At 48.2% G+C, this 1,153,433-nt stretch overlaps 1 protein-coding gene across 14 annotated transcripts; it reads right to left on the bottom strand.

The window, feature by feature from the left end:
* Positions 1–183,542: 183,542 nt before the first annotated feature.
* Positions 183,543–1,119,193, bottom strand: SRRM1 (serine and arginine repetitive matrix 1). 14 transcript variants are annotated; one of them, XR_011279577.1, is made up of 19 exons: positions 1,119,006–1,119,129; positions 1,033,623–1,033,712; positions 933,052–933,174; positions 929,588–929,758; positions 891,273–891,385; positions 817,376–817,576; positions 746,511–746,705; positions 731,634–731,750; positions 682,648–682,922; positions 552,575–552,661; positions 497,238–497,373; positions 405,902–405,946; positions 316,885–317,001; positions 316,314–316,790; positions 297,657–297,852; positions 226,080–226,268; positions 225,147–225,225; positions 184,771–184,832; positions 183,543–184,480 (listed from the first exon to the last, which is right to left on the bottom strand). XR_011279577.1 is itself a non-coding variant. In XM_069622715.1 (19 exons), the coding sequence occupies exons 1-18, from the start codon at positions 1,119,024–1,119,026 to the stop codon at positions 225,187–225,189; spliced, it is 2,673 nt and encodes an 890-aa protein (XP_069478816.1). In that variant the 5' UTR covers positions 1,119,027–1,119,129; the 3' UTR covers positions 183,543–184,480; positions 225,147–225,186. The 14 variants fall into 14 exon arrangements, 13 of the variants coding, with proteins under 13 accessions (XP_069478816.1, XP_069478814.1, XP_069478823.1 ...); XM_069622715.1 differs by lacking the exon at positions 184,771–184,832 and adding an exon at positions 600,438–600,518; XM_069622713.1 differs by lacking the exon at positions 225,147–225,225 and adding an exon at positions 600,438–600,518 and having other exon boundaries at positions 184,775–184,832.
* Positions 1,119,194–1,153,433: the final 34,240 nt, after the last annotated feature.

The following is a 1,153,433-nucleotide window of genomic DNA, read 5'->3' as shown; positions in this document are numbered from 1 at the left end:
CACTAGAGGCCTCTGGGTGTGGGTTCCAGGAGCTGCGGGTTTAAGCAGAGACACATAGAATACTGGGTCTATCTTGAAATTGACAGGTAGACGTAATTTAACAGCAACTGAAGAAACACACGGTACAATTTCATAAGGGTCAATGAAGCATGGCACAAATTTACGTGGTCCTACCAGCGGTAAATTGTGTGTGGATAACCATACCCAGTCCCCCACCTTATATCTGGGAGCTTCCTGACGTTTGTCTGCTTGCTTCTTGTAGGCCGCTCTGTCCTTCTCTAAATTGAATCGTGCCTTCTGCCTAATGTCTAGAAGCAACTGCTTCCTTTCCTGTAATACAGGAATCTGTTCTACTTCTGGCAACATATTTTGTTCATGTCCATACAAACATTAATTTGGAGCCATACCAAGGGAAGCATGTTTGGTATTGTTGTACGTAAATTCTGTTAGCCACAATGCTCGTACCCATGACTCTATGCCATCCCCCAAATAACAGCGTAAATACTGTTCCAAGGTCTGATTGACTCTCCATGTCTGCCCATCTGTCTGTGGGTGATAGCTTGTGGACAGGGCACAGTAAATTCTCAACATTCGACAGAAGGCACACCAAAATCTGGAAGTAAATTGAGGCCCTCGCTCTGAAACAATACTTTGAGGAAGACCATGCAATCTTACGATGTGTTGCAGAAATAACTCCGCAAGTTGCCCTGCACTAGGTATAACAACACATGGCACAAAATGAGCCTGCTTAGATAGATAATCTACTACTACCCAGATGGTGTCATATTTATCATCAGGAGGAAGGTCAGTTATAAAGTCCATGGAAATATGCGTCTAAGCTTTCTTTGGTGTGGGTAATGGCTGGAGTAACCCCATCTTTCTAGCATGATCCGCTTTGTTGGAAACACATGTTTCACATCTTTGAACGTACTCAATAGCATCTTTTTTCAGATTTGGCCACCAAAAATACTTTCCCAACATGTCTTGTGTTTTCTTACTTCGTGAATGTCCTGCGAGTGGAAAATTGTGACACCAGTACAATGCTTTCTCTTGCAATTTCTGTTCTGAGTGGGCAAAAACAATTTTCCTGCATAGTAAGGAAGTCCCTTTCTGATGGTTTGTAACGGATCCTCCATGCCCCATCTCACCCCTTTCTGCTTCATGCTTTTCTTGACCTGCTCCGACAGTTTTTCTGTAATAGCCCCCACCACCTTCTCAGAGGGAATGATTGCCTTAACCTCTGTTACCACATTCTCTAGATTTTGTTGTCTTGTTAAAGCATCAGCTTTCCCATTCTTCTTTCCTGGTCTAAACGTCACCACAAAATCAAACTCATTGAATTATTGGGATGACCGCAATAAGGGTTTGGGCTGTCTTAAAGTACTGCAAGTTCTTATGATCTGTAACTACCACCACCCGATGTCTGGCTCATGTCCCCATTCTATAAAGGCAGCTTGAATTGCCAACAATTCTTTGTCCGTAATTGAATAATTATGTTTGCAACTAGTACGTTTGCGAGAACAGAAGGCCGCCGATGCCAAACCCCCTCCTCATCCTTCTGGGACAACAATGCTCCTACTGCCACATTTGAAGCATCTGTTTCTACCTGAAATGGCTTTCCCAGATCAGGATGCCTCAACACCACAGCTGAAGTAAATGCTTCTTTCAATTCCTGAAACGCTCCTTCCGCTTCCTTATTCCAACTGAAACTTGTGGCCTGTCTCAATGATCTAGTTATAGGAGTTACAATGTGTAAGAAACTGGAAATTAATCTGTGGTAAAAGTTGGCAAACCCCAGGAAAGATTGGATATCCTGAATACATTGAGGACTTGTCCACTCCGTGACTGTCTGGGCCTTTATTTTGTCCATAACAATGCCTGTGGGAGTGAAAATGAACCCCAAAAACTCACCCTGCTTTGTATTAAAGGCACATTTCTCAAGTTTTACATACAATTGATATTCCTGCAGTCTTTTTAATACTGCCCTCACATGTTCTACATGCTGTTCCTTGGACGATTAATACATCAAGATATCATCAATATACACATTAGCAAATATATCAACGAATTCACTCAAAACCTCCTGCATGAAATATTGGAACGCAGCTGGAGCATTACACAATCCGAAAGGCATTACCAAATATTCAAACAATCCAAATTTAGTTCTGAAAGCCGTTTTCCAATCATACCCCTCCTTCACTCGTATCAAATGATAGGCACCTTTCAAATCCAGCTTAGTACAGACTACTGCTGACTTTACTTGATCCAATAACACAGAAATTAATGGCAACGGATACCTATTCCTCACTGTCACTTTATTCAATGCCGGGTATTCTATGCAAGTCCTGAGCGTTCCTTCCTTCTTGGGCACGAAAAATAAAGGCGAGGATACCGGGGAAGTGGAATGCCTAATTAAACCCTTTCCCAACATCTCGTCCAAATACTCCTTCAAGTGCTGATTCTTAGCCTCAGTCAAAGCGTATATCCTGTTACATGGCAATTTTGCTGCATGTTCTAAATCAATTACACAATCATAGGGCCGGCGAGGGGGGCAACCTCTCAGCACCCCCTTTATTAAAACCCCCGGTAAACTCTGCATATTGAGGCGGAAACTCCTTTACTTCCATTCATGCGGTGGTCGAATCTTAAAGCTAAAATCAATCATAGCCGTACAACTACTAGACCGAGGGGCTCCACTTGAAATCTTTCAACTCCTCCCGTAAGCCCTGATAAAACAACACTGTTTATTCTCTGGCCAATCTATCTCAATTACCAGACAGTTGAACTGCGTCACATAAGACACCAAATCACGTGTCCCTTGTCTTAATGCTAGCAATTCCTTGTCCTGTGCCAAAAATACCTCCTACCGGTCAAATAATCTTCCAAACTCCACCAAAAATCCATTCCAGTTGTACTATAAAGGGTTGTCCTTTTCAACGAAAGGCATAGCACAGGCTGCCGCATCTCCCGTTAGATAAGAAATCACAAACGCCTTCCTGGCCTGGATAGTCTCAAAAGCAGCAGGTTTGCATAAGATATGTAATCTACATTGGGTCAAAAACATCATGAATTTTCGAGGATCTCCTGCAAACCTCTCTAGTGCCACCAAAGGCACACTACTGGGAGGTTGTACAATCACAGTGGAAGACCTGCCTGACGTTACTACACCGGGAGAACAGGCACTGGCTGTCTCCAATGGGGTCCCTTGTACCACCAACCCCTGCACCTGGGCCTTCAACATGTTAGATTCCTGTCTTGCATGCGCTATTTCGACCTGGATGTCCTGCACAGCCTTTAGCACTTCTGCTAAAGGGGGAGGATTCAAATACTTTCGGACTGGGTGGTTCAACTACCCCGAAATCGGAGGTGGCTTATTCTGTCAAGGATCACAAAAAGGGGGAAGGATCGACCACCTTCCCCCAAACCACAGAAGCCGAATAGATTGACCCCTCCCACCGTGGTTGGCACGGGCTCCTGATGTTAGAACAGGTGACCACGTGACAGCCAATGGGGGGGAACAGGGATTAGGAAGAGGTTGTGGATAGGTAAGTGGTAGTAGGAACACGAAAAAAGGGGTAAGGGATTCATAGTTTGGTTAGGTAAGGGGATTTTCAGGGAAAAGAACATACACATAGATATACCACCCTAACACTATCCTGCCTGACAACCTGTGTGCTATAATGCTTGTCGTGACTAGTAACCTTCTATTAGAATCTTCCTGCTGCCTACCACTGTATATTAGTACCACTATATACTTTTTGATACACCATAATGCATTAAATGGACACAGCACATGAAGCAAACATAACATGAAGCATGCCACCAGTACGTAGTTTCACAGAGCAGCACTTAATACCTTGCCACTCTGGTGAGAAGCACATCGAACAGTTAATCACAAGAGCAAGCGGTATGTAACAAACAGGGGGATTATCCCCTTCATGAGATGGACGAAACACATGGCCCTGTGGGCACACAAAAGCAAACATGAGTAGCAAAACATTGAAAGGTCGATCCCTAGAAGCATGTAATGCTTCTTAGCCAAACTTGAAGTTGAACGTAAGCGTGGGCATTGTTGTTCGTAATTCTTCATTCAAAACAACTATGCATGTAATGTCCTTTTAAGCCACAAAACACATTATGAAATCCAGTTTCTACTACTGTAACTTTTTGCCTTTTCAAGCACAGCAATACGTAAGCACATGCAGAACAAACATGCCCTCATTAATTTCCTCAAGCACTTAATTGAAGGTCTGGGCCTCCCGAGGGATGACCCGGACCAGAAGCAGCAGAGCGTAGAAACACCGGACCGGCTTCTGCTCACAGCGGCAGCCCGGGATGCAGGTGATTAATCATTCTTTCGGCGTCCCATAGAGGTCCAGAACTCCTAGCCCCTGCCGCCGTGGCCGCCCGTGTTGCATACCGTTAATAAGCCACACCTAAGCACCGGCGGCCGGCTGTTGAAGTAGGCGTTGCAATCAGCCTGAAGCTGTCCTTACGTGCGCAGTGCAAATTACTAGTTTCCCCCGAAGGCTGCTGGGAACTGTAGTCTCTTTAATACACCATGCGTTTCCTTTCCCCCCAGCCCCAATTCCTGACACACCACCCGACACCCTTCCAGAGCAATTCCGGGGCTGGTTCTTGATAGCCCTCCTGAAGTATTGCACAGGGGACCCCACCTGGCCTACTGGTGTGAGATATAGCCATGGCAAACGTCCTCCCTTGACAATTCCCCACAGTGCATCCTTATCTATCCGATTGCGATGGTAGGGATTCCACACAACCACTCAGAGTGTTATTTCCCTGTTTTCCCGTACATGCAGCCGGTGCCGCCTGGTACTGAGTATATCCAAGTTAGGATAGGAAATTGGATGTTTTTTAGGGAGGGATTTCAGGATAACGCATCAAATAGCTAGGTTTTTAGGACTTTTTTTGAAGAACTGTCATTTTCGGTGTGGCTGATGTGAAGAGGAAGAGTGCTCTAGATGGTGGGAGCTAGGATAGAGTAAACTGAGCTGCCAACTCTGGTGGAGAAGTAATGGGGAATAGCGAGGAGGAGAGCCGAGGCCCATCACAGGTTTCTTGGGGGTTGTTAGAGTAAGGTTTTGTTCTGAAGGAACTCGGGTCCTTTGTTATGGAGGGCTCAGTGTGTGATGCACATGGCTTTGAAGGTTGTTCTTAGGTTTACAGGGAGCCAGTACACCATGAGTGCAGGGATGATATGTTCCCTGGGCGAGAGGGCATAGGGGAGTCTGGCTGAGGTGTTTTGGATTTGTTGCAGTTTCCTCAGCTGGCATGCCAAGATAGAGTTGGCACAGTCTAGGTGGAAGATGATGATGGCCAGTATTGCAGAGACACTTTGGGCATAGGGAGAGATTTGTTTTAGGATGGGGAAGTGGCAGGTTCTGGATAGGATACAGAGTTGTGTTTGGAGAGAGATAGGCCTGCGTCCATGGTCCATTCAAGATTTTTAACAGAGGTGAAAGGCGGCTGGTGGGGCTTCCAAGGCAATTGGCCATGGTAAAGGTTTGGAGATAAGAGCAGTTTTGCTGCATATTAGGATTTCTGATTTGCCCAGATTGAGGATTAGGTGGTTGGTCATCATCCATTGGTCGATATCCAAAAGGCAAGAGGCGAGGTTGGCAAGTGGGAAGGCTGGAGTCTTGGGGATTTTGAAAGTGATCTGGGTGTCGTTTGCATAGTTGTAGCAGGTATGGTTGTGTGAGCGGATGCGAACAGGCAGTGGGCTTAGGTAAAGGTTGAAGAGGAGGCTCCTTGAAGCACTCCTCTTCTGATATGACAAGGGGCAAAGGAGAAAGGGGGAGGAGAATGATTTGCTCTGCCCCGACCTTTACCTCTCCTTAACAATCTTTGTTGCTTTCTTTGAAAAGAGCAGGATTGGTTTTGTGGATTGTACCAAGATTACAAGGAGGCTCCAAAGCTAGGCTGTGTGGGCCTTGAGAAACCCTGGCTCCGAAATTAACACAGAGTATTGAAGGTGCCTTGACGGATAAAGGGTTTATTAGAAATTTGCCCTAGTGTTTTTATGGTTTCATGCTCCTTCTTGGTGGCCTCTAACTGACCGTCTACTGATTTGCAAAAGAGAACAGAATCATCAATAGGCATGTTTATTAAAGTTGTGTGAGTTTCAGGTTTGAACCCTGAGCCATGAATGCCGTTTGAGCAAGGTGTCCTCAGCTATCACTGTACTAGAAGTATCTGCTGAATCTAGAGTGTTTTTTCAAATATTCAGGGCGACTTGTTTCCCTTCAGTGGAGATTTTGAGTAGGTGGGACCCAACTGTTTTGGGGACGGAATCCAGTTGTGTGTTTCATCCCATTGAGTATTATTATAGCTCAAAAGTAAAGCGGTATTGTTTGCTATGCAAGTTAAATGTGTTACTGATGCGATCACTCTCTTTCCCATAGTATATTATCTTTTGCACTCTTTATTGGGTGGTGATTCAGCACTAGACAGTGGCACACCCACCTTCTTCCTAATGGTGGCGACAACTAGTAAATCAGGCTTTACACAACCTTTAATGTGGAAAGGGTCTGAGGGTGATGGCTTAAAAAAGTCTATCCTGGGTTTGACGGCACAAGTGAAGGTGTACTTTGAGATGCAAGAGAGGAGTAGCCTGACTGCTGGCTTTTCTCTAATTTAAAATATCTACGAAATCAGTTTCTTTTACGGTTTCCCAGAGTTTCAATAATAAAATGATTAGCAGCCATTTTTAACAATTCATTGAATAAAAGCTGATCATCAATGGGGGAAACCTGATAACCCTCTGGTTTAACATCAGGAGGGTCTATAATGGTGACATCAGGATCATCCTGCTCAGAGTGGTCTGGATCATACCACCACACGTCTTGATCTTCCTCCCCCTGATGTTGATGGTCATGAGAGGCTCGAGTGTCAAGATAAGGCTTCTCAGTAATGTCCACAAAGTTATATGTGTCTTTCCAGAGGTACTTTCTGTTGCAAGATGGATAGATTTAAAATTAGTTTTCTCCATTGTTACATTGGGTAAAAAGGCAGCTAGACGAGTGCAGTATAGTGGAAGTGGCAGTATGCATTCTATAAAAAAGATAATCCGCCACCTACCCCCCACTCACCCTACTGCAAGGCTGAAGCATGGCCTAGGCCGAAGCCAGTCACTGAATCAGAGGACTCGTCAAATTCGGGAGTCGGAAGGTCTTCAGAAAGTTCAACAAAATGGGAGTCAAACTGCGATCATCGAAAGAGATTAAAGTTATAACTAATAAATCAGAAAAGACGCAGCGTTACAGACTCAGTGCAAGACATCCGACCATGATGGCGGAAAAAAACAATCTGAGGGACCATGGGCACAATATATTTCACACTCAGGGTAATAATACAAACACGCCAACTCGACATCCCTCTTGGAACCTCTTAAACATATGCAATACACTGCACCTACCACTAGATAACGAGGGGCGCAAAGTTTGACTAACCCAATGGCGGAATAAAATCAATCAGAGGAACTCGATGCGCAAGGGATCATGGGTACAGTACACATCCCAGTAGGGATAGTATTCCAGTAGTGCCAAGTCAACGTCCCTTTTCAAAATTGAAATTATGTAATACTCTGCACCAACCACTAGATGTCGGCCTATACAAACCATGTGATTCTAAGCAGATCCACAAGCCTCAGAAATACATATGCGCACACATTCTTGTAGCAACCATGATAAATGAGAAAGCATTAAAAAAAATTGAGGTTGTTACCATACCAGGAACAGCCTCAGATGAGAACAGTGATGCAGACCCACTGGCTGAACATTGCAGTTTTGAAGTTCAGATGTATTGGAACCTCACAGAAATACAGCTTCAAGGTTGACACCTGTTTATATATATATATTTTCTTACTTATTCTCCGTTTTCTCCTCTTCTCTCTCTCTCTCTCTTCCCACCCTCCTTTACTTTTTTCTATGCACTTGCCCATTAGTGTGTTACATGATTCGTGCACCCTGCCCAATACTACAATTACTGTGAACATTGCATCTTACCCATTGGTGTGTAATATGATTTGTGCGCCCTGCCCACTACTGTGAACATTACATCTTGCCCATTGGTGTGTAACATGATTCGTGCACCCTGCCCATTACTGTGATTACTCACCATCAACCCTAATTTCAAGGTAACTCCACTCTACAACTATGTATGCTATGACTTACACCTTACCAGGAGGCTCCTGCTAGCCTTCTTGGACCTCAGCACTCTTGATTTAGGTGCATTTACCCCGCTCCCAGAGAACCAGCCTGTTCTCTGCAAGCTTTGAGCCCCTATCAATCACCCCCAGCCAAAAATGGCTCCAACTACCATGGGCCCCCTTTGGGTCAAACCTAGAAATTTCCTGCTGCCCCTTAGACTAATGACTCAGGCCTATACCATTGATCCTATCAAATTCCTGCCCCAACTAAATTTGGAAACTAACTTCTGCACTATAGGTGCAACACCTTCTATTGGAGCCCACTGTACCCTATCTCCCAAATAATGGATTCAGCGCTTTGTCATTCATCCTGTACAGAGCCTACCTTGCTCTACTCTAGCAAAAAAATGTCAGCCTAGTTTCGAGACTCAATCTATTCTCCCTCTACTAGCAACCGCCACTTATCCAACCACAAAAAAAACACTCCCAGTAAGGGCCTAAACCAAAGATTAACAAACTAAAGAAAAATTGCCCTGCCCAAAGTGATATTACTCCTGATTCTAACCCTAGCAGTAACAAACCCCCGCTGATCAAAGTTGCCTTGATCAATGCAAGATCTATGGTAGCCCATGCTGTTGACATTGCCGACCTGATCACTTCTAAACAACTTGACTTCCTAGCTATAACAGAGATGTGGCTCCATGCGGCTACTGGTCCCTCTCTAGCTTTAGTTGTCCCTGATGAATACACTATCTTGAGGCTTGATAGAGAATCCTCCAAAGGAGGCGACATCGCCTTCCTTGCCAGATCAAGCTTAGGACTCAGTCTCCTCATCACCTTATTACGTCGTGCAAAGTGCTATCTGTGACAATTGCACCAACTTTCGCACCCTAACTACCCACCTACTTTATAGACCTCCTGGCCCTATCGGGTCTTTCAAGGAAGACATCATAAATCTACTATCAGAAAACACCAAGCCCACATCTCAACTACTAGTGTTAGGAGATTTCAATCTCGGTCTCTACGACCCCAAAGATCAGCACGCTCTGACATTGATGAACTCCCTCACTGAACTTGCCTTCACGCATAGGGTCAACCTACCCACCCATGTCAAAGGCAGAACCCTTGACTGGGTAGCTGATCTTAATAGCGAGACAGTAATAACTTCTATTGAACCCTACTCATGGACAGACCATTACTTACTGACCTTCCACATCCAAGATAGTCCACCTCGATGCAGGTCAAACCTGATAGCCCCGCCTATCCTCACTAGGAATACGCGTGACATCACAGCAGACAAACTAAGACCTCACCTCCTCCCTATTTTAAATTCATTGCCTGCCACCTCTGACCCAGCACCACCGGCTGCAGCAAAGCAAGAAAACATCTGCATCAGAGAGTGAGTCACTGGCAAAATTCCCAAGCCTGGACGGCAGACAGAGGAGCTTCTTGGTGCCGCCAGAGAGCACTCGCATACAGCCCCATGGGAGGACTCATCTCACACTACCAGGGAATGGAGAGGAGTACCAATGGACTCCCTTCCCAAGGACCTTACCGGTCTATCCCACAGACAAAATACAAACTGGAACATTGGCCGTCCTCGGCTGCCATTGACTTTGCTCCACAGGTCTTAGCCCCCTCTCGGGTGGAGAAGACAGGCATAGATTGGATAGGGAAAATGCACCAATCAAAGTTGGGTGGGATATAAAAATGGGCAACAGGAAGTGCAGGTTATTTGGGTGAGGTCAGAGGAGGTCGAGTGACCAACAGAAGGTAGAAAAGAGCAGTGAATTGTGGAGAAGACTTGTGGTAAAAAGTGAGATAGGTTTATTAGTGGAAGTTGTAATGCTGTTTGAATGTGCATGAATGTGTGGCAATTGTTTATAGAATATATAGGATAAGGAGTGATTGTGAAGTGAATGGTAGAGAGTAAGGAGGACGTTTGAAGGGGTTTGGGTGGGGGGGAGAAGTGGGTCAGGAGGGAAAAGTGGGTGGTAGGGAGGGAGGCTAAATGGGTTGGGAGGGGGGCAAAGTGGGTTGGGAGGGAGGCAAAGTGGGTTGGGGGGAGGCGAGGTGGGTTGGGAGGAGCAGTGCTAGTGGTTTGTAAGGAGTGGTGCTAGTGGTTTGGAGGTAGTAGTAAGGATTTTTGTAAGGGAAGAAAGGGATTAGAGAGGAAGAAGAATACCATTCATGGGCAGAGAAAGGTCTACAGAATGTGAAACATCATTTGGACAAAGGAGTGGTGAGAGGATTAAAAAAGGAGGGGAAAGTAGTGAGTAAAGAAATGTGTGTGGGCATGTTAGTAGCTTGAACCCAATTGTGTACTTGAAAGGCACTATCCAAAATATGCTTAGCGCACAAACAACTGGTTAGTGTAGAGTGTGAGAAACCAGAGGGTATCCTCACTACTTGTCCCCCTGAACTCTCTTCTCAGGTGGCCACGGAAAGGCCATTGCTTTTAGATCCTGACCCTGGGGGTGGAGAGGCAAAGGAGTATCACCTCGGTCGAGAGTGTAAGGGGATTTGGTATGCGGTGCCCACAGGTGAAACATAGTATCGCCCTTTTCTTGAAGACCAATCAAACCCTGCCCCGGCCTTTATAGGCGATTGTAAAACCTCTCCCCTCATTTCCCTTGACAGTACTGGGACGAGGAAGAGGCGACAGAGTAATGAACACTAAAACCTTATTTCACCACTAGTACTGGGACGAGGAAGATGCCTGCAGAGTGCTCTAAAGGTCAGGCATGTCCCTTAAACTATAGTCAGGCAAACCCAATTGAGAGTCCACACCTGCAACCTATCAAGTGTTTGCAGGTGTATAAAGGGAGACCAAAGGAACAGCAGAGGTTTATGTGTGAGAGACCAGCCCGGGACCCTTTTTGTGAGAAGGCAGCAATGGTAGGGCCTGAGGAGAAGCCAGGACGCCAGCAGATGTCCCAGAGATTCTGTGGAGTCCAGAGAAAGTTGGGCCGTTAGCATGCCGCAGGTGTGGGAGCCTACCTGGTTAAGGGAAAACAGCTGGCGCTGCGAGCAAGTGAGGAGAGGATTGAGTCGGCGTCCGTGGAGCAGGAGCGGAGCCGCCTGCGTGTGCCAGAAAGTGCCGAGAGAGCGAGCTGGGCTCACAGAGAACGGCCCACCAGCCTATGAAGCCAACTGGAAGCAGAAGAAGTAAGAGAAAGGACGCTGTCCGCATCTGTGGAGCAGAACCAGAACCACAATCGTGTGTCAGGAAGCACCCAGAGAGCAAGCGGGCTCGCAGAGACCAGGCCGCCTGCCTGTGAGGCAGACTGAAAGGAGAGTAGCCAAACGACGAGTAATGGTGAGTGCAAGGGAAGGGCAGTCAGAGCTGGGGCACTCCTAAGGAGCTACGCATAAGCACTGAAGTGCTGTATGAATTCTATTGAATCATGAACTGAATGAAAACCTAAAACAAAGGTAAACACATGCATATTGAGTCCCGAACTGAATGAAAACTTGAAGCAAAGCTAAATCATGCACATTGAATGCCGAACTGAATGAAAACTTGAAACGAAGATAAATTAAGCATATCGAACTGGGTGAAACTTTATGGGCAAAAGCCAATAGCTGGTGAAAGCCAAAATGGAAAGATTTCATTTGCAAGCAGCCTATGGAAAAGAGCGCAATTGTGAAAGAGTACGACAGAAAAGTGTGGAATAAATAAAACCACCTTAAAGTGAACTTTATGAATGGATACAGTGTGGAAAGATGTGTGACATATAATGGAGAAGCCAGGAGTGTGTGAACCTGCACATGAAGCCAAAAGGCCAACAAAGAGAAGCTAAGTGAATGTGAATCTGTACACAGGGGCAAATACAGAAGAACCTGTGTGGGCTGAAGAGCTTAGTGTAGCTGGTTTGCGTGACCTGGGATGGGTGGACCGTGTGGTCTGACAACTGCGCCCAGACCAGGGAGCCTTGAATTGTGAAAGCCAAAGACATTGTAAAATAAGACAAGAAGAAGCACTGAGTGAACTGGTAATGGAAGCCAGAAGGAGGATCAAGTTGACCTAGATTTGTGTTGAACTTGGGAACTTGGGGAAGGGAACCCTGAGACTTGATGAATTGCAGATGCTGTCTTGAGGACGAAGCATCAAGACCCTTTCCTTTTGAACTGTGTTGTCTTGAACTTGGGAAGTTAACACCAAGGATTGTGTGGAACTGTATTGTTTTGAACTTGAGAAATGTAATCTTGAGACTTTTGTGGAACTTGGGTAAGAGGTGTGTTGTAATGTGCACGGGCACATTTAACGTGCACGGGCACCTGTGGAATGTTGAGGTGGTTCAGAGTCTAGATTCCACAAGTGGCAGTTGAGAGAGACAACTGAGGAAGATTGGCTGCGCTGTGGGGTTCAGACAATAAAGTATATATCGACTCCTTATCTGTGTTTCGGTGAGATCTTGACAAGGTGCTAAAAAGGAAGCGGAAAGTTGGAAGAAGCTCAGAACTTTGTTTTGATCACCATTTCTTTTATTATTGACATCCCTACACATTGTTTAGTTTTAGTTGTGAGTACAAGGATAGGTTCTGGACACAGACAGACTTGAGTTGAACTCTCTACTCAGACTTTCCTTAGTTTCGTTCAGGTAGAGAAATCGGACCATAGCATAGGGCAAGTTAGGCCTTAAAACATCTTGACATTTGATTTAATAAACCATTTGATTTTGAACTTTGAATCTGTTATCTGTGTCTTGCTTCATGATGTCTTCACCAAATGGTGTCAGTAGCGAGATGTGGCGCAGCTGATAAAACCCTTGAAAGTGACAAAGTTACTCAAGCCTCTGGTCCATCACTCATTAAAATGAGCCCAAATAACAACTGGGAAGAATTGACAACACCAGGAGAGTTAGCCAATGGGGTCTATAAACTTGAGAATAGCTTTGAGAGAGTTGAGACGGCCAATCTTAAGTTATTTCCCAGCCAGTCTTTTTTTCCCCAAAGATCAGAGATCGAGCGGTCCACTTTTGAGACCACCAGACTCAGGAAGTTCAGGAAAATGTGGGACCCAAGCCCTTCTCAGTTCAAGGATGGGAATAACCTTTTATCTTTTAGTAGCCCAGGCTATTCTTCCTATATGGAAGACAGTGGAATTGAACAGCTACTGTCTGTTTTGTCCCCCAGGAAGGGATGATCCCTGCTTAATTGCTATGCCGAAAGAAGGGCCTCGACCCCAGTTCAAGCAAAGAGTTACTGGGTGATTTGGTTCATGTACAGCCTAACACAAATTGTATAAATTGTGTACTAATCTTGTTACATCTTCAAAATAGCTGCAACAACATTGCACCTCTAAAAACGGAAAAAATCCCTGAGGAAAAATAATCAATGGTACAGTGACAATCGAAGAAATCTTAAGAAAAAGTATCAGAAAAAAAGAGAAAAAATGGCTTCAGACCAGAGAGATAGCAGATCGCTATGAAGCCAAATTGGCCTTAAAGGAATATAAGAAAAATTATAATTGAAAAATCCTCTTTGTAAAAACAATCAATCTTGCTGACAATAGACCAAAAGCCCTTTTTCGGCTATCGGGAACTTCATTAATCTGACTTGCACCAATGTCAGTCTGCCAGCATCATATCAAATGGCTAATGAGTTTAATAATTCTGTTCTGGGCAAAATTAAAACCATCAGAGAATATTGATACTCAATTTACTCTCTCAGAGTTTGGTTCAGTCAATGAAGAAACACATTCTGGAATGGAAACTATCACCCCCAAATTTACATTTTCATTGGTAAACACAGAGGATGTTGCCAATTTGTTGGTCAAACTTCGGCCTACTAATTTCGGCTATGATCCTATTTCAGCCTATCTGGTGCAGTGAGTGAGGCTGTTCAATCTATAGTTAACGCCTCAGTTATCCCGGGCTGTGCCCCACCAGACTTAAAGAAATCCTATCTTACACCTTTGCTAAAAAAAAGTACACTTTGGACAATAAGATTCTGCCTAATTAACGCCCAATTGCTGGACTTACATGGCCTGCAAAAATCAGGGGAAAAACCAACTATTCAATTACAGAGTTTCTTGGAGCAACATAATCTCTTGGATTCACATCAGTCGGGATTTAGGCCAGGCCATGGCACAGAGACAGACCTTAACTCATCAGTGGCACAGGTCTCAGGCTAAAGCCCTTAGATAGTATATGTCTTTTTTAACCGATCGTAACCAGCAGTTTAAGGTTGGCCCATATTTCTCAGACTATTTCTGTTGACTGTAGGGTGCCCTAGGGATGATCTTTGTCCCCATTGCTGTTCAATGTTTATATCCGCTCACTGTTGAACATATTTTCTGAGTTTGATTTGTGTCATCATTCATATGCTGATGACACTGAAATCTATGTCCGGCTTAAATAACCATTAGAGGCAATGGATAGAGTTTTATCCTGTGTGATGAAAATCAAAACTTGGTTTCTGGAAAATAAGCTCCAACTAAACCCACAAAAGACAGAGGTCATTGTGCTTGGCTCCAAAAAAGAAAAAAAGGAAGCAAACGTTTTAGAACCCATCCCACGCCCGACCCTATTTGTCACTCCTACAAAATTCACAGATGCAGTAAAGAACTTGGGCTGTAGTTCACAGTCCACTATAGACTGCAACTTACATGTTAATCAAATAGCTCCATCTGTATATGATCAATTAAAATTACTCAAGCCCCTTCTGCCTCTCATTGCAGAGAGAGATCGCCCAAAAGTGGTCGGCACACTTACAAATTCCAAATTGGATTATTGCAACGCCCTTCTAATGGGTCGTCCACAAATTTCAAATACAGAGATTACAGGTTGCATAAAACTCTGCAGTTAAGCTGATTTTTGCTCTGCCAAGGAAGTCCACTGTTTCACAGTTTTGGAAAAGTCTTCTGTGGTTGCCAGTGTAGCAGAGAATCCTGTTTACGGTTCTCTGCTTTGTCTTTAAATGTGTTCATGGCCTTGCCCCGGCATAATTAACCTCAGAAATTCAAATCCACTTCCCAAATCAATCACTTCGATCTACAGGACAGGATCTTTTGGTGGTGCCCTTCTCAAAAACTGCAACATGGGGTGACAGATGTCTCTCCTCCTTTGGCCCTCTCCCAATCAACCTCCAACAAATAAAATCAGTTTCTATATTCAGGAAACAAAAACGTACGCTTTTCTGTAATATGTCCTGAAACAAATAAAATCAGCATCAAGCTATAGTCTTTTAGTGAAGTGTGCGAATAGTTATTAACTATCATACGTGCCCAGATGCAGTCTCTGCCAGTACTGATAATGTATGTGCATTAGAAATGTAAAAGATCATCATTTCCCTAGACCTCTGAAGACCTCCCTTATAACATGTTTACGTATATTATGCCTGACAGAAGGGAAAATGTGAAGATATTGCCTCTCCTCATGTGAAAATAAGCTAGACTTTATACTATTGTATTTTTCCTCCAACTCAATTAAAATCCAAAGGGGAGACTTGATGGAATGCTTGGTCTATGAAGCTATATGAGAAAACCTTTACGAGGCAAACCCAGAAAAAGTGGGTAAAATCCCAAAAGTAGAGAGGAAGGATCCAGCTAAGGAATACATCAGCGACTTCCCCGCAGACCTTACATTGGGTGAGTCAAAAGGGGAAGTTCAACCCACTTATCTGGCTGTTAAACCTATGAGCAAGGAACTTCCAATCTTAAAACCACCCCGAGACTTAGACATCCCCAATGAAGAAATCACAGAAAATCCAGATGCAGGTAAGCCCAGTAGGAGAGAAGGAAATAAAGGGATGTTCTCCTTTGAATCCTCCTCTGCATTGGAAATCAGAGAAGATTGGGTGCTTAACTACTCAGATCAAAACCCATGTAAGGAAATTGGTGCTTTAATAAGACAGTGTCCTTATTTAGAATGGATCCCCTATCTTTACCATCTAGGAAGAAACAAATTATGGAAGAGAGAACCAAACCTTTTGTTGCCAATGTCCTCTAGGTCAAATCTAGAGAAGACATGGGAGGGGTCCCTTTTGACAAAGAGGAACAAATACCATACACCCAAAGAATACCCTTCAATAACTGGTTAGAACTAGAGTCCTTCGGTAGAGGTCTCTACCCTCCCACCCCTCTTATGGTAGACAAATATGGTAATTAGGGCCAATATTTTGCTCTCATGTCCAACATAGTAGAACACAGGATTCTTGTCTGTTTCGGTAAATTAGGTTTCTCTTATTTAAGGTAAAAGTACATTGGAAATAGGAAACCCAGCGCAAATTTATTTAGGATGGCATAAGATATATCAAGTATGTTTACATTTTATACAAACAAACTTAACGTAAGACATTATGTCACACTGTGTTTAAATATGAAGGTTATTCACAATCAGTAGAGATTCATCATTTTAAAATGGACTCCACAGTTGCCTGGCAATATTTAATCAATATACAATTTAATCAAAACAATTCTCTAGGTGTCCAGTATATACAGCTGACGCATTTCGAGGTTGCTCCCTCTTTTCTTGAGCCTAATTGGACTCTGAAAACAATATCACATAAAAGGATGCTATACGTTTTTTTGTCAATGTTTACCAATGTTCAATATAGACATGTAGAGATGCCAGACAATCATGTATAACATAGGTCCAATCAACAAAATGTACAACAAAAGTACGCTCCCCAAAGTTATGTAGTTAATGACCATTAGGGTGTGGATCAACTTCCCATGAGGACTTGTTTAGCTAGTGTCATCTGTAAGTATACAGCTCACTATGGTCAGACCTCGAGTATTCTCTTGGATCTAATGGTTCTATTGACCCCAAGGGTCTAACCATTATCTTCATCATATTTAAGTGTCACATTATATATACGGATGTCGCTCTTCTATTAATCATCTTTGGCTGTCCAAAAGTGTATAGAAAGTGTACCTCTCCTGCAGATCTGGGTGATCCTCTTTTCGGGAATAGTTGTTAAGATATTATAAATTTAATCAGCGGTGTGCCTCGCCACCTACAAGGGAAAGCACAAGAAGCCAGCCTGTCATCTACCACCTCTCAGTTGAAAATAAAGATCAGAGTGTTTAAGAAAGAATTTGAAACTCAATGCTCGATGACGATACTCACCGCAAACGCAGTTCTCTAGTTAAACTTGTAGGGCTTGCAGAAACGTCTTCAAATGTCCAGCCAGGAGTCCTGGGCTAAATGTTGTCACAGTGTACGTTCTTGAACGTTGATATAATTACACAACGGCTACCGGCCACTTTAAAGTAACAATGTTCTATCAGGACTAGATTCCAACATCTCAAGATATTCCAATTACTACAACATAATTAGTCACCAGACAAATGTGGCACTTACCCCTATGGGTAGTGGAATCTCCCGTCGCTTGACTCCTCCTTTCGAAAACAAACTGAAGTCTGTGGAAATTCAGCGTGTTTGTAGCTTTGTGTAAATGCGCGGTAAAGCGCGCGTTCGAACTGCAAAAAATGTCAAAGAAAACTGCGCTTACAAACTCATCCATGCGACATGTCTATCAGTCATCCATCTCATCTTCCATTGAAGAAATCCTACCTGTGGACAGGTGGGCTCCAGTATCCCCTCAGTTGCGCTCCGATGCAGGTGTTGGTTGCCACAGATGGCTGCCGACGCTGAAACGGAGTATGCGCCCTCCTGTGTACGTATATAGATTTGCTAGTGATGACTTTCAATACTGACAAACTGTATTGTGCATTGTGTTATACAGCATCCATCTTGGAATGGACCCCGTCTACAAAAAGACAATGGATGAGTTTTGTTTAATACTCACACATGTGTGCTATAAATAAGCCATAAAGCGAAGAACCCCATTTATTCAAGTTCTAACATTCACAAGTGAATTTTGAGTGCTGTCGACCCACCTGCCCCTATTGGTCCATCCTATTTACAGTGAATTCGATTGGTACAGTGCATACATACATTCATTACATATAACTGCATGTAGATAACATGATGATTGTTACCAAATACGTAAACAAAATCAAATACAGACAATAACAGCAGCAGCAAAATGTGGCTACTCCACTCAAAACCAATGTACAATTGCATATGTTAAATCGCCAGATGGCACTGTATGTTAGGTAAGAATCCCATGATATATGTCACATGAAAGGATCAATCAAATAAGAAATAGTAGTCTTTAATCTTGTAATGGAGATCCACATCAGTTAGATGTAATGATGATTTGCTGGTAACATAGATCGGTGTCTGTGGGGCTATGGGGCTATGTTTATTCACACTAATGAATATCACTCTTTTCAGTAGGGTCCAGCTGTAGACTCACCCTTAACTATTGATACAGGTTTCCAGTAACAGTTACTGTTATGTCTATGCAGTACCATAAACCATTTCAGCGTAAGATACAGTATTGTTTATATAAGTATCTGATGAGGACCTGTAAAAACGTCCTTCACAGTTGTCACAGGCATCTTAAAGGCACAGATAATGTGTCCATTATGGGGATCCTCTATGAGATATCCCTTCTGGCAAAGCCTTCCTGTTTACAAACAACATGTTTGTTGTTCACATCACATAAATGCAAAACAAATAACTTCATCTCATCACTTAATTCATTCACCTACAAATAAAGCAGATACCTCACATAACAATCATCAGATGAAACAGTTGAGTGAGAACTCTTTATTAAGACCCCTAAGGTGTAGTGTATCGAGTTGGTGAATCCAATACTTTTCTCTTCGTGATAAGAGGGACTGATAGTCTCCTCCTCTCTGAGGACATTTCACCACCTCTGTTACTTGAAATTTAAGTTGGCTATCGTGTGGTGATTCTCCACAAAGTGTCTTGCTAGCGGTGATCTCATACTCTTGCATCTGATATTTGATTTGTGCTCCGTCCATCTGTCTTTTACGGGTCTTGTAGTCTGTCCTACATACATTTTCACATGGGGGGGATTTAATAGAGTAAATGCCCCATGGGGTGAGGCAGGTTGCAAAATCTCTCAATTTTATTTTTAGGCCAGTGTGGGGGTGAGAGATCATATCTCCTTAAACCACATTATTACAATGTGTGCAGCTTAAGCACAGGAGAGTCCCCTTCTTTCTAGTTTTCAAAAGCAATTGTTTCTCTTTGGGTGGTCTCTCAGCCCTAACCAGTGTGTCTCTCCGTTTATGCCCTCTTTTAAAAGCCATCATTGGCAGCTTTGGGAACAGCTTATGCAGTGTGGGATCATTTTGAAGTATATGAAGGGGTAACTAATCACTCAGTGCGCAAGAACAATCATGAACATTGTACTTATTACAGCTATTTGTGTCTTGACATTTTTAATCTTTTATGATTTCCAATGGTTCTAGCTGCAGTTACATGTGAAAAAGAAAGATTACCCCTATCTTCCTTATCTAAGAGATAAGTTCAACAAACTTTTTCCTTTGTGCCGCGCTGAACCTCGCTGATCAACTTATAATGTCACTCATGTTGGTTTGCCTTATGACCAGTGGATATTTTATTTTTATTTTACAGCTTTACTGGACAGAGTAATTACCTCCTTTCCCAATAATCATACATTGATTTCTTATTTACAATTGTATGCCAATAATCATTTGTCTGATTCCCCAAATACTGTTGTACCACAATCACTAATTCAATGCCACAACAACTTATGATGCCTTATTTTTGGTCCCAATCATTTGTCCGATTCTCCAAATACTAATTCAATGCCTTGTTCCTCGCTCTATTCCGCGCAAACTATTTCATTCAGTTCTCAGCTCAAATGCGTGTACCTCTGAGCAGTCCCTTGCAAAAAGCCTGTTTCTACAGTCGGTTGCACTTTTATATGTGCTTGCACACGTTATCCGATCAGGTGATTAAATCTCAGTTTTTCTGCGGTCAATTTCCCGCCGCCCTGAAAAAGACCCATATGGGTCGAAACTTGTGTTGGGATCAAAAATAAGGCATCATAAGTTGTTGTGGCATTGAATTAGTGATTGTGGTACAACAGTATTAGGGGAATCATACAAATGATTATTGGCATATAATTGTAATGAAGAAATCAATGTATGATTATTGGGAAAGGAGGTAATTACTCTGTCCAGTGAAGCTGTAAAATAAAAATAAAATATCCACTGATCATAAGGCAAACCAACGTGAGTGACATTGTTATAAATTTATCACCGAGGTTCAGCGCAGCACAAAGGAAAATGTTTTTTTAACTCATTTTGAAGTATTCCCCAGTGTTTTCTGATAGTCTTACTTATTTGGCAGCATTGGCGGGAACATTTTTATACATAAAGAAGGAGAGTTTCTTTTTATTTTGTTGTCAGCAGGTGGTCCTTTCTGATAAGGCTGGATCTTTGTTTGGCCTCACTAAGTACTTCTTCTGGATATCCTCTTGATACAAATTTTTTCACAATTTTGGAACATTCCATATCAAGCCCGGCTGGGTCTTTGATGATTCTCTTCAGTCTCAAGATCTCTGACCATACGGTAAGCTTCTGAGCTTAGCCTTAGTGTGAAAACTTGTGAAGTGAAGGAGATTGTTGGCATTGGTCGGCTTGTAAAAAATAGTGGTTGCAATGTTGCCCTCTTTTATTTCTAGATTTACATCCAGAAAATGTTGTGTTGTTGTTCCAGTTTCCATAGTGAACTTGATAATGTGATGTACTGAATTCGGATAGTTTAGAAATGATGTTAATTCTTCAGCAGAACTGCACCAGATACCGGAAATATCATCTATGAAACGTTTCCAGATTAAAATTTAGATGACCATACAGGGTGGTCCAGTGCATATTGTTGTTCGAATCTGTACATGAACGTGTTGGCATACACTGGGGCCCTCACTGACCCCATAGACGTGCCAGTTGCTTGCAGATAATATTTACTCTGGAATCTGAAATAGTTATTATACAATATCAGGTTTAGTAGTTCTAAGATGAATTGTGGATGGCCCTTTGGTTCTGGTGAGTTAGGCAAAAGCCATTCCCACCGCCAGTGTATTTGAACAGAAGCCAGTATGAGGTGGTTTAGCATAAATGAGAGAATATACAGTATTTTTCACAGTGCTGTGTTGCAAAGTTAACCTGCCACAAAAGGCTGGAAAATTAGCTACTAGGAACCACACAGTTTAATCTATGTCCTGAACATTGTGTGCTAATCAGGAACAAAATGCGTCATTCTCAGAATTGCAACATATTGCATGGTCAAAGTGAAAGTTGGAAAACAAGATTTGCTAATTTGCAAAAGGAGTCATGTGTTACAGAGCAGCCATTTTCTAGTTTTTAAAATAGCAAATCATCCTAAACAGGAAGTGTATTTTGTACAATGAGGAGTCCATGTTAGTTTGACCCCTTAGTAGAAGGAGCAATGAAAAATGTATTAAAAGTAAGGTCCCGATTTGGATATAAATATTGTGCAATTCAGTATTTGCTATAAAAAGTGTGTTTAAAATGAACAGGCTTTAGTTCCATCATTTTTCACTGACCAACTGTGACTGCTGTATGGCTTCCAGCTGACTGAAAATAAACCTTGCTGTGTGTACAGATCCTTTGTCTGATGAGGCGGTTTTTGAAGTATGAATGATTTAGGGAACTCGGACACATGTTGGCCACCGAGAAGAGACCTGAGCCCAAAAGTCTTTGCTGATGATATACAATGGTGCCAAAGGCTGCAGAGGCGGACAGAGAAGTAAGCAGACCTCATTCAAAACAGAAGCAGCCTTCTTTCTCTGCAACTTTACAGTATGAGCGCAGAAGTCAGATTCTTAGGTAATGTATGAGATGGTGCAGAAATGACAGTTTGCGTTTCCAATAGCTTTGTTAGGGGGGAAGACATACAGATTCTGTTTCTGTTATGCTTGTCTTGTGCATGGTAGAGACAGAAACTTGTATTATGGGCTGCCTTTGAAGAAGATAACAGAGCCACATTATGTTTGATTAAAGCAAAGGCAGGCTCATAGGAAAACCAGCCCAGATAAAAAGCAGGGCAACATTCCCTGGCCTCATTCTAAGACTTTAGATAGGAAGCGCCACGCCGCAGACAGTTCCAATTTTCCGTATTTAGCTTATGAAACAAATGGCAAACTTAGAAATATTAGTGGAGTGCCATATGGGGATGTAATCGCAAGATTGATAGCAGCCTGCTACAATAACAGACAGACAAATAACTTTTTATTTTTGCCGCGCAGACTTCAAACAAATGGTCTCACAGATAAACGCAAAGTCGTCTTTGGCAGAAATAAGCATTTAGAATGAAAAAAGGTTTGCCTGGCAAAGGTTGGGTTAGAAATATTAGTAAGGAAGACATAATTAATACGATTGAATATTTATGAAGAAAACCTGGAGAAATCAGATATTTGGAGTTTTAGAAAAACGGATTGAGTTGTCTTGAAAGTATTGATAGTTTATGTGTATAGCGCCTATACAAAGATGTGTTTCAAAGCGCTTCAAGGCAAGGGAAGGAGCAAGGTAAAATACAATGAAATTCTTACAAGGCCTTGAGACATTAAGAATGTGAAATTAACTATCGCACTAGACCTGACAACATTTCAGATAGTGCAAGAGCTTTGACAATGATAAGGAGGGGAGGGAGAGGGAGGTAGGAGATGAGACAGACAGCAACTATCATACTAGGTCTGACTACATTTCTGGTAGTGCTGGTATAGAGGGTGATATTGGCTTGGCAAAGGACAGAAATATGAAGGTAAAGCGTTTTGAATTAAGGAGCCATGTGATGCTGAAAAACAATGCGCAGAAAAATGCAGTTTGTTATATAGTAGCAGTTATGGGTCGATCATATGGACAGAACTTTGGAGTGATGGTTTGAGGAGAAAAAACTACTGAGGAGGGGAATGACACGGGGCAACTATAAACAGTTATAGGTGTATTTAGGTAGAGGATGTTTTGTTTGAAGGTATGAGTAAAAAAAAAGAGGCTGAAGAAATGAACTAATTTGAAGAAAAATAAGCAAATGAATCAATTTTTTTTAGATGTGTGTTTCCAAGACTGAAAAATTAAAAAATGTATGAATATGATTAAAGTGAATAGGAAAGAGTAGGGCTAGAGAGGATATATATGTAGGCATGCACAGAATTAGTGTCGATTGAGAATAAAGGCAGATTTCTAGTTTTTTTTAGAATAAAATAATATGCTTTATATAGCTGTAGAGTGATATTGGATTAATATTAAAAGAGAGATTAGAATTATGTTCATCGTAGGTTTTGAAAATGTTGCATTTTCATACGGAGCTTTAAGTGAGGTAGGGCAGAGTCACACTTTTATAGAAAAAGTAGTCTAGAACCAAAACTCATTGGACTGACTCATTTTTAAGTTTATTTTAGCCATTTTAGTAATAATGGTGTTTCTTGAGTAGAGGAGCTCAGTTTTAGGTAGATCCAACAAACATCAGTTGAAGAAAAACAAAATAGAGCAGATTTTGAGGAGAGCATATGTTTTCAGATTTGTTCCAGGTTTTGTTGAAGTGATTTGTTGAGGGAGAACTTCATTGGAATATATGGGATTGTGGGGTGGGTAAACCCTTGGTTTTGATTTGGTGGGGATCTATATATTTTTGGGGAATACTACTTTTTGTTTTGGCAACAAAACAAAGACTCATGCATGACTAACCATATTTTGAGCTTGCCGTTTTACACCAGAATGTGATCCCAGTCATTACCCATATATGGATTAGTTTGGTCCCATTAGATCAGTTTTTTAAATTATACAAGCCACTTAAAGGTTTTATTAGTTATTTGGATGTATGCCAGATATATTCTTTTAAGGACATGATCATAAGACATATCAGCACACACCAGAGCACCCCATAATTTCTAAATACTTCAAGCAGTATCTGCATCTTTATTAATAATAGATGGGGCCTCTTTAAAAGGCATATACTATAAGCACGCATAGGGCACTTATATAGCTGAGAGAGAGGCAACGGAAAGAAAACATTTTTAAAGTTTAGGCAGATTATTGAAAAGTAATTTGGAAAAAGAAAAGGTGCCTTGCTCAATGGTTTTCCAAAACATAGTGGATGAGCACAGGGAGGTGCTGCGTCCCCTTGTGTTATGTAGCTTGGGAATTATTGCAACAGCTGGAAGGGCTCTAAGAAGTTTTGGTGCACTACCAAAAGGAAGAGCATATGCACATAGTCTATTTTCATAGAATTTATAACAAGAAGGCAAGGAAGTATGTCATCAGAAGGAAATGAGAAAGTGATTGAAGGAGAGAAGGAGAAAAAATGAGGAGAAAGGGCACACGCGTGGGAGAGCAGAAGACAGTTTGAAATGAAAACACAGGCGAGTGCTATAAGTAACCAGAACAATGAGAATATTAGTAACTAAGGACAGAAAGAGGAGACATGGAATATGAATCACAATACAGTGTAAGCTTTAAGTTACTTATCTGTAACTATTGTTCTCTAGCATGGGTCTGGCATGAATTCACATGCTCATGACCATTCCCTGTCAGGCTGGGAATCCTCAGTAAAAGAAATAAGTTTCACTTTCACTTTAAAACTGTATTTCTCCTCTAAACCAATCACTGTTCTCTGGGCCATACTGCCCCATCCAATGACAGTCTTCTCCCTAAGCCCCGCCTCTGGCAGCCGTCTTCAGATTTGGTAAGCAAGTAAAGTGGCAGTATGACCAAGCAGAGGGGCCGGAGGGAGTGTTCGCATGTCAATCCATGCCAGACCCATGCTGGAGAACAATAGTTACAGGTAAGTAACTTAAACCTTCTCCAGCATGGGGTCTGGCATGGATTCACATGCTCATGAAGAACGAATACACAGCAGTACAACATTACACAACCACAGGAGGTGGCAAGGCTCAACAGAAGCAATGAACACACCCCTGGAACAGACTCGCCTCAAACAAACTGGTTGCCTAGCACTGCTTGGCCGACGCTGGACTCCTCCCGGGAATCCCTGTCGGCACAGTAGAACTTCATGAAGGTGTGCATGGACCTCCACATAGCAGCCCTGCAGATATCTAGCAGTGGAACACCAGACAGGAATGCCATCTTTGCAGGGATCACTCTGGTGGAGTGGGCTCTTGGAGGGCCTGGCAACGGTCGGTTCGCCAACCGATGGCAGTGCATGATGCAGCCGGAGAGCCACCTTGAAATGGAAGCCTTGGATAAGGCCTTCCCATGGTTCACAGAACAAAAATTTACAAACAATTGAGAAGTCTTCTGAAAACTCTTTGTGCGCGCCACGACGAACTTCAAGGCATGAGCAATGTCCAGCGAATGCAAGGCCCTTGCCGTTGGAGACGAAGGTTTCAGAAGAAAACAAGCAACACCAAAGACTTGTTGGGATGGAATTCTGACAGAACTTTCAGCATGAAAGAAGGGTGTGTGCGGAGTACCAACATTGATTCATGGCAAGTCAGGTGCGGGTGCTTGCAGGATATGGCCTGGATCTCACCTACATGTCTGGCAGAGGTGATGGCTACGAGGAAAGCCGTCTTCCATGAGAGAAACTTTAGTGAGGCACAATGCAGAGGCTCGAAGGGAGCCCCCATTAGCCTTGCAGAGAAGGAATCACCACTCTTATATATATCCAAATTCTCCCGTCAGAGCTTCCAAATTAGCAAGACAATTAGGAAACACTGGGGAATGCTCCAAATTGACCAAACTCTCCACAAACTCTCCTAAAGCGCCGATGATGGCATTTAAGAGAGGCCGTAACTTACGCGATAAACTGGTAAAGGCGGAGAGACCGCCCAAAGAAAAACAACAATTTCTAACAACAAAAAGAAAAGGCACCTTCCCGTGTCTGTCTTGTTCGCATTGCAACAACGTGATCAAAGGTGACTCCATCAACCATCCCCAGACCGGGAAGAAAATTAAATTGAAAGATTACGCAACATCCCTCACACCAGGAGTAATCTACTCCATTAAATGCCCGTGTGTACTTCTGTACATCGGCCAGACAACAAGACCCGCCAAGGAGAGGTGGACCGAGCACAAATCAACAATCCGATGCAAAAATACCACGTCACCACTGGTAAGACATTTCTTAGGAAACAGTCACTCTATAGCTCAACTAAAATTCCAGATTTTGGAAGTGGTGAAGCGTCCCCATAGAGGAGGTGATTATCAATCAATCTTATCAAGACGTGAGAAGTATTGTATCCACTACTTGGATACATTAGATCCTAAAGGTCTAAATGAAGAATTCTCACTAAGATGCTTCATCTGAACCAGATGACTACTTGACTTTATTCCACTTGGAGGTCACATGTTGATCTCAGAGATTGTAACTCTTATGAACATGTTTGCTCTTTACCCATTTCGAATTACTTACATACTGTTCTTCTGTTTTACATTATGAACCCTGGTTCTCAACATTAGAGTACTTCCCAGCAAATTAGACGATGACTCAGCGGTGTAACTCTAGTAACAACATCACATATTGTCGCCATGACGACACGGTACAAGTATTGTATATCACTACATTAACCTTACTGTATAAGCATTTAGGATGTTTTTATCATCTTTAGATCTTCATATTTGATGTATCTTCAACATAAAGTATAAACTTCAATACGGTGATTGTTTACCAGCTCGAATGTATTTTGTCATTCTACGGCATTAATAAGCATTGCAACGATGATTCCATTGTCATGTGACACTATCAGTAACATAACTTTAAGATACGTAATTATTGTTCATTGTGAAAGAGCACCCGCTTCACACCAATCAAGAGCATTAGTTTGCTGTTTAGAATTCGTATGGTTATTTGCATAGAGTGCCCCTTTCAACATGTAACCCACTCTAGTCACTTACTGCATTCAGTCCGCCTCTAGTTTCTATTACTCTTTCAGCCTTTGACCTTTTTAGCCCTACATGATAGCTAACACCACGTGATACACTGATCTTGATCACTGTGGCAACCGCCATGCTCTCCAGAGTGCAACCTGTACCAGACACAGTGTACGCTACTTGGCAACAGGTATTCATTCCATTTTTACATACCATTTAGAGGCGCTTACTTTGCGATCCCGCCAGCATCTAAATTCGTTAGTTTCCTTACAGATATCGTTCAAGGGCCACTGCATGGGAACAACTTCTTTCCGTAGGACAGCGAACCTTAATACATCCATTAAGTAACGGCTTCTACGACCGCTCATGAAGCAACCAGCACGTCCTGTGCCATTTCCGCTGCTGAGTTTCCATCAGACCGCATCAAAGTATATTTAGATGTACCTTTTTCCTGACCAGTTTTGTCTTCAATACATAGCTCATACCTGCACTCCCCTCTTTTTAGAGCACGCAGAATACTACGGACTCAAAAGAAAATACAAAAGCTGCATATCACGTTGCTCATGAAATTCTCAGCTACGCTTCCTCTGGATTCAAGTGCCCTTGGGGACTGTTGCATGAGTGAGTTTCATTTTACCCTTGATTTCCATAACCCCAGTCGTGGCAGTATTATGTATTAGTATACACCGATCAGTCACTTAATAGCCGTCAGTTGAAATGGATTCTTTTCTTTATTTTTTCACCTTTACAGAAGTAGTTAGGTTTACCTAACACAGTTGAATACATTGGTATTTTATTTGCTTCGATGCAAGGATTGTTCTGCCTCACGACAAGAGATAGACACTACTATCCATCTCTTGAGACATGCGAGTTATTAAACCTATTTTTTTTACCATACAACTATCGGCCTGATGAGTTACTGCCTCCCTTGAACTAATTTAAACATATATAAATACATATTTCACTTCCTCACACTTCTAATCCTGGTTGTTTCCTGTCAAGTGATCATTCCTATAGATACCGCACTAATTTAATGCCACTATTACCACCCAGCTAACTAATGTTCTCTCTAATTGGTGCTCACCGCGTCTGCTTATATTGAAAGAGTGTCTTGTAATCACATGATGCTTGTCCTTACCATGAACGTCTTATTGAATGAACAGCATGCCATATGATAACATCTCAATACTTTGTATTGTTGCTAGACAATCACTACTGCTGGTCAATGTCTCTTAACATGTGTTTCGTAATGTTAGCTATACACAATTATGGAAAATATACCCACAATAGTTACTTTTTCTCTCCCCCCCCCTTTTTTTTCTGCTAACTACCTCAACTGTGTCACAGTGCTACTAGGCTCAAGAAGAAGAGGGAATTACCTCGAAACGCGTCAGCCAAGCACAGTTTAATTTGTGGATATCTTTCCTTGTTTTCCTTTGCATTTTATGCCAATTGACCTACAGTCAACTGCAATCATGGAATTATATTTATTTCTGTTCTTTTGAATTCAATGTTTCTACCTTTTCATATTTGAGAGTATCATTTACCAGAATTGAACATTCCGTATCTGTGAAATTGAACGCAATTCACTGAATGTCTTTATTAACAACATTATATAGTGTGCAGGGGACGGGAGGGCTCCAAATTTGGATCATCTCATTCTTTCTACTTTCAGCAACATTGGTCTTGTGCCAAGACCATCTTTTCTCCCCCGCACCTTAAGATTCTAAAACCTCTAATAATTAACAATTGATTAAGGACCTTGATCTAGTAGTGTGCACCGACAACCACAAACATTGTTAGCCCCCATTAGCCTTGTCAGAACTACGTTGAGTCGCCACGCCCAGGGCGGGAGCTTTCACCGGCGGGAAGCATTGGCAAAGGCCTTTAAGAAGCTCCTTGACGAGTCTGTGTGACCACGCAGGGGATCTGGTGTTGGGGAGATAGTTGCCGGATGTACCTTGATGGATGCATGAGCCAGCCCAGCTTTTGCCAAGGACAGCAAGTACGTCAAGTAAGGAGGAGCTATGGTGCCCTTGCCTTTGCGAGGACCATCCTGCAGTCCGCTGGCAACTCATAACCTCCAAACTCTAAGGCTGCAGGAGCCAAGACTTCAGGTGCTGCGATCCTGGGTCGTGATGAGGGATTGCACCTCCCTCTCTGGTGAGAAGATCAGGAACCACCCGCAAACTCACTGGAGGCACTGCTGATAGGCCGAGAAGGTCAGATACCAAATCTGACTCGGCCACGCTGGGGCGATGAGTAACATCTTGCATTGGCCCTGTCCGAGTGTGTTGATGACACGTAGCAGGAGAGGGAAAGGAGGGAACGCATATAGAAACAGTCTTCCCCACAGGGAGAACGCATCCCCCAAGCTCCTCGGCTGGTGGAACCTGCTGGCAAACTTCTGGCATTTGGAGTTCACTGCTGTCGCAAACAGTTCGATTTGGGGACTGCCCCATTTGGCAAACAGGTAGTCCACCTGATTCTGATGAAGCGCCCACTTGTATCAGGAGGCAGTTCCCTGCTGAGGGAGTCTGCAATTATGTTCTTGACTCCCGCCAGGTGAAGAGGGACGAGGGACATCTCCTGACCAACTGCCCAGTGCCACAAGTCCTGGGCCTTCTTGGAGAGCACCAGGCATAGAGTGCCCTACTGCTTCCAGATGTAGAACATGGTGGTGGTGTTGGCTGTGAAGATCCTCACCACCTTGCCTTTCAGTAGGAACAACTTGAGGGCCCCGAAAAACGCCCTCATCTCCAGGATGTTGATATGCATATCCTTCTCCTGCGGTAGCCATAGGCCTCTGGCATGTAGACGTCCGGTGTGTGCTCCCCAAGGTTCCAGGGAGGTATCCGTGGTGATCGCCTCCTGGTATGAGGGTTTTGGAAACCCATGCCTTGGGCGATGTGGGAGCGGTCCCCCCCACCATTATTGCCGGTCAGAACTCCTTGTTGAGAGGGATCTTGTAGGAGTCGCATCTGCAACCTGCAGAGACGGACGGGGTATACGAGGTAGATGCAGGCTGACATCATGCCCAGTAACGACTTGATGGCCCGCACTGTGGAAGTCTTCGCAGATGATAGTTACTAAACCTTTCCTTGAATGGCTGATAGCCTCTCCTCCGAGTGCAATGCCCCACAAGACACTGTTGAGTCTGGCGCTGAGGAACAGCGCATTCTGCGATGGCGTTAAGCAGGACTTTGGATAGTTGACAGAGAATCCCAGATACATCAAAAGTCAGACGGTTGCCTTTGTGTGTTCGTCAGCACGCTCCTGTGAGCGGGCACGCACCAGCCTGTCGTCCATGTACTGGTATACGTGCATGCCCTGTAGACAGATGGGCCACCACCGGTGCCAGGCATTTTGTGAACTCTCTTGGGGCCAACTTCAAGCCGAATGGTAGGGCCATGAACCGGTAGTGCTGTCCCTGCACCACGAAGTGTAGAAATGTATGATGCTTCATGTGAATGGGGAAATAGGTGTCCTCCAGGTGCAAATACGTCAAGAAATCCCCTTTCTCCAGTTGGCCGAGGACATGCTGCAACGTGACCATCCTGAATTTTTGGGACATTATTTGTTCAGGTGTCATAAGTCCAGAATGGGTATCCAGCCCCCAGTCTTCTTTCTGCCTAGAAAGTATCTGGAATATACTCCAGAGCCCTGGAGCCGTTGGGGAACTAGCTCTGTCGTCCCTTTTCATAGTATGGCTCGTACCTCTTCCAAAAGTTGAGGGATGTGCTGCTCCTAGCAGGGCACTGGTGGAATACAAGGACACCTGTGTTGGCATCCAACTACGAGTGGGGGCCCGACGTCTTGGCCGGTTCAGACTTGCTTGGGTGCCGTCACATGCCCTGTGGGCAACGGCAGCGCTGTCCTCCACTACCGTAGGCCTGGGAGCTGCCTATGCAGGCTTCTTGCGTTGAGAACCAGGAAGCATGACAGACGTTGAGAAACCTTTTGAGGACCTGCTCTATTTTTCCCTGGAGGAGCGAAAAGACAAGCAGTGCTGCTGCAGAGTGGGAATGGGCAGTCTCTGTATCAGACTTGACGGCCTTCCCAAACAGATTCTCCCCATTGAAGGGCATGTCCAGTACCTTTGCCTGGACATCCTGATGGAAGTTAGTGGCCTTCATCCATCCCTGTCCGGTCGGACTGACGAAGAAGACGGGTTAGCCAACCGTTTTCTCAGAGCAGCCGACACCACCGAGTCCGTTGATGGCTGGGACCTCAGGCACTTGGGTGTGGAGTCCGGCACCCTATACTTCTTCTCCAGCCTGTCCCTCTTGGCTCTAGCCGTGCAAGGATTCTTCATGAGGGCCAGGCCCTCTCCCAAATATCATCCAGAAAGGCACCACCACGATAGCCTTCCTTTTGGCCCCTCGCCTTTGATATAAGAAACTCTCCCTTCTTGGTTTCATCAGGTACCAGCTGGAAGAGCTTGGATGCCCTGGCGATCATGGAGTGGAACAATCCCACCTCGTTCGATGGGGAAACCCTATGAGGAGCATCCAAATGTGGCGATTCATTGTCTCCCGGGATGAAGCTTCGTCCTCATTCGTAGTCGTATCCATCCCCGTATCAGGGTCCGCTGGGCAGTTGGGGCCTGACGTGAGGGGGGAGGTTGACATTGGGGCATCAAGTGATGCTTACTTTTTCATCAGCGGTTGGTCAGGGACCTGGGGCACTGCAGGTACCGGTGCTGGGGGCATCCGCATCTGGATCTCCGACACCAAGGTGCGGAGAGTCGATAGAATGTCCAAGAAAATGTCCCTCATCTTAGATGGTAGAGAAGGAAAACTAGGCCCGGTGCCATTGTTGCTGTCGTCCTCGTGGACCGTATGCATGGACTCTTGATCCTTGTGGCCCATGGGCGAAACCTCCATAGTTTGAGCGGCGTCCTGGAGGACTGTTTCGGGGCCTCCTTGCCCCTTCCCCCTATTTTCCTGCCTGAGGAGCCTGGACAGGGACCTGGGTCAGTGTCTTAACCCCTTCTGGGGTGCCTGTAGCCTTTGCCAAGACTTCTGCAGTGGTGTCGCTTTGTGGGGGCTGGGACACTTTCTGAGCCGCAGGAGCTACCCTCAAAGGATCAGCGCACGCAGCTGTCGTGGTAGTGGTAGTCGTCAACGGAGTAGTGGATGACTTTGACTGAGCCGGTTGAGCCTTCTTGGGCTGTGGGGCCTTCTCCTCCACCCTTGGCTAATCTCTCCCGTAGCTTTGCCGTGGTGGAGGGCTTCCTCTTTGAAGAAGAGCTTGATGGTAGGCTGGCAATGGAGGCAGAGGGTGAAGTTGATTGCGCCCTATTCACTTTGGGACCCGTATCAGTGGCGAACCCGGTGGACTCAGACTTTCGGATGTTGACCGTATCTTGGACCCCCATGGATGGGGCGCCCTCAAAGGACTTAGAAGACCCCTCCTCGGACCGGCCGGTCCTTGACAAGGCATGAGCCTGCTCAGAGCACTTGTCAGATGCCTTGTTCGAGTTGAGCCATGCCGCCAGCCTACTGTGCCTGTCTTTAGTCATCGTCTTAGAAAAACCTTGGCATGTCTCGCCCTCTTCCTCCTTATGGTGTGGTGTAGGCAGTAGAGGTATTGCAGGTGCATGTCTTCTACAAACACATTCTGTAGACCGCATTTGGTGCAGGGCCTAAAGAGGGACCTTCCCTCTTCCTACGACATGGTAGGAGGGTGCGATGTAGGCCCAAGATGGCCTTCTAGAATCTTTGACCTTGAGGGGTGCGGAACATCACAGACAATGGATCCCTGTTGTCGGCAGATGAGTAAAAGAGTACACAGGCTCTTTGGAACAAAAGCCTAACTTTTCTCGTCAAAAAACGTGAAAAATCGTACAAATAGCTCTCGAGGACTCCCAACACTGAAACGTGTAGTAAAAATCTGAAGATGGCTGCCAGAGGCGGGGCTTGGGGAGAGGACCGTCATTGGATCGGGGTAGTATGACCCAGAGGACAGTGATTGGTTTATTATAAGTTACTCACCGTAGTGACTAGCATACTCCTAGTCCATAGTCACCTTTCCTCCACACTGTATGGCATCCCTTACTAGGGATGGGACATGGAACCTTTTTCACCAGAAAAGAAATGTTCACCTTTAAATGCGCTCCCCTGACTCTGCCCCCAGTGCCACTCCTCAGTCCCCTTTGACGCGTCGACAATATTATACATGCCTAATGACACTTATGGGGGAGGATGGTGCGACGTATCAGAAAAGGGGACTATGGACTAGGAGTCACTACGGTGAGTAAGTTATAATTATTCCAATGTCACTTCCCCTTTCCTCCATACTGTATGGGCGATTATAACTGAATGCAGCCCTGGGGAAGAGAGTTGACCCTATAAGAAAACAAGTTCTTCAGAACTACCTGGCCAAATGCTGCATCCAGTCTGGCGCTGGCATTCAAGCAGTAGTGTTTGCAAAAAGGCTGATGGGGAGGCCCAAGTAGCAGCCTTGCTGATTGCCTGCTATGGGACGCGTCTATGGAAAGCCACAGCCGTGGCCTGGGCTCCGATGGCGTGGGCATGCATGTTTGCTGGCAAGGGTCTGTGCTGCCCCTCCTATGCCTCCTTGATAGCCAGGACCATCCACAAGCTTGCTATGAAGGCCTGACAGCCCGGTTTTGATCCGCCAAAAGTAATAAACAAGGCATCCGAATTTCTGAAGCTCTTTGTCCTAGCCAGATAAAATTTTAGAGCATGCCCAACATCCAGACAGTGAAACACTTTCTGATCCTCGCCCTTTGGATTGGCAAAGAACTTTGGGAGTACTATTTCCTCATTAATGTGAAAGGAAGCAAAAACCTTAGGGAGAAAGGCAGGATGCGTTGGGGCACCACCTTGTCCCAGTGAAAAAGTGGTATAAGGCTCTGAAGCCACCAGAGCCTGAACTTTGCTGATTCGGCATGCTGAAGTAAGGCCAACCAGCAGAGCCATCGTAATAGTCACCAGCCTGATGTCTGATGATGCCATGGGTTCGAAAAGTCACCCAACACCACGTTAAGGTCCCAGACCGGATGTGGACGCTTGACCAAAGGATATAATCTTGTCAGCCCTCTGGATTGGAAGAGAAGATGTGTCCGGAATTCTTGTAGGCCCCTACGGGCTAGATACATACGGCAGGTGTCTACTTGCACACCTGAGTGAGCCAGATGTGCTGCGAAGGCTAAAACATCATCCAGTGAGCATGTAAGTGGATCCACCTTGTTCGTCTTGACCCAGTGGCAAAACCTGGTCCACTTGCTCCTGTACTGGCTCCTGTATGATAGCCAGTTTGTCCTGTGATAAGTGTAGATGCTTCAGGGTGACCTGTCCAGGAACCACGCTGCCAAGGCTAACTTTGGCGGAGCTGTGTGAACTAATGTGCCCCCCCACCAGCTGGGAAAGGAAGTGGGCTTGACCCATCGGGAGGTGCACTGGAGGTTGGTCCAACAGTCGGAGGAGCTCTGAGAATCAAGGTCTTGCCAGTCACTATGGCACTATCAAGATGAGTCGAAGGCTCCACGACTCCCTGACCTTGCAGATGACTGAATCAGCGGGGTGGGCGGCAACATGTATGCATTCATGCCGTTTCACGTGATCTGCAACGCATCTCCAGCCACAATGCAAACCTCCTGTTCATGGTGGCGAATGGGTCTACCGGAGGGTGGCCCCACCTGTTGAAAATCTTCCTTAAGACCACTTTGTTTAACTGCCATGCATAGTTGTTGACCCCCAGCCTGCTGAGCCTGTCCGCCTCCAAGCTGGATTACCCCGGCAGGTGGACTGCTGATAAGTAAATGCTGTTGGACAGTGCCCACTCCCAAATGTCGATGGACAGCTGGCAGAGCGGAGGGGACTTGGTACCTCTCTGCTTGTTGATGTAATACATTCAAGTGGAGCTGTCTGTCTAGATGCAGACCCCCCCTGCTGCCGACTATGGGGAGGAACGCCTTGAGGGCAAGCCAGATGGCCATCATCTTGCACCAGTTGATGTGTTCCAGCTGATCCTGTCGTGACCATACTCCAGGGACACTGGTTGTCCAGTGTAGCCCCGCCCATCCCTCTAGGGACGAGTCCGTGGTAATGGTGATCTCCAGAGAGGGCTGCCAAAAAGGTCTGCCCACTAACAAGTTGGTCTCTGCACTCCACCACTCCAGGTCCGGGTGCAGGTGCTGTGGTATTCTTACTAGAGCTTCCTTGGAGCTTGTCTCCTGATTCTAAGAGGCTGAAAAATGCAGCAGCAGCCTACTCATTTTGAATTGTGTGCGGCACAGCCAGGAGGAAAGCCACCATTATGCCACGCAAGTGCTGGTACCACCATGCTGAGGTCACTTGTCTGCTGCGAAAATGCCTGGCGGTTTTCCTGATTGCCGTGACCTTGTCTGCCGAGGGGAAGATCCTCTCCATCCTCGTATCCCAAATTAGCCCCACGAATATATAGAGGACCGAGTGGGGAGTAACTGTGACTTCTTGAGGTTCATAGAGAACCCCAGATCATATAGCATGTGCATCAGTGCTGACGCTGTGCGCTGTACAGCCCCGGGTGACTCCGCTCTGACTAGCCAGTAGTCGAGGTATGGATGTAGGTGGCAGCCCTTCGCCGGGCCGCTACCATGTTCAAAAACCTTGTAAAAAACCCTTGGGGCCGAGGTGAGGGCAAACGGGAGGACCTTGTCCTGAAAATGAAAGCCCATGATCCTGAACCGCAGGAAGGAATGATAGGGCTCCCAAATTGGGACGGGCAGGTAAGCATCCTTCAGATCCAGGGAGCACATCCGGTCTCCCCCACACAGTGTCTCCGCAATAAGAACCAGAGTAACCATCTTGAACTTTTGAATGGGTAGGTACCTCCTCCGCTGCCTGACTCGTGATGAACAAGCGGATTTCCGCTAAAAGAGTTGCTGTCCCAATCTGCGGGAGTGGAGGTGAGGCAAGAGGAAGTGGAGGAATTGACATGCGGAAGCCCGTGTAAACTTCATAGGATATCCATGGGACCGTGATGAGCGAGCGGATTTCCGCCAAAAGAGTTGCCGTCCCAATCTGCAGGAGTGGAGGGGAGGAAGGATGAAGTGGAGGAATTGGCAGGCGGAAGCCAGTGGAAACTACAGAGGATATCCATGGGACCACGAACCTGGCCCACCAGGAATGGAATTGAAGGGCAAGCCTGCCCCCCACTGGAGACTTGTGGATCTGTACGACATTGTCACAACTTCTTACCCTCTGAGGATGGTGCCTGGGAGGGGGACTGAAAAAAAACTTGGAGGATTTGCGCTGCTTGCACCTGTGCTAGCTAGGAGGCCGGGCGGGCAGTCTAGCATGCCACTCCTGAAAACCCATGAAGCCACCGAAGGCATTAGCTCTGTCAGAGTGTTGGTTACTCTGGCTATAGGCCTTGGGCGCCGACATTGTCAGGATTGACAAGGACTTACCTGTTTGAGAGCTATTTTTCTTTTTGTCAAGTTCCTTGTCCGTGGTGGAGTGGAACAAGTCCGCCCTCCTAATCCCCTCAAATGGCAGGTCTAGAATGCGCTCTTGCACATCAGGGTTAAACTTGGTCACCTTGAGCCAAGCTGTCCACATATCTGTGGCGATACAAATTGCTCTACTTATGGTGTCAATGTGAGCGACTGTGGATTCCATATCATCTTGGGCCACGATTTTGGCCTCTGCCAATCCGGCCCTGAAGCGCGCCAGACTATGCGCAGAGAGTTCTGGGAGGAAATCTAAAATCTCCTGACACAGCTTTTGATTCACTGCAGCCAGTATAGCGAGAGTGGCATTAGAGGAAATTTTTTTGCTGTAGGATTCCAACAGCTTTTCCTCCTTCCCTAGGAGTGCTGAGGTGGGTGCAAATGATGAAAACTGTGGCTTTAAGTAAAGCAAGGTCGTAGCCATAACTGATGACTGCGTTTGAGGATGCACCGCCAGAATGAGGGAGCCTCCCTCTGCCTGCCTATACTTGGCATTGAGGAGTTTATTGGTAGGATACGTTGAGTGCGGCTTCACCCATCCCTCCTTGGCCTGGGCCTCTACATCCTTTTGCAGAGGGATGCCAGTTCTTGTGGCAGGGCGAATAGTCAGCACCTCAGTCAGAACCCCTGCTTCAGGTTGCTCCACCTGTGGCTGTAGAATACCAAGGTATTCTGCTACACCCGCCAACCTCGCATGGAAGGCCTTCGCTGACGAGGGAGCATCCTGGTCCTCGTCCGCGTCACCCGCTGCGTCATGCAGGTCGGGAGCTGCCGGAGGCGTGCTGGGTGCGGGCAGCTGTGGCGTGCTGACTGGCAGTGCTTGGGCTGTAGCAGAGGCTGCGTCGGCGGTGGAGCCACCGTGACTAGTGTGAGTGTGGGGACCAAGGGCTGAACTGGGGCTGGGGTCTGGACCACGTTGGAGCCTGTGGTGGTGCCGGAGGGATCATGTCTTTGATGACTCCCCCTTGAGGATGTTGCTCATCTGCTGTGATTTCAGGAGGGTAAGGAACTTTTTGAAGAACCCATCCTCGTATGCAGGAAAAGGTCCTGGGGGTGTAGGAGCCGGGCCCTGTGGTTGCTGAGATCTTAGCGGTCCTTGCCGCACTGTGCTGGGAGCTGTGTACCGCCCCTGTGAAGGTGTGGTCGGGTATGACGTTGACCAGGTCACTGGCGTGCTCCAGTCACACCTTGACGTGCATTCCCATGCCTGCTCTCCAGAAGGAGGCGGCTCTGGGTGAGCCACCATCTTGTCTGGCCTGGTGGCCATTTTGTCATGCCCCGTACAATGTGCCTGCAGCGTGGTGCCTGAAGAGCCGGGCCCAGTTGCCACCTGCACGCTTAAAAGCAAAGGCTCAGCCCTTCCCTGCACCTCAGGTAGCGTGCTGGGAGGCGGAGTGCCCTCGGCCATGATGCCAGTAGTGCTGCGTATAGGCGCCTCTCCCCCCCCCCCCCCGGGCACGAGCCCAGTCACAGAGCAAAGCGCCTCTGGTATGTCCCCAGTAACAGAGCCTTGCGACCCCTCAGCTTGTTGGCCGGTAGCTCTGAGAGCCTCAGTCTCTATACTGGTCTTAGGACCTGGAAGGCCACTCCCACTGGGCGCAGCTTCCTCCACCTGCCCAAACGCTTCTTGCGAGCTTGCGGGGTCAACACATTGCATGCAGAACAGCCGTCCCAGCCGTGGTGGGGCCAAGGCACCGGAGACAGAGTGTGTGGGAATCAGACATCGGGAAGGAACCCTTGCAGGCGGACACCTGCTGAAAACCGCCGTCGTCGACATGCGCCGGGAAGGAGCATGGCACCAGAGGACAGAGTCTTCTCTGATAATTGCAAGGAGAGAAAACAAATAGGGAACAAACAAAAGCTTTTTCGGGAAAGAGCGCGTCGAATTACAAAGCCGGAGGCCTAACCCAGGAGCACTGGTGAAGCGGTCCGTTCCCGTTGATGCTAAAAAGAGGACTGAGGAGTGACGCCAGTGAGCGGGCTCAGGGGAGCGCATGCCCCCAGGGCCGCACGCATCTAAATTTAAAGGGAAAGACATTTTATTTTGGTGAAAAGGGTTCAGTTTCCCATCCCTATCAAGGGACGCCCATACAGTATGGATGAAAGGGGCTAGGAGTAACAGAAATACCATTTTAAAGTAAAAGTTAAAGAGTTTTTTCTTTTACTGAGGATCCCCAGCCTGACTACATGGAATATTCAGGAGCATGTGAATCCATGCCAGATTCCATGCTGGAGAATAAGGATATTATGCCCAAGATCACACAAACTGAACCATATGCACCAGAGTCACAGCAAATTGGCAGTCTCCAAGAGGGGGGACAGCATGGTACAAAAAAAAGGAACAAGTGTCCAAGATCACACAATGTGTTAGTCATACGCCGAGAATAAAGATTATAGCAATGAATGCAAATTACATAACAAAGAAGGGTAATGCAATAGCAAGTGACACTAGATTAAGAACAGCAAAAATCTATGGGGGAACAGCAGGAATTAGTAAGATTATAATCACTTTTTTCAGTAGCGCTATTAATTACACATGTATTGATGCAAATATGGGAAGTAACAGTAATGAGAGGAAGCATTCTCAATAGCACCAAGACTGAAGTTACACACACTATACACAGGAGAGCATGATCTTTTTAAATCATTATTACATTTTTTTTAAATATAACAAATCAACAGACATATTGGGAAGAGATTTGAGTAAGTAACTAGGGGATAACATGCACTATTTTTAGGGATTAATTATGCAAATACACAAGAAATCACACTCGTATTTTAAGGCCTGGAAATATAAAGGAGTGTGCCTGTGCACCCAAAAAGTATTTTTATGGAGCACACACCCTGATTAGTATGACTTTCAAGAATAAAGAGTAGATTATTAAGATCACTTATAGGGTTTATTTAGATCAAACCTAAGTATGGATGAGAAAAAAAAGAATTGCACGAATGAGAGAATACAACTGAAGAACAGTAATGATTTGATTTTGATTGTTTATAACGTGGTCGTGACGAAGTAAACCGTATACTGGTGCAGCTGGTCTTTCAATCGTAAATGCCTTGGTGGCTGGTAGCGGCTGATCGTAACCCTCAGCTAGACTAGTGCCAGTCCATTTAAGCATTTAAAGATGAGACAGGCCAGACCACTTTGAACTTGATACGGTCTTCCACTGCTAGCCAATGAAGTGCTTGGTGAGATGGATACATGGGCTGATTTACTCGGCATGCAAATCAGTCTGAAAGCCGCATTTTGGGCCTTCTGAAGTCTATAGGGTTGTTTGGCTGGGATGCCCATCAACAGGTTATTGCAATAGCCCAGATGATCATTCGTTAAGGCCCCTACCACTGTTGCATGATCTTCATCTGGAATGTATGACAAAACTTACCGTAGTAGCTTCAGTGAGTAGAACATTGCTTGTACCTTCGCTTCTACCTGGCCTTCGCAGCCAAGCTTGTCTTGCCAAATGCATCCCAGATTCTTTACCTTAGAGGCAAAATCTGCCATTAACCCCAGAAGATCGGGAACAAGCAGTTTTTTAAAATCTGCAAGTAGAAGTCTAGGTTCAAACGGGACAAACTCAGTTTTGGACGCATTCAGTTGAAGCTGGTTGGTAGACATCCACTCACTAACCCCTTCCAAACACAGTTTAACCCTGAGAAAGGGTTCCTCAAAGTCACCAAATGTAATGAAGATCGGGGTATTGTCGGCATAGGAATAACTCATCCCATGGCACCTCAAGATCGCCATTAGCAGTTGAAGTTATAAACTAAAGAGTAGAGAGGCAATAGTGAGGACCCCTGCGGTACACCACATCCTATAGTAGTAGGCTCTGTGATGAAACCGCCAAGTTTAACCTGATGTTGATGATTCGACAAGAATGATTTGAACCATTTGATGGCATGCTCTGAGACTCTGCCAACTGTCCTGAGCCGATCAAGCAAGATGGTGTGATTGACCGTATCAAAAGGCAGCGGACAGGTCTAGCATTACTAGCAATGAGAGTTGGCACCGGTCAGCAACTTCTAGAAGTTCATCCTGTACCGCTAGCAGGGCCGTCTCTGTGCCAAACTTGGGTCGAAAACCCGATTAAAAGGAGTCGAGAAGTGACTCCTTTTCTACAAAATCCTGCAGTTGGCGGGTGACGACTTTCTCCAGGATTTTCACCGGCCAAGGAAGTCCTGCAATAAGCCGATAAGTCTGGAGAACCATGGGGTCCAGATTGTTGTTTTTTAGTAGGGGGTGTCTAGATGGAATTTTGTTTTTATGTCTCTGAGGCATTACGCCCTGAGTCAACGATTTATTAATGAACTCAGTCAGAAATGGTGTAATTTCCTGAGCCATACGCTTTGCTATATAAGCAGGCAGGAGAAATAAGGAATCGTTTGTGGGTTTCAGAGCTTTAACTAGGGAGCATATATTGTTCTCCAATACAGGGTTAAAATCAAAGCAGGTCGATGGATCTAAAACCAATGGCTGCACAATTTCTGATGGGGACTGGCTAATCATCTGTACTAGTCATTTTTTAACTGAGGTCTGGTCTTTGATTGAAAAATCTTTCTTGATGTGTTCAATTTTCTCATTTTCTCCTCAAACAATTTGCTAAAAGAATTGGCTTGTGCCAGTGATAGAGCTATGGTAGAGATCTTATAGATGGGTTGGCAGAACTTGGATACAATGGAAAACATTTCTCTTGATTGGTTGCTAGCATCCACTATTTTGTTGTGCATAAAAACTCTTTGCCTCAAAGATGGCGTTTTTATAACTGGTTGTTGCCTCTCTTGCTCTGACAGTCCTCTCCGGGGTTTGTTTCTCCCACCATTTCCGCCCTGTTCAACTAGTCTGCACAGTGGTATTACATTTTGCGTAAACCAGGGTTGTGAAACCCTGCTCCTCTTGGGTTTCCTAGGCTCCAGGTCAGAACACAGTATGTCCATAAATTCAGTTTCAGCAGTAAGGAATTCCTCACTTAATAAATTAGTATCTACAGAGGCTAGACTATCCCTGATTTCTCGTCTGGAAATGTTGTCCAAGCCTTTAGAATGGGAGAATTGTCTTTAGTCCCTTGATTATTTATTCCCTGTGGAGAAGGCCAGGGTAAACAATTAGACAAAGTGGTCTGACCAGTAAATTGGTAGGCTCTCTGTTAGGGCGGTATGGTTGCCTCTCGCCAAAAGTACATCCAAACAGTGGCCTTTGATATGAGTAGGTGAGATACTTAGTGGCCGTAGCCCATGATTTTCTAAAATTTCCCAGATTTCTTTTGAGTCTGGACAAGTAATGGTTCTTGGTGAAGAACACAGATTAATTTAATAAACAAAGGTGTGTTTAATGGAAGTTTATTTAGAAGTTATGAATTTCAAATGGAAACAATGAGGATTTGGCACAAGTATTGAGCATGTTATGGATCATTATATATTCATGATGGTTGGATTATTAGATAAAGTGAAGAGAAGGGGAATTGGAGATATGGAAAGAGAAGGCATTATGCACAAACGGTTCCCAGTCAATTGGTCGAAAACATTTGGTCGACAGGACAATTGGTCGACACCATTTGGTCGAATGCCAAATGGTCGAATTTTTTTTTTACCCCTTTTTTTTTTTTTTTGGGGGGGGGGTCACCCCCCCAACCCCCTTTTTTTTCTTTTTTTTTTTTTCCCCACACGAAAACCCACAAAACACATATATATTAAAAAAAAAAAAATTTCGACCATTTGGCATTCGACCAAATGGTGTCGACCAAATGTCCTGTCGACCAGTTTGCTGTCGACCAATTGACTGGACACCTGCACAAACATGTACTCAATATACTAATCATTCACTCAAGCCCCTCGAATACACCAACAGACAATCAACTGATGACACAATAAATATCACACACTGAAACGCACGGAAAATATCTTTCAAATCACACACCCAAGCAAAAAACATGCACTCATCCTAGGGCAGATATGCATGCAAAATCAACAGATCATAACCTTAGCTCAAATACACATGCATGAAAACACACACGCACAGTCCTCTCTTTTCCATTAGGTACACTAGTCGGAAACATTATGTCCTACTAAAAAGCAATATAAGAGAACAAAGTGCATATCATTGTTGTAATATATATTTGGAATATCTTTTTAAAAAGCAGAGATTGTGTATATATATATTTTTTGGGGATTATATAAAGAAGAAATAAGGATACCTCGAATTCACAAAAGGTTACGCACCATAAACTCCATATAGGAGGTAGAAGAGTGCATATCAAATTCCCAGAGGGGGCAATACAAAATATAAGTTACTCACAGTAGTGACTAACGTACTCTTAGTCCCCTTTCCTCCATACTGCATGGGTGTCCCTTCCAAGGGACAGGATACAGAACCTTTTTCACCAGAAAAACATTCTTCCCCTTGAAATTTAGAGACGCGCGCGGGGGTGCGGCCCTGGGAGCATGCGCTGCCCTTAATCTGCCCTCTGCCACCACACCTCAGTCCCCTTAGACGCGTTGACAATAGATTAACATTGCCGAATGACACCAGTGTTATTAGGGGGGAGGATGATGGGACGTATGGAGGAAAGGGGACTAAGGACTAAGAGTACTCTAGTGACTACGGTGAGTGACTTATAATTACTCTTGCATCCCGTCCCCTTTCCTCCATACTTCATGAGTGATTACAACTGAATGTAGCCCCAGGGTGGAGAGGAAAACCTCCCTAAGCGAATAGGGTCCTGAGAACCGCCTGTCCGAATGCTGCATAAGATCTGGAGCCGGCATCCAAACAGTAATGCTTGCAGAAAGCAGAGGGAGTGGCCCATGTGGCCGCCCTGCTTATGACTTGCCAAGGGACATGGCGCTAGAAAGCGATGGCTGTTGTCTTGGCCCTAACTGCGTGGGCATGCATGTTTGCCGGAAGAGGCTTGTGCTGCCCTTCGTACGCTTCCGTGATGGCAGAGACCATCCAGCGGGATATGACGGCCTTGAAGGCCCGATAGCCTGGTCTTGCACCTCCAAAAGTGACAAATATAGCGTCTGACTTGCAGAAGCCCCTGGTCCTGTCAAGGTAGAATTTCAGGGCATGCCTGACATCCAGGCAGTGCAGAATTCTCTGTGCCTCATCTTAGGATCGGCAAAAAACGTAGGAAGCACCGTTTCCTCCTTTAAATGGAAAGCAGACGGCACCTTAGGCAGAAATGCTGAGTGTGTTTGCAGGACTACTTTGTCCCTGTCAAAGGTAGTATATGGTTCGGAGGCGACCAGCGCCTGGATTTTGCACTCCGTGGTGAGGCCGACTAGTAAGGCCGTCTTAATGGTGACCAGCCTAATGTCCACGGACGCCATTGGTTCAAATGGTTTGTGCGCCAAAGACTATGTTCAAGTCCCACACGGGTGTGGCCTCTTGATGGGCAGGTAAAGCTGTGCAAGTCCCGTCTAATGTTTCTTGACAATCAGATTGGAGGAGGAGAAGACCACCCCTCCTCGATGGCTGCGAGGTAAGTGCGGCAGGTGTCCACCTACACACCTGAGTGGGCTAGGTGCGCTCAGAAAGAGCACGTCGTCCAAAGTACATGCCAGGGTGTCGATGTCCTTGGAGTCTGCCCAGTGGCAGAACCTGGTCCATTTACTTTTATACTGGGCCCTGGTAGCCTTGCTCCTTGCGCCCTGTATGATCTCCAGATTAGCCTGGGAGAGGCTGAGGTGCCTTAGCGTTATCTGCTTAGGAACCACGATGCGAGGGCAAGCTTCTGTGGAGCCGGGTGGATGACCCTGTCCCCCTGCTGCACCAGAAGATGTGCTGGGCCTGTCGGGAGGTGAATCGGAGGCATCTCCGAGAGGCTGAGCAGCTCCGAGAACCATGGCCTTGCTGGCCACCATGAAGCTATTAGAATGATGTTGAGCTGGTGAGACTCCTTGATCTTGCAAATCACTCTGTGAATCAGCGGAGTAGGCGGGAAGGCATAAGTTGTCATACTGTTCCACTGAATCCAGAATGCTTCACCCAGGGAGCCGGGGCCCTGTCCCAGCCAGGATGCGAACTGAGGGCACATCCTGTTGTGCCAGGTGGCAAAGAGATCCACCTGGGGGAACCCCATCTGCTGAAGATCTCCTGAGTAACGAGGTTGTTTAGCTACCACTCGTAGATGTCCGCTCCCAACCTGCTGAGCCTCTTCGCCTCCAGGTTGGATTCCCCCAGAAGGTGGACTTCCGTGAGGTAGATGTCATTTTTCAGGGCCCACTCCCACATGATGATAGCAAGTCTGCACAGTTGAGGGGATCTGGTGCCTCCCTGCTTGTTGACATAGTACATGCTGGTCGAGTTGTCTGTCTGGATGAGATCAACCTTGCCCCTGATAAGCGGGAGGAATGCCAGATGGCGTTCAGCTCCAACCAATTGATGCAGTGTGGTATTCCTGCTCGTGTCGGGTCCAGGTGCCGTGGACCGAGAGATCGTCCAGGATGGCTTCTAGAGAGGAGTCTGTGGTGATGTGACCTGCGGGGCGGGATGCTGGAAGCGCTTGCCGTCTGTAGGTTGCAGTCCCTCGACCACCATGTGAGGTCCGGGTGTAGAGACGGAGGAACGATCAACATCTCGGATTGGGAGACCCGCTCCTGGTTCCATGATGCCGCAAAGTGCAGCTGTATCCTCCTCATCCCGAGTCTCGTGTGGGGGGCGGCTAATAGAACCGCTGCCAGGAGACCCAGGAGGTGCTGGTACAACCAGGCCGAGGTCACCTCTCTGCTCAGAAAGTGAGTGGTGGCCCTTTTGATGGCTGTGATGTTGTCCTCCGAAGGAAACACCCTCTCAGAGCATGTTTCCCAGATGAGTTCCAAGAATGTCAGAGTCTGCGTGGGTTACAGCTGTGACTTCTTGAGATTGAGCGAAAAGCCCAGATCGAGCGATGTAGCCCTGACGAACCAGTCGTCGAGGTATGGGTAGATGTGGAGGCCCTGCACCCTGAGGAGGGCAGCCACAGTGTTCATGAGTCTGGTAAAGACCCCGGGGCCGAGTTGAGGCCAAAAGGAAGGACCTTGTATTGGAAATGGTCGCCCGCGATCCTGATCCGTAGGAAAGAATGATGGGGCTGCCATATCGGGATGTGTAGGTACGCATCCTTCATATCCAGGGAGCACATCTAGTCTCCCCCTGCACAATGTCTCCGCTATAAAAGCTGGCGTGACCATCTTGAATTCTTTTAGAGGTTGAGGGTGGAAAGGTCCAGCACAACTCTCAGGCCCGCCTGGTTCTTTTTCTGAATGGCGAAAATCCTGGAGTAAAAGCCCAAGCCTCGCTGGGAGGCTGGGACTTCCTCCATGGCCTGGCTCTCTATGAGCGATCAGATCTCCGCCACAAGAGTTGCTGTCCCAACTTGAGGGAGTGGAGGGGAGGAGGGAGGAGAGGCTGGGATAGGTAAGCAATATCCCGTGGATACTACGGAGAGGATCCAGGGGTCCACGCCATTCTGGCACCAGAAATGTGCATGGAGAGCAAGCCTGCCCCCCACTGGAGACACGTGGACATGGAGGGCCATGTCATGCCTTCTTTCCATCAGAGGCTGTTGCGGAGGAGGGGGACTGGAAAAAGCCCTTACTCCCACCCCCCCACTTTTTGTTGCTTGCGCCGATGTGGAGTCGGCGAGCGATCCGGTTGCCTGGACCTCCGCTCTTGGAAGCCGCGGAACCCTCCATATGTACGTCCCTTTTCTGATTTGGGTGTGGTCTTTGTCAGGATGGATAAAGACTTGGCCTTTTGTGAGCTGTTTTTCTTTTAGTCCAGCTCCTCATCCGTGGTGGAGTGGAAAAGCCCCCCCCCCCCTCCTCGTATGGCAGATCTAATATGCATTCCTGGACGTCGGGTTGAATGTAGTCGCACAGAGCCAAGCTGTTCTTCTCATGTCTGTGGCGATGCAGATGGCCCGGCCAGAGGTGTCAATGTGGGCCACAGTGGACTCCATGATGTCCTGTGCCACAAACGTGGCCTCAGCCAGACCCACCTTGAAACGTAATTGGCTCTATGTAGGAAGCTCTTGGAGGAAATCAGAAATTTCCCACCACAACCTCTGGTTAGCGGCCGCCAGCATGGCATCAGTGTTGGCCTGACGAAGATGCAAGGACGCGTTGGAGTACAGCTTCTTCCCTTATGCCTCCAAGCTCTTCTCCTCCTTGCCTAGCAGCGCCGCAGAGGAGGCGGCTGAGGATGACTGAGGCTTGAAGTATAGTGATGCTACAGCAATCACCTAGGAGTGCAGCTGAGGGTGGGCCGATGGCAAGAGTGTATTCCCCCCCTCCATCTGCCTATACTTGGCGTCCAGGCATCGATTGACCGGCTGGACAGAGTGGGGCTTTAGCCAACCCTTCTTGGCCAGGGCGACTACATCAGTCTGCAGTGGAATACCCGTTTTAGCAGAGGGGTGTCGCGTGAGGACCTCTGCGAGGACCCACTCCGTTGGTTGCTTGACCTCGGGTTGAGGAAGGCCCAGGTACTCCACCAGCCCTGCAAGACGTTCATGGAAGGCCTTGGCTGACGATGGCGTGTTGGGGTCCTCCTCCTCATCCATCTCCACCTGGGGGTCCGTAGGATCCTGCACCGGTGGAGGAGTAGCGGGAGCCGGAGGCTGGGGTACTGGGATTGGAGCCGCAGGCTGTGGCGGTGGCTGGTATGGGACCACCTGAGGAATTGGTTGGGAGGCCGGGGCAGGTGGCAATGGCTGCGTCAGGGCCAGGTGCGCCGGTAGAGGAGCCTGAGGTGCTGGAAGCATTGGCAGGAGCACCTTCCTGATGGCATCCCTGAGGATCACACCCATCCGGGGGGACTTCATGAGTCCCAGGAACCTCTCAAATAACCTGGCCTCACAGAGTGGAGGGGTGATAGGGGATATAGACGGAGTAGCGGACGACTACTGGAGCCGCTGCATACCCTGCCTATATGGACGTAGTGGGAACCTGCCCTGCGCAAATGAAGGATAGGCTGTATGCCACGTACCTGGTTGACACCAGTTCCACCTTGACACTCGTTCTTCTCCGAATTCCCGATCCTGGTGCGGCATCGGACGGGTGATGGCTGGCTTGGCGGCCATCTTCTCGAGCTGCCCTCCACATGCCTGTGTCGTGTTGCTTGGCTTGGTGGGCCCAGCCTCCTCCAGGACTCCAGTGTGGATTGTGAGGCCTGCCCCGCTCCTCAGGACCAGGCCTGGTAGGCGGAACGCCTTCAGCCCGGAGGCCAGAAGATCCACGTTTAGGTGCCCCCTTGGACGTATTGCCGGTATTAGGGCATGGACCCTCTGACATATTGCTGCTACAAGGGCTTGGGTGAAGACCCGGTACAAGAACCTTCCGGTCCCTCAACACTGTCACCGGGAGGATCTGAGGATCCCTCGACCAGTAGGCCGGTAGCCGGGGAGGCCTCGGTGCATGTGCTGGTAATAGAACCTGGGTGGTACCTCCCACGCATGTGATTCCTTGGGAAGGGGTCTCCCTTGCGGGTTGGGATGGAGAATAAAGGCCATACTTTGGGCCTGGATCAATGTTTGACGAAGTCCTTCAGGTCCTCTGGAGGCGATCTCTAGAAAAGCTCCCTCCACCTGGCTAGCTTGTTCTTCAGAGACCTAGATGACAGGGCGTTGCATGCACTACAAGCTTGCCAACCGTGATCTGGGCCAAGGCAACGAAGGCAGAGGGCGTGGGGGTCTGAAGTTGGGAAGAGCCCATCGCAGGATGGACACCTGCTGAACCCTGTGGAAGTCGACATGCGCCGGGGAGGAGCGCAACGCCTGAGGACTGAGTACCTTAATGATAAAAAGACAAAGAAAATAAGTATCCGCGCATGGAATTACATAGTTGAAGCCAAACCCAGGAGCGCTGGTGAATTCGGCCCGTTCCCGTCAACGCGGCAAAGGGGACTGAGGTGTGGCGCCGGAGGGCGGAGTCAGGGCAGCGCATGCTCCCAGGGCCGCTCCCAGGGCCGCACCGCCTCTAAATTTAATGGGTAGAAGGTTTTTCTGGTGAAAAAGGTTCTGTCTCCCGTCCCTGGGACATAAGAGTAAGAGGAAAATACATCCGCTAAGGCAGTGGTGGAAGGGGACACATTGAAAGTGCACATATATATGGGTTTATAGTATGTTAGTATAAAAGTTTGTGTTGTGTCCAGACTAAAATATAAAATGGTAGTAAATGATTTAAATTAAAGTGCTTATTAGAAGTCCCTAACCCAAAGATTGACGTCAATCAGGGGGGCAAAAAAAAACAAAAAAAAAAAAAATAAATAAAAACTTTAAAATATAAATACTAAAGCAACGATATGGTAAGAATTGATAGAAAATGTAAATGAAGGAACTAAAATAACAGCTTTGCATAAGATTTATGAAAAAGGTGTGGTTAAAATATTCACATTTTTGGATAAATAAGCAGCAAATTGACCAGTGTGGTATATTTGATAAAAAGATAAGACTAAAAGGCCAGACAAGTATTGACAGTCAAGATAGAATCATGAGAGAACTTCCATCAGTGCACAAAAGAACAAATGACATTAAGTAAGGAGTGCAGTCGAGTGTTACCGTGGATTGCGGAGAGGCCAGCCTATCCACAGTCTCTATTGCTGCTGCTTCTGATAAACATCCAACTAGCCTTGCGGTGCGAGACGCAGAGTGCAGCGAGTGTTGCTGTGGATTGTGGGGAGGCCAGTCTGTCTACAGTCTCTATTGCTGCTGCTGCTTCTGATAAACATCCAACTAGCCTTGCGGTGCGAGACACAGAGTGCAGCGAGTGTTGCTGTGGATTGTGGGGAGGCCACTCTGTCTACAGTCTCTATTGCTGCTGCAGCTTCTGACTAATATCCTACTAGCCTCGCGGAGCGAGATGCGAAGTGCAGCCGAGTGTTGCTGTGTTCCTGGTTTTTCCGGTGTGGAGGGGGAAACCCAGGTGCCTGGAGCCCACTGACGGGATGCCAGCGGCAGGCAGAAGGACCCACCAGCAGGTGAGATTCCATGGGATCCCTAATAATGTTTAAAATAAGATCACTGATAACAATGAGCACGCCTGAACATTGGAAGGCAAATACCGTCACTGAGTCGTTAATGCAGTGATCTTCTCAAGAGGTGGAAAATTATGAAAGACGTAGCAGGGGTGAAGGCCGCGGTGAAGGTCCCAGGGAAGTGGATTTGAACTGCCAGCCAGGAACCCTAAAACCAATATTACCCTCTACAAACTATGCTAAAGAAGAGGGTCCAAAAAACAAAGGTGGTGGCCAGTCTGAGAAATTAGGAGAGGTATGGACACCTGCTTCCCTTGTGGAAGTGCTGAGTAAAGAGCCTGCCATGCAGGCTGCAGGGAGTCTACTTCTGCCAGCAGTGGCCCCCTGTGAATCCAGCAGGAATTAATGATTTGCAGGCATTGGAAAATCTCCCCTTCAGGGAAACAGCAAGTTTTTGTCCTGAAGCAAGGAAGCAAGCTAAAAAACTCCAAGCTCGCAGCTCGCCTGTCAAAGGATATTTTGGATATTACAGCTAAAATTGCAGCACAGAAGTGGCTAAGTTTAACATTCTTGAATGAGAACATGGGGAAGAGGATTGGTAAGAGCTTGTCCTGTGACAACGGTGCCCGGGAAAAGGATTTACCTCCATCATGAGCAATAGCTGACATGGGTAATAAACTTCCCAATGTGGCCACAGCTGATGCGCCCGATGTGGAATGCCTGAAAATTTGCTCAAGACACCCGAAAAAAGGAGAGAATCGTATGACAGCAGTATGACCTCGAGCACAAGCTCAGCAGATTCCGTAAGAGGTGACTTGGTGTCTCAAATGGATGAGCCGATCCGAGTAGGGGACTTGTCAACAGAGGCGATGATCCATATTCAACACACTGATGTCTGCTGTCACAATTTCACTGGCCCAGTTCTCTAAGCTATATGAAACCCTGAACGACTCAGTGAAAGATCAGGCAACATTAATTGCAATGGTGCACACAAAAATAACTTGTCCCGAAGGATTTGTGAGCAGAGTCCGAGACTGACTAGACAGGGAAGAACTGTCTCTTAACTGGCAAAATAGACTGTGAGACCTAGTCAGAAGAGATGCAACAAATACATCCCAGCTGAAGGAAGCAGTTTTGGAGGATTGTAAGTGGATGAGAAGCCAGTATAAAAAAGATTACGATAAGGTCTTGGAACAAAAGGAGGGGAAATGTAGAAATGAGGGCGAGAGGCAAGCAGGCCTTTAAGGAACTGCACCCACTGGATCCCAACAATGGGGCTGCTCTTGGAACCCTGATGCAGAGTGAGCAGTCACTGGAGATGGGAAATTCCTCAAGCTCATTTTCCCCAGAAACAGGAACTCAACGGCAAGCTGAACCAACGTGCCATTAATGAAGGCGGTCAGATAGCAGTCTGAGAGGCAAATATGTTCTCAATCTTTCAATCCAACGTCACAAAAGATTACTGTGGCAGAGAATAAGAGTCAAAAGAGTCAAACCAAATGTGGCCAACCGGTCAGAGGTATTAAAAAGATATGAAGCAGGGCCTGAAACGCAAGTCAAATGTGTCTTTTGGAGAAACTTGTGGACCCCTCCAGCCCCAGATTCTTCCCAGATACCTAAACGAGCGAGGAAAGAAACTGTAGAAAATGTTGAAGCACCGAAATAGATTGCCAAGTATCCAACTCAACACTGGGTATTTTATTCCAAAGCAAAAGGAATGCGACCTCAAGGTAAAATGAACAGACAGTGACAAAGATTGCCCCATTCAAAACATTGGAAGAAAAAAGGAAAATCTATGATGCGGCTTGGCTGGCGGATCAGAGGCCCAAAGTAGCTGCCGTGGCAATCGCTCCTAAAAATAAAGGTTCATCGTAACACTAGTGAGCTGGTCCCTGCATTTGTAAAAATCAATCCCATGCAATTTAAGGAATGAAAACAGAGTCTGTCTAGAAAGACTACTGCCAGTAAGTGACAACCAGATTCTGAATCGGCGTAATGTTCAGGAACTGTTCCAGCACATCCCTAAGATGATAAATAGAACATCTGAAGATATCTAGGTAGTCCAATTTGTCCCAATGAACGCATGGACTGGGTAATCCTCCATTTCGCCTCAGAGCTGATAGAACCTACCTTCCTGGAACCGAGTGACCAACGTCTCGGCTACGAACGAAGTGATTACTCTGAGACCACTGACAAAACAGTGAGAGAAATTGTGAGAAGAGAGTAAACAGTCAACTCTGTAGATACTGGACACCAAGCAAAAAAGACAAATATGGAGAAAAACAGGAACTTGGCGTCAATCTGTGAAAATGCCCCTGTGCAGAAGCGGATGTCGATGGAGGGGAGTAACTATAAATGACTAGCAATCCCAATTAACCACTCGATATCAAACAAACTGAGTATAACAAGTGTCCACGAGTCCCAGTTGATGGCAAGAAAGCCTGAGTGCTAGACTTGGCTGGCAGATGCACTGGCGGAACCAAGCCAGCCTTCGAGCCAAAACATGACTCTAATGGAGGCTCTTCACATACCTTCTTGAAACACAAGAGGGTTTGTGGAACTTTTTTTCGAATAGAAATTTGGGACTGGAGCAATTTGATATGATTTGTCTACGAGAAACCTGGCTCCGCGTGAAACCAATATGCGAGGGATATTAGGTGCAGCTCAACCCAGCACTTCAAGGCCTGCATGGGAGGCCTTATTTGGGGCTCATCATGCTATTAAATTAGCAAGAGGTTTTGATGTCAAAAGGGTTTTTCAGCCAAATCCTTTTGTGCAGATGGTGAGGTTGGGACGAAAGAGTGTCTGGTAGGGAGAAGACGACAATTCTCCTGATGAATTTGTATTGGGGTGTGAATATGTGTACGCAATGCAATTTCATTGATTCATTGAAGAGTTGTTGGATGAAGCCCTCATTGCAGTGGAAAAAAACCCACATTGTGCTATGTGGAGATCTCAATATGCATCTATTGAATAGTGAAGGAATTGTGTTCATGGATTTGTTGATGGATAAAAAGGCTCTGGCTTGGATAAATGAAATAAGAGCGCGAGATCTGGAAATGTTAAATGGTCAGACAAGGGACAACATCATTGCTGCCTGTACTTGGCAGAGAGGGGTGCAGCTGGCTTGGCTGGATTACTGTTTCGTGACATCAAATGTCTCAGCTGCAGTTGAAAGATTTGAAATAAGACATATGCCTATGAGTGATCATAATCTGCTAGCAATAAAATGGATAGTAAGACAGCAGATGTTGAATACAATTGCATCGTCCCCGGTAGAATTAACATGGGGGAATAATAGGATCAGAATTAAACTAACCGAAATTCCACAGGTTTCTGTTCAAGTTCAGCAATTTATAGCAGACAACCCAGGCAATTCTGAGTACGCCTGGATTTTCAAAGCATTTAGGGAAGTGGGGGAGCAGAAGGGTAAAGTTAACTTTAAATCTGTACACTCATATGATCATATTGTGCAAGCTAGAAAACTGCTGCGATTGGAGATAAAGAAACTTAAAAGATGTCGAGATGATTTAACTAACACAAAAATAAGAAAAAGGAAGCAGACATACCGCAAATGGCTCTGAGCATCTAAAGCAAAAAGGCTGCAGCAAGATGCGGAGGCTTATGTTGAGGGTGGTCTGCAAAAATAACACTAGCATCCTTTGGGAACTTATCAATAATGGGGGCTCTTTCCAATTTGCATTGATAATCAGTCAAGTATCTGAGGAAAACTGGGTGAGACACTATACTGAACTATTTGCACAAGCTAGAGAAGAAGTGATCAATGGGACTAGACCGAATCAGGGGAATAGATAGTTATTCACTTTTGATAAATAGGATATTGTGGGGATGATTACAAGGCTAAGCTCGTCCAGGGCAGCAGGCCCAATCCGGATGCCTGGGCGGATTTTGTGGCCAAGCTTTTTGACCAGATTATGAAGACAAAACAAATGCCATCAACATGGAGGGAGGCGGTTGTAGTGCCGATTTTCAAGAAGGGTGACCGAGGGGACCCCAAGAACTATCGCTCAATTGCCCTTCTTGACACTTTGGGCAAGCTCTTCGCTTCAATCTTATTGAGAGACCTAAATGCATGGGCAGTGGGTTTGGGCCAGCTCGAAACCCCGCCATACGGGTTTTGTTAAGGGAGTAGGTACTGCACTTAACCTCTTCCTGTTGAACCACTTGAAGTTGAGGTCTTTGGAATCCAGAGAAAACACCTTTCTGGTTTTTATTGACCTGGAGCAGGCCTTTGACTGAGTCAGCAGGGAAAGGTTGTGGACAAAATTAGAGGCCTGGCATTGTCCTCTTGCCTTGATGGAGGCAATACAAGTATTGTATACGGACACAGCTATCTAGGTGCGACTATGGAGCATTCTCCAGAAAAATATTTACCTATCGGGGACTGAAACAGGATTGCTCCCTGGCTCCAATATAATTAAATCTGTATATTTCTGATTTAAGGGACTCTAATAAATACTCGGGCCTTCCCACCCAAAATAGATGCCCGACATACCTTGGGTCCTGTATGGTGATGACTTGGTCTTTATTGACCAAACCCGATAGGACTCCAGTGCAGGCTAAATGCCTTTATGTTATACTTAAGGGAGAATGGCCTGAGGGTAAATGGGAATAAATCTAAAGTCCTGGTCATGTTATCAGCTCGCAGGAAGCATAAAGGATTATACTCATGGACGGTGAATGGGGAAAGATTGGAGATGGTGGAAATCCATGACCTACTTGGGGTGACAGTTAATAGAAATCTGCATGAAAGCGCACATTGTACCTAGTTAAGAGTGAAAGTGAGAAGGCTAGCAACCCAGGCAAAACATTGCATAGGAGGTATGGGGTGTACTCCGCAATTCCCCTTCTCACCGTCTATAAACAGAAGGTGGTGCACATTCTAACATATGGAGCTGAAGCCACGCTGAATCTATCATGGAAAGTATAGGGAAGACTAGATAGAGGGTATCCTTTGGAGGAAGACCCTTAGACTTCCTTATTCATTAACGATAAGTGGCATCCAATTTGCGGTCGGGCTACAACTCTTGGAATCAATAGCTGTGTGGAAAACGATATCCTTATTTAGGAAATGTATTGCCCTGGATGCTCCACCTCCTTTTAATATCCTTAGTCAACATTATGAATCAAAGTTCCCAGAGAAGGGAATGATGACATCGAAGAACAATTGCAAAAAAAACATTAAGGATTATGTGTCATTCCAATTGACCTCCTCATTACTAACCCAACTAAGGTCAAAAAGAAATTGCAGTACCTAGACTGGATCTCTACAGTGGAGGCCAGAAAGAGAAATTGACTGACGCTAACTTAGCTTTGGGAATTTAGAGGTTTAAATCAAATCCCCACATATCTATAACAATTCCTTTCTGCCCATTGTAGAGATCTGTTTATGCGCTGCCATCTAAACATTCTTCCTACATGAGATGTGCAACTAATGAGGAAACCAATCTAGGATAGCGAGTCACACTGTAGATACTGTGAGGATGTTACGTCTACCGAGACCGCGTTTCATTTAGTGACCAGTTGTAAAACACTGACTAAAATTAGAACATGTTATTTTGAGGGGCAGATGTATATACCCTCAACACTAGGGTAAACGCTCCATCCCAGCTGCTATTATTGCTAATGAATCGAAGACTCAACTCAATAACGGTGACAGTCACCCCTACACACCTCCGTGTGCTAACAGAGAAAAGAAATGAACACCTGGGTGAACACACCCATACAAGCTCTACCAATGTTACAGTCACTCCTCAACACCTTAAGGTCCGCACTATCACCCGAAGAGCCTAGCTAAAACCAAGCAGCATCCCCTCCCTACCACCATAAACCTCAACCTTCACTCTTTCAATGGAGACACACACACTGGTCAATGGTAGCCCTTCCAGCCTTGAACCTGACCAACAGCACGTACACAACAACCTATCCAAACCTAACCATGTGATACATGCAGCCCTCATGAACGCTAGGTCTCTACCAGCACACACTACTGACATCAACGATCTAATATCCAACCTCAAGCTACACCTCCTAGCCATTAAAGAAACCTGGCTCCATGACGCCTCAGGACCAGCATTAACCCTTGCATTACCAGAAGGCTACGCTATCCTTAGATGCATCTGAACAAATGCACGAGAGGGTGAAGTTGCTCTCAAACACAGAGAAAGCCTCCTTATCAGTCCTTCCAATAGGGCTTCTAAAGGTAACAAGGAATGCCTCTCTGCCAAATCGGTCACAGCAACCTCAGATACCATTACCTTACATATCATCTATCGCCAACCCTCCACTATGCCCAACTTTGAAGACGACCTTTGTCATCTTCTAGGTGAGAATGTCAAACCCATATCTAGAGTCATCCTCCTAAGTGACTTAAATCTAGGCCTCCACGACGGCTCCGACAACACCTCTTCAAGCATCGCCAATGCACTTATCGATCTAGGATTTCAACACTGGGTTTCTGCACCCACCCACGCCAAAGGTAGAACCCTGGTCTGGGTAGCCGACCTCAACAACCAGATAAGCATCACCTCCAACCAACTTGTTCCCTGGTTGGATCACCATCTCATCACGTTCAGTATCCCCGCGACTAAACCACATCCGCCCCTGCCTTCACCCTACCACCCACCCGGGCCTGCAGCACAAAGAAGATCACTAGAGACACTATCCCCTTTCCTAATTCCACTGCATAGGGAAAATATCTAAACAGCCAACCCTAATAGACTAGCAGATCTATACTCTAGTACCCTCACTAAAGCTATAGACACCATAGCACCTCTCATACTTATAAAGCCTAAAGACCTCTGCAACTCTTGGTTCACAGAGACACTTATTGCGCTGCGATCCAAGAAGAGGAAGCAGAAGCTCTATGGAGGTAAAACCCCTCAGCTGACGCAAAACTTATTTCTAATCTTGGCAAAGAACAAGCAGGCAATCATCAAAGCTAAAGCAGAAATATACAATGATGGGCTCTCTAGAGCAAACTAACTCTCAGGAGTTATTCAAAATTCAAAGAGAGCTCAAAATCCCCACATCACCGCTCTCCACTATCCTCCAAGACAAATCTTGGTGCACCATCATCCAAGACGCCATGAGAAATAAAATTAGCCTCCTACAGAAGAGAATTGCCCTAAAACTTAGTCAAACCAACCAGAGCCCCCCACCAAAAACATTCAGCTCCAAGCCCTTCCACTTAAGAACAATCTCAGAAGCGGAAACCTCCAACATCATTAAAAATCTCAAACCATCAAGATGCCTTGGGGACATCTGCCCAGCCACCATTATCAAAGACTGTACCCCGGACCTGGTGCCTTTCATCACGAAATTCATTAATGCCTCGTTCATCACCGACAATACCCACCAACCTCAAGGAAGCTTGGTCCCCCCCCCTACTAAAAAAGCCATCACTAGACCCTGTTTTACCCAACAACTACCGCCAAATCACCACCGTACCCTTCCTTCTCAAAATCCTCGATAGAGCTGCTTACAATCAGATACAAGACTTCCTAGAAACAAATCTCATCCGGGGCATGCGACAATCCGGATTCAGATCAGATCATGGTACGGAATCAGTTCTTCTAGACCTCAAAATACAAATGGACTTATTTAAAGACAATGGCAAACCAGCCCTTCTACTCCTACTAGAGCTCTCTGCAGCCTTTGACTTAGTCAACCATAAAACTCTCTGCCACCACCTCACGTCTTCCGCAAATTGCTTAACAGAAGCTACTAATTGGATCGCCTCATTTCGTAAAAAGGAGAACAATGAGAATGTTCTCGGAAACCGCAAATGCTGTACCCATCCCTATCCCATGTGGGGTACCACAGGTATCCTGCGTGTCACCATCACTATACAACATTTTCCCCAAAACCATTATTTGACCTACATGATGATCTAGGCATTTCACATACCAACTACGCAGACAATACGCAAGTCCTACTCCCACTATCAGGATCTTATGATAATGACTCCAAGCCACACAAAGTATACACAACCATCCAGGCATGGATGGCAGCTAAACAGTTATGTCTTAATGATGACAAGACTGAGTTACTGATAGTAGGCTCACCATCAGTGCTAAAGAACCTCAGCCCACACTTCTCAACCTTCAATATAGACGGATCCGATATCCCAGTCTCCAAATCCATCAAAACCCTGGGCATACACCTGGAAGCCGCCATCTCTAAACAGACAAGTAAGCACCATTGCAACATACTCGGCCTATACTGCTAAGCTGATCAATGCGGCAAAGCAATTTTTAACCACAGAGCGCTGCCTAACCATCGCCAGAGCAATGACGGGGCGCTAGACTACACCATTGCAACACCCTTTTTGCAGGAACCTCTACACAGAATCTGAATAAGCTGAAGATAATACAGAACAATGCCTGGAGAGCCGGAGAGCAGCTCTCAACGTCCCAAAAAGGGAACACATCACTGCTGCTAGAAAACAAGCCCACTGGCTGCCTATCAAACAAATGATCATATTCAAAACCCTTTCAATTGCTCATGAATGCCTGTGCAAAACAGCACCACAGTCTCTGGCATACAAAATAAAGAAAGTTCAATCATACAGGCCAACAAGATCATTGCACGCTGGCAAATAAATCCCCCCAAGAGTGAAAAGAGCAAAAGTCGGAATAGCGAGCTTACCCTCAGTTGCTGCTCACCAATGGAATGCCATGCCAACCTACCTCAGAACATAGGAATCTTACTGGGTTTTCCGCAAAGACCTGAAAACTTGGCTCTTTGCCTAACTACTGCATTTTGTCATCATCGCCCTGATGATCACTGACATCTATGTGTAACTTGTGATTGTGTAGAAGCTTTATACAATGTAACTGGTATGCAACATCGCCCTGATGGACTTAGGCGCTTTACAAATGAAATAAATATATATCAGCAACTGACTCGTGGGAAAGATGTTTAAATGGTGAGAAAATAAGTCTGATTTTATCAGTAATGAAATGTGTGGAACGTATTTTAAAAGGAGAGTGAATAATCTGTGTATAAATTATATGAAAATTGATATGCTGAATATAGGTTTTTTTTTTATATTATGGGGTTGAGAATTTAGATGTATCATGAAATATGTAAAAGGTTTTAATCTGTTAACCATAAACATGATTTTTTTTTAAAGTAACAAGACCATTATTTTATGCATCTATGTGTTTATAAAAAGAAAATGTGTTGATTAAATGTTATAGGTGAAAAAGATGTCATTTATGGAAACAGGAGGAACGTCTATAAGGCCTTAGTGGAGTATAGTTGTACAATTGGAAGAAATATTATGAAAAAAGGTAAGTACTAGTGAATGAATAAAAGAGAAAAAGTGGACACAAAAAGTGTGTGAATCTCCTCATTGATCATTATTAGGAGGACTCGGGTGAGTACAAGTAAAAGGCACTGAGGGATACAGTAGTTTTAAATTGATAGAATTTTTCAAATCAAAGTGTAGCAGGTGTAGGCAAAGAAAAGTATAGATATGCAAGTATGGCCATATCTAAGTGACGAAAGTCAAGACGACACATGAACATAAGAAGGTGGAGTAACCCTTTTATGATTATGCTGATAAAAAGTATTGAATATGTATGTATGGGTAATGCATAAAAATGTAGAGATAGGCAAACAATGTATGCATATATGCCACACCTGCATGGACTTAATAGGACAAGCGCTTATGCACAGCGTCATGGGCACGTAGATCAGCGTAGTAAAGGCGACAAAAGTGTTCATTGTGTCTCAACAGAATAAACACAGCAAAGAAAGAAGAGACTACAGTCCCACGCTGATGGAAGGAGGACTACAGAAGTACAGAGAAAATGTTCAATATAGCGGAGAAAATTAAAAGCAGGCCAGCCACGTATCATTTTCATAATAATAAATTAAAATGCACAATCGTTTTTACTTACAAGAAAAAACATTTGTATTTTACCTGGCCAGGGATATAAAGAAATGACCCCAGCATCATCATGTTAAGGAAAAAGATGAGCAACAAGGCCAAGGCAGAGAAGAAAGAAAGGCCTGTTTTAGGGAAATACAGTTTTTGTGAGTTTATCATGACTTTGCCTCTATTTGGTTTCTGCAGGAAGCAAAGGACAATGTTATCCATGGATGCACCAAGAAGAAAGAAGATTGGCTAAAGAAGACAACGCCTTTTTTGTAAATATGTTTTTGGGGTTTATGTTGTCTGTTTTGTCTTTTATTATTTTTATTATATAGAAGGGGACAATTTACCCCCATTGATATGAAAAATAAGAGGCCACATGTAAAAAGCTCTATCAAGAATAGAGGAGAAATGTTTCCTTTTTTGCTTAAGAGTTTGAGTTTTAGCATGGCACTAAGGAGGACATAATTGGGTGTGAGCCTATGCAAAAGGTGGGGCAAATGAGGGTAAACAAACGTGTGTGCTTTTTGGTCCCACGTCACAGGCACACCCAGATATAGGCATAGATGAACGTAGGTGACACTAAGGTATGCATGAAAGGAAGACAAAGCAGCCATTCAATTATATTAAGGGTGAGGAGCTGTATTAGCAAGTGTTAGGAAGTAGGAGTGCTTTATAGAGAAATAGGAGCATTGAAGTAGCAATGTTTAGATTGTAGGAGGAAGTACTGATGATAAAAAGCACTTTATTTTCAAGAAACTCACCCAGTTTTTTATATTGCAGATGGACAGAGAGCACCTGCACGGCAAGTGATACAATGCAACAGAGCCTACGAGCAGGGCGAAAAGCCCTCATTGTTACAAACAGGGATATTCATTCTGAGTGTGTTCCGCGAACGAAAAGGAAAGCCAACAATAATAAGAAAAATATCCAAAAGAGGACAACAATGGATGGATTTTATGAGCTCATGGGATTTGAAAATGCTAAATGAAAGCTCAGGGGACGACAATTGCCCTAGTATGACATGGCAACGAGGCAACTCGACATCTATTTTAGATAATATTTTTGTCAGTCCGGGCCTCTTCTCTCGGGCATCCATATTGGAGGTGAAACATGACAGAGGTATCGATCACTCTAGACTAGAGCTGCCCTTCGCAGACCTATCTGCAGCATCTCAGGTGATACACAAGCAGAAGTTGACTGGAGGCAAGGGAAGACTCAGATTAGTAAAATATGGGCACGAAGGGACCGAGCTAAATAGAGAATTGAAAAAAGTCCCATGCTTCATACTGCAAGAACACTGCCAGCGAGACAAATTCATCAACTTCATTTCGTCTACGGTCTCCCCTAAAATGCCAACTATGGGAACCAGGCAAAAACACAAATGAATTTGACGAAGAAACGTGGATAAAAAAAACAGGTAGTAAGGTGAAACATACGTAGGTTAAAATCACTAGACCTAAGCCAAGAGGCGTATAAAAAAGAAATTAGGGTAATAAGGTGCAAATTTAAACACTGGTCAAGAAATTAAAGGATGTTTCGATTACAAAAAAGACAGCGAGTTAATGCTAAAGCTCCTATCTGAGACTAACTCGAAAAGCTTTTGGTCGGTGATGGGCCAACTTGACTTGCAGTCAAACAGTTCCTTGTGTAATCTAGTCCCTGAAGAAAAATGGGTAGAACACCTTTCCAGTATTTTCAAGAAGGAATGAGGCGAGAAAAGAAACAGACCCCCAAACAGTGTATGGAAATTGACTTTCAAGGAGGAAGAGATCGCAGAAATAATCACCAAGTCCTCATCATCTAAAGCTGCAGGGCGTAATGGCCTTACATATCAAGTATTGCAAAAGGACCCAGAGCTCTGGTCGAACTATTGAACCAGCTACATGATGTGATTTTAAGGGCTAAACAATTCCCTCCCTTATGGAAAACAGCTCTGGTTATTCAATTTTTCAAGGGCGGGGGGGGGGGGGCGATAGGACAAATCCAGCAAATTATCATCCCATCGGCCCTCCTTGATATTGCGAGTAAGGTCTTTATGAAGCTGTTATTAAAAGATCTTCTAAGCTGGGTGGATCAGGTAGAGGCCATGTCTCGCTTTCAAACAGGCTTCAGGCGAGGACTTTCTACCTTGTTAAACGGCTTGACCCTGAACCTAGTAAGTGAATTTGCTGCGGGAAAGGGGGGCACGCCACTATATGGCGCCTGGATAGACTTATCCAAGGCATTTGATCAGATTGATAGATCCAAGCTGTGGGCTAAGCTTAGGACCAAGGGCATAACAGACACACTACTCTCAATGCTGATGTAGCTGCATAGAGGTACCTCGGAGAGGGTCCGCCTAGATCAAGGTCATCTCTCCGAATCAGTGGAAGTAGAGAGAGGAGTAAGGCAGGGGTGCCTTGGGGCACCTCTGTTCTTCAATCTATTCCTAGCAGATCTGGGGGACCATCTTGAATCGTCCGCATTGGCCAGTCCGGAACTAAATGGGAAAAAAAAGTTCTGGCTGGCCTGTGCGGATGATATTGTACTATTAGACAGGACGGCCATAGGTATTCCACGATTGTTGACCAAACTGGGAGAATATGCCACCTTAAATGGGTTGGTAATAAAACCCACAAAATCAAAGATCCTGGTTTTCAAGCATCCGAGGAAAAAAATCAGATTCCATAACTGGTCTCTGAATGCCAAGGTCATTTCTCAGTGGAGGATCCAATATACCTAGGCTATAAGATCTATGCAAACCCGGAAGTATTCAAATCGGAGCTTGACATTTTTAGCAAAGTGCAAACATTGGTACCTCACATGAAAAAAATCAATATCAAGTATTGCAAATTTTCCATCCTGCCAATGATAAAATACTACACAGCTAAAATAGTTCCAGTGCTACTGTACGGCCTAGAGGCTAAAACCCAACTTTGGAGCACAAACTGGTCTAAAATAGAGCACAGATTATGGAAGGAGGCACTAACTTTACCATTGAGTACCCCTGGCTGGAACCTGCGATTCAAACTAGTTTCGCTAGGCTGCTTAGCTGAGTGGAAACTAATCTCACTCTATAGAGAGATTATAATTCCTCGGGCAGGCTCGTATGAGGACATCAAAATACATCTTACTCATTCAAAATCCACAACCCTGGGGGGCTGGAAGAGAAAGGGAACACTATTCTAGCCAAAACTGTATCAGATGTAGAGACCCTAATCAACAATCCCTTAAAGCTAAAGTGAGAACTAGAACTGTTGGACTGGAGGGAAACAATAGCAAAAGGACGGAACCCAATCCCATGCAACACATTCTTGGCAGCAGAAAGAAAGTTGGCCCACCTTCCTCATTATCTGGAAAAATATCATAGGATCAGGAACAATTTCCTAAGGACAAGATTGAACTTATTGCCCACTGGAGAGATCCTCGAATTACGTTACCAAGGTGAAAAAGCATTCAAGCTCTACAAAATCTGTGTTATCCAGTCAAATCAGTCACTTCGTCATTTACTAATGGAGTATGAAGGGACTTGGAGTCTGAGACTCGATAAACTAAGAAGATTAGTCTCAGAGGAGGAAAGAATCACATCGGATCATCTCTGGGATAGAATGATATCAGGGCATGAAATGCTCCTCACATCAGAGGTGGTAGAAATACTGAGGACCCTGAACTTCGTAAATTAGAACTGCTGAGAAAGGGGCTGCAGTATGGCTGAGCACAGGACGAAAAAGTAAGCAACACGTAATAATCAACTGGACTCCGGTACTTGGTTCTAGAGGAAAGATCGCTGATTGTAAATGGCGGGAAAGGGACAATAAAGAAATAGATATGAATGAACTAGAATTGAACTAGATACCTTCCTGCGAAACTGTTTTATTGTACAACTGAAAGTCTTTTTTAGTGCTCTTTTAATGTTCTGAGTTTCTGAAATTTAAAATATTTTGTAAAGGTTTGAATTAATCTTTTAATAAACAAAATACAAATTTAAAAAAATTGAAAAAGGTATATTAAGGGGACCTAGCCAGATGCCCATTTGTTATATAAAAGAAAAAAGAAGAATCAATTCTCTGTATGAAATCCCCTATCCTTGTGTCCCCCAGAACATCTAAATGTCCCCTCAACTATTTTATTTGAATTAGAAGATTGAGGGTTTGACTCCTGCGTGGTCGCAAAACAATGCATCCTAAAGCATGGCCTATGAACTAAGGGCAAAGCAGCTAAAAAACAGGAAAAAAGATAAATTAATAATAAATGGACCACTGAAAGGTCCATGGACTAATAAAAGAAGAGCACAACAATCAAGTGGAAGATGCGCAGTTGACAAACAAGATGACGGCCAAAGAATAAACTTTGAGAAGCTGGCGAATGGGGAATAAGGCAGGCACAAAGGAAGCATTGTGGGGTAGGAGTAAAGAGAAAATAAAACACATGAAAATGTATATACATGACAATATGAAAAAAGAGCTGGCGGGTCCCCCTCAAGGAATACAAATGTCGTTTAATGATATCTCCTGATTCTCCCAGTGGCCGAAATCAATTGTTCATGTAAAATAACATTTAAATTGGGTATCAATGGTTGCAACAAGATGGGAACAAACAAAGTTACTGTTTGGGGATGCATACATACAAGGAATACAAGAGGGCAATAAAAGGGTACATATGCATTTGATTAGGAGAATACACTATGATTAGAGACACTATTGGTTCTTTAGAAGCGTCTTTCACGACACCTCTCATGTTGAGATGGAGCATGTCCAACATTGTCGAAATCAGGATCCTTGTCTGTTTAGTTAAGTTAGGTTGCCCTTATTTAAGGTAAAAGTGCATTGGAAATAGGAAACACTGCACACATTTATTTAGGATGGCATAGGCTATAAAAAGTAGGTTTACATTTTGGACAAATATAACAAGACATTAGGTCACACTGTGTTTAAATATGAAGAAGGTTATTCACAATCAGTAGACATCATTTATCATTTTAAAATGGACTCCACAGTTGCTTTGCAATTAAATAAAGAATTTAAAGTCTGATAGTTTAAACATATTTGGCAAACCACAGAAATGGCAGTGTATTTGAACAGAAGCCAGTATCATTTAGCATGAATTGGAGAATAGACAGTAATTTTCATAGTGCTGTGTTGCAAAGTTAACCTGGCACAAAAGGCTGGAAAATTAGCTACTAGGAACCAGACAGTCTAATCTATGTCCTGAACAGCGTGAGCTAATCTGGAACAAAATGCGTCATTCTCGGAATTGCAACACATTGCATGGTCAAAGTGAAACTTGGGAAAATATCTAGATGTGCTAATTTGCATAAGCAGTCATATGTTACAGAGCTTCCATTTTCTAGTTTTTAAAATAGCAAGTCATCCTAAACAGGAAGTGTTTTTTGTCCAATGAGTCCATGATAGTTTGATCCTGTAGTAGAAGGACCAATGAAATGTATTAAAAGTAAGATCCAGATTCAGATTTGCATATGGATTTTGTTCAATCCTGTATTTGCTATAAAAAGTGTGTTTAATATAAATGAACAGGCTGTAGTTCCAACATTTCTGACTGACCAACTATGGCTGCTGTATGGCTTGGAGCTGACTGAAAATAAGCCTTGTTGAGTGTACAGATCCCTTGTCTGAGGCTTTATTTGAAGTATGATTGTGCTAGGGCCTCAGACACACGTCAATGGTTCTGAGGCTAGTGAGCCTGAGGTAAACATTATGAGGAGAGGGAGTGAGCACATTAGATGTTAAGAGCTCTTGTTATTCATGTTGAGAAGTTAACCACCTAAATGAACCATGTCCTTTAAACCTCCAAAGCCCTTCTAGTTATCAAGAGTTGGAGACATTAGAAAGATCAGGTCCAGACACTCTCATGATTGGAGCTGTTAATGTAAACATTCCATCCTCTCTACCTCCATCTCCCGCCCAAGACCAAAGATGTTTCTCTTGTAAAGAGTCTGGGCACCTCACAAGATATTGTCACTTAAATATAATTGATCTCCCCACCATACCATCATTAGGAGAACCCGGCCAGAAGAAGCAAAGTAAGGGAGTGAGGGTTAAAACATCTAACATATGACTCCTTTACGCCCAAAATGGTAAAATACTAGCAGAAGGGGAAGCAAACACAAAATAATCCTTTATTAAAGGAGAAGAAAAATGAGACCAGAGAAAACCCCACATCTTTCTATGTGCTAGAGATACAATCATGTATAAAATCCCTGCAAGCTTAGAGAGAAAAATACTGGCTGGGCGCAATTGGATACAGGAAGTATGGAAAGCGGCATAAGAACAGCGTTACTTCCCGAGGGATGGAAAGAAGTTGGAGAAAAGAGAGGGTGACCTGTGTACATGGCTACACGGAAAACACTTGTTGACCCAGATCCCCATTACCACCTTGGGAAGAAAAATAAATGTAACTTTGGCAGCGATTCCCGACTTACTGACCCAGTTAGTTCTGGGAAGTGATTTACCCCATTTCGATCAATGGATTTCACCGGTGGCCCTAATGAAATTAAAGACACTTAGGACCAGACTACCAAGCCCAAAGAAACCACAACCTCCCAATTCTGAAAGGAAGACCAATGGGGAAGAAAGTACCACTTTCTTAGGGGTTATGCAGGGTTCATTGGACCCTCAATCCTTTTGTTTCACAGTGGAACACCGGAAAGGCCAAGAGCAAGGTAACGTGGACTTTCTCTCCTGGTTTCCACATGAAGCACCCCGGTCCAACCCACATTGGGGAAGGGTATGTGAGAAACCTGAGGGTATCCTCACTCTTACTCCCCCCTGGATCCTCCTCTCAGGTGGCCAGGGAAAGGCCATTGCTTTGGGATCCAGACCCTGGGGGTGAGAAGGGAGGGAGGATCACATGGGTGGAGGATCCTTGGGTATTGAGGTGCCCACAGGCGAGACATGGTATCCCCCCTTTTGCCATTGAAGACCAACCTAATCCTTCCCCCAGCCTTCATAGGCTATTTTAAAACCTCTCACCTCATTTTACCTCTGACAGTACTGGGAGGAGGAAGAAGCGACTAAGAATAATGAACACTAAAACCTAATTTCAACACTAGTACTGGAACGAGGAAGATGCCTGCAGAATGCTTTAAAGGTCAGGCATGTCCCTTTAACTATAGTCAGGCAAACCCAATTGAGATTCCACACGAGCAACCTTTCAAGTGGTTACAGGTGTATAAAGGGTGACCAAAGGAACAACAAAGAATACCAGGGATGCCTGTGTGGGCGAGACCAGCAGGGGACCCTTCTCATGAGGAGGCAGCCATGGTGGGTCCTGAGCAGAGCAGACATCCCAGAGATCCTGTGGAATCCTGAGCGAGTCAGGCAGTTAGGCTGCCACAAGTGTGTGAGCCTTTGTGGTTGAGGGAAAGCAGCTGGAGCTTCGAGCAAGTGAGAAGGAGAGGAGGCTATCCTAGAGCCGCTGGCGTGTGCCATAAAGCGAGCAGGGCTTGCAGAGATCAGCCCGCCAGCTTGTGAAGCAAACTGGAAGCAGGAAAAGGAAGAGAAGATGCTGTCTGCGTCAGTAGCGCAGAAGCAGAACTGCCGGTGTGTATCAGGAAGCACCCGGAGAGCGAGCAGGCTCACAGTGAGCGGCCGGCCAGCATGTCAGGCTGACTGTAAGTAGAGTACCGGTGAGTGCAAGGGAAGGGCACTCGGAGCTGGGGCACTCCTAAGGGGCGACGCATAAGCACTGAAGTGCTGTATGAATTATGTTGAATACCGAACTGAATGAAAACTTGAACCAAAGCTAAATTAAGCATATTGAGTATCGAACTAAATGAAACTTTATGGGCAAAAGCTAGTAGCTGGTGAAAGCCAAAAGGGAAAGTGCTCATTGGCAAGCAGCCTACGGAAAAGAGCGTAAGTGTGAAAGAGTGTGACAGAAAGGTGGGGAATACATAAAGCTACGTAAACTTCATGAATAGATACACTATGGCAAGGCCAAAGACTGCCATAGGACGTGCAACACATAATGGCAAAGCCAAGAGGCTAACCCGGAGAAGCCAGAAGAGTGTGAAACTGCAAATAAAGACAAGAGGCCGACAAAGAGAAGTTAAGTGGATGTGAATCTGTACACACGGGCAAATACAGAACAACATGTTAAATGTTAAAGGTATTTGTACAGCGCACCGTCACCAACGGCGTTGGTCCCCAGGCGCTCTGGCGGATCTGCAGACGAGAAGGTGGGATGGGTTAGTAGGTGAAGTGGGAGTAGGATAGTGAGAGGAGTGGTGTTCTGTTGGCAGCTTCAACTCGGTGTACGCAAGTATCGGATCAATGTCAGTCCTCATGTGCTGTTGGTGTGGCTTATGTGTTGTTGCAGTGTTGTGAAGTGCGTGCGGGTTGTTGTGCGAGAGATGGTTGTGTGAGATTTTTGAGTGAAATAAGTCTGCAGAAATGCTGAGTTTTTTGTTAGTGGGTTATATGAAGTTTAACACGCTAACATTCAGAACTCTGTCCGAGTGTGGCGCTCGCCAATCCTCTCAATCTCATCAGGATGGGCGAGGGGGTTACGCCTGGCAGGGTTTTAGGTTTGCGTGAGGCGCTCCCTGTGCTGTTCTAACACGCTCTGTAAGTGTTCTAATTCTGATGAACTGATTAATGGGGGTTGGGTGTCTATTCTCCTCCTTGGGTGTTGGAGCAGGTGTTGTGGTCTCCTCTTACAAACTTTCTATCTAAATGTGTCTGCTGGGGGTTTGGATACAGTACGGCCGGATGGCAGTGGATGAGGCATTTAGGGGCTTTCGCCTCGGTCTGAGTATGTGATTAGTCTATGGTGACCTCCTTTGTGGCTACTTCCCATAATATTGTCAGGCTGGTAATATCCACATCCAACGCAGGAGCTGCTGAGTCCCACGATCCCACTAAGATGTCTAGCTCACAACTAAACTGAACAGCTGAGTACTAGACACCCCTGGGGGGAAGGGGGAAAAGTGGATAAAATAACAAATCAGACACTGGATCTTCTATCTTCATCCGGTCTCTGCATGAAGGAAAATTGTTAAGCATTAAATAATATTACAAAACTAAACAACTATTATTTTATGAATATCAACAATCCTACCTGAATACCCTCTGCAAAAAGCCCAGAGGATGATAATTATTTCTATATATTTTTTTAGTTTTGAAATAACTCCAACTCTTTTACCCTAAAAGCAAACTTTGGTGGTCATGTTTCATAACTGTGCTGTGCTACTGAAAACCAATGAACTGAATGTCATTACAAGTGACTAAACTGATGGAGGTTCCTTGTGGAAATAAATGAACTTGAAGAAAAGAAAATGTGTTTCCAAACAATGTCAATAAAACTGTGAACACAAACTCCAGAATGTCTCAAGAAGATGACTCTTTTGAATGAAGCACACTTGAAAAAATAGTTGAAAACACAGAAATAATCTTTTGTTTTCCTTAAAATGATACTATTTCCTTAATCAGTTCATTCCATTTCATTTACCTCTCTTTATGGAAATAGTTCAACAACCAAAGGAAATACCATTTAATGTTGAGTGCAGTTTTAAAGTAAAGTTATTCCTCAAAAACGTCTTTGCATGTAATGAGATGCATTTGGAAGATTCCTCATATAATATGGTAAACAAGTCTTATATATTTTCCTCTTTGTTAAAAATACCTTGGCTCAAAAATAAATATCCTTCTTTGTGCTGCTTTTAAAAAACAAGGTTGCCTGTGCAGTCATTAACTTTAATAGCCTTTAAATATCATGTTTTCATGACTTAATCTCTGATGAATGAGTTTGCCATGTAAAAACACTGGCTTCACAACACAACGTCTTTTAATCCTTGCACTTCAGAGGAGAAAATAACAGAAGATAAGGCTAACTTTGGCAGTTCATTTAGATTAATTACATAAAAAGTACTTAGCTTATTTTTTGCTTTAGAAGACCTCTCCGCGTTTCTTCCACAGGGAAAATTTATTTCTTTAGAGTAGATGTAACTTGAATGAGTTGTTTCTTTTTCTTTTAGTGTTGAAGATATTTTCTTAAGAGTTTTCCAAGGCCCAAAACATAGGAGATAAACAGAAACATGACCAGCTCAGGAAACTAAACTAATGAAAGGCAGTTTAGAATGTTGGGAGTCACACCATTGTCAACTTGCCACCCAATCAGAACTCCTGCCTATGCCCTCCATCTTGGCTTGGGGTATCTGCAGTACTCTGAATATGGAAGTTAAGGCCCAACCATTTTAACAGTGAAAGGACTATATTTAGTTTTTAAACCTAACAATGAAATAAACAAAGAACATAAGGATAATAATTCTATAATTACCACCTATTTACTATGGAACCTGACAGTACCCCCTCTCCAAGCCCTCCCTCCCGGACCAGGCTTGAAATGATACTTCCTATGAAATTTGGAGACAGAAATTGGAGCATGGACATCACTAGCAAATTCCCAAGAGCGTTCCTCAGGCCCAAAACCTTTCCAGTCTATTAAATACTGAAGTTTTACACGACTTCTTCTAGAGTCCAAAATTGCTCTGACCTCAAATTCTTCAGATTGATTCTCCACTAAAACTGGACTAGGAGGAACTCCTAATCTAGTTCCATCAACAAATGGTTTTAACTGACTAATGTGAAAGGTTGGATGTACTTTTACATTTCGGGAAGTTTCAATCTAACTGCAACTGGATTTATCACAGTCTCAATCTCAAAAGGACCTATAAATCTTGGACTAAATTTAGTTCGACCCTTGATTTTCAAATTCTTGGTAGACAACCAGACTTTATTCCCAACACAAAATTCTGGCCCAGGCTTGCGTTTAACATCAGCAAATCTCTTATAACTAGCCTTACTCAATTGAAGTGCCTTGACTGCTCGTACCAAATTTTCCTTCATAGTCTGTAATCTAATCTCAACTGCTGGACTACCAATGTCTTTCTCTATCTGTTCTCTAAGGAAACGAGGATGGAAACCACGACTACAGAAAAAAGGTGACATAGAAGTAGAATCCTTCATAGAATTATTATATGCAAATTCTGCTATCCAAATTAGATCTACCCAACTGTCTCCTGCTTGCAAGTAACATCTTAAGTACTTTTCCAACTCTTGATTAACACGTTCCACTTGACCATTAGTCTCGGGATGGTATCCAGATGTTAATTTAACTTCCACACCAAGACTTCTACAAAAGGCCCTCCAAAATTTTGAAATAAACTGAGAACCTCTATCGGAAATCACCTGACTAGGTAAACCATGCAGCCGAACAATGCCTTGAGAAAAATGCTGTGCCAAACTTTCTGCAGTAACTTCCCCTTTAATTGGAATAAAATGACTTTCTTTAGTAAGTAAATCAACAACAACCAAAATTGTAGAACAACCCTGATCCTTAGGGAGATCAACTATAAAATCCATAGAAATAGTATGCCACGGATGCGGCGGAATTGGAAGAGGTTCTAATAAACCCATTGGTTTACCCACATGTGACTTGGCTCTAATACAAGTCTCACAAGTCTTAACAAAGTTTAAAATGTCACTTCTCATTGTATCCCACCAAAATTCCCTCCTGACCAACTCTAAAGTTTTTCTAAACCCTGGATGACCTGAGAGTTTTGATTCATGACAATCAATCAAAAAATTTTCACGGAGCTTCTCTGAAGGAAGATATAATCTAGTGTCGAAATATGGTAAACCATTTTAAATTTTTCTCACTGGGTCCTGTCTCACCCATTCATCCATTTGTTCAGAAGTCATACAGTCTTGAATTTCTTTAGAAAAACTTCCTTCATCAAAAACTCCCGCCACAATAAAATGTTCAGAGGAAATCACAGGTTGTTGATCAATCTCCTTCAATTGTTCACTACCAGGAAACTGACGAGACAAAGCATCTGCCTTTCCATTTTGACTTCCAGGTTTAAAAGTAATTACAAAATCATAATCTGAAAAGAATAATGACCACCTTAATTGTCTGGGTGTTAAAGTTTTAGCTGATTTTAAAAATAAAAGATTTCGGTGATCAGTCAAAACTGTCACAGTGTGTCTAGCTCCATTTAAATAATGGCGCCATTCCTCAAAGGCTGCCTTGATCGCTAAAAGCTCACGATCCATGATGGTATAATTGATTTCAGCTGAAGAAAATGTTTTGGAAAAATAAGCAACTGGATGCAATTGTCCAGTGTTTTCATGCCTTTGAGATAAAACCGCTCCCATAGCCACATTGGAGGCGTCTGCCTCAACAAAAAAAGGCTTAGAAGGATCAGGATGTAAAAGCACAGGTCCTGTAAAGAAACGATCTTTCAAAACCTGAAAAGCCTCTTCAGCTTCTTCACTCCAAATGAATTTTACTCCTTTCTTAAGAAGTTTAGAATGTTGGGAGTCACACCATTGTCACCCTGCCACCCAATCAGAACTCCTGCCTATGCCCTCCATCTTGGCTTGGGGTATCTGCAGTACTCTGAATATGGAAGTTAAGGCCCAACCATTTTAACAGTGAAAGGACTATATTTAGTTTTTAAACCTAACAATGAAATAAACAAAGAACATAAGGATAATAATTCTTTAATTACCACCTATTTACTATGGAACCTGACAAATATCTAATGGCCTGTCAGGGGGTCCGTTCCTTGGGTTCTGTGTATGTTCATTTGGGAGTGACAGAGGTTGGTGTTATTTTCATTGTTGTTTAACGGGCTGGGAATTCTAGTGCGTCCCTGTTGTAGTTACGCTGTGAAGAGCCATGATTTGAGGAGTTTCCTGAATGCTAGGTGGTTTGTTGTATTTCGTATATTCTTAGGTAGGTCATTCCAGGTTTTCGGTGCCTGGTGAGAGAAAGAGGATCCTCCGAGTTTTCTTCTGTTATAGGGTTTTGGTTCCGGTGCTTGATCTCAGTGTTCTTGTCGGTTGATGTAGGTGTACTTTATCGCTTAGGAATTCTGAGCCTTGTTTGTGTATTGCTCTGTGCGTAATGCACATGGACTTGAACTTTATTAGTTGTTTTAATGGTAGCCAGTGTAGTATTTTTAACGCGGGTGTAGCTTGAGGAGGAGTCTGGCTGCCTCAGTTTGTATGCGTTGTAGTTTTTTTAGAAGTCGTTCGGGCATGCCCAGGTATAGGCTATTGGCGTAATATACTCTGGACATGATCAGAGCGATGATGGTAAGTGTTTTGTTGGCAAACGACAGGAACGGTAGGATCCTTTTTGCTGCTCGCAGGAGGAAGAAACATTTCTTGAGTAGAGCGTTTACTTGTGGCTCTAAAGTGAGGTTGTTATCCATCAGGACACCTAGGTTTTTTACTGTTGATGATGGTGCTGGTGTGGTGCCGTGCCAAGCTCTCTTGTCCAGGGGATGTAGCTGATGTCTCCTCCCTTTTTTGAAACAATCATTATCTGTTTTGCCTCGGTTGATTTTGAGGTGGTTGAGGTTCATCCAGTTGAATATACCACGAAGGCAATTCTCTAGTGTAGTGTTTTCTTCTCGGGTGTCTTGTTTGTTGAAGATTATTTGAGTATCGTTGGCGTAGTTGTAGCATGTGAGGCCGTGTTGTTTGATGATTTTGATTGATAGGTACATGTAGATGTTGAATAGGAGCGGGGAGAAAGATGATCCTTGTGGTACTACGCACGCAGAGTCTCTAGGTTTGGACTTAAAAGGTTTCATCTATACAGTTTTGGTAATGTTTGTTAGGAAGGATTTGATCCATAGTAGTGCAGTGTCTGGTATTTCTAGTCCTTCTTATCTCTTTATGAGGATGTCGTGGTTGATAGTGTCAAAAGCTGCGGATAGATCAAGGAGAATCAGGGGCAGTACTGCTGTCCGAGTCTGCGTGCGTTTTTAGGTCGTCCCATATTGAGAAGAGAGCTGATTCTGTTCCTCTCATTGGTCTGAAACCAACTTGTGCCTGGTCTAGTAGGCAGTGCTCTTCTATGAATTCTTGGGTTATTTTGTAGACGTACGTTTCTAGCAGTTTGGCTATGTAGGGTATGTTGGAAATGGATCTATTGTTGGATAAGTCCTCTACGTTTCCTGTTGTCAGGAACTGGAGATTGTGGAAGCGCTGGAGGCTATGATCAGCGCGCGCTCCAGTCCTCACCCAAGATGGCCGCCGTACCTTTAAGAGGCTGGCTCCTCCCACAAGTCGGTGCGTTGTATCTGTTTGTCAACGCTCGGTTCGTGTGTTGGAGTTTCTTCTGTGGTTCCTTCCATGCCTACAGCGAACTTACTGACCGCCTTGAATCATCCCCTAGTCTCCCTCCTCCTTCCTGCAGTTCCTCTTTTGTCTGTTTGTTCTGTTTTGCTCTCCGCCGTATCTTCTTTTTTCCTTCTACTCACGGTGTCTCGGCGCCGCCTGGTTCTGTGCCTTTGCCCTTAGTCTGTCTTTCTTAGCTCCCGTTCCATTCGCTACTCTGCCTTTCCTTTAATATTTCATTTTGTATTGTAGGCGCCGGTATTTCATACTTCTATCGGCGCTGCCTTTGCCTTTCACTTATTGGGTCCCTGTTTCTCAGACTACACCCTGAGAACCTTTAGCTCTTGCTTTATTGAACTATATCCGTATACATTACTTTCTGTTAGCCTTTCCCAACCTGCTCAAGATATTCTTTTTGTCCTAATCCTATTTATATCCATCTTCTGTCACTTATCACGTGGTGTTGCCTTTTCTCCTTATATCCTTTACTCATCTCAGCATTCATTTGGAGAACTTCAGGTGTTCTCTTCCATTTATACTCCCTACAGTCTGGACAATTGTGGAATCAGACATCTATTCAACCAGCATTCCTTTTTGGTGTGGAGCAAACAACGCCTTCCTTGTCGATTGAGAGGAACCGACTGTGCCCCATCTGAGCCCATTCGGAAACAGGGTTTTTTCTGCATTTGTGCTTTTTCCCTGGAAATTAGGACTGGCCCTCTGGGGATCCCCGAGGTCAGAGTTACATCTCTGCCAAGGTGGCCTCCGGAGGGGCCAGACCCTACCTACACGATAAGAAGGTCGGAACTCCAAAGAACAAGACTCCCTCAAGGAGAAGGGATCAGAAGAAGCCAGAGGCCAACCCTAAAGAATCCCTCCCAGAAGAATCAGGTGAGGAGTTGGGGGAGGAAGCCTCAGTTCTTGACAGCATACAACGCCCAATAACCATCATGGCCTCACTAGAGCAGTATCAGGAGTTGGTAGCTGCTTTACAGAACCTTACTTTAGAGGTGCAGGCTTTACGGACAGAGAACGTAGCCCTCCGGCAGCAGGTAGTGTTACATCGGGATGATCATGGAGACCTGCCTACTATGCCCCTTACCTTTGGCAAATATTATGGTCACCCGGGAGGTCTGAAGGAATTTCTGGATGCCTGCAGGGTGTATTTCGCCTTCCGACCTCACGCCTATGAGACTGCCAGATCTAAGGTGGGGTTCATCATAGCCAATCTGATCGGAAACGCCCTCGCATGGGCCACACCCTTGGTTACCAGAGATGATCCCGTTTTGAGCGACTATGATCGTTTTATAGAAGTTTTTGGTGAAAGATTTGATAGACCAGAAGTATTCTATTCTTCTCTGGAAGCAATACTTGATGTCCAACAGGGAAACACGGATATACAGACCTATCTCTCCCATTTCCAGAGGCTGGCAGCCAAGGCAGATTGGCCTGATTCCGCTCAGCAAACAATCTACAGATGGGGTCTTCGTGAAGAAATCAAGGACGAGCTAGCCAGAGTGGCTCGTCCGGCACACTTTCAGGAATTGGTGACTTTATCACTTCAGATCAAGTTCCGTCTCCAAGAAAGAAGATCCGAAAGAAGAAGAACCAGAGGCTTCCCACAACAGTCCAGTCAACCATCCCCTGCTCCTCCAACTCGAGCTAACCCTGGTACGGATGAACCTATGCAGAATGGGGCGGCTTGCGGTCCCTTGACGCAAGAAGAAAGAAGAAGAAGGACAGAGGCAGGATTATGTATGTACTGCGGCTCCTCGAAGCATTTATTGAGAGACTGTCCTGAAGTCCCACCTCGACGACAGGGAAACTTCCACCCCCGATCCACAGCAAGGGAGGTTTCGGGGGAAGTAACAAGCACCCTTGCTACTACACAAGAGCAGTGAGCACCCCGGAAGATAATAGCCTTATGGTGTTTCGGGAGGAATCCCCCACAGAGGTGTTCGCAATGCTAGATTGCGGGGCTGCTGGAAATTTCATTGACTCTAAGTGGGCGGCAGAGCATCTAATCTCCACTATACCCAAGGCCACCCCGATTCCAGTAGAAGGGGTCGATAGTAGGCCCCTGTCATCCGGACCCATAACACTGGAGACCATTCCATTAAGGATGAGGCTAGGCCAACACGAAGAGTTTTTGGTGTTTGACCAGATCCGTGCTGCTCATTTTCCATTGGTTATAGGGATTCCTTGGTTAAGGAGACACAACCCTCATATTGATTGGACTGCCAACAGGTTATCTTTCAATTCGACCTTCTGTGAGTCCCACTGTATGAACCTGTCTGCTTCTCCTAACACCGTAGAACACAGCCGGCGTGGGGTTCAGGAACCTGTCACTGTGGCCTCAGTTCCCGTACATTATCAAGACTTCTCAGAGGTGTTTATGGACACCATACCCAGACAACTACCACCCCATAGACCTGAGGATTGCTGTATTGACTTAATCCCGGAGGCGGTAGTACCCTTTGGAAGAATGTACCCCTTGTCGCTACCAGAGAGGAAGGCTTTAAGAGAGTACCTCAACGCTAATTTACAGAACGGCTTAATCCAAGAGTCCAAGTCTGCCTGTGGGGCTTCCTTATTCTTCATTCCCAAGGACTCGACAGAGCTCTGTCCTTGTATAGACTACAGGGGTCTAAACAAGATTACCATCCGGGATAGATATCCCATGCCCCTTATCCGGGATATCTTGGAGGCAGTACAGGGGGCGGTGTACTTTACTAAGCTTGACCTAAGAGGCGCCTATCACCTCTTGAGAATCAGGCAAGGTGACGAGTGGAAGACGGCGTGCCGCACCCCCTTGGACTCTTTGAATACTGTGTGATGACAGCCATCTTCCAGAGGTACATGGACAAGGTATTCGCCGACATGTTGTTTTTGTCGGTAGTAGTGTACCTGGACGACATCCTAATCTTTTCCAAGTCTTTATCTGAGCACCGATCATTGGTCAGACTAGTTCTACAGCGTCTGCAGTCCCATCATTTACTGGTAAAGCCAGAGAAGTGTTCATTTTAATCCACAACTGTGTCCTACTTGGGTTTCATACTGTCCAAGGATGGTATTGAGATGGATGCTAATAAAGTAAAGGCCATTAGGGATTGGAAGGAACCTACCAATGTCAAGGAACTGCAAGGGTTTCTAGGACTGGCTAACTTTTACAGGAGTTTTATTCCCAACTTTTCCAAGAAGGTACTCCCTCTGACCTCCTTATTGAAGAAGGGCATGAGGTTCTTATTCAGAGATGAACCCCAAAGAGCTTTCAGTTTCCTAAAGGAATGTTTTTCTACAGCACCCATCCTGGTCCAACCGGATCAGGCCAAGCCTTTCATTCTGGAAACGGATGCTTCTGCAGGGGCGGTAGGGGCAGTCTTACTCCAAAGGACTGAAGACGGCTATCCGGTTGCTTACTACTCCAAGACACTGACTAGTAGTGAGTGCAACTACTCTGTAATCGAAAAGGAGCTGTTGGCCATAAAATTGTCCTGCCAAGAATGGAGACATCTCCTACAGGGAGCCACACATCAATTCACCATTAGAACAGACCACCGTAACCTTCGGGTTTTGCAACAGTTGGAATGTTCTAACGCCAGACACGCCAGATGGGCGTATTTTTTCTTACAATACGACTTTATGATTACTTACATACCTGGCACAGAAAACAGGAAGGCGGACGCCTTGTCCAGAAGCCTAGGAGAGTCATCTAGTTCCTATAAGGATCACGAACTGGTTTTTCCACGTCTCACAGTCCTAGCTTCTACAGTTCCGTTCCTTCAAGACCTAATCCCACAGTATCAGAGGTGTTCCGAACTTCCGTTATCTGTTAACCAGGATAAGGATGGATTGTTCCATCATGAAGGAGCTCTCTACATTCCTACTATGGAGTTGCAAAGGCTGATACTTTCTTGGTGTCATGACACCCCCCCCTATCCGGTCATTCCGGTATTAGGAAGACCTTTGATCTTATCCAGAGAGGATTCTGGTGGCCTACCTTAAGAAGAGATGTAGACCAGTATGTATCTGCTTGTTCGGTATGCGCTTCCAACAGGAACCGAACAGGAAGGCCGCTGGGGTTGTTGCAACAACACTCCCTATCAGACCGTCCTTGGGAACATATATCCACAGATTTTATCGTGGATCTCCCTCCGTCATATGGTATGACCACAATCATGGTGACCATCGACTCCTTTAGCAAGCTAGCGCATTTCTCTGCCTTCAAGCAAATCCCTTCAGCCTCTGAGATGGCCGCAACTTTTCTCCAGGACATTGTTCGTCTTCATGGTTTACCTAAGACCATTGTTTCTGACAGGGGACCCCAATTCACCTCGAAGTTTTGGTCCTCCCTTTGCCAAGCTCTCGGGATTCACAAGGCTCTTTCCTCAGGATATCATCCACAGAGCAACGGCCAAACGGAAAGACTTAATGCCAATTTAGAACAATATCTTAGGTGTTTTTGCAGTCCACAACAGGAAGAGTGGTATCGCTTCCTCCCACAAGCGGAATTCGCTTATAACAATTCCCTTCATACCTCGATTCAGATGAGCCCTTTCTATTGTACATACGGATACCATCCTCAACACCTACCCTGGCTCAGTCCTCCTTCTACCAAGATCCCGGCTCTAGATTCGATTCTACAAGACCTACAGAAGGTGCACAAGCTCGCTAAGGAAGCACACCAAGCGAGTCAACTAGCGCAGAAGAGGTGGGCTGACAAGGGTCGTCGCTCCCATCCCAGCTGGAAGGTCGGACAATTGGTCTGGTTATCCACCAGGTATCTACCTAGATGGGTTCATAGGGGGAAGTTCTCCTCTCGTTTTCTTGGACCTTTTTCCATTTTGCAACAAATCAATCCGGTTGCATATAAGCTCCAGCTACCAGACTATCTTAGGAAGGTGCATCCAGTCTTTCACGTATCCCTTCTCAAAGAATAGAAGGAGGACCCCTTCAAGAGACCGGTGAACCGCTCACGTGCCCGAGTGACCCCGACACCCGAAGAATATGAAGTGCCTCATTTGGTGGATTCCCGTTACCGCAAAGGGCGGCTATACTACTTGGTTCATTGGAAGAACTATCCAGTAGAAGAGAGGACATGGGAACCTGTGAGCCATATACATGCCCCACGTCTGGTGCAGATGTTCCATCGACTTCATCCGGGCAAACCTGGAGATGCCCCGAGAAAGAAGGGGTATACTGTCAGGAACTGGAGATTGTGGAAGCGCTGGAGGCTATGATCAGCACGCGCTCCAGTCCTCACCCAAGATGGCCGCCGTACCTTTAAGAGGCTGGCTCCTCCCACAAGCCGGTGCGTTGTATCTGTTTGTCAACGCTCGGTTCGTGTGTTGGAGTTTCTTCTGTGGTTCCTTCCATGCCTACAGCGAACTTACTGACCGCCTTGAATCATCCCCTAGTCTCCCTCCTCCTTCCTGCCCGTTCCTCTTTTGTCTCTTTGTTCTGTTTTGCTCTCCGCCTTATCTTCTTTTTTCCTTCTACTCACGGTGTCTCGGCGCCGCCTGGTTCTGTGCCTTTGCCCTTAGACTGTCTTTCTTAGCTCCCGTTCCATTCACTACTCTGCCTTTCCTTTAATATTTTATTTTGTATTGTAGGCGCCGGTATTTCATACTTCTATCGGCGCTGCCTTTGCCTTTCACTTGTTGGGTCCCTGTTTCTCAGACTACACCCTGGGAACCTTTAGCTCTTGCTTTATTGAACTATATCCGTATACATTACTTTCTGTTAGCCTTTCACAACCTGCTCAAGATATTCTTTTCGTCCTAATCCTATTTATATCCATCTTCTGTCACTTATCACGTGGTGTTGCCTTTTCTCCTTATATCCTTTACTCATCTCAGTATTCATTTGGAGAACTTCAGGTGATCTCTTCCATTTATACTCCCTACAGTCTGGACAATTGTGGAATCAGACATCTATTCAACCAGCATTCCTTTTTGGTGTGGAGCAAACAACGCCTTCCTTGTCGATTGAGAGGAACCGACTGTGCCCCATCTGAGCCCATTCGGAAACAGGGTTTTTTCTGCATTCGTGCTTTTTCCCTGGAAATTAGGACTGGCCCTCTGGGGACCCCCGAGGTCAGAGTTACATCTCTGCCAAGGTGGCCTCCGGAGGGGCCAGACCCTACCTACACGATAAGAAGGTCCGAACTCCAAAGGACAAGACTCCCTCAAGGAGAAAGGATCAGAAGAAGCCAGAGGCCAACCCTAAAGAATCCTTCCCAGAAGAATCAGGTGCGGAGTTGGGGGAGGAAGCCTCGGTTCTTGACACCTGTTGTGTCCGAGTAGCGGCTTGATGTAAGCCGATTTGAAGGCCTGTGGTACTTTACCTGTTGAGATTGAGAGGAGATTCCTGTGGTATTCCATGGGGGTTCCTTGTTTGAGAGTGGTTTTGTATATGTCCGAGGGGCAGGGGTCTTCTGGAGAGCCTGATTTGTTGCTTTGGTTTACCAGTTTGACGAATGTCTCCACTGATATTTCTGGGAAGCTTTGTAGCTTGTTTGGATGTTCCTCGTCGGTGTCGATGGGGTTTGAGGTGTGATCGCTTGGTCTGTTTTGTATGGTGTGTTGGATGAAAGTTATTTTGTTTTTGAAGCGGTCTCCTAGGTCATCGCATAGTTTCATCGATGGAATTGGCGTGTTGTTGCAGCCCGGTGGATTTTTTATTTCGTTTATGATTTTGAAGAGTTCTTTTTCGGCGTTTGGTGCTCTGAAGATTCGGTTGTCGTAGTGTTTCCTCTTTGCTTTTTGTATTTCCTTTTTATATGAGCGGATCTGTTTCAGGAATTTCAATTTGTTCGCAGTGGTGTTGTTGGTCCTCAGATTCTAGTTTTCCTTTTTTTTCTTTTTATGGCGTTGAGTAGTGGGGTGAACCATTTTGCTGTTGTTTTCTTACGTGATGGGGTGAAGGGCTTTTCTTTGGCGATGTCATCTAGAGTTGTTGTGATCCAGGTATGAAGCAGGGCAACTTTTTTGTCTAGGTCAGCTTCTTCCATGGTTGGTGCTTGTGGTTTGCCGAGTTCCAGGAGCTCGGTTAGGTTGGAGATTTTATGGTTCTCCAATTTCTTTTCATCATGATCGGACGTTTTTCTTGTTGCTTCTTTGTTGGAGCGGCTGTTGTGATTATGAATGGAATTATGAGGTGGTCGCTCCAGAGTATTTGAATTGGGGGCGCCGTGGTGATGAGATCCTTGTTGGTCTAGCCATGTTTTTATGATAGGAGGTTGTATATTTTGGTTCAATGTTTGGACTTTGCACGTCTCGCGGTTTCCGAGTTGAGGTGTCTGTGTTCCGTGGTTGTCGCAAGGTAAGGTGTGAGGTACAAGGATTTTTCTCTTACATAATTTGTTCCGGTTATGACTGTGTTAGGCGTGTTTCCTCCCAATGAGGCTGCTTCTTCTGGGTTCTATTGGTGTTGTGTGTTTGCGTCCCTTGTTGCACAATCTTGCTCTCTTTCTCTGCATCCTTTTCTGGGTCGGGCCATTTTTCAGTTCACGGTGCAGGCGTAGTAGGGTAGTTGGTTCTCTATGCTGTGTTGTGCAGGCACAGTGATCTTGGTTTTTCCTTCTCTGGACACGCTAGGGTGCTCTCTGGCTCAGTCTGTCATTCCTGTTGCAGGTAGGGTGTGTTTCCCAAGGGTGCACTGTCGGTGAGGGTTATGGGCGTTAAATGGTCTGGTGGTATAGGACTCAATTAAGTTAGGTAGTGATGGGTTTCTGGGATTAATAGAGTACCGAACTAAACACAGTTAGATTAGGGCCCTGTATATTGGGAGAAGGCCTACGCCTAAGAAGGCGACAAAGTACTGGGCCAAACACAGCTCGATTTGCGGGTCAGTTGAAACAGTACTGTCCGATACCAAACACAGCTAGGTTTGAGGGTCAGCCGAAACTGTGGAGCATGATACCAAGCACAGATAGACTCGAGAGTCCTGCACCGTGGGAGCGACGCCCACGCCCCGGAGAGCAACAGGGTATCAGACTAAACACAGCTAGATCTGAAGGTCAGTTGAAGCAGTGGATTACAATACCAAACACAGCTGGATCTGGGAGTCTTGCACAGTGGACGTCTCCCTGCATGCGGTTCACCTCTGTGAGCTAGCCATGTAGGTTCTGGCAGGACATGTACTAGTTGAGGAGTGAGTTTGAGGGCACAGCTAAGACTTACTCCCTTAATGCAATCCGGCCACAGAAGTTCTGCTAGATTTGAGAGACGGGCCTCTCAATGCAATCTGAGTATCACACAATGTGATCTGGACACAAAACCCAACTAGATTTGAGAGACCTGTATAGTGGAAGAGAGGCCTATCAATGCAATCTAAATATCATACAGTGCAATTTGGACAGAACCCCTGCAAAACCAGAGGGACCTGTATAGTGGGGGAGAGGCCTATCAATGTAATCTAAATATCATACAATGTAATTTGGACAGAAAAAACCACAAAAAATTCCAGGACTCAGCGCCAATAGTAAGGGTTGTTTATTAGCATGAGCCCTCTACTTGATAACGCGTTTCGGCTCCCACGAGCCTTTGTCAAATCAGGGCCAACGTACTTCTGAAAAAATCCATAGGACTGTTGTCCGATATACAGTAATAAGGACAAATCCCAAGGACAGAAAATTCTATTCCTCCAGGTTTCAGTCGCGTCGGCTGCTCACATTGCGGATTTTTTCAGAAGTACGTTGGCCCTGATTTGACAAAGGCTCGTGGGAGCCGAAACGCGTTATCAAGTAGAGGGCTCATGCTAATAAACAACCCTTACTATTGGCACTGAGTCCTGGAATTTTTTGTGGTTTTTCCCGATGTGTTTGGACGGTATGGGCTTAATACCAGTCTGAATCCGGTGACCAGCGACAAGTAAATAGGAATCGGTGAACCTGCTATATCAACACATGGTGAACAACAGGGATTGTAAGGAGTCGCCTGTGTGAGCAACTTTGCAAATAAGCCCCACAACTTTCTTTAATTTGGACAGAACCCCTGCTAAACTGGAGAGACCTGTGTAGTGGGAGAGGGGCCTATCAGTGCAATCTAAATATCATATGTCATGAGCACTGCTCCCGAGGAGCCAGGACTGGCCCAGCATCCTCGGAAGCAGGCCCGCCTTTCATTCTTCCGGACCCAGCAGGTCCCTACAGGGGCCCTTTGGACCGTGTCCTGGCACCTTTGGCGCCAGGCTCATAAAGGGTTTAAGTCCCGGCGCCGGGCTCATATGGGTAAACCATGTCATCATGCTTGGGTGGACTTACCTGGGGCAGACCATGCTGCATACTCACCCAGAGCAACCCAGTCAGGCTGAAGTTCCCAGCCAGCAGCGCTGGGAGGAACTACTTCCTCAAATCAGGAACTCTTTTCTTACCTGGGTGGGGCTGGAGGAAGAACATGCACCAAAGCTCTGCTACACTATTTAAACCACGCCCGATGGATTTCACGTGCTTCACGTTATTCTGCAGCAGCAGGACGCTCACCGTGTCGGCTCCTGCATTCCTGGTCCAGATACATCCTCAGCTTCCCGAGCAGCAACCTGGGGTTAAGAAAACATGCCGGAATTCATACGTACCTGAATTCAGCCTCCAGAATCCAGTCTCCGAGACCTGCAAAGAAAAGTTCAAGGTTAGAAAACGTGCAAAACGCCCGCAGCCGCGCTTGCTTACCTTATCCATCCTTGATCACTCCAAGGCTCACCGCGGCCTTCACTCCGGCAGCCTCCCCGCATCTAAAAGGGAAAAAGACATTGTTAAAGGCGCCCATTTGGATAAGATTACAGATTATTACTTACCAGCCTCCGCACGTGCAGCAACAGCGGCATCCTCCACAGCATCCCAGCACCTGAAAGGGAAAAAGACATTGTTTAAGGCGCCCATTAGGATAAGGCCACGTTTCAGTTATACTTACCGGACTCCGCACGTGCAGGGACGGCGGCATCGTCCACAGTATCCCAGCACCTGAAAGGGAAAAAGACATTGTTTAAGGCGTCCATTAGGATAAGGCCACGTTTCAGTTATACTTACCGGCCTCTGCACGTGCAGCAACGGCGACATCGCCCACCGCATTCCAGCACCTGAAAGGGAAAAAGACACTGTTAAAGGCGCCCATTTGGAAAAGACCACAGTTCAATTACATTTACGTGCCTCCGCACGTGCAGCAACGGCGGCATCGCCCACAGCAACCCAGCACCTTCAAGGAATGGAAAGACATTGTTACAGGTGACATTTTGGAAAAGACCATAGTTGAATTATACTCACGTGTCTCTGCACGTGCAACAGCATCGCCCAACGGAGTCTCTGCATCTAAAGACTATTACAAAGGAACTCTAACCTGCACATTGAATTCATCCAGTGACGTAACTGGACTCCATGCGCCCCTGCACCAGAAGCAGGATGGAGAGCTCACCTTCACCAAGCCAAAGGTAAGAGCTCGCTGAGACTTGTTGAAAGCCTAGAAGTGGGAGAAGCAAAGACTGGGGGGGGGGAACCTCATCCTATCACTTGGGTATTTACCCCTTTTTCCCCATCTACAGAAAAATACCTCACAAACCAGGCAGTTCGTATTCGGAGGTCCCATCCTGAGCGCATCCCGAACCCAGGGTCGCAGTCCAGCCTGAGTCAGCGCCTCCGTAGGAACCAGGTGAGCGTTACATCATACAATCCAATTTGGAGACAGAACCCCTGCTAAATTTGAAAGACCTGCATATTGGGAGAGAGGCCTATCAATGCTATCTGAATATCATAAAATGCAATTTGGAGACAGAACCCCTGCTAAACTGGATAGGCCTGTATAGTGGGAAAGAGGCCTATCAATGCAATCTGATTATCATAAAATGCAATTTGGAGACAGAACCCCTGCTAGATTTGAGAGACCTGTACAGTGGGAGAGAGGCCTATCAATGCAATCTAAATATCAAACAATTCAATTTGGAGAGGACCCCTGGTAAACTGGAGAGACCTGTGTAGTGGGAGAGAGGCCTTTTGATGCATACTAGATATCAAACAATGCAATTTGGACACAACCCCTGCTAACTGGTGAGTCCTGTATGGTGGGAGAGAGGCCTATCAATACAGTCTAAATATCATATAATTTAATTTGGACATAACCCCTGCAAACTGGAGACACCTGTATAGTAGGAGAGAGGCCCATCAATGCAATCTAATATCATGCAATGCAGTTTGGAGACAGAACCCCTGCTAAATTTGAGAGACCTGTGTAGTGGGAGAGAGGCCCACCAATGCAATCTGAATATCAAAAAATACAATTTAGAGACCTAACCTCTGCTAAATTTGAGAGACCTGTATAGTGGGAGACAGGCCTATTAATGCAATCTAAATATCATACAATGCAGTTTGGAGACAGAACCTCTGCTAAATTTGAGAGACCTGTGTAGTGGGAGAGAGGCCTATTGATGCATACTAGATATCACTTAATACAATGAGGCCTTAGAAGCCCTGCTAGATTTGAGAGACAGGTCTATCAATGCAATCTAAATATCATATAATGCAGTTTGGAGACAGAACCCCTGCTAAATTTGAGCGACCTGTATAGGTCTATACAGAGGAAGGGGGTCTGTGCCTAGCCAGATTGGTACAGTGTTAAGTAATGAATACATTTGAGGGTGAGGGAAAGAGATGCAGTGAGGAGTAATCACCTTGTTTACTATGGTTTTGGTAAGTGGCTCGGACTCTAGGGTAGAGTAGTTGCTCTACTCCTGCCCCAGGCCACTCCTACCTTACTGGTCCTTGAAGATGATGGTTGACGGCTGGCCACTGCTTCCCCGCAGACACCTGCTGACACTTCCTGGAGCCGCCTCGGCTGGAGCCACCCTTGGCCTTAGGGCCCTTAGCCGCAGGGCTGCACGGGCAGACGGGCTGACCTGGGAAGACCAGCAATGAAGGCTGGAAGGACCAATGAGAGTGGTGCTGGGAGGGTCAGGAGGAAAGGGAAACCAGGAAGAGGGTGTTGGGTGTGGGAGCGGGCTGCTGGGCGGTTGCAAAAGGCCTCAGGGCCTACAGATATTTGGAAATTAGGGCGCTCCTAGGAGGGCCTTGACACTCACCGTGTTCGCACAAGGGGAAGCTGTAGAGGATGCGGCCTGCGCTGGGGAGCAACCGGGGACTGGGGCACTAAAGGGGTACGAGGTCAAGGCCTAAAGAGGCCCAGGGGCTCACCCACTAACCTGCATGGCCCGGATGGAAGTGGCGTGCAGGTCGAGGTGGGTGCAACATACAGGGATCGGTGCAGCCTATCAGGGCCAGTGGGAGGGAGCGGAGGTGGGAAGCTGGGGGGGACGTGGCCTGTGCTGGGGTGCAAGCGGGGGCTTGGGCACTAAAGGGGTACAAGGTCAAGGCCTAAAGAGGCTCAGGGGCTCACCCACTCGCCTGCACAGCCCGGATGCAACATGTGTGGGCGGAAGAGCCAAGGGCTCCTGGTTGAGTGACCTGTGATGGGTTGACTTTGTGGTCTGATAACTGCGCCTAGACCAGGGAGCCCTGAATTGTGAAAGCCAAAGACATTGTGAAATAAACCAAGGAGCAGCACCGTGAGTGAACTGGTAATGGAAGCCAGAAGGAGGGTCAAGTTGACCTAGATTTGTTTTTAACTTTGAAAGATTGAAACCAGTACAATTTGCTACATTTAAGTCTTGTGGAAGGGATCCCTGTAAATTGATGAATTGCACAAGCTGTCTTGAGGACGTAGCCTCAAGCCCCTTTTCTTTTGAACTGTGTTGTCTTGAACTTGGTGAGGGAACACTGAGGTCTGTGTGGAGCTGTATTGTTTTGAACTTGAGAAAGATAATCTTGAGACTTTTGTGGAACATGGGGAAGAGGAAGCGAAGAGCTGGAAGAAGCTCCGAACTTTGTTTGGATCACCATGTCTTTTATTATTGACATCCCTACACATTGTTTAGCTTTAGTTGTGAGGGCAAGGATAGGTTTTGAACACTGACAGACTTAAGTTGAACTCGCTGACTCAGGCTTTCCTTAGTTTTGTTCAGTTCAGGAAATCCCACCTTAGCATAAAGCAAGTTAGGCCTTCAATTATCCTGACATTTGATTTAATAAAACATTTGATTTTGAACTTTGAATCTGTAGCCTGTATCTTACTTCATGATGCCTTCACAAGAGTTACAAAGTGCCAGAAAAGGTTGTGATATCCGGCAATTCGAATACCATCACTTGCACAACTATTCACTGTGAACATCCCTCAGCCGGGTTCACACTTATCGCCACAATGTTCACGAGTATATAACTGTGTACCCACAATTTACAGGCATCCCTCAGTCGGGTTCACATTTGCCAATTTCAAAGTTCAGTTTTCCTCAATGTGTCAAAGATTTTTGAGTGTACAAGGGGTTTTGCTTGACCGGTGTAGGACCATTTCGACACTTCATTCCAGCCTCTTGGCTCTCGTGCTTTCAACAAAACAGCAACAAAAACCTCTAGTCCGAGTCCTTCGAATGACCACTCCGGGGGTGCCAGACCACTGTTTCGGGATGTTTACTCTGGTTTCTTTAAAGTTCAGCAGTTTTGCCACCTGTAACCTTGGGCCCAGCACAGTTCGGTTAACTATTAGTCCTCTCCGACTCACCGGCTGTGCTGAACTGTTGGAGCTTCTTGTTTCCGGAGTCAAGGACAGCACCACAGCGGCAACTTTCATTCTTCATCTTTGACAAATTTGCAACTGCATGTTGGCTTTGCCAACAATTGTTCAGACACCTTTCAGAGACTCCAAGCCGTCTGAAATAACTGACTTAGGACCAGTAAACCAAGGACACTAGGCGCCTTCTTTTCTAGCCGAGCTACCTCATAGTAATTTTGGTCTACCTTATGGTTGGAGCACTAAGTTCCCAAATCCCTCACCAGCAGGCTTCGGGAAAATCTTCCCACCACAAGGCCTTGGTTACTTACTATAATATTACATATAGAATAGTGCCAGGCCAAAACATTTTGTACAATTAGTTTGTAAGTCTACGACTGGCCACAGAGAGATAGACACCAGCACCCTCCATCTATGTTTCTTATTTGTCGGGATGGTCAAGGAGGGTCCCGTTTATTAAAATAGATTCATTTTGCGCACACCATATTGATGACGGGGGATGGAAGCAAACTGAGGTAGTGTTGCAAATCCATATGAATAGAGTTAATTATGTTACCTTTAGGGTTACAATCATTTAGAATTCATACATATCAGATCCTCACTGACCTAGAAAGATACAATATTAAAACTGTAAAGGCAACACAAACAAATCCACACAATGGGGTACTTTTCTCCATGGCTAGCTGTTAAACATGCATTCTAAGTAGCAGGGACATGCTTGACGGAAAAGAGAATTAGTTACCTAGTAAGAAGGTCGTACGAACAGGGCAAGCTTTACAGTCCTCCCAAGGGAACAGATTTTATCTTGCCCTTTGTATTAAAATCTTTAGAAGGGGTTAGTCATTTGTTTGGTAGTAATAAACATGAGGCCCGAGGCCATGGTCCGATGGTTAAGTGTTTTTCCAGGTCATCACAGGCTGTATGTGGCCACATAAATCAGAAGCTCTTTTTTAGGTGCCAGGAGTCTGTGGAATGGAGATCGCAATCTGTATTTCAAAGAAAATCATGTTTATGCAGACCTTCCTCCATTTACTCAAATGTGTTAGCAGGACCATGTGCAATCATACTTAAAGTTAAGGCCAGTTATTAATAGCAAGTTTATGTTTTCAATACCAATGTTTAACCATGTACAGACATCATGACCTACTACAACAAATCCTAAGTAGAGGTGTGTTTTGAATATGATCTGAAGATAAGCCCGGCCAATGAAAATGGAAGAATTGGAATTTCTTTGAACAGGTTTTATCCAATCATATTTGGATGCTGGATTGTAATTAAGTGTCTGGGAGCATTTTAAATTGTTGCAAAAGGTATATAAGCTGCCAACTGATGCTATATTGTTCAGACCTGGGTTAGTTTGGTCCTGCAACACCATCTAACCACTCCCCAGATCGTTTGTACAATAAACTTGCTTTATGTACAACCGTGTACTTGCTTCTTAAGTGGTGGGCCTGTTTAGGGTTAAGTTGATTAAAGGCCCATCCCACATTTGGTGAGCCGGGTTAGGAGCCCAGGCGTTGAAAGACGTTGGGGGACTTCTGTCCACATCTTTCAGCTATGGCACCTCACGAATGTGACCAGTCTTCCGTGCACAGTGAAAAAGAGGTCTGTGGATGCCATAATATTGCTAGAAGGTCCGTCTGCTCCCCAGAGACACGGTGTCGCGGCTTAGCTATGCAGAAAGAGTTGACGAAGCACCACATAGGAGCAGCTCCGGTTCACGTGAGTACACATTTGGGGGTGTAAAGTAATTGCGGAAATAGGGGTAAAAAGTGGTTGCTTCTTTGAAGGGTTTGTTTTTGTGGGGGTAAGGGTAGACTTGTGAGTATGGGTGTGAAGTTAGTTGATGTTGCAGGGTTTGAAAAGTGGATGTTTTTGATAGAGTGTTTAAACTGTGTTGTATGTCCTTTGTATATATTTTTACCTGGTTTATTTTAGGTGTGAGTGGGTACCCTACCCCCCCACACGCCCAGTGTGAAGCTAGTCATGATGCCCTTTAGTCTGCTTGTGGTATCTTAGGGTAAATCCAAGTGCAGATACCTTTCTTTCAAGGTCGCTGCCACAAGGACTCATAGTAAGAAATTAACTCAGGTTATTCCTAGACGACAAAGAGTTTGTACTTCAGTGGAGCTATATCGCAAATAAATGCATGCGTGATTGGGTTATTCTTATAATTGACACTGCGCGTAATATGTCAGTCAAGATCAATAACAAATTGTATAAAATGAATGAAGACATCAAGAAACTAGTCCCTTTAGAGACATATAAAAAACGATTAGACGAAATTACCCTGGAAATAACAGATTTTAAAACTTTTTGCAGGAAAGATCGCATTACTCGAATGAAAAAAGACTTGGTTCTATTTTCACACGAAAGGGTGTTTCAGTACACAAAGGATGGTTATGATCCATTTGCGCAGGTGTCTACATCGAATCAACAACGGCAAGTAAGATTCAGCAATACATCATTTAGCTCTGGAAGTTCCAGTAGTGGGAGTTTTAACATTACCAGAGGTCAGAAACCCTACAGGAGTCGAGGTGGATTCAACAGAGGAAATAGGAATAGACAGCAAAGAAGAAATGGAGGCAATCGGAGCCAATTTTATAATGGCCCACCCCAACAACAGCAACAACAACAGCAAGCACAGTCGGCCTCCACCTCCCTGGTTCCCTCTTCAGCATCGGCAGCTTTTTTAGACCAGCGACTAACTATGAACGATTGGGAATACGACCAACGGAGGACAAGGAGCAATCATCCCTACTAGTGAATCTCTCTGATTATGCCCCCAACGAACAAGAAGTGAGTGTGATCAACAAAGGATTGGGATTTGTTCCTACCACCAAATATGACAAATTCCAAACTCGGATCGAAATAAACCAACTCCCAAGGAAGATTCATTTACGTCAATACTTTCAAGACAAAACTTTTGATGAACAGATTAACGAAAGTGGTCTTAAGGCAAAATCCACATTCGTTCCCCCATCAAATAGCCACACTCCAGAGGCCACGGTTTTCGCAAGATGCGTATGGGAAGACCAGCAAGAAAGAGACGGGGGTTTCTCAGAATTTTAGCAATCTAGAAAGGAAGGCAGTAGAAAGCCTCACCCAGAACTCGGACATTGTCATAAGAAAAGCAGACAAGGGTGGAGCCGTGGTAATCCAAAACAGAACAATTTATGTTGATGAATGCACCAGGCAGCTTGGAGACAAAAACTTTTACCAGTTGATCACAGTTGACCCGACCAATCAGTTGCAGAGTCTTATCAATGATAAATTGAGTAAAGCATTAGAAAGAGAATGGATTTGTCAAAAAGAATATGAATTTTTGAGAGTTGAAAAACCAGTTATATCGAAATTCTACACACTTCCCAAAATACATAAATCTTTAAGTAAGCCTCCAGGTCGCCCGATAGTTTCAGGGAGTGGTTCCTTATTAGAACCCTTGTCAAAATATGCAGACAAATTCTTGAAACCCTTTGTGACAACAATGTTTTCTTACATTCAAGATACAACAGAAATGATTAACCTGATAGAAGGGTTAACATTTGACAAAGACAAACAGCTATTGATTAGTTTAGATATTGTCTCCTTGTATACGTGTATTCCTCAAAAAGACACCTTATCTGTTCTTGAAGAGACATTACTAAGAGGACCACAGGCACCACCCCTAACAGCTTTATCTTGTGGTGTGCAGAGATGGCGCTGACCGAGAATTATTTTATGTTTAATCAAGATCTGTATCATCAAATCCATGGAACAGCAATGGGTTCACCGGTGGCTAACCTGTATGTAGAGTACTTTGAAACCCAGATTATTTACCAGGAAACCAATCCTTTTTTTGATCAGATCTCCTTATGGCGAAGGTTTATAGATGATATCCTAATGACTTGTGATGAACAAAATCTTCATTCTTACTGTTTATGGAATGGATTAATACACAGAACCCTTTTCTGAAATTTACTTCCACTTGTGACAATATGGCAGTTAACTATTTAGACATCACTATCAGTGTTAATATCCAAAAGAATGTACTTCAAGTTCAGCCCTTCCACAAACCAAAAGACAGAAATGCATTGTTGTGTTATGATAGTTTTCACCCTCGTCACACGAGGGACAACTTGCCATTTGGGGAATTTTTACGCCTAAAACGTAATAGTACAGAGACTAGTACCTTTCTGTCTGAAGCTGAAATACTGCGCACAAAATTGCTTGCCCGAAAATATCCTAAAAAAATTGTGAAGAGAGCACTGAAAAGATCCAAACACAATAATCGTGAAGGACTTCTGGAATATAAGAACAAAGAATTGAGTAATTCTAAGTTGATGTTTGGGAGTACTTTTTCTCCAAAATCCAACAAAATAACAGGAATCATTAAAAGAAATTGGCACATTTTACAAAGAGGAGAATGTCCCCTGGAAAGACCACTTTGTGCCTTCAAACGTACCTCTAATTTGAGAGAATTATTGACAAAAAATGATATTTCTAGATGACCACCTAGACAACAAAAGATTACGGAGAGTTGGGGTCTTCCGGCGACTAAAGGACATTCACCTTGTGGAGGTTGTGTGAACTACAGATTCACAACTAGGACAAAGGAAGTGGATATTGGTTTGGCTAAACCATGGTCACAAAAACGTTTTACCAACTGTAATTCATCACATGTAGTATATGCAATTTGGTGTCCCTGTCCTAAAATTTACATAGGAATGACAGAGCGCAAAGTGAAGATTAGGATTAGTGAACACCGTAGCAATATTAAAAATAAGGTGATCACAGCATCAATGGTTGGACATTTCCTCTCAATGGACCATGGACATGACTCATTGCATTGGACAGTTTTGATCCAAGTGGAAAATACCACTTTAGCTCATTTTGTTAATAAGAAACTTTTCAGCAGGGAACAATGGTTGATTTTTTTTTAACTAATTCATCAGAGGTAGGCATCAATGAACAGTTTGATTGGTCTAAGTGTGGCTAATATAATCATTGTCAATATACTTAGTGTTCAATTGCATCAGACTGAATTGAGCCTGTACTTCTAGAAAATTGCCAAAGTGGACATTTTGTCGTACATTGCTTAGTATCACTTGTCACTGTGACAAACATACCAAAGATGGATGAACGTTCTGCAATACGTGATGGTTGTATGGAGGTTGAAGGCACAATTAAGCTAAATATATTCGAGTCAACTTTAAGAGGTCCTCACGAGGTACAGTGAATAGGATTCAAAATGTGTCCCTGTTAACAGTAGGCTGAATAGGCTGGATCACGAAAAAATAAATATGTTTTGTTGTTAATGTCCCATGTTGAAACTGAACTAAAAAACATATCCACGTCAAACATGGTGTTGTTTATTAGTACTTTGAGTGCTACGGACTCACGGAATGGAGGATGGTGGTGCCGGAGGCGTTCGGTTTTGTACGTGACTTGTCCCGTTCGGTTTTTCGGGGAGATGTTGTGGAGCGCGGAAGCTTGGCGCGGGCACGGTGTGACGCGGACCACTGTTGATTGGATGCGTGTGCGGTACCAGGAGCCGCTGAGCACGATCGCGCAACTTCATACGTCCGATCACGTGTTACAGACGAACACCATTTAGCCGTCAATCTGTGCACAGGAGAAACCAGTTCCGGGACCCGAAGCAGAGAGGCAGGCAATTGACGACTGCAGTGACTAGGATTAACGAAGGTGAGTACAAACAGAGCTTTTTAGATGAACCGCTCTTTAGAATTAGATACTTGTATTGAGATGACTCACGGCAACATTCAATTATAACTAAGTCTTGGTTTATTACAGCGACGTTGTACGCTTGAACCAAAACACAGTTATTTATCGGGGCTGAGTTGTTGCCCGAATGAGATCAGCATCCTTACTTTCACAAATGAATAGATGACAGGATTAGATCTCTACTACCTTGGATGTGCACATTTGGAGGACACAAGGTAATTTCATAATCCTTTTACACAGAATTAAATTCATAACTAATGGTTAGCTATATTTTGAGTAGTTACAAAGACAAATATATGCTTCCCTTACTACTACCTAGTACACGCCTTTATGTTAAGAAAGCCATTGCTTTTACCCCCACGAAAACGTGAGGAAGTGGATGATTAGCAGAGAGCTGACACACGTGGTGTATTTCTAATAAGGTCTTTGTGGTATTGTTCACAGGGCATAGTCCAAAGTTTGGACACCTGAATATTCCCAAGCACAGAATTAATAAATTAACCTACGCTTGGTAAGTGTGTAGAAAGCATAATAACATGCTTTTGAAACTTTTTTCAGTAGCTAGAAGTTGTAACATAAAGTGTTAATTGCTACTTGTTTTCTCTCCTTTTTTCTCTTTTTTTTTCTTGTTTCCTCTCCCCCCTTTCTCCTTCTCAGCATGATGGGTGCTACACACTTCCTCTCAAGAATCTAATACGAATTGATTCAAGAAACTCACTTGTAAACAGGATCGAAGGAGTCACAATTTTTTGCTACAGTCCTGGTTTATAGATTACTAATATTTATTAGGATTGAATTCGTAAAATACCATTATTTTAAAATTTGTAGTGGGATCACGTTGGTTCCCCTGATGAAGTAATTATAGTTAGCATAAAAAACTGCTCCCAGAGGACGAAACATGTTGGGTACAAAGCACTGTGATTTAATAACAGTGACATAACAATAGAGCTATTGAGTACAAGATACCTTTCGGAAGAAAGGAGTTTGTGAATATATCCTAATATAAGGGTTCAATAGGTCCCTTGCTTTAGGTTACGGTTCCTTTATACATTAGAACAAAATTTGTATAAAAAAAGCCAACGCAGTGTTTACACTACAATTTAATTTGTTGTTGTTTAAATTGTTTTTGAGATATTAATGTGGTAATTTTGCACTTTTTGCACTGCAAGGTCGTTCTTCCATAAGTGGACAATTGACCACTGAGGTTGCATCAACCACCTTAAAATATTGACCTGGAGTACAATTATAAATATGAATTTTTTGTATGTTTGTCAATGATTGTTCTTAACAACACCAGGTTGTAAAAAATTGTGTTTTAGCATTTTATATGTGAATTGAAGCGATTGAGATATATATACATAAAATAATAAAAAATATGTTTTAAGATTCCATCTGTGTGCTACCCAGTACCTATTTGGTTCATGGTCTGGGTGTTTCCGTGTTGAAGATTAAAAGAGGGCAGACAGAGGAGATAAGGTTTTAAGGATGAGTGACACATTGGTTCTTTTGTTTCTGATTTCTTAGGTTGCAAAAAGGGGTGAATCTCTGTGTCTTGAAATTAGCCCATAGTGTCTTTTTTCGTTGTGGTTGACCTTTCTAAAGTAGGCCTTGACATTCTTTTGTATATGACGTGCGGCGGCAGGCCCTCGCCTGGATTTTCTTGGTTAGTCAAAGTAGTGAAGATAAACTTCCTGTAGTCAGGAAGAGACTGTTTTGTAGTAGAGAAGGCAGTAGTAGTGAAAAAGAGAGCGAGAGAAGTGGTGCTGTAGTGGAAAGCATTGCACGCCTTCCATGCTCGAGTGGTCGGGATATTTCGGAAATATTAACTGGCCAGTGTTTTCATAAGATGCTGTTAGAAACTTGAAGGTGTCTCACCCGCTAGTCCCCAGGGATCTGTCATCCAGGTGGCCAGGACACAGCCATCGCTTTGGGTTCCAGCTCCTGGGGGTGTACCAGTATGGGAGGATCACCTGGAGGAGGGTCCCCTGGGAGTGGAAGTGGGATACCGGAGGGTGAGACAGTATCCCCTTCCCCGTAACACCTTTTCCCCCATCCTACTAGGAAGAATACTTAGGAATTCAAACCCCCCACTTTTCCAACACAAACTCTTGCTCACAGACAGTTCACCAACAGACTGTGAGACAACTAAAGGTGTCTCACCCTCTAGTTTTGGGGATCTGTCATCCAGGTGGCCAGGACACGGCCATCGCTATTGGATCCAGTTCCTGGGGGTGAACAAGTGCAGGAGCATCACCTGGATGGGGGTCCTCGGGGAGTGGAAGTGGGACACTGACTGGTGAGACACAGTATCCCCTTCCTTATGACACCTTTTCCCCATCCTACCCCGTAGGATATCTCGAAACTGTATCCCCCTTTTCCAACATGAACACTTTCCTACACCGTGACAAACAGACTAACACCAGAGTCATTTACCCGATATGTCCCAACACAAGGGTCAGGCATTTGCCGATACTTACACACACCTGACTGCCCTTTCCCTTCTCCACAGGGATGAAAGGCAGAGCACGAGAGCACACTTGGAGCAAGCCTGAATGCACGAGGATGCAGCTGTTCCAGACCAGAAGTTCAAGCGGAGGAGAAAGGCAGCGAGACCTGGAGGGACGACGAGGAGGGAAAGGCCCTAACCCTTTTCAACTCAGACCCACGAAGCCCCCGAAAGGTAAATCATAAGACTGGGAAGTCCAGCTGGAGTGTGGTGTGTCAGTTGTCAGCGGCACACAGAGCCCTACCGCGCTGATAGCCAAAGCAGGAAGAAACGCTTGCCGCCGTGGTGCCGCCTGAAAGGTAGGCCATACTTGTACCCCTTAAATACATTGGTTTACCGCCTGATGATGCTCAAACCAGAGTAAATGCACCCCTTTAGGGAATTAAGGCCATGAGTCTATCTTGCAAGAGATAACACACTTTAATCTTTACAAAGATGAGGATTTCGGGAATAGCAGAGGACACTGCCATTCTGAGCATTCTGTCTTCCTTGGCTGGCTCCCAGGTCCTGAAGATTGGTGCTGGGCCTGGGGCTTAAATACTCTTACTTGGTTACTGGATACTGGCAGAGCTCATCCAAAATTGTCCTTCCTTAAAAGGGATGCTGCAGTTCTTCTTTCTGGCATTGCTGGGTTCCGTTTGGGACAAGCTACATAACATTATGCTGCCTTTGCAGGAATACATTGTCACACTTGTTTAGCATAATTTGCTATGTTATAAACATTCATACATAAACACATCTTCCCGCCATTCTCTCAACACTTAACTCAATATAATTATATTTTATCTGGTCCAGTAATTTCTACAAAAAACCTGTTTTCCTATAGTACTATGTATGTCTTGCTGAATATTTTTTAGTCTCCATTGGCTTGTGATGGACAGGGAACAGCTGCTGAGTTACCTCATGCTCTCTGCTAGAGCTAGCCGGGCCCCACACAATGCATGTAGTCTATTTTTAGCACAAGCTGCATTCCTTCTGCCAGAGAGCCTGCTTTGAGATTTGATTTTAAAACTACACAGATTAACATTTACATGTGTTTTCAATGAATGGTTATTTGCACCTTATATTTTAAAAATTCTACCTATTTTTATTTAGTGACTGGCCACGCCTCTGTGTGATTATTTTTGCATGAAAAAATCTTTCTCAGTGCTATAGTGCTTAGAGAAGTCTTGCCTCATTGTAAATCGCTTGAGGGGTGCAGGAAGGCGCTAGCCAAAGCGCTAAATCCACCCCAACATTCCTGCCTTTCGTTACTTCTGCAGTAACAAACTCATCCCCACCCGACATATCTACAACCCCAGAAATTGAGTTTTGCTGTTTATTGTATGTTAAGGTTTTTAGATCCCCCAATTGATACCATCATCTTTGCACTATTAGGGACCATAGAAACACATCATCGGAGACACCATTGGCATGTGCAGAAGAGAACCAATAAGAACACAATCACAGGGACCAGTATCTTTACTGCTACCTCCAGCCATGACGAGACGCAATCAAAGGCAAGTGATAGCCAATCTGTGTTCTGAACTCCACCTTCTTTATTTATTTGAACACTTAGATTGTGCACCGCCTCAATGACGTGGGATAGTGACCCATTCCCAGCATCCTCCGGGGGTAGCAAAGTGCAGCAGCTGCTTGTATCCTAGGAGCCAAAAAAGATGAAAAAGAACGTCTCTGCAGAGCCAAAAAGCCGATACTAGTCAGGTATTCCTCTGAGCAGTGAAGAACAGTCTGTTACGCTAACCTTAGCTCTGCAGGAGCACCTGGAACCTCTTCCCTCAAGGATCTGGACAGGGACCTCCTGGGACTGTGGTTTGTGCACTGGAACTGCCTCTGTTAAGAACACTAGAATTAGGGAACAATGCAACAGATTGCCCCCACATCCTCTCTGGGACCCAAGACCCTAGGGACTGCACTCACCTTCATTATATGATAAGGGAGCTCTCCATCCTGCCTCTTCTCCAAGCAGGGGTGGGTGTAGAAAACCAGTTATGTGTCAATGATACACAATACAAGGGGAGAGAATTTGACACTCTCTCCCGAACCCCAGAAGCCGAATGAAGTCGACCCTCCTCCCGTGGTGGGCACAGGTACCTGATAGCATAAAACAGGACACCACGTGGCAGCCAATGGGGGGGGAAGAGGAGTTAGGGAGAGGTTGTGGATAGGGTAGGGGATAATAGGAACACCGGAAAGAGGGTTAGGAACAACCTATTGTGGATTAGGACGAGGGGAAGCAACAGGGGAAAAAAACCCTACCTATTTTCTCTTGCAACACTTTATACTTGTACCATGCATACCACACCCAGCATAACATAGACCTGTGCTTGAAACACCTTAATACGTGTACTGAGAACACAGAGTTTGCCCGAAACTCCTTTCCTGATATCCTTACACCATAAGACAACATGCACTTATGACTTCATGAACACAGAACATAGATGGTACGCAGCATGTAGCTACACACTTGGGAGAAATCCCACAATGATCAACAAACACATGGCCCGTGGGGCATATAGAAGCAATGAGTATGAAACAGAACATGAAACGTCAGACATTTTGCCAAAACATGAATAACAACATATGCCCCTTTTTGAGCGTGTGGTTTTCAAAACGCTAGTGCTGTCATGAATGAATGCATTGGCCCTCCCACACCGAGGGCTGCCATTGCGAGTGAATCAATATCTGGCATCTGAGTCCAAAAGCAACAGGGTAATTAATAAGCTGTAGCCCTTAACTTATGTCCGGGCGGCTCGCACGCCGTCCCGGTGTCAGGTACTGTCAGGTTGGAGTGACATATTCTTTACATACAGTATCATATACTCACTTGAAAAAACACCATCAAAAGGAATAAGTCAAATTTGGTCGGAAGAAAAACTACAAGGCTTTTTCAAGTGTGGTCAATGCAATTACTGCAAGTTTGCGGAAAAGTGTAAAAAAACAATCACCCTGCCCAACGGCAAAATACATATGATAAACCACTTTATGAATTGCAACACGAACTACATAGTTTATGCTGTTACCTGCATATGTACCAAGACCTATATAGGAAGCACTGTGAGACCTCTGAAAATCCGGATTTCAGAACACTTGAGATCAATCAAAAATAGAGATATCAGATACCCTTTGGGAAAACATTACCTAATGGAACATCCAACACAAGACACAGATGGCATAAGATTTTTTGGAATTGAACAAGTTAAAATAGGCCAAAGAGGAGGCAACAGAGAGCAAAAACTTTGTCAATGTGAAGCAAAATGGATCTGCATATTTGACTGTTGTAATACTGGTTTGAATTCAGACACAGAAATGGGTCACTTTTTGTAGACTGTATATACATCATTTTCAAAAATTTGTGTTAATGCAAATAACAAAGTGTGACATATTGACATATGAAATGCCACAAATTTTTGACACCTACGTAAAATCAACAAACAAGACAAAAGACTAGGTCTCCAATCTGACAAACAGCGTGAGGTCTAACTAAGTCAGTCACAACAAATGCAATTATCCTGTTGTTTACTCATCGTGAACACTATTTGTTATAGAAAGGGCACTCCCGATCCAAAATGGCGATCGGCTCGCTTCCGGAGCGTCATGACGTCATTACGTAGCGTCGTGACGCAACGGACACGATATAAATGGCGGCCACTCTGGGAGATGCATCGAACACTCGGAATCGGTGCATCTCTGCAGAATGGAGCCATGAAAATATACTCTAAAGAACCAAAGATCTCAGGTAAGCCCCGAACCATTTAGAAACTTTATATCACCTAGAATATGAATACATCCTTGTATTCTGAACTTAAAATGGCCTTGTCTCCCTTTAGAGATCACACATCAGACCACTTAGCTGCCAAACGTGGCGGATTCACACTCAATGAGGACAAAGGATAAAGTACCAATGTGTAAGTAACTTTGATATTTGTATATATTAACAAAGAAAAAAAAGGGCATATTTGGGGCAACATACTAAGCATAATATTGGTCTTGTTCCCTTTTCTTATAGTGAAAAAGTGTACATAATTACATATCCCTCCTGATGAACCATGTGGAATTAAACATGGGGAAACACGTGTAGAGGGTGTACTAATTCTGTAAATAAAGTATCAAGAGGATGTGAGGGTATACTATTTCTGAAAATAAAGAAATAAGAGGATATACCATTTCTGCAAGCAAAAAATATGACATGTTAAATTGATGTGAAAGAAAACGGACTATTGGGTTCTCAATGGATGATGAATAATAAAATTAAATACCCACTAAGAATTAGACCATTTTGAAAAAGTCTCATTTTCTGAAAAACTACAATTTGGAGCGCATAGTGGAACTTGTGGAGAATTTTTGTCATATCATATACTCACTTACATTGGGTCAGGGGAGACACATATTTAGTATAGAAAGGTTTTAGGAAGTTATTATGGGTTATATTTTTATACAGCCAATTTTGCCCTTAACCTTCATTGCAGTCTATGGAGAATGCCCCAAGCCAAGATGGAGGTTCTCAGTCAAAATTCTGATTGGCTGGAGATTGTTTATAGGGAGGACAATGAACATTCTAAACTGCCTTTCATCGTCCTAGCCCAGCTGAGAGGTTGTGTGCCTAGTTGCTCCTGCTTAACTTTGTCAAGGGTGACAAGTTTCTAGCGGTTGAGCGGAAGATCTGAAAGTATAACAGGAGTCATGTTTGGAGTTTGGTGGAGACACAGGACAGGAGTCAGAAACTTCTGAGGAAAGAAGTTTTCCAGTCTTATTCAAGATAAGTGACTTTCCAGATTTGTTGAACTTGTAAAAAGGTTATATTTATCTATGAGACTGAAATCAAATCTGTATTAAAAAAGATTGAAGCGCATACGTTTGTTTTTATCGCTACAAGTTAAATCAAACTAGCGCGGGAGTTTTTTGTCCGTTACTTTTCACCCGCGCATGTGTCTCTGCGCGTGAGAGTGAAGCGCGAGCGTGTACTTTGGACTCCCGTTACTGTTCGTTTACGCAAGGGTTTTTTCCGCGAGATAATATAAGCGCGTGTGAATGTTGCGCGTGTACGTATCAATTCGTAAGCTGGACATTAGCGCGAGAGCGTTTTACCCGCGAATTGAGTTGTCAGCGCGTGTACGTGTTTCCCGCGACTTGGAGGAAAGCGCGTGTAATTTTTATCGCGTCTTGGACATTAGCGCGAGTGCGTTTTACCCGCGAATTGAGGCGTCAGCGCGTGTGCGAGTTTCTCGCGACTTGGAGGAAAGCGCGTGTAATTTTTATGCGTCTTGGACTGTAGCGCGAGTGCGTTTTTTACGCGTGTGCGTGTTTCCTGCGATTTGGAGAAAAAGCGCGTGATTGTTTTTCCTTCCCGCGGTTTCTGGCTTTCCACGTGAAGATTTCAGCGCAAGTTTAATTCGTCTTGAGAAAAAGACTTTCTACAAAGAAAATATTAAAAGCAAATACCAGAACTAAAAAGAACTTCATAAATCTTACTTGAAGACCTTGTTCAAGAATCTTGATTTGAGCAGACTAACTACAAAGTTAATTTACACTCATGGACCTACGGAGAAGGCTGAGTTTTCTATAAGAATCTGGTCCCCAAGTAAGGAAGTCTTGTCTGCTTTTCACTTCTCTGGGCATTCTGTAGAGAAGAACCAGGTATGGTTTTTAAACTATTTTGATTAAGGATTTAGAGTTTAAGGTTAGTATAGTAACCAATGAGTAATGAGGAATATTGCATGTTTGTGTTTTAACTACAGGTGAAGAACCAGCGAGTTGATAGCTTCCAGCCTGGTGTTTGTTTCTTTGTCCCTTCCCCCTTTCCCCTGAGAGTGAGGTAAACTGAGCAGTTATATTTATGTCAGCTCAGAGTGCCACATTTTGGGTGGATTGTCGGGGGTTCAGCAGCTTCTGCAGACACCAGGTTCTCAGCATGACAGTATGAAAGGCCAATAATAAAAAAAGTGTCTGCCCGAGCTGTTATGAACCCCGACGAGACAACCATGGAGGCATTGGGAGTAATGGTTAGGGAAATGAGAGAAGAGTTACGGGTGGCTCATCAAGAGTATTCAAGTCTTTGTCAAAGAATGGATGAGTTAAATTTAAAGGTAACACAAATACAAGAAAGAGAAGGTGAAGTTTCGGAAGGTGCAGGAAACCCACCTGAGTTGGTAAGAGTAGGAGAAGAACAAGAACTTAGGCTTCCCAGGGGGGCAGAGAGAGGTTTAGGAACTTTAGTTATGCCTGTTCCTTTGGCAGCCCCAGAACGTTTCTTAGGAGATTCTAGAAAGTTTCAAATCTTTCAGACTCAGTGTGAATTACATTTTCTAAGTCGTCCAGAGTTGTTTTCCACAGATGCTTCAAAGGTAACTTTCATCTTATCATATTTATCTGGAGAAGCTTCTGCGTGGGAAGTCTTTTGGTTAGTCAAAAGAATTTGGCTTTGAATAATTATTCACTTTTCCAGACAGAATTTAAGAAAATGTTTGATAAGAGACAGTTATCTTTAGAGGTTGATGGAGAATTACTGGAACTGCGCCAGGGAGGAAAGGAGTTGATTTCTTATATCACTCAATTTAGAACTTTAATTTTAGAAAGTAAATGGCCAGAGGAGAAGAGGGCTTCCTTATTTTATAGAGGCTTAAAGGATGAGTTAAAAGATGCTCTGGCTGGAGTTTTGGAGCGACCAAATACTTTAGATGCCTTAATTGATTTGGTGGTACAGTTGGATTTTCGTTTAACAGAAAGACGTTCTGAGCGTAGACGTACTCAGGGAGAGGTTAGGTTTCTGGGAAGAATGGAGAGGCCTAAAGTTGAGGTGGTGAACAGAGAAGTGAAGTCAAAGATAATAGACCAGCAGAGCCGGGTGAGAGGTCCTTTGTCTAAGGGAGAATAATTTGTGCTTATACTGTGGTAGGAGTGGTCATTTTCTTGAAACCTGTCCTTTCACTCCCAAGAAGATCTCCAAATCTTCAGGCAGAGTACAACAAGTGGCAAACACAATACAGACAGCGGTTCCTCACATAACGGTGAACGTATCCTTGATGTTTGAAAAGGTATTTTTAGGTTCGGGGCCAATTATTATTGACTCAGGAGCTACGGGTAATTTTATGGATAGAGGATTGGCTAAAACTCTAGGTATTCCTATTGTTGCTAAGAAAGAAATGGAGCAGGTCAGAGCAGTTGATGGGACATCTCTTTCTTCAGGACCAATCACTCATAATACAGGGTTACTTGAGATGGAGATGACTGGAGGTCATAAAGAAAATATCTCTTGAGTTAATTGACGCTCCAATCTTGAAAATTATTTTGGGTATGCCCTGGCTTACACTTCATAATCCCAGAATAGATTGGAGTGCAAGAATTGTATCCTTAGAATCAACCTTTTGTCAGGAACATTGTCTTTCAGGAAAATCTTTTGAAGAGAAAGAAAAAGTTGTGAATTCCGTTTCATTCTCGCTTGCAGAAAGAGGGGCAATAGGTTTTGACATTGGAGCAGTTGTGGGAGAACTTCCAACTTGTTATCAGGATTTTTGGGATTTGCCAATTTTTATCGAAGATTCATTGAAGGCTTTTCCAGTTTAGTAGCTCCAATTACTCGACTTTTAAGAAAAGGAGTTCCATTTGTTTGGGAAGCTAAGGCTGATGTGGCTTTTCATATTTTGAAGGAAGGAGAAATTCATTACCTCTCCTATTTTGATTCATCCTGATACTTCCAAACCATTTTTTGTAGAGGCTGATGCTTCCAATGTGGCAATGGGAGCGGTGTTGTCTCAGAGGCATAATGTTACAGGACAATTGCATCCAGTGGCTTACTTTTCTAAGAGATTTTCACCTGCAGAGGAAAATTACACCATTTCAGACCGAGAGCTTCTTGCTATCAAAGCAGCATTTGAGGAATGGCGACATTTTTTAAAAGGAGCACGTCACACTGTGACAGTATTAACTGACCACCAAAATTTACTTTTTTTGAAGACAGCAAAATCTCTGACACCTCGACAACTTAGGTGGTCATTATTTTTTGCGGATTATGACTTTATAGTTACTTTTAAGCCAGGTAATCAAAATAAAAAGGCAGATGCTCTGTCACGGCAGTTTCCAGAAAGTGAGGTTAAGTCGGTTTGTGAGCCTCTTCCATTGATCGCTCCAGAACGTTTTGTTCTTGCTGGGGTTGAAAAGGAGAATGAAATCTTCAAGAAGTAAGGGAATCCATTTCGGAGACACAACTTGAAGATTGGGTTCGTTTGGATCCAGCTCGCAAAATTAAAGATGGTTTACCTTATTTAGATGACAGACTCTACTTACCATCAATTGAACTTCGAGAAAAAATATTGAAGGAGTGTCACGAATCAGTCTTGGCAGGACATCCAGGGTATCGGAAGACTCTCGAGTTGATCAGAAGACATTTTTGGTGGGAACAAATTCGACAAGATACCCTCAATTTTGTTAAGACCTGTGAAGTTTGTGCTAGATCTAAGAATCTCATCGGAAAGCCTTCTGGGTTATTGGAGCCGTTACCAGTTCCACCGCGGCCTTGGTACTCAGTGTCTTTAGATTTCATCACGGATCTTCCACAAGATAAAGGTTGTACTTCGGTATTGGTTGTAGTTGATTTACTCACCAAAGAAGCACATTTCATTCCAATGAAGGGAGAGGTTACCGCTGATGGTTTAGCTCATAGTTTCTTGCAAGAAGTGGTAAGATTACATGGAATTCCCAGTCAGGTCATCTCAGATAGAGGTTCTCAATTTATTTCTAAGTTTTGGAGAGCTTTTTGTAAGAAATTGGGAGTGGAAGTATGCTTATCATCAGGTTACCATCCAGAAACCAATGGGCAGGTAGAAAGGATAAATCAGGAGTTGAAAAAATATTTGAGGTGTTATCTGCAGACAGGTGAGGAGTGGGTAGATGTGTTGTGGGTTGCAGAATTCGCATATAACAACTGTAGTAAGGATGCCACCTCTATGTCTCCGTTTTATTTGGGACGAGGTTTTCATCCTCGTTTTCTTAGTATTGAGATTAATGATTCTAGAAACCCAGAAGTCGAAAGAAGACTAGAAGTTATGAAAAGAAATTTGGAAAAGGCAAAAGGAGTGTTGGTGGAGAGTAAACAAAAATACAAAGAGTTTGCTGACCGTAAAAGGAAGATTAGTCCTCAATATAGTGAGGGAGATTTGGTGTGGTTATCAACCAAGTTTTTGAGAATTAAAGGAAGAAATAAGTTTTGTCCTCGTTTCGTAGGACCGTTTGTTGTAGAAAAGGTGATTAATCCAGTGGCTGTTCGTCTTAAATTACCCAGTCATATGAAAACTCATCCAACTTTCCATGTTAGTTTGTTAAAACCTGTGGTTAAAGGAACTAGATTAACACCTACTCCTTTGGCAGTTGTGATTGAGGAAGATGCTTCCGAAGAATTTCTGGTTAAAAGAATTCTGGACTCTAGAAGAGTAAGAGGAAGGCTACAGTATCTCGTTGATTGGGAGGGCTTTGGTCCAGAAGAGCGCACTTGGGAAAAAGCTAGTGATGTACATGCTCCTCGTTTGGTAGAAAGATTTCATAAAAAATTTCCATTGAAGAGTGGCCCAGGGACTGGGCGTTAGGAGGGGGGATACTGTCAGGTTGGAGTGACATATTCTTTACATACAGTATCATATACTCACTTACATTGGGTCAGGGGAGACACATATTTAGTATAGAAAGGTTTTAGGAAGTTATTATGGGTTATATTTTATACAGCCAATTTTGCCCTTAACCTCCATTGCAGTCTATGGAGAATGCCCCAAGCCAAGATGGAGGTTCTCAGTCAAAATTCTGATTGGCTGGAGATTGTTTATAGGGAGGACAATGAACATTCTAAACTGCCTTTCATCGTCCTAGCCCAGCTGAGAGGTTGTGTGCCTAGTTGCTCCTGCTTAACTTTGTCAAGGGTGACAAGTTTCTAGCGGTTGAGCGGAAGATCTGAAAGTATAACAGGAGTCATGTTTGGAGTTTGGTGGAGACACAGGACAGGAGTCAGAAACTTCTGAGGAAAGAAGTTTTCCAGTCTTATTCAAGATAAGTGACTTTCCAGATTTGTTGAACTTGTAAAAAGGTTATATTTATCTATGAGACTGAAATCAAATCTGTATTAAAAAAGATTGAAGCGCATACGTTTGTTTTTATCGCTACAAGTTAAATCAAACTAGCGCGAGAGTTTTTTGTCCGTTACTTTTCACCCGCGTGTGTGTCTCTGCGCGTGAGAGTGAAGCGCGAGCGCGTACTTTGGACTTGCGTTACTGCTCGTTTACGCTAGGGTTTTTTCCGCGAGATAATATAAGCGCATGTGAATGTTGCGCGTGTACGTATCAATTCGTAAGTTGGACATTAGCGCGAGAGCGTTTTACCCGCGAATTGAGTTATCACCGCGTGTACGTGTTTCCCGCGACTTGGAGGAAAGCGCGTGTAATTTTTATCGCGTCTTGGACATTAGCGCGAGTGCGTTTTACCCGCGAATTGAGGCGTCAGCGCGTGTGCGAGTTTCTCGCGACTTGGAGGAAAGCGCATGTAATTTTTATCGCGTCTTGGACATTAGCGTGAGTGCGTTTTACCCGCGAATTGAGTTGTCAGCGCGTGTGCGTGTTTCCCGCGACTTGGAGGAAAGCACGTGTAATTTTTATGCGTCTTGGACTGTAGCGCGAGTGCGTTTTTTACGCGTGTGCGTGTTTCCCGCGATTTGGAGAAAAAGCGCGTGATTGTTTTTCCTTCCCGCGGTTTCTGGCTTTCCACGTGAAGATTTCAGCGCAAGTTTAATTCGTCTTGAGAAAAAGACTTTCTACAAAGAAAATATTAAAAGCAAATACCAGAACTAAAAAGAACTTCATAAATCTTACTTGAAGACCTTGTTCAAGAATCTTGATTTGAGCAGACTAACTACAAAGTTAATTTACACTCATCGACCTACGGAGAAGGCTGAGTTTTCTATAAGAATCTGGTGCCCAAGTAAGGAAGTCTTGTCTGCTTTTCACTTCTCTGGGCATTCTGTAGAGAAGAACCAGGTATGGTTTTTAAACTATTTTGATTAAGGATTTAGAGTTTAAGGTTAGTATAGTAACCAATGAGTAATGAGGAATATTGCATGTTTGTGTTTTAACTACAGGTGAAGAACCAGCGAGTTGATAGCTTCCAGCCTGGTGTTTGTTTCTTTGTCCCTTCCCCCTTTCCCCTGAGAGTGAGGTAAACTGAGCAGTTATATTTATGTCAGCTCAGAGTGCCACATTTTGGGTGGATTGTCGGGGGTTCAGCAGCTTCTGCAGACACCAGGTTCTCAGCATGACACCCAGACACAACAGTGAAACGCCTCTTGTTGGAGCCCCTTTTTAATTCCGCCCGCTGCCGCTCCAACCTTCCTTGGCCCGTACTTAACTCAAGTCCGAGAGGCCCGCGAGCCGTCCCGGACGTAGCAGTTCCAGCCTATACATTCTGCCTGCAGTCGCCGTTAATCAGTGTCCCCGCATGGAGTCCTCATAAGCAGCTGCATACCCCGTAGTACTTCTCCGCCCGCTCCTGCCTGCTACACAAAATAAACCACACCTGTCGTAGCGCTGTTGCCCATTATAAGCTGTTGTTAATCCTTCCCAGCTGGGCTAACAGCCGCACGGCATGCAACTACAACTTCCCAAAGGAATGCTGGGAATTGTAGTTGAATATCCACATTACCTGTTTTACAGTCTTTTGCACACTCCTTTCTTGCACCAGCCCTTTTTCCTGACATTACCTCCTCTCTAACGGCCCTTCCTCAGGCCAGCCTTGGACATATGTTGCAAATAAAATTGTTTCACCAACCTAGGAGCATGCACTGCACTCCCGTTGGCTCCCAGGAACAATCCTCCGGTCCATACCCTTTCCATTGGATCAACTACCAAACCTTCCGGCCCCGTTTGACATCAGTGTTAGGATGTCTTAGCAATGGGGCAGTGGTAAAGGCTACCTTCAATTCTTGAAACGCTTTCTCTGCTTCAGCACTCCAAGTAAACCTCACTGCTTTGAGTAATTGCGTAATAGGGGTAACGATGTTTGAACAATTACTAATAAACATATAAAAATGAGCAAAACCCAAAAAAGACTGGATATCTTTTATGCATTGTGGAGAGGGCCAATTCCTGACTGCCCGCACTTTCTTTGGATCCATCACAATTCCTGTTGCAGTCAGGATAAAGCCCAAAAACTCCACTTGAGTCACATGAAAGGCACATTTCTCCAACTTAACACACAGTTGATACTCTTGCAACCTTTTCAACACAGCTTTCACATGCTGCACATGCTGCTCTAAAGACTCTGAATAAATCAAAATGTCGTCAATGTACACAATAACAAAAACATCAAGGAATTCATGCAATACCTCTTGCATAAAAAACTGAAAAGCCGCTGGGGTATTAAATAAACCAAAAAGTATAACCAAGTACTCAAATAACCCAAACTTTGTCCGAAACGTGGTTTTCACTCATCACCCTCTTTCACACGTATCAGATGATATGCTCCTCTCAAGTCCAACTTAGTATAAATCTTAGCTGTCCTCACTTGGTCTAATAGGACTGCAATCAGAGGCAATGGGAACCTGTTCTTAATTGTCACCTTATTTAATGCGCGGTAATCTATGCAAGTTCGTAAAGTTCCTTCCTTTTTAGGAACAAAAAACAGAGGTGAGGAGACCGGGGACGTAGAGTGTTGTATAAACCCCTTAGTCAACATCTCATCCAAATAGTCACGTAAATACTTATTTTCTTCTTCAGTAAGAGCATAAATCCTGCTGCAAGGCAACTTTGCTCCTTCCTCTAGATCAGGGGTGCACAACTGATTTTGACAGAGGGCCGAAAGTACCTTACATGAGGGCTATAGTGGGCCGAAAAGTAAAAGTGGGCGGGGCGGTAGGCGGGACATGTAAGGAGGCTTTTTCAACCCCCAATTTGTATTAAACACATGGAAAAAGAATATGTTTTTGAGGGGTAACGATTTTTATTGCATTTCAAACTTACATTTTGTACTACACATTTTCCATTGTTATAATTTATTTCGATTTAGTTATTGTATATCGTCTGTTTAATTAAATTATATATATTTTATTGACCATTGATTGGCCATTCCGTTATTTTGGACTGCTATAGTTTGCTGTTAGGGTTGCCCAAGAGGAGTATGGTCTTCGTTGAGTCAGGTTTCCTCAAAAAATCAAAGGATGTACATCTCCTACCTGTGCCTGTTTTAGCTTTATTATTGAGTTCACTCATGGAGTGCAACACTATGCCCCATGGCGCCCACCCCCAACCAAACACTATGCCCCCTGTCCCTCACCCCCCAACCAAACACTATGCCCCCTGTCCCTCACCCCCAACCAAACACTATGCCCCATGGCTCCCACCCCCAACCAAACACTATGCCCCCTGTCCCTCACCCCCAACCAAACACTATGCCCCATGGCTCCCACCCCCAACTTAACACTATGCCCCCTGTCCCTCACCCCCAACCAAACACTATGCCCCCTGTCCCTCACCCCCCAAGGAAACACTATGCCCCCTGTCCCTCACCCCCAACCAAACACTATGCCCCCTGTCCCTCACCCCCAACCAAACACTATGCCCCCTGTCCCTCACCCCCAACCAAACACTATGCCCCATGGCCCCCTCACCCCCAACCAAACACTATGCCCCATGGCTCCCACCCCCAACTTAACACTATGCCCCCTGTCCCTCACCCCCAACCAAACACTATGCCCCCTGTCCCTCACCCCCCAAGCAAACACTATGCCCCCTGTCCCTCACCCCCAACCAAACACTATGCCCCCTGTCCCTCACCCCCAACCAAACACTATGCCCCCTGTCCCTCACCCCCCAAGCAAACACTATGCCCCCTGTCCCTCACCCCCAACCAAACACTATGCCCCCTGTCCCTCACCCCCAACCAAACACTATGCCCCATGGCCCCCTCACCCCCAACCAAACACTATGCCCCATGGCTCCCACCCCCAACTTAACACTATGCCCCCTGTCCCTCACCCCCAACCAAACACTATGCCCCCTGTCCCTCACCCCCCAAGTAAACACTATGCCCCCTGTCCCTCACCCCCAACCAAACACTATGCCCCCTGTCCCTCACCCCCAACCAAACACTATGCCCCATGGCCCCCTCACCCCCAACCAAACACTATGCCCCATGGCTCCCACCCCCAACTTAACACTATGCCCCCTGTCCCTCACCCCTAACCAAACACTATGCCCCCTGTCCCTCACCCCCCACGCAAACACTATGCCCCCTGTCCCTCACCCACCAACCAAACACTATGCCCCCTGTCCCTCACCCCCCAACTTAACACTATGCCCCCTGTCCCTCACCCACCAAGCAAACACTATGCCCCCTGTCCCTCACCCCCAACCAAACACTATGCCCCCTGTCCCTCACCCCCAACCAAACACTATGCCCCCTGTCCCTCACCCCCACACAAACACTATGCCCCCTGTCCCGCACCCACCAAGCAAACACTATGCCCCCTGTCCCGCACCCACCAACCAAACACTATGCCCCCTGTCCCTCACCCCCAACCAAACACTATGCCCCCTGTCCCTCACCCACCAAGCAAACACTATGCTCCCTGTCCCGCACCCACCAAGCTAACACTATGCCCCCTGTCCCTCACCCCCAACCAAACACTATGCCCCCTGTCCCTCACCCCCAACCAAACACTATGCCCCCTGTCCCTCACCCCCAACCAAACACTATGCCCCCTGTCCCTCACCCCCCAACTTAACACTATGCCCCCTGTCCCTCACCCACCAAGCAAACACTATGCCCCCTGTCCCTCACCCCCAACCAAACACTATGCCCCATGGCCCCCTCACCCCCAACCCAACACTATACCCCAAACACACTCTCAAGCATGCACCCATACAGACCCGAACCCCCGCCCCCAACGCAGCACACACATTCTCACGCATGCACCCATGCAGACCCGAACCCCCCGCCCCCCAACGCAGCACACACATTCTCAAGCATGCACCCATACAGACCCGAACCCCCCACCCCCCAACTCAGCACACACACATGCACCCTTACAGACCCGAACCCCCCACCCCCCAAATCAGCACACACCAGCCCCCATACAGACCCGAACCCCCCACCCCCCAAATCAGCACACACCAGCACCCATACAGACCCGAACCCCCACCCCCCAAATCAGCACACACACATGCACCCATACAGACCCGAACCCCCACCCTCCAAATCAGCAAACACACATGCACCCATACAGTCCCAAACCCCCACCCCCCAAATCAGCACACACACATGCACCCATACAGACCCAAACCCCCCACCCCCCAAATCAGCACACACACATGCACCCATACAGACCCAAACCCCCGCCAACCCCAACTCAGCACACAAAAACATTCAAATTCCAACATTCATACACATCCGACATTCCCCCCCACCCCCGCATCTCAACATACACACAAAATACATTCAAACACAAACATTCACACACATCCGACACACACCCCACCCCCGCATCTCAACATACACTCAAAATATATTAAAACACAAACATTCAAACACATCCGACACACACCCCCACCCCCGCATCTCAACATACACTCAAAATATATTAAAACACAAACATTCAAACACATCCGACACCCCCTCCACCCCCGCATCTCAACATACACTCAATACATTCAAAAACAAACATTCACACACATCCGACACACCCCCCACCCCCGCATCTCAACATACACTCAAAATACATTCAAAAACAAACATTCACACACATCCGACACACCCCCCACCCCCGCATCTCAACATACACTCAAAATATATTAAAACACAAACATTCAAACACATCCGACACACACCCCCACCCCCGCATCTCAACATACACTCAAAATACATTAAAACACAAACATTCAAACACATCCGACCCACCCCCCCACACCCGCATCTCAACATACACTCAAAATATATTAAAACACAAACATTCAAACACATCCGACACACACCCCCACCCCCGCATCTCAACATACACTCAAAATACATTAAAACACAAACATTCAAACACATCCGACACACCCCCCCACCCCCGCATCTCAACATACACTCAAAATATATTAAAACACAAACATTCAAACACATCCGACACACACCCCCACCCCCGCATCTCAACATACACTCAAAATACATTCAAACACAAACATTCACACACACCCGACACACCCCCCCACCCCCGCATCTCAACATACTCAAAATACATTAAAACACAAACATTCAAACACATCCGACACACCCCCCACCCCCGCATCTCAACATACACTCAAAATATATTAAAACACAAACATTCAAACACATCCGACACACACCCCCACCCCCGCATCTCAACATACACTCAAAATACATTAAAACACAAACATTCACACACACCCGACACACCCCCCCACCCCCGCATCTCAACATACTCAAAATACATTAAAACACAAACATTCAAACACATCCGACACACCCCCCACCCCCGCATCTCAACATACACTCAAAATATATTAAAACACAAACATTCACACACATCCGACACACACCCCCACCCCCGCATCTCAACATACACTCAAAATACATTCAAACACAAACATTCACACACATCCGACACACCCCCCCACCCCCGCATCTCAACATACACTCAAAATACATTAAAACACAAACATTCAAACACATCCGACACACCCCCCCACCCCCGCATCTCAACATACACTCAAAATATATTAAAACACAAACATTCAAACACATCCGACACACACCCCCACCCCCGCATCTCAACATACATACACACACAAACATAAAGTAAAACAGACCCGACACACAAACACAAACAGACCACTTACCGGAGACGTGCTGGAACTGGAAGGCAGGTAAGCGCAGGTAAGCAGGAATGCTGGAAGCGTACTACGGCTGGCGTGGTCCAAGGCTGAAATGCCTTCCGGCATCAAGCCTTATGGACCTCGCCAGCCGTAGTGCTGGCCCTCCATTGGGACAGCACACACACACTACGTGGCTCGTAAGAGCAACGTGGTGCATGTGTGCTGAGCCAATGACGGCCAGCGTTTTGTCCGGCCCGCCAGCAACAAAGACTTTCCTAATGGAGGGCGGCTGCGGGCCGCCCTCCATTAGGAAAGTCTTTGTTGCTGGCGGGCCGGACAAAAGAGCATGGCGGGCCGCAACTGGCCCGCGGGCCGTATGTTGTGCACCCATGCAGAGCAATAACGCAATCATAGGGTCTATGAGGTGGTAATTGCCCTGCTACCCTTTTGTCAAATACCTGGACAAACTCTTGATACTGTGACGGGATCTCTCCATCCATAGCCCCCACCACTTAATGGTCCAATCCTTTCTCTACCAACAATTGGACGGGTCCTACCTCTGGTACCATATGTTCCTGATCCTCCAACCACAATACTTGTCTACCCCAATCAATTCTAGGGTTATGTAGCACCAACCATGGCATACCCAAATTCAATCAGAAACTGCGGGGCTGCAATCAAGTCAAACGTGATTTCCTCCTTATAACCTGATGCATAAATCATCTCCAGACCTTGTGTCCGTTTCCGGATGGGCCCTGATATTAATGGTGAACCATCCACAGATTGCACTCCTTCCATCTTCCTTCTGTTTATCCACCAGGGGCAACCCCAACTGTTCAGCAAAAGAAATATCCACAAAGTTGCCTGAAGCCCCAGAATCTACCATGGCCACAACTTCTTGTTTAGTACACGCAAAACATAATGTTACCAAAATGTATAAATGAGAAGTTTTACTCCCCACTGTATTTGCCACCCATCTGGGGAACCCGAGTTCTTTCGGGCCTGACACCTGTGTTCCCCCTAAGGTCGGCCCAACTCTTTTCCCGTCTCCTTAGTACTCTTTTCTCCTCCCACCTTCTTTTGCAGGGTGTTGGGATGGATCCGTATGAAGTGTCCAGCCTGCCCACAATAAAGACACAATTTGTTCATTTTACGTTGTTCCTTTTCTAAGGCTGATAATGGTCCTCTAATACTGCCAATCTGCATAGGTTCTGCTTCACTCAGCCTTCCTCCCCTACCTCTATCCAGTCTTGCAAATGGTACTACTTCCGGTCTTTTCTTATCCCCTTTCCACTCATTCATTCTATGATCCAATAATAATCCCAAGTCAATCATTGCCGTACAAGTACTTGGTTGCGGCTCCACTTGAGCAATGGCATCCTTGAGCTCTTCGCGTAATCCCTGGTAGAATAACACTGTTTGGCCACTGGCCACTCTGTTCCAATTACCAGCCTGTAAAACTGTTACATAGGTGACCAAATCCCTTGTTCCTTGTTTTAATCCCAACAACTCATTGTCCTGTGCTAGGGACACCTCTCTTCTATCAAATAGTCTGCCAAATTATGCTATAAAACCATCCCAATTATATAACAACGGATCATCCTTTTGTACCAAGGGCATGGCCCAAGCCGCTGCATCCCCGGTTAAATAGGAAATTACAAAAGCTGTTTTCGCATGCATACTCTCAAAAGCTGTGAGTTTACACAAAGAATGTAATCTACATTGGGTGAGAAACATCATATATTTGCGAGGATCTCCCGCAAAACGCTCCGGCCCTGCTAGAGGAACGCTGCTAGGAGGTTGAACAATGACTGTTGGGTTTTGGCTTGTGGATGCTCCCTGGCACCCTCCAAAGGGGTTCTCTGAGCACCAAACTCTGGACTTGTGTCTTTAAATTACCCGACTCTTGTCGGGCATGTGCCAACTCCACCTGAATATCCTGAAGAGCCTTTAGCACATCGGCTAAAGGCAGAGGTGTCGCTTCCATTTGGCTTGGGTGGTTGTAAGTATCCCAATATGGGGGTGGCTTATTATGTCAATGATACACAATGCAAGGGGATAGAATTTGACACTCTCTCCCGAACCACAGAAGCCGAATGAAGTCGACCCTCCACCCGTGGTTGGCATATGTACCTGATAGCATAAAACAGGACACCACTTGGCAGCCAATGGGGAGAAGAGGAGTTAGGGAGAGGTTGTGGATAGGGTAGGGGATAATAGGAACACCAGAAAGAGGGTTAGGAACAACCTATTGTGGATAGGACGAGGGGAAGCAACAGGGGAGAAAACCCTACCTATTTTCTCTTGCAACACTCTATACTTGTAGCATGCATACCACACCCAGCATGACAGACCTGTGCTTGAAACACCTTAATACGTGTACTGAGAACACAGAGTCTGCCCCAAACACCTTTTCTGATATCCTTACACCATAATACAACATGCACTTATGACTTCATGAACACAGAACATAGATGGTACGCAGCATGTACCTACCCGCTCGGGAGAAATCCCACAATGATCAACAAACACATGGCCCGTGGGGCATATAGAAGCAATGAGTATGAAACATAAAATGAAACGTCAGCCATTTTGCCAACACATGAATAACAACATATGCCCCTTTTTGAGTGCGTGGTTTTAAAAACGCTAGTGCTGTCTTGAATGCATGCATTGGCCCTCCCGCACGGAGGGCTACCATTGCGAGTGAATCAATATCTGGCATCTGAGTCCAAAAGCAACAGGGTAATTAATAAGCTGTAGCACTTAACTTATGTCTGGGCGGCTCGCACGCCGTCCCGGACACAACAGTGAAACGCCTCTTGTTGGAGCCCCTTTTTAATTCCACCTGCCGCTGCTCCAACCTTCCTTGACCCGTACCTAACTCAAGTCCGGGAGGCCCGCGAGCCATCCCGGACGTAGCAGTTCCAGCCTATACGTTCGCCTGCAGTCGCCGATAGTCAGTGTCCCCGCATGGAGTCCTCATAAGCCGCTGCATACGCCTTAGTACTTCTCCGCCCGCTCCTGCCTGCTACACAAAATAAGCCACACCTGCCGTAGCGCCGTTGCCCATTATAAGCTGTTGTTAATCCTTCCCAGCTGGGCAAACGGCTGCACGGCATGCAACTACAACTTCCCAAAGGAATGCTGGGAATTGTAGTTGAATATCCACATTACCTTTTTTTACAGTCTTTTGCACACTCCTTTCTTGCACCAGCCCTTTTTCCTGACATTACATCACTGGTTGAAGACTTGACTCCAGCCCAGACATGCTGCGGCATGGATTGCTGTTTCTGGCAAAGTGGTCGTAGTTCCACATGGTCCTTGCCAATGTCTTAATGCGTGCTTCTGCACTGTGCACACTGCTCCCTTTAATGCCCAGTTGTTGTTAATGCTGATTGATGGGCCAATGTCATAATGAGTGCTTATGCACTGAGCATGCTGCTTCCTTGACTGTCTTTTCCCTTTCTGTGTCTTTCTTCTCCTTTGCGTGTGACTTTTCTCTTTGTATCGTTCGCGCGTGCCTACTGTGCTTTTCTCCTTCCTACGCGTGGGTTTAGAATGCTTTTCTTTCCTTGTGCATGGCTTCTGTGCCTTTTCTGCTGTGTTCCTGTTGTTCTTGGCTTCCGTGCCTTTTCAGGTGCAGTATTGTATGCATGCGATGTTTTAGGCTTCATATGCGCTGCTTTTCGTGTGCGCGGCACTTACTGTTCATTCTTTCTCGTTTCTTTGCAGGTTCAGACGATCACGATGGGTTTTCCTAGACCAGAGCTGCTTCGGAAGAATTGCAGTATTTGGAGCATCCAGTACCGTTAGCAGTACTGATTCACAGGTAAGTATGCAGAAACTATGATCGGGTCCTTTGAATAACGCTTCTTCTCCTTTCTTGCAGGAGCTGGTGCCAGTGAGCATCAAGCTGCCAAGCAGAGTAACGCGAAGCAAGGATAGCTGGTCTGGGTGTGGCTTATATAGTTAGCCACACCAAACCACGCCAAAGCCTCACAGACACACCGAAAAGTTGGTCTGCAGCACCCCAGTGCTGCTCAGTTTAGTCCTCCTCCATGTTGGGGGAAAACAGGAAGTGGTTAGCTTCTTAACCCTCACCTATTGGACAATGGATATGGTGCCAGGCGTGCCAAGCCTGTACCCAACTGTGCTTCTCAGTGACTCCACATGAATTGGCACAAACCCCCAAATAACACCTATGAGGTCCATGTGGCCCAATGGGGGTTTCAGATATGTGCGCATTTATGCAGGGGTTAGAGTAGGGGTCTACCATAGAGCTGGTGGTCATGACAGCACTCGCCCCCCTGCCCCCCAAAGGCCCCTCTCAAGGATGGAATCCCTGGTCCTGGTTTGGCTGGGTGGTTACGGTGACATTTCCTGACTAATTAGGGAGCATGCACATGTGTACAGGGTTCTCATGACCTGTCTTGTGGCCCATACCCCTTCCAGTCAATAAGGTAATACAGTTGGGACATAACTATCTTAGAGTCTAATATCTCTCTGACCTCGTATTCTGGCTCCCCGTCTATACTTGTGGAACCCAGGGGTGTTTTTAGTCGGGTGCCAGGTTGGGCTGGTTTTAGGAGCAACACGTGAAATACCGGGCGGATGCGCATGTTTGGGGATAAGGTTAGCTTCATCGCAACAGGGTTAATTATGGCTTCAATGGTATATGGCACTAGGTATCTCGTACAAAATGTTTTGGATCCTTTTGTGGGCATGTGTTTTGATGCTAACCACACAGCAAGGCCAACCTTGTATGCAGGGGCCTCTTTTCGGTGTTGATCTGCGAACCTTTTGTGTTTTTCCTTGGCTTGCGTCAATTGGGCAGTAGCCTCTTTGAGGACCGGATTGATTCTTGTGTAAAGTCTTCACTGCAGACATCTCCAGTTGCAGGGGATCAAAGACGGATGTTCGTGGGTGTCTTCCATACATAATGTAGAACAGAGTTTGTCCTGTCGTGGAATGATATGAGTTGTTGTATGCATATTCAGCAATCCATAACATGTCCTTCCATGTACCTTCTGATTGGTGAAGCAGACACCTTAAGTATTGCTCGAGTGTCTGATTAGTCCGTTCAGTCGGGGCATCAGTTTGAGGATGATGGCTAGTGGATCAACGTATGTCAATTTACATCAGGGCACAACTCTTCCTCCAGAATTTAGAGACAAACTGGCTACCGCGATCTGATACCAAAACTGACGGGAAACCATGTAATCGGACGATCTGCTCTAGGATGACCTTTGCCAGAGTGGATGCGGTGGGTAAACCTTTTAGGGGGATAAAGTGAGCCATTTTTGAAAACATATCTACTACGACCAGAATCGTATTGTGTCCATTGCAGGGAGGTAGGTCGGTGATGAAGTCTAACGACAACGTGTGCCAGAGCATGGGGGGAATTTCCAGGGGACGCAAGAGTCCCGTCTGTTTTTGTTTTTTGGCCTTTTTCTGCACGCAGATACCACATGCCAGCACGAACTAGATGACATCCTTCCACCAAGTCGGCCACCAGTAGGTCCGTTTGATTTTGGTCAAGGTTTTAGTTATACAGGGTGTCCTTCCAATAACGTATCGTGATAGCTGGCCATGATCCATTCCTGTTGGGTTGCCGTTGGTAAGTAAAGACAACCCTTGTAATATGGTAAACCCTTATCGTATGCTGGACATCTTTAGTGGTCCAGACCTGTAGTTCTTTCGGGCTCATGTGATGTCGTATGTGGGCTTCTAAATCTTCCAGAGGGGAGATGGCGGTAACGCTGAGGAGTTTGTCTTCTGGTATGATAGCGACTGGTTCAGGTGTAACATGCGCATCTTCGCCCTTACACACGCAGGATAAAGCGTTGCGCACACCCGGGCGGTAGGTGATAACAATCGTATTCAGTGAAGAATAGAGCCCACCTCAGCTGGCACGATGACTGTGCTCTAGCAGACTTTAAGTACTGCAGATAACGGTAGTCGGTAATAACTGTGACAGTGTGCCTGGCCCCTAAGAGGTAATGCCTCCATTCCTTGAAGGCCGCACTTATAACGAGGAGCTCTTTATCAGTGATGGCATAATTTACTTCGGCTGGGGAACATTTCTTCGACCAGAAGGCTACCGGGTGTAATTGGTTAGTTTCAGGATTCCTTTGCGATAGAACGGCTCCCATGGCGATGTTGGAGGCGTCTGTCTCTACCACATACGGGAGATCAGGTTTCGGGTGTTGTAGTATCAGTGCCGATGTAAACCTCTGTTTCAGTACTTAAAAAGCTTTCTCTGCTTCCATGGTCCAACTGAAGCATTTGTTTTTTCATAACAGGGATGTAATTGGATGTACGATTTGAGAAAAGCCAGGGATAAAACAGTGATAAAAATGTGCGAACCCTAAGAAGCTCTGCACTCCCTTAACTGATGTCGGTGAGGGTCAGCTGAGAATAGCGTCCATTTTACGATTGTCCATTCGAATGCCCTGAGGGGTGAGTATGAACCCTAAAAACTCAACCTCCATCACGTAAAAAAAACACTTCTCCAGCGTTGCGTATAATTGGTGTTGCCTTAACCTTTCCAAGACAGCTCATACATGTCCAATGTGTTCTTGCTCTGTAGTGTAATATATCAAGATGTTGTCGATATATACCATAGCACAGACATCCAGTAAGCCCCGTAACATGTCATTCATGAAGTATTGAAACACAGCTGGAGTGTTGCAAAGTCCAAAGGGCATCACCTGGTACTCGTAGAGGCCATATTTTGTCCTGACTGCCGTTTTCCATTAATCGCCTTGTTTTACTCGTACTAGGTGATTGGCCCCTCTGAGGTCCAACTTGGTATATATCTGTGCATCTTTCATTTGGTCTAGGAGCTCTGGGATAAGCGGTAACAGGTATCTGTTCTTCACCATAATCTGGTTCAGTGACCGATAATTGATGCAGGCCCCAAGGTCTCCCCTCCTTCTTTGGGACGAAGAAGAGGGGTGAGGCTGCTGGAGATCTGGATGGTTAGCCAAGCGGTTAGCCAAGTATTGGTCAAGGTCGGTCTTCAAATGACAGTTCTCCTGTTCTGTGAGGGCATTAATGCTCCTGCAAGGGACCTGGGCACCAGGAACGAGGTCAATTTGACAGTCATATGCCCAGTGTGGTGGCAGCGTATTCGACTATCTTCTGAAACACATCTAGGAAATCATGAGACTGGGGGTAAGGCTCCCATTAGGCCCAACATTGGGCCACTCTTTTGAATGGCTTGCACACGTTCTGCAGGGGAGTGTTCGTCCGTATAGCAGGACCGGGCGCATTCTTTGGAGAAGGTCACTACCTTGGTTCGCCAATCGATGCGGATTGTGAGTCTCGAGCCATGGAATTCCCAGGATCATTTGGAATTGTGGAGCTTGTGTCAGATTGAAGGCGAGGTCTTCTCTATGGCCATCTTGACAGAGGAGTGTCACATTTTTGGTGCTATGGGTCACAGGTCCGGAAGACAACTGAGTACCATCAACGGTTGTGACATTTTCCATAACTGCTTTCGGGGGCGTTGGAAGACCAATCCGAGTTGCCAGGTCCCTATCGATATAATTGCCCACTGCACCGCTATCTATGTACGCTTCCAAAGCAAGCATCCGCGATGGCTGTTGGTGGCAAATCAGGATCACTGGCACAACTAGGTGTGGGGCCTGTGGTTGCTTCTCCTGGCTGGACAAACGGACCCTTACGCTTGCCGGGCGTTGAAGTTTTCCCGAGTCTGTATCCATCTGCGCATTTTCTTTCTCAAGGGCCCACATGGTTCTCAGTGGTGGTTTCACCGGGCACTCACGTGGGAGTGGGAAATGCCCTGCTTTGCTGCAATATAAACAGCTGTTGCGGTCTTCTTTTCTTGTTCTCGGCTCTGGTAAGAGGGATCCGTACCCCTGCGATTTGCATGGGTTCTGGTTGGTTATGCTCTGTTTGACGGGATGGAGTCTCCCGGGGCCGTACATACAGTGTTCTCCCTTCTGCCCGTGCCTGGTCAGTTTTTCGTTCCTGGATTCTGTTATCCAACTGCACGGTGAGGTCAATATATTCAGCACAGCCACCGGGCGGATTTACCACCTAAGCTAAAACGTCTTAACTCACCCCACAGCCCCGGTAGAAGAGGGTAGTTCTTTTCTCATCTGGCCAATTAGTTTCAGCGATCAGTCTATTGAAAGTGGCGATGTACGTTAACAAGTCCTGACTGCCTTGTCGGAGTGACAATAGTTTGTTGTCCAAAGCCTGTCCCTTGGTATGACGGGCGAATAGCTTCTCAAGTTCACGTTGGAATCCTCCAAAGTCTCACAATAGGGGGTTGTCTCAGTTTACTAAGGGTATTGACCAGTCGGCAGCATTCCTCCACCCCCACCCAGGTACTATAACACAAAAGCGACCCTGGACTGGTCATTGGGGAACATTCGGGTCTACAAAGAAAGTGCAGGCGACATTGGTTCATAAATATAGCACATTTCTTGGCATCCCCCAAAAACCACTCAGGTGGGGCCAAGGGAACTGTGCCAGGCAAGACGACCTGTACGGGGGGCCCAGGAGGGGCCTGAGGTTGGTTCCCTGGTAATGGGGCTTGACTCTGAAGCACCTGCCGGGCCAATTCATCGGTTCGATCTCCATTTACTGCAAATACTCTCCGTAGGGCATTTGTCTCCTGCCGGGCGGCATGCACCTCGACTCTGAGTTCTCCTAATAATTGGGTCAACTGCTCTGTGTCTGAGGTGTCCAATGAGCTCGGGCTAAGGTTTCAAATAATGGCTTTGTGTTCTGTTACGCTCACCTTAGCTCTGCAGGAGCAGCTGGAACCTCTTCCCTCAAGATCTGGACAGGGACCTCCTGGGACTGTGGTTGGTGCACTGGAACTGCCTCTGTTAAGAACACTAGAATTAGGGAATAGTGTAACGGATTGCCCCCACACCCTCCCTGACACCCAAGACCCTAGGGACTGCGCTCAGCTTCTTTATATAAGGGAGCTCTCCATCCTGCCTCTTCTCCAAGCAGGGGCGCGTGTAGAAAACAGTTACGTCACTGGTTGAAGACTTGACTCCAGCCCATACCTGCTGCAGCGTGGATTGCTGTTTCTGGCAACATGGTCGTAGTTCCACCTGATCCTTGCCAATGTCTTAATGCGTGCTCCTGCGCTGTGCACGCTGCTCCCTTTAATGTCCAGTTGTTAATGCTGATTGATGTGCCAATGTCATAATGAGTGCTTATGCACTGAGCACGCTGTTTCCTTGACTGTCTTTTCCCTTGGTGTCTTTCTGCTACTTTGCGTGTGACTTTCTCTTTGTAGCATTTGAGAGTGGCTACTGCTCGGGAGGATAGCTCAGCGGCAACATACTCACCTTGGAAGCAAGACGACACAGAGCATGCAGGTTCGATCCCCGAAACCTCTGGGTATTAAGCACGTTATAAATAACCTATCATATCATACTGTGCTGTTCTCCTTCTTGTGCGTGGGTTTCTAATGGTTTTGTTTCCTTGCGCGCGGCTTCTGTGCCTTTTCTGCTGTGTTTCTGTTCGTGGCTTCCGTGCCTTTTCAGGTGCAGTCTTGTATGCGCGTGATGTTTTAGGCTTAATATGCGCTGCTTTTCATGTGCGCGGCACTTAAAGTTCTTCCTTTGTTTCTTTGCAGGTTCAGACGATCGCGATGGGTTTTCCTAGACCGGAGCTGATTCTGAAGAATTGCAGTATTTGGAGCATCCAGTATCGTTTGCAGAATTGATTCACAGCTAAGTATGCAGAAACTATGATCGGGTCCTATGAATAACGCTTCTCCGTTCTTGCAGGAGCTGGTGCCGGTGAGCGTTGTTAGGCAGAATTATATGCAGTACCCTTTGGGAACACCACACACAATTAGGACTACAAGTGACAGTACAAATTCACCTTTGGTACACGCCTGTACTACACAGTAAAGTGGTAGCGATGGCTGAGCAGCCAGACTTCTCAAGAGTAAAGTGAACAGTATCAATAGTTGCACATAGAACAGCAATTACTACGATTCAACCAAACACTGACTCAAAGTTTCTGAGTAAAAGAATATACATTTATTTACACATCCGTTACAAAACATTTCACTATTATCAAGCAGTTAAAAAATCACAATCTTAATACACTACACCACACCCAATAGATTCTGGACAAGTTAGGCTCAAAATGAAGTGTGAGCAAAATAGCACTCCAGTAATTTAAAAGGGAGGGAAAGACAAAGTTAGACAGAGATTGAGCAGCACTAACAAGTAAGCAAGCAGGGCAATCTAGAAAAAGGAACTACAGTGGAGGAAATCAAATCAAGGGGCCTGGCCCAAAGTCAATGGACCAAAGTCTTTGCAGAGGATCACACAGTTCAGGGTAGTTCGCGGTTAAGTCTTTGCCAAGAGTTCAGAACGAAGTTGGTCGGACGAAAAGTTACTTTAAAGAATAAAGAAGGACAAGCCCTCGGATTGGCGAAAGATTTCACACACTTTCACCGTGGCTGGACGAAACAAACAACCTGGTTAGCACAGTAACTTTAGAGCAGAAGAATGCTGTAGCTGAGGCAGACGTTCCTGGCAGGTCCTGCAGGCTCATAGAATACATAGTTCCTAGAACAAATTACTTTTGTCTTAATCTAATCCCTACATAACAGAGGGGTCAGTCAGCCATCTTTTCTTATTCCTGGAAAGGAGAAAAAAGGTTATCAAGAAAACGAGAAAAAGAGAAATAAAGAACAAAGAAAGAGCGAGCAAGAGGGAAAGAGAGGGAGAGAGATCCTTTTTCCACCAGGGCCGACCGGATCCTAGACCTTCCAAAAAAACAAAAAACACAAAAAAAATGAAAAAAAAATCAAATAAAAATGGACAAAAGAAAGAACAAGGGAAAAAGAAAAAGCAGGCGTGTGCCACTGCACACCACCCTGGCATGGATCCTCAAAAATGTCTCTTCTTTGGCTATGCCCTTACTAAACTTTACCTTGTCTGAGGTGCTCTAAGGATATCCGAGAGATGCACCCAATATCTAACTCCTTCATACGGATGGTGAGGGGAGTACAGAACACCACCTCATATGGACCTTTAAACCTGTGGCTGATCAGTTTCCCCCAGATAATAATGGTCCAGTTGTAATATGGGCAATGCAGTGTAGGGAACTATGGTCTTGCTTTCTACAGGGGTGGTCACCATTTCTCCACCCCCTTTACCGTGTCCCACTACCACCCCTGTGTGCTTCAGTCCCCAGGTCAATTATTTATGACCCATCAACATATAATATGTCTCCTTCCGTGAATGTATGAGCTGTTCTACAGAGTGGGCATATAAATAAAACTCCTGTAAATAATCCGGGGGTTGCTAAAACAGGGGCCGTGCAAATAGTTCAAGTCCTCAAATTGTCTAGTCATTTTGTCAGTCCATTAAAATGCACTTATAAGTCCTCAGTCGTTCCCTGATGCTTTGTAACAGTGGCCTTGTGTAGACTGCGTAGTCTAGGATCCATGCCCTACAATAATTACATATGCCCAAAACAACGTACTGCTGCCACCCTATCTGATCATTTTTTCCCCATTACAAAAATTAGTTGTCCCGAGTATAGTCCCTCCTGTTGGCAGTATTGTAGCTTCTTTTTATCTGCCTTGTACCCTTTGTGAGCCAGCAATTGCAATAATGCAACAGAATCCCTCCTGCACTGATGTTTATTTTCACTACATCCCAAACGATCATCCACATACTGGATGATTTGTGCTGAGCACCTTACTTCAATGTAATCTTGTACTGGGGTCACATCTCTCCGTAACCCAACATCAAATGGATTAACAGTCCATAATTGTGCTGGCACAAATAACACAGACTATTGTGCACCACTCGCCCCCGTCCTGGTCTGTTCCAATTAGGAATGCTCTTTTGTCCGATACTACTTGTACTTATAAACCTAATGACAATATTATCCCTGCCATCATCTCGGGTGGCACCATGGGTCGGAAAATAAAATCTATAGGTACTTGCCAACAGTTCAAGCCCTGCATCCCCGAAAGCAGACATCCAGTCCCCAAGGAAGGACCCAGCAACCCCATATAGGGGCTCTTTGGACAGTGTCCTGGCGCCTATGGCGCCAGGCTCATAAAAGACATCAGTCCTGGCGCCATAGGCGCCAGGCTCATTATGGGAGTGCTTGGGTGCACTTACCTGATGCAGACCATGCTGCAGGATCCCGGCCTCTTTGAGGCCTGAAAGGAACTACTTTACCTGTGGGACTAATTTACCATCCGGGCGTGGTCAGGGAAGGATACATACCTGATTGGAGGAAGGATACATACCTGGAACTTCTTCCAAGGTTATTTAAACCCCACCCAAACAGACACACGTCCTTTGCGTTGTTCTGCATCTAGCAGCTGGACGCTCACCGTGTCTGCTCCTGCATCCTGACTTCTGCCATGCCTGCCAGCATCCTGGATCACCTGCAAAGGAAGAGAAGAAGAGAACAGAAGAAGGAAAAGTCCTTACCTGCTAAATCCGCATCCCGGAGACATCTCGCCGACAATCCTGAAAAGGAAGACTTTAATTTAAAAGCTCATCGCATCGATCGCTGCAGCGCCGCATTCCACTCACCTTTACAGGGCACCTCCATGTTCAGCAGCGATCATCCGGATTCGCAGTCACACCCCAGCGCCTAGGGAGAAAAAGACCAGAACAAAAAGGTGAGAGAGAGAAGGGAATAAGGAAAGCTAAATCTCCATGTTAAGACTTACCTGTTGATTCATTCCCTCTTCATTTCGGGTCCGCGCCGCATCCTGGCATTGGCATTTCCAGACCCCGGCCCCTAAGGGGAAAAAGAGACATCAGCGTTAATGAGCGAATGAAAATACATTCCCAAAAAACGCTCATTAAAGACTTACCTGATTTCTACAAGGATTTCACCTCTCATCTCGGGTCGGTGCCTGTTCCCCGGCATTCCGTACCCCGGCCCGTATGGGGAAAAAGACACTAGCATTAGTACATTAATGCATGGACACAAGGCGAACCTCTTATCAAAAAACTTACCTGGAAGCCAAGCAAGTTTGGTTCTCACCAATCCGAAAATCCAGTGAAGTAACTGGATACCAACGCGCCTCTGCATCAGAAGCAGGATGGAGAGCTCGTCCTTCCAGACCCTAAGGTGAGACGCTACGAGAAATCACAGAAGGGTTTCGAGGAGGGTGAGAGGGGAAGTGGGAGGCCGATTGCATTACCCCGCAGACAGTTAATCCCCTATTTTCGCCTACAGAAGGATACTTCTGCGAGCCGGACAAGCCAGATTTGGGGGCTTGGTCCAGTCCTTCTTCCGAACCCTGCGCATCACCTTAGAAGAGGTCACAGCAGCGCGAACCAGGCCAGCGCCTCCGTGGGAGTCAGGTGAGCATAACAGAACGCGAAGCCTTCCTACAAATTCCCACCCAGGCGCTATGGAAACTTCTGAGACTGATCAGTTGGCCCAATTACTGGGGGAATTACGGGCCGAAGTACATGCCGCTCGTCCAGAGACTAATGCCCTCAGGAGGGAATTAATAATATCAAAGGAAAGAACTGATGACCTGGCCAGACAGCTTTTGCAAGGTCAAGCTGGGCAAACTCCTCTACCCGGTTCCGGAGGGAACCCCGCTCCTGTGGTTTCCAGTAACCCTGTGGAGATTAATCTACCTGGAAACATGCCGCTGACCCCACCCGAACGCTTTGCTGGGGACCCCAAACGATTCACCGTATTCATGAATCAGTGTCGTTTGCACTTCCTATGCAGACCTGGGACCTTCCCTAATGATCAGACCAAGGTAGCCTTTGTATTGTCATATCTCAGCAGCTGCGCTGCCGATTGGTCAGTTCCACTGGTTACTCAAGATGATCCGATTCTCCGGGATTTCCAAAGGTTTCAAGCAAGCATGGAAAGGTTATTTGCTCGACACTCTCTGGGGCAGGATCTGGATGACGAACTTCTATCCCTGCGGCAGGGCAATCAGGACCTCCTATCCTATATTGCAACCTTTAATAGACTAATTGTGGAAACGGGATGGCCAGAGGATAAAAGAGTCACGTTGTTTTATCGAGGCCTTCGCGGAGAACTTAAAGATGTCTTGGCCCAAGTTGTAAATCCGCCCCAAGAATGCACAGAGTATATAGACTTAGTGGTCCAATTGGATCACAGACTTCAAAACAGAAAAGCAGATCGGTCCCGGTTTGAGACCCGGGTGTTGGTCAAGACCCATGCTAATCCCAAGGGAGTTGATGTCTCTGAGTCTATGCAAATTGGAGGGGTTAAAGGACCCTTAACTCAAAAGGAACGTGAAAGGAGGCGGCAGTTAAAATTATGTCTTTATTGTGGGAATTCTGGACACTTTCTACAAGATTACCCGGCAAAACCGCCCCGAAAGGCGGTAGGAGCCGCTGATAAAAACCATGAAGAGACTGTTTCGGGAAACAACTCCGCCCGACAAGTGTAGGGGTCCGCTTGCCGAGCTTGAAAACTAACTCTCAGACCTCACATTTCATTGTGCCAATGGTTCTCGTAGATCCAGAACAGCCTAAGCGGTTGCATGCAATAAAGGCATACATCGATAGTGGGGCTATTGGAAACTATGTAGATCGTGAATTGGTCTCTAGGATTAACTTCCCTCTCCGTCCTAAAACCAGCAAAGATGTCATCACCACAGTCGATGGAACTGAAATTGCCTCTGGACCGGTAACACATTCCACTACTGAGGTGACTCTTATTGGTCCCGACGGCCATCGGGAGGGTGTTGGGTTTGATGTAATCAAGGCTTCACAGTTTCAGGTTATTCTTGGAATCCCTTGGTTAGAGACACATAATCCTCGAATTGATTGGCGAGCTAAGAGAATAACCTTTCCGGATTGTACACAAACCTGCTACCCAGAAAACCTGAAGATTAGTCTAGCGTCTAACCTCTGCCTCCATGCAACTACCTCCGGAATACCAAGACTTTCAGGACGTCTTCCAAAAGGAACAGGCCAACACGTTACCTCCTCACAGATCGTACGATTGCCAAATCGATCTGGTGCCCGGTGCACAACCCCCTTGTAGCAGGATTTATGCCCTTACCGAACCTGAGAATCTGCATTTGAGACAATATTTGGATCAATACCTAGCTAATGGTTTTATTCGCCCATCAAAGTCCCCGGCATCCTCGGCTTTGTTCTTCGTGCCCAAAAAAGAAGGCGACCTTAGAACTTGTATCGATTACCGCGCATTGAACCAGATAACGGTTAAAAACCGTTAACCTCTGCCTCTGATCCCTGAACTCCTTGACCAGGTGAAGGACGCTTGCATATACACCAAGTTAGATCTCCGGGGGGCTTATCATCTGGTACGAGTTAAAGAAGGCGACGAATGGAAAACTGCCTTCCGTACTAAATACGGATTATTCTAGTACCAGGTGATGCCTTTCAGATTGTGTAACGCGCCAGCTGCCTTCCAATACTTCATGAATGATGTCCTTCGGGAACTCATCGATGTTTGTGTTGTCTTATATATCGATGACATTCTGGTGTACTCCTCTTCGGAATAGGATCACAGAAAACACATCAGGGCAGTACTTGAAAAACTGCGCCAACACAAACTATTTGCTAAATTGGAGAAATGTGTTTTCCATACCACAGAAGACGAGTTTCTAGGTTTCATCCTGACACCCAAAGGAGTCCGAATGGACTCAAGAAAAGTGGATGCCATCCTCAAATGGCCATCACCTAGCTCTGTAAAAGGGGTTCAAAGCATGCTCGGCTTTGCCAATTTCTACCGCAGGTTTATGCCGGAATTTTCACGCGTGGTACAACCCATTACTGCACTCTTGAGGAAAAATAAACGTTTTGAATGGTCTGAAGAAGCCGAGCAGGCCTTTCAGGATTTAAAAGCTAAGTTTACCTCCGCACCTATATTGAAACACCCGCGTCCAGATCTCCCTTATGTCGTCGAGACTGACGCATCCAGCCTAGCCATGGGAGCTGTCCTGTCCCAATGAGATCCCGAAACCAACCAACTGCATCCCGTAGCATTTTGGTCCAGAAAATTCTCGGCACCCGAGGTTAATTATGCAATCACGGACAAAGAACTGTTAGCCATTAAGTCCGCTTTTAAAGCCTGGTGGCATTATCTGCTTGGCGCTCGACATACCATCACAGTGATCACTGATCACCGGAATTTACAGTATTTGAAAACCGCCAAGGCTCAGTCATCACGGCAGCTCCGATGGGCTTCATTTTTCGCTGAATTTGATTTCGTGATTACCTATCGACCTGGCTGCAAGAATGGCAAAGCAGACGCCTTATCCCGAATTGAAATGGGAGAATCTGATACAAACTCAGAACCAGTACCAATAATTCCCGAACAGAGGATTCTAGGCATGACTTAGTTACAGACGCTTGAAGACATTCAAGCCAGAGTGAAACAACTCCTGGACCCTACAACCTTACAGGAATGGATACAAAAGGGATCAGACTTTACCATAGATAATGGTTTACCTTTTTTCCAAGGACGCTTATTCCAGCCACATAAGGAATTACACGAACTAGTTATTTCCGGTTATCATGATACATTAATAGAGGGACACCCCGGAATTGCCAAGACAGAGGAAAAGGTGAAACGACAATTTTGGTGGCCCTCTTGGCGAAAAGATGTTAAATCTTTTGTGATGTCCTGTGGTGTTTGCGCCCAAAATAAAAGTCAAAAGAAAAGACCAGCCGGTCTCCTTCAACCTCTAGACATACCACCAGCACCCTGGCACACCCTATCAATGGATTTTATTATGGATCTGCCTCCTTGTTCGGGGTACAATACTATTCTGGTAATTGCGGATTTGTTTTCCAAAATGGCCCACTTTATTCCTTTGAAAGGTTTACCTTCAGCTTCTGTCCTAGCCAAAGAATTCCTCGAAAATATTGTTCGGCTACATTGATTCCCATCTATACTAATCTCTGACCGGGGAAGCCAATTCATTTCCCACTTCTGGCGCAAAAGTTGTCAAATGGCGCAGATCGACCTAAGATTATCGACCAGTCACCACACTCAGACCGATGGTCAGACCGAGAGGACAAATCAGACCCTTCAACAGTACTTACGGTGTATGTTACAGCAATCTGAAAGCAACTGGAAAGACATTCTTTGGATAGCCGAATACGCATATAATAATTCAGTACACTCTGGAACTGGCCACAGTCCTTTTTATACTTTGTTTGGGCATCACCCTCGAACCTCAAACCTTGACTCACCTCGGAATGCCTGCAGTAGAACATCTGCATTCTACAATTACCCAAGCCTTCAAAGAGGCAACTACGCATTTACAACAAGCCAAGAGAAAATACAAGGAGAATGCTGCTCTACATCGGAGTGAAGCACCTCCGTATCAGATTGGGGATCAAGTGTGGCTAGCTACCAGACATTTACCACTCAAAGGGCCTCGAACTTTTAACCCAAAATATGTGGGACCTTATTCTATTACGGCAATAATTAACCCAGTGGCTGTTAAACTTGATTTACCAGCTAGTATGCGAATTCACCCTGTTTTTCATGTGTCACTTCTGAAACCAGTGGTACCCGGAACCCGACTACTGAAACCTCCAGAACCTATTCTAATAGATGGGGAGCCCGAATTCGAAGTGAAGAACATTTTAGACTCAAATGTTTAGGTCAAAACTGTTCTACCTAATTGATTGCAAGGGGTACGGACCTCAGGAGAGGTCGTGGGAACCCAGCGACCATGTGCATGCACCTCGATTAGTCAGGAAATTCCACCGACTCTTCCCAGACAAACCAAAAACCCCCTGAGGGAACAACCTTGGGAGGGGCCTTTTGGAGAGGGGGAGAGGAGGATAAGAGTGCTGTCATGATGCCTGCCCCCGGGGAGCCGGTTCAAGCCCTGCGTCCCCGAAAGCAGACATCCAGTCCCCAAGGAAGGACCCAGCAACCCCATATAGGGGCCCTTTGGACAGTGTCCTGGCGCTTAGGGCGCCAGGCTCATAAAAGACATCAGTCCTGGAGCCAGGCTCATTATGGGAGTGCTTGGATGCACTTACCTGATGCAGACCATGCTGCAGGATCCCGGCCTCCTTGAGGCCTGAAAGGAACTACTTTACCTGTGGGACTAATTTACCATCCGGGCATGGTCGGGGAAGGATACATACCTGATTGGAGGAAGGATACATACCTGGAACTTCTTCCAACGCTATTTAAACCCCACCGAACAGCCACACGTGCTTCGCGTTGTTCTGCATCTAGCAGTTGGACACTCACCATGTCTGCTCCTGCATCCTGACTTCTGCCACGCCTGCCAGCATCCTGGATCACCTGCAAAGGAAGAGAAGAAGAGAACAGAAGAAGGAAAAGTCCTTACCTGCTAAATCCGCATCCCGGAGACATCTCGCCGACAATCCTGAAAAGGAAGACTTTAATTTAAAAGCTCATCGCGTCGATCGCTGCAGCGCCGCATTCCACTCACCTTTACAGGGCGCCTCCATGTTCAGCAGCGATCATCCGGATTCGCAGTCACACCCCAGCGCCTAGGGAGAAAAAGACCAGAACAAAAGGTGAGAGAGAGAAGAGAATAAGGAAAGCTAAATCTCCATGTTAAGACTTACCTGTTGATTCATTCCCTCTTCATTTCGGATCCGCGCCGCATCCTGGCATTTCCGGACCCCGGCCCCTAAGGGGAAAAAGAGACATCAGCATTAATGAGCGAATGAAAAGACATTACCAAAAAACGCTCATTAAAGACTTACCTGATTTCTACAAGGATTTCACCTCTCATCTCGGGTCGGTGCCTGTTCCCCGGCATTCCGTACCCCGGCCCCTATGGGGAAAAAGACACTAGCATTAGTACATTAATGCATGAACACAAGGGGAACCTCTTATCAAAAAACTTACCTGGAAGCCAAGCAAGTTTGGTTCTCACCAATCCGAAAATCCAGTGAAGTAACTGGATACCAAAGCGCCCCTGCATCAGAAGCAGGATGGAGAGCTCGTCCTTCCAGATCCTAAGGTGAGACGCTACGAGAAATCACAGAAGGGTTTCGAGGAGGGTGAGGGGGGGAAGTGGGAGGCCGATTGCATTACCCCGCAGACAGTTAATCCCCTATTTTCGCCTACAGAAGGATACTTCTGCGAGCCGGACAAGCCAGATTTGGGGGCCCGGTCCAGTCCGTCTTCCGAACCCTGCGCATCACCTTAGAAGAGGTCACAGCAGTGCGAACCAGGCCAGCGCCTCCGTGGGAGTCAGGTGAGCGTAACAAACACTTTGTCGCAATTTGAGGCACTGCTTTTACTAATACCTTAATACCATTACAATAAATATATCTAGGACCACAGGGACCACATGGACTACTGACTCCCTTGCTATTGATTAGTACCATTGCTTGAGTTACACACATCCCTGGAGTGGAACACACTACCCCTTGATCTGTGAATAATACAATTATATTTAATATACTGAGCAGATCCCAACCCAACAAGGTCACAGGGGAACTCTCTGAATATAACAAGGGGGCTCGTACTGCATCACCTCCCACTTTTATATCCAGCTCCTCAGTGTATGGAACTGTAGAAATAGCCCCAGAAAATCCCTGGATGTAAAGTGTTTTACCCGATAATGGAAAGTTCCTGTCTATGATGCATGATTTGGTTGCACCTGAATCTACCATAAGTATAAATTGCCTGTTTCCTATTCCCACCTCCACCAAGGGCTCCTCTTCAGGGTGTGCAGGTATCAATAGGATTGGACATACAAGTGCTTTCTGTGGGCTGTCTTTATCAGAATATGTAGTCGTCCTGGGGAATGAAAGATGAAAAAGGGCTGCCCCGTCATTGTAACTCCTTGGAATGGGGCGCCTGTTCCCCCTGCCATTCTGTTAAACTGTGTTCCCTCACCCTGGTGTAGTTACCTATGTTACCCTTGCCTGTCAGCCGCATAAGGGAACTGATTTTGACCCCCCTCACCCAAATTGCTGTTGTTCCATTACTTGAGGCACTTGGAATCCCTGCCCTGGAGGTGATGGCCCAAAAGTGAATCTCATCCCAGGTCTGTTGCTGCACTACTTTGCGAAATGCCCACATTTCCCGCAAAACCAGCACTGTGGTGTTCCCAATCCTCCTCCCCAAGGCCCTATCCACCCAAAGCCTCTTGCTCCTCGAAATCCTCCTTTTCCCCTTGGTGCTCCTTCATACTGCCACTGTAGGTTGGGGTACTGTCCCATCTGACCCCATTGTCCCGGTCCTCCTTCACCCCATAGTGCCATAATTGTGGCATTCCTAATTTGTTGAGTGCCTCCTGTCCTTTCCCCCTGAGCCGGTGCCTTCACTGGTGCTTGAACGACAACCTTATTTAGTTTCTTTTCCACTAGTTTTGCCTCGTCAATTTTCCACTTTTGGGCTGATTCCCTGTCCCACTCCTTGATTCTCTTACAATTGTGGACAATTATACTTTGCATCTCTGCCCACCCTTTGGCTTCAATGGCCACAATTTTATCTAGTGCCTTCTGGACCGCTTTTGGTAGTCCCCTCTTTACAATAAAATTGAAAAATGGTACTGTCTGAACTCTCCAAATTTCCTGTAATTTAAGAATAAAGCTAACTGGGTCTTCATCATCACCCATTGTGCACTGCATTAAACAATGTAAGCCAGGGGTATCTGGGTACATCCTTAGTAGGTCATCCCATACCCTTGCCCTTACCTCGTCAAAGGCTGCTTCATCATGTTCTTTAGCTGCAAGACTTACCCCAGCCCTTGCACATATGTGCTCAGCCTGGTCTCCAACTATGGTGACCAGTAGACTGTTAAAATCTCCTAGTCCTAAGGCTACCCTGCTGTTTATTTTTCAATTTTATAGATCCATGTACTTGCTCCGGCTATAAACTGGGGGAGAGCTTTAAAACAAATAATTTTTGTCCATTTGAGGCCATGGCACATACTGCATTATCCCTACTCCTTTATGTATTAGAGGCATCTGCATATCTATTTTGTTTTCTACCCCTTTAGTATTCTTCTGATCTTGAACTACCATGATTAAATCCAGTCTATTTCTTGGTCTGTCCCTCTCCACTGCCTTGTGTGGCAGGGACTGGTTTCTCACTGCCTCGTCTCCTTGATCTCCTTCTTGCCCTGCCTCTTCATTATTTCTACCAACTTGATCTTCCCTCCATTTTCCCTTGCTTGTTTTTCTTCTTGTCCCAGGACCGTCTATACCCTCTGTGCCTCATCTTTTTCAACACAAACATTTCATATTGCCCCAGGGTTAAAACTAAACAATAAATCTCCTGATTTCCAATCCCCTATTTTCTGCACCGGCACCCTTATTTCTGGTGATACTTCATCAGGTTCTTGTAACCTGACCAACCTTTCCTGCAATGCTCTTAACTCGCTGTCTATGTCTACTTGTGGACCCCTCTGGGTACACCAATGCTACAGGCATATTAGAGCTTGTGGATGGGTTATATGGAGGTGCAAAAGCTTGAGTCCCCGCCCCCCTAGTTGCTAATCCTGATAATCCTGTTGACACTCTTTCTACCTCTGTAGGCTTATAGACTGGGTTTGTATACCCTACTGCAGGTTTAGGCGTTACAGGGTATATCCCCTTACTATGGATATCTTTTTCACCTTCCTGATCTTCTAGATCCTCAACTAATTGACAGAGATCTGGAATCTCTTCTTTTTTTTGGACTTGTTCCTTTCATATTTTGTTGCTACAAAGATGGACTTTTTTAGCATGTTTCTGTTTGGGAGCCCTGCTCTGGCCAGGAGCAGGACGTTACCCCTTCCTTTGTTTCTACTATCAATTGTTTATTTATTCTGGCACAACACAGTGGCAGAACCCTATGCATGTATTTTATTGGCGATTCTTCCTCCATAATGTTGCGTGCGTCCCTAATGCTTCACTTAAACCCTACTGCTATGTTGCATGTGCTTCAAAAATACAGATCAACCCACTTTTTCCCCACCACCTTTTAGACTTTCTTCACTTTGATTTCACACTCACACACACACACACTACTCATCCACCTTCCTTCCTTTTGTACCACAAAAGACAGCAAGAGAAAATATACAAAAAATAATTGACTAACCTCCATGCCCATTCTTTGTACCGAGTCACTACTTTTGCAATACCACTTCTTGCTTTAATCGTCATAAGAAGACTGTGTGGCACTACCTTCTCAACCTGTTATGGCTGAGGATCCCTTACCTCCCAGTCCTTATAAACTGGTGATCCCTTTCATCTCAGTCTTTATGCTAAGGCTCCCATTCCATTATAAAAAGTAGAAAAACAGAAATACGTGACAATTTCAATACATTACCCACTTTTTATCCAATCTACTCCTTTACATCACCTGAAATCCAATCTATACTACCCAATATTATTCCATATCACCAAAAGTCCTATTTTATACTGCATTACCAATACTACATCACCAAAACTCCTATGCCATAATACATCAAGTCTTATTCCATCTATTCATTGGCCTCATACAACATCCACATCACCAGAATACCATACATGCATGTTCCCATTTTGTTATCACTTGCAAGAGTATACTCACGTGGGGGGTGTTCACTCGAGTTTCCTCCGTTCCGAAGTCCCATGCTGGCCTGTCTTTCTGGAGCCACGCCCTGCTTCAGTGATTGGAGAGGATTCTTTTAAAATGGCTTCTACTTAAACCACTCAGGCAACACATGTTTTTTTGATTTAGAGGACCGGTCACTATAGTTGGCCGTGGCTGACTTGGCCTTGGGCTTTGCAAAGTACTGGGGAAGACTGAGGTCACATCAAGGGGTCACCACTGAAAGCTAGGCCATACTTGCACCCCTTAAATACATTGGGGTACCCCCTGATGACGCTCAAACCAGAGTAAATGAACCCTCTAGGGAATTAAGGCCATGAGTCTATCTTGCAAGAGATAACAAACTTTAATCTTTACAAAGAAGAGGATTTGGCGAGTAGCAGAGGACACTGCCATTCTGGCCAGCATTCTGTCTTCCATGGCTGGCTCCCAGGTCCTGAAGATTGGTGTCGGGCCTGGGGCTTAAATATTCTTGACTTGGTTACTGGATACCGGCAGAGCTCATCCAAAATTGTCCTTCCTTAAAAGGGATGCTGCAGTTCTTTCTGGCATGGCTGGGTTCCGTTTGGAAAAAGCTACATAACATTACGCTGCCTATGCAGGAATACATTGTCGTTCTTGTTTAGCATAATTTGCTATGTTATAAATATTCATACTTAAACACATCTTCCCGCCATTCTCTCAACACTTATATTTCATCTGGTCCAGTAATTTCAACAAAACACCTTTTTTCCCATAGTACTATGTATGTCGTGCTGAATCTTTTTTGTCTCCATTGGCTTGTGATGGACAGGGAACAGATGTTGAGTTATCTCATGCTCTTTGCTAGAGCAGCCCGGGCCCCAGGCAATGCATGTAGTCTATTTTTAGCACAAGCTGCATTCCTTCTGCCAGAGAGCCTGCTTTGAGATTTGATTTTAAAACTACCCAGAATAACATTTACATGGGTTTTCAACAAATGGTTATTTGCAATTTATATCTTAAATACTACCTATCTTGATTTAGTGACTGGCCTCGCCCAAGTGTGATTATTTTTGCATGAAAAAAGCTTTCTCAGTGTTATAGTGCTTAGAGAAGTCTTGCCTCATTGTAAAGCACTTGAGGGGTGTAGGAAGGCGCTAGCCAAAGCGCTAGCTCCTCCCCAACACGTCCTTGACTCCCGTGGCAAGAAGCTTCAACAGTTCAGCATAGCCGGAGAGGACTGATGGTGAACCAAACTGCGCTGGGCCCAAGGTCACAGTCGGCAACACTGTTGAACAAAGAACTTGTGTAATTGAACTTTAAAGAAACCTGAGTAAAGGACCAGAAACAGTGTGGTCCGGTGTTGCGGGGGCGCTCAATCGAAGGACTCTGCCACACCTCCCTCCCGACACCTGTCGTCCAAGCAGCTGCAAATGCCAAATGGCTCCAGGTGACCACGTATGAACTCTTGCTCTTTGTGAACACTTCTGAGTCCGTGTTTTGGAGCCATTAAGGAAGAATTACTGGCATTGAGGCTCATAACTTTGCAAAACCGGTACATACTTGACCAATTGAAGGCAATGAAGGGAGGAGTAGGCCAGAAAATCGGGAGTGTCTGCTGTACATTTGTGCCTCCCCATGACACCAAAAATGGCATGCTCATCAGTACTGCTGTTGCTCTGCATAAACGGAAAGTGGTCATAGGAACTGAGGCTGGGATCACCAACGACTCATGGATTGATTTTATTTTCATGGGTCCCTACCTGGGTGAGCCTTGGTGTTAAGATTCTGAAGCCTATTTTTGTCCTTTTACTTAATAATTTGTGTTCCTGACAATCAATTCTATGTTGTTCCTCTGCCTAGGTACCAGTAGGTGAAGCCATGATGATCGTAACCCTGTCCAAGGCGAGGGCCCCCACTACTTCATCCCATATGGGCAATCAAACTGAAGCTGTTTTTTTTCCTCCACTAAATTGGCATGCTTGTGTGGACCAGCAGCTAGATTGCAGAAATGGTGGGCAGATGAGTGGGGTTGATTCAGCGGAGGAGTATGCCCATATTGACACCAGGGTGAGAGATGGTTGGAGACCCGTTTCCCCAAGAGGATGATTAGTTAATACTTTAACTAACCAATCATAAATGGGGGAATGTTGTAGTGGTCAAGGAGGATCGCCTTTATTACAAGGGAATCAAGTTGCGCAACCATATTGATGACAGGGGATGGCAGCAAACTGGGGTAGTCTTACAAATCCATATGAATTGAATGGAGTTAATGATACGTTCCTTTTAGTGTTACAATAATTTAGAATGTATACATATTAGATCTTCACACACCTACAAAGATATGCATTTTCGAAAGTGCTGGTTAGAAAGGGCGGTTTGCTGCCTCTGCACTCTTTGCCACCCATGCTGCCTGGAGGAAAAGCACATGAAGAGCCAATTTAGCATGGACCACCATATGGACTTACGTGGACTATCATATAGCTAGGAGTATACTTGTACATTCTCTTTAATATCCCGTTGATAGTTCTTCATTTATTTGCTTTTAGCAGAGAAAACTTGCCTGGCTCCACCCCCTTTCCCAGAAGCACCTATATTAGCCTTAAGGCGCACTCACTTCAATAAGTGTTTAGAAAGTGCTGTTTGCGGTCCGCTGGCTCACGCCAGCACCACCACTCTTTGAATCTCTGGCACTCCCCTGCTGTTTGCTGTCCGCAGAGTTACTCTGTGGGTTTCGATTCAGCAAGTGAAAGCAGGTGTAAGCAGCCACTGCTAATACTGACAAGTAGGTGTTGAAAATCTCTGGTATGTTTAGTATCTTTGATTATTTTTTTCCTCCCTTGGGGAAAACAAGTGTAGGTGAAAGTAAAAGCATCCGTTTACTCAATTAATTCATTAATAGTTACTCACCGTAGTGACCAACGTACTCCGTCCATAGTCTCCTTTCCTCCATACTGTATGGGCGTTCCTTGCGAGGGACGGGAGACGGAACCTTTTTCACTAGAAAAATCGACTTCCCCTATAAATTTAGAGGCGCTTGGGGGTTGCGGCCCTGGGAACATGCGCTCACCTGACTCCGCCCACTAGCGCCACTCCTCAGTCCCCATTGACACTCCGACAATATTCAGAATTGCCAAATGACACCAGTATAATTAGGGGGGAGGATGGTGGGACATATGGAGGAAAGGGGACTATGGACTAAGAGTACGTTAGTCACTACGGTGAGTAACTATTAATTACTCTTACGTCCTGTCCCCTTTCCTCCATATTGTATGGGCAATTACAACTGAAAGTAGCCCCAGGGTCAAGAGGAGACCCTCCTTAAGAAAACAGGTTTCTTACCTAGAGGCAGCATCCAAACAGTAGTGCTTACAGAAAGCCAAAGGGGTGGCCCAGGTAGCCCTTCTGACTGCCCACGGCAAAAATGCCGTTGGAATGCGATGGCCGTGGCCTTGGCTCTGACCGCATGGGCATGCAAGTTAGCTGGCACCGGCTTGTGCTGCCCCTCATAAGCCTCCTTCATGGCCGCGACCATTCGCCTTGCTATGGAGGCCTTATAAGCCTGATAACCGGGCCTTGACCCACCGAAAGTGACGAACAGGGCGTCCGACTTGCGGAAGTCCTTGGTCCTGTCCAGGTAGTATTTCAGAGCGCGTCCGACGTCCAGATCTTGCAAGACCCTCTGAGGCTCATCCTTGGGGTCGGTGAAGAACGTGGGTAAGACTATCTCCTCGTTGAGATGGAAGGAGGTCACCTTGAGTAGGACTGCAGGGTGCGTTCACAGGACCACCCTGTCCTTGTGAAAAGTGATGTAGGGCTCTGATGCCACCAGAGCCTGAATCTCGCTGACTCTGCAAGCGAAGGTGATGCCCACGAGTAGAGCGGTCTTTATGGTGACCAGCATGATGTCCGCAGACACCATTGGCTAGAAAGGTTTGTGCGCCAAGGCGCCCAAAACAGCATTGAGGTCCCACGCAGGGTGTGTCTTTTTTATAGGCGGGTAGAGTCTGTGTAGGCTCGCCAGATGTCGCTTGACCACCAGGTTGGAAGAGAAGAAGCCCTCCTTTGAATTCCTGTAGGCCCCTATGGCTGCCAGATAGGTGTGGCATGTGTTCAGCTGTACGCTGGAGTGGGCGAGCTGTGCTGAGAAGGAAAGTAAGTCGTCCAAGGTGCACCTAAGAGGGTCGATACCCTTGGAGTCGGCCCAATGACAGAATCTAGACCATTTACTCCTATATTGGCTCCTAGTAGCCTTGCTCCTAGCGCCCTGGATGATCTCTAGGTTAGCTTGAGAGAAGTTAAAGTGCTTCAACGTGACCTACTCAGGTACCAGGCTGTGAGGGCTAGTTTGTCAGGAGCAGGGTGTAGTACCCTGCCCCCCTGCTTGCCCACGAGAGGAGCCAGGCCCAGCAGGAGGTGAATGGGTGGTCTGTCTGATAGGCTGAGTAGTTCGGAGAACCACGGTCTCGCCAGTCACCAAGGAGCTATCAAAATGATGCTGAGGTGACTAGACTCCTTGATCTTGTAGATCACCCTGTGGACCAGGGGCATGGGCGTGAAGGCGTATGCCATCATGTCGTTCCACCGTATCTGGAATGCTTCGCCCAGGGAGCCAGAGCCCTGCCCCTGCCAGGAGGCAAACTGCTGGCATTTCCAGTTGTCCCAGGAGGCAAACAGATCCACTTGGGGTGCCCCCATCTGAAGATCTCCTTCAGTACCAGGTCGTTCAATTGCCACTCGTAATTGTCTGCCCCAGTCTGCTGAGCCTGTCTGCCTCCAGGTTGGACAGTGAGGTAGATGTTGTTCTCCAGTGCCCACTCCCACATGCTGACGGCTAGACTGCATAGTGGAGGGGATCTGGTACCCACCTGCTTGTTGACATAGTACATGCTGGTGGAGTTGTCCGTCTGGATAAGAACTGCCCTGCCCTCGATGAGCGAGAGAAAGGCCTTGAGAGCCATCCATATGACCTTCAATTCTAGCCAATTGATCGGCTGAGTCCAGACACCATGATTGCTGTGGCTGTCCAGAGTGGCTCCCCAGCCCTCTAGGGAGGAGTCCGTGGTAACGGTGACCTGAGGGACCGGATGTCGGAAGGGCTTCCCCTGCCGCAGGTTGAAGTCCGCAGACCACCACATGAGTTCTGGGTGGAGAAGGTGAGGAATGTCGACTGGCTACGCTTGGGAGCCCTTCTCCCGATTCCATGAGGCTGCAAAGTGCAGCTGTAACCTCATCTTGAGCCTTGTGTGGGGTAGGGCCAACAGGATGCCTGCCATTATACCCAACAGATGTTGGTACCCAGGCTGCGATCACTGCCCTGGAGAGAAGTGAGAGTTGGCTCTCTTGATGGCCGCTATCTTGTCCTCCGGGGGAAAGACTCTCAGATCTCGTGTCCCAGGTGAGGCCCAGGAAGGTCAGGGTCGGCGTGGGCTGCTGCTGAGACGTCTTTGATAGTGAACCCCAGGTCGTGGAGTGTATTCATCAGTGCAGAGGAGGTATGGTGAACCGCTTCCGAAGCTGTAGCCCGGACGAGCCAGTCGTCCAGGTATGGGTAGACATGGTGGACATGGGTCCTGAGGAGGGCTGCCACTGCATTCATCAACCTGTTAAACACCCTGGGGGCTGAGGTGAGGCCAAAGGGTAGTATCTTGTATTGAAAATGGCAACCCACGATCCTGAACCGCAGGAAGGAACGATGCGGCTGCCAAGTCGGCACATGTAGGTACGTGTCCTTCAGATCCAGGGAGCACATTAAGTCTCCCCTGTCCAGAGTTCCCGCAATAAGTGCTGGCGTTAATTTTGCAGCGGAAGGGAGAGGTTGAGGGTGGAAAGGTCCAACACAACTAAGACCTGCCTGGTGGTTCTTCTGTATGGCAAAAATCCTGGAATAAAAGCCCAAGCCTCACTGGGAGGTTGGGACTTTTTCCACAGCCTGGCTCTCGACAAGCGACCAGAACTCTGCCAACAGAGTTGCTTTCCCAATCTGTGGGGGAGGAGGGAGGAGAGGAAGGTACTGGTAGGCAGTACCCAGTGGAGACTACAAAGAGGATCCAGGGGTCCGAAAAATTCTGGTGCCCCAATTGCACATATATATAACCAAAGGAAGGAGACACAACTCTCTTTAGGTGTGATATTCAGGATATGTCCTCTAGATAAGGTGTCAAAACAACCTCATTTAAAACCAATGTAGGTTACATCTAATGCACATACATTTCAAACAACGTAGCATAAAAATCAATTTTTAATTAATTCATTATTCAAAAACACCACATCACGTAAACATGTTAAAAAACATTATACAAAATACAGGAATATTCTTTATCGTAAAATGATTCCACCTCACAACAGTAAAAGTCATCAATCACTTATTTCCCCAAACAATGGTGGCAATTTAATTAATCTCATTCCCCACCATGTTCAGTAGCCCGACTTATATAAGTTTCTGTCCTATATGTTACAAATCACTGGACATTCTTCAGGGGCCGAACAGTAGTCTTGAGCTTCAAGTGGATCTTTTTCCCATTCCTTTCACACCAGATTATAATATCTAAGGACACATGAATAAACACATTACCACATGGGCATCTTTGGCCAACAAGTAGACATAGCCAAACCCTAATCACCCATAGGGTATAAAGATATACAATTTATTAATATACCTGTCATCCGTCCAAAGAATTAAATGTCTTCTGACTCAAATAGCAAAACCAAATCTTGCTCTTCACCTCTCTAATAGACAAGGCATTCGAAGTGTAAGGTACCTACAACAAGTACATATAACATCTTAGTAATGGGTCATCTAGAACAGTAGGTCACACACAACCCTCTCAGATCTCACAAATATAAATAGGGCTTACCCTGCGGTCAAGGACTTTCGAATCTCTATCTTTCAACAAATCTTCACATAAATCTAAACAGGAAGATGAACACCAATGTCAAAGCGGAGCCCATATCTGATCAAAATTGTACACCATCGGCACAATCCCTTACCTTTAACTAGAGTAACTCTGTTCTTTCACCACAATTTGCACATGAAAGGCAAGCCTGCCTCCCACAGGAGACACATGGACCCGAAGGGGCGTGGCATGTCTTCTATCACTGAGGCGGAGGAGGGGGATTGGAAAATGCCCTCGCCCCCCACCCCCCTCTGATTTCTCCGGTGCTGACTCGACTCAGAGAACAGTCAGGTTGCCTGGATCTTCGTTCTTGAAAACACCGGAAACCGCCAAAGGCCCGCCCCTTGTTGGAGCGCTGCTGCGTCTCAGTGGGAGTGGCCTTCGTAAAACTAGATAAAGACTTCGCCGTTTGCAAGCTGTTCTTTTTTTTAAATCTAATTCTTCATCCGTGGTGGAGTGAAAGAGGTCACTACCCTCGAAGGGAAGGTCCAATATGTGTTCCTGAACGTCGGTCTTAAACTTAGTAGCCCAGAGCTAAGCAGTCTTTCTCATGTCCCTGGCGATGCAGATGGCCTGGCCAGAGGCATCGATGTGGGCCACGGTGGAGTCCATGATATCCTGCGCTACCAGCCTGGCTTCTCCTAGGCCCGCCTTGAAGCACGCTTGGATCTGCAGCAGATGTTCTGGGAGGAAGTTTGCAATTTCCCGCCAGAGCCTTTGGTTAACGGCTGCCAGTATGGCATCCGTGTTGGCTTGACGCAGGTGCAAGGAGGAGTTGAGTACAGCTTTTTCCCGTACGGCTCCAAGCTCTTCTCCTTGCCTAGCAGCGTCGAGGATGAGGTGGCCGAGGACGACTGAGGCTTAGAGTAGAGTGACGCCGCTACGATCATGGAAGAGTGCAGCTGAGGATGCGCCGAAAGCAAAAGTGTATCCCTTCCATCTGCCTATACTTGGCGTCGATTGACACGTTGGGCCGAGTGCGACTTCAGCCACCCCTTCTTGGCCAGGGCAACTACATCTTTCTGCATCGGGATCCCTGTTCTGATAGGGGGTCTTAGGGTGAGGACTTGTGCCAAGATCCCCTCCTCTGGCTGCTCTACCTCGGGCTGAGGATTGCCCAAATATTCTACCAAACCTGCAAGGCGTTCGTGGAAGGCCCTGGCTGAAGATGGCGTGTCGTGGTCGTCCCCTCGTCAGTGTCCACCAGAGAGCTTTGAGGCTCCGGAACTGGTGGAGGTGTGCTGGGCGCCGTGGGATGCGATGTGGATACCGGAACCGGTGGCTGCAGAGGAGGTTGCTGTGGAGCCTCCTGTAATGTGGGAGGCAGGGAAGCCGTAATCTGAGGAGCTGGCTGGGGCAGCAGTGGCTGCACTAGTGCCTGTGGCACCAGAGCCATAGGAGGAATGACTATAGGTGCCGGTGGGGTGATCTAGGGTAGCATGTCCTTGATGGCATCCCGGAGGATGGCCCCCATCAGAGGAGCCCTAGGAACCTTTCGAAGAACTGGTCTTCGGAGGCTGTAGAGGTGGCAGGTGATATTGATTGAGTGGCTAAGGGCAGCTGGGGCCAGGGCATACTCTGCCTGGGGTGCAGGGGAAACCTGCCCTGCGCTGCTGATGGATAAGCTGTATGCCACACACCTGGTTGACACCAGTCCCACCTTCTAACTCTTTCCTCCACCTGCTCTGCAAGAGGGGGTATCGGACGAGCTGCCATCTTGTCTGGCTCAGCTGCCATTTTGTCGAGCTGCGTGCCAAAGTCGTGGTGCCTGGCTCGCTGAAACCAGCCCCGTCCAAGACGCTTGGTGTTGGAACGAAAGGCCTATCCTGCACCTCCGGCTGTGCCCTGGAAGGCGTATTGCCCTCGGCAGAGCTGCCGGTAGTGCTGTGTGAATGGGCCCTCGGAAATGAGGCCAGGAACTAGGACGTTGCACCTCGGGAGTAACCCCAGTAAAAAAACCTTAGGATCCTTCAGCACTGACACTGGAAGGATACAAAAACCCCTCGGCCGTTAGCTGGACTAGCTTCAGTATGTATGCTGGTGCTAGAATCCCGGTCGTGCGCTTCTTTTGGGAAGGAGTCACCTTTACGGGGTGCGATGGTAAATAGAGGCCTTTCCTTCGGCCTTGTGCAATGTTTGACAAAGTCCTTTAGGTCCTCTGGAGGTGACTTCTGGAAGAGCTCCCTCCACCTAGCTAGTCTGTTCTTCAGTGCACGTGGAGTCAGTGCGTCACACACTAAACAACCTCACCAGCCATGGTCGGGGCCAAGGCAATGGAGGCAAAAGGCAGGGGGGTCAGATGTATGGAAGAGCCCCTCGCAGGCTGGACACCTGCTGAAGTCGACATGCGCTGGGGAGGAGCGTGGCGTCGGAGGACCAAGTACCTATTGAAAAGAAAAAGACAAAGAAGAATATCCGGGAAGGAGCGAGTGGTATTACATGGCCGAAGCCAAACCCAGGAGCGCTGGTGAATTCAGCCCGTTCCTGTCGACGGAGAAAAGGGGACTGAGGAGTGGCACCAGTGGGTGGAGTCAGGCGAGCACATGCTCCGAGGGCTGCGCCCCCACACACCTCTGAATTTAAAGGGGAAGAATATTATGCTGGTGAAAAAGGCAAGGTCTCCCTTCCCTTGCTAGGGACGCCCATAATGTATGGAGTAAAGGGGACGGGACACAAGAGTAAGCCTAGTTTCTAACTTTTAATCGGGCTGTTGTCTGACAAGTGGCAGTTCTCTAATTTTTAGGACTTCACGTCAGCCCCAGCATTGCAATTTGTGGGAGTCTGCCGGTTTCTAGGCTGAGCGTGTAACTGATGCGTGTACCTATTCCTTTTCCCTACTCTGAATTGCTTTTGGCTCATTTTTACCCATGGCCAACACTAAAGCTCTTGATACATTGAAATTGTAAATGTCCAAGGAGAAAAAAAAACGCTACGACGTTGCCGCAGGGTATGTCTGTCCAAAATCATAACCCACCCTGTTCCATTGACGAAAAATTTGAAACTGACAACCTACTTTGCTAAAATTCCTCCCCTTTGCCATTTAGATGAAGCAAACGCTGGTAACATCCCAACGGCCGATTTAAATGCCACTCTCGGCTGCCTAGGCGCTTGTTGAAAACCTAATCAGATTCCCCAACAAGGTTGTAGCTTCAAACCTGATTAGGTGTTCTGGTGTACCAGATCCCGAGTGTTTACTACCTTCCCCCATCTGGTGTTACCAGCCTAACGAAACAGCCCCCCCCCCCCCCCTGTTCGTTCCTGTCCATCTGTCCTTATAGACTTGTCTAATCCCTTATCCAACAACAATATCCTTAGTTAGAACTTCCCTGATCCATCAACCGGGGACTGTCAGTTCCATTCCCCCCGCAAATCCCCCACCCCCTTGATACACAGAACCGCCTAGACATAACTGGTGAAACCATTGAGATTGAATACTTGGGTTTGATATGAATTCTTCCCAATCATCTCGTCCCCCCCTGATTCTCCATCCTGACGTCAGATGTGATATCCAGCAGAGTCCTTAACTCAAATCAGAGGCTTGTCCTGTTAACCGAGATACAGATGTAGTAATAGACACCAGCACTTCAGCACTACATTATGGTGTAGTCCCCCCCTCCCCTGGTGATCTTACCTTCCCTAATGGAGGCACTAATCTTATAGGTGTGTCCCCGATTCATGCCACTGTGTCCCTTTGTGCAGCTGCTGTGGAACTGAAAAATCTGAATCCCCCTCCCGACATTCAAGAAATAGCCACTATTGATTTGTGAGACACAAGCAACTCTAGTATGTCATCCAACTAGACGAACTCTAGTATGTCATCCAACTAGACGTTCATGGCCTTTGAATGTCTCTTGACCTCATTGGTTGAGAAATGCGAGAGGTTGGAGAATAAGTTACATATACAGTCTCTCCTCTTGCATAAGAGTATCAATCGCGGCAGGAAATCAGTGAAGGACCAGGATTTGGATACGATTAAACACGTACCATGCAATGTGGCATTGTTTACTCTGCTCTGTCTACAACTGTTCCTCTTGATCGAGTACAGCGCTGTCTCACTGCAAAAAATGTGACTATGAAACCAAAAAAAGCCTTTATGTATGCTAACATGCAAGAATGCTTGCGTTATTCCTGAGCATAGCGTGAATGATAAGAACATGGTTTCTGAGATTACTGAGTCTCCAATTCCTACTATACCGATGCAACTTGGTACAACTAATTCCACTGCTCCAATGTTGAACCATGGTGCCGCTCTCTGTGGCGATATGGTGGTAGCTGCCCCATTGCCTACTCCCTGCCCAACCCTCTCTGGAACAGCTGGTGTGTCACTACCTTGCGACCCCCCATTATCCCTTAGATCTGTAGGTGAGCCAGCGGGTGGCCAAGTTAAACTCACTGACATGTGGGCCTTACACTACCCCACCCTCCCCGAAACACCACTATGGTGACTCCAGTAAGCCTACAGCATACAAAAGACAATACTGTAGGTATACAATACAAAGCCCTCAACTACAATCTGTACCAACGGCGCTCCATCTTCCACTCAAGTGTGAGGATGTATTAGGCATATTCCCCTCCATAGCCCCTCTTAAGAGTTATTAAATCACTTTCGCGATGGTCTCCCAGGGGACATACTTTTGAAAGGCAACAGCAGCTGCCTTGCCCCGAACCAGGTGTGCGTGAATCCCTTTAGGAGGTTGGAGGACCTGAACAGTGTAAGACTCCATAATACAGGCAACAACCCAGCTGGAGATAGCTGCTTTGGAGGCCCGTTTACCCTGCGGATTAATAAAGGTCACCAATAGTTGAGAAGAACTCCCAAATTCAGATGTTCTGTCCAGATAGAACTTAAGAGCTCTTCTAACATCCAGGCAATGCAAAACCCTTTCGGGTTTCGAAGCTGGGTTTGGGAAGTAGACGGGCAAGGAGATTGACTGATTTGGATGAAAATCAGAGACCACTTTTGGCAGGAAAGAAGGATTCGTCCTCAGGACAACCTTATCCTTGTGGAAGACCAAGAAGGGATGCTCCCCCGACAAAGCCTGGAGCACACTCACACGTCTTACCGAAGTCATGGCGACCAAGAAGGACACTTTCCACAAAAGGTGCTTAAGATCTACCATAGCCATTGTTTCGAAGGGCTTATGGCACAATGCCGTAAGGACCTCATTCAGATTCCATGTCGGATGCGGTTTGCGAATAGGAGGGTAAAGACGCATTAGACCCGCAAAATGCCTTTTAACCACTGGATTTGATAGTGAAAAAGAGCATTGGTTCGTGGATAAGTAGGCAGCAACAGCCGAAAGAGAAGTCCTGCATGAGAGGACATGAATGCCCGACTCTGCTAGGTGGGAGACTAAGGACAGCACTGTGTCGATCGTAGCCACCCTGGGGTCCAATTGTTTGGCTAAGCACCAGTGGCAGAAACGAAGCCATTTGCTCCTGTATTGAGATCTCGTCGAGGGCTTCCTGAATAATGCGCGTGTTATCAGCAGACAGGTTGAGATGTCCTAAAGATCTGAACTCAGGCACCATGCCGCCAAGCTGAACGATTGTGGGGAGGGGTGCCACAGCTGCCGATCTCTCTGTTAAAGCAGGTTGGGAATCAACGGAAGCCTGATCGGTGCACACACCAACAGATGTTGAAGCTCTGAAACCAGAACCTGGCCGGCCACCACAGAGCTATGAGCAGATGAGAACAGTTCACCGTGTTCCTCAGTTTGCAAAATGTCCGATGAATCAGAGGCGGAAAAGCAAAGGCCCTCAAATTGTGCCTGGGAATCTCAAGAGCATCCCCCAGAGAGGAGGCTCCCAGTCCGTTTCTGGATGCATTTTGAGGAAGTTTCCTGTTGCCCGACGTTGCAAAGAGGTCCACTTCTGGAGTGCTCCAACACTGGAAGATTTGTAAGAGGACCTCCACTATCAACTCCCACTCGTAGCTGACCATTCGTCGGCTGAGGGCATCCGCAGTAACATTCAGCTGGCCCGGGATGTGTACAGCCACCAGTCGGTTGCTATGCTGCACCCATTCCCAAATCTGAATGGCAGGACCCACAAGAGGAGGGGACTTGGTACCCCCCCCGCTTATTGATTTAAAACATGGACACCACATTGTCTGTGTGGACATGGACCACTTGGTTGACAATGACCGGCTTGAACGCCAGGAAGATCTCCAGAAGCTCCAGGTGATTTATATGAAGGAGCTTGTCTTGGGGCGACCAGAGATCGGAAACTTGAGGAAGGTCCAAAGTCCCACCCCACCCCAGAAGGGAAGAGTCTGTCGTGACTGTCACCAGCGGAGCGGGGTCCTGAAAAGCCGCGCCCACCGATAGGTTGCGGAGAGATGACCACCACAAAAGTTCCCCTCTCATGAAAGCTGGAATCGATATCATTTTGGAGTCCGGATCCACAGCTTGACGCCAAGAACTCCGAAGAGCCATCTGCGTCCGCCTCATCTTGAGCCGAGCAAGAGGAAGAGCCAATACACACGAGGTCATGAGGCCCGAAGCCTCTGGAACTACCAGGCCGACATGCTCCCCGAATGCGCAAAGACCAGAAACGTGGCTACCAGATACGCCATTCTGTCACTGGTCAGGTATACTCTGCAGTCGATCGTGTTCCAACAAAAACCCAGAAAAATCAGGTCTTGAGAGACCATCATTGAGGATTTCCACCAGTTCACCGACAGCCCAAGGAGGAACAGGAGCTGGAGGAGAGACTGAAGGTCAATCGAGGCTTTCAAAGGACAAGGACTGCGCAGCAGCCAATCGTCCAAATACGGATACACGTGGATACCATGAAGCCGAAGATAAGAGCTGCGATAACCGACATCTTCATAAAGACACAGTGCCGAGGGTTTATAGTGAAAAGAACAAAAAAAAAAAAAAAAATACATTTTTTTTAAAAAAAATGTCTAAAAAAAATAAAAAAATAATCGCTTTTTTTTTCAATACTTTTTTTTCCCCCCTGAAATGGGGGGTTCCCCCAACCCTCTTTTTAATTTTACCCCTTTTTTTTACTTACCTGACCCCAAAAATACATATAAATAAATCAATAAAAAAATGCGTATTTTTTTCCCCCCGAGATTTTTTTTTCGATATTTTTGTCATTCGCCCTTTTGACTGACCACCAGTGCAGAGCTGAGGCCAAAAGGGAGCACTCGGATCTGGAAGTGCTCCTCTCCCACAGAAAAACGTAGGTATCTCCGATGTGGATTCCAGATCAGGATATGCATATAAGCATCCTGGAGGTCCAGCATGCTGAGCCAATCGCCCTTCTGCAAAGAGGACTGTATCTGACAGGGCGTGATCATCTTGACTTTCTCTTGGGGTAGAGAGAGATTGAACTGGGAAAGGTCTAGGATGGTGCGCAAGACAGCCTGGTTGGGTTTGTGCACCGTAAACAGTCGGGAATAGAAGCCCTCTCCTCGCTCCCCTAGGGGAACGGGTTCCACCGCCCTGAGATCCAGCAACTTCTGAATCTCGGCTCTGAGGGAGGGCGACCCCGACTGCTGGAAGGGAGGATTGATGGGTTGGTTAGGCGTAAGCGGAAGCCCGCCCGAGCGACTAACAAGACCCACCAGTCCTCGGTGATGGTCTGCCATGTCTCCCAATGAGATGCAATGCGTCCTCCCACCGGGGTTTCGTGCGAGCGCAGAGAAACTTCATTTAGCTGGTTTTTCGGTGGCAGCGCCACCTGAAGAGGAGGCTGAGGAACGGGAGAAAAACCAGCTCTGTTGCTGCCTTTGGCGGGAATTTCCCGATGGGGTTATCAACCCTGCAGGACTTTTGGTCCAGAAAACCCCTGAAACCCGAGTAAGGCCGGGGCTGCGAGGACGTTCTCTGTGCCCTGAAAGGCGGTTTCACCAGGACTGAAAGACTTGGCGGTCTGAGTGCTATCCTTAGTTTTGGTCAGTTCAACGTCCGTTGTGGAATGAAAAAGCTCCTTGCCATCAAACGGCAGGTCCAAAACTTTATCCTGCACCTCCTTAGAGAACTTGGTGGTGTGCTGCCAAGCCGGACGAGGTGTCCATGCCAAGCATGAGGCCCCGGGCCGAGGTGTCAACATGATGCGCCGCGGCCTCCAGCATGTCCTGCGCCAGGACCCTAGTATCTGACAAACCCACTCTGAAATCCTCTAGCTTTTCGGTAGCTTTTCGGTGGGAATACATTCCTCAAATTCCGACAGACCTTTCCACATTTTCATATTCGCCCCGCTAACACCAGTTCTGCGTTTGCTTGATGTAACTGCAGAGCTGAATTAGCGAAATTCCTCCTTCCCAAAGAGTCAAGAAGCTTGTCCTCTTTAGGCAGAACCTTTGTAGCCGTTGCAAAAGACGACGCAGCAAAAGTGGCAGCCGCCACTACCGTGGAGGAGGGGGGTGGACATGATGCTAAAGCCACCTCGTCCGAAGAATGGAGCCTATAACACGTGTCAATCTTGTTGACAAACAGTCCTGAGTGTGGTTTTACCCAAACTTTACGGACCTCTGCCAAAACACCCTTCTGCAAGAACAAGCCGGTACACTCCGAAGGAGACCAGGTGAACGCCCCCGAAAGCACGCCCTCCAGCGGAGCTGGTGCATCAGGGACTGGAGCATCCAACAGGCACATCATGTCCAGCACCCGGTCATGAAAGGCTCTGACAGAGCAGGACTGTCATCGCTGTCCTGATCCTCTTGTGCATCGTCCAACAGATCCGGCTCAGGCTGAGTTGCATCAGGCACCACTATAGACTTGTCCATTGGGGACAACAAAGGCAAGGAAGGAAGAGTCGGGGGAGGTCCAGCCGGTAAAGGCAGTGCCGGTGAAACCACAGGTGCTGCAGCTGGGATCTTGGGCGTAGGCGGGCATATCTCCCTAAACAAGCCTCGAAAATACTCCTTCATGGGGTTTGAATGCATAAGTCTTTGAAACTTGCCAAAAAAGACGTCCTCTGCCGATGATTTAGGCATGACTGGCGGAGGCCGCTCATGAGCAGAGTAATTCCAGGGACGCAAGGGAGAGGGTTGCCAAGAGGGCCCTTCTCCACTGGAGTCCACATAAATCAAGGGCGCCGATGCCGCAGGAAGCAAGATATTGTGCGGTAGGGGCATCCGAGTGTTCCAGTCATAAACTAGACGAAAAGGATGTGCACAAGGAAATCTATATTCACCTGAAAACCCACACCCCACCCCTAGGGTCGATGGCGTAGTTGTAAGGGAGGTATCCAAAATGGCCACCGTTTTGTCAGCACCTGAGAACTGCAACACGTGTTGAAGTGAGACAGGGGTCTCCACAGGTGGGTCAGGGGTCTTCATCTTAGCCTTGATACAAGGAACCTCGGCTGAACCGGTACTGCAAGGCCTAGAATGTTTGAGACATGCTATCAGCCAGAGAAGCCGGTAACGGAGGAATTACGGTCCAAGACCTCACTCCGTGCCCCCTCAACAGGTCTGGTGTCACCGCTTCAACGGGAGCGATGAGGAACACACCTCACCAACAAGACCTTAACCCTTTAAATGCCAAGGGCGAGGTATCTCGTCCTTGACAGTGCACACGCAGTGCCAAGGACGAGATAGCTCCTCCTTTTTGGCATCTTGTTTTGAGCGATCCCTGCAAAGCAGGGATCGCTCAAAACTGTAATCCAACCCCCGGGCTATGTGAGGGGGAGGTCCCCCCTCACTGCCCGGGGGTTGGATTTCCTTCAGTTTCACGCCGACGTGCGTTACGCACGTCGGCGTGAAACTGAAAGTATTTCCAACGCAGCAGCCATTTTCGGCTGCTGCGTTGGAGAGAGAAGGTGAGTCCCCTTCTTCTTCCGCCTCGATCTCCGGCTGTATTTCTCCCCTTTCCAACGGTACCCATTGTGTGGCTTTGCTGCCCGCGGATCGGGCGCAGGGCGCCTCGATCCGCGGGCAGCAACGTCACGGATCAAAGCAGATCCTTTTGTGACGCGTGGGGGAGGGGGGGCTGCTTACTAGGTAAGCGGCCCCCTTCCCCCGTGGCCCCAAAGCATGGGGCCACAGCGCCAGGGACCCCTGGGGGCAGATGATCACTGCCCCCAGGGGTGGGGAGGGGAAAAAAAAAAAAAAAAATTCGAGGGAAGGAGGGAGGTGGGAGGGGGTTTTGGGCCCTGGGGCCCACTGGCCCACCAGGGATTGAGCTAAAAGTGGTGTCCCTGGAAAGGGGACTTTCTCCCCTTTCCAGGGACACCACTCATATGCCGCATTGCTGCACCAAGCCAAGTTGGGTAAACAAAAAAAAATATACAAAATCACAGGCTGCTTTTTAGGGGGGGCTGAGGGCCACCCTAAATTGGCAGCGCCTGATGTACCGCAACGGGGGGTGACCCTCAACCCCCCCCCCACCCCAAATGGAGGGCCCCACCTCATGCAACCCTCCCTGGGGGCAGATAGGGGGGGCACCACCTCATGCATCCCTCCCTGGGGTCAGATGCCCCTTCCTAGGAGCAGATATCTGCCCCCAGGGAGGGTTGCATGAGGTGGGGCCCTCCATTTGGGGTGGGGGGGGGGTTGAGGGCCACTCCCCGTTGCGGTACATCAGGCGCTGCCAATTTAGGGTGGCCCCCAGCCCCCCCTAAAAAGCAGCCTGTGAATTTGCATTTTGTTTTTTGTTTACCCAACTTTGCTTGCTGCAGATGGGCCCATTAGTGTGGCTATCTGCCCCCAGGGTGCCCAAACCCTACTGGCCCATCTATTGGGGGTCCTGCCCCACCTTTTGGGGTGGCCCTCTCCCCCCTCACCCCAAATGGAGGTGGGGTGTACCTCACGCAGCCGTTTGGAGGAGGCCCAGGGAGGCCTGCATGAGGTGTGTCCCCCAGCCATTGGGGGTGGGGCGGGGGGGGCACCCCAAAAGGTGGGGCAGGACCCCCAATAGATGGGGCAGTAAGGTTTGGGCACCCTGGGGGCAGATAGCCACACTAATGGGCCCATCTGCACCAAGCCAAGTTGGGTAAACAAAAAACAAAATGCAAATTCACAGGCTGCTTTTTAGGGGGGGCTGGGGGCCACCCTAAATTGGCAGCGCCTGATGTACCGCAACGGGGGGTGGCCCTCAACCCCCCCCCCACCCCAAATGGAGGTGGGGTGTACCTCACGCAGCCTTTTGGAGGAGGCCCAGGGAGGCCTGCATGAGGTGTGTCCCCCAGCCATTGGGGGTGGGGTGGGAGAGGGCCCCCAAAAATGGTGGGACAGGCCCCCCCAGTGGGTGGGCCAGTAAGGTTTGGGCACCCCGGCGCCAGATTGGCACACCAATGTGACCCTCTGCACCAAGGGGAGTTGGGTTACCAAAGGAAAAAAATGAAAATAGTGGAACGGTTTTTAGGGGGGGGCGGTGGGGCACCCCAAAGGGTCAGGGAATTTTCTAATGGGATGGGGGGTTGACCCCCTCCCCCCCGCCCGCAATGGAGTGGGTGCCAAGTCATGCAGCCCTTCCTGGGACCAGATATCTGCTCCTAGGAACGGACGCCTGAGCCCAGGGAGGGGTGCAGGACAGCCCCCCCCCTTATCTGCCCCGGGGAGGGCTACATTTTGCTGGTGTGACCGTAGGTAACACATGTTCTTTGTTTTGTTTACAGCTTTTTCTACCCGAGCAGCTGCAACGTTATGTGAGTACTGTTTTTTATTATTCTATGGTTAGGGCCCACTGTCAGTGGGGTGGGTGAGACTGGGGCTGGATTGTTGGTGGTGTGGGTGGGAATGGCCCGTCTGGGCAAATCACCTCCAACTGTCCTGGAGTTGCGGCTGGGCTGCATTACAGCTTTTCCCTTCGGGGAGGTATTGGCACACTGACGAGACTCCTTGGTGGGGAGAAGCTGTAACGCAGGGCAGCCAGGGCTCCAGCAAAGTCGGCGGTAATATCCCTGGCCTTGGGCACCCTTCTCCCATGTGGGTCTTTGCTGGTGGTTCTGGGTATTACATTCTGGGCCGATTTGCGTAAGTCAGACCTCTGTGGATTCCCACGGGTGTCCTCTTTTGGGAAATGCATGGGGTTCCCCGTTTCCCTTGCTGGCTGCGACACCCTAGGCCCAAATCTGTAGGTTGCCCACATGAACAACATGGGCAGTGGCGAATGGCTTGGGGTTCCCAGTCGGTTACCCTTTTCCTTTTGCGCCCCCGGTAGGTGCACCCACACATGTGAGGTACCGTTTTCATCGGGACACGTGTGGGGACACGGGAAGGTAGGCCACGTGTTGTTGGCGGTGTGTTTCGGTGGGTGGCCAGAACAAAATGTCTCAGAATTGTCTTCATTTCCGGCCAATTTCAGAGACAATTCCCTGTGTCCACTCACCGAAACACGTCGCCAACAGCAGGTGTCATACCTTCTCATGTTCCCACAGGTGTCCCGACGAAAACGGTACCTCACATGTGATGGGTGCACCTACCTGGCCGCCAAGGGGAAAGCCTAAAACACAAGTAACCCCAAGTCTGTTGTCAGAGGGAAATCTCAGACATTCTGCCGACCGGCGCAACTTACAGATATGGGCCTCGGGTGTCCAAGCCACCGAGGAAAACAGGGAACCCCATGCATTTTCGAAAAGAGGACACCCGTGGGAATCTGCAGAGGTGTGATTTGCGCACATCGCCCCAGATTTTTTTACCCAGACAGCCCTGCAAAGTCGGAAATGTGGGGAAAAAAACGCTTTTTCCGCACATTTTGCTCGCCGCACCCATCGAAACACGCCCCCACAACACATGGCCTACCGTCCCGCGTTCCCACAGGTGTCCCGATGAAAACGGTACCTCACATGTGTGGGTGCACCTACCTGGCCGCCAAGGGGAAAGCCTAAAACACAAGTAACCCCAAGTCTGTTGGCAGAGGGAAATCTCAGACCTTCTGCCGGGCGGTGCAACTTACAGATATGGGCCTCGGGTGTCCAAGCCACCGAGGAAAACAGGGAACCCCAGGCATTTTCGAAAAGAGGACACCCGTGGGAATCCGCAGAGGTGTGATTTGCGCCCATCGCCCCAGAATTTATTACCCAGACACCCCCGCAAAGTCCGAAATGTGCCCCGGACTTTGCAGGGGTGTCTGGGTAATAAATTCTGGGGCGATGGGCGCAAATCACACCTCTGCGGATTCCCACGGGTGTCCTCTTTTCGAAAATGCCTGGGGTTCCCTGTTTTCCTCGGTGGCTTGGACACCCGAGGCCCATATCTGTAAGGTGCGCCGCTCGGCAGAATGTCTGAGATTTCCCTCTGCCAACAGACTTGGGGTTACTTGTGTTTTAGGCTTTCCCCTTGGCGGCCAGGTAGGTGCACCCACACATGTGAGGTACCGTTTTCATCGGGACACCTGTGGGAACGCGGGACGGTAGGCCATGTGTTGTGGGGGGCGTGTTTCGAAGGGTGCGGAGAGCGAAATGTGCGGAAAAAGCGTTTTTTTCGCCACATTTCCGACTTTGCAGGGCTGTCTGGGTAAAAAAATCTGGGGCGATGGGCGCAAATCCCACCTCTGCGGATTCCCACGGGTGTCCTCTTTTCGAAAATGCCTGGGGTTCCCTGTTTTCCTCGGTGGCTTGGACACCCGAGGCCCATATCTGTAAGGTGCGCCGCTCGGCAGAATGTCTGAGATTTCCCTCTGCCAACAGACTTGGGGTTACTTGTGTTTTAGGCTTTCCCCTTGGCGGCCAGGTAGGTGCACCCACACATGTGAGGTACCGTTTTCATCGGGACACCTGTGGGAACGCGGGACGGTAGGCCATGTGTTGTGGGGGGCGTGTTTCGATGGGTGCGGCGAGCGAAATGTGCGGAAAAAGCGTTTTTTTCGCCACATTTCCGACTTTGCAGGGCTGTCTGGGTAAAAAAATCTGGGGCGATGGGCGCAAATCACACCTCTGCGGATTCCCACGGGTGTCCTCTTTTCGAAAATGCCTGGGGTTCCCTGTTTTCCTCGGTGGCTTGGACACCCGAGGCCCATATCTGTAAGGTGCGCCGCTCGGCAGAATGTCTGAGATTTCCCTCTGCCAACAGACTTGGGGTTACTTGTGTTTTAGGCTTTCCCCTTGGCGGCCAGGTAGGTGCACCCACACATGTGAGGTACCGTTTTCATCGGGACACCTGTGGGAACGCGGGACGGTAGGCCATGTGTTGTGGGGGGCGTGTTTCGATGGGTGCAGCGAGCGAAATGTGCGGAAAAAGCGTTTTTTTCGCCACATTTCCGACTTTGCAGGGCTGTCTGGGTAAAAAAATCTGGGGCGATGGGCGCAAATCACACCTCTGCGGATTCCCACGGGTGTCCTCTTTTCGAAAATGCCTGGGGTTCCCTGTTTTCCTCGGTGGCTTGAACACCCGAGGCCCATATCTGTAAGGTGCGCCGCTCGGCAGAATGTCTGAGATTTCCCTCTGCCAACAGACTTGGGGTTACTTGTGTTTTAGGCTTTCCCCTTGGCGGCCAGGTAGGTGCACCCACACATGTGAGGTACCGTTTTCATCGGGACACCTGTGGGAACGCGGGACGGTAGGCCATGTGTTGTGGGGGGCGTGTTTCGATGGGTGCGGCGAGCGAAATGTGCGGAAAAAGCGTTTTTTTCGCCACATTTCCGACTTTGCAGGGCTGTCTGGGTAAAAAAATCTGGGGCGATGGGCGCAAATCACACCTCTGCGGATTCCCACGGGTGTCCTCTTTTCGAAAATGCCTGGGGTTCCCTGTTTTCCTCGGTGGCTTGGACACCCGAGGCCCATATCTGTAAGGTGCGCCGCTCGGCAGAATGTCTGAGATTTCCCTCTGCCAATAGACTTGGGGTTACTTGTGTTTTAGGCTTTCCCCTTGGCGGCCAGGTAGGTGCACCCACACATGTGAGGTACCGTTTTCATCGGGACACCTGTGGGAACGCGGGACGGTAGGCCATGTGTTGTGGGGGGCGTGTTTCGATGGGTGCGGCGAGCGAAATGTGCGGAAAAAGCGTTTTTTTCGCCACATTTCCGACTTTGCAGGGCTGTCTGGGTAAAAAAATCTGGGGCGATGGGCGCAAATCCCACCTCTGCGGATTCCCACGGGTGTCCTCTTTTCGAAAATGCCTGGGGTTCCCTGTTTTCCTCGGTGGCTTGGACACCCGAGGCCCATATCTGTAAGGTGCGCCGCTCGGCAGAATGTCTGAGATTTCCCTCTGCCAACAGACTTGGGGTTACTTGTGTTTTAGGCTTTCCCCTTGGTGGCCAGGTAGGTGCACCCACACATGTGAGGTACCGTTTTCATCGGGACACCTGTGGGAACGCGGGACGGTAGGCCATGTGTTGTGGGGGGCGTGTTTCGATGGGTGCGGCGAGCGAAATGTGCGGAAAAAGCGTTTTTTTCGCCACATTTCCGACTTTGCAGGGCTGTCTGGGTAAAAAAATCTGGGGCGATGGGCGCAAATCACACCTCTGCGGATTCCCACGGGTGTCCTCTTTTCGAAAATGCCTGGGGTTCCCTGTTTTCCTCGGTGGCTTGGACACCCGAGGCCCATATCTGTAAGGTGCGCCGCTCGGCAGAATGTCTGAGATTTCCCTCTGCCAACAGACTTGGGGTTACTTGTGTTTTAGGCTTTCCCCTTGGCGGCCAGGTAGGTGCACCCACACATGTGAGGTACCGTTTTCATCGGGACACCTGTGGGAACGCGGGACGGTAGGCCATGTGTTGTGGGGGGCGTGTTTCGATGGGTGCAGCGAGCGAAATGTGCGGAAAAAGCGTTTTTTTCGCCACATTTCCGACTTTGCAGGGCTGTCTGGGTAAAAAAATCTGGGGCGATGGGCGCAAATCACACCTCTGCGGATTCCCACGGGTGTCCTCTTTTCGAAAATGCCTGGGGTTCCCTGTTTTCCTCGGTGGCTTGAACACCCGAGGCCCATATCTGTAAGGTGCGCCGCTCGGCAGAATGTCTGAGATTTCCCTCTGCCAACAGACTTGGGGTTACTTGTGTTTTAGGCTTTCCCCTTGGCGGCCAGGTAGGTGCACCCACACATGTGAGGTACCGTTTTCATCGGGACACCTGTGGGAACGCGGGACGGTAGGCCATGTGTTGTGGGGGGCGTGTTTCGATGGGTGCGGCGAGCGAAATGTGCGGAAAAAGCGTTTTTTTCGCCACATTTCCGACTTTGCAGGGCTGTCTGGGTAAAAAAATCTGGGGCGATGGGCGCAAATCACACCTCTGCGGATTCCCACGGGTGTCCTCTTTTCGAAAATGCCTGGGGTTCCCTGTTTTCCTCGGTGGCTTGGACACCCGAGGCCCATATCTGTAAGGTGCGCCGCTCGGCAGAATGTCTGAGATTTCCCTCTGCCAACAGACTTGGGGTTACTTGTGTTTTAGGCTTTCCCCTTGGCGGCCAGGTAGGTGCACCCACACATGTGAGGTACCGTTTTCATCGGGACACCTGTGGGAACGCGGGACGGTAGGCCATGTGTTGTGGGGGGCGTGTTTCGATGGGTGCGGTGAGCGAAATGTGCGGAAAAAGCGTTTTTTTTGCCACATTTCCGACTTTGCAGGGCTGTCTGGGTAAAAAAATCTGGGGCGATGGGCGCAAATCACACCTCTGCGGATTCCCACGGGTGTCCTCTTTTCGAAAATGCCTGGGGTTCCCTGTTTTCCTCGGTGGCTTGGACACCCGAGGCCCATATCTGTAAGGTGCGCCGCTCGGCAGAATGTCTGAGATTTCCCTCTGCCAACAGACTTGGGGTTACTTGTGTTTTAGGCTTTCCCCTTGGCGGCCAGGTAGGTGCACCCACACATGTGAGGTACCGTTTTCATCGGGACACCTGTGGGAACGCGGGACGGTAGGCCATGTGTTGTGGGGGGCGTGTTTCGATGGGTGCGGCGAGCGAAATGTGCGGAAAAAGCGTTTTTTTCGCCACATTTCCGACTTTGCAGGGCTGTCTGGGTAAAAAAATCTGGGGCGATGGGCGCAAATCACACCTCTGCGGATTCCCACGGGTGTCCTCTTTTCGAAAATGCCTGGGGTTCCCTGTTTTCCTCGGTGGCTTGGACACCCGAGGCCCATATCTGTAAGGTGCGCCGCTCGGCAGAATGTCTGAGATTTCCCTCTGCCAACAGACTTGGGGTTACTTGTGTTTTAGGCTTTCCCCTTGGCGGCCAGGTAGGTGCACCCACACATGTGAGGTACCGTTTTCATCGGGACACCTGTGGGAACGCGGGACGGTAGGCCATGTGTTGTGGGGGGCGTGTTTCGATGGGTGCGGCGAGCGAAATGTGCGGAAAAAGCGTTTTTTTCGCCACATTTCCGACTTTGCAGGGCTGTCTGGGTAAAAAAATCTGGGGCGATGGGCGCAAATCCCACCTCTGCGGATTCCCACGGGTGTCCTCTTTTCGAAAATGCCTGGGGTTCCCTGTTTTCCTCGGTGGCTTGGACACCCGAGGCCCATATCTGTAAGGTGCGCCGCTCGGCAGAATGTCTGAGATTTCCCTCTGCCAACAGACTTGGGGTTACTTGTGTTTTAGGCTTTCCCCTTGGCGGCCAGGTAGGTGCACCCACACATGTGAGGTACCGTTTTCATCGGGACACCTGTGGGAACGCGGGACGGTAGGCCATGTGTTGTGGGGGGCGTGTTTCGATGGGTGCGGCGAGCGAAATGTGCGGAAAAAGCGTTTTTTTCGCCACATTTCCGACTTTGCAGGGCTGTCTGGGTAAAAAAATCTGGGGCGATGGGCGCAAATCACACCTCTGCGGATTCCCACGGGTGTCCTCTTTTCGAAAATGCCTGGGGTTCCCTGTTTTCCTCGGTGGCTTGGACACCCGAGGCCCATATCTGTAAGGTGCGCCGCTCGGCAGAATGTCTGAGATTTCCCTCTGCCAACAGACTTGGGGTTACTTGTGTTTTAGGCTTTCCCCTTGGCGGCCAGGTAGGTGCACCCACACATGTGAGGTACCGTTTTCATCGGGACACCTGTGGGAACGCGGGACGGTAGGCCATGTGTTGTGGGGGGCGTGTTTCGATGGGTGCAGCGAGCGAAATGTGCGGAAAAAGCGTTTTTTTCGCCACATTTCCGACTTTGCAGGGCTGTCTGGGTAAAAAAATCTGGGGCGATGGGCGCAAATCACACCTCTGCGGATTCCCACGGGTGTCCTCTTTTCGAAAATGCCTGGGGTTCCCTGTTTTCCTCGGTGGCTTGAACACCCGAGGCCCATATCTGTAAGGTGCGCCGCTCGGCAGAATGTCTGAGATTTCCCTCTGCCAACAGACTTGGGGTTACTTGTGTTTTAGGCTTTCCCCTTGGCGGCCAGGTAGGTGCACCCACACATGTGAGGTACCGTTTTCATCGGGACACCTGTGGGAACGCGGGACGGTAGGCCATGTGTTGTGGGGGGCGTGTTTCGATGGGTGCGGCGAGCGAAATGTGCGGAAAAAGCGTTTTTTTCGCCACATTTCCGACTTTGCAGGGCTGTCTGGGTAAAAAAATCTGGGGCGATGGGCGCAAATCACACCTCTGCGGATTCCCACGGGTGTCCTCTTTTCGAAAATGCCTAGGGTTCCCTGTTTTCCTCGGTGGCTTGGACACCCGAGGCCCATATCTGTAAGGTGCGCCGCTCGGCAGAATGTCTGAGATTTCCCTCTGCCAACAGACTTGGGGTTACTTGTGTTTTAGGCTTTCCCCTTGGCGGCCAGGTAGGTGCACCCACACATGTGAGGTACCGTTTTCATCGGGACACCTGTGGGAACGCGGGACGGTAGGCCATGTGTTGTGGGGGGCGTGTTTCGATGGGTGCGGCGAGCGAAATGTGCGGAAAAAGCGTTTTTTTCGCCACATTTCCGACTTTGCAGGGCTGTCTGGGTAAAAAAATCTGGGGCGATGGGCGCAAATCACACCTCTGCGGATTCCCACGGGTGTCCTCTTTTCGAAAATGCCTGGGGTTCCCTGTTTTCCTCGGTGGCTTGGACACCCGAGGCCCATATCTGTAAGGTGCGCCGCTCGGCAGAATGTCTGAGATTTCCCTCTGCCAACAGACTTGGGGTTACTTGTGTTTTAGGCTTTCCCCTTGGCGGCCAGGTAGGTGCACCCACACATGTGAGGTACCGTTTTCATCGGGACACCTGTGGGAACGCGGGACGGTAGGCCATGTGTTGTGGGGGGCGTGTTTCGATGGGTGCGGCGAGCGAAATGTGCGGAAAAAGCGTTTTTTTCGCCACATTTCCGACTTTGCAGGGCTGTCTGGGTAAAAAAATCTGGGGCGATGGGCGCAAATCCCACCTCTGCGGATTCCCACGGGTGTCCTCTTTTCGAAAATGCCTGGGGTTCCCTGTTTTCCTCGGTGGCTTGGACACCCGAGGCCCATATCTGTAAGGTGCGCCGCTCGGCAGAATGTCTGAGATTTCCCTCTGCCAACAGACTTGGGGTTACTTGTGTTTTAGGCTTTCCCCTTGGCGGCCAGGTAGGTGCACCCACACATGTGAGGTACCGTTTTCATCGGGACACCTGTGGGAACGCGGGACGGTAGGCCATGTGTTGTGGGGGGCGTGTTTCGATGGGTGCGGCGAGCGAAATGTGCGGAAAAAGCGTTTTTTCGCCACATTTCCGACTTTGCAGGGCTGTCTGGGTAAAAAAATCTGGGGCGATGGGCGCAAATCACACCTCTGCGGATTCCCACGGGTGTCCTCTTTTCGAAAATGCCAGGGGTTCCCTGTTTTCCTCGGTGGCTTGGACACCCGAGGCCCATATCTGTAAGGTGCGCCGCTCGGCAGAATGTCTGAGATTTCCCTCTGCCAACAGACTTGGGGTTACTTGTGTTTTAGGCTTTCCCCTTGGCGGCCAGGTAGGTGCACCCACACATGTGAGGTACCGTTTTCATCGGGACACCTGTGGGAACGCGGGACGGTAGGCCATGTGTTGTGGGGGGCGTGTTTCGATGGGTGCGGCGAGCGAAATGTGCGGAAAAAGCGTTTTTTTCGCCACATTTCCGACTTTGCAGGGCTGTCTGGGTAAAAAAATCTGGGGCGATGGGCGCAAATCACACCTCTGCGGATTCCCACGGGTGTCCTCTTTTCGAAAATGCCTGGGGTTCCCTGTTTTCCTCGGTGGCTTGGACACCCGAGGCCCATATCTGTATGATGTGATTGAGTGACATTTCCGGTGTGAAAACAGACTTGGGGTTACTTGTGTTTTAGGCTTTCCCCTTGGCGGCCAGGTAGGTGCACCCACACATGTGGGGTACCGTTTTCATCGGGACACCTGTGGGAACGCGGGACGGTAGGCCATGTGTTGTGGGGGGCGTGTTTCGATGGGTGCGGCGAGCGAAATGTGCGGAAAAAGCGTTTTTTTCCCCACATTTCCGACTTTGCAGGGCTGTCTGGGTAAAAAAATCTGGGGCAATGGGCGCAAATCACAACTCTGCGGATTCCCACGGGTGTCCTCTTTTCGAAAATGCATGGGGTTCCCTGTTTTCCTCGGTGGCTTGGACACCCGAGGCCCATATCTGTATGATGTGAGAGTGTGACATTTCCGGTGTGAAAACAGACTTGGGGTTACTTGTGTTTTAGGCTTTCCCCTTGCCGGCCAGGTAGGTGCACCCACACATGTGGGGTACCGTTTTCATCGGGACACCTGTGGGAACGCGGGACGGTAGGCCATGTGTTGTGTTTATGTGGTTTTCATAACGTTTTGACCCATTTGCTGGAGCCCTTTGTCTCACAACCCTTTCTTTTCCCAAATGTGACCTACATTTAGTCGCTGCTTTAGCCACCATACACTTTTGTAACCTGCACAAGTCACCTACCCTTGAAAAGGTCTGCCTGTGCTCTTTCAAAAAATGTATGGCTGCCGTTCCTCACCACATTGGTTTTCCCAATTTACACATGCTAAGTGCGTCTGGTCAGGCCGTGAGCGTAAAACTCCTGTGTACCATGGCTCAGTGTTTGGCTTGTGGTATTGCTTGTTTTGTACAAACACTACAAAAATGGTATGCTCTCCTAACTGCAAGAGTCGGGGGAATGTAGCGGAGCATTGCTTTTCTCAGAATTCATAGAAGCCATTGCCGTACCAAGCCAACCATGTCCAACACATACCTTTTTTTTTCAGTCATTTTCCCGCTTTTCCCCCATTCGATGGCAGTTTCCCCTACCTAGTTGTTGCCTGACCTATACAAATCACCCCTTCCTAAACTTGGAATTTTGTCTACTTTTCAGAAATATATGCCTTTCTGTCCTCCAATTTGGCTTTCCTGCCCTTTTCTTCCATTCCGTCCATGCATGTCCAATTGGCAAAAATGGCAAAAATCGCCTACCTCTCACAAAACGGTTGATAACCCCATCAAAATAATTTTTTTCCATTTCCACTCAACCTGTTCCTGAAAGCCAACACATTGGGGAACTCAGCACAGCAAACCATTTGTTTCTAGCTCTTACAAGGAAAAAACCACAGGCTTCTTTGTACATCATTTTATTGGCATTTTTTGAAAAAACCCAACATTTTCGCACTTTTTCCTTATTATCTCTCCCCCCCCTACAGCAACCTGGGATTCCTGGGTGGCGTTACGACCGCCTACATGTGGGAAAAAAAGGAGCCAAATTTGGCCGAGATATCTCATGTAACAAAAAAGTTACAAGCCATTGAATGGCCACATACCAAAATCACCAAAAAAGGCTCTGGCACTGGGGAGAAATACCCATGGCACTTAAAGGGTTAACAGGCCTCTCAGAACTGTTGGTCAACCTAGCCACCAAACGTGTGGCCTCGAACCCGAGCCCTGCATCTAAAGTCCCCCGCCCCCCACAGGCCTCAAACTTTTGTTCAGTATTAACAGCCTCAACTGAAGCCTCAGGGCGTACCCCAGTGTTTTTATGGGAAGCTCCAGCCAAGGAGACCTAAAAGCAAGCGCCGGTACCCGCCACCACAGTAGAGCTGGGCTCACAAATAGCCCCCACAGTAGGGGCCTCGGATAGTAATCCGGTGTCAATAGGCCCCTTACGGAGGCCCTCAGAGAAAACTCTGATACACTTTTTAGGCCTAGAAGGCACCTCAGGGCAAGCCCCGGTAATAGAGCTTTTGATGCTCCTCCCGGACCGGGAAGACCCCGGGAAGGAGTCCCCGGACAGGGTGCTCTAAAAAGTAAAGAACTCATTGGGCGTTTCTTCTTTTCTTCGATGAAAGTAAGAAAATGGAATGGGGAGCACGCTGGAACACCACCTCCCACCGCTCCAAACGACATTGAAGCGCCCAGACCGAAAGCGAGTCGCAGTAAAAGCACGAGTCCCACCGGTGGTCCGGACCCAAGCACTCTAAACAAAGGATGGGGATCCGCCCTAGTGAAGCGTCGCGGACATGAAGAACAAGTAGGAAAATCTAACTGAAACGGCACAGACGGACTCGCGAGCGCTAAACCGGAGCAGCAGAGGACACTGGAAGGAAAACATCTTCCGAAGATGCAAGTGCATCCAGTCCCGATCGAGCGGAGAAAAGGACTGATGGGCGATGCGCTGGGCAGAGCTAAGGAGGGCAGGGTTACGGAAGCGTGCGGTACCCCGCGTAACAAGAGAGGAAGGACACATTTTTGAAAAGTTTGATGCTTTTTATAAAGTGCTCCAGTCCCGTCCCACAGGACGGAGGAAAGGGGACGGGACATAGGAGTATATCAAATCACTGATGCTAGTGCATCTACTTGCTCCCGTCAATTGATAAAACCATGTTGTGCATCCCAAGCTCAACTGTCCTCTAGTGCAGTCACCGGCTCCAACAATAGTTACTGGCAGTGTCTTCCGTCTATTTTTAAAACCCAGTTTTCTATGATGTCACGATGACACAAATGTACAATGTTCATGGAATATGCGTGGCTCGTCCCAAGATGGTCTTCTGCCCAATATATATCTGTTCTCTATCATCGCCATACAGGAGACCTGGCTCACTGAGTTATTGGAACTTGTTGGACGCTCCACCCTCCGGAGGCTGGCCTCAAAAGGCCCTATTGGTCGACCAAAAGGTGGGTTACTGATTTCAGTGAGACAGTCCTGGTCTATTAATGAGATTGAATGCTCGCCCTGCCCTCTATGGTGCAGGTAGTTAAACACCAGCATTATCCGAAGAGTATTATCCTTATTAACGTTTAAGACCCGCCCAATCAAGTAACTACACTCAATGTGTCAACAGTGAAACATCTTAAATGTCTATCATGAGCTACCGATATGGATAGTAGGTGACTAACGCGTGTATTCAATTATCTCCACATGACCATCTTGAGACCCACATATCTATGCCTACTAGCTTGGCAGCCACCGTCAAGCACTTGGGTAGTGCTCCTCGAGTACTATGGTTTTATACATCTTGATGGTTTATGTCCAGGTGACGCACAGATGGCATATACACGCGTATGTGGAAAGAGCGCCACTACTATGGACTATATATTTGTGAACCAGCAGGGTATGTACCTAGTTGAGGATATGGCTATTGTACCTCACAACGAAAGTGACCATCTGCCTTTATGTGTAAATCTTACGCACTTAGGCGCTACTCCAGTAACTAGATCATACGATTTAAATGGTGATTACATTTGTGAAACCAACATGTAACTGCATTCAGTGGAATGCGCTGAGCTCAACTAATGCAAACGTTGTCTCAGAGAGCTTGCTATCAATCTTTATAGCTCAATTTGATGCGTTTAGTCCTTCTGCCTCTTCACCCATTGTCACAGCCTTTTCTACCTTGATTGTTCAGATTAAGGAATTTACCAACAAACGTAGGCATTATACCAGTGTCTGAGCGCTCGAATAAGGTTTTTACAAAGCGCATGAATTTTGACGTCAAGATTGCAGCAGCTAAAAAGCATTTGCGTGCCGAAATCTCAGCCATCATATCTTATATACGTATTTATACCTCGAATGAGACAAAATTGCATGTTAAACTGGCCAAATTAAATTATCAGAAATGGGTAAAGGAGCACAAATTAAGATGTAAAGTGGACAAATTGAAAGAAATTGCCCACTTAACAACCCAAATAAATATTACAGCTATATGGAATGTAATTGGAGGCAATGAAAAACGGGTGCTACCCATAAACTGTGTGCCTGAACCAGCATGGGTTTTCCATATCGCCTCTACTCTTGGCACCATTCTTCCAAATGATTTCAATATTCCTCCCTGTTACAACATGGGTCTGTAAGGTAAGGACTAAATCCGTGATATTACCATAATTGAGCATCTAAATAACTCTCGTGCCGCTTGCCCTGATGGGATTTGTCTCCTTAAACTATCTCCGGGTATGTGGGCTCACACGCTGCACCCATTTATACAAACTGTCACTTTTGGTATTCTTCCCGACAAGTGGCGTGAAAGTCATATATTACCAGTTTATAAAAGGAATCCATGGAATGTGCCGGCCAACTACAGAATGTTAGCCATGTTGAACATACCGGCTAAGATCTTTGCCAAAGTGTTACTCTTTGAGATGAATCAATGGATTGGCAAAAATAATATTCTTCCCCCGCATCATATGTGTTTTATTAAAAAAGCTTCCACCTCCCATAATTTGCTAATCCTTGTGTCCACTGTGGAATATGCTTGGTTACGAAGAGAGTGCAGTTTACTGTGCGTTCATCGATTTCACCGCAGCCTTTGACTGTTATGCGGAATAGACTGGGCAAAAGATGGCTTTATGGAAATTCCTTTATGGCCTCTTAAAAATGCTAATGTTGTTACATACTAACACGTGTCGGGATACGACTTGATAAAGAGGGAACATTATCAGCTTCTATGCCGATGTGTCGAGGTGTGAAACAAGGGTGCACTGTCGCAGCAACATTCTTTAATTTAAATCTTACTGATCTGCAAGATGCCTTCAGTAACCTACATACCTGCCCTGTGAAAGTTGTTTCCCATCAGACCAGCTAGCTCGCTTGTGCCGATATTCTTTTAATGAATCATACCCCAAAAGGGCTTCAATGTTTGATTACTGCCCTGGGGGAGTACGTGGATTTAAATGGCCTTTCTGTTAATATCAAAAAAATTATAAGTTATTCACCGTAGTGGCTTCTCTGTCGATGCGAACTTGGCAAGTAGTCACTGCAGCAGGGCTTCACCGGGCAAACCAATGGTCCAGGAGTTGCAGCAGGCTTCCTCTTCAAGCTCTTCTTCGGTTCCTTCATCCAGTGGTCAACTCTGCCTTTCAAGCCAAAAGACTCCTTTTATTCAGTTCTCTCCCATTCATTCCAGCCTAGCTGTCTCACACCCAGCAGGGAGGCTTGTCCTTGCCAGACAGTCAGCCAGCCAAACACCACAGAGTGCATGTGGGTCTCCTATGAGACTAAGCACAGGGAGTTTTGGGCACCTTCCTCACTTCCTGCCTACCCCAGACACTCGGGCGTCAGAGGCGGGTTTCTCTCAGAAACCCTGCCAAAGGCGAAATGAACAAAGGGACCAAACCTGGTTTGGCACGCAGAGAAACTCTCTAGAAGGACCTTTCCACAAAGACCGGGCACTATTTTAGCAAAGACTGGACACTATTTTGAAAAGGATGGCTTCCGGGGTAACTTCACCAGGTCCGCGAACGGTTGCGGTAAATGCAAACCTAGGTAGTTCAAAACGAAACCACTGCCACCAGCAAGTCAATTGAGGAAAGGGTAATATAAAAAATGTTACATGAGCCTTTAGACGCAGGGGATACTAAGTAACCCCTCCAGCACTATTATAAGATAGGGTGTGCCGGGTCTAGCAAGTACAATGCTAAGTAAAGTCAATTTCACTTTACTGCTCTGGGAAACAGTAGTTGATCCCAGAGAAGGTATTTAAACCTTGGGAAATATGGAAGACTTCCCCATGGCACTGCACTGAAGGTGCTTTGTTACACAATTGTAAAAGATGATGCCTATGGAGTTGGTTAGACTCCATAACCAAAAGAAACAAACACAGAAAACACAGTGAATTGAAAAGTCCCAAAGTTTAGCAAACGAGCTGGAGGGCTCTAAGGTGGGAGGAATTGGCACATTTTTGAGAATTCGCCCTAACCAGCCCAAAGAAGGTCAGTATCTGCGTAGGCTGCAGCTGCGACTTCTTGAGGTGGAGTGAAAAACCCAGCTCGTGCAGTGTGTTCACAAGAGCGTGGGAAGTGTGTTGCACCGCTTTCGGAGAGGTCGCCCTGACAAGCCAGTCATCGAGGGACGGGTAGATGTGGTGGCCCAGAGGAGGGCTGCCACTGTATTAATCAGCCTGGTAAAGACCCTGGGGGCTGAGTTGAGGCTGAAAGGATGCACCTTGTATTGGAAAAGGTAGCCCATGATCCTGAATCGTAGAAAACGATGAGGCTGCCATATCGGGACGTGCAAGTACGCGTCCTTCAGATCCAGGGAGCACATCCAATCTCCCTTGCACAATGTCTCCGCTATCAAAGCTGGCATAACCATCTTGAATTTTTGTAGAGGTAGGGAGAGGTTGAGGGTGGAAAGGTCCAGCACAACTCTGTTCTGCCTGATGAAAATCCAGGAGTAAAAGCCCAAGCCTCGCTGGGAGACTAGGACTTTCTCCACTGCCTGGCTCTCGATGAGCGACCGGATCTCTGCCAAAAGAGTTGCTGTCCCAACCTGTGGGAGTGGAGGGGCAGAGGGAGGAGAGGCTGGGATAGGGAGGCGGTCCCCCGTGGATACTACCGAGAGGATCCAGGGGTCAGCGAAATTCGGGCACCAGAAATGTGCATGGAGAACAAGCCTGCCCCCCACTGGAGACACGTGGACCCGGAGGGGCGTGTCATGCCTTCTTTCTCTCTGAGGCTGTTGCGGAGGAAGGGACTTGAAAAGCCCCTACCCCCTTTTTGTTGCTTGCCCCGATGCTGGGTCAGAGAACAGTCAGGCTGCCTGGACCTCTGCTCTTGTAAGCCGCGGAACCCTCCGTACGTATGCCCCTTATCAGAGCGCTGCTGTGACTGGGTGTAGGTTTTGGGCGTGGTCTTTGTAAGGATGGATAAAGACTTAGCCGTATGTGAGCCGTTTTTCTTTTTGTCCAGCTACTCATCAGTTGTGGAGTGGAAGAGGTCACCCCCTTCAAACTAAAGGTTTAAGATGCGTTCCTGGACATCCGGGTTGAATTTCGTAGCCCAGAGCCAGGCCGTTCTTCTCATGTCCGTGGCAATGCAGAGGGCACGGCCAGAGGCGTCAATGTGGGCCACGGCGGACTCCATGATGTCCTGTGCCACCATCTTGGCCTCTGCCAATCCCGCCTTGAATCGTGATTGGCTCTGTGCCAGAAACTTTGGGAAGAAATCCACAATTTCCCAACCGGAGCCTCTGGTTAATGGCTGCCAGCATTGCATCCACGTTTGGCTTGACGAAGAGGCAAGGACGCGTTGGAATACAGATTCTTCCCGTACGCCTCCAAGATCTCCTCCTTGCCTATCAGCGCCGCAGAGGAGGCTGACTGTGGCTTTGAGTATAGTGATGCCGTAGCGATCACCGAGGAATGTGGCTGAGTGTGGGCCAATGGCAAGAGTGACGGGACGCAGTGTGAGGACTTCTGCAAGGACCGCCTCTGCTGATTGCTCAACCTTGGGTTGTGGAAGGGCCAAGTACTCTGCCAGCCCTGCAAGACGTTTGTGGAAGGTCTTGGCTGAAGATGGTGTGTCGGGGTCCTCCTCCTCATCTGTGTCCACCTGAGGGTCCGCTTGGTCCGGCACCGGAGGAGGAGTGCTGGGAGCCGAGGGCTGAGGTGTGGAGACGGGAGCCGAAGGCTAAAGCGGAGGGGGGTCTGGAACCGCCTGCACAATTGGTTGGGTGGCCGAAGCGGGCTGCTGTGGCTGAACAGGGGCGTCGGTACCGGGGCCTGCAGCGCCAAAGCCATTGGCAGGAGCGTGTCCCCGAGGATGACCCCCATCCAAGGAGATTTCATGAGTCTGAGAAACGTTTCAAATAACCTGTCCTCGCAGGCCAGAGTGGTGGTAGGCGATATCAACGTGGTAGCGAGCGGCTGCTGAAGCCGGTGTGGGCCCTGTCCGTACGGACGCAGCGGAAACCTGCCTTGCAAAATAAAAGGTATGCTATAGGCCTCATACTGGTTGACACCAGTCCCACCTTGACACACCTTCATCCACCTGTTGACTACCTTGGAGTGGCATCAGCTGGATGTCTGGAATGTCTGGCACGGTGGCCATTTTGTCAACCTACCCTTCACGTGCCTGCGTCATGTTGCTCGGTTCACTGTGCCCCGCCCTGTCCAGGACTCGAGTGTGCATCATGGGGCCTCCCCTGTTCCTCAGGTCGAGGCCTGGTAGGCGTTTCGCCCTCTGCGTATCTGCCGGTAGAACTGCATATAAGCGCCCCCTCGGACAAGTTGCCGGTAGTAGGGCATTGCACCTCGGATGACCCAGTAAAAGAACCTTCTGGTCCCTCAGCACTGTCACCGGTAGGATCAACTGATCCCTCGGCCTGCCGGCCAGTAGCTGATTCAACCTCGTTACTTGTGCTGGTACCAGGACCTGAGCGGTCCGTCCCTTGCGGAGTGCGCTGGAAAAGAGCGGCCCTACCTTGGGCTTGGATCGATGATAGACGAAGTCCTTTAGGTCCTTTGGAGGAGATCTGTGGAAGAGCTCCCGCCACCTGGTTAGTCTGTGCTTCAGAGACCTCAAGGAAAGCGTGTTGCACGCAGTGCGAGCTTGCCAGCAATGGTCTGGGCCAAGGCACCTAGGCATAGGGCGTTGGGGGTCTTTAGTCGGAAAGATCCCGTCGCAGGATGGACACCTGCTGAAGCCTGTAGAAGTCGACATGCCCCAGAGTGTGACGCCAGAGTACATGTATGATAATAATACAAAAAAGACAGAAGAGAAGAATCGGTGTGTGGAATTACATGGCCAAAGACAAATCCAGGAGCGCTGGTGAATTCGGCCCGTTCCCGTCAACGGGGAATAGGGGAGTGTTGTGGCGGCGGAGTCAGGGCAGCACATGCTCCCAGGGCCAATCCCCCACGCGCTTCTAAATTTAAAGGAGATGGTTTTTTTCTGGTGAAAAAGGTTCCGTCTCCCGTCCCTTGGAAGGGACGCCCATGCAGTATGGAGGGATGGGACGTAAGAGTAAGATAGATTATGGTATTTTCTCATATACACTCACAGCGCAAAAGTATTATATGTAAGCTAAACAGCTCTCTTCTAGAGTGTGCAAACCTCATACAAATATTTAGGGATACATGTTGAAAATACCATCAATGGTCTATGCATTGGTTGGAAACCAAAGCTAAATGCAAGAAGACTGTAAGCGCCATTAGCTCTGTTATAGGGCGACAACGAGGATTTTCTAGCTCGACAATCTTGCTATTAAATACTGCAAAAGTTTCCGAGTACTTTATTACGGTATTGAGGTATGGGGCCATCACTATTTAGCTGATCTAAAATGTTTTGAATGCCTCACGCCTTGTCTATTGAGTATTTTTATCTAGACTTTGAATTCAATGGAATATACCACGATTTTATATCGAGAATTGTGTTATGAACACCTGCGAGTACTACACAATGGTACAGCTGTAGTCAATTCTTTGCATGCATTTTTGGGGCGGTACAGTTGCACTTCTATAGGGACTATGGGTGCTATCTTATTATATTCTAAGTGGCATGTTGGCTGTCTAAATCACTCAATGATGGGAGAGGTACACCTGGTAGAAAATCGTTTGAAATAGGTATCGACTATGCCCAGTTATGAACAAAATGTAATGAAGGCTATACTAAAAGTAACAGTGGTCTCTATTGCCAGTACAGAACAGCTAGCCTGTCATAGCCAATTTACAACGCTGCATATCCCAACAGTGCAATAATGAGACGGTATTTGCTACTCAAGTTCAATATTAGCAATGCGCTAGCTACTAAAGGTGCACTCCATGGCATTCGATTTTCTGAAGGACTATGTCGCTTATGTGGTACACCAGTGATTGAAACCCTGGTTCACCTTATAACTGAATGTCGGAGCCTACATCGAAATATATTAAGTTGATTGAGAAGCCTAACTCGTGGAGGAGGTTGATAGTCCTTTGAATGTTTGTCCTGCAAATTCCTGGGGTTTCCCCCGTTATGAGCCAGTCGTCCAGATAAGGGTACACCGGGATTGCCTCCCTGCGTAGGTGTGCAGCCGCCACCACCAGTACCTTGGTGAATACCCTTGGTGCTGAAGCTATCCCGAAGGGCAGTACCTTGAATTGGTAGTGTCAACTGTCCACCTTGAAGCGCAAGTACTTTCTGTGCGCTGGGAACATGGAAATATGAAAATAAGCATCTTTCATATCCAAGGTTGCCATGTAATCCCCCTTTTTTAGGAGGGGGATTACCTCTTGTAGCGTGGTCATATGAAATTTTTGGGGCTTGACATACTTGTTGGCAGGCCGTCAGTCCAATACTGGGCGCATTGTCAAGTCTTTCTTTGGCACAAGGAAGTAAGCTGAATAAATACCCTTGTTTACCTGGTGTCCCGGGACGAGTTCTATCGCGTCCTTTTGTAGCAGAATGGCGATCTCCTCGAGGAGAATCTTCTGATGTTCTAAGGAGTGTACTCTTTGTCGTGGAGGATGGTTCCGGGGACGCTGCAGTAGCTCTATACAATATCCTGTGGATACTGTTGACAGCACCCACCTGTCTGATGTGATCCCTTCCCAAGCCGAGGTGAAGTTGGAAATGCGTCCCCCTACTGGGGTTGCGTGAGAAGGGACCCTGAACTGAGCGTCACTGCTTTGGTGGAGGCGTGCCGCCTCCCTTGCTGGGGCTGCCTCTGCCTTTACCACAACCTCTCCTATTACCCCTGCCGTAACCCTGGGTAGACTGTTGGTTGTTCCACTGTGTACCCTGCCCCTGGGAATAGTTAGATCCTCTCTGGGAATTTTGGCCGCGTGGGCGACGAAAATTACTATTCCCTCTCTGGTTAGGGGGTTTATTGGTTAACTGGCCAAGGGACTTGAGTGTCTCGTATTCGTCCTTGGCATTTTTCAGTGCGTCTTCGACCGCCTTACCAAACCGATCGGTTTCCACCGGTTTGTCCAACAATGATGCCTGGGTTTCTGCCTTAAAACCAGACTGCCGTAACCACGCATGTCTTTTGATAACAGTGCCCTCCGCTATCAATCTGCCTGCGTTGTCCGCGGCGTCGAAGGTTATTTCAAAATGCAACCAGACACGGCTCTACCCTCTGCGGAAATCCGAGCTAACTGGCCCTTTAAAGGTTCAGGAGCAGAGGCTACGAGTGCCGCGACTTCTTCCCACTGATGGCAGTTGTAGCTGGCCAACAGGGTGGTGGAGTTAGCAATCCTTGTTCGATAGGCGGACGTTGAGGCTACTTTCCTGCCAAAACCGTATAGTTTTTTGCTCTCCTTGTCGGGAGGAGCTTCTGATGATGACAAGGGTGTTCCAGCCCTCTTACGAGTGTTGGTGACAACTAGGGAGTCTGGCTTCAGATGTCCTCTTATATAGAGAGGGTCAGACTGGGCCGCCCTGAAAAGTTTTTCAACCCTGGGATTGACTGCTCTGGTGAGGTTCGGGTTCACCAGGGACGGATCTATTCTCCGCTGAATGGACTTAAGGATAGGGATGGTCTGAGCAACAGGCCTCCTTTCTCCCACTAACTCTTCTGCAAAGTCCCTTTCCTCCTGGACACCGTGGGTGTCAATGTGGAAATGTTCTGCTGCGCGAGCGAGAACCTCATTTAGGAGGGGTTGGTTATCGACCGGGGAAGTCGGTAACCGGGGCTTCGTTCTCTACCGGGGAATCTACTCTGCATGTTTCCGGGTCATCCTCTTCTTCTTCCTGGTCCTCATCATCCCCATAGTAGCCTGTCCCGGTTTGCTCTTCTATCATACCAAATTCTTGGTCCTCACCAAAGGAAGCCTCTCCTTGATACCGTGAGTATGGTCTTGCGTAAGGTTGTACCTCGAAGGGCTCTGACCTCATCGGAGTTTCAAACCGGGGCTTTTTACTCGGGGGGGGTGGGGGGGATAGGATCAGTAGAGCCTGAGGGTGTGGCCCCTTGCAGATCATACGAGAGGAAATGTTCTGGATTTTTATCATAAAAATCAGCCAAAGAAGACATTCTTGACATGACCCTATCTATGTCTTCACTGGACCATTTTTTGGAACTGGGAATGACTCTCTCAGCAAGTCTATGGGATTTATCTTGAGTAGCTTTGCTGGTTGTAGACCTATCAACAGACCTGGTTTTGTCTGTCTGTTTAGGGGGAGTAGAGGGTTTCACAGGTGTGGAAGAATGCACAGGTAGTTTCTTCTGCTGTTTTCCCCCCTCCCCGTGTTTTCCCTGTCCTTTAGTGGCTCCGGAGTTTTTCGACACCTGGCATCGAGGATCGGGAGTGGTGTCCCTGTCCTTCGAGCGTGGGGCCTCGCTGGCTTTAACTGCGGGCTCTGACTCCTGGAGCGCGGCCTGGGGGTGGAAGTCGTCTTCCGACGATCAAACTTCTGTTAGCCTATGGAGCGAGGCACTCTTGGCAAGAGTGGATGATTGCCTGGAGTCATGCGGCGATCTTGATCGAGAGCGCCCAGAGGACACCGAATCGGACCGTTCTGTTTGTGCCTCTTTCCGAGAACTCGACGTCGTCGAGTCTCGGTTGGACTTCGTGTGTTTAGTGTGTGTAGTATGTGAAGCGCTTGTGTCGCCGGGGGTCTTCCCCATAGCCGCCCTGCCGGACGACCTTCCGAGGTCGGGGACCTGCGCTCGGCTGTCTTTCGACGCCGTAATGCTCTCGCCGTCCGAAAGTACGGCGTTGCTGCCATCGCTGAAGGCGCTCTCCGCTGCCATGGCCGCCTGCCTGGCGTGGTGGGCCCAACGCGTCGAACGGTCCTTAAGTGTCTTAGGTTTAAACCTACTACACGCTCTTCAGTTCGCTTCGGGGTGGTCCTCGGCAAGCAGAGATTGCACGTGGCGTGCCTGTCGACCCAAGGGTATTTGCGATTGCACTTGGGGCAGAATTGAAAAGGGGTACCCTCCATACGCACCTTGAGGCAGTGGGCAGTTAAGTGTAGGAAATGTATAAGGTGTACCTATATACCAAGAGTGTAGAGTATGTACCACCCCCCACTCTCCCTACTTGCAGGGCCGAGGCCAGAGGCCTTTCAAGGCCCGGGCCGAGGCCAGCGGCCTTCCAAGGCCCAAATCCGTCGTGCAGCAGCCGACGGTCGATTTCTTCTCCAGCCGGCGTCGAGTGTCGAAGTTCGACGTTGGGGTGGGGAAGGGTGTGAATAGATTCATCTTTTACATTTTTTGCAAAAGTATGGCTAAGGTCAGGGGACTCCGCAAAATGCTTCCGACCAGTATGGAGGAAAAAAACAATCTGAGGATCCTAGACGCGTGAGGGATCTTGGGTACAGTGGACGTCACACTAGGGATAGTAGTATTACTGGCACGCCCTGTGTCGACGCCCATTTTCGAGTTTCGAAAAACAAACTAACACTCCACAGCTTCCACTAGATGTCGGCCTATGCACAGCATGTGATCTAAGCAGATTCCACAAGCCTCAGAAATTAAGTTATATTAAAACCTATGACAATACTTATGAATGTTCAGATATGTCCCTACTTTGGTCTACATTCTTACAGGGAAACAACCAATGTTATTGGAAAATGGTTGAAATCCTGTACCTACTTGAAATCCTGTAACTACTTAGTAATTGACTAAGTCTAACATTATTAGTGCTTTTTTTAACTAGGTTTGATATGTCTTAATTGGTCTTATGCTGCTTACGGTTTATCAGTTTTTATGCTATGTCTTGCTTGAAGAAACCTTTATTTTTTTGTGTTTACTATGCATTGTATATACAAAGCCACTCGGCTGTGAGTATATAAATAAATATTAAAGCTGAAAATGCAACACTAACACAAATCCACACAAAGGGGGACTTTTCTCCATGGTTAGCGGTTACATATGCATTGTAAGTAGCAGCAACATTATTGATGGAAAAGAGAATTAGTTACCTAGTAAGAAGGTTGTACGAACAAGGCAAGGTTTACAGTCCTCGCAAAGGAACAGATTTTCTCTTGCCCTTTGTATTAAAATCTTTAGAGGGGGGTTAAGTCATGTGTTTAGTGGTAATAAACGAAGCCTAAAACCAGGGTTCAACGGTTATGTGTTTTTCCAGGTCATCAGAGGCTGCATGTGGCCACATATATTAGACTGTCTTTTTTAGGTGCCAGGAGTCTGTGGAATGGAGAACGCAATCTGTAGTTCAAAGAAAATAATGTTTATGCAGACCTTCCTCTACGTGCTAAAATACGTCAGCAACACCATGTGCAATCATACTTAAAGTTACAGCCCTTAGGCCAGTTATTACTACCAATTATGTTTTCAATACCAATGTTTAAGCATGTACTCACGCCATGACATACAACGAATCCCAAGAAGAGGTGTGTTTTGAATATGATCTGAAGATAATGAAGATAAGCCTGGCCAATGAAAACAGAAGAATTGGGAAAAGATGGGATTTCTTTGAAGAGGTTTTGTCCAATCATATTTGGGGGATGGATGGTAAGTATCTGGGAGTGTTTTAAATTGTTGCAAAAAGGTATATAACTGCCAACTGATGTCATATTGTTGAGACATGGGTTAGTTTGGTCCCGCAACACCATTTATCAACTCCCCAGAGCTTTTGTACAATAAACTAACTTTATATACAACCTTTTACTCACTTAAGTGGTGTGCCTGTTTTAGGTTAAGGTGATTAAAGGCCCATCCCCACATTTACCCATCAGTCAGTCTATTCTTGATTTGGCCACTGTTGGTCTTTGGGTTTGGCAGACACTGTATTGCTATTCTGGGTTTTATTTGGTCAAGCCATTAAATGCATTTCCTGAGAACAAAAAGCCTTCTTGCTTCAAGGGGTTCAATTGAGCACATTGAGTCCACAACACCAGCTGGACACATACCGAGTCCCTTGCACTCCCACACTCACCTGACTACCCCAGCACTCATCCACATGCCTGACCTTGATGGGTAGCATACTGGAGATTGGCCAGCCCACCTAACACACTACCATGGTCAAATGCATACACACGTTCTAATCCAGTGACAACTTTACCATAGCTTGGACTTTGGTCCCCCGAGGGCGTTCCACCCACCAGCTCGTTGAGGCCATATTAACGGGATAAAGGCGCTATGAAAATGACAAACTACTACAGTAACACCCTAGTTATTAAAAAGGATTTTTTTTATACTGCCTTAAAGTAAAAATAATAAGTTACTCACATACTCAGTCCTTAGTCCCCTTTCCTCCATACTGCATGGGCGTCCCTTCCAAGGGACGGACGATGGAACCTTTTTCACCAGAAAAACCTTCTCCTTTAATTTTGAGCCGTGCAAGGGTGCAGCCCTGGGAGCATGCGTTGCCCTGACTCCGCCCTCTGGCACCACACCTCAGTCCCCATAGACGCATCGACAGTAGATAAACATTGCCTAATGACACCAGCTTTATTAGAGTCGAGGATGGTGGGACGTATGAAGTGAGGGGACTAAGTACGTTAGTCACTAAGGTGAGTAACAAAATTACTCTTATGTCCCGTCCCCTTTCCTCCATACTGCATGGGCGATTACAACTGAGTATAGCCCCAGGGTGGAGAGGTGACCCTCCTTAAGCAAGCAGGTTTCTAAGAACTGCGTGTCCGAAAGCCGCGTCTGATCTAGAGCCGGCATCCAAACAGTGCTTGCATGTGGTATGCCCTGCTTATGACATCCCAGGGGACATGCCGCTGGAATGCGATGGCCGTTGCCTTGGCTCTGACCGCGTGGGCATGCATGTTGGCTGGCAGTGGCTTATGCTGTCCCTCGTAAGCTTCTTTGAAGGCTGAGACTATCCAGCGGGCTATGGCGGTCTTGGAGGCCCGATATACCGGTTTTGAGCCATCAAAGGTGACGGGAAGGTGACAAAGTGCGGCCGACTTGCGGAAGCCCTTGGTTCTGTCTGAGTAGAATTTCAGGGCACACCTGACATCCAGGCAGTTCAGAACTCTCTGTGCCTCTTCCTTGGGCACAGCAAAAAACGTAGGTAGCACCATTTCCTCGTTCAGATGGAATGCGGAAGGCACCATTAGTAGGAATGCTGGGTGTGTCCACAGGACTACTTTATCCCTGTGAAACTTTGCATAGGGCTGAGGCGACCAGCGCCTGAATTTTGCTTATCCTGCGAGCTGAGGCCGACTAGCAAGGCCGTCTTAATGGTGACCAGCCTGATGTCCGCGGACGCCACTGGGTCAAATGGATTGTGTGCCTGGGCACCCAACACTATATTGAGGTCCCACACAGGGTGTGGCCTCTTGATGGGCGAGTAGAGTCTAGCGAGACCCGTTAGATGCTCCTTGACCAACGGGGTGGAAGAGGAGAAGACCGAGTTTCTGTACCCCGCAATGGCTACCAAGTAAGTGCAGCAAGTGTCTATCTGCACGCCAGAATGGGCGAGGTGCGCCGAGAAGGAGAGTGCGTTGTCCAATGTATATGCAAGTGGGTTCATGTCCTTAGAGTCTGCCCAGTGGCAGAACCTGGTCCGCTTGCTCTTATACTGGGCCCTGGTAACTTTGCTCCTAGCTTGATCCCTGTATGATCTAGATTAGCCTGGGAATGTAACCTGCTCAGGAACCACGCTGTGAGGGCTAGTTTCAGTGGTGCTGGGTGAATGACCCAGCCCCCCTAATGCACCAGAAATGTGCTAGGCCCGTCAGAAGGCGAATGGGAGGTCTCTTCGAGAGGCTGAGCAGCTCCGAGAACAATGGCCTGTCTGACCACCATGGAGCTATTAGAATGAAGCTGAGTTGGCAAGACTCCTTGATCTTGCAGATCACCCTGTGTATCAGCGGGGTGGGCGCTAAGGCGTATGCTGTCATGCCATTCCTCTGAATCTGAAATGCGTCGCGCAGGGAGCCGGGGCCCTGCCAGGAGGTGAAATGGTGGCACTTCCTGTTGTCCCAGGAGGCAAAGAGGTCCACCTAGGGGTGTCCCCATCTGCTGAAGATCTCCTGCAGTACGAGGGCGTTTAGCTGCCACTCGTAATTGTCTGCTCCCAGTCTGCTGAGCCTGTTCGCCTCCAGGATGGATTCCCTTGGAAGGTGGATGGCCCTGAGGTAGATGTTTTTCTCCAGGGGCAACTCCCACATGCTGAATGCCAGTCTGCACAGTGGAGGGGACCTGGTACCTGACATAGAACATGCTGGTCGAGTTGTCTTTCTGAATGAGGACGACCTTGATAACCGGAAGGAAGGCTCGGAGCGCTAGCCAGAAGGTCTTGCCTGTCCGCAGACTGCAGTCCCCGGACCACCATGCGAGGTCCGGGTGAAGAGAAGGAGGAACGCTGATCATCTCAGCCTGAGAGCCCTGCTCCTGGTTCCATGATGCCGCAAAGTGCAGCTGTATCTTGCTCATCCTGAGTCTCGTGTGAGGGACGGCCAATAGGACCGCTGCCATGAGCCACAGTAGGTGTTGGCACCACCAGGCTGATGTCACTTCTCTGCTGAGAAAGTGCGCAGTGCCCCTCTTGATGGCTGTGATCGTGTCCTCTGAAGGAAATACTCTCTTGAAGCCTGTGTCCCAGATGAGGCCCAAGGAGGACAGAGTCTGCGTAGGCTGCCGCTGTGACTTCTTGAGATTGAGCGAGAAGCCCAGGTTGTGAAGTGTTTTCATTAGGGCGTGAGAGGTGCGGTGCACCGCTTCCGGAGATGAAGTCCTGACGAGCCAGTCGTTGAAGTACGGATAGATGTTGTGGCCCTGAGCCCAGAGGAGGGCCGCCACTGTATTCATCAGCCTAGCAAAGATCCTGGGGGCCGAGTTGAGGTCAAAGGGAAGCACCTTGTATTGGAAATGGTAGCCCATGATCCTGAATCGTAGAAAACAACGATGAGGCTGCCAAATCGGGACGTGCAAGTACGCGTCCTTCAGATCCAGGGAGCACATCCAGTCTCCCTTGCACAATGTCTCCACCATTAAAGCTGGCGTAACCATGTTGAATTTTTGTAGAGGTTGGGAGAGGTTGCGGGTGGAGAGGTCCAGCACAACTCTCAGGCCCGCCTGGTTGTTCTGAATGGCGAAAATCCTGGAGCAGAAGCACAAGCCTCGCTGGGACTTCCTCCACTGCCTGGCTCTCGACGAGCGACCGGATTTCCGCCAAAAGAGTTGCTGTCCCAACCTGTGGGAGTGGAGGGGAAGAAGGAGGAGAGGCTGGCATGGGTAGGCGGTGTCCCGTAAATATTACAGAGAGGATGCAGGGGTCCGCCAAATTCTTGCACCAGAACTGTGCATGGAGAGCAAGCCTGCCCCCCACTGGAGACATGTGGACCCGGAGGGGTGGGTCTTGCCTTCTTTCCCTCTGAGGTTGTTGTGGAGGAGGGGGACTGGAAAAAGCCCTTAGCCCCCAAACCCCATTTTGTTTCTTGCCCCGATGTTGGGTCGGCGAACAGTCTGGCTGCCTGGACCTCTGTTCTTGGAAGCCGTGGAACCCCCCGTATGTACGCACCTTGTCAAAGCGCTGCTGTGACTGGGTGTACGTTTTGGGCGTGGTCTTTGTAAGGCTGGAAAAAGATTTGGCCGTTTGTGAGCGGTTTTTCTTTTTGTCCAGCTCCTCGTCTGTGGTGGAGTGGAAGAAGTCACCCCCTTCGAACGGAAGGTTTAAGATGTGTTCCTGGACATCCAGGTTGAATTTCGTAGCAGAGCCAGGCTGTTCTTATGTCCGTGGCAATGCAGATGGCCCGGCCAGAGGTGTCAATGTGGGCCACAGTGGACTCCATGATGTCCTGCTCCACCATCTTCGCCTCTGGCAATCCCGCCTTGAATCGTGATTGGCTCTGTGCCAGAAACCCTGGGAGGAAATCAGCAATTTCCCGCATCTCATTAATGGCTGCCAGCATGGCATCCGCGTTGGCTTGACGAAGATGCAGGGAAGCGTTGGAATACAGCTTCTTCCTTGCCTAGGAAGGAGCGCCACAGAGGAAGAGGCAGAGGATGACTGAGGCTTGCAGCATAGTTATGGCGCAGCAATCACCGAAGAGTGCGGCTGAGGGTGGGCCGATAGCAAAAGTGTACCCCCTCCCCCCGCCGCCCAACTGCCTGTACTTGGCGTCCAGGCGTCGATTAACCAGCTGGAACAAGTGGGGCTTGAGCCAGCTCTTTTTGGCCAAGTTGACTACGTCCTTCTGCATCGGGATCCCATTCTCGCTGCAGGACGTAGCATGAGGACTTCGGCGAGGAACCCCTCTGATGGTTGCTGGACCTCGGGTTGAGGAAGGCCCAAGTACTCTGCCAGCCGAGCAAGACGTTCATGGAAGGCCTTGGCTGATGACGGTGTCCTCCTCATCTGTGTCCACCTGAGGGTCCTGTTAGTCCGGTACCGGTGGAGGGTTGCTGGGCGCCGATGGCTGGGGTGTGGAGACCAGACCCAAAGGCTGCAACAGAACCACTGCACTATCGGTTGAGGCCCCGGAGCGGGCAGCGGAGCCTGTACTGGGACCAGGGGAGCCTATACTGGGGCCTGTGGCGACGGAGCATGTCCGTGATGGCGTCCCTGAGGATAACCCCCATCCGAGGAGATTTCATGAGCCCGAGGAACCTTTAAACAAATCTATCCTCACAGGCCAGAGGGGTGGTAGGCAATATTGACGGGGTAGCGGGCAGCTGTTGGAGCCGCAGCATGCCCTGCCCATACAGACGGATCGGGAACCTACCCTGCGCAAATGTAGTGTAGGCTGTATGCCACATACCTGGTTGACACCAGTCTCACCTTGACACACATTCCTCTACCTGCTACCTGCCTTGGTGCGGTATCGGGCGGATGTTAGCAATGTCTGGCATGGTGGCCATTTTGTTGAGCTGCCTTTCACGTGCCTGCGTCGTGTTGGTCGGCTCACTGGGCCCCGCCCCGTCCAGGACTCGAGTGTTTATCATGGGGCCTACCCTGATCCTCAGGACGAACCTGGTAGGCGTTTCGCCCTCGGCGGATCTGCCGATAGAACTGCGTATAGGCGCCCCCTCGGACAGGTTGCCGGTACTAGGGCATGACCCCTTGGGTGAAGACCTGGTCAAAGAACCTTCCGGTCCCTCAGCGCTGTCCCCGGGAGAATCCACAGACCCCTCGGCGTGTTGGCCGGAAGCAGATTTTGCCTCGTACTCGTGCTGGTAGGAACACCTGGGCGGACCCTGCCGCACGGGCGAGTCCTTGGGAAGGAGTCTCCCTTGCAGGGTGCACAGGAAAAGAGCGGCCCTACCTCGGGCTTGGATCGATGATTGTCGAAGTCCTTTAGGTCCTCTGGAGGCGATTTCTGGAAGAGCTCCCTCCACCTGGCTAGTCTGTTCTTCCGAGACCTCGCGGTACAAGCTTGCCAGCCGTGGTCTGGGCCAAGGCAACGTAGGTTGAGGGCGTGGGGGTCTTTAGTTGGGAAGAGCCCGTAGCAGGATGGACACCTGCTGAACCCTGTAGAAGTCGACATGCACCAGGGAGGAGCGTGACGCCTGAGGACCGAGTACCTGAATGATGAAAAGACAAAAAGACAGAAGAAGAAGTATTCGGACGCGGAATTACATGGCCAAAGCCAAAGCCAAACCCAGGGGCGCTGGTTAATTCGGACCATTCCGTCGATGCGGAAAAGGGGACTGGGGTGTGGCGCCGGAGGGCGGAGTTAGGGCATCGCATGCTCCCATGGCGGCGCACCTCTAAATGTAAAGGGGAAGAAGGTTTTTCTGGTGAAAAAGCTTCCGTCTCCCGTTCCTTGGAAGTGACACCCATGCAGTATGGAGGAAAGACAACGGGACTTGAGAGTATGCCCCTGCTTCAAGAGACACATTTGAATGTACCCACTATGTTTTACTGCACTACAGATAGTTGATCCATTTTGGCAGAATTAACATTGACCCAAACTATCACAACCCTTATCTATCCCCCTTTCACCTGCCTCACCCAAGTATAAATCCAAGTTCATTTTATCTTCACATCTTTCCCCAGCCCCTACACCACTTTCACTTATCCTACCAAGGCTATTATCTGGGTATCCATTGCTGCGGCACAACATACCAACTTCCACACAAGACTTAGCGCTCCAACAACACTATTTGGTAATTTGGAATAATACAAAAGTTTCATCAAAAAAGGCGAAGTGGCTGGTTAAATGACCCTTTAACTGACACGCTCATGTCTACAAGCCAGTGAACAGAATCCAAAAGTAAAAAACTATTGTTTTTTCTAAGGGAGTCCTATTCGATGGGCTCAGCATCACTGTCACGGAGCCAGGTTCTGTTCCCACTCAGGCCCACTAAAACAACAAATGACTAGCTGTAGGTTGGGTGGAGACTTCGTAAGCAAATGGCCTATTGCCAAATCTGGTGAGGGGAATGGACAGCTGTCGTGACCAATAAATAAACCATTGAGTGAAAACATGTGACTTGGAAGAGAGATTGCCACTGAATTGATGAATGGTTGCAGATCTGAATATGGCAAGATGAGGGACAGTGTGACATAGTGGTACAAGTAGCAGTGCTGGGATTGCAGGGCAACCAAGACAGAGTGGTGTGAGCAGGTTCCTGTATGGGTTTAGTGAAATCTTTCCATTTCCAGAATCAAACCCTCCAAGACAATATCCAGAAGTTGAGCTTCTGCTATGGGATGCAGATGCTGAAAGGGGCAGGAGAGGGGGTTGTTAATGTGTGCCTCAGAGAATGGTGATCCGATCAGACTGGTTGTGCCAGGACCCAAGTGGGCATACATGATACCAAAGGTAATACTGGACTAAAACCCCACATACTGTAGGTTTGGTACCAGATCATTTAACTGCTGAAAATAAGTAACAATTCCCAGAGATAGGTTCTTGTTCTTAGAACAGAAAGTAAATTGACAATGGCCCTCTCACATTGTCATGTTGTTCTGTCGCTCATGTTCACCTCAAACTGGACCGCTCAAACTGAAAAGGAAAAGGGCAAAATGCAACAGTACAGTATTCATTTAAAACCTAAAAATCTAAAGAAAAGAGATGTTTCACGATGATCACAATAGTAAACGTCCAGTTTTGCTAGGAAGACCTTTTTACAAAGCCTTAAAAAATATATCACCACAGATTTTTGAAGGTTTCATTTTTTAACTGAGCAATAGGGCGGTAGATTGTGGCAAGCAGTATTGGAAAATAAGTGAAATACTAACAAAATATGATTTCGTTACAATGTTTTGACAACAATCTGCTCACAGAACATAGTAAAGTAAATGGGTAAAGGATAAAAAGTCAATAAAAATCAGACGTTTTCAGGAGTTCTTAAATTATGAAATTTACTTTGTTTAATTCACAAGCTTTGTAAAGCTTTTGTTAAAAAAAAACACTTTTCACTTTCCAGGTCCTTCTATCCATCAAAGTCTATCCCTGATACACGTAGATCTGTCTGGAAGAACCGTAATGAGACAAAAATAGGAAAAGGGCAACAATGTAGTTTTACAGATTCATGTAACTGGGGGTACTGCTCTGGGAGCGAGACACTCCTTTAAAAGAACTAATAAAATACAAATTAAACTCCAGTGTTCCAAATCAAGATGTTGCATCAATACAAACCCTGAGTGTCCCGTCAAACCCACTGACTTCATTTTATGAAATATACCAAAAGTACAAGCCTGATTAACTTTTACACAGGCTATATTTAATAGATCTCGATTTGTTCAAATATGTAGTTTACCTAGTAATTGAACCAGTGGTTTCACTTTCAAACAAGTGTACGAACCACAAACGTCAGAAACATTTTTCCAAACATAAAAGGTACTGAAGCATCCCGGTTCTTGCATCAGCCTTGGCAGATGGTGGTTCTTGCAGGATTCCTTGGCATGTTTAGGTCCCATGTGCATCCTTTGTTTTTAAGATACCCTAGCATTATGGAGGCTAGATCTACAGTGAATGAAAAGGTGTCACAAGTGCATTGGGGCCACTGTTGGAAATCAATGCCCGTCTTATTTTATATCGTAAACCTCAACCTAGCAATTACAACAAATGTTATAACCTAAAGCTCAAACACATTTTAGCAATTGAATTTTGAGGAGTAGAAACCAAACAGAATTTACAATTCAGGAAATATTTCAGTTTGTGGCAGTTAAGACTGTGGAGACACTTGAGCCTTCCTCATAGACCTCAGGGCCTTTTCTCGCAGGTGCTTTTCCAAGTCGTCAAGGTCCTCCTCCCCATCACTTTCAGATTCCTGGAATAAAGCAATCACAAAGCAACTTTTAGAGCAGCAATGTATAAAGTCAGGTGAACTTTGCACTTAGCATAGGTGATTCAACCCCCTTTCTAAATCACTACAAAAACTATATGTAATTCATGCTATGTTTAACTCAAAGAAGTTGTGATATTAAAAATAGACATCTAGTAAATAAAGTGTACGTATTACCCTTCCACACATACATTGTAAAATAACATTGAAGCCACATCTATCCTATAAGCACAGAACATTCAACCTGCAGATGCATGTTAAAATAATGTATGTACCTACATAAGCTTTAAGGGGAAGGGGAGGACATCATATGGCCAATTGGTGTGTCAGCAGATGTCTGGAAATAGTAATGAAAAAAAATAAAGCCCAGACAAAAAGCACGAACTGTTTCAAACATTTGATCATGTTCAAGAGTCCAAAAATGGGACTGAAAAGGTTTACTTGTGAAGTGAGAAATAGGGCATAAAAAAGAAAGTAATGATGCATGGGCTGTTTGTTTTTCAAACAAGGCATGTCCAGGAACATTATATTGCATGCTTAACGTGGGTTTAAAAATGAAAAACAATTGAATACAAGGAACTATTATTCACCATTGTAAATTCTAAGCTATTAGTTCATAGGATCTTACAAATTACATAAGACAGGGTGGTGGTTAAGTGCAAGCTTCTGGAGATGTGTGCATCCTTTCAATCAGGACTTTGCCAGCATAGTTCTACACAATCTGGGAAAGTTGACAAGAGTACCATTAAATGTGGTATTAACTTCCATTATTGCAGCTTTTCGAAGGAAGGATTCGACAAGAAACACTTAAAAAGCATTGACAAAGCCAACAATGTTGGCTTTTGTGCTGGCATAGCATAGCCATTTTCCAGGCTTTGCCATAATGGTACTACCTGGCCATAAGATGATCACACCGACAAACAGTGTTAGTACCATAGCATATAATGACAGCGATTGGAAAATTACTTTCCAACGTCTATACAAGCACCAATACGGTTGGATTTGCCAGTGCAGATTTTAACAGTATTTCAGTACAAAGAACAGATGCAACGACATACACTGTTTATAAATCCAGTGGCTGGAGACACTTCAAGTTTTATTGTACTAGGAGCCGGATTACAGCTGAAATTAAGCCATCACCTTTCACAAGGCTGCTTAGAAAGAACATTGGCATCCCTGTAAAATGACAGATCACTCACAGAAATCGCAGAGATGGATAGTGCTTTATGAGGAGCATGTAATGTGTGTATAACGGCTAAAGGAACCAACGAGCATTGCAATGAACGGTCAATGGGTAGGTAAAAAGCTGAACATACACTTGCTGTGTGTCCCTCCTCAGATCCCATCTCTCTCCTGTCTTCCCTTCTATTGCCAATACGAATGTATGTGATATATATAGCAGAAACGAAGCTGTAAAGCCATGGAGCGCTGTACTATAAAGGGAGTGGAACATGGGCGCATCAGGGGGGGTCGCTTTGTCAGTCTATGGTCTCATTTGTCGGTGTAGTGTTCCTTAAAGAGCAGGTTCCACAGATCTTTCCTGAATTGCAGAAGGGAGGGGGTCAGTCTGATGGTAGAAGAAAGGTGGTTCCAGAGCATGCAAGCATAGTGTGAGAATGCTTGTTTTCTGGTGGTATTCTTGTACCTTTGATTACAGGTCTCTAGATATTTTGGCTACTGGTATTGTGTTAACCTCCTGAAATGGTGATCTTTTCAGCCAAGTATGATGGTGTCTTGTACGTTTTAGATTTTTGTAGGGGACGTAGGTGGTCTTGAAGGTGATGCGATGTAACAAGTGTACTTTCTTGAGAGTAGTGGGGATGTGGTTGAATGTCTTCAGTCCTGCAAAGACGCATGGTGAAGCGTGGTGGATGACGGCATTCTAAGGTGTTAGAGTAGTGCCCCATTCCCCCATCCAGCTGAGAGAGAATCGGGCCTTGACGATTGATCTGAAGTCTGAGGCGTGGGAAGCAGTGGTCAAAGTGCACAAAAAGTAGACAAGTTTCGACCTCCTTCCGACACTTATTTTAAAATGAAACTATTCCGGAATGTTATTTTAAAAAAAATAAAAAGTATAGGAATAGATTTTTTTTTTTTTTAAGTAGCGGAGCTCCCGACAACTGGTGGGAAGTAGGATTTGATTAGGTCCAGAGAGCTGGGTAGGATGTTATTTGTGTCTCCTTGCTGATGTGTGATTTAAAGCAGGGGTTGCAATCGATGGTGAATCTGGAGGACTTTATACTAGGAGGACTTTTGGGAGGAGCAGCTGTCAAGATCCATCTGTTTTGAACTCGGGTGAGTTTGGTAGCGTCCGTGAGATAAACAAACTCAGTTTTGGTAGGGTTGAGTTTCAGGTAGGACCCCAACATCGAAGTTTGAATAGTGGACAGGCAGTGTTTCAATTGATGAGCGTTGGATTTTGATGTTGAATTTGTCCAAGAATTTCCTCAGTGGCTCCATGTAGATGTTGAAGGGGACAGGGAGAAAATGAAGCCTTGAGGGACTCTACTTGTTACTGGTAGTTATTGGGATCTACAGGTGGAGATACCACCTGGCAAGATGGTATTCATTAGAGAGGTAGGAGTCAAAAGTGCACTACAGTGGGGGTGGGCGGGTACAACCTGTCACTTCATATAATAGTCCACATCATAACTACACTGATATTTGGACGAAGTGGCATCGCAATTGGGTGGCCTCAAATGAACCAGACCAAAGACTAGGGGATCACAAACCTTGTTGCCACTTCATCTCTTGCAGCAAAAGCTGAATATGTTATTTGAACGTTCTTCAACTTAACCAAAACTATTAAAGAAGTTATTTGTAAAAACAAGTATAGATAAAAGAGGCGAAGAACAAATGTTCAACAATTCCGTGTCCAATGCATTTTGGACATGTGCCCTTCATCAGGGAGCAAATTAACAAGGGGGTCCTGGGAGTCCCTCTGCCAGACATTAGTCCTGGTTACGAGAGACTTACCCAGAGTCTTTAGAGCTCACTATCTTTCACAGAGAAGAAATATCCCAAACATATCAGTCTTTGTCCTGCCCTGGGGCAGTCCAGCACCGAAATGCTAGGCAATTCTCCTCTGAACAAGAGTACCAACAGAAACCCCAGACACGTGTTTCGGTCTGGTTGGACCTCATCAGTAGGGTGGATCTGTGCCTCTCTAAGAATAGTGAAGCAAGGGGTCCACGTCTGGATTCCCCTAGTAACTTCGGGTGAGACCCAAAGTTACTTAAATATGCAAATTAACAAGGGGGTCCTGGGAGTCTAAGTCTCTCATAACCAGGACTAGTGTCTGGCAGAGAGACTCCCAGGACCCCCCCTTATCACCACGTGTCTGGGGATGCTGGACAAAGACTGATATGTTTGGGATATTTCTTCTCTGTGAAAGATAGTAAGCTAAAGACTCTGGGTAAGTCTCTCGTAACCAGGACTAATGTCTGGCAGAGAGACTCCCAGGACCCCCCTTGTCAATTTGCATATTTAAGTAACTTTGGGTCTCACCCTAAGTTACTAGGGGAATCCAGACGTGGACCCCTTGCTCACTATTCTTAGAGAGGCACAGCTCCTCCCTACTGATGAGGTCCAACCAGACCGAAACATGTGTCTGGGGATGCTGTTGGTACTCTTGTTCAGAGGAGAATTGCCTAGCATTTTGGAGCTGGACTGCCCCAGGGCAGGACAAAGACTGATATGTTTGGGATATTTCTTCTCTGTGAAAGATAGTGAGCTAAAGACTCTGAGTAAGTCTCTCGTAACCAGGACTAATGTCTGGCAGAGAGACTCCCAGGAACCCCCCCTTGTCAATCTTCATCAGGGAGCTCAACAGAATATTTGTTCTGATAAAAAGATATATGTTGTACTATATACAATGGTTCATCAAAATGATCAAATTATACACATGAAATACATCAATCCCACCATAAACGACAAAACGTGAGCCACCAAATGTGTACAATGTTCTGTAAAATGAAAGAGAAAAACAGTTGTTTGAAAAAATGATAAATATCCTCATATCTCAGCTCATGTGAGGAACTGAACCATATCTACCTTATTAAAAAAGTGACTCATTCTCATAGGTAAAATTGATGATTCAGACCTCAATCTTCAAAAAGAACACACATGGCAGGTGAGAGGTAGCTAAGAGAAATGTTATCAATGTAAACAATCAAAAAAGTAGACCATGATAAAGACAACAAAAAGCAAAGAAAACAAAATACAATGAAATGGGGCAGAAATGGTTGCCGAATGGCAGTTGGGGACGTGTAGCAGAATGTTTTTCAAACTGTCAATTTGGATTTCTGACATACAACCCCTCCCAAATGTTGTTGGGGGCCTAGGGAAGCAAGTGGAAGCGCTTTGCCACCTGTATTTTCTTAGGTATGGCTTTAATATACCCAGACTCACCATGCAGTGAGCAAATTCCAGACTTACCCCCTGGTGCAGCGAACACCTCTTCTCCAGCTAGCTCTCCTCTTGGCGCTGCACCCCACAGAATACAGTTGAAGCCTATTATAAATTCTGTCCAATTGTACACAACTCCTCCACCTTTTCCGTCTCAGGCCTTCCCGAGTATTTTATCTATGACTCGCCCTCAATTCCAACCATTTTCTCGACTGGGCTCCTCCCTTCTATCATACTCCTCCTTTGCCTCTCGGAAATTTCAGTAGGAATATAGCGCTGCATTTCTGTTACACCAGATCTGCATGCAGTGAGTAGTTACTGTAGTTTTTTTTTAATTTCCAGACACCCCTGCATTTGCCTAGGCTAGGGTTAGTCTTTGTACTGTGTTATGACAGTTCAGAGTCAGCTGAAGGTTGTTGCACACATAGCAAGTTTCACCTCTGCCCCTTTAAAAGCCACTATGTATAAACGCCTGCAGTATCTCTTTGAGGGACCCCCATTCACCCACATGTGCCAGTCCCTGCAGAATATGCATGCACACAGGCAAATGTGCTGCAATTACAGAGGCATGCCTGCTGCAGAGTTAAGTTAGTGAGTTCCTTCAGACTTCTCAAGACTATGTCCTTAAAGTGACATTGTAGCCACATGACAGCACACAACCAGCCCCGATTTAGAAGCAAACACCAATTTGCATGCTGGGACTTATAGGCACAGTTTCCCATTATGACTGCCCCGGAAGCCCTGCACCCACTCCGGCCCCACATGCAGCACAGGTACTGTAAGCTTTATTATGTATAATGGTCCGGGGCTGCGAATATAGTACCTACCCATTCTTCAAATGTGTGCTGGGCACTGCAGGTCTGCAGGCAGAGTACTGCAAGTAAGGATGCAGCACTAGAATGGCAATGCAGAAGCCCTCCTTAAGTGGAATAACAGAGTTCAATGTTTGTAATCAGGTGGCAATGTTTGCCAAGGCACTAACCACACCAATTTTAAGCTTAGTTCTAGGTTCTGAAGGAGATGAATATCTGAGACATCTGGATTTTTTTTGCAGGAATAATGAAGGTCATGAAACGACCACAAACAGCACAACACATCCTACTGAGGGGTAACTCAGAAGGTAACTTGTCAAATCAGAAGAAAAGCCTAAAATCCAAAATTAATGACGCATGTGGATGCCATGGACCATAAGAACACATGTTCTGTGGTCAAATATTCTCGCTTTCCCCTATGCCTATACCCGCCCCTGTCCCCCGAGAATGTGATTTTGCTCTGTAGTCATGTTGAAATACCAGGGCGGATCCACATAAAGAGGGGATTTGGGTCCATACACTTCCTGGTAACATGGGCCTCGACACACTGATAACGGTGCACATGAGGATTCATTCTTGTAAGAAATGTATGTCACATTACAGTGATATCGTAACCATATTTTTCTTCGTGTACTGAGGGATGATGCTATGTGATGCCCCTTCCGGTGATGTCAAGTGGTGAACGGTCATTGTTGGGTAACATTTTCATAGCAATGAAATCTTCCTGACTTGTGTCAACACCAGAACTTTTTGCTTTACTGGTGGATTATTTTTCGCTATACTTCCGATTGTGGGAACCTTTTTCCACACACAATCATTTACTCTTTTTATGGGTGTCATTTTTAAGACTCCATAGTGTCTTTAATTTGATCCTCTAACAACTTTTGGTGTATACCTTTTTATAGTTGTAGGGTTGCCCTTAGGGCTCCCCTTTAACTTTCTCTGGCTAACCTTGGGTGAACTACAGTTCCCAAGGGTAGAAAGGATCTTTGGATCCCTTTTACATTTTGTTAGGTGAAACCAGCATACACCACCTTATGTGGAGTGCTGGAGAGATACAATGTTTCCCCTTTCTTCTTTGAACTAACATTTCTGTTACAGAGACAAGCTTACCTTTAATGGCTGGTGGCAGTGAATCTTTTTATTAATTCGTTGCACCTTTACTGCAGGCTGTTTCCACAGCCCCGGTGGTAAAGGTACCGATGGGTGCTTATTTTACTAAAATGTCCCCAGTCTTCCCTATTCACCATTTCAGTGTTCCTTGTCCTTTCGTGTTCTTTTCCCTGACCTCCAGGGCGGGAAAACCCTTTGGGTCCATTTTGTCTTCGGCAGGAATCCTGTGGATTCCCCGCCCAGGCTCGAGTGTCTGCGAAGGCAGGAAGTGAGGGAGGAGTCCCAAACTCTACAGCCCTTTGTCTTCTAGCCCGATTGCGAGAATCCACTTCAAACTGGGAAGCTGGCTTACCTGAAGCTGTAGCCAAACCAGTTCCGGTAGCAGTGACAGGCGGTCTAGGCTAAGTTCTTTAGGAGGTGGTGAGCTTGCAAAGGGTCCACAACGAATTGAATTTTGAGACATTTATAAAACACGCACACAACAAACTGAATCGAATCCTGGCGCAGGTGGATCAAGAGACTAGTTGAAAATGTAGTCATGTAAACATTTGTGCCATTGGATTTTACGCGACAGAGAACAAAAGCTCATTATTTGAAAAGATAGGTCTATAGGCCTGCACGAAAGGTCAGGAGGGAGTTAGCCCTCCCTAGATTCAGTGGAAAACTGTTCCACAGTCTAGGCCCGGCAACAGAAAAACTACAGTCGCCTCTTGAGACAAATTTAGAGCTTGGAATAGCAGTACCTATTGGTATTCCGATTTTAGGGCCCAAGCCGGATGGTACAATTTCAGTTTATTCATTAGGTAACTTGGTGCCAGGCCTTTGATGCATTTGTACACCAACCAATCTTACATTTTATGCGTTCCTCTACTGATAGCCAGTGGAGGGAGCCGCGGAGGCGCCGAGATTGAAGTGTTTTTAGATACACCAACTTTTCCCCTCCAATAGATGATTCGGTCCAAACAAAATAAGTTCTGGTGTTTTGGGGTCATGTTGTAGCCAATTTTGTGCCATCCAAACCCCCATTTCCTCCAGACATCTGCACAATTAGGTCGCACAGTGGAAATAACAGATTACACTTAGACAGGATGTATAAAAATAGTTTTGGTCAAAACACACTATAGAAAAATGACTATCAACTACACAACCCTGATAAAAATAGATACACATATACATTCACTTATTAAAGGGCATAAGACATCACAAACTCCTGCAAAGGGAAGATTAGTATTATGGACTCAAGGTCCACAGACTGATCCCCAACTAAAATTGTCCAGCCTAAGTTGTCTGGGCCTTTTGCCCAATAGTTCAGGTTAAAGTTCCACAAAATCTTTGAAGCAGGAAAGAATGCAGGTAGGGTCTCTGGGGTCCAGTGAAGGGTTCTTATGGTTAGAGTACCAATTAAACTAACAGTAGTAGCCCTAACTTTCAGAAGTCTTGCGCAAGCAAGCATTGGCAAAGCCAAAAGTTTTAGAATAAAGGTTTATTATAAGCCCATTGACTTATAATAGGAGTATAGAGACAGGTAAGAAGCTCTGTAACTTAACCCCCTCCCCCCCCCGTACTCCGATTCTTCCCCAGACTTGGCAGGACAGCTGATCCCCCGGTTGGTGTGTCACTGTTGCAAGGACTCTCGATTGAAGAGTGTAGCAAAACTCAATGCAGGACCCCTCAGGACCGGACTCGGTTCAGGTAAGCAATTTCGGACGGTAGTCACAGCAGAACGGCGACACAAAGGGACTCAACTGACGCAGTCTGACTTTACCTCCTATCTTGGGTCCCCTTGTTGCTAGGACGCCGACATTTCATAGAGGCGAGTCTCGTAGGGCCAGCTGAAGATCCCCAAAATTCCAAGTCGAAACTCAGAACGTGACGCCGGCAGCCCCAAATTAAGAGCTGGTCAGCCACAGAACAATCACACGACACTTCCGAAGGCTCTTTGTTGCAGGGTAATAGACGTCAGGAATGGATGGTCCCTCCACTCCAAGGGTTGCAGCTCCTTCCCAGGACTGATAAGGATCACGAGCAAGACGGGGCTCCTTCAAGACAGCAGCAGAAGTTGGCAGCCAAGCCTTCTTCCGACAGGTCTCCAGTTTCTTTGCAGGTCTCACAGATGGATAGGATTCTTGGCTCCTTCTGGTTTCCCTCCCCCCCAATGATTACAAGGGTCCTTTTACCCTTAAAAAACAGGTACGAGCTGCTTCCCTCACTAGCCAATGACAAGACTAGCCCCCCCACACAACCCAGCAGTGGTCCAATCAGGACCACCAGCAGGAACATTCATGCATACCTCTCAGACACTGAAACCAGTTTGTGAATTGGGGACAGACAGTCCCAGGGCACATCCTGCCAGCAAAAAACACAGCCCTCCAGTAGCCCGCCAAAAGCTTCTGCTTTCCAGGGCACTGGAAGTCCTTATAAGGATTTTCCTGACCTCTCAGGCCAGGAAGAAGGCTACAGAGCAATTTGGCAAAAGGACAAGCAAACAATCTCGTGGCACGGCCATGTTTGACTAGTAGCAACAGTTGGTAGCCAAAAACGGTAAACGCGCCAAGGCTAAAACGAAAAGTCTCCAAAAGTGCGGAAAAAGTCAATGTTGCCACCAGCTTATCCTTCTAACACACCTAGAGTAACCAAAAATCCTCTGAGTGTTAGTCTAGGGCAAAACAAAAATGTACCCCATTGTACTGCAGTGTAAGCTGCATTGTACAATGATAAAAGGTTACCACAAGTGATACAAAAGTAACCAAAAGTAGTAAAACAGTAACACGACTAAGGAAAACAAGTTTTCCCAGTGCTGACAGCCTGATGTACATGCCAGTTTCCCCATGACATGAGCAAAAGCCAGTGCAATGAAGCTCAAGTCTTCACTGTACTGGAAAAAGTACAGGTCATATTAAAAAATAAAACCAAACGTTAAGGGGTTCCATAAAGATGGAAGGAAAGGTGCAGTAAAGAGAAATCTTTCAGAACACTGGGTTCCTACATAAAAGTACGATCCTGGAAGCTGTAGAGCTAGTCGACCACTGGAGCTGAAATAGAAGATGAAGCAACTAAGGCCGTAGTGATTTCCAGCGACCAGGGAGCCTGCTGTGTAACCGGTGCTTGCTGTAACCCTTCCTTCCAATCGACCTGGGGATCCTGGAACAGATAACTGTGACCCAGAGCATGACAAGACCCACTAGACTCAAGAAGACCTGCATTTTGAGCTATCCCACGTAGTGCTTCGACGACCTTGCAGGCTGCAATACGCCCATACCCTGGGACCTCAAGCCATCCTGCAGTGCAGTCTCTCCCGAATTCTGAATCTTGCAGACACTGTGTGCATCCTGCTGGTCCTCCAGAGACGTGAATCGGGTCCTAAAAGTCCCCTCATCAGAGTGCTGGACCATGCAAATGGTGAGAATCTAACCAGCGATATGGAGTCTTCTTCTGACTCCTGAAAAGGGTGCCAAATCCACAGAGCCGCATCCAGCCGTGAGGAAACTCTTGCCTGGAGCCGTCTCCCATGATCCCTGCCGCAAAAGTCCTTCCAAAGTCCTGTCTTTCGTCATCTTGACAAAGGAATACATCGACTGGGTTTTTGGCTGTAGATCCTGAAGTCCTCTTGCTGCAACTCTCCTGTGCTGAAGTATTGTGTTGGCTGGGGGATTTACTCACCTAAACCTGTGTGATTTCTGTAAAGCTTTTGGGGTGTTATCTGGAATTGGGAGGCTACTCACCCAGTTCAACCAGGCCCACTGCTGGAATCCTCCTGGGGTGTCATCTCTGAAGTCCCTGGAGATAACTAACTTTAAAGTGAAATACTTACTTGTTGAACAGTCTTCCACAGGAACTCTGATTTTTGCCTGCAACAGAACCCTATCGCACCCTGCCTACGGCTGGCACCTAGACCACCAGGTTCCCTCTACTGCCTCCGAGTGAACTCATGCAATAGAGTAGGGAAGGACTAGATAAGTAAAAGATTCTGTCTTGAAAAGTAGAATGAGTGTTAAAAAGTAGTTACTTGTGAAAGCATTACTTGATAACTAACTCGGAGAGTGAACAGTTACACAAGTTCTTACCTTGAATGTGTGTTGTGCCATTCTGAAAAGTATATGTAAGGTTATTTTACTCACCTGCCAATTGGTAATGCTTCTTTCCCAAAAGTAATCTTGTTGGCTTCACTATTTCTTTCAGAGGTGGCTGTACCACCCGAGTATTGATTGATTGATACTTTACTTCTATCGCGCTCGTACACCAGTGTTTCAGTGCGTGACAAGGCATGGGAGGGGAACAGGGGAGAACAAAATAGCGATCTTACTAGGCCCAGTGACATTGAGAACGTGCAAGTGCATGGGAGAGGGGGAGGGGAAAAGTGCATGGAAGGGGGGAGGAAAGTGCGAAGCAGAGGAGAAACAGATAAATAATAAATAAATAATAAAGGCAACAAACAGTGGTAATGCAGCCAGCAATTTGCAAGCGCTAGGTTTAAGGCAGCAGGCAGGGTAGGTCTGATAAGTGAAGGAAGAAAAAGGGGGGGGGGGGGCTGTATGGGTACAGATACAGACCCCAGTGCAAGGGGTGGCCCGGAGGCAGTGCGGGAGGGTGGCAGGATGAGCAGGTACCTGGGCCCAAAAGACAGAGGGTGGCCAGGTGCACAGTGCCAAGAGAGAACAGATCAGCAGGGGACTGGGGGAGCGAAGGCAGAAGAAAAGAGGAAGGTCTTGAGGTGCTTCCGGAACCGGAGATGGTTCTCCTCAAGTTTTAGAGTGCCAGGGAGGCAGTTCCAGAGGGAGGACCCAGCCGAAGACAGATCTACCCCCAGCATGTTTCTTAGAAAAACGACTGACCCTGAGTGAGTTGGAGGTAGAGGAGCGAAGAGCTCGAGAGGGGAGGCATTTGCAGAGGGATAGCTGAAGGTATTTTGGACCCAGGCCCCAGAAAGCCTTGTGGACAATGCAGAGGGTTTTGAATTTAATCCTTGCATCCACTGGGAGCCAGTGGAGAGATGTCAGAGCTGGAGAGATACGATCCCAAGGCTTGAGGCCAAGGACAAGTCTCGCAGTCCTGTTCTGCATTAGTTGCACAGGGCGGAGAGTAGAGGCAGGTAGATTTAGAAAGAAGCTGTTACAATGGTCCAAGCTAGAGAGAACCACAGCTTGAGATACCATGAGCTTCTGGGGGAAGGAGAGGAAAGGCAGAGTACCTCTGAGGAGGTGCAGTTGGAAATTTGACTTTTTAGAGACCTCAGAGGTGTGGGCGGAGAAGGAAAGGGTGGAGTCAAAGATGACCCCGAGGTTCTTAGCCTCGCATGTGGGGGTAGGAGGAGGGCCAAGGGAGGCCGGCCAGAGTGTGAGGGGAAAGGATGGTGAAGGTGTGCCGATGAGGAGGATCTCCGTCTTGCTGGCATTAAGACAAAGATCATTGGTGGCACACCAATCTTGAATGGCAGTTAGGCAATCAGAGAGGGAGAGGAGGTGGCAAAGGGTAGCTTGAAAATGAGTTGAGTGTCGTCAGCGTAGCACTGGAAATTTGAGCAGAAAATGGCAATGCAGTGGGCGAGAGTTGCCAGGTATTGGTTGAAAAGCCAGGGCGAGAGGTTAGACCCCTGGGGAACACCACAGGTAGAGAGGAAGACCGATGAAAGGAAGGACCCAAGTTGGACCTTGGAGGGTCGATCTGAGAGGAAAGAAATCAGCCAGGCCAGAGCCTGATCAGTGATACCCAGGTTTTCCCGGAGACGGTTGAGCAGGATGGTATGGTTGACCGTTTCGAAGGCAGAAGAGAGATCAAGGAGGATGAGTACAGATGGAATGTTAGAGTCAAGGTGGTGAGCAGATCTTCACGGATGTTTAGGAGAGCAGTTTCCGTGCTTCTGGCAGCTCTGAAGCCAGACTGGTGGTCATGGAGACAGCCAACAGAATTGGAATGAAGGTTAAGGTGAGAGATGGCCAACTTTTCCAGGAGTTTGCCAAGAAAGGGAGTAATGGAAATTGGGCGATAGTTAGCTGGACAAGAAGGATCAGCTGTGGTTTTCTTGAGAAGAGGATGCACAAAGGAGTGGTTCAGAGGGGAGGGGGAAGGATCCAGAGTATATGTTATGTTAAAGTATTTATATAGCGCACTGTCACCAACAGAATTGGTCTCCAGGCGCTCTGGCAGATTTGTAAACAGGAAGGAGAGCGGGTAAGGTTAGTCGGGAGGAGGGCAGTAGGAGAGTGGGAGAAGTGGTGCGCTGTTGGCAGCTTCAGCTCGGTATACACCAAGTGCTGGGCTTTGGTGCAAGTATCGGATCGGGCGAGATCTTGTGTACTGTGGGTGCGGTTTGTGTGTTTTTGCGGTGGTGTGGTAAAGTGCATGCAGATTGCTGGGAGAGAAATGGTTGTGCGACTTTTGTGTGGGTTATGCAGAAAGTCGAGGGTTGGGTTAGTGGGGTCTGTATCCCGATGCCAGGTTTGTTGTCAGGTACTTCGGGTTCCGTTCAGGCTGTATCCCTGTGGGTGGGGTTGTTGCTGGTTCCTTATGGGCCGTCTCGCTGTGGTGGTGCTGCGCTGATCCAGCTTTATCGTAGTGAGCATTGTATGGAGTGCCTACCATGAAGCGATGGGTGTCTCTGAACCTTTTCTTTGGGTGTGGAACTGGGTTAGTAGTATCTATTCTCTTGTTGTCTAATGTGACCCTGGTCGGTAGAGGCTTTGAATGGTTCTGGGTCGGAGTGCTGTTGACGGGGCGTCCTAGTGTATCTGTCTAGGTCAGCCTGTGTATTCAGTCGTTCCACCTGTTCTTTGTTTCTTTGGTTTCCGTGGGGTTACTTCCTTGGGCTATTGTTTAGTTGTAGTTACTGTATGATAGCGCATGGTGCTTCCCGCTGTATCCTGGTGGACATTGTGTGGTGTGGGTGCTTATTCTGTTTCTCACCCTCTGGGTTGGTGCTAATGGTACAGGGTTTCCTGTCCTTGCTATCTGCCATGAGTAGGTCTGTTGTGGGTGGTTATAGTTTAGGGTCATGGTCCTATTGATGAGTCATCCGGGTGTTTCGGTCCTTTGTCTTGCTATGTCGTTGGTTTTTGGTCCTATTACGGCTGTCTCCCGGTAAGTCGTTTGGTAGGTCATGGGATATTTTCCTTAAGGATTTTCCATTGGTTGTTTGGTGTGGATCAGGGCCCGTCTCTTCGTTCATTGATTTTTTAGTTGTGTGTGTGCCCCTGTGGCCGGGCTTTCTAGTTATTACGTGAAGAACCAAGTTTTGCGTAGTTTTTGAATAGTAGGTGGTTTCTTGTGTTACGGATGTACTTTGGGTCATCCAGGTCGTTCCAGGTTTTCGGCGCTTGGTGAGAAAAGGAGGATCCTCCAAGTTTTCTTTTGTTGTAGAGTTTCGGTTCCAGGCGGATGTCAATGCTTGATTTGAGCGTTCTTGTTGGTTGATGTAGACGCAGTTTGTCCGTCAGGAACTCAGCACCTTGGTTGGGTATATATGGTAGCATAGACAGAGCAGCCAGGCTTGTTTTAGGAGGGAGAGAGGACTACAGAAAAGTATACTGAACCTGTAGAACCCCCTTTGTGCATTTTGCCTTTGGCAGGCTCCAGCCCTGAAGCCCACCCAGGTTCCACTGTGTCTGGAAAGGCAGGAAGCGAGGGAGGGTCCTGAAACTTCCCTGTCCTTTGTCTCTCAGTGTGCCCGAGTGAAACCAGTTCTGATTGGCCGGCTGACTGTCCGGGAGGACAGCCACCATGCTGGGTGATTGACAGCCTAAGGCTGTGAATGAATGGGAACTTGCTTAAGAGACAAGGTTTTTGGGACTAGAGGCAGAGTCGACCACTGGAGGACAACATCCGACGAAGAAGCTGTGAAGAGACGCCAGCAGCAACTTCCTGGACCGCAAAGTGCCTGCTGAAACCCTTCAGCTGTGCGGACCCCGTTTTCGTTTTGACTGGGAAGACCCGCAAATGACTTCCTCTATTGGGCTGGTGGGACTAACTAGCCTTGTGACTAGCTTCATGTTGCCGCAAACCCTGACTTGCTGAGACTTTCCAAGACTGCAGAATCCCAATGCCCGGAGACCCCTGACCATCAGAGTGCATTGTCTTCGGAAGTGTGAATTCAGGCAAAATTCCGGGGGCATCCAGAGGACCCTACAGAAGCAGGAAATCTTCATCCAGCGGACCCTAAACCAGAGTCCAGGATCGATGGATCAAGTAACTTCTGAAAGGTAGCCCCACTTCCAGGAGCACCCCTTTAATTATACAGGTACCCCTAATCACGCTTGCATCAGATTAAAGTTCACCCCTCTAGAGAATGAAGGCCAAGAGTCTATCTTGCAAGCATACCAAATTTAATCTGTACAGAAATGAGGATGGAGAAAAGGACTCTGACCCTGAACGGCATTCTGTCCCTCTTCGTTCCTGCTCCTCCAGACTGGTGCCAGGCAGGCATGCAGCTTAAATACTCTTGGTCACTGGATACTGGCATCACTCATTCAAAACTGTCCTCCTTCCCTTTCAAGGGGTGCTGCAGTCTACCTTCCTGCAGGGGAGTATTTTTGACTCATACCGTGCCAAGAGCTGCTTAAGTTTTACCATTTACAAATTCATTCAGCAAATGGTTATTTACACCTTCTATTTAACTACTAACTACCTTCATTTAGTGCCCACCCAGTGTGCGATTATATTTGAATGAAAAAGACTCTCTCAGTGCTATAGTATTTAGAGAAACCTTGCCTAATTGTAAAGTGCTTGGGTGGGAGGGTGGGGCTGCAGAAAGTAGCTAGCTCTTTACTAACACTTCCAACCAGAGCTGTTTGTTCTTCTCTGGCGCTGAGAAAAAGGCACTAAAACCACAAAAGGCTGCTGATTCAAGGAGAATCCAGTGCTGCAGAGTCCTTCTCTCTCGAGTGCTGCTGAAGCCTGCCAGACGCCGTCCCTTTCGATACCACGATCAAGGACAAGGACCAGGAGAAAGAGTTTGCTACACTGCAATAGGAAGGCATGCAGCTGGAACCAATTCTTCAGTTCTCAGGTACTGTGGGGTTTGGGATACATCCATCTTTTGCCAATCGGGTTGCTTCCTAGCTTGGGGAGTACCATTTTAAACCCTTTTGAGTTGACCTCAACTCGCCAGCACTGGCATGCCAGCTTGTGCTTCTTCAAGGTGGCTCCTCTTGAGCTTCTGTGGTTTTCTACTGAACAACTGACTAATTTAAAAACATTTTCGAAGAAGAGAGCATCAGAACTTTGAACTGGCCCATTGACTTTGGCTGTCCTGGCTCCCCAAATGCCCCCTTACGTACCCGTTGGCTTTGGCAGTGCATGTTCCCCAACAAGCTTTAATTGCTGAATACTATTATTGCTAGGATAAAAGAGCGTCTACATGCCTCTGGGAGAATCTGTTTTACTACTTAAAAAGTATGTTCTGACTAACTTTCCCCTCTCTACAGCTCACATCACCCCTCTTAAGATAAGCCTGCCTGCTCAGTCACTACCAACTTGTGTAGTACAAGCCTATATTAAAAGATGGGTTACCCCAAACCAAAAGATAAGAGTTGTAAAGTACCACACCAGATGGACAAATGCTTACCCAACACGCAACACAGCATGGGATGATATGGCATTTACAACGCGCCTGTACACAATTGTTTCAAGGACGGCTCAAAATGCAGGTCTTCTCGTATCTAGTGGACACAAGGCTCACCAGTCTCTGGGTCAGTTCCGTCCATTTCAGGATCATCAGGTTGATTGGAAGTTAGGGTTACAACAGGCTCCTGTTACACAGCAGGCTGTCCAGTCACTGGAAATCGCTATGGTCTTTGTTTCTCCATCTTCCTCTTCGGTTTCAGCTCCAGTGGTCGACTTGTCAGCAGCTTCCTAGTTCAGAGATTTTATCAGGAACTACCGCACAAACTCTGCATTCTCTCCCTGCATTTTACAAGGGGCAGGCACCCTAGGAGTTGTTCCCTTTCAGGCAAGGTGGAAGACAAAGGGCTGCAGAGTTTTGGGCTCCTGCATCGATTCCTGCCTGTCCAGACATTCTGGAGCCTGGGCGGGGAATCTAAAGGATTCCCGCCGTAGAACAAACTTCCACTGAGGTCGTTCCTACCTAGAATGGCAGGGGAAGACACCAGAAACAGCAAGCACACAGTAAATGGCAAAAGAAGGTGCCCACCATTTTAGAAAAACTGCCCCTCTGTGCATTGTATTGTAACCAAAGATCACAAGGTAAGTAAGAAAGGGGATACATTGTATCCCCCAGCACTCCACATAAGGTGGGGTGTGCTGGCTCACTTTAAAAAATGTAAAGGGGGATGAAAAATCATCCAAGTAGATGAACGAGAAATTAACAGGGGAGCCCATAGGGGTACCCCAACCTAAGCCCAAACGTTGTAGGAAACTAAATTCAACCATACACTATGGAGAGATATAAAAAGGTAACCCATGAAACGGGAAAGGGCATCATCACAAGATGGGCGGTATCGGGGCACAATTACTGTTGAGCGGTATTTGCGGGAACTCCAGAAGTTGTGGCTCAAATAACCCCCCCCATCACCATTCGGCGGGCATGCGCACACGGACCGGGTTTTAACGCCAATACAGTTTGGCGGTAATAGAGGCTGGAAATCCGAAAACCCAGCCAACATTACATTAGTGCCACCCCATAGCACACGTGCGGAAATAACGCTGCAGGAAATACATCACTGCTGTAACAAGAAACAAAGCAGTGGCCATTTTGGAAATCATAATCCACTGAAAATCAGAGCCCCCGGAAGCCATCAACTCCAAAAAGTTTCTAAAATGTACCAGGAGCGTGTGATGGGCAAGTCTGGCCTGGATAGGCTGCGCAATCCCAAGTTCTGTGACGGTGAACTGGCAATACTTGTGGAGGAGGGTATTTCGCACCAGGATGAACTATATGGGACCCAACAAAAGAAGACCAGGTCACAGCAGCGTAACATCGTAACAGGATCTGGGCAGGGATAAGGGAGGAGCCATCGAGGGAGTGGGAGGAGCGGAGGCAGGTACCGGCACCCAGGAGAGTCACACCTGCCCCCCCTTCCCGCAATGGCAAATTGCATTGTAAATAGGCCACCACTCCCAGTGTGAATAACCGACAGCCGGGCATTGTGCATGGGCTAAGTGCGTGGCAGTGACCACAGGCACCCATAATAGCACCTATGTGCCAGTGCACCTAGGCCACACCTGTGAGCCAACGTCGTAGGTAGGGCAGCCATTGACCACATGCAAGCTCTATGCTACACACAGCCATGGTGGGGGCACAGCATCGCCCCAATTGCCAGGTGGGTGTGTGTAGTACCACCCTCCCCCACCACTGAGTGCAGCATGACAGCTGTGCATGTGCATCTTACGCATGAAATGGCTAGGCCAACGATTCCAAACTGTGTTCCCCCTCAGGTAGCAGGCCCCAGTAATACAGACCCATTGCAAAATTCAAATAGGGCAGGCCCAAGCATGAGTGAAACTGCCCTGTGCAACCTTCCCCCCCACTGTAAGTACTAAAATGCATGCAGAAATGTGAGGTACTGCGTCCTCATGCCATACCCTATGGACCAGACTGGCACGCAGGCATCATCCGAGGCCAACCTTGATGACAAGGAGGCAGGCCCATCCCAACGTGTGCCCAGCTGTGCCTCCACCAGCACCAGCACCAGCACCAACACCCCGCGAAGGGCCGGCAGGGCACATCAAGGTGGAGGACCCACACCACCTCGCCGCTCACAAGCTACCAGGGACACACCACCTCGGCGCTCCCAAGCCACCAGAGACCCGCCACCTCAGCGCCCTGAGGTCCAGATCAACAAGCCTGTCACAAGCCACCAGGTCCACATCACCAAGCCAGTCACAAGCCACTGGGGCTTACCAGGATGACGTGGAAGTTGACACAAGTGCAGCCACTTCGGAGGAAGGAGCGTCAACCGGCAATGAGCAGCAGGCTTGATCTGCACTGACACCGGTCCACAGTCCGGTGCACCAAATGGTCAGTCCAGATGGGACCACTGACCATGGGGAGATGCAGCCACAGGTCTGTGCACACCACTGCCACACACGCATGAAGACAATGTCATATAGCTCATCTCCTGGCAACCCCTTCATCCATGGCGGCCCCACCAGGCAGAACAGCCCCTCCGACAGCAGCCCCACAGCACAGCCCTGCCCGGGACATCAACCCTGCTACACAGTGCAGCCCCGCCCGGAACACAGCAACAGGTCCTGCAGGCGCCGTCATGGCATGCCTGTATGTTATAGGAGGCACGTCAGGAGGAGGATCGAGGGCATGGCCAGTGCACACAACCCCCACATCAAGGCCATCAGCCGTGCTATTAGGGGGGCAGCCAAGTCCATGGTGCGTGACAATGCACGCACATGTAAGGCTGTGGAGCCATGCACTGCAGCCCTCACAGGGTTTGACCAGCAAGTCCGCGAATTGTGCGAGGGGCAATCTGCACATGCAAAACAGATGCAGGAGTCGAACAATCTGATCCGCCAGCAGCTGAAGTTTGCTGCCATCTACCTCCACCACCCCACAGAGGGTCCCTACAGGGGTCACCCAAGCGGAGGTCACTGTCATTTGCAATGCCACTCAACCGATGCCGGTGCATGTGGTAAGCGTCCATGTACCCGTTAGATGGACACTGCACTGTTGGCCTGAGGGCCAGACACATGGACCCATTGGCACTGTGTGGGGCGAGGGGGTCTGTGTGCTGGGGAGTTGGTGCGGGAAGGGTGTGTGTGTGTACTGGGGAGTTGGTTTGGGGGGGGGTGGGGTCTGTGTGCTGGGGAGGGCGGTATGTGTGCTGGGGAGTTGGTGGGGGGAGGCAGGCATGTGTGCTTGGTGAAGGGGGTTAGTTCAACATTAAAGCCCGTTCAAGCCTAAGATAATGCAAGGACAATAATGATTGTGTACAAGTGCTCTTTATTTTACATGTGCTGGTCGTGGTACGCGCGTATCACTATATTAAAAATAATAGTCTATCGGAGCCTTTTTGGATAACCTCCCGTCCATCTCACCATCCCTGTGAGCAAGAGCCCCGGCCACATGCTCCTCATCACTCTCATCCCCTGGGGGTTGCCCAACTGCGTCGGGGGGTAGTGGCACATTCCTTCGGCAGCAGATGTTGTGCAGCATGGCACAAGTGAGGACTATCATCCCGACTTTTTCCAGTGCATACATTTGTGCCCCTCCAGTACGGTCCAGGCACCTTCCATAGTTCAAATGTCTGTTCTATACAGATGTGTGCCCTACTGTGGGCATGGTTGTATGCTTGCTCTGCCTGCAGGTGTTTAGGGATTCTGCACAGGGGTCATCAGCCACGTGAGCTGTGGGTATCCTGAGTCACCTCCATGGGATGAAATGAGTACATGAGGCCTACGTCCCTTCAATGGGTATGAAATGACAAAGCATCAATACACTATGCACTGTGGTACTCCTTGTGTGCAACAGGGACATGCAATATGATTGACTGATTGGTGTACATCCATCATGTTTCATGCCATGCACCATATGTGTTTGAGTGGGCCGTCTTGTGGCGGCTGACAGTTGGATGCACATGGGGTGACTGAAGTGGCGCTGGTGGATGCTGCACTATGTGAATGGGGTAGTGTGTGCCACTCCTACTCATCAAGTACTGTCATGTAACTGCTTCTACTTTTGTTAGACAAGATTGTATGCAGTACCCTTTGGGTGCACTACAACAACCCTGACCTCCTGGCAATAGGAACCCAACCTTTGGTATAAGTCTTTACTACACAGGTTGGTAGCGTGTTGAGCAGTAAGGCTTATCTCAAGAGGTGTGAATGTGAGCTGTAGGGGAGTTACATAGAGATTCACAGTGACAAGTATTCAAATAAACTCTTACACAAAAGGTTTCTTGATTAAACAATTATTTAACAGTCAATTTGAGTAAGCCTTCTTCAGAAGGTGGCAATTTAACAGTAACACACAAATACACTCCATAATACACACTCTAAATCAGTAAGTGCCCTTTTGGGATGGCACACAGACACTTCCTAGACCCTCAGGTGACTTTAGTAACCAGGACACTGGACATTAATATACCACTGTTTGCATTTAGAATCAGACTTAAGAGTTTGTCAAAGAATAAGGTTATTAGAACAGAACAAGAGATCACACAAATATTCTGGCGCAGGTAAGTACTTTTAGTAACCCCCAAGGCAAAGTTAGTTAACCCCTTCCTGGAAGGAAGACAAAAAACAATATCCGAGGGAAGAAAAGTAATTCAGGGAGCCAGGCTAGGCCAAAATCAATTGGGAAAAAGTCCTAAAGCACTTCTTGCAGGCGAGTAAAAGTCTTGCACAATGTTTTAGAAGTCTTTGTAGAAAAGAAGAACTCAAAGCAGGGCTACAAGCTGTTTAGGCTTGTGAAGTAAAGGAGCTGTCAGCAACTCTACAGAGCAACCACAACAAGTCTCACCAACAGAGAACAAGTGAAGTTATACAACAAGAGGTAAGTTCTCTTACACTGTACAGTACCTTTACGTTGAAGAAAAGTGTAGCAGATGGCTTCTGTTCCTGAGCAGCTCTGCAGATCCTGGTGTTCCTTGGCCTCAGTCGTGGGGACAAGATGGAGGACGTCTGGGGACTCCCGCACTGCAATGAGACGGTCACCGACCACAACCGGCAATCTTCAAACAAGTGGCACTTCGGTGTTTCAGCTCCTCGAGTCTATCGCAAATAGCAACACTGCGGTTCCTGGCTGTCCAGATGGGCTTTCCTTCCATCTGGGGTCTAGCACTCTAGTGAGGTGGCTCAGGCTCGGTCAGTCCTGCTTCCTGGGAGTCCGGAGGATCTTCCTGAAGCTCTTGGCTAAGCTTAAAAGCAACACACACGATCTGGTGTTCCTCGCTCTGGCTATTCGGTTCCAGCAGCACCCGCAGTGGAATTTCAACCAGCTCCGAGAGGATGTCCTGGTGGCAAACTTTGGAGTTGATTGGTCCCACCAACTCAAGGGGAGACGTCGTCCTTGCAGGGCTTCTCTTGCTGAAACGAACATTTTGAGTTTCAGCACAGCAGCAGGGCTTCACCAGGCAAACCAACGGTCCAGGAGTAACAGCAGGCGTCCTCTTCAAGTTTTTCTTCGGATTCCTTCATCCAGTTGTCGACTCTGCCTTCCAAGCCAAAAAGCCTCGCCTTTTATGCAGGTTTCTCCCATTCATTCCAGCCCAGCTGTCCGTCACCGAGCAGAATGGCTGTTCTTGCTGGACAGCCAGCCAGCCAATCACCTAACAGTGCATTCCTGTCTCCTAGAAGACCAAGCACTGGGAGTTTCTGGAAACTACCTCGCTTCCTGCCCGTGCCAGACACCCTGGAGCCAGAGGTGGGCTGCACTTGGGAATCCCGCCAAAGGTAATACTAACAAAGGGACCAAACCAGGTATCGCGTGCAGAGTAAATCAAGGATATTTCCACAAAGAAATGGCGAAAAAAGAAGACCAGGGCCATTTTGAGAAAAATGGCACCCTTGGGTGCTTTACTGCAGCTGTGAACGCAACCCGCGGTAAATGCATACCACGATAGTTAAAGGAATAGTGCGCTCAAAAATATTATTGCCCCAAAAAGATGGGCAATAATCAAAAACATGCATTAAACATAATTTTAATGGAAGTCCCCATGTACACTTTTGAGCAAACGAGACTAAGTGTTTACATGGGAGCATCCATTTTGCCATTTTCAGGCAGCCTCCATGTTAAGCTCTGCCCTGGCAGCACTAAACAAGCAGCAAAAGCCCCCTACTGGGATCTTTTGCTTACTGCAGCCAGAGCAGAGCTGCATGAGCTGAGGAGGCTGCTTTCACTTTCATTTTACGTTTTCGGTGCTCCCCAAGCAAAGGGAAGCACAGAAAATGTAAAATGAAAGGCAAAAAGGTTGGAGTCTCCTGGGCTCCCCCGACTCGGGTCGGGGGAGCCCAGGAGACTCAAAGCTGAAGCCACAGCAAACAAACACAAGTTATAAATGCTGCGGTTTTCTTTCTAACTTAGAAAGAAAACTGCAGCATTTATTTTGCAGTGCTTTTAAAAAATAAATGTAAAGCACTTACCAGCAGCAGGATGTTTTAATCTCTGCTCTCCAGCAATAATGAAGCACAAGCCACCTGCTGGTAGCTTTTGTGTATTACAGCTGGCTGGCTTTTGCTTCATTAGTGCTGCAAGGGCAGAATTTTTTTTTGTTTATTAAAAGTTGTTTTTTAAGTTTGATTAACAAACATTTACAACATCATCAAATTCAGTTATTAAAATCAGTTCATAGTAAAATAATTTGAAGTAATCGTTACACATCATATTACATGTTCTGGTATATATCCAAGAAAGTAGGGCAAATTCATACTTTTCTCATACGTTTGAATTACTAAAAAGATTGACTTTAAGAGTTATTTCCATTTTTCTTTCTCATCTAGTTCTAATTCCAATTTTTCAAGAAATGCACATAGTAGAACAATTACTTTCATTGAATATCCCCACATGAATTTTTTCCAACACCAATCCCTCGCTTCCTGTATCATACCCAGCACCTGTGGACCAATTAACGTATATCGCAAGGGTTCAAAATGTTCACAATATAAGGTAAGGTGTTTTAGATTTTCTATCCAGATTTTGCCCTCACAAAATCTACACCATGGTTTCTGTCCGACATTAATGTATTTTTCCCATTTGATGGTTTTCTCGAAAGTGTGGAACAGATTAAGTTTAAATCTCAGGTAGGAGTGTCTGTCTGTTCGCTGGGAGTTTAATCAAATAAGATTTGCGAGGCAGTCTCGCTGTTGCAAATGTTGCAGCTTCAGAGTATAGTTTTTTTGCTTGCATATCTTCTAGTGTTACTAACCAATCCTGCTCGTATAAGCGTTTCTTTACATGTCCCATACGAAATTCAAGATCTATTGGTTTCAAACCACATTCAGCCAGTTTTTCTATCATACGTTCTGAAAACTTCAACGATATAGGAACACGTTTCCCAATCATAATTAGAAATTCCACATAAAATGACTGTTGCTGTGGAAACAACATCTTTCCATAATTTGTTAACTGTCGCCAATGGAACCTGGTTGATAGAGCAGAGATTCCCAACTCCTGTCGTAAAATACAATTTGGGAGTGATTTTGGTAATCTCAAAGTCGCTTTCCACAATTGCCCTTGGATTTGGTCTAATATTGAGTCTATGTTACATAGACATAAATCAAGTCCATAAAGTAGAATTGCTTCCACTTTCAGCATGTAGAATTGCAAGAGTGGTTCCATTGAAAATTTACAATGTTTCATAAATACCATCCGCATTTGTGTCGTTAAAACATTTTTTTTTTACATTTAAATTTACAAACCACGTTTTTCTTGAGGGTGAGCCAATGACATCATACCCCAAATATCTCATATTTGAGGCAATGGGCATATGGATAGCATTTATCTACCATTGCTTTTTGGGAAGTTTCTTTTTCATGTTTTTTAGTATGAAGATACTTGACTTCTCGACGTTACATGTTAGGTTGTTTTTAAAACGATATGCTGCAAATATTTCCAATTTTCTTTGTAGGCCATAAGGGGTTCGATCAAAAATCAGGACATCATCTGCAAATGCAATCCATTGGATACGCAAACGTGCCAGTCTTGCTGGAAAGCTTAATTCCGTGTTCCATATTGTCTCAATGTCATAGATGTATAGGTTAAACAGGGTAGCTGCCAGATTGCAGCCCTGCTTAACCCCCACCTCGGTTGTAATCGGGACTGTTGTCGAACCAAAACTGTTGATGCGGACCAAATATGAAGTGTTATGATGTAATTTGGCCAGCATTGCAATTAAATGAGGCGGGAACCCCATTTCATCCATCTTTTCCCAGAGAAGAGTCCTGATTACGCAGTCAAAAGCTGCTGTTAAATCCACGGATGCCATATACAGTGGACCCGTATTCGGAATATTCGTTTGTGCAATTAAATGCGCCAGAACAGTCGCATTTAAAGCAGTTCCCATTCCGGCGCGAAAGCCAATCTGAAATATCGAAAGAATAGCCCGTTGTTTAATAATCGCCTTCAGCTGTTGTAACAACAAGATAGCCAAGGTCTTGGCACTTGCATCCATCAAGGCAATTGGGTGAAAATTGCTTGGATTTGTTTTGTCACCTTTCTTATGAATTGGAACTATAACCGATTGGAGCCAAGATGGAGGAATAGTAGATGAGCGAATAATCTCGTCAAATTGGGTTTTTAGTATCGGAGCCCATAATTGGATATTTTCTTTCAAAACACATGGTGGAATGCAATCCGGACCAGGAGCTCTTGATTTATTCAACTTTCCAAGTGCCCAAGTGATATCCTCTAGTGACCAACCCTCAAATTCTTTCAACAATTTGTTAGTAAAGTTGTCAGCAAGTGCTTTAAATCTTTCCGGTAAAGCACATTTTTTTTTATAATATTGTATCCATGATTCGGCACTTATACTGGAGCTTTGATTCACCGTTTGTTGGAAGTCATTACCCCTTAGGAGTGACCAGATAGAGCGCCTGTCATTTTTGCACAATGAGGCTATCATTGTTTGGTTCGTTGAGTTATGAAGGTAGATTCTATATTTATTAAGTACTTTTCGTTTGTTTATAATATTCACAGTTAGATAGACTCATTCCATTTAATTGCAAAATTTCATTTTTCTTTCGTTTCTTTAAGATTGCAACTCTAGTAGCCAATAAGGCGACTACCGGCGGTTTTGTTATTTCTTTAGTTTTTTGAAATACCAAATATGTGAGCGCTATTGTAATGATTATTGAGATTTGTCTAATAGATAAGACTGTTGTTTTTGAATCATAATCATTCCTGCAGTTATATACAAGCATCTTGATGATAACATTTAAGTTTTTGCAAGTTTTGGTATTCCATCGTAAGTAAGCACCTGGTCGATCTTCCAGAATAAATATACTAAATGGATCTAGTGGCAAAATTGGGATCATTAGTTGGAAAGCTGCATATAGTATACAATGATCACTCAATTCAATCGTCGCAATCTCTACCCCCTTGCAACCAGATGATAGTTCCCCGGATACCGCAATGTAGTCGATACATGAGGATCTGTTATTTCAGGACCATGTGGTCGCCTTTCCTATTATAAGAAAGGGTAATAGGTCTATATTCCAGCGTTTAAAGAATTGGTGAAAGCGTATTCCCCGTCTCCTTGAGGACAAGGGTTGACTTTGTGCGTAAATTTGAGTTTCGTTTAGGGGAGTTGCAAGACAATTTGAATTAAAATCGCCTCCTATAATTATTTTTACATTAGACCATTTGCAAAAAGCTTCATCAAGCAAGGAATCCAAATCATTCAGTAAGGAGTCCATTGCGGTACCCAATGGGTTAAAGTATACTGATACTATTAAAACATAGTCCATTGATGATAATCCTGTGTTAATTACAATTGCAATGTAGGATGTTGTCATAGAGGTTAATAACAGGGAGTAAACAAGAGCAGTGTTTACCAAAATGGAGATCCCCCTGATGGTCTACCTTTGGGTACTCGTGTTGCAGGTTTTGAGTATGCCATAAAGCCTCTAATTTCAAGTGGTTTAAGAGCCATGGTTTCCTGGCATAACACAATGTCAGCAAATTCATGAGGGCATATCTAGTTGCCCACATTTTCAAATTATTTAGCCCACATGAATTCCATGATATTACTCGAAGGAGCTTTTTGCTACTACGAGTGATCTACGGTTGTTCCCTCCTTTCGATTCCCCAGTATTGCCGGTAACCAGGACCAATCTTTAGATACAGCAGAGATAGCAACCAACTGTGCCAAGACTGCCGTATCCGTTAAATTATTTACCTTGGCCGTAGGTGCTTGGTTATTTTTACTTATAGTGATTGAAGGAATTGTCTCATTAAAGATTTTAGCTTCATCAATTGTCTGAATTTGGAAAACAGCCAATCCCAACATTTTTAGCTCTCGTCTGTGATTCCAAATCAATTCAGCAATTATTGGGGATTGAAGTTCTAAGACCATCCTGTGATTTTTTATGGATGGGAGAGTTATCCATATGATGTCATTTGAAATCAGCGTTCTTAGTGCCGGAATTTTTTTAAAGGAGTGCAATATAAAAGATCTATTCAGATCTTGATCACCATTAATTTCCGGAGTACTGATCCAGCCCAAAATAGTTGATATTGGCTTTACAGATGTAACTTGAACGACAGATTCCTCTGTAATCAAAGATTTTTTCCGCACCACCTCTTCCTCAGCATGATTAGACAGTGGATAGCTTTGGGTTATGTTTTTTTTTCCAGGACCAGGCAATGTCCAGTGTCTCCCACTGCTTTGTTGTTCCGTCTTCCTCCAACTGCACTGGGGATACATTTTTTATTGTATTGGATGTCTGCCCCTCCAAGTGCGGGGCATTTGGTTTACAGTTTTGATCAACTTGCAGTTCTGGAGGCGTGATTTTGTCGTTATGCTTCCCCAATGATAGCCTATTGTCTTCTGAGGAATCTACTTCCGTGGCAGTCCGTTCAGTAGTTTTCTTGTTGGGAATGGGTTTGTAAAACGCTGATAACGACTGTTGGGAGGAGGACAGTGAAGCCGCAAATTCTTTCTGTTTGGCCGAAATAAATTTATCAGTCACAGACACTTGGGTTAATTCATTATTAGGAACAGTGTTCAATTGAAGTTGCAAAGCAAGACGACTTGCAATAGTAAGTTCATCCACATCAATCGTTGCGTCTAGGTCTATATTGCCAGCAGAGGCATCAATATTCGCCTCAGTTAGCTTCACCTTAGCATTCAATTTTGGATCAAGGTTAGCATTTTGATTGTGATTTATTTTTTTTTGTTTTTGATTAAGGTTTTGCTTACCTTGTATTTTCTCATTTCGTAAGTTTAATCTATTTATTGCACGGGTATGCAGTCTTTTTTGTTTACGTGATGGAAATTGTTTTTGCCCTTGCGGCTCAATATGTACTTCTTGTGGGGGGGGGGGGTTCCAAATTCACGCCCTCCTTCTCCTTTTCCTCTTTTATTAGTTCTATCAAGTCGGATGGACTATCAGGTGATTGCTCAGAGACCTTATTCCGTTAAATCAACTGATTAGATCCATTCGATTCTGTTAGCATATCATTAGGTTGAATGAAAAAAGTTAGTTGATCCATTTTCTCTGCATGAAGCGTTACCATTTGGCAAAGCTGTGCATGTGAATAAATTTGTATCGTATCCACATTTTTTGGTGCATTCACTATCTGGGCAAATGTCGAGGGAAAGCTGTAAACTGGACCCCCCCCATTCTCTTTAGAAAGATCCTGTGGCTCGCTACTATAATTCTCTGTTTGAGATGCCGTTGTGACAGTGCATTTGCACGGGATACTAGGTGAATAACAGCCTTTCTCCTTTTTATAATTCTCAGCAAAAATATAACCCTCCAATTGGTTAAGTTTAGAGGATATGCCGAGCAACGCTGTTTTTATGTCACAGAGTTCATAATGCGTGTACTCGTGACCCTTGTCAAGTAAGTTAAGAATCCTTGACATTACGGGGTAGGAAGCTTCAAAGCTCAGGAGATCCTCCACATCATAAGATTTAGGTTGAAAATTCTCATGCGTTTCAATCTTAGGTAATTTATTGTGAGTGGAATCTCGCGTATCCGGCGAAGAACATACCACTCCCCTTTTTAATTGGGGAGGGCCATCATTACACAAATCTATGGGGACCTGGTCGGAGGCGGAATTTTCAAGGTCGTTATAAGAGTTGGCAGTTTCTGATACTAAATTACATGGGATATCACAATGGAGATGTACTTGGTGCTTGCCAATTGGCCGTGCTGTCACTGGTGTTGACGGGCCATCAGACATTATGATCCGCTTCTCTAATTCCATTAGTACTGCAGGAGCCAAGATCGAAATGTCAGATGGTGGCCCCATATTAGTGTCTTCCATACTACCCAAGGCGTTAATATTCACTGTTTCTGGCTCTGGAACACTTAAGAAACTTCTCCTTGTTTTAATTGGATTGGCGAGATTCTCATACTTATTAGTAGTACTGATTTCATGAATTAAATTGTCATTCGTAATATCATTAATAAGTGCGGTAGCCTTTTTATTTCCATACATCATATCCAATTTTTTCATTGTGGCATCAATGGTGCCTTTTTTTTCGGAATGATTATCGTTTCCTTTAGACCGCTCCGTAATCGAGAAGACAGTTTTGCATGCAGCAAGAATCGTAAACCTTTTTCGAAGCAGTGATAGATCACGAGCCGGGCTTTTAGCCTTACTCTAGTTTTTAACAAGTCAGGGGTACTAGCCTCTAAGTGATTGGGTTAACCCCCCAAATTATGGAAGAATAGTGCCACGTGCAGTAATAGATGATTAACACAATTTTCTTGTTTTCATAAGACCCTCACTCCTACAAGTACAATTCATTTAAAGAGAGTTATCCAACCCACAAACTCTAAAACGTACCTTCCAAGCCTCCCAGTTCACCGCTTCCAGCGCACCGCGAACAGCAAACAGCACTTGAGTCGTACTTGGCGGTGCGCGCGCGGTGCGCTGGGAGCAGTACACTTAAGGAGGCAGAAAGAGGCGTTCCCCTGCAAGAGGCGGAGCCTCCGCTCCGGAAGGAACCTAAGCAGAAAACAAATAACTTTGTATCATAATTGTGCGAGCAACACACTCCAAGTCTGTGCAAGTCCACAGTCTGCAACAACAACACAACTCCACAGATAATTAAGCAGTGTGCCCACTGTGCACACTGTGTGCACCCACACCCTATGCCGCCCTCTTACTAAGCCAGGGTGGTAGGTACCGTATTCCTAGAGTAGGATTTTATTCAAAAAGTCACCTAGTTCCTAGGAAGTCAGGCAAAAGCTGGTGTAGCAGCCTGAGACGTCCTCCAGTCGGCAGGATCCTTCCACAAATTCGAACATTCAATGAACTCCCTCGAAGTCCGCGCAAAACGGCCCACGGCACACCCAAGAAAGCAGGCAGCAAACCCAGCAAACAGTACTTGAGTCGTACTTGGCGGTGCAAGGGCAGAAATTAACAAGCACAGGAGGCTCATCCATTTCACAAAATGGATGCCTCTTAGTGCTTCAAATCTGACTTTGAGCCTCGTTTGCTCAAAGGTTTACATAGCAACTTGCTTAATGAATATTTGTTATATAGATTTTTGATGATGGCCCATCTTTTGAGCCAATAACATTTTTGATGGCACTACCCCTTTAAAAGTAAACCACTGCCACCAGCCATTCATCGAGGAAAGGGTAACATAAAAATGTTACATGCGAAGCTAGACAAAGGATACCAAGTAAACCCTCCAGCACCCTATTGTAATATAGTGTGTGCTGGGTCTAGAAAGTTACAATGTAAGTGAAGTCCATTTCACTTTAATGCTCTTGGAAACAGTAGTTTATCTAAGAGAAGAACAAGTTACTTCCCAACAGGTAACGTTCTTTCGTCTGGATGTTCCTCCAACGTATTTCTCATCTTAGATATTCACATCCAGCTTCAGCGGCTTGGGAAAAATGTTCTCAGCAGAGGGCGCTGTGCGTCGATGGCGTCGAATTGAGGTCCCTCGAAGGCCTCCGCCGAGGGTAACATCAACGGGTATACAAGTAGCTTAAGTGGCACCCATTGACCTCTGTTACGTTTTTCCCCTCTTGCTTGTGATGATAGTCAGTGTAGGTCGACATTGTTCGGCCTTGCGCGAGTTGAAGTAGTGATAACCTTGGAAATTATACATAGGGTTAAGCTGGGAGGGCGATGAATACGTTGGAGGAACATCCAGTTGAAAGAACGTTACCAGTTGGTAAGTAACTTGTTCTTCAAATGGATTGTGTCCTCCAACAAGATCCTTATGGGCCAGTGATGAGAGGAAAGGTAACACCTCTGGGATTGAACATAGAAAAGGATCAACATTCTTTTCCCTGCACCAGTTGCAAAACTTTTTCAACGGCAACGGTACAGAGACTTTGTTGCTGGCCTTCTTGCCGAAAGCAACACCTCCATGACGTCATCCGGGAGGTCCCAATCCTTGTATCTCAGCCTTTCAGATACCAAGCATGAAGGTTGAGAGTGTTGACCTCTGGATGAAGGACCTGACCCTCCCTTTGTGAGAAGATTCTCTGAGGAAGACGAATTGGAGGACAGATGGACATATCTAAAAGGTCCGGGTACCACGTTCTGCTGGCCCAATCCGGGGCAATTAGGATCATGCGGCTTCCGAACAGTCTCAACCTCCTGATTACTTGAGGAATGACTGGGATCAGTAGAAAGGCGTTCCCAGTCCACCACAAACGCGTCGCCTAGAGCTCCTCTGAGGAAATTCCCTTGAGCAATACCTTTCGCACTTGCGGTTGACTCCGGGCGCAAACAGGTCTACTTGCGGGGTTCCCCAAAGGGCGAAGATCTCTTGAAGGACTTCCTGAGCTAGCTCCCACATGTTGGAGACTGCCCTGCCTGCTCAGAGCATCCGCCATCAAGTTTTTCTATCCGGCTAGGTGAACTGCCGTTAAGGAGATTCCTTCTTTAATTGCACAGTACCAGAGCCGCACTGTCTCTCTGCACAGAGGTAGTGACCCTACAACCCCCTCTTTTGTTGAGGTAATGCATGGCCACAGTGTTGTCCGTCATTATCAGGACATTTTTCCTTCTGACCGAGGGCAGAAAAGCCTTCAGCGCTAGTCTGATTGGTATAGGCCAAAATTACTGCACCGAAGGTTCCGAGCTATACAAAAAGGTAATAAATGCATGCCACAAAAGGTTTGAAACACCAAAAGTTTGAACGTTTGGTGGCATGCATTTTAGGCTGGTAATTTTTTGTAATACTATACAGTAAAGTGAGGGGGGGGTTGCCGGGGACAGCCCCGCAGCACATCTGAGAAAATGAAAAGAAAAAAAAGGAAAAAAAAAAACCTAGGTCTGCGGCTTTATCCCCCGAAACACCCCGCTCACTACACTGTACAGTATAGTATAGTGAGCAAGGCTTGCGGGGTGGATACCCCTGCAGCTGCATGAAAAAACAAAACAAAAAAGACTCTGCAGCACCGGTTCCCGATCATGGAAGTGAAAGGGAACCAGTGCCGCAGGGACACAGCACATCTTGAAAGCTAAGTAGGGTGTGCGTGGGTGTATGTTGGGGGTTTGTAGGGGTTTTAAATGTATGTTTGAATGGGAAATATACAAACCTTTAGTGGTGCGTACATTTCTCATGCAAACTTCTCTGTCGCTGACTTTTCTGCGACGGGAAAAAATAATAAAATAAAATTTTCAAAAATAAAAACACCCAGTCCCGCCTGATTGCCCTCAGCTCTAAATGGTTGATGTGCAGTTTGGACTCCGATGGAGACCAACGACCGCTGACTGTCAGATTGTTGGCATGGGCTCCCCACACCATGAGTGAGGCACCAGTCACTACTGTAATCTCCGGCAAGGGTTGCCAAAAATGTTCTCCATTCAGAATATTGTTCTCGCAGGCCCACCATAGAAGATCTTGTTGAACCCTGCTCGGAACCTGAAGCAGATCCGTCATCTTTCCTGAGAATTGGGACCATTGAGTCTTTAGAGCCCACTGAAGGGATGTCATTCTGAGGCGAGTGTCTGGCACTAGGAAGATGCAGGAGGCCAAGCAACCTCGAAGTCGTAGGTCGGCAGCTTTTGGGACATCTGAAGAAGGTCTTGAGCCTTCCTCTTGGGAGGCAAGCTCTTTCCCAAGAATGTATCCAATAACGCTCCGATGTACTGGAGTTGTTCAGAAGGTGTCATCTTCGACTTCTTTAAATTGAGGGAGAAGCCCAGTCTGTGAAGGGAGTGGCAGGTGACTTCCAGAGGATCCAGGGCTTGTTCGGGAGAACGCGCCCTGATCAACCAATCGTCCAGGTTGGGGTAGACTTGGATCCTCCTCTCAAGAGATACGCTGCCACTACCACCCTCAGTTTAGTGAAAACCCTCGGGCGAGGTCAACCCTAATGGTAGGAATCGAAACTGATAGTGCGAGCCGCCAACGGCGAACCTCAGGTATTTTCTGTGCTTGGGATGTAATGACACATGAAAATAAGCGCCCTGAAGGTCCAATGACACCAACCAATCCTGAAGTTGAAAGGCCTGTAGGATCTGAGAAAGAGTGACCATCTTGAACTTGTGCTTCCTGAGGAACTTGTTCAAGTATCTCAAGTCCAAGATGGGTCTCATTCCTTGGTCCTTTTTTGGAAATCAAACAATATTGGGAGTACCAACCCTTGTTCCTCTCCGCTACAGGCACTGGTTCTATAGCGCCTTTCTCTAGCAGGGTTCAAATCTCCTGCTGTAGGAGCGGATCTGGAAACTTCAAAGAGTGTCTCCCTGGTGGATTGTTTTGAGGCTTCATTAAGAATGGAAGGCAGTAACCTTGGGCTATTGTTTCCAGAGCCCAAGCATCTGAAGCAATGACTCGCCATTCTTGCAGATGCTGAGTCAGTCTCTCCCCCCCCGCCCCCCCAATGGTGTTACATGATGCAAGCCCTCAAAGCGGTTTTGGGCCGGATTCTGCGGCTGCTGATGGCAAGGAAGCTGGAGCTGGTTTAGCACTTTCCATATGAGGAGGAGTAACGATAGGATTGTCCCCGCCAAGAATTTCCAGATGAACCAAAAGGCTGAGGTTGCCCGATAGCGGCTCCAAAAGACTTGGCAGCCGCTTTTGAGGTCTGCAATCTCTCAAGGCCCTCGTCAGCCTTGCTGCCAAAAAGGTGAGACCAGTCAACAGGCATGTTCAGGAAACGGAACTGCATGTCTGGTGCGAAACCAGACTTCTGCAAACATGCGCATAACTGCGATAGTAGCCATGGACCTGCTGACACTGTCTGCAGTGTCCAAACCAGATTGAAGGGATTCCTGCATGGCTTCCTTTCCATCTCCGATAGCCAGGATTCTTTCCCTTTCCTCCCCTTCTGGTATATGCTCCGCTGCCATGGAGATGCACTCCCAGAGAGTGTACAAGAATTTTGCATGGGCACATGTGGAGTTGGCTGATTTTAAGGCCATACTCCCTGCTGAAAATACCTTGCGTGCCCATCCATCCACACGCTTGTCGTCCCTATCTGGAGGGATAGAAGTGTACGCTGCTTTATTGGATGTAGCAGTGGCTGCCTGGACCACCAGACTCTCCGGAGTGGGTTGTTTGGACAGATAGTCGGGGTCGCTACTGGAAGGGCGGTATTTTGATGTAAGGGACTTATTCACAGCAGGAATAGGGTCTGTGTTCTCCCAATTCTAGGCCACCCTATTTTGCAAGGCCACGTGGAAAGGTAAAACTGGATCAGTGGGCGGGCCTTGATCTAGAATGTCCGTCAGATCATCCTGGACAAATTGGGTCTCTGGTCTAGTCCAACCTAAATAATCAACCACCTTTGTCATTAGTTGACGGAATGAGGAATTGGCATGGTATCCTGGTTATGGCTTTCCATATTCTGTCTCAGGTGATGTATCCACACCACTAGTCTTGTGTAATGTCTCCATTAGATCCCTAATTCTACTCTCTTCAGAGATGAGACATTCTGAACATTGGGGGTGCCATATTCGAAGCCAAAAATGGGACCTCCTCACCCTCAGACCTTTCCTGCTCTTCAAAAATGGAGGAGAGGGACTTAAAGAATTCTTTCCTGGGAAGAGGAGTGAAAGCCTTCTCTGTAGGAAATATTTTTGAAGAGGGTGTAGGCTTTGCAGCCTTTTCTTTTGCTGCAACCTGTTCAGATGACTGAACTTGAGCCTTAGGAATTTTCAGCGCCGACGGCTTCGGAGTTGACAAAGGCGTCGATGAAATAGGAGGCGTCGAGGTGCTCTTCGAGGCTTTGTCGTTTGAGCTATGCTGGTCCTTGAGGGTTCCCCGATGAGCTCTCCTTCGACCACTCGGGCTCGAGAGCGCGAGTGTCGGTACGGGAATGCTCCCGGCCAGCTTCTGAGGAAGGCGCGGTCCGAGGCTTTGCCCTCTCAAATACCACTCTTCGGAAGAAGTGTTTTGTGGGGCATTTCATAATTTTGGGAGAGTTGTCTGATGACGAAGTGGATGGGGACCTGTGGTGCCGCTTGACCTTTTCGTCGAAGACGAGGAGTGGTGGGAGCCACTTCGGGATCTCGACCGATTTGTCCTATCGCGTGAGGAGATTCTTTATGGGTTCTCGACTCGACGTTCGAGGATTTTCAGTTGGATTTTGTCCGTCGACCCACCTGCAGTTTTCCCTCCCTCTCTCGCAAGGCCTTACCGGTCATCGCATGACGCTTCGTGCAGGCCTCCGTGTCATGATCTTCACTGAGGCACCACAAACATGATCAGTGTGGGTCAGTTATCAAAATGTTTGAACTTCTTGAACTCTGAACGCGGATTCGTCGGGGTTGATGAAGAGGACATTTTCGATTCGATTTTCTCGAAAATGATAGCTGCGTCACAGAAATTACCGAGGCGCGCCGAGTCACCGATAGCAACATGTACTTTGGAAAAACGGAACTGAGGCCAACGGGCGCAGCGCGAGCTACTTGTATACCCGATGACGTCACCAACAGAGGCCTTCGAGGGACCTTGACTCGACACACGGCACCCTCTGCCGAGAGATGTTCCGAAGCAGCTGAAGCTGGATGTGAATATCTAAGATGAGGAATACGCGGAGGACACAATCCATTCGAAGGTATTTAAACCTTAGGAAATTTAACAGACTTCCCTGTGCCACTGCACTGAAGGTACTGTGTGACACAATGTAAAAAGATGATGCCTATGGAGTTTTTCAGACTCCATCACCAAAAGAAACACAGAATTCAAAATCACATTAAGAGAGAGTGGGGGGGGGGGGAAGGGTCTCACTCTATCCAGGCAAAGAATTCAGTCCTAGAGTCCAGCAAAAGAGCTGTGGGTCTCTAAGGTATAGAGAAATTAGCAAATTTCTGAGAATTCTCCCTAACAACTTGGAATAGGGTGTAGTCATGTTCCATGAGTTTGCTCTGCAATGGCGCCATGACCCTTGTAGCCGACTTTCCACCTGCCCTGCTCCCTGTGTATGATTGGCACAGTGGTGCCATCAGGATGGATCTATCGTCATGACTGGCTGTTCAGGGCGAGTGGTCATTTGTATTTGGATGTGTCGGTCAGTGGCTGGTGCAAATTTTGCAACATGGCCCCAGTTTTCATTTTGGTGTTCATGCATGTTAATGTGCACTCATGGGTCACTCTCAGGGATGTTCATGTCTCCGTTTGCTACTGATCATCTACAGTGGTTTAGGGGATGGGGAGTGGATTCCTCTCACTTTGCATTCCTGTGTGGTGCCCTGGGTGGAGTTGCTCTGAGTCCGGCTCTAAAGCTCCAATGCAGCACAGCCAAGGTGCATTTTCGTTGTCTTAGTCCCATGTGCTATGGTGTTTGGAGCAGTGTGTGGCCATCGCCTTGTGTGGGTTCAGGTGTGGTGGCTGTGTGCAGGTGTCCTTGTGTGCCGCCCGTACATTGGTGCAGTGATGGTGCTGGCTCTGGCTCATGGTGGAATGCAAGGCTTCCTGTGGCTACCCTCCTGCCCCCATCATTTCTTGTGCTTTGGCATGCATTTCTGGCAAGGTTTGTACTCACCCACAATCCATGTGCGTGGTCCTCTGTGCCTCTCCATGTAGGCCGGCAGTGTGCTGTTGCGCAGCACCATGGAGTCATGGGTGGATCCAGGGTAGCGAGCGCAGCAGTGGCAGATGGTGAGGTCAGGGCCACAGGTCATCTCGACATTCAATGAATGGAAAGGTTTCCCATTACGGTACGCTGTCTCATGGTCCCAGGATGCAACCAGTGCAACATGTGTGCAGTCCAGGGCTGCAATTACGTTGGGCAGTTGTGCAATCCCATTGAATTGTGCCTTCAGTTCATTCAGCTGTACCTGGGTGGTGGGCAATGCCATATGCTGGTTTACGTGGCGCAGCAGTGTATCCAGCACCTGGCGCAGGACTGCACTAAATGTGGACTGGACCATGCCATGCATCATTGCTGAGTGCTGCCCGTCCGAAGGTATTGCAGTACTGAAACCAGCTTGATGAGTGGGGGCACAGCGGTACTGATGGCAATCTTGCTCCCAATGTCCCCATGAATTGTGGCCAGCAACTGTGTGATGGTAGCCCTGTACGGCCTGTACTCTGCTACCAACTGGCCATCAAGTCAGGGCCCAGGGTGATGGCATGACACTGGCACCACTCCTTCTCGCAGCACCACTCCTCCTTGCAGCACCACTCCTCCTCCTCGCAGCACCACGCCACCTCCTCCTCCTCCTCGCAGCACCACGCCACCTCCTCCTCCTCCTCCTCCTAGCACGCGCCCTCCTTGCACGCCTCCTCCTCCTCCTAGCACGCCGCCTCCTCCTCCTAGCACGCCGCCTCCTCGCACCACTCCTCCTCCTCGCACCACTCCTCCTCGCACCACTCCTCCTCGCACCACTCCTCCTCCTACCACACCACTCCACTCCTCCTACCACTCCTCCTCCTCCTCGCACCACTCCTCCTCCTCCTCCTCCTCCTCGTTAGGGAGAATTCTCAAAAATGTGCTAATTCCCTTCAACTTCGAGACCCCCAGCAACTTTGCTGGATTTTGAGGACTTAATTTTTTTACCTGGAGAGAGGGGACCCTTTTCCCCCCACTCTCTCATGCGTTTTACCTCGGTTTTCTTTGGCTATGGAGTCTAAACAACTCTTTTCATTTGTGTCACACAGCACCCTCAGTTCAGTGGCACAGGGAAGCCTTTCAGGTTTTTCCCAAGGTTTAATTACCTTCTCTGGGATAAATTACTGTTTCCCAGAGTAAGTAAAGTGAAATTGACTTTACTAGTCTTAAATTCCTAGACCCAGCAAACCCTATTTTACAATAGAGTGCTGGAGGGGTTACTTAGTATCCCATGTGTCTAGATATTCATGTAGCAGTCAAATGCTACCCTTTCCTCTCAGAATGGCTGGTGGCAGTGGTTTTACAACGAACAATCATTTTTCCCGACCGCGTACTATTCGTAGCTCCAGTAACGTTAAATCGATGGAGCCATGTTATTCAAGATGGCGTGAGCCCCCTCTGCAAAAACAGGTCCTGGTCTTCTTTTTACGCCATTTCTTTGTGGAAAGGTCCTTTTAGAGTTTGTCTCTGCGTGCCAAACCAGGTTGGGTCTCTTTGTTCATTCGCCTTTGGTGGGCTTCAGAAGTGAAGACTGCCTCTGGTGCCCGAGTGTCTGGGGTGGGCAGGAAGTAAGGGAGGTACCCAAAACTCCCTGTGCTTAGTCTCCTAGGAGACCCAAATGCACTCTGTGGTGATTGGCTGGCTGTCTGGCAATGACAGCCACCCTGCTGGGTGAGCGACAGCTAGGCTGGAATTAAAGGGAGAGAACTGAATAAAAGGTGAGTCTCTTGGCTTGGAAGGCAGAGTCGACCACTGGAATGAAAACCGAAGAAGAGCTTGAAGAGAACGGCTGCTGCAACTCCTGGACCGTTGGTTTGCCCGGTAAAGCCCTGCTGCAGCTCTGAATCACCAAGTTCACCTCGACCGAGAAGCCCTGCAAGGACGACTTCTCCCTTTGAGTTGGTGGGACCAATCAACTCAACAGTAAGCCCCGGAATTGAAGTTGCAAGCTTTTTGACCAGTCCCAGTGCAGTAGTCCCCCCAGCGTCCTCCCTCTTGTCCCCAGGAACTGCCAGCAACAGAAGTTAACAGCTGCATCTTTTTCTTCTTTGCAACTTGCAGGCCTAATCAGCTTGTGACCCAACATATTAGGATTCATTTTACAAACTACTTCTGAGAACTTGTGCAGAGGCTTTACCGTTTACTTACCAGAACCGCTTCATCCTATCCAAGACTTTAACCCATTGACTTTGGCCTAGCCTATTGAATTGAATCTTCTGGTGAACTCCAGTATTAGCACGGTCTAAGAATAATTGTAACCTTTCATGTTCTAATAATCTTTGCCTTTTACTCCTCTTGAAAAGTATTCTGAAATAGTATTGAAGTATATTTGTGTGTTAAATAATTGCCTCCTTCTTATGAATGTTTTATAACTGATAGATAAAATAATTAGCATTTATCAAAGAAACCTTCAGTGTAAGAGTTTATTTGAACACCTGTGATTGTAGACCTCTGTGTAAGATCATTACTACTCGCATTCCCCTCTTGAGATAAGCCTGGCTGCTCAGCTCCGCTACCAAAACTGTAGTACAGACTTATACCAAAGGTTGGTTTGCTTACACCTGTAGTCCTAGTAGTGTGTAGTGGTCCCAGAGGGTCCTGCATACAAACTCTGCCTAACAGCACCAATCCTCCTCCACGCACCACTCCTCGCCTCCCTGCTCCCTCCCTCCCTGTGCCCTGGCCTGGTTGTCAAGCCTCTGTAGCTCCAGGCGCAGCATGTGGAAATCCATGTCAAAGCTCCCTGCTACAAATGGCATCATGGTGTTGGGAAGTGTGTTTTGGGCCTAGGTGGGACTTTTCTAGCCCCATAGTGTGCATTATTTGCACCTGTGGCTTTATTGCCGTCACATTGGTTCATTTACCTCCAGCAGGCGGTTGGGGGTATTTCCAGTGGTAATCGCGCCGGTTTCCATGATGAGGCCCATAGTCTAGGTGAGAGGGGAAAAAGGTTACCTAGTCGAAGAACACTGTTCTGGGGTTGACACAGGTCAGGAAGATTTATCATTGATATGAAAATCTCACCCAACAGTTGGAAACTTGCATTGCGTCAAATCTAGGGAACGTTCCATATAGTGGATTACTGCAACTAGCTTAGTGTTAGGCAAGATTATAAGCATTACCCTTTGGGTGCACTACAATAACTGACCTCCTGACCATAGGGACCCAACATTTGGTATAAGTCTGAACTACACAGGATGGTAGTGTGGCTGAGCAGCAAGGCTGATCTCAAGAGGGGTCAATGCGAGCAGTAATGTTGTGACACAGTTTCACAATACAGTTACTCAAATAAACACTTACACTAAATGATTCTTCATAAAACAATTATTTCAAACAAGAAATTGTGAAAAGAGAAGACCGGGGCCATTTTGAAGAAATGGGCACCCATGGGTGCCTTAATGTGACTGCAAATGCAGCCTGTGGTAAAAACACACAATGGTAGTTAAAAGTAAATCACTGCCACCAGCCATTAATTGTAGAGAGCGTTACATAATGATGTTACATGAAAAACTAGACAAAGGGGATACTAAGTAACCCCTCCAGCACCCTATGGTAAGGTAGTGTGTGCTGGGTCTAGAAAGTTACAAAATTTAAGTAAAGTCAATTTCACTTCACTGCTCTTGGAAACAGTAGTTTCACCAAGAGATGGTATTTAAACCTTTGGGAAATCTAAGAGACTTCCCTGTGCCACTGCACTGAAGATGTTTTGTGTCACAAAGTAAAGCGGATGCCTATGGAGTTTGGCAGACTCCAAAGTCAAAAAGAAAGGTAGTCCAAATCACATTAAAAATACATGAGTGAGTGAGAAAAAGGGCTAACTCTCACCAGGTCAGAAATTAAAAGTCCTGAAGGCCAGCAAAAAGAGCTGCGGGTTTCCAAGGTAGAAGGGAATTGGCACATTTCTGAGAATTCGCCCTAACACTAAGGTTACACCAACAGGCAAAGGACTTACAAAAAAAAAAAAAAAAAAAAGCTTTTGCTGAGATAAGGCTGATATTTAGGTACTGGAAAGGAAGTTTATTTATGGTGTGCCAAATGATCTCCTATTTATCTAAACAGAAGGATTAGACATGCCAGTGCAGCCATTACCCATATATTATAAACATTTCTGAGATTGTCTTGCCGTTCTTCAAAACCTTGATTTGACAGGCGTTGCATGTAATAAAGTTGTATACAAGGTAGGACACAGCCAAAAACCTTTTAATCGGAGGCCAAATACTGTGTTCGACAGTGGCCAGACCATTTAAAAAAACAAATGCCTGCAGGAAAGAACCAGATCAATTGCTTGCACTGGTTTGGATCCAAACACCTTTGTAACTTTACACAATTCGATGCAGCTGCTTTTTAATGCAAAACTAGGATTTTGGTAACCTCACATGTCCTAGTGCGGGCGAAGGGGTCTGCAACCTGCGGCACTACAGATATTGACCATACTGACAAAGGCTGACGAGTTGTAATCCAAAACATCCGCAGAGCCAAAGTTTACAGACCCCTGTTCTAGTCAAACCATTCGATGGCATAGCAGAACACGCAGTTCCAGAGCTATTGAGATAATGCACCAACAAACACGATCACAATTTAAATGCCCATGAATAACAGGAGATCAAGACAGGTTCTTCCAAAAGCAGATGTCACAGATTAACCCAGAACAAGCACTTTTTTTGCAGTCTCTCGTGTGCGAGAAAAGATTTAAATTAACTTCAAGGATGAATTACCATATGCAGAGTGTGATCTCCCACATCCGGCCCTCTTACTTCATATTGTTTGGTATGCCTCCACCATTGGCGCCAGGCCCTAAGTGCCAGCAACAAAAGTACAGATATCCTATTCAGTATAGACACAGTGAAAACGAGACCGGAGACTAAGTGAACAGTCACTACTGTGCGTAACCAATCTCTCGCGCATATCTTGTGTTTATTTCACTTGTTAAAGGTGATGTCACTAAGGGGAGTACCTTTAAGTCCCCCCTCCGCCAGCAAGCCATTAAGAGGGCAGGGCATTTTTCACTTTCAAAATTAACCAAATATTTTTAGTCAGGTGAAAAAAGTATTATGGCAAAGCACACAATACATTTATCAACCCTATTTGGGCCATTCATCCCTAAATACAAATAGTTTAGTAATATGTTTGGTGCAGGATGCCGAGTTGGTAGCACTTAAGCAAACTGTAGCAGGTTTGCACTAGTGGCTAGTTTGAGAATGCAGTAATTTTGAGAAATTACTGTAGTCAAAAAGTAGATTATCCTTCCAATACAGGTTTTAATAATCCCTCATTCATGGAACTGCTTCTGAAATTTTAAATTGATTTAATTTAAAAGTCTAAATTAGAAGACAAATATCCCATAAGAACATTTACAGTTATGTATATTCTACTGATTTGTAATACCAAAGTGCAGCAGTGAATAGGTGTTACTCAATGGTACTCAAATAAGATGAAAAAATTAAGGGCAGTGTCGGGCATGCCAAGATTTGAACCGATGATTGCAGATTGTACACAGATCTCTTATGTGAGCACTCAACTTGTTGAGCTAATACATCTTATTTAATATGCTATATGACCCACATCTCAATTAATATACTATATGACCCAGATCTTTATTTAAATATGGTAAATGGTGTTGGATAAAATGGGTTCAGGCCAAAGGTTACCTTTTTATGTACTATATCTTCTTCTAGGTCTTCTCTACCCACCATAGGCACAGAAGGGCTTGGTGCATCTTCTGCATTAGAAGACCTTTCTTTCTTATGCTTCTTGTGTTTCTTGTGCTTCTTCTCCTTTTTGTGTTTTTTATCCTTCTTTTTCTTTTTTTTCTTCCCGCCACCTTCCTGGTCAGAAGTCTGCAGAATAGGAAAATATTTTAAATGGAAATATTTCTTTTGCAGCAGCATTCAATTTAAAACAGTTCTTCCAATATTATTAATCACCACTTAAAGATGCTCATGAAAGGTAAAACAACCAGATTGTGGATCAAATTAGTGGACTATACATGTTTTTTCTCCAATGCATGGAAGTTAATACAAATGTTAAAAAAAAGGGAATTTCAAAACATTTCCGAGAGTTGACTATTGTAAAATGAGATGAAAACCATTTGTAGGGCAAGAGAAAGCAAAGCAGAATAAGTTGAAGAAAATGCAAAGGCAGGTGGAGGGAGAAACATAGGAATACGTAAAGAAATTAAACAATACACAAAGGATACATACCAAAGACAATAAAGTGAGTTTGCAAGCCCTAGACAGTTTATCTGGCATCAGGTCCTGTTTTTCTGCTTTTTCCTGACTGGTTTACTAACCCTTCGCCCCAGAGTCGTCATAGATGCAAATCCCAAATGCGCCCCCGAGAGACTAGTTCAGAGAGCCCATGTTGGCCAACCGGACTAGTCTGAGTTAGGACAGTTTTTCTAAAGTCCCACTAAGTGTTAGGAAAGATTTCTCTTTACAGCACCTTTCCCTCCATTTTCATGGACCTCCAAACGTTTTGCTTTTATTTTTGAATCATAGTTTGGGCTACCGTGCTGCAGACGTCGCTGTTCCACGTTGAGGCCTGGAACTTGGGAGATCGCCAGCTTGGTCTACAAGACTCCCCTCTGCCAGGTGGTTCCAGCACCAAGGGGACCAAATATGGGAGGCAAAGGTGATTGCGGCAAGTGTCCCCCTGTGTCGCTGTGCACCGGTGGCCGTAGTCCGAAACAGCTTTCCTGCATCCGGTACTGTGCTGCGAGGGGTCCAGTATAGAGTTCTTCTTCATTCTCCAACCTGAAGACCTTGCACCAGTATTTGTCGCTGTTAGGCAAGATTGTGTCCAGTATCCTTTGGAAGGCTACAGCAACCTTGAACTCCTGGCAATAGGGAACCCAACCTTTGGTATAAGTCTACTACACAGGTTGGTAGTATGGCTGAGCAGCCAGGCTGATCTCAAGAGGGGTCAATGTGAGCATTAGGGTTGTAACCGTTTCACAGTGACAGTTATTCAAATAAACACTTACTCTCAAGGTTTCTTGATTAAATAATTATTAATTTAAGTCAGTTCTATAAGCCTTCTTCAGAAGGGACCAATATATGTAACAATTACAATACACTTCAAAACACACTCTGTTTCTCTAAATCAGATGATAGCCATTGGGAATGGCATACACACTTCCTACACCCTCCCCCAGGTGACTTAAATAGCTAGGGCACTGTGGACATTGATTTATCACTGGTACATTTAGAGCATTTAGTTAAATAGAGTTTGGGTGCAAAGGGATCGATAGTAGAATAAAACAAAGGTTAATGCATCATTCATAAACTGGCAAGTACTTTTAAAACCCTCCAATGCAGAGTAAATGAACCCTTTCCTGTGGGAAAGGCAAAAGCACAAAGACCGAGGTAGAAGAGTCTCTCAGGAAGCCAGGACAGTGAATGTTATTTGAGTAAAGTCTATGGGAGCTGGAGATGATCTTTGCAGGTAAGTAAAAGTCTTGCAATGTTTTTAGAAAAGTTTGTAGAAATAAGATTCTCTAGAAGGGCCACAAGCTGGGAGGCTTGTGAGGGGCAAAGCTGTAAGCAACTCTGCAAGGGCAACCAAGACAAGTCTCAATTCAGAACAAGTAAGGCTACACAACAAGAAGCAAGTCCTCTTACGGTTACAGTACCTTTGGTTAGAAGAAATGTTTCCAGCTGGCTTCTGTTCATGTGGCTCTGCAGATCCGGTTGTTCTTGTGCCTCAGTCGTGGGGACAAGAGGGAAGACTTCTGGGGACTCCTGCAACACAATGGGAAGGTCGGCAGCAGCAATGGGCAAACTTCAATTCAGCGGCACTTCGCGGTTTGGGTGCATTCCTATAAGCAAGGGGATTAAGCACAGGGACTTTCGGGCACCTCCTCACTTCCTGCCCCAGCCAGACATACTGGAGGTAGAGGCGGGCTTCACTTGTGAATGCCGCCAAAGACAAAACCAACAAAGGGACCAAACCTGGTTGAGTAAATCTCAAGAAGGACCTTTCCAAAACGAAATGGCAAAAAAACAAGACCAGGGCCATTTGACAAAATAGGCACCCTTGGGTGCCTTGCTGCAGCTGCGAACGCAGCCCGCAGTAATGACACACAATGATAGTAAAAAGTAAACCACTGCCACCAGCCATTAATTGTAGAAAGGGGAACATAAAAATGCTATATGAGAAACTAGACAAAGGGGATACTAAGTAACCCCTCCAGCACCCTATTGTAAGCTAGTGTGTGATGGGTCTAGAAAGTTACAAAATGGAAGTAAAGTCAATTTCACTTCACTGCTCTTGGAAACAATTTCACCAAGAGAAGGTATTTAAACCTTTGGGAAACCTGGAAGACTTCCCTGTGCCACTGCCCTGAAGGTGCAGTGCGTCACAATGAAAAGCTGATGCCTATGGAGTTTGTCAGACTCCAAAGTCAAAATAAACACAGAATAAATCACATAAATCACATTATAAATCACAGTGGTTCACTTTTTACTACCATTGTGTGTTTTTACCGCGGGTTGCGTTCGCAGTCACGGTAAGGCACCCATGGGTGCCCATATTGTCAAAATGGCCCGGTCATCTTTTTTCGACATTTCTTGTCAGGAAGGTCCTTCTTGAGATTTACTCTGCACGCCAAACCAGGTTCGGCCCCTTTGTTAGTTTTGTCTTTGCCGGGATTCACGAGTGAAGCCTGCCTCTGGCTCCAGTATGTCTGGCAGGGGCAGGAAGTGAGGGAGGTGCCTGAAACTCCGTGTGCTTAATCGCCTTGGTTACAGGAATGCACCCAAAGGTGATTGGCCGCCTGGCTGTCCGGCAAGGACAGCCACCCTGCTAGGTGATAGGCAGCTAGGCTGGAAAACCTACATAAAAAGGCGAGGCTTTATGGCTTGGAAGGCAGAGTCGACCACTTAACGAAGGAATCCGAAGAACAACTTGGAAGAGACGCCAGCTGCAACTCCTGGACCGTTGGTTTGCCCGGTGAAGCCCTGCTGCTGTGCTGAAGCTCCGAATTCGCCTCGACTAGAGAAGCCCTGCAAGGACGACTCCTCCCTTTGAGTTGGTGGGACCAATCAACTTCAAAGTAAGCCCGTCTGGACATCCTCTCGAAGCTGGTTGCATTTCTACTGCTGCTGCTGGATCCGAAGAGCCAGGGAGAGGAACACAGATTGAGTGCGTTGCTTTTAAGTCAGACCCGAGCCTTAGGAAGATCCTCCGGACTTCAATTTTGCAGGAATGACCAAGCCTGAGCTACCTCAACAGAGTGCTGGACCCCAGAAGCAAGGAAAGTCTGAAGTGGTAACCGAGAACCGCAGTGCTGCTATTTGCTGTCCGACGCGAGGAGCTGAAACACAAAAATACTGCTGAATTGAAGTTTGCCCTTTGCTGCCGCTGACCTTCCCATTGCAGAGCAGGAGTCCCCTGATGTCCCTCCTCTTGTCCCCACGACAGGCTAAGGAACAACAGGATCTGCAGAGCTGCCCAGGAACAGAAGCCAGCTGGAACCATTTCTTCTAACCAGAGGTACTGTAAAGTCTAAGAGAAATTACCTCTTGTTGTGTAGCCTTACTTGCTCTCAGCTGAGACCTGTCTTCGTTACCTTGCAGAGTTGCTAAAGCTTTGCCCCTCACAAGCCTTGCAGCGTGTGGCATTTCAAGTGTTCTATTTTCTATGAACATTTCTACAAACATTGTGCAAGACTTTTTACCTATGTGCAAAAGATCTTCAGCTCCCCTTGACATTGTGCAATTAACATGGTCTGTCCTGGCTCCCCGAGGGACTCCTCTTTACCTCTGACTTTGTGCTTTGGCCTTTCCCCCAGGAAAGGATTAATTTACTCTGCTTTGGAAGGTGTTTAAAAGTTCTTGCCCGTTTATGAATTGTTAACCTTTGTTTTATTCCTCTATTCAATCTTTTTCACCAAACTTAGTATTGCTCTAAACGTACCAGTGAAAAATCAATGTCCACAGTGTCCTTGCTATTTAAGTCACCTGAGGGTGTAGGAAGTGCGTGCGCCATCCCCAATGTTTATCATCTGATTTAGAGACACTAAGTGTATTTTTGAAGTATATGTAAGTGTTACATGTGTTGCTCCCTTTCTGAAGAATGCTTATATAACTGATCGTGAAATAAATTAATTGTTTTATCAAGAAACCTCGAGTATAAGTGTTTATGTGGATAACTATTGTGAAACTGTCACAACATTACTGCTCACATTGACCCCTCTTGAGATAAGCCTGGCTGCTCAGCCACACTACCAACCTGTGTAGTTCAGACTTAAACCAAAGGTTGGGTCCCTATTGCACCCTATTCCCAGGGGTCAGGGTTATTGTAGTTCATCCAAAGGGTACTGTATACAATCTTGCCCAACTAGGGTTTTGGGAATAGAGGCAGAGTCGACCACTGGGTGAAACACCAGAAGAAACCGTGAACGAAGCTTGCTGCAACCTCCTGGACCTCTGAATTGCCCATTGAAGCCCTGCTGCTGTGCTGAAACTCCTTTTTCACCTCGACATAGAAGCTCCGGACGGAACGACTAGTGGGAGCAATTAACCCTGAGACAAACTCCACGGGACCACCATTCCAGACTGGCTATGCTTTTTTGTTGCTGTGAGAGCCCAATGCCAGGGGTCGAGTGTCCGTAGTCGATTGCAATGTCTGCCGTGGAACAAATCCGGCCTGAAGCTCCAGGAGACTCCCAAAGACCATCGCGAAACAGGACCTCCAGATCCAGAGTCCCCTCAACAGAGTGCCAGACTGAGGGAGCGAAGAGAGGCCAACCGGTGTCCGAGATCCACACTAGTGCTGTTTGCTAAGTGCTGAAACGGCGAAATGCTGCTGAACCGAAAAGAGACCGTAACTGCAGACAACCTCCCAAATGCCGCCGCAGTAACCCTCCAGACGTCCTCCCTCTTTTCCCCAGGACTGAGGCTCAGGACAAGGTCTGCACTGCTGTAGCAAGACAGAATCCAGCTGGACCACTCTTCTTCAAACCAGAGGTACTGTTTAGGCGCACTCTTCAGTTGGGAATTGCATTGGCTTACCTGTTAAAGTTGATTCCAACTCTCTTGTCCCAGGCATAACGGCCTGTGACCCTACAAGTGATTTGTCTTACAAACTCTTTAACTTTGTAAAAAACTTTCATTTAAGAAGTGCCTCAGAAACATAGACTGTGTCCCAAATGACTTTGGCTGTCCTGGTTCTCTGAAGACTCCTTCAGTCCACTGACTGATACTGTGTCCCCCTCATAGGTGGCAGCTTGTTGTATACTGTTACTTGTGGGAAAGGCTTATCTAGATTTCATTGGAAGATTTAGTTGTCCTCACAGGTAATGAGAAACAAACATTTTTCCTTCCCTAACCTTTCCACAACCTCAGTATCTGCTAAGTATACTAGTGAAATAGTGAAATATATGAATGCAATTAATGTCCTTGAAGTCACCTCAGGGTGTAGGAATTGTGCAAGAAGCATATCCAAAGATCATCCACTAACTTGTTTTGATTCCGGAAAGTACTTTTAAGGTATATTTACACTGTTACAGCAAATTGCCTTTTTAATGAACGCTTATTTGAAAGTTGATGTTAAATATTTATAACTGAAACCTTGAGTGTAAGTGTTACTTGGCTACTTGTATTTACAGATTTCATTTGTACAGCTCTACAGCTCACATTTACCCCTCTTGAGATGGGCCTGGCTGCTCAGTCACACTATCAGCTTGTGTACTTTATTTGTTTATTATGCACCATAACCAGCAGGCATCAGGGCTCAGAACACAAAAACACAGACAGCTTTGTGGTGAGGGGCAAGGCACTCGTTAAACAACATTTTTTGAACGTCTTTCTGAATTGGACGAAAATGTCTTCCTTGTGAAGGGGCCCGGGGATGGCATTCCACGCCATGGATGCTTTAGCCACAAAGGAGATACCTTTGCCTCTTGCTCTTTTTACCTGCGGAACTACAAGCAGGTTTGCTGAACTACAGCGCAATGCTCTAGTTGCACATGTTTGGTTAGCATTTCTGTGAGGTATGAGGCGCCCCGCCAAACAGGCATTCATGAGCTAGAGCGAGGATCTTAAACCGGATCCTCTCCGCAACTGTCAGCCAGTGGAGATCTTTCCTATAGCCAGAGATATGCTCCCATGTAGGAATGTTGCAGATTTGGTCTCACCGCATTATTCTGGACGATCTGGAGTCTGACTACACTCTCTGCTTGCGCCCCCAAGGAGTGCACTGCAGCAGTCCAGCCATGGCATGATAATTGCGCAGACAAGGGAGTCACTTTTTTTTTCAGGATAGAAGGGGGGGGGGGGGGGGGTTTACCTAGCGCAACATTTTTAGATGGTACTGGCCATTTTCTACGATATTGTTTACGTGTGCATCAGCATTCATTGAAGCTTCTACCACAGTGCAGTGCCCAGAGTTTTCACTTTTTTTTTACAACTGGAATTTTAGATCTATCAATTAAAAACTCCTCATTTGCCATATCCAGCTGGTTTCTTGCTAGGTTTGTACCAAAAATCATAAATTCTGTTTTAGACCCATTTTGGCACATCCAATTTTTTACCATCCACTCTTGGATCGATGCATAGATGGCAGCAAGATTCGCCGAGTCAGCCTCATGGACCCCACGGAGGTTAACGAGAAGCTGGAAATCAGCATCATTCGTGAATTGCAGGCCCCAAGAGTGAAGCTGGTCACAGAAGGGCTTAATGTAGAGGTTGAAAAGAGCTGGGAAGATGCAGGTGCCCTGAGGAACCCCATATTTGATTGGGACCGCCTTGGAGCAAGCAGTACCCCAACAGATTTTACATTGCCTCCCGCCAAGGAAGGAACAAGTTACTTACCTGTAACTGTTGTTCTCCAGCATGGGTCTGGCATGGATTCACATGCTCATGAATATTCCCCGTCAGGCTGGGAATCCTCGGTAAAGAAAAAACCAGTATCAGTTTCGTTTCTGATCTGTCTTTCGTAGTAGTAACCAATCACTGGTCTCTGGGTCATACTGCCCCCAGCCAATGACTGCCCTCTCCTTACGCCCCGCCTCTGGCCGCCATCCTCAGATTTTTACCACACGCTCAAGTGTTAGGAGTCCTCGTGTTTAACTCTCGAGTTTTTTGCTGCGTTTTCATGCTTTTTCAGGAGATTCTCATTTTTCCGGTTTATTCGAGCCTCAAGCTCCACCGTTTCTACTTCCGACAACGGGTATCCGTTTCGGAATTCTTCTACGCCCCTCAAGGGTGAAGTTTTTCGCCGAGTTTACACTTCTTGGAGGATTCCGGAAGATCTGCGGCCTATCTCAACAGACATGGCCCAGGATAAGGGAAGCTCGACGCCCGGATCCAAGCGGTTCAGGTGCTGCCCTGGATGCCGATTGCAGAACGTTTTCAAGGACGACGAGCACTCGCGTTGTCTCTACTGTCTTCATGAGGACAAGACGCACATGGAGAAGGACTGTGCGTTCTGCAAGAACCTTTCGGAACGGACCAAACAAGATGGTCGTTCCCGCCTCGCTGGAGCAGGGCACGGAAGGTGAGAAGGCGAATAAAAAGTCTGAGCGGGCTTCTAAATCCTGTGAGGGCGCCCCGGCGACGGGGGCCCAACAGAAGGCAGAGCACCGCGAGTCCGCGGGCACCGGGAGCGCCGAAAGGTCTGGCTCTTCGGCTGCCAGGCAGGGCGCTACTTTCCCGGCACGTTCGACCACGATCCAGCGCTCTGGTTCGGGGAAGAGGAAGTCCGAGAACCCGGGTAAGCCGCTGGAGCGGACCCGGTAGATCTCGAAGGGGGAGCGAGGTGCTGACCCTCCCCCCAAGGCGAAGGCCCAGGACGCACCCAAGGTGGTGAGGGCTTTGATCCATCCGGCAAAGGCCTCTGTCGAAGTGGTCGCTGCGACCCTGGCGAAGCCGGCTGAGACTACGCCAGTGGAAACGGCCTCTGGGCCCATAGTATCTCTGCCGCCGCGGAGGGAGTCCTCTGTCCAGCCCATCGTTAAGACCCCCGTGAAGACCCCGGCGGAAAAAGAGGGGGTGAGGGGCAGTGGCCATTACAGACTCGGAATCAGCTTCTGAGGAGGAGCTGGTGGAAACCGAGAAGGGCCTCAACAAGAGGTCCATAGGCCTCAACGAGAGATCCGAGAAGGTTCGATCCCAGGGGACGGTCTCCGCTGACGTGATCGAAGATGGCGACGTAGAGGGCCCAGTGGAACGGCCATCCCGTCCGTCGCAGCCATTACCCGAGCCCCAAGATAGCTCGGCGGCCATTTTGTTGGCGATCCAATCCTTATGTACTGAGATAAGGACGAGATTACCACGGACCCCGACGGAGGATCCAGAACCGGGCCCGTCGGGAAGCCCTCCGAACAAGCGGAGGAGAGTCCACCCCGCTACGCCCTTCGTGCCTGCGAGACCTGTGGACCCCTCGTCCTCGCCGGACCCTATAGAGGATACGGCGACAGACACAGCGGCGGGGACGGACGATAACGGCGGCGATGACACAGCGGACATCCCGTCATCAACCCCCCCCCCCGCGGGCTTCCCCAGCCAACGAAATTGGCTCCTTCCACGCCATAACCAGGGCATCCGAGCTCTTGCAACTCTGCCCTGAAGAACAAAAAAAGGAAGGTTTTCTGTACCAATGACGAGAGGCCAAGAGGACGACGGCCCTGGCGGTGCCTTTGCTTGACGACATCTGGAACGAGGGGATTGCTGTCCTCAAGAACCCTTCCACAGCACTCACCAAGAGGGACAGGTACGAGAAGAAGTACTGAGTCCCCGATGCCGCCCCCTTGTGCCTCAGGGCCCAGCCCACGCCGGACTCTGTTGTCTCGGCAGCGGCTAAGAAGGTGGCAGCGGGTATGGCGGCTTCAAATTCCACTTCCCCGCCAGACAGCGAGGGCAAGAAGTTGGACTCCATGGGACGACGAGTCATCTCGTCGGTGACGACGATTAAGGTGGCCAATGCCTTAGCGATCGTGGCCCGCTATGTCAGGGAGCTCTGGTTCAAGATAGCTCCCCTGCTAGACTTCCTACTTGGCGACAAGAGGGCGGAGGCCCTAGAAATTCTGCAGGAAGGCGAGGTGGCGTCGGATCACGCCATAACAGTGGCAACGGACATTGCCGATACCGGATTTCGCCAACTGCGCAACAGAGTTTGCCTCCGACGATGAGGATGGCTCAAGGCGACAAACTTTTGCCAGGATGTCCAGACCAGAGTGTTGGACATGCCGTTCGACGGCAACAACCTCTTTGGTAAGGCGGTGGACGAGTCTCTACAGGCCATCAAGATCGACTCGGAGACGGCCCGGGCCTTAGGGGTGCTTCAACAGCGACGGCCCTTTCGGAGCTCCGGAGGCAGACAGGGTGCCTCCAAAGGTTCCAGCGGTGCTCCTCCAATTACCGCCAGGCGGCCCGCTCCTCTTCCCAGGAGGCCTACAGAGGTTGCGGCAAGCAAGGGGGATCCGCCGTCGTCGCCAAGGAGGCCAAGGCCGCCTCCAAGCAAGACTGATCCGGCCGTGTTGTCGGGCCCCCACCGAAGCACCCCGGTGGGAGGCCGGCTGACGAAATTTGTCAGCATGTTGGAGTCCTTCTCCACCGACCGTTGGGTGTTGGACACCCTGGCCAACGGGCACTCGCTGGAATTCCAAAAGAAGTGCCCTTGCATTCCTCCCGTGGCCAGGAAGGAAAATCATGTCCCTCAACTGCTGTTGGAGGTAAGGGCGATGCTCAAGAAAGGTGCCATCGAGCTCGTCCCCAGAAGGCTCTGGGGCTCCGGAGTGTACTCAAGGTACTTCCTCGTCAGGAAGAAGACAGGCGGTTGGTGCCCCATCCTGGACCTGCGTCGGTTAAACAAGTACATCAAGGCGCAGAAATTCAGGATGGTCACCCTCCAGCACGTGCTCCGACAGCTGGAGGAAGGCGACTTCCTGTCGTCTCTGGACTTGGAGGATGCTTACTTCCACATCCCTATTCTAAAAAGGCACAGGAAGTTCCTCAGGTTCGTGGTTCAGGGACGCCACTACCAATTCAGAGTCCTTCCGTTCGGATTAAAGTCGGCACCCAGGGTTTTCACCAAGTGCCTGGCACCAGTGGCGGTGCGCCTGCGCCTGCAGGGGATCTAGGTTTACCCCTACCTGAACGACTGTCTAATCCGGGCAAGGACAAGGGAACTCGCCGTCGAACACACAGCGAGGACCGTCCGGTTGCTCACGGAGCTGGGGTCCGCCATCAACTACCCCAAATCCCACCTAGTTCCATCCCAGATAGCACTGTTTCTGGGAGCGAAGCTCGATACAGTGGGGCAATTGGCCTCCCCTTCAGAGGAGAGGACCAAGACCATCCTGGGCAAGGTGCGGCACCTGCTAGCCACGGACGTGGCCAGGGTGAGGTCCATCAAGTCCCTCCTCGGGATGATGTCCTCATGCATCTATCTTGTACCCATTTGCAGATTTCGCATGCATCCACTACAGGAGTTCCTCGACGCCCGCTGGCTTCAGGCGAGGGGCTGTTTCGAGGACAGGATCCCTCGCGACGAGGAGTTCCGTTGGGTGATTTTATGGTGGGGCATCCGTGCTCCCCTCACGACAGGCACGGAACTTCAAATCCCGGCGTTTCAGGAGACTGACGACGGACACCTCTCTGGAGGGTTGGGGGGCCCACACCGGAGACGTCCACGCAAGAGGCCTTTGGCTCCCGGAGGAGAGGTCTCTCCACATCAACATTCTGGAGCTCCGAGCAGTGTTCTGGGCTCTCAAGTCGTTCCTTCCGTCCCTCAAGGGCAAAGTGGTGAGGATCTTCACAGACAACACCACCACAATGTTCTATATACGGAAGCAAGGAGGCACCAGATCCCCAGCCCTATCCAAGGAGGCCCAGGATCTGTGGCACTGGGCCGTCGCCCAGGGGAGGTTTCTGGTTCCCTTCCATCTGGCAGGAATAAAAACACCATTGCCGACTCACTCAGCAGGGAGCTGCACTCGTGCCATGAGTGGGAACTGCGCCAGGATCAAGTGGATCGACTCTTCCAACGATGGGGCAAACCCCAGATCGACCTGTTCGCGACGGCGACGAACTCCCAGTGCCAGAGGTTTGCCAGCAGGTTCCCAGAGCCAAGGAGCATGGGCGATGCTTTCTCTTTCCCTTGGGACGGTCTGTTTCTATACGCGTTCCCTCTATTGCAGTTGCTGCTCCGCCTCATCAACCAGCTCAAGAAGTCCAGGTGCAGGATGATCCTCGTCGCACCGGTGTGGCCGAGGCAGATCTGGTTCCCGGACCTGCTGGACTTGTCAACGTCCCCGCCAGTCAGGCTGCCGGCGGACGCGGATCTTCTCTCCAGAGTAGGAGGTGCCATTCTCCATCACGACCCACAGTCGCTGAACTTGCAGGCCTGGCTCCTGCAGCACTAGAGTTTGGAGGGTACGATATCCCGGCTGATTGCAGAGAGGTTCTTGCAAAGGCCAGGGCGTCCTCAACTCTCAAATGTTACGGTCATAAATGGAAGAGGTTCTCTGTCTGGTGCCGTGCACAGAAGATTAACCCTCTGCGGATTACGGCCCCTCAAGTGCTGCCGTACCTACTGTCGCTGGCCAAAGCTGGACTGGCTCATGCCTCCATAAAAATACATCTGGCTGCCATCTCCCGATATACCAGGACTACGGGACGGGCGTCCTTGTGGTCTCATCGCCTGGTGAAGGAATTTATGAAGGGACTATTCCGATCATTCCCGCTGGTGAAGGCTCCTGCCCCGGCGTGGGAACTTAATGTGGTGCTGACCAGGTTCACGGGAGCCCCATTCGAGCCTATGCATTCGGCGCCTTTGAAGTTCCTGTCATGGAAGACAGCGTTCCTCGTGGACATCACCTCTGCAGGACGAGTGGGAGAGATTCAGGCCCCATCTTGCAAGCCTCCATACTTGACTTTTCATGACACGAGGGTGGTGCTGAGGACGCACCCCTCCTTCATGCCCAAGGTGCCGTCGGACTTCCACCTCAACGAGCCCTTGGTGTTACCAGTTTTCTTCCCGTCGCCTTCGATGCCGGCCGAGAGGACTTTGCACTCGTTGGATGTAGCTAGATCACTGAAGTTCTATGTGGACCGCACGAAGAGTTTTCGGAAGACCTCACAACTGTTTGTGAACTTTGGGTCTGTGAATCAAGGGAAGGCTCTTGCAAAGACTTCCATTTCCAGATGGCTCTCCGGCTGCATCATGCATTGCACCGGTTGGCAAACCGACCGCTGCCCGGCCGTCCGAGAGCCCATTCGACCAGAGCGATCGCTGCTACCACGGCGTTCCTGTCTGGTGTGCCCCTGCTGGACATCTGCAGGGCTGCTACGTGGAGTTTGACGCACACCTTCACAAGATTCTACTGCGTCGATCGGGACTCCAGGGAGGAGTCCAGGGTCGGCCAAGCAGTGCTGCGCAACCTGTTCGCTTAAGGTGAGCCTGGTGAGGAGGTAAGAGATGCTTAATGTTGAGTTGTTGTATTGTTTAATGTTGAGCTTGTTGCCACCTCCCGTGGTTGTGCATGTATATACTGATATGTATTCTTTTATTCATGAGCATGTGAATCCATGCCAGACCCCATGCCGGAGAAGGAACAAGTTACTTACCTGTAACTGTTGTTCTCCAGCATGGGTATGGCATGGATTCACATGCAAACCCTCCCACCTACCCCTCTGCGGCTCTTCACTTGGTCATACTGCCACTTGGCGTGCTACCAAATCGGAGGGTGGCTGCCAGAGGCGGGGTTTAGGGAGAGGGCAGTCATTGGCTGGGGGCAGTATAACCCAGAGATCAGTGATTGGTTACTACTAAGAAAGACAGATCAAACGAAACTGATACTGATTTTTTCTTTACCGAGGATTCCCAGCCTGATGACGGGGAATATTCATGAGCATGTGAATCCATGCCAGACCCATGCTGGAGAACAACAGTTACAGGTAAGTAACTTGTTCCTTCCTTGGCGGGAGGCAATGTAAAATCTGTTGGGGTACTGCTTGCTCCAAGGCGGTCCCAATGAAATATGGGGTTCCTCAGGGCACCTGCATCTTCCCAGCTCTTTTCAACCTCTACATTAAACCCTTCTGTGACCAGCTTCACTCTTGGGGCCTGCAATTCACGAATTATGCTGATTTCCAGCTTCTCGTGGACCTCCGTGGGGTCCATGAGGCTGATCGGCAAATCTTGCTGCCATCTACGCATCGATCCAAGAGTGGATGGTAAAAAATGGGTCTACAACAGAATTTATGATTTTTGGTACAAACCTAGCAAGAAACCAGCTGGATATGGCAAATGAGGAGTTTTTAATTGATAGATCTAAAATTCCAGTTGTAAAAAAAAGTGAAAACTCTGGGCACTGCACTGTGGTAGAAGCTTCAATGAATGCTGATGCACACGTAAACAATATCGTAGAAAATGGCCAGTACCATCTAAAAATGTTGCGCTAGGTAAACCCCACCGCCCCCTTCTAACCTGAAAAAAAAAAGTGACACCCTTGTCCGCGCAATTATCATGCCATGGCTGGACTGCTGCAGTGCACTCCTTGGGGGCGCTTGCAGAGTGTGTAGTCAGACTCCAGATCGTCCAGAATAATGCGGTGAGACAAAATCTGCAAAATTCCTACATGGGAGCATATCTCTGGCTATAGGAGAGATCTCCACTGGCTGACAGTTGCGGAGAGGATCCGGTTTAAGATCCTCGCTCTAGCTCATAAATGCCTGTTTGGCGGGGCGCCTCATACCTCACAGAAATGCTAACCAAACATGTGCAACTAGAGCATTGCGCTGTAGTTCAGCAAACCTGCTTGTAGTTCCGCAGGTAAAAAGAGCAAGAGGCAAAGGTATCTCCTTTGTGGTTAAAGCATCCATGGCGTGGAATGCCCTCCCTGGGCTCCTTCACAAGGAAGACATTTTCGTCCAATTCAGAAGGACGTTAAAAAAATGTTGTTTAACGAGTGCCTTGCCCCTCACCACAAAGCTGTCTGTGTTTTTGTGTTCTGCGCCCTGATGCCTGCGGGCTATGGCGCATAATAAACAAAGTACACAAGCTGATAGTGTGACTGAGCAGCCAGGCCCATCTCAAGAAGGGTAAATGTGAGCTGTAGAGCTGTACAAATGAAATCTCTAAATACAAGTAGCCAAGTAACACTTACACTCAAGGTTTCAGTTATAAATATTTATTTAACATCAACTTTTAAATAAGCGTTCATTAAAAAGGCAATTTGCTGTAACAGTGTAAATATACCTTAAAAGTACTTTTCAGAATCAAAACAAGTTAGTGGATGATCTTTGGCTATGCTTCTTGCACAATTCCTACACCCTGAGGTGACTTCAAGGACAGTAATGGCATTCATATATCTCACCAGTATACTTAGCAGATTCTGAAGTTGTGGAAAGGTTAGGGAAGGAAAAAGGTTCGTTTCTCATTACCCGTGAGGATAACTAAATCTTCCAATGAAATCTAGATAAGCCTTTCCCACAAGTAACAGTATACAACAAGCTGCCACCTATGAGGGGGACACAGTATCAAAGTCAGTGGACTGAAGGAGTCTTCAGAGAACCAGGACAGCCAAAGTCATTTGGGACACAGTCTATGGTTCAGAGGCACTTCTTAAATGAAAGTCTTTTACAAAGTTAAATAGTTTGTAAGACAAATCACTTGTAGGGTCACAGGCTGTTATGCCTGGGACAAGAGAATCCATGCCAGACCCCATGCTGGAGAACAAACGTATCCACGTCACTGGAGCAGTTGCCCACGGTAGCCAGCGTTTTAAGTAGAGAGGAGTGATCCAACAGATCAAACGCGGCTGATAAGTTCAACATAATTAGTAAGCCCGTTTTACTCCCCTCTAGTCTTTCCAACATTTGTGCACTTTGCGTCCCATGACTGCTCCTAAAGCCCGATTGACTCGGATGTAGGATGACAGAGGTTTCCAAATTAATCTGGAACTGATTGGAGGCAACCTTATGCACATTTATTTTACATGGAATAGTGCATTAGTAATAGATACTAAAATCCGTGGGTTTCCTTAGGATCGAAGCCCGGTTTCTTAATCAACGGAGTGACGACCTTCTTGATGGCGTTTGGTACATGCTTATGTTCAATAGAGGCAATGAAAAACCTAGTAAGAAAGGGGCAAACAGTTTGCTAATATTTTTTATGGTAATAATTCTCCTGGAGATGACGTGGGTCTCATCTTGTTAGGGGCGTTTTCCATTTCCATTATGGATATATTTTTAAAGGAAAGCCTGGATCTGAGCTTCCATTCTGGGGCTCTACTTCGAAGGCCTGGTTTACTGATCTGTTAAGCAGGTTGCGGCCAGCTTAGATTTTATTTTGTGCCAATATCACCATTTTCCAATGGCGTCTGTACCGTTTTAATATCAACATCAGGTCATAAGGATAAGGACAGAGCTGCTGATTTTTCCCAGTTCCTATAGATTTCAAACAGCTTGCGAGTGCGGTTTCCTGCATTTTCCACTTGCTCGTCACAGAAAAGTCTTTTTGTCTCCACAATTTTGGTTTTATAACCTTTTTCTTGCCGTTTCCATTTCTCTCTATTTTCCAATGAACTGTCTTTGGCTCATATTCATTCCGTCTGCCTTTTTTCCTTCCTTAGAAGATAAGGTTCCGGCCGAGAACCAACTTTGCTTATTAGGGCAGTCGTGTACTGTCAAAAATCTAAGTGGGCTTTATTTTCTAATAGAGTGGACAAATGTTTCTACACTTCCACTAGATACGCTGGCGGGTCCAAGTGTGAGATGTCGTCATAATTGCTCACATGCAGGTGCTTAAGTAAATGGCCGTCAGTTTGTTGAAGTTCCTATTAAGGTTTTTGTTAGGGGGAGCTCTACATGGCCTTATCTTGTTTGGGAGATTAATCACGTAGTTTATAATCCCACAGTCAGACAAAATACACGGTGCAATGTTCACCTTGCTGGTGCTGAGGTTACGTGTAGCGACCCAATCCAAGATAACCCTATAACATGTGTTGGTTCATGATTAATAACAAGGAATTGTACTATTATTCAAAATGAGCTCCCATCCAGTAGCTTCCTTGTCTTGCGGGTCTCCATTCCAGCGGTTGAGGTCTCCAAGTAAAATGTTTGAGGTTTTAGGTCTGTCCAATGGGTTTAGGAGGTTTAGTAGCTTCTCAGTAAAAGATGGCAGGTCTACTTGAGGACGGTAAATGAGGACAAAATGTATGCATGTGTTGTTGGTTGGGGATAGTTTGGCATGGAGTAATTCACAGTTCATACAGTTCATGTTGGCTTCAAAAAGTGCCAGCTCTTTCTTACTTACAATAGCCACCCCTCCTCCTATACCCTGTAGGTGATTTTTCCCTGAAAACCTAAAAACCTATATCCTTCCGGTGTCACACTAACAACAGCCGGCCCATTTTCTATTTGTAGCCATGTTTCTGTAAGGAACATGATCTCAATCTGGTTTTTGAGGATAAAGTCATGAATTACCAGTGCGTGTTTTGGCACTGATCATGTATTCAGGAGATCCATTTTTAGTTCTTTAGCTCCTTCCTAGGATCTGGCAATGATTGTATACACCTATTCCTGGCAATTTTTAGGGCTGATAGTTAATGTGATCAACTGTTCTGGTTTCTACACGAGACGTCGGGCATTAAAGGTGTAACCGGGTTATTTAAACCCGGAAAGTACAAAAACGCCAAAGAGCATGGCACTGGTTCCTTTACCGTTGGTAGTTGGCCCTGATGGCAGTACTCCACGTTCAAAGGGGAATGCACAATGTCTTGCAGTAAGAACCAGAGTACTCCGCAAGAGGACCTGGAATCCACACGTACCCGACGCGGACCAGCCCAAAGGCGACAGCGCTAGCGCGCCGCCAACAGACTAAACTAAGCCTTGCGCTTGCTGGGAAATGTAGTTTATTCAACTACAGAAAGCCAGTAGCGAGAGGTGCCGTTTGATAACAAAACTATGCAGAGTCTAGGGAAACAGTCTGACAACTCCAAATCTAGAGGCAGTTCTATTTGTTCCATTTCATCAGCGCTATGATTTCTTGGTAGGCAATTTAACACAATTAGGCTCAAGGTCGTTTTCTAAAAAAGACGGGCAGTTACAAATTAAATGACGAAACATGCAAGCATGCAGTCCACCCACACACTCGTACCACACAATCTATACCAAAAGGCGGGTTACCTAATACCAAGCAGCTAAGTGTTGTGTAGTCTCACACAGTGCGACTGCACCAATTCGTACCCAACACTGGTGTCAGGTGGTGGGATTGGCGTAGAGGGGTTACATTGACTATTTGTTGTACTTGTGCCCAACTAAACCAGCTACAAGGCTAAGCTCCACCAAAAAGATAAAGCAACGGTAATATGCCAAATATGGATAACTAATGAGGTACCCTGACTTGCCGGACAGTAGAACAACTGAAAAATATATAAAAGTAGGGGTCGGCTTCAGAAAGGAAAACAATGTGAATTGATTGTAAGTTTGTTAAATCACCAAAGCTTGCCTAGAAGGCGTGCAACACCTACTAACAAAAATAATGTGGAAGAGAACGATGAGTATGCGAGTTTAGAGTAAAACTCCAATCAGCAAGAATAGTCAGAGGAGGGAGAGGAGTCTCAAGAAGGGATATTCCCTCTTCCACAGCCTGCCCCTGTACCTCATCACTTCCCATTGTGACCCCACAAGGTCCAAAACTAAGCCCAGAATATATTTCCCTTGAGAGTAATATTAGAGTTGGAGTTCAAGAAACTTGATGTGCAATCTGAATACAATCATCAAGAGGTGAAACTAAGAGAAAAAGAAATGCAGCATGAAATGGAAATGAGAAAAAGGTCCCTTGATTCTGCTTCACTTTCAGGGTCTTCTAGGTCTATTAGTCACAAGAGGCCTCGCCTGCCAAAAGAAGCAGTGAGTAGGTACGAAACTAAACTTGATGTGTTGGATTGGCAGAGTACGTTTGAATACAACTCTAGTCTGCAAGGAATACGTGGACATGATTTGATTCCATGGCTCATGTCTAGGCCCCCCTGAATGGTTATGATGCTGTTAATGGAGTTGGGTGCCATTGACAGAAAGGATTATGAGGCAGTTAAGCTGGCATTATACCTTAAGATGGTTAGGACCCACAAGAAGATAGATGTTACCCCTTGGGCTACCTGGGTATGTTAATGTTAAAGGACATTTGTATCGCGCACTATCACCACTGGAGTGGTCCCCTGGCGGCTCTGAAAGAGGGGAGGTTGAGTTAGTGGGGGGAAGCAGGAAAAGTGCAAGGGAGCAGTGATGTGCTGTTGGTGTGCTCAGCCCGGTGGGTCTGTTGGCTGGGCCTGGGGTGTTTGCGGCCGGTAGTCGTCGTGTACTGTAGAGCAATACTATGAGTTTTTGTTTTGTTGTTGCGATGTAGTGAAGTTTGTGCGGTTTGTTGTGCTGTAGGTTTTGGTTGTGTTTGGTTTGGAGTTTGAGAGGTGTATGCAGAAAAGGGAAATTGTTAGTAGGGTTGGTTAGTTTGCGTCTCTATCCTGAATTGAGGCGCTCGGCTTGTGTAGTCTCCCCTGACTCTGTCCTGATCTGGGTCCGACTGGCATATAAGGTTCCTTACTCCTCTGGCCCCCACCTCTAACATTCTCTCTCATAGCTCCACTTATCCTCCCTTCATACTTCTGTGGTCAGTGCACCTGCCAATGTCAACCTCTCAGGTCATGTGGTGATTGCCAATATCTCGACAGTTCCACATCACTGTGGTGCCTGGCGGTAGCTAAGGGGTGGGCGAAGTGATGGTGGGATTGTCTGGGGTAGTTGACTCAGTTTCCGTGCGTGCCGCCTGTGTTCCAGTCTATCCGGTGTCACCCGTCCAGGTGCCGTGGGAGTTACCCTCTCGGGTCGGGGATGTCCGTGTCCTTTTCGGTTTAGTCATTCTTTTTCCAGTTTTGGTTTCCAGATTTAGTCTGTGGTGTTGAAGAGCCAGGTTTTTAGTGATTTCCTGAATTTTAGGTGATCTTCAGTGTTTCTTATTTCTTTAGGGAAGTCGTTCCAGGTTTTTGCGGCTAAGTGGTAGAAGGAGGTGCCTCCAAGTTTTTTCTTAAGGTATCGTTTGAGTTCCAGGCAGATTTCGTTGCTTGATCGGAGGGGTCTCGTTGGTTTGTAGACTTATTTTCTTTTGTAGGAATTCTGCTCCTTGTCCGCTGATTGCTCTGTGTGTTATGCACATTGTTTTGAAGGTGATGCGTTGTTTTACTGGGAGCCAGTGTAGTGTTTTTAGGGCTGGAGTGATATGATCTCTTCTGGATAGTTTGAGGAGTAGTCTTGCTGCTGCATTTTGGATCCGTTGCAGTTTCTTCAGGAGATATTCTGGTATTCCGAGGTAGAGGCTGTTTGCATAGTCGATTTTTGACATGATTAGGGCGCCGATATTGAGTGTTTTTTGCGAGAAGGAGAGGAAAGGTAGAATTCCTCTTGCTGTGTGGAGAAGGAAAAAGCATTTCTTCACTGTTGCATGTATTTGTGGTTCCAGTGTTAGGGTGTTGTCCATTAGGACACCCAGATTTTTTACTACCTTCGATGGTGTTGGTGCGTTTCCCATTTCCGTAGGCCATGGGATGGTGGTTTCGTTCTCCTGGTCTTTGGATATGATCATGATTTCGGTCTTTCCTGGGTTGATTTTCAGGTTGTTGGCATCCATCCAGTTGAAGACATCTTTTAGGCAGTCGGTTAGGGCTGAGTGGTCGGCATCAGTTTCTTTGATTTTGTAGATGATCTGAGTGTCATCTGCGTAGTTGTAACATGTAATGTTGTATGTAATGTTGTATTTTTTGAAGATTCTGATGACCGGAGTCTGATAGATGTTGTGAATTGTTTAAAAAGCTAGATGGTTGTGTTAAGGGGTACAGAGTACACACCTTTGAAGGAATGAGAACTCTTTTTCTTGACTATTTTTGATGCCTGCTCTCCTGAGCTGAGACAGCACTTGGCGCAGTAAGGAAATGTATCCTAAAAGGCTAGCATAAGCTGCTGACCTAAGGGTAGCCAACAGGGCCACTCAGACTCTGGGGCTACTCACAAGAAGGAAGAGAGAAAGGAGCACAAGAAAGAGGGTAAAGAGAATTCCAATTCCAACCATTCAAAAGAGGGCCACAAACGTAACAAGGGTAAATTCCATTAGAAACCTGGTAGGTCTAGCGAACCCTCTGGTGCCACACCAGTGGGAGGTCAACAAACTTCCATTACAGAGAACATTTGGAAAGTGTGTTGTATGTGGGTCTGTAGATCATGTGAAAGGGGATCCCAGATGTAAGGGTAAACCTTCAGGGGTCCACACTGCCGCCTTAGTCTTCATCCGTGAGGGAGAAACACAAATGGCAAGTGCACACTTTCAACTACTGGCTGAAGACCCCACTGGAGTTCAAGCCAGTGTATCTTTAGTGTCCCTAGGTATGTGGGAACAAGCGGAAGTGGATGTTTATAACGCCATTCCAGATAACACCACAGATTATTATAAGGGCAGTGTTCTTGTAAATAGTCAGGAAACTCCTGCCTTAAGAGACACTGGGCAAGCATTACAGTGGCTGATGGACGTTTTTTCAAACCCGAGTATGTAGCGAAGGCACCCAAAGGTTGCACTAAATTCGCATGAAGCCCTATCCAAATAGTTCCTTTTCTGGCAGCTCTCATCCAGTGCATTAACATGGCTGTTAGGATACCTGTTAGTGTACTGTATGACGTGCCAGGGAAAGTCCGGTTGGGGAATGACGAATGCTCTTGGAATACTGTCAAGTACTCCCATGCATCCCAGCAAAAAGAAGCAGGAGAAAACAAGATTGGCTAGAGAGGTAACCTTGAGAGACTCAGTTTGAGGTTAAGGAGATTTCCAATACCTTCACTCCACAGGAAGGCCACCCTTCAACTTCCAAGAAAAGAAAGACTAAGGCGAAATGCAAGATCTCTGGAAACAAGAAAGGCCTGAAACCTAAACCTGTTAATTGGACAAAGACATCCCAAAGAGGACTGCCCATGTCACCACAGTGACCCCTTCCCATGCTGAGTGGGCGGACCAATCACTTTCTGTGTAATCAGCTACTGGTGACAGAGCTGGAAGAAAACCTTCCCTGCATTGGCGATCTGGATCCTAGAGACCATCCGGAGCTGCAGACTACTTGCAGAAGCTGACAACTTCCCAGCTGCAAGGGCAAGAGACAGGGAAGCATAGGCTTTACTGGGAGGATGGCCTCCTCTACTGAATATATCCCAGGGAACTACAGGAGACTGGTAGTACCCCAATAAGTGAGACAAAAGTTCCTACAGTTAGCACATGGGATCCCTTTGGCTGGTCACTTGCGTTTCAAGAGGCCCAAAGAAAGGCTATAGCTGTATTTCTACTGGTCCAAAATGGGGGCTGTTAGGCAGAATTGCATGCAGTACCCTCTCGAACCACCACATACAATTAGGACTACAGGTGTAAGCAAATCCAACCTTTTGTATAAGTCTGTACTACACAGTTTGTGATAGCGAGCTGAGCAGCCAGGCTTATCTCAAGAGGGAATGTGAGCAGTACAAGGATGTTAAAAAGAGGTCTTACAATCACAGTGGTTCAAGTAGACACACTCAAGGTTTCTTGGTAAAACACTTATTAATTTATTAAACAATCATTTAGAAAACATTCACTAGAAGGAAGCAAATTATACACAAATATACTGCAATACCAAAACAATACATTTGAGTAAATTAGGCTCCCCTGAAATAGGAGCAAAATGGCATTTCAGTTACTTTGAATGGGAGTAAAAAGGCACACGTTAATAGAATAGATCACAAATACCTTCAGTTCACTAGAGGATTCTATTCAATTCAATAGGCCTAGGCCAAAGTCAATGGCTTAGTGTCTTGGATAGGAAAGAGCAGTTCTTGTAGTAAACAGTAAAGTCTTTGCACAGTACCTTAGTATGAAGAAATAGATGAAGCTGAAGACGTTGGTTCCTGGCAGTTCCTGCAGATCTCAATATTCCTGAGCCTCAGTCGTGGGGACAAGAGTGAGGACGTCAGGGATCTCCTGCACTGCATAGGGACGGGTCAAACAAGCTGGCAAAATGGAAGATCTTCGATTTGAATAGCTGTCGTCAAGCACACAAGCTGGAGTCCTTCCCCCCCTGGTTAATCCTAATCCGCTCTGAGAATGGTATCCAGGTGGGTTACGAGTGGATCAGTCCCACCAACTCCAAGGAAGAAATCGTCCTTGAAGGGGCTTCTCTGTCGAGATGAACATGGCGATTTCTGACCTGCAGCAGGGCTTCACCGGGCAAACCAACAGTCCCGGAGTTGCAGCAGCCGTTCTCTTCCAGCTCGTCTTCGATTCCTTCGTTCCAGTGGTCGATACTGCTTTCCAGTCCAAGAGACTTGCCTTTTAAACAGTTCTCTCCCTTTCATTCCAGCCTAGCAGCCACTCAACCAGCAGGGTGGCTGTCCTTGCCGGACAGTCAGCCAGCCAATCACGCCAGAGTGCATTTGGGTCTCCTAGGAGACTAAGCACAGGGAGTTTCGGGCACCTCCCTCACTTCCTGCCCACCCCAGACACTCAAGCGCCAGAGGCAGTCTTCAGTCCTGAAGCCCGCCAAAGGTGTACGAACAAAGGGACCAAACTGGTTTGGCGTGCAGAGACAAACTCTAGAAGGACCTTTCCAAAAAGAAACGGCGAAAAAAGAAGACCGGGACCTGTTTAAACAAAGGGGCTTAAGGCGCCATCTCGAAAAACATGGCTCCTGTGATTTTTAGCTACCGGTGTTCGTGGTCGGGAAAAATGTCACTGTAAAACCACTGCCACCAGCCATTTCGATAGGAAAGGGTAGCATTTGACTGCTACATGAGTTTCTAGACACAGGGGATGGGAGTAGTTTCTTACCTGTAACTCAATTTCTCCAGCATTGGTATCTTTCATGGATTCACATGCTTAGAATATTCCCCGTCGCCAGACTGGGAACCCTCGGTATACATATATAGTCATTTCCCATAGGAAAAACTTCTGACACTTGTGTGTCCTATCCCCGTCCACGTCCTCTACGGGGCCGCCCCACGCACGCCCCGTGGGACGCAATGGTACATAAGCCCCGCCCCCGCGGGACCCTTCAGATTTCGGCCCCTCCAAAGAGAACGGGGGGAAAACCCTGCTTACATACATAATTTCACATTGCAGTCCGGGGAGGCCGGTGGGCGCATGTGAATCCATGAAAGATACCAATGCTGGAGAAATGGAGTTACAGGTAAGAAACTACTCCCTTCTCCAGCATTGGATCTTTCATGGATTCACATGCTTAGAATAGATTGTAAAGCAGTAACATCAAGAAGGAGGTGAGAGTGCAATGTAACTTACATTCGTAGAGACACCCCCAAACACTACCCTTTACACCATGTATGTAAGCGACAACTTATTATACTGATACGAAACGGATTTCCACAGTACAATGCTATGCCATATGACTCAAGTATGCACCCTCTGCGCATATATATAAGTTAAATAAACCTATATCTAGACAGATATAAATATGTATGTTCATGTATACGATCTGAAACAGCTTAGGCCAAGTAAGCGACAGCATTTTCATCGTAATTTTGGCTTACCTCATTGAAAAAGGTGGCGCAGCACTGCCCGCCCCATCTGCACCTCGTCCGCATGCTGCTTTTCCAGGCAGTAATGGCGCGTAAACGTGTGTGGAACAGACCATGCCGCCGCCTGGCAGATGTCTGTCAGAGGAATTCCTGCCCATAGAGCCGCGGAGGAAGCCGTCGATCTCGTGGAATGGGCTCTAGGGCGATCTTGTAGGGGTCTCCCGGCCTTGGAGTGACACAGGGTAATTGCCGAAGAGACCCAGCGAGCCAGACCTTGTTTGGAGATAGCCTTTCCCCTAGCCGAGGGACCGTAGGCGATGAACAACTGTCTGGTGGTTCTGATATCTTGCGTTCTTTGCAGGTAAAATTTTAGCGCCCTTTTGACGTCTAGAGTGTGAAGGGCCTTCTCCGCCGTCGACGACGGGGATGCAAAGAAAGTAGGAAGCACCAGGGTCGAGTGCTTATGATAGACCGATGGTACTTTTGGGATGAAAGTAGGGTTAGTTGATAAAATTACTTTGTCCTTAAAGAACCTCAAATATGGAGGATCTATGACCAGTGCCTGCAATTCCGACATTCTTCTAGCCGATGTGATGGCGACTAGGAACGCAAGTATCCAGGATAGGAATTGTAGGGATGAAGAGGACATTGGCTCAAAGGGAGGCTTCATTAAGGCAGCCAGAACCGTGTTCAGACTCCACGACGGTGGGAAACGTTTTGCAGGAGGGAAGGTTCTAAAAAGACCCCTCATGAAATGCTTCACTAGTCTGTCACTGAATAGTGGTGAGGACTGTCTCCTTCTTGTAAACCTTGAAACAGCCGCCAAGTGTACTTTGATGGACGATGATGACGGTCCGCTCTCCGCAAGGTGAAGAAGATACGGGAGGATTTGCTCCGGGGTTACTTCCAAAGGGTGAATATTGTGTTGTGTTTGACACCACGTACAGAATCTTTTCCATTTGCTTATATATGATTTGTTAGTAGAAGGGGCCCTAGCCGCCTGCAGAATCTTTCGGCAATCCGTCGAAACTTTCAGGTTCCCGAACTCTGAGAAGTCAGGAGCCATGCAGTTAAGTTCAGGCTGTCCGGATTGTGGTGCCATACAGTCCCCTTGTCCCTGGACAGGAGGTTCGGCACTTTCCTGAGTGGTATCGGTTGATCCAGCGACAGATGAAGGAGGTCGGAAAACCATGGTTGTCTCGGCCAGTGCGGAGCCACTAGGATGACCCGGCATTTGTACCTGCGGATCCCCTGGATCGTCCTCCGTATGAGGGGGAACGGAGGGAAGGCGTAGAGGAATTTGCCTGTCCACGGAAACGAGAACGCTTCCCCCAGGGAGCCTGTTTGGGGCCATCTGCTCGCGAACTGGACACATTTTCGGTTTCCTTCCGTTGCGAAGAGATCGATCGATGGGGTCCCCCACCTTTCGAAGATTTCTTGTAGCTGACTGGAGTCCAGCTCCCACTCGTGTATTTGCGACATTGTCCTGCTCAGGGAATCCGCCTGCACATTCTTCACTCCCGGTAGGTGGTACGCCACTAAGGATATGTGGTTTTTCAAAGCCCAATGCCAGATCTTTTGAGCTTCCTTCGAGAGGGTCCTGGATCTGGTGCCACCCTGCTTTATCAGGTAGAACATGGCTGTCGTATTGTCTGTGAGCACTCTTACTTTTGATCCCTTGATATGTGGGAGGAAAGATTTCAGGGCCCATCTCACCGCCCTTAGCTCCAGCACGTTGATATGTAGGCGCGATTCGGTCGACGACCACCTGCCTTGGGTTTGATGATTGTTCATGTGTGCTCCCCAGCCCGACAGAGAGGTGTCCGTAATGATGGTGTTCTGAAATTCCGGCTCTTGCAGGGGAACCCCTCTGTCCAGGTTGTGAACGACTTTCCACCATTGGAGGGCTTCGATAACTCCTTCGTCGTCGACGGTTATCTTGTCTGACCAGCGGCCTGTGGCCTGCTTCCATTTGTCCGACAGGAACTCCTGTAGAGGCCTCATGAATAACCGGCAGTTTGCTACTAGGTGGATGCACGATGCCATGGAGCCTAGGAGCGCCGCATATTTTCTCACTGACATCCTGCTCTGCAGACGAAGTTGGCTTGTCAGTCGTTTGATCTTCGACATCCTTTCCAGGGATGGCTTCACTATCCCCGCATGGGTGTCGAATTGAGCACCCAAGAACTTCAAGCTCTTTGAGGGCTTTAGAGAAGACTTTTCGTAGTTCACTGCAAATCCCAGACGCTGCAGCAGTCGTAAGGTGGTCAATAGGCTGTCGTTGGTCGACGCTGGGGAGGATCCCCTCACGAGCCAGTCGTCGAGGTACGGGTATACATGATGCCCTTCCTTTCGCAGCCAGGCTGCCACGGGTGCCAGACATTTCGTAAAGGTTCTTGGGGAGGACTTCAGGCCAAATGGGAGCACTGTAAATTGGTAGTGTGTTTGCCCAACTAGGAACCTCAGAAACCTCCTGTGTTTTGTGCGCACCGGAATGTGAAAGTACGCGTCTTGCAGATCTAGTGACGCCAAGAAATCGTCCTTTTGGACGGATCTGATCACCTCCTGTAGTGTAAGCATTTTGAACTTTTGACTCAGCAGGGTTTTGTTGAGGTCCCGCAGGTCGAGGATGGGGCGCCACTTTCCGTTCGGCTTCTTTACTACGAAACAGCGTGAGTAAACCCCTAGGCCTTTCTGCGATGCAGGGACTAATTCGATGGCGCCTTTTTTCAGCATGAGCGCAACTTCCTGACGCAAGATGCCTAGATGTGGTTGGGACAGGTGTATCGGTGGACGTCTTGGAGGTTTGCATTTGAACCGTAGGGAATGCCCCCGTCTCACCGTGTCCAGAACCCACTGATCTGTCGTGATTGACTCCCATTCCTCGACGCAGCTTGACACTCTTCCTCCTAGAACGTCATTGTTGGTCTTTCTGTTTTCCCGTCGACGACGAGTAAGTGGGACGTCTCTTGGAGGCCTGGAAATTTCTGCGCCGGGTTGAGGACTGCGAGGCGCGCCTATATCCTTGGGACGGATACGACGACCTACCAAACGCTCTATCCCTGGTTGCTGAGAATCTTGAGTTTCCCGTAGCTCCTCTAAAGGGGCGAAAAGAACGAAAGGGCTTACCACTTTGGAGAGAGCCCAGCGAGCGTGCCGTCTCAGAGTCCTCCTTCATGCCTTTCAAGGCCTCATCCACCTTTTCGCCGAACAGAAGGTCACCTTCGAAGGGCATGTCCACGACTTTATATTGCACCTCGGGTCTGAAGTTGGTGCACTTGAGCAAAGCCTGGCGTCTTAGAACAACTCCGTTGTTAATTTGTTTAAACCCCGAATCTGCCAGGTCCACTGCTATATTAATAGCATGGTTCGATGCTTCTTCGCCTTCTCGAACCAGGGACATAGCCGTTTTCCTGTGCTCTTCTGGGAGGTGGTCCATAATAGGTGCCAGTCTGTGCCACATCTCCCTGTCGTACCTGGCCATAATTGCCAGGGAGTTAGCTGCTTTTACTGTTGAAGCCCCCACTGACAGGACCTTCTTACCGAACGCGTCTTGGCGCCTAGCCTCGGAATCCGGGGGGGGGGGTAGAGCATTTATGTTGAGCCTTTGCTTTTCTCGTCGCCGCCGCCGATACCACCGAGTCAGGCGTGGGTTGCGCCGAGAGGCATTTTGTCGTCGAGTCTGGGACTTTCAATTTTTTCTCTATGCAGCCCTTGACAGCAGGTTCAGAAAATGGGTGCCGCATGGTTTGGACGCCCTCTTTCCACACGTGGTCCAGGATCGGTATTGAAAAAATTGAACGCCTACTCTTGCCCATGTGGTCAAAGAGAAAACAGTCCTTCTTTTCTTCCTGTTGGGCCAGGCCGAACTCCTTGCAGGCCTTTTCCATCATGGAATGGAAGGCGCCTATATCATCCGGTGGTGATGGGTGAATGGGACTTTTTGGAGGTTCCACTTCCACATCCGAAACCCAGGATGGGTCCCTCGACGGTGAGAGGGAGATATCTGATGCTGACCCCCGGTCAGAGAGGGAGTCCGAGAGCTCACCCTCCTCCTGGACTGCTGGAGTAGTTGGAACTACGACCGATCTAGTCGGGCGGTGTGAAGGTCCGGGCTCGTCGACGAGGGGAGTCGTCGGTACGGGTGGAAGCCTTTCGTCCAGCGATTTCAAAAGCGAGTGTAAGGAGGAAAGTACCTCCATGGAGAGGGTAGCCTGGGCGCTTGGAGGCTGGGTAAAAACTTGAGAGCAGGTTGCACCAGAAGGAAATCTGGCTCGTAGGCCAAGGTCTTCCGGGCTCACAATTCTGAAGCCATCGTCTTCTTTCGAGGCGATTGACACTGCCTGTTCTTGTAGCAGTGTGTCAGGCAACCCCATATCGAATACTTCTGGCCTCCAGGCCAGAACTTCCGTCGACGAGGGTATCGTCGTCGACCCCGTGTTTATGACAGGAGACTGCGTCAGAGAGGGTACCGACTGGATCGTCGTCGACGGAGGGCCTGCAGGTGGCTTCGGCGGTCCCGCCTTCGCGGCGCTCTCCCTGCGTTTATCCGCATCTCTACTCGTGGCTGATCTGTGTTGATCGCCCGAGGAGGATTTAGGCCTGTCTTTTTCTTTCTTCGACGAAGTAGATGAGGATTTTTTCGCCGAGTCTTTCGATGAGCCCTTAGAGGAGTGACTTCGAGGCACGTCCTTCTCCGTAGGTCGTGTTTTCTTGGCCGGAGGTTCCGACGAATGCGAGCGTCGGGGGGCCTCTGATGTTTTTGCCGAGGCGACACTGCGCACCGAGCCTACCTCTGACTGAGGGTACGCCCCCGCGCCGCGTTCAGCCACGAAACCAGTCGCCGATTCCGGTCCTTCAGGGTTTTCTGGGAAAAACCCTTACATATATCGCATTGGTCCGCCGAGTGGTGAGGATGAAGGCAGTAGATACAGTCTAGATGGCCGTCCCCCTCATAAACCTTCAGTCCACACGTGGCACACGGGCGGAAAAGAGGCTTACCCGACATTATGACAGGACCAGACAAACAAACTCGCAGGAGTTCGAACAATTCGATAAGTATCCGTAGAACTACACGAGGAGATCCCACTATCTTTGGAGACGGTTGAAATCTGAAGGGTCCCGCGGGGGCGGGGCTTATGTACCATTGCGTCCCACGGGGCGTGCGTGGGGCGGCCCCGTAGAGGACGTGGACGGGGATAGGACACACAAGTGTCGGAAGTTTTTCCTATGGGAAATGACTATATATGTATACCGAGGGTTCCCAGTCTGGCGACGGGGAATATTCTAAGCATGTGAATCCATGAAAGATCCAATGCTGGAGAAACTAGGTAACCCCTCCAGCACTCCATAGGAAGATTATGTGGGCTGGGTCTAGGAATTTAAAAAAAGACTAGTAAAGTCAATTTAACCTTACATTCTTTGGGAAACAGTAGTTTATCCCAGAGAAGATATTTAAACCTTTTGGAAGTCTAAAAGACATCCTTGTGTCACTGCACAAAGGGTGCTGTGTAACACACAAAAAAAGATGACGCCTATGGAGTTGTCTAAAACTCCATAACCAAAAGAAATACACAGAGAAAACAAACAGAATTAAAAAAGTTCAAAGCCCCAAAGTTCAGCAAAAGAGCTAGAGGGCTCCAAGGTAGAGGGAATTAGCACATTTATGAGAATTCTACCAAACAAGAAACACGAGATCGAGTGCATCGTTTTTAAGTCCGACCCGAGCTCCAGGAAGATCCTCTGGACTCCCATGAATCAAGACTGACAAAGCCTGAGCCACCTCAACAGAATGCTGTACCACAGATGCAAAGAAAGTCCATAGTGGTATCCGAGAACCAGGCTTTTGCTCAACTAACATTGGCTGTCCAGGCTCCCTGAAAGACTCTTCTTACCTCTGACTTTGTGCTTTGCCTTTCCCCCAGAAAAGGGTTAATTTACTTTGCATTGGAGGGTTCAAAAAGTACTTACCTGCTTAAGAATATTTGTTAACCATTGATTTATTCCTTCAACTTCATCTTTTGACACTAATCTCAGTATTGCTTTAAATATACCAGTGATATATGAATGTCCAGAGTCCTAGTTATTTAAGTCACCTCAGGGTGTAGGAAGAATCTGTGTGCCATCCCAAATGGGTATTTGCTGATTTAAAGAAACTGAGTCTGATTTAGAAATCTTAAGAGTGTGTATTATGGAGTGTATTTGTGTGTTAATATTATATTGCTCCCTTCTGAAGAAGGCTTACTCAAACTGACTTAAATTAATAATTGTTTAATCAAGAAACCTTGAGTGTAAGAGTATTTGACTACGTGACACTGCGAATCTCCGTGTGATAACCCTAAAGCTCACATTGACCTCTCATGAGATAAGCCTGGCTGCTCAGTCACTCTACCAAATTGTGTAGTACATGCTTATACCAAAGGTTGGGTTAACTATGCCAAGAGGTCAAGGCTGGTGCAGTCTCCCACAGGGTACTGCATACAATCTTGCATAACACAAGACTTCTGCGAAGCTCTAGTCTTAAGAGCTCCTGATTACAACAAGGGGTGTACCGAAATTCAGCTTAGAGTAAGTATTTAGCCAAATTCCATCTGAAAATTTGGTATCCGGCTTCAGCAGATTAACTAATGGGACGCTTACTCAAAGACGAAGTTAAACCCCTATCAGAAACACAGCCAATAGGCTTTCTCTCATACACACAATCAGTTTTAAGTTACCAAATCGGGATTCGATGTTCATCCTGCCAAGGGTGCGCCACCGTGGTGTGGACTCACATCTCCACCTAAACATAGGCTTCGGAAGGCAAGGTTGGTGGGGAATGGGGACAGAGTCCAGCTGGTCGGGCCTTTGAGCAAGTTACCTCTTACCTTGTAACATTCTTTCGATGGGATGTTCCTCCGACGTATTCCTCATCTTTGATAGATCATCTCCCAGCTTGCTGACCTCGGAAAAAAAAATTCAGTAGAGGGCGCTGCGCGTCGACGTCCCTCGACGGCCTCTGTATCGGCACCGACGGCATCACACGTATAAATAGACTCGCGCAGCGTCCGTTGCTCAGTTCAATTTTGACGTTAACAGTTGTTTTACATGAATTGGTTATTGACCTTGAAGGAGCGTAAGCTGCAACCACAAGGGAAGTATTACTGCAGGGATGGATGGGAGGGGCGATAAGGAATACGTCAGAGGAACATCCCATCGAAAGAACGTTACAAGGTAAGAAGTAACTTGTTCTTCGAAGGGATTGTGTCCTCTGACGTATTCCTTATCTTTGATAGACTCCCATAGCAGTGGTGTGTAATTGGAGGTGGGAGTAAAACGCCATGTTTCCTTTTAGGAATGATCCGAATGTAATACGGCTTTGCCAAACCTAGTCTCTTGACTAGGAGGAATCCAGGTTGTAAAATCTTGTGAAAGTATGTGCGGATGACCATGTGGCAGCCGCACATATGTCTCGAACCGGAACCCCTCTTTGGAGGGCCGAGGAGGCTGCAATACCCCTGGTTGAATGAGCCCTAAGATTTTGAGGAGGCTCTTTCCCTGCTAGTTTGTAACATTCCTGGATGGCCAAAATAATCCATCTGGAAATGGTTTGTTTTGTTATCGGTAGTCCTAATTTGTGCCCTGAGTAACCTACGAACAGTTGGTCTGCTTGCCTAATCCTAACAAGTCTGCTGATGTAACAGCTTAAAGCCCGCTTTGGGTCCAGCCTATGTAGCCTTTCTTCCTCTTTCTCCGGATGGGGAGGCGGATAGAATGAAGGTAAGGTAATTTTCTGAGTGATGTGGAATTCAGAAACCATCTTTGGGAGGAAATTAGGCTTCACCTGTAGGACAACCTTGTCTTTATGAAAAATTGTATGAGGGGGGTTTACAAGATAGAGCTTGTAATTTGCTCACCCTTCTAGCAGATGTTAAAGCCACTAATAAGACAGTTTTGAGGGTGAGAAATCTTAGCGAACAAGAGTGGAGTGGTTCGAAAGGAGTACCCATCAGGAAATTCAAGACTAAATTTAAGTCCCATAAAGGAAACTGGAAAAAGCTTGGAGGGTAGACATTAGTTAATCGTTTTAGAAATTGTCTTACTAAGGGTAATTAGAAATACGAATGCTCCTATGCAGTGCGCTTGAAGATTGATAGCGCTGCGAGATAGCCCTCAATAGTGCCAACTTGAAGGCCTGAATTTGCCAAGTAGAGTAGAAAGGATAACCCCGTTTGTGTACCACATGAAAAGGGGTCGATATTCTCTTCTCTACACCAGCTGGAAAAAAAATTCCAACGGCAGCGGTATAAAGACTTTGTTGCTGGCCTTCTGGCCGAAAGCAACACTTCCATGACGTCATCAGGGAGGTTCCAATCCTTGTATCTCAACCTTTCAGAAGCCAGGCGTGAAGGTTGAGGGTTCTGATGTCTGGATAGAGAACCTGACCTCCCTTCTGTGAGAGAAGATTCTCCTTGAGTGGAAGACGAATTGGAGGGCAGATGGACATGTCCAGAAGGTCCGGGTACCACGTTCTCCTGGCCCAGTCTGGGGCAATTAGGATCATGGTTCTCTGGAATCTTCTCAACCTCCTGATCATTTGAGGAATCACAAGGACTGGTGGAAACGCGTACAGGAGTGGAAACTCCCAGTCCACTGCGAACACGTCCCCTAGAGATCCTCTCGGGGGAAATTCCCTTGAACAAAACAGATCGCACTTTGTTAGTACTGGTGGCAAACAGATCCACTTGAGGGGTTCCCCAAAGGGCGAAGATCTCCTGAAGGACTTCCTGAGCTAGTTCCCACTCGTGGGAGACTGTGCTCTGCCTGCTCAGAGCGTCAGCCGTCAAGTTCTTCTCTCCGGCTAGGTGAACTGCTGATAGAGAGATTCCTTCTTGAATTGCCCAAAACTAGAGCTGCATTGCCCCTCTGCACAGTGGCAGTGATCCTACGTCTCCTCTTTTGTTGAGGTAGTGCATGGCCACTGTGTTGTCCGTCATTATCAGGACATTTTTCCCCTGTACAGATGGCAGAAAAGCTTTCAGCGCTAGTCTGATTGCTCTCAGCTCTAACAGGTTGATATGTAGTCTGGACTCCGATGGAGACCAACGACCGCTGATGGTCAAGTCGTTGGTATGGGCTCCCCACCCCGTGAGTGAGGCATCTGTGACTTATCTCCGGCCATGGTTACCAAAACAGTTCCCCCTTCAAGATGTTTTTCTGGCAGGCCCACCACTGAAGGTCTCAAGCCACCTTGTCCGGAAACTGAAGGAGGTCTGTCATTCTCCCTGAGAATTGCGACCACCGAGTCCTCAGTGCCCACTGAAGAGATCTCATTCTCTGGCACAAGGAAGATGCAGGATGCCATGAGGCCTAGCAACCTAAAAAAGTCGAAGGCTGGCAGATGTCGGGCATTTTGAAACTTGGTGACCCATCTGCAGATTATCTTGAGCCCTCACCTCTGGTGGCGAGGCTTTTCCCAGGGAAGTGTCTAGGACCGCTCCAATGAACTGGAGTCTCTGTGATGGCATCATCTGTGACTTCTTTAAATTGAGGGAGAAGCCCAGTTTGTGAAGGAAGTGGCAGACAATCTATCTGGATCTGAGCTTGTTCCGAAGATACAGCTCTGATCAGCCAATCGTCCAGGTAGGGGTAGACGTGGATCCCTTCCCTCCTTAGACTTGCAGCCACTAACGACATTAGCTTAGTGAAGACCCTCGGGCGGAGGTCAGCCCAAATGGCAGAACTCGAAACTGATAATGAGAGCCGCCAATTGCGAACCTCAGGTATTTCCTGTGTTTGAGATGGATTGGCACATGGAAATAAGCATCCTGGAGGTCCAGAGATACCAGCCAGTCCTGGAGCTGGAGGGCTTGAAGGATCTGAGAGAGAGTAACCATCTTGAATTTGTCCTTCCTGAGGAACTTGTTTCATTCTCGTAAGTCCAAGATAGGTCTCAGTCCTCCGTCTTTCTTCGGTATGAGAAAGTAGGGGGAGTACCAGCCCTTGTTCCTCTCCGCTACAGGTACCGGTTCTATGGCACCTTTCTCTAGCAGGTCTACAATTTCCTGCAAGAGGAGCGGATCTGGAACTTTCAGAGAGCTGTTCCCCGGTGGACGACTGAGGGATGCGTAGAAAAGGCAGGCAGTAACCTTGGGCAACTGTCTCCAATGCCCAAGCATCTGACGTAATAGCCTGCCATTCCGTCAGATGTTGAGTTAACCTGCCCCCTACTGGTGTTTTGTGAAGAGAGTCCTCAGAGCGGTTTGGAGGCGGCTGATGCAGATGCCGAGGGTAAAGAGGCACCTGCTGCTGCGGCTTTTGTATTTTTACCCCGTCCACCTTGGGTGACTTTCTTTCTGACCCTTTGAACCGGCTGTCCTCTGCCTTTTCTGAATACGGAATAGAAGCAAAAGGACTTACCTCTCCAAGAGGTTCCTGAGGGGCAATATGGTGTCTGACGGATTGCAGCTCCTAGGGATTTTGCTGCTGCCTTTGATGTTTGCAGTTTTTCTAAACTGTCATCCGCCTTCTTACCAAACAAAGAAGAGCCGTCAAAGGGCATATTCAAGAGTCTGCTTTGCACATCTGGAGCAAAACCAGCCTTTCGCAACCAAGCAAATCTCTGGGTTGTTGTACTTGCCGCCATGGCCCTACTGATGCTGTCAGCAAAATCGATGCCAGTTTGAAGGGATTCGCACATAGCGTCTTTACAATCCTTGATGTTTAGGAACGCTTGCCTTTCTTCTCCCTCCGGGAGGCAGTCAGCCACTGATGAAGCACACTCCCAAAGTGTGTGGCGGAACCTTGCGAGCGTACAAGTAGCATTGATGGATTTCAACACCATGCTACATGCGGAAAATAATTTTTTTGGCCATAGAGTCATATCTCTTATCCCTATCCTGTGGAACAGTAGGGTAAGCCAATTTACTACCTGCTGAAGTAGCTGCCTGAACAACCAGACTCTCTGGAGTTGGGTGTTTGGATAAATAATCAGGGTCAGCAGAAGACACCCTATAGTTAGCTGATAATTTTTTGTTAACCGCCGGGATTACCTCAGGTTTTTCCCAGTTTGCCAATATTCTCCTTTGTAATGCCACATGCAATGGCACCACAGGATCCTCCTGTGGACCTTTGACCAAGATGTCTGTGAGGTCGTCTTGCTGAAAAGCAGGTGAGGTTGTGGACCACCCCATAAACTCTATTATCCTTGCCATCATGGTTCTATAAGGGGTTTCAGCATGTTCCCCTGGGTCTGGTGTGGCAAATTCCACTTCTGGGGAAGTGTCCAACCCACTTGCTTCCTGTAGGGATTCATGGAGGTCTTTCAACCTACCTTCCCTCAGAGGTAAATTCATCTGGTGCAGGAGTTGCAGATCCCTGCAACTCAAAAGGTCTTTCCTGATCCGAATCCTCCCCTTCTTCATAAATAGAAGATAAGACTCTGGAGTGATCAGGTCTTGAAAATGGTATAAATCCCATTTCCAGAGCAGAAGGAGCCAAATTCGTCATGATTGGCTGAGAAAACGTTGACGTCGTCTACACGGACGTTAAAGGCTTCGAAGCCATCAAAGCCATCGAAAAAGGCGTCGAGAAAGGTGGTAGAGGCCTCGAACTCGTGAGTATCGGGATTATACTCAAGGCGTCGACGACATTCTCGTGCTCGAGGCTCTGGGTATGGCCACTGGCTGTGAGGTGGGCGTGGGTTTATCCTTTCTCGGCGTCGAAGACGGTGTCGACTCGACTGAACGGTGCGTCGAAGAACCCTTAGATCGTCGGTGACGCCGTTATCAATGTGTCGAAGGGATCTTCGACGACGGCGTAGACGCAACTTTGCCTTTAATCGAGGGTTTGTGACGCTCTCGAGTTGCTTCTTTCGCCGGGTGATGCGACTCGCAGCATTTTGATTTTTCGGGTCTTTCACCCAGGGTATCACCCTCAGCAGCCTTCGAGGGGGTCGAGGCCGCTTTCTCGAAGACGCTTAGCATCTTTTTCCTGAATTCTCCCACTCAGCCTGAGAGCTATGTTTTGAGACCCTTTTTGGGGAAACGGAAGAAGATGAAGACGAGGAAGGGGATCTTAAACGTCTCTTTTTTAATGCTTAGATCTCGAAGAGTGATGGGAACTGCTTCGAGACCTAGAACGAGAATGTCTTTTGTGAAGGCGAGGATGTCTCGACTCCGCCAAGGAAACTTTTGAAGAGGTTTTAACTGCCTTACCCCTCTCGAGCTTCACCTTACGCTCCTTCATTGCCTTCGCCGTCATGAACATGCAGTCCTCGCACTCTGAACAATGGTGCTCGATTCCCAGGCACCACAAACAGATCCTGTGAGGATCCGTCAACGACATTTTCTTTCCACAGTCTCAAATTTTATTTTAAGCCGGACCGTGTAGTCGTCGGTTCGGGTGAGGAAGCCATCGAGTACGAGTCGGTATTCACAAGGAATAATTATATATTTGACTGAAAAACTGAGCAATGATATTCCTAGGCCACACGAAGCGTGGAAAAACGGAACTGAGCAACGGACGTTGCGTGAGTCTATTTATACGCGTGATGACGTCACGCCGATACAGAGGCTGTCGAGGGATATCAGCTCGAGAGACAAAAAATTTCCGAGGCCAGCAAGCTGGGAAATTATCTATCAAAAATAAGGAATACGTTGGAGGACACAATCCCTTCGAAGCAGGACGTCAACATTCACAGCGCACAGCTCCAAAGGCCTTGCCAGGCGAGGTTGCCTATTAGCACGGTGGGTTGATGCACCAGTCAAAGCGAGCCGTGCGCAGTCTTCAAGTTCCATTCCCGGTATGAGTGCCTCACCAGCACTATAGATGCTACCCGTAAGTCTCAAATGCCAACCCAAGTAACATAGCTCATTGAGGCCCCAGGTGTATACCATGTGTGTAACTTGAATGTCACAAGGACGAATCCCATCAGGGAACGCTCAACCTTTATACATTCTGAGGTGACTAAGATCAGTGAATCTTATTTGCGTAATGAACATCTATATTTAATGCACTGAAAGAATATGCACTTTATAAACCATTAACAATATCATGCTATCTTGGGAGGGTCGGAAGGGAGCTTGTTTCGGTGCTCATGTCCAGCCCCTTAGAAAGCCTGTTAAACAAGATTGTGTGCAGTACCCTTTGGGAGACTACAGCAACCTTGACGTCCTGGCAATAGGGAACCCAACCTTTGGTCTAAGTCTGTACTACACAGGTTGGTAGTGTGGCTGAGCAGCCAGGATTATATCAAGAGTGGTCAATGTGAGCAGTAGGGTTGTAACACAGTTTCACAGTGACAGCTATTGAAATAAACACTTACACTCAAGGTTTCTTGATTAAACAATTATTAATCCATTTAACAGTCAGTTATATAAGCCTTCTTCAGAAGGGAGCAAAACATGTAACCATTATAATACACTTCAAAACACACTCTTTCTCTAAATCAGATGATACCCATTGGGGATAGCAGGCAGACACTTCCTACACCCTTGGGTGACTTAAATAGCTAGGACAGTGCCGAGATTGATTTACCACTGGTACATTAAGAGCAATACTGAGTTTGGGTGCAAAGGGTTAGAAAGGGGAATAAAACAAATGTTAACAAATAATTCACATACTGGTTAGTACTTCTAAAACCCTCCAATGCAAAGTAAATTAACCCTTTCCTGGAGGAAAGGGAAAAGCACAAAGTGTGAGGTAGAAGAGTCTCTCAGGGAGCCAGGACAGTCAATGTTAGTTGAGCAAAGTCTAGGTGAGATGGAGATCTTCTTTGCAGGTAAGTAAAAGTCTTGCTCAATATTTTTAGAAAAGTTTGTAGAAATAAGATTCACTTAAAGGGCCACAAGCTGCAAGCAAATCTGCCAGGGAAACCAAGACAAGTCTCAACTGAGAACAAGTATGGCTACACAACAAGAGGTAAGTCCTCTTAGGTTTACAGTACCTTAAGTTAGAAGGAATGGGTCCATCTGGATTCTGTTCCTGTGTGGCTCTGCAGATCCTGTTGTTCATGTGCCTCAGTTGTGGGGACAGGAGGGAGGACTTCTACGGACCACTGCAACACAATGGGAAGGTCGGCAGCAGCAAAGAACAAACTTCAATTCATAGGCACTTTGTGGTTTCAGCTCCTTGCGTCTCAGCAAATAGCAACACCGCGGACTCTCGAATTCTACTCTAGACTTTCCTCACATCTGGGGTCCAGCACTGGGTGCTCAGGCTTGGTCAGTCCTGCTTCAAGGGAGTCCAGAGGATCTTCCTGAGGCCCGGGTCCGAACTTAAACGCGATGCACTTGATCTGGTGTTCCCCTCCCTGGCACTTCAGTTACAGCAGAAGCAGTGGCAGTACAGCCAGCTCCGAGAGGATGTGCAGACGACTTCACTTTGGGGTTGATTGGTCTCACTAACCGAAGACTCCAAAGTCAAATGAAACGGAGAATAAATCACTTTAAAATTACATGAGGGATAAAAAGTCCTTAAGTCCAGCAAAAAGAGCTGGGGGTCTCTAAGGTAGAGGAATTCGCACATTTCTGAGAATTCTCCCCAACACTCGCCCCCCTCCGCCAGACTAAGCGACAGGATAATGTAATCCACTCCTGGCTGAATCTCCTTACTCCAGTCAGTCATACATTCTGGAGAGACCATCAGCATTTTGGTGATTACATCCTGACCTATGTTCTATAGTAAAATCAAACCCCTGAAGTCTGATTGACCATCTTAACAATTTAGGATTTTCCCCATTCATCTGCATTAACCATCTCAAGGGTTGGTGGTCTGTTTGAATTATAAAAGTAGATCCATACATACTTCAAAGACCATACAATGGCAAAACATTCACGTTCTATGGTTGCCCACCTTGTTTCTCGGTCCTTCAGTTTCCTACTGATGAAGCCGATGGGGTGTCCCCTGCCTTTCTCATCCAGCTGACTCAGAACTTCACATATACATGTATTGGCAGCATCAGTTTGTACAATAAAGGATGGGTTGTAGTCGGGCGCTCTCAAGACTGGAGCTTGACAAAGGGCTTTCTTAAGTCCTTCAAATGCCTTAGTGCACTCCTCATTTCACCTGTCTTTTTTGGGTAGTTTGGATGAGGAGATCACATTCAAGGGAGAATCTAAGGTCCCATAGTTCTTTATGAAGTACCTATAGTAACCAGTGAAACCTATAAAGGCTCTCACCTGGGTTTGAGTCGTAGGGGTGGCCCAGTCTTGTATAACTTGTACTTTGCTAGGCAGTGGCCTTATTTCACCACCTCCTACTTCATGTCCAAGGTAGACCACTTTACTCTGACCAATTTGACACTTGCTTGCCTTTATGGTCAGTTGGGCCTGCTCATGAGCCTGCAATACATATCCTAGGTGGTCAATATGTGCTTTCCAAGTAGGGCTGAACACTGCAATGTCATCCAGTTATGCCATGCAGAAGTCTTCCATCCCATTCAGAACATGATTTACCATTCTTTGGAATGTAGCAGGTGCATTATTTAGTCCAAAAGGCATTACCTTAAACTGGTAGAGGCCTCCAGGGGTTGAAAATACAGTTTTCTCCTTGGCATGGTCTTTCAGGGCTACTTGCTAATAGCCTGAGGTACTTGGCTGAACCAAGTTTATCAACCAGATCATCTGTCCTAGGTAAAGGATGGGCATCAGTTGTGGTGACTACATTAAGAGCTCTATAGTCCACACAGAATCTCAACTCCTTGGATCCTGCCTTTGGCACTAGTACAACAGGACTAGTCCATGGACTTGCAGATGGCTCTATTACCCTGAGATCAAGCATCTTCCTGACCCTTTTTTATGTGGGTTCTTACATGGTCTGACATTCTGTACCCCTTGCCTTTGACAGGCAGACAGCTACCAGTGAGAATATCACGCTGGCCCCAAGGGGTCAAGCCTGGTGTCAGTGAAAACAGGGAGGCAAACTAGAACCTTGCACTCCTCCTGTTGGTCCAAAGTCAGATCAGCAGAGAGATTAACTTCTATCTTCCCATCTAAAGGCTGTTCCCTGAGCAGGTCAAGCAGAGGTTCACTCTCCTCCTCCTCCTGTTCTGATCCCAAGAGCAAAGCTCCTCTTTCTGGTCTGGTTACATATGCCTTTAGACCCTGGGAGCCTCCTTGGGTTGCCCAAGTCCACTAAATAATTGACCTCTCCAAGTTTGCACACAACCCTGAAGAGTCCAATCCATTTGTCCTGTAAGGCCCTCTGCCTTGTAGGTACCAAAACTAGAACTAGCTGGTCTTTAGTAAACTCAACCATGTTGGCCTTCTGGTCATGCCAATGGGTAACCAGAGCTTCACCTGCTTTCAAGTTTTCTGAAGCTTCTGTCATGTGGGTCATTCTCTTTCGGAGATATAACACAGTCAGTGACTCTCGCTGGCTTGTGGGAAGGAGCCCTCTCCAACCCCTACTTGATTTGGGCCAATGGACCTCTAACCGGATGACCATAGAGAAGCTCAAAGGGGCTGAAGCCAACCCCCTTTTGAGGGACTTCTCTATAAGCAAAGAGAAGGCATGGCAGTAGAAGGTTCCACTTTCTTCTAAGGGGTTCTTCTAAAGCACCTATCATGCTCTTCATATGTCTATTAATCCTCTCCACCAACCCACTGGTCTGGGCATGGTAGGCTGTTGAGAACTTGTAGGTCACTCCACAGTTTTTCCACATGGCCTGCATGTAGTGGAACATAAAATTGGTCCCACTGTCTGAGATAACCTCCTTAGGAAAACCTACACTGGTAAAAAATAAATACCAAGGAGGGCCTCAGCCACTGCCTGAGCAGTAACGGTTCTCATAGGTATTGCTTCAGGATACCTGGTGGCATGGTCTACCACAACCAATATAAATCAGTTGCCTGAAGATGTGGGAGGGTCAAAAGGAACTCCCACCACTGGGAGAGGCACCAAGGGTGCCACGTTCTTGGCTCCACTCTTGCCAGAGGTCTGACAAGTGTGACAGCTTCTACAGAATGCATCTACATCAGACCCCATCTTGGGCCAGTAGAAATAAAGAGAAATCCTTTGCTTGGTCTTCTTAAAGCTTAAGTGACCAGCTAAAGGAATCTCATGGGCTAACTGTAGAAACTGGGGTCTCATCTCCTGAGGCACTACAAGTCTTCTGTAGTTCCCTGGGGTAGATTATATAGGCTCACTGTAAAGGAGGACATCATCCCAGTACAGCCTGTGCTTCCCTGGCTCTTGTCTTTCCACATGGGAAGTTGCCTATTTGAAAAGTCTGTCAGGAGTAAGACACTCTCTTTGACCTCTACTGAAGTCTGCCCTACAAGGTACACCTTCTGCAAGCAAAGTCTGCAGCTCAGGATGGTCTTTAGGATCCAGATCTCCAACAGGTGGAATGTCTTCTTCCAGTTCTGTTTCACCAGTAACTGTTTCGCCATACTCTGGTTGGCCCTCCCACTCGGCCACACCTGGTTGAGGTGTCACAGGTGCAACCTTGGACTGTTCTCTCGGGGACTTCCTGGTTTTGTGCACAGGGGTGATACTTTTCTTTCTTCCTGAGACCTTGGGTTTCCCCCTTTGACTCCTTCTTGGAATTAGAAGTTTGTTCTTCCTGTGGACTGGGTGTTATAAGTACCTCTGTAACAACCCATTGAGAGTCATCAAAAGTGAGCTCTCTGGCCTTCCTAGTCTGGTCCTGCCTCCTTTTACTGGGAGGCTTGGGGGGTGCTTGCTACAACTTCAAGAGCTTTTAAGTCATTCCCCAACAGGACTCTCCCAGGCACCTCATTCTGAACACTGACAGGTATTCTTACAGTCATATTTTTGCAATGGATGAGAGCTGGTAGTATTGGAACCATCTGGATAGGACCTACAGCAAGATTAGTGGGACCTTTGGGTGCCTTAGCAATTTACTCAGGTTTGAAAATGGTTTCATCCAATACAGTAATGCTGGCCCCAGTGTCTAACGGCAGGGGTCTCCTGTCCATTAACAAGTACACTGTCCTTGTAATATTCTTTAGTGTTGTATGGAATAGAGCTATACACATCTACATTCTGCTGTTCCCACAGACCCAGGGACACCAAAGAAACACTGGCTGAGACTCCAATGGGATCCTCAGCCAATAGATTAATGTTTCCACTTGCCATATGTACTTCTCCCTCAGGGATTAAGGCTAAGGAGGCAGTGTGGACCCCTGAAGGTTTACCCTTGCACCTGGGATCCCCTTTCACATGGTCGGCAGACCCACCAGCATAACATTTAAAAAATGTTTTCTGCTGACCTCCCTCTGGTTTGGCACCAGAGGTTTCACTAGACTGACCTGGTTTCCCATATGGTTTACCCGTCTTATGTTTGTGGTCCTCTTTTAGGTGGGAAGTTTTAGAATTCTCTCATCTTTCTTGTGCCGCTTCCCCTCAGCCGTCTTGTGAGTGGCACCAAAATCCTTGCGAGACGCCCTTTTGGCAACCCACAAGTCAGCAGCTTTTGCTAGCTTCTTGGGTTCAATCTCTTTGCTGGACAGCTTACCTGTTTATGAATTATTTGTTAACCTTTTTCATTCCTCTATTCTATCTTTTTCACCAAACTCAGTATTGCTCTAAATGTGCCAGTGATAAATCAATGTCCACAGTGTCCTAGCTATTTCAGTCACCTGAGGGTGTATGAAGTGTCTGTGTGCCATCCCAATGGGTAACATCTGATTTAGAGAAACTAAGAGTGCGTTTTGAAGTATATTTAAGTGTTGCATGTTTTGCTTCCTTTCTGAAGAAGGCTTATATAACGGACTGTGAAATAAATTAATAATTGTTTTTATCAAGAAACCTCGAGTATAGGTGTTTATTTGGATAACTATTGTGTAACACTCACAATCTTACTGCTCACACTGACCCCTCTTGAGATAAGCCTGGCTGCTCAGCCACACTACCAACCTGTGTAGTTCAGACTTATACCAAAGGTTGGGTCGCTATTCCCAGGGGGTCAGGGTTATTGAAGTGAACCCAAAGGGTACTGCATACAATCTTGCCTAACAGTCCTTCACTGAAGTCCTGTTAAAACAAGCTTAGATAGAACCACGTTAAGGTCCCATCCTGGTGGTGGGTTTGAAATAGGAGGGTGAAGTCTCTTTACTCCTTCCATGAAGGTTTTAACTACTGGTACTTTCCACCACGACACCCTGTTATGGGAAGTGGTGTATGCTGACAAGGCTGCCAGGTGTACCTTCAGTGAGTTAAAAACCAGTGCTGCGTCCAGCAGGTGGAGCATGTACGTAACGATAGTCGAAGGAGTGCAATCAACTGGGTTGATTTGTTTATTCTGGCACCAGATAACGAATCTCTTCCATTTTTCAAAGTAGCATTGCCTTGTGTTAGGTTTTCTAGATTCCTTTAGGATGTCCATACACCTCTGTGGTAAATTGAGACGTCCGAACTCTATGACCTCAGGAGCCATGCTGCCAGGTTCATTGAGTTGGGTTGAGGATGCACTATTTGACCTTGGTGCTGGGACAGTAGGTTGCACCAGCCCAGAGGTTTGATGGGTTCGCACACTGCCAATCTGCGTAAGTGTGGGAACCACGGTTGTCTTGCCCACATGGGAGCAACTAGGACAAGCATCATCGATTCTCTGTTCATCTTGTTGACCACCTTCCTGATTAGAGGAGTTGGTGGAAAAGCGTACGCAATTATCACTGACCAGTTCCATCCCCTGGGAGTCTGGTTGGGGGAACCTGGATGCAAATCCAGGGCATTGTCTGTTTTCGCTTGTGGCAAATAGGTCTATAGTGGGGAAACCCCACTGAGAGAAGATATCTTCTACGACTTCTCTGTGCAGACACCATTCGTGTCCCTCTGGGAGGGGGTCTCAGCTCAGAGCATCCGCTAGGGAATTGAGATCCCCTGGCACATGTAGCGATGACAGGAAGATGTTCCGTCTGAGTGCCCATATCCAGATTTTCTGGGCAAGCTTGGACAGATTTGGCGACCAAGTCCCTCCTTGCTTGTTCAGGTAGAACATGGCTGTAGTGCTGTCCGTCCGGATTTGCACTGACAGATTTAACAGGTAGGGCTCGAATGCTTGAAGTGCTCCGAATACTGCCAGAAGCTCTAACAGGTTGATGTGATTCTTGGCCATTGAGTGCGACCAGAGACCCTGAGCTGTGTGGTGGGGATGGGGAGATCCCCACCCCGTCAGGCATGCATCGGTTGTGACTACCGCCTGTATCTCCGGATCGTAAAAGGGTTTCCCCTTGGACAGATTCTCTCTTGTCCACCAGTGAAGGCTTTGTACAAGTGTTGGCGTAACGACCACTAGATCGTCCCACTGACAACTTGCCTGAGACCACTGTTTCGCCAACCATTCTTGCATGGTACGCAGGTGCGCGTGGGGGACCAGGTAATTACATGACGCCATCATGCCCAGCAAACGCATTGCTTTGCGTACCGTTAACTGGCGACCGGACTGATATTGCAGAATTTGCAGCAGTATATTCCGAATTCTTTCCTCGGAAGGAAAGGTCAACCCCTCTTGAGTGTCTAGGATAGCTCCTAGGAACTGTTTGGATGTGCTTGGCACGAGACTTGACTTTCTCGTTTATTGAGAAACCCAATTCGAAAAGGAGGTCGATTGTCCTTTGAATGTTTGCTTGCAAATTACTGGGGTCTCCCCAATGATGAGCCAGTCGTCCAGGTAAGGGTACACCGGGATTGCCTCCCTGCGTAGGTGTGCTGCCGCCACCGCCAGTACCTTGGTGAATACCCTTGGAGCCGAAGCTATACCTAAGGGCAGTACATTGAACTGGTAGTGCCGACTGTCCACCTTGAAGCGCAAGTACTTTCTGTGCGCTGGGAACATGGAAATATGATAATAGGCATCTTTCATGTCCAATGTTGCCATGTAATCCCCCTTTTTTTAGGAGGGGGATTACCTCCTGGAGAGTAGTCATGCGAAACTTTTGGGGCTTGACATACTTGTTTGCAGGCCGTAAGTCCAATACTGGGCGCATTGTCAAATCTTTTTTTGGCACAAGGAAGTAAGTTGAATAAATACCCTTGTTTACCTGGTGTACCGGGACGAGCTCTATCACTTCGTCAATCTGCTAGCAAAGGATGTCCTCAAGGAGGATCTTCTGGTGGTCCAAAGAATGTATTCTTTGTCGTGGAGGATGGTTTCGGGGACGCTCTAACAGTTCTATGCAGTACCCTGCGGATACTGTGGACAGCACCCATCTGTCTGATGTGATCCCTTCCCAAGCTTGGGTGAAGTTGGAAATGCGTCCCCCCTACTGGGGTTGCGTGAGAAGGGACCCTGAACTGAGCGTCACTGTTTTGGTGGAGGCGTGCCACCTCCTCTACTGGGGCTGCCTCTACCTTTCCCATGTCCTCTCTTATTACCCCTGCCGTAACCCTGGGTAGACTGTTGGTTATTGCTCCACGGTGTACCCTGCCCCTGGGAATAGTTAGATCCTCTCTGGGAATTTTGGCCACGTGGGTGACGAAAATTGCCATTCCCTCTGCGATTAGGGGGTTTATTGGTTAGTTGGCCTAGGGATTTGAGCGTTTCATACTCGTCCTTGGCATTTTTTAGCGGTCCTCGACCGCCTTACCAAACAGATCCGGCTCCACCGGTTTATCTAACAATAATGCTTGGGTTTCAGCCTTGAATCCAGACTGCCTTAACCAAGCATGTCTCTTGATAAAAGTTCCTTCTGCTATCAATCTGCCAGCGTTATCCGCGGCATCAAAGGTTGCCTTTAAAATGCAACCGGACACGGCTCTTCCTTCCGCCGAAACTCGTGCCAACTGGCTCTTTAAGGGTTCTGGGGCGGAGTCTATGAGTGCCGCAACTTCTTCCCATTGATGGCAGTTGTAGCTGGCCAACAGGGTGGTGGAGTTGGCAATCCTTGCCTGGTATGCGGAAGTGGAGGCAACTTTCCTGGCCAACCCATACAGTTTCTTGCTCTCCTTGTCGGGAGGAGCTTCGGACGATGACAAGGGTGTTCCAGCCCTCTTACGGGTGTAACAACTAGGGAGTCCGGCTTCAGATGCCCCCTTATATACAGTGAGTTTGATTGGGCTGCCCTGAAAAGTTTCTCAATCCTGGGGTTCACTGCTCTGGTGAGGATAAGATTTATGAATGAAGGGTCTATTCTCCTTTGAATAGACTTCAGGATAGGGATGGCGTGAGCAACAAGCCTCCTTTCTCCCACTAACTCTTCGGCGAAGTCCCTCTCCTCTTGAGCACCCTGGGTGTCAATGTGGAAATGTTCAGCTGCTCGAGACAGCACTTCATTCAGGAGAGGTTGGTTGTCAACAGGGGAGTCGGTAACCGGGGGTTCAATCTCTACTAGGGAATCTACTCTGTAGGTTTCCGGGTCGTCGTCATCCTCTTCTTGGTTCTCATCATCCCCATTGTAGCCCGTACCAGTTTGTTCTTCCAACATGCCCAAATCTGGATCCTCACAAAAGGAGGTCTCTCCTTGATACTGAGATTAGGGCTGTACATAGAAGGGGTCCGAAGACCGTGTTGGTGTTTCAAACCGGGACTTTTTACTTGGAGGTATTGGATCCTTAGAGCCTGAGGGTGCTGACCCGTCGGGAGTATATGAGAGAAAGTGTTCAGGGTTTTTTGCGTAAAAATCTGCCAATGATGACATCCTTGACATGACCCCGTCTATGTCATCACTAGACCATTCTCTAGAACTGGGGATGACCCTTTCGGAAAGTTTCTCTGACTTATCCTGACTAGACTTGGTGTCTGAGTAGGGGTTTTTGTGATAGCCGAAGACTTGGACTTGTCTGTCTGTTTCTGAGGAGTGGAGTGTCTTAAAGATGTGGAAGTAGGCAGAGACTGCTTCCTTTGTTATTTTTCCCCCTCCCCGTGAGTGGAAGAGTGTTTTCCCTGTTTTTTCGCCCCCACGGAGCCTTTCGACGCCTGGCGTCGAGGTTCGGGGTAGTGTCCTTATCCTTCGAATGTGGAGGTAGGGGTTTGGGAGCCGCCGTAATGCGGTCTGCGGGCGCCGACTCCTGGAGTGCGGTCTGGGGATGGAAGTCGGCTTCGTCCTACGACGATCGAACTTCCGTTACCTTGGGGAGCGAGGCACTCTTGGCAACAGTGGATGATTGCCTGGAGTCATGCGGCGATCGTGATCGAGAACGCCCAGAGGACGCCGATTCGGACCGTTCTCTATGTGCCTCTTTCCGAGAACTCGATGTGCGCGTCGAGTCCCGGTTGGACTTCATGTGTTTTGTGGAAGTGCTGTGGGAAGCGCTTGTGTCACCGGGGGTCTTCCCCATAGCCGCCCTGCCGGACGACCTTCCGAGGTCAGGGACATGCGCTCGGCTGTCTTTCGACGCCATAATGCCCTCGCCGTCCGAAAGCACGGCGTCGCTGCCATCGCTGAAGGCGCCCTCCGCTGCCATGGCCTCTTGACGCCTGGCGTGGTGGGCCCAACGCTTGATCGAACGGTCCTTAAGTGTTTTGGGTTTAAACCTACTACACGCTCTGCAGTTCGCCTTGGGGTGGTCCCTCGGCAAGCAGAGATTGCACGTGGCGTGCCTGTCGACCCAAGGGTATTTGCAGTTGCACTTGGGGCAGAATTGGAAAGGGGTACCCCTCCATACGCACCTTATGGCAGCGGGCTGGTAAGTGTAGGAATAAATAAGAAAGTACCTATATACCAAAAGAGTGTAGAGTATGTCCACCCCCCACTCTCCCTACTTGCAGGGCCGAGGCCAGCGGCCTTCCAAAGCCCGGGCCGAGGCCAGAGGCCTTCCTAGGCCCAAATCCGTCGTGCAGCTGTCGACGGTCGAATTCTTCTCCAGGCCGGCGTCGTGTGGAAGTTCGGCGACTCGACGTTGGGGTGGAGAAATGGGTAAATTTAACAATATTTAGCAAAAGTATGGCTAAGGCCAGGAAACCCTGCGAAATGCTTCCAAACAGAATGGCGGAAAAAAACAATCTGAGGGTCCTAGACGCGTGAGGGATCATGGGTACAGTGGACGTCACACTAGGGATAGTATTACTGGCACGCCCTGGGTCGACGCACCTTTTTGAGTTTCGGAAAACAAACTAATACTCCACAGCTTCCACTAGATGTCGGCCTATGCACAGCATGTGATCCAAGCAGATTCCACAAGCCTCAGAAAAATTAATAAGTATTTATCAAAGAAAAGTGTAAAGAGTTTATTTGAACACCTGTGATTGTAGACCTCTGTGTAACATTACTACTCAAATTCCCCTCTTGAGATAAGCCTGGCTGCTCAGCTCCGCTACTAAAACTGTGTAGTACAGACTTATACCAAAGGTTGGTTTGCTTACACCTGTAGTCCTAGTTGTGTGTAGTGGTCCCAGAGGGTACTTCATACAAACTCTGCCTAACCGACACTACCTACACCCTCAGGTGACTTCAATTGTTAGGGTGCTGGGGACATTAAATATATCACTGTTGCATTTAGAATCATAGTGATAAGTCAAAGGAAAAGATTATCTAGAACATACAAGAGACAACGAATATTCTTAAGCAGGCACATCCTTTTGGATCCCTCCAGAAAGAGTCATTCAGTACAATAGGCTACGCCAAAGTCAATGGGAAAAAGTCTTGTATAGGATGAAGCACTTCTGGTAGGTAAATGGAAGTCCTTGGAAAAAAGAAGAATCAAATGTAGGGTCACAAGCCAATTAGACTTGAGTAGTAGAAGATGCAAGCAACTCTACAGCAAGAGGTAAGTTCTCTCAGACTTTGTACAGTACCTTTAAAGATGAGGAAAAGATGCAGCAGATGACTCCTGTTCCTGTGCAGCTCTGCAGGTCTCACTGTTCCTGGGCCTCAGTCGTGGGGACAAGAGGAAGGACGTCGGGGGACTCCTGCAATGCACTCAGACGGTCAAAACTCGCAAAGTTCACTTTCAGTGGCTGTTCAGTGTTTCAGCTCCTCGCGTCTACCGCTAATAGCAACACTGCGGTCCCTGGCTGTTGAGATGGGTTTTCCTTGCATCTGGGGTCCAGCACTCTGTTGAGGTGGCTCAAGCTAGGTCAGGCCTGTTTCCTGGGCGTCCGGAGGAACTTCTTGGAGCTCTTGGCCAGCTTAAAAGCAACACACACAAACTGGTGTTCCTCTCGCTGGCTATTCGGTTCCAGCAGCAACTGCAGTGGAATTTCAACCAGCTCCGAAAGGATGTTGGGGTAGCTTACTTTGGAGTTGATTGGTCCCACCAACTCAAGGGGAGAAGTCGTCCTTGCAGGGCTTCTCTAGTCAAAACGAAATTGGAGTTTCAGCTCAGCAGCAGGGCTTCACCGGGCAAACCAACAGTCCAGGAGTTGCAGCAAGCATCCTCTAAGTTCTTCTTCAGTTCCTTCGTCCAGTGGTCGAGTGCCTTCCAAGCCAAGAAGCCTCGCCTTTTATACAGGTTTCTCACATTCATTTTAGCCTAGCTGTCAGTCACCCATCAGGGTGGTTGTCCTTGCCGAGCCACCAGCCGGCCAATCACCTAAGAGTGCATTCCTGTCTCCGAGGAGATTAAGCGCAGGGAGGTTGGGAACCTCCCACACTTCCTGCCCCCACCAGACACCCTGGAGTCAAAGGCGGATTTCACTCGTGAATCCCGCCAAAGACAAAAGAACAAAGGGACCAAACCGGGTTTGGCGCGCAGAGCAAATCTCAAGAAGAACCTTTCCACAAAGAAATGGCGAAAAAATAGACCAGTGCCATTTTGACAAAAATGGCACCCTTAGGTGCTTTACTGCCGCTGCGAACGCAGCCCGCAGTAAAAGCACACCACTGTAGTTAAAAGTAAACCACTGCAACCAGCCATTCATCGAGGAAAGGGTAACAAAATGTTACATGAGAAGCTAGACAAAGGCGATACTAAGTAACCTATTGTAAGATAGTGTGTGCTGGGTCTAGAAAGTTACAATGTAAGTGAAGTCCATTTTACTTCACTGCTCTTGGGAACAATAGTTTATTCAAGAGAAGGTATTTAAACCTTGGGAAATCCAAAAGACTTCCCCGTGCCACTGCACTGAAGGTGCTGTGTGACAATGTAAAAAGATGATGCAAATGGAGTTTGTCAGACTCCAGAACCATAACAACAACAAGTTACTTTCTTACCTGATAACGTTATTTCGATGGGATGTTCCTCCGACGTATTCCACATCTATGACAGTAAGGACCACAGCTGTGCTGCCTCAAAATATTTTGGCGTAAGTGTCCTGCGTCAATGACGTTGACACGCTGTCCTCGAGGGTCGACGTCACCGGATGTTATATATAGGACGCACAGCGCATGTAGCCTCAGTTGTAGTTTTTTCCCCAGAACGTGTGGCACCAATCTCCTGCCAGTATGACTGCAGAAAGCCTTGCGGAAACATAAGCTGCAATCGCATAAGAAATTCTGTAGAGGGGCAGGCTGGGAGGGTTCGATGTGGAATACGTCGGAGCAACATCCCATCGAAAGAACGTTACCAGGTAAGAAAGGACCTTGTTCTTCAAGGGGATTGTGTCCTCCGACCTATTCCACATCTATGACAGACTCCCAAAGCAGTACCAACGTCTGGAGGTGGGAAAAAGAATTTAGAATTTTAGAATGCCCAATCAAATTGCTGAATAGAGGACTGCCTTACCAAAGGCCAAATACTGCCCATGGATGGAGTCCAGGGAATAGTGTCTCACAAAAGTATGGACAGAGGACCATGTGGCTGCTTCACAAATATTATGAATGGAAACGCCCCTCTGCAGAGCAGTGGAGGCAGCCACACCCCTAGTACAATGGGCCTGTAAGCCAACTGGAGGGTCCTTGCCTGCCAAACGGTAACATTCAGAGATCGCCAAAATGATCCATCTGGACAAGGTCTGCTTGGAAACAGCTTGACCTAAACGCCTTCGAGCGTATCCAACAAAGAGCTGATCGCCCACTCTGACCTAGGATCCAATATATGGAGCCTCTCCTCTTCCTTACCAGGATGCGGAGGAAGATAAAACGCCGGAAGAATTACCTTCTGGCTCAAATGAAATTCTGACACAACCTTTGGAAGAAACGAAGGACAAACCCTAAGGACAACCCTGTCCTTTGGAACACTGTGAAAGGTGGCTTGGCGGAAAGTGCCTGCAACTCACTCACTACTCTGGGTGCGCAAGTAAACGCAACTATAAAAACAATCTTAAAAGCTAACAGTCTCAGCGGGCTAGAAAGCAAGGGCTCATATGGAGCTCCCATTAAGAACTTTAGAACCAAATTCAAATCCCATCCCAGCACAGCACCTGGAAAGGCGACGGTGGAAACATTAGTTAGCCCTTTAAGAAGCTGAGAAATTAAAGGAATCTTAAAATAAGAACACTCCTCAGACGAGCGCTTAAATATTGACAGCGCAGCCAGGTAACCCTTCGTGGTACCCACTTGCAGGCCCTTGTGGGCTAACAAAAGCAAAAAAGACGGAACCAAAGGAATGGAACATTGGAAAGGATCCACATTCTGTACTCTACACCAGTCGCAGAACTTTCTCCAACGGCACAGGGATTTTGTTGCAGGCCTTCTGGCCGAAAGCAACACCTCCATCACGTCCTCGGGGAGGTCCCAATCCTTATACCTCAGCCTTTCAGATACCAAGCATGAAGGCTGAGAGACTTGACCTCTGGATGGAGAACTCGACCCCCCCTCCCATGAGAGCAGATCGTCTCGGTAGGGAAGACGGCGTGGAGGGCAGATGGACATGTCTAGTGTGTCCGGGTACCACGCTCTCCTGGCCCATGCCGGAGCAATGAGGATCATCCGGGAACCGATCCTCTGTAACCTCCCCAACACCTGCGGAATGACGGGGACTGGAGGGAACGCGTACAGCAGTGGGAAGGACCACTCCACCACAAAGCGTCCCATAAGGCTCCTCTTGGAGGAAATTCCCACAAGCAGAATCTTTCGCACTTCCGGTTGACACTGGTGGCGAAGAGATCCACTTGTGGTGTTCCCCAAAGGGCAACAATCTCCAACAGAACTTCCTGAGCCAGCTCCCACCCGTGAGAGACCATGCTCTGCCTGCTCAGAACGTCCGCCGTCGCGTTTGTCTCCAGCCAGATGAACTGCCGACATCGAAATTTCCTGCTGGATGGCCCAGAACCAGAGCTGCATCGCCTCCCTGCACAGTGGGAGTGACCCTCCCCTCCACCCCCTTTTTGTTGAGGTAGTGCATGGCCACTGTATTGTCGTTCATAATCAGGACATTCTTCCCCCGCACAGGCGGCAGAAAAGCCTTCAGGGCTAGCCTGACAGCCCGCAGCTCTAACAGATTGCTATGGAGTCTGGACTACGACGGAGACCAACGGCCGCTGGCCGTCTACTCGTTGGCATGAGCCCCTTTTTTAATATGTTCACTCCACTGTAACAACAGCGGACCTTACGGCACACGGAGGACTGTTCCTAATGAGGTAGGACCCTCTTGTCTTTGTATCATATCCCTCACAGGGGGTCTCTACTTTGCACATGCCCTCCTTGGGGATCACACGTGCTGGCAAAGGCGGTGCAAATGATTATTTGCTATCGACCACCTTTCTTAACATTACAAAATCGTGTCATTCTATTTGTGAATGGCTCTGACTGTTTAATTAAATTTCTTGCTATAACCTTAATTAACCTTTCGTAATTTGACTGACACCTCATGGGGACTTGTGTGCGTTTTATGTGTCATCTGCACACTTCCTGGCACTAAGTAGCTAATTTGCGCTCTATAAATTACATCTACCAGACTAATATGGTGGCATTTCCATAACGTTACGTTTTAAACCACCCAAGCTTAGGAACCAAGAATACTAATATCCGTTTATTATTATTATTTTTTGACCTTACAAGGCACAAGCCATTGATCATCTCTATAATGTACGGGTTGGTCATGTTTACACTTAGATATTTATTCTCTTAACTGTTTTAAAGCAAACGCCGGTGTTAACTTTAAACCAATTTATACATACATTTCCCTTTTTCTATCGACTCTAAACAGGCGGGATTGATCCCATGACCTACCGCATACCACTGCATTATGCCGACATCATTTTGAAACAGAATTGGGCTAAGGAAATAAACCCTTTCTATTTTCAAGAAAATGATTGACAGTGTGGGATCGATCAGTCCTTGTTGGCGCGCTAGTGACCACTCTCGATTGGTTCCAGAACCTGCCTTTACAATTAGTTCTAATTAACCTGGCAGCAAAACAAGAAACTACCCCCTCAAACTTCCCACAGAGTTTGTAAATAATATTGAAGATTGAGAATTAAGCTTCAGGGGAGTGTCTTGCACTCGAGGTCAGTCCTTTCAAAGTAAAAATTGTTTCAAACAAACGTAGTACATGTCCAAATCATGTGAGATGTTTATTTTCCAAAAGAAGCAACAGCCGACACGTGTTTTGACCCCTTGTCGTTGTCAAGGCTGTATATATCATGACATAGCAACATTAATGACAATATACATAACAGTGAAATTATCATTAGTTCATAGAATTAAACATGAAACCATGAATCCATAAAAAAGGGGGAAATAAATCGTACCATATTGTATCATGTACCAGGTCAGGATTTGATGGTGGGAGTCAGAACAGGATAGGATTTCAATTCCAAATGCAAATGCTATTTGTAAGGTCACTCAAAACAGAATAATTTTATTACAAATGAAGTAGAGGGGCTCAAAGTCTCTGTGGCAGTTTACTCCATGCGACCCAGTACTTAACTATTCATGCAAACCTACAATCATAAATTCTAAGAACTCTCTCCATTCGCTCAACATTTTATTTGCGAGGTACCCTTTGGAAGGTGCCTCTTCAAAAAGTCCCTGCTATTATTACGCATCTGGAATAAATCAAGCCGGGGGGGGGGAATGACCAGAGAAGGGCTCAAAAACAGGCCTCACTGACTTACTGAGGGCCTTGCGCAGGAGTTTCCACAGCCCTCCGGGGCAGCTCTTGTAAATCCTCCTCAAAAGGCATCTAAGGCACCAATGGAATTGGCATCGACCGAGGTACTGACGACTGACAACGGCTTTGAGGCCGGAGCCCCGAGCGTGTCCTTCGACGGCCTCGGCGCCGACTACTTCCTCGGTCACGGAGCCTCAAGAGAGTCCCTCGACGTACATGGCGGCGGCGGTGCCTTCTTAGAAGGCCTTACAGGCTCTGGCGGTCTCAACGGCATTGAGGACCGGGACCTAGCACGGCTATGGCGATCAACCTTGTCCGATCGGGACCTCGACGGCACCGACCGCCCGAGCCCGAAGGTGTGTGAGCAGTGGCTCTAGCTCGTTCCTTGCAGGCTTCTCTCGAAGGCACGGACGGAACTGTGCCCTGCGATTTGAAAATCGGCATCATCCTCTGGCGGAATGCATCCCATTCCGCCGGCGAGGAATGCTTGGTGGGACAAGCTACCCGCTGTCTGGCGGAGTCCTCTGATGAGGACGGGGAAGGCGACCGGTGACAGCGATTCCGAGAATGCCTAGAAGAGGCAGAGGAATGGCAGGAACCACTCCGAGATAGAGATCCCCTGGATTTATGCCGACGCGGCGAGTCGCCCCTCGAGTCGTCGGTCGAAAGCCCAGCAGATCGACTTACGGGGATAAGAAACCCCATCTACCGAAAATTTCTTGTACTGCTCCTGCAAGGCCTTCAACGTCAGGGACTGGCAGTCATCGCAATCGTCAGTGGCGTAGCTTTCGCCCAGGCACCAGAGACAGACGTCATGCAGTTCCGTAATGGACATTTTGGAACTGCAGTCCTGACACTTTTTGAAGCCCGACTTTGGGGTAGAAGAGGAAGACATTTTCACAAATCGAAGTTGAAGAACCGAGCGCGCCGAGATTCCAAAGCGAACATGTTCGCGGAAAAAACAGAACTGAGGCTACGGGCGCCGTGCGTCCTATATACAACATCCGGTGATGTCGACCCTCGACGAAGGCCCTCAAGGACAGCGTGTCGGCGTCATCGACGCAGGACACCTACGCCGAAAAAAAAATCTGACGCAGCACAGCTGTGGTCATTACTGTCATAGATGTACGTCGGAGGACACAATCCCCTCGAAACAGAGTTCACAACCACATTAAAATACATGAGAGGGTGGGGGGGGGGAGGAAAGGGTCTCTTTCCAGGCAAAAAATTAAAGTCCTAGAGTCCAATAAAAGAGCTAGGGGTCTCTAAGGTAAAGAGGAATTAGCACATTTCTGAGAATTCTCCCCAAGAGGGACCGATCAAAACACAAAGTCAGAGGTTAGAAGAGTCTTCAGGCAGTCAGGACAGCCAATGTCAATTGAGCAAAGTCTAGGGGAGCTGAGGCACTTCTTGCAGGCAAGTAAAAAGTCTTGCACAATGTTAGAGTTTCATAGAAAAAGAAATCACTGTTGGGCCACAAGCTGGGAGACTTGTGATGGGCAAAGCTGCAAGCAACTCTGCCAAACGAGGAAAATGCAAGACAACTGAGAGGAAGCAAGCTACACAAGAGGTAAGTACCCCTTAGCCCCTTAGTTCACAGAACCTTGCGTCTGAAGAAATTGGCTCCAGATGGCTTCTGTTCCTCTTGTAGTATGGCAGATCCTGATCCTGGGCCTCAGTCGTGGGGACAAGTGGGAGGACGTCTGGGGACTTCTGCACTACGATTCGAAAGTCGGCGGCAGCAATGGGCAAAGTTCAGATCAGTGGTACTTTGCGGTTTCAGCTTCTCGCAAATGGCACCACTGCAGTTCCTGGATAGCTTGTGGCCTTTCCTGGCTTTTTGGGTCCAGCACTCTGTTGAGGTAGCACAGGCTTGGTCAGCCCTGCTTCGAGGGAGTCTGGAGGATCTTTCTGGAGCATGGGTCTGGCTGCTTAAAAATGATGCACTGGATTCTGATGTTCCTGTCCCCTGGCACTCGGTTCCTGCAGCAGCAATAGAAGTAAAGCCTGTTGCGAGAAAGTTTCCAGTAGAGTTAGTCTTGCGTTTATTGGTCTCACCAACCAAAGGGGAGAAGTCGTCCTTTGCAGGGCTTCTCTAGTCAAGGCGAATTTGGTTCTTTGGCACTGCAGCAGGGCTTCACCAGGCAAACCAACGGTCCAGGAGTTGTAGCAAACTTCTCTTCCAAGTTCGTCTTCCAATTCCTTCGTGCAGTGGTCGACTCTGCTTTCCTTGCACAAGACTGCATTTTATGCAAGTCTCTCCCATTCATTCGCAGCCTAGCTGTCTCACACAGCAAGGTGTGGCTGCCCTCCAAGGACAGCCAGCTGGGCAATCGCCTTTGGGTGCATTATTGTAACCAAGCAGACTAAGCACAGGGATTTTTGGGCACTTCACTCGCTTCCTGCCCTGCCAGACATGCTGGAGCCAGGAGGCGGGCCTCACCAGTGAACCCCGCCAAAGACAAAACGAACAAAGGGACCAAACATGGTTTGGCACGCAGAGTAAATCTCATGCACCCATGGGTGCTATACTGCAGCTGCGAACGCAGCCCATGGTAAAAACACAATGGTAGGAAAGGAACAAGTTACTTACCTGTAGCTGTTGTTCTCCAGCATGGGTCTGGCATGGATTCACATGCTCATGAATATTCCCCGTCGTCAGGCTGGGAATCCTCGGTAAAGAAAAAACCAGTATCAGTTTCGTTTCTGATCTGTCTTTCGTAGTAATAACCAATCACTGGTCTCTGCGTCATACTGACCACAGCCAATGACTGCCCTCTACCTAAGCCCCGCCTCTGCCAGCCATCTTCAGATTTGGAAGCACGTGAAGTGGCAGTATGACCAAGTGAAGAGCCGCAGAGGGGTAGGCGGGAGGGTTCGCATGTGAATCCATGCCAGACCCATGCTGGAGAACAACAGTTACAGGTAAGTAACTTGTTCCTTCTCCAGCATGGGGTCTGGCATGGATTCACATGCTCATGAATAAAGAATACATAGCAGTACACACATGCACAACCACGGGAGGTGGCAAAGGCTCAACATTAAGCATTACATCAGGCTCAACATTAAGCACCTTACCTCCTCACCAGGCTCACCTCAGGCGAACAGGTTGCGCAGCACTGCTTGGCCGACCCTGGACTCCTCCCTGGAATCCCGATCGACCCAGTAGAATTTCGTGAAGGTGTGCGTCGACCTCCACGTAGCAGCCCTGCATATGTTCAGCAGGGGCACACCAGAAAGGAACGCCGTGGTAGCTGCGATCGCTCTGGTGGAATGGGCTCTCGGACGGCCAGGCAGCGGTCGGTTTGCCAACCGATGACAGTACATGATACAGCCGGAGAGCCATCTGGAAATGGAAGCCTTCGAGAGAGCCTTCCCCTGATTGACAGGTCCAAAATTCACAAAGAGTTGTGACGTCTTCCGAAAACACTTCGTGCGGTCCACGTAGAACTTCAGCGCTCTAGCCATATCCAGCGAGTGCAAAGTCCTCTCAGCCGGCGACGAAGGCGACGGGAAGAACACAGGCAACACCAAGGGTTCGTTGAGGTGGAAGTCCGACGGCACCTTGGGCATGAAGGAGGGGTGCGTCCTGAGCACTACCCTCGTGTCGTGAAAAGTCAAGTACGGGGCCTTGCAGGAAAGGGCCTGGATCTCTCCCACTCGTCGTGCGGAGGTGATGGCCACAAGAAACGCTGTTTTCCACGACAGAAACTTCAACGGGGCCGAGTGCAGAGGCTCGAACGGAGGTCCCATGAGCTTGGTCAGCACCACGTTGAGCTCCCACGCCGGGGCCGGAGCCTTCACCGGCGGGAACGATCTGAACAGTCCCTTCATAAACTCTTTCACCAGACGATGAGACCACAAGGACGTCCGCCCCGTGGTTCTGGTGTATCGGGAGATCGCAGCAAGATGAATCATGATGGACCCGTGTGCCAGTCCAGCTTTGGCCAGCGTCAGCAGGTACGGCAGTACTTGGGGAGCCGTAATCCGTAGAGGGTTAATCTTCTGTGCGTGCCACCAGACAGAGAACCTCTTCCATTTGTGTCCGTGGCATTTACGAGTCGAGGACGCCCTGGCCTTTGCAAGAACCTCTCTGCAGTTGGCCGGTATGTCGTATCCTCCAAACTCTAGCGCTCCAGGAGCCAGGCCTGCAAGTTCAGCGACTTCGGGTCGTGGTGGAGGATGGCGCCTCCTTCCCTGGAGAGTAGATCCGCGTCCACCGGCAGCTTGATTGACGGGGACGCTGACAAGTCCAGAAGGTCCGGGAACCATATCTGCCTCGGCATCGCAGGTGCGACGAGAATCATCCTGCACCGTGACCTCTTGAGCTGGTTGATGAGCCGGATTAGCAGTGGCAATGGAGGGAACGCGTAGAGGAACAGGCCCTCCCAGGGGAACGAGAAAGCATCGCCCATGCTCCTCACCTGGGGAAACCTGCTGGCGAACCTCCGGCACTTGGAGTTCGTCGCCATCGCGAACAGGTCGATCCGGGGTGTGCCCCACCGTCGGAAGAGGCGATCCACTAGATCCTGCCGTAGTTCCCACTCGTGGCACGAGCGCAGCTCCCTGCTGAGTGAGTCGGCGATGGTGTTTTTTATCCCTGCCAGATGAAACGGCACCAGAAATATCCTTTGGGCGACGGCCCAATGCCACAGGTCCTGCGCCTCCTTGGACAGTGCTGGGGACCTGGTTCCGCCCTGTTTCCTGATGTAAAACATGGTGGTGGTGTTGTCGGTGAAGATCCTCACCACCTTGCCCTTGAGGGACGGAAGGAAGGACCTGAGGGCCCAAAACACTGCACGGAGCTCCAGGACGTTGATATGTAGGGATTTCTCCGTCGGGAGCCAAAGGCCTCTTGCGTGCAGATTTTCGGTGTGCGCTCCCCACCCTTCCAGAGAGGCATCCGTGGTCACGGTCTCCTGGTGGGCTGTGGTCTGGAAATCCATGCCCGCCGTCAGATGCGCGCGGGTGCCCCACCACCGGATCGCTCGTCGGAAACTCTCGTCGAGTGTGATCCTTTCCTCGAAGCTGCCCGTCGTTTGGATCCAGCGCGCGTCCAGTAACTCCTGCAACGGGCGCCTCCGGAGCCTGCACATGGGAATGAGGTAGATGCAGGAGACATCATTCCGAGGAGGGACTTGATGGACCTCACCTTGGCCGCGTCGGCCACCAACATCCGCTGTACCTTGCCCAGGATGGTCCTGGTCCTCTCCTCCGACGGGGAGGCCAGAAGGGACACTGTCGAGCCTCGCTCCCAGAAACAGTGCGTCTTGCGCGGGTACCAGGTGGGATTTGGCGTAGTTCACGGAGAATCCCAGGTCCGTGAGAAGTTGGACGGTCCTTGCCGTGTGCTCCACGGCGAGCTCCCTCGTCTTGGCTCGGATGAGCCAGTCGTCCAGGTAGGGGTAGACGTGGATCCCCTCGCCGCGCAGCTGCGCCGCCACCGGTGCAAGGCACTTGGTGAATACCCTGGGTGCCGACCGTAGTCCGAAGGGGAGGGCTTTGAACTGGTAGTGACGCCCTTGGACCACAAACCTGAGGAATTTTCGGTGCCCCTTTAGGATGGGAACAAGGAAGTAGGCATCCTCCAAATCCAACGACGACAGGAAGTCTCCTTCCTCCAGCTGACCCAGGACGTGCTGGAGGGTGACCATCCGGAACTTCTGCGCCTTGATGAACTTGTTCAGACGTCGCAGGTCTAGGATGGGGCGCCATCCTCCCGTCTTCTTCTTCACGAGGAAGTATCTCGAGTAAACTCCGGAGTCCCGAAGCCTCTTTGGGACGAGTTCGATGGCGCCCTTCCTGAGCATCGCCTTTACCTCCAGGAGAAGCTGAGGGACGTGAAGCTCTTTCCTGGCCACAGGGGGGGACGCGCGGGCACCTTCTTTGAAACTCGAGCGCGTGGCCCCGGGCCAAGGCGTCCAGCACCCAAAGGTCGGTGGAGATGGACTCCCACACGCCGACGAAGCTCGCCAGCCGGCCTCCCACCGGGGTGGTTCGGTTGGGGCCCGACCCCACGGCCGGTTCAATCCTGTTTCGACGAGGCTTTGCCGCCTTGGCGACGACGGCGGGGTCCGCCAGACTTGCCTCGTCCCCTGTAGGCCTCCTGAGACGACGAGCGGGCCACTTGACGGTAGGTGGAGAAACCGCCGCCGGAACCTTTGGAGGCGCCCTTGCCTCCGCTGCTCCGAAAGGGCGGCCGTCGTCGTTGCAGAACCCCAAGGGCCCGGGCCGTCTCCGTGTCCGCTTTAATGGCCTGAAGGGAATCGTCCACTGTTTTCCCAAACAGGTTGTTCCCATCGGACGGCATGTCCAGGACTCTGGTCTGTACGTCTTGACGGAAGTCCGTAGCCTTGAGCCATCCACGCCGCCTAAGGCACACGCCGTTGCCCAATTGGCGAAATCCCGTGTCGGCGATGTCCGTCGCAATAGTGATGGCGTGGTCCGACGCCACCTCACCTTCCTGTAGGATCTCCAGGGCCTCAGCCCTCTTGTCGTCTGGTAGGAAGTCCAGCAGGGGAGCCAGTTTGTACCATAGCTCCCTGTCATAGCGGGCCACGATAGCCAAGGCGTTGGCCGCCTTAATCGTTCAGGGCAGAGTTGGAAAAGCTTGGACGCCCTGGCGATCATGGAGTGGAACGATCCAATCTCGTCGGGCGGAGAAGCCCTGGTGGGAGGTGACGACGGCAGATCCTCGTCGTAGACCTCGTCGTCCCTACCCGTCGCCGCCGTGTTAGTCCCCGTATCATCCCCTCGGGTGGACGGGGAGGAGGGCTGGACGGGGCGCGACGGCTGAAAAGGAGGTGGAGGATGAATCCTCCTTTTCTTGGGAGGAGGAACGCCAGAAGGTCCCGGTTCTGGGTCCCCCGGCGGGAGAGGCTCCTCCGCCGGCAACGGTAGTCTCGTCCTTATCTCCGAGCATAAGGACTGTATAGCCAACAAAATGGCCGCCGAGTTGTCTTGCGGCGCTGGTAGAGGGGAATACGACGGGCGATCAGGGGCCCCATCGGCACCCTCGACGATGTCGTCGTCACCTGCGTCGGGATCCATCCCGACGGGCCGGTCTTCTTCCACGCCGAGGCCGTGGCTTAAGACCTCGATCAGCTCCTCCTCCGAGGTTGAAGCCGAATCTACGACGACACCCTGCCCCCCCTTTTTCTTCTCCGCCGAAGATTTCACGGGAGTCCTATCGATGGGCATAAAAGAGGACTCCCTCCGAGGTGGCAGGGAGACTCTGAGCCCCGAGGTCGCCACCACTGGTGTAGCCTCCACAGGCTGAGCCAGGGCTGCCGCAACAGTCTCGATAGAGGCCTTGGCCGGGTGGATTAAGGCCTTCACCACCTTAGGTGCGTTCACCGCCTTATCCTTGAGGGGGGGGGGCACTGCCTCGCTCCCCCTCCGATGGGGCCTTCAAGCTCGACCGGGGCCTCTCCAGGAGCTCCGCCGGGTGGTCGGCCTTCCTCTTACCCGACCCAGAGCGTTGGCTCGTGGTTGATGGTGCCGGGGAGGGTGCGCCCTGCCTGGTGCCCGTAGAGCCCGACCGTTCGGCGCTCCCAGTGCCAGCGGACTCGCGGTGCTTGGCCTTGTGTTGGACCCCCGTCGCCGGGGCGTCCTCAAAGGTCTTAGAAGACCGCTCGGATTTCTTCCTCTTCTTCTCGCCGGACGGGCTCTTCCCTTCCAGCCAGTTGGCGAGACGTTGATGGCGGTCCTTCATGGTCCGCTCCGACATGTTGCCGCAAAACACACAGTCCTTCTCCACGTGCGTCTTGTCCTCATGTAAGCAGTAGAGACAAAATGAGTGTTCGTCCTCCTTAAAGACGTTCTGCAGCTGGCATCCAGGGCAGACCCTGAACAGCTTTCCGGGCGTCGAGCTTCCCTTCTCCTGGGCCATGTCCGGGCCTGAGAAACTTCTGGAGTCCTCCAAAAGCGTAGCTCGACGAAATCTTCACCCTTGAGGGGCGCAGACGAATCCGACACGGGTCCCCGTTGATCGGATGGAGAGTCGGTGGAGCTTGAGGCTCTTTTGACCGAAAAAAACGACGTTTTTGAGAAAAAACGTGAAAAAATAGCACTAACGCTCGAGAGCAATAGCACGAGGATCCCAACACATGAACGTGCGGTAAAAATCTGAAGATGGCTGCCAGAGGCGGGGCTTAGGTAGAGGGCAGTCATTGGCTGTGGTCAGTATGACGCAGAGACCAGTGATTGGTTATTACTACGAAAGACAGATCAGAAACGAAACTGATACTGGTTTTTTCTTTACCGAGGATTCCCAGCCTGACGACGGGGAATATTCATGAGCATGTGAATCCATGCCAGACCCCATGCTGGAGAAAAGTAAACCACTGCCACCAGCCATTAATTGTAGAAAGGTTAACATAAAATGTTACATGAGAAAGTAGACAAAGGGGACACTAAGTAACCCCTTCAGCACTACATGTAGGATAGTGTGTGCTGGGGTCTACAAAGTTACAGAAGGCAAGTAAAGTCAATTTCCCTTTACTGCTCTTGGAAACCGTAGTTTATCCAAGAGAAGGTATTTAAACCTTAAGAGAAATCCAAAGGACTTATCTGTGACACTGCACTGAAGGTGCTGTGTGTCAATGTAAAAAGATGATACCTATGGAGTTTGTCAGACTCCAAAATCAAAAGAAACAGTGTTTAAATCAAAGAAAAATACATGAGTGGGAAAAAGGTCTCACTCTCTTTAGGATAAAAATGTAAAGTCCTGAAGTGAACATTTCTGCGAATTCTCCCTAACACTAGCTGTCACTCACACAGCAGACTGGGCCATCCATTCAAATTTGGGTGCATTCCTGTGACCAAGGATACTAAAAACAGGAAGTTTCAGGAACCTCCCTTGCTTCCTGCCCTGCCAGTCACGCTGGAGCCAGAGGCAGGCATCACAAGTGAATCCAGCCAAAGACAAAAAGAGAAAAGGGACCAAACCTGGTTTGGAGCGCAGAGTAAATCTCAAGAAGGACCTTACAAGCATGAAATGGTGAAAAAAGAAGAACGGGGCAATTTTGACAAAATGGGCACCCATGGGTGCAATACTGCAGATGAGGATTCAGCCTGCGGTAAAAACGCACAATGGTAGGAAAATTAAACCACTGCCCCGAGCCATTAATAGTAGTAAGGGTAATAAAAATGTTACATGAGAAGGTAGACAAAGGGGATACTAAGCAACCCCCCAGCACTCCACATAAATGGTGTGTGCTTGGTCTACAAATAGAAAAAGGTAAGTAAAGTCAATTTCACTTTACTACTCTTGGAAACAATAGTTTATCCAAGAGAAGGTATTTAAACCTCAAGAGAAATCCAAAGGACTTATCTGTGACACTGCACTGAAGGTGCTGTGTGTCACAATGTAAAAAGAGGATGCCTATGGAGTTTGTCAGACTCCAAAACACAGAGTCCAAATCAGATAAAAATACTTAAGTGAGAAAAAGGTCTTACTCACTACAGGATAAAAAAAAAAAATCAAATCCCTAAAGTCCAGCTAAAGAGCTGGGGGTCTCTAAGGTAGAAAGGAATGAGCACAGGAACGTGAATTCTCCCTAACAGGAACAAGCACTGTCAAAGCCAATATGTTCAGGAGGAGGCCTTTGGGGAGCGAGTACAGGCAAGGTCAAAGTTCTGATGCTCTTCTTCTTAGAAAAATGTACTTAAATAGTCAGTGTTCAAAAAGAAATCACAGCAACTCAAGGAGTCACCTTCAAGAAGCACAAGCTGAAAGGCCAGTGTAAGTGAGTGGAGGTCAACTCAGTAGGGTAAAATAGCACTCCCAAAAGGTAGGAAGCACCCCCTATGGAAAAAAGGCAATGTTTTTCAAGCCCCACACAGTACATTTGAATTGGAGAAATTGTTTTGGCCCGATTCGTTCTTCGGAACATCATGTACTCACAGATGGTCGAGGTACCCTAGGTATTGGGATTCTGCAGCCTTGGAAAGTTGCATAAAGTCAGGGGTTGAGCCAAAACAGTTTGTCTTGAGGCTAGTTGGTCCCACCAGTCTAAGGGAGGAAGTCGCCCCATATGAGTCTTTCCTGTCGATTCAAAAACGGGGTCAGCACCGCTGCAGGGCTTTACCGGGCACTTTGCAGTCTAGGAGGTTGCTGCTGGCGTCTTCTCTCTTCTGCTTCGGTTATTGTCCGCCAGTGGTGGACTCCGCTTCTAGTCTCAAAAACTTCACTTTTTATTCAAGTTCCCAATCATTCACAGCCCCAGGCTGTCAATCACACAGTAGGGTGGCTGTCCTCGAGGCCCGAGGCAGCCGGCCAATTTTAACTGGTTTCACTAAGGCACACCTAGAGACAAAGGACGGAAGTTTTGGGACCCTCTCTCACTTCCTGCCTTTCCAGACACACTGGAGTCTGGGCGGGTTCAGGGCCGAAGCCTGCCAAACACGAAACACACAAAGGACTCAAACCCGATTCAAGCAGAGTAAAAGCCCAGAAGAAACAGACAAGACATGGCGAAAAAAGAAGACTGGGGCGATGTTATGAAAATTATCACCCTTGGGTGCTGTACTGCAGCTGAGTTATCAGCCTGCAGATACAAGTCACCAGGTAGTAAAAAAGAAACCACTGCCACCACCCATTCAATTGAGTTAGTTTAACACAATCTTACATCTTACTATTACGGTGAGTAATGCATGTCTTCTGATGCTTGTTAATTTTTTTTTTATTTTATTTTATTGGTTTTTACAAACCTTTAAAAATCTGACGCAAAACATTCACACATCTTCACCAAATTTCCCTTGCCCCATTCAAGTTCCTTCCCTCATTACAGCTTTCTCCTCTCTTTTCATGTTTGGACCTTCAACCACGGGCTCCATTCCCCGAAATGCTTTCCCCTAATGACAATAAACGTGCTTCTATGGTTTCCAGCAGTCTTATTAGAGGCAGAATTAATTTTAGGTCGGTTCCTTGATACATTGAACTCCACCACTCATCCGCACACAATGATGGGTGGGCTAAGCTCCATGGTCCCAAGTGTATGGTCCTCTCAGATCTCAATTTGGTGCAAAATAAAACTAAGTGTTTTAGTGATTCAGGACCTTTTGCACATAACCTACATTCCGGGCTTAGATGGGCAAAGCCCCTCCATGATCGGAGGCGATCCTTCGTTTTAAACATGTTTAGCCTAAACAGCATAAACAGTCTGCGTGCCTGAGAGTTGGGAAATAAAGACACATACTTCTGCAGGCTGTTAAAGGCACGTGCTTCCAATGGAGCATGACTCGAACTTCCAGCAGCAGCTCTTTCCGCACAGGTCTCGTCCCAGTCTGTCCGCCAGATCTTTAGTTTAGCTGCATCCGGGTTCTCATGAAGCAAATCGACCGTTATGTCGTATTTTTTCAGAATTGTCTCACATCTTTTCAACCACATCTGGATAATTTTAGAGTTTCCAGGTTGGATATTATGAAGAATCTCAAACTGTGGGATCTGCGCTCGACTGCAGGTTTTTCGATACAAGCTCAACAAACTCCAAACAGATTCTTGCGTGCAGGGATATTAGCGCCAGTTCATATCTTATGCAAGATGTTTTCACCCCCCTAGGGATGCTTGTTAATCTGCTTGGATCACATGCTGTGCATAGACTAGCGCGCAGTACCCGGAGTTGGAGGTGGGTTATGCAAAGGAACCCTAGTGAAAAGATGTCTGAATACTGCTTGTCCCACCTGAGAATCAGATCTAGAACGAGTGTCTAGGCAATAGTGTTTTGTAAAGTTGTGTACAGAACTCCAGGTTGCCGCTTTGCAAATGGACTCAAGGGGAACATTTGCAATGAATGCTATGGAAGCCCCACAGCCCCGGGTAGAGTGTGTTCTAGGCTTGAAGGGCAGCTCTCTCTTAGCAAGAGTATAACTGTGTGATGCATTTGTTTGTTTATTCATTTAAAATGCGCACCAGACCCAGGGCTATTCCCTGACCATGTTATCCAGAGTCTGTTCCCCTTGGAGCGGTTTCTGGGGGTACCTGGAGGTGTGGTTTTGGCATTGGGCGTTCTCCTGAGTTGCGAACAGGTCGATCTCTGGGAAGCACCATTCTGCAAAGACCTTGGAGTCAAGGTCTTCGCGCAGATGCCAATTCGTATAATACGGGCAGTGGGAAATCTCTGCTGAGCACGTCCGCTAGAAGATTGAGTTCTCCTGGAACGTGTTGGGACAGTAGTGTTTGAGAACCCACATCCAAATGTTCTGGGACAGCTTGGATAGCCCTGGAGAGTGTGTGCCCCCCTGTTTGTTTAGGTAATACAGGACTGTCTTCCCCTGTAGCTGTGTCTGGAAGGCCTTCAGTGCTTTGAATACCGCTAGCAGTTCAAACAGATTTATATGGCTGGAGGCTACTTGTGGGGACCATACTCCATGCGCTGTCTGCTGAAGCAGGTGAGCCCACCCCCCAAACCGCCCACCCCGTGAGAGATGCATCTGTTGCGAGAGTGGCTTCTACTGCAGGAGTGGTGAAGGTCTCCCCCCCCCCCCTTCAAGAGGTTTTCCCTCGACCACCACTGCAGAGAGAGAACGAGGGCTGGCAAGATAACTACCAGATCTTCCCATTGTCCGCTGGCCTGCCACCACTGGCTGTTGAGCCACTCATGCATGGGACGCATGCGCAGCCACGCGTGGGGAAGTATAATGCATGATGCCATCATACCTAGCAAGCGCATGGCCTTGGCTACCGTCACTTCCCGACTGGCTACATATTGAGGGATCTGAGAAAGCATGTTCTGAACCCTCTCATTGGAGGGGAAGACGAGGCCGCCCTTTTTCCGAATTAGAGCCCCTAGAAATTGCTTGACTTGACTGGGGTCTAAGCTGGATTTCTTCTGGTTGATGGAGAATTCCAGACTGAACAGGAGGTCTATTGTCTTCCAAGTATTCAATAGGCATGTTTCGTAGGAGTCATGAGCCAGTCGTCGAGGTAAGGGTACACCGGGACGCATAGTCTGCGCAGGTGTGCTGCCCCTACTGCCAAAACCTTTGTAAACACACTTGGCACCGAATTGATAGTGCATGTCCTCTATTACGAAGCTTAGATATTTTCAGTGCGCTGGCAACATTGAAATATGAAAGTATGCATCTTTCATGTCCAGTGTTGCCATGTAACCCCCTGTTTCAACAGTGGGATTACTTCCTGCAGGTTTACCATACGAAACATTTGAGGTTTGACAAATTTGTTCGCTGGGCGCAAGTCTAACAAAGGGCGCATGGTGAGGTCCTTTTTGGGTACAAGGAAGTACACTGAATAAATACCCTTGTTTACCTGAAGAATAGGGACGGCTTCTATGGCGTCCCTTCCCAGAAGTGCCTCTACTTCTTGTATTAGGATTCACAGATGGTCTGGCGTCAGGCGGCGTGCTCTGGGCAGTGTGAATTGTGGGGGTCGGGCGAATTCCACACAGTACCCCTTGGTGACCGTTTTGAGAACCCACTGGTCTGATGTAATCTCCTCCCATGCCAAAAGTAAAGATGTTAAGCACCCCCCAACTGGGATGGAATGGGAGGGGACTGTATCCGTAGGTCATTTCTGAATGGAGGCTTTGGTTCCCCGGGAGTTGGGGCCTCTACCATTCCCGCACCGCTGACCCCTTGGTGGGTAGTTGGTGGGGGTGCTGGACGCTTGTCCTGAGTTCCAGGTGTTTCCCGTATTGTACATGTTTTGTGCGGAACGGGATTGGCCTCGAAAGGACCGGCGGAAACCGCTTCTCCTCTGGGGGGAGGGTTTTTGGGTGATTTGCTGAAGGAACTTAAGAGTCTTGTGATCTTTTTTGGCAGTCTCGAGAGCATCGTCGACTGCTTTACCAAAGGGATTCGACTCAGATAGGTTTAATAATAAGAGCTGCTTGGGTCTCCGGCTTGAAGCCCGAGTTTCGGAGCCAAGAGTACCATTTGAGCAGGGTGCCCCGAGCTAGGGATCTTCCTGCCGTCTCTACAGTATCCAAAGTGTTTTTAGTACATTTTGGCTGACCTGCCTGCCCTCGGCCACAATGGTGAGTAATTTGGTTCTTGCGGGTTCAGGCACCTCCTGGAGACCACCTTGTATAAGGTTCCACTGTGCATCGGCATAACTGGCAAGCAACGTATTGTTTGCTATGTGCGTGGTACAAGCAGCTGCCGTGGTAATTCGCTTACCCAAGGCATACAATATTTTTGACTCCTTATCGGGAGGTGCCTCTCCCGTAGCAAGGGGTACTCCAGCCTGTTTCCGGGTGGTGGTAACCACTAGGGAGTCAGGGGTGGCGTGGCCTTTAATATATGTAGGGTCAGTAGGCGATGGCCAAAATAATTTCTCCACCCTTGGATTTACTGCCCTGGTCTGGGCTGGTGTGACCAGGGAAGGAGCCAATCTCCTTTTAATGGAATTCAGGAGAGGTACTGCTTGGCTGGAGGGTTTTCTTTCTTTAAGAATATCCTCCACAAAATCTTGTTCTGGTGGGGCCTGCTGGGTGGCGATTTTAAAATAATCTGCTGCCTTTCGTAAAATGGCATTGAAAGCCATCTGATCATCCCCTGGGAAGCCTGGCAGGCCGGAGTGGAAGGAGGGAGGGGAATCCAAACATAGGGCATCCATGTCCTGGTCATGAGTAGGGAGCGCCCATGGTTCCGTCTCAACCTGGTGAATGTCTTCCCAGCCTTCCGTGGGATCTGCCTGGTCATCCACAGTGTAGTCTTGTTGGAAGGTAGTAACCTCTTCCTCATCATAAATGTCCTGATAAGTGCCCATCTGGATCTCATCTTCTGGGTGGATAGAAGTGAAATGTTCTTTAGAGGTTCCAACATTTCTAGGAAATTTAGGAGCAGGCTCAAAAGGGAGGGTCCTCCGAGGTCTCTGGGGTAGGTTGCTCTGAAAGTGAGACACTTTTCCAAACGGGCCATGCACCCGTCGAATTTTTCTTTGGTCCATTTAGATGAACCAGAAGGGTTCAAGGGTGGAAAATCTTCATTTTCCTCCCGAAGGCGCAGACATTTGTTTCCAATAGCACTAGCCAAAGGCTCCTGACTATCCTCGTAGTCCTCTTGAGCATCGGGGTGTTGCAGCGCGTCTTTCGACGTGTCCGAAGCCTGCTCTTTGCGCTTCGTTTTGACGTTAGACTTCTCCTTCAGCCCCACTGCCGAAGCAATCCTAGCGATGCTTTCGGCGATGTTCGGCGAAGTGGGGGAGTGCCGTATGACTAGGAAGCCTAGCGGTTGATTTTTTCCCCTAACGGGGGCTTAGAGGGCGTTGGAGCGTAATTTTTTGAAGGCCCAGTCGCAAGACACTGTAGTGGATGCGGGGAAGGCTGTTGATCTTGAAGATCAGAGGATTCAGTCTACATTTTTGGCGGTCCCGTTGGTGCTTTCGCCCGTTTCGGCAGTACCGTCGAAACCGGGATCGGGGTTGTGTGTTTAGTGTGGCGATCTTGTACGCCCTTGTCGCTGGGTGTTTTCCCCATAGCGTGACTCGAGTCAGGCCTAGCGGGGTCTGGGACGGGCGTGGCGAACCTAGAGGTGTCCGTCGTGTGGTCTATGGCATCCGACACGGATGCCTGGTCATCACTAGTACCCCCATCACTTTCGGCAGGTGCGGCGCTGGGGGAAGAAGTTCCAGCCCGCGACATGCCGTAGGCGGCACACCTCTTAACGTGGCGCTCCTTAAGCGTTTTAGGTTGAAGGAGTCTACAGGCCGCGCACTGCGCTTCAACGTGGTCAAGGGGTAGACAATTATTGCACTTATCGTGCTCCTCCTTCCAAGGGTATCTGGCCCTGCAAGAGGGGCAAAACTTAAATGGTGTCCTTTCCATAGCGAAAGGTAATAAAGGCAATGACCAGACCTAGAGGGCAAAGAGGGGGAAAGAGGAGAGACATAGCTGAAAGGATATGACCACCCCCGACTGCACTTTCCCTACTGTGTAGGCTGGCCAGAGTGCCCGGCCACGTGGACGGCTCCACTGCCGGTGTTTAGGCGTCGAAGTCCACCGCAGTTTTAGGCGTTGAAAGTCCCCCCGTTGTCTTCGACGTAGCACAGGAAAGACCGTCAAAGTTACTATCAGGGGATAATTGACAAAGTTGACCAACAAGGTATAACAATGTCTCTTATTAAAGAGCTCTGCAATAAGGCGACTAGTTATATGGGCGGAACAGAACAATCTGAAGGACCTCGGCATGTGAGGGATTTTGGGTACACTACACGTCACGATAGGGATAGTGTTACAGACACCTATGCCGATATCCCTTTCGGTCCCCGAAAGACAAGATGCAATACTCTGCGGTTACCACTGGATGTCGGACCATATGCACAGCATGTGATTCTAAACAGATTAACAAGCATCATAAACTTCGTTTTATGTCCCACAGCCTCAAAGACTAGTCAATTTCCCCATAACATGTGAGCAAAAGCCCAGTGGAGTGTTCACTTCACTGTAAAAAGTCAGGACATGGTGAAAAACAAAAGCAAAATGTTTGGGGGTCAATTGAATATGGAGGGAAAGTTGTCAAAAAGAGAACACTTTCTAAACACTCACCTGAATTTAGGATAAGAGGAGTCCTGCAGCCATTCCAGTATATCAGTATTGGAGCCAAGTATCCTGTGAAGTTGTGCAGCTAACTGAAAACCTGTGGACTACTCCTGAAGAGGCCTGGTGACCTTTCCTGCAACTGTCCTGGTGAAACCCTGCTGGCCTACTCGATATGAGAAGACCCTGGTCGTCGTGGGATCAACCAGTCTCAGCGTCTTCTCACGTTCCTGCAGCTTTGAGCCTTCGGAAGTGCCACTGGACCACCCGGTAGACCGACCAGCTCTAATTGGGCTATTGCATTAGAAGCATCACTGCTTTCAGTTTTCCACAGGAACTTCAATGGTCACCACCTCGTTCTACAAGTTGCCTTCCTGCCAAGTTTCAGCTTCCCAGCATAAAGGGATCCTGTCCTGGCAGGTATTCTTCAATCGCGACTGAAGAGACGCCTGCTGTCGTCCGTGTGCAGGGACTGGTGCTGGAACCAGCTCCCCCTCTGTCTGGTAAAGTGTTCTGAAGAGACCGGCATCAGTGCCTGCTGCATTTTGTCATCTGAATGTTTTGCACTCCGCTCCTCGACCCTACCAGGAACTTCATTGCACCAACACAGGTGATGGACATCTTCTACTGGATCCAGGTAGATCCAGCAGACCTCTAGCGACTCCCAGTCGACATGCAAAGTCATTTGGGAAAATAGGAGTAAGGGTCGGGTGTAATAATAGTTACATCCACCTCTCTCTCTCCTATCATACATTTTCGAATAAACATTTGCTTATTGCATTCTTTCAGTTTTGAAACGTTTTAAAAGCTGTTCTAAGTGATAGAAAAAGTATCTTACTTACCTGTAAAATCCTTGAGAAGTCTTCTGGAACATCTTTCACCACCCCAAGAACTTTATCCAACTTTATCCCTTGTCCTAAAGGAATTTTGTGACTTTTGGGCACAATGCCCCATTCAACTAAAGTATTGGACTCAAAGTTAGGCTATAACACTTGTGAACTGGTTTTCCTAATTGTATAATTACTTACCTTGCTTTCAGGTGTTTAGGTGAATTGTATGCATTTCTACAAAACTAAGATTCTAAATATGTTTTATAACCGAGTGTTGTGTGATATTTGCTTGTTTTTTTTCTAGTGTGTTTTGGGCCTATAATATAGTATTTGTGAACTTCGCAGTCTAAGCAGAATAATTGTGTGCTTCACTGTGTGGACTCGTTGTGGACTCAATTGACGATTCCATGCTCTAGAATTGAAATCAATGCTCGTATGATGTACAACTTGTTTTACACTTTCAAAAACAGATGAACTTGATCAAAATACAGTACATGAAAAATACAGTGCATGAAAAAAAAAAATACATGATCACCTACCCTTACAGGAGATGGGCTTGGTGAAACACTTTTAGCCATTTTTGCTGGTGGTGCGGGTGACCAGTTTGCAGAGGGAGACCGTGACCTAGAAGGTGGTGATGGAGGTTGTAGAATCTTTTTCGGTGGTGGCTCTGGTGATCCAGATGCAGATCTGGATGAAGACATCCTCCTGACAGGTATTGGACTTGGAGAAGCCCTTGAAAAGAAAATGTGAATCAGTACTAAAGACAAATGCATTACTCTTTTCTCAAAATAAAGAGCTTTTATAAAAGTGGACACATTCACACAAAGCAACTCTCTCAATAGTGGGTCTGCCCACCAGCTGTCAAATGCAGACACAAAAGTACTGACAGAACAGGGCACACAAATCACAGCATTCTCAAACATCAGGGGTCTGCTTCAACTCACAGTGAAGTATTGTGGGAGAGCTCTGGGGCTGGGGTGAAGGGAGGCAGCACCAGAGGCTAAGGACTTTTTTGTACAAACCTCTGTTGAGGGAGCTACAACCACTGACCTTAATAGAGGGGGGCTGACACACTCAACAAGAAAGGGAACCCAACTCACCTACAGTTATGTAACGTGGACAGAGCGACAAGGCTCAACTCTGAGGTAGGGGTAAGCAGGACCAAACAGGCACCCAAGGAATTTATAGAGGTTGGGGAGAGGGGTGGGCAAGAGAACCGCACAAGTTAGCAAAGCAGATAAACTCCATGGAACCAACATATTTAAGCACAGTATCCTAAAGACACAACACACCCCTGTTTTATATGGGTCAGGACCCAACACATTTAGGCAAGGAGTAGGCAGAAAAAGGAAACCGACATTTAAACCTACCAGTAAAATACAGTAAAAGTCCCTTAGGCCCACATCAACACTCCACATCAATTCCAACCCTATACATAGTACTAAAAATAAGAATGCACACAAGTTAAACATTGAGAGTATGAAACATTTCAGACCGATATCCTCCAAGGAGGATACATTTTAACAGTTTCCTTTGCAATACACTGACCTGAAAAATGTTCATATAGACGGCAAAATCAGCTACAGTAATAATGCATTCACAATAAAAGAGGTGCAGAAAAGGCCTTTAAAAATGCATTAAAGTTTAGAGGTAAGTGCTAGAATTCCAGTTCTCGTTCTAGAGCTTGTTAGGTAAGATTTTGTCCAACTGGTGTGGGACTTTACAAGACTTCTCTGCCTGCTATTAGTGACCCAACCTTTAACATAGGCCTGTACTACACAAGTCCATAGAGTCGCTGAGCAGCCAAGCTTATCTTAGAAGGGGTACTGTGAGCTGTAGAGCAGTACAATGAAATCAGTACATTCAAGTACTCATGAAAAAACCTACACTCTACAATTATTAATATATACACAAAGCAAAAGAATCACTAGATATGCAGCAACTAATAGTAACATCAAGTAGACTTTTCAGAATCAAGTTATTGAAGCAATAATAATGCAGGTGAGTACATTATTTTTGTACTAACACATTTCCAGCGCAGAGTGTGACATAAAGGTCAGTAGCAGCACTTATGGTTCACCATATGTTAGGCAAGAATTGATGTGGTAACCCTGGGGGAGACGCCAGCATTGTCCTCTTGGTATTAGGTAAACCACCTATTGGTATAGGTCTGTACTACACAAGTTGGTAGCGTGACTGAGCAGCCAGACTTATCTCAAGAGGGGTAAATGTGAGCTGTACAGCTGTAGCATTGAAATCAATACATCAATACATATTGTATTCTCCAATACAAGTATCCATATAACACTTATACGCAAGGTTTTCCAGTAAAATAATTATGTAATGGTCAGTTTTAAATAAGCATTCTTTAGAAAGGGCAATGTGTAACAAAAATACACTTCTAATGACGTTCACAGAATCAAGGCAAAGAAAGTAGATACTCCATTTAGAGAGTTTTCCTACATATACCCTGAGGTGACTTCACTAACTAGGACAGTAATGGCATTTATAGATCACTTTTGTACTTTGTAAATTCTGAGGTTGGTAGAACGAAAAGGTTAAAGGAAGGAAAAAGGTTAAACAGGTTCTCAGAGCATGTGAGCACTTTTAAATCTCCCAACAAAGTCTAGATTAAAACCTTTCCCAAAATATTAGTTAAAAATGAATGCATCTCCTACGAGGAAAAGTAAGAATCAAAGTCAATGGACTAGAAGAGTCGGCAGGGAGCCAAGACAGCCAAAGTCAATTGGAGCAAAGTCTATAAGCCGAGGCCCTTCTTAGATAGCAAAAATGTCTTGCACAAAGTTGGAGAGTTTGTTGTAGAAAATCACTGTTGGGTTACAAGTTGTAACACTTGTGAAAGTTAGAGCTCAAATCAACTTTAGAAAAGCAGCTACTGCAAGTCTCAACTGAGAAGAGCAGAACTACGGAGAAAGAGAAGTACCCCAAAGTCAGAATAGTACCTTTGGTTAGAAGACAACGATCCAGCTGGCTTCTGCCTGGTTGCAGTGATGCAGATCCTGTGCTCCTGGGCCTCAGTCGTGGGAACAAGAGGGAGGATGTCTGGAAGACTCCTGCACAGCAATTCAAAGGTCTGCGGCAGCTACAGGCTCTTTTCGGATCAGCAGCACTTCTCGATTTCAGCACTCAGTAAACAGCACCACTGCGGATTTTGGACACCGGTTGGGTTTCCTTCACAACTTGAGTCCAGCACTCTGGTGAGGTGACTTGAGCCGTCCTTGTTAAGGAGAATTCTCAGAAATGTGCCAAATCCTCCCTACCTTAGAGACCCCCAGCACCTTTGCTGGACTTTGAGGACTTTAATGTTTTACCTGGAGAGAGTGACCCTTTTTCCACACTCCCTCATGTATTTTTGCTATGACTTGAGCACTGTGTTTCTTTTGGTTGTGGAGTCTGACAAACTCCATATGCATCCTGTTTTACATTGTACCACACAGCACCACACAGTCTGGTGTTCCTCTCCCTGGCTCTTCGGTTCCAGCAGCAAATGCAGTGGAAATGCAACCAGCTTAGAGAGGATGTCCAGACGGGCTTACTTTGGAGTGGATTGGTCGCACCAACTCAAAAGGGAGAAGTAGTCCTTGCAGGGCTTCTCTAGTCGAGGCAAATTCAGAGCTTCAGCACAGCTGCAGGGCTTCACCGGGCAAACCAATGGTCCAAGAGTTGCAGCAGGCGTCTCTTCCAAGTTCTTCGGATTCCTTCGTCCAGTGGTCGACTCTGCCTTCCAAGCCAAAAAGCCTTGCCTTTCATGCAGAGTTCTCCCATTCATGCCAGCCTAGCTGTCAATCACACAGCAGGGTGGCTGTCTTTACCGGACAGTCAGCCAGCCAATCACCACAGAGTGCATTTGGGTCTCATAGGAGACTAAGCACAGGGAGTTTCGGGCACCTCCCTCACTTCCTGCCCCCACCAGACACCCAGGAGTCAGAGGCGGGCTTCACTCGTGCATCCCGCCAAAGGCAAAGCAGACAAAGGAACCGAACCTGGCTTGGCGCGAAGAGTAAATCTCAAGGACCTTTCCACAAAGAAATGGCATAAAAAGAAGACCGGGGCGATGTTTACAAAATGGCACCATTGGGTGCTTTACTGCAGCTGCGAACGCAGCCCGTGGTAAATGCACACTACGGTAGTTAAAAGTAAACCATTGCCACCAGCCATTCAGTTGGGAAAGGGTAGCATAAAATTGTTACATGAGAAGCTACACAAAGGGTATACTAAGTAATCCCTCCAGCACCCAATTGTAAGATAGTGTGTGCTGGGTCTAGAAAGTTACAATTCTAAGTAAAATCAATTTCACTTTACTGCTCTTGGAAACAGTTTATCGAAGAGAAGGTATTTAAACTTTGGGGAAGTCTGAAAGACTTCCCTGTGCTACTGCAGTGAAGGTGCTGTGAGACACAATGTAAACGATTATGCCTATGGAGTTTGTCAGACTCCACAACCAAATGAAACAGAGTTCAAAATCACATTAAAATACATGAGAGTGGAAAAAAAGCATCTCGCTCTCTCCAGGCAAGAAATTAAAGTCCGAGCAAAAAAAGAGCTGGGGAGGGTCTCTAAGGTAGAGAGGTATTACCATATTTCTGAGAATTCTCCCTAACACTTTCAACTGGAGATATTCGGTCGCCATTGATGCAGAGGAAAAGGCGCCAAAACACAGAAGTTCTGCTGAAACAAAGGAGATCCGTAGCTGAGGAGTCCCTCTCCAGAGTACTGCTACAGGAGCCCGCCAGACGTCCTTCCCTTTGTCACAAAGACCAAGATCCAGAAACAAGGGTCTGCCAAGCTGTAGCAAGGAGGAATCCAGCAGGAACATTTTTCTTTGAATCACAGGTACTGTGGGGATTGGGGTGTTAACCTTTTAGCCTTAAGTTGTGCTTCCTATCCTGCTAAGTGCTTGTGTTCCCCCTTAGAGTTGAGACCCACTTTCCTGCAATTGGCTGACCAGCTTGTGCTCTCTACAAAGTAGCTCACTTGGGTTACTGTGATTTCTGATGAATTTACCAACTTTGTAAAGACTGTACCTAAGAAGAAGTGCATCAGAACTTTAGACTTTGTTCATTAACTTTGGCTGTCCTGGCTCCCTAAAGGCACCCTTCTAACCCTAATGAATTTGGCAGTACTTGTTCCCTCATAGGTTATAATAGTGGACATTATTATTGCTGGGATAAATGTTCACCTGCCTCCCTTTGGGAGCTTGTAATTGTTTTACACTCTGGAAAGTATGTTCTAAATCGGATTCTAACCTTTTCCTTCCTTTACAACTCAATAACTGAACTAATAACTGAAAATAAGTGCAATATTGACCTTAACTGAAGTCACACCCGTGAGCTGGAAAATGTGTTGGCATAAAGTATTTACCAACTTTTATAGTCCTTTACAAAGTGAACCCACACTTTGAATGTTACTAGTAGATAAAACCTTTTAAAGAATGCTCATTTAATCCTTCTGTATATTATAAATAAATATTTATATATAGCTTTAAGTGTGTGTTACTTGGCTACTTGTACTTAATGATAACTTAATGGGAGCAAGATAGTCTGGTTTTCGCCCATTACATGGGACGGAAAGACATGCATTACTTACCGTAAAAGCATTTCTGATGATTGTATCTGCTTAGATTCACATGCTGTGCATATGGTCCGAAATCCAGTGGTAACCGCGGAGTATTGCAGCTCGTCTTTCGGGGGACCGAAAGGGGACGTCGGCATAGGCATGTCTGAAACACTATCCCTATCGTGACGTGTGTAGTACCCAAAATCCCTCACGCGCCGAGGTCCCTCCGATTGTATTTTTTCTGCCATGAGGGAGCCCAAGGCTATAGTGAGTGAGTACATGAAGAGAGAAAGTAGTAAAAAGTCTATGTTCCTTCCACCCCGAGCAGGGAGGGCACAGGTGAATCTAAGCAGATACAATCATCAGAAATGCTTTTACGGTAAGTAATGCATGTCTTCTGATGCTTGTTAATCTGCTTAGAATCACATGCTGTGCATAGACTAGCGAGCAGTACCTGGATTTAGAGGTGGGTTGTGAGAAGGAACAGTAGAAAAAAGATGTCTGCGTACTGCTTGTCCCACCTGAGAATCAGACCTAGAATGAGTGTCCAGGCAATAGTGTTTTGTAAAGGTGTGTGCAGAACTCCAGGTTGCCGCTTTGCAAACGGACTCTAGTGTAACATTTGCAATGAATGCTATGGATGCCCCAGTGCCTCGAGTAGAATGTGCTCTAGGCTTGAAGGGCAGTTCTCTCTTTTCAAGAGTGTAACATAGTGTGATGCATTTGACAATCCACCTTGATATTGCTGAATTAGAGACAGGGTCCCCTTCTCTACCAGCTGCCACTGAAACAAAGAATTGTTTAGTTTTCCTCAGTGGTTTAGTTCTATCCATGTAGAACATGACTGCCCGGCGCACATCTAGTGTGTGAAGGCTTCTTTCGACCATGTTAGTAGGTCTCTGGAGGTACGTGGGTAGTTCAATTGACTGGTTCACATGGAACTTCGAAATAAATTTCGGCGCAAATCTGGGATGTGTGTGCAGAACTACCTTATCTTTGTGGACTGTAACAAAGGGGTCCAAAACCGAGAGGGCCTGTAGTTTGCCAACTCTTCTGATAGAAGTGATAGCTACTAGAAAGGCTGTCTTGTAAGTCAGGTCTTTCAGACTAGCTTTATGCATAGGCTCAAAAGGGGGTCCCATGAGCCTAGTTAAAACAACATTTAGATCGCACCCAGGGGCTGGGTGAGTGATGGGGGATACATTCTTTTAACCCCTTCCATAGAGGCTTTAATCACAGGTATTTTCCACCATGACACCTTCTGCTGTGATGTGGTGTAGGCTGACAACGCCACTAGGTGAACCTTTAAGGAATTGAAGACTAACCCAGAGTCCAACAGATGTGTTAGATATAACACAATGTGTGAAGGCGAGCAATCGGTGGGATTGACGCCTTTGGAACTGCACCAGATGACATAACGTTTCCATTTGCTGGCATAGCAATAACGTGTGTTAGGCTTTCTTGCCTCCCTCAGTATGTCCATGCATCTTTGAGGGAGTTGCAGATGTCCAAACTATGACCTCAGGAGCCAGGCTGCTAAGTTCAGAGTTTGTGGGCATGGGTGCAGAGTCTCCCCCCTGTCCTGAGACATGATGTACGGGCAGGAAAGCTTGACTGGTGGGGAGAGGGACATTTCCATCAGGTGCGCAAACCAAGGTTGGCGGGCCCACATGGGAGCCACCAGAATCATGGTGACTGGTTCCTGGCGCATCTTGTGTACTATCTTTGTTCAGAAGGGGAGTTGTGGGGGGTGTGTGGGGGGGTGGGGGGGGAGCATAGACAAGTTTCCCCGACAAAGTTATCCAGAGATCGTTTCCTTTGGATCGGTTCTGGGGGTACCTGGAGGCGTAATCTTGGCATTGGGCGTTCTCCTGTGTAGCGAACAGGTCGATCTCTGAAAACCCCATTCTGCGAAGACGTTGGATACAATGTCTTCGTGCAGTCGCCATTCGTACTCTTCTGGCAGAGGAAAATCTCTGCTGAGTACGTCTGCCAGAATGCCAGAAGATTGAGTTCCCCTGGAACATGTTGGGATGTCAGGAACATCTTGTGTTTGAGAGCCCATATCCAGATGTTTTGGGACAGCTTGGATAGCCCTGGAGAGTGAGTGCCCCCCTGTTTGTTCAGGTAATACTGTGCTGTCGGTTAGGACCAGCACAGTCTTCCCTTGCAGTTGCTCCTGAAAGGCTTTCAATGCTTTGAACACATCTAGTATCTCCAGTAGGTTTATATGGTTGGACGCTACCTGAGGGGACCACACTCCGTGAGCCGTCTGTTGAAGCAGGTGAGCCCTCCACCCCGTGAGAGATGCGTCTGTCGTGAGTGGCTTCCACTGCAGGGGTGGTGAAGGTTTTCCCCTTCAAGAGGTTCTCCCTCGACCACCACTGCAGAGAAAGAACGAGGGCTGGCGAGACAAATTAACAGATGTTCCCAATGTCCGCTGGCCTGACACCACTGGCTGTTGAGCCACTCTTGCATGGGACGCATGCACAGCCGCGCGTGGGGAACCAAGTATATGCATGACGCCATCATCCCTAGCAAACGCATAGCTTTGCGTACCGTCACCTCTCGACTGGCTACATACTGAGGACCTTGAGAGAGCATGTTCTGAACCCTCTCGCTGGAAGGGAAGACTAGATAGTCTTCCGTACGAATTAGATCCCCCAGGAACTGTTTTACTTGGCTGGGGACTAAGCTGGATTTCTTTTTGTTGATAGAAAATCCCAGGTTGAACAGTAGGTCTACTGTTTTTTGGGTGTTCGAAAAACAAACAAACGAGTCTCCCGTGATGAGTCAATCGTCGAGGTAAGGGTAAACTGGAACTGAAAGTCTGCACAGGTGTGCCACTGCCAGGACCTTGGGTAACACCCTTGGCGCCGAGGCAATGCCGAAGGGGAGCACCTTGAACTGGTAGTGTTTGTCCTGAATCACGAACCTTAGGAATTTTTTGTGCGCTGGCAGCATTGAAATATGAAAGTATGCATCTTTCATATCCAATGTTGTCATGAAGTCCCCCTGTTTTAGCAATGGGATCACCTCTTGCAGTGTTACCATGCAAAACTTCTGGGGCTTTATGAACTTGCTAGCTGGGCGCAGGTCTAGAACAGGACGTATGGTGAGATCCTTTTTGGGTACAAGGAAGTACACTGAAAAGATACCCTTGTTTCCCTGAAGAATCGGGACAGCTTCTATGGCGTCCTTTCCCAGCAGCGCTTCCACCTCTTGGATCAGGATCTGCAGATGTTCCGTTGAAAGGAGTCAATGTTTCCGCGGTCTGAACTGTGGAGATCGGGCGAATTCCACGCAGTAACCGTGGGCGACCGTCTTGAAGACCCACTGGTCTTAAGTTATCCCCTCCCATGCCTTGAGGAAAGATGTTAATCGCCCCCCCGACCGGGGAGACATGGGAGGGGACCTGGACTTGGTGGTCATTTCTGACCCGAAGTTGACGCTCCTCTGGAATTGGAGCCTCTGCCTCTATTCTTACTACCCCCAGAGGGGTCAGAAGCGCGGTAAGTGGGGCTTGCAGCAGGTTGACTTGAGTTGAAGTTGCCCGTGCCGAAATTGTTTTGAGCGGCGCGGGCTTGTCCTCGAAAGGACCACCGAGAATTACTGCCCCTCTGTGAAGAGGGTTTCTGGGAAATTTGGTGCAGCGACTTAATAGTCTTGTGCTCCTTCTTGGCTGTCTCCAACGCATCGTCCACCGCCTTCCCGAAAAGGTTGGCCTCCGAGATGGGTTTGTTGATAATGGATGCCTGGGTCTCAGGCCTGAAGCCCGACGTGCGCAGCCACGCGTGCCTCCTTAGGGGAGCACCCTTTGCGAGAGACCTGCCTGCTGTCTCTGCGGTGTCCAGGGTATTTTTTACATTCTGATTGGCAAGTTTGCCCTCCGACACAATGGCGAGAAGCTTGGCTTTGGTGGTTTCCGGAAGCTCCGGAAGGCCTTCCTGGAGTAGGTTCCATCGGGCGTCGACGTAGCTTGCCAGTAACGTTGTGTTATTGGCAATCTGGACGGTATAGGCCGCTGCCGACGTAACCCGTTTGCCTAAGGCATACAACCTTTTGGACTCCTTGTCCGGGGGTGACTCTCCCGTGGCAAGGGGAACCCCTGCTCTCTTGCGAGTGTTGGTCATCACCAGCGAGTCTGGCATTGCGTGTCCTTTGATATAAAGCGGGTCGGTGGGGGAGGGTCGGAAAAGTTTTTCGACCCTTGGGTTCACAGCCCTACTCTGAGCGGATGCGAGTAAGGAAGGGGCCAGCCGTCTCTTTACAGTGCTCAAGAGAGGGATAGACTGGCTTGCCGGAGGCTTTTCATTAATAATGTCCTCCGCGAAATCTTGTTCGGGCAAGGCTTCCAGTGTGGCAATTTTAAAGAATTCCGCCGCTTTTTTCAACATGTTGTTGAAAGCCATTTGATCATCCAGCGGGGAAGCTTGTCGAATCAGGGTGGATGGGGGAGAGTCGAGGCAAACTATATCAGAGTTGTGATCGTTCTGCTGGGAGTCCTCCCAGTTGTCCGTTGCCCCTTGATCTTCCCCATAGTTGTCCAGAAAAGACTACTCTTCTTCTGTATAGATGTCTCTATACGTGTCCATCTGGACATCTTCTTGATAGTCAACTTGGTGTTGGACATCTTGTGTGCGAGGGTTAGGGTCTACCCAAGCTTTTTTCGGCAGAGGTTGATCAGAAGCCCTGAAAAACTGCTCCAACCGATCCATACACCCCTCGAATTGCTCCGTGGTCCACTTGGATGACCCAAATGGACCTAGCTGAGTAGATACTGTGTTCTCCGTCCCAAGGCGTTGAGAGGATCTCCTCAGGGTGCTTGAGAGGGGTACCTGGCTTTCTTCGTAAGAGTCTTCGGGATCGTCTTCCCAATCAGTGGAAAACTTTTCGGCGGATTGGCCCATAACTGTGGGCGGAACAGGTACTAGGCCCACCGCCGTAGCAATCCTATTGATGCTCTTACGGATAGTCACTGAATCTTCGGGAGACAACGCCTCCGATGATGTGCCGGCAGTGAAAATGTCTTCCAGGGCCAGCGGATGGCTTCTCGGGTAGAGGCCTACTCGTAGTTTTCGGGCCTGTACGGGCCTTGTAAACCTTGGAATCCGTTGAATTTTTTTGTTCAGAAACTTCGGCGCATGTAGTTTGGGGAGTAGCGCCCTTGTTATGTTTCTTAGGCCCAGTCGTCATGCGCTGCTGCGGATGTGGGGAAGGCTTCGGATCAGACCGATCCGTGGGCGCCACCGAAGTTTTCGGCAGACCCGTTGGCGCTTTCGCCTTCTTCGACAAAGTCGTCGAGGAGGGCGCTTGGGTTGTGTGCTTTGTGCGGTGAGATTGTACACCCCTGTCACCGGGTGTGGTCCCTGCAGCAAGACCGGAGTCGAGCCTGGAAAGGTCTATAACGTCCGTGTTGGACGTTTGGTCATCCGATGTACCCCCGTCACTTTCGGCTGGTGTCGCGGCAGGGGAGGTCTCCACGCGTGACATTCCGTACGCGCCCCACCGCTTCACCCGGCGCTCCTTAAGGGGTTTAGGTTTAAGGAGTTTACATGCCGAACACCGCTTCTCGCCGTGCTCTAGGGGGAAGACAAGCGTTACACGACGTGTGCTCATCTTTCCACAGATTTCTGACCCTACACACAGGGCAGAATCTAAATGGAGTCCTTTCCATAGCAGAAGGGAAGGGTGGCCAGACCAAAAAGTAAAGCAGTGGAAAAGAGGAAAGACATAACAGTATGGCAAACCCTGAGCCCACTCTCCCTACTGAGTAGGCCGGCCAGAAGGCCCGACCACGTGGAAGTCCGAACGCCGGATCTTAGGCGCCGGAACCCACAACTGTAGACGATTCCCCCGTAGTCTTCGTCAAAGATGTTCTTGATAGGCGAAGTGACTTAACGGGGAATAACCGACAATTCGGTAAGATAAACAATGTCTCATGAAGAGCTCTGCTATAGGGCGACCAGTTATCTGGGCGGAAAAAAACAATCTGAGGGACCTAGGCACATGAGGGATTTTGGGTACTACACACGTCACGATAGGGATAGTGTTTCAGAAACGCCAATGCCGACGTCCCCTTTCAGTCCCCCGAAAGACAAGATGCAATACTCTGCGGTTACCACTGGATGTCGGACCATATGCACAGCATGTTATTCTTAGCAGATTAACAAGCATCAGAACTGCCCTCATCGAATGAAAAACACAGGTTGATGAGTTGCGAGATAATGGCAAAACAGCCCTCCTCCTACTGCTAGATCGCTCAGCTGGGTTGACCTTGTGGATCATAAGGTCCTCTGTAGTCACATGGATTCAGCAGCTCACTTTTCATCAGAGGCCATCAGATGGATAGAATCATTTGTGAGTGATACAACTATGAGGGTCTTCTGCCCATCGGCAGCGCGGACCCGGTCCCTATCACGTGTGGTGTACCCCAGGGCTCTTGTGTCTCCCCTACATTTTACAATATAGTCACCAAGCCTTTGTTCGATTATCTGGACCTTCTGGGCATCACCTACACTAACTATGCAGACGATACTCGGATTCTCCTCCCACTTTCTGGGGATTATGACAAGGACTCAGCGTTGTTGAATAGAGTGCATCTCATCATCCAGGCATGGATGGCTACACACGGTTTATGCCTGAATGATAAGACAGTTGATTAAATGGGTACCCACCTTAACCTGAAGAAACTAGGCCATGAATAGTCTTCATTCACTATCGATGAAAATATCATTAGGGTAGCCAAGGAGGTAAAAACCCTTGGCTTTTACCTTGACTCAACCATGTCCTTCCACAAAAAAGTGAACTCTCCGGCCTCCACCACTGCCTACACCTGTAAGCTTATCAGGGCATGCAAACCATTCCTCTCTAATGACAGTTGTATGATCCTGGCTAGAGCACTAATATTTTCTAGGCTAGATTACTGTAATGCTCTATATAGTGGCGCTAAGAGAGCTATTATCCAAAGGCTCCAAACTCTCCAAAATAACGCCTTAAGAGCTGCACTAGGCATAAAGAAAAGAGAACACATCTCTGCAATTAGACGCCAATACAAGTGGCCATCTACCCATAATAAAATTCAGCTAAAAAAGGCCTCCCTCGCCCACAAAGCACTAAACAATGCTGCCCCTAGCTACCTTGTAGACAGACTACACAGAAGAACGTCTATCAGACCCATGAGAGCCAGTAACGCAAATTGCCTTATGGTACCGAGATTCAGACTTCCTAAAATCGGCGGTAATCGCTTTCCCGTGAAGGCATCCAAACTTTGGAACTCCCTGCCTCACTGGCTCAGAGCAGATCCACCATACTTACACTTCAGAAGTAATTATATCAACCTGCTCAATTCTATTGACCACTAGATTGTGCCACTGCATTACCTTCACCGAGGCTTCCTCAACCCCAGCCCTATTACACTGTAAAATTTGCTTTGGTGTCCTACCTGTACATAACCTGCTTAACTTGTACACTTGTATATATGTCTTATGTCTTATTATGACCATACTTGTAACTTATGTAAGCCTTGCATATTCTTACTGCTGCGCCCTGTTACCCTTGGGTCTGGTACGCATTAGAAATAAATAAACAATTGTACAGTTCTACAGCTCACATAACCCCTTTTAAGATCAGCCTGGCTGCTCAGTCACAGTACAAACTTGTGTAGTACAGACCTATATTAAAAAGGTGGGTTCCCTAATACCAAGCAGATAAGACTTGTGTAGTCCTCACCGGTTGGACTGCACTAATTCTTACCCAACAATAACAAGTAGAATGTTTCATAGGAATCAATGGCAAAAAAGTATACAGGCCATCTGCTTGTATGAAGAGAAGTCTATTTTTTACCGCACTGGTACATATTCTGCAGCAATGAATGCCAGAGAAGACCAGAGAACCCAATCAAAAGATCCAGGCCAGCAGACAAACCAGCAGCCCCAGAGGAAAATGCAGCAGAGCAGGACCACCCTCAACGCAAGTCAATGGGAAAGGCGGTTGAGACTCGCTTCTAGAGAATCATGGTTCAAAACTCTCCTCCAGAATATCCTGACCCTGAGATCAGAGAGACGCCACAGGGGGAGCATCTTCAATAATTGGCCACCCATGAAAGAGGAAAATGCTTATGTCGGCAGTTTCAAAGAGAATTGCTCTGGCATAACGCAGGTAAGTGAAGGCTTACTTTCTAGGTGTAGTTTACTTTTTTTTTTTATGGTGTTCTTGCCGAATTACAGCTTTTCACATACAAAAAATATAAAATAGATTTAAATAAGTAAGAAGTCTCAAAATCCATCAGAACACGAAAATTAGGCACACTTCTGTACAAAAATAAAAAGGAATACAAATGTACATAGACATTCATTTGATTAAGACTCCTTCATTTCAAACATTTAAGTCACTGGTCAAACTTAGGTCTTTCAAAATGTTCAGCACTAACATTGTTTTGTGTGCGGCTACCATTCTTCCCAAAACGATGTTTTTAGCCACCAGTCATCTACAACCTAGACAATCTCTTAGCTCTAAGCTACCAGGACCCATCACACAAACAATATTGTTTCAGAGATTGTTCTTCACCACCTCCACACAGTGGACAGAGGATGTCGGTGTACAATTCCCTAGACCTTATATTTAAGACGACACTTGTAGGAAGTAAATTAAGGCAAAATCTTAGAAAATCAATTCTCCCACGAGGATCTGGGAAACACCTAAAGTACATTGATCACCAACCTCTGGGTTTATCAGACATACATTTTCAATGCACGTATCACTGAAATCGTATTTATCCAATCTACCCTCTACAGGGCTTCTTTTACATTCATTGGATTTTGAATCAAATCCCCTTGATCACAGTCACACACCAGAAGTGTTTCCAAGACACTTGGTCTTAACCCCTTCAAAAAACAGATGAGTATTCTTTCTCAGCATTCCCTCCATTTCTTCAGAGGGAGTTCTTCGGTGGAACCAATATTAATGTGTACAGTGATAATACTCTCCAATGTATCAGTGATCACAGGGACAGATGACCCAATTCTTATCTCAGGGCTAAGGGCACCGATTGTGATGGATCAAACATTTTCACAATTTGGCTTAAAGCTTTTCCCAGTTAATTTTTCTCACTATTGGATTTACATTGGACTGCACCAATTCTTACCTAACACTTGGATCCTCCCGATCTCCAATCTTGAAAATTGGGATTATCGTAGAGCCTCTCCATGAAGCAGGGAGATGTCCAGTCCTCACCACCCCCCCTGTAGAGGACCACAGGTATTCTCGACCACATGAGGATATTTGATTTGTTAGGCCACTGAAGCCCCTGAGGACGATGATTTCTTTATTAAATCTTCTTCTACGGTATTGTGATGAACCAAACCCACGGAATTCCTTCAAAAGTAACCCTTTCAAAGTTGTCCGTCAAGTGTTTGTTCCAGCCCTCTTCTATAACATTGCTCTGCTGTTAGGGAGAATTCTCAGAAATGTTCTAATTCCCTTCTACCTTAGAGAACCCTAGCTCTTTTTGCTGGACTTTTGATTTCTAACCTGTAGAGAGCGAGACATTTTTCCCACTCATGTATTTTTCTGTGATTTGGACTTTTTTTTTTTTACTTTGGAGTCTGACAAACTCCATAGGCAACATCTTTACATTGTGACACACATCACCTTCAATGCAGTGGCACAGAAAGTCTCTTGGAGGTGCCAAAGGTTTAAATACCTTCTCTTGGTGAAACTACGATTTCCAAGAGCTGTGAAGTGCAATTGACTACTTTAACTTTCTAGACCAAGCACACACTAACTTTTAATAGGGTGCTGGACGGGTTACTTAGTATCCCCTTTGTCTAGTTTATCATGTAACAATTGTATGTTACCCTTTCTACAATTAATGGCTGGTGGCAATGGTTTACTATTTCCTACCATTATGTGTTTCTACCACGTGCTGCAATTGTAGCTGCAGTAAAGCATCCATGGGTGCCCAATTATATCAAAATGGCCCCGGCCGTCTTTTTTCGCCATTTCTTGTTGTAAAGGTCCTTCTTGAGAGTTACGCTGCGTGCCACACCAGGTTTGGTCCCTTTGTTCATTTTGTCTTTGGCGGGATTCACCAGTGGAGCCCGCCTCTAGCTCCAGCATGTTTAGCAGGGAAGGAAGCAAGGGAGGTGCCCGAAACTCCCTGTGCTTCGTCTCCTTGGTTACAGGAATGCACCCAAGGGTGATTGGCTGGAGGGCTGTCCTCAGAGGACAGCCACCCTGCTGTGTGATTGACAGCTAGGCTGCAAATGAATGGGAGAAACCTGCATAACAAGGCAAGGCTTTTTGCTTCGAAGGCAGTCTCGACCACTGGACGAAGGAATGTAAAGGATATTTGTACCGCGCATTATCACCACCGGAGTGGTCCCCTGGTGCTCTGGCAGCACTGAAAGAGGGTGAGTTAGTGGGAGGAAGGTGGAAAAGTGCAAGAGAGCAGTGATGCGCTGTTGGCAGTCTCAGCCCGGTGGGTCAGTTTGCTGGGCCTAGGATGTTTGCGGCCGGTAGTCGCTGTTTACTGTTGTGAGTGTGTGTGTTTTTGTTTTGTTGTTGCAATCTAGTGAAGTTTGTGCGGTTTGTTGTGCTGTAGGTTTGTGGTTGTGTTTGGTTGGGAGTTTGAGAGGTGTATGCAGAGGGGGAAAATGTTAGTGGATAGGTTAGTTAGCATTTCTGTCTCTTAATGTGGCGCTGGGTTTCAGTAATCTCGCTCGATGGAGAGTGGGGCATTTCTGCACCTCTGTCCTGATCTGGGCTTGTCCGGTATTCCCACTGTCCCGTTCATATCTGGCCACCCATTCCATCAACTTCCTTCATAAACCTTACCTGCCTTCCTTTTCCACTCATATCGCCAGTGTACCTGCTAAAGTCCACAACTCAGTTCAAGTGTGGTGATTGCTAACATATAGAAAACTCTATAACAGTGTGGTACTTGGTAGCAATTAAGGGGCGAGTGAGGAAGTTGGCAGAATTGGCTGGGGTTGTTGATTCTGTCTTAATGGGTGTCGCTTGTGTTTTTTTTTTGACTTGACGTTACCGGTCTAGTTGTGGTGGGAGTTTCTTAGTCGGTTCTGGGTGTTGTCAGCGCCCTCCTAAGTTTAGTAGTTGTTTTTCTTTCCGTTGTTTCGGTTTTCAGTTTGTGTCTGGTGTTGAGACAGGTTTTTAGTAATTTCCTGAACTTAAGGTGATCTTTGGTGTTTCTTATTTCTTTTGGGATGTTGTTCCAGGTTTTTGCAGCTAAGTGGTAGAAGGAGGTGCCTCCAAGTTTTTTCTTAAGGTATGGTTTTAGTTCCAGGCGGATTTCGTTGTTTGACCTGAGGAGTCTCGTTCACTTGTAGATTGTTATTTTATTTTTGTAGGATGTCTGCTCCATGTCCACCGATTGCCCTGTGTGTTATGCACATTGTTTTGAAGGTGATGCGATGTTTGACTGGGAGCCAGTGTAGTGTTTTTAGGGCAGGAGATGTGGTCTCTTCTGGATAATTTGAGGAGTATTCTGGTTGCTGTATTTTGGATCCGTTGTAGTTTCTTCAGGAGGTATTCTGGTATTCCGAGGTAGAGGCTGTTTGCATAGTCGATTCTTGACACGATGAGGGCCAGGATTGAGAGTGTTTTGTGCGTGAAGGAGAGGAAAGGTAGTATTCTTCTTGCCGCGTGGAGGAGGAGGAGGAGGAGGAAAAAGCATTTCTTGACTGTTGCATTTGTTTGTGGTTCTAAGGTTAGGGTGAAGTCCAATAAGCCCCCACGATTTTTTAATACCTTACATGGTGATGTACGATATATGAATATCATACAATCCGAAGGAGGACTTGGAAGAGACACCTGCTGCAACTCCTGGACCGTTGGTTTGCCCGGTGAAGCCCTGCTGCAGTGCTGAAGCTCCAAATTCGCCTCAACTAGAGAAGACCTGCAAAGGACGACTTCTCCCCTTGGTTGGTGGGACCAATCGACTACAAGATGAGCTCATCTGGAAAACCTCTCAAAGCTTGATGTACTTCCATTGCTGCTGCAGAACCGAAGTGCCAGGAAAAGAAAATCAGAATCGAGTGAGTGTCTAAGTCAGACCTGAGCTCCAGGAAGATCCTCTGGACTCCCAGGAAGCAGGACTGACCAAGCCTGAGCCACCTCAACAGAGTGCTGGACCCCAGATGCGAGGAAAGTCCATAGTGGTATTAGAGAACCGCAGTGGTATTTACGAGAGCCGCGAGGAGCTGAAACCACAAAGTGCTGCTGATCTGAAGTTTTCCCATTGCTACCGCCGACCTTCAATTTGTAGTGCAGGAGTCCCCAGATGTCCTCCCTCTTGTCCCCACGACGGAGGCCTGGAACAACAGGATCTGCGGACCTACACAGAAACAGAAGTCAGCTGGAACCAATTTCTTCTAACCAAAGGTACTTTAAAACTAAGGGTACTTAACTCTTCTCGTGTAGCCTTGCTAGTTCTCAGTTGAGACTGGTCTTGGTTGCTTTTGCAGAGTTGCTTGCAGCTTTGCCCCTCACAAGCCTTCCAGCGTGTGGCTCTACAGTGATCCTATTTTTCTTCTCTACAAAGACTTCTAAAACATTGTGCAAGACTTTTACTTACCTGCAAGAAGTACTTAAACTCACCTAGACTTTTGCTCAATTAACACTGGCTGGCTTGGCTCCCTGAAAGACTCTTACCTCGGACTGTGCTTTACCTTTCCACCAGGAAAGGGTTAACTTACTTTGCATTGGGGGGTTCAAAAGTACTTATCTGCTTCAGAATATTTGTTAACCTTTGTTTTATTCCCAAACCCTTTTCTTTGACACCAAGCTCAGTATTGATCTAAATGTACCAGTGATATATTAATGTCAACAGTGTCCTAGTTATTCAAGTAACCTCAGGGTGTGGGACGAATCTGTGTGCCATCCCAAATAGGTACTTGCTGATTTAGAGAAACTAAGTGTGTATTTTGAAGTGTATTTTTGTGTTACATATATATTGCTCCCTTCTGAAGAAGGCTTATTCAACTGACTTAAATTAATAATTGTTTAATCAAGAAACCTTGAGTGTAAGAGTCTATTTGAATACTTGTGATTGTAGACCTCTTTGTAACATCCTTACAGCTCACATTCCCTCTTGAGATAAGCCTGGCTGCTCAGCTCCACTACCCAAAACTGTAGTACAGACTTATACTAAAGGTTGGTTTTGCTTACACATGTAGTCATAGTTGTGTGTAGTCGTCCCAAAGGGTACTGCATACAAACTCTGCCTAACAGTGTACTGTCTCAGTTGTATGGATTTGATAAGCCCTTCAGAAAAACTGCCCTAACATGCGGCACCGCAGCAGCATTGACTGGCTATTTCCATAGGGTGCATTCCAAATCTATATTTCTAGACTAGCAGAATTTTTTTTCCCTTTTATACAAATCTTGTATTTAGCAGGACAAATAAGAAATGTTGCTACAATAATGCATTTAATAGCTGCCACTCCACTTATCAAATAAATGCCTCAAATTAAAAATTATATAACTTTGAAATAGGAATGCCCATCATGTGACATGGTGTAATAAGAATGTGTCCTGGAAACAAAAGTTCACAGACTAAATTAAATCGCTCTCAGTTTAACAACAAAGGAATTCACCTTGCAATCTGCTTTGGTTCAGGAGTACGTGAAACTCTTCGTATAGGCCTGGTGATTGGAGATGGCGATAGCTGCCTTCTTGGAGGGGAGGGAGAAGGACCCCTGCGAAGGAGTGGAGGAGGAGTAGGAGAGATGCGCGGCGGTCTTGGACGAGGGGAAGGCGAATGCCTTTTATTCTGTTGCGGAGATCGCGCCTCCCGATGTGACCTGCTTGGTGGAGAGCCTTTTCGCTGCTTTGATGTCAAGGAAGGAGAGCGTCTCTTTGTCACTGGAGAATTTCTTTGTTTAGGTGGTGAAGAATGTATCATTCTATGTTTAGGTGGTGGGGATGGAGACAGTCTTCGTTTAAGAAGGGGTGGGGGTGGAGGTGTAACAGTTCTTCTTTTGGGAGGTGGTGAAGGCGTGTACCTCCTCTGTATTGGTGGAGAGTACCTTCTTGGAGAAGGGGATCTTCTGCGTGGAGGAGGAGTTGGAGTCCTAGAAAAAATGGAAATTAAAGTTTGGTACACTTATAAAAGAATATACTTGGCAAAAATCTAATTTCAGTGTTTACTTTGAGCTGTTAAGTTACCGCCGCCTTAGAGGTGAAGGAGATCTACGTCGCCGCGGCGGTGGCGGAGGAGGAGGAGGAGGAGGAGTAGGAGTGCGCCGCCGTCTGGCTGGAGGTGGCGTGGGGCTTCTTCGCCGCCTGTTTAAAATGATAAATTAAAGATGCACATTTAAACCCTTCAGTAAAAGTTTAAATTTTACAACATCCTCATACTGAAACATTTACAACTTGGTTCCTGTTTGAACGTACTTCTTGCCACTTTGCTAAATACAAGGATCTGGCAGTACAAATTTATGTTGTAAGTATTGAATGTAGCAAGAGGTCAACTAATGGTTGGGCCGTCAGTTTATTTATTTCAAATATTTGGAATGGCAGATGCTCAAACGAATTTCTTGGTAATACCAGTTAGCAATGAAGATCACTGCAGTGCCCTTAAACTGGGTCTACAGGAAAACAAAAAAAATAGGCGATAGGGAGAATTCTCAGAATTGTGCCAATTCCCCTCTATCTTCAAGATCCACAGCATGTTTGATGGACTCTAGGACTTTATTTATAACTTGGAGAAGCAACAAGTTACTTACCTGTAACTGTTGTTCTCCAGCATGGGTCTGGCATGGATTCACATGCTCATATCAGGCTGGGAATCCTCGGTAAAGAAAATAATCAGTATCGGTTTTGTTTCTGATCTGTCTTTCTTAGTAGTAACCAATCACTGGTCTCTGGGTCATACTGCCCCCCAGCCAATGACTGCCCTCTCCCTAAGCCCAGCCCCTGGCAGCCATCCTCAGAAGTGGCAGTATGACCAAGTGAAGATTATTATAAACAAAAGGGATGCCTGATTAAGGTCCCTGGTCCTTCAGGCGTTATACAGTAATCAAAATAAATTGGACCAACGGAACTGGGAATAGCCACTCAACACATTTATCTGTTTATAAATACCAATAAATGCTCAATTATCAGTTGTAAAAACTTATTTTCATATCAAAATTCATATAAAATACTCATAAAACGTACAAAATATCTACAAATTCCACTCATACTGATTCACTCCTACCATTCATTCAACTTTTTGCTTCTTTATCAACCAAATCAATGGGATATATGGGATATAGGTCTTCATGGCCTCATATTAATCAGCCTCCAATTCTAACACAATGAAAAGAGTCCTCTCTCAAATTGTCTGATGATTCCGTCCATGTGCTCCTACTCACATAGACCTACGTCTACATGTGTTTCAGTTGTCTCTGCGGGACGTCGACATTCATCGCCCCTTGGTTTATGCAACCTTCAGGACAAAATGTAGGGAGTTTCTTATTCAAATAAGCACCAAGTAGGGTGAGTGACACCACTCAAATTTAAATAAATACATTTTTGCAGGACGCTCAATCTATTTCTGGGGAATATTCATGCGCATGTGAATCCATGCCAGACCCCATGCTGGAGAAAGAGACCTTTTTTGCACACTCTCGTGTATTTTACTGTGATTTAACTTTTTGGTTTTGAAGTCTGACAAACTCCATAGGCATCATCTTTTTACATTGTGACACACAGCACCTTCAGTGCAGTGGCACAGGGAAGTCTTATCAGATTTCCCAAAATTTTAGATACCTTCTCTGGGATAAACTACTGCTTCCCAGAGCAGTAAATTGATATTGACTTTACTTACTTTTGTAACTTTCGAGACCCAGCACACACTATCTTACAATAGGGTGCTGGAGGGGTTACTTGGTATCTCCTTTTGTCTAACTTCTCAGGTAACAACCTTGTCCTTTAACCAATTTCTAAGAGTATTCTAAATGCAACAGTAAGATATTAATGGGTGTTACTGTTATATTGCTCCCTTCTGAAGAAGGCTTATTCTAACTGACTGATAAATCAATAATTGTTTATTCAAGCAACCTTGTGTGTAAGAGTTTATTTGAATACTTTACCCTGTGAATCTCTAACTCCCCTACAGCTCACATTGACCGTCTTGAGATAAGCCTGGCTGCTCAACACGCTACCAACCTGTGTAGTAAAGACTTATACCAAAGTTAGGGTTCCTATTGCCAGGAAGTCAGGGTTGCTGTAGAGCACCCAAAGGGTACTGCATACAATCTTTGCCTAACACAGAGGATTTCTCGTCGAACAAGTACTGACTTTAGAGTTAGTAGAAAGTGTTCAGGGACTTCGTAGAAGGAACCTGTGCTCTAGCACCTTGAAGCATCTCTGGTGTTCGGTACGTATTTGTAGAGTCCAACTGGTGTGGGACTTTACTAGAATCATCTCTTGGTATTAGGTAACCCAACTTTAATATAGGCCTGTACTACACATGTTGGTAGAGTGACTGAGCAGCCAGGCCCACTTTGATAGGGGTAACGTGAGCAGTAGAGCTGTACAATGAAATTAGTAAATACAGGTATCCAAGTAAACACTTACAAAGTTATAGTATAAATATTTATTTACACACACACACACACACACACACACACACACACACACACACACACACACACACACACACACACACACACACACACACACTTTAGACTTCTTTAAAAAGCAGCAACTAATAGTAACAATCCCAAAGTTAGGATTCTATTCAACCATTGCAATAAACTAGGTGAGTCAACTTTTCTTATGCTAAACATATTCCACCACACTGAGGGACCTCATTTGAGTTAAGCATTCACACTTATTTGTGATTGCCATTACAATATTGAGTTTCAAGGAGGGAAAAGTTAAAGTCAGAACAGAACATACTTTTTAAGTAGAAAACCAGTTAGATTCCCCGAGAGGGATGTAGGCAGTCTTGTATCCCATCAATAATAGTGTTCAACAATTGAATAAGGGAACAAGCACTGCCGAAGCCAATAGGTTCAGAAGAGGAGCCTTTACAGAGTTAGGGCAGCTAATGTCAATGGGATAGTTCAAAGTTAGGATGCACTCTTCTTAGAACTAAGATTTAAAATGATCAGTAGTTCAGTAGAAAATCACAGAAGCTCAAGAGGAGCCACCCTGAAGTAGTACAAGCTGGGAGGCCAGTGCAGGTGAGATTAGGTAAATTCAAAAGGGTTTAAAATAGTATTCCCCAAGCTAGGAAGCGCCACAATGGCAAAAGGTAGATGTACATCAAGCCCCACAGTACCTAAGAATTGTAGAATTCGGTCCAGCTGGATGCCTTCCTGTTGCAGTGTAGCAGACCACTGTTCCTGGTCCTTGGTTGTGGTGACTAAAGAGGACGTCTGGTGTACTTCTGTGGCAGTACTAGGGAGAGGGACTCTGCAGCAAAGGGTTCTGCTAGCTTCAGTTGCCTTTTGTGGTTCTGGCGCCTTTTTCTCAGTGCCAAAGAAGAATAGCCAGATCTGGTTGAAAGTTACTTGATCCCTCAGTCCTGGATTCTGGTGAGGGGAATCTGGATGAAGATTTCCTACTTCTGTATGGTTGTTAGGGAGAATTCTCAGAATCGTGCCAATTCCCTCTACCGTAGAGACCCCAAGCAACTTTGCTGGATTTTGAGGACTTGATTTTTTTTTTACCTGGAGAGAGCAAGACCCTTTTTCCCACGCTCTCATGTATTTAAGGAACAAGTTACTTACCTGTAACTGTTGTTCTCCAGCATGGGTCTGGCATGGATTCACATGCTCATGAATATTCCCCGTCGTCAGGCTGGGAATCCTCGGTAAAGAAAAAAACCAGTATCAGTTTCGTTTCTGATCTGTCTTTCGTAGTAGTAACCAATCACTGGTCTCTGCGTCATACTGACCACAGCCAATGACTGCCCTCCACCTAAGCCCCGCCTCTGGCAGCCATCTTCAGATTTGGAAGCACGTGAAGTGGCAGTATGACCAAGTGAAGAGCCGCAGAGGGGTAGGCGGGAGGGTTCGCATGTGAATCCATGCCAGACCCATGCTGGAGAACAACAGTTACAGGTAAGTAACTTGTTCCTTCTCCAGCATGGGGTCTGGCATGGATTCACATGCTCATGAATAAAGAATACATAGCAGTACACACATGCACAACCACGGGAGGTGGCGAAGGCTCAACATTAAGCATTACATCAAACTCAACATTAAGCATCTTACCTCCTCACCAGGCTCACCTCAGGCGAACAGGTTGCGCAGCACTGCTTGGCCGACCCTGGACTCCTCCCTGGAATCCCGATCGACGCAGTAGAATTTCGTGAAGGTGTGCGTCGACCTCCACGTAGCAGCCCTGCATATGTCCAGCAGGGGCACACCAGATAGGAACGCCGTGGTAGCTGCGATCGCTCTGGTAGAATGGGCTCTCGGACGGCCAGGCAGCGGTCGGTTTGCCAACCGGTGACAGTACATGATACAGCCGGAGAGCCATCTGGAAATGGAGGCCTTCGAGAGAGCCTTCCCCTGATTAACAGGTCCAAAGTTTACAAAACGTTGTGACGTCTTCCGAAAGCACTTCGTGCGGTCCACGTAGAACTTCAGCGCTCTAGCCACATCCAGCGAGTGCAAAGTCCTCTCAGCCGGCGACGAAGGCGACGGGAAGAACACAGGTAACACCAAGGGTTCGTTGAGATGGAAGTCCGACGGTACCTTGGGCATGAAGGAGGGGTGCGTCCTGAGCACTACCCTCGTGGCGTGGAAAGTCAAGTACGGAGCCTTGCAGGAAAGGGCCTGGATCTCTCCCACCCGTCGTGCGGAGGTGATGGCCACGAGAAACGCTGTTTTCCACGACAGAAACTTCAACGGGGCCGAGTGTAGAGGCTCGAACGGAGGTCCCATGAGCTTGGTCAGCACCACGTTGAGCTCCCACGCCGGGGCCGGAGCCTTCACCGGCGGGAACGATCTGAATAGTCCCTTCATGAACTCCTTCACCAGACGATGAGACCACAAGGACGTCCGCCCCGTGGTTCTGGTGTATCGGGAGATCGCAGCAAGATGAATCTTGATGGACGCGTGTGCCAGTCCAGCCTTGGCCAGCGTCAGCAGGTACGGCAGTACTTGGGGAGCCGTAATCCGTAGAGGGTTAATCTCCTGTGCGCGGCACCAGACAGAGAACCTCTTCCATTTGTGCCCGTAGCACTTTAGAGTCGAGGACGCCCTGGCCTTTGCAAGAACCTCTCTGCAGTCGGCCGGTATGTCGTATCCTCCGAACTCTAGCGCTGCAGGAGCCAGGCCTGCAAGTTCAGTGACTTGGGGTCGTGGTGGAGGATGGCGCCTCCTTCCCTGGAGAGTAGATCCGCGTCCGCCGGCAGCTTGATTGGCGGGGACGCTGACAAGTCCAGAAGGTCCGGGAACCATATCTGCCTCGGCCACGCAGGTGCGACGAGGATCATCCTGCACCGTGACCTCTTGAGCTGATTGATGAGCCGGATTAGCAGAGGCAGGGGAGGGAACGCGTAGAGGAACAGGCCCTCCCAGGGGAACGAGAAAGCATCGCCCATGCTCCTCGCCTGGGGAAACCTGCTGGCGAACCTCCGGCACTTGGTGTTCGTCGCCGTCGCGAACAGGTCGATCAGGGGTGTGCCCCACCGTCGGAAGAGGCGATCCACTAGATCCTGCCGTAGTTCCCACTCGTGGCACGAGCGCAGCTCCCTGCTGAGTGAGTCGGCGATGGTGTTTTTTATCCCTGCCAGATGAAACGGCACCAGAAATATCCCTTGGGCGATGGCCCAATGCCACAAGTCCTGCGCCTCCTTGGACAGCGCTGGGGACCTGGTTCCGCCCTGTTTCCTGATGTAGAACATGGTGGTGGTGTTGTCCGTGAAGATCCTCACCACCTTGCCCTTGAGGGACGGAAGGAAAGACCTGAGGGCCCAAAACACTGCACGGAGCTCCAGGACGTTGATGTGCAGGGACTTCTCCGTCGGGAGCCAAAGTCCTCTTGCGTGCAGATTTTCGGTGTGCGCTCCCCACCCTTCCAGGGAGGCATCCGTGGTCACTGTCTCCTGGTGGGCTGGGGTCCGGAAGTCCATGCCCGCCGTCAGATGCGCGCGGGAGCCCCACCACCGTATCACTCGTCGGAAGCTCTCGTCGAGCTTGATCCTCTCCTCGAAGCTGCCCGTCGTCTGGATCCAACGCGCGTCCAGGAATTCCTGCAACGGGCGCATCCGGAGCCTGCACATGGGAACGAGGTAGATGCAGGAAGACATCATTTCGAGGAGGGACTTGACGGACCTCACTTTGGCCGCGTCGGCCACCAACATCCGTTGCACCTTGCCCAAGATGGTCCTGGTCCTTTCCTCCGACGGGGAGGCCAGAAGGGACACTGTGTTGAGCCTTGCCCCCAAAAACAGTGCGTCTTGAGCTGGTACCAGGTGGGATTTGGCGTAGTTCACGGAGAATCCCAGGTCCGTGAGAAGTTGGACGGTCCTTGCCGTGTGGGCCACGGCGAGCTCCCTCGTCTTGGCGCGGATGAGCCAGTCGTCCAGGTAGGGGTAGACGTGGATCCCCTCGCGGCGCAGCTGCGCCGCCACCGGTGCGAGGCACTTGGTGAATACCCTGGGTGCCGACCGTAGTCCGAAGGGGAGGGCTTTGAACTGGAAGTGGCGCCCTTGGACCACGAACCTGAGGAATTTTCGGTGCCCCTTCAGGATGGGAATGTGGAAGTAGGCATCCTCCAAGTCCAACGACGATAGGAAGTCTCCTTCCTCCAGCTGGCCTAGGACGTGCTGGAGGGTGACCATCCGGAACTTCTGCGCCTTGATGAACTTGTTCAGGCGTCGCAGGTCCAGGATGGGGCGCCATCCCCCTGTCTTCTTCACGAGGAAGTATCTTGAGTAGACTCCGGAGCCCCGGAGCCTCTTTGGGACGAGTTCGATGGCGCCCTTTCTGAGCATCGCCCTTACCTCCAGAAGGAGTTGAGGAACGTGAAGTTCCTTCCTGGACACGGGGGGGACACGCGGGCATCTTCTCTGAAACTCGAGTGCGTGTCCCCGGCCCAGAGCGTCCAGCACCCAACGGTCGGTGGAGATGGACTCCCACACGCCGACGAAGTTCGCCAGCCGGCCTCCCACCGGGGTGCTTCGGTGGGGGCCCGACTCCGCGGCCGGTTCAATCCTGCTTGGACGCGGCCTTGCCGCCTTGACCTCCTTGGCGACGACGGCGGGGTCCACCCGACTTGCCTCGTCCTCTGTAGGCCTCTTGCGACGACGAGCGGGCCGCTTGACGGTAGGAAGCGAAACCGCCGCCGGAACCTTTGGAGGCACCCTTGCCCCCGCTGCTCCGAAAGGGCGTCCGTCGTTGCTGGAGGGCACCGAGGGCCCGGGCCGTCTCGGTGTCCGCCTTAATGGCCTGAAGGGAGTCGTCCACAGCCTTCCCAAACAGGTTGTTCCCGTCGAAGGGCATGTCCAGGACTCTGGTCTGGACGTCTTGGCGGAAGTCCGTAGCCTTGAGCCATCCACGACGCCGAAGGCAAACACCGTTGCCCAACTGGCGGAACCCAGTGTCGGCGATGTCCGTCGCCACGGTGATGGCGTGGTCGGAGGCCACCTCACCTTCCTGCAGGATCTCCAGGGCCTCTGCCCTCTTGTCGTCCGGCAGAAAATCCAGCAGGGGAGCTATCTTGAACCAGAGCTCCCTGTCGTAGCGAGCCACGATCGCCAAGGCGTTGGCCGCTTTAATCGTCGTCGCTGCCGACGAGATGACTCTGCGTCCCATCGCATCCAATTTCTTTCCTTCGCCGTCCGGCGGGGAAGTCGATGTGGAGGCCGAACCCCCCCCCCGCTTTCTTCCTGGCCGCCGCGGAGACGACGGAATCCGGGGTAGGCTGTGCCCGGAGGCACAGGGGGGCCGAGTCCGGGACCCGGTACTTTTTCTCGTACCGGTCTCTTCTAGCTGGCGTCGTGGACGGGTTCTTGAGGAGCGTAAGGCCCTCATCCCAGATGTCGTCCAACAGAGGCACTGCGAGGACCGTCTTCCTCTTGGCCTCACGCCGCTGATAAAGGAAGCCTTCCTTTTTCTTCTCCTCAGGGCAGAGTTGGAAAAGCTCGGACGCCCTGGAGATCATGGCATGGAACGATCCGATCTCGTCGGGCGGGGAAGCCCTGGCGGGAGGCGACGACGGAATATCCGCGTCGTATGCCTCGTCGTCAGTACCTGTCGTTGCCGTGTCCGTCCCCGTATCACCCCCTCGGGTAGACGGGGAGGAGGGCTGGACGGGGTGCGACGGCTGAAAAGGAGGTGGAGGATGTATCCTTCTCTTCTTGGTAGGGGGAACACCAGAAGGTCCCGGTTCTGGATCCCCCGACGGTAGAGGTTCCTCCGTCGGTAATGGTAGCCTCGTCCTTATCTCGGAGCATAAGGACTGCAAAGCCAACAAAATGGCCGCCGAGTTGTCTTGCGGCGCTGGCAGAGGTGAAACCGACGGGCGAGCAGGGGCCCCGTCGGCATCCTCGACGATGTCGTCGTCGTCACTTGCGTCGGGGACCACTCCGACGGGCTGGTCTTCTTCCACGCCTAGGCCGTGGCTTAAGACTTCGATCAGCTCCTCGTCTGAGGCTGAGGTCGAATCTACGACGACGCCCTGCCCCCCCTTCTTCTTCCCCACGGGGAGTTTTGCGGGGGTTCTGTCGATGGGCACAAAAGAAGACTCCCTCCGAGGAGGCAGGGAGATTCTGGGCCCCGAGGTCGCCACCACTGGTGTAGCCTCCATAGGCTGAGCCAGGGCCGCCGCGACTTTCTCGATAGAGGGCTTGGCCGGGTGGATCAAGGCCTTCACCACTTTAGGCGCGCTCGCCGCCTTATCCTTGAGGGAGGGGGCACTGCCACGCTCCTCCTCTGCCTTAGAGCTCGACCGGGGCCTCTCCAGGAGCTTCGCCGGGTGCTCGGCCTTCCTCTTACCCGACCCAGAGCGTTGGCTCGTGGTTGATGGTGCCGGGGAGGGTGCGCCCTGCCTGACGCCCGTAGAGCCCGACCGTTCGGCGCTCCCGGTGCCAGCGGACTCGCGGTTCTTTGCCTTATGTTGGGCCCCCGTCGCCGGGGCGCCCTCAAAGGTCTTAGAAGACCGCTCCGATTTCTTCTTCTTCTCGCCGGACGGGCTCTTACCCTGCAGCCAGTTGGCGAGACGTTGATGGCGGTCCTTCATGGTCTGTTCCGACATGTTGCCGCAAAACGCACAGTCCTTCTCCACGTGCGTCTTGTCCTCATGAAGGCAGTAAAGGCAGAAAGAATGTTCGTCCTCCTTAAAGAGGTTCTGCAGCTGGCATCCAGGACAGACCCTGAACAGCTTTCCGGGCGTCGAGCTTCCCTTCTCCTGGGCCATCTCCGAGACCGGGCCTGAGAAGCTTCTGGAGTCCTCCGAAGCGTAGCTCGACGAAATCTTCACCCTTGAGGGGCGTAGAAGAATCCGACACGGGTCCCCGTTAATCGGATGTAGGATCGGTGGAGCTTGAGGCTCTTTTGACCGAAAAATGTAAAGTTTTTTGTGAAAAAGCGCGAAAAAATAGCACTAACGCTCGAGAGCAATAGCACGAGGATCCCAACACATGAACGTGCGGTAAAAATCTGAAGATGGCTGCCAGAGGCGGGGCTTAGGTGGAGGGCAGTCATTGGCTGTGGTCAGTATGACGCAGAGACCAGTGATTGGTTACTACTACGAAAGACAGATCAGAAACGAAACTGATACTGGTTTTTTTCTTTACCGAGGATTCCCAGCCTGACGACGGGGAATATTCATGAGCATGTGAATCCATGCCAGACCCCATGCTGGAGAAATGTGATTTTTGTGCTCCGTTTCTCTTTTGGTTATGGAGCCTGACAAACTCCATAGGCACCATCATTTACATTGTGTCACACAACACCTTTAGTGCAGTGACACAGGGAAGTCTTAGATGTCCCAAAGCTTAAATAACTTCTCTGGGATAAACTACTGTTTCCCAGAGCAGTAAAGTGAAACTGACTTACATTTGTAAATTTCTAGACCCTGCACACACCATCTTACAATAGGGTGCTGGAGGGGTTACCTAGTATCCCTTTTGTCTAGCTTCTCAAGTAAAAATGTTAAGTTACCCTTTCCTCACTGAATGGCTGGTGGCAGTGGTTTCGTTTTTACTACCGTGGTGTGCATTTACCGTGGGCTGCGTTCGCAGCTGCAGCAAAGCACCCACGGGTGCCATTTTTGTCAAAATGGCCTGATCATCTTTTTTCACCATTTCTTTGTGGAAAGGTCCTTCTTGAGATTTACTCTGCACCCCAAACTAGGTTTGGTCGCTTTGTTCATTTTGCCTTTGGCAGGATTCACGGGTGAAACCCGCCCCTGGCTCCCGGGTGTCTGGAGGTAGGCAGGAAGGGCGTGAGGTGCCCGAAACCCCCTGTGCTTAGTCTCCTAGGAGACCAAATGCAGTCTGTGATGATTGGCTGGCTGTCTGTCCGGCAAGGACAGCCACCCTGCTGGGTGTGTGACAGCTAGGCTGGAATGAAAGGGAGAAAATAACTTGTTCGAGCATGGGTCTGGCATGGATTCACATGCTCATGAATATTTCCTGTCAGGCTGGGAATCCTCGGTAAAGAAAAAATCAGTTTGTTTCACTTCTGAACGGTCTTTCTCCTAACAACCAATCACTGGTCTCTGGGTCATACTGCCCCCAGCCCCTGACTGCCCTCTACCTAAGCCCCTCCTCTGGCAGCCATCTTCAGATTTGGTAGCACGTAAAGTGGCAGTAGGACCAAGAGGAGAGCCGCCGAGGGGCAGGCGGGAGGGTTCACATGTGAAACCATGCACACCCATAATGGAGAACAACAATTACAAGTAACTTGTTTCTTCTCCGGCATGGGGTCTGGCATGGATTCACATGCTCATGAATAAAGAATACACAGCAGTACACATATGCACAACCAGGGCGGTGGCAAGGCTCAACATTAAGCATCTCAACATTAAGCATCTCTTACCTCCTCACAAAGCTCACCTTCAAGCGAACAGGTTGCGCCCTGGAATCCCTGTCAACGCAGTAGAACTTCGTGAAGGTGTGCGTCGGCCTCCACGTGGCAGCCCTGCAGATGTCAAGCAGGGGCACACCAGACAGGAATGCCGTAGTTGCAGCCATCGCTCTGGTTGAGTGGGCTCTCGGACGGCCAGGCAACGGTTGGTTTTCCAACCAGTGACAATGGGTGATGCAGCCAGAGAGCCACCTCGAAATGGAAGCCTTGGAGAGGGCCTTCCCATGGTTCACAGGGCCAAATTACAAAAAAAGTTGCAACGTCTTCTGGAAACTCTCCGTGCGGTCCACATAGAACTTCAGCACTCTAGCCACATCCAGCAAGTGCATAGTCCTCTCAGCTGGCGCTGAATGCGTCGGGAAGAATACAGGTAACACCAAGGGCTCATTTAGATGAAAGTCCTACGGCACCTTGGGCATGAAGGAGGGGCGCGCCTTTAGTAGCACCACCCTCGTCTCGTGGAATGTCAAATAAGGTGGTTTACAAGAGAGGGTCTGGATCCCTCCCACTTATCGTGCCGAGGTAAGGGCCACCAGAGAAGCTGTTTTCCACAACAAAAATGTCAATGGCGCCGAATGCATAGACTAACAGAGGACCCATGAGCGTAGTTAGCACCACAGAGCTCCCACGCCAGGGCCGGAGCCTTCACCGGCGAGAACGAGCAAAACAGTCCTTTGACGAACTCCTTGACCAATCGATCCAACCATAAGGATGATCGTCCAGGAGATCTGGTGTAGTGGGAGATAGCCGACAGATGAACTTTGATGGACGCATGTGTTAGGCAGAATTGCATGCAGTACCCTCTGGGACCACCACATACAATTAGGACTACAGGTGTAAGCAAAAACCAACCTTTGGAACAAGTCTGTACTACACAGTTTTGTGGTAGTGAGCTGAGCAGCCAGGCTTATCTCAAGGGTGAATGTGAGCAGTACAAGTCATAACACAGATGACTTTCAATCACAGTGGTTCAAGTAGACACCTACTCAAGGTTTCTTGGTAAAAACACTTATTAATTTATTACACAATCATTTAGAAAACATTTCACTAGAAGGAGGCCACTTAATATTATATACCAATACACTTCAATACAAAACTAAGATTTTGAGACTGTTTGAACTCCTCTGAAATAGAAGCCAAATGGCAGTTCACTTACTTAGAAGTGAGCAAAAAGGCATAAGGTAAGTAGAATAGATCACATATACTTGTTAGTGCAAATAGTTTCATTTCACCAGAAGAGTTCAATTCAAGTAAATAGGCCTAGGCCAAAGTCAACGGGCTAGTGTTCTCGATAGGAAAGAGCAGTTCTGGTATCAAAACAGAAAGTCTTTGCAAAAGTTCTCAGAAGTAGTTTAGGCGAAAAAGAATCATATGTTGGGTCACAAGCTAATTAAGCATGCAAGTTGGGAAAGTTTCACGAACTTTCACCGCGAGAGTGGCATTATCTCAATCAGGTGTGCAGAGTACCTTAGTATGAAGAAACACATGCATGCAGCTGAAGTCGTTGGTTCCTGGCAGTTCCTGCATAATTCACTGTTCCTGAGCCTCAGTCGTGGGGACAAGAGGCGGGACGTCAGGTGACTCGTGCACTGCACGGAATCATTGGAAAACGGAAACAAACTGGAGTCACTTTAGTTCCAGTAGCTGTAGCTTCAAGCACACAAGCTGGTGTTCTTCTCCATGGTCAATCCTAACTAGCCTTGAGAATGGTATCCAGGTGGCTTACTTGGTCCGACCAACTCAAAGGGAGAAGTCGTCCTTGAAGGGGCATCTCCGTCGAGATGAACTTGGCAATTCGAACCTGCAGCAGGGCTTCACCGGCCAAACCAATGGTCCAGTAGTTGCAGCAGCCGTCTTTCGTTCCAGTGGTCAACTCGGATTTCCAGTCCAAGAGACTCGCCTTTTAAAAAGTTCTCTCCCTTTCACTCCAGCCTAGCTGTCATTCACCCAGCAGGGTGGCTGTCCTAGCTGGACAGTCAGCCAGCCAATCACACCAGAGTGCATTTGGGTCTCCTAGGAGACTAAGCACAGGGAGTTTCGGGCACCTCCCTCACTTCCTGCCCACCCCAGATACTCAGACGCCAGAGGCGGTCTTCAGTCCCGAAGCCCACCAAAGGCACACGAACAAAGGGACAAAACCTGGTTTGGCGCGCAGCAAAACTCTAGAAGGACCATTTCAAAAAGAAACTGCAAAAAAGGAAGACTGGGACCCGTTTGAACAAAGGGGCTTAAGGCGCAATCTTGAAAAACATGGCTCCCATGATTTTTAGCTACCAGGTGTTGGGGTCTGAAAATATCATGGTAGTCCGTTGTAAAATAACTGCCACCAGCCTTTTCAATAGGAAAGGGTAGCATTTGACTGCTACGTGAGTATTTAGAGAAAGGGGATACTATGTAACCCCTCCAGCACTCTATTGTAAGATGGTGTGTGCCGAGTCTAGGAATTTATAAAGACTAGTAAAGTCAATTTCACTTTACATTCCATGGGAAACAGTAGTTTATCCCAGAGAAGGTATTTAAACCTTTGGGAAGTACAAAAGACATCCCTGTGTCACTGCACTGAGGGTGCTGTGTAACAGACGTGAAAAGATTATGCCTATGGAGTTATCTAAAACTCCATAACCAAAAGAAATACACACAGAAAACAACCAGAATTAAAAAGTTAAAAGTCTGAAAGTTCAGCAAACGAGCTGGGGGTCTCTAAGGTAGAGAGGAATTGGCACATTTGGAGAATTCTCCCTAACAGCATGGGCCAGTCCTGCCTTGGCCAGCAACAAATACGGAAGCACCTGCGCAGCAGTGACGCGTAGAGGGTCGATCTTCCGTGTACGACACCAAACAGTGAACCTCTTCCACTTGTGCCCATAGCATTTGAGAGTAGATGAAGCTCTTGCTTTGGCAAGCACCTCCTTACAAATCCGAAAGGACGGCAGTCGTTGCTGTAGCATGCCCAAAGCACGAGCCGTCTCAGTATCCGCCTCGATGGCCTGAAGGAACTCGTCCAGAGTCTTCCCAAACAAATTGTCCCTGTCGAAAAAGGCATGTCCAACACCCTCGACTGAACATCCTGGCGGAAATTAGTGGCCCCCAGCCAGCCCCGCCAAAGGCAAACGCTGTTGCCCATCTGGCGGAATCCTGTGTCGGCAATGTCCGTGGCCATTGTAATGGTGTGGTCCAAAGCCACTTCGCCTTCCTGTAGGATCTTCAATGCCTCTGCCCTCTTGTCGTCGTGAAGGAAGTCCAGGAGGGGGGCCATCTTGAACCAAAGCTCCCTGTCGTAACACGCCACAAGGGCGTTAGGGGCCTTGATAGTTGGTGTCGCCGACGTGATAACTCTTTGCCCCCAGGGCATCAAATTGCTTTCCCCTCACTGTCCGTGGGGGGGGGTGGTGGGAGGAGGCGGACGGACAGGGGGAGGAAGCATCCGACAAGGAGGAGCCCGAAGAAGACTTCTTGGTCGCTGCTGAAACTACTGAGTCTGGCGACGGCTGAGACTGTAGGTACTAGGGCGCCGAGTCCGGCACAAACTAATTCTCCTCATAACGGTCCCTCTTCGCCAGAGCCGATGAAGGGTTTTCATGAGGGAAAAACCCTCGTCCCAAATGTCATCCAACAGTGGGATTTACAGCACGGTCTTCCTTTTCGTCTCTCGGCGCTGGTATAGGAAACCACCTTTCTTCTCCTCCAGGACGAGCTGGAATAGCTCCGAGGCCCTGGAGATCATGGCGTGGAATGAGCCTATCTCGTTGGGCGGTGAAGATCTGGCAGGTGGCGATGGGAGATTCCCCCCTATCCACCGCCGTCCGTGCCAGTGCCAGTCGTCGCCATGTCCGGGTCTGTCTCATCCCTCAGTGGGGGAGAGGGAGGCGAAAGCCGGAAGGGAGGAGGGGTGTGGACTCTCCTAGGCTTGGATGATGGTTCCTTCGATGGTGCTGGCGCCACGGGTGGGGCCGCCAGCGTAAGAGGCCTCCTTGTCCAGATCTGCGAGCACAGGGTATGCAGAGCCGAAAGAATGCCCACCGAGATATCCCCAGATGGTTGTTGAGGAGGTGGAGGCAACGTAAAACTGGCGTTTGCGGCTTAGGTTGCTCCTCCGCATAGTCACCGCCCTGCTGCTCCTCGTCACCTTCAGTCGCCCTCGTCGGGGTCCCACCCATAGTGCCCGCTCTTGACACATCGTCCCTCCTGGAGGACCGGGAGGTTGGTGAGCTCCTCCTCCGAGGAGACGTCCATGCCCTGGAGGGCCACCGTGCCCCCACCCCTTTCTCTGTGACCAAGGCAGACTGTTTCGGGGAAATGATGGGCATCACCTTCTCTGGCATCTTTTCAATGGACTGGAAAGAGGATTCCCTCCTGGCACGCAGGGATACTCTAGCCTTTGGGGCCGTTCCCTGCGGTTGCGCCACTGCAAACTTTGCAAGGGACGCAGCCACCACTTCGATGGAAGCTTGGGCCTTTGTCTGAAACACCTGGGCCTTCACAGACTCGCCCAAGTCTGCGGCCTTCACCTTAGGGGGCGGGTCGGGACCCTGTTCCCTCTTGGCCTTCTCTGCAGGGCTGGTCTGGGTCTTCTCCAAGAGCTTTCCTGGATGGTACGATTTTCTCTTCTTCGAAGATCCTGAGCGTTGGTTCGTGGTCGAAGGCGCTGGAGATGCTGTACTCGCCCTGGCCGCCGAGGAGCCTGTCGCAATGGCGCTCCCAGAGGCAGTGGACTTGCAGTGCTTAGCCTCATGTTGGGCCCCCGTGGGAGGGAAGACCGCTCACCTTCTTCTGGGCAGGGGAGGCATGCTGCCAGGGCACACCCGGAGCAGGGGCCTTGGCCTGCAGCCACTTGTTGAGGCGCTTGCATTGATCAGCCCGTTTGCGGGGCATTATCTCCCGACAAGCCGCAGTCATCCGCTACATGCGTCGGGGTTGAGTGCAGGCAGTAAAGGCACAGGGAATATCCGTCATCCGAAAAGACATTCCATAGGTTGCAGCTGGGGCAACTTTGAAGAGAGGTGCAGAGTCCTTCTCCGCCATGTCCAGGTGGGGTAGGCCTTGAAGAAGCTTCTGGAATCCTCCAAGAAGAAACTCTACGAAAAATCGCCCTTAAGGGGTGCTGAAGAATTCAAAAATGGGTCCCCGTTAATCAGAAGATGGATCGATGGAGCTTGAGGCTCGATTGACCAAAAAATAGAACAAAACTCTTAGAAAAATCGTAAAACACAGTAAAAGCTTGAGAGCTATAGCACAAGGACTCCAAACACTTGAAACGTGCAATAGAAATCTGAAGATGGCTGCCAGAGGAGGGGCTTAGGTACAGGGTAGTCATTGGCTGGGGGCAGTATGACCCAGAGACCAGTGATTGGTGTTTAGGAGAAAGACAGTTCAGAAGTGAAACAAACTGATTTTTTCTTTACAGAGGATTCCCAGCCCAACGACGGGGAATATTCATGAGCATGTGAATCCATGCCAGACCCCATGCTCAGAACTGTATAAAAGGCAAGTTTTTTGGCTTGGAAGGCAGAGTCGACCGCTGGACGTAGGAACCGAAGAACTACTTCAAGAGGACACCTGCTGCCACTCCTGGACCGTTTGTTTGACCGGTGAAGCCCTGCTCCTGAAACGCCAAGTTCGCTTCGACAGAGAAGCCCCTGCAAGGACTTCTCCCCTTGAGTTGGTGGGACCAATCAACTCCAGAGTAAGCCACCTGGACATCCATCTCGGAGCTGGTTGAATTTCCACAGAGTTGCTACTGGAAACCGTAGAGCCAGGGAGAGGAACACCAGTTTGTGTGCATTGCTTTTAAGTTGGCCAAGAGCTCCAGGAAGATGCTCCGGACTCCCAGGAAGCAAGACTGACCGAGCCCCCTCAACAGAGTGAGAGACCCCAGAAGCAAGGAAAGTCCATCTCGACAGCCAGGAACCGCAGTGTTGCTATTTGCAGTAGACACGAGGAGCTGAAACACTGAACAGCCACTGAAAGTGAAGTTTGCTGGTTGCAAGTTTTGACCGCCCCAGTGTAGGAGTCCTCTGGTGTCCTCCCGCATGTCACCACGACTGAGGCCACGGAACAGTGAGATCTGCAGAGCTGCACAGGAACAGGAGTCATCTGCTGCATCTTTTCTTCATTTTAAAGGTACTGTACACAGTCTAAGAGAATGTACCTCTTCTGAAGAGTTGCTTGCATATTCTACTACTCGCAAGTCTAAACAGCTTGTGGCCCTACATGGATTCATCTTTTTCGTCAAAGACTTCTGAAACATTGTGCAAATACTTTTCTACTTAGCTTCAAAGAAGTGCTTCAGCCCATATAGACTCTTGCCTATTGACTTTGGCTTAGCCTGTTAACTGAATGACTCTTATTGGGGGATATGAAAATATTTGCCTGCTTAAGAAATGTTTGTGCCATCTTGTTTGCTCTCATAATCTTTTCCCTTTTTGCTTGCTCTTAACTAAATCTGAATGCCAACAGTAATATATTAATGTCAACAGCACCATAGCAATTGAAGTTACCTGTGGGTGTAGGTCACTGCTGTATGCCATCCCAAATGGGTATTTACTGATTCTGAACTTGAGAGAGGAACACGTTACTTACCAACTGGTAACCTTCTTTCGACTGGATGTTCCTCCAACGTATTCCACATCTTTGACATGTAATGTCCACAGCTTTATACTTCGGAAACTTTTTCGGCAGAGGGCATCCTGCGTCAATGGTGTTAAGTCGATGTTCCTCAAAGGCCTCTGTCGAGGGCGACGTCACCGGATGTTATAAAAGAGGACGCACAGCGTCCATAGCCTCAGTTTATATTTTTTCCTCCATAACGTATGACATGCACATATACAATGCCTGCTTGATTGCACACAGCCTTGAGGGAACATAAGCTGCAACAGCATAGTAAATTCTACAGAGGGGCAGGCCGGGAGGGCGATGTGGAATACATGGGAGGAAAATCCAGTCGAAAGAACGTTACCAGTTGGTAAGTAACTTGTTCTTCGAATGGATTGTGTCTTCCAACGTATTCCACATCTTTGACAGACTTCCAAAGCAGTACCAGAAAATGGAGGAGGGAAAAGAATTTGGAATACCCAATCAGATGGCAGAATAAAGAACCGCCTTACCAAAGGCCACATCTTGACCATGGAGCGTATCCAGGGAGTATTGTTTGACAAAGGTGTGGATAGAAGCCCATGTGGCTGCGTCACAAATATTCCTAATAGGAACTCCCCGCTGCAGTGCTGTGGAAGAGAATAGTTTCTTACCTGTAACTCCATTTCTCCAGCATTGGTATCTTTCATGGATTCACATGCTCAGAATATTCCCCGTCGTCAGGCTGACCAAGGGTTCCCAGCCGGACGACAGGGAATATTCCAAGCATGTGAATCCATGAAAGATCCAATGCTGGAGAAGTAGCCACGCCCCTAGTGGAAAGAGCTTGCAACCCTTCTGGAGGGTCCTTGCCCGCCAATCGGTAACATTCAGTAATGGTGAGGATAATCCACCTGGACAAGGTCTGTTTGGCAACAGCCTGGCCCAATTGGTGTCCAGCATACCCCACAAAGAGTTGATCGTCCACTCTGACCATGGACATCCTAGAAATATAAAAGCTCAGAGCTCTCCTAGGGTTCAACCTATGGAGGAGAATAGAAAGACAGAAGAACCACTTTCTGGCTTAAATGAAATTCAGATACTACTTTAGGTAGAAAGGAAGGACGTACCCTCAGCACAACCCTATCCTTGTGGAACACAGTAAAGGGCAGCTCAGATGAAAAGTGCCTGCAATTCACTCACTCTGCAAGCGGAAGTAACCGCAACCAAGAGCACCGCCTGGAAAGACAACAGTCTCAAAGGACAAGAGTGCAAAGGTTCAAATGGAGCACCCATCAGGAATTTCAAGACCAAATTCAGATCCCAAACCGGCACCTGGAACAGGGACGGTGGGAACACAGTGAGCCCTTTAAGAAATTGGGAAATCAAAGGAATCTTAAAATAAAAACATTATTCAGATGAGCGCTTTAAGATGGACAGCGCCGCCAGGTAACCTTTAATGGTACCTACTTGAAGGCCCCTCTGGGCCAAAGCAACATCTCCATCACGTCATCCCAATCCTTACACCTCAACTCTTCAGACACCAAACGTGAAGGTTGAGGATGGAGACTTCCTGAGCCAACTCCCACGTGAGAGACTGTGCTCTGCCTGCTCAGAGCATCCGCCGCTGCATATAGAGTAAACTAAGAGTAAACTCTTTGAAAAAACGCAATACGCAGTAAAAGCTCAAGTACGGGGACTTGAAAGCAAGAACATCCGCCGCTGCATTCTCCTCTCCGGCCAGATGAACTGCCGAGAGTGATGTTCCCCGCTGGATGGCCCAGAACCAGAGCTGCATTGCCCCTCTGCACAACGGGAGAAACCCTACCACCCTTTTTTGTTTAGGTAATGCATGGCACTGTATAGTCCATCATGATCAGGACACACTTCCCCCGCACAGACGGCAGAAAAGCCTTCAGGGCCAACCTGATGGCCCTCAGCTCTAACAGGTTGATGTGAAGTTTGGACTCCGGAGACCAACGACCGATGGCGGTCAAATCTTTGGCATGAGTTCCCCATCCTGTGAGGGAAGCATCGTCACTACTGTCACCTGCGGCCACAGTTGCCAAAATGACCCCCCCTTCATCAGGTTCCTCTCGTTGGCCCACCACAGTAGATCCTATGAGACCGAGAGTGGAATCTGAACGGGATACAACATCTTGCCTGAGAATTGTGACCACTGCATCTTGAGGACCCATTGCAGGGTTCTCATCCCCAGTCTGGCCTCTGGCACCAGAAAAATGCAGGAGCCACGAGGCCGAACAACCTTAAGATTTCGAAAGCCGGGAGACTCTGGGAAAGTTGAAACTTGTCCACCATCTGCACAAAATGATGAGCCCTCACCTTGGGGGGCGAGCACTTCCCCAAGGAGGTGTCAAACACAGCCCTGATGTACTGAAGCTGTTGGGAAGGTGTCAGAAGCGAATTCTTGAAATTGGAGCGAGAAGCCCAGCTTGTGGAGGGAGCGGCAGGTGAGACCGAGATGATCCATCACTTGCTTGGGAGAACATAGGGGTAGACGTGAATCACCCCTCACCTGAGATACGCTGCCACCACCGTTAGCTTGGTGAAGACCCTCGGGCGGTGGTCAATCTGAATGGCAGGACCCGAAACTGAAAGTGCGAGTCACCAGCCGCAAACCTCAGGAACTTTGAGCTCTGGATGAATCGGCACATGAAAGTAAGCATCCAGTAGGTCCAGAGACACCAACCAATCCTGAAGTCAAAGGGCCTGGATGTCCTGAGAAAGAGTGACCATCTTGAACTTGTCCTTCCTGAGAAGTTTGTTCAACCAATGCAAGTCCAAGATGGGTCTCAATCCCCAGTCTTTCTTTGGAATAAAAAAATATGGGGTCTACCATCCCTTACTCTCCGCTACAGGCACCAGTTCTATAGCGTCTTTCCTCCAGCAGGGTCAAGAATTCCGGCACAATGAGCGGTTCTGGAAGCTTCAAAGACAGATTCCCCGGTGGATTGTCGTGAGGCCGCTTTAGGTAGGGAAGGCAGTAGCCGTGGGCCTTTGTATCCAGAACCCACGCATCCGAAGAATAGCTCGTCATTCTTCAAGATGCAGAGACAGTCTGCCCCCAACCAGCGAACAAATGGGACATGCCTCATGATTATTTTGGAGCGGCTGCGGCAACCCCTGAAGGCAAAGAGGCAGCTGCCTGAGCGGCTTTGGCACTCCTATTTCCCAGACCACCGCGGGTACTTTTATGCTGACCCCTTTGACTGGCGGCTCCTCTCGTTCTACCAAAGGAGGAGTAGCAACGAAAAGAACCCCCCCCCCCACTGCTGTCCCCTAGGACGAAAAGGTAGAGGTTAACGCACAGCTGCACTCAAAGATTTCGCTGCAGCTTTTGAGGTCTGCAACCTCTCAAGGCTCTCGTCAGCCTTGCTGCCAAACAAATGCGTGCCATCAAAGTGCATGTTCAAAAGACGGGTTTGCACATGCAGAGCAAAACCCTGACTTCCGCAACCACACAAATCTGTGTATAACGGTGCTCGGAGCCATGGACCGGCTAACACCGTCGGCTGTGTCCAAACCCGACTGAAGGGATTCACACATGGCATCCTTGACATCCTGCACGAGAGCAAGGAACCCATCCCTTTCTTCCCCTTCGGGAATATGCTCAGCTGCTACAGAAACAATTCCACAGAGTGTGTGAAAATCTTGCTAAGGCACAAGTGGAGTTGGCTGACTTCAGCGCTATACTCCCCATAGAGAACACCTTTCGTGCCAAACCGTTGAAGCGTTTGTCGTCTCCATCAGGAGGAATGGTAGGGTACGCCGCCTATCGCGAGGTGGCCTTAGCCGCCTGAACCACCAAACTCTCGGGAGTGGGGTGAAATGAAAGTTAGTTGGGTTCGCTACGGGAATGGCAGTATTTTTTTGTTAACGATTTGTTAACTGCCGGAAGAGATTCTGTGTCTGCCAAGCAGCCGCCACCCTTTTCTGCAACGTCAAATGAAAAGGTAACACCGGGTCAGGGGACAGAACTTAATCCAAAATATCTGTTAAGTCATCCTGAACAAAAGCTTCTGGAGAACTAGACCAACCTAGACACTCAGTGACCCTGGAAATCAGTCTCCTGCAGGCCGACTCAGCATGAGCCCCCGGCTCAGGTCTGCCAAACTCCACCTCAGGAGAAGTGTCCAAGCCACTGGCATCATGAAGAGATTGCCGTAACTCTTCCAACTGACTGTCCCCGGAAAAGACAGGAGCCACATCAGGCTCAACAGCGTCAAATTCTAAATCGGACCTCTGCTCATACTCAGATGTCATCCAGAGGTAGGAAAAACTCTTGCCTCGGGACAGAAGAGGCCTGAACAGGCTTCACAGACCTGGAAGTAGCCTTCCTTGGAGAATCCTCCGTACCAGGGCCCTCCATCGGCAAATTCCGGCCAAAAGGCCCCGAAGGCTTTCAGGGCGCTGATGGCTACGCCGTCAAGGGCATTGGCGTCGACGACAGCGCTGAGGGCTGGTGTGAAGGCAAAGCTTCGACATCCGTATCCGACAGACAAGACTTTGAGCCCTTACCAGACTTCTGCGGTCTTGCCGGGGACAAGTAACGAGATCTGGAAGCATGTCTCTGGCAATCCACCTGAACCTTGTCCACACGGGAACTCAAAGGTTCCCGATGAGAATCGCGCCGAGGTCCCGAGCACGAAGGTGCACGAGCCACGGACTGAGACCGTTCCTTGTTGGCTTCTTCCAAAGGCGCAGACGGAACTGTGCCCTGGGATTGGAAAATTGCCAGCATCTGCTCCCTGAAGGCTTTCCATTCCTCCGGAGTCGAGGACTTAGTAGGACAAGCCACTTTCCTTGCGGCATCATCCTCCGAGGAGGACGGAGAAGGCGACCGGTGCTTCCTGGAATGCCGAGACAAGGACGATGAATGGCGGGAACCACTCCGGGACCGAGAGCCCCGAGACTCCTTCCGAAGCGGAGAGTCACCCCTCGAACCGTCGGTGGACATCCCCTTAGAAGTTTTACGAGACTTACTGGGTTTAGAACCCCTACCTACCTGTAACTTCCCCTTACGCTCCCGCAAGGCTGTAGCAGTCAGCGACTGGCATTTGGAACAGTCGTCAGTATCTTAGAGTTGCAGCCCCGGCAAGTCTTAAAGCAAGACTGCGGAGTGGGAGGGGTCGAAGAAGAGGACATTTTCACGAGGAAAACACGAGGCGTGCCGAGTCTCCAAAGCAAACACGTTTGCAGAAAAACCAGAACTGAGGCTATGGGCGCCCAGCGTCCTATTGACCCGACGCCATCGACACAGGCCCCCCTCGGCCGAAAGTTTCCGATGTACACACCTGTGGACATTACATATCAAAGATGTGGAATTTGTTGGAGGACACAATCCATTTGAATGTATAATTTGTGTGGTGTTTCACAGTGCTTCCTTCTGAAGAAGGCTTACATTAACTGACTGGTAAATACATAAATACTTGTTTTATCAAGAAACCCTGTGTGTAAGTGTCTGCTTGAATACTTGTCACTGTGAACCTCTGTGCAACTCCCCCTACAGCTCACAATGACCCCTCTTGAGATGAGCCTGGCTACTCGTCCACACTACCAACCTGTGTAGTACAGACTTATACCAAAGGTTGGGTTACTACTGCCAGGAGGTCAGGGTTGTTGTATTTCACCCTAAGGGAACTGCATACAATCTTGCCTAACACGCATCACATATAGCCATCCAGACAAACACCTGACTTACCTCAACACCTCTGCAACTAGCATACAGCGACTACCACCCGAAAGGAACTCGGCATAGCTGGCCTCAAATAGACTCAACGATAGCAATCTATTGCAAACCTTCAACAGAACCCACCCACGTGCCTGGACTCTCTTTGGGCTGCTTAGTCGAGCCTTGCCAGCCACCCAAGTCCTAGACCGACAACATGCCTCTCCTACGCTAAACTCCCTCGAATTTTCCACCACATTGGCTACGGTCACTGAGGGCGTTCCAACCGAGTAAAAAAAGCGCATTGAGCCCACACAAGTGGGGAAAGAGCGCTATATAAATAACCAAATATAATACAAGGTTTCTCTTATCACTTCAGTTACATCGTTACTCTTCAGTATTTTCAAATCGTTTCTGTATTTCCTCACATAGCTTCCTTCTGACATTCTGCCCACATCAGCCTTCGCCCAGCACTACATGATATTCAGTGATGCGTGTTGAAAGTATGACGGCAGTGAGGGGGGGGGGGCGGGAGTTCGGGTTCTACCTGCTCATCTACACTCCCTAGATGCGTTCCAGCATTAGGCTTGTGCCAACTCCTGTAAGGACAGGTTTTCTGAAGTCTAACAAAGGGCTTTGTAAAACCATTCAACTGAGACAGTACAAGACTCCACTCTTATTATAAGGCTGTACCAACCAAGTATATGGTAGCGTAGACAGAGCAGCCAGGCTCATCTTAGGAGGGGTAGATGGCTGTAGAATCGGTACAAAGAAATGATATCAATATGGTCCAGAGAAGCATTATGTATTGTAAAAAATAAATGGTTTATTGAAAAACAAGTAGGATCAGATGCATCTTGGGGGGGAATAAGTACTATCACATTATATATAAACCCACAATTGGTGCACAGACCAAAGCATATAACCCGATTTGGAACACCTTACAGTAAGGGAAGTACAAATATACTATAAATAGTTAGTTTTGTATTACTTGCAGTAATACATGGGTAGTAGACCCTAACAGTTGTACCGTGACGCTCAACAAGAAATCACATAGTAAGTCCACTGGACCATATACTTTTCAGAATAGTGGAGCACTTATTCTAGGAACAGTAAAAAAAATATAACTCTGAATCAGGATAACAGTTATTCTAGGGGAGCTGGGCCTTGGGGTTTAAGGACCTGCACTACTTATCGTAATAGCATTTCTGATGACTGTATCTGCTTAGATTCACATGCTGTGCATATAGTCCGACATCTAGTGGTAACCGCGGAGCATTGCATGTCGTCTTTAGAGGATCGAAAGGGGGCGTCGGCATAGGCGTGTCTGTAACACTATCCCCAACGTGACATGCAGTGTACCCAGAAATCCTCACGCATCGAAGTCCCACTGATTGTATTTTTTCTGCCGTGAGGGAGCCTTATGACTATCATGAGCGAGTACAGTAAGAGAGAAGTAGTAAGACGTCTATGTTCCTTCCGTCCAAGCGAGGTGGAAGGGTGGGCGCATGTGAATCTAAGCAGATACAATCATCAGAAATGCTATTACGGTAAGTAATGCATGTCTTCTGATGCTGGTGAATCTGCTTAGAATCACATGCTGTGCATAGACTAGCGAGCAGTACCTGGAGTTGGGAGGTGGGATGTGAGAAGGAACAGTAGTGAAAAGATGTCTTAGTACTGCTTGTCCCACCTGATAATCAGACCTAGAATGAATTTCTAGGCAATAGTGTTTTGTAAAGGAGTGTACAGAACTCTAGGTTGCCGCTTTGCAAATGGACTCGAGAGGAACATTTGCAATGAATGCTATGGAAGCACCGTGCCCCGAGTAGAGTGTGCTCTAGGCTTGAAGGGCAGTTCTCTCTTGCCAAGTTTGTAGCAGAGTGTGATGCAGTTGACAATCCATTTAGAGAAGGCTGATTTAGAGACAGGGTCCCCTTCTGACCCAGCTGCCACTGAAACTAAAAACTTGTCTGTTTTCCTTAGTGGTTTAGTTCTTTCCAGATAGTACATGACTGCCCTGCGCACGTCTAGTGTGTGTAGGCTTCTTTCTGCCACGTTGGTAGGGTTCTGGAATAATGTAGGCAGTGCTATAGACTGCAGTTCTATAGACTGGTTCACATGGAACTTTGAAATTAATTTAGGCGCAAACCTTGGGTGAGTATGCAAAACTACCGTATCTCTGAATTGTGACAAAAGGATCTAGAATAGAAAGGGCCTGTAGTTCACCAACTCTTCGTATGAAAGTGACTGCCACTAGGAAGGCTGTCTTGTAAGGGAGTGCGTGTAGGCTTGCTTTGTGCATAGGTTCAAAGGGAGACCCCATAAGTCTGGTTAACACCACATTTAAGCTCCCATCCGGGAGCCGGGTTGGAAATGGGAGGATACATTCTCTTCCACCAAGACACTTTCTGCTGAAACGTAGTGTAGGCTGAAAGTGCAGCTAAGTGAACCCTTAGTGACTTAAATACAAGACCTGAGTCCAGCAGGGGAGTAAGGTATTTACCAGGTTACTCACCGTAGTGACCACCTTACTCCTAGTCCATAGTCCCCTTTCCTCCATACTTGTGGGACATCTCTCAGTCCTGTGGGACGGGACCAGAGCACTTTGTAAAAAGCATCCACATTTTTTTTCAAAAATGTGTCCCTCCTCCCTTTCCTGCGCGGGGCCTGGCACGCCGCCGTAACCCCGCACACCTTGGCTCCGCCCCACGCATCGCCCATCAGTCCTTTTCTATCGCCTGGTCAAAGACCCATTAGCAATAACAGAGGAAACTTATTAGAGGGGACGGCGGGCGTATGGAGGAAAGGCGACTATGGACTAGGAGTACGGCGAGTAACCTGGTAATACCCCTACGTCCCGTCCCCTTTCCTCCATACTTGTGGGAGATTCCCAAGCACTCCTTACAGGAACTACGGGTGGATGGAAATACCCTTTACTGAAACAGGTTCTTCAGCACAGCCTGACCAAACTGAGCGTCAGCTCTAGAGCTCATGTCGAGACAGTAATGCTTACAGAAAGCAGATGGGGAGGCCCAAGTAGCTGCCCTAGCGATGGACTCCCAGGGAACATATTTCTGAAAAGCAACTGCGGCTGCCTTGCCCCGCACCAGGTGTGCATGGATACCTTTAGGAGGTTTCAGCCCTTGGACGGTGAAAGACTCCGTGATGCAGGCAGCAATCCACCTGGAAATAGTTGCCTTAGATACCGGCTTGCCCTGAGGGTTACCGAAGGTCACAAAAAGTTGAGAAGACCTCCTAAGCTCGGAAGTCCTGTCCAGGTAGAATTTAAGAGCTCTTCGGACATCAAGACAGTGTAGAACTCTTTCAGCCTCTGAGGTAGGGTTCGGAAAAAAGACCGGAAGGGAGATCGACTGATTCAGATGGAATTCGGTCACTACCTTCGGTAGGAAAGCCGGGTTTGTTCGAAGGACTACCTTGTCCTTGTGAAAGACCAATAACGGATGCTCCACCAACAATGCCTGGAGCTCACTCACTCACTCTCCTTGCTGACTTAACGGCGACCAGAAAGGACACTTTCCAAGACAAGTACTTGAGGTCTACCGTAGCCATTGGTTCAAAGGGTTTATGGCACAGCGCCGTCAGGACTACATTTAGGTCCCATGGCGGTTACGGATTACGAACCGGAAGGTAGAGGCGTGTCAAGCCAGCAAAATGCCTCTTCACCACTGGGTTAGATAGAGAATAAGAACACAGGTCTGTAGAAAGGTAAGTGAAAACCGCTGAGAGACAAGTCCTGCATGACAGAACATGAACCCCTGACTCTGCTAGGGAGGACATGAAGGACAGCACCGTGTCAATCGTGGCCACACTCAGATCCAACTTCTTCTCCAAACACCAATGACAGAACCTGAGCCATTTACTCCTGTATTGAGATCTGGTCGAGGGTTTCCTGGCTGCCTGGATAATGCACATGTTATCCGCAGACCAACTCAGATGCTCTAAAGACTTGAACTCAGGCACCATGCTGCCAAGCTGAGCGATTGTGGGGAGGGGTTCCACATCTGTTCCCCCTGGTGAAGAAGATTGTGAGTTACTGGTAACCTGATCGGCGGATACACCGACAGGTGTTGAAGTTCTGAGAACCAAAACCTGGCTGGCCACCACGGGGCTATCAGTAGAAGGGAACAGTTCACAGAGTTCTTCAACTTCCAAATTGCACGGTGAACTAGAGGCAGGAAGGCGTAAGCTCTCATGTTGTGCCATGGAATCTCGAGAGCATCGGCCTGAGAGGAGGCTCCAGCCCCCCTCTGGAGGCATACTGAGGAAGTTTCTTGTTCACCGCCGTGGCAAAGAGGTCCACCTCCTGTGTGCCCCAACGTGAGACAATCCATGATAGGACCTCCGCCTTCAACTCCCACTCATAGCGGACCACTGTCCGCCGACTGAGCGCATCCGCTGTGACATTCAGCTGGCCCGTGATGTGCACTGCAAGCAGCCAGACACCATGGCCCACTCCCAAATCTGGATGACAGGTCCACGAGGGGGGGGGGGGGGAAGACTTCATTCCCCCTTGCTTGTTTATGTAATACATTGATACCACATTGTCCGTTCTTATGCGGACCACCTTGTTGACAATGAGCGGTCTGAACGCCCTGAGCGCTAGGAAGATCGCCAGAAGCTTCAAATGATTTATGTGCAGGAGCTTGTCCTAAGGTGACCTAAGATGAAGATCTAACGTCGCACCCCACACGAGGAAGTAGGAGTCCGTTGTGATAGTCACCGTGGGGACCGGTCCTGAAACCCTGCGCCCCCAGACAGATTGCTGTGAGATGACCACCAATCCAGGTCCACTCTCATGGAATCCGGAATCATTTCTCGCATGGAATCCGGATCCACTGCCTGACGCCATGAATTCCGAAGAGCCATCTGCGTCCGTCTCATTTTGAGACGAGCAAGAGGAAGAGCCAGTACACACGAGGCCATGAGGCCCAGAAGCCTCTGGAACCACCAGGCCGACATGGTCTCCGACTGCGCAAACATCTGACACGTGGCCAACAGATCCGCCATTCTGTCCCCGGTCAGATACACTCTGCAGTCGATCGTGTTCCTACGAAAACCCAGGAAGATCAGGTCCTGTGAGACAGTCATGGAGGATTTCCACCAGTTCACCGACAGCCCAAAATGGAACAGGAGCTGAAGGAGAGACTGGAGGTTGCCCGCTGCTGCCAACAGACAAGGGCTGCGTAAGAGCCAGTCGTCCAAATAGGGATACACATGGATACCCTGGAGACGAAGATAGGCCGCAATCACCGACATCTTCATTGAGACACGCGGCGCCGAGCTGAGGACAAAAGGAAGCACCCGAAACTGGAAGTGCTCCTCTCCCAAAGAGAAGCGGAGGTATCTCCTGTGTGGATTCCAAATCAGGATATGCAAGTACGCATCCTGAAGATCCACAACGCTGAGCCAATCCCCCATCTGCAAAGAGGAGCGAATCTGGCCGGGCGTGATCATCTTGAATTTCTCTTGGGGTAGGAAAAGATTGAACTGGGAAAGGTCTAGGATGGTGCGCAGGCCAGCCTGGTTGGGTTTGGGCACCGTAAACAGCCGGGAGTAGAAGCCCTTCCCTCACTCCCCAAGGGGAACGGGTTCCACAGCTCTGAGGTCCAGAAGTTTCTGAACCTCGGCCTTGAGGGAGGGTGAGCCCGACAGCTGAAAAGGAGGATTGAGGGGTTGGGTAGGGGGTAAAGGTAAGCAGAAGCCCGCTCGAGCGACTGACGAGAGCCATCTGTCTTCTGTGATGGTCTGCCACGCCTCCCAATGAGACGCAATGCGTCCTCCCACCGCGGTCTCGTGCGAGCGCGGAAAACGCTCATTTGGCAGGCTCATCGGTGGCGGTGCCACCTGAACCTGATGAGGAGGCTGAGGAGCGGGAGAAAAACCGCGTACGCTGTTGTCTACGGCGGTTATTCCCTGCAGGAGTATCCACTCTGCGAGATTTGGGGTCGAGGAAGCCCCTAAAACCAGAGCAATGTCGACTTTGCGACAACAGTCTCGGATTTGAAAGGAGCTTTAACCAGAACAGACAAAGATTTAGCCGTCTGAGTGCTATCCTTGGTTTTTGTGAGCTCTACATCAGTAGAAGAATGAAAAAGCTCATTACCATCGAATGGCAGGTCCAACGCCTTGTCTTGCACTTCCTTAGAAAATGTAGTGGCATGCAGCCACGCTTGCCGTGAGGTATCAACCCCAAGCATCAGGCACCGAGCCGAGGTGTCTACGTGATGAGCCGCAGCCTCCAGGAGATCCTGGGCCAAGACCCTGGCATCGGAAAGGCCTCCTTTGAAGTCTTCCAGCTTCTCGACCGGGATGTGCTCCTCAAACTCCGACAGACCTTTCCACATCCGCATGTTGGCTCCCGCCAATATCCCACCAATATCAATTCGGCATTGGCCTGCCTGAGCTGCAATGCTGAGTTGGCAAAGATTTTCCTCCCGAGGGAGTCGAGGAGCTTGTCCTCCTTTCCCAGAACCTGAGTAGCCGTTGTGGAAGTGGATGCTGCAGGCCTGGACTGCAAATTGGCCGCAGCCACCACTGTGGAGGAGGGAGGCGGACAAGACGGCAGGGCCACCTCTTCCGAAGAATGCAGCCTGTACCTTGCGTCAATCTGGCCGGTACGGTCCAAGGGAGACAGGGCGAATGCCTCAGAAAGCACGCCCTTCTGCGGTACCCGACCAGTACCTGTCATGAAATGCTCTGAGCGGGGAAGGTCCTCGTTGTCCTGATCGCCTTGAGGGTCATCTGACGGGTCAGGATCCTACTGAACCGTGTCAGGCACTGCCTTGTCCACTGGGGACAATGGAGGCAAAGGCGGGAGAGCGGGGGGGGGGGGGGGGAGTGGTAGGGGGGTTATGTGCACCACGGGCAAGGGAGGCGCCGGCAGAACCACCGGGACAGGTGGAGCCGGAGGCGCCGGTGGATATATCTCCTTGAAAAGCCCGTTGAAATATTCCCTCATGGGGTCGGTGCGCATAAGCACTTGAAATTTACCAAAAAAGGCATCCTCAGGAGATTGTTTCGGGACCTGAGGAGGCCTCACATGAGGTGGACAAATCCAGGGACGTAACGGGGAAGGGTGCCACACCGGCCCCTCCACCGACGTATCCACAAATTAAAGGAGCCGCCCCCGCGGGCAACGAAACATTGTGCGGAAGAGGCATCCGGGCGTTCCAATCATAAACCGGCCGGTAAGGATGCGCACAAGGGACCTTAGGTTCACCCAAGGAACCGAGCCCTACACCAGAGGCCGATGGTGTTGTTGTAGGGGTAGCACCTAAAATGGCCTCCGTGTTCGTGGCGGGAACGGGCGCCATTTTGTCCTCATCTGAGGGGAACTGCAGCACATGAGGAAGTGAGGCAGGGGTCCCAGTCGATGGATCAGGGGTCTTAATTTTAGCCTTAACATAAGGAACCTCGGCCAAGCCGGTACTATGAGGCCTGGAATGTTTTTGTGACATACCAACCGCCAACTGAGCCTTCGAAGGAAGGACCTCGGCACTGCCGGTAAAAGAAGAACTTTGCTTCTTTGCCCCCTCAACAGATCTGGTGTCACCACAAGAGCGGGAACGGTGCGCTTTCACCGACAAAGCCTTGACCGGCCTCTCAGAACTGTTGGTAGCTTTAGCCTCTGTACGAGGGACCTCAGACCCAGGCCTGTAACAGCCTTTTCTGCGCGGGCCTCAAACATCCGTTAGGTAACTACAAGCCCATCCAAGGCCTCGGGGCGCACCCCGGTTTTGTTTTTGAGGGAGCGAACTCTGGTACCCCACCACTCAGTAGAACTAGGTCTACAAACAGCCCCCACAGGAGGGGCCTCGGAGCATACTCCGGTGTTCACAGGCCCCTTACGGAGACCCTCGGAGAACAGTCCGGTAGAATTATTAGGCCCAACGGGCACCTCAGGACGAACCCCGGTAACAGAGCGATCAACGCCCCTCCCGGACCGAGGGGAACCCGGGAAGGTATCCCACGGTCGGGGTGCTCTGAAAAGTAAAGAACCTACCAGGTGTTTTTTCTTCTCGTCGATGAACGCCTGAAAATGCGAAGGAGGAGTTTGTCAGAACACCTCCCACCGCTCCAACCGACGTTGAAGTGCCCGGACCGAAAGGGAGTCACAGTAAAAACAAGAGTCCCAACGGTGTTCCGGACCCAAACACTCTAAACAAAGAAGATGGGGACCTGCCCTCGCGAAGCGACAGTGACACGATGAACAATCTGGAAAGTCTAATTTGAAAGACACGACTAGTAAACGAACGCTAGCGAGAGCCAGAGAGGAAAAAAGGGAAGACAATCTTCCGAGGATGCAAGTGCGTCCGGCCCCAATCGAGCGGAGAAAAGGACTGATGGGCGATGCGCGGGGCGGAGCCAAGGTGGGCGGTGTTTTGGCCACGTGCCGGGCCCCGCGCAGCAATGAGAGGAGGGACACATTTTTGAAAAAAATGGAGATGCTTTTTACAAAGTGCTCCGGTCCCGTCCCACAGGACAGAGAGATGTCCCACAAGTATGGAGGAAAGGGGACGGGACGTAGGAGTAAACACAATGTGTGTAGAGGAACATTCAATGGGATTGATGCCCTTGGTATTACACCATAAGACAAAGCATTTCCATTTTTTGGAGTAACAATATCTGGCGTTGGGTTTCTTGCTTCTCTGAGTATATCCATACATCTCGGCGGAAGCTGGAGGTGCCCAAATTCTAAGATTTCAGGCGCCAGGTCGCTAAATTGAGAGTTTGCGGGCATGGATGGAGCGTTACACCCCCCCCCCCCCCGTCCTGAGACACCATGTTGTAAGGGCAAGGCAGTTTTTTTTGGAGGAAAGACATTTTCATCAGATGGGAGAACCAAGGATGGCGTGCCCATAATGGTCATGCAGAATCATGGTAACTGGCTCTTGGTGCATCTTGTGCACAATCTTGTTGAGTAGGGCAGTTGGGGGAAAAACGTACACAAATCTCCCTGACCATGTTATCCAGAGACAGTTCACCTTGGATTGGTTCTGCGGGTACCTGGAGGCATAATCTGGGCAATGTGAGTTTTCCAGAGTTGCGAACAAGTCCATCTCTGGGGAAACCCCATTCTGCAATAACGTTGGAGACTATGTCTTTGTGTAATCGCCATTCGTATTCTAAGGGCAGTGGAAAGTCTCTGCCGAGTACGTCTGCCAGAAGATTGAGTTCCTCTGGAACGTGTTGAGACAATAGAAACATCTTGTGTTTAAGAGCCCACTTCCAAATGTTCCGAGATAGTTTGGACAGCCCTGGAGAATGAGGGTCCCCCTGCTTGTTCAGGTAGTAACATGGCTGTGGTGTTGTCTGTGAGCACCAATACGGTCTTTCCCTGTAGCTGCGTCTGAAAGGCTTTCAGTGCTTTGAACACTGCTAGTAGTTCCAACAGGTTTATGTGGTTGGAAGATACTGCTGGAGGCCAAACCCTGTGCACCGTCTGATGAAGAAGGTGAGCCCTCCCCCTTCACCCCGTGAGGGATGTGTCCGCCGTGAGATTGGCTTCTATTGCCGGGGTGGTGAAGGTTTTCCCCTTCAAGAGGTTTTTCCTTGACCACCACCTCAGAGAGAGAGAACGAGAGCTACCGAGACAACCACTAGATCGTCCCATAGTCCGCTGGACTGACATTGGCTGTTTAGCCACTCTTGCATGGGGAGCAAACGTACGCGAGGAACCAAGTAAATGCAGGACGCCATCATACCTAGCAGTCGCATGGCTTTGCGTACCGTCACCTCGCGACCGGCTACATACGGAGGGATCTGAAACAGCATGTCTTGAACCCTCTCGGAGGGGAAGTCTAGTCAATCTTCTGTCTGAATAAGAGCCCCTAGAAACTGCTTGACTTGGCTGGGGTCGAGGCTGGATTTCTTCTCGTTTATGGAGAATCCCAGACTGAATAAAAGGTACACTGTCCTTGGAGTGTTTGCTAGGCATGTTTCGTAGGAGTCCCCTGTTATGAGCCAGTCATCGAGGTACGGATATACTGGGATGGATTGCCTGTGCGGGTGAGCCGCCGCCACTGCCAGTACCTTTGTAAATACCCTTGGGGCTGAGGCAATGCCGAAGGGAAGGACCTTTAACTGATAGTGCTCGCCCTCTATCATGAACCTTAGGTACTTTCAGTGGGGGCGGCAACATTGAAATATGAAAGTATGCATCTTTCATGTCTAATGTTGCCATGTAATCCCCCTTCATGAGAAGAGGAATTACTTCTTGCAGCGTCACCATACAAAACTTTTGGTGTTTGACAACCTTATTTGCTGGGTGCAAGTCTAGAACAGGGCACATGGTTGGATCCTTTTTGGGGTACAAGGAAGTACACTGAATAAATAACCTAGTTTACCTGTAGAACGGGGATGACTTTGATAGCGTCCTTTTCCTGCAAGATCTTGACCTCTTGTAGAAGGATCTGGAGGTGTTCCGGTGTCAGGCGCCTGGATCTTGGGGGTCTGTACCGAGGTGGCCGGCTGAACTCTATACAATACCCGTGGTAGGGTTGTCACGGTATTAGTTTTATGGCGGTACGATAAACTTCTTGCCAAATGACGGTATATCATGGTTATCGCGGTATAGCAGGTGGAGTTAAGAAATATTTTCTTAAAAAAGTCAGTAATTGTCAGATTTATCATCACAAACAAAACCAGGCACCTAGGGCCAAAATTGGGCTTTTCAACATACTTTCCACTAAATTGCCACCCCTTGCTTCCACCAAACAACACAAACACACGTGTGGAGAGGAGGAGGGGTGGGGGCCTGCTGTGACTGGTAAAGCAATCTTAATAGCTTTTCTTAAGTGGTCATTTAGGCATTTAGCTCCCCCCTGGCTACTGGTGAAGATGAACATGTTGCCATCTTGATAATCTGCATGGTACAGATCACTGGATACTAATAGTAATGTGCGCTTGTGCGCATACACGCACTCTCTCTCTTTACGTTAAAGCCTTTAGTTTACTTGCGGGCTAAAAGGTGTTCAGTATTCATGGACATGTTACCCTTTGGTATGGCAGCAGGGAATACCTGCAGAGATGAGTGGATTTTGCAGTGTGACTTATTATATGTAAATTCAATGATAGAACCAGGGATATCCCCCATTGTCATATGTTTAGAAAACGTCCATTATAAATATACAAACCCCAAAGCATACCAACCCAAAGTAAATCCTTTTCCTTCTTGGCACTGTATTTATTCTTCCTATTGCTAACATATTGATTTTGTGTCAGGCACGTGTGGTTTACGGAATGGCATTAAAAACTGCTCCAACTGAAACTACTTGTACCAAAAAAAGAACTTTTTTTTACATTGCCTTTTTGCATTTGAAGTTCTTTAACTTACCATTAAGTCAATGCTTTTTAGATAATTTACGAATACACAGACAGGATTTTCCAGCTGTTGATATTTAGCTGATCCTCCAGGAATCTAAGGCAGCTGCAGAAATGGTCTTTCATGGCGCTCACTCGTTGATCGCCTTGAATGAAAGTGACTAGTGGAAGTGTTAGAATGCACATTTTGAGCAATGAGCTTGCGGCTCAGTCACAGGTCATCGCTTTGAAAATTGACATTGACTTGCATTTTTTTGGATCCACAAGGCATGGGCATCATGAACCCTCGCTGCGACAAAACGTTTGTTTTGACAACTCTTTAGCCCATTAAAGGGAGAAAAGTCCCTCATGTTCGGTCTGAACACCCATCTCATTGTGTTTTTGTCAAAATGTCATAGCCAATGTCGGAGTCACCACTGACCATGTAATCCTAAAGGGACAGCGTTCAGTGGGTGCTGTTGATTTCTTTCTTGATTCTTGCAATACATATGCATCTACCTTCTTAAAGATAGTGCCAACAAAAAAAAAACTTTGAAAATGACAAAGTTAAAATACACATCGGCACAAATATGGCTTAGGCCACCAACTCACCATAGCTCCATCATTACCGTTTTCCCCAGGTCTGAGTGCATTAGGACCCTTGTGATATGAGTTCAGAGGGAGGCATGCCTTCGTGGGTGGTGTCACAAATTGATAATAGACCTAAGAAATATATCACCCCCATTGCTCTGGATACTTCAAATTGAATGTAGTATCTGTCCTGCCTTCTTGAGTCCAGTGCCATATGCAGAAGGCAGGTAGGTGAAGGATCAAGTGAAGCAACAACTCCAGTGCCAATGTACAAATCTACACAGAGGACAGTTGGGGCAGTTTATTTACTAGCAGAAAGCACTGACAGGCCCAGTGTTCACACAGTCTACAGCAGGGTTGGACTGGGGCATAAAATTGTCTCAGGCACCAACATAAAAGTGGCCCACATTTGCAAATGGGAATTCATTCCTTTTGGAACACTGTTTGAATAGTACCCAAGGGGGAGATTTTTGATAAAAGGTGATGCATATTGCACATTTAAAAGAATATTTATTCAGCAACAGTGGTCAAAACTATTAGCTGCATAGTGAAGTCACTCATCAAACTGGCACACTTTGGCCCAAAAAGTGCCCCACTTTGACCCAAAAAACGGGCCCACACAACCATTTCGCGTTTTTGGTTCGGCCATGGGCCTATTGCCCTGAAGGCCAGTCCATGCCTGGTCTACAGAGCTAAAGTTGTTTGTGGCCATGCATCAGAAGGCCATCCAGTTAATTCCCCCCTTTGAATTCTGGGATGTGTACTTCCCCATCTTTCAAATTGGTGGGGAAACTACAAATCCCAGAATTCTAAGCTAAAACAGAACTGGGTGGCTATCAGATCCATGACCATGAGGAACTTAAGTTCCTTAAATCTAAACCTTGGGGAGTGTAATTGGATATGTATGAATTCACTGGCCGTCTTTTTTTAAAATCTTTTTATTTTTTACAATTTGTACAATTTTACATTTGTTCCAATGTGTGTTTGCTCAGTGCAGTAGGACCTTAACTTACTGAACCAATGGCACATGATGCAGGGCCTGGCTGAATCAATACATTTCTGCTCTTGTTGGCTGAGTGGTTGCTAAGAAAAGCCTGCCTAGCTCCACTGTTATGCAAGTCACTGAACGTTTTATTACATGTCTTTACATACGAACAAAAGTAAAATAAATGCTCACTTTGATTTCAGGCCCTCAGCTCACCCTTGTGATGTCCCTGTGGTCTTGCTAATTGCAAATCAGGACAATCGCCATAGAAGATCTGACCTGTAGTGCGGAGCAGCATGACTGAAAACGTTTACAACCTGTATGCTGCCTTTCAAATAAATAATGCCTGAAACAAGTTAACTTTGTTCTAGTTTGCCCATGAAATCCAGATCTGCCGGAGTCTATGAACTGGAGTTTCCAGTATGCTTATAGAGCGAGTCAGTCCGCTCATTGTTACCAGCTTTGCATGGGGATCAAAGGTTCAGGCACTGGCCAGCTTTCAACACAATTTGCGCAAAGTCAGCTGATCTTTGACCCAACTCCACTGATCACACAGAAAGAGCGGTCACAGCAGCAAAGCTGCATTTACTAATGTGGCCCCACTTTCCCCAGGACCCCTTGGCAGATGGCACATCCAACAGTGCAAGACCAAGATTGTGCAGCACTTGCTTACTCAGCCTTTCCAAATCAGATTAAAATGCACACTTAACGGTATAAACGGTATACCGGTATAAACAGGACGGTTATTATTGTTCAATTACATTTTTCACGGTATCTTTAACGTTATACCGTTACATCCCTAACCCGTGGGCGACTGTCTTGAGCACCCACTGGTCCGATGTGATCCCCTCGCATGCATGCAGGAAAGATGTTAATCGTCCCCCGACAGGGGAGGCATGGCGGGGACCCGGACGCGAGTCATTTTGGCCAGAGGACAGGGAGCCTCCAAGGGTGGAATTGCAACCACTTCCCTTTCCCAGACGTTGTCCTTTCGGAGGGTAAGTAGTGGAATTGTTAGAACCTTGTCTCAAAGACCAATTGTTCCCTGAGCCATACTGAATATGGGGGGGGGGGGGGGGGGGAACAATGATAGGATTGCTTGCGAAAGGAGAGGCGAGAACTTCGCCCTCTTTGGGGAAACGGTCTTTGAATAATATGGTTTAAAGACTTGAAGGTTTCATGTTCCTTTTAGGCGGTCTCCAGTGCCTCGTCCACCACTTTCCCCAAACAGATTGGAATCTTCCACGGGTTTGTTAATCAATGATGCCCGAGTCTCGGCTTTAAACCCAGAGTTTCTCAGCCAGGTATGGCGCTTTAAAAGGGTACCTTGTGCCAGGGAGCGGTCAGCTGTTTCAGCAGCATCCAAGGTATTCTTGAGAATGTTGCGATTGACCTGTTTGCCTTCCGATACGATTGCTAGTAGGCGGGTGCGTAATGGTTCTGCAACCTCCTGCAGAAGGTTCCACTGGACCTCTGAATAACTAGCCAAGAAGGTGGTATTTGCTATGCGCGTGGAGTAAGCTGCAGCAGTGGTGATTCTTTTTCCCAAAGCATATAACCTTTTACACTATCTGGTGGCGAATCACCTGTAGACCAGGGGACCCCTGCCCTTTTCCTCGTAGTCGTGACCACTAGAGAGTCTGGTGTAGCATGTCCTCTGATATATAGGGGATCGGTTGGGGAGGGCCGAAATAGCATCTCCACCCTGGGATTAACAGCCCTAGTCTAATAATATACGCCTCTTGATGGAATTGAGAAGGGGGAATAGCTTGGCTAGCCGCAGGCTTCTCTTTTCAAATGTCCTCCACATCTGAGTCTAGAACAGCCTCCTGTGTGGCTATCTGGAAGTGCTCTGCCGCCTTCCTAAGAATGGCATTAAACGCCATTTGGTTGTCCACAGGAGAGGCCTGACGCACAGGGGAAGACGATGGAGAGTCAAGGCCAATGGCATCCTGGTCCGGGGTTGGAGTTGGGGATAGCCATGGTGGGTTCTCACCAACAGGTTGGTCATCTCCCCAATTTGGGGTGTGACCATGAGGATCATCGAAAAGATTATACCCCTGTGCATAAGGGTCCTCTGCAGAAGGGTCAGGAGGAACCTCTTCAGGGTCTGAAAGATCGAAGACCTCCTCATGGAGAGGGTCTGAGGTCCTCTGGTATTTTGTTACTGTGGATACAACACAAGGGATCTCCTCACAAGGCTTTTTTGGGGTAAACGTTTCTGAAAAATCTACACTTTTTCTAGCCTGTTTTAAAAAAAATGCTTCATTGTATTTGGTTAATTCAAACCTTTACAAAAATGTCAAATCAAGATACAATAAAAAGGTTTACAAAAATAGGGGATTCACATTAGATTACATTAATTCCATATACTCACAGCAATTGGTAAAACCCCAAATGATGTAAAAAATAAATTCAAAAATACATTCACTTCCGTTAATACATACTCTCAAGTAAAATACACTAGATCCACAAATGTTTTGAATAAACTCAAAATACATTTGCATGATTCAAATGAAATCAGATCAACTAAGAGCTTACCCCACTATTAGTAATTAACCAAGTCTACAGATTCAATGATTTAATAAAGCCCGACAGGGCCAACCCTGCCCGGATATTAACATTTTGAAGACAATGCTTCCATATCATATCTTCATCAAACACAAATGGATTCATTGCTAAAGGCCCCAGGTACTGTCCTTTTAGGCCCTGCAGTGGCAAACATTCAAGCACCAGATGTTTTAAGGTTTCCAATTTCTCCATACAGAACCTGCATGCAGCTAAATCTGCTGTGATAAGATCTCCTTAATTGAATTTCCCTTGTCGGTAGTAGATTCCACTGCCCCTAAGTAGAATAACTCTATAGAAGCTATTTGGAAATTGTAACAATATCCTAGTCAGGGTACCTCTTAGTCTATGTTCATGAGACAAATGACTCATTGATGAATAAGAGTGGAATGTATCAATATTCTGGATCCAATCATAGTCAAATAGGGCTCTCGCTTAGCCTTAATGGGGTTCGAGATCAGTGTTACAAGAGACACTCCAATCTCATTAGGATATATTCAGATCGCACTCGAAAGGCCATAGGTAGACAAGAGTGGTCCAGATTTCTACCCATTAGTTGGTATAAGGAATTGGGGATGGGCGCATTGATTTTTGAATAGAGTACAAGAGAGGCCCATTCTACCCGAGCCCAAAGCGACAACCAGCGGATATCGGCACCACATTTGGTACCCCAAGGATTCTCCTCCATATTTTTCCCTCAATTCTACTCAGTATTTTACACATGTTAGTAGATCTTAATTCTAGGCCATAAGTTAATTTAGGCACAATTTTGCCTTCATAAAACATCACTGCAGATTTGAGGGAGAATCTACCATACTTTTGGGCAATCTTAATAATCTGGGCTTCTAAAAGTTTCGCCTTGTACATCAAGGCCTCATTAGCGGTCTTAAGAGTCTTTATAGGCAGAAGAATTGAATCCCAGATAACGACCAGTGTCCGCAAGGCTCAGGGGCCTACCTCCAACAGTGCACACAGGTCCTTTGGTCATTGCTTTCGCTTTTCTAAAGGCAAGAATCTTAGTTTTGGTCAGATTAATAATCAACCCGTTATCCTTGGTGTAGTTCTCAAAGTTATTCAATGCTCTTTGCAGCCCAGCTTTAGTGCAGTCAAAGATCAGAACGTCATCTGCGTAGATAAAACATACATTTTCAATCTTGGGAGCAACAAGCCCTTTTTTAGCAAGCAATATTATTACATCATAGAAATACTGAATAAATAGCCAGGGGGCCAGGATACAGCCTGACCCCCCGATAAGATCTTATTCTCCTCGAGATGTCACCTTTTTGACTTAATTGGACCTGAATGCCACAGTTTTCATAGACCCCACTTACCAATCTCAGCAGCCCATCAGGCAGCCCCCATTTAGTGAGTTTAGACCATAACCTGCCACAGTTAACGCAATCAAAAGCGGCAGTTAGGTCGATCGAGACCATGTAGGTGCACCCCCTAGTTTGTAACCAAGCCTCTTCCTGCACACATTTGAGAGCGAAGACATTAATGTTTGAGAATGGCCCTTCCTAAAGCCTGTCTGAAATTGGGCCAATAGATGGTAAATAGTAGCCCAATCCTCCAAGTGTGAGAGCAAGAACGCCGAAAAGATTTTAAAATCGGCATCAATGAGCGAGATAGGTCTGTAATTGCTAGGGTCAGTCCTTCCCCACACAATTTAACATAGGGACCACATGTGCCGTTTTCCAAGAGCTTGGTGTGATTCCCTGTGGTGATGATATCCCTGAATTCCAAATACAAGAGATTCGTCCACATATTTCGATCTTCTTTAAAGGTGTTATTCGTGAGGCCATTAGGGCCTGGAGCATGAGATCTCTCGCACTTGGAAATCAGTCCATAAATAGTGGCCAAATCTAGATGAGGGTCCTAAGTAGCAATTCCCATCAATTCGGGTACAGTCAGGGTAATAATCGACAGAGGACCAAACCTGTCCTCATAAAACTGCACCCATTCTTGTTCCAAGATTGAATTAAGTTGGGTTTTTACATTGTTAGGGTCTTGCCCATTCACCAAATGCCAGAAGGAACTAACTTCAGATTTAATCAGTACCCCTAGCATCGTTTCTGCATCTTGCTGTGAGAATGTTTCAAGAGCTTACAGTAATTCTTGCAAGATTGTCTGACCTTTCTAGTGAACTCATTGCAGGTAACCTGCACAGAATTGGTGCGATTTATAACTAATTTCCCCCATAATCCTTTTTTCTTCCACCAATTCAGTGCTATAACCATGAGAAAGCCTAGGAGGTGGTTTACTCTTACTACATGCCCCAAGTCCAGAGACTAGATCGCCAACAAGCATCTGAAACTCTTTCACATTGAAGCAGTTAGTTTTCCACTCATAGGTGGATCATAGTAGGTTTCATACATTCAAATTCAACAGTTGAATATTGCAGTCTGTCCATTTGACTGCATTACCAGCCACATTAGCAGTGACTCTCGCCTGTATCTGAAATTCGCTAATGCATACTTGCAGATCAAAAAAGGCCATCAAAATAGAGTGATCACTCCAGTCATTTTTCAACACCTCAAAGGACTGACAGTGATTCATTAAGTAGGGGTCAACAAAGATTTAATCAATCAGAGAGGAGTTATTCCCTCTATGCCACGTATGCCAATCCAAGGCAGAATGATGTTCGGTCTTCCTTCCAACTAGGGGCTGCAATCCACGACCCTCAAGCCCAACCTTCCAAATGCGACCCAAAGATCTCTTCACTAGATGACCATTAGTTAATTCTTCAAAGTTCCACAGGGAATGCTGGGGATCACAATCAGCATTAAAATTACCTAGCTCAATAGTTCTCCCATTAACATTTCTCTCAGTCCAAACATCTATAATGTTACCTACATTATCCACAAAAGCATCCAGGGGTGCAATGCCCCTGTGCCAATAGATGTTAATAATCAGACTTTTAACCTTATTACTAGAATAAAACTCGACCCCCAACACACCAAATGGGAGATTTACAATCCCCCCCCCACTAAGGCCTAGTGAATTTTCCATTGCAATTATCAAACCCCCCCTCCCCCCGAGGGTCGTCCACCAGCACTTTCTTTAGCTGGCTGTACGAATAAACTGAAGCCATCTAGAACTGGGAAAGAAGTCAACCGCGTCTCTTGGAGACATATGCAGTTAGCAAGTCTTAAATTATTGATACAAGCCCAGTTCGAGAAAAGATTGATATTACCTCGAGTGTTCCAAGATTTCACAGTTACCGAAATCTCCTCCCGAGCAGTTGCAGAGCCAGTCCGCTTATAACGGGACCAATTCTTGCCACAGGGCGGACATTATGGTTGCCCAGTCGATGTCCTTCCCTCCCCCATTATCAACACTCTTCGTTAAGCCCCCTGTCTTAGTCATGTGCGGCACTGTGTGAGATTTATCATCGTTGAGGTTAAAGTTCCCCTTGTCCCCGTCCACCCACTGAACCTCAAATCCCATCAAGGATAATGCCTCCCTCTGAGTAAGGATAAGTTCCCCCACCAGAGGAGAGGCCAAGTGGATAACACTAGTACCCATCTGGTCCCTCACTGGGAAAGAAACTCTCAAAATCAAGCCAGGCCACCAAAGCAATTGAGGGATTGCAGTACAAATAGTAAGGATGTTTGGGCGATTCCGGCATATGTTTTTACTAGGATCAAGATTGCTACTAATCTTTATTTGATATTGCGTGTTACTATAGCCCTCATCAGTAAGCCCCAAACCCGATCGGCCACTAGTTTTAGACAGTTTTGGGCCACCTCGATTAACTAAAGGCAGGCCAGGCCTACCGCTGTTATCCATACAAGACTTCCCTAAGGACATACCTAGTGGGATAATTTAGGCATTGTAATAGGTCCTTTAGCCCGTGGCAATTCGGGGATGAGTAAGCGCAGCTGCTGAATCCACCATAGCCTCCAGAAACTTTGCTTTCCCCCCACCACACCCCTCCCTTGAGTTAGTTACACCTGCCGCAAAAGCTCTAGTGGTTGGTTGCTCCTTGGAGAGCCACTTTAGCTCCTCCCGATGACCAAAAGTGAGATCTACCCACCCCATGATTTCGCCTAGTCTGAATAGAGGTAGATGCCCCCTTACAGGGTCCCCAAACAGTCGGTCGAGAATTTCCCCGGAGGAGGATACACTGCCCCACAGCCCCCACCAATTGATCTCAAAGTTAGGGGTATTACGCCTTTGTCCCCAAGCCCCCGATCGGTCCCACCATCCTTCAGTTCATTTACCACAGGAGGTGCCTCAGTACGCCCCTAGTTTCGGGGGTGCCCTGCCTCAATAACAATCCCTATCGGTAGAGCCTTCTATATTTTCATCAAACTTGAGGTCCGCTTGAGCCGTAGAGTCCACCACCTTGATCTTTGTTGGGGGGGGGGGGACCATGTTTCAATGGTCCATGAGCAACCACCGGGGACAAACTGGATCGGAAGAGGGTTCTACGTGCAGTTCTAATGGAGAGGGACCAGCTCTTATGTGCTCCCAATTTAGATCTCACCAGTTTCCCTCTAGCTGCACTCAGACGTTTGTTAAATATTCGGGGGGCAATTGGCACTTCATCAGCCCCCCTCTTCTAATCTCCCCCCGACCTTAGGTAGTTCGTTAGTAAGATCAATAATGGGGGCAACTGGGTCACCAAGGCCGAAAGCAGGAAAACTAGTAGGTTTCACATTCGTTCCCATTCCCGAGCCTGGGATTAGGCTAGTGGGGTGAGGGATCAATCATAGTAACACCATCAGATATGTCAATAATGTCCAACAAATCACCACCCAAAATAGGGAGGTTGAGGGCCAGTAGGTTGACTCTCCCACACAGCTTGCACCTCCCTAGAGCCTGTGCCGCAGCGGCCAAAGCGAACCTCAGCCCCCTTCTCCTCAAGTTTAATCGTGACATCAGCCAAAGCTGCATTTGTGGACTTTAGTTCAGCCCAAATATTGTCATATATGGAGATAAAAGAGCTCAGAACCATGTTTAATGCCGACACAGTAGGATGCAACGATCAAATACGCTCATCAACCTCCCCCAAAGGATGATGAAGTGCTGATGAGTCATTCGAAGCCCCCTGGCCCATCAAAGGTGATGATTGAGGATGGAACAAGTTACTTACCTGTAAATGTTGTTCTCCAGCATGGGTCTGGCATGGATTCACATGCTCATGAATATTCCCCGTCGTCAGGCTGGGAATCCTCGGTAAAGAAAAAACCAGTATCAGTTTAGTTTCTGATCTGTCTTTCATAGCAATAACCAATCACTGGTCTCTGCGTCATACTGACTGCCCTCTACCTAGGCCCCGCCTCTGCCAGCCATCTTCAGATTTGGAAGCACGTGAAGTGGCAGTATGACCAAGTGAAGAGCCGCAGAGGGGTAGGCGGGAGGGTTCGCATGTGAATCCATGCCAGACCCATGCTGGAGAACAACAGTTACAGGTAAGTAACTTGTTCCTTCTCCAGCATGGGGTCTGGCATGGATTCACATGCTCATGAATAAAGAATACATAGCAGTACACACATGCACAACCACGGGAGGTGGCAAAGGCTCAACATTAAGCATTACATCAAACTCAACATTAAGCACCTTACCTCCTCACCAGGCTCACCTCAGGCAAACAGGTTGCGCAGCACTGCTTGGCCGACCCTGGACTCCTCCCTGGAATCCCGATCGACGCAGTAGAATTTCGTGAAGGTGTGCGTCGACCTCCACGTAGCAGCCCTGCATATGTCCAGCAGGGGCACACCAGATAGGAACGCCGTGGTAGCTGCGATCGCTCTGGTGGAATGGGCTCTCGGACGGCCAGGCAGCGGTCGGTTTGCCAACCGGTGACAGTACATGATACAGCCGGAGAGCCATCTGGAAATGGAAGCCTTCGAGAGAGCCTTCCCCTGATTGACAGGTCCAAAGTTTACAAAGAGTTGTGACGTCTTCCGAAAACACTTCGTGCGGTCCACGTAGAACTTCAGCGCTCTAGCCACATCCAGCGAGTGCAAAGTCCTCTCAGCTGGCGACGAAGGCGACGGGAAGAACACAGGTAACACCAAGGGTTCGTTGAGATGGAAGTCCGACGGTACCTTGGGCATGAAGGAGGGGTGCGTCCTGAGCACTACCCTCGTGTCGTGAAAAGTCAAGTACGGGGCCTTGCAGGAAAGGGCCTGGATCTCTCCCACCCGTCGTGCGGAGGTGATGGCCACAAGAAACGCCGTTTTCCACGACAGAATCTTCAACGGGGCTGAGTGTAGAGGCTCGAACGGAGGTCCCATGAGCTTGGTCAGCACCACGTTGAGCTCCCACGCCGGGGCCGGAGCCTTCACCGGCGGGAACGATCTGAATAGTCCCTTCATGAACTCTTTCACCAGACGATGAGACCACAAGGACGTCCGCCCCGTGGTTGTGGTGTATCGGGAGATCGCAGCAAGATGAATCTTGATGGACGCGTGCGCCAGTCCAGCCTTGGCCAGCGTCAGCAGGTACGGCAGTACTTGGGGAGCCGTAATCCGTAGAGGGTTAATCTTCTGTGCGTGGCACCAGACAGAGAACCTCTTCCATTTGTGTCCGTAGCACTTAAGAGTCGAGGACGCCCTGGCCTTTGCAAGAACCTCTCTGCAGTCGGCCGGTATGTCGTATCCTCCAAACGCTAGCGCTGCAGGAGCCAGGCCTGCAAGTTCAGCGACTTCGGGTCGTGGTGGAGGATGGCGCCTCCTTCCCTGGAGAGTAGATCCGCGTCCACCGGCAGCTTGATTGGCGGGGACGCTGACAAGTCCAGAAGGTCCGGGAACCATATCTGCCTCGGCCACGCAGGTGCAACGAGGATCATCCTGCACCGTGACCTCCTGAGCTGGTTGACGAGCCGGATTAGCAGAGGCAAGGGAGGGAACGCGTAGAGGAACAGGCCCTCCCAGGGGAACGAGAAAGCATCGCCCATGCTCCTCGCCTGGGGAAACCTGCTGGCGAACCTCCGGCACTTGGTGTTCGTCGCCGTCGCGAACAAGTCGATCTGGGGAGTGCCCCACCGTCGGAAGAGGCGATCCACTAGATCCTGCCGTAGTTCCCACTCGTGGCACGAGCGCAGCTCCCTGCTGAGTGAGTCGGCGATGGTGTTTTTTATCCCTGCCAGATGAAACGGCACCAGAAATATCCCTTGGGCGATGGCCCAATGCCACAGGTCCTGCGCCTCCTTGGACAGTGCTGGGGACCTGGTTCCGCCCTGTTTCCTGATGTAAAACATGGTGGTGGTGTTGTCGGTGAAGATCCTCACCACCTTGCCCTTGAGGGACGGAAGGAAGGATCTGAGGGCCCAAAACACTGCACGGAGCTCCAGGACGTTGATATGCAGGGACTTCTCCGTCGGGAGCCAAGGTCCCCTTGCGTGCAGATTTTCGGTGTGCGCTCCCCACCCTTCCAGGGAGGCATCCGTGGTCACTGTCTCCTGGTGGGCTGGGGTCTGGAAGTCCATGCCCGCCGTCAGATGCGCGCGGGTGCCCCACCACCGTATCGCTCGTCGGAAGCTCTCGTCGAGCTTGATCTTTTCCTCGAAGCTGCCCGCCGTCTGGATCCAGCGCGCATCCAGGAATTCCTGCAACGGGCGCATCCGGAGCCTGCACATGGGAATGAGGTAGATGCAGGAAGACATCATCCCGAGGAGGGACTTGATGGACCTCACTTTGGCCGCGTCGGCCACCAACATCCGTTGCACCTTGCCCAAGATGGTCCTGGTCCTCTCCTCCGACGGGGAGGCCAGAAGGGACACTGTGTCGAGCCTCGCTCCCAGAAACAGTGCGTCTTGCGCGGGCACCAGGTGGGATTTGGCGTAGTTCACGGAGAATCCCAGGTCCGTGAGGAGTTGGACGGTCCTTGCCGTGTGGTCCACGGCGAGCTCCCTCGTCTTGGCGCGGATGAGCCAGTCGTCCAGGTAGGGGTAGACGTGGATCCCCTCGTGGCGCAGCTGCGCCGCCACCGGTGCGAGGCACTTGGTGAATACCCTGGGTGCCGACCGTAATCCGAAGGGGAGGGCTTTGAACTGGTAATGACGCCCTTGAACCACGAACCTGAGGAATTTTCGGTGCCCCTTTAGGATGGGAATGTGGAAGTAGGCATCCTCCAAATCCAACGACGATAGGAAGTCTCCTTCCTCCAGCTGACCCAGGACGTGCTGGAGGGTGACCATCCGGAACTTCTGCGCCTTGATGAACCTGTTCAGACGTCGCAGGTCCAGGATGGGGCGCCATCCTCCCGTCTTCTTCTTCACGAGGAAGTATCTCGAGTAAACTCCGGAGCCCCGAAGCCTCTTTGGGACGAGTTCGATGGCGCCCTTCCTGAGCATCGCCTTGACCTCCAGGAGAAGTTGAGGGACGTGAAGTTCTTTCCTGGCCACGGGGGGGGGGGGGGGGGGGACGCGCGGGCATCTTCTCTGAAACTCGAGTGCGTGGCCCCGGGCCAGGGCGTCCAGCACCCAACGGTCGGTGGAGATGGACTCCCACACGCTGACGAAGCTCGCCAGCCGGCCTCCCACCGGGGTGCTTCGGTGGGGGCCCGACCCCACGGCCGGTTCAATCCTGCTTGGACGCGGCCTTGCCGCCTTGGCGACGACGGCGGGGTCCGCCAGACTTGCCTCGTCCTCTGTAGGCCTCTTGAGATGACGAGCGGGCCGCTTGACGGTAGGAAGAGAAACCGCCGCCAGAACCTTTGGAGGCGCCCTTGCCTCCGCTGCTCCGAAAGGGCGTCCGTCGTTGCTGCAAAACTCCAAGTGCCCGGGCCGTCTCAGTATCCGCCTTAATGGCCTGAAGGGAATCGTCCACCGTCTTCCCAAACAGGTTGTTCCCATCGAAGGGCATGTCCAGGACTCTGGTCTGAACGTCTTGCCGGAAGTCCGTAGCTTTGAGCCATCCACGACGCCGAAGGCAAACGCCGTTGCCCAACTGGCGGAACCCAGTGTCGGCGATGTCCGTCGCAACGGTGATGGCGTGGTCCGAGGCCACCTCACCTTCCTGCAGGATCTCCAGGGCCTCCGCCCTCTTGTCGTCCGGCAGAAAATCCAGCAGGGGAGCTATCTTGTACCAGAGCTCCCTGTCGTAGCGGGCCACGATAGCCAAGGCGTTGGCCGCTTTAATCGCCGTCCCTGCCGACGAGATGACTCTGCGTCCCATCGCATCCAATTTCTTTCCCTCGCCGTCCGGTAGGGAAGTCGATGTGGAGGCCGCACCCCCCCCCGCTTTCTTCCTGGCCGCCGCGGAGACGACGGAGTCCGGGTTAGGCTGTGCCCGGAGGCACAGGGGGGCCGTGTCCGGGACCCGGTACTTCTTCTCGTACCGGTCTCTTCTAGCTGGCGTTGTGGAAGGATTCTTGAGGAGGGTAAGGCCCTCATCCCAAATGTCGTCCAACAAAGGCACTGCGAGGACCGTCTTCCTCTTGGCCTCGCGCCGCTGATAAAGGAAGCCTTCCTTTTTCTTCTCCTCAGGGCAGAGTTGGAAGAGTTCGGAAGCCCTGGAGATCATGGAGTGGAACGATCCGATCTCGTCGGGCGGAGAAGCCCTGGTAGGAGGCGACGACGGAACATCCCCGTCGTATGCCTCGTCGTCCATACCCGTCGCTGCCGTGTCAGTCCCCGTATCATCCCCTCGGGTGGACGGGGAGGAGGGCTGGACGGGGAGCGACGGCTGAAAAGGAGGTGGCGGGTGGATCCTTCTTTTCTTGGTAGGGGGAACACCAGAAGGCCCTGGTTCTGGATCCCCCGACGGGAGAGGTTCCTCCGTCGGCAACGGTAGCCTCGTCCTTATCTCTGTGCATAAGGACTGTATGGCCAACAAAATGGCCGCCGAGTTGTCCTGTGGCGCTGGCAGAGGGCCGGCCTTCTTCCACGCCGAGGCCGTGGCTTAAGACCTCGATCAGCTCCTCTTCTGAGGTTGAGGCCGAATCTACGACGACGCCCTGCCCCCCCTTCTTCCCCACGGGGGGTTTCACGGGGGTCCTATCGATGGGCACAAAAGAAGACTCCCTCCGAGGAGGCAGGGAGATTCTGAGCCCCGAGGTCGCCACCACTGGTGTAGCCTCCACAGGCTGAGCCAGGGCTGCCGCGACCGTATCGATAGAGGGCTTGGCCGGATGGATCAAGGCCTTCACCACCTTAGGTGCGCTCACCGCCTTATCCTTGAGGGAGGGGGCACTGCCACGCTCCTCCTCTGCCTTAGAGCTCGACCGGGGCCTCTCCAGGAGCTTCGCCGGGTGCTCGGCCTTCCTCTTACCCGACCCAGAGCGTTGGCTCGTGGTTGATGGGGCCGGGGAGGGAGCGCCCTGCCTGACGCCCGTAGAGCCCGACCGTTCGGCGCTCCCGGTGCCAGCGGACTCGCGGTGCTTGGCCTTATGTTGGGCCCCCGTCGCCGGGGCGCCCTCAAAGGTCTTAGAAGACCGCTCGGATTTCCTCTTTTTCTCGCCGGACGGGCTTTTTCCCTCCAGCCAGTTGGCGAGACGCTGATGGCGGTCCTTCATGGTCCGTTCCTACATGTTGCTGCAAAACGCACAGTCCTTCTCCACGTGCGTCTTGTCCTCATGAAGGCAGTAAAGGCAGAAAGAGTGTTCGTCCTCCTTAAAGACGTTCTGCAGCTGGCATCCAGGGCAGACCCTGAACAGCTTTCCGGGCGTCGAGCTTCCCTTCTCCTGGGCCATCTCCGAGACCGGGCCTGAGAAGCTTCTGGAGTCCTCCGAAGCGTAGCTCGACGAAATCTTCACCCTTGAGGGGCGCAGACGAATCCGACACGGGTCCCCGTTGATCGGATGTAGGATCGGTGGAGCTTGAGGCTCTTTTGACCGAAAAAAATCGAGGTTTTTTGAGAAAAAACGTGAAAAAATAGCACTAACGCTCGAGAGCAATAGCACGAGGATCCCAACACATGAACGTGCGGTAAAAATCTGAAGATGGCTGCCAGAGGCGGGGCCTAGGTAGAGGGCAGTCATTGGCTGTGGTCAGTATGACGCAGAGACCAGTGATTGGTTATTGCTACGAAAGACAGATCAGAAACGAAACTTATACTGGTTTTTTTCTTTACCGAGGATTCCCAGCCTGACGACGGGGAATATTCATGAGCATGGAATCCATGCCAGACCCCATGCTGGAGAAATAGACTGGCTTGAAGCAAAAACAAACACTCTCAGAGATGGGGAAGACCAAATAAGAGCACTTCAAATCAAAGTGAGAGGAAGAGCGGAACTCCCCAACCAAACCATGTGGGATGGAACCCTAAAATGTCTGAAGAGACCTGTCCAACAACCAAAATAATCAAGTGAGAAAGAAAGCGCTGCATGCAACAACTAAAATCCAGATAGAAAGCCGCGGCATGGACAGCACAAACATGAACTTAAATAGACGGAACGTCATGCATTTGTTACACTGTGTGCCGGGCCTGAGAGGCGTCCGCTCCGACGACATTAAGATTGTGGAGTATGTAGACGAACACAGGGCCGATAACGTTACTTTACACTTAAACTCGCTACCGTTGAGCGAGCTTATTCTTCAGTGCAGTCATAACTTGATTCGACTGGGATTCGACGTAAAGGAGCAAAAACACAGTAAAGTAGTAGAACCCAAAAAGAACGAAGAACTGCAAAGAACATAAAACAGCAGTGGTGGAGAAGGAATCGCATAATAACCTAAGGCATAATGATAATCGGAGTGGCAATTCATGCAATATATTCTATGCCAACAATGGAAAGGAATCTGAAGCGCAGATCTATAAGAAAACACCTGAAGCTAAGCAGAACCAAATTGTACAATCGACAGGTGAGCCATTGAAAGTGACCTTTGGAAATGAAGCTGTATACCCCCAAGAGGTCATAGTTAAAACAACAAATGTCAAACCATATCATCATGCAAATGTCTGGTCTTGGATTGCTTCAACCCTAAACCACCCAAATTGTGCCTAACAGTGAAAAGGGAATGATTGATGTAGAGGAAAATGATCAGCTAATTTCGTGGAACACAAGGGGGTTTAACCACAATCGAATGGAAGCAAACTTAAGAACAGCAAACATAATTGGTCTATAGGAAACGTGGTTGTTGGAACCATCAGTGTGTAACAGCTATGAAGTAGTATTCACGCTGGCGAAGAAAGGAAACAGAAGGCTATATGCAGGGCTCATTACCTTGTAAAACTGGGCACACACTGGAAAATGGTCAAATATGGGTCACCGAACCCGTACATTTAATGGGTCTGGATTTTGGCTGATAATCGATCAATTGACACCAAAGTCCAAATGCTATTGATAAACGTTTATAGGAACCCAGTTAAAATGAACATGGAGATTTTTATAGACAAGATACTTATTCTTCTTAAGCAAGCTCACAGATCGGTGATAAATCCTCTAGTTTTACTATGTGATGACTTCAACATCAAATGTCTAAACAAATATGGCGAGCTAAAGCCAGATACAAACATGGACATTAGTGCTTCGGCGTGGATGCAGTTAGCTGATGCACTGAATCTAGTTATGCTGAATGGACAAACGCAAGGAGATGTTCCAGGGAAACACACAAGGTCAACAGAACGCAAAATTCAACAATCGATTATGTGTGGATAACGAAGGAGCACTTTCACATGGTAAACACATTTGAAGTATTAACTCAGAACAGTGACCACGATATATACAACTGGATTGAGCCCAGGAAAAATAAGCAGACACAAGGGTTGCAGGTCATGAGGATAAACCAAGGAGGGAATAGATTGAAGTTTGGGAACGCTGATGTATGTACTTTAACTCAGAAATAGCTGGAACAAATGCATGAAGGGATACATCATTTGGCCCACTATTAAATGCTTACAAGGTAGTCACAGTCTTTAAACTCCCACTTCTCAACCCTCGCCATCAATATAGTACAAAGTTAGTCGAAAGGGGGAAACTACTGAGGTGAGAAATAAGGGCCCTGAATAGATCCTTAAAGAGAAGAATGGCTCGGGAATACACAAGCAAATCAAGGAAAAGTAAAACCCAGTATAGATCATGGCTGCGTGCCTTTCAAACACAGCGAACACAAGAGCAAGGCGAGCCGATGCCAAAAGCAATGGAAAGTGCAACGCCAAGGGATATGTGGATCATCATAAATAACCTATCACTAAATCAGCAGAGTCGGCTCAGCAATAGTGTCAGCGAGACAAAATGGGTAAGACACTTTTCAGAGTTGTTCGTGAGTGAAACAAGCAATGACATTAACCATCAAGACAAATCGAATAATAGCTGGGACGTAGCTATAGAACCAGGAGAACTTGAAAGCAAGATTAAAAAACGTAAGAACTCTTCAGCAGCCAGGCCCGACGGGCTAACCAACTTGATCCTTAAAAAGGATCCTGCATCATGGCCTACACTGATCACACTGATCTCTAAGAACATCGTAGCATACCCACCTCTTGGACATCGAGTATCACCATCCCCATTTTTAAAAAGGGTATATGCGAAGAACCGGCCAATATCTTTACTCAATGTGATTGGGAAACTAATGGCTTTAGTACTAAAAGACAAACTAACATCATGGGCGGAAAAAGCAAAGATTACTGATCCTCGCCAGACAGGATTTACGAGAGGGACAGGGGCACTGACTTATATCTGTTTATATTATTGATACTGAAGCTAGATGCCATAAGGACTCCAGGCAAAATATACCTAGCCTTTATAGATCTGAAGCAAGCCTTCGATCGAGTAAACAAAAAGATTATGGGCGGAATGGAGGGACTGTAAGTGTCCTCTGGGGCCCCTGCAACCAATTATAGCCCCACACACTAACACAAGCACGTGTGTAAAGTTAAACGGTGAAGGTGATTTATCAGTTCCATTCCCAATAAAAAAAAAGGGGCGAAGCAAGGTTGCCCACTGGCAGCCACCCTATTGAAGCTTTATATTGCAGATTTGCCAAACAACCTTAAAAGCACAAAGCACTACCCCTTAAAATTGAACGAGGAGATATTCCTGCTGACTTACGCTGATGATCTGGTCATAATGGACCAGACACAAATTGGTCTTAAACATCTCCTGGAGAGCCTACAACTCTATATGATTGCAAATGACCTAATAATAAACACTTGCAAATCCGTGGTTGTTCAAATTGGAGGTCACTCGAAAAAACGTGGGAAAGACTTTGCCATTTGTTCATTACCAATTCTCCATGGAAAGACAAATGTGGTTCCATATCAAGGTACAAAATTCAATGGGTCAATAGCAGAAAAGAACTGGCAAATCGAGCTATTCACCAAAGTGAAGACATTCGCATGCCAAGCAGCAATTCTGAACACAAGATACAGGAAGTTTTCCCCTGCAACCGGTTTACATGTTCTACACACAAAAAGGAGCTGCAATACTAACGTACGGAGGAGAAGCAGCCTTAAACTGGTCATGGAAAACGTGGTCGACGGGACATTTTGGAAATCTGTTCTAAAATTACCGAAAAGTCTCCCTCCAGTGGCAATAATAGTTGAATTGGGTCTTCTCTCCCTATACGCATTAATAAGATGGAAACCACTAGCTTTATTGAGACAGTTCATGTTGAATGAACCTTCAGTCGGCTATATGATCCTGGCCCAGAGAGGGATAAGAAAAGGGTCAATGCCATTAAACGCATCGAAAGACAAATGCGTGAAACATCTCACCAAAATGGATTCCTCACTTGGAGTTAATAGTGAATCCTGGTAAAGTAAAGGAGAAATTAAAACGAGACGACTGGATTAGCTAAAGAAACGCTAAGCAAGGCTATAAAGCTAGGAATCTCACATCCCAAGAACACTGACCAAGGGAAACATTGCCTATGTACTTAAGTTTTCAAGTAAATACCATTGGAAACTAATGCGAATAAGGTTGAACATATATAGAACAAACAATTACTGCCACACTGTGATGATGTAGTGAAGGATTGGACTATTGGAGACTCTGGAGTGGCCCGGCATCACAGCAAGCAGAGGACAATAGGGTGATGTCACCAGGGAGGGTGTGAATTGATTGACGGTGATCAAGAGCCAATCAGGGGAAGAGAAAGAAGAAAGGGGCTTTTCTCTAATCCTGGCGTTGTTGTGATTTGTTTTTGAACAGGGACCGAATCCGGAGGAGGAAGAACCGTCTTATGAATGGGCGTACTGAGAGCCTGAGAAAAAGCCTGTTGAGAGAAGTTGTTCCGGCACCTGTTGTGCCCAGTTTGATGAGGAGGAGGCACGTTGCCGAAATCCCTAAGCGGCGTCACGCCGAGGTGTGAAAAGAGGGGAGGAGTTTGGGGAAGAAATCCCGATGACGAGTGGCTGGCCGGGGAATCCCCGAGAAGATACGTTACGCGTAAGGGAACAGCCGGTGTGCGGCTGAGCGAGGGAATACCCGATCAAGAAGCCGGAGGGGCAGCACACGCCGCAGCAACAGCTGATTGAGGGGAGAAGAGAGATCCGGAAGAAAATTACCCGAGTGGCCAAGGAGTGGGCACGAACGAGAATACAGCGGAAAGACGGTGAGGCGACCAGGGCATGAGAAGGGTCTATATCGGGAACTTTTGGGGTAACAAGATATGAACCCCCTGAATCAATGTATAATCTGGGAACGAATGAAGAGCCCCTCTGGAAAACTGAGACTGTATAAAGCCGCAGAAACCCCCTTGCTACAATAACTCGCCTCTGACCCTGAGACTCTAAGCAGGTTCCTTACGTTCAAGAGAATTCCTTTTCCCAGCATTTCTTTAGTTCCAGTTGAAGGTTAAACTTAATAAAAGAAGTTTTGTTAACGAATCGGCCTCAAGAGTGTTTATCCCTCCCGCTAAGTTGTGACACACACAAAAAGGAAAAGAGGCACTAACAATGGGACATGTAGAAGCTACAATTGACAAGGATGCCAAGAGACAGTAACACATCTGTTGAGGGTGCATATCGCTGGACGAACAGCAAAAACAGTTGCAGTAATTTCCTGAAGGAGTACAGGACAAAGACCAAAGAAGATTGGTTGGACTAATTTCTGAAAGGGCTAAATTGCAGATTAGTATTCGCAGGAGTACATTTCCTTGACAAATGTATGACACAGTTTGAAGATACAACCAAATCCAGTGAATGAAAGGGAAACGTAACTGGGTTGGGAGCATAATGTAACACCTGGTAGACGTAGGAAGACTTACGAAGAAATGGACACGAACGTATTGGGAGTAGACATGAAATAGAGTACTTACCTCTGAACTTGCTTTTTATGTCTCATGTATTCTTAACAAGAGATCAGAACTAAAAAAATAACATGAATTATGAAGTTTTTAATGGAAATGTGTAAAAAGTTTTAATTGTGAAACTACCAAAAATAAAAAATAAAACATTGTGACAAACAACACCTCCAGTGCAGTGTCACAGAAGTCCTTTGGATTTCTCATGAGGTTTAAATATCTTTCCTTGTGTGAACTACTGTTCCCAAGAATAGTTAAGTGAAATTGACTTTACTTACCCTTTTCCTATGTAGGTCCAGCACACCCCATCTTATGAGTGCTGGCGGGTGGGGGATTGGGGGGGGATCTTAGTAGCTCCTTTTCCTACTTTCTCAGGTAAAACATGTTATGTTACCCTCACTACTTTAAATGGCAGGTGGCAGTAGTTTAATTTACCTACCATTGTGCTTTTCTACCGCAGGCTAAATCCTCAGCTGCAGTACATCACCCATGGGTGACCATTGTTTCAAAATGGCCCAGTCTTTTTTTGTCATTTCTTGTTTGTGAAGTTTTTCTTGGATTTTACTCTGCCAAACCAGGTTTAACCCAATCTGTCTGGTTGCCTGGATCATCTCTACTGAAAGCCTCCGAAGGACCGTCCCTTGTCCGAGCACTGGTGCGTTTGGCTGTAGGTCTTAGGATTGGACTTGGTGAAGATCGATAAAGATTTTGCTGTCTGCGAGCCATTTTTCTTCTTATCGAGTTCCTCGTCAGTTGTCGAATGGAACAGGCCCCCCACTCCCCTCGAAAGGCAGGTCTAGTATGCGTTCCGGTACATATAGGTTACATTTTGTGGTCCTTAGCCAAGCCATCCTTTTCATGTCAGAGGTGATGCAAATGGCGCGGCATGCAGTGTAGATGTGGTCCACCGTGGACTACATTATGTCTTGTGCCACTATTTTGGCCTCAGCCAGCTCAGCTATAAAGTGAGCCTGGCTGTAGGCAAAGAGCTAGGGGAGGAAATTGTCGATCTTCCGAAATAGCTTCCGGTTCACATCCGCCAACATGGCATATGCGTTGGCCTGGCGCAGGTGGAGGGTGGCGGAACAGATTTTCTTGACGAACGCCTTCAAGATCTTTTCCTCCTTGCCCAGGAGTGCCAATGCTGAAGTGGCCGAAGAAAATTGTGGCTTGGAGTACAGTGATGCTGCAGCTATGACCGAGGAATGTGGTTGGGGGTGTGCCGTCAATAAGAGGGGGTCCCCTTCTGTTTGCCTGTATTTAGCATGGAAACACCTATTGGTAGGCGGGTAGAGTGCGACTTGAGCCATCCCTTTTTGGCAAGCGCTAAAAGACTTTCTGAAGTGGAGTTTCTGTTCTAGCACTAAGGCGTAGCGTGAGTACTTCAGCCATTACCCCCGCTTCCGGTTGTTCCACCTGTGGCTGTGGGATTCCTAGGTACTCGGCCAGGCCCGCTAGCCGTTCGTGAAAAGCTTTGGCCACTTATTTGTTCTCTGTTAATAGATAGGATTCTGTTGGGATGTCTCGTTTTGTTTTGCTTGATGTAAGTTCAACGAGTGGAGGGGGGGGGGGGGAGTAGGGTGTTTACTTCTGAAGTATATTGTACATGTTAATAGAGTAGTGTTTTTGTTAATGAAACTGCTTTTAATTATTTTTTGTTCTCACTTTTTTCACCAAAATGGACTTTATTTTGCTTTAACTCTCTTAGCTATTATTGAACGTTATGTCCTTGTATCGCTTGACCTAATAGATTTTGGGTTTTATTTCAGATTGCATGCTATATCGTATAATTTACCTGGTTCTTCTTCATGTTCTTTTGATAATGCTTAAATATGGGGGTGAGTGGCCGCGAGATCTCTTTCTGCTGCTCTTTAACCATGTTGTATCCTCGATTTGTCTGATTATTTTTCTCTTATTTTTATTGTTGCAGGTTCTCTTTTTTATTTGCTTTCTTATCCTTTTTTCTGTGTTCATGATTTATTTTTTATTTTTGTAGGGAATTTGACCTTCATGTCGATAGTGGATATGCTGTGAGATTGTATTTTAAATGGTGTCGCCCTTCGTTAGGACCAAAGTTTTATTGGGGCTGTGGCCCTGATTGATTTGACCTTCTGGCTAAAAATGTGCATATAGTTAGTTGGAATTTGAAGGTAGTTACTAACCCAATAAAGAGGAAGAAGGTGCTCACTTTAACAGAAAAAAGTCTGACATTGTCCTACTCCACGAAACCCACTTACCACGCAATAAAACGGAGTACACCTGAACAATGTTTTTGTGAAAGAATATTCAAGTGCTTTTGCAAGTAATTCGATGGCTATTTTATTTAGGAAATGATATGATATTGTATTTATATCACGCTCGTACACAAGTATTTCAGAGCGCGGAAATGTTTAAGATTCTCTGTGGATAGAGTAGATATTCTGATGGTAGATTTGTGGCTGTTAAATTGCTAGTGGAGAATAGTCTAATACCTATTAATATCTATGGCCCAAATACAGCACAATCTTTTTTTTGGGCAAATTAGGGGACATTTTGATTAACATGGGAGATGACGCAATATTGATAGGTGGGGACTTCAATACGATACTAGATAAGGTGTTGTATAAATAGCACACTCTTACGCAGAGGAGGGCCAGAAGGGGCCTCTTGCAATTTATGCAGTCTTGCGACTTGCATGATATATGGCGCGATTTAAATCCAGACGAGACAATATAGCTTTTGGTCAATTTCGCATTGGAACTTCATCCCAGATTATTTTTTAGTTAGCGGAGATATTCATAGTGCAGTTAAGGTGTCATATATGGGTGAAATTGTGATTTCTGATCACGCTTGTGTATTCTTGGAACTGGATCAATCCTTGGTAGGTGAGAGGGGCAATAGGCAATGGAGGCTCAACACTCGCTTATTGTCTGATGAAGATTTTGTCAAACAAAAAAAAACATTGAAATTTTGCTTTTTCTTGGAGATAATGTAGGCTCAGTTAAAGGCTGGTCTACTATCTGGGAAGCGCTGAAGGCCAATCTACGTGGAAAAATAATTAGTTCTGCCTCTTACAAAAAAGGGAGGCTGAAGCGGACTATTAAATCTAGAGTCGACGTACAAGCATTCTGCAGACGACCATACTGCTTCACCTTCTGAAGTTATGCTATGTTAAGAGCAAGACGGTCATTGGATGGCATAATTCATGCTATGGTGGAGAGGGATTTATTTTGTTGCTGCCTGTTCATCGAGTTAAGCATTCTGCTTGAGGCCCTGATTTTTAAATTTTTATATTTAGCAGGTTTGTGGGCTAATAGTTCGTAAAAAAAAGCGCTCTCCGTGGGTTGTATCCCTCCCTCTCTCTCTCGGACCTTGTTCCCACCTACCCCCCCCATCCTGATTCGGCTACCGGAGCAAACAGTGTTGTGCAAGGCCCTAGGCAACCATACAGTTGCAGCCCGGCACACTGCTGCTGCCGGTTCTTCGTCGAGGTAAGCATTCTGCACGAGGCCCTGATTCTCTTTATATTTAGCCGGTTTGTGGGCTAATAGTTTTTTAAAAAGTGTTCTCTGCGCGTGTTGCATCCCCGACTCCCCCCTCCCTTCCGGACCTGGGTCTTCCTCCCTCCCACCCCCTATCCTGATTGGTTAATCACCACTCTTAACCGACCTTCCCAGGGCAGTCCTCTGACATATACAAAGCCCATACCACCAACAAACACCCCCCTGTCAGTGGCACATAACGAAAAACAAGCACACTGCACCCTTTCATCTAGTTTTAGCTCAAAGCACTGAGCTCAAGAGAAGAACTAGCAGCGTCTACACCGGAATCCCTGGGCGCAGAATCATACTCCAAACTCCCCCACCCACCAACAGCCAACAACGAGGTGGCTGCAAAGGCATAACCCCACCCCCAAACCAGAAGTAGCAGCCGGTCGCAGTACCCTGACATGACATGACAGACTGCTGTCAACCAGCATCATCGAATAAGGTAGGAACAATTTACAATACACACAGTTACTATTATACGAAACCTAGCCCTCTCTCTCACAATACAGGATTCTCAAATCTAGGGGTAACCTCCATCTCTGCCTATTATATTGTGAAACCTAGGCCTCTCTCCCACTATACAGGAATCTCAAATCTAGGTGTGTACTCCATCTCTCCCTATTGTACATTTGAATACTACTGTACTTTAAACTTAGGTCTCCCTCCCACTAAACAGGACTCAAATCTAGGTATATCCCCCGTCTCTACCTATTACATTGTGAAATCTACCGTACTGTGAAATCTAGGTGTAGCCTTCTCTGCTTACTATAATGTGAAACCTACTATATAGTGAAACTTAGGCCTCTCTCCCACTATACAGGACTCTCAAATCTAGGTTTATCTCCACCTCTGCCTATTTACTGTTGAAACCCGCTGCACTGTGAAACCTAGACCATTTCTGCCTATTCTGTAAAACCCACTGCACTCTGAAACCTAGGCCATGTCTGCCTATTATAGTGTGAAACCGACTGTACTGTGAAACCTAGGCCTCTCCCCCTCTATACAGCACTCATATCTAGGCATGTCTTCCCTGTAACCATACTGCACTGTGAAACCTAGGACTCTCTCCCACTATACAGGAGACTCAAATCCAGGTGCGTCTCTCCCTTACCTAAATTGAAACCTAATATACAGGATCCCCAAATCTAAATCGTATCCACCAATAACTGCCTTTATACTGTAAAACTCAAATATTTCGAAACCTTGGCCTCCCCCCACGGTACAGGACCCTCAAATCAAGGCCTGTGTTAATTATGATTTTATGTAGTAACCCAGTGGGAGACTACACCAGCCTTGTTGTCTTGGTAATAGGTAACCCACCTATTGGTTAACACTCCACACCAGGGCTGGAACCCTGCAACATCAAGCAGCCGCCAAGCTGCCTGTCCACGAGATCTGCATGCTGCAATGGCAGCGAGACTTCGCTATAGCCAGCCACTTCCTCGCCTTGTTCTTCGAGCAGCTGATCCAGCCATCTACTGCCTGCCACACAGCCAGCACACCTGAGAAGGCCCCCTGCCCTGATAAGGAGGTACGAAGTGCACACAGCCCCGATACCCCCACGTGGAGCTGTTACTCCGGGAAGCCGATTCTAAAGATAGCTACCGCCTTGCATATTTGATTTTTCTTTACATTGGTTGCCTAGCAACCTTGCACGCAACGTGCCTTTAGGCTGTAGGGCGAGCTGGAGGCGGAAGGCGGCTCCCCTTGCCTAAGGTCCACTGAGCCCAAGGCCCCTCCCGTCTGCCTGTCCGTACCGGCAGTACGGCACGACACTCTGCTCTTTTGCCCCTCCCCTGGTTGCCCTTACCCTAACCCTCTGGACTACCTCAATCACAGCCGAGACACTACGAACCTTCGAACAATTCTTTGAACTACCGTTCTCAACAGACCCACTTTGAGAAGCGTACCATGCTAACCGACACCGGTGCCTCCATCTGCCACAAGCGCAATCAGGTTAGCATTCTACTTCATGTGGTGTAGCTATAACCACTTTGTCTTGACCCTTCTAACAGCGCTTTGCCACATGCCATGCTCCAGGACCGTATGATGCTTACTTTGTGATACCATGTCTTGTCCATTCTAGTAGATTTGAAGGTTCTCTGTTATTAGTGGCCCTAGCCACTTAGCTTTCAACAAACTACTAGATAAGTCTTGTATTATTGCTCACATTGTCTCGATCCCATACCTGTGTACACGGCATATCAAGCTATTATACCCCGATGATAACAATGAAGTAGGATCCTGATATTGTAAATACTCATGGGAGATTACTACTGCATATTTTTTTTTAAAACTTGTATTTATTAGTTTTACATAAATACAATCAAAGAAATAACATTGAACATTATTAACATTCCCTTCGACCTCCCTCCCCTTTGGTCGGATGATCTCAAATTGTCCCTAGTTTCAATTATGCGTTGAAGATGTCCGAAACTTTGATATTATGGGGGCACCACTGTTCTATAAAGTCTGACTGGAGGTATTGCAAGGTCCCTTCCCATTCCTTCCCGAATTTGTCTGCGGTCCCTTGAATTTTGTGGGTGATTTTCTCCATTGTTATGTGGACCCATACCTTTTGCAGCCATATGTATTTCAGTGGGGTATCCTTGTTCTTCCACATCTGTGCTATAGTGGTCCATGCCGCAATGAGAAGTCCCATGAAGGCTCTCCATTGTGATTTACTGTATAGCCTTGCTGTATCATCTCTGATTCCACAGAGCCAGACTTCCTCCCCAAGCAACCCCACATCCGGAAAAACTTTGCCCATATCGTTTCTAATTTCTTCCCAAAAGGGTTTAATACCCTCACAGTCCCACCAAATATGTCTCCATGATCCCACTTCGTCACATCCTCTCCAGCATTGATTTGACGTGTTTGGATACATGGAGTGGAGCCTCTCTGGAGTATAGTGCCACTGTGTCATAATTTTGACCCACATCTCCCTGGTTTGTGCCGAGCGGGTCATCTTGGGGATCAACTTCCATAGGTCCTCCCACTGTCTATCCGTTGGTTCCCTCCCCAGCGTTCAGCCCCACTTTATTCTATATGACCATTTAATGTCCTCCCCTTGTGTGTTTATGTATTTATACAGAGTTGACACCCACTTTTTCTCCCCCGTGTTGGAGATGATGTATGTCTCGAAAGCAGTGAGATCTCTGGTTGCTGCCTCAGTGATGTTCGGGGAGTTTAGCCAGTGTTTCAGCTGCTCATATCTATATCTATCACCTTTGGGGAGATTTGAGCCTGTAAAGCAGGATTCTAGTGAAATAATTTCCTTGCCTGCGAACATTTCGCCAATTTCAGTTATGCCCTCCTCTTCCCAGCGGTCATACGCCCCTTGTTCCATCCCCGGGGGAAATTGTGGATTTCTACAGATGGGTGCAAAGAGTCCCAGCTCCGTGGTCATAATACCTCTTCGTGTTTGGCAGTCCCATGCTTTCAGCGTGGTCCTCATTATTTCGCTAATTCTTAAGTTTTCATGACTGTGCTGCCTCCGTTTCCAAAGAAGTTCTACCAGAGGGGTCCTTGCTACCGCTCTATCTTGTTTGGCCCAAATCTGCTGCGGGTTCTCCGTTACCCATTCCCTCAAGACTTTAAGCTGTGCCGCCTGATAAAAATGTTTAAAATGTGGGAGCGCCACCCCCCCTTCTCTGGTTGGGGCCGTGAGGACCATCTTTGCTATCCTGGGCGTTTTCCCTTTCCATACAAAGGATGATACCAATTTGGTTAGGGTTTTGAAAAAAGTGTCGGGGACCCCCACCGGGATAGCCTGGAAATAGTAGAGGACCCTTGGGAGGACCGTCATCTTGATTGATTGTATTCTGCCCCACCACAAAATCTGTAGTGGGTTCCATCTGCCTAGTTCCCTTTGAATGTTTGTGATTTGCGGCGGGTAGTTTTCCCCGTAGAATTGCTCAATTTTTTGTGGTACTATTATTCCCAGATATTTTATACCCTTTTCTACGGTCTTAAGATCCTGTATCTTCGCTTCCCTTTCTATGTTTGCTCTGTCGCCTGCCAGGATTAGGATCTCTGATTTTTTTCTATTAATTTTTAGACCTGAGATGGCCCCATAGTTTTCTAATTCCCTCACCGCTGCTGATAAAGTGGATTTGGGGTCCTCTAGGGTGATTAGCATGTCATCCGCGTACGCGATCACTTTTTGTTGCTGTCCAGCCATATCTATCCCTTTAATGTGAGTTGACTCCCGTATTTTTATTAGGAGGGGTTCTAAGAACAGAGCGTACAGTAAAGGTGAAAGGGGGCATCCCTGTTTCGTTCCTCTTGATATTATTACCTTATCCATAACCTCGCCGTTAATGACTATTCTACTGGATGGGGAGTTATAGTTTGCTCTGATGCTCGCAATGTACTGTTCCCCGAACCCCATGCACTTCAAGATTTTGAATAGTAGAGACCATTCCACTCGGTCAAAGGCCTTCTCGGCGTCTACCGACAGTAGTATCGCTGGGGTGTGGGATATACCTATTTTTTCCACTAGGTGGGCGAGCCTCCTTGTGTTGTCATGGGTTTGCCTGCCGGGAATGAAACCTGATTGATCTTCGCCGATTAGATTAGGGAGTAGCGGGGACAACCTTGTTGCCAGAATCTTCGTATAGATTTTTGCATCTAAATTAATCAGGGAGATTGGTCTATATGATGCCGGATTTATTGGATCTTTACCTGGCTTGTGGAATACCAATACTTTCGCTTTATTCATTGTGTGGGTCACGTTGCCGCTCTCTTTAAACGAGTTCAAGAGCCTGGTTAGGATTGGGGTCAGTATGTCTGAATATTTTTTATAGAATGTGGCCGTAAACCCGTCTGGGCCTGGGGCTTTGTTACCTGGGAGTCCCTTTATTGCTTTCCTGACTTCCTCTTCCCTAATAGGGGACTCCAATGACTTTTTCCTTTTCTGAAATTTTCGGTATCTGTAGGGCCTCTAAATATGAGTCTTGGGCGCATGTGTCAGGGCGTTCGGTGGAGTAGAGAGTTTGATAGTATTGCCTCAGTGCTTCCCCCATGTCATGTGTGCGTGCGTGTTTGGATATCCCCCTTCGCATCGCATATGGCCTTAATCGTTGTTTCTTTCTGTTTTGCCCTGAGATGTCTCGCCAGGAGTCTATCTGCTTTGTTTGCTTTAATGTAATATCTCTGTTTCAGATAGAGTAGGTTCTTTTCTGCACCCTTCGTCCGTAGCATCTCTAGTTGGCCCTGTGTGGGTCTACTGCATATTTTAACCAACTGCGTCATATTGCATATCTTGAACGCGGCAATCGCTTACTGTGATTTGCCTACCCTTATATACCTCTATGCTGCCAATTTTTGCCGACATTACTTGGATTTATGCCCGCCTATTGCCCACACCCTAGCTATCCTAATGCTCATGATACTGTCTACCTATGCACTATCGCTGCATCGCATGATAGCTCTATATGCATAGTCCATGCCACTACTGCCCTACTACTACTGAAGCCATTTGCATTTGTTTGCTATTTGCCAACAGCATGCCAATTGTATTTATTCCGATATGCATAGTTAATACTATTGTTCTCTACTACTACAGACGTTATTTGCCAATTGCATTACCCGCCCACATGCATGTAAATCGTTGTCATTATTGCAAAAACACTACTATACGCGCGCGCGCGCACACACACACAGCGGTCCACTTTGCTATTTGCATAATCACGTAGCGGCACCACCATCCTATCCGTGCGAATGACAACTACTTCACTTCACACCCTATCCAAATAGGTACTAAATCACACCTACTCTTGTTACCCAACTACACGCATCAGGTAGCACTAGAATTACTGCTTACCCGTTGCAGACTACCTTGGCAGCCCACCTCATGGCCCTACTGCTAACCAATTCAGTCAGGATACTACCCTGTCTGATGACTTGCTTGCTATCTATTAACCTACTTATGCTCATGCAAGATTTTCCTAACCACTTTGGAAGACCAGGCCCAAAGGAACCCACCATTGGAACCAGCTAATGACATTCAATATTCCATGGAGACAAAGTACTGCGGCGCCCTATCTATGGCCACTACGCTGCCCTGCTCAGCCAACATCAAGCCTACCCACTTCCTACCCGACTTTGAACAAATCCCTCTAAAACCTACAACTATGCCTACACATATCCATAGCCAAGGCCAAAATCTCACGCCAGAACAATGGATAAACCTCTATGCCGGTAGCCTACATCCAACATACCTTGCCCTACAACAACCAGAAACTTAAGACTAGGACACAGATTCCTTAAAAGACATCTCAAGTCAACTTCCTCTCTCTCCCCGATGCATCCCCGCTTCACAGACCACGAAAAGGCTAACCTCTCAAGCCACCTGCATCCTATCCCCAGCCCTCCAGCCAATAACAACTCCCAACCATCACCGGTTAACACTACCACTACTCTGAAAGGAGGCCTCGTCAACGCCAGGTCACTAACAGCCCATGCGCTTGATATCAATGACCTCATACTAACCAATGACCTAGACCTCCTAACCATGAGAGACGTGGCTCCAACCCGCCTCAGGCCCCCTCATATCACTTGCTATCCCAGACCAATATACTACTATCAGGCAAGACAGAACTTCATCCAAAGGCAGCAGCGTCGCCTTCATCGCTAAAACCTCCCTAGGCCTCAGGCAGGTTTCCAGCCAAACACTCCCATCTATAGAACACCTCTCAATCAAACTGCCCTCATCACCTTTGCAAAATATTACAACCTATCTGATTTACAGACCTCCTGGCCCATTTTCTTCCTTCGAGGAAGACATATCACAACTGCTGACCAACAACTCTAAACTAAGCTCACAAACCTTCCTCCTTGGAGACTTTAACCTTGCGCTATATGACCCCAAATTGAGACTAAAAAGTCGAGGCTAAATAACAACCTTCCTTCACCGACAAACCCCACACCTCCACCTGACCAATCTGTTGTGCTGTTTTCCATACAACCCGCTCTGCTCCGCTCTGCGCGGCCTCTTCCTTGTGCCTTGAGCTTGCTACTTGCCTTCCTCTTACCTGCTGCATGTTTCTGGCAACTCTGTGCATTATCGGAGTACCGCTATAAGGACATTGCTTACTTCCACATCACCATCCTGGCCGCACGATCCCTGCTGCTGATCTTATAGCGGTGGTGTTCCTTCCTGGCCTCCGTCATTCCTGGATTCCGGCCCAGAACGTGAACGCCTCTCACTCCTTGGATCGGTTCTTCACAGGATATCGTCATTTCCGGGCAGTGGCCCCGGGTGTTAGCCTGTCCGGCCTCTGAGCCAGCAGGGTGGCGTCAGGGGAGACGCACCCTTTTCTCCACAAGACTAGGACTGCAAAGAAGGAGAAATCCACCACCACAAAGACGACACCCAAGAGCAGACAGGCGAGCCAAGAATAGAAACCCCTCAATACTGACACCAGCCTACAACAGCTCCCACAGATTGTAGGCACACAGCTGAAAAATAGATGTTGCGGCTGCCAATGCTCCATTGGTGTAATCAAAATGTCGTAACCAGGTTTGTGCTCAGCCACTCGATTTATAAGCACCTTATGTGTCCTTTAGTATTAGGCATTTGCCAAGCACTGCTGTAAAATGCCCAGGTACTCACGCCACAAGTGACTGTCGACACAAAAGCCTAAACTGTTGGCATTGCCAATGCTTGTTTCAAATCGATTAGGATAAAATCAATAGAATATGATATTGTGTGAGTACATGTACTCTATTGGTGAAAGTAAGATGCAAGCACTTAGACGTGGGACTTCACAAATAAGTTATTGACAGTAGAATAAACATCTGCAAAAAAATCCTAATAAAAGAAGCTTTATAAAATTGTGCCAAGTCCCAAAACTATTATAATAAATGTTTTAATATCCAAAGAGTAGTTATAATGTGAATATTGTCAGGGTGAAATATTCGGAATATTAGCAGGATACAGAATCGCTATAATCTCAGTAAAGTCACTGGACATGTACTTGATTTTATAATACATCACACGCTTGATGCTCGACCCATGTCTATGCTTTGGGGCCCTCTGCTTTTAGGCTGATTCTACTAAGCATCCCCTGCAGCCCTGCTGATAGGGGAACCTGAGGCTGAACAGGGCACTTCCTGTATATGGAGAGCCCTTGCAGCCCTAATTTACGTGACGCTAATGGAGGTTTTGGCTAATGAGTGGGCCGATGCATTCTGCTCACGGGTGTGGGCAACAAGAGGTCTGGAGTGTAGGAAATTGCATTATCCCGGCCCATGTGTTTTGGTTGGATTGAGAACGCTAGCACAGGAGCCGAGATTGAAACCAGCTGTGGTTTGGTGGTGCTCAGGCACCTCAAAGAGGAAGGAAACTTATTTGATTATGGGAGCACAGCCTTTTGTTATTTTGTGGACGTAGAGTACCCTATAAAGTCAGGTCTCTGCATTTGACGCCCTTCTAGGAAGGACTTCGAATGAGGGAGCCATATGAGCTCAAGCAATGACAAAAACACTCACCACCTCTTCGTACACATATTTGAGCGATGTCTCACATGCACTTTGACCACCTCTGAAGGTTCCACACTGTATACATCAAAAAAAGCCCCTGCATGGCAAGCCTCAGCTTCAACTCCCAGCAACCATCAATCCCAAACTCCTATGAACTTGTGTGGAGATTGGTGCAATCAACTCACTCTTTCATGGATCGCCTCCTTCTTGTGAACACCTCTTGGACTCGCCATTTGCACCACATCCATCAGGCAGCGATGAAACTTTACAGCACCCCATTACTTTGGGGGATGTACAGCGCTGTCCCCCTGTGTTTTATACAACATTGTCCAAGATACCTGTGAAGTGGTAATATTTTTAGGTGAACTGAGCCTTCTGAAGTGAGACACCAAATTGAAGGATTTTATACTCTGAACTGCTTTTCTTTTTCTTCCGTTTTATTTTCTTCTGTTCTCATTTTATCCAGTAATGATATATGTAATTTAATACGTACTATTTTTATTTTGTGAAAAGTTAGGTTCTTTGACTAAAACACAATAAATAAAAAAAAGTCCCCAAGGTGTACCCTGTCCCCCCCAGATTGTATGCATCTCCTATGCCCCTGTCCTTGACCAATCGATGCAACCATAAGGATAATCGTCCAGGGGATTTGGTGTAGCGGGAGATGGCCGTCAGATGAACTTTGATAGAAACGTGGCCCAGTGCTGCCTTGGCCAACGACAACAAATACGGAAACACCTGCAGAGCAGTGACTCGCAGAGGGTTGATCTTCTGAGTATGGCACCAAACGGCAAACCTCTTCCATTTGTGCCCATAGCATTTGAGAGTAGACGAAGCTCTGGCTTTGGCGAGCCCCTTCTTACAATCCGCTGGGAGATCGTAATCCCCAAACTATAGCACTGCAGGAGCCATGCCTTCAGGTTCAGCGATCCTGGGTCGTGGTGCAGAATCGTGCCTCCTTTCCTGGCGAGATCTGCGACCACCGGAAGCGTGACTGGAGGGGACGCTGACATGTCCGGGTACCATATCTGCCTCGGCCACAGCGATGCAAAGGATCATCCTGTACCGCAACCGTCTGAGTTGATTGACTAATTGAACAAGCAACGGCAATGGAGGGGGCTCCCCGAAACACTGCATCCTGCGATGGAGTATAGTAAGACTTCGCAAAGTTTATCGAGAACCCCAGGTCCGTCAGGAGTTGGACTGTATTCGTCATGTGGTCGACGGCGATGTCTTTCAAGTTCGCCCGGATGAGCCTGTAGTCCAGGTATTGGTAAACGTGGATCCCTGGTAGACTCAGGTGCACCGCCACCCAAGTCTATGCACTTGGAGAACACTTATGGCACCAACATCAATCCGAAGGGAAGGGCCTTAAACTGGTCTTGTCCTTGAACCATGAAGTGTAGGTACTTACCCTTGTGTATGGGGATGTGAAAATGGGCATCTTCCAAGTCCAGCGAAGATAGAAAATCCCCCTCCTCCAGCTGTCCTAGCACGTGCTGAAGAGTCACCATCCGAAACTTTTGGGACTTGATGTACTTTTTCAGACGGCAGAGGTCCAGAATGGACCTCCAACCGCTGGTCTTTACAACGAGGAAATAACGAGAGTACACTCCAGAGCCTCTTTGGGACGAGCTCGATCGTCCCCTTTCTGATCATGGCCCGTACCTCCAGCAGCAGCTGAGGGACGTGATTTTCCTGACGACCCACTGGTAGTATCCGTGGACACTTCCGTTGGAGCTCTAGGGTATGTCCGTGGGCGAGAGTGTGCAGCACCCAACGGTCTGTGGAGATGGTCTTCCACACGCTGATGAAGTTCGCCAATCGGCCTCCCACCGGGGTGCACGGGTGGGGGCCCGACCCCATGGCTGGTTCAATCTTGTTTCGATGTTGGAAGCGCCACTTTGTGGACCTTGGCGACGACGTCCACCTCCAGACTTGGCACGTAGGTCTCCTGGGCCGAGGAGCGGGAGGGCTGGCGGTAGGACGAGACACCTCCTCCGAATTCTTTAGAGGAACTTTGGGATTTCCGGAAGTTCGAAATGACGGGCGTTGTTGAAGCGTGCCCAAGGCACGAGCCATCTCAGTGTCCGTTTTGATGGCCTGGAGAGACTCTTCCACAGTCTTTCCAAACAAATTGTCCCCGTCGAAGTGCATGTCCAACACCCTCGACTGAACGTCCTGGCGGAAATTGGTGGCCCTCAGCCAGCCTCACCGACGAAGACAAACACTGTTGCCCATTTGGCAGAATCCTGTATCTGCAAAGTCTGCAGCCACTGTAATGGCGTGGTCCGAAACCACCTCGCCTTCCTGTAGAATCGCCAATGCTAAAACAGGGAGTGCAACGGATATCAGCAGACGTCCTTCATCAGATCAAAACATTTCTTTAAAAAAAAAAAACTCCTTTATAGTAAATATTTGTCATTGATGACATCAACCTGCACATCACTAATGCCATCCTCCGTGGCAAAACTTAAATACCTACAGGTGAATGTGATGGGATCTAAACGGATCATCTAGGTATACCATCCACTCTCGTTTGGACAGTGGAGTGAAGTGATGGGCTTTTTAACAGCAGGTGGGGCAACTAAGCCTGTCCCCAAAATATGTTACTATAAACGTCACTAAATAGACAACGTCTAATTGGCTACACAACTATAGAACCCTTGATAATGTAGTCCTCTTTCATTGGTTACTTTCCAATCAGTACCCTCCCAACCTACCTCGAGCAGCACACAGGCTGAGCGTCCAGGTGCAGATAAGCTAGTATTAACCATAGCTTCCCACCAATTAGCATGAGCATCCATCACCACCTCAGTGGTCTGCCGTCAATTAGGGCTTTGAACTCATCCTTGGAAATGTTCCTTGCTACTGAGTGAAGGCACACTCTGCCCTTGTGCGTAGGTGTGGCCATTATGCTCGCCCGACTTCTCCCCACATGACTGAAGACCACGAAATTGAGCTGTGTATTAAAATGCTATTTTCCACTTGACCTCTGACTACTTCATGTTCTCGCTCATGCCTTCTGAACAGAAGCTTCATTCTTTCACATGATTTGTATCCAATGTCAGCTCATCCCAGTACGATAAGGCCTTGCCTTCTTGTCTCATCCAACCTCGCCTTTGAGTTTTCGCCTGTAATTCACTTATTTTACTGCGCCACACTTGGAAACTGGGAAAAGCAACCTTCCTTCTTTTGCTCTGCACTGCTATTTTACATAGTGGGAATATCCATCTTTTACTGACTCCAATATATATGTACATGTTGGCACATGCCACAATCTAGTCACTATTTAGCTAGCCTTTAAGAATACTTAATCTGCTTGCGTTTCCTTGCATATCTATGCGTGTGAAATAACTTGATATCTTCATTGTTTTACAGCAAATGTGTCTTCATCTTGATCCCAAGATGTCTTTCATCTTGATACTTTCTTGGTGCCTTATAGAATTGTCTACATCCTCTAATTTCTGCATCTCCTCTCTATATTCGTCAGCTTTGCATTTTTGCATTTGTAGGAGGTCATTTTTTCTCTTCGTTTCTTCAATTTGTCCTGCTTTTTTCCGGACTATCACTCGGACAGCCATCATACAGTCTCATATGCGGTTATGGTTGTCTCAATGGGAACCTTGCTTCCAAGATTCTTCTTGGTATCTGTAGTTCAAATGGTTTTGCACATGTGTTATTCTGTTTTCCAGCAGATAGGCAAAATGGGCGAAGTGATTGAGGTGGGGGTACTTGGCTCATCCTCTACAGCAGTGTTAGGCAAGATTGTATGCAGTATCCATAGGGTGCACTACAACAACCCTGACCTCCTGGCAGTAGTAACCCAACCTTTGGTATAAGTCTGTACTACACAGGTTGGTAGTGTGGCCAAGTAGCCAGGCTTCTCTCAAGAGGGGACAATATGAGCTGTAGGGGAGTTATACAGAGGTTCACAGAGACAAGTATCCAAGCAAACACACACAGGGTCTCTTGATAAAACCATTATTAATTTATCAGTCAGTTAATGTAAGCCTTCTTCAGAAGGGAGCACTGTAAAACACCACACAAATATACTTCAAAATTACGCAATCTTAGTTCAGAATCAGTAAATACCGATTTGGGATGGTATACAGCAGAGACCTACACCCACAGGTGACTTCAATTGTAAGGTGCTGTTGACATTAATGTATTACTGTTGGCATTCAGAATTACTTAAGAGCACGTAAAAAGGAAAAGATTATTAGAGCAAACAAGTTACCACAAATATTTCTTCAGCAGGCAAATACTTTCAGATCCCCCAATAAGAGTCATTCAGATAAAACAGGCAAAGCCAAAGTCAATAGGCAAGAGTCTTGATGGGCTGAAGCACTACTTTGAAGGTAATTAGAAAAAGGTATTTGCACAATGTTTCAGAAGTCTTTGAAGAAAAAGATGAATCAATGTAGGGCCCAAGCTGTTAGACTTGTGAGTAGTCGGCTATGCAAGCAACTCTATGTTAGGCAATGTTTGTATGCAGTACCCTCTGGGACCACTACACACAAAAATGACTACAGGTGTAAGCAAAACCAACCTTTGGTATAAGTCTGTACCACACCGTTTTTGGTAGCGAGTTGAGCAGCCAGGCTCATCTCAAAAGGGAATGCGAGCTTGTAATGAGGTTACACAGAGGTCTACAATCACAAGTATTCAAATAGATTCTTATACTCAAGGTTTCTTGGTACAACACTTATTAATGTTTTTGTTATTCATTTAGTCAGTTAGAAAACGAACTAAAAAGGAGGCAATCAATATCACACACAAATACACTACAGTACTTAAAACTATCAGGTTCTGAGGCTTTTAAACTACTTTGAAGGCGGAGCAAAATGGCATTCAGAGCATTTGAAGTAGGAGCAAAAAGGCATATGTTAATAAAACAAATAGAGTTACTCTTAAACAGTGCAAATAGTTTGAGATCACCAGAGGCCTTGTTCCAAAGCAATAGAAAGGCCAAAGTCAATGGGCTATAGTCTTGTATAAGTAAAACGGTTCTGGTAGTCTTTTGCACGTTTCTCAGAAGTAGTTCATAGAAGAAAGCTTTATATGTCGACAAGCTGACTAGGCCTGCAAGTTGCCAAAGTTTCATGCACTCTCGCAGTGAGAGATAAGTTCTCTCGGTCAGGTTTTCATACTATCTTAGATTGAAGAAAAAGATGCAACTGAGGGCTTATGTTCCTGGCAGTTCCTGCAGATCTCAAAGTTCCTGAGCCTCAGTCGTGGGGACAAGAGGGAGGACCTCGGGGGGACTCCTGCACTGCACGGGGACTGGACACAAAGCTGACAAACTGGCAAATCTTCGATTCCGGTAGCTGTCGTGAAGCACACAAACTGGTGTCCTTATCCCTGGCTATTCGGTTTCCTGCAGCACTCTGAGGAAAATGCAACCAGCTCCGAGAATGGCATCCAGATGGCTTACGAGTCGATTGGTCCCACCAAATCCAAGGAAGAAGTCGTCCTTGAAGGGCTTCTCTGTCGAGATGAACTTGGCGATTCTGACCTGCAGCAGAGCTTCACTGGTCAAACCAACAGTCCAGGAGTTGCAGCAGCCGTCCTCTTCCAGCTAGTCTTCAGTTCTTTCGTTCCAGTGGTCGACTCAGCCTTCCAAGCCAAGAGACTTGCCTTTTAAACAGTTTTCCCCATTCATTCCAGCCTAGCTGCCACTCACCCAGCAGGGTGGATGTCCTTGCCAGACAGTCAGCCAGCCAATCACGCCAGAGTGCATTTGGGTCTCCTAGGAGACCAAGCATAGGGAGTTCCGAGCACCTCCCTCACTTCCCGTCCACCCCAGACACTGTGGTGCCAGAGGCGGTCTTCAGTCCTGAAGCGCGGCAACAGCGTAGGAACAAAGGGACCAAACCTAGTTTGGTGCACAGAGAAAATCTAGGACCTTTCCAAAAAGAAATGGTGAAAAAAGAAGACCAGGACCCGTTTAAACAAAGGAGGCTCAGACGCCACCTTAAAAAAACATGGCTACCGCACTTCAGCGCTACCGGTGTTCGCGGTCGGGAAAAATCATGGTAGTTTGTTGTAAAACCACTGCCACCAGCCATTTCGGGAGGAAAGGGTAGCACTGGACTGCTACATGAGTTTCTAGACATAGGGGATACTAGGTAACCCCTCCAGCACTCTATTGTAAGATAGGGTGTGCTGGGTCTAGGAACGTAATGACTAGTAAAGTCAATTTAACTTTACATTCTCTGGGAAACAGTAGTTTATCCCAGAGAAGGTATTTAAAACTTGAGACAGCCTAAAAGGCTTCCCTGTGTCACTGCACTGAGGGTGCTGTGTGACGCAAATGAAAAGATGATGCCTATGGAGTTGTCTAAAACTTCATAATCAAAGAAATAAACACAGAAAACAAACAGAATTAAAAAGTACAAAGTCCCAAAGTCCAGCAAAAGAGCTGCGGGGTCTCTAAGGTAGAGAGGAATTAGAACATTCTGAGAATTCAAGAGGTAAGTTCTCTTAGATTTTGTACAGTACCTTTAAAATGAAGAAAAGATGCAGCAGATGACTCTTGTTCCTCTGCAGTTCTGCAGATCTCGCTGTTCCTGGGCCTCAGTCATGGGGACAAGAGGGGGGAACGTCGGAGGACTCCTGCACTGCACAGAGACGGTCAAAACTCGCAACCAGCAAACTTCACTTTCAGTAGCTGTTCAGTGTTTCAGCTCCTCGCGTCAACCTCAAATAGCAACACTGCTGTTCCTAGCTGTCGAGATGGACTTTCCTTGCTTCTGGGGTAACGCACTCTGTTGAGGGGGCTCTGGCTCGGCCAGTCCTGCTTCCTGGGAGACCCAAGGATCTTTCTGGAGCTCTTGACCAACTTAAAAGCAAAGCACACAAAATGGTGTTCCTCTCCCTGGCTGTATGGTTTCGAGCAGCAACTCTGGAAATTCAACCATCTCCGAGATGGATGTCCAGGTGGCTTACTTTGGAGTTGATTGGTCCCACCAACTTAAGGTGAGAAGTCGCCCTTGCAGGGGCTTCTCTGTCGATGCGAACTTGGCATTTCGGCACTGCAGCAGGGTTTCACCGGGCAAACCAACGGTCCAGGAGTTGCAGCAGGCGCCCTCTTCAAGTTCTTAGGTTCCTTCGTCCAGTGGCCAACTCTGCCTTCCAAGCCAAAAGACTCGCCTTTCATACAGTTCTCTCCCTTTCATTCCAACCTAGCGGTCACTCACCCAGCAGGGTGGCTGTCCTTGGAGGACAGTCGGCAGCCAATCATCACATGCATTTGGATCTCCTAGGAGACTAACCACAGGGAGTTTCGGGCAGCTCCCTGACTTCCTGCCTACCCCAGACACCCTGGAGCCAGAGGCAGGCTTCACTCGTGAAGCCCGCCAAAGGCATACCGAACAAAGGCACCAAACCTAGTTTGGCGTGCAGAGTAAATCTCAAGAAGGACCTTTCCACAAAGAAATGGTGAAAAAAGAAGACTGGGGCCATTTTGACAAAAATGGCACCCTGGGTGCTTTACTGCAGCTGCGAACGCAGCCTGCGGCAAATGCACACCACGGTAGTAAACACAAAACCACTGCCACCAGCCATTCAGTGAGGAAAGAGTAACAAACATTTTTGCTTGAGAGGATAGACAAAGGGGATAGTAGGTAACCCCTCAAACACCCTATTGTAATAAGGTGTGTGCTGGGTCTAGAAAGTTACAAATGTAAGTAAAGTCAATTTCACTTTACTGCTCTGGGAAACAGTAGTTTATCCCAGAGAAGGTATTTAAACCTTTGGGAAATCTGGAAGACTTCCCTGTGCCACTGCACAGAAGGTGCTGTGTGACAATGTAAAAGATGATGCCTATGGAGTTTGTCAGGGTCCGTAACCAAAAGGGAAACAAAGTTCAGAAATAACATTAAAATACATGGAGAGAGTGGGAAAAAGGGTCTCGCTCTCTCTAGGTTAACAAAATCAAATTCTCAAAATCCAGCAAAGTTGCTGGGGGTCTCTAAGGTGGAGGGGATTAGCACATTTCTGAGAATTCTCCCTAACAGTATGTGCAGGATTAAACCTATTTGACAATCTAATTAAAGACCAAGATACAAAAACGGGAAAGATCACTCACTAGGAACGATATCCTAACAAACCAAAGAAAATACAAGACTGAACTAGTAGGACTGGCTTGATAGCATCTTGGAAAGGATGGTTTTAACAGGGATTTGATGAGACATTAGATGAGTGCTGTAAATCAAAAATGTCTAGAAGAACAAGTTACTTTCTTACCTGGTAACGTTCTTTCGATGGGATGGTCCGACGACGTATTCCATATCTATGACATGTAATCACCACAGCTGTGCTGCTTCGGAAACTTTTCCGGCGTCTGCGTCCTGCGTCGATGACGTCGATGCGCCGCCGTCGAGGACCTCCTCCGACGTCCGACGTCATCCGATGTGATAAGTAGGACGCACGACGCCCGTAGCCTCAGTTGTAGTTTTTTCCCCCAGAACGTGTGGCCTAAGTCAACTGCCAGTCAAACACAAAGCCTTGCGGAACGTAAGCTGCAATCGCAAAAGAAATTCTGCAGCGGGGAAGGCAGGGTGGGAGCGATATGGAATACGTCGTCGGACCATCCCATCGAAAGAACGTTACCAGGTAAGAAAGTAACTTGTTCTTCGAGGGGATTGGGTCCTCCGACGTATTCCATATCTATGACAGACTCCCAAAGCAGTACCAAAACAAGGAGGAGGGAAAGAATTTAGAATCAAAATTTAGAATAGCCAATCAAATAGCAGAGCAAAGGACCGCCTTGCCAAATGCCAGATCCTGCCCTCGGATGGAATCGAGGGAATAATGCTGTACAAATGTGTGTACTGAAGCCCAGGTGGCTGCGTCGCAGATGTTGCGAATAGGAACACCCCTCTGCAGGGCAGTAGATGCAGCCACACCCCTGGTAGAATGGGCCCGCAAGCCAGCCGGTGGGTCCTTACCCGCCAAGCGGTAACACTCCGAGATGGCCAAAATAATCCAGCGGGACAAAGTCTGTTTCGTCACAGCTTGCCCCAAACGCTTTCCAGCGTAACCAATAAAGAGCTGATCGTCCACTCTGACCCGGGACATGCGAGAAACATAAAAGCTTAAAGCTCTCCTAGGATCAAGCCTATGGAGCCTCTCCTCTTCCTTACCAGGATGCGGAGGAGGATAGAAAGCCGGAAGTACAACCTTCTGGGCCAAATGAAATTCCGTCACTACCTTCGGAAGAAAAGAAGGACGAACTCGAAGGACAACCCTGTCCTTGTGAAATACAGTGAAGGGTGGCTTAACTGAAAGTGCCTGTAACTCACTCACTCTGCGAGCGGAAGTAACCGCAACTAAAAACACAGTTTTCAAAGTTAACAGCCTCAAAGGGCAAGAATGTAAAGGCTCAAACGGAGCACCCATAAGGAACCGAAGAACAAGGTTTAAATCCCAACCGGGCACCAGGAAAGGAGCCGGAGGGAACACATTAGTGAGCCCTTTGAGAAACTGTGAAATTAAAGGGATTTTAAAGTAAGAACATTCTTCAGATGAGCGCTTAAAGATGGACAGCGCCGCCAGGTAACCTTTAATAGTACCCACTTGCAAGCCCTTGTGGGCCAAAGAAAGCAAAAAAGGACAGAACCATGGGGATGTCGCAAGCAAAGGGATCCACATTCTGAACTCTGCACCAGTCGCAGAACTTACGCCAACGGCAACGGTACAGAGACTTTGTTGCCGGCCTACGGGCCGAAAGCAACACCTCCATCACGTCTTCAGGGAGGTCCCAATCCCTATACCTCAACCTTTCAGAAGCCAAGCGTGAAGGTTGAGGGACCTGACCTCTGGATGGAGAACCTGACCCCCCTCCCGTGAGAGCAGATCGTCTCGGTAGGGAAGACGACGTGGAGGGCAGATGGACAAGTCTAGAAGGTCCGGGTACCACGTCCTCCGAGCCCACGCCGGAGCAATGAGGATCATCCGGGAACCGAACTTCCGTAACCTCCGCAGCACTTGCGGGATGACGGGGACTGGAGGAAACGCGTACAGCAGCGGGAATGACCACTCCACCACGAATGCGTCTCCTAAGGCTCCTTTTGGAGGAAATTCCCGCGAGCAAAACCTTTCGCACTTCCGGTTGACACTGGAGGCGAAGAGATCCACTTGAGGGGTCCCCCAAAGGGCGAAGATCTCCAGGAGAATCTCCTGAGCCAACTCCCACTCGTGAGAGATCGCGCTCTGCCTGCTCAGAGCGTCCGCCGTCACGTTTTCCTCTCCGGCCAGATGAACTGCCGAGATCGAAACTTCCTGCTGGATGGCCCAGAACTCGAGCTGCATCGCTTCCCTGCACAGAGGAAGTGACCCTGCCCCCCCCCTTTTTGTTGAGGTAGTGCATGGCCACCGTGTTGTCCGTCAGGATCAGGACAGTCTTTCCTCGCACAGTCGGCAGAAAAGCCTTCAGGGCTAGCCTGACGGCCCTCAGCTCCAACAGATTGATATGGAGTCTGGACTCCGACGGAGACCAACGACCGCTGACTGTCAGCCCGTTGGCATGAGCTCCCCATCCCGTGAGGGATGCATCCGTCACGATCGTCACCTCCGGCCAGGGTAGCCAAAATGGAGCCCCCTTCATCAAGTTGCCTTCGACGGCCCACCACAGAAGGTCCCGGGCGACCGAGGGCGGCACCTGAATCGGGTCCGACATCCTGCCGGAGGACTGCGACCATTGCGTCTTGAGTGCCCACTGCAAAGATCTCATCCGCAGTCGAGCCTCTGGCACCAGAAGAATGCAGGATGCCATGAGGCCGAGCAACCTCAAGAACTCGAACGCTGGGAGCGTCTGGGCATGTTGAAACTTGTTCACCATCTGCTGAATGTGAAGAGCCCTCACCTGGGGAGGAAAACACTGCCCCAGGGAAGTGTCGAGCACTGCTCCGATGTATTGGAGCCGCTGTGTTGGCGTCAACTGGGACTTCTTTAAATTGAGGGAGAAGCCCAGCCTGTGAAGGGAGTGGCAGGTGACGGATAGATGATCCAGGACCTGCTCGGGAGAGCACCCCCTGATCAACCAATCGTCCAGGTAGGGGTAGACGTGAATCCCCCCTTGCCTGAGATGCGCTGCCACCACCACCATGAGCTTGGTGAAAACCCTCGGGGCGGAGGTCAATCCGAACGGCAGGACCCGAAACTGAAAGTGCGAGTCGCCAACCGCGAACCTCAGGTACTTCTTGTGCTTGGGATGGATCGGCACATGGAAGTAAGCATCCTTGAGGTCGAGTGACACCAACCAGTCCTGAAGCTGAAGGGCCTGGAGGACTTGAGAGAGAGTAACCATCTTGAACTTGTCCTTCCTGAGGAGTTTGTTCAAACCGCGCAAGTCCATGATGGGTCTCAATCCTCCGTCTTTCTTGGAAATCAAAAAATAAGGGGAATACCATCCCTTGTTCCTCTCCGCTACAGGCACCAGTTCTATGGCGCCTTTCTCCAGCAGGGCTTGAATTTCCTGCGCAAGGAGCGGATCCGGACTCTGCAAAGAGAGATTCCCCGGTGGATTGTCGCGAGGCCTGTGCCGAAAAGGAAGACAGTAGCCGTGGGTTATGATCTCCAGAACCCACACATCTGAAGTAATGGCTTGCCACTCTACAAGATGCTGCGCCAGCCTTCCCCCAACCGGCGAACCATGGGACATGGCCTCATGACTGAGTAGGAGCGGCTGCGGCGTTACCTGAGGACAAAGAGGCAACTGCCCGAGCGGCCTTGGCACCACGGGTACCCTGTCGTCCACCTCTGGTACCCCTGCGTTGGCCTCTTTGACTGCCAGCTCCTCTCGCTTTACTGAAGGATGAGTAATAGCGAAAGGAACCACCCCTCCACTGCTGTCCCCTAGGACGAAAAGGCGGAGGTTGGCGAACTGCAGCGCCCAACGACTTCGCTGCAGCTTTGGAGGTCTGCAACCTCTCAAGGCTCTCGTCAGCCTTGCTGCCAAAAAGGTGCTCACCATCAAAGGGCATGTTGAGGAGCCGGGACTGCACATCAGGAGCAAACCCCGACTTCCGCAACCACGCAAACCTGCGTATCACGGTGCTCGCCGCCATGGACCTACTGACGCATTCAGCTAGGTCCAAACCCGACTGAACGGACTCGCACATGGCATCCTTACCATCCTGGACCATAGCAAGGAAACCATCCCGTTCGTCCCCTTCGGGAATATGTTCAGCCGCTAACGCAACACAGTTCCACAGAGTGTGCGTGAAACGTGACAAGGCACAAATGGAGTTGGCCGCCTGAAGCGCCATACCACCAGAAGAAAACACTTTCTTCGCCCAGCCATCAAAACGTTTGTCGTCCCTATCAGGAGGGATGGTAGGGTACGACGCCTGCTTTGCCGGGGCCGTGGCCGCCTGCACCACCAAACTCTCCGGAGTGGGGTGCCTGGTCAAGTAGCAGGGGTCGCTACTGGCTGGACGGTATTTTCGCGACATGGATCTGCCCACTGCCGGGAGACTCTCCGGAGCAGTCCAAGCCGCCGCCACCCTTCTCTGTAAAGCCATATGGAACGGCAGTACCGGGTCAGTTGGGGGACCAACATCAAGGATGTCCGTCAGATCATCCTGCACAAACTCCCCTGGGGGAGCAGACCATCCCAGATACTCAGAAACCCTAGCCATAAGGGGCCGGTAGGAGGAATCGGCATGGGAACCAGGCTCAGGTCGACAAAATTCCACCTCCGGAGAGGTGTCCAGTCCACTGGCATCATGCAGTGACTGCCTCAAATCGGCAAACTGACTGTGGCCCGAGACAAGATCATCCGGCACCTGACTAGGCACCAGGCCATCAGAATCTTCATCCGCCTCTGAAATATAATCCAGTAGGCGAAAAGAAGGCACCCGAGAGTGCTTGCTCTTAACCAGAGCCTTCCTAGGGGGTTCACCCGTGACACGGGGCACCTCCGACACGAAAGGCGTCGATGGCGTCGAGCGAATCGGCGCCGACGTCGAGAAAACCGGCAACGGCGCCGAGAGGATCGGCGTCGACGTCGAGGAAATCGGCGTCGACGTCAGATGCAGCGCCTCCAGTATCGGCGGCGTCGACACAGCCCTCGAAGCCGGAGCCCCGAGCGTGTCCCTCGACGACCGGATCGTCGACGGCGTCGACGACTTCCTCGAAGCCGAAGCCTCGAGAAAGCCTGTCGACGCCCTCGACGCCTCCGACGTCGATGTCTTCCTCGAAGACTTCACAGGTACACACGGCCTCGAGCGCGTCGAGGACCGGGACCTGGAACGGGTACGTCGAGAACGAGCCTCCTTGTCCGAACGGGACCTCTCCCGTGACTCGTGCCGACCACTCTTGCGAGCGGTGTCTCTCGACCTCTCACGGCCGACCCCACGCGGGGGCGCGGACGGCTGAGTACCCTGCGACTCAAGAATCGCCAACATTTTCTTCCCGAAGGAAGCCCATTCCTCCGGCGTCGCACGGCTGGTGGGATAACCGACGTGCCGGGCAGAGTCCTCGGAAGAGGACCTGGAATGCGACCGGTGTCGGCGCTTCCGAGAATGCCTCGAAGAGGCTGAGGAGTGGCGAGACCGACTCCTAGAAGAAGACCGACGAGACTTCCGACGATGACGCGGAGAGTCACCCCTCGAATCATCCGTCGAAAGCCCCGCCGACTTCGACTTCTGGGGCTTGGACACCCGACCTACCGACAATTTCTTCTTACGTTCGCGTAAGGCCTTGGACGTAAGCGACTGGCAGTCGATACAGTCATCCGTGTCGTGGGCCTCCCCGAGGCACCAGAGGCAGGCGTCGTGCGAGTCAGTCACCGACATCTTGGACCCACACTCCCCGCACTTCTTGAAGCCCGGACGCGGGGTTGCAGACTAAGTGGAAGACATCGTCGAAGGAATAACAAACGAACAGGCTCGAAGAACCAGAAAGAACAGAACTCCAAAGAGTCGAGGCTAGAACCGAGAAACACGAAGCAACACGTTCGCGGAAAAAACGGAACTGAGGCTACGGGCGTCGTGCGTCCTACTTATCACATCGGATGACGTCGGAGGAGGTCCTCGACGGCGGCGCATCGACGTCATCGACGCAGGACGCAGACGCCGGAAAAGTTTCCGAAGCAGCACAGCTGTGGTGATTACATGTCATAGATATGGAATACGTCGGAGGACCCAATCCCCTCGAACGTTTTTTTCTAGTAAACTAAATCACAATAAAATAAAACATTTAAAAAAAAAAAAAACATTCTTTGAGACCAAACTCACTATTGCTCTAAATGTGCCAGTGATATATCAATGTCAACAGTGTCCTAATTTAAGTCACCTCAGGGTTTAGCAAGTATCTGACACATCCCAAATGGGTATCTACTGATTTTAAGAAACAGTGTTTATTTTGAAGTATATTATTGTGTTACATATTTTGCTCCCTTCCAATGAAGGCTTATTCAACTGACTGTGGAAATGAATGAGAATGCATTACTTACCGTAAAAGCATTTCTGATGGTTGTATCTGCTTAGATTCACATGCTGTGCATAGGTCCGACATCCAGTGGTCACTGCGGAGTATTGCATTTTGTTTTTCGTAGTCGAAAAGGGGACGTCGACGAGGCGTGTCTGAAACACTATCCCTATAGTGACGTGCGTTGTACCCACAATCCCTCACGCGTCGAGGTCCCTCTGTTTGTATTTTTTCTGCCCTGAGGGAGCCTTCTAGACGTGAGTGAGTACAGAAAGAGAGAGAGAGATATATAAAGGAAGTCTATGTTCCTTCCATCCGAGCGGGGAGGAAGGGTGGGCGCATGTGAATCTAAGCAGATACAACCATCAGAAATGCTTTTACGGTAAGTAATGCATTCTCTTCTGATGTTTGTTAATCTGCTTAGAATCACATGCTGTGCATAGACTAGCGAGCAGTACCCGGAGTTGGCGGTGGGTTATGAGAAGGAACAGTAGAGAAAAGGTGTCGTAATACTGCCTGTCCCACCTGGGAGTCAGATCTAGAGTGTGTATCTAGACAGTAGTGTTTTGTAAAGGTGTGCACAGAACTCCAGGTAGCCGCTTTGCAGATGGACTCAAGGGGAACATTTGCAATGAATGCTATGGATGCCCCCGTGCCTCGAGTAGAGTGTGCTCTAGGCTTAAAGGGCAGTTCTCTCTTAGCAAGAGTATAGCAGAGAGTGATGCATTGAACAATCCATCTAGAAATAGTGGATTTTGAAACCGCATCTCCTTCTCTTCCTGCTGCCACCGAGACGAAGAACTGATTAGTCTTCCTCAATGGTCTGGTTCTTTCCATGTAGAACATGACCGCCCTGCGTACATCGAGTGTGTGCAGAGTCCTTTCTCCCAAATTGGAAGGATTTTGAAAGAACGTTGGTAGTTCTATAGACTGGTTTACGTGGAATTTAGAAATAAATTTCGGAGCAAACCTAGGGTGAGTGCGTAGAACCACTTTATCTCTGTGAACTGTAACAAAGGGGTCTAGAATAGAAAGAGCCTGAAGTTCACTTACTCTCCTGATGGAGGTGATAGCTATTAAAAAAGCAGTCTTAAGAGTGATGTGTTTAAGAGATGCTTTGTGCATGGGTTCGAATGGAGAGCCCATGAGTCTGGTAAGTACCACATTAAGGTCCCATCCGGGAGCAGGGTCAGCTATCGGGGGGTGTATTCTTTTTACCCCCTCCATGAAGGCCTTTATAACTGGGATCCTCCACCACGACACTTTGAGTTGGGAAGTGGTGTATGCAGAAAGTGCCGCTAGGTGGACTTTAATGGAGTTAAACACTAGACCTGAATCCAAGAGATGGGTCAGGTATAGTACCACATGTGTGGGAGAGCAGTCAAAAGGGTTGATGCTTTTACTCCTGCACCAGATGACAAATCTTTTCCACTTGCTAGAATAGCAGTGGCGAGTGTTCGGTTTTCTGGCTTCCCTGAGGATGTCCATGCATCTCTGCGGGAGTTGTAGATGTCCGAACTCTATGACCTCAGGAGCCAAGCTGCTAAGTTCATGGTCTGGGGGCATGGGTGCAGAGTCCTGCCCTTGTTCTGAGACAGCATGTTGTACGGGCAGGGGAGTCTTACTGGGGGAGATAGAGACATCTCCATCAAGTGAGCGAACCATGGTTGCCGTGCCCACAAAGGGGCCACTAGTATCATGGTCACTTGTTCCTGGTGCATCTTGTGCACCACCTTGTTGAGGAGGGGAGTCGGGGGAAAAGCGTAAACAAATTTCCCTGACCATTGCATCGATAGACCGTTCCCCTTGGATTGGTTCTGGGGGTACCTGGAGGCGTAACTTGGGCATTGAGAGTTCTCCAGGGTAGCGAACAGGTCTATTTCTGGGAATCCCCAACGTGTGAAGACGTCGAAGACGATGTCTTCGTGCAGACGCCATTCGTATTCTTCGGGCAGGGGGAAATCTCTGCTGAGACTGTCTGCCAGCAGATTGAGTTCCCCGGGTACATGTAGTGACAGTAGGAACATGTCCTGTTTGAGAGCCCACTTCCATATATTCTGGGCCAGCTTGGACAAGCCTGGAGAGTGGGTGCCCCCCTGCTTGTTGATGTAATACATGGCTGTAGTGCTGTCCGTAAGGACCATTACCGTCTTGCCTTGTAGGTGTTCTTGGAAGGCTTTTAGCGCCTTGAATACCGCTAGTAGCTCCAGTAGATTGATGTGTTTGGATGCTACGTTCGGAGTCCACACTCCGTGAGCAGTCTGATGGGATAGGTGAGCACCCCATCCTGTAAGGGATGCGTCTGTGGTTAGAGTGGCTTCCGCCACGGGTGTGGCAAAGGGTTTTCCTTTTTCCATGTTCCCCTTTGTCCACCACCGTAGCGAGAGAACCAAGGCCTGCGAGACCACCACTAGATCGTCCCATTGTCCGCTGGCCTGACACCACTGGCTGTTGAGCCACTCTTGCATTGGGCGCATGCGCAGGCGCGCGTGAGGTACCAAATAAATACACGACGCCATCATTCCTAGCAAGCGCATTGCTTTGCGTACCGTCACCTCTCGGCCGGTCACATATTGGGGGATCTGAAACAGCATGTTTTGGACCCTCTCTTTGGAGGGGAAGACGAGGCCGTCCCTTGTTTGAATTAGAGCCCCTAGGAATTGTTTGTTTTGACTGGGGTCTAGACTGGACTTCTTTTCGTTGATGGAGAAGCCCAGCTGGAACAAAAGGTCGACTGTCTTTTGGGTATTGGAGAAACATGTTTCGTAGGAATCCCCTGTTATGAGCCAGTCGTCGAGGTAAGGGTAAACTGGGATGGACAACCTGCGCAGGTGGGCCGCCGCCACTGCCAGTACCTTTGTGAATACCCTTGGTGCTGAAGCTATACCGAAGGGTAGCACCTTGAACTGGTAGTGTTTGCCCTCTATCATGAACCTTAGGTATTTTCTGTGCGCTGGCAACATTGAAATATGAAAGTAAGCATCTTTCATGTCCAATGTTGTCATGTAATCTCCCTGCGAAAGCAGCGGGATCACCTCCTGTAAGGTCACCATACGAAACTTTTGGGGTTTGATAAACTTGTTCGCTGGGCGCAGATCTAATACAGGGCGCATGGTTAGATCCTTTTTGGGTACAAGGAAGTACACTGAATAAATACCTTCCGTTACCTGAGATAGAGGCACGACCTCTATGGCTCCTTTTTCCAGCAGTTGTTGTACTTCTTGGAGAAGGATGGCAAGATGTTCCGGCGTCAACCGCCGTCCCCTCGGGGGTCTGTAGGATGGGGAACTGTTGAATTCGATACAGTATCCGTGGGCTACGGTGGAAAGTACCCAACGGTCTGACGTTATCTCCTCCCATGCAGGAAGAAAGGATGTTATCCGGCCCCCGACCGGTGTTGCATGGGAGGGGACGCGAATCTTCGCGTCACTTGGAGTTGTTGGGGGCTTGGGAGCCTCTGGGGGTGGATCCCCGACCTCTCCCTTTGCCCCGGCGTTGGCCTCTTTGACTGTACTGGCCACTATTGGCTTGGTAATTTGTGGCAGGGTATTGCTGATGTTGACCTTGTTGTTGACGTTGGCCACGAAAAAAGCGCTTGTTACCATAGCCGCGTCTGGTAGTGGGCTTAGAGATCTGGTCAAGAGTCTTGATCGTGTCGAACTCTTTTTTGGCCATCTCTAGGGCTTCATCTACCGCTTTTCCGAAGAGGTTAGCGTCCTCGACAGGTTTATTTATTAAAGACGCCTGTGTCTCCGGTTTAAAGCCTGAGTTGCGCAGCCATACATGGCGCTTTAGGAGTATTCCTTGTACCAGGGAACGTCCTGCTGTTTCTGCCGCGTCCAGAGAGTTCTTAACAATGCTCTGGTTCACTTGTGTTCCCTCGCCAATGGTGGACAGTAGGCGTGTGCGTAAAGGCTCCGGTGCTTCCTCGGCGTCTTTTCGCAGTTTGGCCCACTGCGCGTCTGCGTAGCTCGCAAGCAAGGAATTGTTGTTGGCAATTCTTGCTGAGAAGGCAGCCGAGGAAGTAACTCTTTTTGCAAGGGCATATAGCCTCTTGCCCTCCTTGTCAGGGGGTGCCTCACTGGTGGAAAGCGGTACCCCTGCCCTCTTTCTAGTATTAGAGACCACTAGGGAGTCCGGTATGGAATGTCCCTTAATGTAGAGCGGGTCTGAGGGAGAAGGAGCGAAAAGTTTTTCAATCCGTGGATTGACCCCTCTGATCAATGCGGGAGTGGCCAGCGAAGGGATGATCCTCCTTTTCACAGAAGCGAGGAGTGGGATGGTTTGGCTGACCGGGGGTTTTTCTTTAATTACTCTCTCAACAAAGTCTAATTCTGGAGAGAGTTCCCCCGTGTCTAGTTCGAAGTGCGCTGCCGCTCTGCGCAACAGAGCATTGAAAGTGGGTTGGTCGTCAATAGGAGACGTGTTTCTAACTGGGGAAATGTCCGGAGGAGTTAGATTTAGGACATCAGTGTCGGAGCACACTGATGGTGATTGCCAGGGGTGTGAAGGTCCTTCTCCTGGGCTAACCCCGAAGCCTTCTTCTATAATGTCTGTTTGGTCTTCTAGACATTCCTCCTGGTTCTGTCCTTCGTTGTCCATGAAATCATCCCCTTCCTCGAAGTATTGTTCCTCCCCAGTGAGGTCATAAACATCTTGGAAGTCTGAGGCTGTGTCCAGCAGGGGATCGACCAGCCTTGGATTTTTGGCCCTGGGGTCCTCTTGAGGCCATTCTCTAGTCCTCTTGTGAGTTAGAGAGGCCTGGGTACTCATAAACCTCTCCATCTTCTCCATACAGAGGTGGAGTCTTTCCATAGTTTCATGGGGTACCCCAGAGCGGTCTAGCGGGGGAAAATTCGAGTTGTCTACCTCGAAATGTCTCGACCTCTCCCAAAGCGTCGAGGAAAGTGTCCCGTCGCCCTCTTCAAACCCTTCAGGTGAGTCGGGAGACTCCCTGACTGAAGGGGGTAGTCCCTGCTTCCCTTCAGGTTTTTTCGGCGTATCCTTTTTCTGCGTGACGCTCGACGAAATCTTCGGCGTACGCTTTTGGGCGTCGGCTACAACGATCCTTGCTAGGCTATCGGCGACTCTCTTGTCGGCGACTAGTTTGTCGGCGGAAGATTGAGTCTTCGACGCTATAGGTGTCGAGCGGTGTACGGCGGTCTGCGCCTTCTGTTGATGCGCACCCGCCGATGGTTTGGTGGTGGCGCCCTTGTTTGCCGAAAGCCCAGTCGCAGGTCGCGGCTGCGGTTGCGAGAGGGGCTTCGAACCCGAACGGTCCGAGGAGGCCGCCGGTGGAACCTGCGTCTCCTTGGGCGCCGAAGCTCTCTTCGACTTAGACGAAGAAGAGCCTTGGGTTGTGTGTTTATCCTTGTGTGAATCTTTGTGTGCGTCAGTGTCGCCGGGGTGTTCATCCCCATAAGCAGGGCGTGAGCCGAGCCCGTCGGGGCCGGGGACAGACGACGAAGCGCGTGAGCGCTCCTTAGAGGGGGTTTCGACTTCCGCAGCGGAGGTCGTGTTATCGCGTTCCTCGTCACTGTCGGTGGTAGCAGCGGCGGGTGAACCTTCGGCCTTCGACATCGCGTAGGCCGCCCACCTTTTAACCCTACGGTCTTTAAGAGTTTTAGGCTTAAGAAGCCGACAAGCCGCGCACCCTTCCTCCTTGTGATCGAGGGGCAAGCAGCGGTTACACCGTGAGTGCTTGTCCTTCCAAGTGAATTTGCCTTTACAAAGTGGGCAAAACCTAAATGGTGTCCTCTCCATAGCAGAGGCAATAAATCGCGATAAACACCCCCAGGGAAAGGAAGGGGAAAGGGAAAGGCATTCTCAGAAAGACCCAGAGATGTCCCACGACCCCACTCTCCCTACTGTATGTGGCCAGCGAGGCCAGGCCACGTGTTCGGCAGCGCCGAAGATTTCCTCCGCTCGACCCTCCGTCGATGATTTTGCTCGGCGGAGAACAGCTACACTGCGTCGAGGGAGTGTTGTATTAATCTTCGTAGAAGAAACGACCAAAGGTCGAGGTTTGCAATGTCTCTCGAGGAGCTCCGCGTGAAGGCGACCAGAAGCTGGGCGGAAAAAAACAATCTGAGGGACCTCGACGCGTGAGGGATTGTGGGTACAACGCACGTCACTATAGGGATAGTGTTTCAGACACGCCTCGTCGACGTCCCCTTTTCGACTACGAAAAACAAAATGCAATACTCCGCAGTGACCACTGGATGTCGGACCTATGCACAGCATGTGATTCTAAGCAGATTAACAAACATCAGAAAAATCATTATTTAATCAAGAAATCTTGAGTGTTTTTATTTAGATACTATTAACTGAATATCCATGTTATAACCCTACAGCTCACATTGACCCCTGTTGGGTTAAGCCTGGCTGCTCAGTCACTACCAACTTGTGTAGTACATGCTTATACCAAAGGTTGGGTTAACTATTGCCAAGAGGACAAGGCTGTTGCAGTCTCCCACAGGGTACTGCATACAATCTTGCCTAACAAAGACTAAAAGTCAAAGGTAAAGCCACTGCCACCAGCCATTCATGTAAACTCACAATTGTAATGTTACCAGGCAAGTAGGAAAGGGGATACATTGTATCCCCCCAACACTCAACATAAGGAGGAGGGTTGCTGACTCACTCATACAAAATGTAAAGGGGATGAAAATCCCCCTTTACTACTTGGGAAAAGTAATTCACCCAAGTACATGAAAGAGAAATTAACAGGGGAGCCCAAAGGGGCAACCCAGCCTAACCCCAAAAGTTATAGGAAACTATAACCTATAACTCAAACCATGCACTATAGAGAGACCTGAAAAGGTTACCCATAAAAAAGCAAAAGGATAGGGGGTGGGGGGAGAAGATTACCACTCACCAACGGACAAGGTAAAATAATTCCAAGCAAAAATGTTCGGGTTTTGACGTGGGAAGATTACTAATATAAGAATCTTACCCAACACTCGTCAAAGCCATCTCTCCAATCACAAGGGTAATTGCACAGGGATTTGACAGCCGCCCTATCAGGCGTGTCCCAAAACCTACCAAACTTCTAGGTGAAGTCACATTGCATGTGTATTGGTCTATCTGTGCCAGCAACCAGTCTAACCAAGCCAAAACCACTATAGAGGACGGAGGGCTGAGCTTAAAGTGAGCCATTGTTTGCACAACATTAATTGTAGGTCTACCTAGTGGTTTTTACCCAAAAACGGGAAAGTCCAAACACAAAATGGCCAAGATCAGGAGTTACGAAATGCACCTCCAGCAATAGGTCCCATGGGCTACTAATGTTGTAAAACATGCTACACCCCCAATGAAGCCAAAATCCAAATTCCAGTTGCCACCAGCAGAATTTCTAAAACCAAGGTAGGGTGATCACCACCCCAGGTGCAAAGAAGGGTGCTTAAAAAGTACCCCTATTCTATGAGCCACAAGGGTTATCATAGGACCATATTCTAAAAAGGGTTGTAGCGGCATGAGGACATCAGCATTAAAAATGAGACCCCAAAAAACAAAGGGTGGAAAAACAAAAGATAAGGTTCCCATAAAATGGGACTGTAGAACACTAAATATGGAACTATGTTCTAATAATTACTTGGCATATGAGATTGCTTATTTTACTGCAAAGCTGCATCTCACCCAATTACTAGTGCAGAAATGCGTGACCAAATTTCACCTAATGTTCAGGAGCTCATATATGTTCCATGGCACTGGATGCCTTATTTCATGTTATCATGTGCCTTATGAGGTTTGGCTTTGTTCACATATAAGACTGTTGCATAATTTCTGTTCTGTAGCAAGCTTGATAATATGAAATGAGAAACAAACCTTTTTGGTACAGGAGATTGCCACCTCTTCCCCATCTGCTGCATCCTGCAAATAGCAGAAGGAGGAAAGAATGCACATTACCAAGAGGAATTGGTTCTTTATGTTAAGTCAGATGTTCATGTATAACAATCAAGGTAGATGGCTTATCTTGCCCCCACCCATTCAATATCAGTGTGCAACCACAAATAGATGATAGTTTCATAGCATAAGTATCATGCCCAGAGAATTCTAATATCAGTAAGCAGATGTTAAAAAATAAAAGCATCATCGACAAAAATAACCTCAATGCAGGTATAAATCCATTAAATCTTATAAACTCTGCTCAAGCAAACCAAAGTCACATGCAATTATATTAAGGCTTGCAAAAGTAAATACTTGACATTCCAAATGTGTACACCACCAGAGCATGGACGATTCTTATGAGTTATTACAACCATTTCAAATTCAAGAATTAAGCATGTGTACAGATTCTGTTTCAGACATTTGTAAAAAAAATAAATAAAAATAAATAAAAAAAATAAAGGGTGGGGGGCTAAGTAGGGGGAGTGATAAGAGGCCAGCAGGGGAAGAGGGGGTTTTGCCAAGTGAGGTCTTTTTAAACTTACTCTCCTGCTTCACTTATTTTGTTTTGGAAATATTGGGGAGCCCGTAAAGCTACCAGAGCAGGAAGACCCCAGCATCCCTTTGAAATGTAAGTGGCAGCAGGATTACCAGCCCAAGGAGTGCTGCAAGGAAAGATTATTGCCCCCTTTTTTAAAAAAAAATATTCCCCATTTCCAGTGACCAGACAGCCTGCTGTGTAGCCTGAGCCTGCAGTAGCCCTCCCTTCCAATTGACCTGGGACTCTGAAAGCGACGACCACGACCCAGAGCCTTGTGAGATCCACTAGACTCAGGAAGACATGCATTCTGAGCCATCCCACGTCGTGCGGCACCCTTGCAGGACTGTAATACCCCAACACCCAGAGACCTAGAGCCATCCCGCGGTGCACGGTCTCCTCCGAATCACACAGAAACTTTGTGTGTATCCTGCTGGAACTCCAGAGCCATGATTCAAGTCCGAAAAGTCCCCTCATCAGAATGGCGTACCTTTGTAACAATGAGAATCAGACCAGCGACATTCTTTCATCAGTGCTGTTTGAAAGGCGCTGAAACCACAGTCACTGAATCTAAGAAAGTCCATAGCTGACGAAGCCCTCTCCCGAGTACTGCAGCAGGAGCCTTCCAGAAGTCCTCTCACTTGTCCCCACGACTGAGGCAAAGGAACAAGCGTCTGCTTGGCTGTAGCAAGGAGGAATCCAGCTGGAACACTCGGCCAAGCAGAGGTACTGCGGGGGCTTGAAGTACTTACCTTATTGCCATAAGTCGTGCTTTCTCACTTGAGAAGTGCAGTGGCTTACCTTTTGGAGTTGATTCCAACTCCCCTTGCACAGGCTTAACAGCGTGTGTTCCTTCAGTGAGTTTCTTCAACTATCTGACTTTGTGAAAGACTGTTCAAGAAGAAGTGCATCCGAACTATTGACATAGTCCAATTGACTTTGGCTGATCTGGCTTGTTAGAGGCACCCTTCTACATCTATGGACTTTGGCATTGCTTCTCACCATTGTGCTGGCCGATTCCTCCCGGTGAGTGTAAATTGTATTGCTGCCAAATTGTATTCTGTGAGGTGTCCTTAGGCCCAAACCCCCAATCTTGCCTACCTCGAGCCCCAGACTCTGCAGCCTCAATCCCCGCCCGCTTTCTGCCTTATACCCACCGTGCTCTGATTGGCCCTGAAACCGTGTTACCCAGGCCATTACCGACCCTCCCAGGGCAGCCCTCCGTCCGTGCAGCCCTGCGACTAAGGGCCCAAGACAAAGGGCAGCTCCAACAAGGCAGCTCCAGATCGTATCTGCAGGTATCCGCAGGAGAAGAAAGGAAGCCAGTAGCCTGCCATCAACCAGTACCAACCAAAACGTAAGTGTGCCAAGGGTGGGGACTGAAGCAATTACTTCACGCCAGAAAGCCTTACCACCTTCACTTAATAAACCTTAAACATTTTACAGTTACATTGTACTGCCAAATATTAGGTTTAAATGATCATTCGTGCCCAACAGCATCACTATACTGAACCTTGCATGTAGACTGTGCTCCCATCATCATTGATTGTGCCTAATAGCGTCAAAGTTGAACCTAGAAACTGTGCCTAATAGTGTCACTGTGCCAAAGTTGAATTTAGAAAGTGTGCCTAATAGCATCACTGTGCTAAAGTTGAATTTAGAAAGTGTGCCTAATAGTGTCAGTGTGCTAATAGCGTCAAAGTTGAACCTACAAAGTGTGTTTAATGGTGTCACTGTGCTGAAGTTTAATTTAGAGGGTGTGCCTAATAACATCACTGTGCTAAAGTTGAATTTAGAAAGTGTGCCTAATAGCGTCATCTCCGATCCTGACAGAGTTACGCTGGAATCACTAAAAGGAGGGCAGTGCTTGATCTTAGGGTGCGGGATGGAAGGTATGGCTTTACTTTCTTGCAGGTATAATGGGCTGTCTTGTGCACTGCACAGTGAGCGATTAACAGGTTCTTGAAAGTGGCTCTTCGTCCGACTGGGTGACAGGGGAGGGTTCGGAGAGCTGGGTGGATGTGGTCTCTCGGAACCAGGGCAAGGAGCAGTTTAGTGGCAGCGTTTTGCACTCTTTGGAATATGTTAAGATGGTATGCCGGGGCTCCTAGGTATAGGAAGTTGGCATAGTCCAGTCTCGACATCACAATAGACATAACTATGGCAAGTCTGCTCAGGAAGGAGATGTACGGAAAGATGCGTCTGAGAAGCTTGAGATGGTAGTGAAAACATTTTGACACATTTTTGATCTGACGGGCGAGGGTTAGGCCGGAGTCCATAGTACAACATAGGTTTTTTACTGTGTCTAAGGGGGGGGGGGGGGGGGGGGGGGGGGGGCGTGGGGGATGAGGGTGGGGGGGGGCGGGGCTGGGTCATGGGCCATGGGAGCAGGAGGTAGTAGAAGGGCAGTTTTGCCGTACACCATGATTTAGGTTTTAGTGGGGTTTAAGAGGAGGTGTTTATTGTCATCCATTGGTCAATATCTCGAAGACAGGTCAGGCTGGGGGTTGGAGCCTGAATTGGGGATTCTTAGGAGGATTTGGTTATCGTCAGTGTAGTTGTAGCATGAGATGCTGTGCATGCAGATGATTCCAGGAAGGGTGGTCGTATGGAGGTTGAAACAGGAGAGCAGATAGGCATGCGCCTTGCGGTACTCTCGTTAACCAAGCGAGTGGATGAAACAAATGGAGGGGTGGGTTATTTCTTTTTGTTGAGGAAGGAGGCGATCCACTTGAGAGCAGTGCCACGGGGGTGGAGGTGGTCAAGGAGGATTGTGTGGTTAACCGTGTCAAAGGCTGAAGAGATCGAGGAGAATTAGTGCAGCGCATCCTTCTGAGTCTGCAGTGACTTTAAGATCATCCCAGATTGTGCAGTGTCGAGGAGGTTGTTGGATTCTACAAAGGTGTTGAGATGGGAGTATGCTGTTCGGTCGATGAGTTTTGCAAGGAATCTGGTGCTCGAGATGGGTCTGTAGTTTTTGGGGTCGATGGATGGTTTAAGTAGAGGCTTGTGTTAGGGAGAATTTTTTACGATTTGCCAATTCCCTCTACTTTAGAGACCCCCAGCAACTTTGCTGGATTTTGAGGACTTGATTTTTTTTTTTTTTACCTGGAGAGTGTAACCCTTTTTCCCCACTCTCTCACGTATTTTGATGTGTGTTTTACCTCTGTTTTCTTTGGTTATGGAGTCTAACCAACTCATAGGCATCTTTTTTCATTTGTGTCGCACATCACCCTCAGTGCAGTGACACAGGGGACCCTTTCACGCTTTCCCAAGGTTACATACCTTCTCTGGGATAAACTACTGTTTCCCAGAGTAAGTAAAGTGAAATTGACTTCACTAGTCGTTTAAATTTCTAGACCCAGCACACCCCATCTTACAATAGAGTGCTGGGGTGTTACTTTGCATCCCCTATGTCTAGTTACTTATGTAACAGTCAAAGGTTACCCTTCCTCTCAGAATTGCTGGTGGAAGTGGTTTTACAACAAACTATCATGATTTTTCCCGACCGCAAACTATTCGTAACTCCCGGTAACGTAAAATCGCAGGAGCCATGTTTTTCAAGATGGCTTCTGAGCCTCCTTTGTTAAAACAGGTACTGGTCGTCTTTTTTCGCCATTTCTTTGTGGAAAGGTCCTTCTAGAGTGTTTCTCTGCGCACCAAACCAGGTTTGGTCTCTTTGTTCATTCGCCTTTGGTGGGCTTCAGGAGTGAAGACCGCCTCTGGCTCCAGAGTACCTGGGGTAGGCAGGAAGTGAGGGAGGTGCCCAAAACTCCCTGTGCTTAGTCTCCTAGGAGACCCAAATGCACTCTGATGATTGGCTGGCAGGCAAGTACAGCCACCCTGCTGGGTGAGTGGCAGCTAGGCTGGAATGAATGGGAGAGAACTGAATAAAAGGCGAGTTTCTTGGCTTGGAAGGCAGAGTATTACAGTGACTTATTCCAATGAAGAAGTAGCTTTTTACAAAAATACCGAAAGGTAATATTTTTACTCTCAGATAGATATGACTAGATTTTCCTTCACGAATTCAGATCTCGTTTTTTAACTAAGCCTTTTCTACTGTCTTTCTATCACATCTACAGGTTGTATTGCAACTGAGATATTCAACAACTATTGGGTTGACATTACTGTTGATAATAAATCCAGTCAGGATATTCCGCATTGGACATCCAGGTGATTACTGTAAAAAGTTTTTTCTCAAGAGCTAAATGACAGTTATCAGTGAGAACCTAAAATCTGTTTACTGTATCATATTGTAGACGAACCAAAGATTAACGGCAATGAAGAGGGCTAACAAATCCTGAAGGGGACACCCCGAAACGCGTCGAGAAAACATTATCACTTCCTATGGATATAACATGTGAAAAGTTAATTTTGTAGAAAGTGTGAAACACATTGTATGCCCACGAATTATATTATTGAATGTGACCTCAAAATGAATACGTTTATGTTATCACGTTTATAAAGATCGGATGATGAATGAATTGAAATTCATATCTATAACAGATAATTTAAAACTAAATTAAAATTGATGGTCTCCATCACTCTGTTTTACACTAACAGTGTCGAAAATTAGTTTTTCTCACAAATTTCTCTTTTCTGAAAGAAATTGAGTATTACCATTGTGTAAAAATCTTGACTGTCTTTACAGTTCAAAGGGTGTGCAGGGGACGGGAGAGTTCCACAAGTTTGTGGACAATCGGTTGGTTTTACATTGGAAGGCAGAGTCGACCACTGGAACGAAGGAACCGAAGAAGCGCTTTAAGAGGACTGTTGCAACTCCTGGACTGTTGGTTTGCCCAGTGAATCCCTGCTGCAGGTCCAAATCCCCATGTTCACATCGACAGAGAAGCCCTGCAAGGACGACTTCTCCATTTGAGTTGGTAGGACCAATCAACTCCGAAGTAAGCCACCTGGACACCTATCTCGGAGCTGGTTGCATTTCCTCAGAGTGCTGCAGGAAACCGTAGAGCTAAGGAGAGGGACACCAGATTGTGTGCGTTACTTGTAAGCTGGGAGAAAACATTTGGAAGATCCTCCGGACTCCGACGTCGGACCGACCAAGCCTGACCCCACTCAGTTGAGTTTGGGACCTCAGAAGTAAGGACAGTCCACCTTGACAGCCAGGACTAGCGTTGTTACCAGTGCGATAGCTGAAATGCGAAACAGCTACTGAATTTGAAGTTTGCCAGTTGCGAGTTTTTGACCAGTCCCAGTGCAGGAGTCCCCCGACGTCCTCCCTCTTGTCCCCACGACTGAGGCCCAGCAGCAGCAAGATCTGCAGGAACTGCCATGAACAGAAGTCATCATCTGCCTCCTTCTTCATTGTAAGGTACTGTAAAAACAAGACAGAGAACTTACCTCTTACTGTGAAAGTGCTTCAAACTTTTGCAACGCGCAGGCCTAATCACTTGTGAACCAACATGATTATTTTTAAAAACGACTTAAAAGAACTTGTGCAGACACACTTCCGTTTAACTACCAGAACCGCTTTATCCCCATCCAAGACTTTAGCCCACTGACTTTGGCCTAGCCTATTGAACTGACTCTTCAAAGTATCTGCACTGTCTAAGAATAATTGTAGCATTTCATATTCTAATAACCTTTGCCTTTTACTCCTCTTGAACAGTATTCTGAAATGGTATTGAATTATATTTGTGTGTTATTATATAATTGCCTCCTTCTAATGAACGTTTTATAACTGACAGATACATAAATTAAAAAGTAATCAAATAAACCTTGAATGCAAGACTTTATTTGACCACTCTGTGTAACATTACTGCTCACATTCCCTTCTTGAGATAAGCCTGGCTACTCATCACGCTACCAAACTGTGTAGTATAGACTTCTACCAAAGGTTGGTTTGCTTACACCTGTAGTCATAGTTGTGTGTAGTGTTCCCAGAGGCTACTGCATACAAACGTTGCCTAACAGCTTGAAATGCGCAATTTTGAAATCAGGGAAGATGCCGAAGGTGAGGGAGTAATTTAATATGGTTTTTGCATGTTCTCCTGCACAGGTAGACTAGAATATTTCTTTTAGGACAGAGGCGGGGCAGGGATCGAGGGGGGACCCAGATGGTTTGCTGGCAGATAGGTCAAGGAACTCATCTCTGGAGATGGGTTTGAAGGAGTCGAAAGTGGGGGAATTGGGTGATGGGGTGGGTGGGAGGTGGTCTGTTGTGGAAGGGGGGACAGGGACAGTTTGTTGTTAAGGGAGGTTGTTCTATCAAGAGCGATGGTGTGGCAGTGTAGGGAGAGGGAGTCGCAGAGTGATTGAGATGGGGTGGATTGGGTAGAGGTGCAAGTGGGTTTGATGAATTCTGATAGGATACTGGGGAGTTCTTTGCTGCGGTTGCCGCAGTTGAGAATTTGATGTAATAGGATCTGTTGAGATGGGTTTTAGATGCTCACCATTTGCGTTCCAGAGAGTTATTTTGTTTTTTGGCATTTTTCAGGTGGGACGTGAACCATTTGGGGAATGGTCCATTGCCTGAGGAAGCGGGCGCAAGAGGATTTAGTGAGTAATTTTTCTCCTAGGTTATCCTATGTACTGCACTTTTCCCCTTCCACCTTGCCCCTGGGCAATCTCATTGTCACCTGGCGTAGTAGGACCGCTGTCTGTCTTCCCACGGTTTCCCATCCCTTGCCTCGACGCGCCTTGAAACACTTGTGTATAGGCACGTTATAAATGCCACATCTTATCCTAAAGCCAAGAGTCGATGGTTAAGGCTCTGTCCGGAGGGGGTGTTGTATTAAGGCTCTGTCCGGAGGGGGTGTTGTAGGGGAACTAAGAAGTAGGGCTTCGGCAAGGTAAGGCAATATCTTCACTTTGTTCCAGCATTTGCGGTCATGGGGGGAGCAAAGGGGGACTGTACGGGGAGTGGCAGGGGTATGGGTGGAGAAGGAGGTGACGAAGTGGTCGGTCCAGATGAGTGGTTTTGCCGGGATATATAAATCAGGTCATGGGAGCTGAAGGTTGGACCAGTTGTATGATGGTAGAGGTTGAGCGCAACAAGACGGTCGACCAGTGGATGGGTCATGGGGTTGGTGGCAATGTCGAACCAGTGTGAGAGGGGCGATTTATTTGAATAGTGGCTACAGTGTCACAGAGGTGGTTGGTGAAATGTCAGTCGTAGCCAGGGGGTCTGTAGATGAGTAGGAACTGTGGGAGAAAGTCGGAGGTAGCGCAAGTTTAACTAGAAGGGATTCACATGAGGGAATGCAAGTGAGATTCGATGAGTGAGACTGAGAAATGAGAATTGAAGTGGATTGCCACTCCGCCTCCTCTGGAGGGTCTATTATGGATGAGCGAGAAGCCGAGAGGGAAGGCTTCATGTGAGACAGGGGCAAAGCCATCGGAAAACAAGGTTTCAATGATAAAGACGAGGTCGGGCTTGTCAGAGGACAGGCGGTCGAAGATGCTGTGTCTGTTTCTTGCTACGGAATGGGCATGAAAGAGGATGTAGTTGACTTTGTGAGGGAATGAGGTCTCAGTCGAGGTCATCGGGGAGGCAGCAGGAGGAGATTGGAGGGGAGGAAGTTGAGTGGAACATTCAGGGACGTTGAGGCAGGGGGAGGTAGGTTAGGGCAGGGTACCAGTGGATTTTGGGTGACGGGAGATGGGGTTACATCGGATGGGGCTGGGTGGGGTCGAGGTGGGCGAGTGGAGGGATAGTGAGTGTGAGGGGGATTAGGGAGCTAAAAATTGGAGTGAGTCTGGAAGGAGTCTGGGGTTCTGGTATGCAGGGTGAGAAGTCAAGAGAGGGGTTGGAATCTGGGCGAGGTAAGGGTGTGAGTAGGTAGCGGAGGGAGAGATTAGGAGGATGGGTTGAGATAGAAGTCGTCAGGACTAGAGAGTTGAGAAAGAGGACCAGTTTCGTTTTCTGCATTTCGTGGGTTTTGGTGCCAATTGGGTGTGAGAGGGTGGGGTGGCCAGAGGTGGAGGGAGATGAAGGAACAAGTTACTTACCTGTAACTGTTGTTCTCCAGCATGGGCCTGGCATGGATTCACATGCTCATGAATATTCCCCGTCGTCAGGCTGGGAGTCCTCGGTAAAGAAAAAACCAGTATCAGTTTCGTTTCTGATCTGTCTTTCGTAGTAATAACCAATCACTGGTCTCTGCGTCATACTGACCACAGCCAATGACTGCCCTCTACCTAAGCCCCGCCTCTGGCAGCCATCTTCAGATTTGGAAGCACGTGAAGTGGCAGTATGACCAAGTGAAGAGCCGCAGAGGGGTAGGCGGGAGGGTTCGCATGTGAATCCATGCCAGACCCATGCTGGAGAACAACAGTTACAGGTAAGTAACTTGTTCCTTCTCCAGCATGGGGTCTGGCATGGATTCACATGCTCATGAATAAAGAATACATAGCAGTACACACATGCACAACCACGGGAGGTGGCAAAGGCTCAACATTAAGCATTACATCAAACTCAACATTAAGCACCTTACCTCCTCACCAGGCTCACCTCAGGCGAACAGGTTGCGCAGCACTGCTTGGCCGACCCTGGACTCCTCCCTGGAATCCCGATCGACGCAGTAGAATTTTGTGAAGGTGTGCGTCGACCTCCACGTAGCAGCCCTGCATATGTCCAGCAGGGGCACACCAGAAAGTAACGCCGTGGTAGCTGCGATCGCTCTGGTGGAATGGGCTCTCGGACAGCCAGGCAGCGGTCGGTTTGCCAACCGATGACAGTACATGATACAGCCGGAGAGCCATCTAGAAATGGAAGCCTTCGAGAGAGCCTTCCCCTGATTGACAGGTCCAAAGTTTACAAAGAGTTGTGACGTCTTCCGAAAACACTTCGTGCGGTCCACGTAGAACTTCAGCGCTCTAGCCACATCCAGCGAGTGCAAAGTCCTCTCAGCCGGCGACGAAGGCGACGGGAAGAACACAGGCAACACCAAGGGTTCGTTGAGGTGGAAGTCGGACGGCACCTTGGGCATGAAGGAGGGGTGCGTCCTGAGCACTACCCTCGTGTCGTGAAAAGTCAAGTACGGGGCCTTGCAGGAAAGGGCCTGGATCTCTCCCACCTCGTCGTGCGGAGGTGATGGCCACAAGAAACGCTGTTTTCCACGACAGAAACTTCAACGGGGCCGAGTGCAGAGGCTCGAACGGAGGTCCCATGAGCTTGGTCAGCACCACGTTGAGCTCCCACGCCGGGGCCGGAGCCTTCACCGGCGGGAACAATCTGCACAGTCCCTTCATAAACTCTTTCACCAGACGATGAGACCACAAGGACGTCCGCCCCGTGGTTCTGGTGTATCGGGAGATCGCAGCAAGATGAATCTTGATGGACGCGTGTGCCAGTCCAGCTTTGGCCAGCGTCAGCAGGTACGGCAGTACTTGGGGAGCCGTAATCCATAGAGGGTTAATCTTCTGTGCGTGGCACCAGACAGAGAACCTCTTCCATTTGTGTCCGTAGCATTTAAGAGTCGAGGACGCCCTGGCCTTTGCAAGAACCTCTCTGCAGTCGGCCGGTATGTCGTATCCTCCAAACTCTAGCGCTGCAGGAGCCAGGCCTGCAAGTTCAGCGACTTCGGGTCGTGGTGGAGGATGGCGCCTCCTTCCCTGGAGAGTAGATCCGCGTCCACCGGCAGCTTGATTGACGGGGACGCTGACAAGTCCAGAAGGTCCGGGAACCATATCTGCCTCAGCCACGCAGGAGCAACGAGAATCATCCTGCACCGTGACCTCTTGAGCTGGTTGACGAGCCGGATTAGCAGTGGCAATGGAGGGAACGCGTAGAGGAACAGGCCCTCCCAGGGGAACGAGAAAGCATCGCCCATGCTCCTCGCCTGGGGAAACCTGCTGGCGAACCTCCGGCACTTGGAGTTCGTCGCCGTCGCGAACAGGTCGATCTGGGGTGTGCCCCACCGTCGGAAGAGGCGATCCACTAGATCCTGCCGTAGTTCCCACTCGTGGCACGAGCGCAGCTCCCTGCTGAGTGAGTCGGCGATGGTGTTTTTTATCCCTGCCAGATGAAACGGCACCAGAAATATCCTTTGGGCGACTGCCCAATGCCACAGGTCCTGTGCCTCCTTGGACAGAGCTGGGAACCTGGTTCCGCCCTGTTTCCTGATGTAAAACATGGTGGTGGTGTTGTCGGTGAAGATCCTCACCACCTTGAGGGACGGAAGGAAGGACCTGAGGGCCCAAAACACTGCACGGAGCTCCAGGACGTTGATATGTAGGGATTTCTCCGTCGGGAGCCAAAGGCCTCTTGCGTGCAGATTTTCGGTGTGCGCTCCCCACCCTTCCAGGGAGGCATCCGTGGACACTGTCTCCTGGTGGGCTGGGGTCTGGAAATCCATGCCCGCCGTCAGATGCGCGCGGGTGCCCCACCACCGGATCGCTCGTCGGAAACTCTCGTCGAGTGTGATCCTTTCCTCGAAGCTGCCCGTCGTTTGGATCCAGCGCGTGTCCAGGAACTCCTGCAACGGGCGCATCCAGAGCCTGCACATGGGAATGAGGTAGATGCAGGAGACATCATTCCGAGGAGGGACTTGATGGACCTCACCTTGGCCGCGTCGGCCACCAACATCTGCTGTACCTTGCCCAGGATGGTCCTGGTCCTCTCCTCCGACGGGGAGGCCAGAAGGGACACTGTGTCGAGCCTCGCTCCCAGAAACAGTGCGTCTTGCGCGGGTACCAGGTGGGATTTGGCGTAGTTCACGGAGAATCCCAGGTCCGTGAGAAGTTGGACGGTCCTTGCCGTGTGCTCCACGGCGAGCTCCCTCGTCTTGGCTCGGATGAGCCAGTCGTCCAGGTAGGGGTAGACGTGGATCCCCTCGCGGCGCAGCTGCGCCGCCACCGGTGCAAGGCACTTGGTGAATACCCTGGGTGCCGACCGTAGTCCGAAGGGGAGGGCTTTGAACTGGTAGTGACGCCCTTGGACCACAAACCTGAGGAATTTTCGGTGCCCCTTTAGGATGGGAATATGGAAGTAGGCATCCTCCAAATCCAACGACGACAGGAAGTCTCCTTCCTCCAGCTGACCCAGGACGTGCTGGAGGGCGACCATCCAGAACTTCTGCGCCTTGATGAACTTGTTCAGACGTCGCAGGTCTAGGATGGGGCGCCATCCTCCCGTCTTCTTCTTCACGAGGAAGTATCTCGAGTAAACTCCGGAGCCCCGAAGCCTCTTTGGGACGAGTTCGATGGCGCCCTTCCTGAGCATCGCCTTTACCTCCAGGAGAAGCTGAGGGACGTGAAGCTCTTTCCTGGCCACGGGGGGGACGCGCGGGCACCTTCTTTGAAACTCGAGCGCGTGGCCCCGGGCCAAGGCGTCCAGCACCCAACGGTCGGTGGAGATGGACTCCCACACGCCGACGAAGCTCGCCAGCCGGCCTCCCACCGGGGTGCTTCGGTGGGTGCCCGACCCCACGGCCGGTTCAATCCTGTTTCGACGAGGCTTTGCCGCCTTGGCCTCCTTGGCGACGACGGCGGGGTCCGCCAGACTTGCCTCGTCCCCTGTAGGCCTCCTGAGACGAGCGGGCCGCTTGACGGTAGGTGGAGAAACCGCCGCCGGAACCTTTGGAGGCGCCCTTGCCTCCGCTGCTCCGAAAGGGCGGCCGTCGTTGTTGCAGAACCCCAAGGGCCCGGGCCGTCTCCGTGTCCGCTTTAATGGCCTGAAGGGAATCGTCCACTGTTTTCCCAAACAGGTTGTTCCCATCGAACGGCATGTCCAGGACTCTGGTCTGTACGTCTTGACGGAAGTCCGTAACCTTGAGCCATCCACGCCGCCTAAGGCACACGCCGTTGCCCAATTGGCGAAATCCCGTGTCGGCGATGTCCGTCGCAATAGTGATGGCGTGGTCCGACGCCACCTCACCTTCCTGTAGGATCTCCAGGTCCTCAGCCCTCTTGTCGTCTGGTAGGAAGTCCAGCAGGGGAGCCAGTTTGTACCATAGCTCCCTGTCATAGCGGGCCACGATAGCCAAGGCGTTGGCCGCCTTAATCGTCGTCGCTGCAGACGAGATGACCCTGCGTCCCATAGTGTCCAATTTCTTTCCCTCGCCGTCCGGCGGGGAAGTCGATGTGGAGGCCGCACCCCCCCCCCCCGCTTTCTTCCTGGCCGCCGCGGAGACGACGGAGTCCGGGGTAGGCTGCGCCCGGAGGCACAGGGGGGGGCCGCGTCCGGGACCCGGTACTTCTTCTCGTACCAGTCTCTTCTAGCTGGCGTCGTGGAAGGGTTCTTGAGGAGGGCGAGGCCCTCATCCCAAATGTCGTCCAGTAGAGGCACCGCGAGGACAGTCTTCCTCTTGGCCTCGCGCCGCTGATAAAGGAATCCTTCCTTTTTCTTCTCTTCAGGGCAGAGTTGGAAAAGCTCGGACGCCCTGGCGATCATGGAGTGGAACGATCCAATCTAGTCGGGCGGAGAAGCCCTGGTGGGAGGTGACGACGGCAGACCCTCGTCGTAGACCTCGTCGTCCGTACCCGTCGCCGCCGTGTCAGTCTCCTTATCATCCCCTCGGGTGGACGGGGAGGAGGGCTGGACGGGGCGCGACGGCTGAAAAGGAGGTGGAGGATGAATCCTTCTTTTCTTGGGAGGAGGAACGCCAGAAGGTCCCGGTTCTGGGTCCCCCAGCGGGAGAGGCTCCTCCGCCGGCAACGGTAGTCTCGTCCTCATCTCCGAGCATAAGGACTGTATAGCCAACAAAATGGCCGCCGAGTTGTCTTGCGGCGCTGGCAGAGGGGAATACGACGGGCGATCAGGGGCCCCGTCGGCACCCTCAACGATGTCGTCACCTGCGTCGGGATCCATCCCGACGGGCTGGTCTTCTTCCAGGCCGAGGCCGTGGCTTAAGACCTCGATCAGCTCCTCCTCCGAGGTTGAAGCCGAATCTACGACGACACCCTGCCCCCCCTTTTTCTTCTCCGCCGAAGATTTCACGGGGGTCCTATCGATGGGCATAAAAGAGGACTCCCTCCGAGGTGGCAGGGAGACTCTGAGCCCCGAGGTCGCCACCACTGGTGTAGCCTCCACAGGCTGAGCCAGGGCCGCCGCGACAGTCTCGATAGAGGCCTTGGCCGGGTGGATTAAGGCCTTCACCACCTTAGGTGCGTTCACCGCCTTATCCTTGAGGGGGGGGGGGGGCAACACTGCCTCGCTCCCCCTCCGATGGGGCCTTCGAGCTCGACCGGGGCCTCTCCAGGAGCTTCGCCGGGTGCTCGGCCTTCCTCTTACCCGACCCAGAGCATTGGCTCGTGGTTGATGGTGCCGGGGAGGGTGCGCCCTGCCTGGTGCCCGTAGAGCCCGACCGTTCGGCGCTCCCGGTGCCAGCGGACTCGCGGTGCTTGGCCTTGTGTTGGACCCCCGTCGCCGGGGCGTCCTCAAAGGTCTTAGAAGACCGCTCGGATTTCTTCCTCTTCTTCTCGCCGGACGGGCTCTTCCCTTCCAGCCAGTTGGCGAGACGTTGATGGCGGTCCTTCATGGTCCGCTCCGACATGTTGCCGCAAAACGCACAGTCCTTCTCCACGTGCGTCTTGTCCTCATGTAAGCAGTAGAGACAAAATGAGTGTTCGTCCTCCTTAAAGACGTTCTGCAGCTGGCATCCAGGGCAGACCCTGAACAGCTTTCCGGGCGTCGAGCTTCCCTTCTCCTGGGCCATGTCCGGGCCTGAGAAACTTCTGGAGTCCTCCAAAAGCGTAGCTTGACGAAATCTTCACCCTTGAGGGGCGCAGACGAATCCGACACGGGTCCCCGTTGATCGGATGGAGAGTCGGTGGAGCTTGAGGCTCTTTTGACCGAAAAAAACGAAGTTTTTGAGAAAAAACATGAAAAAATAGCACTAACGCTCGAGAGCAATAGCACGAGGATCCCAACACATGAACGTGCGGTAAAAATCTGAAGATGGCTGCCAGAGGCGGGGCTTAGGTAGAGGGCAGTCGTTGGCTGTGGTCAGTATGACGCAGAGACCAGTGATTGGTTATTACTACGAAAGACAGATCAGAAACGAAACTGATACTGGTTTTTTCTTTACCGAGGATTCCCAGCCTGACGACAGGGAATATTCATGAGCATGTGAATCCATGCCAGACCCCATGCTGGAGAAGCTACTGTTCTTGCTAGGGCGAGACACGCTGCTTTTAGAGAGGGGAAGGGATATGAAGAGGGAGGATTGTTGGCGGCGGTCGAGAAGCGGTTGAGGGGGTGGTGGGGATGGTGGGGTGGTGGGCTAGAGGGAGGGGAGTTCTATGATGGGTCAAGGGGGAGGGAGTGGGGATCAAGGGGGAGCGGAAGGGAGGGATGTTCCTTGGAAGGTGCAAGGAAGGAGTGGGAGAAGAGGTGGATTTGTGCTGTTTGGAGTGCCAGAGGACTCCCCTGGCTTGGAAGTTCGATAGGGGACGAGGTGCCTTGGGAGTTCTCAAAGATGAGGGGGGAGGGGGGGGGTGGAAGACAATGAGGAGTTAGAGTGGGAAGGGGGGGGGAAAGGCTTCCGGGAGGGCGGGGGGGGGCTGAGGGGGGGTGAATGGCGCGCCATAGTGCACCACTGATTTTAGAGTTGGATGTGGGGTGGTGGTAGGAGCGAGGGCCATTGGCGACAGGGTGTAATGAAGTGCGAGGGGAGGTGCCTTGGGTTGTGCTCAGAGGGGGGGGGGGTCGTGAAGGTGGATGCGCAGGCTAGGGGCCACGTGGGGTGAGGGGGTGTTTGGGTAAGGGGGAGGCAGAGGATTGGGACGGGTGGGAGAAGGGCATTAATGTGGGTTTGGGTCTTCAATCAGTGATGGGTAGCTAGGGACTGAAGAACAAGTAGTGGTTGATGTGGGGCCCTGGATGTACAACCTGTGATTAGGATCTGGACACCTTGGAAGTGGGAGAGGGCTAAAGAGTTAGGGGTAGGGTGGAGGTCTAGATGAAGAAGTGGCGCCTGGAACGTGAGTAAGTAAATTACAGTACTATCTCAGGCGGCACTTGTAGGGGGAGCGAGTGAATGCAGTTTAGTTCTGTAAAGTAGGTAAGTAAATCACAGCACCACCACTGGGGTGTTTTCAAGGTCAGAAACAGAGTAAATGAAGCATGCTAAACCCTAAATAATTGTCGGCGTTTGGGACTGGGGGAATACAGCACAGAATATAACAGTAATAGCTAGGGATCAAAGGTCCACTATCTGGATGTGAGACAGGCTAGCAGAATAATGTCTCAGTGCTTGAGACTGGTAGAATATAATATAGCAGAATCTTGGTGCACTATTTACTTGCGAACCAGGCTAATAGGCACAATTTTTAAGTGTGTGCGACAGGCAGAAAACACAGTAGTGTCTTGGGAGCGCTATCTAGATGTGGGATAGGATAGTAGGAACAATTCTAATTGTTAGAGACTGGCAGAGTACAACAAGTAGTATCTAGGGATGTAAGGTGCGCTGTCTAGATGTGAAACACGCTATCATGAACAATTCAAAGTGCGTGAGACAGGCAGAATACAACACTGTAGGGTGCACTATCTCGATCTCGATAGCAGCAAGCTCCGAATTAGCCTTAACTACAGAAGCCCTGCAAGGACGACTTCTCCCCTTGAGTTGGTGGGACCAATCAACTCCAAAGTGAACTCGTTTGGTCATCCTCTCGAAGCTGGCTGTACTTCCACTGCTGCTACTGGAACCGAAGTGCCAGGGAGAGGAACACCAACTCGAGTGTGGCATTTAAGTCGGACCTGAGCGCCAGTAAGATCCTCCAGACTTCCCTGAAGCAGGCCTGACCAAGCCTGAGCCACCTCAACAGAGTGCTGGACCCCAGAAGCAAGGAAAGTCTGAAGTGGTATCCCAGAACCGCAGTGTTGCTATTTGGTGTCAGATAAGAGGAGCTGAAACGCTGAAGTGCCACTGAATTGAAGTTTGCCCTTTGCTGTCGCTGATCGTCCCGTTGCAGAAGTCCTCCCTCTTGTCCCCATGACTGAGGCACAGGAACAAAATGATCTGCAGAGCCACACAGGAACAGAAGCCAGCTGGGACCATTTCTTCTAACCAAAAGGTACTGTACAGTCTGACAGAACTTACCTCTTGTAGTGTAGCCTTACTTGTTCTCAGTTGAGACTTGTCTTGGTTGCTCCTTTAGAGTTGCTTGCATCTTCTACCCCTCACAAGCCCCCCAGCTTGTGGCCCTACATAGATCCTACTTTTTCTACAAAGACTTCTAAAACATTGTGCAAGACTTTTACTTACCTGCAAGAAGTGCTTCAGCTCACCTAGACGTTTGCCCAATTGACATTGGCTGGCCTGGCTCCCAAAATGACTTCTCCCCTCCGTGTGTTTGTACCTTCCGTCCAGGAAAGGGTCAACTTACTTTGCATTTAGGGGGGTGGGGGGGGGGGGTGGGGGGAGAGGGTTCAAAAGTACTTACCTGCTTCAGAATATTTGTGTGATCTCTAGTCTTATTCTAAAACCTCTTTACTTTGACACCCATCTCAGTATTGCTCTAAATGTACCAGTAATATATTAAAGTTCACAGTGCCCTAGCTATTTAAGTCACCTGAGGGTGTAGGAAGCATCTGTGTGCCATCCCAAATGGGTACTTAGTGATTTAGAGAGACTAGGTGTGTATTTTGGGGTGTATGTGTGTGTTACTATTAGATTGCCCCTTCTGAACAAGGCTTATTCAAACGGACTTAAATACATTAATAATGTTTTAATCAAGAAACCTAGTAAGTATTTATTTGGTTACTTGTCACTGTGAATCTCTGTGTAACCACCCTACTGCTCACATTGACCCCTCTTGAGATCAGCCTGGCTGCTCAGCCACACTACCAACCTGTGTAGTACAGACTTATACCAAAGGAACCTGGACGCGAAGTCTGGGCATTGCCTGTTTTCGCTTGTAGCGAACAAGTCTATTGTGGGGAAACCCCATTGAGAGAAGGTGTTCTACGACACCTGCGTGTAGTTGCCACTCGTGTTCTTCTGGTAGGGCATCTCTGCTCAATGGGTCTGCGAGAGAGTAGAGTTCCCCTGGAACGTGCTGGGACGATAGGAATATTTTCTGTTTGAGTGCTCATTTCCAAATTTGTTGCACAAGCCTGGACAGATTTGGAGAACGTGTGCCCCCCTGTTTGTTGATGTAAAACATTGCTGTAGTGCTGTCTGTCAGATTGGTTTGCTAGGTGAGACTCGACCGCCTGAAGGACTTTGAATACTGCCAGTAGTTCTAGTAGATTGGTCTCATGCTGCAGCACAAAACCACATCAGACCCCGAGCTGTGTGGTGAAGGTAATGAGCCCCCCCCTCCCCCACTCGGCGAGTGAGACGTCCGTCGTGACAATTGCTTGCACTTCCTGATCGTAGAAGGGTTTCCCCTTCAACAGATTTTCTCTTGTCCACCAGGAAACATTGTGCATTAGTGTTGGTGAAACGACCACTAGATCGTCCCACTGACCACTCGCCTGAGACCACTGTTTCGCCAACAACTCCTGCATGGGTCGCAGGCACGTGCGAGGTACCAGGTAAATGCAAGATGCCATCATGCCTAGCAAACGCATTGCTTTGCGCACCCTTATCTGGTTCTAGGTCATTTGGTCGAAAATAAATGGTCGACAGGACAAATGGTCGACACCAAAAAGTCGACAGGTCAAATGGTCGAATATTTTTTGTTTGGGGGGGGGGGGGGGGTACTCCCATTCCCCCTTTTTTTTTTGCTAAAAACCCCTTTTTTCCCCTAAACGAAAACCTAAAAAATATATATATAAATACAATTTAAAAAAATCGACCATTTGACCTGTCGACCAAATTGTGTCGACCATTTGTCCTGTCGACCATTTGTCTGTCGACCATTTGTCTGTCGACCATTTGTCTGGACACCCCCTTATCTGGCGGTCGGCCTGACAATATGGTATTTGCAGTAATATGTTTTTGACTCTTTCCTCTGACGGAAATACCAACCCTTCTTGTAGGTTTATGACCGCTCCTAGGAACTGCTTTGTTGTGCTTGGCAATAGGCGTGATTTTTTTTCCATTGATGGAAAAGCCCAATTGGAATAGTAGGTTGATAGTTCTCTGAATGTTCTGCCTACAAATTAGGGGAGACTCCCCTGTAATTAGCCAGTCGTCCAGGTAAGGGTACACTGGGATTGCCTCCCTGCGCAGGTGTGCTGCCACCACCGCCAGTACCTTTGTGAATACCCTTGGAGCAGATGCTATTCCGAAGGGTAGCACTTTGAATTGGTAGTGCTGGGTCGCTATCTTGAAACGCAAAATCTTCTGTGCGCTGGAAACATGAAAATAGGCATCTTTCATATCCAGTGTTGCCATGTAATCCCGCTTTTTTAGTAGAGAGATTACCTCTTGTAGCGTAGTCATGCTTAACTTTTGTGGCTTGACATATTTGTTTGCAGGGCGCAAATCTAATACTGGGCGCATTGTTAGATCTTTCTTTGGCATAAGGAAGCAAATTGAATAAATATCCTTGTTTAGTAGGTTGGGCGGGATGACTTCAATGGCGTTCTTTAGTAGAAGCGTGGCGATTTCCTCAAGGAGGATTCCCTTGTGTTCTTTGGAATGGGACTTTTGTTGTGGGGAGTGATTCCGGGGTTGCTCGAGGAGCTTTATACAATATCTGCCTTGTACGGTGGACAGCACCCATCTGTCTGTGGGGATTTCCTCCCATGCGTGGGTGAAGCTGGATATGCGCCCTCCTACTGGAGAGGCATGGGAGAGCACCTGGAGCAGATAGTCGCTGCTTTTGCAGTGGGGTGCCACCTCGGGAGGAGTTGCCCCTACCACGACCGTGGGATCTGCGTGCTACTCTAGGGTAATTCTGGGAGGACTGACCCAGATTGTTTTCCCAGGCAGTACCTTGGCTCTAAACCCTCTGAATTTTGGCCGTGTGAGCAACGAAAATTCCTGTTTCCCCTCTGGCCAGTAGGTTTATTGGTCAGTTGGCCCAATGACTTGAGTATCGTATTCTTCTTTGGCCGTATTTAAGGCATCCTCGACAGCCTAGCCAAAGAGCACAGTGGGCTCAACAGGCATGTTAATAGGGTAGCTTGTGTCTCTGGTTTAAAACCAGATTGCCGCAACCAAGCGTGACGCTTGATAATTGTCCCCTCTGCTATTATCCTGGCGGCATTATACATGGCGTAAAGATTAGTCTTTAATAAGCAGCTTGACACTGCCCTGCCTTCTGCGGCCACATGGGCAAGCTGAGACTTAAGTGGTTCTGGGGCCGATGACAGTAAGGCCAAGACCTCATCCCATTTGTGGCAGTTGTAGCTGGCCAACAGGGTAAAATGCCACTGGAGGGGGCCACCTTTCTGCCATTGTGTAAAGTCTCTTGCTTTCCTTGTCAGGCGGGGCCCTCAGAGGAAGCTAGGGGAGTACCAGCCCTTTTCCTTGTTGTATTAATAACTAAGGCTTTAGTTGCCCTCTGATATACAGCAGGTAAGAAGGGCAGGTCTGAACTGTTTCACTATGAGGGGGTTTACTGCCCGCGTAAGATTATGGGTCTCCAACGATGGCTGTATTTTTCGCTGAATGGCCTTGGAGAGGGGTAAACTGAGTAACAGCATTCTTATCTCCTAAGATTTCGTCTACAAAATCTTTATCTTGTTCTTCCCCGATAGCTACCTGAAAATGCTCTGCTACCTTGACAAGCACTTCATTTAGCTGGGGTTGCTTGTCAATGGGTGAGTCCATGCCCCGGGCTGGGGGTTGGGGGAGTTGAGGTGGCGGGCTCCGGATTTACAGGCGAGTCAATGACATACATATTTGTCTCAGGGTCAACCTCAGGGTCCTCCTCATCCACGTAATAAGGGTCTGCTGCATCATCCCTGTAATAAGTATCTGTTGCCTCTTGAATAGAGGTCCTCAAGATAGAAGTCCTGGTCATAGAGGTCAATGACTGTGCCCTGCACTGGAGTCTCGGGAGAGACCTCTTAGCAGGGGGTTGAGCAGGAATCTGCGACCCAGCGGGTGCGGTCGTGGAGGGAGGGGCAGGGGGGTAGAGTGGAAGTTCGTGAAATAGTCGGGGTCCTTTTCATAGAAGTTGACCATCCTCCTCATGACCCGGTCTAGATCCTCAGCTGACTATTGGGCAGAAATAGGGATGACCACTGGTTGAGAAGGGAGCCCTAAATCTTCATTTGTGGGAGGAAGTAAGGTAGAAGGAGGATCCTTCTTTTCGAGGGTGGAAGACAATCACGAGATACAGGTTCTCTACTCTTCTGAGTAGGCCTAACATCCTGAGATTTCTCCCTATGAGGGGTCTTTGAGGTCTTTCTTGGACTCCCTCTCTTTATCTTGGTCCCCTGAAGCGCGTTTCCCCGACTGTATAGGGTCGTGTACCTGACTCGACGAAGAAAGTTGAATTTAGAGTCTGGGCTGAACCGGAGCTTCATCTGCGGAGGATTGGCCCTCAGTGGGAGTTTTTCTTGCGATGTCTGTACCATCCTTCGACGGCCGGGGCCCTGTCATGTGGCGATCTCGATCTAGAGTGCCCAGAGGACAGAGATTCCAAGGACCTATCCCTGGACGTTATGCGTTGCCGTCTGCTCCACACGTGTTTCGAGTCTCTGCTGTGGGTTGTGCGTTTAGTGGAGGATGAAGTGATAGTGCTGCCGCCGCCAGGTGTTGTCCCCTTAACAAGGCCGCGGGCCTGTCTTCCGGGTGGGGCCCTGTGCTACCAGAGTAACCCTGTCACCTTCGGCAGCAACGCCGCAGTATCCGTCGCTGAAGGCACTCTACTTCCATGGCCTCGAGCTGCCTGGCGTAGTGGGCCCAGTGTTTAGTAGATCTGTCCTTCAAAGTCTTGGGCTTGAAGAGTCTGCACGCTCCACAAGAACCCTCGACGTGGTCTCGCGGGAGTCAGAGGTTACATACAAGGTGTTAATCAATCCAAGGAAATTCCCTATTGCACTTGGGGCAACATTTAAAGGGGATCTTGTCCATAACGGAATGATACGGCAACTAGTCGAATGTAGCGTTAGAAAAGGGGCATATACATTCTAAAATGACCTCCCCCTTCTCTCCCTACAGTGTGGGCCGAAGCCCATAGCGGCCTTCCAAGGCCGAAACGGATCAGTCGCAGAAGACTTTCGACTGTCGTTTTTCTTGTCCTTCACCGGCGTCTGGCGTTTCGATAGTCGGTGATATAAAGGATAGTAAGAAGAAACTATCCGTAATTTGATAATAGTCAATGGCTATAAGCCGAAAGAGGAACTCGGCTATACGCGTCCGTCTAGAATGGCGGAAATAAACAATCTGACGGACCTAGACGTATGATGGATCATGTGTCCAGTGGACAACACACTAGGGATAATCTTACTGGCACGCCCTGCCGATGTCCCTTTTCAAGTTTCGAAAAAAAAAAACACCTGTAATACTCTGCAGCTTCCACGAGATGCCATAATTGAGTGTTGTGTGATGATATCACCTGCTGGTTTCATTTTTAGTGTGTGTTTTGGACCTAGAAAAATCACTGTGTGGACTCATTTTGGGCCCCTTAACCCACTCACACTCTTGAGGATAACCTTGACTGCTCTTCATAGCTACCTTGATTGAGTTTTGTCTAACCTCTCAAGGTTGCACTGTTAACTATTACTAGGTTGGCCTCCTAAAATCGGTCCACCAGGCCAGATTCTAGAAATCCATCTCAACATCAAAAGGAGATCAAGAAACGCAAAACCAACCTTTGGTATAAGTCTGTACAACACACTTTTTGGTAGCTAGCTGAGCAACCAGGCTTATCTCAAGAGGGAATGTGAGCTTGTATAGAGGTTACACAGAGGTCTACAATCACAAGTATTCAAATAGACTATTATACTCAAGGTTTCTTGGTAAAACACGTATTAATTTATTACACAGTCAGTTAGAAAACATTCAATAAAAGGAGGCAATCCATATACAAAAATATACTACAGTACTTCACACTATCAGTTTCTGAGGCATTTGAACTACTTTGAAGGAGCAAAATGGCATTCAGAGCATTTGAAGGAGGAGCAAAAAGGCATAAGTTAATAAAACGAATAATATAGTTACTCTTAAATAGTGCAAATAGTTAAGAGTTAACCAGAGGAGTTGTTCCAATGCAATAGATGGGCCAAAGTCAATGGGCTAGAGTCTTGTATAAGTAAAACGGTTCTGGTAGTTAAATGGAAAGGTCTTGGCCACGGTTCTCAGAAGTAGAAGAAAGGTTTATATGTCGGGTCACAAGCTGCTAGTCAGCCTGCAAGTTGCCAAAGTTTCACACACTTTCGCAGTGAGAGGTAAGTTCTCTTGGTCGTGTTTTCACAGTACCTTAGATTGAATCTCGCTGTTCCTGAGCCTCAGTCGTGGTGACACGAGGGAGGACGTTGGGGGTCTCCTGCACTGCACAGGGACTGGTCACAAAGCTGACAAACTGGAAGATCTTCGATTCCAGTAGCTGTCGTAAAGCACACAAACTGGTGTCCTTATCCCTGGCTATTCAGTTTCCTTCAGCACTCTGAGGAAAATACAACCAGCTCCGAGAATGGTATCCAGGTGGCTTACGAGTTGATTGGTCCCACCAACTGTCGTCCTTTAAGGGCTTCTCTGTTGAGATGAACTTGGCTATTCGGACCTGCAGCAGGGCTTCACCGGGCAAACTAACGGTCCAGGAGTTGCAGCAGCCGTCCTCTTCCAGCTCGTCTTCGGTTCTTTCATTCCAGTGGTCAACTGCCTTCCAAGCCAAGAGACTCGCCTTTTAAACAGTTTTTCCCCATTCATTCCAGCCTAGCTGCCACTCACCCAGACAGTCAGCCAGCCAATGAGGCCAGAGTGCATTCGGGTCTCCAAGGAGACCGAGCACAGGGAGTTTTCGGACACATCCCTCACTTCCTGCCCACCCAAGACACTCAGGCGCCATAGGCGGTCTTCAGACCTGAAGCCCGCCAAAGGCGTAGGAATAAAGGGACAAAACCTAGTTTGGCACGCAGGACAAACTCTAAAAGGACCTTTCCAAAAAGAAATGGTGAAAGAAGACCGGGAACCATTTAAACAAAGGAGGCTCAGACGCCATCTTGAAAAACATGGCTCCCGCGATTTAACGCTACCGGTGTTGGCGGTCGGGAAAAATCATGTTAGTTCATTGTAAAACCACTGCCACCAGCCATTTTGGGAGGAAGGGGTAGCATTGGCCTGCTACACGAGTTTCTACCCATAGGGGATACTAGGTAACCCCTCTAGCACTCTATTGTAAGATAGGGTGTGCTGGGTCTAGGAATTTAAAAAGACTAGTAAAGTCAATTTAACTTTACATTCTCTGGGAAGCAGTAGTTTATCCCAGAGAAGGTATTTAAACCTTGGGACAGCCTAAAAGGCTTCCCTTTGTCACTGCACTGAGGGTGCTGTGTGACATTTGAAAATATGATGCCTATGGAGTTGTCTAAAACTGCATAATCAAAGAAATAACCACTGAAAACGAACAGAATTAAAAAGGTACAAAGTCCCAAAATCCAACAAAATAGCTGGGGGTCTCCAGGGTAGAGAGGAATTAGCACATTTTGAGAATTTTCCACAAAACTCTAGAGCAAGAGGTAAGTTTTCAGACTTTGTACAGTGCCTTTAAAATGAAGAAAAGATGCAGCAGATGACTCCTGTTCCTGTGCAGTTGTGCAGATCTCACTGTTCCTGGTCCTCAGTTGTGGGGAAAAAGGGGGGACTTCTGGGGACTACTGCCCTGCAATGGGACGGTCACTGCTCGTGTTAGGCAAGATAGTAAGCAGTACCCATAGGGTGCACTACAACAACCCTGACCTCCTGGCAGTAGTAACCCAACCTTTGGTACAAGTCTGTACTACACAGGTCGGTAGTGTAGATGAGTAGCCAGGCTTATCTCAAGAGGGGTCAACGTGAGCGGTAGGGGAGTTACACAGAGGTTGCTGTGTGACACACGAAAAGATGATGCCTACAGAGTTGTCTAAAACTCCATAATCAAAGAAAAACACAGAAAACAAACAGATTTAAAAGGTTCAAAGTCCCAAAGTTTATCAAAAGAGCTGGAGGGCTCCAAGGTGGGAGGAATTAGCACATTTTGAGAATTCCCCCCAACAATAGCCAGTTTCAGTGTTTGGTCCTCCTAAATGCAGAATCGTGGGGAAAAGACCACAGACGGCTTTGCACTTGAAAAATGTAAAAAAGTTCTTAATTGCCACCAGACAGTTTAGGTACGTGGAAAGTAATAAAAATGTAACTTCTGACAAAGTATAGGTGAGTAGAACTAGGCGAGGTCACCGTGCTAGGGAGTTCAGCACAACCCAAAGTGTTCACCTAAAACTCCATGGAAGAAGGCTTGTGCTGAAACATGCCATAAAAAGGAGACTACATTCACTCACTGGTAGGCACATAGGCTATACAATGCACCACACCTCACCTAACAAAGCAAAAGGGTCCCTAAAGATCCCCTGGCAGAACTCTTCCTAAGGTGGTGCCCACTGCCGCAGGAAGAACAGATGCCAGAACAAGGGAGAGGTCTCCCAACACTGGTAAACCCAAAAAGCTAACCAATGACCACAAAACAAAAACTATTATAACAGGGGAGCAAGATTGAAAAACCTCACTCACCTACAAAATCAATGGAAAGATCAAATAAGTCCTGCGTTTGGGTTAGAGGCTTAAACGCAAGGAGCAAGGTTTGTGACATAGAAAAAGCTCACCAACAGTCTTCTTTGTTGATTGACACTCATTCCGCCTTGCATTGAGAACAGGGACTTCATCAGTAAACATTTAAGAGACCAATATCAACAAAACAGGAACACCTGATTTATCTTGGATGTTTATTATTTTATTGGTAACTTACGGAGTGCCAATCAGAAAAACTGTTTCACAGCTCCAGGAGGGGAAGAGTGGAGGTGAGGAAATGGGGAGAGGTAAAGGGTATAAACATCCAGATTCAGAGGATACATTTCAAATGGAAAAGTAGCAGCATGCCTAAAGTTTCTAAAAGTGCCCTCTCTTGTGGATTGAAAGAGGACTTCAACTATCAGTCACCACGCTGAAACAGGAGGCCAATGCTATGCCTTTGGAATTGCTTAACCAGCCAGCACCAGGGTTTTCCCTCAAAAGCAGGGCAAATTCCTATGCAGCACAAACAACTAAGATTTTCATGATGTTCTCTGATCCCACCGAAAGGTGAATAGAATAGAAAAATGTATTACACATGTATGGATGCAGCCTTAGCATGGGCATAGAGATAATTTTTTTATATTTCACCATGCCATCACCAACAAACTAATGAGCATGGACAGGGAAGGCATATGATTAAAAGGGTGAACTGGTGGCAAGCTCGTATAGCACACAATCACAAACTGAAAAGTAGGAAAAACTTACTAGAGGTATCGGACTATTTCTGAATAGGACTAAAGGCCTAACACACATTGACGACATTATGGAAGACAAAAGCAAAGTACACACCTCAGGAATGCACCGTGCACCAGACAGGTGACCTTAGTTTATTTTCATTCAGTATTTAAACTTTATTGGTTAAAAAAAAAAAAAAAAAAACAATAATGCAAGGGCTGTAAACAATGTCTTGTCTCATTCTACAACCCCCCTTCCACCCCCCCCCCCCCACGCAGATCAATTGTGAATGCTGCATAATAACACTACTTCTTATCAAGCAGTCTCACAAATTAGCAGAACCATTTAAGGTCTGTAACCCAAACAGTCTGAATACAACCAAACCAAGCCAATGAGGGAGGTGGGATAGCATGGCAGTACCCTAAACAAACAAGGCTGCTAATGTTCATGTAGGGTGCCACCATTTTGAGCAATTTACTTACATTTACATACAACATCCACCAACCGCTGAGTCACACAAGACCGGGATGAATCCACAAAAGCCTTTACATAAAAAAAGGAGAAAATATACAGGTGTCTAAAAGTGATGAAATAAAAATAGAAACCAAAAATCAAGAGTCGCTTGAAAGTAGTAGTAAAAAGCACATTACTTATGGTAGTAATTCAGATATTCTGTTACTGAAAGGCCAGTCATAATGAGGAACAAAATACTTACCTCTCAGGAATGTTCTTTATGATGGATGTTCCTCCCAAGAATGCCTCATCTTTGATATCTTCCTATCAGAGAGCAGCTGTTCCTACGCAGAATCCACATCTGCTCTGAAAGTGGCCTCTATGCATCCAGCGGTGGATAGGATATCGGCAACAGCATAGATTGTGGTACTACACCCATGACCTTAGTTCTACCCTTTTTTTCCTAGCGCACTGATGCTGAGGGACCACAGAACCAAGGGGAACTACTAGCTATCCACAAAGCAGGGCAGGGAGGGCGATAAGAAATCCATGGGAGGTGCATCTTCAGAAAGAACATTACCAAGAGTAATTGTTTTTAGAACAGATTCCTTTCTCCCACAAATTTCTCATCTTTGATGGTTTCCCATAGAACTTTGTAGATCTAAAAGGGGCAGAGGGGAGGAGAGCAAGGTTTAAGTTACTTACCTGTAACTATTGTTCTTCAGCACGGGCCTGTCATGGATTCACATGCTCGTGAATATTCCCCGTCAGGCTGGGAATCCTCTGTAAAAGAAAAACGGTTTCACTTACTGTATTTCACTGTCCTCTGGGTCATACTGCCCCCATTCAATGACAGTCCTCTCCCTAAGCACTACCTCTGGCAGCCATCTTCTGATATGGTAAGCACGTAAAGTGGCGGTATGACCAAGAAGAGCCACAGAGGGGTCAGAGGGAGGGTTCACATGTGAATCCAGGCCAGACCCAAGCTGGAGAACAATAGTTACAGGTAAGTAGCTTAAACCTTCTCCAGCATGGGGTCTGGCATGAATTCACATGCTCATGAATAGATATATCAGTACAACATTACACAACCAAAGGAGGCGGCAAGGCTTAACAGAAGCAAATAACTTACCTCCAGAACAGACTCGCCTCAAGCAAACAGGTTGCATAGCACTGCTTGGCCGACTGTGGACTGCTCCCTAGAATCCCCGTCGATGCAGTAGAACTTTGTGAAGGTGTGCATAGACCTCCATGTAGCAGCCCTGATGATGCCCAGTGTTAGGGAGAATTCTAAAAAAAATTGCTATTTGCACTGTAAGAATAATTGAAATCTTATGTTCTGATGACCTTTGCCTTTTAATCCTCTTGAAAAGTATTGAAGTATATTTGCGTGTTATTATATGATTGCCTCCTTCTAATGAATGTTTTATAACTGACTGATGAATATATTAATAAGTATTTATCCAAGAAACCTTGAGTATAAGTTTATTTGGACACCTGTGATTGTAAACCTCTGTGCTCACATTCCCCTCTTGAGATAAACCTGGCTGCTCAACACGCTACCAAAACTGTAGTACAGACTTATACCAAAGGTTGGTTTGCTTACACCTCTAGTCATAGTTGTGTGTAGTGTTCCCAGAGGGTACTGCATCCAAATTTTGCTGAACACCCAGCAGGGGCACACCAGACAGGAACGCTGTTGTCTGAGCGATCGCTCTGGTGGAGTGGGCTCTCTGACGGCCGGGCGGAGGCCAGCTCACCAACGGATGACAGTGCGTGATGCAGCGGGAGTGCCACCTTGAGACAAGGCCTTCCCATGGTTCACAGGACCAAAGTTCACAAACAGTTGAGAAGACTTCCGAAAAAATCTCAGTGCGCGTCAGAACTTCAGGGCACGAGCAACGTCCAGCGCGTGGTAGGCCCTTTCCGCCAGCGACAAAGGTTTTGGGAAGAAAACGGGTAACGCCAAAGGCTTGTTGATGTGGAATTCCAACTGAACCTTTGGCATGAAAGAGGGGTGCGTATGCAGTACCACCCTTAATTTGTGGGAAAGTCAGGTATGGCTGCTTGCAGGCTAGGGCCTGGATTTCACCTACACGACTTGCAGATGCGATGACCATAAGGAAAGCCATCATCCACGAGATTAAATTGAGCGGCGCCCACAGCATAGGCTCGGAAGGGTCCCCCCTCCCCCATTAGCCTCGTCAGAACCACGTTGAGTTCCCACACCGGGGCAGGAGCTTTCACCGGGAAAGATTGGAAAAGTCCTTTGCGAAACTCCTTGAGTGTGGGACCAAAGTGAGGATCTTCCTGGGGATTTGGTAGCGGGAGATAGCCAGTAGATGCACCTTGATGGAGGCATGCGCCAGACCCGCCTTTACCAAGGATGGCAAGTATGGAAGGATCTGTGGAGCCATGAACCTCAAAGGGGTAATCATCTTTCGACCGGCACCACGTAGCAAAATGCTTCCACTTATGGCCGTAGCAGCTAATGCTCACCCTAAGTTACTAGGGGAATCCAGACGTGGACCCCTTGCTCACTATTCTTAGAGAGGCACAGCTCCTCCCTACTGATGAGGTCCAACCAGACCGAAACACGTGTCTGGGGATGCTGTTGGTACTCTTGTTCAGAGGAGAATTGCCTAGCATTTCGGTGCTGGACTGCCCCAGGGCAGGACAAAGACTGATATGTTTAGGATATTTCTTCTCTGTGAAAGATTGTGAGCTAAAGACTCTGGGTAAGTCTCTCGGAACCAGGACTAATGTCTGGCAGAGGGACTCCCAGGACCCCCCTTGTTAATTTGAACTCCCAAACTCTAGGCTGCAGGAACCAAGCACACTGGTTCAATGATCCTGGATCGTGATGAAGGATTGCGCTCCCTCTCTGATAAGATACGGAAACCACCAGCAACTTGACTGGAGGCGACGCTGACAGGCTGAGAAGGTCCGGATACCAAATCTGACACAGGGGGAGGAGTATCATTTTGCATTGACACTCTGAGTGTGTTGATGACTCGTAACAGGAGAGGGAACGGAGGAAACACACAGAAACAGCCCTACTGATGGGAAGGAGAACGCGTCCCCCTGGCTCCTACGCTGGAGCTATCTGCTGGCCAACTTCTGGCCTTTGGAGTTCGCCGCCGTCGCAAACAGATCGATCTGGGGTCTGCCGCACTTGACGAACAGGAGGTCCACCTGATCCTGATGAAGCTCCCACTCATGGCAGGAGCGCAGTTCCCTGCTGAGGGAGTCTGCAATGGTGTTCTTGTCACCAGCCAGGTGAAGGACGAGGAACATTCCCTGTCCGACGGGCCAGTGCCACAAGTCCTGTGCATCCTTGGAGAGTGCAGGGGATAGAGTGCCCCCTTGGTTCCTGATGTAGAACATGGTGGTGGTGGTGGTGTCTGTTAAGATCCTCCCCACCTTAGCTTTCAGAGACGGTAGGAACGACCTGAGGGCCCAGATCACTGCCTGTAGCTCCAGGATGTTGATATGCAGATCTTTCTCCTTTAGCAGCCACAGGCCTCTGGCGTGCAGATGTCCGGTGTGCGCTCCCAAACCTTGCAGGTAGGCGTCCGTGGTGAGTCTCTTGGAAGGCAGAGGGGGAGGGGGTTGAAATCCTGTGCCTTGGGCGTAGCTGGAGCAGGTGCCCCACCACTCTATCGCCTGCTGGAACTCTTCGTCGAGGGAGCTTGTCCGTGAAGCTTCCGGGCACTTGTATCCAACAGGCGTCCAGGAATTCCTGTAGTGGTCGCATCTGCAACCTGCAGAGACAGATTAGGTAGATGCAGGACATCATGCTCAGTAATTACTGGATGGCCTGCATCGTACCCATCTCTATTGATGACAGCCGTTGCACCTTTCCTTGAACGGCTGCTAGCCTCTGCTCCGAAGGCGACGCCAGGCAAGATACTGTATTGAGTCTGGCGCCTAGGAACAACGCATTCTGCGATGGTGTCAAGCAGGACTTCGGATAGTTGACAGAGAATCCTAAATCAATAGTCGGACGGTCTCCTCCGTGTGTTCGTCTGCCAGTTCTGGCGAGCTGGCCCGTATCAGCCAGATGTCCAGGTACGGGTATACATGTATGCCCTATAGACAGATGTGCCACCACTGGTGCCAGGCATTTCGCGAACACTCTTGGGGCTGACTTCAAGCCGAATGGTAGGGCCTTGAAACGGGAGTGCTGGCCCCGCATCACAAAACTTATACATTTCCGATGTTTCTTGTGAATGGGGGCGTATAAATGAGTGTCCTCCAGGTCCAACGACGTCAAGTAGTCTCCTTTATCCTTTTGGCGGAGCACAAGCTGCAACGTGACCATCCTGAATTTTTGCGAGTTTAGGTATTTGTTCAGACATCGTAGGTCCAGGATGGGTCTCCAAGCCTCTGCATTCTTTCTGACCAGAAAGTATCTGGAATAGACTCCAGAGCCCCGGAGCCGTTAGGGCATAGGCTCTATCGCTCCTTTTAGTAGAATGGCTCGTACCTCTTCCAGAAGCTGAGGGATGTGCTGCACTTGATGGGGAACTGGAGGGATCCGCTGACACCTGCATTGGAACTCTAAAGTGTGTCCTTTGGCGAAAGCGTCCAGCATCCATCTGTCAGTGGTAATATTCCTCCACTCGCTGACGAACCGCGTCAGCTGGCCTCCCACTGGGGTGCACGAGTGGGGGCCCGATGGCCTGGCCGGTTCAGGCTTGCTTGGGCACCGCCATCCTGCCTTGCGGGCAACAGCGACGCTGTCATCCGATACCGTAGGCCTGGGAGCGGCCTATGTAGGCTTCTTGCGTTGAAGATCGAGAAGGCTGTCAATACGACTTGGAGAACCCTTTTGAAAACCTGCTTGGTTTTCTCCTGGAAGAGTGAAAAGACGAGCGGTGCTGCTGGCGAGTGCCGAGGGAATGGGCCATCTCTGTATCCGCCTTGATGGCCTGGAGGAACTCGTCAACGGCAAATCTAAATAGATTTCCACGAAGGGCATGTTCATCACCTTCGCTTGGACCTCCAGACGGAAATTTTGGGCTTTCATCTATCCCCGTCAAAGGCAGACACTGTACCCCATTTGCTAGAACCCCATTTCGGCGACAAACACTGCCACTGCGATGGCGTGATCTGATGCCACCTCCCCTTCCTGGAAGAGAATGAGGACTTCAATCTTATCGTCAGGGAGGTACTCCAGGATCGGTCCCAGCATGTACCACAATTGCCTGCCGTGCCTGGCCAGGATTGCCAACGCATTGACTCCCTTGATCTTGGACGCTGCAGTGTAAATCACCTTCTTCCTCATGACGTCCATCCTTTTGCCCTCACTGTCTGGAGCCACCAAAGTCAACAAGGACGGGTTAGCTGACCATTTCGTCGTGGCCGTCGACACCACAAAGTCAGGCGATGGTTGCAAGCTCATGCTCTTGGGTGCAGAGTCCGGCACGCTATATTTCTTCTCCAGCCTATCGCGCTTGGCTGGAGCTATGGAAGGGTTCTTCATGAAGGCAATTCCCTCTCCCCAAATATCGTCCAGAAAGGGCACCACCAGGATTGTCTTCATCTTGGCCTTGCGCCTTTGATACAAGAAGTCCTCCTCCTTGGTTTCCTCTGGCACCAGCTGGAATAGCTCAGAGGCCCTGGTGATCATGGAGTGGAACAAACCCACCGCAATCTGTCGGGACAACTTACGCGGGACATCAATGTTGCAAATCACTGCGCGCTGGGACGAGGGTCTTAGTCATCCGTCGTCGTGGCCGCATCCGTTCCCGGGTCTGCTGGTGGTGGGGTTTGGGGCCTGACATGGTGGAGGGAGGTTGATATGGGGGCGTCATATGACGCTTCCTTTTTGGCAGAGGCTGATCGGGGAGCTCTGGGACCACAGCTACGGTCGCCGGACACATTCTCATCAGGATCTCTGACACCAAGGTGTGTAGAGTCGGTCAAATATCCAAGGAAATGTCCCCCAGGCTGAGAAGGCAGAACAGGAAAAACTAGGCCCTGCGATCTCATCCCTGTCGCCCTCCTCGTCCTCGTGGACCATATACAAGGACTCCCGATGTTGGTCGTCCGTGGACGAGACCTTCATAGTTTGGGTGATGACCTGGGAGGGCTGTTTCGGGGCCTCCTCGACTCATCCCCATGCCGTTCTTTTGACTTCCTCAGGGCTTTGAGCCGGAACCTGGCCCCGTTTCATCCCTTCTGGCATGCCTGCAGACTTTGCCACAGTGTCTTTGGTGATGTTGCTCCTTGGGGGCAGGGACACTTTCTGCGCCGTGGGAGCTTCCCTTTTAGGATCAGCTGCCGTGGTCGCAGTAGACCGAGTCGCTGATGAGGTCTTTGCCTCTGCCGGTTGAGCCTACTTGGGCTTTGCAGCTGTTAGGGAGAATTCTCATTTAAGTGCCAATTCCCTTCAACCTTAGACACCCCCAGCTCTTTTGCTGGACTTTACGACTTTTTTATTTTTACCCTAGAGTGAGAGACCTTTTTCTCACCATCGCATGCGTTTTTGACCCGATTTGGATTATGGGTTTCCTATGTTTTTGTAGTCTGAAAAACCCCCTTCAGTGCAGTGTCACAGAGAAATCCTTTAGATTTCTCCTAAGGTTTAAATACCTTTTCTTGTGTGAACTACTGTTCCCAAGAATAGTAACGTGAAATTGACTTTACTTACCTTTTCCCTTTGAAGGCCCAGCACACACCATCTCACGCGGAGTGCTGGGGGGGTTAGCTAGTAGCCCCTTATGCTACCTTCTCATGTAACATTGTGTATGTTACCCTTACTACTTTAAATGGCTGGTGGCAGTGGTTTAATTTTCCTAACATTGTGCATTTCTACCGCAGGCCAAATCCACAGCTGCAGAACAGCACCCATGCGTGACCATTTCGTCAAAATGGCCCAGGTCTTTCTTCACCATTTTCTGTTTGTGAGGTCTTTCTTGTTTTACCCTTTGTTCGTTTTATGTATAGAAAATAGGCACCTCGTACTAGACGAGATACAAATAGGGGCGCACACACAAGAACACACAAGTTAATATAAATTGACATGATTCTGAATTTGTGCACATCATGTGTTTCTTTGTATAGTTTTTTTGTTTGATTTCAAACACTCATATTAAACACCATATCAATTTGCAGACATATGTACTTCCTGGTTATCAAGTCTTGTAATATACAATTCTTGTCATCAAACATCTTCATCGAAACAAGTAACATTTCACTCTCAATTTACATTTAGGCAATAACATTTGTTTGTTTTCACAATGTAACCAATGTTCACATTATTTCAGTTTTTCAACAGAAATGATCCTGATATTCTGATAGGTTGGAATATATTATATTCCTATCATTTACTATGTGTTTCGGGCGTCATTTCACCCTTCTTCAGGTAAGAATTATCTGGATATTGAGATTCTGTAAATTTAAACAAAACAATAATGGGTATAAGTTCTAAATTTCTTAAGTATGCTCTAAGTAAGTAACCAACAAATCTGCACTGACCTGTGACTGAATTTGGCCACTGATTCTTCCCTTCCGCTTTTTAATTGAGGAATCTATGGAAAAATATATTTTGGTGTTTATTAGCCCCCCTTTCTTCGTTTTGCCTTTTGCTGGCTTCAGCCCTGAAGCCCGCCTCTGTATCCAGTGTGTCCCGAAACTCCCCTGTCCTTTGTCTCCGAGTGCCTGAATGAAACCAGCTTTGATTGGCTGGCTGGCTGTTCTTTCAGGTGGTGGTATTATCCGTGAAGACCCTCACCACTTTGCCCTTGAGGGACGGCAGAAACGACTGGAGAGCCCAAAACACCGCTTGTAGCTCCAGAACGTTGATATGTAGCGTCTTCTCCTCCGGCAGCCACAGGCCTCTGGCGAAGACGTCGGGTGTGGGCTCCCCATCCATCCAGGGAAGCGTACGTCATGACCGTCCCCTGGTACGGGGGGCTCTGGAAATCTATGCTTCCATAGCGCATGTCCCACCACGGAACTCCTCGTCGAGCACGTACCGGTCCTGGAAGCCTCAGGACACCTGGACCCAACAGGCGCCGAGGAACTCCGGTAGAGGGTGCATCCACAACCTGCAGAGCCGAATCAGGTATATACATGAATACATCATGCCTGCCGAACAGACTTGAGGGTCCTCACCATGGCGACCCTCATTCCTACCAGCCGTTGCACTTTGCCTAGGATGGCAGATATCCTCTCCTTCGAAGGTGATGCCAGGCAGGATACTGTGTCGAGTCTGGATCCTAGTAACAGCTTGTGCTGCGATGGAGTCGAGCAGGACCTTGCATAATTCACTGAGAACACCAGTTCCGTCAGCAGGTAGACGTCCCTAGCCGTGTGGCCGACGGCGATGTCCCTTGATCTGGCCCGGATGAGCCAGTCGTCCAGGTAAAGGTACACGTGGATCCCTTGCAGTCGTAGATGGGCCGCCACTGGAGCCAGGCACTTGGTGAAGACTCTGGGTGATGACTTCAGTCCAAAGGGACGAGCTTTGAACTGGTAATGCTTCCCATGAACGACTAAGCACAGAAACTTGCAGTGTCCTTTGTTTATGGGTACTCTGGAAATACACGTCCTCTAGATCCAAGGACCACAGAAAGTCCCCCTCCTCCAGCTGGCCGAGCATGTGCTGCAGTGTTACCCTCCAGAACTTCTGTGACTTTATGCATTTGTTGAACCGTCGCAGGTCGAGAATGGGCCTCCAGCCCCGGGTCTTATTTCATACGAGGAAGTACCTTGAGTATACTCAAGAGCTCTGGAGTCGCTGTGGAACCGGCTCTATCGCCCTCTTCTGTAACATTGCCTGTACCTCCAGCAGCAGCTGAGGGATGTGGTTTTCCTGCGGGGCCAACTGCGGTATTCGCTGCCACTTTCTTTGGAACTCTAAGGTGTGACCATGGGCGAGAGCGTCCAGCACCTGTCGGTGGAGCTGGTCTCCCACACGCCGACGAAGGTCGCCAACCGGCCTACCACCGGGGTGTACAGGTGGAGGCCTGACGTTCTGGTCGGTTCAATCCTGTTTGGAGGTCGACGGGCCGCTCTGCGGTCCCGGTCCCCGATGTCGTCTTACGCTCCCGAAGGACTTGGAGCGACCCCTGTTGGCTTCCTGGGTCGAGGAGAGGGAGGGTTGACGGTAAGAGGACACACCCCTGCCAAAACCTTTCGATGACGTGAAAGACTTCCCTACTGAGGAACGAAAGGATGTCCGTCGTTGCTGCAGAGTGCCTAGGGCACGTGCCGTCTCTGTCAGCCTTGATGGCCTTAAGGAACTCATCCACAGTCTTCTCGAACAGGTTGTCCCCGTCAAGAGGCTTGTCCAAAACCCTTGTCTGGAACTTCTGCCTAAAGTTGGTGGCCTTGAGCCAGCCACGATGACTAAGACAGACCGCATTTCCTATTTGGCAGAAACCTGTGTCTGCGATGTCCAGGGCCATCGTAATGGCGTGGTCTGACTCCACTTCGCCTTCTTGAAGGATCGCCAAAGCTTCCACCCGTTTGTCATTGGGTATGAAGTCCAGCATTTGGGCCAACTTGAACCACAGCTCCCGGTCGTATCTGGCCACGATCAGGAGGACGTTGGCAGCCTTGATAGTCATCGCAGAGTAGATAAACTTCCTACCCATCAAATTCAGCTTCTTTCCCTCGTTATCCGGAGGGGTGGAGGAAGAAGAGGTCGCTGAGCCCAACGACTTCTTCCTGGCAGCCGCAGAGACCACCAAGTCCGGCGACGGCTGAGACCGCAAACACTTTGGTGCAGAGCACGTCACCCTGTACTGCTTTTCCAAACGGTTCTTTTCGCTGGGGCTGTAGAGGGGTTCTTTATCAACGGCAGCCCCTCGTCCCAAACGTCGTCCAGGAGGGGGACCGAAAGGATGGTCTTCCTCTTCACCCCCCGGCACTGATAGAAGAAGCGTTCCGTCTCCTCCGGTGTGAGCTGGAACAGCTCTTAAGCTCGGGCAATCATTGCGTGGAAAGACCCCACCTAGTCTGGTGGAGAGGCTGTGGAAGGAGGTTTGATTATTTATAGTGCACTGCAAACCCGGAGGTATCTGGGCGCAGTACAAGGATATGCATTATTTTTAGTAACACAGTAGGCAATATACAGTAAGGCAAAACAAGAATATACAGTTTCTTTGTTAAAAAGGCAGTCTATGTTGCAGATATATATAATTTCTTTGATACAACCATGGGTATACAGTGTAATGACATATACTAGTGTCAGGGAGATCTGGGACATCACAATGGCAACAAAGAAAAACTAAAATGGAAGGTATAATACAATAGACTAGGGATGGTGTTACTATGCATGGTACAAGTTTAAGAATGGCTAACAAGGTCTACTGTGGTACGTCTTTGGACATAAGCCAAAGTTTGGCGGCTTTCCTGAATTTGAAGGAGGACTGGTCAGCTCTTAAGGTGGTGGGTAGGGAGTTCCAGAGTTGAGTAGCCATAACTGGGAAGCTGCTGCCACCTGCTTTTTTTTAGTTTGTACCTGGGAACTCTTAGGCACCCAGAGTTAGTCATCCTAGTAGGTCAGATGGGGTTGTTACTGGTGAATTTTTCAGTAAGGTATTGATGGGCAGAATTGTTGAGACATTTGTAGGTCATTGAAGCTGTTTTGAGTTGTATTCTCTCCTTAATTGAGAGCCAGTTTTCACGTCTAGTCGCTGCGATGTGGTGACTTGTGGATATGCCCAAGGCAGTTCTGAGTGCATTATTCTGCAGGATCTGTTGGTTGATATGTTTACTGGCACCTAGGTATAGTGCATTGCAGTAGTCCATTTTCGACAGTACTAGAGTACTGGCCAGAGTGGCACAGCATTTTGTGGAGAGAAAGGGTTTGCAGGCGTGAATGAGTTTACAGGTGTATGCTGTCGCCGAGGCTGTTGCACTGACCTGTTTGCGCAGACTCAAGGAGGAGTCTAAATAAAAACCCAATGTTTTTACCTCTTTCGCCACCTTGATGTAATTTCCATCAATGTTGAAGGAAAGGTATTGATTGCTCAGTTTTTTCATATTGATGGGTATAGCTAAGAGGAGCAGCTCAGTCTTCTCCTCATTCAGGCACAGGCAGTGTGTGGCCATCCAGGCCTGAATGATGAGGTAGATTGTTAATGAGAGCTAGGTCTTGGTTGTAATCGCCTGTGTCATCTGCATAATTAGTGTAGGTGACACCCAGATGGTCCAGAACATCAAACAATGGTTTAGTGAACACATACATGGTGGGCGATACACAAGATCCTTGTGGGACTGCGCATGATATGGGGATGGGATCGGCTTTTGCCGAAGCTGAGAAGACTCATGGATATATTGTTTAAGAAGGATTGTATTCATGCCGTTGCTTATGTTGAAAAATGGGGCGCTGTAGAGAGATGCTTACAAAGCACCTTGTGATCTACCAGATCAAAAGTGGCCGACAAATCCAATAGGAGCAAGAGGGCCGATTTCCCTTCATCTTATAACTCGTCAATCTGGACCTTCAGGTCAATCAGGGCTGTTACTGTGCTGTATTGGTGTCTGAAGCCAGATTGACGGAGTCCAAGAAGCTTATTGGTCTCCAGATATTTTTGTATCTGATTGTAGGCTGCTTTGTCATGGACCTTAAGTAATAAATAAAAAAAAGGGACTGTCGCAATGGGACTAAAGTTAGTGGGGATGCTAGGGTCCAATTATTTTTTTAGGAATTGTAGTACCCAAGAATTCTTCAAATTGGTAGGGACAGTACATGTGCGGAAGGAGCCGTTAATTAACAAGGTGATGAAGGGGGTAAGTTCACTGGCAGCTTCCCTTATGACAGATGCTGGGTAGTTATCACCTAGGCAATTGGAGGGTTTGAGTGAGGCTATAATGTTTTGCACTTCTTGGGTAGACACTGAGGTAAATTTGAAGCGCTGTGGCGGTTTAAGGAGAACGGGGTCATGTTTCAGGGTGTGAGCCGGAGGTAACAGGTTATGTTTTTTGGCAGCCATTTTCCTTTGGAGCAGAGTGATTTTATTCGATAAGGCATCTTTAATTTTGGTGCACAAATTTTTGTCCGTGATGCAGTTGTCTGTTGGAGGGGTGAGAGATTCAAGTTCTCTTAGAATGGGAAAGATTTCTCTGGTACTTGAACTAGCTTTATCAATCCTTTCGTTATAGGTGTCACGTTTTGCTAGATTAATTTCTTCTTTATACTCAGCTGAGATTTTTAAAAGGATGTCTTTGTTGGCTGTGGAAGGGTTATTTTTCCAAGTTGTTTCACATTTCCTTTTTTCGTTTCTTATGGCTTCAAGTTTGGGAGTGAACCAGGTGTTCGGGGGTGCTTTAGGTTTATTTTTGTGCATTTTTAGAGGTGCAATGCAATCTAGGGCAGTCGCGATGGTTTTGTTACAAAGATCCACTAGTTCTGCTGGATCGGATGAGGTAGGAGAATGTTTAAGTAGAGGTTGGAGAAAAGGTTTAAGTTGATCCACTAATATTCTTTTTATTTCTGGTCGGAATGGGTGGAGCAATAAGGTTTCTCTAGTAGGAGGTATGCAATCTTGAAGACTGCATGTCAGTAGAAAGTGGTCAGTCCAAGGTTGCGGTTCGATAGCGGTGATGGTAGCTCACCCATCCCCCGCCATCGTCATTCGTGCCAGTTGTCGCTGTGTCCTTGTCCCTAAGGGAAGGGCAATGGAGAAGGTAGTGAAGGGTGGCATGGAGGCGTAGCATGCAGCCTCTTCTTGGCCGGTGGTTCCCCCGGTGTCAATGGGGCAGCCAGAACTGGTGCCTTCCTGGCCGTGTTGGACGCACTGTCCTGCTTGGCCTTCTCCTTCGGTGTCTTGGCAGACCCCTTGTCTCCCTTGGCCTTCTCCGTCATGGGTGGGTCAAACACTGCATCCTGCCTGGCCTTCTCTGGATTCTCTCTCAAATTCCCCAGAGTGGTTGACTTACTCTTGGACGACGATCCAGAGACTGATGCAGATGGAGAGGACAATTGCCACCTGACCGTTGCAGGACCCGCAGCAGCGGCAACACCGACAGAAGCAGACTTGTGGTGCTTGGCCTGTGTTGGGGCCCCACAGGTGGGGCACCCTCAAAGGAATTAGAAGCACGCTCAGGTTTTCCGGATCGGGGCGAGGCATGGCACTGGGTGGTAACTGGGGTAGAGGCCTTGGACTGCAACCACGCTTCCAAACGGTTTTGATCCCTAAATGTGCACTTTGAGAAGCCACGGCAAAACGCACAATTCTCCTTGTGCGTCGGATACAAGCAATAACAGGCACTGGGAATGCTCGTCGTCCATGTACACATTCCGCAAACTGCAGTCGGAGCAAAGCTTGAAGAGCCGTGCTTCTCGTCCTACTTGTTCCACGCAGTGTAGGCCTGAAGAATCTTCTGGAAGCCTCCAAGAAGAACACTCAACCAAAATAACCATTGAGCTGAACGAAATCCAAAAACGTGCCCAGTTAGTCGGATGGATGATCCGATGGAGCACAGGCTCAATTGACCAAAAAATAGAGTTGAGCTCTCAAAGTAAAAAAAAAAAACAGCAAAAGCTCAAAGAGCAAAGCACAAGACTCCCAACACTTGAACGTGCAGTAAAAATAAATCTAATGATGGCTGTCCGAGGAGGGGCTTAGGTAGAGGGCAGTCATTAGCTGGGGGGGTGGGGGGGGAGGAACAGTATGACCCAGAGCTCAGTGAATGGTTAATGGGAGAAAGTTTGGAAATGAAACTGAAACAGTTTTTTCTATTACTGAGGATTCCCAGCCTGACTGAGAATATTCATGAGCATGTGAATCCATGCCAGACCCCATGCTGGAGAAAGAGGCAAGCAATAGCACATATTGGATTTTCAGCGGCAAGGTACTGATAATGGCACGGCAATACATTTAAAAAACTGTTTACACCAATTGGGTACTGTGCCGGTTGGGACCAAATTGGTGGGACGAGCAAGGCACTTAAAGTGGTTTTACAGTAACAATGTTAAAGGTCAGCATGACACAGGCAGCGTATAGACAATGCACTCGGTCAAGGGGACCATTCGGGGAACAAAGCATGCCGCTCAACAGAACTTACACATCCTGTGGCAGCAATTTAAGGATCAACCTAATAGTTTGCGTGCTGGCAGGATGCATTCAGTCAAAGGTAGGCATTCAAGGAACAAGGCATGCCGAGCAATAGAACATATGCATCGAATTAGATAGTAATACAGTAGATAAATTATGAAGAAAAAACTAGGTGCATGGTAGCAACATTATGTGTATAACTTTGCGCATGAGTAGGTTCAGGGTGGTGGGTGAGTGGTCCAGAAGCGTTTGTTGATAATGGTGAAGTTAAGACATGGAGCGTATAGTTCGGAATGACTAATGAGAGGTTGGGCTATGCATGAGGCACAGAAGTGCTGCAGACAATAGCTTTAACTGTAGGGCAGACAATAATACAGTAGCGCAGAAGTTAAAAATAGCCATATAGATGCGCACATTTCAAGCTTTGATCAGCTGTTCCTCTTCTTGGCTTCCCACCTCATGCTCTCAGCGCACACCTTCATCTTGATCAGCTGTGTTTTGAAAACCTGCTTGTCTCGCTCTCCGCATGCACTTACTATTTTGATCAGCTGTGTATTTCAATACTTCTGGACCTCTTGCTCCCAAAACACCTCCAACTTGATCAGCAGTGTTTTTGAAAAGCTTCCAGATTACGCGTTCGCAACGCGCGCTCATTTCAAAGTGATCAGCTGATCCTGAAGTCCCGACTACGATCCTGCAGCGGAGCCACTCCCAACAAGGTACGGCTTGTGGCTTTAATTCTTACCAGAGGCCCCTTTCTCGTTTTCCACATGAGCAGTTTAATTGGCAGTACTGAGGAGAAGAAGAAAAATTCAGTTTTGTTGTTTTTTCAGTGTGCACATTTTCAACGCAGCTGCTTGCCTATGAAGAACACGTGTGTAGTAGCATTTGTTTTTTGCCATCAATAACTGCATGTACTCCTGATTCAGCCGACTTTGGATCCTTTGTCCAGCACTGCAGTAGCCATTAACCCATTCCAAGATGGCCGCTGGCTTTTCCATGCTGCCTCTGTAGCCTGACCTGGCCCCCTGGCTACCTCTTAATTGGTTGGACCGGGAAGTGGGAGCCGGCCCTTTGTTCAAAGGCCCATTTCTAAGGCCCCCGTCTGCTACATGCCTCAACTACCAAAACCTGGCCCTCCCTGTTGCTGCCAGCTCCCTCAGCAATTGAAAACGGACTACCAAGACTATTACTTCACTCTCCATGGGTTAGTTCCCTCCTTTTGTTTACCCGTTCTTTTCCCTTCATGGCCCTTCACTCTCCCCTCTGCCTGTTCCAACTGGACTCCATTTTATGCTCTCTAATGCTCTCGTTCCAGGACCCACCTCTAACTCATACCTCATTTCTTTTACCTATGGTGCCTTAGCATTTACCTTTTAAAGTCAAATTAGGGTGCGTTTTTGGGAAGTCAAATTTGGGTGCGTTTTTGGGAAGTCAAATTTGGGTGCGTTTTTGGGAAGTCAAATTTGGGTGCGTTTTTGGGAAGTCAAATTTGGGTGCGTTTTTGGGAAGTCAAATTTGGGTGCGTTTTTGGGAAGTCAAATTTGGGTGCGTTTTTGGGAAGTCAAATTTGGGTGCGTTTTTGGGAAGTCAAATTTGGGTGCGTTTTTTTGGAGCGTTTTTGGGAGCGTTTTTGGGAAGTCAAATTTGGGTGCGTTTTTCATCTTACTATGGCCCTAAATTGTAACCTGCTTGCCCAGTGACTGTTCCATATCACTGTACTTGCATATTTCTCCTAGTGCCTCCTCCCATGGCGTTATCCGTTTCTCCCATCTATGCCAACTGCTTCACTATCAACTATCCTTCTCTTCTCACTATGTCTGGAATGAAGAAATTTAAAAAGGATATCCTGGCCTCCAACCCAGGGCTCCCATTGCCAATACCTATTCCAGCGCCTCTGCCAGACAAACCCTCACTGACATCCTCTTTGTCGTTCCTTTGCCAGATCTCTGGACCTCTCATATGATCTCTGCTCTGTCTGGTCTCCTCCTCTCCCATTAATGGTGGCACCCGCTGGGAAGTCCTCATGGATTCCTTCGACTCCTCCAGAGTCATCATTAATGTCTACCTAAAGGGCACCATTATGGTGCAAGGTCCTCTCTGATAGGCGGTTCCCTCGCCTCATCAACTTTCCTCCCATGGCTACCTTGCCCTCTTTCCCCCCTCCTCTGCCCTACCTCAAGCTCCCTCCACACCGTCGCGGGGCGTACCCCTGACTTGTACACCTCCCCGGAAGGTCTTTAAGGCTGGCAACCCTTTTTATCTTGCCAATCTCAACTCTCGCTCTGCTGTCAAACACTCCACTAACATCTGCCACCTCCTTGAAGAACTTAACCTTCATATCCACGGTCTTACCGAGACATGGTTCACGGCCAGCTCTGTCACAAGCTTCGAAATTCTCCTCCCTGATGGCTACAAGAGCCACTCCACCCCCAAATCCACCTGGCCCGCAGGGGGTGTAGCCCTGATCTTCCCTGAGTGGTTTTCTGCCTAGATCATCCCCACTAAGACTTACTTACTCTTTCGAATGCCTTGTCTGCAGGCGCTCTCTCCCTGCTAGCCACTCTCTTACTGTTGCTACTTTACCAGCCCCCTGGCCAAATTACCTTGTTTATCTCGGAGTGGGCAGACCCATCCTCCTCCCACCTGGCCTCAACACCACCTCCTTGGTGACCTCAACCACCATCTTGATTCTCCCTGTTCCACATCTGCGATCTTTTGCAACCTCTGGAATTCACTCTCCCTCTCTATCCTCCCTTCTGGCCCGACTCACTCTGCTGGTCACAAACTAGATGCCTTGATCTCCACTGGCCTCCCCCTCCCTATTCCCCTCTCCTCTCCTGGAGTGATCACTGCCTCCTCTACTCTCATCTTTCCATCTCCTCCCCTCAAGCCAAGCCTACCCCAAGACTGTCACCCACCTTCTCAGACATCCGGCCCATGTAGCGTGTGTCAGTCGAGGATGTCGCCACCACCTTCAAAATACCCCTCCCCAACACCAGGCTGAGACACCCTGACACAGCCCTGTCCCTGCTCTACTCCTAGTTCTGCTACTCTTGATGCTCTTGCCCCCGTCATGAGGATCCGCTTGAAGTCCAAAGCCAAGTGCAATTCTTGGTATGACTGACATAGCTACACTTAAATGTAAGTGTAGGGAAGCTGAGAGGGAAATGGAGGGTTTCTAGTTCATCCTCAGACAAACTGGCCTGCCGCCTGCTCCAAAGGCAATACCGACTGTCTGCACCAAGAAGAGTCCACCTTTAAGCTTGTGTCTCTGCGGCATCTAACAACTCAGCCGTACTCTTTAAAATCTGTAAGGAGTTGGCCAACCCTGCTGCATTCTCCACCACTACTCTCGCCTCCCAAGCTCTTCACAATGCCCTTGCCTCTCACCATCTCTAAACCCCAGGACATCTTGTCCACCCTCTCCTTTGCTCCTGCTCCTCCTCTGCCTGCTGACCCTACCTCAGCTACCCCCCACACCCTCTTTCTCCTCCTTTCCTCCCCTGATGAGGTCGCTAGACAAATCCGATCTATGAAAGGCTCATCAAAACAGGTCCATCCCTTTTCCTCTAAAACCATTAAGGAACACATTGATGCCCTCGCTCTGACCCTTGCAGATTTCTACAACTTCTCCTTTGCCTCTTGATCTTTCCCCTCCCCTCTGTCTGAAGCACTCTCTTGTGCATCCTCTCCTTAAGAAACCCACAGCTGATACTGCATGCCCTGCTAACTATTGTACAATGTCCATTACTCCCTTTTTAGGTAAACTCCTGGAAAAGCTGGCCATCTCTCAGCTTAACCTACATTCTGATTCTGTTGGGTCTCTCCATGATCACCAATCTGGCTTCAGAGCTGCCACAAACACGGAAACTGCTCTTCACATCTCCAACCTTGACTCTAACATTCCCTCTGTCCTCATCCTATTTGATCTCACTGGTGCTTTCGACACGGTCAAACATACCACTCTGCTCAACTGTCTCCGTGACAACCTGGGTATCACTGATGAGGCTCTGGCCTAGCCGACCTTGTTCCTCCCTGATCGACCCTCCCAGATACAACTTGTTTTACAAAGGTAGCGGGCGCCCCTCTCTCGCAAGAACAGACATGATAACCTGTTCAGTGGTTATTAACCACTTGAGAGTTCGCAGCCACTGCTTTTACTCACTGTGCCTTTCACAGATGGGAAATTTCCATTTGCATATCAGTCTTTGTCCTGCCCAGGGGCAGTCCAGCACCGAAATACAATGGCAATTCCAATCTGAACGAGAGTACCACCAGCAACCCCATACACGTGTTTCACCCTTGTTGGGGATCATCAGTGAGGTGAAAGGCACAGTGAGTAAAAGCAGTGGCTGCGAACTCTCAAGTGGTTAATAACCACTGAACAGGTTATCATGTCTGTTCTTGCGAGAGAGGGGCGCCCGCTACCTTTGTAAAACAGATACAACTTGGGTCTTCCTATCTTCGATCTCCCTTTCTACCTGTGGTGTCCCCCAGGGGTCTAGCCTCTAACCCTGGCTTTACAACCAATACTTGGCAACTCTCGCCTACTGTATTTCCATTTTCTGCTCTAATTTCCAGTGCTATGCTGATGACACCCAACTCATTTTCAGCCTTCCTTCAGCCACCTACTCCCCCCTTCCCTCATCTCGGATTGCCTAATCACCATTCAAAATTGGTGTGCCGCCAACAATCTTTGTTTAAATGACAACAAGACTGAGATCCTCCTCACCCTCACTCTCTGGCCGGCCTACCTTGGACATCCTCCTACCCCTACCTGCAAGGCCAAGAACCTTGGGGTCGTCTTTAACTCCACACTTTCCTTCTCTGCACACATTCTGACATCTCTAAAAAGTCAAACTTCTTACTGCCCCTCCCCAGAGGTACTCTGCCTTTCCTCTCCTTCCCTCAGAAGTTTACTGTCTCCCAAGCTCTGGTTCTTTCTAGGTTGGACTACTGTAACAGCCTCTTTCTAAATCTACCTGCCTCCACTCTCTGCCATTTACAACTAATCTAGAACAGGACTGCGAGACTTGTCCTTGGCCTCAAGGCCTGGGATTGCATCTCACCTGCTCTGAAAACCCTTCATTGGATGGAGGGATTAAATTCAAAACCCTCTGCATTCCCACAAGGCTCTCTGGGGCCTGGGTACAAAATATCATCAACTATCCCTCCGTAAATACGTCCCCTCTCGAGCCCTTCCCTCCTCTACATCTAACTCCCTTAGGGACAGCCGTTTTTTCAAAGAAATGAGCCTGGGGATATATCTCGGTCTTCGGCCGGGGGCCTCCCTTTAGAACAGCCTCCCTGCCACCTTGAAACTTGAGGAGAACCATCTCCGGAAGCACCTCAAGACCTTCCTCTTTCACGTCTGCCTTTGCCCCTCTTCTCCCCTGCTGATCTGTTTTCTCTCGGCACCGTGCCACACACTGTCCTTCGGGCCCAGGTACCTGCTCACCCAGTCACCCGCCTACACTGCCTCCGGGCCTCCCCTTGCACTGGATTCTGTATCTGTACCCATACAGTCTGCCACCCACTTCTCTTATGCACTCATCAGATATATCCTATCTGCTTAACCTAGCACTTGCCACTTGCTGGCTGCACTACTACATTTATTTTACTTTACTTATTTTTTTTCTATTCTCTCATCTGTTCTGCAATTTCCACCTCTCCCCTTTCCATGCAGTTTGTCCCTTTTCCCTTTCCCATGCACTTGTGCATTCTCAATGTCACTTGGCCTTGTAAGATCGTCATTTATTTTGTTCTCCCCTGTTCCCCTCCCATTGCCTGGTCGCGCTCTGAAACACTTGTGTACGAGTGCAATATAAATAAAATATTTCATTTCATATTGCCGTGTGTCAGGCATACATGAATGAGGTAGGGTGGCGCTTTCACAGGGCAGTGTGTTAGGGCCAGAGCATGTCCAACCTGGAATGGTGTTTACCGATAGTTACACCGTGGGTAAGCAAGGGGATAGGGGTTGGGACGTTGACTCGTTCCTCCCGGCTTTGACAGGCTTGTACAGGAGACTTTGGTTCCGGGCCTTCAGTTGGGGGGCCTAATCAGGATCAGGCTAATCAGGAATTGTCCGCAGTGCCAATCAGGCAGCCATCTTAGGGTGGATTCACACGAATGGGTTCAGATGAGGGTTTTGGGGAGAATTCTCAGAAATGTCCCAATTCCCTTCTACCTTACAGACCCCAGGCAACTTTGCTGGATTTTGGGGACTTGATTTTTTTAACCTGGCAAGAGTAAGACCCTTTTTCCCCCACTCGCTCATGTATTTTAATGTGATTTGTGTACTCTTTCTTTTGGTTGTGGAGTCTGACAAACTCCATAGGCATCATATTTTACATTGTGGCACAAAACACCTTTAGTGCAGTGACACAGGGAAGTCTTAGATTTCCCTAAGGTTTAAATACCTTCTCCGGGATAAACTGTTTCCCAGAGCAGTAAAGTGAAACTGACTTTACTTACATTTGTAACTTTCTAGACCCAGCACACACTATCTTACAATAGGGTGCTGGAGGGGTTACCCATGTACCCTTTTGTCTACCTTCTTACGTAACTTTTTATATGTTACCCTTTACTCACTGAAAGGCTGGTGGCAGTGGTTTCGTTTTTACTACCGTGGTGTGCATTTACAGCGGGCTGCGTTCATAGCTGCAGTAAAGCACCGAAGGGTGCCATATTTGTCAAAATGGCCCAGTCTTCTTTTTTCGCCATTTCTTTGTGGAAAGGTCCTTCTTGAGATTTACTCTGCGTGACAAACCATGTTTGATGCCTTTGTTCGCTTCGCCTTTGGAGGGACTCACAAGTGAAATCCGCCTCTGGCTCCAGGGTGTCTGGGGTAGGCAGGAAGTGAGGTAGGTGCCCGAAACTCCCTGTGCTTAGTCTCCTAGGAGACCCAAATGCACTCTGTGATGATTGGCTGGCTGACTGTCCGGCAAGGACTGCCACCCTGCTGGGTGAGTGACAGCTAGGCTGCAATGAAAGGGCGAGAACTGTATAAAAGGCGAGGCTTTTGGCTTGGAAGGCCGAGTCTACCACTGGACGAAGGAACCCAAGAAGAACTTGAAGAGTACTCCTGCTGCAACTCCTGGACCGTTGGTTTGCCCGGTGAAGCCCTGCTGCAGTGCCGAAACGCCAAGCTCGCATCGACAGAGAAGCCCCTGCAAGGACGACATCTCCCCTTGAGTTGGTGGGACCAATCAACTCCAAAGTAAGCCACCTGGACATCCATCTCAGAGCGGTTTGAATTTCCAGAGAGTTGCTGATGGAAACCGTTTAGCCAGGGAGAGGAACACTAGTTTGTGTGTGTTGCTTTTAAGTTGGCCAAGACCTCCAGGAAGATCCTCCGGACGCCCAGGAAGCAGGACTGACCGAGCCTGAGCCCCCTCGACAGAGTGCGGGACCCCAGAAGCAAGGAATGTCCATCTCGATAGCCAGGAACTGCAGTGTTGCTATTTGCGGTAGACGCGAGGAGCTGAAACACTGAACAGCCACTGAAAGTGAAGTTTGCTGGCTGCAAGTTTTGACTATCGCAATGCAGGAGTCCCTTGAAGTCCTCCCTCTTGTCCCCACGACAGAGGCCCAGGAACAATGAGAGCTACACAACAGTAGTCATCTAATGCATCTCTTCTTCATTTTAAAGGTACTGTACAAAGTTTAAGAGCACTTACCTCTTGCTGTAGAGTTGCTTGCATCTTCTACTAAACTGTAACAGCTTGTGGCCCTACATTGATTCCTCTTTTTCTTCAAAGACTTCTGCAACATTGTGCAAAGACTTTTCTACTTGCCTCCACAGAAGTGATTCAGCCTATCTAGACTCTTGCCTATTGACTTTGGCTTAGCATGTTTTAACTGAATGACTTATTGGGGGGATCTGAAAGTATTTGCCTGCTTAAGAATTATTTGTGATCTGAAAGCCAAAGTAATACATTAATGTGTAGGTCTCTGCTGTATGCCATCCCAAATGGGTATTAACTGATTCTGAACTTAAGAGTGTATCATTTTGAAGTATATTTGTGTGGTGTTTTACAGTGCTCCCTTCTGAAGAGGGCTTACATAAACTGACTGGTAAATAAATTAATAATTGTGTTTTTTTTTTTAATCAAGAAACACTAAGTGTTTGCTTGAATACGTGTAACTGTGAACCTCTGTATAACTCCCCTACAGCTCACATTGACCCCTCTTGAGATAAGCTTGGCTACTCGTCCACACTACTTGTGTAGTACAGAATTATACCAAAGGTTGGGTTACTACTGACAGGAGATCAGGGTTGTTGTAGTGCACCCAAAGGCTACTGCATTCAATCTTGCCTAACAATGGGCGTGCCTGTAACACTATCCCTAACGTGACGTGTAGTGTACCCAAAATCCCTCACGCGTCGAGGTCCCTCAGATTGTATTTTTTCTGCCGTGAGGGATTCTTATGACTATCTTGAGTACAGAAAAGAGAAAAATGCAATCCACCTTGAGATAGTAGATTCGGAGACAGTCTCCTCTAGCCGCTGCCACTGAAACGAAAAACTGGTTTGTCTTTTAGTGGTCTAGTTCTTTCCAGGTAAAACATGATTGCTCTGCTCACATCTAGTGTGTGCATGCTTCTTTCCAACATGTTAGATGGGTTCTGGAAGAAGGTTGGTAGTTCTAGGGACTGGTTCACATGGAACTTTGAAATTAAATTTAGGCGCAAACCTGGGGTGAGTGCGCAGAACCATCTTATCTCTGAACTGTAACGAAGGGGGTCTGGAACCGAGAGGGCCTGTAGTTCACTGACTCTTCTTATTGAAGTGATAGCTATTAAGAAGGCGGTCGTGTAGGTAAGATCCTTAAGACTTGATTTATGGATGGGCTTGAAAGGAGACCCCATAAGTCTAGTCAATACCACATTTAGGTCCCATCCGGGAGGCAGTTTAGAAATGGGGGGGGGGGGGGTTTGGGAGGGAGGGGGGGGGGGTTTGGGGGTGAATTCTTTTTACTCCCTCCATGAAAGTCTTAATAACTGGTATCTTCCACCATGACACCTTGCGACGTGGTGTAGGCTGAAACAGCAGCCAAGTGAATCTTTAGTGAGTTAAAAACCAGGTCTGAGTCTAGTAAATGAGCCCGGTACAATACAATTTGGGTGGCAGAGCAATGGGGTTGATGCTCTTGGAATTGCACAAGATGTCAAAGCGCTTCCACTTACCGGAGTAGCGATATCGGGTGTTAGCTTTTCTTGCCTCTCTAAGTATGCCCATGCATCTCTGAGGGAGTTGGGGGTGCCCGAACTCTATGACTTCAGGAGCCAGGCCATTAAATTCAGAGTTTGCGGGTACGGGTGAAGTTTTTCTCCCTTGTCCGGAGATAACATGTTGTATGGGCAAGGTAGTCTTACTGGGGAGAGAGAGACATCTCCATCAGATGAGCAAAAACCAGGGTTGGCGGAACCACATGGGTGCTACCAATATCAAGGGGACTGGTTCAGGGTTCATCTTTTGCACCATCATATTGATTAGGGGAGTCCTGGGGTTGGGGGGGGGGGGGGGGCGGGAGTCGTTGGGGAGCAGGGGGGGGGGGGGAGGGAGGGAAGGGGGTGCCGGGGAAAGCGTATACAAATTTCCTTGATCATGTGATCCAGAGTCCGTTTCCCTTCGAACGGTTCTGGGGGTACCTGGGTGCGTAATCTTGGCATTGAGAGTTCTCCAGGGTTGCAAACAGGTCGATCTCTGGGAAGCCCCATTCTGGGAAAAGGTTGGAGAGACTATGCCTTTGTGTAATTGCCATTCGTACTCCTTGGGTAGTGGGACATCTCTGCTGAGTATGTCAGCCAGAAGATTGAGTTCCCCTGGAACATGTTGCGACAACAGGAACATGTGTTTGAGAGCCCGTTTCCAAATGTTCTGGGACAGTTTGACAGCCCTGGAGAGGGAGTTGCCTCCTTGTTTGTTCAGATAGTACATGGCCGTGGTGCTGTCTAAGGATCAGGACCGTTTTTCCCTGTAGCTGTGTATGAAAGGCTTTCAGAGCTTTGAATATTGCTAACAGCTCCAACAGGTTTTACGTGGTTGAATGCTACTTCTGGGGACGAAACGCTGTGCGCCGTCTGATGAAGCAGGTGAGCCCCCACCCCGTGAGAGATGCATCTGTCATGAGAGTGGCTTCTATTGCAGGGTTGGTGAAGGACTTTCCCTTCAAGAGGTTCTTCCTCGACCACCACTGCAGAGAGAGAACGAGGGCTGGCGAGACAACCACTAGATCGTCCCATTGTCCGCTGGCCTGACACCACTGGCTGTTGAGCTACTCTTGCATTGGACGCATGCGCAACAACGCGTGAGGAACCAAATAAATGTAGGACGACATAATTCCCAACAGACGCATGGCATTGCGTATCACCACCTCCCGACTGGCTACATATTGAGGGATTTGAAACAGCAGGTTTTCGACCCTCTCGGAGGAGAAGACGGGGATATCCTTTGTTCGAATTAAGGCCCCTAGGAACTGCTTGACTGGACTGGGGTCTAAGCTGGATTTCTTCTCGTTGATGGAGAATACCAGGCCGAATAAGAGGTCTATCGTCTTTTGAGTGTTTGACAGGCATGTTCTGCAGGAATCTCCTGTTATGAGCCTGTCGTCAAGGTAAGGATAAACTGGGATGGATAGCCTGCGCAGGTATGCCGCTGCCAGTACCTTTGTAAATACCCTCTGTGGTGAGGCAATGCCGAAGGGTAGTACTTTGAAGCGATAGTGCTGGTCTTCCACCGTGAATCTGAGGTATTATCTGTGCGCTGGCAAAATTGAAATATGAAAGTATGCATTTTTCATGTACAATGTTGCCATGTAGCCTCCCTGTGTGAGCAGGGGAATTACTTCCTGCAGAGTGACCATACGAAACATTTGAGGTACGACAAATTTGTTCGCTGGGCGCAAATCATGTACAGGGCGCATGGCGAGATCCTTTTTGGGTACAAGGAAGTACAATGAATAAATACTGTAGTTTACCTGTGTAAGAGGTACAACTTCTTTGGCTCCCTTTTCCTACAGGATCTCACCCTCTTGCAGCAGGATGCGCAGGTGTTCCGGCGTCAGGCGTCTTGATCGTGGTGGTCTGAATTGGGGGGTCCGGCAGAATTCTATGCAGTATCCGTGGGCAACGGTCTCAAGTACTCACTCGTCTGTTATCCCCACCCATGCTTGAATAAATGAGGTTATCCGGCACGGGGAGGGGACCCGAATCTGCTGGTCATTTCTGACCTGAGGGTGGCGAGCCTCTAGGGGTGGAATTTCGGCCCCTTTTCCACATCATTGACCTCTGGGGGGACACGGGGTGGCATAGCTGTTCCCTGAGGCGAAGACCAGTTATTTCCAGAGCCATATTGGTTGTGAGGTGAGCGAGATTGGCCACGAAAGGAACGTCGAGAACCGCCCGCCTTTGGGAAGGACTCGATTTGATCCAGGGTCTTGAGGGTGTGGTGTTCCTGCTAAGCTGTTTCAAGCGCCTCGTCAACGGCTTTCCCGAATAAGTCTGTCTCCTCCACCGGCTTAATTATCAATGAAGCTTGGGTTTCTGGTTTGAAACCAGAGTTTCGTAACCAGGCATGACTCTTTAGGAGGGTACCTTGTGCTAAGGCCCTGCCAGCTGTTTCTGCAGCATCCAACGTATTTTTGAGAATACATTGATTAACCTGTTTGCCCTCAGCTACAATGGAAAGCAGGCGAGCTTGCAGCAGTTCAGGGATTTCTTGAAGGCCCTCTTGTAGCATATTCCATTGTGCGTCTGAATAGCTAGCCAACAAAGTGGTGCAAGCTATGCAAGTGGAAAATGCTGCAGCAGTTGTTACTTTTCCCCAGTGGGTATAACCTTTTGCACTCCTCGTCAGAGGACGCTACCCCTGTGGACAGGGAGACCCCCACCCTTTTCCTGGTTGTAGTTACCACCAGGGAATCTGGAATAGCATGTCCCCTGATGTAGAGGGGATCAGAAGGGAAAGGGCGAAAACGTTTTTAGACTCTAGAATGGACAGCCCTTGTTAGGGCATGTGTTAACAATGAAGGAGCCAAGCGTCTTGATTGAATTCAGCAATGGAATAGCTTGGCTGGCAGGAGGCCTTTCTTTTAAGATGTTCGACGAAGTCGCAATCTGGAAATGTTCCGCTGCCTGCCTTAAGATAACGTTAAATGCCATCTGGTTGTCAACTGGGAAGTCCTGTCGAGCAGGTGTGGTAGAGGGCGGGGGGTGTCCATGCACAAGGCGTAAGGTTCCGGTGCTGGGGTAGGAGATGCCCAAGGCTGAGGGTCGACTGGCTGGCTGCGGTCATCTTCCCAACCCTCTGTGGGGTCAATGGGATCACCAACAGGTTCCCCAAAGGAGTATTCATCTTGATTGAATTGGTCTACAGGGACCTCATCAGTGAGGTCACTCTTCCTGAAAGGAATGCAGGGTCATTTGAAATTTTGGTACAGGAGTAAAAAGGCTCTCCTCTCAAAGCCTTTTGGGTGTGAATTTCTCTGAGAAATCCACAAATCTCTCTAACCTATTCATATACCCCTCAAACTTCTCCCTGGTCCATAATGAGGAGCCAGAGGAGTCTAGAGGTGGAAAAGGCTCTTCTAGTTTATCTCCTCTAGAAAGTCAATATTTTTCCCTTAACATCGAAGAAAGAGGCACAGGGCTTTCTGTCTTTGAGGTTCCAGTGGTTGTGGAATGTCTTTGGACATGTCTTTAGGCCTATCTTTCGGTTTTGACGAGTCCTTGGGTTTATTCTTAGGTTTCGACGAGTCCTTTGACCATTCTCCTTGATTTGTTGCCGAAACGATAGTAGCAATGCTTTCGGTAATACTTGGTGTCACAGGAAAGTGTTTAGACTGGGCCGGTGGTTGCGCAGTTTTTCGGCGTAACCAGGGTCTTGTGTGCTGCTGATGCTTTCTTCTGATGCATTTTGACGGTCGCTTGAATATTGGTGCTAGCGTACCTTTGATTTATACTGCCCGGTCGCATGGCGCACCTGCGGTTGCAGGGAGGGCAGCCGAGCATGATGATCGGCAGACACTGCCGAACTATCCAGTGTGCCTGTTGGCACGAGGGAACGCTTCGACTGTTTCGTCAAAGACAGACCGGGGGTTGTGTCTTTAATGTGGGAAGTGTGTGCGTCCTTGTCGCCGGGATATACAGTCCCCATAGCTGGACTCACGTCGTGCCTGGAGGGGCCGGGGACAGACTACGCAGAGCGAGAGCGCTCTGCCGTGATGTCAATGACCTCTGAATTGGAGCCCTGGTCGTCACTAAGCCATTCATCGCACTAGGCGGCTGGGGTCGACTACTCACGGCCTGCGACTCTCTGTAGGCCGCCCACAGGAATGTTGCCTTGCATGAAGGACAAAATCTAAATGGAGTCCTGTCCATAGCGCAGGAATAACACAGTGACGACAAGACCAAGGGAAAAAAAAGAGAGGAAAGGCATTTTTAAAAAGGAAGTGTCCACCCTGACCCTACTTCCCCTGCAGTGTAGGCCGCCAGAAGGCCCGGCTACGTTCGGCAGCGCCGACCGGATCAACTGCCGTCTAAGGTCCGTAGAACAGGCTTCCGCATAGGTCAGGAAACAGCAGTCGAGGGAAGGGACGGCAAGAGAATATAAAACAACGAAAGGTCGATGAGTAATATAACAATGTTTCTGGAAGAGCTTTGCATAAGGCGACCAGTACACTGGGCGGATGTTAGGCAAGATTGTATGCAGTACCCATAGGGTGCACTACAACAACCCTGACCTCCTGGCAGTAGTAACCCAACCTTTGTGTGGATGAGTAGCCAGGCTTATCTCAAGAGGGGTCAATGTGAGCTGTAGGGAAGTTGCACAGAAGTTCACAGTGACCAGTATTCAAGCAAACACGTTCCCACAGGGTTTCTTGATAAAACAATTGATTTACCAGTCAGTTAATATAAGCCTTCTTCAGAAGGGAGCACTGTAAAACACCACACAAATATACCTCTAGAATTACACAGTCTTAGTTCAGAATCAGTAAATACCCATTTGGGGTGGCATACAGCAGGGACCTACACCCACAGGTGACCTCAATTGCTAGGCTGCTGTTGACATTAATGTATTACAGTTGGCATTCAGAATTAGTTGAGAGCAAGTAAAAAGGGAAAAGATTATTAGAGCAAACAAGACACCACAAATATTTCTTAAGCAGGCAAATACTTTCAGGTCCCCCAATAAGAGCCATTAAGTAAAATAGGCTAAGCCAAATTAAATAGGCAAGAGTCTAGATGGGCCGAAGCAGTTCTTTGAAGGTAAGTAGAAAAGTCTTTGCACAAGGTTTCAGAAGTCTTTGAAGAAAAAGATGAATCAATGGAGGGCCACAAGCTGTTTTGACTTGTGAGGATATAAAATGCAAGCAACTCTACAGCAAGAGATAAGTTCTCTTAAACTTTGTACACTACCTTTAAAATGAAGAAAAGATGCAGATGACTCTGGTTCCTGTGCAGCTCTGCAGGTCTCACTGTTCCTGGACCTCAGTCGTGGGGACAAGAGGGACTCCTGCACTGCACTGGGACGGTCAAAACTCACAACCAGCAAACTTCACTTTCAGTGGCTGTTCAGTATTTCAGCTCCTTGTGTCTACCTCAAATAGCAACACTGCGATTCCTGGCTGTCGAGATGGTCTTTCCTAGCTTCTGGGGTCCCGCACTCTGTTGAGGGGGCTCAGGCTCGGTGTCCGTCTTGCTTCCTGGGGAGTCCGAAGGATCTTCCTGGAGCTCTTGGCCAACTTAAAAGAAATGCACACAACTGGTGTTCCTCTCCCTGGCTCTACGGTTTCCAGCAGCAACTCTGTGGAAACACAACCAGCTCCGAGATGGATGTCCAGGGGGCTTACTTTGGAGTTGATTGGTCCCACCACCCCAAGGGGAGAAGTCGTCCTTGCAGGGGCTTCTCGGTTGATGCAAACCTGGCATTTCGGCACTGCAGCAGGGCTTCACCAGGCAAACCAACGGTCCAGGATTTACAGCGGCATCCTCTTCAAGTTCTTCTTTGGTTCCTTCGTCCAGTGGTCGACTCTGCCTTCCAAGCCAAAAGACTTGCCTTTTATACAGTTCTCTCCCTTTCATTCCAGCCTAGCTGTCACTCACCCAGCAGAATGGCTGTCCATGCTGACAGTCAGCCAACCAATCACCACAGAGTACATTTGGGTCTTCTAGGAGACTATGCACAGGGAGTTTCGTGCACCTCCCTCACTTCCTGCCTACCCCAGACACCATTGAGCCAGAGGCGGGCTTCACTCGTAAAACCCGCCAAAGGCAAAACGAACAAAGAGACCAAACCTGGTTTGGCGCACAGAGTAAATCCAAGAAGGACCTTTCCACAACAAAGAAATGCCGAAAAACAGAATTCCCTGTGTCACTGCACTAAAGGTGCTGTGTGACAGAATAAAAGATGATGCCTATGGGGTTTGTCAGACTCAACAACCAAAAGAAACAGTGTACAAAATCACATTAAAATATGAGAGAGTGGGAAAAAGGGTCTCACACTCTCCCTGTCAAAAAAATAAAGCCCTCAAAATCCAGCAAAGTTGCTTGTGGTCTCTAAGGTAGAGGGAATTGGCACATTTCTGAGAATTCTCCCGAACAGCGGAAAAAAAAACAATCTGAGGGTCATCAACGCTTGAGGGATTTTGGATACACTACACGTCACGTACGGGATAGTGTTACAGGCACGCTCATGTCGACGTCCCCTTTCAATTCTAGAAAGACAAGATGCAATCCTTTGCGGTTACCACTGGCTGTCGACTATATGCACAGCATGTGATTCTAAGCAGATTAACAAGCATCAGAAAAGTGTTTACTTGGATACTTGTCACTGAAGCTCTATGTTGCAACCCTACAGCTCACATTGACCCTTCTTGAGATAAGCCTGGTTGCTCAGTCACTCTACCAACTTGTGTAGAACATGCTTATACCAAAAGGTTGGGTAATCTATTGCCAAGAGGACAAGGTTGGTGCAGTCTCCCACAGGGTACTGTATACAATCTTGCCTAACAAGGGTGGCAGGCGGTGATCTATTGTAGAGTTGTTAAATTGAGAACTTTGCTTTGATTGTGTTCAACTAAAGCCCCACAAGGCTAAGCTCCATCATAACAGCAATTGTAACATGCTAAATATGGATAACTTCAGTCAGGAAGCCCTGATCATTTTGACAGCAGATGAATTGAAAGAAATGTATAAAGTCAGGAATCTTACTGTAAAAGGAAAGAAAAATTAGTTGATTACAAGGTTGTTGAATCACCAAAGTGTGGGTAGTAGGCCTGTAACACCTACTAACAAATGTGGAAATTGATAATGGGGATGATAGTTCAGAGTCTAACTCGAATGTCTTAAGAGTCCGAGGAGGAAGAGGAGAGCCAGGATAGGAGCCCCTCTTTGCCTCAGCCTGTCCTTTTGCCTCAAACCATGTTCACTGGGACCCCACAAGGTATATCACTGAGTACAGAATAAGTGTCTCTTGAGAAAATTAGACTTGAATTGGAATTTAAAAGGTTGCAAGCTGAAGCCAAACATCGGGACTACAAGCTCAGGGAATTGGAAATGCAACATGCTCTTGAAATGAAGATTTTCTCTTGAAAAGGTTTCCCTCCCAGAGTCCTCTAGGTTCCAGCCCCAAGAGGCCTCACCTGCCTAAAGAAGCAGTGAAAATGTATGATGTGAAACTTGATATTTTGGATTGGATGGGTGCCTTTGAATACAATCATGGGATTCAGGGTTTCGCAGGGAATCAGTTGACTCCTTGGCTTCCCCAGGTTGCAACTGATGCTGTAATGGAGGTGGGTGAACATGAAAGACAGGAGAATGTGAGGCTGGCCTTGATAGCCAGATTTGATAAATTCCTTCCCAGTACCTTAAGAGGTTTAGGACCCTCAAAAAGACTGATGGTACCCCTGGGGCTACCTGGGTGTGTGAATGTTTGAAACACTTAGATGGTTTGGTTAAGGGTGACAGAGTGAACTCCTTTGAAGGAATGAGAAATCTATTTTTGTTGGGAGTCTATTTTTGATGCCTGCTCTTCTGAGCTGTGACAGCACTGGGCTGACTCAAAAGAGATTGATCCCAAGAAGTTAGCAAAGGCTGCTGACTTGTGGGTTGCCAACAGGGCCACTCACAAGGATTATGTGGCCACTTAAACATATGAGAGGAAGCAGCACAAAGATGGAAAAGAGTTCTAATTCCAACCACCCAAGAGGACCACAAACATAAGAAGGGTAAGCACCATGGGAAACCAGGTCAGTCTAGTGAAATCTCTGGTGCCAAACAAAAGGGAGGTCAGCAGAAGCCTCCATTCCAAAGAACATTTGGTAAATGTTATGCTTATGGGCCAACTGACCATGTGAAAGGAGATCCCAAATGCAAGGGTAAACCTTCAAGGGTCCACACTACATCCGTAGCCTTCATCCCTGAGGATGAAGTTCAAATGGCAAGTGGTAACTTTCAACCTTTGTCTGAAGACCCCATTGGAGTCTCAGCCAGTGTTTTAGTGTCCCTGGGTCTGTGGGAACAGCAGAATGTAGTTGTGTATAACTATATAACAGATAACACCAAAGAATACTACAAGGAAAGTTTACTTTTAAATGGACAGAATACCCCTGTCATTGGACCCACTGGGCCCAGCATTGCAGTAGTGGATGAAACTTTCTTCAAACCCGAGGATGTTTCCAAGGCCCCCAAAGGTCCCACTAAGCTTGCTGGAGGCCCACTCCAGATAGTTCCTATACTAGTAGCTCTCATCCAGTGCAAAAATATGACTGAGGATTCCTGTCAGTGTACAAAGTGAGGTGCCTGGGAGAGTCCTGTTGGGGAATGACTAAAAATCTCTTGCAGTTGTATCAAGCACCCACAGGCCTCCCGGTAAAAGGAAGCAGGAGTAAACTAGATTGGCAAGATAGGCAAATTTAGATGACTCTCAGTGGGAAGTTACAGTGGAACCTATAACTTCCAGTCCATAGGAAGGACACCCTTCTAATTCTGAGTCTAAACAGGAGGCAAAGGGCCTCAGGAAAGAAGAAAGGTGCCACCCCTGTGCACAAAAAAAGGACATCCCCGAGAGGACAGTCCAAGGTCAAACCTGTGACCCCGGCACGAGCTGAGGCCAAGTGTGAGCATCAACCAGGGGATGGTGAAACAGTTACTAGTGAAACATAACTGTAAGAAGACCTTCCCCCTTTTGGAGATCTGGAGCCTAAAGACCATCCTGAGTGGCAAACTTTGCTTGCAGAAGGTGGCCCCTGCAGAGGCAAACTTCAGCAGAGGTTAAAGAGAGTGTCCTACTCTTGAAGGACTTGCCAACAGGCAGCTTCCCAGCTGGAAGGGCAAGAGCCAGGTAAGCACAGGTGTACTGGGAGGATGGCCTTTACAGTGAGCCTATTGAGTCTACCCCAGAGGACTACAGACTTGTAGTGCCTCAGGTGGTGAGACCTCAGTTTCTACAGTTAGTCCATGACATTCCGCTGGCTGGTCACTTAAGTTTTAAGACGACCAAGGAAAGGATTTTTCTACATTTCTACTGGCCCAAGATGGGGTCTGATGTAGATATATTCTGTAGAAGCTGTCACACTTGTCAGACTTCTGGCAAGAGTGGAGCCAAGAACATGGCACCCTTGATGCCCCTCCCAGTGGTGGGAGTTCTGTTGGAGAGGGTAGAGATTGACATTGTTGGTCCCATAGACCCTCCCACATCTTCAGGCAACCGATTTATATTGGTTGTGGTAGACCATGCTACCAGGTATCCTGAAGCCATACCTATGAGGACTGTTACTGCTCAGGCAGTGGATAAGGCCCTCCTTGGTATTTTATTTTTTATTTTATTATTTATTTTTTTTAACCAGGGTTGGTTTTCCTAAGGATGATATCTCAGACAGTGGGGCCAACTTTATGTCCCACTACATGCAAGCCTTGTAGAAAAACTGTGGAGTACCTACAAGTACTCAACAGCCTACCATCCCCCAACCCAATCGGTTGGTGGAGAGGTTTACTAGAACTATGAAGAGCATGATTGGTGCTTTAGAGGAACTCCTTAGAAGAAAATGGGACCTTCTACTGCCATGCCTTCTCTTTGCTTAAAGAGAAGTCCATCAGGAAGCGGTGGGTTTCAGCCCCTTTCAGCTCCTCTATGGTCATCCAGTTAGAGGTCCGTTGGCCCTAATCAAGGAAGGTATGGAGAGTGCTGCTTCCCTCAAGGCAGTGAGAGTCACCGACTAGGTGTTCGGTCTCCGAAGGAGAACGACACAAATGATGACAGAAGCTTCTGATAACTTGAAAGCAGGAGGAGAGTGAACCTCTACCCGACCTCGTCAGGGGATAGCCTTTCAATGGAAAAATAGGAGTTAATATCGCTTCTGATCTGACTCTGCAACAGCAGGAGGCGTGCAAAGTTCTGTTGAATCAGTTTGCGTCCCTGTTTTCACTAACACCAGGCTTGACCCCTTGGGGCCAGCATGATATACTCACTGGTGACCGTCTCCCTATCAAAAGCAGGGGTTACAGAATGTCAGACCATGTAAGAACACACAAAGGAAGAGGTCAGGGTAATAGAGCCATCTACAAGTTCATCGGCTAGTCCAGTTGTGCTAGTGCCATTGGCAGGATGCAAGGAGTTGAGATTCAGTGTGGACTATAGAGCTCTTCATGCAGTCACCACAACTAATGCCCATCCTTTACCTAGAACAGATCTGCTGGTGGACAAACTTTGTCCAGCCAAGTTACTTAGTACATTTGAACTAATATCAGGCTATTGGCAAAAAGCTGACAGACCACGCTAAGGAGAAAACTGCCTTTTCTATCCCAGGATGCCTCTCTACCAGTTTATGGTTATGCCTTGTGGACTCAAAAATGAAACTGCTACATTCAAAAGGATTGGGATCCATGTTCGGAATGGGATGGAGGACTTCTGCATGGCATACTTGATTGATCTTGCAGTGTTCAGCCCCACTTGGGGAGAGCATCTTGAACACCTTGGATATGGTTTGCAGGCTCTTGAACAGGCCCATCTGACCATAAAGCCAAACAAATGTCAAATTGGTCAGAGTAAAGTGGTCTACCTTGGAGAAGAGGTAGGAGGAGGTGAAATCAGGCCATTGCCTAGCAAAGTACAAGCTGTACAAGACTGGGCCAACCTTACTACTCAAACCCAAGTGAAAGCCTTCCTAGGTCTCACTGGTTACTATAGGAACTTTATTGAGAACTACGGGTTCATAGCTTCTCCCTTGAATGTAGTCCACGCAGAATCTCAACTCCTTGGATCCTGCCTTTGGCACTAGTACAACTGGACTAGACCATGGACTTGTAGAGGTAGAGGGTTATATTACCCCAAGATCAAGCATTTTGTTGACCTCTTTTTTCGCCATTTCTTTGTGGAAAGGTCCTTCTTGAGATTTACTCTGCGCGCCAAACCAGGTTTGGTCCCATTGTTCACTTTGCCTTTGGCGGGATTCACGAGTGAAGCCCGCCTCTGGTTCCAGGGTGTCTGGGGTAGGCAGGAAGTGAGGGAGGTGCCTGAAACTCCCTGTGCTTATTCTCCTAGGAGACCCAAATGCACTCGGTGGTGATTGGCCGGCTGACTGTCCGGCAAGGACAGCCACCATGCTGGGTGATTGACAGCTAGGCTGGAATGAATGGGAGAGACCTGAATAAAAGGCGATGCTTTTGGCTTGGAAGGCAGAGTCGACCACTGGATGAAAGGACCGAATAAGAACTTGAAGAGGACACCTGCTGCAACTCGTGAAACGTTGGTTTGCCCGGTGAATCCCTGCTGCTGTGTTGAATTCGTATCTACAGAGAAGCCCCTGCAAGGACGACTTCTCCCTTTGAGTTAGTGGGACCAATCAACTCCAAAGTAAGCCACCTGGACATCCATCTCAGAGCTGGTAGAATTTCCACAGTTGCTGCTGGAAACTGTATAGCCATGGAGAAGACCACCAGATTGTGTGCACTGCTTTTAAGCTGGCCCAGAGCTCCAGGAAGATCCTCCGGACTCCCAGGAGGCAGGACCGACCGAGCCTGAACCCCCTCAACATAGTGCAGGACTCCAGAAGCAAGGAAAGTCCATCTCGACACCCAGGAACTGCAGTGTTGCTATTTGCGGTAGATGCAAGGAGCTGAAAAACCAAACAGCCACTGAAAGTGAAGTTTGCCGGTTGCAAGTTTTGACCGTCCCAGTGCAGTGCAGGAGCCCCCCGATGTCCCCAGGAACAGTGAGATCTGCAGAGCTGCACAGGAACAAGAGTCATCTGCTGCATCTTTTCCTCATTTTAAAAGGTACTGTACAAAGTCTGAGAGAACGTAAATCTTACTGTAGAGTTGGAACAAGTTACTTACCTGTAACTGTTGTTCTCCAGCATGGGTCTGGCATGGATTCACATGCTCATGAATATTCCCCGTCATCAGGCTGGGAATCCTCGGTAAAGAAAAAAACCAGTATCAGTTTCGTTTCTGATCTGTCTTTCGTAGTAGTAACCAATCACTGGTCTCTGCGTCATACTGACCACAGCCAATGACTGCCCTCTACCTAAGCCCCGCCTCTGGCAGCCATCTTCAGATTTGGAAGCACGTGAAGTGGCAGTATGACCAAGTGAAGAGCCGCAGAGGGGTAGGCGGGAGGGTTCGCATGTGAATCCATGCCAGACCCATGCTGGAGAACAACAGTTACAGGTAAGTAACTTGTTCCTTCTCCAGCATGGGGTCTGGCATGGATTCACATGCTCATGAATAAAGAATACATAGCAGTACACACATGCACAACCACGGGAGGTGGCGAAGGCTCAACATTAAGCATTACATCAAACTCAACATTAAGCATCTTACCTCCTCACCAGGCTCACCTCAGGCGAACAGGTTGCGCAGCACTGCTTGGCCGACCCTGGACTCCTCCCTGGAATCCCGATCGACGCAGTAGAATTTCGTGAAGGTGTGCGTCGACCTCCACGTAGCAGCCCTGCATATGTCCAGCAGGGGCACACCAGATAGGAACGCCGTGGTAGCTGCGATCGCTCTGGTAGAATGGGCTCTCGGACGGCCAGGCAGCGGTCGGTTTGCCAACCGGTGACAGTACATGATACAGCCGGAGAGCCATCTGGAAATGGAGGCCTTCGAGAGAGCCTTCCCCTGATTAACAGGTCCAAAGTTTACAAAAAGTTGTGACGTCTTCCGAAAGCACATCGTGCAGTACAAGTAGAACTTCAGCGCTCTAGCCACATCCAGCGAGTGCAAAGTCCTCTCAGCCGGCGACGAAGGCGACGGGAAGAACACAGGTAACACCAAGGGTTCGTTGAGATGGAAGTCCGACGGTACCTTGGGCATGAAGGAGGGGTGCGTCCTGAGCACTACCCTCGTGGCGTGGAAAGTCAAGTACGGAGCCTTGCAGGAAAGGGCCTGGATCTCTCCCACCCGTCGTGCGGAGGTGATGGCCACGAGAAACGCTGTTTTCCACGACAGAAACTTCAACGGGGCCGAGTGTAGAGGCTCGAACGGAGGTCCCATGAGCTTGGTCAGCACCACGTTGAGCTCCCACGCCGGGGCCGGAGCCTTCACCGGCGGGAACGATCTGAATAGTCCCTTCATGAACTCCTTCACCAGACGATGAGACCACAAGGACGTCCGCCCCGTGGTTCTGGTGTATCGGGAGATCGCAGCAAGATGAATCTTGATGGACGCGTGTGCCAGTCCAGCCTTGGCCAGCGTCAGCAGGTACGGCAGTACTTGGGGAGCCGTAATCCGTAGAGGGTTAATCTCCTGTGCGCGGCACCAGACAGAGAACCTCTTCCATTTGTGCCCGTAGCACTTTAGAGTCGAGGACGCCCTGGCCTTTGCAAGAACCTCTCTGCAGTCGGCCGGTATGTCGTATCCTCCGAACTCTAGCGCTGCAGGAGCCAGGCCTGCAAGTTCAGTGACTTGAGGTCGTGGTGGAGGATGGCGCCTCCTTCCCTGGAGAGTAGATCCGCGTCCGCCGGCAGCTTGATTGGCGGGGACGCTGACAAGTCCAGAAGGTCCGGGAACCATATCTGCCTCGGCCACGCAGGTGCGACGAGGATCATCCTGCACCGTGACCTCTTGAGCTGATTGATGAGCCGGATTAGCAGAGGCAGGGGAGGGAACGCGTAGAGGAACAGGCCCTCCCAGGGGAACGAGAAAGCATCGCCCATGCTCCTCGCCTGGGGAAACCTGCTGGCGAACCTCCGGCACTTGGTGTTCGTCGCCGTCGCGAACAGGTCGATCAGGGGTGTGCCCCACCGTCGGAAGAGGCGATCCACTAGATCCTGCCGTAGTTCCCACTCGTGGCACGAGCGCAGCTCCCTGCTGAGTGAGTCGGCGATGGTGTTTTTTATCCCTGCCAGATGAAACGGCACCAGAAATATCCCTTGGGCGATGGCCCAATGCCACAAGTCCTGCGCCTCCTTGGACAGCGCTGGGGACCTGGTTCCGCCCTGTTTCCTGATGTAGAACATGGTGGTGGAGTTGTCCGTGAAGATCCTCACCACCTTGCCCTTGAGGGACGGAAGGAAAGACCTGAGGGCCCAAAACACTGCACGGAGCTCCAGGACGTTGATGTGCAGGGACTTCTCCGTCGGGAGCCAAAGTCCTCTTGCGTGCAGATTTTCGGTGTGCGCTCCCCACCCTTCCAGGGAGGCATCCGTGGTCACTGTCTCCTGGTGGGCTGGGGTCCGGAAGTCCATGCCCGCCGTCAGATGCGCGCGGGAGCCCCACCACCGTATCGCTCGTCGGAAGCTCTCGTCGAGCTTGATCCTCTCCTCGAAGCTGCCCGTCGTCTGGATCCAACGCGCGTCCAGGAATTCCTGCAACGGGCGCATCCGGAGCCTGCACATGGGAACGAGGTAGATGCAGGAAGACATCATTCCGAGGAGGGACTTGACGGACCTCACTTTGGCCGCGTCGGCCACCAACATCCGTTGCACCTTGCCCAAGATGGTCCTGGTCCTTTCCTCCGACGGGGAGGCCAGAATGGACACTGTGTTGAGCCTTGCCCCCAAAAACAGTGCGTCTTGAGCTGGTACCAGGTGGGATTTGGCGTAGTTCACGGAGAAACCCAGGTCCGTGAGAAGTTGGACGGTCCTTGCCGTGTGGGCCACGGCGAGCTCCCTCGTCTTGGCGCGGATGAGCCAGTCGTCCAGGTAGGGGTAGACGTGGATCCCCTCGCGGCGCAGCTGCGCCGCCACCGGTGCGAGGCACTTGGTGAATACCCTGGGTGCCGACCGTAGTCCGAAGGGGAGGGCTTTGAACTGGTAGTGGCGCCCTTGGACCACGAACCTGAGGAATTTTCGGTGCCCCTTCAGGATGGGAATGTGGAAGTAGGCATCCTCCAAGTCCAACGACGATAGGAAGTCTCCTTCCTCCAGCTGGCCTAGGACGTGCTGGAGGGTGACCATCCGGAACTTCTGCGCCTTGATGAACTTGTTCAGGCGTCGCAGGTCCAGGATGGGGCGCCATCCCCCTGTCTTCTTCTTCACGAGAAAGTATCTTGAGTAGACTCCGGAGCCCCGGAGCCTCTTTGGGACGAGTTCGATGGCGCCCTTTCTGAGCATCGCCCTTACCTCCAGAAGGAGTTGAGGAACGTGAAGTTCCTTCCTGGACACGGGGGGGACACGCGGGCATCTTCTCTGAAACTCGAGTGTGTGTCCCCGGCCCAGAGCGTCCAGCACCCAACGGTCGATGGAGATGGACTCCCACACGCCGACGAAGTTCGCCAGCCGGCCTCCCACCGGGGTGCTTCGGTGGGGGCCCGACTCCGCGGCCGGTTCAATCCTGCTTGGACGCGGCCTTGCCACCTTGACCTCCTTGGCGACGACGGCGGGGTCCACCCGACTTGCCTCGTCCTCTGTAGGCCTCTTGCGACGACGAGCGGGCCGCTTGACGGTAGGAAGCGAAACCTTGCCCCCGCTGCTCCGAAAGGGCATCCGTCGTTGCTGGAGGGCACAGAGGGCCCGGGCCGTCTCGGTGTCCGCCTTAATGGCCTGAAGGGAGTCGTCCACAGCCTTCCCAAACAGGTTGTTCCCGTCGAAGGGCATGTCCAGGACTCTGGTCTGGACGTCTTGGCGGAAGTCCGTAGCCTTGAGCCATCCACGACGCCGAAGGCAAACACCGTTGCCCAACTGGCGGAACCCAGTGTCGGCGATGTCCGTCGCCACGGTGATGGCGTGGTCGGAGGCCACCTCACCTTCCTGCAGGATCTCCAGGGCCTCCGCCCTCTTGTCGTCCGGCAGAAAATCCAGCAGGGGAGCTATCTTGAACCAGAGCTCCCTGTCGTAGCGAGCCACGATCGCCAAGGCGTTGGCCGCTTTAATCGTCGTCGCTGCCGACGAGATGACTCTGCGTCCCATCGCATCCAATTTCTTTCCTTCGCCGTCCGGCGGGGAAGTCGATGTGGAGGCCGCACCCCCCCCCGCTTTCTTCCTGGCCGCCGCAGAGACGACGGAATCCGGGGTAGGCTGTGCCCGGAGGCACAGGGGGGCCGAGTCCGGGACCCGGTACTTTTTCTCGTACCGGTCTCTTCTAGCTGGCGTCGTGGACGGGTTCTTGAGGAGCGTAAGGCCCTCATCCCAGATGTCGTCCAACAGAGGCACTGCGAGGACCGTCTTCCTCTTGGCCTCACGCCGCTGATAAAGGAAGCCTTCCTTTTTCTTCTCCTCAGGGCAGAGTTGGAAAAGCTCGGACGCCCTGGAGATCATGGCATGGAACGATCCGATCTCGTCGGGCGGGGAAGCCCTGGCGGGAGGCGACGACGGAATATCCGCGTCGTATGCCTCGTCGTCAGTACCTGTCGTTGCCGTGTCCGTCCCCGTATCACCCCCTCGGGTAGACGGGGAGGAGGGCTGGACGGGGTGCGACGGCTGAAAAGGAGGTGGAGGATGTATCCTTCTCTTCTTGGTAGGGGGAACACCAGAAGGTCCCGGTTCTGGATCCCCCGACGGTAGAGGTTCCTCCGTCGGTAATGGTAGCCTCGCCCTTATCTCGGAGCATAAGGACTGCAAGGCCAACAAAATGGCCGCCGAGTTGTCTTGCGGCGCTGGCAGAGGTGAAACCGACGGGCGAGCAGGGGCCCCGTCGGCATCCTCGACGATGTCGTCGTCGTCACTTGCGTCGGGGACCACTCCGACGGGCTGGTCTTCTTCCACGCCTAGGCCGTGGCTTAAGACTTCGATCAGCTCCTCGTCTGAGGCTGAGGTCGAATCTACGACGACGCCCTGCCCCCCCTTCTTCCCCACGGGGAGTTTCGCGGGGGTTCTGTCGATGGGCACAAAAGAAGACTCCCTCCGAGGAGGCAGGGAGATTCTGGGCCCCGAGGTCGCCACCACTGGTGTAGCCTCCATAGGCTGAGCCAGGGCCGCCGCGACTTTCTCGATAGAGGGCTTGGCCGGGTGGATCAAGGCCTTCACCACTTTAGGCGCGCTCGCCGCCTTATCCTTGAGGGAGGGGGCACTGCCACGCTCCTCCTCTGCCTTAGAGCTCGACCGGGGCCTCTCCAGGAGCTTCGCCGGGTGCTCGGCCTTCCTCTTACCCGACCCAGAGCGTTGGCTCGTGGTTGATGGTGCCGGGGAGGGTGCGCCCTGCCTGACGCCCGTAGAGCCCGACCGTTCGGCGCTCCCGGTGCCAGCGGACTCGCGGTTCTTTGCCTTATGTTGGGCCCCCGTCGCCGGGGCGCCCTCAAAGGTCTTAGAAGACCGCTCCGATTTCTTCTTCTTCTCGCCGGACGGGCTCTTACCCTGCAGCCAGTTGGCGAGACGTTGATGGCGGTCCTTCATGGTCCGTTCCGACATGTTGCCGCAAAACGCACAGTCCTTCTCCACGTGCGTCTTGTCCTCATGAAGGCAGTAAAGGCAGAAAGAATGTTCGTCCTCCTTAAAGAGGTTCTGCAGCTGGCATCCAGGACAGACCCTGAACAGCTTTCCGGGCGTCGAGCTTCCCTTCTCCTGGGCCATCTCCGAGACCGGGCCTGAGAAGCTTCTGGAGTCCTCCGAAGCGTAGCTCGACGAAATCTTCACCCTTGAGGGGCGTAGAAGAATCCGACACGGGTCCCCGTTAATCGGATGTAGGATCGGTGGAGCTTGAGGCTCTTTTGACCGAAAAATTTAAAGTTTTTTGTGAAAAAGCGCGAAAAAATAGCACTAACGCTCGAGAGCAATAGCACGAGGATCCCAACACATGAACGTGCGGTAAAAATCTGAAGATGGCTGCCAGAGGCGGGGCTTAGGTGGAGGGCAGTCATTGGCTGTGGTCAGTATGACGCAGAGACCAGTGATTGGTTACTACTACGAAAGACAGATCAGAAACGAAACTGATACTGGTTTTTTTCTTTACCGAGGATTCCCAGCCTGACGACGGGGAATATTCATGAGCATGTGAATCCATGCCAGACCCCATGCTGGAGAAGCTTGCATCTTCTACTACTCACAAGTCTAATCAGCTTGTGGCCCTACATTTGATTCTTCTTTTCTTCAAAGACTTCTAAAACATTGTGCAAAGACTTTCTACTTACCTACAAAGAAGTGCTTCAGCTCACATAGAATTTTGCCTATTGACTTTGCCTTAGCCTCTTCTACTGAATGACTCTTATTGGGGTACCTGAAAGTATTAGCCTGCTTAAGAATATTTGTGGTCTCTTGTTTGTTCTAAATAATCTTTTCCTTTGACTTACTACTATCTGATGCTAAATGCAACAGTGATATATTAATGTCCCCAGCAGCCTAGCAATTGAAGTCACCTGAGGGTGTAGATAGTGTCTGTGGGTCATCCCAAAAGGGTATCTACTGATTTAGAGATCTTAAGAGTGTGTATTTCATGAAGTGTATTTCAGTGCTACTGTTCTATTGCTCCTTTCTGAAGGCTTTTTCTAACTGACTGATTGTTTATTCAAGAAACCTTCAGTATAAGTTTATTTGAATACTTGTAACTGTAAATCTCTGTGCAACTCCACTACAGCTCACATTGACCCCTATTGGGATAAGCCTGGCTGCTCTACACGCTACCAAAACTGTGCAGTACAAGCTTATATCAAAGGTTGGGTTTCGTATACCTGTAGTCATAGTTGTTGGTAGTGTTCCCAGAGGGTACTGCATTCAAACTTTGCCTGACAGACTTTTTGGCATGGAAGGCAGTCGACCACTGGAAGAAAGAATCTGAAGAAGAACTTGGAAGAGATGCCTGCTGCAACTCCTGGACCGTTGGTTTGGCCACTGAAGCTCCAAATTCGCCTCGACTAGAAAAGCCCTGCAAGGACGACTTCTCCCTTTGAGTTGGCGGGACCAATCAACTCCAAAGTAAGACCGTCTGGACATCCTCTCCGGGCTGGCTGTACTTCCACTTCTGCTGGAACCGAAGTGCCAGAGAAAGGACCACCAGGTTGTGTGCTTTGCTTTTAAATCGGACCCGAGCGGCAGGAAGATCCTCCAGACTTCCCTGAAGAAGGACTGACCAAGGCTGAGCCCCCTCAGAGTGCAGGACCCCAAATGCGAGGAAAGTCCAGAGTGGTATCCGAGAACCGCAGTGTTGCCATTTGCTGTCAGACACGAGGAGCTGAAACACAAAACGACTGCAGCATTGAAGTTTGCCCATTGCTGCCACTTGCCTTCCCATTGCAGAGCAGGAGTCCTCCCTCTTGTCCCCACGACTGAGGCTCAGGAACAACAGGATCTGCAGAGCTGGACAGGAACAGAAGCCAGCAGGAACCATTTCTTCTAACCAGAGGTACTGTAAAGTCTAAGAGAACTTACCTCTTGCTGTGTAGCCTTACTTGCACTCAGTTGAGACCTGTCTTGGTTACCTTGCAGAGTTGCTATAGCTTTGCCCTCACAAGCTTCCCAGCTTTTGGCCCTTCAAGTGTTCTATTAAAAAAACATTGTGCAAGACTTTTTACCTACCTGCAAAGAAATTCTTCAGCTCCCCTTGACATTGTGCAATTAACATTGGCTGTCCTGGCTCCCCCGAGAGACACTTCTTACCTTTGACTCTGTGCTTCATCTTTTCCCCAGGAAAATGTTCAACTTATTTGACAATGGAATTACAAAGGCTTGTCATCAGCCAGGTCTTGAGCCAGAAATGCCATTTGAGCCAGGCCTGTGTCAAGTGCAGATTTCCAGGCCTGCCTCAACATAAAATAAATACCATGTTACTTGTCTTTGTATTCAGGCAGGAAACTGCAATTGTAATTCAATATTTTTGTATAAAGGAAAATGCCCTGAAATGTACATTTGTTTCTGTATCTCTGGAGCTAAACCTCTTTGAGAACTCATTTAGGTGATAAAACGTTCAGCAGAAAATACTCTATTAGATGGACCAAACCCGATTTTTTTAAATGTAGTTTTAATATGCAAGTTAGGTGAATGTACATTTCATTGCACAGATACAGCACACCCCAATAACCCATCTATCCTAGCATTCACAGTGACGATCCCGTTATGTGGAGATGGAAAGATTAGTTGTATTGAAGGGAAAAAGTGAGTTAACTACAAAAACGCATAGATTGCTTACCCTATGCATTATCATGTTACAATATTGCATCACTCAACTTGTGTCGGATTTTAATGCAAAAAATCTGATATGACATTAAATGGGAGTAAAACTGGGTGTAGAAGTTACTCCCATTGACTGCCCCCTTTCTTTATAAGACAAATGACGACCAAGGGGAAGTCTACTGTGATGTCACTTTGGGAACATTGTCCAATCATATACATTGACCAATCAGATTGGGGAAATCATACACAAAAAAGGTGGTTTTTCTGTTCTATACAAGGTCACACACATACAAAGAAGGGGACAGACATGGAAAGAGTCACTCACTGAGTGATGAGGAAGGAGAGAAAGGAGGCTTGTTAACAGCCAGAAGGAGATCGAATAGATTGCTCTTTAAGATCCTTTTGGATCATCAGACTACTGAATCTTGGGCCTAGAAGTCGTTAAAGTCCAATGCCCGTTGGGGAGAATTCTCATTTCTGTGCTAATTCTCTTCAACCTTAGAGCTCCCCGGCCCCCCCACCAACCTCCCCATCTCTTTTGCTGGACTATAGAACTTTTTAATTTTAACCCTGGAGTGAGATGCTTTTCACACTCGCTCATGTGTTTTGACCTGAATTGGATTGTGTGTTACCTCTGTTTTTGGGGTCTGAAACTCCATAGGCATCTACTTTATGTGTGGTGGAACACAGCACACCTTCAGTGCAATGTCACAGAGAAATCCTTTAGATTTTTCATTAGGTTTAAATACTTTTTCTTGTGTGAACTACTGTTCCCAAGAATAGAAAAGTGCAATTGACTTCACTTACCTTTCCTCTTTGTAGGTCCACAACACCCCATCTTATGCAGAGTGCTTGGGGTTTACCTAGTAGCCCTTTATCCTACCTTCTCATGTAACATTGTGTATGTTACCCTCGCTACTTTAAATGGCTGGTGGCAGTGGTTTAATTCTCCTACCATTGTGCTTTTCTACCACAGGCTGAATGCTCAGCTGAAATACAGCACCCATGGGTGACCATTTCGTCAATATGACCCCCGTCTTTTTTTGCCTTTATCTGATTGTGAGGTCTTTCTTGGGATTTACTCTGTGCGTTGAGAAAGGTTTGAGCCCTTTGTTCCTTTTGCGGGCTTCAGCCCTGAAGTCTGCCTCTAGCTCCAGTGTGTCTGGAAAGGCAGGATGTGAGGGAGGTTCCCAAAACTCCCCTGTCCTTTGTCTCTAGGAGTGCATGAATGCAACCAGTCCCGATTGGCTGGCTGTCCTTTCAGGACAGCCACCCTGCTGTTTGACCACCTAGGCTGTACATGAATGGGAGAAGCCTGCGTCAAAGGCGAGGTTTTTGCGATGAGAGGCAGAGTCGACCACTGGGAGAAACACAAGATGAGGAAACCGTGAATGAAGCTTGCAGCATCGTACTGGAACTTTGAATTTCCCGATAAAGACCTGCTGCTGAGCTGAAACTCCTTTTCAATTCAATAAGCTTCCTCCCTTGGGTTAGTGGGACCAACAAACCCTGAGACAAACTCCACTGGACCACCTTCCCTGACTGCCAGGGGTCGAGAAATCCGTATTTGAATGCAACGTCTGAAATCTGCCAGAAGCTCCAGGAGTCTCCTAAGGACATTCCAGGAGCAGGACGACCAGAGATCGAGTCCCCTCACCAGAGTAAGGACCCAAGGAATGAAGGGAGTCCAACCAGTATCAGAGATTCACGATGGTGCTGTTGAACCAAAAAGAGCCCATAGCTGCCAACAACCTCCAAACTGCCGCCGCAGGAGCCCTCCAGGCGGTCTCACTTGTCTACACGACTGAGGCTCAGGTATCCACAGGCTGCATCGCTGCAACAGGACAGAATCCAGCTGGACCACGTGTTAGGCAAGATTGTATGCAGTACCCTTTGGGAGACACCACCAACCTTGTCCTCCGGGTAATAGGTACCCCAACCTTTGGTACAAGTCTGTGCGACAGGCTGGGGGTGTGGCTGAGCAGCTAGGCATATCTCAAGAGGGGTCAATGTGAGCAGTAGGGCTTTTACACAGAGATTCACAGTGACAAGTATTCAAATCAACTCTTACACTCAAGGTTTCTTGATTAAACAATGATTGTATTTAACAGACAGTTGTATAAGCCTTCCTCAGAAGGGATCAATATATATATGCAACACAAAAATACACTCTTGGTTTCTCTAAATCAGCAAGTACCCATTTGGGATGGCACACAGATTCTTCCAATACCCTGGGGGTGACGTGAATAACTAGGACACTGTGGACATTAATATATCACTGGTGCACTTAGAGCAATACTGAGTTCGGTGTCAAAGAAAAAGGTTTGGGAATAAAACAAAGGTTAAACAAATATTTTGAAGCAGGTAACTACTTTTCAACTCCCCCAATGCAAAGTAAATAAACCCTTTCCTGGAGGAAAGATAAAACACACAGTCAGAGGTAAGCAGAGTCTTTCAGGGTGCCAGGCCAGCCAAGGTTAATTGGGCAAAAATCTAGGTGAGCTGAAGCACTTCTTGTAGTTAAGTAAAGGTCTTGCACAATGATTTAGAAGTCTTTGTAGAAAAAGATAGAATCACTGTAGGGCCACAAGCTGGGAGGCTTCTGAGGGGCAAAGCTGCAAGCAATTGCAAAAGCAACTAGGACGGCTACACGACAAGAGGCAAGTCCCCTTAGTTTTACAGTACCTTTGGTTAGAGGAAATTGGTTCCAGCTGGTTTCTGCTCCAGTGTAGGTCTGCAGATCCTGCTGTTCCTGGGCCTCTGTCATGCTGACAAGAGGGAGGACGTCTGGGGACTCCTGCACTACGAATTAAAGGTCGGCAATGGGCTAACGTCAGATCAGCTGCACGTTGCGGTTTCAGCTCCTCGCGGCTCTCGCAAATAGCACCACTGCAGTTCTCGGATACCAGTATGGACTTTCCTTGCATCTGGGATCGAGCACTCTGTTGAGGAGGCTCAGGGTTGGTCAGTCCTGCTTCCTGGGAGTCCGGAGGATCTTCCTGGAGCTCGGGTCTGAAGAAACTCACTAAATTCTGGTGTTCCTCTCCCTGGCACTTCGGTTCCTGCAGCAGCAATGGAAGTACAGCCAGCTCCAAGAGGATTTCCAGACAAGCTCGTCTTGGGGTCGATTGGTCCAAACAACCCAAGGGGAGAAGTCGTCTTTGCAGGTCTTCTCTAGTCGAGGCGAGTTCAGAGCTCCAGCAGGGCTTCACCGGGCAAACAATCGGTCCAGGAGTTGCAGCAAGCGTCTCCTCCAAGTTCTTCTTCGGATTCCTTCTTCCAGTGGTCAACTGCCTTCCAAGCAAAAATCCTTGCGTTTTATGCAGGTTACTCCCATTCATTCGCAGCCTAACTGTCAATCACACAGCAGGGTGGCTGTCCTCCAAGGACAGCCCTCCAGCCAATCACCCATGGGTGCATTGCTGTAATCAAGGAGACTAAGCACAGGGAGCTTCGGGCACCTCCCTCGCTCCCTGCCCTGCCACACATGCTGGAGCCAGAGGGGGGGGGGGGGGGGGGGGCTTCACTCGTGAATCCTGCCAAAGACAAAATGAATAAAGGGACCAAACCTGGTTTGGCGTGCAGAGTAAATAACAAGGACCTGTCCAACAAGAAATGGCGATAAAAGACGACAGGGGGCCATTTCACAAAAATGGCACCCTTGGGTGCTCTACTGCAGCTGCGAAAGCAGCCCGCGGTAAATGCACACCATGGTAGTTAACAAGAAACCACTGCCACCGCCATTCAGTGAGAAAAAGGTAACAAAATTGTTACATGAGAATCTAGACAAAAGGGCTACTAGGTAACCCCTCCAGCACCCTACTGTAAAATAGTGTGTGCTGGGTCTTGAAAGTTATAATGTTAAGTACAGTCAATTTCACTTTACTGCTCTGGGAAACAGTATTTTATGCCAGAGAGAGGGGGGGTCTCACTCTCTCCAGGTTAAAAAAAATCAAGTCCTCAAAATCCAGCAAAGTTGCTGGGGGTCTCTTCGGTGGAGGGAATTAGCACATTTCTGAGAATTCTCCCCAACAATCGTCAGTCGTGACAGTCTCCTGGTACAGGGGCGCTGGAATGCCATGCCTCCGGATATGTTGGAGCACATACCCCACCACCTTATCGCTCGACAGAACTCCTTGTTGATCACAATCCTGTCCTGGAAGCTTCTGAACACCTGGACCCAACAGGCATTGAACTCCTGGAGTGGATGCATCCGCAATCTGCAGAGCTGAATCAGGTATATGCACGATGACGACATGCCGAGCAACGACTTGATGGTCCTCACCGCGGCGAGTCCACACAGCCGTTGCACCTTGCCCAAGATGGCCACTATCCTCTCCTCCCACGGTGCTGCCAGGCCGGACACTGTCGAGCCTGGAGTCCAGGAACAGCGTGTCCTGCTATGGAGTCAAGCAGGACTTTGCATAATTCACTGAGAAGCCAAGGACTGTCAGCAGTAGGACTGTCTTCATTGTGTGATCAACCGGGATGTCCCTTCACCTGGCCCAGATGAGCCGGTCTTCCAGGTAAGGAAACCCATGAATACCCTCTAGTCGTACATGGGCGCCAGCGGAGTCAGGCACTTGAAGACTCTGGGCGCCAACTTGAGTCTGAAGGGTAGTGCCTTGAACTGGTAATGATTCCCCTGTACGACGAAGCGCAGGAACTTGCAATGCTTTGTGTGTATGGGGATGTGGAAGTACGTGTCCTCCAGATCCAACGACGTCGACAAAGTCTCCCTCCTTCAGCTGGTCGAGCATGCACTGCAGCGTGACAATCCTTAACTTTATGTACTTTATGAGTCATCGTAGGTCGAGGCTGGGCCTCCAGCCCCCAGTCTTCCTTCTTACGAGAAAATATCTTGAGTAAACTCCAGAGCCCCAGAGTCGCTGTGGAACCAGCCCATCACCCCTTTTTTTAACATGGCATGAACTTCCAGCAGCAGCTGAGGGATGTGTTGTTGCGCCTGTCGGGCCACCTGGGGTATTCGCGGACACTTTCGTTGAAATTCCAAAGTGTGAGCATGGTCTCTCGCCCGCTAAGTTCGCCAGCCGGCCTCCCACCGAGGTGCATGTAGGTGTGCCCTGCCCTCCCCCACCCCCGATGTCCTAGCCAGTTAAATCTTGCTTGGAGGTCAGTGTGCTGCTTTGGGGCCCTTGACGACGAAACACCACTGAAGACCTTAGAGCGACCCCGGGTGGCCTCCTGGGTCGAATAATGGGAAAGTTGGCGGTAAGAGGCAGAGCCCCCGCTGAAACATTTCAAAGACCTGCTAGACTTCCCTCCTGAGGAACGAAAGGACAGCCAGTGTTGTTGCAGAGGCCCAAGGCATGGGCCGTCTCCGTGTTTGTCTTGATGGCCTGGAGGGATTCGACAGCCTTCCCGAAAAGGTGGGCTCTGTCGAATGGTTTGTCCAGGACCCTCATCTGGACATCTTGTCTAAAGTTGGTGGCCTTGAGCCAGCCACGACAGTGAAGGCAAACCCTGTTTCCCATCTGGTGGAAGCCTGTGTCCTCAATGTCCAGGGCCACTGTGATGGCGTGGCCCTACACCACCTCGCCTTTCCGGAGGATCTCCAAAGCCTCGACCCATTTGTTATAAGGGAGGAAATCCAGGAGTGGAGCCATCTTGTACCAAAGCACCCGGTCGTATCTGGCCACGATCGCTAAGGCGCAGAGTAGAGGACTTTTCTACTCATGGAATCCAATTTCTTCCCCTCTTTGTCAAGGGGTGCAGATGAAGACAACAAACTTGACGATTTCTTAATGGCGGCCGCCGAGACCAACGACGGCTGAGACCACAGACACTTGGCCGCAAACTCCGGCACCCAGAACCTTTCAAGTCGGTCTTTCTTTGCTGGAGGAGTCCCTCAGCAGAGTCAGCCCATCATCCCAGATGTCGTCCAGGATCAGTACCAATAGGACGTCTTTCTAGTCTCCTTCCCGCGCTGGTACAGGACGCCCAACTTTTTCTCTTCTGGGGTGAGTTGGAAAAGCTCTGACGCACAGGTGATCATGGATTGAAAGGATCCCACTTTGTCCGGTGGAGAAGCTCTCGGAGGCGGTGATGCAGGATCTCCCATCCCTGCGTCGTCGTCCATGTCAGTTGGCGCTGGATCTGTGCTCGTCATCGTGGGGGGGGGGCAGAGGGGAGGAGGCAGCGACTGTTGGAATGGAGGTGTAGGATATCTCCTCTTCGGCAGTGGTTGCCCCGGTGTGAACAGGGTTACCGCTGGAGGTGCCGCTGGTAGCATCCTCACTGAATCTCCGACACCAGTGTGTGGAGGGTCAAAAGGATATCCTGCGATAGGTCTCTGGGAGGCACCTTTGGGACAGGGTCGCTGGGCCGAGCTGTCATGATGCCTACCTCCAAGGAGCCAGACCAGGCCCAGCTACCCCAGAGGCAGACATGTCCCAGAGGAAAGTCTCAGCAGCCCCAAGTAGGGGCCCTTTGGACTCAGTCCTGGCGCCTGTGGCGCCAGGCTCATATTGGACAACAGTCCTGGCGCCATAGGCGCCAGGCTCATAAAAGATGACTGTGTTTAAAGGTGCTTGGTGTAAACTTACCTGATGCAGACCATGCTGCAACATCCGGGCCATCTAAAGGCCTGAATGGGACTACTTTATCTTTGGGGACTACTTAACCACACGGGTGTGGCCGCAGGAAGAATACATACCTGAGAGGAAGGATACATACCTGGAACTACTTTGAAGGCTATTTAAGCCACGCCCAAGCAGCAACTCACACTTCGCGTTGTTCTGCATCTAGCAGCTGGACGCTCACCGTGTCTGCTCCTGCATCCTGACTTCTGCCACGCCCGCCAGCATCCTGGAACACCTGCAAAGGGAAAAGAGAAGAGAATAGGAGAAAGAAGAGTCCTTACCTGCTAAACCGCATTCCAGAGACATTTCGCCGACGATCCTGAAAAGGAAGACATTCATTTTAAAAGCACATCGCATCGATCGCTGCAGCGCCGCATTCCACTCACCTTTACTAGGCGCCTCCATGTTCATCAGCGACCATCTGGATCCGCAGCCACATTTCAGCGCCTAGGGAGAAAAAGACAAGAACAAAGGTGAGCTAGGGAAGAGAATAAGAAAACCTTAATTTGCCATCATAAGACTTACCTGTTGGGTCATTCCCACTTCATTTTGGGTCGGTGCCGCATCCTGGCATTTCCTGACCCCGGCCCCTAAGGGGAAAAAAGAGACATCAGCGTTAGTGAGCGAATGCTAAGACATTACCTGAACGCTCATTAAAGACTTACCTGATATCTACTGGAACTGCACCTCTCACTTCGGGTCGGTGCCAAATCTCCGGCATTTCCGAACCCCGGCCCCTATGGGGAAAAAAGACAAGCATTAGTGCATTAATGCAAGGACACTAAAGGAACCTCATCAAACAACTCACCTGAGTTTCCTTCGTCGGTTCCATTGCTCATCTCGGAATCTTTGTTCTGCACCTGAAATAGAGACAACGGACAATTATTATTTCGGGCTCATACTTATAAACAGAATTCTCTCAGTACTTTACCGGGAAGGTCAAGCAAACTTGAACTCTCTACAATCCATGATCCAGTGAAGTAGCTGGATTACAACGCGCCCCTGCATCAGAAGCAGGATGGAGAGCTCGTCCTTTCAGACCCTAAGGTGAGACTTCACGGGGAAATCGCAGAAGGGTTTCGTGGAGGGTGAGAAGGGAGTGGGAGGCTTACACATTATCCCGCAGATTGTTAATACTCCCTTTTCACACACAGAAGGATATTTCTGCGAGTCAGACAAGCCAGATTTGAGGGTCCGGTCCTGTCCATCTTCCGAGTCCTGCGCTTCACCATAGAAGCGGCAACAGCACTCCAAACCAGGGCCTCCGTGGGAGTCAGGTGAGCGTAACACGAGCAGCCCAGTGCCGTCGTTGCTGCCTCGGTGGGCGTCTCCCCGACGTGCCCATCATCGTCACCACCCAGGATGGTGTGGATGGAAAGTACCTTCTCCACCCCCACGAACTCCTACGGGTGCCGAGGGGTCGGTCTCGGGCTAAGGACCAGCATTCGCTTCCCCAGAGTCTTTTCTAGCGGTTTTCCCAAAGCCTACCGCCTTGGAGGAAGAGCCACTCTGGTCGCCACCGGGGCACCCTGTACTGGGTCAGCCCCTTTTGCCTTCGAAAGGGATGCCACCACCATCTTGCTCGAGGAGGATGATGATTTGGCCTGGAAAACCTGGGCCTTCACGGGTAGGTCGGGCACCTTGTCCTCTTGGCCTTCTCCACAGGTAGGTCGGACACCTGGCCCTGCTGGACCTTCTCCGTTGTCTCCTGCAGCATCCCCGGGGTAGCTGACTTTCTCTTGGACTAAGAGGTGGAGCGGTGGCTGGAGCTCGAGGAAGACGGATTCTATGAACGCGCCCTGTCCCGGGAACCGCTTGAGCAGCGACCCAGATGGAAGCAGACTCCAGTGCTTGGCTATGTTTTGGGCACCCACGGATGGAGTGCCCTCAAAGAACTTAGATGCCCGCTAAGGTTGGCTAGATCTGGAAGAGGTATGCCTCTGTGAATCACAAGGGGTAGAGGCCCTGGTCTGGAGTCACTCCACCAACCAGATGTGTTGATCCTTCATGGTGCGCTTGGAGAAGCCACGGCAGATCTCACAATCTTCTTTATACGTCGGTGTAGACAATACAGGCACTGGTAATGCTTGTCGTCCGTGAAGACATTCCGCAAACCGCAGCTGGTGCACAGCTTGAAGAGGGAAGCTCTGTCCTTCTAATCTGACATGATCCAGCGCGGTGTAAGCCTGATTAACTTCTGGAAGCTTCCAATGACGAAAGGCGATGAAAGGCGATGAAAGATGCTGAAAATGGGTCACTCTTAATCGGAAGGATAAGCGAGGGAGCACACAGGCTCGATTGAACCAAAAATTGTTTTACTACCAAAAACGCAGAAAGCTTGAAGAGCGCAACGCGAGGACTCCCAACACCTGAACGTGCAGTAAAAATCTGAAGATGGCTGCCAGAGGAGGGGCTTAGGTAGTTGGTAGTCAATGGCTTGGGGCAGTATGACGCAGAGCTCAGTGATTGGTTTATAGGAGAAAGTCAGTTTAGAAACTAAACACTTTTTTTTTACCAAGGAATCCCAGCCTGACGATAGGGAATATTCATAAGCATGCAAATCCATGCCAGACCCAATGCTGCAGAACCTGGTTTTACTCCCCAAGAATAGACCACTGCCATTCTGAATGTGTCATAGGTTTGACTCACCCGACTACAGATTGCATTCTCAACAAGGTTATACTTTCGGTTGCATCCCATAAGTATAGAGTTGGTTTGTATAATTGAGTTTATATGATGTTGATAGTAATTACCTGTTGAGCAGAATTACATGCAGTACCCTCTGGGACCACCACATACAATTAGGACTCCAGGTGTAAGCAAAACCAACCTTTGGTATAAGTCTGTACTACACAGTTTTTGGTAGCGAGCTGAGCTGCCAGGCTCATCTCAATAGGGAATGTGAGCATTACAAGGATGTTACACAGAGGTCTTACAATCCCACTGGTTCAAGAAGACAAACTCAAGGTTTCTTGGTAAAACACTTATTAATTTATTACACAATCGTTTAGAAAACATTCCCTAGGAGGAGGCAAATTATACACAAACACGCTTCAGTACTGAACCAATAAGTTTGAGTAAATTAGGCTCCCCTGAAATAGGAGCAAAATAGCATTTCAGTTACTTTAAATGGCAGTAAAAGTTAGCAGAATAGATCACAAATACTTTCCTAGGCAGTGCAAATAGTTTCAATTCACTAAAGGACTCGATTCAGTTCAATAGGTCTAGGCCAAAGTCAATGGACTCGTGTCTTGGATAGGAAAGACCAGTTCTTATAGTAAACAGTCTTTTCCAATGTTCTCAGAAATAGTTTGTACGAAAAAGAATATGTTGGGCCACAAGCTGATTAGGCCTGCAAGTTGGGAAAGTTCCACAAACTTTCACCGCGAGAGGTAAGTGCTCTCAATCGGGTTGGCACAGTACCTTAATATGAACAAGATGCAGCTGTTGGGGGATCGGAATGAGGCAACAAGAACCAAGTACTCGTAGTAGCAAAAAGTGCCTACGAGTTATGTCAAGGAATTCATGTAGCTTGAAACATTTGAAAAGGTGGGTATCTAGGTATACCCCCCATGAAATTGTGGACATAGTGTTGTGTCAAGAGACTATGGCCGTTAACCAACTTGAAATTAGCGGGTTTGCTGCTTATTCAACGCTTGGCACACAAGGGTCTACAGGGAGACCATCGGGGGGGAATTACCATTTTGATAAACACAGGCCTTGATTATGTTTTGCTACTAATACGTACTACATGCTCATATACTGCGATTGTAATTGAACTAGGAACATGTAAAAACAGAGCATGTTTTAATAGTCTCAATGTACTATAATCCGCTAGTTACCGCAATGACAACAGTAATGAATGATCATGATCTTCTGTTTGACGAGGTCCTGTGTAAATGGTCTGATGTAAAAATTGTTCTAGGGGGTGATGCCTGCAAACGTCCCCGAATGAACAAAAAAGGTTTTACAAAATCAACCTTTGACAAATAAGAAAAAAGAGGTATATCTTTACAATCATTTTTTCGTCGATGGAATTTCATCTCGTTACCCTTTCTTTTAAAAGAAGAACAAGTTACTCTCTTACCTGGTAACGTTCTTTCGATGGGATGGTCCGACGACTTATTCCATATCTTTGACAGTAATCACCACGGCTGTGCTGCTTCGGAAAATGTTCGGCGTCTGCGTCGATGCGCCGTCCCCGAGGACCTCCTCCGACGGCCGACGTCACCCGATGTGACAAGTAGGACGCACGACGCCCGTAGCCTCAGTTGTAGTTTTTTCCCCCAGAACATGTGCCACCAGTCTTCTGCCAGTCAGACACACAAGGCCTTGCGGAAATATAAGCTGCAATCGCATAAGAAACTCTGCAGCCGGGAAGGTAGGGAGGGAGCGATATGGAATACGTCGTCGGACCATCCCATCGAAAGAACGTTACCAGGTAAGAGAGTAACTTGTTCTTCGAGGGGATTAGGTCCTCCGACGTATTCCATATCTTTGACAGACTCCCAAAGCAGTACCAAAGCAAGGAGGTGGGAAAAGAATTTAGAACAAATTTAACATGCCCAATCAAATTGCGGAATAAAGGACTGCCTTGCCAAAGGCCAGATCCTGTCCTCAAATGGAATCGAGGGAGTAGTGACATACAAATGTATGTACAGAAGCCCATGTAGCTGCATCACAGATGTTACGAAAAGGAACACCCCTCTGAAGGGCAGTAGATGCAGCCATAACCCTGGTAGAATGGGCCTGCAAGCCAGCCGGTGGGTCCTTACCCACCAAGCGGTAACACTCAGATAGCAAAAATAATCCGACGAGACAAAGTCTGTTTCGTCACAGCTTGTCCCAAACGCTTTCCAGCGTAACCAATGAAGAGTTGATCGTCCACTCTGACCCGGGACATGCGTGAAATATAAAAGCTCAATGCTCTCCTAGGATCAAGCCTATGGAGCCTCTCCTCTTCCTTACCAGGATGCGGAGGATAGAATGCCGGAAGAACAACCTTCTGGCCCAAATGAAATTCCGAAACCACCTTCGGAAGAAAGGAAGGACAACCCTGTCCTTATGAAACACGGTGAATGGTGGCTTAACTGAAAGTGCCTGTAACTCACTCACTCTGCGAGCGGAAGTAACCGCAACCAAAAACAAAGTTTTAAGAGTTAACAGTCTCAAAGGGCAAGAATGCAAAGGCTCAAACGGAGCACCCATAAGAAACGTAAGAACAAGGTTCAAATTCCAACCGGGCACCAGAAAATGTGACGGAGGGAACACATTAGTGAGCCCTTTCAAAAACTGAGAAATCAAAGGAATCTTAAAATGGGAACATTCTTCAGACGAGCGCTTAAATATGGACAGTGCCACCAGGTAACCTTTAATGGTACCCACTTGCAAGCCCCTGTGGGCCAAAGAAAGCAAAAAAGACAGAACCATGGGAATGTCACATTCAAAAGGATCCACATTCTTAACTCAGCACCAGTCGCAGAATTTACGCCAACATTACAGATGCTTTGCTGCCGGCCGTCTGGCCGAGAGCAACACCTCCAACACGTCTTCAGGGAGGTCCCAATCCTTATACCTCAACCTTTCAGAAGCCAAGCGTGAAGCTTGAGGGATCTGACCTCTGGATGGAGAACCTGACCCCCCCCCCCCTCCCGTGAGAGCAGATCGTCTCGGTAGGGAAGACGACGTGGAGGGCAGATGGACAAGTCGAGAAGGTCCGGGTACCACGTCCTCTGGGCCCACGCCGGAGCAATGAGGATCATCCGGGCACCGAAACTTCGTAACCTCTGCAGTACTTGCGGGATGACGGGGACTGGAGGAAACACGTACAGCAGTGGGAATGACCACTCCACCACAAACGCGTCTCCTAAGGCTCCTTTTGGAGGAAATTCCTGTGAGCAGAACCTTTCGCACTTCCGGTTGACACTGGAGGCGAAGAGATCCACTTGAGGGGTCCCCCAAAGGGCGAAGATCTCCAGGAGAATCTCCTGAGCCAGCTCCCACTCGTGAGAGATCGTGCTCTGCCTGCTCAGAGCGTCCACCGTCTCGTTGTCGTCTCCGGCCAGATGAACAGCCGAGATCGAAACTTCCTGCTGGATGGCCCAGAACTCGAGCTGCATCGCCTCCCTGCACAGAGGAAGTGACCCTGCCCACCCCCTGCCCCCCCCTCCCCCCCTTTGTTGAGGTAGTGCATGGCCACCGTGTTGTCCGTCAGGATCAGGACATTCTTTCCTCGCACAGTCGGCAGAAAAGCCTCAGGGCTAGCCTGACGGCCCTCAGCTCCAACAGATTGATATGGAGTCTGGACTCCGACGGAGACCAACGACCGCTGACTGTCAACTCGTTGGCATGAGCTCCCCATCCCGTGAGGGATGCGTCCGTCACGATCGTCACCTCCGGCCAGGGAAGCCAAAACGGAGCCCCCTTCATCAGATTGCCTTCGACGGCCCACCACAGAAGATCCTGGGCGACCAAGGGCGGCACCTGAACAGGGTCCGACATCCTGCCGGAAGACTGCGACCACTGCATCTTGAGTGCCCACTGCAAAGATCTCATCCGCAGATGAGCCTCTGGCACCAGAAGAACGCAGGATGCCATGAGGCCGAGCAACCTCAAGAACTCGAACGCTGGGAGCGTCTGGGCAAGTTGAAACTTGTGCACCATCTGCTGAATTTGAAGAGCCCTCACCTGGGGAGGAAAAAACAGCCCCAGGGATGTGTCGAGCACTGCTCCGATGTACTGGAGCCACTGTGTTGGCGTCAAATGGGACATCTTTAAATTGAGGGAGAAGCCCAGCCTGTGAAGGGAGTGGCAGGTGACGGACAGATGATCCAGGACTTGCTCGGGAGAGCTACCCCTGATCAACCAATCGTCCAGGTAGGGGTAGACGTGAATCTCCACTTTCCTGAGATGCGCTGCCACCACCACCATGAGCTTGGTGAAAACCCTCGGGGCGGAGGTCAATCCGAACGGCAGGACTCGAAACTCCAACCGCGAACCTCAGGTACTTCTTGTGCTTGGGATGGATCGGCAAATGGAAGTAAGCGTCCTTGAGGCCGAGAGACACCAACCAGTCCTGAAGTTGAAGGGCCTGGAGGACTTGAGAGTAACCATCTTGAACTTGTCCTTCCGGAGGAGTTTGTTCAAACCGCGCAAGTCCATGATGGGTCTCAATCCCCCGTCTTTCTTCAAAATAAAAAAATAATGAGAATACCATCCCTTGTTCCTCTCCGCTACAGGCACCAGTTCTATGGTGCCTTTCTCCAGCAGGGCTTGAATTTCCTGCGCAAGGAGCGGATCCGGACTCTTCAAAGAGAGGTTCCCAGGTGGATTGTCGTGAGGCCTCTGCCGAAAGGGAAGACAGTAGCCGTGGGTTATGATCTCCAGAACCCACACATCTGAAGTAATGGAACGCCACTCTACAAGATGCTGCGCCAGCCTTCCCCCAACCGGCGAACCATGGGACATGGCCTCATGACTGAGTGGTAGCGGCTGCGGCGTTGCCTGAGGGCAACGAGGCAACTGCCCGAGTGGCTTTGGCACCTCGAGTACCCTGTTTTCCACCTCTGGTACTCCTACGGTGGCCTCTTTGACTGACAGCTTCTTTCGCTTTACTGAAGGATGAGTAATAACGAAAGGAACCTCCCCTCCATTGTTGTCCCATAGGACGAAAAGGCGGAGGTTGTCCAACTGCAGCGCCCAACGACTTCGCTGCAGCTTTGGAGGTCTGCATCCTCTCAAGGCTCTCATCAGCTTTGCTGCCAAAAAGATGTTCACCATCAAAGGGCATGTTGAGGAGCCGGGACTGCACATCAGGAGCGAACCCCGACTTTCGCAACCACGCAAACCTGCGTATTACGGTGCTCGCCGCCATGGACCGGCTGACACAATCTGCCATGTCCAAACCCGACTGAACGGCCGCACACATGACATCCTTGCCATCCTGGACCATAGCAAGGAAACCATCCTGTTCGTCCCCTTCGGGAATATGTTCAGCCGCTAATGCAACACAGTTCCACAGAGTGTGTGTGAAACGAGACTAGGCACATACGGAATTGGCCGCCTGAAGCGCCATACCCCCTGAAGAAAACACTTTCTTCGCCCAGCCATCAAAACGTTTGTCGTCCCTATCCGGAGGGATGGTAGGAAACGACGCCTGCTTTGCAGGGGCCTAGCCGCCGGCACCACCAAACTCTCCGGAGTTGGGTGCCTGGACAAGTAGCAGGGGTCGCTACTGGCTGGACGGTATTTTCGCGACAAAGACTTCCCAACTGCCGGGAGACTCTCCGGAGCAGTCCAAGCCGCCGCCACCCTTCTCTGTAGAGCCATATGAAACGGCAGTACCGGGTCAGTGGGGGGACCAAGATCGAGGATGTCCGTAAGATCATCCGGAACTAACTCCCCTGGGGGAGCCGACCATCCCAAGTTCTCGGTGACCTGAGACATAAGGCGCCGGTACGAAGACTCGGCATGAGTGCCAGGCTGAGGCCTACAAAACTCCACCTCCGGAGAGGTGTCCAGTCCACTGGCAGCATGCAGTGACTGCCTCAGGTCTTCAAATTGGCTATGGCCTGAGAGAAGCTCATCTGGCACCGTAACCAGAACCAAGCCCTCATCAGAGTCCTCATCAACCTCTGAAATGTACACCAGGCGGTGAGAGGAAGACACCTGGGGACCAAAGCTATGCCTGACCTTCGCCAGAGCCTTTCTAGGGGCTTCCCCCATGCCACGGGGCCCCCTCAGACACCACCGACTCGAAAGGCATCGAGGGCGCCAAACAAATCGGCGCCGGCATTGAGAGAATCAGCGTCGAGTGAATCTGCGTGGACATCGGCCGCAGCGCCGCCAGCATCGATGGCATCGACACAGGCCTCGAAGCCAGAGCTCCGAGCGTGTCCTTCGACAACCTAGGCACCGACAGGGTCGACGACCCCCTCGGAGGCGGAGCCTCGAAAGAGGCCGTCGACGACCTCGGCGCCACAGGCGTCAATGTCTTCCTCAAAGACTGCACAGGATCACATGGTCTCGAGCGCGTCGAGGACCAGGACCTGGAACGGGCATGGTGAGAACGGTTACCCTCGTCCGAGCAGGACCTCTCCTGTGAACCGTGCCGACCACCCGAGCCCGAAGGCGTGCGAGCTGTGTCTCTCAACCGACCCCACTCGGAGGCGTGGACGGACCGGTGCCCTGCGATTCGAGAATCGCTTACTTCTTCACGAAGGAAGCCCATTCCTCCGGTGTTGCTTGCATTGTGGGATAAGCGACCTACCGACGGGCGGAGTCCTCGGAAGAGGACAGGGAAGGCGACCGATGCCGGCGTTTCCGGGAATGCCTCAAAGAGGCAGAGGAGTGTAGAGACCGACTCCTGGAAGGAGACCCCCTGGACCTCCGACGACGCGGAGTCGCCTCTCGAATCATCCTTCGAAAGCCCCGCAGACCTCGACTTCAGGGGCTTAGACACCCTACCTACCGACAACTTCTTGCGCTCCCGTAAGGCCTTAGCCGTGAGCGACTGGCAGTCGACACAGTCGTCCGTGTCGTGGGCCTCCTCGAGGCACCAGAGGCAGGCGTCGTGCGAGTCCGTTACCGACATCTTGGACCCACAGTCCCCGCATTTTTTGAAGCCCGGACGCGGGGTTGAAGACGAGGTAGACATCGTCATGAACAGGCTTTTTCACAAAACCGAACAGTTTCAAAGAACCAAGAATATTACAACAGAAACTCCAAAGAGTCGAGGCGTACCGAGATTCACAAAGCAAACACGTTCGCGGAAAAAACAGAACTGAGGCTACGGGCGTCGTGCGTCCTTATCACATTGGGTGATGTCGGCCGTCAGAGGAGGTCCTCGGGGACGGCACATCGACGTCATCGACTTAGGACGCACAAAGTTTTCCGAAGCAGCACAGCTGTGGTGATTACTGTCAAAGATATGGAATACGTCGGAGGACCCAATCCACTCGAAAAGGTATTTACATGGTCTCAAAACAGGAAATCATGCATTGATTATATTGAGGTATCTGTGGAACTAGCCTCAAGTTGTACGGGAGTAGAAACTGCTATGATGGATTTGAGTGATCACTGTATTTTATACACTGAAATTCTCCAAACCTGTTACAAGATCCACTTAGTACATTCATCTTGGAGGATAGGCCAGGGGCCTCTTTACGATGGAATCTGAAAACATGCCGAAAATTAAATGCAATTAAGAGCTTTGCGGACAACTGCATGAATGCTAAGGATCTAACTATAAAAGGGACGAGTTTAAAAACGCAAAATCTAATTATCACCACAATAGCCCTTATATACCTTGTAATACTTAAATCAAATGAAAAAGTAAAGCCTCCAGTTGTAGAGTTACTAGCTGCAAGAATTGGAACTCTGAAAAAAAAAGAATTATGAGATTGCTAATGTTATTAAAATCGGACTACATGAATCTGAATATCAAAATACAAAACGGAAGATTCTTAACAAATATAATAACATAAAAAATTACAGAATATATCTTCATCATACAATGAATCAAAGAATGATAGGAGCATTGTGTTCAAACGATAGGTGATCTACTTGGGCTCTCTTAAGATGTAACGAGCACTCAAGAATGACTGAGCAAACCACTAGTATAAGTGCAGAATTATGTACTCAATATTACAAGGATAAATTTGCATTACCAGAAAGATTCTCAACACTAGTGTCTGGTCCCTGGAAGACATCATATGGGCACTTACAAAGCTACAAAGCTTAATAAATCAAGAGCTCCTGGCCCTGATTGTATTCCGCCATGTGTATTAAAAGAAAATATGCAATTATGGGCACTGATGTTAAAACTTCACTTTGATGAGATTATACGCTCATCCTGTGTCCCATTGTCATGGCTACAATCGATTATACTTCCTATCCACAAAAAAGGCGCTAGAACTAACTCGGGAAATTTTCGTCCCATCGCCTTGATTGATGCGAGTGCTAAGATCTTCGCTATTCTATTACTACAGCAGCTAAAGGAGATTATAAACCATCGAGCTATCCTTTCTCCATTTCAGATAGGTTTTCGTGCTAGGATGGGAACGGCTCTGAATGCAACCGTTTTGGCGCATCTAATTGCCCAAATGAAAATTCAAAACTCGGGTGCCTTATACATGGCATCTGTTGATTTATCAGCAGCATTCGACTGTGTGATAAGGAATCTACTTTTGGGAAAAACTGGAGGAAAAACGTATCCCACATAACCCAATTGCATTGTTGGCCAAATTGCATCAAGGCACATCATATTTGGTTCGCATTAACGAGTCTGGTTCAACAACTGTCCCGATTCAACTGTGGTGGGGGTCAAACAGTGTTGCAACTTGGCGGCGACCCTGTTTAACCGTTACCTCTCGGACATTGAACAAATATGGAAATCTGAACTAACGTACCCAGCTAAACTTGGGCATTTGCGCATTCAATGGATTGCTTTTGCGGATGATGTGCTAATATTCGATCGAACTCCATATGGCCTACAAAAAAAGCTTGCAATATTTGCGGAATACTTATAGAAACACAATCTAACTTGCAACGTAGAGAAATCAAGTATTTTTATATTACAAAATATGAAAAAGACAATATCTACAATACAATGGTCCATTAACTCAATACCTATGCCCATTAATGTGAATATGAGATATTTGGGCTATGATGCGATACTCTCCTACAAAAAAAACATGGTCATCAAACTTAAATGCAAAAAAAGCTGTTTTGATTACACAGATGCGGATTGTTTTTATGAAGCACTGTAAATATTCAATAGCACCACTCTTGCAATTTTATATGCGGAAAGTGGAGGCTACTCTATTATATGGGCTTGACCTATGCCTGTGCAACATAGATGCAATTCTTGACCAAATTCAAGGTCAAATATGGAAAGCCGTACTAAGGTTATCAAATGCATTACCAAATTCTATCCTAAGACAGGAGTTTGGTATTTCAGCCTTATCGACCAGATTCTATTGGCGACAACTAACGAATTATGGAAAGATGTTATTCCCACCCCAGCAATCGCTTTATGAGGAATTTTCAATTATGATCAATAATTGAGAACCTAGTTCATTGCTTGCTTTCTCGAATCTTATGATTAAGAAACTTGACGAATGTGGTCTAAAACCAATAGATCTTGAATATTGTTCTGCTCATGTAAAGAAACGTTTATATGAGTATGACTGGCTAATTACATTGACAGACATGCATACAAAAAAAAATTATATGTTGAAACAGCAAAATTTGCTACAGCTAGAACACTGCGGAAGGCTTATTTGTTAAAATTTCCGGCTAAACAATATCGAGATTTGTATTTGAGATTTAAGCTCAATCAATTGCATACGTTTGAGAAAACAATCAACTGTAACAAGCATGATTTGCTGGGCCAGATACCATGGTGCAGATTTTGTGAGGGAAATAGCTGCATAGAAAATTTAAAACACCTAACCTTGTATTGTGCACACTTTGAAGCTTTAAGATACTCTCTTATTGGTCCGGAAGTGTTAGGGATGACACAAGAAGCGAGGGAATGGTGCTGGAAGAAGTTCATGGGGGGATACTCATTTAAAGTAATAGTCTCATTATGCATGTTCCTTGAGAAGTTTGTAGTGGAATTGGAGAGGAAGGAATGTCATCTGTAAAGGGTTATGTTTTCCTACATAATAAGGATAAAACACTAATAAAATACAATGCACAAAACTATTTGCTTATTGTTTTTTTTTGAGTATGTATAATCAATTTGATTTATGAAATGTGCATAAGAATTTATGTACTGTACAATGACATTTTTATGATTTGTTATTCTTTTTAAGATGTTGTAAAAGTTTGTTAACCTAACTAATAAACCACTTTTATTAAAAAAAAATATATAAATAAAAGATGCAGTTGAAGACGTTGGTTCCTGGCAGTTCCTGTAGATCTCACTGTTCCTGAGCCTCAGTCGTGGGGACAAGAGGGAGGATGTCGGGGGACTCCTGCACTACACGGGATCGTCAGAAAACACTGACAAAAACAGAGTCACTTCAGTTCGAGTAGCTGTAGTCAAGCACACAAGCTGGTGTCCTTCCCCCTGGTTAAACCGAACCAGCTCTGAGAATGGAATCCAGGTGGCTTACGAGTTGATTGGTCCCACTAACTCAAAAGGAAGAAGTCGTCCTTGAATGGGCTTCTCTGTTGAGAAGAACTTGGCAATTCGGACCTGCTGCAGGGCTTCACCAGGCAAACCAACGGTCCAGGAGTTGCAGCAGCCGTCCTCTTCTAGCTCATCTTTGGTTCTTTCATTCCAGTGGTCGACTCTGCTTTCCAGTCCAAGAGACTCGCCTTTTAAACAGTTTTCTCCCTTTCATTCCAGCCTAGCTGTTACTCACCAAGCAGGCTGGCTGTCCTTGCTGGACAGTCAGCCAGCCAATCACGCCAGAGTGCATTTGGGTCTCCTAGGAGACTAAGCACAGGGAGTTTCGGGCACCTCCCTCACTTCCTGCCCACCCCAGACACTCGGACACCAGAGGCAGTCTTCAGTCCTGAAGCTTGCCAAAAGCTTAGAAACAAAGGGACAAACCTGGTTTGGCACGCAGAGACAAACTCTGGAAGGACCTTTCTAAAAAGAAACGGCAAAAAAATAAGACAAGGACCTGTTTAAACAAAGGAGCTTAAGGTGCCATCTTGAAAAACATGGCTCCCGCGATTTCTAGCTACTGGTGTTCGCGGTCGGGAAAAATCATGGTAGTTCGTTGTAAAACCACTGCCACCAGCCATTTCGATAGGAAAGGGTAGCATTTGACTGCTACATGAGTATTTAGACACAGGGGATACTAGGTAACCCCTCCAGCACTCTATTGTAAGATAGCGTGTGCTGGGGTTTGGAATTTGGAAAGACTAGTAACGTTAATTTAACTTTACATTCTCTGGGGAACAGTAGTTCATTACAGAGAAGGTATTTAAACCTTTTGGAAGTCTAAAAGACGTCCTTGAGATCCTGCACTGAGGGTGCTGTGTAACGCACATTAAAAAGACGGCGCCTATGGAGTTATCTAAAACTCCATAATCAACGAACACAAGAGTAAAATACATGAAAGAGTGGGCTCACACTCTTTCCAGGTAAAAAAAAAACAAGTCCTCAAAATCCAGCAAAGTTGCTGGGGGTCTCTAAGGTGAAGGGAATTAGCACAATTATGAGAATTCTCTCCAACACTACACCTTTACCAATATTTATTTTGGTCTACTTTTATTTAAATAAACCCTTTAAATTTTACAAACCATAGTGTTTCAGGGTTTCTTTGGAACATATGCATCCTACAATTTCTTTGTACCAAGCAACAGCCTCTCTCCCTCCTAAGATAAACCTGGCTGCTCTGTCTACGCTACCAAATGTTCTCAGGTGGTACAGCCTTATACTAAGTGGATTTATGTACTGCCTCAGATGTATGGTTTTATGAAGCCCTTATTTGGACTTCTTGTTTAGGAAAACTAGACTAAAACTTCAACAAGGAAAGAACAATTAAGGAAGTCTTTCATAACACAAGCAGTATGTAATAGCTATGTTGCATCAAAGGAAAATTGGTATAGCAATATTCAGCCGGAAAACTGAAACAGCCACAGCATCCATTTAAAAAATACAGTGTCCGACATATATTTAATAAAATTGGTAATGTGAATAGTCTGGGAGTAAGAATGAAAACAGTAAAAGACAATATCTTTACTCAATAGCAGTTGGGGTTGCTTAAATATTTATACTTCCGTAAATTCATTTAGTCTTAATAGTTTAATAATTCAATAATTCAGTTACCTAATTTGCAAATTATAACCACCCTCATGGCCAGTACAAGCTGTACATACAATAGCAAGTTATTACGCTATGAACTAAAACAGTAGTCACTTATAGTTCAGTTTAAAATTAGGACAAGCTGTTAACCAATACCGAGGGGAAAACTCCTTTTGACGTCTTCGTGAAGGGGATGGAGTCCTTGAGCCCGAATGATGCCTGCGACGCGCCATTTCACCATTTTTCACATTCCGTTTTGGTCTTTCCTCAGACGACGACGAGGAGCCAGAATCTTTAAAAAAAAAAAAGAATTAAAAAAGGTTACTTTAACAAACGTGCACACTAAACCCATATGCAGGCAATAGGCGATATGTCCAATCTCGCAGTAAAAAAAGATTAATTTTATATAGAAATAAAATGTGACTAATTGAATTACAGTACTGTTTGTTCCTCAGATTTTCAGCGGTTTATGGGCTTCGTTGTGCTTGGACTCCAAGAACATGATGTACGGTGCTACAAATAAGTTAAAGCTCCATGAGCAAATGACCAGGCACATGAATCTTGCTCAGCAAAATATCGTGCGGTCGCCATCTCAGATCTTACTCTCAACACTACCGTTCCTATACCTCCTCTCCACACTACACTGACACTACAAACTTTCTACACACTAACCCTTATAACGCCTGTCCCCACTATACTACGCCACCACACTACACTATCCATATGCCTTTTCTCTCTTGTCAATATTACACTACCCCTGCACCGCTTCTCCACACTTCTGTTCAGAAAGGTTTTATTTTCAGTTACACCTATATTACACTTTAGAATAGTGGAACACAATTCAAAGGTAAGCAATAACTTAGTCACTTTTCACAATGGCAGTATGCACTTCAAAGAGAAGTAATAACTGCGTATTACACATTTAGAATGGCAGACTATTCAAGGCGAGTAAAACCCTATTGCTAATACACTTACACTTTTCAGGAATATTTAGTTATACCAATGTTACTTTTCAGAATAGTGGAACACAATTCTAAGGGAAGCAAGAAGACTTGAGAAAGGCAGTAAGCAGGTTGTGGTAAGGAAAACCTAATGTTACACATTTAGAATGGCAGTATGCGATCCAAGGTGAGGAAAACCAAATCCTCTTAGTAATACATTGTTACACGTATTCAGTTTTGTTACAGAGAATTCTCAGTTCTGTGTCAATTCCCTTCAACCTTCGAGATCCCCAACTCTTTTGCTGGACTTTAGGACTTTTTTAATTTTTATCCTGGAGAGAGATACCTGTTTCCCACTCTCTCATGTATATCACTGATTTAAACGGTGCTTATTTTGGTTATGGAGCTTGACAAACTCAATAGGCATCATCTTTTTACATTGTGACACACAGCACCCCAAGTGCAGGTTTACATATATTATCTTGGATAACTACTGTTTACAAGATCAGTGAAGTGAAACTGACTTTACTTACATTTGTAGCTTTGTAAACCCAGCACACACCATCTTACAATAGGGTGCTGGAGGGGTTACTTGGTATCCCTTTTGTCTAGTTTCTCCTGTAACATTTTTATGTTACCCTTTTCTACAATTAATGGCTGCTAGGGAGAAGTCTCAGAAATGTTCTAATTCTTCTCTACCTTGGAGACCCCCAGCTCTTTTGCTGGACTTTAGGACTTTTCATTTTTATCCTGGAGAGAGCGAGATGTTTTTCCCACTCTCTCATGTATTTTACTGTGATTTAAACTGCGTTTCTTTTGGAAATGGAGCCTGACAAACTCCATAGGCATCATCTTTTTACATTGTGACATATAGCACCTTCAGTGAAGTTGCACTGGGAAGTCTTGTAGATTGCCCCAAGGTTTAAATACCTTCTCTCGGATGCTGGAGGGGTTACTTAGTATCCCCTTTGTCTAGTTTCTAAAGTACATTTTTATGTTAACCTTTCTACAATAGCTGGTGGCAGTGGTTTACTTTTTACTACCATTAGGAGTTTTTAACACGGGCTGCGTTCGCAGCTGCAGTAAGCACACATGGGTGCCCATTTTATTAAAATTGGCCAGGTCTTTTTTCGCCATTTCTTATCGGGAAGGTCCTTCTTGAGATTTACTCTGTCAGGAAACATCATGGTAGTTTATTGTAAAACCACTACCACCAACCATTTCGATAGAAAAGGGTAGCATTGAATGCTCCATGAGTTTCTAGACACAGGGGATACTAGGTAACCCCTCCAGTACTCTATAGAAGGCAGTGTGTGTTGGATCTAGGAATTTAAACAGACTAGCAAAGTTAATTTAACCTTACATTCTCTGGGAAACAGTTTATCATAGAGAAGGTATTTAAACCTTTGGGACGTCTAACAAAGACATTGCTGTGTCACTGCACTGAGGGTGCCGTGTAACACATGAAAAGATGCCTATGGAGTTATTTTAAAGCTCCATAATCAAAGAACACAAGAGTAAAACACACACAAAAATACATGAGGGGGGAGGGAGGGGCCTCACTCTTTCCAGGTAAGGAAATCAAGTCCTCAAAATCCGTCAAAGTTGCTGGGGGTCTCTAAGTTGAAGGACACCTTCTCTAACAGTGGAACAACTATTCCAGGTAAAAACCTATAACTACTTTTGTGATAACACACAGTTATGTCAGGTGAATAAATCCTAAGGCTGTAATATTCATTTACAGTGCTTTTGATATCAGTGTAACACTGATTGAGATAAACAGTAACTCTGGTAACTTATTTTTGGATGGCGCACAGCTAATTTAAGTCAAGTAAAACCCATATCGTTTTTATTTCTCACAAGGAGTCCAGGTTAGATCTTTCCCTACTATACAAGTGACAGATGTATGACTTATAAGGGAAAGTTAGAACCACTGACTCTGCGTTAGATAGCACAGGGAAAGTAAATCCTAATGTTGCACTTTACTGAATGACTATTCTAGGTAGGCAACAACCTAATACAGACTTATTCTTAACAGGTAACTGCAAGTCAGCGGAAGCAAGACCCAGTTGGGGGACACTCCTACAATTACCCTGCAGGAATGATCTGGTGAAACCAACCCTTTACTTTTGGGAAGAGGCACAACCTAATCACAGGACAGTAAAAATAACTTCACATCTATTTTCTATTAGAATGGCAAAACAGTCTCTAATAAAGAAAAGATGTTAACCATTCTTTTGAGAATAACCAGGTTACTCACTGTAGGGACCACCTTACTCCTAGTCATTAGTCCCCTTTCCTCCATACTTATGGGACATCTCTCCGTCCTGTGGGACGGGACCGGAGCACTTTGTAAAAAGCATCCAAAAAATGTTTTAAAAAACGTGTCCTTCCTCTCTTTCTTCCGCGGGGCCCGGCAGGCGGCCGTAACCCCTCTCACCTTGGATCCGCCCCATGCATCGCCCATCAGTCCTTTTCTATCGCCAGGTCAGAGACCTATTAGCAATAACGGAGGAACCTTATTAGAGGGGACGGCGGGCGGGCGTATGGAGGAAAGGGGACTAGACTAGGAGTAAGGTGGTCACTACGGTGAGTAACCTGGTTACACTCCTACGTCCCGTCCCCTTTCCTCCATACTTATGGGAGATTCCCAAGCACACCTAACCGGAACTACGGGTGGATGGAAAATCCCCTTTCTGAAAAAGGTTCTTCAGCACAGCCTGACCAGACTGAGCATCAGCTCTTGAGCTCATGTCAAGACAATAATGCAGATGGGGAGGCCCAAGTAGCTGCCCTAGCGATGGACTCCCAGGGGACATATTTCTGAAAAGCAACCGCGGATGCCTTGCCCCGCACCAGATGTGCATGAATACACTTAGGAGGCTACCGCCCTTGGACGGTGAAAGACTCCGTAATGCAGGCGGCGATCCACCGGGAAATCGCTGCCTTAGATGCCTGCTTACCCTGAGGGTTACCAAAAGTCACAAATAGTTGAGAAGAACTCTTAAGCTCAGATGTTCTGTCCAGATAGAACGTAAGAGCCCTCCTGACATCGAGACAATGCAGAACCCTTTCTGCCTCTGAGGCAGGGTTCGGAAAAAAGACCGGCAGGGAGATCAAATGATTCAGATGGAACTCAGATACCACCTTCAGCAGGAAAGCAGGTTTTGTCCTTAGGACTACTTTATCCTTGTGAAAGACCAAAAAGGGGTGCTCCACTGACAAGGCCTGGAGCTCACTCACCCGCCTCGCTGACGTAACGGCGACCAAAAAGGACACTTTCCAGGATAGGTACTTGAGGTCCACCGTGGCCATTGGTTCAAAAGGCTTCTGGCACAACGCTGTCAGGACTACATTTAGATCCCACGGCGGGTACGAATTGGAGGGTAGAGGCGTGTCAAGCCTGCAAAATGCCTCTTAACCACTGGATTACACAGGGAGTAAGAGCATTGGTCTGTAGAAAGGTAAGCGGACACCGCTGAAAGGTAAGTTCTGCATGACAGAACATGAACACCCGACGCTGCTAAGGAGGATACGAAGGACAACACTATCAATCGTAGCCCCCCTTGGGTCCAACTGTTTTTCCAAACACCAATGACAGAACCTGAGCTATTTACTTATGTATTGGGATCTAGTCGAGTGTTTCCTGGCTGCCTGGATAATACGCATGTTATCCGCAGACCAGTTAAGATGTTCTAAAGACTTGAACTCAGGCACCACGCCGCCAAGCTGAGCAATTGTGGGGAGGGGTGCCACAGCTGCTGTTCCCCCTGGTGAAGAAGATCAGGAGTCACTGGCAACCTGATCGGCGGAAACACAGACAGGTGTTTAAGTTCTGAGAATCAAAACCTGGCCGGCCACCACAGGGCTATGAGTAGAAGGGAACAGTTCACTGAGTTCTTCAGCTTGGAAATTGCTCGGTGAACTAGAGGCAGAGGCGGGAAGGCGTAAGCTCTCATGTTGTGCATGGGTTCTCGAGAGCATCCCCCAGAGAGGAGGCTCCCATCCCCCCTCTGGAGGCATACTGAGGAAGCTTCTCGTTTACCGCTGAAGAGAAGAGGTCCACCTCCGGTGTGCCCCAACGCAAGAAAATCCATGAGAGGACCTCTGCCTTCAACTCCCACTCGTAGCTGACCACTGTCCGCCGGCTGGGAGCACCCACTGTGACTTTCAGCTGGCCCGGGATGTGCACTGCAAGCAGCCAAACACCATGAAGCACAGCCCACTCCCAAATCTGGATGGACAGATTCACGAGAGGGGGAGACTTGGTTCCCCCTTGCATGTTGATGTAATACATCGACACCACATTGTCCGTGCGTATGCGGACCACCTTGTTGGCTAAGATCGGTCTGAACGCTCTGAGCGCTAGGAAGATTGCCAGAAGCTCTAAATGATTTATGTGGAGGAGCCTGTCCTGAGGCGACCAGAGTTCCGAGACCTGAAGAGGATCGAATGTCACACCCCACCCCAGGAGGGAGGAGTCCGGCGTGATCGTCACTGTAGGGGCTGGGTCCTGAAACCCTGCACCCACCGACAGGTTGCTGAGAGATGACCACCATTTCCAAGTCCTCTCTGAAGGAAGCCGGAATCATTATCAGCATGGAGTCTGGGTCCACAGCCTGACGCTAAGAACTCCGAAGAGCCATCTGAGTCCGCCTCATCTTGAGGCGAGCAAGAGGAAAAGCCAACACGCACAAGGCCATGAGGCCCAGAAGCCTCTGGAACCACCAGGCCGACATGCTCTCCGACTGCGCAAACAACCGACAGGTGGCTAACAGATCCGCCATTCTGTCCCCGGTCAGGTACACTCTGCAGTCGATCGTGTTCCAGCGAAAACCCAGGAAAATAAAGTCCTTCGAGACCGTCATGGAAGATTTCCACCAGTTCACCGACAGCCCAAGATGGAACAGGAGCTGAAGGAGGGACTGAAGATTGCCCGCTGCTTTCAACGGCCAAGTACTGCGTAAGAGCCAGTCGTCCAAATACGGATACACATGGATACCCTGCAGACAAAGATAGGCCGCAATCACCAACATCTTCGTGAAGACACGCGGCGCAGAGCTGAGGTCAAAAGGAAGCACTTGAAACTGGAAGTCCTCTCCCAAAGAGAAACGGAGATATCTCCTGTGTGGATTCCAAATCAGAATATGCATGTACGCATCCTGAAGATCCACCACACTGAGCCAATCGCCCCTCTGCAAGGAGGACCGTATCTGGCTGGGCGGGATCATCTTGAATTTCTCTTGGGGTAGGAAAAGATTGAACTGGGAAAGGTCTACGAGGGGAACGGGTCCCACAGCTCTGAGGTCCAGAAGTTTCTGAACCTTGGCTTTGAGGGAGGGCCGACAGCTGAAAAGGAAGGTTGAAGGGTGGGGTAGGGTAGGGGTAAGCGGAAGCCCGCCTGAGCGACTGACAAGACCATCTGTCGTTGGTGATGGTCTGCCACACCTCCCAATGAGACGTGGCAGAACATTTCTGCCACGTCTCATTGGGGCGAACAAATTACTCATGTTCTTTTGGAAGAATTATTCTATATTATTTTATTTTATTTTCCTCCCACCAGGGTCTTGTGCGAGCGCGGAGAACCTTCATTTTGTAGGTTTTTCGGTGGTGTTGCCACCTGAAGCTGAGGAGGAGGGTGAGGAACAGCAGAAAAACCAAGTCCGTTGTTGCCTATGGAGGTTATTCCCCGAAGGGGTATCCGCTCTGCGAGATTTCCGATCTCGGAAGCCTCTAAAGCCAGAGGAGGGTCGGCTTTGCAACAGTCTCTGGGTTTTGAAAGGGGTCTTAACAAGGACCGACAAGGACTTGGCTGTCTGAGTGCTATCCTTCGTCTTGGTGAGCTCTACATCTGTTGTAGAATGTAAGAGCTCCTTACCATCGAACGGATGGTCCAACACCTTGTCCAGCACTTCTTTTTAGAATTTGGTGGCATGCAGCCACGCCTGTCGTGAGGTGGTAACCCCCAGCATAAAGCCCCGAGCCGAGGTGTCTACGTGATGAGCCGCAGCCTCCAGGAGATCCTCGGCCAAGACCCTGGCGTCGGATAATCCCCCTTTAAAGTCTTCTAGCTTCTCGACCGGGATGAACTCTTCAAACTCTGCTAACACCAGTTCGGCATTGGCCTGTCTGAGCTGCAAGGCCGAGTTGGCGAGAATTTTCCTCCCAAGGGAGTCAAGGAGCTTAACCTCCTTTCCCAGAACCCGAGTAGCCGTCGTGGAAGAGGATGCTGCAGGCCTGGACTGCAAAGTGGCCGCAGCCACCACTGTGGAGGAGGGGGGCGGACAAGATGACAGGGCCACCTCTTCCGAAGAATGCAGCCTGTATCGCGCGTCAATTTTCTTATTGACGAAAAGTCCAGAAAGTGGCTTTTCCCAGACCCTGCGGACCTCGGCCAGAACGTCGTCCTGCAAGAACAGGCCTGTATGCTCCAAAGGAGACAGGGTAAACGCCCCAGAAAGCACGCCCTCCTTCGGAGCGGGTGCCTCGGGCACCGGATCATCTAAGAAGCACATCATGTCCAGTACCCGGTCATGTGTCACGCTCACCTGATTCCCACGGAGGCGCAGGTCTGGATTCGAGTGCTGATGCTTCTTCAATGGTGAAGCGCAGGACTCTGAGGATGGACAGGTAGGGTCCTTCTACTCTGGCTTCTCTGGCTCGCAGGAATATTCCCCTGTGCGTGAAAAGTGAGTATTACCTACTGACGGAATAATGCTCAAGCCTCCCACTCCCTTCCAACCCTCCACAATACCCTTCCACGATTCCCCGTGAAGTCTCACCTTAGGGTCTGGAAGGATGAGTTCTCCATCCTGCTTCTGATGCAGGGGCGCGTTGAAACCCAGTTACTTCACTGGATTGAGGTTTGATGGGACTTCAAATAAGCTTGACTATTCAGGTAAGGCGCTGTAAGAGTTCTGTAGCAAGTTCAAAAGTTCAAGCTTAATAATAATGTTCATTGTCTAATTGCAGCAAGCGCTAACGCTTATGTCTTTTTCCCCTTAGGGGCCGGATTTCGGAATGCCGGAGATATGGCGCCGACCCGAAGTGAAACGTGCAGTTCCAGTAAATGACAGGTAAGTTCTGGATGAGCGTTCGGGTAATGTCTTTGCATTCGCTCATTCAATGTCTTTGTCTTTTTTCCCCATAGGGGCCGCGGTCCGGAATGCCAGGAAGCGGCAGGACCCGAAATGAAATGGGAATGACCAAACAGGTAAGTCTTAGAAGGAAACTGAGCTTTTCCTATTCCCTTCCTTCTCTCACCTTGTGTTCTTGTCTTTTTCTCTCTAGGCTCTGGGAAGTGGCTGCGGATCCGGATGATCGCTGCTGAAGATGGAGGTGCCCAGGAAAGGTGAGTGAAATGCAGCGCTGCAGCGATCGAAGCGAAATGCTTTTAAAAATGACGTCTTCCCTTTCAGGATCGTCGGTGTGATGTCTCCGTGATGCAGCTTTAGCAGGTAAGGTCTTCTTTCTCCCCAATTCTCTCTTATCTCCCTTTGCAGGTGACCCAGGATGCTGACAGGCGTGGCTGAAGTCCAGATGCAGGAGCTGACACGGTGAGCGTCCAGCTGCGAGGAGCAGAACAACGCAAAGCGTGAGTTGCTGATCGGGCATGGTTTAAATAGCGTTGGAAGAAGTTCCAGGTATGTATCCTTCCACCGATCAGGTATGTATCCTTCCCCGACCACACCCAGGTGGAAAGTAGTCACACAGGTAAAGTAGTTCCATTCAGGCCTCAAGAGGGCCTGGATGTAGCAGCATGGTCTGCATCATGTAAGTGCATATTAAAACACTTGAACACATGTCTAAGCTTTATGAGCCTGGCGCCTAAGGCGCCAGGACTGTGTCCAAAGGGCCCCAGCTTTTTCCCGCTGGCACTTCCCTGGGGGAAATGATGCCTGCCTCTGGGGTTGCTGGGTCGGACCTGGCTCCTTGGAGGTAGGCATCATGACATCATGAAAAGCTCTAATAGAGCGGGGCAGGTCCTCGGCGTTCTGAACGCATTGCGCGTCATCCGACAGGTCAGGGTCCTGCTGAGCCGTGTCGGGCGCTGCCTTGTCCACGGGGGACAATGGGGGCAAAGGCGGAAGAGTCGGGGAAGGCACCGTAGGCAAGGGAGGTGCCGGCGGAACCACCGGAGGAACCGGAGGCGCGGGCGGACATATCTCCCTAAAAAGCCCTTTGAAATATTCCCTCATGGGGTCGGTACGCATGAGCGTTTGAAATTTGCCGGAAAAAAAGGCGTGGTCCTGGCGGGAACGGGCGCCATTTTATCATCGCCTGAGGGGGAACTGCGGCATGTGAGGAAGTGATGCAGTGGGCCCGGTCGATGGATCAGGGGTCTTAACTTTAGCCTTAACATAAGGAACCTCAGCAGAGCCGGTACTATGAGGCCTGAAATGTTTCTGCGACATACCAACTGCTAAATTAGCCTTCTCAGGAAGGACCTCGGCACTGCCGGTAAAAGAAGAACTTTCCTTCTTGACCCCCTCAACAGATCTGGTGTTGCCACCAGAGCGGGAACGGTGAGAAAAAACCTTCACCGATAAGGGCTTGTCAGGCCCCTCAGAAATGTTGGTAGCTTTAGCCTCTGTATAAGGGACCTCAGACTCCAGTCCGGTAACAGCCTTATTCGCGCGGGGCTCGAACATTCGTTCGGTGACACCAAGCCCAACCAAGCCCTCAGGGCGCACCCCGGTCTTATTCTTGAGGGAAGCCGATAGAGAGGCCTCAGAGCGAGCTCCGTTACCCCATGACTCAGTAGAACTGGGTCTACAAACAGCCCCCACAGGGGAGGCCTCGAAGCGTGCTTTGGTATCCACAGGCCCCTTACGGAGACCCTCGGAGAAAACTCTGGTACAATTATTAGGCCCAACTGGCATCTCAGGGCAATCCCCGGTGACAGAGCGATCAACGCTCCTCCCGGCCCGGTAGGAACCCGGAAAGCTGTCTCTCAGCCGGGAGTGCTTTGAAAAGTAAAGAACTTATTGGGCGTTTCTTCTTTTCGTCGATGAAGGCCTAAAAATCCGAAGGAGGAGTTTGTTGGAACACCTCCCACTGCTCCAACCGACATAAGTGCCCGGACCGAAAGGGAGTCGCAGTAAAAACAGGAGTCCCAACGGTGATCCGGACCCAAACATTCTAAACAAAGAGGATGGGGATCCGCACTCGCGAAGCGTCGGTGACGCGATGAACAATCTGGAAAATCTAGTTTGAACGACATACACAAACTAGTACACGATCGCTAGCGAGAGCCAGAGAGGAAAAAAGGGAAGAATATCTTCCGCAGATGCAAGTGTGTCAAATTTCGAACGAGCGGAGAAAAGGACTGATGGGCGAAGCACAGGGCGGAGCCAAGGTGGGCGGGGTTACGGCCACGTGCCGGGCCCCGCGCAAGAATGAGGAAGGACACATTTTAGAAAACAAAAATGTGGATGCTTTTTACAAAGTGCTCCGGTCCCGTCCCACAGGACGGAGAGATGGCCCATAAATATGGAGGAAAGGGGACGGGACGTAGGAGTATAGTGCATCACACATTCAAGATAAGTAAGAGTTACAGTTACCAATCAACCAACTCTTTATAAGCAAGTCATTTTTAAACACTTATTTTCTTTTCTAGGCAAAAGGTCCAATCCCTTGAAGGGTCTTTCCCTTACTCTTGGAGCATGAGTGTTCTCAGTGGCAGAAGGGGGGTCATTAGGACTAGTGACCAACAGGCAGTGTCAGAATGGGTTCTTTAGTAGCAAAAGTAGGAGTTCCTTAGGAAAACTGGGCAAACAGGCGAGTACTCGACTTTAGAGTTAGAAGAGTCCAATGGCTACGCAGAAGACCCCATAGTAGGATTATAGCAGTGGGACTGGGTGAACTGGATGAGAGGCCTCCCCATCACAGCAAACACCACACAGCTACACATACATCCTAAGAGACATAAGGTAAGTACATACCCAAGCCACCACAGTACCTCAGCATTGATGGAGGACTTCAGGGTCTGCAGCCAAATACCCAGTCAGTGGATTCCTTGTCGTGGTGACTGAGAACAAGACCTCAGAAGGAACTTTGCAGCAGGGATCGATGAAGGCTCTGGGCAAGGTTTCCCTCATGGCTGAATGCAGTTCTGCGGATTTCGCACCTTTTCAAGGAACAGAAGAAAACTGAAAATCGCTGTGGAATTCTCATCATTCCAAAGATCCAGCACTCTGTTGAGGGGACTTTTCAGAGTCTTCGGGTCTCTTGAGATCCACCAGGATGCCCACGAACTTTCAGCGAGATTCGAAATTCGGGAGACTGTGCACCGCACAATGGCTCGAGGAATTGCAGCAATGCAAGGTTGCAGCAACGTGTGGGATGGCTCAAAATGCAGGAATTCTTGAGTCTAGTGGTTCTCACCAGGCTCTGGGTCATTTTCTGAGTCCACCGGTCGATTGGAAAGAAGGGCTACAGCAGGCTCTCCGGAAATCGTTTCAGCTGATTTTTTGTTCCTCATCCATCATCCTTTTCGGTTTCAGTTGTCTTTTCTTCAGCTTCCAGGTTTGCAGTATTTATCAGGAACTACAGCACAACCTCTGCATTCCCTCCCCGCATTTTACAAGAAGGGAGGTTTGGTTGTCCAATCAGGACAGCCAGGCCCCCATTGAGATTTGTCCCCATTCAAGCAAGGCATAAGACAAAGGGCTGGGGAGTTTTAGACTCCTCCCTTGCTTCCATGGGACTCCCGCCAAAGATAAAAATCACACAAAGGAATTTCTTGCCCTGGATGTCAGGGGAAGGAACAAGAAACGACAAGAAACACTAAAATGGCAAAAAAAGAAGACAGGGCCATTTGGTAAAATGAGCACCCTTAGGTGCCTTTACTGCAGCTGTGAACACAGCCCGTGGTAAAGGTGCACCAAATTAATACAAGTTATCACTGCAACCAGCCATTGAAGGTAAGCCTGTTCCTGTAACAGAATTGTTGGTTTTAGTGTGAAAGGGGATACATTATATCCCCCCAGCAATCCACATAAGGTGGGGTGTGCTGGCTTCACAGAATAAAATGTAAAAGAAATCCAAAGATCCTTTCTACCATTGGGAACTGTAGTTCTCTCAAGGTTAGCAAAAGAAAGTTAAAAAGGGGAGCTCCAAGGCATACCCAGCAACAACAGACACAATGTCAATAAGTTGTTAAAGAGGATGACTTTAAAAAGACTATGGAGTCTCAAATAAATGACACCCATAAAGTCATGCCTAAGTCAGGGGGGTTAGGGTACTGCTTCTGTGGGATATTTTGACCCATCCCAATTTGCCCCACTTCATCACTTTACAAATGGGGAAAGAAACACCAAAATTGGATGCGGTAACCCCTGTGTGAGCAAAAATCTGTAAAACTATTTGTGTCACAACCACAAAAGGCTGCCCACCCTGCCACACAGTCAGGGTTGGTTGGGGCGAGGGGGGTTAAAACAGCATTCTCACTGCAGGAGCATGCCAGTGGGCTTTGTCACATTCAACATGGAGCAAAACAGCAGGATTGTGCTAAAAACCGAAAATGCCTTTTAAAATGTAACTTTGCAACCTTCAAAGTGCTGTTTTGGCGCTAGATCCATTCATTTCCAGTGAATCATTGAAATTAAAAGGGTACTACTAAGACTGCAAGGAAATCCCAGCACTCAAGGTAAGAACTGGTGGTGAATAAAATGTATGTGCTGCATAGGAAAAGCGGATTTAAAAAGACTCAGTTTAAAAGTTCTTTTTCAGGAAGGAAGTGCAACATCGCCTGTTTTAGAGCAGGTTTTGTTGAAAGGCCTAATTCTGTAAGAAATGTCAAGATTGCTAAATGTCAAAATCCACCTATAAACTGTGTTTATTATATATTTTAATGAAAGATGTAGGCAACTTCAAGTTAAAACCCAGTATTGAGTTAATTAACTATTTAATTTTGATCTAACAGGCTCAGCCTGGGAAATGGTGACACCTCACTGCTGGCAGGAAAGGACTAATTGCTACTGGGAGGTTTTCATATACTCATGATAAAGAACTCGGAATTTTGTCTGGGCCCCAGCCAAAGACAATGGCAGGCTTGAACACTCATCCCTAACGGGGAGGGGCAGGACACTTCACTCTCAAGGAAGAGGACTCCCACCCTGATCATAGGAATTTGATAGCTGTTGCCAGTTGAAAGAAAAGTAAAAAAAAAAAAAAAAAAACAGCTAAGGACTTTTGGTGGTTAAATGCCTATTTGTAATTAGGGTTTAAAGACCAACTTTGCCACAAGGAGGATACACCTAAAAGTTGTTAGTTGTAAATCTAATTTTATTCTCTTTCTTTGAAGACGTGATTGAACCCTGTACTGCAGAGGAAAGAAAAGTTATACAAAAACATTAATTGTGCAGAGACTATTGATGCTGCAAATCTAATATTGTATGACCGTGTTGCAGGGGTGATTGCACAGATATGTACCGAATTAGGAATTGTTAGGCCAAATCTTTAGGTTTAAAGTTGGCAAAATTCCACAGAAAGACAAAGCCAGGTCTCACCAACGTGGGAGTTTGATGTAAAAGTAACCCACAAAATATGTAATGTATGCGTCCGATTTTATTAGGTCAATTATAGAAATGTGTATTTGTGGGAAAGTTAAATGTTGGTCCAAATAACTGTGGGAGTTTCCCCAAGTCACATCATAAAATATTACAGCCCTATCCGTCTTCCAACCAGAAAAAGGAAAGTGCCTTTGACCACTAATAGCCTTGTGGGTATTAAGTCTGCCCCTACCATAAACTGAGTGATGTACTTGGCAGGATAAATAAGGGAACCTCACAACACACAGACACTGATTCCGGACTCCATCCCGATTTCTGCATGGTGCCTTGTTCCAGAATTCATCTTGTAGCTGATTCCAGACTTCTTTGAAAGGCCAAGGCCTCAGCATTTGCTGAACTCTTTTCAGCTAGGCCTAAAACATCCAAAACTTAAGGGAAGAAATTCTTATCCAGTTTGGCTTGCTACCACTAATACCTGCTGAAACTCGCCATCCCACTGATCTACAGTGTCCAGCAACCAGAAGGGCAAATTCCATCCAATCCAGCATGAGGTGCTAGTCCAATTAACCAGAACCGCCTAGCTGATAATCCCACCAGAAGTGCCCTGTCTGTAGACCCGATCCGTGATGACCAGAACCTGACCGTCCAATCTTAATTTACAGTGGACTAAGTATAAATAGGAATCATAGCAAACCATAGGATATCTTGTCTTACCTTGTCCTATCCCCATCGCTCAACCTATCCCATCTTGAACTTAAGAACCTCTAATATTGTCAGACTCATTTTGCAACCCTGTTTGTAATCCCTAGTGTTAGCGCCGATTTTCGCTCATTTCTTTTTCTTGCACATAAGCCAATAGTGATTTGGATTAAATAAAGTAATTCCCATAAAAGAAAAACGGACTATCCGCCACGTGAAGGGTTACAATCGGCCGTGCGTAACTGTGGAGATTCATGGGTGGCATTCTTCTTTTTCTTAGCATTAATATAGTTTAAGTAAAAGTAACCTGTCATATTTGAAACAGATTTCTGTTTTTCTCTGTTCATTTATTTCAAAAACGCCTCCCATTCAAACTTGCATAACCTCCTCAATGTTATAACTAGAGACTTAATTTCAACTCTGAGTTAAACCTAAGACCTGTAGCTTCATCCCTACCCTAAAACCGCATCCAGAAACCGTGTCTTTGACAAGTTTTTATTACATAGTGAAAATTAGGCGGGAATTCGCAATGTTGCTAAAGTTTTACACGTGTGTTTTCCAAAACGTTTTCTCTCTGGTTTGGAGAGGGAAGATTGCATTCAAACCCTGTACACTGTTCTACATTCCTGAATACCTGCTGGTTACTTACATATGTGTAGAATTGCTCACTTGTGAATTGGGGACTTTGCAGGGGGAAATCTTAACTTAAGCGCCATCTTTTCAAACCAGCCAAAACTGTTCTTTTCTGTGTTTTACATTCCATGTTGCTAAAAAGTGAATTCAATTGCCTTACCTACCTTCCGATTTGTATTGTCACCACATTGGTGATTGCTGCCCCATATATTAAAACGTGTGTTTGATTTCAATTTTAAATAAATAAATATTACCTTTACCAACCAACCTGATTCCTGGTCCATTGTGACCTGGGGGTATTTTGAGAAGGGGTGTGATATGAGTGGTATATCATTCATAATATTGAACCTATAGACAATAAATGTTTAATTTGTGCATTGCATGCTAGGCTGACACCCGGGTGTATTGCGTGATTGAAATCCTTAACTGTCTTCCCAAAGATGTTATCCCCGAGGAACCACAGGTCCAGAACGCTCGTCTGGACTGCTTGGCAGAAATTCATGACCTTCAGCCATCCTCGACAACGAAGGCAGACATTGTTCCCCCATCTGCCGGAACCATGTTGTAGAGGAGGAGCCAAGTAACCCCATCTCAACTGTTCCGCCCCTAGTGCCTGTATGTTGGAAACTAGAGTATGTGACATACACAGAACAGTTGGAACGACAAAGGCCAAAGGGAATCATGGGGGCAAGGTTCCCATTGAGGAAACCATACCTGCACACAAGGAAACATGATGGTTGTTTAAATGAGATTCCTGAAGAAGCCGAGCAAATAAACGGCTTCGAAGAGTGGTAACATCACCAACCATCACCAGTATACGTCACACAGAGTTGAACTGACGTACAGAGAAGAGATGCAGAGCCCAGAGAATGCATTTATTCTATAAGGCATCAAGGATAAGTGACATCTTGGGATCAAGGTGAAGAAACTTATGCCACAGAAACAGATGAATAATTAATTCATTTTACACTTGTACAGATGCAAAAGAATCAAGCAGATGAAGTAATCTTGAGGCTAGCTTTATAGTGAATAGATTGTGGCAAATCTGGGATACATTACTCACCGTAATCGTATTTCTGATGCTTGCATCTGCTTGGATTCACATGCTGTGCATAGGCCGACATCTAGTGGAAGCTGCGGAGTATTACAGTTTGTTTTTCAAAACTCGAAAATGGGCGTCGACACAGGGCGTGCCAGAAATACTATCCCTAGTGTGACGTCCACTGTACCCATGATCCCTCCCGCGTCCAGGACCCTCAGATTGTATTTTTTCTGACATGAGGTAGCATGGAGGAGTAGCGCGAGTACAGATAATCCAAGCAGATAGATAATACTACAAGCATCCATGCCCCTTCTCTCAGAGGGGAGGAAGGGTGGGTCGCATGTGAATCTAAGCAGATACAAGCATCAGAAATACGATTACGGTGAGTAATGTATCCCTTCTGAGGCTTGTGGAATCTGCTTAGATCACATGCTGTGCATAGATTAGCAAGCAGTGTTAGAAGAAGGAGGTGGGATGTGAGGAGGGTCATGAGCGAACAAATGTCATAGATCCGCTTGTCCCACTTGAGTATCTGTCTTGGAATGAGTGTCAATGCAGTAGTGCCGAGTAAAGGTGTGAATAGAGCTCCATGTAGCTGCTTTGCAAATGGTGTCAAGGGGTACATTTGCAATGAAAGCCAGAGTGGGCCCCTGGCGTAAAAGGCAGTGTTTTATCTGAAAGGGAGTAGCACAGTTGGATACATCCGACTATCCATTTAGAGATGGCACCTTTGAAGGGGCGATCTCCTTCTCTGCCTAGAGCCACAGAGACAAACAGTTGATCTGTCTTTCTTAGCGGTCTGGTCTACGTAGTAGAGGACCGCTGTTCTCACATCTAGTGTGTGGAGTTTCACCTCAGCAGAGATTTTGGGTTCTTGGAAGAAGGCCATTAGCTCAATGGACTGGTTAACATGGAATTTTGAAATGAACATAGGTGAAAACCTAGGGTGTGTGCGTAAAACCAGTTTATCCTTATGAACAGTAAAGAAAGGATCCTGCACTGACAGAGCTTGAATTTCACTGACCCTTCTTATGGATGTAATGGCTACTAAGAAGGCAGTTTTACAAGTCAGGTGTTTGAGACTAGCTTTATGCATGGGTTCAAAGGGAGGTCCCATGAGTTTAGCAAGCACCACATTAAGGTCCCAACCTGGTGGTGGGTTAGCAATTGGAGGGTGGAGTCTCTTTACCCCTTCCATAAAGGCCTTGACAACTGGCACCTTCCACCATGACACTTTGTTATGGGAGGTGGTGTAGGCTACCTTGAGTGAATTAAATACTAACCCTGGTTCCAGTAGGTGGAGCATATAGGTGACAATATTGGAAGGAGTACAATCAATTGGGTTGATTTGTTTATTCTGGCACCAAATAACAAATCTTTTCCACTTATCAAAGTAACAGTGTCTTGTGTTAGATTTTCTTGATTCTTTCAAGATATCCATACATCTCTGAGGTAAATTGAGATGGCCGAACTCTAGGACTTCAGGAGCCATGCTGCCAAATTCATCGAGTTGGGTTGAGAATGCACTATTTGTCCTCCGTGCTGGGAGAGTAGGTTTTACCAGCACAGGAGTCTGATGGGGTCGCACACCGCCAGTTTGCGCAGGTGTGGAAACTATGGTTGTCTCGCCCACATAGGAGTCAGAGGGGTTGGTGGAAAAGCGTAGGCAAACATCCCTGACCAATTCATCCATAGAGCGTTCCCTTGGAGCCTGGCTGGGGGAACCTGGATGCAAAGTCTGGGCATTGTCTGTTTTCGACTGTGGCGAATAGGTCTACAGTGGGGAAATCCCACTGAGAGAAGAGATCTTCTACGACTTCTTCGTGTAGTCGCCATTCGTGTTCCTCTGGGAGGGGATCTCTGCTCAGAGTGCCCGCTAGTCAATTGAGATCCCCTGGAACATGTTGGTATGACAGGTAAATCTTCTGTCGGAGTGCACATTTCCAGATTTTCTGGGCAAGCTTGGACAGATTTGGCGAACGAGTGTCCCCTTGTTTGTTTAAGTAAAACATTGGCGTTGTGCTGTCTGTTAGGATCTGCACTGACAGGTTGGATAGAAGGGGTTTGAATGCTCGAAGCGCTCTGAAGACTGCCTGAAGTTTTAGCAGATTGATGCGATTCTGAGCCACTGTGTGAGACCAGAGACCCTGAGTGGTGTGGTGAAGGTAGTGAGCTCCCCACCATGACAGGGAGGCGTCTGTTGTGACGACTGCTTGTATCTCTGGATCATAAAAGGGTTTCCCCTTTGTAAGATTCTCTCTTGTCCACCAGCAAAGACTCTGTATTAGTGTTGGCGAAACGACCACTAGATCGTCCCACTTGACCCTTTGCCTGAGACCACAGTTTCGCCATCCATTCCTGCATGGGTCGCATGCACAGGCGCGCGTGAGGAACAAGGTAAATGCAAGATGCCATCATGCCTAGCAAACGCATCGCTTTGCACACCCTTATTTGGTGACCGGCCTGATATTGAGGAGTTTGCAGCAACAGATTTCAAATTTTTTCCTCTGATGGAAAGGCCATCCCCACTTGGGTATATAGGATAGCTCCTAGGAACTGTTTTGAGGTGCTTGGCACCAGGCTTGATTTTTTTCTCGTTGATCGAGAAGCCCAATTGGAAGAGGAGGTTGATTGTTCTTTGGATGTTTAGTCTGCAAATTAGGGGGGTTTCCCCTGTGATGAGCCAGTCGTCCAGGTAAGGGTACACTGGTATTGCCTCACTGCATAACTGCGCCGCCACCACTGCCAGTACCTTGGTGAATTCCCTTGGAGTCGAGGCTATACCGAAGGGTAGCACCTTGAACTGGTAGTGCTGGTTGTCTATTTTGAAACGAAAGAATCTTCTGTGCACTGGGAACATTGAAATTTGAAAATAGGCATCTTTTATATCCAATGTTGCCCCTTTTTTTTTTTAGGGGGATTCCCTCTTGGAGTGTCGTCATGCAGAATTTTTGTGGCTTGACATACTTATTTGCAGTTGGCGTCTAAGTTCTATGGCGTCGTTTGCAAGTAGAGTGGCGATCTCCTCGAGGAGGATTTTCTGGTGCTCCAACGAGTGTACCTTCTGTTTTGGAGGATGGTCGTGAGGGCGCGCTAATAGTTCTATACAGTATCCTGCGGACACTGTGGACAACACCCATCTGTCTGAAGTGATCCCTTCCCATGCTTGGGTGAAGGTGGAAATGCGGGCCCCTACTGGGGATGCATGGGAGGGGACCCGAAGCGTAACGTCACTGTTTACTAGGTGGAGTGCCACCCCTGGCGGGGCTGCCTCTACCTCTAGTGCAGCCCCTGCGCTGGCCTCCGGGGAATCCCTGTGATGTTTGGAACTGATTATTACCCCATGAGGTTCCTTGATTTTGGTAGTAGTTGGAACCCCTCTGGGAGCTTTGGCCGCGAAAGCGACGAAAACTATTATTTCCCCTTTGACCTGGGGGTTTATTTGTGAGTTGTCCGAGAGATTTTAAGGTCTCGTACTCATCTTTAGCTGTCTTTAGTGCCTCTTCCACTGCCTTGCCGAATAGAACGTTCTGCTCAACCGGCATGTGTATAAGCGTGGCTTGGATCTCAAGTTTAAACTAACTGCCTGAGCCAAGCGTGGCGCTTTATTACGGTGGCTTCTGCTATTAATCTTCCTGCGTTATCTACAGCATTGAAGTTTGCTTTAAGGATGCATCCAGACACAGATCTTCCGTCTGATGCAATATGGGCCAACTGGCTCTTTAGTGGTTCAGGTGCAGAGGCTACTAGAGCAGCTACTTGTTCCCATTGGTGGCAGTTATAGCTTGCTAGCAGAGTGGTACTGTTCGCAATATGCGCCTTAGAGGCTGACGTGGATGCAACTTACCTCCCCAGAGCATATATCCTCTTGCTCTCTATCGGGAGGTGCTTCTGAAGAAGCTAGTGGTGTTCCTGCCCTCTTTCTGGTGGTTGTTACTACCAGGGAGTCAGGTTTTAATTGACCCCTTATGTACATGGGGTCGGAGGGAGCTGCCCAGAATAATTTTTCCACTCGTGGATTCACTGCACGAGTAAGGTTTGGGGTTACTGTTAGGGAGAATTCTCTGTGAAGGCTAACTTCCCAAACCTAGTGAGTCCCCCAGCAGCTTTGCTGGACTTTTGGGGTTTATTTTTTCCTCCTGTTAAGAGTGAGACTCTTTTTCTCCCACTCTTAGGCATGATTTGAGAATGTCCTTTGACTATGTAATGTGTTTTATGGGCTATGGGGTCTTTTACTCCATAGGGCTTCATGCGTTTTTGCTATGTGTGTTACACAGCACCCTCAGTGCAGTAACACAGGGGTGTCATAGTGACCCCCAAGCATAGACTCCATACCCTGGGACTGACTACTGTCTCCCAGGGCATGTAAAGTCACCATTGGCTTTACTAGTCTCAAATTGTGAACAGAACCAGTACAAACCATCATACTGTGGAAGTACTGGTAGGGGTAATTCGATTGCCCCCGGGTCTGTTTTCCAAGGGGGCACTGTCCAGTCCCCCCCTTGTCGAGTTTCTGGCTGGTGGCAGGGGATACCACGCGAAATATTCCACCAGAATATTTCCTATGGGATTTTCCCATTCATTTTAAACGCACGACTTTTTGGTGCAATGTTAAAGATACCAACGGGTTATTTATTTAATATTTATTCCCCGGTTGTGTCTTTTTGCCAGGACTCGGTTTTAAAATGGCGTTTGTGTTCGCCTCTGAAACTCTAACCCAAGTCGAGCCCTTTGTTCCACTTTTAGGCGGGCTTCTCCACAGAAGCCCTCCAAATGGTGCCACTCTGTCTGGGGTCAACAGGATGTGTGGGAGGAGGATTAGGCACCCTGGACTGAGTTGCCTTGGCAACTCAAGTCGCACTCTTGTGTGATTGGCCCAGTGGTGAGCCGCCCGGCTCACCACTTAGCATGTTTGAGTAACAGCTAGGCTGATGAATGGGGGTTTTGCTGCATAAAAGCAGGGCTTCGGGGACTGGAACTTCAGAAGTCGCCACAAGACCTAAAGAATCCGAAGAGGGGGGAAGCTGTGCCATCTACAACACCACCACCGGTGGAGCCCTGCTGTACGAACTCACCACTTCCCCGATGACAGAGGAGATCTTCTTCCAGGAGAGTCCCCTTCACTTTGAGCTGGTGGGACCAAACCAGTTCACCTTTTTCACCTTCCTGGATCGTCTCGTGGTCGAATCGCCCGTGCCAAGCACCCCGGCAGGCGGATAGCCACGCTTCACCACTACCGCGAATAAAAGGGTCGTACCTTTTAATCGGGAAACCCCACGGATGGTTTGTTCCCTAGCAGTGCAACGACCGCCAGCTTTCTTCCTCGTCGAGATCATCTCTTCCTCTGGTTGAAGCCACGACTTGCACCCGCTGCCAGGAACAGCTGCCACCGCTGGAGCTTTCTCACCATTTCAGGTACTGTGTCCCGCCTGGTCTCCCTGGCAACAGATTGTCCAAGGTGTCCCGTAAATCCTTGACTTTCTAACTGGGTTGACCTCAGACCTGCTAACTTTGCCTTTCTGAACTGATCCAACCTCTTGACTTTTCTGCAAAGACTGAGTGCATTTCCACTGTGTGATCTTGGGCACATTCCGCCTTGCTCTCTCCAAGAGTGGGCCTGGCCTCTGAACTTTTTGCTCTACAGTAGACCCGGCCTTTCTTGACTTGCTGTGTGTTCTTAAAAATGTTGGTACTGTGTTATTTTTCTACTCTGCCTTTTCTCTCCCTTTTTAAACAAATTATTGGAGTGCCATCTACGGTTACACGCTCACCACGGTTTTGCTAAATAAGTGGTGTCTTAACCTAGACTTGTCGAATAATTAACTAGGGAGGTGTATATACTTATAGTGACTGTTTGAACTGCTTGATATATTAGTGCCAGTGTATGTTCATAAGTGTGTTTTTCAATAAATAATTATATACTTTTATACCAAAGCTCTGGTCAGTGTTTGCTTGTTCTACTGTGTCTATAGCCCTATTGTGTATACTCTATATACTGCCTAACTCTTCTTGAGAGAAGTCTGACTGCTCACCCACAGCTACCAGGTAAATCTGGATGGTGCAGGCTGCTACCAATTGGGTTTACTGCTTACTCCTGTAGTCTTAAACTTTTTGCAGTGGTCCCTAAGGGAACTGCACAGGTTTCTGCCTAACAGTTACCAGCGAGGGATCAATTCTACGCTGGATTGATTTTAATATGGGGATGGCTTGGGTAATGATTCTCCTGTCCCCTAGGATTTCTTCTGCCAAATCTCTATCTTCTTGGACACCCTGTGTGTTATTTGGAAATTGAGTAGTGGCTGATTATCAATCGGTAAGTCATTCACCGGGGGATCCTTTGGAATAGGGGAGTCAAGATTGTAGGTTTCCGTCTCATCTTCCTCTATCTGGTCCTCATCATCCCCGTAGTAAGCAACCTGTCTGGTCGTCCAGCATTTGGGTTTCTGTCTTCTTACCATATGACTCTGGATGGTAAGGTTCAATTAGCAAAGGGTCTGAAACCAATCCCTGCGCTGGAGTCTCAGAGCTGAGCCTTTTAATAGGGGGTTGAGCGTCCTTGGACCCTGAAGGGGCAGAGGTAGCTGGTGTATTTGTCTGTGGGCCATCCCAAAAGGGTCTTTACCATTTTAGAAACTAAGAGTGTGTCGTTTTGGTGTGCATTTGTGTGTTGCTTCTATATTGCTCCCTTCTGAAGAAGGTGTATTCTAACTGACTGATGAATAAATTAATTGTTTATGCAAGAAACCTTGTGTGCAAGTGTTTATTGTAATACTAGTCACTGTGAATCTCTGTGCAACTGCCCCCTACAGCTCACATTGACACCTCTTCCGAGAAGCCTGGCTGTTCAACATGCTACCAACCTGTGTAGTACAGACTTATACCAAAGGTTGGGTTCCTATTGCCAGGAGGTCAGGGTTGTTGTAGTGCACCCAAAGGGTACTGCATACAGTCTTGCCCAACACTGGTGGCAGCGGTGGGATCTATAGTAGAGTTGTTACACTCAGAATTTACTTTGCTTTTGTTCAACTAAAAACCTTCACAAGGCTAAGCTCCACTAGAAAAGCAATTGTAACATGCCAGATATGGATAACTTCAGGCAGGAAGCCCGGATCATTTTAACAGTAGAGCAACTGAAAGAATATTTTTAAATCAGGAATCTCCCTGTTAAAGGAAAGAAAAATTAACTAATTTGCAAGATTGTTGAATAATCATAGTCTGGGTAGTAGTGCTGTCACACCTACTAACTCAGGAAAAGTGGAAAATGGATAATTCACAGTCAAACTCTAATATTATCAGAAGAATCAGAGGAGTCTTAGGAAGAGAGCCCCTCTTTACCTCAACCTGTATCCACAAGGACACCACAAAGTCTATCACCGAGTCCAGAATGTGTGTCTCTTGAGAAAATGAGACTTGAGTTAGAGTTCCAAATATTACAAGCCCAAGCTGAAACAAAACATCAGGACATCAAACTAGAGGAAATTGAAATGAGACATGCTCTTGAAATGAAGAAATTGTCTCTTGAAAATGTTTCTATCCCAGAGGTATGTTTTCCAGTCCAAAGAGACTTTGCATGCCTAAAGAAGGAGGGAGTATGTATGATGTGAAACTTGTTATTTTGGATTGGTTGGGTGGTTTTGAATAGAACTATGGGATTCAGGGTTTCACAGGGAATCAGTCGATTCATTGGCTTTTGTCTAGGCTCCCCCAGGTTGCAACTGATGCTGTAATGGAGGTGGGGAACTTGAAAGATTGGAGTATGAAAATGCAAAGCTTGCTTTGATAGCTAGATTTGAGAAAACTCCTTCTGGTACCTTAAGAGATTTAGGACCCTCAAAAAGACTGATGGTACCCTTGGGCTACGTGGGTGTGTGAATGTTTGAAAAACTTAAGATGGTTGGGTTAAGGGTTACAGAGTGAACTCTTTTGAAGGAATGAGAAATCTATTCATGTTGGAGTCTATTTTTGATGCCTGCTCTCTTGAGCTGAGACAGCACATGGCCGACTCAAAAGAGATTGATCCCAAGAAGCTAGCAAAAGCTGCTGACTTGTGGGTTACCAACAGGGCTACTCAAAAGGATTCTGGGGCCACTCATAAAAAGGATGAGGGGAAGCAGCACAAGAAAGATGACAGAGAACTCTAAAAAAAAAAAACATCCAAAAGAGGGCCACAAACATAAGGGTAAACCATTTGGGAAGCCAGGTCAGTCTAGTGAAACCTCTGGTGCTAAACCAAAGGTAGGACAGCAGAAGCCCCCCATTTGTCAAAACATTTGGTAAAGGTTATGCTTGTGGGTCAATTTACCATGTGAAAGGGGATCCCAGATGAAAGGGTAAGCCTTCAGGGGATCACACTGCCTCCTAGACTTCATCCCTGAGGGAGAAGAACACATGGCAAGTGGAAACTCATCTATTGGCTGAAGACCGATTGTAGGTCAAAGGATCGACAACCAAAGGGTCGAATGGTCAAAGGATCGGCACCAAAGGACCGAAAACCAAAGGATTGAATTTTTTTTTTTTTTACATTTTCTTTCGGCCCCCAGCCCCTTCCCCCCCCCCACACAACCCCTGTTTTTGTGGTTAAAAAAACACTTTTTTCCACTAAACGAAACCCCCCCAAAAATAAATAATTAAAAAAAATAATTTGATCCTTTGGTTTTCGATCCTTTGACCATTCGACCCTTTGGATTTGATCCTTTGACCAGACACCCTGAAGACCTCATTGGCGTCTCAGCCAGTGTTTCGTTAGAGTCCCTGGGACTGTGAGAACAGCAGAAAGTAGATTTGTATAACTCTATTCCAGACAACAAGGAACAAGTTACTTACCTGTAACTGTTGTTCTCTAGCATGGGTCTGGCATGGATTCACATGCTCATGAATATTCCCCGTCGTCAGGCTGGGAATCCTCGGTAAAGAAAAAATCAGTATCAGTTTCGTTTCTGATCTGTCTTTCTTTGTAGTAACCATCACTGGTCTCTGGGTCATACTGCCCCCAGCCAATGACTGCCCTCTCCCTAAGCCCCGCCTCTGGCAGCCATCCTCCGATTTGGTAGCACGTAAAGTGGCAGTATGACCAAGTGAAGAGCCGCAGAGGGGTAGGAGGGAGGGTTTGCATGTGAATCCATGCCAGACCCATGCTGGAGAACAACAGTTACAGGTAAGTAACTTGTTCCTTCTCCAGCATGGGGTCTGGCATGGATTCACATGCTCATGAATATAAGAATACATAGCATAACACACATGCACAACCACGGGAGGTGGCAAAAGGCTCAACATTAAGAAATACATAAACTCAACATTAAGCAACTCTTACCTCCTCACCAGGCTCACCTTAAGCGAACAGGTTGCGCAGCAGTGCTTGGCCGACCCTGGACTCCTCCCTGGAGTCCCGATCGACGCAGAAGCATCTTGTGAAGGTGTGCATCGACCTCCACATAGCAGCCCTGCCGATGTCCAGCAGGGGCACACCAGAAAGGAACGCTGTGGTAGCAGCGATCGCTCTGGTCGAATGGGCTCTGACGGCCAGTGACAGTGCATGATGCAGCCGGAGAGCCATCTGGAAATGGAAGCCTTCGAGAGAGCCTTCCCTTGATTCACAGGTCCAAAGTTCACAAACAGCTGTGATGTCTTCCGAAAACTCTTTGTGCGGTCCACGTAGAACTTCAGCGCTCTAGCCACATCCAGCGAGTGCAAAGTCCTCTCGACCGGAGACGAAGGCAACGGGAAGAAAACTGGCAACACCAAGGGCTCGTTGAGGTGGAAGTCCGACGGCACCTTGGGCATAAAGGAGGGGTGCGTCCTCAGCACCACCCTTGTGTCGTGAAAAGTCCAGTATGGAGGCTTGCAAGATGGGGCCTGGATCTCTCCCACTCGTCGTGCGGAGGTGATGGCCACATGAAATGCTGTCTTCCACGACAGGAACTTTAACGGCGCCGAATGCATAGGCTCGAATGGGGCCCCCCCATGAGCCTGGTCAGCACCACGTTGAGCTCCCACGCCGGGGCAGGGGCCTTCACCGGCGGGAATGATCGCAATAGTCCCTTCATAAATTCCTTCACCAGGTGATGAGACCACAAGGAGGCACGTCTTGCAGTTCTGGTGTATCGGGAGATGGCAGCCAGACGTATCTTGGAGGCGTGAGCCAGTCCAGCGACAGTAGGTACGGCAATACTTGAGGGGCCGTAATCCGCAGAGGGTTAATCTTCTGTCCACGGCACCAGACAGAGAACCTCTTCCACTTATGTCCATAGCACTTGAGGGTTGAGGACGCCCTGGCTTTTGCAAGAACCTCTCTGCAGTCAGCCGGGATATCGTATCCTCCAAACTCTAGTGCTGCAGGAGCCAAGCCTGCAAGTTCAGCGACTCCGGGTTGTGATGAAGAATGGCGCCTCCTCCTCTGGAGAGAAGATCCGCGTCCGTCGCCAGCTTGATAGGTAGGGACGTTGACAAGTCCAGGAGGTCTGGGAACCAGATCTGTCTCGGCCACGCCAGTGCGATGAGGATCATCCTGCACCTGGACCTCTTGAGCTGGTTGATGAGACGGAGCAGCAATGGCAACGGAGGGAACGTGTACAGGAACAGGCCGTCCCAAGGGAACGAGAAAGCATCGCCCATGCTCCTCGGCTGTGTGAACCTGCTGACGAACCTCTGGCACTTGGAGTTCGTCGCCGTCGCGAACATGTCGATCTGGGGTTTGCCCCATCGTTGAAAGAGCCGATTCACCTTGTCCTGGCGTAGTTCCCACTCGTGGAACGAGCAGAGCTCCCTGCTGAGTGAGTCAGCAATGGCTTTTTTTTTCCTGCAAGGTGGAAGGGAACCAGAAACATCCCCTGGGCGACGGCCCAGTGCCACAGATCCTGGGCCCGCTTGGATAGGGCTGGGGATCTGGTGCCTCCCTGCTTCCGGATGTAGAACATTGTGGTGGTGTTGTCGGTGAAGATCCTCACCACTTTGTCCGTGAGGGACGGAAGGAAAGATTTGAGCGGCCAGAACACGGCTCGTCACTCCAGGATGTTGATGTGGAGAGACCTCTCCTCCGGGAGCCAGAGGCCTCTTGCGTGGAGATCTCCGGTGTGGGCCCCCATCCCTCCAGGGAGGCGTCCGTTGTCACCGTCTCTTGATACGCCGGGGTCTGGAAGGCCGTGCCTGCCGTGAGGTGCGCACGGGTACCCTCCATTGAATCACCCGACGGAACTCCTCGTCGAGCAGGAGCCTGTCTTCGAAGCTGCCCGCCGCTTGAATCCAGCGGGCGTCGAGGAACTCTTGTAGCGGACGCATCCGAAAACTGCAAACTGCACGAGGACATCATCCCGAGGAGGGACTTGATGGACCTCACCCTGGCCACGTCTGTGGCTAACAGGAGCTGCACCTTGCCCAAAATGGCCTTCATCCTTTCTTCCGACGGAGATGCCAATCGCTCCACTGTATCGAGCTTCGCTCTCAAAAAACGTGCCACCTGCGAAGGGACCAGGTGGGATTTGGGGTAGTTGATGGCGAATCCCAGTTCCGAGAGCAGGCGGACAGTCCTCGCCGTGTGTTTGACGGCGAGTTCTCTTGACCTTGCACGGATTAGCCAGTCGTCCAGGTAGGGGTAGACGTGGATCCCCTTCAGTCCTGCTTGAAAGTGGCTTTGTCGCGGCCACGCCCTTGGCCTCCTTGACGAAGGCGACGAGAACCTCCTTGTTTGCCGCGACCTCTGTAGGCCTCCTGGGACGAGGAGCGGGCCGCTTGATGGTATGTAGAGGGGCCACTGCCGGATCTTTTGCAGGCCCCCTGTCTGCCTCCGGCACTCCGAAAGAGCCGTCGTTGCTGAAGGACCCCCAGGGTTCGGGCCATTTCTGTGTCGGTCTTGATGGCCTGCAATGACTCATCCACCGTCTTCCCAAACAGGTCCCATGCCAGACCCCATGCTGGAGAAACTCTGTTGCCCAACTGGCGAAAAACGGCATCGGCAATGTCCGTTGCCATCGTTATGGCGTGGTCCGACGCCACCTCACCTTCCTGCAGAATCTCTAGGGCCTCCGCCCTCTTGTCGTCTGGTAGGAAGTCCAGCAGAGGAGCTATCTTGTACCAAAGCTCCCTGGCGTTGGCCGCCTTAATCGTCGTCGCCGCCGACTAAATGACCCGTCGTCCCATGGCATCCAATTTCTTTCCCTCGCCGTCCGGCGGGGAAGTGGAGTTTGAAGCAGATGCCCCTGCTGCCTTCTTCTTGGCCGCTGCCGACACAACAGAATCCGGCATCGGCTGAGCCCTGAGGCACAAGGGGGCGCGTCGGGGACCCGGTACTTCTTCTCGTACCTGTCCCTCTTGGCGGGAGTCGTGGAGGGGTTCTTCAGGACGGTAAGCCCCTCGTCCCAAATCTCGTCGAGCAACGGCACTGCAAGAACAGTTTTCCTCTTGGCCCCTCGCCGTTGATAGAGGAAACCTTCCTTTTTCTGTTCCTCTGGGCAGAGCTGGAAGAGCTTGGATGCCCTGGTGATCATGGCGTGAACGGAGCTGATTTCGTCAGGCGGGGAAGCCCGAGGAGGTGGAGATGGAAGGTCCGTTCCGTCGTCACCATCGTCATCATCCGTCCCCATGGTCACATCCGTCGCCGGCGATGGGGATGGGGATGAAGGTTCCACAGGTCGTGTGGGCATGAAGGGAGGGGGTGGATGAACTCTCTTCTGCTTGCTTGGAGGGCTTCCCGACGGGCCTGGCTCTGGAACGTCCGTCGGGGCTCGTGGTAACCTCGTCCTTATCTCCGTACATAAGGATTGCATGGCCATCAAAATGGCCGCTGAGCTGTCCTGAGGCTCGGGTAATGGCTGCCGACGGGAGGGAAGGCTACTCCTCCACTGGGGCCTCGTCGGCACCACCGTCGCTTTCTTCGATCACGTCTTCAGCATCTCTCCCGTGGGATCGTACCTTCTCAAACCTTCCGCTGAGACTCTTCACGGCTTCCACCAGTTCCTCCTCAGAGGCTGAATCCGTGTCTGTAATGGCCAACACCCCCCCCCCCCCCTTGTCTTGACGGGGGTCTTGTTGATGGGTTGAAAAGAGGACTCCCTCCGTGGAGGCAGGGAGACTGAGCCTCGAGGTCGCCTCCACTGGCGTAGCCTCCACAGGCTTTGCCAGGGCCGCTGCGACTCCCTCGATAGAGGCCTTCGCCGGGTGAATCAGGGCCCTTGGATTCACCTTGGGGGGATAGGGGGGGGGCGGGAGGGTCACCGCCTCGCTCCCCCTCGGCGGATCCTTTCGAGATCAACCGGGGCCTCTCCAGCAGCTTACCCGGGTTCTTGGATTTCCTCTTCCCCGAACCAGAGCGTTGGCTCGTGGTTGATGGTACCGGAGAAGGTGCGCCCTGCCTGGCAGCCGAAGAGCCCGCCCTTTCGGCGCTCCTGGTCTCGCGGTGCTTAGCCTTATGTTGGACCCCGTCGTCGGGGCGCCCTCACAGGTCTTAGAAGACCGCTCTGACCTTTTCTTCTTCTCACCTGCTGGGCCCTTCTCCAGCCAGCTGGCGAGAAGGGAACGATGATCCTTCATGGTCCGTTCCGAAAGGTTCTTGCAGAACGCACAGTCCTTCTCCATGTGCGTCTTGTCCTCATGAAGGCAGTAGAGACATCTCGAATGCTCGTCCTCGAAAACATTTTGTAGTGCGCATCCAGGGCAGCTCCTGAACAGCTTGGATCCGGGCGTCAAGCTCCCCTTGTCCTGGGCCATGTCCATGAGGGAGCCCTCAGATCTTCTGGAATCCTCCAAAAAGTGTAACTTGACGAAATTTCACCCTTGAGGGGTGTAGAAAAATTCTGAAACGGGTCCCGTTGATCGGAAGTAGAAACGGTGGAGCTTGAGGCTCGATTTAACCGAAATAATGAGAAAATCTCTTGAAAAAGCGCAAAAACGCAGTAAAACTCAAGAGCTATAGCACGAGGACTCCCAACACTTGAACGTGCGGTAAAGATCTGGAGGATGGCTGCCAGAGGCGGGGCTTAGGGAGGTGGCAGTCATTGGCTGGGGGCAGTATGATTCAGAGATCAGTGATTGGTTACTACTAAGAAAGACAGATCAGAAACAAAACTGATACTGATTTTTTCTTTACCGAGGACTCCCAGCCTGACAGGGAATATTCATGAGCATGTGAATCCATGCCAGACCCCATGCTGGAGAAACAAGATTACAAGGACAGTGCACTTGTGAATAGTCAGGAAACACTTGCCGCCATTGGAGACACTGGGGACAGCATCACGGTAGTGGATGAAACCTTTTTCAAAACCGAGGATGTTGCTAGGGCACCCAAAGGCCCCACTAAGCTTGTTGGAGGCCCTATCCAGGTGGTTCCAATACTACCAGCTCTCATCCAGTGCAACAATATGACTGTAAGAATACCTGTCAGTGTACAAAGTGAGGTGCCTGGGAGAGTCCTGCTGGGGAATGACAAACACACTTGGAGTTGTATCAAGCACCCCCAGGCCTACCAGTAAAAAGAAATCAGATGCAGACTAGAAAGGCCAGAGAGCTCACTTTAAATGACTCTCACTGGATTGTTACAGAATAACATACAACACCCAGTCCACAGGAAGAGCCAACTTCTATTTCCAGGAAGAAAGCAACAAAGGGGAAACCCAGGGTCTCAGGAAACAAGAACGATAGCACTCCTGTGCATCAAACTGTTGCGCTCATCTGGTCTCTGCGGGGATGTTGGGGCACGGTTGTAGACCTCCCTGGACTTGGCTCCCTTGGATCAGGCTTCTTCCCCTGCTCCTGTAGTGTGGGCTGCGCTGGTTGCTGGCACTGCCCCTGAGAGAATACGAGAGGCCGTCAGACTGCTGTGGTCGGACTGTGATTTCCCTCAAACCCTTCTTCCCAGAATGAGGTGAGAATGCGTTTACCCATATAGTCTCACCTGTTTAAGGATGAGCTCTCCGTCCTGCTTCTCATCTGCAGGGGCACATTTAATGGACCTAGTTCCTTCACTGGTCCATGTGCGTGGTAGCCCAGACCGGCTGTGGCTGATCCACTTCTAAGGTAAGTCTTTCTCAACAATGATTATTGTCCGTATCCTTTTGCAATGTCTTTTTTCCGTGATTATTGTCCGTAACCCTGGTAATGTCTTTCCTTCTCCCCAATAAGTGGTGAAGGGCCCAGTGGAGTCGCAGTACTGGAAGCGAGTCCAAATGGGGGCCAGAGGAGTTTACGATGTCTCAAGTAGAAGGTAAGTTTGGTTCTAAGGTCAAGCACGAGAAATGTGCTGCGCGCGACCTTAGCGTAAAGTCTTTATGTTGTTTCTAACCTTGTTTGTCCTTTTATCCTGCAGGGATGGCCTGGCAACGTCTGACGAGGGGCAGCTATCCGAAGGCCTGCTGGCGGTTGCTGGATGGATTCGCGAAGATGCTGGACGAGAAGAGCTCCAGGGTAGCTTAGATGGCTGAAACATCAGAGGATGCGCTCCTACTGCGATGACTGCTGGAATCAGGTAAAATGATCTGCAGGCGATGGGACTGCGGGAGTCGGGTAAGATGCGCTCGGGCAATGGTATTGCTGGAATCAGGTAAGATGCGCGCTGACGATTTTGCTGGAGTCAAGTAAGATGCGCTTCAAGCGATGGTATTGCTGAAATCAAGTAAGAGCACTTTAGGCGGTGGTGAGCTTTACGCTGCTATAAGCAGACTAACATGAATCGCTTGCATGCGGGCGGGCTTAAATAGCCTGGCCCAGCCACGCCCCCTTGGCTCCGCCTTGTGGCCCCACCTTTCCACTCCCAGAGGATGATGCACGTGCAACCCAATGCTTTCCTATAGCCACGCCTGACCTGGATGCACATGGAGGCCCTGCAGAAGAGGCAATAACACATGGGCCAGAAAAAGTGAGGAGAGCACACTATCTCATGAGCCTGGCGGCAAAGCCGTCAGGACTGGGTCCACCTGGATCCTTTGTATGATGGAACTAGTGGTCCTTGCCCAGTGGCCATGACACAAACCAGGACATCCCTGAGAGGACAGTCCAAAGTCACACCTGACACAACTCCACCGGCTGAGTGTGAGGTTCAACCAGAAGATGGTGAATCAGCCACTGATTGAGCTGGAAGAAGACCTACCCCCCCCCCTTGCAGATCTGCATCCTAAAGACCATCCTGAGCTGCAGACTTTGCTTGCAGCAGGTGGCCCCTGTAGGGCAGACTTCAGCAGAGGTCAAAGAGAGTGTCCTACTCTTGAAGGACTACACCAGGCACTCACAGGTGTACTGGGAGGAGGGCCTCCTCTACAGTGAACCTACTGAGTCTACCCCAGGGGACTACAGAATACTTATAGTACCTCAGGAGTCGAGACCTCAGTTTCTACAGTTAGCCCATGCAATTCCTTTGGCTGGTCACTTAAGCTTTTAGAAGACCAAGGAAAGGATTTCTCTTCATTTCTACAGGCCTAAGATGGGGTCTGATGTAGATACATTCTGTATAAACTGTCACACTTGTCAGACATCTGGCAACAGTAGAGCCAATAATGTAGCACCTTTGGTGCCTCTCCCAGTAGTGGGAATCCCTTTTGAGAGGGTAGGAATCGACATTGTTGGTCCCTTAGACCCTCCCACATCTTCAGACAACCAATTTAGATTGGTTGTTGTAGACCATGCTACCAGGTATCCTGAAGAAATACCTATGAGCACTGTTACTGCTCAGGCAGTGGCTAAGACCCTACTTGGTATTTTTATCAGAGTAGGTTTTCATAAGAGTATCTCTGACAGGGGATCCAACTTTATGTCCCAATACATGCAAGCCATATGAAAAAACTGTCCAGTGACCTACAAGTTCTCAACAGCCTACCATCCCCAAACCAATGGGTTGCTGTAGAGGTTTAACAGAACTATGAAGAGCATGATGGGTGCTTTAGAAGAACCCCTTAGAAGAAAGTGGGACCTTCTACTGCCATGCCTTCTCTTTGCTTATGTCCCTCAAGAAGGGGTTTGATTCAGCCTGTTAGAGCTTCTCTATGGTCATCCGGTTAGAGGTCGATTGACCCTAATCAAGGAGGGGTTGGAGAGTGCTCCTTTCCACAAGCTAGTGAGAGTCAGTATAGCTTAGGGGCAACGTTCTTGCCTTGGAAGCAAGATGACACAGAGCAACACACGTTCGATCCCCGGCCCGTGTTTAGAAACCTCTGGGTATTAAGCGCGATATAAATAACCTGTCATACATAATGGAAGGGGTCAACAAGATGCTTGATCTTGGGATAACAGAGCCATCTACAAAACCATGGTCTAGTCGAGTTGGACTAGAGCCATCTACAAAACCATGGTCTAGTCCAGTTGGACTAGTGCCAAAGGTAAGATCCAAGGAGTTGAGATTCTGTGTTGACTATAGAGCTCTTAAAGCAGTCACCACAACTGATTCCCATACTTTACCTAGGACAGATGAGCTGGTGGACAAACTTGGTTCAGCCAAGTACCTCAATACATTTGACCTAACCTCAAGCTATTGGCAAATAGCTCTGACCAACCATGCCAAGGAGAAAACTGCATTTTTAACCCCTAGGGGCCCTCTACCAGTTTAAGGTTATGCCTTTTGGACTAAAGAACGCACCTGCTACATTCCAAAGGATGGTTAATCACGTCCTGAATGGGATGGACGACATATTTGCCACTTAGGATATGTATTGCAGGCTCTTGAGCAGGTTAATCTGACCATAAAGGCAAGTAAATGTCAAATTGGTAAAATGGTCTACCTTGGACATAAGGTAGGAGGAGGTGAAATAAGGCCATTGCCTAGAAAGGTACGCGCTGTACAAGACTGGGCCATGTAAGGCAAAGTTTGAATGCAGTACCCTCTGGGAACACTACAAACAACTGACTACAGGTATAGGCAACCCAAACTTTGGTATAAGCTTGTACTACACAGTTTTGGTAGCTTGTTGAGCAGCCAGGCTTATCTCAAGAGGGGAAACGTGAGCTGTAGTGAAGTTACAAATATTCACAGTTACAGGCATTCAAATAAACTCTTACACTCGAAATTTCTTGCATAATCAATTATTAATTTATCAGTGAGTTATAAAGACTTCTTCAGAAGGGAGAAATACAATAGTAACACAAATATACTTCAATACTGTACACTCAGAGTTTCTGGATCAGACAAGGCCCTTTTCGGATGGCCCACAGACAGCCATCAGGGGCAAAGCATTCATGGCAAATTACAAAAAGAGATGGGTTCAATATTATTAATAAATCCGAGTATTCTCATAGAACAGGTCATTTGGAGAGGAATACCTGTTCTATGAGAATAATAGGATTTAAAATATTTAAAAATATTGAACCTCTCTTTTTGTAATTCCACAGACACAGCCTATACCCACAGGAAACTTCAGTAATAAGGGTGCTTGGGACATTAATACCTTACTGTTGGCATACAGAATACTTTTTAAAAAGTAAGTAAAAGGAAAAACTTATTAGAACACAAGAAATACAAATAGTCATAAGCAGGGAAAATACTTTCAGAAAGCTCTGAGAAAAGTCATTCAATGCAATAGGCTATGCCAAAGTCAATACGCCAAAGTCTTTGTATATGAAGCAGCATTTCAGGTAAGTAAATGGAAAAGTCTTTGCACAAGTTCTTAGGAGTCTTTGAGAACAAAAAGAATCAAACGTAGTGCCACAAGCTGAATAGACTTGTGAGTTGCAGAAGTTACAGGCACTTCCACAGTAAGAGGTAAGTTCTCTTAGGCTAGTTTTTACAGTACCTTAGTAAAGAAGAAAAGAAGCAGCTGAAGACTTCTCTTCCTGTGCAGCTCTGCAGATCTCACTGTTCTTGGGCATCAGTCGTGGGGACAAGAGGGAGGACGTCGAGGGACTCCTGCACGGCACTGGCACAGTCAAAGCTGGCAACCGGCAAACTTTACTTTGTGGCTGTTTTGCATTTCAGCTCCTTGTACAGCAAATGGCAAAAAGCGCGGTTATTGGCTGTCAAGATGGACTTTGCTCACATCGGAGGACCCGCACTCAACTGAGAGGGGGTCAGGCTTGGTCAATCCTGCTTCGGGGGAGTCCAGAGGATCTTCCAAAAGCTTTAGGACAGTTTACAAGCAATGCACACAATCTGGTGTCCCTCTCCCTGGCTCTACGGTTTCTGGCAGCAACTCTGAGGAAATTCATCCAGCTCAGAGATGGGTGTCTAGGTGGCTTACTTGGAAGTGGATTGGTCCGACCAACTGAAAAGGGAGAAGTCGTCCTTTGCAGGGCTTCTCAGTCAATGAAAACTTGGAGACTCAGAACTGCAGGAGGGCTTCACCAGGCAAACCAACAGTCCAGGAGTTGCCGCAGCCGTCCTCTTCAAGCTCTTCTTCAGTTCCTTCGTCCAGTGGTCGACTCTGCCTTCCAAGCCAAAAGCTTTGTCTTTTATTCAGTTCTCTCCCATTTATTCCAGCCTAGCTGCCACTCTCCCAGCAGGGTGGCTGTCCTTGTCAGACAGTCAGCCAATCACCACAGAGTGCATTTGGGTCTCCTAGGAGACTAAGCACACAGAGTTTCGGGCACCTCCCTCACTTCCTGCCTACCCCAGACACTCTGGAGCAAGAGGCAGGTTTCACTCCTGAAGCCCGCCAAAGGTGAATGAACAAAGACCAAAACTGGACAAACCAGATCTGGTTTTCATCACCGAAACCTGGTTCTTGGACGACTTCGCCCAATCGCCAGTGAAGCCTCCCCCCCCCCCCGAAATCCCCCTCATCCCACTGAACCGTCCTTCTAGAGGAGGAATAGCCTTCGTCTCGAAGTCTCTCTTCCACGCCTCAATCATCGACAGCCAACCTTCCATTCCATCCTGCGAATCTCTCCTCGTTAGACTATCCCTCTCCCCCTTGCTCTCACACAGCTTCCCAATAATCTACAGACCCCCTGGCTACGATAGACATTTCGCAAACAACCTCTGCGCCTCTATTGCCACCCTTCAACTAAACCACCCGAATCTCACCCTTCTTGGAGACTTCAACATATGGCTCGACATCCCCACCAACCCTATGACACACTCTGTTCGACTGTTTGGACGCAATTAACCTCCAACCCCACACAAACGGCCCGACTCACTACAAAGGACACACCCTTGATGCCATCTTTAGCTCCAACACCCGGATTCATTTAAACCCCCCCCCCCCCACCCATACCCTCTGGTCCGATCACTTCATTCTCTTGTTCACCATTCACTCACCCGACCGCCTTCCCGTACTCGAATCTGAACCTCCGTATCTACGCAAATGCTGGAAAAAACTAATAATCGTCCCGGACCTAGCCAACGCACTCCTCCAGTCTCCACCACCTATCTACCTACCTACTGAACAAACAACTAACCCCCCCCTGCCCCCCCCCCCCCCGATGCCTTTGACTCATGGCTCAATGCATCTCTGACACGGCTCACACCCCCTTGCAAACCATCAACCCGCCGCGGCCTCTTCCCCAGATGGTTCACTCCTGAGTTGAAGATCACTAAACAACTATATAAATACCTAGAACGCAAATGGCAGAGACAAAACCCAGGTGAATAGGGCCACCTTGACCCGACACCTTTATCAGTACAAGGCCGAAATCCGGAAATAAAAAAAACCCCCAAAACTGCAAAAACCCAAGCAAAGAACGCCACAAAATCATCTCCGAATTCACCCATCCGGCTTGCAACACGACTGTCCCGACTCCCTCACAATCAATGTGCGACTTACTCTCCCTCCACTTCTTCACCACGGCACTCGAAAGAACAAATACTCTTGCCACCAACCTAGCTCTCTTACATCCTCCAAGCAATTCTCCCCCATACCAGCCACCCCACCAGTTGCAACCATTACGCAACCAACGTTTGAATCCTTTAGTCTAATATCACCAGAGCAATTTCACAAACTTCTATCTGCCCGCAAACCATCTGGCTCGCCACTGGACCCTTGCCCAGCCACAACCCTCAAAGAAATGTTCACTTCCACATGCGCAGGTGAACACGCAAGATCCATCATAAATTCCTCCCCTTCCTCTGGTATCTTTCCCGACCCATTCAAAACGGCTTTTGTCAAACCTCGAATTAAAAAATCTTCGCTCGACCCTCTCGAGCCCACAAACTACCACCCCATCTCAAACACCAGATTCCTTGCCAAACTCATTGACCGAACTGCTTACTCCCAACTAAATGCCTTTGTCGAAGCCAACAATCTCCTAGACCCCGCTCAATCAGGTTTCAGAGCCCGTCACGGAACTGAAACCACCCTAACCTCAATTTGGGGTGACCTTAAAATGACTGCAGACTCCGCGGCACAAATCCTTCTTGACCTATCCGCCGCCTTCGACACAATCAATCACTCAATCCTCCTAGACCGCCTCCACTCCTAGGAATTTGTGGAACCGCTCTTAAATGGATAGCTTCATTCCTCAAGGATCGATACCCAATAACGATACTCTCCAACTATACCTCCCAAGCCCGACCAGCAGACACGGGAGTCCCACAAGGAGCGTGCCTTTCCACCCTCCTGTTCAATCTCTACTTGATCACCCTCCCACCAATAATTCGTTCGCACAACATCCTGTGCTACAACTACGCCGACGACAAAACTAATTTTAAAACTCCTGAACTCAAAACCCAACTGCAGACCTGACCTGGCCTCCTGCCTCCTTGACATAGAACTCTGGATGACCCAAAGCCACCTCCTATTAAACCCCTCCAAAACGGAAATCATGGTGTGTGGTAACCTGGAACTTCTCCCACAACCACTACCCTGGCCATCTGCCATGGGCAAGTCGACGACCCCCTCCAGCTCAGTGAAAAATCTTTGATGCACCCTTCACTCTGACCTTACACTCTCACGCCAAGTCAACGTCTCAAAGTCCTGCCACTACCACCTTAAAAACCTTAGGCGCATCTTTCCATATCTCTCCTTTCCCAACAGACTCTCCGCGGTCCAATCAATCGTTATATCAAGATTGGACTACGCAAACCCCCTATACCTCGGACTCCATGCGTACCAACTGAATAAACTCCAAAGGGCACAAAACGCGGCAGCCAAATTGCTTCTTGCGCTTGGCCCAAGAGACCACATCTCCCCAGCCCTTAAGACGCTGCACTGGCTTCCAGTAGCCCGCAGGGTGACTTTCAAAACCTTGTGCATCTCCCATGAGCGCTGCATAAAACCGGAACTCAATATCTTCAAGACAAGCTAAAACCCTACAACCCCCCACGCACCTTAAGATCAAGCTCAGCCGGCCTCCTAGTCATTCCGAAGACAAACATTTAGGTTAGGCAGATCATCATTCTGAGCCCTGGCCCCCACGCTATGGAACTCACTCCCACCCCACATCTGCCAGATTGAGGATTTCATGGATTTCCGCAAACTGCTGAAAACCTGGCTCTTCCCCTAAAACCAACTTGTACCAAACTAACCCAAACAGACCTACAGCAACTCAATGACACCAATCCATCAAACCTCCTGATACAAGAAACTGACAGCCCACGACCCCCCCCCCCCCATCTAATCTAGAAGGGCAAACAGAATTAAATTAATAAAGTAGATCAAAGCAGTGAAATAGTTAATAAAAATTAAATCATACGGTAACAGGAAAGATTTAAGCTCCTGAAATGGATAGAATGCATGCGGAGTGAACAAAGTGAATGGCGTAGATGAAGACTAGCAGAGAGGATTGAACGAATAAGAGAATAGATGGTTAGGGCAGATGAATGGATAGAGCGGATGAGCGAAAAGAGTGGATGAGAGGACTGAACGGACAAGTGGATAAAACGGATGAGAGAATGAGTGGATAAAGCGGATGAGGAGATAGATCGTGTGAGTCGATAAGTGTACAAAGTAAATGACTGTACAGAACGGATAAAAGTATAGAACAGATGAGTGTAGAGATGAACATATAAGACAGATATTCGCTGCTGAATGCGTGAAAGGCACGGGGATCTGATGAGTGTCTAAAGGGGGGGGGCGGGGGCGCGCGCGCGCAAGTGCCTAAAGGGGGCGTAATCTTGGCATTGTGAGTTCTCCAGAGTTGCGAACAGATCTATTTCTGGGAATCCCCATTGTGTGAAGACGATGTCTTCGTGTAACCGCCATTCGTACTCTGAGGGCAGAGGGAAGTCTCTGCTGAGTTCGTCTGCTAGCAGATTGAGTTCCCCTGGTACATGTTTTGACAGTAGGAACATGTGTTTGAGAGCCCACTTCCAGATGTTCTGGGACAGCTTGGACAGTCATGGAGAGTGAGTGCCCCCCTGCTTGTTGAGGTAGTACATGGCTGTGGTGCTGTCCTTGAGGACCGTCACTGTCTTCCCTTGCAGGTGTAGGCACACCTGCTTTCAGTGCCTTGAACACAGCTAGTAGCTCCAGTAAGTTTATGTGCTTGGATGCTACGCTCGGAGTCCAGACTCCGTGAGCAGTCTGATGGGATAGGTGAGTTCCCCCCCACTCCCCCCATCCTGTGACGGATGCATCTGTGGTTAGAGTGGCCTCCACTGCAGGGGTGGCGAATGGTTTCCCTATTACCATGTTTTCCTTCGACCACCACCGTAGCGAAGAGAACCAAGGCCTGCGAGACCACCACTAGATCGTCCCATTGTCCACTGGCCTGACACCACTGGCTGTTGAGCCACTCTTGCATTGGGCGCAGGCGCGCGTGACGTACCAAATAAATACATGACGCCATCATTCCTAGTAAGCGCATTGCTTTGCGTACCGTCACATCTCGACCGGCCACATATTGAGGGATTTGAAACAGCATGTTTTGGACCCTCTCGGAGGGGAAGACGCCGTCGTCCTTTGTTCGAATTAGAGCCCCTAGGAATTGTTTGATCTGGCTGGGGTCTAAGCTGGACTTCTTCTCGTCGATGGAGAAGCCCAGTTGAAACAAAAGGTCTACAGTCTTTTGGGTATTTGAGAAGCATGTTTCGTAAGAATCCCCTGTTATGAGCCAATCGGCGAGGTAAGGGTATACTGGGATGGACAACCTGCGCAGGTTTGCCGTGCCACTGCCAGTACCTTCGTGAATACTCTCGGCGCTGATGCTATGCCGAAGGGTAGCACTCTGAACTGGTAGTGTTTGCCCTCTATCATGAACCTGAGGTATCTCCTGTGCGCTGGCAACATTAAAATATGAAAGTATGCATCTTTCATGTCCAGTGTTGTCATGTAATCTCCCTGTGAAAGCAGGGGGATTACCTCCTGTAGGGTCACCATTCGAAACTTTTGAGGTTTGACAAATTTGTTCGCTGGGCGCAAATCTAATACAGGGCGCATGGTTAAGTCCTTTTTGGGTACAAGGAAGTACACTGAATAAATACCTTCCGTTACCTGGGATAGAGGCACGACCTCTATAGCTCCTTTTTCTAGTAGTTGGTCCACTTTTTGAAGAAGGATGGCGAGGTGTTCTGGCGACATGCATCGTCCACTTGGGAGTCTGTACGTAGGGGAACTGTTGAATTCTATACAGTAGCTGCGGGCTATGGTTGATAGTACCCAGCAGTCTGATGTTATACCCTCCCATGCTGGAAGAAAGGATGTTATCTGGCCCCCGACCGGCGAAGCATGGGAGGGGACCCGAATCTTTGAGTCATTTGGTGTTGGTGGCTTGGGATCCTCTAGGGGTGGGACCCCCGACCCCTTCCCTTGCCACGACTTTGTCCTCTTTGGTTATATTGTCCACTGGTGCCTTGGTTAGAGGACCAGTTACCTGCAGAGTATTATTGTTGCTGCTGCTGGCGTTGGCCTCGAAAAAAACGGTTGTCATAACCACGTTTGTTGGGAGGCCTTGAAATTTGGTCTAGTGTCTTGATTGTGTCAATTTCCTTCTTTGCGGTCTCTAGTGCCTCATCCACCGCCTTACCAAAGAGGTTTGCATCTTCTATAGGTTTGTTAATAAGAGATGCTTGTGTTTCAGGTTTAAAGCCTGAATTACGTAGCCATACATGAGTAGGATTCCTTGGACTAGGGAAACGCCCAGCCGTCCCTGCAGCATCCAGAGTATTTTTAATGATGCTTTGGTTGACTAAGGTCCCTTCAGTCACTGTGGCTAGAAGGCGAGTACATAGCGGTTCCTGTACCACCTCAATGTCCTTACGTAGTTTGCTCCATTGTGCATCTGCGTAACTTGCCAGCAAAGAGTTGTTGGCAATTCTTGCGGAAAAGGCAGCTGAGGCTGTAATCCTCTTTCCTAGGGCATACAATTTTTTACCCTCTTTATCTGGTGGTGCCTCGCTAGTTGACAGCGGGACCCCTGCTCTCTTCCTGGTATTTGTCACCACTAAGGAGTCTGGTACAGAGTGGCCCCTGATGTATAACGGGTCCGATGGAGAAGGACTAAATAATTTTTCTATCCTCGGGTTGACCCCTCTGATCAACGCGGGAGTGGATAGTGAAGGAATTCTTTGTCTCTTTACTGAGGCCTGGAGGGGAATGGTTTGGCTGACAGGGGGTTTCTCCTGAATGATCTTTTCTACAAAGTCGATGTCAGGAGAAGTTTCCCCGGTCTCGATCTCGAAATGCGCTGCTGCCTTGCGTAAGAGTGCATTAAAGGTAGGTTGATCATATATAGGTGATGTATTCCTAATAGGTGAGTCTTTGGGTGGGGACAGGTTTATGGCTTCCAGGTCTGAAAACGCTGATGGGGACTGCCAGGGCTGTGAAGCGCCTTATTCTGGGTCTTCTCTGAAGCCATCACCCATATCCGGGTTGTCTTCAAAACCTTCATCCTGTAGGTTTTGTTCCCCTTCATTACCTAAGAATTCGTCATCCTCCTGAAAGTGGGGGTCCTCTCCAGTGAGGTCATAAATCTACACCCTCTTGGGGGGAGGGATCAAACAGCCTGGGGTACTTGGCCCTGGGATCCTCCTGAAGTCCCTCTCTTGATATCTCGGGTGTTGGAAGGTTCTGAGTCTCCATAAACCTCTCCATTTTGTCCATACAGAAGTGGAGTCTCTCTAGGGTTTCTTGAGGTACCCCGGCGCGGTCAGAGGGAGAAAAGGGAGGGCCTTCCGTTAGAAAACGCTTCGACCTATCCCATAACGTTGAAGTGAGGTTCCCCTCGACTTCTGAAAAGCCTTCTGGTAGGCTGGGCGTCCCTCTCGATGGAGCGGGCGGTTCCTGCCTTCCTTCTGGCCTTTTCAGCATCTCCCGGGCCTTATGAGCGCTAACCGACGTCTCTTTCGCCGTCCGTCTCTGGCTATAGGTGGAAATAATCTGCACCAGGCTCTCGACTACTAAACTGTCGAGGGTACCTCCGGCGTCAACGTTACAGGCGTTGCTTGCTCTACGCCGACGGGCGCTCTCTGCCGGTGCGCGTCATCTGGCGGTTTAGTGATAGCACCCTTATCTGGGGGTAGCCCAGTCGCTAGTCGCGTTTGGGGTTGTGAGGGGGGGAGGGGGGCTTCAGACTCTTACGGTCTGAGGAGGCCGCCGGTAGGACCTGCGTCTCCGTTGGCGCTAATGCTCTTTTCGTCTTCGACGAGGAAGAGCCGTGGGTTGTCTGTTGATGGGAGTGTTTTCTGTGTGCGTCCTTGTCGCCGGGGTGTTCATCCCCATAAGCAGGGCGTAAACCGAGCTTGTCGGGGCCAGGGACAGACGAGGAGCGTGAACGCTCCTTAGAGAGGTCTACGACTTCCGAAACGGACGTCGGGTTGTCACATTCCTCGTCACTTTCGGCGGCGGCGGGTGATGAATCAGACCTAGACAAGGCTGCCCACCTCTTGATCCTGCGGTCTTTTAAAATCTTCGGCTTAAGGAGCTGACAGGCCGCATAGCCGTCTTCTTTGTGGTCGAGGGGCAAGCAACGGTTACACTGTTTATGCTGGTCTTTGCAGGTAAATTTGCCTTTGCAACGCGGGCAAAACCTAAAGGGTGTCCTCTCCATAGCTGAGGAACAGATTGCATGTGACAACAACCCTGATGGAAAGGGAGGGGAAAGGCATTCTCAAAGAGAAACAATAAATGTCCCACGACCCCACTCTCCCTACTGTATTTGGCCATTGAGGCCAGGCCACGTGTTCAGCGAACGCCGAACAACCTCCTCCGTCTAAGGTACCGCCGGAGATCTTGATCAGCGGTGAACAGCTTTGCAGCTACGATGCCGAAGGAGGGATGTAAGTAATAATATAAGTTAAGGCCGACCAAAGGTATAATAAAGTTTTTTGCAATGTCTCTCGAGGAGCTCTGCGTATAGGCGACCAATATCTGGGCGGAAAAAAACAATCTGAGGGACCTCGACGCGTGAGGGATTGTGGGTACACTGCACGTCACTATAGGGATAGTGTTACAGACACGCCTTGTCGACACCCCCTTTTCGACTACGAAAAACAAAATGCAATACTCCGCAGTGACCACTGGATGTCGGACTATGCACAGCATGTGATTCTAAGCAGATTAACAAACATCAGAAATACTTTCTAGGCAGTGCAAATAGTTTCAGTTCACCAGAATAGTTCAATTCAAGTCAATAGGCCAGTCCAAAGTCAATAGGCTAGTGTTCTGGATAGGAAAGAACAGTTCTGGAATATAAAGGTAAAGTATTTGCAAAAGTTCTCAGAAGTAGTTTAGGCGAAAAAAGGATAATTTGTGGAGTGACAAGCTGATTAGGCCAGCAAGTTGGGAAAGTTTCACAAACTTTCACCGCGGGAGTGGCGTTCTCTCAATCGGGTTGGCACAGTACCTTTGTATTAAGAAAACACATGTTGCTGAAGTCGTGGTTCCTGCCAGTTCCTGCAGATCTCGCTGTTCCTGAGCCTTAGTCATGGGGACAAGAAGGGGGATTCCTGCACTGCACGGGATTGTTGAAGAAAGCAAATAAAATGGAGTCACTTCAGTTTCCAGTAGCTGTAGATTCAAGCACATAAACTGGTGTCCCTCTCCCTGGTTAATCCTAACCAGACTTGAGAATTGTATCCAAGTGTCTAATTAGTTAATTGGTCCCACCAACGCAAAGGAAGAAGCCGTCCTTGAAGGAGCTTCTCTGTCGAATAGAGTTTGGCAATTCGGACCCGCAGCAGGGCTTCACCGGGAAAACCAACGGTCCAGTGGTTGCAGCAGCTGTCCTCTTCCAGCTAGTCTTCGGTTCTTTCGTTCCAGTGGTCGACTGCCTTCCAGTCCTGGAGACTCGCCTTTTAAACAGTTTTCTCCGTTTCATTCCAGCCTAGCTGTCACTCACCCAGCAGGGTGTCCGTCCTTGCCGGACAGCCAGCCAGCCAATCACGGCAGAGTGCATTTGGGTCTCCTAGGAGTCTAAGCACAGCGAGTTTCGGGCACCTCCCTCACTTCCTGCACACCCCAGACTCTCAAGATGCCAAGGGCGGACTTCAGTCCTGAAGCCCACCGCAGGCACACAAAGGGACCAAACCTGGTTTGGTGCGCAGAGACAAACACTAGAAGGACCGTTCCAAAAAGAAATGATGAAAAAAGAAGATCGGGACCTGTTTAAAGAAAGGGGCTTAAGGCGCCATCTCGAAAAACATGGCTCCCGTGACTTTTAGCTACCAATGTTCGCGGTCGAGAAAAATCATGGTAGTTCGTTGTAAAACCACTGCCACCAGCCATTTTGAGAGGAAAGGGTAGCATTTGACTGCTAGATGAGTATCTAGACACAGGGGATACTAAGTAACCCCCTACAGCACTTTATTGTAAGATGGGGTGCGCTGGGTCTAGGAATTTTAAAAGACTAGTAAAGTCAATTTCACTTTACTTACTCTGGGAAACAGTAGTTTATCCCAGAGCAGGTATTTAAACCTTGGGAAAGCCTGAAAAGGTTTCCCTGTGCCATTGCAGTGAGGTTGCTGTGTGACACAAAATGAAAAGATGATGCCTATGGAGTTTAAACTCACACAGCGCACGCCCTTGACATCAACGATCTGCTCATAAACGACAAGCTCGACCTCCTTATCCTTACAGAAACCTGGCTGAATGAAAGCTCAGGCCCAGTCTTATCACTCGCCATCCCACCTGGATATTCCATTCTTAGGAAAGACCGCACCTCTCAGAGAGGTGGAGGCGTTGCCCTCATCGCGAGGGACACCCTTACCATCAGAGAAGCTGAAGGCATCCTTGATAGCAACAGCGACTACCTCCCGCTGAAAATCAATGCCTCGCCCAACTGCACCATATCCATGCACATTGTATACAGGCCCCCTGGCCCATGTATGGACTTCCATGACACCCTTATCCCTGCATTGTCCCACAACATCAAAAAGACTTCTCAGGTTCTACTCCTTGGTGACCTCAACTTAGGGCTGAATGACCCTAAAGACTCCCCAGCGAAACACCTCAAGAAGGCACTCTCCAACATCGGCTTTGTGCACTCCATTTCTGACCCCACGCACATTAAAGGGCGCACCCTTGACTGGATCAGTCATCACAACTGCTCCCTTCTCATCACGGCCAATACCCCTATCCCCTGGTCTGACCATCACTACATCCAATTCAAACTCGGAACCAGAAAAGTGGCTCTCTCTCCGCCATCACCATGCCCCGCCACCTACGCCAGGAGCTCACGCCTCCTCACAGTCGAGAACCTAGCACCCTACCTCCTTAACCCAGCCCTTCAGGCACCCTCATCTAATAACCCTGACACCTTAGCTGACACCTTCAAGGAAGTCATCACGTCAGCCGTGGACGCCATTGCCCCCCTGACTCTCAAAAAAGCTAAGAAAGCAAAACATGCTAACTCCTGGTTCTCTAAAGAACTCCTAGACCAACGTGCGCAAAAGAGGATTGCACTATCCTCCTGGAAAGCAAACCCTTCTGAAGCCACTAAGCAGAAATTTAAAGCCATCTCCAAATCCTACAAGACTAACATCACAATGGCAAAGGCTGCCTCCTTCAACGCCAGGATCTCCGACGCCAAGTCAGGAACTAAGGAACTATTCACAATCTTCAGGGAACTTGAAAAACCATCTGCCCCCCCCTCCTCAGTTGTTAAAGATGACAAGTGGTGTAACAGCATTCAATCTGCCATGCTAGAGAAGCTCAACACCCTCCAGACTAAAATTCGTGGCCACCAAAAAGCCCTTTCCCATATTATAGCGAACATCCACGCCAAGCCACCCACCAAGTCCACATCATCCCCGATGTTCGAATTCAAAGACATCACTGAGCAAGAGGTCATCACCCTGCTCAACTCTATCAAACCCTCCAACTGTAAAGGCGATGCCTGCCCAGCGAGCCTCATCAAAGACTCTGCACATACCCTCGCCCCCTTCCTTACAGCCTTTATCAACTCCTCCTTCCAATCAGGCCATGTCCCATCAGGACTCAAGGAAGCATGGGTACGCCCACTCCTTAAGAAACCCTCACTCGACCCAACCGTCCCGGGAAACTACAGGCCCATCACGACTGTACCTTTCCTGCTCAAAATCCTGGACAAAGCAGCCTACCTGCAGGTCCAAAAGTTCTTAGAGGATAACCGTCTCCTCGGCCTGCGGCAATCTGGGTTCCGCCCCCGACATGGCACTGAAACGGCCCTCCTAGATCTCAAGAACCAAATGGACGACCTCAGAGATGTAGGCAAACCCGCCCTCCTTCTGCTCCTGGATCTATCTGCCGCGTTCGATCTGGTTGACCACAACACCCTGTGTCACCACCTAGCCACCCAAGCCAACTTCTCCCCGAAAGCCTGCCAGTGGATCACCTCCTTTCTCCAAGAAAGGGCCATGAAAGTCTTTTCTGAAGCTGCCGCCGCCACCCCTAGCCTCCTCACCTGCGGTGTCCCCCAGGGATCTTGTATCGCCCCTACACTCTATAACCTCTTTACAAGGCCCCTGTTTAGCATTTTGGATGCCCTTGGTATTTCTTATACCAACTATGCTGACGATACACAGGTACTGATCCCACTCTCGGGCGACTACCTAGCAGATTCCAACACCCTCACCTCTATCTACACTACCATCCAATCCTGGATGGCGGAGAATTGGCTGTGCCTCAACAGCGAAAAGACCGAACTCCTCCTCATTGGGTCACCCTTCACTCTGGGTAACCTCGGAGATCAGTACGCCTCCTTCTCCATTGATAACATTCCAATCAAGGTCTCGAACCATGTTAAGACACTCGGAGTCTACCTTGACTCCGACCTGTCCATGGATAAACAGGTCAATGCTATCGCTGCATCCTCAGCCTACTACTCTAAAGTCCTCAATGCAGCTAGGCCCTTCTTGGCCCGTCAGAACTGCCTCACGATTGCCAGGGCAATTATCGGGTCAAGACTTGACTACTGTAATGCCCTTCTCGTGGGGACATCCAGCAAAAACCTGGCCAAACTGCAGCTAGCCCAGAACAATGCGCTAAGGGCAGCCACCGGTACCTCGAGAAGAAACCATATCTCTGAAATCAGAAGGCAAGCACACTGGCTCCCTGTCAAAGAGAGAATTGTTTTTAAAACTCTTGCTCTCACACACAAATGCCTTCACGAACTTGCCCCTCCTTACCTGACCAACAGAATTACTAGGCACACTGCCACGAGACCTCTCAGGTCCCCTTATGCCAACACTATTGTCACGCCTACTACTCGGAAAGTGCGCGCTGGTGGCTCCAGCTTCCCCACCCTAGCAGCCACGCACTGGAACGCTCTGCCACCTCATCTAAGACTCATTCAATCCCACCTAGCCTTTCGTAAGGCTATCAAAACCAGACTCTTTGTCTAACTTGAACCTGTATCGTCCATTGCATATATGCCTATCAATCTGTAACTAAGAGCCCTCCTGGCACCTGTCTGTAATCCTAAATCTGCTTATACTCTGTAACAGCGCCTCGATGCCTTACGGGCTGCAAGCGCGCTTAACAAATGCAAATAAATAAATAAATAAATAACCAAAGAAATAAACACAGAAAACAAACAGAATTAAAATGTTCAAAGTCCCAAAGTTTAGCAAAAGAGCTGGAGGGCTCCAAGGTGGGAGGAAATGGCACATTTTGAGAACTCTCCCCAACAGTCCTTGTCCCCACGACTGAGGCCCAGGAACAGTGAGATTTGCTGAGCTGCACAGGAACAGAAGTCATCAGCTGCATCTTTTCTTTTTTTACAAAGGTAATGTAAAACAAGTCTAAGAACTTGCCTCTTACTGTGGAAGTGCTTGTAACTTCTGCAAGTCACAAGTCTAATCAGCTTGTGGCCCTACATTTGATTTTTCTTTTTATCAAAGACTCCTAGGAACTTCTGCAAATACCTTTCCATTTACTTACCTGAAGTGCTGCATCCTATGCAAAGACTTTTTCCCAGTGACTTTGGCTTAGCCTATTTGAATTGAATGACTATCTGAACGTATTTGCCCTGCTTATGAATGAATATGTGTAATTTCTTGTGTTCTAATAACCTTTGCCTTTTACCAACTTTTTAAGAGTATTCTGAATGCCAACAGTAAGATATTAATGTCCCCAGCACCCTTGTTACTGAAGTCACCAGTGGGTGTAGGTTGGGTCTGTGGGCTATCGAAAAAAGGGTCTTGTCTGATTCAGAAACTTTTAGTGTACAGTATTGAAGTGTATTTGTGTGTTACTAATATATTGCTCCCTTCTAAAGAAGGCTTTATAACCGACAAGTTAATAATTGTTTATGCAAGAAACCTTGAGTGTAAGAGTTTATTTGAATACCTGTAACTGAATCTTTGTGCAACTCCACTACAGCTCACTTTTCCCCTCTTGAGATAAGCCTGGCTGCTCGACACGCTACCAAAACGGTGTATTAAAAGCATATACCAAAGGTTGGGTTGCCTATACCTGTAGTCATAGTTGTTTGCAGTGTTCCCAGAGGGTACTGCATTCATATTTTGCCTAACACTTTCTCACCCCTAATCCCCTGTTGGCTGACTCACTCCCTGACACAGCCCCTTCCATACTACACTCTGCTATACCTAATACTCGTGATGTTCTTGCCCCGCCATGAGGATCCGCTTTAAGCCCAAAGCCAAGTGCAACTCCTGGTACGACTCAGAGCTCGCCACCCTCAAACGCAAGTGCAGGGTGGGTGAGAGGAAATGGCGTGCTTCCGGTACATCCTCTGACAAATTGGCCCGACGCCAGCTCCAAAGGCAATACCAGCTCTCTGTCCACACCAAGAAGAGAGCTCGCATTCAAGCCTGCGTCTCTGTGGCATCTAACAACTGAGCCGAACTCTTTAAAATCGGCAAGGAACTGGCCAATCCTGCTACAGTCTCTACCTCTCCTGTCCCCTCCCAGGCCCTCTGCATGGCTCTGGCTTCTCATTTCATCTCTAAAACTCCGACATCTCTCTCTCTTCCTATTCCCCCTCCCTCCGCTACACACTGCTCTTCCTCCCTCCTTCTCTGCCCTTCTTCCCCTGTTCTCCCCAGACAAGCTTTCTAGACAAGTCCGATCTACGAAAGTCTTTGTTTCTCCAAACCATCAAGGACCACATTGACACCATGACTCCTGATGTGGCTGACTTTTGCAACCAATCCTTAGCCACTGGAGTCTATCTCCCCACCCCCGCCCCCACCCGAAGCACTCCCTTGTATGCCCTCTTCTTAAGAAACCCTCGGCAGACGCATCGTGCCCGACTAACCATCGCCTAATCTCCATCACCCCTTTCCTGGGCAAACTCCTGAAAAACCTGGCCATCTCCCAGCTTAATCTTCACACTGTATCGGTTGGTTGTCTCCATGACCATCAGTCTGGCTTCAGAGCTGCTAGAAGCACAGAAACTGCTCTTGTGAACATCTGTGAAGACCTGCTCTCCAACCGCGATTCCAACAGCCACTGTATCCTCATCCTACTTGATATCTCTTCTGCCTTTGACATGGTCAACCATGCCATCCTGCTCAACCGTCTCCGTGATAACCTGGGTATCACTGATCAGGCGCTGGCATTCCGATCGACCCTCCAAGGTCCAACTTGGGTGCTTCCTCTCCATCTCTACCTGTGGTGTTGCCCAGGGGTCCAACCTCTCTCCCTGGCTGTTCAATACCTGGCACTTCTTGCCCACCCAAGCCTGGAATATCCTGCCAATCAGGTTACGTAAAACCGAGGATCAGCTTTTTCGCAAACAGCTAAAAACCATCCTGTTTAGCTAAGACTGTCTTAGCATCTGCATCTTCCTCTGTCTTTCGGCGCCTGGATGCCCACGGGCTTTGGCGCCTTACAAATTCAAATAACATAACACTGCATTGCTGCTCTCTGCACCAACTTTCAGTGCTATGCGGATGACACTCAGTTCATTTTTAGGCTCCCTTCATCCACCTCTTCTTCTCTCATCTCTGTCCGCTATCCAGGAGTGGTGTGCTACCAATGATCTCTGCCTTAATGCCAGTAAGACAGATTCCCCTCATCGGCACACCCGTTCCCTAATTTTCTGTCTCTGGCCGGCCTCTCTTGGCCCTCTTGCTGCTCCCACCTGTGAGGCTCAAAACCTCAGGGTCATCTTCAACTCCACACTCGTTCTCTCCTAACATCTGACGTCTCTAAGAATTCACACTACCAGCTGCACCGCCTCAGGTATTCTTCCTTTCCTTCCCCCAGAAGCTCACCGTCTCCAGAGCTCTATTTCCCTCTAGATTGGACTACTGCAACAGCCGCTTTCAAAATCTGCCTGCCTCTGTTCTACGACCTATACAACTCATCCAGAACCGGACTGCGAGACTTGTCCTTGGCCTCAAGCCCAGGGATCGTATCTCTGCAGGACTGAAATCTCTGCACTGGATCCCAGTGGCTGCAAGAATTAAGTTCAAAACCCTCTGCATTGTCCACAAGGCCTTCTGGGGCCTGAGGCCTCAATACCTTCAACTCTCACTTCCTAAATATCTTTCCTCTCAAGTCTTCGTTCATCCGCCTCAAACTCCCTCAGGGTCAGTTGCTTCTCCAAGCAACGAGTTGGTGGTAGATCTCTTTCCTCGGGTGGTGCCTCCATCTGGAACAACCTCCCTGCCTCTCTGAAAATTGAGGAGAACCATCTCCGGTTCCGGAAGCACCTCAAGACCTTACCCTTTGTCATTACTTTCTCTCCTCCTCTCCCCTGCTGAACTCTTGGCTGAAACTGAAACTGCACTGGTCATCTGGCTACCCTCTGTTCTCGGGCCCAGATCCCCGCCAGTTGCACACCTGCACTGCTGCCCCCCCCCACCCCCCTAATGGCAGCCCTTGCACTCTGGGCTGTTTCTGTATCCCTACAGCCCCCTACCAGCACTTGACACCTAATGTCTGCACTTACCCTTGCACCTGCCACCTGGCCATACTTATTGCTCCTATTAATTTACTGTTATCCTATGTTATCCTATGTACTGCACTTCTCCGCCTCCCCCCCCCCCATCCTCCCCTGCACTTGCACTCGTCTGCTGGCCTAGTAAGATCGTTTTCTGTCTTCCCTCTGTTCCCCTTCCCTTACTTAAGGCGCGCCTTGAAACACTTGTGTATAGGCGCGTTATAAATGCCACTTATATATTGGCTCCTGGTAGCCTTGCTTCTGGCGCCCTGAATGATCTCCAGGTTTGCCTGTGATAGGCTCAGGGGCCCAGGTGTGACCTGCTCGGGATCCACGCTGCAAGGGCTAACTTCTGAGGTGGCGGGGTGGATGACCGTGCCCCCCTGCTGGGAAAGGAGATGGGCTGGCCCCATCGGCAGGTGAATGGGTGGTCCGTCCAAGAGGCCGAGCAGTTCTCAGAACAGTCTCGCTGGCCAACATGGAGCTATCAGAGTGATGCTGAGGTGACAAGATTGCTTTATCTTGCGGATTACCCGGTGGACCAGGGGTGTGGGAGGAAAGGCATAGACTGTCATGCCGTCCCACCATTTCTGTAATGTGTCGCCCAGGGAGCCGGGGCCCTGCCAGAAAGCAAACTGATGGCACTTCCTGTTTTCCTCCTTGGAAAACAGATCCACCTGAGGATGCCCCCATCTGCTGGAAATCTTCAGCAGCACCTGGCCATTCAATTGCCATTCTCAATTGTCCGCTGCCAGTCAGCTGAGCCTGTCCGCTTCCAAGTGGGCCTCCCCCGGGAGGTGGACAGCCGTTAGATCGATGTTCTCCAGGGCCCATTCCCACATGCTGACCACTAGGCTCAACAGTGTAGGGGACCTGGTACACCCCCGCTTGTTGCCATAGTACATGCTGGTGGAGTTGCCAGTCTGGATAAGGACAGCCTTGCCCCAATGAGCTTAAGGACAGCTCTGAGAGCTAGCCAGATGGCCCTGAGCTCCAGCCAGTTGATATGGGACTACTGCTCCTGCCGGGTCCAAACTCAATGGATGCTGTGGCGGTCCAGAGTGGCCCCCCAGCCTTTCAGGGAGGACTCCGTAGTGATGGTGACCTGCGGGGCCAGCTACCAGAAGGTCTTTCCCGTCCGCAGTTTGCAGTCCCTGGACCACCATGTGAGGTCCGTGTGGCGAGGAGGGATTCTGACCGGCTCCGGTTGGGAAGCCTTCTCCTATTTCCATGAGGCTGCGAAGTGCAGCTGTAACCCCCTCATCGAGTCTCGTGTGTGCCACTGCCAGTAGGACCACTGCCATGATACCAAATAAGTGTTGGTAACACCAGGCCGAGATCAATGCTCTGGCAAGGAAGTGAGTAGTGGCTCTCTTGATTGCTGTAATCTTGTCCTCTGAGGGAAAAGACCCTCTTGGAGCTCGTATCCCAGATGAGGCCCAGCAAGGTGAGGCTCTGCGTGGGCTGCAGCTAAGACTTATTGGGGTTGATAGTAAAGCCGAGGTTGTGAAGTGTGTTCATAAGTGCGGAATAAGTGTGGATAAACCCCTCTGGAGATCTGACGAGCCAGTCATCCAGGTACAGGTAGACGTGGTGGCCCTCGGCCCGGAGGAGGGCTAGCACTGCATTCATGAGTCTGGTAAATACCCTGGGAGCTGAGTTGAGGCCAAAGGGCAGCACCTTGTATTGGAAATGGCAGCCCATGATCCTGAAGTGCAGGAAGGAGAGATGTGGCTGCCAACTCGGGACGTGTAGATAAGTGTCCTTCAGATCAAGGGAGCACATCCAGGCTCCCTTGTCTAGTGTCTCGGCAATGAGTGCAGGCGTAACTAACTTGAATTTCTGAAGAGGTTAGGGAGAGGTTGAGGGTGGATAGGTCCAACACAACTCTCAGCCCAGCCTGGTTCTTTTTTTGTATGGCGGAAATCCTTCATTAGAAGCCCAATCCTCTCTGGGAGGCTGGGACTTCGTCCACTGCCTGGCTCTCGACGAGCGACCAAATCTCTGCCAACAGAGTAGCCGTCCCCATCTGTGGGAGGGGAGGTAGGAGGAGGAGAAGGAGGGCCCGGTAGGCGGTACCCCGAGAATACTAAGAGAATCATCCATGGGTCCGAAAAGTTCTTGTGCCAAAATTGCACGTGAAAGGCAAGCCTGCCCCCCACCGGAGACACGTGAACCCCAAAGGGATGAGTCATGCTTTATTTCCTTCTGATGCTGCTGCTGAGGAGGAGGAGGGAGACTGGAAAAAGCCCTTGCCCCTCCCCTTTTGTGGTTTGCGCCAGTGCTGATTCGTCGAACGGTCAGGCTGCCTCGACGTCCGTTCTTGGAAGCCCCGGAACCTGCTGAACAACCAGTCCCTGTTGGAGCATTGATGCGACTGGGTGTACGCCTTTGGTGTGGCCTTCGTTAGGATAAAGACTTTGCAGTTTGCGAGCTGTTCTTTCTATCCAATTCCTCGTCGGTGGTAGAGTGAAAGAGGTGGGGTTAAACTTAATAGCCCGAAGCCAGGCCGTCCTAATGCCCGGGGGGATGAAAATGGTCCTGCGCTACCAGGTTAGCTTCTCCTAGACCCGCCTTGAAGCATGCCTGGTTCTGCACCAGAAGTGCTGGAAGGAAGTCTGCTATTTCCCGCCAAAGCCTCTGGTTAACGGCTGCCAGCATGGCATTCACGTTGGATTGGCACAGGTGCAGCGAGGCGTATAGCTTCTTCCAGTACTCCTCCAAGATAATCTCCTTCTTGCCTAGCAGTGCCAAGGACGAGGTGGCTGAGGAAGACTGCGGCTTAGAGTAGAGTGACGCTGCAGCAATAACCGAAGAGTGTTTGCCGGTGCGCCGACAGCAAGTGCGGATCCCCCTCCATCTGTCTATACTTGGCATCGAGGCACCGATTGACAACTTCGTACAAGTTAGCCATTGCTAACATGGTGGTGTTCATCGCCGATAATGTTAACTCCAGTGTGGAACTAGACGTCACGGTTAGACCAAATGACTTTCTAGGCATCGGGTGAACAAAGGAAATTGATTAATTAGAAGAGGAATCAAGGGATTCAGCTTAGAGTATAGGCGAGCCAGAGTGGTTCATTTCCTTTGTTGAGTCGCAGTCGATTAGCCGCGAGTCTTGTGATAATACAGCATCATTCGCTTTCTGCTGCAGATGCAGCCCAATCTGCATGGCTCCTGATTATAGACTGCAGGACAGCAACAACAGTGTTATTTTGTCTAAAAATATTGTCATTTAGCAGTGGTCTTTCAATGAGACTAGAATCGGCTAAAAGACCCCTCTTGTTATAGTAGGAATTAGTAGCGTTGTCTTTAGCATAGTGTATCTGGGCCAAAGTCGCAGTTAATATTGTGGGAGGAATCAGTCCTGTACCACTCTCCTGGACTTTGTTGACGAAGGGTGAATCCCTTCAAATAGAGGGTTGGCCATTACTGTTAGCTGCCCCATTTGGATTACGCGGTCTCTGTTCCACATTGCAGCTGCGTCGCTCCAACCAAGATGGGAGAATAAGGAATATCATCGAAAACAATTAAGGGTTCAATTGTCCCTTCTCTCTCTCAGGGACTTGCAGAATCATAGGCAAAGTCACACCCACTAGAGTATTGATCTATCTCATTCGCAGAGTTTGACGACTGCAAATAGTAACGAATATCCAAGCTCAGGTGGCGATTAAGGTCCTGATTAGCCCCTGGGGTCGACTTCATAGTAGGACCATAATTCGCCTTAGATATGGGGGCAATAAGTTGGTTTACCACCCCCACGCCCTTAAGCATCTTAGTATTGAGTGTGTATGTGTACGATATCAAGAGCTAGTCCACGGGAATATCAATAAGCAATTCATGATCTTGAGATAAAAGCTAAATGAACACCTTCATAAATGGATCCGCATATATACTCAGCCGCCTCTCAGCCAAAGAGCAAAACAGCACTCAGAGTGCACTTAGCGAGTGCGCGCGGCACTGACATTTTATGAAATACCAGTCAGACAGTTGGTTCTTGTGTCAACCAATGACCAAGCAGTTTATGCAATGAAGTCCAAGGTAGTATCCAACAGTGATTTCATTAAAAAAGCAATTTGTGAAAAGAAACTTGAGCGTATTCTTGCATCCACTAAGCAGTACAGCAAAACAGAACTCAGTGTGCACTCAGCGAGGCCTCCCTTTTTTGTCAGGTGCGATAGCCTCCCCCTTACGGTTATTGGTTGTAGCATCCTGAATAGAGAGCAGTAGAAATACTGCCTTAACACGTATCTTCTGGCGTTCTATAAAAGAAGTCTCGAGATGGAGGGTGCAGCCAATCATTTGAGGTGTAGATAACATAAGGCAAATCCAAAATGGAATGCAGAAGAGGTTATCTTGTCATGACCATCTATGATATGCGCTCAAAGACTTCCTCCTAAAAGGAAGGCACCCAAGACACAAAGTAAAGGGGGTGGGATTTGGTTTTATTAGGAGTAGAAGCATACAATGTGCAAACAAACAAGCTTCTGAAATAACTGTTGGGTCAATTGGAATGGCTAACTTAGATGAAAATTGTTATACATTAGCCTTTACCTGATGAAGATTGACGATTTTGTCGTCTATACTGGCGCCTTTGTTGCACAGAATCTGCTGCTGCCATTCTGCTCCCTTTGTCATCTTCTGCAAAACAAATAAGAAAGTTCCTTACTTTCTGTAATTTTCTTTCTGATGGAAAATCTTTTTTAATCGCCTCTAGGCTTAGACTGATTTTAAATTCTATTTCATTGCCCTTAGCGGGCGTATCGTGGCTCCATGACTGCTTTATCACAAGGTTCGTAGCATGCTCACCATCAGACGATGTTTTATAGAGCACCACAAAACTTATGACTTCTGTTCCTCCCAATCTTTGTCACAGACACCAAGAAATGGTAGCATTGACGCAAAACATGTGCGAGAAATTGAGTGGGTCAATGAGGACCTTGCTGGAGGAATTCTGACAACGTGTTATTCTTCCAAGTATCTTTGGACTAAAGATTGGAAGTATCCTCAGGAACTTTAGCTTCTTCCTTGCTTTGTAAGACTTTAAGCCCGCTCCAAACGGACTTCAGCAGCTAGTTAGGATTCCGACTTTAAAAGCATTAGTTAGCTGCAAAACCGTCTCTAAGACATTAAGTTCTGCTACAGTTGGACTAACCAACTTCCTTCCCAAAAGACTATCTTATGTGGTTTTGCCAACTAAATACAATGACTATCTCTTTGTGCACGAGTTCGAGGTATAACCAATTGTACGGCAGAACTGTCAGTGACAAACGGTGTAACAATTGTAAGCACAAGCAACTACAAACTAAGCAGTGGCCTTTGAAAAGTATCTAAAATAAATTCTATGTGTATCAGTTTAATGATCTAAGTATTTTAAAACATCTAGTGTAAATATAAAAATATATGTTGTATAAATGTATTGGTGTTTTTCTTTGATTTGCTTTACTAACTAGGGCCATTGCACTCACCCTCAGCTCACATCTTCCTCTTATGAGCCCGACAGCTCTGCCACTCTACCAAGGTTCCACGAGTAGTACCGACTGATACTAAGAGCTGGGGACCTGGGTAGGTAAGATTTTCATATTTGTGATCGATCTTCCTGACCTGTGTCAACCCCATAACCTTTTGCTTGGACTTGGTGATTAGTTTCTCTTTTCCCTATGTGAAGGGGAATCTTTTTGCCCTCTCACCTATTCTTTTACTCTTTACGAGTGACCTTTTTATGTCTCTCCAAAATATAGGGTTGGAATTATAGTTTCCAACAACTTTTGGGCTTAGGTTGGGATGCCACTTTGGGCTTCTCTGTTAATTTCACTTTAATGGACTTGGGTGAACTACTGTTCCAAGGGTTAAAGAGTGATTTTCACCCCCTTTACATTGTATTTAGTGATCCAGCACACCCCACCTTATGTGGAGTGCTGGGGGTTACAATGTATCCCCTTGCTTACTTAGCTGGTAACATTTTTGTTACAACTGCAAGTATACCTAAATGGCGGGAGGCAGCGGAACTACTTTTCTGACTTAGTCATTAATCGCAGGCTGTTACATCAGCCTCAGTAATGAACAGAAGGGCCACCGCTTTACTAAAATGGTGGGCTCCTTTTATCGCCACTTCTCGTTTGCTTGTAGTTTGAGATCTTCCCCTGCAGTACTAGGCTAGAACAACCTCAGCGGACGTTTTGTCTTGGGCGGGAATCCTTTGTATTCCCCCGCCTAGGCTCCAAAGTGTCTGAGAAGGCAGGAAGCAAAGGAGGAGTCCCCAACTCCACAGGCCTTCGTCTTTCACCTTGCCTGAACCAAGACCCACTGGGGGGCTGGCTGTCCTGATTGGACAGCCAGGCACCCCTTTCTGTAAACGGCAGGGAGAGTTTGCAGAAGTTGTGCTCTAGTTCCTGTTAAATACTCAGATCCTGGAAGCTGCTGACAAGTCGACCACAGGAGCAGAAACCAAAGAGGAAGATTAAGAAAAGACATCTATAGCGATTTCCAGCTACCGGAGAGCCTGCTGTTTAACCAGAGCCTGAGGTAACCCTTCCTTCTAATCGACCAGGGGAGGGAGGGGGGGGTCCCACAAACGATGACTCCAACTCAGAGGCTGGTGAGATTCACTAGTCTCAGGAAGACCTGCATTTTGAGGTATCCCACAACGTGCTGTGACCTTGCTGGGCTACAAACTGCTGTTAGGAAAGCTTGTATGCAGTACCCTTTGGGTGCACTACAAGAACCTTTTCCCCCTGGCAATAGGAACCCAACCTTTGGTATAAGTCTGTCCTAGACAGGTTGGTAGTGTGGCCGAGCAGCTAGGCTTATCTCAAGAGGGGTCAATGTGAGCTGTAGGGGAGTTACGCAGAGATTCGCAGTGACACATATTCAAAACAACACTTACACACAAGGTTTCTTGAATAAACAATGAATCAGTCAGAGTAAGCCTTCTTCAGAAGGTAGCAATATAAAATAACACTCAAATACACTTCAAAACACACACTCAATATTCTTAAATCAGTAAAGACCCTTTTGGGATGGCCCACAATCACAACCTACACCCTCAGGTGACTTCAATAGCTAGGGTGCTGGGGACATTAATATCTTATTGTTTGCATTTAGACTACTCTTGGAACTTGGCTAAAGGAAAAGGTTATTAGAACAAGAGATCACAAATATTCTTAAGCAGGCAAATGCTTTTAGATCCACTAAGCAGTCTCATTCAGTTATAACAGGTTAAGCCAAAGTCAATGGGCAAAGGTCTTCTATGGGCTGAAGCACTACTGGTAGTTAAGTAGAACAAGTCTTTGCACAATGTTTTAGAAGTCTGAAGAAAAGAAGAATCAATGTAGGGCCACAAGCTGTTTAGACAGGAGTAGTAGAAGATGCAAGCAACTCTACAACAAGAGGTAAGTTTTCTCTGAATTTACAGTGCCTTTGTATTGAAGAAAAAGTGCAGCAGATGACTTCTGTTCCTGTGCAGCTCTGCATATCTCACTGTTCATGGGCCTCAGTCGTGGGGACAAGAGGGAGGACTTCTGGGGACTCCTGCACTGCAATGGGACGGTCACGGCTCGCATCATGCAATCTTTCCAACAAGTGGCACTTTGGTGTTTCAGCTCCTCGCGACTACTGCAAATAGCAACACTGCGGTTTCTGGCTGTCAAGATGGAATTTCTTTGCTTCTGGGGTCCAGCACTCTTGAAGGGGCACAGGCCCGGTCAGTCCTGCTTCCTGGGAGTCCGGAGGATCTTCCTGGAGCTCTTGGCCAACTTAAAAGTAACACACAATCTGGTGTTCCCCTCCCTGGCTGTTCGGTTTCCAGCAGAAACTCTGGAAATGCAACCAGCTCGGAGCAAATGTCCAGGTGGCTTACTTTGGAGTTGATTGGACCACCAACTCAAAGGGAGCAGTCGTCCTTGCAGGGCTTCTGTCGACACGAAATTGGGGTTTCAGCACAGCAGCAGGGCTTCACCGGGCAAACCAACGGTCCAGGAGTTGCAGCAGGCGTCTGTCAAGTTGTTCTTCGGGTCATTCGTCCAGTGGTAGACACTGCCTTCAAAACCAAAAGCCTCGCCTTTTATTCAGTTCTCTCCCTTTCATTCCAGTCTAGCTGTCAGTCAACCAGCAGGGTGGCTGTCCTTGCTCGACAGCCGGCCAATCACTACAGAGTTCATTTGGGTCTCCCAGGAGACTAAGCACAGGGAGTTTCGGGCACCTCCCTCACTTCCTGCCCACCCCAGACACCCAGGAGCCAGAGGTGGGCTTCACTCGTGAATCCCGTCAAAGGCAAAGCGAACAAAGGGACCAAACCTGGTTTGGTGCGCAGAGCAAATCTCAAGAAGGACCTGGGAGGGAAGGGATATGGGCCCGAAATCAGAGGGTAATCAGGTGCCCAGTGCCAAAACACACACATTAGCAGGGGAGAGGAAGAGCAAAGGCAGAACCAAAGAGTAAGGTCTTGAGGTGATTCCGGAAACGAAGGTGGTTCTCCTGAAGTTTCAGAGAGGCAGGGAGGCTGCTCCAGAGGGAGGCCCCAGCCAAGGAAAGGAATTTCCCCCAACTCGTTTGGAGAAGCGACTGATCCTGAAGGAGTTGGAGGAGTGAAAAATTTGAATAGGAATGTATTTACGGAGGGAAAGTTGAAGGTAGTGTGGACCCAGGCCGCAGAAAGCCTTGTGGACAATGGCAACAGTCTTGAATTTTATCCTTGCAGCCACTGGGAGCCAATGAAGAGATTTCATGGCTGAAGAGAACTATCCCAGCACTTGAGGCCAAGGACAAGTCTCGCAGTCCTGTTCTGGATGAGCTGCATAGGACGGAGAGTGGTTGCAGGCATATTTAGAAAGAGGCTATTGCAATAGTCCAGCCTAGAGAGAACCAGAACTCTGGAGACAGTGAGCTTCAGGGGGAAGAAGAGGAAAGGAAGAATACCTCTGAGGGGGTGCAGTAGGTAGTTAGACTTGAGAAGTCAGATGTGAGGAGAAAAGGAAAGCATTGAGTCAAAGATGACCGAGGTTCTTAGCCTCGCAAGTGGGAGCAGGGAGAGGGCCAAGGGAGGCCGGCCAGAGAGTGGCAAGAAATCAAGGTGCAGGTGTGCCGATGAGGAGGATCTCAGTCTTACTGGCATTAAGGCAGAGGTCATTGGTGGCACATCACTTCTGGATTGCAGACAGTCGGAGATGAGGAGAAGAGGTGGCAGAGGGGAGCCAGAAAACAAGTTGGGTGACATCCGCATAGCATTGAAAGCTTGAGCAGAGAGCAGCAATGCACTGGGCGAGCGGTGTCTGGTATTGGTTGAAGGGCCAGGGAGCGAGGTTAGACGCCCTGGGGGACACCACAAGTGGAAAGTGAGAAGAAAGGAAGAACCCAAGTTGGACCTGGGAGAGTCTGTTGGAGAGGAAGGTTGTCAGCCAGTCAAGGGCCTGATCAGTGATACCCAGGTTATCACAGTAGCGATTGAGCAGGATTACATGGTTGACCATGTCAAAAGGCAGAAGAAAGATCAAGTAGGATGAGGTCAGATGGGATATTAGAATCAAGGTTGGAGAGCAGGTCTTCACGGATGTTCAGGAGAGCAGTTTCTGTGCTTCTGGCAGCTCTGAAGACAGACTGATGGTCATTGAGAAAACCCACAGAATCAGTGTGAAGATTAAGCTGGCAGATGGCCAGCTTTTCCAGGAGTTTGCACAGGAAAGGAATGAGAGATCAGGCGATAATTAGCCGGGCAAGAGGGGTCAGCTGTGGGTTTTTTGAGAAGAGGGTGCACAAGAGTGCTCCAGAGGGGAGGGAAAGGCTCCAGAGGCGAAGGAGTGGTTGCAGAAGTTGGCCAGAGCAGGAGCAAGGGTGTCAATGTGGCCCTTGATGGTTTTGGACGAACAGGGAAGAACCTGTTTTGACGAGACTTTCATAGATCGGACATGTCTGGAAATCTTGTCAGGGGATAACAGAGGAAAAGATGAAAAAGAGGGAGGAGAGGTGGCTGCGGGGGGGGGGGGGGGGGGGTGGGCAGAAGCATCAGAGAGAGAAGGGTCGAGGAGGAGACGACGAGAGGGTGGACAGGATGTCCTGCGTTTCTGAGATGAAATGCGAGGCAAGGGCCGCGCAGAGGACCTGGGAGGAGACAGGCGAGGTAGAAACTGCATCAGGGTTGGCCAGTAGAGACTCCTCAACAACGCTTGCAATATCTACAAAGTGACAGAATCCAGGCAGGGAACGCAAGTATTTCCAGAATTACTTCCTGGATCCTGTCCATGCAAGGCCTTCCTGTAGAGGCCAGTTGTGGGCAAAACAAGAAGAGTCACCTAGCGCAATGATTGGAAGACTTGCATGATTGTGATCAAGCAAACGGTCTTGAGGACGATTGTCAAATGGCCAACAACTATATGGAGGCGTACTTAACTTACCCTCACAAAGTCTTTGAGGAAGACATGTCAGGGGATACCCACAGTATGTGGATGGGTGCTAATACCATGTTAGTAATTAAGGGGAAAAAAAACAAGTGGCTGGCATTGAGAATGCCTGGGTGACTGATCCACCGGAGCCTTCTGCTGGTAACAAAATAGAACCCCGAAGTTGTCAGGTGGCTGAGCTGATGGCCCTTTATCAAGCCATCCCCACTGCAATGCACCACCAACTCAAACAACTGGTCATAACTGACTGATTGTGTCACAAATTAATTTGTGGAACACCTGATTAACTGAAAAAGAATCAAGGCATGAGTTGTGGCCTTAAAGCATGGCACACTGATGCAGTCGACTGGTTTGGATTTGATTTTGAGTATTTGTAACACGCCCACGACGAACTTAACCATATAAAGGCACAGTTGGAACCACATGCATATAGAACCTGAGTGGAAAAAGATGAGAAGTCAACAGGTAAATGTTGCAATTTAAACAAGAAGGTTTTTAAGGCCTTCTGAAACTGAGCAAGTGTCTGACAATCCCTAATCTCCCAGGTAAACTGTTCCAGAATCTTGGACCAAAGATTGCAAATCTTCTGTCTCCTCTAGTAACGAATACTGACCGGGGGCTATTCAGCAGCAAATTGCTCTCTACTGCGCCACTCTGCTGTCTGTGGCTGCCATAGAAACAGAATGGGGGCTCTTTCATTAGTGAAATTGGTGGCTCATGAGTGTAACTTGTTTGTGCTTCGAGCACTTTGCGCCCAAATATCATTAAACTTTCCCTTATTTAAAAATAAGGAACATTGTCAGAAGGCCAGAGTGTTTATAGCTTTACAGTTTTCCAGGCTTACTGTAGTGGGCTTTAAAGGGACTGGAGACCATGTTCAAAATGTGGCCTCAGGGTCTTTAATGCCACTTACAGCCCACCCTGGAAGGCTTTAAACATAAAATATTCTGAAAAGGTATTGTGGCTATGTTTCCTGGTGAGCATGTTTCTCTTTGTATATCATTTACCAGAGCTGCAGCTCTGACATATCAAAAAACATTATCATCTCAAACCGGACAACATAGAAAGATTGGCACACCTCGTTATCGCAGCTTCACAGGTGGTGGGGCCGGAGATAGGCCTATACTTACCGCAATGTGTAAAAATGTAACAGCGTACAATGGGTGAATTTATAAACCAGGACAGTTTGAAAGGTAGGCTCAGTATGACAATGCATTATTTACCGTAAAAGCATTTCTGATGGTTGTATCTGCTTAGATTCACATGCTGTGCATAGGTCCGACATCCAGTGGTCACTGCGGAGTATTGCATTTTGTTTTTCGTAGTCGAAAAGGGGACGTCGACAAGGCGTGTCTGAAACACTAACCCTATAGTGACGTGCGTTGTACCCACAATCCCTCACGCGTCGAGGTCCCTCTGTATTTGTCTGCCCTGAGGGAGCCTTCTAGACGTGAGTGAGTACAGAAAAGAGAGATATAAAAGGAAGTCTATGTTCCTTCCATCCGAGCGGGGAGGAAGGGTGGGCACATGTGAATCTAAGCAGATACAACCATCCGAAATGCTTTTACGGTAAGTAATGCATGGTCTTCTGATGTTTGTTAATCTGCTTAGAATCACATGCTGTGCATAGACTAGCGAGCAGTACCCGGAGTTGGCGGTGGGTTATGAGAAGGAACAGTAGAGAAAAGATGTCTTAATACTGCCTGTCCCACCTGGGAGTCAGATCTAGAGTGTGCATCTAGACAGTAGTGTTTTGTAAAGGTGTGCACAGAACTCCAGGTAGCCGCTTTGCAGATGGACTCAAGGGGAACATTTGCAATGAATGCTATGGACGCCCCCGTGCCTCGAGTAGAGTGTGCTCTTGGCTTAAAGGGCAGTTCTCTCTTAGCAAGAGTATAGCAGAGAGTGATGCATTGAACAATCCATCTAGAAATAGTGGACTTTGAAACTGCACCCCCTTCTCTTCCTGCTGCCACCGAGACGAAGAACTGATTAGTCTTCCTCAGTGGTCTGGTTCTTTCCATGTAGAACATGACTGCTCTGCGCACATCTAGTGTGTGCAGACTTTTTTCTCCCAAGTTGGAAGGATTTTGAAAGAACGTTGGTAGTTCTATAGACTGGCTTACGTGGAATTTCGATATGAATTTCGGAGGAAACCTTGGGTGCGTGCGTAGAACCACCTTATCTCTGTGAACTGTAACGAAGGGGTCTAGAACAGAAAGAGCCTGTAGTTCACTTACTCTCCTGATGGAGGTGATCGCGATTAGAAAAGCAGTCTTAAGAGTGAGGTGTTTAAGAGATGCTTTGTGCATGGGTTCACATGGTGAGGCCATGAGTCTGGTAAGTACCACGTTAAGGTCCCATCCGGGAGCTGGGTCAGCTATCGGGGGGTATATTCTCTTTACTCCCTCCATGAAGGCCTTTATAAAACAGGGATCTTCCACCACGACACTGAGTTGGGAAGTGGTGTATGCAGAAAGTGCCGCTAGGTGGACTTTAATGGAATTGAACACTAGACCGGAGTCCAATAAATGGGTCAGGTATAGAACAATATGTGTGGGAGAGCAGTCAATCGGGTTGATGCTCTTTCCTCTGCACCAGATGACAAATCTCTTCCACTTGCTAGAATAGGTTTTCTGGCTTCCCTGAGGATGTCCATGCATCTCTGCGGGAGCTGTAGATGTCCAAATACTATGATCTCAGGAGCCAGGCTGCTAAGTTCATGTTCTGGGGGCATGGATGCAGAGTCCTGCCCTTGTCTTGTGACAGCATGTTGTACGGGCAGGGGAGTTTCACTGGGGGAGATAGAGACATCTCCATCAAGTGAGCGAACCATGGCTGTCGGGCCCACATTGGGGCCACCAGTATCATGGTCACTTGTTCCTGGTGCATCTTGTGCACCACCTTGTTGAGAAGGGGAGTCGGGGGGGGGGGAAAAGCGTAAACAAATTTCCCTGACCATTGCATCGACAGAACGTTCCCCTTGGATTGGTTCTGGGGGTACCTGGAGGCGTAACTTTGGCATTGTGAGTTCTCCAGTGTTGCGAACAGGTCTATTTCTGGGAATCCCCATTGTGTGAAGTCGAAGACGATGTCTCCGTGCAGTCGCCATTCGTACTCTTCGGGCAGGGGGAAATCTCTGCTGAGTTTGTCTGCCAGCAGATTGAGTTCCCCTGGTACATGTTGTGACAGTAGGAACATGTTTTGTTTGAGAGCCCACTTCCATATATTTTGGGCCAGTTTGGACAGTCCTGGAGAGTGGGTGCCCCCCTGCTTGTTGATGTAGTACATGGCTGTGGTGCTGTCTGTAAGGACCATCACTGTTTTGCCTTGTAGGTGTTCCTGAAGGCTTTTAGCGCCTTGAACACAGCTAGTAGCTCCAGTAGATTTATGTGTTTGGATGCTACGTTCGGAGTCCACACTCCGTGAGCAGTCTGATGGGATAGGTGAGCCCCCCCCATCCTGTGAGGGATGCGTCTGTGGTTAGAGTGGCTTCCGCCGCGGGTGTGGCAAAGGGTTTCCCTCTTTCCAGGTTTTCCTTTGTCCACCACCGTAGCGAGAGAACCAAGGCCTGCGAGACCACCACTAGATCGTCCCATAGTCCGCTGGCCTGACACCACTGGCTGTTGAGCCACTCTTGCATTGGGCGCATGCGCAGGCGTGCGTGAGGTACCAAATAAATACACGACGCCATCATGCCTAGCAAGCGCATTGCTTTGCGTACCGTCACCTCTCGACCGGCCACATATTGAGGGATCTGAAACAGCATGTTTTGAACCCTCTCGTTGGAGGGGAAGACGAGGCCGTCCTTTGTTTGAATTAGAGCCCCTAGGAATTGTTTGATCTGGCTGGGGTCTAGGCTGGACTTCTTTTCGTTGATGGAGAAGCCCAGCTGGAACAAAAAGGTCTACAGTCTTTTGGGTATTGGAGAAGCATGTTTCGTAAGAATCCCCTGTTATGAGCCAGTCGTCGAGGTAAGGGACAACCTGCGCAGGTGGGCCGCTGCCACTACCTTCGTGAATACCCTTGGTGCAGATGCTATGCCGAAGGGTAGCACTCTGAACTGGTAGTGTTTGCCCTCTATCATGAACCTGAGGTATTTTCTGTGCGCTGGCAACATTAAAATATGAAAGTATGCATCTTTCATGTCTAGTGCTGTCATGTAATCTCCTTGTGATAGCAGGTTGATCACTTCCTGTAAGGTCACCATACGAAACTTCTGTGGTCTGACAAACTTGTTCGCTGGGCGCAGATCTAATACAGGGCGCATGGTTAGATCCTTTTTGGGTACAAGGAAGTACACTGAATAAATACCTTCCGTTACCTGAGATAGAGGCACAACCTCTATGGCTCCTTTTTCCAGCAGTTGTTCTACTTCTTGGAGAAGGATAGCAAGGTGTTCTGGTGTCATGCGTCGTCCCCTCGGGGGTCTGTATGTTGGGGAACCGTTGAATTCGATGCAGTATCCGTGGGCTACGGTGAAAAGTACCCAGCGGTCTGACGTTATTCCCTCCCATGCTGGAAGAAAGGATGTTAGCCGGCCCCCTACCGGTGTTGCATGGGAGGGGACGCAAATTTTCCCGTCACTTGGTGTTGTTGGGGGCTTTGGAGCCTCTGGGGGTGGACCCCCCTACCTCTCCCTTTGCCACGGCGCTGGCCTCTTTGGCTGTACTGCCCACTATTGGTCTGGTAATTGGTGGCAGGGTACTGTTGCTGCTGATTCTGCTGTTGGCGTTGGCCACGAAAAAAGCGTTTGTTGCCATAGCCGCGTCTGGTAGTGGGCTTAGAGATCTGGTCAAGAGTTTTGATAGTATCGAACTCTTTTTTAGCCATCTCCAGAGCCTCATCCACCGCTTTCCCGAAGAGGTTTGAGTCTTCAACAGGTTTATTTATTAAAGACGCCTGTGTCTCCGGTTTGAACCCTGAGTTACGCAGCCATACATGGCATTTTAGGAGTATTCCCTGAACCAGGGAACGTCCCGCTGTCTCTGCAGCATCCAGAGAGTTCTTCACAATGCTCTGGTTGACCTGGGTTCCTTCGCCAATAGTTGATAGCAGGCGTGTCCGTAGTGGTTCCGGCGCTTCTTTGACGTCTTTGCGCAGTTTGGCCCACTGCGCGTCCGCGTAGCTAGCTAGCAAAGAATTCTTGTTCGCAATTCTTGCAGAAAAGGCAGCCGAGGATGTGACTCTCTTTCCAAGGGCATATAATCTCTTGCCCTCCTTGTCAGGTGGTGCCTCGCTGGTGGACAGCGGCACCCCTGCCCTCTTCCTTGTATTGGTTACTACAAGGGAGTCAGGAATAGAACGTCCCCTGATGTACAGCGGGTCTGAGGGCGAAGGAGTGAAAAGTTTTCCAATTCTTGGATTAACTCTGATTAGTGCGGGCGTGGATAGCGAAGGGATGATTCTTCTCTTCACTGAAGCGAGGAGGGGAATGGTATGGCTGACCGGGGGTTTCTCCTTAATTACTCTTTCCACAAAGTCTATTTCAGGAGAGATCTCCCCAGTGTCCAGTTCGAAATGTGCTGCTGCTCTGCGCAACAGGGCATTGAATGTGTGGCTGATCGTCTATGGGAGACGTGTTCCTAACAGGTGAATTGTCAGGAGGATTTAGGTTCAGGACATCAGTGTCCGAATATACTGATGGGGATTGCCAGGGATGTGAAGGCCCTTCTTCAGGATTTTCTCCGAAGCCTTCTCCTACTATGTCTGGGCTGTCTTCCAGACCTTCCTCCTGGTTCTGTCCCTCTTCATCGTCCACAAATTCATCCTCCTCCTCCAAGTATTGTTCCTCACCAGTGAGGTCATACACATTATGGAAATCTGAGGCTGTGTCCTGCTGGGAGGGATTGAATAGTCTCGGATATTTAGCCCTGGGGTCCTCCTGAGGACCTTCTCTTGTTCTCTTGGGAGTGGGAGGGTTCTGGGTTTTCATAAACCTCTCCATTCTCTCCATGCAGAGATGAAGCCTTTCCATGGTCTCATGGGGTACCCCTGAGCGGTCTAGCGGGGGAAAATTAGTGTCTTCCGCCTGAAAACGGCTCGACCTCTCCCATAACGTCGAGTAAAGTGTCCCGTCGCCTTCAGAAAAGCCTTCCGGTGTGCTGGGGGTCCCCCCGACTGAAGGGGGTAGTCCCTGTCTTTCTTCGGGCTTTTTCGGCGTGTCTTTCGACCTTTGCGTAGCGCTCGACGCATCTTTCGGCGTACGCTTCTGGGCGTCGGCTACAACGATCCTCGCCAAGCTCTCTGCGACTCGTTTGTTAGAGGAGGGCTGTGGTTTCGACGTTACGGGTGTCGATCGTTCTACGGCGACGTGCGCTCTCTGCTGGTGCGCGCCGGCCGATGGTTTGGAGGTGGCGCCCTTATTTGCCGAAAGCACAGTCGCTGGTCACGGTTGCGAGAGGGGCTTCGAACCTGAACGGTCCGAGGAGGCCGCTGGTGGAACCTGCGTCTCCTTGGGCGCTGATGCTTTCTTCGTCTTTGACGAAGAAGAGCCGTGGGTTGTGTGCTTATGTGTGGTATCGTGTGCGTCAGTGTTGCCGGGGTGTTCATCCCCCATAAGCAGGGCGTGAGCCGAGCCCGTCGGGGCCGGGGACAGACGACGAAGAGCGCGAGCGCTCTTTAGAGGGGTCTACGACTTCCGTAGCGGAGGTCGTGTTATCACGTTCCTCGTCACTGTCGGTGGTAGCAGCGGCGGGTGAGGAATCGGCCTTCGACATAGCGTAGGCCGCCCACCTCTTGACCCTACGGTCTTTTAGAGTCTTTGGCTTAAGAAGCCGCCAAGCCGTGCAACCCTCCTCCTGATCGAGAGGCAAGCAGCGGTTACACCGTGAATGCTTGTCCTAAGTGAACTTGCCCTTGCAACGCTGGCAAAACCTAAAGGGTGTCCTCGCCATAGCTGAGGCAGTAAATCGTGATAACGACCCCAAGGGAAAGGAAGGGGAAAAGGAAAGGCATTCTCAGAAAGGAAACAGATGTCCCCCGACCCCACTCTCCCTACTGTATTTGGCCTGCGAGGCCAGGCCACGTGTTCGGTGACGCCGAAGGATCTCCTCCGCTCGTCCCCTCCGTCGAAGATCTTGCTCGGCGGAGAAACAGCTTCACAACTGCATCGAGGGAGGGATCTATGTGTTATGTATTAATAGGAAAGCGACCAAAGGTCGAGGAGATGAAATCTGCAATGTCTCTCGAGGAGCTCCGCGTAAAGGCGACCAGTAGCTGGGCGGAAAAAAACAATCTGAAGGACCTCGACGCGTGAGGGATTGTGGGTACAACGCACGTCACTATAGGGATAGTGTTACAGACACGCCTTGTCGACGTCCCCTTTTCGACTACGAAAAACAAAATGCAAAACTCCGCAGTGACCACTGGATGTCGGACCTATGCACAGCATGTGATTCTAAGCAGATTAACAAACATCAGAAGTTATATTATCCTGTGGTCGGGGTCTGTTCCGACTGCACTAAAATCAAGGATTATTCAAATCTGGGGCATCCCAACCTCTAGAGTGTTGCGTGAGGTCGGTGAAGCAAATAATGCGATTGCAGCACAAACCCCAGTTCCGTGAGCAGGCGGACTGTCCTAGCTGTGTGTTGGACAGCGAGTTCCCTTGACTTCGCTCGGATGAGCCAATCGTCTAGATAGGGGTAGATGTGGACCCCCTGAAGTCGCAGCCGCGCCAGGCACTTGGTGAAGACCATTGGAGCCGACTTCAAACCGAAGGGAAGGGCCTTGAATTTATAGTGCGGTCCTTGGACCACAAACCGCAGAAACATTCGATGCCCCTTGGGGATGTGGAAATCCGCATCCTTGACCCAAGAGTCCTTGAAGGATTATGATGACAGATTGTATTACTTGGGTATTCCGGAACGATTGCCTTAATGCACTTAAAAATCCTGCATGCTACCTTGAATTTAATGCGGTCCTCGTCTGCCAGCCAGTGCAGAGTTCTACGAAGGGGGGGGGGGAAACATGGTCTCCTCTCCCCAAGCTGCCAATCAGTCTGACTGCTGCATGTTGTGTGGCCAGGAATGCCCATCAAAAGGCTATTCAATAGTCCAAATGGGTATCTTTCATAGCCCCCACCACTACTGCATGGTCTTTAGGAATAAATAGTATAACCCGTCAAATTATCCGCAGAGAACAGATTGGAACTACGCCCCAACTTGTGCTTCGCTGCCTGTTAGGCAGAAACCTGTGCAGTTCCCTTGGGGAACACTGCAAAAGATTTAAGACTACAGGTATAGCAGTAAACCCCTTTGGTAGCAGTCTGTACCACCCAGATTTACCTGGTAGCTGTGGCTGAGCAGTCAGACTTCTCTCAAGAAGAGTTAGGCAGTATGCAAAGTATACACAATAGGTACCAAAACACAATAGCACAAGCAAACACTGACCAGAGCTTGGTTTCAAAAGTATATAGTTATTTATTTATAAAACACACATAAGTAGAAAACACTAACAAAAATATAGTGAAATACTTCAAACACAGTTATAATGAAAGTAGATTCAATCCTTTCTCCTATCTAGACAACTCTAGGTTAACACCACTTAATTAAAACAGAGGCGAGTGCTTAACGTTAGATGACACTCTAGTAGTTTCCAAGAAAGGGAGAGAAAAAGCAGAAATAGGTTAAACACACCACTCTAAGGTCCAGAACACTTGCAATAGGCTTAACGAAGAACAAAGTCACAGGTGAGCAAAAGTCACTAGGCAGGGCCCACTCTTAGAGCAGCCGGAGCGAAAATGTGCCCAAGATCACACTGTTAGTTAGGGATTCAAAGTCTTGCAAAGAGTCAAAAAGAGTTTAGAGTGGCTCAGAAAGTTTAGCCAAAGTGTCCCAGGCACTCCCAGGTTCGAAAGCCGGGGACTAAATCTACCCCGTACAGTCGGTGGCAAGGGAAGCCAGGAGGAACACGGTACCTTAAACGGAAAGGATCCTCCAGCGGTGGCAGTTGTTCCAGGCAGTGGCAGCAAGGCTCGACGTCGGTCAGGGGAGAAGAAAATCTCGCTGAAGAGCAGAAGAGAAAGGTCGTAGCACTGCCCGGGAAGAAACCAGCCGCGGAGTCCTCCGGTTAAAGGGTTGGTACCGACTTTCGCGGTTTGGGGGTAAAGTGTGGTATTCTGGTTGCCGGGGTGCTTGGCACAGGCAAGGCGGCCACGAGATACTCCGAAGAAGCGGAAAGAAGGTGAAAACTGGTTGTCCCCACCAGTCAAGGGAAGGAGCCACTCCGTTAAGAGTTCTCCTCGGTCGTTGGGAAAAGTGGTGAGGCGGTTCAGCAGGGCTCCACCGGTTGGTGTCGTCGAAGCAGGTCGGCTCAGCTCTTCCCTCGTCGGATTCTTGGTCCTGTGGCGACTTCTGAAGTTCCAGTCCCCAAAGCCCTGCTTTTATGCAGCAAACCCCCATTCACCCAGCCTAGCTGTCACTCAAACATGCTAAGTGGTGAGCCGGGCGGCTCACCACTTTGGCCAATCAGGACGGAGTGCGACTTGAGTTACCAAGGTAACTCAGTCCAGGGTGCCTAAATTCCCCTCCACCCCTCCTAAGTACCCCAGACAGAGTGGCACCACTTTGGAGGGCTTCTGTGGAGAAGCCCGCCAAAAGTGGGACAAAGGGCTCCACTTTGGGTCAGAATTACAGAGGTGAATACCAACGCCATTTTAGGATCAAGTTTTGGCAAAATAACCCGACCGGAGTTATAATAATAAATATATAAACCGGCGGTATGTTTAAGGCTACCGTAAATAAATAATTAAATGTGTTAGCCTAAAACAATGGGAAATCCCATAGGGAAATATTCGCGGTCGAATATAAAAAGTAGTTTCCACTGCCACCAGCCAAAACTCGATCAGGGGGGACGGAGACGTGCCCCCTCGACTAACAGACCCTGGGGCAATCGAATTGCCCCAGCCAGTACGTCCACAATATGATGGTTTGTACTGGTTCTGTTCAGGATTCAAGACTAATAAAGCCTTTGGTGACTTTACATGCCCTGGGAGACAGTAGTCAGTCCCAGGGTATGGAGTCTATGTTGGGGAGTCCCTAGGACACCCCTGGGTTACTGCACAGAGGGTGCTGTGTAACCCACATCACAAAAATACATGAGGCCCTATGGAGTAAAAGACCCCATAGCCCATTCAACACAAGGTTTGTCCAAGATCACACAGTTCAACATGTCCAAGAGTGAGGGTAAAAGAGTCTCACTCTTGGCAGGAGAAAAAAATAAACCCCAGAAATCCAGCAAAGCTGCTGGGGGACTCACTAGGTAGGGAAATTCAGCCTAAACAGAGAATTCTCCCTAACACTGCCCAGGTTCACCTGCCACACGCATCCCAAGTTCTTAATCTTAGCAGCAAATTGAAGCTCCTCCTCAAGGATACGTGGGGCAAAAGATTCCTTTGCAGCCAAAACCTGCTTCCCAGGTTCAAATAGGATCAGCTCAATCTCAGCAGTGGCCGCGTCATGGCATAATCTGATTCTGTTAGAGGAAAACTCAATGAGTTGATAGAATTTTCCAATAATTGGGTCCTCTTTCTGTGCAGTGATCAAATCTGAATTTAAAGCATCTTTACTCCACTGGGCAGTCGGGAGTTGCCGGTCGGCATGGGTTTGTGACCTGGTGACCGCGGCAACTTGACTTACACCCAGCAGGGCTTGCGGGTCTATAAAATCCTGCTGCAGCGCTCCAGTTTTAGCCAACTAGTAAGCCAGATAACTGTCTTATCTGGCCCCTTTATTTTGGAATAACCTCATCTTCTAATAGATGTTCATCTCATTAGAGGTCCCCAGATCATCGATCTGGAACTATTATGTGTAGGAGATTGGAATATTTTGACAGACAATTTACAACACAGACTACAAAGAATTAGGTGAAATGATAGGGAATCATGGGATATCCCACCTGACAGGGGCCCCCTTGCATGTTAGAGGTTATTGCCTGGACATATTGTTAGCCAGGGGCACATGCACAGTAATGAGGGGGACAATTTGACTGCCACTCCAGAAAGAGGGAAATAGAAGAGGAAGGATGGGCCGTTGGTGCTTAGCCGAAAAGTTAAAGATCTGGCTAGCATCCCAGGAGAGGATGTATTCCAATGACTGGCTAGTATTGATAGCACCCTGTCCAATGACCAATTCTTCACTCACGGGCACTATCATTTTGGATTCTATCTGTTCTAAATACACCCGTTGAAACACAAGAGTACCAGGATTTCTAAACCCTGGTTTACTCACAATCTTGTCTCTCTTCGGAAGAGGGTTTGCCAAACAGACAGGAAATGGTGAATGACCAGAACACAGGGAAGTAGTGAACCTGCAAAAACAGCACTAAAGAACTACAAACCAGCTATTTTTAAGTCCAAAGGGATTTTCTCCATAAAGCAATTGGCAACGCTAGTAACCAGCCAAGAGAAGTCTTTGCGGTGGTTACTAGGTTTTGTAAACCAAAAGGTACTGCGTCATCTCTTGAACTGACGTTGTCACAGGCCAATACGTTCAATGCATTTTTTAAAGAAAGCTTTGAAGCCATCTGTTAGGACAGTTTTCTAAAGTCCAACTAAGGGCTTAGTAAAACAATTCAACTGGGGCAGTACAAGACTCCCTTTTAGTATAGGGCTGTACCACCCGAGTTCATGGTAGCGCAGACAGAGCAACCAGGCTTATCTTAGGAAGGAGAGAGGGCTGTAGAATCAGTACAAATAAAATTGTAATACAAATGATCCAAAGAAACACTCAAAAACTTTGTATTGTAAAAGTAAAGGATTTATTTAAATACAGGTAGGTTTAGATAAATCTAGGGGTAAGTAAGCACTAACAGTATATAAAATCACAATATAAAAACACTACACTATACTTTAAAAAGGTACACAGACCCAAGTATAGACCTTATTTGGAACCCCTGAGTAGTTCTAGGGAAGTAAAAACCTTTTCATACACATTCAGTATGAGTGTTAGGGAGAATTCTCAAAAAATGTGCCAATTCCCTCCACCTTAGAGACCCTCAGCAATTTTGATTTTGAGGACTTGATTTTTTTTAACCTAGAGAGAGTGTGACCCTTTTTCCCCCCTCTCATGTATTTAAATGTGAATTTTACCCGTTTCATTTGGTTTTGGAGTATAACCAACTCCATAGGCATCTTTTACAATTGTGTCACACAGCACCTTCAGTGCAGTGGCACAGGGACGTCTTTCAGACTTACCATGGTTTAAATAACTTCTCTGGGATCAACTACTGTTTCCCAGAGCAGTAAAGTGAAATGGACTTTACATAGCATTGCATTGCATTTGCTAGACTCAGCACACCTATCTTATAATAGAGTGCTGGAGGGGTTACTCAGTGTCCCGTGTCTAAATGCTCATGTAAAGTTTTTTATGTTACCCTTTCCTCAATTGACGGCTGGTGGAAGTGATTTCTTTTTGAACTACCTTGGTTTGCATTTACCGCAACCATTCGCGGTTCCGGTAAAGAAACCGCGGGAGCCATTCTCTCATGTATTTTAATGTGATTTTTGTACACCGTTTCTTTTGGTTGTAGAGTCTGACAAACTCCATAGGCATCTTTTTTTCTCTGCGCGCCAAACTAGGTTTGGTCTCTTTGTTCCTTCACGTTTGGCAGGCTTCAGGAGTGAAACCCACCTCTGGCACCAGTGTCTGGGGTAGGCAGGAAGTGAGGGAGGTGCCCGAAATTCCCTGTGCTTAGTCTCCTAGGAGGCCCAAATGCACTCTGACAATTGGCTGGCTAACTGTGCGCAAAGACAGCCACCCTGCTGGGTGAGTGACAGCTAGGCTGGAATGAATGGGAGAGAACTGAATAAAAGGCGAGTCTCTTGGCTTGGAAGGCAGAGTCGACCACTGAACGAAGGAACCGAAGAAGAGCTTGAAGAGGACGGCTGCTGCAACTCTTGGACCGTTGGTTTGCCCGGTGAAGGTCCAAATCGCCAAGTTCGCATTGACAGAAGCCCCTGCAAGGACGACTTCTTCCTTTGAGTTGGTGGGACCAATCACCTCCAAAGTAAGCTACCTGGACACCCATCTCTGAGCTGGTTAAATTTCCTCAGAGTTGCTGCAGGAACTGTATTGCTAGGGAGAGGGTCACTAGATTGTGTGCGTTACTTTTAAGCTGGCCTAAAGCTTTTGGAAGATCCTCCAGACTCCCACAAAGCAGGACTGACCAAGCCCGAGCTCCCTCAGCAAAGTTTGGGACCCCAGAAGTAAGGACAGTCCACCTTGACAGCCAGGAACTGTGCTTATTGCCATTTGCTGTACTGCAAGGAGCTGAACCGCGAAACAGCCACTGAAAGTAAAGTTTGCCGGTTGTCAGTTTTGACAGTACAGGAGTCCCCCAACGTCGTCCTCTTGTTCCCACGACTGAGGCCCAAGAACAGTGAGATCTGCAGAGCTGCACAGGAACAGAAGTCATCATCTGCATCTTTTCTTATTTACCAAGGTACTTTTAAACAAGTCTAAGAGAATTTACCTCTTACTGTGGAAGTGCTTGTAACTTCTGGAACTCACAAGTCTAATCAGCTTGTGGCCCTGCATTTGATTCTTATTTTTATCAAAGACTCCTAAGAACTTGTGCAAAGACTTTTCCATTTACTTACCCGAAGTGCTGCATCCTATACAAAGACTTTTGCAAATTGACTTTGGCTTAGCCTATTTCAATTGAATGACCGTTCTAAGTGCTAACTGAAAGTATTTGCCCTGCTTATGAATATTTGTAATTTCTTGTGTTCTAATAACCTTTGCCCTTTACCAACTTTTTAAGAGTATTCTGAATGCCAACAGTAAGATATTAATGTCCCCAGCACCCTTATCAGTGAAGTCACCTGTGGGTGTAGGTTGTGTCTGTGGGCCATCCCAAAAGGGTTGTGTCTGATTCAGAAACTCAGAGTGTACAGTATTGAAGTGTATTTGTGTGTTACTAGTATATTGCTCCCTTCTAAAGAAAGCTTTATAACTGACTGATAAATGAATTGCTTATGCAAGAAACCTTGAGTGTAAGAGTTTATTTGAATACTTGTCACTGTGAATCTTTGTGTAACTCTACTACTGCTCAGATTTCCCCTCTTGAGATGAGCCTGGCTGCTCAACACGCTACCAAAACTGTGTAGTATACGCTTATATCAAAGATTGGGCTGCCTATACCTTTAGTCATGGTTGTTTGTAGTGTTCCCAAAGGGTACTGTATTCAAACTTTGCCTAACAATAGGTCACACCTATTCTTGGGGAGTAAAAACCAATGGTTACTTTCACAATTACATTCAGTAATGCATGGACAGTAGACCGTACCAGTTATAGAGGGACTCTTGATACAAAATCACATAATCCGTCAACTGGACAATATACTTTTTGTGAATAGTGGAATACTTATTCGAGGTACAGTAACAACCTACAACTACTTTTGTGATAACACACAGTTCTACTAGGTGAGTAAAACCTAAGGATGTAATACGCAATTACAGATGCTTTTGAAATCAGGGAACCCCAGATTGAGTTAAGCAGTAACTCTTGTAACTTATTTTTGTGAAGGCACACAGCTAACTCAAGGTAAGTAAAACCCCCATACTTTGTTTAACCTCACAATGAAGGGGAAATGTTAAAAAGCACCTTATGTATTATTCTTGCATTTCTTAAGTCATCTTTATTACAGTAAGATAGTTTGGACAGAACCACTGTGTCACCTCACCCAGGCTCAACTGACATTACATAGACCCTTCACACTTCATTCATCACCAAACATTCCCCATCCTCACATACAGTGACAAGTACTTCACAACACACCTCCTTCCTTTACAAACAAGCACTTCACATCTCCTTCCTTTCCCAAAACACACCAGCAAGCACATCACAACAGGAAAGTAAAACCCAATGTTACACTTTACTGAATGAATCAGTTATTCTAGGTAGGCAACAACCTAATGCAGACTTATTCTGGACAGGCTAGTCAGGGGGAAGCAAGACCGGCCAAGTTGGAGGGCACTCATACAATTATCCTGCAGGAATAATCACTACTTTTGGGAAGAGGCACAACCTAATCAAAGCAGAGTAAAATACCTTCACATATACTTTCAGTTGCTAAGGAAGAAAAGATGTTAACCATACTTTTAAGAATAGTGCATCACACATCCAAGATAAGAAATAACTTTTGTAACTGTTCACTCTTAGAATTACAGTTACCAACCAACTCTTTCCAAGTAATTAACTTTTAAACATTTCTTATCTAGACAAAAGGCCCAATAACTTAAAAGTCTTTACCTTATTCTTGGAGCAAGAGTGTTCTCAGTGACAGAAGAGGGTCACTAGGACTAGTGAACAACAGGCACTGTCAGAATGGGTTCTTTATTAGCAAAAGTTTGAGTTCCTTAGGGAAACTGGGCAAACCGGTGAGCACTTTACTTCTAGGGTTAGAAGAGGGTCCAGGGGCTTCGCAGAAGACACCCTAGCAGGATTCTAGCAGTGGGACTGGGTGCACTGGACGAGACCCCTCCCAATCACAAAACAGCCCACAGCTACACATAAATCCTAACAGGCTTAAGGTAATTACATACCCATGCCAACACAGTACCTCAGCATTGAAGATTTTGCAGCAGGAGGAATTCAGGTCTGCAGCCAAATACCCAGTCAGTGGATTTCTTGTCGTGGTGACTGAAAACGAGACCTCAGAAGGGACTTTGCAGCATGAATCGATGAAAAAGGCTCTTGGCAAGGATTCCCTCGTGGCTGAATGCAGTTCTGCAGATTTGGCGCCTTTTCAAGGAGCACAGAAGAAGACAGAAAAACGTGGTTGAATTCTCGTTGTTACAAAGGTCCAGCACTCTGTTGAGGGGACTTTTCAGACTCGATTCGTGTCTCTCCCACGAAGTTTCAGCGAGATTCTGAATTCGGAAGACTGTGCACCGCACAATGGTTTGAGGTCCCAGTGTATCGGGGTATTGCAACAACGCAAGGTCGCAGCAACGCGTGGGACGGCTCAAAATGCACGTCTTGAGTCTAGTGGGTCTCGCCAGGCTCTGGGTCGGGGCCGTCGTTTTCGGAGTCCCCAGGTTGATTGGCTACAGCAGGCTCCAGTTACACAGCAGGCTCTCCGGTCGCTGGAAATCGGTCCAGCCGCTTAACAGGAATTACAACACAAACTCTGCATTCTATCCCCACATTTTACAAGAAGGGGCAGTCTGGTGGTCCAATCAGAACAGCCAGCCCCACACTGGGATTTGTTCCTATTCAAGCAAGGTGTAAAACAAAGGGCTGGGGAGTTTTGGACTCCTCCCTCGCTTCCTGCCCTCACAGACAGACTGGAGCCTGGGTCGGGAAGTCCAGGGGACTCCTGCCGAAGATTAAAATCACACAAAGGAATTTCCCGCCCTGGATGTCGGGGGAAGGAACAAGAAACAACAAGAAATACTAAAATGGCGAAAAAAGACGACACAGGCCATTTTGGTAAAATGAGAACCCTTAGGTGCCTTTACTGCAGCTGTGAACACAGCCCGCGGTAAAGGTGTACCAAGGTGAGCATGTCCCTGTAATAGAATTGTTACAGTTTTAATGTGAAAGGGGATACATTGTATCTCCCCAGCATTCCACATAATGTGGGGTGTGCTGGTTTCACAGAATACAATGTAAAAGGGATGCAAAGATCCTTTCTACCCTTGGGAACTGTAGTTCACCTAAGGTTAGCAAAAGAAAGTTAAAAGGGGAGCCACTAGGGCAACCCAGAAACAGGCAAGTTTTGCCAATAAGTTGTTAAAGAGGATAACTTTAAAAAGACACTATGGAGAGTCTTAAAAATGACACCCATAAGAAGAGTTAATAGTATGTGAGTGTGGAAAAAGGTTACCACTCACTGAGGTATTAATGAAAAATATCCCCCTACTAAAGCAAAAAGTTCTGGCGTTGAACAAGGTCAGGAAGATTTACCAGTTCTGTGAAAATCTTATCTAACATCATCCAGGAAAGCAGTGACGCAAACGCCCAGGAGGGCCAGATGAGTTGTTTTTTGATAAATGACCTAAGCTCGAACATTCAGCCAGATCCATTAGTAGCAGGTACGATGGGGTTCACTTTCACAGAGAACAACGAAAACCATTTGAGGTTTGATTTTCAACCATTGACAGAGGAGTTTATACAATCCCTTATTCTGAATCTCAAGCCCACCAAGGATTCCTTGTTCACACTACCTGCACAGCTAGAAGCCTAGCACAAAATATTACTCCCTTTACGATTACATTTGTTAACAAATTGATGCCGCAGGGCATTGTTCCTAGGAAGCTAAAACACACCATTGTTACACCTTTTAACCAAACCTAGATTCAGCCTGTTTAATGAACTACCGGCCGGTTGCAGGCCTATCGTGGCCAGGGAAAATACTAGAGAAGAACAAGTTACTTCTTACCTTGTAACGTTCTTTCGACGGGATGTTCCTCCGACGTATTCCTTATCTTTGATAATACGTTTCCAGCTTGCTGGCCTCGGAAATTTTTTCTGTAGAGGGCGCTGCGCGTCGACGTCTGCCGAGTCGATGTCCCTCGACAGCCACCGTATCGGCGCGGACGTCACCATGCCCATAAATAGCCACGCGCTCCGTCCGTTGCTCAGTTCCGTTTTGTAGCATAAGAAAAGTCATGCCTGAATTGGTTATTGACCTTGAAGGAGCGTAAGCTGCAACCACAAGGGAAGTATCACTGCGGGGATGGATGGGAGGGGCGATAAGGAATACATCGGAAGAACATCCCGTTGAAAGAACGTTACAAGGTAAAAAGTAACTTGTTCTTCGAAGGGATTGTGTCCTCCGACGTATTCTTTATCTTTGATAGACTTCCATAGCAGTGGCATGTAATTGGAGGTGGGAGTGAGAATGTTATGTATCCCTTTAGCCAAATCTGGTCTCTTGAGTAGTGGAGGAATCCAGATTGTAAAATTTTGTGAATGTATGTGCGGACGACCATGTGGCAGCCGCACATATGTCTCGGACCGGTACCCCTCTTTGGAGAGCCGAAGAGGCTGCGATACCCCTGGTTGAATGAACCCTGAGCTTTTGGGGTGGCTCTTTCCCTGCCAGTTTGTAACATTCCAGAATGGCCAATATAATCTACCTGGAGATGGTTTGTTTTGTTATGGGTAGTCCCAACTTGTGGCCTGAGTATCCTACAAACAGTTGGTCTGCTTGCCTGATCCTAGCCATTCTGCAGATATAAAAGCTGAGAGCTCGCCTGGGTCCAAGCCTATGTAGCCTTTCCTCCTCTTTCCCCGGATGGGGAGGAGGGTAGAACGAAGGTAAGGTAATTTTCTGAGTAATTTGAAATTCAGAAACCACCTTTGGGAGGAAATTAGTCTTCAACTGTAGGACAACTTTGTCCTTGTGGAAATTTGTATGTGGGGGTTTACAGGAGAGAGCTTGTAGCTCGCTCACCCACCTAGCAGATGTTGGCGCTACCAATAGGATAGTTTTAAGCGTGACAAATCTCAGCGAACAAGAGTGAAGTGTTTCGAATGGAGTGCCCATTAGGAAGTTTAAGACTAGATTTAAGTCCCGTAAGAGAACCTGGAATGGTTTTGGGGGATAAACATTAGTTAATCCCTTGAGAAATTGTACCACTAGAGGAAGTTTGAAATACGATGGTTCCTCCGCAGTGCGCTTGAAGATAGAAAGCGCTGCGAGATAGCCTTTTACAGTGCCCACTTGAAGGCCTGAGTTTGTCAAGTAGAGTAGAAACGATAACACCGTTGGTGTACCACATGAAAAAGGGTCAATATTCTCTTCCCTACACCAGCTGCAAAATTTGTTCCAACGGCAGCGGTATAAAGACTTTGTTGCTGGCCTTCTGGCCGAAAGCAACACCTCCATGACGTCATCAGGGAGATCCCAATCCTTGTACCTCATCCTTTCAGAAGCCAAGCGTGAAGGTTGAGGGTTCTGGTGTCTGGATGGAGAACCTGACCTCCCTTCTGCGAGAGAAGATTCTCTTTGAGTGGAAGACGGATTGGAGGGCAGATGGACATATCTAGAAGGTCCGGGTACTACGTTCTCCTGGCCCAATCCAGGGCAATTAGGATCATGGTTTTCCGGAATCTTCTAACCTCCTGATCATTTGAGGAACAACAGGGACGGGTGGAAATGCGTAAAGGAGTGGAAACTCCCAGTCCACTACGAACTAGTCTCCCAGAGCTCCTCTCGGGGGGAATTCCCTTGAACAGAACAGATCGCACTTCCTGTTGGTGCTTGTGGCGAACAGATCCACCCGAGGGGTTCCCCAAAGGGCGAAGATCTCTTGAAGGACTTCCTGAGCTAGCTCCCACTCGTGGGAGACTGCTCTGCCTGCTCAGAGCGTCCGCTGTCAAGTTCTTCTCTCTGGCTAGGTGGACTGCTGATAGAAAGATTCCTTCCCGAATTGCCCAAAACCAGAGCTGCATCGCCTCTCTGCACAGTGGCATTGATCCTATGCCTCCTCTTTTGTTGAGGTAGTGCATGGCCACCGTGTCGTTCGTCATTATCAGGACATTTCTCCCCTGTACTGATGGCAGGAAAGCTTTCAGCGCTAGTCTGATCGCTCTCAGCTCCAATAGGTTGATGTGTAGTCTGGACTCCGATGGAGACCAACGACCGCTGATGGTCAAGTCGTTGGCATGGGCTCCCCACCCCGTGAGTCAGGCGTCTGTGACTACTGTTATCTCCGGCCATGGTTGCCAAAACAGTTCTCCTTTCAAGATGTTTTCTGGATAGGCCCACCATTGAAGGTCACGGGCTACCTTGTCCGGAATCCAGAGGAGACCTGTCATTCTCCCTGAGAATTGCGACCACTGACTTCTCAGTGCCCACTGAAGAGATCTCATTCTCAGGCGAGACTCTGGCACAAGGAAGATGCAGGATCCCATGAGGCCTAGCAACCTCAAAAAGTCTAAGGCTGGGAGACGTTGGGCATTTTGAAACTTGGTGACCATCTGTAGAATATCTTAAGCCCTCACCTCTGGTGGCGAGGCTTTTCCCAGGGACGTGTCCAGGACTGCTCCAATGAACTGGAGATGGTATCATCTGTGACTTCTTTAAATTGAGGGAGAAGCCCAGTTTGTGAAGGAAGTGGCAGACATAATCTAGCTGGATCTTAGCTTGTTCCGAAGATACAGCCCTGATTAGCCAATCGTCCAGGTAGGGATAGACGTGGATCCCTTCCCTCCTTGGATTCGCAGCCACTAACGGCATTAGCTTGGCGAAGACCCTCGGGGCGGAGGTCAGCCCAAATGGCAGAACTCGAAATTGATAATGAGAGTCGCCAATTGCGAACCTCCGGTATTTCCTGTGTTTTAGATGGATTGGCACATGGAAATAAGCATCCTGAAGGTCCAGAGATACCAGCCAGTCCTGGAGCTGGAGGGCCTGAAGGATCAGAGAGAGAGTTACCATTTTGAACTAGTCCTTCCTGAGGAACTTGTTCAATTCTCGTAAGTCCAGGATGGGTCTCAGTCCTCCATCCTTCTTTGGTATGAGAAAGTAGGGGGAGTACCAGCCCTAGTTCCCGTCCGCTACAGGTACCGGTTCTATGGCACCTTTCTCTAGCAGATCTATAATTTCCTGCAAGAGGAGCGAATCTGGAACTTTTAGAGAGCTGTTCCCCGGTGAATGACTGAGGGATGTGTAGAAAGGGTAGGCAGTAACCCTGGGCCACTGTCTCCAATGCCCAAGCATCTGACGTTATAGCCTGCCATTCCGTCAGATGGTGAGTTAACCTGCCCCCTACAGGTGTATTGTGTGGAAAGGCCTCAGTGGTTTGGGGGCGGATGATGCAGATGCCGAGGGTAAAGAGGCACCTGCTGCTGCTGCGGCCTTAGTACTTTTGACCCGTCCACCTCGGGTGGATCTCCTTTGGCCTCTTTGAGCCGGCTGTCCTCTGCCTTTCCCGAATGCGGAATAATAGCAAAAGGACTTTCCTCTCCCAGAGGTTCCTGAGGGGCGAAAAGGAATTTGGTGGATAGCAGCTGCTGCTTTAGAAGTCTAACTTTTCCAGACTGTCATCAGCCTTTTTTCTGAATAGTGAAGAGCCATCGAAGGGCATATGCAAAAGTCTGGCCTGTACATCTGGAGCAAAGCCAGACTTTCGCAACCACGCATGCCTGCGGATTGTTGTACTTGCCGCCATGGCCCTGCTGATACTGTCAGCGGAATCGATGCCAGTTTGAAGTGATTCGCACATGGCATCTTTGCCATCTTTAATAATGTTAAGGAAGGCTTCCTTTTCCTCTCCTTCGGGTATGCAGTCAGCCGCTGATGAAGCACACTCCCATAGTGTGTAACTGAACCTGTCGAGCGCACAGGTGGCGTTGATGGACTTCAACGCCATACTACAAGCAGAGAAGACTTTCTTCGCCAGAGAATCGTACCTCTTGTCATCTCTATCCTGTGGGACAGTAGGGTAAGCGGTCCTACTGCTAGATGAAGTTGCCGCTTGAACCACCAGGCTCTCTGGAGTCGGGTGTTTTGATAAGTATTCAGGGTCAGCAGCCGCTACCCTATACTTGGCTGACAATCTTTTATTGACCACAGGGATAACTTCAGGAGTTTCCCAATTAGATGTAATTTTCCTTTGCAAGGCTGCATGGAAGGGGAACACAGGGTCCTCCTGTGGACCTTTGTCTAAAATGTCTGTTAAATCATCCTGTTGAAAAACAGGGGAAGGCACAGACCAACCCATAAATTCAATAATTCTTGCCATAAGGGTTCTATAGGGTGTTTTGGCATGTTCCCCTGGGTCTGGCTTAACAAATTCCACTTCTGGGGAAGTGTCCAGCCCACTTGCTCATGTAGTGACTCTTGTAGGTCCTTCAGAGCTTCTTTCCTCATAGGTGAAATCCTCTGAAATAGGCAGGGTGGTCCTCTGTAACCCAAATGTTTCCTGGTCAGAATCTTCCCCCTCTTCATAAATTGAAGATAGTCCAGGGTACTCTGACCTCTGAAATGGTGTAAAACCCATCTCTAAGGCAGAAGGAGCCAAACTCGTCATTATTGGGCGAGAAAACATCAATGTCGTCGACGCCGATGTGACAGGCTTCGAGGGCGCCGAAAAAACTGGAAGGGATCTCGAAGAACTCGAGACGATCGGGATCCTACTCGAGGACATCGACGACGGTCTCGGCGTCGTGCCGGAGGCCCTTGGAATCACCGTTGGCGGTGGAGTAGCCTTGGTCTTCTCTTTCATCGGCGTCGATGTCGGCGATGGCGTCTAGGAACCCTTTGACAACGGCGTCGATGGCGCCGATCCATGTGTCGAAGGAATCTTCGACGACGGCGTCGAAGGAATCCTAGACGGCGTCGAAGATGGTGCCTTCTTACCCGATGGCTCGTGGCGCTCTCGGGTGGAATGTTTCGCCGGGTGCATGCGACTCGCGTCGTTTTGATTTTGGGGTTTTTCACCCGGGGTATCACCCTCGGCTGTCTTCGAGGGGGTCGAGGCCGCATTCTCGAAGACGCTTAACATTTTCTTTCTGAATTCCTCCCACTCAGCTTGAGAGCTGTGTTTTGTGGAACAGGAGACCCTTTCTGGGGACACAGAAGACGAGGAAGCGGGATCTTCGACGTCTCTTTTTTGAGTGTCTTGATCTCGACGAATGGTGGGAGCTACTTCGAGATCTAGAATGGGAATGTTTGACGGCGAGGAGACGAATGCCTCGACTCAGCCGAAGAAATCTTCGAGGAGGTTTTTGACTTACCTCTCTCGAGCTTCCCCTTGCGCTCCTTCAAGGCTTTCGCCGTCATGGACATGCAGTCCTCACACTCTGAACAATGGTGCTCGGATCCCAAGCACCACAAGCAGATCCTGTGTGGATCCGTTAGACATTTTTTTTACCGCAGTCTCGACATTTCTTGAAGCCGGATCGCGGCGTCGTCGGTTCCGATGAAGATGCCATCGAGAACGATTAGGTATTATTCAAGTAGATATAGAGTTATCCTGACTGAACAATGACGTTCCAAAGCACCACGAAGTGCGGAAAAACGGAACTGAGCAACAGATGCCGCGCGTGGCTATTTATGGGCATGGTGACGTCAGCGCCGATACGGTGGCTGTCGAGGGACATCGACTTGGCGGACGTCGACACGCAGCGCCCTCTACAGAAAAAATGTCCAAGGCCAGCAAGCTGGAAACGTATTATCAAAGATAAGGAATACGTCGGAGGACACAATCCCTTCGAAAGTGGTCACCTCACAACATAGAACTTTTGTTGAGAATGAGGCGTTGCTTAATAGGTGTCAGTCAGGATTTCAGCCTAATCACACAACCGAAACGGCCTTGCTATAAGTCACGGACAAAGGGACACACACTCTTTTTGTGATGTTGGACTTGTCCACGGCTTTCAGCAAAGTTAATCATAACATCATACTCGAAAGTCTGACAATGCCGGGAAATGTATCTGAACAGGCTTTGAAATTGTTTGGATCATTTCTGGAGTAGACTTTGGATTAGACTTTCTGAAAGACTTCCCTGTGCCACTGCACTGAAGGTGCTGTGTGTCACAATGTAACAAGATGATGCCTATGGAGTTTGTCAGACTGCAAAACCAAAAGAAACACAGTGTTCAGATAAAAAAAATATATATTTGGGGGGGGGGGGGAGGGTGGAGAGAAGGTCTCGCTCTGTCCAATATAAACATTGGAAGTCCTAAAGTCCAGCAAAAGAGCTGAGGGTCTCTAAGGTAGAAGGGAATTAGCACATTTCTGAGAGTTCTCCCTAACAGTGTGTGCTGGACCTACATAGGAAAAAACAGACAAGTAAAGTCAATTTGACTTTACTACTCTTGGGAACAGTAGTTCACCCAAGAGAAGGTATTTAAACCTCATGAGAAATCCAAAGGGCTCATCTATGACACTGCACTGAAGGTGCTGTGTGTCACAATACAAAAGTAAATGCCTATGGTGTGCTAGACTCCAAAAACAAAGAAACAGTCCAAATCCAATCAAAAATACATGAGCGAGTGAGCAAAAGAGCTGGGGGTCTCTAAGGTTGAAGGGAAGCCCAGAAATTAATATTATCCCTAACACCGTCTAAGGTTATACTTAACTTTAAGATGCTGAAAGCCCTTTAAAAAGTATATAGATTTTACTTAACTTGTGTTAGCTGTGTGCTATCCGAATACAAGTTGGAGTTAGTGCTTAACTTGATCTGCGTTGCGCTGATATGAAAAACAACTTTAACAGTAGATTACAACCTTAGGTCTTACCTGCCTAGAATAACTGTGTGCTCTTCCTGCAAAGTGCTCGAGACGGAGTCCTGCGTCTAACGATAATCTTGATAGACGTTGCGAACTACGAAAAGTTATGAAAGTTTCCGCTAATCTTGGTCAATCAAATACGACTTCCCAAAGGAGTACTTCCTACACCAATGACATTTGGAAGAATAAAGCATCCACGACAAGTCACATGCGATCAAACATGTGAATTCTTGTTGTGGAATACAAGGGGATTCAGCCATCTTTTTAACAGGTTTGATGTTCCAATGGGAAATGTGTTCGTAATATGTCTCCAGGAAACCTGGTTAAGCGAGGTACCTACAAAAGAGTACTTTGTCATTGTAATGAATCCAGCTATTAAAAACGAACAAGGAGATCGTCATCTGGTCTGTTAACCCTAGTAAAAATCAATACCTGGTGGTCAATTGTGACTTCTTGCTGTCCAAATCCCTATGTCCAGATGGTTTTGATGTGGTCTGATGATGTCAATATATCTACAAGGAAACATCTGCTAATTATAAATGGATATTGGAATCCGGAAAAAATTAGCACCAAGGCCTTCCTATGCTCGGTCACATGTATGATAGATGAAGTTATAACCTCGTATTTGAATATCTCGATCATATGTTGTGGCAATCTAAATTGCTCCTGGTTCAAAATCGACCACAAATCAAAGCACTTTTTGCCACTACCGATCAACGAGGTAAATGTTAGAGGCCAAATGTGGAGCTTGGCTTTGCAAAACAAACTGTCAAATGGTTAACGGTAACGTGAAAGGTGACCAACCACCATGTGCAAAGTGGTTGAACCAAAAATCAAGTTCCATTATTGACTATTTCTGGGTATCCCAAGCCTTTTTTGCCCAAGAACTGAAGTTCGAAGTTCGCAAGATGCCTGACAGTGATCACAACCTTTTGTGCTTCTCTTGTATGTTGGAATGGTCACAATGTGCAAGGCAGTGTGCCCTTCCGTTATCAGTGAATGCTGGGGGACACAGTCTTCGGATGAATGACTCAAATCCATTCGTTGAGTCTGCAATTATTCAATCAGAAGGAAGGACAGTCGGTTGAGTATGCACCACTTTTAGTCAATTTTATCATTGTCAAATCTGCAGAGTGATGGGAATCTCCCACAAGCATCTCACATTGTCACTACAAACTACAGCAAAAAGGGAGATGCGTTGTGATATAAGAGCTATGAAAAAGCCATCCCTCACTAGCTTTTGCGACAACAAACTTGAAAGTGCAATTCGAGCACTACGCTAAACTTATCGGAACTGGCTAAAGTCTGCAAAAATGATTATTGAACAAGACAAAGCAGAACTAATGATGAAACAGTTGCTTACTAAAAATTCACGTGAAATTTGGAGGATTCTGAACACAGGAAATTTGCGTCTTTCATCTTCTGTGCGAAATGCAATTGATGCAGTCACATGGGAGACTCACTTTGTGAAAATACTTAGTACTCCCTTGAGTGAAGGACCGCCTGATCCACCTGATAACGTGATCCCATGGGATTTGGAAATCCAGCTAGATGACATCAAAATTGCAATACGCGCTCTGAAGAATTCACACGCTGCTGGTCCGGACATGATATCCAACATGATGCTAAAACAAAACGAAACGCAATGGTCAGTCTTCATAGAAGCCTTGTTTTGTTCAATATCCTCCTCAAGGACTATTCCTGAATCCTGGCGTGAAGCCATCATCGTACCTATATATAAGAAAGGCAATCGGGCGGATCCCGACAACTATGGCCCGATTGCTCTGTTAGATACGATAGGCAAGTTATTTGCCTCTTTTCTACGCCAACGACTTGCACAGTGGTCCATGCGAGATTAAATCTACGACGTTCGTCAAACTGGCTTTACTAAAGGAGTTGGAGTTGAGGTTACCCTACTGATCTTAAACATATTGAAATGAGAAACCCTAAAAGCAAAAAGGCGATTACATCTGGCATTCATCGGTCTGCGAGGAGCGTTCAACAGTGTCAATCGTGTCAAGCTCTGGCAGAAATTGTCAAACTGGAACTGTCCTCAAAGGTTGCTACAACCAATCAAGGCGCTGCACTCTAAAACTTCCATCCAGATTTGTTTAAATAATGAAGGAGACCTATCGAAGAAAATCTTTGCCAACAAGGGGGTGAAACAGGGATGTCCCCTGGCAGCCGAACTTTTCAATTCAAATTGTTTTTTTCTGACCTTCCGAAACATCTGGAAGCTGGCAGATGTTTCTCGCCAAAGATATACAACATCGAAATTCGCTGCATAACTTATGCGGACAATCTCGTCCTAGTAGATCTTACACAGATAGTCTGTGTGAGTATCTTAATAGGAATGATCTTGAATTAAATACTGGTAAAAACAGATCGTGACCATTGGTGCTGGTGGTTCCAGAAAAAATAAGTCCTTCTCCTGGAAAACCAATGGAATCTCCGAGTTCTGTGAATTCCATTCGATACCTTGGAATAACTTTCAACACTTCTATCAATGAACATCACTGGAAGTTGGACCTCACAAATCGGATGATTCAATTCAGTATTCAAGCCTCAAAAATAAATAAGCAATATGGCAAATTTTCTCTTGAACGGGTATTAATTTTTTACATTCAAAAGGTAATACCTGCTATTACGTTTGGATCTGAATCAGGCTGGAACATTGATTCCCTATTCTGGCAGAAGCTTGAAGGCTTATTTTGGCGTCTGGTATTGCATCTACCCTCGTAAATTTCAATGGTGTCTCTTCGATATGAATTATCAATAAATTCAATACATAGTTGCGTCATGTGGAAATCAATAATGGTGCTACGAAAGATGAAGCTGCACCCACTGCCTCCGTCATACCAACATTTTGAAAATCGTCCAGGCTGTGAGCGACCGGGCCTTCTTGGAGCCTGGCAGCAATTACTGGAAGCCACTCTAAACAATGCCGATTTGAACATAGCTGACTTGCTCAGCCAACCCCAGTGTGTAAAAAAGAAATTTGACCGTGTTGGATCCAGAATTACGATCAGCTGAAAACGAAGCCTACATTCTTGAGATCGGGATTAGGCGTACACAAACTTGATGCTTATTATCGCTACTTGGTAACTTGCCCCTCGCGACATCGTGACCAATTTTTGAGGCTGCGTTTGAATGCATTAAACACCAGGGAAATGCAATTTCTACGACACATTAACAAAGCAAACAGCAATCTTTGCAGATTCTGCAACCTTCGAATCTATCGAACATCTAATTACCGGATGCCATGCGTTAACCTTACGTCGACTGCGTCACTTAGGAGACTTTACCCCTGTTGAATCAGAATCAAAATTGGTGGTCTTATGCAGTTGCCTGACATAACATTAAGTTGACCTGCGCAATTGTGAACTTCTTGGACTCTCTAAATTTAACTGAAAAATGATGTTGTAGGAACTCCATGATACAACTTTATATGCTGGATTGCTGATTGTTTTATTTTCTTTTACACTGTAATCGATAAACATACGACGATGTGTTGTAACAAAAGCTTGGCGACTTGTTGGCTTCCCAACAGGTTCGCTGCGCTGAAGTTTCAATAAAAAGAAAAAAGAAAAAAAAATAAGTATTCCTTTAGGTGTAGCTGACCTTGTTTTGCCTGAGGCATAAACAATTAGTGTAAAGAGTTTGTGCTTATCTTAGACTGTGTTTCAATGAGCTGAAAAGCAACTGTAATTGTATATTACGCCAAAAAGGTTTAACTGACCTAGTATAACTGTATCGTCACAAATGTAGTAGAGTTATCTACTGTTCCTTGAATCTGTTACACTATTCAGAAAAATATATTTGCAAGTTGGTTGACTATGGGATTTCCTGGTTGAGTGTCACTGCATAACTGATAGGGTCCGATACCCGTGTACTACTGGAAGTAGTCTGAAAGTAACTTATGGTTTTACCCCAAGAATAGGTGTGCCCTATACTGAATGTGTATACAAAGGTCCAACTGACCTATAAATACTGTTAGGTGTTCTAAATAAGGTCTGTGCTTTTATCAGTGTATTTAAAGCATAGTGTGTATACTAAAAGGGGAGTCTTGTACTGTCTCAGTAGAATGGTTTTACTAAGCCCTTTGTTGGACTTCAATCAAGAATAACCAAAAAGGGAGGTGTTGCCGACTGGAGAGAAATGAGGACGCAAGTCCCTGTGCGCTCCCATGCAGAATCCTGAATTCACATCCTATATCCGTGGTGTATGCTGACCAAAACAATATAGAAGGATGAATGTGTGCTGTATCGCTGGAAAAAGGGTGGGTAGTGAAAGCCAGCTCAAACGGGAGGAATTGGGGCCGAAGCTGAGTCCCACGACCGACTGCAGCAAGATCTCCAAGATGGTCGCCGGCCGATAACGACAGGAAACACAAACTATTCGGTAATGGGCACTGCCGGAGACTTTGGAGGGCTGATGCTGGAATACCACAGCCAATTGGTGCCCTGTGTGTGGTGCAAAATCAGACTGGCTCCTACCAACTACACGCCACTGTACCCAGACCGTACTGTGGCAAACCGCGTATAGTAACGCCTGAGCGAGACTCCCGGAGACAATGCAGCAACAGAGCAGGTCGGACTTAAGAATGTGAGAAAGCCCCACCAGCGCAGTGCGAACCTCGCAGCGGTCCCGCTGTTTCACCCTGCCAGCGAACTGCACAAACATCCAGACACCCCAAACGTTACAGACAAAATACACCGCCAGCCGAAAGTACACTGCCGAGGCTGCCTGGAGAGCGTTGTGACCCCTGGGCTCCCCAGGGGTTCTGGATTCAGTGGGCACCGCAAAAACTGGAACAGTTTGAAGAGAACGATGTTCCGACCCAGGCGATGGCGGAAGCCGTAGCAGAACTGCAAGATCCGTACCATCGAGACAGGGCCATTGGGACGCCTATCCACCACTACGGACCATAAGAGAGACCACAGGTGTTTTCAAATGGTCTGTTTACTTGCGTACTAGGATATACTTAACAGCCATAGCTGGATATGCCGACCGGAGGCCCCCCGTAAACTAACAAGAACTGCTCTCTCCTATGTTCCTCCCCACCCGATACCCTACCATCTGACTGGCTCGTACAGAGGTCAGTGGGCTGGACGAACATCGAGATACTGCGCTATCTGAAGCCCACATTGAGTCGGCAACTGCTGCGGAGCGTAGTACCTGCTCCCTCCCACGAGATACATAACAGTAGCAAACAGAAGCAGACGGAGGTCTCCTGACACACTGATAGTCACGGATACGCCATGGGCGTGATGGCGTTGTCAGAGCAGGCAGACATACACCAGCAGCACTAAGAACAGTGTAAGGCCTGCAGAACTGTTGTGGTGGCCGGAGGGACCCCCGTCCCCAGCAGAGATTGGTGTGGAGGGGCACTGTGGAATATTACCTCCGAAAAGTGAACACGAATGAAGACCCTGGGTGCAGGTACCTGGCCCCGATCAACCAGTGTCAAACATTGGGTGGTGCTGAGAGAGACCCTGGGACATCGAAGCACCCCGATCCTGACCACCTGCCAAAACTCTTCCTGTATTCTGCCAACTCTCTGCACAGGGCCACACCCAAATTCACTACGAGTAGGACAGTGGAACGGCGCAATACACGGTCACTGCGAAGTTACTGCTAGCAAAAAACCGGGGAAGCCCCCCCCCCCCCCCGCAGGGCATGACTCTGAACTCAATAGAGAGAGAAAACAGAGATCCGAGCAATCGTAGACCACTAGGGGGGGCATCTTAGCACAGCTCTGACACATTGCCAGCCCATAAGAAGCGAATCTGCCCGGATCCACACCGGCGGCTACTCTTGGCTTCATGCTCATATCTACAGTCCAAGATCAAACAGCTGAGACCTGCCCCCTCCTAGGGATGATCTCGGCAGAAACCCTCCCGGTCCACACCTTCCAAACACAGCGTCCACTGGGAATGGAGTGGCTGGTCCACTGGCTAGACTGCCCTTAATCGTGCAAGGCAGACCAGACAACGGGGCAATTGAAGGGGAGAAGTTCCCGATCCCAAGACTGCACTGCATGGGGGGTACACCGAGATGGAGAGCTTCCCTGGGACTGATACTATGCTAATACGATGGGGAAACGCATGAAAAGTGGCACGCAACTGAGGAACGAGTGTCGGTGCGATGCCCAGGACAGGGGGGGGGGGGGGGGGAGGCGGCCTGGGGTGCAGACCTTGACAAAGCCTGCTTGAGGCTACAGACGTACAGCAGTGCCAGACTTTACCATTGCTTACTACACCACACCGTAGTCTGTATAAACGCCCTCTGACCTGCAGTGGATACCTAGATGCCCCGCCCCCACAGGACAGGTCTCCCGTGGAAGACAACTAGACACTAGAGTGGGGGCGGGAAGGGCCCCGAAAACTATTGCCCAGTACAAGCAGGCCTACCACCTGGTCACTACATCCGTACACCTCACGGCTAAATCATCTGACTGGTCCAGTCACGCAACATGGTTAAGGACAAGCCTAAAAAGTCATCTACACAAACAAAATGGACCAGTATGTGACTGCTACTACGTCAGTACCTAGATGTGATGGCTGCCATAGCCCATTCTCGTTCCTCCATGGAGAAGAAAATGGACGGCATTACGGCGGCAGTCTCCTTCTTCCGTCAACATTCAAAAACTGTTCTCCCGCACCGGGGAGGCCGAACAACGCATCTCCGGAACGAAGAAGCCAACCAACTGCTTTCGCAGGTAGCGACTCGCCTAAGGCCTTGGAGGCCTGAGTCGACAAAGGAGAAGGGAGATTGCGCTGCAATAATGTGCGCACTGAAAAAACAGGGGCCAAGCAGGGAACCTTTCATTGGAACAGTGGCTGGTTGACATCTTCGACCCAAAGTCTTTCTCAAAGTTCTTTTTGGTGGAAAGAGCCCACTGCATGCCTGGAAGAAGCCTACCTGTTCGGGAGAATTTTCAGAAATGTGCTAAATTCCCTTTTACCTTAGAGACCCCCTGCTCTTTTGCTGGACTTTAGGACTTTTTATCTCTAGTGTAATTTTAATGGGATTTAATTTATGTTTAACTTTGGAGTCTGAAACTTCATAGGCATCATCTTTACATTGTGTCCCACAGCACCTTCAGTGCAGTGGCACAGGGAAGTCTCTTGGATTTCCCAAAGGTTTAAATACCTTCTCTTGGTTAAACTAATGTTTCCAAGAGCAGTGAAGTGAAATTGACTTTACTTACATTTGTAACTTTCTAGACCCAGTATATACTATCTTAACATAGGGTGCAGGAGGGGTTACTTAGTATCCCCTTTGTGTAGTTTCTCATTTAACATTTTTTGTTACCCTTTCTACAGTTACGTTTGCAGCCACAGTAAGGAACCCATGGGTGCCCATTTCGTCAAAACGGCCCCAGTCTTCTTTTTTCACCATTTTCTGTTGGAAAGGTTCTTAAGATTTACTCTGCATGCCAAACCAGGTTTGGTCTCTTTCTTTGTTTGGTCTTTGGTGGGATTCACAAGTGAAACCCGCCTTTTGCACCAGTATGTCTGGCAAGGGCAGGAAGTGAGGGCGGTGACCGAAACTACCTGTGCTGAATCCCCTTGGCTACACAAATGCACCCAAAAGGCGATTGTCCGGCTGGCTGTCCGGTAAGGACAGCCACCCTGCTGTGTGATTGACAGCTAGGCTGGAATGAACATGGGAGAAACCTGCATAAAAGGCAAGGCTTTTTGGCTTGGAAGGCAGAGTCGACAACTGGACGAAGAAATCCGAAGAAAAACTTGGAAGAGACCGCCTGCTGCAACTCCTGGACCATTGGTTTGCCCGGTAAAGCCCTGCTGCTGTGCTGAAGCTCCGAATTCACCTCGACTAGAGAAGCCCTGCAAGGACAACTTCTCCCTTTGAGTTGGCAGGACCAATGCAAGCCTGTATGGACATCCTCTCGAAGCTGGTTGCATTTCCACTGCAGTTCCTGCTGGAACCGAAGAGCCAAGGAGAGAAATACCAGATTGTGTGCATTGCTTTTAAATCGGACCCGATATTAGGGAGAATTCTCAGAAATGTGCTTATTCCCTTCACCTTAGAGACCCCCAGCAACTTTGCTGGATTTTGAGGACTTGTTTTTTTTCCCCTGGAGAGAGTGTGAGCCTTTTTTTCCCTCTATCATGTATTTTGATGTGCGTTTTACTCTTGTGTTCTTTGATTATGGAGTTTTAGATAACTCCATAGGCATCATCTTTTTATTGTTGTGTCACACAGCACCTTTAGTGTAGTGACACAGGGGTGTCCTTTGGACTTACCAATGTTTAAATACCTTCTCTGGGATGAACTACTGTTCCCCAGAGAATGTAAAGTTAAATTGACTTAATTGGGATTTTTAAATTCATAGAGCCAGCACACACTATCTTCCTATAGAGTGCTGGAGGGGTTATTTAGTATCCCCTATGTCTAAACGCTCTTGTAGCTGTCAAAAGCTACCCTTTCCTATTGAAATCGCTGGTGGCAGTGGTTTTATAATGAACTACCATGATTTTTCCCGACCACAAACACTGGTAGCTAAAAATCGGGGGCCACCATTTTTTTCAATATGGCGCCCAAGACCCCTCTCTAAAAACAGACAGTCATCTTTTTCGCTGTTTCTTTGTGGAAAGGTCCTTCTGGTGTTTAACTCTGCGCGCCAAACCATGTTTGGTCCCTTTGTTTGCGAGCCTTTGGCGGGCTTCAGAACTGAAGTCCGCCCATGGCTTCTGAGTGTCTGGGGTGGGCAGGAACTGAGGAAGGTGCTCGGAACTCCCTGTGTTTGGTCTCCTAGGAGACCCAAATGCACTCAGGCTCGATTGGCTGGCTGACTGTCCGGAAAGGACAGCCACCCTTGCTGGGTGACAGACAGCTAGGCTGGAATTTATGGGAGAAAACTGGTTAAAAGGCGAGTCTCCAGGACTGGAAGGCAGAGTTGACCACTGAACGAAAGAACCGAAGACGAGCTGGAAGAGGACGGCTGTTGCAACCACTGGACCGTTGATTTGCCTGGTGAAGCCCTGCTGCACCTCTGAATCGCCAGATCGCCATTCGACAGAAAAGATCCTTCAAGGACGGCGTTTTCCTTTGAGTTGATGGGACAACCACCTCAGAAGACACCTGGATACCATTCTCAATGCTGGTTAAGGTTTAGCCAGTGAGAGGGAAACCAGTTTGTGTTTGGAAGCCACAGCTACTTGAGCAGAAGTGACGACATTTTGTTTGCTCCAACGACGATCCTGTGCAGTGCAGGAGTCCCCCGACGTCCTCCCTCTTGTCCCTACGACTCAGGCTCAGGCACAGAGAGAGCTGCAGGAACTGCCAGGAAACAACGTCTTCAGCTACACGTTTTTGCTTCACTTTAAGGTACTGTGCCATCCGGTTGAGAGATCCCAACTCTCGCGGTGAAAGTTCGTGAAACCTTCCCAACTTGCAGGTCTAATCAGCTTGTGAGCCAGCATATCAAACTACTTCTAAAAACTTTTACAAAGACTTCTCCATCTGTACCAGAACTGTGCTGTCCTATCCAAGAACACTAGACTATTGACTTTGGCCTGGACTATTGAATTGAACTGACGCTCCAGGTACATTGAAGCTTTGCATTATCTGAAAGAAGTGTTTTCTAATCCCTTGTACAGACCTCTGCCTTTTTATTCCTATTTAAAAGTAGTGAAGTGCCATTTGGCTCCTTTTTCAGGGTAGTATATTGGTGGTTAATATCGCGTTGATTTCTACTAGTGAATGTTTTCTAAATGACTGAGTAAATCAATGTTTAAATATTTTTGACCAAGAAACCTTGAGTGCAAGTGTCTACTTGAACCACTGTGATTATGATACTTCTGTGTAACTTCTACTGCTCACATTCCCTCTTGAGATGAGCCCGGCTGCTTAGCTCGCTACCAAAAGTGTGTGGTACAGACTTATACCAAAGGTTGATTTTTGCTTACACCTGTAGTCCTAATTGTGTGTGGTGTTCCCAGAGAATACTGCCTGCCTAACAGAAGCCTGGGTGGAAAATGTGACCTTTGCATCAACCATGGACATATGGTGTGGTCCCTGGATGAGTGCCCTTGATCTCTTCCTTGTAATGCATGTAGACCTGGAGGAACCTTGGCTCTGCATTGATGGATGCCCTGAGATTGAGGCGGTGGGAGCCTAGCCTTGAGCTGTCCAAATAGACTTTGCAGTTGAAAGAACTTGCAGGGATAGCAAAGATTGTAGATTAATAAGAGGGTATTTTATGGGAGTTCATTCCCCTCGAGTGGGGTCTACTGGAAGATCTGTCTTGTACCTGGGGTTGGATCCTGCAGTCCTCGGAATCCGTGATCCATGGGCATTCCTTTCTGGGCAGCCCAAAGTCGGATGTTATTTCATGCTGAAGGATTTCTGCATGTACGATTTCCATGAAGCTTATGGGTGACATACCAAGAGCGAGAGGTCTGGACTCTGTTGGTTCTTTCGTTTGAGTTTTCAGCATTCCTTTACTACAGGATAGAATACTTTCCTCTTGTAGCGGGTGGTTAGGTTGTTCAGTGTTAACTATGATTTGGGCCGTGGTAGAAGTTGATGAAGGATTTGGGTGAATAACAGTATCACCGCCTGGAGATTTGTGGTTTTTGAGTGATGGCCAGATTTCGTCGTCAGACCATGTCTCGTGGACGATTTCGTTGACGGGGGATGTCTCGTGGACGACTCTTGGCCCAAGCAGGATCTATGTCCTTCTCTAGAAGTATAGGACTCTTGATGACGAGTGAGGTTTCTTTTTAGTTGACGAAGGTGGGATTTTGGTGGACTCTACTTCATGTTTCTCCTTCGTTAGAGAGGATGGTCTTGACGAATGGTAGGTCGACTTCGTTAACGGGTGTGAGTCCTTATCCGTCTTCCACGATTGTTTTTGTTGACAGGATTTTCGGTGATTGTTTGGATGTGGGCCGGGAGCCTTTGCTGCTGACCGGTTTCTTTTTAGGAGGAGACTGGGGTTGTGGCGTAGCCTTATCGTGGCTCGCCGACTATTTTGGCTCACTCGTTTTTAATTTTTTTGTAGGTGGCTCTTCTGACCACAGCCTGTGGCTTGATGGTGAACACTTGTCAGAGGGGGTGGAAGCTCTCCCACTCCTTGACTAGCATGCTTCCGATGCCGGATAGTCCCCTTCATTTAAAAGTTCACATAAAAGTTTGCCCGTTGCCAGTTTTGACAGTCCCAGTGCATTGCAGGACTCCCCAGACGTCCTCCCTATTGTCCCCACGACTGAGGCCCAGGAACAGTGAGATCTGCAGAGCTGCTTAGGAACATAAGTCATCAGCTGCATCTTTTCTTCATTGGCAAGGTACTGTAAAACAAGCTAAAGAGAATTTACCTTTTATTGTACAGTTGCTTTGAAACTTCTACAACTCGTACAATCAGCTTGTGGCCCTACATTTGATTCTTCTTTTCATCAAAGACTCTTAAGAACTTGTGCAAAGACTTTTCCATTTACTTACGAGAAGTGCTTCATCCTGTAGAAGGCTTTTGCCCATTGACTTTGGCTTAGGCTATTGAATTGCATGACTCTTCTTGGGGTATCTAAAAGTGCTTGTCTACTTAAGAATATTTGTGAGCTCTTGTGTTCTAATAATATTTGCCATTTACCAATTTCTAAAAGTATTCTGAATACCAACAGTAAGGTATTAATGTCCCCAGCACCCTAGTTATTGAAGTCACCTGTGGGTGTAGGTTGTGTCTGTGGGCCATCCCAAAAGGGTCTTAACTGGTTCATAAACTTGAAGTGTACAGTATTGAAGTGTATTTGTGCGTTACTAGTATATTGCTTCCTTCTAAAGAAGGCTTTATAACTGACAAATTTATAATTGTTTATGCAAGAAACCTTGAGTGTAAGAGTTTATTTGAATACCTGTAAGGAACAAGTTACTTACCTGTAACTGTTGTTCTCCAGCATGGGTCTGGCATGGATTCACATGCTCATGAATATTCCCAGTCGTCAGGCTGGGAATCCTCTGTAAAGAAAAAAAATCAGTATCAGTTTCGTTTCTCATCTGTCTTTCTTAGTAGTAACCAATCACGGATCTCTGGGTCATACAGCCCCCAGCCAATGACTGCCCCCCCCTCCCTAAGCCCCGCCTCTGGCAGTCATCCTCATATTTGGTAGCACGCCAAGTGGCAGTATGACCAAGTGATGAGCCGCAGAGGCGTAGGTGGGAGGGTTTGCATGTGAATCCATGCCAGATCCATGCTGGAGAACAGTTACAAGTAAGTAACTTGTCCCTTCTCCAGCATGGGGTATGGCATGAATTCACATGCTCATGAATAAAAGAATACATAGCAGTATACACATGCACAACCACAGGAGGTGGCAATAGGCTCAACATTAAGCAATACAACAACTCAACATTGAGCAGCTCTTACCTCCTCACCAGGCTCACCTTAAGCGAACAGGTTGCGCAGCACTGCTTGGCTGACCCTGGACTCCTCCCTGGAGTCCCGATCGACGCAGTAGAATCTCGTGAAGGGGTGCGTAGACCTCCACGTACCAGCCCTGCAGATGTCCAGCAGGGGCACACCAGACAGGAATGCTGTGGTAGCAGCGATCGCTCTGGTCGAATGGGCTCTGACGGCCAGGCAGCAGTCGGTTTACCACCCGGTGACAATGCATGATGCAGCCGGAGAGCCATCTGGAAATGGAGGTCTTTGAGAGAGCCTTCCCCTGATTCCAGACCCAAAGTTCACAAACAGTTGTGACGTCTTCCGAAAACTCTTTGTGCGGTCCAAGTAGAACTTCAGCGCTCTAGCTACATGCAGCGAGTGCAAAGTCCTCTCGGCCGGCGTCGAAGGTGACGGAAAGAAAACTGGTAACACCAAGGGCTCGTTGAGGTGGAAGTCCGACGGCACCTTGGGCATGAAGGAGGGGTGCGTCCTCAGCACCACTCTCGTGTTATGAAAAGTCAAGTATGGAGGCTTGCAAGATAGGGCCTGAATCTCTCCCACTCGTCGTGCAGAGGTGATGGCCACGAGGAATGCTGTCTTCCATGACAGGAACTTCAAAGGCGCTGAATGCTTAGGCTCGAATGGGGCCCCCATGAGCCGGGTCAGCACCACATTAAGCTCCCACCCCGGGGCAGGAGCCTTCACTGGCTGGAACGATCGAAATAGTCCCTTCATAAATTCCTTCACCAGGCGATGAGACCACAAGGACGCCCGTCCCTTCGTCCTGGTATATCGGGAGATGGCAGCCAGATGTATCTTTATGGAGGCGTGAGCCAGTCCAGCCTTGGCCAGCGACAGCAGGTACGGCAGCACTTGAGGGGCCGTAATTCACAGAGGGTTAATCTTCTGTGCACGGCACCAGACAGAGAACCTCTTCCATTTATGACCGTAACACTGGAGAGTTGAGGACGCCCTGGCCTTTGCAAGAACCTCTCTGAAATCAGCCGGGATATCGTACCCTCCAAACTCTAGTGCTGCAGGAGCCAGGCCTGCAAGTTCAGCGACTGTGGGTCGTGGTGGAGAATGGCTCCTCCTTCTCTGGAGAGAAGATCCGCGTCCGCCGGCAGCCTGACTGGCGATGAGGATCATCCTGCACCTGGACTTCTTGAGCTGGTTGATGAGGCGGAGCAGCAACAGCAATGGAGGGAACGTTTATAGAAACAGGCCGTTCCAAGGGAACAAGAAAGCATCGCCCATGCTCCCCGGATGTGGGAACCTGCTGGCGAACCTCTGGCACTTGGAGTTTGTCGCCGTTGCGAACAGGTCGATCTGGGGTTTGCCCCATCGTCGGAAGAGGCGATCCACTAGATCCTGCCGTAGTTCCCACTCGTGGCACGAGCGCAGCTCCCTGCTGAATGAGTCGGCGATGGTGTTTTTTATCCCTGCCAGATGAAACGGCACCAGAAATATCCCTTGGGCGACGGTCCAATGCCACAGGTCCTGCGCCTCCTTGGACAGTGCTGGGGACCTGGTTCCGCCCTGTTTCCTGATGTAAAACATGGTGGTGGTGTTGTCGGTGAAGATCCTCACCACCTTGCCCTTGAGGGACGGAAGGAAGGACCTGAGGGCCCAAAACACTGCACGGAGCTCCAGGACGTTGATATGTAGGGACTTCTCCGTCGGGAGCCAAAGTCCTCTTGCGTGCAGATTTTCGGTGTGCGCTCCCCACCCTTCCAGGGAGGCATCCGTGGTCACTGTCTCCTGGTGGGCTGGGGTCTGGAAGTCCATGCCCGCCGTCAGATGCGCGCGGGTGCCCCACCACCGTATCGCTCGTCGGAAACTCTCGTCGAGCGCGATCCTTTCCTCGAAGCTGCCCGTCGTCTGGATCCAGCGTGCATCCAGGAACTCCTGCAACGGGCGCATCGGGAGCCTGCACATGGGAATGAGGTAGATGCAGGAAGACATCATCCCGAGGAGGGACTTGATGGACCTCACTTTGGCCGCGTCGGCCACCAACATCCGCTGCACCTTGCCCAAGATGGTCCTGGTCCTCTCCTCCGACGGGAAAGCCAGAAGGGACACTGTGTTGAGCCTAGCTCCCAGAAACAGTGCGTCTTGCGCGGGCACCAGGTGGGATTTGGCGTAGTTCACGGAGAATCCCAGGTCCGTGAGAAGTTGGACGGTCCTTGCCGTGTGCTCCACGGCGAGCTCCCTCGTCTTGGCGCGGATTAGCCAGTCGTCCAGGTAGGGGTAGACGTGGATCCCCTCGCGGCGCAGCTGCGCCGCCACTGGTGCGAGGCACTTGGTGAATACCCTGGGTGCCGACCGTAGTCCGAAGCGGAGGGCTTTGAACTGGTAATGACGCCCTTGGACCACAAACCTGAGGAATTTCCGGTGCCCCTTTAGGATGGGAATGTGGAAGTAGGCATCCTCCAAATCCAACGACGATAGGAAGTCTCCTTCCTCCAGCTGACCCAGGACGTGCTGGAGGGTGACCATCCGGAACTTCTGCGCCTTGATGAACTTGTTCAGACGTCGCAGGTCTAGGATGGGCGCCATCCTCCCGTCTTCTTCTTCACGAGGAAGTATCTCGAGTAAACTCCGGATCCCCGAAGCCTCTTTGGGACGAGTTCGATGGCGCCCTTCCTGAGCATCGCCTTTACCTCCAGGAGAAGTTGAGGGACGTGAAGTTCTTTCCTGGCCACGGGAGGGACGCGCGGACACCTTCTTTGAAACTCGAGTGCGTGGCCCCGGGCCAGGGCGTCCAGCACCCAACGGTCGGTGGAGATGGACTCCCACACGCTGACAAAGCTCGCCAGCCGGCCTCCCACCGGGGTGCTTCGGTGGGGGCCCGACCCCACGGCCGGTTCAATCCTGCTTGGACGCGGCCTTGCCGCCTTGACCTCCTTGGCGACGACGGCGGGGTCCGCCAGACTTGCCTCGTCCTCTGTAGGCCTCCTGAGACACGAACGGGCCGCTTGACGGTAGGAAGAGAAACCGCCGCCAGAACCTTTTGGAGGCGCCCTTGCCTCCGCTGCTCCGAAAGGGCGTCCGCCGTTGTTGCAGAACTCCAAGGGCCCGGACCGTCTCTGTGTCCGCTTTAATGGCCTGAAGGGAATCGTCCACTGTCTTTCCAAACAGGTTGTTCCCATCGAAGGGCATGTCCAGGACTCTGGTTTGAACGTCTTGCCGGAAGTCCGTAGCCTCGAGCCATCCGCGCCGCCTCAGGCAAACGCTGTTGCCCAACTGGCGGAACCCAGTGTCGGCGATGTCCGTCGCCACGGTGATGGCGTGGTCCGAAGCCACCTCACCTTCCTGCAGGATCTCCAGGGCCTCCGCCCTCTTGTCGTCCGGGAGGAAGTCCAGCAGGGGAGCCAGTTTGTACCAGAGCTCCCTGTCGTAGCGTAACAGAGGGACCTCGACGCGTGAGGGATTGTGGGTACAACGCACGTCACTATAGGGATAGTGTTACAGACACGCCTTGTCGACGTCCCCTTTTCGACTACGAAAAACAAAATGCAATACTCCGCAGTGACCACTGGATGTCGTACCTATGCACAGCATGTGATTCTAAGCAGATTAACAAACATCAGAAACTTTCTTAGGCAGTGCAAATAGTTTTAGTTCACTAGAGGACTCGATTCAGTTCAATAGGCCTAGGCCAAAGTCAATGTACTAGTGTCTTGGATAATAAAGAGAAGTTCTTGAAGTAAACGGTAAAGTCTTTGCAAAAGTTCTCAGAAGTAGTTTTTACAAAAAAGAATCATATGTTGGGTCACAAGCTGATTAGGCCTGCAAGTTGGGAAAGTTCCACGAACTTTCACTGCGAGAGAGGCGTTTCTTTCAATCGGGTTGGCACAGTACCTTAATATGAAGCAAAAGATGCAGCTGAAGATGTTGGTTCCTGGTAGTTCCTGCAGATCTCACTGTTCCTGAGCCTCAGTCGTGGGGACAAGAGGGAGGACGTTGGGGGACTCCTGCACTGCACGAGATTGTCGGAAAACGCTGACAAAATGGAGTCACTTCAGTTCGAGTAGCTGCAATTCTAGCCAGCTCAAGCGAATGGTATCCAGGTGGCTTACGAGTTGATTGGTCACACCAACTCAAAAGGAAGTAGTCGTCCTTGAAGGGGCTTCTCTGTCGTGGTGAACTTGGCAATTCGGACCTGCAGCAGGGCTTCACCGGGCAAACCAACGGTCCAGGAGTTGCAGCAGCCGTCCTCTTGTCGTCTTCGCTTCTTTCGTTCGGTGGTCGACTGCTTCGCAGTCCAAGAGACTCGACTTTTAAACAGGTTTCTCCCATTCATTCCAGCCTAGCTTCCACTCACCCAGCAGGGTGGCTGTCCTTGCCGGACAGTCAGCCAGCCAATCACGCCAGAGTTCATTTGGGTCTCCTAGGAGAGGAGAGGAGAGGAGACTAAGCACAGGGAGTTTCGGGCAACTCCCTCACTTCCTGCCCACCCCAGACACTGAGGCGCCAGAGGCAGTCTTCAGTCGTGAAGCCTGCCAAAGGCATAGACACAAAGGGACCAAACCTGGTTTGGCACGCAGAGACAAACACTAAAAGGACCTTTCCAAAAAGAAATGGTGAAAAAAGAAGACCAGGACCTGTTTAAACAAAGGGGCTTAAGGCGCCACCTTGAAAAACATGATTCCAGCGATTTTTAGCTACCAGTGTTCGCGGTCGGGAAAAATCATGGTAGTTCGTTGTAAAACCATTGCCACCAGCCACTGTGACTGCTACATGAGTTTCTAGACACAGGGGATACTAGGTAACCCCTCCAGCACTCTATAGGAAGATAGTGTGTGCTGGGTCTAGGAATTTAAAAAGACTAGTGAAGTCAATTTAACCTTACATTCTCTGGGAAACCGTTTATCCCAGAGAAGGTATTTAAACCTTGGGAAAGTCTAAAAAGACTTCCCTGTGTTACTGCACTGAGGGTGCCGAGTAACGCATATGAAAAGATGCCTATGGAGTGATCTTAAAACTCCATAATCAAAAGAAATAAACACAGCAAACAAACATAATTAAAAAGTGCAAAGCCCCAAAGTTTACCAAAAGAGCTGGGGGGTCTCTAATGTAGAGAGGAATTAGCACTTTAAGAATTCTCCGTAACGTATGCCCTTATCCCCAAGAGGGGAGTCCTCCCCTGAAAGGTCCTCCCGCATGACAGCACAACTAGGGGGAATATCGGTTAGCGGCCGCACCACCCTAACCTCACGGTGAAAGGATTCATGCTGGGGAGAAGTAGCATCATTCAAAGAATACTCAATAGTCAGATTTAAAAAAAAAAAGATTCCTTTATTGACTACAGTGAAAAAAGACAATGTCATAGGGAATTCAGCTTGAAATAGAACGGGAAGCAGGCAATGCAATATGCATTTGCTAACAGTTACATGTAAATTGGAAATAAGACATACCAGATTCTGACAATTCCACTTTTTGGGGTTTTGGTGCTTGCAATGGAGAGGGTCTTTTTTCTACAATTTTTTGTTTTGGTCCTGAAAAAGAAGTGTGAATTGTTACTATGTCCAGACATAAAGAGCCTTCATTTGTTCAAACAGAATGACAAATGAAGAGACACAGTTGCAATCCTCATAATATGAGAACAATTTTGACATTTCCTTCCAGCAGTGGATCTAAGCCACATTCAAACTAGCGAAGGAAAGCCATAATATGCTTCTTGGCTAGGTATTGACGTTTTTTCATTCCACATCAAAACAGTGACCATACAAATTCTTCTGGTTGACTCGAGTGAGGGTTTAAAGAAAACAACTGGTAGTGTTTGGCAGAGTTTACCACCACATTAGACAACACCTTGGTAACCAGAGAAAAGCTGTATTTCACTCAAGAGGCCTAAAGTGATTGCAAAGTAAATGTCGTCCAACCACAAACATATTAAAAGATTGCATACTGAAAATACTTACTGAAAAACATACTCTAGTAGAAATACAGCATTTAAGGGGTATAAGCATGCACACCCGTACTAAAATTAGGCACAATAATTATAAAAACAGCAAAGGGTCTGTAACAGCCCTAAATCACATTTGCAATCTGTAGGAAAAAGAGGATACAAGCATGTACAAGTTTCATTCCTTGAAATGAGCTTTAGGTGTTTGAGAAGCAGTTTTTTTTTTTTACCCTTAAATGAATATAACAGCATGTAGATAGACAATGAATGGAGCACAACTTCTGAACCCCAATAGTAACAATTAGGCAATTAAGATTTGCGAGTCAAGTTGATATCGTATGTACATGTATAGAAGTTGCAAAAGGTTAGTCTTAGAAACTGTTGGGACAGTTTTTCAAAAGTCCACCCAAAGGGACTGTTAAGCAAAGTTTGTATGCAGTACCCTGTGGAAACACTACAAACAACTCTGACTACAGGTATAGGAAAACCAACCTTTGGTATAAGCTTGTACTACACAGTTTTGGTAGCGTGTTGAGCAGCCAGACTCATCTCAAGAGGGGTCAATGTGAGCTGTAGTGGAGTTACACAGAGATTTACAGTACAAGTATTCAAATAAACATACACTCAAGGTTTATTGAATAAACAATTATTAATTTATCAGTCAGTTAGAATAAGCCTTCTTCAGAAGGGAGCAATATAATAGCGACACACAAATAAACTTCATGAAATACAGACTCTTAGTATCTCTAAATCAGTAGATACCCTTTTGGGATGGCCCACAGACGCTACCTACACCCTCAGGTGACTTCAAATGCTAGGTTGCTGGGGACATTAATATATCACGGTTGCATTTAGAATTATATAGTAAGTCACACGAAAAGATCATCTAGAACATACAATAGACCACACATTCTTAAGCAGGCAAATACTTTTGGATCCCTCCAGAAAGTCATACAGTGCAACAGACTAAGCCAAAGTCAATGGGCAAAAGTCTTATATAGGATTAGGGTGGTAAATGGAAAAAGTATTTGCACAATGTTTGCGAAGTCTTGGAGAAAAGAAGAATCAAATGTAGGGTCACAAGCAGATTAGACTTGTGAGTAGAAGATGCAAGCAACTCTACAGCAAGAGGTAAGTTCTCTCTGACTTTGTACAGTACCTTTAAAGATGAAGAAACGATGCAGCAGAGGACTCCTGTTCCTGTGCAGCTCTCACTGTTCCTGGGCCTCAGTCATGGGGACAAGAGGGAGGATGTCGGGAGACTCCTACAATGCACTGGGAGGGTCAAAACTCGCAACCGGCAAATTTCACTTTCAATGGCCGTTCAGTGTTTCAGCTCCTCACGTCTACCGCAAATAGCAACACTGCGGTTCCTGGCTGTTGAGATGGACTTCCCTTGCTTCTGGGGTCCCGCACTCTGTTGAGGGGGCTCAGGCTTGGTCAGTCCTGCATCCTGGGAGTCCGGAGGATCTTCCTGTAGCTCTTAGCCAGCTTAAAAGCAACGCACACAATCTGGTGTTCCTCTCCCTGGTTATACGGTTTCCAGCAGCAACTCTGGAAATTCAACCAGCTCCGAGATGGATGTCCAGGTGGCTTACTTGGAGTGGCTTGGTCCCACCTACTCAAGGGGAGAAGTCGTCCTTGCAGAGGCTTCCCTGTCGATGCGAACTTGATGTTTCGGCAAATGCAGCAGGGCTTCACCAGGCAAACCAACGGTCCAGGAGTTGCAGCAGGAGTCCTCTTCAAGGTCTTCATCGGTTCCTTCGTCCAGTGGTCGACTCGGCCTTCCAAGCCAAAAGCCTCGCCTTTTATTCAGTTCTCTCCCATTCATTACAGCCTAGCTGTCACTCACCCAGCAGGGTGGCTGTCCTTGCTGGAAAGCCAGCCAGCCAATCACATAGGGACAATTCTCAAAAATGTGCTAATTCCCTTCACCTTAGAGACCCCCCCCCCCCCAGCAACTTTGCTGGATTTTGAGGACTTGATTTTTTACCTGGAAAGAGTGCAAGTCTTTTTTCCCCACACTTTCATGTATTTTGAAATGTGTTTTACTCGTGTTCTTTGATTATGGAGTTTTAAGATAACTTAAGATAACTACATAGGCATCTTTTCATGTGTGTTACAAAGCACCCTCAGTTTATATACCGTCTCTGGGATAAAGGTTTCCCAGAAAATGTAAGGTTAAAAGGACTTTACTAATCGTTTTAAATTCCTAGACCCAGCACACTATCTTCCTATAGAGTGCTGGAGGGGTTACCTAGTATCCCTTGTGTCTAGAAACTCATGTGCAGTCAAATGCTACCCTTTCCTATCTAAATGGCTGGTGGCAGTGGTTTTACAACAAACTACCATAATTTTTCCCGACCGCAAATACAGGTAGCTAAAAATCACGGGAGCCATGATTTTCAAGATGGTGCCATAAGCCGCTTTGTTTAAACGGGTCCCGGTCTTTTTTCACCATTTCTTTTTGGAAAGGTCCTTCTAGAGTTTGTCTCTGCGCGCCAAACTATGGTTTGGTCCCTTTGTTTCTATGCCTTAACAGGCTTCAGGACTGAAGACCGCCTCTGGAGCCTGAGTGTCTGGGGAGGGCAGGAAGTGAGGGAGGTGCCCGAAACTCCCTGTGCTTAGTCTCCTAGGAGACCCAAATGCACTCTGGCGTGATTGGCTGGCTGACTGTCCGGCAAGGACAGCCACCCTGCTGAGTGAGTGGGAGCTAGGCTGGAATGAATGGGAGGAAACTGGATAAAAGGCGAGTCTCTTGGACTGGAAAGCAGAGTCGACCACTGGAACGAAAGAACCAAAGACGAGCTGGAAAGGGCGGCTACTGCAACTCCTGGACCGTTGCTTTGCCCGGTGAAGCCCTGCTGCAGGCCCGAATCGCCAAGTTCACCTCGACAGAAGCCCTACAAGGACTGCTCCCTTTGAGTTGGTGGGATCCATCAACTCGTAAGCCACCTGGATACCATTCTGGAAGCTCGTTAGGTTTAACCAGGGGGAAGGACACAAGCTTGTGTGCTTGATGACAGCTACTCTAACTGAAATGACTCAATTGTGTCAACTTTTTCCGACAATCCCGTGCAGTGCAGGTGTCCCCCAAGGTCCTACCTCTTGTCCCCACGACTGAGGCTCAGGAACCATGACATCTGCAGGAACTGGCAGGAACCAACGTCTTCAGCTGCATGTTTTGCTTCATATTAAGGTACTGTGCCAACCCGATTGAGAGAACACATCGTTCGTGGTGAAAGTTTGTGGAACTTTCCCAACTTGCAGGCCTAACAGCTTGTGACCCAACATAGGATTCTTTTTCATAAAAACTACTTCTGAGAACATATGCAAAGACTTTACTGTTTACTACAAGAACTGCTCTTTCCTATCCAAGACAGTAGCCCATTGACTTTGGCCTAGGCCTATTGAACTGAATCGAGTCCTCTAGTGAACTGAAACTATTTGCACTGCCTAAGAAAGTATTTTTTATCTATTCTATTAACTTGTGCCATTTACCTCCATTTAAATTAACTGAAATGCCATTTTGCTCCTATTTCAGGGGAGCCTAACCTCCTCGAACTTATTGGCTCAGTACTGAAGTGTGTTTGTGTATAATATTAAGTTGCCTCCTTCTAGTGAATGTTTTTTAAATGATTGTGTAATAAATACCTGTTTTACCAAGGTTTGCATGAAGATATAGGATACATTACTCACCGTAATCGTATTTCTGAAGCTTGTATCTGCTTCGATTCACATGCTGTGCATAGGCCGACATCTAGTGGAAGCTGCGGAGTATCACAGTTTGTTTTTCGAAACTCGAAAATGGGTGTCGACACAGGGGGTGCCAGTAATACTATCCCTAGTGTGACGTCCACTGTACCCATGATCCCTCACGCGTGTAGGACCCTCAGATTGTATTTTTTCTGACATGAGGTAGCATGAGGAGTAGCGCGAGTACAGCTTATCCAAGCAGACAGATAAGACTACAAGCATCCATGCGCCTTCTCTCAGAGGGGAGAAGGGTGGGCGCATGTGAATCTAAGCAGATACAAGCATCAGAAATACGATTACGGTGAGTAATGTATCCCTTCTGAGGCTTGTGGAATCTGCTAAGATCACATGCTGTGCATAGATTAGCGAGCAGTGTTAGAAGAAGGAGGTGGGATGTGAGAAGGGTCATGAGCAAACAGGTGTCTTAGAACCGCTTGTCCCACTTGAGTATCTGTCTTGGAATGAGTGTCAATGCAGTAGTGCTGAGTAAAAGTGTGAATAGAGCTCCATGTAGCTGCTTTGCAAATGGTGTCAAGGGGTACATTTGCAATGAAAGCCAGAGTGGCCCCAATGCCTCTTGTAGAGTGGGCGCTTGGCGTGAAAGGCAGTCTTTTCAGAAAGGGTGTAACATAGTTGGATACAATTGATAATCCACTTGGAGATGGCACCTTTAGAGATGCGATCTCCCTTTCTGCCTGTAGCTACAGAGACAAACAGTTGGTCTGTTTTTCTTAGCGGCCTGGTCTTGTCTACATAGTAGAGGACCGGTCTTCGCACATCTAGAGTGTGTAGTTTCACCTCAGCAGAGCTTTTGGCTTCTTGGAAGAAGGCCAGAAGCTCAATGGACTGGTTAACGTGAAATTTAGAAATTAAATTAGGTGAGAACCTAGGATGTGTTCGTAGAACCAGTTTATCCTTCTGAACAGTAAAGAAAGCATCCTGCACTGACAGAGCCTGAATTTCACTGACCCTTCTTATGGATGTAATGGCTACTAAGAAGGCAGTCTGATAGGTCAGGTGTTTGAGACTGGCTTTATGCATGGGTTCAAAGGGTGGGCCCATGAGTTTAGCAAGCACCACATTAAGGTCCCATCCAGGTGGTGGGTTTGAAATTGGAGGGTGGAGTCTCTTTACCCTTTCCATGAAGGCTTTAACCACTGGTACTTTCCACCACTAAACCCGGTTATGGGAGGTGGTGTAGGCTGATCGCTCTGCCAGGTGTACCTTGAGTGAATTAAATACCAACCCTGCATCCAGCAGGTGGAGCACGTAGGTGACAATATTGGAAGGAGTGCAATCAACCGGGTTGATCTGCTTATTCTGGCACCAGATAAATCTCTTCCATTTATCAAAACAGTGCTCGTGTTAGGTTTCCTAGATTCCTTTAAGATGTCCATGCACCTCTGTGGTAAATTGAGATGTCCAAACTCTATGACTTTAGCCATGCTGCCAAATTCATTGAGCTGGGTTGAGGATGCACTGTTTGACCTTGGTGCTGGGATAGTAGGTTGTGCCAGCACGGGAGTCTGATGGGTTCACACGCTGCTACAGTTGTCTCGCCCACATGGGAGCAACTAGGATGAGCGTCCTGTGCATCTTGTTGACCACTTTCCTAATGAGGGGTTGGTGGAAAAGCGTAGGCAAACATTCCTGACCAGTACATACACAGGGCGTTCCTCCTGGAGTCTGGCTGGGGGAACGTGGTTGCGAATCCTGGGCATTGTTTTCACTTGTGGCGAATAAGTCTATAGTGGGGAAACCTCACTGTGATAAGAGATCTACGATTTTTCTGTGTAGACACCATTAGTGTTCTTCTGGGAGGGGATCTCTGCTGAAAGTGTCTGCTAGTGAATTGAGATCCCCAGGAACATGTTGAGATGACAGGTAAATGTTCAGTCTGAGTGGCCATGTCCACATTTTCTGGGCAAGCCTGGACAGATTTGGTGAACGAGTCCCTCCCTGTTTGTTTATGTAAAACATCACTGTTGTACTGTCTGTTAAGATCTGTACTGACAGGTTTAACAGGTGGGGTTCGAACGCTCGAAGCGCTCTGAAGACTGCTAGAAGCTCTAGCAGATTGATATGATTCTTGGCCACTGTGTGCGACCAGCGACCCCGAGCTGTGTGGTGAAGGAGGTGTGCTCCCCACCCTGACAGGGACGCGTCTGTAGTGACTACAGCTTGGATCTCTGGATCGTAAAAGGGTTTCCCCTTTGACAGGTTCTCTCTTGTCCACCAGTGAAGACTTTGTACAAGTGTTGGCGAAACAACCACTACATCGTCCCACTGACCACTTGCCTGAGACCACTGTTTCGCCAACTTTTCTTCCATGGGACGCATGCGCAGGCGCGCGTGGGGGACCAGGTAAATATCATGCCTAGCAAACGCATCGCTTTGCGCACCCTTATCTGGTGACAGGACTGATAGAGGAATTTGCAGAAGTAGATTCGGAATTCTTTCCTCTGATGGAAAGGCCAACCTCTCGAGCGTTTAGGACGGCTCCTAGGAACTGTTCGGAGGTGCTCGGCACCAGGCTTTATTTCTTCTCGTTGATGGAGAAACCCAATTCGAAGAGGAGGTCGATCGTTCTTTGGATGTTGGATCTGCAAATAACTGGGTTCTCCCCCGTGATGAGCCAGTCAGCCAGGTAAGGGTACATTGGGATTGCCTCCCTGCGCAGGTGTGCCGCCGCCACCGCCAGTACTTTGGTGAATACCCTTGGAGCCGAGGCTATACCGAAGGGCAGCACCTTGAACTGGTAGTGCCGACTGTCCACCTTGAAGCGCAAGAATCTTCTGTGCGCTGGGAACATGGAAATATGAAAATAGGCATCTTTCATGTCCAATGTTGCCATGTAATCCCCTCTTTTTAGGAGTGGGATTACCTCTTGGAGAGTAGTCATGCGAAATTTTTGGGGCTTGACATACTTGTTTGTAGGGCGCAAGTCTAATACTGGGCGCATTGTCAAAGCTTTTTTTGGCACAAGGAAGTAAGTTGAATAGATACCCTTATTTACCTGGTTGCCCGGGATGAGTTCTATCGCATCCTTTGCGAGAAGATTGACGATTTCCTCAAGGAGGATCTTTTGGTGGTCGAGGGAATGTATTTTCTGTCGTGGAGGGTGGTTTCGGGGGTGCTCTAGCAGTTCGATGCAGTATCCTGTGGACACTGTTGACAGCACCCATCTGTCTGATGTGATCCCTTCCCATGCTTGGGTGAAGTTGGAAATGCAGCCCCCTACTGGGGATGCACGGGAAGGGACCCTGAGCGGAACGTCACTGCTTTGCGGGAGGCGTACCGCCTCTGCCGGGGCTGCCTCTACCTCTACCACGGCTCCTCTTGTTACCTCTGCTGTAACTTTCGGTAGTCTGCTGGTTACCACCCCATGATGTACCCTGACCCTGTGCAGAATTGGAGCCCCTCTGCGAATTTTGGCCATGTGAGCGACGAAAATTACTATTCCGTCTTTGATTAGGGGGCTTATTCGTCAATTGTCCCAGGGACTTTAGAGTATCATACTGGCAGTTTTCAATGCGTCCTCTACCACTTTGCCAAACAAGACATTCGGTTCCACCGGCATGTCAATAAGGGTTGCCTGGGTCTCGGGTTTAAACCCCGACTGTTTTAGCCAAGCGTGTCTTTTAATGACAGTGCTCTCTGCTATGAGCCGGCCTGCATTATCTGCAGCGTCAAAGGTTGTCTTCAGGATGCAACTGGACACGGCGCTACCCTCCGACGCAATCTGGGCCAACTGACCCTTTAGTGGTTCTGGTGCGGAGTAAATGAGAGCAGCTACCTGCTCCCACTGGTGGCAATTATAGCTTGCCAGCAGAGTGGTGGTGTCAGCTATTCTTGCCTGGTAAGCGGAAGTGGAGGCTACCTTCCTTCCTAACCCATAAATTCTTTTTCTCTCCTTGTCTGGGGGAGCCTCAGATGATCGGGGTGTCCACGCTCTTTTCCTGGTGTTTGTAATTACCAAGGAGTCGGGCTTCAGTTGACCCCTTATGTAAAGAGGGTCTGACTGTGCGGCCCTGAACATCTTCTCAATTCTGGGGTTTACAGCCCTGGTGAGATTAGGAGTGAGAAGGGAAGGATCAATTCTACGCTGGATAGATTTGAGAATAGGAATGGCCTGAGCGATGGGTCTCTTGTCTCCCACTAGCTCTTCTGCTAAGTCCCTCTCCTCTTGCGCCCCCTGAAAGTCTATGCGGAAGTGCTCTGCCGCTCTAGCCAAGACCTCATTTAGAAGGGGCTGGTTATCCACTGGAAAGTCAGTAACCTGGAGGTTCTTTGTTAACAGTAGAGTCTATATTGTAGACCTCTGCGACGTCTTCCTCCTCCCCATCCTGGACCTCGTCATCTCCATAATAATCTACCGCCATTTGGTCGTCCAACATCTTTAAGTCTGGATCTTCACCATACGGTTGTGGATCCTCACCACACTACATCCAACCTTACCAACAGTAAGGGTCTGAAATCAGGCCCTGAGTTGTAGTCTCAAATAGAGGTTTCTTACTAGGTGGCTGAGGGTCACTGGACCCTGAGGGAGTAGCGTTGTCTGGGGTATAGGTAAGGAAATGTTCTGAGTTTTTAGAGTAGAAATCAGCCAGGGAAGACATTCTCCTCATTACCTATCTATATCTTCACTGCTCCATTCTCTGGAGCTGGGGATGACAACCTCCCTTCTGTTCCCATATCGTGAGGAGTGGGAGCAATAAGTTTAGTCTTATGAGCAGGGACAGGGGTCTTGTATTTTCCCTTATCTGAAGACTTTTGCCTGTCCTGTGTCTGTGGTGCAGAATTAGAGTGTGAAGATCTTTTCTGTTTATCCCCTTCCCCTTGAGTAGAAGAGTGTTTCGCTGATGTTTTCACCTTCTCTGAGCTTTTCGACGCCTGGCGCCGAAGTTCAGGGGTACTCTCTCTCTTTCGAGTGTGCACGTCGGGACTCGGAGGCAGACGCCGAACGGGCTGCCGGAGCCGACTTCTGGTGTGCGGCCTGGGGGTGGAGGTCAGATTCATCTTCTGACGAACGTACCTCCGTGACTATGGGAAGCGAGGCACTCTTGGTCGAGGACACCGATGCAGTGGACCGCTCTCTGTGCCTGTTTCTTCCGAGAACTCGACACATGTGTCGAGTCTCGGTTGGATTTAGAGTGTTTATGTGTAGTGTGGATAGCGCTCGTGTCGCCGGGGGTGTACCCCATAACTGCCCTGCCGGACAATCCTCCAAGGTCGGGGACTTGCGGTTGGGTGTCTTTCGACACCTCTGTGCCCTCGCTGTCCGAAAGTACAGCGTCACTGCCATCACTGAAGGCCCCCACTGCTTCCATGGCCTCGAGCTGCCTGGCCTGGTGGGCCCAACGTTTAGTGGAGCGGTCCTTTAGTGTTTTGGCCTTAAACAGGCTACACGCTCTGCAGTTAGCTTCCGGTTGATCCCTCGGCAAGCAGAGGTTACAGGTGGCGTGTTTGTCAACAAAAGGGTACTTGCGGTTGCACTTGGGGCAAAATTTCAATGGAGTACTCTCCATATGCACCTTATGGCAGCGGGCTAGTGTGTGTAGGAAATAATAAGAGTGTAGAGTATGTTACCACCCCCCCACTCTCCCTACTTGCAGGGCAGAGGCCTTCCGAAGCCCGGGCAGAGGCCAGAGGCCTTCCGAGGCCCAAAGTCTGTCGTTGCAGCTCTCAACGGTTGTTTGTTCTTCGGACCAGCGTCGATCTTCGATGTCTCGACGTGGAAGTGAAAGAACTGGGAAATGAATATAGATGTTTTGTAAAATGGCTGAAAGCCAGGGAACTCTGCGCAATGCTTCCTATAGTATGGCAGAAAAAAAAACAATCTAAGGGTCCTAGACGCGTGAGGGATCGTGGGTACAGTGGACGTCACTAGGGATAGTATTACTGGCACACACTGTCGACACCCATGAGTTTCGAAAAACAAACTAATACTCCGCAGCTTCCACTAGATGTCGGCCTATGCACAGCATGTGATCTAAGCAGATTCCACAAGCCTCAAATATATATATACTTATGGTAAAGCAGTATGCAGTTCAAGCCCAGTTAAACCTAGTGTTGCATATTTAGAATGAAAGTATGTAATTCAAGGTAAGCAGATCCTATGGATAGTAAACTAGGCTACTTATTCAGTTTCAAGAATGACATGCATTACTCACAGTAAAAGCATTTCTGAAGATTGTATCTGCTTAGATTCACATGCTGTGCATATAGTCCTACATCTAGTTGTAATCGCAGAGTATTAGATCTTGTTTTTCAAGGATCGAAAGGGGACGTCGACATAGGCATGCTTGTAACACTATCCCTAATGTGACATAGTGGCCCCAAGATCCTTCATGCATCAAGGGCCCTCCGGTTGCATCTTTTCTGCCATGGGGGAGTCTAATGACTAACGTGAGTGAGTACAGAGTGAAATTAATAAGATGTTGTTAGGCAGAGTTTGTATGCAGTACCATCTGGGAACAATACTCACAACTATGACTACAGGTGTAAGCAAACCAACCTTTGGTATAAGCCTGTACTACAGAGTTTTGGTAGCAGGGCTGATCAGCCAGGCTTATCGCAAGCGGGGAATGTGAGCAGTAATGATGTTACACAGAGGTCTACAATCAGGGGTGTTCAAATAAACTGTTACACTCAAGGTTTCTTTGATAAATACTTAATTTATTTGTCAGTTATAAAACATTCATTAGAATGAGGCAATTATATAACACACAGATATACTTCAATAGTATTTCAGAATACTTTTACTCCTCAAAGGAAAAGATTATTAGAACATGAAAGTTTACAATTATTCATAGACAGTGCAAATACTTGTAGTTCACCAGAAGAACAAGTTACTTCTTACCTTGTAAAGTTCTTTCGATGGGATGTTCCTCCGACGTATTCCTCATCTTTGATAGATCATCTCCCAGCTTGCTGGCCTCGAAAAAGAAAATTGAGTAGCGGGCGCTGCGACGTCCCTCGAGCCGATGTCCCTCGACAGCCTCCGTATCGGCGTCGACGTCACCACGCGTATAAATAGACACGCGCAGCGTCCGTGGCTCAGTTCCGTTTTGACGTTAACAGTTCTACATGAATTGGTTATTGAGCTTGAAGGAGCGTAAGTTGCAATCACAAGGGAAGTATTACTGCGGGGATGGATGGGAGGGGCGATAAGGAATACGTCGGAGGAACATCCCATCGAAAGAACGTTACAAGGTAAGAAGTAACTTGTTCTTCGAAGGGATTGTGTCCTCCGACGTGTTCCTTATCTTTGATAGACTCCCATAGCAGTGGTGTGCAATTGGAGGTGGGAGTAAAACGCCATGTTTCCTTTTAGGAATGAACCGAATGTAATACGACATTGCCAAACCTAGTCTCTTGACTAGAGGAGGAATCCAGGTTGTAAAATCTTGTGAATGTATGTGCGGACGACCATGTGGCAGCCGCACATATGTCTCGAACCGGAACCCCTCTTTGGAGGGCCGAGGAGGCTGCGGTACCCCTGGTTGAATGAGCCCTAACATTTTGAGGAGGCTCTTTCCCTGCCAGTTTGTAACATTCCAGAATGGGCAAAATAATCCATCTGGAAATGGTTTGTTTTATCATCGGTAGTCCCAACTTGTGCCCTGAGTAACCCACGAACAGTTGGTCTGCTTGCCTAATCCTAGCAAGTCTGCTGATGTAAAAGCTTAAGGCCCGCCTTGGGTCCAGCCTATGTAGCCTTTCTTCCTCTTTCCCCGGATGGGGAGGTGGATAGAATGAAGGTAAAGTAATTTTCTGAGTGATGTGGAATTCAGAAACCACCTTTGGGAGGAAATTAGGCTTCACCTGTAGGACAACCTTGTCTTTATGAAAAATTGTATGACAGGGTTTACAAGATAGAGCTTGTAATGCGCGCACCCACTAATAAGACAGTTTTAAGGGTGAGAAATCTTAGCGAACAAGAGTGGAGTTGTTCGAAAGGAGTAGCCAACAGGAAATTTAAGACTAAATTGAAGTCCCATAAAGGAACCTGGAAAGGTCTTGGAGGGTAGACATTAGTTAATCCCTTTAGCAATTTTATTACTAAGGGTAATTTGAAATACGAAGGCTCCTCCGCAGTGCGCTTGAAGATCGATAGCGCTGCGAGATAGCCCTTGATAGTGCCAACTTGAAGGCCTGAATTTGCCAAGTAGAGTAGAAAGGATAACACTGTTGGTGTTCCACATGAAAAAGGGTCGATATTCTCTTCTCTACACCAGCTGCAAAACTTGTTCCAACGGCAGCGGTATAAAGACTTAGTTGCTGGCCTTCTGGCCGAAAGCAACACTTCCATGACGTCAGGCAGTAACCTTGGGCAACTGTCTCCAATGCCCAAGCATCTGACGTAATAGCCTGCCATTCCGTCAGATGTTGAGTTAACCTGCCCCCTACTGGTGTTTTGTGAAGAGAGTCCTCAGAGCGGTTTGGAGGCGGCTGATGCAGATGCCGAGGGTAAAGAGGCACCTGCTGCGGCTTTTGTGTTTTTACCCAGTCCACCTCATGTGAATTTCTTCTGACCCCCTTTGAACCGGCTGTCCTCTGCCGTTTCCGAATGCGGAATAGAAGCGAAAGGACTTACCTCTCCAAGAGGTTCCTGAGGGGCGATATGGTGTCTGACAGATTGCAGCTCCTAAGGATTTTGCTGCTGCCTTTGATGTTTGTAGTTTTTCTAAACTGCCATCCGCCTTCTTACCAAACAAAGAAGAGCCGTCAAAGGGCATATTCAAGAGTCTGCTTTGCACATCTGGAGCAAAACCAGACTTTCGCAACCAAGCAAATAATCTGGTTGTTGTACTTGCCGCCATGGCCCTGCTGATACTGTCAGCAGAATCGATTCCAGTCTGTAGGGATTCGTACATTGCGTCCTTAACATCCTTAATGATGTTGAGACACACTTCCCTTTCTTCTCCCTCCGGGAGGGAGTCAGCCGCTGATGAAGCAAACTCCCAAAGTGTGTGGCTGACCCTTGCAAGCGTACAAGTAGCTTTGATGGATTTCAATGCCATGCTACATGCGGAAAATACTTTTTTGGCCGTAGAGTCATCTCTTATCATCCCTGTCCTGTGGAACAGTAGGGTAAGCCAATTTACTATCTGCTGAAGTAGCTGCCTGAACAACCAGACTCTCCGGAGTTGGGTGTTTGGATAAATATTCAGGGTCAGCAGAAGACACCCGATATTTAGCTGATAATTTTTTGTTAATTGCCGGGATTACCTCAGGTGTTTCCCAGTTTGCCAATATTCTCCTTTGTAATGCCGCATGAAATGGCACCACAGGATCCTCCTGTGGACCTTTGACCAAGATGTCTGTGAGGTCGTCTTGCTGAAAAGCAGGTGATGGTGTGGACCATCCCATAAACTCCATTATTCTTGCCATCAAGGTTCTATAAGGGGATTCAGCATGTTCCCCTGGGTCTGGTGTGGCAAATTCCACTTCTAGGGAAGTGTCCAAACCACTTGCTTCCTGTAGGGTTTCATGGAGGTCTTTCCACCTACCTTCCTCAGAGGTAAATTCCTCTGGTGCAGGAGTTACAGATCCCTGCAACTCAAAAGGTCTTTCCTGATCCAAATCCTCCCCTTCTTCATAAATAGAAGACCCTGGAGTGATCAGGTCTTCAAAATGGTATAAGTCCCAGTTCCAGAGCAGAAGGAGCCGAATTTGTCATGATTGGCTGAGAAAATGTCGACGTCAGGTTTCGAAGCCATCGAAGCTATCGAAAAAGGCGTTGAGAAAGGTGGTAGAGGCCTCGAACTCTAGAGTATCGGGATTCTACTTGAGGTTGTCGACGACATTCGCGTGCTCGAGGATCTGGGTATGGCCACTGGCTGTGAGGTGGCAGCGGGTTTATCCTTTCTCGGCATCGGCTCGACTGACCTGTGCGTCGAAGAACCCTTCGATAACGGCATTGACGACGCCGATCTATGAGTCGAAGGGATCTTCGACGACGGCGAAGACGCAACTCTGCCTTTACTCGAGGGCTCATGACGCTCGAGTGGCTTCTTTCGCCGGGTACTGCGACTCGCGGCTTTTTGATTTTTTGGGTCTTTCACCCAGGGTATCACCCTCAGCAGTCTTCGAGGGGGGGGGGGGGGGGGGGGTCGAGGACACTTTCTTGAAGACGCTTAGCATCCTTTTCCTGAATTCCTCCCACTCAGCCTGAGAGCTATGTTTTGTGGGGCAGGAGAACCTTTTTGGGGAAACGGAAGAAGAGGAAGGGGATCTTCGACGTCTCGTTTTGAATGCTTAGATCTCGAAGAGTGATGTGAACTGCTTTGAGACCTAGAACGAGAATGTCTTTTGTGATGGCGAGGAGACGAATGTCTCGACTCCGCCGAGGAAACTTTCAAAGAAGTTTTAACTGCCTTACCTCTCTCGAGCTTCCCCTTACGCTCCTTCAAGGCTTTTGCCGTCATTGACATGCAGTCCTCGCACTCCATTACAACAATGGTGCTCGATTCCCAGGCACCACAAACTGATCCTGTGAGGATCCGTCAACGACATTTTCTTTCCACATTCTCGAAATTTTTTGAAGCCGGACCGTGGAGTCGTCGGTTCGGGTGAGGAAGCCATCGAGTACGAGTCAGTATTCACGAGGAATATATTGATATATTTGACTGAAGAACTGAGCAACGATATTTCGAGGCCCCACGAAGCGTGGAAAAACGGAACTGAGCAACGGATGCTGCGCAAGTTTTTATACGCGGGGTTACGTCGATACGGAGGCCGTCGAGGGACATCGGCTCGAGGGAAGTCGACGCTCAGCACCCTCTACTGAAAAAAAATAATCTGAGGCCAGCAAGCTGGGAGATGATCCATCAAAGATAAGGAATACGTTGGAGGACACAATGCCTTCGAAGAGTCAATTCAATAGGCTAGGCCAAAGTCTTGGATAGGATAAAGCGGTTCTGGTAGTTCAACGGAAAAGTCTCTGCACAAGTTCTTAGAAGTAGTTTGTAAAAAGAAGAATCATTTGTTGGTCACAAGCTGATCAGGCCTGCGAGTTGCAAAAGTTTCAAGCACTTCCACCGCGAGAGGTTAAGTGCTCTTAGTCTTGTTTCACAGTACCTTACAATGAAGAAAAAGATGACGCCGATGACTTCTGTTCCTGCATATCTCGCTGCTCCTGTGCCTCAGTCGTGGGGACAAGAGGGAGGACATCGGGGGACTCCTGCACTGCACTCGGACTGGTCAAAAAGCTTGCAACTGGCAAACTTCAATTCCGGTGGCTGTAAGTAACATACACAATCTGGTGTCCCTCTCCCTGGTCCTACAGTTTCCACCAACAACTGAGGAAATTCAACCAGCACTGAGATGTGTATCCAGGTGGCTCACTTTGGAGTTGATTGGTCCCACCAACTCAGAGGGAGAATTCATCCTTTGCAGGGCTTCTCGGTCGATGTGTACTTGCCGATTCGGATCCAGCAGCAGGGCTTCAGCGGGCAAACCAACGGTCCAGTAGTTGCAGCAGTCCTCTTCAAGCTCTTCTTTGGTTGCTTCATCCAGTGGTCGTCTCTGCCTTCCAAGCCAAGAGACTCACCTTTTATTCAGTTACCTCCCATTCATACCAGCCTAGCTGTCACTACCCAGAAGGGTGGCTGTCCTTGCCGGACAGTCAGCCAGCCAATCACGACAGAGTGCATACGGGTCTCCTAGGAGACTAAGCACAGGGAGTTTCGGGCACCCCCATACCCTCATATCCTGCCTAGCCCAGACACTCGGACACCCGATGTGGGCTTCACTCCTGAAGCCCGCCAAAGGCGAATGAACAAAGACCAAACCTGGTTTGGTGCGCAGAGGAAAAACTCTAGAAGGACCTTTCCACAAAGAAATGGCGAAAAAAGACCGGGACCTGTTTTAACAAAGGGGGTTCAGACGGCATCTTGAAAAACATGGCTCCCGCGATTTAACGTTACCAGAGCTACGAATCTCATGGACAGGAAAAATCATGGTAGTTCGTTGTAAAATCACTGCCACCGGCCATTCTGAGATGGTAACATTTGACTGTTACATGAGTATTTAGACACAGGAGATACTAAGTAACCCCTCTTATTGTAAGATCGGGTGTGCTGGGTCTAGGAATTTAAGAGACTAGTAAAGTCAATTTCACTTTACTTACTCCGGGAAACGGTAGTTTATCCCAGAGAAGGTAGTTAAACCTTGGGAAAGCCTGAAATGCTTCCCTGGGTCACTGCACTGAGGGTGAAGAATTAAACAATTGAAAAAGGATGATGCCTATGGAGTTGGTTGGGCTCCATAACCAAAGAAAACAAACACAGAACACATTGGTTTGAAATGTTCAAAGTCCCAAAGTTTAGCAAAAGAGCTGGAGGGCTCGAAGGTGGGAAGGATTGGCACATTTATGAGCATTTTTCCTAACAGATGTCCATGTTCCTTCTACTCCGAGCAGGGAGGAAGGGTAGGAGCATGTGAATCAAAGCATATACAATCAGAAATGCTATTACAGTAAGTAATGCACGTCTTCTGATGCTTGTGAATCTGCTTAGAGTCCAATGCTGTGCATGGATTAGCAAGCAGTACCCAGAGTTTTAGGGGGTGTGAGAAGGAACAGTAGTACAGAGATGTCTTAGTACCGCTTGTCAGACCTAGAGTGAGTATCTAGGCATTAGTGTTTTGTAAAGGTGTGTACAGAACTCCAGGTTGCTGTTTTGTAAATGGATTCGAGAGGAACATTTGCAATGAATGCTATGGAACCCAAAGTGCCCAGAGTAGAGTGCTATAGGCTTCAAGGGCAGATCTCTCTTGGCAAGAGTGTAGCAGAGGGTGATGAAGTTTACAATCCACTTTGTTATGGCGGACTTAGAGACAGGGTGAGCTTCTCTACCAGCTGCCACTGAAACAAAAAACTGATTTGTCTTTCTTAGTTGTCTCGTTTTTTTCAGATGATGTATGACCGCTCTATGCACATCAAGTGTGTGTGTAGGCTTTTGTCTGCCACGTTAGTGGGGTTCTGGAAGAAGGTGGGCAGTTCTATTGATTGGTTCACATGGAACTTTGAAATGAATTTAGGCGCAACGTTAGGGTGATGGCGCCAAACCACCTTATCTTTGTGAATTGTAACAAATGGGTCGCGAACTGAAAGGGCCTGTAATAAACAGACTCTTCTAATTAAGGAGGCAGTCTTGTGAGAGCCTTAAGGCTAGCCTTATACATAGGTTCAAAGCCACTGCCTTTAATAACCAAAGCGGTTGACACCATCGCCCCACTTACCGTCAGGAAAGCTAAACGTACCAAACAATGTAATGCCTGGTTCTACCCAGAGCTTTCTCAACTGCGCTCAAGGAAAAGGGCAGCACACTCATTTTGGAAAGCATCACACAGTGACTCCACTAAACGTGCATTCAATGTTATCTCAAAAGAATATAATTCTGCCATAATCTAAGTCAAAGCTACTTCATTTAAGACAAGGATAGCAAGCACTAAAATCAAATACGAAAGATTTTCTTTATCTTCAGGGAGCTAGAAACTCCAACTCTATTCCAGAAACACTTACTAAAAGGCAAAGAATAGTGTAATGTCCAAAATGTTATGCTGCGTTTGGTGGAGTCACTGGGTGATGCTCAACACCTTCCAGGAGAAAATCCTAGCCTACCAAAAGGCCCTCAGCCACCAAATAGTCTATCTACAGAGCAGCCCTTCCTTCAACTCCCCTCCTTTCTCCTTCAAACAAATGACGGAGCAAGAAGTCATCGCCCTCATGAAATCTATTAAACCATCTAATTGTAAGGGAGATGCATGCCCAGCTAACTGCATTTATTAATGCCTCCTTCAAAGCAGGCCAGGTCCTATCCTGTCTCAAGGAAGCATGGTGAACGCCCTCTTCTGAAGAAGCCCTCAGTAGACCCCAACTTACCAGAGAACTACAGTCCCATTACCACGGTACCATTTCTATTGAAGGGCCTCGACAAAGCAGCCTACATGCAAGTCCAAAAGTTTCTTGAGGCCAAAAACGTATTCGATCTTCGGCAATCAGGTTTCCGTCCTGGCCACAGTACGGAGACCGCCCATTTGGACAACAAAAAAAACAAAAAAAAAAAAATAATCAAATGGATGATTTAGGAGACTCCGGTAAACCAGCCATACTTCTGCTCCTTGAACTATTGGCACCTTTTGACTTGGTTGACCACACCAACCTTTGTCACCATCTCTCCTCCACTGCAAATTTCTCCACATTGGCCATAGCATGGATTACCTCCTCTCTCAAGGATAGAGTCATGAAAGTCTTTTCAAACCAAGCCAAGCATCATCAAATGTGGAGTCCCACAAGGCTTCTGCATCTCACCCACCCTCTACAACCTATACACGAGGGCACTTTTCAACAACCTGGATGAATTGGGAATTACCTTTACCAACTATGCCGATGATACGCAGACCCTAATCTCCCTGTCCGGCGACTATGAAACGGACTCTGAAACCCTCAACACCGACTACTCAACAATCCAAAGATGGATGGCGGAGAACTGGCTATGCCTCAACAGTAAAAATACTGAGCTGCTACTTATTGGATCACCTGCAACTATAAACAAACAGTACTGCTCCTTCATTGACAACTCATCTATTAATGTCTAGCTTTTCAATGGTTACACAGGTCAGTGCCATATAATCTGCTGAAGTCCTACCACTCCAACCTGCTCAATGCAGCAAGACCTTTCCTTTCGGAGCAAAACTACCCCACTATAGCGAGAGCAATAATTGGCTCTCGACTCAATTATTGCAATGCCCTTCTATTAGGCGCCGCCTCCAATAATATTTGTAAATTACAGACTGTCCAGAACAACGTCCTCCGGGCTGCCACTGGGATTTCTAAGCAGGAACACATTTCTACTATCAGAAAACCGGTGCATTGACTACCTATCAAAGAGCGTATCATCTTTAAAACTCTAGCACTCACACATAAGTGCATCCACGACACCGCTCCCTGGTACTCATCACAAAGAATCCCTAAACCGGTCACAGGCAGGCCCACTAGGGCCGCTTAGACTAACCGCATCACCATTCCCAGGACGCCAAGAACTCGCGCAGGAGGCTCCAGTTTCCCCGTCAGGGCAGCCACGCATTGGAACTCCCTAACTGCCTCTCTCATAACTATAGATTCCCACATTGCCTTCAAGAAAGGCATAAAAACCATGCTATTCGCGGAACAGTGTCCTTACTGTTCGCTTACACTCACCATGCGTTGTAAATTAAGTGAAAGCAGATATGTAATCTCGCTAAAATTTAACAAGTAAACTGTATGCAACTATTTTTCCCCCTCACACTTGCTTCAATGCTCATAACCTTGAGCAAAGACGCTTCCTGTAACTAAGTCTTGCAACAGCGCCTCAATGACTCCGGGCTCCTGGCACGCTTTACAAATGAAATAAAAATAATGGGAGATCCCATTAATCTATTTAATACCACATTTAGGTCCCACCCAGGGGCTGCGTTTGAAATGGGGGGGATACATTATTTTAACCCCATCCATAAATGCTTTAATCACTGGGATCTTCGACCTCGACAACTCCTTTTGGGACGCAGTGTATTCTGAAAGTGCAGCCAGGTGGACCTTCAAAGAATTAAAAACCAGACCGGAGTCCAGTAGGTGAGTCAGCTTTGGAATGGCACCAGATAACGAAGCGCTTCCAGTTATTAGAGTAGCAATGTCTGGAGTGAGGCTTTCTTGCCTCTTTAAGAATATCCATACATCTCTGAGGAAGTTGGAGGTGCCCGAACTCTATGCCCTCAGGAGCCAGGCTGCTAAATTGAGAGTTTGCAGGCAATGATGCAGTATCTCCCCCTTGTCTTGTGAGAGCATGTTGTATGGGAAAGGTAGTTTCATCATAGGAGAGATTGACATCGCCATCTGATGGGAGAACTGGGGTTGGCGGGCCCAAATGGGGGCCACCAGAATCATTTTGACTGAGTCCTGGTGCATCTTGTGCACTATCTTGAGTAGGGGAGTAAGTGGAAAAGCGGAAACAAATTTCCCTGACCATGTTATCCAGCGACCGTTTCCCCTTGGCGCGGTTCTGCGGGTACCTGGAGGCGTAATCTTGGCATTGTGCGTTCCCCAGAGTTGCAAACAAGTCGATCTCTGGGAAGCCCGATTCCACGAAGATGTTGGAGACAATGTCTTCGTGTAACTGCCATTCACACTCTGCGGGTAGAGGGAAGTCTCTGCTGATCACGTCTGCCAGAAGATGGCGTGCCCCTGGAAAGTGTTGAGACAGGAACAACATCCTGTGTTTTAGAGTCCATTTCTAAATGTTCTGGGACAGTTTGGATAGCCCTGAAGAGTGTGTGTGCCCCCTGTCTTTTCAAGTAATACATGGCCGTGGTGCAGTCCGCAAGGACCAGTACTGTCTTCCCTTGAAGTTGTGTCTGGAAAGCCTTTAGTGCCTTCAACACTGTTAGGCAAGGTTTGTATGCAGTACCCTCTGGGAACACTACAAACTATGACTACAGGTATAGGCAACCCAACCTTTGGTATAAGCTTGTACTACACTGTTTTGGTAGCGTGTTGAGCAGCCAGGCTTATCTCAAGAGGGGAAATGTGAGCTGTAATGGAGTTACACAAAAATTCAGTTGCAGGTATTCAAATAAACTCTTACACTCAAGGTTTCTTGCATAAACAATGAATGTATTTATAAGTCAGTTATAAAGCCTTCTTCAGAAGGGAGGAATAGATTAGCAACACAAATATACTTCATAACTGTCTACTCAGTTTCTGGATCAGACAAGGCCCTTTTGGAATGGCCCACAGACATGACATACACCCACAGGGGACTTAAGTAACAAGGGTCCTGGGGACATTAATACCTTACTGTTGGCATACAGAATACTGTTTAAAAAGTAAGTAAAAGGCAAAAGTTATTAGGACACAAGAAATACAAATAGTCATAAGCAGGGCAAATACTTTCAAATAGCAAGAGAAGAGTCATTCAAATGAATAGGCTAAGCCAAAGTCAATAGGCCAAAGTCTTTGTATAGGATGCAGCACTTCAGGTATGTAAATGGAAAAAGTCTTTGTACAAGTTCTTAGGAGTCTTTGGGAACAAGAAGAATCAATTGTAGGGCTACAAGCTGATTAGACTTGTGAGTTGCAGAAGTTACAAGCACCTCCATAGTAAGAGGTAAGTTCTCTTAAACCAGTTATACAGTACCTTAGTAAAGAAGAAAAAGATGCAGCTGAAGGCTCCTGTTCCTGTACAGCTTTGCAGATCTCACTGTTCCTAGGCCTGAGTCGTGGGGACAAGTGTGAGGACGTCAGTAGACTCCTGCACTGTACTGGCACCGGCAAACTTGACTTTCAGTGGCCGTTTCAGCTCTTTGCAATTCAGCAAATAGCAGAAAGCGCGGTTCGTGGCTGGCAAGGTGGACTTTCCGCACATCTGAGGTCCCGCACTCAACTGAGGGGGGGTTAGGCTTGGTCAGTCCTGCTTTGTGGGAGTTCAGAGGATCTTCCAAAAGCTTTAGGCCAGCTTACAAGCAAAGCACACAATCTGGTGTCCCTCTCTCTGGCTCTACGGTTTCCTGCAGCACTCTGAGGAAATGCAACCAGCTCCGAAATGGGTGTCCAGGTGGCTTAATTGGGAGTGGATTGGTCCTACCAACTCAAAAAGGGAGAAGTCGTCCTTTGTAGGGCTGCTCTGGCGATGCGAACTTGGCGATTCGGACTCGCAGCAGGGCTTCACCGGGCAACCAACGGTCCAGGAGTTGCAGCAGCCGGCCTCTTAAAGCTCTTCTTCGGTTCCAACGTCCAGTGGTCGACTCTACCTTCAAGCCAAGAGACTTGCCTTTTATTCAGTTCCCTCCCATTCATTCCAGCCTAGCTGCCACTCACCCAGCAGGGTGGCTGTCCTTGCCGGACAGTCAGCCAGCCAATCACCACAGAGTGTATTTGGATCTCCTGGGAGACTAAGCACAGGGAGTTTCAGGCACCCCCCTCACTTCTTGCCCATCCCAGACACCATGGAGCCAGAGGCGGGTTTCACTCCTGAAGCCTGCCAAAGGCGAATGAACAAAGAGACCAAACTTGGTTGGGTGCGCAGAGAAAAACTCAAGGACCTTTCCACAAACAAATGGCAAAAAAAGAAGACTGGGACCAGTTTTAACAAAGGCGACTCAGATGCCATCTTGGAAAACATGGCTCTAACGATTTAACGTTACCGAAGCTGCGAACAGTTTGCGGTCGGGATAAATCATGGTAGTCATTGTAAAACCACTGCCACCAGCCATTGAGAGGCAAGGGTAACATTTGACTGTTACACAAGTAACTAGACATAGGGAATACTAAGTAAACCCTCCAGCACTCTATTGTAAGGAACAAGTTACTTACCTGTAACTGTTGTTCTCCAGCATGGGTCTGGCATGGATTCACATGCTCATGAATATTCCCCGTCGTCAGGCTGTGAACTCTCGGTAAAGAAAAAAATCAGTATCAGTTTAGTTTCTGATCTGCCTTTCTTAGTAGTAACCAATCACTGATCTCTGGGTCATACTGCCCCCAGCCAATGACTGCCCTCTCCCTAAGCCCCGCCTCTGGCAGCCATCCTCAGATTTGGTAGCACGCAAAGTGGCAGTATGACCAAGTGAAGAGCCGCAGAGGGATAGGTGGGAGGGTTCGCATGTGAATCCATGCCAAACCCATGCTGGAGAACAACAGTTACAGGTAAGTAACTTGTTCCTTCTCCAGCATGGGGTCTGGCATGGATTCACATGCTCATGAATAAAATAATACATGGCAGTATACACATGCACAACCACGGGAGGTGGCAAAGGCTCAACATTAAACATTACATCCAAAACCCAACATTAAGCAATTCTTACCTCCTCACCAGGCTCACCTTAGGTGAACAGGTTGCGCAGCACTGCTTGGCTGACCCTGGACTCCTCCCTGGAGTCCCGATCGACGCAGTAGAATCTCGTGAAGGTGTGCGTAGACCTCCACATAGCAGCCCTGCAGATGTCCAGCAGGGGCACACCAGACAGGAACGCTGTAGTAGCAGCGATCGCTCTGGTCGAATGGGCTCTCGGACGGCCGGGCAACGGTCGGTTTGCCAACCGGTGACAGTGCATGATGCAGCCGGAGAGCCATCTGGAAATGGAAGTCTTCGAGAGAACCTTCCCTTGATTCACAGACCCAAAGTTCACAAACAGTTGTTTGTCTTCCGAAAACTCTTCGTGCGGTCCACGTAGAACTTCAGTGCTCTAGCTACATCCAGCGAGTGCAAAGTCCTCTCGGACGGCGTCGAAGGAGACGGGAAGAAAACTGGTAACAAAAAGGGCTCGTTGAGGTGGAAGTCCGATGGCACCTTGGGCATGAAGGAGGGGTGCGTCCTCAGCACCACCCTCGTGTCATGAAAAGTCAAGTATGGAGGCTTGCAAGATAGGGCCTGGATCTCTCCCACTCGTCGTGCGGAGGTGATGGCCATGAGGAACGCCGTCTTCCACGACAGGAACTTCAAAGGCGCTGCATGCATAGGCTCGAATGGGGCCCCCCATGAGCCTGGTCAGCACCACATTAAGCTCCCACGCCGGGGAAGGAGCCTTCACCGGCGGGAACGATCGAAATAGTCCCTTCATAAATTCCTTCACCAGGCGATGAGACCACAAGGACGCCCGTCCCTTCGTCCTGGTATATCGGGAGATGGCAGCCAGATGTATCTTTATGGAGGCGTGAGCCAGTCCAGCCTTGGCCAGCGACAGCAGGTACGGCAGCACTTGAGGGGCCGTAATTCACAGAGGGTTAATCTTCTGTGCACGGCACCAGACAGAGAACCTCTTCCACTTATGACCATAACACTTAAGAGTTAATGACGCCCTGGCTTTTGCAAGAACCTCTCTGCAGTCAGCCGGGATATCGTACCATCCAAACTCTAGTGCTGCAGGAGCCAGGCCTGCAAGTTCAGCGACTGTGGGCCGTGATGGAGAATGGCACCCCCTTCTCTGGAGAGAAGATCCGCGTCCGCCGGCGGCTTGACTGGTGGGGATGTTGACAAGTCCAGAAGGTCTGGGAACCAGATCTGCCTCGGCCACGCCGGTGCGACGAGGATCATTCTGCACCTGGACTTCTTGAGCTGGTTGATGAGGCGGAGCGGCAACGGAGGGAATGCGTATAGAAACAGGCTGTCCCAGGGGAACGAGAAAGCATCGCCCATGCTCCTCGGCTGCGGGAACCTGCTGGCGAACCTCTGGCACTGGAGTTTGTCGCCGTCGCGAAAAGGTCGATCCGGGGTTTGCCCCATCGTCGAAAGAGCCGATCCACCTGGTCCTGCCGTAGTTCCCACTCGTGCCACGAGCGCGCAGCTCCCTGCTGAGTGAGTCAGTGATGGTGTTTTTTATTCCTGCCAAGTGTAAGGGAACCAGAAACATCCCCTGGGCGACGGCCCAGTGCCACAGATCCTGGGCCTCCTTGGATAGGGCTGGAGATCTGGTGCCCCCCTGCTTCCGTATGTAGAACATTGTGGGGGTGTTGTCGGTGAAGATCCTCACCACTTTGTCCTTGAGGGACGGAAGGAACGACTTGAGCGCCCAGAACACTGCTCGGAGCTCCAGAATGTTGATGTGGAGAGACCTCTCCTCTGGGAGGCAAAAGGCCTCTTGCGTGGAGATCTCCGGTGTGGGCCCCCCCCAACCCTCCAGAGAGGCGTCCGTCGTCACGGTCTCCTGAAACGCCAGGGTTTGAAAGTCTGTGCCTGTAGTGAGGTGAGCACAGGTACCCCACCATAGGATCGCCCGACGGAACTCCTCGTCGAGAGGGATCCTGTCCTCGAAGCAGCCCGTTGCCTGAAACCAGCAGGCGTCGAGGAACTCCTGTAGCGGACGCATCCGAAGTCTGCAAAGGGGGTACAAGATGGATGCATGAGGACACCATCCCGAGGAGGGAATTGATGGACCTCACCCTGGCCACGTCCGTGGCTAGCAGGCGCTGCACCTTGCCCAGGATGGTCTTGGTCCTCTCCTCTGATGGGGAGGCCAATTGCCCCACTGTATTGAGCTTAGCTCCCAGAAACAGTGCTACTTGCGACGGAACCAGGTGGGATTTGGGGTAGTTGATGGCGAACCCCAGTTCCGCGAGCAGCCGAACGGTCCAAGCTGTGTGTTTGACGGCGAGTTCCCTTGTCTTTGCCCGGATTAGCCAGTCGTCCAGGTAGGGGTAGACGTGGATCCCCTGCAGGCGCAGCCACGCCGCCACTGGTGCCAGGCACTTGGTGAATACCCTGGGTGCCGACTTTAGTCCGAACGGTAGGGCTCTGAAGTGGTAGTGGCGTCCCTGAACCACGAACCTGAGAAACTTCCTGTACCCTTTTAGAATGGGGATGTCGAAGTAAGCATCCTCCAGGTCCAACGACGATAGGAAGTGGCACTCCTCCAGCTGTCCCAGCACGTGCTGGGGGTGACCATCCAGAATTTCTGTGCCTTGATGTATTCGTTTAACCGACGCAGGTCCAGGATGGGGCTCCAACCGCCTGTCTTCTTTCTGACGAGGAAGTACCTGGAGTACACTCCGGAGCCTCCTGGGGACGAGCTCGATGGCACCTTTCTTGAGCATCGCCCTTACCTCCAACAGTAGTTGAGGTACGCGATTCTCCTTCCTGGCCACGGGAGGAAAGCGAGGGCACTTCTTTTGGAATTCCAGCGAGTGCCCGCTGGCCAGGGTGTCCAGCATCCAACGGTCGGTGGAGATGGACTCCCACGCGCTGACCAACTTCGTCAGCCGGTCTCCCACCGGGGTGCTTCGGTGGGGGCTTGACGACACCGCCGGGTCAGTCTTGCTTGGAGGCGGCCTTGCCGACGATGGCAGGATCCCCCTTGCTTGCCGCGACCTCTGTAGGCCTCCTGGGAAGAGGAGCGGGCCGCCTGGCGGTATGTGGAGGAGCCACCGCTGGATCCTTTGGAGGCACCCCGTCTGCCTCTGGAGCTCCGAAAGGGCCGTCGTTGAAGTATCCCTAGGGCCCGGGCCGTCTCCGAGTCGGTCTTGATGGCCTGGAGAGACTCGTCCACCGCCTTACCAAAAAGGCGGTTGCCGTTGAACGGCATATCCAACACTCTGGTCTGGACGGCCTGGGGAAAGTCTGTCGCCTTGAGCCATCCTCGTCGTCTGAGGCAAACTCTGTTGCCAAGTTGGCGAAACCCGGTATCGGCAATGTCAGTTGCCACCGTTCTGGCGTGATCCGAAACCACCTCGCCTTCCTGCAGAATTTGTAGGGCCTTCGCCCTCTTGTCAGGTAGGAAGTCTAGCAGGGAGCTATCTTGAACCAGAGCTCCCTGTCGTAGCGGGCCACGATCGCTAAGGCATTGTCCGCCTTAATCGTCGTCGCCGCCGGCGAGATGACTCGTCCCATGGAGTCCAACTTCTTGCCCTCGGTGTCCGGCGGGGAAGTGGAAGTTGAAGTCGCTGCACCCTTCTGCTTTCTTCTTAGCCGCTGCCGAGATGACAGAGTCTGGCGTGGGCTGGGCCCTGAGGCACAAGGGGGCGGCATCGGGGACTCGGTACTTCTTCTCGTACCGGTCCCTTTTGGTGGGTGTCGGTGAAAGGTTCTTGAGGACAGCAAGCCCCTCGTCCCAGAGGTCATCGAGCAAAGGCACAGCGAGGACAGTCTTCCTCTTGGCCTCTCATCGTTGGTAGAGAAACCCTTCCTTTTTTTTGTTCTTCAGGGCAGAGCTGGAAGAGCTCGGATGCCCTGGTTATGGCGTGAAAGGAGCCAATTTCGTCAGCTGGAGAAGCCCGAGGGGGGGTGATGACGGGATGTCCGCTGTGTCATAATCGCCGCCGTCGTCGTCCATCCCCGTCACTGTATCCGTCGCTGTATCATCTCTAGGGTCCAGCGAGGGGGATGAGGGGTCCACAGGCCTCGCGGGCACGAAGGGCGGACTCTCCTACGCTTGTTCAGAGGGTTTCCCGACGGGCCTGGTTCTGGATCCTCCGTCGGGGTCTGTGGTAATCTCGTCCTTATCTAGGATTGGACCGCCAACAAAATGGCCGCCGAGCTATCCTGGGGCTCGGGTAATGGCTGCGACGGACGGGATGGCCGCTCCACTGGGCCCTCTTCGTCGCCATCGTCGCTATCTTCGATCACGTCAGCGGGGACCGTCCCCTGGGATCGAACCTTCTCGAACCTCTCGTTGAGGCCCTTCTCCGTTTCCACCAGCTCCTCCTCAGAGGCTGATTCCGAGTCTGTAATGGCCACCGCCCCCCAGCCCCCTCTTTTTCTGCCGGGGACTTCACAGGGTTCTTAATGGGCTGGAAAGAGGATTCCCTCTGCGGTGGCAGGGATACTCTGGGCCCTGAGGCCGTTTCCACTGGCGTAGTCTCAGCCGGCTTCGCCAGGGTCGCAGCGACCACTTCGATAGAGGCCTTTGCCGGCTGGATCAAAGCTCTCACCACCTTAGGTGCGTCCTGGGCCTTCGCCTTGGGGGGAGGGTCAGTGCCTCGCTCCCCCTTCAAGATCGACTGGGGCCGCTCCAGCAGCTTACCCGGGTTCTCGAACTTCCTCTTCCCCGAACCAGAGTGCTGGCTTGGGGTTGAACGTGCCGGGGAAGTCACGCCCTGCCTGGCAGCCGAAGAGCCCGACCTTTCAGCGCTCCTGGTGCCCGCGGACTCGCGGTGCTTGGCCTTCTGTTGGGCCCCCGTCGCCAGGGCGCCCTCACAGGACTTAGAAGCCCGCTCAGACTTTTTCTTCGCCTTCTCACCTGCGGTGCCCTTCTCCAGCCAGGCGGCGAGGCGGGAACGACGATCATTTTTGGTCAGTTCCGAAAGGTTCTTGCAGAAACACAGTCCTTCTCGACGTGCGTCTTGTCCTCACAAAGGCAGAGACATCGCAAATGCTCGTCCTCCTTGAAAACGTTTTGTAATCCGCATCCAGGGCAGCACCTGAACAGCTTGGATCCGGGCGTCGAGCTTCCCTTGTCCTGGGCCATGTCCGTTGAGGTAAGCCGCAGATCTTCCGGAATCCTCCAAGAAGTGAAAACGCGACGAAAACTTCACCATTGAGGGGCGTAGAAGAATTCCGAAACAGGTCCCCGTTATCGGAAGTAGAAACGGTGGAGCTTGAGGCTCGATTAAACCGGAAAAATGAGAAAATCTGAAAAAGCACGAAAACGCAGCAAAAGCTCAAGAGCTAAGCACGAGGACTCCCAACACTTGAGCGTGCGGTAAAAATCTGAGGATGGCTGCCAGAGGCGGGGCTTAGGGAGAGGGCAGTCATTGGCTGGGGGCAGTATGACCCAGAGATCAGTGATTGGTTACTACTAAGAAAGACAGATCAGAAACTAAACTGATTTTTTCTTTACCGAGGATTCCCAGCCTGACGGGGAATATTCATGAGCATGTGAATCCATGCCAGACCCCATGCTGGAGAAGGTAGGGTGTGCTGGGTCTAGAAATGTAGAGGGCTAAGTGAAGCCAATTTGACTCCACTGTTCTGCGAAACAGTAGTTGATCCCAGAGAAGGTATTTAAACCTCGGGAAATCTGAAAGACTTCCCTGTGTCCCTGCACTGAAGGTGCTTTGTGACACAATTGTAAAAGATGATGCCTATGGAGGTGGTTAGACTCTATAACCAAAAAGAAACAGTGTAGAACATCATATAAAATACATGACAGTGGAAAAAAGGGTCTCACTCCAGGTTAAAAAAATCAAGTCCTCAAAATCCAACAAAGTTGCTGGGGGTCTCCAAGGTAGAGGGAATTGGCACATTTTTTAGAATTCTCCCTAACACAGAGCCAACAATACCAACAGGTTTATGTGGTTCGATGAGACTGCTGGAGATCAAATGCTGTGCGATGAAGGTGGTGAGCCCCCTCACTCCATCAGAGATGCATCCGTAGTGAGAGGATTCTACTGCGCGGGTGGTGAAAGTCTTCCCCTTCCAGAGGTTTTCCCTCGACCACCACTGCAGATAGAACGAGGGCTGCCGAGACAGCCACTAGATCGTCCCAATGTCCGCTGGCCTGACACCACTGGCTGTTGAGCCACTCATGCATGCGCAAACGTGTGTGTGGTACTAAGTAAATATAGGAAGCAATCATCCTTAACAGTCACATGGCCTTGCATAGTCATTTTGTGACTAGCTACATAGTGAGGGATCTGGAACAGCATGTTTTGAACCCTCTCAGGGGGGAAGACGAAGCAGTCTTCTGTCCGAATTAGAGCTCCCAGAAATAGTTTGACTAGGCTGCTGTCTAAACTGGACTTCTTCTCGTTTGAGAATCCCAGACTGAAGAGTGTTAGGCAAAGTTTGTATGCAGTACCCTCTGGGACCACTACACACAACTAGGACTACAGGTGTAAGCAAAACCAACATTTGGTATAAGTCTTTACCACCAGGTTTTTGGTGGCGAGCTGAGCAGCCAGGCTTATCTCAAGAGGGAATGTGAGATTGTAAGGGTGTTACACAAAGGTCTACAATAGCAAGTATTCAGATAAACACTTCTACTCAAGGTTTCTTGATAAAACAATTATTAATTTATTACACAATCATTTAGAAAGCATTCACTAAAGTAAGAACCAATATCACACAAAAATTATACTACAATACGATTACTAAGCAGTTGACACCCTTGAATTCGGAGCAAAATAGCATTGAAGTAGAAGCAAAAAGGCATAAGTTGATAAAAAAAGAATACTAAAGTTACTTTAAAACTGCAACTAGTTTGAGTTCACCAGAGGAGTTGATTCAATGCCATAGATAGGCCAAAGTCAATGGACTAGTGTCTTGTATAAGTAAAAACGGTTCTGGTATTTAAAAAATAAATGAGAAGTCTTTGCCACGATTCTTAGAAGTAGTCCACGGAAGAATGGTTCATATGTCAGGTCACAAGCCGACTAGGCCTGCAAGTTGCCAAAGTTCCACAAACCTTTGCGGTGAGAGCCAAGTTCTCTCAGTCGGGTTTTCACAGTACCTTATATTAAAGAAAGATGCAGCTGAAGACTTCTGTTCCTGGCAGTTCCTGCCGATCTCACTGTTCCTGAGCCTCAGTGGTGGGGACAAGAGTGAGGACGTCGGGGGACTCCTGCACTGGACGGGGACAGATCACAAAGCTAGCAAATTAGCAAACCGATTCCGGTTGCTGCCCTTCAAGCACACAAACTGGTGTCTTTCTCCCTGGTTAATACTAACCAGCTCCGAGAATGGTATCCAGGTGGCTTACGAGTTGATTGGTCCCACCAACTCAAAGGGGCTTCTCTGTCGAGGTGAACTTTGCGATTCAGACCTGCAGCAGGGCTCCACTGGGCAAACCAACGGTTCAGTAGTTGCAGCAGCCATCCTCTTCCAGCTCGTCTTCGGTTCTTTCGTTCCAGTGGTCGACTCTGCCTTTCAGTCCAGGCGACTTGCCCTTTAAACTGTTTTCTCCCATTCATTCCAGCCTAGCTGCCACTCACCCAGCAGGGTGGCTGTCCTTGCCAGACAGTCAGCCAGCCAATCACGCCAGAGTGCATTTGGGTCTCCTAGGACACTAAGAGTTTTCAGCACCTCCCTTACTTCTTGCCCACCCCAGTAAACTCTGGCGCCAGAGGCGGTCTTCAGTCCTGAAGCCAGCCAAAGCCATAGGAACAAAGGGACCAAACTAGTTTAGCTTGCAGAGACACTCTAGAAGGACCTTTCCAAAAAGAAAAGGCGAAAAAAGAAGACCAGGACCTGTTTAAACAAAGGGGGCTCAGACGCCATCTTGAAAAACAAGGTTCCCGTGATTTTTAGCTATAGTGTTCACGAACGGGAAAAATCATGGTAGTTCGTTGTAAAACCACTGCCACCAGCCATTTCGATAGGAAAGGGTAGCATTTGACTGCTACATGGGTTTCAAGACATAGGGATACTAGGTAACCCCTACAGCACTATTGTAAGATAGTGTGTGCTGGGTCTAGGAATTTAAAAAAAGACTAGTAAAAAGTCAATTTAACTTTACATTATCTGGGGAACAGTAGTTTATCCCAGAGAAGGTATTTAAACCTTGCAACAGCCGAGAATGGCTTCCCTGTGTCACTGCACAGAGGGTGCTGTGTAACACACATGAAACGACGATGCCTAGGGAGGTGTCTTAAAACACCATGATCAAAGAACACAAGAGTATAAAACACATCAAAATACGAGAGTGGAAAAAGGCTCACACGCTCCAAGAAAAAATATCAAGTCCTCAAAACCCAGCAAAGTTCCTGGGGGTCTCTAAAATTAAGGGAATTAGCACATTTATGAGAATTCTCCCTAACAGAGTAGAACTACTGTCTTTTGGGTGTTTGATATGCATGTTCCGTGCAAATCCCCCATTATTAGACAGTCGTCAAGGTAAGGATAAACTGGGATGGACTGCCTGCACAGGTGAGCCGCTACTACCACTAGTACCTTTGTAAATAACCTTGGGGCTGAGGCAATGCCGAAGGGAAGGACCTTGAACTGATGGCGTTTGTCCTCTATCATGAACCTTAGGTACTTTGTGTGCTGGCAACATTGAAATATGAAAGTATACATCTTTCATGTTCAATGTTGCTATGCAATCCCCCTGTTTTAGTAGAGGGATTACCTCTTGCAGTGTTGTCATGCAAAACTTTTGTGGTTTGACAAATTTGTTTGCTGGGCGCAAGTCTAGCACAGGGCGCATGGTGAGATCCTTTTTGGTTACAAGGAATTACACTGAATAAATACCCTTGTTTACCTGTAGAACGGTGACTACTTCAATCGTGCCCTTTTCTTGTAGGATTTCAACCTCTTGTTGTAGGATCTTCAGATGTTCTGGTGACAATCTACTGGATGTTGGTGGCCAGTATCGAGGTGGTTGGCTGAACTCGATACAGTAACCGTGGATGACGGTTTTGAGCACCCAGTGGCCTGTGGTAATTCCCTCCCATGCATGGAAGTATTATGTTATCCGACCGTGGCGGCAGGGGAGGGGACCCAGATCAGTAAGTCATTTTTTGATTTGAGGCTGGGGAGTCTCTTGGGGTGGTGCTTATACCCCTTCCTTTGCCACAGTGCTGCCCACTAGGCTGATCTTGGCTTGAGGTAGCAGCCCCCTGTCCTGAGTATTTCCCGTTCCGTAAGGATTGTGGGGAGAAGGAACAAGTTAATTACCTGTAACTGTTGTTCTCTACCATGGGTCTGGCATGGATTCACATTCTCATGAATATTCCCAGTCATCAGGGTGGGAATTATCGGTAAAGAAAAAAATCAGTTTAATTTCTGAACTGTTTCTCCTACCAACCAATCACTGGTCTCCGGATCATACTACCACAGCCAATGACTGCCCTCTACCTAAGACCCTCCTCTGGCAGCAATCTTTAAATTTGGTGGCACGTAAATTAGCAGTAGGACCAAGAGAAGAGCCGTAGAGTGGTAGGCGGGATGGTTCGCATAGGAATCCATGCCAGGCATTGCTGGAGAACAACAACAGTTACAGGTAAGTAACTTGTTCCATCTCCAGAATGGGGTCTGGCATGGATTCAAGTTCTCATGAATAAAGAATACATAGCAGTACACACATGCACAACCACGGGAGGTGGCAAAGGTTCAACATAAGCATCTCTTACCTCCTCACCAGGCTCACCTTCAAGCGAACAGGTTGCGCAGCACTGCTTGGCCGACTCTGGACTCCTCCCTGGAATCCCGGTCGATGCAGTAGAATCTCGTGAAGGTGTGCGTCGACCTCCACGTAGCAGCCGTGCAGATTTCCAGCAGGGGCACACCAGAAAGGAACGCCGTAGTTGCAGCGATCGCTCTGGTCAAATAGGCTCTCGGACGGTCAGGCAACGGTCGGTTCGCCAACCGGTGACAATGGGTGATGCAGCCGGAGAGCCACCTGGAAATGGAAGCCTTGGAGAGGGCCATCCCATGGTTCACAGGGCCAAAGTTCAATAAAAGTTGCGACGTCTTCTGGAAACTCTTTGTGCGGTTCACATAAAACTTCAGCACTCTAGCCACATTTAGCAAGTACAAAGTCCTCTCAGCCAGCAACGAAGGCGGCGAGAAGAATACAGGCAACAACAAGGGCTCGTTTAGAGGAAAGTCTGACGGCACCTCATGCATGAAAGAGGGATGCGTCTGTAGCACTACCCTCATCTTGTGAAATGTCAAATAAGGTGGTTTACATGAGGGCCTGGATCTCTCCCACTCGTCGTGCGGAGGTGATGGCCACCAGAAAAGCTGTTTTCCATGACAAAAATGTCAGTGGCGCTGAATGCATAGACTTGAACGGAGGGCCTGTGAGCCTAGTCAGCACCACATTGAGTTCCCACGCCGGGGCTGGAGCCTTCACCAACGGGAACAAACGAAACAGTCTTTTTAAGAACTCCTTAACCAGACAGTGACCACAGTGATGACCATCCTGGAGATCTGGTGTAGCGGGACATAGCCGCCAGATGAACTTTGGATGCATGGGCCAGTCCAGCCTTGGCCAATGACAGCAAAACGGTAGTACCTGCAGAGCCATGACTTGTAGATACTAGGTCTTCTGTGCACGGCATCAAATGGCAAACCTCTTCCATTTATGTCCATAGCATTTAAGAGTAGACCATGCTCTGGCCTTGGAAAGCACTTCCTTGCAGTGCGCTGGGAGATCGTAGCCCCCGAAATCTAACACTGCAGGAGCCAGGCCTGCAGGTTCAGAGATCCAGGATTGTGGTGCAGAATTGCGCCTCCTTCCCTGGCGAGAAGATCTACGACCACCGGAAACTTGACTGGAGGGGCCGCCTGCATGTCGAGAATGTCAGAGTACCATATCTGTCTGTAATCGCCCATGCCGGTGCAACGAGGATCATCCTGCACAGGGACCGTCTGAGTTGATTGACTAGTCGAAGAAGCAACGGAGGGAACGCATACAGAAAAAGGACGTCCCAGGGGAATGAGAATGTGTCTCCCCCATGCTCCCCTGCTAGAGAAACCTGCTGGCGAACCTCCAGCATTTGGTGTTCGTCGCTGTCACAAACATCCGCAGAACAGGTGATCCACTTGGTCCTGCCGAAGCTCTCGGTCGTGGCAAGAGCGCAGCTCCCTGCTGAGCGAGTCAGTGACTGTGTTCTTCACTCTTGCCAGATGAGGAACATCTCCTGGCCGACAGGCCAGTGCCACAGGTCCTGAGCTTCTTTGGAGAGCGCCAGGGGTCTGGGGCACCCCTGCTTCCCGATGTAAAACATGCTGGTGGTATTGTCTGAAGACCCGCACCACCTTGCCCTTGAGGGACGGAAGCAAAGACTTGAGGGCCCAAAACACTGTGCAACGATGTGCAACGTCTTCTCCTCCAGTAGCCACAGGCCTCTCGCATGAAGACTTCCGGTATGGGCTCCCCATCCTTCCATGGAGGCATCCGTCATGACAGTCTCCTGGTGTGGTGGGGTCTGGAAATCCATGCCTCCGGACAGATGTGCGCGGACCCCCCACCACTGTATCACTCGAAGGAAACTCGTGTGATCTTGTCCTCGATGTTTCCCCGACACTTGTATCCAACGGGCATCGAGGAAATCCTGTAGCAGAGGCATCCGCAGCATGCACAGCCGAATGAGGTATATGCATGACATCACGCCGAGCAAAGCCTTTATACCTCACCCTTACAATCTTCAGCACCAAAAGTTGTACTTTGCCCAAGATGGCCGCAATCCTCTCCTCCGACGGAGACGCCAGCACGACAGTGTTGAGTCGGGATCTCAGAAACAGCGCATCCTGCGATGGAATTAAAGCATGACTTTGCATAATTCACCGAGAACCCCAGCACCGTCAGTAGGCGCATGGTCTCCGCGATCTCCTACGAGCTGGCCCGGATGAGCCAGTCGTCCAGATTAGGGTAGATGTGAATCCCTTGTAGCCACAGCTGTGCCGACTCTGGCGCCAGACACTTGAAAACCGTTGGCACCGACTTCAATCCGAATGGAAGGGCCTTGAATTGTTAGTGCTTTACTTGCACCACGAAACGCAGGAACTTGCGGTGTCCTTTGTGAATGGGGATGCTGAAGTATACATCCTCTAGGTCCAACTACGACAGGAAGTCCCTCTCTTCCAGCTGTCCAAGCACGTGCTGAAGAGTAACCATCAGGAATTTTCGGGACTTGATGTACTTGTTCAGTCGATGAAGGTCAGGCATGGGCCTCCAGCCTGACGTGAAAGTACTGCGAGTACACTCCGGAGCACCGAAGCCTCTTTGGGACGAACTCTATCGCACCTTTCCTTAGTGTTAGTGAGAATTCCAAGAAATGAGCCAATTCACTCTACCTTAGAGACCCCCAGCAACTTTGCTGGATTTTGAGGACTTGATTTATTTAACCTGGAGAGTGCGAGACCCTTTTCCCCACTCTCTCATGTATTTTAATGTGATTTTTGGTTGTGGAGTCTGACAAACTCCTTTGGCATCTTTTACATTGTGGCACACAGCACCTTTACTGCAGTGACACAGGGAAGTCTCTTAGATTTCCCCAAGGTTTGAATTCTTTCTCTGGGATAAACTATTGTTTCCCAGAGCAGTAAAGTGAAATTGACTTGACTTACATTTGTAACTTTCTAGACCAAGCACATACTATCTTACAATAGGGTGCTGGAGGATTTATTTAGTATCCCCTTTGTCTAGCTTCTCAGGTAACATTTTTATGTTATCCTTTCCTCACTGAATGGCTGGTGCAGTGGTTTTGTTTCTACTGCCGTGGTGTGCATTTACCGCGGGCTGCGTTCGCAGCTGCAGTAAAGCACCCAAGGGTGCCATTTTTGTCGAAATGTCCCTGGTTGTCTTTTTTCATCATTTCTTTGTGGGAAGGTCCTTGTTGAGACTTACTCTGCATGCCAAACCAGGTTTGGTCCCTTTGTTAGTTTTGTCTTTGGCAGGATTCACGAGTGAAGCATGCCTGAGGCTCCAGGGTGTCTGGGGTAGGCAGGAAACGAGGAGGTGCCCCAAACTCCCTGTGATGATTGGCTGGCTGCCTGGCAAGAGCAGCCACCCTGCTGGATGACTGACAGCTAGGCTGGAATGAAACAGAGAGAACTGTATAAAAGGGGAGTCTTTTGGCTTGGAAGGCAGAGTCGGCCACTGGATGAAGGAACCGAAGAAGAACTTGAAGAGGATGCCTGCTGCAACTCCTGGACCGTTGATTTGCCTGGTGAAGCCCTGCTGCAGTGCCGAAACGCCAAGTTCGCATCGACAGTGAAGCTCCTGCTCCCTTTGAATTGGTGGGACCAATCAACTCCCAAGTAAGCCACCTGGACATCATCTCGGAGCTGGTTGAATTTACACAGAGTTGCTGCTGGAAACCGTCGCACCAGGGAGAGGAACACCAGTTTGTGTGCGTTCCTTTTAAGTTGGCCAAGAGCTCTAGGAAGATCCTCCGGACTCCCAGGAAGCAGGGCTGACAAAGCCTGAGCCCCCTCAACAGAGTGCAGGACCCCAGAAGCAAGGAAAGTCCATATTGACAGCCAGGAACTGCAGTGTTGCTTTTGTGGTAGACGCAAGAAGCTTAAACACTGATAAGCCACTGAAAGCGATGTTTGCCGGTTGCAAGTTTCGACCGTCCCAGTGCAGGAGTCCGAACGTCCTCACTCTTGTCCCCACGACTGAGGCCCAGGAACAGTGAGATCTGCCGAGCTGCACAGAAAAAGGAGTCATCTGGTGCATCTTTTCTTCATTTTTAAAGGTACTGTACAAAGTCTAAGAACTTACCTCTTGCTGTAGAGCTGCTTACATCTTCTACCCTCACAAGTCTAATCAGTTTGTGGCCCAATATTGATTCATCTTTTTCTTCAAAGACTTCAACATTGTGCAAAGACTTTTCTACTTACCTCCAAAGAAGTGCTTCAGCCCATCTAGACTCTTGCCCATTGGCTTAGCTTGTTTTAACTGAATGACTCTTAATGGGGGACCTGAAAGTGTTTGCCTGCTTAAGAAATATTGGTGGTGTCTCGTTTGCTCTAATAGTCTTTTCCCTTTTTACTTACTCTTAACTAATTCTGAATGCCAACAGCACCCTAACCATTGTGGTCCCCTGTGGGTATATAGCTCTGCTGTATGCCATCCCAAACATGTATTTACTGATTCTGAACTAAGAGATTGTGTAATTCCGAGGTATATTTGTGTGGTGATCTACAGTGCTCCCTTCTGAAGGCGGCTTATATTAACTGACTGATAAATTAATAATTGTTTTATCAAGAAACCCTGTGTGTAAGAGTTTGCTTGAATACCGGTCACTGAACCTCTGTGCAACTCCCTCACATTGACCCCTCTTGAGATCAGCCTGGCTACTCGTCCACACTACCAAACTGTGTAGTACAGACTTACACCAAAGGTTGGGTTACTACTGCCAGGAGTTCAGGGTTGCTGTTGTGCACCCTATGGGTACTGCATACAATCTTGCTTAACACCCCTGCAAGGACAACTTCTCCCTTTGAGTTGGTGGGACCAATCAACTCGAAAGTAAGCCACCTGGACATCCTGGGAGTTTGTTGAATTTCCACAGAATTGCTGCAGGAAACCAAACGCCAAGGAGGGGGAACACCAGATTGTGCGTTGCTTTTAAGCTGGCCAAGAGCTACGGGAAGATCCTCCGGACTCCCAGGAAGCAGGACTGACCGAGCCTCAGCCACCTCAACAGAGTGCTGGACCCAAATGCAAGGAAAGTCCATCTCGACAGCCAGAAACCGCAGTGTTGCTATTTGCTGTAGACACGAGGAACTGAAACACTGAAGTGCCACTTGTTTGAAGATTGCTGGTTGCGGTCGGTCACCGTCCCATGGCAGTGCAGGAGTCCCCAGAAGTCCTCCCTCTTGTCCCCACGACTGAGCCCCAGAAACACCAGGATCTGCAGAGCTGCACAAGTCATCTGCTGCATTTTTCATCAACCTAAAAGTACTTGTTAGGTAAGATTTGCACAGAACTGGTAAATCTTCTTGACCTGGGTCAAACCCACAACTTTTTGCTTTATTATTGGGATATTTTTCCATGATACCTCAGTGAGCGGGAACCTTTTTCCACACTCACATAATCTTTAGCTCTTTTTAACGAAGTTAAAACCCCTTTTAACTTTCTTTTGATAACCTTGGGTGAACTACAGTTCCCAAGGGTAGAAAGGATCTTTGGATCCCTTTTACATTTTATTCTGCGAAGCCAGCACACCCCACCTTAAGTGGAGTGCTGGTGAGATACAATGTATCCCCTTTCACAATTCTGTGACAAGCTTACCTTCAATGGCTGGTGGCAGCGATACCTTGTATTAATTTGGTGCACCTTTACCGTGGGCTGTGTTCACAGCTGCAGTAAAGGGACCTAGGGGTGTCTATTTTTACCAAAATTACCCAGTCGTCTTTTTTCGCCAATTTAGTGTTTGTTGTTTCTTGTTCCTTCCCCTGACATCCAGGGCAGGAAATTCCTTTGTGTGATTTTTGTCTTCGGCGGCAGTCCCCTGGACTCCCCGCTCAGGCTCCAGTCTGTCTGTGAGAGCAGGAAGTGAGGGAGGAGTCCAAATCTCCCCAGCCTTTTGTCTTATGCCTTGCTTGAATGGGGACTAATCCTAGTGGGGGGCTGGCTGTCCTGATTGGACCACCAGACTGCCCCTTCTTGGAAAATGCAGGGAGAGAATGCAGAAGTTGTGTTGTAATTCCTGATAAATACTGCGAACCTGGAAGCTGAAGTAAAGTCGTCCACTGGAACCAAAACCAAAGAGGAAGATGAAGGCAACGCGGCTGGAACGATTTCTAGCAAACACAGAGCCTGCTGTGTAACCGCAGCCTGCTGTAGCCCTTCCTTCCAATCGACCTGGAGACTCAGATCTACGACCAGAGCCAGTTGAGACCCATTAGACTCAAGAAGACCTGCATTTTAAGCCATCCCACGCGTTGCTGCGACCTTGCGTTGTTGCAATACCCCAATAGCCTGGGACCTCAAGCCATTGTGCGTTGCACGGTCTTCCGAATCTCGCTGAAACTTCGTGGGCATCCTGGTGGATCTCCAGAGACACGAATTGACTCTTAAAAGTCCCCTCACCAGAGTGCTGGACCTTTAAAGCGACAAGAATTCAACCGCAATTTTCTGTTTTCTTATGTGCTCCTTGAAAAGGCGCCAAATCCGCAGACCGCATTCAGCCGCAAGGGAATCCTTGCCTAAAGTCTTCTTCATCGATCCCTGCTGCAAAGTCCCTTCTGAGGTCTTGTTTCCAGTCTCCACGAAAAGGAATCCACTGACTGGGTATTTGGCTGCAGACCCTGAAGTCCTCCTGCTGTAAAATCTTCTTCAATGCTGAAGTACTGTGTTGGCTTGGGTATGTATGTACTTGCCTTACGCCTGTTAGGATTTCTGTGTAGCTGTGGGTTGTTTTCTGTGAAGGGGAGGCCCCTCATCCAGTGCACCCATTCCCACTGCTAGAATCCTGCTAGGGTGTCTTCTACGAAGCCACTGGACCCTCTTCTAACTCTAAAGTAAAGTACTCACCTGTTTGCCCAGTCTTCCTAAGGAACTCTAACTTTTGCTACTAAAGAACCTATTCTGACACTGCATGTTGGTCACTAGTCCTAGTGAGCCCCCTTCTGCCACTGAGAACACTCATGTTCCAAGAATAAGGGAAAGGCTTTTAAAGGATTGGGACTTATGCCTAGAAAAGAAAGTAAGTGGTTAAAAGTGACTTACTTGTAAAGAGTTGGTTGGTAACTGTAATTCTAAGAGTGAACAGTTTCAAACGTTCCTACTGATCTTGAATGTGTGATGCACTGTTCTTAAAAGTATGGTTAGTACTCCCTAGTACTGCAGGAGCAGACTAGATCATGTGCAAACTACGTCGTACTTCGAGGTAAGCTGGATGGCCCCCCTCCACCTCTTATGCCTGTAGATGTGTGTCTACTCCAAAAATCACGGAATCACCGTGTTTGCCTCCCTCACCAGCACCTAGATTTGAATTTGGTGCATATGCCCACCAGCACCCATTTTTTGCATTTGCTGCTGCAGGCTCATATCACCACCGAGAGGAAACCCCTCTCCAAGATGGCCGCCCGCCGAGGATTGTAATCCTCTTCCAGCTTCCTGCCTAACTGCAGCACCGCGGCACCCGATTGGCTGCCGACCGCCTTTTCTACATCCAATGAGAGCCAGCAGGCGAGAGCAGGCCCTCAACATGAAGGCCGAAACACAAAAGGCGAGTTGCCCCTGTCTGAGCCTGAAGGAGCCGGGGGCCTCTACCCGTAACCCATCTACGCCAGAAGGTAACCGTTGCCACACCCCAAGGGCACTACGTAGTAGGATCTGTGACTTTATGCACCCCTTTATCGAACCAATCAAGTAATACAAGAGACTCCGCCTCTATCTGCTCCATTGTAATAGAGTCATCAAGCCACAGGACTTGTTCATGACCAGATACCACAGCTTCGTTTGTGCACTTTAAAAAGTCCTTTGCTCCGTGTTAGGCAGAAACCTGTGCAGTTCCCTTAGGGACCACTGCAAAAGATTTAAGACTACAGGTGTTAGCAGTAAACTCACTTGGTAGCAGTCTGTACCACCCAGATGTACCTGGTAGCTGTGGCTGAGCAGTCACACTTCCCTCAAGACGAGTTAGGCAGTATGCAAAGTATACTCAATAGGTACTCAGATACAATAATACAAGCAAACAGTGACCAGAGCTTTGGTATCAAAGTATATAATTATTTAATTAAAAACACAGTTGAAACACTCCAGCACTCTTATTGTAAAATATTCTAAACGCAGTTACTATTATGATATATACACCCCTTTTTCCCTATTAGAAAATCACAGTAAGACACCACTTATTTTCATACAGAGGTGAGCGCTTAACTAGATTGCACTCTAATAAGTTTGTGAAAAAGGGAGGGAAAAAGACAGAATACGAAGAGGTACACCACTCTATGATTCCAGAACACGGTTAGCAAGGCAGAGAGCAAAAAGTCACTGGTGAGCCAAAGTCCAAAGGCTGGGCCCACTCTTAGAGAGAGCAGAGCACAAATACGCCCAATATCACACAGTTCCACTAGGCTTAGAAAGTCTTGCAGAGGGTTCAGAAAAGAGTAGAGAGGCTTAGAAAAGTTTAGCCAGGGTATCCCAGGCTAACCCAGGTTCGAAAGCCGGGGGCTAAATCTACCCCGTACAGTCGGTTGCAAGGGAAGCCAGGCGGGACACGGTACCTTAAGTGGGAAGGATCATCCAGCGGTGGCAGTTGTTCCTGGTAGTGGTTGCAAGTTGAGTCGTCGTCCAGGGGAAGAGAAGATCTCGACTTGGAGGAAAGATGAAGGTCGTTGCACTACCAGGGCAGAAACCAGCCGCAGAGTTTTCCGGTTAAAGGTGGTCTCGCGGTCGTGGTAAAACGTGGTATCCCGGTTGCCGGGGTACTTAGCACGGGCAAGGCGGCGTCGAGATACGTCGGGAAAGTGAAAAGACAGTGAAACTGGTTATCCCCACCAGTCAAAGGAAGACGACTCTCCGGCGGGAGATCTCCTCGTTGGGAAAAAGTGGTGAGACGGTCCAGCAGGGCTCTACCGGTCGTGGTGTCGTGGCAGGTCGGCTCAGCTTCTCCCTCGTCGGATTCTTAGGTCCTGTGGCGACTTCTGAAGTTCCAGTCCCCAAAGCCCTGCTTTTATGCAGCAAACCCCCATTCACTCAGCCTAGCTGTCACTCAAACATGCTAAGTGGTGAGCCGGCCGGCTCACCACTTGGGCCAATCAGGACGGAGTGCGACTTGAGTTGCCAAGGCAACTCAGTCCAGGGTGCCTAAATTCCCCTCCACCCCTCCTAAGTACCCCAGACATAGTGGCACCACTTTGGAGGGCTTCTGTGGAGAAGCCCGCCAAAAAGTGGATCAAAGGGCTCGACTTGGGTTGGAATCACAGAAAAGAACACAAACGCCATTTTAGAATCAAGTTTTGGCAAAAAATACCAACCGGAGAATTCATATTAATTAAATAAACCGGCGGTATGTTCGAGGCTACCGTAAATAATTAAATAAAGGTAGTAGCCTAAAACAATGGGAAATCCCATAGGAAAATATTCGCGGTAGAATATAAAAAGTAGTATCCACTGCCACCAGCCAAAACTCGATCGGGGGGACGGAGACGTGCCCCCTCGACTAACAGACCCGGGGCAATTGAATTGCCCCAGCCAGTACGTCCACAATATGATGGTTTGTACTGGTTCTGTTCAGAATTTAAGACTAGTAAAGTCAATGGGGACTTTACATGCCCTGGGAGACAGTAGTCAGTCCCAGGGTATGGAGTCTATACTGGGGGGTCACTATGACACCCCTGTGTTACTGCACGAAGGGTGCTGTGTAACACACATCACAAAAACACATGAAGCCCTATGGAGTAAAAGACCCCATAGCCCATTAAGCACATCTAGATTCAAAGAAACACACTCAAATCATGTCCAAGAGTGAGGGTAAAAGAGTCTCACTCTTGGCAGGAGAAAAAAATAAACCCCAAAAATCCAGCAAAGCTGCTGGGGGACTCACTACGTTAGGAAATTCAGCCTAAACAGAGAATTCACCCTAACACTCCGGCACCCATTAACTGCTGACGACATTGATTGAACGTCCCGCAAAGGAACCGTGTCCGTTTGCATGTAGCTGCTAATAGATGTATGTTACGTGTGACCTAGCCCTCCCATCTTGTATTCCAACACTACTTATGCCTATTAATTTCTTTTCCTGGATAACAAATGTCTTAGTGAGATCTCGTAGGAGCCTCTTTCCATTCAACTGTCGCCACCTAGTTTCTAGCCTCAATCCTCCTACACATTAGAATCGCACTCGCATCCCTATCGCAACATGCCCTCCTCCCACGCACAGAACCTCCTTCTAGTCTTAGCTTGCATCTTTATCGCTAGCATTACTGCTTACATACTGACCGCAATGCATCCCGAAAGCCACACAATAGCACTAGGACACCCCTCCACACCTACTCCCCCCGAAATGCTGGTTAACCAGCTCAGGCAGCATAGACTCAGAACACGCACGCACCCTGCAGAATACATCACCACACCTATAAAGGTAACATACAGGAACTCACGCCTAGGATCCTGCATCTCACGCATCCTAACTAAGGCATGCCACCTGCCCGTTGCTACAGCCCATAAGCGTCCGACTAGGGTACAGACCTCATCGCCCCCTAGACATAACACAAAAAAAGCTACCCCCCACTACCGACGTCAGGCCATCGCAAACAAACCCCAACATCTCAAATGTGTACTCCTAAATGAACGTTCACTCAACGCTCATGCTATAGAAGTAAACAACCTTATTACACTACAAGACCTAGATATCTTAGCCATAACTGAAACCTGGCTACATACAGCCTCTGGCCCAGCGATTAATTTAGCCATTCCACCAGGTTACTCGATCCTGAGACAGGACAAACCAGCCAAATCGGGTGGTGGGGGTCGCACTTATCTTTAAAGACACTCTAGCCATCAGGCAGACTCCTACCACTGGGGAAGACATGTTCGACATCCTCCCAGTTAAACTAGCACTCTCCCCTAGAGATACAATCAACATTCATGTCATCTATAGGCCTCCAGTCCCAATCAACAATTTCACAGCCGCAATCAATCACCTCCTTGGAAATAAAACTACCAAAACCTTGCTCCTAGGAGATTTAAATCTAGGATTCAATGATAAACTTGACAAAGGAGCAGCCATCCCTGCTAGAAATCTCACAGACCTAGGATTCACACAGATAGTGACAGCTCCAACACATAATAAAGGCTGTATACTAGACTGGATAGCAGACCACAACTGTGGCGCCATCCTTAACGCCAACACAGCCCTCCCATGGTCAGACCACAATTGCCTACAATTCTGCTTCCCCATCACCTCTTACTCCAAACCACTAACACTTGCACCGGCAAAGTTAGTCAGAAGTGCCAAAAAACTCACAGCAGACAATATACGCCCCTTTCTCAACACTCCTTGCCTAGCACATCCTTTCTCAACTGACCCCAATACTCTAGCAGAAATCTTCAATGACATCCTTACCCACGCCATAAATATTGTTGCTCCTCTTGAAAAAAAAAATGAAAAAAAAAAAATCACTTCACTCCAACTCCTGGTTCTCAGATGACCTATTAAATCTACGCCAAAGCAAGCGCCAAGCTCTTAAAGCATGGCAGGCCAATGCCTGTGACGTCAGCAAAGCAAACTGAGTATCTCTAAGAGGTACAAAGCGCTATATTCAAGGCTAAATCAGAAACTTACAACAAGAGTATCTCAGAAGCTAACTCCCACTCAAAAGAGCGATTCACCACATTCAAAGAGCTCACCATACCTCCAATCTGCACTGACAAGATTGTCAAGGATGAAGCCTGGTGCAATAGCATCCAAACAGCTATGCTAAAGAAAATAGATCTACTTCAATCTAAAATAACAGAACACTTCAAGGCCCTTCCCCCCCACCCCCCCAGCAAGCCGTTCACGCCAGTGCCTCTGAAGACAAGCATTCCCCCAAGTTTCATTTCTCGTAAGTCACTGAATCTGAGGTTCTTCGCATCCTCAAACAGCTCAAACCGTCTCAATGCAAAGGCGATATATGCCCCCCCTGCATCATCAAAGAGTGTGCAGCACCTCTTACGCCAATCATCACAGCATTTATTAACGCCTCATTCAAGACGGGCAAAGTCCCAAGCAGTCTCAAGGAGGCATGGGTGCGGCCGCTACTCAAGAAACCCTCCCTTGACCCAGCCCAACTGAACAACTACCGTCCCATTACAACGGTTCCATTTCTCCTTAAAATCCTAGACAAAGCTGCACACATGCAGATAGTCTTACCTGGAAAAAACTCTGTCCTAAGAAAAAGGCAGAAGGCAGTCAGGATTCCGCAAAGGTCATGGTACCGAAACGGCCTTACTTGATTTAAAAAACCAAATTACCCAAATTTTTGACAAAGGCAAGCCAGCCCTCCTGATCCTCCTTGACACCTCTGCTGCTTTTGATTTGGTCGATCATGCCATCCTCACTAACCACCTCACTCAGGCAGCACATTTCTCCAAACAGGCCACAAACTGGATCACATCCTTCCTCGAAGGAAGAGTGATTAAAGTGTTTTCCAACACTGCAAACGCAGAGCCCACCACCATTAAGCATGGGGTCCCACAGGGCTCATGCACAGCTCCCACCCTCTATAATCTCTTTACCAAACCTCTTTGATAAACTGGACACACTTGGGATCACGTACACCAACTATGCAGACGATACCCAAGTGCTCCTCCCGCTCACAGGAATATACCATCAGGACGCTGCCACTCTCCAAAACATATGCCACCATCCAAGCATGGATGGCCACGAATGGTCTGTGTCTTAATGGAGATAAGACAAATTCTCATCCTTGGTCAAAAATCCACACTCACTAACCTCGATTCACTGTACACCAATTTCTGCATTGACAACTGTATTATCCCAGTTCTACCCTCTGTCAAAACACTGGGAGTCCACAGACGCCTCCCTCTCCATGGACAAGCAAGTCAAGGCTATCGTATCTGCCTCAGCCCTGAGTACAAAGCATATCAACGCCATCAAACCATTCCTAACCAAGGATAACTGCCTCTCAATCGCCCGAGCTACCATTGGAGCTAAACTAGATTATTGTAACGCGTTGCTGGCCGGCACATCCAACGCCAATCTGACCAAACTTCAAACTACCCAGAACACCGCACTAAGAGCAGCACTCAACATACCCAAGAAAGACCACATCTCTCAAGCCAGAAGGGCAGCACATTGGTTACCAGTCAAAGAGCATATTACATTCAAAATTCTTACCACCGCCCATAAATGCATCAATCTCTCAGCCCCCTCATATCTGTCTGACACTATAACAAGATCTCTGTCCACCAGACCCACTAGACAGTGTCACACCAACCAACTGAGGGTCCCGCGCATCAGAAAAGCTAGAGCTGGAGGAATAAGCTTCCCCTTCATTGCCTCGAAGTTATGGAATGCTCTACCCAGCACACTCAGAGCAGAAACCTCACTTTCGGTTTTCCGAAAAAAAAACTCAAAACTACCCCGTTTAACTCTTCTCCTTCTCCCCTCTCTCTTCTCTATATCTGCATTTTCTACTATCGCAACTAAGTAATGACCTCCCTGTATGTTATAACAAGTCATTTTCAAATTCTGTAACAAGCGCCACGATACCCATTGGGCTGCCTGTGCGCTTAATCAAATGCAAATAAATAAATATGGTTAACATCTTTTCTTCCTTAGCAACTGTTTTGCCAGTCTAATAGGAAGTAGATGTGAAGGTATTTTACTCTCCTGTGATTAGGTTGTGCCTATTCCCCAAAAGTAAAGAGTTGATATCACCAGATTAGTCCTTTGAGGATAATTGTAGGAGTGCCCCCCCACCCCCCAAACTGGGTCTTGCTTCCCCTGACTTGCTGCTAGCCTGTTCAGAATAAGTCTGCATTAGGTTGTTGCCTACCTAGAATAACTGAGTCATTCAGTAAAGTGTGACATTGGGTTTTACTTTGCCCTTCCTTGTGAGGTTAACATAGTATGTAGGTTTTACTTAACTTGTGTTAGCTGTGTGCCATCCAAAATAAGTTACAAGCGTTACTACTTACTTCAATCTGGTGTTTCCTGATTTCAAAAGCACCTGTAATTGTATATTACATCCTTAGGTTTTACTCACCTAGTATAACCGTTTTATCACAAAAGTAGTTGTAGGTTTTTACTGCACCGGGAATAAGTGTTCCACCATTTACAAAAAGTATATTGTCCAGTTGACTGATCAAGTGATTTGTACTGAGACTCCTTATACAACTGGAAGGGTCTACTGCCGTTGCATTACTGAATGCAATTGTAAAAGCAACAATTGTTTTTTACTCCCCAAGAATAAGCTTGACCTATACTAAATGTGTATGAAAAGGTTTGGACTTCCCTAGAACTACTGTTAGGTACTTCAAAATAAGGTCTATAGCTGGGTCTGTGTACTTTCAAGTATAGTGTTGTATTTTTATACTGTGATTTCATATAATGTTTTAGTGCTTACTTACTCCTAGATTTATCTGGACCTACCTCTATGTAAATAAATCCTTTATTTTTACAATACAAAGTGTTTCAGTGTTTCTTTGGATCATTTGTATTACAATTTCACTTGTACCGATTATACAGCCCTCTCTCCCTCCTAAGATAAACCTGGCTGCTCAGTCTACGCTACCATGAACTCAGTTGGTACAGCCTTATACTAAGAGTGGAGTCTTGTTTAGAAAAACTGTCCTAACAGTACTGTACAGTATAAGAGAACTTACCTCGTGTCGTGTAACTGCACTTGTTCTCTGTTGGTGAGACTGGTTGTGGTTGCTCTGTAGAGTTGCTGACAGCTTCTTTACTTCACAGGCCTAAACACTTGTGGTCCTACTTTGAATTCTTCCATCTACCAAGACTTTTAAAAAATTGTGCAAGCCTTTTACCTACCTATGAGAAGTGCTTCAGTTTCATCTAGACTTTGGCTCAAATTGACTTTGGCTTAGCCTGGCTCCCTGAATGACTCTTCTTCCCTCTGTGAATATGTTTGGTCTTCCTTCCAGGAAAGGGTTAACCTCTTTTGCATTGGGGGTTTACAAAAGTACTAACCTGCTGTGAAAAATATTTGTGAGATCTCTTGTTGGGTCATAACCTTTCTCTTTGACACACTCTTCAATCTGATTCTAAATGCAACAGTGATATATTAATGTCCCCAGGACCCTAACTATTGAAGTCAACCGAGGATGGATACTTGGCACTGTGAATCTAACTCCCCTACAGCTCCCATTGAGATAAGCCTGGCTGCTCAACATGCTACCAACCTGTGTAGTACAAGCTTATACCAGAGGTCGGGTTCCTATTGCCAGAAGGTCAGGGTTGTGGCAGTGCACCCAAAGGGTACTGCATACAATCTTGCCTAACAGGCTAACCAAATGTCTACTATTATATTGAAAAGCATACTGGACTATCACACGATCACTTCAGTTTGTCAGGAGTAATTGGAAATTCGAAATAGGTTCATACATGTTTCTATGAACCAATACATAATCGATTCAAGAAGTATATGGCAAAGAGCCCAAAGGTCCCCTCTGTTTAATGATTTGAACAAGATTATACACTGTGATAGTAGATAGCTAGTTTTCAGAGTTATCTATAAGTCCACTCTCTGTGGTCTCAACTCTACAAATTTGCTACAAGTTGCTCATATTTTATGGTACAGGATCACCCGAATTTCCTACTATTGGAAATCGTTGGTAGTTTAGATCACCTGAGATTATAAAACATCTAGGATTATTGTACAATTCAACAAGTATTTTTTCTATTAACGCTGTTACAATCACGGTCAGATTATTAACCGGTGGGTTATATATAATCAGAATATGTTGCCATTAATATGATTACCACAAACCTATCTATATTTTTATATTTTGACATATTGTAAACCGGTATGCCAGAGGACCAGAGTTGGTGCCACACAGTCAACTTTCAGCAGAGTGCCCAGGCCCAACAAACCCTCTCCCGGCAATGACAGAGGACTCAGCCAAGGGCAAGTTGGCACTGTCCTTTATTTTCCATAACAGACAGGGATCATAGAAGAAAACAAAATATTTCCAGCAACCGCAGCTCCCGAGCCAGAGGTGTTGGCTACCAAATGTCGTCATAACTCTGAACAGTTCCCCAAAACCTAAGAGCCCACTCTATTGGGTGGCTGGGGTGGTAGAGTCTTTCGAAGGCACCTATAGGCGTTAGCTCTCTGGTCCTTTACATGTCAGGTGGTCTCGCCTGGGACTTTCCCCAAAACTATACATTACATTATTGCAGGACTACCATGGGCCCTTGCCCATTACCCTCTACCCTAAATTGTGTGCTCACTGATTGGCTGGAGCAGGTATCCTGAGGCCCGGGACCCGGCTTTGTTCTCAGTAACCTCAAGGTGATGAGAAAGACTATCCCAATTGATGCCACTGGTATATCCACCTAGCGGAGAGAGTCCCTGCGAATTGCAATGTTTGTTGGGCAACACATGTATCAGTTCTTCTCTGCTTTGCTGGGAACAGCTTCTCTTCTCACCACAAGTAAATGGATCGGCCGCATCACGTGGGTGAGGACCGCAAAACCGAGCTTTTGGTCTGCAATTAGTGAGTAAACTCCGGAGCCCCAGAGCATCTTTGGAACAAGCTCTATCGTGCCCTTCTGCAGCATGGCCCGCACCTCCAGTAGAAGCCGAGTGATGTGGTTTTCCTGCCTGGACATGGGTGGTATACGCGACGCGGACACTTTTGTTGGAATTCTAGGGTGGGTCCGTGGGCCAGAGCTTCCAGTATCCAACGGTCGGTAGAGATGAACTTCCAGACGCTGACAAAGTTCGCCAGCTGGCCTCCCACCGGGGTGCACGGGTGGAGGCCCGATGTCACGGCCGGTTCAATCTTGCTTCGCCGCAGAGGTGCTGCCTTGGGGACCTTGGCGACAACGGCCTCCTCTGGACTTGCTGCGGCCCCTGTAGACCTCCTGGGTCGAAGAGCGTGACGGTTGACGGTAAGATGAGGAGCTTCCACCAAAGCTTTTCAAGGAACCTTGGGATTTTCCCCTGGAGGTCCGAAAGGACGGCTTGTCAGTCTAGAAAAATGGATACCTCTACTTTTGGGACCGCAAACGCATTTTGGTGACTGTGGGCCAACCGTCTCATGCACGATATGATAGAATATAGGTTTTCAAGTTTGCCAATGAACGGCCATTTTGATGTAACAAGAATCGCCATTTTATTTTCCAACCATTGCTCATTGCTTTGTGTTCCTATTGTTCGCAGTATATTTTTCGCTTACACTGCTCGACTGTAAAACATTGTTGTCTGTATGTAAAAAGGACAAGGCCGCAGGGCCGAGAGGATAACAAGAGTTCGTTGAAACACAAACATAGGCAGCACCAGGAAGAATGCCCGGCTCCCTCCCGAATGTAGCCTTGAAGCAGAGCTGCAGGGCATTTAATCATTTCGCAGCTGCCAGCCAGTCTCGTTATATGGTAGAATATGTTAGAATAATAAAGCTAAAGGCTTGAATTATGCTCTTCTTACGCCCCCCCCCCCCTTTGCTGAGCCCGCTAGAGCGTGTCGGCTCCCAGGACACGAATAGCACCTAATAGATAGCAAGGTCCGGAATGCAACTCTCCCCCCCCCTAACCCCCCTGTATGAAGCTCGCTTCCAAGAACAGAAGCGCTGTATTCTATTCAACAACTGAAAGATGCCTTCGCACCCACAAATTGCAAATTGTTACTAGAATAGATGTTTGAAGGCGTCATAGTTGTCGGAGATGTCCATCATCACACCAAGTTCAAAGAAACCCAATAAAGGGGGGGTGTTAAACATGTCATAGCTGATTTGTTTGATATGCATTTTGTATATATGTAACAGATGTACGTAATTCACACTCTTGCGTCCCTTGAGGTCTAGAGATACACGTTGTGGGGCGTGAGACTGAGTTGGCCAACTGAGACTTTTGTTTTGCAATAAACCCTGGCTTTGGGAATACAACCTTGTGTCTGGCGTATCTATCGTGTGTGGTGGCTCGCCTTGTTTCCATAGACGTCAGGGTCCCCTAGGGGCCCCTTTCAAGATGGCGCCCGAATAGGGACCCTCCCCCACTTGTTCCATTGCATAACGTAATTGAGTAAGGCGGAGAACGGCGAGGACGGGACGATCGAGCCGGGATCAAGAGGTGTTCGGGGCGCCCCACACATCTGATCCCTCCTGATTGACGTGCCTGGCTAGAGAACAAGGAGGCGAGGGTCCCGAACGAGGCAGAAGCCAAGAAACGCAGACACGACTTCCTTTGGTGTGTCAGTATACAGACGACTTGATTTATCAGGTGAGTCATTCCCCCATTCAAAGTAATCCTGATCTTGGTTGAGAGTTGACTTTGCAAAATCAAACGCCCTAGGTAAGGTTGATTAACCAGGGGGAAGGTTGAAACATGCCTGGGGTATTGTCCACCTTAGCAGGGTTTTTCCGCTGTGGTAGACAATCTTTGGAAGATGGCCAAATTGTACCACCTGGGGGAACACCGGCGTATGTGAAGTATGGAGTGGGTGCGATAATATTCTGTGAGACTTGGCATAGGCAAAACAGAAAGAAACATGACCATCAGTGGCCGATTAATGGTCGTTTTGAGATAGCGAGGACAGACAACCTGGAAAGGGTGCTGATAAGAAAGCGCGTCCTGCAGCATTTGAGACTATTAAAGACTGGAGAAAGGAAGCAATGCTCCGATTTAAAAGCAGAGCGAAGCATGCGCGCAGGCATACGTCGAAAGGTGAGGTAGCGGACGAGAAAGAGGAGGAGGAGTGGACAGAGTCTAAGAAGGGCAGGTAGGCGAGACCAGTTGAATATAGAAAAGATATATCCACAACGGGAATTACACATAGCAGATGAATTAATAGAAAATATATTGACCCATACAAAACAAGGCCCAAAATCAGAAGTAAGACCAAACACGTCAGTAGCTATTGCCCAGACCCTGCCCGTAGCCCAAGCCCCCCCTCCGGTAGATCAAGCCCTCCCACAGCCACAGGCTCAGACCACGCATGTAACACTTCCTGTTAGCCAACCAGGCCCACAACAGACACTCCCTGTTCCCATTGTCCCATCCGCACCTCCCGCCTCAGACACAGACTCGGTACCGTCCGTTCCTCCCGGGGTTGAAATTGAAACCACACGGGCGAGAAGCGGGACTGAACAGAGTGAATGCACGAGGGTAACTTGCAGCGCAATCAGCAAAGAAAGGAAGGTGGAATTGCAGCAACAGGCAGAGATGTATATAGACGGGAATGATGGGACGGCAGCATTGGCTTCGATGTATGACTTCAGAAGGAGCAACGAGAGGCAGGTAGTGTTGGAATGCATGGGTGAATATTTGGTGGAGAAATGGAAACAGTTAATTGGGAAATTACCACCGCAGCGATTGTTAGATTGGAATGCATTAGCACGCTGTAAGTGAGAGAACATGTATATGGACTTTTTGAACTTAAAGATGAATTAGATAACGATTATGCCGAAATGTTTGCTACACCTGGATACAGGAGTAGGGATATCGGGAGAAATAGGAAGGAAACTGTAGAGCCATATATACGACATTCAATGTCAGTGCAAAGGGGCGACAAATTAAAAGTATGTATACGAGAAGCGTTTAGATGGATGTCGGATCCCAGTATTCCCACAATGGAGATACACGAGATATTTGATGAATATTCCATGCTCATGAAAAGCACTACAGTCGATGGCTGAACATTTATTAGACAAAGATCTAAAAAACGATAAGGCCAGCCCACCCGAAATAATGGCAGTATATAGAAGAGCACTAGAGCGAGGGACAGGAGAAACAGCCCTATCATTGGATCTGGGAATATTGTTACATCTAAGAGGGGTGGGGGGACGGTAAGTGGGGCATTTCCTATGAGAGAGGTCCCACCTACCTTTGTGCCCAAAGTGGAGGTTCCCGCAGTGGGCAATGTAGCGGCACAGGCAACACCAGCCCATTACACCGCCCAATATGTGCATGTCCCCTTTTCCAGACAGGAGGTGAACAACATAAAGCAGACGATTCCTGATATAAGAAAGAATCCTGCAGGGTTTTACAAGGAAGTAGAGTCCTGCCTACAATCATCCGTGCTTACCATGGGCGATATAGACCTAATATTCCCGGTGATCCTGCCAGCAGACATATGGAAACAAATAAGGACATATGGAAACAAATAAGGACGGTAGATGACACAACGGCCTTTGGCACCACATGGGCGGACTTGATAATAGAGGACAGGAATAAAGCGGTTGGAGGGACACCAGGAGCGAACCTGGTGGCATTACCAGCACGTATAGTGCAGAAGTTAAAAGAAATTGTCCCAGAGAAAAGAATTCAATGGGGCAAATTGACTGCATGTGTACAAGGCAAGGATGAGTTGGCCACAGATTATTTTAATAGATTTGAAGTATTCACAGACTTCAGTGGGCAGGATGTGGGCTCGGAAGCGGGAAAGAGGTTGTTGACAAATATGTGAGGGGGTTAAAACTTCCAATTCAGGATCTAATAATGACATCAGAGAGTTCATGGAAAGCAAAAACGTTGGGCGAAGTATTACATATGGCCCAATATTATGAGCACAGAGTGACTGCGGAAAAAGAAGAGATGGATAGGGTAAATCTGAAAACATGGGTATTAATGCAGCAAGTAGAAGGACAAAATAGAGGGTGAGGGAACGCACAAGGAAGGAGTAATTCGAATATGCATGGAGGAACAGTGGGACCGAATCAGTGTGCGTATTGTAAGGAGGAAGGACATTGGTGAGCGCAATGTCCGCATCTGCAGAATAGCAATGGGTCTGGTCAGAGGAGACAGCATAGAGGACACCCAGGAGCGAATGGACCAAATAGGAATAGTATGCAGCAGCATCACAATAACGGAGGGAATCAAAACCAAGGCCAAAACCAAAATGCCCCAAACCAGAGTCAGGGACAGCAAAATCAACAATATGGAAACCAGAGTGGGGGAAATGGAGGAAAGAGTGGGAAAGTTTTCGATACACAGCCAAACACGTATTACAGTAATAGTAATGATTACACATCGAACAATGTGTTATTCCCCCAATAGGACAGCCCAGGACAGGGGTCGAAACCAGTGTCTATTCCCGTGAATCAGAGAGGACCCTACGTAGAAATGAGAGTCGGGAATGAGGAGCACCGCTTTCTTGTAGATACAGGAGCGCAAAAGTGTTCAATAGACCACCACTTGATTCCGGATATACCACTGTCAGGGCAAAAGAATGTTTCTGTGGGGTTCGCAGGTACACCAGGCATAAACCCAGTGTTTATTTTATTGAACATTGTCCTTTCCTTTTAACAGAAAATTGTGGGGAGAATTTGTTGGGATTAAATTTGTTGAAAAAACTAGGTTCTGTTATACATTGCACGGCAGACGGAGTGTTCCTAACGATTCGGCCACGCGATGCCCCTGTGTCAGAATTCATGTCTGAAGCGTTACCAGGATAAGTAAAGTACCAACCTGTATATGGGCAATGCAAAACAATGATGTAGGATGTTTAAAGATAGAGCCAGTAAAGATCATCTTGAAAGAAGGTGTTACCCTACAGCGAATACCCCAATACAGAATTTCGGCTGACGGTGAGAAAGGATTGAAGAGTATCGTTACAGATTTGGTGAAATTAGGGGTAATCGAGGAAATTACAGGCAATACATGCAACAGCCCGATTCTTCCGGTTTAAAAAAAGGAGGCAATGAGGTACCATACCGTTTTATAATAGATTTGCGCGCATTGAATAAGGTAGTAGATCCACAATTTCCTCTAGTGCCAGAGGTCACTACAATATTGACAATGATACCTTTTTCAGCATAATATTTTAGTGTAGTAGATTTGAAAAACGTGCTCTTCAGTATTCCAGTGGACAAGGATAGCAGATATTTGTTTGCGTTCACATTAGGACGACGATCATTTACATTTACGTGGATTCCGCAAGGTTACACAGAAAGTCCAAGTATTTACAGTAGAGCATTAAAAGAGCAGCTAGACATGCTGGAATTACCCGTGGGTTGTGTACTCTTGCAATACATAGACGATCTATTGCTAGCTGCAGACACAGAGGAGATTTGTAAAGAAAGCACTGTATTACTGTCACACCTAGCGGCACATGGCCATAAAGCTAGTTTGAAGAAATTTCAATATAATCGAAAGGAGGTGGTCTATTTGGGCTACCTACTTTCAAAAGGAGGGAGAAGACTAACGCCAGAACGCATAGAAAGTATTTCTTGTATGCCTATTCCAAAGACACAAAAAGGAGTCAGAGCCATAATGGGCATGGCTTCATATTGCCGACAATGGATTGGTAATTTTGCGTTAATTGTGAAGCCGTTGGTGAATTTGACTAGAAAGGATGCGGTTATGCCTTTGCAGTGGGATAAGGAATGTCAGAAAGCATTTGATGGATTGAAAACTGCATTATGCTCGGCTCCAGTTTTGGGTACGCCGAATTATGAGAACATTTATTAGACTATTTGTATGTGAAAGTGAAGGATGTGCATTGGCGCTTTTGACACAGGAACAAGGTGGAGAAATAGGCCGTGCGGCTATTTTTCTTCTGCGCTGGACCCTGTAGCGCGCGCACTACCAGGATGTTTGTGATCTGTCGCGGCGGCTACTGCGTCAGCGACACAAACGGAAGCGATGGTATTGGGGCACACTCAATTTTGATGGTGCCACATGCCATAGACGTTCTATTAAATAGGACACAGACTCAACAGCTCACCTCTGCTAGATTGACAAGATATGAGATTATCTTGTTCGTGCCCCATATCCAAATTATGAGGTGTAGCGCTTTGAATCCTGCAGAATTAATGCCAACCAACCACCATAAAAAATTGGGAAGGATGAATCACCCCCCCCCCCCCCTCCCCCACGATTGCTTAACGGTCACTGAGGAAGAAACCAAGGGGAGAGTTGATTTAAGTGATATCCCACAGAAAGAGCCAGATGGAGTTATTTTGTGACAGCTCATGTTTTAAAATACCAGATGGCACGACAACTGCCGGATATGCCATCACTACCCTAGAGAGCATTGTAGAAAGCACAAGAATTCCCTATAATTCAGCACAAGCCGCAGAAATAATAGCATTAACCAGAGCCTGCAAGATTTCTGAAAATTTCAATATATATATATATATATATATATATATATATATATATATATATATATATATATATATATATATATATATATATATATATATATATATATATATATATATATATATATATATATATATATATATATATATAGTCAGTATGCTTTTGGAGTGGTTCATAACTTTGGTCGACTCTGGGCTGAGAGAGGGTTTTTGACATCACATGGCGCCAGAATTCAACATGGCCCTTTGAATGTACGATTGCTGTCTGCACTCACGTTTCCAAAACGCCCAACAATAGTGAAATGCGAGGCACATAAAGTAAAACGCAAAGTAGGAGAAGAAAAGGCGTTTGCAGACAGAATTGCGAAACAAACTGCCACTGATTTGAATACCAAAATGATGACGGTTCAGACTGAGGAAGTACCCTGTATGATAGAAAATGGAGTTGCCACTGTCAAAGAAATGCAGGCCGAAACTACGGCCGATGAGATACAGGGGTGAGCAGAGGGATCTGCTGAGTTGGATCTGGAGGGTTGTTGGGTGGACAAGGGAACTAGAAACTGGATGTTGCCAAATTCGTACGTGACTGCAATGGTCACAATGGCCCACAGCCCTACGCACATCTGTGCGAAGATAATACAGCACCTTTCTACAGTTTAGCAGAATGTAAACAAAGAATGCAAAGAGGTTGGTGCAGAATTGTATCACGTGTTTGCAACACAATGTAGGGAAGGGAACAGTGACTCCAACAGGCAGTTTTGGCCCGCCCTCTATGCCATTTGAGGTGATCCATTTTGATTTCATAGAGAAGGAGAGGTGCCAAAACTTAAAATATGTCTTGGTGGTGATCTGTGCATTCAGTAAGTGGGTGGAGGCATATCCCTTGAAGGACTGCACAGCAATGAGCACGGCAAAAGTAATGTTGAAAGAGTACTTTTCCAGATTTGGCTTTTCCTGTGTCCTATGGTTGATAATGGACCACATTTTGTGGACGCAGTGGTGTTACAGATGTGTGCTGGTCTTCAGATTGATAAGATTCCATAGTTCAAGGCATCCGAATTCTGCCGGTCTTGTGGAGAGGCACAACGGGATTCTTAAATCAAAGATTAGCAAGATTTGTGCGGGAAGCAAGTTGAGTTGGGTGGATGCATTACCAATAGCACTATTATGCATGCGTACGTCTGTACAGGCTAAAACTGGGCTCTCCCCCGTACGAGATCGTGATGGGGAGGCCGGCAAATGTATGGTGCGCACCACAGCCAAAACGACTTAGTGAGGTAGAACATCCTGTGCTTAGTACTTATTGTGGCCTTTTAATGCAGAAATTGTGTTCGATTCATCAGCAGGTGCAGAAGGAGTTACCAGTGAGTTACACCAGTCCGGGGCACGCGCTGGAGCCAGGCGAGTGGGTGCTTACAAATTTTGAAAGAAAGTCATCATTAGCACCCAGGTGGCGCGGGCCCTATCAAGTACTCTTGGCGACGCAGACGGCAATACGGGTGGATGGAAGGAAGTCGTGGATCCATGCCACCCATGCCAAAAAGATTCCAACTGCACTGAAAGACTTGCCTGACATTGATGACCGGAAAGAGACAGCAGTCCCAGAAACGAAAGAAACTGTTGCCAGTAAGCAGCCACCTAATCTGCCAAAACGAGAAGTGAAACTCGAAACAAAGCCTGAGACAATTGCCAAAGAGGGGGAAGGGCAAAGAGTGCCCCAACGTTGCCCAGCAGAATCGACATCACTGCTGGCCGACACGAAATCTGCCTTGCAAATACCAGCAGAAACAAATCGTGTACCCCTTTGGCGCCCACCAGCACTTGTCAGCACGCCAAAGAACGGATCTGCATTTTTGGTGCGGCGCACACCAGCACCTGCAGTAGCGCCACAGGCTGACTTTGAGCCTGAATCTGGAAGTGCACCGGCACTGTTCACAGATCACACGATACCAGGAGTGAGGCGATGCAACTGCGGCCTCGGAAGACAAAGTGATGCGCAGTTCTTTTTGGTGTTTATGTCAACCTCTGGTTCATGTCATGGACGGAGAAGGAACTAGAGGTGTAGAGGAGAGAAGCGTGAGAATTGTGCAAGTCGGACAATTCAAGACTCGCGGCTCCTCGGTGCGATCATAAAAGTACGTGTGTCAGGAACCAGAGCGGACAAGCTGGGCGCACATGATACTAAGGCGATAAGATAACTGATCAAAGGTCCTCTGAGCAGTATAAGAAAGGACAAATGATCTTGCCTAAAAACGAATCCAGGCTAAAAAGGACAGGCAGAACTGAACTGTGACAATTTCGTTGAACTTATTGACATCAGAGCAAGCGCGACTAAGAGATATCCACAACGAACTGTGATAAGAAAGAAGGACGACGAGAAACATGCCGGGACCGGTTCCAGCCTCCTCCTGCACCACCACCGCTGAGAATGAGTCAATTATAAAGACTGTAAGCTTAAGAAAAACGCATGATAAAACAAATTGTATGCTGGTACTCACAATAATAATGTGCTTTATGAGCGTGGTAGCACCAATATCGACAGCCCTAATATTATGGTGGGTGGAAGCAATACACCCATTAGAAATGTTTTTACCAATAATTAATATATCCACTACTGAAAGCCCGGTTCAGGTGATCACTTATACCCTGCCCCAAATGGAAGAAAGACACAAGGAAGGTTTTGGAAATAATACTTTAATATTGATCATGAACGTGACACATGCAATTCTGAAGAAAACAAATTGTTGGGTATGTGCCCATTTACCACAGCATGCTGGGAAAGGAATAGGGTGGTATGTGCAGCCACTACTATTAAGTTCTGCATGTAGTGCATCTTTAGGTGCAATGTTCTATGGGAAATGGAATGAGTGTAATACAGGTCAATTAGACAGAACCAACATGAATGAGTTTGAGGCGATAATAATGAAGCCTGTGGGTTGTTCCATTTTCCATAAAGCACAAGTAATGGGCACAGAGCCCACGAGGCAAAATACACGAAAAATAACAAGATTGTCCCCACCAGAAAAAACATCTGTAATGACGTTTTGTGTAAAAACAGAAGGGGACAAAGATGTAATTCCCCCAGTTTACATGGTGAATTATAACCCAAGAACTGTCCCTTTTTGTCTAAAAAAGAAAGGCTCTTTTTCAGTCGGAACATATACTGGTTGCATGAATACAGTGGTATTAAAATGGGAAATGGAACCAGTATATGTAGGTGATCCAGTTTATTTTATATGTGGAGAGAAAGCATCTCCTTGGTTGCCCAGAAACTGGGGAGGTGCAGGTTACCTAGGTCTACTGTTCCCAGGAGTATTCCTCTTAGAGACAGCAGCAATTGCCAGATTATCCAGAACTAGAGTCAAAAGGACGGACGAGGGTGTTTTAATAGCAACTGATGTAGCAAAATCATTCATTCCATTCTTAGGGCAGATAGTGAACTCCTATAATATAAGGCAACTGTCCAGAATCCTAAAAAATACAATAAACAAAACAGATCTACTATTTAACATGACGTTGGAAGAAAAAGGAATCAGGTTAATGACGCTGCAAAATAGAATGGCTCTCGATGTGATCCTGGTTGATCGTGGGGGAATTTGCAAAATAGTGGGATCAGCGTGTTGCGTTTATGTCGATGACTATTCCCCCACGATCTTTGAAGCAATAAAGAAAATGCACGTCCTAAGCTCTGAACTCGCTACTGAAGAAGGAAGCTGGGGAACCGGATCTTGGTTTTGGGGAATATTACGTTCCTGGGGATGGAAGTTGATCTCAATATTAGTAGTGGTGTTTGGAATATTCCTAGTGTCCTGTTGTTGTATACATTGTCTTCCCATAGTTTGCGCAGAGGTAACTGAGGGATGTACGGAAGGATGTATGCATATGATGACAAAGAAAAAACAACCTCATGGTCGAACTGACCCAGACCCAAATGAGATGAGAGCAGTAAAAGAGTTGATGGCAATAGATATTGATGAAGACGATGAGGTTTACGATAGTATGAAAAATTCAGACATAAGTACTTCAGACTCATCACTAGAGGAGGTTTCAATAAATAGATGAGACGTTTGGCATACGGCTAAAGGAGGGTTTGTCAGTCTAGAAAAATGGATACCTCTACTTTTGTGACCGCAAACGGATTTTGGTGGCCGTGGGCCAACCGTCTCATGCACGATATGATAGAATGACAATGCATTACTTACCGTAAAAGCATTTCTGATGGTTGTATCTGCTTAGATTCACATGCTGTGCATAGGTCCGACATCCAGTGGTCACTGCGGAGTATTGCATTTTGTTTTTCGTAGTCGAAAAGGGACGTCGACAAGGCGTGTCTGAAACACTATCCCTATAGTGACGTGCGTTGTACCCACAATCCCTCACGCGTCGAGGTCCCTCTGTTTATATTTTTCTGCCCTGAGGGAGCCTTCTAGACGTGAGTGAGTACAGAAAAAAGAGATATAAAAGGAAGTCTATGTTCCTTCCATCCGAGCGGGGAGGAAGGGTGGGCGCATGTGAATCTAAGCAGATACAACCATCAGAAATGCTTTTACGGTAAATAATGCATTGTCTTCTGATGTTTGTTAATCTGCTTAGAATCACATGCTGTGCATAGACTAGCGAGCAGTACCCGGAACTGGCGGTGGGTTATGAGAAGGAACAGTAGAGAAAAGATGTCTTAATACTGCCTGTCCCACCTGGGAGTCAGATCTAGAGTGTGCATCTAGACAGTAGTGTTTTGTAAAGGTGTGCACAGAACTCCAGGTAGCTGCTTTGCAGATGCACTCAAGGGGAACATTTGCAATGAATGCTATGGACGCCCCCGTGCCTCGAGTAGAGTGTGCTCTTGGCTTAAAGGGCAGTTCTCTCTTAGCAAGAGTATAGCAGAGAGTGATGCATTGAACAATCCATCTAGAAATAGTGGACTTTGAAACTGCCTCCCCTTCTCTTCCTGCTGCCACCGAGACGAAGAACTGATTAGTCTTCCTCAGTGGTCTGGTTCTTTCCATGTAGAACATGACCGCTCTGCGCACATCTAGTGTGTGAAGAGTCCTTTCTCCCAAGTTGGAAGGGTTTTGAAAGAACGTTGGTAGTTCTATAGACTGGTTTACGTGGAATTTCGAGATGAATTTCAAGGCAAACCTTGGGTGAGTGCGTAGAACCACCTTATCTCTGAACTGTAACGAAGGGGTCTAGAACAGAAAGAGCCTGTAGGTCACTTACTCTCCTGATGGAGGTGATAGCTATTAAAAAAGCAGTCTTAAGAGTGAGGTGTTTAAGAGATGCTTTGTGCATGGGTTCGAATGGTGAGCCCATGAGTCTGGTAAGTACCACATTAAGGTCCCATCCGGGAGCTGGGTCAGCTATCAGGGGGTGTATTCTCTTTACTCCCTCCATGAAGGCCTTTATAACAGGGATCTTCCACCACAACACTTTGAGTTGGGAAGAGGTGTATGCAGAAAGTGCCGCTAGGTGGACTTTAATGGAATTGAACACTAGACTTGAATCCAATAGGTGGGTCAGGTATAGAACAATATGTGTGGGAGAGCAGTCAATCGGGTTGATGCTTTTACCCCTGCACCAGATGACAAATTTCTTCCACTTGCTAGAATAGCAGTGGCGAGTGTTAGGTTTTCTGGCTTCCCTGAGGATGTCCATGCATCTCTGCGGGAGCTGTAGATGTCCGAATTCTATGATATCCGGAACCAAGCTGCTAAGTTCATGTTCTGGGGGCATGGATGCAGAGACCTGCCCTTGGCTTGTGACACCATGTTGTACGGGCAGGGGAGTTTCACTGGGGGAGATAGAGACATCTCCATCAAGTGAGCGAACCATGGCTGTGGGGCCCACATTGGGGCCACCAGTATCATGGTCACTTGTTCCTGGTGCATCTTGTGCACCACCTTGTTGAGAAGGGGAGTCGGGGGGGGGGGGGAGCGTAAACAAATTTCCCTGACCATTGCATCGACAGACCGTTCCCCTTGGATTGGTTCTGGGGGTACCTGGAGGCGTAACTTAGGCATTGTGAGTTCTCCAGGGTTGCGAACAGGTCTATTTCTGGGAATCCCCATTGTGTGAAGACGTCGAAGACAATGTCTTCGTGCAGTCGCCATTCGTACTCTTCGGGCAGGGGGACATCTCTGCTGAGTTTGTCTGCCAGCAGATTGAGTTCCCCTGGTACATGTTGTGACAGTAGGAACATGTTTTGTTTGAGAGCCCCACTTCCATATATTTTGGGCCAGTTTGGACAGTCCTGGAGAGTGGGTGCCCCCCTGCTTGTTGATGTAGTACATGGCTGTGGTGCTGTCTGTAAGGACCATCACTGTTTTGCCTTGTAGGTGTTCCTGGAAGGCTTTTAGTGCCTTGAACACAGCTAGTAGCTCCAGTAGATTTATGTGTTTGGATGCTACGTTCGGAGTCCACACTCCGTGAGCAGTCTGCTGGGATAGGCGAGCCCCCCATCCTGTGAGGGATGCGTCTGTGGTTAGAGTGGCTTCCGCCGTGGGTGTGGCAAAGGGTTTCCCTTTTTTCAGGTTTTCCTGTGTCCACCACCGTAGCGAGAGAACCAAGGCCTGCGAGACCAGCACTAGATCGTCCCATAGTCCGCTGGCCTGACACCACTGGCTGTTGAGCCACTCTTGCATAGGGCGCATGCGCGCGTGAGGTACCAAATAAATACACGACGCCATCATGCCTAGCAAGCGCATTGCTTTGCGTACCGTCACCTCTCGACCGGCCACATATTGAGGGATCTGAAACAGCATGTTTTGGACCCTCTCGTTGGAGGGGAAGACGAGGCCGTCCTTTGTTTGAATTAGAGCCCCTAGGAATTGTTTGATTTGGCTGGGGTCTAGGCTGGACTTCTTTTCGTTGATGGAGAAGCCCAACTGGAACAAAAAGGTCTACAGTCTTTTGGGTATTGGAGAAGCATGTTTCGTAAGAATCCCCTGTTATGAGCCAGTAGTCGAGGTAAGGGTAAACTGGGATGGACAACCTGCGCAGGTGGGCCGCTGCTACTGCCAGTACCTTCGTGAATACCCTTGGTGCTGATGCTATGCCGAAGGGTAGCACTCTGAACTGGTAGTGTTTGCCCTCTATCATGAACCTGAGGTATCTTTTGTGCGCTGGCAACATTAAAATACGAAAGTATGCATCTTTCATGTCCAATGTTGTCATGTAATCTCCCTGTGATAGCAGTGGGATCACTTCCTGTAAGGTCACCATACGAAACTTTTGGGGTTTGATAAACTTGTTCGCTGGGCGCAGATCTAATACAGGGCGCATGGTTAGATCCTTTTTGGGTACAAGGAAGTACACTGAATAAATACCTTCCATTACCTGAGATAGAGGCACGACCTCTATGGCTCCTTTTTCCAGCAGTAGTTGTACTTCTTGGAGAAGGATGGCAAGATGTTCCGGTGTCATGCGTCGTCCCCTCGGGGGTCTGTATGTTGGGGAACCGTTGAATTCGATGCAGTATCCGTGGGCTACGGTGGAAAGTACCCAGCGGTCTGACGTTATACCCTCCCATGCTGGAAGAAAGGATGTTAATCCGGCCCCCGACCGGTGTTGCATGGGAGGGGACGCGAATCTTCGCGTCACTTGGTGTTGTTGGGGGCTTGGGAGCCTCTGGGGGTGGACCCCCGACCTCTCTCTTTGCCCCGGCGCTGGCCTCTTTGGCTGTACTGCCCACTATTGGTCTGGTAATTGGTGGCAGGGTACTGTTGCTGCTGATTCCGCTGTTGGCGTTGGCCACGAAAAAAGCGTTTGTTGCCATAGCCGCGTCTGGTAGTGGGCTTAGAGATTTGGTCAAGAGTTTTGATAGTATCAAATTCTTTTTTAGCCATCTCCAGAGCCTCATCCACCGCTTTCCCGAAGAGGTTTGAGTCTTCAATAGGTTTATTTATTAAAGACGCCTGTGTCTCCGGTTTGAAGCCTGAGTTGCGCAGCCATACATGGCGTTTTAGGAGAATTCCCTGAACCAGGGAACGTCCCGCTGTCTCTGCAGCATCCAGAGAGTTCTTTACAATACTCTGGTTGACCTGGGTTCCTTCGCCAATAGTTGATAGCAGGCGTGTACGTAGTGGTTCCGGCGCTTCGGCGTCTTTGCGCAGTTTGGCCCACTGCGCGTCCGCATAGCTAGCAAGCAAAGAATTGTTGTTCGCAAATCTTGCCGAAAAGGCAGCCGAGGATGTGACTCTTTTAGCAAGGGCATATAACCTCTTGCCCTCCTTGTCAGGTGGTGCCTCACTGGTGGAAAGTGGTACCCCTGCCCTCTTCCATGTATTAGTTACTACCAGGGAATCCGGAATGGAATGTCCCCTGATGTACAGCGGGTCTGAGGGTGAAGGAGTGAAAAGTTTTTCAATTCTTGGATTAACCCCTCTGATTAGTGCGGGTGTGGACAGCGAAGGGATGATTCTTCTCTTCACTGAAGCGAGGAGGGGAATGGTCTGGCTGACCGGGGGTTTCTCCTCAATTACTCTTTCCACAAAGTCTATTTCAGGAGAGATCTCCCCAGTGTCCAGTTCGAAATGTGCTGCTGCTCTGCGCAACAGGGCATTGAATGTGGGCTGATCGTCAATGGGAGACGTGTTTCTAACAGGTGAATTGTCAGGAGGGGAGCATGACCAATACCCTCGACTGCACCTCCTGGCAAAAGTTGGTGGCCTTCAACCATCCCCGGTGATGAAAGAAAAATCAACCTTGAGGGGCGCTGAAGAATCCGAAAACGGGTCCCCGTTAATCAGATGATGGATCGATGGTGTTTGAGGCTTGATTGACCGGAAAAATAGAGTAGAACACTTAGAAAAATCGCTAGACGCAGTAAAAGCTCGAGGGCTATATAGCACGAGGACTCCCAACACATGAATGTGCGGTAAAAATCTGAAGATGGCTGATCGAGGAGGGGCTTAGGTAGAGGGCAGTCATTGGCTGGGGGCAGTATGACCCAGAGACAAGGATTGGTTGTTAGGAGAAAGACAGCTCAGAAGTGAAACTGATTATTTCTTTACTCCGGATTCCCAGCCTGACGGGGAATATTCATGAGCATGTGAATCCATGTCAGACCCATGCTGAAGAATATTAGTATCAGTGCTGCTAATAGTAATTTTAGTCCATCCTCCAATCCATGTGGCTATCAATGAGAATGTATGCGACAGCCAGCCCATCGTTTCCTGCACTTTTGGCTTCCTCTTCCATCTTGGCATACATTTTCGATAATCTGGTAACTGCTTCAGTTAGTGTTCTGTTTGCTTCCTCATTTGCTGTGTGGCAAGATGACCTGATCTTGGCTCAAATTCCTCCTCCCATTGCTGTGAGAAATCCATAACGTATCTGTTATGGAGTGCCATCAACCTTACTGCTCGGAGCTGCTCTTTTATGGCGTTGAAGCCGTTGACAGTTTGATTTATTGTCTGCATAAGCTCATAATCTGGAGCCATTTTGTATTTGTGTATGTCTGTACAGCTGGAATTACTGACAAAACATTTGTCCTGGTGCCAAATTGCACTCAGGTGGTATGTCGTCCAGAGAAGCTTCCGATGCAGACGACAAGTAGTTCTACCTCTTCACTCTACTCACTTTTACTGACCTCTTCTTTCTTCTGGCATTGTCCATTTTAGGGAAGTCTTCTGTTTTGTTTTATTTTCGTGGGACCACTAGTGCTGACGTATTGATGTGCACTGGTGCGCATACTCTTCCCAGGTTGGGCGTTAGCTTTTCAAACGCCTTAGATCTGAACGCCCAATAATGATCCATTAATACTGCTGTCTCAACCTTCATGCCTGGAGGCTTCATTGTCTGCATGCAGTCTGTTTTCTCCAACCTTTACTGCTCCATCATTCTGGAAACCTAATGCTTTCTTCAGTGATATTATGGGCATTGGTCCAGCTTCATTCTCGCCCCAGGAGACTTCGCACTTGCGTCCCATTCCTTTAGGCATTTGTCATTCTCCACCTATACTGTTTTTACTGGAACTGTGAGGAGAATGTGTGCCTTGCTCCCTACTACACCACCTTTCTATACGTCGGCTGTGTACATTTGGCTGTACACAAGCATTTGTGGTCGTTTCCAGCATCCTGGTTCTCCTCCTATTTCTTTGGGTACCCGTTTAGGACATGGTAATTCCTTCAGTGTTACTGTTTTTGGCTGTCCTTTTTGTGGGCAGTCAGTTATGTATTGTATAGCCTGGTCTTTCTTCCAATAATTGTCCATCATGGCAAGCATTTTGATGTTATCTTTGTAGGGCAATGTTGTTTTGTACATCCATCTGAATGATGCTGTTCGCCCGAATCTTCCTCGGGTAGTACACATGGACAGGTACATAAGGCACTGTGCTCTTGCTGCTGGTATTTCAGTTGCCACAAACGTTCTGTCACTTGTGGCATAGGGGATAAGAGCAAACATAGCAGCTCTCCCTCATGGTTTTGGGGGGAGGCTGCATAAACAAATTTCCCTGTCCGTGCAATCCAGAGACTGTTCCCCTTGGATCGGTTCTGGGGGTACCTAGAGGCGTAATCTTGCCATTGAGCCTTCTCCAGAGTTGCAAACAAGTCGATCTCTGGGAAGCCCCATAGCGTGAAAACGTTGGCGACGAGGTCTTCGTGTAGATGCCAATTAGTACTCTACGGGCAGTGGGAAGTCTCTACTGAGCACGTCCGCCAGAAGATTGAGTTCCCCTTGAACGTGTTGGGACAACAGGAACATCCTGCGTTTGAGGGCCCATTTCCAAATGTTCTAGGACAGCTTGGATAGCCCTGGAGAGTGTGCCCTGTTGCTTGTTCAGTTAGTACATGGCCGTGGTGCTGTCTGTCAGGATCAGGACCGTCTTACCCTGTAACTGTGTCTGGAAGGCTTTCAGTGCTTTGAATACAGCTAATGGCGCCAACAGATTTATTTGGTTGAATGCTACTTCTGGGGAGCACATGCTGTGTGCCGTCTGTTGAAGCAGGTGAGCCCCCCACCCCGTGAGAGATGAGTCTTTCATGAGAGTGGCTTATACTGCGGGGGTGGTGAAGGCCCCCCCCCCTCCCTCCCATCACTGCACAGAAAACTAGGGCTAGCGAGAACTACCAGATCTTCCCATTGTCCGCTGGCCTGACACCACTGGCTGTTGAGCCACTCTTGCATGGGACGCAGACGCACGTGAGGAACTAAATACATACTGCGGTATCTGAAACCGCATGTTCTGAACCCTCTGAGGGTAAGACAAGGCTGTCTCCTGTCCGAATTAGAGCCCCTACAAGTCTTAGTTACTTACCTATAACTGTATTTCTCCAGCATTGATATCTTTCATAGATTCACATGCTTGAATATTCTCCGGGCAATCCTCGGTGATAAAATAATTATTAAAAATGTTTTAATATACACACATTGCTACCTAGAAATGCATGTACATAGTCCATTATGGCCTATGAGCCATTCTATTGTGTAGTCCCTCCACCTCACTTTGGTCCTTTATGACCCCAACAACTGAGGTGGCAGGGCTTAAGCTCAGCCCCAGGCAGCCATCTTCAGATTTTGAACCGTAGTAATTACAGTATGATGGGTGCTGAGCGTAGGAGCAGCCTCTCAGGGGAGGCGGGTGGGCGCATGTGAATCTATGAACGATACCAATGCTGGAGAAATACAGTTGCAGGTAAGTAACTAAGACTACTCTTGCTATGGCCAAAGAATGCAATTTTCGTTCTGCTTCCGAAGAGTGATTCTGGAAGAAAGTTGGCAGGACAATGCGTTCTGTGAGCGTCATTTCCGATGCTACCTTCGGAAGGAACTTAGGGTGTGGTCTTAAAATGACACGGTCCTCATGGAACAACAGGATATGGGGTTCAGAAGATAAGGTTTTAACTCACTGATCCTCCTGGACGAAGTAATGGCTATAAAGAAAGCCGTTTTCCATGACAAGAATTTTATGTCGCACCCGTGGATGGGCTCGTAAGGAGGCTCCATGAGGGCTGTTAGCACAGTGTTCAAACTCCAGGTTGGAACCGGCATAGGTGGGTATGAATGCAAAAGTCCTTTAAGAAAGACCTTGACAGCCGGAAGGGAGAGTAAGGACTGCGTCTCCGGGGCCGTTGTGTATGCCCTAATGGCTGATAGGTGGACCTTGATCGAAGACAGTGAAAGACCTGCTTTGGCCAAGTAATAAATAAGGAAGTAGTTGCTCCACCGAAGCGGTGAGAGGATCAGTAGCATACGTCTCACAGCACTTGGAAAAGCGAGTCCATTTCCTAGTGTAGGTGATGCGTGTAGAAGGAGCCCTTGAGGCCCTGATTATATCCCAGCATTCCGCAGGTAGATTGAGATTCATCAGTTTACGCTGCTCAGCAACCAGGCGTACTCACTTGCTCGTGATGGAGGACCTTGCGGTTCTGTTGCGTCAACAGATACTGATGCGCTTTGAGGCGAATCAGGGGCCATAGGGACAGGTGCTGTAGGGTCAAGTACCAGACCTGCCACGCCCAGTCCGGTACAATTAGGATCATGGAACACTTCTGCTCTTTGTCTGCGTAGTATCCTGGAAATGAGGGGAAAGGCACTTAGGAATTTCCCCGTCCAATTCACAGAGAAAGCGTCTTCTACTCACCGACTCTCTGGGTAGCTGGACATTTTGCATTTCTAGTTGGCCTGTTGGCAAAAAGATCGAGATGTGGATGGCCCCATAAGGCGAAGATCCGTTGGGCTTCCTTCTCGTCCAGCTCCCACTCGTGAAAAGACAAGTAGTCCCTGCTCAGTTTGTCCGCTAGGACATTGTCCACTCCTGGAAGGTGTTCCGCCTTGATTTGGACTCAGTGATGCAAGGCCCATGCCCATAGTAGTTGAGCTTCTTGAGATAAGATCTGACTTCGTGCCTCCTTGCTTGTTTGTGTTGTGCATGGAGGTAGTGTTGTCTTGAGTACCTGCCCCGCTACTACCAGAAGGAAAGCTTTCAGTGCCCACCGTATGGCCCTGAGTTCCAACACGATGTGGAGTTGAGACTCTTAGGGTGACCAGGAGCCCTTGGTTTGTAGGTCCGCAAGATGAACGCCCCAGCCCGAAAGAGGCGTCCGTCCTTAAGATAAGGGTCGACGTTGGTGCCTGAAACGGCATACCCTGTAAGAGGTTCTGCGGAGCGTTCCACCATTGAAGAGCTTTGTGCAGCGTCTTTGGAATCTGGACGATAGCCTCCCACGAGCTGAGAACTTGTTTCCATTGGTGGTCCAGTGCCTCCTGAACAAGCCTCACGCGAAGCCTGCCATTTAGTATGAGGAATATACACAACATCATCATGCCCAGGAGGGATTTGTAAGAGCGCACCAATGTCGTTTCTCTCCCTAAGAACCATGAGGTCAAGCGGAAAATTGCTGAAGCTCTTTCTGCAACGGTCTCACTCTGGGAATGGTGTCAAACTCGGCTCCCAGGAAAGAAACTGTCTTGCTGGGAACTGGGCAGGGCTTTGCGTGGTTTATGGCGAAACCTAACCCTCTTTGGAGATTTGTTGTCTTTGAAACTGCCAAGCGGTTGCTTGAGGCGGAACTCGCTCTCATCAACCAGTCGTCCAGATATGGAAAGACTTCTGTTCCTGTCCTCCTGAGTTTTGCCGTCACTGGTGCTGGGCATTTTGTAAACGCTCTGTGCTGATCTCAGACCGAACGGGAGCACTCAAAATTGAAACTGAAGTTCGGCCACAGTGAACCTGAGGAATTTTCTGTGTGCTGGGTGGATTGGTACGTGGAAGTATGCGTCCTCCAAACCTAGAGTGTCCAAGAAATCGTGCATGTTTAGCCAATGGAGCACTACTTGCAAAGTTACCATCTTGAATTTGATGCGCTTGATATATTGGTTTAGCGCTCTCAGGTCCAAGATGGGTCGCCATTGACCAGTCTTTTTGATGAGAAAGAAACGGGAGTAAAAACCCTTCCCCCTTAGAGAGTAAGGTACTGGCTCTATTGCTGCTTTGTGCAGCAGTTTCTGGATTTCGGACATGACTTGATTTAACATATGCATCTTGAGTGGAGTCGGGGCAAGGAAGGTGGCTGTTTAGAAATTCTAGTGTGTGTCCCTCACGGACCACCTGCAACACACATTTGTCTAATGTTATTGACTGCCAGCGTTGAAAGAACTGGCTCACTCCCCCCCCCCCCCCCCACTGGGGTGTGACATTGAGGGTGAGGAGCTGGACTGTCAGTTTTGGTTAGCTCTGTGACTTCCCTTGAACGGAGCCCCGCCTCCCTCTCTGGGCGTACTTGTTGGAAGATTGGTACTTGGTGTCCTGGTATGAACTACCTTGCGACTTCTGGCCGTAGGAAGTTTGGTTAAAACCTCTGTACTTCGAGGATGAACCTTGAAAAGGACGAATTGACTGACGATTCTGGTCTTCGTCTTTCAAGGAGCTGATGGCATGAGCTGTGTCAGTTTTGATTCCTTCGAGGTGGTCATCAATCTTTTTCCCCCGAAGAGTTCTTGACCATCGAAGGGCATGTCCCATATCTGCGCTTGGACCTCAGGCCTGAAATTGGTAGCCTTCATCCAGGCCTGTCTACTCAGCACCATGCCGTGGGCCATCTGCCGGAAACCTGACTCCGCCACATCGACTGCAGCGTCCATCAGAGATAATCGACATGGCTTCCTCCTGGAGTTCTACAGGTAGCGGCTTGGCCAGCTTGGACATGCAGAGCCAAAGCTTGCGGTCAAATCTCACCTTCAGGGCCAGCACGTTGCCTGCTCTGATGGTAAGCGATGCTGATGCAGACACTTTCCTGCCAATAGCCTCTAGTTTGCGACCGTCCTTGTCCGTTGTGGCTGATGGAGGTGATGCTCGATTGGTTAGCTTTTTCCTAGCTGCTACTGAGATGACCGAGTCCGGTTTTGTATGACCTTGTAGACAAAGAGGTGCAGACTCCGGAGCCTTATATTTTTTCTCTGGCCTGGAAACTAGAGCCGGAGTGGATAAGGGTGTGGCCAATATCTTGGATCCAGACTCCCAAATGGTGTCGAGGAGAGGAATGGTAGTAACATTTATCCTACATTTGTCCATGTGGTCAGAGCACCGACTTCTTCTCGGATGTGACCTGTAACTGAAACAATTCTGCGGCTTTGCCTATGATAGTATGAAAAGAGACTAGATCATCCGGCGGTGAAGACCCACCAGGAGAATCTTTCTTTCTGGGCTTTACGACAATGTAATCATCCCATTCGCTAGTATCCAGCTCTTGCATGATCTCGCCTTCTTCTGGTTCAGAAAATTCTCTGAAAGGATCTTCTTGCCAGTCTGAGACTGGAACAGAGGATGGTACAATCGATGGATCTCTAGTTGGAGACCTTGTCCTGTGTGACAATGCTGGAGAAGGGACCCTTGTCGGTGAAGCACTGAGTGTCCTGCTCCTAGACCTGCGCAGTGGCTCAGGTGAACGCACCGTTTTCTTTGGCCTACTCCTGGATGGCGAATGTCTTGGCATGCTTTGTCGAGGTGAAAAACCCCTCTGCGGGAGGTTAGGCTCCCTCGGTACAGCTGACTTGCTTTTTTCATTTGGACGTCTGTTGAACTCCTCAATGATCCTTTGCATTGATAACATGAGCACAGGATCATAAGGATCAGCAGGCACCTCTGTAGTAGGTTGCCAAGGAGGGCTGTGCTCCTTAGGTGTAAGACAATGCTGTTCCTCTTCAAACTCAGTGTCTGAAAACTCCTCTTGCAGGATGACGTCAGGTAGCTCTGGCATTTCTCCAAAGGGAGATAATTGTGTTCCCTGTGGTTCAAGAGCGTCCACAAAGTGAGGCAGCACTTCTATAGACCCATGAAGACTGTCTTCATTGGATGGCGTAACAGTGGCGTCAGCGAGGGGTGTTTTGGGCCCTAATTCTTCCGTCGGTAAAGAAGCTTGCAGTGCCGCAGACAAGTGCTTTGCGGACGATAAACTAGCTGACGAGGACTTAGGAATGGACGATGCAGTTTGTCGCATTGTGATCGTCGATGAGGGTGCCGTCGATGGCTTGGTGGACAACATGTCCCACACTGTATGTTAATCTGTTCTGTCGGAATTAAATAAAGGTTTTTTTAAAAAAAAGTTGATTAGCTCTGGTCTTGGCGAGGACCTCCCTGCAGTCTGCAGGCAACTCATAGCTTCTAAACTCTAGGGCTGCAGAAGTCAAGCCCGTAGTTTGAGCAAATCTTGGTTGTGATGAACGATTGCGAATCCTTCTCTGGCGAGAAGATCTGGGACTACTAGAAGCTTGATCAGCGGCGACCAAGAGAGTCCATGGGCATCATCCTGCACTGACAGTGTATTGATGACTCGTAGCAGAAGAGGCAAAGGAGGAAACGCGTACAGAGACATCCCTTCCCACAGGAAGGAGAACACGCCCCTCAGGCTCCTCGGCTGGTGAATCTGCTGGCAAACTTCTGGTATTTGGAGTTTGCTGCCATCGCAAACAGATCGATCTGGGGCCTGCCCCACTTGGTGAAGATGTGGTCCACCTGGTCCTGCCACAGTTACCATTCGTGGCAGGAGCGCAATTCCCTGCTCAGGAAATCCGCGACTGTGTTCTTGACCCCCGGTAGGTGAAGGGATGGGGAAAATGTCTTGTCCGACAGCCCACCGCCACAATTCCTGTGCATCCCTGGAGAGCGCCAGGAATAGAGTGCCCCCTTCTTTCCTGATGTATAACATTGTGGTGATTTTGTCCATGAAGATCCTCACCACCTTTCCCTTTAGTGACAGAAGGAATTACTTGAGGGCCCAGAAACCTGCCCGTAACTCCAGGATGTTGATATGGATATCATTCTTTGGTAGCCAAAGGCCTCTGGCAAACGTCCGGTGTGGGCTCCCCAGCCTTCCGGAGAAGTGTCTATCGTGACCGTTTCCTGGAACGGAGGGTTCTGAAATCACGTGCCCCAGGCGATGTTGGAGCAGATGCCCCACCACCTTATCGCCCAACGGAACTCGTCCAGAGTGATCTTGTCTGCCAAGTTTTCCGGACACCTGTACCCACCGAGCGACCAGGAACTCCTGAAGAGGTTGCACCTGTAACCTGCAGAGCCAGATAAGGTAGATGCAGGACAACATCATGCAGAGCAACGACTTGATGGTCCGCACCATGGCCATCTTAATTGACAACAGTCGTTGCACCTTCGCCTGAATGACCGCTACCCTCTCCTCGAGGGTGATGCTATGCAGGACACTGTATTGGTCTGGCCCCCAGGAACAGTGCTTTCTGTGATGTCAAGCAGGACTCTGCATAATTGATAGAGAATCCCAGATCCGTCAGCAGCTTGACAGCCGCCTCCGTGTGTCTGATGTCTAATTCTTGCGAGCGGGCCCGAAGAGCCAGTCGAGGTACGAGTATACGTGAATCCCTTGTAGACAGATGGTACACCACCGGTACTAGGCACTTGGTGAACACACTGGGGGTCGACTTCAAGACGAAGGGTAGGGTTTTGAACTGGTAGTGCTGATCCTACACTACGAAGCGTAGAAACTTGCAGTGTTTCCTGTGAAAGATGAGTCTTGTGCAGTTCTCACCAGTTGGACTGCACCAATTCTTACCCAAAACCCTTTTCCAGTTGGCCAAGCACATGCTGCAACCAGACCGTCCTGAAATTCTGAGACTTGAGGTACTTGTTCAAACGTTGCAGGTCTAGAATGGGCCTCCAACTCCCCAGTCTTCTTTCTTACTAAGAAGGATCTCAGATAGTCTCCGGAACACCGGAGTCGTTGGGGAACCAGCTCTATCGCCCCTTTGCGCAGCATGGCTCGTACCTCCTCCAAGAGCTGAGGAATGTGCTACTCCTGACGGGCCACTGGAGGCATCAGCAGACACCTTTGTGGAATTTCCAGGATATGTCCTTGGGCAAGAGCATCCAGCACCCATCTGTCTGTGGCAATATTTTCCCACTCGCTGATGAACCTTAGCAGCCGGTATCCCACCGGGGTGCACAGGTGGGGCCCCGTGCAGGCACCCTGCCCTTTTGCCAACGCTGTCCTTCTCCACAATAGGCTTGGGAGCGGCCTCTGTGGGCTTCCTGGGTCGTACATCTGGAGGGCTGACGGTACGAGGAAGAGAAACCTTTCGAAGGCCTGCCCGACTTTCCTCTGAAGGAGCGAAAGGAACAGCAGTGCTGTTGGAGGGGGCCCAGGGCCATGTGTCCGTATCTGCCTTGATGGCCTGTAGGGACTAGTCTACGACCTTCACGAAAAGGTTCTGTCGAAAGGCATGTCCAGCACCTTTGTTTGGACCACCTGGCGGAAATTCGTGGCATTCCAACAGCCATGGCGACCGATGCGTTGGCGCCTTGATGGTGGACGCTGCAGTGTAGATCACTTTCGACATGGCATCCATCTTCTTACCCTCGCTGTCTGGAGGGACTGAAGACAAGGACTGGTTAGATAAGACTCCTTTCAGACGTCGAAACCAGTTCAGTGATGGATCCAACCTCAAGTACTTGAGTGCAGAATCCAGTACCCAATACTTCTCCAGACTATTCCGCTTGGCTGGAACCGTGCAACTGTTCAAGAGGACCAGGCCCTCCTCCCAAACGTCGTTCAGGAGGGCTACCACCATGAAACAGGTCAGAGGCTTCGACAATCATGGAATCGAACAACCCCACCTCGTCTGGTGGGGAAACCCGAGACTGCTGAGATCCGCTGGCCGCTCCAACGGTAGTCATCCGTATCCTTCCCCGTACCAGTGTCTGGGCTTGAGGGGTTAGGGGGACCCGACACGGATATGGAGGTTGACATGGAGGCGTTGGATGGTGCTGCCTCTTAATCTGCGGTTGGTCAGGGGCCTGAGGAACTGTTGGGACAGGCCCTTGCGGCATCCTCTTCTGGATCTCAGACACCAGTGTGTGGAGGGTGGACAGGATGTCCAGGGATACCTCCCTCGGATGAGCTGGAGTATATCGGAACACTAGGCCCGTGCTATCATCCTCCACATATTTGAGGACCATGTTTAAGGACTTCAGGTCCTCAGCCGTGGATGAAACTTCCATGGCCTGCGACATGGCCTCGGGCTGGTCCGGGGCCTCCTTACACCCCTACCCCTTTTTCCATCCTTAAGGGTCGGAGGCAGGCTCCTCTCTGGCGTTCCAGCAGACTTTGCCACAGTCAATGCAGCGCTTTCCCACCTCAGAGACAGGGAAACCTTCTGCGATGTGGGAGTTACCATTACAGGGTCAGCCCCTTGAGCCTTTGCGAGAGCCGCCGCCACTAGCTCCATCGTCTATGAAGACTTCTCCTGAGCCAATTGGGATTTCTTGGCCAGTTCAGCAGTCAGCTCCACCGTCCCTGGCTTCTTGGGCTTCTCCCGCAGCTTGGCCGATTTCCTTTTCAAGGAGCTCCATCGCTGGCTTGCGATGGAGGCGGATGATGTCGTCGATAGCGCCTGGTCCATCATGGGACACGCTTGAGCGGCCACCCCGATGGAACTGGACTTGCGGTGCTTGGCCTCATCTCAAGCCACCACGGATGAAGCGCTCTCAAAGGACTTAAAAGCCCACTCCTCGAACCGGCCAATCCTGGGTGAGGTATGACCCCTGCTCGGGGCACAGAGCAGAGGCCTTGGCGTTCACCCACGCCGGCAGTCTACTTTGCCTATCCTTCGTAGTCTTCTTGGAGTAGCCGAGGCAGATCTTGCACTCTCCTTCTCTGTGGTCCAGATGAAAATAGAGGCATTTCAGGTGCTTGTCCTCCACAAACACATTCCGTAGCCTGCACTGGATGCAAGTCTTGAAGAGGGATCTTCCTTCCTTCTCCATCATGGTCAGAGGGCGCAAAGTAGGCCTGATGGCCTTCTGGAAACTGGAGAAACTTTGACCAGCTTCGCCCTTGAGGGCGCTGAAATTCTTTGACAACGGAACCCTGCTGTCGACAGATGGAGAGAAGAGCGAACAGGCTCTCTCCTAACAAAAATACAGCCTTTTTACGAGAAAACAAAACGTAGAAGTAGCTTGCAGGGCAAGCTCGAGGACTCCCAACACTGAAGCGTGCAGGAAAAATCTAAGGATAGCTGCCAGAGGAGGGGCTTAGGGAGAGGATTGTCATTGAATGGGGGCAGTATGACCCAGAGGACAGCGAATGGTTTAGAGGAGAAGAACAAGTTACTTACCAACTAAAGTTCTTTCGACTGGATGTTTCTCCCACATATTCCTCATCTTGTGCTATTCGTTATCGCCAGCTTCGCAAACAAAAATTTCAGCAGAGGGTGCTGTGCTCCAGGTCGTAGTGTCGACTGTGCCTCGACAGGCTCCGTTCCGCGTCGCCATCGCTCTTGGTATAAATAGCTCGCTGCAGCACCCGTTGGCTTCAGTTCTGTTTTTTCGAGGAAATACTCGTGGAACACCCAGGCGTGTCCTGTGACTGATAGGCCCATCGTGAGAGGAAAATGTAAGAAAACAAACTGTACTGCAGGGTAGACTGGGAGGGTCGGTGAGGAATAAGTGGGAGGAACATCCAGTCGAAAGAACGTTACAGTAAGTAACTTGTTCTTCGAATGGATTGTGTCCTCCCACGTATTCCTCATCTTGTGATAGACTCCCATAGCAGTGATCAATTTGGAGGTGGGAGTGCTAGTTATTGTACCGCCCTGGCAAATAAACCATCATTGGAGGAGGCATCTAAGCAGTAATGCTTGATGATGGTATGCATTGATGCCCATGTTGCAGCCGAGCAAATGTCTTTTGCAGGGACTCCCCTCTTCAAAGCCGCAGAAGTAGCCATTCCCCTAGTGGAATGAGCCCGTAGCCCATCCGGTGAGTCTTTTCCTGCTAATCTGTAGCATTCCAATATAGCCAGAATGATCCAGCGAGATATAGTTTGGTCACTGCTAACCCCAATTTACGACCTATATAACCCACAAAGAGTTGGTCATCTTGACGTAATTTTGACATTCTTGAAATGTAAAAACTGAGGGCTCTTTTGGCGTCCAGTCTATGCAATCTCTCCTCTTCTTTACCCAAATTAGGAGGAGGATAGAATGTGGGTAAAATAATCTTTTTGTGATAAATGGAAATCAGAAACTACTTTCGGTAGGAAAGATGGTTTAACCTTAAGAACGACGTTGTCCTTGTAAAAGATGGTATATGGAGGTTTACACGAGAGAGCCTGTAGTTCACTAACCCTGCGGGTTGATGTTAATGGCACAAGAAGGACAGTTTTTAGTGTTAGAAGCCTCAATGGACAGAAATGGAGAGGCTCAAATGGTATACTAGTTAGAAATGTAAGAACTAAGTTTAAATCCCAAATTGGTACATGAAACGGTACTGGTGCATATACATTGGTAAGTCCTTTCAGGAACTGAATGATTAATGGAATTTTAAAGTAAGCAACCTCTTCCGAGGAGAGCTTGAAAATGGACAGCACAGCAAGATATCCTTTCATTGTTCCGATCTGGAGCCCCAGATTGGCTAGATGCAATAGGAAAGGAAGCACCATTGGAGTGCCACATTGAAAAAGGGTCCCCATCCTTATCTTTGCACCAGTTACTGAACTTGTTCCAATGACATTGGTACAAATATTTCCTTGCTGGGCTTCTGGCCAAAAGTAAAATCTCCATACGTCATCCGGAAGATCCCAATCCTTGCATCTCAACCTCTCAGAAACCATGCGTGAAGGTCGAGTGTCTTGACCTCTGGATGGAGAACCTGACCTACCTCTTGTGAGAGAAGATCCTCTTTGCGGAAGGCGTATTGGAGGGCAGATGGACAAGTCCAGAAGGTCCGGGTACCACGTCCTCCTGGCCTAATCCGGGGCAATTAGGATCATGGTTTTCCTGAACTTTCTCAACCTCCTGATTACTTGAGGAATCACGGGGACTGGAGGAAACGCGTACAGTAGAGGGAAATCCCAGTCCACCACGAACGCGTCTCCTAGAGCTCCTCTCGGGGGAAATTCCCTTGAACAATACTGTTCGCACTTCCGGTTCACCTCAGTAGCGAACAGATCCACTTGAGGGGTTCCCCAAAAAGGGTGAAGATCTCCAGAAGGACTTCCTGAGCTAACTCCCAGTCGTGGCAGACTGCTCTGCCTGCTCAGAGCGTCTGCCGCCGTGTTTTGCTCTCCAGCTAGGTGAACTGCCGATAGAGAGATTCCTTCCCGTATTGCCCAGAACCAGAGCTCCATTGCTTCTCTGCACAGTGGTAGTGATCCTACGCCTCCTCTTTTGTTGAGGTAGTACATGGCCACGGTTGTCCGTCATTATCAGGACATTCTCTCCTTGTACAGAGAGCAGGAAGGCCTTCAGCGCTAGTCTGATTGCCCTCAGCTCCAACAGGTTGATGTGTAGTTTGGACTCTGATGGAGACCCACGACCGCTGATTGTCAGACCGTTGGTATGAGCTCCCCACCCCGTGAGTGAGGCGTCCGTTAGTATTGTTATCTCCGGCCATGGTTGACAAAAAGATTCCCCTTTGAGGATGTTGTCGCTGCAAGCCCACCATAGTAGATCCTGAGCAACTGCGCTCGGGACTTGCAGAAGATCCAACATACTCCCCGAGAACTGGGACCACTGAGTCCTGAGGGCCCATTGAAGGGATATTCTCAATCTGGCACCAGAAAAATGCAGGATGCCATGAGGCAGAGCAAACTCAGAAAATACTCTCTCGGGAGGCGAGGCTTTGCCCGAGGAAGTGTCCAAGACTGCTCCGATAAACTGGAGTTTTTGGGATGGTATCATGTGGGACTTCTTGAAATTGAGGGAGAAGCCCAGATTGTGAAGTAACAGGTGATCGACAGATGTTCTTGAGCTTGTTCAGGAGAACTTGCTCTGATCAACCAGTCGTCCAGGTAGGGGTAGAGGTGAATCCACCCCCTCTCCTGAGACTCGCTGCCACTACCGCCATCAGCTTGGTGAAAACCCTCAGGGCGGAGGTCAGCCCGAATGGCAAAACTCGAAACTGATAGTGAGAACCGCCAACTGCAAACCTCAGGTAATATCTGTGCTTGGGATGGATTGGCACATGAAAATAAGCATCCTGAAGGTCCAATGATACCAACCAGTCTTGGAGTTGGAGAGCCTGAAGGATCTGAGAAAGGGTTACCATCTTGAACTTGTCCTTCCTGAGGAACTTGTTCAAGTTTCTTAAGTCCAAGATGGGTCTCAATTCTCCGTCCTTCTTTGGAATGAGAAAATAAGGGGAGCACCAACCCTTGTTCCTCTCCGCCACAGGTACATGTTCTATTGCACCTTTCTCTAGCAGGGTGCAAATTTCGTGCAAAAGGAGCGGGTCTGAAATTTTGGTCGAGATGGGTCCCGGTGGATGATCGTGAGGCCTTTTTAGGAAGGGAAAGCAGTAACCTTGAGCTACTGTTTCCAGTGCCCAAGCATCTGAAGTAATGCCCCGCCATCCTTTCAGATGCTGAGAGATTCTGCCTCCCACTGGTGTTTTGTATGATAAGGCCTCAGAGATTTGGAGGCGGCTGCAGGAGCGGCTGAGGATAAAGATGCTTTTCCTGAAGATAGCTTTGTAGTCTTTCCTTGTCCACTACGAGTGACATTTCTCTTGACCCTTTGAAAAGCCTGTCCTCTTCCTCTACCAAAAGAAGAGTAGTACCGACAAGGACGACCCCCTCCAGGAAGATGAGCCCGAATAGGGTTTCCGAGGTTGTTGCATGCAGGCACTAAGGGATTTAGCTGCCGCTTTTGAGGTCTGTCGTTTTTCTAGGCTCTCCTCAGCCTTACTACCAAACAGCCTCGAGCCATCAAAAGACATGAGAAGCCTGGCCTGCACATCTGGTGCAAAACCAGACTTTCTCAACCACGCAAATCTGCATAGCACTGTGCTGGATGCCATGGATCTGCTAACACTTTCACAGTATCCAATCCAGACTGGAGACATTCCCCCATTGCCTCCTTCTTGTCTTTGACAACATTCAGGAAGCCTTCCCTTTCCTACCGTCCGGAATACATTCAGCCATCGCCGAAATGCAGGGTATGTGTGAACCTGGCCAGGGTACAGGTGACATTGGTTAACTTTAAGGCCATACTACCCGAAGAAAAAACCTTACGGGCCCAAGCGTCAACCTTCTTATCCTCCCTATCCAACCACATGGATATGGTTGCATATGCAGTTTGTTTCGAAGTAGTTGCAGCCTGAATAACCAGACTTTGAGTGGGATGTCTATTCAGATACTCGGGATCAGAAGTAGAAGTTCTATACTACTTCGGAAAATTGCTGTTTACTGCAGCAATGTTGTCAGGGGTTTCCCAGTTCTTTTCCACTGTTCTCCGAAGTGCCCTATGGAAGGGGAGTACTGGATTTTTCTCGGCGCCCCAAACTATTATGTCCGTCATATCATCCTGTTCAAAAGTGGGTGAGGCTCTACCCCAACCCATATATTCTACCACTCTATTCATCAAACTCCTGTACCCTGAATCTGCATGTTCTGCAGGGTCAGGTCTAGCAAACTCCAATTCAGGTGATGTGTCAATGCCACTAGCAGAATCTCGCACGGGTCTGTCATCTTAGATTCAGGGTCTACAAGTTCCTCTGGAACCTGTTTAGTGCCAGATTGCACTCCAAAAGGAGAGATTTCCTCATCCTCCGAGCCAATTTCTTTAAAAATTGAAGAGAGACTTAGAAAAGTCTGATTTTGGTAAGGGCGTAAATCTCTCTTCCTCCTGATTTTTCATCGATAACATGGAGGGTTTCTTCGAAGGTGTCGAAGGAATCTTCAACGAACCCGATGAAGCCTTCGACAAAGGCGTTGAAGACATTTTAGGCTTCGATGTCGAAGCTGTCAGCACCGATGGCGTCGACGAAGTTGCGGATGTTTGACAACTTCTGCTTTTTATGAGGTGTCGGTGAAGCACTCGACTCTAGAGGATTCCTCGACGATTTGTCGACTCGAGTTTTACGAGTTTCACCCATACTACTGGGTCTTACCGCAGTAGTTCGACTTCCCTGTGTCGTCCAATGGAGCGACCAGGGTCTGGCTCTTTTGGGATTTCTTTGAGGGGGTCGAGGCCGCATTCTCAAAGACATCCATCATTTTTCTTCTAAAATCCTCCCATTTTCTTGGGGAGTCCGATTTTGTAGGACATCGAACCAATTCAATCGATGTATCAGATGAAGGAGATCTAGGTCTCCTTTTAGCTTTTTTAGAAGATGACGAAGATCTCCTCGATCTACTACGAGATAAGTATCTCTTTGAATGTTTCTTGTGATGTTCCAATGCTTTTGAATCGGACAATTTTTTATGTCTTTTCGACGAGGCCTTTGACGCCTCCCACCACACCGCTAGTTTACATTTCCTCTGATGGAGGGCCTGCTCCGTCATCGACTGACAAGAGCCACAGTCGCCGGTTTGATGTTCTGAGCCCAGGCACCAAAAACAGATGCAGTGAGGATTGGTGATCGACATCTTCGAACCGCAGTTGATACACTTCTTAAACCCAGTCTTGGGTTTAAAAAGCAGTAGATATTTTCTGACAGAAAACCTCGAAGCGCGCCGTTCACGAGAGCAAAGCAATCGGAAAAACGGAACTGAAGAAAACTGGCGCAACTCAAGCTATCCAGCAGTCACGTCGACACAGAATGGAGCCCGTCGAGGGACAATCGACGCCACGACCTCGAGCACAGTGCCCTCGCGACTTTTTTCCCCAAAGCAGCAAAGCTGGCGATAAGGATTATCACAATATGAGGAATACGTGGGAGGACACAATCCATTCAAAATACAGTTTGCAAGGGAAAGTGAAATTGTTTTTCTTTTTACTGAGGATTCTCAGCCCGACAGAGAATATTCATGCGCATATGAATCTATGCCAGACCCCATGCTGGAGAAAGTTAATAAACTAGATATGAAAAAGCAAAGTGTTAAGGGCCTCTCAACTGAGGTCATTCAAGGATTTTTGTCATATGTGAAGTTCTAGATCGAAAAAAAAAAAAAAAAGATAAACAATACCATTTTCTTAAGAATAATTGGGGCCTTTTTCAGTCAAAGTTTCAGAATCCAGCTCTGGAGATTCTTACATACTGTCTATTATCTACCTTGTGAACAAGTCACTCGAGGGCTAATTGGCAGCCAATTCTATCCTATGTTTTCCAATCATCCCTTGCACATTTCCTATTGCCAGATACCAATACCATACCAATAATTGAAATATAATCTATAAAGAACCCATGGGCCAATTAGAGTGGGTTCTGTAACTTTTTCAAATGTTATTGTGCATTTATTTGATCAAATCTATGAATCACATCCATTGTAAACTGAGAACGGCTGAGAGCTCATTTAATTAACGACAATCCTCTCACTTAATCGACAAATTTCAATTTGGTGTGAATGACTGAGGGCATGCCACAATAAGAAAAAAATAAATATAAGGCACTTCTAAACATTGATAATTGTTAAGAAATGAATTGTGATTTTTTTAAATTTTACCTGCAAATCTACCTGGAGATAAAGAGCCACGACCTTTCCTTTGGCGGCTGGACTGCTGAGGCGAGGGAGATCTACGTACTTTCGGAGGTGGACTTGGTGGTGGAGATGGCCTGTGTCGTCTTCTGGAAGGGCTGCCAGAAGGAGACCAGCGGGGTTTTCGAGGAGGACTGGACGATATTCGCTTGGGAGGTTTCTTTGGTGGAGGTGGAGTCTTCGAACGTGAGGAAGATGAAGAAGAGCTGCTACCAGAGGGGGAAGCTGAAGAATGGTGTCTTCTGCAAAATAAGTATTTAAAGTTAGATGGACTGTCAGGTAGGAATTGGTGCAGTCACACTGTGTGAGACTACACAACACTTATCTGCTTGTAATTAGATAAATAACCTTTTGGTATAGTCTGTACTACACAAGTTGGTAGTGTGACTGAGCAGCCAGGCCTCTCTCAAGAGGGGTAAAATGTGAGTTGTAAAGCTGTACAATAGAAATTCGTAAATTCAAGTAGCCAAGTAACACTTGCACTCAAGGTTTCATAGTTATTTGTTTCTTTAACGTCAGTTTTAAATAAGCATTCTTTAAAAAAGGCTATTTGTTGTAACAATTCAAATACACTTTAAACCTACCTTTCAGATAAAACAGAGGGGGGGGTCTGGGAAACTCTCTACCAGCACGAACACAGTCCATTGACTTGTTCTTGGGTGGATGGCCACTGGGAGAATGGAGAGGAGAGGAATGGAGAGGCACAGCTTCACCTCACTGATGAGGCCCAACAAGGCTGAAACACGTGTATGGGGTTGCTGTTGGCACTCTTGTTCAGAGAGGAATTGCCATAGCGTTTCAGTGCTGGACTGCCCATGTGGGTGGGACAAAGACTAATATTCAAATGGATATTTCCCCATCTGTGAAAGGTACAGTGAGCAAAAAGCGTGTGCTGCAAACTCATCTCAGAATAGGTTATCATGACATGTTCTTTCTGGAGAGGAGCGCCTGCTACCTTTTTTTGACTGCATTTCAGATAAAGACAGTGGATAATCTTTGGATATGCTTCATACACTACTCCTACACCCGGAGGTGACTTCAATCACAAGGATAGTATTTGCATTTATATCACACTAATATACTTTTGTAGACTAAGTTGCAGAACGGAAAGGGGAGTAAAAAGGTTAGAACAATTTCTCAGCAATTGTGAGGCCAGCTGAATCCTCTAAAGTCTAGATAAGCCTTTCCCATCAGTACCAGTATAAAACAAGCTACCACCAATGAGGGACAAATATGATCAAAGTCAATGGATTTCGAAGAGTTTTAGGGAGCCAGGACAGCCAAAGTCATTTGGACACAGTCTACAGATCTGATGCACTTCTTCTACAAAATGCTTGCTCTTAGGCAAAGTTTGTGTGCAGTACCCTTTGGGACCACTACACACAACTAGGATTACTCGCGACTTGAAACAATTGTGTATAGGCCCGTTATGAATGCCATATATTATACAGGAAAGCAAAACCAACCTTTGGTACAAGTCTGCACTACACAGTTTTGTGGTAGCGCTGCTGAGCAGCCAGGCTCATCTCAAGAGGGAATGTGAGCTGTAAGGATGTTACACAGAGGTCTATAATTACAAGTATTCAAATAGACTCTTCTACTCAAGGTTTCTTGGTAAAACACTTATTAATTTATTAGTCAGTTATAAAACATTCACTAGAAGGAGGCAATCTATATCACACAAAAATAAACTTCAGTACTGTACTTCATAATATAAGGTTCTGAGGCCTTTAAACTACTTTGAAGGAGGAGCAAAATGGCATTCAGAGCATTTGAAGCAGGAGCAAAAAGGCATTGGTTAATAAAACAAATATTAGAGTTACTCTTAAACAGTGCAAATAGTTTGAGTTTCCCAGAGGAGTTGATTCAATGCAATAAGTTAGGCCAAAGTCAATGGGCTAAAGTCTTGTATAGGATAAAGCAGTTCTGGAAGTTAAACGGAAAAGTCTTTGCCAAAGTTCTCAGAAGTAGTTCGTAAAAGAAAATCATATGTTGGGTCACAAGTGAATAGGCCAGTAAGTTGGCAAAGTTTCAAGCACTTTCGCAGTGAGAGGTAAACTCTCTCGGTCTGGTTTTCACAGTACCTTACAATGAACAAAAAGATGCAGCTGAAGAAGTCAGTTCCTGGCAGTTACTGCAGATCTCGCAGTTCCTGAGCCTCAGTCGTGGGGACAAGAGGGAGGACGTCAGGGGACTCCTGCTGCACTGCACGGGGACTGGTCAAAAAGCTAGCAAAGGCAAATCTTCAATTCCGGTAGCTGTAGTCCAGCACACAAACTGGTGTCCTTCTCCCTTGCTATTTGGTTTCCTGCAGCACTTGGAGGAAAATAAAAACAGCTCCGAGAATGAAACCCAGGTGGCTTACGAGTTGAGTGGTCCCACCAACTCAAAAGGGAGGAGTCGTCCTTGAAGGGCTTCTCTGTCGAGATGAACTTGGTGATTCAGACCTGCAGCAGGGCTTCACCAGGCAAACCAACGGTCCAGGAGTTGCAGCAGCCGTCCTCTTCCAGCTCGTCTTTAGTTCTTTCGTTCCAGTGGTCAACTCTCTCTCCCAAGCCAAGAGACTCGCCTTTTAAACAGTTATCTCCCATTCATTCCAGCCTAGCTGCCACTCACCCAGCAGGGTGGGTGTACTTGCCGGACAGTAAGCCAGCCAATCACGCCAGAGTGCATTTGGGTCTCCTAGGAGACTAAGCACATGGATCTTTGGGCACCTCCCTCACTTCCTGCCCACCCCAAGACACTCGGGCGCCAGAGGCGGTCTTCAGTCCTGAAGCCTGCTAAAGGCGTAGGAACAAAGGGACCAAACCTGGTTTGGCACGCAGAGACAAACTCTAGAAGGACCTTTCCAAAAAGAAGACCGGGACCCGTTCAAACAAAGGAGGCTCAGACGTCATCTTGAAAGACATGTCTCCCACGATTTAACGCTATCCATGTTCGCGGTCGGGAAAAATCATGGTAGTTCGTTGTAAAACCATTGCCACAAGCCATTTCGAGAGAAAATGGTAGCATTTGACTACTATATGAGTTTCTAGACATAGGGGATACTAAGTTACCCGTCCAGCACTCTTTTGTAAGATAGGGTGTGCTGGGTCTAGGATTTTGAAAAGACTAGTAAAGTCAATTTATTTAAACCTTGGGACATCCTAAAAGGCTTCCCTGTGTCACTGAAATGAAGGCGCTTTGTGACAAATGAAAAAGATGTTGCCTATGGAGTTGTCCAAAACTCCACAATCAAAGAACACAAGAGTAAAAAACACATCAAAATACGAGAGTGTGGGAAAAGGCTAAAAACTCTCTCCAGGTAAAAAAAAAAAATGAAGTCCTCAAAATCCAGCAATGCTGCTGGGGGTCTCTACGGTGAAGGGAATTAGTACATTAATGAGAATTCTTCCTAACACTTGCACAAAGTTAGAGTTCAGATAAATAACTTGTAGGGTCGCAAGCTGTTTAAATTGTGAGAAGGCAGTTGAAATCAACTGGAAAAAGGTAGCCAATGCAATTCTCCAGTGAGAAAAGCGTGGCTAAAGGCAAAAATGTAAGTACCCCAAGCCTAAACAGTACCTCTAGTTAGAAAAAGTTGTCCAGCTGGATTCCGTATTGCTACAGCGGTGCAGACCCTGGTTCTCGAGCCTCAGTCGTGGTGACAAGAGGGAGTACGTCTGGAGGGCTCCTGCGGAAGTACTCAGGAGGTCGTCGGCAGCTACAGTCTCTTTTCGGTTCAGCGGCATTTCACGGTTTCAGCGCTTAGCCAACAGGACGAATGCGGATCACAGACACCGGTTGGCCTTCCTCCACTCCCTCGGTCCTGCACTCTGGTGAGGGGACTCTGGATCTGGAGATCCTGCTTCTGGATGGTGCATAGGAGGCTCTTGGAGCTTCTAGCTGGATTTGTTCTGCGGCAGACGTTGCACTCGACTACTAACACTCGACCCCTGGCATTGGGCTCCCGCAACAATGGAGAAGCAAAGCAAGTCAGGGATGGCGGCCAGGGGAGTTTGTTTCAGGCTTAGTTGATCCCACTAACCCAAGGGGAGAAGACTTTCCATCCGGCGCGTTGTCAAGGTGACAAAGGAGGTTAGCACAGCAGCAGGGCTTCACCGGGCAATTGGAAGATCCAGGTTGTTGTTCACGGTTTCTTCGTCGGGCGTTTTTCTCAATGGTTGACTGCCTCTTGTCCCAAAACCCTCGCCTTTTAAGCAGGTTTCTCCCATTCATGCACAGCCTAGGCTGTCAATCACAGCAGGGTGCCTGTCGTGAAGGACAGCCAGCCAATCAGTACTAGTTGCATTCAGGCATATAGGAAGGAAGTTTTAGGGTGGATCCATGCAATAGACTGCATTAGTAGAACACTCTCCTCATTTTTAGTCCTGTACAGTATTGAACCAGAAGACGAGAACTCTTATACATTACTCTCCCACATGCCCCGAAATCTACTGTTGGCGGCTAGAGTTTGCCTAACAATCAAGTGGAAATCAAACGTCACCGCCGCCTTACAAGAATCCCGTTGTTAGGCAAGATTGTATGCAATACCCTGTGGGTGCACTACAACAACCCTGACCTCCTGGCAATAGGAACACAACCTTTGGTATAAGCGTGTACTACACACGTCAGTAGCGTGTTGAGCATCAGGCTTATCTCAAGAGGGGTCAATGTGAGCTGTAGGGGAGTTGCACAGAGGTTCACAGTGACAAGTCTCCAAGCAAATATCCAAGCAAACACTTACTCACAGGGTTTCTTGATGAACAATTGTTAATTTATTCACCAGTCAGTTAATGTAAGCCTTCTTCAAAAGGGAGCACTGTAAAACACCACACAAATATTAGACTGCACAGTACCTTTGTATTGAAGAAAAATGCAGCAGATGGCTTCTATTCCTGTGCAGCTCTGCAGATCCTGGTGTTCCTGGGCATCAGTCGTGGGACAAGAGGGAGGACTTCTGGGGACTGCTGCACTGCAATGGGACGGTTACCGACCACAACCGGCAATCTTCAAACAAGTGGCATTTCGGTGTTTCAGCTCCAAGCGCCTACTGCAAATAGCAACACCGCGGTTTCTGGCTGTCGAGGTGGACTTTCCTTGCATCTGGGGTCCAGCACTCTGTTGAGGTGGCTCAGGCTCGGTCAGTCCCGCTTTCTGGGAGTCCGGAGGATCTTCCTGGAGCTCTTGGCCAGCTTAAAAGCAACGCACACAATCTGGTGTAACTCTCGCTGGCATTTCGGTTTCCAGAAGCAACTCTGAGGAAATTCAACCAGCTCCGAGAGGATGTCCAGGTGGATAACTGGAGTATATTGATCCCACCAACCCAAAGGGGAGAAGTCGTCCTTGCCGGGGCTTCTCTGTCGATACAAACTTAGTGTTTCAGCACAGCAGCAGGGCTTCACCGGGCAAATCAATGGTCCAGGAGTTGCGGTAGGCGTCCTCTTCAAGTTATTCTTTGGTTCCTTTGTCCAGTGGTCAACTCTGCCTTCCAAGCCAAAAGCCTCGCCTTTTATTCAGGGTTCTGCCATTCATTCCAGCCTAGCTGTCATTCACCCAGCAGGGTGGCTATCCTTGCTGGACAGTCAGCTGGCCAATCGCAGAGTGCATTTGGGTCTCCTACGAGACTAAGCACAGGGAGTTTCGGCCACCTCCCTCACTTCCTGCCCCCAGCAGACACCCTAGACCCAGAGGCGGGCTTCAATCGTGAATCCCGACAAAGGCAAAGCAAACAAAAGGACCAAAGCTGGTTTGGGGTACAAAGTAAATCTCAGGAAGGGCATTTCCACAAAGAAATGGCGAAAAAAAGACCGGGCCATTTTGACAAAATGGCACCCATGGGTGCTTAACTGCAGCTGCGAACGCACCTCACTGTAAATGCAGACCACAGTAGTAAAAAGTAAACCAGTGCCACCAGCCATTCAGTGAGGAAAGGGTAACATAAAAATTGTTACATGAGATGCTAGACAAAGGGGATACTAAGTAACTCCTCCAGCATCCTAATGTAAGTGTGTGCAGGGTCTAGAAAGTTACAAATTTAAGTAAGGAACAAGTTAACTGTAAACTGTTCACCAGCACGGGTCTGGCATGGATTCACATGCTCATGAATATTCCCAGTCATCAGGCTGGGAATATTCTGTAAAGAAAAAAAATCAGTTTGTGTTTCACTTCTGAACTGTCTTTATCCTAACAACCAATCACTGGTCTCTGGGTCATACTGCCCCCAGTCAATGACGGCCCTCTACCCAAGCCCTTCCTCTGGCAGCCATCTTCAGATTTGGTAGCACGTAAAGTGGCAGTAGGACCAAGAGAAGAGCCGCAGAGGGGTAGGCGGGAGGGTTTGCATGTGAATCCATGCTGGACAACAGTTACAGGTAAGTAACTTGTTCCTTCTCCAGCATGGGGTCTGGCATGGATTCACATGCTCATGAATAAAGAATCCATAGCAGTACACATGCACAACCACAGGAGGTGGCAAGGCTCAACATCAAGTATCTCTTAACTCCTCACCAGGCTCACCTTCAAGCGTACAGGTTGCACCGCACTGCTCGGCCGGCTCTGGACTCCTCCTTGGAATCCCAGTCGACGCAGTAGAATCTCGTGAAGTTGTGCGTCAACCTCCACATAACAGCCCTACAGATGTCCAGCAGGGGCACACCAGACAGGAACACCATAGTTGCAACAATCGCTCTGGTCGAGTGGGCTCTTGGGGTGTCAGGCAACGGTTTGCCAACCAGTGCCAATGGCTGATGCAGCCGGAGAGCCACCTGGAAATGGAAGCCTTGGAGAGGGCCTTCTAATAGTTCAGAGGGCCAAAGTTCACGAAAAGTTGCGACGTCATACAGAAACACCTTGTGCAGTCCACATAGAACTTCAGCGCTCTAGCCACATCCAGCGAGTGCAAAGTCCGCTCAACCGGTGACGAAGGCATCAGGAAGAATAGAGATAACACCAAAAGGCTCTTTAGATGACAGTCCGACAGCACCTTGGGCACAAAGAAAGGGTGCATCCGTTGCACCACCCTGGTCTTGTGGAATGTCAAATAAGGTGGTTTACAAGAGGGCCTGGATCTCTCCTACTCGTCGTGCGGAGGTGATGGCCACCAGAAAAGCTATTTTCCACGACAAAAATGTCAGCGGCGCCCAATACATAGGCTCGAACGGAGGACCCATGAGCCTAGTCAGCACCACATTGAGCTTCCACGCAGGGGCTGGAGCCTTCACCGGCGGGAACGAGCGAAATAGTCCTTTAACAAACTCCTTGACCTATCGATGCAACCATAAGGATGATCGTCCAGGAGATCTGGTGTAGCGGGAGATGGCGAAAGAGAATGCGTGCCCCCTCCCCCCCCCCCCCCCCCCAGACCGGCATGCTCCCTGGCTGGGGTAACCTGCTGGCGAACCTCCGGCACTTGGTGTTCGTCGCTGTCGCAAACAGATCGATCTGGGGATTGCCCCATCTGCAGAACAGGTGATCCAGTAGGTCCTGCCGAAGTTCCCCACTCGTGGCACGAGCGCAGCTCCCTGCTGAGAGAATCAGCGACTGTGTTCTTTTCCCGTGCCAGAGAAAAAGGGATGATGAGGAACATTCCCTGGGCTACGGCCCAGTGCCAAAAGGTCATGTGCCTCCTTGGAGAGCGCTGGGAATCTGGTTCCCCTCTGCTTCCGGATCGTGGTGGTGTTGTCCGTGAAGACCCATACCACATTGCCCTTGAGGGCCCAAAACACTGCCCGTAGCTCCAACACGTTGAGGTGCAACGTCTTCTCCTACGGTAGCCACAGGCCTCTTGCATGAAGACTTCCGGTGTGTGCTCCCCATCCTTCCAGGGAGACGTCTGTTGTGACCGTCGTCTGATTAAGTGGGGTCTGGAAATCCACACCTGCTGACAAATGTGAGTGCACTCCCCACCACTGTATCGCTTGACGGAAACTCGTCTAGTGTGATCCTTTCCTCAAAGCTTCCCGATACTTGTATCCAACGGGCGTCGAAATCCTGCAACGGACGCATCCGTAGCCTGCACAGCCGAATGAGGTATATGCATGACGACATCATGCCGAGTAGGGACTTGATGGACCTTACCCATGCGACATTCAGGGCAAACAACCGACGCACCTTGACCAAGACGGCCGCTATCCTCTCCGACAGAAGCCAGGCACGACACTGTTGAGTCAGGATCCCAGAAACCGCGTGTCATGCGATGGAATCAAGCAGGACTTTGCATAGTTCACCAAGAAACCCAGACATGTCAGGAGTTGGACAGTCTTCACTGCGTGTTCGACGGCGATGTCCTTTGAGCTTGCCTGGATGAGCCAGTCGTCCAGGTAAGGGTAAACATGGATCCCTCGTAGGCGCAGCTGCGCCGCCACCGGTGCCAGGCACTTGAACACTCTTGGTGCCGACTTTAGTCCAAAGGGAAGGGCCTTGAACTGAGTGTGTTCCTTGAACCACGAAACACAGATACTTGCAGTGGGCCCTTGTGTATGGGAATGTGAAAATAGGTATCTTCCATGTCCAGCGACGACAAAAAATCCCCTTCTTCCAACTGTCCTAGCACATGCTGAAGAATCACGATCCGAAACTTTTGAGACTTGATGTACTTGTTCAGGCGGCAGAGGTCCAGGATGGGCCTCCAACCGCCAATCTTTTTGGACAACGAAATAAGAGTACACTCCGGAGCCCCAGAGCCTCTTTGGGACAAGCTCTATCGCACTCTTCTTAGCATGGCCCGCACCTCCAGCAGCAACTGAGGGATGTGATTTTCCTAACGGGCCAACTGTGGTATAGGGGGACACTTCTGTTGGAACTCTAGGGTGTGTCCATCGGGAAGTGTGTCCAGCACCCAACGGTCGGTGGAGATGGTCTTCCACATGCTGACGAAGTTCGCAAGCCGGCATCCCACTGGGGTGCACGGGTGGGGGCCCGACTCCACGGCCGGTTCAGTTCCGTTTGGATGTCCAAGCACCACCTTGGGGGGCCTTGGCGACGATGGCGGCCACCTCCACACTTGGCACGGCCCATGTAGGTCTCCTGGGTCAACGAGCAGGTGGTGTTAGGCAGAGTTTGTATGCAGTACCCTCTGGGACCACTACACACACACCAATGACTACAGGTGTAATCAAAACCAGCCTTTAGTATAAGTCTGAACCACACAGTTTTTGGTAGGGAGCTGAGCAGCCAGGCTTATCTCAAGAGGGAATGTGAGCTTGTAAGGATGTTACACAAAGATGTACAATGCAAAGTATTCAGATAGACCTTTAGACCCAAGATTTCTTTGTAAAACACTTCTTAATTGATTACAATCATTTATAAAGCATTCACTAAACGAGACAATATATATCACATACAAGTTATACTACAATACTGAATACTAAGCAGTTGAGCGCCCTTGAAGTAGGAGCCAAATTCCATTCAGTAGGAGCAAAAAGGCATACGTTAATAAAAACGAATATTTCAGTAACTTTTAAAACAGTGCAAATAGTTCGAGTTCACCTAAGGAGTTGATTTAATGCAATAGGTAGGCAAAACTCAATGGATTAGTGTCTTCTATAAGTAAAAACGGTTCTGGTATTTACAACGGAAAAGTCTTTGCCACAGTTCTTAGAAGTAGTTCATGGAAGAAAGGTTTGTTTGTCGGGTCACAAGCTGACGAGGACTGCAAGTAGCCAAAGTTCCACAAACTTTCGCAGTGAGTTAAGTTCACTAGGTCTGGCTTTCACAGTACCTTATTTTGAAGAAAAAGATGCAGCGGAAGACTTCTGTTCCTGGCAGTTCCGCAGATCTCGCTGTTCCTGTGCCTCAGTCGTGGGGACAAGAGGGAGGACGCTGGGGGACTCCTGTACTGCACAGAGACTGGTCGCAAAGCAGGCAAATTGGCAAATCTTCGATTCCGGTTGCTGTTCTTCAAGCACACAAGCTGGTGTCCTTCCCCCATGGTTGATCCTAACCAGCTCCGAGAATGATATCCAGGTGGCTTACGAGTGCATTGGTCCCACCAACTTAAAGGAAGAAGTCATCCGTGAAGGGGCTTCTCTGTGGAGGTGAACTTGGCGATTCAGACTTGCAGCAGGGATCCACCGGGCGAAACAACGGTCCAGTAGTTGCAGCAGCCGTCCTCTTCCCGCTCGTTCCAGTTGTCAACTCTGCCTTTCAGTCCAAGAGACTCACCTTTTAAACAGTTTTCTCCCATTCATTCCAGCCTAGCTGCCACTCACCCAGCAGTGTGGCTATCCTTGCCGGACAGTCAGCCATCCAATCACGCCAGAGTGCATTTGGGTCTTCTAGGAGACTAAGCACAGGGTGTTTCGGTGACCTCCCTCACTTCCTGCCTACCTTAGACACTTGGGCGCCAGAGGCGGTAGTCAGTCCTGAAGCCCACCAAAGGCATAGAAACAAAAAGGGAACAAACCTGGTTTGGCACGCAGAGATATACTCTTAGAAGGACCTTTCCAAAAATAAAAATGGCAAAAAAAGAAGACCGGGACCTGTTTAAACAAAGGTGGCTTAGGCACCATCTTGAAAAACCTGGCTCCCGTGATTTTTAGCTACCGGTGCTCGCGGTCGGGAAAAATCATGGTAGTTCATTGTAAAACCACTGCCACCAGCCATTTCGATAGGAAAGGGTAACATTTGTTTGCTACACGAGTTCCTAAGCCCTCCAGCACTCTATTGTAAAATAGTGTGTGCTGGATCTAGGAATTTAAAAAGGACTAGTAAATTTAACCTTACATTTTCTGGGAAACAGTTTATCCCAGAGAAGGTATTTAAACCTTGTTACAGCCGAAAAAGCTTCTCTGTCACTGCACTGAGGGTGCTGTGTAACACATGAAGAGGATGCCTATGGAGTTGTCTTAAAACTCCATAACCAAAAGAAATAAACAGAAAAACAAACAATTAAAATGTTCAAAGCCCCAAGGTTTAGCAAAAGAGCTGGGGGTCTCCAAGGTAGAGCGGAATTCGCACTTTGAGAATTCTCCCTAGCAGGAAGGTTGACGGTAAAATGAAGCACCTCTGCCGAATCCTTTAGAAGAACCTCGTTGTTGCTGTAGCATGCCCAAAGCACAAGCCGTCTCAGTGGCCGCCTTGATGGCCTGAAGGGACTCGTCCACAGTCATGCCAAACTAATTGTCCTCGTTGAAGGGCATGTCCAACACCCTCGACTGAACATCCTGGTGGAAATCGGTGGCCCTGAGCCAGCCCCGCTGACAAAGGCAAACGTTGTTGCCCATTTGGTGGAATCCCGTGTCAGCAATGTCCGTGGCCACTGTAATGGCGTGGTCCGAAGCCACCTCGCCTTCCTGTAGGATTTCCAAAGCCTCCGCCCTGTTGTCGCAGGGAAGGAAGTCAATGTGATAACTCTTCGCCCCATGGCATCCAACTTGTTCCCCTCACTGTCCTGGGGGGGGTGGGGGAGGAAGCCGACGAGGAGGAGCCCGAAGACGACTTCTTGGCAGCCGCAGACACCACCGGGTCTGGCGACGGCTGGGGCCGTAAGCATTTGGGCGCAGTGTCCGGCACGCAGTATTTCTTTTCATAAACGGTCCCTCTTCGCCGGAACCAATGAAGGGTTCTTCATGAGGGACAAAACCCTTGTCCCAAATGTCATCCAACAACGGAATCGACAGCAGTCTTGCTTTTCGCCTCCCGGCGCTGGTATATTAAAACCTTTCTTCTCCTCCGGGACGAGCTGGAATAGTTCCGTGGACCTAGAGATCATTGCGTGGAACGAGCCAATCTCATCGGACGGTGAAGATCTGGCAGGTGGCGATGGGAGATACCCCAACTCGCAGTCGTCTGGGGGGTGGTGGGGGGGGAGCGAAGGGTGGAACCGAGGAGGGGGGGGGGGGTGCAGTCTCCACCGCTTGGATGGTGGTTCCTCCGATGGTGCTGGCGCTGCATGTGGGGTCACCGGAGTAAGAGGCATCCTTGTCTGGATCTCCGAGCACAGGGTATGCAGAGCTGTAAGAATGTCCCAGATAGCCCCAGGTGGTGGAGGTGGGGCGACAGAGACAAGGGTGTTTGGTGGCTTAGGTTGCTCCTCCACATAGTCACCACCCTGCTGTTCGTCGGTCTCCATCGGCGTACCCTTGGTCGTCCACTCTCGATGCATCTTCCCTCCGGGAAAATCAGGAGGTTGGAGAGCTCCTCTTCTGCGGAGATGTCCGTGCCCCCCCCCCCCTTTTCTGCAAACAAGGGAGACAGTTTTGGGGAAATGATGGGCATCACCTTCTCCAGCACCTTTTCAATGGGCTGGAAAGATGATTCCCTCCTGGCAGCCAGGGATACTCACCTTTGGGGCCGTGACCTCTGGATCCACCACTGCAGCCTTCGCAAGGGATACCGCCACCACTTCGATGGACGTTTAGGCCTTCGGCTGATGCACCTGGGCCTTTACGGTCTTGGCCGTGGCCTTAACCTTAGGGGGAGGGTAGGCACCCAGCTCCCCCTTGGCGTTTTCTGCAGGGCCAGTCTGTCTTATCCAAGAGCTTGCCCAGATGGTCCGAATTCCTCTTTGAAGATCCTGAGCATTGGCTCTTGGTCGAAGGCGCTGGAGACTCTGTACTCGCCCTGGCCGCCGAGAAGCCAGACCCAGCGGCGCTCACAGAGGCAGTGGACTTGCGGTGCTTAGCCTTATGTTGGGCCCCCGTGGAAGGGGAGACCTTAAAGGTCTTAGAAGACCGCTCACCTTTCTTCTTCTGGGCAGGGGAGGCATGCTGCCAGAACTCACCCAGAGCAGGGTGTTCAGCAAAGTTTGAATGCAGTACCCTCTGGGAACACTACAAACAACTATGACTACAGGTATAGGCAACCCAACCTTTGGTATAAGCTTGTACTACACAGTTTTGGTAGCTTGTTGAGCAGCCAGGCTCATCTCAAGAGGGGAAATGTGAGATGTAGTGGAGTTAAAGATTCATAGTTACAGGTATTCAAATAAACTGAACCAATCAATGTTTACAAAAAGAAAACATCACATTAGGTTTGAAGGTTATGTCCATTAATTTATCAGTCAGTTATAAAGCCTTCTACAGAAGGGAGCAATAGAATAGTAACACAAATATGACAATGCATTACTTACCGTAAAAGCATTTCTGATGGTTGTATCTGCTTAGATTCACATGCTGTGCATAGGTCCGACATCCAGTGGTCACTGCAGAGTATTGCATTTTGTTTTTCGTAGTCGAAAAGGGGACGTCGACAAGGCGTGTCTGAAACACTATCCCTATAGTGACGTGCGTTGTACCCACAATCCCTCACGCGTCGAGGTCCGTCTGTTTGTGTTTTTCTGCCCTGAGGGAGCCTTCTAGACGTGAGTGAGTACAGAAAAGAGATATAAAAGAAGTCTATGTTCCTTCCATCCGAGCGGGGAGGAAGGGTGGGCGCATGTGAATCTAAGCAGATACAACCATCAGAAATGCTTTTACGGTAAGTAATGCATTGTCTTCTGATGTTTGTTAATCTGCTTAGAATCACATGCTGTGCATAGACTAGCGATCAGTACCCGGAGTTGGCGGTGGGTTATGAGAAGGAACAGTAGAGAAAAGATGTCTTAATACTGCCTGTCCCACCTGGGAGTCAGATCTAGAGTGTGCATCTAGACAGTACAGAACTCCAGGTAGCCGCTTTGCAGATGGACTCAAGGGGAACATTTGCAATGAATGCTATGGACGCCCCCGTGCCTCGAGTAGAGTGTGCTCTTGGCTTAAAGGGCAGTTCTCTCTTAGCAAGAGTATAGCAGAGAGTGATGCATTGAACAATCCATCTAGAAATAGTGGACTTTGAAACTGCATCCCCTTCTCTTCCTGCTGCCACAGAGACGAAGAACTGATTAGTCTTCCTCAGTGGTCTGGTTCTCTCCATGTAGAACATGACCGCTCTGCGCACATCTAGTGTGTGCAGACTTTTTTTCTCCCAAGTTGGAAGGATTTTGAAAGAACGTTGGTAGTTCTATAGACTGGTTTACGTGGAATTTCGAGATGAATTTCAAGGCAAACCTTGGGTGCGAGCGTAGAACCACCTTATCTCTGAACTGTAACGAAGGGGTCTAGAACAGAAAGAGCCTGAAGTTCACTTACTCTCCTGATGGAGGTGATAGCTATTAGAAAAGCAGTCTTAAGAATGAGGTGTTTAAGAGATGCTTTGTGCATGGGTTCAAATGGTGAGGCCATGAGTCTGGTAAGTACCACGTTAAGGTCCCATCCGGGAGCTGGGTCAGCTATCGGGGGATGTATTCTCTTTACTCCCTCCATGAAGGCCTTTATAACAGGGATCTTCCACCACGACACTGAGTTGGGAAGTGGTGTATGCAGAAAGTGCCGCTAGGTGGACGTTAATGGAATTGAACACTAGACCTGAATCCAATAAATGGGTCAGGTATAGAACAATATGTGTGGGAGAGCAGTCAATCGGGTTGATGCTCTTTCCTCTGCACCAGATGACAAATCTCTTCCACTTGCTAGAATAGCAGTGGCGAGTGTTAGGTTTTCTGGCTTCCCTGAGGATGTCCATGCATCTCTGCGGGAGCTGTAGATGTCCAAATTCTATGATCTCAGGAGCCAGGCTGCTAAGTTCATGTTCTGGGGCATGGATGCAGAGTCCTGCCCTTGTCTTGTGACAGCATGTTGTACGGGCAGGGGAGTTTCACTGGGGGAGATAGAGACATCTCCATCAAGTGAGCAAACCATGGCTGTCGGGCCCACATTGGGGCCACCAGTATCATGATCACTTGTTCCTGGTGCATCTTGTGCACCAGCTTGTTGAGAAGGGGAGTCGGGGGGGAAAAGCGTAAACAAATTTCCCTGACCATTGAATCGACAGACCGTTCCCCTTGGATTGGTTCTGGGGGTACCTGGAGGCGTAACTTTGGCATTGTGAGTTCTCCAGGGTTGCCAACAGGTCTATTTCTGGGAATCCCCATTGCGTGAAGACGTCGAAGACGATGTCTTCGTGCAGTCGCCATTCGTACTCTTCGGGCAGGGGGAAATCTCTGCTGAGTTTGTCTGCCAGCAGATTGAGTTCCCCTGGTAGATGTGACAGTAGGAACAGGTTTTGTTTGAGAGCCCACTTCCATATATTTTGGGCCAGTTTGGACAGTCCTGGAGAGTGGGTGCCCCCCTGCTTGTTGATGTAGTACATGGCTGTGGTGCTGTCTGTAAGGACCATCACTGTTTTGCCTTGTAGGTGTTCCTGGAAGGCTTTTAGCGCCTTGAACACAGCTAGTAGCTCCAGTAGATTTATGTGTTTGGATGCTACGTTCGGAGTCCACACTCCGTGAGCAGTCTGATGGGATAGGTGAGCCCCCCATCCTGTGAGGGATGCATCTGTGGTTAGAGTGGCTTCCGCCGCGGGTGTGGCAAAGGGTTTCCCTCTTACCAGGTTTTCCTTTGTCCACCACCGTAGCGAGAGAACAAAGGCCTGCGAGACCACCACTAGATCGTCCCATAGTCCGCTGGCCTGACACCACTGGCTGTTGAGCCACTCTTGCATTGGGCACATGCGCAGGCGCGCGTGAGGTACCAAATAAATACACGACGACATCATTCCTAGCAAGCGCGTTGCTTTGCGTACCGTCACCTCTCGACCGGCCACATATTGAGGGATCTGAAACAGCATGTTTTGGACCCTCTCGTTGGAGGGGAAGACGAGACCGTCCTTTGTTTGAATTAGAGCCCCTAGGAATTGTTTGATCTGGCTGGGGTCTAGGCTGGACTTCTTTTCGTTTATGGAGAAGCCCAGCTGGAACAAAAGGTCCACAGTCTTTTGGGTATTGGAGAAGCATGTTTCGTAAGAATCCCCTGTTATGAGCCAGTCGTCGAGGTAAGGGTAAACTGGGATGGACAACCTGCGCAGGTGGGCCGCTGCCACTGCCAGTACCTTCGTGAATACCCTTGGTGCAGATGCTATGCCGAAGGGTAGCACTCTGAACTGGTAGTGTTTGCCCTCTATCATGAACCTGAGGTATTTTCTGTGCGCTGGCAACATTAAAATATGAAAGTATGCATCTTTCATGTCTAGTGTTGTCATGTAATCTCCTTGTGATAGCAGGTTGATCACTTCCTGTAAGGTCACCATACGAAACTTCTGGGGTTTGACAAACTTGTTCGCTGGGCGCAGATCTAATACAGGGCACATGGTTAGATCCTTTTTGGGTACAAGGAAGTACACTGAATAAATACCTTCCGTTACCTGAGATAGAGCCACGACTGCTATGGCTCCTTTTTCCAGCAGTTGTTCTACTTCTTGGAGAAGGATGGCAAGGTGTTCTGGTGTCATGCGTCGTCCCCTCAGGGGTTTGTATGTTGGGGAACCGTTGAGTTCGATGCAGTATCCGTGGGCTACGGTGGAAAGTACCCAGCGGTCTGACGTTATTCCCTCCCATGCTGGAAGAAAGGATGTTAGCCGGCCCCCGACCGGTGTCGCATGGGAGGTGACGCGAATCTTCGCGTCACTTGGTGTTGTTGGGGGCTTGGGAGCCTCTGGGGGTGGACCCCCGACCTCTCCCTTTGCCACGGCGCTGGCCTCTTTGGCTGTACTGCCCACTATTGGTCTGGTAATTGGTGGCAGGGTACTGTTGCTGCCGATTCTGTTGTTGGCGTTAGCCACGAAAAAAGCGTTTGTTGCCATAGCCGCGTCTGGTAGTGGGCTTAGAGATCTGGTCAAGAGTTTTGATAGTATCAAACTCTTTTTTAGCCATCTCCAGAGCCTCATCCACCGCTTTCCCGAAGAGGTTTGAGTCTTCAATAGGTTTATTTATTAAAGACGCCTGTGTCTCCGGTTTGAACCCCGAGTTACGCAGCCATACATGGCGTTTTAGGAGTATTCCCTGAACAGGGAACGTCCCGCTGTCTCTGCAGCATCCAGAGAGTTCTTCACAATGCTCTGGTTGACCTGGGTTCCTTCGCCAATAGTTGATAGCAGGCGTGTCCGTAGCGGTTCCGGCGCTTCTTCGGCGTCTTTGCGCAGTTTGGCCCACTGCGCGTCCGCGTAGCTAGCTAGCAAGGAATTGTTGTTCGCAATTCTTGCAGAAAAGGCAGCCGAGGATGTGACTCTTTCCAAGGGCATATAATCTCTTGCCCTCCTTGTCAGGTGGTGCCTCGCTGGTGGACAGCGGCACCCCTGCCCTCTTCCTTGTGTTAGTTACTACAAGGGAGTCAGGAATAGAATGTCCCCTGATGTACAGCAGGTCTGAGGGTGAAGGAGTGAAAAGTTTTTCAATTCTTGGATTAACTCCTCCGATTACTGCGGGCGTGGATAGCGAAGGGATGATTCTTCTCTTCACTGAAGCGAGGAGGGGAATGGTCTGGCGGACCGGGGGTTTCTCCTTAATTACTCTTTCCACAAAGTCTATTTCAGGAGAGATCTCCCCAGTGTCCAGTTCGAAATGTGCTGCTGCTCTGCGCAACAGGGCATTGAATGTGGGCTGATCGTCTATGGGAGACGTGTTCCTAACAGGTGAATTGTCAGGAGGATTTAGGTTCAGGACATCAGTGTCCCAATATACTGATGGGGATTGCCAGGGATGTGAAGGCCCTTCAGGATTTTCTCCGAAGCCTTCTCCTACCATGTCTGGGCTGTCTTCCAGACCTTCCTCCTGGTTCTGTCCGTCTTCATCGTCCACAAATTCATCCTCCTCCAAGTATTGTTCCTCACCAGTGAGGTCATACACATTATGGAAATCTGAGGCTGTGTCCTGCTGGGAGGGGTTGAATAGTCTCGGATATTTAGCCCTGGGGTCCTCCTGAGGCCCTTCTCTTGTTCTCTTGGGAGTGGGAGGGTTCTGGGTCTTCATAAACCTCTCCATTCTCTCCATGCAGAGATGGAGCCTTTCCATGGTCTCATGGGGTACCCCTGAGCGGTCTAGCGGGGGAGAATTAGTATCTTCTGCCTGAAAACGGCTCGACCTCTCCCATAACGTCGAGGAAAGTGTCCCGTCGCCTTCAGAAAAGCCTTCCGGTGTGCTGGGGGTCCCCCCGACTGAAGGGGGTAGTCCCCGTCTTTCTTCGGCCTTTTCGGCGTGTCTTTCGACCTTTGCGTAGCGCTCGACGTGTCTTTCGGCGTACGCTTCTGGGCGTCGGCTACAATGATCCTCGCCAAGCTCTCTGTGACTAGTTTGTCAGATGGCTGTGGTTTCGACGTTACGGGTGTCGATCGTTCAACGGCGGCGTGCGCTCTCTGCTGGTGCGGGGCGGCGCCCTTATTTGCCGAAAGACCAGTCGCTGGTCGCGGCTGCGAGAGGGGGCTTCGAACCTGAACGGTCCGAGGAGGCCGCCGGTGGAACCTGCGTCCCCTTGGGCACTGATGCTTTCTTCGACGAAGAAGAGCCGTGGGTTGTGTGCTTATGGGTGGTAACGTGTGCGTCAGTGTCGCCGGGGTGTTCATCCCCATAAGCAGGGCGTGAGCCGAGCCCGTCGGGGCCGGGGACAGACGAAGAGCGCGAACGCTCTTTAGAGGGGTCTACGACTTCCGTAGCGGAGGTCGTGTTATCACGTTCCTCGTCACTGTCGGTGGTAGCGGCGGCGGGTGAGGAATCGGCCTTCGACATAGCGTAGGCCGCCCACCTCTTGACCCTACGGTCTTTTAGAGTCTTTGTCTTAAGAAGCTGACAAGCCGTGCAATCCTCCTCTTTGTGATCGAGGGGCAAGCAGCGGTTACACCGTGAATGCTTGTCCTTCCAAGTGAACTTGCCCTTGCAACGCGGGCAGAACCTAAAGGGTGTCCTCTCCATAGCTGAGGCAGTAAATCGTGATAACGACCCCAAGGGAAAGGAAGGGGAAAGCGAAAGGCATTCTCAGAAAGGAAACAAGAGATGTCCCACGACCCCACGCTCCCTACTGTGTTTGGCCTGCGAGGCCAGGCCACGTGTTTGGCAACGCCGAAGTATCTCCTCCGCTCGTCCCCTCCGTCGAAGATCTTGCTCGGCGGAGAACAGCTTCACAACTGCGTCGAGGGAGGGATCTATGTGTTATATATTATAAGAAAACGACCAAAGGTCGAGGAGATGAAATCTGCAATGTCTCTCGAGGAGCTCCGCGTAAAGGCGACCAGTAGCTGGGCGGAAAAAAAACTATCTGGAGGGACCTCGACGTGTGAGGGATTGTGGGTACAACGCACGTCACTATAGGGATAGTGTTTCAGACACGCCTTGTCGACGTCCCCTTTTCGACTACGAAAAACAAAATGCAATACTCCGCAGTGACCACTGGATGTCGGACCTATGCACAGCATGTGATTCTAAGCAGATTAACAAACATCAGAAACTTCAATACTGTACACACACTGAGTTTCTGGATCAGACCAGGCGCTTTTGGGATGGCCCACAGACAACCTACACCCACAGGTGACTTCAGTAACAAGGGTGCTAGGGACATTAATACCTTACTGTTGGCATACAGAATACTCTTTAAAAAGTAAGTAAAAAAGGCAAAAGTTATTAGAACACAAGAAATACAAATAGTCACAAGCAGGGCAAATACTTTCAGATAGCTCTGAGGAAAGTCATTCAATGCAATAGGCTAAGCCAAAGTCAATAGGCCAAAGTCTTTGTATAGGACGCAGCATTTCAGGTAAGTAAACGGAAATGTCTTTGCACAAGTTCTTAGGAGTCTGAGAACAAGAAGAATCAAATGTAGGGCCACAAGCTGATTAGACTTGTTATTTTCAGAAGTTACAAGCATGTCCACACTTAGAATTGTGAACATTTGCCTGCGTCGCATCTAGATGGAATTGTGAATATTAGCATCTCCACACCTAGATAGAATTATGAACGTTAGCCTGCGACGCATCTAGATAGGACTTTGATTGAAGGAAATCATTCCCGCGCCTAGATGAAACTTGAATGTTAACATGTGCCACACTTAGAACTGTGAACACCAGCCGGCGCCGCATCTAGATAGGATTGTGAAGGCCAACAAGTGCCACACTTAGACAAAACTGTGAATGTTAGCATGCTAAAGGTCATGTAACCCACTAACCAATATAACCTCAAACTCTGCATACCTATCTCACCCAAAAACTCACACAACCATCTCTCGCACCACAAGCCGCATGCACTTCACAACACTGCAACAACACATAAGCCGGAGCAACAGCACACGCGGACTGACACCGATCCAATACCTGCACCAAAGCTCAGCACCCGGTGTAGACTTTCTTCACATCAGAGGACCCGCACTCTACTTCGGGTGGTGGGTCAGGCTTGTTCAGTCCTGCTTCGAGGGAGTCCAGAGGATCTGCCAAAAGATCTAGGCCAGCTTACAAGCAACGCACACAATCTGGCGTCCCTCTCCTTGGCTCTACGGTTTCCTGCAGCAAATCTGAGGAAATTCAACCAGTTCCGAGATGGGTGTCCAGGTGGCTTTCTTGGGAGTTGATTTGTCCTACCAACTCAATGGGAGAAGTCGTCCTTTGCAGGGCTTCTCTGTCGATGCAAACCTGGCGATTTGGAGCTGCAGCAGGGCTTCACTCTGCAAACCAACGGTCCAGGAGTTGCAGCAGCCATCTTCTTCTGTTTCTTCGTCAAGTGGCGACTCTGCCTTCCAAGCCAAGAGACTCGCCTTTTATTCAGTTCTCTCCCATTCATTTCAGCCTAGCTGCCACTCACCCAGCAGGGTGGCTGTCCTTGCCGGACAGCCAGCCAGCCAATCACCACAGAGTGCATTTGGGTCTCCTAGGAGACCAAGTACATGGAATTTCGGGCACCTGCCTCACCTTTGGCCCACCCCAGACACTGGAGCCAGAGGCGGGTTTCACTCCTGAAGCCCGCCAAAGGCGAATGAACAAAGAGACCAAACCTGGTTTGGCGCGCAGAGGAAAACTCGAGAAGGACCTTTCCACAAAGAAATGGCGAAAAAAGAAGACCGGGAAGCGTTTTAACAAAGGGGGCTCAGGCGCCATCTTGAAAAACATGGCTCCCGCGTTTTAACATTACCGGAGTTGCGAACAGTTCGCGGTCGGGGTAAATAATGGTAGTTCATTGTAAAACCACTGCCACCCGCCATTCCGAGAGGAAAGGCTAACATTTGACTGTTTCATGAGTAACTAGACATAGGGGATACTAAGTAACCCCTCCAGCACTCTAGTGTAAGATAGGGTGTGCTGGTACAGGACTAAGTGAAGTCAATTTCACTCCACTGTTCTGGGAAACAGTAGTTGATCCCAGAGAAGGTATTTAAACCTTGGGAAATCTGAAAAGACTTCCCTGTGGCACTGCACTGAAGGTGCTTTGTGACAATTGTAACAGATTATGCCTAGGAGTTGGTTAGACTCCATAACCAAAAAGATGGAGCTTGAGACAATTGACCGAAGAAATGGAGCAAAACTCTTAGAAAAATCTCGAGAGCTATAGCACGAGGACTCCCAACACTTGAACGTAGAGTAAAAATCTAATGATGGCTGCCAGAGGAGGGGCTTAGGTAGAGGGCAGTCATTGGCGTGGGGCAGTATGATCCACAGACCAGCGATTGGTTGTTAGGAGAATGACAGTTTAGAAGTGAAAACTGATTTTTTTTCTTTACCGAATATTCATGAGCATGTGAATCCATGCCAGACCCCATGCTGGAGAAACCCTGCTTTTGACAGGTAGACAGTCACCAGTAAGGATATCATGCTGGCCCCAAAGGGTCAAGCCTGGTGTCAATGAAAATGGAGGCAAACCAATTTAACAGAACCTTGCACTCTTCCTGTTGCTCCAAAGTCAGATCGGAAGAGAGATTAACTCCCATTTTGCCAGCTAAAAGCTGTCCCCTGAGAAGGTCAGGTAGAGGTTCACTCTCCTCCTCCTCCTGATCAGATGCTAACAGCAAAGCTCCCATTTCTGGTCTGGATACATATGCCTTTAGGCAGTTGGTGTGAAACACCCTGGGGGCCTCCTTTGTCTTGTAAGGCCCTCTGCCTTGTAGGTACCATAACTGGAACTAGCTGGTATTGAGTAAACTGAACCATGTTGGCCTTCTGGTCATGACAATGCTTCACGAGAGCCTGACCTGCTTTCAAGTTTTCTGATGCTTCTGTCATGTGCGTCATCCTCCTTCGGAGACCTAATATCAAGTAAGTGACTCTCACTGACTTGTGGGAAGGAGCACTCTCCAACCCCTCCTTGTTTAGGGTCAATGGACCTCTAACCGGATGACCATAGAGAAGCTCAAAGGGGCTGAATCAAAATACTTCTTGAGGGAATTCTCTCTAAGCAAAGAGAAGGCATAGCAGTAGAAGATCCCATTTTCTTCCAAGGGGTTCTTCTAAAACACCTATCCACCAATCCATTTTTGAGAACTTGTAGGTCACTCCACAGTTTTTCCACATGGCTTGCATGTAGTGGAACAAAAAAATTGGTCCCACTGTCCGAGATAACCTCCTTAGGAAAACCTACAATGGGACAAATACCCAATAGAGCCTTAGCCAGTGCCTGAGCAGTAACAGTCCTCATAGGTATTGCTTCAGGAAACCTGGTAGTAAGGTCTACCACAACCAACATAAATCGGTTGCCTGAAGATGTGGGAGGGTCTTGGGGACCAACAATATCAATCCCTACCCTATCAAAAGGAACTCCCACCACTGGGAGAAGCACCAAAGGTGCCACGTTCTTGGCTCCACTCTTGCCAGAAGTCCCAGTGCGACAGCTTCTACAGAATTTATCTCCATCAGACCCAATCTTCGGCAAGTAGAAAGAAATCCTTTCCTTTGTCTTAAAGCTCAAGTGACCAGCTAAACAAATCTCCTGGGCTAACTGTAGAAACTGGGGGTCCCACCTCCTGAGGTACTATAAGTCTTCTGTAGTCCTCTGGGGTAGATTCTATAGGCTCACTGTAAATTAGGCCATCCTCCCAGTACAGCCATTGCTTCCCTGGCTCTTGCCTTTACATCTGGGAAGCCGACTGTTGGCATAGTCCTTCAAGAGTAGGACACTTAACCTCTGCTGAAATCTGCCCTACAGGGGCCACCTTCTGCAAGCAAAGTCTGCAACTCTGGATGGTCTTTAGGATTCAGATCTCCAACAGGGGGAAGGTCGTCTTCCAGCTCTGTTTCATCAGTAGCTGATTCACCTTCTTCTGGTTGGTCCGCCCACTCAGTCTCAGCTGGTGGAGGGGTCACAGGTGTGACCTTGGACTGTCCTCCTCTCGGGGATGTCCTTGTTTTGTGCACAGGAGCGATACTTAACTTTCTTCCTGAGACCTTGGGTTTCCCCTTTGTCTCTTTTCTTAGAATTAGAAGTTTGTTCTTCCTGTGGACTGGGTGTTATAGGTACCTCTAACAACCCATTGAGAGTAATCTAAAGTGAGCTTTCTGGCCTTCCTAGTATGCCCCTGCTTCCTTTTACTGGGCGGTCTGGGGGTGCTTGATACAACTCCAAGAGGGTTTAAGTCATTCCCCAGCAGGACTCTCCCAGGCACCTCATTCTGAACACTGACAGGTATTCTTACAGTCATATTGTTGCACTGGATGAGAGCTGGTAGTATTGGAATAATCTGGCTAGGGCCTCCAGCAAGCTAGTGGGATCTTTGGGTGCCTTAGCAACATCCTCAGGTTTGAAAACGGTTTCATCCACTACAGTAATGCTGGCCCAAGTGTCTCTAATGGCAGGGGTCTCCTGTCCATTAACAAGTACACTGTCCTTGTAATATTTTGTGTTGTCTGGAATTGAGTTATACGCATCTACATTCTGCTGTTCCCACAGACCCAGGGACACAAACACTGACTGAGACTCCAATGGGATCTTCTGCCAATAGTTCAAAGTTTCCACTTGCCATATGTACTTCTCCCTCAGGAATAAAGGCTAAGGAGGCAGTGTGGACCCCTGAAGGCTTACCTTTGCACCTGGGATCCCCTTTCACATGGTCAGTAGACCCACAAGCATAACATGTACCAAATGTTTTCTGGAATGGGGTATTCTGCTGACCTCCCTCTGGTTTGGCACCAGAGGTCTCACTAGACTGACCTGGTTTCCCAAATTGTTTACCCTGCTTATGTTTGTGGCCCTGTTTTGAGTGGTTGGATTCAGATTTCTCGGTCATCTTTCTTGTGCTGTTTCCACTCATCCTTGAGTGGCCCCAGTATCCTTGTGAGTAGCCCTGTTGGCAACCCACAACTCAGCAGCCTTTGCCAGCTTCTTGGGATCAATCTCTTGAGTCGGCCAAATGCTGTCTCAGCTCAGGAGAGCAGGCATCAAAAATATTTCCAACAAAAACAGATTTCTCATTCCTTCAAAGGTAGTTACTCTGTAACCCTCAACAATCTAGGTTTTTCAAACATTCACAAACTCGGGTAGCGCAAGGGGTACCATCAGTCTTTTTTAGGGTCCTAAATCTCTTAAGGTACTGGGAAGGAGTTTTCCCTAAGCTATTTAAACATTTTCATACTCCAATCTTTCAAGTTCCCCCACCTCCATTACAGCATCAGTTGCAACCTGGGGAAGCCTAGACAAAATAAAATGCCAAAGGGAGTGGTGTCAAACAGAACTCCACAGTGTATAGATTGAACAGGACTTCAAATGAACGGCTATAAACAATTATAATAGAGGCATAGCTGAAAACATGTTACAATATAACAGTTATTGATATTAAATAAAAATGTAATATATAAATTAATTTCATAAAAACATCTTAAACTCTGATGATAGAGCACTAATGGCTAAAATGCAGAATAAAGTGCCATTATATTCTGCGTGTAGACCCAATATATGGTCAGTACCGGAAAGTGGCAACCAAGAGGACAGAACTTGCGCCGAGTGAAGGGGGGGGGGGGATCACGTGGCGAAAGGCTGGCACTCCTAATCCCACCCACCACTAAACTTCATAAATAAACATGAATAGTGTGCAGTGTAATATTCATAGTTTCATACATAGTCAACAACGTATACCAAATACACATTCTATCAAAAAGAATGTGCATCAATGGTACTCCAATGGTGCAAAGAAATGACAAAGAAAAAAGAACACGTGGCAAATAACCAATCTGTCAACAAGTAAGGTGCAAATAGTCAACTACAAATTACCGGGGACATTAAACATGAATATACATGTGTCAACCTAGAAAAAGCTTATTATTAGGCAATAATTAGTTTTGACGGCATAATGCGTATAACTGGACCACAGCTGATGCCAGTCTTCTTCAGGACTAAGCACTCCCGTCTCGTCACGGCCACATTGCTTAATGGGAGTGTGGCCTTTTTCACTTGTTTGTGACTCCAAGATTATAGCAAACGTGCTTCTTTGTATTTGGCACAATAAACAATACTTATTTATAGATTTGTGACTCGGCTTGCCCGGTCGTTCTCAATTAACTGAAGGAATGGCATCAGGCCAAATGCATGTGGAGTTCACAGACCAAACAGTTGACCAGTGCAAACAGCACATTAGATGTCTCCATGCTGTACCGCATATAATAGGGCTCTCTCAATAAATCCGGCATTCACGGCAGCTGGCCGTTTAAGGTAAGCAGTCTGTCGAGCACGTTGAAGAGCCCAACACATCTTGCAAAGACAAAAGCCAAGGAATCAGCACATTCCCTTAGAGACCCTGAATCCCATGATTATATTCAAAAGCACTCAACCAATCCAAAATATCAAGTTTTGCATCATACATACTGCTTCTTTGGGCAGGCAAGGCCTCTTTGGACTGGAAGACCTAGAGGACTCTGGGATAGATCCATTTTTCAAGAGACCATTTTTTTTAATTTCAAGAGCATGTTGCATTTCTAGTTCAGAGTTTGATAGTTTGATATCCTGAGGTTTGGCTTCAGCTTGAGCCTGTAGTCGTTTGAATTCCAATTCAAGTCTCATTTTTTCAAGAGACACATTCTGGATTCAGTGATGGACATTGTGGGATCCCAGTGGACACAGGTTGAGGCAAAAGGGCAGGCTGGGGCATAGACCTCAATATCAATTTCCACATATTTCGGAGTAATAGGAGTTACAGGCCTACAATCCAACCTTTGGTGATCCAACAACCATGTAATCCATTTGTCTCTTTCCTTCAATGGGGAAATTCCAGACTTTACACATTTCCTTCAGTTCTACTGTTAGAATGAGCATGGCTTCCTGCTTGAAGTTATTCATACTAAGCATGTTACAATTGCTATTTCTAGTGGCGATTAGACGTGAAGGTTTTTAGTTTAGTAAAAGTAAGGCAAACACTACCCAACAACTCTACAATAGTTCCTCGCCGCCTGCTAACAATGTTAGGCAAGATTGTATGCAGTGCACTTTGGGAGAACTAAAACCACCTTGACCTCTTGCCAGTAGGGACCCAACCTTTGGTATAAGTCTGAACTACACAGGTTGGTAGTATGGTCAAGCATCAGGCTGATCTAAACAGGGGTCAATGTGAGCAGTAATGTTGTGACACAGTTTCACAATACAATTATCCAAATGAACACTTATATACAACATTTCTTGATAAAACAATTATTAATTTATTTCAAAGTCAGTTATATAAGCCTTCTTCAGAAAAGGAGCAAAACATGTAACACTTAAATATACTTCAAAACACACTTAGTTTCTCTAGATCAGATGACACCCATTGGGGATGGCAAACAGACACTTCCGACACCCTCATGTAACTTAAATAGCTGGGACACTGCGGACATGGATTTATCACTAGTACACCTAGAGCAATTCTGAGTTTGGTGAAAAATATAAAATGGAGGAATAAAACAGTATAACAAATAATTCATAAACCGGTGAGCACAGTTAAACACCTTCCAAAGCACAAAGTCAGAGGTAAAGAGGAGTCTCTCAGGGAGCCAGGACAGCCAATGGGAATTGCACAATGTCAAGGGGAGCTGAAGATCTTCTTTGCAGGTAGGTAAAAAGTACTGCACAATGTTTTAGAAATGTTTGTAGAAAATAGAACACTTGAAGGGTCACAAGCTGAGAGGCTTGTGAGGGGCAAAGCTTTAGCAACTCTGCAAGGTAACCAAGACAGGTCTCAACTGCGAGCAATTAAGGCTACACAACAAGAGGCAATTTCTCTTAGACTTTACAGTACCTCTGGTTAGAAGAAATGGTTCCAGCTGGCTTCTGTTCCTGTGCAGCTCTACAGATTCTGTTGCTCCTGAGCCTCACTTGTGGGGACAAGAGGGAGGACGTCTACGTTCAGCGGCAGCAATGGGCAAACTTCAAATCAGCGGAACTTTGGTGTTTCAGCTCCTCGCGTCTGACAACAAATAGCAACAATGCGGTTCTCGGATACCACTCTGGACTTTCCTCGCAACTGGGTGTTAAGCAAGATTGTATGTAGTACCCTTTGGGTGCACTACAACAACCCTGACCTCCTGGCAATAGGAACCCAACCTTTGGTATAAGTCTGTAATACACAGGTTGGTAGTGTGGCTGAGCAGCCGGGCCTATCTCAAGAGAGGTCAATGTGAGCTGTAGGAGAGTTACACAGAGATTCACAGTGACAAGTATTCAAATAAACTCTCACACACAAGGTTTCTTGAATAAACAATTATTAATGTATTCATCAGTCAGTTAGAGTAAGCCTTATTCAGAAGGGAGCATTATAAAAGTAACACAAATACACTCTTAATATTCTTAAATCAGTGAAGACCTTTTGGGGATGGCCCACAGTCACAACCTACACCCTCAGGTGACTTCAATAGCTAGGGTGCTGGGGACAATAGTATCTTACTGTTGCATTTAGAATACTTTTAGAAATTGGTTAAAGGAAAAGGTTAGTAGAACGAACAAGAGATCACAAATATTCTTAAGCAGGCAAATACTTTTAGATCCACTAAGCAGAGTAATTTGGTTATAACAGGTTAAGTCAAAGTCAATGGGCAAAAGTCTTATATGGGCTGAATCATTTCTGGTAGGTAAGTAGGAAAAGTCTTTGCACAATGTTTTAGAAGTCTTTGAAGAAAAGAAGAATCATTTCCACAAAGAAATGGCGAAAAAAGAAGACTGGGCCATTTTGACAAAATGTTAGAGCACAGGCCCCACCACCTTATCGCACGACGGAACTCCGCATCGAGTGCGATTCTGTCCTGGAAGCCTCGGGCACTTGGATAAAACAGGCATCCAGGAACTCCTGCAGCAGGCGCATCCACAACCTGCAGAGCCTGCATGAGGTATATGCATGTCGACATCATGCCGAGCAGCGACACTATGGTCCTCACTGTGGCGACACAGTGCCAACAGCTGTAGCACCTTTCCCAAAATGGCCGCTATCCTATCCTCCGATGGCGCCGCCAGGCAGGACACTGTTGAGCCTGGATCCCAGGAACAGCGCGTCCTGCGATAGAGTCAAGCAGGACTTTGCATAATTAACCGAGAACCCCAGATGAGCTAGTCATCGAGATAGGGATACACATGCACCCCCTGTAGTCTTAGATGGACGCACAATGAAGGATGAAATGTCCAGCTGGCGATGTGGCTCAAGGCCAGGGGCCTCAACCCCGGTGGTTCACAAGGACATGCCTCCTCAGGATCCAGCCATCCAGAACGGGCTTCTAAGACTCTGGACACCAACTTCAGCCTGAATGGCAGGGCCTTGAACTGATGATGCTTCGCCTGAATGACAAAGCGCAGACGTCCAGCATGGGGTCTGGCATGGAAGCAGATGCTCATGAATAATGAATACACATGGGTACAACATTAGACAACCACGGGAGGTGGCAAGGTTCAACAAAAGCGATAGCCTTACCTCCGGAACAGACTTAACTCAAGTGAACAGGTTGCGTAGCACTGCTTGACCGACACTGGACTCTCTGGATTCCCTGTCGACGCAGTAGAAACTCGTGAAGGTGTACGTAGACCTCCATGTAGCAGCCCTGCAGCTCCGGCAGGGGCACACCAGACAGGAAGGTGGTAGTTGCAGCGATCGCTATGTTGTAATGGGCTCTGGGACAGCGGACTGTGGTCAGTTTTCCAACACATAACTGATACATCCGTAGAGCCAACTGGAGATGGAAGCCTTGGAAAAGGCTTTCCCATGGTTCATATGACCAAAGCTCACGAACAGTTGAGACGTCTTCGGGAAACTTTTCGTACGCGCCACGTAGAACTTCAGAGAACGAGCAACGTCCAGCGAGTGCAAGGCCTTTTCAGCCGGTGAAGGGTTTGGGATAAAGACGGGTAACATCAAAGGCTTGAGGTGAAATTCTGATGGAACCATCGGCATGAAACAGGGTGCGTCCGCAGCACTGCCCTCGATTCGTGGAATGTCAGATATTGTTGCACGCAGGATAGGGCCTGTATCTCACCCACCCACAACAGAGGTGATGGCCACCAAGAAAGCAGTTTTCCACTAGAGGAACTTAACAGGGGCATAGGCTCAAAGAGGCGGCCTTCCTGGAGACCTGGTGTAGCGGGAGAGCCACCAGATGTGCACTTTTAAGTCGACAACTTGGCCTTGGAGAGCACATGGAGCCCGCAGGCACCTCATATCCTCCAAACTCTAGGGATGCAGGCGCCAAGCTCTCAGGTTGAGCGATCCTGGTTCGTGATGCAGAATTGCACCTCCTTCTCACGGCGAGAAGATCCAGGACCACAGGTAGATTGATAGGAGGCGACGCTGACAGGCTGAGACGGTCCAGATACCAAATCTACCTCTGCCACAACGGGGCGATGAGTATCATCCTGCACTGACACAGTGTGTTGATGACTCATAGCAAGAGACGCAACAGAGGAAATGCGTACAAGAACTTCGCTTCCCATAGGAAGAACGCGTCCCCAAATAACTGTTGGTAATACCTGCTGGCTAACTCCTGGCATTTGGAGTTTGACGTTGCAAACGGATTGATTTGGTGCCTGCCCCACTTGGCGAAGATGTGATCCACCTGGTCCTGCCGAAGTTCCCACTTGAGGCAGGAGTGTAATTCCCTGCTGAGAGAATCCGCGATGGTATTCCGCTAGGTGAAGAGACATTTTTTGTTCGATGGCCCAGCACCATAAATTCTGCACTTCCTAGAGAGTGCTGGGTATCGAGTGCCCGTTGTTTCCGTATGTAGAACATTGTGGTGGTGTTGTCCGTGAAGATCCTCACCATCTTGCCCTTCAGAGATGGAATGACTTGAGGGCCCAGAACACAACCCGTCGCTCCAGGACGTTGATATGGATATCCTTCTCTTCCGGCAGTCACTCGCCTCTGGCGTGTATATGTCTGGTGTTAGGACAGTTTTTCTGAAGTCCAACTAAGGGCTTAGTAAAACCAGTCAACGGAGGCAGTACAAGACTCCACTCTTAGTATAAGGCTGTACCACCGGAGTTCATGGTAGCATAGACAGAGCAGCAGGGCTCACCTTAGGAGGGAGAGAGGGCTGTAGAATGAGTACAAGCGAAATTGTAATACAAATGGTCCAAAGAAACACTTAAACACTATGAAGTAAATATAAAGTATTTATTTAAATACAGGTAGGCCCAGCTAAATCTAGGGGTAAATAAGTACCATCACACATTGTACGTAATTACAATGGTCAAAACATTATACTTGAAGGTACACAGGCCAAAGTAAAAACCTTATTTGGAACACCTAACTGTAGTTTTAGTGAAGTCAAAAACCTTTTTATACACACTAAGTATAGGTCACACCTATTCTTGGCAATTAAAACCAATGGTTACTTTCACAATTACCTACAGTAATGCAAGGACAGTAAACCCTACCAGTTGTACAGTGACTCTACAAATCATATAACCAGTCAACTGGACAATATACTTTTTGTGAATAGTGGAACACGTATTCCAGGTACAGAAAAACCTGTAACTACTTTTGTGATCACACACAGTTATGCTAGGTGAGTAAATTGTTGTACACCCAAGCAAGTGTACTGCAACAGCGCCACTATGCCCCAGGGCCGCTGTGCGCTTTATAAATGCAAATAAAATAAATAAAATAAAACCTAAGGATGTAATATTCAATGGCATGTGCTTTTGAGATCAGTGAAACACAGATAGAGATAAGCAGTAACTCTAGTAACATATTTTTGGATGGCACATAGCTAACTCAAGGTAAGTAAAACCCATATCCTTTTTCAATCTCACAAGGCGTGCAGGTTAGATCTTTCCCAGCTAGACCAGTAACAGATGTATGACTTATAAGGGACAGTTAGAACCACAGACTCTGGGTTGGATATCACAGGGAAAGTAAACCCTTATGTTACACTTTACTGAATGACTCAGTTATTCCAGGTAGGCAACAACCTAATAGAGATGTAGTCTGGACAGGCTAAAACCAAGTCAAGGGAAGCAAGACCCAGTTGGGGGACACTCATACAATTATCCTAACAAGACTAATCTGGTGATACCAACAGTTGGAGGAGAGTCATACAATTACCCTGCAGGAATAATCTGGGGAAACCAACACATTATTTTGGGAAGAGACGCAACCTAATCACAGGTGAGCAATATACTTTCACATCTACTTTGTATTAGAATGGCAAAACAGTTTCTAAAGAAAGAAAGACATTAACCATACTTTTAAGAATAGTGCATCACACATCCAAGGTAAGCAAGACCTTTTCTAACCGTTTACTTTAGAGTTACAGTTACCAATCAACTCTTTTGCAAGGCAGTAACTTTTAAACACTTATTTTCTTTTCTAGGCAAAAGGCCCAATCCCTTAAAAGTCTTTCCCTTGTTCTTGGAGTATGGGTGTTCTCAGTGGCAGAAGGGGGGTCACTAGGATCTAGTGACCAACAGGTAGTGTCAGGATAGGTTAAGTAGCTAAGGTCAGAATTCCTTAAGAAGACTGGGCAAAGAGGTGAATACTTTACTTCAGAGTTAGAAGAGAGTCCAAGGGCTACACAGGAGACAACCTAGCAGGATTCAAGCAGTGGGACTGGGTGCACTGGATGAGAGGCCTCCCCATCACAGAAAGCACCCCACCGCTACACAGAAATCCTAAGATACTTAAGGTAAGCACATACCCAAGTTAACAGTACCTCAGCATTGAAGATTTTGCAGCAGGAGGACTTCAGGGTCTGCAGTCAAATACCCAGTCAATGGATTCCTTGTCGTGGTGACTGAAAACAAGACCTCAGAAGGAACTTTGCAGCAGGGCTCAATGAGGAACGCACAGTGGTTCAATGTCCCAGGGTATTGGCGCCAGGCAGCAATGCAAGGTTGCAGCAACGCACGGCATGGCTATAAATTCAGGCCTTCGTGAGTATAGAAGGTCTCCCTACCAGGCTCTGGGTCGGGTCATCGTTTTCGGAGTTCCCAGGTCATTTGGAAGGAAGGGCCACAGCAGGCACCGGTTACACAGCAGGCTGTCCGGTGGCTGGAAATTGTTTCTGCCACTTTTCCATCATCATCCTCTTCGGTTTCGGTTCAATTGGTCGCGTTGGCTTCAGCTTGCAGGGTTGCAGTATTTATCAGGAACTACAGTTGGAGGTGGGTTGTGAGAAGGAACAGTAGTGAAAAGATGTCCCACCTGAGAATCAGACCTAGAATGAGTGTTCTAGGCAATAGCGTTTTGTAAACGTGTGTACAGAACTCCAGGTTGCCGCTTTGCAAATAGATTTGAGGGGAACATTTGCAATGAATTCTATGGACGCCCCAGTGCCTCGAGTGGAATGTGCTCTAGGCTTGAAGGCCAGTTCTCTCTTAGCAAGATTGTAGCAGAGTGTAATGCATTTGACAATCCACCTAGCGATAGTGGATTTGGATGGAGACTGCGTCTCCTCTTCTTGCCGCCACCGAAACGAAAAACTGATTAGTCTTTCTAAGTGGGCGAGTTCTTTACATGTAGAACATGACAGCTCTGCGTACATCCAGTGTGTGCAGGGCTCTTTCTCCCAGGCTTGAAGGATTTTGAAAGAACGTTGGTAGTTCTATTGACTGGTTCACATGGAACTTTGAAATGAATTTAGGCGCAAATCTAGGGTGAGTGTGCAGAACCACCTTGTATTTGTGAACTGTTAAGGGATCTAGGATCGAGAGCGCTTGTAGTTCACTTACCCTCATGATGGAGGTAATAGCTATTAAAAAAGCAGTGTTAAGGGTGCGGTCTTTAAGACTTGCTTTGTGCATGGGCTCGAAAGGAGCCCCAATAAGCCTAGTCAACACCACGTTTAGGTCCAATCCGGGAGCTGGGTTAGAAATGGGAGGGGGAATTCTTTTCACTCCCTCCATGAAAGCTTTAATAACTGGCATCTTCCACCATGACACTTTTGGTTGTGATGTTGTGTAGGCTGGAAGTGCAGCTAGGTGTACCTTTATGGAGTTGAAGATCAGGCCTGAGTCAAGTAAATGAGTTTGGTAGAACACAATGTGTGTGGGAGAGCAGTTAATTGGATTAATGCTCTTTGAGTTGCATCAGATGACAAACCGTTTCCATTTACTGGAATAGCAGTATCTGGTGTTTGGCTTTCTTGCCTCCCTGAGAATGTCCATACATCTGAGGTAGTTGCAGGTGTCCAAACTCTATGACCTCAGGAGCCAGGCCGCTAAATTCAAGGTCTGCGGGCATGGGTGAAGCGTCTCCCCTCTGTCTTGCAACATGTTGTACGGGCAAGGCAGTTTGGCGCCGAGGGAAGGATAGACCGGGATGGATTGCCTGCGCAGATGTGCTGCTGACACCGCTAGTACTTTTGTAAATACCCTTGGTGCAGATGCTATGCCGAAGGGTAGTACTTTGAACTGATAATGCTGGTATTGTATCAAATCTGAGGTATTTTCTGTGCGCTGGGAACATTGAAATGTTGAAGTATGCATCTTTCATGTCCAGTGTTGCCATGTAATCCCTGTGTTAGCAGTGGGATTACTTCCTGCAGTGTGACCACGCAGAACTTTTGTGGCTTTACAAACTTGTTTGCTTGGGGGAAGATCTAGAACAGGGCGCATGGTTAGATCCTTTTTGGGTACAAGGAAGTACACTGAATAAATACCTTCTTTTACCTGTGCCAGAGGTACGATTTCTACGGCTCCTTTCTCTTGTAGAGTTTCTACTTCTTGCAGAAGAATGCGAAGACGGTCTGGTGTCAGTCATCTTGCTCATGGAGGTCTGAAAGTTGGGGACTGGTTGAACTCTATTCAGTACCCGTGGGCCACGCTTTTTAGCAACACTGTTCTGCAGTTATCTCCTCCCATGCCTGAAGAAACTGTTAGCCGGCCCCCGACCGGGGAGGCATGGGAGGGGACCTGACTCTTGAGTCATTTTGAGCCTGAGGCCGGGGGGGCCTCTAGGGGTAGAGATCCGGCCTCTTCCTTTGCCACGGCGTTGACCCCTTTGGGGCTACAGGGTGGTGTGTTCACTATTTCCCTGTGTAGAATTCCAATTGTTTCCCAAAGAGTATTTTTGCTGAGGGAAGCGTTGGCCACGAATAAGCAGTTTGGATCCAGATCCTCTTCTCGTAGAGGGTCTCTGTGAGATCTGGTCCAGTGTTTTTAAGGCGTCGTGCTCCTTTTTTGCGGTTTGGAGGGCCTCATCTACCGCTTTCCTAAACATGTTGGATTCTTTCACGGGTTTATTAGAGACGCTTGCATCTCTGGCTTAAATCCAGAGTTCCGCAGCAGAGCATCTCTTTTCAGGAGTGTACCCTAAGCCAGGGATTGACCAGCCGTTTCTGCGGGATCCAAAGTATTCTTAAGAATGCTCTGGTTCGCCTGTCTGCCTTCAGAGATAGTGGAGAGAAGACTAGTACATAGGGGTTCGGGAACCTGTAGTGAAGCCCACTGGGCATGGGCGTAGCTGGCCAACAAAGTATTGTTGTTGGCAATGGGTGTTGAGAACGCGGCGGCAACTGTGATTCTTTTTCCCAGGCCGTAAAGTCTTTTAGCTTCCTTATCAGGGGTGCCTCTCTGGTTGATAAAGGGACCCCTGCCCGCTTTCGTGTAGTAGTCACCACCAGGGAATCTGGGGTGGATTGACACGATACAAAGAGGGTCTGATGGAGAAGGGCGAAAGTTTTTCTATTCACGGGTTGACACCTCGTGAGAGCAGGTGTCAATAAGGATGGAGCTAGATGTTTCTAAAATTGAATTAAGGAGGGGAATGGCCTGGCTGGCCAGTGGTTTTTCCTTAGGGATATCTTCCACGAAGTCAGCTTCAGGGACTGCCTCAGCCATAGCAATGTTAAAATGATCAGCTGCTTTACGTAACATTACGTTAAAAGTCAATTGGTCATCCACTGGCGATGGTTGTTGCCTAGTGGGAGTGGACTGGGGAGAGTCCAGGGACGGGACATCAGGGTCTTGATCCGGTGATTGCCATGGTTGGGGTCACCCCCATCTGGGCTTTCTTCCCAGCCCTTTATGGGCTCATGCGTGAATTCTTCATCCTGGGTATCGGCATGAATGTCATCCTCTGTTAAATTGTAATTGTATAGATCCTCTCCTAAAGAGGGGTCAAAAAGTCTTGGAAACTTAGCCTTGGCGTCCATAGGGCTCTCATCCCTTGGCCTCCTTGGTGTGGGTTGTTCTTAACGGGAAACAAACCTGTCCAGCCTTTCCATGCAGTTTTCAAATTTTTCTCTAGTCCAAACTGAGAACCTAGAGTGGTCTAGAGGTGGAAAAATGGCGTGCTCATGTTCATCCATCGAAAAGCGTCGCAATATTTGTCTCATCGTCGAGAATAGTCCTTCTCTGCCCTCAGAGAACTCCTCCTGGGGCACCGACAGAGGTGAGACATCTCTCTGCTTCTCTTTCGACTTCTGGGTGGGTTCTGGTACCCCCCCTTAGGCCATCTTTGGACCTCAACGGATCCCTGGGCCTTTCCGTGGGCCTAGGCGCATCCCGGGTCTGCCGCTTCCTAGAATTAGCAGCAACAAATCTGGCTAAACTGCCGGCGATGTCCTCCGCGGTGGGGAGGTGTGTAGCTTCAGCCTGCAAGGGGGTCTTTTTCGGTCGTGTTGGAGCCTTGCCTTCAATGGCTGCCTTGTTTGGCAGTGCCGGTGCCTTGTCTTCTGCGACCGCCTTTTTCTGCGGAACCGGAACCCTATCGTCGCCTGACGCCTTCTTGCAATGCGTCTCGGCGGAACCTGATATATTGGTGGTAGCGCCCTTTGTTTTTGATTGCCTGGTCGCTAGGCGCTATTGCGGCTGCGGGGAGGGTTGCCGAACCTGCCGATCGCAGGGTGCCGCTGGGGCTTCCGGTGTACACGTTGGCACTGAAGTCTTCTTCGACCTGGCCGAAGACTGACTTGGGGTTGTGTGCTGTGTACATGTTAGTCTGTCTCCGGGGTGTGACTTCCCCCATAGCAGTGCCTAAGCCGTGCCTACCGGGCAGGGGAACAGATGATGCGGAACGCGAGCGTTCCATAGAAAGGTCAACAACCTCTGGTTCGGAGGTATGCTTGTCACTCTCGCTGTCGTCACATTCGGTGGCTGCGGCAGCTGGAGATTATTCGGCTTTTGACATACCGTAGACCGCCCACCGCTTGACTACGCTCCTTGAATGTCTTAGGACAGAGGAGCTTACAAGCTGCACAACCTTCCTCCTTGTGGTCGAGCAGTAAGCACCGGTTACACCATCTGTGCCTGTCTTTTCAGGGGAATTTGCTCCTACAATTAGGGCAAAACCTAAATGGAGTCCTCTCCATAGCTGAGGATGGTTAGAGTGACGAAGACTGAAAGGGAAAGAGGAAGGAAAGGGAAAGGCATTCTCAATCTGTATAGAAGAACAAGTTACTTCTTACCTTGTAACGTTCTTTTGATGGGATGTTCCTCCGACGTATTCCTTATCTATGATATTTGTATCTCCAGCTTGCTGGCCTCGGAAATTATTTTCCCCAGTAGAGGGCGCTGTGCATCGACGTCCGTCGAGTAGGTGCTCCTCGACGGCCACCGTATCGACGCCGAAGTCATCATGCCTATAAATGGCCACGGGCAGCGTCCGTTGCTCAGTTCCGTTTTGTAAAGTAGTTATTGTATGAATGGTTACTACCCTTGAAGGAGCGTAAGCTGCAACCACAAGGCAAATGTTACTGCGGGGATGGATGGGAGGGGCGATAAGGAATACGTCAGAGGAACATCCCATCGAAAGAACGTTACAAGGTAAGAAGTAACTTGTTCTTCGAAGGGATTGTGTCCTCCGACGTATTCCTTATCTATGATAGACTCCCATAGCAGTGGTACGTGATTGGAGGCGGGTGTAAGAGATGCCATATTACCCTTTAAGAATGAACAGCGTGTAACACAGCTTTGCCAAATCTAGTCTCTTGACTAGAGGAGGAATCCAGGCTATAAAATTTGGTAAAGGTATGTGCGGACGACCATGTGGCAGCCGCACACATGTCTCTAATCAGTACCCCTCTTTGAAGAGCTGAGGATGTTGCGATACCCCTGGTGGAATGAGCCCTTAGATTTTGAGGGGGCTCTTTCCCTGCCAATTTGTAGCATTCCAGAATGGCTAAAATAATCCATCTGGAGATGGTTTGGTTATTGGTAATCCCAACTTATGTCCTGCGTAACCTACAAAGAGTTGGTCTGCTTGTCTAATTTTAGCAAGTATACTGATGTAAAAACTCAAGGCTCGCTTAGGGTCCAGCCTGTGTAGTCTCTTCCGCTTTCCCCGGATGGGAAGGAGGATAGAATGAAGGCAGAGTAATCTTCTGAGTAATGTGAAATTCCGAAACTACCTTTGGGAGGACGTTGGGCTTCACCTGTAGCACTACTTTGTCCTTGTGAAAAGTTGTATGAGGAGGTTTACAAGACAGGGCTTGTATCTCGCCAACCCTTCTAGCACATGTTAATGCTACCAATAAAACAGTTTTGAGGGTGAGAAACTTCAATGAACAAGAGTGGAGTGGTTCAAAAGGAGCACCTTTTTGGAAGTTTAAAACTAGATTCAAGTCCCATAAGGGAACTTGGAATGGTCTTGGAGGGTAAACATTAGTTAGACCTTTCAGGTATTGTAGTACCAATGGAATTTTGAAATACGATGGCTCCTCTGCAGTGCGCTTAAAGATCGATAGCGCTGCGAGATAGCCCTTAATGGTGCCAATTTGAAGGCCCGAATTTGCCAAATAAAGTAAGAAGGATAACACTGCAGGTGTACCACATGAAAAGGGTTCGATATTCTTCTCTCTGCAACAGCTGCAAAATTTATTCCAACGGCAGCGGTATAGAGTCTTAGTTGCTGGTCTTCTGGCCGAAAGCAACACCTCCATGACGTCATCTGGAAGGTCCCACCCTTGTACCTCAACCTTTCAGATACCAAGCGTGAAGGTTGAGGGTCTTGATGGCGAACCTGACCTCACTTCTGCGAGAGAAGATCCTCTCTGTACGGTAGACGAATTGGCGGACAGATGGACATGTCCAGAAGGTCCGGGTACCACGTTCTCCTGGCCCAATCCAGGGCAATTAGGATCATGGTCTTCCGAAACCTTCTCAACCTCCTGATCATTTGAGGAATGACAGGGACCGGAGGAAACGCGTACAGAAGTGGGAACTCCCAGTCTACTACGAACGCGTCTCCTAGAGCTCCTCTCGGGGGAAATTCCCTTGAGCAAAATCTGTCGCACTTCCTGTTGATACTGGTGGCGAACAGATCCACTTGAGGGGTTCCCCAAAGGGCGAAGATCTCTTGAAGGACTTCCTGAGCTATCTCCCATTCGTGGGAGACTGTGTTCTGCCTGCTCAGAGCGTCCGCTGTCAAGTTCTTCTCTGCGGCTAGGTGAATTGCCGATAGAGCGATTCCTTCCTGAACTGCCCAAAACCAGAGCTGCATCGCCTCTCTGCACAGTGCCAGTGACCCTACGCCTCCTCTTTTGTTGAGGTAGTGTATGGCCACTGTATTGTCCGTCATTATCAGGACGTTTCTCCCCCGTACAGACGGCAGAAAAGCCTTCAGTGCCAGTCTGATTGCTCTCGGCTCCAACAGGTTGATGTGTAGTCTGGACTCCGATGGAGACCAACGACCGCTGATGGTCAAGTCGTTGGCATGGGCTCCCCACCCCGTGAGTGAGGCGTCTGTGACTACTGTTATCTCCGGCCATGGTTGCCAAAACAGTTCTCCTTTCAAGATGTTCTCTGGAGAGGCCCACCATATAAGGTAGTGGGCTACCTTGTCCGGAATCCGGAGGAGATCGGTCATCCTCCCTGAGAATTGTGACCACTGAGTCCTCAGTGCCCACTGAAGGGATCTCATTCTCAGGCGAGCCTCTGGCACAAGGAATATGCAGGATGCCATGAGGCCTAGCAACCTCAAAAAGTCGTAGGCTGGGAGACGTTGGGCATTTTGAAACCTGGTGACCATCTGTAGAATATCTTGAGCCCTCACCTCTGGTGGCGAGGCTTTTCCCAGGGACGTGTCCAGGACTACTCCAATGAACTGGAGTCTCTGTGATGGTATCATCTGTGACTTCTTTAAATTGAGGGAGAAGCCCAGCCTGTGAATGGAGTGGCAGACATAATCTAGTTGGATCCGAGCTTGTTCCGAAGAAACTGCTCTGATCAACCAATCGTCCAGGTAGGGGTACACGTGAATCCCTTCCCTCCTTAGACTTGCAGCCATAACCGACATTAGCTTGGTGAAGACCCTCGGGCGGAGGTCAGCCCAAATGGTAGAACTCGAAATTGATAATGAGAGTTGCCAATTGCGAACCTCAGGTACTTCCTGTGCTTGGGATGGATAGGCACATGGAAATAAGCATCCTGAAGGTCCAGAGATACCAACCAGTCCTGAAGCTGGAGGGCCTGAAGGATCTGAGAGAGGGTTACCATCTTGAACTTGTCCTTCCTGAGGAACTTGTTCAATTCTCGTAAGTCCAGGATGGGTCTCAGTCCTCCGTCTTTCTTTGGTATGAGAAAGTAAGGGGGAGTACCAGCCCTCGTTCCTGTCCGCTACAGGTACCGGTTCTATGGCACCTTTCTCTAGCAGGTCTACAACTTCCTGCAAGAGGAGCGGATCCGGCACTTTCAGAGGGCTGTTCCCCGGTGGATGTCTCTGAGGGATACGTAGAAAAGGCAGGCAGTAACCTTGGGCAACTGTCTCCAATGCCCAAGCATCTGACGTAATAGCCTGCCATTCCGTCAGATGGTGAGTTAACCTGCCCCCTACAGGTGTCTTGTGATGGGAGACCTCAGAGTGGTTTGGGAGCGGCTGATGCAGTTGCCGAAGGTAAAGCGGCTCCTGCTCCTGCTGATGCGGCTTTCTTTCCTTTACCCCGTCCACCACGGGTACATTTTCCTTGGCCTCTTTGAGTCGGCCGTCCTCTGCCTCTTCCATATGAGGAATAATAGCAAAAGGACCTTCCTCTCCAAGAGGATCCTGAGGGACGAAAATTAGTTTGTCGGATAGCAGCTCCTAGTGACTTAGCTGCTGCTTTAGATGTTTGTAGTTTTTCCAAACTGTCATCCGCCTTTTTACCAAATAGGGAAGAGCCGTCAAAGGGCATATTTAAAAGTCTGGCCTGCACGTCAGAAGCAAAGCCGGACTTTCTCAACCATGCATGCCTGCGGATTGTGGTGCGGTCAGCAGAATCAATGCCAGTTTGAAGGGACTCACACATTGCATCTTTACCATCTCTGATGATATTTAAAAATGCGTCCCTTTCTTCTCCTTCCGGAATGCAGTCAGCCGCCGATTAAGCACACTCCCAAAGGGTGTAGCTGAACCTAGCGAGCGTACAAGTTGCATTAATAGATTTTAAAGCCATGCTACAGGCTGAGAAGACTTTCTTAGCCATGGCATCATATTTTTTATCATCCCTATCCTGAGGAGCAGTAGGGTAAGCAGAAGTACTGCCTGATGAAGTTGCAGCCTGGACCACAAGACTCTCTGGAGTAGGGTGCTTAGATAGGTATTCAGGGTCAGCAGCAGATACCCTAGATTTCGCTGACAACTTCTTTTTAACCACAGGGACAACTTCAGGAGTTTCCCAGTTAGTCAAAATCTTTCTTTGTAAAGCAGAATGAAAGGGAACCACAGGATCCTCCTGTGGACCTTCATCCAGAATATCTGTGAGGTCATCCTGCTGAAGAACAGGTGAAGGCGCAGACCAACCCATGAACTCCATAATTCTAGACATTAGGGTTCTATAAGGGGTATCAGCATGTTCCCCAGGGTCTGGTTTGACAAATTCCACTTCTGGGGAAGTGTCTAGGCCACTTGCTTCCTGTAATGCATCCTGAAGGTCTTTCAACCTTCTTTCCTCAGAGGCAAAAGTCTCTGGTTCAGGTAACGTGGTCCTCTGCAGCCCAAAAGGCCTTTCTTGATCAGAATCTTCCCTTTCTTCAAAAATTGAAGTTAAGGGGGGATACTCTGGTCTGTGAAATGGTATAAAACCCATCTCTAAGGCAGAGGGAGCCATCATCAGTGGCCTTGAAAAGGTCGATGTCGTCGACGCCGATGTAAAAATACTCAAAGGCGCCGACAAAGGCGTCGAGAAAACTGGAAGAGGCCTCGAACTCGAGAGGATTGGAATCCTGCTCGAGGATGTCGACAACGTTCGACGTTGTGTCGGAGGCTCTCGAAGTAACCGTTGGCTGTGGAGTAGCCGTGGGTCTTTCTTTTATCGGCGTCGATGTCAGCGTCGACGAACCCTTCGATAACGGCGTCGATGGCACCGATCTATGCTTCGAAGGGGCTTTCGACAATGGCGTCGAAGATGCTTTACTTCCCGATGGCTCATGGCGCTTTCGGGTCGACTCTTTCGCCGGGTGCTTCGACTCGCGGCATTTAGATTTTTTGGGCTTTTCACCCGGGGTATCACCCTCAGCTGACTTCGAGGGGGACAAGGCCGCTTTCTCGAAGACGCTTAGCATCTTTTTTCTGAATTCCTCCCACTCAGCTTGAGAGCTGTGCTTAGTGGGGCAATTTACTCTTTCAGGGGAACTAGAAGACGACGATAAAGGGGATCTTCTTCGTCTTTTTTTCGAGTGTCTAGACCTCGACGAGTGGTGGGAGCCACTTCGAGACCTAGACCGAGAATGCTTTCGAGGAAGTTAAAATTGATTTACCTCTCTCAAGCTTCCCCTTACGCTCCTTCAAGGCTTTCGCTGTCATGGATAGGCATTCCTCACACTCCGAACACTGGTGTTCGATTCCCAGACACCACAAACAGATCCTGTGACGATCTGTCAACGACATTTTCTTCCCACAGTCTCGGCATTTTTTGAAACCGGACCGAGGAGTCGTCGGGTCGGAGGAGGAAGCAATCGAGTACGAGTCGGTTTTCTCGAGGAAATATGAATATATATCGACTGATGTAACTGAGCAACGGTATTCCGAGGCACACGAAGCGCGGAAACACAGAACTGACCAACGGACGCTGCGCGTGGCCATTTATAGCCATGATGACGTCGGCGTCGATACGGTGGCCGTCGAGGAGCACCTACTCGACAGACGTCGACGCACAGCGCCCTCTACTGGGAAAACATTTTTCCGAGGCCAGCAAGCTGGAGATACAAATATCATAGATAAGGAATACGTCGGAGGACACAATCCCTTCGAAATATCCAGCCCGAACCCACTCTCCCTACTGTATAGGCCGGTGGAAGGCCCTGTTCCTGGTGACAAGAGAGAGGACCTCGTGGGACTCCTGCACTGAGACTGGTCAAAAAGCTTGCAACTGGCAAACTTCAATTCCGGTAGCTGGAAGTAACACACAAGATGGTGTCCCACTCCCTGGTTATACGGTATCCTGCAGCAACTCTGAAAAAAATTCAACCAGCTCCGAGATGAGTATCCAGGTGGCTTACTGTTTAGTTGATTGGTCCCACCAACTCAAAGGGAGAAGTCGTCCTTGCAGGGCTTCTCTGTCGAGGTGAACTTGGCGATTCGGACCTGCAGCAGGGCTTCACCGGGAAAAACCAACGGTCCAGGAGTTGCAGCAGCCATCTTCAAGCTCGTCTTCGGTTCTTTCGTTACAGTGCTCGACTCTGCCTTCCAAGCCAAGAGACTTGCCTTTTATTCAGTTCTCTCCCATTCATTTCAGTCTACCTGTCACTCACCCAGCAGGGTGGCTGTCCTTGCTGGACAGGCAGCCAGCCAATCACCGCAGAGTGCATTTGGGTCTCCTAGGAGACTAAGCACAGGGAGTTTCGGGCACCTCCCTTACTTCCTGCCCACAACAGACACTCGGGCTCCAGAGGCGGTCTTCAATCCTGAAGCCTACCAAATGCGAATGAACAAAGAAACCAAACCTGGTTGAGCACAGAGACTAACTCTAGAAGAACCTTTCCACAAAGAAATGGCTAAAAAAGAAGACTGGGACCTGTTTTTACAGAGGGGGCGCAGACGCCATCTTGAAAAACATGGCTCCTGCGATTTAACGTTACCAGAGCTACGAATAGTTCGCAGTCGGGAAAAGTCATGGCAGTTTGTTTTAAAACCTACTGCCACCAGCCATTCTGAGAGGAAAGGGTAGCATTTGACTGCTACATGAGTATCTAGATGCAGGGGATACTAAGTAACCCCTCCAGCACTCTATAGGAACATAGGTTGTGCTGGGTCTAGGAATTTAAAAGACTAGTAAAGTCAATTTCACTTTACATACTCTGGGAAACAGTTTATCCCAGAGAAGGTAGTTAAACCTTGGGAAAACCTGAAAGACTTCCCTGTGCTGCTGCTCTGAGGATGCTGTGTGACACAAATGAAAAGATGCCTATGGAGTTCTTTAGACTCCATAACCAAAGAAAACAGGTAAAACGCACATCAAAATACATGAGCGAGTGGGAAAATGGGTCACACTCTTCAGGTAAAAAAAATGAAGTCCTCAAAATCCAGCAAAGTTGCTGGGGGTCTCCAAGGGGAAGGGAATTAACACATTTTTGAGAATTCTCACTAACAGTCCAGAGTGGTAACCGTGAGGTTTCCAGACAGTTCTAGCCAGCAAGCGTCTAGGAACTCCTGAAGAGGTCGCATCAGTAAATTGCAGAGCCGGATATGGTAGATGCAGGACATCATACCAAGCAATGATTTAATTGTCTGCACAGTGGCCGTCTTCATCGACAACAGCGCTGCACCTTCCCCTGAATGGCCGCTACACTCTCCTCCGAGGGCGATGCTAGGTAGGGTGCTGTATTAAGTCTGGCCGCCAGGAACAGTGCTTTCTGCATTGATATCAAGTAGCTGGGCTACCTCCTTTTCGAGTAGTAGCTTGATCGCTGGCTGTCGAAGGGGAATGGTGATGTCAATCACGTCCTGTCCATCGCGGGACCCGCTTGCGTGGCGACCCCCATAGAACCAGACTTGTGAAGCTTGCCCTTGTTTTGGGCCCCCACGGATGAGGGGCCCTCAAAGAACTTAGAAACCACTCCTCGGACCGCCCAGTCCTGGGTGAGGGAGGACCCTGCTCAGAGCATGGGGCAGAGGCCTTGCCGTTCAGCGACGCCGCCAGTCTACTGTGCCTATCCTTGGTCATCGTCTTGGAGAAGCCGAGGCATATCTCGCACTCTTCTTCCTTGTGATCCAGATGAAGGCAGTAGAGGCATTGCAGGCGTTTGTCCTCCACAAACACGTTCCATAGCCCACACTTGGTGCAGGTTCTGATGAGAGATAATTCTTCCTTCTCCTCCATCATGGTCGGAGGGCACAGAGTAGCACAGAGTAGGCAGGACAGCCTTCTGGAAACTTCAACGATCTTCGCCCTTGAGGAGCACTGAAATTCGCAGACAATGGATCCACGCTGTCGGCAGATTGAGAAAAGAGCAAACACGAGGACTCCCAACACTGAAGCGTGCAGTAAAAATCTAAAGATGGCCGACAGAGGAAGGTTTTAGGGAGAGGACTGTCACTGGATGGGGGCAGTATGACCCAGAGGACAGATTAATTTAGAGGAGAAATAGTTTGAAAGTGAAACTATTTTTCTTTTTACTGAGGATTTCCAACCTGACTGGGAACCCATGTCAGACCCCATACTGGAGAATCCGTCCTAACAACCACGAAGGAACTTTGACCAAACCGTTCTCTCGCTCTACCAAATGAGGCATAGTCACGAAAGGACCTACACCCCTCCGAGCTGGTGCACTGGGGTTTCATGGTTGTGTCTGTCTGATGGCAGCACAGAGTGATTTGGCTGCCGCCTTTGAGGTCTGCAGCTTCTCCAGGCTTTGGTCAGCCTTGCTGACAAACAGCTGTGTGCCATCAAATGGTATGTAGAGAAGTCTGGGCTGCAGGTCCGGTGCAGTCCCAGACTTTCTCAACCACTCAAATCTGAGTATGATCGTGCTCACCACCATGGCTCTGCTAGCGCTAACTGCAGAGTCCAAACCTGAATGGAGAGACTCGCACGTTGCTTCCTTACCATCTCTTACAGCGTTCAGAAAGCCCCCTCCTCTCCTTCTGCAATGTGTTCAGACGCCATGGAAATACAATCCCACAAGGCGAAGGAAAACTTGCAAGTGGCATTGACAGATTTCAAAGCCATACTCCTGGTTGAGAATACCTTTTTTGCCATTTCGTCAAATAGCTTGTCGTCCCTATCCAGCGGTATAGTGGGGTACGCCGCTTGCTTTGACGTGGAAGTTGCAGCTTGGACCACCAAGCTTTCAGGTGTTGGATGTCTGGATAGGTACTCAGGGTCACTACTGGAAGGCCTAGAATTTTAGGCTAGTTTCTGGTGCCTCCCAGTTTGCCATCACCCTCTTCTGCAGGGCTATATGGAATGGTAACAGGGTCATTTTGTGGACCTTTATCCAAGATGTCAGTGAGATCACCTTGTTCAAAAGGCGGGGCTGATCTGTCCCATCCCAAGAAATCTGTTACCTTAGACATTGTCTATAGGAGGCATCAGCATGTTCTGCTGGATCTGGCATCCGAAACTCCAATTCTGGTATGGCATCAATGCCACTTGCCTTTGCAGGTTTTCATACAGGTCCCTCATTTGATATTCCTCAGATACGAGAGCCTCAGGAACATTAGGAGTGCCACATTCGAGCCCAAAAGTCAGTGTATTTTGATCCAATGGCTTGTGTGCTTCGAAAATAAGGACTTCAAGAAATCCTTTTTAGGGAGTGTTTTAAATGTTTTCAATTTCCCTCAATGATATTGGTGGCTTTGATGCTTTTGGCGTCACAGACTTGAACGCCATCAGTGTCAAGGAAGGTCTCGTAGGACTCTATGGCATCTTCAACGAATGAGAACTGGGCCTGTCGGCGACTGAGACCGCGAGGGATCGGAAGCTCTTCTCAGACTCACTGGCGCACAGGATTTAGCCTTGGACTTTTCCTTGTCAGCTTTAGAAGGCACAGTGACATGGTTTTTGATTCCCCTTCTCGAAGATTTTAAGCATCTCCTGGCAAAAACCTCCCATTCAGCTGGAGTCGCCGACTTACTTGTGCAGGCCATCTTGCGTTCCGTCGAGGAGTCATTGAGGAAGGGGATCAATGACATCTTTACGCCGATTAAGAGGAGTGGTGCGATCCGCTTCCTGTACGAGAGAGTTTCTTCAACCGCTTCATTCGTGGTGAGTCACCTCTAGACTCATCCGACGAACGCCTTCGACAGTTGTGGACAGGGATTTCATGGTTGCCCTACCTGCCTCAAGTTTCCCCTTGCGTTCCTTCAACAATTTACCTGTTAAGGACTGACATTAACCACAGTGGACCGTTCTGAGGCCGACGCAAAGACACCACAAACAGACCCGATGTGGACCGGTTATCGACATCTTGGCGCCGCAATCGGTACACTTCTTACACCCGGTCTTCGGGGTTGATAAGGCAGATGAGCAGGCATTCTCAAAGTAATGTTGCAAGTTCGTGAAAAACCAACAGTGGGCCTGTTAAGCAAAGTCTGTATGCAGTACCCTCTGGGAACTCTACAAATGACTACAGGTATAGGAAACCCAACCTTTGGTATAAGCTTTTACTACACAGTTTTGGTTGTGCGTTGAGCAGCCAGGCTCACATCAAGAGGCGTCAATGTGAGCTGTAGGAGAGTTTGAGATTCACAGTGACAAGTATTCAAATAAACTCTTACACTCAAGGTTTCTTGAATAAACAATTGTCCGTTAGAATAAGCATTCTTCAGAAGGGAGTAATATAATAACATACATATACACTTCAATACTGTACACTCTTGGTTTCTAAATTAGCAAAGACCCTTTTGGGATGACCCACAGACAGAACCTACACCCTCAGGTGACTTCAATAGTTAGGGTGCTGGGGACGTTAAAATCTTACTGTTGGCATTTAGAATACTGTTATAACTTAGTAAAAGGAAATCATTAGAACAAGAGACCACAAATATTCTTAAGCAGGCAAATACTTTTGGATCTCTACAGCAGAGTCATTCAGTATAACAGGCTAAGCCAAAGTCAATGGGCAAATGTCTTAAATAGGATGAAGCACTTCTGATGGGTAAGTAGAAAAGTCTTTGCACAATGTTTTAGAAGTCTTTGAAGAAAAGAAGAATCACATGTAGGGCCACAAGCCGTTAGATTTGCGAGTAGTAGAAGATGTAAGCAACTCTACAGCAAGAAGTAAGATCTCTCAGACTTTGTTACAGTACCTTTGAAATGAAGAAAAAGTGCAGCAGATGACTTCTGTTCCTGTGCAGCTCTACAGATCACACTGTTCCTGGGCCCGAGTCGTGGGGACAAGAGGATGGACGTCAGGGGACTCCTGCACTGTACTGGGACGGTCAAACATAGCAACCAGCAAACTTCACTTTCAGTGGCTGTTCAGTGTTGAACGCGGATACCGCAAATAGCAAAACCGCGGTTCCTGGCTGTCGAGGTGGACTTTCCTTGCTTCTGGGGTCCTGCACTCTGTTGAGGGGTCTCAGTCAGTCCTGCTTCCTGGGAGTCCAGAGGATCTTCCTGGAGCTCTAGGCCATCTTAAAAGCAATGCACACACTCTGGTGTTCCTCTCCCTGGCTATACGGTTTCCAGCAGCAACTCTCTGGAAATTCAACCAGCTCCGAGATGTATGTCCACGTGGCTTACTTTGGAGTTGATTGGTCCCACCAACTCAAAGAGATAAGTCATCCTTGCAGGAGGTTCTATGTCGATACGAATTTGGAGTTTCAGCACAGCAGCAGGACTTCACCCGGAAAACCAATGGTCCAGGAGTTGCAGCAGGCACCCTCTTCAAGTTCTTTGGTTCCTTCGTCCAGTGGTCGACTCTGCCTTCCAAGCCAAAAAGCCTCGCCTTTTATGCAGGTTTATCCCATTCTTTCCAGCCTAGCTGTCAGTCAAAGCAGAGTGGCTGTCCTTGCTGGACAGCTAGCCGGGCAATCACCGAAGAGCGCATTCCTGTACAAACACACAACGGTAATAAAAAGTAAACCACTGCCACCAGCCATTAATCATGAAAAGGTAACAAAAATGTTACATGAGAAGCTAGACAAAGGGGATACTAAGTAACCCCTCCAGCACCCTATTGTAAAATAGTGTGTGCTGGGTCAAGAAAGTTAATAGTGTAAGTAAAGTCAATTTCACTTCATTGCTCTTGGAAACAGTAATTTATCTCAGAGAAGGTATTTAAACCTTTGTGAAATCTGAAAGATTTCCCTGTGCCACTGCACTGAAGGTGCTGTGTGCCACAATGTAAAAGTTGATGCCTATGGAGTTTGTCAGGCTCCATAACCAAAAGAACACAAATCTCAGAAATCACACAAAAATACATGAGTGGGGAAACAGGGTCTCACTCACTACAGGTAAAAAAAAAAAAAATCAAGTCCTCAAAATCCAGCAAAGTTGCTGGGGATCGCTAAGGTGGAGGGAATTAGCACATTTCTGAGAAGTTTCCCCAACAGGGCTGAATCCGAAGTGTAAGCTATCGTGGAAAAACAAAACTGAATAAGGGGCGCAGTGCATGCCATTTACACCTTTGATGTAGTCCACCTCGAGAATGAGGCCCTCAGCCAAAAGAAAATTCCAAAGCAGCGGACGCTGGAAGAGAAAATATCTAAAGATGAGGAATATGTGGGAGGGCACAATCTATTTGAAATATATTTTTAGTACTTATACACCAATAACAGATTGCTTTTACTAAGTGCACAACATCCTTTTCTGCCAAACTATTGTTGGGCCTCATGGCTAGAAATCTCTTCTTTTCAAGCCTGTTATATAACCAATGTCTGTAAAGTGCCATCATACAACACAGGTTTAATAACATGTGTAAACATTCTATACATTTAAAGTGGTCTTAGTGATCATACCTTCTGACTGGGGTTCTACTCCTCCTGTGTCTAGGTGGAGGTGGAGGCCGTCTAGGAGGACTTCTTCGACGAGGAGACCTTCTTCTTGGACTTGTTCGCCTCTTTGGTGAATAAGACCTTTTTGGAAAAAAAAAAATATATATTTACACAATTTACCAAAAGCTTCACAGATTACGGAAACAAGCGACAATCAAACTAAGCAATACAGAGAAAATAGAAATGTATTTCATGGTTCTAACCCTAGATTATTAGGGCTTTACATCTCAACTGCTAGTTCTATGCTGGCATATTACATTTTAACAATACAAACTGTTAGGTAAGAATTGGTGCAGTCGCGCTGCGTGAGACTACATGACACTTATCTGCATGGTATTAGGTAACCAACCTTTTGTAATAGGTCTGTACTACACAAGTTGGTAGTGTGACTGAGCAGCCAGGCCTATCTCAAGAGGGGTAAACGTTAGCTGCAGCGCTGTACAAATAAAATCCGTAAATACAAGTAGCCAAGTAAAACTTATACACAAGCTTTCAGTTGTAGTTATTTAACATACATTTTTAAATAAGCATTGGAAATTCGTGTAACAATGTAAATATACGTTACAATCACTTTTCAGAATCAAAACAAGTTAGTGGATAATCTTTGTATATGTTGTTACAAACTTCAAACTCTGAGGTGACTTCAATCACAAGGACAGTAAGAACAAGTTACTTACCTTTAACTATTGTTCTCCAGCATGGGTTTGGCATAGATTCACATGCTCATGAATATTCCCCGTCAGTCCAGGAATCCTCGGTAAAATAAACACAATTTCACCTTCACTTACAAACAATACTTCTCCTCTAAACCAATCACTGCATACTAGGTCATACTGCCCCTCTCCCAGAGCCCCTCCTCTGGCAGCCATCTTCAGATTTGGTAGCACGTAAAGTGGCAGTATGACCAAGAAGAGCCGAAGAGGGGCAGGGAGGGTTTGCATGTGAATCCATGTCAGACACATGCTAGCGAACAACTGTTTGCTAGCATGTGTCTGACACAAGTAACTTTTTCCTTCTCCAGCATGGGGTCTGGCATGGATTCACATGCTCATGAATAAAGAATACATAGCAACACAATAATACACAATCACAGGAGGCTGCAAGGCTCAACAGAAGCAATTACTCTGACCTCTGGAACAGGCTCACCTTCAAGCGAACAGGTAGCGTAGCACTGCTTCGCCGACTCTGGACTCCTCTCTGCAATCCCGGTCGACGCAGTAGAATCTCGTGAAGGTGTGCGTAGACCTCCACGCAGCAGCCCTGCAGATGTCCAGCAGGGGCACACCAGCCAGGAACGCCATTGGTGCAGCGATCGCTCTGGTGGAATGGACTCCCGGATGGCGGCACAGCAGTCGGTTCATCAACCGATGACCGTGCGTGATCAAGCCAGAGAGTCACTTTGAGATGGAAGCCTTGGAACAAGGCCTTCCCATGGTTCAGTAACCTTTGGGACCACTACAAGCAACTATGACTACAGGTGTAAGCAAATCAACCTTTGGTATAAGTCTGTACTACACAGTTTTGGTAGTGGTGCTGAGCAGCCAGGCTTATCTCAAGAGGGGGAATGTGAGCAGTAATGATGTTACACAGAGGTCACCAATCACAGGTTTTCAAATAAACTCTTACATTAATAAGTATTTATCAAAGAAACTAAGTGTATCTGTCAGTTATAAAACATTCATAAGAAGGAGGCAATTATATAAAACACACTAATATGGGATACATTACTCGCCGTAATCGTATTTCTGATGCTTGTATCTGCTTAGATTCACATACTATGCATAGGCCGACATCTAGAGGAAGCTGCAGAGTATTAGTTTGTTTTTCGAAACTCGAAAATGGGCGTCGAGCTACTGCGTGCCAGTAATACTATCCTTAGTGTGACGTCCACTGTACCCATGATCCCTCACGTGTGTAGGTCCCTCAGATTGTATTTTTTCTGACAGGAGGTAGCATGAGGAGTAGCGCGAGTACAGAATATCCAAGCAGATATAGATAAATAGGACTACAAGCATCCATGCGCCTTCTCTCAGAGGGGAGGAAGGGCGGGCGCATGTGAATCTAAGCAGATACAAGCATCAGATATACGATTACGGTGAGTAATGTATCCCTTCTGAGGCTTGTGGAATCTGCTTAGATCACATGCTGTGCATAGATTAGCGAGCAGTGTTAGAAGGAGGTGGAATGTGAGAAGGGTCATGAGTGAACAAATGTGTTGTAACCGCTTGTCCCACTTGAGTATCAGTCTTGGAATGAGTGTCAATGCAGTAGTGCTGAGTAAAGGTGTGAATAGAGCTCCATGTAGCTGCTTTTCAAATGGTGTCAAGGGGTACATCTGCAATGAAAGCCAGAGTGGCCCCGGTGCCTCTTGTAGAGTGGGCCCTTGGCGTAAAAGGCAGAGTTTTACTTGAAAGGGAGTAGCACAGTTGGATACATTTGACTATCCATTTTGAGATGGCACTTTTAGAGACGCAATATCCTTCTCTGCCTGTAGCTATGGAGACGAACAGTTGATCTGTCTTTCTTAGCGGCCTGGTCTTGTCTACGTAGTAAAGGACCGCTCTTCGCACATCTAAAGTATGTAGTTTCACCTCAGCAGCGCTTTTGGGTTCTTGGAAGAAGGCCGGTAGCTCAATGGACTGGTTAACATGGAATTTAGAGATGAACTTGGGTGAGAACCTAGGGTGAGTTCTGAAAACCAGTTTATCCTTATGAACAGTAAAGAAAGGATCCTGCACTGACAGAGCCTGAATTTCACAGACTCTTCTTATGGATTGGTATGGTCTGAAGGCGCTGGTAGGTTGAATGCCCTTGGGAACCGAAGTTCATATCAGTAGAGAGAGAAGAGAGTCAAAAGGGTGCGTGTGGGCACCGGGTATGTGTGCAGCTCATGCGGTGTCCGTGTAATAGCTGCATTCTAGCGGTAGGTGTGCTGGTTGTGAGGTCAGGAGTATGTGTTCGTTCTGGCAGGAATTATCCAGAACGGATGTGGCTGCGTTAGGCCTGAGGAGAACGCGTGGCTGGGGGTGTGTTACCAGCAGTAATTACTTAGAATGATGTGGAGTGAGCGGCGAGTGTTGGTATGAGAACAGTTATACCGAATGGTGTCATAGTATCACTGTTCTAGTTGAGTGGTGATGTAAGGAGAGAGTAAGCGTGGTGGTGGGAAAAGATGGGTTATATATCCTTTCAGAAATTCTCTGCATTCCAAATCATACTATATACGTCCGTTCCTTGCACTCCTATCCACTCCATGCATCCTAGTCTGTTCCATATATTTTGGTCACGCATTCCTGCTTGCCACGTGTGTTCGAGTTCGCTCCTGTGCGCTCCATTTCGCCCTGCCTGCTCCAGTCATTGTGGGTTAAATGCACTTTTGAGCGTTCTCTGCGTTCCAAACCATACTTTATACGTTACCCAATTCTATGCGTTTCAGTCTGTTCAATGCCCTCGTATCCACTCTTGTCAGCCTCAGATCTGCACTCGTCAGCATCAAGCGTGTACCCATTCAGCCCCTCTACGCACACAACCCCTCTACGCGCTCAGCCCCTCTACGCGCTCAGCCCCTCTACGCAATTCGACCCCCTTTACGCACTCAGCCCTCTACGCATCAATCCCTTCTACACACTTATCTGATCCCCGCACTCATCTGTTTTAAGCACTCGTGTCTTTCACGCATTGAACATCAATATCCTGTTCTAAATATTCATCTCTACACTCATCTGTTCTATACCTTCATCCACTCTGTACACTTATCCACTCTGCACACTTATCCGCTCATACGCTCTAACACTCATCCGCTTTATCCACTCAACCACTCTATTCACTCATCTGCCCAATCCACTCATTCTCTCCTCTGTTCTATCCACTTGTCCGTTCTATCCTCTCATCCATTCTATTCACTTATCCGCCCTATCCATTCATTCTCTCATTCGTTCTATCCACTTATCCATTCCAATCACTCATCTACTCTATCCACACCATCCACTCTATCGACTCAACCCCACCACGCACCCATCTACGCACTCCTCCATCAAAGCGAATCAACCCCATTTACGGCTTCATCCCCTTTACGCACTCATCCCTCTACGCATTCCTCCCTTCTCTGCACTTATCTGATCCCGTGCTCTTTAGCTCCCTGCACACATCTGCTCCTTGTAGTCTGCTTTAAGGACTCGTGCATTTCACACATTCAACAGTGATATTCTGTCTTATAAATTCATCTCTACACTCATTTGTTCTATACTTTCCTCCGTTCTGTACAGTCATTCATTCTGCACATTTATGCACTCATAACGCTCCATCTACTCCTCCGCTTTATCCACTCATCCACTCACTCTCGTCTGCCCCATCCACTCATCCGCCTTATCCACTCATTCTCATCCGTTCTATCCACTTGTCTGCCCCATCCACTCATCCGCCTTATCCACTCATTCTCATCCATTCTATCCACTTGTCTGCCCCATCCACTCATCCGCCTTATCCACTCATTCTCATCCGTTCTATCCACTTGTCTGTTCTATACCCTCCTAGATTCTATACCCTCCTGCATTCTATACCCTCCTCCGCTCTACACACTCATCACACTTCCATATTCATGCGTTGTCCATATTAATGTACTCTACATACTCATCAGGTTCACATACTCGTCATTTCTACACACTTATCCCGTATACGCTCATCTGGTCTGGACATTCATCTGTTTTACGCGCTTCTGCGTTCTACTTGCTTCCCCGTATTACGCGCTCATCCGCTCTACACGCTTGTCTATTCTACACATCCAGCCGCTCTACACACTCATCCATTCAACATGTTCATCCAAGCCATACACTCATCCGGTCTACATATTCATTCGAATCCCACATTCATTCAAACTATATAGTTAGCTGTTCTAAGTAATTCGTCTATGTCATTCACTTTGTTCACTCCGCATGCATTCTTTTCGGGAGTTTAAATCTTATTACTCCTATTAATCATTTCACTGCTTTGATCTACATTAATTTAATTCCGTTTGCCCTTCTAGATTATTGGGGGATGTCAGTTGCCAGTTTCTTGCTTCAGGTGGTTTGATGGATTGGTGTCATTGAGTTGCTGTTGGCCTGTTTGGGTTGGTTTGGTACAGGTTGATTTTATTTTTTTATTTTATTTATAAAGCGCAAAAAACCAGGCCCAGGGGCAACCGGGCACATACTCTTAAACATGTTACAAAAAGCAGTAGTTACAGTGAGTTACAAAAATATACAGCATATATACATGTACCGAAGGGTACCATTAACAGCGTATAATACAGGGACAGAGCAGAGAGAAAATGTATATTCAGTCTTGTACCCCACATGTAGTCTGGACTGTGTCAAGGTCTCATGAGTCTTGGGAGAGCAGCCATGTTTTAGCATTGTTCTTGGAGTGGAATGATGGTTCAATTCTGATAGGTGTGGGCAAGGTGTTCCAGAGTTTGGAGGCCAGGACGGGAAAGCTCACCCTACCAGCTTTTTGGAGTTTGCATCTAGGCACGATGAGGCTGTGAGTTAAGGCTGCTCTGGTAGGTCGAGTGGAGGTGTGGCGTGAGATGCGAGCGGACAGGTAACGTGGGGCATTGTTGCTCAGACATTTGAGAGTCAGGAGAAGAGCCAGCTTTTCAGCAGTTTGCGAAAAGCCATTAAATCCTCAGTCTGGCGGATGTGGGGTGGGAGTGAGTTCCATAGCGTGGGGGCTACGGCTGAGAATGATGATCCACCTAACCTAATTGAGTTTGTCTTCAGAATGATTAAGCGGCCGACTGAGCTTGATCTGAAGGTGCGTGGGGGGTTGTAGGGTTTTAGCTTGTCTTGAAGATATTGAGGTCCTGTTTTATGCAGTGCTCGATGTGAGATGCTCAAGGTTTTAAAAGTCACCCTGCGGGCTACTGGAAGCCAGTGCAGCGTCTTGAGGGCTGGGGTGATGTGGTCTCTTGGGCCAAGCGCAAGAAGCAATTTGGCTGCCGTGTTTTGTGCCCTTTGGAGTTTATTCATTTGGTACGCGTGGACTCCGAGGTATAAGGGGTTTGCGTAGTCCAGTCTTGATATAACGATTGATTGGACCGCAGAGAGTCTGTTGGGAAAGGAGAGATATGGAAAGATGCGCCTATGGGTTTTAAGGTGGTAGTGGCAGGACTTTGAGACGTTGTTGACTTGGCACGAGAGTGTTAGGCCAGAGTCAAGGGTGCATCCAAGATTTTTCACTGAGTTGGAGGGGGTCGGAGACTTGCCCATGGCGGATGGCCAGGGTAGTGGTTGAGGGAGAAGCTCCAGGTTTCCACACACCATGATTTCCATTTTGGAGGGGTTTAACAGGAGGTGGCTTTCAGTCATCCAGAGTTCTATGTCAAGTAGGCAGGAGGCCAGGTCAGGTCTGCAGTTGTGTTTTGAGTTCAGGAGTTTTAAAATTAGTTGAGTGTCGTCGGCGTAGTTGTAGCACAGGATGTTGTGCGAACGAATTAGTGGTGGGAGGGTGATCAAGTAGAGATTGAACAGGAGGGCTGATAGGCATGCTCCTTGTGGGACTCCCGTGTTGACCGGTCGGGCTTGGGAGGTATAGTTGGAGAGTATCGGTATTTGGTACCGATCCTTGAGGAATTAAGCTATCAATTCAAGAGCGGTTCCATGAATTCCAAGGGAGTGGAGGCCGTCTAGGAGGATTGAGTGGTTGATTGTGTCGAAGGCAGCGGATAGGTCAAGAAGGATTAGTGCCGCGCATCCCGCGGAGTCTGCAGTCATTTTAAGGTCATCCCAAATTGAGGTTAGGGTGGTTTCAGTTCCGTGGCGGGCTCTGAAACCTGATTGAGCGGGGTCTAGGAGATTGGTGGCTTCGACAAATGCGTTTAGTTGGGAGTTCGGTCAAAGAGTTTGGCAAGGAATCTGGTGTTTGAGATGGGGCGGTATTTTTTGGGCTCGAGAGGGTCGAGCAAGGGTTTTTTTTAACTAGAGGTTTGACATAAGCTGTTTTGAATGCATCAGGAAAGATACCAGAGGAAAGGGAGGTGTTTATGATGGATCTTGCGTGTTCACCTGCGCAGGTGGAAGTGAAGATTTCTTTGAGGGTTGCGGCTGGGCAAGGTTCCAGAGGCGAGCCTGATGGTTTGCGGGCAGATAGAAGTTTGTGAAATTGCTCAGGCGATATTGGACTAAAGGATTCAAACGTTGGTTGCGTAATGGTTGCATCTGGTGGAGTGGCCGGTATTAGGGTTGAATTGCTTTGGGGATGTAAGAGAAATAGGTTGGTGGCTAGAGTATTTGTTCTTTCGAGAGCCGTGGTGAAGAAGTGGAGGGAGAGTGAGTCGCATAGTGATTGTGAGGGAGTTGGGACGGTCGTGTTGCAGGCCGGATGGGTGAATTCGGAGATGATTTTGTGGAGTTCTTTGCTTGGGTTTTTGCAGTTTTGGATTCGGGAGTTGTAGTGTGCTTTTTTTGCTTTCCAGATTTCGGCCTTGTACTGATAGAGGTGTAATGGCTACTAAGAAGGCAGTCTTTTAAGTCAGGTGTTTGAGACCAGCTTTCAGCATGGGCTCAAAGGGGGGGCCCCATGAGTTTAGTAAGCACCACAGTGAGGTCCCATCCTGTTGGAGGGTTTGAAATAGGAGGGTGGAGTCTCTTTACCCCTTCCATAAAAGCCTTAACCACTGGTACCTTCCACCAAGACACCTTGTTATGGGAGGTGGTGTAGGCTGACAGCGCCACCAGGAGTACCTTGAGTAAATTAAATACCAACCCTGTGTCCAGCAGGTGGAGCATGTAGGTGACAATATTGGAAGGAGTGCAATCAAATGGGTAGATGTGTTTATTATGGCACCAAATAACACATCTTTTCCATTTATCAAAGTAACAGTGTCTTGTGTTGGGTTTCCTTGATTCTTTAAGGATATCCATGCATCTCTGTGGTAGTTTGAGACGGCCAAACTATGACTTCAGGAGCCATGCTGACAAGTTCATTGAGTTGTGTTGAGGATGCACTGTTTGACCTTGGTGCTGGGACAGTAGGTTGGGCCAACACGTGAGTTTGATGGGTTCAAACACTGCAGTCTGTGCAGGTGCGGGAACTACGGTTGTCTCGGCCACATGGGAGCAACTAGGATGAGCGTCATCGACTGCATCTTGTTGACCACCTTCCTCATCAGGGGAGTTGGTGGAAAAGTGTGGCAAACATCCCTGACCAGTTCATCCATAGAGCGTTCCCCTTTGAGCCTGGCTGAGGGAACCTGGACGCGAAGTCTGGGCATTGTCTGTTGTCGCTTGTGGCGAACAGGTCTATAGTGGGGAAACCCCATTGTGAGAAGAGGTCTTCTATGACTTCTTCGTGTAGACACCATTCGTGTTCCTACAGTAGTTGGTCTCTGCTCGAAGCATCTGCTAGTGAATTGAGATCCCCTGGAACATGTTGAGATGACAGGTAAATGTTCCGTCTGAGTGCCCATATCCACATTTTTTGGGCAAGCTTGGACAGATTTTGTGACCGAGTGCTCCCACCCCGTTTGTTTATGTAAAACATTGCTGTTGTGCTGTCCGTTAGGATCTGCACCGACAGGTTCGATAGGTGGGGTTCGAATGCTCAAAATCGCTCTCAAGACTGGCAGGAGTTCTAGCAGGTTGATGTGAATCTTGGCCACTGTGCGAGACCAGAGGCCCTGCGCCGTGTGGTGAAGAAGGTGTGCTCCCCATCCTGAGAGGGACGCGTCTGTAGTGACTACAGCCTGCATCTCCGGATCGTAAAAGGGTTTCCCCTTTGAGAGATTTTCTCTTGTCCAACAGCGAAGAGACTTTGTACCAATGTTGGCAAAACGACAACTAGGTCCCACTGACCACTTGCCTGAGACCACTGTTTCGCCAACCATTCCTGCATGAGTCGCATGCGCAGGCGCTCGTGGGGAACCAGGTAAATACATGACACCATCATGCCTAGCAAACGCATCGCTTTGCGCACCCTTATCTGGCGACCGGCTTATATTGAGGAATTTGCATTAGCAGATTCCGAATTCTTTACTTTGATGGAAAGGCCAACCCCTCTTGCGTGTTTAGGACAGGTCCTAGGAACTGTTTGGAGGTGCTTGGCACCAGGCTTGATTTTTTCTCGTTGATTGAGAAACCCAATTCGAAGAGGTGGTCGATCGTTCTTTGGATGTTGGAAGTGCAAATAACTGGGGTCTCCCCCGTGATGAGCCAGTCAGCCAGGTAAGGGTACACTGGGATTGCCTCCCTGCGCAGGTGTGCCGCCGCCACCGCCAGTACTTTGGTGAATACCCTTGGAGCCGAGGCTATACCGAAGGGCAGCACCTTGAACTGGTAGTGCTGACTGTCCACCTTGAAGCGCAAGAATCTTCTGTGCGCTGGGAACATGGAAATATGAAAATAGGCATCTTTCATGTCCAATGATGCCATGTAATCTCCCTTTTTTAGGAGGGGAATTTAGCGTAGTCATGTGAACCTTTTGGGGCTTGACATAATTGTTTGAAGGGCGTAAGCCTAATACTGGGGGCATTGTCAAATCTTTTTTTGGAAGTAAATTGAATAAATACCCTTGTTTACCTGGTTGCCCGGGACGAGTTCCATCGCGTCTTTTGCGAGAAGATTGACTATTTCCTCGAGGAGGATCTTTTGGTGGTCATGGGAGTGTATTTTTGGTCTTGGAGGTTGGTTGCGGGGGCGCTCCAGCAGTTCGATGTAGTATCCCGCGGACACTGTGGACAGCACCCATCTGTCCGAGGTGATCCCCTTCCATGCTTGGGTGAAGTTGGAAATGCGCCGCCCTACTGGGGATGAGTGGTAAGGGACCCTGAGCGGAGCGTCACAGTTTGTTGGGAGGCGTACCGCCTCTGCCTGGGCTGCCTCTCCCTCTACCGCAGCCCCTCTTGTTACCTCTACTTTAACTTTGGGTACCTTGTTGGTTGCCACCCCACGATGTACCTTGCCCCTGTGAGTAACTGGAACCCCTCTGGGAATTTTGTCCACATGAGCGACGAAAATCATTATTCCCTCTTTGGTTCGTGGGTTTGTTAGTCAATTGTCCCAGGGACTTTAGGTTATCATATTCCGCCTTGGCAGTTTTGAGTGCCTCCTCAACCGCTTTGCCAAACAAGACATTCGATTCCACTGGCATGTCGATAAGAGTAGCCTGGGTCTCGGGTTTGAACCATGACTGTCTCAGCCAAGTGTCTCTTTTTAAAACAATGCTCTCTGCAATGAGCCGGCCTGCGTTGTCTTTTGCGTCAAAAGTTGCTTTCAGAAGGCATCTGGATACTGACCTACCCTCCGATGCAATCTGGGCTAATTGGCCCTTTAGTGGTTCTGGTGCGGAGGCAATGAGGGCAGCTACTTGCTCCCATTGGTGGCAATTATAACTTGCCAGCAGAGTGGTGGAATTCGCAATTCTCGCTTTGTAAGCGGAAGTGGAAGCTATTTTCCTTACTAGACCATATATTTTCTTGCTTGCCTTGTCTGGTGGAGCTTCAGATGATGCTAAAGGAGTCCCCGCTCTCTTTCTGGTGGTAGTAACTGCCAAAGAGTCAGGCTTAAGCTGACCTCTTATGTAAAGTGGGTCGGAGGGGGCGGCCCTGAATAGTTTTTCAATCCTGGGGTGGACTGCCCGGGTGAGATTAAGGGTGAGAAGAGGGGTCAATTCTGCATTGGAATGACTTGAGAATTGGGATGGCTTGCGCAACAGACTTCCTGTCCCCCATGATCTCTTCTGCAAAGTCCCTCTCTTCCTGAGCCCCTTGAGTGTCTATGTGAAAGTGCTCTGCTGCCCTCGCTAAGACCTCATTCAAAAGTGGCAGATTATCCAGAGGAGAGCCATTGACAGGTGGATCTTCGGGGATAGGTGAGTCTAGGCTGTAAGCCTCTGCCTCATCCTCCTCTTCCTGGTCCTCTCTGTAATAAATCGACCCCCGTTTGGTCGTCCAGTACTTGTATGTCTGGATCTTCAGCATACTGATGGTAGGGTTGCACTGAGAGTGGGTCTGAAATCAGACCTTGAACTGGAGTTTCCTTCTGAGGTCTCTTACTAGGAGGCTGAGGGTCTTTGGATCCTGAAGGAGTAGAGGTGACAGGGGTATTATGATCACTCAGAAAATAGTCTGGTTTTTTTTTCGTAGAAATTAGCCATAAGTGACATTCTATGCATCACCCTGTCGATGTCCTCAGAACTCCACTCTCTGGAACTGGGAATGAGGACCTCCTGCTGAGGCTCGTCCTCTATTCCCATATCCTGTGGAGTGGGAGGGACAATATTGGGCCTAGCAACAGGGTCAGGGGTTTTAGATTGTTCTTTATCTGAGGATTTATGCTTTTGGCCTTGGGGTGTAGAAGTTTTGTCTGATTTTTTCTGCTGTTTTCCCCCCTCCCCCTGAGTAGAGGTATGTTTTCTTGGTTTATGGGCCTTTGCGGAATCTTTCGATGCCTGGCGTCGAGATTCGGGGGTGGTCTGGCTAGTTTAAGTAGCCTTCGCGTGTGTGCGTCGAGAATCGGAGTCAGACGTGGAAATGGCTACCAGAGTCGACTTTAGACGAGCTGCTTGGGCGTAGAGGTCGGATTTGTTTCCTGACGAGCCTACCTCCGTAACTTTGGGGAGTGAGGCACTCTTGGCCATCGTGGTCGGTTGCCTTGTGTCGTACAGCGATCTAGACCTTGAACGCCCAGAGGACACAGATTCTGTGGACCGCTCTCTTCGTGCCTCCTTTTTCCGGTGACTTGACACGTGCGTCGAGTCCCTGCTGGATTTAGTGTGCTTAGGTGCAGTAGTGTGGGTACCGCTAGTGTCGCCGGGTGTAGTCCCCATAACTGCCCCGCCAGACAATCCTCCGAGGCCGGGGACTTGCGCTTGGGTGTCTTTCGATGCCCCTGTACCCTCGCCGTCCGAAACGTCAGCGTTGCTGCCGTCACTTAAGGAACCCACCGCCTCTATGGCCTCGAGCTGCCCGATTCCCAGAGGGGTACCTAAGCACACTAAACCTACCCGGGACTCGACACGTTTCGAGTCACCGGAAAAAGGAGGCACGAAGAGAGCGGTCCACAGAATCTGTGACCTCTGGGCGTTCGAGGTCTAGATCGCCGCACGACACAAGGCAACAGACCACGATTGCCATGAGTGCCTCACTCCCCAAAGTTAAGAAGTTAGAACATGAAAGGTTACAATTATTCTTAAACAGTGTAGATATTTTGAGTTCACCAGAAGAGTCAATTCAATAGGCTAGGCCAAAGTTAATGGGCTAAAGTCTTGGATAGGATAAAGCGGTTCTGGTAGTTCAACAGAAAAGTCTCTGCACAAGTTCTCAGAAGTAGTTTGTAAAAAGAAGAATCATGTTGGGTCACAAGCTAATTAGGCCTGCGAGTTGCAAATGTTTCAAGCACTTTCGCCGCGAGAGGGAAGTACTCTGTCTGATTTCACAGTACCTTACAATGAAGAAAAAGATGCCACTGATGACGTCTGTTCCTGGCAGTTCCTGCAGATCACGATATTCCTGTGCCTCAGTCGTGGTGACAAGTCAAAAAGCTCACAACTGGCAAACTTCGATTCCGGTGGGTGTAAGTAACGCACACAAGCTGGTGTCCCTCTCCCAGGTTATACGGTTTCCTGCAACACTCTGAGGAAGATGCACCCAGCTCTGAGATAGGTATCCAGGTGGCTAACTGTCGAGTTGATTGGTCCCACTAACTCAAAAGGGAGAAGTTGTCCTTGCAGGGCTTCTCTGTCGAAATTAACTTGGCGATTCAGACCTACAGCAGGGCTTCACCGGGCAAACCAATGGTCCAGGAGTTGCAGCAGCCATCCTCTTCCAGGTGGTCTTCGGTTCTTTCGTTCCAGTGGTCATCTTGTCTTTCAAGCCAAGAGACTTGCCTTTTATTTAGTTCTCTCCCATTCATTCCAGGCTGTCACTCACAGCAGGGTGGCTGTTTTTGCCGGATAGTCAGCCAGCCAATTACCACCAAGTGCATTTGGGTCTCCTAGGAGACTAAGCACGGGGAGTTTCAGGCACCTCCCTCACTTCCTGCCTACCTCAGACACACTGGAGCCAGAGGCGGGGTTCACTCCTGAAGCCCGCCAAAGGCGAATGAATTCGGAGACCAAACCTGGTTTGGCGCGCAGAGAAAAACTCTAGAAGGACCTTTTCCAACAAGAAATGACGAAAAATAAAGACATGGGCCATTTTGACAAAATGGGCACCCATGGGTGCCTTACTGCAGCTGTGATTGCAGCCTGCGGTAAAAACACACAATGGTAGTAAAAAGTAACCCATACAGCACACTATTGCAAGATAGTGTTTGCTGGGTCTAGAAAGTTATAAAATGTACAAAGTCAATTTCACTTTAAAGCTCTTGGAAACACTAGTTTTACCAAGAGAACGTATTTAAACCTTTGCGAAATCTAAGACTTCCCTGCGTCACTGCATTGAAGGTGCAGTGTGTCACAATGTAAAGATGATGCCTATGGAGTTTCACAGAAAAATACATGAGTGGGAAAAAGGTCTCGCTCTCTCCAGGTTAGAAATTAAAAGTCCTAAAGACCAGCAAAAGAGCTGGGGGTCTCCAAGGTAGAAGGGAATTCGCACATTTTTGAGAATTCCGCCTACCACCATATGTTTGCATATGTTTCAGGAGGTTAGATTATGGGATTTTCTTTTAACCATTAATGCTATTCTGAAGTATCCAACTCTGAATATTACAACTGTTCTCCCATTATATTATTGTGTGATAGTACTTGCCTTACTTGAATGCTATAAGCCTTTGGGTATATGGAATTATATAAACAAACTACTTTTCATTTAACTCCCAGTTTGTAAGTGTATGCCCAGAGTTGTGTGTGCCTCATTACAGCCATCCTCACCCCCTCCTAGCCAAAGACTGGCTGCTCAGCCACAGCTACCAAACCTTTAGGTAGTTCAGGCTAAACCTAAAGGGTGCAACCCTGTTAATGCAAAGTGGGCTATCTAAAGTCTCGTCACAGACAGGACATTGAACTGATTATGTTACAGAGTTTTGTCAATCTTTATGCCTCCTTGGGGACACCTTGAACCAGTGTTATCACAGTTCATGATCTTCACGTCCGTCTTCTTTCTCATCCTAGTACTTGTGCTCTTAGGCCCTATGTTGCAAAAATAGATAGCCTTGTTCTCAATGTAGTGGCTCTGGACATTAGGAAGGACCAAGGAATGTTGGGTAGTGGCAAGGTGATCATACTTATCCGCAGAGCGGGGGTGGGGGTCCACCCACATGAGGTCCTCCAGCATTAATCCACACAGAGGGGCGCTATTGGGTAATGAACACACCTCGCTAGCCTCATGGAAAAGGGCTTCCCGATGGGGAGAAATTATACCTTGTGAACCGTTAACTTCACAGTTTACCATAAATAGGGTGACAACCTAAAATACTAACTCCCCCGGGGCTGATTATAGAAATGCATCTTAACACCAACATTCAGGTGACCTTTAGTCCCCCGCCCCTTTTAAGCATGTTGCATTTCACACTGGTATTAACATCTGTGCCCATATGCAGAATCCTCTGATACAATCGGAGCTTGGCAAACCTAAACCAAATCACACCCTCCAGAGAAAGCTTTGTCGCTCTGCTAGTCTACCTTGACCATTTGGTAGACCGTGTCTTCTGCATGTTCACTATAATAGGGTGGCCTCTCAGGAACGCCACCCCTAACTGCCCCGCCCAGAATTGTTTCTTAAAATACATCTGAAGACAAGTCTCACTTAGTCCTCACTTGATGTGCATTAATCTGAGACAAATCATAGCAGAAAAAAAGTTTTTTAAAGCCATTGATTCTAATGGAGAAGTCATTTCAGAATTTTTTTGCTACAAATGAACTCACCTCGATCTTGAGCGATGGTGCCTTCGAGATCTGGAATGATGAGGCGAATGTGACCGTGACCTGGACCGAGATCGAGAACGTGACCGAGATCTGGGCCGAGGTTTCTTCTCCTTCTCTTTTTTTACACTTTGCTCTGGGGACACTTCTTGTTTAAGGTCAGGTGAAGGTTCACGTTTCATAATTTTGATAATGTCACTGAAAAATGTAAAACGTGGACGTAAGTTTACATATCAGGCTAGCATTACTAGAAAGGAGAAATTTGTAGTCATAGAATTCAACACACTGCACCGACAGTGTCGTATCAATGATAAAGCTACTCAAGAATGTACAAGAAAGTTACAAAATAGAAACCTTTTGCAAAAAAAGAAAAAAAAAGATTTCATCTCAAGAGATCATCATCAAGGTAGGGCGTATGACCATTTGTTTGAGCACATTTAGAAAGTAAAGTGCAGATTTATTTTCTAGAGACAACCAATGATTTAATATTACGTGACAGCAAGAGCTTTGAGAATCCCCATTGCTTCTAGTGGCACAAAAAGGCTATTGGGGAGTGGGAGAGGCTAGCGAGAAGGACATAAGAGTGTGTCACATGGTGACTTAATACAAGGTTAGTGAAATTATTGTTTGTAAGTCTATGAAACCATTTGGGATGAATAGCAGTGCTAATAGCAGTGCTTATGGAAACGATCACTGCTAGGATTGTTTCCTTTGAAACAGTTTTCAGTTGTACATGATCATTTCGCTGCAGATTTTACCACTGCAGAATTACATACAGCTGAAATTTTCGAAAATCAACCATTTCGGATGCCATTAGCACCTCTACCCATCACCCCTATACACCTTAAAATGACCCCAACGTACCTGCCTTGGGCTGCCTGGGTCCGGCTTCTCCCAGCACGTCAGTTCAATCTCCAAATTATGGGTGCAAACTGGCGTTGCAGGGTCCCTTTCATTTTCTTTCCTTGCCCCCGCTTACTGTTGGGTAAGATTTTCATAGTAATGATGCATCTTCCTGACCTGCGTCAACCCCAGAACTTTTTTGCTTTACTGGTGAATTATTTTTCCTTATACCTCTGAGTGGGAATGTTTTTCCACACTCTCAGAACTTTATTCTTGTTATGGATGTCAATGTTTAGACTCTCCACAGTGTCTTTTAAACGTTATCCTCTGACAATGCTTTGGCAATAAGTGCCTGTTGTTGCTGGGTTTCCTTAGGGGCTCCCCTTTTAACTTTCCCTGGCTCCCCCTTTTAACTTTCCCTGGCTATCCTTGAGAGAACTACAGTTCGAGGGTAGAAAGCATCTTTGAAACCCTTTTACATTTTTATTTGGTGATGGGCAGATATAATGTATCCCCTATCACACTAAAACTAACAATTCTGTTACAGGGACAAGCTTACCTTTAATGGCGGATGGTATTGATACCTTTTACTAATTTGGTGCACTTTTACCACAGGCTGTGTTCACAGCTGCAGTAAAGGCACCCAAGGGTGATCATTTTACCAAAATGGCCCCAGTCTTCTCTTTTCGCCATTTTAGTGTTTCTTGTCCTTTCTTGTTCCTTCGCCTGAATCCCTGCCCTGACTCCAGTCTGTCTGTGAAGGCAGTAAGCGAGACAGGAGTCCAAAACTCCACAGCCCTGTGTCTTTTTCCTTGCCTGAATGAGGACAAATCCCAGTGGGGGGCGGCTGTCCTGATTGGACAACCAGACCACCGCTTCTTGTAAAATGCTGGGAGAGAATGCAGAAGTTGTGCTGTAGTTCCAGTTAAATACGAAAAGTCCACTAAACAGAGTGCTGGACCATTATAACAACGAGAATTCAACCGTGATTTTCTGTCCTCTTCTATGCTCACTGAAAAGGTGCCAAATCCACAGACCGGCATTAAGCCACAAGGAAAACCTTGCTTAGAGCCTTCTTCATTGATCCCTGCGGCAAAGTTCCTTCCGAGTTCTTGTTTTCAGTCACCACGACAACGAATCCACTAACCGGGTATTTGGCTGCAGATCCTGAAGTCCTGCTTCTGCAAAATCTTCAATGCTGAGGTACTGTGTTGGCTTGGGTTGTACTTACCTTAAGTCTCTTAGGATTTCTATGTAGCTGTGGGGTGTTTTATGTAATGGGGAGGCCCCTCATCCAGTACACCCAATCCCACTGCTAGGGTGTCTTCTGTGAAGCGCCTGGACCCTCTTCTAACTCAAAGTAAACAACTCACCTGTTTGGCCAGTCTTCCTGGGGAACTCTGACTTTTGCTACTTAAGAACCTATTCTGACACTGTGTGTTTGTCAGTAGTCCCTAGTGACTCCACTTCTGCCACTGAGAACACTCATGCTCCATGAATAAAGTTTTAGGGATTGGGCCTTTTGCCTAGAAAAGAAAATAAGTGCTTAAAAGTTACTCACTTTTTTTTTTTTATTTGGCTTAAAACAGTTTGCCAATTAGAAAACCTTTAGCCAATCAAACAATTTACAATCCATCCTACAAAAGCAGTACAGACCTAAAAAGCAAATTGCAACCAAATGAAGTTACGGTTCATTTACTTAAAATCTTCCTTTCCTTATAGTTTACTAAGGAGTTTACCCAGGAGAGACCCACAATAAAATCTAGGTTTACACTTCGTTCATAAACATTCCCTGGAGTCTATATAGTAGTTCCTGTGTTGGCAGCCGATGCTTTATCCAGTTTTTCAAATAACAGCAGAAACCTTGTGTTAGGGAGAATTCTGTGTTTAGGCTGAATTTCCTAACATAGTGAGTCCCCCAACAGCTTTGCTGGATTTTTGGGGTTTATTTTTTTTCTCCTGCCAAGAGTAAGACTCTTTTACCCTCACTCTTGGGCATGGATTTGAGTATGTTTCTTTGAATCTAGATGTGTTTAATGGGCTATGGGGTCTTTTACTCCATAGGGCTTCATGTGTTTTTGTGATGCGTGTTACACAGCACCCTCAGTGCAGTGACACAGGGGTGTCATAGTGACCCCCCCCAGTATAGACTCCATACCCTGGGACTGACTACTGTCTCCCAGGGCATGTCAAGTCACCATTGACTTTACTAGTCTTAAATTCTGAACAGAACCAGTACAAACCATCATATTGTGGACGTACTGGATGGGGCAATTGGATTGCCCCAGGGTCTGTTAGTCGAGGGGGCACGTCTCCGTCCCCCCTGATCGAGTTTTGGCTGGTGGCAGTGGATACTACTTTTTATATTCAACTGCGAATATTTTCCTATGGGATTTCCCATTGTTTTAGGCTACTATCTTTATTTAATTATTTACGGTAGCCTCGAACACCGCCGGTTTATTTAATGAATATTAATTTTCCGGTTGGTATTTTTTGCCAAAACTCGGTTCTAAAATGGCGTTTGTGTTCTCTTCTGTGACTCCAACCCAAGTCGAGCCCTTTGTTCCACTTTTTGGCGGGCTTCTCCACAGAAGCCCTCCAAAGTGGTGCCACTTTGTCTGGGGTACTTAGGAGGGGTGGAGGGGGATTTAGGCACCCTGGACTGAGTTGCCTAGGCAACTCAAGTCGCACTCCGTCCTGATTGGCCCAAGTGGTGAGCAGCATGATTGAGTGACAGCTAGGCTGAGTGAATGGGGGTTTGCTGCATAAAAGCAAGGCTTTGGGGACTGGAACTTCAGAAGTCGCCACAGGACCTAAGAATCCGACGAGGGAGAAGCTGAGCCGACCTGCCACGACACCACCACCGGTGGAGCCCTGCTGGACCGTTCTCACCACTTTTTCCCAACGACAGAGGAGATCTCCCACCGGAGAGTCTTCTTCCTTTGACTGGTGGGGATAACCAGTTTCACCGTCTTTTCGCCTTCCCGACGTACTTCGTGGCCGCCTTGCCTGTGCCAAGCACCCTGGCAACCGGGATACCACGTTTTACCACGACCGCGAAACAAAGGTACCACCTTTAACCGGAAAACACCACTGCTGGTTTCTTCTCTGGTAGTGCAACGACCTTCATCTTTCCTCCAAGTCGAGATCTTCTCTTCCCCTGAACGACGACGCAACTTGCACCCACTACCAGGAACAACTGCCACCGCTGGAGGATCCTTCCCACTTAAGGTACCGTGTCCCGCCTGGCTTCCCTTGCTACCGACTGTACGGGGTAGATTTAGCCCCCGAATTTCAAACCTGGGTTAGCCTGGGACACTCTGGCTAAACTTTTCTAAGCCTCTCTAAACTCTTTTTGAACCCTCTGCAAGACTTTCAAAGCCTAGTGTAACTGTGTGATCTTGGGCACATTTGTGCTCTGCTCTCTCTAAGAGTGGGCCCAGCCTTTGGACTTTGGCTCACCAGTGACTTTTGCTCTTCTGCCTTGCTAACAGTGTTCCTGAATCTTAGAGTCGTGTACCTTTCCATATTCTGTCTTTTTCCCTCCCTTTCGCACAAACTTATTGGAGTGCCATCTAGTTAAGCGCTCACCTCTGTATGAAAATAAGTGGTGTTTTACAGTGACTTATCTGATAAGGAAAAAGGGGTGTATATATTACAATAGTAACTGTGTTTAGAATATTTTACAATAAGAGTGCTGGAGTGTTTCAAACCGTGTGTTTTTAAATAAATAATTATATACTTTGATACCAAAGCTCTGGTCAGTGTTTGCTTGTATTATTGTACCCGAGTGCCTATTGTGTATACTTTGCATACTGCCTAACTCTTCTTGAGGGAAGTCTGACTGCTCAGCCACAGCTATCAGGTAAATCTGGGTGGTGCAGACTGCTACCAAGTGGGTTTACTGCCAACACCTGTAGTCTTAAATCTTTTGCAGTGGTCCCTAAGGGAACTGCACAGGTTTCTGCCTAACACCTTGTTAAGGCAAGGGTAATGTGTGTTCTCTCCTTCAATTAAAATCTTCCACCAGTATTCAGCAGATCTAGTTCCATATTTGTCACTACTTTTCCCAACACGGAGTCTCTCTCAACTTATAGCTCTGGACACATCAGCATCAAACGTCTAAGGGATTCTTCCACATTACCTTCTTCACATGGTCTACAGCTCGACTCAGTGGGATAGTCTTTCCTTTTACTTCAGACCTGTCGGGTTGGCAGAATGTTAAATCAGAAACGCATGTATTACCCTCTGAGAAACCAGTTTGGAAAAATTTGGATGCAACAGGGTAGCACATTCAGCTTCCTTGCCCCAGACCAGAATTCGTCTCTGTGTTTGTAGTTATATATCGCCTCATGAGTCTCGAACCAATCGTGAATATATAAAACTTTCTTTTTACCAGTCCCTGATTTCTCAACATTGTTTGTTACGCAAATTTTGTATGCAGCACCCTTTGGGTGCACTACAACAACTCAAGACTACAGGTATATGAAACCCAACCTTTGGTATAAGCTTGTACTACATAATTTTGGTAGCGTGTTGAGCAGCCAGGCTCATCTCAAGAGGGGTCATCAATGTGAGCTGTAGGGGAGTTACACAGAGATTCACAGTGACAAGTATTCAAATAAACTCTTACTGTTATGGAGAATTCTCAGCAATGTGCCAATTCCCTCTACCTTAGAGACCCCCCCAGTTGAGGACTTGAATTTTTGATTTGGAGAGAGTGAGACCCTTTTTCCCCACTCGCTCATGTATTGTAATGTGATTTTTGGACACTGTTTCTTTTGGTTTGAGTCTGACAAACTCCATAGGCATCTTTTTTTTCTCTGCACGTCAAACCAGGTTTGTCTCTTTGTTCCTTCACCTTTGGCGGGCTTCAGGAGTGAAACCCGCCTCGTGGCTCCAGAGTGTTCGGGGTAGGCAGGAAGTGAGGGAGGTGCCTGAAACTCTGTGCTTAAGTCTCCTAGGAGGCCCAAATGCACTCTGACATTTGGCTGGCTAACTGTCCGGTAAAGACAGCCACCCTGCTGGGTGAGTGACAGCTAGGCTGGAATGAATGGGAGAGAACTAAATAAAAGCGAGTCTCTTAGCTTGGAAGGCAGAGTCGACCACTGGACGGAGGAACCGAAGAATAGCTTGAAGAGGACGGCTGCTGAAAATACTGGACTGTTGGTTTGCCCAGTGAAGCCCTGCTACATGTCCGAATCGCCATGTTTGTATCGACAGAGAAGCACTGCAAAGGACGACTTCTCCCTCTGAGTTGGTAGGACCAATCAACTTCCAAGTAAACCACCTGGACACCCATCTCTGAGCTGGTTGCATTTCCTCAGAGTTACCGTAGGAAACCATAGAACTAGGGAGAGGGACACCAGATTGTGTGTGTTGCTTGTAAGCTGGCCTAAAGCTTTTGGAAGATCCTCCGGACTCCCACGAAGCAGGACTGGCCAAGCGTAACCCCCTCAGTTGAGTGCGGAACATCAGATGTGAGTAAAGCCCACCTTGACAGCCAGGAACCACGCTTATTGCCATTTGCTGTACCGCAAGGAACTGAAACGCGAAACAGCCACTGAAATTAGAGTTTGCCGGTTGCCAGCTTTGACAGTGCCAATACAGTGCAGGAGTCCCCAGAAGTCCTCCCTCTTGGCCCCACGAATGAGGCCCAGGAACAGTGAGATCTGCAGAGCTGTACAGGTACAGAAGTCTTCATCTGCATCTTTTTTTTCTTTACTAAGATACTGTAAATCTAGTCTAAGAGAACTTCCCGCTTACTGTGGAAGTGCTTGTCTAATCAGCTTGTGGCCCTAGATTTGGTGGTTCTTTTTATCAATGACTCCTAAGAACTTGTGCAAAGACTTTTCCATTTACTTACCTGAAGTGCTGCATCCTATACAAAGACTTTTTTCCCCATTGACTTTGGCTTAGCCTATTGAATTGAATGACTCTTCTCTTGTTATCTGAAAGTATTCGCCGTGCTTAAGAATATTTATTTATAATTTCTTGTGTTCTAAATAACCTTTGCCTTTTACAAACTATTGAGAGTATTCTGTATGCCAACAGTAAGGTATTAATGTCCCCAACACCTTTGTTACTGAAGTCACCTGTGGGTGTAGGTTGTGTCTGTGGGCCATCCCAAAAGGGCCTCGTCTGATCCAGAAACTCAGAGTGTACAGTATTGAAGTATATGCGTGTTCCTATTCTATTGCTCCTTTCTGAAGAAGGCTTTATAACTGACTGATAAATTATAAATTTTTTATCCAAGAAACCATGAGTGTAAGAGTTTATTTGAATACCTGTAACTGTGAATCTTTGTGTAACTCCGCCGCAGCTCACATTTCCTCTTGAGATAAGCCTGGATGCTTAACACGCTACCAAAACTGTGTAGTACAAGTTTATTCCAAAGGTTGGGTTGCCTATACCTGTAGTCATAGTTGTTTGTAGTGTTCCCAGAGGGTACTGCATTAAAACTTTGCCTAACAGCAAGGGTTTTGGGACTGAAGACAGTTGCCCACTGGGAACAACCAGACGAAGAAACCGTGAACTGCATCCTCCTGGACCGTTGAACTGCACGGTGAAACCCTGCTGCTAAGCTGAAACTTTTCTGATCGTCAAGAAAAGCTCCGGAAGGGACGACTTCTTCCCTTGGGTTAGTGGGACCAACTAACCCCGAGACGAACTTTGCTGGAAGACCTTCCCCGACTGGCTGTACTACTTTGCTGCTGCAGGAACCGAGTGACAGGGGTCGAGAAATCCGGAGGCGAGTGCAATGTCTGAATCCCAGCCAAAAGCTCCAGGAGTCTCTGGACCCTCCAGAAGCAGGACGACCAAAGCTCGATTCACCTCACCAGAGGAGTCCCCAGACATCCCTCCCTTTAGTCCCCATGACTGAGGCCCAGGATCACAGAATCTGAATCGCTGCAACCAGACAGTAGCCAGCTGGACCCTCTTCTTCTACCCAAAGGTAGTGTACTAACCTTTGGGTACTTATCTCATTGTCCGTAGCCTGCTCTTCTCAGTGGAGACTTGCAGTAGCTGCTTTTCTAGAGTTCATCTCAGCTCTAACTCTCACAAGTGTAACAGCTTGTGACCCTACAGTGATTTTTCTTCAACAAACTAACTTTGTGTGCAAGACTTACTATCTAAGGTGTGCCTCAGCTCCATATACTTTACTCCAATTGACTTTGGCTGTCCTGGCTCCCTGCAGACTTTTCTATTCCATTGACTACGAATCTTACTGTCCCTCAAAAGGTGATGCACTGGTTTTAAACCAATCTTGCTGGGAAAGGTTTTTATCTGGACTTCATTTGGAAGATTTAATGCTCACATACTTTAAACCTGTTTAACATGATTCCTTCCTTTAACCTTTCCTTTCTACCAACCTCAGAATTTACAAAGTGCCAAAGTGGTATATAAATGCCATTACTATCCTGGTTACTGAAGTCACCTCAGGGTGTAGGAAGTGTCTTTTTAAAGAGTGTCTACTTACTTTGTATTGATTCTGAGAAAGTATTTTGAAGGGTATTTTGATAAATAATTATTTTATCTAGAAACCATGTGTAATCTTTATTTAGATACTTGTATTAGTGGATTTCATTGCTACAGCTCACATTTACCCCTCTTGAGATAAGTCTGGCTGCTCAGTCACACTACCAACTGGTGTAGTACAGACCTATACCAATAGGTGGGTTACCCAATACCAAGCGGACAAGGGGTGTGTAGTCTCCCAGTGTTACTACATCAATTCTTGCCCATCAGTCTCCAGGCGCTCACATGGCTGTGCAAGAGAAGAGGGCTGGGTGTTTTAGTGTGTGTCGTGTAATGTTAGGCTAGGGTTTGTGGTTGTGCGCACTGGTTAGTTGCATCTATAAGAGGGCCAAAGTCGCAGATGGACGTTAGCTGTATGAATAGATTGTGTTGGTGTGCATTTGTGAAGTGTTGATGGATTTATGGACTATGTGCAAGGGTGTAACCTCTAGTGTTGCTTCCAGAGTCTGAGTTGGTATGGTGAGAACATTATGTTCATGCTCAGTGCATTTTTGTGTAGTGTCGCTAGCCCCTAGTCATGTGTAGTGGCATTGGCTATGTTGGAGAAGCAGGAAGCGGGGAAATAGGTTTGTAGTTTCGTCAGTTTGGCGATACCTCTTGCGTGAGTCTTTGGTTGCCGCTCAATGGCATCTACCAGCATTCTTGATTGTGGTTTGTCGGTCAATCTAGTCTCCCCCGACTTCCCCTGCGGGTTAGGTGGCAGAGGGTTGGTTGTACCTAGTATGTTCCTGGTTACTCATCCGGGGTTAGTCGCGGAAGTTGGCTGTGGACTGTTGTGCTGTCAGCTGCTGAATCAGTGACCAGTTGGCGATGTAATAAATTGAAGTGATACTCGACCAGGAGGCCCTAGTTGTGTGGATGGCTAAGTTAGGGTGATGCCTAAATTTTAATACTTTACACCTGTGAGCTTTCCAGGTTTCATAAATTGCACATGGGTGCAATATCCTGCACCCTCAAACCCCAGGTGAGGACAGAGCAGCTAGGCATATCTTAGGAGGGACATAAGGCTGTAGGTTAGGACAAAAATTGTAGCATTCATCTGGTTCAAAGAAACACTAATACACTAAGTTTTGTAAAAATAATAGTTTATTTTAAATGCAGTAGTCCAAGATAAATCTTGGGGAAGTAAGTACTATTCACAAGTTATAAACACAAATAAAAACCAACACAATACCCATGTTGTACAAACCAAGTTATAACCATATTTAGAGGAGCATTAAGCAAGTCACTGCAAGTCAAACCTAATGGTGATTAATTCAGGATAGTGATATACTATTCTTAGAGAACAAGACCTGGTTAGGTACTTTTAGATTACAAATAGTTGTATTGTATTTGGTTATTTATATAGCGCTCTTTCCCCACTTGGTGGCCTCAATGAGCTTTTTCCTCGGTTGGAACGCCCTTAGTGACCGTAGTCGATGTGGTTGGAAGTTCATGGGAATATAGTTTTAGGCGATGCAGGTTGCTGTTCTAGGACTTGGGTGGCTGGCAAGGCTCGACTAAGCAGCCCAAGAGAGGTCAGACACATGGGTGGGTGCTGTTGAGGGTTAGATAGATTGCTATTGTTCTGAGAGTCTATGCCAGGCCAGCTATACCCGTTTCTTTTCGGCCGGTGGGCGCTGTATGCTGGTGGCAGAGGTGTTGAGATAAGTCCGGTGTTTGGGCGGCTATGTGTACTAGACCGGATGTGCTTGGCCATAGCCGTATTTTAATGTGCATGGATGCTTGGCCGTGCCTGTGGCCTATGTCCACACTAGTGGTGTGAATATATATGTACCGTAGGCTGTGGGATTGTTCTGCTGGAGCAGTATGTGTCCAGGTCTAGAATTGAGTACTATACCAAGGGCCTAGCTTTCATACTGTAGCAGGTATACGCATATATTAAACAGAGGTGGAAGCTACACCTAGATTTGAGAATCCTGTATAGTGGGAGAAAGGCCTAGGTTTCACAGTGCAGTAGGTTTAATCATACAGTAAACAAAGACTGAGCCTACACCTAGATCTGAGAATGCTGTACAGTGTGAGAGAGGCCTATGTATTACAATGCAGTAGGTTTAATCATACAATAAACAAAGACGGAGGCTACACCTATATTTTAGAATCATGTATAGTGTGCAAGAAGTCTAGGTCTCAAAATGCAGGTCTCATCCTATAGTAAACAAAGGAGCAGGCTACACATAGATTCGAGAATCCTGCATGGTGGGGGGTGGGCCTGGGCTTCACAGTGCTCTAGGTTTCCACCTATAGTACAGTAGGTTTCTGTAGTTTAACAGAAGTTAATGGTTTGTTATACCTAGAATTGGGAATACCTTTGTAGTGGGAGATTGATGGGGTTGAGATTTTCCCTGAATGAGCAATGCAGGTTAAGAGTGGCAGTGAATTACTTGGTGATGGGCGTGTGCTACTTATTTAATTGTTCATTTATGTGGGCCTGCGGAAAGGGGAACAGCGAGAATGTTATGAGTGTTGCAAGTGTACCACAAAACCTGCTGGCTTACCTGGAGGGCTTGTCCGGTGGGAGTGTTGTGAGTGGGTTGATGGTGGATCAGGTGTGCCACAACGAAAGCTACTGGCTTACCTGGAGTACCAGTCAACTGGCCGTATTGCTGAGCAATATGTGGTGGTGTGTTAGGTGAAACTGCTGTGAGCTGCCGGCCCCCGAGTTGTGATTTATGCGGCAGCGTTTATTAGTGGTGTATTGACAGGGAGCAGTGGATTAGGAGAGTATTAGGGAGAACCATGTTTTGAGGGCCTTCCTGAATTTCAGGTGGTTTTCCTTGTTGCAAATGTGTAATGGAAGGGAATTCCAGATTATTTGCGCTTAGACGGAGACGGAGGAACTGCCAAGCCTAATGAAACTGTGGGGTGGGATCACTAGGCGAAATGCAGTGCGAGATCAGAGGTTCCTGGAAGGTTGGTAGGGGACAATTTTGCCTCAGAGGAATTCAGGGCCGGTGTTGTGAACTGCGCGACGGTTGATACACATGGCTTTGAAGGTGATACGTCGAATAGGGAGCCAGTGGCGGACTCTCAGGGTAGGACTGATGTGTTCTCTGGTGGGCAGGTTAATGAGCAGGCGTGCAGCCGCATTTTGGTGTTTCCTTAGTTGGGATGCTGGGGCTCCTAGGTAGAGACAGCTTGCGTAGGCGGGAAAGGATGATGGAGTTGATGGGCGAGAAACAATGGGGATGAGTAGGTGGAAGAATCAGGTTTTTGATACACTGGTGATGTGAGTCAAATTTGCATCCAAGGTTTTTGACCACGTTAGAGGGTGCCAGTGCTTGTTCTAGTGATTTGGGCCATGGGATTGGTTGGGGGAATGAGTGATGTTTTCCCGCAGACTAGGATTTCAGTTTTCCAAGGGTTGAGGATGAGGTGGGTTCGTCGTCATCGAGTGATCAATGTCAAAGAGGCAAGACCACCGGTCCAGGCTGGCAGAGCCTTCGGATTTTGAGGATGATCTGGGTATCGTCTGCATAGTTGTAGCAGGTAAGGTTGTACCAGCAGATGATTGCAGGAATGGGTTGTATGTAGAAGTTGAAGATTAGAGGTGACATGGATGCTCCTGGGGGGGCACCTTTACAAACTGGACGTGATATGGATGTGAAATGGTCGAGGTGCATGATTTGCGACAGGTTAAAGTTAAAGGAGGAGATCCACGAAAGGACTGTGCTTTTGATTCCTAGGGTATGTAGTCTGACTAATAGAATCAAGGTATCAAGGGGAATCGAAGGCTCCGGAAAGGTCTAGCAGGATGAGAACCACACAGCTGTCTGCGTCAGTTATTCTTTTTATGACATTCCAGATGGAGACTAGGGAGGATTCTGTTCCCTTTAGTGGTCTGAAACCAGATTGTGCTGGATCTAGGAGGTTGTTGGCTTCAGCAAATTGGCCAAGTTGTTTGTAAACTGAGTAAGGAGTGTGCGGGCGCCGCTACCTGCACAGGTGGAGGTTCGTTTTCTTTTTTTTTTTTAGCATTGGGGGTGGGCACGGGTCTTCCGGGGAGCCCGACGGGCGGCATACTGCAACCAGCGAGAGGCATTCTTGGTGTGTGATGGGAGAGAGAGTCAAAAGAAGATCGATTGTGGGGGGGTTTGGGTGGGGTGCTGCGGACGGAGGCGGTAGGATTTTTAGTGTGGCAATGATGCCTTTCTTTGGCGGCATTGTAGAAGTGGAGTGAGGGTGTCGCATAAGGCTTGGGAGCTTGGAACGAACAGGAGAGAGCATGAGCGGGGGTTTGAATTCTGCTATGATTTTATGTAGTTCCTTACTTGGGTTAAAAGCATTTTGGATTTAGTTCCCATAGAATTACTTCTTTCTGATTTCGTATTTGTACATTTTGGTTGTCCTCGCTAGAGCGGTTTTGTTTTGGACTGAAGGGTCTGCTCTCCAGGCCCATTCAAGACAGTGCTGGAGAGGTTTGAGATTGGGGAAAACCACCTCAGCGTTGCTCCTTATCTCCGCGAGGTACGTTTTGACGAGGTGATGGGTTTGAGGGAATTTGTAAGCCAGAGTTCAAAGGAGTCCATTGCTGGTGGTGGATGTGCAGGGGTGTTGGCTGCTGACCACAATGTTAAGTGGTATGGTGAAAGAGAATGGAGTGATCCGTCCACGACAGTGGTTGCGGGTGCTGGGTGGATATATTTGCGGTGCTGAATATTGCATCGAAGGTGTGGCCTCTCGTGATGGGGGTTGGCGTTTCAGATTGAGTGGATCTAGAGTGCCTATGTAAGGCCTGGCCATAGGGTTTGATGGGGAGTCGAACCATATGTTGAAGTCTCCTAGGATGTTGAAGGATGGGTGTAGGATGAGGTTGGCGACCAGTGCTTCACAAAATGTGTCAGGGACGTTTTTGTTATAGCGGGGAGTCTGTAGAGGAGTAGAAAGTTGTGTGAGGCGGATGGTGCGAGTTGGAGTTTGCCAGGAGGGATTCGTAGTCTGTGGTGCTGGTGGAGGTGTCCTTGGTTATTAGCTTGAATTGGTCGTTGTGTAATCTGGAGAGCCCTCCTCCCCTTCATGATCTGTTCCGGACAGCGAGAATATAACCAGGTGGGAAGGTCTCGTGTGCGAGGGGTTCGCAGTCATCCGAGCAACAGGTCTCAATGAATAGGATGTCTGGGTTTTCTTCTGTGACGAGGACATAGATGTAGAGTTTGTTTTTGGAAACTGACCTGGCGTTGATGAGGGTGCAAGATATTTGGTGGGATGCCTTTGTGGGTGGGGGGAGGGGTCTGACATGGGGACTGGAAGTGGGTGGAGTATTAGAAGGGGGTGGAGTGTGCGGATGAGGGAACAGTTGGGATGGGGGATGTTAGGGAGAATTCTCTGAAATGTGGCAATTCCTCTCAACCTTCATGACCCCCAGGACTTTTTAGTTTTTAACCTGGAGAGAGCGAGACCCTTTTCGCATTCTCTCATGTATTTTACTGTGATTTAAACTGTTTCTTTTGGTTATGGAGCCTGACAAACTCCATAAGGTGGCATCCTTTTACATTATGACACCACCTTCAGTACAGTGCCATTGGGAAGTCTTACAGATTTCCCTAAGGTTTAAATAACTTCTCTTGGATAAACTGTTTCCTAGGGCAGTAAAGTGAAACTGACTTTACTTACCTTTGTAACTTTCTAAACCCAGCACACACTATCTTACAATAGGGTGCTGGATGAGTTACTTAGTATCCCTTTATCTAGTTTCTCATGTAACATTTTTATGTTACCATTTCTACAATTAATGGCTAGTGGCAGTGGTGTACTTTTAACTACCATTGGGAGTTTTTACCACGGGCTGCGTTCGCAGCTGAAGTAAAGCACCCATGGGTGCCCATTTTGTCCAAATGGCCCTGGTCTTTTTTCGCCATTTCTTGCTGGAAAGGTCCTGCTCAAGATTTACTCAACGCGCCAAACCAGGTTTGAACCCTTTGTTCGTTTTGTCCTTGCCGGGATTCACTAGTGAAGCCCTTCCCTGGCAGCAGTATGTCTGGCAGGGGCAGGAAGTGACATAGGTGCCCGGAACTCTCCGTGTTTAATCCCCCTGGTTACAGGAATGCAACCAAAAGGTGATTGGCCGGCAAGGACAACCACCATGCTGTGTGATCGACAGCTAGGCTGGAAGGAAGGAACAAGTTACTTACCTGCAACTGTTCTCCAGCATGGGTCGGCATGGATTCACATGCTCATGAATATTCCCAGTCAGGCTGGGAATCCTCGGTAAATAATAAATCAGTTTCATTTCTGAACGGTCCTTCTCCTAACAACCAATCACTGAGCTCTGGGTCATACTGCCCCCAGCCAATGACTGCCCACTACATCAGTCCACCCGATGGCAGCCATCTTTAGATTTGGCAGCACGTAAAGTGGCAGTAGGACCAAGAGAAGAGCTGCAGTGGGGCAGGCGGAAGGGTTTGCATCTGAATCCATGCCAGACCCATGCTGGAGAACAACAGTTACAGATATGTAACTGTTAGGCATGATTGTATGCAGTACCCATAGGGTGCACTACAACAACCGTGACCTCCTGGCAGTAGTAACCCAACTTTGGTATAAGTCTGTACTACACAGGTTGGTAGTACGAACGTGTAGCCAGGCTGATCTCAGGAGGGGTCAATGTGAGCTGTAGGGGAGTTGGAGGTTCACAGTGATAAGTATCCAAGCAAACACTTACACACAGGGTTTCTTGATAAACAATTGTTAATTTATTTACCAGTCAGTTAATGTAAGCCTTCTTCAGAAGGGAGCACTGTAAAACACCACACAAATTTACTTCAAAATTACACAATCTTAGTTCAGAATAAGTAACTACCCATTTGGGATGGCATACATCAGGGACCTACACCCACAGGTGACTTCAATTGCTAGGGTGCTGTTGACATCAATGTATTACTGTTGGCATTTAGAATTATTTAAGAGCAAGTAAAAAGTGAAGAGATTATTAGAGCAAACAAGACACCACAAATATTTCTTAAGCAGGCAAATATTTTCATGTCCCCCAATAAGAGTCATTCAGTTAAAACAGTCTAGGCCAAAGTCAATAGGCAAGAGTCTAGATAGGCTGAATCACTTCTGTGGAGGCAAGTAGAAAAGTCATTGCACAATGTTTCAGAAGTCTTTGAAGAAAAAGATGAATCAATGTAGGGCCACACGCTGTTTAGACTTGTGAAGTTAGACGATGCAAGTAACTCTACAGCAAGATGTAAGTTCTTAGACTTTTTACAGTACCTTTAAAATGAAGAAAAAAATGCAGCAGATGACTCCGGTTCCTGTGCAGCTCTGCAGGTCTCAATGTTCCTGGGCCTCAGTCATGGGTGTTGGGGAGAATTCTCATAAATGTGCTAATTGCCTTCACATTAGAGACCCCCAGCAACTTTGCTGGATTTTGAGGACTGTTTTTTACCTGGAAAGAGTGTGAGCCTTTTTTCCCCACTCATGTATTTTGTTGTGCGTTTTACTCTTGTGTTCTTTGATTATGGAGTTTTAAGATAACTCAATAGGCATATTTTCATGTGTGTTACACCTTCTCTAGGATAAACTACTGTTCCCCAGAGAATTTAAGGTTAAATTGACTTTACTAGTCTTTTTAAATTCCTAGATCCAACACACACTATCTTCCTATAGAGTGCTGGAGGGGTTACCTAGTCTCCCCTGTGTCTAGAAACTCATGTAGCAGTCAACTGCTAACCTTAACTAACGAAATGGCTGGTTGCAGTGGTTTTACAACCAACTACCATGATTTTCCCGACCGCGAACACCGGTAGCTAAAAATCGCAGGAGCCTTAAGCCCCATTGTTTAAACAGGTCCCGTCTTTTTTCGCCATTTCTTTTTGGAAAGGTCCTTCAGAGTTAGTGCGCGACAAACCAGGTTTTGTCCCTTTGTTTCTATGCTTTTGGTGGGCTTCAGGACTGAAGACCGCCTCTGGCGCATGGGGTGGGCAGGAAGTGAGGGAGGTGCCCGAAACTCCCTGTGCTTAGTCTCCTGGGAGACCCAAATGCACTCTGGCATGATTGGCTGACTGGCAAGGACAGCCACCCTGCTGGGTGAGTGACAGCTAGGCTGGAATGAAAGGGAGAAAACTGTTTAAAAGGCGATTCTCGGACTGGAAAGCAGAGTCGACCACTGGAACGAAAGAACCGAAGAGGAGCTGGAAGAGGACGGCTGCTGCAACTCCTGGACCGTTCGTTTGCCCGGAGAAGCCCTGCTGCAGGTCCGAATCGCCAAGTCGCATCGACAGAGAAGCCCCTGCAAGGACGACTTTTTCCTTTGAGTTGGTGGGACCAATCAACTCGTAGGTCACCTATACAAGGGGCTTCTCTGTCGAGATGAACTTGGCGATTTGGACCTGTAGCAGGGCTTCACTCTGCAAACCAACGGTCCAGGAGTTGCAGCAGCCGCCCTCTTCCAGCTCTTCTTCAGTTTCTTCGTCCAGTGGTCAACTCTATAAAAGGTGAGTCTTTTGGCTTGCAATGCACAGTTCTCTCCCTTTCATTCCAGCCTAGCTGTCACTCACCCAGCAGGGTGGCTGTCCTTGGCAGTCAGCCAGCCAGCCAGCCAATCACCACAGAATGCGTTTGGGTCTCATAGGAGACTAAGCACAGGGAGTTTCGGTGACCTCCCTCACTTCCTGCCTACCCCAGACACCCTGGAGCCAGAGGCGTGTTTCACTTCTGAATCCCACCCAATGCAAAACAAACAGAGGGAACAAATCTGGTTTGGCGAGCAGAGTAAATCTCAAGAAGGACCTTTCCACAAAGAAATGGCGAAAAAAATAAGACTGGGCCATTTTGACAAAAATGGCACCCTTGGGTGCTTTACTGCAGCCCGCAGTAAATGTATACCACGGTAGTAAAAACGAAACCACTGCCACCAGCAATTCAGTGAGAAGCTAGACAAAGGAGATACTAGCTAACCCCTCCAGCACCCTATTGTAGGATAGTGTGTGCTGGGTCTAGAAAGTTACAAATGTAAGTAAAGTCAATTTCACTTTACTGCTCTGGGAAACAGTTTATCCGGAGAAGGTATTTAAACCTTAGGGAAATCTAAGAGACGTCCCTGTTTCAAACGCTGCAGTAGCCAGGCCTTCAGGCTCAGAGACCCTGGATCGTAGTGAAGAATGGCGCCTCAGTCCCTGGCGAGAAGATCCGCGACCAGTGACAGCTTGACTGGTGGAGACGCTGACATGCTGAGAAGGTCCGGGTACCAGATCTGCCTCGGCCATGCCAGTGCGAGGAGGATCATTCAGCACTGGCACTGAGTTGAATGATGAGTCGAAGAAGCAACGGAGTGAATGCATACAGAAACAGGCCATCCCAGGGGAATGAGAATGCGTCCCCCATGCTCCCGGTCGCAAACGGATCGATTTTGGGGATTGCCCCATCTGCAGAACAGGTGGGCCACTTGGTCCTGCCGTAGCTCCCACCTTGCCCTGGAGGGACGGAAGGAAGGACTTAAGCGCCCAAAACACTACATGAAGCTCCAGCACGTTGATGTGCAACGACTTCTCCTCCCGCAGCCACAGGCCTCAGGCGTGAAGACGTCCAATGTGAGCTCCCTATCCTTCCAGGGAGGCGTCCGTCACGACTGTCTCCTGGTGTGGTGGGGTCTGGAAATACGCACTCCCCACTACCTTATCGCTCGACGGAAGCCCTCGTCGAGCGTGATCTTGTCCTGGAAGCTTCCTGACACGTGTATCCAACGGCCGTCGAACTCCTGTAACAGACGCCTCCGTAGCCTGTAAAGTCGGCTGAGATAGATGCATGATGACATCATGCCGAGCAGAGACTTGATGGTCCTCACTGTGGCGATCTTCAGCGCCAACAGCCGTTGCACCATGCTCAAGATGGCCGCTATCCTCTGACAGTGATGCCAGTCACAACACCATGTTGAGACGGGATGCAAGGAACAGCTAGTCCTGCGATGGAGTCAAGCAGGACTTTGCATAGTTCACCAAGAACCCCAGATCCGTCAGACGGACGGTCCTCGCGGTGTGACCGACGGCCATGTTTTTTGAACTGGCCTGGATGAGCCAGTCATCCAAGTAAGGGTAGACGTGGATCCCTTGTAGTCGCAGATGTGCCACCACCGGCACCAAGTGAAAACCCTTGGCGCCGACTTCAGTCCAAAGGGAAAGGCCTTGAACTGATAATGCTCCCCCCTGAATGATGAAGCGCAGAAACTTGCGGTGTCCCTTGTGAATTGGGATGTGGAAGTACGCATCCTCCAAGTCCAGCGACGACAGAAAGCCTCCCTCTTCGAGCTGTCCGAGCACGGGGTGAAGAGTGACCATCTGGAACTTTTGGGACTTGATGTATTTGTTTAGTCGTCGGAGGTCGAGGATGGGCCTCCAGCCCCTAGTTTTCTGCACGAGGCAATAACTTGAGTACACTGAGCTCCGCAGCCGCTTTGGGACGAGCTCTATCGCACCTTTCTTTAGCATGGCCCACACCTTCAACAGCAGCTGAGGGATGTTGTTTTTCTGCCGGGCCACTGGTGGTATTCGGGGAAACTCGCTGTCGGAGGGGTAGAAGCTGCCGAGGAGTAAGTGCTCGACGACGACTTCTTGGCTGCTTGTTAGGCAGAATTGCATGCAGTACCCTCTGGGACCACTACACACAATTAGGACTACAGGTGTTAGCTAAACCAACCTCTGGTATAAGTCTGTACCACACAGTTTTTGGTAGCGAGCTGAGCACCCAGACCTATCTTAAGAGTGACTGTGAGCAGTACAAGTAATTACACAGAGGACTTTCAATCACAGTGGTTCAAGTAGACACTTCTACTCAAGGTTTCTTGGTAAAACGCTTATTAATTTATTACACATTCATTTAGAAAACATTTCTCTAGAAGGAGACAACTTAATATTATGTACCAATACACTTCAATGCAAAACTAAGATTTTGAGACAGTTTGAGCTCCCCTGAAATAGGAGCCAAATGCAAGTTCAGTTAATTAGAAGTGAGCAAAAGGGACAAGAATAGATCGCATATCCTTGTTAGACAGTGCAAATAGTTTGTTCACCAGAAGAGTAGGCCAGGCCAAAGTCAATGGGCTAGTGTTCTGGATAGGAAAGAGCAAATCTGCTATCAAACGTTAGTCTTTGCAAAAGTTCTCAGTAGTAGTTTATACGAAAAATGTGTCGGGTCACAAGCTGATTAGGCATGTAAGTTGGGAAAGTTTCACAAACTTTCACAGCGAGAACGGTGGACTTTGGGCAAGCTGAAACTTGTGCACCATCTGCTGAATGTGATGAGCCCTCACATGGGGAGGAAAACGCTGCCCCAGGGACGTGTCGAGCACAGCTCCGATGTACTGCAGCCTCTGAGTTGGTGTCAAATGGGACTTCTTTAAGTCGAGGGAGAAGCCCAGCTTGTGGAGGGAGTGGCAGGTGACTGACAGATGGTGCAGGATTTGCTCGGGAGCGCGCGCCCTTATCAACCAATCGTCCAGGTAGGGGTAGACGTGAATCCCCCCCCCCCTTTCCTGAGGTGCGCTGCCACCACTACCATGAGCTTGGTGAAGACCCTCGAGGCGGAGGTCAATGTGAACGGCAGGACCCGAAACTGAAAGGGCAAGTTGCCAACCGCGAACCTCAGGTACTTCTTGTGCTTTGGATGTATCGGCACATGAAAATAAGCGTCCTTTAGGTCGATACACACCAACCAGTCCTGAAGATGAAGGGCCTGGAGGACTTGAGAGAGAGTAACCATCTTGAACTTGTCCTTCCTGAGGAGTTTGTTCAAACCGTGCAAGTCCATGATGGGTCTCAATCCCCAGTCTTTCTTGGAAATCGAAAAATAAGGGGAATACCATCCCTTGTTCCTCTCCGCTACAGGCACCAGTTCTATGGCGCCTTTCTCCACCAGGTATTAAATCTCCTGTGCAAGGAGCGGATTCAGACTCTTCAAAGAGAGATTCCCCAGTGGATTGTCTTGAGGCCTCTGCCGGAAAGGAAGCCAGTGGCCGTGGGTTATGATCTCCAGAACCCACACATCTGAAGTAATGGCGCGCCACTCTGCAAGATGCTGCGCCAGCCTTCCCCCAACCGGCGAACCATGGGACATGGCACCACGGGACATGGCCTCATGACTGAGCTGAAGCAGCTGCGGCGTTGCCTGAGGGCAAAGAGGCAACAGCCCAAGCGGCCTTGGCACCTCGAGTACCTTGTATTCCACCTCTGGCACTCCTACGGTGGCCCTTTTGACTGGCACCTCCTCTCACTTTACCAAAGGATGAGTAATAACGAAAGGAACCTCCCCTCCATTGCTGTATCCTGGGACGAAAAAGCAGAGGTTGGCGAACTGCAGCGCCCGACGACTTTGCTGCAGCTTTTGAGGTCCGCAACCTTTCAAAGCTCTTGTCAGCCTTGCTGCCAAAAAGATGTTCCCCCGTCAAAGGGCACGTTGAGGATCCGGGCCTGCACATCAGGAGCAAACCCCGACTTCTGCAACCATGCAAACCTGCGTATTACGGTGCTCGGCGCCATGGACCGGCTGACGCAATATGCCATGTTCAACCCCGACTGAACGGCCTCACACATGGCATCCTTGCCATCCTGAACCATGGCAAGGAAACCATCCCGTTCGTCCCCTTCAGTAATATGTTCAGCCGCTAAGGAAACAGTTCCACAGAGAGTACGTGAAACGCGACAAGGCACATACAGAGTTGGCCGCCTGAAGCGCCATAGCCCCTGAAGAAAATACTTTCTTTGCCCAGCCGTCAAAAGGCTTGTCCCCATCAGGAGGGATGGTAGGATACGACGACTGCTTTGCCGGAGCCGTAGCCGCCTGCACCACCAAACTCTCCGAAGTGGGGTGCTTGGTCAAGTAGCAGGGGTCACTACTGGCTGGGCGGTATTTTCGCGGCAAAGACTCACCCACTGCCGGGAGACTCTTTGGAGCAGTCCAAGCCGCCGCCCTCCTCTGTAGAGCCATATGCAATGGCAGTACCGGGTCAGTTGGTGGACCTTGGTCGAGGATATCCGTAAGGTTATTCTGAAGAAAATCCCCTGGGGGAGCAGACCACCCCAAGTACTCGGTGACCCTGGAAATAAGACGCCGGTACGAGGAGTCGGCATGAGTGCCAGGCTCAGGCCTACAAAACACCTCCGGAGAGGTGTCCAGCCCACTGGCATCGTGCAGGGACTGCTGCAGGTCCTCAATTTGGCTATGGCCCGAGAGAATCTCGTCTGGCACCGTATCAGGAACCATGCCATCATCAGAGCCCTCAACCACCTCTGAAATAAACTCAACAGGGCGGTAAGAATGCACAGAATGTGGAACAAAACCATCCTTGATCTTGGCCAGAGCCATTCTAGGGGGTTCCACCGAGCCCCGGGGTACCCCCCGTCGAAACAGCCTCGAAAGGCGTCGAGTGAATCGACGTCAACGCCGAACGCGGCGCCGACAGCATCGATGGTTTCGGCACAGGCCTCGAGGCCGCAACCCCGAGCGTGTCCCTCGACAGCCTGGGCGCCGATGGCGTCGACGACTTCTTCGGAGGCGGGGCCTCGAAAAGCGTCCATCAACGACCGCGGCGCAGTCGAGGAAGACGTCGACGTCTTCCTCTAAGACACCAGAGGTGCACACGGACTCGAGTGCGTCGAGGACCGGGCCCTGGACCGGGCATGACGAGAAAGATTCCCCTTGTCAGAGTGGGACCTCTCCCGCGAATCGTGCCGACCACCCGAGCGGTGTCTCTCGACCGATCACGACCGACCCCACTCTGAGGCGCGGACGGACCAGTGTCCTGCGATTCGAGAATCGCTAACATTTTCTTCCCGAAGGAAGCCCATTCCTCCGGCGTCGCATGCTTGGTGGGATAAGCGACCCGCCGACGGGCGGAGTACTCGGATGAGGACGGGGAAGGCGACCGATGACGGCGCTTCCGCTCGAAGAGGCAGAGGAGTGGCGGGACCGACTCCGGGACCGAGACCCACTGGACTTCCGTCGACGATGCAGAGAGTTGCCCCTCGAATCGTCCGTCGAAAGCCCTGCAGACCTCGACTTCTATGGATTGGACACCTTACCTACCGACGACAACTTCTTCTGGTAGTCGACACAGTCATCCGTGTCATGGGCCTCCCCGAGGCACCAGAGGCAGGCGTTGTGCGAGTCGGTCACCGACATCTTGGACCCGCACTTCTTAAAGCCCAGACGCGGGGAAGGAGACATCTTCACGAAAAATATACTTCACAATACGAACAGGTTCGAAGAGCCGAGAAAGAACAGAAACTCCAAAGAGTCGAGGCGCGCCGTGATCTCCGAAGCGAACACGTTTGCGGAAAAAACGGAACTGAGGCTACGGGCGTCATGCGTCCTACTTATAACATCCAGTGACGTTGGCCGTCAGAGGAGGTCCTCGAGGGCGGCGTATCGACGCAGACGATATTCCAAAACAACACAGCTGTGGTGATTACTGTCATAGATATGGAATAGGTCGGAGGACCCAATCCCCTCGGAAATGGAGTATAGTATTGAAGTGTATTGATGTTTGATATTTAACTGCCTCCTTCTAGTGAATGTTTTATAACTCAAAGTTGAATAAATTAATAAGTGTTTCACCAAGAAACCTTGAGTTTAAGAGGAGGCGCTCAAGAATCCAAAAAACGGGTCCCCGTTAATCAGAAGGTTCATCGATGGATCACAATCGGATCGATTGACTGAAAAATAGTGTAAAGTCTTCCAAAAAGTGAAAAAACGCTGTAAAGTCTCGAGAGCTAAACACGAGGACTCCCAACATTTGAACGTGCAGTAAAAATCTGAAGATGGCTGCCGGAGGGGCTTAGGTAGAGGGCAGTCATTGATTGGGGGCAGTATGACCCAGAGCTCAGTGATTGGTTGTTAGGAAAAAGACAATTCAGAAATGAAACTGATTTTTTCTTTACCAAGGATTCCCAGCCTGACGAGGAATATTCATTAGCATGTGAATCCATGCCAGACCCCATGCTGGAGAATGGGAGAAACCTGCATAAAAGGCAAGGCTTTTTGGCTTGGAAGGCAGAGTCGACCAGCACTGGACGAAGAAATCCGAAGAAGAACTTGGAAGAGACACCTGCTACAGCACAGCTAGACTGGAGTACAAGACTCTGCATAGCTAGATTTGAGAGTCCTGTATAGTGGGAGAGAGGCCTACACCTAACAATGCAGTTTGAGTGCAAGACCAGGCACAGCTCGATCCGAGTGCAAGACCAGGCACAGCTCGATCCGAGTGCAAGACCAGGCACAGCTCGATCCGAGTGCAAGACCAGGCACAGCTCGATCCGAGTGCAAGACCAGGCACAGCTCGATCCGAGTGCAAGACCAGGCACAGCTCGATCCGAGTGCAAGACCAGGCACAGCTCGATCCGAGTGCAAGACCAGGCACAGCTCGATCCGAGTGCAAGACCAGGCACAGCTCGATCCGAGTGCAAGACCAGGCACAGCTCGATCCGAGTGCAAGACCAGGCACAGCTCGATCCGAGTGCAAGACCAGGCACAGCTCGATCCGAGTGCAAGACCAGGCACAGCTCGATCCGAGTGCAAGACCAGGCACAGCTCGATCCGAGTGCAAGACCAGGCACAGCTCGATCCGAGTGCAAGACCAGGCACAGCTCGATCCGAGTGCAAGACCAGGCACAGCTCGATCCGAGTGCAAGACCAGGCACAGCTCGATCCGAGTGCAAGACCAGGCACAGCTCGATCCGAGTGCAAGACCAGGCACAGCTCGATCCGAGTGCAAGACCAGGCACAGCTCGATCCGAGTGCAAGACCAGGCACAGCTCGATCCGAGTGCAAGACCAGGCACAGCTCGATCCGAGTGCAAGACCAGGCACAGCTCGATCCGAGTGCAAGACCAGGCACAGCTCGATCCGAGTGCAAGACCAGGCACAGCTCGATCCGAGTGCAAGACCAGGCACAGCTCGATCCGAGTGCAAGACCAGGCACAGCTCGATCCGAGTGCAAGACCAGGCACAGCTCGATCCGAGTGCAAGACCAGGCACAGCTCGATCCGAGTGCAAGACCAGGCACAGCTCGATCCGAGTGCAAGACCAGGCACAGCTCGATCCGAGTGCAAGACCAGGCACAGCTCGATCCGAGTGCAAGACCAGGCACAGCTCGATCCGAGTGCAAGACCAGGCACAGCTCGATCCGAGTGCAAGACCAGGCACAGCTCGATCTGAGAGTCCTGTATCGTGGGAGAGAGGGAGGCAGAGGAAACTAATCATGGTATTATACAGTTGTAGATAGGTTTGCCAAGTGGCAGAGCTTCCAAGGTAGAGTAATTGCTCTACTCCCCACAAAGGCCACTCCTACTGTACTAGTCGCTGCTGGTTGACGGCTGGCCACTGGCTTCCCCTGCTGACACCTGCAGACACTAAATGGAGCCGCCCTTTCCCTTGGGGGCCTTAGCTGCAGGGGCTGCCCGGCAAAGGGCTGCCTGGGGTGCGGTGAGGGGGTTGGTCAGTAAAAAGGAGTGAGCAAGCCAGCCACGGCCTGGGAGGCGGGAGGAAAGGGGAAGCAGGGACAGGGAGGAAGAACGGTGCAGGCAAGGCCCGGGGGGCTCTAACAAAATGAATGCCAAGACACCAGGACCCAGGAGGGTCCGGGCTCACCAACGCTCCCCTTTCTAGTTAATTCAAGGGTAGTAGACCCTATTGGTTAGATCATACAGTGTTATTCAATTATAGAATCACTTTATTTTTGTTTATTGGTTATTTGCAAAGTGTAAATACAACAAATGGTGTTTCAAGGCACCACAAGACAAAAAAAAGGGGTCGGGAGAACACAATAATAATGGTCCTACTAGGCCTTGTGTCATTCAGATCGTGCAAGTGCAGTACCAAGAAGTGCAGTGGGGAGTAAATGGGAGGGGTGTAAGTCGGGGTGGAAGGGATAATGCCATGGTGGCATGGAGGTGAGGGGCAAGGTGTATGAAAGTGAGGGGGATGGGGGCCATAGAGCTAGGCAAGTGCTAAGGGGAGGCCAGGTGGTCAAGTGCCAGGGGATGCAGGGAAAGAAGGGAGTGCGGAACACATGCTAAGTGCGAGGACTGGGGTATACCAGGCTCAGTAGGGATGTACACCCCACCAGGCTTGTAAGGAGAAAGGGGCCCGCAAGGACAATTGCAGTATTGGGGAGGGGTGTCAGGAAGCCTGGGTTAGACCAGGTGAGTAGGGCCTGGTGCCCTGTGGAGCTCAGAAGGGACCAGGCAGTCAGTCAATAGGACAGAGGGGGGTATTAGCGGGGGAGAGAGAAGGAAGGAAGGAAGATAAAAGGAGGGTCTTGAGAAGATTCCAGAACTTAAGGAGATCCGGCTCAAGCCTGAGAGTGGCAGGGAGGCCATGCCAGAGGGAGGCTCCTGCCGAAGAAAGATCTACCGCCCAATCTGCTTGGAAAAGCGTCGTACCTGCAGAGCGTTAGAACAAGAAGACCGGAGAGCTCTAGCAGGGAGTTATTTAGGGAGAGATTGATGTAGCTGGGTCCCTGGCCCAGAAAGCCTTGTGGATGTAGAGGGTCTTAAACTTGATCCTCGCAGCCACAGGGAGTCAGTGGAGAGATGCGGCCCCTGGGCTTGAGGCCAAGGGTAAGTCTTGCAGCCCTGTTTTGGATTAGTTAAAGGGGGTGAAGGGAGTATGAAGGCAGATCGAGGAAGAGGCTAGTGCAGTAGTCCAGCATGGAGAGGACCAGAGCTCAGGAGACATGAGTTTCTGGGGGAAGGTGAGGAAAGTGAGAATGGATCTGATGAGGTGCATCTGAAAGTGGGCCTTCTTGTAAAGGTTCGCAATATGAGGAGGGAGAGGAGTTGAAGAGGACACCAAGGTAACTATTGGAGTCACCTCAGGGTGTAGGAAGTATCTGTGTGTCATCCCAAAAGGGTATCTACTTAACTGAACTGAAGGAGTGTATTTAAGTGTTGCATATTGCTCCCTTCTAAAGAAGGATTATTTTAATGCTGACGGTTAAATTAATCAATTATTTTAATCAAGAAAACTTGAGTTTAAGTGGTATTTGAATACCTGTCACTGTTTATCTGTTACAACGCTACAGATCACACTGACCCCTCTTGAGATGAGCCTGGCTGCTCACTCACTACCAACCTATGTAGTACATGCTTATACCAAAGGTTGGGTTAACTATTGCTAAGACGACAAGGCTGGTACGGTCTCTCCCTCAGGGTACTGCATACAATCTTGCCCAACAGTAACAAAGCAACCGTATTTCTCATCAAAATACACTAAGGTGGGCGGCTGCAGAAATTGCACCAAGCCTTAGTACATCTGTTGCCGTTGCCAAAGCTTGGTTAGACCGAATAGTGACACCCAAGTAATTAAATTCGGTGACTATTTGTAATCCTGTGCCATCAATGTGCCAGGCAAAGTTACGTCTCGCAGCTAAACAAGTTACTTACCAAGTGGTAATGTTATTTCGACTGGACGTTCCTCCAACACATTCCACATCTTTGACATGTAATGTCCACAGCTGTGTACTTTGGAAACTTTTTCCGCAGAGGGCGACCTGCGTCAATGGCGTCGGGTCCATGTCCCTCAAGGGCCTCCGTCGAGGACGACGTCACAGGATGTTATAAATAGGATGCACGGCACCCATAGCCTCAGTCTAGGTTTTTTCCCCCAGAACGTGTGACACCAGTCTGATGCCTGCTGGACTGCATTTAGCCTTGCGGAAACAGGAGCTGCAATCGCATAGGAAATTCTCCAGACGGCCAGGCTGGGAGGGCGATGTGGAATGCGTTGGAGGAACAGTCGAAAGAACGTTACCAGTTGGTAAATAACTTGTTCTTTGAATGCATTGTGTCCTCCAACGTATTCCACATCTTTGACAGACTCCCAAAGCAGTACCAGTAAATGAAGGAGGGAAAATTAGTACATAATTAGATTGCAGAATAAAGAACCGCCTTCCCAAAGGCCATATCCGGAACATGGATTCTATCCAGGGAATAATGTTTTACCAACGTATGGATTGAAGCCCAAGTAGCATCATCACAAATATTCCTAAAAGGAACACCCCTTTGGAGGGCTGTGGAAGTAGCCACTCCCCAAGTGGAATGTGCTCTCAACCCTTCCGGAGGGTCTTTACACGCCAACCGGTAACAATCCGTAATGGTGAGGATAATACACCTGGACAAGGTCTGTTTGGTAACAGCCTGGCCCAATCAGTGTCCAGCATATCCTACAAAGAGTTGATCATCCACTCTGACCCTGGACATCCTAGAAATCCTAGAAATGTAAAAGCTAAGGATCCAACTGATGGAGGCGCTCCTCTTCCTTACCAGGATGAGGATAGAAAGATGGGAGAACCACCTTTTGACTCAAATGATATTCAGAGACAACCTTAGGTAGAAAAGAGGGACATACCATAAACGCAGTACAACCCTGTCCTTGTGAAACACAGTAAATGGTGGCTTAGATGAAAGTGCCTGCAATTCACTCACTCTGCGAGCAGAAGTAACCGCAACCAAGAACACAGTCTTGAAGGACAGTAATATCAAAGGACAAGAGTGCAAAGGTTCAAACGGAGCACCCATGAGAAACGGCGAAGCCAAATTCAAATCCCAAACTGGCACCTGGAAAGGTGACGGCAGAAATACATTAGTCAGTCCTTTAAGAAACTGGGAAATCAAAGGAATCTTAAACTAAGAAAATTCTTCAGACGAGCACTTCAAGATAGACGGCGCTGCCAGGTAACCCTTAATGGTACCCACTTGAAGGCCCCTGTGGGCCAAAGAAAGTAAAGACAAAACCATAGGAATGGAGCACTTAAAAAGGATCAACATTGTGATCTCTGCACCAGTCGCAGAACTTGCACCAACGGCACTGGGATTTTGTTGCAGGCCGCCTAGCCGAAAGCAACACCTACATCACTTCATCCGGGAGGTCCCAATCCTTATACCTCAACCTTTCAGATACCAAGCGTGAAGGGGGAGTCTTGCCCTCTTCTGGATGGAGAACCTGACCACCCCCCACACCCCTGTGCAAGAACAGATCATCTCGGTAGGGAAGACAGCATGGAGGGCAGATGGACATTTCGAGAAGGTCTGGGTACTACGCTCTCCTGAACAAATCCGGAGCAATGATGATCATGTGGGAACCGAACCTCCGCAACACTTGTGGAATGGTGGGGACTGGAGGAAACACGTACAGCAGTGGGAATGACCAATCCACCACGAACATGTCTCCTAAGGCTCCTCTTGTAGGAAATTCCCTGGAGCAGAATCTCTCGCCCTTCCGATTGACACTGGTGACAAAGAGATCCACTTGCAGGGTTCCCCAAAGGGCGAAGATCTCCTGAAGGACTTCCTGAGCCAACTCCCACACGTGGGAGACCATGCTCTGCCTGCTCAGAGCGTCCACCGCCGCATTGTCGTCTCCGGCCAGATGAACTGCCGAGATCGAAATCTCCTGCTGGATGGCCCAGAACCAGAGCTGCATTGCCTCTCTGCACAACGGAAGTTAGCCTATTCCCCCAACCCCCTTTTTGTTGAGGTAATGCATGGCCACTGTGTTGTCTGTCATGATCAGAAAACTCTTCCCCCGCACAGAGGGCAGAAACGACTTCAGGGCAACCTGATGGCCCTCAGCTTTAACAAATTGATGTGGAGTCTGGACTCCGACAGAGACCATAGACCGCTGGCGGTCAAGTCGTTGGCATGAGCACCCCATCCTGTGAGGGAAGCATCTGTCACTACCGTCGACTCCGGCCACGGTTGCCAAAACTGTTCCCCCTGCATCAGATTCCCTTTGTTGGCCCACCACAGAAGATCCTGGGAGACAGAGTGGAATCTGAACGGGATCCGACATCTTGCTGGAGAACTGTGACTACTGCATCTTGAGAGCCCACTACAGGGATCGCAGCCAGGCATCTGGCACCAGAAAAATGCAGGATGCCATGAGGCCGAGCTACATTAGGAATTCGAAAGCCGGGAGACTCTGGGCACATTGAAACTTGTCCACTATGTGATAAGCCCTCACCTTGGGAGGCGAACACTTCCAAGGACGTGTCCAACACAGCCCCGATGTACTGGAGCTGTTGGGAATTTGTCAGATGCGACTTCTTGAAATTCAGGGAGAAGCCCAGCCTGTGGAGGGTGCGGCAGGTGACAGATGATACGCTAGCTCGGGAGAGCGTGACCGGAGCAGCCAGTCGTCCAGGTAGGGGTAGACGTGAATCCTCCCCCCACTCCCCTCGCCTGAGGTATGCTACTACCACCACCATGAGCTTGGTGAAGACCCTTGGGGCGGAGGTCAACCCGACCGGCAGGACCCGAAACAAAGTGTGAGGTGCCAGCTGCAAACCTCAGGTACTTTCTGTGAGCGGGATGGATCGGCACATGAAAGTAAGCATCCTTGAGGTCCAGAGACACCAACCAATCCTGAAGCTGAAGGGCCTGGAGGACTTCAGAAAGAGAAAGTGACCATCTTGAACTTGGCCTTCCTCATAAGTTTGTTCAACCAATGCAAGTCCATGATGGGTCTCAATCCCCCTTCTTTATTTGGGATAAAAAAATAAGGGGAATACCATCCCTTGTTATTCTCCGCTACAGGCACCAGTTCTATAGCGCCTTTCTCCAGCAGGGACAACATTTCTTGCGCAAGGAGCAGATCCGGAAGCTTCAAAGAGTTTCCCCGGTGGATTGTCATGAGGGCGCTGAAGGACGGGAAGGCAGTGGCCGTGGGCAATGGTATCCAAAACCCACGCATCTGAAATAATGGCTCGACAGTCTGACCCCAACTTGCGAACCATGGTACATGGCCTCACGACTGTTTGGAAGCGGCTGCGGAAGTGCCCAAAGGCAAAGAGGCAGCTGCCTGAGTGGCTTAGGCACCACAGGGACTTTTTCACTGCCAGCCTCTCTTGCTCTACCAAAAGATGAGTAGAAACGAAAGGAACCGCCCCACCACTGCTGTCCCCTAGGACGGAAAGGCAGAGGTTGGCGCACCGCGGCGCTTAAAGATTTTGCACAGCTTTTGAGGTCTGCAACCTCTCAAGGCTCTCGTCAGCCTGGCTGCCAAATAAATGTCTGCCATAAAAGGCCATGTTCAGAAGACTGCTTTGCACATCCGGAGCAAACCCCGACTTCCATGACCACTCAAATCTGCCTAAAACTGTGCTCGCAACCATGGACCGGGTCACACTGTCAGCCGTATCCAGACCCGATTGAAGGGCCTCACACATGGCATCCTTGCCATCCTGCACGAGAGCAAGGAACCCATCCCTTTCTTCCCCCCCGCCAAAGAAACAATTCCACAGTGTGTGTGAAAACCTTGCCAAGGCACACGTGGAGTTGGCCGATTTCAGGGACATGCTCCCAGCAGAAAATACCTTCCGGGCCCAACCGTCGAATCGCTTGTCGTACCCATCTGGAGGGATGGTAGGGTATGCCGCCTGCCTCGAGGTGGCCGTAGCCGCCTGAACCACCAAACTCTCGGGAGTGGGGTGAGCAGATAAATAGCTTGGGTCGCTAACGGAAGGGCAGTATTTCTTGGTTAAAGACTTATTAACAGCCGGAAGAGATTCCGGGGACTGCCAAGCAGCTGCCACCTTTTTCTGCAAGGTAAGATGAAGTTGCAAAACAGGGTCAGAGGACGGAACTTGAGCCAAGATGTCCGTCAGATCATCCTGCGCAAAGTCTTAAGGAGGACTAGACCAGCCCAGATATTCCGAGACTCGGCCATGAGTCTAAGAAGATTCCTCATGAGCCCCAGGCTCAGGTCTACCAAACTCCACTTCCGGGAAGTGTCCAGCCCACTTGCATCATTGAGGGTCTGCCTCAACTCCTCCAACTGACTCCCCATATAAAATTGGAGCATCATCAAGGTCAGCAGGTTCCTCAACCTCCTCTTCAAAAATATCATCATGAGGGGGTTGAAACCCAGGTCAGGGGACAGAAGAGGGCCTATAGGCCAAAATTGACCTCACCGACTTCGACGTAGCCTTCCTTGGAGGATGGAACAAGTTACTTACCTGTAACTGTTGTTCTCCAGCATGGGTCTGGCATGGATTCACATGCTCATGAATATCCCCGTCGTCAGGCCGGGAATCTCTAGTAAAGAAAAAATCAGTATCGGTTTCATTTCTGATCTGTCTTTCTTAGTAGTAACCAATCACTGATCTCTGGATCAAACTGCCCTCAGCCAATGACTGCCCTCTCCCTAAGCCCCTCCCATGGCAGCCATCCTCAGATTTGGTAGCACGTAAAGTGGCAGTATGACCAAGTGAAGAGCCGAAGAGGGGAAGGAGGGAGGGTTCGCATGTGAATCCATGCCAGACCCATGCTGGAGAAGACAATGCATTACTTACCGTAAAAGCATTTCTGATGGTTGTATCTGCTTAGATTCACATGCTGTGCATAGGTCCGACATCCAGTGGTCACTGCGGAGTATTGCATTTTGTTTTTCGTAGTCGAAAAGGGACGTCGACAAGGCGTGTCTGAAACACTATGCCTATAGTGACGTGCGTTGTACCCACAATCCCTCACGCGTCGAGGTCCCTCTGTTTGTATTTTTCTGCTCTGAGGGAGCCTTCTAGACGTGAGTGAGTACAGAAAAGAGAGATATAAAAGGAAGTCTATGTTCCTTCCATCCGAGCGGGGAGGAAGGGTGGGCGCATGTGAATCTAAGCAGATACAACCATCAGAAATGCTTTCACGGTAAGTAATGCATTGTCTTCTGATGTTTGTTAATCTGCTTAGAATCACATGCTGTGCATAGACTAGCGAGCAGTACCCGGAGTTGGCGGTGGGTTATGAGAAGGAACAGTAGAGAAAAGATGTCTTAATACTGCCTGTCCCACCTGGGAGTCAGATCTAGAGTGTGCATCTAGACAGTAGTGTTTTGTAAAGGTGTGCACAGAACTCCAGGTAGCCGCTTTGCAGATGGACTCAAGGGGAACATTTGCAATGAATGCTATGGACGCCCCTGTGCCTCGAGTAGAGTGTGCTCTTGGCTTAAAGGGCAGTTCTCTCTTAGCAAGAGTATAGCAGAGAGTGATGCATTGAACAATCCATCTAGAAATAGTGGACTTTGAAACTGCATCCCCTTCTCTTCCTGCTGCCACCGAGACGAAGAACTGATTAGTCTTCTAGTGTGTGCAGACTTTTTTCTCCCAAGTTGGAAGGATTTTGACAGAACGTTGGTAGTTCTATCGGACTGGTTTACGTGGAATTTCTAGATGAATTTCGGAGCAAACCTTGGGTGCGTGCGTAGAACCACCTTATCTCTGAACTGTAACAAAGGGGTCTAGAACAGAAAGAGCCTGTAGTTCACTTACTCTCCTGATGGAGGTGATAGCTATTAGAAAAGCAGTCTTAAGAGTGAGATCTTTAAGAGATGCTTTGTGCATGGGTTCAAATGGTGAGCCCATGAGTCTGGTAAGTACCACGTTAAGGTCCCATCCGGGAGCTGGGGCAGCTATCGGGGGATGTATTCTCTTTACTCCCTCCATGAAGGCCTTTATAACAGGGATCTTCCACCACGACACTGAGTTGGGAAGTGGTGCATGCAGAAAGTGCCGCTAGGTGGACTTTAATGGAATTGAACACTAGACCTGAATCCAATAAATGGGTCAGGTATAGAACAATATGTGTGGGAGAGCAGTTAATCGGGTTGATGCTTTTTCCTCTGCACCAGATGACAAATCTCTTCCACTTGCTAGAATAGCAGTGGCGAGTGTTAGGTTTTCTGGCTTCCCTGAGGATGTCCATGCATCTCTGCGGGAGCTGTAGATGTCCAAATTCTATGATCTCAGGAGCCAGGCTGCTAAGTTCATGTTCTGGGGGCATGGATGCAGAGTCCTGCCCTTGTCTTGTGACAGCATGTTGTACGGGCAGGGGAGTTTCACTGGGGGAGATGGAGACATCTCCATCAAGTGAGCGAACCATGGCTGTCGGGCCCACATTGGGGCCACCAGTATCATGGTCACTTGTTCCTGGTGCATCTTGTGCACCAACTTGTTGAGAAGGGGAGTCGGGGGGAAAAGCGTAAACAAATTTCCCTGACCATTGCATCGACAGACCGTGCCCCTTGGATTGGTTCTGGGGGTACCTGGAGGCGTAACTTTGGCATTGTGAGTTCTCCAGGGTTGCGAACAGGTCAATTTCTGGGAATCCCCATTGTGTGAAGACGTCGAAGACGATGTCTTCGTGCAGTCGCCATTCGTACTCTTCGGGCAGGGGGAAATCTCTGCTGAGTTTGTCTGCCAGCAGATTTAGTTCCCCTGGTACATGTTGTGACAGTAGGAACATGTTTTTGTCTGAGAGCCCACTTCCATATATTTTGGGCCAGTTTAGACAGTCCTGGAGAGTGGGTGCCCCCCCTGCTTGTTGATGTAGTACATGGCTGTGGTGCTGTCTGTAAGGACCATCACTGTTTTGCCTTGTAGGTGTTCCTGGAAGGCTTTTAGCGCCTTGAACACAGCTAGTAGCTCCAGTAGATTTGTGTGTTTGGATGCTACGTTCGGAGTCCACACTCCGTGAGCAGTCTGATGGGATAGGTGAGCCCCCCCATCCTGTGAGGGATGCGTCTGTGGTTAGAGTGGCTTCCGCCGCGGGTGTGGCAAAGGGTTTCCCTCTTTCCAGGTTTTCCTTTGTCTACCACCATAGCGAGAGAACCAAGGCCTGCAAGACCACCACTAGATCGTCCCATAGTCCGCTGGCCTGACACCACTGGCTGTTGAGCCACTCTTGCATTGGGCGCATGCGCAGGAGCGCGTGATGTACCAAATAAATACACGCTAGGCATGATGGCGTCAAGTGCATTGCTTTGCGTACCGTCACCTCTCGACCGGTCACATATTGAGGGATCTGAAACAGCATGTTTTGGACCCTCTCGTTGGAGGGGAAGACGAGGCCGTCCTTTGTTTGAATTAGAGCCCCTAGGAATTGTTTGATCTGGCTGGGATCTAGGCTGGACTTCTTTTCGTTGATGGAGAAGCCCAGCTGGAACAAAAGGTCTACAGTCTTTTGGGTATTGGAGAAGCAGGTTTCGTAAGAATCCCCTGTTATGAGCCAGTCGTCGAGGTAAGGGTAAACTGGGATGGACAACCTGCGCAGGTGGGCCGCTGCCACTGCCAGTACCTTCGTGAATACCCTTGGTGCAGATGCTATGCCGAAGGGTAGCACTCTGAACTGGTAGTGTTTGCCCTCTATCATGAACCTGAGGTATTTTCTGTGCGCTGGCAACATTAAAATATGAAAGTATGCATCTTTCATGTTTAGTGTTGTCATGTAATCTCCCTGTGATCGCAGTGGGATCACTTCCTGTAAGGTCACCATACGAAACGCAGATCTAATACAGGGCGCATGGTTAGATCCTTTTTGGGTACAAGGAAGTACACTGAATAAATACCTTCCGTTACCCGAGATAGAGGCACAACCTCTATGGCTCCTTTTTCCAGCAGTTCTACTTCTTGGAGAAGGATGGCAAGGTGTTCTGGTGTCATGCGTCGTCCCTTCGGGGGTCTGTATGTTGGGGAACCGTTGAATTCGATGCAGTATCCGTGGGCTACGGTGGAAAGTACCCAGCGGTCTGACGTTATTCCCTCCCATGCTGAAAGAATGGATGTTGCATGGGAGGGGACGCAAATCTTCGCGTCACTTGGTGTTGTTGGGGGCTTGGGAGCCTCTAGGGGTGGACCCCCGACCTCTCCCTTTGCCACGGCGCTGGCCTCTTTGGCTGTACTGCCCACTATTGGTCTGGTAATTGGTGGCAGGGTACTGTTGCTGCTGATTCGGCTGTTGGCGTTGGCCACGAAAAAAGTGTTTGTTGCCATAGCCGTGTCTGGTAGTGGGCTTAGAGATCTGGTCAAGAGTTTTGATAGTATCGAACTCTTTTTTAGCCATCTCCAGAGCCTCATCCACCGCTTTCCCGAAGAGGTTTGAGTCTTCAATAGGTTTATTTATTAAAGACGCCTGTGTCTCCGGTTTGAACCCTGAGTTACGCAGCCATACATGGAGTTTTAGGAGTATTCCCTGAACCAGGGAACGTTCCGCTGTCTCTGCAGCATCCAGAGAGTTCTTCACAATGCTCTGGTTGACCTGGGTTCCTTCGTCAATAGTTGATAGCAGGCGTGTCCGTAGTGGTTCCGGCGCTTCTTCAGCGTCTTTACGCAGTTTGGCCCACTGCGCGTCGGCGTAGCTAGCTAGCAAAGAATTGTTGTTCGCAATTCTTGCCGAAAAGGCAGCCGAGGATGTGACTCTCTTTCCAAGGGCATATAATCTCTTGCCCTCCTTGTCAGGTGGTGCCTCGCTGGTGGACAGCGGCACCCCTGCCCTCTTCCTTGTATTAGTTACTACAAGGGAGTCAGGAATAGAATGTCCCCTGATGTACAGCGGGTCTGAGGGTGAAGGAGTGAAACATTTTTCAATTCTTGGATTAACTCCTCTGATTAGAGCGGGCGTGGATAGCAAAGGGATGATTCTTCTCTTCACTGAAGCGAGGAGGGGAATGGTCTGGCTGACCGGGGGTTTCTCCTTAATTACTCTTTCCACAAAGTCTATTTCAGGAGAGATCTCCCCAGTGTCCAGTTCGAAATGTGCTGCTGCTCTGCCCAACAGAGCATTGAATGTGGGCTGATCGTCTATGGGAGACGTGTTCCTAACAGGTGAATTGTCAGGAGGATTTAGGTTCAGGACATCAGTGTCCGAATATACTGATGGGGATTGCCAGGGATGTGAAGGCCCTTCTGGATTTTCTCCGAAGCCTTCTCCTACCATGTCTGGGCTGTCTTCCAGACCTTCCTCCTGGTTCTGTCCCTCTTCATCGTCCACAAATTCATCCTCGTCCTCCAAGTATTGTTCCTCACCAGTGAGGTCATACACATTATGGAAATCTGAGGCTGTGTCCTGCTGGGGATTGAATAGTCTCGGATATTTAGCCCTGGGGTCCTCCTGAGGCCCTTCTCTTGGGAGTGGGAGGGTTCTGGGTCTTCATAAACCTCTCCATTCTCTCCATGCAGAGATGGAGCCTTTCCATGGTCTCATGGGGTACCCCTGAGCGGTCTAGCGGGGGAAAATTAGTGTCTTCCGCCTGAAAACGGCTCGACCTCTCCCATAACGTCGAGGAAAGTGTCCCGTCGCCTTCCGAAAAGCCTTCCGGTGTGCTGGGGGTCCCCCCGACTGAAGGGGGTAGTCCCTGTCTTTCTTCGGGCTTTTTCAGCGTGTCTTTCGACCTTTGCGTAGCGCTGAACGTGTCTTTCGGCGTACGCTTTGGGCGTCGGCTACAACGATCCTCGCCAAGCTCTCTGCGACTCGTTTGTCAGAGGAGGGCTGTGGTTTCGACGTTACGGGTGTCGATCGTTCTACGGAGGCGTGCACTCTCTGCTGGTGCGCGCCGGCCGATGGTTTGGGGGCGGTGCCCTTATTTGCCGAAAGCCCAGTCGCTGGTCACAGCTGCGAGAGGGGCTTCGAACCCGAACGGTCCGAGGAGGCCGCCGGTGGAACCTGCGTCTCCTTGGGCGCTGATGCTTTCTTCGTCTTCGACGAAGAAGAGCCGTGCGTTGTGTGCTTATGTGTGGTATCGTGTGCGTCAGTGTCGCCGGGGTGTTCATCTCCATAAGCAGGGCGTGAGCCGAGCCCGTCGGGGCCGGGGACAGACGACGAAGAGCGCAAGCGCTGTTTAGAGGGGTCTACGACCTCCGTAGAGGAGGTCGTGTTATCACGTTCCTCGTCACTGTCGGGGGTAGCAGCGGCGGGTGAGGAATAGGTCTTCGACATAGCGTAGGCCGCCCACCTCTTGACCCTACAGTCTTTTAGAGTCTTTGGCTTAAGAAGCCGACAAGCCGTGCAACCCTCCTCTTTGTGATCGAGGGGCAAGCAGCGGTTACACCATGAATGCTTGTCCTTCCAAGTGACCTTGCCCTTGCAACGCGGGCAAAACCTAAAGGGTGTCCTCTCCATAGCCGAGGCAGTAAATCGTGATAACGACCCCAAGGGAAAGGAAGGGGAAAAGGAAAGGCATTCTCAGAAAGGAACCAGAGATGTCCGACGACCCCACTCTCCCTACTGTATTTGGCCTGCAAGGCCAGGCCACGTGTTTGGCAACGCCGAAGGATCTCCTCCACTCGTCCCCTCTGTCGAAGATCTTGCTCGGCGGAGAACAGCTTCACAACTGCGTCGAGGGAGGGATCTATGTGTTATATATTAATAGGAAAACGACCAAAGGTCGAGGAGATGAAATCTGCAATGTCTCTCGAGGAGCTCCGCGTAAAGGCGACCAGTAGCTGGGCGAAAAAAAAAACAATCTGAGGGACCTCGACGCGTGAGGGATTGTGGGTACAACGCACGTCACTATAGGGATGGTGTTTCAGACACGCCTTGTCGACGTCCCTTTTCGACTACGAAAAACAAAATGCAATACTCCGCAGTGACCACTGGATGTCGGACCTATGCACAGCATGTGATTCTAAGCAGATTAACAAACATCAGAACAACAGTTACAAGTAAGTAACTTGTTCCTTCTCCAGCATAGAGTCTGGCATGGATTCACATGCTCATGAATATAAGAGTACATAGCAGTACACACATGCACAACCACGGGAGGTGGCAAGGCTCAACATTAAGCATTACATAAACTCAACATTAAGCAACTCTTACCTCCTCACCAGGCCCACCTTCAGGCGAACAGGTTGCGCAGCACTGCTTGCCCGACCCTGGACTCCTACCTGGGTCCCGATCGACGCAACAGAATCTCGTGAAGGTGTGCGTCGAGCTCCACATAGCAGCCCTGCAGATGTCCAGCAGGGGCATACCAGACAAGAACGCCTTAGTAGCAGCGATCGCTCTGGTCGAATGGGCTCTCAGACGGCCAGGCAACGGTCGGTTTGCCAACCGGTGACAGTGCATGATGCAGCCGGAGAGCCATCTGGAAATGGAAGCCTTTGAGAGAGCCTTCGCTTGGTTCGCAGGTCCAAAGTTCACAAACAGCTGTGACGTCTTCCGAAAACTCTTTGTGCGGTCCACGTAGAACTTCAGCGCTCTAGCTACATCCAGCGAGTGCAAAGTCCTCTCGGCCGGCGACGGGAAGAAAACTGGTAACACCAAGGGCTCGTTGAGGTGGAAGTCCGACGGCACCTTGGGCATAAAGGAGGGGTGCGTCCTCGGCACCACCCTTGTGTCGTGAAAAGTCAAGTATGGAGGTTTGCAAGATAGGGCCTGGATCCCTCCCACTCGTCATGCGGAGGTGATGGCCACAAGAAATGCTGTTTTCCACGACAGGAACTTCAACGGTGCCGAATGCAGAGGCTCGAATGGCGCCCCCATGAGCCTGGTCAGCACCACGTTGAGCTCCCACGCCGGGGCCTTCACCGGCGGGAACTGACTGAACAGTCCCTTCATAAATTCTTTCACCAGGCGATGAGACAACAAGGACGCCAGCCCTGTATTTCTGGTGTATCGGGAAATCGCAGCCAGATGTATCTTGATGGAGGCGTGAGCTAGTCCAGCCTTGGCCTGCGACAGTAGGTACGGCAGCACTTGAGGGGCCGTAATCTGCAGAGGGTTAAATCTTCTGTGCACGGCACCAGACAGAGAACCTCTTCCACTTATGTCCGTAGCACTTGAGGACGCCCTGGCTTTTGCAAGAACCTCTCTGCAGTCTGCCGGGATATCGTACCCTCCAAACTCTAGTGCTGCAGGAGCCAAGCCTGCAAGTTCAGCGACTGAGGGTCGTGATGAAGTATGGCGCCTCCTTCCCTGGAGAGAAGATCTGCGTCCGTCAGCAGTTTGACTGGTGGGGACGCTGACAAGTCCAGAAGGTCCGGGAACCAGATCTGTCTCGGCCACGCCGGTGCGACGAGGATCATCCTGCACCGGGACCTCTTGAGCTGGTTGATGAGTCGGAACGGCAACGGAGGGAACGCATACAGGAACAGGCCGTCCCAGGTGAAAGAGAAAGCATCCTCGGCTGGGGGAACCTCTGGCACTTGGAGTTCGTCGCCGTCGTGAACAGGTCGATCTGGGGTTTGCCCCATCGCTGGAAGAGTCGATCCACTTGATCCGGTCGTAGTTCCCACTCGTGGCACGAGCGTAGGTACCTGCTGAGCGAGTCGGCAATGGTTTTTATCCCTGCCAGATGAAGGGCACCAGAAACATCCCAATGCCACAGATCCTGGGCCTCCTTGGATAGGGCTGGGGATCTGGTTCCGCCCTGCTTCCGAATGTAAAACATTGTGGTGGTGTTGTCGGTGAAGATCCTCACCACCTTGCCCTTGAGGGACGAGTGAAAGTACCTGATGGCCCAGAACACTGCACGGAGCTCCAGGATGTTGATATGGAGCGGTTTCTCCTCCGGTAGCCAAAGGGCCCTCGCGTGAAGATCTCCAGTGTGCGCTCCCCACCCCTCCAGGGAGGCATCCGTAGTCACCGTCACCTGGTGAGCTGGGGTCTGAAAGTCTGTGCCTGCTGTCAGATGAGCACGGGTGCCCCACCACTGGATCTCTTGTCGGAATTTTTCCTTTAGAAGAATCCTGTCCTCGAAGCTGCCCGTCGCTTGGATCCAGCAGGCGTCGAGGAACTCCTGTAGAGGGCGCATCCGAAGCCTGCACAGACGCACGTGGTATATGCAAGAGGACATCATCCCGAGGAGGGACTTGATGGACCTCACCCTGACCACGTCCGTGGCCAGCAGGTGTTGCACCTTGCCTAGGATGGCCCTTGTCCTTTCCTCCGACGGCAAGGCCAGTCGCGCCACTGTATCGAGCTTGGCTCCCCGAAACAGTGCGACCTGCTACGGAACCAGGTGGGATTTGGGGAAGTTGATGGAGAACCCCAGGTCTGTGAGCAACTGGACGGTCTTCGCTGTGTTTTCTACGGCGAGCTCCCTTGTCCTTGCTCGGATGAGCCAGTCGTCCAGTTAGGGGTAGACGTGGATCCCCTGCAGCGCCGACTTCAATCTGAACGGGAGGGCCTTGAACTGGTAGTGCCGTCCTTGGACTACGAACCTGAGGAACTTTCAGTGTCCTTTTAGAATGGGGATGTGGAAGTACGCATCCTCCAAATCCAACGATGACAGGAAGTCGCCCTCACCCAGCTGTCCCAGCACATGCTGAAGGGTGACCATCCGGAACTTCTGTGCCTTGATGTACTTGTTCAGTCGCCGCAGGTCCAGGATGGGGCGCCATCCTCCCATCTTTTTTACGAGGAAGTATCTTGAGTAAACTCCAGAGCCCCGGAGCCTCTTCGGGACGAGCTTGATGGCCCCTTTGAGCATCGCCCTTACCTCCAACAGAAGTTGAGGGACGTGGTTTTCTTTCCTGGCCACGGGTGGAATGCGGGGCACTTCAAAAAATTTGAGGGTGTGCCCCTGGGTCAGGGCATCCAGCACCCAATGGTCGGTGGAGATGGACTCCCACACTCTGATGAACTTTGCCAGCCGGCCTCCCACCGGGGTGCTTCGGTGGGGGTTCGACGCAGCAGCCGGTTCAGTCCTGCTTGGAGGCTGCCTTGCCGCCTTGGCCTCCCTGGCGACGACGGCGAGATCAGACAGACTTGCCTCATCCCCTGTAGGCTTCTTGCGACGAGGAGTGGGCCGCTTGGCGGTACGTAGAGGAGCCACCCCTGAATCCCTTGGAGGCCCCTTGCTTGCCTCCGGAGTTCCGAAAGGACGGCCGTTGCTGTTGAAGAACTCCCAGGGCCTGAGCCGTCTGTGTGTCGGTCTTGATGGCTTGGAGGGATTCATCTACTGTCTTCCCAATCAGGTTTACCCCGTCAAAGGGCATGTCCAGAACCTTGGCTTGCACATCTTGGCGGAAATCCGTCGCCTTGAGCCACCCTCGTCTAAGGCAAACGCTGTTGTCCAACTAGCGGAAACCGGTGTCGGCAAGGTCCGTGGCCACTGTTATGGCATGGTCCGACACCACCTCACCTTCCTGCAAGATCCCCAGGGCCGCCGCCCTCTTGTCGTCCGGAAGGAAGTCCAACAGGGGGGGGGGGGGACGGCGATCTTGAACCACAATTCCCTGTAGTAGCGGGCCAAGATCGCCAGGGCGTTGGCTGCCTTAATCGTCATCGCCGACGAGATGACCCGTCGTCCCATCGCATCCAGTTGACAGAGGCTGATGCGCCCCCCCCCCCCCGCTTTCTTCTTGGTCGCCGCCGAGACGACCGAATCAGGGGTCGGCTGCGCCCTAAGGCACAAGGGGGCAGTGTATGGGGACACAGTACTTCTCGTACCGGTCCCTCTTCGCAGGAGTCGTGGACGGGTTAAGGAGAGCAAGTCCCTCGTCCTAAATGTTATCCAGCAAAGGCACCACGAGGACCGTCTTCCTCTTGGCCTTGCGCCGCTGGTAGAGGAAGCCTTCTCCTCGGTACAGAGCTGGAACAGCTCGGACGCCCTGGCAATCATGGCGTGAAATGAGCCAATCTCGTCGGGCGGGGAAGCCCGAGGGATCGGCGACGGGAGGTCCGTCCCATCGTCCTTATCCGTCCCCGTCGTGGCCGTATCCGTTCCCGTGTCATCCCTCGGGACCGGGGAAGGAGACAAAGGCTGAGAAGGCCGTGGGGGCTGAAGAAGCGGGCTGGATGAATCCTCCTCTTGTTTGGAGGGCTTCCCGACGGACCCGGCTCAGTCGGGTCGTCCGTCGGGGGAAGGGGCAATCTGGTCCTCATCTCTGTGCATAAGGCCTGGATTGCCGTCAAAATGGCCACCCGAGTTGTCCTGTGGCTTGGGCCGTGACGGGTGCGATTGTTCCTCCTCCACAGAAGCCTCGTCGTTGCCACCCACGCTCTCGTCCACCTCGTCGGGATCCCTCCCGCGGGAATGGGCCTCTTCCAGATTCTTGTCGAGTCCCTCTTCGACTTCTACCAGCTCCTCCTCGGAGGTTGTGTCCGTGTCCAAAATGGCCAACGGCCCCCCCCACCCCTTTTTCCACCGGGGCCTTCACAGGGGTCTTCTCGATGGGCTTGAAAGAGGATGCGGAGGCAGGGAAACTCTGGGCCGCGAGGTCACCACCACTGGGGTAGCCTCCCGTAGGCTTCGCCAGGGACGCAGCAACTCCCTCAATAGAGGCCTTGGCCGGGTGAATCAAGGCCTTCATCACCTTGGAAGCGCCTGAGGCCTTCACCTTAGGGGGGAGGGTCACCGCCTCGCTCCCCCTCGGCCAAGTTCCTCCGAGATCGACCAGGGCCTCTCCAGAAGCTTAGCCAGGTTCTCGTATTTTCTCTTCCCCGAGCCAGAGCGTTAGCTCGTGGTGGATGGCGAAGGTGCGCCCTGCCCGGCAGCCGAGGAGGCCGACCGCATGGCGCTCCTGGTGCCCGCGGACTCGTGGTGCCTAGCCTTCTGTTGGGCCCCCGTCGCCGGTTTGCCCTCAAAGGACTTAGAAGACAGCTTGGACTTCTTCTCACCTGCTGGGCTCTTGCCTTCCAGCCAGTTGGCGAGACGGGTCCGACGATCCCTCATGGTCCATTCCGACATGTTCATGCAAAACGTGCAGTCCTTTTCCACGTGCGTTTTGTCTTCGTGGAAGCAGTAGAGGCACCTCGAGTGCTCATCCTCCTTGAACAGGTTCTGTAGCATGCATCCAGGGCAGTTCCTGAACAGCTTGCTGGGCGTCGAGCTTCGTTTCTCCTGGGCCATGACCACGAGGTAGGCCTCAAACTTCTGCAATCCTCCAAGAAGCGTAGCTCGACGAAAATTTCACCCTCGTGTCCTCGTTGTTCGGAAATAGAAACGGTGGAGCTTGAGGCTCGATTTAACCGAAATCTCTTTGAAAAATAGAAGAACGCAGTAAAAGCTCGAGAGCTATAGCACGAGGACTCCCAACGCTTGAACGTGCAGTAAAAATATGAGGATGGCTGCCAGGGGAGGAGCTTAGGGAGAGGGCAATCATTGGCTGGGGGCAGTATGACCCAGAGATCAGTGATTGGTTACTACCAAGAAAGACAGATCAGAAACGAAACTGATACTGATACTGATTTTTTCTTTACTGAGGATTCCTGGCTTGGCGGGGATTATTCATGAGCATGTGAATCCATGCCAGACCCCATGCTGGAGAACCACGAGATCCGGGTACTCCAATGGCAAACTGCGATAAAAAATTCCTGAAGGCGCCAATAGCGTCGACAACCTCGACGTCGGGCTCGCCGAAGGCTCCGGTGTCGACACAGGTGCCTCTGGCACCGTGTACTGCTACGATGGCAAAGCGTCGATGTCCGAATCGGATGGACACGGCGCCGAACGAGTCGACACCGGCCTCGAGCCCTCAATAGGTTGCTGCGGTCTCGCTGGGGACGAGGACCGACACCTAGAAACCACGTCTCTGGGACGAGGTCCGAGACCTAGAGAAACGTCTCTTGCGACCTTTCGATTCCTTGTCCGTACGGGACATCGACGGTTCCTGACGAGTGTCGCGTCACGAACCAGAGCACGAAAGCGTGCGAGCCACGGAACGAGACCGATCCTGGCCGGCTTAGTCAGAAGGCGCGAACGGTCCCGTGTCCTGCGATAGTAAAATTGCCATCATGGATTTCTTAAACGCTGCCCATTCCTCTGGAGTTGCGGACGTCGTAGGGCACGAAACCTTCCTCGAGGTACCATCCTCCGAGGAGGACGGGGAAAGCGACCAGTGACAGCGCTTCCTTGAGTACCAGGACGAGGAAGACGAGTGGCGGGAACCACTCCGGGAACGAGAAGGAACAAGTTACTTACCTGTAACTATTCTCCAGCATGGGTCTGGCATGGATTCACATGCTCATTAATATTCCCCGTCAGGTAAAGAAAAAAATCAGTTTCAGTTTCGTTTCTGAACTGTCTTTCTACTAATAATTACTGGTCTCTGGGTCATACTGCCCCCAGCCAATGACTGCCCTCTTCCTAAGCCCCTCCTCTGGCAGCCATCTTCAGATTTGGTAGCCCGTAAAGTGGCAGTAGGACCAAGAGAAGAGCCGCAGAGGGGTTTGGAGGGAGGGTTCGCATGTGAATCCATGCCAGACCCATGCTGGAGAACAACAGTTACAGGTAAGTAACTTGTTCCTTCTCCAGCATGGGGTCTGGAATGGATTCACATGCTCATGAATACAAGAATACATAGCAGTACACACATGCACAACCAAGAGTTGGCAAGGCAACATTAAGCATTTCAACAACTCAACATTAAGCATATCTTACCTCCTCACCAGGCTCACCTTCGAGCAAACGGGTTAAGCAGCACTGCCTGGCCGACTGTGGACTCCTCCCTGGAATCCCAGTCGACGCATTAGAACCTTGTGAAGGCATGTGTCGACCTCCACGTAGCAGCCCTGCAGATGTCCAGCAGGGGCAAACCAGACAGGAACGCCGCTGTAGCAGTGATCGCTCTGGTTTAATGGGCTGTTGGACAGCCGGGCAACTGTCGGTTTGCCAACAGATGACAGTGCATGATGCAGCCGGAGAGGCACCTGCAAATGGAAGCCTTCGAGAGGGCCTTCCCTTGGTTCACAGGTCCAAAGTTCACAAACAGCTGTGATGTCTTCCGAAGTCTCTTTGTGCGCTCCACGTAGAACTTCAGCACTCTAGCCACATCCAGTGAGTGCAAAGTCCTATCAGCTGGAGACGAAGGCGACGGGAAGAAAACTGGTAACACCAAGGGCTCGTTGAGATGGAAGTTCGATGGCACCTTGGGCCTGAAGGAGGGGTGCTTCGTCAGCACTGCACTCGTCTCGTGAAATGTCAGGTATGGAGGTTTACAGGAGAGGGCCTGGATCTCTCCCACTCGTCGTGCGTAGGCCATCAGTCAACAGCCGTTGTACCTTGCCCAGGATGGCCTTTGTTTTTTCCTCAGACGGTGAAGCCAACCGCGCCACTGTGTTGAGTCTGGCTCCCAGGAACAGGGCGTCTTGCGACAATACCAAGTGGGATTTTGCGAAGTTGATCGAAAATCCCAGATCCGTGAGCAGGCGGACGGTCTTCGCTGTGTGATCGACAGCGAGTTCTCTTGACTTTGCTTGAATGAGCCAATCGTCCAGGTAGGGGTATACGTGGATCCCCTGCAGGCGCAGCTGCGCCGCCACCGGTGCCAGGCACTTTAAGACTCTCGGCGCCGGCTTCAACCCGAAGGGCAGGGCCTTGGACTGGTAGTGTCGCCCTTGGACCATGAATCGTAGGAACTTTCGATGTCCTTTGTGTATGGGGATGTGGAAGTAGGCATCCTCCGAGTCCAACGACGACAGGAAGTCGCCCCCCCCCCCCTTCCGGTGGTCCCAGCATGTGCTGAAGGTTGACCATCCGGAACGTCTGGGACTTGATGTATTTGTTGAGGCGGCAAAGGTCTTGGATGGGCCGCCAGTCTTCTTTCGGACGAGGAAATACTGCAAGTATACTCCGGAGCCTTTTCGGGACAAGTTCTATCGTTCCCTTTTTTTTTAGCATTGCTCGTACCTCCAGAAGCAGCTGTGGCATGTGGTTTTCCTTCCTGACCACGGGTGGTAGACAGGGGCACTCCAGAGTGTGCCCGTGGGCCAGGGCATCTACCACACAACTGTCGGTGGTGATGGACTCCCACACGCTGATGAAATTTGGCACCCGGCCTCCCACTGGGGTGCTCGGGTGGGGGCGCGACGTCACATCCGGTTCAATCTTGCTTCGCCGAGGCCTTGCCACCTTGGCCAGCTTAGCGAAGATGCCAGTGTCCTCCGGCCTTGCTGCGGCCTCTGTAGGCTTCCTGCAAAAAGGAGCAGGCCGCCTGGCGGTACGACGCAGAACTGCTGCTGAATCTTTTGGAGGCACTGGAGACTTGCCTCCGGAGGTCCGTAAGGACAGCCGTCGATGGAGAGAACCCAAGGCCCGGGCCGTCTCGGTGTCCGCCTTGATGGCCTGCAGTGACTTGTCCAGTGCCTTGCCGAACAGGTTGTTCCCGTTGAAGGGCATGTTCAGTACCCTGGTCTGCACGTCTCGACGGAAATCGGTGGCCTTGAGCCAAACGTGCCGGCGAAGGCAAACGCCGTCCGGTGGGGAAGTGGAAGTTGATGCCGTTGCCGTTGCCCCTGCCGATTTCTTCTTGGCTGCCGCAGAGACCACCGAATCCGGGGACGGCTGTGGTCTGAGGCACATAGGGGCGGATTCTGGGACCTGGTACTACTTCTCGCAGGAGCCGTGGACAGGTTCTTCAGCAGTGCCAGTCCTTCGTCCCAGATGTCGTCCAGTAACGGGACTGAGAGGATGCCGTTGGTAGCCGAAAGCTTCCTTCTGCTCTTCGTGGCATAGTTGGAAAAGCTCCGATGCCCTCGCGATAATCGCGTGAAAGGAGCCAATTTTGTCGGGAGGGGAGGCCCGGGCAGGAGGTGATGGGAGATCCATTCAGTCACCACTGTCGTCATCCGTCCCTGCCGCCTCCGCTCCCGTCTCATCCCTCGGTGGAGCGGATGGAGGTGAAGGATCGAAGGGAGAGGCAGGATAGATTCGCCTACACTTGCATGATGGGCTCCCCGACGGTCCAGGCGCCACAGGATCGTCTGCTGGGGGTAAGGGCAACCTTGTCCTCATCTCCGTACACAGGGTCTGCAAAGCCCTCAATATTGCACGTGAATTGTCCTGTGGCGTAGGCATCGGTTGCAACGGGAGCGACGGCTGGAGTGCGGGTTCCTCAGTTTCCTCCACGGGCTGCGGCTCCTCGTCGGCTCCACCGTTGCTCTCCATGTCCGCCTCGTCGGGATCCCTCCCGTAGGACCAGACTTCCTCGAACTTCTTGTCCAGGATCTTTTTGACGCCAGCCAGCTCATCCTCGGAGGTGGTATCTGTGCCTGTTATGGCTTCCTTGCCTCCCCCACCCCCTCTTTCTTGTCCCAGGGTTTCACAGGGGTCTTCATTAGCCTGGAAAGATGATTCCCTCCGGGGTGGCAGCGAAACTCTAGGCCCGGAAGTCGTCTCCACTGGGGTAGCCGCCACGACTCCTTCGATCGAGGCCTTCGCCGGGTGAATCAGGGCCTTAACGACTTTGGGCGCGTATGAGGCCTTCACCTTAGGGGGAGGCTCACCGCCTCGCCCCCCTTGGCTTTCTCTGTAGGGATCGAAACTGATTATTTCTTTACTGAGAATTCCCAGCCTGACAACGGGGAATATTCATGAGCATGCGAATCCATGCCAGACCCCATGCTGGAGAACCCCGGGAATCCTTCAGACGCGGTGTCGCCCCTCTAGTCGTCCTTGGAAACCCCCTTGGACTTAGAAGCACAGGACTTAACAGGCTTCGAGCCCCTACCTACCTGGAGCTCAACCTTCCGCAAGGCCTTGGCAGTCAGTGACTGGCATTTCGAGCAGCAGTCTGTCGTGCGACTCGCCCAGGCACCACAAACAAATGCGGTGGGGGTCAGTGAGCGACATCTTCAACTTGCAGTCCCGGCAGGTCTTAAAGCCAGACCGCAGAGTCGGAGGGGTCGAAGAGAAAGACATTTCTATGAAGAAAACACACGAATCGCGCCGAGTCTCACGAAGTTAACACGTTCGTGGAAAAACAAACGAACTGAGGCTATGGGCGCGGTGCATCCTATTTATAACATCCTGGGATGTCGTCCTCGACGGAGGCCTTCGAGGGACATGGACCTGACGCCATCAACGCAGGACGCCCTCTGCCGAAAAAGTTTCCTTGGTGCACAGCTGTGGACATTACATGCCGAAGTGCACAGCTGTGGACATTACATGTCAAAGATGTGGAATGCGTTGGAGGACAATCCATTCGAAATGGGCAGCTCTGTCAGAACTCGAGACAAACCCAAAAAAAGCAGCAAAAAGACAGAAACCGACTGGACCAATACACTTGAGAAAGTAGCAGAAAATAAGCCAACCATGCATTTGCCGCCCACTACTCAAAGAATAAATGAACCCATGGACTACCCGATTAAGTTTCCAAGCAAAAAGCTGAGATCAACCTTTATGAAGGCACGTCTGAACTAGCTAAAAACTAACGAGGTTCTGACCATCAGAGTCAAGTCCACTCAAAACTCCTGCCGTTTTTGCGACCAAGGCAATACAGTTGAAACAGTCCGGCACCTGCTTCTCCCTTGCCCAGACCTCACAGCAAAGAGAAGAGTGCACATGGGCCACTTGTTTAAAGACTTCACCTGCTTAGAGGAAGACTACTGGTGGTCCCAACTGATGTCTGGTACAAGAAGGAAATCAGTCATCGCAGTGAGGCAATATTTCCAGCACCTCGACCTGGATACAGCGCCTACTGAGGGTAAATGATCATTTAGGACCATACGGAGACAAGGTCCCTTAACATTAAAGGAACGCTATGAAGACACTTCAGAAGCTCCCATTCACTCTACTTTATCCTCACTTGTTAAAACCGGTAAAACACAGTTGAACCAAGTTTAAATTTAGGACTCCATACAACAGCATGATTGCGAGGATTAATTTCCAGTGCATCAGAAAGCAGGTCTGGAGAAGTAACCTTATAAATACCACCGAAACAAGCCGTGAGATGCGAGTGATCACTGTCAGATTCAACAGTGAAATAATCTATGAAAGGGAGGAGGAAGGAAGACAAACTAAATGTGGTAGACTTCGACTGAGCGACTGAGCAACTGACCAAGTATAACAAGGGGGAACATTATCCTGAAAATTACCACTTAAAGGAAACTGATCCAAGCTATCAAAACAAGCAAGTAATGTCAACCCACATGCTCTGGCAGGTTGGGATAAGCACCTTAAAGAACCTGGGCGATACCATTTAAAATCAAGACCTTCTGAATTAAAATTGCCTAAGATTATAAAACAAACGGTAGGTAAAAGAGCATGATCTTCAAATACATTGGTGATGGCTACGAAAAAGTCTGTTAAAATGGATGTTGCCGGGTGAGTACATATTTACAACAATCAAAACGGAAGCAATTTGCCTCATTGGATCAAAACAAGATATTCTGCAGCCTAGCATATCTGAGTGGGTTATATGAATGGCCTCAATCTTGAAAACAGGCGAGATACGCCACGCACAATATAAGCCACCATATGGCCGGCATTTTAAGCCCTTCATCGCTGGCTCATGAATTAACGTAAACCCATCTACCAGAGGAGTATTCAGCAAAAGGGATTCTTGAACACAGATCAGGTCTGCATCCATCAAAAGATTAGCATTAGAACAAAGATGTGTGAATCCAGGCGTATTTCATGAGACCAGTCTCACCAGGGAAATTCAGCACTGGTGCTGCGAACCAGTCGTAGGACACATCGATTCAATGTCTGACGAGAACTGTTAGTGATTTGTTGTCTGTCAGCCAACTGAACACTTATCTTTAGGGAATCGCGAGGGTTAACCTCAGAACCCACTTTCCCCGCACCTCTGCCTAGCCAAATTTGGTCCCACCCGAGTCCAGTCCTTTGAAAGCGTGTAACCCATATGGAGAAAGCAATCTCCCTCCGCCATAACCAAATTATACACCAGTGATGAATAAAAATCAATTTTCACCATATCCACACAGCAAAAATCTAAAGAAAATAGATTCTGGCTATGTCTTTGGAAGAGTGTGACTGGAGACTAGGAACCTGCCCAAAAAAGGGCAAAATATATTGGCGATTCAGGGGATAGAGTTAATTCACCTTGAAATTACGTCTCAAGCAGATATAACTCAACTTGTCTAAGCTCAAGGACGAAGGACCGGCCATGGAAGCTGAACCTTCATCCAGCAGCTCATCCTTTACTAAATCAGTAGATGGAACCAAACCCACTTGACTAATACCATCAGTCGCCCTGGAAGGACGAATTGGGTGAGAAACAGAAGCCAGTAGCACCTGGGATGGGCTGGACTCTTCACCAGCTTTGATGGAATAAGTAGACGGGTAGGAAAGGTTCAAAGCTGCCTCAGTAACAGCAGAACTCTTAGGTTTAAGATACGCTGTTAACTTTTTTTTTATTGGCGGCATTGGAAGCAGAGGAGAGGAGGCCGACAGAGGTACACTTATCCTTAGCCCATGCATCGGCCCGCTTAGTGGAAGGGCCACGAGGCAGAGAATCTTCAAGGTCATCCACCTCAGAGAATATTTTGCTCTGGGCTTTTAGGGAACGTAAACATTTAAAAGAACCACTATTAGAACAGCCAAGAGCCGGCCTTGGTTGAGTAAGAGTTTTTACATTCTTCCTTCTACGCCCAGCTCCCCTGGGAAATAAAACAATCCCGAGTGAAGTCCCCAAAGGGGACACAGCACATTGGGGCAACAAAGATTGTTGATGGGGGAATAGGATCTAGTGATAACGTAGAAGGCTTTGGTGGAAAAACCTCACAATCGGGTACCAAGACCCTCTCTAAGTCTCCCGACTCAACCTTGCAAGAGAGCACCACCCAATCAAGCGCAGAGGTTTGACTGACCAGGGAGACTCGATTCACCACAAGCAAGCTACCATTAAGCAATACATTTTTGGAGAAAGCCCCCGGGACACTTAGTGCCACAATGAAACCCTCAAAGTGAACTTTAACAAGCAGGTCTTTTAGAGAAGAGCGAGCCTCACTCAGTTCATACATGTTCAAATTGTGGCCACGGTCCATATTATCCAAAATCCGGTTAGAACTGGAAATGAAAAGGCATCCACCAACGGCTCTTCCTGAGCCGTGGGGACATAACCCATGTTATTAAAGCCGGGCCGCAGTTCCGGTGAAGATGATGAACAAAGATGCAAAAGGCCTTGGTTGGTTGAAGAAAGTGTGGGCATCAGGCAAGGTGGAGAGCCATGACAAAAAGTGGAAAGCTTATTATGATCCAAACCTTGCAGACGTGATGGGAGGGGGAAAGCTTTAAACAATTTAACCTCCATGCATCATGATGGAAATAGAGAGCCATGCAGAGATTGGATAATGGGCCCACCCAAAGACAGGCGGTTGTGTTTGGCAAATTCGGAAGATACAACAGGAGCCAAAATGAAAACGTCTCAAATTAAGTTAGATGCCACGCATTCGATCAGATCCTCAGGATCAGCATGAGTCGGTGAGACTGAGCAGTCTGGAATTGATGGTAGAGTGTTGGAATTCCTTAATGACTGCAAAATATGCTGTTCAGGCCAGTTGGAACCCCCTCCCAGATGATCAGTGAATGTTTCCAGCTTGCTGACCGAGGTCTTGCCACTGCGTAGGCCTTGCATGGTACGTGAACACCTGGCTGCTGGTAGAAAAAAGGAGGAGGGAACCGAAGCAAAATAGGATAGCCCTTGTGAACCTCAGCAACCATGAAAAAAACTGCAGTGCTTGCGGGATGGAGCAAAATGACAAAAAAGCAAGACTGCACCACTACAATAGATATAAATAGTGCAATCTAACAATGAGCTCAAAGGCACCCTGGCCTGCAGTCGCTCACCGATTAGACACTAGTGAAGATGTACACATAATGAGTGCATGCTGTGCTGGTGGTTGATGGTTGATTACCGGATCAAAAAAAAGGTATGGCGAGCAAACCTTGAGGAAGGAAAAGGAAGAGAAGATTATCCAAGCTGCCCACTGCCACCTCTACCTCCCCTTCAAGGACTTTAAAATCAGAGCAGAGTGGCAACACTCAGCAGGGTCGAAATCCCCAGTTCCCAAGTTCACCGGAATGAACAAAATCAAAGAGGCCGAAGTGTAAGAGCAAAAGCAACATGCAGAGCGCCCCTTGCCAAACGTTGTAAAGCTCCTCTTCCTGTACACAAGGCTTTGGCAGTCGCTTGAGAAATTGCAGCCGGGTTGAATACAGGAGTGCAATAAAGACTGCAACACAAAATAAGCCAGGCAAGAATGATATGACAGGCCAGATGCCCAAAGCTGCTGACACGGGACCGTTATTAAACCACAAATGATACAATTGTGAAGGATTCCAATCGGGAGTCACACCGAACCAGGACCTTCGCCTTAGCTGTAGCGCGCAATGAGAATGCTTTCTCTTTATTTTCTTCGAATTCAAATTGAGCCGATACCAACCCATCTCACACACCCCTTTTACAAGTACCCCGGGTCACAATGGACCATGAACCAGACTGGTTGGTGGGAATACAATATTTATTTTAATTTCAAAGGAAATCACACAATTTTCATATTGGGCAGCAATCGCCAATGGTGTGATAATTATAATGGAAACTACTGAAATACACTTGGGTAACCTTCTACAAGAAAATATCCAAAGCACAAATGAATAGGAGCACTTTTTCAATTGGGATAGATAACTCCCGAGTTAAGATTTACCCCTGCAATGTTCTCTCAAACCCCAATTAATCGAATTCTGAGTGGATAGAAAGAAGCAGCAGGGAATCAGGGCTATGAGGCAACAATCAATCAAAATCCGACCTTCCCTCACAAAATAAGAGGCAACAATGTATTTTAAAACCCTTTGCAATGGCATAAATGACACTCGGATTATGACAAATAATTATGTGTGTGTTTAAGTAATGATGTACATATGTTTTATCACAGCATCAGTGATGTTATATCACTAGCAACTATAAGGTAACGAAAGGCAGACTGTTCAAAAAAACTTCAAATGAAAACAGTGCAGCCAAATGCACACGTTGAAAAGTTGCAATTTACACATTTGCAGTTTTAAATGTGTACATTTTTATTTATTTTTAAAACAGGTGAAATATATATAATCTGAATGCGGTTTTCGCGCTGGGTGATAGATGCACATCACAGGGACAATACATACGTGAAAAGGACTATAGCTAGATAATTGGATGATATTTTCAAGGTCAAAGGAGGTTTGGTTTTGGTAAAATAAAGCAAAATCAGTTTTAAAGAAAAGAAATTTCACTTACGCTAGCTTTAATGGCTAGAAAAGAGGAACGCCACCCATGAATATAGAAGTTAAGCTGCAGTTGTAACCCTTCACGCAGTGTACCCCTTTTCTTTCTGGAAAATGTTATCAAAATATGGCTAAGGATTTATGATCTATGCAAGACAGAAATGAAGAGAAAAGTGCCGGTAACGCTTGGAGATCAAGGATAAGATGCACAGAGAATTAGAATAGTTTAAGACAAGTTATCAGGGTATGAATAGAATTACTTGGAGTAGGAAAAAGAAAAAGGGTCCAGATGGGATAGGCTATGTGTTGCGGAAATACAATCAGCACTTTAGTTGGGATTTGGGACAGTCAACCAGGTTCTGGACACCACACGGTGGGCGCCTCTCTCGGCAAACAGCAGGGCAATTTGGTCGCTGGATGGCAAGTTTACAGCGGGCATGCAGGTAGTAGAAAACACTGTTCTGGTCACAGGATGCTCCCAAAAGGGTACCACAGCTCTTCCCTCCTGTTATTGGGATTTTAGTGGGGTTTCTGGATCAATGGCCTTGCTGGGATAGGGTCATCTATGCTTTGGCCTGGAGGTAGAGCCTGGAATCTTGCAAAGGTGGATCTGGAATGTCTGGATACACAGGTGCTGGAAATTCAGGAAAGTGTCCCCGCCTCCGTCAGCCTCTCTTATTTATAAGGCATGGTGACATCAAAGGATTATACGGTGGGGCCGGTTTAGGCTGAACATGCCTCTAACAAATGGATTGGTCAAGGGTGATTGTTACCACCGTGCTGTCAGCCGGTTGGGTATCAGTGGAATTACATCAGATTTATGATGTGGGTTTTACAATGCAGAGGATCATCCCACAGTTACTTTAGCTAAAATTAGTCTTAACATAAATCACACATTTATACAGTTGTGGCACTCTAGCAAACTACGCAGGCAGATTTCATATTTCACACAGAGCATTGGCAGTCCAATTCTCACGTTTGTAGGACTTTGATTTGTCCGTCTGATAATTTTTCATCGTTTTAGTGCGAACAGCTTCACCCAAAATCCCACAATTTTAGGTGTGTGTACATATCATAGGGCATATGTCCATTAATTTATAACGTTTCATCATATGTACTTTCCCCATGATTCACATTCTCCTGGAGTTTGTGTCCCATACATGCTATGGACAGCCACGATATATTGTTTGAAAGCCATGAAAATCATATTTAAACTGTACAACTTTTACATTACTGCTGTCAGGTTATAGAATTAACAGTCTTAAAGGTTTATTCATTAAATAGTCTTTTGAGCCAAATGGGTCTGGCCTTCGTCCAACTGGGACAATTTTTTTCAGGCTACCAGCAAATGTCAGCTTAGCCCAGGTTTGTCATGGAGTTTTTCTTTGGAGCTCCTTGGTTTGAGTGGATGATTGTTGTCACTTCCAGAAGTCACACGTAGGTGTCCCAGAATCTATTGTCTCAAGCTGGAGCACAGACACAAGTCTGACGAGCGTGTGATATTTCTTTCTCTTGGCCTATTCAGAGTTTCCAAGGGCACAATTAGCACGTAGGTGTCCCGAAATCTATTATGGCTTCTTTTTTTTGGGGGAGGGGGGCTCCCCTGTTGCTAGCAACCCTCTCCCAAACCCCAGGCAGAAAACCTGTTCGGCTAGTTCCACAGCCAATACGTTATTTTATTTTTCTGCATCAGAATCAGGTCTGTTGAAATAAAACATCCCCTATATGTTTTCACACAACACCCCCCTGACATTCCTAGGAAAGGAAAGGGCTTTAATTCAATATTGTACTTTTAAAACAGGCTTTTTTCTTGTTTTGCAAAAACAAATTTTGACACGTGGTGAATATTGCTGGGATTTCCTTTTCAAATTCGATTCTCTTTCCCATCTGGACTTCAAATATTGTTTGTAGCCGTAGCCAGTTTATCTTAAACAGTCTGTACAAGGCAGAGGTCCCTGGAAATTGGCATATGCACAGAGGGCTAGGGTTTCTTTTTGCAGGGTTAATTTTTGACACATTGTAGCCAAAAGTCAAGTGCTTTTCAATACGACAAAGTAAAGTTTCTGGTGACTTCACAGACCATGCCTGACACAGCCTGCCGTTCTGCGACAGTGCTCTCTTTTGCTGGCATAATCTGAATGTGGATGGCCACAGCTAGATCTCCCGGGATCCGAACTGTGGAAGGTTAAACAGATGAGAAAGAACATCAGGGCACCAGCATTATGAAGGTCAAATATTTCCTTTTTCAATGGGGATGTGGATCTAGCAGCAAAGCAATGCTGCTTCTCACTTTTTTCTTTTCTTCCTGGTGCATGTAAGAAACACACTGGCAGGCTTTGAGTGTGCCCCTTGTTCCATCCTGCCCAATAGGTGCTTGGCAAGACAGTGCAGCCATCATTTTGTAGCTGCAAATGCAGTTTTGATGTGGGGCAATGGTGCTTAAAGGAGCCAGCACAGCCATTCTGCTGTTAACTGCTGAAGTGCAGCTTGGTGATGTGGGGAAGTACTGCTGAGTGGGTAAATGTACCCCAAACAATCTTGAAAGAGTGATTTGTGTAAAGTCTTGCTGTTTGGCCATGGTGAAGAGGGCGGAACGGAGCAACAGAATTTTGCAAGTGCGAAGGGAAAGAAGTGCTGAAGAGTCTTATATGCTTGCGGCTTACCTTGTTTGCAAACGGAAGCCTTGCCGCCGCAGCCCCGAACCCCAAAAACGAGACACTGCTACACACATACCTGTGCTCCGATTAGAGTGCGAGTCTTTAAAGGTTCCTCCTCCGGCTGCAGTGATGGAAGAACAAAGGGCAGACTACTCAGCTACGCCGGTTTCTCCCGTTGCTCCTTCCTCCACACGGTCACAAACCACACTGCTACACTGGATGTAGGGAGGGCCCCAGCTCCAGAAAGCCTTGTGGACGATGCAGAGAGTCTTGGACTTGATCCTTGCGGCCACCGGGAGCCAGTGGATATATTTCTGGGCTGGAGAGATACGGCCCCTGGGCTTGAAGCCAAGTACAAGACTTGCAGTGCTGTTCTGGATTACTTGCAAAAGGCAGAGAGTAGAGGAAGGCAGATTGAGAAAGTGGCTGTTGCAGTAGTCCAACCTAGAGAGAACCAGGGCACTGGAGACAGGCGGAAGGAGAGGAAAGGAAGAATCTCTCAGAGAAGGTGCAGCTGGTAGTGGCCCTTCTTGGCAAGGTCTGATGTGAGGAGTGAAGGAGAGAGTCAAGGATGACAAGATGTACAATTCCCATACGTAGGTGTTGAAATCTAGGCGGCTAACCTTGTCCGCTTCCGCATTGGTCATCCCCGGGAAATGGATGGCAAAGATCCATATCCCCCATCAACAGAGCACCACTCCCAGATTCACACCGCCTCCATGCATAGGAGGGGAGAGCGCCCCCCCCGTTTGCTCAAGCAGGGCATAGTTGTCGAATTGTCCCCTGATGGCCGGCAGAAAAGTACTGATCGCTAGGCCTCACCAACATGAGATACATCAGATTGATATACATGAGGCCCTCCGCCCTGCACCATGCATTTAAGTCATCCAGGGCAGTACCCCCCCCACACCCCCCCAGCCTGTGAGGGAGGAATCCATCCCTACCAGACAAGGTTCCGGCTGAGTAAAGTGGGCTCCCACTGCCACATTCAATTCCATAAATCACCCCGCTCAGGAAAGCTGGCCCTCATCAGACAGTCATCCAGAGAGATGTATGGGTGGTGGCCCTCCAAACAATGGAGGCCAGCCACCATGAGCTTTGTGAACACACAAAGGGTCGAACTGAGGCGCAACGGTAGCACCCTGTGTTGTAAGTGGTGTGACATAATCGTGAACCACAGGAATCTCTGGTGCTGTCAGAAGATGGCAACGTGTAGGTAAGTGAGGTCTAGGGAACGCATCCAGTACGGCTATTTGTGCTGGGGTGATCATCGAAGCATTCGAGGGGTAAAGACGGGTTAAGGAACGACAGGTCCAGGACTACCCTCAAGCCAGCCTGGTGGTTCTTGGGTACCGCAAAAACCCTAGAGTAGAAACCAGAGCCCCTGTCTGACGTAGGCACCAGTTCCACCGCCTGCATGTCCAAAAGAAGGATCTCCTGCAATAGTGCAGGTGACCCTATCTGCAACATAGGAGGAGAAGAACAAGTTACTTACCAACTGTAACTTTCTTTCGAATGGATGTTCCTCCCAAGTATTCCTCATCTTTAGATATTCGTAACCCAGCTCTGCTGCTTCAGAAACATTTTTCCACCAGAGGGGGCTGTGTTCGAGGCCACGGAGTCGAAGTCCCTCGAGAGCCGTCATCGAGCATCAACGTCATCCGCTGTATAAAGGGCTCGAGCAGCGCCCGTTACCTCAGTTCTGCATTTACGGTGTTCATGGTCGCATCAGCTTATCAGGCTTAAAGTCCTCAGGTTCTTAAGGAAGTTTGCAACTGGCGTAAACTGTACGGAGGGTTAGGATGGGAGGATCGATGAGGAATACGTGGGAGGAACATCCAATCGAAAGAACGTTACAGTTGGTAACTTGTTCTTCGAATGGATTGTGTCCTCCCACATATTCCTCATCTTTAGATAGACTCCCATAGCAGTAGTAATTTGAGGTGGGAGTAGTAGAAAGGTTTAATTATGGAATGAATGAAGGACAGCTTTTGCAAATAGACCCCCTTGATATGAAGTAGAGTCCAAGCAGTAATGCTTTATAAAGGTGTGCATTGACGACCAGGTGGCCGCAGCACAAATATCCTGTACCAGAACACCCCTGTGAAGAGCCGTGGAAATTGTCATGCCTCTGGTTGAATGAGCCCTTAATCCATCTGGAGGCTCTTTCCCAGCCATTCAAAGATTGCTAGAATTATCCATCGGGATAGAGTTTGTTTAGACAATGCAAGGCCCAATTTGTGCCAGCATACCCAACAAATAGTTGGTCACATTGTTGAAGATTAGCCAATCTGGAAATGTAGAAACAGAGCCCTTTTTGGGTCCAGTCTATGCAACCTTTCCTCTTCCTTACTAGCGTGAGGTGCAGGATAAAAGGAAGGTAAGACAATTTTTTGTGACTGATGAAAATCAAACTATTTTTGGCAAGAAAGATTGTTCGACTTTTAGAATAACCTTGTCCCTATGGAAAATGGTCTGAGGAGGCTTACAAGAGAGTGCCTGCAACTCACTTACCCTGCGGGCTGATGTTATAGCCATCAACAGAATTGTCTTAAGAGTGAGAAGTCTTAATGGGCAGGAATGTAAAGGTCGGAAAGGGGCACACATGTGAAATGTTAAGACTAAATTCAAATCCCAGATGGGCACCTGAAAAGGTTTCGGAAGGTATACATTTGTCAGCCCTTTCAAGAATTGAATGACTAAAGGCATTTTAAAATAGGACGTCTCTTCCGAGGAGCACTTAAAGATAGATAGCGCTGCCAAGTAACCTTTTATAGTTCCAACTTGGAGCCCCAAATTGGCTAAATGTAAGAGAAAAGAAAGTACTGTTCAAGTATTACAAAGAAATGGATCCACATTCTTATCCCTGCACCAGTTACTGAACTTGTTCCAATGACACCGATACAGGGATTGTGTTGCTGGCCTTCAGGCCGAAAGCAAAATCTCCATTACATCATCCGGGAGGTCCTAATCCTTATATCTTAGCCTCTCAGAAATCATGCGTGAAGGCTGAGTATTTTGACCTCTGGATGGAGACCCGGACCTTCCTCCTGCGAGAGAAGATCCTCTCTTTGTGGAAGATGTATTGGAAGACAGATGGACATGTCCAGAAGGTTCGGGTACCACGTCCTCCTGGCCCAATCTGGAGCAATTAGGATCATGGTTTTCCTGAACTTTCTCAACCTCCTGATTACTTGAGGAATCATGGGGACAGGAGGAAACGCATAAAGGAGTGGAAATACCCAGTCCACTATAAACGTGTCCCCTAGAGCTCCTCTTGGGGGAAAATTCCCTTGAGCAGTACAGTTCCCACTTCCGGTTGGCACTGGTCGCGAACAGATTCACTTGAGGGGTTCCCCAAAGGGCGAAAGTCTCTTAAAGAACTTCCTGAACTAGTTCCCATTCGCAGGAGAATGTGCTCTACCTGCTCAGAGCGTCCGCCGCCGTGTTCAGCTCTCCAGCTAGGTGAACTGCTGATAGAGATATTCCTACTTGCATTGTCTCTCTGCACAGTGGAAGTGATCCTACACGCCATTTTTTGTTGAGGTAGTACATGTCCACTGTGTTGTCCGACATTATCAAGACATTCTTTTCCCATACAGAGGGCAGAAAGGCCTTCAGCGCTAGTCTATTGCCCTCAGCTCCAAAAGGTTGATGTGTAGTTTGGAATCCGATGGAGACCAACGACTGCTGATTGTCAGATTGTTGGTTTGGGCTCCCCAACCCGTGAGTGAGGAGTCATCTCCGGCCATGGTTGCCAAAATAGTTCTCCCTTGAGGATATTCTCCTTGCAAGCTCACCATAGGAGATCTTGAGTCACTTTGGTCGAGACTTGCAGAAGATCTCACATCTCCCCCGAAAACTGAGACCATGGAGTCCCGAGGGCCCATTGAAGAGATCTCAACCTCAATCTGGCCTCTGGCAGCAGAAAAGTGCAGTATGCCATGAGGTCTAGCAACCTTAGAAAGTCGAATGCCGGAAGATGTTGGGCATTTTGAAACTTCATTACCATCTGCAGAATGTGGTGAGCTCTCGCCTCGGGAGGCGAGGCTTTCCCTGAGGAAGTGTTCAGGATTGGTCCGATGAATTGTGAGTTTTTGGCGTGTAATCATTTGTGACTTCTTGTAATTGAGGGAGAAGCCCAGATTGTGTAAGAAGTGGCAGGTCAAGGCCTGATGTTCCTGGGCTAATTCGGGTGAAATCGCCACGATTAGCCAGTCGTCCAGATAAGGTTAGGCGTGAATCCCCTTCTGATACTCGCAGCCACCACCGCCATCAGTTTGGTGAAAACCCTCAGAGCGGAGGTTAGCACAAATGGTAGAACCCGAAACTGATAATGAAAACCACCAATTGCGAACCTCAGGTACTCTGTGGTTGAGATGGCTTGGCACATGAAAGTAAGCATTATGAAGATCCAATGAAACCAGCCAGTCCTGAAGCTGAAGAGCCTGAAGGATCTGAGAAAGGGTCACCATCTTTAACTTGTCCTTCCAAAGGAACTTGTTCAAGCTTCTCAAGTCCAAGATGAGTCTCAATCCTCCGTTCTTCTTGGGGATGAGAAAATAGGGGTGGGGGGCGGGGGATTGTTGGGGAGTACCAACCCTTGTTCCTCTCTGCTACAGGTACATGTTATATTGCACCTTTCTCTAGCAGGGTTAAAATCTCCTGCACAAGGCGCGGGTCTGGAATTGGTTGTCTCCCGGTGGATTATCGTGGTCTTTGATGAAAAGGAAGGCAGTAACCATGGGTCACTACCTCTAGTGCCCAGGCATCTGGCGTAATGTCCAACCATTCGTCCAGATACTGAGTGATTCTGCCTCCCACCAGGGTTTTGTGGGTGAAGACCTCAAAGTGGCTTAGCAGTGGCTGAGGAGGTAGTAGCCACTGCTGTGGCTGATCTAGCACCTTTCCCACCACAAAAGGGTTCTCTCTTTTGGCATCTGTTGACTGGCCTGCCCCCTCCCTTTTCCAAAAGAGGAATAGAAGCGAAAAAGGCAACTTCTCCATGAAGATGAGCCTGCATAAGAGTTGTTGAGGGTGCCTTATAGCAGCACTAAGTGATTTTGCTGCTGCTTTTGATGAAGTCTGCAGTTTCTCCAAGCTTTCGTCTGCCTTGTTGCCAAACAACCTCAAGCCGTCAAAGGGCTTATTAAGTAATCTAGATTGCACATCAGGTGCAAAGCCAGATTTCCTTAGCCATGCAAATCTGCGCAGGACCGTGCTAGATGCCATGGACCTGCTTACACTATCTGTAGTGTCCAGTCCTGACTGAAGGCATTCCTCCATAGCGTCTTTACCATCTTACTATAGCCAGGAAACCATCCCGTTTCTCGCCTTCCAGGATGCATTCAGCCGCTGATGACATGCAGTCCCACAGGGTACATGTAAATCTTGCTAATGTGCAAGTGAGTCGATTTAAGGGCCATGCTGCTCAAGAAAATAATTTCTGGGCCCAAGCATCAACTTTTTTATCATCCCTGTCTGGTGGTATGGATGGGTAAGCTGATTGCCTAGTGGAGGTTGCAGCTTGAACCACTAGACTTTCAGGGGAGGGATGTTTAGATAAATACTCTGGATCTGATAAAGACGGCCTATATTTTGGTACAAGTTTCTTATTCACTGCTGAAATTGAATCAGGAGTATTCCAATTTACCATCACCTTCTTTGCAGTGCTTTATGGATTGGCAAAACAGGATCTTTTAAAGGACCTTCACTCAGGATGTCAGTCATGCCATTCTGGTAGAAATCTGGGGAAGCTGCCTTCCAACCCATAAATTCAATAACCCTTTCCATAAGGTTCCTATAACTAGGATCAGCATCATCAGTAGGGTCTGGCCTTTCAAAATCCACTTCTGGTGAAGTGTCTAAGCCACTGGCATTTTGGACGCAGTCGAAGATCTGTTAATTTAGAATTTGGGTCCACTAGTTCTTCAGGGACCTCTCTGGTTACAAACCTAAATCCAGCTGAAGTAACATCCTCTTTAGAGGAGTGTTCTTCACATATGGATGACATGGACCTGAAAAATTCCGGTCTAGGTTGAGGGTGGAAGGTCTTTTCAGGTAAAGAAGGTGGAATTGACCTAGCTATTGACAATAGCGTCGACTTGGGTCTTGGAATCAAAGAAAGTCTCGATAAAGGCGTTGAAGGTGTCGAGAGAGAAGACGCTGGCTTCGACGATGTCGAATGAGGCTTCGATGCTGTCTAAGAAGGCTTCGATACAGCCAAAAGTGTCAACGTCATTTTTGTCAGTGGCGTTGACAATATGTCATCGACTGTCGAGTCTAGGTTTCCACGTCGATTCCACTTGCCCCGATTTATGCACCGGAGGCTTTGACTTTCCCTTGAGGACACTCTTGACTCCTTTTCAACTCTCGTGTGTTTAGATCTTGATTTTCCTCTGTCACTTTTAGAGTGGGTAGAGGCATGATCACCACGTGGCAACTTGTATTTTAAGCATCAAAGCCCTGAAGGCCTCCCATTTTTCAGGGGGAATTGTGCTTTGATGGATAAGTTCCTCTCCTCTCAGAGGAGGAGGAAGACCCGTGACGTCGCTTTTTTGACCTTTGTCGAAGACGAGGAAGATTTCCCAGAGCAACTCTTCGATCTCGACCTCCACTCATGACAAGATTTTCGACTGGATTCATCCGAATCCTTTTGTCTTTCAGAAGACTTATACATTTCCTTCCCCACCGCCAGCTTACCCCAACGTTCTCTAAGAGCCTTTTGGACATGGCCTGACAGGAACTGCACTAGTCAACCCGATGGTCTGGGCTGAGGCACCAGAGGCAATTCCGATGGGACGGTTATCGACATTTTGCTACCACACTTGACATTTTTTTAACCGTGTCTTGGGTGTGGTAGGAGTAGATGAGGGTATCGTCGAGGAAAAATCTGATGCGTCTTTCGTAACACAAAGCAGTTGCTTCGGAAAAACCGAACTGAGGTAACGGGCGCTGCCCGAGCCCTTTATACAGCGGATGATGTGGACGCTGGCTCTCGAGGGACTTTGACTCTGCGGCCTTGAACACAGCGCCCTTGTGTAAAAATAAATGTCCAAAGAAGCAGACCTGATATACAAATATCTAAAGATGAGGAATACGTGGGAGGACACAATCCATTCGAAGAGGGTAGAGTAAGAGGAAGACTGAAGCCCGTAGAGACTACTGCAAGAATCTAAGGATTCCTGAAAAAATGCTTCCAGCTGTCAGTGAAGAGAGCCAGCCGTCCTTCCACAGGGGAGGTGTGCTCCCTGTCTGAGACGTTATTGATTTCTTGCGTCTGAGGTGAAAGCGGAGGATGGGGGAGCAAAAAAAGCTCTGGAAGTTCTTCTGCTCCTTCCGAACTTAAGACCGCCTCGGGCGCCCGAGCATCGGGGGTGGGCAGGAAGTAAGGGAGGTACCCGGAACTCCCTGTGCTTAGTCTCCTAGGAGACCCAAATGCACTCTGGCGTGATTGGCTGGCTGACTGTCTGGCAAGGACAGCCACCCTGCTGGGTGAGTGGCAGCTAGGCTGGAATGAAAGGGAGAAAACAGTTTAAAAGGAGAGTCTCTTGGACTGAAAGGCAGAAACGACCACTGGAACAAAAGCACCGAAGAGGAGCTGGAAGAGGACGGCTGCTGCAACTACTGGACCGTTGGTTTGCCCGGTGGAGCCCTGCTGCAGGTCCGAATCGCCAGGTTTACCTCGACAGAGAAGCCCTTTCACGGACAACTTCTTCCTTTGAGTTGGTGCGACCAATCAACTCTTAAGTCACCTGGATACCATTCTCGAAGCTGGTGAGGATTAACCAGGGAGAAGGACACCAACTTGTGTGCTTCAAGAACAGCAACCAGAATCGAAGATTTGCCAGCTTTGTGATCCATCCCGTGCAGTGCAGGAGCCCGACGTCCTCCCTCTTGTCCCAACGACTGAGGCTCAGGAACAGCGAGATCGGCAGCAACTGCCAGGAACAGAGGTCGCCAGATACATCTTTTTCTTCAATATAAGGTACTGTGAAAACCCGACCGAGAGAACTTATCTCTCACCGCGAAAGATTGTGGAACTTTGGCAACTTGCATGCCTAGTCGGCTTGTGACCAGACATACAAACCTTTCTTCCATGAACTACTTCTAAGAACCATGGCAAAGACTTTTCTGTTTTAAATACCAGAACTGTTTTTACTTATACAAGACACTAGTCCATGGACTTTGGCCTATCTATTGCATTGAATCAACTCCTCTGGTATTTGCACTGTTTTAAAGTAACTAATATTCGTTTTATCAACTTATGCCTTTTTGCTCCTACTTCAATTCTATTTTGCTATGACTTCAAGGGAGCTCAACTGCTTAGTAATCAGTATTGTAGTATAATTTGTGTGATATTGGTTGCCTCCTTTAATTAATTTATTACACAATCATTTAGAAAGCATTAACTGTTTTACCAAGAAACCTTGAGCATAAGTGTATCTGAATACTTGCTATTTTAGACCTATGTGTAAGACCCTTACAAGCTCACATTCCCTCTTGAGATAAGCCTGGCTGCTCAGCTCGTTACCAAAAACTGTGTGGTACAGACTTATACCAAAGCTTGGTTTTGCTTACACCTGTAGTCCTAGTTGTGTGTAGTGGTCCCAGAGGGTACTGCATACAAACTTTGCCTAACACATCGCGGGGTCTGAACCCCTTGAAGCCGCTGAAGGAGCGGGGCTTGAACTAAGACCTGCCCTGGGTCTGAGGAAAGGACTTTCCATCCACCGGCATTTCGTCAAGATGGCCAAGGACTTGGCAGTCTGCGTTGGTCTTTTTTTAATAATCAGTGGACGAATGAAATGCTTCCGCCCCTTCGAACATAAGGTGTAGGATCCTCTCCTGCATATCGGAAGAGAATTTTGTGGCATGCATCCACACAGTCCGCCTCATCGCCACTCCCAGGCAGAGACTGCTGGCCGTGTCGATATGGAAGACCAAGAACTCCATGATATCCTGCGCAACAGTGCAGGCCTCCGTAAGCCCCGCTTTGACGGAGGTCCGACTCTCCAGAGGACCGTCATGCAGGAACTCCTGGATCTCTCACCACAGTTTACTGTTCGCCACGGCTAGGAGGGCGCCAGCGTTAGCCTGTCGCAAGTGCAGCCCGATGTTGAGGTAACCTCTCCTGAGAAAAAACTCAAGGGCCTGGACAAGCAGCTGGAGGCAGCTCAGGCCACATAAGAGGTTGGCTTTCAATACAAAGATGCCGCTGCCACGTTTGAAGTGTGGTTGAAGGTGGAACTGGTTCCCTATCCAATAGCCTGAAACGACTTAAGTTTGTTGTTTATTTGGGCACTAGCCAGAGGCTTCTCCCAGACCACCTTCCTCAAAGAAAGGATCTCTTTCTGAAGGGGTATGCCCAAATGGCCCGTGGCACGCAGGGACGGGACCTCGGCCATCACCCCTGGCTCCTGGGGAACCCTTCTTCCGGATGAGGGACCCCAAAACTCAGCTAGGCCTTGAAGACTGTCACAAAAAGCTGTCACTGAGGCCAAAGGCTCCTCATACTGTGTGTGTTCATAGTCTTCCCCCCTACCCTTTTTTTGCCAGATGGAGGGGAGTTCAGGTTCTGCTTGCGAGGGGACAGGGGGTGGAGGCCCCCCCTGGTCAGCTCCAAAAGGTGGCTGAGCATCGACAGCCTGAGGTATTGGTGGCACCAGAGATCGAAGGCTCAAAGGCACCAGTGGAACCTAGATCGGAGAGGGAACAGGCAAGGCACGACCTGCAGAACTACTTTCTTGATGAGGTCCTTGAGGAGCCCTCACATCGGAGGGAAGCGGATGAACAGAAGGAAGCGCTCAATAAAACCCTCTTCACAGGCAGCTGGGTCACAAGAGGGAGCACAGCCCTTTGCCACACTGGGCCTTTTGTCCTGATCGAAATCGCCGAGGAACCTGGGATGGGTAGCCGAACGGCTGGGAGGCATAAAATGTAACCCTGCGGAGACCACCCACCTTAGCCATGGGGCCCAACACCACTCACCGAAGGAAGAGGACTGGCAGAGCGGCCCATTCTGAAGGTGATGGGGCCTCCTGAAGCCTAGAGTCAGAATCTAAGATGGCCAATGGCTGTGCAGGCTCCGCCACATGCTGGTCTGCTGTTTTGGGGCCTTTTCCCCCCATGTTAGGCAAAGTCTGTATGCAGTACCCTCTGGGAACTCTACAAATGACTACAGGTATAGGAAATCCAACCTTTGGTATAAGCTTGTACTACACAGTTTTGATAGCGTGTTGAGCAGCCAGGCACATCTCAAGAGGGGTCAATTTGAGCTGTAGTGGAGTTCTGCAGAGATTTACAGTTGCAAGAATTCAAATAAACTCCTACACTCAAGGTTTCTTGATTACACAATTTATCAGTCAGTTAGAATAAGCCTTCTTCAGAAGGGAGCAATGTAATAGTAACACTCAAATACACTTAATGAAATACACTCTTAATATCTCTAAATCAGTAGATGGCCTTTTGGGCTGGCCCACAGACAATACCTACAACCTCAGGTGACTTCAATTGCTACGGTCTGAGGACATTAAGATATCATTGTTGCATTTAGAACCATATAGTAAGTCAAAGGAAAAGATTATCTAGAACATGCAAGGTAATACAAATATTTATAAGCAGGCAAATACTTTTGGATCCCTCCAGAATGAGTCATACAGTACAATAGGCTAAGCCAAAGTAAATGGGCAAAAATCTTATATAGTATGAAGCACGTCTGGTGGTAAATGGGTAAAGTCTTTGCACAACGTTTGAGAAGTCTTTGGAGAAAAGAATAAAATATAGGGCCACAATCTGATTAGACTTCCGAGTAGTAGAAGATGCAAGCAACTCTACAGCAAGAGGTAAATTCTCGCAGACTTTGTACAGTACCTTTAAAGATGAAGAAAAGATGCAGCAGATGACTCCTGTTCAGCTCACTGTTCCTGGGCCTCAGTCGTGGGGACAAGAGGGAGGACGCCGGGGGACTCTTCAGGGGGCGCAGGCTTGGTCAGTCCTGCTTCCTGAGAGTCCGGAGAATCTTCCTGGAGCTCTTGGCCAGCTTAAAAGCAATGCACACAATCTGGTGTTCCTCTCCCTGTTTATACGGTTTCCAGCAGCAACTCTGAGATGGACGTCCAGGTGGCTTACTTTGAAGTTGATTGGTCCACCAACTCAAGGGGAGAAGTCGTCCTCGCAGGGGCTTCTCGGTCGATGCAAACCTGGCGTTTCGGCACTGCAGCAGGGCTTCACCGGGCAAACCAACAGTCCAGGAGTTGCAGCAGGCATCCTCATCAAGTAGTTCTTCGGTTCCTTCGTCCAGTGGTCGACTCTACCTTCCAAGTCAAAAGGCAAAAGTCTCACCTTTTATTCAGTTCTCTCCCATTCATTCCAGCCTAGCTTTCAGTCACCCAGCAGGGTGGATGTCCTTGCCAGACAGTCAGCCGGCCAATCACCACAGAGTGCATTTGGGTCTCCTAGGAGACTAAGCACAGGGAGTTTCGGGCACCTGCCTCACTTCACGCCAACCAAAGACCCGCTGGAGCCAGAGGCGAGCTTCACTCGTGAATCCTGCCAAAGGCAAAGCGAAGCGAACAATGGGACCAAACCTGGTTTTGCGCACAGAGTAAATCTCAAGAAGGACCTTTCCACAAAGAAATGGCGAAAAAAGACTAGGGTCATTTTGACAAAAATGGCTCCCATGTGTGCTTTACTGCAGCTCGAACGCAGCCCGCGGTAAATGCACACCATGGTAGTTAAAATGAAACCACTGCCCCCAGCCATTCAGTGAGGAAAGGGCAACATAAAATAAGTTACATGAGAAGCTAGACAAAGGGGATACTAGGTTTGTTTATTCACTTATATTGCACGCCGGTCCCGAGGGTAGGAGGGCGCAGGAGCAGACAAGAATATTCTCAGCTTAGTTACAGTGCTGTACAGTATTTACAGTGAGTACATAGGTTAAGGCAGTTACAATAGAGGCAGTGATATACAGTTTAAGAATATACATATTTACATGGTATACAGTAGCATGATACCACGATAGGTTAGGCAGTCAATTAGCAGTCATTGTGTTTTAAGGTAACCCCTCCAGCACCCTATGGTAAGATAATGTGTGCTGGGTCTAGAAAGTTACAACTGTAAGTAAAGTCAATTTCACTTTACTGCTATTGGAAACAGTTTCACCAAGAGAAGGTATTTAAACCATTGGGAAATCTGAAAGACTTCCCTGGGCCACTGCACTGAAGGTGCCGTGTGAACCAATGTAAAAGTTGACGCCTATGGAGTTTGTCAGACTCCACAACCAAAAGAAACAGTGTACCAAATCACATTAAGATACGAGAGTGGGGAAAAAGGGTCGCTCTCTCCAGGTAAAAAGTCCTCAAAATCCAGCAAAGTTGCTGGGGGTCTCCAAGGTGGAGGGAATGAGCACATTTCTGAGAATTCTCCCTAACACCCCATGCCCTGAGTGGGAGGGCACAAAGGCCCTGTGCAGGGTCCGACAGCCAGGGGCTGTTTGTACCAGGACCCAGAGCCTGAAGTGCCAACCTCGGAGAGGACTCCGGTAGGCCAAGGGCCGTCGGCCAGCAGGCTGGTAGTCAAATCGGCTCCCAGTGTCACAACCTCAGATATAGATTCCCATAGGCTGGAAGCCCTCAGCTGAGGAGCTGGTAGTCTTTTGTGACCGCACCTCAGGCTGTCGCCTGTAACTAGAGCTTGAAAGCTCCTTGCAGCCCGGTGTGCAAGATGAAGAGCTGTTGCGCCCCTCAGTGGATCGGGTTGGGAGCCGGTAGCTTTAACGTCTTCAGGCTTGCCGCCAGAACCAGAGGCCATGCTGCTCCTCCCAGCCAGAGGACCCAGTTAGAAGTCCCTGTGCTGGGGGGCCTTGGTGAACAAAGGACTACTTTCTCCTGACGGTAAGTCATGGCAACGGGAGTCCTTTACATGGCCGGATGGAGAAGAATGGAAGATCTCCCGCCAGCGGGACAGTCGATTCTTCAAGGATCCATGACCAAGAGAGCTGCAAGCCGCGCATGGGTCCCAGCGGTGGTCGGCACCCAGGAACTCAAGGCAAAGCGCATGGGGATTCGAGCCCGGGGACGACTGATCGCAGGATGCACATCTCAGTCTCCTGCATCTGACACGCGCTGGGGGAGGCGAGGCACCGAATGGAGGTGAAGAAATGAGAAGAAAAAAACTTAGCATGCAGAACGCTGAAAAAGTGACTGCGCCTAGCTGCCAGGTCAGACCCCGTCCGTCTGGAAAAAGGGACTGAGATGAGGCACCAGAGGGCAGGGACTTGAGGGCCTTCACACACCTGGGACTAAAATGTAAAGGGGTAGCTCATTTTTTGCTGCCAAAGGTTCCGGTACTGTCCCCGATTTGGGGGGACATCCACAAGGATGGAGGAAAGGGGATGGGACATATGAGTATAGCGTAGGCCTGTACTGTCTTAAGTTATAGTGAACTACATCCAGTTCACAGTTTAAGAGCTTCTTGCTATTGGATTTCATGTCATTGTCTCCTCCTTCCTCTACCTATTCCCTCTTGCTTTGCCCAAGCATTCATCTCTACACGTCCTGATGCCATATGGCTTGGCAAAGCAGAGTGTTTTTCGCAATCAAAGCTGGTTAAAGCCTCCACATTATCAGGGCCCGCTTGAGCACCTCTCAAGACCATCACACAATCACACCAACCATATTTAGCAACGAGTACCGCCATCATATTAGAGTAATCCTTGTACGACGGAATACACATTCCTTAAAATTTCTCATTCTTACCAATAACTAAGCACAGTTAAACATGCATCCCAGTTAACAATGAGCCTTCATCACCGTATGGGTTTTGCTCCCCCCCCCACTAAATTGTTATGACCACTGGCTAATCCCCTGTCCGTTACCTCCTCTCTCTCCAAACCTCCTTATATATACACAGACAAAGTTCTGGCAACACCCTGGCGTGGTCACATTGCACCACTTCTTGACAAGGCCAGGTGCCGTAAGAACACTATGGTGGAGATGGGCGCTAATAAATAACCTAATAGGGACAGCAAAATATTGCATAAGAAGAAATTGCATCAATCATGTTTGATGACTTTGTTAGACCAGCTAACAAAGAACTGTCTGCAGCGCCGGAGGAGACAAACATCTTCAAGCACTGCTGGTCATGGGACTAGACTAATAATTGTCACTCCTACCATTTAAGCAGCAAAATCTGGAATAACACAACCTATTCAAGAATTACATTTTTTAAAGAATTAAAATACATTTAAAGTAGTATCTGGGTGGTTCAATTTTTCATATTTGTGCAATGCCCTAATCAAACTAGAACATTATTTCATTCTGAACACTAACTCAAGAAATGTCATTAACAAAAGGGACATGTTACTACAGACTTTCAATTCACAGATTTACTGCAATACGATTTAGTGAAAATTAAAACTACTTATGAATTTTAAATAGCACACCAGTACAGTTCAGCCTTAAATACATTCTCAAAACATCAGATCCCATAAATGACAGTCTCAGATCTAAAATTGACAAAAAGGAAAAGAGCTGTCCACCAAAAACATGGACACTCACAGGGCACACTATAGACTGACCAAAGTCAGTAGATCTATTTCTTCAAAGTGAGTGATTTAATAAAGGTTTCTCATAAAACAATTTTTCATGAGCATTCTAACAGGTTTAAATCAAAATGTGTACATACAACAATTTCATTCTTTATCTATATTAAAAAAAAAAATCTTTCTTTAGTGAGGCACTTCTTTGCAATCAATTTTTTTTTTTTATTGCAAATAAGTGATTGCCTCACAAAAGAATGGGGATATATGTTTCTCTTTGAATATAGATAAAGAATTAAATTATTGGATGTACACATTTTGATTTAAACTTGTTAGAATGCGCATGAAAAATTGTTTTATGAGAAACCTTTATAATATCACTCACTTTGAAGAAATAGATCTACTGACTTTGGTCAGTCTATAATGAGGCATGCGATTGTCCTCCATGTTTTTTGGTGGACCGCTCTTTTCCTTTTTGTAAACTTTAGTCTTGTAGCCGAGACGTACACATGAGCACCTAAATGTACTAGTAATGTAACCTACATTACGTTACTAATTTAATTTACAGGGAGTGCACCTCCACAATCATTGTTTATTATCAGCTCTAAATTGAGACATGCTCTTAATCACCAGACTAGTACTAACCTTGTTGATGTTGCCTCTTGAACAGAAGCTTCTCTCACTATAACAGATGGCTCTGGTTCCAGCATTTCTGGTTCTCGCTTTTCTGGAATTGGACTTGCACTGCGGCTTTTAGTTCTGTGACGAGGCGACCGGGAATGACTGCGTTTTCTCTCTTTCCTTGGTGGAGATCTCCTCCGTGGGGAAGATGACCTTGATTTGCGTCTGAGAAAAACAGTTTTCATAAACATTTCTTCAGCCCAAGGAATAAGCAAAGCTTACAAACAAAATGAATATACATAAAGAAAATCGAGTCAATACTGCCTACAAAGACTAGGAAAACCTAAAAGCAACTCAAATAAAAAAGTAGACTAAGGAAAGAACTATACTTTTTACTGATAGACAGCAAGCAATGCAAACATTTTAAAGATGGAAATAGCATTTGAAAGCTCTGAAGAACCTTACTCCGAATCATATCTTAGAAAAGGTTCACTAAAGCGTATACCTACTGTTAGAAGGCTTCTCCTAGATCCTATATTGTAGGTGCAGGAAGGACAATATCTAGATTGCGCAGTGTAAGGGTGCAGATGTACGAAACAGACACAAAGGTGGTATAGTATCGGCTATAAAATTTTATTTTCTCTAAAATAAAAGGGAAACCCTATCTATCCCTAATACTAAGCTGGGTTTGTTTCCCTGGCTCAAATAATAAAGTAAGGAGGTTGAACGAATGTCCAAAAGAAAAGTCCACTGTTGTGCCACATCCCATTTCCTTCCCTTACACAAACAACTAAGGATAAAGTCTCTGCTGGGCCCGACACCCTTCTCCTACTCAGAGGTTTAAAAAGTCTCTTGAAAATGTATGTCCAACAACACAAGTGCCACCAACACTAGGACACTTCTCTTGGCTTCACAGTGTACACAAACACCAGGGAGAATGACTCTCTACCCTTGTTTCTTTGTTTTTCAATGCCATACGATGAGCCAGGAATGAGATGCGGAAAACAGAGGACTCATGGTTTTGGTCAAACGTTTATTGGAACAAAAAGGGGTTGGAAAATGCCACGCCATGGTTAGGTAGGAAGTGGTGCAGTCACACTGGGTGACACTACACAAGACTTATCTGCCTGGTGTTAGGCAAGATTATATGTAGTAACCCTACGGGAGACTACACCAGCCTTATCCTCTTGGCAATAGGTAACCCCACCTCATGGGCCTGTACTACACAAGATGGTAGAGTGACTGAGCAGCCAGGATCATCTCAAGAGTGGTCAATGTGAGCTGTATAGTTATAACAGAGATTCACAGTGACATGTATTCAAATAACACTTGTACTCAAGGTTTCTTGATTAAAATTATTATTTATTAAAATAACAGTCACTTTTAAAATATGCCTTCTTTATAAGGGGGCAATATGCAACACTTTATACACTTCAATAATACACTCCTTCAGTTCAGTTAAGTAAATACCCTTTTGGGATGACACATACTTCCTACAACCTGCAGTGACTAATTGCTAGGACACTGTGGACATTAATAGATCACTTTTCACACTTAAAATGCACTACTGAATTTATGGCAAAAAGGAAACGGTTAGGGAAGGAAAAAATGGTTAACAGGTTTCTTGAACAGGTAAGCAATTTAGAATCCCCCAATGAAATATAGGTTAACCCTTTCCCAGGTATACAAGTAAGGTATGTGACTTTTTGGAGGGACAGAAACACAAGGTAAGAGGGTAAGAGTCTGCAGGTAGCCAGGACAGTCAATATCAACTGAGCAATGTCTAGGGGAGCCGAGGCACTTCTTGAAGATGGCACAAGAGTCTTGCAGAATGTTTAACCCCTTCGTCCTTGGAATTACTTCTGCAGTGCCAAGGACGAGATAGCCTGTCCTTTTTGGCACTCCGTTTTGAGCAACCCCTGTATAGCAGGGATCGCACAAAATAGTAATCCAAGCCCCGGGCTATGTGAGGGGGAGGTCCCCCCCTCACTGCCAGGGGGCTGGATTACCTTCAGTTTCACTGCAGCAGCTATTTCGGGCTGCTGCAGTGAAAATGCAAGGCGAGTGTTCATCTTCCTCCCCCCTCGATCTGCAGCTGTATTTCGGAGATCGAGGGAGGGGTCGTTGGAAAGTGGAGATCCTCCCCTTTCCAACGACACCCTTTGTGACAGCATTGCTGGGCACGGATCGGGCGCAGAGTACTCGATGCCTGCCCAGCAATGCCACTGGCCACCAGGGATACGGTTGTGACATGGGGGGCGGGGGTGCTGCTTACCGTAAGCAGCCCTCTCCCCCCATCCCCGGCACCCAAAGCATGGGTGCACAACCCTGGGGGGCAGATGGCTGATCATCAGCCCAGCGAAGAGGGCAAAATATATATATTTTTTTAAATAAACTGGGATGAGGCGTGGGATTTCATTTCCCCCCTGACAGGGTGGTGGCCCTCCCCCTCCAAGTGGAAAGGGGGGCCACCCCTTGTAGCCCTCCTTGGGGGCAGATTTACGTCCCCAGGCAGGAGTACATTAGGTGGCCCCACATCCAATTGAGGGGGGCGGGGGGAAGAGGACCACCAGGAATAAGTGTGCAGGCTCCCAAAGGATGGGTCCTGCAGGTTAGGGCCCCCTGGGGGCAGATGGCTGATCATCGGCCCCAAGGAAGGGGGCAAAATGAAAAATAAGGGGGAAGTTTGGGTGGGAGTGGGGGGCACTAGCCACCAGGGATTTATTTTACAGAAAAGGGGGGCCCTCTCCCCCTAACCCCAAGGGGAAAAGGGGGCACCCCTTGTAGCCCTCCCTGGGGGCAGATATCTGCTCCTAGGAATGGGCATCTGACCACAGGGAGGGCTGAATGAGATTTCCTCCTCCCCTGCATTTGGTGTGGGGGGGGGGAAGAGGGTCACCCCCCATTACATTAGAAAATTACCTGGAGGTTTAGGGTGCCCCTTAGCCCGCCCTAAAGTGTAGTGTACCATTTTCCATTTTTTTCTTTGTTTACGAAACGTACCTTGACGCAGAGGGGCACATTGGTGTGCCAATTTGGCCCCAGGGTTCCCAAACCTTACTGCCCCACACACCGGGGTGCATGTCCCACACATTTTTGGTATCCCTCTCCCCTCCACCCCATATGGAGGGGGGATGTACCTCAGGCAGTCGTTTGTAGGAGGCCAAGGGACGCCTGCATGAGGTGCCATGGAGTGGGTGCCATGTCATGCAGCCCTCCCTGGGACCAGATATCTGTTTCTAGGAAGGGATGCCTGACCCCAGGGAGAAGTGCAGGACAGCCCCACCCTTATCTGCCGCCGGGGAGGGCTACATGAGATGCACCGCCCCTCCAATTGGGGTGATGGTGGAGAGGTGCATCCCCCTTCACATTAGAAAATTCCCCAGCGGTGTAGGGTGCCCCTCAGCCCCCGCTAAAGGGCAGCCTGCCATTTTGAATTATTTTCTTGGTTTACTAAACTTGCCTTGGTGCAGAAGGGTACATTGGTGTGCCAATTTGGCCCCTGGGTGCCCAAACCTTACTGCCCCACAATTTTTGGGGGCCCTCTCCCCCCACCCCAAATGGAGGGGGGGGGGTGTACCTCACAGCGTTTGTAGGAGGCCCAGGGAGGCCTGCATGAGGTGCCCCCGCCACCCATTTGGGGTGAGGGGGAGAGGGCCCCCAGAAATTGTGGGACAGGACCATCAGAGGGTGGAGCAGTAAGGTTTGGGCACCCTGGGGCCAGATTGGCACACCAATGTGCCCCTCTGCACCAAGGGGAGTTGGGTTACCAAAAGGAAAAAAGTGAAAATGGTGGAACGCATTTTAGGGGGGCTGTGGGGCACCCTAAAGGGCCAGGGAATTTTCTAATGAGATAGGGCGTGGAACCCGCCCATCCACAATGCAGTGGGTACCATGTCATGCAGCAGTCCCTGGGACCAGATAACGGCTCCTAGGAAGGGACGCCTGAGCCCAGGGAAGAGTGCAGAAAACCCCCATCCCCCATCCCCCTTATCGGCCCCCGGAGAGGGCTACATGAGATGTGCCGCCCCTCCAATTGGGGTGGGTGTGGAGAGGTACACCCCCCTTCACATTAGAAAATTCCCCAGCGGTGTAAGGTGCCCCTCAGCCCCCCGCTAAAGGGCAGCCTGCCATTTTTAATTATTTTCTTTGTTGGTGTGCCAATTTGTTGGTGTGCCAATCTGGCCCCGGGGTGCCCAAACCTTACTGCCCCTCCCACTGGGGGGCCTGTCCCACAATTTTTGGGGGCCCTCTCCCCTCACCCCAAATGGGTGGCAGGGGCACCTCATGCAGGCCTCCCTGGGGGCAGATATCTACCTGTAGGAAGGGGCAAATGTGTATTCACTGGGGGTGAGGTTCAGTAGACCACCAGAGATGGCTTGCAAAGGGGGGGGGGATGCTTGCAAAGTATTTATTTGTTTTTGCTGGTGTGACTGTAGGTAACATGTTTTTTGTTTTGTGTACAGCTTTTTCTATGCGAGCAGCTGCAATGTTGTGAGTACTGTTTTTTATTATTCTACGGTTAGGGCCCACTGCAGTGGGGTGGGCGAGACTGGGGCTGGATTGTTGGTAGTGTGGGTGGGAATGGGCCGTCTGGGCAGATATGTTGGTGGCCTGATGCAGGGGCAGGCCACAAATTGCCCCCCCCATGCCAGCAGAACATTGGTGTTTCCCTGGGAGCGGATCCCTCCCATGTGGGTTGTCTGTCTGCAAGCCCAGGCTCCACCTCTGGCTGTGCTACGTTACAGATGTCACCTCCGGGGAGGAATGGGGATCCTGCCGGGGGCTCCCTGGAGCTGCTGCTGTGCTTAGGGAACGGTACACCCACATGGTACATGGATGTCCAAAGCCAGGGATATCACCTCCAACCGTCCTGGAGGTGCGGCTGGGCTGCATCACAGCTTTTCCCTATGTGGAGGTATTGGCACACTGCCGAGACTCCCTGGTGGGGAGAAGCTGTAACGCAGGGCAGCCAGGGCTCCAGCAAAGTCAGCGGTAATATCCCTGGCAGTGGGCACCCTTCCATGTGGGTCTTTGCCGGGGGTTCCGGGTAATAAACTCTGGGCCGATGTGCGTAAGTCAGACCTTTGTGGATTCCCACGGGTGTTCTCTTTTGGGAAATGCATAGGTTTTCCTTGCTGGCTTCGACACCCTAGGCCCAAATCTGTAGGTTGCCCGCATGAACAAAATGTGCTGTGTCGAAAGGCTTGGGGTTACCAGTGGGTTAACCTTTTCCTTTTGCGCTCCCGGTAGCTGCACCCACACATATGAGGTACCGTTTTCATCGGCACACGTGAGGGACGCAGAAAGGTAGACCATGTGTTGTTGGCAGTGTGTTTCGGTGGGTGTTCGGAACGAAATGTCTGAGAATTGCCTTCATTTCCAGCCAATTTCAGAGACATTTCCCTCTGTCCGCTCACCGAGACAAGTCGCAAACAGAGGTCATACCTTCCCGCGTTCCCACAGATGTCCCGACGAAAAACGGTACCTCACATGTGAGGGTGCACCTACCGGGGTGCAAAAATAAAAAGGGTATCCTCTTTTGATTCCCTGTTTCCCTTGGTGGCTTGGACACCCGAGGCCCATATCTGTATGGTGTGCCCGTCTGTAAAAATCGTGAAATTCAGATGTCGGAAAGGACTTGGGGTTAGGCGTGTGTTCGGCTTTCCCCTTGGCGCCTAGGTAGGTGCGCCCACACATGTGAGGTACCGTTTTCATCGGTACACGTGTGGTAACGTGGGAAGGTATGACATTTGTTGTGTTTGTGTGGTTTCCATAAAGTTTTGACCCATTTGCTGGTGCCCTTCGTCACACAACCCTTTCATTTCCCAAATGTGCCCTACATTTAGTCGCTGCTTTAGGCACCATGCACTTTTGTAACCTACTCAAGTCAACTACCCTTGAAAAGGTCTGCCTGTGCTCTTTCAAAAAATGTATGCTTGCCGTTCCTCACCTCATTGGTTTTCCTGATTTACACATGCTAAATATGTGTGTTCAGGCCGTAAGCATAAAATTCCTGTGTACCATGGCTCAGTGTTTGGCTTGTAGTAATGCTTGTTTTGTGAAACACTGCAAAAAATGTGTACTTTCCTAGCTGCAAGAGTCAGGGGAATGTTGCGGAGCATTGTTTTTCTCAAAATTCATAGAAGCCATTGCCATACCAAGCCAACCATGTCCACCACATACCTTTTTTTGGGTCATTTTCCTGCTTTTCCCCCCAATCTATGGTATTTTTCCCTACCTAGTTGTTGCCCGACCTACGTAAATCACCCCTTCCTAAACTTGGAATTTTGGCTACTTTTCAGAAACGTATGCCTTTCGTCCTCCAATTCAGCTTTCCTACCCTTTTCTTCCATTACGTCCATGCATGTCTAATTGGCAAAAATGGTCAAAATCGCCTACCTCTCAAACGGTTGATAACCACATCAAAATAATGTTTTTTCTTTTCCACTCAACCTGTTCTTGAAAGCCAGGGAATTGGGGAAATCAGCACAGCAAACCATTTGTTCCTAGCTCTTACAAGGAAAAAAAAAACCACAGGCTTCTTTGATCATCATTTTATTTGCAAAATGTTTACCCTTTTTGGTTATTTTCCCTCACCCCCCTAGAGCAACCTAGGAAAGTTCAAGGCATTGAATGGCCACATACCGAAATCACCAAAACAGGCTTTGGCACTGGGGGGGAAATACCCATGGCACTTAAAGGGTAAAAGAGGGTTTTGTTGTAAAAAGAATCACTGTAGGGCCCGTTAGGGAGAATTCTCATAAATTTGCTAATTCCCTTCACCTTAGAGACCGCCCAGCAACTTTGCTGGATTTTGAGGACTTGATTTGTTTACCTGGAGAGAGTGGGACCCTTTTTCCCCACTCGCTCATGTATTTTGAAATGTGTTTTACTCTTGTTTTTTCTTTGGTTATGGAGTCCAACTCCCGAGGCATCATCTTTTCATTTGTGTCACACAGCACCCCCAGTGCAGTGGCACAGGGAAACCTTTGCAGGTTTTCCCAAGGTTTAAATACCTTCTCTGGGATAAACTACCGTTTCCCAGAGTAAGTAAAGTGAAATTGACTTTACTAGTCTTTTTAAATTCCTAGAACCAGCATACCCAATCTTACAATAGAGTGCTGGTGGGGTTACTTAGTATCCCCTGTGTCTAGATACTCATGTATCAGTCAAACACTACCCTTTCCTCTCAGAATGGCTGGTGGCAGTGGTTTTACAACGAACTACCATGATTTTTCCAGACCGCGAGCGCCGGTTGCATTAAATCGCGGGAGCCATGTTTTTCAAGATGGCGTCTCAGCCTCCTTTGTTTAAACAGGTCCCAGTCTTTTTTCGCCATTTATTTTTTGCAAGGTCCTTCTAGAGTTTGCATATATGCGCCAAACTAGGTTTGGTCTTTGTTCCTTCACCTCTGGCAGGCTTCAGGAGTGAAGATCGCCTCTGGCGCCCCAGTGTCTGGGGTGGGCAGGAAGTGAGGGAGGTGCCCGAAACTCCCTGTGCTTAGTCTCCTAGGAGACCCAAATTCACTCTGTGGGGCTTGGCTGGCTGACTGTCCGGCAAGGACCGCCAGCCTGCTGGGTGAGTGACAGCTAGGCTGGAATGAATGGTAGAGAACTGAACAAAAGGCGGGTCTCTTGGCTTGGAAGGCAGAGTCTACCACTGAAACCAAAGAACCGAAGACGAGCTTGAAGAGGACGGCTGCTGCAACTCCTGGACCGTTGGTTTGCCCGGTGAAGCCCTGCTGCAGGTCCGAATCGGCAGGTTCACCTCGACAGAGAAGCCCCTACAAGGACGACTTCTTCCTTTGAGTTGGTGGGACCAATCAACTCGACAGTAAGCCATCTAGATACCAATCTCGGAGCTCGTTGCATTTTCCTCAGAGTGCTGCAGGTAGAGGGACACCAGTTTGTGTGCTTTACTCACAACCACCGGAATTGAAGATTTGCCAATGCCAGCGTTTTAACCAGTCCCAGTGCACTGCAGGAGTCTCCCAACGTCATCCCTCTTGTACCCATGACTGAGGCACAGTAACAGCGAGATCTGCAGTAACTGCCAGGAACAGAAGTCACCAGCTGCATCTTTTTCTTCATTTGTAAGATACTGTGAAATCAGACAGTGTACTTACTCTTCGCGGTGAAAGTGCTTGAAACATTTGCAACTCGCAGGCCTAATCAGCTTGTGACCCAACATATGATTCTTCTTTTAACAAACTACTTCTGAGAACCTTCGCAGAGACTTTAGAGTTTACTTACCAGAACCGCTTTATCCTAGCCAAGACTTTAGCCGGTTGACTTTGGCCTAGCCTATTGAATTGACTCGACTGGTGAACAAAGTATTTGCACTGTCCAAGAATAATTGTAACCTTTCATGTTCTAATAATCTTTGCCCTTTACTCCTGTCGAAAGTATTCAGAAACAGTATTGAAGTATATTTGTGTGTGATTATATTGCCTCCTTCTTATGAATTTTTATAACTGACAGATACATAGATTAATAAGTATTCATCAAAGAAACCTTGAGGGTAAGAGTTTACTTGAACACTTGTGATTGTAGACCTCTGTGTAACATCATTACTGCTCACATTCCCCTCTTGATGTAAGCCTGGCTGCTCAACACGCTACCAAAACTGTGCAGTACAGACTTCTACCAAAGGTTGGTTTTGCTTACACCTGTAGTCCTAGTTGTGTGTAGTGGTCCCAAAGGGTAGTGCATACAAACTTTGCCTAACAGGGCCACAAGCTGGGAGGCTTCTGAAGGGCAAAGCTGCAATCAACTCTGCAAACGGCAGCCAATGCAAGTCTCAAGTGAAATCAAGGAAGCTGCACACCACCAGAGGCAAGTAACGCTAATTTCACAGTACCTCGAGTCTGAAGAAAAGGTTCCAGCTGGCTTCTGTTCCTGTTGTAGTCCTGCAGATCCTGTTGCTCCTGGGCCCCAGTCGTAGCGACAAGAGGGAGGACATCTAGGGACTCCTGCAGTACAGTTTGGAGGTCGGCAGCAGCAATGGGCACAAATCAGATCAGCAGCACTTTGCGGTTTCAGCAACTCCAAAAAGGACCACTGTGGTTCTTGGCCACCTTGTGGACTTTCCCTGCTTCTGGGGTCCAGCACTCTGTTGGGTTGGCTCAGGCTTGGTTAATCCTGCTTAGGAGTTTTGAAGATCTTCCTGGAGCTCAGGTCCGGCTTAAAGGCGATGCACTCATCATGGTGTTCCTGCTGCAGCTAAGAAGTACAGCCAGAGTAGTGAGCGCGAGAGCGATGTTCCAGGCAAGTTAGTCTTGGGGCTGATTGGTCCCACCAACCGAAGGGGAGAAGTTGTCCTCCAATTGATTAGAAATTCACAGATTCAGCACTGCAGCAGGGCTTCAACGGGCAAACCAACGGTCCAGAAGGGTGCAGCAAGCTTCTCTTCCAGTTCCTTCGTTCAGTGGTCCTTGCAAAAGATCTTGCCTTTTATGCAAGTCTCTCCCATTCATTTGCAGCCTAGCTGTCACTAACATGGCAGGATGGCTGTCCTCCAAGGACAGCCAGTCGACCAATCACCTTTGGGTGCATTCCTATAACCAAGGAGACTAAGCACATGGAGTTTCGGGAACCGCCCTTGCTACCTGCCCTGCCTGACATGCTGGAGCCAGAGACGGGCATCACCAGTGAATCCTGCCAAAGACAAAACGAACAAAGGGACCAAACCTGGTTTGGTACGCAGAGTAAATCTAAAGAAGGACCAACAAGAAATGGTGATGAAAGACGTCTGGGGCCATTTTGACAAAATGGGTAACCATGGGTGCAATACTGCAGCTGCGAATGAAGTCTGCGGTAAAAACGCACAATGGTAGGAAAGAGTAAACCACTGCCAGCAGCCATTAATTGTAGAAAGGTCAACATCAAAATGTTATACGAGAAGGTAGACAAAGGGGATACTAAGTAACCCCACCATGGAAGATAGTGTGTGCTGGGTCTACAAAGAGAAAAAGGTAAATAAAGTCAATTTCACTTTACTACTCTTGGATTCCAAGAGAAGGTTATTAAACCTTAGAGAAATCCAAAGGACTACTCTGACACTGCACTGAGGGTGCTGTGTGTCACAATGTAAAAAGATGAAGCCTATGGAGTTTGTCAGACTCCAAACCCAAAAGAAACAGGGTTCAAATCAAAGAAAAATACATGAGGGAGAGAAAAAAGGTCTCACTCTCTCCAGGATAAAAATGAAAAGTCCCGAAGTCCAGCAAGAAAGCTGGGTGTCTCTAAGGTAGAAGGGAATTAACACAGAAATGAGAATTCTCCCTAAAATTAGGTAACCTACCTTTTGGTATAGGTCTGTACTACACAAGTTGGTAGAGTGACCGAGCAGCCAGGCCTATCTCAAGAGGGGTAAATGTGAGTTGTACAAATGAAATCCGGCAATACAAGTAACCAAATAACACTTATACGCAAGGTTTCAGTTGTAAATTGTGTGCAACAGTCAAGCAAACTTTGGAATTACTTTTCAGAATCAAAGCTGATGAATACTCTTTGGAGATGCTACTACATGTCTCCTACACCCTAAAGTGACTTCAATAACAGGGCTAGTATTGCATTAATATAATCACACCAACGTACTTTTCAGATTCTGAGGTTCAAGAAGGAAGGGTTAAGGAAAAATATTACGCTTAGAACATTTACAAAAAATGTGAGGTCAATGGGAATCCTCCAATGAAGTCTAGGTAAGCCTTTCCCAGCAGAAAACTTGTTCAACAAATTTCAACCTATATGGGACACGCAATGGCAAAGTCAATGGTTTCAGAAAGGTGCCTTTAGGGAGCTAGGATAGACAAAGCCACTTGGACAAAGTCAATAGTTCTGGTGCACTTCTAGGATAAAAGTCTTTCACAAAAGATAATTCAGAAAATCACTATAGGAACACAAGCTGTTAAAAAAAGCTGTTAAAAATCAACTCAGAAAGTTAAGCAAGTGCAAATCTCAAGTGATACAGCACGACTTAAGGCAAGCAGGTAAATAACCCCCAAGCCCAAACAGTACCTCCAGTTAGAAGAGTAGTCCAGCTGGATGTCTTGCTACAGCTATGCAGACACTGGTTCCTGAGCCTCAGTCGTGGGGACAAGATGGAGGACGTCTGGAGGGCTACTGCAGCAGTACTCAGGAAGGACTTTGGCTGCTACAGGCTCTTTGATTCATCGGCACTTCACGGTTTCAGCGCCTCGCAAACCGTATTGATGGAGCTAGAATATCTCTGGTTGGACTTTCATGGCTCCCTCAGTCCTAGACTCTGGTGAGGGGACACTAGATTGGGATTTCCTGCTTCTGGAGAGCCCTTAGGAGGCTCCTGGAACTTTTGGCCGGATTAGTTCCACGGCAGACGTTGCACTCCGTTATGGACACTCAACCCCTGGCATTCGGCTTCTGCAGCAACAGAGAGCACAGCAAGTCGGGGCTTGCGCCAAAGTGGAGTTTGTCTCGAGGTTAGTTGGTCCCACAAACCCAAGGGGAGAAGTAGTTCCGTCCAGAGCTTCTCTGACGAGGTGAAAAAGGAGGTCGGCACAATAGCAGGGCTTCACCAGGCAAGTCAAGGTCCAGGAGGTTGCATCGGGCTTCTCTTCACAGTTTCATCGGCTGTTTCTTCCAGTGGCAGACTCTGCCTCTAGTCCCAAAATCCTTGCCTTTTAAGCAAGTGTTCCCATTCATGCACAGCCTAGGCTGTCAATCACACAGCAGGGTGGCTCTCCTTTCAGGATCTGGTCTGGTATCAAACGGTAAAGTCTTTGCAAAAGTTCTCAGAAGTAGTTTAGGCGGAAAAGAATCATGTTGGGTCACAAGCTGATTAGGCCTGCAAGTTGGGAAAATTTCACAAACTTTCACCGCGAGATTGGCGTTCTCTCAATCGGGTTGGCACAGTACCTTAGTATGAAGAACAAAATGCAGCTGATGACGTTGGATCCTGACAGTTCCTGCCGATCGTACTGTTCCTGAGCCTCACTCGTGGGGACAAGAGGGAGGATGTCGGGGGGACTCCTGCACTGCACGGGATCGTCGAAAAAGCAAACAAGATGGAGTCACTTCAGTTCCAGTAGCTGTAGCTTCAAGCGCACAAGCTGGTATCCCTCTCTCTGGTTAATCCTAACCAACCTTGAGAATGGTATACAGGTGGCTTACGAGTCGATTGGTCCCACCAACTCAAAGGGAGAAGTTGTCCTTGAAGGGGCTCCTCTGTCGAATAGGGGTGTAACGGTATACAGTTATACATATTGTGAACAGCTTAATTGCACTATAATAACCGTCACATTGTTTATACCCGTACACCGTTTGAAGGCCTGCAGCTATTAAGTGAGCTTTTCAATCCGATTTGGAAAGGCTGCAGTAAGCAAGTGCTGCGCATTCTGGATTTTGCACTGTGGGATGTGGCGTTTGGCAGACACAAGCATAGGGAAAGTGAGGCCACATTAGTAAATGCAGCTTGGATGCTGTAACCGCTCTCTGATCAGTAGAGTCGGGTTAAAGATCAGCCGAATTGTAGTTTTCCCACCAATTTGAAAGATGGGGAACTACACATCCCCAGAATTCAAAGGGGGGAATGAACTGGATGGCCTGATGCAAGTTCAAAAAAAACTTTAGCTCTGTAGACTGTATGAACACTGGGCCTATCAGTGCTTTGTGCTAGTATATAAAATGTCCCCCCACCCCACCGCTCCAAGCCCCCCCCCCCCACCCAACTGCCCTCCATGTAGATTTACACATTGGCACTTGAGTTATTGCTTCGCTTGATCCTTCACCTGCCTTTTGCATATGGCACTGGACGCAAGCAGGCAGAACAGATTCTACATTCAATTTGAAGTATCCAGAGCAATGGAGGTGAGAGATTTCTCGGTCTATCCTCGATTTATGACACCACCCATGAAAGCATTCCTCCGTCTCAACTCACATGACAAGGGTCCTAATGCACTCAGACCTGGGGGAAATGGTAATGATGGGGCAGTGGTGGTCTAGGCCATATTTGTTCCGATATGTATTTTAACTGTCATTTTCAAAAAGTTTTTGTGCCACTATCTTTAAGGTAAATGAACATGTATTGCAAGAATCAAGAAAGAAATCAACAGTGCCCACTGAACTATGTCCGGTTAGGATTACATGGTCAGTGGCGACTCCCAACATCAGACCTTTATGATACACCAGGCAGATGGTAAACGAGCTATAGTGATTTGATCAATATGCAACCTTTCGGAGAGTGTGTGTTGGCTATGACTTGTTAACAAAAGAAACACCAGGAAATGGGCTTGCAGACCTCACGAGTGACTTTTCTCCCTTTAATGGAATAAAGCGTTATCAGAACAAACCTTTATGACCAATTGCAGCAAGGGATCACGATGCCCATGCCATGTGGTCCCAAAATAAAGCAGGTCAAGGCAGATTTTCAACGCGATGACCTGTGACTGAGCAGCAAGCTCATTGCTCAAAATGTGCATTTTAACACTTCCACTAGTCATTCTTTCATTCAAGGCAATCAACGAGTGAGCGCCATGAAAGAACAAATCTGCAGCTGCCTTAGATTCCTGGAGGATCAGCTAAAAATGTGCAGAGACAAGTTTCAAAATGCTGAATTTATGACCCTTTAAGAAAATTTGTTAGGATTAGTTAACTCGACCTGCTATACCGTGATAACCATGATATACCGTCATTTGGCAAGAAGGTTATCATACCGCCATAAAACCAGAACTGTGACACCCCTACCGTCAAGAGAACTTTGCAATTCTAAGCTGCAGCAGGGCTTCACCGGGCAAACCAACGGTCCAGGAGTTGCAGCACCCGTCCACTTCCAGCTCTTCTTCGGTTCTTTCGTTCCAGTGACGACACTGCTTTCCAGTCCAAGAGACTCGCCTTTTAAACAGTTCTCTCTTTTCATTCCAGCCTAGCTGTCACTCACCCAGCAGGGTGGCTGTCCTTGCCGGACAGCCAGCCAATCCCGCCAGAGTGCATTTGGGTTTCCTAGGAAAGCACAGGGAGGTTTTGGCACCTCCCTCACTTCCTGCCCACCCTAGACCCCCAGACGCCAGAGGCGGTCTTCAGTCCTGAAACCTGCCAAAGGCACACGAACAGAGAGACCAAACCTCGTTTGGCGCGTATGAGAAACACTAGAAGAACCTTTTCAAAAAGAAACAGCAATAAAAGAAGACCGAGATTTGTTTAAACAAAGGGGCTTAAGGCACCATCTTGAAAAACATGGCTCCCTTGATTTTTAGCTACCGGTGTTTGCGGTCTGGAAAAATCATGGTAGTTCGTTGTAAAACCACTGCCACCAGCCTTTTCAATAGGAACGGGTAGCATTTGACTGCTACACGAGTATTTAGACATAGGGGATACCATGTAAGCCCTCCAGCATTCCATTGTAGGATGGTGTGTGCTGGGTCTAGGAATTTGGAAAGACTAGTAAAGTCAGTTCCACTTTACATTCTCTGGGAAACCGTAGTTTATCCCAGAGACGGTATTTGAACCTTTGGGAAGACCAAAACACATCCCTGTGTCACTGCACTGAGGGAGCTGTGTAACACATGGAAAGGTGCCTATGGAGCTATCTTAAAACTCCACAGTCAAAGAACACAAGAGTAAAACATGCATCAAAATACATGAGTGGGAAAAAAAAAGGCTCACACTCTTTCCAGGTTAAAATCAAGTCCTCAAAATCCAGCAAAGTTGCTGGTGGTCTCTAAAGTGAGGGGAATTTGCACATTGATGAGAATTCTCACTAACAATTTACTTATTGATAATCCAGGGAAGGTAAACCATGCGCTCAAAGAGAATGATTGGATCTCTACACTGGAAACGGTATCTAAATATGCACTGTTTCAGGACATCATAAACATTCCCAAACCTCCTTTTGCTCCAGAGTCAAACGTACAAAACATTTGAGCGGTCTTGTGGATAACAAAGTTTGTACTATTTTGTTTATATTTGTTCCCTATCCTTGAAATTGATGGGGCTAGGAGGAGTATTGATGAGGATAAAAGGACTTTCAGACTCTATATGGACAAGAGTGTGATTGAATCTTTATAACATTTTATATTGAGTTGCCCGTTTGCTCAAATTCCGACAGTTCATTACATCTATTTTGTTTCTGACCTGAGGCTGTGAGATCCGGCAGTGTTCTGGTCTCTGTAAGGAACCAGTGGCAACAGTGAAGACAGACAAGTATTCACGGTTCAAGGGTGTTTGCTAAACTGAATATGCAGGTTGGAAAAAACACTAATCTAAGCATAAATCTAAGATGGGAGCAAGCTACAACAATCAAATAAGTCAGTCATAGTGGCGTCTCGTCAAACGAAAGGGCCTATACTAAGAAAAATCTATTGCCAATCATTACGCTAAATGCAAACAGAGTGTGGAAAAGGATTCAAAGGAAAGAACGAAGTGTTCACAAATAAGTCAGGGTGTGGTAGTCTGGTCTCCCCTCCCCTCCCCACGTTTTGAGCACGGGACAAGTTAGGACTCTGGAGCACAGCACACGCTCGAGCTTTCCCAGCATGAGCTAACAGTTCCGCTCTCAGCATATCAGGGTCTTCGTTGTGGTCAAGTATCTTTCCTACAAAAAAGTATCTGGACTCCGAAGACCTGATATCTTCAATAAAATAAACACAAGTTTCTTTCTGCTTGCACGTTGGGCAATGCCTTTTCACCCCTGGATCCGCCTCTTCCGGCTCTGATCCACAAGAACTTTTTAGCAGTATCAGGCCCTTCGGTATTCAAGCTTCTCACTTCCGAGGGCTGATTAACTCCCAAAATATGAAACAAAAAAGGTAAACAAAAATTCCCAAATTTCTTCTCCGTCTACGTTTGTGTGATAGCTCTTCACCCTTAGGTCCTACTCTTCCGGGCTCAGGCCCTTCCCCGATTGTTAACCTCCCTCCTCCTGGTTCACTATGGCTTTCAGCACAATTTTCTTGGTGACATCCATTTGATTCACAAATCTGATTGTCGTTCTGAACAGTTCACTGTGGACATCCCTCGGCCAGGTTCACTCTTGTCAACACCACTATTCATTGCAACTTCAGACGTGGCCCCTTTTATTGGCATCCCTCGTCTGGTTCACTCTTGCCAACTTTACGATGCGGGATTCGCTTCCCTTAGCTTCATAATCATCTGTCGGTCAAAGGCTTTCGACTGTACAGAGGATTTTCCTAGAGCCCCCCTAAGACCACTTTCACACGTTCTCACCTTTCTCCCAAGGCCTTCTGGTAACGGTAGTTCAACAGGGTAACCGCCCAGAGTTTCCTGAGTGAGCACCCACATGGTGCTCAACTCTTCTATTCTGGCTTTCCCCTTGCGTATCAACGTTTCTTTGTACTTTGTTTAATCAGCCGCTTGCTACTTTCGTTTAACACAGTTCGGTTTCTTATTGACTCTCTCCTAGACTCACCGGCTGTGATGAACCGCTTGGCTTTTCTTGTCCCTGGAGTCAAGGCCGGTACCATGGGGCCAAGCGTCTCTCCCCAGCTTGGTTGTCAGTGGAGGAGGACCCTGTGTACAGTTGACATGTGCTGCAACACACGCTGGCTATTGTTCACAATCTTATGATTCCTTCTGCACAGGTTTCATGAGTCTTTGTCGAAGAGGACAAGGTCACTTCCCTCCTTGGTAACCTATCGATTTGTGCCGTCTTTCTCTTCCTCTTGAGCTGCCGTGCTGAGTTGGCTCCCTAGTCATGCGGTCTGCCTTGCTCTTATTGTGCTCCCATGCTCCACCGTTTATCCTTTTGGGGGAAGGGAAAGGGCCTTCTGGTGTTTATGATTCTCAATTGCCTTCCTTTGCCCGACCCGTCGTTTGGACAGGACAGGTAAATAAATGGTCTTGGTGTTGGTCTGAGATCTGGGTCATACTGCCCCAAGCCAATTACTGTCCTCTATCTAATCTCCTCCTGTGGCAGCCATCTTCAGATTCAGTAGCATGTAAAGTGGCAGTAGGATCAAGAGAAGAGGGGCAGGCAGGAGGGTTTGCATGTGAATCCAGGCCCGACCCATGCTGTAGAACAGTTACAGGTAAGTCACTTGTTCCTTCTCCAGCATGGGGTCTGGCATGGGTTCACATGCTCATGAATAAACAATAAATAGCAGTACACGTGCACAACCACGGGAGGTGGCAAGGCTCAACAGAAGCAATCTCTTACCTCCACACCAGGCTTACCTTCAAGCGAACAGGTTGCGCAGCACTGCTTGGCAGATTCTGACTCCTCCCTGGAATCCCTGTTGAGGCGGTAGAATCTCGTGAAGGTGTGCAGCGACCGCCCCATAGCAGCCCTGCAGATGTCCAGCAGTGCACGGCAGACAGGAACGCCGTAGTAGCAGCGATCTCTCTGGTACAATGGGCTCTCAGACGGCGGTCAGTTTGCCAACCAGTGACAGTGAGTGATACATCCGGAGAGCCACCTGGAAATAGAAGCCTTGGACAGGGCCTTCCCATGGTTCACAGGACCATGGTTCACAGGACCAAAGTTCACAAAGAGCTGAGAAGATTTCCAGGAACTCTTCGTGCGGGCCACATAAAACTTCAGCTCTCTAGCCACATCCAGCGAGTGCAATATTTTTTCAGCCAGTGCCGGAGGCGTCGGGGAAAAAAAAAAAAAAAAAAAACACAACACCAAGGGCTCGTTTAGATGAAAATCCAATGGCACCTTGGGCATGAAAGAGGGGTCCGTCCGCAGCACCACCCTTGTCTCGTGGAAAGTTAAGTAAGGTGGTTTTCAGGATAGGGCCTGGATCTCAGCCACTCGGCGTGCAGATGTGACACCACGAGAATAGCAGTCTTCAACGACAAAATTGAGCGGAACAAAATGCATAGGCTCAAACAGAGCTGTCATTAGCCTAGTAAGTATCGGGACGCAGCCTTCAATGGCAGGAACGAGCGTAACATTCCCTTGAGGAATTCCTTAACTAGATGGTGCGACCACAATGAGGACCGTCCCGGAGATCTAGTGGAGCGGGAGATAGCCACCAGATGAACCTTGATGGAGGCGTGAGCCAGCCATGATTTAGCCAATGACAGCAAATATGGAAGCACTTGAGGGTGTGACCATCAGAGGGTCGATCTTCTGCAAACAGCAAATTGTGAATCTCTTCCATTTGTGTACATAGCATTTTGAAATACATGACGACCTGGCCTTGGCGAGTCCCTCCTTGCAGTGCGCGGGAAGATCGTAACCCACAAACTCTTATGCTGCAGGAGCCAGGCCTTCAGGTTCAGTGCTCCTGGGTCGTGGGGCAGTATTGCGCCTCCTTCACTGGTGAGAAGATCCGCGACTACTGGAAGCTTGACTGGAGGGGACACCGACATGCTGAGAAGGTCCGGGTACTAGATCTGCCTCAGCCACATTGGTGCGACGAGGATCATCTTGCACCGGTACCGTCTAAGTTGATTGATGACTCAAAGTAGCAACAGAAACGGAGGGAACACAGACTAACGGGCCGTCTCAATGAGAATGCATCCCCATTCTCCCAGGCTGGGGAAATAAGCTGACGAACCTCCGGCAATTGGTGTTCGCTGTCGTCGCAAACCGATCGATCTGGGAAATACCCCATTTGTCGAACAGGTTGTCCACTTGGTCCTGCCGAAGATCCCACTCGTGGCAAGAGTGTAGCTTCCTGCTGAGAGAGTCTGCCACTGTTTTTTACTCCTGCCAGGTGACTGGAATGCGGAACATCCCATGGGCGACGGCCCAGTGCCACAAGTCCTGCGCCTCCCTGGAGAGCTGGTGCTCCCCTGCTTCCAGATTTAAGACATAGTGGTGGTATTGTCCGTGAAGACCCTCACCACTTTGCCCTTGAGGGACGGCAGAAACTACTTGAGGGCCCAAAACATTGCCTGTAGATCCAATACATTTATGTGTAGCGTCTTTTCTTCTGGTAGCCACAGGACTCTGGCGTGAAGAAGCCTGGTGTGGGTTCCCCATCATTCCAGAGACTCATCTGTCATGACAGTCTGCTGATACGGGGCGGGGGGCTCTGGAAATCCGTGCCTCTGGCGATATTGGAGCATACGCCCCCACCATCTGAACGCTCTTCGAGCACGATCCAGTCCTGGAAGGTCAAGGACACCAGGACCCAACGGGCGTCTAGGAACTCCTGCAGCGGCCTCATCCGCAACCAGCAGAGCCGAATCAGGTATATGCACAACATCATCATGCTGAGCAGCGGATTGATGGTCCTCACTGTGGCAATCTTCAGTGCCAACAGCCGTGGCACCTTGTCCAAGAAGGCACATATCCCTTCCGCAGACGGTGACGCCAGGCATGACACCGTGTTGAGTCTGCATCCCAGGAACCAAGTGTCCTGCGATGGAGTTAAACAGGATTTTGTATAATTAACAGAGCACCCCAGATCCGTCAGCAGACGGGCGGTCCGTGCCATGTGTTCAACAGCAATGTCCCTTGACCCGGCACGGATGAGCCAGTCATTCAGGTAGGGGTACACATGGATCCCTTGCCGTCGCAGATGGGCCGCCACCGGTGCCAAGAACCATGTGAAGACTCTGGGTGCCGACTTTAATCCAAAGGAAAGTGCCTTGAACTGAAAATGCTTCCTTTGAACGATGAAGTGCAGAAACTTGCAGTTTCCTTTGTGTATGGGGAAGTGGAAGTACGCATCCTCCAGGCGCAACAACGACAAAGTCCCCATACTCCACTTGGCCGAGCATGTGCCGCAGCGTGACCATCTTGAACGTCTCGGACTTCATGTGTACTTGTTGAGCCGTCGTACGTCGAGAATGGGCCTCCAGCTCCCACTCTTCTTTCAAGAGATTGTACCTTGAGTATACTCTGGAGCCACAGAGTCGCCGTGGAACCAGCTCAATCGTCCCTTTTTTCGTAACATGGCCCGAACCTCCAGTAGTAGCTGAGGGATGTGGTTTTCCTACCGGGTCACTGATGGCCTTCGCGGACACTTTCGATGAAACTGCAAGAAGTGTCTGTGGGCGAGAGCGTCCAGCACCCATCTGTCAATGGAGATGGTCTCCCACACGCAGTTTGCCAGCTGGCTCCCACCGGGGTGCACAGGTGCGGGTCCCCCGACGTCCTGGCCAGTTAAATCTTGCTTGGAGGTCGACAGGCCACCTTGCAGTCTTTGACGATGGCGTCCACCTGCGAAGGCCTTGGAGCGACCCCTGTTGGCTATCTGAATTGAGGAGCGTGAGGGCTGGCAGTAATTTGTATTTGTTTTATTTGTATAGCGCCAGCCAGGCCCGAAGGCGACCAGGCAGATATCTTAAACAGTAATTACAGAAATGACATATTCAAAAGAGTAATTACAATAGTGGCAGAGTTAAGACGACGATCCCCCGCCGAAACCCTTCGAAGAGCAGACAGACTTCCCTCCTGAGGAACAAAAGGAGGGTCGTTGTTGCCTAGGGCATGTGCCGTCTGTGTCCCTCTTGATGGACTGGTGAGATTCACCCACAGCCTTCCCTAGCAGGTTGGCCCAGTCAAAGGGCAAGTCCAAAACCCTTGTCTGGACCTCTTGTCTAAAGTTGGTGGCCTTGAGCCAGCCACGCCATCGAAAACACTCAATTTCCCATTTGGCGGAAACCTGTGTCTGCGATGTCCAAGGCCACTTATGGCGTGGTCCGATGCCATCTCACCTTCTTGAAGGATCTCCAAAGCCTCAACCCGCTTGTCATCGGGGAGTAAGTCCAGTAGCAGAGCCAACTCAAACCACAGCTCCCGGTCGTATCTGGCCACGATCACAAGGGCGTTGGCAGCCTTGCCACCAAGCAGATAACCTTTCTACCAGTTAGGGAGAATTCTCAGAAATGTGCCAATTCCCCTCTACCTTAGAGACCCCAAGCTCTTTCTGCTGGACTTCAGGACTTTATCTATCATGTATTTCTTTGTGACTTATACACCGTTTCTTTTGACTTTGGAGTCTGACAAACTCCATAGGCATCTTTACATTGGGACACAGCTCCTTCAGTGCAGTGACACAGGGAAGTCTATTAGATTTCCCAAAGGCTTAAATACCTTCTCTTGGTAAAACTACTGATTCCAAGAGCAGTGAAGTGAAATTGACTACTTATATTTTGTAACTTTCTAAACCCAGCACACACTATCTTACCATAGGGTGCTTAAGGAGTTACTTACTATCCCCTTTGTCTAGTTTCTCATTTAGTATTTTTATATGTTACCCTGCCTACAATTAATGGCTGGTGGCAGTGGTTTACTTTTTTACTACCATTGTATTTTCACCACAGGCTGCGTTCACAGCAGCAGCAGTAAGGCACCCATGGATGCCCATTTTGTCAGAATGGCCCTGGTCGTCTTTTTACACCATTTCTTGATGGAAAGGCCCTTCTTGAGATTTACGCTGCGCGCCAAACCAGGTTTGGTCCCTTTGTTCATTTTGCCTTTGACAGGATTTACGAATGAAGCCCGTCTCTGGCTACAGTATGTCTGGCAGGAAGTGAGGGAGGTGCCCTGAACTCCCTGTGCTTAATCCCTTTGGTTAAAGGAATGCACCCAAAAGGTGATTGGCCAGCTGGCTGTCCGGCAAGGACAGCCACCCTGCTGTGCGATTGACAGCTAGGCTGCAATGAATGGGAGAAACCTGCATAAAAGGAGAGGCTTTAGGCTTGAAAGGCAGAGTCGACCACTGACAAAGGAATCCAAAGAAGAACTTGGAAGAGATGCCTGCTGCAACTCCTGGACCGTTGGTTTGCAGAGTGAAGCCTTGCTGCGGTGCTGAACCACTGAAAATCACTTGACTAGAGAAGCGCTGCAGGGACAACTTCTCACCTTGAGTTGTTGGGACCAATCAACTCCAAAGTGAACTCACTTGGACATCCTTTCAGAGCTGGCTGTACTTCCAATGCTGCTGCTGGCACCAAAGTGCCAGGGAGAGAAACACCAAATCGGGTGGATCGCTTTTAAGTCAGACCCAAGCGCCAGGAAGATCCTCTGGACTTCCCTGAAGCAAGACTGACCAATGCCTGAGCCACCTCAGAGTGCTGGACCTCAGATGCAAGGAAAGTCTGAAGTGGTATCCGAGAACCGCAATGTTGCCATTTGCTGTCAGACGCGAAATGCTGAAGTGCCACTGAATTGAAGTTTGCCCATTGCTGCCGCCGACCTTCCCACTGCAGGGCAGGAGTCCCCAGAAGTCCTCCCTCTTGTGCCCACGACTGAGGCACAGGAACATGAGGATCTGTAGAGCTTGAAGGCGTCTCTGGAAAACAAGATGGACACAGTCATGGTGGACATGAGTCTCCTCCAGCAAGACGTGAAGACCCTGGCAGACAGAATGGGCACTGCGGAACAGCAAGTGCAGTAAAATACCACTGATGCTGTGACAACCCAGACCCAAATGACATGTGCTGCAACTGGTGAAGATCCTGGAAAAGAGGACTGAGGACGCAGAAGGGAGGGCACGAAGGAAGGATATTCGGATTGTTGGGCTGCTGGAAGGAGAAGAGGGCAAGGACCACGCGAACTACGTCGAGAACATGTTGCTGCAGGAGATCGGGGCAGGGGTACTGTCCCATGGTTTCGTGATGGAGCGCCCACAGGGCTCTGACCAGGAGGCCCCAACCGGGCCAAACCCTCCCCACCCAACCAAGATCTAGGATTGCATAAATATTGAATTTGAAAGATCAGGAGAAAATATTGACATTTTCAAGAGAAGAACAAGTTACTTACAAACTGGTAACCTTCTTTCGACTGGATGTTCCTCCAACGTATTCCATATCTTTGACATGTAATGTCCACAGCTGTGCATTTTCTGAAACTTTTTCGGCAGAGGGTGTCCTGCGTCGGTGATGTCGAGTCGATGTCCCTTGAAGGCCTCCGTCGAAGGCAACGTCACGGGATCCTATAAATAGAACGCACGGCGCCCGTAGCCTCAGTTTATGTTTTCTCTCCCATAACGTGTGGCACCAATCCAATGCCTGCTGGATTGCACATAGCCTTGCGTAAACGTAAGCTGAAACCACATAGGAAATTCTCCAGAGTGGCAGGTCGGGAGCGCGATGTGGAACACGTTGGCGGAACATCCAGTCGAAAGAATGTTACCAGTTGGTAAGTAACTTGCTCTTCGAATGGATTGTGTCCTCCAACGTATTCCACATCTTTGACAGACTCCCAAAGCAGTACCAGAAAGATGGAGGAGGGGAAAAGAATTTAGAGTACCCAATCAGATAGCAGGATAAAGAAGCGCCTTACCAAAGGCCATATCTTGACCATGGATCGTATCCGGGGGTAATGTTTACCAAAAGTGTGGATAGAAGCCCATGTGGCTGCTTCACAAATATTCCTAATGGGAACTCCCCGTTGGAGGGCGGTGGAAGTACCCACGCCCCTAGTGGAATGAGCTCTCAATACTTCACTCACTAACACTCAGTAATGGCAAGGATAATCCACCTGGACAAGCTCTGTTTGGCAACAGCCTGGCCCAAACGGTGTCCAGCATATCCCACAAAGAGTTGATCATCCACTCTGACCCTGGACATCCTAGAAATATAAAAGCTCAGAACTCTCCTTGGATCCAACCTACGTAGTCGCTCCTCTTCCTTACCAGGATGACAAGGATAGAAAAAAGGAAGAACCTCTTTCTGACTCAAATGAAATTCAGACACTACCTTAGGTAGAAAGGAAGGACGTACCCGTAGTACAACCCTATCCTTGTGGAACACAGTAAAGGACGTCTTAGATGAAAGTGACTGCAATTCAATCACTCTGCGAGCTGAAGTAACCGCAACCAATAACACTGTCTTGAAGGACAGCCATCTCAAAGGACAAGAGTGCAGAGGTTCAAACGGAGCACCCATGAGAAATTTCAAAACCATGCTCAAATCCTAAACCGGCAACTGGAAAGGGGACGGTGGGAATACATTAGTCAGTCCTTTAAGAAATTGAGAAATCAAAAAGTTATCTTAAAGTAAGAGCATTCTTCAGACGAGCTTTTAAATATAGACAGCGCCGCTTTAATGGTACCTACACGAAGGCAACTGTGGGCCAAAGTAAGTAAAAAAAGACAACACCAAAGAAATGGAACACTGAAAAGGCTCAACATTTTGTCCACTGCACCAGTCACAAACTGTATGCCAACGGTACAGGGATTTTGTTGCTGGCCTTCTGGCCAAAAACAACACCTCAATCACATCATCCGGGAGGTCCCAATCCTTATATCTCAACCTTTCAGATACCAAGCGTGACGGTTGAGAGTCCGGACCTCTGGATGGAGAGCCTGACACCTTCTCGCGAGAGCAGATCCTCTCGGTAGGAAAGACAGCGTGGAGGGCAGATGGACATTTCGAGAAGGTCTGGGTACCACGCTCTCCTGGCCCAATCTGGAGCAATGAGGCTCATGTGGGACACGAAGGAATGACAGGAGGAAACTCGTTCAGCAGTGGGAATTAACAATCCACCACAAACGTGTCTCCCAAGGCTCCTCTGAGGAAATTCCCTTGAGCAGAACCTCTCCCACTTCCGGTTTGCACTGGTGGTGAAGAGATCCACTTGCGGGTTTCCCCAAAGGTCGAAGATCTCCTGAAGGACTTCCTGAGCGAACTCCCACTCGTGAGAGACCGTGCTCTGCCTGCTTAGAGCGTCCGCCGCTGCATTTTCATCTCTGACCCGATGAACTGCCCAGATTGAAATTCCCTGCTGGATGGCCCAGAACCAGAGCTGCACTGCCTCTCTGCATAACGGGAGTGACCCTACCTCCCCTTTTCTGTTAAGGTACTGCATGGCCACTGTGTTGTCCGTCTTGATCAGGACACTCTCCCCCCGCACAGACAGCAGAAAAGCCTTCAGGGCTAGCCTGACGGCCCTCAGCTCTAACTGGTTGATGTGGAGTTTGGACTCTGAGACCAACTACCACTGGCAGACAAGGCGTTGGCATGAGCACCACATCCTGTGAGGGAAGCATCTGTCACTACAGTCACCTCTGGCCATGGTTGCCAAAACAGCTCCCCCGTCATCAGGATCCCTTTGTTGCCCACCACAGAAGATCCTGGGAGACCGAGATAGGAATCTGAACGGGATCCGACATCCTGCCCGAGAACTGCGACCACTGCATCTTGAGGACCCATTGCAGGGATCTCCTGCTCAGTCTGGCCTCTGGCACCAGAAAAATGCAGGATGCCATGAGGCTGAGCAACCTTAAGAATTCGAAAGCCGGGAGGCACATTGAAACTGGTCCACCATCTGCATAATGTGATGACCCCCTCACCTTGGGAGGCGAGCACTTCCCCATGTACGTGTCCAACACAGCCCCTATGTACTGGAGCTGTTGGGAAGGTGTCAGATGAGACTTCTTGAAATTGAGGGAGAAGCACAGCCTGTGAAGGGAGCGGCAGGTGAGACCGAGGCGAGTCAATGCTTGCTCAGGAGAGCGCGCACGGATCAGGCAGTCATCCAGGTAGGGGTAGACGTGAATCCCCCCTCGCCTGAGATACCACCAGCACCATTAACTTGGTGAAGACACTCAGGGCGGAGGTCAATCCGAATGGCAGGACCCGAAACAAAGTGACACTCGCCAGCCACATACCTCAGGTACTTTCTGTGCTTGGGATGAATCGGCACATGAAAGTAAGCATCATGTAGGTCCAGAGACACCAACCAATCCTGAAGTTGAAGGGCCTGGAGGACTTAAGAAAGGGTAACCTTCTTGAACTTGTCCTTCCTGAGAGGTTTGTTCAACCAACGCAAGGCCAGGGTGGGTCTCAATCACCGTCTTTCTTTGGAATGAAAAAATAAGGGGAATACCAACCCTTGTTCCTCTCCATTACAGGCACCAGCTCTATAGCGCCTTACTCCAGCAGGGTCAAGATTTCCTGCACAAAGAGCGGATCTGGAAGCTTCATAGAGAGTTTCCCTGGTGGATAGTCGCGAGGCCACTTTAGGAAGGGAAAGCAGTAGCCGTGGGCTATTGTATCCAGAATCCACACATGCGAAGTAATGGCTCGCAACTCTTGAAGATGCCGAGACATCCTGCCCCTAGCCGGCGAACCATGGGACATGGCCTCATGACTGTTTTGGGGCAGCTGCGGCAGTGCCTGAAAGCAAAGAGGCAGCTGCCTGAGCGCCTTTGGCACCTCCATTTCCCAGACCACCACGGGTACTTTTTCACGGACCCCTTTGACTGGTGACCCCTCTCGTTCTACCAAAGGAGTAGTAACAAAAAGAACCTCCCCTCCACTGCTGTCTCCTAGGACGAAAAGGCAGAGGTTGACGCACAGCTGCGCTCAAAGATTTTGCTGCAGCTTTCGAGGTCTGCAACCTCTCAAGGCTCTCGTCAGCCTGGTTACCAAACAAATGTGCGCCATTAAAGGGCATGTTCAAAAGACTGGTTTGCACATCCGGGCCAAAACCCAACTTCCGCAACCACGCAAACTTACGTATAACTGTGCTCGCAGCCATGGACCGGCTAACACAGTCGGCCGTATCCAAATCCGACTGAAGGGATTCGCACATGGTATCCTTGCCATCTTGCACGAGAGCAAGGAACCCATCCCTTTCATCCCCCTCGGGAATATGCTCAGCCGCTAAAGAAACAGTTCCACAGAGAGTGTGAAAACCGTGCTAAGGCACAAGTGGAGTTGGCTGATTTCAATGCCATACTTGCCGCAGAAAACACCTTGCGAGCCCAACCGTCGAAACGTTTATCGTCCCCCATCAGGAGGGATGGCAGGGTACGCCGCCTGCCTTGAGGTGGCCATAGCCGCCTGGACCACCAAACTCTCGGGAGTGTGGTTAGTGGATGAAATTTACCAGGTTACTCACCGTAGTGACCACCTTACTCCTAGTCCATAGTCCTCTTTCCTCCATACTTGTGGGACATCTCTCCGTCCCGTCCCACAGGACGGAGAGATGTCTCACAAGTATGGAGGAAAGGGGACGGGACGTAGGAGTATATAAGTTACCGTAGTGACTAACGTACTCTTAGTCCATAGACCCTTTCCTCCATACTCCTTCCAAGGGACGGGAGACGGAACCTTTTTCAACAGAAAAACCTACTTCCCCTTTAAATTTAGAGAGGCGCAGCCCAGGGAGCTTACGCTGCCCTGACTCTGCCCTCCGGCGCCACACCTCAGTCCCCACTGGCGCATCGACAACAGATTTAACATTGCCTAACACCAGTATTATTAGGGGGGAGGTTGGTGGGAAGTATGGAGGAAAAGGGACTATGGACTAAGAGTATGTTAGTCATTACGGTGAGTAACTTATAATTACTCCTACGTCCCCTTTCCTCCATACTGTATGGGCGATTACAACTGATTGTAGCCCCAGGATGGAGAGGAGACCCTCCTTAAACAAATAGGTTCCTGAGAACCGACTGTCCGAGAGCCGCATCAGATCTAGAGCCAGCATCCAAACAGTAATGCTTGCAGAAAGCCGAGGGAGAGGCCCAAGTGGCCGCCCTGCTCATGACTTGCCAAGGGACATGGCGCTGGAATGCGTGGGCATGCATGTTGGCCGGGAGTGGCTTGTGCTGGCCCTCATACGCTTCTTTGATGGCAGAGACCATCCAGCTAGATGTGGTAGCCTTAGAGGCCTGATAGCGAGCCGCCGAAAGTGACAAACAGGGCGTCCGACTTGCGGAAGCCCTTGGTCGTATCCAAGTAGAATTTTAGGGCACGCCTGACCTTCAGGCAGTGCAGCGCACTCTGTGCTTCGTCCTTGGGATCGGGAAAGAACGAAGGAAAGACTATTTCATCGTTGAAGTGAAATGCAGATGGAACCTTGGGCAGAAATGCTGGGTGCGTCCGCATGGCTACCTTGTCTGTGAAAGGTGGTATATGGTTCAGAGGCGACCAGCGCCTAAATCTCGCTAACTCTGCGAGCTGAGGTAAGATCGACTAGTAAGGTCCTCTTGATGGTGACCAGCCTAATGTCCACGAACGCCATTGGCTCGAATGGCTTGGGTGCCAGGGCGCCCAAGACTATATGAAGGTCCCACACCGGGTGCGGTCTCTTGACTGGTGGGTGGAGCCTAACGAGACCAGTCAGGTGTTTGACGATAGGGTTGGAGGAGTAAAAGATGCCTTCCTCCGAGTTCCTGTAAGCCCCAATGGCTGCGAGGTATGTACGGCAGGTGTTGACCTGTACGCCCGAATGAGCGAGGTGAACCAAAAAGGAGAGCACGTTGTCGAAATTGCAGGCCAAGGGGTCAATTCCCTTGGAGTCTGCCGAGTGGCAAAACCTGGTCCATCTGCTCTTGTACTGGGGCCCTAGTGGCTTTGCTTCTGGCGCCCTGTATGATTTCCAGATTGGCCTGCGAGAGGCTAAGGTGCCGAAGCGTTACCTGCTCAGGTACCACGCTGTGAGGGCTAGTTTCCCTGGCGCGGGGTGTATGTTCCTGCCCCCCTGCTGTGCCAGAAGATGTGCTGGGCCTGTCGGGAGGTGTATTGGATGTACTTCTAAGAGGCTAAGGAGCTCTGAAAACCATGGTCTGGTCGGCCACCATGGAGCAATCAGAATGAGTCGGTTCGACTCCTTGATCTTGAAATTACCCTGTGGATCAGGGGAGTGGGTAGAAAGGCATGGGCCTTCATGCTGGTCCACTGGAGGTGAAATTTGTCGCCCAGGGAGCCAGGGCCAGGATGCGAACTGGGGGCACTTCTTGTTGTGCCAGGTGGCAAAGAGATCCACTTGAGGGCGACCCCACTTGTTGAAAATCTCCTGAACAAGGTTGTTTAGCTGCCACTTTTAATTGTCCCCTTCCAGCCTGCTGAGCCTGTCTGCCTCCAGGTTGAATTTCCCCGGGAGGTGGACTGCCGAGAGGAACATTTTTTTTTTTCCAAGGCCCATTCCCACATGCTGATCACCAGTCTGCACATAGGAGCGGATCTGGTGCCTCCCTGCTTGTTGGCGTAGTACATGCTGGTCGAGTTGGCTATCTGGATGAGGACAACCTTGGCCTTGAGAAGTGGTAGGAATGCTCTGAGCGCTAGTCAGATGGTGTTCAGCTCCAACCAATTGATGTGGTATTCCTGCTCCTGTCGAGTCCAGGTGCCGTAGACCGAGAGGTCGTCCAGGGTGGCTTCCCCAGCCCTCGAGCGAGTCTGTGTTGATGGTGGCCTACGGAGAGGGCAGCTGGAAGGGCTTGCCCGTCCATAGGTTTCAGTCCATGGACCATCAAGTTAGGTCCGGGTGGAGAGATGGAGCAAAGTGAATAATCTCGGATTGCAAGCCCCGCTCCTGACTCCATGAGGTTGCGAAATGCAGTTGAATCCTTCTCATCCTTAGTCTTGTGTGCGGCACGGCTAACAGAACCACCGCTATTTGACCCAGGAGATGTTGGTACCACCATGCCGAGGTCACCTCTCTGCAGAGGAAGTGGGCGGTGGCCCTCTTGATGGCCAAGATCGTGTCTTCCGACGGGAAAACCCTCTGAGCACGCGTCCCAAATGAGTCCCAGGAATGTCAGAGTCTACGTAGGGAGCAGCTGTGACTTTTTGAGGTTGAGCTAGAAGCCCAGGCCGTGCAGTGTGTTCATGAGGGCATTGGAAGAGTGGTGAACCGCTTCCGTAGATGTAGCCCTGACGAGCCAGTCGTCGAGGTATAGGTAGATGTGGAGGCCCTGCACTCTGAAGGCCGCAACAGCGTTCACGAGTCTGGTAAAGACCCTGGGGGTCGAGTTGAGGCCAAATGGGAGGACTTAGGAAATGGTAGCCCATGATCCTGAACCGTAAAAAAGCACGATGGGGCTGCCAAATCAGGACGTGCAAGTACACGTCCTTCAGGTCCAGGGAGCACATCCAGTCTCCCTTGTCCAATGTCTTCGCTATAAAAGCTGGTGTAACCATCTTGAAATTTTGCTGGGGTAAGGAGAGGTTGAGGATGGAAAGGTCCAGCACAACTCTCAGGCCTGCCTGGTTCTTCTCTGAAAGGCAAAAATCCTGGAGTAGAAGCCAAAGCCTCGCTGGGAGGCTGGAACTTCCTCCACTGCCTGGCTCTCTACGAGCGACCAGATCTCTGCCAAAAGAGTCTGTCCCATCCTGTAGGAGTGGAGGGCAGGAGGGAGAGGCTGGGATGGGAAGGCGGTACCCTGTGGATACTACAGAGAGGATCCAGTGGTCCGCAAAATTCTGGTGCCGGAAATGAGCATGGAGAGCAAGCCTGCCATCCACCGGAGACACTTGGACCTGAAGGGGCGTGCCATGCCTTCTTTCCCTCGAAGGCTGAGGAGAGGGGACTGAAAAAAGCCCTTACACTCACTCTCTCTCTCCCCTGCCTCCCCCCATTGTTTGCTCCGGCTCCGAGACAGCAAGCAGTCCCACTGCCTGGATGTGGGTTCCTGGAAGCCGCGGAACATTCCATACGTACGACCCTTCTCCGAGCGCTGCTGAGATTGGGTGAAGGAATTGGGCGCGGTCTTTGTAAGAATGGATAAAGACTTTGCTGTTTGAGAGCTGTTCTTTTTGTCCAGCTCTTCATCCGTAGAGGAGTGGAAGAGGTCCCTCCCCCCCCCCCCCCCCCACTCCCGAACGGTAGATCTAGAATGCGCTCCTGGACGTCCGGGTTGAAGTTCGTCGCCTCATGTCTGTGGCAATGCAGATGGCTCGGCCTGGAGGTATCGATATGCGCCACCGTGGATTCCATGAGGTCGTGCGCAACCAGCTTGGCATCCGCTAGCCCAGCCTTAAAGCGTCTGGCATTGGGAGGGGAGTTCCGGGAGGAAGTCTGCAATTTCCTGCCATAAACGTTGGTTGGTGGCTGCCAGCATGGCATCTGCGTTGGCCTGACACAGGTGCAAGGAGGCATTGGAGTAGATCTTCTTGCCATAAGCCTCCAAGATCTTCTCCTTGCCTAGCAGCACCGCAGAGGAGGAGGCTGAGGTTGAGGTTGACTGTGGCTTGGAATAAAGCGATGCCGCAGCGATTACCGAGGAGTGTGGCTGAGGATGGGTCGAGAGCAAGAGTGTGTCCCCCTCCATTTGCCTGTACTTGACGTCGGTTGGCCAGGGAGACTACATCAGTTTGCAATGGAATCCCGTGTTGGCAGACGGGTGTCTTGTGAGGACTTCAGACAGAACCCCCTCTGCTGGCTGTTCAACCTCGGGCTGAGGGAGGTCTAGGTACTCCGCCAGGTCAGCAAGACATTCATGGAAGTTCCGGGCTGAGGATGGCGTGTCCGGATCCTCCTCCTAGCCTGTGTCCTGCGGATCTGCAGGATCTTGTGGTGCTGGAGGCTGGGGTACAGAGACCGCAGCCAGTGGCTGAGGAGGCGGCTGAGGTTGCAGAGTTGGCTGTGGAGCCGGAGGAGGCGGCTGCACTGGGGTCCGGGAGCCTGATGGAGGAGTCTGTGGTGCCGTTAGCATGGCGGGGAGGACTTCCCTGACTGCGTCCTTGATAACCCCCATTTGAGGAGACCTCATGAGGCCGAGGAATTTATTGAAGAGCACCTCCTCGCTGGCCAAAGAGGTAGCAGGGGGTACCGACGTGATAGCAGGCCACTGCTGGAGCCGCTTCATAGCAAGTCCGTATGGACGCATGGGAAAGTTGCCCTGCGCATATGAAGGGCAGACTGTGGGCCACGTACCTGGTTGCGATCAGTCCCACCTTGACACTATTTCTTCACCGAATTTGTGGAATGGCGGACAGGTGCTCCTGTCTGGCGTGGCAGCCATCTTGTCGAGCTACCTGCCACGTGCCTGCGACGTGTTGCTCAGCCCGCTGGGTCCGGCCTCGTCCAAGACACTCACGTGTGGATCACGAGTTCTACACTGCTCCTTGGGTCTCGGCCCAATAGGTGACACACCCTCGACCCGGGGGTCAGTAGAGCTGCGCTTAGGCGCCCCATCGGATGTATTGCCGGTATTAGGCAGTAGCCCCTGGGACATGCTGCCAGTGTCCGGGTGTAGCCCCTCGGCCATTGCGCTGGTAAAAGGACATAGCCCCTCGGGTGTAGACCCGGTACCAGAACCTTTCGGTCCCTCGACACTGCATCCGGGAGGATCCGAGGACTGCTCGACCCAAAGCACAGTAGCTGTAGCAGCCTCAATGCACATGCCGGTGGCGGGACCTGGCCGGACCTGGGGCAATGCTTCACAAAGTTCTTAAGACCCTCTGGAGGAGACTTCCGGAAGAGCTCCCTCCACCTGGCTAGTCTGTTCTTCAACACCTTTGAGGACAGGGAGTCGCACAACGAACATGATTGCCAACCGTGGTCTGGGCCAAGGCAACATAGGCAGAGGGCATGGGGGTCTGAATTTTGAAAGAGCCCTTTGCAGGATGGACACCTGCTGAACCCTGTACAAGTCGACATGCGCCGGGGAGGATCGTGACGTCTGAGGACCGAGTACCTGAATGATAAAAAAGACAAAAAAGGCAAAGAGGTATCCGCGCGTGGAATTACAAGGCCGAAGCCAAACCCAGGAGCGCTGGTGAATTCGGACCGTTCCAATCGACGCGGAAAAGGGGACTGAGGTGTGGCGGCAGAGTCAGGGCAGCGCATGCTATCTGGGCCGTGCCCCGCGCGACTACATTTTAAGGGGAATAAGGTTTTTCTGGTGAAAAAGGTTCCGTCTCCCGTCGTTTGGAAGGGACGCCCATCCAATATGGAGGAAAGGGGAAGCGACGTAAGAGTATAGCTGGGGTCGCTAACGGAAGGGCGGAACTTCTTGGTCAATGATTTATTAACAGCCAGAAGAGATTCCGGTGACTGGCAAGCAGCCGCCACCCTTTTCTGTAAAGTGAGATGAAAAGGTAACACTGGGTCAGAGGACAGACCTTGGTCTAAGATGTCTGTAAGATCATCTTGTACAAAATCTTCAGGACTGGACCAGCCCAGATACTCTGACCCCAGCCATGAGCCGCCTGTAGGACTACTCTGCATCAGCCCCAGGCATGCCAAATTCCACTTCCAGAGAAGTGGCGAACCCACTGGCATCATGGAGGGTTTGCCTCAACTCCTCCAATTGACTGTCTCCAGAAAAGACAGGAACCACATCCTACTCAACAGGATCCTCAAAGTCAGACCCTTCATCCTCTTCATATAGGTCACTCAAAGGGAGGTGAAAACCTGGCCTCGGGACAGAAGGCGGCCTGCAGTCCACCACTGGCCTCATAGACTTAGCAGTAGTCTTCCTTGGTGGATCCACCAGATCAGGGTACCCCAACGGTACATTTTGGGCAAAAATCCCCAAAGGTGCCGAAGGCTTCAAGATCATCGGCGCCGAGAGCGCTAAAGGCTTCGGCGTCGACACTGGTGCCGATGGCACCAATGGTTGATAAGAAGGCAAAGCCTCGATGTTTGAGTCCGACGGACACAGCGCCGACTTGCAGGCTTTGAGCCCTTAGCAGGTTGCAGCAGTCTCGCTGGGGACGAGGACCGAGACCTGGAAGCACGTCTCTTGCGACTATACGAAGCCTTGTCCAAACGGGACCTCGAAGGTTCCCGAAGTGAGTCGCGTCGCGGACCCGAGCCCGAAGGCGTGCGAGCTGTGGTATGAGACCATTCCCTGCCGGATTCATCAGAAGGTGCGTCCGGAACCGTGCCCTGCGATTGAAAAATCGGCAACATCTGCTTCTTAATGTCAGCCCATTCCTCCGGAGTCGAGGACTTTGTTTGGCATGCCACTTTCCTCGCGGCTCCATCCTCCGACGAGGAAGGCGACCGCCACTGGCGCTTCCGAGAACACCACGACGAGGAAGAAGAATGGCAGGAACCACTCCGGGACCCAGAACCCCGGGCCTTCTCCCGACGCCGAGCGTCGCCCCTCGAGTCAGTGGACACCCCTTTGGATTTCGATTTCCGGGACTTACTGGGGTTAGAACCCCTACCTACCTGAAGCTTCCTCTTACGCTCCCGCAAGGCCTTGGCAGTATAACATGCGGTGACGTCGCCCTCGACTGAGGCTTTCAAAGGACATCAACCCGACGTCATTGACGCAGGACGCCCTCTGGCAAAAAAAGTGCACAGCTGTGGACAATACATGTCAAAGACGTGGAATACGTTGGAGGACACAATCCATTCGAAGGGGGAGTGATAACTAGAAACTCCTCAAGAATAATGATATACCCAGACTACACAGTGCTGGTACAGAGTAATGGGTGCGATATGGCCCCACCAAAGAACACCTTAAAGCAGTGGGTATACACTACATGCTGCTGTACCCAGCAAAACTGATGGCTGATCACACTTCGAGACAACAGAAGAGGCTCACGCATTGATGGATCAACAGGGTACCCCGCAACAGAGACCCAGGAACGCTAATACCAATGATGGGAACCCACCTCGGAGACAGCAGGAATGAGCCTATCATGTGAAAAAGACAGCTCCGACAACACAGACATTACGAAAGCCAGATGGAATAAAAACAAAAATGAGCGGAGAGCTTTGGTCCTTCCACAGGAGATGACAGGACACGAAACCCCAAGAATTCTATTAGTTGGGATGTCAGTTTCAAGGCATCACGCTGCGGTGGGATGGTCCCACCTTGGTGGGTGGAGCAAGAGAAGCAGCGAGGTCCGAGCAGCAGGAGGGTGGCTGGGCATTTATTAGTTGACGTTCGATGGCTGTTTAGTTGGTTGGAGGAAGGCACGAATGGTGGAGGAAGCTGAACACAAAGAAACGGCGATAGTGGCGAAGGAACTGAAGAGGACCGAAAGAAGCCAACACAGGAAAGTCTTCCTAGTCTAGGGCCCCCAGCGACATCAGCTCAAAACGGCTTTAACGAGAGGAAGAAAACATACCCAAGGGTTGGTAGGAAAGGACAGACGGCGGCCAGAGCAATGAGTATCAGGCAGGCAGGCTCGCAGAAAGACAGGGGAAAGGCTGGCCCACCAGGCACAATACAAAAAAAGGGTCTGGGCGAGGTAACCATTGCAACCTGGAACGTCACAGGACTCAACGCTTATGTCAAGAGACTCAAGTGTACGCATGGCTGAACAGGAAGAAGATTAAAATAGCTCTGTTACAAGAAACTCACCTAACGCCTGAGAAGCAAACCAAAGTAGCCAAGAAATGGGGGGCGGGCCAAATGTACAGTTCGACATACTATAACTACACCAGGGGAGTAGTGATATGGGTTGAGGCGGTGTTCCAATTGCAATTAAGCAAGAAAACGACCCGGAAGGCAGACTTGCGATAGTACACGCAATGCTAGAGAACAGGGACATATGCTTGATAAACACATACGCCCCGAATCATGATGCAACAGAGTTCTTCAAGAAAATAGCACCCAAGCTGGCCCAATACAGAGAAGTGACGTTCATCTGGGCAGGTGACTAACTGCGCACTAGACCCGTTTATGGACAGATCTGATGACAAGTACAGGAAGCCGGCACCACCAGCGAAGGCTCTACAAACGATCCTGACCCAACTGCACCTGGAGGACGACTGGAGGAAGGTACATGGACAAAGGAGAGGGTACAAACAACAGCACCCCATGGGATATTCACACGCATAGATTTATTCACGGGCACAGAATCTCTAGGCCAATTCACGGGGATTGACATTAAGGCACAGGCACCATCAGACCATGCACCACTGCTAGCGACATTGGCACACATTGGAAGGCTCCTATATCAACGTGGTGGCTGAGGACGGAGGCATTGAAGGAGGGAGAGTTCCAGAAACATATACAAGACACGATTGTTAGGTAGAAACCTGTGCAGTTCCCTTAGGGACCACTGCAAAAGATTTAGGACTACAGGTGGGTTGGCAGTAAACCCAATTGGTAGCAGTCTGTACCACCCAGATTTACCTGGTAGCTATGGCTGAGCAGTCAGACTTCTCTCAAGATGAGTTAGGCAGTATTTAGAGTATACACAATAGGTACAGAGATGCAGTAGCACAAGCAAACACTGACCAGAGCTTTGGTGTAAAAGTATATAATTATTTATTTAAAGACACACTTGTAAATTACACTAGCACAAAAATAGGTAAGTAAAATTCAACACAGTCACTATTATATATATACAACCCTGATTACTTATTAGACAAGTCTTAGTGAGAAACACCACTTATTTTCAGACAGAGGTGAGCGCTTAACCCAAGATGGCACTCTAATAAGTTATTTTTAAAAAAAGGGAGGGGGAAAAAGGCAGAGTTATGAAAGCACACAATTTCAATACTTTTAAAAGAACCACAGTGAGGCAGGTTAGGCAAAGTCTACTGGAGAGCAAGGAAGTTCAAATGCCAGGCCCACTCTTAGAGAGAGCAAGCGAAATGTGTCCAGGATCACACAGTGGGGTTATGCCCAAAGAGTCTTTGTAGATAGTTCACAAGAGATTGAGATCAAGTCAGGAAAAGTTGGTTAACAGGCCCCAGGCTAACCCAGGTTAGAAAGTCGAGGATTTCCTGTCACACCGAACGATCTGTCGCAAGGGAAGCCAGGCGGGACACAGTACCTGAAATGGGAAGGACGCTCCAGCGGGGGCAGTTGTTCCTGGCAGCGGGTGCAAGTCGGTGTTTCATCCAGAGGAAGAGGAGGTCTAGACGTGGAGGAAAGATGAAGGTCGTTGCACTGCCAGGGAAGAAACCAGCCACAGAGCTTTCCGGTTACAAGGTACTACCCTTTTCCTCTCGGTAGTGGTAAACCGGGGTATTCCGGTTGCTGGGGTGCTTGGCACAGGCAAGGCGGCCACGAGATGGTCCAAGAAGCCGAAAAGACAGGCAAACTGGTTATCCCCACCAGTCAAAGGAAGAAGACTCTCCGGACTGGAGATCTCCTCTGTTGTCGGGAAAAGTGGTGAGACGGTTCAGAAGGGCTCCACAGGTGGTGTCGTCCTTGCAGGTCGGCTCGGCTTCTCCCTCCTCGGATTCGTTAGGTCCTGTGGCGACTTCTGAAGTTCCAGTCCCCAAAGCCCTGCTTTTATGCAGAAAACCCCCATTCATCAGTCCTAGCTGCCACTCAAACATGCTAAGTGGTGAGCCGGGCGGCTCACCACTGGGCCAATCACACCAGAGTGCGACTTGAGTTGCCAAGGCAACTCAGTCCAGGGGGCCTAAACCCCCTCCCACACCCCCTGTGGTACCCAGACAGAGTGGCACCACTTTTGGAGGCTTCTGTGGAGAAGCCCACCAAAAATTGGAACAAAGGGCTCGACTTGGGTTGGAGTCACAGAAGCGAACACAAACGCCATTTTGGAACAGAGTTTTGGCAAAAAATACCAACCGGTGAATTTATATTAATTTAATAAACCGGCGGTATGTTCGAGGCTATTTTAAAAAGTGGTAGCCTTGAACAATGGGAAAATCCTATAGGAATATATTCGCGGTTGAATATAAAAAGTAGTATCCACTGCCACCAGCCAAAACTCTGTCAGTGGGAGTGGACAGTGCCCCCTCGAACAGACCCCGGGGCAATCGAATTGCCCCGACCAGTACATCCACAATATGATGGTTTGTACTGGTTCTGTTCACAATTTAAGACTAGTAAAGCCAATGGATACTTTACATGCCCTGGGAGACAGTAGTCAGTCCCAGGGTATGGAGTCTATGTGTGGGGGTCGCTACGACACGAAGGGTGCTGTGTAACCCACATACCAAATACACATGAAACCCTATGGGGTAAAGGACCCCATAGCCCATAAAACACATACAAAGTCAAAGGATCACCTCAAATCATGTCTAAGAGTGGGAGAAAGAGAGTCTCACTCTTAGCAGGAGAAAAAATAAAACCCCAAAAATACAGCAAAGCTGCTGGGGGACTCACTAGGTTTGGGAAATTAGCCTTTGCAGAGAATTCTCCCTAACAACGATAGAGGATTACTTGGAGCACAACGCGGCAAGCGTAGAGAGTAACAGTATAATCTGGGATGCCTTTAAAGTGGTAGTAAGGTGGGCAGCAATAGGGAAAAGAGGAAGACTAACAGGGCGCGCCCTGGCAGGTCTCGGGGAGGTGGAGAGAGATAGAAGTAGCAGAACGCCAAGTGGGTATAACTGGGGAGGAGCCTGGGGAACTCAGGAGGTTGAGACTGAAATGTGTCGCGATCTGGGAGAGATTGGATTATGTAAAGTACATACAGCAGCTGCACGCGGAGGGGGATAAGCCCAGCAGACTCATGGCCTGTCTCACCAAGCAGGAGCACAGGAGAGAACCCATTAATGTGATAACAGACGAAGCAGGGGTGGAGGTTAGAAACCAGGAGGGTATTAACAAAATATTCTCAGAATTTTATGAGCAATTGTATGCTCCTATACCAGCGGCAGAGACAGGTGATATAGATGACGCCCTGGCGGAGATCAGGCTCCCAAAGCTAGCGGACGAGCAGGTCCAAATACTTGATGCTCCCCTCACGGTGGAAGAGCTAGAAACTGTATAATTACTGAGCTACTATCTGGCGAAGCCCCGGGACCCGATGACCGAGTTTTAAAAGTAATACAAGGGCACCTTAGCATCGAGACTGCTAGACACTTACCAAGAGGCGTTCGAAAAGGTGAAGTTTCCAGATATCATGTTGGAATCGGTCATCATACCCATCCTGAAACCGGGGAAATCACCACTAGACTGCACCTCCTATAGGCTGATTTCCCTAATTAACCAAGACACCAAAATCCTCACAGCAATGCTCGCCAACCGGCTCAAGAAGGCGATTCCCACATTAATCCACTCGGACCAAACGGGCTATGTCCCGGGAAGGAACATGACGTGGAATCTATGAAGACTCCACCGTGTGGATGACCAAACGAACCAGAGACAGGGCGAAGGCGCTATATCGTCAATAGAGACTATTAAAACCTTCAACTCCGTAAATTGGGAGTGGCTGATGAGGGTCCTCGTGCACTTTGGGATATGGGAGGGGTTCCTCCGATGGGTCAAGCTACTTTATAAGAATCCCTGAGCGAGGGTGAAAACTGGGAGGCATATCTTGGAGGATCTATAGAGGCACAAAGCAGGTTTGCCTACCGTCACCATTGTTGTAGATACTGGCCCCCGAACCATTGGCTGTCTTTCTTCGAGCTGAATATGGGGACACTGGGATAGATGGGATCATACATAAAATATCGTTATATGCAGATGATATGCTCCTTTTCGTGGGGAACTGGTGGGCAAACCTACCTTGCCTATTGGAAGCGATAGATGCGTAGACCAGACTTTCAGGAATAGCTATCAATAAAGTTAAGTCCTCACTTTACCCCCTGGCCAATCTAAAATGGGTCCCCTTGAACCAACTGCCAGACCTGGGACACGCATGGGCACTGCACTCCTTCCGCTATCTGGGGATAGAAGTGCACCACAATACCCTGGATACACAAATTCAAAGCCCTCAAGAACACACAGAAGACCATAACCTTCTGGAAGACACTCCCGCTAGGGATGATGGGGAGGGCGGCCTTGCTGAAGAGGACTATTGCCACGCATGCTGTACCACTTCACAAATATTCTACACGTCATACCCAAGGCATTCTTTACACAATTGAACACAATGGTACAGGAATTCCTGTGGCTGGGGTTTGGGGGGCGAGAGGAATTGGATCACGCTGAACACTTTGCAAAGATGATGCAGGGGGTATCAGATTGCCAGACTTGGAGCGGTATTATCTTGCTGGGCAACTGCAAATTGTGGTCAGATAGTTGGGGGAGGAGACCTCAGACTCACTACTCTTCCAGCCAGCACTGAAGCAATATTACCAGAGGGAAATCTTATGGATCGACAAGACCCTGAATAAGACCCTAACTCTGGAAATATTCATGAGCATGTGAATCCATGCCAGACCCCATGCTGAAGAAGCATATATATGATGTTGTATTGTTTGTTTTATCCTTTTGATATATAGGTGCGATTTATTTTAAATGTGTATTGTATAAGGCGTCTTCAATAAAACCATATACACTAAGAAAAATGTAAAAAAAGTGTACAAAATGTTCATAAAGGAGAAGGGTACCTCCAACACAAAAGTTCCAAATTGATATGGTTCAGTTCCAGAGGATGGCTCCCCTTCCAATGGATTTCTCTTCACTGCACTTTCAACTTTTAAGGATATGAGTTTTCTGTGGGCTTCTTTTGGTCAGCAAAACAACTTGGCTGTGTCTTAATTTTGGTAGGATACCTGGTGTAGTCATGCCAGGTTTCTTCTCTTTAACATAATTTTAACAGCTATACCTTATGTATCCTTACAGACTCGCTCATGTGATTTACTTTAAACACTGTCAAACTTGAATCTGCCTGGTATAGTCTCCTGCCAAGGCTTGCTCATTCACTTCACTGGGCACACTTGACAAAATCTTGTATTCATTCCATCATGTCTCTTTAGGAAATATTGAGTATCCAACACTCTCATAGGCTTCATTTATTCTTATTAGTCTTGGGTAGGGTTGCTGAAGTGCCCCAGTGTTCCAGCTTCCCTTGGGCGGACTCACTGGCTCTCTGTGGCGAGTGTTGGCTCTTCCACAGTAAGCGTGCAGCAGCTTTTTGGCATCCCGTTCCTTCCTCCCGGGTTTGCCGACTCCACTTTGTGGTTTCCGCGTCCCTCGCGGCTCCTGCTTGCCTGATCTAGTTTTCTCCACGGAGGCTGCTTTTTCGGTAGCTGCATACGCCAGGAAGTCTTCCTTTCTCTTCCTCTCGTGGTTTCCTCACAGCAGAGTAACTTCTGCAGTCTGCTCCTCTCGGCTTTCTAGGGTGAGCCAGTTGTCTCCCCAGACCTCAACAGCACGGGGGTCCTTCAGTTGATAGAGAGAAGGAGATTCTCCCAGCCAACATCTCTCTCCCATCAGCTGGTTCAGTGGTTTAAAATGTCCCAGCATCATGTATGCGCTCGCAATCACTAGAGAGCAGCTTCTGTTTCAGACCCCTATCGATCTTTATTACTCCGCTCAGCTTCACCACAGTACTTGACTTATATAATGCAGATGGATTTAAATGTAACTTTAGCTTCCACAGGGATCTAGTGAAGATAACACCCGAGAGGTGTGGGCCGATTTAGGCAGGCCCCTAGCCAGGAAGGCAGCAGAATCGTGCAGGGCCTGCAGACCTTGCTTTAGAAATTTGGGCCGAGAGTGAATCTGGGCGATACAGTAATCCAGAGTGCTCTGTGTGTGTGTCTCAAGAATAATTATTAAAAATACACATAGGCAAAGCTAAATCTTTGGAAAGGTAAGTACCGTTACATATTATTTAACCACAATAGTTGGCAACAGTGCTGTGCGAGAGTGCTGTCTCGCTGTGCTAGCCCGCGAGACAGATAGCAGGAGTTACAGGGGCCTTATTACTACCCATGACAGACCCGACGGCTGCCTTACTGCACTTCTCCCCGATGCTGCAGACTCACAGCAGTCGAAGATTCAGGTGAGCTCTGTACACACGGCCATATGTAAACTGACTAAGCCCAAATCCTCTCTGGTGCTACTCCTCAAAGAACTGCAGAAGCATGCAACTACCCGGTGGGTGGCACCCTTACATCATGGCTACACTATTCTAATACAGGGGTTGAGTGCTGTGACTTGGCAGGGGGCGCTAAAAAATAAAGACGCCACGTGAACCTGCTCCGGTGGAGCTCTGTACACAAGCGTCTTCGAGCCTGCAACCCCAAAGTTTCAACAAGCCAATGGTCCTTTTACTTGAATGCTTTAAGCTGGACCTTACCGACGCTTTAAGCTGGACCTTACCGACGCTTTAAGCTGGACCTTACCGACGCTTTAAGCTGGACCTTACCGACGCTGAAATTCTTAATTCAGGTTTGAATGATTTTGAAAAGAATGGCCCGCCCCCAACGATGGTTCAGTCTCTAAAATCTTTAGCCAAGGCTTCTTGTGATTTATTCCGGCTCAAAGCAGATGCACCTAAAATCCAGGAAGACTGGACCAAGCCATCCCCGAAAGAAAAAAAAAACAATCATATGCAACAGGAGGAAAAAAGCATTGGTGCTGCCCCTTCAGAATTGCAATCACGTATATATCCACCTGCTTCAATACAGGGTCTAGATCCACCACCCAAACCTCACCCTTTCCCTCTTCAGTCACCTCGACAGGTGGGTATCCCAGATCTCACAACCACAATGGGTCTGATAATTCAATCCAATGGTTTTGCTTGTTTGGCACAACCTTGAGGCCTTCTCCCCTTTGGCAAGGTCACCGTAGCAGGCAAACGGGTGCTCTCCTGTTCCCATCCCTCGGAGGCTAACAAACTGAATACTCACGTGCCATCCCTCAAACACACCCTGAACAAACCTGCTCTCCTGTTCCCATCCCTCGGAGGCTAACAAACTGAATACTCACGTGGTGTCCTCATCAAAAGCAAAGCAGCGGCCGATTTACTTTTTATCTGAAACTGGTGGGTGTGTGCCAAATCTGAAAGCCATGGCACTTTCTCCAGTAGGTTCTCCGATTGATACATCTATATTTTCCCCGAAACCTTTAAATGCTGCATATCGGGACCAAAATACTGTTTCGTTTCAAGGTTATTTGTGGCCAGCTTGAAGAGGCTCTTGACCTCGAGAGGTCTGTTAAGAAGTGCCTTCTAAACTCAGTCTTAGATTTACTACACCAGAAACCTTTCATCCAAAATAGGAAAAAGGAATGCCTGGACAGCTCCCAAGTCTCCCTGCCAGCCCATGCTGCTGCCTGAAGAGGCTGTGCTTCACCTGACTAAATCAAACGACTTACTTTAACCCCCAGTTGATCTTAGTGCTCAATCCCTTATAGAAGTGGATCCTGTCCTGGTCGCTCCGCCCATTCCTGTCGCTTTGGCTCACCTAACTCTTAACATCTGCAAACAACTTGGCACAGTTGCCGTCCGAGCCCCAAAATTTGCAACCATTGTGCAAGTCTGATCTGCCTAACATAGCACATCCAGACAACCATTTCCTCTTGTGTCCACCCTTTCTTTTCTGGCCAAAGGAGGAACAAAAGAAAGCTGTCCCATACCCCAGCAAGTGAGCTATCCCACGGGAAAAACCTAAGTATCAACAGATGCAAAAAAACAATTTTCAACCAGACGCAGTCCTTCATTAGAAATCTACCTAATCCACCAAACGAGCCGGCCGACCTCTACGCTGTCCTTTTCAGTTTCTCAAAGACTAGAGAGCCACCCGCTCCTCAATTACCAACTAAGGAGCTTCTTAAGAAATCTGATGAATTTAACAATTCATATAACTCTGTGGATGACTATTGCCTTAACTTCTTTACCTATACGGTAGAAGATGAAGATTATCCTGGGGACAGAAAAATTTGATCTCCTGATTCTACATAGACGGCTGAATTTACTGATCTGGTCCCCTTGGCGCCAAGAGCTCCCCTCTTACCACCCAAACATCCTTCCATCGACCCTCAGAGTTGTTTCAAGCATCCTCAACAATCAATCTCTGCCACAACCTTGCTCTCCATTTTGTACGCTGGAGGACCGAAGAAGGCAATCCATAAGCTGATCCTTCACTCTTTTAAAGAGCTCCTCTTTCCCGGTCTAGAACTACCTATTCTCCACAGAGCTCTGTGCCTAGGCTCGACTATGATCCACGCACATCATCCAACTCAACAAATTCGCAGTAATCGCAGCATCCTCACAAATACCCAACGGGAAAAATAAAGTGTCAACTTGGACAGCCTGGAACGCCGCCTTCCAGCTAACGACAGCCTGATACTGAACAGCAAGACCGTTATCAAGCTGTTCCACAATGTCCCTGCGCTACGATTAGTTCAATCTGAAGACATTTCAATTGTAGAGTACACACAAGCACTTAACAGTCATTCTCAATTTGAGATCAAACAGTTAAAGCCTCAATTTTGGAGATGGCCCACTTGCTTCAACCATTGGGATTTGAATGTGCTGCTCCCAAGAAGAGACAGTTTGCCATCTCTCTGCAAAGAACGGCCCTTCCTAGTCTGCTCAAGGCTATTAATGAGGAGCCTTATCGGATGCCTACCCAAAACAATCAGGGGTCTCCAAACAGGGAAGACAATCCGAAGGCTACCAGGAAGTACAAAGTTGGCACGTCTCTTCTCAGTACCAAAGAAACGGCAATCCCACTAAGCATCATAGTCTCTAGTACTAGATCTTAGAGATGTGTAGTGTTAGGCAGAAACCTGTGCAGTTCCCTTGGGGACCACTGCAAAAGATTTAGGACTACAGGAGTTGGCAGTAAACCCACTTGGTAGCAGTCTGTACCACCCAGATAGCTGTGGCTGAGCAGTCAGACTTCCCTCAAGAAGATTTAGGCAGTATGTAAAGTATACACAATAGGCACTCCGACACAATAGCACAAGCAAACACTGACCAGAGCTTTGGTGTCAAGGTATGAGAATGCATTACTTACCGTAAAAGCATTTCTGATGGTTGTATCTGCTTAGATTCACATGCTGTGCATAGGTCCGACATCCAGTGGTCACTGCGGAGTATTGCATTTTGTTTTTCGTAGTCGAAAAGGGGACGTCGACGAGGCGTGTCTGAAACACTATCCCTATAGTGACGTGCGTTGTACCCACAATCCCTCACGCGTCGAGGTCCCTCTGTTTGTATTTTTTCTGCCCTGAGGGAGCCTTCTAGACGTGAGTGAGTACAGAAAGAGAGAGAGATATATAAAGGAAGTCTATGTTCCTTCCATCCGAGCGGGGAGGAAGGGTGGGCGCATGTGAATCTAAGCAGATACAACCATCAGAAATGCTTTTACGGTAAGTAATGCATTCTCTTCTGATGTTTGTTAATCTGCTTAGAATCACATGCTGTGCATAGACTAGCGAGCAGTACCCGGAGTTGGCGGTGGGTTATGAGAAGGAACAGTAGAGAAAAGGTGTCGTAATACTGCCTGTCCCACCTGGGAGTCAGATCTAGAGTGTGTATCTAGACAGTAGTGTTTTGTAAAGGTGTGCACAGAACTCCAGGTAGCCGCTTTGCAGATGGACTCAAGGGGAACATTTGCAATGAATGCTATGGATGCCCCCGTGCCTCGAGTAGAGTGTGCTCTAGGCTTAAAGGGCAGTTCTCTCTTAGCAAGAGTATAGCAGAGAGTGATGCATTGAACAATCCATCTAGAAATAGTGGATTTTGAAACCGCATCTCCTTCTCTTCCTGCTGCCACCGAGACGAAGAACTGATTAGTCTTCCTCAATGGTCTGGTTCTTTCCATGTAGAACATGACCGCCCTGCGTACATCGAGTGTGTGCAGAGTCCTTTCTCCCAAATTGGAAGGATTTTGAAAGAACGTTGGTAGTTCTATAGACTGGTTTACGTGGAATTTAGAAATAAATTTCGGAGCAAACCTAGGGTGAGTGCGTAGAACCACTTTATCTCTGTGAACTGTAACAAAGGGGTCTAGAATAGAAAGAGCCTGAAGTTCACTTACTCTCCTGATGGAGGTGATAGCTATTAAAAAAGCAGTCTTAAGAGTGATGTGTTTAAGAGATGCTTTGTGCATGGGTTCGAATGGAGAGCCCATGAGTCTGGTAAGTACCACATTAAGGTCCCATCCGGGAGCAGGGTCAGCTATCGGGGGGTGTATTCTTTTTACCCCCTCCATGAAGGCCTTTATAACTGGGATCCTCCACCACGACACTTTGAGTTGGGAAGTGGTGTATGCAGAAAGTGCCGCTAGGTGGACTTTAATGGAGTTAAACACTAGACCTGAATCCAAGAGATGGGTCAGGTATAGTACCACATGTGTGGGAGAGCAGTCAATAGGGTTGATGCTTTTACTCCTGCACCAGATGACAAATCTTTTCCACTTGCTAGAATAGCAGTGGCGAGTGTTCGGTTTTCTGGCTTCCCTGAGGATGTCCATGCATCTCTGCGGGAGTTGTAGATGTCCGAACTCTATGACCTCAGGAGCCAAGCTGCTAAGTTCATGGTCTGGGGGCATGGGTGCAGAGTCCTGCCCTTGTTCTGAGACAGCATGTTGTACGGGCAGGGGAGTCTTACTGGGGGAGATAGAGACATCTCCATCAAGTGAGCGAACCATGGTTGCCGTGCCCACAAAGGGGCCACTAGTATCATGGTCACTTGTTCCTGGTGCATCTTGTGCACCACCTTGTTGAGGAGGGGAGTCGGGGGAAAAGCGTAAACAAATTTCCCTGACCATTGCATCGATAGACCGTTCCCCTTGGATTGGTTCTGGGGGTACCTGGAGGCGTAACTTGGGCATTGAGAGTTCTCCAGGGTAGCGAACAGGTCTATTTCTGGGAATCCCCAACGTGTGAAGACGTCGAAGACTATGTCTTCGTGCAGACGCCATTCGTATTCTTCGGGCAGGGGGAAATCTCTGCTGAGACTGTCTGCCAGCAGATTGAGTTCCCCGGGTACATGTAGTGACAGTAGGAACATGTCCTGTTTGAGAGCCCACTTCCATATATTCTGGGCCAGCTTGGACAAGCCTGGAGAGTGGGTGCCCCCCTGCTTGTTGATGTAATACATGGCTGTAGTGCTGTCCGTAAGGACCATTACCGTCTTGCCTTGTAGGTGTTCTTGGAAGGCTTTTAGCGCCTTGAATACCGCTAGTAGCTCCAGTAGATTGATGTGTTTGGATGCTACGTTCGGAGTCCACACTCCGTGAGCAGTCTGATGGGATAGGTGAGCACCCCATCCTGTAAGGGATGCGTCTGTGGTTAGAGTGGCTTCCGCCACGGGTGTGGCAAAGGGTTTTCCTTTTTCCATGTTCCCCTTTGTCCACCACCGTAGCGAGAGAACCAAGGCCTGCGAGACCACCACTAGATCGTCCCATTGTCCGCTGGCCTGACACCACTGGCTGTTGAGCCACTCTTGCATTGGGCGCATGCGCAGGCGCGCGTGAGGTACCAAATAAATACACGACGCCATCATTCCTAGCAAGCGCATTGCTTTGCGTACCGTCACCTCTCGGCCGGTCACATATTGGGGGATCTGAAACAGCATGTTTTGGACCCTCTCTTTGGAGGGGAAGACGAGGCCGTCCCTTGTTTGAATTAGAGCCCCTAGGAATTGTTTGTTTTGACTGGGGTCTAGACTGGACTTCTTTTCGTTGATGGAGAAGCCCAGCTGGAACAAAAGGTCGACTGTCTTTTGGGTATTGGAGAAACATGTTTCGTAGGAATCCCCTGTTATGAGCCAGTCGTCGAGGTAAGGGTAAACTGGGATGGACAACCTGCGCAGGTGGGCCGCCGCCACTGCCAGTACCTTTGTGAATACCCTTGGTGCTGAAGCTATACCGAAGGGTAGCACCTTGAACTGGTAGTGTTTGCCCTCTATCATGAACCTTAGGTATTTTCTGTGCGCTGGCAACATTGAAATATGAAAGTATGCATCTTTCATGTCCAATGTTGTCATGTAATCTCCCTGCGAAAGCAGCGGGATCACCTCCTGTAAGGTCACCATACGAAACTTTTGGGGTTTGATAAACTTGTTCGCTGGGCGCAGATCTAATACAGGGCGCATGGTTAGATCCTTTTTGGGTACAAGGAAGTACACTGAATAAATACCTTCCGTTACCTGAGATAGAGGCACGACCTCTATGGCTCCTTTTTCCAGCAGTTGTTGTACTTCTTGGAGAAGGATGGCAAGATGTTCCGGCGTCAACCGCCGTCCCCTCGGGGGTCTGTAGGATGGGGAACTGTTGAATTCGATACAGTATCCGTGGGCTACGGTGGAAAGTACCCAACGGTCTGACGTTATCTCCTCCCATGCAGGAAGAAAGGATGTTATCCGGCCCCCGACCGGTGTTGCATGGGAGGGGACGCGAATCTTCGCGTCACTTGGAGTTGTTGGGGGCTTGGGAGCCTCTGGGGGTGGATCCCCGACCTCTCCCTTTGCCCCGGCGTTGGCCTCTTTGACTGTACTGGCCACTATTGGCTTGGTAATTTGTGGCAGGGTATTGCTGATGTTGACCTTGTTGTTGACGTTGGCCACGAAAAAAGCGCTTGTTACCATAGCCGCGTCTGGTAGTGGGCTTAGAGATCTGGTCAAGAGTCTTGATCGTGTCGAACTCTTTTTTGGCCATCTCTAGGGCTTCATCTACCGCTTTTCCGAAGAGGTTAGCGTCCTCGGCAGGTTTATTTATTAAAGACGCCTGTGTCTCCGGTTTAAAGCCTGAGTTGCGCAGCCATACATGGCGCTTTAGGAGTATTCCTTGTACCAGGGAACGTCCTGCTGTTTCTGCCGCGTCCAGAGAGTTCTTAACAATGCTCTGGTTCACTTGTGTTCCCTCGCCAATGGTGGACAGTAGGCGTGTGCGTAAAGGCTCCGGTGCTTCCTCGGCGTCTTTTCGCAGTTTGGCCCACTGCGCGTCTGCGTAGCTCGCAAGCAAGGAATTGTTGTTGGCAATTCTTGCTGAGAAGGCAGCCGAGGAAGTAACTCTTTTTGCAAGGGCATATAGCCTCTTGCCCTCCTTGTCAGGGGGTGCCTCACTGGTGGAAAGCGGTACCCCTGCCCTCTTTCTAGTATTAGAGACCACTAGGGAGTCCGGTATGGAATGTCCCTTAATGTAGAGCGGGTCTGAGGGAGAAGGAGCGAAAAGTTTTTCAATCCGTGGATTGACCCCTCTGATCAATGCGGGAGTGGCCAGCGAAGGGATGATCCTCCTTTTCACAGAAGCGAGGAGTGGGATGGTTTGGCTGACCGGGGGTTTTTCTTTAATTACTCTCTCAACAAAGTCTAATTCTGGAGAGAGTTCCCCCGTGTCTAGTTCGAAGTGCGCTGCCGCTCTGCGCAACAGAGCATTGAAAGTGGGTTGGTCGTCAATAGGAGACGTGTTTCTAACTGGGGAAATGTCCGGAGGAGTTAGATTTAGGACATCAGTGTCGGAGCACACTGATGGTGATTGCCAGGGGTGTGAAGGTCCTTCTCCTGGGCTAACCCCGAAGCCTTCTTCTATAATGTCTGTTTGGTCTTCTAGACATTCCTCCTGGTTCTGTCCTTCGTTGTCCATGAAATCATCCCCTTCCTCAAAGTATTGTTCCTCCCCAGTGAGGTCATAAACATCTTGGAAGTCTGAGGCTGTGTCCAGCAGGGGATCGACCAGCCTTGGATTTTTGGCCCTGGGGTCCTCTTGAGGCCATTCTCTAGTCCTCTTGTGAGTTAGAGAGGCCTGGGTACTCATAAACCTCTCCATCTTCTCCATACAGAGGTGGAGTCTTTCCATAGTTTCATGGGGTACCCCAGAGCGGTCTAGCGGGGGAAAATTCGAGTTGTCTACCTCGAAATGTCTCGACCTCTCCCAAAGCGTCGAGGAAAGTGTCCCGTCGCCCTCTTCAAACCCTTCAGGTGAGTCGGGAGACTCCCTGACTGAAGGGGGTAGTCCCTGCTTCCCTTCAGGTTTTTTCGGCGTATCCTTTTTCTGCGTGACGCTCGACGAAATCTTCGGCGTACGCTTTTGGGCGTCGGCTACAACGATCCTTGCTAGGCTATCGGCGACTCTCTTGTCGGCGACTAGTTTGTCGGCGGAAGATTGAGTCTTCGACGCTATAGGTGTCGAGCGGTGTACGGCGGTCTGCGCCTTCTGTTGATGCGCACCCGCCGATGGTTTGGTGGTGGCGCCCTTGTTTGCCGAAAGCCCAGTCGCAGGTCGCGGCTGCGGTTGCGAGAGGGGCTTCGAACCCGAACGGTCCGAGGAGGCCGCCGGTGGAACCTGCGTCTCCTTGGGCGCCGAAGCTCTCTTCGACTTAGACGAAGAAGAGCCTTGGGTTGTGTGTTTATCCTTGTGTGAATCTTTGTGTGCGTCAGTGTCGCCGGGGTGTTCATCCCCATAAGCAGGGCGTGAGCCGAGCCCGTCGGGGCCGGGGACAGACGACGAAGCGCGTGAGCGCTCCTTAGAGGGGGTTTCGACTTCCGCAGCGGAGGTCGTGTTATCGCGTTCCTCGTCACTGTCGGTGGTAGCAGCGGCGGGTGAACCTTCGGCCTTCGACATCGCGTAGGCCGCCCACCTTTTAACCCTACGGTCTTTAAGAGTTTTAGGCTTAAGAAGCCGACAAGCCGCGCACCCTTCCTCCTTGTGATCGAGGGGCAAGCAGCGGTTACACCGTGAGTGCTTGTCCTTCCAAGTGAATTTGCCTTTACAAAGTGGGCAAAACCTAAATGGTGTCCTCTCCATAGCAGAGGCAATAAATCGCGATAAACACCCCCAGGGAAAGGAAGGGGAAAGGGAAAGGCATTCTCAGAAAGACCCAGAGATGTCCCACGACCCCACTCTCCCTACTGTATGTGGCCAGCGAGGCCAGGCCACGTGTTCGGCAGCGCCGAAGATTTCCTCCGCTCGACCCTCCGTCGATGATTTTGCTCGGCGTAGAACAGCTACACTGCGTCGAGGGAGTGTTGTATTAATCTTCGTAGAAGAAACGACCAAAGGTCGAGGTTTGCAATGTCTCTCGAGGAGCTCCGCGTGAAGGCGACCAGAAGCTGGGCGGAAAAAAACAATCTGAGGGACCTCGACGCGTGAGGGATTGTGGGTACAACGCACGTCACTATAGGGATAGTGTTTCAGACACGCCTCGTCGACGTCCCCTTTTCGACTACGAAAAACAAAATGCAATACTCCGCAGTGACCACTGGATGTCGGACCTATGCACAGCATGTGATTCTAAGCAGATTAACAAACATCAGAAATTATTTATTTAAAAACACACTGTTTGAAACACTCCAGCACTATTATTGTAAATCATTTCAAACACAGTTACTATTATTATATATACATCCTTTATTCCTTATCAGACAAGTCCCAGGCTAACCCAGGTTCGAAAGCCAGGTGCTAAACCTACCCCGTACAGTCGGTTGCAAGGGAAGCTAGGCGGAACACGTTACCTTATGAGGAAAGGATCCTCCAGCGGGGGTAGTTGTTCCTGGCAGCGGGTGCAAGTTGTGGCGTCGTCCAGAGGAAGAGAAGATCTGCCAGGGAAGAAACCAGCCGCAGAGTTTTCCGGTTAAAGATACTACGCTTTGATTCGCGGTAGTGGTAAAACATGATATCCCGGTTGCCGGGGTGCTTGGCACAGGCAAGGCGGCCACGAGATGCTCCAGGAAGTGAAAAGGAAGCAGACTGGTTATCCCCACCAGTCGAAGGAAGAAGACTCTCCAGGCTGGAGATCTCCTCTGTAGTTGGGAAAAGTGGTGAGACGGTTCAGCAGGGCTCCACCGGTAGTGTCGTCGTAGCAGGTCGGCTCAGCTTCTCCCTCGTCGGATCCTTAGGTCCTGTGGCGACTTCTAAAGTTCCAGTCCCCAAAGCCCTGCTTTTATGCAGAAAACCCCCATTCACTCAGCCTAGCTGTCACTCAAACATGCTAAGTGGTGAGCCGGCCAGCTCACCACTTGGGCCAATCAGGACGGAGTGCGACTTGAGTTGCCTAGGCAACTCAGTCCAGGGTGCCTAAATCCCCCTCAACCCCTCCTAAGTACCCCAGACAGAGTGGCACCACTTTGGAGGGCTTCTGTGGAGAAGCCCGCCAAAAAGTGGAACAAAGGGCTCAACTTGGATTGGAGTCACAGAAGCAAACACAAACGCCATTTTAGAAACGAGTTCTGGCAAAAAATACCAACCGGAGAATTAATATTAAATAAACCGGCAGTATGTTCGAGGCTATAGGAATTAAATAATTAAAGTTGATAGCCTCGAACATTGGGAAATCCCATAGAGTTATATTTGTGGTCGAATATAAAAAGTAGTATCCACTGCCACCAGCCAAAACTCGATCAGGAGGGACGGAGACGTGTCCCCTCGACTAACAGACCCCGGGGCAATCGAATTGCCCTGGCCAGTACGCCCACAATATGATGGCCTGGGAGACAGTAGTCAGCCCCAGGGTATGGAGTCTATATTGGGGGGTGTCACTATGACACCCCACTGTTACAGCACTGAGGGTGCTGTGTAACACATCACAAAAACACATGAAGCCCTATGGAGTAAAAGACCCCAAAGCCCATTAAACACATCTAGAGTCAAAGAAACACACTCAAATCATGCCCAAGAGGGAGGGTAAAAGTCTCACTCTTGGCAGGAGAAAAAAATAAACCCCAAAAATCCAGCAAAACTGCTGGGGGACTCACTAGGTTAGGAAATTCAGCCTAAACAGAGAATTCTCCCTAACATGTAGCTATCCTAGATCAAGGTAATTCTAAAAACAGCCTGCAACTTCCCAAGGGATCGGGAGATGGCCTGTGTTCGTTCCCAAGACCCAAGTAACAACATGTTTCTAACAGGTACATGGCCTTCTGGAACACCAGAGGCTACACCCACCTACCTCGAAACCCAGATCACTCCTTGGGTGCGCTGGATACAATATGCCTCCAGAAGACTTGGCACTTAATTCCTTAATCCGGCCTATAGAGGACACCAAAGGCCTCTGGCCTGCTAACCTCGGTGAAAAATACTAAGGAAATGAATTCTTTTTACAGGTTATTGCCATCACCCTTACAGACAAAAAGGGAGTGAAATATCAGCAATGTCTTTTGCTGAACCCTGGCCATTTCTACGGAGAACTTCTTGAATGTGACATCAACTGCCCTAGATAATTGCATCTTAGGTTTTAATCCTTCTTCCAGTCACAGGAGGGGACCCAAATAGACTGTGTATTAATAAAATACATTTTGTTAACCTAACTGAAAAACAGAATGGCCACAACTAATGGACACAGGAGACCTCCCACAAGCTAAATGGCCAAGCCAACGGCAACTGCCCCCCCCCCAAAAGCCAATTGGTCCAACGGCATTTCATCAAGGAATATGCCTACGTCTTTGCTTCAGGAATTTCTGCAGGACATTATTTGATTGAGGTCCTCCCCAAAACCACAAGCAACCACGCCCCACTAAAACTATCGTGGAAATCCAAACCAGCTTCTACTCAATGCCTATGGCCACACATGGAGTTGAACTCGGGGCACAACCGCCTTAGGGTGGCTCGACAAAATGTCAGTCCTTGTCAGAAAAATGTATGAGAAAGTTACGCTCTGGAGGAAGCATAAACTACATGCCTCTGCTTGTGGATTTGAAACACCCGTCACGTAAAGATCCCGTCAGACTTACTCCTCATTTCCATCTTTTTGATTGAAAAATATACCAGGAAAAAAGAATTCTGAGAAAAGATCTCGGACAGAAAAAAACCTGTCGAATTCCCAACAAGGCCTTATTTGGAACAAAACGAAAGCAAAAGAACTAGTTGAAATGCTATAAAGCAGAATATGTCCAACGAGAAGCAGAAGCCATGCTTAAGAGGTTCTTGTTAGGAAAAACGCTAGAAGTATTTGGCAACGCCTAAATGCTACAGTGGCCCTGCGTACTGCAGCACTAGTGAACGTGATTTCAGAGGCTGCCTTCTGCAAAGATCTATGTGCAGCCCACAGGGTTCCGGTTCACTGACCTTTGCCTAAAAGTCTGAGAGGATGGAAGATCTACCCTAGATATGCTAGACAGAGATGCTCATTAAGAAGGCTAACCAATCGAGAGCCCCGGGTTAGACGGCATCTCAAACTCAATGATCAAGGAAGCCGATGAAGAATGGACACCTTTTATCTTTGATCCGTTTAATCATATTATGAAGAACGCTGAGATTACTAGTTCTTGGAAAACAGCGATAATCGCCCCTATCCACAAGAAAGGAAATAGAAACAACCCTACAAATTACCACCCAATCGGCCCCCCTGGACTCAGTGGGCAAGCTATTCACGGCTTTCCTTCTAGGACATCTACAGACATGGATTACCGTCCATGATCTAGAAGACCCTCAGCAAACATTTGGTCAGGCAGTGTTAAGGAACTTGTTTTCCTAGGAGGGACAACTCTCCACCCTGGGGCTGCTGTTAGGGAGAATTCTCAAAAATGTGCTAATTCCCTTCAACTTAGAAACCTCCAGCAACTTTGCTGGATTTTGAGGACTTGATTTTTTTTACCTGGAGAGAGTGTGATCCTTTTTCCCCCACTCTCTCTTGTATTTTGATATGTGTTTTACCTCAGTGTTTTCTTTGGTTGTGGAGCCTAACTTACTCCCTAGGCATCTTTTTCAATTGCGTCACAGCACCCTTGGTGGAGTGACACAAGGAAGCCTTTCAGGCTTTCCCAAGGTTTACATACCTTATCTGGGATAAACTACTGTTTCCCAAAGTAAAGTGAAATTTACTTTACTAGTGTTTTAAATTCCTAGACCCAGCACACCCTATCTTACAATAGAGTGTTGGAGTGGATACTTAGTATCCCTTTTGTCTAGATACTTATGTAACAGTCAAATGTTACCCTTGCCTCTCAGAATGGCTGGTAGCAGTGGTTTTACAACGAACTACCATGATTTTTCCTGACTGCAAACTGTTCGTAGCTCCGGTAACGTTAAATTGCAGGAGCCATGTTTTTCAAGATGGTGTCTGAGCCTCCTTTGTTAAAATAGGTCCTGGTGGTCTTTTTTTGCCATTCCTTTGTAGAAGGTTACTTGTAGAGTTTCTCTGCGCTCCAAACCAGGTTTGGTCCCATTGTGCCTTTTGCCTTTGGCGGGATTCACAAGTAAAGCCCGCCTCTGGCTCCAGGGTGTCTGGGGTAGGCAGGATGTAAGGGAGTGGCCCAGAAACTCCCTGTGCTTAGTCTCCTAGGAGACCCAAACGCACTCTGTGATGATTGGCCGGCTGACTGTACGGCAAGGACAGCCACCCTGCTGGATGACTGACAGCTAGGCTGGAATGAATGGGAGAGAACAGAATAAAAGGCAAGGCTTTTGGCTTGGAAAGCAGAGTCGACCACTGGGCGAAGGAATGAACAAGTACTTCAAGAGGACGCCTGTTGTGAATCCTGGACCATTGGTTTGCCTGGAGAAGCCCTGCTGCTGTGCTTAAACTCCAAATTTGAATCGACAGAGAAGCCCCTGCAAGACCGACTTCTCCCTTTGGGTTGGTGGGACCAATCAACTCCAAAGTAAGCCACCTGGACATTATCTCTCTGAGCTGGTTTCATTTTCACAGAGTTGCTGCTGGAAACCGAAACGCCAGGGATAGGAACAACAGTTTGCGTGCGTTGCTTTTAAGATTTCTAAGATCTCCAGGAAGATCCCCCGGACTCCCAGGAAGCAGGAGTGGCCGAGGCCGAGCCCCCTCAGAGTGCGAGACCCCAGATGCAAGGAAAGTCCATCTTTACAGCCAGTAACAGCGGTGTTGCTGTTTGCGATAGGCGCGAGGAGAAACACTGATGTGCCACTTGTTCAAGAATTGCCGGTTGCAAGCATTGACTGTCCCATTGCGGTGCAGGAGTCCCCAGAAGTCCTCCCTCTTGTCCCCACGACGGAGGCCCAGGAACAGTGAGATCTGCACAGGAACAGAAGTCATCTGCTGCACTTTCTTCAATCCAAAAGGTACTGTAAAGTGTAAGAGAACTTAACTCTTGTGGTGTAGCCACTTGTCCTCATTGGAGACTTGCTTGGTTACATGCGTAGAGTTGCTGGTGGCTTCTATACTTCACAAGCCTAAACAGCTTGTGGCCCCATTTTGAATTCTTCTATCTACAAAGACTTTTTAAACATTGTGCAAGACTTTTACCTACCTCTGAGAAGTGCTTCAGGTTCACCTAGACTTGCTCAATTGACTTTGGCTTAGCCTGGCTCCCTGAATGACTCTTTCCATCTGTCAATGTGTTTGGTCTTCCTTCCAGGAAAGGGTTAACTAACTTTGCATTGGGGGGGGGGATTACAAAAGCACTTAACTGCTTTGAGAAATGTTTGTGATGTCTCTTGTTGCGTCATAATGACCCCTCTCTTTGACAAACTTTTCAATCTGATTCTAAATGCAACACTGATATATTAATGTCCACAGCACCCCAACTATTGAATTCACCTGAGGGTGTAGGTAGTGTCTGTGGGCCATCCCAAAAGGGTACTTACTGGTTTAGAAATATAAAGTGTGTGTATTTTTTAAGTGTATTTGTGTGTTGCATTATATTGCCTCTTCTGAAGAAGGCTTAATCTAACTGACTGTTAAATTAATAATTGTTTAATTAAGAAACCTTGTCTGTAAGAGTGTGTTTGAATACTTGTCACTGAATCTCTGTTTAACTCCCCTACAGCTCACATTGACCCCTCTTGAGATGAGCCTGGCTGCTCAACACGCTACCAACCTGTGTAGTACAGACTTATACCAAAGGTTGGGGTCCTATTGCCAGGTGGTCAGGGTTGTTGTAGTGCACCCAAAGGGTACTGCATACAATCTTGCCTAACACCCCGCCTTGTGCTGCTTGCAGCGGTGTTGGCTAGGCGATTGGTCCAGGACAGTCTTTCCTTGAAGCCTCAAAACCCTCCAAAAGGACCGACCCTTGTCAGACCGCTGGTGCGTCTGGCTGTAGGTCTTAGGGGTGGACTTCATGAGGATAAAGATTTGGAAGTCTGGGAATTGTTTTTCTTCTCATCAAGTACATCTGAGGTGGAATGGAAAAGATTGCCACCCTCGAATGGAAGGTCCAATATGCGCTCCTAGAAGTCCAGGTTTAACTTGGTAGCCTGTTGCCAGGCTGTTCTTCTCATGTCTGCAGCGATGCAGATGGCACGCCCTAAGGTGTGCCTGTGAACCACTGTGGACTATGTCAAGCGCTATAATCTTGGCTTCTGGCAGCCCTGCCTTGAAGCGCGCTTGACTTGGTACCGGAAGTTCCGGAATGGAAGTCAGCTATTTCACGCCAAAGTCTCTGATTAACCGCAGCAAGCATAGCGTCCGCATTGGACTGACGAAGATGCACTGAAGCTGTGGAATAAATCTTTTCATATGCTTCCAAGATCTTTTCCTCCTTACCCAGGAGTGCCGAGGTAGCCGAGGATGAATGTGGCTTGAAGTAGATTGAGGCCACAGCAATCACTGAGTCTGGCTGAGGATATGCCGACAGCAAGAGTGGATTCCCCTCCATCTGCCTGTACTTGGCCTCAAGGCGCCTGTTGGTAGGCTGTGCCGAATGAGGTTTCAGCCATCCTTTTTTGGCCAGGGCCAAAGCGTCCTTTTGCATTGGAATCCCCATTCTAGCCGTGGAGCTTAGAGTGAGGACCTCTGCCAAGCACCCCGCCTCCGGTTGTTCAACCTCAGGCTTTGGAAGCCCTGAGTATTCAGCTAGACCAGAGAGCCGTTCATGAAATGTCCTGGCTCTCAAAGGTGTGTCGGGGACCTCCTCCTCATCGGTGTCTACCAATGTGTCCTGTTGGTTAGATGCAGCCGGAGGAGTGCAGGAAGCCGAAGGCTGTGGTGTACAGACAGGAGCTGGCGGCTGCTGAAGAGGCCGATAGGGAGCTGCCGGGAAAACTGAAGGCACGGGGGCTGGTGTAGCGGGAACTGGCGTGGGTAGCTGAGGCTGTATTGAGCTGGAGGCACTGGAATCAAGTGCGGAGTAGCAGTGGGTGCTAGCGGCAAGACCGGAGGGAGCATGTCCCTGATCAGATCCTTAAGGATGATGCCCATCTGTGAAGACCTCATAAGCGTCATGAACTTTTTTTTTTTTTAACCATGTTTATATTTGGTTTCGATGGCATATAAGCAATTACAACATAGCATTTGACAACATTAAACTCTTATGCTCTGCATTTAACACCTGTTTGTGTCTTTCAGATAGTTAGGATACGCTTTACCTCAAGTTCTCCCCTCAGTTCACTCCCTCCCTCCCTCCTCCCCCCTCCCCTACTCACCCACTTCTTTTCATTAACCTCTATAGGGTCCTCTTCCCTCAACCCCCAACTGTAAGTATTGTTTTACATTTTAGATTCTAAACTTTGGAAGTTTCTTCCCCTTTTTAACCTCAGCGTCTCATCTTCATTTTGATTCTTCCCCTTCTTAACCTCAGCGTCTCATTATCTTCATTTTGAGTTCATGTTACATGTGTGTTTCGGAGCAAGCGGGGTTTGAAGAAATTAGCTTCTCTGTCCCGTACATGTTCATGAAATGGATTCCATGTAGTTAGGAATCTTAGGTATTTACCAGTGCTGATTGCACATATCTTCTCCATAGACATCACCCCACCAGCATGATGAAATTGGACCTTCTTTGTTTTTCCAATTTTGTGCAAGAGTCATTCTGGCTGCTGATAGTAGATGGGTGATAAGTTTGGCTCTGGCCCCTGACATTGCGTATTTCCCTTCTATAGGGACTCCTAGGAGAATTGTCTTCGGAGATCTCGGCAGGTCCACTCCTGAGATGTCTTATGTAGCTTAGTATTTCCTTCCAGTAGGCGACAGCCTTAGGACACGTCCACCACATGTGGAACAAGTCTCCCTTCTCACCGCAGTTCCTCCAACAGTTTGGGGAGTAGGACCTTGTAATTTTGTGGATGCGGTTCGGGGTCATATACCATCTAAGGCACAATTTGTACACAGATTCCTTTATTGTAATGCATCTGGAGGTGCTGCGTGCACACGCCCATATTAAAAAAAAACTGTCTGCGCAGGCTGTTGGGAGTGCTGGTTGACACGGGCATGGACTGAGAACACTGGGGGTGCTGAGATCTGATGCATGCTTTGCCTTGCTTTATGTGGTATGTATCTGCCCTGTGACGCAGAAGGGTATGCGGTAGGCCACGTGTCCGGAGAAGACCAGTCCCACCTGGAAACTCGTTCCCCGAAGGGGGATGTGTTGGTTGAGCACCCATTTTGTCTGGCCCGGCGGCCATCTTGTCGGGCTGCATGCCGCGTGCCCAAGACGTGTTGCTTGCCGCGCTGGACCCAGCCTCTTCCTGGACTCTTGGCAGTGGAGGTTGAGGGACTACCAGGCGACGCCCTGAGGTGCAGGGTAGGCGAGTGCCCTCGGCTGTTTCGCCGGTAGTGCTGCGTCCAGGCACCCCTTCAGACACCTGTCCTGTATTAGGGCTCAGCCCCTCGGGAAGAAACCCGGAAAAAGAATCTTAAGGTCCCACAGCGACGTCACCGGCAGAATCTCGCGACCCCTCGACCTGGCGGTCGGTAGCTGAAGCAGCCTCGGTACCTGCACTGGTGCTAGAACCTGGAGGGTCCCTCCCGCTCGTGCGCTTCCTGGGGAAGGAGTCGCCCTCGTGGGGTGCGGATGAAAACAGTGCCCCTACCTTGGGCCTGGACAAATTCTTTCAAGTCCTCCGGAGGCGACCTTCCGAAGAGCTCCCTCCATCGAGCTAGACTGTTCTTTAGAGTCCGAGGCATGAGCGTGTCAAACGCTTTACAACCTTCCCAGCAGTGGTCGGGGCTAAGGCGATGGAGGCAAAGAGCGTGGGTGTCTAACGTAGGGAAGGGCCCCTAAAAAGCTGGACACCTGCTGAAGGCCGATGATGTCGACATTCGCTGGGGAATGTTAGGCAAAGTTTGTATGCAGTACCCTCTGGGATCACTTCACACAACTCTGACTACAGGTATAGGCAACCCAACCTTTGGGATATGCTTGTACTACACCGTTTTGGTAGGGTGTTGAGCAGCCAGGCTGATCTCAAGAGGGGTAAATGTGAGCTGAAGTGGAGGTACACAGATTTACAGTTACAGGTATTAAATAAACTTACACTCAAGGTTTCTTGCATAAACAATTATTAATTTATCAGTCAATTAGAAAGCCTTCCCCAGAAGGGAACAATATAATAGTAACACAAATACACTTCAATACTGTACACTGTTGGTTTCTAAATCAGTAAAGACCCTTTTGGGAGGGCCCACAGACTCAGCCTACACCCACAGGTGACTTCAGTAACTAGGGTGCTGGGGACATTAATATCTTACTGTTGGCATTTAGAATACTTTTAGAAAATGGTAAAAGGCAAACGTTATTAGCACAACAAGAGACCACAAATATGTTTATGCAGGCAAATACTTTTGGATCCCCCATACAATTCAATAGGCCAAGCCAAAGTCAATGGGCAAAAGTCTTGTATAGGATGAAGCGCTTCAGGTAAGTAAATGGAAAAGTCTTTGCACAAGTTCTTAGGAGTATGATGAAAAGTAGAATCAAATGTAGAGCCACAAGCCGATTAGGCTTGTGGGTTGTAGAAGTTTCAAAGCAACTCTACAAGAAGAAATGAAAGAAAAGAAAGTGAGAAAGGGTGCAGCTGATGACTTCTGTTCCTGTGCAGCTCTGCAGATCTCACTGTTCCTGGGACTAAGTAGTGGGGACAAGAGGGAGGACGTTGGGGGACTCCTGCAATGCATTGGGACGGTCAAAACTGGCAAACAGCAAACTTCACTTTCAGTGGCTGTTTCGTGTTTCAGCTCCTCGCGTCTACCGCAAATAGCAACACCACGGTTCCTGGCTGTTGAGGGGGACTTTCCTTGCTTCTAGGGTCTTGCACTCAGTTGACGGGGCTCAGGCTTGGTCAATCCTGCTTCTTGGGAGTCGGAGGATCTTTCAAAAGCTCTAGGCCAGCTTAAAAGCAACGCACACAATCTGGTGTTCCTCTCCCTGGCTATACAGTTTCCAGCAGCAACTGTGTGGAAATTCAACCAGCTCCGAGATGGATGTCCAGGTGGCTTACTTTGGAGCGATTGGTCCCACCAACTCAGGGGGAGAAGTCGTCCTTGCCAGGGCTTCTCCGCCGATGCTAACTTGGCGTTTCGGCACTGCAGCAGGGCTTCACCGGGCAAACCATCGGTCCAGGAGTTGCAGTAGGCGTCCTTTTCAAACTCTTCTTGGGTTCCTTCGTCCAGCGGTCGACTCTGCGTTCCAAGCCAAAAGACTCGCCTTTTATTCAGTTCTCTCCCATTCATTCCAGGAGGGTGGTTGTCCTTGACGGACAGTCAGCCAGCCAATCACCACAGAGTGCATTTGGGTCTCCTAGGAGACCAAGCACAGGGTGTTCTGGCACCTCCCTCAATATTTGCCTAACCCACATAGTCTGCAGCCAGACTTCTGAAGCCCACCAAAGGCAAAATGAACAGAGACCAAACCTGGTTTGGCGCAATGAGAAAATCTCTAGAAGGACCTTTCTACAAAGAACTGGCGAAAAAAGAAGACCGGGGGCCATTTTATCAAAGATGCGTCTGCGCGGGGAGGCGCTGTTGCGCACGAGAGAAAATGGCGGCTCTCGTGTGAGCTCCGGCTAGACCCAGGGCCGAAAAGCCAGTAAAGATATATTGCAGGCACCGTGTATCCGCGATTTTTGCAGAGAACGGGTAACAATATCTTCAGACTGCCCACACGAAATTTCAGGCTGATCAGTGTGGGGATTCCAGAGATAGAGGCCTGGATGATCTGCGGGCGGGAGGGGAGAGGAGCCCCGCCCCGTGGCGGCGGGATCGGGCCGCTCCTGCCATCCATCCAGCGGGAGAAAGCCGCGGCTGCCCCGGACATAGTGGACCGCCCGCTTGCCCCCCTGCCGCCTTCTTCGCCTGAGAGGCCCAGACGGGTGACGGCCTGCTCTGAGATCGGACCGCATTTGAAGAGGTAGGCCCTTCCTGCTCCCAGCGTGTAAATCCGCTCAGGCCTCAACCAGCGAGCCACCCAGTTATCCCCTGCGGGCCCGGTGACTGTGGGACAGGCGGTTAAACATACACTCAGTTTAAGAGCTTGGAGCTTCGCATATCGGCGGGCCGCGGGAGAGCCTCCCTGCTCGATCCCCCCCACGAGCTGTTGACCATCGAAACTAGCGCTCCATTCGTCCATATATGACAGAACCGGGAGAAACGCCTGACCCTTCTAATAAAGCTGGGCCGGGGCACTGATTCCACCGCCGCGGGCACCGGGGTGCCGATAGCTGCGAGAAGATATAGCGCAGAGCGAATTGTGGTGGAACTAACCCGGCCTTCCCATTGAGCGCCTGGATAACCCACATCTCCCATTCAGAAGACGATACCAAAGAACTTTGGCCAGAAGAAAGGCAGAGGAACCATTGACAAATACACGACTGCGATGCAGAGGGAAACGCAGCCCGAGACGGACCCGGAAACGCCGGTGCATGAGAAACAGGCACCCCCGGCTACAATGATGGACCCCCAGGCCGTTTTTCAGACGATGCAACAGGGCTTTGCTACACTCACGGACAAGTTGGATGGGATCACGGCAAGTGTCGTCAACATTAAAACACAACTTGACAAGACAACCACTCGCATGACAGAGGCGGAATCTAGGATATCTGGCACCGAGGACGCTTTAGAGGCCCTGAAAACCATGGTATCCACAATGGCTATTGAACTTGGAACGGTGAAGTCCAAATGTGAAGGTTTGGAGGCAAGATCCCAGAGAAACAACATCCGCATTATTGGCGTTCCAGAAGGGGCCATGAAAGGATCAATTGAGAAGGCAGTAGAAGACCTCCTCCGCACACTATTGGGTGATCCCGGATGGCCACCGATGTGCATAGTCGAGAGGGCGCACAGATCACTGGCCCCGAAACCAAAACCCGGGGAATACCCCAGGCCCATCATAGCACGCATGATAAACTACAGGGATAGAGACCTGATCCTTAAAACCGCCAGAAGAAAACAGGAGCTCAAATGGGAAGCAAATGTTATCTGCATCTTTCCATACTTTACCCTGGCGGTCCAACAGGAAAGGAAGCTATTTACAGGAGTCAAGAAAATGCTACGCGAACGGCAAGTTCAATATGCAATGCTGTACCCGGCCAGGCTAAAAATCCAGCATCAAAACAAGTCCTATTTTTTCACATTTCCCTGAAGAAGCGGAAAACTTTATAGAAACGCATATTCCTCCAAACATGGGACAGACTTAAGTGTGGGCGATTTGAACAAGACTGAGGCCTAAATATTCTCACCCCGTTCTTGAAGTGAAAAGGAACAGCAACGCCAGAGGCTTCCACCCTGGAGGCCCGCATCTGGGATGCTAAAGTAGAATGTACATATTTAATCTGCAATGGAAACACCGTCCCAGAAGTCATTAGGATGTGCGAGAGCAACCTGCGTAAACCGGACACGATACCTATAAGTAAAGCTGGCTTGGGCTCTGGAGACACCGCAGCCCCCCCCGTAGCAGGTGCTTGAAATGTTGGGTGGGGAAGGATGGATATCTAATGGCACCGTTGAAGTTTGGGGAACTGTGAGGGGGGGGGGGGGGGGGGGGGGGCCTTACACAGGAGTTACGGGGTTTTGTTATAAAAAGAAAAAGCACACAGATGTCAGACATGTCGACATTCCATCTCACAATGGCAGATTATAAGGGGCCACATTGCTGTGAACACCCCATTGACAATGGCTAGCCTAGACAAAGGCAACATTAATATGCTTAGCTGGAATGTAAAGGGTCTGGGATTTAGGATTAAGAGGAGGAAGATCCTGGCCTACCTCAATAAGCATGCTGCCAAGGTGGTCTACCTACAGGAAACGCACTCTGGTCCGCGACAAGGACGACAACTGATGCCGAATTGGGGCTCACATCAGTATTTCACAACATACTACAGCCGGGCGAGAGAGGTAGCAATTCTGATTCACAAAACACTGTCCTTTGAATGTATTGATGTTGAGTGTGACCCAGGGGGGAGATGGGTCATGCTTCATGGCAATCTATATGATAAAGAATTTGTCTTTCTGAACTTGTATGGTCCAAATATTGACCAGACTTCTATGCCTCAGTGTTTGAAAAATTGGCAAGATACCCGACAGCCCGGGTGATATATGGCGGGGACTTTAACACAATATTAGATGTACATCTTGATCGCAAATCTACACAAGTTAGAACACTGACTAAAGCAGCGCAAGCAATACATCTACATATGGCTGATCTACAACTAAAAGACACCTGGAGGACATTGAATCCCATCAGTAGGGAATACACTTATTACTCCACAGTCATGCACTCCAGGATAGATTTATGGCTAATAGATGGAGCCAGCATGGCATGGGTCACAGACTCCCATATACACCCAAGAACATGCTCAGACCACTCACCGATACAGCTGACACTAAGAATCCCTGGTCGGGTCATCTCCAGACCACCTTGGAGATTCAAGCCTGCGGCCTTGAAAGACCTGGTTTATAACAACTCGATGAAACAATATATACAGGACTACTTCGATAACAATGAACACTCTGTCTCGACCCAGTCTATACCATGGCAGGCGTTCAAGGTCTGCATCAGAGGTCACTCAATATCCGTGAGGGGCGGAATCCTCAAAGACATTAGGAACAGTTCATTAGACTAGAATCTCGTATATCGTCCCTGCAATCACAGTACGCATCCTCCCCGTCAAACCAGCTCAGCTCTGAATTAAAGACCAAATTAGACAAATACACCGAGACTGCAGAACAAGAGGCGAGATACTTTGATCGACCAACTGCAGCCCGTAGATATGGAGAAGGGGAACGCCCGGGGAAATTATTAGCAAGAACAGTACGTGTAGAGAATGGCCCCACAACCATACCCTGCATACAGATGCCTGATGGCACGGTATCCACCGACCAAGACAAACTGAAGGAGACCTTCTATGCTTATTATAAAGACCTATACTCCCCGCAAAGCACTGTAACAGATGCCGAGATTGAGCGCTACCTAGCCCAGATACCCACAACCCTTTTAGCGGATACCACTAGGGAATCACTGGAGGCACCCATCACCGAACCTGAAATACTTGATGCAATAAAAGCTCTCCCCAATGGGAAAGCACCGGGTTCAGACGGGCTAAGTGCTGAGTTCTACAAAGAGTTTAGTAGTGAACTGGTTCCCAGGCTCCACACTATATGGATGGAGGCACTGGACACAGGAGAACCCTCCGAAACCACCAGGGAAGCTATAATTACACTCCTGCTGAAATCAGGGAAGCCCCCTGGGGACTGTGGGTCATCCCGACCTCTATCCCTAACAAACACTGATGCCAAGATCCTGGCCAAAATAATAGCAACAAGGCTTACACCACTGATGCCATATATGAAGATCAGGCTGGGTTTATATTGGGCAGATCTACGGCAACGAATATAAGGAGATGCCACCAAATCATTGCCACGATACCCCCAGAAACCCAAGGAATAGCTGTCTCCTTAGACATGCGGAAAGCATTCGCCCAAACTTCATAAAGTGGATCCAAATTCTTTACACGCGGCCACACGCTAAGATCAGAATTAATGGGTCTTTCATGGACATACTTGAACTACTGGGGGGCACCAGGCAGGGCTGTCCACTCTCCCCGCTACTCTTCGCCCTGGTTATTGAACCCCTTGCGGACATATTCAGATGCCGTTATAGCACATTCGGGATATGGCTTGAAGGTAAACCACATATTATAACACTTTATGCGGATGATATTTTATTATACATGAAGAACCCAGACCGCACATTGGGCAAGGTGCTGGCTGCAGTGAAAGTTTGGCGAATATTCAGGTCTTCGCCTAAATCCCAATAAGTCGGAGATATTGTCGCTCACAGTTGCCAACATGCAGCCCCAAAACCTCCACGGCCTCATATGGAGCCCATTACACATTGTTTACCTAGGTGCTGCTGTCGCCAGATCCGCTCAACTGTCCCGAACACTGAATTACAGCTCACTGACAGATGCACTTTGCACCAAAATAAAGCGCTGGAATGCCCTTCCTATATCAATGATGGGGAGGATAGCATTAATTAAAATGATCATTTTGCCTAAGCTTTTCTATCTGTTTCGTACAGTACCGCTGTGGCCGGGTCGCGCACTATTCTCCAGAATTAATAGTGCATGCATAGCGTTTGTATGGGGAGGCCACTCGAGGCTGAGCTGGAGGGTGCTAACAGATACGTATCCCAGAGGCGGCCTAATGGCTCCCGACGTGGAATTGTATTACCTGGCAGCGCAGGCACAATATGCAGCCGACTGGGCCACATGCTTCCTCAACCCTGGCCCCCCAACCCCTTCTGCGAAAGAACAGGAGGCGATACTGGCCCTACAGAAAATCACTAGGCCCACACCTAAACGATATAACACTATACATCCATCCAATGTCACAATCACTGCATGGGCCAAAATAAATTATATGTTTGGAGCCAGCAAACTATACCAACTGAGCATGCCAATATGGAGCGACCCCCACACACCCTTCCCCGCGGTGGCAATGCACTGGACTGCCAGAGGCATCACACAATGGGGACAGATGTTTCGGGATAAACACTTTTTGAAGTGGGATGAGATTAAAGACACGGTAGGAAACACAAACACACAGACAGCAGTTCGACAAGGTTGCAGCAACCACACAACGGATTTACCCATCATTCCCGAAATAAACATGGGTCTTGGTTACATATTCACGGGGGGGGGGGGGGGGGGGGGACTCAGAAGGTCACGGCCTCCACTCTCTACAAAACTATAATGCAAACATGCCGGAAACCACCCCACGCTGCAAAGGCCGGTTGGGAGTGGGATCTGGCCCAGCCGATAGAAGAACAGTATTGTCTGTGGAGCTTTAGATAAGATGGCGGACCAACCGGTCGAATGGACACCGCAGTTGTGTATATTAGGTGCGATTGGGAAAATGAACCCAACTTGGCGAAAACTGCTCAATTTAAGTCTGCTGTTGGCAAAAGGGTCATATTGATGAGGTGGAAAAACGCTCGGCCGCCAACAGTAGAGGACTGGAACAGTGACATGTTGTGGGCTAACGACACTGAAGAATTGTATATAGACTCAGTAATGACCCCCTCTAAATCTAGGAATATATGGGCACGGTACAAGCAATATCTGGCAGATTTACCTGCCCCTGTTGACGTAAATGCAATGTAAAATCGGCTAATACATGTATTATGTTCACCGAAATTGAATATCGCAAATGAAACTGCTTAATCTGTGTGCAAAGTTAAATAAAGTTGTAAAAAAAATAAAAAAAGATGGGTCTGCGTCACTTTGAAAAAGATGGCTCCAGCGATTGCTTTACCGGAGCCGCGAACGCAGCCCGCGGTAAAGACATACCATGGAACTGCAAACAAAAACACTGCCACCCGCCATTCAGTGAGGAAAGGGTAACATAAAAATGTTACATGAGAAGCTAGGCAAAGGGGATACTAAGTAACCTCTCCAGCACTCTATTGTAAAATGGTGTGTGCTGGGTCTAGAAAGTTACAATGGTAAGTAAAGTCAATTTCACTTTACTGCTCTAAACAGTTTATCCCAGAGAATGTATTTAAACCTTTGGGAAAAGACTTCCTGTGTCACTGCACTGAAGGTGCTTTGTGACACAATGTAAAAGGGCACGCCTACGAGTTCATCAGACTTCATAACCAAAACAAACAGAGGTAATATTCACATAAAAATACATGTGGGAAAAAGGGTGGGAAAACCTTTCGCCAGATTAAAATAAATCCAGTCCTCAAAATCCAGCAAAGTTGCTGGGGGTCTCTAAGGTGAAGGGAATTAGCACATTTCTAAGAATTCTCCCTAACAGTGGGGTGTGCTGATCTCCCAAAATAAAAATCAGGTAGGATAAAAACATATACCCCGTACCTTGGTAACTAAGAATTTGCCAAGTAAAATAAAAGCAACCACAGGGAAGCTCTTGGGGCCTCCAGCAACACTGCACAGAAGGCGCTGTGTGCTACTTTAGTAAATTGTGAATACCTTTCAAATTGGAGGAAAGCATGACTCCACAACGAAATAGAAAATAGAGGTAAAAAGGCTTCCCCGTGATCTGAGTAAAAGGAGCGAGAGTGGAAAAGGTTCCCACTCACGTAGGAAAATCAGTCCAAATAATCCAAGAGTCCAGCAAAAAGTGCTGAGGGACTCGCAGGTGTAAAGAATTTAACACAAGATGGACATTTACTTTAACACTGGCTAAGGCGGATGATACTTTCAGTCCAAAACATATTGAGAGCCAAAAGGTTACAGATCCCTGAGATAATGGATGGATATAGGGTTGGCAACTGCTTTCACCACTCAAAGCTGGTGCTAAGAACCACCCCTCTTATCCACGAAAGGCACGAGTACATCTCCTCCCACTGACAAAAAACCAACATCAAGTTCCACCAATCAATAGCAGAATGTCACAGACACAACCAGCCCATATTAGCCAGATGAGATTTGGATGCCAAGGTGGTTAGAACCTTTTGTAAAACGAGAAGAGATGTTTGATACTCTTAGTATAACTACACAATCCAAGTGCATTCACGTTTGCACTTAATCATTAAGGTACAAGTTACTTACTTGTAACTTACTTTGTAACTGTTCTCCAGCATGGGTCTGGCATGGATTCACATGCTCATGAATAGTCACAGTCGTCAGGCCAGGAATCCTCGGTAAATGAAAAAAATGTTTCACTTTCACGTACAAACTGTCTTTCTCCTATAAACCAATCACTGCACTGGGTCATACTGCCCTCAGCCAATAATTGCCCTCTCTTCCCCCCCCACCCCCCCCACCCCCCCACCTCTGGCAGCCATCTTCAGATTTGGTAGCACATAAAGTGGCAGAATGACCCAAGAAGAGGCGTGAAGGGACAGGAGGGAGGGTTTGCATGTGAAACCATGCCACTCATGCTGGAGAACAGTTACAGGTAAGTAACTTGTTCCTTCTCCAGCATGGGGTCTGGCATGGATTCACATGCTCATGAATAAAGAATACATAGCAGTACAGCATACACAACCACGGGAGGTGGCAAGGCTCAATAGAAGCAAACACTTACCCACAGAACAGGCTCACCTTCAAGCGAACAGGTTGCGCAGCACTGCTTGGCCGACCTTGGACTCCTCCCTGCAATCCCCATCAACGCATAGAATATCGTGAAGGTGTGCGTGGACCTACAGATGTCCAACAGGGGCACACCAGACAGGAACGCAGTCGTCGCAGCTATCGCTCTGTTGGAATGGGCTCTCGGACAGCCGGGCAGTGGTCGTTTCACCAACCGGTGATAATGAGTGATGCAGCCAGTTAGCCACCTGGAAAAGGAAGCCTTGGACAATGCCTTCATATGGTTCACAGGACCAAAGTTAACAAAACCTTGAGATGCCGGAAAAACTTTGTGCGGGCCACATAGAACTTCTGAGCATGTGCCACATAAGCCAGTGCAAAGTCCTTTCACAACGCGACAAAGGCGGCGGAATAAATACAGGCAAAACCAAAGGCTTGTTGAGATGGAATTCCAACTGAACCTTTGGCATGAAAGTGGTGTGCGTCCGCAGCACGACCCTTGTGTCGTGGAAAGTCAGATAAGGCCGCTTGCAGGACAGGGCCTGGAACTCACCTACTCTCCTGGCAGAGATGAAGGCCACGAGGAAGGCAGTCTTCACGAAAGGTACTTGAGATGGGCTTGATTCATAGGCTTGAAGGGAGCCCCCTGAGCCTTGTCAGAATCACATTGAGGTTCCCACGCCGGGGCGGGCGCCTTCACCGGCGGGAACAGCCGAAACAGTCCTTTGAGGAACTTTTTGACTAGACTGTGTGACCAAAGAGAAGACCGTCCTGGAGACCTGATGTAGCGGGAAATAGCTGCCAGATGCACTTTGATCAAGGCATGAGCCAACCCCGCCCTGGTCAAAAGTAACAAGTACGGAAGGATCTGCAGGGCCGTGACCCTCAAGGTTGATCTTCTGCGTCCAGCACCATGTCGCAAAACGCTTCCACTTGTGCCCGTAGCACTGAAGAGTCGACAACGATCTATCCCTGCAAGGACTTCGCTGCAGTCTGCCAGAAGCTCGTACCCACCAAACTCTAAGGCAGAAGGAGCCAAGCCTTCAGGTTCAACGATCCTGGGTCATGTAGGATGGCACCGCCTCCCCTGGTGAGCACATTCACGACCACTGGCAGCTTGACTGGTGGTGACAGGCTGAAAAGGTCCAGGAACCAAATCAGCCTCGGCCACGCCGGGGCGACAAGGATCATCCTGCAACGGCACCGTTTGAGTCGATTGAGGACTGGCAGCAGGAGGTGGAACAGAGGGAACAGGCCTTCCCACAGAAATGAGAACACGTCCCCCATGCTATTCGGCTGGTGGAAGCTGCTGACGATCCTCTGGCATTTGGAGTTAGTCACCATCACAAACTAGTCCATCTGGGGTCTGCCCCACTTGAGGAAGAGACCATCCACTTGATCCTGCCAAATTTTGCACTCGTAGTGGGAGCAAAGCTCCCTGATGAGGGAGTCAGCAATGGTGTTCTTGACTCCCATCAGGTGAGAATGAATGAGGAACACGTTTTGGCCAACATTCCAGTGCCACAAGCCCTGCGCCTCTCTGGAGAGCGCTGGGGATCTGGTTCCCCCTTGCTTCCTGATCTAGAACATCATAGTGATATTGTCTGTGAAGACCCTCACCACCTTGCCCTTAAGGGATGGAAGGAATGACTTGAGGGCCCAGAACACTGCTCACAGTTCCAGGACATTAATGTGGAGATCCTTATACTGCGGTAGACACAGGTCTCTGGCGTGGAGACATCTGGTGTGTGCTCCCCAGCCTTCCAGTGAAGCGTTCGTGGCGACAGTCTCCTGTAACGGGGGACTCTAGAAATCTGTGCCCCCAGTGATGTTGGAGCGCACGCCCCACCACCTGCTCGACAGAACTCCACATTGCGAACAATCTTGTCTGCGAAGCTTCCGGACACCTAGATCCAACAAGCGTCCAGGAATTCCTGAAGGGGTCGCATCGGCAACCTGCAGAGTCTGATCAGGTAGATCAAGGAAATCATGTCGAGCAGCGACATGATGGTCCCTACTGTGGTGATCTCCAGTGCCAACAGCTGTCGCACCTTGCCCACGATAGATGCTATCCTGTCTTCTGAGGGGGCCGCCAGGCAAGAGATTGGAGCCTGGACCTCAGGAACAGAGCGTCTTGCAATGGAATCAAGCAGGACTTGGATAATTTACGGAGTCCCTTGATCCATCAGCAGCCGGACTGTCCTCTCCATGTGGTCGGCAACGATCTCCCTTGACTTGGCACGGATCAGCCAGTCGTCTAGGTATGGGTACACCTGTATCCCCTGAGGCACTGAAGGGCCGCCACTGGTGCTAGGCACTTCGTAAATACCCTGGGTGCCGACAATACACTGGGCGCCAACTTCAGTCCGAAAGGAAGAGCCTTGTACTGGTAGTGCTTTCCCTGTATGACGAAGCGTAGGAACTTTCAATGTGTCTCGTGAATGGTGACATGGAAGTCTCCCTCCTCCAGTTGGCATTCGGAATTTCTGAGACTTATTTACTAAGACTTATCTGGAATAGACTCCAGAGCCCAGTAGTTGCTTTGGAACCAGCTCTATCGCCCTTTTCCTCAACATGGCCCATATCTCCTGCCGAAGCTGAGGGACTTGAGGTTCCTGCCGGGCCACCAACGGTATCTGAAGACAGTTGCTCGAATTCTAAAGTGTGCCCGTGGGGGAAAGCGTCCAGCACCCATCGGTCGGTAGAGATGTTTTCCCCACACACACGGACGAAGACCACCAGCTGGTCTTCCACCAGGGTGCATGGGTGGGGGCCCGATGTCATGCCCGTTCAATCTTGCTTGGGGTCCTGCATGCCGCCTTGGGAGCAATGACAGCGGCCACCTCCAAAGGCTTTGGAATGACCCCTGTAGGCCTCCTGGATCGTTGAACGGGAGGGTTGGCGGTACGAGGAACATCCTCTGCCGAAACCCTTCGATGATATGCCCGAATTTCCCCCCTGAGGCACGAAAGAACGGAAGTGCAGCGTGCCCAGGGCATGGACCGTCTGTGTCGGTCTTGATATTGATATATTTGTGTTGCGCTCGTACCCAAGTATTTCATAGCGCAACAAGTGAAGGCAGGGGGAACAAGGGAGAAAAAGGGAGAACAAAAATGATCTAATTAGGCCCAGTGACATTGAGATTGCGCATGTGTATGGGAAAGGGGAAAGGGCACAGGAGGAGGGGGAGAAGTGGAAAGCTCTGAGCAAGGGAATAAAAATAAATAAAATAGATAAATAATAAAAATCAACAAACAGTGGTAGTGCAGCCAGCAAGTGGCAAGTGCTAGGTTTAAGTCAACAAATTGGTATTTCCAATAAATGAGGAAAAAACAAAATGATGGCCTGCAGCATTCATCGACTGCCTTTCCAAAGAGACTGCCCCCAAACGGCATGTCCAGGACCCTCGTCTGATCTTCCTGCCCAAAGTTGGTGGCCTTCATCCAGCCACGACGACAGAGGCAGACCCTGTTCCCCATTTGGCGGAACCTTGTGTCCGCAATGTCCAGGGCCACGCTGATGGCATGGTTGGATGCCACCTCACCCTCCTGAATTATCTCCAGCGCCTCGACCAGTTTGTATTCGGGGAGGAATTCCAGTAGCAGGGCCATCTTGTACCATAACTCCCGGTCAAATCTGGCCAGGATCGCTAAAGAGTTTGACTCCCTTGACCGTCGTAGCCGCCGAGTAGCGGACCTTCCCCTCACAGTCCAGAGGAAAGGAGGCCGAGGATGACTGGTTGGAAGACTTCTTTGGCCAGCCACCAAGTACAGTGAGGGCTGTGACCGCAAACATTTGGGTGCAGACTGCGGCAAGCAGTATTTCTTCCCCTGCCATCTCTTTTCGCTGAGGCAGGGTTTTTCATAAGTGCCAGGCCTTATCCCAGGCATCATCCAGGAGAGGCACCGCCAAAATAGCTTTCCTTTTCACCTCCCGGCGTTGATAAAGGACGCATTCCTTCTTAGCCTCCTTCAGTGTTAGCTGGAAGAGTTCTGAAGCACGGGCGACCATGGAGTGGAACGAGCCCACTTAGTCCGGGGAAGAAGCTCCCGGAGGCAGGGAGATGCCGCTGTCAGTCCGCTTGTCTGTCCCTGTATCCCCAGGGGGAGGGGTGGCACGTCGGGTGGCTGGTGAGGAGGCATAGGGTGCCGCTTCCTTTTCTTCGTTGGTGATGATGATGATGGTGGTGGTGGGTCCGGTGCCAACGAGGCCGGCGCCCGTGGTGCCATCTGCATCCTCTTCTGTATCTCCTAAACTAACATGTGGAGAGTTGAAAGAATGTCCTGTAACAAGTCCCTGCAAAGTGTCAGCGGAGCAGGCTTGCTGGGCCCAGCGCCTACATATTCCTCCCCCTCCTCCTCAGCGTGTTCTGAAGAAATAACCATGCCCTGGAGCACTTCCACTCCACCACCCTTTTTTGTGTCCTTGGGGGTCAGTCTCGGGCTTAGGGACGGCATCCTCTCCGGTGTCTATTCCACTGGTTTGGCTGAAGCCTACCACATGTGAGGAAGAGTCACTCTGGCTGTCTGGGCACCCTGGACCAGGTCAGCCCCTTTTGCCTTCGAAAGGGGGACAGTAACCAACTCGATAGTGGAGGACTGTGCCTGTATCACCTTGGCCTTCACGGGCAGGTCGGACACCTTACCCTACGGCTTGGCCTTCTCCGGCTTCTCCCACAGCTTCCCTGGGGTAGTTGACTTCTTTGAAGAACTGGAGCGATGGCTGGAGATGGAGGCAGGCTTGCGGTGCTTGGCCTTGTCTTGGGCCCCCCACGGATGCAGCGCCCTCAAAAGACTTAGAAGCCCGCTCTGATGGGCCGATCCTAGGTGACACATGCCCCTGTGCACCACACGGGGTAGAGGCCTTGGCGTTGGGCCACACCACCAAAATACTGTGCCAATCATTGATGAGGTGTCTGGTGCACCCACGGCAGATCCGTCAATCCTCCTTGTGTCCCGAGTAGAGGCACTGGGAATGCTTGTCCTCCACAAACACATTCCAAAAACCACAGCTGGTGCAGAGCTTTAAGAGAGAACCCCATCCTTTTCCGATATGTTCCGGTGCGCGGTGTAGGCCGGATGGCTTTCTGGAATCTTCCAAGGAAAAATGATTCTGCCCTTGAGGGGCGTTGAAAGACTTCAACAAACAGATCCCTGCTTGCCGAATGAATAACCAAAGAATGCACAGACTATCCGAACAAAAATAGGAATTAACCTATTAAAAAGCACAAAAAACGCAGAAAGGCTTTAACAGCGGCACACAAGGCCTCCCAACACTTGAACGTGCAGTACAAATCTGAAGATGGCTGCCAGAGGAGGGGTTTAGGGAGAGGGCAGCCATTGGCTTGGGGGCAGTATGACCCAGAGCTCAGTGATTGGTTTATAGGAGAAAGAGTTTGTAAGTGAAAACCTTTTTTTACCAAGGATTCTCAGACCAAAGCCAGGGAATGTTCATAAGCATGTGAATCCATGCCAGACCGCAAGCTAGAGAAGTAAAATTTCTTCAAGTAGGTCAAACATTTTTGCTGAAGGGTCAAATAAGTCGCAAAACATTTCCAACAGTCCTGATGTGAACTACAGAATACTATAGGAGTACAAACAGTCACTCCCTTAAGAAGAGAGGCTGGCAATTATACAGAAATATACCTTCTTGGACTTCTGGATCTCCTGTCCCATCCACGCATCTCTCTATCTTCCTTGTCCTTTTTATCTTTTTCATCATCTTGTTTCTTTAAAAAGGCCAATTTCTCTTGCTCAATCTGCAAAACATGAAGTAATAGTATCATAGTATCAAAGTGTAAATCTTGAAAATAAAGTACACCAAGGTAATACACCGTCATATTATACTTCCAACTATTGGAATATGCCCAGCTATTGAGAATTGCAAGTTGGAAAGTATTTCCTAATCCCCAGGATCAATCCACACCTCAATTGCAGGGTTTAATTGCATATGGCAGACTCCCTGGGATAAACAAGGTAGCGTGATAAAACTCAAGGAGGCAGCAGGCTGGAAAAGATGCAGTGTAGCATGCACAAGCTCACAATAAGGAAATGCCCACAAGGTATGTGTCAAAATACTCTAATTTGAAACACATTAGGTTACAAGTGAGAAGCTTTTTAGTTAAACTTTCTAAGGAACGATTTCTCTTTTTACTGCTTTCCCACCGTAGACATCAATGACACTGTTCCTTTTGCGATTGCTTTGAACCTTTGCTGACTTTTGGAGGCAAGCAAGGCCTTTTTTGCTCCACTTACGTTGCTAAGCTTATCTGTTTTGGGGGCACTTATCGGTCCCTATGGCCATCACTGCATTTTTTTTTTCCAAACATGTTTTTATTGGTTTTATACAAGCAAGTTATACATTGTGGCATGTAAGGTGAGTGCTTCAAGCAGCGTTGCCGAGCTTGTGAATGCAGGTAAAAGAAAGAAACAGAATACATAAACAGTAGGTGGTCAGAAAAAGGTCCATAGGGAGGGCAGGGCGGTGAGGAGTGAGCCAATCGAGGCCCCTCATCGGGTTAAGAGCTTGGGGAGGCTGATCATGCATCCAGAATAATGTTAGGGGGGGGTGGGCTTAGAAGGAGCTACCCAATCCCAGTCCTTCAGTGTTTCATCTCTGATTTTACGAGCGGACGAGAAACTCCCCAGGTCGATATCTCTGGATGCCCTTCCATTCTCCATTTCAGTCATATTTGTCCATCCATCGTAGAGAGGGAGGTTGTTGGGCCAGGCCTGGGTATGTCTGTGCGTAGTCCAGGAAAGGGGACCACGTTTGGAAGAATTTGTCTCTGTTCCAAAACCGGAGGGCAGTGATTTCTTTCGCCGCTATTATGTCCCAACATTTAGTCCACCACATTTGAACCGCCGGGCCCTCTGGGTTTTTCCAAAGCCTTGCCACTGAAATCTTAGCGGCCGTCAGCAGGTGGGCACATAGTTCTGCTGTGGCCTGATAGGGGGAATTGGCCCGCTTGCTCCTAATGGTACGATACCCGGGTCCCATGGGATTGACAAGCCTGTGATCGTGTTGATTTGATCTAACACTGGCTTCCAAAATTGAGTCGCCTTGGGGCATGTCCAGAGCAGGTGGTATAGTGTGCCTTTGTCTGGGCAACCTCTCCAGCACGACGTTGGGATTGACGAGTCGCATTTATTGAGCGATTCGGGGGTTTGGTACCACCTGTAGCATACCTTGAATGCCCTGTCCTTGGACACATTTCGAGCTTCTATTTGCTCTTCTCCAGATGTGGTCCCATTCCTCCGGTTCGATGGGCCTCCCAATGTCTTTCTCCCATTTGAGCATATATGGCTCCTTGCGAGTAGGGTCAGTTCTGTCTAGGATCTTGTAGAGGGTAGATATCTTGCCCTGGGGAGTGGGGGGGGCGGGTAAGACGATGTGAGGGTTTGCTCCAGGGCTGAGGGGTCTCTGCTTCCGAGGTTTTTCATGATCCTGTTTGAGAGCCAGTACCGTAGTTGGGTGTATCTGAACCTCTCATTTTCCGGAACGTTGAATTTCACCTTGCAGGCCTCGAAGTCCAGGGGGTTTCCCTCCTCGAAAAAGTCTTGCACTCTCTCCGGTCCTCCTTCCTTCCACCTCATTAAGTACTTGAGGTTGATGCCCGGCGAGAATTCCGGGTTCATCCAGATCGGGGTGAGTGGGCCTATTGAACTTTGGACTTTCCACAGCCGCGCCGCCTTCCTCCAGCCCGCCACCATGTTTCCGGTTGCCGACAGAGGCCCCATGTCGGCATTGGTCGTCGGGGCATTTTATGTGTGGTAGTGAGTTTATCGGGACTGGGCTCCAGGCCTCCTCTAGCTCCAGCCAGCGGGGTTTCGGAGTGGTAGGTGGCCAGGCGAACGCATGCGAGAGCTGCGCAGCCAGGATATATCTGGCAACATCAGGTGCTCCCAATCCTCCCATCGCCCGACCTCGGAGCATTAGCTTCCTTGGGATACGTGGCTGTTTTCCTTCCCAGATGTATCTCATAATGGCCCTTTGTAGTTTCTGTGCAGCTTGCTTCGGGATGGAAGTTGGTAGGGCTGAGCAATGGTAAAGTAATCTTGGAATGAGGTTCATTTTCAGAGCCGTAATTCTCCCGAACCAGGAGATCTCCTGTTTCTGCCAGCTTAGTAGATCGCTCTTGAGTTCTTTGAACAGCAGCGGAAAGTTAGCTTTGTAAAGTCTTTTGGGTGTGCCTGGCAGCTAGACCCCTAGGTATGGTAATTGCTTTTTCGCCCACAGTATAAGATATTCGTTTTCAAGATCTGTAGTTGGAGATCGAGGCAGGTTGATGCTCAGCGCCGTTGGCTTAGAAAGGTTGACCTTGAATCCCGATGCTTCCCTCAAAGTCTTTCAGTTCCATCCACAGAGCTTTCATGGATTCCCTGGGCTTGGTTAATCTTAAGAGGACATCGTCGGCATACAGGGCGGCTTTGTATATTTGGGCTTTGATTGCCAGGCCTTGGATCGCTGCATGTTGACGTACCCTGTTCGCGAACGGCTCAATGGAGAGGGCAAATATCAGTGGGGAGAGGGGACATCCTTGCCTTGTGCCTCTTGAAATGTGAATTGTCTCGGATCTGGTCCCGTTGATTCTAAGCCTGGTGGATGGATGCCGGTAGTTTGCTAGTGTCCATTTTATGAAATTAGGACCGAAGTCGGAATGCCTTAATGTTTTTGGACATAGCACCAATCTAGAATGTCAAAAGCTTTAGGAGCGTCGAGCGATAGCACCATCAGCTCCAGACCCTTCCTGATGGCTGATTTAATAATGTTTATGGTTCTCCTTATGTTGTCGTGAGTGCTACGGCCGGGAATTAATCCGGTTTGGTCCGGGTTTATGATGTCTGGGAGTAAGGGAGCCAGCCGGTTTGCTAGGATTTTGGCGAAGATTTTGGCGTCGTAGTTCAGGAGGGTAATATGTCTGTAAGAGGCACAGTGACTCCGGTCCCTGCCAGGTTTCAGTAGCAACACGGTTAGCGACTCTTCAATCGAGGGGGTGGTCGTCCCCGACGCTATGAAAGAGTTGAAGAGGGACGCCAAATGGGAAGCGAGTATATATGAGAACTTCTTATAAAATTGGGCTGTGAGCCCGTCCGGCACCGGAGTTGAGTTTTTCAATTTTGCTATGATCTCGCTCACTTCTTCTGCCAAGATAGGGGCTTCTAGGGCTGCCAGTTGAGGATGTGGGTCACACGGCTGTGCTCCTGCTAGGTATTTAGAGAGTGCGTCTGCGGCAGTAGGTTAACCCGACATGATTACTCTGTGGTGTGCAGTCCATTTTCTCCGTGCTAGCGTAGCGCGGAGTCCCCTGTGCGTCCTGGAGACATTGGATGGTGTTCCCCGAATGCAGCTTTTTCAATTTGTGGACCAAGAGGCGGTTTGCTTTGTTGCTGTGCACATAGTAGAACTGTTTGGTGTATGTTAGTGCTCTGGCCGCCTTGTCTGCTAGATGCATTTCTAGAGATCGTTTCGCTTTCTGGAGCGCGCGGCTCGCTTTCCTGTTCCGTCCCTGTTTCAGGATACGTTCCGCCTCAGTCACCTCCGCTTCAAGTTTATCCTGTTGTAACTTGCGTAGACGTAGGAGCAGGGCGGTGCAGTCATTAGCCGTGCCCCTGATGACAGGTTTCATGGCATCCCAGATCGTGGATATTGAGGTGTCTTTGGTGGTGTTTTCCCTGAAGTAGTTCTTGAGGGCTTCTGCCATTTCTGTTCTGATCTCTAAGTCTGCCAAGATCTGGTCTTGAAGTTTCCATTGTCGCTGAATCGGCTCAGGAAAGCTGTGTACCCTCAGTTTCATTATGACTGGAGCGTGGTCCGAGGGGGCTCTGTCCTATTATGATGGTTTCAACACAGGGAATGAGAGAACTGTAGAGGAGCAGCAGATCGGTCCTTGAATGCCCCAGATGGGCGTGGGAGAAGAATGTGTAATCCCTTGCCCCCATGTTGGCCCATCTCCATACATCTATGGTGACTGTTTCCCTCAGGAATTCTACCATGGCGAGAGCCTTGCCAAAGTCCTCCTTAGATGGAGGGAGCGTTTTATCCAGGTTAGGGTCTGAAGTCAAGTTGAAATCGCCCCCTATGAGCAGCTGACCTTCAGTGAAGGTTATGAGTATGGGAAGGAGGTTACGGAGGAATAGGCTTTGCGCTGTATTTGGGCAGTATAAGGCTGCTATGGTGATGGGAAGCTCTTCTAGTAGGCCTTTCAGCAGTATGTACCGCCCCTCTGGGTCTCTTGATAGTGATGTTCGTTAATGGTACATCTCGGCTTATCAAGATGGCAACCCCTCTTTTCTTGAGGCCCGCAGAAGCAAAGAAACGTTTTGTGTAGCGTTGGAGGGAGATGCGGCGCTCGTCTGTCCCGAGGAGGTGCGTCTCCTGAAGGCATATGATATCGGGTGCCAGTTGGGAGAGCCTTTGCTCTACGGACTTCCTCTTCCGAGGGGCACTCAGACCCTGGACGTTCCAGGTTAACATTGATAGCTCCCTATCCGGCCGGGCCATTTGTAATTAAGTTGGTTGGCGGATTTACCTTGCTTCTGTCCAATTGCAGGAATGTAGTCTCCCCTTCCCCGGTGGGCTGAGCTGCCATTGTTGCAGTGGTTCCGTGTAGAGGGACGAGCCCCCATGCAGCTTGCACCCGATACCCTGGTAACCCCCCCCCACTTCCTTCAGCTATCTACTTAGATCCAGCTCCCCCCCTCCCTCTGACCATGGTAAACAAACAAAAGGAACAAGAACAAAACCTAAAACAATGAACCAATATCGGTATCCAGACCAGCCTTCTACCAACGGGGCTGTCAACTGGGCCATAGCTACCAGCTAGGTGGGAGACCCGAGGGGCTCGTGCAGTGTCGGAGAAACTATAGCAGTGCTGGATCGAGCACAGTTGGTTACTCCGGCCAAGGGGGATTGTTGCTTCGTATCATTCTGGCTGGGCCCTGTGGGGCCAGTTCAATTTTACAGTTCTGGCCCCCCCCGGCGGGGCCCTGTGATGCTGGAAATGCATCGGAGGGACAGGGCCTCCGTATCCTTGTCCTTTTTCTGTTCTTATCGTGTGTTCTGTCGTGTTTTCCGCGCAGAAGTCCATGCGGGACTCCTGGCGGTGCAGCTCTCTTTTTGGTTTGGTGAACAGACCCATGGGATACCCTTATGGCACCCGTGGGTGGGGGTACAACCCTGTGCCCCTAGTGTATGTTTTTGGGCACCCGTGGGTGGCCCACAGATCAGGGCATGGGCTGGTGGCAGCTACATGCTGAATTTGACAGGTGCGCTGGGTATCCGCCATTTTGGGGTACCCCGGCCCTGCCATTGGAATCAGTTGATTCCTGATAGGAAACAAGATGGCCCCGGTGGCCTCTTGCTTTCTATCGCCTGATACCTTGTTTTCCCAAAGTCCTGGGAAGCCCTGACTCTGTCCCTTCCCCCTGACTGGCTGTTGGGTGGAAGTTCCGTATATGGTGTTGTTGTGAAGGCCCAGCTAGACTTGCTGGAGCCTTCTCGCTGACTGTATGTTGTGGGTACCTCCTGTGGGTGGGACCTGGGTGAATGGGGAGTGTGACCAATATACACTCCGTGTTGTGGCTGTCTGGTTTCTGCCATGAGAGACAAAGACTGAGACAGCCCTGCCCGAAACCGGACTGAATGCAGTGTGTAGAGCTGAATGGCTGAGTACTTGTCTCAATCCACATTCCGTGTTGTGAGTGTCTGAGCGGGAGAAGGGTGGCCTGAATGCCCTGCGTGCCTGATTGGCTGACCGACTGCATGAATGGCCTGCTGTACGATTGGCTGCTGAGTGTGTGCCAGCAGTGTGGATGAGAGACCGAATAATATATCTGGGGACCTCTCACCACTGGAAATTGTTCAGAAGCTGAAGTCCACTACGACGAGTAACTGGAGTAACTGACGCTTGACCTTGAGGCCCTGCTGGAAGAGAAGGTTTGCCGTGGCTCTCCTTCACGATCTAAAGGCTGCCGTGTCTCCAAGGACTGACCCAGAGAGGACCTGGTAAGGCGCCCTCTTCCCGAGCTACGAGGGACCATCGTGCACAGCTGACCTTTGCCAACGCTCCCTGGTAGACAGACCTACGAAAGGCTGCCGACCCGATACGGGGATTGCTGAGGAATCCCAAAGTGAAGCGCCCGGACTGTTGTCCGCCACTGTCGACGACTGCTGTCGCCGACCGGAGCCGCCGTGCTCCCGTTGCCTAAGAACTTTCAATTGATCAACGGACGCTCTCGTCTGCATCGCCGTGTCATCTCCTGTGGGAGAAGGCCTGACCGTCGCCGCGCCGAGGAGTATCCACCGGTGGGTTTCCCGCCACCCAAAGACCGCAGAGACGCCGACGACTCGACGCCCTTGCTGGGCCACAGTTCTTCTTCATCTCTTTGCGGTCCAGAACTATCGTCACCGAGGTGCCCCGCACGCCTCATCCTTGCAGGACGCCAACGCTCTGTCGTCGACGAGCACCGCTCGGATCAAAGCCTGCTGCCTCATCGACGTCGTTCTACCCGGTTCACGGTCGGACGTTCGGCGCCCCATGTCTCCCGCCTGAAAGGGGCGACATTCAAGAAGGGCCGCCGATTCCCCGACACCGAACCACGAGTCCGCGACGCCTCTCGACGATCCGTGGCTCCTGCCTTAAAGGGAGTCACTCCAGAAGGATCGGTCGACGCCTCGCCGACGAACTCTACTCCACCAGGTACATTGGGGGGGTAAAACATTGTGGGAGAGAACGAGACTCTGGAACAATATATGGACTGGGCTTGTTTTATATATCGTTATTTTACAGGTTGCCCAGGTGGGGGGATCTCCACTCAGAACCGTGTCCAGTGGTAGGGACCGGTATTCTGCCGATCGTTTCATCTGTCTGCTTTCTCTCTCTTCTCTATTGCTGGTCTCATTTCAATCGAATATTAGTGGTACCACTCTAGAACTGTAAATATTTATCATTGTTGATCCTCCGGAGCACAAAGTGCGTTATTGTGATAAGTGTACATAACCTTGAATATTAATTATATAAAGACTGTGTTTTCGTTAATACAGTGTGTGGACATTCCTTTGTGGGGGCTTGGGGATACACTGTACTTAAGAACCAGCCTGCATCACCTCCTGAGAAGCTAGGCCTTGATTGCTCGTCCAACGTTACCAATTTGAGAATCTTGGCAGGGGTCTTCTGTGCCTTTCCTCTACCATATAGAGAGCGAAAGTACAGACCCCCCCACCTCGTCTTGACAGGCCCCAAGGGAGCATGGTCATCCATCCGGGAGATCTCACCCAGGAGGTCCTGTACCCCATAATTCGATGAGTGCCACCTGCCGAGGGGGGAGTTTCCGAGATGAGAAGAGTGGGAGGGGGTTTCAGCGATTGTTAATGTTCTTCCCCCTGGAGGGCGGGCCGCACACCCAAGACGACCCCCTACTCGGGACCAGGAGCGGAGAGACTCCCCGTTAGCCCCCTCGGAAGAGTGGCTCGAGCTCCCAGGGACCTCCACCTCTGCGTCCGGGTTCATGAATAGTTCCGCTTCTCGCGGGGAAGGGATTTGCTGTGTTTTTCCCTCGCAAGTGAAGGTGAGGCCTGAGGGGAAGCTCCAACGGTAGGTTATATTACATTTGCGCAGCCAGTCAGCCATGGGTTTGAGAGCTCTTCGTTTTTTTAGTATCGATGCTGCTAAATCTTGGAAAAGGGATATCTCTGAATCCCGGAAGTGAATGCGTTCCGTGGCCCTGGCTTCTTGCATTATCTCCTCCTTGAGCTTGTAGAAGTGGACTCTAACCAGCACGTCAGCTGAACCATTGGAATTTTGTCTAGGTCTCGCCCTATGCACTCTGTTGAGCTCCGGGGGGCGTCCTCTGGAAGGGTGATAATGAAGCGGCATAGATCGGATACATAAGATGGGAGCTCTTTCTCCGGGATCGCCACCGGAATACCCCGTATTCTGATATTGTTCCGCCTCGAGCGGTTTTCAGCATCATCTTGTTTGGATTCGAGTGCCTCGCATCTGCACTCCATGGCCCTAATTCTGTCAGCTCCTTCTCCGATCTCAAAGTTCTGTTCGCAGAGCGTGGTTTCGATTTCCTCGGTTCTTGACTCCCAACTCCCCCACTCTCTTATCCAGACGAGCAATTTGAGTTTTTACTTCTTCCGTGCCCTTCTGGAATTCCCTGGTAAGAGATGATAGGAGGTCATGCAAATCAGCTTTTGTGACAGATTGGGAGGCCATGGTTGCCTGGCACTCGGGCGTGGCATTTCCCATCCCACCCTCGTTGCGCTCACTCTTCTTGTTTTCCTCCGCCCCAGCTGCCATATTTAGTAGCGTGGAGATGTCCGTTTGCTTAGTGGTTTTATTGGATTTGGACATGACTATGCAGAGCGACCCCGTACAAGACGGTTAGGCGGTAGAGGCCGGTCCGATTCCTGCGGTTCCTCCCAAGGTATTTCACTCTGCTTTGGACCTCGAGGGGAGGGGGCTAGTTAGCTCGGGAGGTATGGGTTGCTCAGTAGACCCTTGCGGTAGGGGGAATTTCTCGGGAGTTAGACTCGGGCCCCCCGATCCCCAGCCAGTCACATGAAGCTGCAGAGCGTCCAGGGGAGTCTGGTACCAATCAGGGGTCAGGGCGGAATTTGGCCACAACTCGCGGCCCAGGTCCCAGATAGTGATGTGCTCCGGCAGGAGCTGAACTGGCCTCGGGGAGGGGGGGGAGGGGGGGGGGGGGATTGGCAGGTGACCCCACAGTTCTTGGACCACTGGGGTGGTGTCCTACAGAGCGTGGTGCGGCAGGTGCCGCCTTACCTTGTTCTTAGTTGTGGGAACCGAGGCCCTCCACAGGGAGGGATATGTGGGATGGCGCCGTCACAGTGCGCAGTTGGCCCCAGGGAGGGAGCCCCCAGGCAGGCTCTTATTCAGTGCAGCCCTCAGCCCGATCCACCCCCTGGGAGGCGGGGGCGTAGCAGGGACCCACAGTGTTGCTAAGGCAGATCTGGCGGTCGTGTAGGGCCGCGGGGCGCCAGCTGCTGTGCTTACTCTGGTCGTGGTCCTGCCGCCTGACGAAACTCAGTCTGGGGGGCCAGGAGGAGTACAGAGGCCCTAGGGGTGGGAACTTTGCAGATTATCCGGGATGAATTGTTCAGAAGGCAGCCACCGAGAGAGCACTATCGGGGGGGCCCCTCAGATGGCCCACAGAGAACGTCTCGCTCACCGGAGAGGGTACCTGAGCCCCTACAGCAGTTGGGCCCTTGCGACCAGGTCCGGGATGCAATTGGGCCGTTCCGACCCGGGTGGCTCTAGCACCCATCTGCAGCTGTGTCCCGGAGGGGGGGGGAGGCGTGTTCATGCCGTGATCCGATGCCGGGCTCCTCTCCGCGGGAGGGCCCACGGGCCTGCAGCGTCCCCAGATCTCGCCACGGAGCACTGAAGAGCTCCGGTGGAAGATCGGAGGTTCCTGGAGGAGGGAAGCAAGCCCACAACGGGCACAGGAGCGCCGCTCCAGAGGAGGCCCCCACGTCGTCCGAGGCTGTATTCTGCCCACGGGTCTGCAGCATCCCCAGCAGATCTCGCCGCGGTGCACCGAGGTGCTCCGGTGGAGGATCGGAGGTTCCAGGAGGAGGGAAGCAGGCCCACCGCAGGAGGCCCCACATCTGAGGCTGAATTCTGCCGATGCGCACCGGGGAGCACAGTCTGGCGGGAGTCCACCGCTGCTTGCGTCTGAGGAAAGATGCCCCACTTCCAGCAGCAGCGTTCAGGTGGTCCATGCAGTGGGGGGTGGAGGCCAGGCGCAGGGAGGGTGGTAAGCGCCGCTCGCCGGGGGGCCCTGATCGGTTTGTTGGTCCGCTGGAGTCAGCAGATGCTCCGCCGTGCCGGGGCCAGGTCCCGGAGCCCCTCAGCACCCAACCCGGATCACAGGCTCTGCTCGGGCTACTCCAACGGCCGTGGCGGGACTAGGCCGAATCCGCCATTTTCTGCTCGACTCTCAGGCCAGTTCTGCGTGCCTCTGGGCTCGGAGGATCAGCCGATAGCCCTGACGGATTCGAGTCGGAAGACTAACGGGACGTGCTCCTTCATCTACGCCGCACAGCTTCGCCTTTCGGAAGCTCGGAAACTCAATATACACCGGGCATTGTGGCTGGTAGCGTGGCACCAGCCGGAAGCTCTCTCAGAGCCAAACCGACCGCCATGACTCGAAGCCACGCCCCCTCCCATCACTGCATTTTACCGCTGTCAAGCTTGAATGGAGCAAATCCAAACATGTGGTAGGATGGGAGCAACTCCAGCCTGGATCTTGGATTAAAGGACTCCTGCAGCTAGAGCTAAGACCCCTAGGGTGCTGTAGATGCAGAACTCTTCACTGTTGATCACCAGCAGACCTTTAACTTGCCCAACGAAATCAGGCCTTTCTGCAGATCTCTAGAAGACCTTAATCAGTGCTTCAAACCCTGGCTGGTGGGAATGTTAGATTTTCATAAATGGGACTACTCTTCCTGACCTTAGTCAACGCCAGAACTTTCTGCTTGGACTTCATATGGCTGACCTTTGTATGTCTCTCCAGAGTGCGTGATAGGAGTTACAGTTTCCTACAACTTTTGGCCTTAGGATGGGTTGCCCCTTTGGGCTGTCCTTTGTAATTTCTCTTTAATGTACTTGGATGAACTATTGTTTCCAAGGGGTAAAGTGGGATAATCATCCCCTTTACATTTTATAAAGTAAGCCAGCACACCCCACCTTATGTGGAGTGCTGTGGAGATGCACTGTATCCCCATTCTTACTTATCTAATAACATATGTTACAATTGCAAGTTAATTTGCATGGCTGGTGGCAGTGAAACTACTTTTATTCATTACTTGCAGGCTGTTCAATCAGCCGCAGTAATGCACACGAGGAAGACCACTCTGCTAGCATGGTGGGTTTCTTCTTTTTTCACAATTTCCTGTTTGCTTGTTGTTTCTTAGGTGGGAAGAGACCTTGGTTGAAGTTTTGTCTTCAGCTGGTATCCTTTGCATTCCCCGCCGAGGCTCCAGAGTGTCGGAGAAGGTAGGAAGTGAGGGAGGAGTCCAAAACACTGCAGCCCTTTATCTTTCACCTTGCCTGAAAGTAACAAGCTCCCACTGGGGAGCTGGCTTTCCTGATTGGACAGCCAGACAGAAGTTGTGCTATAGTTTTTGATAAATACTCTGATACTGGAAGCTGCCGACAAGTCAACCACTGGATCCAAATCCAAAAAGAAAGAAGAAAAGACAGCTGTAACTATTTCCAGTGACCAGAATACCTGCTGTGTAACCGGAGCCTGATATAACCCTTTCTTCCAGCGACCTGGAGGTCCCAAATCAGACTCCTACCCAGAGGCAGGTGAGATCCACTAGTCTTGAGAAGACCTGCAAATCAAGCAATCCCTCGACGTGATGTGACCTTGCTGGGCTGCAAAACAAGCCTCGAGCCTGAATGCAGTGCATGGTCTTCCAAATTACAATTTCGTCTGAAACTTTGGTATACTCCTGCTGGACCTCCAGAGACCAGATTCAAATCCCTTAAGTCCCCTTCACCAGAGTGCAGGACTGAGTGTGTAGAAAATATGACCGGTGAGATGTATTCTTAATACGGCTCCTGCAAAAAGACATCAAATCCACAGAGCCACGACAAGCTGATAGGAATCCTTTGTTGGAAGCCTAACCAGTCGATTACTGCAGCCAGTTTTTGTTTACTGTCCATTTCTTCAGTCTCCAGACTAAGAACCCAAGGACCGGATACTGTGTTGCTGCACCCTGAAGGCATCGACCCAGAAGCTCTTCTTTTCTGGTGAAGTACTGTGTTGGCTTGGGTAATACCTTAAGTCTTGCGTGGCTCCTGTGAGGCTGAGTCAGTGATGTGTGGTTCAGAGTTCTCCTATACCATTCGCCCAGGCCTAATACTGGAAGGCCTAATACTGGAACACATCCAGGGAGCTTTCTGTGAAGTACCTGAACATGTTTAACCAACTCAGAAGCAAATACTTACTTATTGAAGATATCCTCGGGAACTCCTAAATCCGATCCTGATCTGCCTACGGCTGGCTCCTAGACAACTAGGACCCCTCTTCTGCCACAGAGAAAACTCATGCTATAGACTAAGGAATGGCTTTAACAAGGTTTCGGACTGGAAATTATAACACGTGTAATAGTACTTACTTGTAAATGAGTTTGTGTTGTAACTGTATCTCTGCACTATAACATGTTACTAAGTGTCTAAAAGTTGTGTTGCTCCTTTAAAAAAGTACAGAAGTTATTTTACTAGATTTGAATTGCGGTTCACACTTCACAAAGTAATAGAGTTGGTAGTCTTTTAGCCTTCCAATAAGGATTTACCCATCTTGAAACACCTTGCATCTTTCGAAATGTGTTATTAGGGTTTTCTTTGCCTGATCTGCTTAGTGCATTTCTAAAATAATCTTGGAGTCAATACTTATCTTTGAGTTGCTTGTCGCCCCTCTGAGGAGTAGAATAGATTACTTACCTCGAATAGTTGTTGCTCTTCTTAAACTGTAATATTGCGGCGTTAATTCAAATACATGCTCATACTTGCAGGACTGTAGGTTAAAAAGAGTACATGGTGAGAGTCCAAGATGGCCGTGCTGTAGAGAAGTCGTGCTCCTCGGGTACCGTCCGAGCGGGAACTTTCAAAAAGGTGGAAAAAGCAGCTTTTAAAAAGCTCCGACCCCGAAAATCGAGGTCAGAATACGGGCGGTGAAGAATGAAGCCGGTCAGGAGAACCTTGACCGCGAAGCGGATACCAGGGGGAGAAGGCACGAAAGACGCTGTGCACTGGGCTGCGTCCGGACACACACACCATTGTAGAGTGCAGACTGGGCGGTGTGAGGACACCCCCCCCCCCCCCCCCCACCACAAGGAGAACCTAGCCAGATCTAAATACAGCCAACCTGACTGGAAAAGGAAAAGAGGGTAATCCTTTCTTGCCCCAACGCAAGCAAGAAAACACCAGAGCACATAGGTAGGACTCAGCACGACTGCAGTGCCGGCCCAACCCTGAAGATTCTGATGCCAGGCTTAAATCTAGAGGTGCTCCAAGGAAAGCTAAAGGAGTACATGCACACACAGAAACCCAGAGAGAGAAGTGTTGGAAAAATAAACAGTTGGGGGGGGTGGGGGGGGCTCCACACCTGCATCCCAGCAAGATAACACCGAAAACACTGGCGCTAGCTGTCATGACAAGGAAGAATTGCTGACATGCCTCAAAGGCATGGAAACGAGAATGATTAGCACATTCCAGCACCAACTAGGTCAACTGAAGGAGGAGCTGAAGGTGGCCTTACAGGACATTAGGAAAGGTTAACGAACTTGGGGAGAGAGTGGACACAGTCGAAAACCGTCTCTCCTGTGTGGCAGACGATTCTAAGCAAAATAGCATTGTGTTAGCATCCTATTAGAACAAGTGGCCAGAGCAACAACTAACCTGGAAATACAGACTGAGGATTTAGAAAATAGATCCCGAAGATCAATATTAGGATCAAAGGCCTAGCATAAACAGTACAGGACGTGGACTTGCGCTCCAAGTTACAACAATGCTTCAGCAGTATCCTCAAAGATACCCCACCAGAAGGATCCGCTTCGACAGAATACACTGAATTGACCCGAAAAGAAATGAACCGGGCAACAGACCCAGGGATGTACTGGTCGCCTGCACCTCCTTCACCCAGAAGGAAGAAATCCTGAAAAGCATCAGATCGCATACGGAGCCAACAATCAACGCAAGCAGTGTTCAACTCTATTAAGACCTGGCCCTTTCGACTCTACATAAGAGGAGATTTATGAGACCACTGACAAAAGAACTGACAGCCAAGCACATAAGATATCAACTGACCTATCCCTTTGGCTCAATATTTACGTGGGACGGTAAGACTCAAAGGATCAGCACATGCGAGGAGGGACCGTCAATACTGCACATTGGAGATGATCCAGGACAGATGGAAACGTCTCTGCGCAGATCCCCCTCAAAAGGCACAAGCAACCAATGGGAGTAGATGTCCGAGAGGCCCGGGAAAAAGGAGCGAGGGGTAGCCCCGAGAAGTCCACGCACAAACACGGACTGAACTGGACCAATGAGCGAATATGAGGGATATTGGACTCATATCTCCGCTGACCGGTGCGTGACAGGAGGAAGGTAAGCTGCAAAAAACAAATCTGCAAGCGAGGACGGAGATCGAAGGAGAGACATCTTGGATCTATATACTGGACATCTTAATGCCCAGGCGGTGGAGAGTGTTTGAAGAGGAAGAGGCCCAAAGCCCTGATCGTGAATCGGGGAGAGTTCGAACAGAACCTGACCATGTAAGGGAGAGGGGGGGGGGGGAGAGAAAGGGGACAGGAGGGGGTGAGGGGAAGAACGGGAAGAAGTGCTAACTGTAGATTGGGGAAAGGTTAATTAAGGTTCCGAGTTCGAGGTTGGAATATGGGAAGCAACAACCCATTAAGGAATAAATACAGGAGACTAGGGATAACGAGCAGGGACAACAGACTCCACAGGTCATGCGCAATGGATGAAGCAGTAATAGTATCCCTGAATGTGCACCAGCGAAACGCTGCGCAATACTGGGGAGGCTAGTAGAACTTAAGGTGTCTGTGGGGATCCTACCAGAGACACATCTCCTCCCGGAAGACGAAAAGCGAATGGCCCACAGACACTATCCACAATATTTTGCCTCATGAGGGAAGAAATCGAAGGGGGTGGCAATCCTATTGAGAGCTGGGGTTCCAGAAAGATAAAATTCTTACTGACCCAGAGGGGAGGTTCATAGGCCTCAAGGGCTGGATCAGAGGGCAGAAATACACTATCATTGCATTATATGTACCTAATGACAATCAGGACATCTCTAAAACGTTCCGCACACAACTATTGCCGCCATTAGTAAATGGCACAGCCACCCCAGACATGGGTAGATCCATGACCCTATTAATATCAAAACCGGGGAGGGACCCCTTAGATTGTGCTAATTATCTACCCATAGCACTGTTGAATTTGGACGCTAAGCTCTACTCTGATTGTGGCAACTAGACTAGGGAAGGTGCTCCCTCGAATTATACATCCAGACCAAACTGGATTTATACCCAGGATAATGTGAGATGGGCCTCAAACATCAGAGCTAGGCACCCGAACGGGTCAACGCTTCTCTTTGGTGGCGTTAGACGCCAGGAGAGCATTCGACAGCCTGGATTGGGGATTTCTGAAGTTGGTACTATAGAAGTTTGGGTGTGGGCCACATTTTAGCAATATTGTACTAGCAAATTTCCGGATCCCGTCGACGAATCTGTTGGTCAACGGGATAAACTCTGGGCAGATCAGGATAGAGCGAGGCACTAGACAGGCTGCACGCTGACCCCTTTAATATTTGCCATTGCAATGGAGCCATTTGCAGCCCAAATTAGACAAGAAGGAAACATTGAAGGGGTGAAATGCGGGGAAACCAAACAAAATAGCACTATAAGCAGATTATCTGATGCTGTTCATGTCAAATACCCGGGACACACTGCGCCAAGGGTAATACAGAAACTGCAAGAGTTCGCGCGGGTCTCAGGGTTCCACAAACTATGGGAAATCAAAGGTCCTGAATATAACAGAAGAACAGGAGAGATCTCGGAACTAGAAAGGTCACTGGTAAAAGGAATCCCTAAGATACCTAGGTGTCCGCTTAACTGGGAAAATGTGTGATCTATACTAGGTAAACATTAAACCCCTATGGAAACAATTGCAGGAAGACCTGCATAGGTGGGATAACCAGGAGCTCTCTTGGTTTGCCTGAATAACGGCGGTGAAAATGACCCTACTCTCCCGTATGCTGTATGTCATCAGCGCCCTCCCAGTAAGGATCCCGCCCGAGTCTCAAACTCTGCAGGTAGCTATTTCCGCCTTTGTGCGGAAAGGTAAAAGGCCTAGAATTCAGAAGAAAGTTATGCCGAGAACCCCACTTCTCGGATGCCTAGGATTACCAGACATACAGGAGATGCATCTGGGCGGCACATATAACACCAATGCTATACTGGGCGGCTCAAGACACCAACCTGGGCTGGGTCCAAATAGAACAGGAGGTCACTACGCATCCGCTAAAAACACTACGCACCAATGTGGGCTGGGTCCACACTCCCCAATAGCATACAACCCCAAATTTACCCCAGGACTTCAGGTACAATTCTAGGAAGGTTGGGTAGCGGCTGAAACTTTGACCTTGGCTGACATGTGCCGGGATGGAGAGCCACTCTCCTTTGAGGGATGCAAACAAAAATGTTGTATTGGTGGAAAGTGAAAGATACAAATATACCCAGCTAAAACACTGGATTACACACCAGTCTGTCAAAAGAGCCGCTAACAGACCCCAGATAGGCCTTGAATTAACATTACAGGAGGGCTCAACTAGGAAAGGAATCTCAAGGCTCTACAAACTGCTGGACAGGGCCCTCCTAGAAGATGTCCTACAGTACCAAACGAGCTGGGAAAAGGACCTAGGGGATATTATTATGGGGGAGGATATGGGCAAGAATCGGCCTACAAGGTTCGTTATCAATGGTATATGCCTCCCACCAGACTGCATAAGATAAACTCTAAATACTCCCCTCTGCAACAACAAAAGTTTCTGGTGATGTTTTACAGCTTTCCAGTCTTTGGGGCGAAGATATGCCAATCTGTTTAAATCGTGGTAACATACTTAAAATCTTTCACCAACTTCCTTCGCTTTCGCTTGTCTCTAGCTATGACATAGATGGCATTCTATTCCCTTTCCATGATCGTGTAGATGTTAGTAATATTATTCTTAGATCGAAGGTAGTTTTGGACCTGATCATGGGGCATATGGAAGGGTTGAAGCAACTAGGATTTGAAGCAAAAATAGTGGACTCTTCTCAACTTGCCAAAAATAAAAGGAGAGGGCGCTGAATATAGAGGTAATCTTACAATGGTCTACCATCCAGAAAGAACTCCCCCACCCCAACGGAGGCATTTCTTGCCCAAATCTAATGGAGACTTCGCGAGCTGGGCACATGTCACTGCAGGCTTATGGAAATGATTTAATTCCCGCTAAATCAGAATTCTCTTCGAAGGCTCGCCCTCTATATAGCTTCGGTTTTCTTTCTTGGAACTCCAGAGGTAATTATTTGTTCACGAACCTAGAAACTGTTGCCGTGATTAAGGCTTCGCATTGTTTTTTTCTCCAAGAAACCTGGCTACTTTCAACTCCAGTTCTTGATGGATTCGATATTTTCTCTCAATGTGCCAAACCTAGCCTGGGAGGCCGCGCATCGGGGGGACTCATTATAGGGGTAAGAACCTCCTTTGGTTTTGTTGCCAAGGAGCTTTCGGATACACCTTTTGGCTTTATGGCCTTAGAGGTGCTTTTTCCGGATTCTAATTGTTACTTTCTCTTGGTCAATGTTTACTGGCATATGGGAATCTCTCCTCTCGAATTGTTTCTGGAGAAGCTAACTGATACAATCCTTGCCTGGAGATATCTGCACCCCATGGGCAAACTCATTCTGGCGGGCGATCTAAATTCAGACTGTACTCTCTGTCTGGAATCCAATTATGATGACCTGGGCTTGGTTATGGAAGACGATCCACGTACAGGACTAAAACTTACATGGGGCCGATCTTGGAATCTGGCTTTGGATTCAACTGGCCTAACTTGTCTTAACAGCCATTATGATGCTACTAATCCTTCCTGCCCAACTTGGCGTAGATCGTCCTCATCTTCCACCTTAGACTACGTCTTTGTCGACCATTCTCTGATTCCATTTTCTTCTAATGTCGAGGTGTCCTTCAACTCATGGAGTGACCATGGTATTCTCCGGGTTCAATTTCTATGCCCCTTCTTTACCAAGCTTCTGCCGGAGGGTGGACCCACTCAGCTTTATACTGTTAGTCAAGGGACAGGGATAAGGTGGTCTCCTCTTAACATCAGTGTTCTTAATAACAAACTGATCTCTTCCCTTAACCACACCTCGCTCTGCTGGAAAATAGCAGTCTTTAACACCTCTTCTTTTGATAGTTTTCTCAATGCCTTACAGAGTAGTATTTATGGCCAGCTCAGGAAAGGAGTCTCCAAAAAACTTCACAATCATAGTTTCGACCAACAATTGGCCGATGTAAAGGCCCTTACCAAGAAACTTATTAGGGATGTTCAAGCCCTAGATACGGATTGGGCAGATAAAACAACAAAAATTAAAACCATTCGCCAAAAATACAAAAACTACTGTAAGCATAGAAAAATTACTATGATTCAAAATGACGCACAGTATATGCTTGCAGTACTAATAAAACGAGATGTGAGGGCTTTCTGGGCTTCGGTCTCCAGCCTAGATAACGCATTGATGGCTGATCAGCTTAATGCAATTCCAGAGGCTAAATGGTTTGAGTATTACTCTAAACTTTTTGATATTGGGGAGGAAGACTTGGCTTCGGATGTATTGATGATTTACCCTTCGAAAGACGCATGGAAACCAGTTTTTGATCTTGAGACAGTGTTCTGTCTTATTTCTAAGGCTAAGAAATCTAGGGCGCCAGGCCCAAATGGCCTTACGAACAATACATTCAAAGCCGAGCCCGAGATTTGGGCCAATCTACTCTTCCTGCTTTTTCAGGATGTAGTAAATTCCGGGAAGGTCCCTATGAGTTGGCATACGGCCCATATTGTCCCAATCTTTAAGAGAGGCTTACGCTCTGAGGTAAAGAATTATAGACCGATCTCTCTTATAGACGCGGACTGTAAGCTTTTTGCTTCTCTGCTCCTCTCCCATCTTAACATATGGATTAGGGACAATCATATTCTCCCCAAATACCAAACTGGCTTCAGGGTCGGCCACTCTACCAATCTCAATGGTCTTATCATAACTGCCCTTCAGACCTCCTCTTGGGGAAAATCTGATGGTCCTCTGTATGTCGCCTCTATCGACTTATCTAATGCATTTGATCTGGTCATTAGATCCAGATTATGGGAAAAATTAACTAAATGGGGCATCCCGGCGGGTCTCCTTTCTCTCATTATGGCCCTCTATGAAAACTCGGGGGTACACATCAGGCTCGATTTGGCTGGTACTCGCTCTAGGAGGATTAGGACGCGTATTGGGGTGAGACAGGGTTGCTCGTTAGCTCCCTGTCTATTTATCCTCTATTTGGCTGATGTGGATAACTTCCTGAAAAATGCAGGCATGGTGAGTGCTAAACTTGGGGACCTGAGATTCTCATGGTTGGCATATGCCGATGACTTTCTCTTGTTCGACCAGACCAAAGTGGGCCTGCAGAGGCTCTTGTGTAAATTTGAACAGTACGCACTGCTTAATGGGCTGAAGATCAATCCTGGTAAAACACGTATCATGGAATTCTCAAAGGGGAGAACCCGAAACAACAAAGTATGGAAAATGGGGGGAGCAAACATTTCTCGAGTTAGCAAAATCGTCTATTTGGGCTTTTTGATCTTGGCCCAACCATCGGTGACAGAACTGAGACGATTTCTTAGACAGAAACTGCTCCCTCTCATCTCCCAATCACGTACTTTAGAGAATAAATATTGTATGTTCTCCCTCAAACCCGTGGTAGACTTTTTCAAGGGTAAGGTGACTCCAAAGTTACTGTATGGTATGGAACTCCATTACTTTACACTTTTGCCCTTCTGGGACTCTCTTGAAGGTATTTACTGGAGGAAAGTTTTAAAACTGCCCAATTCAATTCCTACTGTTGCTATTAGATATGAGTTGGGTCTGGTTTCTCTACGAGCTAGGATTCTTTGGAGGGTTCTCTCATTGTTCTCAGCCTTGCTTTCCCCTAGACCTGATACTTTATATGTTGATGTGGGCCACATGATTTTCTCCCAGACACACTCGGGCCATAACATATATCTCCATCTTTTTTCCACTCTCTGCGATAAGACCCTGATGGACATATCCTCCGACAGGGATACATTACTTACAAACCCTAATAAGGTAAAGGAGTCTCTCTTCAGCCATGATTGGAGCAACACTATCGAAAAACTTCATGGTTATTCCTCACTGAGTGATCTTCAATTTGATCATAAGAAGAGAGGTGTGATGTCTTTTATTTTGATCCAATTTCCTAATAGACATTACCGCTCTCTTCTTATTAAACTCAGATGGAATCTTCTTCCCACTCGGGAAGTCCTACGCAAAAGGAAGAAGCTCTCTGATTTGGATCCCACCTGTCGTTTCTGCAAACTTTTGGGGGTCACTGAAACTTCTCGGCATCTCATTCTTGACTGCAAGGCCTTGACCTCTTTAAGGGACAAATATCTAGGCATTTTTAATGTTATGGGGCGACTGGGGGCAGACAATTTGATTTGGTCACAATGTCTCTCAATCTCGAACATCAAGGTTGGTTTGGCTGTGGCGGGCTTTATCAGAGCCCTTGACCTATATGCCCCTTTGGTCTGATTTTTGCTCCTATTCTTGGAACTATGAATTTTTTACTATATGAGCACAGTGTTTTTAATATGAGCAATGTATTTTATATTTTATACCTTGCATTTATTCTATTTGTTATTCTCTGTAACTAGCACTTTGTATTGACTTGATTAATCTTAGACAATCAAATTTTAAATCTGAAACCGGTTGATTATCTATTGTCTGTCCCTTTCTGCAAAATTTGCAAACCTTTGCAACTTATGTAAATCTGTAATTTCGTATTTCTTTAGCGGGCATTTTTTTTTTTTTTTTGTCAACCTGAATTTTTAGAACTTGGACCTATGTTTTAATAGTCTATGTATTAGTGAATTTAAATTTAAATGCAATGAATGTCTTTTCTTTTACTATTTTGTTCTTAATTATAAAGTTTGTTCTATTTGTAAAGGTTTTTTGTAAACCATATACAATAAAAAAAAAAAAAAATACTCCCCACTTTGCTGGAGGGACACAAAGGCAATGACGGGAATCACAGTGCCATACGACCCGAAAGTCGTCTTGCTGGGAGGAGTAACCGAAAACATATGTGGCAAGGGGACACAAGGCCACCCTAATCACGCACCTGCTCTCGGCTGCCAGACTGACTCTGGCCCAGGGATGGAAAACTGTACAGGGCCCAATTATAGCGTGGTGGTGGATACAAATATGGGGAATCTTGGCAATGGAGAAGATCTGTGCAGAGATACCTCTGGTTAGCGGCAGCTAGCAAGGCATTGGCCTTGGCCTGACAAAGATGCAGGGAAGCGTTGGAATAGAGTTTCTTGCTGTACGCCTCCAAGATCTTCTCCTTGCCTAGTAGGGCCGCAGATGAGGCCGAGGCCGACGGAGGCTTGGAGTATAGTGATGCCGCAGCGATGACCGAGTCGTGTGGTTGAGGATGGGCCAAGAGCAAGAGTGTATCCCCCCCCCTCCATCTGCCTGTACTTGGTGTCCAAGTGTCGATTGACCGGCTGGGCCGAGTGGAGCTTAAGCCAACCCTTCTTGGCCAGGGAGACTACATCGGTATGCAGAGGAATTCCTGTCTTGGCAGAGGGACGTTGCATGATGACTTCAGCCAAAACTCCCTCTGCCAGCTGCTCGACCTCGGGCTGGGGTAGGCCCAGGTATGCCACCAGCCCAGCAAGACGTTCGTGGAAGGGGATCTATGTGATTATTGCGACGGCCGAAAATGCGGACTTTTTTTTAAAAACCCTTTACACCACATATATATGCGGGGGGAGACCCCCCACAGCTCCCTCCATATTAATATTATACTCTAAACCTCCCCACATATATATGTGGTGTAAGGGGGGGTGGTGGTTAAAAAATAAAAGTCTGCATTTTCAGCCATCGCAATTCCTAGGTCAACATTTTTGTACGATTCCCGAGGAAGGCAGTGGGTGAGGATGGTGTGTCCGGATCCTCATCGTCGGTGTCCTGTGGATCAGGAGGATCCTGTGGAGGTGGAGGAGTAGTTTGAGCCGGGGGCTGAGGAGGCGGCCGAGGCGAGTACGTAAGCACCCGAGGAGTCTGCTGGGGAGCCGGGAGAAGCGGCTGTCCCGGGGCCGTGTCAGTGGAGGAGATTGTGGTGCCGCAAGCAAAGTCGGGAGGACTTCCCTGATGGCGTCCTTGAGGATAACCCCCATCCGAGGTGACTTCATGAGCCCGAGGAACCTCTCGAAGAAACCCTCTTCACTGGTCCCAGAGGGGGTTAAGGGTACTGACGGGGTAGCCGGAAGCTGCTGGAGCTGCTGCATACCCTGCCTGTATGGACGCAGTGGGAAGCCGCCCTGCGCATAAGGATAGGCTGTCCCACTTTGACACTCTTTCTTCGTGAACTCCTGGAATGGAGTTGGACCGGTGTCAGTCTGGCGCGGCGGCCATCTAGTCGAGCTGCCTGCGATGTGTTTCTAGGCTCGCTGGGCCCAGCCTCCTCCAGGACTCTTGTATGTGGATCACAAGTCCTACCCTGCTCCTCAGGCCTAGGCCTGGTAGGTGTGACACCCTCGACCCAGGGGTCGGTAGAGCTGCTTTTAGGCGCCCCCTCAGGCATGTTGCCGGTACTAGGGCAAAGCCCCGCGGATGAAGATCCGGTACAAGAACCTTACGGTCCCTCAACACTGCCACCGGGCGGACCCGAGGATCCCTCGGCCCCCTTGGCCAAGTAGCTGAAGCAGCCTCAGTGCACGTGCTGGTACAATGACCTGAACGCTCCCTCCCGTGCGGGAGAGTCCGTGGGAAGGCGTCTCCTTTGTGGGGTGCGATAGAAAATAGCAGCCCTTCCTTGGGCCTGGCTCGCTGTTTCACCAAGTCCTTGAGGTCCTCTGGAGGCGACTGCTGGAAGATCTCCCTCCACCTGGCTAGTCTGTTCTTCAGCACCATCGACGACAGCAAGCCACACGCTGTACAAGCTTGCCAACCGTGGTCTGGGCCAAGGCAACGTAGGCAGAGGGCGTGGGGGTATGAAGTTGGGAAGAGCCTGTTGCAGGATGGACACCTGCTGAACCCTGTGGAAGTTGACATGCGCCGTGGAGGAGCGTGGCGCCTGAGGACGGAGTACCTGAAAGATAAAGAAAAAAAAAAAAGGACAAAGAAGAAGTATCTGCTCGTAGAATTACATGGCTGAAGCCAAACCCAGGAGCGCTGGTGTATTCGGCCCATTCCCGTGGGTGTGGAAAAGGGGACTGAGATGGTCACCGGAGGGTGGAGTCAGGGCAGCGCATGCTCCCTGGGTTGCACCCCCACGCTCCTCGAAATTTAAAGGGGAAGAAGGTTTTTTCTAGTGAAAAAGGTTTAGTCTCCCGTCCCTTGGAAGGGACGCCCAAGCAGTATGGAGGAAAGGGGACGGGACGCAAGAGTACATTAGGGTGAATTGAATTCTGCTATGATTTTGTGTAATTCCCTACTTGGGGTGCAGGCATTTTGGATTCGGTTCCCATAGAATGATTTCTTGCTTTTTCTGAGTTCCAATCTGTAGGTTCTGGTTATGATATATGGCATTTATAACGCACCTATACACAAGTGTATCAAGGTGCGACGAGGCAAGGGAGGGGGAACAAAGGGAGGACAGACAACAATCCTACTAGGCCAGGTGTCATTCAGATCACACAAGTGCATGGGATGGGGGAAGGGGAAAAGTGCGGGGGGAAGGGGAAAAGTGCGGGGGGAAGGGGGCGGGGGGACAATGAAGTACTTGGGAATAGAATAACAATAAGTTAAAGTAACGGCCAGCAGGTGGCAAGTGCAAGGTAAGTGCAGACATCAGGTGTCGAGTGCTAATAGTGGGACTGTAGGTTCTCCTTGCTAGGGTGGTTTTGCTTTGGGCTGAGGGTTTGGTTCTCAGGGCCCGTTCCAGACAGTGCTTGAGAGTTTTGAGGAGTTTGAGGTTGGGGGGAGAACCCTCTCAGCGATGGTCCACATCTCTGTGAGGAATGTTTTGATGAGGTGAGGGGTTTGAGGGCATTGCTAAGCCAGAGGTCGAAGGAGTCAATCTCCAGGGGAGTGAGTTGAGGGAGTTGTGGAGTGAGAGTTCTAGATCTGGGGCGATTACCACTTTGTTGCATAGTGGGAAAGTGAAGGGAGCAGTTTGAGGAGGAAGTGTTGGATGTTGGCCGCTGGCCACGGAGGTAAGTGGTAGGGTGAAACGTGCTGAGTGATCAGTCCATGACAGTGGGCGCGGAGGTTGGGTGGATGTTTGTGGTGCTGAATATGTGTGGCCTCTCGTGTGGGTGGGAGTGGATGTGTGGTGTTTCAAATTGAGTGGAACTGGACTGTCTATGTGACCTGGTCATGGGGTTTGCTGGTGAGCCGAACCAGTTGTTTAAGTCTCCTAGAACGGTGAGTGTTGGGTGTTGGATGAGGTTGGCAGCCAGAGCTTCTCCAAACATGTTTGCAAAGTTTGTTATAGCCAGGGGGCTATAGATTAGTAGGATGCTGTGTGAGGTGGATGGTGCGAGTTGGAGTTTTACCAGGAGGGATTCATAGTCTGTGGTGTACTTGGTTAATAGCTTGAGTTGGTCTGTGTAAAATTGCAATCCCCCCCCTCCCCTACGTGATCTGTTCCGAACGGTGAAGGTGTAACCAGGTGGGAAGTTTTCGTGTGCGAGGGGTTTAGTCATCCGACAATCAGGTCTCAGTAAGGAAGAGAATGTCTGTGTTCTCTTCTGTGATGTCGTAGGAGTGGAGTTTGTTTTTTGAAACAGACCTGCCGTTGATGAGGGTGCAGGATATTTGGTGGGACACCTTTGCGGGTAGAGGGTGGATGGTGTTTGGGGGGCGAATGGGGTCTGCTGTGGGGAGAGTGAGTGGGGGAAGGGACATGGAGATGCGGTAGTAGATGGAGGGTGGAAAGGGGAGAGAGGAGAAGAGATCTAGGACTGGGTTGGGTGTGGGTGGTGAGGTTTCGCTCCTATATTATTATTGGTAGTGGGCTGTGTCAGAGAATGGGGTATGCTTAGGAGGGGGGCAATCAGATGACTGGGGTCTCGCCCTTTCCTTGCATTAGGTGAGGTTCTCGGAGTGTGGGAGAGAGTGGGTGGTTCTCTGGTGAGGGGCGTAGTGGCTAGAGCTGCTCTTGCTGCACTAAGAGGGGAAATGGGAGTTGTCTTTCGTTGGTTGGGGGAATGTGAATAGGCTGGGTGGTAGATTATGTGTTCTGTGGGTGGGGGGTTATGTAATCCGTCTCTCCATCTTCATGCTCTTAATTGTGCAGAGCGGGATCTGCGGGTAGGGGCGAGGGTGACTGAGGCGGGCGGGTAAGGATTGGGCGGGGGGGGGGGGAAAGGTGGGGTGAGGGATGCCAGTTGGGTGAGCGCTGTGGGGGGTGGGTTGTGTGGTAAAGGGGTTAGAGCGAGACTGCGGTGGGCCTCAGTGGGACTAGAGGTGCACCAGGTTGCTGCATGGTTGTGGCCAGTGAGTGACATAGTGCCTTCGAGGACTGTTACGGATTAGGGGCTAAGTTTCACGATGCAGGTTGAGCGCAAGGGAGAAAGTTAGTAACTTAGTGTCTGAAACGAGACACTGCTAGAGTCGTCGACGGGCCTACACCTAGCTGAGCAGTTTGTGCACAAGACTAGACACAGCTAATTAACCCTACAGATTGTGTATAAGCGTAAAACACAGCTACTTACCAATGCAGTTTGTGTGCAAGGTTAAGCAGAGCTAGACTTGAAAGTCCTGTATAGAGGGAGAAAGGCCTACAGAGCATTTGGGTATAATCCCAAAACACAGCTAGGTTTGAGAGTCCTGTATAGTGGGAGAAAGGCCTACAGAGCATTTGGGTATAATCCCAAAACACAGCTAGGTTTGAGAGTCCTGTATAGTGGGAAAAAGCCTACAGAGCAGTTGGGTACAATCCTAAACACAGCTAGAATTGACTGTATGGGAGCGAGTGAGGCAGTGGAAGTGATAAGTGTTCTAGATAGTTTTGCTAAGCTGCTAGGCTTCCAGGGTAAAGCAATTGTTCTACTCCCCACCTAGGCCACTCCTACCATGATGGTCCCAGTAGTTGCTGATTGACATCTGGCCCCTGGCTTCCCCTGCAGACATCTGCAGACACGGTCTGGGGCCGCCTCAATCAGAGCTGTCCTTTGCCTTAGGTCCTTAGGCGCAAGGGCTGCGCGGGGTGAGGCCTGCCCTGGAGTGGTCAGTGATGCCCTTGGGGAAAGCCAATCAGAAGGGAGGGAGGGAGAGCAACCAGGAAGAGGTGCCGGGCATAAAACGAAGGCACATGTGCCTGGACGCACTTTTTTTCCCAGTACTTTTGGGCAAAATGGGGTCGCGCTGGATACGGCACTCACCTGCCTTGCTCCGGTCTTTCTACAAAGTCTTTCTACAAAGACTTCTAAAACATTGTGCAAGACTTTTTACTTACCTGCAATAAGTGCTTCAGCTCACCTAGACTTTTGCTCAATTAACATTGGCTGTCCTGGCTCCATGAAAGACACTTATCCTGTAACATTGTGCTTTAACTATCCCTCAACCAAAGTCACACATTCTCTAACTTGTGTAGCTGGGAAAGGGTGAATTTACTTTGCATTGGGGTTCAAAAAGTACTTACCTCCTTAAGAATATTTGTTAATCATTGTTTTATTCCCAAAACCTTTTCTTTGACACCAAACTCAGTATTGCTCTAAATGTACCAGCAATATATGAATGTCCACAGTATCCTAGTTATTTAAGCCACCTCAGGGTGTAAGAGGTGTCTGTGTGCCATCCCCAAATAGGTATCTACTGATTTACAGGAACTCAGGGTATGTATTTTGAAGTATATTATTGTGTTAAAGAAGGCTATTTAACTGAGTGTTAAATTAATAAATAATTGTTGAATCAAGAAACCTTGAGTGTAAGTGTTTAACTGGATACTTGTCACTGTAAATCTGTGTAGTAGCCCTACAGCTCACATTGACCTCTCTCGAGATAAGCCTGGTTGCTCAGTCACTACCAACTTGTGTAGTAAATGCTTACACCAAAGGTTGGGTTAACTATTGCCAAGAGGACAAGGCTGGTGCAATCTCCCACAGGTGTTCCTCTCGCTACTAGCACAAAACCAACCATCAGGCTCCCCAGAGGACCCCATGTCCACCCGCCTTCCTCAAAAACAGCCTAACCTCAACCTGTGCAGACAGTATCGCACGCTCAATCCTCAACCGCTCCCTAACATCGGGAACCTTTTCAGAAGCCCTAAAAACCTATATCAAACACTTCTGAAAAAAACCTACACTTGGCCCACTCCTCCCCTAGAACTACCGGCCGATCTCAAACAACCGCTTCATGACCAAACTCTCATACCGCACAGCATACTAACAGCTTGGCCTTTTCACTGAAGCCAACAACTTCCGGGACACCACGCAATCTGGCTTCCCAGACCGCTCTGAGGAACAGACTCCTCCCTAGTGTCCGTCTGGGACAGTCTAAAAAGAACAGCTGATGCAGAAGGCTGTGCTGTACTCCGCCTTCTTGACCTCTCTCCCGCCTGCGATACCATTGATCACACCATCCTCCTAGACAGGCTACACCCATTAGGAATCAGACTCAACACTCTCGTGGATCTCTAATAACTCACAAATCATGCTCTCCCACCCCATTCGCCTCCACCTCACGACCCGTAACAAAAGGTGTCCCACAAGGAGCATCCCCATCTCCTCTGCTCTTCAACATCTATCTAAACCCTCTGCCTGCCCTCATCCGCTCCCACAATCTTACCTGCTACAACTACGCAGACTCCCGATCATTAAAATCCCCAAATCGCCAGGCTCCAACCGTCCAGATCGGTCATGAAGCCTCTCGGATATTGACTACTGGATGACGACCAACCAACTCATCCTCAATCCTGGGAAAACTGAATTCCTAGTCTGTGGGAAAACAGCACTCCTCCCCCAAAATATACCCCCAGCCGCAATCCTTAGGGCCCACCCCGGCCCACACTGGACACAGATTTATCCCTCTCCCAACACATCAAGTGCGTATCCAGTGCCCATTTTTTTCCATCTAGGCATCTTAAGGTGCATTTTCCCTTACCTCATGTCACCTATCCTCACCTTTTCTCTACCATCATCTCCATTCAGATAGCACAGCAAGCGGAGCGCTCACTTGGACATCCATGCAGAGCCTGCAGACGCAGGTTTGAATCCCAGCAGGGCCAAAATCAGCCCTTCATCATTCAGAGGTCGATAAATGAGCACCACACACCGTGGGTGGTAATAAGCAGGGCTCAGATGCCTGAGGGTTCGTAGAGCTATATAAATGCAAATTATAGGACATGCATTACTCAACGTAACAGCATTTCTGATTATTGTATCTGCCTAGATTCACATGCTGTGCATATGGTCTGACATCCAGTGGTAACCGCGGAGTACTGCATCTTGTCTTTCAGGGACTGAAAGGGGACGTCTGCATAGGCGTGTCTGTAACCCATCCCTCTCGTCATGTGTTGTGTACCCAAAATCCCTCACGCGCCAAGCACCATCCGATTGTATTTTTTCTGCTATGAGGGAGCCCCAGGCTATTGTGAGTGAGTATATGAAAAGAGAAAGTAGTAACACGTTTATGTTCCTTCCACCCCGAGCAGGGAGGCAGGGAGGGCGCATGTGAATCTAAGCAGATACAATCATCAGAAATGCTATTACGGCGAGTAATGCATGTCTTCTGATACTTGTTAATCTGATTAGAATCACATGCTGTGCATAGATTAGCAAGCAGTACCCGGAGTTAGAGGTCGATTAATACTGCTTGTCCCAACTGAGAGTGGTGTCTAGGCAATAGTGTTTTGTAAAGGTGTGTACAGAACTCCAGGTTGCCGCTTTGCAAATGGACTCAAGGGGAACATTTGCAATGAATTCTATGGAAGCCCCAGTGCCCCGAGCAGTGTGTGTTCTAGGGTTGAAGGGCAGTTCTCTCTTAGCAAGAGTGTAACAGTGAGATGCATTTCACAATCCACCTTGAGATAGCCGATTCAGAGACAGGATACCCTCCTCTGCCAGCTGCCAATGAAACGAAAAACTGGTTTGTTTTCCTCAGTGGTTTTGTTCTTTCCAAGCAGAACATGACTGCCCTGCGCACATCTAGTGTGTGTAGGCTTCTTTCGGCCAAGCTAGTGGGATCCTGGAAGAAAGTGGGTAGTTCAATCGATTGGTTCACATGGAACTTCGAGATGAATTTAGGCGCAAATCTGGGATGAGTGCAGAGAACCACCTTATCCCTGTGGACTGTAACAAAAGGGGGTAGAACAGAAAGAGCCTGTAGTCTGCTAACCCATCTGATAGAAATAGCCACTAGGAAGGCCGTCTTGCAAGTTAAGTCTTTTAGACTTGCTTTATGCATTGGCTCAAACCACATTTAGATCCCCATCCAGGAGCTGGGTGAGAAATGGGGGGATGGATTCTCATAACCCCTTCCATAAAGGCCTTAATAACCAGTATTTTCCACCACAACACTTTCTGTTGTGACGTGGTGTAGGCTGAGAGAGCAGCAAGATGAACCTTTAGGGAATTGAAGACCAGTCCTGATGTTACACTCACCTGGCTCCCACGGGGGCGTCGGTCGGACCGGACAGCTGCGGTCTCCATCCACGTGATGCGTAGTGCAGCGATGACTGACTGGATCTGCCCTCCTAATCTTGTCTGCCTAACCCGTAGAAATATTCTCCTGCAAGTGGAGAGATGGATTTAGCCACTTGTGGATTCAAGTGATGGCACCCTCACAGTCCTCCCCAACTAATCACCTCCGAAATGCCCTCACAGCAATCTCACCTTATATTCTTGAAAGATGAGCTCTCCATCCTGCGTGGATTTGCAGGGGCGCGTCAATTCCAGTTACTTCACTGGTTTGAAGGCTTGGGAGAGTTCGAGAGTATTGACTCTGAGGTTCCTGGTGAGGACCAGTAAGTATTGAGTTCATAGAGTTCAATATGTCCGATGTTCACTCTTGTTCCCCCCCCCCTTCCTTTCTTGTCTTGCAGCTGGCTCGTGAAAAGATGCTCTTGTGGCAGCTGGTGGCGCTCAGGTAAGAGTCTGTATTACCCGGCGCTGTCCGGTAAATGTTGCACAAGGAAAATGTGTTGTTTTGTCTCTCTTTACAGATGCGGCACGTGAAAATATGGAGAGTCACAAAAGGATGCCTCCGGTGTTAAATCAGGTAAGTCTATGGTGGTAAGAATTATATTTGTTGGTTCCCTCGGCTCACCTTGTGGTTTTCTTTTGTCTCCTAGGTGCCAAAGAAATGATGGAGGCAGCGCCGACCCGAAGGATGCTGTGAAGACTGGTGAGTATGGCGCAGCGCTGCTGCTGGAGGTGCGGCGCGTGCAGAAATGATGTTCTTTACAGGTCCGGAGACAAGATGGATCCAGAATCAGGTGTGGAATAGAAATAAGTTCGTTTTCCAACCTTGTCCCTTTCTTTCCTCTTTGTTTTAGGAGCTCCGTATTCGAGGTGGGCATGGCAGAAGACTGGATGCAGGCCGCAGGCACGGTGAGTGTTACGCTGCTGGATGCAGAATAACGTAAAGCGTGTGTTGCTGGTCGGGCGTGGTTTAAATAGCCTCAAAAGTAGGTAAGTCGTCCCTAGAACCACACCCGAGTAAAAAATAGTCCCTTTCAGGCTTCATGTTAGATTGGAGTAATTTGCAGCATGGTCTGCCTGAGGTAAGTAAGGACTATGAGCGACTGAACCCAGATAGCCCCTAGCCGGGGCTGCTGAGGTTTTACTAAATGTCTAGATGCCTGCTCCCGGGGCTGATGGGCTTGGTCCGGATGCCTGGGGGTAGGCATCATGACACCTGAGTCTAACAAATGGGTTAGGTACAGCACAATGTGTTTGGGTGAGCAATCGATGGGATCCACGCCCTTGATATTACACCAGATATGATATATGATCTGATAGGATATATATGATATGGCCCCCCAGATGACAAAGCGTTTCCATTTACTGGAATAGCAATAGCGCGTGTTAGGTTTCCTAGCTTCCCTCAGTATGACCAAGCATCTGAGGGAGTTGTAGGTGTCCAAACTATGACCTCAGGAACCAGGCTGCTAAATTCAGAGTTTGTGGGCATGGGTGTAGGGTCTGCCCCTGTCCTGAAACATGGTGTACGGGAAGGGTAGTTTTACTGGCTGGGAGAGCGACATTTCCATTAGATGAGCGAACCGGGGTTGGCGGGCCCACATGGGGTCCACTAGCATCATGGTAACTGGTTCCTGCGGCATCTTGTGCACTATTTTGTTGAGAAGGGGAGTCGGGGTAAAAGCGTAGACAAATTTACCTGACCGTTCCCCTTGGAGTGGTTCTGGGGATATCTGGAGGCATAGTCTTGGCATTGGGCGTTCTCCTGCATAGCGAACAGATCTATCTCTTGGAAGCTCCAGTCTGTGAAGACAATGTCTTCGTTTAGACGCCATTCGTATTCTAAGTGCAGTGGGAAATCTCTGCTGAGCACGTCTGCCAGAAGATTGAGTTCCCCTGGAACGTGTTGGGACAACAAAAATCTTGTGTTTGAGAGCCTGCATCCAAATGTTTTGGGACAGCTTGGATAGCCCTGGAGAGAGTGTGCCCCCTCGTTTGTTTGGGTAATACATGGCTGTGGTGCTGTCTGTCAGGACCAGGACTGTTTTCCCCTGTAGCTGTTTGAAAGGGCTTCAGTGCTTTGAATACCGCTAGCAGCTCTAACAGATTTATATGGATGGATGCTACTTGTGGGAACCACACTCTATGCGCTGTCTGCTGAAGCAGGTGAGGCTACCCCATCCCGTGAGAGATGCGTCTGTCGTGAGAGTAGCTTCCACTGCGGGGGTCTCTTCTCCTTCAAGAGGTTTTCCCACGACCACCACTGCAGAGTGAACGAGGGCTGGCGAGACAACTACCAGATCTTCCCATTGTCGGCTGGCCTGACACCACTGGCTGTTGAGCCACTCTTGCATGGGACGCATGCGCGCATGGCGAACCAAGTATATGCAGGACGCTATCAAACCTAGCAGCCGCATGGTCGTGTGTACCATCACCTCTCGACTGGCCACATATTGTGGCATCTGAAAAAGGATGTTCTGAACCCTCTCGTTGGAGGGAAAGACGAGACCCTCTTTTGTCCGAATTAGAGTCCCCAGAAATAGTTTTACTTGACTAGGGACTAGATTGGACTTCTCGTTGATCGAGAATCCCACACTGAACAGAAGGTCCACGGTCTTCTGGGTGTTCAAAAGCATGCGTCATAAGAGTCCCCTGTTACGAGCCAGTCGTCGAGGTAAGGGTAAACCGGGAAGGATAGTCTGCGCAGGTGTGCGGCCACTACTGCCAGGACCTTTGGAAACACCCTTGGCGCTGAGGCAATGCCAAAGGGGAGCGCCTTGAATTGGTAGTGTCTGTCCTCCAGGGTCTGTCTGCTGGCAGGATCTCTGCCGGCTTGGCCAGAGTCGCCGCGATCGCCTCGATAGAGGCCTTTGCCTGCTGGGTAGGGGCCTTCACCACCTTAGGTGCGTCCCGGGCCTTCTCCTTAGGGGGAGGGGCGACGCCTCGCTCCCCCCCTCCCGAGATCGGACGGGGCTTCTCCCGAAGCTTACCCGGGGTCTCGGACTTCCTCTTCCCCGAACCGGAACGCTGGCTCGTGGTTGATGGTGCCGGGGAAGGTGCGCCCTGCCTGGCGACCGAAGAGCCCGACCTTTCGGCGCTCCCGGAGCCAGCGGACTCGCAGTGCCTGGCCTGGTGTTGGGCCCCCGTCGCTGGGGCGCCTGCACAGGACTTAGAAGCCCGCTCTGACCCTTTCTTCTTCTTCTCACCCGTTGAGCCCTTCTCCAACCAGCTGGAGAGACGGGATCGACGGTCCCTCATGGTCCGCTCCGACAAGTTCTTGCAGAACTGGCAGTCCTTCTCTACATGAGTCTTGTCCCCATGAAGACAGTAGAGGCATTGCGAATGCTCGTCCTTAAACACATTCTGCAGCCCGCATCCAGGGCAGCTGCGAAACAGCTTGGGTCCGGGTGACAAACTCGCGTCCTGGGCCATCTCGAAGTAGGCCGCAAATCTTCTGGAATCCTCCAAAAGGTTGATTCGACTAAATCTTCACCCTTGAGGGGCGTAGGAAAATCCCGCAACGGGTACCCGTTAACGGGAGTAGAAACGGTGGAGCTTGAGGCTCGATTAACCGAAAAATTTGAAAATTCACCTGAAAAAGCGCGAAAACGCAGCAAAAGCTCGAGAGCTAAGCACGAGGACTCCCAACACTTGAACGTGCGGTAAAAATCTGAAGATGGCTGCCAGAGGCGGGGCTTAGGGAGATGGCAGTCATTGGCTGTGGTCAGTATGACGCAGAGATCAGCGATTGGTTACTACTACGAAAGACAGATCAGAAACGAAACTGATACTGATTTTTCTTTACCGAGGATTCCCAGCCTGACGACGGGGACTATTCATGAGCATGTGAATCCATGCTGGAGAAACACTGCTGTCGCCAATATCACTAGGTCTTCTAAACTGCCCTTAGACAATGCAGGTACACCTACGGGAGGCACCTATTATAAAAAAAAACTTGCAACACAGCACAGAGAAATCTTAGACACTGTGCATGATTGCCTAAAATATTTGAACCCCTCATCAGATACGGTATCAATCTAGACTATATTCGCTCTAAAATACACCACCTAACAAAGACCACCCCACTACCTAACTCCAAGAATCATTCTAAAAGTAGTAAGACCACTACTAACTCACATGCCCCCCTCAACTCACTCCAACTACCACAGTCAGGACCAGACCTGAAAAGGTGCCCTAATAAATGCTAGGTCCCTAGTTGCCCACGCAACAGAAATACCAGAGGTCATCATAGCAGATGACGACTGCATTGCCATCACTGAATTCGGCTACATGAAGCAGCAGGCCCACCACTGACCCTAGCAGTACACAACAACTATGCCATTCTTAGAGCGGACAGACCAGAATCACGCGGTGGAGGAACAGCAATCATCGCCAAAATCAAACTCTGCATGAGAATAACCTCCACGCCTAATCTTAAATCCTGTGAATCACTATCAAACTACCCACTGCCAACTCCCAAACTATAAACATTCATCTCCTCTATAGACTACCAGGCCCTATCAGCACCTTTAATGAAGACATCTCCACCAGCATCCCGGAGAATTTAAAAAATACCTCACAAACCTTATTGCTAAGACTTTAACCTAGGATTTGATATCAATGACCACCAGGCCACTTCTGTAGCTAATATCCTGACTGAACTTGGCTTCACACAAAGTGAACTGACCTACGCACATTAAAGGGAGAACTCTCGACTGGGTAGCCAACCACAATTGTAACGTCGCCATCTCCCCATAAATCTGGCCTGACCACCACCTTATATCCTTTACTCTAGATACTAAAAGACCCACCGTACAAACACCACCACCTGCTCCCCAGCCCCCATTAACTAGAAATAAGAAAAACATTAAAGCAGACAACCTCCTACCCCATATCTTACCCACTCTTAATTCTCTACCAGACTATTCAGACCCTAGTCTATTAGTAGAAGAATATAAGAATGCTACGACTACTGCTCTCAATAGTATCGCCCCCTTAAACTTAGGAATAGCAAACCTAAAAACCATTTCAACTCCTGGTTTACACCTCACCTAAAAAACCTAAGATTTGAGAAAAGATGTGAAACGGCTTGGAAACTACATCCCACAGCAGAAAATAAAACAAATCTAATTAATATCTCTACTCAATACAAAAAGGATATCCTCATGGCCAAAAAAGAAATTTACGACAGAATCACACAAGCCAATTCTAGCACAAAAGAGCTCTTCACCATTCTGAAAGAATTAGGAACTCCCATCATAGCACAGGATGATTCTATCAAAGATAAAACATGGTGCTCGGACATCCAGCATGCATTAGTCAACAATGTCACCAACCTCCAAAACAAAATAGCTCAAGAGAAAGCCTTACTAACTGCTCAGAGTCCCCCACAATAAAATACCTCTGCCCGAGCCCAAAGACCATACTCAAATTAACTTCTCAAATTAAAGTCTCAATTATTGAGGTTGAGAAAACAATTCTTGCTCTCAAACCATCCAACTGCAAAGGTGACCAATGCCCACCTCAACTGATCAAGGACGCTGCCAGAGATCTAGCTCCCTTCATCACCAAACTCATCAACGCCTCCTTCACTACTGGCACCATCCCTTGCAATCTAAAAGAATCATGGGTACTCCCATTTCTGAAAAAACAAACATTAGACCCCAATATACCCACCAACTACAGGCCCATCACCACTGTGCCTTTCCTATTAAAAATCCTAGACAAGGTAGCATACACCCAAATTCAAAACTTCCTAGAGCTTAACCTGCTTCTAGGCTCACACCAATCTGGTTTCCAGCCACAACATGGCACAGAAACTGCACTTACCAATTTGAAGTGCCCAACCAGAGACACTTCAAGATAAGTGAAAACTGGCACTTCTCTTACTTGACCTCATGGCTGCATTTGACTTGGTGGACCACAAAGTCTTATGCAGTCATCTAGAAAGAAGCTATAGCATGTATACAGTTGTTCCTCAATGACAGGACTATGAGGGTCTTCTCTCCATCTGCAGCAGCAGACCCTATACCCATTACTTGCAGAGTGCCCCAGGGATCATCTTTCTTGATTTTTATATATACCTGTTGTGAGGGGTCAGAATGGGGAGTGACTTTCAAAGTTAGCCAGTTTATTAAATTAAATAACAGTTAAACATCTCACTATCCCTCTCCTAACTAGGATTCCCTGCTTAAAATAAACTAAAGGAAACTCTGTTAAAGTATATCTGGCCCTCACACTTGTATATTAAACCTAATAAGGAAACATACGGCAATGTCATTCAACAGAACACACAATGCATCATTGTGTTTAATGTATAACCAATGTCTCTTCTGGGTGCACTTTCCCTTTCCCAGATTTGAGCTACATTTTACTCAATAGTTCCAAAATGAAGGTAGGAAATCCTGGTCCTGGTTTACAAAGTTCCACAGTTCAATTCATCAATAAAGTTCTAACACTTCAAAATACTTCAAAGAAAGGAACAATCTTCATGTACGTCTTTTTCCAGTAAACCACAACAATTGTTTTTGTCTGGATGGCTTGTCAAATTAAAACTTCTTAACATCCACACTTCAAAGGTCATTTTATACAGTTCTCTTGTTATCACAATATTGATTGCCACAATTCCACACTTCGTCAACTGTTGTACTGCATCCACAGGTGCTTGGTCTACTCCCTTGCCAAGCTTACAATTGCCATAATAGCTGGTTTACATCTCATACCAGGTGTGTCACCACAAGTCTATCCATCTGCCCGACTAACTCCAGAGTAAATAAACAACAATGGCCCCTTCCAACCTTGGACAAAAACAGCTTTGCAGTGTTTGGCAACTATATTGTTCAACTTCTTTTTTTTTTTTTTTTTAGGGAAAACAACATTCATCCAAGTCCTTATGGACTCACTCGCAATCCTGCTCCTCTCCCTCTGGATAGCTTTCTCCAGAAGGGCATCCTGGTTGTCACTTCCCTTTTTCTTCTGCACCAAAACACCAACAGTTCCAAGCCTTACGTTTGCTCTGCCCTACTCTTTAGGCTTTGGCAATGTAGGTTTGTATCAACTACACATGTTTGTATCCCAGAATCTGAGTAGTGTTCTGTACAGCCCTGGGGATTTTCACCATTTCCCTCTGGTCTTTGGCAACGTATGATTAAAGGGTATTGCCAAGTTTCCAGGACCTTTTGGCTTGTGTATTGCTTGTGAGACTTCGAGTTGAATGGGACACCCCCTGCTCCCCATTAACTGAGTTGTATGAGTCTCACATCCTAAAACCCCAGTTCTAGAGCCTTTTAGCTTTAAGAAATACCTTTTTTCGCTGGTTTCTGTGTGTTCATATTAGTCATCTGCACACTTCTCGTTCACTCGCGAGTGAAACAATCTGCACGATGCATGCAGCTCAAGTTGTAGTGCCCCAGAGTCATTCATATGCTGCAGACTCACCAGGTAAGTCGCTCTAATCTTGCATCCCACTGCGTGTTCAGCCTGCATGGATTTTTCCAGGTCAGCTCTCTGCTTCTCCTGCCTTCCCTGCTTTTTTCATTCTCACACACGAGGGGGTCTTTTAAGCCTCTCAGTCTCCACCAGCTGTGGGTGCTTGTTTTCAATTAGATGACCACGCCTGCATCTTTGTAGCCCCACCCCAGAGTCACAACTTCTCTTTAAGACATGTATCAAAGGGGTAATATAGTTAGCTACTATATAGGTTTGAAAAGAGGAATATAGATTTAGTCACATGGCTTTTGGTATTCAATAACTTCCTCTTGTGATGCCCTTGGGAATTGGGGACATTTTTTTTTTAAATCATGGTTTTTCAGGTTCTCACAATATGTGGCTTCTGGCAGACCTTTTCTACATTTAATCTGTGGAACCATTGGCTCATTATGGCAACAAGCCAGAACATACTGTGGTAGCTGGGCAAAGTCCTCCCTAAAAGGAGTTAAATACTGTGTCTCATCCCACGAGTTTCCCTCACTCCCCTGACCCTTTTCTCTTCCCAGGTGATGCTCCCGCAGAATACCACCCAGAGGGTCAGGATCAGGTAGAGTCTGCCTTTCCCTGGCACCTGGGAGGAGACTTCAGGCAGGGTTTCAGTGAGGGATCCATAGGATTCACCACACAAACTGGAATTACTGGTACTCCTCTGTATGGACTCATTGTAGCCGTAGACTCTTGACAGCCTGATTGAAACTAAGACTTGCCGCTCTGTTACATGACCTCGATTGGGTTTGGCTAACCTCAGTGTGTTCCCACTTCCCAAAATCCACACCCCAGGGCCGATTGTGGAAATCCATCTTTGTGCCATCTCATTGATGTGCATGAATATTACCACGTAAACTACAGCATGCTGCTCAAAATACTATATACTCAGTTACATCTGAAAGACTACTGAAATCCATCAGAACAGGGTCATTCCACAGTATGATAAAAGTGGTTCTGTGATTCAGACAGCAACTCTTTACCCATAAACAACCGAATAAATAAAAACCAACCTGTCGCTGTTTAATTTCCTCTTTCTTCAGTTCGAGAAAAGCAGTGGGAATACCAGCTATATTTTCTTGAGCACTCAGGAGAAGTGGCCAAAGCTCTCCCATGAACTCTCTGGCATTTTTCCCATTTAAAAAACCAGTAAGGTTAATTTGCATCGCTTTGGAATCTGGATTCTGCAGAGGAAATATAACAGGAAGACACCAAGGTTATTCAGTCCATGAAAAGAGAAGTACTCCATAAAAAACAGTTTCTAGTGGTTACTGCAGATTTAACTGAAACTATACCTATACTAACTTGCATAAACAGTCTCATTCAACGGTCAGTAATCTTTCACACTGTATGTTGGTTGGGGTGGTCACTATAACGATGACTAGGAGAGCGAGTCTGCTAATCATTTGTGGCTTTGGAGATAGCCAAATGTTTTTTGCTCTGTGCTAATCAAAAGAAAAAAGGGACTTTGGGTTTGTTTAAAAAAATTATTGGTGGCAGATTCTACCATAAACCCTTTATATAGACTGACAAAGCAAAGAATGAGTCTTCGTCTGCTGGTGTGAACAGAAAGTATACTTGTCTAACACTAGAATTATATAAAGTACCCGATTAAGATGAAACAAAGTGTGTGCATGCCTGTTTAATACTTCAAAAAACAAAACATAACGGTTCCAATCCCATGGACAACATGGTAAGGTATTTACCACACAACTACACAGAATGTCATTATGTTCTGGCCACAAAGAGTTAAAAGGTTGATTGTGGTGTTTACACGCTCTAAAATCTTTACAAGGTCCACAGAAAGTCACAGCACAATGTATAGATTCCAGACGTCGTCTGCTTCTTCCCGGAACCATGAGATTTTGAAATCGCGAAGTCCCCTGTAGAGAATGGTGTTCCCCTGGCTTGCTTCCGACTCCCTAACGCAACCAACTCAACCACCTTCAGTTTAAATTGCAAAAGACGAACAATGAACACAAACCACAAACAGGTTCTTAAAAAATAAAACGTTCTAAACTTTTGTTTCATGCTCAGTGTATGGGGGATGTCATCTCAGGACACAATTGGAATGCACTATAATACATCTACACAACATAGCCTCATGAGTCATAAGCCAAAATCAACCCAACTAAAGCATACTCCCCAATAAGATGCACTCCATCCATTAATTTCAGTTCCATTTGCTCATTCTAAAAAGGAAACATTTGTAAACAAATGTGAGCTTTTAAGGCTAGGCGAAACACCGGGAACGTGAGTTCCCATTTTACACTGCAGGTTTGAAAGGGTCATGTAACAATGCACCAATGAAAAGTGGTCATAAAAGTCTGCTACAGAACTGATGACCCATACTTTGTGCTCACTTCGGTATTGTGAAGACCCTTTAAATGAACTTGCCAGAATCTAAAAATAGTTAAAAGCATATTTGATGCAGCTGAAGGAAAAGCGTGTCAATTTGTCCAATAGCATTTTACACTACAGTATGAATTCATATCGATTTTTAAAGCACTTGTAGTGCATGTCAATGTATTGCTAATGTAAATGTTGCCATAACGTTAATTCGGAAACACAATTAAGTTGATCTACTTAACGTTTTGCACTCTTAAGGGAAAATGTATCAATTTGCAGAAGGCACCAAATTTTGCAAAATAAGCAGAGAAATAAAGGTGACATTACAGCCCACACCTTCCCCACGCCCTTCACTCCATTACTTTAACATGATATTTTGATCTACCAGCCGACTAAAACACTCAGATCCAGCCATGACATCTGCTTAGAACTTAAACCATACACAAAGAAAAAAAAGTGGTGGATCAGCATTCTCGTGTCTAGCCCTAAAACTATCGAACTCCCTCCCCTGAGAAATACGAACTATGAAGGACGATCTAAAAATTTTGAAAACTTATAAAAACCTGACTCTTCAGCTCCAAAAAGGATGTAAATGATATAACATCTACGCACCATGAAGTGAATACACAAGTGAGGATAGGGGAGTGAGGACGGTAGGGGAGAACAAAGGCGTCTGAATGGAAGGGGTGGCTTCGAGACTAGGATGTGCCCTTCACAATAGAGGGACAAAGGGGAAACCAGTGATCGAGGGCCTCTATATGTGTACCGTTCTCGCACGGACGGACTACAGGGCACAGGGAACACATCCCCCTGGAGGAACCTGTGGGGGTGGTAACTGCGGCACACCAGAATGCACTAAAGGAGAAGGGATGTGGGTGGCACTTAGTCGGAACAGCGGGGGTAGAACAGGTACTGCCATTAACTAACCCTACTAAAAAAAACTCACCCTTCTGCATACACCTCTTAAAAATCTTAACTAGACGCAACCACATCCCTACAACACCACAAACCCCACATACACTTCACAACACCACCACGATAGAAACCAGTCTCGACCAACACGTGGTAGCTACCAACTGAAAAACACACCTACTCCCAGTGACCGGCGTCACTAAACTGAAGCTGCCAACAGCACGTCACAGCTCTCTTTCTCGTTTTCTCCAGCTCAGCCCTATTAACTTACCCGCCTCCCTCCTTGCCTTACAGATCCGCCAGAACGCCAAGAAATCGCGCAGGTGGCAACAGTGCACGGTATGAGAACCTTTAACATAACATGTGAAGTCTTAAAGCAAGGAAAAGAAAGCAGTTTTTGAAATATCTGTAAATTTAATGCTACGCGCAAACTATCCCATTGAAAAAGAATTTACTTTTAAAATCATTAAACAAAATGCAAAGCAAGGAATGAAAGGGTTAATACAATAGAAAGGTTAAAACTATTCTTTAAGTGTTGCCTTCAAGTATTTGAGTTTTTCAGGCAATATTCAACCAGATATCAAGCTTCTACAAATTCAGAAATTCTTTTCTCGCAAGTCGTCTATTTCTTTGCAACACCAATACTCTTTTCCATCAGCCATATTTTATGAAAGTGTGGGCTAATGCCTTTCCTTATGTTGCAGCATTTATTTTAGCATTCATTTTTACCATTTTACTGTATGCTTCATACAAAAACACTTTCATGTAAGAGCAGTGTAAAGCTTTGCCAAAGTGCTGTTTACTTAAAAGTTTTGTTCGGCCACTTTACACAACTCACCTCTAAAACACACACTGCATCATCACGTGTTGGGTCAGAGCGACATTGGGGACGCACTCTGCAGTGACCTAATATGGTGATGGTGCTATACGTCTGGTGCAAGGAATAACTTCCATTTTGGTTCAAGCCTTTTAAATCATAAATCAAATTATTAGAAAATTGCTGCCAAAATATCTAATATTTAACAGCAAGAGTACAACAATACAAATATTTTTACCCTGGTCACTCGCTAAACATCCTTATAGAATTTTAAATACACAACAATTTTCGTTTGTTTAAATATATTTAAAAAATTTGACAGCTTCATTAGATGTCAAAGTTCGTTTCACAACATATTAGAAAAGAGAGTTACAGATTCGAATTTAAAAAACTCATTACCTTTACTTCCAGCTGGTTAAAGATAAATTCAATTAACACATCATCTTCAAATCCCAGAATTTCAGTTATTCGTTTCGTAATCCATGGTTTTATTACTTCTAGATTTACTTTGACCATGTCTACCTGTTTACAAAAACAAAATACGTTGTGTTAAGATGACGCAGTAAATAAATGTATCAAAATATCAGCAAATTAACGCTAAACCACGAATATGCTGCAGCACAATATCCAGAATCATTCATGTGCTGACCAGCAAATACATTTACTGAATAAATTTTGCAACTTGTCCAATGAATGAAAAACGTACATACTTCCTCGATAACATTTGGCAACCTCAGAAAAAGATCTAGAAAACGAATATTATAGGAGTCCCTTGGTATTCAAGATATTCATATTTTTAAACGTTAGGTTGATGGAAAGACAAGTCCTCCAAGAAGAAACAATTAGTAGGTAAGCAGTTCCATGTTTGTGGCGGTTGGAGTGAGAATAAGGTGGGACTGGTTTTGGGCCATCAGAAAGTAGCTATACATTAATAATTTAGATGGCGTTCCTATGGTGAGCATTAAAATGGATTTTCAGAATCAGCCTTGTGGACAGATTCTGAAAGGCCACCCTATTCAGGTGAACAGGGAAATACACCGTCTATCAGGGCTCACAAAATCTCCTAGCCCACTCACATAGGCGAGGAGATTTTATGAAGGGCTAGGAACATTTATATGTTCCTCACCCTTTATGGCGAGTACAAAGATATAGGAAACAGTAGATTCACCCAAACGTTCTTTGAAGTAAATCACAAATATACGTTTTACTGTACATGGAAGGCCTCTAAGTGACAGCATTGCCCAAATCGAAAATATGAAACGCAAAATCATACAATATAAAAAAAGGCCAGATATATGTTTGTCCGATGTGAAAACGTCTCCCCTCACGCACTTTGGCCATACGCACAGGCTTTCACACTAGTTTAACAATAAGAGTACTTATTTTGTAATATGAAAGGCAGGCCCTTTTTGGGGGCGAGTAGTTGAACTAACTAGACCTGTAGGGCTAGCAAAAATTTGCAAGGCCTGTCTAGCCAAACTATCTAGGTAGTTGAGCAGTCAGTCTTAGATGGAAAAGGAGTCAGTCAAGCACATGCCCAGCCCTCTTAATACAAGTTACACAGAAAGTATACAAATTATTTATACAATTGCATCTATTTGAAGAACCGGGATGTCAATTATAATCAAAAATGACTTACAATAACATTTACAGATGCAGGAGGCATTCCCACGAAGGTTGCCTGAACAATAGCACAAAGATGAGAAAAAAATCTGAAGATGGCTGCCTGTGGAGGGGCTTAGGTAGAGGGCAGTCATTGGCTGGGGGCAGTAGGATTGGTTTATAGGAGAAACGAAAACTGTTTTTTCTGTTACCGAGGATTCCCAGCCTGACAACGGGGAATATTCTTGGTGGGTATTAAGCACGTTATAAATAATTACAAATGTGAATCTATGCCAGACCCCATAGAACCAAAAATCCTGTTAGTCTAGGACAAAACAAAAAGTGTGCCCCAGTGCACTGCATTGTAAGACGCATTGGACAATGATCAAAAGTTACCAAAAGTGATGAACAACGTAACTAGACTAAGGGAAACAACGTTTCCCAGTACAGAGAGCCTGAAGGACATGTCAGTTTTCCCATGATAGATCAGCAAAATCCAGTGTAGTAAAACTGAAGGCTCCGCAGCAACCTTGACCTCCTGGCAATAGGGAACGCCAACCTTTGGTAGAAGTCTGTACTACACAGGTTGGTAGTGTGGCTGAGCACCCAGGCTAATCTCAAGAGGGGTCAATGTGAGCAGTAGGGTTGTAAAAAAAAAAAAAAGCTTCACAGTGACAGATAATCAAATAAACACTCAAGGTTTCTAAGATTAAACAATTATTAAACAGTCCTGTCTATAAGCCTTCTTCAGAAGGGAGCAATATAAGTAACAATTACAATACACTTCAAAACACACTTGGTTTCTCTCAATCAGATGATACCCATTGGGGATGGCACACAGACGCTACCTAGACCCTCAGGTGACAAATAGCTAGGGCACTGTGGACATTGATTTATCACTGGTACATTTAGAGCAATACGGAGTTTGGGTGCCAAGGGTTAGATGGCAGAATAAAACAAAGGTTAACAAATGATTCATAAACTGGTAAGTACTTTTAAAACACTCCAATACAAAGTAAATGAACCCTTTCATGGGGGAAAAGGTAAAAGCACAAAGTCAGGAGGTAGAAGAGTCTCGGACAGCCAGGACAGTCAATGTTAGTTGAACAAAGTCTAGGGGAGCTGAAGCTCTTCTGTGCAGGTGAGCTAAAGACTCTGGTTGAGACTATAACCCGAGATATAGGCCAGTAGTAGAGAAACTGCCAAACCCCCCCCCCCCCCCCCCAACCCCTTTTTTTTGCAAGTAAAAGTATTGCACAATGTTTTTAGAGACATTTGTAGAAATCATATTCACTTGAAGGGCCACAAGCTGGGAGGCTTGTGAGGGGCAAAGCTGTCAGCAGCTCTGTAATGGCAACCAAGACAAGTCTCAACTGAGAACAAGTAAGGCTACACAAGAGGTAAGTCTCCTTCGGTTTACAGTACCTTTGGTTAGAAGAAATGGTTCCGCTGGCTTCTGTTCCTGTGTGGCTCTGCAGATCATGTTCCTGTGCCTCAGTCATGAGGACGACTTCTGGGGACACCTGCAAAACAATGGGAAGGTCGGCAACTGCAATTCAACGGCACTTTGCGGTTTCAGCTCCTCGTGTCTCAGCAAATAGCACCACCACAAACTCTCGGATACCACTCTAGACCTTCCCCACATCTGGGGTCCAGCTCTCTTCAGGTGGCTCAGGCTTGGTCAGTCCTGCTTCAAGGGAGTCCGGGGGCTCGAGTGTGAACTTAAAAGCCATGCGCTTGATGTGGTGTTCCTCTCCCTGGCACTTCGGTTCCAGCAGCAGCTGCGGAAGTACAACTAGCTCCGAGGGGATGTCCAGACGAGTTCACTTTGGGGTTGATTGGTCCCACCAACCCAAGGGGAGAAGTCGTCCTTGTAGGGCTTCTCTAGTCTAAACAAATTTGGAGCTTCAGCAGAGCAGCAGGACTTCACCGGGCAAACCAACGGTCCAGGAGTTGCAGCAGGCGTCTTTTTCAAGTTCTTCTTCGGATTCCTTCGTCCAGTGGTCGATTCTGCCTTCCAAGCCAAAAAGCCCTGCCTTTTATGCAGGTTTCCCCCATATTCATTCCAGCCTAGCTGTCAATCACTCAGCAGGGTGGCTGTCCTGTCCTCCAGCTTTGGGTGCATGCCTGTAACCAAGGGGATTAAGCACAGGGAGTTTCGGGCACCTCCCTCGCTTCCTGCCCCTGCCAGACATGCTGGCGCTAGAGGCGTACTTCACTCTTGAATCCCGCCAAAGACAAAAACAAAGAGACCAAACCTGGTTTGGTCCACAGAGGAAATCTCAAGTAGGACCTTTCTGAAAATAAAATGACGAAAAAACAAGACCTGGGCCATTTTCACAAAATGGGCACTCATGGGTGCCTTACTGCAGCTGCGAACGCAGCCTGCGGTAAATGCACCCAATGGTAGTAGAAAGTAAACCACTGCCACCAGCCATTAATTGTAGAAAGGGCAACATAAAATTGCTACATGAGAAACTAGACAAAGGGTATAGTAAGTAACCCCTCCAGCACCTTATGGTAAGATAGTGTGTGCTGGGTCTAGATTTACAAAATGTACGTAAAGTCAATTTCACTTCACTGCTCCTGAAACAGTTTCACCAAGAGACGGTATTTAAACCTTTGGGAAATTTAAGAGACTTCCCCCAGTGTCACTGCACTCAGGTGTTTTGTGTCACAATGTAAAGATTATGCCTATGGAGTTTGTCAGATTCCAAAGTCAAAAGAAACATAGTCCAAATCACAGAAAAATACATGAGAGCGTGGGGAAAAAAGGTCTCACTCTCTCCAGGTTAAAAATTAAAAGTTCTGAAGTCCAGCAAAAGAGCTGGGGGTCTCCAAGGTAGAAGGTAATTGGCACATTTCTGAAAATTCTCCCCAACATCAGGTTAATAGATAAAAGCAAAATGTCCATAAAAATTGAGGGAAAGGTGCAGTAAAGAGAAAACTTTTCTAACAGACGCATGCACAGCTGAGCGCGAGGCATTCGATACATGCAGGAAACCATCATTCCGAGAAAGTGCATAGCCTTTCGTACGGTTATCTGACCAGCTACATAATGTGGTATTCGAAAAAGCATAGTTTGTACACTCTTGTTGCAGGAGAAGAATAAAGCGTCCTCTGTCTGAATTCCAGCGCCAAGAAACTTTTACTTGACTTGGGCCAAAACTTGATTTGTCATTGATTGAGAAGCCTAGTTTGATCGTCTCTTGTGGACACGCTAGAGGTGTTGCTGCTTTAATTAGCCAGGCGTCGATATAAGACTACACTGGTAAATTAAATGTGGGGGAAATCCCCTGGTCCTGATGGGTTTCCAGTTGAATTTTATCGATTGCTGCCGCAATCGGCACTTCGGCTCTTGAGAGACATGTATTTGGAATCGTTTGATAGTGGTGTCCTACCAGACTCTACTAGGCATGCCATGATTTTGATCTTTCTGAAGAAGGGGAAAGATGATACTCAGCCCACGAGTTATAGACCTATTAGTCTTATAAATGTTGATAACAAAATTCTGGAAAAGTTACTGGCAATTCGGATTGAAAATGTGCTCCCGACACAGATACATGTTAACCAATCAGGATTTGTAAAAGACAGGAAGACATCTAGTAACATTAGGAAGATATTGAATACTATTTCAAAGTAGGAGGGACGTCAGGGAGATTGTGCTATGTTGTCGTTGGATGCTGAGAAAGCCTTCGACAGAATAAATTGGGATTCTCTCTTTTCTGTTTTGTCCAGGATGGGCTTCGGTGAGAAATGTGTTTCTTGGGTTAGGCTGCTATACGCTGCTCCGACTGCTGAGGTTATCACTAATGGTTTGCGATCTGGGAAGTTTGTGCTGGAGAGGGGGACAAGACAAGGTTGTCCTTTGTCACCACTATTATTTGTGATTGCCATGGAAACATTGGCAGAGGCTATTAGGGAGGCGGATGAGGTGGTGGGGTTTACGAGTTGGGGTTGAAACAAAAGATTTGGCTGTTTGCGGATGATATGCCGTTGGCTCTGGTTGATCTGGAAATGTCTGTTCCGGCGCTTATGGGGTTGATGGCTGATTTTCAGCTATGCTCAGGATTCAAGATTAATTGGACTAAATGGGAGGTTATGCCTTTGACACATTTTGTAGACAGGAGATTTATGTTAGACCTGGGCTTTCGGTGGGGTCCTGATAAGATGATGTATTTTAGGGGTGTGGTTCTCTCCTGTGATTAGAGATTTGATCTCGGAAAATACAAAAAAAACAGTGTGCAGTGGATTGAGGGTTGAGCTGGACAGATGGAGTTTGCTGAATCTCACTTTGGGGCTAGGCGAATGCCCCGAAGATGATCTCAGCCCCGAAAATTAATTATGTTATGAGTATGCTTCCTTTGGTGTTACCATCTTTATTTTGGAAGGATTTGGACAGGACGATTCAAGAATTTTTGTGGGATAAGAAGCCACCAAAATTAAAGTTGTGGAAATTACAACTGTCATTAAATGAGGGTGGTATAGGGGTTCCTAATTTCAGAGCCTACCACTTGGCCTTCAGGTCTGATTTTTTGGTACAGTTTGTGGATGAACTTCAGGATGTGTGGGTGGAGGCTGAGACTAGCTTTGTTGGACAATTGACTCCACGGGTGGTCTTGACTTCAGTTTCAAACAAAGTTGTGGAAAAGATCCGCTGGTTGAGAATTTGAGGTGCTCATGGAGAAGTATTTGCAAATGTTTGGGAGTGGATGCATTTAAAGAACCTGGTGCATCGTTGTGGCTTAATCCTGCTATTAGGATTAATGGTAATGTGGTTTTTTGGGTGGATTGGTTTTTGGGTGGAGTGCGGTGGGTGGCTGACCGGTTTAGGGACGGTGTTTGGAAGACAGCAAGGGAATTGGGACAGCGCTTTGACATAGAATTTTAAGATCTCGGATTATGTGAAGCGAAAACCGGCGATTGGGGTTGTGGACTTTGACAGGAGAATTGATCTGTGTTTGTTTACTAGGAAGCCAATTGGGAGGGAAGGTGGCCTGGCAAGTGGAGTGTATAAGGAGATTGTGTCGCATTACAGTGGTAATGACTTGCTAAGAGGAGTGGGGTAGGGGAATAGGTTCGGATATTTCTGAAGATTTGTAGTGTGAAAATGTTAAGTTATGTTCTTTGGGGCTTACGGAGAGGTCGAGACAGATAAAGATTCTTAATCGGGTTTTTTGGACGCCGGAGAGAATGGTGAGTAGGGGGATGTCGGAGAGCTCGGATTGTTGGTGTATTCATGTGGCAGGTACGTTGGAGCATATGTTGTGGGACTGCAGGTTGGTGAGGTTGTTCTGGAATGAGGTTGGTTGGGTGTGTGGTGAGGTGATTGAGGGTTTACCTGCCTTGGACTTCAAAATGGTGATATTGGGGAATGATGAGTCTCTGGAGAATCTTACTATGAATCAGAAGAAGTGGTTGTTCCGAGGGGAAATGATTGGTAAGAAAATTGTTTTGCGAAACTGGAAGACTGTTTTGACTCTGAATGTTGAGACGTGGATGACTGAAATGCAGGATTTGGCGGCTATGGAGAGGACACTTTACAGAAAAGAAGGGAAAATGGGTTTATTTGAGAAGATCGGAGTTACATTTCTTCAGCTATACTAGACTTGGTATTGTACTTGTGTATATAGGGGATGTGGGGGGTGTCTGAGTTGTTGGGAATTTGATTGGGGGTTTTATCTTGTAATGTATATAGTTGTTTCGTAAACCGTTTTGGAATTTAATGTCTTCTAAGGTATGTGATTTTACGGTTTTGTAAAAAAAAAAAAAAATTTCAATAAAAAGTTTTTTAAAAAAATGAATACTACACTGGAATTCACTGTCTGCGCAGGTGAGCAGCCACGACCGCAAGGAACTGGGTGAATACCCTTGAAACTGAGGATATGCCGGACAGAACCACCTTGTACTGTAATGACTCGTTCCAACTTTTCACCAGAGATATTTTCTGTGCGCGCGCAACATGGAAATATGGAAGTATGCATCTTTCATATCCAATGTTGCCATGTAATCCCAGTTTTAGGAGTGGGATTACTTCCTGAAGTGTCATATGAAACCTTTGAGGTTTGACATATGTGTTTGCTGGACGCAGGTCGGACACAGGGCCCATAGTTAAATCCTTTTTGGGGACAAGGAAGTATGTTGAATGAATACCCTTGTTTAACCTCATGAGGGGCCAGTTCCATTGCTCCTTTTTGCAGAAGAACATTGCTCTCTTACCTGGTAACGTTCTTTCGATGGGATGGTCCGATGACATATTCCATTTCTATGACAGTAATCACCACAGCTGTGCTGCTTTGGAAAATCTTCGGCGTCTGCGTCCTGTGTCGATGAGGTCGATACGCCGCCCTCGAGGACCTCCTCCGACGGCCAACGTCACTGGATATTATAAGTAGGACGCACAACGTCTGAAGCCTCAGTTGTAGTTTACCAGAACGTGTGCCACCAGTCTTATGCCAGTCTGACACACAAAGCCTTGCGAAAACTTAAGCTGCAATCGCATAAGAAATTCTGTAGCGGGGAAGGTAGGGAGGGTGCGATAAGGAATACGTCGTCGGACCATCCCATCGCAAGAATGTTAGCAGGTAAGAGAGTAACTTGTTCTTCGAGGGGATTGGGTCCTCCGACGTATTCCATATCTATGACAGACTCCCAAAGCAGTACCAATGCACGGAGGTGGGAATTTTTTTTTTAGAAAACAGAAATTTAGCATGCCCAACCAAATTGCGGAGTAAAGGACCGCCTTGCCAAAGGCCAGATCCTGCCCCCGGATGGAATCGAGGGAATAGTGACGTACAAAAGTATGTACCGAAGCCCAGGTGGCTGCATCACCGATGTTTCTAATAGGAACACCCCTTTGCAGGGCAGTAGAGGCAGCCATACCCCTGGTAGAATGGGCCCGTAGGCCGACCGGTGGGTCCTTACCCGCCAAGTGGTAACACTCAGATAGCCAAAATGATCCAGCGAGACAAAGTCTGTTTCGTCACAGCATGTCCCAAACGCTTTCCAGAGTAACCAATGAAGAGCTGATCCCGGGACATGCGTGAAATATAAAAGCTTAACGCTCTCCTAGGATCAAGCCTATGGAGCCTCTCCGCTTCCTTACCAGGATGTGGAGGAGGAAAAAATGCCGGAAGAACAACCTTCTGGCCTAAATGAAATTCCGATACCACCTTCGGAAGAAAAGAAGGACGAACTCTAAGGACAACCCTGTCCTTATGAAACACAGTGAAGGGTGGCTTAACTGAAAGTGCCTGTAACTCACTCACTCACTCTGCGAGCGGAAGTGACCGCAACTAAAAATACAGTTTTAAGAGTTAACAGTCTCAAAGGACAAGTATGCAAAGGCTCAAACGGAGCACCCATCAGAAACTTGAGGACAAGGTTCAAATCCCAACCGGGCACCTGGAAAGGCGATGGAGGGAACACATTAGTGAGCCCTTTCAGAAACTGAGAAATTAAAGGAATCTTAAAATAGGAACACTCTTCAGACGAGCACTTAAATATGGACAGCGCCGCCAGGTAACCTTTAATGGTCCCCACTTGCAAGCCCCTGTGCGCCAAAGAAAGCAAAAAAGACAGAACTACAGGAATGTCACACAAAAAGGATCCACATTCTTAACCCTGCACCAGTCGCAGAACTTACGGCAACGGTACAGGGACTTTGTCGCTGGCCGAGAGCAACACCTCCATCACGTCTTCAGGGAGGTCCCAATCCTTATACCTCAACCTTTCAGAAACCAAGCGTGAAGGTTGAGGGACCTGACCTCTGGATGGAGAACCTGACCCAGCTCCTGTGAGAGCAGATAGTCTCGGTAGGGAAGACGGCGTGGAGGGCAGATGGACAAGTCGAGAAGGTCCGGGTACCACGTCCTGCGGGCCCACGCCGGAGCAATGAGGATCATCCGGGAACCGAACCTCCGTAACCTCTGCAGTACTTGCGGGATGACGGGGACTGGAGGAAACGCATACAGCAGTGGGAATGACCACTCCACCACGAATGCGTCTCCTAAGGCTCCGATTGGAGGAAATTCCCGCGAGCAGAACCTCTCTCACTTCCGGTTGACACTGGAGGCGAAGAGATCCACTTGAGGGGTCCCCCAAAGAGGCGAAGATCTCCAGGAGAATCTCCTGAGCCAACTCCCACTCGTGAGTGATCGCGCTCTGCATGCTCAGAGCGTCCACCGTCTCGTTTTCGTCTCCTGCCAAATAAACTGCCGAGATCGAAACTTCCTGCTGGATTGCCCAGAACCAGAGCTGCATCGCCTCACTGCACAGAGGAAGTGAACCTCCCCCCACCTTTTTGTTGAGGTAGTGCATGGCCACTGTGTTGTCCGTCAGGATCAGGACATCTTTCCTCGCACAGTCGGCAGAAAAGCCTTCAGGGCTAGCCTGACGGCCCTCAGCTCCAACAGATTGATATGAAGTCTGGACTCCGACAGAGACCAACGACTGCTGACTGTCAACTCGTTGGCATGAGCGCCCCATCCCGTGAGGGATGCGTCCGTCACAATAGTCACCTCCGTCCAGGGCAGCCAAAATGGAGCCCCCCCCTCATCAGATTGCCTTCGTCGGCCCACCACAGAAGGTCCCGGGCGACCGAAGACGGCACCTGAACAGGGTCCGACATCCTGCCTGAGGACTGAGACCACTGGAGCTTGAGTGCCCATTGCAAAGATCTCATCCGCAACCTGGCCTCTGGCACCAGAAGAATGCAGGATGCCATGAGGCCGAGCAGTCTCAAGAACTCGAACGCTGGGCGAGTCTGGGCAAGTTGAAACTTGTGCACCATCTGCTGAATGTGATGAGCCCTCACCTGGGGAGGAAAACACTGCCCCAGGGACATGTCGAGCACTGCTCCGATGTACTGAGTTGGTGTCAAATGGGACTTTAAGTTGAGGGAGAAGCCCAGCTTGTGGAGGGAGTGGCAGGTGACTGACAGATGATCCAGCACTTGCGCGGGAGAGCGCGCCCTGATCAACCAATCGTCCAGGTAGGGGTAGACGTGAATCCCCTTTCCTGAGGTGCGCTGCCACCACTACCATGAGCTTGGTGAAGACCCTCAGTGCGGAGGTCAATCCGAACGGCAGGACCCGAAACTGAAAGTACGAGTCGCCAACCGCAAACCTCGGTACTTCTTGTGCTTTGGATGGATCGGCACATGAAAATAAGCGTCATTGAAGTCGAGAGACACCAACCAGTCCTGAAGTTGAAGGGCCTGGAGGACTTGAGAGAGAGTAACCATCTTGAACTTGTCCTTCCGGAGGAGCTTGTTCAAACCGCGCAAGTCCATGATGGGTCTCAATCCCCAGTCTTTCTTGGAAATCAAAAAAGAAGGGGAATACCATTCCTTGTTCCTCTCCGCTACAGGCACCAGTTCTATGGCGCCTTTCTCCAGCAGGGATTGAATTTCCTGCACAAGGAGCGGATCCGGACTCTTCAAAGAGAGATTCCCTGGTGGATTGTCTTGAGGCCTCTGCCGGAAAAGGAAGACAGTAGCCGTGGGTTATGATCTCCAGAACCCACACATCTTAAGTAATGGCGCGCCACTCTGCAAGATGCTGCGCCAGCCTTCCCCAACCAGCGAACCATGGGACATGGCCTCATGACGGAGCTGAAGCGGCTGTGGCGTTGCCTTAGGGCAAAGAGGCAACAGCCCGAGCGGCCTTGGCACCTAGAGTACCTTGTTTACCACCTCTGGCACTCCTACGGTGGCCCCTTTGACTGGCAGCTCCTCTCACTTTACCAAAGGATGAGTAATAACAAAAGGAACCTCCCCTCCATTGCTGTCCCATAGGACGAAAAGGTGGAGGTTGTCGAACTGCAGCGCCCAACGACTTCGCTGCAGCTTTTTAGGTCTGCAACCTCTCAAGGCTCTCGTCAGCCTTGATGCCAAAAAGATGTTCCCCGTCAAATGGCATGTTGAGGAGCCGGGCCTGCACATCAGGAGCAAAACCCGACTTCCGCAACCACGCAAACCTGCGTATCACGGTGCTCGCCGCCATGGACCGGCTGACGCAATCTGCCATGTCCAAACCCGACTGAGCGGCCTCTCACATGGCATCCTTGCCATCCTGAACCATGGCAAGGAAGCCATCCCGTTCATCCCCTACGTGAATATGTTCAGCCGCCAACCAAACAGTTCCACAGAGTGTGCGTGAAACGAGACAAGGCACAAATGGAGTTGGCCCCCTGAAGCGCCATACCCCCTGCAGAAAACACTTTCTTCGCCCAGCCATCAAAACGCTGGTCGTCCCCATCAGGAGGGATGGAAGGGTACAACGCCTGCTTTACCGGAGCCGTAGCCGCCTGCACCAAACTCTCCGGAGTAGGGTGCTTGTACAAGTAGCAGGGGTCACTACTGGCTGGGCGGTATTTTCGCGGCAAAGATTTGCTCACTGCCATGAGACTCTCCTGAGCAGTCCAACCCGCCGCCACCCTCCTCTGTAGAGCCGTGTGAAACGGCAGTACCGGGTCAGTTGGTGGACCAATTTTGAGGATATCCGTAAGGTCATCCTGAACAAACTCCCCTGGGAGAGCAGACCATCCCAAGTACTTGGTGACCCGTGACATAAGGCACCGGTATGAAGAATCGGCATGAGAGCCAGTCTCAGGCCTACAAAACTCCACCTCCGGAGAGGTGTCCAACCCACTAGCATCATGCAGGGACTGCCTCAGGTCCTCAAACTGGCAATGGCCCGAGAGAATCTTGTCAAGCACCATGCCATCATCAGAGCTCTCATCCACCTCTGAAATGAACTCCAGATGGCGGTAAGAAGGCACAGAACTGGAACCAAAGCCATGCTTGACCTTGGCCAGAGCCTTTCTAGGCGGTTCCCCCGAGCCACGGGGTACCCCGTCGACACAGCCTCGAAAGGCGGCGAGGGCATCGAGTGAATCGGCGCTGGCGACAGACGCGGCGCTGACAACATCGACGGTGTCGACACAGGCCTTGAAGGCGGATCCCCGAGCGTGTCCCTTGACATCCTGGGCGCCGACGACTTCCTCGGAGGCGGAGCCTCGAGAGAGACCGCCGACGACCTCGGCGCCACAGGCGTCAATGTCTTCCTTGAAGACATCACAGGTCTTGAGTGCGTCGAGGACCGGGACCTGGACCGGGCATGCCGAGAACGATTCCCCTTGTCAGAGCGGGACCTTTCCCGCGAATCGTGATGACCACCCGAGCCCGAAGGCGTACGAGCGGCATCTCTCGGCTGATCACGACCTACCGCACTCGGAGGCGCGGACGGACCAGTGCCCTGTGATTCGAGAATCGCCAACATTTTCTTCCCGAAGGAAGCCCATTCCTACGGTGTCGCATGCTTGGTTGGGTAAGCGACCCGGCGACAGGCGGAGTCCTCGGATGAGGACGGGGAAGGCGACCGATGACGGCGCTTCCGGGAGTGCCTCGAAGAGGCAGAGGAGTGGCGAGACCGACACCGGGACCGAGACCCACTGGACTTCCGACAACGACACAGAGTCGCCCCTCAAGTCGTCCGTCAAAAGCCCAGCAGGTCTCGACTTCCGGGGCTTGGACACCTTACCTACCGATAACTTCTTGCGCTCCCGCAAGGCTTTCGACGTGAGCAACTGGCAGTCGACACAGTCATCAGTGTTATGGGCCTCCCCGAGGCACCAGAGGCAGGCGTCGTGCGAATCTGTGACCGACATATTGGACCCACAGTCCGCGCACTTCTTAAAGGCCGGACGCGGTGTGGAAGACGAGGTAGACATCTTCACGAAGAAATAATTCACAAACAGGTTTGAAGAAACGAGAAAGCAACAGAAACACAAAAGAATGGAGGCGCGCCGAGATTCCTGAAGCGAACACGTTCACGGAAAATACGGAACTGAGGCTACGGGCGTTGTGCGTCCTACTTATAACATCCAGTGACGTCGGCCGTCGGAGGAGGTCCACGAGGGCGGCGTATCGACGTCATTGACGCAGACGATTTTCCGAAGCAACACAGCTGTGGTGATTACTGTCAGATATGGAATACGTCAGAGGACCCAATCCCCTCTAAGAGATTATTTTGTCTTTTAAAATGTGCTTTGTTTGGGTGGATGGTAGTGAGGAACTTTATGGAGCAACCCTTTGGAGACGGTGGAGAGAACCCACTTGTCCGAAGTGAATTCCTCCCATGCGTGGGCGAATTGAGAGATCCATAACCCCCCCCCCCGGACCACTCTACCCAGGAAACATGGGAGGAAATCTGCATCATATTGTCACCGATTACAGCCTCTTCCATGTCTGAAGCCCCTCCGATAACCGGATTGAAAGGGGGTTCAGTGTGTAGTGTTCGATTAGCAAGGGGATGAAGAACCTTGGTTGAAGGCAGATTATAGTGAGAGGAAATGCTTGTCCATGAAAATAACAGCATATTTCATAAACACCCCGTTGAATATAGGGTTTGTTTGAAATTTGTCCCAAAGATTTTAGTGTTTCATGTTCATTCTTAACAGTTTGGAAGGGTCATCCCCTGCCTTTCCAAACACATTAGTCTCAATAGGCATATTAAAGTGGCCCGAGTTTCAAGCAAGATTGCCACAACCAAGCATTGAGCTTCAGCAATGTTCCCTCTGCCACAAACCTAGCAGCAGTATCAGCTGCATCTAAATTACTTTTATTATTAGCAACTTCTTTACCTTCAGTAACTGTTTTTGAAATTTGAGCGTGCAGGGTTTCCGGGACCGAGTTTAGGTGTGGCCAAATATTGTCCCAAATCGCTCTGTTGTAGCTATAAAGAATGGTAGTATTGTTGTCAATATGCAGTTGGTAAGTGGCCGAGGTAGCCACATTTTCCCTAGTGCAAATGATGTTTTGCGCTCCTTTTCTGTTGGTGCTTCCACAGAAGCTAGAGGGGTTCCTGCTCTTTTTGGGCCGACATCTAGTGGAAGCTGAGGAGTATTACCGTTTTCAAAACTCGAAAATGGACGTTGACAGGGCGTGCCAGTAATACAATCCCTAGTGTGACGTCCACTGTAGCCGTGGTCCTTTACGCGTCTAGGTCCCTCAGATTGTTTTGTTTCTGACATGAGCTTGCATGAAGTGTAGCGCGAGTACAGGTGTATTAACGCAGATATGTATCAGATAAACATCTATACTCCAAGCAGAGGAAGGATGGGTGCATGCGAATCTAAGCAGATACAAGCTGGGAGGGGGGGGAGAGGGGTTTGGAGGGGTTTAGGGGGGGGGGGGGGCAGAAGAATCTTAAGCAAATTTCCCTGAGCAAGTCATCCATAGGGTGTTCCTCTTTGAGTGTTGTTGGGGAAACCTGGACGGGAAGTCTGGGCATTGCTCGTTTTCTCTTGTAGCGAACGAGTCTAGCATGGGTTAACACCACTGGGAGAAAATGTGATCTACGCCGCTTGTGTCAAGTCGCCACTCGTGATCTTCTGGTAGTGGATGTTTGCTTAGCATGTCCGCTAGGGTGTTCCCATGGAACATGTTGGGAAGTCAGGAACATACCCAGTTTGAGTGCCCATTTACATATTTTCTGTACTAGCTTGGAAAGTTTTGGAGAATGTGTGCCTCCCGCTAGATGTAGAGCATTGCAGTGGTGCTGTCCGTGAGGATTTGTACCAACTGATTTATCAGCTGCGCTTCAAAGGCTTGGAGTGCTTCGAATACTGCTAGAAGTTCCAGCAGGTTGATATGGTTCTGTCATGTGGGTCCACATACCATGTGCTGTGAGATGAAGGTGATGTGCCCTCCACCCGGAGAGTGATGCATCTGTTGTAACCATCGCTTGCACCGCCTGATCGTGGAAGGGTTTTCCCTTTTGACAGATTCTCCTTTGTCCACCAGCAAAAGACTTGTACTAGTGTTGGCGAAACGACCACTAGATCATCCCACTGACCGCTTTCATGAGACCACTGTTTCACCAACCACTCGTGCATTGGGCGCATTGCAGAGTCGTGTGTGTGTGGGACCAGGTAAATTAAAGAGGTCATCATGCCGAGCAAATGCATGGCTTTGCGTACGCTTATCTGGTGATCGGCTTGATACAGAGGTATTTGCAGCAGTATGTTTTGGATGCTTTTGATGGAAAGACTAGCCCTTCTTCCGTTTTTATGACAGCTCGTAGGTCTTGTTTGGTACAAGGCTTGATTTTTTTCTCGTTTATTGAGACACCCAATTGGAAAAGGTTGATTGTTCTTTGAGTGTTTTGCCTGTAAATTTGGGGTAACGCCCCTGTGATCAGCCAGTCGTCCAGGTAGGGGTACACTGGGATTGCCTCCCTTTGCAGGTGCGCTGCCACCACCGCCAGTACCTTGGTGAATAGCCTTTGGAGCAGACGCTACTACGAAGTGTAGCACCTTGAATTGTTTTCTGTGTGCTGGGAACATTATAATATGAAAATAGGCATATTTCATATCGAAGGTTGCCATGTAATCCCCCCCGCTTTAGCAGTGGTAATTACTTCCTGTAGTGTTGTCATGCAGAAGTGTTGTGGCTTGACAGTGTGTGCAGGGCACAGATCTAATACTGGGCGCATCGTCAGATCTTTCCTTGGCACAAGGAAGTACGTTGAATAGATACCCTTGTTTACCTGGTTAGACGGGACGATTCCGACAGCATCCTTTAACAGCAGCTGTGGAACCTCTTCTAGAAGGATTCGCTGCTCCTCCTTCGTGGTGGATCTTATGCGGGGGATGGTCAGAGGGTCGCTGCAGTAACTATGCAATAACCGCACATCACGGTTGACAGCAACCACTTGTCCGAGGCAATTCCCTCCCACGCACGGGTGAAATGTGTTATATACCCACCTACCGATGAGGCATGGGAGGGGACCTGAAGCGGGTGGCCATTGCTTCGGAGGTGTTGCTCCACCTCTAGTAGAGGAGGATCTTCCCCAGCCGCGTGATCTATGCTGGCCCCTTTGGAAGCCTCGAGAGGCTTGTCCTTGACTGGAACCCCAGGATGAGCCCTGGTTTTGGCTGTATCCGGAACCCCTCTGCGAATTTTGTCCCTTGAAGATGGGAAAATTGTTTCTGCCTCTTTGGCACGAAGGTTTGTTAGTGAGCTGACCTAAAAGTGTATTTCCCATGATCGGGTGGAAAAGCAGCTTGGCAAAAAGAGGGGGAAAGGGGAAATATGCATTCTCTTAGTAGCCCAAGATATGACCACTCTGCCTACTGTCTGGGCCGAGGCCCGGAGCGGTCTTCCAAGGCCGAATGGGCATCATCGAGGCTTGTTCTGCATCCGACGTGTGTCCTTGAAACAGTTATCGTAGATCGGCAACATATAGGACAGAAAGAGTAACTAGCTCAAATTACGTTAATCAATGGCCTTTGCCGAAAAGGAACTCTGCGTTTTAGCGTCCGACAATGATGGCAGGAAAAAAAACAATCTGAAGGACCATGGGTACAGTGGACGTCACACTAGGGAGAGTATTACTGGCACAACCTGTCGACGTCACTTTTCTTGTTTCAAAAACAACTGTAATAGTCTGCAGCTTCCACTAGATGTCGGCCTATGCAAAGCATGTGAATATAAGTGGAAGAAGGAGGGATGTGAGAAGGTTCATGAGCGAATAAATGTCTTAGAACCGCTTGTCCCCACTTGTGTATTTGTCTTGGAATGAGGGTCAATGCAGTAGTGCTGAATGAAAGCATGTACAGAGCTCCATGTAGCTGCCTTGCAAATACTGCCTAAGGGGACATTTGCAATGAAAGCCAGAATGGCCCCAGTACCTCTTGTGGAGTGGGCCCTTGGCGTAAAAGGCAGCGTTTTATCTGATGGGGAATAGCACAGTTGGATACATCTGACTATCCACCTATAGATGGCATTTTTAGAGATGCAGTCACCTTCTCTGCCTGGCGCTATGGAGACAAACAGTTGATCTGTTTTTCTTAGCGGTCTGGTCTTCTATACGTAGTAGGTCTGCTCTCCTCACATCTAGTGTGTGGAGTTTTACCGCAGCAGAGCTCTTGGGCTCCTGGAAGAAAGCCGGTAGCTCAATAGACTCGTTTACATGAAATTTGGAGATTAATTTAGGCGAGAACCTAGGGTGAGTACGTAAAACCAGCTTGTCCTCATGTATAGTAAAGAAAGGATCCTGCACTGAAATGCTTGGATTTCACCAACCCTTCTTATGTAAGTGATAGCCACTAAGAAGGCAATCTTATAAGTCAGGTGTTTGAGACTAGACTTGAGCATAGGCTCGAATGGGGGTCCCATGAGCTTAGAGAGTACCACATTGAGCTTCCAACCTGGCGGTGGGTTAGAAATTGGAGGGTGGCGTCTCTTCACCTCTTCCATAAATGCTTTGATGACCGGTACCTTCCACCATGAGAACTTATTATGGTAAGTGGTGTAGGCTGACAAAGCCGCCAGGTGGACTTTTAGAGAGTTGAACACTAACCCTGCATCTAGTAAGTGGAGCATGTAGGTTAGAATGTTAGATGGAGTAAAATCTATGGGGTTGATCTGCTTAGTCTGGCGCCAGATTACGAATCGCCTCCATTTGTCATAATAACAGTGCCTAGTGTTTGCTTTTCTTAATTTTTTCAAGATATCCATGCATCCTTGCGGTAGATTGAGATGCCCAAACTCTACGACTTCAGGAGCCATGCTGCCAAGTTCATTGATTGTGGTTGCACGGTTAGTCCCTCATGCTGGGTGAGTAGGTTGTACTGGCACGGGAGCTTGATTGGGGAGGGCAGGGGGGGGGCGGGGGGTATGGGGGGGGGAAGGGGTGTCGCACATCGCCAGTTCGCGGAGATGGGGATACAACAGTTGTCTTGCTCACATAGGAGCAACTAGGATAAGCATCATCGGTTCCCTGTGTAACTTGTTCACCACCTTCCTCATGACAGGAGTTGGGGGGAGAGGGAGGGGAGCGCAAGCAAATTTCTTGACCAGTTCATCCACTGGGCGTTCCCCTTGGAGCCTGGCTGGGGGAACCTGGACGCAAAGTCTGGGCATTGACGATTTTCGCTTGCGGCGAATAAGTCTATAGTTGGAAAACCCCATTGAGAGAAGAGGTGTTCTACGACTTCATGTAGACGCCACTCGTGTTCCTCTGGTAGGGGATCTCTGCTCAATTAGTCTGCTAGAGCATTGAGTTCCCCTGGAACATGTGATGACAGGAACATTTTCCGTCCGAGTGCCCATTTGCAGATTTTCTGTTTAAGTCTGGATAGATTTGAAGAACGTGTATCCCCCCCCACCCCTTGTTGATCTAAAACATCACTGTGGTGATGTCTGTTAGGATCTGCACCGGCAGATTTGTTAAATGGGGTTCGAATGCCTGAAGGGCCTGGAGTACTGCCACAAGTTCCGGCACATTGATGTGGTTCTGAGCTGCAGTGCGAGACCACAGACCCTGAGCTGTGTGGTGAAGGTAGGGAGCCCTCCACCCCCACCCTGCCAGTGAGGTGTCCGTTGTGGACACTGCCTGTACCGGTGGGTCGTAGAAGGGTTTCCCTCTCGTCGACCAGTGAAGATTTTGTACAAGTGTTGGCGAAACGACCACTAGACCGTCCGACTTACCACTTGCTGGAGACCACTGTTTCGCCTACCACTCCCTGTATGGGACGCATGGCGCAGGCGCGTGTGAGGGCCCAAGTATATGCAAGACGCGGTCATGCCTATTACACGCATTGCTTTGCGCACCCTTATCTGGCGGCCTGCCCGATAATGTGGTATTTGCAGGAACACATTTTTTACTCTTTCCTCTGTGTTTAGGATAGCTCAGAGGAACGGTTTCGAAGTGCTTGGCACTAGGCTTGTTTTTCTCGTTGATTGAGAAGCCCAATTGAAAGAGGAGGTTGATTGTTGTTTGGATGTTCTGTCTGCAAATCAGAGATCATTCCCCTGTTATGAACCAGTCGTCCAGGTAAGGGTACACTGGGATTGCCCCCCCTGCACAGGCGCGCTGCCACTACCGCCAATACCTTTGTGAATACCCTTGGAGCCGAGGCTATTCCAAATTGAAGCACTTTGAATTGGAAGTGCTTGTTTGCTATCTTGAAACTCACAAATTTTCGGTGCGCTGGGAACATTGAAATATGAAAATAGGCATTTTTCATATCCACTGTTGCCATGTAATCCCTCTTTTTTAGTAGTGGGATTACCTCTTGTAGCGTAGTCGTGAAGAACTTTTGTGGCATGACATGCTTGTTTGCAGGGCGCAAATCTAATACAGGGCGCATTGTTAGATCCATCTTTGGCACAAGGAAGTAAGTTGAATAAATACCCCTGTTGACCTGGTTGGTTGGGGCCACTTCTATGGCGTCCTTTAATAGAAGCGCTGTTATTTCTTCTATAAGGATCCGCTGATGTTCCTCTGAGTGGACTTTGTCGAGTGGGGTGATCGTGAGGATGTTGAAGTAGTTCTATGCAGTAGCCCACTGCTGCCGTGGACAGCACCCATCTGTCCGAGGTGATGCCTTCCCATGCGTGGGTGAAGTTGGAAAGGCGTCCTCCTACTGGAGATGCATGGCAGGGTACCTGGAGCGGAATGCCACTTGCTCTGAGGTGGGTTGCCACCTAGAGCTGGGCCTCTGCCCCGACCTCTGCGTTTTCCTCGTGGATAGCCTTGGAAGGCGTGTCCTCGATTATTGCAATAGGAACCTTGGCCTTGATTGTAGCCAGATCCTCTGAATTTTGGCCCCGAAAACAGCGAAACTTACTGTTACCCATTTGACCAGTAGGCTTGTTTGTGAGCGGAGCTAAAGATTTTACAGTGTCATACTCATCCTTTGCCGTCTTAAGGGAGTCTTCCACAGCCTTGCCGAAGAGCAAGTTAGGTTCCACTGGCATGTTTATTAGAGTTGCTTGTTTCTCTGGCCTAAAGCCTGACAGGCGAAGCCATGCATGCCTCTTTATAATAGTCCCCTCTGCAATGACTCTTCCCGCATTGTCAGCTGCATCAAAGTTTGATTTGAGAAGACAGGTAGAAACGGCCCTTCCGTCTGCTGCCACTTAAGCTAGTTGTGATTTAAGTGGCTCCGGGGCGGACAAAAGTAACGCAGAAACCTCCCACTTATGGCAGTTTTAACTTGCCAAAAGTGTAGCGTTATTGGCTATTCTAGTCTGATAGGCTGCAGAGGGCATATATCTTCTAGCTTTCCTTATCCGGTGGGGCCTCGGAGGAAGCAAGGGGGTGCCTACTCTTTTCCATGTCGTGGTAACAACCAATGAGTCCGGTTTCAATTGGCCTCATATATAAGGGGTCTGATGGTGCAGGCCTGAATAGTTTTTCCACACGCGGGTTAACGGCCTGTGTGAGATTGGGTGCTTCTAAGAAAGGCTGTATTCTGCGTTGGACCGATTTCAGTAGTGGGATAAAATTACCTGTCTTTTTGTCCCCCAATATTTGTTCAGCGAAGTCTCTATCCTCCTGTACCTCCTGTGTGTCAATTTGGAAGTGTCCCACCGCTTTGGCTAAGACTTCATTGAGGGGGGGTTGATTATCGACAGGGGAATAGACCACTGGGGTGTCCCGAATGAGCGGGGAATCTATGGAGTACATTTGGCCTCCTCATCTGGGTCTTCATCATCCCCATAATAAAGTTAGTCTGTATCCTCTTCATTAAGTTGAGGGTCAGATGTTTCCACAAAAGAGATCCCCCCCCCGGTCTTCTGGTTCTATTTCAGGGTCATATAGATCTAGAACTGTGCTTTGTACGGGGACATTATAGCGAGACCTCTTAGAAGGGGGTTGAGTGGGTAAGGCAGAGGATTGAGAGCCGGAAGGGGCTGAGGTGGGAGGAGTGGAGTGAAAGTAATCTGGGTTCTTTTCATAAAAATTAGCCATGAAGGTCATTCTTCATATAACCCTATCGATATCTTGTGAAGACCACTCCTTCGAACTTGGGATCACAATAGGTTGAGTGGAAATACCCATATCCTCATCAGTGGGAGGTATACTCTTTGGCCTAGAGTCCTTAGGCCTCAGAGTCCTTAGGTTTCTCTATGAGCTTGGACAATATTCCCTTTTGTGATGACCTGTCCGTAGTAGGACTCTTGTCCCTACGAGGGGTCTTAAGAGGACTTTTTGTGATGTTCCTCACCCTGAGGCAGAGAGGAGTGTTTCACAGACTTCTTGGGGACTACCGCTATAATCGGACGATGAACAGCGAACTGCAGGTTTGGGAGCCGAGGCTTCGTCCACGGACGATCGGCCTATGGAAGGAGTTTTTCGTGCGACACCCTTGCCGTCTTTCGACGGTTGAACCCTGTTGTGTGGCGATCTTGATCGAGATTGCCCAGAGGGCCGGGACTCGGACCTTTCACGGGGTGTCGAACGTTGTAGAGTATTCGACTCATCTGTCGAATGTCGACTGGGGCTTGTGTGCTTGGTGGTGTGTGCTTTTGTAGCTGTGTAGCCGCCCCAACATGGCCACCGGCCTGTCCAACGGGGTTGGGGGTCTGCACTCGAGTAGCCAAAGCTACTCCAATGCCCTCACCGTCCGAAAGTGTGGCATCGTTAAAGGCTCCCTCTAACTCCATGGCCTCGAGTTGCCTCGTATAGTGGGCCCAGCGTTTCGTGGAGCGGTCCTTCAACGTCTTAGGCTTGAAGAGCCTGCACGCTCGACAAGACATTTCGACGTGGTCTCTCGGGAGACACAAATTGCAAACTGTTTGTCAACCCAGGGGAATTTACGATTACACTTCGTTTAAATTTTGCACAATGTATTTTCCATAATTATGGGTTATGGAAATGGCAGCTGGCAACCAAGGGGACAATATGCATTCTAAAATGGCCTCTCCCTACTGTCTGGGCCGAGGCCCGGGGCGGCCTTCCAAGGCCGTACAGTCCGTCATGGTGGTCTCCGACTGGCAGTTTTCTTTCGTCAGCGGCGTGGTGTTTTGGCATGTCGATGAAAGGATAGAAAGAAAAACTATTGTAATTGTATAAAAGTCAATGGCTTATCGCCGAAAGGAACTCCGCTATACGCGTCCGTCTAGCATGGCGGAAAAACAATCTGAGCGACCTCGACAAGTGAAGGAACATGGGTACAGTGGACGTCACACTAGAGATAGTATTACTGGCACGCCCTGTCGCTTGTGTGTGTATATATGAGAATGCATTACTTACCGTAAAAGCATTTCTGATGGTTGTATCTGCTTAGATTCACATGCTGTGCATAGGTCCGACATCCAGTGGTCACTGCGGAGTATTGCATTTTGTTTTTCGTAGTCGAAAAGGGGACGTCGACGAGGCGTGTCTGAAACACTATCCCTATAGTGACGTGCGTTGTACCCACAATCCCTCACGCGTCGAGGTCCCTCTGTTTGTATTTTTTCTGCCCTGAGGGAGCCTTCTAGACGTGAGTGAGTACAGAAAGAGAGAGAGAGATATATAAAGGAAGTCTATGTTCCTTCCATCCGAGCGGGGAGGAAGGGTGGGCGCATGTGAATCTAAGCAGATACAACCATCAGAAATGCTTTTACGGTAAGTAATGCATTCTCTTCTGATGTTTGTTAATCTGCTTAGAATCACATGCTGTGCATAGACTAGCGAGCAGTACCCGGAGTTGGCGGTGGGTTATGAGAAGGAACAGTAGAGAAAAGGTGTCGTAATACTGCCTGTCCCACCTGGGAGTCAGATCTAGAGTGTGTATCTAGACAGTAGTGTTTTGTAAAGGTGTGCACAGAACTCCAGGTAGCCGCTTTGCAGATGGACTCAAGGGGAACATTTGCAATGAATGCTATGGATGCCCCCGTGCCTCGAGTAGAGTGTGCTCTAGGCTTAAAGGGCAGTTCTCTCTTAGCAAGAGTATAGCAGAGAGTGATGCATTGAACAATCCATCTAGAAATAGTGGATTTTGAAACCGCATCTCCTTCTCTTCCTGCTGCCACCGAGACGAAGAACTGATTAGTCTTCCTCAATGGTCTGGTTCTTTCCATGTAGAACATGACCGCCCTGCGTACATCGAGTGTGTGCAGAGTCCTTTCTCCCAAATTGGAAGGATTTTGAAAGAACGTTGGTAGTTCTATAGACTGGTTTACGTGGAATTTAGAAATAAATTTCGGAGCAAACCTAGGGTGAGTGCGTAGAACCACTTTATCTCTGTGAACTGTAACAAAGGGGTCTAGAATAGAAAGAGCCTGAAGTTCACTTACTCTCCTGATGGAGGTGATAGCTATTAAAAAAGCAGTCTTAAGAGTGATGTGTTTAAGAGATGCTTTGTGCATGGGTTCGAATGGAGAGCCCATGAGTCTGGTAAGTACCACATTAAGGTCCCATCCGGGAGCAGGGTCAGCTATCGGGGGGTGTATTCTTTTTACCCCCTCCATGAAGGCCTTTATAACTGGGATCCTCCACCACGACACTTTGAGTTGGGAAGTGGTGTATGCAGAAAGTGCCGCTAGGTGGACTTTAATGGAGTTAAACACTAGACCTGAATCCAAGAGATGGGTCAGGTATAGTACCACATGTGTGGGAGAGCAGTCAATAGGGTTGATGCTTTTACTCCTGCACCAGATGACAAATCTTTTCCACTTGCTAGAATAGCAGTGGCGAGTGTTCGGTTTTCTGGCTTCCCTGAGGATGTCCATGCATCTCTGCGGGAGTTGTAGATGTCCGAACTCTATGACCTCAGGAGCCAAGCTGCTAAGTTCATGGTCTGGGGGCATGGGTGCAGAGTCCTGCCCTTGTTCTGAGACAGCATGTTGTACGGGCAGGGGAGTCTTACTGGGGGAGATAGAGACATCTCCATCAAGTGAGCGAACCATGGTTGCCGTGCCCACAAAGGGGCCACTAGTATCATGGTCACTTGTTCCTGGTGCATCTTGTGCACCACCTTGTTGAGGAGGGGAGTCGGGGGAAAAGCGTAAACAAATTTCCCTGACCATTGCATCGATAGACCGTTCCCCTTGGATTGGTTCTGGGGGTACCTGGAGGCGTAACTTGGGCATTGAGAGTTCTCCAGGGTAGCGAACAGGTCTATTTCTGGGAATCCCCAACGTGTGAAGACGTCGAAGACGATGTCTTCGTGCAGACGCCATTCGTATTCTTCGGGCAGGGGGAAATCTCTGCTGAGACTGTCTGCCAGCAGATTGAGTTCCCCGGGTACATGTAGTGACAGTAGGAACATGTCCTGTTTGAGAGCCCACTTCCATATATTCTGGGCCAGCTTGGACAAGCCTGGAGAGTGGGTGCCCCCCTGCTTGTTGATGTAATACATGGCTGTAGTGCTGTCCGTAAGGACCATTACCGTCTTGCCTTGTAGGTGTTCTTGGAAGGCTTTTAGCGCCTTGAATACCGCTAGTAGCTCCAGTAGATTGATGTGTTTGGATGCTACGTTCGGAGTCCACACTCCGTGAGCAGTCTGATGGGATAGGTGAGCACCCCATCCTGTAAGGGATGCGTCTGTGGTTAGAGTGGCTTCCGCCACGGGTGTGGCAAAGGGTTTTCCTTTTTCCATGTTCCCCTTTGTCCACCACCGTAGCGAGAGAACCAAGGCCTGCGAGACCACCACTAGATCGTCCCATTGTCCGCTGGCCTGACACCACTGGCTGTTGAGCCACTCTTGCATTGGGCGCATGCGCAGGCGCGCGTGAGGTACCAAATAAATACACGACGCCATCATTCCTAGCAAGCGCATTGCTTTGCGTACCGTCACCTCTCGGCCGGTCACATATTGGGGGATCTGAAACAGCATGTTTTGGACCCTCTCTTTGGAGGGGAAGACGAGGCCGTCCCTTGTTTGAATTAGAGCCCCTAGGAATTGTTTGTTTTGACTGGGGTCTAGACTGGACTTCTTTTCGTTGATGGAGAAGCCCAGCTGGAACAAAAGGTCGACTGTCTTTTGGGTATTGGAGAAACATGTTTCGTAGGAATCCCCTGTTATGAGCCAGTCGTCGAGGTAAGGGTAAACTGGGATGGACAACCTGCGCAGGTGGGCCGCCGCCACTGCCAGTACCTTTGTGAATACCCTTGGTGCTGAAGCTATACCGAAGGGTAGCACCTTGAACTGGTAGTGTTTGCCCTCTATCATGAACCTTAGGTATTTTCTGTGCGCTGGCAACATTGAAATATGAAAGTATGCATCTTTCATGTCCAATGTTGTCATGTAATCTCCCTGCGAAAGCAGCGGGATCACCTCCTGTAAGGTCACCATACGAAACTTTTGGGGTTTGATAAACTTGTTCGCTGGGCGCAGATCTAATACAGGGCGCATGGTTAGATCCTTTTTGGGTACAAGGAAGTACACTGAATAAATACCTTCCGTTACCTGAGATAGAGGCACGACCTCTATGGCTCCTTTTTCCAGCAGTTGTTGTACTTCTTGGAGAAGGATGGCAAGATGTTCCGGCGTCAACCGCCGTCCCCTCGGGGGTCTGTAGGATGGGGAACTGTTGAATTCGATACAGTATCCGTGGGCTACGGTGGAAAGTACCCAACGGTCTGACGTTATCTCCTCCCATGCAGGAAGAAAGGATGTTATCCGGCCCCCGACCGGTGTTGCATGGGAGGGGACGCGAATCTTCGCGTCACTTGGAGTTGTTGGGGGCTTGGGAGCCTCTGGGGGTGGATCCCCGACCTCTCCCTTTGCCCCGGCGTTGGCCTCTTTGACTGTACTGGCCACTATTGGCTTGGTAATTTGTGGCAGGGTATTGCTGATGTTGACCTTGTTGTTGACGTTGGCCACGAAAAAAGCGCTTGTTACCATAGCCGCGTCTGGTAGTGGGCTTAGAGATCTGGTCAAGAGTCTTGATCGTGTCGAACTCTTTTTTGGCCATCTCTAGGGCTTCATCTACCGCTTTTCCGAAGAGGTTAGCGTCCTCGACAGGTTTATTTATTAAAGACGCCTGTGTCTCCGGTTTAAAGCCTGAGTTGCGCAGCCATACATGGCGCTTTAGGAGTATTCCTTGTACCAGGGAACGTCCTGCTGTTTCTGCCGCGTCCAGAGAGTTCTTAACAATGCTCTGGTTCACTTGTGTTCCCTCGCCAATGGTGGACAGTAGGCGTGTGCGTAAAGGCTCCGGTGCTTCCTCGGCGTCTTTTCGCAGTTTGGCCCACTGCGCGTCTGCGTAGCTCGCAAGCAAGGAATTGTTGTTGGCAATTCTTGCTGAGAAGGCAGCCGAGGAAGTAACTCTTTTTGCAAGGGCATATAGCCTCTTGCCCTCCTTGTCAGGGGGTGCCTCACTGGTGGAAAGCGGTACCCCTGCCCTCTTTCTAGTATTAGAGACCACTAGGGAGTCCGGTATGGAATGTCCCTTAATGTAGAGCGGGTCTGAGGGAGAAGGAGCGAAAAGTTTTTCAATCCGTGGATTGACCCCTCTGATCAATGCGGGAGTGGCCAGCGAAGGGATGATCCTCCTTTTCACAGAAGCGAGGAGTGGGATGGTTTGGCTGACCGGGGGTTTTTCTTTAATTACTCTCTCAACAAAGTCTAATTCTGGAGAGAGTTCCCCCGTGTCTAGTTCGAAGTGCGCTGCCGCTCTGCGCAACAGAGCATTGAAAGTGGGTTGGTCGTCAATAGGAGACGTGTTTCTAACTGGGGAAATGTCCGGAGGAGTTAGATTTAGGACATCAGTGTCGGAGCACACTGATGGTGATTGCCAGGGGTGTGAAGGTCCTTCTCCTGGGCTAACCCCGAAGCCTTCTTCTATAATGTCTGTTTGGTCTTCTAGACATTCCTCCTGGTTCTGTCCTTCGTTGTCCATGAAATCATCCCCTTCCTCGAAGTATTGTTCCTCCCCAGTGAGGTCATAAACATCTTGGAAGTCTGAGGCTGTGTCCAGCAGGGGATCGACCAGCCTTGGATTTTTGGCCCTGGGGTCCTCTTGAGGCCATTCTCTAGTCCTCTTGTGAGTTAGAGAGGCCTGGGTACTCATAAACCTCTCCATCTTCTCCATACAGAGGTGGAGTCTTTCCATAGTTTCATGGGGTACCCCAGAGCGGTCTAGCGGGGGAAAATTCGAGTTGTCTACCTCGAAATGTCTCGACCTCTCCCAAAGCGTCGAGGAAAGTGTCCCGTCGCCCTCTTCAAACCCTTCAGGTGAGTCGGGAGACTCCCTGACTGAAGGGGGTAGTCCCTGCTTCCCTTCAGGTTTTTTCGGCGTATCCTTTTTCTGCGTGACGCTCGACGAAATCTTCGGCGTACGCTTTTGGGCGTCGGCTACAACGATCCTTGCTAGGCTATCGGCGACTCTCTTGTCGGCGACTAGTTTGTCGGCGGAAGATTGAGTCTTCGACGCTATAGGTGTCGAGCGGTGTACGGCGGTCTGCGCCTTCTGTTGATGCGCACCCGCCGATGGTTTGGTGGTGGCGCCCTTGTTTGCCGAAAGCCCAGTCGCAGGTCGCGGCTGCGGTTGCGAGAGGGGCTTCGAACCCGAACGGTCCGAGGAGGCCGCCGGTGGAACCTGCGTCTCCTTGGGCGCCGAAGCTCTCTTCGACTTAGACGAAGAAGAGCCTTGGGTTGTGTGTTTATCCTTGTGTGAATCTTTGTGTGCGTCAGTGTCGCCGGGGTGTTCATCCCCATAAGCAGGGCGTGAGCCGAGCCCGTCGGGGCCGGGGACAGACGACGAAGCGCGTGAGCGCTCCTTAGAGGGGGTTTCGACTTCCGCAGCGGAGGTCGTGTTATCGCGTTCCTCGTCACTGTCGGTGGTAGCAGCGGCGGGTGAACCTTCGACATCGCGTAGGCCGCCCACCTTTTAACCCTACGGTCTTTAAGAGTTTTAGGCTTAAGAAGCCGACAAGCCGCGCACCCTTCCTCCTTGTGATCGAGGGGCAAGCAGCGGTTACACCGTGAGTGCTTGTCCTTCCAAGTGAATTTGCCTTTACAAAGTGGGCAAAACCTAAATGGTGTCCTCTCCATAGCAGAGGCAATAAATCGCGATAAACACCCCCAGGGAAAGGAAGGGGAAAGGGAAAGGCATTCTCAGAAAGACCCAGAGATGTCCCACAACCCCACTCTCCCTACTGTATGTGGCCAGCGAGGCCAGGCCACGTGTTCGGCAGCGCCGAAGATTTCCTCCGCTCGACCCTCCGTCGATGATTTTGCTCGGCGGAGAACAGCTACACTGCGTCGAGGGAGTGTTGTATTAATCTTCGTAGAAGAAACGACCAAAGGTCGAGGTTTGCAATGTCTCTCGAGGAGCTCCGCGTGAAGGCGACCAGAAGCTGGGCGGAAAAAAACAATCTGAGGGACCTCGACGCGTGAGGGATTGTGGGTACAACGCACGTCACTATAGGGATAGTGTTTCAGACACGCCTCGTCGACGTCCCCTTTTCGACTACGAAAAACAAAATGCAATACTCCGCAGTGACCACTGGATGTCGGACCTATGCACAGCATGTGATTCTAAGCAGATTAACAAACATCAGAAATATATATATATATATGAGAATGCATTACTTACCGTAAAAGCATTTCTGATGGTTGTATCTGCTTAGATTCACATGCTGTGCATAGGTCCGACATCCAGTGGTCACTGCGGAGTATTGCATTTTGTTTTTCGTAGTCGAAAAGGGGACGTCGACGAGGCGTGTCTGAAACACTATCCCTATAGTGACGTGCGTTGTACCCACAATCCCTCACGCGTCGAGGTCCCTCTGTTTGTATTTTTTCTGCCCTGAGGGAGCCTTCTAGACGTGAGTGAGTACAGAAAGAGAGAGAGATATATAAAGGAAGTCTATGTTCCTTCCATCCGAGCGGGGAGGAAGGGTGGGCGCATGTGAATCTAAGCAGATACAACCATCAGAAATGCTTTTACGGTAAGTAATGCATTCTCTTCTGATGTTTGTTAATCTGCTTAGAATCACATGCTGTGCATAGACTAGCGAGCAGTACCCGGAGTTGGCGGTGGGTTATGAGAAGGAACAGTAGAGAAAAGGTGTCGTAATACTGCCTGTCCCACCTGGGAGTCAGATCTAGAGTGTGTATCTATACAGTAGTGTTTTGTAAAGGTGTGCACAGAACTCCAGGTAGCCGCTTTGCAGATGGACTCAAGGGGAACATTTGCAATGAATGCTATGGATGCCCCCGTGCCTCGAGTAGAGTGTGCTCTAGGCTTAAAGGGCAGTTCTCTCTTAGCAAGAGTATAGCAGAGAGTGATGCATTGAACAATCCATCTAGAAATAGTGGATTTTGAAACCGCATCTCCTTCTCTTCCTGCTGCCACCGAGACGAAGAACTGATTAGTCTTCCTCAATGGTCTGGTTCTTTCCATGTAGAACATGACCGCCCTGCGTACATCGAGTGTGTGCAGAGTCCTTTCTCCCAAATTGGAAGGATTTTGAAAGAACGTTGGTAGTTCTATAGACTGGTTTACGTGGAATTTAGAAATAAATTTCGGAGCAAACCTAGGGTGAGTGCGTAGAACCACTTTATCTCTGTGAACTGTAACAAAGGGGTCTAGAATAGAAAGAGCCTGAAGTTCACTTACTCTCCTGATGGAGGTGATAGCTATTAAAAAAGCAGTCTTAAGAGTGAGGTGTTTAAGAGATGCTTTGTGCATGGGTTCGAATGGAGAGCCCATGAGTCTGGTAAGTACCACATTAAGGTCCCATCCGGGAGCAGGGTCAGCTATCGGGGGGTGTATTCTTTTTACTCCCTCCATGAAGGCCTTTATAACTGGGATCCTCCACCACGACACTTTGAGTTGGGAAGTGGTGTATGCAGAAAGTGCCGCTAGGTGGACTTTAATGGAGTTAAACACTAGACCTGAATCCAAGAGATGGGTCAGGTATAGTACCACATGTGTGGGAGAGCAGTCAATAGGGTTGATGCTTTTACTCCTGCACCAGATGACAAATCTTTTCCACTTGCTAGAATAGCAGTGGCGAGTGTTCGGTTTTCTGGCTTCCTTGAGGATGTCCATGCATCTCTGCGGGAGTTGTAGATGTCCGAACTCTATGACCTCAGGAGCCAAGCTGCTAAGTTCATGGTCTGGGGGCATGGGTGCAGAGTCCTGCCCTTGTTCTGAGACAGCATGTTGTACGGGCAGGGGAGTTTTACTGGGGGAGATAGAGACATCTCCATCAAGTGAGCGAACCATGGTTGTCGTGCCCACATAGGGGCCACTAGTATCATGGTCACTTGTTCTTGGTGCATCTTGTGCACCACCTTGTTGAGAAGGGGAGTCGGGGGGAAAAGCGTAAACAAATTTCCCTGACCATTGCATCGATAGACCGTTCCCCTTGGATTGGTTCTGGGGGTACCTGGAGGCGTAACTTAGGCATTGAGAGTTCTCCAGGGTTGCGAACAGGTCTATTTCTGGGAATCCCCAACGTGTGAAGACGTCGAAGACGATGTCTTCGTGCAGACGCCATTCGTATTCTTCGGGCAGGGGGAAATCTCTGCTGAGTCTGTCTGCCAGCAGATTGAGTTCCCCGGGTACATGTAGTGACAGTAGGAACATGTCCTGTTTGAGAGCCCACTTCCATATATTCTGGGCCAGCTTGGACAAGCCTGGAGAGTGGGTGCCCCCCTGCTTGTTGATGTAATACATGGCTGTAGTGCTGTCCGTAAGGACCATTACCGTCTTGCCTTGTAGGTGTTCTTGGAAGGCTTTTAGCGCCTTGAATACCGCTAGTAGCTCCAGTAGATTGATGTGTTTGGATGCTACGTCCGGAGTCCACACTCCGTGAGCAGTCTGATGGGATAGGTGAGCACCCCATCCTGTGAGGGAAGCGTCTGTGGTTAGAGTGGCTTCCGCCACGGGTGTGGCAAAGGGTTTTCCTTTTTCCATGTTCTCCTTTGTCCACCACCGTAGCGAGAGAACCAAGGCCTGCGAGACCACCACTAGATCGTCCCATTGTCCGCTGGCCTGACACCACTGGCTGTTGAGCCACTCTTGCATTGGGCGCATGCGCAGGCGCGCGTGAGGTACCAAATAAATACACGACGCCATCATTCCTAGCAAGCGCATTGCTTTGCGTACCGTCACCTCTCGGCCGGTCACATATTGGGGGATCTGAAACAGCATGTTTTGGACCCTCTCTTTGGAGGGGAAGACGAGGCCGTCCCTTGTTTGAATTAGAGCCCCTAGGAATTGTTTGATTTGACTGGGGTCTAGACTGGACTTCTTTTCGTTGATGGAGAAGCCCAGCTGGAACAAAAGGTCTACTGTCTTTTGGGTATTGGAGAAACATGTTTCGTAGGAATCCCCTGTTATGAGCCAGTCGTCGAGGTAAGGGTAAACTGGGATGGACAACCTGCGCAGGTGGGCCGCAGCCACTGCCAGTACCTTTGTGAATACCCTTGGTGCTGAAGCTATACCGAAGGGTAGCACCTTGAACTGGTAGTGTTTGCCCTCTATCATGAACCTTAGGTATTTTCTGTGCGCTGGCAACATTGAAATATGAAAGTATGCATCTTTCATGTCCAATGTTGTCATGTAATCTCCCTGCGAAAGCAGCGGGATCACCTCCTGTAAGGTCACCATACGAAACTTTTGGGGTTTGATAAACTTGTTCGCTGGGCGCAGATCTAATACAGGGCGCATGGTTAGATCCTTTTTGGGTACAAGGAAGTACACTGAATAAATACCTTCCGTTACCTGAGATAGAGGCACGACCTCTATGGCTCCTTTTTCCAGCAGTTGTTGTACTTCTTGGAGAAGGATGGCAAGATGTTCCGGCGTCAACCGCCGTCCCCTCGGGGGTTTGTAGGATGGGGAACTGTTGAATTCGATACAGTATCCGTGGGCTACGGTGGAAAGTACCCAACGGTCTGACGTTATCTCCTCCCATGCAGGAAGAAAGGATGTTATCCGGCCCCCGACCGGCGTTGCATGGGAGGGGACGCGAATCTTCGCGTCACTTGGAGTTGTTGGGGGCTTGGGAGCCTCTGGGGGTGGATCCCCGACCTCTCCCTTTGTCCCGGCTTTGGCCTCTTTGGCTGTACTGCCCACTATTGGTTTGGTAATTTGTGGCAGGGTATTGTTGACCTTGTTGTTGTTGTCTTTGGCCACGAAAAAAGCGCTTGTTGCCATAGCCGCGTCTGGTAGTGGGCTTAGAGATCTGGTCAAGAGTCTTGATAGTGTCGAACTCTTTTTTGGCCATCTCTAGGGCTTCATCTACCGCTTTTCCGAAGAGGTTAGTGTCCTCGACAGGTTTATTTATCAAAGACGCCTGTGTCTCCGGTTTAAAGCCTGAGTTGCGCAGCCATACATGGCGCTTTAGGAGTATTCCTTGTACCAGGGAACGTCCTGCTGTTTCTGCCGCGTCCAGAGAGTTCTTAACAATGCTCTGGTTCACTTGTGTTCCCTCGCCAATAGTAGACAGTAGGCGTGTGCGTAAAGGCTCCGGTGCTTCCTCGGCGTCTTTGCGCAGTTTGGCCCACTGCGCGTCTGCGTAGCTCGCAAGCAAGGAATTGTTGTTGGCAATTCTTGCTGAGAAAGCAGCCGAGGAAGTAACTCTTTTTGCAAGGGCATATAGCCTCTTGCCCTCCTTGTCAGGGGGTGCCTCACTGGTGGAAAGTGGTACCCCTGCCCTCTTTCTAGTATTGGATACTACTAGGGAGTCCGGTATGGAATGTCCCTTAATGTAGAGCGGGTCTGAGGGAGAAGGCGCGAAAAGTTTTTCAATCCGTGGATTGACCCCTCTGATCAAAGCGGGAGTGGCCAGCGAAGGGATGATCCTCCTTTTCACAGAAGCGAGGAGTGGGATGGTCTGGCTGACCGGGGGTTTTTCTTTAATTACTCTCTCTACAAAGTCTAATTCTGGAGAGAGTTCCCCCGTGTCCAGTTCGAAGTGCGCTGCCGCTTTGCGCAACAGAGCATTGAAAGTGGGCTGGTCGTCAATAGGAGACGTGTTTCTAACTGGGGAAATGTCCGGAGGAGTTAGATTTAGGACATCAGTGTCGGAACACACTGATGGTGATTGCCAGGGGTGCGAAGGTCCTTCTCCTGGGCTAACCCCGAAGCCTTCTCCTATAATGTCTGTTCGGTCTTCTAGACATTCCTCCTGGTTCTGTCCTTCGTTGTCCATGAAATCATCCTCTTCCTCGAAGTATTGTCCCTCCCCAGTGAGGTCATAAACATCTTGGAAGTCTGAGGCTGTGTCCAGCAGGGGATCGACCAGCCTTGGAATTTTGGCCCTGGGGTCCTCTTGAGGCCATTCTCTAGTCCTCTTGTGAGTTAGAGGGGCCTGGGTACTCATAAACCTCTCCATCTTCTCCATACAGAGGTGGAGTCTTTCCATAGTTTCATGGGGTACCCCAGAGCGGTCTAGCGGGGGAAAATTCGAGTTGTCTACCTCGAAATGTCTCGACCTCTCCCAAAGCGTCGAGGAAAGTGTCCCGTCGCCCTCCTCAAAACCCTCCTGTGAGTCGGGAGACTCCCTGACTGAAGGGGGTAGTCCCTGCTTCCCTTCGGGTTTTTTCGGCGTATCCTTTCTATGCGTAACGCTCGACGAAATCTTCGGCATACGCTTTTGGGCGTCGGCTACAACGATCCTTGCTAAGCTATCGGCGACTCTCTTGTCGTCGACTAGTTTGTCGGCGGAAGATTGAGTCTTCGACGCTATAGGTGTCGAGCGGTGTACGGCGGTCTGCGCCTTCTGTTGATGCGCACCGGCCGATGGTTTGGTGGTGGCGCCTTTGTTTGCCGAAAGCCCAGTCGCAGGTGCGGTTGCGAGAGGGGCTTCGAACCCGAACGGTCCGAGGAGGCCGCAGGTGGAACCTGCGTCTCCTTGGGCGCCGAAGCTCTCTTCGACTTAGACGAAGAAGAGCCTTGGGTTGTGTGCTTATCCTTGTGTGAATCTTTGTGTGCGTCAGTGTCGCCGGGGTGTTCATCCCCATAAGCAGGGCGTGAGCCGAGCCCGTCGGGGCCGGGGACAGACGACGAAGTGCGTGAGCGCTCCTTAGAGGGGGTTTCGACTTCCGTAGCGGAGGTCGTGTTATCGCGTTCCTCGTCACTGTCGGTGGTAGCAGCGGCGGGTGAACCTTCGGCCTTCGACATCGCGTAGGCCGCCCACCTTTTAACCCTACGGTCTTTGAGTTTTAGGCTTAAGAAGCCGACAAGCCGCGCACCCTTCCTCCTTGTGATCGAGGGGCAAGCAGCGGTTACACCGTGTGTGCTTGTCCTTCCAAGTGAATTTGCCTTTACAAAGTGGGCAAAACCTAAATGGTGTCCTCTCCATAGCAGAGGCAATAAATCGCGATAAACACCCCCAGGGAAAGGAAGGGGAAAGGGAAAGGCATTCTCAGAAAGACCCAGAGATGTCCCACGACCCCACTCTCCCTACTGTATGTGGCCAGCGAGGCCAGGCCACGTGTTCGGCAGCGCCGAAGATATCCTCCGCTCGACCCTCCGTCGATGCTCGGCGGAGAACAGCTACAACTGCGTCGAGGGAGTGCTGTATTAATCTTCGTAGAAGAAACGACCAAAGGTCGAGGTTTGCAATGTCTCTCGAGGAGCTCCGCGTGAAGGCGACCAGAAGCTGGGCGGAAAAAAACAATCTGAGGGACCTCGACGCGTGAGGGATTGTGGGTACAACGCACGTCACTATAGGGATAGTGTTTCAGACACGCCTCGTCAACGTCCCCTTTTCGACTACGAAAAACAAAATGCAATACTCCGCAGTGACCACTGGATGTCGGACCTATGCACAGCATGTGATTCTAAGCAGATTAACAAACATCAGAAGACAATGCATTACTTACCGTAAAAGCATTTCTGATGGTTGTATCTGCTTAGATTCACATGCTGTGCATAGGTCCGACATCCAGTGGTCACTGCAGAGTATTGCATTTTGTTTTTCGTAGTCGAAAAGGGGACGTCGACAAGGCGTGTCTGTAACACTATCCCTATAGTGACGTGCGTTGTACCCACAATCCCTCACGCGTCGAGGTCCCTCTGTTTGTATTTTTCTGCCCTGAGGGAGCCTTTCAGCCGTGAGTGAGTACAGAAAAGAGAGAAATATGGAAAAAGGATGTCTATGTTCCTTCCATCCGAGCGGGGAGGAAGGGTGGGCGCATGTGAATCTAAGCAGATACAACCATCAGAAATGGTTTTACGGTAAGTAATGCATTGTCTTCTGATGTTTGTTAATCTGCTTAGAATCACATGCTGTGCATAGACTAGCGAGCAGTACCCGGAGTTGGCGGTGGGTTATGAGAAGGAACAGTAGAGAAAAGATGTCTTAATACTGCCTGCCCCACCTGGGAGTCAGATCTAGAGTGTGCATCTAGACAGTAGTGTTTTGTAAAGGTGTGCACAGAACTCCAGGTTGCCGCTTTGCAGATGGACTCAAGGGGAACATTTGCAATGAATGCTATGGAAGCCCCCGTGCCTCGAGTGGAATGTGCTCTTGGCTTGAAGGGTAGTTCTCTCTTAGCAAGAGTGTAACAGAGAGTGATGCATTGAACAATCCATCTAGATATAGTGGACTTTGAGACCGCATCTCCTTCTCTTCCTGCTGCCACCGAGACAAAGAACTGATTAGTCTTTCTCAGTGGTCTGGTTCTTTCCATGTAGAACATGACAGCTCTGCGTACATCTAGTGTATGCAGACTTTTTTCTCCCGAGCTGGAAGGGTTTTGAAAGAACGTTTGTAGTTCTATTGATTGGTTTACATGAAATTTCGAGATGAATTTTGGTGCAAACCTTGGGTGTGTGCGTAGAACCACCTTATCCTTGTGAACTGTTACGAAGGGGTCTAGTAGCGAAAGAGCCTGTAGTTCACTTACTCTCCTAATGGAGGTGATAGCTATTAGGAAAGCAGTCTTAAGAGTGAGTTCTTTAAGAGTTGCCTTGTGCATGGGTTCGAAAGGAGGGCCCATGAGTCTGGAAAGTACCACATTTAAGTCCCATCCGGGAGCTGGGTTAGCTATCGGAGGGTGTATCCTCTTTACCCCCTCCATGAAGGCCTTGATAACTGGTATCTTCCACCACGACACTTTAAGTTGGGAAGTGGTGTATGCAGAAAGTGCCGCTAGGTGGACTTTAATGGAATTGAACACTAAACCTGAATCCAGTAAATGGGTCAAGTATAGAATAATGTTGGTAGGAGAACAGTCAACTGGGTTGATGGTTCTACCTTTACACCAGATAACAAATCTTTTCCATTTGCTAGAATAGCAGTGTCGAGTATTAGGTTTTCTGGCTTCCCTGAGGATGTCCATACATCTCTGCGGGAGTTGTAAATGACCAAATTCTATGATCTCAGGAGCCAGGCTGCCAAGTTCATGGTCTGAGGGCATGGATGCAGTGTTCTGCCCTTGTCCTGTGACAGCATGTTGTAAGGGCAGGGAAGTTTCACTGGGGGAGATAGGGACATCTCCATCAAGTGAGCGAACCATGGCTGCCGGGCCCACATTGGGGCCACTAGTATCATGGTAACCTGCTCCTGATGCATCTTGTGCACCACTTTGTTGAGAAGGGGAGTCGGGGGAAAGGCGTAAACAAATTTCCCTGACCATTGAATCGACAGACCGTTCCCCTTGGACTGGTTCTGGGGGTACCTGGAGGCGTAACTTTGGCATTGTGAGTTCTCCAGAGTTGCGAACAGGTCTATCTCCGGGAATCCCCATTGCGTGAAGACGTCTAAGACGATGTCTTCGTGCAATTGCCATTCGTACTCTACGGGCAGGGGGAAGTCTCTGCTGAGTTTGTCGGCTAGCAGATTGAGTTCCCCTGGTACATGTTGTGATAGTAGGAACATGTTGTGTTTGAGAGCCCACTTCCATATATTCTGGGACAGCTTGGACAGTCCTGGAGAGTGAGTGCCCCCTTGTTTGTTGAGGTAGTACATGGCTGTGGTGCTGTCTGTGAGGACCATCACTGTCTTTCCTTGTAGGTGTTCCTGAAAGGCTTTCAGAGCTTTGAACACCGCTAGTAGTTCCAGCAGGTTTATATGCTTGGATGCTAAGCTCGGAGTCCACGCTCCGTGAGCAGTCTGATGGGATAGGGGAGCCCCCCAACCTGTAAGGGATGCGTCTGTGGTTAGAGTGGCTTCCACTGCGGGTGTGGCAAAAGTCTTCCCTAATAGCAGGTTTTCTTTTGTCCACCACCGTAGCGAGAGAACCAAGGCCTGCGAGACCACCACTAGATCGTCCCATTGCCCGCTGGCCTGACACCACTGGCTGTAGAGCCACTCTTGCATTGGGCGCATGCGCAGGCGCGCGTGAGGTACCAAATAAATACATGACGCCATCATCCCTAGCAAGCGCATTGCTTTGCGTACCGTCACCTCTCGACCTGCCACATAGTGGGGAATCTGAAACAGCATGTTTTGGACCCTCTCGTTGGAGGGGAATACGAGGCCGTCCTTTGTTCGAATTAGAGCCCCTAGGAATTGTTTGATTTGGCTGGGGTCTAAGCTGGACTTCTTTTCGTTGATGGAGAAGCCCAGTTGGGACAAAAGGTCTATGGTCTTTTGGGTATTGGAGAAGCATGTTTCGTAGGAATCCCCTGTTATGAGCCAGTAGTCGAGGTAAGGGTATACCGGGATGGATGACCTGCGCAGGTGTGCCGCTGCCACTACCAGTACTTTCGTGAATACCCTTGGTGCAGATGCTATCCCGAAGGGTAGTACTCTGAACTGCTAGTGTCTGTCCTCCATCTTGAACCTGAGGTATTTTCTGTGCGCTGGCAACATTAAAATATGAAAGTATGCATCTTTCATGTCTAGTGTTGTCATGTAATCCCCTTGTGATAACAGTGGGATTACCTCCTGTAAGGTCACCATACGAAACTTTTGGGGTTTGACAAATTTGTTTGCTGGGTGCAGATCTAATACAGGGCACATGGTCAAGTCCTTTTTGGGTACAAGGAAGTACACTGAATAAATACCTTCTGTTACCTGTGATAGGGGGACGGGCTCTATAGCTTCTTTCTTCAGTAGTTCTTTCACCTCTTGAAGAAGAATGGAGAGGTGTTGCGGTGTCATGCGTCGGTTCCGTGGGGGTTTGTACTTCGGGGTACCGTTGAACTCGATGCAGTATCCGTGGGCTATGGTGGATAATACCCAACGGTCTGACGTTATTCCCTCCCATGCTGAAAGGAACGATGTTAGCCGGCCCCCGACCGGTGATGCATGGGAGGGGACCCGAATCTTTGGGTCATTTGCTGGTACTGGGCGTGGAACCTCTGGGGCTGGAGCCACGACCTTTACCTCTGCCCCGCCGTTGGCCTCTTTGACTGAACTGGGTGTTACCCTGGTTAGTGGGCCAGTTGGTAGCAGAGTTAAATTGTTGTTGGTTCTGCTGCTGTCTTTGGCCACAAAAGGAGCGTCTATTACCATAGCCTCGCCTGTTAGGGGGCCTAGAAATTTGATCAAGAGTCTTGATGGTATCAAACTCCTTTTTAGCATGTTCTAGGGCCTCATCCACTGCCTTCCCAAACAGATGCGTCTGTTCTATGGGTTTATTTATGAGTGAGGCTTGGGTTTCGGGCTTAAAACCTGAATTGCGTAGCCAAACGTGGCGTTTGAGAAGTATTCCCTGAACTAGGGAGCGGCCAGCAGTCTCAGCGGCATCTAGGGAGTTTTTAACGATGCCCTGGTTTACAATTGTGCCCTCTGATATTATGGCTAGCAGACGTGAACGCAGGGGTTCAGGTGCGTCCTCTGCTTCGCTGCGCAGCTTGCTCCACTGTGCATCTGCGTAGCTAGCTAATAGGGAGTTGTTATTAGCAATTCTAGTAGAGAAGGCGGCGGAGGTGGTGATTCTCTTCCCCAGTGCGTAGAGCTTCTTGCCTTCTTTGTCAGGTGGTGCTTCACTAGTGGATAGTGGTACCCCTGCTCTTTTTCTTGTGTTGGTAACTACAAGGGAGTCCGGAATAGAGTGTCCTCTGATGTATAAAGGGTCAGAGGATGAAGGGCTGAAGAGCTTTTCTATTCTAGGGTTGACCCCTCTTACTAAAGCTGGATTTGAAAGGGAAGGAGAAATTCTTCTCTTAATAGAAGCCAGGAGTGGAATAGACTGGCTAACAGGGGCTTTTTCTTTAATAACTTTTTCTACAAAGTCAATGTCTGGAAGAGTTTCCCCTGTATCAATCTCAAAATGCGCTGCTGCCTTGCGCAATAGTGCATTGAGAGAAGGTTGGTCATCTATGGGAGAGGAGTTCCCATGTGAATCCTTGAGAGGAGAAGGGTGAAAGGCATCAGGGTCTGAATGCACTGATGGGGATTGCCAAGGCTGCACTGACGGGGAATGCCAGGGCTGCGAGGTAGCTGTATCCTCTTCAAAACCTATTGCAGTAGTGTCAGGATCTTCTTCGAACCCCTCTTCCTCAAGTTCTACTTCTTCTCCACCCAAACACTCCTCATCTTCCTGAAGGTATTGCTCCTCCTCAGTGAGGTCATATACATCTGTGGCAGGGGGAACCAGCCTAGGAATCTTGACTCTAGGGTCATCCTGTGGCCATTCTCTTTGTCTTTTGTGAGTGGGTGGGTCTTGGTTTACTAGAAACCTTTCAATTTTCTCCATGCAAGAATGGAGTCTTTCAAGGGTCTCCTGGGGTACCCCTGAATAGTCTAGAGGGGGGAAATTAGTGTTTTCACCTTCGAACCGTTTCGAACGCTCCCACAATGTCGACGAGAGGTTTCCGTCTCCTTCTGAAAAGCCTTCAGGTAGTTCAGAAGCGTCCTTCGATGAAAGGGGCAGTTCCTGGCTACTTTTGTGCTTTTTCGACGCGGTATTCGACGTTTGTTTCGTCGTCCGCGCAAGTTTGTCTTCGGCGACAATTCTCGCTAGGCTCTCGACAATGAGTTTGTCCGTCGAGGGCTCTGCGCGTTGTACCTCGACGGTCGCTCTATGGAGCGTTGCGTCGGATGTCTTTGGGGTAGCGCCCGTGTTAGATGGAAGCCCAATCGCTGGTCGCGGCTGCGTTTGCGGGTGGGGCTTGGGACCTTTTACGGTCTGCGGTAGACGCCGGAGTGCCCTGCGTCCCCTTCGGCGCTGCTGGATCCTTCGTTCTCGACGAAGAAGAGCCGTGGGTTGTGTGTTTAGCCTTATGGGGTTTATGTGCGTCCTTGTCGCCGGGGTGTTCATCCCCATAAGCAGGGCGTGAGCCGAGCCCGTCGGGGCCGGGGACGGACGTCGAGGAGCGGGAGCGCTCCTTCTGGGGGTTCATGACTTCCGTAACGGACGTCGAGTTATCGCACTCCTCGTCACTTTCAGTAACAGCGGCAGCGGGTGAGGAAACTGACTTCGACATCGCGTAGTCCGCCCACCTCTTAACCCTACGTTCTTTAAGAGTTCTGGGTTTCAAGAGCCTGCAGGCTGCGCAGCTGTCCTCTATGTGATCGAGGGGCAAGCAACGATTACAGAGCTTGTGCTTATCCTTCCAAGTATATTTGCCCCTGCAGCGTGGGCAAAACTTAAAGGGTGTCCTCTCCATAGCTGAGGCAATAATAGCTGGCGATAACAACCCCAAGGGAAAGAAAGGGGAGAAAGAAAGACATTCTCAAAGAGAAGATACAAAGTTCGAACCCCCACTCTCCCTACTGTAAGTTGGCCGTCGAGGCCAGGCCACGTGTTCGGCAGCGCCGAAGGATCTCCTCCGCTCTTCCTCTCCGTCGAAAATCTGTTGCTTTTTACCCCCTCCATAAATGATTGGACCCTCTGTATACTCACCAATAAACTGAGGGTCAGCTCCCTCTCCTTTGTAGAGCTCTTCTTGGTCAGATTCAGGATCATAGAGATCTATGACTGTACTCTGTAAAGGAACATTTGAACAAGACCTCTTAGAAGGGGGTTGAGTAGGTAATGCAGAGGCTTGAGAACCAGATGGAGCTGTGGTGGGAGAGTGGAGTTGAAGCTCTGAAGGTAATCAGGGTTCTTTTCGAAAAAATTGGCCATAAAGGTCATTCTTTTCATCACTGTCAATATCTTCACAAGACCATTCTTTGGAATTTAGGACTTTCCCCTCAATCTGTGGTAATCCCAAATCCTCATCTGTGGGAGGTACCACCTTAGGCCTAGATTCTCTAGGTTTCTCTAAGGGCCTGTATTGTTTAGGCTTTTCCTTCTGAGGAGGACTCTTATCCCTATGAGAATTTGAGGTCTTTTTGTGATGTGTCTCCCCGCCCCCCCCCACCCCCACCCCCAGGCCCAGAGGAGTGTTTTACCGACTTCTTGGGGCCTGTGTCAAATTTCGGGTGCGGGTAGGGCCGAGGCCTCGTCCGCAAACGATGGACCTACAAGGGGGGGGGGGTGTTGCAAGCGACAACCTTGCTGTCTTTCGACGATCTAGAGCAAGATTGCCCCGAGGACAGGGACTCAGCAGACCTTTCCCTGGGTGTCGAACATGGTCAATCACTTCACCCATGTGTCGAGTCTCGACCTGGGCTTATGTGCTTAGTGGTGTGTAGCTTTGTAGCGCTACCACTGCCGTTTTAGTCCTCACAACATGGCTGCCAGCCTAACCTACGGGGTCGGGGAGGAGTAGCTGGAGCTACTCCATCGCTAAAGGCGCCTTCTACATCCATGGCCTCGAGCTGCCTGGCGTAGTGGGCCCAACGTTTCGTGGAGAAGTCCTTCAATGTCTTTGGCTTAAAGAGCCTGCTCGCTAGACAAGACGTTTCGACGTGGTCTCTTGGGAGACACAAGTTACAAAGTGTTTGTCTAACCACAGGGATTTGCAATTACACTTGGAGCAGAATTTAAAAGATGTATTTTCCATAATTATAGGTTATGGAGTATATGCATCCTAAAATGGCCTCCTCCCTCTCTCCCTACTTTCTGGGCCGAGGCCCGGGGCGGCCTTCCAAGGCTGAATGGTCCGTCTTCGATGGGCAGTTTGTCTTCGCCGGCGTGGTGTTTCGCAGGTCGGTGAAAGGATTGAAAGAAATACTAACACTAATTGTAAATAGTCAATGGCTTTACGCTGAAAGGAACTCTGCTATACGCGTCCGTCTAGAATGGCGGGAAAAAAACAATCTGAGGTACCTAGACGCATGAGGGATCATGGGTACAGTGAACGTCACACTAAGGATAGTACTACTGGCACGCCCTGACTACGTCCCTTTGCGAGTTTCGAAAACAACTAATACTCCGCAGCTTCCACTAGATGTTGGCCTATGCACAGCATGTGATCTAAGCCGATTCCATAAGCCTCAGAAATATATGTATGATACATTACTCATCGTAATCTTATTTCTGATGCTTGTATCTGCTTAGATTCACTTGCTCTGCATAGTCCGACATCTAGTGGTAGTCTCAGATTACAAGATTTGTTTTCTAAAGTGAAAAACGGATGTCGACAGGGCGGGTTAGTAATACTATCCCTAGTGTGATGTGTACTGTGCCAATGGTCCCTCACATGTCGAGTTCGCTCAGATTGTTTCGGACATTAGATTGCATGAATTGTAGCGGTAGTACAGATGTGATAAAGCAGAAACAGTGATAAACCAGAAAACATCTATGTGTCTGACTCCAGAAGGGGAGGAAGGGTGGGTGCATGTGAACGGAAGCAGATACAAGCATCAGATATATTACAGTGAGTAATTAATCCCATCTGAGGCTTGTGGCTCTGCTTTGATCACATGCTCTGCATAGATTAGCGAGCAGTATCTAGAGAACGAGGTGGGATGCGAGACGGTACAGCAGCAAACAGATGTTTTAGAACCACTTGTCCCACCTGTGAATCTGCTTTAGAGGGAGTGTCAATGCAATAATGTTGTGTGAAAGTATGAATGGAGCTCCATGTAGCAGCTTTGCAAATGGCGTCTAGAGGGACGACTGCAATGAAAGCGAAGGTAGCTCTGGTAGAGTGAGCCCTGGGAGTGAAAGGTAGAACTCTTTTGGATAAGGAATAGCAGAGCTATATGCACTTGACTATCCATTTGGAAATGGTGTGCGATACGTGATCCCCCTCTCTCCCAGGAGCTATGGAAACAAAGTTGGTCTGTTTCCCTTAGGGGTTTAGTTTTGTTCACATAGTACAAAACCACCCTCTGTAAATCAAGTGTATGGAGGCTTCACTCAGCTGAGATGGATGGATTTTGAAAGAAGGTAGGAAGTTCTATGGATTGATTAAACTGGAACTTTGAAATAAACTTAGCACACATCCTAGGTTTTCACCCGAGGACAACCTTGTCTTTGTGGATATGAAGAAAGGGTCTTGTACGGATAAAGCTTGTAGTTCACCGACTTGTCTTATAGAGGTGATGGCTACCCTGAGTTACCTGGGGGAACCCAGACGTGGACTCCCTGCTCACTGTGCTTAGAGGCACAGCTCCACCTCACTGATAGACCCAACAAGTCTGAAGCATGTGTATGGGGTTGCTGTTGGTACTCTTGTTCAGAAATGAATTGCCATAGCATTTTGGTGCTGGACTGCCCATGTGGGTGTGACAAAGACTGATATGCAAATGGATATTTCCCATCTGTGAAAGGTACAGTGAGCAAAAAGCAGATGGCTGCGAACTCTCAGTGGGAAAAAAACCAATGAACAGGTTATCATGCTGTGTTCTTTCTGGGGAGGGGCGCCTGCTACCATTTATGAAAAGTGATGGCTACTAGGACCGTTTAAAAAAAATATATATATTTCATAGTTTATAAACAAACTTCCATCAACATCTTTTATCAAACAAAAGATTCCACAATCTATCTCACAATTTGACCCAAATGACCACACAGCCTCGTCCCTTTCACACACCCTGCCCCCCCCCCAACAGAAAGGAAAGAAAAAGGCCAAGTCAACATTAACTGGCCTTTAGCATTAAAATTATCCCCCATTTGCAATGAAGTTCTAGAGATTGCTGTTGGCCCCACTTTATGTTTGACATACCATCTTTAGAAACTGTATTACCGCAAAGATAATCAAAAAATCCTCTCCACCCATCTGTGATAGCCGAATTTATCAGCCTCCTTACATTGCCTTTTAGCTAACCAAAAAACCTTGTTCTTTGTTCCGTCAAACCCCTGCCGTTAACCAAAACATGGGGTAAGATTTCCACCTGTCCCTCCCCCCACTGTTATGCTCACCTGGACCCCACAGGGGTGTCGGACTCGGACAGCTGCGGTCAATGTGATGCGTAGTGCAGAGAGGACTGTCTGGACTGGCCCGCCTAGTCTTGTCTGCTGGACCCGAAGAAGTATTTTCCTGCAAGTGGAGACAGGGATTAGCCACCTGTGGGTTTTAGTGATGGCCTCCCAACTGTTCTCGCTCTCCCCCACTAATCACCTCCAATATTCCCTTAGTAACCTCACCTTATGTTTGTAAAAGATGAGCTCTCCATCCTGCCTGTCTTGCAGGGGCGCGTGGATACCAGTTACTTCAGTGGTTTGAAGGCGTTGGGAGAGTTCCGGTAAGCATCGACTCTGAAGTCCCAGACGGGATTGGTAAGTATCAAGTTCAAAGAGTTCAATGTGCCCGATGTTCACTCTTGTCCCCTTCCTTCCTTAAGTTGCAACTGAGTCTGTGAGAAGAATGTCTCGTAGCTCCTGCTGGCGTTCAGGTAAGAGTCTGTGTTACCCAATGCTGTCCGGTAACTATTGCATGCGTTAACGTTTTGTTTTTCTCCCTCTTTACAGATGCAGCATATGAAGAAATGGAGAATACCACCGCCGGTGGTAAATCAGGTAAGTCTATGGTGTTAAGAGGTATTTGATTCCATTGGCTCACCTTGTTGTTCTTGTGCCCCTAGGTGCCGGAGTATGGCGAAGAAATGATGGAGACAGTGCCGGATCGAAAGATGCTGTGAGAACTGGCGAGTATGGCGCCGTGCTGGAGCTGGCAAAGCGACGCTTGCAGGACTGATGTACTTTCCAGGTCAGGAGATGAAATGGATCCAGAATCAGGTGAGGAATTTGAAATAAGTTTGTTTTCTAACCTTGTCCTTTTCTTCCTCTTTATTCTAGGAGCTCCGGATTCGAGGCAGGCGTGGCAGAAGACTGGATGCTGGCTGCAGGCACAGTGAGTCACACTGCTGGATCCAGAATAACACGAAGCATGTGCTGCTGTTCGGGCGTGGTTTAAATAGCCTCCAAAGTAGTCCCAGGAAAGAAGTTCCCCAGGACCACACCTGAGTAAAAAAATAGTCCCTGTAGTAAAATAGTCCCATCCAGGCCTCACGTTGGCTTGGATTTATTTGCAGCATGGTCTGCATGAGGTAAGTAATGTCTATGAGCCTGGCGCCTATGGCGCCAGGACTGATTTTTATTATGAGCCTGGTGCCTACGGCGCCAGGACTGAACCCAGACAGCCCCTAGCTGGGGCTGCTGGGATTTTTGTAAATGTCTGGATGCCTGCTCCCGGAGCTGATGGGCTTGATCCGGATGCCCTGGGGTAGGCATCATGACACCCACCCCCAGAACAAAATCCATAGGTCTCGGACTTTGATTTGCCATACAGCTTCAAATTTTCATTCGTTGGGAATAAGTTTAGTCTTAGTCTCATAAACTGGGTCCTGTACCACGGTGGGAGGAGTTGAAGGTATTTTTGCCTTACGCCAAATGTCTTGGTCAAGTTACATTCTGTGTTTATTTCTATCTTCTAATGTACTGATCCAATCTTGCTCACAGATGACGTCATCAGATGTTATAAGTAGCATGCCCATTGGCCTCGGTTCTGTTTTTCCCCCTCCTCGTGTAGCAGAAGTGCCCATAAACACGGGCAGGACAGTACTCAGCCTTGTTGGAATGAAAGCTGTAATAGCATGGGAAATTCCAAAAGAAGGGTAGGTTGGGAGGGCGATGAGGAATACTTTTGAGGAACATCCAGTCAAAAGAACATTACCAGGGCTAAGTAACTTGTTCTTCGAATGAATTGTGTACTCCAACGTAGTCCTCATCTTTGAATCCCAAAACAGTATCCATGATAGGAGGAGGGTGAAGAATTTAGACATGCTGTAGTTTTAAAGGGCAGAGTAAAGGACTGCCTTACCAAAAGCAACATCCTGATCGTGGTAAGTATCCAGAGACTAATGCTTAGTAAACATATGTATAGAGGACCACATGGCAGCATCACAAATGTTCTAAATAGGGACACCTCTGCATGGCAGTCGAAGTGGCCATGCCTCTGGTGGAATGAGCATGCAACCCTCAGGAGGGTCCTTGCCTGCCAGTCTGTAGCATTTAGAAATAGCAAGGATGATCCAACTACACAAGAGCTGTTTGGAAACAGCCTATGCCCTGCATACCCTACAAAGAGTTGGTTGTCCACACAATTGGAACATCCTGGAAACAAAGCTTAAAGATCAACAACCTCAATGGACATGAGTGCAAGGCCTCAAAAGGAGCACCCATCAGGAATTTCAAAACCAAGTTGAGGTCCTACATCGGAACCTGAAACCTAGAAGGTGGGAACACATTTGTGAACCCTTTTAGAAACTGAGTGACCAGAGAAATCTTAAAATAGGAACATTCCTCTCATGAGCGCTTAAAAAAGGAAAGTGCTGCCAGGTAACCCTTAATGGTACCAACCTGAAGACCTGTGTGCGCCAACGAAAGCAGAAAGTATAGAACATCTGGTGTTGTACACTGAAAAGGATCAACATTCTTGTCTCTGCACCAGTCACAAAACTTATTCCAACAGCAACAGTACAGAGACTTTGTTGCTGGCCTTCTGGCTGAAAGCAACACCTCCATTATGTCACCTGGAAAGTCCCAATCCTTGTACCTCAACCTTTCAGAAAGCAAGCATGAAGGTTGAGAGCGTTGGATTCTGGATGGCGAACCAGACGCTCCTCTCGCGAGAGACTATTCTCCCGTTGCGGAAGATGTAGCGGAGGAAGGATGGAGAAATCCAGATGGACCACATTCTCCTGGCCCAATCCTGGCCAATGAGGATCATGCAGTTCCCAAACCACCTCAACCTCCTTATTACATGAGGAATGACGGGGACTGGAGGAAACTCACAGCAGTGGGAATTCCCAGTTCACCACTAACGCGTCTCTTAGAGCTCCTCCGAGGAAATTCCATTGAGCAGTACAGCTCGCACTTCCGGTTGGCACCTGTCGCAAACAGATCCACCTGAGGGGTTCCCCGAAGGGTGAAGATCTCTTGAAGGACTTCCTGAGCTAGTTCCCACTCGTGGGAGACTGTGCTCTGCTTGCTCAGAGCGTCCGCCACTGTGTTCTCCTCCCCGGCCAGGTGAGCCGCTGATCGGGAGATTCCTTCTTGAATAGCCCAATACCAGAGCTGCATTGCCTCTCTGCAAAGTGGTAGGGACCCTGAGCCTCCCCTCTTGTTAATGGAGTGCATGGCTAGTATATTGTCCGTCATAATCAGGACATCCTTTCCCCATACAGAGGGCAGAAAGGCCCCCAGTGTTAGTCTGATCGCCCCCAGCTCCAAAAGATTGATATGTAGCTTGGACTCCAATGGAGACCAACAACGCTTACAGTCAAACCGTTTGGCGTGAGTCCCCCACCCTGTGAGTGAGGAGTCTCACTACAGTGATCTCCGGCCACGGTTGCCAAAAGTGTTCGCCCTTCAGAACATTGTCCTCGCAAGCCCAACACAGAAAATCCCGCAAGACTTGTCAGAATCTGAAGGCGATCCGACATCTGTCCCAAGAACTGGGATCATTGTGACCAGAGCACCCATTGAAGGGATCTCATTCTCAAGCGGGCCTCCAGCACCAGGAAAATGCTGGGTGCCATGAGACAGCAACCTCAGGAACTCGAAAGCCGGAAGATTCCAGGAATTCTGGAATTTTGTAACCATCTGAAAAATGTCTGGAGCCCTCACCTTGGGTGGCGACCACTTGCCCAAGGAAGGGTCTAAGACAGCCCCGATGTACTAGAGCTGTTGGGAAGGTGTCATATGGGACTTCTTGAAATTGAGAGAGAAGCCAGTCTGAAGAGAAGAGAATGGCAGGTAACATTGAGATGATCCAAGGCTTGTTTGGGAGAATGCGCCCTGATCAGCCATCCAGGTAGGGTTAGACATGAATCCCCTTTCTCCTGAGATGCGCTGCCACCACCACTATCAGTTTGGTGAACACCCTTTGGGCGGACGTCAACCCTAACGGAAGGACTAGAAACTGATTGTGCGAGCCGCCAACGGCGCACCTCAGGTATTTCCTGTGCTTGAGATGGATTGGCACATGAAAATAAGCATTCTGAAGGTCCAATAACACCAACCAATCCTGAAGTAAGAGGGCCTGAAGGATCTGAAAAAGAGTGACCATCTTGAATTTGTCATTCCTGAGAAACTTGTTCAAGTACCTCAAGTCCAAGATGGGTCTCAGTCCACCGCCCTTTTTAGGACTAAAAAAAAAATGGGGAATACCAACCCTTGTTGCTCTCTGCTACAGGCACCGGTTCTATAGCACCTTTCTCTAGCAGGGTTAAAATTTCCTGCACAAGGTGCGGATCTGGAATCCTCAGTGTTTCCCAGGTGGACTGGTGTGAGGCTTCTTGATAAAGAAAAGGCAGTAGCCGAGGACTATTGCTTCCAGAGCCCACACATCTGAAGTAATGGCTCGCCATTCTTCTAGATGCTGGGACAGCCTGCCCACCACTTGTGACCTGTGACCGAAGCCTTCAGAGCGGTTTTGAAGAGGCTATTGCAGAGGCCGCTGGTAAAGAGGCTGCTGCTGGACCTCTACCTCGCCCACCATGAGGGAACTTTTGTTGGCCTTTTGACTGGCCATTCCACTCGCCCTTCCAAATGCGAAAAGATCACATCTCTGCGGTTGTACGCCAGAACGAAAAGGCCAAGGTTGCCCAACAGCTGCGCCTAAAGACTTGGCTGCAGCCTCAGAGGTTTGCAACTTTCGTCAACCTTGCTGCCAAAAAGATGAGACCCGTCAAATGGCACGTTGAGAAGACTAGCCTGCACATCAGGCGCAAAACCCCGACTTCCGCAACCACGCAGACCTGCGTATCACGGTGCTCGTAGCCACGGATCTGCTGACACTATCTGTAGAATCCAAGCCAGACTGGAGGGACTCGCAGAGTTTTCCTTGCCATCCTTAATATCCAGGAAGACGTCCCTGTCATCCCCTTCTGGAATGTGCTCCATCGTCATGGAAATACACTCTGGGAGTGCATGAGAATTTGGCAAGCGCACAGGTGGAGTTGGCCGATTTCAACGCCATACTCCCCGCCGAAAATAACTTCCCTTCCCATCCATCTACATGCTTATCGTCCCTATCAGGAGGGATGGTAGGGTACGCAGCCTGCTTCGAGGTAGTTGTAGTTGCCTTGATCACCAGACTCTCGGGAGTGGGGTGTTGTGACAGATAGTTGCTACTGGAGGGGCAGTATTTTCTTTTAAGAGACTTGTCCACCGCCGGATTCGTTTACGGGGTCTCCCAATTCCTGGCCACCCTTTTTTGAAGAGCTACATGGAAAGCTAACAGGACCCGCAGACGGCCCACTGTCCCAAATATCTAAGATCATCCTGATCAAAAAGCGCTGGTGGTCTGGAACAGCACAAGTATTCCACCAACTTAGACATAAGGGGACCGATTTATAGAATCTGGCGAAGATAAGGAACAAGGGCTGCGCGCCGAGAAGGAGCGTGCGCCAGCCGTGACGCAGAGAAATGATTGCGTGGCGCGTGTTATTTATGGATTTCCCGAGGCACCAGTAGCCGTGGCGCAAGGATCAGCAAGCTATGCCAGTAACGCCCCCACGGGCAGTAAAAAGCAAGTGAAATACCCAACAAGGCGCAAGCTTCCGCGCCATCCCTGGCCCAGCATACAGCCACCCTAGCAAACTCATGTGAAAACACTGCACGTTTCCCGGCGGCACCCCAGCATAATGCGCGAAAAATCCCCGGACGCCCACCAGACAAATCGTGAGTCTGCCCCTCACAATCCTCGGGAAGCAGACCCCTCCTGATGGGACACCCCAACCACCTCCACCCTGCAGGCAGTCCCCATCACCCATGACCCCACCCTGCAGGCACCCCCCTCCACATGGTACACCCCCAGACCCCCCATCCCATCACCCGTCACCCTGCAGTCAGCCCCCTCCACATGAGACACCCCCATCACCCGTCACCCCACCCTGCAGTCAGCCCCCTCCACATGGGACGCCCACTCCACATGGGACGCCCCCTCCACATGGGACGCCCCCACCCCAAACCCCCCCACCTCCCATCACCGGTGAGCCCACCCTGCAGGCAGCCCCCTGTACATGGGACACCCTATCACCCATCCCACCCTGTAGGCAACCCCTGCACATGGGACACCCCAGCACCCGTCACCCCACCCTACAGGCAGCTCCCTCCACATGGCACACCCTCAGCCCAGCCCCCATCACCCGTGACCCCACCTTGCAAGCAGCCCCCTGCACATGGGATACCCCAGCCCCCATCACCAGGAACCCCACCCTGCAGGCAGCCCCCCCCCTCCACATGGGACAGCCCAGCCCCCCCACCCCCATCACCAGGAACCCCACCCTGCAGGCAGCCCCCTCCACATTGTACACCCCGACCCCTTGCACATGGGACACCCCAACACCCATCACCCATCACCCATTACTCCACCCTGCAGGCAGCCCCCTACACATGGAACACAACAAGCCTCAACCCCACACTTAAAACACCCTACCCTGCATGCAGCCCCATCCAAACAGGACATCACCTGCATGCTGACATAGTAACATATCATCACTCCATCGATGTGTGTCGTGCACCTGGACGGCCGTGTTGACAGCACCCTAAATATCCACTGCAAAATGTATCCTGCAAACACAAATGCATACACCGGGCCCACATCCTTGAGTGTGCCAGCTGCTCAAACACAATTGCTGTCCGCAACCATCTCCCAACATACACATGTAACAAGTTAATGGTAAAGTGAGGCCATGTTGGCCATGTGACAATGTCATGTCACAAATTACCATGGAGAAATAGCCAGACAATGACATAATAAAAAGCAGCCTCAATGTGTGCCACATGAACAGACACTGCCCAGGCGTGTCACGGCCTGACCCTCAAAGAGCTATTACCAGAACAGATTCCCCAATAAACACAACACTGTACCGCCCATGTGTAAAGGATATGATCCAGCATTCATAATGCGCCTATACACAGGTGTTTGAAGGCTCAACAAGTCAGGGGAGGAGGAACATAGTGAAGACCGAAACAACGATCTTGCTAGGCCAGGTAACACAGAGATGGCGCAAGTGCATGGGAAGTGTGGAAGGTGAGAATTGCAGGGGGACGTGGATGGGGCAGTGCAGTACATGCGAAGGACATCAGACGAAATAAATAGCAATGAAAAGCATCCGAAGTGCATCCAAGTGCGGGCAGCTGGTGGCAAGTTCATACGTAAGCTATGTGACGCGTGGGGCGTTGGCGTTCAGATTCGGGATAAAGTAGTGCGTAGGACAACATCACAGCTTGTGTGAGTTGGAGCGGCCTTTGGAGATTTTTGGGGTGCCACACATTTGGTTAACTACTGTGACACTGCAAACTTATTTTGGTGGGGGATTTGCCTCTGCGCACACGCGCGTATCTTTCTTTTTTTAGGCTAACGGTGAGTCGCGTACGCATTATTCATACTCTGGCTACCCCTGTGTATCGCATACCCCTATTGTTAACATCACAGTGGGCTTCGCGTACGCATTTTGTGTTGCTGGGTGCCACAGAGTACTGCATAACGCTTTTTCTTTTCACGTGAGCTACAGCATCACGTACACGCCTTTTTGATATTTGTGGTGCCTATGCATTACGTGTCCCGTTTACTTTATCACCAGGGATCAAATTGAGCCTTGCTGGACCATACTAGTACGTTTTACATCACGTACCTGGACCCCTCACTGCAATTGCCCAGGAACATTGCTTCGTGTGCCTCCCATTGTACTAATCCATCTGTGCCATGGTTGGGAAGGCCCTAAGAGGGAAAGTTGGCCGAGTTGGCCAGGGTTGGGGAGGTGCAAGGAGAGCTGTGCATCACCCCCAACAGGGTCAGGGACCTGCAGGTGATACTGCTGTCCCCAGCACCCTGGGTGAGGGAGATGCAGAGTCATCTGCTCTCCCCTGCTCCCAGGTTGAGGCACCTGCAGCTCCTGTCCCCAACAACCAGGGTCATGGAGCAACTGCAGTAACTGTTGTCGTCCCCCGAGGGACATGGACAGCTGATGCCTGTGTGTCCAAGGGGAAGGGACGGCAATGCAAAGCACCTGGACCCAGCTCCCAGGTTGAGGCATCTGCAGGGTTGGCCACATTTAGTAGCAGTTTGTTGTATTGAAGCCAATTAGCTACAGGTGAATCTGCTATAGTCTGATCTTGGTGGTCAGGTGAGTGGGTGACAGATGTCATAGTCATGCTGGTCCTGACTAAATTTATCTCCCTGGATTCCCTCAGAGCTGGGGTCTTGTGGCCCCGAGAGGTCGATAGCATACATGTCCTGAGAGCGGGATATTGATAGAGGGAGCTGGAGGGCCCTAGGCGGAAGTGCTGGGCTGAGGGGTATCAAGACATGTTTTTGGCAGGGGGTTGATATTTTGCAGCCCTTGACAGAGGTGTTGATATGGAACGCATGTTCTTCAGGGTGCTTGTCCATGACGTCAAAGCATGACATTCTTTCCATAATTTTGTGCAATTGTTGAGGGGTCCATTCATCGTAGGATGGAATACCTGAAGGAGTAGAGGTGCTATGGGAGGGTGCCTGCTCTTTGCATTGCATAGCCTCTGTGAGTATCTGCAGGGGAGGAGCAACCCATACCCTGGGAGCCCGAGTTCTGGAGAGACAAAGGCATCGTGAATTTTGCTTTTTTCAGTTAATTTGACTTCAAAAGGGTAGCAGGGACATTTTTTCCTTTATAAGTTCCTGCATTTATGGCATATGTTTGGAAGACGCTGAAGTACCTTTCGCGGCCTGTTTTTCAGCATGCGTAACAAAGGCTTTTTATGCTTGGTGTCCGCACAACCTTTGAGGCCAGTTTCAGAGGTCTGTCATGAGACGAAGGTGTAAGCGATGGCCCAGAGGACGGAATATCTAGAGGCTTTTTCCGCAGACACCGCATGGGCTTCAACGGTCAAGGATTTCGTTGGTCAGCCATGGGCTGTGTGCGTTATGGCCGGCGGGTGTCTTCTGTCAGAGCTGCGGGCCTGCCTAGTAGAGTCGGGAGCCCGCACATGGGATTCTGACGAAACCCGGTCGCCTTCAGCGTCATTAGGGACACCGATACAGGCCTTGCTGCTTTCTCCAGTCACACCGATGGAGGCTTCAGCCTGTATGGCGTGGACGGCTCAGCGCATGGTCTGGCCATTTAAGAGTTTTTGGGTGCAAAGGTTTGCAGGACTTTACGTTTTTCTGGATGATCCCTAGGGAGACAATAGTTGCACACTCACTGCGTATCCTTCCACAGGTACTTCCTATGGCAGGAAGGGCAACATTTTAAAGTGGTGTTTTCCATAATAAATGGAAAGGGCAGTTTCGCGACAAACAGAAAAATGGGGTGTGAGAATAGGCATTCTCTAAATGGATTAGTTATACAAGACCTCTCACCACTCTCGATACTGTAAGGGCCGAGGCCCCGTGAAGGTAATGTCAGATCGCTGCGTCAGCCAGGCATCGTCGCCGATGGAGCTGTTCGCAGAGGGTCGAGCAGTTGGATGATGCTGCGGCAACATGCGTACAGTAAAGAAATACAACAGAAGTCAACAAATAAACTTTAAATAATCAAAAGGCATCAGCATGGAAGGAACTCTGCAACCTGCGACAGACTCCGATGGCGGAAAGAAACAATCTGAGGGACCGCGATGCGTGAAGGACCATGGGTACAGTACTCAACTAACACGCTCTGTCGACGTCCGTTCGAGTTTCAAAAACAAATCTTGTAATACTCTGCAACTAACACTAAATATCGGAATATGCAGAGCATGGACCCAAGCAGATCCACAAGCCTCAGAAATATGGGATATTATTCTGATGCTTGTATCTGCTTAGATTCACATGATATGCATTGGCTGACATCTATTGTGAGCCGCAGAGCATTACATTTTTTATTTTTTCAAAACTCTAAAAGGGACGTCGACGGGGCGTGCCGGTAATACTATCCCTGGTGTGACGTTCGCTGTACCCATGGTCCATCACACGTCGAGGTCCCCGAGATGGTGTCTGACAAGAAGTTGCATGCAGTATAGCAGCAGTACAGATGTAATAAAGCAGATGAGAGTAGATAAAGCCAGAGGTGGTGGATTGTGAGAAGGTACAGCGGCAAATCGAGGTTTTAGCACCACTTGTTACACCTGTGAATCAGCTTTAGAATGTGTGTCAATGCATTAATGCAGAGTAAAAGTATGTATGGAACTCCATGTAGCTTTGCAAATGGCGTCCAGCAGAACGTTTGTAATGAAGGCCAAAGTAGCTCCTGTACCCCTAGTAGTGTGAGCTCTTGGTGTGAAAGTCCGAGTTTTGTTTGACGGATAGTAGCAGAGCTGTATGCATTTCACTATCCATCTGGAGATGGCGTTTTTTTAAAACATGATCACCTTCACTGCCAGGTGCTATGGAAACAGTTGGTCCTTTTTTCTTAGCGGTCGTTTACATAGTAAAGAACCATTCCTCCTTACATCCAGTGTATGGAGGTTTTTCTCAGCTGAGAAAAGTGTTTTGAAAGAAAGCGGGTAGTACAAAGGACTGGTTAACATGGAACTTTGATATGAACTTAGGTGAAAACCTAGGGTGTGCTCTTAGAACCAACTTGGATTTGTGGATAAAGAAAGGGTCTTTCACTGACAAAGCTTCTAGTTCACTGACTCTTCTTATGGAGGTGATTGCCACCAGAAGAACAAGTTACTTTCTTACCTGGTAACGTTCTTTCGATGGGATGGTCCGAAGACGTATTCCATATCTATGACAGACTCCCAAAGCAGTACCAAGCAAGGAGGTGGGAAAGAATTTAGAATACAAATTTAGCATGCCCAATCAAATTGCGGAATAGAGAACTGCCTTGCCAAAGGCCAGATCTTGCCCTCTGATGGAATCAAGGGAATAGTGACGTACAAAAGTATGTACTGAAGCCCAGGTGGCTGCATCACAGATGTGACGAATAGGAACTCCCCTCTTCAGGGCAGTAGACGCAGCCACTCCTCTGGTAGAATGGGCCCGCAAGCCAGCCGGAGGGTCCTTACCCGCCAAGCGGTAACTCGGAGATAGCTAAAATAATCCAACGAGAGTGTTTCGTCACAGCTTGTCCTAAACGCTTCCCAGCGTAACCAATGAAAAAGTTGATTGTCCAATCTGACCCGGGACATGCGTGAAATATAAAAGCTCAACACTCTCCGAGTATCAAGCCTATGGAGCCTCTCCTCTTCCTTACCAGGATGTGGAGGAGGATAGAACGCCGGAAGAACAACCTTCTGGCTCAAATGAAAATCCGAAACCACGTTCGAAAGAAAAGAAGGACGAACTCTAAGGACAACCCTGTCCTTGTGAAACACAGTGAAGGGTGGCTTAACTGAAAGTGCCTGTAACTCACTCACTCTGCGAGCGGAAGTAACCGCAACCAAAAACACAGTTTTCAGAGTCAACAGCCTCAAAGGGTAAGAATGTAAAGGCTCAAACTGAGCACCCATAAGAAACTTAAGAATAAGGTTCAAATCCCAACCTGGCACCAAAAAAGGTGACGGAGGGAACACATTAGTGAGCCCTTTCAAAAACTGTGAAATTAAAGGAATCTTAAAATAGGAACACTTCAGACAAGCGCTTAAATATGGACAGCGCCGCCAGGTAACCTTTAATGGTCCCCACTTGCAAGCCCCTGTGGGCCAAAGAAAGCAAAAAAGACAGAACCATGGGAATGGCACAATCAAAAGGATCCACATTCTGAACTCTGCACCAGTCGCAGAACTTTCTCCAATGGCAACGGTACAGAGACTTAGTTGCCGGCCGCCTGGCCGAGAGCAACACCTCCATCACGTCTTCAGGGAGGTCCCAATCCTTATACCTCAACCTTTCAGATTCCAAGCATGAAGATTGAGGGATCTGCCCTCTGGATGGAGAACCTGACTCCCCTCCCGTGAGAGCAGATCGTCTCGGTAGGGAAGACGACGTGGAGGGCAGATGGACAAGTCGAGAAGGTCCGGGTAACACGTCCTCTGGGTCCACGCCGGAGCAATGAGGATCATCCGGGAACCGAACCTCCGTAACCTCCGCAGCACTTGCGGGATGACGGGGACTGGAGGAAACGCATACAGCAGTGGGAATGACCACCACCACGAACGTGTCTCCTAAGGCTCCCTTTGGAGGACATTCCTGCGAGCAAAACCTTTCGCACTTCCGGTTGACACTGGAGGCGAAGAGATCAGCTTGAGGAGGAGAATTTCCTGAGCCAGCTCCCACTCGTGAGAGATCGAACTCTGCCTGCTCAGAGCGTCCGCCGTCTCGTTGTCGTCTCCGGCCAGATGAACTGCTGAGATTGAAACTTCCTGCTGGATGGCCCAGAACTCGAGCTGCATCACCTCCCTGCACAGCGGAAGTGACCCTGCTCCCCTCCCCCTTTTTGTTGAGGTAGTGCATGGCCACCGTGTTGTCCGTCAGAATCAGGACACTCTTCTTGTGCACAGTCGGCAGAAAAGCCTTCAGGGCTAGCCTGACGGCCCTCAGCTCCAACAGATTGATATGGAGTCTGGAGACCAACGACCGCCGACTGTCAGCTCATTGGCATGAGCTCCCCATCCCGTGAGGGATGCGTCTGTCACGATCGTCACCTCTGGCCAGGGCAGCCAAAATGGGGCACCCTTCATCAGATTGCCCTTGACGGCCCACCACAGAAGGTCCCGGGCTACCGAGGGCGGCACCTGAACAGGGTCTGACAGCCTGCCGGAGGACTGAGACCACTGGAGCTTGAGTGCCCACTGCAAAGATCTTATCCGCAGACGAGCCTCTGGCACCAGAAGAATGCAGGATGCCATGAGGCCGAGCAGTCTCAAGAAATCAGAGGCTGGGAGATTCTGGGCAAACAAACTTGTGCACCATCTGCTGAATGTGAAGAGCCCTCACCTGAGGAGGAAAACACTGCCCCAGGGACGTGTCGAGCACTGATCCGATGTACTGGAGCCGCTGCGTTGGTGTCAAATGGACTTCTTTAAATTGAGGGAGAAGCCCAGCCTGTGAAGGGAGTGGCAGGTGTCGGACAGATGATCCAGGACTTGCTCGGGAGAGCTCCCCCTGATCAACCAATCGTCCATGTAGGGGTAGACGTGAATCCCCCCCCCTTTCCTGAGATGCGCTGCGACCACCACCATGAGCTTGGTGAAAACCCTCGGGGCGGAGGTCAATCCAAACGGCAGGACCCGAAACGGAAAGTGCGAGTCACCAACCGCGAACCTCAGGTGGTACTTGTGCTTGGGATGGATTGGCACATGGAAGTAAGCATCCTTGAGGTCGAGAGACACCAACCAGTCCTGAAGTTGAAGGGCCTGGAGGACTTGAGAAAGAGTCACCATCTTGAACTTGTCCTTCCTGAGGAGTTTGTTCAAACCGCGCAAGTCCATGATGGGCTCACAATCCCCCTTCTTTCTTTGAAATCAAAAAATAAGGAGGAATATCATCCCTTGTTACTCTCCGCTACAGGCACCAGTTCTATGGCGCCTTTCTCCAGCAGGGCTTGAATTTCCTGCGCAAGGAGCAGATCCGGACTCTTCAAAGAGAGGTTCCCTGGTGGATTGTCGCAAGGCCTCTGCCAAAAAGGTAGACAGTAGCCGTGGGTTAGGATCTCCAGAACCCACACATCCGAAGTAATGGCTTGCCACTCTACAAGATGCTGCGCCAGCCTTCCCCCAACCGGCAAACCATGGGACTTGGCCTCATGACTGAGTGGTAGCGGCTGCGGCGTTGCCTGAGGGCAAAGAGGCAACTGCCCGAGCGGCCTTGGCACCTCGAGTACCTTTGTTTCCACCTCTACTCTTACGATGGCCTCTTTGACTGCTAGCTCCTCTCGCTTTACTGAAGGACGAGTAATAGCGAAAGGAACCTCCCCTCCATTGCTGTCCCCTAGGACGAAAAGGCGGAGGTTGGCGAACTGCAGCGCCCAACGACTTCGCTGTAGCTTTGGAGGTCTGCAACCTCTCAAGGCTCTCATCAGCCTTGCTGCCAAAAAGGTGTTCACCGGCAAAGGGCATGTTGAGGAGCCGGGACTGCACATCAGGAGCGAACCCAGACTTCCACAACCAGGCAAACCTGCGCATTACGGTGCTCGCCGCCATGGACTGGCTGACACAATCCGCCAAGTCCAAACCCGACTGAACGGCCTCACACATGGCATCCTTGCCATCCTGGACCATAGCAAGGAAACCATCCCGTTCGTCCCCTTCGGGAATATGATCAGCCGCTAATGCAGCACAGTTCCACAGAGTGTGTGTGAAACGAGACAAGGCACATATGGAGTTGGCCGCCTGAAGCGCCATACCCCCAGAAGAAAACACTTTCTTCGCCCAGCCGTCAAAACGTTTGTCGTCCCTATCGGGAGGGATGGTAGGATACGATGCCTGCTTTGCCGGGGCCGTAGCCGCCTGCACCACCAAACTCTCCGGGGTGGGGTGCCTAGACAAGTAGCAGGGGTCGCTACTGGCTGGACGGAATTATCGCGACAAAGACTTGCCCACTGCCGGGAGACTCTCCGGAGCAGTCCAAGCCGCTGCCACCCTTCTCTGCAAAGCCATATGAAAAGGCAAATCCGGGTCAGTGGGTGGACCGAGATCAAGGATGTCCGTGAGATCCTCCTGAACGAACTCCCCTGGGGGAGCTGACCAACCCAAGTACTCGGTAACCCGACACATAAGGCGCCGATATGACGAATCGGCATGAGTGCCAGGCTCCGGCCGACAAAACTCCACCTCCGGAGAGGTGTCCAGTCCACTGGCATCATGCAGTGACTGCCTCAGGTCATCAAACTGACTATGGCCCGAGATAAGGTCATCTGGAACCGGAACCGGAACCAGGCCGCCATCAGAGCCTTCATCACCCTCTGAAATGTACTCCAGGTGGGGAGAGGAAGACCTCTACGGAACAAAGCAGTGCCGGACCTTAGCCATAGCCTTATTAGGGGCAAACCCCGTGCCACGGGGCCCCTCCGACACCATCGCCTCGAAAGGTGTCGAGGGCGCCGAACGAGTCAGCGTTGACAGAAAAGGCGTCGACGTCGAGCGAATCGGCGTCGAGCAAATCAGCGTCGACGTCAGCTGCAACGCCTCCAGCATCTGCAGCGTCTACAGAATCCTCGAAGCCGGAGCTCTGAGCGTGTCTCTCGACAACCTGGGCGCCGACGACCGCCTCGAAGACGGAACCTCGAGAGAAATCGTAGACGACCTCGGCGCCACAGGAGTCGACGTCTTCTTCGAAGACGGCACAGGATCACGCGGTCTCGAGTGCGTCGAGGACCGGGACCTGGAACGGGCATGGCGAGAACGGCTACCCTTGTCCGAGTGGGACCTCTCCCGCGAGCCGTGCCGACCACCCGAGCCCAAAGGCGTACAGGCGGGGTGTCTCGACCGGTGCCGACCGACCCCACTCAGAGGCGCAGATGGACCGGTGCCCTGCGATTCCAGAATCGCTAGCATCTGCTTCCCGAAGGAAGCCCATTCCTCCGGTGTCGCTTGCATGGAGGGATAAGCAACCAGCCGACGGGTGGAGTCCTCGGAAGAGGACGGGGAAGGCGACCTATGCCGGCGCTGCCTGGAATGCCTAGAAGAGGCGGAGGAGTGGCGAGACTACGCCTGGAAGGAGACCCACCGGACTTCCGACGACGACGCGGAGAGTCACCCCTCGAGTCATCGGTCGAAAGCCCCGCAGACCTCGACTTCCGGGGCTTAGACACACGACCTACCGACAGCTTCTTCTTGCGTTCCCGCAAGGCATTCGTAGTGAGCGACTGGAAGTCGACAGTCGTCCGTATCGTGGGCCTCCCCGAGGCACCAGAGGCAGGCGTTGTGCGAGTCCGTGACCGACATCTTGGACCCACAGTCCCCGCAGTTCTTGAAGCCCGGACGCGGGGTTCGAAGATGAGAAAGACATCGCCACGAACAGGTCTTCACAACCAACCGAACAGGTTCAACGAACTGAGAATAGAAAACAGCAACTCCAACGAGTCGAGGCGTACCGAGATTCACGAAGCGAACACGTTCGCGGAAAAAAACGGAACTGAGGCTATGGGCGTCATGCGTCCTACTTATCACATCGGGCGACGTCGGCGGAGGTCCTCGGGGACGACGCATCGACGGAGGACGCAGACGCCAAAGGTTTTCAGAAGCAGCACAGCTGTGGACATTACCCGTCATAGATATGGAATACGTCGGAGGACCCAATCCCCTCGAAAAGCTGCTTTGTATGTAGGGTGTTAAAGGATGGATTTGTACATTGGCTCAAAATTAGGACCTATGAGCTTTGCGAGTATCACATTTAGAGCCCGTCTTGGAGGCAGGATTGAAATGAAGGTGGTAAAGCATTTTTACCTCCTCTATGAACGCCTTAACAGGGTCTTTCCACCAAGACACCTTGTTTTGAGAAGTAGTGTACGCGGAGAGAGCCGCCAGTTGAATACTAGGCCAGAGTCTAGTAAGTGAAACATGTAATGAAGAATGTGAGTTCATTCAATAGGATTTACATTTTTTGACTGGCACCATATTATAAATCTTTTCCATTTGTTAAACATTGGCTGGTGTTTGGGGTTTGGTTTACATGCCTGAGGATTTCGATACACCTTTGAAGTCGTTTTAAATGGCCACACTTATGACTTCAGGAGCCACGCTGCCAAGGCCATAGATTGAGGATGTGGGTGTAACGTTGCCCCCCCACCCCCGTGTTGGATGAGCATGTTGAAGGGGCACGGGAGCATAATTGGATCGCACAACCCCAGTTTGCGCAGATGCGGAAAACAAGTTTGTCTCAGCCACATAGAAGCAACCAGAATTAGAGTTACTTGTTCCTGTTGCATCCTGTGGACTATCGTGCTCAGGAGCGGTGTTGGGGGGAAAAGTATAAGCAAATTTCCCTGACCAGCTCATCCACAGGGCGTTCCCTTTGGATCTGGGTTGGGGAAACCTAGATGCAAAGTCTGAGAATTGTGTGTTTAGGCTTGGGGCGAACAAGTCCAAAGGAGTATAGCCCCAGAGGGAAAATATATTGTTTAACATTTTGCCATCCTTGTAGCCCGGTGTAACGCTCACCTGATTCCCGTAGAGGTAGGTCTTGACTGGGCGTATACCGTATCTTAAAAGGTGATGTGTAACACACGGCTGGCTCTTTGGGCTGGACCTCTGTGCACTGTATGTCTGACTCGAAGGGTAAGATGTCTGCAGATAGAAAATATGGGATTAAGGAACTGGGTTATTGAATGCGTCTCTTCTTCCCTTTCTCTTCTCCTGTAGAACCCCAAAGGTTAACGCTCTCACCTTAGGTAAGTGAACGCCGTGCTCTCCATCTGCCTCGGGGCAGGGTGCTGTAACCAGTTTCTTCACTGGATAAGGGGAGCAGGCCTCTTGACTTCAGAGGACTGCTGTCCGTCGTTTACTGCACGAAAGGCAAGTTGAGTAATTCCAATGTCTTTAAAGTCTTTAGTAATGATGTCTCTTGTTTTGCAGGGTTCCGGCGATGGCGGATGACGGGCTGAAGTGAGTTGAAAATGGAGCCCGTGTGATGAATAGAAGCGCCTGGAAGCACGTAAGTAAGCGCTCGTTGCCTGCTTCACGATGCGCTCTGTCTCTTTATTTTGTAGGTACAAGTTAGGAGCGGCTGCAGGGTGCCGGTATACCCACTGGGTTAGATGTGGAAAGGAGTATTGGCACGTGAGTATTAAAGTTCCCCAATGTCTTTAAACGCACCTTGTTTTGTCTTTCAGATGAGGGATGCAGCGCCGAAGGCCTCCGGAGCATGCGAAGAGTTGATAAGCTTTTGTCTTTCAGATGCCGGAATGCAGGGTGAAGACCTCCGCAGCGCACGAAGAGTAGGTAAGCCTTTGTCTTTCAGATGCCGGAATGCAGCGCGAGGCGTTGGTGACAGCCGATGGACCAGGTAAGTGAAGAGCTGTCACTGAAGACCGTAATGCCAACCTGTTCTTTCTTGTCTTTATAGGTGTTGCTGAAGACTGGATTCAGAATGGTAAGCCTTTTCCCTTAGGCCCAGGATCAGATGCAGAAGACACGATGAGCGTTCTGCTGCAGAGGATGCAGAATAACGCAAAGCAAGATTCATCCATCGGGTGTGGTTTAAATAGCCTCCTGTAGTGCTTAAGTGTCTCCTTCCACAGCCACGCCTAGGTAAGAAAAGAGTTCCTGCTTTCCAGAAGAGTTCCAGTGTTCTGAATCTAGGGAGTGGCTCCTGCCCCACCCAACAGGAAAAGTAGTTCCAAACAGAAGAGGATCAGAGGCTCAACTGGCAGGCAAGTAAGCAGCATGGTCTGCTGCAGGTAAGTCCACCCAAGCATTATGAGCCCGGCGCTTCCAGCGCTGGGACTGGGCATATTTATGAGCCTGGTGCCACTGGCGCCAGGACTGGGTCCAAAAGGTCCCAATTGGGACTGGTTGGCACTCGGAACCTGGGTTATGGATCTGCTTCCAAGGGAGTTGGGAAAACCCTGACCTTTTGGAAGCAGAGATCATGACACCCTGTTAGGCAGAAACCTGTGCAGTTCCCTTGGGGAACACTGCAAAAGATTTAAGACTACAGGTAGAGCAGTAAACCCCTTTGGTAGCAGTCTGTACCACCCAGATTTACCTGGTAGCTGTGGCTGAGCAGTCAGACTTCTCTCAAGAAGAGTTAGGCAGTATGCAAAGTATACACAATAGGTACCAAAACACAATAGCACAAGCAAACACTGACCAGAGCTTGGTTTCAAAAGAATATAGTTATTTATTTAAAAACACACATAAGTAAAAGCACTCTAGCAAAGAATATGGTAAAAATCACTTCAACACAGTTATAACGAAAGTAGACTCAATCCTTTCTCCTATCTAGACAACTCTAGGTTAACACCACTTAATTAAAACAGAGGTGAGTGCTTAACGTTAGATGACACTCTAGTAGTTTCCAAGAAAGGGAGAGAAAAAGCAGAAATAGGTTAAACACACCACTCTAAGATCCAACACACTTGCAATAGGCTCAAGGAAGAACAAAAGTCACAGGTGAGCAAAAGTCACTAGGCAGGGCTCACTCTTAGAGCAGCCGGAGCGAAAACGTGCCCAAGATCACACTGTTCGTTAGGGATTCAAAGTCTTGCAAATAGTCAAAAAGAGTTTAGAGTGGCTTAGAAAGTTTAGCCAAAGTGTCCCAGGCACTCCTAGGTCCGAAAGCCGGGGACTAAATCTACCCCGTACAGTCGGTGGCTAGGGAAGCCAGGCGGAACACAGTACCTCAAGCGGAAAGGATCCTCCAGCGGTGGCAGTTGTTCCAGGCAGTGACAGCAAGGCTCGACGTCGGTCAGGGGAGAAGAATATCTCGCTGAAGAGCAGAAGAGGAAGGTCGTAGCACTGCCCGGGAAGAAACCAGCCGCGGAGTCCTCCGGTTAAAGGGTTGTACCGACTTTCGCGGTATGGGAGTAAAGTGTGGTATTCCGGTTGCCGGGGTGCTTGGCACAGGCAAGGCGGCCACGAGAAACTCCAAAGAAGCGGAAAGAAGGCGAAAACTGGTTGTCCCCACCAGTCAAGGGAAGGAGCCACTCCGTTAAGAGCTCTCCTCGGTCGTCGGGAAAAGTGGTGAGACGGTTCAGCAGGGCTCCACCGGTTGGTGTCGTCGAAGCAGGTCGGCTCAGCTCTTCCCTCGTCGGATTCTTGGTCCTGTGGCGACTTCTGAAGTTCCAGTCCCCAAAGCCCTGCTTTTATGCAGCAAACCCCCATTCACTCAGCCTAGCTGTCACTCAAACATGCTAAGTGGTGAGCCGGGCGGCTCACCACTTGGGCCAATCAGGATGGAGTGCGACTTGAGTTACCAAGGTAACTCAGTCCAGGGTGCCTAAATTCCCCTCCACCCCTCCTAAGTACCCCAGACAGAGTGGCACCACTTTGGAGGGCTTCTGTGGAGAAGCCCGCCAAAAGTGGGACAAAGGGCTCCACTTTGGGTCAGAATTACAGAGGTGAATACCAACGCCATTTTAGCATCAAGTTCTGGCAAAATAACCCGACCGGAGTTATAATAATAAATATATAAACCGGCGGTATGTTTAAGGCTACCGTAAATAAATAATTAAATGTGTTAGCCTAAAACAATGGGAAATCCCATAGGGAAATATTCGCGGTCGAATATAAAAAGTAGTTTCCACTGCCACCAGCCAAAACTCGATCAGGGGGGACGGAGACGTGCCCCCTCGACTAACAGACCCTGGGGCAATCGAATTGCCCCAGCCAGTACGTCCACAATATGATGGTTTGTACTGGTTCTGTTCAGGATTCAAGACTAATAAAGCCTTTTGTGACTTTATATGCCCTGGGAGACAGTAGTCAGTCCCAGGGTATGGAGTCTATGTTGGGGAGTCCCTAGGACACCCCTGGGTCACTGCACAGAGGGTGCTGTGTAACCCACATCCAAAAAATACATGATGCCCTATGGAGTAAAAGACCCCATAGCCCATTCAACACAAGGTTTGTCCAAGATCACACAGTTCAACATGTCCAAGAGTGAGGGTTAAAAGAGTCTCACTCTTGGCAGGAGAAAAAAATAAACCCCAGAAATCCAGCAAAGCTGCTGGGGGACTCACTAGGTAGGGAAATTCAGCCTAAACAGAGAATTCTCCCTAACACTCGCCCCCCCCAGACTAAGGGACAGGAGGATTTAATCCACTCCTGGATGAACCTCATACCTCTAGTCGATGATATACATCCTAGAGAGTCCATCAGCATTTTGATGGTGACACCCTGACCTGTGCTCAATGGTGAAATCAAACCCTTGCAGGCAGTTTGACCATCTCAATAGTTTTGGATTTTCCCCTTTCATTTGCATTAACCATCTCAAGGGTTGGTGGTCAGTCTGAATAACAAAAGTAGAACCATACAAGTATGGCCTAAACTTCTTCAGTGCCCACACAATAGCAAAGCATTCTCTTTCGATAGTTGCCCACCTTGTCTCAGGATCCTTCAGTTTCCTACTGATGAAGCAAATGGGGTGCTCCCTACCCTTCTCATCCAGTTGGCTTAGAACTGCACCTATACCTACATTGGAAGCATCAGTTTGTACAATGAAAGTTTGGTGGTAGTCAGGAGCTCTCAATACTGGAGCTTGGCAAAGAGCTCTTTTCAGTTTTTCAAAGGCCTGATTGCACTCCTCATTCCATTTTACCTTTTTAGGAAATTTAGGAGAGGAGATTACATTCAGTGGAGAAGCTATGGTCCCATAGTTCTCAATGAAATTCCTGTAATACCCAGTGAGGCCTAGGAAGGCTCTCACTTGGGTTTGAGTAGTTGGTGTTGTCCAATTTTGCACAGCTTCAATCTTGCTGAGCAAAGGCCTTATTTCTCCACCTCCTACCTCATGTCCAAGGTAGACCACTTTACTTTGACCAATCTGGCACTTACTGGCTTTGATTGTCAAATGGGCCTGTTCAAGGGCCTGCAACACATGTCCTAAGTGGTTCACATGTTCCTCCCAGGAGTGGCTGAAGACTGCAATGTCATCCAAGTATGCCATGCAGAAATCTTCCATCCCAGCTAGAACTTGGTTCACCATCCTTTGGAATGTGGCAGGTGCATTTTTTAATCCAAAAGGCATGACCTTAAACTGGTACAAGCCAACTGGGGTTGAAAATGCAGTTTTCTCCTTGGCATGGTCTGTCAGGGCTATTTGCCAATAGCCTGACGTAAGGTCAAATGTGCTGAGGTACTTGGCTGCACCAAGTTTATCCACCAACTCATCTGTCCTGGGCAAAGGGTGGGCATCAGTCTTGGTGACTGCATTTAGAGCTCTATAGTCCACACAGAATCTCAAATCCTTGGATCCTGCCTTTGGTACTAACACAACTGGGCTAGACCATGGACTAGTAGAGGGCTCTATTACCCCGAGATCAAGCATCTTCTTGACCTCTCCTTTGATGTGGGTTCTGATATGTTCTGACATTCTGTATCCTCTGCTTTTGACTGGCAGACAGTCACCAGTGAGTATATCATGCTGGCCCCAAGGGGTCAAGCCTGGTGACAGTGAGAACAGGGAGGCAAACTGGTTTAATGTAGCTTTGCACTCCTCTTGTTGCTCAGGTGTCAGGTCTGAAGAGAGATTGACTCCTTCGACTTTTTCATCTAAAGGCACACCTCTGAGGAGATCAGGGAGAGATTCACTCTCTTCTTCCTCTGCAGCTGAAGCTAGAAGCAAGGCTCCTACGTCAGGTCTGGAGATGTATGCTTTTAGTCTGTTGGTGTGGAAGACTCTAGGAGCTTCCCTGGGTCTGCCCAGATCCACCAGATAGTTGACCTCTCCAAGTTTTCCCACAATCTTGAAGGGTCCCATCCACTTGTCTTGCAAGGCCCTCTGCCTTGTTGGGAGCATAACTAGAACTAGCTGGTCTTGAGTAAACTCAACCATGTTAGCCTTCTGGTCATGCCAATGTTTGACCAGAGCTTGACCAGCTTTCAAGTTGTCACTTGCTTCTGCCATCATGTGTGACATTCTCCTCCGGAGACCTATCACATAGTCAGTCACTCTGACTGGCTTGAGGGGAGGAGCACCTTCCAATCCCTCCTTAATCAGGGCCAATGGACCTCTGACCGGATGACCATAGAGAAGCTCAAAGGGAGAATAACCTACTCCCTCCTGAGGGACTTCTCTATAAGCAAAGAGAAGGCATGGCAGTAGAAGGTCCCACTTTTTCTTAAGGGGTTCCTCTAAAGCACCTATCATGCTCTTCATGGTTCTGTTGAACCTTTCAACCAACCCGTTTGTCTGAGGGTGGTATGCGGTTGAGAACTTGTAAGTAACTCCACAGGTTTTCCACATGGCTTTCATGTAGTGGGACATAAAGTTTGACCCCCTGTCAGAGATTACTTCCTTAGGAAACCCAACCCTGGTAAAAATACCAAGGAGGGCCTTAGCCACAGCCGGAGCTGTAACAGTCCTCATAGGAATTGCCTCAGGGTACCTAGTAGCATGGTCTACTACAACAAGGATAAACCTGTTGCCTGAGGAGGTTGGAGGATCAAGGGGACCAACAATGTCAATCCCTACTCTCTCAAATGGGACTCCCACAACTGGGAGAGGCACTAAAGGTGCCACGTTCTTGGAACCAACCTTACCAGAAGTCTGGCAGGTATGGCAGCTCTTACAATGTCTATCTACTTCCGCCCCCATCTTTGGCCAATAGAAGTAGAGTGAGAGCCTTTCCTTGGTCTTCTTGAAACTCAAGTGACCAGCCAAAGGTATCTCATGGGCCAGTTGTAAGAACTGTTGTCTGTTCTCTTGAGGGACTACAAGGCGCTTGTAGTCTCCAGGTTCAGACTCAGTCGGTTCACTATAGAAGAGGCCATCTTCCCAGTGTAACCTATACTTCCCAGGCTCTTGCCCATCAGCCTGAGAAGCTGCCTGGTGGCGGAGACCTTCCAGAGTTGGACATTCTCTCTGTCCCTTACGAAAAGCGGCCCTGCTAGGTCCACCTTCTGCCAGTAAAGACTGCAGCTCAGGATGGTCCTCAGGGTCCAAATCACCAATAAGGTTTGGGCCTCCTTCTAGCTCTTCTTCAGAGTCTAGTTCAACCACACAGGGTTGTACCTCCCTCTCAGCCTCAGCTGGAGGTGGAGTTACAGGTGTAACTTTGGACAACCTCGGGGAAGTCCTTGTTGGAAGCACTGGAGTGCTTGCTGCTGGCTTTTTCCTAGGAGTCTTGGGTTGCCCCTTTGCTCCTGATCTGGTTGTTACTGCAGTAAGTTGCTCCAGTGGGAGAGGAGTGATTTCTGTCATCATCTCCTGAGATAACCCTCGCAGGGTTTTCTCTCTTGCAGGTTTTGTGAGCTCCTGTAACCTTTTGCTAGGGGGTCTGGGGGTATGAGATACAACTCCAAGAGCTTTGAGGTCATTACCCAACAGAACCCTACCTGGCACTTCACATTGTACACTGACAGGTATTTTTACAGCCATATCATTACATTGGATGAGAACTGGTAACTGGGGACACATCTGCACAGGCCCACCAGCTAACTTGGTGAGGCATTTGGGTGCCTTAGCAACATCCTCTGCCTTGAAAAATGATTCATCCACCACAGTTATGCTGGCTCCAGTGTCCCTAATGGCAGGAGTCTCCTGACCATTCACCTGGACACTGTCCTTATAATACTCTTTAGTATTATCTGGGATAGAGTTATACACATCTAAATTCTGTTGTTCCCACAACCCCAGAGAGACTAAAGAAACACTAGCTGAGACTCCAGTGGGTTCATCAGCCAGTAGTAGAAAGTTTCCACTTGCCATATGTACTTCCTCTTCTGGAGCGAAGGCTAAGGAGGCAAGTTGGACCCCTGAAGGTTTACCCTTACATCTGGGATCTCCTTTCACATGGTCAGTAGCCTTACAAACAAAGCATGAGCCAAAGGCTCGCTGGAATGGAGGCTTGTTCTGACCTCCTTCTGGTCTTGGACCAGAAGGTACACTAGCCTGATTCGGTTTCCCTTGTGGCTTACCCTTATAGTTTTGTTTGGGGCCCTCTTTGGAATTTGTACTATTAGAATTCTCTTTGGAGTCCTTTTTAGGCTGTTTTTCCCCATCCTTTTTCTGAGTTACCCCAGAATCTTTGTGAGTGGCCCTGTTGGCAACCCACAAGTCAGCAGCCTTAGCCAGCCTCCGGGAATCTAATTCCTTGGAATCAGCCAAGTGCTGTCTGAGCTCAGGAGAGCAGGCATCATAAATAGTCTCCAACATAAACAAATTCTTCATACCTTCATAAGTGTTCACTTTGTAACCCTTAATCCATCCCTCTAAGTTTTTCAACCCTTCACTCACCCAGGTAGCCCAAGGGGTACCATCATGCTTTTTGAGGCTTCTAAACCTCTTAAGATACTGGGAAGGGGTCTTCCCAAACCTAGCTATCAAAGCTAGCTTCACACATTCATAGTCCTTCTTATCCTCCTCCCCCATCTCCATTACCACATCAGTTGCAACAGGGGGAAGCCTAGAGAACAACCAGGTGAGTAAGTCATTTCCTGTGATGTTCTGGAGCCCATGATTATATTCAAACAGAGACAACCAATCCAACACATCCAACTTAGGCTCATACATACCAACCAATTCTTTAGGCATCCGGGGTCTTTTAGGACTGGAACTTCTAGAGGAGCCAGAGAGAGAAGCATTTTCGACAGACAATTTCTTCAATTCTAGCTCATACTTGAGCTCCATTTCCCTTAGCCTTAGTTCTTTGTCAGTTTGAGCATTAAGTTTCTTATACTCCAATTCTAGTTTCATTTTCTCTAGTTCAAAGTACTGAGGACTAAATGTGGGGCCTGGTAAGGGCCCAGTAGGTACAGCAGGTAGAGCAGGCAGAGGCCTAGGGGGGACAGTCACAACAGCCTCACCCTCCTCTTCTGACTCTTCCTCAGAATTATCAACATTTTGATCCATGTTAACTTCAATACTGTCATCTACAGTTGCTGGAGTGGTAGGTTCCTCTGAACCATCACCCAGACTTTGGTTAGCTAACAATCTTTCAATCAGCTCCATTTTCTTGCCCTTAGTCATGAGATCCTTATGTTTACAGAGCACTCTTAAACAATCCGCAGTTTTGGCTGCCAGGGACTCTTGACTATAGCTTTCTATAACTGACATGTTAGAGGTTTTACTTTTCTAGTGCTAAGCTTTGTGGTTAGTTGCACTAAGGTATCTAAAGCACACTAAAATGTATACTCAATACAAATCCCACCGCTGTACACCAGTGTTAGGCAGAAACCTGTGCAGTTCCCTTGGGGAACACTGCAAAAGATTTAAGACTACAGGTAGAGCAGTAAACCCCTTTGGTAGCAGTCTGTACCACCCAGATTTACCTGGTAGCTGTGGCTGAGCAGTCAGACTTCTCTCAAGAAGAGTTAGGCAGTATGCAAAGTATACACAATAGGTACCAAAACACAATAGCACAAGCAAACACTGACCAGAGCTTGGTTTCAAAAGAATATAGTTATTTATTTAAAAACACACATAAGTAAAAGCACTCTAGCAAAGAATATGGTAAAAATCACTTCAACACAGTTATAACGAAAGTAGACTCAATCCTTTCTCCTATCTAGACAACTCTAGGTTAACACCACTTAATTAAAACAGAGGTGAGTGCTTAACGTTAGATGACACTCTAGTAGTTTCCAAGAAAGGGAGAGAAAAAGCAGAAATAGGTTAAACACACCACTCTAAGATCCAACACACTTGCAATAGGCTCAAGGAAGAACAAAAGTCACAGGTGAGCAAAAGTCACTAGGCAGGGCTCACTCTTAGAGCAGCCGGAGCGAAAACGTGCCCAAGATCACACTGTTCGTTAGGGATTCAAAGTCTTGCAAATAGTCAAAAAGAGTTTAGAGTGGCTTAGAAAGTTTAGCCAAAGTGTCCCAGGCACTCCTAGGTCCGAAAGCCGGGGACTAAATCTACCCCGTACAGTCGGTGGCTAGGGAAGCCAGGCGGAACACAGTACCTCAAGCGGAAAGGATCCTCCAGCGGTGGCAGTTGTTCCAGGCAGTGACAGCAAGGCTCGACGTCGGTCAGGGGAGAAGAATATCTCGCTGAAGAGCAGAAGAGGAAGGTCGTAGCACTGCCCGGGAAGAAACCAGCCGCGGAGTCCTCCGGTTAAAGGGTTGTACCGACTTTCGCGGTATGGGAGTAAAGTGTGGTATTCCGGTTGCCGGGGTGCTTGGCACAGGCAAGGCGGCCACGAGAAACTCCAAAGAAGCGGAAAGAAGGCGAAAACTGGTTGTCCCCACCAGTCAAGGGAAGGAGCCACTCCGTTAAGAGCTCTCCTCGGTCGTCGGGAAAAGTGGTGAGACGGTTCAGCAGGGCTCCACCGGTTGGTGTCGTCGAAGCAGGTCGGCTCAGCTCTTCCCTCGTCGGATTCTTGGTCCTGTGGCGACTTCTGAAGTTCCAGTCCCCAAAGCCCTGCTTTTATGCAGCAAACCCCCATTCACTCAGCCTAGCTGTCACTCAAACATGCTAAGTGGTGAGCCGGGCGGCTCACCACTTGGGCCAATCAGGATGGAGTGCGACTTGAGTTACCAAGGTAACTCAGTCCAGGGTGCCTAAATTCCCCTCCACCCCTCCTAAGTACCCCAGACAGAGTGGCACCACTTTGGAGGGCTTCTGTGGAGAAGCCCGCCAAAAGTGGGACAAAGGGCTCCACTTTGGGTCAGAATTACAGAGGTGAATACCAACGCCATTTTAGCATCAAGTTCTGGCAAAATAACCCGACCGGAGTTATAATAATAAATATATAAACCGGCGGTATGTTTAAGGCTACCGTAAATAAATAATTAAATGTGTTAGCCTAAAACAATGGGAAATCCCATAGGGAAATATTCGCGGTCGAATATAAAAAGTAGTTTCCACTGCCACCAGCCAAAACTCGATCAGGGGGGACGGAGACGTGCCCCCTCGACTAACAGACCCTGGGGCAATCGAATTGCCCCAGCCAGTACGTCCACAATATGATGGTTTGTACTGGTTCTGTTCAGGATTCAAGACTAATAAAGCCTTTTGTGACTTTATATGCCCTGGGAGACAGTAGTCAGTCCCAGGGTATGGAGTCTATGTTGGGGAGTCCCTAGGACACCCCTGGGTCACTGCACAGAGGGTGCTGTGTAACCCACATCCAAAAAATACATGATGCCCTATGGAGTAAAAGACCCCATAGCCCATTCAACACAAGGTTTGTCCAAGATCACACAGTTCAACATGTCCAAGAGTGAGGGTTAAAAGAGTCTCACTCTTGGCAGGAGAAAAAAATAAACCCCAGAAATCCAGCAAAGCTGCTGGGGGACTCACTAGGTAGGGAAATTCAGCCTAAACAGAGAATTCTCCCTAACACACCCGGTTAGTGCGTGCGCCCAGGAAACGCCTTGATTGTGTTTTTTTGCCCATCCAGTGGCACCCCGAGCCTGAAAGCAGGCCCCTTGCTACCCTTTCCCTCCCCGCACCTTATTCCTGAATCCTCGTCCTCCCGCCTCCCGTCCCTGCCCGCTCCCATTGGTCCATCCGTGGTGCCCGGCGAGCCTAGTGACTCGCAGCACCCACCGGCTCCATTTGCCATCCCTGGAGCCCGGTGAGTGCGTGCGCCCAGGAAGCGCCTTGATTGCGTTTCTTTTTGCCCATCCAGTGGCACCCAGAGCCTGAAAGCAGGCCCCTTGATCCCCTTTCCCTCCCCCGCTCGCTCCCTCTTTATCACTGGTGCCCCAGGGCAGCCCTCAGCCCGTGCAGCCCTGTGACTAAGGGCCCCAAGGCCGGCTCCAACAGAGGTGGATCCAAGAAGTGTCAGCTGGTGTCTGCAGGGGAAGCAGTGGGCAGCCGTCAACCATCATCCAGAAGGATCAGTAAGGTAGGAGTGGCCTGGGTCAGGACTAGAGCCACTTACCAAACCCAAAAGTAAAAAATGATTTCGTTTCATGATGTTTAGATTGCACTAATAGGCCTCTCTCCCACTATACAGGTCTCTCAAATTTAGCAGGGGCTCCGTCCCCAAACTGCATTGTATGATGTTTAGATTGCACTGATAGGCCTCTCTCCCACTGTGCGGGTCTCTCAAATTTAGCAGGGGCTCTGTCCCCAAACTGCATTGTATGATGTTTAAGTTGCACTGATAGGCCTCTCTGCCACTATAAAGGTCTCTCAAATCTAGCAGGGGCTCCTTCCCCAAACTGCTTTATATGAGGTTTAGATTGCACAGCTAGGCCTCTCTCCCACTATACAGGGCTCTCAAATCTAGCAGGGGTTCTGTCTCCAAACTGCACTGTGTGGCGTTTAGATTGCGCTGGTGGACGTCTCTCCCACTGTGCAGGTCTCTCAAACTTAGCAGGGGCCTTGTCTCCGAACGGCACTGTGTGATGTTTAGATTGCACTGATAGGACTCACCAAGTATACAGATCTTTCAAATAATCTAACTGTGCTTAGTTCAATACTCTACCAATCCCAGAAACCCACCACTACCTAACCCAACTAAATCCCATACCAACACCCTAACCCTTAGGAAACATACCCTACCCACCGACAGAAAACACTGAGCCAGAGAACACCCCAGCGTATCCAGAAGGAAAACCGAGGTCACTGCGACCGCACAGCACAGCATAAAGGACCAACTACAATACCACGCCTGCACCTAGAATGGAAAATGGCCCGTACCAGAAAAGGACGGCGAGAAAGAGAACAAGATCATGCAAGAAGAGATGCGAACACACAACACCGACAGAACCCACAAGAAACAGCCTCATTGGAAGAAAACACGCCTAAAACAGCCGCAACAGGAATAAAATCAACAAGCGAAAAATCCTTACACCTCACACCTTAGCTCACAACAACCACAGTACACCAACACCCCAACACGGAAACCCCGAAACATGCGAAGAAGTTCCTGATACACGCGGAAAATAGACAGGAAATAGACGGGGCACTCAACAAGAGTGTGGGAGGGCTCCGACCCCATTACCCCTTACATCACAAGAACAGAGGGGCAACATTGATTTCCACTACATCCCGCACGATACGGCAAAGTACCAACAACGCCACCCCCCACCCAACAACCGGACCCAATGAAGTAACCACCGCTGATCTTAATCCGAGTAGCATCACAGCAGAAACACCAAGACTAATCAGCCCTGTTATCAACTTACTAGACCGCTTCAATGAAGAAGCAGCTGTAGCCGTTCTTCCTCCTACCGACATCAATGCAGAATCTCCACGAACAGACAATTATAAACTCGAACAACAAATAACCTCAAAACAAAATCACACCCAGAGAATCCACTGTAATCTAATAAACGCAAGGTCAATGTCCAAACACTCAACGGAAATAAACGACCTGTCAGAAGGAGGCATAGACATCTTATTTGTAACCGAAACATTGCTAGACGACAACTACAAGATCACCCTCAACAACTGCCTGCCTGAAGACTTCAAATGCATCCAAACAAACAGAAAATCCAAAATGGGGGGTGGGGGGGGGGGGGGGGACTAGCGATCATCCACAAGGAACTGGCCATCAAATTGGAAGATCCACTAAACATCGACAAATGTGAATCCTTAATACTACGACTTTCAGTAAATCCCAAAACCAACCTGAAATTCATACGGATATACAGACCACCAACCTACGATGCGACTTTCGTAGACGCTTTCACGGAAGCAATCACTACCCTAGCCATCAAGTACAATCATCTGATCATCCTTGGAGATTTCAACATCTGTTTCGACGAAGAAACCACAATCACACAAAAATCCTTAACCGCCCAACTAGCAGCCATGAACCTACAACAACTAGTCAAAAGAGCAACCCACTCAGCAGGGCACACACTTGACGCAATCTTCGCCAACAAGGATCTCATCACCACAGCACCCCCAATTCAAATACTTTGGAGCGACCACCTCATTATTCCGTTCATAATCACAACGGCCACTCTGACAAAAAAGCAACCCATTGGGATGAAAAGAAATTGGAGAACCATAAAAAACTCCAATCTAACCGAGCTCCTAGAACTCAGCAAACCACAAGCATCAACCATGGAAGAAGCAGACCTAGAAAAAAAAGTTGCCCTACTTCATCCCTGGATCGCAACAACCCTTGACGACATCGCCAAAGAAAAGCCCTTCACCCCATCACGCAAGAAAACTACAGCAAAATGATCACCCCACTACTCAACGCCATAAAAAGGAAAAACCGAAAACTAGAATCTGAATGGAGGAAGAACAACAACACCGCAAACAAACTGAAATACCTACAACAGATCCACGCATATAAAAAGGAAATACAAAAAGCGAAGAGGAAACATTACGGCAACCGAATCTTCAGAGCACCAAGCGCTCAAAAAGAACTTTTCAAAATCATAAACGAAATAAAAACCCCACTGTCCTGCAACAACACGCCAATCCCATCGACAAAACTTTGCGAGGACCTCGAAGACCACTTCAAAAACAAAATAACCTCCATCCAACACACCATACAAAACTTCCCAAGCGTTCACAGCTCAAACCCCACCAACACAGACTAGGAACAGCAAACAAGCTACAAAACTTCCCAGAAATATCAGTTGAGGCTTTCGTCAAACTGGTAAACCAAAGCAACAAATCGGGCTCTCCTGAAGACCCTTGCCCCCCGGACATATACAAGACAATTCTCAAACAAGGAACCCCCATGGAATACCACAGGAACCTCCTCAACCTCTCAATCTCAACAGGTAAAGTACCGCAGGCCTTCAAATCGGCTTACATCAAGCCACTACTCAAAGACACAACAGGAAACGTAGAGGACTTATCTAACTACTGACCCATCTCCAACATACCCTACATAGCCAAACTGCTAGAAACGTACGTCTACCAAATAACCCAAGAATTCATAGAAGAGCATTGCTTACTAGACCAGGCACAAGTTGGCTTCAGACCTACGAGAGGAACAGAATCGGCTCTCCTCTCAATATGGGACGACCTAAAAACAAATGCAGACTCAGACAACAGCACCGCCCTGATTCTCCTTGATCTGTCTGCAGCCTTCGACACCGTCAACCACGCCATCTTCATAAAGAGATTAGAAGGACTAGGGATAACAGACACTGCCCTACTATGGATCAAATCCTTCCTAACAAACAGAACAGAACCAATATGAATGAAAACTTGTAAATCCAAACCCAGAGTCTCCACGTGCGGAGTACCACAAGGATCATCCTTCTCCCCGCTTCTATTCAACATCTACATGTACCTATTAATCTTACTCATCAAAAAACACAGCCTCACATGCTACAACTACGCCGACGATACTCAAATAATCTTCAACATACAAGACACCCGAGAAGAAACACCACACTAGAGAATTGCCTTCGTGACATTCAACTGGATGAACCGCAACCATCTCAAAATAAACCCAGGCAAAACTGAGATAATGATTGTTTCAAAAAAGGGAGGAGACATCAACTACATCCCCTGGCCATGAGAGCTCAGCACCACACCAGAACCATCATCAACTGTAAAAAACCTAGGGGTCCTGATGTATAACAACCTCACTCTGGAGCCACAAGTAAACTCGGTAATCAAGAAATGTTTATTCCTCCTGCGAGCAGCAAAAAGGATCCTACCGTTCCCGTCATTCGCCAACAAAACACTTACCATCATCGCTCTGATCATGTCCAGAGTGGACTATGCCAATAGCCTATACCTGGGCATGCCCAAACGACTTCTAAAAAACTGCAACGGATACAAAATGCAGCAGCCAGGCGCCTCCTCAAGCTACCCAGAAGAGAACACATCACACCCGCGATAAAAATACTACACTGGCTACCACTGAAACAGCGAATAAAGTTCAAGGCCATGTGCATCATGCACAGAGCAATACACAAACAAGGCGCAGAATTCCTAAGCGACAAACTACGCCTACACCAACCGACAAGAACACTAAAATCAAGCACCGACATACGCCTGTAACCAAAACCCTACAACAGAAAAAAACTCAGAGGATCGTCTTTCTCTCACCAGGCACCTAAAACCTGGAATGACCTACCTAAGAATATACGGAATACAACAAACCACCTAGCATTCAGGAAACTCCTCAAAGCATAACCACAACGGAGATGCACTAGAATGCCCAGACATTAAAACAATGACGAAAATAACTCCAACCTCGACCACTCTCAAATTGGACAAACACTCCAACCAAAGAACCAATCACTCGACAGAGCATAAGACATCATGGAAAATAGCCACAAAGGAAGGCTGCAGAGACTGACCACATACCTAGACCCACACGAAAGCCCAATTGACTCTCCGACTCGCACGTACCGGACGAACATATCCAGAGCGGCAGACGCATCTAGATAGACGCTGGCCTGCGTCGCATCTGGATAGGATCGATTGAAGGATAACATGCCCACACCTAGAAAAACGTGAATGCTAACATGGGCCACACCTAGAGATGTGAACACCAGCCTGCGTGGTGCTCAGATGGAGTTGTGAATGTTAGCATGCCCACACCTGGACATGTCTCCAGACACTCGCCTGCGCCGCATCTGGGTGAGAGTATGAGTGTTGGCATGACCACACCTTGATGGAGTCCTCAGCGTTGGCCTGCGCCACATCTGGATGGGAATGGGAGGGCCGGCAAGTGCCACACTCAGACAGAACTGTGAATGTTAGCATGGTAAAGGTCAGGTAACCCACTAACCAATATAAACTTAAACTCTGCATACTTATCTCACGCAAAACACTCACACAACCAGCTCTCGCACAACAAGCCGCACGCACTTCACAACACATAACCCGGAACAACAGCACACGCGAACTGACTCCGATCCGATACCCTGGATTAATACACGTTCTCTCCCGGCAGCAGTGGCCGTATTGGGAACTTTGCAATTCCTGACTGTCAGCACCGCAGCCTGCGTCTCAGTGAACTCTCGTCGTACGTGGCCAATTTCATTCTTCTCCCCACTCTTACTGATTCCAACCTGCTCTTTTGGAGGGGAGTTTGTCCAGTGTATGTCCCTTCCCCACCAAGTATTTTCCGCGTCATCTGCAACCGCACTTTCTATTCCCTTGGTTGAGCAGTCTTCCTTTGGTATGCACTCCGACTTGAACCCCTCAGCAGGGCAAAGGGGTTTACAGGGTACACTGGGATTGATTCTCTGCGTAGGTGTGCCACCACTACCGTAATACCTTGGTGAATGAGCGGAGGTTATGCCAAAGGGTAGCCCCTTTAATTGGTAGTGTTGATTCGTCATAATGAAACGCAGGAATTTTCAGTGCATGGTTGCCATGAAGCCCCCCCAGCCCCCGTTTCAGCAGTAGGATTACTTCTTGTAGCGTTGTCATGTGAATTTGAGGCTAGACATGAGTGTATTTGCTGGCACAGGTCTAGGACAGGGCGCATTGTCAAGTCTTTTTTTGGCACAAGGAAGGACATTGAATAGATACACTATTCTCCTCCGAAACAAGAAAACATTATGAGGGGTGGAGCGAATTTTTAAAACCTCTCTATGGAGGAAAGATCGATGCAGTATACTTATGGGCGACGAATATAAAGTTAGGCCCAATGCATTTAAGTCATAGCGAACCAAGATTTCTTTAGTATCTGTATGGGGTTCCTAGCATGAATCCTGCTTTTTATGCACCGTATCAGGGGCCGGCAGTTTGCCAGCAGAGTTCTTATTGGTTTAACTAAACAGAAGATATTCGGGCGCCATCCCTCCCAAGCCTAAATTTAGAATGGGAACCTATTCCTCCATTATAGATTATATTTTTTGTCGATTGTAAATTTTTTTTAAACGGGTTAGTGAATTTAGATTGGAAGCTAGATTGGAGAGCGATCATCTCCCATTGGTTTTGTTTGCTGTCCTGGTCAGTTCTCAGCGCCGCAGCCTCCAGCAAATCTTGGGCAAGAACTCTTGCGCCAGATTAGCCGGCCTCGAAAAAAATTGCTCGAACTCCGACAACTCTCTCCATAACTTTAGATCTGCCGCTAGGACCACCTCAGTCTTTATCAACGCAGCTCAAGTCCCACAATAGCAAAGACTTTCTTTCCTCCCCTTCTAGAGTTTTGTCCTCAGACAACACTTATGTTGCAGTGGAGGAAGAGGAAGATTTGGACTGTAAAGTTGCTGCATCCACTACGGTGGAAGAAAGAAGTGGACATGTAGCCAAAAGAAATCTCCTCCGATGCCTGTAGCTTGTACCAGCCGTCAATTCGCTTGTTTATGCGATGATCGATCTGCAGTTTTACTCACACCATGCGGGCTTCTGCCAAAATGTCCTCTTATTTTTATTTATTAATTTTATTGGTTAACATACAAACCTTTAAAATAAGACCATTCATTAGTCCTCATTACATAACATCACTTTACGTCACTTATCGTCCATCCCATTATTCCAGTAAACGTTTTTCGATTGTCGCCAAAAGGTTTGTCAACGGCAGTATCAGTTTCATGTCCGTTCCTCTGAACATGTGTTGCCGCCACTCATCAGCGTTGAGGGATGGATGACGCTCACTCCAATTACCCAGTAGTCGGGTTCTCTCTGTGCGTAAGTTTGTGCAGAATAACACCAAATGTTTTAGAGTTTCCAGTTCTTGGGCACAGCATCGACACATGGGGTTCAAGTTCGCGTTAGCTGACCACGCTCTCAAGCTTTCTTTAGTTTTGAACATGTTAAGCCGAAGGCACATGAACAGTCTCCTTGCATTCGGATCTGGAAATAGTTCAATATATTTTTGCGGGTTATTGAAAGCCAGAGCCTCCGGTGGCACTTCGCTCAGTAGCTTCGAGGCTCCTCTTTCCGCGCATGTCAGCTCCCAGTCTGTGCGCCATCATTTTAGTTTTGCTGCGTCCGGATTTTCTTGTAGCAGTTCAGGTTTGATGTCAGACTTTCACAACGTTCCAACCACATTAACAAAACGCCTGAGGCCGACGAACCATCGTTGTGAAAAATGGCAAATTGCAGGATGTATTTGCATGCCATTATTTTTTCGGTATAAGGATAACAGGCTCCAACATACACGTGCGTGGATAGAGATTAGCCATAATTCGTACCTGATTGAGGCCGTCGAGGTGCCTTTTGCTATGCCCAGAACTTTTGTCCAAAAGATTTTCTCGAGCTTTGACCACAACTTCGATGAACAGCCCAATGTGTTTTCTGCCCCGTACGTTAGAGACGGTGTTGCTTTTTGTTGGTAAAATCGTAGTACAGCTTTAAGGGAAACCTACCAAATCTGTTCTTTAGCACTAAGGCTTGATTTGCCAGTTGTTTGCATTTGCGTTTTGTCGCTGTGGTCCATGGATCATCGTTAAGACTTGAGCTAATGATCATTTCAAGATACTTCACGCTGGATGATATCAGGAGTTTTTCAGGTCCCATAAACCAAGATTGATTCATAGTCGTTCTTTTACGACCGCTTTTGAGATTATTCAACACAAGAATTTCACATTTCTTTGTGTCAATAAGTAGATGGTTTTCGACCACATACTGCTGTACTGCGTTAATTTTTCTTTGCAGGCCGATTGCTGTTAAGTCTAGGAGTATGAGGTCGTCTGCGTACAAGAGCCAATTCAGATTCGACCCATGAATCTTCGGTGGAAATGATCTTACAGCCTCTATAGAATTGCCGATGTCCGATATAAACAAGCTGAATATGGCGGCTGCCAAAGGACAGCCCTGTTTGACTCCCTTAAACGTTTCGATTGCGGATGACAATGTGCCGGTTTGATCTAATCTTACTCTAACAGAGGTGCCGGTGTGTAGATCATTGCAGCCAAGAGGTCGTCAGGACAACCCCATGTATTCAGTTTTTCCCATAGCAGTTCTCGATCTACCATGTCGAAAGCGTAAGAAAAGTCAATGAAGGCAAGATATACAGCTGATTGAGATCGGATGGCCTCCATCTTCAGTAAGTTCAGCAGCAGTAAGTTCAGCGAACATCCAACATGCTTTACGAATCCGGTCTGTCGAATGTCGACATGGTTTGATCGTGAGGCCCACTTGACCAACTCCACTTGTAGCTTAGTAGCGTAGATCTTTCCTAAGACGTCAAGTAGCACAATTGGTCGGTAGTTTTTAGGGCAGGTTCTGTCGCCCTTTTTATAGACGGGCACAATCACGTCAGATTTCCACGATTATGGTGTTTGTCCTTGATCACATACTCTCTGGAAGAGGGTCACACAAACGACGGCCCATAACTCCGGATGTTGCTTAATTGTCAAGTTCGTAAGGCCATCAGGCCCAGGTGCACGCAAATTGTTTGCTTTGGTAATTATGTTTACAATGTCATCTTTATGGAAGGTCAAGGTCCATTTTGTTTTGATTGGAACATACGAATCAGTTGTTTTTGAGTTCTTTTTGTATAGGTCGGTAAAGTGAGCGATCCACACTGGTTCTGGAACCATGGAGGCTTGCAAACCGGCCTGAGAGGCGTCTGTGTCGATGTTCCAAAAGTCTCTGGTGTTCTTGTTTCAGATACTTTCTAACATACGCTCCGAGTCCCTTTGCTTCATTATGCGTTTGTGAGATTTGAGCCAATTTTTGTAACGCTGTTTGGCAGCTCTCGTCAAGACTTCATAGGAGGCTTTCCCAGCTGTCTGGGCTAGTCGAATGGTACGTCTCATCAGCCGTTTCTGTTGTAGTATGACTAGGTCAAAACAGTGGAGGCGCTTTATGTTCAAGTGTTTTAGGCCACCGTCGTTCGTTTTAAAGTTAACCAATAGTCCTGCGTAGTCAAGCATGGATCCACCTATGCGATATTGATCAGATATCTGGGCGACATCTTCCTCAGCTAACCGTAGCCTCACACTGTTTGATTCAACTTTGATCTTTTGCGGCCATATCGGCCCAACATTACGTATGGGATTCGTGAATTCCATGATCAACATATTGTGGTCGCTCTTTTCTTTCGGAGTTACTTTTAATGTTGTTACTCGTTTCTGAAAGTCTGCGGAGACAAAAATGTAATCAATTGTGGAGCCGTAGCTCCCGCTGTTCCATGTCAGGGCCATTTAGCATTTGCCGGTTTCTTACACTCAATTCTTTCTTCAGTTTCGACGCTAGGTTTTGTGTAGAAGGAGTCCTGGCATGAAAGTAGTTGATGTTAAAGTCTCCGCAGAGTATTAAATTAGGGCTCTGTTGATCTACAAGTAGACGGTCTATGATGGTAGAGATTGCGTCGATAAACTCATCCTTCCCAGCTCGTGTATGATTCCAGTAAACATTAATGATCATCATTTGGTCGAATACTTGTGACACAGTCATTTCTGGTAATGGTTGATTCTTGGATGAACGGGGAATGATTTACAGAGTTGGAGATATTGAACCCGGATGCACTTCTTACCAGTGTTATAAGTCCGGCCATAGGGCGCCCCTTTCCAGATCATATGGCAGGGTTTATAGCGATCTGAAAACCTGTTACGGTTGGAATGTCACTTAGCCACGTCTCCTGTAAGCAGGCAATGGACAGATCGCCCAACCACTCGCTATTGAACAGGTGACTGAATCCTCGCTTGTTCCAGGAGCCTAAGAAACATCGCAGAGGGGCAGCCTCCATCTGGCATTATTGTGGTGGATTACTGTTCAGTGTTGATGCTAGCCAGTGCCAGTTTTGTTCTACCTCCTGTGGAAGGTTACTTAGGTGAGGGTTGACTGTTAGGTCATCAGAATTCGCGTAACCTTGTATGGTTATGCTGAGCTGCTGGTTAGCGTTGCATTCTTCTAGACAGTGACCTTTGGCAAACGAGACGTGTTTCTTTCCGATAAGCAGGGGATTTTTGTTTGTGGCTTTTATGTTGGAGCAGTCATTATCTCGGGTCTTACACGATGACATTAACTGTCCGATAGGACGATTCAGGGCTGCATTCGACAATCCAGTTAATGAGTTTTGAGTGGTCAAAATACATTCTGGAGAATGTAATTGAGCGCCTTGATCGTTTAATGATACAGCTGGTATCCCATCTTGCAACTTGTAGACATCAAATCCCGAGGAGAAAAGGAACACATTTGCATCCAAGATAGAAGAGGCGATTAGGGGAGAGGTTATATGAAGCACCACTATCATTTCAACCCTCTTCTGGAAATTCAACGATATGCAGATCGGAACTGATCGCACGTAGTCCCGGTACATGATGTAATAGGGTTATGATGTTCCTGCGGTTTAAGATCAGGTTGTCAGAAGACTGTAGGCGCTCGACCAGTATTCTAACCAAGGGCTGATTGAGTGACCCCCTGGTTAAGGAATTCCTTTTCGAAGTGTGGTTTTCTTTGTTAAATCTTGTGGAGTAGGCCTTGTTTTGGCGCACTGTCTGCGTTGGGTACTAGGGCACACCCCGGTCCTCTCGACCTTGGGTTTGGCAATGACTTCAGTCGGGGACTCGATGAGCCAGGTCAGTGCACTGTTGCATTTGATAAATTCTTTTGAGCTCTAGACGTTTTTCCTGCATTGTCAAGAAAGTTGGACTCTTCGTCTGTGCAGTCGCGGTCGACAGAGCTCCCTCCTTTCTATTACGATGACTAAACTGTGCAGGGGAAGACACGAGAGCCGCGTCAGATGGTGTGACAGGTTCTCGTGTTTGCACATCATTCCCAATGAGAACAACTCTACCAACCATTGGAGTTCCTTCAGGATACGAGTCCGTTTGTATCTCAGTGCCAGTTTGCAGTTCTTTTTAGAAGGCACGTCGGTGGACTCCATGGCGTCGTATTCAGTTTCATCATAGATTGACATATTTAGCAGTGCGGCTGAAATTTCCTGCTCTGTATTCAATTTGGCAACTAACTTGGCTCCACACTCGTTGACGGGCGGACTGTTGGAGGCTTGATTTTGAATTGGCTTGGGCAGTTGAATTTTCCTTGGCTAGCACGTGAACCACCTTGATGTTATGAAGAAATTTTCGGACTCCATTCTGTTTATTACCTTTCTTAGCAGGTACATTTTTAGATTTTTTTCGTTGTTGTGCGGTGGGTTGTTTGCCTGCACCTGAGCATGATGATATCTCAGCCTCCTTGTTGAAAATGGAAAATAGGGTTGGAGCTGTGTTAGGTGTGAAGCCGAGCCCAACCGAATTTGAGCCCTCTGTCTGGGGTTGCATTGTAGATGTCGATTCAGCTTGAGAGTCCCTTAGTGCTAAATTAGCAGAGCTTTTAGATTGTTCAAATGCAGTCTGAAATGAAACATCAGCAATTTCAATGATTGGAATTGCATGTAAGCTTGAGGCTGGTGTACTTGGTCTCTTCAATGGCAGGCTATTTATGTTGTGGTTAGTGGCTAGAGACTTTAAAAAGGGGCCATGGTAGGTGTCTGGACAGGTGTCTTCACAGCAGGGGGTTTGGGGCTCGACTGTGGTGAATTTAACTTTGTTGTTAACAAGCAGCCGAGTGGATTTTAAATGTCACCACAGTCGCCCATTTCATGAGTTGTCTCCTCTGCCGCCGATTGAGTGCGAGTGTTGGGTCCATTCCAGTTTGCTGTTGATTGTGGTCTTTTACCTCCCCATTTAAATAATGCAAGGGCTTCCTTTGCAACTTCGGCGAATACATTTTTTGTCACCCGCATCATTGCTCCTTTGTTTGGTCATAAGCTTGTATAGGTCGTCTAATTTTGCTGAGTCCTCAAGCTGCTTCTTATTTGTGAGGTCACACGTTTGTTCTAGGTTCACTACTTTGGAGTTGAGTAAAGCCACAACAGTAGTTATATCGCAGGTGGCCTCATGCAGATGTTAATACAGCTTTATGAATGGGGCAAGAGAAATGGTTAGTGTGGATAGTAGCAGTTCTTGCAAGCCCGTAGACGACATTGCAATATTTGCAGAGGAGCTGTGAGCGGATACTTTAAGGCGATGGTGCCCTCCGTCAATACTGACTCTTCCTTCATTGAACGCCCTTTCCCGAAAATCAGAAGGAAGGAAGAGTCAGTAGTCTCTTCACAATCCGAGTCAGTACCAGAATTAGCACTACACAACAACGGTGGCGCTTTTGTGTTCAAGGAACTGTTGATTGGTAGGCACTATGTTTTGGTGCTAAACCGTTTCTGGGACAAAGGTGGTAAGCCAGTTAAGTCAAGGGGGAACGCAGATTGTTCTCCTGCGTATCCTATTTTAGACATGTCAGACGTTTTTGCTCGTTTACATGGAATGTTCAGTGTTGGCTCTTCACAAGAGTCAGCTAGTCTCGTGTTGTCGCGTTTCAGCGAAAATGTTGCCCCTTCTTTGTTAGTTACTGATGTTATGTCGAGGTCACTGATATTCTGTGCTTTGTTCAGACTGATTCATTTTTGAAGCACGTTATTTACGAGGGCCAAGGAATCTCGACGTACACTTTGGTTGGTGGTTAAGTCCAAAATTGCAGAACCAAGTTGCTTGTCTGTGTAGGGATCACTAGGTGTATCAGCAACACTACTGTCGAAGTTTGCTTCAGCTGAAAGGGTGCCTAGAATTGGTGTATTGAGGCCTCAAGCAATCCCAGCGTCTGCCTCTCGAGTTCGAGAGGGGGCTCGGGGCGGGCCAACAACAGGCGAACAGGCGAGGTGCTAGAGTCGACATCGATTGATCGACGCTCGGCTAAGCCAGACTCGCACGCTCTGTGCGGCAACTCCTCACCCCGGGTGGAACGCTCAGGCAAGACCTCCAAAGTTTTCGTCGCTGCATCCGAGTCAAGCCGTGAACACTCGCGTCCATCCACGGCAGAGGCACAGCACGCTAAAGGTAACGTGATGTGGTTTCCTATGCTGTTAGAAGTCATACCAGAGTCTGTTACCTCCACAGCGGCGTATGCTGCATGAACTTTCAATATTCTTGGTGTTTCAGAGTCAGAGTTATGTTGCTCTGATTGCGCTGATGTGTTTTCTGGATGTAAGGTTTCTAATGCGCCATACTGAGTCCGTGGGTCGGAAGTATGCTTCTCGCCAAAAACGTCATCGTCAAGGGTGACAGGTGAAACAGGTACATCAAGGGTGACCGGCATTATGTGTGAGAGTGCGTGTGCGTGTCAGTGTCTTCGCTCGTAGATGCACATGAGTAATAGTTACTTACTTTGGCCTGGCGACTTCGTTGAGGCACCAATCTGCGAGTTGAGGTAGAATCTTAACGTTTCCTCTAGGCATGAGTTTTTAGTGAAGACATCACCGGCAGTGTCCTTGGTTGAGTGTTGTCCGTCATTGAGACTGCACCTCGCAACTCGCCAAACAGCTAAACAGCAGAAAGTCCTCAGCCCTTTGGTCCTCAGAGCTTAGTGCCACAAGGGCGAAGGAGGCGGCCTTTTGTACCCAGTAGCCTGGTTGGTTGTTGGTGATTAAAGGTACAGGCACACGCACCTCTTTCTCACAGCAGAGTTTCCATGTAGTTCACTCGCCACAGCTGAACAGCAGAAAGTCCTCAGCCCTTTGGTCGTCATGTCATTTCAGAGGAAAAGGCCTGAACGATCCTGTGACTTCAGCCTAAGGCTGTCAGATAAAACCCTCTCCTGAAGAGAGGAAGGATCAGGAATTGGCATGTCTCCAACACCCTATCATAAAATGCTCTGATGGAAGAGGACGGGCCCTCGCTATCCTCCTAGGCAACCGACCCATCCCATTTGGCGATACTATCAGCAGGCGCTGAGGAGCATGCAGGTTCAGGATCTTTCGGTTCCATAGGCCACTCAACCGGAGGGGGCAGCAGAGGAAGAGGCGGTGAAGGAGGCATCTTCCTAGGGGACAGAGGTTCCAGAGGCTTAGGGAAAGTGTCCCTGAAGAGGTCCCTGAAGTAAGCCTTCATGGGATCAGAGTGCATCTCGTTTTGGAAGTTACTGAAGACCACCTCTTACGAAGACGGCCTAGGCTGCGGCGTAGGAATCTTGCAATCCAGTACCTCCAGGAGTCAGTTGAAACTGGCTGCCATGACGGACCCCCCCCCCATCCACAGATCCACAGAGTGCAATAGAGCTGCCATTGCTAGAGATCTTGTTGGTGGAAGAGGATTTTTGTCTTGCAGTCCAAAGTAGAATTGAAAGGGGGTTTTCCCCAAAAGCACAAATGGCATAGACTTGGGCCTGGCCTCAGGACCTGAAGACCCCAAAGGACCGACAAAATGGCAGACGCCGTAGACACGGTCTAAGGCGCCATTTTGAGACCCTCTGAAATGGCATTCAACACATGTCTGTCAGAAGACATTGTTGTCTTGACTGGAATTTTAGGACTATTGATTAGGCAGAGTCGGAAATCAAAGACTTTGGATGCTTTTCCGACTCAGTTAGGCCAGTACTATGTTTAACCCCTATGAGGGGGACCTCGGACGAAACTCTGGTCCCATTTTGTCCCAGGCCCGGGAATCTCTGCCTTGCTGGTGCTTCTTGTAGCCCCTTCTAGGGGAACCTCAGGAGTTACCCTGGGACCTTTAGACCCTGGCAGGGGAACCTCTGGAGCAGCCCCAGTCCTTGTAACCCCTGGCTGGGGAACCTCATGAGTGACCCCCACCCCCGTAGGTTTAGACCGCAGTGGGTGAACCTCTGCACAGGCAGAGGTTCTTCATAAAGCAGGTTCTGCACTAGCTCCCAGTGGAGAGCAGAGTCACCTATCGCACCCTCTGTATTACAAGTGCCTCTATGGCAAGAGCCCACGGTACGAGAATTTGCTGGCTTTCCTCGCACAGAATACTTCTATCAAATAACTCCCGTCATTTGCAATGTGCCCCCCCAACCCGCTAAGTTGGTCATAGTTGCACTTTTCCACACTCTGCACCCAGATGCTGGAATGCCCTGCCCTCGGACTTCTGAGCATGTACCAGCCTCTCAACCTTCACACGTGAATTTAAAACCTTTTTCTACTAACCGTTATTCCTCCGGAATGCATTCGACCCGGATATATCCTCCATGATTTCTTTTGTATGTGTGTATTTTTGTGTTGTCTAGCGCCGTTATGTCTACAAGCCCAGTCTATGTCCTAGTCCATCATGCAAAACCTATTAACGCCACTACCTCCGCTAATGACGCTATGAAGTCCTCTCCCACTGCCATCACCACAAACAGGCTGCCAAATGCATCTACCCCCACTGTGCATTGTACTGTAATGAATACCACTAGACCCGTGTCTCTGATCCCTGAAAATAGGACCCCAAATGCTACCACTGCAAATACTGCACTACCTTCCCCACTTACTACCAGCCCGCCAGCATTGATACTAATAATGCAGGCAAGGATTCTCACACAACTGCAGAGGCCAGACCCTTAGCCACCGATGCCTCCAACACCCCTGTCAACATTCCCACCTCACTTCGCCATGCCTCCCCCCCACCCCCCTCAGCTGCCCCCGAACCGCATCTCAAGTGCACCCTGGTTAATGCCCGCTCCATCAACGCACATGCATTAGACATGCGCAACATCATCATCATCATCACCACCACCACCACCACCCACAACTTGGACCTCCTCATGGTCACTGAAACATGGTTGCATGAAGCCTCAGGTCCAGCATTATCCCTTGCACTCCCACCAGGCTACTCATCAGACAAGACCGCCCCTCCAAAGGTGAAGGCCTAGCACTGATAGCCAAAGACACACTCTCCATTAGTAAGATTGATAAAAACAACAACAATAGTGACTATCTCCAATTGAAACTCAACCTCTCACACCACTGTACTATCGCCATCCACCTTGTCTACAGACCACCAGGTCCCATAGGCAATTTCCAGGTCTCCCTCACTCACTCACCTCCAGGCAGACAACCTAAAGAAACCATCCAAGCTTATCCTACTCGGCAACATCAAACTAGGCGTCAATGAAACCAAAGGTCCAGCGGCCAAATCGCACACCTCAGCCCTCGAGACCCTAGGATTCAGCAACACTATCACAGGGCCACCCACACTGGGAAGAACACTGAACTGTATTGTCCAACACAACTGTCCCTTCCTCATCATGGGCAACACCCCTACTCTCTGGTCTGACCACCATATCACCACATTTGGCATTCCCACCGCCAGAAACTCTACTCCCCTGCCATCCCCTACCACCTGCTCTCGCAAGATGCTCCCGCCAACTTACTAAAGAAAGGCTACTTCTCCAGTATCCAGTTTAGACCTCCATTCTCCACTGACCATAGGCCCGCGCACTATCTTATGACATCGCTATTAAATCAGCAGTCAACTCCATTGCAAGCCCTGCAAAACCAAACCCACCAGCCATTCTGCCGCCTGGTTCACCCCAGACCTCCACGAACTCTGCATGAAAAACAGTCCGCCCGAGCTCGCTGGCAAAACTCCCACTCTGAGACAGACAAACAGGACTTCAACTCTCACTCAAAACAGTACCAAAAAAGCCATAATTCGAGCCAAGGCCAAATCTCTCGAAGCCAGAATCTCTGATGCCAGGCTCAACAAGAAAGAAATCTTCTCCATCTACGGAGAACTAGAGACCGCCACTACCAAAGATAAAGTGTGGTGTGACCAATTCCAAACAGCCATGCGCAACAAGCTCAACTTTCTCCAAACTAAATCCTAACCACCCAACACTCGCTTACCAATACTCCCATACCCGCCACCACACTCCCTCGATACCTCCCCCCTATTCTCATTCAAGGCAATACAGGAACAAGATATGATGAACCTTATAAAAACCATAAAGCCTTCCAACTGTAAGGATGACTCATGCCCTGCCACAATCATAAAGGACTAGGCCGATCCCAACGCACCATTCCCGGCAGCCTTCGTCAATGCTTCTTTTGCCACATGGAAAGTCCCCTCCTGCCTCAAGGTAGCCTGGGGACGACCCCTCTTGAAAAAACCTCTCACGGCCCTACTTCCCTAACAACTACAGGCCCATCACCACCGTCTCTTTCTTACTCAAGATATTGGTCAAAGCAGCTTACCTGCAGGTTCAACACTTCAAAGAAATTAAACTCTTAGGTCTACGCCAATCCGACTTTCGCCGAAGACAAAGGACTGAAATCTCCCTACTGGACCTCAAAAACCAAATGGACGATGCCAGAGACTTAGGTAAACCAGCCCTACTCCTGCACCTTGACCTCTCGGTGGCATTGGACATAGTTGACCATAATGTCCTATGCCACCACCTCACTTCTACAACCAAACTCTCCCCAGATGCCACTGCTTGGATCACCTTCTTCTTGCAAGGTAGGACCATGCAGGTTTTCTTGGACGTAGCCTCCGCCTCACCCAACATCATGCTATGTGGAGTGCCTCAAGGCTCCTGCCCCTCCCACACCCTCTACAACAACTTTACATGCCCCCACTTCCTCATCCTCGACGCCCTGGGTATCTCCTACACCAACTATGCAGACGATACCCAGATCCTCCTCAACCACACAAGCAACTATGACACAGACTCCACAACGCTCAACATTTATAACACCATCCAGACATGGCTGGCAGTCAACAGACTATGCCTCAACTCAGACAAGACAGAGCTCCTCCTGGTAGGATCCACGGACACACTCAAAAATCCTGACACCCAATTTAGTCACTTCACCATTGACTCCATAAAAATCCCATCTGACACAGTGAAAACTATCTGGATACCAACCTATACATGACTAGACAAGTTAACGCAATCGCCTCTTCAGCAGCATATCATGCCAAGCTCATCAACGCAGTTAGGCCATTCCTCTCCAAGGAGAATTGTACCAACATAGCAAGAGCCATCACCGGTTCAAGGCTGGACTATTGCAATGTACTCTTCTTAAGGACAGTGTTAGGCAGAGTTTGTATGCAGTTGCCTCTAGGAACACTACACACAACTATGACTACAGGTGTAAGCAAATCAACCTTTGGTATAAGCATGTACTACACACTTTTAGTAGCGAGGCGAGGCTTATCTCAAGAGGGGAATGTGAGCAGTAATTATGTTACACAGCGGTCTACAATCACAGGTGTTCAAATAAACTCTTACACTCAAGATTGCTTTGATAAATACTTATTAATTTATTTATCTGACAGTTGTAAAACAATTATTAGCAGGAGGCAATTATATAAACACAAATATACTTCAATATTATTTCAGAATACTTTTAAAGAGGAGTAAAAGACAAAGATTATTAGAACATGAAAGGTTACAATTATTCTTAGACCGTGCAGATACTTTGAGTTCACCAGAAGAGTCGATTCAATTCAAAAGGCCAAGCCAAAGTCAATGGGCTAAAGTCTTGGATAGGATAAAGCGGTTCTGGTAAGTAAACGGTAAAGTCTCTGCAGAAGTTCTCAGAAGTGGTTTGTAAAAAGAAGAATCATATGATGGTCACAAGCTGATTAGGCCTGCGAGTTGCAAATGTTTCAAGCACTTTCACTGCGAGCGACAAGTACTCAGTCTCGTTTCACCGTGCCTTACAATTAAGAAAAAGATGCAGCTGATGACTTCTGTTCCTGCAGATCTCAATGTTCGTGTGCCTCAGTCGTGGGGACAACAGTGAGGACGTCGGGGGACTCCTGCACTGCACTCCGACTGGTCAAAAAGTTGGCGAACAGGCAAACTTCAATTCCGGTGGCTGTAAATAACGCACACAAGCTGGTGTCCCTCTCCCTGGTTCTTCGGTTTCCTGCAGCAACTCTGAGGAAATTCAACCAGCTCCGAGATGGTTATTCAGGTGGCTTACTTTGGAGTTGATTGGTCCCACCAACCTTTGCAGGGCTTCTCTGTCGATGCAAACTTGGCGATTCGGACCTGCAGCAGGGCTGCACTGGGCAAACCAACGGTCCAGAAGTTGCAGCAGTCCTCTTAAAGCTCTTCTTCGGTTCCTTCGTGCCAGTGGTCGACTGAGTTCCAAGCCAAGAAACTCGCCTTTTATTCAGTTCTCTCCCATTCATTGCAGCCTAGCCGTCTCTCACCCCGCAGGGGGCCGGTCCTTGCCGGACAGTCAGCCTATCACCACAGAGTGCATTTGGGTCTCTTGTAAATGCATACTTGTAAATGCATATCCCACTTGTACAATCCTGTAACTAAGTTCCCCTCAAGTAACAGCGCAGGGGTGAAGTCCTAAAAATGGGAGGACTCATCAACAAACGCAATGGGATGTGACGTTGCCAGAAATTAGCATATCAAGGTGAAATATGCACATTTAATTAAAATGGCTTTGCATAACCACCCAAATTGCACAGGACGAATGGCATTTGCCTTTCATAAAATCAACATACACGCAACATCAAGAGAGGATATTTTCTTCTAATAGTGTTTTTGAAAACGTTAAAAAGGTGTGCATGTTTTAAACCGTAAGAACCAATACAAATGGGTTCCCTGGAACTTGCAGTACGGAAGTGAAACATTTCACCTCGAGTTGCTTCTCATTTTCGATCAAGTTGTATGTCCAGCGTGCAAACCTTAGGACTGCAGTTCGATCCGTGAGGTTGGTTTTATTTCCTAAATTCAAATAGGACACTCAAAGTTTCTCATTTTAGCTGGGGGGGACTGAGTACACCCTCTGAAAAAAGTGGGTGGACTGCGTCCACCCGCGTGTACCCTCGACTTGAGCCCTGTAACAGCGTCACGATGCCCAAACGCTGTTTGCACACTATACAAATGTAAAAAAAGAAATATATATAATACATTACTTACGTAATCGTATTTCTGATGCTTGTATCTGCTTAGATTCACATGCTGTGCATAGGCCGACATCTAGTGGAAGCTGCAGAGTATTCGTTTGTTTTTCGAAACTTGAAAATGGGCGTCGAGCTAGGGCGTGCCACCAATACCATCCCTAGTGTGACGTCCACTGTACCCATGATCCCTCACGCGTGTAGGACCATCAGATTGTATTTTTTCTGACATGAGGTAGCATGAGGAGTAACGTGAATACAGAGAATCCAAGCAGATAGATAAATAAGACTACAAGCACCCATGCGCCTTCTCTGAGAGGGGAGGAAGGGCGGGCGCATGTGAATCTAAGCAGATACAAGCATCAGAAATTCGATTACGGTGAGTAATGCATCCCTTCTGAGGCTTGTGGAATCTGCTTAGATCACATGCTGTGCATAGTTTAGCGAGCAGTATTAGAAGGAGGTGGGACGTGAGAAGGGTCATGAGCAAACAAATGTGTTAGAACCGCTTGTCCCACTTGAGTATTTATCTTGGAATGAGTGTCTATGCAATACTGCTGAGTAAAGGTGTGAATAGAGCTCCATGTAGCTGCTTTGCAAATGGTGTCAAGGGGTACATTTGCAATGAAAGCCAGAGTGGCCCCGGTGCCTCTTTTAGAGTGAGCCCTTGGCGTAAAAGGCAGAGTTTTACTTTAAAGGGAGTAGCAAAGTTGGATACATTTGACTATCCTTTTTGAGATGGCACCTTTAGAGACGCGATCATCTCCTCTGCCTGTAGCTACGGAGACGAACAGTTGATCCGTCTTTCTTCGCGGCCTGGTCTCGTCTACAAAGTAGAGGACAGCTGTTGGCACATCTAAAATGTGTAGTTTCATCTCAGCAGAGATTTTGGGTTCTTGGAAGAAGGCTGGTAGCTCAATGGACTGGTTAACATGGAATTTAGAGATGAATTTAGGTGAGAACCTAGGGTGAGTTCGTAAAACCAGTTTATCCTTATGAACAGTAAAGAAAGGATCCTGCACTGACAGAGCCTGAATTTCACCGACCCTTCTTATGGATGTAATGGCTACCAAGAAAGCAAGTCAGGTGTTTGAGACTAGCTTTCTGCATGGGTTCAAAGGAGGGGGGGGGGGGCACCACATTGAGGTCCCATCCTGATGGCGGGTTTGAAATTGGAGGGTGGAGTCTCTTTACCCCTTCCATAAAAGCCTTAACCACTGGTACTTTCCACCACGACACCTTGTTATGGGAGGTGGTGTAGGCCGACAGCGCCGCCAGGTGTACCTTGAGTGAACTAAATATCAACCCTGGGTCCAGCAGGTGGAGCATGTAGGTGACAATATTGGAAGGAGTGCAATCAACTGGGTTGATTTGTTTATTCTGGCACCAAATAACAAATATTTCCATTTATCAAAGTAACAGTGTCTTGTGTTGGGTTTCCTTGATTCTTTAAGGATATCCATGCATCTCTGTGGTAGATTGAGATGGCCAAACTCTGACTTCAGGAGCCATGCTGCCAAGTTCATTGAGTTGGGTTGAGGATGCATTGTTTGACCTTGGTGCTGGGACAGTAGGTTGTGCCAGCACGGGAGTTTGATAAGTTTGCACACTGCCAGTCTGTGCAGGTGCGGGAACCAAGGTTGTCTCGCCCACATGGGAGCAACTAGGATGAGCGTCATCGACTCTCTGTGCATCTTGTTGACCACCTTCCTCATCAGGGGAGTTGGTGGAAAAGTGTAGGCAAACATCCCTGACTAGTTCATCCATAGAGCATTCCCCTTGGAGCCTGGCTGGGGGAACCTGGACGTGAAGTCTGGGCATTGTCTGTTGTCGCTCGTGTTCTTCCAGTAGTTGGACTTTGCTCAAAGCATCTGCTAGTGATTAGAGATCCCCTGGAACATGTTGAGATGACAGGTAAAGGTTCCGTCTATATCGACATTTTTTGGACAAGCTTGGACAGATTTCGCGATCGTGTGCCCCACTGTTTGTTTATGTCAAACATTGCTGTTGTGCTGTCCGTTAGGATCTGCACTGACAGGTTCGATAGGTGGGGTTCGAATGCTCGAAGCTCTCTGAAGACTGCCAGGAGTTCTTGCAGGTCGATGTGATTCTTGGCCACTGTGCGAGACCAGAGGCCCTGCGCTGTGTGGTGAAGGAGGTGTGCTATCCATCCTGAGAGTGAGGCGTCTGTAGTGACTACAGCCTGCATCTCCGGATCGTAAAAGGGTTTAACCCTTTGAGAGATTTTCTCTTGTCCACCAGCGAAGACTTTGTACCAATGTTGGCGAAACGACCACTAGATCGTCCCACTGACCACTTGCCTGAGACCACTGTTTCGCCAACCACTCCTGCATAGGTCGCAGGCGCACGTGGGGAACCAGGTAAATACACGACGCCATCATGCCTAGCAAACACATCGTTTTGCGCACCCTTATCTGGCGACCGGGCTGATATTGAGGAATTTGCAGTAGTAGATTCCGAATTCTTTCCTCTGATGGAAAAGCCAACCCCTCTTGCGCGTTTAGGACAGCTCCTAGGAACTGTTTGGAGGTGCTTGGCACCAGGCTTTATTTTTTCTCATTGATTGAGAAACCCAATTCGAAGAGGAGGTCGATCGTTCTTTGGATGTTGGAAGTGAAAATTACTGGGGTTTCCCCCGTGATGAGCCAGTCATCCAGGAAAGAGTACGCTCGGATTGCCAGCCCTGCGTAGGTGTGCCGCCACCACCGCCAGTACCTTGGTGAATACATTGGAGCCGAGGCTATACAGAAGGGTAGCACCTTGAACGGGTAGTGCTGACTGTCCACCTTGAAGCGCAAGAATCTTCTGTGCGCTGAGAACATTGAAATATGAAAATAGGCATCTTTCATGTCCAATGTTGCCATGTAATCTTCCTTTTTTGGGAGGGGAATTACCTCTTGGAGTGTAGTCATGCGAAATGTTTGGGGCTTGACATACTTGTTTGAAGGGCATAAGTCCAATACTGGGCGCATAGTCAAATTTGTTTTGGTACAAGGAAGTAAGTTGAATAATATCCTTGTTTACCTGGTTGCCCGGGACGAGTTCCATTGCATCCTTTGCGAGAAGATTGACGATTTCCTCGAGGAGGATCTTTTGGTGGTCCAGGGAGTGTATTCTTTGTCTTGGAGGGTGGTTGCGAGGGCGCTCAAGCAGTTTGATGCAGTATCCCGCGGACACTGTGGACAGCACCCATCTGTCCGAGGTTATCCCTTCCCATGCTTGGGTGAAGTTGGAAATGCGCTCCCCTTACTGGGGATGCGTGGGAAGGGACCCTGAGGAGAGTGTCACTGTTTGTTGGGAGGCGTACCGCCTCTGCCTGGGCTGCCTCTCCCTCTACCGCGGCCCCTCTTGTTACCTCTACTGTAACTTTGGGTACCTTGTTGGTTGCCACCCCACGATGTACCTTGCCTATGAGTAACTGGAACCCCTCTGGGAATTTTGTCCGCGTGAGCGACTAAAAATTATTATTCCCCCTTTGGTTCGTGGGTTTGTTAGTCAATTGTCCAAGGGACTTTAGGGTATCGTATTCCTCCTTGGCAGTTTTGAGTGCCTCCTCAACCGCTTTGCCAAACAAGACATTCGGTTCCACCGGCATGTCGATGAGATTAGCCTGGGTCTCGGGTTTGAACCCTGACTGTCTCAGCCAAGCGTGTCTCTTTAACACAGTGCTCTCTGCAATGAGCCGGCCTGCGTTGTCTGCTGCTTCAAAAATCGCTTTCAGAATGCATCCGGATACTGACCTACCCTCCGACGCAATCTGGTCTAATTGGCCCTTTAGTGGTTATGGTGCGGGGGCAATGAGGGCGGCTACTTGCTCCCATTGGTGGCAATTATAACTTGCCAGCAGAGTGGTGGAATTCGCAATTCTTGCTTGGTAAATGGAAGTGGAAGCCATTTTCCTTCCTAGACCATATATTTTCTTGCTCTCCTTGTCTGGCGGAGCTTCAGATGATGCTAAAGGAGCCCCCGCTCTCTTTCTGGTGGTAGTAACTACCAAAGAGTCGGGCTTAAACTGACCTCTTATGTAAAGTGGGTTGGAGGGGGCGGCCCTGAATAATTTTTCAATCCTGGGGTTGACTGCCCGGGTGAGATTAGGGGTGAGAAGGGAGGGGTCAATTCTGCGTTGGATTGACTTGAGAATTGGGATGGCTTGCAAAACACTTCTTGTCCCCCATGATCGCTTCTGCAAAGTCCCTCTCTTCCTGAGCCCCTTGAGTGTCTGTGAAAGTGCTCTGCTGCCCTCGCTAAGACCTCATTCAAAAGTGGCCGATTATCCACAGGAGAGTCATCGACAGGTGGATCTTTGGGGATAGGCGAGTGTAGGCTATAAGCCTCTGGCTCATCCTCCTCTTCCTCATCCTGGTCCTCTCTCTCCGTAATAAATTGACCCCTGTTTGGGCATCCAGTACTTGTATGTCTGGATCTTCAGCATACTGATGGTAGGGTTGCACCGAGAGTGGGTCTGAAATCAGACCTTGAACTGGAGTTTCCTTCCAAGGTGTCTTACTAGGAGGCTGAGGGTATTTGGATCCTGAAGGAGTAGAGGTGACAGGGGTATTAGGATAATTCAGAAAATAGTCTTTTTTCGTAGAAATTAGCCATAAGTGACATTCTACGCATCACCCTGTCGAGGTCCTCAGAACTCCACTCCCTGGAACTGGGAATGAGGACCTCCTGCTGAGGCTCCTCCTCTATTCCCATATCATGTGGAGTGGGAGGGACAATCTTGGGCCTAGTGACAGGGTCAGGGGTTTTAGATTGGTCTTTATGCTTTTGGGCTTGGGGTGCAGAAGTTTTATCTGATTATTTTTTCTGCTGTTTTACCCCCTCCCCCTTAGTAGAGGTATGTTTTCCTGATTTATGGGCCTTCTCGGAATCTTTCGACGTCTGCCGTTGAGATTCGGGGGTGGTCTGGCTAGTTTCTGTAGCCTTAGCGTGTGTGTGTCTAGACTCGGAGGCAGACGTGGAAACGGCTACCGGAGTCGACTTTAGACTAGCTGCTTGTGGGTAGAGGTCGGATTCGTCTCCCGACGAGCCTACCTCCGTAACTTTGGGGAGTGAGGCACTCTTGGCAATCGTGGTCGGTTGCCTTGTGTTGTGCAGCGATCTAGACCTCGAACGCCCAGAGGAAACAGATTCTGTGGACCGCTCTCTTCGTGCCTCCTTTTTCCGGTGACTCGACACGTGTGTCGAGTCCCGGCTGGGTTTAGTGTGCTTAGGTGCAGTAGTGTGGGTAGCGCTAGTGTCGCTGGGTGCAGTCCCCATAACTGCCCCGCCGGACAATCGTCCGAGGACTTGCACTTGGGTGTCTTTTGACGCTCCTGTGCCCTCGCCGTCCGAAAAGTCAGCGTTGCTGCCGTCACTGAAGGAACCCACCGCCTCCATGGCCTCGAGCTGCCTGGCGTAATGGGCCCAACGTTTAGTGGAGCAGTCCTTTAGAATTTTAGCTTTAAAGAGTTTACACGCTCGTAGCTTCAGGGTGATCCCTAGGCAGACAGAGGTTACACATGTTGTGTTCATCTACCCAAGGAAACTTGCGGTTGCACTTCGGGCAGAATTTAAATGGAGTACTCTCCATATTTTGTCTTATGGCAGCGGGAGTGTGTATATAGGAAATAACGAGTGAGTGTGTGTGGGTGTCCACCCCCCACTCTCCCTACTTGTAGGGCAGAGGCCTTCCAAGGCCCAAATCCATTGTGCAGTCTCGTCGGCTGTTCTTTCTTCGGATCGGCGTTGATCTTCAGATCTTTTTTAATAAACATTTTATTGGTGACTCCATGCATCACCTCCAGTGATATATCGCCTGTAATGTTCCAAATAGGACGCAAGTGCTCCCGCCGCTGCCCACCAATAATTATCAGGTTTCACGTTCTTCCCACTTTTCCCAGATTTTTGTAGCTTTTGCAGGGCACCCCCGTGCCGTGTATATTGTGTTCTTTCGTCGCGCAGATGTCCATTTCATTGACCCATTGGTCGACTGTTGGGCATTCCGGGGCCCCCCATTTCTGTGCTATGTCCCGCTTTATCAGGCCCATTGCCGTGGGGAGAAAAATACCCTCCCATTTGTTCGAGGTGCTTTCATTCGGAGCATCCAGTAGCATTATTGCGGGTTGTAGTGTTATTGTACGACCCAGAGTTCTTGTAAGTAATTGTGAGCATTGTGTCCAGAAGTCCCCGATTTTAGGGCATTCCCAGAGGAGATGAAAAAAAGTGCCCCCCCCCCCCGGCATCTCAGGCAGTTGGGATCTGCTGCCTTTCCCCAACCAAAAAGGGCCACACGGGGGTAGTATACCCTGTGGATTATCTTGAGCTGTACCAGTCTTATTCTGGAGTCTATTGCGACTTCGCGAGGGTGCATGAGGACCCTAATCCAGTCCTCAGGGTCAATATCCCAAACATCCCGCTCCCATCTAGTTTTGAGGCTGGTCAGCTCCGGAGTAGCAAATGCATTGATGGCTTTATACAGTATGGTCATTACCTTGGTGGGGATATGTTGTGTTAGCAGGCTACGTTCCAAGGGTGTATAATCTGGTGCTTCGGCAAGTTCTTGCCTGTAACCCCTGAGAGCATGTGTTAGTTGTGTATAATGATATTGTTCCGCTGCCGGGATTCCAAATTTCTGTTGGAGCGTTTCAAACGGGAGGATGGCGCCATCCACGATAACATCTCCCACTGTTGTTATCCCGGCCCTCACCCAACGGGTGCATGTGGTCAGCTTTTGAACCTCCGCCAGCATATGCTTACCCCATAGTGGTTGTGCCGCGGTGATCCTGTTCCCCCAGCCTATGTGCCTATGGGCCTGCCTCCAGACAATCGTGATATGGGATGAAGTTGTTTGTGCGGGGGTTCTGGATAGGCTTTGGTATATTATTCGGATTGGTGGGGTGTCTTGGGTAATAGGTAATGCCGCTCTGAAGTGTGGGAGTTCTGGATCCCTATGGACTACATTTAATTGACTGGCCCAGTAGTAGGATCTGAGATGTGGGACTCCCATGCCTCCCTCCCAAATAGAGCGCTGCAGCGTGGCTAGTGCTATTCGAGGCTGCCCCCCTTTCCATATCAGTTTCCTTAAGAGGCCCTCTACCCGGGTGAACTCAGAGTTCGGTATGGCCAACGTGGCGTTCTGCAGGACATAGAGGAAACGTGGAAGTGCCATCATCTTAAAGAGGGCCGCTCTCCCCATGAGTGTTAGTGGAAGGAGCATCCAGTGCTGTACATCACCAGCGAAGCAGTCGACCAGCGGATGTAGGTTATGCAGCACATACTTTGATAGTGTCCCAGTGACCCAAATGCCCAGGTAGCGAAAACCTTTCCTCTCCACTCGACATGAGGTGTCCCGGGGAATTGCTGATCTTCAGATCTTGACGTGGAAGTTAATGAACAGGGAATTTTTGATTAATTATGACAAAATGGCTGAAAGCCAGGGAACTCCGCAACTATGCTTCCGACAAGTATGGTGGAAAAAAACAATCTGAGGGTCCTACACGCGTGAGGGATCATGGGTACAGTGGACGTCACACTAGTGATAGTATTACTGGCACGCCCTAGCTTGACGCCCATTTTCGAGTTTCGAAAAACAAACTAATACTCTGCAGCTTCCACTAGATGTCGGCCTATGCACAGCATGTGATCCAAGCAGATTCCACAAGCCTGAGATATATAGATATATTTTCTTATTTATTAATATTCGCTCTACAAATAAAATAAACGTACCTCAGGGTTAACTCTGGCAAACTTAGCACCCCCGAGTGGGAACATCAGAGGAAACTCTGGTATACAGATTAAACCCAGCGCAGGGGTAACGCTACAGCTGGTCAGACTCCTCCCAACACCAGATGACCCCCGGGAAGGAGTAACCCGGGAACAGTGCCCTAAAAAGAAGAGTACATACCAGACGACTTCTCTTCGATTAATCTCTGTTGGTGTACCAGAGGCAAGCTGTGGAATACCTCCTCCCACCTGACAAGCCTTCTTTCAAGTGCGCAGACCGAGAGGGAGCCGCAGTAGAAGCACATTTCCGAACGATGGTCTGGGCAGGAACTCGAGGCAAAGAATGTGAGAATCCACTGATGCGTATAGGCAAAGGGAAAGAAGCTGACTGCAGTACCGGAGCAGGAAGACAAATTGAAAGGACAAGTAGGGAAAAAACTGAAATTCCAACAATGCAAGTGCGTCCGATCCCCACCAAGTGGAGAAAGGGACCGAAGGGTGAAGCGCTGGGATGGGCTCCGAAATGTGGGGCTAAAGTTACACGCGATGGCCCTGCGTAAAAATAAAAAGGACAATACAATTCTTGATGCTTCAAAAGGTGCCCCTGTCCAGTCCCAAAGGACAGAATGTCCCACAAGCATGGAGGAAAAGCGACGGGGATGTAGGAGTAATTGGTCTCCAATTTACAGATGCGTAATTAATTTGGCAGTCATAGAATAAAGATGAAGTCAAACTCCTTTTTAATCCATATTTATGCAAATACATACCTTTGTTTCCAAGCATTCTGCAAATTTCAACTGTTTCAAAAGCTTCTTTTGTTTGTTGCTGAAACGATTGTCCTGCTCTGCGCTCGTGCCCTGCACAAAATGAAAACATAGGTCAAGCTATTTAAATAAGATTTATCTTGCACAATACAAGAATATTTGCATTTCAGCATACAGCAAAAGACAGTACACCTGCACATGCGCACCTGGCAGTCCTGCTGTCCACCTAGGCAAATGGCTCAAGTCAACAGGACTCCACACCTTGATCTGTTAAGGCTCAGGAGGCTGACTAGGGGCGGTATGTTATGTACACAGATTGTTTGCCAGCTCAACTCCTCACTCCTCTGTAGAACCCCACTACAAGATGGCACCCTGAAGTGGTCTATTTGATCACCCCAATAGGGCTGAATTATGTGGTTATGTTGATTTATACCACACACTGATACCACCCAAGGACAGTCTCCAGGTGCTCACGTGACTCTATAAGAAAGACGACGGGTTGGTTAGTGAGGGAAGAACCGCGCATCTGTGTGTTGGCTTTCAGATGGTAGGTTTCGAGCACTGGCTTGCAGTATCCATAAGCGTAAGGTCCAATGCCTGGGGTGTTTTCTGTGTGGCCGTTTGTTGTGTCGGGGTGAGGCTGTGTTTTATGTGTAGATTGGCAGGTGTTTAAGGTTGTGCACACTGTCTTGTTGTGTCCGTACAGGTAAGGTCCAGTGTCCGGGTTTATTTGTTGTAATTGTGTGTTGCTTGTGCTGGGTTTGTGTTAGGGTATAGGTTGGATAGCCCAGTGGGGGTGTGTGTGTGTATAATGTTTGGGTGGTGTGTTTGAGGAGGCAGAAGCAACTGGTTAGTGCTATGGCTACTCGCTAAATTCTTCTCTGTGGCTAATCTACATCGTCCTATCTGTAGATAACAAATTACTAATCTCCATCATTTTTCTATCTTAGTGTGACCCATGGCTTACCTTCACAATTCTGAGTGTGATGCATGGTTAATCCTCACAGTTCTATCCAAGAGTGTCGCATGGTTAAACTTCGCCTGGACAGAGTATGAACTCCTAAATTGGAGGCACAACAGTAAATGCAAAACACCTAGATTTGAGGTATCTGGATAGAGGCTGAACGCGCAAGTATGGGACACAACAGTAAATAAAACCACTGAACGGATGGTACACAGCCATGATGGGGATACTCTTTACTAGCTGGCTAATTTTGTTATGTAGATAAGAAGAGGCAGAGCTTTTTGGAATACAGCGATTGCTGTACTCCCCCACCCAGACCACACTTACCTAGTCAGTCGCTGCTGGTTGACAGCTGGCTACTGAGGGGAAGATGGGAAAACATGGTCTGGAGCTGTTTCTGCAGGAGCTGTCCTTTGCTGACGGGCTGCACACGCTGGGCTGCCCGAGGGTGTGTTAAGAGCCTACATCCTGGAGGGGAACAGCCAATCACAGGCACAGGGCGGGTGGAGGGGAACAGCCAATCACAGGCACAGGGCGGGTGGACGGAGGAGGCAGGGCAGAGGTCACAGGTGTAGAAGAGATCGCTAGAAAAGTTTAAGACAGCGAAAAAGCAGGCAGCAGAGGAATGGAGGAAGAAACAAGTGATAAGCCGAGCCATCCAGTCTTGGGTAGATATGGACCTCACCACTCCCCATGGTTATTTGACCTTCTGTTCTCATGCCACCATGCTCTTCCCACACCCATCTTCCTTCCGCTCCCCTGCATCCAATTCCCTTGGGCTGGTTTTGGGCACCCACCCGTCAAGCTAAAAGTACATCGACGACAAATGGGATTTGTTTGACATTTTTAGTTTATCCTGACTGGTTCACCAACCCCTTTTTTCCCCCCAGTGTACACTCATCCAAGGCCTCATTGGCAATGTATCTACTCAGAGTCCTCAGAACTCCCATGTCAGGGTGTCCCAAAGGCTTTTTACGCCCAAGCAGCAAGCTTTGCTCAGTCAGCTATGCTGCTGACTGGATGGCTGCGGTATGTTTTTTTTATAGCTGCACAAGAACTGCACACGTCTCACTTTTTTAGGTAACAGGAATTTCTTCTTCAGGTCATCTTGTAATGGGGGCAGTGCTTTTAGTAATCCAATTAGACTCCACATCAACGCCTGGTTTACTTTGTGAGCATGGAAACCAGTGAATGACCATATATGGCCATGGCCTTCCAGGGACTCAAAGCAGTCATCACCATATCTGCCTAGCTGTAAGAATAGGGCGTCCGAGATTCACTGCTGAATCCACATACTTAAGGTGACGAGACCGACACCTGGACATTGTCAATCAAGGGTAAGGTACCATTTCAACTGATGAGGGAAGAACTTTAGAGCCAGTTCTTACCCGGAGGAGGGCCTCTAGCGTTGGCAGAGCACAAATCCCCTCCCCCCCCCCCTTCCGCGGTGTGCATGTCAGCCACGAGGAAACCACAACTAGACCACCATCAAGCAGCTCCCCATACTCGGAGCACCTGCTGCCAGCAGAGGAGAAGAAGAGAGCAATGCAGCAACACCATCCGGATAGGCAATATCCTGCTTTGCCAGAGGACCCAGTGCACAGTCAGAGGGTCTTGCCTACAAAACGAAGTTCCCTGGGCCTAAAAACACCCAGGACTCTGCCTGCAAGTGTGGATGCTGCGACTGGCTCCTAGAGAGAAATTCAACACTGCCTCTCTTATTCTGGCTCCCTAGGGCTCACAGCCCGGGAGTCTGCAGCCAAGGGCCAGAAGCAGCAAAGGGATGCTCCCGGTTTTGGTCTGTTGGGCCTGAAAAGGACTTTGGGCCCGAACCGCTGTTCAGGCCAGGACTACAACAAGCTTACCCTTTACCAGACTTCTACTTCTTCCTTGCATAGGGATCCTTCCACCCATTGGCTATCCATTCAATGCTCAGCTTCCGTTTCATCACAGTATCAAGGAACATTGCTGCTTTCGGTTTGTTAGCTGTCATTTGGTTACCTTTACTCCCATTGTAGTCCAACTCGGAACTTACAGTAGCTTCTTCTCAGTCGGCCATCCACCCATTCCCGCTGACCCACCTACCCATCCTCTTGGACTGCACCCTTTCTTCATTGTCTTCACTTGCCCATTCCTTCTACCCTTCATCATGCATCTTGATTTCACTCAATTCCTCCTACTCATTTTTCTCCTTCCCTACTCTCATAGCTTTCTGCCTCAACCTGGTGCAACTCCCCCCCCAACTACCATCACACTTTCAGCTGGCCTCTGGAATGCACAAGCCTTCCCAACATCACTGACCACTGAAACATATCACACTCAACTTCGATACTTTGCCATCACAGAAACCTGAATCTCCCTTCATGACTGCTACACTAGCAGCTCTCCACACCGACAGCTACCTTCTCCCACTCTCCCAGACTGGCTAGGGAGGGCAGCAGTGGGTGTGGTTTCTTAATTTACTCTACATTGCCCCTCTTCTCTTGTGAATATGCCACTATTCACCTCCTCTCGCCTACTCCTATCACTATGTCTCGATCGACCCCCTGGTCCTCTAAACAATTCCTTCCCTGATCGGAATCTTCTCCTTGAGCCACGTTGTATGGACAGCTCCACTGTCATGCGAGGTGGGAGGTGGGGCTTGACGCCTCCCAAGCCCTTTTGCAGACACCTGCCTTGAACTTCAATCCCTCATATCTAACCACTTCCTCTATTCTCACCACAACGAGCCTACCAACCTTTGATGGAACGCTCAAGACCTTGTCTTTCTCTCCAATTCATTCTCCTCCTCGGATCTCTCAATTGACCCCTCTCCCTCATAACTCCATGTACACTTTAACATCTCATCCTCTCCACCTTCTAGTCCTCACCTCTCTGTTCCAACGACTAAGAGAAAATTCAGGCAGGACTCTTGCCCTTTCCCTTGATGGGATGCCTCATCCATTGACGGTCCTTTCTCAGACTTACTATGCACCAGACTCCATTTGCCCGGCACTATACTACTCTCATATTCACACCATTATTTTAATGGTCCAGACTACTCCCATTATAGAATTACGCCAGTTAGGAAGTCTCGAACCCCAGTCAAACCAAATAAGAGTTGAAACATGTACCTTTTGTGTGTCTGTCTCCTTACCAATACCATGCCTACCTCACAGCAGCAGCATGTTGTGCCAGATCCCCCTCACCTTCCACAACTCTCTTCCCGCTTCCCATCCCAGATTCCTGCTTCTCTGCCCCCCCCCCCCCCCTCTTCCGATTGTGACTGGTACACCATCTAAGTCAAGAACACAGGGCAGCCCATTTCCCGTGCAGCCTGTCAGCCAAGGGCCCCAAGGCAAAGGGCAGCACCCGAAGAAACAGCTCCAATCTGTTTGCCAGTGTTCACCTGGGAATCTGCCACCATCAACCAGCAGCAACTGATGGATTAAGTGTGGTCTGGGTGGGGAGCACAGCAATTACTGTGCTCCATGGCAAACTTAGCACTGGTATTGCAGATTATGACATTACACGCCGATGTTGGCTAGCTAGTGGGTATTTTCAGACTGCTATGTCCCAACCGTCAATGGTTTCTAAATTGCTGTTGTGTATCAAATTGTATTTGTTTTTTCCCTCTTGCCAGGCATCCCAAATCTAGGCGTTTCTAAACTGCTGCTGTGTATCACATTGTAGGCGTCCCTCCCACTTGCCAGGTGTCTCGGGTATAGGTCATTCTACTTGCAGCTGCGTCACCAATTTAGAGGTTTCCTACTGATACGTAGGTGCCCCTCCCCATTGATCCTTTTAACTCCAGGTGCTGTGGCCCAGTTGCGCCCTCGTGAACAGGGCGCCGCTCCTTCACCACCCATGTGTGCAAGTGTGCCTCCTACCAACAAGATAAACACTGTGCCCAACACGTCCAAATCAGAGTTGCACGCTGTCGTGCCAATATGCCTAACAATGCCCTCTGCACCCAATCCTTTTCCAGGCACAGCCAAACCTCCCAACCCTCCAGCACGTAACGCAGCACCCACTGCCCCCTCCAAAACTTGGGTATATGCCCCACCTCCACCCTTGTCCAATCCTCACTCTTCACGCCTGCTCCAACCTCCACAGAGATCTCACGCCGCCCAAGCCAAAGAAGCATGTTGAAGAGCTGGTGTTGAAAACATTGAACCCCCTGGGCATCCTTCCACCGTCCGTCCACCTACCCAGTCCTGCCAACCCTCTTACTCCAACCCCACCGTAACCACCTCACCTGGTCCACACGTCTCTCCTCTCCCGAATGACATGGGCCCCATGCCACTACTCCCACTTCACTTATCTTTGTGCAGCAAGGGCTGCCTTAGCTAAAACCCCAACCTCAACACACCTCTCCCCCACTCAAACCCACACACCATTGGCCGCACAAGATATGAAAAGGCCCAGACCTCAGCCACCTCAGGCCCCACTTGGCATCAACTGTGCTCCACCCCAAATCCCAATCCTTGCCTCGTTGCTTTAGCATGCAAACCTCCACACTGGCTCCCAACGCAGTCTTCACACTATTGCCCTCCTCTCCTGCTTTTTACCTCCACCCACGATGCCCTCCACTGGCCACCTCATCCTTCACCACCACCACCACCACCACCACCACCACCACTCCCTACACCATTCCCACCCCTTCAACAATCCCCACCACAACCCGGGTAAGCTCATCCCACCAAATCTCTTGCATTCTCATCAATACCAGGTCAGCCTCTAAAACAAATAACTTTGACCTTATCTCCGACATAAAGCCAGGCATGTTTTCATCACAAAGACCTGTTTGCGGACGACTATGAACCCATTCCACACAAGGCCCTCCCCTCCCAGGCTACAACCTGACTGTTCAGAATAGAGGACTCGCAATCTTACACAAGCACCAATTCCCCCTGCTGATCAAGGACACCTTAACACAGATTCTGATTCCCTTCTTGTAAATATCCAACTTTCCCCCCCACCCCCACCGCCCCCCAGCTACAACAAAAACTTTGCAGACATACTTAGCGATCGGTCAACTACCTTCAACCTACATCCAGCAATCTCCATACTAGGTGACTACAATATGTGGTTTGGCTCCCCCTCAAATCCTATGACCCGCTATCTCACAGATAACCTAGAAGCCTGACAACGCGTTTCACTACCCCACCCACGCTGTGGGTCACACCCTCTATGTAGTCTTCAGCACCACAAACATATCCACTCTGCCTCGTACTCCCCACCATGGATAGATCACGCAGCAATGATCTCCTTCCCAACTTCACTCTCAGCCCTCCTCCCCAAAGACCACAGCCAGCCACCTCTCACCCCACTCTGTAACAAAGTCGTTATCACCCTATTTCCCAGCACTCTCCCTCCAGGAAGTCCCTCGCGCCCCATCAAACTCTTTGACCACTGGCTCTCCAGCACTCGCACACCCCTAACCCCAACAAAACAGACCTCTCAGATATCAGGCCTCACACCCAGGTGGTACACCACCCACTTCAAATCACAAAACCATCAAGCACTGTCAGGAACAGACCTGGAGAGTCTAACCCGCAAAACAAAGCCTCCCTGGTAAGACCAACAATGGCCTACAGATCACAAACCCTAAAAATAAAAAAATGATTCTATGGGAACCGAATCTTGAGCGCTCGCAACCCAAGCAAGGAACTGCATAGAATCATCTCCGAATTAAAAATCACCAGGTTGCTCAACCCCTCCTCCACCCAAATCCCAGTCACAATCACAATGCAATGCCATATTAGAACATTTTCAAAGAACACCAACAGACATTCTGCCATCTTCTCTAAAATACAATTAAGGCTCCGCCTGTTGCCCACCCACCCACGTCCCAACCCCCCCCTGATGCAAACCTTTTACTCCTCGATCTCACACGAAGAATTCCTCTCGCTCCTAGCACTAAGCTGCCCGTAAGGATCCCCCTGAGAACCATTGCCCACCCACCCTCCTCAAAAACATCCTAACCTCAACCTGTGCAGGCAGTATTGCACGCTCAAATCCTTAACCAATCCCTTACATCAGGAATCTTCCCAGAAGCATTAAAAGCCTCCTACATCAAGCCCCTTTTTAAAAAACATATGCTCAACCCACTCCTTCCACAGAACTACCGGCCCATGTCTAACACTTGCTTCATGGACTGCACATCATACAAGCAACTCAGTCACTTCACTGAAGCCAAAAAGCTCTTTGACCCTGTGCAATCCGGTTTCAGACCCTTCTGAGGAACCAAGTCCTCCCTAGTGTCATTTGGGATGATCTCAAAAGAACAGCAGATACAGAAGGATGCGCTGTACTCCTTCGCCTAGACCTCTCTGCCGCCTTTGATGCCATTGACCACACCATTCTCCTAGACAGGCTATACTCTTTAGGAATAAAAAAGACAATGCCCTCACTTGGATCTCCCCTCTCTAAATTGCTCACAAATCATGCTCCTCAACCCTTTCACCTCTGCACCCCGCCCAGTGCTGAAAGGGGTGCCCACAGCACAGAGAGCATCCTTATCTCCCGACTTCAATATCTATCTGAGCCCACTTGCCACACTCATCTGCTCCACAATCTCACCGGCTACAACTACACAGACGATACCCTGATCGTCCTGAAAATCCCAAAGTCACCAGGCTCCACCCATCCAGATCGGTCATCATGCCTCTCGGATATGGACCACTGGATGACGACCAACCACCTCATCCTCAACCCTGTGAAAACCGAAATCCTAGTCTGAGGAAGAGACCCCACTCATTCCCCAACCTACCCCCTAGCCTCACTCTCTAAGCACCCACATCGAACTCTGGCAGCATCCAATTAGCTGGAGACAGGTCTAGCACTCTACCGACATATCAAAACTCTGTATGCAGAACAGGTTTGTTCCACCTAAACATCCTCGGGCACATCTTCTCCTAACTCACCGAATCTCTGCCATCCTCCTCTCCAATTATGAAAACAGACTATCCAAGCGTACCTACTTAGCAGTATTTTGGACTCTCTAGTTTCTCGTTTCCCTGCTCATCGGTCTCCCTGGCAGCAAACACATCAGCCCCACATTGAGAGCCATTTACTGGCTCCCTATTGGACGTCGAACTACCTTCAAAACCATGTGCATTACTCACTGTGCCATCCACATCAAAGGTCTGGAATTCCTCCAAGACAAACTAACACTCTACCAACCCTCCAGAACACACCGATACGGCGCAGCCTCCCTCCTAGTGATCCCCTAATAGAACTACCCCAGACTGGGCAGATCCTCCTCCTCTGTCCAAGCTCCCACCGTCTGGAACTCTATGAGCGCCCCCTCTTTCACCCCCACATCCGAAGCATTGACAATCACCTTGAATTCAGGAAGGCCCTAAAAACGTTTTCCTTCCTCCCCTTGAAACTCTCCGATTGCCCGTTCGCACATGTACAGGCCCAGGCCCAAATAAACATCTACTTTCCAAACCACCACGGAAGCGGTGAAAAACTTCCTTCCCCACACACAAATGCCGGCAGAGAGGGGAGCCGGAGGGGAGAGAAAGAAGAGCCAGAGGGGGGGGGGGGGGGGGGGGGAGAAAGAAGAGCCAGAGGGGGGGGGGGGGGGGGAGAAAGAAGAGCCAGGGGGGGGGGGGCAGAAAGAGAAAGAAGAGCCAGGGGGGGGGGGGGGGGGGAGGGGGGGGGGGAGAGAAAGGAGAGCCGGGGGGGGGGGGGGGGGGGGGAGACGAGAAGAGCCAGGGAGGGGGGGGGCGGGGACGAAGAGAGCCAGGGAGGGGGGGGGGGGGGGGGACGAGGAGATCCGGGGGGGAGAGACAAGGAGATCCAGGGGCGGGGGGGAGAGATGAGGAGAGCTGGCGGGGGGGGGGGGCTGGGGGGGAACGAGGGAAGGATGGCCCATAGAGCATAATTGACATTCCAATAAAAACCATTGGATCTTCACTGAGATTAGGAGTGGTTCTTGCGTCATCTGTGACAATATTTGGGAAGAAGCCTGGTCTGGTATCAATGAGTCAATCCTTGCCACTCTCAAACTTGAACAGGACCACCTGTAGTTGTAGTTCTGGAAGCAGCTCAAACCTTCTCTGCTTTCTCCCTCTACCTCCCCCCCTCCCCCTCCCGTGCTGACCTGTCTGCTGTACTGACTGGTTGCTTGGCTATCCTCAGTCTCACTAGGTACCAGGATCTTTCTTGATCAGTCACCCTTGCCCTAACTCCTGGCCTACCACGCACTTAGGGACTATAACTAACTCTACAGTCTCTTGTTCTCCTTGCACTACCCAGCGCACCAGTGCTCTGGCTGCACTTAGAGCATTGCTGCCCTGGTTTCCCCTCCCTCCCCCCCTTTCCCCTTGTACATCTAGTTCTCGCACAATCTGAATGACAAGGCCTAGTAAGATGATGTGTCTTGTCCTCTTCCTTCCCTCCCTTGTCCCGCCTATAAACACTTGCGTACAGGCACAGTATGACTTTTTTTTGTATTTATCAAATGTATTGATTTTACTAAATGAATGCTTTATCTTTGTTTACTTTTCCTTTATTTCTTTTTGGAATTCTTACGCTCGTGTGTTTCCAGGCGATAGTGTACAGTTTTCTGCTTTGAGACATTCTGTTAAGGCAGCTTCCAGGACCTTCGCCATTCCAATTGTCCAGCTGGTTTTCTTACCACCCAGACGGTTCCACCAGGAGCAGTCTTCTCTAAGTGAGAAGGGTTCTAGAAGAGGTTTTAAGTATGCTTATCTTAGAGTGGAAGTTTCAGGGCACATAATCAGAAGATGTCGAACTGATTCTGTTTCGGAAGGGTTCTTGCAGAATCTACAGTTGCCGGAAGTGGATAGTCCTCCGAGTACTCCAATTTCATTGGTTTGGAGGAGATTTAACTGGCTCTTAGAAAGGTTTGTCTCAGGCGTTTGTCAGGGAAGCTTCTGAACACTTGTTCAATTTCGTTAAGTTTTTTGCATTGTCTTGGGAGATGGGCCAGTAGTTTGTTTGAAACAGCCTTATCTTGGGTTTCTATCCAGTCCAATTCGTTTAGCTTTTTTCTATATATAATAACAGATCATTTTGGATTGGCTGGCCGCAAAACATTTCAATGATGCAATGAATAGTATAACAGAAGTGTTAATTCAGCTCCTAAGAAAGCTAGAATACTGTGGCTTCCACAACACAGCGTTGTACATTGCTGGAGCTCTTTCAGAACCAGAGAGATGAAGAAATGAACAGAGGATTACTAAGCAGGCTCTGCTAGGTTATCGATTCGTGATATCCAGGTGAAGTGGTGCTCAATTCTGCAGAATTCACGTTTCAAATAATCAGGGGGAAATCAAATCAGCGCTCCCTTTCTTGGATCTGGCAGGATCAGCTTGGTCAATCATACTGGATCCTATACACCTACACAGTTCATTACCGGAGCACCAACTACAACGAGGAAACTGCATTGGGTAAGATTGTGAACTGCTAAGAAGAATTAAGACTCCTGAGCCTCTGCTTCCACTCAGACTTACTTTCCTAGTGCCAGGGGATCAATGGACTGCATAGGATACATCCCCACCCTTCAAGCTGGCTACACCAGAAGGTTTTTTACCCCGATTCCCTGGGACACCCTCCCTTCCATATGGCTCTTCCCCTGCACAGCATGCACCCCTTTAGCTGAACTACAGCTTGTGCAACTTTTCAGCTCCTCAAGATAGCTGCAAGCTCTACCTCTTGTCCTCAGTTCACTGGTATGCATTGAGCTCCGCTCTACCAGAACTGAAAAACCATTGACTCACATAGAAATTGATGTTGCCTGTAGTTCTAAAAAGCCTAACAGATCTTGGACTGACTAAATCTGCGGACATTTGAGATACATAAGTCAGTACCATGAAAACACAAGACCTACACATTTAGCTCCCTTTTACATGCTGCAGTTACATATCCACATTTGACTTCTAAAGAGTATGTTTTACAAATATATGGTGTGGATGTCCTCTTGTAGCATGTTATACAGTACCTTTTTAAAACGTTATTTCACCTAAGAATGTACCCTTTAACTCTGCAACATCTAATGCCCAGACACAGTCCGGTATCTGCGAGTTGATAGTCCTTTGTTCTATACATAGCTCTTAAAATCCTAACGTAGCCCAGGCGCTTGTTCTGGACTCTCCCTTTCTATGCATCCATTAAAAGGTTCTGGAATCTGCCTAAGAGGATGGTGGAGGAATGAAAGTGAGCCCAGAATGGCACATGGGTGCATCATTGGGGGAGCCTAGAAACAGCCTTTGAGTGCATGCTGAGGGGAGCAGAGAACCTGCCCTGGGGTGGGAGCAAGAGAATGTTCAATGCACATGAACTCCAATATATTCTATACTCACACAGACACTCCTTTTAATTGGAGCAATGACAGCCCCACGCTCTCCAAATGAACTATACACAGTTCCGTTTTTTAATGCTGTGATATATTTCAAGCTCAAATTAAATTCATCATTGCACAGAAAGTGTCATAGGAATAGGCCGCCTTTAAGTGGGGATAAAACAAACAAACATGAAATGTTCTCAGTATTTCATTGCCGTCTAGCGACGTATAATCACTATACTTAATTCTAATCGAAAAACAAACACTTCTCACCTAGGATTTAATAGCAGTTCTACTCTCTTGTACACAAGCCAACATGGCCCAATCCATACAGAAGTTGCTCGTCCAACCGTGGTACTGGGGACTTGCAGTCCTGTGTTTCCCACAAATGGTATGGGGGTATGTTGGCATGTACGCTTGTAATACATTTAAATGCTTGCTTGAACAGCAATTAAAAGTAACTAACAAGTCATGGGGAATGATGGTATACCTACTAGCAGGTCCTCACCAATAATTACCCAACTGACAATGATGTCAGACTATTGATAGTATAACGTCTAGTCTGTTACTGCAAAACTGGCAATAAAACCTGAAAATATAAATTATGGGGCACCAAGACCACTATGATGCTGATTTGCGCAGTATAATGCCAAATAGATCTGAATGTTTGACTCATGTAATTCCAGAGTGGATTCAAATTGGTGAACAAATGTACAGTACTTCTTGCAGGAGCAACCTTTTATCTTGATCTCTTTGTCTGGTGTTTTTCTTTATGGGTGGAGAGAAGAGGTGTTCATGGGCGGGCAGTTGAAGTGGGTATGGGCTTTTGTCCCCCCTACCCATGAGTGGGTTCTGGACTCCCTCTTTCCACCCCAACCACTCAGCATGCATATGAGCTGGTTCTGGGCTTGCCTACACTTAGACCCACCCCCCGAAACACACCCATAAGCTGGTTATAGGCTACCCGCCTACAAACCCCCTTACTGAAAAATATTTTAGTGTTCGATAATTATCCAGGAGAAAATATATACATGGGCAAGTGAGCTTTGTCGGCACATATGCATACGATAATGGTTCTGTCTCTTTTATGCGCTCCGTTTGCCATGCCGCTTTTACAGCATGGGTATCAGATATGCACTTCGCCGCACATTTGTTCTTATGGGGCTCCTGCCCTGCGACGTTACTTCAGCTCAAAACAGGGCACCCTCTTAACCTCCCCGTTTTGCCTCCTTCTGGGTGCCCTCATTTTCCTTTCCACTGTGGTGTCTCCCACTCAAACTTTCTTCATGCTACTTCAGCTTCTCATTGCACCCATCCTGTCCAACCAAGCCTGCTTGCCGCTCATTCCCATCCAAAAGGTATCTCGCATCCTACACTACCATTAGCAGCATGGAAAAGAACTAGGGGGCATAAATGGTGTGGGTAAACACACAGGATAAGAGAAGCACAGGAAAGACATGTCATGTAGTGGGGATAACAGCTGCGTCCGGATATGCTAGGAACTTGGCGTGGGCAATGTTTGTGCTAACAGAATATTCATGTCTCATGGTTTCCTTTACTCAGAGGCAGACTTTTGTACCGTTCAGCCCCCACCTTTAATTTGTCCAAGAGCAGTGGCATACCTCGGGCACGACGTGAATCATGCCTCATCTGCACCTCTTTAGGTAGCCGCTGGTGGGAAAAGTACACTCTGGACCATGAGACCACAGCCTCGTTATGTTCTATGAAATGGCAAACCTATGAAAAACTATTCTTCAGCATTTGGAAAGTGACCTAATGATGGGAGTTTATTCATAGACTTATCTGCTGCTTTCGATCTCGTAGACTACAAAACCCTATGCAAACACCTCAAGGATGCTGCTCAATTCTCCCATCAAGCCACCTCGTGGATCACCTCCTTCCTGTAAGGCAGACTCAGGCATGTGCAACTCCCACACCCATCCACTGCAGAGTCCCCCAGGTACCTCACCCACTCTACAACATTTTCACCCTCCCCCTTTTCAATCACCTCGATGATCACGGCATAGCGTATACAAACTACGCTGATACAAAAAGTCTTCTCCCTCTCGGTTGCTCCTATGAGCAAGACGCAGCCACAGTCAATTAGATCTGTGCCATCATTCAGGCCTGGATGGCAGCGAATGGCTTATGCCTCAATGGAGAAAGGACTGTCTAAACCAGTCTGGCCCCAGCATTACCATATCACGTGCCCTACGCCATTCCTGCCTTCCACACCACAATTCCCTCTGGACGACAACCACTTTCTCATTACCAGCCCTAATGATTTTCACTTACGTTACCAAAATACACACTAAGCCACATATAACAGTAAATTACAGGTTCCATTCTAACACTGGTAACAACCTGTCTAATCCCATTTCAGGCATGACTAGGAATCACAGTCTAAGGTCTCGCACATTATGGCACATCATACCCAATCCTAATCTTAGCACGCCCATTTTCTCACCTACTGCAATTAACTTGCAATTAGACACACCGACCACCAACCCAGACACCATGGAGCGAAATAATAGAACAGGTACCAGACTTCCTATGAACGTCAACCCACCAGCCAAAATGAACACTAAAATCATTAGCAATCGGCGTACTACCTCCAACTATTCCAATCATATGCGCAAAAACTCCCTCACCAATATGACAAAGAACTTAAATCGACAACCCCAGTCACACCCAGAAGGGTACCCAAAAATATATAAAAGGGGCACTACTAAATGACAGGTCCCTCGTTGCTCATGCAATTGAAATCGCAGAAGTATTCAGACTAACAACTTTGACTTTCTAGCCTTGACAGAAACTTGGCTGCATGACGCAGCTGGTCCATCCTTAATTCTAGCTATCCCCGATAACTATTCAATTCTCAGACCTAACAGACCAAACGCGCGAGGAGGAGGATTAGCCATCATCTTTAAATCTACCCTAGATATGAGATTAGCCACCTCTTCTCTGACATCCTGTTAACTCCTCTCAGTCAAGCTCCAAACGTCCCCTAAAAATACTGTCACTATCCACCTAATATATAGGCCTCCAGGTCCTCCCGGTTCGTTCGAAGAAGACATTACGTCACTAGTAGCTGAGAACACTAAACTCAGGGCGCAAAACATTATCCTAGGTGACTTCAACCCAGGCTTTAACGACACTAATGACCTTCCAGCTACAACATTAGCCAATGCACTAGCAGAACATGGATTCATACAAATAAGGTCTGCAACCCAATCAAGTGTCCTACCTTTCACATGAGTAAGTTGGGTGCTGAACTGTAACATCACCCTTAAGGACTCCTCACCACTTGTTTGGACTGAGCATTATCTCCTATCCGTAGAAATTAATATCAACAATCTAGAGCCTAAGAAATCCACTACTGCGCCTTCTTGTCTAACTAGGAATGAACGCAACATCACAGTTGAGGCTTTAACAACTCTGGAAACCCCCATACTTAATGCAATACCAGCCACAAATGACCTGAATCTGCTGGTTGACACTTATAATAACTATGACCAAAGCTATAGACACCATTGCCACGCTAAAACTGCGCAAATGCAAACCTAGAGCACACTTGAACTCTTGGTACACCCCTGAACTTAAACTATTATGCGCAGAAAAAAGAAAACTTGTCACTTGGAAAACAAAAATTAACCTAACCAATATAACTGCCGCATATAAAAGCGAGATACTCTGCACCAAAAAAGAAAACTTCACTGTCAGAATAGGTAGAGTTGCCATCCTACTTCTCTTAGACTTATCAGCTGCCTTTGATCTGGTTGACCATAAAATCTTATGCGACCACCTGTCACTGGCAGCACACGTCTCCAACTCCGCTGTCACGTGGATTCAATCCTTCCTTGAGAACAGAACTATGCGGTTATTCTCACCCACAGCTGCAGCCGATCCGATCCCCATCACCTGTGGTGTCCCACAAGGCTCCTGCGTCTCGCCCACTTTGTATAATATCTTTACAAAGCCCCTATTTGACAAATTGGACCGTCTGGGTGTCACCTACACTAAACTATGCAGATGACACCCAGATACTCCCAACATTGTCAGGCACCTACGACACCGATGTCCGTCGGATCAATGGAGTCTACACCATCATTCAGGCATGGATGGCCACATGGCCTCTGCCTGAATGATAAGCTGGCTCACCTAATAACCTTCAGAAACTTGGTCCCAACTACAAAAGCATCCTCATCGATGGGAACAACATACCCATTGCCAAAGATGTAAAAACCCTGGGTTTCTACCTCGATGCCAACACCATTCTCACCAAACGGGTTAATATGACTGCCTCAGTCACTGCCTACACAGGCAAACTAATCAGGGCTTGCAGAACCCTACTGTCCCCTAAGTGCTGCATCATACTGGCCAGAGCACTTATACAGTCTAAGCTGGACTACTGCAATGGCCTATACCTAGGAGCTAACAAATCCATAATTAACAAGCTGCAGGTTCTGCAAAATAATGCGCTTAGAGCTACACAATATACCTAGAAGGGAGCACATTTCAGCAACCAGAAAGTCCTACAAATGGCTCTCTGTGCAAGAAAAAAATAAATAAAATAAAAAAAAAAAAACTAAAAACCATCTGCCTTACTTTCAAAGCTTTGAACCACCAAGCCCCACCATATCTCTCAGAGAAAATTCACCTTGAAATTGTCGACCAGAATCACAAGATCACAAGATCCACTTGTAGTGTCCAGGTACAACCAAAAAAAGAGCAGGCGGTACGCGGTTCTAGCCGCACAATTATGGAATACTCTTCCACAGGACATCAAAACCATTCAAACCTTTGAAAAAAAAAAAAAATTCAGAAGTCACGTCATCATATGGTTACTGAACAACTACTGATTTTACACCTCACACCACTCTGTATTAAGTTTCTGTACTCTGCCTTTTAGAACTAACATGTAACCACTGTATAATTTTATCATGTAACCACATCCTCTCCTAAAGCGCCCAGATACCTCTCGGTCAGGCGTGCTATATAAATATAATAAACAAACAAGACCGAATTACTACTAGTTGGTCCCAAACAAGTCCTTAGCAAACTGGATAGTAAATACACATCCTTCAAACTTCAAAATTGACAACACGACCATCATTAATGCGGCAGAAGCCTAAACTGTGGGGGTATACCTAGACCCCACACTCTCCATGTCTCATCAAGTGAACGCCATTGCCTCCTCTGCTGCTTAAACAACAAAGATAATCAACGCTGTCAAACCCTACCTTTCCCCCCAATAACTGCCTATCTATAGCCAGAGCCACTGTGGGAGCAAAGTTGCAACGCCCTGTTCCTAGGCACATTAGCCAAACCCTTGAAAAAACTACAAACCACACAAACCAATGCACGGAGAAGCCCTCAGCATCCCCAAGAGAGATCATATACCAGCCAAGAAAGGACGCCCATTGGCTTCTTGTGAAAAAGCGCATTCTTTTTAAGACACATCACACACTCCTGCCTCAAACAGCACCTCCCTACCTATCAGAAGCGATTCACCAAGCCACCTCGAACAGACCCAAGCGGACCCAACACAGCAACCAACTCGCAGCCCCTACTCCAGGTCCCAAGACAATTAGATAGATACTTAACAGTCTGGACTTCGCTACTAGGACACCTGTCACAGATTGGTAGAGCCCCCATTCCTTATCTCTAGTATCTAGTATTTCTAGACTAGGGAGAAGGTTTACGCGAAATCTCAGGAAAGAAGATCTAAACCTAGGGTTAGGGGACTTCTTTAACTAGGCTGGCACGAATGATAAGCGTTTATCCAGCACTGTCAAAGAGATTGATCTTTGGTTTTTCGCATATCAATCGTACCTATCCAATCACCCAATTTCAGTTTTTCTTTCACTTTTAATGGGTTCTGCAGAAGCAACTCAACATCACAGTCACAACCAGACAATATTTCCAAACATTTTTGCCCAGATGTATACAGAAAACCATTGTTCACTAGTTGCAGCTCTATAGCGGTTTCCTCAAAAAGGGAATTCTTTGGAGGATCTAGGATTAATCTGTAGAGAGCCAACCACTTCCATTCTAGCCATGATCTGAGTGACGAAAGACCAAGTCCATAACGCAAGCAAACAATGGGAGCACAGTCTGGCAGACCCAAAGTACGTTTCCATATCCTAGATTCTATTACATCCCAATCTATCTCCAAAGCTATAGCGTTATAGTCCAAACCATATAAAATTATGGTAACTACCTTCCCTATGTAGAATTTTAGGAGGGGAAGGATAGAAAATTTGCCAAACTTGGAATTGATTTTTCTCATCTGTGCACCTAGTTTCAGATCAATAGATGACAGCAAGCTATTCTTTGTTGGAAAAGATCTTAGTGTGGCTCCCAGATAAGTTAATTCTGATACACCCTCTACCGGAAACTGATCCAACTGCCAAGCAAAATTCTTCACTATTTTATTTGGTCTCTTGAATAGTAGAATCTTGGATTTTAAGGGATTTATATTTAACTTATTGCTCCTGGCATAAGATTTTAACGCGGACAACAGACATTGCAGCCCCACTTGCGAATAATCCAAGACTACTACGTCATCCGCATAGGCTAACCAATTTATTTTTGCATTGTCAATAGATGGAGGTATTAAACCAATATCCCGCAGCCAGTTAGCTAGATCCGCCATAAAAAGGATGAAAAGCAGGGGGGCTAATAAACAACCTTGTCGAACCCCTCTAGCTATCCTGATTGGGTTAGAGAGCAAGCCCGATCTGCCAAGTCTGACCCGCATGTAATTATTGGAGTGCAGTTCTCTCAGAATGGAGAGTAGACCAGGGGGGATTACCCAAGAATCAAGTTGTCCCCACAGTAAGTTCCTATCGACCGTATCAAAAGCCTGGGATAGGTCAATCCAGGCTCCAAAAAGGACATGGCCTCCTTTGATAAAGACTTTGCAGCAAGGCAGTTCAAGACAAGCCTATCCAGTGAAGTAGATAGGCCCTTTCTACAGCCCGATTGCTGCTTTGGGGTAATTCCCTTTGTTTTTGCCCAGGCTTCCAATTGCCCTAAAATGATGCCCGAAAAGATTTTACTATCGGTATCTAGCAGGGAAATAGGTTACTGGCTTATAATTATCGCCCTATCACCCTTCTTGTAGATAGGTATAACTATGGATTGTTTCCAAGAGTCTGGAATTCTCTTCTGGATAATGATGTTATCAAAAAGTAACTTTAAAACCTTCGCCCAGTCGAATGGGTCCAATTTCAGAATCAAATTACTCAAACCATTCGGACCAGACGCTCGAGGCTGAAGATTCCTTAATTAACAATTCAAGGTCCAAGACACTAAATTCAAGAGACCAAGTTGGACATTATATCCACAACCGAGCACACTGGAACCCCAGAGTCATAAACCTTGGCAAAATGGTCAAACCATACCCCCTCCTGGATAACAGAATCCTGTTTCTGGTGATGAGTTACCTCATTCATTCCCACCATTGATCAAATGTTTCGAGAATTCCTAAGAGATCGAGCACAAAGCATTCTCTCAGCATCCTGCTGAAGCACCAGATGCCTATAGGCACGAAGCCAGTTCCTATAGTTATTTTTTTAGCTTTGTTACTCCCTCCCCATAGGCTTTCACACATAAACCTGATCTCTTTAGGTTAGATCTCTGGCGCTTCAATTCATTCTTTTGGGCTAGAATTTGATCGTTAAACGAATGTTTATAGATCTTGTGGGGTTTCTGCATGGCGCGCTCCACCGGAGCCAAGTCAGACAGAAAATTAAAAACACAGGAGTACAGGACTCAGACAATTGCTGGACAGATAAATAACTCACCCTATTTCTCAGCTCCTCATTTAATAGTTGTCCCCACCTTGGCAAACGTTCTGATGGTATTACCTGCATTATTAGTAGAGAGCTCTTGACCATAACGAGTGGCCACTGGAGCACAATCATAAGACAAGGCCACCTTCAACATAGCATGGTCATCATTGTTCCCATCCCCCCACAACCAAACTGCAGCAACTCTCAAAAATATTTGAGGCAAAGAAGTAATCAATCGTAGAGAAAGAGGAACCTCTGTCAGGAAGGGGAGTTCAGGATGTCCCCCCCCGGATGTTTCCATTCAGCATGAGGAAATTCCAATCCTGCATGAAATCTACCCACATTTTGCCATTACTGGACTTCTGTTTGAAATTTCCCGACCTTGGGTCCAGTGTAGAAATACATTGGGAGTGGAGAACCCCGGCAATAAGAATATCATCTGCCGGGAATCGCAAGGAACATTCAACTAAACCCTCAGAGAAGACATGCAAAAACTCAGATAATGGAAGAACACCAGGGTTCAAATACAAATGTACTACTATTTTACTTGAACATTCTATAGGACCTCTTCTTGAAAGTCTCACCATAAGGATCCCCTGGGTACCGCTTGAGATAATAACAGAGGTTTTAAAGACTTCATTACTAAAAGCCACCAAAAGACCCCCCCGCCCCATTGGTCTACCAACCCCTGAGCCCAAGGCCAACTGCTGAAAAATAGAGTACCCATCCATACCCACCAGACAAGTTAACCAGGTTTCCTGGAAAAGAATTAGGTCAAAGGTTTTAAAAATGTCTGATCTTCTGGGCTCCTCAGAAAGGGAGGCATAACCTCTAGTATTCCATGATAACACATTGACCCGAATAGACCCTAGAGCATCGGTCGGGTCATACCCATTTTAAGAAAGACTTGTAAGATTACTTCGGGGAGCATATCCCACACATTCGGTTGAATAACTGCGGGAACATTCTTAGTTATTGCTCCCCAAGCATGCTCTTGGTTAACTAGCTGGCAAGGATGAGCAGAAACGGGTACTGGGCAAGACAGAAATCTTCAAACCCCTCTGATTCCAAGCCACCACCTCTCCCATAATTAAATCTAGGCCAAGTCTTCACTTCAGTACCATTTCCGCCGTATTCGTGTCGAGACCAAGCGGAAAACTCACTGCCTCAATGTCTGCTGATGAAAAGTACTTCAAGGCTGGAATTGACTTCGTTTCCAGTAGGATTAAAGGTCGATTTAAAGGGGAGTCATTACGTGTAGATGTAGATTGTCTTGACAAAAAAACTCTCAGATCTGGATTATGCTGAATGAAAACCAGGCGATGTGCATGAGGCTAGGAGCCAAAAGAAAAGCGCATGGAACACAAACGAAGGGGGTCTGGACTCTCTGAAAATGGCAATAAAAAGTTATATGGAAAAAAATATTTGGGTTAAAAAAAATGAGTTGGAAAACCGAAGTACAAAATAAAACTAACCAAGCCAGGGCTGTGACTGTTTTGCTGGGCGTCAAATTCAAACCCTGACCATGTAGGGCAACTTAAAAGTCAAATCAATATATAATAGCTAATGTGAGACCTCTGAACAAGGACTCATTCCATCGTGTTCCAAACTCAAGTTTAAAATTATTCATGCTTAAATCACGATATTGCGAAGTATTTGATACCTCAACATGTTTCGAGTTGTGTCTAACTCCTTTTCAAGTGCTTAAAAAGAAATACATTTTTTTTTTTTTTTTAAAACTTCGTTTAGAAAGAATTTTCTAGGCAAATAAATATATATAGATATATTAAAGCAGCTCTTTCCTTGGAACAACGTTTGGTCACTTATCAATTAGTGAGATGCAGTATCCGACTTGTAGTGGCTACCAACTACTACGCGACACCCCAACTTCACCATTTTAATGTCTTCTTTGTGTTTTACAATAGACATGGAAAAATTATTAAACACCAACTGGTCTGCATGGCTTATGGAAGCAGAGAAAGGCAGCCTATTTCAACTGCAATATTTTAAATAAAGAAACCACTACAAAACACAATAAAGTAATGCTGCAATTAGATTATTCATTTAACTCACATGGTGTATCTGATTTTAGAATATGAATTAATATCTCTTTTCAACAATTGCATTGATCACACCACCTGGGATAAGCTTCAATGACTTCCAGAACCTGTACTTTTAATTATCTAATGTTCCGATTGAAAGTGGCATCTAAGACTTGATTTGAATTTAGAATTGAAAATACAACTCTTCTTGTGCCACACTCTTAATTGCTAGGTTGTCTGCCCTACGGAGAGGTTGAAGCACTGACATTTCCAACAATTAAACATCTGTTTAGCATGTGGTATTTTTAAATACGATTGGACAGTTATTGGATGACTTAATGCATCCCCCTTAACGTTATTGCATGCTATGCACTAGGCCCATACTTACCATTTTTCATGTATTGAATAATAAATGCTTTTTGAATAAAAAAGAAAGTAGGCACGCGCTTATGCACAAAAGTCAATTTTGCTGTCTGAATCAACTGAAAACAGCCAATGGTTTTTCTTAATTTTTTTAAGCAATGTTGCTAGAATTCCCATATTGAATACTAATCCTTTGGAACCTATAATCATATGCTCTTGTTTGTTAATCAGTTTGATTACTAGCAATTTATTTGGCGCATAGGTATTGTGAATATATTGTCTTCATAGGTTGCATTGAAGAAGCACGTAGTAGGGAGTCTGTATGGGATGAATTACTCAACATAATCGTATTCCTGATGCTTGCATCTTGCGGATAACAAAGAAAGGGTCTTGCACTGACAAAGCGTGTAGCTCACTGAGCCCTTCTTATGGAGGGGATGGCCACCAAAAAAAAAAAGCTGTTTTGTATATTAGGTGTTTAAGGGTGGATTTGTGCATAGGCGCAAAGTGAGGACCTATAATTTTTGCGAGTACCACATTGAGATCCCAGTCTGGAGGTGGGTTTGAAATGGGCAGGGGTGAAGCCTCTTTACTCCTTCCATGAAAGCCTTAACAAGGACTTTCCACCAGGACACCTTGTTCTGAGAAGTGGTGTACGCGGATAGAGCCACTAGGTGAACCTTGAAAGAGTTGAATACTAGGCCAGAGTCTAGTAAGTGGAGCATGTAATTAACAATGTGTGATGGAGTACATTCAATAGGTTTTACACTTTTTGACTGGCACCATAACGCAAATCATTTCCATTTGTTAAAGTAAAAGTGTCTGGTTTACATGCCTCAGAGGAAATCCATACACCTTTGATGTAGTTTTAAATGATTAAACTAACTTCAGGAGCCAAGCTGCAACATTCATAGACTGAGGATGTGGGTGTAACGTTGTCCCCCCGTGTTGGGTGAGCATGTTGAAGGGGCACAGGAGCGCGATTGGATCATGCATCTCCAGTTTGAGCAGGGTAGTCTCGCCCACATAGGAGCCAGGATTAGAGTAACTTGTTCCTGGTGCATCTTGTGCAGTATCCTGCTCCGGAGAGGTGTTGAGTAGGAGCGGGAAGGACAGAGTGTAAACACATTTCCCTGGCCAGCTCATCCACAGGGCATTCCCCTTGAATCTGAGTTGGTGAAACCTGGATGCAAAATCTAGGCAGTGTGTGTTTAGGCTTGTGGCGAGCAAGTCCAAAGGAGGATAGCCCGAGAGGGAATAGATATTGTCCAAAATGTATGTCGAGTTGCTACTAGTGCACTTAAGGTAGGGGATTTCTGCTTTGCGAGTCTGCTAGAGAATGGAGTTCCCCTGAACGTGTTGAGACACTAGGAACATGTTCACCTCGAGTGCCCACTCCAAATGCTTAGAGCTAGTCTGGACAGACCTTGAGAATGTGTCCCTTACCGCTTGTTTATGTAAAACATGGCAGTGGTGCGGTCTGTGAAGACTTGTACCGTTTCACCTGTTAGATGCACTTGAAAGGCTTGTAAGGCTCTGAGCACTACTAGCAGCCCAAAAAGGTAAGTGGTCCTGGGCTGTGATCTTGGTCTACAGGCCATGCGCTGTGTGGTGAAGGTAATGGGCTCCCCATCCGGAGAGTGTTGCGTCTGTTGTAACAATCGCTTGAACTGTAGGGTTGTGAAAGGGTGTTCCCTTTAACAGATTTTTCTTTGTCCACCAGCGTATCGCTTGAACTACGGTTAGGGAAATAATAACTAGATTGTCCGACTGGCCGCTTGCCTGAGACCACTGTTCGCTAACCACTCTTGCATTGGGTGCATGAAACGATCATCCCGAGCAAGCGCATTGCTTTGCGTACGGTTATTTGGCGACCAGCTAGATAGAGGTATTTGCAGAAGTATGTTTTGTACTCTCGTTTGAGGGGAAGACTAGCCCATCTTCTTTACGATAGCTCCTAAAACCTGTTTGGTTTGGCTTGGAAAAAGACAATTTTTTCTCGTTATTTGAGAAACCCAATTGGAACAGAAGATTGATTGTCCTTTGGGTATTTTGCATGCAAATTTGAGGGGATTCCCGTTATTAGTCTGTCGTCCAAATAAGGGTAAACTGGGATTGATTCTCTGAGTAGGTGTGCCGCCACTACCGCTAATACCTTGGTGAATACCCTTGGAGCGGAGGCTATGCCGAAGGGTAGCATCTTGAACTGGTAGTGTTAGAAATTCTATTTTGAAGCCCAGGTATTTTCTTTACACTGGGAACATTGAAATATGAAAGTATGCATCTTTAATTTCCAAGGTTGCCATGTAGTGTCCCCGTTTCAGCAGTGGGATTGCTTCTTGTAGCTTTGTCATGCAGAATTTCTGAGGCTTGATATACGTGTTCACAGGGTGCAAGTCTAGGACAAGGCTCACTGTCCGTTATTACTTTGGCACATTGAATAGATACCATGTTTACCGGGACGGTTTCCATCGCGTCCTTTAACAGCAGTGCTTTGACCTCTTCCAGCAGGATGCGCTGTTCCACCTGCGTCATTTGTCTTTGCGGGTGATTGTGTGGCGTTTGTACGCGAGTTCTATGCAATAGCCTGAGAGATTTGGGCATTTGAGTGGCATTAGAATGCCATTTTGGCTCACGTGGCTCATAGCGCCTTGTACTTTTGTTAAGCCTTACGGTGCCAAGGGTGAGAAGTCACTGTGAGCTGCTCGGGCTGGGCAGGTGATCCATAAGAACTTCACATTAAATTATATGGTGTGCCACGCAGAGGAAGTTTCTAAACTGCTTTTGGGAAAGCTGTAGCAATTTCATAAGAGCAAACTAAACAGCGGTATTTGCGGCCAAGACGGACCCGTACTCACGTACTGTTACCAAAGTGGTATTCATTTTCTTACTGAACCTATCCCCTTGAGCACTTTTAGGTCCGGTGGGGTGCGTCTGTTGGCTTCACCCTTTGACCTGGAGCCTACTTGAAGTGCTGGTATCTGAACAATTTCAATGAGATCAGGGTTACGCAGTGGGGCTGGCCTGCTGACGCCTGCACAGGAGCATATGGTGGCACCCAGTGGAGTACGTGGACTCCAGTTGGTGGACCCCATAACAATTTCATCGACTAGGCGAAGTCCGTCAATTTTTGTGAATGTATCCCTCCCACCTGAAAGAGGGGTTACATTTGCTGCTGACAAAGAGGCAAATGCATTCGAAGCACATGAAACGGCCATTAAACTTGTCTCTATGCCAGGAGACCCGCCCCTTCCCCTTGAACCAGCTGTGACCATCTGTAATGGGAAGGAGGTGGTAGAGGTTAGGGTGGAAAGTATTTCTATCCTGACCAAGACACCGCAAGTACATACGAAGGTGATCCAGGGGGCATCCATTCATCTACTAGCATACCAGGCGTCCAACCTCACTCTGTCCTCGTGGCCAATTTCTGGCCAAAGGATTATGGATCATTACTTTGTCAAATCTGCCACAAGTACAGAGATCAAATCTCTGCCAGCATTGAAGGGGACAGCAATGCTTGACCATTCAGTGATGGCGTCTCAGCCCAATTTTGGGGAGCTTAAAGACTTGACCGATATCGGCATCATTGAATTGGCTGACCAAGCGGAAGGCGAATTGGAGGCTCTAACCATGGATTTTTCTAAACTTCAGCCTCCAAGCCCATGTGATGCCCCCACATTTGACTCTCCAACTCCCTTGATTGACATAATAAACAAAGAGTTTCCCCCGTCACTTCCAAGAAGACCAACAATCATTCTCCCAAACAGGAGCTGTCGCAGGAGCTCATGAAGGTTTCTCTGAGTTACATCATACTCTGAGGGAGGTGGACGAGCGTGTTTGCCTGTCACACCCCACTGTGTCAGCCTTAAATATGGTGCTAAGTTCTTTTGTTGCCCTATACGACAACATCTGGGCGGAACGGATATCTACTAACATTACCTTGGCCAATGTTACTTTAAAACTTGGAGCATGGGTCTGAGGTTCGCTTTGCTAATTTGGGTATAAAGGGAGGAGGTGGCACCTAGGAATGGGCAGCAGTCAAGGGAAAATTGATAATGGCCCGGGGTCTGTCATTGAAATCTCAGACGATCTAGGATTAAATGACCAGCTGACTCTCTTGGCAGCGAGGCCTAAAAGCGAAATTGATCCTCAAATTGACAACCAAGCCCGCGTTCTTACTGGTATTGATGCTAGTATTATTGATATCACTAATGACCAACCCACTGTGAGGAGTGGTAACTGAGGCCACGGAAGGTGAAGGTGAAGGGGGTTTAACCAAAGTGCAAGCCAGTTCCCCGCTTCCAAAAAAAAAATCTAGAACAGCACTGAAGGGTAAAACGTCAAAGCGGAGAACGGGGGCCAGTAAAAATAGAATTCGATCTCTTAGAATGGCCCACCCGCACACTGTTTCGCACTAGATTGACTCCTGTACCGGAACAAGTGACTCAAACCTCAGAACCTGCGTTAAATGCTCAGATAATATCAGAGAATGTACCAATAGTACCGGATAGGCAGGAGGGTGCACTTCTTCAATTTCTACTATTGAGCCATTTGTAAAGAATGGAATTTCCAGAGGGAAGCGGGACCCCTGATATGAGCCTTGGTTTGAAGCTGAAAGGCTTCGCCGCTATTCCTTTTTCTTTTCCCGATCCTCCTGGGATGTGGGGTGAACAGGGAGGGGGCAATCATAGATTTGGCCCATTTACCAACCAATTTCAGTCTATTTGGGGTCCATCGGAGAGAGCAGCTACCTCAATGCAACCGCCGGGGAATAGTGTGGCAGGAAAAAGTGTGCCTACCTGTACAACTATAAGCCCTTTGGTTGAATCGAATGAAGCCATTATCGCAGGCTCTAGAGCTGTAAATGATTTACTCCTCCCTATGTTGGTTAAAGAGGGCACTTCTAATACACAATTGTTACCCCATTGTCTCAACCCTATTTCGACCCTGGATCGGGTGGTGGCAGGCTCTGGAATGGGAAAAATCAACATTCCTCAAAGAGGTGGCCGACCTGCCCCCTGAAACTAAATATCCCAGAGTCTCCGCTGCGATGAAGGATCTATTGCAGCGTCTCCACCATCCGTCAAGCGCCGGCGTGAAAGAACTCACTAAAGCACCTGTTTGGAGTGGCGATTCACTGCAGGATCCTGCAAATGCCCCATTGAATAAAAACGTACTCTGATGCCCTCAAAGGGAAAGTTGATACACATACCGAGAATGGTGTTGGTTGCAAAATTCATCAAGTTAAAATCCACTGTACCTTGGGCTCAGATTTTCAGGTCTATATGAACCGGCCAAATATTCTAGCCATCTTTGCAGCTATCGCAAGTTTGGCTTTGGTGTCATCAGCTGATATTGGGAGGGTTTCCTTCCCAGTTAGAGAGGATTTGAGCACTAGTATTATGTTTCTATCCTCTCCGCTGGTAAGAGAACTTTTTACCCAAAGCGAAGCACTGGCAGAATTGGGTTTGCAATCTCTCATATACATGAACAGAGTATGGGAATCCATCAGAATGAAGTGATTCAACCCACTGTTAACTTATCTAAGGTTACCGTTATTCCTGATCAATTGACGCTCCACTCTGGGCCAATTTATTTGGATTGGGCATCTCCTCCTTATGGCAAAAATGAGTCCCATTAGAAGGACACCTCTTTGGGTGATCATTGGAAGAGTATTCCACTATGCCTGAAATCTTGGAACACCTGAGGCAATGCCCACCTTTTTTCTAATACTGCCTGTATGAAAACATTGAGAACAGCCAATTGCATTTGCCTGCAGGTGACATGGCTAATTTAAACACCCACTCTGGATGGATCTAGTGTTTTCACCCAGCCTGCGAGGGACGGGACGGGACGGGGGGTGGAGACCCTCAGGTGGGCTCCTGACTGCAGTGGATGTTTCTTTGGGCCTCAGCAGGGTGGTAATTGTGGGCCTGCCTTTTGGTGCACTGGGGGTTGAATGCAGGTCTGTAGACAGATCGATTAATCTATTGCTCAATCTCTATTGGCACAAGGGTATTGAACTGGATGACCCGTTTGTAGATGGGATCTGCCGGGTGGTGGATGAGTGGGTGGCAACTCATCCAGAGGTTAGGGTTACCGTTATGAGTGATCAGAACACAGATTGTGCTCACTCCCATAAATTGTGGGAACTGGAAAAGATCTACAGTGGTAACTCAGAAGCAATTTAATGGACAGAAGTGGAGAATAGACCTGGGTGGTAGGGGGCCGTTCCCTCTGGTGGGGAAAACTATTGAACCACAGAACACCTGTGAATGGCATACTTGGCACAGAGGGGATAGCTCATCCTTGATTGATTATATTTTGTAGACACTTTCCTAATAAACTCTTGCCTGTCATTTCAAATTTTTAAGAATGATTGTAGTGAACACTGAATTCTTACGGCACAATTTAATTGGGTTCTGAATATCAGGAAATGTAGGCAAAAATTACAATTAACCTCTAAGGTAGGGCGCAATGCTGTTAAATGGACTAACCTGAATATTTGTTGTTTGAATTCAAACATACACCATGCATTGAACTGCTCGATTTATGACTGGAATCTCCAGAACTTTAATGCATTTGAGTGCCAATCCTTTGTGGGTCAGATGATCGATAAGATGGCTCCTATGAGGAGAGCCACTAACTAGCCTTGGTCAAGTTAGGCATGTCCATTGTTATAACATCAACGTGGCATCCGCAAAAAAGATCCTACTGAATTCAGTGAAGCAGATGCAGAGCACTGTTCAGGACAAGGTTACCCGTAGGCAGCTAATTGGGAAGCTCAAGCAATCGTATTAAAACAACTGCATATCACTCAAATCTGCAATGCTTCAGAACGATGCAGAAAAGATGCTTGGGACCCTAATTGCTGCCGATGTAAGTGCATTCTGGCATTTGGTGAATGGGCAGGACCCAAATTACACCACTTGTCAGTCGAATTCGATATCAGAAAAATAGACTCCATTGAGTTCTTGGGTGAAAGATTTGGGAAGGCCTCAGCAGCCCTCCACTGGTCTTGGATTTAACTAGAGAGGACAGGTGGAATCCCTAAGTTGATCTAGGAGCCATCTTAAAACTGATCAAGATGCAAGTGATCAAGGGCCCCTGAACCAAACGGCCTTACAAATAATACCTTCAAGGAAAACCCACATTTATGGGCCCAGCTTTTGTGCCTGGAGTTCAGTGATGTACTGTCTTCGGGGGTGTGCCTTATATCTTGGAACACAGCTCATGTTGTCCCGCTCTTCAAGTGTGGCAGCAGGACTGATCCGGCGAATTACCACCCAATTTCTCCAATTGATGCGGACTGTAAGATCTTTTAATCTTTCCTGCTATCTCACTTGAAGGAGTGGGCACACAGGGTCACCCACTGCATCAATTCCAGACAGGTTTTAGAAGAGGCCACTCGACCAAAATTAACGGGCTTGCCCTGAAGTGCGTGCAAGAGGAGGTGTGGTTGACATCAGGGGGTTGCACGTACATGGCCACGATCGACCCGACGGCCGCATTCGTATGGGTGGATCGAGGCAGATTATGGCAAAAACTAGCCAGTTGGGGCCTGCCCTCAGGGCTCTTGAGGCTAATCAGCGGGGTTTATGAAAACTGGGGTCCGGGTTCGCTTGAATCAAGGAGGTGATCTATCGAGGAGAATTAGATAATTTCAGGGGGTCAGATAGGGTTGCACATTGGCTCCCTGGCTATTCAACCAATACTTTTCCGATGTAGCCATTTCGCTAATCAAAGAAGGACTCCTAGCCCCTAAGATCAGCAAGGATAAAAATATTTGGCTTGCATATGAAGATTACCTATTGATTTTTGACACCAGGGTGGGGCTGCAACGGTCTAATAATAATTTTGAAGCATATGCTAAAACCAATGGGTTAACAATCAAACATTCGAAAACTCAAATTCTATCCTTCAGGAAAGCGAGGGTAAAGACTTCTGGCTACATCGGAAAGCTGGTTGACACTCCCCTGAAATTGGCTAAGACAGTGCGATACTTGGGGTTCAACTTCTTTGCATACCCGGGTTCTAAGGTATTATTTGAGTAAATTTAACATAAGGTGAAATTGCTCAAAGCGCAGTTGGTCAGGATTGACCGAAAGTTTGGTAAGTTTTCCCTGAAACCTGCCCTGATTTTTTAATGAGAGTAAAATAGTGCCCAAACTAATCCATGGCCTGGAATTTCTACCTGAGACACAGTGTGATATTGAACCGTATAGAGGGCCGCATTTGGAGAAGATTGCTGGGTATGCCGAATGCGATCCCCATCTCTGCAATCAGGTTTGAATTAGGTATTGTTTCGATGTGGGCACGGTTACAGTGGGCCTGTATCTATCTGTACTCCGAAATTAAAACTTGAATGCCAAATACACTACCATTTGATGCGTAAAAATCTAGATTTCTCGTGCACACTGATTTCTTTAAGGGACCGGTCGGAGGCCATCCTTGTGGAGATTGGAATGCCTATAGAGAGCTTGATTTCTAACCCTATGTCTGTAAAACGTGCCCTATTCGATCTCGACTGGTGTCAAACTGTTGACAAATTTCACTCATACCCCTCCTTATTTCATTTGAACCATGAACATAGAGCCAGAGGCTCGCCCACCAAGGTCATCTTACAATTCCCAGATAGACTGTACCAAGGTATCGTAATTAGGGCTAGATGGAATATTCGTCCCACTACAGACATTCTGGATAGAAGAATGCGGATTTCGGCGGATCAAAGCAGATGCAGGTTCTGCTCGTCAAATGAGGAGTCTTTAAAGCATCTGGTTATGGAGTGTGTGCCATTACTTCTGCTTAGGGCCAAATTCCTGGAGCCCCTCAAGGTTAATTCCATTATATATGAAGAGCTGGCATGGAAACGATGCCCGAGCAACCAAACCATCCATGAGGGCTTAGCCTTATCTGGATTTATTGAAAGCCTAAATCTGTAACAGTGCAAATATTTTCACCTTTTGTGTTCTATATTGTACACTTTGAAATTTACATAGTGTTAGTCAAATCTTACAACCTAAACCATCAAGCTATCTGTTTTTTCGACTTATACAAGTATATATTCCCCCATTTATTTTTTTCTTTAGGTAGAATTTGTTTTTGTTTCTCTTTCTTTGCGTTTGAAATACTCGTGTTTGAAATGACCAGGTGTAAAGTTTGGTTACATGGATTATTGTACTTATTTGTTCTCTTTTTCCTTTTCTGTACTTTTTTCATTTGTTGATTGTATTAAATGGTACAGATGATTTGGAATCTGTATTTTATCTTTGTGAACTTTTAATCTTTTTTACTTGTCTTTGATGTTTTGTAAAGGTTTGAATAAACAAATACAATTAGAAAAATAGCCTCACACCACGCCACTTGTCCAACATGATCCCCCCCTTTCATGCATGGGTAAAATGAGAAATTTTACCTCCTACTGGAGAGGCATGGGAGGGGACCTGTAGCATGTGGTCATTGCTTTGGTGTGGTGTGGTGGCACCTCCTCCGAAGGAGGAGGCTCTGCCTCTACTTCTGGACCTTCTGTGGCCCCTTTGAAAATGTTGGGAGGAATACCTCTGTGAGGAACCCCAGGATTAATTCTGCACGCCTTGGTTGCAGGCAGAGTACTGCTTGGTGTTTCGTCCTCTAGAACGGCTTGTATTAAAACCGCCTCTCTGCACAAAGGGTTTGTTTGCGAGTTCTCCCAGGGCTTGGAGGGTGCCCTATTCCTCCTTAGCACTTTTCAATGCATCCTCGACCGCTTTACCAAATAAGGAGTTAGGCTCAATTGGCATATTCAAAAAGGGTGGCTTGGGTTTCCAGCTTGAAACCTGATTGGCGTAGCCATACATGGGGTTTGATGAGAGTACCCTCAGCAACAATCCGCCCTGCATGGTCTGCTGCGTCCAGATTGGATGCAGCTTTCCACCGGTCTATCTTCAGCTATTATTTGTAAAAGCTGTGTCTTTAGGTCCTCTGGGGCAGAGTCTCTGTTGTGAGATCTCTTCCCACTTGTGGCAATTATAACTCGACAGTAGCCTAGTGTTGTTGGCTCATCCTCACTTGGTAAGCAGCCGAGGAAGCTGTCTTGGGTATAAATCGTTCGGCTCTCGTTGTAAAGAGGGGCTTCGGCAGAGGCTAAAGGTGTGCCCATTCTCTGCAGTGTCGTCTCACTACTAGAGTCTGGCTTTAGCTGCCCCCTAATGTACAATGGGTATGATGGGGCTGGTCTAAACATTTTCTCAATGCGAGGGTTGAGTGCTCTCGTCAGATTGAGGGTAAGTAGAGCAGGCTGAAAGCGCCTTTGGACAGATTGGAGCAGTGGAATGAACTGTGTTGCAGATCTCTTATCAGCGAGGGTGTCCTCTACGAAGTCTTAATTGACTTGTGCCTCCTGGGTATCGATTTTAAAGTGTTCTGCAGCTTTTAAGAGAAGATAATACTGCAGCTAGTAATCCACAAAAGAATCAGACACTGGTTGGTCCATATGGTCCGGAGATTGAATGATTTATACATCATCCTCATAGTAGTGGTCTGTATCCTCCATGTCCCCTTGGTCTGGTAATGAGCCAGGGTTTTGCAAACCTGTAGTGTCATAATAGTATAGGTCATCAGACACATCTTGACAGGGAGAGGTACTAGGTTGCGTTATGTCCAGGCTGGGTCTTTTGGCATTGTGCCGCTTGTTGACGGCTTCACCTTGATCTGGGTGTTGATCAAAATAATTAACAAAACTTGACATTATCGTCATAACCCTACAAAACTGTTCCGGGGTCCATTGAGAGGAGCTTGTAAACACTGTGGGAGCAGGTGCAGGCCCCCCGAAAGGGTGTCCCTAGGGGCAGTGTTCCTTTTCCTTTGATTTGGACTTCTTTGCTTTGAGGAAGGGTGCCCGAGACGCGTTTAGAGTTCACTCATTTTTTAAATTTTTTAGCAGGGGCCGTCGCCAGAACCTGAGGCCTTTTTGATTTGCACGCGGGGCGTCTGTGCCTGTTTTGGGGGCCTTTTCTGTGGCGAACACGGTGGCTCAGAGCACAGGGATTTTTTGGGCCTTCCCTTAGACAACACGTGTGGCTTATCGGTCGACTGCCGTCCATGAGGGGGGGGGGGGGGGGAATGTGTTTAGTGTGGCGTGCAGTGAGAGTGCCTGAGCCACCAAGTGTTGTCTCCATAGCAGAACTGCTGGCCTGCCTGTTGAGTCAGGGGAGCACACGGGCGAATCCTTCGGGTCCCAATCACCCTCGAGATCTTTAGGATTCTGATGCTGCCATCGCTGGAGGCTCCCTCAATCCATGGCATCCTAAGCCTGCATGGTGTGGTGGGCCCACTGTTTAGTTTTCTGGTCCTTTAGTTTTTGGCCGAAACAGTCTGCAGGAGTTGCACTGTTTTTCGGGATGATCCCCAGGAAGGTAGAGGTTACACACCCTGTGTGAATCCTTCCAGGGGAAACATCCTGTTACAAGAAGATAAACACTTAAATGGAATGTTTTCCATACTGTGGAAAGATGGGAGCCTGGTGGAAAAAAAGGAAGTATAAGGGGAATAGGCATTCTCTAAATGAGATGAATTGGGGCCTCCCCCCACTCTCTCTACTGTGCAAGGCCGAGGCCCATTGGGGCCTAGGTAGGCTGCAGACAAAGTTTTTATGGATGAGAATCATCAACCAATGGTCCGGTCCTCGAAAGCCGTCGCCAGAAATCTTGCGGTGTGCGGTCGTCGGAAGGACAGAAAGAAAGTCTAAATCTTAAAAACTTTGTATAAGTAATGGCTTTAGCCAGACGAAGGAACTTCGCAACTTGATGGTAGAAAAAAACAATCTAAGGGACCTTGACACATGAAGGACCATGGGTACAGGAGACGTCACACTAGGGATAGTATTACTAGCATGCCCTGTCCACATCCCTTCGAGTTTCGAAAACAAAAAATGTAATACGCCACAGCTATCATCAAATATCGCCCTATGCATAGCATGTGATCTAAGCAGATGCACAAGCCTCAAAAACAACATTTTGAAATAATTTAATTCTGCCATCTATACCAACTATTGTATTGAAATAGTTAAGCATTTACGGCCCTACTGTTGTAGCACATTTTATTGCGTTATGAGTGGAGTGGAGGTAGTCAAAACATAGTCCATTCTGTCAAACCCGACACTATTTCCATAGTGTTGAAGGAATATTTATGAACATTAATTGTTTTTGTTTATTGTAAACCTTTACAAAAGAAGCAAGAGAACAGTAAAAAATACATTTTATAATTAATATACATTTTACAAAAGTAGGTAAAAGAAAGAAAAATCATACCCAAAGAAAAAAGAATAAATAACATTTCTTAAAATATGAACTTACAATTAATTCTAAAGTTCATCTCAAACCAATAAATCAAGTGAATATCACAAAAAGAATACGAAATAAAAAACTTAGATCACACAGATAGCTTCATATAAAATTTCCAATATGATCAAATTAACAATGTTTGTTAAAGATCATCCTATTTCATATACATCGTTTGCTAAAATATAAGATTCAAGAAAAAGTCAGTGGGGCATCATAGAACACAATCTATAAAGGCACCAGAGACAGAACATACTGGCAGCCTTTGCCGAAACTAACTTAAGTCACAGACATTTCTCAAAAATGAGGTTACCCGAATGTTCAAATTGGTTGAGTTTTCATGCAACATTCTATACCATATGAATTCTCTATTTACATCATGAGTTGATCGTACAAATTGGGCGAAGTACCTTAACCTATAAGACATAGGACCCGGACATACCAGAAGGATGTGTTGCAGTATTTCAACTATCCCTACAATATCTACACCATATCCAGTCACCAGAATCACAATTTCTAATGTGTTTGATTTGATTAGTTTGAATTACGTTGAATGCGTTTCAAAGCGCTTTTCCGTGATCCATTTTTGTAAGTCTAGTGAGACCAGAGAAGCAAACAATTTAGACTCCGGATCAGTTATTGCGATCTGCCTATAACTAGACGCACACAGACGAGAGCCTTTTTTAAATATTGGTATTTCAATCGATACTCTCCAAGATTGAGGGATGCAGTTACATAATAGAATATTTTCGAGTAACAAAAACAAAATATTGGCCCAAATGACTGGATCGAGTTTCAAAAGTTTGTTTCAAAGATTATTCGGCCCAGGTGCACCAGAATTTTTAGATTTTTTAATAAGACCAACTATGTCTTCTAAAGTAAATTTTAAATATCCAATTTGATCTCAAAGTGGTCTTAATGGGTTCCACAGTATCAGTGTTAGTGGATAGTTTTGAAAAATGACCCAGCCATGTATCTTCGTTAATTACGTTCAGGGAACTATCCTCCTGTGGTCTTTCCAACTTGTTTATTAGGTTCCTAAAGTTGGTACAATTAGGACCACGCAAAGATTTTAACATTGCTTCACCATCTAATTGTGAGCGGCTGCTTCTGTGATGGATTAATCCGTTTTTATATCTTTGTTTGATTTCCTTTTTCAATATCAAAGTATTAGAGCGTGATAGACCAGATTTATATAAATGTCTAAGTTTTTTCCTAAAAGAACATTTGCGGTCATGGACTTCAATGTCAGTATGGTGGTTATGTGGTTTATTTAAACTTGAATTCTTACGTGAATGTTCAACCAACTTCTTAATGGTAGTATTGATGTAGTGTGTAAAATTTTGGGCTGAGTAAAGGTCCATCCGTTGGTAATGGGACAAAATATTATTCACCATAGTTGCAGGGAATTCCACATTTTTTTCTTGGGTCCATTTAATTCTGTTACCCTTAAGGTTGGATACCAAACCTCGATTATACACATCTGCCGTCGATCTATAATAATTAACAGCCATTTCGATGGTAAGAAAACAATAATCACTACATCTTGACTCCTTCATTTCGAATTTGCGCAAGCCCTTCGACAGGCCAACCGAAAGAAAAATATAGTCAATTGACTCAAAACCCCTAACCTCCCACGTATAGCGGTCATTATACAGGAGATCCAAACCCCATAGTTCAGCAAAGTGGGTCCATATTCTCCCACATAATTTAGGGTTTCTCCCTAGTCTGACCTGAGTGCTAGAATTGGCAAAAACAACATCTCCAATCAGACAATCAACATAGCAATCCGCATTCATATCACCTGCAATTACAAGCAGCCCACCAATGTTCTTTTGGAGCCAGAGTTCAATTGTGGATCCCAGTTTGATTGACTCAATACTTGTGAATGAATTAATCAATTTATTAGGATTCCAATATACATTTACAATAAGTATAGACGTACACTCTTTTTAGCCGCCAGCTGGATAGAGACTACAAGGAAATGATGGGAAAAACGCCATTCCCCAGTTTTTATCAAATCACTGGAGTCTTTAGCAGCAATAATAAGACCCCCTTAGGCCAACCCTTATTTACACCATGAGAACAATTAGATGTCACGGTAAAGCCTTCCAAACACAAATTAACTCTAGACCAGGTTTCCTGAATAAGGATAAAATCAAACAGAGCCAAATAGAACATCAGTTTTTCATTGTGCATTAGGTTGGAGCAACCTCTAGAGTTCCAACTCACACATTTGTAACTGTTACAAGAACTAGAGGGGCTTGCCCAGCTCTTTAAAAGCATCAATAGACTCCCGTAGAGACAAGGCCAGCCACCTCCAGTCTTGTTTATTCAGATAGTGTTCAATTATGGAGTTGACCCCATCTAGGTTTGATTCTTGGTGGCCCCCGTCGTATTTCACTAACCTTGCTACAGGAATTGGAGCAGGTGGCATGGTATACTTGTGTTCCTATATGTCAAACCCTCGAGATTGCAACTGTTCGGCCACTTTCAGAAGTAGAGACCTAACCAGGGGTGAAGGTATAACCAGGGGTGAAGGTATAACCAGGGGTACATAATCATACATAAGTTTATGAATAAAGTCTATTAACTGTATGTCAGTTGACGAGATTAGGCTTAGCTCTGGAACAGTCGCAAATAGGGATAGAATGTAAGGTCTATTCAAGGAAATGTTTCGCCTGTCATTGAATAACGTTTTAATAATTACCCTGGTATCTCAGGGATGGCAGGGTGCCTTAAATCAGTATCCTGGTGACTTAGAGCCCTTTGGTCACTGCCGTCACCCACATCACTCAGAATGACGTGTTGGGCGCCACCCCTAATCCCTTCAGAATCACTCCCTTTATATTTGTCTGAAATAGTTTCTACTCCCTTAGTTAGGGTCGATGGATCCGCGAAATTGTGCCTTGCTCTAATGGGAAATTATCCTTAAACACCTTAAGGAAAAGTTGGCGTAATTCCTCTTGCTTCGTATCTCGGTCGGCCTCCTCCAGCCCTTTACAAGCCACATTAGCAGCCTTGGATGGTACTGTCCCATGGTTTAAAGTATTCTTTGGTACAAAATCAGGTTCATTAAACTTATTTGGCTGCATAATTCCTTTGGATACTTTCCAATGTATGTTACCCATGCCAGTATTAACAGTAATTCCGTCACGGTTCCCACGTTGTTCCCAGTGACACCCGCTTTGACAGAGTCAGACTCCCCAACTGTCCTAACACTGGTTTCCCGGGGACCATCATGGAAATTCCGGCCCCATACAAAATTGGAATTGGTTGTCACACTTATTTTCTAGCGAGGGTAACGTTTTGAAAATGTCAAACATGGTTTCCCTTTTCCTTTTCATAGCATCACAGAGAGCATATTCCCCCACAGAGAATATACCCTGTGAGGCTCGGCCATTCGTTTCTTTAAGATCAGAGGGGTCATTTGGAGTGGTCATATTTTTCTTAGACTTTACTCCTTTAGATTCGGGGACAGAAATTACGTCCACATCCTCCTGTATTGTGCGTTTTAGATCAGAGTCCCTCATACATTTTCTAGATTTTTTAAGAGCCTCGTTATTTTAGCCAGTTTTTTTACACTGTCTTTTAGATGATTTCACTTCAAAATCATTGGCAACCGAGTTTTGGAGCTTACTTCCTTTAGAAGCAGCATTGCCTTTCTCATCCAGGATGCTCTTCTGTCCCATATTGTCATTTACTAGCATCCCACTATCCTCTTCCTGTGTTGTGGGTATAGTTATTGCCTCATCAATTGAAGGAGAGTTGACCAGCCCCAACTTAAGTTTTCACCATTACCATCCCTCACAGCAGACACGAGTAGCATTATCTCAACCTTGAGAACATGGGCAAGTGACTCACTGATTCTAAGGTGTAGTTTCCCTAGTTCGGTAGCTAAGTTTGTAATAGCTTCGGTCTGCTTTCTCAGTTCAGACAGCCTCAGTCGGTTAAAAATACCCATCATGGCAGACCGATCTGAACTCACTGCGGCTTGGGTAGGGACAGGCAGATCCCCTACACACTGAGCTGCTGTACTGTACTCAGAAGATGGAAGAGCAGAGGGCAAGTCTGAAAAGTTATCATAGCTAAATATACTCGGTTTGCACAGGTCATGTAAAACAGATGCCACTTCTTTATCCAGAGTTATTTTTTCTTTGGATTTTGTAATGTCAGGTGACTCAGGATCTACGAATAGCGGTTGGGATGTATCAATTTGATCCTCAATATTTGTTCCCCCCACTGGCGAGCATTCTTGGGCACATTGGAGTAGGGCTTCCTTGTCATCATTGAAGTCAGGTCACGGAAGGGCTGCTGCACGGGTAAGACTTGCACGTCGGGTGCCGACAGCAGCAAAGAAATCCGCTCCAGCTTCTTTTCTTATTACAGGAAGTGTATTCTTCCGCATGTTTGAATATAAAATACGTAAACAAGACAGGAACGTTGGGGCAACAAAATGCCAGATGCAAGCTAAATGCTAAATGCAATAGATAAGCACTTACTACAGTAATTACTTGACCCGACCCCCGCCAGCCAAACAGTCCCACAGCGTGCACTTCTGGATGCGCGGGCTGCAGGGGGTGGGGAGGCAGATCTAAGGAAGAAACAAGGACAATTTGTTGGTTTTTGAATTTAAAAAAAGGCGCATTCAATAGCAAAAGCACGCACCCTTTGAGAGGTGCGCGAGGCCCAGTCCCAAGTTAGTTACTTTTAAAGTTTGCATGTTTCACGGCAATCAATCTTCTCCTTGCCGACTAGTGGTTCCAAGGGAGGCAGTACACTGAAAAAAACAGCAGTCTGGCGGCGACGAACATGGAACACAGCCCAACAGCGTACACTTGCGTGCACTTCTGGAATATGAAAATATTCTAGCAAAGTAATTGCTACAAAGTCCAATTAAGTTATTAGAAATTCAGGATGTATGCCATTAACTTGTAAGGGAAGCCTCTCGGGAAAGCTCCTACCACACGGAGGAAGAAGAGGCTCAGTCTAAAGACACAGTCCGATGCCTAGATCCTGTACCAAAGATGTTGTTCGCACCAACAGTGCCTACACCCCAGATGCTTCTCACACTAACAAAATGCGTACGGAATGAGCACACAAAACCCTGAAAACTACACAGAGGATGCATCTGATCAATAGAAATGCCTGAACCCTTTTGAAAGACACCAGTAAGCATTTACTCTTGCACTGCCTAGCTCCTCCACAGAAGACCCTGCTCTCATGCAAATAGTTATTTACAGCGAGGGAAAGTAGAAGCTCTTGATTCACGCGAGGAGGCTTGTCCCCTCCCCACCACCCAAACGCCTGTATTATTGCCAAGTTGGGTACACTCTAACGCCTTACTTTTTGGGATGCTCCTTCATGGTAGTTCCAGGTCTAACATCTATTGGAAACCGTTGAACTAAGAATCTGGTCAGCAGAGTTGCCTGCAGCATGTCACAAAGCGCAAGCCTCTCCTCTCCTTGGTGCCATTTAGTGGGTGAATTCGACCCTTTGACTGCACACATGGAACAACTGGATCACTCCTTCATGACAGAAATCAGTAAGGTGATGACACCCAGCCCTACCTTAATTAGGCCCTAGACACAGGCTTCAACAAACGTAACTTAGCAGTCATTCAAGGCACCAGCTGCAGAGGTTTGTAAGCGCCCTTGTGTCACAAGTGCCAATAAAAGCAAGATGGTTTGTTATGCATGTTGCATGGACCTTTCTTTAGCCTGCATATCGCAGGTCATTATCCAACCTGGGCCATCTTGAACTATCATACCAAATTGTGTGTTATTTGGTAAATCACAGTCTCACGGTTTCTGGACTTGGCCAAATAATGCAATACAGGTGAACTCATTACCTCTCGATGGGAGGACCCCAAGAAAAAAAGTCATGTAATGGTAATGAAAAGCTGATCCTGAACCGCAGCCCCACCAAGATGGGCATTAACTACGGTTGGGAAGGACACTACTGAATGTGATCTAGGAGGTGCATCGTCAGCTTCCCTACATCACCAAATAGTAAGTTCACAAAGATAGCACAATTCCATATTCTTCAATGTACCAAATATCATTTTCGGCAATTCTCTAAATGCTGGTAAACAAAGTGAATTCAGAGGTGCGTTGCTGAACAAACAAAATGCACAACCCTTCATCACCAAACACAGAAAACTTGCAATACGGGTGCTACTTCTACATGTCATCTTACAAAATATTAAAATATGTTTATATTCAGCAGACAAACTTTCCAGTACATATAAGCGAGACCTGCTTGCTGCAGGTAGCGCCCTCTTTATTAACTGCAGTTAGAATGGCTGATTACTGATTCTGAAATAAAAGTGCAAATTCAACACCTCCAGTGCCACACATTTTAGTAACATGAATAGATAAAAGGACTACCACTACTAGATTCAACATCTTAAGGAAAGGACTATCAGCAAGTTGCCAATCGGAACTACAGTTGGACGAGTCAGGAGAGACTTCAGCCAAAAGTGGAGTTATAGCTTGAGCCCAATTTCAAGTCGGTGCTTTTCCAAACCAGGGACCGAACACAAGTCCCACCTGCCCCTGTCTTAGTAATTAAAATAAAAAGGAGACTACGATTGTCAGAAGCGGCCAATCCTCAGTGCGATGCGGGTTCACAATCTACGTCTGTTCTCCGTTATCTGCCGTTTGATGTTGTGTGGTCCGTGTTCTGTATGCGAGCAGGTTCTTTCCTCTGCACCGCGTCAGGCAATGGGCCATACTCCTGCGCTCCAGAGCCGTCGAGAACAAGGTCTCTACGACCTTGGAGTAGCCACAGACCCGAAGACCAGTGATCAGTTACCAGCACTAAGACCACAACACGCCACAGTTTCCCACTGACTGGCCCGCACATGTAAAGTATTTGAATTCACAAAAGTGAGCTCATCCCGCCCAGCAGCTCGATCTCCAGCTGGACTCTAGAAGCCTCCCAGACAATGAACACACCCTTACAGGTTAACCCCTCCCCCCCACCTGCTTTTTTGCTCCAACACCCCGATGTGGATCCTCTTACAAATGTCACCTCCTCACAGATCATTTGCCTTCGACACAGGAAAGGGGGACGGTGGGGGTTAGGGGAGGGGAATAGCACAAGGTGTGCCTGTAGAAGAGAGGGCGAGTAATCCGCTCCCTCTGTCACAAGAGGAACGGCTGAAGGACCCTCCACAGGAGACGCAAGAAGGGCCCTTCAGTAATCAGGTAGAAGAGGCAGCTCTTAGTACAGTCGCTGGGGGTAGCAAACCCAAAGATGGCCTCACACCTCCCCCCCGTATTTCAAATACTTGCAAAAAAGCTCTTTGGTTAAACCTGGCAAACGGCCCAAAATAATTGAAAAATCAAAACCCAATAGGAAGTTCTCAAAGGATGGCCTCTAGAAAATGTTTAAGATCTCCATCATTCCCGGCGAGAGGTCAATGCCTGCCCCCTGCCATGAGGAAAAAGAGTTAGGCATGGAAAAATTGGCGAGTAATCAGAGGATATCCACAATCCTAGATCGGACTCTGCAGTAAGTTGATTCCTCCCAGGTGTCTGACTCCTCAAATATTCTCCTGACTCAATATATGATAGAACTACTAATTCGGTTGGGGATCCGCCATAGACAATGACAACCAGTTGGCCAGTGCATCCAGTTTACACTCTCAGCCCCTTCCTCAACCCACCCAAGCCTATCATTTGGATGGCAAACGGGAAAGGCCGTACTTCCCAAGGGGACAGTTTAACAATAGAAGACCAATCTATCCCTTTCGTAACCCTTGAGCAGAGAAGGGAAACATCAACTTAACGGCGCCTTATGCTCAACTCCAACAATGGTTATGCGCCACAAACGATCAAAGAGCAAAAAGGAGAGAAATAATTATCAGTTGACCAGTTTCCATATTAACGACCAGGACAGTATTAGATGACCCAAACATTCCAGACCATGGTAGGAAGGAACAAACTGAGGCCTCAGCTCAGGCCTCCTATGTTGAAACATCTAGTGGTAAGGGGATGGCCCCCCCCCCCCTATTGAAACGTTTGATGGATTGCCCAGACCTGAGGGCTTTGAACATAGTTTAATATGCTGGGTTTATTGGAGATGATCCCTCGATTAAGATCCACACAATCGGGTGGAGTTTGTCCAGGACTCAGATTTATACAGAGTTTTTCTGTACATACCATCAAAGATAAAGGATACAATAATGGAGGTGGGAGCACATTTTCAAAGCCTGATACATTATATTTGAAGTTAGCGAGTGGGAAAACCAGCACACAAGACTTCAACACCCTTGTTAAGGAAACCAAGCTTACAGCCTCACTTCGTTCCTCCGAGGATAACCTGTACACAAGGTTCCATCAGGAGCCCTCGCCAAATTCAATATGGTCACTCCCCAAGAGGATTCCCAGGGGGGAGCGGGGGGAGTTCAGATTGGTCCTGGTTGCCAAAGCTCATGGTAGGCAATGTTGGTGGAATTTAGTCATAAAAAAAAGGAGTACCCAAAAAGGAGGGTGAGCTGACCACAAGGGAAGAGACACATGCCCATTACAAAACAACCCACCCCCCCATGCGGCCACCTTACTTAGATCTTTTCTGTTTAAAAGGAGACATGGCTCTGATCACATAGCTATGGACGGTTACTCCATTACCCATGAGACAGCAAATCAAGGCATTAACAGTAGACCTACAGAAATGGCCTGGGACTGGGTTTATTTCCATGGTTTCCTAATGGTGTCTCACAACTTCGAGACTCTCTGATACAGAAGTTCAGTGGGGCTCATCAATTTATATTGGAATTCCCTGGGTAGAACTGTTGAACCCTTCATGGGGGGGTGGGGGGGGGGTCCTGATATTGAATTGGTCTCCACCCTTGCAGCACATGGTTTAGACGTCGACATGCAGCAACTCTTGATTATTTCTTTGTCACTAGTATGTATTTATTTTATTTGTAACTTGCGGGAACGCAGCCCTAAGACATAGAAGCACGAGGACAAGACACACAACAAAGAACATACAAGTGGCAATTAAATGCAAGGAATCAGCAAGGAAATATCCAGGAAACAAATCACCCAAAGAGAAGAGTCTTCAATCTGTTTGAAGGATGCTATGGTGCTGCATATTCTTAAATCCAGGGCAGTGCATTCCAGAGACGTGGGACTGCTACAGAGAAACAACCCTCTAGTACCTGTGATAGCATGGCAATGGGCACTTGCAACAAGCCCCAATTATTTTATCATGAGGATCACCTGGCAGGAATCCATGCTAGCGGTTTTGCCAAATACACCAGGCTTTTCCTATATAGGCATGCATGATGTCCGGAACAAAATCAGTTTTTGAATTGCGAAGTTCTTGCCAGAGACACGTGATCCGTTCTCCTAAGGCAAGAACAACTTGCAGTCTGTTAAGCTCTCCCTTGCGTACACCCTGCAGAAGGCTGGAACAGTAGTCAAGGCAAGAGCCTAATACAGCACAAGCCAGGGGTGCACTACCCGCTGCATCCAAAAATGGCCTGATTTGCACCAATAGGTTAATGTAGTAAAATGAACAGGACACAATATTGCCAATATGCACTTCATTGTAGGCTCTTGATCCATTATCACACTTAAGATTTTTACCCTGGGTAGTGTTGCAAACTCACTCTGCAACTGGAGTAGGCAGGGTTCATCTTGCGAAGCTTTGGTGCGGTACCAACCATCATAATATCGGTCTTTGCATTGTTAAGGACTAGACCCTTTAGCATCATCCACTGCTGAATTAAATTGTAGGTGTTATTTACAGTCAACGAATCAAGCAATTAATTACCAGTAAGAGGAATGAGGCTCTGGGTGTCATCCGCATAGTTTGATTTACTAGATTCAGAGACCATTTTGTATGCAAACAGGGGAAGACTAAAGAAATTGAACAATGTAGGGGACACACAGGATCCCTGTGGTACCCCACATGCTAACTCATATCCCTCTGCCAAGATAGCCTCATGGAAATCTCTGGCAGTTTGATTAGATAGTAAGGAGAGAACCCATCTAGAAGCGTCTCTGAAAAAAAGAGGCAGAGTCTTGAAGTCTGGCGGCCAGGATGGTGTGATCCACAAGATCAAACACTGCTGTAAGACTAAGCAATATCAGGAGGGCAGTTTCGCCATCAAATTGCTGAAGGATGGTTTTTAGATCCAGGAGGGTGGATTCAGTGCGGCGATAGCTTCCGAAGCCAGATTGTTTACGAGTAAGGATGTTATGCAGTCCTAAAAAGTTTTGAATTTGGTGGTGCGCCACCTTGTCCAGGATATTCAAAAGAAATGGCGAGTTCATTATAGGATGAAAGTTACCTGGCATATTAGGGACCAGCAATGGGTCTCCCCCCCCCACCCAAGAGGGACAAGACCCATGCTTTTTGGTAACTGTTAGCACCAAATTCTCCCTGAAAGAAACGTGGACTAATTTAGTGATCAGTGGTGTGAGGAGGGCCAACACATTACTTCACAATGGTTGCAGGGCAGCTATAACCTTTACAGATTGTGGGCTTGGTTTTTAACCGAAGATCAATCACATCAGATTCTCTTGTGTCTCAGAACTAAAAAAAAGGGCAGAATAGATTGTCTTCTGAAGATGGTGACTTCCTCCATCTCTTAAATGCTTTATTTATTCAGCATTTGAGGGTCTGAATTTCCAAAGTTTACCATATTTTAGATGGTTGGGACTTCACTAATCGTTTTAATGGTGCTAGAGCATCGACAGCCCAAGTTACCACTTCATCATAGGTCATCGCCAACTTGGTAGATGAGTTGTAGCTGGACAGATTATGAAGTATTGGGCCAAAAACATGGCATCAGGAGTGAGTGTGTGAAAATTGCAGTAGAAGACCTAAGTTGTCGGGTCCCCGACTTTTATTTGGCAGAGACAAGGTAGTAAGAATTGAACAAAATAATGGTCTGACCAGGGACAAGGACTGACCAGCACACCATCCAATACTAGCCCATGCATAACCACAGAGTCAAATGTCGTACCTCCATTATGAGTAGCTTTAATAATATGTTGCTGGAACCCCCAGCCCTCCAAGGAGGTTGGCATCCATTTTGCCATAGAGTCCATGAGGTCATCGAGGCCTAAATTTAAATCTCCCATAAGCATCATTTTGGAGTTTGGCTTGAGGGAGGACGAGAGCAACTAACATAGCTGAGTAGAAAACTGGCATATTGTTCAGAGGTCGCTACAACAAGAACATGTATAGAGTATTATTATGATCAATCTGCCATTTGGCTTGCAAGAGTTCACAATATGGGATCACAGCTGTGTTAAGTGGACTAAAATTGAAAGATTAGAGCGACCCATCTCCTCTCCCCGACAGGCAGTCAGCTCTAAAGATCCGATAACCCAGTGGTACAGCCAGTGACAGTGCTGGACTTGCTGCAGGATGGAACTAAGACTCTGCAATAGCACAGACGTCGATGTTATGTTTCAGAACAAAATCTGAGATCTCTGTAGAATGTTTAATAAGAGATCTGGTGTTGAATAGTAGATGCCTTACAGGTTTTAAAAGTCTAACCAACCAGGCACAGACGCCCCTCTGGGATAAGGGGCTCCAGGGGAAGCAATATATCCTGTACTGCCGCCCTATTCTTGACCCCACCGAGGGTGATATCAGAAGATGCAAAAAGAGCTTACGCTTCGGGGACAGTTATTCTATCAAGTTTTGCATCAATGTAGATTGAACGAGGGAAGATGTCCAGAGACCTTCTGCAGATATTAGTAGCAGGAGCATTACTTTGGTTAAAATTAAGATGGTCACTCAGCAGATTGTCCTCCAGAGACTCACCGATACTGGCCAATTCCTTGAACTCTAGGGGACAGGCTTCCGGGTCCTTCAGATACTCTAGTTCAGACAGAGGAGCTTTAATGCAATCGTGTTCAGTAGACATGCTTTCGCTCTTTACTATACTGGCGAGCTAATGAGCAGTTATGAGTAACCTATACTCCTGGATAGATTTAATTGTGGTCCGCCTTAAAATAGCAACCACCCCTTTGGTACTACAACCTGGGTTCTCCCGGTAGCCCCACTACAGGGAAAATGTGTTTGTGGGGCCGGCGAAAAATGTTTAATTCTAACTGCATGTTTAGGTCCTGCAATAGTTTTAGACCAGATTAAACAGTAACCAAACTCAAGGGCATACAACTATTTTGGACCAGTTTGCAATTAAAACAGTCGGAGACCTCCACAAAACCATGTTTCTGATCGAGGTAGTATCTAAAAAAAGGGAAATAAGGAAAATAAAAAAGTACAGCAATATGGTCCCTGTTAAATTATAACCACCATTCCTAGTAGCTGGAGCTACAGGCCGATGTATCAGAGCAAGTATGAGTTGCCCATTTCCAGGCCCTCTTCTCACCCCAACCTCCCCCCTCCGCACCCCCCCGACTGGTGGGATATGGGGAAAAAAAAAAAGAGCCAAATTACACTGGGTAAGGGGCAATGGAACCTCCTTTACGATAAGGATAATATTACAAGGATCATAACCTGCTCTAGTAATTCAAGAGCAACCAGCCCAGGTGGGCTTTCTGATGTAATATTGAAAGCGCACCCAGAGGAATGGGCAATAATTTTGGTAACAATGTTTAACTCCATCCTGAAAGATGGTAGAATCCCGAAATCATGGAGAAAAACTGATAATCCCAATATTTAAAAAAGGATCGAGCTGACACTCATAATAACCGGCTGATAGTCCTCAATAGCTCAGTTAAGATCTTTCTTTGCCAGGCTGATCATGCAACAAATATTGGCCCGAGCAAAAGAAAAATCGATGTAATCAATATCTTCCACTCCGGTTTTGTTGCTGGTTTGGGGCCTCTGTAAACTTGGAGGCCCTGGTATTAATGAAAAGGAGTAGGTAAAGCGTACACGTCAACCTGTATTTTTTGCTCTCATCGATTTTAAATTAGCGTTGGACTCAGTCAACCGCGATAACCTCTGGCCTAAAATAGAAATGTGTGGTTGCCCAACACCTTTACTAACAATAAGAATGTATTCTCTGAAACCTCTATGCAAGTCAGACTAAATCGCGATGGTCAACTATCTAGATCAGTCCAAACATCGAGTATTAAAACAAGGTTACATCCTGGCCCGGCCTAGTTTAAATTTGATAAAGCAGACATTGGGGTTTATTTGATATATCATCCAAAGCTGGGTGGGGGGGGGGTGGGGGGGAAGAGCACCCGATACAATGGCTCTTGTACTCAGACGATCTGGTCCTTCTGGGCTAGACCCCTGTGGGGCAGCAAAGGCAGTGGTATATGATCGAACAAAACTGGCCAAGAGAACGAGTTAAAAATTAATACAAATGGGTCTCAACCCACCATCTGTGAAACAAATGAAAATAAGCGCTATGATGGTAGACAAATCCCCCCCTAGCAAGTCAATGAATTATCGATACCTAGGTATTGTAAGGAACTCATGGTGGCAACAGGAAAGACAAGACAAGTGATCACAGTCCAAGGGTGTTCATTAAACTGTATATGCGGGTCGGAAAAATACCTAATACCTTGGGAATAAACCCAAGATGGAAGCAAGCTACGACCATCAAATAAGGCAGTCCTAGTGGGGTCTTGTCAAGAAAAAGGACCTGTACTAAGAAAAACCTATTGCCAATTCTTATGCTAAATAAGAGTGTGGGATAAGGTTAATATAAAAGAAAGAAGTGTTCACAAATAATAAGTCATGATGCAGGAGTAGGAGTCTCCCTTCCCCACGCTTTGAGCATGGGACAAGGTAGGACTCCGGAGCACAGCACAGGCTTGTGCTTTCCCAGCACGAGCCAACAGTTCTGCTCTCAACTATCAGACCCTTCGGTCGTTAAGTCTCTTTTCTACAAAAATCTCTTGCCTCCGAGGATCTGATGCGTTCCAAAATAATAAACAAAAGTTCCTTTCTGCTTAGGCATTGGGTGATGTATTTTCACCCCTCTGTCCCCCTCTTCTGGGCTCAGATACCTCTCAAATGTCAGCCTCCCTCCGTCGGATCACTACGGCTTTTTACACAATCTCTGTGCCATTCATGAATCTTAATGTCTTTTAAAGAGTTCACTGTGGACAACCCTCTGCTGGGTTCACTCTTGTCAACACACTGTATATTGGGACTTCAGAAATGTCCCCCCGTTCATCGGAATCCTTCCAAATGGTTCACTCGTGCCAACTTTTGCAATTCAGAGTTCTTTAAACAGTTTTCACGATGTAGGATTCACTTCGCTTAGCTTTACATTCATTTGTCGGTCAAAGACTTTCGACTATACGGAGGATTGGACTAGACCCCTGTATGACCACTTCAACCCCCTTCTCGCGCTGTCCCCAAGACCTTCTGGTAACAGTAGTTTCAACCATAGGGTAATCGGCCAGAGTTTCTCAAGTGAACACCCATGTGGTGTCTGACTCCTCTGTAGCTAGATTTCCCCTTTCGCATCAAACAGTTCTGTGTACTTTCTTCAGTCAGTCGTTTTGCTACTTTTGTTCAAACAGTTCAGTTGCTTATTGGATCTCCACTCGACTCACCGGCTGGTATGAACCGCTTGGCTTTTTCTCGTCTCTGGAGTCAAGGCCAGTACCACGGTGGCAATAGCCTCCCCTCGGCTTGGTTTTCAGGAGAGGTCCTTGTGTAACATTGACATCTACTGCAACACAGGCTGGTTATTGTTCGCGGTCTTACAGTACCTTCTGTGGAGGTTTCACAGGCTTGAAATGGAAAGGGCAAGGTTGCTTCTCTCCTTGTCACCCTCTCAGTTCACGCCGTCTTTCTCCTCCTCTTGAACTGCTGTGCAGAGGTAGCTCTCGTCATGCGGTCTTGCCTTCCTCGTATGTGCTCTTGTGCTCCACCTTTTATCCTGAAGGGGAAAGGAGTCAGGTGTGGGCGATTGTCAATTGCCTGACTCTGGCATTAGGACATGTCAGGTAAATGGCTATGGCGTTTGTCTGTCTTTCGTGGTGTGAGACATTGTTCGTGTCGGAAAAAGGGGTGGGAGGGTAGAGTGTTTGAGTATCCTACGGGGTAGGATGTGGAGAAGGTGTTCTAAGAAGGGGGATAACGCGTCTCACCCATCGGCATCCCACTTCCACTCCCCCAAGCACCCCCGCCCGCCCATCCAGGTGATCCTCCATCACTGGTCCAACACCAGGAACTGGATCCAATAGCGATGGCTGTCTCCTGGCCACCTGGATGACAGATCCCTGGGGACAAGTAAGTGAGACACCTTAAGGTTTCTCAGTATCCTGGTAAAGATACCTGGGGGACAACCGCTCAGAGGAACGAGTTGAGATTAAAAATAACCACAGCAGCTTCTCAGGGACTGAATACATAAAAGATTTGGCAGATTCTCCTACCAACCTTTGCGTACATTTTATACACAGACAGTGGTCCCAACCATGATGTATCGAGTTGAAGGCGAAAATATTTGTGAGTAATACTGACAGGAATACATTGGAAGGTACCTTTTGGAAGAAGGTCTTGGGCCTCCTAGGGGGTATTCCTATTCAGATCATACGTCATGAGTTGGGGCTGATTTTTCTGTCGGTAATGGTAACATGGAAGTACCTCACTATTTGTAGGATGATACTGGAACAAATGAAAGTTTATTAAGCAGGGTTGAGATCAGGTTGGACGTCCAAATGTCTCACCAAGTTAAATGCAGCAAGCATATCACTGGAAACATTAATGCAATGATCAGAAAATGCAAAACTCAAACTGGAGGTCCGACTGGTGTATTACAATCAAAGATTGTCGCAAATATAAGATCTTCCAGAATTATGCTTATGAATGCAGAGCGCTGACATCCTTAGCAAATTATCTAGCCCGCTTCTTATGTCCAAGAACCAGAAGGGGTCTTCTAAAAACTCCACCTCAATCTCTGGTCAACACACGATGTAAGTGGTGGGACCAGAGAAACAAACAGCAGAAGCAAAGCTATGTCGTTATTGTGCAATGGGGATAGAGACATTAAGGCATTTAATTACAACTTGCCCGAATTTCGCCAGCCCAAGGAAATTACATTTGAAAAAACAGGTCAACATAAGTATGTAACCAAAGAAACGGCCAAGACAATAATTTTTTGTGGCGCGTACGTCCCTCTGGTTATAGCTGCAATTAGATTTTTGGAGGCGATATACAGGGAAGACTTAAAGATAACTTACATTTTAGTATGTGTTTATTGTTTAAACCAGATTTGGGGTTCAAGGGTTTTAAATGAATGTTTTCATGTATTTATGCAATGTGTCTTCAACTGGATGTTTTGTATTATTGTGTATATTAAATTGTTGAAAGGATGATAATTCAGCCAAAATATTATAACACATTTAAAAAAGGTTGCTAAATGCTTTCCCGATTTAACAATCGCACATACAGTAGTGCTGCCACCCGATTTCCTGTGTGGTCTCACGCCATTCATGGATTTACTGATAAAGGACAGACATTTGCATGATCACTTACTTTTTTGGTGTGGGGTAGGGGACTGGTATATAATTTGAAGGCTAGTGCTTTCACCCTCACTGGCATTGCCTCATCTCCCCAATCCCAGAGCACTGCCTCTGCCAGACCCACCGTGTAACTGGTTGTAACAACGCCAAGATGCCTACGGGTTGCTGAGCGCTTTATAAATCAAATAATAAAAATTATAAGACATGCATTACTCACTGCATTAGCATTTCTGATGGTTGTATCTTCTTAGATTCACATGCTTTGCATATAGTCTGACATCAAGCGGTAATCTCAGAGTATTCCATCTTTCTTTCCAGGATCAAAAGGAGCGGTCGACATGGGCATGACTAAAACTATCCCCACCGTGATGTGTAGTGTACCCAAAATCCCTCATGCGCCGAGGTCCCTCCGATTGTGTATTTTCCACTGTGAGGGAGCCTTATGTTCAGCGTGATGGAGTACAGAAGAGAGAATGTGTAAGATGTCTATGTTCCTTCTACTCCCAAGCGCATAAGAAATCTAAGCAGATACTGTAATAGCATTTGATGGTAGTGAGTAATACATGTCTTCTGATGTTGGTTAATCTGCTTTGAATCACATGCTGTGCATATACTAGCAGAGATGGTGGTGGGATGTGTGAAGCAAAAGTAGCAAAAACATGATTTAGCACCACTTGTCCCCACCTGAGAATCAGACCTAGTGTGTGTATCTAGGCAATAGTGTTGTGTAAAGGTGTGAACAGAACTCCAGGTTGCCGATTTACAAATGCAAGAGTAGCATAGTGTGATGCAGTTTACGATCCACTTTGATGTAGCCAATTTAGAGACAGGGTCCCCTTCTCTACCAACTGCCACTGAAACGAAAAACTGGTTTGTCTTTCTTAGTGGTCTTGTCTTTTCCAGGTAATAGATCACCGCTCTCCTTAAATCTAGTGTGTGGAGGCTTCTGCCACATTAGTGGGGTTTTGGAAAAGTAATTCTATGGACTGGTTCACATGGAACTTTGAAATAAACGTAGGCGAGTGCGCAGGACCACCTTATCCTTGTGAATTGTGATGAATGGGTCTTGAACTGAAAGGGCTTGCAGTTCACCAACTCCTTATTGATGTGATCGCCACCAAGAAGGCGGTCTTGTAGGGGAGTGCTTTGAGACTACCTTTATGCATAGGTTCAAAAGCATGCCCCATTAGTCTAGTAAGTACAAGATTCCGGTCCCATCCGGGAACTGGGTTGGATATCGGGGATTGAATTCTCTTTACCCCCTCCATAAAATGTCTTTATTACTGGATTTTCCACCACAGAACAGCACTTCCGGGACGTGGTGTATGCTGAAAGTGCAGCTAAGTGGACCTTTAAGAAATTGAAGTCTAGGCCTGAATCTAGCAGGAGAGTTTGGTACAGGACAATTATGTGCTGGTGTGCATTCAATTGGATTGATGCTTTTGCCATTACACCAGATGACAAAGGGTTTCCATTTGCTGGAGTAGCAATGTCTGTTTTTGGGTTTCCGTGCTTTCCCGAGTATGTCCATACATCTTTGATGGAGTTGGAGGTGCCCAAACTATGACCTCAAGTGCCAGGCTGCTAAATTGAGAGTTTGAGGGCAAGGATGTAGTGTTTCCACCTTGTCTTGAGACAGCAGGTTGTAAGGACATGGCAGCTTCCTGGGAGGAGAGACAGACATTGCCATGAGATGGGAGAACCAAGGTTGGCAGGCCCACAACAGGGTTACCAGAATCATCCTGACTGGTTCCTGGTGCATCTTGTGCACTATTCTGTTGAGCAGAGTAGTCGGGTGGAAGCGTACACACATTTCCCTGACCATGTTATCCAGAGACCGTTCCACTTGGAGCAGTTCTGCAGGTACCTGGAGGCGTAATCTGGGTATTGTGCGTTCGCCAGAGTTGCGAGCAGGTCGATCTCTGGGAAGCCCCAATTTGCAAAGACATTGAGAACAAGGTCTTTCTTCTAATCACCACTCGTACTCTATGCGTAGTGTGAAGCCTCTTCAGAGTACATCCACCAGATAATGGGGTTCCCCTGGAATGTGGTGTGACAGGAGGAACATCTTGTGTTCGAGAGCCCATTTCCATATGTTCTGTGACAGTTTGGATAGCCCTGGAGAGCGAGTGCCCCCTTGTTTGTTTAGGTAATACATGGCCGTAGTACTGTCTGTGAGGACTAGGACTGTCTTCCCTTGGAGGTGTGTTTGAATTGCCTTAAGGGCTTTGAACACTGCTAGTAGTTCCAACAGGTTTATGTGGTTGGTTGATACTGTTGGTGACTGCACGCCACGCACCATCTGATGAAGGAGGTGAGGCCCTCCCCGTCAGAGATGAGTCTGTGATAAGAGTGGCTTCTACTGCTGGGGTGGTGAAGGTTTTCCCCCGCAGAAGGTTTTCCCTTGACCACCACTGCAGTTACTGAACGAGGGCTGCCAAGACAACCACTAGATCGTCCCATTGTCCGAAGCAGGACACCATTGGCTCGAGAACTCTTGCATGGAGCGCATGCGCAGGCATGCGTGTGGCACTGGGTAAATGCAGGAGGTCATCATCTTAAACAGTCGCATGGCTTTGCATACGGTCACCACTCGACCGGCTACAGAGTGAGGGATCTGGAACAGCATGTTAGGCATACTAATTGAGCGCACGTTCACCAAAGGCATCTTGGGGCTGGAGAAGAGAGAAACAGTGTGCACACTGCAGCAGCGCTAAAACAAATGAGTTTTAAGAGCCTTTCTGAAGGCAAAGCGATTTTTCAAATTTTTTTAGATGAAGCGGCAGACCATTCCAAAGTTGGGGTAATGCAACAGAGAAGGCCCACCCACCGCAACATGAACGGCAAAAGGCAGGAACAACAAGTAAGCCAGTTGAAGCCGACTGCAGAGACTGCGATGGAACATAGCGTAGGAACGTAAGAGCACAGATATTCCAGCCCTTGGGAATGGAGGGCACGATGGACCAAGCACAACGTTTTAAAAACAATGCGCTGGGCAACCGGCAACCAGTGAAGGGTCCGCAACACCGGGGAGATGTGGGCACCATAAGGGGAGCCGGAGGCAACCCGAGCAGCCATATTTGTATTTATTTATTTGTAATGCGCACCAAACCCAAGGGTAGCCAGGCGCAAAGGCAGCAAGAGGGTTGCAAAGCTTCGTTACATACAGTAAGGTGAGGTCCAGCTGGGGTTACATTGCCGGACGTATCACGCCAAATAGGAGGGGTAGAGCATGTACATTAGAGGCAGTACTATACATATTTACATTCAATGAGTAAGGTAGAGCATGTATATTAGGGCAATACTATAAACATATTTGCATTCAATGAGGAGCCACATGGTACTGGCGAGTCCGAGTCTCAAGAGTCGTTATGAGTCGAGAGATTTGAGCCAGTGGACGGTCCTGGCTCTGAACTGGTGGTAAGGTAGGTCCTCCCTGCAAGCGGGAGGGAGGGAGTTCCAGAATTGCGCTGCTTTTACTGGAAAGCTATTGCCCCCAGATGTAGTACGTTTGAACCTGGGCACCAGTAGAAGGTTGGAGTTGGCCGTTCTTTAGGGGTGGGAGAGGGTAGCTCTGGTAAATCTGGTGATGAGGTAATGGGGGGCTGCTTGGTGGAGGCTATAACCGTTGCAGCCACTGAATGAGTCCCTTAGGTTGGGATAAATAAAAGGGTTCCCTGTGCCAAAGTGTGTCCTGCTGTTTCAGCAACGTCTAATGTTTGAGAATGTTGTGGGACGCCAGTCTACCCCCCCCCCCCCCCGAGACGACCGCCAGCAGGCGTGATTGATTGGGTTCAGAGACCTCTTGGAGGCCTTCTTAGAGCAGGACCCATTGCATGTCGCTGTAACAAGTGAGAAGGGTGGTGTTATTCGCAATTCTGGTAGAACGCAATTCTGGTAGAATAGGCTGCAGATGTGGTAATGTGCTTGCAAAGGGCATAACGTTTTTTGCATTTCTTATGGGGGGGCGGGGGGGGGTAGCCTCGACAGTGGCACCCCCAGCCCTCTTTTTGGTGGTTGTAACAACCAGAGTCTGGTGTGGCATGGCCTCGAATGTACATGGGGTCAGATGGAGAGGGGCGAAACAGTTTCTCAACCCGAGGGTCGACAGCCCTTTTAAGGGAAGGAGACAGTAAAGAAGGAGCAAGGCGTTTCTTTACAGAGTTCAGCAGCGGTATAGCTTGACTTGTAGGAGATTTTTCCTTAAGAATGTACTCAAGAAAATCAGAGTCCTAAACAGCCTCCTGTGTGGCGACTTGAAAATGGTCTGTGGCCCTCTTTAGGATGGCATTAAATGCCATCTGTCATCTATTGGCGATGGCTGCCTCTCTTGAGGTGAGGTAGGCAGGTCCAGAAATATGTCTGAGTGGGTGAGAGCCAAGGCGCTTCATCTGCTTGTTGATCTTGTCCGCAGGCTGTGCACTGGTCAGTTGTGTCCTGACCAAAAGGATCCTCGTATGTCTCCGACTCAGAATACTCAAAAACATCTTCCTGACTAGTCTATCTGAATTGGAAGCATCTGTAGCTTAGGTAGAATAGGGCAGGAGGCATCCTCCCTAGGTCTCTTTGGAATAATGTACCTTTCTGAGAAGTCCACGAATTGGGGTACTTTATCCATGCAATTTTCAAACCTTGGTCTAGTCCACAGGGATGAACTAGAGGGGTCTGGAGGAGGGAAAGGCTCTTTAGAGGGGTGGGGGGCTGGGAGGGAGGGGATTCACCAGTTAAAGCCCTAGAAAGGGGGTTGGGACTTTCAGAGTACTCCTTTGATGAGAGGGGGGGGGTGCGTTTTGCCCACTCCGCCGCCGAAACAATAGCTGCGAGACTCTTGCGTAATTTTGTCAGCTGTATGGATTTCGACATGCCTGTAGGTGCCGTCGCGGTTGTGGACTCAGTCAAAACATTAGGAGCCGATGCGCTCTTAGACGCTGTGTCGGCACTTGTGTGTCTTTTAGTGGAAACACCCTTATGAGTAGAATGCCCAGTCACATGCCGAGAAGACAGTTGCGGGGAAGGCTTAGGCCCATGAGGGTCGGCAGGCGCCAAAGTTTTCAGCAGGCCTGTTGGCGTTTGGTGCTTACTCGACGTGTCCGTTCAGGAGGCTGTGGGGGGTGGGGGAGGGGTGTTCTGTGTTTTTCCTTCGGTGGTGCGTCCTGTGCCTCTGTCGCTGGGGTGTGATCTCCCCATAACAGTACCAGTGGCCTATCTGTCGTGGCTGGGGAAGGGCACCTGGGAACCAGATGGTTCCGCCGAAAGGTCTATGGCCTCCAGATAGGAGCCATAGCTGCCGCTAGAGTCCTCGTCATCTGAGGAGACGGTGCGAATGGAGGAACAACTTTCGCCCTGCATCACATAGGCTGCCCACCACTTTGTCCGCCTATCTTAACGTCCAAGGACATTACAAGGACATACATTACAAAGTCCGGGAGGTGTTGTGTAAACCCTGATCGCCCGACACAGGCGATTGGCGGGGGCTCTCTCCGCTGCATGCAAGTCTGGCCCCGAAGAATGAAGGAATGTTGCCAGCTGTAAGGGCAGACTGTGCTGGATGCGGTTCTGGCACAATTCCCTCCAGCGCTCTGCATCTTCTAGTGCTGCCCATCAGCAAGAGAAGGCCTGACTGCACATGTGCTCCCTACACTATATTTGATTGCAGGGTGATCTTCTGAATCTAGGTGCTGCGAGGGCCGGCGCAGAATCCAATCAGCAATACTTCTTCTTTCAACTTTAAATTTAAAAAAAAAAAAAAGAAATTGTGGGCCCCCCATGACAAACGTGGTGATTTTTTTCAAGGACCCAAGGTTTAGTCACCCTAAGTGTCCTAGCATCGTCTCCAGACGTGGACCCCTTGCTCAGAGGCACAGCTCCACCTCACTGATGATGCCCAACAATGCTGAAACACGTGTATGAGGTTGCTGTTGGTACTGTTGTTCAGAAGGGAATTGCCATAGCATTTCAGTGCTGGACTGCCCATGTGGGCGGGACAAAGACTGATATGCAAATGGATATTTCCCATCTATGAAGGGTACAGTGAGCTAAAATGTAGCTGCAGACTCTAGAGTAGTTGCCGTATTAGTCCTCATAGAGGGGCGCCCATTACTAATTTTGTGTTTATTTCAACATTGCCAAGGGGGTGATTGGGGTATTGGTCCATTTGCCAATGCAGGGACCACTGGACTTCTGCAGGTGGTGCTGGTAAGTTACTATTTTATCGATCCATGGAGGGAGGTGGGGGAGCGCCCTGCATGCAATGGTGTTAACTGGTCAGTCAGCAGAGTCAGGTGGGTCAGTTACTGTTCTGTCATTAAAGGACTTCTGCAATTTTACACAGAGCAGCACTACACTTCCTTGGGACACTTTGCTCTAGAGTAATGATATGGGGAGAAACGTGGGCCGATGGACTCCTTCACCAGAACCCACATTAGGCGGACTCCTTCACCAGAACCCACATTAGGCAATCTAATATGGAGCCACCATGGATTCTGCCCATACAGGTATGGAACGTCTGATGGCGCATATGCAGTCTGGCTTCAACTCGGTTAATACAATTGGGTGACAGTTTCTAATATCAGCTCCCTCTTGTGCAGGTTGGATAAAGAAAGCGGGTGCATAACTCGGGCTGAAGCACCGATTGGCAAGCTGGATGACAAAGTTGAGTCCCATGATCAGCTGCTACAAGGTCTACAATAGATTATTGGCTCCTCTCTCCGAGCTGGTATCTGATGTGTGGCGTTGCGAGATATTGCATTGCACATTGTCCAACCATTCCCCTGTGGCACCATCCATTGTACAGGACCCTGAGCCTCGCACCCCCCGTGGAAAACATCGCCCTCCATGTTGCTAGACCCAGGGCTGGTTACTACCTTTCAAGATAAAATGTATGACTTTTGAAGATTAAAGCTGGGTCTGGTTCCTTACATTGCACTGTGTGGGAAGAGTTTAAAGTATGGAGGTGGGGGGTGTTGCCGTCTGCCTCCGCTGGGGCACTTAAATCCATTAAGGTTGAATTGTTTGAGGTGGAAAGGCAGCTGCAACGTCTGAAAAGTGAATATGGAATGACGAAAGAGAGCACTATTGGAGCCAATTAAAGGGAATGTATTAAAGTTCCAGGAACTGGCAAAAGAGGATGTATATGGTGAAGCTGATGAAGGCTCGGAAATATGGGGAGGCAGCAGGTCTCTGGATAAGCGTCATACCAGGCCTTTTTAAACATTAAAATCATGCAAATACGACAAATTTCATCTGCGAGTATTTATGTACGCAATATTGGAGAGCAAAGGACAGGTGACTTGACAGAAACCAGAGCATCTTGATTGTTACCTGCCTGAATGAAATCACAGGCCCATGGGGAAGCAGTCTGAAAACAAGACATTTGCTCTCTTAACTGTGTGCAACAAGCTTTTCAGAAATACAGCTGACAGTGAGATAACAAATGGTTCCATTTGTATACGTTCTGCTGTGTTTTGCATCTAGATGCTCATGGAGAGAAACATGCATGCATATTTATTTTGCTTGCATGTTACGGTTCTTGTCAATAAAAAGATTGTAAAAACAATTGGGAAGTATCCTTTGTAAGAAGTAACTTTTTTTAATGAATACTCCATGCGGTTGTAACTGTTCGAATGACAAATGACCTTTTCACAATTGACCGAATTGTGAAGCTTAATTGTAACATATATGTGGCCGGGAAACCCCCTGCGACCCCCCCCACCCAACCCAAAACACACACACACACACAAATATATATAGTCAATTGTGAAAAGGTCAATTGTGACCCTTTATATTCGGTCAATTGTTCATTCGAACAATTGTAAACGAACAATTTGGGTAATACCCTCCATGCTTGCATTGCACTAAAGTATTTTTCTGAGTTCCGGCGTTGCGTGCAATTATCAGGCTGCATCTATATGGCGTACAAATAAAATGCATTGTTTGGGGGGGCGTGGCCTGGAGCGCCACGGATGAGGCTGCTCCGCTGATGGCCTCCGTAGGGACCCGCGGCCTCAACTAAGACCTAGCCGGCTCCAGCAACGCTACTGCTGACCCTCTGGCGGGAGAAGCTGGCGGAACCTCTCCCGCACCCTCCGCTCCAAGCTGGAAGAGAATCGTAGCAGGAGCGCCGAGAACGAGGTCGCGGAACTTGGCGCGGATCCATCACTACAACGAGCCAAGATGGCGGCCGCGACCCGGATCCCTCCTCGCCCCCAGCGTCCAGCGAGGAGACCCCTGTAACACCTCCGGCTCTCTACCGCCGCTCCGATCCTGAGCCCCATGGTCGGGGACCGATGAGGGGTCGTCGGCTCCTGGGATTAAGGCTCCACTCCGGGCCCCCCTCGGCCCGCCCCTCCCCCACCGGAGCTCGCTGATGCGGAGGCCAAGATCGCTCCCAGCTCGCGCCTTCCTTCGTAGGAACGCCATCTTGAGCTCCCGGCTCTCCGGAGAGTCTACCGAGCCCTCGGAGCCCTCTGACTCCTAGACCTCCCAGTCACCGACAACTATCAGCTGGGGAATCGGCGTGACGACGACTGGAGGCTTCCATCGGCCTCCCAGCACTCCACCTTGGGCCCCGGGAGTGGAGGCCCCCCCCGCTTCGGATACAGACCCCCTCCCGGCTTCCTGGGGCACCCCTGCCCACTAAAGATCCAGCCGGCGGTAGAAGGGGGCCACGCAGCGACCTCAGTGCCTAACTATCCCCCCCCGAAGCGCCCCTCCAAGAACCCTCAGCTGGAGCAAAATGTCGAGACTCACCAGACCAGCCAAAACGGCAGACATTTCCACCATGCTCATGACGGCAGACAAGACACGGAAACCGGACACCACGCCGAAACTCACCCCGCAAAAGCCCCCAGAAGAACAAGGTAATCTCGCTACCAAAGATGACTTGATGGCCTTCATGCGGGACATTAAAACCGAGTTCCGGTCCTGCATGACGGAGCTCACCACTCGACTAGAGCAGACGGATCAGCGACTCACAGAAGCGGAACAGAGGATAGGCGAGGTGGAAGATTTATCCCAGAACCATGATGCAACAATAATAGAAATGCAACGCGAGATCCGAGCTCTTCAATCCAGCAATGAGATCCTCACATATAAGCAAGAGGACTTAGAAAACAGAGCCCGACGGAATAATTTGCGAATCCGTGGAGTCCCAACAACGGTCCAAGATAAAGAGCTCCCGGAATACATAGGCAACTTTTTCCAGGCTCTCCTCCCACTCATGGACAAACCTCAACTCGTCCTGGACCGAACACATAGATTACGCCCGAGACGAGGAGCAGACTCGGATGGCCCCCCGGACGTCATTACCAGAGTACACTTCTACGCTACCAAAGAGGCCATCTCGGCGATAAGCCGCACCAAAGATGAACTGTCATTCATGGGCACCCCCCTGCAAATATTCCAAGATCTCTCCCCGATCACTATACAGAAAAGGAGAGCTCTCAAGCCTCTGACCCAGTTCCTCCAGAGTCAGCAGATTCGCTACCGTTGGCTCTTCCCAGCTACTCTGCAATTCACGTACCGAGGCACTCTACGGAAAATTAGCCACCCGGAGGACGCGAAGTCAATAGTACCCCCGGGCTCCCCGGGGACCTCGCCTACCCCCAGTCCACACCTCCCGCCAGGGGAACAGGATCAATCACCCAAACGACGGCAGCAACCCTGGTCGACAGCACAGAGACGCCGTAAGGCAAAATGATGCCCATAGCGCTGGAACCGACCCTGGAGCTAAAATGAAGCAAGGCAGCGCCGCGGGCCCCGAACGGCCCAGTCCCCTCTCCAAGGAGTATGTCATCTCCCCACCCTTGGAGCCGAACCGATCTCGATGGTTCAGCCCCCGCCCCGTTGGCGAGGAAAACTGTTTTGGGCCCTGTTGGCCGTGATGGAGGCCGCGCTGAAAACTTCGGCCCTCCACACAGTTGGGAGCTCTCCCACCCGTTTGAATTCGCCTACCCGTTGGTCGGCCCACTCAGATAAAAAGCTACCCTCCCGTTGGAGGATGCCAAAAACTTGGCTGCAGGAGGACCTGGCTAACCCGGAATCACAAAATGAAGACTGAATACCCCCAGCCCTCCCACGAGGAACAGTCCCCCACCCCAGAAGACACCCAGGAGGCCCCCCTACCGATCCAAAAACTAAAGTTCCTAACGCTGAATGTAAGAGGCCTAAACGCCCCACAGAAACGGAAAGCAATCCTACACCGCCTTCAGAATGACAAGGCTTCCGTTGTCTTCTTACAGGAGACACACTTGATCCCAGCGGACTTCGCAAGACTCAGAGACCGGCAATTCCCAACACAGTTCCTAGCATCGAATGGAACGAAGAAGGGTGGCACGGCTATCTTAATCGCCAAAGGTCTGAGGCCGCAAATACTGGACTCTAGGCAGGACCCCGAGGGCCGCTTCGTAGCGGTGAAATGCCGGATTCTTGGCCAACTATATACGCTGATCTCAATATATGCCCCGAATCAAGAACAGGCAGCATTCTACTCAGCCCTGGAAGGCTCCCTCCTACCATTAGCGGAGGGTCAGACAATCATCGGGGGAGACTTCAACGGAGTCCCCAACCCACTAGTAGACAGATCACACCCCCCCGCCCGCGGAGACTTCGGCTTGGCGATCGCTCTGCTGAGATTGTTTCGAACTTTCGAAGTGGTGGACACCTGGAGGATCCTCCATCCAGAGGAGCGAGACTACTCATGCTTCTCTTACGTGCACAGAACTTATTCGCGCATCGACCTCCTCCTAGCATCTCCACAGATCCTATCATACACGGACGACGTCCTTATAGGCCCCAGATTCCACTCAGACCATGCTCCCGTAACGCTAACGCTAAGAGCCTACAACCCAGACCCACCCCCAAGACGCAGATGGTCCCTCTACGACCCGATCCTAAATGACATGGCCACGAGAGATGTGGTAGCCAAAACAATCAAACAATTCTTCGAGGACAACAAAAACGAAGACACCTCCCCAGCAAACACATGGGACGCAATGAAGGCCGTGGTGCGAGGGGTTCTGATTTCCCGAGGAGCAGCCTACCATAAGCAAAAACAACAGACCCTACGCATGCTAGAGGACAAGGTCCAGGAGGCGGAAACGGCATGCAAGGCCAGAAATTGGTCCCCTAGAACCTATAGAGCCTTACAGATGGCCAGGAAGAAGCTAGAGGCCCATTACGCAGAAGACACTGCCCAGCTGCTAACCAAAACTAAGCAGAGCTACTACGCCAGAGGAAACAAGGCAAATAAATTCCTGGTGGAAAAATTGGCAAGAACCAAGAGAAGGAACACTGTATTGAGCCTCCGGGACCCTCAGGGAGTGGTCCAATTTGCTGACCAAGAGAAGCTGAGAATCGCAGAAGCCCACGTAACAGAAACTATGTCAGCGACCCAAAGACCCCGCGAAGAGCAGCAGTCCTACCTACGGGAAGCCACCTTGCCGAAGCTCTCGGACACAAGCAGAGAAGAATTGGAGGCCCCGATCACCAGCGAAGAGATCGATGAGGCCATCAAAAGCTTACGAACTAGAGCCCCGGGCCCAGATGGTTTCTCATCTCGATTCTACAAACTCTTCCGGCCCCAGCTACTGGCTCCGATGATGACACTCTTCAACTCCTTCGCCGCAACTGGATCAACAACTCCATCAATGAAAGAGTCAATCACGGTACTAGCGTTGAAACCAGGAAAAGACCCCAGCGATATAACAGCCTACCGACCCATCTCCTTATTAAACCTGGATGCGAATATCTACTCGAAGGTCTTGGCGAACCGATTAGCGAAGTTGCTTCCGGACATCATTGACCCAGATCAGACTGGATTTATCCTAAATAGAGCCACCACAGATAACACACGCAGAGTCCTCAACCTAATCGAGATAACCAAACAGAGAGCGAAGAAACTCACCCTCCTAGCCTTGGACGCGACCAAGGCTTTCGACAAAGTGGACTGGTCGTTCCTCCGCTGCACCCTGGAAGCATTTGGTGTTGGGCCCACCTTCCTAAATCTTACCTTAGCGAACTACCAATCCCCGACCACCCTCCTGCGAATGAACGGCCTCCTGTCTAAACCGATCTCCCTGACCTGCGGCACCAGACAAGGGTGCCCCCTCTCTCCCTTACTATTTGCGATGGTTATGGAATCACTGGCCCAGCGGATCCGCCTCAACCCCAGAATCGAAGGCCCCCAAGTAGGCACCACCCAGCACAAGATCGCGCTCTACGCTGATGACGTGATGCTATCCATCACAGACACCTCACATTCCCTAAGAGCAGCCCTAGCGGAAATCCATCGATTCGGAAGGGTCTCCGGATTCGCCATTAACCTGATGAAATCAGCAGCGATGGGGATAGGCCTAGACCAAAGAGACAAGACATCCTTCAGCGCCCAATGCGTAATCCCACTAAATGACACCTCCATCCCCTACCTAGGGGTGCAGATCCCTGCGGACCCAGGAGACATCTACCGGACAAACTTCCCGCCCCTCATGAAAACACTGGAAAAAGACCTAGACACCTGGCAAAAGCAGGAAATATCCCTAATAGGCCGCATCACGGCCTGTAAGATGAACCTGCTGCCACGATTCCTATACGCGTGCTCAGCCCTCCCAGTCATTGTCCCCCGTCCACAACTACAGAGACTGCAGAGAAAGATGCTTGAATTCATATGGAGGAAAAAGAAGGCCCGCATTCCACGGAGGACGATGCTCTGCGCTCCGGACCGGGGAGGCCTGGGGGTCCCGGACCTTCAAAAATATCAAATGGCGGCGCAGATAGCCCACGTCCGGGCGTGGACGATAACATCGGGACGCCCCAAATGGATGGACATAGAGCAATCCCGACTACCTCTCCCACTGCGCTTCCTACTACACCTCCCATCAGCGCTGCGTCGGACGTGGCCAGCCATCCTATCCTCAACCAGGCACACGCTGAAGGCATGGGATTGGGCCCGCAAACTCAGGGGGATTCCGAGAACCCTGGGCCCCTCAGCCCCAGTCTTCCATAACCCAGCGTTCGCGCCGGGAGCCCATCCCTCGAACTTTAAAAACTGGATCGCTGGAGGCCTCAGCTCCCTAGGCCAACTATTCGAGGGAACACAGCCGCTGACGTTCGCCCAATGCAAAAGAGCGTTTAATCTAGAGGAGTCGGACAGGTTCTCATATTGCCAAATCAGACACTGGTGCACACAACCCCAAACACGGGAGGCGGCCACTCGGGCCCAAGACGCCTTGGAACTGACGGTGACAGACCCCCCAGCCCGAGGGAGGATCTCGACACTACATCGATTATTCCAGGAGGATCTCCTAACGAAAAGAGCGACTTACATGGCTCGGTGGGAAAAGGACCTGGGGCATCCAATCCAAGATCAAGACTGGACTGATATCTGGTCCCGCACACACTCATCCTCCTTCTGCATCACCAACCGAGAATGTGCACATAAACTGCTCATGAGATGGTACTACCCACCCCTGCAACTACACCACCTCAATCAGTCACTAGACCCACAGTGTTGGCGCCGATGTGGCCTGCCAGGCTCCTACCTACATATGTGGTGGTCATGCCCGGTGGTGAAGGCCTTTTGGACCCAATGTATAGCTGCCATCACAGACATAACCCAAATCCCGCTACCACTGGAGCCAGAAACGCTACTGCTGGGAACCCCGATCCCGGACACCTACCCCAAATCTGGCACATCGGCGGCCCTCATCACTCAATTACTCTTAGCCGCTAAAATCACGATAGCCCGGGCATGGAAGGCTCCAGAGGGTCCCCTGACAGTGATGTGGTGGCTAAAAATCTGGGACATTTTCATCGCGGAGAAAGTCATGGCAGCAAACAGGGGCCACCTCCATCGTTTCACGAACATTTGGTCGCCGGTGATGGACTATGACCTGCGCTTCCCGGCACTTACGTACAAGCCGCGCCTAGTGCAACAGGCCCAACGAGCGGCGGACAGAGACCAGTTTCGGACGGGCGAGGAGCAGGCCCCAGAGGATAGCCAGTTACAGGACTCGGAGACATAAGCCAGGAGAAGAGCGGGGATGTCGAACCGAGGTAGGAGGTGACCGGAACGGATGAGCCCTGAATAGGACCTGAGGGGGGGGGGAGGAAAGAGACAATCCGCTCTGAACTGTTGGGACTAAGAAGTGGGTTTGGGTGTCAGGGGATAGACGATGTTATAGTTATGCTGTGATAAAGTGATGATTGTACATGTGAAATTACTCTCCTGTATGCCAACCGAAAATAAACACGTTAAAAAAAAAAAATGCATTGTTTGAAGATCTTTGCTACACAACTATTTTCCTTCTAATGTGTTTTATTCATTTTCACGTTATTCATATTTTGATTGCCTGTCGCGTACATTTTGCAAGCAAATCACTTTTACAATTTAACTTACACTCAAACTAAAAAACATATGTAAATACTCCCACCTCTAAACCTGATCAGAGGCCTGGATGAGTATTTTATTTATTTCTATAGCACCAAAGCCCGCAGGCATCACGGTGCATTACATGAAGACAAGGACAACAGAAAAGTGACAGGGACATTAAGATTACTGGTTCTGAGTAGGTTACATTACATGGACATTAGTATTTATGCAGGTCCTTTATTTGAATAACAGGGTCTTCAGTTTCTTCCTAAAGGATAGGTATTTAGATTCTAGTATTGGGCTGTTTGGGAGCTTGTTCCATTTAGATGCCGCTTTGGTAGGGAATGCTCGTCCAAGTCAATTGGCTTTTTTGGAGCAAGTTACTGTCACAAACCCTTGCACCTTGGATCTTAAAGGTGTGGCAAGGTTTGTATGTAGTTATTTTGGTTTTTTAGGTATACAGGTGCAGATCCATATATACAGTGATGGACAATGGTCAATGCTTAAAAGGTGATCTGGTCCTCCAGTGCTAACCAATGAAGGGACTTTGTCTTCTGTAATATGTTCATCCTTTATGTTTTTGGCATTTGTCCTTACTGCATTGTTTTGTATGACCTGACATTGTTTGATGCATTTTTTATTGCCCCCCATAAGTAATGCATTCTCGTATTCCAGTCTGGATAAGATTGTAGCTCTGGTGATAATGGTGCCGTTTTGTTTACTTAGTAAAGGCCTGATGCAGCTGAGCAGTTTTTGGTGGTATCTGCAATTATTTTTCAGATATGTTACGTGGACTTCCGCTCCCAAGGATGCTTGCAGGTAGACACCTAGTTTCTTGACCTTATCAGGGACCCTTACATTTGTGTCTTTGATCTTAAAGGTGGTGTATTCTGCATCTAGCTTAGCTCTTGCCTGGTGTGATCCAAAAATCATGAGCTCAGTCTTGCTTCCCTTGAGGCAAAGCCAATTTGTCATCATCCAGGCTTTGATGGCGCTGTTGACGCAAGCAAGCATATTATTGTCAGTGGTACAACAGCCAGACAGTTCGATGACAAGTTGTGTGTCGTCTGCGAAATTTGTAAAGACGGCTCCTAAATTGGTTAATAGGGTACATAGACACAGCAGAAAGATTGAACAAGAGGGGTGATAGGCTGGCCCCCTGGGGTACGCCATGATTTAGAGGTTGGGGTATGGAGAACTGGTCACCCCAGTGGATCTTAGAGCTCTGCTCTTTGAGGAAGGATGTTACACAGTCTATGGCTCCTCGAGTACAATTAGCTCATTTGTCTAAAGCCTCTTGGAGTTTTTGATGGTCGAGCAAATCAAATGTTGCTGAGAGGTCTAATAATATCAGCATCCCTTTTTTTCCCTCGTCTAGTATACTAAGCATTTTAGTCTGAAGGTCGTGCAGAGTATGGAAGGTCTAGTTTAAAACCTCCACCAACCTTAACTTTGAGCCAATGTGGTAAACCGTTCTATAGTCAGCAGCAGCAGGGCCCTTGCTCAAGTTTGAGTGATTGCCATTATACCAATCACAGGTTTCATAGCCTCTTTCAGAACTTCAAAACTACAATGCAAACATTGAAAACCGGATTCTCCAAACTATGAAAGCGATCTGACAAAACAAACCAAAGCGATTGTTACATTTACAACTGAAATAAAACAAAGCAAGACATGTCCCAGTTAAGGTATTTTAGACAGGTATTTAACTGTATGTTGTGGTTCATGCAGTCTTCAACTTCTAAGCACTGTGATTATTCTTGCCCCTCAGTCAACATTGTACCAACCTTTGAAGGGTGCAAGGCTAACTGCCCAGCTAGAATTTGATCACGAGATTTGTTACATGCAAGGGAAGCTAAGAGTGTCAGTTCTTATCGTTTCCACTGGTGAGAGGGTGGTTGTGCTACTGAACTCTGCTTCATCTATTAATTGGGAGAAAAACCTGCTTTTCCGTCACATTGTGGACAGCGATCGTGTGAGAAGGTTTCCATACAACTTTTTGCACACGTCATCTGGCTAAAAATACTTGCACCTCAAAACCGTATCTGGAACACTGAGGCAGATATGCCTGATAGGTGGTTAGCCAGGTTGGTTAGATCAGAGAGTAATGCACAGTCTATTACTAGTATTCGGGGGCTTCAGGTGAGGTGGTTGTCACCAATGATAGCAATATTGTATTTCAAAATTAGCATGCTACGCTCTCCCAGAGGCAGTCAGCCTTGCGCTTTATCTTCCTGTATCGGTTGAGGGGGTGTTTGACGCGATAGCAGCCTTGGCATCCGGCAAGGCACTGGGTATATGGCCTTGGGGGTCGAATTATGAAAGTAGTTTAGGGTAACTTTGACCCCCAGACTGCTGCAGGTATGAAAAATGTAATTAGAACGAGGGGTACTGCCAGCCTCCCTTAGAGAATCCATCATTTTATTGCTAAAACCCAATAAACCCCCTTATGAAGTCTCTTCGTACAGACCGCTGTCCCTAATAAATGTGGATGCGAAGGGGTTCTCTAACAAGGTACTGGCCACTCAATTGCTTCCATACATATTGCTTCCATTCATAGCCCAAATGGGCCATCTGGACCAATCAGGATTTATCCCTAGTAGATCCACGGCGCTGAATCTTAAGCAATTGTTCCGCATTACATCCCGACTCAATCTGCAGTGCAAGGCAGTTGCTGCTTCACTTGATGCTGAGAAAGCTTTTGATTGTGTTGTTGGCGTATTTACTTAAGGTGAGGCCATTTCAGTTTGCCACTTCTTCATTTATTTTGTACTCTTGCTGTACTCCCGCCCCACGGTTAGGGTTCACACTAATCATAATGTATCACAATTGTTGGAATTAGGTTGGGGTAAGCGCAACATGGCTGTTTGCTTTCCCCTCTGCTTTGTTTGCACTAATCCTAGAGCCATAGGAAGCACGGATAAGAGCGATACCTAGGCATAGAGGCAACCATATGTTGGGACCACCATATAAGATCTCACTGTAGGTTGATGGTACCCTCCCATACGTGCAGACCCGCAGGGCCCATGATGGACACAGTGCATTAATTTTCAAGATACCCTGGGTATAGGGTGAACAGGTCAGAACGATTCCCGTTCACTGGCTCCCCCTGTGGAGATGATGGCTTTCAAGTGGATTCCCCTCGCACTTCAGATATCTTGGTATTATGGTTTCTTGATCAGAGCAAATCCCTTTACTTTGATAATCATGCAGGATACTTGTATCAGCTTGGTGCCAAACTACAGGTCGGGGCTGGTCACCCTAGTTCACTGTACGGACGGCTTTCTCTACTGAAAATGATCTTACTTCCCAAATTATAGCATTATTTCTTTAATGTATCCATCTGGCTGGGAAGTGAGTTTTTTTTTTTAACGCAACCAAGATAGCTCACAGCGGGCTTTCTATGTGGGAGTGGGGCTGCTACGATCAGCTGGTAACAGCTTGTAGAAACGTGTGAGCGTGGTGAGCTGGCAGCACCAGGTTGTGTGCTTTAGTACCTGGTAGCGCAGGCACATTTTGCAGGGTACTGGTACTCTGAGGCAAAGTTAGTCCACCAAACCATAGAGCAATATGGATCTGTGTCTGTCCTGTTCAGCAATAGCTATGTTGATCCTCCTCCTTCGACGCGGTGCGCACCACAGTGAACACATGGGCTAGGATATTTCGTAGACTGGCTATCGCAACACTTTACGACAGAGAGCTACCTCTATGGAACTATCCCGGCCTCGCCCCTACGTACAATGCTGAAAAATCTAAATCATGGGGTGGTGAGGCGCAGCTGGTATTGGGAGATGTATTTCAGGGGAATACAAAATAATGATTGGCTAAAATATACAGCTGAAACTAGCTCCTGGGTGTAAAGGTTGGACGGAGATCCCACTAGATCATATTATGAAATAAATCACCCACCCAATGACAATGTTCCCAGAATGCCCTTATCGAATCAAACCACTTCAAAATGCACCATGGGCAATCAGTTTACTAAATAAAAGTTCTTAGGACAGCTTCAAAAGCGGTACGAAAATCAATAAATGCTATATAGAGCGGTTGCTTTAGATGTTGATATTTGGCTAGGATTGCATTTAATATGAGGAAATTAATGCTAGTGCCAAGTCCCGCTAGAAACCCAGTTTGAAATGGATCTCTCAAACTTCTTTTCAGACAACCAACTATTGAAGTCTCTCAGGACAAAGCGTGCAAAAATGTTCCACCGGACAGTCCAATAAAGCTATTGGTCTATATGCACTCGGATCCGATCTGTTGGAAATAATATAGATTTTTCCCACGACAATGGAATCTCGCCCTGCCTCTTTACATGGGTGAAACTTTTGTAGAGAATTGCGGCCCAGGATTGTGGATGCTCTTTCAGCATTCTATTGAATAGGCCATCAGGCCATAGGGTTTGGGACATGCTTAGTTTTGTAACATAGAAAAGCAAGTCCACATGTGTAAATTGCACTAAATGAGAGCAATCATCTCTTTTAGTGAGGAGGACCATGCCAGACAACAGAGTTTGGTAGATATTCTGAAAGTATTTGCACCATTTATTTTCTGAGATAGAATTTATCTGTACTGCCGCCTGGCCTTTATATGTGGCTTCATTCAGTAAACCCCAAATTTCAGCAGTTGATTTTCTCCCAATTTACTGCAACATATACTTACTATCGTGTTGGAAGCAGAGCGATTTCCTCCCCCTTTGCCAATTCTTATAAGTCATCTACATTTTTTTATTTATTTTGGGACGCTTTCGTATACAGGCAGATTAACTTGCCGTATTCGGCACCTTGGCTCCATTTTTTTTTTTATCTTGACTGCCATATCAAAAACATGCTAATGTTTGTAATTATGCCCCCAAGATGCCGATTTCACTTGCACCAATTTTCGCATACACAACACTTTCCATCCTCGCCCGTTACAACTTTAGGGGAACCTGATGAAGCTTTATCAGACCATTTAAGACGGTTTCTAGCGTTATTTGCTTCAACATGGCCTTTATACCCCTGATTATGCAATAATTTCCACTCCCAAGACCAGCACAACTGACTATGGTCACTTTTATCACTAGTTTTGATCTCTAATAATTTAATTATATTAACAAAGGCATGATATTGTAGAAATGTAATTAATAATGGCTCTTTGCTGGCCTCTGCCCCATGTATACCTTGCCGAAATATCCCCTTCAATTACACCATTTGCCATAAGAAAGTGTCCGTCATCCATCATCGAGCACCACTGTTCTTCCAGATTAAACCTCCAACCTGAGACTGGTATTAGATGCTAGTTTAAGTCACCCATGATGAGAATGAAGTCAATATTGCCTTCCATAGCCAAGTTATCAAGTATTACATCAATGTAATTAAAAAATAATTCTGGCTTTAAATGGGAACGCCCCCAATATATATTGATGATGATCAATACATATGGATCTTTTAGTAATTTTACCACTTGAATGTATGGACTGGGAGAATAGCATGAAATGGACACAACATTTTGGGATTTCCTAATGGCCATCAATAATCCTGCCATAGGACGTCCTCTCTTGAGTTATGGCAGGCATGGAAAGAATCTCAAAACCCTCCCAAATGGGAGGCTCCATTAAGCATCTTTCCTAGAGTACTACTATATCAAACCCGTGGAGCGAATTTCATTGGAACTTACAAAATGATGATACCCACGAGTATTCAGGAAACTAACTGAATCGTTTGTGGGTTGTTATGCTTGAGAAGAGCTGTCACAGCCATTTCCTTGCTCCTCACTGTATAAGCTTGTAGTAACAGTACCGTAAATTTGTAAACTTTTCTTGCATGACTTTAGATCTCCATCAGGTTGGTTTTGTCATGTAAGGCGGATTTCCCACTCCATAGTAAATCCGCCAAAACTGTTGAATGAACATATAGAAGGGATTTAGAGAGATCATGATCTTACAAGAATTCAACCCTGTCAACATCTGCTGACTTGATGTCGCGTAATTTAGGCAGTTCTTTGCATATATTTAAGATACCAAACCGATTCAAATCAAATTTCAAAGGGTGTGGGTGGCATTCAATAATAAATTGATGATGGCCTGCTCGGTTCTGTTGTATATGGAGTGCTGGCTTGTTTTTTTTACGCCAGCCTCCATTCTCTGACCCTGCTTTGTCGTCCATGGGTTACTTTGATTTACATGCAATTACAAAAGCGTAGCTTCTTTGGTTGCAGCAAGTACAAAAGCGTAGCTTCTTTGGTTGCAGCAAGTACAAAAGCGTAGCTTCTTTGGTTGCAGCAAGTACAAGAGCATAGCTTCTTTGGTTGCAGCAAGTACAAGAGCATAGCTTCTTTGGTTGCAGCAAGTACAAAAGCATAGCTTCTTTGGTTGCAGCAAGTACAAAAGCATAGCTTCTTTGGTTGCAGCAAGTACAAGAGCATAGCTTCTTTGGTTGCATTAGTTTCAGATTTGGAACCAGACACTGAAGGAAATGACAAAGCTGTACAACAAAGGGGTTCACACTCTGACCCTTGGACGCCGTTGACATATATTACTTTGTTTATTTCAGCTTGCATATGATCAGATAATACATTAGTTGCAGTTAGATGATTCCTATTGGACACATTTGCCACTTCCTTCAATACTGAAATAACTTGTGGCACAGTTTCTACAGATGTGTTAATCTGAAGTGAGGCTGCAACCAGATCATCTAAAGGTTTATACCCCATGAGTGTAGGTACTTCCCCTTGCATGATGGTAATTGGTGACTTCTTACAATTATTTTGTTTAGACTGGGCCTCAATTCATATGCGACTCAGATAGCCTTCTTTTGATTTTTTTCTGAATAGCCTGCACTCTTTTTGTATTCCCTTTGGTTTAGCAAGGGAATCAGTAGCTTTCCCATTTGCAATCTTTTCTTTGGAGAACATATTAAATGCATTTAATTGGGGCACTTTATTCTTTTCCCCCAGCAAGACATTATTACTGACTAAATTAACAACACCACTTATGTTTTCATTCACTGCTGACAATTTAGGGGATTCAGATTCCAGATCCCTAGCAGTAGGTGAGCCAGTGTTCATATTTTCATTTGGTTGTGACAATGATTCATCTCTAATATCAACTATAGCTACAGTGTGGGTGCAGACATTTTGCTTACAATGCCGGAAGATTTTGTATGCTTGCTCTATGGCAGGTGTAGTTTCTACAGATATAACACTACGATTCAACAATTGTGAAAGTAATATTGTTTGGCAATTCATTTTTTGATCCAATGTCTCATAATTTGGCCAGTGATAGTAAGGCTCTGTTCATAGTCATTAAGGTATTATTATCTTGTGAAATATTTGATTACAACCTGATAAGGGTGCCCAGAATTATAAGGGCAAATAACGGAGGGTCCTGGGAGAGAGACTGCCAGACATAAGTACTGGTTACAAGAGCCTTGCCCAGAGTCTTTAGCCCACTATCTTTCACAGAGAAGAAGTATCCCAAACATATCAGTCTTTGTCCTGCCCCGAGGTAGTCCAGCACCGAAATGCTAAGCAATTCTCCTCTGAACAGGAGTACCAACAGCAACCCTAGCACAGCGAGTAGAGCGCTCGCTTGACATTGTGCAGAGCCTGCTGACGCAGGTTCGAATCCCAGCAGGGCCAAACTCAGCCTTTCATCCTTCCGAGGTCGATAAATGAGCACCACACACTGTGTGAAATAAACAGCGCTCAGATACCTGAGGGTTCGTAGCGCTATATAAATGCCCAAACAAAAAAACAAACAACCCCAGACACGTGTTTCGGTCTGGTTGAACCGCATCAGTAGGGTGTAGCTGTGTCTTTCTAAGACTAGTGAGCAAGGGGTCCACGTCTGGATTCCCCTAATAACTTAAGGTGAGACCCAAAGTTACTCAATATGCAAATAACAAGGGGGCTCCTGGGAGACTCTCTGCCAGACATGAGTCCTGGAGACCCAAGCTACTCCTCACTGATGAGGCCCAACAAGGCCGAAACATGTTTGGGGATGCTTGTGGTCTCACGCAGAAGGGATGTGACCTAGCAGTTCAGGCTGGACTGCCCCTTTTGGGGTGGGGCCAAGCCCGATTTGCATATGGTCTTTCCCCTTCTGTAATGGCTTGGCAGGCGAAGAACGATGGTCTGGAAGTTTGCCCAGAGCAATGCCAGTGGTTAAGATTCATTCTAAACCTTACAGCCATCACCCCTTTGTTTTTGCTTTGTCACCCCGAGTTATAAGGGCAACAATTGCCAGAGGAGCCATTACAGAAGTGGGTGCTCTACGCAGTGTGGGAGGAATGAAAAAGAAGGAGTTCACAGACCCCTCTCGCTCCACGTCTTCAAATGACTCCAATGAGAGATTAAGTCATTTCCTTCACGCAATTGGGCTTCATTGTAACACTCAATCGGCCCACTTGGGCCATTAATAGCGGAAAGATGTTGAACTTGCATCAAATCGCCCGTGTTCGAATGAATAAAAATAATTTCTTCATGAATTGTTGCTTTGATTCATAAACGTCAGTGTTTCTTCGTCAACTTGCCCTGCAATGCGCAATTCATGATTTCGTAGTTTGTGTTGCGCTGCAACTGAACATCGCATTGGTGGCGCTAAACTTCCCCAATTACTAACTTCAACATCGGGTTTGTCTTTATCACAGCGCTTGCCCTTCAACTCCATTTAACATCTGAGAGAACGCTGCCAGTGTTATCTAAAGTGATAACTGTTGGCTTACTGCCTTTCATTGCCACAATTTCAATATTCATACAAGCATCCAATGCATTATTTGATTGATGCACTAATGGCGCCCCTTTATTGTAATAAAGCCCAATGTCGTGATCATTTGACATAATACGTTTCTTAGTCTTACCTACACATTATTTTGTGTGCTAGGTATTCATTTTTGAATGATCGTGTGGGTTTCGGAAAAAAATAAAAAAAATAGTTGTCTGCATGCTTGGATTTACGCCTGCATTAGCTGGCAACCATAAATTCGCCGGCATACCCGACTTTAAAGTGTACCGACTCATAGTCTTCCCTCGTGAGAGGGAACTCACTCGGATACTAGATATCGGCAACACGCCGAATGCTAGATTTACAAAAACAGTGCTGTTAATACTTAAATACTTCTGTATAACACTTTGAATGTTTCTTAAACCTGAATTCAGTCACCCGTGCATGCACCACTGATTACACGGGTAACCAACACCTACTGTTTTGTGAGGACGAACTTACAAAACACATGTAATGTTTTCCGCACCCTGCCAAGACAGCCACAGACAGCCCTTCCACACACGGCTTACTCACAAGGCGCGTGCGCAATGGCGCGAGAAAAGCAGTTCAAATAGCCTCGTGGGGAGAAAATGGGTAGAGGCACAGGCACTTAACATTTTTCACCCAAAAAAAAAACAATTCCCTCCTCCCCCACACCAATGGAATCCAGTCCAGTCTGTCAGAAAAAAGCCACAGAATAGCCACAAACAGGGCTTTACACAATCACTGCTGTAGAATTATTTGTTAGAATAAGGAGCAGTATCTCGCATTATATCACTATGTAGCGAGTACAAAATATGAAGAAGACAACCTCGTGTAGCATAGCACCCCAGTCTTGTATGTCTATTGAAATTAAACTGTGACCAAACCGATGCTACACAAAACCTTTCATCCTACTGAGAGCTATTGGTATTTTTGATGCTGCTAAGAATGCACATAGGAGATGCTTGATTGATATGTATATCAAAAAGATTTTTTTTAAATAGTGTTTCTAACAAGATTGAAATCCAAGGCTGGCAAGTAAATATTTGCAAGTTGACAATCTTATTCGGTCAGTTTTAACACACAATAATCTGCAAAGTATTTAAGCTTCTAGCTTCAATAAGCTGCAAGGCAAGCACATGCAGCGTTGCTATGTATGTTTTTCTGATATGATATGGCATTTATAACGCGCCAATACACAAGTGTTTCAAGGCGCGACGAGGCAAGACAGAGACAACGATCTTACTAGCCCATGTGAAATTGAGATCGGCAAGTGCAGGGAAAGGGGGAAAAGTGCAGTACAAGGGAACGACAGTAGAACAAATAAGCAATAAGTAAAGTGCGGCCAGCTGGTGGCAAGGGTAAGTGCAGACATGTGTTGGGGGCTGTAGGGATACAGAACAGTCCCCAAGTGCAGGGGGTGCCAAGGAGGCATTGCAGGGGTGCAACTGGCAGGGGGAGGGGACCTGCGACCGAGATCAGAGGGTAGCCAGGTGACCAGTGCAGGTTCAGTTTCAGCCAGGAGTTCAGCATGGGAGAGGAGGAGAGAAGGGAGAAGCAAAGTGGAAGGTTTTGGATGGGCTACCGGAACCAGAGATGGTTCTCCTCAAGTTTCTGGGAGGCTGTTCCAAAGGAAGGCCTAAGCCAAAGAAAGGAAGAGAGTTGAAGGTATCGAGGCACCAGAAGGACTTGTGGACAATGCAGAGGGTTTTGAACTTAATCCTCACAGCCACTGGGAGCCAGTGGCGAGATTTAAGTCCTAGAGAGATACGATCCCTTGGCTTGAGGCCAAGGACAAGTCTCTCACTCCTGTTCTCAATGAGTTACAGAGGGCGGAGAGTAGCAGGCACATTTATAAAGAGGCTGTGAACCAGAGCTCTGGAGACGGTGATCTTCTGGGGGATGGAAAGGAAAGGAAGAATACTGCTCAGGAGGTGCAGCTAGTAGTGCAACTTCTTAGAGACAGATGTGAGGAGAGAAGGGAGTCGAAAATGACCCTGAGGTTTTTAGCCTCACAGGTTGGTGCAGGAAGAGGGCCAAGAGGGGTTGGCCAGAGTGACAGGAAAGGATGGAGCAGGTGTGCCGATGAGCAGAATCTCGGTCTTATTGGCATTATGGCATAGATCATTGGCAGCATACCACTCCTGGATAGCAGACAGATAAGAGAAGGAGAAGAAGTGGTGAAAGGGAGCCTGAAAATGAGTCGAGTGTCATCCGCATAGCACTGAAAGTTGGGGCGGCTATGCGGTGGGCAAGAAGTGCCAGGTATTGGTTCAACAGTCAGGGAGAGAGGCTAGACCCCTGGGAAACCTTACAGGTAGAGATAGACGAGAGGAAGGACCCAAGTTGGACCTAGGAAGTTCGATCGGAAAGGGGCCAGCCAAGCCATGGCCTGATCGGTGATAACCAAGTAATCACAGAGACAGTTGAGCAGGGTGGCATGGTTGACCGTGTCAAAGGCAGAAGAGAGATCAAGTAAGACGAGGACACAGGAGGTGTCGGAATCGAGGTTGGAGAGCAGGTCTTCACGGATATTCAGGAGAGCAGTTTCTGTGATCTGGCATCTCTGAAGCCAGACTGTTGCATAGCTTGAGGAAACAAGTTTGTATCCTTCCCAACCCAATCCACCAATCCTCTTCTACACTAGCAGCAGCATCATCATCATCTATGAGACCAGTCAAAATGAGTGGGCCAGATCACGCAAGTCTGCTGCTGGGGTCGGGACTAGGGAGAGAAAGAGTCAAGGACTGCCAACAACAGCTTTCCATTGACTTTCATAAACGGACTTCCGATTATTTAATTTAATAACTTCATGGGTTTGTCCAGATATACATCTATAGAAAGACATCTTCCAGCTTGTTGGGGGACCAAACTGTACTTAAGTCAAAGTAGACATGCCACTGTTATATACGATGATGCACTTCCTAGCTGCTCAACATAGTCCGTGACTGGGAGAGGAAGGGAGCTTAAAGTTGAGCTCAAGGCATAAAATAAGCAGTGTCACGGAGCAATTTGCTATGCAATTCTGTAGGTTTGCTAATTAAATTGGCACTTGTGTAGCAAAGTTAGCTATTTAAGTTACCCTGTTCAATGAAAGCACAGCTAACCCTGCATTCCTCTCTTGCCTTCAGAGCTCTCACTGCCTTCTTTTCTCCGTTCACTGCAAGTTCAAAGGGGCTAACGGAGAAAGAGAGAGTGCATCAGTATTCATCCCCTTCATGCATGTGCCAAAAGGCCTGTGTGGGAGTACTATGTACATTTTATTTTTCAAATAATTACAAACCAGAAATAAATCGTGATAATACTGTTATTAAGCTAACTGTATCCTGTCTGTTAAAGACCAGTATGTGTTTATTTTTTTTTTATTTTTTTTTTAAGGCTTTCAATTCCTATTCTAAAAATGTAATAGGTTACTTAATGCATCATTACTGTATTGCTACTGTATTGTCTTCATGCTTTACAGTGACGTGTATCTAAATCTCAGTGTCAACTAGATTTCATTTTGTTGGTGACGATGCATCATGTTGACAAGCGGACACCTTTAAAAATGTACATGAACATGCAGCCAAATGATTTGAAGGCAAACCTAGTCATGTGGCCTGCTTGTTACATACAGCTTGCAACTGGTAACAGAGGAGTTGATCCCATACTCTTTGACATTCTATCTTACCATGTTGGTTTATACCCACTACCCTGAAAGTGAGATGGCCGCAAACTACAATATTATACCTAGTTTTCCCAGTTCTCTGCCTGCTATACCATCCACTCTGCTTAGTCTTTTACACAATGAACACTCAAAGTTAAATATCACTTGATATTTAAAGTAGCAATCAATAGTATCATCCAGTCTGTACATCTACAGACCTACTGCAAAACTGTACACTGTAGTTGGCCTCCAGAGCTCACTTTGCTCTAGGATTATGATTGTATCATTTATTTGCACCTGCAGTAGAGAGCTGTCCAACCTGTTTTAAGAGCCTTTTTATCATATTTATTTATTTGTGTCCGTTAATGCAGCTAACCTTTTTACAGACACTCATCCTGGGCTCGCACAGTATTTTCGCCCACTCGCATAGTCGAGTAGATTTTAAGAAAGGCCAGTGCCACTTTTATTTAAACTTTACTTTGCAGTAAACGTCAAATACAAGTTTGTATAGCCCTGGTTCTTAAGGTGAAAAGATTTTCCAATATGCAGGCAGTAAGTCATCATAGCTCATTCTGAGGCACATCCATGCCGTTTGCTCTGAAAAAGGGATTTTATTTTGAAATTAACAAAACTAAAAAAAAAAAAAATCCAGGGCCTAGGGGCTGAGTTTCTTCAAACCAAATTTGTCCGGTATATCCCAGAACGCAACCTTCGTTCCCTGAACACCAATCTTTTGGTGGTTCCTAAGTATAACCGGGAAAGACTCGGTGGCAGAGCCTTTTCCATTGCTGCGGCAAGGCTGTGGAACACCCTCCCACTGCCACTCAAGTCTATCTCCAACCATTTGGCTTTCAGGAAAGCCCTCAAAACTACTTTATTCTAACTCTCTGACTATTACTGTTCTTGTTTGATAGCTTCCTCACCAGCGCCATGATGCCCCTGGGCGACCGTGCGCTCTACAAGTTCAGGTAACATAACATAACTGTACATGGCTGGCTTCTGGCTGGCAGCAGTTTGCCTAACTAAAGTGGGTTTGTAGTGACATGCACCATTTTACAGAAATAATTTGCAAGGCCAGACTTCTCACTAATGTCTTACTTCAGTGGTATACAAAACTGCTGTATTGTTGCTCATTTTATATCTTAGGTACAAGTATCTTCTGATGGCATTAAAGACATTAGTACAAAATGCTAATCAAATGGGGTTTTCTAATCAAGAAATATTTAATTAGCAAACTTTGCTAATCAATTTTTGAAAACAAATGTATGCCTTGTGAGCTGCAAAGGGAGTGGGTTTACCACTGATGACCCGGCTGGCTTGCTGCCCTCAAGAAATGAAAATTATACTATGTTTTATGAAGGGCTACCTTTGTGCATACTTTTATTACAAAAGGAGGTGATGGCTATAAGATTTAGAATTAACGTCTGGCATAGCCCTGGTTCTTAAGGTGAAAAGATTTTCCAATATGCAGGCAGTAAGTCATCATAGCTCATTCTGAGGCACATCCATGCCGTTTGCTCTGAAAAAGGGATTTTATTTTTAAATTAACAAAACTAAAAAAAAAAAAAAAAAAATTCAAAAAGAAGAGGACCACATCCCTTATGCATAGAACAGAAATAACCCCAGACATACTGTGGGCTTGTTGGGCTGTATTAATGAGCTGCAGTTGGATTCCACAGGCACACCATGCAAGGGACCAGTGTATGGGTACACACTCCAGAAACATGTCACAGGTTGCTTGTTCACTGGACACAGTTTAGGGTTTCTTGTGTTCCTAGCTCAAGAGAATGCACTTGGGATGGACTGCTTCCTTTAGATACTGGGCCAGCACTGCAATACAAATGGCTGGACACCTTCTGTAATAGCAAACAAGTTTAAAATAATAGAATGCAGTCCAGAGGAACTCTCAAGATTTGTGATTAATGTAAAGTTTTCGGCCCACCACTTACCAGCTTATTTTAAGTCTCAAAATACGTAAACTAGCCAAGTAATTTTAGGCACCTGGTGGAGAATTATAAACAACTCTAGGTCAAAGGGTAAAATAGATTGCCATACCTTAGTGCAGAGATCCACAATCTATAGATTACAAGTCGGGATGCTGCCATGGTTAACTATCACACTAAAAAGTTAAGCGTCTCCCAGCTTTCCCGATCAAACGTCATCAAACAGGGAAAATCACAATCCCTTAGATTTTAAGATATGGAAGAACTCTAACAGAATGTAGGTAGATTGCTCCTTTTGCCAATCAAAGAAAATGGAAACAACATCCAAAACAATGAGCATTACCTGCAGTTAGGAAAATAAAAAAAATTTAAAAAATTAAAAAAAAAAAAACAAAAAAAAAAATGGTATATAGAAATGGTATTGATGTACACCGACCAGTAATAGTAGTAAATGGATCTGAAAAGTTAGTTTATACACATTTGGGTGCAGGGGAGGTACCTCCAAACTTGACACGAGGATGAAAGACAATAAGAACAGATGATGTCCTAAGTATAGGGCACTCCCGTCCCCTGCACACCTTTTCAACAAAGAAATCAGCCAGAGTAATTCAAATACATAAAGACGTATGCTTTCAAACATATAATACCTTGCGAGATACTTGGAACTGATCCAAGTATTGATGATAGTGAGAAGGTTAGGTTTTCAAATCGTATTTGGGTGGGTAAGCACAGGTCAGTACTCGCTTCATTCTCAAATGTGTTCTAGTAGGCGCGTTGGTAGCTTTCCCACTGGGAAAGATGGCGTGACCTTGATCACCATCTCTGCACTTAACCAAATTGTATTCTTTTATTAGAGTGTTCATGGCTACATTTTAAACACTACACAAAAATATTATATATTTCACATTGACAATTGTATTATCCTGGACAAATTACTAAATCGGAAACAGTCCGAAAATAAAAAGCAGGTAAACAAAGTGAAAACAAGGACACTTGTGTGGAAACAGTGTGAATTCCCTCCATCACCAAAACAGCATATTATAAGTGAAAATTGTCTCTCTAGATACAGCCTTACATAATATACAAAACAGATACTCCTGTTCACAAAACGCTGTTCAGTACATAAAACCTGGGCCTATTACTTTTCCAATGCTTCTTATGTACCAGCACAGAACCCAACCCCTATTTATACACATCTGTATAACTACAACTCTGTGGTGTGTCAAATGCAACTCTCCCACCCCCACAAAGGTCAAGTTCACATGGCACTAGGCATGAATTTAGAGCCATGAGAAGAGGCAAAAGCTTAAATTCTAGGCCGATTTAAGTAGATGCGAGTTGATGGAAATTGACAGCAGGCATAAGACTGGGGTTTACATGCTTTTGTTTATTACACACAACATTGGTATTGTTGTTATCAATAGCCAATAAAATACAGCGGTTGACATGTGGGACAAAAAAAAATATATATATATATTTGCACCCGTAGATTTCCTAAACTTTAAACTAAAAAATAGGCATCCCTTACGTACAACAGTGAGCATACGGAGAAAAACGTCTTCACTTAATTCCATATGAATTGCGGCTTGCACTACACAGCAGCCATTGTGCATACTTCCTCCATTAGACAGTGACTGGGTGCAAACACAGGTTCCGTTACAGGGCAGTGGCCATACCAATATAAAAAAAGGCAAAAATGTCAGCAAGCACACAAAACAAGGTCAAACCCAGGTCGTGCCATTAACCAGATCTACACTTTCCCCCACCATCACACCCGGCATGGAGCTGCAATGGTTCTTGGATTGGGAATCGTATGTAGGCTCATCCCTTGCTGGGCTGCGTGGTAAATTATGGGCTCTGCACGACTTAATAGCGGTTTATAACTTGTAATGTATTGCTTTTATATTTTAAGTCGTGTGGTTTACTTTTCTACATTGAGATTTTTTATTTTGTTCAACATCCTGTTCTTTAATGCCAAATGTTGTACAGGACTTGTGTATGCCATTTTGTAAAGCTTTCCTACTAGACAGATACATTATTTGATCGACAGGAATCCCTGCACAGGGAGCACCCTCTGAGCCGTTAGCAACAGCCAGGGTTGCAACGCCCTCAAACTGGGGCCCAACAAACCTCTCTAAAATAACAATAGTGTCTGTTAAGATTGATTTCCAAAATCAACCGTTGGGTTGGATTTTGGGAGGCTAACTCATTATGGTGAGCAGGAAAGACGCTTAGTCTAGCCAACCCAATCAAGGTAGGTAACCAAGCGGCAAGGCAGACTAAGAAGGGTGCGAGAGCGGTCTAGGGCTACAATAGACAGAGCGCTCCAATAATTCCAGTTATATGATCAGTCCTTTAAAATCATTAAGCAAATAAACCTCTAAGTCAGGATACAAAAGGTTGCAAGCTACTAGCCAGACATAAAAATAGGCACTCGCCACCTCAAGTCCATGTATAAAAGCAGCACGCCATTTTTTACTCGCCAGGTATCAAATCGAACTAGCCACTGCCTAGTGGCGAGTGCAAATTTTGCACCCTGCTAGAGGCAAGTAATACCACCCAACTAAATACATATAAACATTCACTCTTGTGAGAGGATAGAAAAGCATTTGATTCTAAACCAGTGCAGTACATTCAAGTAATCAAACTCAGTAAACAGTAGAAACGTTTAAGAGCAACACTGGCATAGTTCCCAAGCACTTATTAAGTCCAGCTGAGACATAATGGGGCCTAGTGTCCTTTACATACTTTTCAGGAAGATTTACTATTAAAATGGATGGATCCGGTGGTGGCGATTCGGAGGTCTAAAATGTAAGGAAAGTCAGGTAAGTATCTCTCTCAATTCCATCACTCTAAGGAAGGCTTGAGAGAGAGAGAGAGAGAAAGATCATCACGGATCAAAGTCAGGCAAGAGAGATCGGGAAGGACTTTACACCAATGTAACGCTATGGAGGTTAAGGGTAGAAAGAAACCTACTCAGATTTTCCTCCAAGAGACCACTTGAGGTTCCAGATTCCGTTAGTGAGATGGCAAAAATTCAAGTGGCAAGCTACTAACCAGCCATAAAAAAAGTCACTTGCCACCTCAACTATATACAGTACACCATTTCTTACTTGCCAAGAGTCAGATGTCACTAGCCAATGGATAGTGATAAGTTCGGTCGAGTGAAGCCCAGGGGTTACGGGTGCAGAGGTCGGCTTTTAGACACTGTTTAGTTTTGGTCGGTCGCTGCATCGGTATGAAAGGTTACAGAGACTGGCCATCTGACCACCATGGCAATGAAAAGGAGAATACTGCTGTGAGCAGGCAACCTCCAGGGAGCGAAGAAGACAGACTGCAACAGGAGCCACCACTGTCAGGTGGCGACATGCAATGTTAGGTTAACAAAGAAAGGATCAGGCCCTTTGCAGCTTCTTTTGGCACCAGTAGGCTGAAAATCCAAGTGCAGGTAGGTATCTTGAAGCACAAGTTGAATATCGTTCAAGTAAAAAGGAGGCGATCTGAACAGCAACGGCTGCAGCGAGCTAGCCCATGAGAGTGCCAATACACCAGGTGGTCCAGAGGTTTCAGCACCAATGAGGGACTTCTAGAGATTAGGACAGAGAAACGGGGCTTTAGTTGGTCTTGGCTGACGACAGTCAGCTGCACGGATTGTCAGTGGGCTGCACTTCTTCGTATGGGTCTTGACCCCGCAATGCGCTATCGATTGGCTGCAGGAGTCGTCCTTTTATCCAGAATATGGACTGGAAGTGTGCCCAGATCCACCAATGGTGTGGATCTGCACCACTGAAACTGTAGCAGCGATCCAATTACGGACAGCCACTGGCCAAACATTCTGCACAGCAACAGAAAGTCAGGGACTCAAATGTGCACTGGACCCAGTCATTCATAGAGCCTACATCCAGCCACAAAGACAGACCGCCACTTAGCCGGCAGCGCAGAAGCTTTCCCCGGGAAGAGACATTCCATAACTGAGAGGGCAGGAAAAAGACAAAAGGCAATAAAGCTAAGACAAGAGAAAGTCTCGCGGCACGGTCATTTAAGAGTGCATGCTATTCTTTGTGGCATTATGTGGGAAAATGCAAAAAGATCAAAAACAAGTAGAAAAATATCCACTGCCACATGCCCACCCTGGACACATTGCATTAGTAACCAAATAGTGATGATAGAAAAATGTCTGACATACAATATCTTAACCACATTTCACTGTAAGGTGATGTGCACAGCTTTAAAAAGACAAGAAATTCACTAAAGGAGACTCCCTCAGTAGTGATAGTGTTATGGACTGATCAGCTAACCCACAAAGCAAGGGAAGTAAAGTAGAAGGTTTTACTTACCACCAAATTGGCAGGCCAGCAGTCAACGCAAAGAGAAAGGGCATCCTATAGAAGTCTAAGGAGTGACGCATAGAAGTCCATGCGAGGAAAGCAGAAACAAGAAAATATTTCCCTACATCCAGCATCATCTACAGCACTAGCAATAAGTAAACAACTAACAGTGTCCAAAAGAAGTTTGGTGCACAGTGTAAGCTGATATCAAGGTCCACAACCATTGACTGCACGACTGCAGGGCACAAGCATACTCACTTTTCATAACACAAGGGCACCTGGCTCGTCGCCTTTTGGGTCCATGATGTCGCCTATACACACGTTTCGATCAGGACCCAAAAGTTATCCTCAACATCAGGTCATAACAAACCTTCACCAAAATGAAGGACATACTCTTTGTCTTGCATACATCTTTATGTTACAGCGGAGCTGGGAGTGTACTTCTCTGTCCACCACACATATGGCAGTGCATTACCGCATCTTCCTTGAGGGTCTACTGTGCATAATCTTATTTAAAGCACTACGTATCTCGAAACTAAAACTAACCAAACACAAAAGAACACGTCCAAGGAAAGTTGTGAATATAAAAGTGATGTGAACATTTTGAGCTGAACGGGCGTTTACGAGAAGAGTAAGCTTTGTCTTGATACATAAACAAACCCTATACATTGTTGTGGTGTAAAAGAACATGGAATGACTGGTAGAACTTGGAAGGTGAAGGGGTTTTGGGAAGGGAGGTTGCAACAAGGGTATAGGCAGTTGGAGATGTACAATAAAGGATGACAGACGTATGATACACTTTATAATTGGATTTATTGAAGAAGTTACGATTACACAGGAATACAACAATAGCAGCAACAGGACAGTCTCTTCTGTCAAGAAATGCAAGAACACTTATGATTTCTTTGGTAACACAAACCCTTTCTGACCGCTAACATACGAATTTTGTTTACCAGACTAGCACTGGGACTTGTCGCACTGATTTTACAAAGTAAAACCAAAATCTATGTATAACAAATAAAAGCATAGTACAGCCAGAAATTACTGCTTAATAAACAGGTTAGGGTGCACCTACCCACAAATCAACAAACGGGCACAGAGTATTTTGGGAACTGAATTACCAGCAGGATAAGAGTCACTGGAGGGGGTGGGTGGCACTTGCCCACTGAAATGTCGGATGACCAATATGAATGCATAATCAACTGACTTTAGGTAATTGTGACATGGAAAAGGGAGTATAAGTGGGGGGAAATATTTAAGGCAATCCCCTTTTGGGTTTGAGAATTTCACCTAGTAGCTAAACGGCCACATGTCAGGTATCAATACTTAGCATTCTCAGAAATACAACTTTGTTCTTTTCAATACTAATCACGGGCTTGCAAGCGACAGAATGACTTAACTTGGATAACTAAAATATATATTTTTTTAAATCAGTATTGGATAGAGACAGCATGAAACCTCGTGTCGCTTACCAGCAACGTGTCTAACACCGATTTGACAATATGGCATTTCCAATAATTGTTCACCTCTAGTGACTTCAATTGGGTTAGCCTCCCACAGCTGAGTAAAGTAAACCTGCACTGCTCTCCCAAAAACGGTCCCCCTCAATCAAAATACGTAAACAAAAAGATAAACCATCACATAAATGGTTATACAGAATACTGTATATGAAATGAAGGACAAGAAGTCTAAATAACACATAAGAATAACAAATACCCATACAATTACACGTAAGAATTGTTTGCGTCTATTTACTTGACAACCACGATTTAAAAAATAAAAGCTAATTCTCCACGGGCCTCAATAAAAAGATACTAAAGAAATATTACGACCATTGGAAGCTCAACAGGTTCTGAGGTAAGAGCTGCATGCTCTAGGAGAGGCCTGGCAATGCCCAACACCTGCACATGTAGAGGAAACACCCCAACTCTCCCTTCAACTCAGAGAGCACACCCCCTCGAGTACCCCCACCCCCAACCCCTCCCCGAGGCCCTGCACACGCAGCATTACTCTCTCTGACCAATACACCTTCAACCCCTCCGACAGCAAGTCAAAGGAGGCGAAAATGGTTGGTGGGCGCCGGGTGGCGTCTGCCCAGAACACCATCATGCCCTCAGACAACCCCTGCGTACAGAGTCCATTCTCCCATAGAGTTACTTACGCGGAAGAAGCCCGCGTCCATCTTGCCTCTCACACAGAGCTCTCGAGGTCCCACAATGCAGCGCGAGCCGGAGGAGGAATCCTCAGCTCAACAACACGCTGGGTAGCTGAGGTGTACCATGGCCATAGAAAGGGGAACGAGCAGGAACGCATGAACACAGAAGAAGGACAACGCTGACAGGCATGCGTGGAAAGTGTCATCTTCCGCTGTCATCTACTGTACCGTGAGATGCCCAGCTCAAGCGGTCACGTGTTCCGTACAATATCTACTTGTATATTGCATCTTATATTACAGACAAAGGTCTAATGTGCGATGGTCCCTTCATGTTGTAGTAGTAGTAGAAGGAATAATTGTATTGGCACATGCTGACGACCAGGGGGCGCACCGAAACCTACACATTTCGGAGGGGGTATAACACTTCAAATGTTGAGAGAGGCGCTACCAACGTCGGGGGAGCGGCACACTTATTTGTGTGGGTGCCTATAACTTTACGCATTCTAATGAGACTATTGCCGTTTCAAGGTTACACGCAGTTAACTCTCCTTTAAGTCTGAAAGAACCCACTTAAGGCCTGCTGTGAGAATGTGATCTCTCGACCCATACAAACACTCCACTGGCATACACGTGTTATGGGCTATGGTACTGCCAGAGCCCAGCTGTTGTGGCCTAATAATCACAGGACACCTGAATGGACATAGGATGCTTTATTAACAGCACATCATGCAGAGGGTGGTTATGCTCACAGTCGATGTCTTCTGGACAGCTGGGGGGCAGTTGGAGTCACTGCACTGATGGTTCAATTTCTGCTGCACCTTTATAACATATTTATATGAGCTCCCACGAGGCTCTGTGTTGTGGCCTAAATGGATGACAGGACGCTGTAGGATTTCTAACAGTCTTTATTGACTGACAACAAGTGGGGAGGTTCTAAGGTGGCCTGGTGGCGCGGGGCGCTTACTCACTGTTCAATGCGACCAAGTCCTGTGCTTCCCCAGTTGCTTCACTGTGGAAGGGTTGTGCTCACCGGTGGCACGCTGTAAACTCCTAGGGCCCCCATGAAGCCTCCAGTGGCTGTGGTGTTATGCCCTAGGAGCTGTGGTGAGAGTTCTGAAACTCACTCTCCTTCTCCTGTAGTCAGGAGCAGCGCTCCTGTACGACCGCTTCAGCTGGCAGGGCGCCATCTCTGAAGCGGGAACGTTTTCCCGCGGAGCGTGGGCTCGCGAGATCCCGTCTCGTGAGATCTCGCGAGAACACGCTCCCGCGATCACGTGATGTCCCCACACACCTCCTCTGCTGGAAAAAAGAATGGGAGGTCACTCCATGATGAAGTCCGCATATTTCCTGGGTTTCCTTCTCTCTGTCTGGGGCCTGCCAGGATCCGGGTATGGAGCGGGATCGATGAAGTGTCCTTGGGAGGGTGCTGGTGATTCGGGTTCTCTTTGTCCAGCTCCTTGCTGTGATCCCCTGGGTGTAGTTGGGGGAAGGGAGCTTGCGAAGTCGTTGTGATGTTGCGGCTCTATGATGTCTCCACTTGGGAGGTGATGGTTCTCGTATGGCTCTTGGCAGACTTGATCTCCTCCAGTGTCTCCTGGCGAGTGTACAGTGTCTTCTTTCCTGCGGTACATGGCTACCCTCTCTAGATTCCATCTCCTGCCATCGCTGGTGCAGATGTGGTTTGTCCCTCTCTCCATGACTTCTATGGGACTGCTGTATTTGGAACCTGTGGAGGTGTCCTTGTGGGGAAGTCGTATCTTCACCAGATCCCCTTTGTTGACTTGTGTGTGTCGAGCGGCTCGGCGCAAATCCCCCTGTGCTTTCATTGCTTCTTTGTTGCGCTGCATGCGGCACGTTACGTCAACCATGTCAACGTCTTCGTTGGCCCTCACTTACTGAAGCCATGGTGGTACCAGTGAGGATGCCGCCCTTCTCCCCCTCAGCAGATGGAACGGTGAAACACCTGTGACGGCGTTGGGGGTGAGACGGTGGGCCGCTACGGCTTCTTTGACCGTCTTGTATGGGTCTAGGCCCGAGGCGTGAGCCAGTTGCAGCGCCCCTTTGATGAAGCGGATGGCCCGCTCGACTAGGCCATTTGCCTGTGGGTGATATAGGCTTGCTTTTCGCTGTTTGATGTTGTTGAGCTTGAGAAATGTGTCCATTTCTCTGGAGACTAGCTGGACTCCGTTGTCCGTGACGAGTTCTTCGGGCAGGCCCTCCCGCTGGAATATGGCGGTGAGTGTTTCAATGACTGTTCCTGTGGTGATGTCCGGGGTGAAGTCAGCTTCCACCCATTTGGAAAAATAGTCGACCAAGACTATCCCGTATCTGTGCTCTGGGGGCATGTTGTCCAGCGGTCCTATGAAATCCAGCCCCAGTTTTCGCCACACCCCTTTGGGGACTTCGGTGGGCAGCATGGGGGCTTGCCTCACGGCTAGGCGCTTGTCGCTGTTGGAGCATTCGTGGCACCTATCGACCATCTGCCGAACGTCCTGGTCCATACCTGGCCACCAGTATGCGTTGCGTATCCTTCTTCTGGTCATGTTGCACCCTAAATGGCCCGAGTGTGCTCTGCACAGTATGACTTTGCGGATTCCGCTGGGTGGGATGATTTGATCACCTCTGAGGATGAGACCGTTCATGGCGGTGATTTCCTTGTTCACCTTCCAGTAGGAACGAAGGCCTTTGGGGATCGCTCTCGTTGGGCCATCCATTTCGAACCCAGGTGCTTACGTGCCTTAGAGCGTAGTCCTGCTCGAACTCTTCCTGCCAGTGGCGCTCGCTCATTTCCATGTACTCGACGTTCCTCAGGTCGCTGATGGACGCAACGACACATTCGTCTTCCAGGAATGTGGTGCCGGGGGCGCTTTGGTTGAGGAGCCTGGACATGCAGTCCGCTTGTGCGTTTTTCCAGCCCGCAATGTGTTGTATCTCATAGGTATACTCTTGGAGCTTCGCGGCGATCGTGGCCAGTCTGGGGGTGGCCGTCTTGGTGCCGCCCGGGCTCAGCATGTTAATTAGCGGCTTGTGATCGGTGAACAACTTGAATCTTGTCCCCCATACGTATGATCTGAAGTAGTCGACGGCCCAAGCGCATGCCAGCATCTCTTTCTCTACCGTAGAGTAATTCTTCTCGGATGAGGATAATGCCTTGGATGCAAACGCCACAATGTTCTCTGTGTCGCCCTTTTTCTGGGCAAGGTGGCCCCTAGGCCGTATGCGCTGGCGTCAGTGGTGATGTAGGTGTCCCATTCAGGGTTGTATGGTTTAAGGCACGGCGCGTGTAGAATCCTATTCTTGATTTTGCCGAAAGCCTCATCTTGTTCTGGGCCCCAAGAGTACGCTGCCCCCTTCTTCAGAAGCTGTCATGCCCCGCTTTCCTGCACACGGACGAATAGGGCCGTCCGTTTCCAGGTGGAAGTTGCCTTGGCGACTAAATCCAAGCCGCGGGACACGCCGCACTACATTTCCCAGCATCTCCACTTCTTACGATCACGTGACACGCCGGCAACGTGTCTCACGTCCTGGGAATACTAATCGTATTTAACTAAGCTGATCCATGCAATAGGTGCTCCTAAAACTAAGCAGTTAGTTTAAGCGCCCGATTCTTGTTATCCTGTTTCCTGAACCTCCTAGACCCGGCTCATGTTTTAAGGATTATTCTATACGTCTCTACCCTAACTATTTCTGGCGATAAAACCCCCTCCTGTTTTCCCTTTGGTACTCGAACTCCTGGCTTTGTATAACGGACTGCTCTCTCCTACTCCTGTTTGTTGTGACGTTTTCGGATTTGTTTCTCACCACTGAATTTCCAGATAAAGCTCCAATTACCCCATCTGATCCCCATCTTCACAGACTTCCTACTTCCCCTTCCATTTCCACGCATCAACGTGACTATATGGACGCTACCCTGATTCTACTGGCCACGATTTTGGATCGCTCACCTCCACTGCAAGGACGCTTTGCTGATTACTTTCAGGGATTGCTTTTGGACATTAGCTGCGCCCTCTTGCCGTTCGGGTTAGGCGGACATCTACACTAACCCTTATCAACTGGAACCTTTCTCCTGCCTCGCCTGGTTGTCATAGAGCGCCTTGGATCCACAAATAGGTTGTGGGATTTCTCTCTAGATCAGCAGGTAAGAGAGGGTCATTGTGGGTGGCTGGTTGCTGCATTTCGGGTAAACCTAGTTGCTCTCTTGAACCATTGTCTTTTGTTTGTTCCCTTAGCTCTGTTGTCGCTGCTCCTGCCTTTTCGCCCAAGCCCCTGGCCTGTTAGTTATTATTAAAATTCCTACAGGCCACGCTCTTGGGGGGGGAAGTCTTGTTTAGCATCACGCGCAAAGTGTCCTGGAAGAATCTGGTTCGCTGCACGTTCAAGATACCCCAGAACGGAAGGGCCCCCTGAAAGTGAATACCGACTGTATCCTTTACACGACTGTATCCTTTACAAAATTTGTCTAATCTGTGACAGATTTAGGAGCCTATTTTTTGCCTGTCGGTCATGGAAGCTGGAGCCGATCAAATGGCTGCCTTGCTGCAAGCCTTTGCGGCTTTGCGTACTGACATGGCATCGGCACATGCGACCCTCCATCAACGCATGGATGTACTACAGAGTTTTGTTCAGCCACTACCACCCGATGAAGAGTTTGGTGATGCTATTGCAGCAGCCCCTCCTTCGCCCCAAGTTCCACCTCCTGCTTCAGCCCCCATTGTCCTTCCGGGACCTTTCCCTTTGGCCCCTCCGGAACGCTTTTTTGGAGATCCGAAAACTTATCGGACCTTTATTAATCAGTGCCGTCTGCATTTTCTGTGTCGGCCGCTGGCATTTCCTGACGCTGTTACTAAAGCAGCGTTCCTCCTTTCCCATTTAGGAGGAACAGCAGCAGCTTGGGCTAACCCGTTGCTCGAAGCCAATGACCCAGCCTTGTATGATTTCGACACCCTTATTCAGTCTATGAATAGTGTATTCGATATGCGTTACAAGGCACAGACTTCTGATCTCGAGTTCCTTGCTATCAGCCAGGGCAAATCGGACCTTATATCCTACCTTGCCCGCTTTAATCAGTTGGCAGCGGAAACTACCTGGCCAGAACAAAAGAAAGCAGCCGTCTTCTATAAGGGGCTTTCAGAAGACTTAAAAGACGCTTTATCAGTGGTACCGGCTCTACCATCCGGTTTTCCGGAACTGGTAGACTTGGTTTTACAGGTCGATGCTAGGTTACGGCAGAGACGTGGCGAAAGGCGTATCCCTGATCTTCGTCTTTCAGCCAAGGCAGAAAGCCCCCCTTCTACCTCTTCAGGGGAAGTCGAACCTATGCAAATAGGGGCTATCAGAGGTCCGTTAACCAAAGCCGAACGTGAACGGCGTATGGTTAACAATTTATGTTTCTATTGTGGCCAGTCCGGTCACTTCATCCGTGTATGCCCTAAGCGACCTGTCAAGACGGCGGGAAACGCCAAGACTCGTCCTTAAGCCGAGCCCTAAGGATGAGTCACCAAAGGGACGGCTCGGACCAATGTCCTCCCTCCTCGCACATCTATCTGGCAATGTCTTTCGTGTTCCCGGGTGTTGAGCCTTTCACCAAACCAGTCATGATTGATTCGGGGGCTAACGGTAACTACATGGATATACAGTTAGCTCGATGCCATGGTGTAACGGTAGTCCCTAAGGCTAGACCTGAGGAGGTGCATGCTGTAGACGGTTCTCATCTGGTATCCGGATGGGTAACGGAACAGACAATCCCGCTTTGCATGTCCACCCAAGAAGGCCACACTGAACATATAGTGTTCGACCTTATTTCGGCCCCTCAATTTGGAATAATTCTTGGTCTTCCCTGGCTTCGAACTCACAACCCTGTAATTGATTGGGTCCAACGGACGGTGCATTTTTCTTCCACGTTTTGTAACCAACATGGTTTTCAAAACCTGGATATGTCGCCTGCTTCTCCTTGTTTGGCTTTATTGTCTAATGTCCCCTGCATTAATGCCACGCTAAAAGATCCAGCGCCCGAACTGCCGATGGTATACAAAGAATTTTCCGATGTCTTTGACAAGGGACTATCGGAAATATTGCCCCCACACCGTTGTTACGACTGCCCCATTGACTTGGTACCTGGGGCAGTGGTGCCTCACGGTCGTGTTTACTCCTTAACCATCAAAGAAGAGGAACATCTAAAAGGGTATGTGGAGAATGCATTGCGTCTGGGTCATATTCGACCTTCTCGGTCCCCTGCTGCCTCTCCCATTTTCTTTGTGCCAAAAAAGGAGGGGGACCTACGCCCTTGCGTAGACTACAGGGCCTTGAACAAAATAACGATCAAGAACCAGTACCCGCTACCTCTCATAACGGAACTACTTGATAAAATGACATCTTCCACCATTTTCACCAAATTAGATCTCAGAGGGGCATATAATTTGGTCAGGATGCGAAGCGGTGATGAATGGAAAACCGCTTTTAAAACGAAGTTTGGGCTCTACGAATACTGCGTTATGCCCTTTGGGCTTTGTAATGCCCCAGCCACTTTTCAGCACTTTGTTAATGACATCTTTGGAGACATGCTGGATTGTTATGTGGTGATCTACTTGGACGATATCCTGATATTCTCGGATTCCCTCGCTCAACACATCCAACATGTTCGCTCCGTCTTGCGGCGTTTGCGGACTCACTCTCTCTATGCTAAATTAGAGAAATGTGTGTTCCACGCCACCTCAGTCGAATTCTTAGGGTTTCAGATCTCGGCTAAAGGGGTGCTCATGTGTACTTCCAAAGTCAAAGCTGTATTGGACTGGCCAATTCCGGACTCAGTAAAAGCGCTCCAGTCTTTTCTGGGTTTTTCCAATTTCTATAGGCGTTTTATTGCCTCCTTCTCTGAAATAGTGGCACCTCTCACCCGTCTCACTAGTCCCAAGGTCCCCTTTGTTTGGGACAACGAAGCCCAGTCGGCCTTTGAGTCATTAAAAAAGGCCTTCACCACTGCTCCTGTTCTACAACACCCGAACTCTTCTCTCCCTTTCATAGTGGAGGCGGATGCCTCCGCGATAGCGGTGGGGGCTATCTTATCTCAGATCTGTCCTGCTACACAACGGTTACATCCGGTGGCCTATTTCTCCCGAAAACTATCTCCGGCTGAACGCAACTACACCGTCATGGAGAGAGAGTTTCTGGCCATTCGAGCGGCTTTCAAGGAGTGGAGACACCATCTCCTGGGTGCTCGACACAACATCACGGTGTACTCCGACCATCGGAACCTTCAGGCTCTTTCACATGCAAAATGCACCAATGCCCGTCAAATACGTTGGCATTTGTTCTTCACTCTTTTCGATTTCACAGTTACTTATCGCCCTGGCCTTCTACATGGGAAGGCGGATGCCTTATCCCGTGTCGGTACTGATTTTAATATCCAGGACTCGGTATCACCTATATTGCCCTCAGGTTCTGTGGTATGTGTCTGTTCGGTCTCCGCCTCCTTCCTTGACCACGTACGACAGTGGACCAAAGATCATGCTTCCTTTCTCAATACCTTAGATGCCCAAATCGTTACGGGTCTTCCTTATGTTCGTGGGCTTTTGTATTTACCTGACGACCAATCCAGACAGAAGGCCTTGGAATGGGCACATGATACCCCGTTGGCTGCGCACCCTGGTCAGCTTAAAACATATGACCTATTACATCGATGGTGCTGGTGGCCGGGTATGAAGAATGATTCTAATGCGTACGTGTCCAAGTGTGCGGTGTGTATTCAATGCAAGAGACAACCTGGGAAACCGTTCGGTCTATTGATGAAAATGCCTCTCCCACCACATCCGTGGCATACGGTTACTCTCGATTTCGTGGTGGAACTCCCTTCGGTCAGAGGGATGTCAACGGTACTTGTGGTAGTGGATGTTTTCACAAAGATGGCACGGTTTATACCATGTTCTGGTCTACCCACTGCTCCATTGTTGGCTAAATTATTCTTTGATCATGTGGTGCGTTTTTTTGGTCTTCCCACAATCATGATTTCCGATCGGGGCACCCAGTTTACCTCACGGTTCTGGAAGGCCCTTACCCATTCCTTGGGCATAGATGCACGGCTCTCGTCATCCTACCACCCTCAAACGGACGGTCAAACCGAACGCACCAATGGCACCATGGAACAGTACCTTCGTTGTCTGTGCTTACAACATCAGACCGACTGGTTGTCCGTTGTGGGAACCGCGGAATTCGCTTACAATAACTCTCGGCACTCTTCAACAGGTTGTTCTCCGTTTTACGCATTATATGGTGTACACCCGAGGACTCTTCCACATGTCCTACCTTCACTGGACCAGATTCCTGCTGCAAAATCTACAAGGGACACGCTGGTTGCTATACGCGACTCGATTATGTCTCATCTATTGGCTGCGCAGTCTCGGACGAAAACACAAGCGGATAAGCATCGTTCACCTGCCCCTTCCTATGCACCGGGTGATCGTGCCTGGCTCTCGACCAAGCATCTTAACATTCGGGGTAAGCGAAAACTTTTGCCTCGATATGTAGGTCCCTATAGAGTACTGCACTGTCTCAATCCTGTTGCGATCCGTTTGGACATTCCATCTCATTGGCGGATTCACCCTGTTTTCCATGTTTCCCTTCTCCGTCCCTTTGTACCTGGCACTAGACTTTCTGTTGCTCCTGCTCCCATCAATGTGCGGGGGGACGACGAATACGAAGTACATGCTATACTAGACACTCGTCTGCGCCGCGGAGTACGATCTTATCTGATTGATTGGAAGGGTTACGGCCCTGAAGATAGAACTTGGGAGCCGGCCTCAAATGTGCATGCACCCCGGCTTTTACGTGCCTTTTTTCTGGAGAAGTTACGTGCCTATCGGGGTAGTCGCTCTTTGCGGAGGGGTACTGTCATGCCCCGCTTTCCTGCACACGGACGAATAGGGCCGTCCGTTTCCAGGTGGAAGTTGCCTTGGCGACTAAATCCAAGCCGCGGGACACGCCGCACTACATTTCCCAGCATCTCCACTTCTTACGATCACGTGACACGCCGGCAACGTGTCTCACGTCCTGGGAATACTAATCGTATTTAACTAAGCTGATCCATGCAATAGGTGCTCCTAAATCTAAGCAGTTAGTTTAAGCGCCCGATTCTTGTTATCCTGTTTCCTGAACCTCCTAGACCCGGCTCATGTTTTAAGGATTATTCTATACGTCTCTACCCTAACTATTTCTGGCGATAAAACCCCCTCCTGTTTTCCCTTTGGTACTCGAACTCCTGGCTTTGTATAACGGACTGCTCTCTCCTACTCCTGTTTGTTGTGACGTTTTCGGATTTGTTTCTCACCACTGAATTTCCAGATAAAGCTCCAATTACCCCATCTGATCCCCATCTTCACAGACTTCCTACTTCCCCTTCCATTTCCACGCATCAACGTGACTATATGGACGCTACCCTGATTCTACTGGCCACGATTTTGGATCGCTCACCTCCACTGCAAGGACGCTTTGCTGATTACTTTCAGGGATTGCTTTTGGACATTAGCTGCGCCCTCTTGCCGTTCGGGTTAGGCGGACATCTACACTAACCCTTATCAACTGGAACCTTTCTCCTGCCTCGCCTGGTTGTCATAGAGCGCCTTGGATCCACAAATAGGTTGTGGGATTTCTCTCTAGATCAGCAGGTAAGAGAGGGTCATTGTGGGTGGCTGGTTGCTGCATTTCGGGTAAACCTAGTTGCTCTCTTGAACCATTGTCTTTTGTTTGTTCCCTTAGCTCTGTTGTCGCTGCTCCTGCCTTTTCGCCCAAGCCCCTGGCCTGTTAGTTATTATTAAAATTCCTACGGGCCACGCTCTTGGGGGGGGGAAGTCTTGTTTAGCATCACGCGCAAAGTGTCCTGGAAGAATCTGGTTCGCTGCACGTTCAAGATACCCCAGAACGGAAGGGCCCCCTGAAAGTGAATACCGACTGTATCCTTTACACGACTGTATCCTTTACAAAATTTGTCTAATCTGTGACAGAAGCTCCCTCATGGGAGACGTGGTCTCAGAGAACCTGGGGACGAATTTGGCATAGTACTCAGCTAGGCCTAAGAATGAGCGTAGTTCCTCTTTGGACATCGGCGCCGGTGCCTCAGTAATGGCCTCCATGAGGTTCCTCTTGGGGCTTACCCCATCACTCGAGATGCAGTACCCAAGATACTCTACTTTGTTCATCCCGAAGACACACTTTTCATGGCGTAGGTGAATGCCTTCCTCCTGAAGTCTGCTTAGGACAGACTTGAGTGCCTTGTCATGGGTCTCGTTGTCCTTGGCGTATACCAGAATGTCGTCTTGGAAGAATGAGACATTGGTGAGGCCTTTCAGTAGGGAGTTCATCATCCTCTGGAATGCGGATGCTGCGGACGATAACCCGAAAGGCATGCGGGTGTATTGGAAGGTGCCAAAAGGAGTGATGAACGCCGTCAGGGGGCGGGAGGACTTGTGTAGGGGAATCTGGTGATAGGCATCACGCATGTCCAGCTTCGAGAAAATGGCCGCCTCTTTCATCATGAGGACGATCTCATTGATGCTGGGGAGTGGGAAGCTATCCGTGATCACCTCCAAGTTCAGGCTTCTCAGGTCGATACAGATCCTGAGGTCGTTGCTGGACTTTTTCTTTACTAGTACTACCGGACTCAGCCACTCCGAGGATTCCACGGTTTCAATGGTTCCTTCCTCGACCATCTTCCTCAGGTGGGCGTCCAAAGCCGGTCTTGCGGTGGCAGGTACTGCCCTTACTTTGTGCTTGACTGGAGTGGCGTTGGGTTTCAGCTGAATTTTGTGGACGAAGTTTTTAACTTTTCCCGGTTTCTCGGAAAACAGGTTTGGAAAGATCTCCTTGTAGTTTTGCGCTGCTCCTGACGAGATCATGAGCACCTGTTCCGGAGTGCTGGGATCTAGTTTCATGCTGAGTTTGTGTTGGTCATCCCACCCCAGCACGGCTGGACCTTTGGGAGAAAAATACACTTTGGTGGTGGTAGACCTCCCCTTGAAATCGATGCGGGCCTTGATGTAGTCCAACAGGTCGACCGTTGCCCCTCCAAACACGGTGGGTTTTTGCCTGGTTGATCTAATCTCCACTTTTTCTTGTCCCATCATCTCCTTGTACGTGTTGATGGGCAGAATGGTGAGGTCGGATCCTGAATCAGCCATGACGCGCGTTTCCATTCCGTCCACTTTAATGGTGCAGTGGGGCTTTTCTCTTCTGGCATGGGGGGCATTGACCATGACAACCATGGGCCTGTCCTGCAGTTCATCCTCATCGGTTGAGGTGCAGTCACCGTCAACACGGGACACGGTTTTCTCCCGCCACATGCATGCTGGAGCCACGTGGCCAATGCGTCCGCACTTGGAGCACTCCTTATTCCTGGCGGGACAGTCGCGGTCGTTCGCCATGTGCTTGAGGCTGGTGCATCTGTAGCATTTCGGTGCTTCCTTTTTCCTGTGACTTTTGTCTTTGGGGCCGTCGCGGGATTGCTTGTCTCTGCGACCTCTCCATTGTAGCGCCGCCATTTCGGGCACGGGCTGGTGACTTCCCGCCTCCTTGCGTCTGCTGGAGGTTTCTTCCTCCGCCCTGGCAATCTGCATGGCTTTATCGAGGGTGACCTCCTTTTCTTGGATGAGTTTGTCCTGTACTTTCCTAGAGTTGGTGTGGACAACGAGCATGTCGCAGATGACCTGTTCTGCAGTTTCTCCGAAGGCGCAAAGAGAAGCGAGTTCCCTCATCCTGGTGATGTAGTCATCCACAGGTTCGCTCCCTTCCTGTTTGCGAGTGTAGAATCTCAACCTGTGCAGTACAATGTTCTCCTTGTTGGTGAACCTCTTCATGATGCGACGCGTGGCTTCTTTGTAAACGTCGTCGTCTTCGGCGTCATCGTCGGCCGCAGGTATTTCTTTAAGGCCGGCAAAGATACGCTGACCTTCAACCCCTAGCGCATTCAACAGCATCGCCCTCTTCCTGATGGGGGCATATCGCGTGCCGCCCACCGCTTCCAAGTAGGTGGAAAACAGGGGTTCCCATTGCATCCACGGAATCGCCGGTGTCCCTGGCAAGGGGAGAAACGCAGGGGGTGGTGTGGCGCCTTGCATGGTGGGTCCGTGGGACTTCAGGTATCCCATCTTCGTCGCCAGTTATGTTGTGGCCTAAATGGATGACAGGACGCTGTAGGATTTCTAACAGTCTTTATTGACTGACAACAAGTGGGAAGGTTCTAAGGCGGCCTGGTGGCGCGGGGCGCTTACTCACTGTTCAATGCGACCAAGTCCTGTGCTTCCCCAGTTGCTTCACTGTGGAAGGGTTGTGCTCACCGGTGGCACGCTGTAAACTCCTAGGGCCCCCATGAAGCCTCCAGTGGCTGTGGTGTTATGCCCTAGGAGCTGTGGTGAGAGTTCTGAAACTCACTCTCCTTCTCCTGTAGTCAGGAGCAGCGCTCCTGTACGACCGCTTCAGCTGGCAGGGTGCCAACTCTGAAGCGGGAACGTTTTCCCGCGGAGCGTGGGCTCGCGAGATCCCGTCTCGCGAGGTCTCGCGAGAACACGCTCCCGCGATCACGTGATGTCCCCACACTCTGGATGGCAGCCATGGAATTACGGCCATTGGGTACTGGGACAACCAGGATGTGGTTGTCTGCTTCTGGAGGCCTCAAACCTCACTTCAGGAGGAGCGCTGGGGCACGGCCATAGCCCTCTGGGACTGCTCCGCGTCTCCCAGTTCTTCTCTTTGCTGCGTGCGTCGCACGCGTGATCTCGAAAAACTCGAGAGACCGAGGTCTTGCGGCATCAGATCCCCACATACCTCCTTTCGTTAGAACAGCTTTGGCCTACTCCATTATGAAGTCTCCATATTTGGTTGGCTTTCCTCTTTCTCGTTGGGGTCTGTTGTCACTGGTTGCTGCCTGGGGATTGAGGGTGCTCACGCCCGATGCTTCCTCTGAGCCCTGAGAGTCTTTTCTTTGTGGTGATCACTCACAGGGCATGCAGGGCATATCATGACTCTCGATCCCTGCCTCGCTTCCCGAGTGTCCTCGGCTCTTGTCAGCTCAGCACCGTCGGCTGATTCCCACAGTTCGTTTGTATCTCCCGCTCCCATCGATGCGCGGCTTTCCAGAATTTTCTTCTTGTAAAAGGCCACGCTTTGTAGGTTCCACCTTCTTCTGTTGCAGGTATAAACATGGTTGGTGCCTTTCTGGGTAACCTCAAGGGCTTGGCTATAACTGGAGCCGGTTATGGTATCTTTGTGGGGCAGCTGTATTTTTACAAGGTCCCCTTCATTGACTTCTGTGCGCTGGGAGGCCCTGTGCACGTAACTTTGCGCTTTCATTACTTTCTTGTTCTTCTGTGTTCTCCACACTATTTCTCTCATGTCAATGTCATCATCCTGCCTGACTTTGTGTAGTCATGCGGGCATAGCTCTCAACCATTTGTGTCACCAAGGCGGGTGAAAACACCCAATTTTATTTTTGGCGGGTGAGAGGCCCATTGAAACGAATGGGCGTGCTGGAGGCTTGGCGGGTGAGTCACCTGTTTACAAGGCGGGTGACACCCGCCAAAAGCGTGTGAGTTGAGAGCTATGCATGCGGGTGAATGAAGCGAGACATCCGTGATGACAATGGGGTCAGCCGGTGGGCCGCCACGGCCTATTGGACTCTTTTAGGGGTACATCCCCACTGCACTCGCCAGTTCAAGTGCTCCTTTGACGAATCAATTAGCTAGCTTGAGGGTGGTAGAGACTCACTCTTAATTGCTGAATGTTGTGCTTCTTGAGGAAACTTTCCATATCTCTCAAAACGAACTGGACGCCGTTGTCTGTTGCAATTTCCTTGGGCAACCCTTCTCATTGGAACAGTAAGTTGAGCACCTCGATGACGGTGGCAGTGGTAATGTCTGGTACGAATTCTACCTCCACTCATTTTGACAGATAATCCAGCATGACCACTCCGTATTTGTTGTCGATCGCCTATGAAGTCCAGCCCTAGTTTGTGCCACAAACCAGCAGGAATTTCTGTTCGGATCATGGGTGCTTGCCTTACTTTTAGTCTTTTGCCACTGTTGGCACACTCATGGCACCTCTCGATCATGGTCCTTACTTCCGGATCCATGCCCGGCCACCAGTATGCATCCCACACTCTGCACCATGTCATGTTACTGCCTAGGTGACCCGCATGGGCTCTGCTTAATATGACCTTCCAATTACCTCTGGGGGAATCACCTGATCGCCCCTCATCACCAGGCCATCCATCACCACAATCTCTTTGTTGACTTTCCAGAGCGGGCGTAATCCTTCCGGGACTGCCCTTTCGCTGGGCCATCCATTGCGCGTCCATTTTGCTACTCTGCTCAGGGAATCATCTAATTTGATTTCTTCCTTCCCGAGAGACTCCATCATTTCCATGAACTCTCAGTTCCCTAGGTACCCGATGGACGCCACGATGCACTAGTCCTCGAGGAACGTGGTGACTGGGGTTTTGCAATTTAGTAGTCTGGACACATAGTCCACCTGAGCGTTCCTCCAGCCAGCAATGTGCGTGATTTCATTGGTGTATTCCTGTAATTTTGCTGCGATTCTTGCCAGTCGTGGTGTTGCGGTTTTCGTCCCTCTGGGACTCAGCATGTATACTAGGGGTTTGTGGTCAGAGACCAGCCAAAATTTGATTCCCCACACATATGATCTTAAATACTCCACACCCCAGGCACACGCCAGCATCTCCTTCTCGACTGTGGAGTAATTCTTCTCGGAATCAGAGAGTGCTTTAGACACCAAGGTGACTGTTTTCTGTGTTTCCCTTCTTTTGGGTGAGAGTGTCCCACAGGCTGTAGACACTGGCATCCGTCGTTCATGTACGTACCCCAATCAGGATTGAACAGTTTCAGGCATGGGGCGTGCAGGATCCTTCTCTTGACTTCATTAAATGCTGTAACTTGCTGTGTGTCCCATGCATACTGCATGCCTTTTTTCAGCAGCTCCCTCAACAGGGATGTTGTTTCGGAGAATCTGGGTACAAATTTGGCATAATACTCTGCGTAAAACGATCAAAGCCCATCTTTAGATGTCAGGGACGGGCCTCAACAATGGCTTGTAGGAGGTCCTTTTTCGGGCTCAACCCTTCGTTCGAGATCCGGTAGCCCAGGTATTCCACTTCATGTGCCCCAAATACGCATTTTTCGTAGCACAGCCGGACTCCTGCACCTTGGAGCTTGTTGAAAACTAGTCGTAGCACTCCATCGTGTGTTTTCACATCCTCGGCATAGGCCAGGATGTCGTCCTGGAAATATGACACATTATTGATGCTATGGAGCAAGGAGTTCATCATTCTCTGGAACACCGACGTAGCCGACGACAACCCGATTGGCATGCAGGTGCCGAAGGGGGTAATGAATGCTGTCAGAGGACGTGATGTTTTATGTAAGTCAATCTGATGATAGGCATCTCGCATGTTCAGAATGGAAAAGATTTTTGATCTTTCATCATCAGAATTATCTCATTGTTGCTTGGCAAGGGAAAGCTTTCTGTAACCACTTTCATGTTGAGGCTGCGCAGATCTATGCACACTCTTAAATCATTGGACAATCTTTTCTTGATGTGGACAACGGGACTTAGCCATTCTGAGGACTCCACACTCTCAAACGTACCCTCGCCGACCATCTTGCGCAGTTGAGACTAATGCCGATCTCGCTGTTGCTGGGACGGGTCTGACTTTGTGCTTTACTGGTATGGCATTCGGCTTCAGCCGAACCTTGTGTATATAGTTCTTTATTTTCCCTGGAGCTTCGGAGAACAATGCAACAACAACAACACCTGGTCATCTGTGCTGGGATCCAACCAAATACTCAATTTATGCTGAGCATCCCATCCCAGCACTGCCGGGCCTTCAGTTGAAAAGTACACTTTCGTCTGTCCTTGAACTCAAGTTTGGCTTTGATGTAACCTAAGAGGTCCACGGTGGCTCCCCCAATGACTGTGGAACTGTGCTTGGTGCTTCTGATCTACACCAAGTCACGCCACACCATATTTTTGTAGGTTTGTATGGGGATGTTTATCAGATCAGAACCTAGTTCAGCCATTACTCGGGATGCTTTTCACAATGCAATGGGGTTTTTCCCTCCTGGTGCGGCTCGAGTTCACCATGACCACTGTGGGTCTGTCTTCTATTTCTTAATCTCGCTCATGCCTGTGTCACCCTCAATATAGGCGACTTTCTTTTCTCTCCATGTATAGGCAGAGGCAATGTCGCCGAACCTCCTACACTTGGAGCACACTTTGTTCCTTGCGGGGCAGTCTTTATCATTGGCTAAGTGCTTGCTACTGGCAAACCTGTAGCATTTCTGGGGTTCTCTCCATTTGGAGTCTTTCTCTTTGGTGGAGTCACAGAACTGCTTGTCCCGGTGTCCACTCCATTGGACCACCGCCATCTCAGGGGCTGGCGTGGACCCCGCCCATCTCTTTGCGTCAGCTTGACGTCTCTTCTTCAGCCCTTTCTATCTGTATTGCTTTGCCCAGGTCTAGTTCCTTCTCTTGGATGATTTCGTCCTGAACTTTCTGGCAATTGGTATGCACTACCAACATGTCACATATGACTTGTGCCACATTGTCCCCGAAGCTGCATAAGGCAGCCAGCTCTCTCATGCGGGTGATATAGTCATCAATTGGCTCACTGTTTTCTTGCTTCCTTGTGTACAGTTTCAGTCTGTGCAGGACCATGTTTTCCTTGTTGGAGAAGCACTTTATGATGCTGTGAACTGCTTCTTTGTACACATCGTCTCCATCACCCGCAGCAGGCTCAATCTTGAGGCACGCAAAGATGCCCTGTCCTTCCACCCCCATTGCATTGAGCAGCATGGCCGCCTTCTTGGTGGCTAAATAGCTGGTACCTCCCAAAGCATCCAAGTAAGTCGTAAATAATGACTCCCACTGTTATCAGAGAATAGCGCGCCTGCCTGGGGACTGGAGAAAGCAGGAGGCGTTGTGGCGCCTTGCATGGTAGCTGCATGGGTGGGTCTCTGGACCTGGTCACCAATTATGTGGTGGCCTAATGATCACAGGACACCTGGATGGACATAGGGTGCTACAATGCAAAGAGGTGGCTATGCTCACAGTCAATGTCTTCTGGGCAGCTGGGGGACAGTTCAAGTCACTGCACTGATGGTTCAATCTCTGCTGCAATTTTATAACATATTTACATGAGCTCCCCCGAGGCTCCACATAGCAGCCATGGAATTACGCTCATTGGGTACCTGGACAACCAGGATGTGGTTGTCTGCTTCTGGATGCCTCAAGCCTCACTCCAGAAGGAGCGCCGGGGCAGGTTCATAGCCCTCTGGGACCACTCTGCATCTCCCAATTTTTTTATTCCCTGCATGCTTCGCGTGCGTGATCTCACGAGACTCGGGGGTCCGAGATCTCACGGGCTCGGGTCCCCACACTAGCACATAGAATGCAGTAAACACACGATAAAGTAACTACAGACTAGGCAGTCATGGGTGAGTAACTGCCGAGCGGGAAGTCACTCATCCCTTTTATTGCATACAACCACGTGACACAGTACGCACCCCTGGGTGACGTGCTGTCACCACATCCAATGCCTAATAAATCACAATAAGAACAAAACTGAAACTTTGCTCCGACAGGCGTGTTAACATTTTGGTACACAAACAGCTAGCTGTCATCTTTTGCTCAACCCCTTTGCTTTCCCCGTGAGCCTCTCCCTTCATTTGCCAGCGGCACTCCTGGCCTCCTCCCAGCCTGCATTGGACTGTTCTTGCACCCTCTCTCCAAGGAAGAAGACATCTTCTGTGTCATAATCCCAGGGAGCCACATCTCTGAAACCCTGCTGATCCTCATATCATTCTTCACCTTCTTCTCTTACTACTGCTGTGAGCGCTGCTACCTTCCTGGGAGCGCTATTGTTCTTCTTCCATTGACCTTGTGACCTTGCCTCCTCTGTCACCGGCCACGGAGCCCTGCATCTCATGGCAAAGTGCCCCATAGATTGGCACCTCCTGCAATGCCTTTCCAAGGGTGGACATTCTCCTAGGTGTGGCAACATCCCTGCGCACTGGTCTCACTGACCATGGGTCCCCTCTTTCTTCACCGACCTCTGTGATGCACTGCTTTCCTCTTTCTTCCCATTGTGTCTTCTCTTGCTCTGTGCTCTTATTGCCTGCACCTCTTATACCTGCACCACTTGCAGCCCCCTCATGGAATCCTCCATGTGCGCTGAACTCGCCTACGCAAGCTCATAAACCCTGCCCAGTTCCAAGATCTTCACCAGTGGAGTCCCGGGCTCTTTCAAAATGTGCATGCAACAGTCTGTTCGATCTGCACCACTGTATCAACTGGCCACGGAGCTCGCCCTCCTCATCCGGGAAAGCACATGTTGCCGCCAGCTGATGCAGCCATGTGACAAACCCATCGATGATCTTGTCCCATCCCTGGCCACCTGCCGAAGTTGAAATCTTTCATAGACAATATTCATCATTGTGGTGAAATACTCCATGACCGCTCTCACGGCATCTTGATATGATCCATCCCCTGGGGACAGGGTTTTATACAGTTTATGGACACCATTCCCAGCATAAAACAACAGCAAAGTCATTTTGTCCCGGTCATCCATTACCGCAGCTGCCTCGAAAAACATTTTGAGTCGCTCAAGCGAGTGGGTCCGGGTTGGACCTAGTGATGCTGGAGTACCCTCGATGGCAAACTCGGGGACTGAGTTTCTATGAAACTGTGAAGCCCCTATCAGATCACGGAGTGGCTTTTGGCCTGTGTTTGAGCCTGGCGTGGTGAATATGGCTCTTCAGATGGCACTCATGCCCCTGTTCTAATAGAACCTAGGATCTTGTTCCATCTTTGGGCGGCTGGAGTTGCCCTAGGATTGTTTCCGGCATGACCGCACAAGCTCTCTTGGGGGCGAGAGCCGTGATCAGGGTTTACGTTGGGGCTGGGATATGGTGTCGTGGGGTCAAGACCCTGTGTTCTCTCCCCCAGGCAGGAGTTGTTCGGCCAATGGTGTGGCAGCAGTGTTGGCTGTGCCACCTGTTGTCCCCCGCAGGCAGGAGTTCTTGCCACCTTAAATGGGGACGGCATGGGGCATGCCACTTGCTCTCTCCCCCAGCAGCAGCTGCTGGCGCCTGAAATGGGTTCCATGTCTTAAAATCGCGCCACAATCTTGTAAAGGATGTGGGGGACACCCCCGAAACCCCTGGATCCATTACACCATTTAAGGGGAGCAGGGGACACCCCTGCAACCCCCGCTCCTCTTAAATGGTATAATGGGGTACACCTTTACCGGGTCAAACCATAGCATTTTTGCCGTGATTCTTTTTACCAGTGTCATTTTAGCTGCAGTTTTATTACCTGATACCCTGAGATGGTGGCGGCATGGGTGCGCCATGCACCCTCTCCCCAGGCAGGAGTTAATTGGCCAGTCCCCCTGGCAGGAGCTAACTGTGTTGTCCAGGGCTCCCCAGTCAGGAGTGTGAGGCAGGCTGCCACTCCAGGCTGCACACTGCCTAAGGGTCCCCCAGTCAGGAGTGTAATGATGTAGATGATCCAGTGGGGTCACAGCCCAGGGCTCTTTCTCCACCAGGTTGGAGTCAGTTATTTGATAAGGCAGCGTCAGAGGCCACGCCCCTGGCAGGAGGGAATTATTTAACTAAGCAGCCCCACCACTTGGGGCCACTTACTTGATGAGGTAGCGGTGGAGGTTGCGCCCCTTATCCTCTTCTTTCAAGCAAGAGCTTTCACCCGCAGCTCAGCTGTGGTCGGGGCCTTGCTGATATTGGGTTCGCCCAGGCGGGACCGACTGGACCAGCAGCACAGGCTGCACCTATTCCCTGCATCCCCAGGAGGGATGACAAGTGCCTGAAGGCGGTGGCCGTCTTGTCTCCCCCATTGAGGTGACGGGCACTAGAGGTGCAGTTCCCGCGCCTGGCTGTGGGCAGTGCCTGACAGCGACCAGACCCCCTCCAGTGGGCAGCCAACCATGCACGCGCTGGAGATGCCGGCAGTTGCGCGTGTGGTACTACTACCTCGTCGCAAGTTGTTATGGGCTCTGGTACTGCCGGAGCCCAGCACGTAGAATGCAATAAACACACAACACAGTAACTACAGAGCAGGTGGATCTTATTGCATACAACCACATGACACAGCACGCACCCCTGGGCCATCCCCACGAGCCCCTTCACACGTGACTACCCGGACACCTCCGTTGTCCGGGTGTAGTTACAACAGCAAGTTCTTACTAACACCACATCACGATTTCAATTCACTAAAAATGTATGCATATGAATGCAGTTGCTAACAGTGAAATGCTTTACGTTAGTAATTGCAGGGCCTTTGTTAACAGCGAAGCCCAGGTGCCGTTTAACATATGTGTCCTGTTCTGTCTGTCAATGGCTCTGTAGGTCAGCCAGGTCATTGGGCGGGGAGGGCTGAAGCCCGGTGAACTCGATGGTTTTGCACCATTGCTGACAACATAATTTTGATGGATCACACCCCTATTGGATTGCAAAGGGCTCTGACAGTAGTGGCACAGTTTTCAGAACTTTAAAAATTAAAATCATGAGCTTTACTAATAGGAGAAAGCAGACCTTTGCACATTGGAAGGTGAACAATAGCTCTTTTGAGACAGTGGGCCTCATTACACGGTAGGCGGTAGCCATGGCGCTATTAGCGCCATGGCTAACCCTTTACCACATTCGGGGTCCGTGTTCCCGGAATAGGGATTTACCGGGTCATTCCGACCGATAGGGCTCAATGGGAATAGGGAAGGAGCTAATAAGGGTACCGCAATTTGCGGTGCCGTTATTAACTCTGAAGTCCCTTAGCGGGTCCCTTCAATAACGCCTGGGGAGGGACCCGCTAAGGGACCTCATAGTAGGGCAGTAAGGGATTACCGGCACCGGTGCCGGTAATCCCTTACCGCCTACCGTGTAATGAGGCCCAGTATCTTATTGTGCACCTCTTTGGAGTCTTCAATTGGAATTCTATGGCAAGCACAGAGACTCGTATTAAGCTTCTCTCTTTAATGTCAGAGAGCATCATCCTTGAAAAAACACTTAAAAGTTTCAAACTTGACTACATTTCCTGGGAACCCCCGTAGAAATGAATCGTTTAACAAGAAAAACATGTGACCACTTCCCCACAATCATGGTTCACTGGAGCATATAATGTCCCTTAAACCGGAAACCATTTCCTCTTTGATGCTTGGAGAGCAGAACAAATGAGTACTTTACTTAATTTAATATTTGACCGTAGTGATGAAGTATTGGGGTTTGTGTGATTAAGGGGTACGCAAGCGTAACGGAGTGCACTTCCGTTAACAAAAAGTGCAGTGCTGTAGCTTTCCCCAACTTGAGCAATCTCCTCGGGAGGAAGCAACAACAGGGAATTGGAAGCCATCATACAGCCTCTCACAGTTTCCTCACAAACCATTGAGAGTTGCGCAGAGCGGGCAGAGCTGAGATAGCAAACAGCTGGAATACTTGTTTATCCAGCACAGAGAAACGAAACAAGAGGCAAATGCAGCGAAGATTCGTCCCCCGTATCATCAGCCCACCCTACCCAGCATGTCAGGGACGTGCTGTGCCAAGTTGAGCCACAAGACAGCCATGTCTGAATCTGAGGAATGAAGCCAGGCCATAGACTCACAAATGACCATGAGTTTCAAAAGAGTGCTGGGAATCTCTCTGATTAAATCGGTGCGCAGAGTGATCAGTGCAGGGCTGAAGCCCATGAAAGAAAAGCCAGCAAAGGTGGAGGCATGTTTGTCCTCTCCAGCAGAAGGCAGCAGTAAAAAGAGGCACAAGGGAGCACGCAGAGAGAAACGCATTGACAAATCTTCAACAAACGTATCCAAAGCAAAGAAAAGAAAAGCGGTTGACATGCAGAGAGAGGCAGAGCAAGAAGTGTACAAGAAGCTAAGAAAGGAAAGGGAGTGAAAGTAACCTCATCCTCGTCAGAGAGAGAGGAAGCATAGCGATATTCTGTCTTCAGAAGAAAGTGAAAATGGTAGCCAGATCACGGATGAGTCAGAGGGAGAATTTGACCCAAAAGCACTGATAGATCCCAGGTCATCTGATTTGGGGCCATCGGCAAAGATAGCAAAATACTTGAGCAAGCCCTTGAGGACGCCCCTATGAAAGGAAGCTCAGATCAAACTCAAAGCAGAATGTCAGAGACCGCATCTGGCTAAACAAATGGTAAAAAAGCCACTATTAGATCCCAAGATGGTAACATTCCTCACTAAGTATGGTAGCGATCCTATGCAAGGTCTAGATAGATCCTGGTGAAGATATCAAGATATGTTATAAGTCCTAGCGGGTCCTCTACCCAAAATAATGGAAATGGCCCAAAAAGCCAAAGAGCAGGGAATCCCCATAGACCCAACCGTCCTCATAGGGTGGACTCAGAGGGCCAAATGCATGCTAGGAAATGCAAACTGTGTGATCTTGTGGAGAGGCGTAGGAGTATACTAATCAAGATGGATTCAAAGTTACCTGAATTAGCCATTTCAGAACCAGGTGAAAAAGCAGAAGGTCTCCTTTTCGGGGATACGAACATATTTGTAAATGAACACATTTGTAAATATGTATACAGCACTAGAGAAAATGCAGCTATCAATAAAGAGTGCTTAAGACAAAGGTTTTCGACAGGGCTGGTTGATGTCGTGCCGCTCGATAAGCTGCTTTCCCCATCAAAGTTTCCACTGAGGGCGTGGAGTAAACAACAGATGTTCAGATTGGTACACACATCCTAGGGTAGATAGCATCCCAGTTAAGATTTCCCCCTGCAATACTCCCTCAAACCCCTATGAACCCCTATTAACTGAATTTAGTGTGGGTAGCAAGGAGTAGCAAGGAGTCAGGTATACTAGGCAACACACGGAAGTGAAATCCGACCTCAAAACCCTTTGTAATTGAACAAAATAGCACTCGGAATTAGTAAAGATTTGATTTACATGTGCGGTTGAATTAATGAGGTAATATGAATTATAGCAGTATCAGGGATGTAAGAACAGCTAGCAAACTGCAAGAAATGTCCTAACAACGGGCATACAATTCAGAAAATCAACTTGAAAGTGAAAAACACAGTGCAGCCAAATCACACGCTTAGAAATTGCCTTTGCTAATTTACACAGGTTCAAAATGGCAAAACAGCTTCAACAACGGGTGAAATAGACAGAATCGGAATGCAGTTTCTATGCTGCATGACAGATGCATGTCACAGGGATGATATGAAAGTGAAAGAGTGACTCTAAATTAATGACAGGATGAGATTCTCAAGGGGAAAGGAAATTCGTTTTTAAAAATGAAAGCAGTGGACAAGGAAAATCGGTTTGGAAAGGAAGGACAAGTTTCACTTAAACTAGATTTTAGTGGCTAGAAAAGCGAAATGCCACCTATGAGTAGAAAGGTTAAGCTGCAGTTTTAGCCCCTTCACGCTGTGTGCCTCTTTTAGGGAGAATTAATTTATTTAATTGTAGTGTTGGGGCAGAGTAACGGACACTACAAGGGGTTGATTTAAAGTGAGATATAAGTATTTATTATACTTAACATGTATATAAGTAATACTGAATAGGGAAAGAGGAGGGAGGCTGCTCAACCCTGCAGAAGCTGAAAGATGTTATAATTCAAACAGAGTTCTCCATTCCAGACCACGAGCAGGGAGCTCATGTTTACTCCACCAGCAAAGGAGTATGACACGTAGAACCATGACGTAGTCAGGCAAGTCACTCTTCAGTCAGGCAAGCTTCCTCTCATGTAGCTGAGATGCTACTAATCTCCCTTCCTTTACAACGTACAGGAAACAACAGCAAAACAAAAAAACAAAAATAATGAAAAGAAAAAAAACAAAAGTCACACATAGTCCTCCATCCGTTTTGGTAAGCGATATGTTCTTCCCCATCTGGACTTGCAACCAGTATATATGGAAGGAACTGACAAGGAAACATCTTTCGATATAGTTTTAGCCCTAGGTGTACTTCTCATCTTCTTCACTCCAACATCATCATCACCACCATTGTCTCCCTCTTTCATGCTCAAACTGACACTCCCACTACCACTACTGTCATACTTGCTGTCCTCACATACCCAAATCCTCTCGACATTCCAAGCCCTTCCATCTTCCGTTCTGACAGCATGTCGAAATGCCTCTATGACTCTGATTGGCCTAGACCACTTACACGGGCCCACCCTGAGGGCGGGGGGAGATGAATCCTAACCAACTTCCCCACCACAGAAACCTTATCGTACTTGTCATTACGTCCTCTCTTATCAAATATAGTTTTGTTCTTCCCTTGAACTCCTCTGATCTTATCACATACTGTACCAAAATCTTTCTCCACCCCGTTGCCTTTGTTATCTAGCCACAAAGGGGTCAATTTCGTGTTGGCTTTCCTTTCTCTACTGAGTTCAAAAGGAGAAAGACCTGTATTGGAATGTGGTGTGAAGCGATGAGCAATCACCCTTTCCTTGACCGCTTCCTCCCAGTTCATACCATTGGACCAAGCCATTCTGATGGTCTCTTTCAATATCTTGTTGAAACGTTCAACCATCCCATTCATCTGGGGGTGATATATAGAACTTCTTTTATGCTCAGTGGAATATTTATTACAGAAATCTGCCACCTCCTTGGATTTAAACTGTGTGCCATTATCAGAAAGATTGCTCCCTGGGCATCCTTCCCTCTCACAGATAGCAGACAAAAAATCAGTCACAGTAGTTTTCTCAGTAATGCTAGATGCAATCAACACTTCCACCCACCCAGTCAGACCTTCCAGGATTTTGCAGCATGAAATGGCAGATTTTGCGGCATGAAATGGCAAATTTTTGCGGCACAAACCTTTATTTATTGCGGCATTTTTGCGGGACATTTTGTATTAACTGGAGGGTGTAAGATTGCTACATTGCAGGAAATAGGCAGAGTGCAAGGCTGCAAGAGAGCCAGGTTATCATTATTGTGTATCTTTTGTATTAATTTAATAGGAAGAGTCCCAGATGTCTCTGGCTTGGCAGAACAGTGTTTGATTTGGCTACATTGCTGGTTTAATGTTCATGCCTATTTAATAGTATTAACTAAATCGATCATTATCAATTGTAATACTGAAAATATTCCCCTTCCTCAAATAATGGAGCATTTAAAAAAAGAACAGAGGATATGCTATTTTTAGACAACCCATTTTTGGAAATGAGCAGGTCACCTTATTCTCAAAGGTGACCGGCGCATTTCCACAGGCTTGAGCTGTAGCGCTAATTGTGTGCTGGCAAGCTGTCTTGAATGGTGTTCTGGGTTGTTTGACCGTAGGGTAATTATTTGCGGCGGAATTGACCATAGTTAATTTTGCTGCAAATTGATTTGCACTTCAGCCAAAAAACCCAAAATGTACCTTTCACCACCGGCCCACCCCCCCGTACTTAACTGCTTGGACGCTGCCGCTTCCCCTGCAACCCTGCGGTGCCAGATCCGTCCCTCTAAAGCGGGTCGAATCCGACTCCGCAGGGTCCCTTTTTCGTTATTTCCTTTTTTTTCGGTCCCCGCCTCCAATTTTCAGGAAAAAGGGGAAAACACTTCTGCAACCACTCTAGACGAGAAATACTGAACATGGCGAGCGGGTGACACCCCTGCAACACATGTTCAGTATTTATAAAAATCAATCGAATAGTACTCGACGAAATTGGTCAAATTGTAACATTCGATAGATTTTTGTCATCAAAATGGGCAGTACTTTGAATAGAATCGCTCTCCCGACAGTGTTCTGCAAGCTCCCAGCACCTTTCACAGGGACAGGCACTCCAAGTGCCTGGTGCTGTAAAATGCGACCCAAAAATGCATTTTTATCCTGTTTGAGGAACAGAAATGCAAGCGACTCAGCAGCGGTTCATACCGTAAAAGAAATGCATGACAGGGTCAGGAAAGACCCTGTCATGCAGTGGCAGCCCCATATCCCGTGCGCGTATGGTTGCCTACAATTTCTGCACATTTAAAAGTGCATCTTGCTTTGAAATGAGGAATGCGCATTTAAATTGACAGAAACGCCACTTTATTTGATCAAGGAGGTGAAAAAGGCCATCTGAATGGGCGCGCATATAAAATGTGCCCATTCATGTGTCCCTTGTGGATTGGGCTGCACTTTTTTGGGGCGCAAGTGATTTAATTTCTTGTGTAAAAAAAAAGTTGAGAACCTGGCACCCTGAGGATTATTTTTTGAAAACAGTAATTTTTGCATATTACTTTTGCGGGATCGCAGAAATCGCTATAAGCTGGAGGGTCTGCCTAGTGAGGAGATCAATAACCACCAAACAGAATTTCTGCACTCCGTTGCTACTCACTGAACCTAGGATATCCATAACTACATCCTTCCATACTTTGCTCGGGATCTCAGTAAGCACCATAGATTGTTTCACACCCATACAGTTTTTCTCACTATTACAGCAAAGGATACAGTCCCTGATGTAGGGTTCTATCTGCAAATCACATCCGGGCCACCAGAAGTCGTTTCTTATCCTTTGTTTGGTCTTTATAAAACCCTGGTGGCCTTCATGTCCAAGTTCGATGACCCTCTGACGTAAACTTGAAGGAGGAATTATTTTATCTCCTCTCATGATGAATTTATCATGCACATGCAACTCATCTGCAACAGACCAAAACGCCATCAAATTCGCATCTTCAAATTTTGACTTGCTCCAAGGACTTTGACAATTAAGCAATTCCTTCAAACATTTGAAAGTTTTGTCTTCTCGTTCAGCATTGTCCCATTCAGTCTTTGAAATCAATGCTGCCTCAATGCTCAAAACGACTTCCATGTCATCTTCCCCAGCATTGATTTCCGAAACATTTGTTAGACGGGACAAACAGTCAGCCGTGACATTCTTAGCTCCAGACACGTAGAGCACTGTGTAATTGAACTCTTGAAGCAGCATCACCCACCTCCTGATTCTATTGGAAACCTTGTCCAAACCTTTTGACATAAATACGTGGGTTAATGGTTTATGGTCTGTACAAAATTCCACTTCGTTGCCCCATGTGAAACTCCTGAACTTTTCAGCTGCCCATTTTATCACCAACGCTTCTTTCTCAATTACAGCATACGATAACTCAGCTCCTTTCAGTAACCTCGAAGCGAATGCAATTAAAACTTCATGCCCTTTATCTTCTTGAGTGACAACAGCTCCCATGCCAACATTACTAGCATCGGTCGTGATGATTGTTTTACTGCCACTGCAGAAATTATTCAAGGCTGGAGCTGACCCTATTGCAGCTTTAATGAAACTGAACTCTTCTTCACAGTCGTTGTTCCACTCAAAACTCTTCCTTTTGAGTAGTTCCTGTAAAGGAACAGTGTGGATGGCGAAATCCCTAACAAACTTGGAGTAGTATTCCGCCATTCCAATAAATGTGCAAACTTGTTCCTTGTTGCATGGTCTTGGCATCTTATTGATGGTATTGACTAAATGTGGTTTGGGAGAAATTCCCTCGGCTGAGATCTTGTGTCCCAAATACTCTATTTCAGAACAGTTGATTTTACATTTATCCTTACTTGAAGTCATGCCTGCTTTGTATAACTTCTCGCATACATACTGCAGTCTCTCATTGTGCAATTTTTGATTGTCAGCATGGACTAGGATATCATCTTGGAAGCAAATCACACCAGCTGTACCTTTGAACAAGTTGTGCATTACCTTCTGGAACACAGATGCTGCGGACAGCAAACCAAATGGCATCCTCTTGAATTGATAAAGGCCATCCGGCGTAATGAAAGCGGTGAGATGCCTGGAACGTTTATGTAATTTAATCTGGTGATATGCGGAGGTCAAATCCAAGGTGGAAAAGAACTTTGACGGCCCAATTGTGGAAATTATTTCTTGTATGTTGGGGAGAGGATGCCGATCAGGAACAACACACTTGTTCAATTCACGCATATCTACACAAATTCCAGATTTTTTTCTTATGACCACAAGTGGCGAAACCCATTCGCTGGCATCAATGCTTTCAATGATTTCGAGTTCCTCCATTCTTCTTATCTCCTTTCTGACTTCATCACGCATGGACAAAGGAACGTTCCTCAATTTCTGGGCGACTGGATTATAATTTGGTCTCAACTGTATTTCATGCACATAACCCTGAAGACATCCCACACCATCACGAAAAACAGCTTGCATGATCTTCATGGTGTTCTCTTTAGCTGCAGCATGGCCATACCCCGGTTTACTCCCATCATTGCTGATGGCAAAAAAAGATTCTTCAACAGTAGAATCTAACTTGACTTGCAATTTACTCTGGTGTCATGCCCCGCTTTCCTGCACACGGACGAATAGGGCCGTCCGTTTCCAGGTGGAAGTTGCCTTGGCGACTAAATCCAAGCCGCGGGACACGCCGCACTACATTTCCCAGCATCTCCACTTCTTACGATCACGTGACACGCCGGCAACGTGTCTCACGTCCTGGGAATACTAATCGTATTTAACTAAGCTGATCCATGCAATAGGTGCTCCTAAAACTAAGCAGTTAGTTTAAGCGCCCGATTCTTGTTATCCTGTTTCCTGAACCTCCTAGACCCGGCTCATGTTTTAAGGATTATTCTATACGTCTCTACCCTAACTATTTCTGGCGATAAAACCCCCTCCTGTTTTCCCTTTGGTACTCGAACTCCTGGCTTTGTATAACGGACTGCTCTCTCCTACTCCTGTTTGTTGTGACGTTTTCGGATTTGTTTCTCACCACTGAATTTCCAGATAAAGCTCCAATTACCCCATCTGATCCCCATCTTCACAGACTTCCTACTTCCCCTTCCATTTCCACGCATCAACGTGACTATATGGACGCTACCCTGATTCTACTGGCCACGATTTTGGATCGCTCACCTCCACTGCAAGGACGCTTTGCTGATTACTTTCAGGGATTGCTTTTGGACATTAGCTGCGCCCTCTTGCCGTTCGGGTTAGGCGGACATCTACACTAACCCTTATCAACTGGAACCTTTCTCCTGCCTCGCCTGGTTGTCATAGAGCACCTTGGATCCACAAATAGGTTGTGGGATTTCTCTCTAGATCAGCAGGTAAGAGAGGGTCATTGTGGGTGGCTGGTTGCTGCATTTCGGGTAAACCTAGTTGCTCTCTTGAACCATTGTCTTTTGTTTGTTCCCTTAGCTCTGTTGTCGCTGCTCCTGCCTTTTCGCCCAAGCCCCTGGCCTGTTAGTTATTATTAAAATTCCTACAGGCCATGCTCTTGGGGGGGGGGGAGTCTTGTTTAGCATCACGCGCAAAGTGTCCTGGAAGAATCTGGTTCGCTGCACGTTCAAGATACCCCAGAACGGAAGGGCCCCCTGAAAGTGAATACCGACTATATCCTTTACACGACTGTATCCTTTACAAAATTTGTCTAATCTGTGACAGATTTAGGAGCCTATTTTTTGCCTGTCGGTCATGGAAGCTGGAGCCGATCAAATGGCTGCCTTGCTGCAAGCCTTTGCGGCTTTGCGTACTGACATGGCATCGGCACATGCGACCCTCCATCAACGCATGGATGTACTACAGAGTTTTGTGCAGCCACTACCACCCGATGAAGAGTTTGGTGATGCTATTGCAGCAGCCCCTCCTTCGCCCCAAGTTCCACCTCCTGCTTCAGCCCCCATTGTCCTTCCAGGACCTTTCCCTTTGGCCCCTCCGGAACGCTTTTTTGGAGATCCAAAAACTTATCGGACCTTTATTAATCAGTGCCGTCTGCATTTTCTGTGTCGGCCGCTGGCATTTCCTGACGCTGTTACTAAAGCAGCGTTCCTCCTTTCCCATTTGGGAGGAACAGCAGCAGCTTGGGCTAACCCGTTGCTCGAAGCCAATGACCCAGCCTTGTATGATTTCGACACCCTTATTCAGTCTATGAATAGTGTATTCGATATGCGTTACAAGGCACAGACTTCTGATCTCGAGTTCCTTGCTATCAGCCAGGGCAAATCGGACCTTATATCCTACCTTGCCCGCTTTAATCAGTTGGCAGCGGAAACTACCTGGCCAGAACAAAAGAAAGCAGCCGTCTTCTATAAGGGGCTTTCAGAAGACTTAAAAGACGCTTTATCAGTGGTACCGGCTCTACCATCCGGTTTTCCGGAACTGGTAGACTTGGTTTTACAGGTCGATGCTAGGTTACGGCAGAGACGTGGCGAAAGGCGTATCCCTGATCTTCGTCTTTCAGCCAAGGCAGAAAGCCCCCCTTCTACCTCTTCAGGGGAAGTCGAACCTATGCAAATAGGGGCTATCAGAGGTCCGTTAACCAAAGCCGAACGTGAACGGCGTATGGTTAACAATTTATGTTTCTATTGTGGCCAGTCCGGTCACTTCATCCGTGTATGCCCTAAGCGACCTGTCAAGACGGCGGGAAACGCCAAGACTCGTCCTTAAGCCGAGCCCTAAGGATGAGTCACCAAAGGGACGGCTCGGACCAATGTCCTCCCTCCTCACACATCTATCTGGCAATGTCTTTCGTGTTCCCGGGTGTTGAGCCTTTCACCAAACCAGTCATGATTGATTCGGGGGCTAACGGTAACTACATGGATATACAGTTAGCTCGATGCCATGGTGTAACGGTAGTCCCTAAGGCTAGACCTGAGGAGGTGCATGCTGTAGACGGTTCTCATCTGGTATCCGGATGGGTAACGGAACAGACAATCCCGCTTTGCATGTCCACCCAAGAAGGCCACACTGAACATATAGTGTTCGACCTTATTTCGGCCCCTCAATTTGGAATAATTCTTGGTCTTCCCTTGCTTCGAACTCACAACCCTGTAATTGATTGGGTCCAACGGACGGTGCATTTTTCTTCCACGTTTTGTAACCAACATGGTTTTCAAAACCTGGATATGTCGCCTGCTTCTCCTTGTTTGGCTTTATTGTCTAATGTCCCCTGCATTAATGCCACGCTAAAAGATCCAGCGCCCGAACTGCCGATGGTATACAAAGAATTTTCCGATGTCTTTGACAAGGGACTATCGGAAATATTGCCCCCACACCGTTGTTACGACTGCCCCATTGACTTGGTACCTGGGGCAGTGGTGCCTCACGGTCGTGTTTACTCCTTAACCATCAAAGAAGAGGAACATCTAAAAGGGTATGTGGAGAATGCATTGCGTCTGGGTCATATTCGACCTTCTCGGTCCCCTGCTGCCTCTCCCATTTTCTTTGTGCCAAAAAAGGAGGGGGACCTACGCCCTTGCGTAGACTACAGGGCCTTGAACAAAATAACGATCAAGAACCAGTACCCGCTACCTCTCATAACGGAACTACTTGATAAAATGACATCTTCCACCATTTTCACCAAATTAGATCTCAGAGGGGCATATAATTTGGTCAGGATGCGAAGCGGTGATGAATGGAAAACCGCTTTTAAAACGAAGTTTGGGCTCTACGAATACTGCGTTATGCCCTTTGGGCTTTGTAATGCCCCAGCCACTTTTCAGCACTTTGTTAATGACATCTTTGGAGACATGCTGGATTGTTATGTGGTGATCTACTTGGACGATATCCTGATATTCTCGGATTCCCTCGCTCAACACATCCAACATGTTCGCTCCGTCTTGCGGCGTTTGCGGACTCACTCTCTCTATGCTAAATTAGAGAAATGTGTGTTCCACGCCACCTCAGTCGAATTCTTAGGGTTTCAGATCTCGGCTAAAGGGGTGCTCATGTGTACTTCCAAAGTCAAAGCTGTATTGGACTGGCCAATTCCGGACTCAGTAAAAGCGCTCCAGTCTTTTCTGGGTTTTTCCAATTTCTATAGGCGTTTTATTGCCTCCTTCTCTGAAATAGTGGCACCTCTCACCCGTCTCACTAGTCCCAAGGTCCCCTTTGTTTGGGACAACGAAGCCCAGTCGGCCTTTGAGTCATTAAAAAAGGCCTTCACCACTGCTCCTGTTCTACAACACCCGAACTCTTCTCTCCCTTTCATAGTGGAGGCGGATGCCTCCGCGATAGCGGTGGGGGCTATCTTATCTCAGATCTGTCCTGCTACACAACGGTTACATCCGGTGGCCTATTTCTCCCGAAAACTATCTCCGGCTGAACGCAACTACACCGTCATGGAGAGAGAGTTTCTGGCCATTCGAGCGGCTTTCAAGGAGTGGAGACACCATCTCCTGGGTGCTCGACACAACATCACGGTGTACTCCGACCATCGGAACCTTCAGGCTCTTTCACATGCAAAATGCACCAATGCCCGTCAAATACGTTGGCATTTGTTCTTCACTCTTTTCGATTTCACAGTTACTTATCGCCCTGGCCTTCTACATGGGAAGGCGGATGCCTTATCCCGTGTCGGTACTGATTTTAATATCCAGGACTCGGTATCACCTATATTGCCCTCAGGTTCTGTGGTATGTGTCTGTTCGGTCTCCGCCTCCTTCCTTGACCACGTACGACAGTGGACCAAAGATCATGCTTCCTTTCTCAATACCTTAGATGCCCAAATCGTTACGGGTCTTCCTTATGTTCGTGGGCTTTTGTATTTACCTGACGACCAATCCAGACAGAAGGCCTTGGAATGGGCACATGATACCCCGTTGGCTGCGCACCCTGGTCAGCCTAAAACATATGACCTATTACATCGATGGTGCTGGTGGCCGGGTATGAAGAATGATTCTAATGCGTACGTGTCCAAGTGTGCGGTGTGTATTCAATGCAAGAGACAACCTGGGAAACCGTTCGGTCTATTGATGAAAATGCCTCTCCCACCACATCCGTGGCATACGGTTACTCTCGATTTCGTGGTGGAACTCCCTTCGGTCAGAGGGATGTCAACGGTACTTGTGGTAGTGGATGTTTTCACAAAGATGGCACGGTTTATACCATGTTCTGGTCTACCCACTGCTCCATTGTTGGCTAAATTATTCTTTGATCATGTGGTGCGTTTTTTTGGTCTTCCCACAATCATGATTTCCGATCGGGGCACCCAGTTTACCTCACGGTTCTGGAAGGCCCTTACCCATTCCTTGGGCATAGATGCACGGCTCTCGTCATCCTACCACCCTCAAACGGACGGTCAAACCGAACGCACCAATGGCACCATGGAACAGTACCTTCGTTGTCTGTGCTTACAACATCAGACCGACTGGTTGTCCGTTGTGGGAACCGCAGAATTCGCTTACAATAACTCTCGGCACTCTTCAACAGGTTGTTCTCCGTTTTACGCATTATATGGTGTACACCCGAGGACTCTTCCACATGTCCTACCTTCACTGGACCAGATTCCTGCTGCAAAATCTACAAGGGACACGCTGGTTGCTATACGCGACTCGATTATGTCTCATCTATTGGCTGCGCAGTCTCGGACGAAAACACAAGCGGATAAGCATCGTTCACCTGCCCCTTCCTATGCACCGGGTGATCGTGCCTGGCTCTCGACCAAGCATCTTAACATTCGGGGTAAGCGAAAACTTTTGCCTCGATATGTAGGTCCCTATAGAGTACTGCACTGTCTCAATCCTGTTGCGATCCGTTTGGACATTCCATCTCATTGGCGGATTCACCCTGTTTTCCATGTTTCCCTTCTCCGTCCCTTTGTACCTGGCACTAGACTTTCTGTTGCTCCTGCTCCCATCAATGTGCGGGGGGACGACGAATACGAAGTACATGCTATACTAGACACTCGTCTGCGCCGCGGAGTACGATCTTATCTGATTGATTGGAAGGGTTACGGCCCTGAAGATAGAACTTGGGAGCCGGCCTCAAATGTGCATGCACCCCGGCTTTTACGTGCCTTTTTTCTGGAGAAGTTACGTGCCTATCGGGGTAGTCGCTCTTTGCGGAGGGGTACTGTCATGCCCCGCTTTCCTGCACACGGACGAATAGGGCCGTCCGTTTCCAGGTGGAAGTTGCCTTGGCGACTAAATCCAAGCCGCGGGACACGCCGCACTACATTTCCCAGCATCTCCACTTCTTACGATCACGTGACACGCCGGCAACGTGTCTCACGTCCTGGGAATACTAATCGTATTTAACTAAGCTGATCCATGCAATAGGTGCTCCTAAAACTAAGCAGTTAGTTTAAGCGCCCGATTCTTGTTATCCAGTTTCCTGAACCTCCTAGACCCGGCTCATGTTTTAAGGATTATTCTATACGTCTCTACCCTAACTATTTCTGGCGATAAAACCCCCTCCTGTTTTCCCTTTGGTACTCGAACTCCTGGCTTTGTATAACGGACTGCTCTCTCCTACTCCTGTTTGTTGTGACGTTTTCGGATTTGTTTCTCACCACTGAATTTCCAGATAAAGCTCCAATTACCCCATCTGATCCCCATCTTCACAGACTTCCTACTTCCCCTTCCATTTCCACGCATCAACGTGACTATATGGACGCTACCCTGATTCTACTGGCCACGATTTTGGATCGCTCACCTCCACTGCAAGGACGCTTTGCTGATTACTTTCAGGGATT

Source organism: Ambystoma mexicanum, chromosome 11, assembly GCF_040938575.1.
Source record: "Ambystoma mexicanum isolate Mex_15411 chromosome 11, UKY_AmexF1_1, whole genome shotgun sequence".
Classification (NCBI taxonomy): Eukaryota; Metazoa; Chordata; class Amphibia; order Caudata; family Ambystomatidae; genus Ambystoma; species Ambystoma mexicanum.
Note: the sequence above shows the minus strand (reverse complement) of the source record. Positions and strands in the feature narration are given on the sequence as shown.

Coding starts and splice junctions, on each gene's coding strand:
- SRRM1 (XM_069622710.1), bottom strand. CDS start 1,119,026: ATGGACGCGGGCTTCTTCCGC. Junction 929,759..933,051: donor TTAACCAGCTGGAAGTAAAG/GTAATGAGTTTT, acceptor TTTCCTCTGCAG/AATCCAGATTCCAAAGCGAT. Junction 316,791..316,884: donor CCTTCACCTCTAAGGCGGCG/GTAACTTAACAG, acceptor CATTTTTTCTAG/GACTCCAACTCCTCCTCCAC.